Source organism: Euwallacea fornicatus, chromosome 36 (genome assembly GCF_040115645.1).
Source record: "Euwallacea fornicatus isolate EFF26 chromosome 36, ASM4011564v1, whole genome shotgun sequence".
In the NCBI taxonomy this organism is placed as follows: Eukaryota; Metazoa; Arthropoda; class Insecta; order Coleoptera; family Curculionidae; genus Euwallacea; species Euwallacea fornicatus.
This window is the reverse complement of record NC_089576.1, coordinates 959,569-1,923,433: the sequence shown is the minus strand read 5'-3', so window position 1 is coordinate 1,923,433 and position 963,865 is coordinate 959,569. Positions and strand designations below refer to the sequence as shown.

The 963,865-nt window shown below is 36.7% G+C and overlaps 76 protein-coding genes, 6 long non-coding RNA genes, 2 other non-coding genes and 1 pseudogene across 156 annotated transcripts; 46 read left to right on the top strand and 39 right to left on the bottom strand.

Moving 5' to 3' along the window:
• Positions 1-12,536: 12,536 nt before the first annotated feature.
• On the top strand, positions 12,537-47,207 carry Sb (Stubble). 5 transcript variants are annotated; one of them, XM_066300307.1, is made up of 11 exons: positions 12,537-12,952; positions 15,948-16,087; positions 34,148-34,237; positions 36,630-36,927; positions 42,848-43,020; positions 44,566-44,794; positions 44,880-45,001; positions 45,207-45,292; positions 45,403-45,509; positions 45,560-45,857; positions 46,808-47,207. In XM_066300307.1, exons 2-11 carry the CDS (start codon positions 16,051-16,053, stop codon positions 47,090-47,092), a joined length of 1,725 nt encoding a protein of 574 aa, XP_066156404.1. In that variant the 5' UTR covers positions 12,537-12,952; positions 15,948-16,050; the 3' UTR covers positions 47,093-47,207. The 5 variants fall into 5 exon arrangements, with proteins under 5 accessions (XP_066156404.1, XP_066156402.1, XP_066156403.1 ...); XM_066300305.1 differs by having other exon boundaries at positions 42,845-43,020; XM_066300306.1 differs by having other exon boundaries at positions 12,537-12,990; positions 42,845-43,020.
• A 739-nt stretch (positions 47,208-47,946) lies between these two features.
• Positions 47,947-72,980, bottom strand: LOC136348991 (uncharacterized). Of its 3 annotated transcripts, XM_066300222.1 has the most exons (9): positions 72,894-72,958; positions 72,164-72,346; positions 67,227-67,526; positions 66,801-66,967; positions 56,004-56,136; positions 53,061-53,274; positions 48,876-49,048; positions 48,622-48,745; positions 47,947-48,571 (listed from the first exon to the last, which is right to left on the bottom strand). In XM_066300222.1, the coding sequence occupies exons 2-9, from the start codon at positions 72,190-72,192 to the stop codon at positions 48,407-48,409; spliced, it is 1,305 nt and encodes a 434-aa protein (XP_066156319.1). In that variant the 5' UTR covers positions 72,193-72,346; positions 72,894-72,958; the 3' UTR covers positions 47,947-48,406. The 3 variants fall into 3 exon arrangements, with proteins under 3 accessions (XP_066156319.1, XP_066156320.1, XP_066156318.1); XM_066300223.1 differs by lacking the exon at positions 72,164-72,346 and having other exon boundaries at positions 72,894-72,980; XM_066300221.1 differs by lacking the exon at positions 72,164-72,346 and having other exon boundaries at positions 72,850-72,970.
• Positions 72,981-74,195: 1,215 nt separating this feature from the next.
• Positions 74,196-147,551, top strand: rols (rolling pebbles). 6 transcript variants are annotated; one of them, XM_066300197.1, is made up of 15 exons: positions 74,196-74,320; positions 85,815-85,951; positions 135,449-135,631; positions 139,665-139,819; positions 140,587-140,809; positions 140,863-140,991; positions 141,219-141,323; positions 141,881-142,069; positions 142,127-142,366; positions 142,988-144,907; positions 145,295-145,561; positions 145,618-145,761; positions 145,831-146,038; positions 146,500-146,695; positions 146,749-147,551. In XM_066300197.1, exons 2-15 carry the CDS (start codon positions 85,825-85,827, stop codon positions 147,031-147,033), a joined length of 4,371 nt encoding a protein of 1,456 aa, XP_066156294.1. In that variant the 5' UTR covers positions 74,196-74,320; positions 85,815-85,824; the 3' UTR covers positions 147,034-147,551. The 6 variants fall into 6 exon arrangements, with proteins under 6 accessions (XP_066156294.1, XP_066156293.1, XP_066156299.1 ...); XM_066300196.1 differs by having other exon boundaries at positions 141,842-142,069; XM_066300198.1 differs by lacking the exons at positions 74,196-74,320; positions 85,815-85,951 and adding exons at positions 101,695-101,943; positions 111,479-111,513 and having other exon boundaries at positions 141,842-142,069.
• Positions 147,552-151,348: 3,797 nt separating this feature from the next.
• Positions 151,349-186,384, top strand: LOC136348993 (uncharacterized). Of its 3 annotated transcripts, none has more exons than XM_066300226.1 (6): positions 151,349-151,661; positions 183,381-183,564; positions 184,377-184,531; positions 184,590-184,892; positions 184,944-185,114; positions 185,173-186,384. In XM_066300226.1, the coding sequence occupies exons 1-6, from the start codon at positions 151,648-151,650 to the stop codon at positions 185,444-185,446; spliced, it is 1,101 nt and encodes a 366-aa protein (XP_066156323.1). In that variant the 5' UTR covers positions 151,349-151,647; the 3' UTR covers positions 185,447-186,384. The 3 variants fall into 3 exon arrangements, with proteins under 3 accessions (XP_066156323.1, XP_066156322.1, XP_066156324.1); XM_066300225.1 differs by lacking the exon at positions 151,349-151,661 and adding an exon at positions 181,924-182,315; XM_066300227.1 differs by lacking the exon at positions 151,349-151,661 and adding an exon at positions 181,925-182,311.
• MBD-like (methyl-CpG-binding domain protein 2) lies at positions 179,905-181,476 on the bottom strand. The gene is made up of 3 exons (XM_066300237.1): positions 180,735-181,476; positions 180,160-180,366; positions 179,905-180,106 (listed from the first exon to the last, which is right to left on the bottom strand). Exons 1-3 carry the CDS (start codon positions 180,976-180,978, stop codon positions 179,943-179,945), a joined length of 615 nt encoding a protein of 204 aa, XP_066156334.1. The 5' UTR covers positions 180,979-181,476; the 3' UTR covers positions 179,905-179,942.
• Positions 186,385-188,056: 1,672 nt separating the features above from the next.
• LOC136348986 (RNA-binding protein RO60-like) lies at positions 188,057-192,119 on the top strand. 3 transcript variants are annotated; one of them, XM_066300208.1, is made up of 7 exons: positions 188,057-188,135; positions 188,420-188,944; positions 188,996-189,195; positions 189,252-189,451; positions 189,505-189,851; positions 189,901-190,129; positions 190,180-192,119. In XM_066300208.1, exons 2-7 carry the CDS (start codon positions 188,422-188,424, stop codon positions 190,313-190,315), a joined length of 1,635 nt encoding a protein of 544 aa, XP_066156305.1. In that variant the 5' UTR covers positions 188,057-188,135; positions 188,420-188,421; the 3' UTR covers positions 190,316-192,119. The 3 variants fall into 3 exon arrangements, with proteins under 3 accessions (XP_066156305.1, XP_066156303.1, XP_066156304.1); XM_066300206.1 differs by having other exon boundaries at positions 188,080-188,184; XM_066300207.1 differs by lacking the exon at positions 188,057-188,135 and having other exon boundaries at positions 188,191-188,944.
• A 587-nt stretch (positions 192,120-192,706) lies between these two features.
• Positions 192,707-193,455, bottom strand: mRpL35 (mitochondrial ribosomal protein L35). Its single transcript, XM_066300239.1, has 2 exons — positions 193,073-193,455; positions 192,707-193,021 (listed from the first exon to the last, which is right to left on the bottom strand). Exons 1-2 carry the CDS (start codon positions 193,330-193,332, stop codon positions 192,751-192,753), a joined length of 531 nt encoding a protein of 176 aa, XP_066156336.1. The 5' UTR covers positions 193,333-193,455; the 3' UTR covers positions 192,707-192,750.
• A 413-nt stretch (positions 193,456-193,868) lies between these two features.
• ALiX (programmed cell death 6-interacting protein-like protein AliX) lies at positions 193,869-197,944 on the top strand. The gene is made up of 16 exons (XM_066300204.1): positions 193,869-194,136; positions 194,197-194,315; positions 194,739-194,866; positions 194,921-195,074; positions 195,127-195,251; positions 195,304-195,405; positions 195,455-195,674; positions 195,736-195,859; positions 195,917-196,099; positions 196,160-196,304; positions 196,357-196,515; positions 196,571-196,786; positions 196,839-196,988; positions 197,055-197,196; positions 197,249-197,437; positions 197,487-197,944. The coding sequence occupies exons 1-16, from the start codon at positions 193,931-193,933 to the stop codon at positions 197,588-197,590; spliced, it is 2,466 nt and encodes an 821-aa protein (XP_066156301.1). The 5' UTR covers positions 193,869-193,930; the 3' UTR covers positions 197,591-197,944.
• Positions 197,945-197,994: 50 nt separating this feature from the next.
• LOC136348995 (protein ILRUN) lies at positions 197,995-199,959 on the bottom strand. 6 transcript variants are annotated; one of them, XM_066300231.1, is made up of 5 exons: positions 199,811-199,959; positions 199,289-199,555; positions 198,889-199,235; positions 198,688-198,839; positions 197,995-198,470 (listed from the first exon to the last, which is right to left on the bottom strand). In XM_066300231.1, exons 2-5 carry the CDS (start codon positions 199,480-199,482, stop codon positions 198,438-198,440), a joined length of 726 nt encoding a protein of 241 aa, XP_066156328.1. In that variant the 5' UTR covers positions 199,483-199,555; positions 199,811-199,959; the 3' UTR covers positions 197,995-198,437. The 6 variants fall into 6 exon arrangements, with proteins under 6 accessions (XP_066156328.1, XP_066156330.1, XP_066156327.1 ...); XM_066300233.1 differs by having other exon boundaries at positions 199,289-199,514; positions 199,811-199,955; XM_066300230.1 differs by having other exon boundaries at positions 199,289-199,562; positions 199,811-199,951.
• Positions 199,960-200,060: 101 nt separating this feature from the next.
• LOC136348994 (transcriptional adapter 1-like) lies at positions 200,061-201,389 on the top strand. The gene is made up of 5 exons (XM_066300229.1): positions 200,061-200,208; positions 200,264-200,629; positions 200,682-200,866; positions 200,917-201,162; positions 201,211-201,389. Exons 1-5 carry the CDS (start codon positions 200,205-200,207, stop codon positions 201,364-201,366), a joined length of 957 nt encoding a protein of 318 aa, XP_066156326.1. The 5' UTR covers positions 200,061-200,204; the 3' UTR covers positions 201,367-201,389.
• Positions 201,390-201,939: 550 nt separating this feature from the next.
• LOC136348985 (small ribosomal subunit protein mS39) lies at positions 201,940-205,373 on the bottom strand. Its single transcript, XM_066300205.1, has 11 exons — positions 205,080-205,373; positions 204,229-204,452; positions 203,853-204,053; positions 203,655-203,802; positions 203,382-203,597; positions 203,114-203,331; positions 202,841-203,060; positions 202,657-202,783; positions 202,388-202,605; positions 202,149-202,335; positions 201,940-202,096 (listed from the first exon to the last, which is right to left on the bottom strand). The coding sequence occupies exons 1-11, from the start codon at positions 205,106-205,108 to the stop codon at positions 201,962-201,964; spliced, it is 1,923 nt and encodes a 640-aa protein (XP_066156302.1). The 5' UTR covers positions 205,109-205,373; the 3' UTR covers positions 201,940-201,961.
• A 717-nt stretch (positions 205,374-206,090) lies between these two features.
• Positions 206,091-207,942, top strand: LOC136348996 (peptidyl-prolyl cis-trans isomerase). Its single transcript, XM_066300236.1, has 3 exons — positions 206,091-206,308; positions 206,831-207,135; positions 207,529-207,942. Exons 1-3 carry the CDS (start codon positions 206,108-206,110, stop codon positions 207,647-207,649), a joined length of 627 nt encoding a protein of 208 aa, XP_066156333.1. The 5' UTR covers positions 206,091-206,107; the 3' UTR covers positions 207,650-207,942.
• Positions 207,943-209,357: 1,415 nt separating this feature from the next.
• Positions 209,358-228,204, bottom strand: kairos. The gene is made up of 2 exons (XM_066300193.1): positions 228,017-228,204; positions 209,358-211,513 (listed from the first exon to the last, which is right to left on the bottom strand). The coding sequence occupies exons 1-2, from the start codon at positions 228,024-228,026 to the stop codon at positions 210,090-210,092; spliced, it is 1,434 nt and encodes a 477-aa protein (XP_066156290.1). The 5' UTR covers positions 228,027-228,204; the 3' UTR covers positions 209,358-210,089.
• Positions 228,205-230,151: 1,947 nt separating this feature from the next.
• Positions 230,152-234,500, top strand: LOC136348981 (uncharacterized). The gene is made up of 3 exons (XM_066300195.1): positions 230,152-230,300; positions 230,485-230,648; positions 234,230-234,500. Exons 1-3 carry the CDS (start codon positions 230,240-230,242, stop codon positions 234,491-234,493), a joined length of 489 nt encoding a protein of 162 aa, XP_066156292.1. The 5' UTR covers positions 230,152-230,239; the 3' UTR covers positions 234,494-234,500.
• On the bottom strand, positions 233,467-246,215 carry LOC136348980 (uncharacterized). The gene is made up of 3 exons (XM_066300194.1): positions 245,958-246,215; positions 233,721-233,890; positions 233,467-233,626 (listed from the first exon to the last, which is right to left on the bottom strand). The coding sequence occupies exons 1-3, from the start codon at positions 246,007-246,009 to the stop codon at positions 233,498-233,500; spliced, it is 351 nt and encodes a 116-aa protein (XP_066156291.1). The 5' UTR covers positions 246,010-246,215; the 3' UTR covers positions 233,467-233,497.
• On the top strand, positions 234,491-241,394 carry LOC136348977 (A disintegrin and metalloproteinase with thrombospondin motifs 3-like). The gene is made up of 18 exons (XM_066300187.1): positions 234,491-234,675; positions 234,930-235,064; positions 235,114-235,351; positions 236,357-236,643; positions 237,195-237,322; positions 237,422-237,630; positions 237,684-237,812; positions 237,860-238,012; positions 238,068-238,181; positions 238,578-238,710; positions 238,760-238,926; positions 238,986-239,167; positions 239,222-239,343; positions 239,399-239,531; positions 239,584-239,843; positions 240,179-240,444; positions 240,495-240,750; positions 241,062-241,394. Exons 1-18 carry the CDS (start codon positions 234,627-234,629, stop codon positions 241,353-241,355), a joined length of 3,255 nt encoding a protein of 1,084 aa, XP_066156284.1. The 5' UTR covers positions 234,491-234,626; the 3' UTR covers positions 241,356-241,394.
• On the top strand, positions 244,540-257,738 carry LOC136348978 (corticotropin-releasing factor receptor 2-like). 4 transcript variants are annotated; one of them, XM_066300189.1, is made up of 11 exons: positions 244,540-244,699; positions 244,783-245,304; positions 245,436-245,749; positions 251,909-251,962; positions 252,021-252,200; positions 252,591-252,756; positions 256,308-256,430; positions 256,482-256,970; positions 257,023-257,230; positions 257,284-257,467; positions 257,521-257,738. In XM_066300189.1, the coding sequence occupies exons 3-11, from the start codon at positions 245,687-245,689 to the stop codon at positions 257,668-257,670; spliced, it is 1,617 nt and encodes a 538-aa protein (XP_066156286.1). In that variant the 5' UTR covers positions 244,540-244,699; positions 244,783-245,304; positions 245,436-245,686; the 3' UTR covers positions 257,671-257,738. The 4 variants fall into 4 exon arrangements, with proteins under 4 accessions (XP_066156286.1, XP_066156285.1, XP_066156288.1 ...); XM_066300188.1 differs by having other exon boundaries at positions 244,783-245,749; XM_066300191.1 differs by having other exon boundaries at positions 244,540-244,704; positions 244,783-245,749.
• Positions 257,739-259,914: 2,176 nt separating this feature from the next.
• Positions 259,915-261,684, bottom strand: LOC136349138 (DNA damage-regulated autophagy modulator protein 2-like). Of its 2 annotated transcripts, XM_066300492.1 has the most exons (6): positions 261,559-261,684; positions 261,159-261,251; positions 260,634-260,755; positions 260,337-260,572; positions 260,140-260,278; positions 259,915-260,092 (listed from the first exon to the last, which is right to left on the bottom strand). In XM_066300492.1, the coding sequence occupies exons 2-6, from the start codon at positions 261,227-261,229 to the stop codon at positions 259,917-259,919; spliced, it is 744 nt and encodes a 247-aa protein (XP_066156589.1). In that variant the 5' UTR covers positions 261,230-261,251; positions 261,559-261,684; the 3' UTR covers positions 259,915-259,916. The 2 variants fall into 2 exon arrangements, with proteins under 2 accessions (XP_066156589.1, XP_066156591.1); XM_066300494.1 differs by lacking the exon at positions 261,559-261,684 and having other exon boundaries at positions 260,337-260,443; positions 261,159-261,474.
• Positions 261,685-261,775: 91 nt separating this feature from the next.
• Positions 261,776-268,259, top strand: LOC136349134 (phospholipase B1, membrane-associated-like). 4 transcript variants are annotated; one of them, XM_066300481.1, is made up of 10 exons: positions 261,776-262,186; positions 262,250-262,297; positions 264,125-264,190; positions 266,344-266,499; positions 266,814-267,087; positions 267,139-267,314; positions 267,371-267,581; positions 267,633-267,778; positions 267,827-267,995; positions 268,050-268,259. In XM_066300481.1, the coding sequence occupies exons 4-10, from the start codon at positions 266,392-266,394 to the stop codon at positions 268,208-268,210; spliced, it is 1,245 nt and encodes a 414-aa protein (XP_066156578.1). In that variant the 5' UTR covers positions 261,776-262,186; positions 262,250-262,297; positions 264,125-264,190; positions 266,344-266,391; the 3' UTR covers positions 268,211-268,259. The 4 variants fall into 4 exon arrangements, with proteins under 4 accessions (XP_066156578.1, XP_066156577.1, XP_066156576.1 ...); XM_066300480.1 differs by lacking the exon at positions 264,125-264,190; XM_066300479.1 differs by lacking the exon at positions 264,125-264,190 and having other exon boundaries at positions 261,776-262,297.
• Positions 268,260-281,780: 13,521 nt separating this feature from the next.
• Positions 281,781-284,929, bottom strand: LOC136349141 (uncharacterized). Its single transcript, XR_010733765.1, has 3 exons — positions 284,580-284,929; positions 282,000-284,506; positions 281,781-281,939 (listed from the first exon to the last, which is right to left on the bottom strand). It is a non-coding gene; the product is annotated as an uncharacterized lncRNA (long non-coding RNA).
• A 711-nt stretch (positions 284,930-285,640) lies between these two features.
• LOC136349142 (uncharacterized) lies at positions 285,641-292,373 on the top strand. The gene is made up of 3 exons (XR_010733766.1): positions 285,641-286,014; positions 292,077-292,243; positions 292,300-292,373. It is a non-coding gene; the product is annotated as an uncharacterized lncRNA (long non-coding RNA).
• On the bottom strand, positions 288,195-290,593 carry LOC136349136 (superkiller complex protein 8). Of its 4 annotated transcripts, none has more exons than XM_066300489.1 (8): positions 290,431-290,593; positions 289,547-289,603; positions 289,364-289,494; positions 289,134-289,300; positions 288,847-289,082; positions 288,597-288,784; positions 288,368-288,539; positions 288,195-288,316 (listed from the first exon to the last, which is right to left on the bottom strand). In XM_066300489.1, exons 2-8 carry the CDS (start codon positions 289,547-289,549, stop codon positions 288,224-288,226), a joined length of 990 nt encoding a protein of 329 aa, XP_066156586.1. In that variant the 5' UTR covers positions 289,550-289,603; positions 290,431-290,593; the 3' UTR covers positions 288,195-288,223. The 4 variants fall into 4 exon arrangements, with proteins under 4 accessions (XP_066156586.1, XP_066156584.1, XP_066156585.1 ...); XM_066300487.1 differs by having other exon boundaries at positions 290,435-290,593; XM_066300488.1 differs by having other exon boundaries at positions 289,547-289,593; positions 290,435-290,593.
• Positions 292,374-295,431: 3,058 nt separating the features above from the next.
• dachs (unconventional myosin-IXb-like dachs) lies at positions 295,432-305,759 on the top strand. The gene is made up of 17 exons (XM_066300469.1): positions 295,432-295,702; positions 300,684-300,916; positions 300,979-301,134; positions 301,360-301,531; positions 301,590-301,762; positions 301,817-302,067; positions 302,682-302,794; positions 302,848-302,978; positions 303,036-303,203; positions 303,255-303,499; positions 303,553-303,706; positions 303,758-304,014; positions 304,078-304,316; positions 304,371-304,519; positions 304,743-304,894; positions 304,957-305,216; positions 305,273-305,759. The coding sequence occupies exons 1-17, from the start codon at positions 295,612-295,614 to the stop codon at positions 305,467-305,469; spliced, it is 3,141 nt and encodes a 1,046-aa protein (XP_066156566.1). The 5' UTR covers positions 295,432-295,611; the 3' UTR covers positions 305,470-305,759.
• LOC136349133 (esterase E4-like) lies at positions 305,707-308,017 on the bottom strand. Its single transcript, XM_066300478.1, has 9 exons — positions 307,863-308,017; positions 307,531-307,812; positions 307,320-307,482; positions 307,084-307,269; positions 306,824-307,032; positions 306,596-306,773; positions 306,238-306,534; positions 306,016-306,175; positions 305,707-305,964 (listed from the first exon to the last, which is right to left on the bottom strand). Exons 1-9 carry the CDS (start codon positions 307,899-307,901, stop codon positions 305,775-305,777), a joined length of 1,704 nt encoding a protein of 567 aa, XP_066156575.1. The 5' UTR covers positions 307,902-308,017; the 3' UTR covers positions 305,707-305,774.
• A 6,736-nt stretch (positions 308,018-314,753) lies between these two features.
• On the top strand, positions 314,754-315,953 carry epsilonCOP (coatomer subunit epsilon). Its single transcript, XM_066300491.1, has 4 exons — positions 314,754-314,961; positions 315,011-315,457; positions 315,504-315,728; positions 315,782-315,953. Exons 1-4 carry the CDS (start codon positions 314,860-314,862, stop codon positions 315,914-315,916), a joined length of 909 nt encoding a protein of 302 aa, XP_066156588.1. The 5' UTR covers positions 314,754-314,859; the 3' UTR covers positions 315,917-315,953.
• Positions 315,954-316,356: 403 nt separating this feature from the next.
• LOC136349135 (carbohydrate sulfotransferase 4-like) lies at positions 316,357-319,217 on the bottom strand. Of its 3 annotated transcripts, none has more exons than XM_066300485.1 (8): positions 318,953-319,217; positions 318,770-318,906; positions 318,446-318,712; positions 318,234-318,384; positions 317,982-318,176; positions 317,748-317,927; positions 317,604-317,691; positions 316,357-317,545 (listed from the first exon to the last, which is right to left on the bottom strand). In XM_066300485.1, exons 2-8 carry the CDS (start codon positions 318,834-318,836, stop codon positions 317,318-317,320), a joined length of 1,176 nt encoding a protein of 391 aa, XP_066156582.1. In that variant the 5' UTR covers positions 318,837-318,906; positions 318,953-319,217; the 3' UTR covers positions 316,357-317,317. The 3 variants fall into 3 exon arrangements, with proteins under 3 accessions (XP_066156582.1, XP_066156583.1, XP_066156581.1); XM_066300486.1 differs by having other exon boundaries at positions 318,770-318,892; positions 318,953-319,216; XM_066300484.1 differs by having other exon boundaries at positions 318,770-319,216.
• A 153-nt stretch (positions 319,218-319,370) lies between these two features.
• On the top strand, positions 319,371-321,074 carry bigmax (helix-loop-helix-leucine zipper transcription factor bigmax). Of its 2 annotated transcripts, none has more exons than XM_066300495.1 (4): positions 319,371-319,566; positions 319,988-320,146; positions 320,201-320,421; positions 320,477-321,074. In XM_066300495.1, the coding sequence occupies exons 1-4, from the start codon at positions 319,506-319,508 to the stop codon at positions 320,648-320,650; spliced, it is 615 nt and encodes a 204-aa protein (XP_066156592.1). In that variant the 5' UTR covers positions 319,371-319,505; the 3' UTR covers positions 320,651-321,074. The 2 variants fall into 2 exon arrangements, with proteins under 2 accessions (XP_066156592.1, XP_066156593.1); XM_066300496.1 differs by having other exon boundaries at positions 319,391-319,571.
• A 94-nt stretch (positions 321,075-321,168) lies between these two features.
• Positions 321,169-321,241, bottom strand: TRNAK-CUU (transfer RNA lysine (anticodon CUU)). The gene has a single exon. It is a non-coding gene; the product is annotated as a tRNA-Lys (tRNA).
• Positions 321,242-321,641: 400 nt separating this feature from the next.
• Positions 321,642-325,352, top strand: Mms19 (MMS19 nucleotide excision repair protein). Its single transcript, XM_066300470.1, has 12 exons — positions 321,642-321,922; positions 321,976-322,178; positions 322,243-322,420; positions 322,549-322,754; positions 322,802-322,945; positions 322,997-323,862; positions 323,921-324,285; positions 324,342-324,484; positions 324,534-324,640; positions 324,691-324,832; positions 324,885-325,055; positions 325,108-325,352. Exons 1-12 carry the CDS (start codon positions 321,802-321,804, stop codon positions 325,294-325,296), a joined length of 2,835 nt encoding a protein of 944 aa, XP_066156567.1. The 5' UTR covers positions 321,642-321,801; the 3' UTR covers positions 325,297-325,352.
• Positions 325,338-328,447, bottom strand: LOC136349131 (armadillo-like helical domain-containing protein 3). The gene is made up of 7 exons (XM_066300471.1): positions 327,877-328,447; positions 327,391-327,829; positions 327,119-327,340; positions 326,850-327,070; positions 326,439-326,798; positions 326,158-326,386; positions 325,338-326,102 (listed from the first exon to the last, which is right to left on the bottom strand). Exons 1-7 carry the CDS (start codon positions 328,307-328,309, stop codon positions 325,970-325,972), a joined length of 2,037 nt encoding a protein of 678 aa, XP_066156568.1. The 5' UTR covers positions 328,310-328,447; the 3' UTR covers positions 325,338-325,969.
• A 269-nt stretch (positions 328,448-328,716) lies between these two features.
• mRNA-cap (mRNA-capping-enzyme) lies at positions 328,717-331,361 on the top strand. The gene is made up of 3 exons (XM_066300572.1): positions 328,717-328,896; positions 328,949-329,675; positions 330,044-331,361. Exons 2-3 carry the CDS (start codon positions 329,063-329,065, stop codon positions 331,222-331,224), a joined length of 1,794 nt encoding a protein of 597 aa, XP_066156669.1. The 5' UTR covers positions 328,717-328,896; positions 328,949-329,062; the 3' UTR covers positions 331,225-331,361.
• A 59-nt stretch (positions 331,362-331,420) lies between these two features.
• On the top strand, positions 331,421-333,330 carry LOC136349187 (major facilitator superfamily domain-containing protein 9-like). The gene is made up of 4 exons (XM_066300576.1): positions 331,421-331,639; positions 331,874-331,945; positions 332,080-332,211; positions 332,266-333,330. Exons 2-4 carry the CDS (start codon positions 331,898-331,900, stop codon positions 333,301-333,303), a joined length of 1,218 nt encoding a protein of 405 aa, XP_066156673.1. The 5' UTR covers positions 331,421-331,639; positions 331,874-331,897; the 3' UTR covers positions 333,304-333,330.
• Positions 333,331-333,336: 6 nt separating this feature from the next.
• On the bottom strand, positions 333,337-334,341 carry Ercc1 (DNA excision repair protein Ercc1). Its single transcript, XM_066300577.1, has 4 exons — positions 334,207-334,341; positions 333,872-334,156; positions 333,642-333,823; positions 333,337-333,588 (listed from the first exon to the last, which is right to left on the bottom strand). Exons 1-4 carry the CDS (start codon positions 334,271-334,273, stop codon positions 333,403-333,405), a joined length of 720 nt encoding a protein of 239 aa, XP_066156674.1. The 5' UTR covers positions 334,274-334,341; the 3' UTR covers positions 333,337-333,402.
• Positions 334,342-334,988: 647 nt separating this feature from the next.
• LOC136348959 (max-like protein X) lies at positions 334,989-335,404 on the bottom strand. The gene is made up of 2 exons (XM_066300160.1): positions 335,391-335,404; positions 334,989-335,325 (listed from the first exon to the last, which is right to left on the bottom strand). Exons 1-2 carry the CDS (start codon positions 335,402-335,404, stop codon positions 334,989-334,991), a joined length of 351 nt encoding a protein of 116 aa, XP_066156257.1.
• A 945-nt stretch (positions 335,405-336,349) lies between these two features.
• On the top strand, positions 336,350-338,308 carry LOC136349189 (uncharacterized). The gene is made up of 3 exons (XR_010733772.1): positions 336,350-336,491; positions 336,542-336,684; positions 336,743-338,308. It is a non-coding gene; the product is annotated as an uncharacterized lncRNA (long non-coding RNA).
• Positions 338,309-340,064: 1,756 nt separating this feature from the next.
• On the top strand, positions 340,065-340,837 carry LOC136349190 (uncharacterized). The gene is made up of 3 exons (XR_010733773.1): positions 340,065-340,227; positions 340,607-340,675; positions 340,729-340,837. It is a non-coding gene; the product is annotated as an uncharacterized lncRNA (long non-coding RNA).
• Positions 340,838-340,864: 27 nt separating this feature from the next.
• LOC136349185 (cytochrome P450 6A1-like) lies at positions 340,865-343,523 on the bottom strand. The gene is made up of 8 exons (XM_066300573.1): positions 342,989-343,523; positions 342,740-342,932; positions 341,966-342,093; positions 341,780-341,905; positions 341,494-341,724; positions 341,347-341,436; positions 341,134-341,292; positions 340,865-341,078 (listed from the first exon to the last, which is right to left on the bottom strand). Exons 1-8 carry the CDS (start codon positions 343,419-343,421, stop codon positions 340,912-340,914), a joined length of 1,527 nt encoding a protein of 508 aa, XP_066156670.1. The 5' UTR covers positions 343,422-343,523; the 3' UTR covers positions 340,865-340,911.
• A 4,762-nt stretch (positions 343,524-348,285) lies between these two features.
• LOC136349186 (cytochrome P450 6A1-like) lies at positions 348,286-353,573 on the bottom strand. Its single transcript, XM_066300574.1, has 8 exons — positions 353,041-353,573; positions 352,792-352,984; positions 349,383-349,510; positions 349,197-349,322; positions 348,911-349,141; positions 348,764-348,853; positions 348,551-348,709; positions 348,286-348,495 (listed from the first exon to the last, which is right to left on the bottom strand). Exons 1-8 carry the CDS (start codon positions 353,471-353,473, stop codon positions 348,329-348,331), a joined length of 1,527 nt encoding a protein of 508 aa, XP_066156671.1. The 5' UTR covers positions 353,474-353,573; the 3' UTR covers positions 348,286-348,328.
• A 617-nt stretch (positions 353,574-354,190) lies between these two features.
• On the top strand, positions 354,191-515,207 carry Sol1. Of its 5 annotated transcripts, XM_066300472.1 has the most exons (19): positions 354,191-354,331; positions 359,021-359,475; positions 364,206-364,337; positions 412,594-412,680; positions 421,685-421,748; positions 449,620-449,800; positions 461,554-461,768; positions 469,934-470,090; positions 470,658-470,717; positions 474,676-474,887; positions 475,952-476,023; positions 509,678-509,864; positions 510,163-510,353; positions 510,554-510,761; positions 511,755-512,002; positions 512,221-513,326; positions 513,458-513,938; positions 514,743-514,893; positions 514,955-515,207. In XM_066300472.1, exons 4-16 carry the CDS (start codon positions 412,657-412,659, stop codon positions 512,277-512,279), a joined length of 1,878 nt encoding a protein of 625 aa, XP_066156569.1. In that variant the 5' UTR covers positions 354,191-354,331; positions 359,021-359,475; positions 364,206-364,337; positions 412,594-412,656; the 3' UTR covers positions 512,280-513,326; positions 513,458-513,938; positions 514,743-514,893; positions 514,955-515,207. The 5 variants fall into 5 exon arrangements, with proteins under 5 accessions (XP_066156569.1, XP_066156570.1, XP_066156572.1 ...); XM_066300473.1 differs by lacking the exon at positions 364,206-364,337; XM_066300475.1 differs by lacking the exons at positions 354,191-354,331; positions 359,021-359,475 and adding an exon at positions 364,046-364,168 and having other exon boundaries at positions 364,236-364,337.
• LOC136349140 (uncharacterized) lies at positions 373,371-383,286 on the bottom strand. The gene is made up of 3 exons (XM_066300497.1): positions 383,050-383,286; positions 373,772-373,942; positions 373,371-373,718 (listed from the first exon to the last, which is right to left on the bottom strand). Exons 2-3 carry the CDS (start codon positions 373,933-373,935, stop codon positions 373,481-373,483), a joined length of 402 nt encoding a protein of 133 aa, XP_066156594.1. The 5' UTR covers positions 373,936-373,942; positions 383,050-383,286; the 3' UTR covers positions 373,371-373,480.
• Positions 486,542-497,578, bottom strand: LOC136348948 (uncharacterized; annotated as a pseudogene).
• A 1,083-nt stretch (positions 515,208-516,290) lies between the features above and the next one.
• LOC136348958 (uncharacterized) lies at positions 516,291-529,636 on the top strand. The gene is made up of 9 exons (XM_066300159.1): positions 516,291-516,424; positions 523,724-524,073; positions 524,209-525,459; positions 527,902-528,289; positions 528,346-528,731; positions 528,781-528,897; positions 528,949-529,103; positions 529,161-529,323; positions 529,376-529,636. Exons 2-9 carry the CDS (start codon positions 523,915-523,917, stop codon positions 529,619-529,621), a joined length of 2,865 nt encoding a protein of 954 aa, XP_066156256.1. The 5' UTR covers positions 516,291-516,424; positions 523,724-523,914; the 3' UTR covers positions 529,622-529,636.
• A 902-nt stretch (positions 529,637-530,538) lies between these two features.
• Positions 530,539-532,204, bottom strand: Wdr82 (WD repeat domain 82). The gene is made up of 4 exons (XM_066300379.1): positions 531,620-532,204; positions 531,324-531,564; positions 531,094-531,268; positions 530,539-531,038 (listed from the first exon to the last, which is right to left on the bottom strand). Exons 1-4 carry the CDS (start codon positions 531,925-531,927, stop codon positions 530,812-530,814), a joined length of 951 nt encoding a protein of 316 aa, XP_066156476.1. The 5' UTR covers positions 531,928-532,204; the 3' UTR covers positions 530,539-530,811.
• Positions 532,205-532,342: 138 nt separating this feature from the next.
• On the top strand, positions 532,343-538,938 carry LOC136349066 (cell division cycle and apoptosis regulator protein 1-like). 2 transcript variants are annotated; one of them, XM_066300363.1, is made up of 11 exons: positions 532,343-532,855; positions 533,765-534,290; positions 534,344-534,569; positions 534,620-534,915; positions 536,271-536,502; positions 536,726-537,004; positions 537,053-537,420; positions 537,470-537,681; positions 537,731-537,994; positions 538,101-538,336; positions 538,392-538,938. In XM_066300363.1, the coding sequence occupies exons 1-11, from the start codon at positions 532,549-532,551 to the stop codon at positions 538,704-538,706; spliced, it is 3,261 nt and encodes a 1,086-aa protein (XP_066156460.1). In that variant the 5' UTR covers positions 532,343-532,548; the 3' UTR covers positions 538,707-538,938. The 2 variants fall into 2 exon arrangements, with proteins under 2 accessions (XP_066156460.1, XP_066156461.1); XM_066300364.1 differs by having other exon boundaries at positions 532,344-532,855; positions 537,056-537,420.
• A 651-nt stretch (positions 538,939-539,589) lies between these two features.
• Positions 539,590-551,436, bottom strand: MYPT-75D (Myosin phosphatase targeting subunit 75D). 5 transcript variants are annotated; one of them, XM_066300373.1, is made up of 9 exons: positions 551,296-551,436; positions 551,140-551,217; positions 544,218-544,476; positions 542,739-542,940; positions 542,443-542,686; positions 542,265-542,390; positions 542,142-542,217; positions 541,864-542,081; positions 539,590-541,156 (listed from the first exon to the last, which is right to left on the bottom strand). In XM_066300373.1, the coding sequence occupies exons 3-9, from the start codon at positions 544,447-544,449 to the stop codon at positions 540,590-540,592; spliced, it is 1,665 nt and encodes a 554-aa protein (XP_066156470.1). In that variant the 5' UTR covers positions 544,450-544,476; positions 551,140-551,217; positions 551,296-551,436; the 3' UTR covers positions 539,590-540,589. The 5 variants fall into 5 exon arrangements, with proteins under 5 accessions (XP_066156470.1, XP_066156468.1, XP_066156469.1 ...); XM_066300371.1 differs by lacking the exons at positions 551,140-551,217; positions 551,296-551,436 and adding an exon at positions 545,261-545,326 and having other exon boundaries at positions 539,590-540,969; positions 541,021-541,156; XM_066300372.1 differs by having other exon boundaries at positions 551,140-551,419.
• A 210-nt stretch (positions 551,437-551,646) lies between these two features.
• Positions 551,647-554,168, bottom strand: LOC136349073 (stAR-related lipid transfer protein 7, mitochondrial-like). The gene is made up of 7 exons (XM_066300377.1): positions 553,465-554,168; positions 553,141-553,298; positions 552,817-553,092; positions 552,579-552,765; positions 552,373-552,522; positions 552,090-552,266; positions 551,647-552,040 (listed from the first exon to the last, which is right to left on the bottom strand). The coding sequence occupies exons 1-7, from the start codon at positions 553,871-553,873 to the stop codon at positions 551,907-551,909; spliced, it is 1,491 nt and encodes a 496-aa protein (XP_066156474.1). The 5' UTR covers positions 553,874-554,168; the 3' UTR covers positions 551,647-551,906.
• Positions 554,169-554,298: 130 nt separating this feature from the next.
• On the top strand, positions 554,299-558,034 carry LOC136349068 (TBC domain-containing protein kinase-like protein). The gene is made up of 12 exons (XM_066300365.1): positions 554,299-554,650; positions 554,852-555,110; positions 555,437-555,674; positions 555,731-556,002; positions 556,047-556,320; positions 556,374-556,535; positions 556,593-556,770; positions 556,827-557,033; positions 557,085-557,359; positions 557,410-557,540; positions 557,589-557,751; positions 557,811-558,034. The coding sequence occupies exons 1-12, from the start codon at positions 554,434-554,436 to the stop codon at positions 557,925-557,927; spliced, it is 2,493 nt and encodes an 830-aa protein (XP_066156462.1). The 5' UTR covers positions 554,299-554,433; the 3' UTR covers positions 557,928-558,034.
• Positions 555,247-555,318, top strand: TRNAW-CCA (transfer RNA tryptophan (anticodon CCA)). The gene has a single exon. It is a non-coding gene; the product is annotated as a tRNA-Trp (tRNA).
• Taldo (transaldolase) lies at positions 557,969-559,790 on the bottom strand. Its single transcript, XM_066300378.1, has 6 exons — positions 559,649-559,790; positions 559,290-559,521; positions 558,736-558,867; positions 558,555-558,680; positions 558,368-558,504; positions 557,969-558,313 (listed from the first exon to the last, which is right to left on the bottom strand). The coding sequence occupies exons 1-6, from the start codon at positions 559,743-559,745 to the stop codon at positions 558,036-558,038; spliced, it is 1,002 nt and encodes a 333-aa protein (XP_066156475.1). The 5' UTR covers positions 559,746-559,790; the 3' UTR covers positions 557,969-558,035.
• Positions 559,791-561,078: 1,288 nt separating this feature from the next.
• Positions 561,079-562,826, top strand: LOC136349077 (post-GPI attachment to proteins factor 2-like). The gene is made up of 5 exons (XM_066300383.1): positions 561,079-561,563; positions 561,616-561,777; positions 561,833-561,938; positions 561,996-562,214; positions 562,267-562,826. The coding sequence occupies exons 1-5, from the start codon at positions 561,366-561,368 to the stop codon at positions 562,437-562,439; spliced, it is 858 nt and encodes a 285-aa protein (XP_066156480.1). The 5' UTR covers positions 561,079-561,365; the 3' UTR covers positions 562,440-562,826.
• On the bottom strand, positions 561,965-564,194 carry LOC136349076 (surfeit locus protein 6 homolog). Of its 3 annotated transcripts, none has more exons than XM_066300382.1 (3): positions 563,934-564,194; positions 563,084-563,878; positions 561,965-562,401 (listed from the first exon to the last, which is right to left on the bottom strand). In XM_066300382.1, exons 1-2 carry the CDS (start codon positions 564,052-564,054, stop codon positions 563,112-563,114), a joined length of 888 nt encoding a protein of 295 aa, XP_066156479.1. In that variant the 5' UTR covers positions 564,055-564,194; the 3' UTR covers positions 561,965-562,401; positions 563,084-563,111. The 3 variants fall into 3 exon arrangements, with proteins under 3 accessions (XP_066156479.1, XP_066156478.1, XP_066156477.1); XM_066300381.1 differs by lacking the exon at positions 561,965-562,401 and adding an exon at positions 562,875-563,021; XM_066300380.1 differs by lacking the exon at positions 561,965-562,401 and having other exon boundaries at positions 562,875-563,878.
• A 222-nt stretch (positions 564,195-564,416) lies between these two features.
• Positions 564,417-571,488, top strand: LOC136349069 (O-acyltransferase like protein-like). Of its 2 annotated transcripts, none has more exons than XM_066300368.1 (11): positions 564,417-564,528; positions 566,166-566,363; positions 566,418-566,611; positions 566,662-567,108; positions 567,163-567,323; positions 570,272-570,440; positions 570,493-570,686; positions 570,736-570,862; positions 570,915-571,104; positions 571,158-571,300; positions 571,352-571,488. In XM_066300368.1, exons 2-11 carry the CDS (start codon positions 566,306-566,308, stop codon positions 571,472-571,474), a joined length of 1,806 nt encoding a protein of 601 aa, XP_066156465.1. In that variant the 5' UTR covers positions 564,417-564,528; positions 566,166-566,305; the 3' UTR covers positions 571,475-571,488. The 2 variants fall into 2 exon arrangements, with proteins under 2 accessions (XP_066156465.1, XP_066156463.1); XM_066300366.1 differs by lacking the exon at positions 564,417-564,528 and adding an exon at positions 565,201-565,546.
• On the bottom strand, positions 567,383-570,168 carry atms (RNA polymerase II-associated factor 1-like protein antimeros). Its single transcript, XM_066300375.1, has 5 exons — positions 570,014-570,168; positions 569,731-569,954; positions 569,011-569,628; positions 568,745-568,945; positions 567,383-567,864 (listed from the first exon to the last, which is right to left on the bottom strand). The coding sequence occupies exons 1-5, from the start codon at positions 570,088-570,090 to the stop codon at positions 567,473-567,475; spliced, it is 1,512 nt and encodes a 503-aa protein (XP_066156472.1). The 5' UTR covers positions 570,091-570,168; the 3' UTR covers positions 567,383-567,472.
• An 88-nt stretch (positions 571,489-571,576) lies between the features above and the next one.
• Positions 571,577-574,010, bottom strand: LOC136349070 (apyrase). The gene is made up of 9 exons (XM_066300369.1): positions 573,834-574,010; positions 573,362-573,779; positions 573,095-573,305; positions 572,843-573,043; positions 572,509-572,666; positions 572,366-572,456; positions 572,078-572,236; positions 571,871-572,020; positions 571,577-571,803 (listed from the first exon to the last, which is right to left on the bottom strand). The coding sequence occupies exons 1-9, from the start codon at positions 573,950-573,952 to the stop codon at positions 571,628-571,630; spliced, it is 1,683 nt and encodes a 560-aa protein (XP_066156466.1). The 5' UTR covers positions 573,953-574,010; the 3' UTR covers positions 571,577-571,627.
• Positions 574,011-591,108: 17,098 nt separating this feature from the next.
• On the bottom strand, positions 591,109-625,196 carry LOC136349078 (uncharacterized). The gene is made up of 3 exons (XR_010733757.1): positions 624,966-625,196; positions 591,836-591,975; positions 591,109-591,781 (listed from the first exon to the last, which is right to left on the bottom strand). It is a non-coding gene; the product is annotated as an uncharacterized lncRNA (long non-coding RNA).
• On the top strand, positions 591,752-702,175 carry rdgA (retinal degeneration A). 10 transcript variants are annotated; one of them, XM_066300355.1, is made up of 29 exons: positions 591,752-591,880; positions 591,934-591,987; positions 632,743-632,807; positions 640,605-640,739; positions 643,738-643,843; positions 660,706-660,846; positions 661,230-661,442; positions 661,889-662,310; positions 662,960-663,140; positions 665,231-665,463; positions 681,689-681,824; positions 686,607-686,810; positions 687,882-688,011; positions 688,732-688,859; positions 690,006-690,149; positions 690,418-690,627; positions 690,688-690,898; positions 692,254-692,446; positions 692,534-692,636; positions 692,816-692,902; positions 693,375-693,576; positions 694,156-694,281; positions 694,876-695,074; positions 695,772-695,909; positions 696,240-696,290; positions 696,537-696,600; positions 696,657-696,811; positions 697,194-697,357; positions 697,402-702,175. In XM_066300355.1, the coding sequence occupies exons 6-29, from the start codon at positions 660,757-660,759 to the stop codon at positions 697,455-697,457; spliced, it is 3,840 nt and encodes a 1,279-aa protein (XP_066156452.1). In that variant the 5' UTR covers positions 591,752-591,880; positions 591,934-591,987; positions 632,743-632,807; positions 640,605-640,739; positions 643,738-643,843; positions 660,706-660,756; the 3' UTR covers positions 697,458-702,175. The 10 variants fall into 10 exon arrangements, with proteins under 10 accessions (XP_066156452.1, XP_066156453.1, XP_066156455.1 ...); XM_066300356.1 differs by having other exon boundaries at positions 591,865-591,987; positions 660,712-660,846; XM_066300358.1 differs by having other exon boundaries at positions 591,865-591,987; positions 697,408-702,175.
• A 1,845-nt stretch (positions 702,176-704,020) lies between these two features.
• Positions 704,021-774,208, bottom strand: AsnRS (asparagine--tRNA ligase). Its single transcript, XM_066300427.1, has 12 exons — positions 774,199-774,208; positions 708,244-708,319; positions 707,045-707,107; positions 706,471-706,667; positions 706,266-706,413; positions 705,989-706,209; positions 705,743-705,933; positions 705,592-705,693; positions 705,409-705,537; positions 704,730-704,979; positions 704,466-704,677; positions 704,021-704,416 (listed from the first exon to the last, which is right to left on the bottom strand). The coding sequence occupies exons 3-12, from the start codon at positions 707,064-707,066 to the stop codon at positions 704,233-704,235; spliced, it is 1,656 nt and encodes a 551-aa protein (XP_066156524.1). The 5' UTR covers positions 707,067-707,107; positions 708,244-708,319; positions 774,199-774,208; the 3' UTR covers positions 704,021-704,232.
• On the top strand, positions 708,646-709,840 carry RpL19 (ribosomal protein L19). Its single transcript, XM_066300459.1, has 5 exons — positions 708,646-708,757; positions 709,010-709,116; positions 709,174-709,337; positions 709,389-709,607; positions 709,664-709,840. Exons 1-5 carry the CDS (start codon positions 708,753-708,755, stop codon positions 709,766-709,768), a joined length of 600 nt encoding a protein of 199 aa, XP_066156556.1. The 5' UTR covers positions 708,646-708,752; the 3' UTR covers positions 709,769-709,840.
• Positions 710,400-711,902, bottom strand: Rbm13 (RNA-binding motif protein 13). Its single transcript, XM_066300454.1, has 7 exons — positions 711,768-711,902; positions 711,647-711,693; positions 711,432-711,575; positions 711,059-711,371; positions 710,839-710,994; positions 710,717-710,788; positions 710,400-710,658 (listed from the first exon to the last, which is right to left on the bottom strand). Exons 1-7 carry the CDS (start codon positions 711,780-711,782, stop codon positions 710,503-710,505), a joined length of 903 nt encoding a protein of 300 aa, XP_066156551.1. The 5' UTR covers positions 711,783-711,902; the 3' UTR covers positions 710,400-710,502.
• On the top strand, positions 712,611-715,410 carry LOC136349111 (NADH-cytochrome b5 reductase 2). The gene is made up of 7 exons (XM_066300453.1): positions 712,611-712,846; positions 714,003-714,087; positions 714,137-714,277; positions 714,331-714,449; positions 714,506-714,719; positions 714,781-714,966; positions 715,019-715,410. Exons 1-7 carry the CDS (start codon positions 712,817-712,819, stop codon positions 715,189-715,191), a joined length of 948 nt encoding a protein of 315 aa, XP_066156550.1. The 5' UTR covers positions 712,611-712,816; the 3' UTR covers positions 715,192-715,410.
• Ykt6 (YKT6 v-SNARE) lies at positions 716,295-718,352 on the top strand. Its single transcript, XM_066300460.1, has one exon. The coding sequence runs from the start codon at positions 716,597-716,599 to the stop codon at positions 717,191-717,193; it is 597 nt and encodes a 198-aa protein (XP_066156557.1). The 5' UTR covers positions 716,295-716,596; the 3' UTR covers positions 717,194-718,352.
• On the bottom strand, positions 718,490-720,067 carry LOC136348957 (large ribosomal subunit protein mL64-like). The gene is made up of 3 exons (XM_066300158.1): positions 720,053-720,067; positions 719,760-719,975; positions 718,490-718,723 (listed from the first exon to the last, which is right to left on the bottom strand). The coding sequence occupies exons 1-3, from the start codon at positions 720,065-720,067 to the stop codon at positions 718,490-718,492; spliced, it is 465 nt and encodes a 154-aa protein (XP_066156255.1).
• On the top strand, positions 721,619-723,880 carry Ns4 (Nucleostemin 4). Its single transcript, XM_066300425.1, has 2 exons — positions 721,619-723,651; positions 723,781-723,880. Exons 1-2 carry the CDS (start codon positions 721,978-721,980, stop codon positions 723,841-723,843), a joined length of 1,737 nt encoding a protein of 578 aa, XP_066156522.1. The 5' UTR covers positions 721,619-721,977; the 3' UTR covers positions 723,844-723,880.
• Ugalt (UDP-galactose transporter) lies at positions 723,772-727,232 on the top strand. Of its 2 annotated transcripts, none has more exons than XM_066300443.1 (6): positions 723,772-723,880; positions 724,635-724,821; positions 725,206-725,325; positions 725,529-725,743; positions 725,798-725,981; positions 726,037-727,232. In XM_066300443.1, the coding sequence occupies exons 2-6, from the start codon at positions 724,809-724,811 to the stop codon at positions 726,495-726,497; spliced, it is 993 nt and encodes a 330-aa protein (XP_066156540.1). In that variant the 5' UTR covers positions 723,772-723,880; positions 724,635-724,808; the 3' UTR covers positions 726,498-727,232. The 2 variants fall into 2 exon arrangements, with proteins under 2 accessions (XP_066156540.1, XP_066156539.1); XM_066300442.1 differs by having other exon boundaries at positions 723,773-723,880; positions 724,710-724,821.
• On the bottom strand, positions 727,265-729,462 carry Pex10 (peroxin 10). Its single transcript, XM_066300455.1, has 3 exons — positions 729,080-729,462; positions 727,747-727,989; positions 727,265-727,696 (listed from the first exon to the last, which is right to left on the bottom strand). Exons 1-3 carry the CDS (start codon positions 729,341-729,343, stop codon positions 727,358-727,360), a joined length of 846 nt encoding a protein of 281 aa, XP_066156552.1. The 5' UTR covers positions 729,344-729,462; the 3' UTR covers positions 727,265-727,357.
• On the top strand, positions 729,659-789,345 carry scalloped (TEA domain transcription factor 1 homolog scalloped). Of its 4 annotated transcripts, XM_066300437.1 has the most exons (11): positions 729,659-729,808; positions 743,562-743,655; positions 775,087-775,205; positions 775,323-775,461; positions 779,138-779,268; positions 781,944-782,087; positions 783,039-783,079; positions 783,135-783,315; positions 783,365-783,597; positions 785,130-785,364; positions 785,611-789,345. In XM_066300437.1, the coding sequence occupies exons 4-11, from the start codon at positions 775,335-775,337 to the stop codon at positions 785,722-785,724; spliced, it is 1,206 nt and encodes a 401-aa protein (XP_066156534.1). In that variant the 5' UTR covers positions 729,659-729,808; positions 743,562-743,655; positions 775,087-775,205; positions 775,323-775,334; the 3' UTR covers positions 785,725-789,345. The 4 variants fall into 4 exon arrangements, with proteins under 4 accessions (XP_066156534.1, XP_066156533.1, XP_066156536.1 ...); XM_066300436.1 differs by lacking the exons at positions 729,659-729,808; positions 743,562-743,655 and adding an exon at positions 729,949-730,492; XM_066300438.1 differs by lacking the exons at positions 729,659-729,808; positions 743,562-743,655 and adding an exon at positions 774,331-774,627.
• A 752-nt stretch (positions 789,346-790,097) lies between these two features.
• LOC136348976 (uncharacterized) lies at positions 790,098-790,807 on the bottom strand. The gene is made up of 2 exons (XR_010733752.1): positions 790,531-790,807; positions 790,098-790,357 (listed from the first exon to the last, which is right to left on the bottom strand). It is a non-coding gene; the product is annotated as an uncharacterized lncRNA (long non-coding RNA).
• Positions 790,808-791,127: 320 nt separating this feature from the next.
• LOC136348967 (RUN and FYVE domain-containing protein 2) lies at positions 791,128-797,950 on the bottom strand. Of its 3 annotated transcripts, none has more exons than XM_066300170.1 (12): positions 797,655-797,950; positions 795,273-795,451; positions 795,115-795,224; positions 794,853-795,060; positions 794,639-794,799; positions 794,436-794,588; positions 793,779-793,923; positions 793,509-793,649; positions 792,587-792,684; positions 791,768-791,984; positions 791,488-791,712; positions 791,128-791,437 (listed from the first exon to the last, which is right to left on the bottom strand). In XM_066300170.1, the coding sequence occupies exons 1-12, from the start codon at positions 797,797-797,799 to the stop codon at positions 791,294-791,296; spliced, it is 1,926 nt and encodes a 641-aa protein (XP_066156267.1). In that variant the 5' UTR covers positions 797,800-797,950; the 3' UTR covers positions 791,128-791,293. The 3 variants fall into 3 exon arrangements, with proteins under 3 accessions (XP_066156267.1, XP_066156266.1, XP_066156268.1); XM_066300169.1 differs by lacking the exon at positions 797,655-797,950 and adding an exon at positions 795,523-797,552; XM_066300171.1 differs by lacking the exons at positions 791,128-791,437; positions 791,488-791,712; positions 791,768-791,984; positions 797,655-797,950 and adding an exon at positions 795,523-796,879 and having other exon boundaries at positions 792,152-793,418.
• A 682-nt stretch (positions 797,951-798,632) lies between these two features.
• Positions 798,633-807,742, top strand: LOC136348968 (forkhead box protein N2-like). Of its 2 annotated transcripts, none has more exons than XM_066300173.1 (8): positions 798,633-798,739; positions 800,565-800,808; positions 803,915-804,012; positions 805,949-806,082; positions 806,884-807,046; positions 807,107-807,238; positions 807,292-807,394; positions 807,445-807,742. In XM_066300173.1, exons 1-8 carry the CDS (start codon positions 798,716-798,718, stop codon positions 807,621-807,623), a joined length of 1,077 nt encoding a protein of 358 aa, XP_066156270.1. In that variant the 5' UTR covers positions 798,633-798,715; the 3' UTR covers positions 807,624-807,742. The 2 variants fall into 2 exon arrangements, with proteins under 2 accessions (XP_066156270.1, XP_066156269.1); XM_066300172.1 differs by lacking the exon at positions 798,633-798,739 and adding an exon at positions 799,800-800,499.
• Positions 807,743-809,078: 1,336 nt separating this feature from the next.
• Positions 809,079-811,924, top strand: LOC136348970 (myrosinase 1-like). The gene is made up of 10 exons (XM_066300177.1): positions 809,079-809,363; positions 809,415-809,559; positions 809,612-809,732; positions 809,788-809,910; positions 809,963-810,146; positions 810,198-810,292; positions 811,054-811,297; positions 811,356-811,534; positions 811,588-811,694; positions 811,754-811,924. The coding sequence occupies exons 1-10, from the start codon at positions 809,156-809,158 to the stop codon at positions 811,851-811,853; spliced, it is 1,506 nt and encodes a 501-aa protein (XP_066156274.1). The 5' UTR covers positions 809,079-809,155; the 3' UTR covers positions 811,854-811,924.
• Positions 811,925-812,018: 94 nt separating this feature from the next.
• Rop (Syntaxin-binding protein Rop) lies at positions 812,019-818,005 on the top strand. 2 transcript variants are annotated; one of them, XM_066300176.1, is made up of 9 exons: positions 812,019-812,181; positions 813,318-813,473; positions 813,531-813,686; positions 814,117-814,220; positions 814,377-814,525; positions 815,337-815,552; positions 815,616-816,168; positions 816,219-816,409; positions 816,465-818,005. In XM_066300176.1, exons 1-9 carry the CDS (start codon positions 812,154-812,156, stop codon positions 816,682-816,684), a joined length of 1,773 nt encoding a protein of 590 aa, XP_066156273.1. In that variant the 5' UTR covers positions 812,019-812,153; the 3' UTR covers positions 816,685-818,005. The 2 variants fall into 2 exon arrangements, with proteins under 2 accessions (XP_066156273.1, XP_066156271.1); XM_066300174.1 differs by lacking the exon at positions 814,117-814,220 and adding an exon at positions 813,765-813,868.
• Positions 818,006-818,218: 213 nt separating this feature from the next.
• Positions 818,219-820,177, top strand: Ass (argininosuccinate synthase). The gene is made up of 6 exons (XM_066300441.1): positions 818,219-818,606; positions 818,665-818,763; positions 818,810-819,054; positions 819,110-819,272; positions 819,322-819,562; positions 819,618-820,177. The coding sequence occupies exons 1-6, from the start codon at positions 818,289-818,291 to the stop codon at positions 819,776-819,778; spliced, it is 1,227 nt and encodes a 408-aa protein (XP_066156538.1). The 5' UTR covers positions 818,219-818,288; the 3' UTR covers positions 819,779-820,177.
• On the bottom strand, positions 819,779-827,632 carry LOC136349110 (ribonuclease H2 subunit A). 5 transcript variants are annotated; one of them, XR_010733759.1, is made up of 7 exons: positions 822,602-822,775; positions 821,149-821,700; positions 820,866-821,086; positions 820,519-820,804; positions 820,327-820,457; positions 819,970-820,277; positions 819,779-819,912 (listed from the first exon to the last, which is right to left on the bottom strand). XR_010733759.1 is itself a non-coding variant. In XM_066300450.1 (6 exons), the coding sequence occupies exons 2-6, from the start codon at positions 821,339-821,341 to the stop codon at positions 820,134-820,136; spliced, it is 975 nt and encodes a 324-aa protein (XP_066156547.1). In that variant the 5' UTR covers positions 821,342-821,700; positions 827,301-827,632; the 3' UTR covers positions 819,779-820,133. The 5 variants fall into 5 exon arrangements, 4 of the variants coding, with proteins under 4 accessions (XP_066156547.1, XP_066156549.1, XP_066156548.1 ...); XM_066300450.1 differs by lacking the exon at positions 822,602-822,775 and adding an exon at positions 827,301-827,632 and having other exon boundaries at positions 819,779-820,277; XM_066300452.1 differs by having other exon boundaries at positions 819,779-820,277; positions 821,149-821,712.
• LOC136349096 (rab-like protein 6) lies at positions 823,398-826,547 on the top strand. Its single transcript, XM_066300423.1, has 11 exons — positions 823,398-823,855; positions 823,906-824,088; positions 824,143-824,328; positions 824,383-824,482; positions 824,539-824,701; positions 824,752-824,947; positions 825,002-825,269; positions 825,329-825,482; positions 825,532-825,679; positions 825,728-825,939; positions 825,986-826,547. The coding sequence occupies exons 1-11, from the start codon at positions 823,723-823,725 to the stop codon at positions 826,172-826,174; spliced, it is 1,932 nt and encodes a 643-aa protein (XP_066156520.1). The 5' UTR covers positions 823,398-823,722; the 3' UTR covers positions 826,175-826,547.
• A 371-nt stretch (positions 827,633-828,003) lies between the features above and the next one.
• On the top strand, positions 828,004-851,790 carry bdg (bedraggled). Of its 2 annotated transcripts, none has more exons than XM_066300408.1 (14): positions 828,004-828,234; positions 839,009-839,578; positions 839,627-839,889; positions 839,998-840,416; positions 840,467-840,683; positions 846,937-847,373; positions 847,481-847,680; positions 847,734-847,871; positions 847,931-848,153; positions 848,214-848,371; positions 849,705-849,959; positions 850,016-850,246; positions 850,305-850,505; positions 850,580-850,636. In XM_066300408.1, exons 2-14 carry the CDS (start codon positions 839,021-839,023, stop codon positions 850,619-850,621), a joined length of 3,342 nt encoding a protein of 1,113 aa, XP_066156505.1. In that variant the 5' UTR covers positions 828,004-828,234; positions 839,009-839,020; the 3' UTR covers positions 850,622-850,636. The 2 variants fall into 2 exon arrangements, with proteins under 2 accessions (XP_066156505.1, XP_066156504.1); XM_066300407.1 differs by lacking the exon at positions 850,580-850,636 and adding an exon at positions 850,673-851,790 and having other exon boundaries at positions 828,005-828,234.
• A 660-nt stretch (positions 851,791-852,450) lies between these two features.
• On the top strand, positions 852,451-855,222 carry LOC136349063 (PI-PLC X domain-containing protein 1-like). 2 transcript variants are annotated; one of them, XM_066300350.1, is made up of 6 exons: positions 852,451-852,722; positions 853,308-853,459; positions 853,511-853,746; positions 853,800-853,985; positions 854,044-854,345; positions 854,876-855,222. In XM_066300350.1, the coding sequence occupies exons 1-6, from the start codon at positions 852,701-852,703 to the stop codon at positions 855,205-855,207; spliced, it is 1,230 nt and encodes a 409-aa protein (XP_066156447.1). In that variant the 5' UTR covers positions 852,451-852,700; the 3' UTR covers positions 855,208-855,222. The 2 variants fall into 2 exon arrangements, with proteins under 2 accessions (XP_066156447.1, XP_066156446.1); XM_066300349.1 differs by having other exon boundaries at positions 852,452-852,718.
• A 1,049-nt stretch (positions 855,223-856,271) lies between these two features.
• Positions 856,272-857,390, top strand: LOC136348929 (cuticle protein LPCP-23-like). Its single transcript, XM_066300119.1, has 3 exons — positions 856,272-856,473; positions 856,539-856,686; positions 856,741-857,390. The coding sequence occupies exons 1-3, from the start codon at positions 856,462-856,464 to the stop codon at positions 857,322-857,324; spliced, it is 744 nt and encodes a 247-aa protein (XP_066156216.1). The 5' UTR covers positions 856,272-856,461; the 3' UTR covers positions 857,325-857,390.
• A 1,884-nt stretch (positions 857,391-859,274) lies between these two features.
• On the bottom strand, positions 859,275-860,277 carry LOC136348971 (cuticle protein 16.5-like). Its single transcript, XM_066300178.1, has 2 exons — positions 860,250-860,277; positions 859,275-860,169 (listed from the first exon to the last, which is right to left on the bottom strand). The coding sequence occupies exons 1-2, from the start codon at positions 860,259-860,261 to the stop codon at positions 859,357-859,359; spliced, it is 825 nt and encodes a 274-aa protein (XP_066156275.1). The 5' UTR covers positions 860,262-860,277; the 3' UTR covers positions 859,275-859,356.
• Positions 860,278-861,788: 1,511 nt separating this feature from the next.
• On the bottom strand, positions 861,789-862,717 carry LOC136349001 (vitelline membrane protein Vm26Ab-like). The gene is made up of 2 exons (XM_066300240.1): positions 862,579-862,717; positions 861,789-862,398 (listed from the first exon to the last, which is right to left on the bottom strand). Exons 1-2 carry the CDS (start codon positions 862,588-862,590, stop codon positions 861,910-861,912), a joined length of 501 nt encoding a protein of 166 aa, XP_066156337.1. The 5' UTR covers positions 862,591-862,717; the 3' UTR covers positions 861,789-861,909.
• Positions 862,718-865,079: 2,362 nt separating this feature from the next.
• Positions 865,080-866,400, top strand: LOC136348956 (odorant receptor 10-like). Its single transcript, XM_066300156.1, has 3 exons — positions 865,080-865,816; positions 865,875-866,076; positions 866,128-866,400. The coding sequence occupies exons 1-3, from the start codon at positions 865,080-865,082 to the stop codon at positions 866,398-866,400; spliced, it is 1,212 nt and encodes a 403-aa protein (XP_066156253.1).
• Positions 866,401-876,012: 9,612 nt separating this feature from the next.
• LOC136348975 (odorant receptor 49b-like) lies at positions 876,013-880,322 on the top strand. The gene is made up of 5 exons (XM_066300186.1): positions 876,013-877,021; positions 879,676-879,775; positions 879,830-879,931; positions 879,985-880,140; positions 880,194-880,322. The coding sequence occupies exons 1-5, from the start codon at positions 876,279-876,281 to the stop codon at positions 880,248-880,250; spliced, it is 1,158 nt and encodes a 385-aa protein (XP_066156283.1). The 5' UTR covers positions 876,013-876,278; the 3' UTR covers positions 880,251-880,322.
• prom (prominin) lies at positions 879,640-924,353 on the bottom strand. 4 transcript variants are annotated; one of them, XR_010733751.1, is made up of 20 exons: positions 894,233-894,393; positions 890,163-890,395; positions 889,402-889,451; positions 889,142-889,350; positions 888,898-889,085; positions 888,531-888,626; positions 887,311-887,513; positions 886,926-887,067; positions 886,600-886,770; positions 885,461-885,604; positions 885,054-885,412; positions 883,083-883,238; positions 882,583-882,774; positions 881,964-882,122; positions 881,774-881,910; positions 881,657-881,716; positions 881,540-881,593; positions 881,441-881,485; positions 881,139-881,379; positions 879,640-880,940 (listed from the first exon to the last, which is right to left on the bottom strand). XR_010733751.1 is itself a non-coding variant. In XM_066300181.1 (20 exons), exons 1-20 carry the CDS (start codon positions 924,303-924,305, stop codon positions 880,883-880,885), a joined length of 2,718 nt encoding a protein of 905 aa, XP_066156278.1. In that variant the 5' UTR covers positions 924,306-924,353; the 3' UTR covers positions 879,640-880,882. The 4 variants fall into 4 exon arrangements, 3 of the variants coding, with proteins under 3 accessions (XP_066156278.1, XP_066156276.1, XP_066156277.1); XM_066300181.1 differs by lacking the exon at positions 894,233-894,393 and adding an exon at positions 924,283-924,353 and having other exon boundaries at positions 881,139-881,177; XM_066300179.1 differs by having other exon boundaries at positions 881,139-881,177.
• On the top strand, positions 890,999-894,345 carry Daao2 (D-amino acid oxidase 2). The gene is made up of 4 exons (XM_066300185.1): positions 890,999-891,266; positions 892,953-893,173; positions 893,595-893,850; positions 893,901-894,345. The coding sequence occupies exons 1-4, from the start codon at positions 891,029-891,031 to the stop codon at positions 894,209-894,211; spliced, it is 1,026 nt and encodes a 341-aa protein (XP_066156282.1). The 5' UTR covers positions 890,999-891,028; the 3' UTR covers positions 894,212-894,345.
• Positions 898,553-957,848, top strand: LOC136348973 (trace amine-associated receptor 8c). Of its 2 annotated transcripts, none has more exons than XM_066300182.1 (8): positions 898,553-898,768; positions 914,522-914,663; positions 914,713-914,962; positions 918,180-918,305; positions 926,631-926,747; positions 940,020-940,325; positions 956,104-956,355; positions 956,409-957,848. In XM_066300182.1, the coding sequence occupies exons 3-8, from the start codon at positions 914,744-914,746 to the stop codon at positions 956,667-956,669; spliced, it is 1,281 nt and encodes a 426-aa protein (XP_066156279.1). In that variant the 5' UTR covers positions 898,553-898,768; positions 914,522-914,663; positions 914,713-914,743; the 3' UTR covers positions 956,670-957,848. The 2 variants fall into 2 exon arrangements, with proteins under 2 accessions (XP_066156279.1, XP_066156280.1); XM_066300183.1 differs by lacking the exon at positions 898,553-898,768 and adding an exon at positions 914,423-914,443.
• LOC136348947 (odorant receptor 94b-like) lies at positions 952,232-955,608 on the bottom strand. Its single transcript, XM_066300148.1, has 6 exons — positions 955,461-955,608; positions 954,758-955,346; positions 954,605-954,704; positions 952,582-952,671; positions 952,377-952,529; positions 952,232-952,315 (listed from the first exon to the last, which is right to left on the bottom strand). The coding sequence occupies exons 1-6, from the start codon at positions 955,606-955,608 to the stop codon at positions 952,259-952,261; spliced, it is 1,137 nt and encodes a 378-aa protein (XP_066156245.1). The 3' UTR covers positions 952,232-952,258.
• Positions 957,849-963,865: the final 6,017 nt, after the last annotated feature.

Below are 963,865 nucleotides of genomic sequence, written 5' to 3'. Positions count from 1 at the left end.
AATTTTTTCGAGTACTCTTGGAGAGTTCGACTTTCAACAAAAATTCCTTTTCTATGCAAAAATGTTAAAATTTAATATTTTTCTTACTAAAAAAACTATAAACTTAAGTACAAGAAAGTTTAGGTACTTTTTACCGCTATTTCCTTGCATTACCTACCCATAGAAAAATCTAGCAACTTATTTGCAGTTACAGGGTGTTTCAGTTTTAACCCGCAAACTTTAATAGCGTATTGAACTCCAAAAATGTCAGTTTGCTATATAAACCAATGTCCAATCAAGGCCTCCTTTAGCAGATACGAGGTGTTCAAGTTTAATTTAAAAAATAGAAAATAAAAAATTTCTTCAAAAAATGCTAAAAACTCTTCAAAGAAATTTTGGAAGTGTTAACAACTATAAACGACGCATATCTACTCGAAGAAAAACACTTCAGTGGTGTACCTACCTTCATGTTAGGTGATACTTTTTCAGGAAAAGTGGTACGCTACTGGTTTTTCTGAAAATCAAAATTATTCCTGAACATCTCGTTCAATCCTGGAGAAATGCTTTGTCTTGAGATTTTTCGCCTCGCCCTCTATTTCCAGGTAAAAATGTTTTCAATAGTTTTAGTGTACTTCTTAAGTCAATAATTAGGTCGTAATGGTACCATCACTTTACTAGAAGTTTTAAAAGAATAGTAAAATGATCAATCGCATTTTTTTAAGAGTAAAAATAAGTCTTGAATATTTTTACATCGAAATTTATTGAGAAGTATGTACTGATTTATGTGAGTATCGAATTAATATTAATATGCAAGAAAAATAAACGCGCCTTAAAATGATTTAAATTGTTTTGCGTGGAAACGGTGGGTCGGATGGAAAAATCTAAAAAAAAACTGTTTCTCTAGAATTGAACGAGAAATTTTAGGAATTATTTTTATTTTCAGAAAGGCCAATAGTGAACCACTGTTTTTGGAAAGACATCCCCTAACATGAAGGTACACACGCCATTAAAAAAGGTAAAAAAGGTAAAAAAGTTTTTTTTTCTGTAAATCACTTGCGTTGTTTATAGTCGTCAGCACCTCCAAATTTCGTTAAAGAATCTTTAACTTAAAAAAAAGAAAAAAACACATTTTTTAAATTAAATTTGCCCAAGAAAGCCTTATTGGACGTTGGATTATATAGTAAATTGACATTATTTTTAACACGAAATTAAGGATGTGCGAGTTACAACTGAAAGACCTTGTAAAGATCCAGAAAGAGCACAAAAAATTATAATAAAGTACAAAATTTCATTAATTTATTTCGAGGCGTTTTCAAAATATTAATAAAAACCATCCTCAGGAGCTAATTTTTCACGCCCCGTATATCGAAAACGAAACGCCTTTCGATGTATACAGGGTGAGTCGGGAGAATCGTGCCAAACTTCAGGAGCGTGTTGTACATGAAAAATAAATGTAAAAAAACTCAAATGTTGTTATCCGATGTTCATTTGTTTACAAGTTATAGCGTAAATAAAATTGAAACATAAAATTTAAAAAATTAATAAATTTCATAAGAAATTCCATAAATTAACGTTTGGATATCATAGTAAATGTTCAAAAATATTGCCATTAAGTTCTAAACATTTTCGTCTTCGTTTATGAAGAGCATTGGTTGCGCTCCTGATCGTTTCATCTCTTTCTTCAATGGCAGCTGCAGCATTTCTAATGCGTTGAATTAGTGCATCTTGAGTGTCCACTTTTACTCTGTACACTTCAGTTTTAAACCAACCCCACAAACAATAGTCTAGTGGTGTCAGATCTGGAGACCTTGGAGGCCAACCAATAGGGCCACCACGACCAATCCAACGTATTAATTTATGGAATTTCTTATGAAATTTATAATTTTTTAAAATTTTATGTTTTAATTTTATTTACGCTATAACTTGTAAACAAACGAAAATCGGATAACAACATTTGAATTTTTTTACATTTATTTTTCACGTACAACACGCTCCTGAAGTTTGGCACGATCCTCCCGACTCACCCTGTATTTGTGTGAAGTTTTTTTCACATTTTGAGACCTAAGATACATGATTGTATGTATGATACTATTTTCAGAAACACCTCATACAACATAATCATTTAACATACTGAGGGCTACGTATTTATGGATGACTAATGTTTATATCTCTAATGCTAATCCAATTACAGACCTGCAAAGATGAATTAAAATTTCTGAATATTGTTAAATTTTTCTCGAAAACTATAAAACGCATCTAAGATTTCTATTTACGTGAATGTAGCTCATATAGGAAAAGCGCATCGCCTATGAGCGATTGAATTGTTTCCAATCGTTACGGCATTCCAAGCCACTTTCGACAAAAAAGGCCGAAAACATCGAATGTGAAAGCAAATGACGAACCTAGAGCTAAAATAATTAACAGGGTGTCCCATTTAATATATCGAAGTTGCAGCTATATTCATCATACAGGGCTGTATCGGCCTGTGAAGGGGCGAGGTTTGGCGACGGCCCAGCGCGGCAGACCAGGAAGGGCGGCGAGCTTTCTTGCTCTGCGGATTTTTTTGGGGCTAGGGGGCGGTGATTAAAGATATCGTCCAGGGCGCCAAATTTTCTAAGGCCAGCCCTAATACAGGGCATCCCCGGAACGATTTCACATGTGAGTTGTGAGCGGCAGAGGAAAAAAAATTGAGCAATTCAGGATATTTGCGTCATGCAAACATCACTCGGTTCATTCCATAAGATGCTAAAAGAACTTTTTAATAAGGTAAATCGGAAATAAATTTCACATTTTTCACCAGGATTTCATTATTGTATCTGGTTGCGTTTATACCATCTTTAATATGATCTCCATGCGGTTTCATGTCTTAGACTAACGTTATTACACCGGAAAAACATCTAATAATACTCCTTGGTGCGGGCGTTCTTCACCAAAACTCCCTCAAACCAGCCAATTTGAAGAACTTCCAGAAAAGTACACTCAAGCTTATTGAACTGAATAACCTGGAACAACCTCATTAGAGATTAATTTTGTATTCTGCAAAATAATCTATTTGTCCAAGAAATCCTGCAATAAATTTCTTCAATGCTCGACTTCAAATCGTTTTTACTCTGTTCTCGAGGCTTTAAGCAGTTGAAGCTGGGTAACTGTGTTAACCTGTTTTACTCGTCTGATCAGAGGTTATTCCTTCTCCTGAGACCAATAGGAAATCATCACTTAACTTCGGATAACGTTTGCATCATTAGACTATCAGTAGCTAATTAAAGTTGGTTAACCTTGTTAACTTGAGTTTACCAAATGGTTAACCATGGAAACGCCAAAAACACTTCTTATAGAACCAATGAGGGTTCCTCAATGGTCGATTTCAGTTAGTCTTGCATTCTTCGAAACATTTTGAGTAATTGAAACCCGTTAACTTTTCCCATATGAGACTCTTAGTGCTTGATTTCAGCCAACTTGGCAATGTTTAAGCATGGAATCAGAGGTTAATTCTGGAACTCCTGCGATCCTTCAGATTCCATCACATTTCGAAATTTATCGAGACCACGAACATCTATGAAGGACCAATGAAAACAGGAAGACAATGGTCGATTTTTTTCGATAAACTTATAAAAAAAAATCGATGAAACGATAAATTCAATCGGCTGTGATGTATTTGCTTTGATGACTTGTCTGAGTCATGGTGGGTTGAAGTCGCTCATGGATGAAAGATTGGGTAAATGTCGATAGATTTTAAAAATGTATTTAATTTTAATTGCAATTCAGAATATTATTAGATAATAGGAAAAAAGTTATATTGCCTGAAAACATGAAAATTTAAATTAAGCCATCAACATTCGTTCGCTCTTTCACCCATGAGCGACTTCAACTCATCATCAATCAAACAAATCGTCAAAGAAAATACATTACAATACACTGAATTTATTGCTTTATCGACTTTCGTCATTACTTTTAACGTCTTTTACATGTGCCTTACTTTAGTGATGCATTTCGAACTGAAATCGTTATCCCCAGAGAGCATGAAATTCCAGAAATTTTAAAACTGTCCTCTGGACAATCACCCTATCGAGGCCCTTCATTCAATTACCATCAAGGGGGTTCGGTTGGTAAATGCCCTAGATCATTCCTCTTGATTGTTAGCGAGCTAGTGCAGCAACATAGCTATACAATGCTAGTAATACTAGCAAATTTACGTGCAATTTACACCCAACCATTGATACGTTCCAGTATCTCGCCAAGGAGGTGTTTTTCCATTCACATACAGTGTGTCAGTTTCAAAGTTTTGAATCGTTCAAACTCTGAAGATTATGAACTTTTTTTAGAACTTTAAAGAACCGTTTCGGTAGAATGGAAGGGGAACCAGTTTAACATTTGTTTGCAAGCTTCTACGTGTACCCCAAACCAATCCTAACTCAAAAACTTTAAATTCGGGCACCTATTATGTGATACCTCATTTTAAAGATCTTCATAAACTGCGTGTAAAAAATCTAGTTTCTACTGAAAAAAAAAAGATTTTTGTAAAGTTACAGCATCTTTAATTCAAAAATTTAATATTTAAATAATATTCACAAAAAACCTTCAAAATGTTCACCTTTTTTTTTTAACGAAAAAGTGGTCGAAACTCAACTTCGATTCTCACTTTTTTAAATATTTAAAGGGTAATGGAATAACATACTTCCGTGCTCTAAGTCTTGAAAATTGGCCGCGCAAAAAATCAAGCGGTGTTCAATCCGGTAAGTGCGGTGACCGCTCCATCGCTCCTCTGCGACCAATCCATCCTTCTGGGTAATGTTAATCGAACTACTCTCTTATTTGTAGGGTACAATGCGATGGAGTACCATCCAGTTGATGATGCAAACAGATTTTCATCTAATCGAGGGGCGTGATTCACTTGACTTCCCAAGACTTGAGCAGTAGTGAGGCTCCACGTGTTTTCAGGCAAATCGACAAAAACATCACGTGTCAAGTTTACGTTGCAAACCAAAGACCAACAGTTTTACTCACTACAGTGCCAGTCCAAACATGAACTCTTTGAGAACTCTTCCATTTGAATGAAACGTGCAGTGGTCAATGAAACAAATGTCTTTGGAGTGTCAGGATATCTTCGAATTTCCTCAATAAATTCTTTCCAAAATTGAATTCGTCCATCGGAATCATCATCGCCAAGGTCTTAAATTGAAAATAAGGAATGTCGTTTTTTGTTCATTTTTCGAAGCGATTCATTAGAGACCCATGTCAGTTCCGAAACTTTGTGAAGCGACGTTGTTGGACCCATTGTGACTGCACCAAAAATTTCAATTGGAGCTGCTTCATTGAAAATTTTGGGTCGCTTTGTCTTAATATTTCATGCCGATCGACTGGTTTCAAATTTTTTCACAAGAAGATGCACATAAATATTGCTGATATTTGGACCTGGGTAGTGACCAGTAGCCACCCAGAAGGCCTGAAGATTTTCGCTAGAGAAATGATAAACTACCTCAACTCGTTCAGCAATTGTATGCAATATTTTTGCAAATATTTATCAACGCAACGTTTGTAATACAACAATATTTGCCAATGCTAATATGCCACCTAGCAATAAATAAGTTGAATTCCAGTTAAACAAATTCGTGACTACACGATAAGAGAAAAAACACAATAGCTTGTTTTGATAAAACATTTTTAACAGCTATTGTGAGTATTTTTTACATTTTATATGTTTAAAAATACTGCAATTACTCAAAAATTTATATTTTTTTAATTAAAACTGTTTTTTTCATACGCAGTTTACAAAGACCTTTAAACTGAGGTATCACATGATAGGTGTTGCAATTTAAATATTTTAAAGTTAAGGTAGCCATCCTTAGGGGTACATGTTGAAACCTGCAACCACTATGAAAGTGGTTTCCCCCTCCACTCTGTCGAATCGATTTTTAAATGTTGTAAAAAAACTTGAATTTTCACTATTTCAGCATAGGCAATCCAAAATTTTGAAATTTATACAGTGTACGGTTCCTTGGTGGACGCAGTACCAGAGCTAGGCACTTTACCTTTGTTTCGTTGCCTCATGGGGATGTTCGATATACCCAGACATGTTTACTTGACATCGGATATGTAGCTCCAGATAGGGGGAGTATGTGGTATTTTACAGAGTGGCCACGAGTAACGATAACATTTTCAAAAAAAAGCCGAAGAGTGTTAATTTTTGAAAACAAAATTATTAAGGTTATCACACACAATGGGGGGGGGGGGGGCTATACGCTATTAACTTCATACAAAAACAACTGAACCCTTTTTGTTTAAATTGAATTGTTAGTCAACGAAATTGTGGATATTAGGCAGGGGAAAATCCGAGACAGCTCCATGAGAGACCTTTTCATTCACTTCGTATAACTGTGCGGGGAGCGACATCGATAAAGTATATTGTCGGTAGCTTTATTTGAAGAGGGTGAAGTAGGGGTAACAATCACTCCGAATCGGTACATAAATATGATCAACGCTTTCCTCCTGCCACAATTGCAGGGGCTAAATGTGCAGCAAGGATTTTGTTAAATCTGCTGCAAAACCTCTTCCCAGGTTAGTTTAGGTCTCCATGTGACCCGATTTCAAGATTTCGAGGTGCGACTTAGCCTCCGCACTCTCCCGAACTTAACATGTTTCACTTTTCTTGTGGAGGCGTTCGAAAGAAAAAGTTTATTAACATAAATTCCGTACCTCGGATCAGGCTTGAGGAGGGCGATTCGGAGAGAGGTCACCGAGGAGACACTGGAACGAGTATGGAGAACTTCCTGGACATAACTGAAAATTGCGTCAGGGAAGACATTTCTTGGCGAAATTTCTTCAATGTGAAGCGAATAGCATATTCCCACAACCACGTTAGATAAATTTAAAAAAAATCAATTACGATAAGCTTCTTTTCAAGGATATGGCCATAATTTCCGTTTTCTTTATACACTTATTCCAGACTGTAGTAATCTCAGTTTTATCCTTAATGTGGAGCAGTCAACCGATCAAAACTATCAACGAACTGATAAGAGGAAATTAGAAAGTTTAGGTTTCGAAGAAACCAGGTTAAGGGGTAGAGGAGAATTTGAGCAATTACCTGAACGCAATTGGAGGAGCGTATTGCGGGAAGGTACGGTAGTGGCGGTTCGGCCAGTGACGTGCGAAGGGCTCCTGCATGCAAAACTGCCCAAATTTTTCCGACTGAATGAGGCAGTAGGGATCGCGGGCTATGCAAGACATGTGAGATCTTCTTGACTTTTTAATACAAGCAATGGGGAGGCAATTAAGAGATTTGGCAAAAATCGTATATTTAGGGGTCGATATTCCAGAGAAGAGAATCAAAGATAAAGTTTCGAATTTTAAGAATCGATGTTAGGGGGTTTTGCTGCTGGTTTATGAGGTTTAGGAGAGGAGGGGGGTTAAGTAGGGTTCGCGATATGTTGAAGAGAGAGATAGGAAGAGATAGACAAACTGTTTGCATCATCTGCGTTTTACAAGCATTTATATCTCGAAAGAGCAAAATCCTAAAAAAAGGAATTAAATTTTTTTGACTAGACTTAAGAGATTACAAACAGGATTTTTTTCTAATCTACAGGCACAAAACTTCCAATAAAGTCATAAATTAGTAAAAAGCTTTGGCATTAAGGGAAGCGTTGGAAAACAGAGGCGTACCTTGTAGGATTATGTCGCGAAATTTCCGTTCAGCTTTTCCCTAAAAAATAAATGTTTATAATGAGTTTTCATCGATTTTCCTCCTCCGTGCTAATCAGGAACTCATTTAAAACGTAAATTTATTAATATTTTACAATGCAGGTAATGAATCTGTCAGCAGAAACATTTGATCCTAACTTAATCAGAAGTATATATTGCAGGAAGCCGAGCCAAATGAATCACTAACAAAGATTGACGTTTTCAATTAAGCGTACGTTTATAAATCTCCTCCATAATATAAGATCGAATTTTCTATGTGGGCATGTTGGGAGGATGCTGTTCATGATTAGAGAATATTCAATCACCGGAGAAAGCGAATTTTTCGATACAGATTTTTTCCCATGAGATGCAGTTTTGGTAACAATGAAAGAATAATTTCAATCATCAAACCTGTGAAAAGAAGGATATTCGTCTTGATTGTATGGTTGAGATTTGTAGGAGCTACTTTATCCACATTTATCTGAACTATCTTAACCAGAAACTAGTCTCTTGCAACTGCCAGCAGGAGCCGTCATTTCTACTGATTTCTATGTTTGTCAGATACCCATTAAATGTTGGCAACGTTGCTTATCGCTCTTCTAAATGGAGTTTACATCTCAAACCAATAGGGACAAAAAGACAAATGAAGGTCGCTGGGTTGCCAAGTTTGGTGAGGCTTTCTAACAGGTTTTAGTAAACGTGGCTCGTCTGAAGGCCCATTGATGTAATAAGTCTAGTTTTTGAGATACATGTGTATATCTTCACGAAATTGGAAAGAAACTTACGTGAGTACGACTCTTTCTCTTCAAGATTTATGATGTGGGAAACCTTCCCTATGGATACAACTTCCGATATTGGACACAAGTTGTGATATTGGTCTAAAACATTTTTAGCACAAACGAGAATTCGTAGATACACAACTACCATATCCATTTCTTTGGCGTTATTGAATTGCAATACTGGAACGTAGTTTTTTACGCATTCAGCTCGAAAATAAATTAAAAAAATACTAAAAACAACTTTAATTGGCAATTTGACAAATAAATGTCGAACTTGTTAAAAAATCGCTTCGAAAAGGAACTGGTATATAGTGTGTTAGTATAAAAAGCTAAATAAAAATAGCGTGATGATGAATTATTCATGTTGAAACGTTAATAAATGTAAACAAATTATACATGTGTTTGTCAGGAATAAAAAGCGCCTTCGAAATATAAACTAAAAATTCCAGGACCGTATTTAAAATAATAAAGTTAACAACTTAATTATTAAAAGCTGCATAATGAAACTTGATATATCGTTTTGTGCAGACTAAAAAGCTGTGAAACTTTGTAATATAAATTCCTTTTCCGTCACAAATAGTCTACGAAATACGAGGGAGGCAATTTTTATATTTTCCCAAATATCTAGGAAACCACTGAAAATGTGGCAACCTCGTAGCGGTTGCTTTAATAAACTCCACAAACGGTAACTTTTGACTGATCAACCGAAGTTGTAACTTTTATCTTTTCGGAGATAGCAATGGTAGACACACAAATAAACACCCCGTATAACAAATTTAGACGTTGAAAAACCCAATTGGGACCTCTCGCTGCCGAAAGTCATTGTCGTACATTTTTCTGGATTTTCTTTAATTTACGGTATTAGGGATATATTGTTATACAGGGTGTAATAGATCATCATGCAGATATTTCACGGAGTGGTGTTACTTGTTAAAATAAGAAGAAAATGTTAATATACCTATGGTTGAAAGCGCACTACTTTTAAGATACAGGGTAAGAAAGTTCGATTTGTTTCGTAAATTTTTTGCTATTTTTCGCATTCCGATGTTTTTTTAAGAGCCTTTAAGAGAAAATGTTAAAATCTCCATATACTGGATCTTATGTTTTCCTTGGTTACATGCTATTTTTTATTCCTTAATTTTTTTTTGGAACACGCTGTATGAATTTTAATTTCACTTTTAGATTCCTTCTTATTTCTTAACGCTTTGACCTCTTGCGTTATTCTCGTCTCTTTCGCCATTTATGAAAAATTTGTATAATTAACTACCAATGCATATTAAGGAAGAAGTAAAAGAAGCAAAGACATCTGAAGCATCCTTGATAATGATTCAAATATACTAAATTAGTGGGATAAGAGTAAAATTAAGTGAAGCAATATAAAAACAAAACTATGAGAACTACGGAAAATGTCCTCCTGTTGGTAAAATGGAAGACTTCACCCTGTGACTCATAAACCAGCCAGCTCAACCAACCAGCTCAAAAACCATTTTTTCAAAAATGTCGAGAGTACTGTAAATAAATTCATATAAGAACACTATTCCATTTTGCAATTCCTCCACTGTGTCAAGTTTGGTCTGGTAGACCAATGATTTACGATGTCCCTAGCAAAAAAAAAAGTCCAGGGTATTCAGGCCTGGGGATATAGGAGGCCTTCGTCGAGGTCCCCCTCTATCAATCCAACGGTTGCCATAATGTTAGTTTAGTAACTCCTTTACTTTCAGACTAAAATAAGCTGGGGCACCATCATGCATAAACCACGTTTGGTTTTTCAAGAGAAAAGGTAGGTTTTAAGAGCACGGGAAGATCCTCTTTGAGGAACCAATGATAATAATCCTCTTTAATATCGTTGGTAGAATTATTCAATGACCTTATCAAATAATCATTAATAGTTCCTGCTCACACATTTACAGAAAACTGTTGTTGAAAAGTATTTTTCCGCACTAAATGCGGATTTTATTTGCCCCAAAAATGTTCATTATGGAAATTTTGGATGAGATTTCTCGAAAAGTTTGCTTTATCACTAAACAAAATAAAGCTTGCAAATCACAGATTTTGAAGCAGCATTTATAGGAACAATTCACAAAAATTCAAGTATGAGAAAAGTCTCTTGAGAGAAGAGCTTGAACCTGTTTGCCGTAGGAAGGATACATCAAATGATCAAAATCGAAATTTTCCAGATTAATGCAATTTTTTCGTAAATGGTTAAAGATACGAGGATAGTACAATAAGTCAGAAAGCTGAAGAAATGAAGAAGGAATCTAAAGGTGAAATAAGAATTTGTACAGGGTGTCCCAGAAAAGATTACGATGAAAAAAATAGCACGTGACCCACGAAGACATAGGACCCTGTATATGGAGATTTTAACATTTTCTTGTAAAGACTCTTAAAAAAAATAGGGATTTGAAATTTTAGTAAGTTATTTTTGGGCATACGAAAAAAAACAAAAAATTCAAAACAAAATCGAATTAGGTAATCCTGTATATAAAAAATGATGCGTGTTCGATTATGGGTGTATTAGCAGTTTCTTCTTATTTTGCCGAGTACTACCACTTCCTGAAATATCTGCATGATAATCTGTTACACCCTGTATAATATAGCTACATTATAGTTGGATAGATTTCCTCTTAAGTCTTATCCTAGCACAAGGGTTTGATGTATTTAAATTACAAATTAATAGATATTCACTGAATTCTTTCCATCTATTTTCTTTAAAAAATGAAGCTCAGCTCGTCTCGTTTTTCCTTAAGCCGGACACTACGAGCGAAGTCCTGGAAAATCGAAATATACATACAGGGTTGCTCATTACTGCGTCAAAGTGCGATATCTCAGTAAATATAAGTTTTGGAAGGAACTTTGTCTTAGTAAAGTTTTTGGGGAATAAAAAGCACGTATTTTTAAATTATTTTCAAATGTACAGGGTCTGTCATAAAAGCGTGGTAGTACCAAATTATGTTTTTTTAAATGGAACCAGTTTGAGAATTTATTGTAGATACAAGTAATATTGTGAAAATAAATAATAATAATTTGTTATAAATAATATAAAAATAATAATATAGTCATCGAAACTCACTTTTCAAATACAAATTTAGATGTAAAAAAGGGGCAATTTTCAGCAGCTCAGAAACGGTTGGGTTTAGGGATAGGGTAATGATAACAAAAGTTGTACTTGGTACTACCATACTTTTATGACAGACCCTGCACATTTGAAAATAATTTAAACATACGTGCCTTTTTTTCCCCAAAAACTTTACTAAGACAAATTTCCTTCCAAAACTTATATTTACTGAGATATCGCACTTTGACGCACTAATGAGCAACCCTGTATAATGAAATGCTACCAAGTCATTGGTGGACGTGGTCCCTAAAATCTCTCCATAGGAATGTCAAAAGTTTGTGAACACGTTAAATTCACTAAATTTTCTGATTAGTGCGTCACTTCTTCTTGGAAGTAGATCGTCTTTCCAAGGAGTCTCGAGAGAGTTGACTTATTCACTGACGTTTCTACCATAGAGACGGGAATACTTTTCGATAACAATTAAAACTTATAAAGAAGTTATGCTTCGTGTCACAGTTTATGTAGTACGCCTCTGTATTTCATCAATGTCTTTGGTAAGGAATACTGGAGGATTTAATTGGGGTAGATCGACTACAGGTAAGACGGTTAGACAGATTACTTGGACACCCTGTGGAATGAAGACGAGAAATTTTTGTGTGATTAGTTGAATCGCTGTATGCATTGGTACCAATGTTTCTGGGACACCCTGGGTATATATAGTTATTATAACAACTCGTAGAGAGGGCAGTGCTTAGGTGCCGGTTATTGTCAAAAATTGTCGATTCGATCTCTAGTGACACTAAAAAAAAAAAATTGTGCTCTTTTGATTTAATTAATTTGTCATCCAAGAGATCGTCTGCACAATTCGGGCGAAGTGTTCACACCGCTCTTGGACGATTGAGCAGTCGGCCCGTCCACTGTTGCGCTGTGACCGCTACGTCATCGGCCTATCACCAAACCTCCCAAGTGTGACAAATCACGACTTTAGGGGGGAACCATTACATTTCCAGTGATAAGTACAACTCGACAGATAATCGAGAGCAGTCGCGGTAAGGTGATGGTCTAAGCCAGCAGTAAAAGTGAAACCCGTCGGTGCACCTGGTTCTTCAGTTGCGACACAGGTGTGATACCCAATCTTCGGCGAAGAACAGCCGGCAATTACGGCCCCCAAGGGCAGATCCCCAACAAGGTGTGATATCGCACCCGACCGGGGGGGTGTCTGCGAGAGAGTGACCCAGTTGGGGCTCGAAGTGTGCCGCGTCGCGCCGACTCTTCAGTCGGAAGCCGCCTTTAGTAGCGCCCGGCGTTTCTTTCATTCTTCATCTTCATCTTCGCGGCGTGCTGAAGAATCGTGAGAGATCGGTGTCGGCGTGATTGAGGGGCACGCGCCATACCAGATCGTTACAGTGTGATTTATTCCGTTCGGTTATCGTGGAAGATCTGGAGGAGTTCGGATTTTAATGAGGTAGGAACGCCCTCTAGCGAGAGAGCAAGAAATTCGAGGTATTTGGCAAATATTGGGAATGGTACGCGTGAAATTGTTGCAATTACTAGATTTAAGGGTCGTTCGGAAAAAATCAGAGGCGGACCTACACGGAGTTGGAAATTGTCAAAATTTTAAACATTTTTGGAAACTCCGAAGGGTCAGATGCACCGGTGGTTCTCGTGGAAATCGAAATGTCAATGATTCATCGAGCGCTTCTCTTAATTTTGAAAAAAATGCACCTAAAGTCAGTTAAAAACCAGGCGAACTGAACACAATTTTAAATTTAGAATAATCATCAACAACAGAATTAAATGAAGATAAGGTCTAGGAAATACCTATTGACCATGACGTTGCAAGTTTTCACCTTTATTGACCTGTTCAACCTAACGAGTTCCAAAACCTCGATCATTTCTAATGAAGATATATTCATTAGGTTGGGAAAACTCTTGTCTAAATTGTCAATTGGGATATGTGATTTCAGGTATAATATATCTAGTTGTCTACAATTTGATCAATAAAAAGTCCAGTCCTTCTCTGAACTGCGTTTTTCCATTGAAAAAATTGCTCCAAAAATACAGGAGTAGGAATCATTCGCTCTATAGTAGGATAGGACCGATAGGATAGGTAAATTGCCCCAGTTTTTTTTTTATTATTAAAACGGGCAAATCATGTTGAATTTGTCCGGTTATTTTTGAATTTGAGTATACAGATGCAAACAACAATAATGACAGAATGAGTAACGTATGCGAAGTAAATGCCAATGACACTCGACATTTTTGACATGTGAAATAAATCGGGCTGGTAATTTACCGCATATTACCGGACACACCGGGAAAATCAGCAATTCCAGATAAGTGTGTGTAATGAAGCTTCAAACTGTGGGTAATAATATTACGTAACACTGGTCAGCTGCGACAGCCTGATAGATTAGCATGTAATCATGGCTACCACGCCACGTTATGTGATTTATATGTACGTGCTGTTTAAAGTCGTTAAATTGACATAAAAAGGAATTAAAGTGTTTAACGGGGCTTAGTGTAGGGTTAGTATATTTTTTACATTAAAATACAGTTCTTAGAATTCAAAATTGATGGTTGATTTTTGGAAATGTTCAGTGTCTGGCAAAAGAACAAAGTACCATCTCTTATTGATACATCAACAGATAATTAATTAACCACCTTGCATGTTGAAGAAAATTATAGGAAAGTCGCTTTTGATAATTCAAAATTTATCAACTTTGAAAATATTCACGTATCAATATCTCGCAAATTGGTAAAACAATATTCTACGAAAATTTCCTCAATTGGGGCCAACTGTTCAAGTTAACCTACAGAATTATTATTCAAATCATTGCACTTTGGCAATAGAATGGGCCAACTGAATATTGAAGATTTTTTATTTTGTCACGTGATAATTTTTTGTCTATAACTTTGATGTAAACTGGACCTTAAGGACCAAATTATTAATGCGCTGTCAACATTACTGCGCGAATGAGAATAGATGCAGAATAAATTCTCAAGAGGTATTTGTCAGCCTAAATTACTATTGAAAGTAGCTTGCAGTTAAAGTTGACAAAACATTAGTAATATGGTGCTAACGGATGGCTTAATTTCAGTTTTCATTGGGCAGCTGTTAGATATCCCTATAAAATAAAAATAAAAAGAATAAAACAGAAATTAATTAAATTTTTGTATTGTTCTAATTTATTTACACTTTTTTCATCCCGTGGTGAGACGCCCCTGATTCGATATTCTAATATTAATATGTAATTGACATGTTTTGATATATTGAACAAGTTATGAACTCAAAAATTGAGATTATAATTGGCGTAGCGGGAACTCAAGAATCTTCTTATTGCTTCGGAACACGTCTAAATTGAATTTCTCCAAGTTTTCAAACTCTGAAGGGCTTCCGTTGATTTTTAAAATAAAGTTTGTGGCTTTTCGTAGAATTGAGTAATTTTTAAAGGTCATACATGTCGTTCCACAAACCAAAGAATTTTCTTTCTACATATTCTTAAACAGGATCGAGATTTTCATTGCTCCAAGCTTTCCAATCCTGGCGGACGCCCCTGATTTACCACCTTAAAAGAAAATGCGGTTTGCTACTTTATAAAGAATTTAGCAGCAGGGGACCTTCACAAACTGAAGGATTCTCCAGAATACCATGAAACATGGTAGAAATTGGCATTGTTTTAAGGCTTTTTTGCGCTGCACGATATCGCTAATTTTCCATTATCCAAATAAAATTTAGTTTTCACGTCAGAATCTACAAGATAATCAGTGGCGTTGCACACATTCAACAGTTTGTTTTATTATTTCGGAACAATATATTTAATTTTTCTAACGGCGGTTTTTAGATCGCCTTATAAATTTAACGAACAGAGCAAACGCTGGTTTGGCAGCTACCATGAACAATTGAATCCCATAAATGGGTCCAAACTTGGTTGCTCTAGTTCTGCTCTGTGTTTCCTTAACAGATTCATAGCTTCATTTTCGGAAGTTCTATCAGTATCTATAGGCCAAAGAGAAGAATGAAAGGTGCCGGAGCTCCCACTCACTGGGGTTGATTTCGTTAGAAATCTTTGATTATTGCATGATCTTCTGAGGGTCCTTTGTACTTTCTACCTCTCACTAATCATGTTCAAATAACAATTATTATATGCATATTATTAGTGGGCAATTCAGATTTATGTGCTTCTCATAAGAAGTCCAAGGGCCCTGGGTTTTCTTCGATTTACAACAAGCTTTCGATAAACCGCTTTCACCCACTTTTAATTGAAAAGCTCTCGAGGTTTCAACCGATGATGATTTATATACGAGATACCTGTTTGGGTGATCTACATTCGATTGCTCTTCATCTTTTGAGGCTCGTTAACCGCGTCCTTGTTTATCAACCAGAAAATTCATTTTTGCGTCCTCTTTTCTCTTATCAAGCGACACAATGCCAAATCAATCATTCTCTCTCTTTTCAGGTCACACTAACAAAGGACTATATAAAATGAGGTGGCGATTATTGCGACCAGTTTAAGGCTGTAAATTATGTAAATTCACTTTCGGTATTTACCTATGTAACCGATGCATGGAAACTCGAAACTAGGCTGGTCATTAATGGGTAAGTTACAAGATTACAGCGGCGACATTGTTGTTGAGTATGGAATTTCTAATAATAATGGTATTTTTTTTTCGCTGCATGTAAATGAAAGTTGCTTCAAAAACACTCAAATTTATTGCTGTAATTGCCTCTTCTTGATAGTTATTAAATTTCAAATTCTACTTTCATTTTTCTTCTATCAAAGTTTAGGATCCGCTTAATTGATTAATTAATTAAGCGCCAGCTACAATACAGCTCAATCAATCGCAATAATCATAGAAACCTCGTTTTCCTAATCATAATTGATCAGATATACAGTTGAAATCATCTCGGCATCAGATAAATGCATTATTTACAATAGTACGCTCTACAAGCTAAGTAATTCGGGTGCTAATTGGGTCGAGGAATCCATGTGAGCTTACATGTTGCAGACTGGGCTTAATCAATGTTAATTAGAAAGAAAGGCCGAACGGACCCAAATGTGCAATTACGTGAATTCGTGATAAAAGACAGTTTTATTTGATTGCAGATTTGGCACAGAATGTTTTTCTATTCGAGAGCGTCGAGTGCGCCTCTGATTTAGGCGGGGAAATATCTGTTCAAATACGCATCAAAATAAGTCAAGTTTAGCGATTTTTACGTCAACTAGGAAATGGCAACGGTGCGCGTCGCTTTTGTTTTTGAATGCTAGCCTATTGGTGCCAGTAATGTTGCCAGACCCACCGAAAAATTCCGTGATCATATACCCGAACGCATACAACGTTGAGGCACAACTTCAACGCGAAGAAATTCGTTTAAACAGCAAATGAATGGTAATGTCGCTCCGTTTGTTATTTCAGAGGGAGACCAATTTTTGACAGGAATGACAGTTATACATATTATCGGGCAGGCCAGCGACGTCGCCACATGTTGGGTAAAATTGGCGTTTCAGGTACTTTTTATTTGAAAAACCTGCGATTTTGTTCTTCCCGAGGATTTTCGTTCAATTTAAAGCTTCCATTTGAGCTCGTGGAAAAAAATATAGGCCGCTTTTTGCCTAAAATTAATATAATCAGTAGCAACAGATGTATTTCAGAAATTTCGCATTTCCCTGAAAAAAGGTAGTGTTTGTCACATTCCTGCCTCTGGAGTAACGATAATGATTTTTAATTACAGAAATTGTTTATACGCGGGTGCCCGAAAACATCGTTCAAATATTTTGGGAGGTAATTTGGGAATATTAAAATAATAAGAACAGTTCTCAAAAACATACATTAAAAATTTCTTCTTAAAGGGGCAAGAACGCCTTAAAGGGGAAACTCTGAACGCAGTTTCTTTTGCAATATTTTTAATACAGTTTCAGTTAAAATTATGAAATTCGGTACATTTTAATAGGTCGGAATGGAAAAACTTTTTTCTGTTAATAATTTGGGATCTTAATGAGGGGCGTCGCATGGCGCGGGGTCCTCCTCACTTTTTTTGTGAGTGACATTTCTTAATTTTTGTAATCAAATTATTGAATCGCAAATACTTTTAAGGAAAAAAGGTCCTCTTATTTCGTCTCGCCAGGATAGACCGTTTTCCAGAAAAATGAATATTTATGAACCGATGCGCGATTACATGAACATCGAAATTTATAAAGAAAAAAATTAGAGGATGCGTCGAATCGAGCGTCGGTCCCCCGATTTTTCTAAAAAATGATCTATCCCGACGAAATGAAATAAGAGGACCTCTTGACCTAAAAATATTTGCGGTTGAGTAATTTGCTTTGCAAAGTTAAGCAATGTCTTAAACGCAAACGTTGCGGCAACAGCTGCGTAGGAGACCCGCTATATGTGACGACTATGATTAAAATTAGTTACAAAAAATAGTTCCCCCCCTTTAGTTTTTTACAGTATGGTGAATTTCATAACTCGTTTCATAAACCGTTTCGAAAATATTGCGAAAAAACACCTTCAGAATTCTCCTTTTAAAGGGTTAAATCCCTTTTAGGAAGCGATTTTTGGAGAATGTTTAAAAGAAGTTTTTTTATCATTTTCATTTTTAGTGCCACCTTATATGTTAACGTTGTGTCCGGACACCTTGTATAAAAAAAAAAAAAATTTAACATCCAAAGTGATGTGAACAATTCTTCATATCCGCTCAAAACCGAGGCGATAACTGGTAAAAATCATCAAGAATTTTCTTAAAATTCTCGATTAACGGGCAATTGCAATCCTACAAGAAGCGACGTTAAACTGCGTTGCTTCATTTTTTAAACCTGAGGAGGGACGCCTCTGGTTTCTTATTCTGTAACAAAATTCCACTTTTGACTTTTTGAGAAGTTTGCTTTTTTTCTAACACCAACCACCTCGAAAAGTTTTATAACACTTCGACTCAAGTATAGCATTTGCATTTCTATTCGAGTTTCACGCTTGGTAGGCGCCCAAGTGTTGAAAAGTTGATGTTAAGTTAAGAAATATTATAGGACGGCCACGCAGTGGCATGTGCGTTAAATTAAAATCAGATTGACAGTCCTTTTTTTAACTTCTGGCAGCTGTCCCTGGCTTTCCATTTCAGATCCGAATTCGGTTTCTAATATTTTAACTTAAAACATTTTTTTCTGTGAAATTAAAAACACCTGGGAGACGAGCTCGCCATTTGCACTTCGTAGCAGCAAAAGTGGATTTCCGAACGCATCTGTTCGAAACAATTGACTGTCACCTATGCAGCCAACGGAAAAATAGTGGAAACTATGTTCCAAACTTCAAATGTGAAATGCTCTTTAAGCTCACGAATACCGTTTTGTGAATCAATGATTTTTATTTTTTTGAGTTGCAATCAAAGAATCCGACGATTCCAATTCGCCTGGCGGCGATATCATCAGTTGAAGGTACTTTTTGTTGTCGGATTTTTCGCTATTTTCCGCAGTTTAACGGCTTCGAGTGTCACATGTTATCTACGCCCAAAGGCTTAGAAATCGAGTTATTGTCTTTGACGGCTGTAAAACATTGAAATTGAAAACTCTTGAATGACTATACTCCGCTCACACATCCGCAAGTCATTCTGTCCAGGTGAAGATCAACGCGATTAAAACATAATCTCCATTGTTGTTCTCTGAGCAAATCGAGAGATCGTTTGTGTGGTGATTGCCCCATCGAGGTCTCAAATCTAATGAAATCGTATCGCAGATAACTAATAAACCATTGTAAAATCTCTTTTCCGTGCTGCACACTATTTATCAAGAGTTTAATAAACCTTCCATTATGCGAGGATGCAATTACGTGCCTTCCTACCTATACAATATTTTAGCGACAGATATGATCTATTTATTGTCCCTTCATGGGCTTGGGCCTGCGGTTTTGTTGCAGTCAAAATCATTAAGTTTCCTTGTAATGATTAAAGCAATAATTGCGGAAACCTAGATAAATTTCCTAGGAAATTAAATACGTGCATTTGAGAAAAAATAAATAGAACGTAATTACGAGTGAGAGAATGGTGTCAAGAGACTTTATGACCATCACGATTGCCGAATAACGTCGAGGCCTGAAAATGTAATTTTTCCAAACAATGAAGAATACGCTTGTGTTATGAAAAAGCCTTGTTAAGGTTGGGTGAAGTAATGACGGAGTACGTAAGGCGCTGTTACACTTTTTCGAGTTAGAACAATACTCGTTATTACATGCTCCTGTCCATTACGGTTTCTATTCCTAATAGTTTTCGGATGCATACCTGCGAATTATGTCACACGTTCCGATTACTTTACCCCTCAATAGGCTAAGACGTGGCTAACCTATCGAAGCTCTACTCCAGTTAACCTGAGGAATTCGCCTAAAACATCCATAGGAGATTTAAAAACATAAAAGGCAATTACGTCTCATAATTTCCTAACAAGTGCCTTAATTGGTATTCTAGCATTATCGTAGAATGATAGTGGATGTTCGAGTTAGTAATAAACACGCATGTATGGTCGACTCGTTCCACTTGACCGTGAAAAGAAAGTAGAATTCTCCCAGGTTTTTTTATTACTCATAATTATATTTTATAGCTCTTAACTACAAATGCGATTGTTTGTAATCCTATCCGTTACATATCGAAAAATCAAGGTTCGACCACGAGAAAGCATTTTGATATTGGTTGATTCGCATCAGTCACCCAATAAGGCATCGGCACTCGCTCAAGGCGTTAATTAATAATTACGCTTCCGAAAGTATAACGATTCCAGGCGGACGGCCATAATCACACATTTACAACCATGGGAGATAAAAGGAGGATGCGCTCAGTATCAAAAACGACGTTTAATACAAAGAACTGGTCGTGTAAATCTTCTTTTTCCGGTGAATGTCACAATAAATTGTTCCCTCTAATTAGATTTGTAATTAGACATAGTAATGTGACTTTTTGGCATGTCCTGGTTTTATTGCATAATATAATTTTGATAAATTACCCCATAAGTATGTTAATTTTCTTTATTTGATGACTTTATTAGCAGTAACTTCAATGCGTCATGATTTCCATGGGCGCGAGTATTAACGATTAATGAATAATAATGAAGGATAGACGATTTTAGGTTTTATAGCTGAGCTGGAATAACCTGACTGGCTGATCGTTAATAAAACTTTCGATTTGTCATAAATCTCCACGGTTGATTTGAAAGCCCTACGCGATCCGAGAGCCGCTGCACCTCTAAGGGAACTCATAACTGCCCTTGGGGAATAATAGAAATTGCGCGTCTCGAAAGAAGAATTCGGAAAAATCTCTATTAAAGTCGAACGCAACTTAAAGTTGGTCCGTAAAAAATCCGCCGAATCTTTAGGTAAACTAAAAAGTCTGAATTTCATCAGCGTTAGATCTCCAGAAACATAGAAATCTCTAAGAAAAATTTACGATTCCTCAACGGATTCCTTTGAAGTCCCGAAAGCTCTGCGACATATACATTATACAGTTATTTCGAGATAAAAGAAGATTTTGAGACACCACTGAGAGTTCCTTAACAAGATAAATAATCGCTGGTAACCAGAGTCGCCTCTTCAGAGGCCCACAGTAAAGGTTGAACTTGGCTGGACGCGTCGTGAAATTTCAGGAGTTCGTCCAGTTTTGAGGCAAAAAATTAGGCGCTACATCAGCGAATTTGAAACTGCATAACTATATACAGTGGCGACCAAAAGTTTGGAAACTTTTTAAATTTTGAATTTTTTCAAAATTTTTAAGGGCAATTTTATTTTTTTTTTTTAATATTGATGAGCATAAATTCACGTTCTTAAATACCAGTAAGAAAAAAATTGTTTATGGTTCCAAATAATGTTGTATATTGAATATGTCGACGGACAAAAGTTTGGAAACTGCATTCAAAAACAGGGTATTATTCGATTATATTGGGTTAATATCGCAAATTATTTTCGATCAGTTTAGCAATATGCCTAAGACTAAACGTTTTTAGAGTGATTTGAAAAACAATACAGTGAAGTCATATTTAAGTGGTCAGCGATTAATCGACATTTCAAGAAATTTACAAGTACCAAAAGGCAGTGTTTCCAAGATTTTGAAGAGGTACCGCAATGATAATACCACTGCTAATAGGAGTAGAAGTGGAAGGCCTAAAAAGCTAACAGCAAAAAGTTATCAAGTGGAAATCCTAGATTGACCGCTGTTGATATTAATGAAGAATTATCCACAAAATATAACATCGTAGTGTCAGTAACGACTGTAAAAAGAGCACTAAATAATCTGGGATTATTTGGATGAAGACCTGCAAAGAAACCACTTATCTCCGACAAAAATCGCAAAGCCCGTTTGCAGTTTGCTAAAGACCATTTAGATTGGACAGTCGCAAAATGGGGTACTGTCTCGTTCAGTAATGAAAGTAAATTCCAACTCTTCGGAAGTGATGGAATACAGTACGTTCGACGACCAGCAAGGAAGAGATTTGAAAAGAAATATCAAATACCTACCGTTAAACATGGTGGCGGTAATGTCCTAGTTTGGGGTTGCTTCTCTTCATCTGGTGTGGGCCCTCTAGTGGCTATTGACACCATTATGGACCGGTTTAAGTATAAAGAAATATTGGAAAATCATATGCTTCCATTTGCAGAATGGGAAATGCCCCTACAATGGATCTTTCAACGCGACAATGATCCAAAACATGCTTCGCGTTTGGTGAAAAATTGGTTAGAAGAAAAATTTGTGCATGTTTTAAAATGGCCTTCTCAATCACCTGACCTTAACCCAATTGACCACCTTCGGCATGAATTGGGGAAGAGAATTCGTCATTCTGACATATTTAATAGTGCGGAATTATTTGCAATTCTTCAAAGGGAATGGAAGGCAATTCCTGTAAGTGTTTGTCAAAAGCTTGTGGAATCAATGCTTAAAGATGCTTAGCTGTGATTAAAGCCGAAGGATATGCCACAAAATATTGATATTTTTTATTTTTAAAATGATTATTACTTGGTATTTTAGTTTTTAGAAAATAGTTTCCAAACTTTTGTCATCCGAGAATAATACTTTTCTTTGTAATTATATTTAGACTGAAACATTTGTTTACTTTTATATAAATACTTGATCTTTATTTAAAAATATTACATTTTTAAAATATTAAAAAAAAAAGAAGCGATGGCGTTTTTGTTAAATACTTGATTTTAAAAAAAGTTTCCAAACTTTTGGTCGCTGCTGTATACAGTGTCTTTAAAAGATCTGCACAAAATTTTTCCACAGATTTGCGAGGGGAAAACATGACGATTTAACACAATTTATCTTAGTCCAAAAGTGGAGGGTTTTAAAAATACAGCACCACAAAGTGAAAACTGAAAAAAAAGGGGGAAAAAACGCCCTTTGCAGTAGCACTATCTAAACAAAATGCCGCATCGGGGGGTTTTTAGGGGCGAGAACTCAGAATCCATTTACATTTTCGATGCACATTTAAAAGGGCGCCGTCAGCGCTAGATGAACCCTCTTTAAAGAGGAATAACTTTTTTAACATCCGGAATAAAAAAATTGGAGTAAATTTGTATTTTCCTACATGTTTTAAGGAAGAAAAATGTCTTCGTACAAGTCTCTATGTAATTTGGATAAAATCGTCGCGTTTTCGTCTCAGAAATCTATGGTAGAATTTTATACGAACTTTTTAGAGGCACCCTCTATATGGGGCAAATCACAGGGTTAATTTATGGGTTGAAAAATCGTAACAACAAAACAATTTAACCTTGTTTCGGAGTATTAAGAAAAATTCTTGAGGTCATAAGCGGCCGCTAATAACCTCAATTGAAAGTTGAAGACCTTCAAAAAGTGAAAAACGCAAACTTACTCTGATATAACAAATCAAGGGCATCTCGCTTTGGGTTTAAAAATTGAAACAATAAAGTTCACATCTGGCCCAGTGTGTTTCAGAAATGTCCGGAGTCAGTGGGGCACACTGGTGACTTCAGTTTTGCATTGTAAAATTACTCAATACGTTAACGGATGTAAAACAGAATTTTATTTTAAACATTGTAACTTAGGGGCGTTACAGTATCAACGACAATTTTGAGACCATGAGTCGCCACTTGTGACCTTAATTTTGTTTTTGAAAAAGTACTCAAAGTGTTAAGATGTGACTTTAGTGTGTTAAGTCTATCCAGGGAATTCCAATATTAAATAAAACTCGATAAAGGGCTTAATTGTATAGAACATTTCTTATCGGTGAAAAATAACTTAGGTGTGAACTTTTTGGCGTTTGCGCGGACTCTTGATACGCCACTGACGTACGAAGCGTCTCTGAAGATGGTGCCATAAATTCAACCTCGTATTTTAGATCCCAAAATATGATGAAACCTTCGTATAAATATATATCGAAAGGCGCTTCGTTTCCGATATACGGAGTGCGAAAGGGTCTGATGTTTAATAAAACACAATATTCACCGATTTGTTAAATCTCAATTTTCTTAAAAACTGGTGGAAATTTTGACTTTCAATAACAGCACCTTTTTATGTAAAAATCTCCAAATTTAGAATTTTTCTTTTGAAATCGTCAATAAAATTAAGTACAACGAAGTTCAGGTGCTTTTAAGCTTCTGTATTACTCTCCTCTGTATATATGATTTTCCTTTGAAGAAAAGACGAATTTAAGTGTTTTAAAAAACCAAAATGCATAAAAAAACAACCGATTAAACATCTTTCAAACGCCCTTAGAAATGGCAAAATTTACCAGTATTGCAGTGAAACCCGAATTTTTTGAAGCTTCAATTTTTTTAGATATACGGCTCCAAAATCTCATTGGGCACATTCACCAATTTGTCCACAATATTTCAGTTTAGAGGTAGATTACATTGCTTCAGATATATCGAAAACTAAGAAAAATCCCCCAGGGTAATTTTTGAATATACAGTTGTAGTCAAAATAATAAGAGTGGTGGTGTTGAATTTCAATATATTATCGTCAAATATTTAACAAATAAATTACATACTTTGTAATGTATCACCAATATAGAGTAGCGTGTACTCATGAAAAAAAATGTATAAAAAATAAAAATTATTCAAAACCACAAACTTTACAATATTTATAAAAAAAATATTAAATTTTTCTTGGCCAATAAAATAAGAGTGTTCTGTTTTTAATTTTTATTTTGGTCGAATGTTGATTACTTTTTTGTAAATCTTATTTGTTTACAATTCTTCGTTTATCTATTATCCGTTAGTATAGTTTTGAGTATCACCATGGGTCATGCAAAGCACTGTAGTGCTGAAGAAAGGCGTATAATTTTGCAACTGAGAAGTGAGAACAAAACTTTCAAATTCATTGCTGATGTAATCAAGCGATCCGAATGTGTTATCGCCAAAGTTTTGAGGGATCGAAAATTAACTGAAATACCAACAGAGACTAGAGGCCGTCCAAGAAAAACCAGCAAATCTATGGATAGAAGAATTGTAAGAAAAGCAGTAAAGAATCCTTTTTCTACATCTTTTGGCATTAAACGAGATCTGGACCTACCAATCAGTACAAGAACTGCAAGAAGACGTTTACAAGAGATGAATCTTCATGGGAGAGTGGCAAGAAAAGTTCCGCATTTGAGCAAGAAGAACATCGAGGAAAGATTAGAATTTGCTAAATCCAACTTAAATGAAAATTACAATCGCAACTGGAAAAACATTTTATTTAGTGATGAAACCAAAATAAATTCGTTTGGATCCGATGGAAAACGGTATGTTAGACGATGTAAAAATGAAGAACTAAATTCTCGGAATACCTTACCAACTGTGAAACATGGTGGAGGAAACATCACATTGCGGGGCTGCTTTTCTTATAATGGTGTAGGTCCGCTATATATGTGATTAAAGAAAACATGACTAAAGAAATTTATATGGATATACTGGAAACTGTTATGCTTTCCTACGCCGAAATTAATATGCCCCTAAATTGGATCTATCAACACGATAACGACCCGAAACATATCGCCAAAGTTGTGAAACAGTGATTCGTAACAAATAAAATTGAAGTGTTGCCCTGGCCGTCGCAATCACCTGACATGAATCCACTTGAAAACCTATGAAAGTGTTTAAAAGAACAACTTGCAGACAAAAAAACTTCGAATAAAAGGCTTTTGTGGGAAGAGGTTCAAAAAATATGGTAAGCCACACCGGCAGAGCTTTGTCAAAAGCTAATTGATCCCATGCCCAAGCGATGCACCGCCCTAATTAAGCAAAAGGGACACGTTACGAAATACTAAAGTATATTTGTTTTTTTTTTTGTTGAAAGTTCATGTTTACAATTTTTTTTTCTCAAAAGAAGTGTATACTCTTATTTTATTGGCCAAGAAAAATTTAATATTTTTTTTAATAAATATTGTAAAGTTTGTGGTTTTGAATAATTTTTATTTTTTATACATTTTTTTCCATGAGTGCACGCCACTCTATATTGGCGATACATTACAAAGTATGTAATTTATTTACTAATAAAACAGGTACTGCAGAAATTTTAAAAACTGGAACAGTTTCTCTTGCTTTGCAACATCTCGAAATCTGCGGGAGCGAGGAACGGGGACAAAGACGGGAGTGCGATGGCTTGAGAATAACCATTGCCGCCCCATTCCTCACTAAAGAGTGATAGCTCCAGCCACGTTGCACCTTCCTCATACACCCCAACCCCCACAACCGGATACTCTTATCCATATTTTGATCTCTTCAGCAAAGCTGGAAATAAAACAGCATATCTAGTGGAAGTTCCGCGAAGAAATGAAATAGATTTCAAAGAATTTCGCGAGATGATCATCCAATTCGAAGGTAGTTCGTGGCTATTTATTTTTCTCTTGTGTTGTCCGATAGCCATTCATTCCTCCGACAAAGACGCACTTTGTCTTCAGCATTGCTGGTTACCTTTAGGAAGAGAAACGGCGCATTTTGTGTGCTCTGAACAGTTCCGCGTTCTATGTTGTAGAAAAAAATCTTGTTGCGCCTATAAATATTCCACAATGGCGTTTTTTCTACAAATGCTAATATCTGCGCAGACGCGCATTATGTTAAGTGCATCAGTGGAAAGCATTTCCTTGCAGTTTTCTCTTGTAACATAATTCCATTATTTCCTTGAAAAGCACCATCAGCAGTGTTGTTAACCTGCTTCGAAGCTCCGTTGGCTTAATTTAATTTAATTTTATGTAAAATATTACGTTTTACTGTTATGGACCTCACTTTATATCCCTATTAATTATCCTGACTTTAACAGCGATTTTCGATGGTCATTATTCCGATCTCACCTGTAAAATACAACAATAAACATCTGATCGTAAACTCGGAGATTTTTCCCCTTGGCTGGACTGAAATTGTCAGTCTTTAAGTTTATCTTCGATCTACTGTGGTCTACAACAAAATTATCTTTAAGAACGCTGTAAACAGACAGTTTACAGGAATACCTAACAGTACGCACCACTAAACAGTTTATCATCTCTGTTTATTTATGCCTTGTCTGCATTATGCTGTTCTGGTGCGAGATCAATCATACATAACGGATAACAACGCAAAAACCGATTAGTAGCATCGGTTCCACTATTCTACGATGATGTATGAGCACAAATATTGCAGGGAGGTATTGGTATTAAATTTTCTACATGATTTTTCGGCGTTCGTTCATCCTTTTTTCTCCTGGACAACTTCTGGACACTCCGTCCACGGGGCCTGCAATGGCGCGTCACACTTCCCAAGCTTCTGTACCGATAAAGTTGGCAACTTTTTTCTTCTACAGCGTTAAGCACATAAAAGCTCATTTCCTGATTTGATCGTAACTGAATTTTTGACGTGATTTATGATTTTTTCACGGGAAGATACTCAAAGGCACCTCGTCTCGCACAATCGAGGATGTTCAAATAACTTTACACAACATTTAAATTATTTTTATTTAAATTTTTCCATTTTTAATCTCCGGAGCGAGAGTCCTTCACGTTTATTTTTAAAATAAAATTCGATTTTTGACTTTTTCAAACCACGAGCAAGTTTTCAATTCACAGTCGAAGTCGCTAGTGGCGTCTCAGCTAATAATACAGGGCGTAATTTAAGCACGTGGCAAACTTCAAGTTGCGCTATGTACTTAAATAACTCCTTGCGTATGCACATGTTTCAGGCTTCCTCTCAGTAAATTGTTCGTCTAATCGGTCGATTTGATCAAAAAGAAGCGAAATCGGTATTTATGCGTTCTATTTAACTTTTTGTTGTAAATTACCGAAGGGGGGTGAAGAAAGTCTTTCGAATTTAAAATAATTAATTGTTATCATATACACGCAATAGCAAAATGGTGCTAGCTACGTTCCAAAATGATATTCCCGTAGCTTTCGACAATTATTTTATGTAAGTACTGCTATTTTTATTTTTCAAAGTTTTTAGTCTTATCTTTCTTAATCTTAGTTTTATCCGTTTAATGATGTTTAATGATATCACTATCAGTTGAATTAATCCCGCTTTTATTTATTACACTATTTTCGTTATTAAATTTTTGTTCCAGGTCATTTTTTTTTATTCAGTGCCTATTAAGAGTATTTGAAAGCATTTTTTGATAAAAATTCGAGTCAAGAAGGTTTGGAAAGAGCAAATTGTCTTGTACAAAGTTCAATGAAACGCCGACAGAAGGGAGCGACGTCTCAACGTACAAGCATATAATTAGTTTTGAATTTCAGCCTGTTTTTCACTTTCCAATTCATACAAGATCTTGCAATAGTGCGTCAAACATCCTTGGCTCCTATACCCGAACAGTTAACAATTTTTTTCGTCCGCAAGATTGGACAGTACATAAAGAGGCATGTCCAGAAATTATGTTCTAATGGACAGGGTGGCCCCATTAATGTAATGATACACAACTTTGTTATTTGAAACGGCACCCTCACATTTTTTTGTTATTTTCGGATCTCTCAATAAACTTTAACATCAGTCCATACAGTGTGTCCCAGGACAGATGTAACGGGAGACAAAATGGACCAAAAATGATTTGCTTTTGGCGTGACGTTTGATAGCTGAGACCTGGTTGTTGTAGAACTGTGGCATACAAAAAATGAGCTGATTCCGTGTTGTACAAGCTGTTTTATGAACAAAAATCATCACCAATAAAGTGTCTTTATTTTTGAAGATGGGAAAAGATTAATTAAAAAAAGCTGTTTAGAATGCAATCTTACACCTGCGTACCCAATTTCAGGAACATAAAAGAATGTTTCGAAAAAAAAAATGAATTTTGATTAACACAGCAAACATCTGGTAGAGATTATGACAAGTAAGAAATATCAAATTTAACACATCAGATTTATAAACAAACTAATTAGCAACGGATTTTCCATTTTGTAATAATTATTTATTCGATCCAACCACCCCCCTATCCGCACACCTCTCGATCCTTCGGCTGAACTGCTTTAAACTGTTTTGCATATATTCTCATCGTTCAAGAGTTCACAGGAGTTGAAATTCTTTGCTGTAATATTGCTGCACTATACGGAAGTGGTTCAGCATAAACCAATTGTTCGAGTCGATCTCATAAAACAAAGTCCAATATCGAAAGGTCTGGGGATCTCGGCGGCCACCTGATCAGTCCATTTCCAGCAATCTAATTTTAGTTAAAAAAATTACAGCCTGAAACGATGACGTTTGACAATTTGTATCAGAGCGTATTTTCTTTTTTGTTGGAATATATTCAAGTGGGAAAAATTATTTTCTGGCAAGTGGAACTTGCACTGCTCGGTTTATTGAGAGGCGCCATCTAGGAGCCATCAGCTTTAGTAGATTACTTGAGCGATTTCTGCAAACTATAAGTGTCAATTATGAAAAATAGGTAAGAAACTTGAAGTTTGGCCAGGTATTTAAATTACATCCTGTGTTGTTCGTGAGATTCTGAGACGCTACTAACGACTTAAATTTTGAACTCATAAACTGACTCGTGGCGTCAAAAAGTAAAAAATTTAGTTTTGTTTTAAAAACAAATTTCAGAGGCGTCACTTCAGCAGTTAAGAATTGAACAGAAAAATATGAATAATGCAAATGTGGTTTAAAGTTATTTGAAAATTCCTGAGTATACGAGACGAAATACCCTTCAGTATCTGGACTTCCATTGAAAAAATCATCAATCACGTCAAAAAGTCAAAAATTTAGTTTTATTTTAAAACGAGAAATCATCATCAATGAAATTCTTGACTCCGTGAGACGTCACTGGCGATCTCGATTTTCAGTCGAAGCTAAGAACTAAATGTAATTTTATAAAGATAATCCAAGTGTCCCTCTCCAGGCATTGAAAACTGCAGACGACGCAGTTTTTCACACTTCCCCAGAGAATTGAGAAAGTAATTCTTCAGTCCATGCCACGCCCCTGACTAACCTGAACCGGAGTCTCAGTTCAACCATTACTCGGCGCTTTTAAAAAATCCAAAAGCGAATTGAAGTGTAAAAAGAGAAGTCACGGGCCTGCCCCTAGGTGTGATCGGTTCAAAAGATTTTGAGTGCTTATTAACATACTTGCGAAATATTGAAAAAATAATTCCTGACTTCGTGAGAGGCCATTAACAAGTTCAATTTTGATTTCGTGAACTACCCAGTGCTTTTAAAAAGTGAGAAACTAAATTCAATTTCAAAAATGAACGAACGAACGAGAACGAGACGAAACGAGAACGTCTCTCTAGGAGTTGAAAAATTGAAACAATGCAGTTATCGACATTTGGTCCTTTTCAATCTGTGGTATGCCACTGGCGCCCTCGATTTTTAGTTGAAAATTTTCTCATCACATTTAAATTGTAAAAAACAGAATTTAATTTTAAAAAGCCAAATCAGAGGTGTCTCTGCAAGAATTGAGAAATCGAATGAACGCAGTTTATTAACCTTGGTTTGGCGAACCGTCACTGGTGATGTCGATTTAAGTTAAAAAAAATTCTTATGAGTCTTTTGGATCGAAAATTGAATTGTCAGTATCGTCTAATAGAAGACCATTGGCGTCTCTTCTGGGCAAATATAATTGTAAATTTTGTTCCTAATGGGCATTAAGAAATCATCGAGTTTTCAGAATGAAAATGACCAAATACCCGAAGTACCTGTATTATCGAAACCATAAAAAAATCATAATGTTTAAAATAATATTCGGAAGGTGAAAATGTGCATTTCGAATCAATTTGGAACGTAGGCGGCACTATTTTTCTGCAGTCAGCATATACTGCCAGTCAATTGTTTTTTACACCTGCGTTCGAATATGCCACTTTCATTACCACTAAGTGATAATTAAAAAAAAAATTGAACATAAAAACCCACTTTTTGATTAAACTAGCTCTATGGGTGTACATTATTGATATTATTTACCAGCCATTGACCGATTTCTCTTCTTATATCCATTAAGATACATATTAGTTAAAACAACAAAACTGAGCCTTTGCCATTTGTTTAAAAGCGAGTTTCACAATAAAATATCTTAGAAATGTCCAGTAATTGATAGCTGCTCTCTAGTTAGTCCATCCAGTTGAGAGATGAAGTTGTTGATGGCGAAATTGAATGCATCATTAACACTATCGAGAAGAAGAAAACAACACATTTCACTTGTATTGTTTGACTTTCATTTTGAAACCGATATGACCCCGGAGACCTTGACTCATTGCCGAAACAATAAGTGGCAAGAATTCAACTAAAAACAGTGAATTTACTTATGTAAGTACCTCTACAACTGATGTAAAAGCCCTATAAATTACTTACCTTCGATTGCGGCTATTACTAACAGGATCACTAAATCATACCTCAAGCTAGGTACTTCCTCATAAACTCCACAGATATTTTCTCGAAGAAGACAAACTTCCCCTTTATCAGGTGACAATTACCTGCTATAGCTCTTCAGCAGGAAGCCGAAGAAAGTCAGTGGTGGCTCGCTCTTCGAGCTGCAGGTGCCGCGTTCCGGTGCACTCCGGTGGTACCTAATAGCGGCATTAGTACCACTAATATGATATTCAATCGATTATAGTGATACGGTCGGTCCCCAGAGGCTCGAAGTGAATTGATGAATGGACGTCATGTAATTCGAACTCAGTTTATTGTAATGGATGCTTATTTCAGTGCTAAAACAGTTGGAATAGTTGAATTTGTAAGTTTTGCTGATCTTGAGGTGGCAATTCATGGCCTCGGGCATCGTTACAATCACGAACATTTGGAAATTCTGGTGGGGGAACCCAAGGCAGCATCAGAAAGCACTGTTAGAGAATAACGTTTGACTTAAATAGTCTGCAAGATTGGCTACGCTACTGACTTCTGTACCGCCCCAATAGCTGGTCTTCTTAATAGTGAGAAAGTGTGGGAAAAATCCAAATTAAAACTTGTTTTAAAAAATTATCGGTATGTTTTTAGTATGGGACGCTACTGACTCGTTCCGTACTCGAACGTTCCAATACCCTTAGGTCTGCCAAAAATTGCAGAGGCTTCCAAAGCAAATCAGTGACGGATAGAAAACTTTTTTAACACAAATTCAATGTGAAATTGCGGTGGTCTATTACATCGAGCTTCACTAGAGTTCACACACTTCGTAATTGGAGATCCTAGATTTGAAAAATTTATAATTATGTTTAATGATTAATTACGCTACTTATCTACTCGTATTTAGGGAGGTTCAACGGTTCTTTATGAGCCTTGAAATTAAAATGAAACAACTGTGTAATTACAGGGCCGTATCAGGCCCAGGCTCAACGGAGGGTAATAATTTTTCTTAAATCGGAACTGTGGTCAAAAGCAAACTACGACAGAGATTTTTTTGCCCTTCCAAAGCTGTAAGTTTCCTTTATACCTGCTTAAATAAAAAAAGGACTTACTATGAAAGCGGTCTAATGTGTCGTGCTTAAAGAGAACCTACGCCTCTGATATTTCTTATATTTTGCCAGCTCAGAATTGCCTTTACGAGCACTGAAAGTTATAAAAATATCCAAGAAAAGCCAGTGGCGTACCAACAATGCATTCAGAAGGTTAGGACAAAATTTGAGGTTTTTAATGATAGTTTCCCAATCACAAAACTGTGCTTAAAGTCGAATTATGCCTATTTTTGAAAAACAGTGAAGTAGAAGGCACAATTACATGTAGAAAATTTGAGTAAATCGGAGTTAAAACCTTTTTTCATAAATTCCTATGGCTTTTAAAAAGCTTTCAGATGTATGTAAAAACTTTAGAAAGCCACTGGCGTTCTTTTTTTAAAGCAATTCACTAAATGGAGAATTCATCTCAATTTATGCACGTATTAAATAATCCATAAATCAATATTTTCCTCACTCCAACGGTTTTATTGAATCACTAGTGGCCCTGATACCATCGCCCATTTAGAAAATACCAGGAAATTGAAAGGTGTTTTCTTTACGGCGAGAATAATAATCATGTAATTTAGATCACACATTAATTTTGTTATACGATTATTATCCTGAAATTGGGTCTAATGGTTTTAATAACCACACAGAGATTAATTTTAATTCCATTACTGCACCATCTTGGTTTTCCGGTAAAAGGGTTCGGAAAAAAGTTACAGGATAAGAAAATGGCAACGCTGAAACAGTATTTTGTCAAGCTGTCATCTTTCCTCTGGGGCCCAATTGGGCGTGAGGCCGCTCTGCGAGGTGTCCTGCGAGCGCCAACGTTGCCGAATATCCATAAAATTCTTTATTTCCTTGAGATCGATGAGTTTTTGAAAAGTTCTTCTTTTTTCAAATGCATCTAATACTAAATGTTTCGTGCGAAATTGTACTCCTTATGACAACTTAATTACGTTAATACGAAAAACAGGACGTTAAGTGCCTCTTTGGTTTCGCTAAAAACCGTTTTAATTGCCTATTATGTTTATGTTGGTCTCAAAACTGAATTATTTCTCGCTCGTTATGATGACGCAATACAAATTACACGGTTGCAGTTACACGAACACCCAACATAGCTGTATTCTCCTGGTAATAATAATCTCGAAATTGGTTAAAGCGTAACATAACTTGGTCAATTGTCTTGCTAATTAATAAGTGATTAATTAAAAGTAATTTATTATTTTGTGCCAGTCATGACAACTTTGTATTAAAAAGAAATTACCTGCAGGGCTGAATGGACCATCAATCCGAGACCCGGTAATTATATAAATTTAAAGCTGTCATAAATGGGTTTTTGCGCTGAAATTGGAGCGCTCAGAGTCTACGAGAAGTAATTACATTTAATTCAATATAATTTTGGAAAAAATGGCCCTAAAAAGTGAACTTTCTCCCAAGTAAAAACTGATCCAGCTGGTACTATTCTTCTTTCTCAGTCGCCTCGTTAAATCGCCATAAATCTTCGGTTATGGTTTTGCATGTATATTGCTTTTAGATCAGTAGGTCATTCGGGATGAACGGCATTGGTCAGACAATTCAGGAATTCCATCCACAAATTAATGGAAACAACAAATTAAAACCAAAAGTAGGACAACAATAACCAATAGCTGTTAAATCTCGGGAATGCAATAATGCACGCGCCGCTGATTTATGGCTAATTAATCAGTTGCTTAATTAAACTGCTAATGTGAATCAACAATAGGACATGAAGATTGTTGTTATGTATGTGTGCTCCATTAGGTCTCGATTTGCAAGAACGTGATATAACGGAGAATGACCATAATTTTGATTTATTTTTCGCAGTAATTAGGGTTTAACTAATGTTTTATTCGCAGGATTAAGAATGCTTTGGATGGCCGTCCTAGGCGCCATATTGGTATGGTGTAATGACCCATTTGTGGAGGGAACTTCTTCGAATCGTCAGGGTAAGTATGGGTGCTAAAACTGCATACTTCATACCCTCTAAATTGAAAGATATCTTACCATTTATTAAACAAGAAAATTATGAAAATTGTTTTTTTGCATTTTTATACACTGGGTGTAACATCATTATGGAGATATTTCGGGGATGAGAGCACTCTGCAAAATAATAAATAAATGCTAATAGACCCACGACCAAAAAGGCACCATCTTTGATATACAAGGTAGCACATTTCCAACAGTATTGAAAATTTCGTTTTTATTTAGATTTATTTTTATTTGAAAAAACTTGATTAAATGTTGCAAATTGCTTCAGTTCACTGGTAACTAAGCCCTTTGCTTATTTTTTGCTTAATTTCTTTACATTCTTCATTTGTGCCGATAAATATTTGTGCACATTCTGTGAAAACTGTGGGGAACACGAAAATAGTGCAAGACCCCAGAAAGCTAAAGAATTGAAGAAGGAATGTAAGTTTAATATGAGAATTTATACGAGATGTTCCAAAAGAGATATAAGGCGTAAAATAGTACATGACCCAAAAAAAGCAACACCCTGTATATGAGTACCGACAATTTTAAGATTTTGCTGCAGAGCGTGGGTCTTAAAGAAAATAAGTGTACCAAGGTTCAAAATTGTAACTCCAGGCATATTTGAGAAAAACGCATTTTTTTTAATGTGACACTTTGGCACTCTGTATATCGAAAATGATGTGTTTTTGACCATAAGTCTATATATATATATATATGGTCTAGAGGTTTTTCATTATTTTACAAAGTACTATCAGCCCCCTAAAATATATCTATGATGGTGTATTACCCCCTGTATACGCTGAAGATCCTAGTATGCTCCGAATCCTTTCAACAAACGCCTGGTTCAAATTCATCAAAATTGATTTTTTTGCAATTTCTTGATCTCACCAACGAAAAAGACGCACGTGTAGTTTTACATTTAAAATACGCTAAAACTGGATGCTTCTAGATAAGACACGTTGCAGTGGCGTGCTTCGACCTGTTGACATAATGGAAACGTCTAAACAATAAAAATTGAAAATGTACACGATGCACCTGCGAATTCATGTTTTAGAAAATTATTTTAAAAAATAGCTGAATTTTATTTTTTTTTAATGAGTCAAAAACGCGCGCTGCTAAATAAAACCAATTTCAGAGGCGTACGACGACTCGTTCAATTAAGGGAAACGCCCACATATGGTATATTCGAAATGTATATGGAGAGCCGGAAAATTCGTATTTGCAAAAATTACTTTAAGTAGTACGCGTACCTTTATATAGAAAAAAATGTGTCAGAACTACATGCTTCGACCTGTTGGAAGAATGGAAACGTCCACATATGGAACATTCAAAATGTTTACGAAAGACCCAAAAATTCATATTTTAGGAATTTTGTTTTTTAAATACGTGTAATTTAATTTAAAAAAACAGGAAAAATGGAAAAACAATCTCGTGAAACTTTCTAGCTTCGGATTCTTTAATACAATCGTAGTGGAACATTTTCATCAATAAGCTAAATAATTAAATTTATCGTATACAAATGTACTTCTAAATACCTTCAAGGGCAGAAGGGCCTAAAGGCATAACAGCCCGCTACTACCCTGTAGAAGCACAGATTTAAATAAATAAACAATATTTTATTTAAAAAAAAAAGGCATTAAACATTGAAATAAGGTTCAAATGTTGAACTGACAAAACAGTTAATGAATGAGTAAAGACGAAAATTTTCAAAAAATACGTGTATTTTTATGCTTATGGTGTATTAACACTGTGCGCTACTGAATAAGATACATTGCAGAGACGTACGACAATCGAGTAGTGGAAACGTTGAAATTTGTAAAATTCCAGGATATTCACGAGCAACTGAAAAATGTGTCAGAATGACATGGGAGTCGTGCAAACTGTTAAAATCCTGCAAATCGGCAAGTATCAGCTGACAGAATTATGGTTAAAATCTGATTTAAAACTACAAAAAAAATCTTTCAATTACCTACAAAATCGTAGTTTCTAGTGCGAGGAATTTCCTTTGCAGACCTAATCCACCCTCTTCTCTCCTATATCATCTCTTCTACCTAATAAATCCCAAAACGTGTAATTTCAACCCATAAAGATGGCCGATACGCCATAAACAATTTATCCTCGACTACCGAGAGGTAATAACAGCGCGTTCCTAGTGATACTTATACCGTGTATTTACACCGGATAGTAATTAGACAAAAGCTACTTTACCAACTACAGAGAGCGTTATTTACATAATTGTCTTTTACAGTTGTTCAAAGACTGAAAACATATGTAAAGTCAACTTAGGCGATTTCCGTAAAATCCATTAGTGTGATCTTATCTCACGTCGTTTGCGAGGCTTAATTAAGTCGGTTTCGTAATTTGCAGGTTACCAAATCAACCCCAAACCTTGCTGGGTGGACGGCCAAGAAGGCACTTGTATGTTCGTGTTTGAGTGCATCAAATCCGAGGGTTATCACATAGGAATGTGCGTGGATGCCTTCATGTTTGGGTCCTGTTGCGCTCACAATCGCACGAACCATGCAGGACAAGCCTCCACAAAACCACAAGTGCTCTACACAGCACCTAGTCAGATCTACCATAGTCATAGTCACGTCACCAAAAAGCCAGTCAAGATTACGTCACATAGTTACTATAGTAGTAGTATCCAGTTAAGACCTACTAGGTAAGTCGAGAAGTGACTAACAATAATCTAATCAGACGTTTTGGTAGTTGTACTGGAAGTGGAATATTCGAACGCATTCACTGGATTTTTTGACATCTCTCCTATAGCGGCAATGTAAAATTTTCGGGAACTACGTTCGAGAACTATTAATTTTTTTTTGTGTAATGTGAGATTTGCCGACATCCAAGGTGCTCTTGAGGGTTTCTAGGTGATTTTGAACACGTGAATTTTCCAGTGCTAATCGACCCAAATCAACGTAAAAGCATAATTCTCAGTTGAAATGTTGTTCTAATTTACTCACGACCTGAAATAATGATGCAACCAAATGCTTTTCAACGACTAATAATCCCAGCCATGTCCTTTCTTAAATCATTAGCTTATTTATCATGTTGCTTATGAGTTTATTTGTTCTCTTTTACATTCAACCAGGTAAGTATGATGACTTAAACGAGTTTAATCGTTTGTAGATCGTCATTAATACACGGAGGTTTTGTCATTATTGCTTTGAAAGGTCATAAATATTCAGAATTCGCTTTGTAATGTTTGGCCAAGCGTATTAGTTTTGGTACGTTTAACAACAAAGAACCGGAGATGGATTGATGATCAGGATAATCGAGTCTCATTCAAATGTTTAGGTGTAAAAGTGAGAGAAACATCACAGTTTGAGACAAAAAAGATAATTTTATAAATAATTTATGGTTTTTGCCTTTCTTTTGGAGTTGACACGAGTTTGAGTAACATCTGTGCAGACCTAAAAATTAATCACGAAATGCGTGTTTTCGCCCTTTTCCATATTTTATTTAACCAGCTATCTCTTATCGTTTTTGAGACATTTCCGTTTAGGGTAGCGCCGAATGGAAAAGTGCCAATCATTGCCCCTTGGAAAATGGATTTTAGAAGATAATAGCTCCCCGAGAATTGGCTATTTCGCATTTCCTTAATATATCGCCATAATATTTAGGAAATTACCATAGTTTAGGGCGATTTTAAATAAACGTTAAAAATAAAAGGTTTCCATACACACACGATGTGGGGAAATGTAGAGCAGGAAAGCACCTAAAATCTGAATGAGATTCGACAGAGATAGTTGGAAAAAGCTGAAGAATAATCGAAAATCTTATTTCAAATTTGGGGACCTGCACCTTCATCACTGTGAGAGATGCGATTTCCGGTAAAGACTCGTATCGCAGCCCCATTGTCCTAGTTCGAATTACCTTATTATAGGATTGTGAAGAAGGCACTTTCCAAATGAGTTATAAGAGCTTACATGGAGAGATGCACTAGTTTGGGCTTCAAAATGGCACTTTAGAGTCTCAAACAAATTTAAATTTTGATCAACTACTGAGTAGGTCTCTTCATGAAAAGGTTTTTCCCATGGGAAAGGATCATGGTCTTGAACTACGATCATAACCATTTTTGATGTAATTGAAACAATTAAGAGGACGGAGGGGAGGGGGGGTTAAATTCAGTAATTTTATAGGTCAGTTTGAAAAAATATTATTTGAAAAATCGCATTTCATGGAGAAACGAAACATATTTCGCAGTGATGTGTAACAAAATAAAATATGCTAATTTAGTTCCTCTTTTATCTAATGTAGTATCAAGATGAAACTATTAACTGCAATGGCTTTCAAGATGTAGTTGATCAAATGAAGAGAATACGTGGAAAGATACCAAAAATGGCCACTCGCGAGGCATTCTCGAGGTGCGGATGGGGCCCAAAGGGCGTTGTGGCACATTTTTTAAAATTTTAATGTGATATCTAAGCAACTGGCTCAGCTAGGAATGATTTTAAATTTGCCAATTTTTTCACATCACTGTAGAAGGTCCATATTTTGATATGCTGCCAAGCTTTGCCCAATATTTTCTATAGGGCGATCACAAAAATAGAGGTAAAATGGAGTTGCTTCGTTTTGGAGTAATTCCGTCTTATAAGTTGATGCAGGAATAGAACAAGATGGTCTACGTAAGATGGTTCACTATTTTATCTTAAAAACCGTAAAGTTTTATTTTTTAATATCTTTGAAGTTCCAGAGTGGTTTAGAAAACCGTGGCGCGACAAAAATACATTTTTCTACTGAAATACCCAATGTTTTGTTACGAATACTAATTTTGCTTCTAACTCTAAGTATTTTTTGTTATTACAAAATATGAAAATTTTTTAACAGTTTTTGTGTTAATAGGTTGGAATAAAGGTAAAGATTGTAGGAAAAATAAATTTCTGAAAATTCTCAACAAATTCAAAGCGTATTGATTGAATCGTTTAAAACTTCTCCAGTTGAAAAAATGGTGGTTCTGCTAGAGTGCATCTTTAATTTCGGAAAAATTTTATACAGGGTGGTCATTTAGTGCGGTCTCAGAAGATTACGGCTAAACAATTTAATATATTGAATTTCTTTTTTTTGCGTTATATAGAACTCGATTATGGGTACATTCTAAAATTGTTTTCGTTTTATACAGGGTGTTCTAAATAAGTGAAAAATATCAAAGTTATGTTTTCTTAAATAGGACACCCCATATATTAATATCGTTTTAGATTTCTTGAGAAAAATAAATGTAAGTTTCATTAAGGTTTATTTGTCCCAAATCTTAAGAATTTTGAAATAATTAAGTTTTTTTTTAAATCATGCAATTTTAAAAACTTTGTTTTGAAGGAAGTTTAAACTGGAGTACATCGAAATTCATACCAAACCTCAGATATAAGACGTATTTTATGCCAGAATTATTAAAATTGAAATATCTCATACAGTGCGTCCAAAAAATAACATGAAAATTGCATTCTTTTTTAAAGGAAATAACTTGCTTAATTTAAATAGAACACCCCATATTTTATTACTCGAAATAAGAGATAAAGATATGACTAATCAAAAATCGTTACACCTTCCTATACCTAAATGTACAGGTTTTCTTCGAAAAATAAGATTTAAAAAAGGTAGCAAAATTAATAATTTGATTAGTCATATGTTTATCTAGCATAGAACACCCTGTATAAAACAAAAACAATTTTAGAATGTGCCCATAATCGAGTTCTATATAACGCAAAAAAAAGAAATTCAATATATTAAATTGTTTAGCCGTAATGTTCCGAGACCGCACTAAATGACCACCCTGTATAAGAAGTCAAGAAAATATATTCAATCTTTTCTCATTTCAACTGCCTTAAAATTACATGTTTATCATTAAATTAACTTACAATTTTAAAATTATATTCCTTAAGAACATTCTAGATTGATAGATTACTAATAAATTACCACATAAATGTGTAATTAGTAATTTAAATGAAAAAAATGGCGATTAATAATATTCACTAGCTAAGTGTGTGAAATCTCTGTGATTTAGACATATAACACATATGTATATACCATTTGAAAGGTAATTAAAGGAGGAATTTATTTTCAAGATAATATATAGAATGTCTCGTTTAAAAAAATCGAGTTTGAGGCAATTAAAATGTGAAAAGTTTGTTTTCACATCCTGTATAAAATATTCCAGTCAAGCCATTTTCTGTTTTTAACTGGACAAATTTTCAATCAATTCAATTAATATTCTGTGAATTTGTTGAAGATTTTCAGAAGTTTATTTTTCGTTCGATCTTTACTTTAAATTGAATAAACTCAAAAACTGCAAAAAAACTCTTATTTTATAATACCGAAAAATACCTATAATTGAAAGCAGAATTACTATCCGTAAGAAAATATAGGTTATTCGATTAAAAAAAAAAAAAAATCTGTCATATCTCGATTTTTGGACCAACCCGTAACTTCGAAAATATAAAAAAAAATTAAAAAATTCATGAACAACGGAATAATTTTTATATTAAAACTTTTTTCTAAACTTTAAAGTTTTTAAAATGAGGTAGGACCATTTTACGTAAACCGACCAGTACGTCCCTAATGCTAGCTTACAATGTAAATAGGATAGACGTTTGGAGAAGGAAATATATAAAATAATATTTAAAATACCAACGAAATGCCATTGTTATCAGACATAAGGCACCTACACTTAAATAGAAAAGTTAATTATATAATACTAACTTAATTAGAGCATCACAGCTTAAAATTGGGGATGTACTATCCCTGCATCAGTACATAAAACGAAATTACTCAAAAACTATGCAACTTTATTATAAATAATTAAATCTGAACATAGATTCTTTTCCCATGTAGTTTCATAATATATCAAAATAATAATGTTTCATTCAAAATTTTAAGTTTTGACCATTTTCCTATGTCCAAATTAGTTTTGTTTTTGTGGAGGCCCCATAGAAAATTTTAGGCATAGCTTAGCAGCATATGGAAATATGGACCTTTACAGTATTGTGGTAAATAAAGTTAAAAAATACCTTTCTCTTTGTTAACAATTTGTAATGCCACAGGTATCTGCATTCATCATTTTCAACATTCAATTTTATTTAACTTGAAAACTGTTAGTCCTAAAAGAGCCACTTGTATTAAAATTGACCGTACAATCCAAAAATGCAAGAGTATATGGGGCGTTCAATTTAAAATAAATAAACAAATATCGGCTTTCGGTGCAATCGGGAGTGTGACGTCATTTAAAAAATTTTGGACGAAGTCGCTTCAAACCTCTTACCAAACCAGTGAATTTTCATGACTTTGCTAGTCATGGTTTTCCCAAAAAGGTCTAATAGGGCTTCCTGGTAGAACACCCTGTATAGGTTTGAATGAGTGTGCTCAACGGAAAAAATGCTTTGATTATGACGCATTACACCGAGCGCAAAATGACGTCACGTAAAACGCGCCGCGAAACACGTAACTCGTGTAGTTTGGCGCTTACATGGCATTTTTGTGGGGTATTACCTTCTTTCTCATTTTTTGAGAAACTGAAGATTTTCAAAAATCTAATTTTAAATTTTACCCAGCAGGGAGCTTATAACATGACTTGAATTTCAGTCCCCAGATATTGAAATATTAAAATCACTCTGTAATATCAGCAGGGGGCACCCTGTAAAATATGGAAAATGGCATCTACTATACTAATCTACTGCACTAAACTTGGAAATTATGAGAAATTCAAATGAATTATTACCTCTCGAAACGTTTAAAGCTAACATGGCCCTATTACAATCCCTGTGTAAGCTGAAACATCGATGTCCAAATTGATTGGTAAAGTGTCGAGTGAAAGTACCTTCACTTTTTACAAGAAACCTCTTCAAACATAAATATTTATAACTTAATTTGTTACGATTGTTTAAGTTAGAATTAATTTAGTAACGTCCATATTTGGCACATTTGGGTCAAGTTTGGCATTCGATTTTAAACTTTTTAATTTATCATCTCAGCCGCGATTAATTAAAACAGATTTTTGACTAGCTGATAGACATCTCGGCTCTACTTTTTACTGGAGTAAAACGCTTCTTGAGATGTTAATAATAATATATTTGATGATTAATCGTCCTTTTTTTGCACCTCCAGTTCATTAAAGCGCGCTTGAGTGCAGTATGGGATTTCACTTGGTTGTCAGAAACAATATAATTTATCTGTGCCCAATTTGCTATTAATTTCCTGGGTGACAAACAATTAGCATTCTACATACAATGGGTCATAATTCCGAGAACAGTTACACACGCACATAGCCCAGGATTCCCTATATAAGTATAAGTTTACGGACATGTCTTTATAACCTTTTTCGCTATTCGTGCATTTAAATAAATACATAGTTAATGGCAAGGATATAACAGTACTGAAATTGATAGTTTAACTTAGTGCTCGGATGTGTATTATGCCAGGTTTATTTATTAATTAGAAAATACAAAAATCGATAAACACCTTCCTTTCACCATTTCATCAAGAAGAAACTACAGTATTCTTGACATATTGGTAAAGTTAATGATTTTTGTAAAAAAAAACTTCTCTTGGACGTTTGCAATAAAAATCAATGTTTCTTTTTTTTTCAGTAGACCTTCCTATAGTGCCGCTACACACGCCTCACCTCCAGTGGGCAAACCTTATGCCCTGGCAGCCTCTATGAGCATTAGACCCAGTTATTCTTCGAGACAACCCACCCAACCTCCCAGGCACAGCATTCGACCCATGAGTACAGATTCCTTTTCCCTGTCTAACAGCATTTTGGGTAAGATCAAGCATTGATTTTCCACAACGAAACTGCTTTATGACGATAGAGGGCAACTAGCTTCGGGTGTCTATGGTCCACAAAATTCAATATCGAGGAGAATAGTACTCGCGATTGGAAATCTCTAGGATTCTTTCTTCATTTGGGGCGTTTAAATTGCGCTTTAAATAAAAATGTGACATTGTGGAAGTCAGTGGCATAACACTAAATTTTGTTAGGTTTTAAATTTATTTTAGAGAGAGAATAATTTTTAAATACGTTCTTGGTATTTTACACAACACCGATTTTGTAGGTTGAAACAGACAGTTAATTAACGAATGCAACAGAGAAATTCAGAAATACAGTGGTGTTGCACAAGTTTCGCCAGATCTTCTATTTACTGAACGGGGAGTTTTAAAAAATTTTAATTTTCGAAACCGACATATCGTATTGCGCTGATTTTTCAAAATTAGAACGATAATTTTATATCCAAAAACCCTTAATAAAAGTGTCCCATATGAATTCAGTAACGTTGCGTAGAAGTAATTTATTTAAAGAAAAAGATTTTTTAACTAAAAATCACACTTAATAAATTTCACACCCTGTACAAATTTAAATGTGTAGCAAAACGTTTGGTCACACTATTAATTTGTTTATAAGAGATTTTTTTAATTTTGGAATTTACAGAAAATGCTTTGTACAGCACTGATTTTCGCAAAGTCGACGTGAACATAATAATTTTTAACAGGCAATATTCAGTCATGACGCCATCCTGTAGAAATTCAAGTTCGAAGCAACGGATTTCTCCAGATTTTGAAATAGCTTTTGGGACAGAAATTTTGAATAAACCGGTTTTTACAGCTGAGACCTTGTACGGCACTGAATTTTGCAATTGGGGAGTATAATTTGTTTTTGGCGAAAGCCATACTTTGAAAGTTGTTAACCTGTCGAAGTGCAGAGATGTAGCACCAAACTTTGTCAACTTTTAATGTATTTACGGGAAAGCTTTTTTAAATTCTAAGCTTTTGTTATCGAACCCCTCTACGGCACTAGTGCTTACAGAGTCGGAGTAACAACTTTAGACCTAAAAAATATACTCATTTCTGATGCCACCCTATAGAAATTCAGCAGCGCAGCCATTTTTTTTGCGTTCATTTATTATTGCCTGAGAAATGTTTAAAGTTTCAGTTTTTAACTTTGGAGCCTTGATACAACAGATTTAATAGGTGCCGTCGTGTTGAAAGTCAATGGCGTAACACACATTTTTTTTAAAGGAGCAATTTTTTGCTTCAGTTAAAAGTAAATGCTTCATGTGTAGAAATGCATCAAACCTATGAAGTACTCTCATGCCATTAAACCTCCAAATCTAAACTTTTATTTCAGTTTAAAATACAGGGCAGCTTAGCGGGAGAATTTATTGCTTCGCCACTTCCTGTTCAGCGCTCTTTTATTTCTTATCTAGCTGGTGCAAATGGGTTGCAGATTAGCTAGATAAAACGTATTATTTTGTTCTTGAGGTGTTTGGAATTCTTCGGGGATATCTTTGAGCCATATTTCAAATTTTAGCCCCATATACAAAGCCGGAAAAGCATCCGAGCACTGAAGGGGCCAACTTAAATACAATCCAAGGCGACAGAAAGCCCGGTACAGGGTGGCAGTTTACAACTGAACCGGGATTTGTGACGAGAGTTAAGAAGCCCACCAGCTACAAGCCAAAGCCAAATAAGCCCACCAAAAAGCCCTTGTCCAATGGGAGTAAATATCCCACGAAGCCGGTTAAATCGACTACTGAAAAGTGAGTATTCCAGCCCTGCTTGAAATTCCGGGCCTGGATGAAACTTTAGGAATAAATTTCCGAATACTTGGTTTTATTTGTCCAGGCCTTCGCTTGAAGTAATCTCAACCACCACGCCCTTTATGAGAGTCACTGAAACTGAGACTGAAGTGCTGCAAATTTCCACCCTTAGCAGTTTACTGGAAGATCAGTTGTCGAACAAGTCTGGTGAGTTGATTTTCAAATTTGTCGTGCAAAAACAAACCGAACCACTTTGTTTCCGAATGAAGACCATTTTTTTGAGACTTTTTTCTTCTGTTAAAGGATTGTGGCAGACAAAGTAGTTCGGGTTGTCTTCATTCATGGATAAAACTGCTGTGAGTATGTCCAGTTTATTAATAGAGACAATTCCAGCAAAATTGCCTTTTTCCAGATTGCGGGGTTCCACATCTGTTTACGAAAGCGCAAACAAGAATAGTGGGAGGCAAAAACGCCCCATTCGGAAGATGGCCCTGGCAGGTAAAATAAATTGCCCCACTTTACGTCGCTTCCTTGTGACAAAAAAGCCTGCTTACATTTCTCCATTAAGCTCAATAACTCTTCATCCAGGAAATTCCCGTATATTCCAGGTATCGGTTCGCAGGACCTCCTTCTTTGGTTTCTCGAGCACTCATCGATGCGGGGGTGCCATTCTCAACGAAAATTGGATCGCCACCGCAGGGCATTGTGTCGATGAGTACGTACCTGGAATAATCAACTATCACCCCCTATTAATCCCCCTTACAGCCTCCTCACCTCTCAAATCAGGATAAGGGTGGGGGAGCATGATTTTTCCAACGCGGAAGAAGAACTGCCGTATTCGGAACGATCTGTGGCGAAGAAAATTGTGCATCCAAAGTACAATTTCTTCACTTACGAGTACGATTTGGCTTTAGTTCAGCTGGATAAACCCATCCAGTTTGCCGCCCATATCCGCCCAATCTGTCTACCCGCCACTGGAGATCTGTTGATTGGAGAGAACGCCACTGTCACTGGATGGGGGAGGCTTAGTGAGGGAGGAACTTTGCCTTCCATTTTACAAGAGGTTGGATATCGTTCTAGGACCGTTTTGTGAGGGTTTTAGATACTGAACTAGTTGAATTTTAATTCTGCCTCAACTACGGTATATTACATTATAAGTTAGCTTTGGCTTTGCCATTAACCCGCTCTCAACCCCTGTAAATTCGATACTATTGAAAGTTAAAGTTTAGAGTTTATAGAGGCGATTTTAGATTGAGTATTTACGAAAATTCAGTGGCGCACCATCCTTGCGAGAACTATTTCGAATAAGTTAATTTTGACTCGATTTTCCTGATATAATCTGATTTTAGCGTTAACATGTGCAATCTCGCGCTCTACGCCCTTGAACTTAGTACTATTCTAATAAAGATTTTTAAGCTTATAGGGGAAACTTCAGGTTAAGACCTCATGAAAATTCAGTGTATATTGGCGTAGTTAGTTCCCAAAGGAAAATAGTAATTTTTAAACTTAGAATGAATGGGAACTAATTGTTTTCTGTGCAATATGCAGAATTCAGTGGCGTAATTTGTCTCTAGCAGAGGTAGGAATTTTCGAAAATTTGTATTTACGTACGAATTTTTGTTAGCACTCTTTCGTCCCCTCTAATACGGCCCTGATAATTTTACATTGAAGTTGAACATTCCCTTCTTAGAAGACATATTTAAGGCGTAAAATATGCAAAATTCATTAACTTGAATAATTTCCAGGGGCAAGAGGGAATTTTGAAAATTTTAAATATATAGGAACTAATTTTTGTTTTTATCATACCCTCCTGACAATTTGCCGTTTAGCTTGAAAACCTTCTGCTTAGAAAAGAAAATATTTGAGGTATAAAATATGCAGGATTCATTGGCGTAGCTACGCTCCAGGTGCAAATAAAAGAACGTAGAGGGGTGCAATTCTAGTTAAAAATGTACCTTGTAATGCGATTTCTTTTATCTTGTTCCTTCTTATGTATCATTCCATTTTCCGTAGGTGCAAGTCCCAATAGTCAGCAACGACCGATGTAAATCCATGTTCCTGAAAGCGGGAAGACAAGAAGTCATTCCAGAAATCTTCCTCTGCGCAGGTCACGAGGGAGGAGGACAGGATTCCTGTCAAGGGGACTCTGGAGGACCCCTCCAAGTAAAAGGGAGAGATGGAAGATATTTCCTTGCGGGGATAATATCATGGGGAATCGGCTGCGCAGAAGCCAATTTACCAGGGGTGTGTACCAGAATATCGAAATTTGTACCATGGATTTTGAAATACGTCACATGATTGCCTGAGGATAGTGAGTTTCGGTCCGAAACTGGAGGAAAAATTTTAATTGTTGCAGGAGAATGTGTGTATAATGTATATAGAAATTACAAATATGTGTATTTATAATATATTTATATTAATAATTATTTTTGTTGAAGCTGTGTTTGCTTGTGCTGTCCTTTTAGACTACACACTGTTTTGCTAAAGTATATAGGGCATTTTAAATTCGATCTTCACCATTGGGATCCCGGAAACTAGAGAAGATACGTAGAAATTTTCATGGGAGCAAAATGGTACGATTCGGTGCTTAACTAAATGGTGTTTTCAAAATTTGAATTTCCCGAGTACTTTCGAAAAAAAAAGTAGATTTCGTTTTCATTTTTTCTCGTTATTTGGTAAGAAAGCTCAAACCACAAGCACATTCTCATTGCCACTTTTCCTCAGATACAGGATGACGTTTTCAGATGGGCCATCCGACGTTTCGTCTCTGCGGCTACCACCATCAAATATATTTTTTCTTATCGGCGTCACATCAGGTTTTTCGGCAGAGGAATAGTGGGAAACCAAAGCTAAAAACGTCATGGTGTAGCTGAGAAAAAGTGGCAACGAGAGGGTGATTGTGGTTTTGGCCTTCCTTATCAAATAAATCTAAAAAAAAAAGAACGAAATCTCCAATTTTTAATTATTTCCGGATATCTTCGGAAGTACTCGGAAAATGAAAGTTTCAAAAAACGCCATTTGGTCAAACTCTAAATCGCGCAATTTTGCCGTCATTTAAACTTCTTAAATATCTTCATACCTCCTCTAGTCTCCTAGGTCCGAATGGTGATGGTTGAATTTGAACCATCCTGTAGAGGAAAAGAAACTAAGTATTGATTATTATTCACCACATTCTCAAAACATTTATTGTCAAAATTTAATACAATTTTTATACTCAGTGATTTTGAAAAAAACCATAAAAAGCTTGGTCTATTTCCTTGTATTGGCACACCGGTTTAGTGATTATAAATAAGACAAACACTCAGTAACTTAACTGGGGTTTTCAGGCTTGTGCAAAGCAATACTTTTATCAGACTTATCAATCATGGCAATAAGATACATTTGCGCGGTTACTTAAAGCTATCATTACACTTTATTGTCTACATTGTATTTTTAAGACGTAAAACAGAGCCACTAAAGCAAATTCAGCCCCAGTATCTGTAATTAGATTCTCCAATTTGCCTCCTCCACTCTTCGTGCGAAATCTTATTTACATCGTAAAACTTTAATTAGTCCTTCTTTGCATTCAATTTGTGTCTGGAACTCCTTCCAGAACTTCAGGAAATTTCCTTGTTAATAACGATGTTTCCTGCTTTTAACCACATTTTTCTGGGCAAACAACTTGAATCCTTCGCTCGTGTAACGCACCTCTGGATCCTCGATTGGCGTGGGGGTGCTGGAGCATTGGAGCTTAGCCGAATGCCCGTTTTTGATTATTGAAAGCTGCTCTATATCCCCCTGGAAATTCCTCATTTTATCCATTTTTAAACCTTGAAAAATCGACTCACCGAAAACAAATATCCTACAATAATATCACAGTCGTCTGGTACTTCCAGGGAATGAGCCAATAGGATCTCGGTCCTGACCCACTCACAGTCCACAAAAACATCCAGGATACTGTCATCTCGGACACTAAAAACCTTATTTCTAAACATACAAATCCCTTAGGGCCAATACATGCAAGTATCAACAACTTTGTCTAGAAGATCGCGAGGGGCTACAGGATCCTTTAATCTAATGACTCTTAATGATTTTTTATTACCTAAAGGCAATTTGATGCCATCCGGCATCATCAAGTCCTGCAGGTATCCTGACTACATCAGTGCCACTCTCAGCTGCATGAATCAGCTTCAAGTCAGCTCCAACTGCTTCTAAGGACATGTAAATGTGCTGCTTGGAGCGGGATCGAAGGCTGAATATCGTTCCCAGGGTTGTCTGAAAAAAATGTCAATTGCAGGATATTTAGGATCCATTAATCTCTGGACTTTTCAATAGAACCGATATCTTTGAGGTGTATGGTCATTAATATCCGGGATAAATAGGCTTTCAATTGAAAATTGAGGGATGGAAATATCCCTGGAAAAGTTATTGATGAACGTGGGCCGGACTTTTACAAGGAAAACATATGAAACACTTTTCCTTTACCGAATTTGCCAACGACATTGATGGAAATTAGAGGACTGATTTGTTTCATGAAGTAGAAGTATGCTTCCTACGAACTTCGTAAGATAATCTACTTGATTTTAGCTATTGTTCGCAGCTATTAGAATGAATCTACGCCACTGATTTTTGCAAAGATTTAACGTAATTATTTTTTTAATTCTGGAATGAGAGCAATTTTTTTGCCAAAAAATAAAAGGCGTACTGAGTTAAATTCCCAAGTTATGAAACTGCATGAAAATTAATCTGATATTCAAACTTTTCTAACAATTTTAAGAAGATTATTACGTTACTCGTTTTTGCAACAATTCGAAAATAATTTTATTTCTCGCTTTTGAAATATCAGCAAAATTCTATGAGAAATCAGAGGCGTAGTCCCTTGACGATCTAAGTAACCAAAGATAATTATTTTCGAAATTTAGTCGCTACACTGAGTCAAGCTGCGCCACTGATTTTATTGTCACGACTGGACTTAAAATGTGTTCGTCTCAATCTGAATGGATTTTTTTCAGAAATCCAGAGAGGTACTGGGCTAGATTTTGAAACCATAAAACCGCATCAGAACAATTTTATTTTCAAAATTTTTATCAATTTTTGGAGGCTTACTGCTCCACTTATTATCCTTGAAAAATCAGAAAAATTCAATAAACAATCAGGAGAGTATCCTGCCTACGTTACTAACATGTCTAAGATAATTAAAGAAAACTTTTCTATTTTATTTTATGTTTATTTTTTTTTAATATTTATAACCCAGGAGCGTATTAGGTCAGATTTTTTAATTTATAAAGCTTCATCAAAAGCAATGGGTTAGCTGTGACAATTTTGTAGCACTCTTTACCAAAGCAACACACCATTGGTTATTCCATAAATTCACAGTTTGGGGTTTCGCAATTGTTTTCAAAATAAGGTCTAACTGACATAAAGAACACGAGTGTAATACACCACACTTGAAGATCGATACATGTGTACATGATATGATGATATGAATACATGTTAAATAATGATTTTTCTTATGGTTTAAACACTTAGATTTCCAAAAGAACGGGCTCAAACTGAACCAAATTTGGAAAATTTAAAATGCATAAAAATTTAAAAAAAAATCTTATAAAATCAATTTTTTTACTGTTTTTAAAATGGAAAATTTGATCTTAAAAAAAAACACAGACATGTCCATCCAAATTCCCATTCTGGTTCCTATAAGCTCTGATTTTTACAAATCTTGTGCAACCAAAAAAGGCAAATCACGACTGTGATATTTTCCCGAATTAACTGCAGAAATTTCTTTTATCGTCCTAAAAAGGACTTGAAGCAAACGTTCAGATTCCGAACATGAAACCAATGGCATATTAGATCATGCTGAGACGTTCAAAATGTGTTTGAACCGCTTAAGGTAAACTACGCCACTGATTTTTATATGAATTTAGTTTCTATGAGTTTCCTACAGAATCTGAAATGAAGAACGTGTTCTCAAATTCTTAATCAATCAATACAGATAATTTTTAAACGTTTTTATCAGTTCTTAAAAGATTTTTCTGCATTATAGATAACCTGAACTATGAGAATCGTCAGAATTAGAACGTAATTTATCCAATTACCTTCACCCTAGAGCAACCTCTTTACCTTTAGCAACGCTCAAAAATCATATTAATGAATCCGCAGTTCGGTGTGTGTTAATCGATACACGCTTGTCCTGGCCTTATTGTACACATATCTAGTTCCATTTTGGCCTTTATCTATTGTTGAAAACGTCTGTCCCGACTGCCGTACTACCCATTTGTGCTTCCATAAAGGGTATTAAATGCTAGATATCTGGCACAAATTGAATATGAAATTTCATGCGTTGTTCGGAATGGAAATAAGAAAGACTTCGAATGGAAATTTCTCTTGGTAAACAAAGATTTTTACGAAGTGCTAGATAGTCGAAATTCCTTGGATTCATTCAAAATTCGGTCATAGTTTGCAACTAAAATTCCATTACTACTTTGGGAAGACAATTTGACTTAATGCCCTGACAAACGAAAGAATAGGAGGAATTTAATCTGAGCACAGTATCTCTTATACGTGTGTGGGGTGAATAACGAGCCCTGCAACACGGAAAACGTGTTGCCTCACAGCCCCTTACGAAAACAATAAGGGAGGTTTTGCAGCCTCTAATTTCACCCGAATTATTTTGTTTGCTCATTTCCATATGGAGTGTGGAGGAGAGTTTAATTTAAAGTAGCTCTTTCGGTCGAACTGACCCTTCAGGTCCACCACTAGGTAAAATGGCGGTCTTATTGGCGGAATTCATGATGTTGTTTCACTAAGTTTAACATAAAGTTTCCTTATTTCCCACAAATTAAATTAAAATATCAAATAGACAAAAAGGTGCTAAATTGGAAACATTCCGAATTTCATCAACTTTTCTTGATATTATGGTGAATGTTAATCCTTTCATGCTCTTTTTTTCTTTGCCCAAATTCAACTTTTCCATATATAAAACGTAACATTTTTGATTAAGGGTCATTAAAATTGTCTCTTTTTGATTATGATAAACACATATCTAGCTGAATAATTTGTTCGAACTTATTTCTTTGATTCGCGACGGAGTCTAACACGGAGTTCGCGCATGCCTTTTGGGAGCGTTGGTATCATTATCATAGTAATACGTTTAATATACTGTTTTGATTATTTTCAAAATTTGAAGCAATAGGAGCTCGAAAAATTCAATAATATGTAAACTTTCGAAATTTGCACCAAATGTTCTTCATATTATCGTGAAGGAGGATCCTTCATGATTTTTTTCTTTTGTGTTAAGTTTAGACGTTACGACGTAATATTTCTTAAGGTCATAAAAATGTCTTCTTTTTGATAGTGATAAAAACAGTAGCGGACATATCTTCAGACGGTCAATCAAATTTACTGTAAGATAAGTTCCCTTTGGCAATACAGAGGAAGGAATAACAAATTGATAAAATCGATTTTATCAATTTGTGTGCCCTATCAAGAAATGGTTTAGCTTGTCCATGTTAAACTTGAAAAATTTGCAACAATTTGAAGAAACCGAGTGCGCAGTTTGAAAAACTGAATGCCACACTTTGCATTTAAAAAAAGTCAAATGGCGCATCCCAATAAATTAATTGATTCTTTATTAATGCAGCATTTATATCGCTGAGTTTCAAATGAATTTGAGATATAATATTTTTCAAGTTTCTTCATCAATTTTAAAAGGAACCACAGGCGTATTCATCAAATGAATCCTGTGACTTTAAAAGCAGATAACCCAAATTCCTGTTATTCCTATATATTCTTGACAAACTACCGAAGTCAAGTTGTTCAAAGGATTTATTAAGCTTCTCAGTTCCCGGCATCCCCGTTCACAACATACCGAATTCAGTTAATCACCCTAAAAAGCCGGCTAATTTCCCTTATTAATCGGAAATTTCACAGTTTGTAGTGCGCAATTTTGAGGTAATAACAGTAACCAAATGTGCCGGTCTTGGAAAATTATTGAGGCCAAAATATTACAATACATCAATGACATACCGCATATTCCTTACTTACCTCTAGAACCGAAGTTTACTCACCGACTAAATAAGTCTAATATACGTCAATATATTATAAAAATAATGACCCCAGTGCCGGCCCTGGAAATTTATTCCATAAACGAGCAAAACGTCCCCGAAACGCGCAATACAAATGACCTAGAAGGACGTAATTGAATTCCTGGATACTCCATGATAAGAAAGATTAATAATTCTCAAACAAAAAATTCGTTATTTTTTATTCAGCTTTATACTAAACTTACGTTAGGGAGACGCGTTGTTAATGCCAAGGAAAATTCCCTGGGAATATTCCGGCACTTTTCGTCTGGAAAGAGCATGGATGCGGGTATCCAGATGTAAGAATTCGGCGTCAGACGCCATGCTGTCGGTCGGTCTGGAACAGCTTGCCAACGATCCCTCGAGGGATGGAAGAACTTGCCCTCTTTTGAGTCGAGTGGGGTCACTGTGTCGTTACAGCTGGAAGAGAACGGGGCCGATATTCAACGGTTTCAGGAGACAAAGTTAAATGGTGCGAATAAAGAGAGGAATGGTAGTCAATAGTCTTTAGTGTGTTGGGTGGGTTTTGATAACAGCGAATCCAGCGTTTTTCTCTAGAGGCGAAGTCAAGAAACAATTTTTATTATTTTTTTCTGGAGAAATCTCATTAACATAAAAGGAATTATCAGAAAATTTGCAGTTTGTTGTGTGTCGTCACTGGAGTACCTACCATAAGAAACATGCAAACCGCTTGGATATATGGGCGTAGGTCGCGTTCTATCTTATTATAACTTCAAAAAAAGTTAGTACCGCCCTGGAATTCTGCTAGATAAATGATTTTTTACTATTTAACACAATAAATAAACCATAAAAATACTTAAATTACCGTAAATTGTAATATAATAAATAAAGCTGAAGATTGTTAAATTTTTAATTATTTAAATCAAGAATGACAGAAAATGCAGACACAAGATTTTTTAAAATAACGGAATATTTTTTGCAAATAATACTCCTATTCATACTTTACAGGTGCCCATTAACATCATAGACGTTGATCCTTTTCTAAAATAAAAAAAAAACTATTTGAGAGAGATTAAAAAAACAATTTAGTAATAAGATATTTAAAAAATAATAAGCAATAAAATATTTCTTAACATGTAGTGCTACAAATACTACATGTGAGCACATTAACGTAGATTGCTTTATTTAGACGTAGTTATTGTTAGATGTAAAATTATTTATAAAACTTTGGAAAAAATTGGTTCCGCCACTGCAATCTTTCGAAAACACTAAATTTTTTTACAGATATTTCTATAAACATGTATAACATGGTGTATATAATGATGTATATAATAATGTTTATTTGAAAGTAACAAGCGTAGATAGGTATTTTTTAATAAAATAATGAAATACAATTGCTTTTGACAAAATGAATTAAATAAGTTAGCTCCGTCCCTGAAAGCTTTCAAAAAAATTGAATAACTTTTTATACATACACCTGCATAAGCTGTACAGATTCGTCTAAAAATTATACGCGCAGAAGTTGTTTTCTCAATTTTGCATTTTTCAAATCATTAAAATTTAATAAGCTGTTGATAAAAAAAAATGAGCAACGCCACTGGAACATGAGTAAGTGTCTCATTTTTGTAACAAATAGTTTTGTAGATGCATTACGTGTAAAGTTAATGATCATTGGCATACATATAGCACTTATAAAAAGTAAATTTAATAATTCCGACATAAATAAAAAATTATTAAACATATATAATTTTATATTAAAAAAGACATTTAATACATTAATTTCGATGATCGAAGTTTTCACTCCTATTCAGCTACCCCTACTTACTTTTTGTTTTCGAATGAATAGAAACTCATTGTGGTATGTCAAAAGAAAGGTAGTTCAGTGGGGGATGCAAAGGTATGCTCAAAACTAAAATGGCTCTACGGTTTCTTTAAAAAATAAAATTATTAGATTCAAAATACAGTAACTCACTATTACAGCAAACTAAATCGTAACTCCTATAATAAATGCCTAAATTGAGCTCGAGTAATAATTTGGCAATAACTCAGTCGTTCCTCGAACCATTTTATGCAATTATCCAGCTTTGCTTCCGTTATTAATTCCAATTCTGCTTGAATTCTAAGACGTAAATCATCTAATTATTGTGATCTATTTTGCAAATAGAACCTTTTTGGTGACCCCACGAAAAAAAATCGAGGGGGGTAAGATTTGGAAATCGTGGCGGCCATTATATTGCGTCTCTTCTAACAATACATCTCCGAGGGAAAATCTCATCAAGATGCTCTCTCCTAGCTATAGTATAATGTGGTGGTACGACATCGTGTCGGAACCAGATATTATTGGCTTCTCGTTTCCCATTTCCTCTCGAAAAAATTGCGCCCATTGGGCACCACAATGCACAGTACAATGGACATCTTTCCATTTGAAAATGAAAAGCTGGTAATAGCAGTTGATTGGTAGTGGAAAATTCAAACGTCGACAATAATGCCTTCAATGTATTTTTTAAGATAAAATCATATGCGTTTAAGCATTTTTAAAAAATACTGGGTTTATGAAAGTTATAAATGTATTGTAACACTTTTCACAAGCGCTCCTGACTCTGGGCCACCATTAAAACTATCCCTTTCGCTGCTTCATGTTCTCTATGTCTCAATAAGTTTTCATTGGCGTAGATTAAAAAAACTAAAAGTCGGAAAAGTTCCCGACTCTCGTCGCTTTGGTAATGAAACAACTATTAAGTATTGAAATACTCTCGTCCCTCATCGCTCTGTAAAGTGCGGTATAGTGTGTTAAGATTGTGCATTAAACCCTGGATATAAGTTATGGATCGTTTCACTCCCCACAAGCTCCTGCTGCATTATAATGAAACCCCCAGACTCAATCACTCTGCTTTCTCCGATTCCAGGACGCCCTTTTTTATCCAATTCTCGATTCATCAATCCAATCTATTAGGCACATTAGACGATCTCAGACCTGGAAACCCGACAAACATTTTTCTTCTCCCTTAGTTCGATTCACAGTGATGAATCGCCCAATATTGCTCAAGTTCTGTCACTGAAACTTTTACGTTTGTCAAGTACGAACGTGATAGTTTTAGTTGGAATTTAGAACTTTTTGTCTCAAACTACAAACACCCAATCAAGCCTCTCGTTTCTATCCGAAATCAAATGGGAAATCCCCGGCTTACCTGAATAGATTGCAATGTCGCTGTTGAATGTTAAATCCTGAGCATTTGGTGTGTAAACAGTGGCGGGTCCGTTGCTGAATTCCTGCTGAACAGGACACACTGCACGCTGACCAGTCACTCCATTTACTCCAACCTGTCGGCAGGGAAATTTTCCATTTTATACTGAAATTTAGTAGCGTTAAAAAGGGATAATTTAAAACGAAATTCTGCTGATTAGAGGGTTCTTTTAAAAACTCGTTAATTCTATTGGAAGAGATAAAAAGGGGTGAGTTGCTAGATAATGATAATCGGATTAAATGTCTCTAAGGAAGTGAAAATTTCTAAAATGTTCCATTATAGCTACAGCAATTTCAGGCCGCAGTAATTTTAGCATGACTTCGGAAACATGACTTTAATTAAGGCCTGTCGCATGTGTCCAATTTTATTCGACACAAAACACTGTTTTAATTTAATGGTTTGCGTATATTGAAACTTTAATCTGCCCCACAACGTGTCAAAGCCGAAATGAATGGTATTCCTACTGGCAATTGCATACAATACATGACAATTTTAATTAATTCCGAACATCATTTAATGCTTCGATTACTGCAAAATTTAACGCAGAACTTGTGAACTGTGTGATTTTTACAAATAAATCCATCTCTGAAACCGGTATTTCAGAATTCAGGACTCAAGTTGAGTCATTGCTTTAATCGAGTGATTCGGGTACTAACGGAAAGCTGGACATATCACGTAAAGGTCGAGAATCACCGAGAAACGCACGATAAAATTGTGAGATGTGGAGAATTTCGAGTTCTAATGTTCCAAACAGCAATTTTGGAAACGTGGTGCCATGAAGGCTCTAATTACTCGAAAACCCATAGGAATAGCCGGAGGAAAGTGTTTTTGAGGAGTTGTTTTCTGTAATGGGCCTCCACATCATAAAACGAGCTCTCTGGGAAAACATCGAGTTTCCAGGAGAAAAACTCTGATTAGAAGGAATTGAACACTCGCTCTTATTAATTTCGTTATTATTCTAAAACTGAAAGAGATAGTGTCAGACTTCTATATGTAAATTTATCTCGATATCTGACAAATTCAAAAACTTGCAAAATACACAGGGTATTCCATTTAAAAAGAAGAGTATTTATGAGCATAATGAAGGCGATATGAATTTTTTAGTTTTTGGAAACATGAGCTCGTGGAGCTCCAAGTTAGTCAAAAAAACGAGAGACAGAGAGCCATAGATACGTTCGTAAATAATTTGTTCCTTGTGACTCCTAGGTTTACGATGTGCAACAGCTCACCAGACATACCACACGAAAAATTGAGTTTCTGGTCATTATCTAGAGGATTATGATCAAAATCTAAACAAAAAGCATTGAAACCGAGCTTTTATTGCAATAATTCCATTATTATTCGAAAACGTAGAGAGATAAACATCAGGACTTCTATGGAAAAATTTACCATAACATGTAGCAGGTTCAAAAAATTACATAATGTACATACAGGGTATTCCAGATACACGTAAAGTATTTAAGTGCGCAACGCGGGTAATATAAATTTCTACACTTTTGGAGACTTCATGGATGTTCATATAACTCGAGAGATAGCTATAGGAAAATGTAGAATAAGAAATTTATTGCTTGTAAGTTATACCAGGTCTACCGGTATGAAATGAGCGCTATTTCGTGAAAATAAAACAGCAATTTGAACAAGGAAAGAAAAAAAAATTATTCTAAATGTTGACCGTTGCTTTTTACACATTTTGACCACCTTCCTGGCAATTTATGGATACCACGCCAATAGAAATGTGCCTCTTTGGCATCAAACCAATTAGGCACCCAATCTTCTACTTCTTCGTAGGAATCGAAGTGCCGCTCAGCCAATGCGTGTCCCATCGATGAGAACAAATGGTAGTCCGAAGGAGCCAAGTCTGGTGAATACGGCGGATGGGGTAGCAACTCCCAGCCAAGTGTTTTGATGGTATCCTGAACCGGTGTTGCTTTGTGTGCAGGTGCGTTGTCATGGAGCAAGCGTGTTCTCTTGCCCGTTCTGATCGTTTTTCGATCAATGCATTGTTTAAATTAATCAATTGTTGTCGGTAGCGAACAGTATTAACGGTTTCATCAGGTTTTAAAAGCTCGTGGTGCGCCACACCTTTCTGGTCCCACCGAACACACAGCATTGCCTTCTTGCCGAATCGATCAGGTTTTGCAGTCGATGTCTATGGTTGTCCCGAATCAACCCATGATTTTTTCCGTTTAGGATTTTGATAGTAATGATACACTGGGGTTCAAATGAAACGATGCTGCTTTGAATTTATAGAGCTCTTATCCGCTCCAAATTGGACTACGGCAGTATAGTATATGCATCTGCTAGCGAAACAAACTTAAAGTCCTTAAATACAATACAAAATACTGCAATTAGACCGGCCTTAGGTGCTTTCAAATCCAGTCCAACCGATTCACTGACTTTCGAGGCACATGAGATGCCTCTTAAGTTAAGAAGAGAACTTCTGTTACCGAATTACTTTATTCGAAAGATGGCAGATCAAAGAAGTCCTGTTGCTCAATTGTTCAACGATCTGCAGGGCTTGGAAACTACATCGAAATCTCCTTCTCTTATTTCTCACGTCCTAGCAAGATTACTAAAGGATATCAACTTCTATCCAAACTTCTATCACTACATGACATCAACACCTCCATGGAATAGGATACCGCCGGACCTTCACTTATCTCTTTATCAATACATCAAACGAGACTCGTCAGCTATTCTTCTAACTCGTTCTTTCCAACAAATCATTGATTCACTTGCACCGGATAGTATACTTTACACGGATTCTTCAAAATCTAAAGAGGGTGTGGGATGGGCAGTCACGAGGGTTCGAGACCTGGTGGCAAGTTCTAGTCTTCCAGAAATGTGCAGCGTTTACACTGGTGAAATGTTCGCAATCTAAAGAGCAGTGAAAGTGTTGAATGGAGACAACAAAACATTTGCTATCTCTTCGGTCTCACTAGGTGCAATACAAGCAATCAAGGACCCTTACAGCTCTAATCCTCTAATTCAAAACATTCAAGATGACATCCACACCTTATCTACCAACTACTGCAAGATCCATTTGGTATGGATCCCATCACACATCGGAATAACAGGTAACGAATTTGCAGACTCGAGTGCGGGAAATGTGCGGTTTGCAGGTCATAGAGCAACATTTTTATCTACCGAAGGATGTAAACAAATATTTTAAAGTAACTAATGAAAGCAAGTGGCAAAACCTCTGGAATCTATCCAACACGAAACTGTCACGAATTGAACCATCTCTGCTCCCTTTTAAACAACTTCAACTAAACAGGAAGTACACTGTGGCCATAAGAAGACTAAGAATAGGACACACAAGACTAACTCATGGTCATCTAATGGAAAGGACATCTCCCCCAAAATGTGACAGGGGCGATGTCTTGCTGACAGTCGACCATATCATCACAAAGTGTCCAAAGTATAGTGCCAATAGGATCTCCTTTCAAATTAAAGATGAACAGCACAAGAACTTGCACTCCACGGTAGATCAGAGAACAACCATAGAATTCCTGAAGTCAATCGATCTTTTTAACTCCGTCTAAACGTAATCTTCATGTCTACTTGATATGTACCTGTACTCAGAACGTTTTGTATACTGTCAAATGTATATTGAGTGTCAACAGCTCAAGTAGCTATAATCTTAATTAAAAAAATAATAATAAAATAAATAAATAAATAAATTTTCCATCTCTAGTAAAAATTCGATGCAAAACTGATTTTCTTTCGTGCCTTTGAAGCAAAATTTCACTGGTGTTCCTTCGGTTCTCCATCTGTCTTTCATTCAGTTCATGCGGCACCCATTTTCCACACTTTTGGATCTTTCCCACAGCTTTTAAACGATCAGGAATTGTTCGTTGTGCAACATTTGCTTTCGACTCAAAGTGTCATCTTCATCCAATATCGATTGCAGTTCGACGTCTTCGAACTTTTTTGGTGGTCCGCCAAGTTCTTCATTTTGCACATCAAAATTGGTATTTCTGAATCGTTGAAACCATCTTTTGCATGTTGCTTCTGATAAAGCATAATCACCACATGCTTCGACAAGCATTCGATGCGACTCTGCAGCACTTTTCTTCAAATGAAAGAAAAAATTTAATGCTTTCCGCAAATCATCATTTTGTGGTGCAAAATACGATATTTTTGGCGCAATGAAGTAATATATTGTTATTCGTTCTAGGACTTGATTTTTACTAAATATGTTTGCCAGTTTGCATACCAACCAAAGAAACAAAAAAAAAGGTTTGTTTACAGCAAATGCCCTATATCCAGACATTTATATCCAGACGCTTACTTCATACCAGTGTACCTGGTAAGTTCACAACACTCAATAAAATACATGCCCTAGCGTGGAAAAAGTCGATTATCCAGGATATATTGAGGTATTTCTGCAGGTGAATTTACTTTATTAAATACCAAATTTAAGAAAATTCTTAATATACAGAGTGTTGCATATGAAAATGTGGACTAATAGAGTCGAATGCAGATCAAATTTTGTCCTGAATTTGGGTAGCTATGGAAACTGGTATAAATGATATGACCCTTGTGATTGATATGTTTAAGAATAATATATAACACGCAAGGAGTTCGATGGAAAAATTGAGTCTCTTTGACTTAAAAACAGACATTTCCTGAATGAACAAAAAGCGAAAATACTCATATATACTGGGTGTTATATATAAAAAAAAAACGGTTGGTTTGGTGTTGCAAATTAAGCAAAACCAATTCTAGAAAACATAAACCTTCAAAATACTCTGTAAATGATTGAAACCAGAAGGAAAGCATCATATCAGACATTAAGTATTTCTTGTAATTCGTAGATTTGATCATAAGACGCAATCCCAAAATACAAGGTGTCTCTGAATATAGTGTCATAAGTTCAACTATGTATTATAGGTCTCAAAATATAACAAAAACTTCATATAAACACACGTGGAGAACCAAAAATTCCGCATAAATTCGTTAAAAATTTAAGGAAATATTTTTCATGATAGTTATGGAACACTTCAAATGTTATTTTTGCTGTGCATTTTTTATTGTAACAAATTGGCATACGGGATTCCCCGTGTAAGAAATAAACGTACCTTTTCCCTTTTTTCTTATGAAACACCATACATATGAACTTTTTTAAGTTCTTTGAGAAATTCTATACATATTTCATCTAACATATCCATGTCTAAATTCAGCAGTTCCTGAAATATTTCGACAATACGGCAATTAGGGTGGCCTGTGAGATCGCCTGACCTCACCCCTACGAACTTTTAGGATTATTCGAAACATAGCGTGTATTTTAAAAAAATCAACATTACGGAAGTTAAAATTGAAATGACTCAAGAAGCTCAACAAGTACCTCTTCAATTGATGAAAAAAAGTTCTTGACGAATTTGAATTGTAGCTTGACACTGCCAGGTTAGTTCAGGTTAGGATTAGGTCAACACGAACCACAATTCGAACATTTAATACATTAAATTATATTAATCTATATTGTTATTTCTAAGCATTAATACTTCTACCATTATTTCAACTTTATGTTTTTTTTTTTCGAAAATTGTTAAATTTAGGCATGGGTATGTTACATGAAATACGTTCAGAATTTCTCAAAGAACTTTAAAAAAAGTCATAATATACATGGAGTTCTACGGGAAAAAATGATAAATGTATTTTTATCTACTACATTGGTAAACCTGTCTACATGTGGTCAAAAAATTCATAACTAAAAACAATATCTGACATGTTCCAGCATTTTCATGGAAAATATTTTCCTCGTTTTTTGACGAATTGATGCGAAACTTCTGATCCTCTATACAGGGTTGTTCAACCAACTCGTTCAGTAAAAGTTTTCCAGAAACTAAACGTGATACGAATTTGAAAATTTGAATTTAAGTTAATTGCGACGTGTACTATTTTTTAAATATTTTCAACTCCCTGTCACTTCCGGTTTAACCGGAAATAGGTGTCAACTTGCTTATTTCTAGTATATTATTTTATTTTTAGATTCTACATTATATTTCAGACATATTTTCTATTTAACGTCCTATACTTGGCTCTTACCGTTTTTGAGATATTCGACTTTGAATTAAAAATGTGTATTCGTAATGATCAATTTTAAAATTGGATATTTCCACAGTTATAAAAGACACAACTTTCGTATTTCACAGAGTGTCAATATACAGTCCTAAGTTTGCGCTCTTACTATTTATATGTTTTAGTATTACACAGGGTGTCCAAAATTAAGTTTCTAACACTCACATTTTTGAAGTTGCAAAAGTCAATTTTTTTAAATGAAACACTCTATAACTTTAAGCAGTATCAAGTAGAGAATATAATTCTCTATCAAACTGTATCAGTATTATCTACTCCCTAAACCATTTTTGAAATAATTATGTTTTGTTATGTGAAACTAGTAGTAGTGTAATAGTACATGTTCACTTTAGCAAATTTTTTAATAACTTTTAATTTTTTTTTAATAACTGTCATCTGTGGTAGGACAACGCTCTGTTTATTTTTCCATGATCAATTACGTGAAGAGTAAAAATTTTCCAGAATGGATTTGTACCACTTCAGATCGAACTTGATTATCTCGAAACTGATTTGAATTAAGTATATGTAAACCTGATACAGTTCTAGTATAGACTGTATGTAAGACTAAGTATAAGAGATTGTGCAGAATACGTGCCTGATATACAGTGTGTTTCCTAAGTACGGTACATAACTTCGGGAGCGTATTCTACAGCTAAAATAAAGGTAATTTAGTTATACAAACTATATCCCATAAATGCTTCGCTGCGGAAATACAGGGTGTGAAAATTTCTTAAAAAAATTACAATTTTTTAAATATTTCCGAAACTACTTGAGACATTTTAATGATATTTTGCAGGGTTTGAGAGTTAGGAACGGTGCGTATTTTACGCTAAAAACAGTGGCTGTTGTGTAACCAGTAGCGTGCGGGCAAGATAATTGCTGGATATTTTAAAGGAAAAATGTGGTACGCCAGTGTCCTTTAACAATATTTTGTTCCTTTTTTTAGTGATGCGTTCGATTTGGAAGAAAAAAGGTCTCTTGACTTTTTTTCGTAGGACGCACCGTTTTCGAGTAAATAAACAAAAAACATTGTAACTAAATTTTTTCATTCTTATTATTTTTAAGAGAAGAAATACTTGTATGAAGATGTGAATTTTTTTTTGTTGCGTACTTACCTGTTTTATTAAAATTTCATTAAAATGTCTCAAGTAGTTTCGGAAATATTTAAAAAATTGCAATTGTTTATAGAAATTTTCACACCCTGTATTTCCGCAGCGAAGCATTTTTGGGATAAACTTTATATAACAAAATCACCTTTATTTTAGCTGTAGAACACGCTCCCGAAGTTATGTACCGCACTTAGGAAACACCCCGTATTACGTAGTGTCTAAAAACAAAATAATACGCAGGATATTCCATTTAAAATAAACAAGATGGCGGCTATTTCCGGTTAAATCGGAAGTGGAAGAAAGTTGTAAACATAAAAAAAGTACACATTGAAGTTACCTTAATTTCAAATTTTCAAATTCGTATCACTTTTAGATCCTGGTAAACTTTTAATGAACGTGTTGGGTAAATAATCCTGTATATATTGAGAGATGCTTTGTTTTCTATATACAGAATGTTACAGGTTTTTTATAAATATTTTCGAAACGTTACGAAATAAATTAATGAAATTTCGTTGAGCGATATTCAGGGGTTCCTTCCTTGGAGGTTGGAGATACCACCCGCCATTATTGTACGAGAGCGCTTAGCAGGTATACCGGTATGAAGTGAGCGTCTGGATATAAATGTCTGGATATAGGGCATTTGCTGTAAACAAACCTTTTTTTTTGTTTGTTTGGTTGGTATGTAAACTGACAAACATGTTTAGTAAAAATCAAGTCGAATAACAATATATTACTTCATTGCGCCAAAAATATCGTATTTTGCACCACAAAATGATGATTTGCGGAAAGCATTAAATTTTTTCTTTCATTTGAAGAAAAGTGCTGCAGAGTCGCATCGAATGCTTGTCGAAGCATGTGGTGATTATGCTTTATCAGAAGCAACGTGCAAAATATCGTTTCAACGATTCAAAAATAACAATTTTGATGTGCAAAATGAAGAACTTGGCAGACCACCAAAAAAGTTCGAAGACGCCGAACTTCAATCGATATTGGATGAAGATGACACTTTGAGTCGAAAGCAAATGTTGCACAACGAACAATTCCTGATCGTTTAAAAGCTGTGGGAAAGATCCGAAAGTGTGGAAAATGGGTGCCGCATGAATTGAATGAAAGACAGATGGAGAACCGAAGGAACACCAGTGAAATTTTGCTTCAAAGGCACGAAAGAAAATCAGTTTTGCATCGAATTGTTACTGAAGATGAAAAATTGATTTATTTTCAAAATCCTAAACGGAAAAAATCGTGGGTTGATTCGGGACAACCATCAACATCGACTGCAAAACCCGATCGATTCGGCAAGAAGGCAATGCTATGTGTTTGGTGGGATCAGAAAGGTGTGGTGCACCACGAGCTTTTAAATCATGGTGAAACCGTTAATACTGTTCGCTCCCGATAACAATTGATTAATTTAAACAATGCATGGATCGAAAAACGATCAGAATGGGCAAGAAAACACGCTTGCTCCATGACAACGCACCTGCACACAAAGCAACACCGGTTCAGGATACCATCAAAACACTTGGCTGGGAGTTGCTACCCTATCCGCCGTATTCACCAGACTTGGCTCCTTCGGACTACCATTTGTTCTCATCGATGGGACACGCATTGGCTGAGCGGCACTTCGATTCCTACGAAGAAGTAGAAGATTGGGTGCCTAATTGGTTTGATGCCAAAGAGGCACATTTCTATTGGCGTGGTATCCATAAATTGTCAGGAAGGTGGTCAAAATGTGTAAAAAGCAACGGTCAACATTTAGAATAATTTTTTTTTCTTTCCTTGTTCAAATTGCTGTTTTATTTTCACGAAATGGCGCTCATTTCATACCGGTAGACCTGGTACACGCGAGCACTACTTGTAACACTGGTCGGTTCGAAGTACCAAATGTTGTACTTCTGTTTACGAGACTCCAGGACGGACTAGATACCCGCTTAGCAAGGCAAACACGTGGGATCCCCCTAAATACGTGGAATTAGGACAACTCTTTAAACATTGACACGGTTTTTTGACTGCCTTGTACCACATAGGTATGATTAAAACTTAGCTGAAGAAATACAGGATTGCATGATCGCGAATCCGATGAAGAATATGAGCTATGATTGAGGATAGGCGATGTATCGATTCGCCTTCAACTGATGAAAGTGGCAATAGTGCTAATAATAATGCTTCTCAGCTTCTCCCAGCCCGTAAGTACTGGAAGCTGATGGTCAGCAGACATGGGCGTACTCTTAGTCGGAGCGCATTTCAGCCGAAGAATGCCCGTTTCGCCAGGCCTGACGGCCAACGGGCAGATTGTCCCGTGTCCCGAACATTGCCTCCATCCCGAACGGGACGTGGCGGCACCCCCAATTACGACCACCACCAAAGGTAATGGTGGGGCATTCCGGTACCCAAGAACCACCTCCGATGCACATTTACGACTCGCAATTTAGCTCTTAGCAAAAGTACAAAGGACGCGGAATTTGAACCATAAACCATTTCTAGTGAATCATCTAACGGATCGCGACATCTGGGAGGCAACAAATGTAAGATGTGCAGGGGCGCAGCTTGGGGTTTTAACTTGATCGATGAAGACATCAAGACTTAGTTTACCAAGTCTTAACAAATTTTATTCTTTAATATAACTTTTTTGCATTATTCCAGAGTCTCTGTAAAAAGTTCCAACATTTTTCCAGAGGCGGGTAATGCGGGAGGGTGGTGCTTTAAAAGACCTAACTTTACTGACAATTTTCTGGGAAAAATATTCAATTTGAAGATTTTTACATAAAAAATGAGCTATTGTTGAAAGTCGAAATTTTCAAGAGTGTTCGAGAAAACTGAGACTTAACAAATCGGCTGATTCCACGTTTAGTAGGTGAAAATCAAATTTAAAATCGTAATTAAAAACCGTTCTGGTGACAGCGAAAACCCGCCAGTCTTCAGTAATGGATGCTGCCGTATTCAAAAATGTGAAAAATATGTGTTTGTTTCATTTAAAAGCCAATTGGGATTTAAATCTGATGTTTATTTAATAAAAATAGTATCCACAAATTTGTTAAATCTCGATTTCGTTATTGAAACCTTTTGGATATTTGAACTTTCCACACGAATACCTTTTTCGATCTTCAAACTTAATATTTTTCCTGCAAAATCGCCAATAAAGTCAAATACAAAAAAGTTTAGGTACTTTTCGAGTAGTATCCCCCTCTATTACCCGCCCCTGCAAAAATGTGCTAGTTTCTTCAAATAAACTCAAAAAAAGCACACAGGGTTATAATAAATTACGCAACTTCATTAATTTATCTAAAAAAGTTTCAAAAATATTAACAAAAAACCATCCTCAGCAACCAACCTTTCACACCCTGTATATCGAAAACGAAACGCCTTTTCGTGTACGATTATGCGAGGTTTCCGTCATAGTTTGGTACCTAGAACATGCCACTCAATTTATGGCACAATGTTCAGAAACACCTCGTACATCAAGAAACAAACAGCAGAAATGCTAAAAATCGAGAAAGTTGGATTGCTACGTCCGTACTAATTGTCGGGCCACTTTCGCGATTTCGGTCCTTACCCAAGGCCTGCCAGACCCTGAGATCCGCATTTTCGTCCCATTTGGCCACTGATCCAGCCCGGATCTCCTCTTCTATTAAACTGGCAAAGACGATGTAGTCCCTGGGTACGTCGTTTCCAGGCCGGCATTCCGGATTACTGCTCGTCAGAAACGTCACGTTGATTTCCCTGAAAAATGATCCATAGTAAACCATTTTGAATATTTCCTCTACATAAAGCTTAATTTCAAGGCAGATCGGTTTCGATTCCCATTAACATCAGTCGTTTCAGACGTCCCAACTAGTTTTCAACTTTGAACAAATAGCTGGGAATTTCTCCACGCAGAGCTTTCCGGTTTATTGTACAAAGACTGAGGGTTCTTCTGTCAGAATTTCCCCACGTACCTCTGCATTATTAGAGCTCAGAAATTACTCCCCGAGACACTTACCTAAAGTAATTATTAAGTTTCCTCCAATCCTTCAAGAAACCCTCTCCTTTATACACAGTGATTAAATCAAAGTAGGTGGTAAAATCGTTAAAGTTTGAGTCTTTTAGAGGCGTATTAACACCACGGAAAGCAATGTCAGCTCTGGATAGGGCCTCTTCGATGCTTATTTCTTTTGAATTGAAGAGGTCGTCCAAGTCACAACACTTTGCTATAGAGTTCACTGATAAAAAGCTTAAAAGCGCTAATAGCGTTTTCAAATTCATTTTCATGGTAACATTTGGTGTTGTTTCGATGGCATGCCTCGAATGAAAATCGTATTGAGACGACAAAGGTTTTTTCACAGCAAATTGTTTTCCTTTCTCTACAGTCGAGATGTTATGAAAAAGGGCGAGAATATGTAAATGAAGGGAGGATATTAGGTTTCTGGATAAATTCGTGTCTGAGGGACACGTTTGTCAGTCGTTTTTCGAAAATAACAAAATTCCTCCCGCCTCGATGAGCCCAAGAAACAGGTAGGAATGAGGGCTTTCAGCGGTTTAGTAGGCTCATCGCATTCAGCATTACACAGCGCTTGTAAAAACTATTGCAACACGTTAATGGCTTTCACGAGCCTGATATTTATTTAAAATGCTTAAACTTGCATAATTTCATTTGAAAAAAGGCTTTTAATGCTTCATACTTGGCGTTTGAATATTTCGACTCAATCCAGCTGCTCCTGCCAACTTTTAATTGTCAAACGTAAGGGTGCCCGCTGCAGTAGTCAATTGAACAATAACTTAACGTAAGGGATGCAACGGTACAACCAAAACCGAAATTAAATCTACAGTTTCCTTAAGAAATAAAGTTATTAGATGCTAAATGAAGTAACTACCTATCATATCAAATAAAATGGAAACTCCTACAATAAACCCTCAAATGGGGCTCCAGTAACGATTTGGCAACGATTCAGTCATCCTCGAAATTTCTTATGTAATTGTCCGGTGCTGTTTCTGTTACTAATTCCAATTCTGTTCCAAAATGAATTCTCAAACATCAGTCGCCTAAATTGTTTGTCCGTTTGGTAACTGGAACCGTTTGAGCGTTCCCACAAAAAAGTCGAGGCGCTAAAAATCTGGAGATAGCGGCGGACATTCGATCACCCCTTGTCTACCGGTCCATCTCCCGGGAAAAATCTCATCAAGGTGCTCTCTCCCATCTATAGCATAATACGATGGTGCACCAACGAGGATGATCGGTAGACTATTACCGACAATCATATCGATGAATAGATCCATTTAAGCAAAACGTCGCCCCTTCTGGAAATAAAATTACAAAAAAGAATCTATTATCCAGACTGCCTTTTTCTTGCATCAATTCGCAAAATTCCATTCTCCGATCAAAATCTTCAGGCGTCAATTCTTGCGTAACAGAAATTTTCCATGGATGAAATTTGTCTCGTTTTAAAAGATTGCTTACTGATTTTGCAGATACATCAAATTCATCGGCAAGTTTGTTGATAGACTGTACGCGATTTTCATCGATAGATAAAAGAATGTCTAGTGCTTTATCGCCACCAGTTGCTGCTCAGGGCGCTTCACATTTTGGAGTATTTTTCACATTTTCAGTTTTCTTAATTTTTTTATCAATCTAACAAACTACATTCCTATCAGTAGGTCGATCTGGACGTTTCTCATTAAATATCAGACACACCCCTTCAAAAGTTCCTTTGCAATCTCCATGAAAAAAAAATATATTTTTTTTTTATAAATATTTATTACAATCTGTCATTACAGGACATTTAGTAATATTTGATGAATTACATGTACTAATTAGATTGCATATTTGCATAGGAAGTTCGACAATTCAAGCTCCCAACAATTCTATCTATCCGGAACTTCGGGAGGGTTGAATCTTTGTAGTCTGTTGGTGTACTGTGACGAATTCAACAGATTGACGGCCAGGTGATCGGGATGATGATTGAGTCGGTCCAGATACTTGTTGCTATATTAGGCGATTTCTTCACGAACAGCAGGGATTTGAAGGTCCGTGTGCAGGGTGTCGTTGGTCACATACCACGGAGCTCTGGTCAGCATTCTAAGGGTGTTTGATTGGAGGCGCTGAATGATATTTATGTTTGATTGGCTAGCTGTGCCCCACAACTGCACGCCATATGTCCAAATAGGTTTGATAATGGATTTATTTTAGTTCAGATCGATGGCCCAAGAGCCAAGATAATTTTTTTAATACTACACTGACTTCCAAAAAAACCGCAACACCAAGATGAACGCATTGTGTGTATTTGAAATTTTGGTACGATTTTAGACTTGTAAAGAGAAGAAAATGATAAAAATTCGTATTTTAATGCGATATGAAGTTTTTCTTTACTTTTTTATCTGTGACGATCGTTCTTTTTGCAAATTTTTTTACAGGCGGATAGCGATAAAGGTACTATTGTTAGTACCATATGGAATGTGTGGTAGTGCAAAATGCCTCGTGTACGCCAAAATGCAGTTAACTCCCTTTGAAAGGGGAAGAATTGTTGGTATGCACGAGGCAGGTTTACCTTTCCGCGAAATTGCACGTAGATTGGATCGAAACGCATCAACAGCGCTAAGAGCTTGGAGAGATTGGTCTAACGAAGGGTCAGTAAATCGTCATCCTGGTAGTGGCCGTCCAAGAATGACGAACCAACGCGAAGACCGGCGACTTCGTCGTTCAGCGACAGGCGCCCCGTTTCAAACAATTCCTTCTCTTGGGTAGCCACCCTAAATCGAAGGGTCACCCTTAGTACCATGTATCGCAGAATTCGAAGTTTTGGCCTAAATTCATATCGTCCTATAGGTCGGCTTCCATTATCATGAAACCACAGGGTGTCCCGTCTGGAGTGGTGTCGTCTGAGAGTGCAATGGGCGGATGAGTGGAGAAGAATCGTGTCCAGTGATGAGAGCCGATTTTGTTTATGGCGATCTGATGGACGGTTACGTGTTAGAAGGCGCAGAGGAGAGCGATTAAATTTGAACTTTTTGGAAAGGCGTCATTCTGATTTAACACCAGGTGTCATGGTTTGGGGTGCCATCCGGTATGGAAGTCGGTCTCCTCTTGTTTTCATTTATGATAGATTAAATGCTCAGAGGTACATTAATAGTGTCTTAGAACCGGTTCTTGTACCATACATGCACGACCATCCAGGAAGCACGTTTCAACAGGATAATGCTCCATCACACGTAGCCAACGATACTTTGAGATATTTGGAAGCTGAAAGTTTGGATACTTTGCCTTGGCCAGCTCGGTCTCCAGATTTGACCCCAATAGAGCATGTATGGGATATAATGGGTCGGGGACGTCAACGTTTAGCTCGCCCTCCAGAGACCATAGATGAACTCCGCGAGAAGGTGCAGATTGCCCGGGATACAATACCACAGGAAGATATTGACAATTTAATTTTAAGCATGCCACGTCGCTTACAGGAATGTATTAATTTATGAGGAGATACCACCCATTATTAAATGATTATTAAATTTTTTCACTTATTCACAATAATTTTCTTTTGATATTTTGATCGTTTTTGTCTATCACCCGACCCAACGTAACGCCAGAATTTCAAACGTGTACGATGCGTTCTTCTTGGTGTTGCGGTTTTTTTGAAAATCACTGTATATTAATTTGTGTTTTTTTTTGCTCTGATGTGGTTATTCCATGTTAGCCACCTGTCTAGGTGGACACCTAGGTACTTTGCTGAATCTCGTTGTGGGAGAGGGACTTCGGGCAGTTTCACAGGAGGGCAACTTCCCCAAAAGTTTTAAATTTCAATTCTTTGCTTCTCACATAAACCATCCGTTTTGTAATATTCGAACTGTAGTAGATGCCTAACAACTAAATTCGGTTGGTAATAAATTCTATAAAAACCAAAATATTTCGTAGCTAAAATATTGTTTATATTCAAAATGATTTGCAATTTTTACATGTTATTGTCATTTTTTCACTCTCTTTCAAAGTGAAAAGATATTCATTGTCTATCGCGGCAGCAACGGTTAAAACTTCTAATTTTTTTAGGATATAGACTTTTTCCATTTTCTAAGCAAACTCTAAATCCAACTTTAGTTCTGGGCATACCTTTGCATCCCCCACTGAATTACCTTTCTTTTGACATACCGCAATAAGTTCCTATTCATTTGAAAATAAAAAGTTAGTAGGGGTAGCCGAGTAGGAGTGAAAACTTCGAACATCGAAATTAATACATTAAATGCCGTTTTTCACAAACGTGTTTCAATACGTTTTACAACCGCTCCATAAGATGTTCAATGGAAAAAAAACGAGTTTCCATGGCTCAAAAAGGCTCAGGTTGAAAAATCCCTATAAAAAAGCGATAAAATTGTCCACAGCTTAATAGTTGTATTATACGAAAACTAAAAGAGATAGCTGTAGAAATTTGTGTAGGTAAATTTACCAAAAAAATTAAGAAGTTAAAAAAAATTCATAATGTACAAGGTGTTTTACATGAACAGATGGAGTTTCAGCGTCTTAACCGGAAAGAAAACTAATTTCTGCAATTTTTATTTAATTATCTCAACGAGGCTTTCAATGGGTTTCATTGATACCCATATATAGCAAGATATAGCAAAAAAAGGTTTTTTTTTCAAGAACTTTGTCCGTTAATATCCTCTAAACGAGATACATTTTCAACTAATTTTTGAACCAAATCTCAATCTATTAACCCAAATAATCTCATGATACCATTTTCGACATGTATTTCCGAGACACTCTATAGAAGGTGTCCAATGGCAAAAACTCCAGTTTTGAAGACTTAAAAAAAATCATGTGAAAAACCTTTAAAATTCTTCTTAGTTCTTATGTTTCTCGAAAAGCAAAAGATGAAATCAAAAAGTAAGACAGAAAAACTTAAACAATTGCATAATATACAGTGTGTTCTACTTGAGAAGCGAAGTTCAGAAACGTACCGAATACAGCTGCGAAAAGTTGACCCCATTAGGCCCAAATAACCCAAAAACCGATAACGACAGCTACAGGAAATTGCTTCGAGGAATTGCTCCCTGTGACCAGTAGGCTCGCAATGTTCAATAATGTACAGAGTGTTCAATGGAAAAACGAAATTTCAGGGCTTAATAGGATCGTGCCAAAATCTATTTTTAAAAACAATGAGAACGTGTTCTTATTAATCCTTTGTGAACTGCTAGAAACGTGAAAAAATTGAGATATTACGCGATATATCCGAGGAAGATACTTATGTTCCAGTTTCTTTCAAGTTCCTCACATTCTTTTTCCAGATATAAACAATTTTCTTAAGACAAAAGGGTTTTCAATAATATTCGCAGACCGATCAATGGCAGTGACACCTAGTTAACTGCACAAAGGATTTTTGCTTTTATTTAAATTCAACACATAAAAACGTTCTCTTGCCCTTTGAGCTTAATTATTGTCAATTCAACCGTTCGTTCTTCCAATCAGGAAATTCTCCCTCGATTAAATACCCAACCGAAGGCCAAAGGAATGAATTTCCGTCTTTGGGAAAGCGGTTTCCTGGCGGTTTTTGCCACTGCCAGCAAGCAATTTCCTGCAAAGCTGGGAAAAGCCTTATTAATGGGGATTTTCTATTAAAAGGAAAAGTTCGTCTCAAATTCAAAACCTTTGATGTCTCAAAAAACTTTTTGCATCGAAAGTGGTTTTTACCAGTAAAATCACACACTGAATATTTAGGCGGGAAACTCGCCACGAACTCCCGAAACTCTCGCGCGCCCGACTCATCCAGAGTTTCTCTGGAAACTAGAGCTTTGCCACTTTTCCCAAGTTGGCAGTCGGGAAACACGCGCATGGCCCTGATTTCCACACAGATGCGAAACTCTTTTAAACGCTATTTCCACCTTTCGGTTAATTGTTTTTCGAATTGTTTCCCATTTTGAGCTCTCCCTTTTGGGTTTTACGATAATGGATGTATCAGGGGGAAAGTGTATTGCTAATCATGGTAGTCGCATTGGAAGCGTTTTAAAATACAGGAACTTTGTGAAGTTTTCTTGCTAAGGGCCTAGGAAAGCAAAAAACTCGTCTCAGTTCAGATTACTTGAGCTCATTTTCGGTTACTGCAGATTTCGAGAGATCAGCCCGGGTTACTTGCTTGTACTACTTACTTAAGTTTCTTTTATATTGGTTCAAGTCCAGATTGTAGTCGCCAGTTCCGGTTCCCTTAGGTCAGCTTTATTTACTACATAATACCTTGATTTCAAATCACTCCCCATTCGGGCTATTTTCCTCACATCGGCTACCTAAATTTAGTTTGAATTATTTAAAGTCACACACCATTATGAAACCTCCTGCCAAAGAATGCGCAGTCGCCAATATGGCCGCCAACGTAGGTATATTGTTCCTGAGACCTTTAATAACGATTGTTATGTGTTCTTTTATCGGGTCCTCGGGCCTAATTAATAGTGTCTCCATATTTCTAGCACGAACTTGGTGTAGGGGAAAAAGGCCGGTAAACGAGAGTCTATTTCTAGGCGAACGTGAGAGCTTTGTCTTATCACTTAGGCACGTTTTACCGGGCCATACGTCATCCCTCGAAGACAGGCCGTGACACCCCGTTCTGGATAACGAACTCGGATAGTAAAAACGACTAAAAAAAAATCCAGCTTTTCGGTCTATAATTAGCGGCGAGAATGAACTGTTAAATATATCTGGCGTTAAGACGCAGCGAAGGCGGGTTGGGGGGCGAGAAAACCTATCAAAAACAAAAAATTCACTCTTTTAAATTAAATTGCCGCCCAGAGATTATTCGTCCTTTTCCAGAGGCGTCGCCGATGACGGTGATCACACGACAGTTTCTAAATTACGTTATTTCCCGGAAAGTAGATGTCATTCACATCGAACGGAAGAGCGGCTAATTAACTTCCTACTTAATCTCCTCGCTCACCTGCGCCTACGCCTCTGGCTTTAGCATCCAGGCGACAGTCTCAACGGGCTGGATACTGGCAAAACGCGATCGGGGTTGTTCCCAGTCGTACCTCCCGCGAACACAGTGGCACGTGCGGGCTTGCTCGTGTGGAAGAAGTGAGGTTTTTGGTGTTTCATAAGGGGTGCCAGTAATGGAAGAATATGCTATTTTGGTAGGCTTTTAATTTCACTTTCGAGTTTTTTGGTGTGTACCGTTTAATCTATCCCGGTTTAGTTTGCTGTTTATTTTGCCTGCATTGATAACGTTGACTGTTCCAGTAGAGGTTTCCCACACGCAGATTAAGGCCTATTTAAAACGACATAAAACGGCGACTTTTAGAGATTTTTCTGGTCATTATGGCGAAGGATTCATTCGTTTGTCTGTGTTACCCTAATATCGCATGTTATGACGTAATATTTCGAAATATATGTGTTATTAAGCTTAAACTATTCTTATGCTTATGGGAATTTCGGCGGATCGGCCGTTTTTCGATATCATGGGACAATATTTCAGGCTAAATACCCTCTAAAATGTATATTCATATATATACATAAAATATATATATATACGTAAAAAGTATAAGTATTCTTAAAATATCCTCTAAAACTTGCTCCGAAAATTTCGCTATTTGTCTCTTTGAACTTTCAAGTTTTCAACCTTCCATGACATTTTCCTTGCATCAACTTAGTTCCATACTCAAATAATGCCTCTCCAGTTCCACATAATCTCATTTCGAAGTCTAATAGACTCTTACCTTTCACGTGAACGTATGGCTTCCATCTGCCGGCACTGTTTAAAAGAACATTGTGCCTCAAGTATTATTAAGCCGAGGAATATGCAACACTCCATAAAAGGGATCAAGGGGATCCGTTCTACAGACCGAGCATTATGCAAAGCGACCTTAAAATGGCCCTTTCATGACCTCAAGTTTGATATATCATTGTCGTTTGAAAATGGAAATTTTTAATGGTAAAGCCATAGTAATTGAGCCGGTGCGTCCTCCATTAATTAAAATTATTCCTAAAAGCGGTAACACTTAAGGTTTTAGCGAAAGGAAAAAGTATTGTTAGCGTTTAATGTGACATTAAATTTTGAACGCAGTTGGTACAGTTTTTGCACTGTCATCATAGGCCAACTGTCAATTGTTTTGAGCAGCGGTGTTCCAAATTTCATGTTCGGTTCCTCGTTCACACAAATAAGCATTACAAGTTCTTAGATTCAACATGGCATTTTCTCCACTTCATCGTTCCTTTTGTCGATTCCACTCTTTCGTTAGTTATGTACATAATCATCGTCATCAATTTTCGAGCATCAATATTCTCTTATATTCAATGCAAAACCGCGACATTCCTTGACCTGCATCTCCTGCTCCAATAAGGGAAAATTCAACATCCTGATATAAAACCGCTAAACCCGGAACCAATATATATGATAATGCAGGACGAAATCTGTCATGTCAATTCACCCGTTTCGATTTCACGTCATTTGGTATTCAAAGTTTTATGGATATTTGTGTAATATTTGCGCAAGAATATTTCAATTCTTGCGTAAATTGTTTATTTGGACATAAAATACTTTATTTAACAAAATCAATAACATCTCTGGTTGACTTAAGGGTCACGCCCACATCGTGGAAATTCCCAACGCCCAACTGAAGTGAACTTTCGAAATGTTGATCGTCTAGATCAATGCATTTCCAAGCCTTAAACCGCCATTTTGCCGCTACGGTTGTTATTGTTCTTATACTCAGTTTAATACGAAACCCACCGCCCAGTAATAATAAAAATTAAGTTTCGTAATTTTTGCAAAATAATGCTCCATAATAAAATAGATTTCAGTAAAAAAAAAGAAAAAATACCAACGGCGTTTTTGTTATCGACCTTCTAAATTTTTTGATAAATATATACAGGGTGTTGCAAATTAGTTGGCCATTCCGCTAACCGCAAATTCCTTGAGTGAAAATAATTACACTTTCCGTATGTGACTTTTTTCTTTAGAGCTTTTGCTCACTACATAGTATGGGAGTTTAGAAAAATTAATTCTGTTAATAACTTGGGTATTGCTTCACACATTTTAATGAAACTTTACAGCGATGTGCAATTCGATGAGAAACATTTTTCCTATTATTTGAATTAAAAAAAAATAATAATAAAATAATTTTTGTACAGTAATACTTCCCCGAAATGAACGAAAATTGGGTACCACGTATTGAAAGACAATATTCTGGAACATCTTCTGAGGCTTTAAATTAAAATTCTACAAGAATAAAAAAATTAATATAGAGGCACATTTAGTTTAAAAAATTTGAGACGTTCACCATTAGGGTAGGCAAAAAAAAGTTGAGGGGGGAAATATGCCCATAACCTCTCACTTTCGCCGCACTGGTTTCAAATTTTTTTAATTCAAATTATAGGAAAAGTGTGACTCATCGAACTATGCATCACTGCAAAATTGCATTAAGACACGTCATGCAACACCAAAGTTGTTAAAATTTTTTTAAACAGCTTCAACACTGTATAGTGCGTATAAAGCGTCAAAAAAGTTGCATAAGAAAAGTCTAATTTTTTTTTCTCAAGGAATCTGTGGTTAGCGAATTAATCTAGTAACTGGCAACACCTTGTATACAGGGTGTTTTTGAATAGATGGTAAAAAAATGAATGGGTGAATCCTGAACCAAATTTAAGACGAAAAGTTCATGCAAAGACATATTCGAAAATGTTTCGATTTCGTTCTAGAAGGTGTTAAAAAATAATTTTTTTTAAATTTACTTGCTTATTTTTTATCGAAAATTGCTGAAAATTTGTACGTATCATACGCCGAGTGTTTCTTACAAGCGGAAATTTTCGGACTTTGATTTCATATACGGGATGATGCGGATGGGTGGGTCTTGAGGTCTCATTTGTCACATTTTATTTCCGTTAATATTTTGAATCTTTTAGACAAATTTCTAAAATCCGCATTAAGCTTTTGTACTTTTTAATCTTTTGCAAAATTTCGCTCAAATCGATAGTTTAGGTAATATTCGCGATAATAGTAGAGGGTATTCACATCAATCAATTTAAATAATAAAGTAATACCTAGTGAAGTTCGCCATGATTGGTTGCTGCATTTGTTTGCTATCAGGTGTGATAACTATTGGCTGTTAGTTGCCTGAAACCCTTAAAAAACAATGATTTTCCAAAATTTTTATAACATTGACTCAGCTAAAATGCACTTCGTCTATGGGCATGCCAACAGAAATGCTTGCATTTTTGTCCTTACATAAATTTTTCGTCTTAAATTTGGCTCAGGATTTACCTATGAAATTTTTTACCATGTATTTAGAAACACACTGTATGTGTATGCTCCATTAACAATGACCCAAGGCCAGTATTAGTCCTCTTCGTGCAGACTTTACCAAATGACATTTTCCTCCAGGATAATGCAAGGTCGCATCCTATAAATATTACTCGAAGGTACTTGGAACAAGTACAACTGGAAATTCTGCAGTGGCCTGCCCGACCACCAGACCCATCACCTATCGAACATCTTTGGGACGGGATAAGTCGCGTCTTCGACGTTTACCGAGACATCCAAACAATTTGGATGACCCACGACACCACTTTGGACTATCATGGAACAGAAAATCCCAGGAAGATGTTGATCATTTGCAATTACGCAAAGCGTTGTAGATCGTAGCAAAGCATGCCGCGAAGAGTAAATGCTTGGATCGCTGTACGAAGCGATGTCATTCATTATTCACTTTTCAATTAATAAATGTTGTTTTTTACTGAAACTCTGATCATTTGATACTCTGTTATGGAACATTATTTTGCTAAAATGAGATGGTTTAATTATTATTATTACTGGGTGGCGCATTCCATATGAAAATGAGTGTATTTAATATTTTCCCGTCTCGCCTAGTTTTAACGGGAAGTAGTGTGCAATTCCGCCCCTACTTGTGTGTGAGGGGTTGTTTTCAAACAGAATAAAGGGAAGTAAGCCGATTGTTGCATAACAAGCTTAGCTGAAACATTGGGTTTTGACCTGGCCAGCCACTCAAATTTTTGAAGCTGAATTCGGATATTCCAGTTCGACCATCATATTTGGTTTGGCCGAGGGATCTTCCGTACCACATAAACCCTCAAACGAATATTCAATTGTTTTCAACCCTTTTGGCGATCCGGCTTCGCCTTCGACAAAATCCCAAAGTAATCCCCAACGGTTAGAGACGATACACAAAACAGCATTTATCTCCAGAATAGAGCGGTTTGGGGACGGGAACACGGTACATCGTTTTAAAGGGAATTTAATTGCCTTTTGGCGCATTTTGCTAATATACAGGATATTCTATTTAAATCGACCCAACTTAGGCAGGCTCAGTGTCTAACCATAAAGGCACGAAATTTGATCCACCTCTTTCTCCAGCTAGAGGCGACTAGAATAATGGAGAAAATGTCCTCGATGGAAAACTCTTATTAATTGACGCTGTCTTCGGGTGTGCTCTATTCCCTTTTAAGGTTCATCGACCATGGCGCGTTCCCTCACCCTCGCAGATGTTTCGTCTCTTCATATCCGGTGAATGTGTCTTGAGTTTATTTTTTTTTCTTCGCGATAAATCACGCTCACTACACACAGAGATTAGACAATATTTGGGGTGATAATATTTCGGATTTAAACCTGTCGAGGAACGCGTGCGTCGAAGACTTTGATTAATATTCCGAGCGAAAATTTTTTTCTAATCAAAAAGACATGAAAATCCTTTCATGTGCGGGGCTTTTGTGCAGAATGTGCGGCTCTCGGCCCTTTTGTATCTCTCGCTGCAAACAACACAACATTGTTTTATATCCTGCTGTTGTAATTACCATCAGTCGCCCAAACACGCGGGGAGATTATAGCAGCATCAGCAAACCCTTGTTGCAGGAATTTTATCATTCCGAATGTGCATGACCTCATTGTGATCTGGATTCGCTTTTGACGGTTCACAATACCGGAATTTTCCTCAAATATTCTTCTACAAACTGTTCGGCATTCAAGACATGCACGCCCCTGGCTATGTGGCTATGAAAATTCTTGTCCCGAAAACTCATTTAATCTTTTCGTTCAAAGTTACTCGGACTTTCCGCAAATTTGTTACACCGCTGGCTTCAAACTGCGTTTAGGCGCGAAGATTCCTTTTTACGTTTTTTTAAATTAACAAACTGCTGCTGGAAAATCATTGGCGCCCTAATGTTTGCCCATAAACTAAGAGCAAAGCAACGTTTTTTTTTTGTTATCTCACAAAATCACCACTTTTAACCTTCACGATGCTATTGCATGACCTCCGATTTCTCGCAGTGCTAATGAAAATTCAAGGGCGCACCCATTAACGTTAGCTTAAAATAGGTGACAAAACTATACCCTCCAGTTCAAAATTTATTTTGCGCTTTTAAAAATAGCGCCACTGGCTTTTACACGATCTTTTAACTTGAAAGTTTCCCTCTACCATTGTTTAAAAAAACATGAGCGCCCCGGGCATATTAATTAATTTTTTTCGTAGTTTTAATAGGATTTAGGAGTTGAATGAGACGGTAATTTCTATGTGTCTCGCCTCCTCTGAATTACTATACTTAAGTAGAAGTTATCTACTTAGATTTGTAAAGAAAATGAAGACAATTTCCTTAAGGAAATTTCGCCGTATTACGTAATAGAGAAAATCAAATTCCATTCTGTTTGAGGATTCAGAAGTTCGTTAAGGAAGTTGTAAGAGGCTCGTTTCGGAGAAGCACTACGTTTAATATTAATAGTTTCATTACCAATTCATTTACATGAAAATTAAACGAGAGAATTAAATTTTCCTTCCAAAAATAATTACGAAAAATTGGTGTCAAAGGGCTCGAGACGAAAAATCTCTTCCTCTCCCTTTTTAACACTTTCGCCCCCTGACTTTTACTATATATTGCGCTCGTTACATTAACTTTTGACTAAAATAAATTTAACCAACCCTCCGCTAAACTCTTTCCTGAACCTCCATCCCCAATTTCGAAAACTGGAGAGATCGTAATCTGGAATCAAGAAAGTAGATTACCGAAATCCAGGGTATCGGATGGGCTTTATCCGGGTAAATAGGTTTGTTGTGTTCCGGTTCGGGAGCTAATTTTCTAAATAATGAACCCTATTAAAACGATAAGTGGCAGAGTTGAAATTACAGACCGAACTGCATGTAACTAAGCTTGCAAAGAAACAACATTTTCCGTTTCCAATGGTTTTGTGGAGAGTACTGATCGCAATAACAGTGGATATTTGTCTTAAAAGCTCTAGAGGATTCGGAGTTTCTCATAAGGCTTTTTAGAAAATATTGCTTTTTTGTAAGTCAACAGCGTAGAGCTCCGCCACTGCTTTTGAAGAACGATATGTGCTAAGAACGGGAAGGTTAATAGGCTAGATCCCCATAGCGTGAACGGATGCAATCGGCTGAATTCCAAAAAAAAAAAAACATTGGTAACAATTTTCACAAGCAAACTACAACACTGATTTTTTCAAAGAATCAAAGCATGAGGTTTCATTGCTCGCTTCATCTTCAAAGTCATTACCGAACAACATACAAAACAAATTGATTTTAAAAACGTTGGAAAAATCTTTAGTTGTGGTGGACGCCACTGACTTTTGCAGTAATCAAAATCTAATCTTTCCGTACTGTGCTCGAAACCTATAAGATCAAATTCCTAGCAAAGCAGAGTTGGACGACAAGCACATAGCAAGTGTATATGAAACGACAATTTGATTTTTACAACGGCGTTTACAAGCGAACTACGCCACTGCCGATAGGACATTGCGATGCGAGATTTGCTACGAATTTTTTGAAGTGGAAGCTTAAGTTTTCGAAAAAAAACGAGTGTATATTGGAACAAATTTCGAAGCCATCCATATGCATAGATACTGATTGAAATTGCTAGTTTTTTGCCAGGTTGAAAGGTTCCTGGATGTGCCCATGATCTTTGAGTTAGATTGCAGGAAGTGAATGATCGTACAGAAATTTATTTCGGATTCAAAAACTGCATAAAAATGCGACGCAATTTTTGGATGTTAATGAACTCCTGCAAAGGACTCAATATTTTTTCCAGGACGTCCCCCTTTCTTGTAGCAAGAAAAAAATTGTTTTGAGAAATTTTAAAACTAAATGACTTTAAAATCGGTGGCACAGCATACTTACCAGTACCACCTTCAATTTTGGAACAGAGGGGCTTTGATCTGTCGCCACTGCCCCGTTCACATTTCATTACTGCATCTCCGAAAAATAAATATGCGACTAATTAATTATTTCTTAAATACGATTTTTTTCAAAAAAAAAAACAATGAAATACAGAAAAAAAACGATCGGAAGCGGATTTGCGAACACAGCTCTTGAAAACAAACGACTGTCAACGTATCCCGACAATGAAAATACACTGCTAACCACCTTACAAATTCATACAGTCAATCACATAAGTCTACGTACACCTAGCAAATTCGTATTATTTCATAGTTAGAATCATGATCCAAAAAATATTTTTAAATATATTGAAATCCTCTCATAAATGATTATTATCGGTAATTAAAAATTTGGGTTTCGATTAATAGGTCGGAAGAAAAAAAATTAAAATCAATCATTATTATACTTTATTAAAATCATTGTTATACTTAAAAAAAAAACAAAAAATTAATATTTTGTTGGTCCACCTTCTGCATCTACAACTGCTTGCAATCTTCTGGGCATGGATGAAACCAAATCTCTTGTGACATCTGAGGTAATTTCACCCCGAGCCGAAGTGAATGCTCTTTTTAGTGATTCTTTCCCTGAAATTTCGTAATTTCGCACCCTTCGCTCTAATTCGTCCCATAGGTGTTCTATAGGGTTCATGTCTGGCGACTGCGGAGGAGAATGAAGTTGCTTGGGCACGTTGTGAAGGAGCCATTCTTTGACAACCAGGGCGGTATGTTTGGGGTCGTTGTCTTGTTGGAATATCCATTGGTTTCCTAATACCAAACGTTCAACTGAAGGCAATAAATTGTCACGCAAAATTTGGAGATACTGCCGATGATCCATTGCACCTTCAATCAAAACCAAATTTCCCACACCAGCCGCAGACATTGAGCCCCATGCCATTGTATTGCCTCCGCCATGTTTGACTGTGGGTACCAAGTTTTCAGGTTTCGGCTCTTCATTAGCTTTTCGCCATATTTTTCCTTTACCATCGGAATCAAAAATATTGTACATCAGTAGGCAAGACCGAACTCCAAAACTGAAGACCCTTTTCTAAATACTTTTTTGCACATTCTAGGCGTTTTCTTCTATTTTGCTGTGAGATTAGGGACTTTTTCCTAGGAGCCCTCCCATGAAATCCCTTTGATCTCAGAACTCTTCTTATAGTTTCGGCACTGACACGTTTACAAGTTTCTCTTCGAACTTGATCAGCCAATTTCGGAGCACTAATTTTCGGGTTTAATGCAACTTCTCTAACAACAGTACGAATTTCGCGGAGGCTCATTTTTTTAGGGCTTCCAGATCGGGGTTTGTTATTAGTTGAATTTAATAAATTAAAGTTTTTTTATGATAGTGTGCACTGTAGAACGAGCTGACTTGACAGTTTTCGCTACGTCACCATAAGATTTTCCTTCGTTTCGTAATGAGCCTATTAGTTCTCTAATTTCTTTTGCAATTTCTCTTCGCATTATGATGCTAGAGATTCAAAATTCGATTTAATGTGTTTTATTGAAAGTTTTACACTAGAATAAAATATTATTTGTGCATATTTTTGCGATAAAATCTATGAAGCCCAAAAAAAATTGTAAAATTAGTGGTATTTTTACCTTTATGTTCACTTTTGTGAGATCGGAAATTTTGATTTTAATTTTTTTTCTTCCGACCTATTAATCGAAACCCAAATTTTTAATTACCGATAATAATCATTTATGAGAGGATTTCAACATATTTAAAAATATTTTTTGGATCATGATTCGAACTATGAAATAATACGAATTTGCTAGGTGTACGTAGACTTATGCGACTGACTGTATGCATCCACGTGCGGATAAATTGATTTCATATTTTCCAGTTTTCAAACGGTTTCAAAAAACTTTCCCTTCGAAATTAAACAGTTCCAAGAGGCTTATATGTCTCAGGTCCTGAACTTATCTCCCCTGAAACCATGATACAATTCGATAAATCCGCACTTTTCCCCATCAATAAATTCGCTGACAATGTCAAAGCAAATTTAAAATGCACATCTGACAAACTTTCTGGATATGGCAAACGGTAAAGAACCCGAGGGAAGGTCGCATTCATTATTCACAAATTTATAAATGGAAACGTGCAGCTGTTTTCTTCGTGTATATGCCGAATTGTTTGCGGATGCTTTTAGTTCAGGTGAGAGAAGAGGCTTTTTATCTCAAGTGGGTACTCTTATACCTCGAGGCAGAAATGATAGGAGCTCACATAAAGGGCGAGCCATCGATCTGGAATTTTTATGTAAAACAGCCTTATGTGAGAAATAGCTCGTTAAGCGTTTGTGCTGATACTCATTAACGGCAATATCTCTTCCCCATTGACAGATCAATTGTTTTCGGAGATCGTTTCAGCTGTCTGTTTCCTCTACGATATATTTACAAAACTGCTTAAAAATAAACTTTGGCGACGCAGTCGAAGCTACGTCCCGACGTCGGCAGACGCCTTAAAATAGCATTGGGAATTCCGTCCCGACGCTAGACTGTTTTATTATAATGCCCCCCGCAAATTTCCTTTAGAGTTAGCGAAATCCTAAAAATATGAAATTCAGATTTTGAGGATTAAGTCAGCCAAAAAAAAATCTCGACTTGTATGGTCACGGACCTCTCTCCCCCCCCCCCTCACTCATTATTTGAATTTTACCAAGGCTCATCTTTGTTCCTCGTATCTAAAATTAGTTGCCCCCTGCGAAGTCAGAGACAACTGCAGAATCAGATGTTTTATTCGCCAGAGACACAGTAATCCTTTTGGCGTAACACTTCAAAGGTTAATGTCTCGGTTAATGGAACTCGCAGCTGTAACTTAGCTCATAACTTCCAGTTATAAGTGTTAGAACTATTGAATACGGTGCCTTTTGAAACTTTCTTCAAACCTGCTCGTTGAATTATGCAAATTAATTACTTTCGAAAGAAAAGTTCTCAGTTAATGGTCGAAGTACCAGAACCATTTGCAACGCAAAAAGATATTTAATGCGGGAGATATTTCACTTGTAATTAGAATACCATCCGTAAACCTAAAATATCCCCTTCAGCTTGATTGCAGGAAAAGAATTTTCAGCTCTGCAGTCGCCATCTCTTATGTGCACACTGAACTTCGAAACTTCCCCAATTTCCTTCCGGAATATTTCTTTATATTCATATCGGCATTTTATCACAATGCAAACGAACTTGGGCTAGTAACGAACAGATGGAGACACGAGATATATCTATTTTTAAAAGATATACAGTTCCGCCGAAGCTAATTCAGTCTTCTGAAGGATTACAAAATGTCCGACTAAGTTAGGAGCGTCAGGTTTATTCGAATAGTTTCTAATCCAGAGCAGTTTTTTTAAGTATTCATCACTATCTTCTGAGGCTTCTTGAACGTCACTGTTTCTTAACCAATTAAGTTATAACTTTTACTGTTTATTCCCATTATTTAGTCGATTATTCTAATAGAAATTCATAGCCGTAGAAGGTCTATTTGCATAGTTACACTTTTTTAAATTTAGTTTGTCTGTTTTAATAGTGGTCTCATCCATTTCGGCTCTGTCGCGCCACTGTCTTTTAACGAATTAAGCTAGACATTTTACTGTCTATATCCAATATCCTATTGATCGTTCCACTGAAAATTCATTAACGTAGGACGTTTAATTAAATAGTTACGATTTTCTATGCTTTTCTTTGTAAGTTATTTTAATTATGTTTTATCAAGTCATCAAATGCGTCTTTGTAACACCACTCTTTTTTTGACCAAACAGGTTGTTAATTTTACTGTTTACACCCAACATCTATTAAATTATTCTCCCGGAAATTCATTGGCGCAGAAAGCTTATTTCAATAGTTACGATTATTAATTATTCCTTGGAAGATATTTTAATTATTCTTTATCAAGCCTTCAAGTGCATCTCTATGACGCCATTACTTCTTAACCAATCACAAATTTTACCATTTATACCCAATATCTGTTAAATTATTCTTTCGGAAACTCCTTAGAGTTGAAGCTCTATTAGCGTAATTACATTTTTTTTTATTTCTTTTCTTATAAGATATTTTAATTGTGTCTTACTACCAAGTCATTAAATACAGCTCTGCCACGCAACCGTTTCCTGACAAATCAGGTTGTAAATTTTACAGTTTATACTTAATAGGAATCTATTTTATTATTCTGTAAGAAATTCATTGGCGTAGAAGGTTATTGTGCATAGCTAAGGTTTTCCAAACGTTCTTTTCTTGCACCAAAATTCAATGTCCTGATAATTTTGAGAAGATATTATTTTCCATAGAAACTACGAAATAAACTTCCATCATAGGCTCGCTTCGTTAACTCAAAGAACGCTATCTTCCGGGTACAGTTGCCAGAGCTCTGACCTGTTGGCCCTTAGTCGCATTACTATTACATGTTTCCAATTCCTATTACCGTAACTTCCCAGTCTTTAGTGACTTTTAATTCCTTTTGTTTTTAGATGTAAGAAAATGGACTTTCGGCGCAGCTTAGACTTCGACTCCTTCGAATGCCATAACTTGGCTGCTTCAACAGAAGAGATTTTATGGTCAGATGATGAAACCATCGTCGCTGAACAAGAGCACGTCTGGAACGAAGGTAAAGACTGAAAACTGCTCGTACCATCCAAAAAATTACGAATTCTTCGTACTTGCAACAAAAAACAAACCTTCACTTAAAAAGCGATTACCACGGTGGCTTAATTTGAGTCTCTTCCGCTAAAATTATAGGATTAAGCTCAAAACTGTTTACTCACATTATCGATTCTTTTATAATTAATTTTGACCGCTTTCAGCTTTCTTGTTTTGTCCCCAAACAGGTAATAAGTTAATGGCCTTAAAAATGCCTAGAATTCTCTCCAGGTCTGGTAATCTTTCTCAAAACTCAAAAGAGAGAAAACACAACCAACCACCGCATTTTTCCTTTAATTTCTTTGCCCGGTAAGCGTATTCAGCGTATTATTAAACGGCCAGTTAATGTCAGTTGACAATTCCAGGGGACATAATTTATATGGAGTTATGGGTATATAAGCATGGTCATTTATTTCTCGAATGTCAGCGGTGACCAGCGGGAAAAATACATGCGCCAAAGAAATAAGTTAAATTTGTCTGCAATTACCCGTGGACGAAGCTGAGAAACAAACGTAATAAATATTGTTAATTGGGTTGAAAAAAATGTGTTTTCTTTTTTTTTGGCCCCCGTCGCTGACCTGGAAAGAACAGTTAAAAAATCGCTATTTTACGGCGAGATTTTACAACGCAAAGTCGAAAGCAATTATTCCGGTAAATGCAACAGAAGAAGTAATTATGAATATTAAAACACGATGGAAATTACCTTGGTTTAGCGAGGTAGTGAAGTGATAATTCCATGTTTCTGAACGAATTTCGTGCTTGAAAAAATAAACCATTAGACCGAGTAAATTAGGAAATGTAATGTCGACTTCATGCTCCGCGGTTCTTTTGTGGGTTTTTTAATTGGAGCGACCCGATAATTATCATAAAAATTACATACAATTCACCATGCCGTCGTCCTGTGATTCATGTTACACGAGAACCTATAAAGACAGCGATAGCTGTACATGAATATATGATACAAAAACCTTCTAACTCAGCATCACGCTTTTTTCACGATATTTGCACCCAGAAGTTCATTCAATTGGCTTTCGTTTGAAACATCACTAGTCGGTATGAGCGAAGGGCTTTCTAATGAACATAGCCGCACTGGCCCAGGTGAGCTCATCTCGGCCTAATAAAACCCCAAAACTCGTCACAATCGATAGCAAAGCTTTTTTTTTTGGAAAATTTTAATCGCATCCACATGAAATTCTCAGAGAAAATGGAAGAAAATATGGGCTATTTAGGGCCGTGATAATCTTGACATATGTGAGCTCGTTTTGGTATAATAAAATAAGATAACATGACAAAATCACTGACTTTTAAATTATTTAGTTTTAAAATTAGTGCTGCAAAATTTTCATGGGCCCTTTAATTTTTGAACAGAGACGCTAAAATCCTGCACTGACCTTCCAATACTTTCTTAATACGTCCCTGAAAAATAGGTACATGCCTAAATGCCGATTTTTTTAGAAAGCAAAGAAATTGTGTCCAAAGGGGATTTTCGAACACAGCTCTTGAAGTGACTGCCTTCGTACACCGTTAATGAAAAAATATTGCTAACTATATTATAAATTTTACTTATGCACGCACAGAGACATAAATTTATTTCGTATTTTCCTTTCCTTTAACACTTTTGAAAGGACTTTTGAACTTTCCGTTCAAATTCATTAATCTCAACTCAGAGACTGAACTTTTCTTTCCTAAAACCGTAAGAATCGTTGCAATCAACCTAACTTTTCTCATGAACAATACAAGAAAATATGGGCCTTCACTGGCCGCTATCGCACGGGCATAGGTAAGTTCGTCATAGTGTAATACAACGAAAAGACGTATGCAAATCAGTGAAACTTAACTATATATCATACAACATTGATCATAAGATTTTCTTTCAAAATTTTGTTTAATTGTAATTCATCTGAGCAACCACTGAGCCATATGCAATTTTTGAAGAGAGTGCATCAAAATGTGATATTTCCATTGGAAGCTTCCGCACCGCAGTAAGCAAGCTCGTTTTAGGGTAATAATTTTTTATATGAAATTCGGTAATTTACCTTCACCTTCATGTAAGGTTTCACGCAAAAACTGCGTGACTTCTATATGTAAATCATACTTAATCGAAAGCAAATCCAAAAAATCACGCGTTCTACAGGGTGAGTCGGGAGGATCGTGCCAAACTTCAGGAGCGTGTTGTACGTGAAAAATAAATGTAAAAAAACTCAAATGTTGTTATCCGATTTTCATTTGTTTACAAGTTATAGCGTAAATAAATTTTTTTACCTAAGATTCTATTTACCATAAACGTACCTTTGGTATTAGTGATATTGATACTGCTTGATGTGTATTTTCGAGTTCAATCAAAGTGTTACAAGATGCCGAACATTTATTCAAATTTAGAATATGAAAATATGGTGTTTGTTTATGGTTTCTGTAATGGGAATGCTAGAGCTGCTGCTGAAGAACATCGTCAACGGTTTCCACATCAAAGACATCCTTCTAAAAACGTATTCATCCGAGTGTTCAACAATTTGTGCGAGACCGGAAAGCTTCCCAGTGCCAACATATCATTTGAACGATCTACTGAACAAAGCTTGGAAGAAGCAGAAAAGATCCTGGATCTAGTAGAAGAAGATGCAACGACCAGCTCACGAAGAGTTGCTACTCAATTGGATTGGTCGTGGTGGCCCTATTAGTTGGCCTCCAAGGTCTCCATATCTGACACCACTAGACTATTGTTTGTGGGGTTGGTTTAAAACTGAAGTGTACAGAGTAAAAGTGGACACTCAAGATGCACTAATTCAACGCATTAGAAATGCTGCAGCTGCCATTAAAGAAAGAGATGAAACCATCAGGAGCGCAACGAATGCCCTTCGTAGACGAAGCCGAAAATGTTTAGAAGTTAATGGCGATATTTTTGAACATTTACTATGATGATATCCAAACGTTAATTTATGGAATTTCTTATGAAATTTATTAATTTTTAAAATTTTATGTTTTAATTTTATTTACGCTATAACTTGTAAACAAACGAAAATCGGATAACAACATTTGAGTTTTTTTACATTTATTTTTCATGTACAACACGCTCATGAAGTTTGGCACGATCCTCCCGACTCACCCTGTATATGAAAACGTATAGGTTTGGTATCCGACGCATAGTGTATCATAGATCAACGTTAAAGTGCTATTTCAAAAACACCAATTTTTCTGTTAACTTATTCTATGATTCCGACACTTCCAATATAAAAACATCGTTCAAAATACGTAAGACAGTTACGTGAAGTATTTAGGTTTACGGCTTCGAAAAATACGAATCTGAAGAGTAATAAACTTGTATCGGTGAACGTATTAAGTACACACTCGTGAAAACCAATGTGGAAACCCTGTTGTTATCAATAAACGAGTGCTCATTGAACAGAACGCGTTATTTACTACGAAGTTTATACAAGAAACGTGAATCGAACCATAAAGAATTTTTAGTGCGACTTAAACACCCGAAATTGCGTCATAAGACTTCGCTTATCTTGCAGATTCAAGAGCAATCTCAAGCAATTTAGTAATTTCGTCTTGAAGGATCAGAACGAGATACGCCACCGGAAAATAAAAGAGCTTAAAAAAAAAGTTTTGTTTAATTTATTTCGAAACGAGATACGCCACTGCAATACTCTCCGTGAATGTACTGTGTATTTGCAAGGGATGGGCCCTAGAAAACTTCAAAGACTCTAACCACGTCATATATAAAGGAGTTAATTTGATAATTGCGATGCTGGAAATGAGGAAGTAGTTTCAGTGCCTGGTCCGGAAAGTTAAGGGATGGAACAAAGAAGAGTTTTATTAAACTATCATGGGTGTTTTAGCAAATTTGAACACATGACCATTTGCAGCAACACTCCACGAAATCTGCACTACGATTTTGTGTTACTGACCCCAAAGCTGAGTCATAGAAGCCATAGTCTGAGTGTCGCGACAACGGGCTTCGCATGTAATGACTTGTTTTCCCTTAAACGGCTATCTTCTTACTTCTCTTTATTTTGCTATTTTTACCAAAGAAAAAACGGACCAAAAGGAAAATTGCTCCATGATCTTATGTGCTTCTCTGCCCATAATTGTATCATAAACCCTGAGAAAATAAATTATTATTTGCTTATGATGCGATAAGAGATCGGGGCATAAATTAACCATTATATACCGCCCGGTTATTTTCTTTAATTGGCTTATTCGTATTAATAAGCTATTTAATAAATTTCATATTATTGATACGGAGCTTCTATAATTGGAACATACTGTAGAATGCGATCTGTAACTAAGCAATCTCAGTGGTGGGTACTATGTACTATAATAAACCGGTATATTAGCACTAAGAAGATTGAAAATAATTGGCTCTATGTGGAAGTTTAGAGATGTAGCAAAAAGTTGGGAATGCAGCTGTAATAGAAGACAAACTATTTAATTCTTGCCTGTCAACAACAGTGCCATTATGAAGTAGTTCAAACTCTCTAATAACATTTGCCAATAACGCCATCATTCATTTCAAATGTTATTATAAATCTTATGAGATATTTCATGGGTCATTAACTTCTTCTCAAGTGTATTGTGCATTATCCAATTGCAACAATTGCGGGAAGAAAAGAACCGACATGTCTAACTGTTCTAGTTGATATATAATGCCTAATGGGATCTCGACAACTCCGCATATTATTCAGGGAAGAAAATAAATAATAATAAAACATTTAAAGACCTCTACCATCTTCGAAACAAGGAAGGAACGTACACTCCTTTGGGAAAGTGTCACACTGGCTGAAAATTCATGCATCACTGTCTACAAGGTGTCTCTAAAAGGTCTGTGTAAAATCGCACCGCGGATATCTGAGTCGAAAACATGACGTTTTAAACTAATTTATCTCGGTTTTTCTAAATGTTTCATGAAAAAAAAAATCTTTGTCAAGTTCTTGCAGGCATTCCTTCTTGAGGTAATTGAGGTTTGAAATTTGTCGCGTGTCTTGAAGAATAACTTTAAAGTACATCTTTATTCATACAGCACAGCAAAATGAATAATACAAAAAATATTGCTCTAGTCAAATAGAGGCATGAAAATTAAAAGAGCGATAAGAATCGAAGGTTAATTGAAAGTTTGAATTTTTTCCGTTTCAACTGTATAACATTTGAAAGGCTACTGCTTCGCAGAATCAAAGAGGACCTAACTGAGAACCAGGAGATCAATATCATTCCCGATCACCAATTCGGATTCAGGGAAGGACATGCAACCATAGAACAAGTGACGCACAAAATTTACGAGGCACTTCAAAATAAGGAGCATTGCTCAGGTGTCTTTTTAGATATTAAGCAGGCATTTGATAAAGTGTGGCACAAGGGCCTGGTATACAAGATCAAGAAATCCATACCAAAATACTTTAACATACTTAACTCCTACTTGAATAATCGCAAATTTTATGTCCAAGTCGAAGACGCCTGGTCGACCTTATATGACATGCAGGGGTTCCCCAAGCTTCAGTCCTGGATCCATTCTTGTACACCCTATATACAGCAGATTCAGTACACAGCCAACACGGTATGTTATCAACATTTGCAGACGATACTGCGTTTCTGGTTAGCAGTCCTGACCCGCAAACTGCTACTGACCTCACACAAGACTATCTTTCACAACTAGAATCCTGGCTAACTAAGTGGAAGGTAAAGATTAATGGAAACAAGTCCACCCACATCACCTTCAGCTTAAGAAGAAATACCTGCCCGCCAGCGAAGATAAACAACGTGGAAATTCCCCAGGCAGAATCAGTGAAATGCTTAGGACTGCACCTCGATAGGAGGCTAACCTGGAAGAAGCACATCAAGACCAAAAGAACTCAACTAAATCTCAAAACAAAAAAACTTATCTGGCTACTGGGATACCGCTGTCAAGTATCGCTAGAGAACAAAGGGCTAATTTATAAAACCATCATCAAGCCCGTGTGGACCTATGGTATCCAGCTATGGGGAACCGCCAGCAACTCTAACATCGAAATTTTACAACGTTTTCAATCTAAGACGTTACGGGTGCTTGTTAATGCACCATGGTATGTTAGCAACAATACAATTCACTCCGACCTCTCAATCAAAACAGTCCGAGAAGAAATAGAGAGCTACTCAAATAACCACATGCGAAGACTAGATCACCACCCAAATCACTTAGCCATAAATTTACTGGACACAGCGACATATTCAACCAGGTTGGAGAGATTCAACCAAGTAAGGGACTGAAATGTTGGTCCTTTTACTACACCACTTAGTACTACAATTTGTAATTTCCAGCATAGATATTGAATGTCCAATCTATTTTTACCTTTATTGTGACAGATTGTATCTCTACAAGTAATTAAATAAAAAAAACTGTATAACATGGGCCTTAATGTTATTTTTCAAGGCGTGTGGCGAACTTCAAATATCTCAAGAAGGAACGCCCGTAGGGACTTGCACTGGGATACCTATTTTTCATAGAACATGTAGGAAAACACCAATTTAGTCACAAATAAATTTTATACCCGGTGATAAAAAAGTAATGCCCCTCTAAAGAGACTTCACCCAGAGTTGACAGCGTTTTCTACAATGCGCACTGAAAATGGAAACAGATTTCAATTTCTCGCTCCGAGAAACCCCTGGACCCGACATTTCTTCAGATAATAACATTACAAATCAAATAACTGATTTTCCTTCAGTTTTTTAATCTTCACTCAGACATTCCGAATTTTGAAAATCGTCCTCTTTTCGACTAACGAAAATTGAGTTAAATCCTTACGTCATCGCCTCAGAAATCTGTGATAGAATTTTATACAGGCCCCTCAAAGACTAGACTACTAACCTAACCTTCACGAGGTGTTTCCTTGTAATTATCGATACTTACACGATCAGCCCATGCTGTAGCTCCCGTGAGACCTGAATTCCATTGATTTTCTGACCACTTTGACCTGAGAGGTGAGAGTTCCGTCTTGTGGAGAACCTCAATTTTAATTCCAAAGTTTGTCGTGAGAAATTGCAATTTCGGAAGCTGCAAAACTAATGGAGGGAAATGTGGAAATGTGGAAATGTGAAGCGTAGCGAGAGTAATCAAATGCCGTCATGTGCGTGATGTATTGTTGCGAGAGAAACTCGGTATGTTGTGCCGTGCTCGTTTCGTCAACTTTATTCCCCGATTTAGCTAAAAGCGTGTACAGAAACGGAAAATACTGGATGGGTGGATAAAATTTACCGAGGGCTTTGAGGCAGTTGCAGTAAGCTATAAAAGAAAGTTTCGCTCATTGCGATCAAATCCGAATAACAATGTCCAGAGGGAAAGATCAAGTGTCATACGCTCATGCACTGCTAAGTTAGCGTTTCAGTATGCTTGTAGTATAATTCTGTATCCACCACAAACAAAACGGAAAAAATATGATTATGAGGAGGCCAAATGCTTATTTTTAGACGGTTTATCAAAAAAAAAATGCTTTAAGAAATTCTCCACTTGATTACCTGCATCCTTCCTGAACTGACACTTCCTATCAATTACCAGCAGCGCGGGCAAAAGGAGATTTCGCGTGATGGTTGATGCATATGTAGAGATTTGTAATTAATGTAGAATTTATTTGAAGTTGAGGCTGTTTGGCATTAAAGGTACTCACACCACCTGGAGCTTGATGACAGTAAATAACGGAACCTTTCGGCATCTTGTAGCAATCAAACTTGATCCTAGACCTCTCAGATTCTCTTTCACGACCAGCTTCTTAGCGTTTTTTCTCTCGTGGTATTTTGGATTTAATGTCCTGGCAAAATGGCCATAAATTTGTGGCTAATTGACCAAGATTTTTGCCTCCACCGTTCTCTTAAGTGGCACCTCGTTCTTGCGCATTAAACAGGATAAACAAATTATTTGTAGCTTGTTGTTGTCATTTAAATTCCCAGTTATAATCCGGTCTACCGAGAGAAACGCTCCAAGTTAAGTGGAATAATGGTCTCGGTTTGCGCACATTAAGAGGAATTAAATGATAGGTTTTTTCTATAGAGGCATAGACATTAAACTTGGAGTGTTAGGTATTTGTTGTGAGAGCTGCATGCCGTATTGGTTCTATTAATTGGGATTCACTTTTATTGACACAAATGGAACCTCTCAATGGGGGAAGAGGTGCTATTTAGGCTGCAGTGTTGTCTTTTCGATATCTCCCATGGTAAATACCATATCAGGCACCAACGATAAATAATTGAAAATTGCAGACACATATGCATATATTTGCTTAACCGGTAACTGGTGTCAACAAGGAACGTCTGCAATTCCCGATGGTGCAACGGATGGGCGTTTTTGTGTCGCGTCATCGCGGAAGTTGTATTTTATATTCATTTTCTGTTATTTCCCTAACGGGGCTCAATTTACTTGAAATTCTCCGTAAAACGCGTATAAATCGCCATAACTATCCTAATGACACCCATTGACTTCATAAGGATTTTAACGAGCGCAGCTGTACACTCAAAGTTATTTTTTGATTTCTTCTCTTTAGACTTTAGGTACTGCATCCCACGTATAAAAAGTCGCAGAATGATTCTTCCTTAGTATTTTTCCTCTTATCAGGGCAATATCTCTGTTCGAAAAGCGTCTTGGCGAGAAAGGCAGAACAAAGGTTAATGGAAAAGGGGAGGATCGGTGTAATGGCCAATATTTAAAGTCGCTTATACAATAAGACAGCTTGTTTTAATAAACTGTTTCGTTTGGAGCTTTTTAATTGAAAATTGAAGTAAATTATAACAAATAGAATTGTGGAAAAAGTTACATAGGAGAACGCGCGAAAAACTTGCGCTTATGGGCGCTTTTTGCAAATAGCAGTCAAAGACCGGGACGTCGATGATCTATTATGTTTTCTATGAAATATCTTTTGAATGACCTCACACATATCATAAGTATACTCGACAGAATGCAACGGACTTAGGCAAGATGGAAACATACTCGTGAGAACTGGGCCATTCTGAACTGATTTTCGGCTCTTCTTTAACCGCTCAATAGAAACATTTCCATACATAATTTTTTTCCTTTCCTTTTTTTGCCTCTTATGAATGTTTATTCATGAAGATGTTGCATTTATAATCATTATTAATAGAAATTTGTGTGTGCACATGCATTCGCATTTACAAATTGTCCTCTCCATTACTACCATTAGAGCTCGGTTAATGTTTTGTCAGGATTAACAAGAAACTGTTTACTTGAGCCCTAGTTCATTCGAAACACGTGAAAAATCCGATGGGAATATCCCAGCTGTCCAAGTTTCCTCGACTTTCCAGACCGTAATTGAGGTAATCAGGGTCAATATAAGATCCATATCTCTCCATTGAATTAAGAACGGCGCCTGAAAAATTTTGAAGTTTTTCCGAAAAGGGAGAGATAGGTTATTTATAACGAAAATTGTTTTTGTAACATGAGTCTGCAGCGTTCTTTCCTGACTGGATATCGAGTACTTCAAGATGCTCATTATAGGGTGGTTTTAAAACAAGAGTTGCTCAGTAATTAGAATAAATTAACCGCCTCAAACCAGAGTAGTTAGAGAACATTTATAGCTCTGAAGAGGGTAAAAAATTGCACTTCCATTAATTTTTTTCTTTATTTGCACCAGGGTTACTTTCATGAAATTCCTCGTCACAACTGTAAAGTAGTAAAACAACTGCTTTTCGTAGCCGAAGCTTAAAGGTTCTGATAACTGTTTTTAAACCCAAATTACCATCACAATTATAGTAAAAAAGCTCGATTTTGCAACAAATAACAACAACAATACACCAACGGCATTGACCATTGTCAAGGTGAGCAATAATTACAAAAACTCTCCACTGACAATGCATTTTGTTACACAAACCTTTTTAAACGCTTTATTAATGAATAATTGAAAAATCGTGGTTACAGAGCTAATTAAGCCCTATAATATGCGAGTTCTATTATAGATAACCAGCAGACTGTGTCGGAAAAAATGGTACCTGGTCGGATTGGGTCCACTTTCCTGCCGCGTATTAATTCAAGCCAGTAATAAGCATAAATTGTTTGAGAGTGGATTAATAATAGTTGTAATATTGGGATTAGAGAGGCTTCCTTTTTACATAATTAGTGAACTCAATAATAGGAGAGAGAATGCAGAAACTAGTGAATTAATAGTTCCTATGACTATCCAATGACTTGTCGACGCAATGTGTTAATTCGCATCTAACGTTGATGGCGCCATCTCTCTCCCGGTCTTGGCAAAACTTCAAATAAATTGTGTATCTTTTGTATTTCTTATATTACTTTATCATGTTCCTCATTTTTCTATGCGCAATCAACGAGCCATTAAGGCCTCGCTCGGGTACTTAAAGGCACCTGTTCTTCTAGGTAGGTATACCTGAAGCATCGTGGTTCAGTCCCATGGACTTTGGTCGCAGACCTAACGGAATCCCTGATGTTTCAAGACCAACTGTCAGGTAAAAATCACTTTTCTCGGATTACTTTGTTTGACCTTTTTACGAGTTTGCGGTGATGTAGTGAAATATTTAATGCCTTGTTTGGTCGTCTAGATTTTTACGAGGTGGTAATTGTGATATTGACGTCGCCAAGTGTGAATTTGACCGATTCGAGATCGAATTTCGCACGTCCTTATTTTGCTAAACCGGAAATGAAGAAGGAAACTAATCCCGATTTGAAGGTTTTAGACCGACAGCTCATCCGCTCATTTTGCGTTGGATAACAGGCGTAAAGCCCGTGAAAGGATGAGATTTAACAGACCTAAAATTGAGAATGCAATTCACTATATTGAGACATAAACCAATAAATCGTTTTAATATACAAAAATCACGCTGTTCGATTGTCCATTAATATTGCCGTCAAGTAAGTCGCCGAGAGCTTAAGCACGTGTCCGAGTTGTCAATTCGAGTTTCAGCACTAAAATAATACCTTTTAATGGCCTTGTTGCGAGTAAATTATAACTCATTGTAGTTATTATTAGAAATTACAGCCCCGATAGTGAATAATTATTTCATTTAAATAAATACAGTGGAGACAGAAGGTCTGTTACAGGACAAGTTACTTGATTAATGAATGCGTGTATAGATTACAGATGATTGCCCAAGAGGTATGCCAAAGTTAAAAGTTACAAGTGGCAACCGTGCACCATTCATTTGTCACCACGTTATTGACCAATTGTGGGGAGAAGAATGACACCGAATTGTGTCTAAAGGTAAGCGGCGTTGTCACACTCTCACAAAAGCTCCATTCATCGTTTAAGAGTTAAAAATTTCTTGATTAAGCCTAGTTGCTGTTAATTTGTTGGACGAGGCTCCTGAAGGTAAATCATTTTTAACCGCAAAATCTTAAAGAAAATTTCTAATGTTCAAAGTTCAAGGCCCAATACTTCCCTGATTTCAAACGAAAATATAAGCGATTTCCTCGATGTTTTTATATGCATTTTCATGCCGGCTTCCGCTACTCGTGTGTCCGATAATCTTCAGATTATACCCTTCGGTCCGGCCCTGGTTTCTGTTTAATTTATTTTGTCATTTTTTCTTCTCAGAGACGTGTCATATCTTCAATGACGGAGTTGTTTTGATTTTATATAATTTTTTTTAGTTTCTGTCGTTTCTGCTTCAGGTCGCCAGCCCAATGTTTTTGATTCTCATGGGAACTTTTTAAAAACCTTTGAGTGATTTGTATTTCGGGGCTTGCCCCAATACGTCTATGAGCCTCGTTTAATTTATCTGTACATTTTTCCTTCTCAGTCGCAAGATTGCAGTAGTTAGAGAAAGATCGGGGCTCGACAATGAATTTCTTGAAAGGGAACTCGTGTTAACTCTTTAGGTCGCTTTTAGCAATTTTTATTAAAATTTTAACCGAATTTCTACAATTCAGTACTTCAGAGCGGCTAGAATCGGTATGCCACTGACCTTTTTTTAATTTAACTGCCCATTTGTCTTCTCAACCATATGACTTCGAAGTAAAATATTATTCACTCGCTCATAAAAATATTCACTTTTGAACTGAAAGCATTTCCTTGTTATTTCCTTTTCAAAGAATTATGCTCGAGATTAAGCAACTTGTGCCGTTACGATCTAACCAGCGTTGCCGGACTTCATTTCTTCCTAAGTTTCTGGTGACAGGATGAACTTGAACCGGGTTGCAGAAATCTGTAAAGGAATCATTTGTATCGGTAATTTTCTTCACATCTTCCGTAATTTTGGTGCTTCCTCCACCTAGCAGGTTTCTGGTTTATGCAACCAATTTATTTCCTTTAATGAAATTTTTGTCAGGTTCTTATATATTATCGATCCCGTTTGGGATAATTCCAAGAAAACCCCGCTGCAAGCATACATTATCTCAACCAGAATGAACGTCGTTTGTCAAGTCCTCCACGGGGTGGCCGCGTATAAACTATTCATTACCTGGTCATTATCGATTTTACATATTGGCTAATTATTCAAAACCAATAGACCGTAACTTATAAGACGAAAATTGCTTTTATTTCCACAGACGCAGATATTTTACTTTCACTCCCTTGACCCGAATTTTCGGAACTTATTCGCCGGGTATGGCCAATTTTTAAACTCCGATTGCTTCATCGTGACACGCTACTGACTTTTCAGACGTGCTCCTGTTACTCGCGTGGAGACGTTCCTGATTTTTCTCCCCGTGACTATTTCGCATCTTTTTTTTTTTTGTGCATTAATCGTTGCAATTTCTCAACGCTCATTGCAGGCCGTTAGAAATACGTGGGCAGGTGACTTCCCTTTCGCGCTCATTTACATTGGAACCCGTTTCGGCACCCACACGGCTCTCTTTTCTCAATGAACTGCAATGGGCGTTAAATAATTCCTGCACACAGCCAAATAACAGTGGACAAATCGCTTTGTAACTCGGGCCAAAGCACTAGAAACGTGAGAATTCGGCATGATGAGTGTGCGACCACTGGATGCAGTGGGTTCGCAATATTGCTGGTACCCAAAGCGATCGACCTACTGCTCTTTGCGGCAGACCGACTTTCGAGTGACAGACACGCACTTTGTCTTCCGGGAAAGCCATGGAGATACGTGTAGGATGATTATAAAACCTAATAAACGGTTTTTATTGGCAGGAAAGCGAACTTACTTAATTGCCGGATTAAATTAACGAAGTGCGGCTGGCAAAAAAGGCAGAGAACCTGCTTTTGGTTGTCGACCCGAAGGAAAGTTAACGTTTATTATTTCCTCCGATTCAGGTCCTTGATCCACAGCGAGCTGCTCTATTGCCTCCATGATCATCTCGGGCCTATTTCTCGGCGATTTCTCGGCGTTTTTCGTGCCGAGTACATAATTGAAAGTAAACTAAACACAACGATCGGTACGTTTTGCAATTACTGCAATTGGCCAGACTTTAAAATTTAAAACCAATGCAACTGAGAGAAGCCGTGACCAAGTTATAGGTGCGCCAACCTACTTTACATGTAAACGTATATGCGGTAATTTCGCTTATTTTCATCGCAAATTTCGCTTATATAAATAACGAACCCTAATAACACTAAATTTTATGATCAATTAATTTCGGGCCGCATTAAAATGGTTCGTCTGACGTTGAGAAACTGGCTCAATAAATTGAGGCAACGCGTGAATGTTTTCTTTGCGACTCTTAAGTTTAACGATTCGCCATGCAGTTGCGATTTCGAGACATATTTTTCTTATTATCTTTGGGTATAACGGAACCGAGTTTCGCCTCAAAATGCGAGATGGTCAAGACCAATTATGCACTAAATTGCACTGAAAATCAAACCCGAACAACGACTGAAGATTACCATATTCATTGACTATCCACACACACACACACACACACACACACACACACACACACGACAAACACACACTCACACATCACAAACCCATTCACGGTTATTCAAATCATTGTGCATCTAAACGTTAAGGTTCATTCATTAATTTTTCCTCTGTCGAATGTAAATCAGGCCACTTGGAATTACTTCATCCTATTATTGTCAATTTACGTAGGACTTCCTTTTCCAATTTAAGAGTCGTGGGCACAAGCTGCCTTGACGGATGCAATATTTAACGTCCAGGGGTTTCCACTTAAGATAACACGCTTATGTAAGCCACTGAATCACGAGAGAAACTTTCTTGCTAAAATGGAGAAACAGAGGTAAAATTTCGATCCCTTTTAACCGAATTTTCGACAGCGAACCGGCCCGGATCGAGAACCCGCTACGCCACTGGTTGAAGCCTCATTTAAATGCTAATTTTTCCTTCGAATTAGAAGGATTTTCCCTAAACAATGTGCCATTAAATTTTAGAGGTGCAGGGCGAATTCCCGCAAACGGACTTTTTTGTTCAGCTTCTTGTGTTCGAAATTAGGGCCCAGCTCGCTGCTGACCTCTATCTAATTCACCCACCATATTCCTTTATAAACTGGATGGGTGTAACCTAATATATTAAAACATTTCCATGGCGTGCCACGGCTTTTTTCTAAATGACTTGAATTGAACTAATTTCAATTTTCACGTCAGCTTTTTACCGTGTGTACGTCAAATTATATCCCGGTACGTCACTGATTCCTGTCCACTTTTTTCCAGTCCACCGGACTAAAATAACGCAAACGTATCACAGATTCAGTGAGTTCTAGAATTGTTAAAACTTTCTTATGTGTATGTTTTAGCTCAGATTGTACAGTGGCATTCATAAAGTGTCAGGTCTGGCCTCCCGTACGCCTCTGATTACGCCCTAATTTAACTGCAAATTTTTCCTGTCAATTATGCGACTTTGACATTTCAAAATATCAAAAGCCTGCGAAGAATGTCTCAGAATTGAAAATATTTTAATGTTTTTGCAATTTTTTAAATTCCGCTTTTGGTTCTGGTCCCGAATCAGCACCCAGCGCGCCACCCGTCTATGTCTAATTTAATCGTAAATTGTTGCTATTTTCTCTAGCATATGCGTAGGACGCGTTTCTTCACGAGGGGAATCGTTCTAACTTTTGTAAGTGAGATTTTCGCCAAGTTTCTAATGTTTGCACTTTAGCTCAGCATCCAATTCACCATTTCCTAATTTTATTAACAAATTTTCGTATTAATTAGATACCTTCGGTCTGAAATATCACAAAGTTTCAAAGGCGCGGGATGAATTTTTTCCAATAGGGAATTTCTTAAGCTTTCTCATGTGGGCTTGTCAGCTGAATTTGGAATGTTTACATTTTAGCGCACACCCGAGGACGTCACTAATAGCAGTCGAACTTAGCTGCCAATTTTTCCTGTCAATTAGGTGACACCTGTCTAAGATATCGCTTTATCTCATAGGCGTGCCACAGATCGCTTCGAAAGAAAATTTTCAGTATCTAGGGTGTGGTAATTCAGATTAGGACCTAACACGTCACTGGTCTTCGTTTATTTCAAGACTACTTGGTGAAACGATAGATGTGAAAAATAGATTCTGTCTGCCTTTCTCACCCAAAAGACACCAAAACATCTATTTATTCGCGTCTGTAACTAAATATATTTCGAATTGGATCATCCTTAAATTATCTTTCGATAAGCTCCTTCACAGTTTTCACGCCTTCACCGTAAATTTTGCACCTCCCCATGGGAATTTCCCGACTTTACAAATTCTCAGGTAACGTCTCTTATCTCTCCAACATTCTGAGGACAAAATCTTATCTCCAATGACATCACACATCATCTTGGAGACAAACTTAGTCCCCCACTTAACGAACCACGAACCATCGACTACGCACGGTACGGACACGCGAAGTCAGTCCGTATTTAGAATTTACCGGTGAACGACGACCGTCATTGAACCTGTTCACTTTGAACAGTTTATAGTTCGAATTGAACATTCCGGTTTCGAGCTTTAATAAAGAGGAGGTTGCGTGCGTGGACCGGCGAGGTTCAACAAGAGTTTTGTGGCAAGGGATGATATAGTTCAGTGCGAATGTTTGGATATTGAGGCATTTGGTGATACTACATGAGTTGATGATTCCCAGTAAGTACTAACTTACCCCTAGCTAACTACCAGTATGCCCACATAAAGTTCAGTCAGGAAGACACATAGAAGCAGTAGGAAGTGTGTAATTTGTTGTTACTTGGCGACGAGTTTATGAAGCAACATTCTGATCTTATGACATGTTTTATTTTCGTGCAATTGCATCAAAAGAAGTATGAACATTTTTGAACACGGAAAATCAATGACTAATGCAAATTTATCTCTATCAGTACCCACTGCAAGTCTGCTGCAACGCGTTCTTCATTATGTAAAAGCTCGTATTGTTTAAAACTCAGAATAACAAACAATTTGAAAGACAGTTAAATGTCACGTGTCGGATCATTGATGCGTGCCAATATGAAAGAAAACGCTTCAAGGCTTAAAAGTGAAAAACTATAGACTCCAAATCACTGAGCCAGCAATATTCGCTTTCTTTACCAACCACTCCTAAATCTGGGTAAATACGCGCTTTTGAAGCGTTAAGTATGTATATATGAATTTTGCAGCCCACATATTTGCTTTCAACTTATTAATACATTTTGGATTGAGTCACAATCAGAAGACCTCAATTTTTCTGCGCAAAAAGGTGAATGCGTTCAGTGACCTTTCTTCTTGCACACTTGTTCTCAACACTTGCCACCACATAATGCAAAGTCTGAGATAGCTGTATCTCTTTGCACATCTATATTTCTCCTTTCCATATGATATACTGCACTCGGGTTTCGTGAAAAATGGCGACACAGAAATGCCTTTGCGACCACTGTTTATGGCACCTTCATGCCTTTCAGCATGCATGAGAAACAAGTTCAGGTTGTCTGTAATGGTGAATGTTAGAAATTCGAGTCTGAGGTTTCTAAAAATCGAGTTTCTAGAGATTCCCGGAGAAATTCCGAAAATCATTTAAAGGTGATAAAATGCCTCACGGTCTGAAAAAAATCATGAAACTTTTGAGAAATTGGCATATTTTTGGGAAGTGCTCATAAACATCTGTAGGAATAGTGGATATCACTCAAATGCCGTAAGCAATCCATACAGGCTCTTCGCTGGAACTTTAGGACAGAAAATTCGTGAGCGATTTTTCATGAAAATTTACTTAATAGACGTAACGTCTTGTTTAGAATTTACCCGAGATCATTATACCATCTTGCTCTCGGTCACATAGAAAAGCGAGAATGCCACCGAGACTATACTTTATATTTCGTAACTGAGTTCGAGGCTATCCTAATTCCAATCTCGGTGTCGAAAACTGTAAATCGAGACTTTCGCTTCAAGACCAAGAAGACTCTGACATTTTGCACAGACATTAGACCCATGTCATCTAATTAACAGAAAAAAGTTTAAATAAAATTAGACATAAATCAGTAGCGTACTGAGCAACGATCGGTATTACAAAGCATGGAAACTGGGCTAATAAATGACTCACTGCAAAAAGTTAAAGGAATACCATTTTTGAACAAATTCCTCTCACGTTTATGAGATTTGACGACATGATAAATTAGAGTTACTAAACTGATGGAAAAAATTGGAAATGAAATTTTACATTAATCAGGGGCGTACTCGGGCTGGAGCCAAAATACTAAAGCTAAAAAGTGCATATTATTGAGTTTTGGATACTTTTGCATTAAAAAAATCAATTGCATGCTTACTTAGTAATACATAACAGTTTTATACAGTAAGTGTTTAAGGGGGGTTAATAGTGCAAGTCATATATTCTTGTTACCCACATAGTCAGGCTGCCATTATGCAAAGACACTGCACTTCCTGCTTGAAGAACCTTAAGCGTGCAACAAGATGACAGTTTCATACGGAAAAGTATTATTTTCTACACTTATTATGTAAATAACTATAATAAATAAAGTATTTGCATTTCCGACGAGGTCGCTATAAAACAATATAAAAGTTATTATAAAATTTTCGAAAACCAAAAAACGTCCAGTTCGCATTTGACAAAGTAAGATTTATAACTTGGTTTATGACTTAAGCTAGAGCTTTCGAAACCACGAGACTAATCTCGAATTTATGATCAAGACCAAGACCGAGATTCTCTGTATTACTATAAGGACATTAGGTAAATTACCGCACAAATATTGGACCAAGACCACAAGTCATATTGAATTTGTCCGGAGATTTTCAAATTTGACCGTCAGCTTCAATAATGACGTAACGAATTGCATGTGTGACGTTAATGACAGTGACAGTCGACACTTTTGACATATGAAATGTAAGTAAAATATTTTATTTGACTGGTGTTACTACCTTGCTCCGAAGGTATTTGCAAGCGAATCCCCTCCATATCCGAATAGAGAAGCGACAATTACCATTAAGCGGAAAATGAACACAGTAGGGAGCAATTCACTGCTCTAACGACGAGAAGCTCTGTAAAGAATTATAAATAGAGAGCGACCAACGCCGAAGCGGTTACTGGTCTCTGCCATCAGCCAGAGAACATTGGGACATGTGGTGACATAGTTGCAGAAAGTGGAGGAGCTACAGATGATGGACACAGAGTTTACCCTCAATAGAGAAACCACAGGGTTTGGGGATTTGGTGAAACTTGAAAGAGACATTCGTGAACTGAGTCTGGGTCTAAAGACCACGAAGTTTAGCTATTTGTCCTCAAAATGGGCATGCGCACGCAATTGACTTTCAATCATCGATGGCCCGTAGTCTAGGTACCACATTTACATCGTCCTCATCGTAATACTTAATTGCCGCCTCATAGGGTTCACACCTGCTCTTCAGCTGGGACGCGGTAGTCAATTAGCATATTACATATGTTTTTCAGACGTAATTCGAACAACTACAAACTGATTTTTTGCATAACATCAAAAAAGGCATGTTTGCCCACCCTGTAGTCTATACGGGGAAAAAGTCATTAACCTACTAACTGCTGTAGTGAAGCCGCTGATGATGCTTTCATTGGGTCGATTTAATTGAATTCACAAGTAAGCTCCTCTTCACCTTCTGCTCTGAATAGCTCTTCGGCAAACATGAAAAAAATGCCATCCGGAACCGGTTCGAAACGTCGTAAAAATGCGCAACTATCTCTTAGACTAGAACCACGTGGGCTTTAGTTATACTTTACTGAGCAGGTAGTATCGAGTAACGACTTTAAACGGCCGGTGCAGTGACACCTTCTTTCCCATGATGGTTTCGTCCCTTACTACTCTCCGACAATAGATTTCTAAAGTTAGTGTCGGTCGTTAAATGCCTTTTAGTCCTTTTGTCCCAGGCCGCATGGTGCTATTTCAGTCAAGGAAGACTTCTTAGTTTGTGACGGAATGCACATTCTCCGGAACGCCCACCATCCAGCATACAGATTGATTTTTAATTATTGTTTCCCCTCTAATAGTACCGTTTCGGGTTTTTGTTTCATGTATCAGTTCCTTGAAATGAACTTTTATGTTGTGCGAAGTTAATTCATATTTCCTAGTAGAGATACAAATAGCTCACAACTGAGATAACCCCTATCGCGGCTTCTTAACCTATTGGAAGGAATATCAAGTCAAGGCTGCGCTCAAGTCCAGAGTTACTCCCGTTTTCTTAACAACCGCGACCATCATCAACCAAAGGAATTCTTTTATCATAATCTCGTATTAATATCACGGTCGAATGGTTCCTTCGAGGCGTAGGCTGAAGGGCTATCTTTAATTAAGTATAAAGGAGTATCGAGTTAATCTAAATCTCCGAAATTTTTCGAGTGAAATACGATCTTGTCTTGATTGTTTTGGTTCAAATAATTAACATCTGGCGGACATAAAAAGCTCGCAAAGGAAGTTTTTAAATTCCTCGGCAAAGTTTATTTGTACGTCCAATTGCGGTTCGGTTCTACTCGTTTCAGTTGCCAAAGCAAAGCAAAATTTTCAATTTTTCGACTTTTATTATTTAATATGCTCAGCTGACTCATAAACAAATACTGGCGATATCGATATTATCAGTGACAAAACTAATATTTTTGTAGCGTGACGGTCGCGCTCATCTAAGCTGTGCTTTATCAGTTTATTGATATGTCAATTCAGCTTTTTGTTCAACGATTTAATATATGTGTGGCGTCCTCGGCGCCAGTTTTATCAATGAGTCTGGGGATCCATTAATGGCGGATTATTTGACGCCATTTACTACATACATTTCGGAAAATAATGAAACGGCTCCATCTCCGGAAAAGTTTATTTTAAAATATTATCGATTTCACTGAATTTTTTTTTTAATTAATTTTAATTTTCGAACGTAGTTGGTACCGGTCTTGCATTGCCAGCATAGGGGCACAGTCGCCTTTCTCGAGCGACTGCGTTCGAAATCGCCTTCCGGCGCCACTATTCATAATCAATTTTTTAAAATAATTTCCTCAAAAATATTTATTTTATTTATGTTTCCATTACGTTGTAACCTGTAGTGGTCTGCCAGGCCCAGTTTCGTTCTCTGGACATGAATCAACGCACACAAGTTTCGTAATCCTCGTGTGCAGCAAATGCAGGGTAAAAAAAGCACTTTGGCGAACTTCAGAAGGGGATTGCTGGCATCACTTTCAGATGGGAAATTCTAGTAAATAACGTTCCTTGGCAGCACTGTTGCGCAAATACAGGGTGTTTAAGTTGTATTAAACGAAAATACACGTTTAGTGATAATTGCGAATACATTTTACATGTTTGAAACAACGTATTTTTAGTTAAAAAATGGATGTAGTTCCACTAGGGCCGGCTTTTATTTTTAACATCTACAAAGCTCCATTTGACGATTACTTGCACCAAAATTTCATTGACGTAGAAGGCCTATTCTGGCTAAAAAAAAAAATTAATTTGTGTTTGTTTCCAACCTTTTAACCACATGTAGGCTCTTTTCGCCACTGTTTGGTTTTTGTAAGAAAGGGGAAAAATTGGAACGTTCTCCCTGAAAACAAACCATAAAATTAACTTCTTGTTCGAACGCAGTTCGCCATATTGTCACGTTACCAATATAAGCGCGCAACTAAAATAACTCACTTCTGATACTGCTATCCGTAAGTTAAACTTCCTTTTAGACTTCCAGGAAGGAAGTATGCTAGCACAAGTATTAAAAGGGTCGATCAATAAAATTCTGCAACTGAAAACTTTGAATATATTTTACGACTAAAAGTGATGTTTTTTTTGTTTTTCGATTATTTTTACTTCTGAAAATACTTCACGCCACTGTATTTTTAAGCCGGTCGTCGGGCGCACGGTATAGTTATATATAGGGAAAACATTTTAGAGATATTATGTTGAAACTAGATACAGGGTGGTTGGCTGTAAATTTAACATAAACCTACATAATCGTAAACCTCTGCTCTAGAGTTCCGTGTAAATTGACACGTTAGTTTACGTTAAACGCCTTAAAAACGGTTTTATGTGCACTTAACAGTTTTAAAGCTTCTGAAATCTACTTGGGCATATCATTTGTCAGCAATTCACTTTATGGGGTAATTGAATACTTTTTTAGACAATTAGAAATTACCTCAAAGCCAATAAAAGCAAGACAGATCAACAAATAATATTTATATAAGTCTGTCAACGTTGCTGTATACAGAAATAGTCCGCTGCACTATGATGTCCCTGTCTGAATAAAACTGGCAACGTTGCTATACAAGGTGTTTGTTAATGTCGTACTAATATTTCCGGGTTTAATCCCTCAGGTCATATTATGAAGAAAAGTTCATATGAACATATGTGCGCAACGGCCCAAATTTTCAGTTGCAATTTTGGCGTGTGTTAATAGGACACAAAAGCATATATTTTAATAAAAAAGCAATTTTACTGTTTAACCAGTGAGGTTTCTGCATACATGTCTTGCGATATTATTTACGAAAGAAGTGCTACGCTACTGACATTTTTTCTGATAAGGCAGGTCAGTTCTATATGGAAAAGTATCTTTTTTTCTCGTTAGATTAGCTGTTCTTCATAAGGAAACAAGAAGAATGGACTTAATTAGTTTATTTTGAGGGTTTATTATAAGTTACTGTTTTGTACTAACCGTTATATAGTTTCTAGGCCATAAAAAGAGACGTTTTTCATGTGGGATTGACTAGCTTAATCGAAATAAATGTTCCCGCAGACATGTATGTAGGAACGCCACTGTTTGAGCAATAGAATTAGTTTTCTTATGAAAATACGAGATTTTGCGTCTTATTAACACACCTCAAAATTAAAAGAAATACCTAAAGTATTTTCTGAGAAAATCAGTAATAATGATTTGAAACGAAAAATTTCAACACCCTGTAGCTAAAAAGTTAGGGCCGTTGCGGACATACGGTTTCTTCGAAGATAACTTCCTATGTCCACATACGCTCATAGGATTTTTTTTTCTTTAAATGACCTGAGGAATCGCACTCTGTATGTCGCAACGGTCAAATGAACTATGACGTTACTCTCCGAATAGATTTGGCAATACTGTTATATATTACAACAGTCAACTCAACTTTGACTCTACTACCCGAGTAAATTTGGCAACTTCGCAATGTATTGCAACAGTCGCCTGAACTACGACGTCCCTCTTATGGAAAATAAAATCGAACTTGACTGTCGCGAGGTTGTCATTTTCGTGATTTGTCTTGATATTTCAAGATTTGCCAGTTGTCGCGTTATTGCTCCGATTTATTGCCGGTTTCTTTTTAGCAATTCCTTGAAAAGCATCTAAAATGGATCGATTTCGCTGACCTCTTGATAACCCCAGATGGACCAGTTTGGGTCAGCGAGGATGTTGTGAAATTGAATCGGATCGAAAAAATACACCTATAACATGTCAATCATTTTGCTAGGAAGATAACAATAAATTGAATTAATAATATATTGAATAGATGGTATCTTTTGAAGGATTAAACCGAAGTCATTAATCCTGACCTTAGTGTAGAATTAACGAAATTGTTATCTTGTTATTATTAATATTGCCGAAAAGCAAATATGTATTAAACCTGAATTCGAGTCTCGATCAGTGTACTATCGGATGATGTATGTTTTTAGTTTAAGGTAACTGCTCGTTGAGGTAACGAGGATTTTGAAATTTTTGGTAGAAGTGTTTGCAAAATAACACACCTTGTTAAAACGCCTTTTGCAGGTAGATACTAAGGCAACTAACTGCGAAGCTAAATTGCAATTAACCTCTCTGAGAGAGCCGACATAAACCATGGAACAAATTAGCCATAAATCTGTGACCACACCGAATCAATTATAGAGAGAAAATCAAGTTGTCTTCCAATAGCAACTTTTAATTGGTCCCTTCTTGTTATTCTCAAGTATCACTGTTCCCTCTCATTGGGCAGATTGATTCGATAATGTGTACCAGTTCGACAACAGTGCTCTACATACTGAAACCATAAATCGTATCTTTATCGACTCTCATGATCAACTTCTTGGTACGATTGATTTGAACTTTCCTATTAGGCCAAGAGAGCAGTTGCTAAAAGAAGACAGTTTCAAAATAAAATTGGCTTGTGTGAGTTCCCAAATATTTTAATGGGACAACATAATGGGGAGGATGCAAAAAACGATTCAGACAGTGGAACATTCCTGAAAGGTCAATGTGGGAACGTTGCGGCTAGACGTTCAGGCATTTGTTTCGAAATCGGAGGCATTTCGAGAAGAAAAATGTCCAAAAGCAACAAGCTGTAGAACTCCGTTACGAGTACGGTTGAAAGCCTTAGTCCAAAGACTTTTAGCAGAATCATCGTACGCTCACTGTTTTAGACCCATGTCATTAACATACTTTCAAGCGGGGCAAAAAGAAGCATGACCGCAGGAAGAACCGAAATAACCGAATTATGTTGAGACCGGGGGCTCCAGACGGCTATAAGTGGTTCCCAAGTATGGTTCTTGGAACCGACAACGGTCACTACCGGTTTTCGAGGTCCGAGGTACCATGAATCACCCAGAATATGTTTTGGTTCAAAGAGATCTTCAGCTAAGGGTAGTACAAAAAAAATAAGTCAAGTGAGTTGTTTCGGCTAGAAGCCGGAAAATACCTGACAGTTTTTAAATAAATGAAGGCATTCATTTCGTACTCTGTATATTTCAAAAACCCTGCGAATTCACCGAACCGAAACAAATTTTTATTGAAATTTGAGTTGATAACGCAGCTCGAAATATTTTTCCATTGCCGATATAGGACCGCCGTCAACTGTTTCAGGTAACTATGTTCGAAATTCCCCATTCTGAGCCCACAACTTCTGACTTCTATTCAACTGTACAAATTCAGCTTATAAACCAATTTTAAGTCACGATCATCTCGTAGTCGATTGGTATATTTTTCCATCGCCGGTACAGGAGAGCGGTCAATCGATCGATCGATCAATCAATCAATCACGATCGAACTTCCCACTGTTGCTTCCATTATTTCTGATTAGATTTTAATCCTGCAAATTCGTGTTCTAAAAAAAGCATTTAGATCATAATTCGCAATATTTTTCCTTCGCTGGTATACGAACACAGCTGCCGTTTCGCACAACTCCGTTCATTCATACTTTTTAAACATTTATTTCTATGTGTATCACATGATGATGTAAGCTATGGTTTGCCCGACCCGAATTCGTCTCCTAAATCTGTAAAGCTTCGCCGACATTCAATTTCAGAGCTATGATTGAATTGACGATTCAATGAGAGGAGAGGAGGAACGAATCCTCATAGGAAAATTATTCTTTTCCACGAAAATAATTATAAAATAAATTAAGACGCGGTTAATAACAATAAAGACCTTGCTAGGCGCCAAGTTTGCGTTATCTGACTGCGTTAAAATCCAGCAACAAACCATATTAAATGATTGATGTACACAAGAATCGGGACAAGTTTGCATGTGGTATTTTATATGCATGAAGTTCTCAATCATCACTTAATAAGAGCCAAGCTATGCTCGCAACAACTCCCAGAACTTAATTGCACCCAAAAGAGAACAATCCAGCTAAGATCTAATTTTGCAACACAAAACAATGCGGTCAGCATTAAAATTGTATTAATAACAATTGTCGCAAATAATAGTTTGAATTCCGTGAAAATCTACCGTAACCTTCAGAGGTCGGCTGCTTCGGTCCTAAACTGCTGAAGCCGTTAAAGCTCATATTTCTGCAAAGTTTTGTTGAAACTGTGGAAGGAAGAATGACAGGGAAGGAATCCGTGACTAAAGAACTGTCCTAAAGATAGAATCGCGTGAATGCGTGTGTGTTCCCTACAGGAAAAAAATGTCTTAAGCACGTTGCTGAGCGGACGTACATTTAAATAGCTTCCAACGAGGAACAAGGTTCGCTCTAATTGGCCTTTAATTTATCCACGTCATATCTGAAAATATCCCCAACTATGCATGTTATTATTTTTATATTAGACATCCTGAGTGGAATTAATGGATAGAACATTCATGTGCCTTACAAGAATTCCAACTCCATATCTCCTCCCAGAGAGAGGAAATATCTAGTTATAATCATCCTGATTCGAGACCATTAAATATGTTCCTGCTTTATAGTGCAGTGCACTTTTTCACATACGTGTTTAATCCGAAATATGATTTGAGCTTTAATCCTGGACATATTACTTTTTTTCAGGTAATGAGACTGTGAGGCGATGAGCATGCAAGAAGGTAAGACAGACGACACAATCTTGTCGCTAATTGCTGCGAATCCTTGACGTTATCAGACCATGGCGCCGGCTCTTGATTACACTCATGTAAAACAAGTTTCTTGCAAATCATGTAATCAAGGAGTCTCACATCCGATTAATCGCAATATGTAAACATAGATAGTTAAGGTTCACAATAATAATTATTTTTATTGTAATAACATGATGCAACGTTTTGGCAATAGACGAAGAACTGCCTGCACCAGGGAGAAAACCAAAAGTCGAAACTACCGAACACGTCAAAATGTTTCTATTCTATGAGCGATATGTGTCAACTACTTGAAATATTTATATTTGACAGGTGTTCGTCACATATTTGACAGCTCTACTAACAGTGACGTGCGTCACATATTTGAGACCTCTATTAACAGTTACGTGCGTCACATATTTGACACCTCTACTAACAGTGACGTGCGTCACATATTTGACACCTCTACTAATAGTGACGTGCGTCACATATTTGACACCTCTATTAACAGTGACGTGCCACTACTTTTGCATATCTAGGACTTTTGAAAAAATCTAATTCTTAGTAGCGACAACTTTATTCCTAATATTTTACGCTAAAACATGCGAGCAACGCCTCTGCTTTTCAAAAAATCAAAACTAGTTTTTTTATGATAATTTATGATTACAAGTGTTGCATGCTCAAATAGTCAGTAGCGCGTAAAGTCATTTTCCAGGGTAGCGATGTCTTAAATCGCAAACTTCAAAAATTTTCATGCAAATATTCGGTCTCCTTTGTAATAATTCACTATCTGCGCACCTCTGTAAGAGATCAAAATGCTATTTTTCCCGATTACATTTCTACTATTGGTGTCCCAACGTGACGGTAAATGCCAATTTTCATTACATAACAATTACATCAATAATCTTATAAATTCCGACACATTATTCCATTATACAAGCGCAATGATTAATAAACCGCACCGGGTGTTTTCCTAGCTGAAAAAAAAATCATCGCTGATACTTCGAAGTATTATATTCGGTATAAGCAGTGGTGTAGAATGCCATTCTCAAACGTCAGAGTTCTCTAAACCTTATGATAAGATCTGATTTCCGACGTTTCGATACTTCTATATGACAGTTTAGAAAACTGTCACAGATGGGCCTCTGGTTGGCTAATAAGAAATCGCTGCAATATCGTTGAAACTTCCAAAAAATCGTGTTTTTAAGGTAAAACACAAACGTCCACGTCCGCTTGCTGCACCACTGACTCCAAGCCAGTGGAATTGTTACTTTTCTTGAAGTTCGCAGACACTTGCCTTTCGCTAGAAACAGTGGCGCAGCAATATTTGTTAAAATGTTGCAATTTTCTAAAACAACACTCGAATAGTCCATCTTTGCTACTACCGTCCAGGGCGCCTGTGGTTTTGTACCAGCATAATCGCCAAATTTAATAGATATAAAGGACGTTTGAGTACGTCATATTATCCCTTTGAAAATCAGTAGCTCACGATCCTTCTTAAACTCAATTTCACGTGTTACAACATTTACCTAAAAGCTGTTAAATCGAGCTATCACCACTACGCCTCTGATCTATTAGGCAAATAAAAGTTTGACTTAAAAAGTCTCAACAATATCTCCCAACAGTCTGTGGCGTGGGCACAGGTATTTCGTTTCAAACTGAGTCTCAATAACTTCCGCTTGCTTCCAGCTTTTGAACTTAATTAAAATATTTCTCCATGACATTTACTTAACCGTGTTGTGGCGACTCTAGATTTAAACTGCTGAAACTGTAAAAATATTTTATATAGTAATTGGGGTCTTACAACCATCATGGTCTATTAAAGCCAGTGCCTTATCACGTCGCTATAAAGCCAATAACGTAGAAAAACTGAATTTAAAAATTTTGAAAATTCACATGAAATGAGTTGAAAATCTTGCGTGGCAAGGCTCTGGATGTAGTAGACACTTGCAACTGTCATAACTTATCAAACCCATTGGTGCAGCATGGCTTCTTGAAATACGACCCTTTACAGACAAAAAGTGGTTTTAAATATACGAAATTTTTATCGGTGGTCTGCCGCAAACTAAGCTACCTACGCCTCTGAATGCGAGCCAACGATGTTGCCAATTTTAATGGATGTAACGGACATTTACTGCCATCGAATTGTATTAATGTCGGTTACTCGACGCGCTTTTTCCGAAAATCTCTTCCGGTTTCCGAAGTTTGGAAATTTGGCAAATAGAAATATGTCCACAATAGGTTTTGCCGCGTTTCATCACCATTCAGTAGCGCACCTAATTTTTTCCAAAACAATGCTCATGAGGCCAACAGATGGAAGTCCTGACAACTTTACCGCAAGGATAATGTGCATGTCGCAATGAGAGCGGAATGTTGCTCTATGGATTTCAGGAGGACTATTTTCCAGGTGAAGTCGCTAGTAAATTGATCTAGCGGTCTTCAGTAAACTCCGCCCACCTCCTATTCAAAATATCCATTCAGTTTGTCAAAATATCGTCACGGTCGTCAGTGTACCGCACCGCTAATGCATGTACCATTGAGTCATGAACAGTGATATTAGTTGGGCATTACCATTGGTATTATGTTTGAGTAATGGATGATTTGTTTAGTTGTCACCAAACAGGTGTGACGTGGGTACGCGGTACGTGGGCGAAACATTTGGTTTACCTTGACACTTGAAGAAATTTTGAATTTCAAAGAGGACGTGAATGGTTTTTTATTGATGTTAAAGGTTCAATCGTGGAGTTAATTGTTTGTGACCCATGAATTAATCGTCATCTCGTATATCACATCTACATACTTTAAAATACATCAGTTTTATTGCGATGTTAACGAGTGTATTGACACGCGGTTTTTCAGCGTTTACTGATCATGCAAATCGATGCTTTAATAATTGCAGTTAATTTACAAATTGATCAGATCATAACAATCAACGTCGAATGCGCGAGATGAAGCGAGAGCACGGCTGTTCCTCTCTTCGTCTGCACGGGGCCTTATAGGGAATCACATCATTTCTAGATCAATTAGGCCTAATAAGGGCAGCTATTCTTCAGAGCCGTTAGCCTTGATTGAGTGCATCAAAACGGTTCTTTTCATCTTTAGATTTCGGTGATTCGAAGTAGAAATTATCATCAGTCAGTGCCCGAAAAAGCCATAAAATCTCACATTCAGCTTGATCCGTACAAACACTCCAAAAGAAAGCGTAACGTGCCTTTTTATATATAGATTGAAGACACGTATAACCTGAGACGTCGCCGGAAATGGCATTCGTGGGGGCTGACTAATACGCTTAAAAATAGGGGAATTCGATGGGGCTTCAATTGAATCAAAATCGAGAATTGTCGAGGATAATTCTTTGATTTGCTCTACTATAAAACAGTTACCCACTTCTTCATCTTCTTCTTCGAGCAACGTGTGACATCCGGAATACATAAACTGTCATGGCAGATGGTCGATATGTTATGAATCTATGGTCTCTGGTATCTGCACATTCCCGCTGTTTCTGTTTGCCTTACGGCCTTAATGGCCCCACATACGAAGGAACATTTCGCATAAAAAGGCAGATTTTCATATCTATTTGGTGTGTAAAACAAGTGACTTTAGTGAGGATAATGATTATATGCGCGCGTGTTCATACTGCGACATTCCTTATATGGCTGCGCCGACTTTTGGCCGCCAAGGTCTGCGCGTAGGTGTGCCTTAAAAGCCAATTTTCGTATTTTATGGATATTTGTACCGGAGTTATTCATTATGTTGCGTAATAATGATAAAAGCTGCCATTCAGATGAGCGGAGGACATGGCATTAAGTGAGAGTAACGATTATGCCGACCATCAGTTGCTATGAGCGGCAAGTTCACCCAGGTGGTATTGGTTTGAATGTTTGATAAGTGTTCTCTAATGGTTCTTCTTCACAGGATTCGCCTTTGGGCGCCGATTCAATCCGCATATGGAAAATCACAAGTTTAATGTGGTTTTGAAGTTTGTATTTTTTTTTTTTTTTTTTTTTTTTTTTTTTTTTTTTGAGAAAACCCAACATCATAAAATCTAAGCGAACAATCAAAATAAACATTAAGCAACTTGGTGGTATGAAGGTGCTCCAACGTGTCTATTATCTACGCAGTACAAAAATAGTTTATAATTTTTGTTCGTTTACTTAAAAAATGTCAATTTTTCACATTTTGATGTACATATATCGTATTTGTTCATTTTTTCCTGCAAATCCGATGGTGCAAAAATAATTGTAGCGTGCTTTTTCAAAAAATAACTTGAAAATTTGAAAAATTCTAAATTCCAATAGTTTGTTTCAAACACTTTTTCTCATACTTTCCTAAATCCTTCAATTGTTTACAAAAATTTTGTTAGTTATTTTCCAATCGTTTCAAATTCATTTCATCAATTTATGTCATATAGTTTTGTGAACAGTTCGGTTTTAGCGAAGTCCTACAAGTGCCAAAAAAGTCGTAAAAATCGATACTATACGGGGTTATTCAAATTCAACGTTCATCGTTCGTATCTCCGGAACCATAAGAGATACGGGGACGGTTATATTGGGGCAAAGTTGCACAATTTGAAGTTCCATAACATGACTTTTCAAAAATTGAAAAATTACGGAAATATCCGTAAGCGAAGGAAATTTTGGAAATACGTTTCTTTCCCTTACTGGGGTTATTTGAAGAGCTAACTAAGAACGAGTGACACGTCATAATTGCCAATTTTTCTCCTCTACAAAGTGGTAATCTCATATTTGAAATTTGACTTTTAAATTTCTTGCAATCTTCATTTTTCTTATTGGAGCCATCTTGGATTTTTACGTTTTTAAATCGAATTATTTTTTCTCATTACGACGATGTATCACATGTTAAGGTTCAGTATTTCAGTTTGGTCAAACTATCATAAAAATTGATTTTGCTAAGAGTGTTTTCGAAACATTTGATGACATAAGCAGTATTGATATGTTTATTATCCGAAATTGTTGAACTTTCACTCCCCTAAATTTTTATTTATTTACATTTTTTAAGTTAATAAATTTGAGAAAACTTTTATGTGTTTCACTTCATTAAAATCAAGTTTTCCAAAGCACTCCTAGCAAAATCAATTTTTTGATAGTTTAGAAAAACTAAAATACTGAACTTTAACATGTGATACATTGGCGTAACCAGAAAAAAATAGCTCAATTTGAAAATGTAAAAATCCAGGGTGGCTTCAATAAGAAAAATCGAGTTGATGATGATTGCAGGAAATTTGGACGTCAGATTTCAAATATGTTATCACCCCTTTGTAGAGGAGAAAAAGTGTGCAATAATGATGTGTCATTCGTTTTTAATTAGCCCTTCAAATAACCTCAGTAAAAAAAGCTTATTTTTCAAAATTTCATTTTGTTAAATGGATATCTCCGGAAGTAATCGGATTTTTCAAATTTTGAAAAGGAAAGTTGAAAAATTTTATTGAACTTTAATTGCACAACTTTGTCCTAATTTAACCGACCTCGTATCTCTTATGGTTACACAGGTCCCAATGATGAGCGTCGAATCTGAATAATCTTTTATTGCATTACGAAATTTATGTTTATTTTCGACGAAAGGGCCTTTTTCATTAGAAAAACTAAAATGTTCCAAAAAAAAAAATTAAATAAGGATCAGCTTCTGGTTTAACCAGAAGTCATATCAGGCTGAAAAAATTCTTACAATGGCAGATATTTCCCACAAAACAAAAATACAATCTTCAAAAATATATTAACTCATTAACGTTCCAACAGTAACTAGAGTTAACCTCGAATGATCCTTTATTGTAGCTTGATGATAGACACACCGCAGACATTCGATAATGTAAACTAATTCAAGCCAAGTATGGTTCACATTATCGAAATGTTTGCATTAGCGAACGTAATTTAAATAATGAATGATTTATTGAAGAAACCTTTAATACGTATATACAGGGTAGTTCTAAAATTTCTGTACAAAATGTTATCACAGATTTTCGAGGCGAAAACGTGACGATTTTAGCCAATTTACCTTGGTCCAAAAGTAGATGATTTTTTAAATACAGGACGTCAAAGTGAATATTATAAAAGGGAAAAAAATATTGATTCCTTTGTTACGTTACTATCTGGACAAAATGCTGCATCGGGGGAGTTTTAGGGGAGCAAAATCAGAATCCATTTACATTTTCGATGCACATTGTGGAGGACGCAGTCAGCACTAGGTGAACTCTATAAAAGGGCATACATTTTTTTTAATCATTTATGAGGATCGATTGATCGGCACAAATTTAGAACCAAAACCATGTGAAAGCCCTCACCAACTTACCAGTACAAACGCTCCCTTGGCAACCTATAGCAGTCGGTCAGAAACAGTATAACAAAAAAGTTTTCGATCTCTTTCACTGTTGGTGAACATTGATGATCATTCTTTTGATAACATGAAGTTTTATGTAATCCACAATATGCTAAAGACTTCTATCATCAACCACTTGTTCACGTATGTCAATTGGACTAAGGTTTTTCAGGTAACTAACACAGTTCTCTCAAATGCTCCATTAGACGTTGACTGCTAGCGACTATGATTGCCGTCGATTTTTTGCCAGTTTAGTGGGAAAAAGCTATGGTCCATTCTGCACAACGAACTACTTTGTAGCTTTGCTGATAAGAGTTTAATTCGTTTAGCAGCAAGAGCCTCATTGTCAGTGCTCTCCCGTGCTGAATCCGAGCTTAATCCATTTTCTTCTGCATCATCCGAAGATCTTGCAAAAACTTCTAGCGCACCAGGAACATCACGACGTAAATCTCTACAATTCAGATCATCATCATCAAAGTTTTCTTCGTCCATCGTTGGGTTTGGAATTGGTGGCAGAATGATAATATCAACGTTCTCGTTGCTACATGAAGCAGGAAAAGTACATGAGTATCAAAATTTGGAAGTTTCTAATGACTATACAGGGTGTTCGATTTATCATGGACATGCGATTTTCTCGAAAACTAAGAATTTAATAAAAAAATGTTTCGAATAAAGTTTGTTTGGGATAAAGGAGCGCTTCTTTTGACATTTTTTTTCCCAAAAAAACTGTCATAAGAAGAACTGTCATAGAAGGCCTTTTCAAGGTCATTCGCATTTTTTCTAATGGAAACCCTAGATTTTTTTGACAAAAATGGATACATCACTAAGAACTGGAAAACGTTTGAAAAAGTTTTCGATTCAAGGCTTTTTTAGATAGTTTATTCAAAGAAATAATCGAAAGTAAAGCATGGAACAACAACATAAAAGTTTTCTAATGCAATAAATGTTCAAAATTTTATTTATTAACGTTCACAAGTTTACAAATTGCCTTACAGGTTTATTTATGCGCACAAATTCAAAACACACCTGGAATATTTCAACGTATCAGAGTATCAATGAACAGGCGAGCTCAATTATGTATTGAACAAAATGGCCACCAATTTGAACAATTTCTATAATGTTATAGCAAATAAATAATATTTAAAACAAACTTAATATTATTAAAACCATTTAGAGAATATCGTGCATATAGACGGTATTCAATTCTTTACTGGCAAACGATACGTCGGACGAAAAAGAGTCAAGTGAGCATTTCTCTTCTAAATGAAATTAAACTTCTAAAAATAATTTTTATTTTGATAAAAAGCAGTGGCGCACCATGTTTTTCTTTAAAAATGTGCTGAGAAGTGTCCGTACGCACGCCACTGGAGAAACGAAAAATTGCCCTTTTGCATAAATAAATGCGTCTACATTAACTCTCAAAACATGCCAAATTTCACTTACATATCTCAAACGGTTTTGAATATATCAATAAAAGTTAGATTTTTAAGTAAAGTTTAACACCCTGTATCTTCTTAATGAAGCATTATTGGAATATGGTTTATATAGGGAGTCATATTATTTTTCAATGTACTATTACCCACTGAAATATAATGAAACACTTGTGGGACACCGTGTATATCGAAAAAAATCAAAAATTAAGACTTGTGCCCGGTGTACTGGACTAAGTACCGGAATTGTTCTGGCATTGCAAGCTCGGTGTGGCGAAATATCATCTTCATTGTATGCCTTACCTTTTTCCGATGTTTACTACTTACTGTAGAACTCTGCTATAATGAACCTACAAGGGACTTTGCCCGTCGTTCGTTATATGCGAAGGTTCGTTATAGGTCACCGAGGGAAACAGCTTGTTGATTTACAATTTCTATTTTAATCAAATACCAAACCATAGTTTTTCATTCAGCAAATGGATATATATTAAATGAGAAAAAAACACAAAAATTATTAAATAAAATCGAAGTTTAAGTAGAAAAAAATCCTTAATTTGACTCCGCGCCTTGCAGTTTTTCGATATCTCTTCAGTTATTTTGTTTTGGAGAAGATCTGTTGCATTTAGAAAGTTTTCATTTTCTGAATAAGTCATCTGCACATAATATGCCCCGATCTTCAAAGCAGAGAAGATCTCTTGAGCTGTGGGAATTAACGCTTCATCATTCCTGTCAACTTCCTTCTCATCACTCGAACCGTTTTCACATTGATCATAGGCAGTTACTTAAACAATGTCAATATTATTAGAAAATTCAGTAACTTTCACGTGTTCATCAATCATGTCGTGTTCATTTAAGTTAATTCGCTCAAAATCAGAAATGTGCTAGTTTATGGCCCATTCGCTTAAATCTGCGGCAGCACCTCTAGACAATTCGTTATAACCGGGTGTTCGTTATATCCGAGTTTGCTATACTAACCTGAACTAACCTAATAAAAATATGTACAGTGGATCACAAAAATTTAATTGCTAACAAATAGATTCAATTTTACATACTAACAAATTAAAATTCATAAATTCATAAACAAAAAAACATATACAACTAGAGAAATAATAACAAATTTGTTTAAATAACATTTTTATCAAATCACAAAAATACTCGGATGCCGATTTAAACATGACAAAAAACGGTAATTGTTGCAATTAATCTAAAAATTAATATTTCGTTTGACCTCCTTTTTGGTTCCGAACACTCTGCAATGGGCGTGGCATGGAAGAAATTAATTTTTTTATAAATTGTGTATCAATTTTAAGCCGTTCTTCAGTTAATACTCTTTTTAATGTTTCTTTATTTGTAATCTGATGTCGTCGAATTTGAACGTCTAATTGACGCCACAAAATTCTCAATAGGGTCCAGATCTGGGGATGGCGGTGGTGTTTTCATCACATTTGGACAATTATACAACAACCATTCTTTCACTATTCGAGCACTGTGCTTAGGATCATTGTCTTGATAAAATTTAAACCGATCCAGCAATCCCATTTTTCCAGCACTTTTTTTAAGATTTTGCTTTAATAAGTTAAGGTAATATATTTTATCCATTATTCCCTCAATAAAAACTGATTCGCCCACACCTTGCGATGATGTACACCCCCAAACCATTACAGAACCTCCTCCGTGTTTAATCGTGGGACATAAATTGTTGTTATTTAGTTCGGTGTTTGCTTTTCTCCAGACCATTTGCCTACCATCCGGTCCAAAAATATTAAATTTAGATTCATCGCAAAAAATAATGTTATTCCAGAAGTCCTCATCCTTAGATATGTGATTAGTGGCAAATTCAAATCGAACTTTTTGATTTTTCTTACTTCACCAGGGCCTTTTCCTGGCTTCACGACCATGAAAACCATGATCACGAATACATCTTCGAACGGTCTCCGCTGACACTTTTTTTTCATGAAATTTCTCCATTTCCATTTGCAACTTAGGGGCACTCATTTTAGGGTTTTCTCTCACTTTGTACGTAATAAGTCGATTATCTTGTTCGTTAAGAATTCGTGGACGGCCTGATTGCTTCAATGGCATAATTCGATCTTCATTTTTATGCTTCGATGGTATGTCTCCTACCGAGCTTTCATTTAGATTTACCATAGCACCTATTTTTTGGTATTAATAACCTTTTTCATAATTGAAAATCACTAAGTGTCTAATTTCCAAATTAATGTTCTTCTTATTTGCGATACGACCCATTTTTCAGATGATAACAAATTGCACTTCGATAGCATACTACAGTCAGTCACAAAAGTCTACATACACCTATAAATTTTACTATAACTCGTAAATGAAAAAGTTTATATTCTTCGTTTAATTATGTAATTATAGCATTTAATTCACAATACAATATTATAACAATTAAATCATCTCCTTGTTCGAAATATAATTAAAAACTAAAAATATACCGGGTGGTCCATTTAACCTGACAAATCGGGATATCTCGAAAATTACGCATAAGATTGAAAAAAGTTTCAAATGAAAGTATTTTGTCTCGAATGGATCCACGATATAACACCAACCATGACTTCCCAACTCTTTCACTTGGGGTTGGGGCGGGGGTAACTTTGAAATCTCAAATGGCAACCCTCATTTTTTATTGCAAATTTGAATTTTACGATAAAAATTACTTGGAGTTTGCCTGAAACTTTTTTCGATTCGACTACCGAACTAACCTGAACATTTGCTTCGTCATTAATTTAATGTTCGAACAGTTGTGTTTAATGGAATGAAAATTCAATGTGGAACTAAGTTTATTTAGAAATTTAATAATAAATAAATTTTTTTTTGTCACAGACGGTTTTATCTCTTTAAACTATCGGAGGTACCCGAAAAAACCAACAAGTTTCCATTAAAAATATGAAAGACACGATGCTTTCTTTCAGAATCAGAATAAAACTATTTTTTCCGATTACAGCGCCATCTGTGGCGAATCGAAAAAAAAGTTTCAGACAAACTCCAAGTAATTTTTATCGTAAAATTAAAATTTGCAATAAAAAATAAGGGTTGCCGTTTGAGATTTCAAAGTTACCCCCGCCCCAACCCCAAGTGAAAGAGTTGGGAAGTCATGGTTGGTGTTATATCGTGGATCCATTCGAGACAAAATACTTTCATTTGAAACTTTTTTCAATCTGATGCGTAATTTTCGAGATATCCCGATTTGTCAGGTTAAATGGACCACCCGGTATACTCCACAAAAGTCTGCATACATTTGTATTTATTATCAATAATAATTAATAGTTTTTGTCTAATATTTCGTGGGTCCATCATTAACATCAAGGACTGCTTTAAGACGTCTTGGCATTCAAAAGACCAGGTTTTGCGTTACTTCTGTCCGTATTTCTGACCAGGATGTTTCTAACGCTGCCTTTAACGATTCTCTATTGCTAATATTGAATTTTCTTGTTCTTCTCTCCAACTCGTCCCACAGATGCTCGATAGGGTTCAAGTCCGGCGACTAAGGTGGTGAATTCGGCTTTTTTGGGACAATATATAAAATCCATTCTCGCACAACTATAGCTGCATGCTTGGATTCATTATCCTGTTGGAAAATCCATCGATCGCCAAGCCCCAGTTGTTTTACTGACGGAGTCAAATTGCCTTGAAGTATATTCAGATAATGTCTGTGGTTCATTGTGCCTTCAATAAAAACCAATTTTCCTACCCCAGCCGCCGCCATTGAGCCCCAAATCATTACGCTGCCTCCTCCATGTTTTATCGTTGGCACCAAATTTTTAGGGTTCAGTTTTTGGTTCACTTTTCGCCACACTTTGCCCTTACCATCACATCCGAAAATATTGAACTTACTCTCTCATCCGTAAATAAAACTGTTTCCCAAAAGTCTAAATCCTTGTTTAAATGTTCATTGGCGTACTCCAGTCTTTTCTTCCTATTTGCCTCGGATATGAATGGTTTTTTTCTCGGAATTCTTCCATGATAGCCATGTGAATGCAATACTCGTCTCACCGTTTCACCATGCACGATTTTCCCGGTGGTATTTTCGATAGCTGCTGCGAGCTTTGGGGCACTTGGTTGGGGTTCTGAACTAATTTTTCGTATGAGCACTCGAATATCTCTTTTGCTTAGTTTCTTTGGGCGTCCTGATCTTGCTTTATTAAGAATAGTTCCCCGATTTTCATAGTTCCTATGGTTTGGACAGTACTTCGAGGTAAACTTACGACAGTAGCTATTAGGATTTTTTTTTCATTTCGCAATTTAACCACTAAACTTCGGATGGATGCTGAAATTTCTCTTCTCCCCATGATTTTAGAGTTAAGATGTTGGCACGTTCAATGCAATATGGCTTTATTTGGATTTATTTCTAACACAAAATGCCCACTTTACGTTCATTTTAGTTCCGGCTAACTGATAAAGGTGCATAAGAAAGGGGAAAACAAACAATAATTCCAAGCGTATGTAGACTTTAGTGGAGTAAAAATTTTTTTATTTAATTATTATCTCGAATTGGAATGTTGCAATAATACTTTTTTTTGTTATGATAATACATTGTTGTAAAGTACTTTTCGTCCATAATTAAACAAAGAAGTTATACTTAATCATTTACTACTTATAACCAATTATGGCACTGTATGTAGACTTTTGTGACTGACTGTATATGGATGTGTACGAAAGTGGTTCATGATATAAAAATGAGTTAGACAATAGTAAAAAACTGTTTCCCTTGCAAGCAGGTAAACAGCATCCGCATTTTTTTGTGAGATTACAAAATATGCGATAATTTTCTAATTTCATAATTTTCTTTCGATTTCGATGGCTTTTTTTGAAAATTAAGGTCATTTTGTGGTAGGAAAAATATCTTAGAAATTCATTATTGAATATTTTTTATCTAATTCTTTCAAATATCCATTTAAAACGGTAAGTATAATTGATTAGATTTGCTGTCCGAATATTTTTGTGATCCACCAGCATTTTAGCTTCTTAGGGACTTAGGTGGGGCTTTTTTGTTCGTTTGTTATGACCAAGTGTTTGTTACACGTGGCCATTACAGCCGACTTCAACTGTTCTAATATCCAACAAAATTAAAAACTTTATTATAAATATCGAAATTATTAAATAATCAACGGCAATCTACAAGTTCACACAAGAACGGTCGTATTTATCCTCGTGTGAAACGCAATCTGTTGACTTTTATTCAAATTGCTCTAGTAGGAAACTGTTTAAGGCACCTACTTAGCTATTCAAAACAATTAATCACTTATTAAAATTGTTAATAGATAGCACCACCTGACTAGTTTCAGGTGTACCTAAATGAGTACGGGGGGCGCTAATATGTTAAATTTGTAATTTTCCGTATTCAGATTGTGCCGGCTCCCAAAGGCCAATCCCGTATGTTCTTCACCGAATTGATAATGCCGAATATATCTGATTTGAAGAGAATTGACAATTTGGAAGACACGTCTCATTTTTGAGGCTTTTAGAATCTTGAATTTAATTTGAGGAACTTTTATGGTGCTTTCGAAGCTCAAAAGCGGATACCTATCAATGCAGGGTTGAATCTTACGGGCATCAGGGTGAACGCTTTTAATGAGGTCTAAAAAATTGAGAAATGAAAAATACTTAAACCCTCGACTCAAATGTCCAGAGAGTTTTGTCTAATTGTCAACCGTGCACGCCCCTGGTGTTGGATTTTGAATTTTATTCAACTTTATAATATTGAAAATGTTTATTGAAAAATTTTTCTCAAAATGAACGTTTTCGGAAACGTTTCGACAAACTAGAATTTCGAAAAGTTGTTTCACATCCTGAACCAACTTTAGCGTAGATTTTGCCAAGAGAATAAACCACCTTAGAATCGCGTCAAACTTCTGATATTTAACGAAATTAATTTTCGAACATTACGATGTATTTATTGACCTCTTAATGTTTTCTTTCAAAGATTTACTTTTCTCCACTGCGTTCCAAAATGATCAGAAATTTTAAGAAAACTTTCCAGCAATAAAACAAACTTAGGGCAAGTTTGTTCATATTATCAACTCTTTAGAGTGGCCCCTGGTTTTTCATATTAAATCCTAATCAATTTACATATATTGAAAAGAATTTTTTCCTTTTAAATTTTACAGTCTCAAAAATTAGGAATTAAAAAGTCACATTTTAATCTTGGACAAGATATAAAGTAAAATTTGTCAAAACAATCAACTTTAAATTAATTCTCTAATAATGCGATGTATTTACTAAAGTTTTTTCAAAATTGAAATTTCTAGTAGCGCCGTAAAAAATTTTAAATGTCAGATATTTTCAAGAATTGAAGAAAACTTGAAACGAATTTTTTTCAAATTATTTTCCTTTGTTAACAACGCCCCTGGTTTTTTGTATAAAAAAAAAATCCAATATTGTGATTTATTCAATGTTTTCCTTAAAATAAACGTTTTCATTGGTGTTCTGAAAAAATCGGGATAAAAAAAATCGTCTAAGCCAGAATCGAATTTATAAACGCTTTAGCTAAATCATCAGTGTCTTTAGTGACGCTCCAGATTTTGCATATCAGAGTCATGTTGACTATTTATAGGTAGACGGGCTTCAAGCGTTCCAACTAAACTGAGTAAACTCAAAAATCAAGAATATAATTAAATTTTGACTCAAACTGAGCCGTGATAATATTTTCAGTGGCGTACTAATAAATTCAGGAGTTTTTGGGATGGACGTTTGGAACTTCTAAAGCTTTAAAAATTATCCTTTATTTTATCCCCTTTTTTAAGTTTTTTGAGTTTGAGTCTAAATTCCTCTTATAAATCTTAAAAACTTTCCTTCTCTGAACTTTCTATATACTCCTCTTCTCTCTCTTAAAATTTTTTTCCCGGATATTCTATGGCTTTTTGTTATTGTTTATTCAGCTGTTAAGTGTTCTTCTCCATATCTGCGTCTCTAACATATTTCTTCACGCTGAGTTAACTACTTTCTCGACATTTTCACCTGCTCCCCGTGCCCGAACCAAGAACCACTAAGCACTTACAAAATTTCAAAGGGAGATTCAAGCAAATACGAAGTTGTATTGATGAATTTAGAGAATTCGTTTTTCGGGAGATGTAGAGGCAAACCTAAATATTCCTGTCTTGGTGAATTTACAGAGTTCAGTTTTGGGACTCTCGGACAATCTAGAGAATCGAAATTTAAAAACTTTCATATTTAAACAACGTCTTAATCAAGGATCGAAAGTTGATTATGACTAGATTTCTCTCGGCCTAACTGAAGTGAAAAAGGACTAACTTAGTCGGATTTAGAGAGTTTAGTTTTTAGGGTTCGACTGGAAACTTGAGCCTCGATTTACATGTATTCCCATGAAATTTCACTCTTTAGGCTTGCCCCTAGTCGATAATATACTGGGTGTTCCGTAACAAGTTTCCAAGACTATAGAAATGCGAACTGATGAGTAATTCTTACGTTTGAGTCATAGAACTTTCGGAGCGTTCACCCTTGGAAAAACCCTACTAGAGCTTGATTCTATTCGGAAATTATTGTAAGCATTGCAGTATCTCTACTTTCATCAATTTGGTGGAAAAAAGAACGGACTTCTCACGAAATCTCCATTTTGAATCACCGCTTACCGCAAATGATTTAAATTTTTTTCCGTGAAGGTATCCTACGATTTCAACCGAAACGCCGTTAATCTCGGCCTGTTTAATCATGTAGTGGTACCGAGAGAGAACCCGAGGTGTGTGGGTGCCTCGACCTCTCTTTCACATTTTGCCGTCACTATCTACCGATCTTTCCCAGGGACTTATTAGAGATCTGGAGCTCCTCTTGCAAGAGCAGACACTCCCACATGTGGCATTTCTCTTCTGAGATTACGACACATCTCGATTGTCTTTTCAATAACTATTGTTGACTCTTCGAGACACCAAATTACTGACCGGGACAGGCGGTCAATTCAGTTTTTATCACATGAATTAAGGTTTCACCTAATTAGTCGCGTTAACAAAAGAAATGCTCTTAATAAATTACCGCATAACGTTATTACCGCAAATTAGTGTTAATTTATCGGTTTCGTTAATTGCGGTAAATTTGTATGTTGAGATATTTACTTCGTTTCTCGTCAAATTACATTTAAGAATCGACTGCAGACTGCTGCAGCTCAACATATATCTTGACACACTTAATAGAAAATTAACTTAACTTGCAGGAAAAATCGGTTATGCTTCACCGATCGCAGGTGTTTCTGTTAATATGGTAATTATTTCATAGAACCTTAAGAAATGGCCGTTAATCTTGAAAAAATTCTCATGCTGCGTGGGTCTTTAACTGTATACCACCGCATAATCAATATGCTGATTGATTGAGAGCTATAATAAGGAATTAACAGCAGTAGGACTTGAGGGAACTTTCTGTGCTTTTGAGTGAAAGCTGTTGTCGAAGAGCTTCTCCCGATATTAGATTTAAGCGCGAAATAATGCAATACAGAGTGGCCTCGATTTTCCGCTCACTTCGAGCCGTTCGGGTCGTTCATCACTGTCACCTGCGCAGGATTAGCCGCAGGGCAGTAGGCGCAGCGCCACGCAGACTGGGCCGCTTTAACTATTAACAATAAATAGCGAAGAAAAAGTCCTAAACTAATGTCTGGGGCTAATAAATCCTGTTTTGACGTTTATTAAACCGGGTTAGGTCGGAAATTTATGATTCTGGACGGAATTAACGTTGGCTTTATGGCGGTAATTGATCTTCAGCAAGTTCAAGCCAGGGCTCTCCTAAAAAGGACCACAAGAAAAAATTGTCGCTATCAAAATGCGCACTTAGATGCGTAATTTATTGCAATTCCCGTACAGTAAAATGTCTTGGCGTTACTGTTTCAGTGGCATTTTAACACACGCCAGACTGTTGATGTCTCCGGGTAATCAACAGGCGAGAACGGAAACTCTTGAGCATTTGAATGAACCTGAACTAACCTGTCGAAAAATCAACCTCAATATTTAACACTTCAATTATTTACTTGACTCCAGGAGGAAGAGTAAATTGAATCTCTTGGGGTCCAGGCATAAAAGCCAATTTCGGATATTTCAATTACTTCTCTTTATTTAGAGTAGAGCGGGCATGATCTCATTTCTATTTGAAACTTTGAAATCGGCGACGCTAAATTCGTATGAACATCTTCGTCTGCAGTCAAACCAAGATTGGGCGAAGTCTCTAATTTAGAAAGACTGTGAACTGTAAATAATTTATTTAAATTAGGAACTTTCCAAATTATTCCTCAACGTTGAAAATTCAATTATCTAAATTCGTTTATAAGTTTCCACTTGAACCTTAGAAACTAATTTCTCCCCAAAACTTAAGAATTGTGAAGTCATTAAAGTCAGCTCTTCTTCGCTCAAATCAAGTCTCAAAGCATTGCACATCCTCTAAATTTTACTAAATTATTATAGTTTTTCTTCTTTTGAGCCAAAGTTTCAGCCCTTATTACGAGGATAACTTCATTTCAAAGACTGAAATTCCTAAATTGGACTGTTGCGTTTTTTTTTGTTCGAACTAAGGTTCAGTTTCCCTCCTCTCTGGCTGAAGTTCCTAAATTCGGTATGTTTCAAACGGTTTAGTTACTACCTAAATTCGTAAAACTAAGTTCTCACAATTCAGCTTAAGTACGTTCTATTTCCTTAAACTCATCTCGAGATTCCCTCGAGAATGTCGAGATATTTACATTTTAAATGAATGTAAGCGTTTTGATACGTCACTCCTGGAGCGTTTGTCGTATTTCAGGAGAATCGGCGAAAAAGTGAAAAATTCAAGGTTGGAAAATATTTTAGAAGGGGAGAAATGTACTCAACACGTGAGGAAATAATAAGAGATAGTAAGGAAAAGTGATGATGAAAAAACAGTTCGAGAACAAGGTAAGACTTAAAGTGAGAGAAACAAAAACTGGAAGATTCGGCGAGAGCTCAAAAAATTGAGGAAAAATAATTCGAAGCCAGATAATCAGACCAAAAAAAACTAAAATTCAGGAAAAAAGAGAAAGCAATTCGAATAATAGCAAAAATGTATTAAAAAAATTGTTCCAGTTAATTCTCAAATTTTTGGTCAAACCATAAAGATTTAATCTTTTAATCTGATTAGGAGAGTAATTTAAAATCAGACAAAAATGCAGCAAAACGAGTAAAAATGCATAAAAGTAATATTTCAAATAATGAGGAAAAGCCGTAACAAGATTAAAATGAAATAGATAGTTTTTGGGCTGTTTTAGGGTATATCAGCTTTAGAAGCTTCGAGCATTCACTCCAAAACAAATCTCTAATATTTACCAGCATTGAACTAATCGATTTGGTTGTAATATCCAAAACCATGGGTATCTCTAACGAGAGTTGGTAATCTACTTAAAAATTTTAAAATTCGTATCACGAATTGATAATGTTTTTATTGTTTTTTTGTAGAACGCCCTTGAGAACCTTGATTTTTGTTAACATTTCCCGTCAACAGACCAATGGCGAGTCTCATTCAATCGAAATTTTCGAAAATAATTCCTTTTCTAAAGGGCGGAATTAAGGAGCTAAATTAAAATTCAGCTTATAGTCCAAGACACGTATATTAAAGCTTTTTATATTTGCTTAACCTTTAACAAAAAGTTTGCAAAATAAATCTAGATTTACCCTACCGTGCGTCACGTAACTAATCTCTGATCAGTAGGTCTCAAATTAAACTTTTACTGCGGCTATGGATTATTTAAAATAATTTAGTATCAAATAATCCGGAGTCGATTGCCCATAATATATATTATACAGTGCTTTCGTAGAATATGGAATAAATTCATCAATATTAAAACTAACACGTTTTGAGAAAAATCATCGGATGTATTTAGTTTAAAAAAAAAAACATGTTTTAAAACAAATATTAGTCGTAACCCCCATAATAAAAATGAATCTCTACAAATACATACTACCTAAATATATACTGAGATTAAAAAAAAAACAAGAGAGACCTATACCGACTCTACACACAAACCCAAGGCAAAAATCTAAAAACAACGTTAAACGACCTCAATAAAGATATAAAGAAGCTGATACACCTATGCCGACAGGAGAAATGGATGGAGGCCTCTCAGGAGATAGAGGAGGACCGAGGAAAATCATTTTGGAAGAAGGCCAAAAAACTTTCATCATATAAAAAAAAATATACACCACCTCTCGAAAGGAAAACGACGTTGAACTACACTCAGATCTAGACAAAGACAACGCATTCGCAAGACGCTGTCAAAAAGCTTTTAATCCCTTGGACAACTCTAAGTTCGATCAAGACAACTTCGAAAAAGTGACACACTGGTTCAACAACTTCTTTAAGGACGGATGCGAGTGCAACACTGTACTAATAAATGACACAGAATACGACGAAGCACTGACACACACCAAGGACACCACACCGGGATACGACAACATCAAAGCCAAACTCAGAAGAAACATAAGTCCAGAAATTCACGAAATAATTAGACAAGCAATGAACACCTGGTTAATCAGCAAGGAACATTCCCGAGAATTGGAAGAAGGGCATAATTATACCCATTCCAAAAAACAAACTTGACAACACTCAAACACAGAACTATTGACTTATAACAGTACTTCCAGTGCTTAGTAGGGTCTTCGAATACATTATCCGGAACAGACTCCAAACAGAAATTGGACAACGTATACCAATCTATCAATTCGGAGTCAAATCAAAAAACTCTACGATCCATCCCCTTTTTGTTCTGACCAACCATATTCAAACCACCGGACTGAAAAACGAAACATCAGCCTGTCTTTTCATGGACATTAATAAGGCTTTCGACAGTGTCTGGCATAGAGGACTGTTGTATAAACTCCACAAGCTAAAAACTCCAAAATACTTTCTCTATACAATAAAGAACTTACTGGAAAACAGACGACTTGAGGTTCGCATCAACTCTACTCTCTCCTTTCCAATCTCCTCCACTCGAGGTTTACCACAGGGTTCGCCTCTATCGCCCTTTTTATGCAATGTGTTTTGCCATGACGTATACGAACGCAACTTTACCAATATAAATCAAATAAACAAAACTGCCTACATACTGCAATGCGCGGACGACACAGCACTCATTGCTCACGGCGAAACCACTACGAAAACAGCGGAAAAACTACAGACTCTGACGGACGCTGCGATAAAACGGTTCTACAGATGGAGATTGACACCGAACCCAGCAAAAAACCAACTTCTACTAAGAAACCGCAGAATCACTCACAACTCACCGTCAATAATCTCAGACGGACACACAACCAAACCTATCAAAACACATTAAATACCTGGAAATAACAATCGATCACCAACTCAAATTCACAAAGCACGTACAAAACATGAGGACAGAAATTAAGAAAAGGACCAAATACCTTCGACTACTGACGTACAAAGACAAGGGAATGTCCACAAAGACAGCCACAAAAATATATAAATCTATCTGGAGACCATTACTGGACTATGGACACGTAATAAGAGCTAACTCCACAGGAAAAACTAAACGGCATATACAAGCGACGGGACAAATCGCACTGAGACTAATTACCAACATACGTCATCCCGAGAACCCACCATGCAACCCATCCAACGATCTACTGTACCAACGCACACAAATGAAAAGAATAACAGACAGACTGCTACACATACGGACGAAATGGACGAACAACCCTAACCACTGGACATTACTGACACCACTTTGCTTGACTGGACAGACCACGCAAGCGCAGTTCCGGTTCCCCAACAAAACCCTCTACGAAACCTATGGTGACATGTAAAAACATATGGATGTAATCTCTAACAAATAGTATACAGGCTGTAACCATAGGCGGAAAGACCAAGAGGGTCAATAGCCCATTTCTTCTTTGTTTTGAAGAAATAAATTTTATATACAGGGTTATTCACGCTATACGGCGCCGAATATTGTGGCTAAAATACGAGGCTTTCAAGAGGTTTCACTTTTGCGCTTTATGGGGATCTATTACGGCTACTTTTAAAAATTATTTTTTATATTATACAGGGTGTCCCAAAAGCCCTGAAAGTATCAAAGTTGTGTTTTTTTTTAATGGAACCCTCTGTATATTATTGCATTTTTTGATTCTCCGATCAAAATAAGTGTCTATTTTAATAAGGTTTACTATACCTAATACTCAAAGTTTTTTTAAATAATTTTAATTTTATCAAAATTTGACCAAATTTTCATGTTTTAAACACTTAAGAAGTATTTAAGTTGTGCAAGTGTAATTTACAGTGTAGCGTAACAACAGATCATGTTTTATATCCCAATCATGATGAACTTGCCATTTTATACAGGATGTGAAAAAATTAGAACTAATCAAATAAGAGCTTTAAGTGACTATAACTTGATTAATTTCAATACAATGCTATATTTTTTTAACTTACCAGGGTATGCAATTTTTAATTACCTGTTGAATGGTATTACGGTGTTCATAACTAAGTCTTCGCGTTTTTACGGAATACGCTAAATAATTGTTTTTTAATAGCGAAGTGTATTTCATTAAGCTCTTAACTTTGGAATATTTCAAAAGACGGATTCGTGAAAAATACGATTTATAACTCCAGGCGTTATCGACAATGTTCAAAAGGAATTTATTTACCATCCTGCTTGTTGTTTCACAGTGAATAGAGCTCGGTTCGAACGTCGTATTTAATAAATATTCATTTTTTTTTGTAAATTTTACTTTGAAAAATATGCTGTTTTACATTTTGAAAAAACAAAAAAACGGCCGATGACGTCATATCTCGGACAGCGACGACGTCATCAATACGAGTAATATTAAAAAAAAGAATAATTTTGAAAACTAAACCCACGTGTTCAAAGATTTTTCCCTAAACATGTTAGTATTAATATTAAAGGCTTTAGTCCCTAGTTTAAGAAAGCACTGCATTTCTGCGATTTTTTTGTTGAATAAAGTCTGCTTTGACTTCTAAAAAAAAAAAACGAATAGTGTCTCGCTCAGTTGAACCTTTCGAAAAGACTCCTACTTTTTAATTTTGCTTTGGGTTCGAGTCTTGCCAATTAAAGCTTCTTGTATTTCTGCGATGTTTAACGGGAATGTTTCCCAATAAATAGAAAGACAGGCCCGGATCTCGAACTTTTAAGTGCTTGAAATCGCCCCATCTCGATCGATCGTAACGTAGGAACTAGTCACATACATTACCGGAGACGTTTCCGCGATTTTTTGTAGGATAAACTGTGCTTATACAGGGCGTTCCACGACTATTGCTATCCGGATCTCGGGAACTATGACTAGGAAAAGGTTTATATTTGGGTATGGTACTAAAGTGATACTGAAAGTGAAGATAAATCCATTAAAAATATTGTCACGGAAGTACCACTTCCGGTTACATCGGAAATGAAAGTAGGCTCACTCGTTTTAAATGGAACGTCCAGTATATCACATCAAATTTCGATTCTGCGGAACATTATGAATATTTTTTACGTATAATATTCTGCATCTAAATTTCACGGTTTTCGAGATATTTAGAATGTTCCAAAAAAAATGACAGTTGCAGCCATTAATGTGGTTTTTGATAATTCGCAAATTGCATTTTCAATTATTTCGTCATCAACAGCTAGTTGGAAAATGATCCATTATGCGTTTAAGAGCTTTTCGTGATGGCTTCGTTTTTTCTGGATATCGAATGCCAAATGCGTGACGCGTTCTGGTTAATACTTCGTTTAATCCACCACAAATGATAAAAATATTGAGAAAATCTTCCTTTGTATAGTTTACGAGTGTCGTCACACTTAAAGTACAGCACTGAACGTTGAAAAGTGTTTTTCTAAAATTAAATGAAAACGGTTATGTTTTGGGTATAGACAGCTGAATAGAAATTAATACTTATTTTTTATGTTAAATATATTGTTAAAAAATGGGAGGTTCCTATTTATAAAATGGGAGTTCTTTCAAATTTTTGAATAACGATTTTGGGCTATTTTTTTGAAAATCCTGTGTGAAAATGCATGACTCAACTCACTGATCCAAGGACAGTAAAGCAATTTGCATTCCTACAACAGCGCAAAATTTCATTGCAAAACGCATTAATGGCTGCAACTTTCGTTTTTTTTTTTTTTGGAAAATTCTGAATATCTCGAAAACCGCAAAATGTAGGTTTGGAATATTGCACACGAAAAATGTTCGCGATGTTCCCCAGAACGGAAGTTTGATGAAATATACAGGATGTTCCATTGCAAATAAGCGAGTTGACATGAATTTTTGGTATAACCGCACTTTCATGAAAACTTTTTGAACCAATAAATCACCCCCCTCCACTTTAGTATAATACCCAAATTTCAACTCTTACCTAGTCGGGGATTTCAAGATACGAATATTATTACATATAAGAAAACCAGAGGAGAGCCTCATTCAGTTGAATCTTTTGATGACAAATCCAACTCTTAAATTCAGTTTCAGTTCCAAGACTTGTCCATTAAAACTTCTTATATTTGCTTGATCTTTAGCAGCAATATTTCGAAGTAAATCTCGATTTTTCCTCCCGAGGTCCGTGTAATTAATCGCTGAACAACAGGTCCGGAACTCGAACTTTTAACTGCTTGAAACCACCCATGCTCGATTGGCCGTACCGTCGGTACCAAGTCGCATAAATTTCCGGTGATATTTTTGTGATTGCGGCCGCCATTTTCCCGTCGACAGTTTATGTTCCCGCTCGTTTTTTTTAAAGCCGAATAAAAGTAACAAGGCCATAAATTGTGCCCAACTGTTGGTAGGCATGTTTCAATTGGTACAAGTAGGAACCATAAAATAAGAGTTCCTGTTACTTTTAATGCTCTTTAGCCCACAATAAAGCCGCTTAAATGCCTGCCTAGATGGCTAATTATCCCGAAATTTATCGAACAAAAGTCACCACAACATCTTCGGTTTTTTTTTCAGGTTGGTGAAAGTCCTCCATGTGAGCAATAATCGCAATGAAATGGCCGGTTTACAGTTCGTTATAAAAGTGATTTCGTTTTGGGATAATCAACAACTTAAATCCTGCGTAATGTCAGAGCGATTTAAAGCACTTCCAAGAAGATCGCTACCCGAAGTCACCACATCGGTGACTTACTACCGGGGCCGTCCAATTAAATGAAAATGCTTTATGATGATTCAGCACTGAATAATAATTATTACTTTCAGACTTGGCAGCCATTCGCAGACTTCTGGACTCGGAAACCTCCACAGGAACGTGCCCAAGTTGCGAGATGCCCTTTGATAAGGGCAAAAAGAGGCGGTTGATCGACACTTGCGGACACGAGAGATGCTATTCCTGCCTGTTCACCAATGAAATATGCCCCTTATGCTCCCTAAACAGCGCTGAAGGTCAGTAAACAATAAAACTAATAATTAAAATTGCAATTACGCAATCCTAAAACCGGCAAAATCAACGACCTAGAACAACTGGACGTAACGTTATTTACAGTCGTGAGTCCTCTCCTTTATGGGAAATGAGACACTAAACTATGGCCACGAAAGCCGAGGGGATGGTTGCTTACCGAATGCATCTCTGGGGACAAAATGGAGGCGCTAGCACTTACCGGCCGCCTGCTTGCACGGGACCAATTTTAGCGGTTGTTCATCACGTCCATTTCTTCTAGGTCGTTGGACAACGCGAAGCTGTAAATGGCCCCATTGAATGCATAATAACCTTGGTCTCCATTTTATTCTCGATTCATATTAATTATTCACATCATACCGCAGGAATAATTGCATATTCCTGCCTAACAGCAAGTCAATCAACTGCGCGTTTTTTTATCTGAGAGAGTGATATATGCACGCTAATACCAATGGTAATGCCCAACTAATATTACAGTTCTCGACTTAATGATACACGTATGATCCGTATGGTGCCCTGATGAACCTGACGATATTTCGGAAAATTGAATAGATTTGTAAACGGAATTGAGTAAAGGCACCTAGGTCAAAGTACCACCAACTTAACCCGGAACGTAATCGCCATGGGACCCATTAAACATTCTGTTTTTATTTCAACATACGTATTATCCTTTCGGTAAAGTTGTCGGCATTTTTGTTTATTGACCTTATGAGCATCAGTTTCACAAAGCCGAGGTACGCCACTGACTCGTGACACAAATCAACAACTGTTTTTGACGAGTTTAAAACCAGCGGCGGGGCACGGCGAACTTGCTTATTTCTATTTGACAGATTTCCAAATTTCGGAATCTGAATAAGTTTTTCGGAAAGTTTCCATATCAGAAAAAGTGTGCTGCGCGAGGGACTTTAATGAAATTTAATGGTAGCAAATGTCTATTATACCCACTAGAATTGGCATCTTCTTTGGGTTAAATACAGAGGTGCAGCAAACTAGGTTTGCAAGAGGCCATAGACAAAATTCAAATTTTATTTTTTTTTTAAGTCACGCATTTTAAGAAGCCTGGCTGAGGCATATAACTCAATGGGATGCGGCAGCCGTAAATGTCTACTCTATCCACAGGCGTAACAGGCGAGATTTCCAACCTGTTTCAAGCAAAATTTTCAAAATTTTAATAGCCAATTTCAAGTTGTTGGCTTCGGAACGGCGTAATAAGACGCTGAATTTAATGGAACATGATAGTTGTAAGTGCGAGCTATGTTCAAAAAATGTTCACTGTTTGACCGGTTTACGTCCAGAGTCGGTGCAAAAACGGTCAAGAAATGTTTTCATTTCAAGTTTATTCAGTTTATTTCAAAAATTGGAGGCTTTAAAGCACTAACGCCCTTGAAAATGGGCTGCTACGTCACTAATTTTTAGGGTATATGACGTTTAATTGTCCCTGCGATGTCGAAAAAACGCGAGGAAATCGGATTAAAGTTAGAGGCGCACCAACTTAATGTTGCAATGTTCGAGGCAATTATTCAAATTGCCTTCAAAAACACAAACTTGGGAAAGTTTAGGAAAACGTGCGCCCCTGCACTGATTTTCAGAGGATGAAAGTTTTTTTTTTTAATTCCAAAAAACTGGCTAATTGACTGGCTTGAAATCCGGACAGTGTTTGATGGGGTTTAGGAGACGTCACAGCGAATTGAAACAGACTAAAAAAGTTGATTCACTCTAAACCTCAATTGCTATGAAAATCAGCTGCAGACAGGAAAATTCGTACTGAGATTATCGTGAAAGCGGGACCATCCCAGAGGGGGACTTGGAAGAATGTCGGCAGTTTAAAAATTACTATTGGCAGACATTTCACGTGTAAAAAGGACATTCCACGGAATTACGTGGAATAGAGCCCATAAAAGATGTAATTGTAGTAAGAAAAACTGCACTGTGATGTCCTAAAGTTCACGAACGCGTGAAACACGAGGAAAACCATGTGAAGCTCCTTCTATCAAATTTAGAAGTCACTCTCTGCTACGCCCCTGCCGTTATTTTATTTTAAAGTGCGATTGATTTAATTACATTATCAATTTTCCCGACTGGAACTGTTCCTCATTGTTATATCGTGGAGAAACAGTGACGTTCAGTGTCATTTGTTTGTCATCGAAAATGGCACTCTCCGTCACTGTCTACATACCGGCCGTAATTCCCATAAGTTATAATCAGAAAAAGCTATCGCGCTTATATGGTACAGAGGCGTGCCAAACCGCGTTATTCAAATTTCATATTTGAGAAAACGTGCAAGCTCTCTACGCCGCTGGTTATAAAGATTAACAATATATGTAAAACTTAGCTATAATCAAAATCAGTTGCATTCGGTCATTCGGAATTCATGCACAGGTGTGTTTCGGGCATAAATTTAGAGGAAAACTGCGACATTTCCCATAACGAATGTTACCATTTCCGGTCATTCAAGCCCAAGAAAGTTCCCATCACTATTTTCCCATAATAAAAATGGATTACTACGCCTATTTATTTGCCTAAAGGATTAAATTTGTTTGCATATCTTGGCTGTGAAGGAGTCGTTATCATATAAGTGTAATCGGGCTCGATTGCCGATAACCCCATTTTGAATTTGGGAAAATCCGGAAATAATCACTGACAATAATATTTCTTATAATTTGAGACACAAAGTGATGCAGCCTTTCACTACCACTTTGCATATTCTCACGCCGTTTTCCGTGTTATTAGATAAAGTGCCACTCATTCTGTTCAACAATAATTGATCAGATTGACCTCACACTTTCTTCACTGTGAACGTAACAAAGACGTAAGTCCTAGAAAACTCATTTATTGGGTACATTCTAGATAAATCTTCTAACATACAGTAATTCACATGTATACAAAAAATACCTCATATATGCCTGTTTCTGAGGTCGCACAAGTTTAGTTCGCTACTTCCCTATTACTGGTCTGTTACAGTTCCTAGTGATATTTAGTCCATGGACCAAACGTTTTCTTTATAGCTTTCTCGTAGTATAATGAGTCTCCCAAAGTAAAGCTTATAAAGGGAACTGTATATAAAATGGGATAAGATGGAACAGGTTCGGAGCCTCAAAATTTTAACTTTTTTTAAGCTGAGTGGTCGCTACGTCAGAATTGACAGTGGAAATCGCTTTTCTGGGAAAAAATAACTGAAAATAAGTACCATATCGAGGGGTCTACCTATAAAAATACCGACGTCACGTTTTTTGGAAATTAAATTTTTTCCCGGATTGTGTATCAGCTGAGTGAAGACCGACAGTAGCGATCGCATTTGCGAACTCTCAATTTTTCTAAAATTCGAATTTCTGCTACATCAAAAAGAAAATCAAAAATCCCTACAAATTTCCTCCAAACTGAAGTCACGAATTAAAAACCGTTCAAGGGGGCGCTTTAATTTAGCCCTTGAGTGAATTACCTTTTTCAGCAATTTAAGAGTTTATTTATTGAAAGTTTGCTGGCCGATACCAAAGCTGGTGACTGCGAACCCGAAATCGTACCCTGTCACCCACGCGAAACTCTAAAGAGATTAAACAGTAATAAGCCGCAACTATGTGTTTCTCACTAGATTAAATTTCCAGGTTTTCGCACGTTTCCAGGACGTCAGAACAATCGCTTGGAGCAACCGCAAAAAATTCCAAAAATTTGTTAACCGTGTAAGAACCTTTCAAAAACTGTTTAAGGAGACGAGGTGCCTGAATTTATAGTCGACATACACGATTTGTGCCTAAAACTGACAACAACGCGTTACTCAATTGTTGCGACTATTACACCACGTAAAAGTGAAAAAACGTTGTCCCTGCCAGATATGTATGTATGAAAATAAATTTGAAGTTCGGAACGTACCTGCCAAAATTTTAACGCGGAGCGTATACGCGAGCATTCAATTGTTTTACCGACTGCGTTCGAAAAAGCTACTTTCGATACCTTTTTTTGTTTTACGTACTCTCTTACTTCTTTAGGTTTACATTGACTAACGATTAAAACGTCTTGTTCCAGACGGTCCAAACCTAACAGACCTGAAATGCAACGGTTTCAGGGGCTCAGAAATCACCCTTTATGGAGACGCCCCCACACTGCAGATCGAAAACGTCGAGAAACAACAATCTAGGACGAAAGTGAAGACAAATGGACATTTCACCAACCTCATGAAGGTACGATCGGAACCGTCCCGTAATTTGGTACATCAAGACCAAACAATTATTCTTTAATAATTTTGTTTGTTTCCCACGAGAAAACGAACACATGTGCTGTAGAATAATAATCGCCAGTCGTGGCCGTAATAAATGAGCTCGAAGATTAAATCATTGTTTGTTTGAATCATAGAAGTCGAATAAAATGGAGGCGAGATACGTATTATTGGGATTTTTTGGAATTCTCTGCAAATTCCTCACATTACTCAGAAACCTGATCTCTCTCCACCTTCATCACGCAATATATTTTGATGTTTATCGCCGCACTTTTATCGCATGATTTGAGCAATAACCGGCCCGTATATCAATAATTAACCTTATTCACTTAGCATTCTTTAAAAGTGCATTATACAAAAATGCGAAACATCAGGGAAAGCGTAATTTGTGCAGTAAAAACGGCTGTTTTGCAAATTGAGTCGGTGACTTTTAAGGTCCATAAAAAATCAACCTTGTCCCAACCGATAATTACCAGCAGATTTTATTAGTTGTTGCTGAGGAGGAATTCAGTATTGATATTAATTTCCTTCACTACCCAAATGAGGTTAATGGACCAGAAAATAAGTAATGTTCAATCGCTTTATCTGTTCATCGATCTTCGGTCTTACCTGGTAATTATTACCGTTAAAATCCTTATTCACAGTAACATCTGCAATTCGCCGATTTTAATTTCGTTCGGGTTAATCAATAGCCATTTTTTTTCTCGCCATTAAAATTTAATGGGTTTCCAGAGCCGGAGCGACAAGTCTCCCCATCGGACTGCCCCTGGCCACCCCGAGAACCTCCCCAAAACCCGTCCCAGCAACTTCAGACCGAGGGCGGACCATGGGGTGATGACGCAGAGTTGCCCTACCCCTCCACAATCCCGCAGAAAGTTTTTCCTGAGCCCCAAAGTAATCAGAAGTCCCTTCGTCGGCAAAAATTGGAGGCAACAGACCGATGGAGCCATGTCAGGTTAGTTTTGTGATATTCGGTAAGGAATAAGTAATTATTTTTGTGAACTGTAGCATCAATGAGCAATTCGGTGACTTCAGAGTCGAAGCACTGGCCCAGTGTGGTATTGGGGAAAATTCGGTCCCTGTGGAATGCCGGAACCAACAGCGACAGGGCCGGATTAAATCAACTTATAGCATCAGGCAGGGCCTAATTTCTCTGTGTTGTTTTTTTTTTCTCTTTTTAACCCCCCCTATTTGCTTCTCAATAATCCTCAAAGAAGCACCGTTGAGTGATAGTCTGGCATGGTTGACACCAACAACTTGGTAGATTTTTTTGTTAGTCCGGCATGTTTATTTTTTTATTTTTATGCATTATGTATTATTTTTTTGATGCAGAAGCTTTGGCGCTCATGGAGTTTGTGTTTCAGATGATGAGGCCTCAATGAAATCCCCGTCAGTCAAAAAAACTTCAGACAATGATATGTACATGCGTTTGGGCCTTTTACTTGGAGATGGAGCTAGAAGAAGTAAAGGTAGGTATTAAATCACTTGTGAAAATTGCCGAAAATTTGAATATCTTAAAACCTACAAAAAGGAAGAGATCGGGGAAGATCCATTAAAACCTCCCTAAAATACCTCTAAAAATCCTTTAAAGCGGAATCAATTCTTAAAACCAAACAGAAATCTCTATTTTCGATTTTTTTTTTTATTGGATATTTTGAAATGGAAATTGAATTTCAAAATCTACCTTTTGCCCACTCGTCTCTTTCTGTTTTCTTTTTTTCCGCACTTTCATAATTCACAATATTTTCTACAAGTCCATTTCCTTCTTTAAAACGCTTAAATGATCAAATTCAATTTCAAGTTAACACTGAAATATTCCTGCTGTCTGTATTTTCGCAACTTTCAAAATTTTGGTCAAGTATTGCTAGATCCGGACCTGCCTCCATATTTGTTTTTGACTCGAGAATGGTCAACGTTGGGTCACTTTCAATCACCCTGGTCATTAAGTTTCCTTCTCTTTTAAAACTTAAATAGTGAATTATTTAAGGTGGACCATCCTATAACCTCGAATCCTGCTCATCCCTAGCAAGCTACGAAACTTCAGCCATGATGTCCACCAACACCAGTCCAGTATCAACCCTTACGGGTAGCTCAGACCAAGATCCTCATCGAACTAACCCTAGTTCAGACAGTGTCGCCTCCCTTATGTCCATGTCCATGTCTGGACAAAGCAATTGCAGTTCCAGCCCTGTTAGCAGACGACACAGTGTTACTAGTAAGTTATCATCAACATGTGTAAATTTGTGTCAATAATAATGAAAAATTGTTGTAGCTTCTCAGCCAGGTCAAATCGAAGATCTCAACATGTTCAAGAATAGAAGAACGTGCGTGCGAAGGTCAGCCAGAGGGGGCATAGCCCTAAAGGGAGCCGTCGATCCGAAGATTCGGTTTGCTCAATATAGAACCCCGCAGTTGACGCTGAAGCCTTTATTTTTTGAGGTGCCCCTCCAAGAGCCTGATCCTCTTTTCCTGGGGAGACACTGGCTGATAAAGCAAATGGATGAAGTTATTGGTAAGTCAAATTTTCAGTGATATGCAATAGTGTAAGTGGGGTTTTTGCGGGTAGACCAACGTAAGTAGTGAGGTGTCGCTTAGTTGAATTTGTGTTCATTTTAATGGAGTATAGAAATATATGCCACTGTTTAGCATGAGATTATATTGATTATTAATATAAGGAAGGAATTGAATGTATTTTGGGTAAGACATCAGTGGCGTAGACCTTTTTCTCTGAGAATTCTTATTAAAATTGTTTCTTCAAGTTCAGTTGCGAGGAAGCCAGTGGATTCGAAGAATCTCCGGCACTTTTAATACGAAATATTTTCTCTTTACTATAAGGAAGAAATTAGATTAATTTTCCGTGAAATTTCAGTGTCATAAACCATTTTCTCTTAGGGTTAAGAGGTGTCTTTAAGTGTTTTATGTGACTCAAATCGCATGAAATGTACGCCACTGTTCAACATTAAATCACATCGAGAATATTTTGAGTATATTGAAGGAATTTTTCAAATATGTAAAAATACACAGAGTGTACTATTTGAAAAACACGATTTCTGGACAGTTGAAAGCCGCAATTCACCCTATTTACCCTATTTTCCCCTATCTAATACGCGGCACTAAAAAGCCCTTTTTGCAGATTCATCTAGCCCTGGAATATTAGTAACAGGCAGTCCTGGAACTGGCAAAACCGCCCTTATTCTTCAATTAGTTGAGTATAGTTGTTTCGGAAGAAGAAAAGAGCCGGTTTACCAATCCATACATTCCCCTGAGAGATCAAGAAGTCCTCCTTCGATAGACTTAGTATCGGAAAAAATCAGAGAATTGGCGAGCAGCATTGTAGCCTATCATTTTTGCCAAGCGGACAATAACAACACCTGTCTAGTCCCGGATTTCATCCACTCAATAGCTGCCCAATTATGCCAGGCTCCCCAATTGGTCGCCTATCGGGAATACCTCCTCAACGAGCCAACCCTACAGAACGTCCTCTCCCTCAAAGAGTGCATAACTAATCCTGATGGAGCGTTTACTGCTGGAATTTTGGAGCCTTTGGCCTCCTTAAGGAGGGTGGGCAAGATTGAGAGTGTCAACTGCACTATATTAGTGGATGCTTTATGTGATGCAGAATACCATAGGCCTGATCACGGGGATACTATCACTACGTTCCTACAGAAGCACGTGCCGAACTTCCCTTCTTGGTTGAAGGTAGTGGCTACAGTGAGAACAAACTTGCAAGAGCTAACGAAGCAGTTTCCTTTTACCAGAATTAGTTTGGATGCTGTGAATAATGAAAATATACAGAAGGATATTTTGGGGTACATCAATTTTAGACTGCAGAACAGCCCTAGTATTCAGAGCAATGTGACGTTGTCTCATAATGGTAAACTGGAGAGCGGGAGCGTGTCTCAGCACAAATTCTCCCAGCACTTACTGAGCCTCTCCCAGGGATCTTTTCTCTTTGCAAAGCTCACTCTGGATCTTCTAGAACGGGGACAGTTAGTGGCCAAATCTTCAGGATACAAAGTTTTACCAGTAACATTATCTCAGATCTACTTACTCCACTTCAACCTGAGATTCCCCACTATACGCTCTTTCGAGAAAGTCGCTCACATTCTCAGCGTCTGTCTCGCAGCTCTATATCCTCTCACTTTATTGGAAATATTCTACTCCGTCAATTCGCTATTAACCGACAATTCGATCCCCTGGAAGGAATTTCTGCAGCGCTTTAAACTGCTCTCAGGATTTTTAGTCAAACGTTTGGACAACACCTACATGTTCTTCCATCCCTCCTTCAGGGAGTGGCTGATCAGGAGGGACGAAAACGAGGCTACAAGATTCCTCTGCGATCTTCGATCCGGCCATGCAGGAATCGCCTTCCGGCTATCCAGAGTCCAGGCCCCATTAGACGCGGAAAAAACCCTGGAATTGGGCCACCACATCCTCAAAGCTCATGTCTATAGAAATATGACATTTACAACGTTAGGATCCCGGGATTTGCAAGCCTATTGGGTCACTGAAAGTTCTGAGAACGTTTCTGCTTCAATTTCCCACTTGAGAAATATTTATAGTCCCAATGTGAAGGTCTCCAGGCTACTCTTGCTCGCAGGAGCCAGCCCGAATCATATCACAGACTTCCTGGGGAAAGCCCCAGTTCTTTGCATGTTTTCCAATGAAGGGAACGTCCCAATGGTCTCACTTCTCTTGGAGTTTGGAGCTGAGGTGGAACTATCAAACAATCAAGGTCAAACAGCCTTGTCCATGGCTTCGTCCAAAGGTCATTGCGACGTTGTCCGACAACTCATAGCAGCAGGTGCCAGTCCTGGGCACGCAGATTCTGTGGGTTACTGTGCACTTGTGCACGCGGCCAGGAACGGTTGTTTGAATGTTGTGGGATACCTGTTGGCCTGTGATTGGATATTGAAGAATGAAAATGACGTGGAGCTTGCTGAGGCTGCACAACAAGCCCTTATCGCTGCTGCTGGTCAAGGGCATACGGAGATAGTGGAGTATTTGCTGGATATGGCAGAAGTCACAGCAGACATGGCTGATTCGATAACTGGTTAGTATGTTGCTTCACTTTCACAGTAGGAATAAACTATTTCTTCACCTTTGGAGAAAATATTCAAAGCTTGGTGAAAGTCCACATCAGTTTCCTTAGTATTTTACTGCTTTTCAAAGTCAAAATTAAACTTAACCATCATGTCGACCTTTACGACTGACTTAACGCGGAAACTCTCGCAATTTCTTCACCTTTACAGAGCTAAAATTGTGAATTTTAACTTAGCCTGCTCTATTTCTTTTGAAGTAACGCATGGGGAAATTTTAGGTAGTTGAGCTAAGCCAAGAGTACTGCCATTTCTTCACGGTAGCTACGTCTCTTCTTAACTTTCATGACAATCAAAATTTAGCCAATCTACATAATCTCCATTTGCTTTTGTATTTGTAGGTGAAACTGCCCTTACCGTAGCGGCAGCCAATGGATGCCATACAGTGTGTTCAGCCCTCTTAAGCCGGGGAGCCAGTATTTGCGTAAAAAACAGGAAAGATGTTACACCACTGCTAATAGCAGTCAAAGAAGGACATTGGGCAGTAGCAGAAAGACTAATTCAAAACCATGCAGCTATCGAACAAACCGATGAATCTGGGAGGACTCCTTTAATGCTGGCAGCTTCCGAAGGCCACTTGGGAGTGATCGATCTACTCTTAGATAAAGGTACGCTTTTTTATAGCATAAATTAGAAATTTTCTTCTAACCAAAGGAGCTTCTAGGCTCTGATGTCAACATGGAAGATAAGGAAGGTTTGACTCCCTTATGTTGGGCGTGCCTGAGAGGGAAAATCCAGGCGGCCCAGAGTCTTGTAGAGAGAGGAGCTGGCATTAACCACAACGATAAGACTGGAAGAACTCCTTTAGGTACTTATAATTACTCCTGTTTATGATTTCATTTCAGCGATGAGTTAAAAATTATTTCTTTTTTCCTAGACCTGGCGGCGTATAATGGAAATCCAACGCTGGTTCAATTTCTCCTAGATAGAGGTGCTGTGATAGAGCATGTGGACATCAACGGAATGAGGCCTCTAGACAGAGCAATTGGGTGCAAAAACATACAAGTGGTTCAGTGTTTCTTAAAAAAAGGGGCCAAGTTGGGGCCGGCCACTTGGGCCATGGCAACAGGCAAACCCGATATAATGTAAGAACGTATAAGCCAATTGTTTTGGTGATAGTTTAATTAACATTTCAATTAGAGGAGCAGCTTTTGTAGACCAAATGGCAAAGGAATCTTTTTCGACGAACTTTACATTAATCAATGGAATTTGGGAAAATTTTGTTGTGAAATTGTTCCTTCGCCATATTGATCAGTAATTGTATTTACCGTATTATTTCTCTTATGCGTGAGTTTTAACACAAAATACCCACAGAGATATGTTCATGAAGAACTGAGGCCAAGAAAATGAAAACAGAGTTTTCGTTACAGTTAAAAAACTCCAGCGTCTCATTAAGGAATTTATGCTAATTATTTTCGTCGGGTGTTGTGAAGTACAGTGAAAACTTTTGGAAAAATTTCCAACTTAACTCTTGAGAATCTCTACTAATGTCTTTCAATCCAGTTTTCTAGATAAGTACCTTCATTTAATTTTCTATTCTTTGCAGGCTAATCCTCCTCAACAAGCTCCTGGAAGACGGAAATGTTTTATACCGAAAGAGCCGCCTTAAAGAAGCAGCCCATAGGTATCAATACGCTCTCAAAAAATTCCCTACAGACGACCAAGGAGAGCACAACCAAGCCTTTCATCAGCTACAAATTAACTTCCTTTTAAACTTCTCCCGATGCAAAAGGAAGCTTAATGTAAGTTCCTTGAAAAACGTTTAATAAAATTACTTCAAAATCTCTAAAAACAGGAGCCAGAAGAAGCCATTGAACTAGCGAATGAAGCCGTCGCAATGAAGCCAGAGTCTTATGAAGCATTCTACGCATTGGCCAAAGCAAGATTAGACTTGAAAGAGTACGATTGTGCCCTTAGGGATGTTCAGGAAGCACAGAAATTAGCCCCAAGCCACAATATTGAAGTCAGGAAGGTTCTTTCCTACCTCCAAGAGGAGATTGTCAATAAGATGTCTCCAGGAAATCGAATGATGATGCACAGGACTTACGCAATTTCCGTGGATACTTTGCATCATCAGTAATTATTTGTGTGGACAAGACTGACTTAATTTTTACTGTGAATATTATGTACTTTTTGTATATATTTAGCTGCGAGTTATAACTTATTTCTACATCAATTGTTATCTGTCTATTAATTTAATCATTCCTTGGGAGTTTTTATTTTGTGTTGTGTTATAAGTAATAGGCATACTCGCATTTTTTAAGATTATCATTATATCATTTGATATCGGCGATTTTCTGCAATAGTAAGTTAAATAATGAATATATAGTCGTAAAATTCCTGTTAAGTGCATAATTGAAAGTTCCAAAATACCTATCTGTGATGAGCAAGTTTTAACGAGTTTAACAGGAACTTTACGACGTTTAGTACACTTTTCTTGCCCATCATTTGATAAGCTCAGTATTTAACTAATTTATTTTGTTAGCAGTCAACCTGCATTTAAAGTGTGTGACGATATATTTTGTATTTATTGAAATTTGTAACGTTTTCACTGAGTCTGTTATTTGATACGAATAGAGAAATGCTTTTTGAGACTTATTTTTCGCATTGTTTTATTTGAAATCCTCGAAAAGAAATTTAAATTTCGAGTGAAAATTTAGCTGTGCGGTTACAGTCAATGTATCATTATTTTGACGGCCTTAAAGTTACGAGTATTTGTTTTAATGTGGGCAATGATATTTATGGACAAAATGGTGAAGGAACTTCACAATGAGGTTGGTTTACGTACGAGAAACCTAAAAAGGAAAATATCAATAATAACTAACAAACTTTATATTACAATTTTTCCAAGATTTCATGCATCACTTTGGAGAAACCAAGTCATTGAATTAGTATTATTTTATAAATTAAATATTTGTTTATTTTATATCAAATTCTTCTTCAGAAAACCAAGATTTCCATGAGAAAAAGCCGAGGAAGACATAAATCTTCAAAAATACTCTAAAAAACTACAAAAAAACAGCCTGAGTTACTAGTTTAAATTTTAAAAAATCCACCGTTCCTTTAAGGAGACGGCACCAGTGATTTTAGTGCTCTTTTATAAGTCTCGCCTAATTTGCCTCAAATTGGCACATTAATTCACTTTAACAACGTCTTTGGAATTGCTACACCATTGACTTTATTGCAAGTTTGTATGCAAAAGGTCCGCTTATTAGCCTCCATATTGATATTGAAATAAGTAATAACATAAAGGTATCTAGACAATCAGGAAATTGACATAAAAATAGGCCATCCTTAGATGGAAGTAAACATCAGTGTTAAACAGAAAATGTTAATATTTCCGAAGAATACCAAATGCCCTTTAAGAGAATCTACACCAATGATTTTAATCCTGTCGTATCCAAACGTAATGTGACTGAATCTGATTTACTACCCGGAGTTGCCTCTATTATCCTTTGCATTATTATATTTACAAACTTTGATTTTAGAAATTTGAACATTTTCCTATATATAATATGTGGAAAAATCTGTCTGGTACGCCTGATCAAATGCAATTAACATGATTACATTCACGACCCAGTCTTTATATCTCAGTAATTAAAAGAAAAAAATAACTACTCTAACACAAATTCGATTACTAAAGGCCATAGTGACTCGACAGACCTCCTTTAAGTCACCTTGTGCACACAAATAATCAACGCTTTTGGATCTAATCGAAGGACTTTCCAATTACCCTCGGGGTGAATCAAATTTAATTTGGGAGAACTGTTTGGCATTCAAAACACTTCTCTCCTCAGAAATTTCTGGAGAGAGCCCACTTGAGCTGCATATCGATTGCTATTTCAGGATAAGGCCAATTTCAGAGACAAATATATTTTAGAGTATCTTGTTAAAGAAAACCTTTGGTAAGGCCTCATCACAGAGTAAGCCTTTGAATATTAATATGTAATTACTTGAAAGGAGAGTTGCAAGGACCCTTTAAGGGAGGTGCTGCGCTACGTCCCTTTGGATGTGGAGATTAGATTAGTTCCGTGCTCAAGATAAGGGCATATTTTAGGTCAAGTTTATTGTCTTATGTAGGCATTCAAAGGGTGTTACAAGAGGGTCGGACAATTTCTCAAATTAATGGATTTCCAGGGATGTCACAGTAAAAGCCGCAGTAAACACATAGAGTCCGAAGTAAAACAATTTATAATTTCTGGTGCTTCATTGTTTCTTATATAAAATTTAACCCTTAAAGAATTATTCAAAATTTGAGATATTAGTCATATTAGTTCAATATGATATTTAAATATGTATGCGTATATTTTGGTATTTCTTGATATAATGGTGAATATATATTTTTGATGATATTGTTTATTATTACATAAAAGATATAGCACCATCTAAGAGCTAACAGTCCAATTCTGTTTATAATTCTTAATTAGCAATAAAAAATTCTTTTAAAATATTTTTAGATTTCTCTATCCTCTGCGGCATGATATCACCCATTTTTGATATCTACTCCCTTTTACCGCAAATTTTCATATCATAGGCTACATAATACATTGCAAACATTATTTGTTATGGTATTAAATACCATATTTTATAATTTACAAATGGTCAATATTGCAGCAGAATCTGCAATTTAAATTAAAATTAAATACCTTCGGGGTTATGATTCGTAATCATTACTATTTGCAGGGATTTGTTGGGTACTATAAATTTAATAATTAACACCGAGCCTTGTTACAGAGGTTTGCCCGGGAGACATCTTACACCCTAGACTCCCAAAAATCAGCATTAATTTTTTATCTGCCACTTGGACCCTCCCCTTGAATAACGAATGAGGTAAGGAGTAACAGGGAGTCATAAAAAAAACTTTTCTTATCTAGCCTCTAAATATTTACCGAAAAGGGTGAGGAGAGATTTTTGTACCAACATGTTCATTACCAAAATATTGAATTTAATTAAAATGATTCATCTTTACTAATTAATCTTAGTTACTGGAAATCAATGCGCCGGCAGTAACTTTGTTTCTCTAGCCTTAATTAGAATTAACAAGAAAATGATCAAGATCCGGCAGGTCTAAATTAACTTCCTATAGAGATGTAAAGCTGAATCTTCTCACGAGTCTTTTAGACATACATAAGTGAGTTTATTCCAAGAATAGTTTTGTAATTTACCGAAAGTTCACTTTAAAGTTTTCTGCTGAACCTGGAGAAATGTTTCTATTAAGAAAGCTTTAAACTTTGCCAGAACGATGTTAGGAAATTTATTCCAATTATGCAACTTCTTTTATTTTGCTGAGTAGGGCTAGAAATGTTGGAACGTAGAAAAAGTCCAAATTTAAGTGGTCGACATGTTAGAGTAGATACTTGCTTACTATAAAATGGAGTTCCTTGGAAATTGGAGAAAATGTATTTGAGGTGTGACTAACAGAATCAAATAAGTGAACTAATCAGAACACAATTTAATAGTCAGAATCAACAACAAACACAAAAAATACGGCAGCAGCGGAAGGAATTAAAAAAGTCTAAATATATTAAGAAAAAAACAGTTGCTTATCGCTCAGAATTTTGAAAATTTGTAGATTTTGACAAACATTAATTGTTTATTTATGGATATTGGGAGCTGACATAAGTTGTTTACCAAAATTAGTAAAGTATAGAAAGAGGTAAAAAATAGTCGTAGTTTATTACTTAAAATTTTTAAACTCAGACACTTCTAGAAATGAAATTCGCCACCGACATTAGAGAATATTGCAATTTTGTTGTTATTAATGTAATATAAAAAATTCATGGCTATGTGAAAATAAGTTGAGAGAGCCACTCGAAATTCGTAAAACATAAAAAGCGCAATATGAAATTTTTTGCCTTATGAACATATTTTATATATTTTGTTTTTCTTGTCGGAATGGTGAATATACAATTTTTCAGCAATTGTGTATCACTTAACTCTCATGACATCATCTAGAACCGACCAACACAAGTTCCATTACAATTCTTGACAAACTGCTGATGACAAATTGTTCTATTCTAAGTTCTTCCTAAGTTCTATTCTAAGTTACTTCCCTGACCCTTTTTTGCAGCCGATTCCCTTTCATCACAAGTTTGATTAATCGCCCCCCTAAAAACTGGTTAATTCTCTAATAAACCGAATTAAATCAACCAAAAAAGGAGGTTATTAAACCTCATTTTCCTCTCACGGCTTTTGTTCCAGCTGCAGCTGGCAATTGTATAACTTATCCGGCATCTCCGGTTAACAATTAGGCTACATTTAAAGGGTCCCACGCCGGAGGAGCGACAAAGAGCGACGCAAAAATGGCGGTTGCGCAATACCAAAAGCGAAAGAGAAAGAGAGACGGAGATTTACCTGTAGAGTTCAGCAGCGGCGGCAGGACGCGGTAAACTGCTGCCATTTGAAACCTGCGGTCAGGTGTGCATGGGGGCTCGAACCGCCTAGTCCGGTCCGTTTAGTTCTTCACGTATTCGCAACCAAAACCCGATGTTTGTATCGGCAACGGCAACCAGACAACTGCTCATTTACTGTCTATAATTCATGTTAAATTGAGTCAAAAGTTTGAAATTTTATTGGTGCATGCTCAATTCTGAAGACAAATGCTTTAATATGCAGTAAAGTTACATTTTTAGTTCGGTAGTGATTGTGAAGAATGAGTGGATACGTTCAGTGAAGCCCTGGGAGCTCAGACATCATGCATAAAGAAAGGTCAGTTTTTGAATGGACACAGGATATCCGTTTTAATTATGTAATGGCGAATGTTGTATCCTGAAAAAGCTTTTTTCCACGTCTCTGTTAAATAACACAACGAATCCTATAAAGAATACTGTTAACTGTTAGCAGCATTTCAAAGAAACCCGTCCATCTGGCGCGAATGTTTGTGTTCCATCTGTGAAGTACCGTCGAACACAAAGACTGTTCTCTATGTTTCTAAAGTGAATTTATGCATTACCCCAAAGGGGATTGAGCGAATTTAATTGAGGCAATCTAGGACGGCTTATTACAGCTAATGGCCTAGACAATATCCATCTCTGATTAGTTTCCTGGACAGAGTTCCCTGGAGCAGGTTCGGGGGTAATTTACCTCCTGTTTTCATCATACTGTTCGTTTCCATTCACCTTAGGGTTATGAGTGCAAGCCAAAGCAGTGGTTTTCTTATTCATGTTCGGAGATTGTCATCGATGTAATATAGCTATACAAAAGAACGAAAAGAAACGTTGGTTATGTAACCAGGAGAAGAGGCGAAGAACTCATTATTAACAAGCCAATTTAAATCCCTTAATCACCGAACCTTTAGATTTGCGCTGCATTCACACGGTGACCGCAAATAACGTTGAAATATTTTGAAAGGTGATTTTAGAGATTAAAATAATTTTCAAAATTCTTACAAACATACCCTAAAAATAACTTCTTAAAGGGGCTTGAACCCATTGAAGGAGGCACTCTGAAAATGTTTTCTTCGCAGTATTTTCGAAACCGTTTGCGTTAAAACTATGAAATTCGATATACTATAATAAGTTGGAATGGAAAAATGTTTCAACGTTATTTCCAAACACCCTGTATATACCGTACTGTGCAGGGAATTTCAAAATTGAAGTTATCCTTTCACCAAAGAATAGAGCTTAAAAAAATAAGATTTTTGTCCTTTGTCACTTTTTCTAAATATCGACATCAACTAAAATACAGGATGTCAAAATTTTATTAAGAATTTGCAAAACCACTCGAGATAATTGAACTAAATTTTGTTTGTGTTGGTGATAGTCAAATTGCATTGAAACTATAACTTCAATGATTTTTACCAGAAAACAAGTTTAAACAATTTTTGACTTTTAGCTAAATTTCTAAGTAACAATTAAACTTTTAAAATATATGAAAATCGCAATCTAGTTTTTTAATTCGATAATAATTTTTATTTTTACAAAAGTCAGGGGCGTATCACTTTTTTCCAAAAATATTAAACAACTTTTTTATAAGCGCGTCACTGGTAAAAACAAAAATAATTTTATTTATTGAAACATTTTCCTCCCACGTAGCTATTGACAACTACAGAATTTTGTTTAATTATCTCAAGTGGTCTGGCAATTATTAATAAATTTTAATTTTTTAAATAAAATTTTGACACTTTCGTATCTCCGTTGATGTTGATATTGCGAAAAAGAGCAAAAGGAAAAAATATTACTTTTTGAAGCCCTATTGGCTGGTGAAAGGTTAACTCCAAATTTAGTATCGTCCTCTATATCCCCTCTATATATAATGTTCATGGGATCTTAACAAAAAAAATTATCGTATTTAGGTATCAGAGGGTTGCTCGTAAACTTTAAACTTATAAAAAGCCCATATTTCTCATCTTTCAGCCCCTTTGACAAAATATACAGAGGAAAACGTTAGAAATTTTAGCATAAAATCTCCATATTTAGCCAATCTCGCCAAAACTCATTAGCATAGACGATCTATTTGAGCAGCAAGAATTTTGCAAAATGTCCTTTACCTTCAAGTTTATTTTACGTATGTGTCACCAAATGAGGTTCGCCCACCCGTCTGCGTCTTATCCAAGCAAGTACGCAATTTTATATCGTAATGATAATGTACTATATTTAGATAATTTTCCACCCTGTAGTTAATCGATGCAGAAGGACTATTTGTGTAACTATAATTTTCCAAAAATTTGTTTAAATTGAGATGAGAGATACTTCGAGTGAGAAGTCGAGTCGAGAATTATCAAGTGAGAACCTCTATACCATTATATTTTACCAATCCTGTAGCAAATTTTAATATTTACGTTATTTATAACACAACAATTTATTGGTGCTGAAGCTCTATTTCAGTGGTACGATTTTTTCAAAATTTCACTTTTTCATAAAATCCACGAAAAGTGGCTTTCGGATAATCAAACGCGATCCCCATACGTGGGTGGTACTTCTCCAATTAGCTTCTAAATTTCAAAACTGTTACGGCACGCCCTGAGAATCAGTAACAGCGAAATTCATTGGTGTGGGAGGACTATTTGAGAACACAATTTTTCAAATCTTTATTGAAGGTTCCTTTATAATTCTCATAAAATGGTGACCGTGCGTCGTTGTTTTTTTCCAACCAAATCACAAATTTTACCCTTTCTGCGGTATACCTTGAAAACTACCCTTGCTGAAAATCGTTGGTGTAGAAGCTCTGTTTCTTTAATTACCATTTTGCGAAATTTATTTTAAAAAATTTCGCTCAGAATTTTAGAGCAGTCTGCTGTTTATTCTAGCAACAAAAGCGGCAAACACCTAAATTTTCAGACCACAAAACTCTCTCTATAAATTCAAGTTTCTTGAACCATCACATCATTGCTCCTAACAATAGATAAAGTCCTACACTGTAGCCCGTCGAAGACCTAACAGTTTGCGCAAACCATGCTCACGACTTCCCTGTTCTCCTCTATCATTTCCTGCATCTTTAACTTTAACCTTAAACTATAACTGCACTCTTCGATTCATCTTGTCATTGGCATTAATTGTGAGTACCCGCACAAGCAGTACTGTACCAAAGAACAGGTTCAATGCTTCACAATTACGTTCCTCTTGGTCAACGGAAAGGAAATTTTCTTCGCGGGAGAATGAGAAATAGCGTATTTTTGCCTATTAAACTAATACATAAACCGGGTTATTTTAGTGGAATAAGCAACCTTGGCATTTCCTGGGAGCCGCAACAAACAAAAACGTTCTTGTGTAAGCAGAATGTATTGTGAAAAGAACTTCAATTCTGACTCCTACTTGAAGATTACTTAGTTAAATTCTTCAAGCAAAATAAAAGCTCCAATGCTCTTTATTTTCTTGACAGTTTTACGATGAAACATCAAATTGAAAATTTATGAAGAATTAAAAGATCACGTATTTTTCTTGAGAAAATGGTGAATATGCTTATTTCTGCATGTAATTTTAGCGCAAAAAGACCATGATGCCCTTTTAGAATTGGTAGCTAAAGTTCACGTTTTAATTTTTGACAAATTGGTGAACATACATCTGGTGCCTATTTTTAGCCATTTTGTAATATTTATTCCAGTTTATCATTGCTCTTTTATCTGAAACTGAATTAATTTGCTCGAGAGAGCTTTGAAAATTTTGTTCTTGCGTGAATTTCATTAATCAAATCGAAACTATGAACATTTACTTCGATTACAATTAAAACAATTCAAATGCCAACATTAGTATGCATCATGGTACTGGCATTAGATTTTCACACTTGTTCTATGCATTATTGCCCTACATATGTTTACTTTCCCCCACTGGCTTATCCACATTGATACGAATTTTGTTGTTTGTGCGTTAAATCGAACACGCAACATCGAGTTAATTTATGAGATATTTGATAATTGCAAAGGTTAATTGAGCGATTAGCATAGTTGGTGCTCGATCATCCACAAATCTTGCAACGCTTTCGCAGTTGAGGCATGAAGAATGAACGATTTCCTCTGAAGTTGCATTGATGATGGGTGAAAAAGTGATGCATTTGCTTTGTGGTTTATGTGCTCTGGTAGAGAATGAAGCGGATTTCCTTTTTCTGGTTCAATACTTTATGTAGAGTGGCATATACGACGATAGGAAAACAGGTCATTAAAGTTTGTGACAGTTTTTTTAAATTATTCGAGACTGCATCGACTTAGGAGTTTGAGAGGACATTTATAGGCTAAAAGAAACAGTACATCAGGACCTGAAGTGGTATTATATCCAATACCGTGGATGCAGGCTTATACAGCTTACCTACGCCATAATTAATTTGAACTAGGTTATAAGGTAATTGCTCCACCGGTTTCTAAGATGCCAGACCTCAAAAACTTTTGAGATGCTCTTTTTCACTTAAAGCGATTTAATTGAATCCTTTGTTGATGTGAGATGCATCAATTACTTGAAAATATATTTTGAGACCCAACATAGCAAAAATAGGCAACAAAGCGAATCCATATCCCGGAAGCTAAAAATAGTATTGGAAACAGCTCAATGCACGTTTATAAAGCATTTTATGATGTTAATTTGAGCTATTTTTTAATGGGCACCTTTCACTGGTTTCGGGTTTCACGGAAAAATCTGATTTGAAGAAACACATTTTTGAATGGTATAGTCAACATAAAAGATTTCTGAGCTTCACAGATGTGTAATAAGGCAGCTTTGCAGGTCTGCATTTTAATCACTGTTACAGATAGAAAATTTCATTGGCGGTTGTAACGTAGTCCCATAATCCGGCTTTAAAAAGTCTTATAATGTGTATACAGGGTGTCTCTAAGAAATTCGTACAAATTTCCACCATAGATTTCTGAGGCGAAAACGTGACGATTTAACTCAATTTTCCTTAGTCCAAAAGTGAATGGTTTTTTAAATACTGGACGTCAAAAAAATTAATATTAAAAAAGGAGAAAAAAAATTACTTCGTTTGTTATGCTACTATCTGGATAAAGTGTCACATCATGGGGTTTTTAGGGTGCCAAATCAGAATGCGTTTACATTTTTAACGCACGTTATACAGGTCGCTGTCAACGGTAGGTAAACTCTTTTCAAAGGTGCATAACTTTTTTATAGCCGGGTATAAAATTTATTTACCATTAAATTGGTGTTTTTCTACATATTGTATGAAAAAAAAGTATCTCAGTACAAATCTTTATGGGCATTCCTTCTTGAAATATTTGAAGTTTTAAGTTCGCTGCATATCTTGAAAAATAACTTTAAGGTAGAGAGTGTGACGTGGAAACGACTGTTTTTGAAGTAATTATTAATTTTTGATACATAGTTTTTTTTTATTATAATAGCACTATCAAAAGCATAGCATTTTATTACTAAGAACAGAAAATTACATATGGCGTGTGCTGTCCAATTTCATTGACGCAATGTGGAAGACGTTAAGAAAATTGGCTTCCACCCTTTTCAACAGGTCTCCGTTGATCCCGGGGAGTTGATATCGGATTGTTTCTTTTAGTTCTTCTAATGTACAAGGCCTAGCCTCGTAGACACGTGCCTTGAGATAACTCTATAAAAAGAAATGACATAAAAAGAGGTCAGACGATCGAAGAAGCCATAAAATTTCGTCAAATTTGGAAACGAGATGGTTGGGAAACAAAGGGCGAAGTACAGTCACTGCCGCCCTGGGAGTGTGTGCCGTTTCCCCATCTTGTTGAAACAATTACTGCCTGTCAATGCCTTTTCTTTGTAATTCAAGACTGAAAAAAGTGGTTATCATATCAACGCTACGATCAGATGTTACAGTAACAGAAACCCCATTCATAAACGATCATAAACGAATATTCGATATTTTAACATCTACGACGGTTCCATGGTGGCAATTGAATGATAATAATAAAATACCATGAGCCAAAGAATGAAATGTCTGTTGAAGTACAACCCTTTCATTGTAAACGGTCGAGTACTGCTCGTTCTAAAAACGCTCGATTCCCACGCTGCATCTTGTACATATTATACAGTTGAAACAAAAAAAAAATCAATACATTCCATTAATCATCAGTTCTTGCCATTTTTTTGATCTTCATGTTTTTATTCGACTATAGCTATTTTTGTATTATTTATTTTGCTTCACTGTACGAATCAATATGTACTTTAGAGTTATTTTTCCAAACGCAGCGAACTTTAAACTTCATATATCCCAAAAGTGAACGTTTGTAGATACTTATACCACGATATCTTTTTTCATCAAATATGTAGGAAAACGAAAATTTAGTAATAATTAAATTTAATACTGGGCGATAAAAAGAGTTATGTGCCTTTACAGAGAGCGTACCTGGCATTGGCAGCGCCCTCTGCAACGTGCATCGAAAATGTGACCGGATTATGATATCTCGTCCCGAAAAACCCCCGATGCGACATTTTGTTCGCATAGTAGAATTACAAATCAAGTATTAATTTTTTTCTCTTTTTCAATCTTCGCTTTTTTCTTCGCGTATTTTGAAAATCGTCCACTTTTAGAATAAGGTAAATTAGGATAAATGGTCATGTTTTCGTTTCAGAAATCTGTGGTAGAATTTTGTACGAACCTTTAGGAGACGCCTTATATGGAAAATGTCTCACCGAAGCAAGACCGTTTCAACATTGTATTTTTTATTATAAACGTTTATACCTTTGTTAATATACAAAAACGCAAGCAGAATCTGACTGCATTCAAAACAAACAAGTCAACATGCGGTTTTAGAAAAATTTAGCGCTTCGACGTCATACGGGAGCGACCCGTTTGGTCAAGAACGCTTTGGAAACAAAACAATAACGTTTTGGTTGTCAGTGTTAATGGCGTATCCACGTTTCCTCCCGTTTCGCTTGCGGAAAATATCAAATTTCTATTGAAAATGTGAACAAAATTTGAAAATGTTTAGTTAAAGATAAAAACGTAGTGAGGGTTTGTGCGATGTTGTGATTGATAACAGGTAAAAATCTCACTTTTAAAATATAATTTTCAGTGACGTTACCGACAATATCGCTTCGTTTACATTCGCCACTCCGAAAATGCACGATCGCAGAGCGGCATACCTGCGATGAAAACGATGTACTACAGTGGCCGCTAATATTCAATCGATGTTCTTAACGATTGACAGCGGTCAAAACCAAACTTTTCCGCTTACCCACACGCATTTAGATTCACCTCTTTTGACATGTACCGGAAAATCCACTTTTTAAAAATTTTTGTAAAATAAATTCTCAGATTACATATTTCGTATATCAATATCGCGTGGGTCCGGCTCGTACCTCGCAACATTCTGATAATCTCTCTGGGAATAGCCTGTGGCTCTTCCCTCATCTAAATTTTAGAACACTTGCTCTCGCTTACTCAGTTTCAGATCCAAAGCGAAGGTGGTTCCTTTTTACTTCCAAATTCGGCATTGTTATATTCATCGAATGCGATTCCCGCTTTGAGGAGTTAAAAAAGGTTTTAAGATGTGAAAGCGATAATAAGTTTTGCCCCCTTTCGGGAACGAGGACCCATCTAGAACAGGACGGAACCTCTGGAATAACGCATAGACTATCGCTCACACGTAGAGCAACTTTCCAAATTCGATTGTTTTCTACAACAACATGAATTTGACATGATCTATTACATTGATTGTTGGGTAAAATTAAATATGTTGATGTCAAGGCTTAGTTGTTAAATGTTTTTTAATTACAAATAAGAAAAATGTATTCTAAAACATGTAGGTCAAAAGTAGAGCAATTAAAACATTTCTTATATTTTCCCTTACAATTAAATCTTTTATTTAGTATCTAATGTCATACCCATTATTTTGAATTACTTCCCAACATCTGTTGTTCATAGACTTTAATAATTTTTCAATATAACATTGGAACATTTAATTCCTAGTATTTTGCACTCTTCTGAACAAACCCGTTATATTTCTTTTCTTTTCTCATGCATTCTTCTGTCAGTTTCACCCCAGAGGTTCTCTATGGGGTTCAGATCGAGGCTTTGATCCGGCCAGATCATTACTTCAACGTTATGTTACTAATGAACCCATGCGAAACCGCCGGAAGCACCCCCAAACCATAATCCCGCCACTTCCTTGTTTAATCGTCGATTTAATATATTTCGGATGAAACCGTTCGTTAATGGATGTTCTGTCTCACCAAATTCCGTCTGATTTGAATACTTTAAGTCGACTTTCATCTGAGAGGACAGTTTTCCATTTTTTATATGGACAGTTCTCATGCTCTTTCGCAAAACGGCACCTTGCCTTTCTATTTTTCTTTGAGATGAAAGGCTTCTTTACCGATTTTTTCCCATAGAAACCAGCGCTTCTTAATCTTCGTTTTATACTACTCGCTGATACTGAAACACATAACTCTTGTGTGTGACTTGCACTCTTGAACGGATCCTGGATGGATAAAATCTTAATTCTTCTGTCCATCACTTTATCGGGTTTCCGATTTCGGCCAGACTTCGGAAATTTATCTGCAGTTCCTCTATCTTTAAAGTTAGAAATCACCCTTGATTTTGTTGATTCAGTTATATTTAAACATTTTACAATTTTGCACCGATTTTCAACACCTGCAAAATTTTGTAAGATTTTTTCTTTGAACTGATATGATAAGTCTATGGGCGTCTTCAAGTAGTTTCAGTCAATACTGTGAGCAGCAAAGTTAAAATCACACCATAACATAAATAAACAAATTGGTTACCCTAGATATGAACCCTGCGAAAATCAAAATGGCTTGAAAAAAGGATATGAACAAAATGTATTGAAAATATATTTCTAGGTTTACGATATTTGGATAAACAAGAAACATTTTTTGTTAAAAAAAAATCAGAAACATGCTTATTTTAAATTTTTAATTAGTTGCTCTACAGACCATATGAGTGTCAGTGTACGTAAGCTGAATCTTTTCACGAGGTCATTTCTCAAATTTGTCTCAGAAACGTTTCTTCTCAATTGTGGAGTCAAGTAGATGAGAAGTTGAAATAAAGACAAGTGGAGAAGTGCGGTTCGCGGCAGTTGATAACTCACATTTACGATGAATTCATCTCATAAATCTAAATCTCCAATTCATCCCCTTCTCGAGGGGCGAATCTTTTGGTTTTCCTTCGGAACTACGCTTTTTTATAGTAGAATCAAATAGATAGCGAAGTGTAACTTTTAAATTGGTAGAGATAGGCCTGTGCGATTGGTGACATCTCCGAATCCAAACTCAAATCTCATCGATCGCGAAATTTCAGGTTTTCAGTTAAAGTCCCTTTTGACGGGTGCGTTCTTGAATTTCTTGTAGAATTGTGTCTTCCCAGCGGCGGGGTCACGTGACGCGGAAGAAAAGCTGTAGCCCGAAAACAACGACTGAAAAATGAACAGATTGTTCAGTGGTAAGACGTTAAAGTTTCAATCTGTAAATTTGAAAAATGAATCGTGTACTGAAAGCATTAAAAAAAAAACGTCAAGGTATTTTATCATCGTTATCGAAAATATCTCCTGATCGAGTTAGCTTGTCGTAAGCTTTAAGGACAATTTCAATCTTATAGCACCATTCTTCCATGACTAAACGTTTCTTCATAACAAGGCAAACAATAAAATCGCTTTTAAATCTGAAACATGTATCATTTAATGCTCAAAACTCCTCTTTGCTCGACGTCGCCGAAGATTAAGTCCCAGATTATGAAGTTTCCCTCTCGCTTGGTCCATATTCATCAGGTGCTATTAAGCAGGAAATTCATTAATTTTGCATCTTCTCTCTATTAAGGCGCCATGAATATTAAACTTTCATGAAAAAAATCCGTGGAATTAATGCCCCAACAGAAAGGAACTTCATGTTGCGAAACTTGGTGACCATATTATCATGTTTAGGGTAGTAATGCGCAGATTGATGAGGCACAAAAGTGAAATAATCGCTTAAAAGCTTTTAGTGGTACATGGGCCTGGTTAGGTGATGATTTATTCCGACAATAAAACAGTTGTGATTATCTGGCGTGAGCAGGATTTATCATAGTCAACGCTCAAGTTTTACAACTCGTAACTTTAAGAGTTTAAGACCGAGCTAGAGAAAAGGAGATTTAGGGGCCGCAGAAATTTGTTTAATAAATCCTGCAATAAGACAGTTGACTAGTTAATTATTGTAACTTAAAGGTTCGATTGAAATTCCACCCCTGAACTGAGACTCAGACTCTTGTTACAATTGATTTCTGTCAACTAAGTGCCGAAAAGGCGGCATGACTCGAAGGCGTCAGCTGCAGGTTCTCCCTCGTTTAAGGCGCTCTAAATATGTTTTTTCCTGCATTAAAAATCTAAGTCATAAGTGCGAATTGATACCTGTAGAACTCAAGCAATGCACACGTAAACTGTCTTGTTATCCAAGAAAGAGCTCATCTGCTCTCAGCCCGGTCCACTCTGCATAATGGATCCAGCAGCTCTACACTGGGTATTTTAAATAAAAGCATCTACTGCTTCTGCTTTTTTACTTTGTTCTTTTTACGATTCAAACGTGCTGCAGAGCTTTTGTGTTAAAAATTGAAATCGTAAATTAGTAGAGAGCAGGAAAAAAGTTTTTTTTTTTTTAGCTAATTAAATATTGACGAAAGTTTCCCACAACTTTTCCAACTATAAAGAGTTTGCGTGCAGGGAAGCCGAAGACTTAATTAGGTTTGCCCGCTCTGAATTACCTGAGCTCATAAAATAAACAAAAATCGATTTTTCTTAATAATCTTCAAATTATTCCCAAAACAACTTTTCCATCAAAGCCCTCGAAGGAGCTTCGGGGAGTCTCGTGCGGAATGACGTAGGGCTATTAAAGCTTCAGAAACGATAAGTGAAGACAAATGGAGCGGAATTACTTTTAAGTAAAACGCAGCCATTTTTTAGCGAATGAATTTGGATGGAATTAAAAGGGAAAAAGGGTCGTTTAACTTTAAAAGCTTCCGCATTTGGAAGGACCGAAATCAGATTGTGATGAGTAAATTTGCCTTTTTGTAAAACGTGATTTAAGTGGGTTCAGGACAGGAATGTAAAGTCGAAACCCTTTCGGAATGCGAAGACAAACATTGACTTGTTGATTCAAGTTCCTGTGAATGGTCTGACGGGTTGCAAGTCTGAATTCTTAGAGCCACGCAGGGTCAACATTGGCGTTTGTTTGCTCCCATTTGTCAAGAAATTAGATTCTAAACGATTTTATAAGGAAGTGGGAAAAAAACTCTGTAGTTAAGAAAGCTAATTTTGGAATATTGATTGATGATATATGCAAATAACGCTTCCAATTGACTTCCCATACGAGGGGACACATAAAAACGCACGTTTCCAAAGCTTCAAGTAAACAAGATATTTTAAACCAACTTTGCGGATGTGGCTACAATTGTTTACGTCAAAAAGTGCAAATTCCCTTTTTAATCCACATGCTCAAATTTCAACACCACGAGTCCGTTCAAACATATCCAATTAATTTTTTTCAACATTTCACTTTATTATAAATTCAGTCTTTTTGTTGTTCATCAATCAGACTTGTCAACATGCAAATCATGATCGAAACTGCATAATAGAAACGTTTAGCATGTAAAAGTGCATCATCAAGGCTATAGTGAAAGCTCAGGGATTATTAATCGGATTTTTTGAGCTTCTTTAGAAGCAACGAGGACGCATTCCATTCAGGAGGTCGTTTACTTGTTCTATATTTGGTTTATTATTAAATTTTGATATATTTAATCTGTCGGTCATTGTTTAATCTCTCCTAAAACAAGGTCAATACATTACAACGATAGGGAGATTATCATATCAAATCAACACGTTTACAGTGTTTGAAAATCCTTCGAAAGAACAAAAAGAAATACAGAAGTAAATGTTGTTATGATAAGAGAAGCGTGACGTCTTCGATGAAGATGACGGAAAAGTCCGTGGAAAACGTCTAAGATTGCCGAAAATTTTCAATGCGAGTCCGGAATATGCGCAAAAAATGTTCATAATCCATTTAAAAATTACTTAAATAAATCGAGAAAATCTTCAACAGTACTTAGCAATCTGCAAAAGTATTTAAATTAAGATCACTTCGAACTGGGCATTAAGGAACTTGGTTGAAAAATTTCTAGAAAGTACATAAAATCCAGAAAAAAAATCCTAAAAGACCTCAAGAAATCTACCCAATACCAAATAATTTTCTAGAAAATCTTTTCAAAATCACACGTAATTGCTCAAAACCTGAAAATGTAAATACATATACGAGGAAATATTTTTTTACCCATCCCATGGGATTTTTGTGAGAAATAAGTATTTCTTCTCTTTGAATGTGTAAAATTTAAAAACCACTCCAAAAGAGGAAAGTAGAGACTTTCAACTTAACTCTGGGGTCACAAGACGAGGTTGACAAGTCACAGAAAAATATCACGCAGTGGACAAAATAATTTTAAAAATGAAAATACAACAGAAAATTTCGGAAAATTTTTATTTTTTCCTCTTTATAAGCCTATAACTTGTTTATCTCTAATAATCAAAAAAACATCCAGATGAGATAACTTGAACCTAAAATTTACTGGAACCCTTGTGGATTGTTCGATGCTTCTCGGTTGCTTTGTCTGGTCCTAATTTTCTGATTATTTTCTTTACTTCATTTTGGCTTATTATAAGTTCTCTGCATAGCTTTAACCCACTCAGGCTGTTGTTGGCCTCAATAATTATTTCTTACCCGTTCTGCTACTCTATCTGAGAGTTTTTCGATTCTGTTAGCTGTTTTCATAAATTTTTACTAAAATCTCTGCTTTATGCTATTTGATTTGAGATGGGGATGATATTGCCAAACCTCCCTCTTGTTAATACCTAAATATGTTTTTTTTTGCGAGTTTCTTTGATGTTATGTTACGGGTACTCAACGTCGTTTTCATCGTTGGATTGAATTCTTCGGATTCCTTGAATTTTGATATATCGGCACTGCTCCGCTGTCAATTCTCTTCTACCCACACACCACACTTTCCACCACTGATCATCCACAGGTCAATTTTAACTTTGCCCATTGGCTCAATTCAAAAATTCGCCACAAGCTTAAATTTTAAAAGAAATATGTGAGCTTTTCCCTGATATATGTAGATGTAAAGAAGACTCATTAAAAAATGGGCAGAGCAGTGAACTGCCACTTCCGAAATAGTTTATAAATGAAAGAAATTTACTTGAGAAACTCTACAGGTGGCAAATATTGATCAGTCACGATAAAACTTTGGCAATGCATAGGGCAAAGAATGAATTTACACAAGCATCCCTGAAAGTTGAAATCAGTAAATAGAAAAATTGTAAAATACTACAATCTGAACTGAACTGGCTGAATTGGGTTGGAAAATGTAACAAAATTTTTCGCATCGACAGACATAATCTAATAAAATTAGCTTCAGCTTCAGCTTATATCTCGACTTAAAACCCAACGTCGAACCAGCCAGATTTCCAAAAATATTTCGTTTATTTTTGAAGTGCAGTAGGATAACATCCTGTATTTATTTAGCTATTTAGAAAAAATAGTTTATGCCTTTTGCACAAGATTGTGGTTTCGTGGTTGCCAGTTTTTCACAAGAAATTACCACTGTGTTGGGTTTTTCACCCAATCCCTTAATTAAAAGTTTCCTAAGATCTAAAAATGTTACAAATTTGAAAACTTAAAGTTAACTTCCACTCGAACTATTTTTAAAAAATATTTTCAACCCCCTGTCACTTCCGGTTTAACCGAAAATAGGTGTCGACCTGCTGATTTCTAGCATATTATTTTATTTTTAGATTCTACATAATATTTCAGACATATTTTCCATATAATGTCCCATACTTAGCTCTTATCGTTTTTGAGATATTTGATCTGGAATGAAAAGCGCGCCTCCGTAATGATCAGTTTTAATACTTCATATTTGGCTGAATGTGAATACATAGTCTTAAGTTCGCACTCTTGCTATTCATATGTCTGAGTATTATCCAGAGTGTCCAGTATTAACCTCTTACACGCCACGGTCCACCTGAAATATTTTGAATGGAATTTTTTTTCTTCGGAAAACCCCGAGACGCCTAAATTTTACTTTTAAAGGCGACATTTTTAGATCATGAATTCGTGGGTGTAGAATCATCACACTAAACGGGGTAGCAACCCCTTTAAGAATCTTAAATAGCACAGGGGGTCAAATGACACATCAAATCAAAAGTGTTTCAATTCTCTTTACAAGAATACCGGAATTTTGTTGCTCCGCCTTCAAATATTGTGAAAAATTATTTTAAAACATCGGTGAAATAGATTTAAAAAAACGACCTAAACTTAATAATAATAAATTCATCAATGCTACAAAAAATAATGTTTATCATCGAATTCTTAGGACAAGGCGATGGGTTTTGTTAGCATTGAACGGGTAGTTTTCTTCTGATTTTACACTGATCAGAAGTGCACCGCGAAATTTGTTGATTCATCCTAGGATTCAAACCGTCATGGCTTGACCACTGCAGAGAGGATTGAAATTGTCAGCATCTATTTCAAAAACAGTGAAATAGCTCGAGAAACGGCAAGAATTTTTAATGGAAGACATTCCGGTAAGAATCTGAGCCATCCCTACGTGACGAATTTAATATCGAAATTCATGGATACCAGGTCCATTGCTAACAAAAAACATGAGTGGCGACACACCGTTGCCAACGAGCCTGCACAGATTGCAATTTTGGGACATATTGAACTAGATCATGTAAATGAAGAAAAGTTTATTTCAAGCACTCGAGAATTAAAGACAACATCAAGTCTTCCACGCGGTAGTATCATATAAAGGTCATAATTTCCATCCCTATAGAGAGCATCTCATTCATGAACTCAATGAGGATGATGCAGATCGCCTTGTGCAGTTTTGTGAGGTGATGAGTGAAAGCATTTTGCTCAATCCCAATTTTCTATGTTCTACATGCTTGTCTGACGGATTCATATCCTTTCTGAATGATATCGTCAACGTTGCCGATATTGAAGTGATGTGAATCCTGTAATTATGAGAGAACAGCATTCACAGTATCCAAAAAAATTGAATGTATGAACTGAGATTTTGAGAAATTGTATTGTTGGACTTTTTTTTTACCTAACAACCTGACGGACGAATCTTATTTCGATCTTCATTAAGGCCTCATTTACCCTCACATTAGGGATATCTTGGAAAACGACGGCGTTCCGCTATACTATGCAGTTTCTCCGCGTAACTTTTTGGATCAACATTTCCCTGAACGCTGGATAAGTAGATGAGGTTTCAATCGAATGGCCCCCAAAATCGCCTGATTTAACACCAATGTACTTTTTCTGATGAAGTAATTTAAAAACTGTTGTTTATAAAACGAAATCTACTTCTTTGGAAGATCTTCGCCACCAAATAGTGATAGCATGTGGTGAAATAACTCCCGAAATGCTACAAAATGTTCGGTAAAAGATTGAACAAAGACTTTATTATTGTATGGAAGTTAGTGCATCGCAATTTGAACGCTTAATTAAATAAAACATAATTTACAAATTTATTTTTTTCGATTTATTTCACCGATGTTTCAAAACGATTTTTTTCAGTATTTGAAGGCGGAGTAACAAAATTCCGGTATTCTTGTAAAGAGAATTGAAACACCTTTGATTTGATGTGCCACTTGACCCTCTGCGCCATTTAAGATTCTGGAAGGGGTTGTCACCCCGTTGGGGGTGATGACTCTACACCCACGAATTTATGATCTAAAAATGCCCTCGTTAAAAGTAAAATTTGCGTGTCTCGGGGTTTTCCGAAGAAAAAAATTCAATTCAAGGTACTTCAGGTGGGCTGTTTTAAATGGGCCCCTTATATACTATGGCATATGTACCTATACTCAAAAACCAGAGACGTATCAGCCAAAAGATTTTAATATTATGTACGTGACACATTCCCCCATTTGGGACTCAAATCATGCTCGATTCGTCTTACTGCCGGTTACTTCTTACATTGCAAAACCTTTTTGAATGGAATTGATCAATAATGTTCAATAATATCTAAGTCGTTCAAGGAAAACCCTTTAAGAAAAACGCATTGAATATGCACAAAAATGAAACTGTATTGTGGCTGCACCAACTGCTTTTTACCGGATAAGCGATATTAACGTGTATGTTCATGGATGATATTAAGTTATTGAAATGTCTGAGGGTTGTTACTCTTCCTGACTGTATAATTTCCACCATAATTTGCCAAAAACCACGGTCTTTGGCTCCACTTCACTCAAATCCCCTCCTGGCACAAACACCTTGAGTGTTTACGGCTTCCGATGTCAAATTTGAATTTTGCCACCGCTAATAATTCAGCGGGGGTAATGGAGTTAGTGTCACAAGCAGATTAATCTTTCCACCCCATCGTATTTAGGCGGTTCGTGAAGGGTCGTTTGTTATGAATGCCACCTCACCTGGGAGACATTTTATTGGTTTTCTTTCAGTTTTCATTAGAAAAGTTTTTCTACATCTTTAGAGGGCGAACTTCGTCCTATAAATATTTCAGTAGTGGGAAAGTTATTGCTGCCTTAATACAACAACCTTCAAGAATTTAGCTGCAGTTCGCATCAGGGAAGTGAGAAAGATAACGTACAACCCCCTCATGCATACCCTAAATTTTTCATGTTGCAGGCAAATGAAACCTCAAAGGTTATTCCTTATTTAATGTGGCATTGTCATGCCACGCTCAATTTCGAGGAGGTACATTTCCTGCTACTTTCGAGCTGTCTCTAAATTATTCCGCCAACTAGCACTAATTGTTTGGAATTCAAATGAGAACAAGAACAATTATTCGCATTATTCACCTCAATTTCCAGGGTATTTGCAAACACCAACTTGGACACAATGATTGATTTCCCTATTGAGTTGAAAACCATAATTTCAATAGCGGATCGTGAGAGAAAACTGGTTGTAGGGATGATTGAAGTTAATGGGCTTTAAAACGGTCCTCAAAGTTCTCGGTAAAAACACTTAATTAAAGTTCCGGTAAGCTGGATTAAGCAACTGAAATTTCACATAATGAAGTTGGAAATTGTTATTTTGGAATAAGGGACGTTGAATTTTCAATATTGATTTTGAAGATCTATTAAATCGGGACCGCGAGATGATATTGAGGCGCAACGTTGGGACGAAATTTGTGGTCAAAATCAATTTCTGCAACTATTCAAATCGACTAGCGCCATAACAAAATTTATGAACTGAATTGTGCTATATCTTTTAGTTTTCCATACAGTCACTGCAACACCTATTTTCGCCGTATGTTTAGACGACCTGGTACCCAGATAAGGAATCCAAACTCCGGAGCAAGATCTATACAAGTCCAAAATTAAAACAACATCTCAAACTCTTCGGAATTTTGAAACAAAATCCCAAGAGAAAGCGGGAGGATTACTTTTTGCCATACTTTATTTATTTATTTAAAAAGCTTTGTTACGTTTCTATGGTTTGTGCAACATTGTAGTTTTGTGGTTGCGAGTTGTATCACAAGAAATGGGCACTACGTACTTGGAAACTAGAGGTCTATCATAAACGTATATATACATATACCATATCGCCGAATCTTGATAATATGGTGAAAGTGAGTCCGTCTCGAATCTTGACAATCTGGCAAACATGACATTTTTGGAACTCGAATCACACTATTCGCCTTTTGCTAATTACTTTTTACATTGCAAAGCCTCTGGATATCGAGTTAAACACTAATATTGAATAATTCCTATGTTCTATTGGCTGTTCAAGCGAAACCCTGTCATGTACCATCCAATTGTCAGTGAAACTAATTTAATAATGTAAAAAAATGAAAATCTATTATGACTGTGCTAATTATAGCACTTTTTAACAGATAACCACAATAAACGTGTGTGTTGAATATAAGAGGGACAGTTAAATAATTAGGCTTTCGTCCAAAATAAATGAAGCAGAACGGCTATTAGTTTGCTGAAAACAGCTCTCAAAACCAGTAGTTAAACTCGATTGCAAACATCAAAGAGATACCGGGTGTCACACATATTTTAAAAGTAATTATTATTGTATGTACAAAGGTGGAAAGTGGTTTAATAAAGCAATATTACTGTTGAGATATCACATGCGTTTGACTTATTCGGTCTGAAAAATCGCGAACTCCGTTACTTTCTCGAGTTTTGCAAGCCATAATGACCATAATGAATGGGTCAAAAGCTGCACAGGAGAAGCTGTAAAAGATACGAGAAGGACCACGGAATGGGGAAAAACAAAAAATTAAGACAATTAAATTATTCTGCCATAGTGTCGAGGAACGCGATAATGTGATAAGGTCTTAATTCATCCTATTGTTGAGATTTTTCGTCAATTTTCTTTAATGAACATAAAAAAAGCCAAGACTCTCGAGTCTTCCAAGTCGCAGACAACGACAATAGAGACACACAATAAAAAACATGGAAAAGACAATAATAAAGCCCACAAAAAATAAAAATAAATTGAGTCCTTCGCCATATTGTTGAGATTTTATGCATCCTAAGACAGACGCAGTAAAGACTCGATAATCCGAAGAACGTTTATCCGGATTTTTGTTAGTCCGGATTGATACCAAGTTCAAATTATGTATCTAGTAATTCGGATCGTATGATTCAGTAATCCGAATATGCTATCGTTACATACGTGGTCATCAGTTCTAACTTAACGCATTATTTCAAAGCGCCAATTCATTTATACATAAGTTATGAGGCCACCTGCTCCAGCACTGTTGCCTACTATTATTTCTGCTGATGCTGTCTCAGAACTTTTTGGTTTCCTTAATGCCAGGGGCAGAAGTGAGAAGCCAGTCAGAGCTTTATATCTGAACCAGTAACTTACCTGTGTAGTATACCAATAGTATTACCAATAGTATTAAAGCGTTCTCTTGCTCGCGATATCTTAAGTTATATTACATATTTGGTGGCTGGGTGTGTTTCAACGTAGTGTACAATGGAGGAACGTAAACATATTACTTTGTCTGGTGAAAAAAAAGGTGAAATATTAGACATATTAAAAAATGGTGTTAGTGGTGAATCACTTGTGCTACAGTACGGCGTCGGAACGTCTACTAAACGTCTACTATTTCCGATATTAAGAAAAAAAAAACGAGGACAAAATGAGGAGGTAAGATTAGTTTATTTTGGAATGTCTTTTGATGATGACTTACTCATCAATATTTTAGATTTATTGGAATTTGTCATTCTAAGCCAGGTTCTCGTAAAACCTTGCGGCAAGCAGAATATCTGGAGATGGAAGAAGAATTGTATACCTGGTTCATCAAACAACGAAGCAAACATATTCCTCTTTCGTACGAAATACTAGGGGCCAAAGCTCGACAGCTCTTCCAGAATATTTATGGAAAAGATACATTTGCTGCAAGCAGAGGCTGGCCACTTAATTTTGAAAAAAGACATGAGTTGAGACATCTTAAAATCTGAGGAGAGAAATCATCCAATGATGAATCTGCTGTAACTCCCTTTATTGCGAAACTTAGGCAAGTAATAAAAGCTCACGATCTTCTTCCTCGTCAAATTTTAATGCTGACGAGTTGGGTCTCTTTTGGAAGTTGCTGCCGGATAAAAGCTTAGTTCACGGCAATGAAGCAACGGCGCCCGGAAGAAAATCCAGCAAAGAACGCGTCACGTTTCTAGCTTGCACAAACGGTGGTGGTACCCAAAAACTTCGACACCTTGTTATTGGAGAAGCTAAGAATCCAAAGCCATCCAAGAACGAAACTTTACCTGTGGAATGTGTCCCCAGCGGTAATGCATGGATGACTTACACAATTTTTAAGGACTGGTTTCACAATTCATTTTGCAAACAAGTGAAATCATATTTAAAAAACCAACGAATTCCCGAAAAAGCCCTATTATTGATTGAGAATGCACCAAGTCACTGTTCTGAGGAGGAATGATTAGTGAAGATGGAAAGATTTTCACTATGTTTCTGCCTCCAAATTGCACAGCTTTAATTCAACTCATGGATCAAAATGCTATCAGATTAACGAAGATAAATTACCGAAAAGGCCTTTTAGCACATATTCTCTCGGTACTTGAGGACGAGGATGATATCGTTAAGTGCCTTAAAAGTGTTAATCTTATGGATGCAGTTTGTTCGCTCCATAATTCATGGCAAAAACTGGCCGCGAACTCTTTAGAAAAGTGTTGGCACAAACTTTTATAAGGCAATTTACCTGATTATGACCCAGATGATCTGATTTCCTTGAGCTCATCACAAAAGAAATGCCAGCAAATAAGCCACAGCTACCAAGACACGTCAAACATGCTGCCACAAATTGATGGTGAGATTCATTCAAATGTTGAAATGAATCAGCGGGTTGGGAATGCAGAAAATGTTATAGAAGATGCCGATCTTGAGCATGAGGTTATGGACGATGAGACCAGCGATGAAGAAGTCGATATCCAGCCAAAAAAAATCAAGCATGTGGATGCAACAAAATATGTTACATTGGGATTGCAATGGGCTGAAGAACATAATCTTAACGTCACAGATTTTCTTATATTAAAATATTTACATCAGAAAGCTATAATTAAGAAATCTTCAATTATTGCGCTTAAAAAACAAAGTAAAATCTCCGATTATTTTAAATATTGTAGTATATACTTGGTATTTAGTATGTAGATACATACTAATAGGTACATATGTAGTAAGTAGGTTGATATAACACGTTTTAATCTTTTTGCATCATATTTTTTCGATACTTTGAGAATAAAGCGTATTATACATATACACATTTAAATGTTTTTATAATGTACATATACATACATATGTATAAAAATGCAAGACGGGATAATCTGGATTTTCTGTTAATCCGGATTAGTCCTAACTTTAATTGATCCGGATTATCGAGTCTCTACTGTACTTCGTTATTCCTGGCATAAACAGAATCCCCAAAGTTCGAACTTAATATTTTGCAGCAACTTCTAAACGAGGCTGCAGGGAGGCTGGAGGCCATTATGCTAGTTCGGTTATAGTCCGATTCGCTAAACTCGCGAGGATTTGAATATTAGAGAAGACCATTTAAGGAAGGGCTTTGTTAGGGCCACATACAATGGGTATGGTAATCAAGTAGTATGGAGCAACGCAAGTTGCTTCGCGTTCCAAAATCGTTTAATTGCATAAAAGACTGGAAAGTTTTCGCATTCAAGAGCTTTTGTGAGGAATTTACACACGATATGATATGAGCTGTAAGGTGGCGTATAGTAGAAACGTAAACATTTGGACTTTTAATTAAACTGTAAACTTTCAAAATCTGCTATTTAACCTTCCAAGGGGCATTTCTGAACTTTAACGTCTCATTCTGAGGATGTTTAAGCATAATTGTTTTTAGCAAAATAGAAAACAAAGCATTAGTAAATAAGACTCCATTAACTTTCACGGAGAAACTAAAAACAACAATCGAATTAGCATGCAAATTATGTTTAAACAAATAACGAACTTATTTGCGCCTGCACGAGACAAGGCTCGCAGCCATTGTCGTGAGAAGTTGGAATAAATTAATTATAAAAGTAATGTTTAAAATTAATTTGCGGTACGAAGAAATAGCCTTTTGTTATTGCAATGACAACGGTGGAATGTAGGTGACCCTACAATTAAAAAAAAAAAAAAAAAAAAAAAAAAAAGAAAGAAAGAAAGAAATAAAACAATACTTATAATACAATAATTTTATTACAATAATTATTTTTCCAATCAGCCTTACTTAATGTCAAGGTTCTGTTATGTTACAAGTAGGGTAATCAACCCAGCAGACACATATTTGTTATTCTGTAATATTTTGCCATGGGTTGATTAATGGCTGATTAATTGACGTTCGGATGTGAGCTGTAAAAATTTATTAAACTGAATGAGCTTTTAATTACCGGGCTAATAAATTGAATAACTGTTGTTTCGGTTAAGTGTACCATTCCGACGTACAAGGCGGAATTATTTTAAAATGGGAGACTCGGTTCTAGGTATTTTAAATTAGTTATAATTTTTTTTTTGTTATAGGGCAGAACCAGACAAATTTAAAAGGCACTTTTTTAATGTTTTGCTCCGTAATTCTTCACATCATCAGAATTCTAAGAGTCCCTTCGAGTTTCTTCAGGTTAACTCAAGGTTGGTTCCTCGATTCCGGTCACCGTTAGACTCCAGTTTCCTGCATTTAAGAGACTCATGGGTGGGAAATTCAAATAAAAGTCAAGGAAAAAGGTTATTTCAGTTAAAATTCGATTTTTTTTGTCGCTACTGAAATACCCTAGCTACGTCACTGTACAGGATGTATGTGGTACAATAGACTGAACGTTTTTCTACAAAGCACATTTGTGCAAAGGAATGTCAGAGGCGTGCAGGTAAGAGTTGAGAGCGACTATTAGATTACAATGATAGAATACAACTTACGATTTTCTTTAATTTGAACTAACAATAGCTCAGGAGTTTGTGATATGATTCAACTTTAACACACATATTCCCGACCTGGTAATTTGACTATACTGCCGAACTGTTCGTTATCGATTGCAAAACTCCACTTTTTGCACCTAAAAAAACATATTTTTCGTTATTTACATCAACAAAACACATTTTCCCACTGTTTATTGTCTATATTACCCACCTGAAAAGATAATAAAAATTACACAACAGCCGCACTCAAAACAAGAGTTTTACGTGTCCAGAGCACTTTAGCGTCGGTTTTTAGACCTCATTAAAAATACATATTTAACAGCGCAAGCAAACTCTTAAAGAGTTAAGGCACTCAATTTAATTAAAAGCTATTTCGAGAAGTTTTAAGCAGGGTCCATAAGGGCCAATTGCACATGAATTCTTTATAAACTTTAGATTACTTTACAGTCAAAGTGGCTAGCAGGAGTTTTAATAAGAAATTAATCCTGATGGAATTAAATTATGCAATAAAACTATGGAGCAATCGATATATGGGGCAACAAAGGGCTAATGCGTCACTTAATTTCCGGGGCTAAAGCGATATTTCCGGTTTGCAGGAGTCATAAAGGTAATCGCAGCAGTAAAAGTGCCCGACTTACGTAAACGTGTATAACACTGCAGGGCCAATTAGTATTCTGATTCTGACTGATCGTGACTGATTTCCGAAATAAATTACGTAAATAAACCATTGTGCTCAATATGCAAATAATTTCGTTTAACTATAGGAAGTGTGTGAATAACTCGCGAAAGAGTGTGGAATAGCAATTATTTGCATCAGGAGAAAAGCGAGAAATCATTTTTCAAAATGCAGACAGACAATAATATGATATCAATAATGGTAGTTGCTCTCTCGATTTTTCTATTACGCAATTTTGCATGGAAGAAGTTGCCTGTAAAAGGGAAATGTGACTCTAGTGCCATAAAAGTATATTGTTTTCATTGAAGTACTGTAAAAGAGAAATTATGTCACCGAGGCGGATGCGCCAAGATTGCCACTAAATGATAACGAAATAAATTGATGGATTTCATCCGTATCATGAGTATTCATGAGCAGCAAATTCCACTTTGAGGAATGAGCATTTATTATCGACCACATAATAATATATGTGCGGCAACACTTATTCCATAGGGAAAGTTTTGTTGTTGACTCTTTTAAGGTATCGGCAAATCCAATTATGCACTTACGGAAATCCCGTTTAAAAACAAAAATTAGAGCAGATTGCCCAAAACGGATTATTGACGAAGTTCCAAGTTATTGAGTCAACTATGAACGGAAAAAAGATTTTATAGCATTCTCCGGACCGAAGAATGCTATAAAGCGCTGAGGAATCTGCTATTCTCAAAAACGATAGAGGTTGTTGCTTGAGCTTAATTAGCTTAAGGTATCTTCAAGGAATAAACCATACAGAACATTCATGTGTTTTCCACTACCATTCATAACACGATGCAAGGCACTATATAGAAACTTGTAACGGAAGAATATATGTCTTACTTGTCTTTTAAAAATTCATGAAAAACTTCTAATATGCAACAGAATTGTACTTGAAGTATCCCCATGCATCGCGTTAAACAATTGCAAGAACTCATGTAATTTAACACATTGTGTGTGGAAGATCTATACGAAGGAGCAGAAATGGAACAAGCAAAACTGGAAAATTATGCATTTGGGTTCCTATGCTACTGGGGCATTTTCTAGCAACGTAAGACTGCTCCTTGCCGGAATTGAAAAGGCTCCGCACAATATAGAAAAGGAACATAACTGTAGTTGCACATTTCATGGGCAGAAGTTGAACAGTATCAGATTTATTAGCAAGTTTCTAATTACATTAAGTAAATCGATGGTTCTTTTTTAAGAACTTATATGCCCAAACAAAAACAGGAAACCATTGCTGCTTTCTCCTCTTAAACTTGGCAATATCCTGTAGCTAAAGACTAACTCCAATGATGACAATAAAAATAACCACAGTTGATGCAATAAGGCTTGAATTGAAATATGTAGCTTAGATCAAGATAAAAACGCAAAGAAAAAACTTTAATTGGACATGTCGAAATGCATTAAGCGATCCTGCTGGCACCAAGACATGACATCTAAAGATAAATTGCACTGCAATTTCTGGGAAAAATCTCTTTTAAACTAGAAATCTTCTCCCGTCTGAGAAAAAGCTCATGGTACTTTTAAAGCTCATTGAATAGAGAGAACAAGCAATTAATTGATTATTAACAATGTTATAAATTCCCACATTGAATGAGCGTTTCCATGGTCGAAATATTATGAATCTTTGTGAAGGTTAAACATTCCCATTTTCCCTTTGCATTTTGCATGATTTATGTAAAACGCAAAAAAGCTCAGCGGGAGATTCGCTTTGTATAATGTCCACTTGACCCCGAAAAAGCTCGATGCCACAGATTAGGTATTCAAATATTCCCAACATGCTTTAACTCTGAAAACCGAGTTGTAAAATCCTTGAAATACGCTCTTTTCGGTTTCAAAAGAGAGATTACTAACAGAATGTTCCTGGCAGATATTGTATAATATGACACCGCTCTTAATGGGTTTTGAAAAGGAGATAAATGCCCATAAATCAGTGAACATTCTCTAGTAAGTGCCCATATTTCCAAGTTTCCAGAGAAATTGCTTTTATAGATATTCTGGATATAGAATCTGAAATCCGGATTTCCACTGCAACAAATCTAGGATACCCCTTTGTCCGAATCGCACACAAAGGCAGAAAATTTTGATTGAAGTCAATCTAATTAGTTAATCACTCACAGAGTTTCAAATTCAGTTTTTTTTTTTCAAAGGCCGTGTACGGTTAAGGGGTCAGTTCGGCCCCCACGGGGGATCGATTTGAAATTTTTACCAATTGTTCCTATCATTCAAAGGACTTACCCCATAAAATTTCAACTTCCTAAGTCTCACCCTTTAAGAGTAGGACGGGGTTGGGGGTGAAAACTTTAAAACGTCATATCTCGGGAACTATTCATCGTACAGCATGGGGTAAAATGGTGCGTCCTTCAGTAAGCACCTTCTTATTTTCATATACTTGCAGATTTATCGGTTGATGCCAAAGGGCCGAAATAAAAAAAAAAAAAAAAAACTTAGGTAATTTTAGGGGAGTTTGCATTTTGGTACACTAACCATTTTTGCACACTATGTAGAGGACCTCTCGAAGTATCTACCCACAAAAAATCAGATTTGTACTAAATTCAGTATTTGAGATATAACGATTCAAAGTATAGGTATACAGGGTTATTCACGCTATACGGCGCTGAATATTGTGGCTAAAATACGAGGCTTTCAAAAGGTTTCACTTTTGGGCTATATGGGGATCTATTATGGCTATTTTTTTAAATTGTTTTTATATTATACAGGGTGTCCGAAAAGCTCTAAAAGTATCAAAGTTGTGTTTTTTTAATGGAACCCTCTGTATATTATTACATTTTTGGATTCTCCGATCAAAATAAATGTCTGTTTTAATAAGGTTTACTATACCTAAAACTTAAGGTTTTTTAAATAATTTGAATTTTATCAAAATTTGACCTAATTTTCATGTTTTAAACACTTAAGAAGTATTTAAGTTATGAAAGTGTAATTTACAGTGCAGTGTAACAATAGATCATATTTTACATATATCCTAATCATGATAAATTTGCCATTTTATACAGGGTGTGCAAAAATTAAAACTAATGAAATAAGAACTTTAAGTGACTATAACTTGATTAATTTAAATACAATGCGATATTTTTTTAACTTACCAGGATATGTAATTTTTAATTACCTATTGAACGGTATTAGGGTGTTCATCACTAAGTCTTCGCGTTTTTACGGAATACGCTAAATCAATGTTCTTTGCGCCATTTGGTGTTATTTAGTTAAAAATATCAATGTATAATATCTAGTTACCTATGATATTTCAAAATGTCAGATAATTTATTTAATCTGTCAGTTTAGTCTGCGTAGTTTGTTTTTCGTTTTTGCTAAAATGGTATTATTTTTCGTAATTTTGGACGCTTAGATCGTTTGTTATTTGAAATATTGTTGTGGTGTTACATAGTTATAATGAAGATTTACCCAAAAGAAGAGCGTATTGACATGATTTTTATTCTTGGAGAAAGTCATAAGAATTGTTTATTAAAAATTTGAAAAAACAACTACGAATTTTGAATTTGAAAAACAAACTACGCAGACTAAACTGACAGATTAAATAAATTATCTGACATTTTGAAATATCATAGGTAACTAGATATTATACATTGATATTTTTAACTAAATAACACCAAATGGCGCAAAGAACATTGATTTAGCGTATTCCGTAAAAACGCGAAGACTTAGTGATGAACACCCTAATACCGTTCAATAGGTAATTAAAAATTACATATCCTGGTAAGTTAAAAAAATATCGCATTGTATTTAAATTAATCAAGTTATAGTCACTTAAAGTTCTTATTTCATTAGTTTTAATTTTTGCACACCCTGTATAAAATGGCAAATTTATCATGATTAGGATATATGTAAAATATGATCTATTGTTACACTGCACTGTAAATTACACTTTCATAACTTAAATACTTCTTAAGTGTTTAAAACATGAAAATTAGGTCAAATTTTGATAAAATTCAAATTATTTAAAAAACCTTAAGTTTTAGGTATAGTAAACCTTATTAAAACAGACATTTATTTTGATCGGAGAATCCAAAAATGTAATAATATACAGAGGGTTCCATTAAAAAAAACACAACTTTGATACTTTTAGAGCTTTTCGGACACCCTGTATAATATAAAAATAATTTAAAAAAATAGCCATAATAGATCCCCATATAGTCCAAAGGTAAAACTTTTTGAAAGCCTCGTATTTTAGCCACAATATTCAGCGCCGTATAACGTGAATAACCCTGTATACCTATACTTTGAATCGTTATATCTCAAATACTGAATTTAGTACAAATCTGATTTTTTGTGGGTAGATACTTCGAGAGGTCCTCTACACAGTGTGCAAAAATGGTTAGTGTACCAAAATGCAAACTCCCCTAAAATTACCTAAGTTTTTTTTTTTTTTTTATTTCGGCCCTTTGGCATCAACCGATAAATCTGCAAGTATATGAAAATAAGAAGGTGCTTACTGAAGGACGCACCATTTTACCCCATGCTGTACGATGAATAGTTCCCGAGATATGACGTTTTAAAGTTTTCACCCCCAACCCCGTCCTACTCTTAAAGGGTGAGACTTAGGAAGTTGAAATTTTATGGGGTAAGTCCTTTGAATGATAGGAACAATTGGTAAAAATTTCAAATCGATCCCCCGTGGGGGCCGAATTGACCCCTTAACCGTACACGGCCTTTATGTATTTTTTACTTCTAGAATCCTGTAGGAAAATTAGATGGAGAAACGGCACCAGTCATTGAAAACCACAGCAAACCTCCTAAAAGCCACGTAATAACCATTATTTATTTATGTTCTGTGAACTGTGTAATAGCTGGCCGTTTGGAAACCGTATTTTGCAGAGATCACGTCGTAAGGTCTTGCACTATTTTTATTCGAGTGAAAGTAAATCTATTCTGTAACGAAACGATTTCCTACGGCACATTACGGCATCTCGTTCTTACCCATTAAACCATATTATTGTTTCTGCATTTGGATATCATTTACCAACAAAAAATTGCGCCTTTCTGCGCATTTGAATGTATGTTTTATTAGTCAAAGACTACACGTGCTCAACTAGCTTAAATGCCACGGCGTTTAATGTATACGATAAATCTATATGCATTATTCCGAAAATTCTCCTAATTTCCAAAATTTTCGCTTGCACTTGAAATGTAATCATATCGTGGCAAAAGTTCATCGCTTCAGGAATTTTTTCCGGCCGTAACATGAGCGGCTGTATCCGTTTGCTGCGCGATGAAAATAGAATTTATAGCTTGTTCATCCGTGAAAAAGTTAACGAGCACGTTAGGTCAGGTTTGCAGTGTACATCGGGTCAATTTAGAGGGCCTGAATTATTAACTAACTGTAAACATTTTCATAGCGCTGATGAAGAACATGTTGGTGAATAGAGCGCGTGTATACTTTGTACATAATCATGTTGAACACAAGTGAAAATCCAAATATTCAAAAACATTCTTTAATAAATAAAAATCTTATATCTAATCTTTTAAGGCGTCCTGCAGTTTTTTTCGCACAACAGCAACTCTGTCCTCCTGTCTTTTGATGTCCTCCTCAGAAACGTTTACTGCCTGTACCAAAGGCTGTTTAGGATCGAGGAAAACCCCAGGATTTTTTTCCAATGACGATTTAGATCCTGTTTGCCCTGTTCACAAAGCACAACAAATCTAGCACTGCAACTGACAATAAGGCACCTACCCGTAACAGAACTTGAGGACACATGCAGGGCAGTAGCCACACTTTGAATTATAGTCTCTTCAGTAACATTAGGCCCCACAGGCTTCAGTCCTTTAGGAAGTTGCATGGCTTCAAATTCCACACCATCAATGTCACAAGCCCGCAATCCTTCCAGACGTTTTTCCCAGAAGAGTTGTTTTGGTTTCTCTTGATTACCATTCTTATAGTCTATGTTTTTGTATGAAATAAATCAGGGTATTTTACTACATAATAACACTTGCTTCCACAGATATTATATAACAATTTAAAGTAACTTAATACATGCGACACTTCAATGGCTTTCAAGAAACATGAGGACGTCCCTGCAATACCAGCTGTGAGGTACATGTCAGATTATACGGCAATACAATGACCCGAAGAGGGGAAATAAAAAATAAAACTCAAGTATAGCATTGCAACAAAAGCAGGGTAAGGGTTCAGTAAGAAGACATTGGGTCTTAAACCTAGGAGACATAACTGATAAAAAGGTTATTCTAGAGCTAATCAAAGACAAAACAGAACATTTCTCATTTCTACCTAAGAAAGTACTTACATACCTGCTTTAACTTTGCTTTCCTGCGTCTTGAAAACTGTAACGGGCTGCTTAAAAATTGAAGCCGTTTGTCGTATGGGGGGCACCAAAGAGGCGTCGTTCCTCATACTTCTGTTGTAATACAAATCGGCTTTGCCGACCTGCAAACCGGTCTTGCGTAGCGCCTCCTCTTTATGGAATCGTTTCGCCGGTGGGGCGCACTCATATTTCGTCTTTTCAATGGTAATTCCCAAAGGAATTGCACTCATTTTAGAGAAAACACTGCTTGTTAGACTGAATTATTTCCAAACAAATAAATTTTGTAATATTGAGAAGTGAGGTTATGTTAAACGTCCAATTATTTGTCCGTGCGTTCGAGAGAATTCGATATAATATAGCACTGAGTGTGATAGAGTGAGACACACAGTGGGTTTATCGATCGCTGCAGCCGAGAGCTGCTGCCACCTGCAACTCCGCTGAAACTGAATCTATTGCCTACGTTTACATCGCACTAATAATGCAATTTAAAAAGTGTGCACGTTTGTTTGGGTTGACTTTAGACTACGTAACATACGCCAATAATCTAAATATTAATTAGAAATTAAGAAAGCTGAATTATTATCAATATTAACCTTACACCCACATCATAAATAACTTTCTCTATAATCCAATAACACCAGAACCCACTCCTAAAATTCTTTACCTAATGATAAATGAGCGTTCAAATCAATTATTAATGAATGTTTCCTACAGCAACCTTCATGCCCCATTAATTATATATCAGTCCCTTAAATGTATTTGACCGAAAACCGTCAATATAGACCAAATCAGCTCGGCCCGAAAGTTAAGTAAACAGTACAAAAAAAATGCAGGAAAATGCAAAAAACAAAAGCTCACAATAATAAAAATAACCTTGAACGAGATAAATGAGAATTTCGGGTGCGCCAATTGATATTATAGTAACGTGGATCATTCGAATCCCGTTGTATGCAAAAGTGAATGTTTTGAACTTTACCACGTTTGTTTGGAGCGGAAAATGTATGATTAAAAGTTCAAGTTCTAGAATTAGTTACCCACTTTGTAACTTCATCACAAAAATTTGGTTGTTTAAGGCCTGGAGAATATACGCTCCATAATTTTTTTTATTAATATGTTGATTAGTTACATGATTCATCAGCACATGTATGCAAATAGACTTCAGTCTCTCGTTGTCCGAAGTCGAGTCCGCGGGCAGTGCACTAGCCTTTCTATAAGCTGCGACCTTGCATTATTACTGCAAGGCCGTTCTTCGAGAGATTTATCCATCTCGACTCAAGCAACACCACACAGCGTCGTTTACTCTATTATGTTTATAAATTTATAGCCTAGACAACTTTGAATTTTGCATAGCACCAAGCATTGGGTACCTACTCGATCGAAGTGTCTTACCTATTGACCAGACTTAGTACCGGTTGATATTTCGCTCGGGCGACACCGCCGCAAATTCCTCCACGAATTCCGATATGTTTTTTTTAATTTCTGTAGTTCATCTCAATTAATAAAAAAAAGTTTTGGTTCCCGCCGAGAATATGGTGTTCTTGAGAACCGTCTTTGAGATTGATTGTGGGTATGTTTTTCTTCAAAAGTAACTTTGCTGTAGGGGCTTTATCTGGAATCTCTGAGGCGTTAATTATAGGACTAATTTAAAGAGAAGTTTAGTGTCGCTTCTCGGAGATAAATTACCGACGTAATGCGGACTTTATTTGTCTTTAGCGCCTTATAATCTAGCAACGTTTCAGAAAAGACAGTGTCGCAAACCATCGTTGTTGCCTCGTCCTTAATCCCGCTTTGTGCTGAATATGACGGACCCTCGTCAAGCCTGATTTTTATCCGAAACCATCTTTTAATAACTTTTTATAATTTATTTGTGATACGTGTGTAAAATATAAAGACCCAAGACGGCCTGGAAAGGTCATGCAATAATTTCAATGGAATAAAATCATACTTAATACAATAATCTAATAGTTTCCTTTTCAATTATTTTTATCCTAGGAATAAACCAGCGACTTTAACGCTCAAAAATAGTGATCAACAGTGTTGAATAGGCCAATCGTTATTTAATCCTGCAAAATACCCTCAGACTATGCAGTTGCCCTTCACCATATTCTCAAGAAAACCATTTAAATAAGCTTTTAAAATGGTTGACAGTAGTGTTATTTGTGAATCTTTCATTTTAATGCAAAAAATAGGCAAATTAGAATTTACCATAGTATTCGCCGTTCTTTTCAAGACTAGAAAAAATCATATGACAATTTTTTGTATTACTTTATAATCAACAATTTAAATATTTCGTAATCTATAAACCTAGTTCCCCATTTACCGCTGGTGATATTCACCAGCTACGCAATATAAATATTTTTTACGCCATGGTTGTAGGTACCCACTAGAATAATTAAGCGTTTAATAGTCTAATAAAAGCTCCGTTTCCGTGTAAAATTATGTACGTTACTCATTTTTTCACTCCTTATTGATTATAACAGCAACAAAGTCGGTTTAAATTAGCGTACATTTACCTTAAAGGTGCTTAAATCTGTGGGTTTTGGTCTAATCTAAACCTTGTTCTAAATTTATTGATCTTGTCCTCGTCGAGATTTACGGTTTTAATTATTCATATATTTCGTTTCTTTTTCAGATCAGGAAGTTTAGGTGCAACACCGAAACCGTTCCTGCAACCCAGCCACAATCCCTCTGATGAACAAATGAGTAGCGATGCCGAGACGTTGGAAGATGCCCGGAAATTGATTCGAGACCTGAGAGCTAAAACCAGGCAACAGGCCCAGCAAATCATGGCATGGAGAAGAGCTTACAAAATGCAGGTACATCAAGAAACACGTTTTTTGCATCAGAGAACAGGAAATTTCACTTACTTCTCATGTGTTTATATATGCTCTGGTGCTGATAAATAAATATGCGAAGCAAATTTTAAAATAGATAAAAGTATGTCAGAAAGTGTTGCGTAAAATGTTGTGCAAATCTGATTGTTTCCTGTTAAAACTAATTCTCGTTACCTACCGCATATTAATCGTTTTTCTATATTACTTAATTCTGTACTTAACTTTTTAATTGCTTGTTGCACTTTTAGTTTACCTTGTCAAGTTCATTTATATAACAAATTAATAATTAATCCCCGATTCCCACTATGCTTTTAACGGGGTCAAACGGAGAGTTTTTAAAATGCAAATTTAAGTCGCCTTAATTATAACTATTTCCTTCAATATTGTATAATTGCTGGTAATGTCGATTTAATTACTATAAGTATAACGGAAACTCAAAAGTACCTCGCACCAATCAATTTATAATACCAATATAATGTTTGATAATAATACCAAGAACTATAACGGTACCACGTTCCCTTTTCATTTTTCTCACGCCTTCTTTATTTACCTACATTCGGTTTATGATCACGTTTTCACAGTAATGAAATGTCTCAGATGGGAGTTGTTAAGAAACTATGAGTTTAGAATTTTCTCACCGAGATCTTAGATAATATATTGCAATATTGATACATCTCAAATGGAGAATTGCGTATATTATTGCAATAGTTGCAAGATATTTCTTCACCACTATATCCGAAATTCAATTTAAAGTCTCACCTTTGTCATTTATATTTTTGTTATCTTTCTTCTAGGAATTGTTTATCACAAGACTCCAACGTGAAAAATGTGATCAACTGAAAGCCATAAGCTCCAAACTGCTCCTCTTCGAATCGAGACTTATCCGCAAACAGAAGGACATTGCTGTGATGTTGAACGTGAGGGAAACTTTAATTTTTAAGCAACAACGGTAACAAATTCAATCTTCCCTTCCATAATTCTTAACACTTACTTACTTATGGCTTTAGACTGATAGAAACCCTTACTAGCAGACTCGCAGATAATGGCTTGGAAATACCCCAAAACGAAATTACCGACATAGATTATATCTTCCCCGATTTGGAGTCCCTAAATGATTCAGATAGTGCTGTGGTAATGGAGGATCCGGACTATGATAATGCCTATCACATACCCAAGTTTAGGACACTCAACTCGGATGGAGTCACTGTCATGAGGTCCATATCAGATGCTATGGATCCCAATTTAAAGTACACTAGCAGGAGGAGTAATGGTTTCTTGAGAAGGCCGGAAATCCTGGAAACTGTATACAGGTAACCAGAATCTTTCATGCTTAAATGAGTTTTAAAAAATGAAAATTGCAGCGTTGAGGAGGATGCTGATAATGAGAATCAAAAAGAAGAAAAGAGCGATTTGAGCAAAAGAAGAGAATCCTTTGCCATGAGAGGTAAATCGAATTGCAATGTAGACTCGAATGAGGAGGGCAGAAAGAAATCGATAGAGGAAACTTGCTTGTCGGTAGGAGGCAATAGAAGGTACCTATTATGCTTTCACATATTTTCAACAATTGCATCGATTAATTTTAACTTTTAGATCCCTTGATGATGCAGAACAGAGCGAACCAGATATCGGCACGTACCAAGAAGAAGGTCCAAAACCAGCCAATACCAATCAAGTCAAAACCTACAACCGAGTCATGTCCAACCACAGAAGTGTTACCAAACCCAAGGACGTGAAGTATAAAAGGATTAATAAGGCAAAATCGAAAAGTCTGGAGGAATTGAGAGGGAGGCTTAAGAACTGGGTGGAACAGGGCAGTAAGTTGCCTTCAGGCATTCCATTGGAGCATAGTCAGAGTTATGCCTAGATTCAGAAGGTATAATAACTATAAGCATATTTCCATCTGTGGGTTCTTCATATAACAGCTGCAGATGAATTATTTCAAAGGAGCAAAATAAGATTTGCCCTCTATAGTGTACAAAAATAAGGTTGCATTTTAATTCCTGTATTTATAATATGTTACATCTGCATTTGCCAACATAATATATATATCAGTTTTCTTTACCTATCTGAAGAAATTAGCAATTTAATCAACCTAATAAGGAAACTCATAATGAGGGATTTGTTGCCAATTAATACCTGTACGTATATGAGGTAAATAAGAGACAATCATAATGTATGAGTCAAGGCTTTAATATTATTATTAAAAGTGTATTAAATTAATTCAAAACAAGGATTTGTAAATATGTGAGATTCAACTTGAAGCAGCGTATTCTAAATAGTGATTTAATTGTTATAGGAAACGCAAGTTTCTGATGACTGGACGGATAATATTCATTTCAGTATAGGTACTTACATAAGAAGTTACTATAATAATACGTATATTTGTGCGAAAACCTAAAACAAACAAAATTCAATTTTGACTGTTTTACCTTTCTCTAATATCAAACTTTTACTTGTATTTGTCCTGTAGAATGTGAGAAAATAATATAAGATCTATTTTACTGAAAGTTCTTATCCATGGCCTATATAAACTAATAGTTTTCTATATTAATATATTTTTGTACTTCGATAATGTTCCTTTTTAGTTTAGCCTTTATATTAAGCTAAGTCGACCGCTCTTTATAAGCTGCGTGTGTGTTATTTAAGCTAGTTTTATCAAGCTTATTGTGCGCACGAAACAAGCGAAACTAATAAATTGAATAACCAAAGCTTGCAAAATTGTCTCCTATTTGAAGAGACATAAAATACTGTGTTTTGTGTAAATAGCGAATCATTTGTGCAAAATAAAATATTATCTCCGAATAGCAAGTGTTTTTGTAATGTCCAAATGAATTTACATAGCTCGAAGTAATTGGTTATTTACGTAACAAGCAAAGAAAGTACCGGTCAACGCACGAGCGTGAAATATTGCACCCGACCCATAGAAGAAAAGGGCGGCAATCATGCGAAGTTGATGGAGGAGACCATATATTATCATCTCTATGACGTGTGTCGTCAGAGGTACACCATGTGCTGGCGCTATCGCCCTATCTACGACATGAGGGATCATAATGTCACATCTCCCGATTTCGCGACTATGGATTTGAAAACAAGGATCTCAGTTAGATAAATGTAATACAAAAACGAGTTTGTTAATTTTGTATAGAAATGGAACATTTATCGCATAGCAAAATTACGGCACAGTTAGAGAACGTGTGAAGGTAACTTATGTGCGGCAAAAAAGCAAATTACTAAAAATGTAAAATTTAAGACGATCCCAACAACGATGACTAACCTTTGCATATGGAAGTGATTTTTAGCCCCTTAGAACTTGAAAAACTGACAGAGGCATGCAATTATAACTAATCAGGAAATTGCAGCATCGCGTTTCGCGTTTGTTTTCAAAACAAAATCAGCTTTTGATTGAATTACATGGATGCATTCGGGATTGATAAGCACAGTTGCCAAACCACAGGAAAAGATGAATTCTTGCTGAAATATTTCTTAAATAAAAATTGACAGATTGGTAATTTTTTAAATTTATTGGATATCGATTGCTGCAATGGTCTTAAATTTTCGGTGACAACACAAAATACTAAAATTATTAGTTTCTCAGGGATCTTTTCCAATTCTGAAAGGGTTTTTAATTTCTGAGCGGTGGACAATTTCTTCTTAATGATAAAAATTCTGTGGTCTCGTAAATTTTTCGTTAAAAATGCATTTTGGAGATTTTTCAGTGAAAAAACGTGCCTAAAGCACCAATTTTAGTGTTAATGAGGGGTAGTTCAGCTACCAGAAGATTTCCTCCAACTTTGAAAACAGCTCAATGTTCTGAGGTATTCAATGATACATTTGAAGATCCTGCTACCTTTTTTTGAGACTAGACGTCCAAATTTTTCTTCCCAAAGACTGAATTTGCTTCACATTTGGATTTTAAAGATTCAAATGTCATCATTGAAATGATTTTCAAACATCAAACAATTTAATAGCTCAAAGGGACGTTTGTATGAACCTGGAGAAATCCATCTGTATTAAAAGCATATATAATTTCATTTGGTGGTCGTTTCTAAGAGTCTCACTGTTCAGTCCTTTTTTCTCAGCCTCCTGATCTACTTTTTAATAATAATGACTATTCAAATTTTTTCACGATTCGATTATCCGTTAATGGTAAACTGGAAATTGGGATGGAGAGGAGTGGGAGGAGGAGGAGAAGGGACTGAGGTTAAACGCCTACAACCCTTTTTGCTGTCTGCCTCTCCACTACCCGGTTATCGCCTTAGTAATGCCATTACGACGAAAGCGAATTTGTCTTGAACTGAATCTGACGTAAAGGACCGTGCTGGAACTTCAACAATTTCCGGTTACCATAAGTTATAAGATTTCCCATTCTGACGTTTTCAATTTTGATCATATTGAAGTACATTATAATCGATTGTGTTGTTGTCTTACTTTACCACCAACAAATAGCAAAAGACAGTGATAGATCCGATTATCTAATAATTTACCAATAGTATTTCCTATTATTTATTTGGTTCTAATTTGAGGTTGGTGTATCTGTCAGCGTCTGCGTCTCGGTGAGTTTTTGAAGCTTAATAAATTTGGAAATCACCTCAAATTGAGCAGGTATTTCGAAAAATGTATTTAGTTTTTAACTTTACTAAAGATTAATTTAGTTAAAAGATATTTTCCATAACTTTTTAATTCCACATTTCACTCACAGTCGCCCAACTTTTAAAGTAAAGAAAACTCAAGGAAATGCAATTTTTTTCTAAAATTAGAGCTCCCTGAGTCTGTCAAGAGAACTTGTAGTCTCAAAAGTACCCAACAATCCAAAGTTTAACGAAGTTTTATGTTACAGCCATGACATCATCCCTTAGTTTTGAAGATAAACTAAAAAGAATGATTTACTTAAATCACATTGACCCGCATTTTTACGTTGGAGATCCAGATAAATACCAACTTGACATGAGCCCCTCGAGACACGACACCATGTGTCAAATCATAGAATCTGACTTGAGAGAATTCTTTTCCGTGCTTGATACTGCAAACAAAGACATAAATTTACCCAGAAGATCTATAATGTTTTTTATTTTGGGAAAGCTCATTGGCACACCAGAGCTGAACCCAGAACAAAATCAGAAAATTTCTGCTAAAATCACTGAACTAATTCAAAGTAGTGAAGACCTTTTCAACTTTGTAAAGTATTATACCAAATGGAAACCTGCAAGCAAAATTCCTTCTTCAGTGCAGAAAATAATTAGGCGATTTTACACTCATAAAACTCCGAGCGAACTGGCAAGTTGTGTGGCTGAAGTTCAAGGAATGTATAAATGGTCTCATAAGGATTTGATTAAATTGGCACATTTTAAATCTGACTCTCCATGTAAGTATGAATTTCCAGTGATTTATTAAATGTCTAATGATGTTACTTTAGTAAAAAACACAGTAATAAACTACATATTAACTAGAAAAAGCAGTGATAAAGCTTCTGAAGAGGAGCTGAAAGTGCTGGATAAAATTAAAAGTGCTGATAAGTTAAGAAAGACTAAAGAGTCTATTGATGCCGTTCCAATTCTGACCATTCATAAATTTTCCATACACCAAGTACCATCAAGTTTACAGCAAAATTCTGATGTTAGTTCTTGCATCATTTGGGATGATTTAAAATAATTAAATTCAACTCATAATAGGTGTGGAGTGCAGCAATACAGAACATGTCAATAAATCAAATTCTTCCCTGCTTACTAAAACTATACAAACACAGTTTCTTAAAGTTAGGATCAACAATTTCCAACTATTTACTGGACCTCTTCACCAATCCAATACAAATAAATAATGTACATCCTATGGAGGTGTTCATTTATATGAAGCGATTTGAGAAGGGTGGCAAGTGAGTACTATTTCTTGACATTTCTTTGTAAGCCACAACATAATGTTTTTTAGGCCCATGGATGTAAAGTTAATTCAATATTTGCAAGAAGAGAAAAAACTGTCTGAAGCAGATCTTAAGAAAGCCCAAAGTAGGCCAGAAATTAAATGTCCTCATATTGTAAATGCCTTGAATAAATGCTTTGAATTGGCTTGTAGTAACATCATACCAACCAATAAGCGGTATTTGGTAACAATTGATGTAACTGCAGAGGCCAAGAGAGCTCACTGCATTGGTAGCAAATTTCTCTCTTTACAAGAAGCAGCAGTGGCATTTGCTGTTTTTTTGTTGAGAGTTGAAAAAGATGTGGTTATTGCTACTTTTAAAGATGATAAAATCGATCTGCTGAGCGCGGGCAAAAGTGAGTTTTTTTTTTTGTTTTGAGGCAATAAATATGGAAGTAATTTCAGAGGTGTCTTTCACGGATTTGTTGAAAAAGGTAACTGAACAGAAGAGCGCCTATTCCTTGTTATATTCCCCAATGGAATGGGCTTCTAGTGAAAAAAGACATATAGATGTTTTTGTTAATTTTATTCACAACAGCTATGCGAATAAAATTCCTAAAGAAAAGAACCTGACCAAAGCTAAGTGTGAGCCTATTGTGAAGTATAGATCAAAAGTGAACCTTCCTAATTCAAAGTAAGTGCTTAATTTATAGCAATAATTCTTTAACAAAAAAGTCATTTTAGGGTTTTAAACTTTGCTCCAGTCGAACGAAACATAACTCTCTATGGGGAAACTCCAAACAATGTCTTGGATATCTTAGGTTTTGACCCAATGGCCTGCAAAGTTGCAGAATGCTTCTTCCGGGGAGCTTTCTCTTAAACTGAAATAAAAATTCAGACTAATCAAATTCCTACGTTTTAACCCGTTTTTACCCACAAGAGCCCAAACACAGTTCAAATATTAGAAAATGGAGAAAGCCGGGTTAAAGAATATGTAAATGTCTCATTTCTTAATATTAAGCAAAGGAATTTGATGGGTTTGGAGCTACTGAAACTGAGATATATTCTCCATCCACAAAGAACGTGTTCAAAATATTATGTAGATGAAGCTGTTTTCAACTATTCAATAGGCAAATCGAATTTCTTATTTATTTAGGCAAGAGCAGAATAGCATTTTTTTATTTGAATATATCTACATCTTCTTTAATAAAAAAATAATAAAATTTCTCTTTCAGGTGCCATGTCTGAAAATGCGTTTTTTCCTTGGCTTCTGTATCTCTATTAGTTGTTTATTAATAGTTCATAATCGTATTCGTTGTCATAAATTAAAAAAATTGGTGTTGCACGCAAATCAAAAAATATTTTTCTGCTTATTAAGAACTAACACTTAGACGTGAATTAGCTTTTCTTTTGATTGCAACACCGACAAAAAAAGTAACTTTAGGTACTCATATTTAATTGTGCCTTCACTAGCATAATTCTAAAATCGACTTCAACCCCTTCTTATTTCCCCCATTGCGTTATTTCTCACATAACTGCATAAAAATAATATTTATGGCTGTGTTTTAATTAATGTTTTCACAAAAACGTTGCTGCTAACGTTACCACGCTAGACGACGATTTATTAGGGCCTTTATAAGCTTTTTGGTGATTTATTTGCTGTTTAATCGAATCATAGTTAAATATTAATATGCTGTAACGTTGTAACACTCATCATATTACTTGGTGGTCCATTGCAGAGATGAATGACGAACTTCGAACTCTATATATTTGTATAAAAGAGTCCTTTTGGATAATAAGTGCACGAATTTGAGCACACGACTTAGGATACAAATGTTTCTCTGTGATAATTTTTAAATCATGAAGACTTCAGTAAACTTATGGACAAATATTGAATAAACACCTTTGTAATGGACAGTTAAAAAAATGCAATACAATATTGTGTCAATAGGGATCATTCATTTATTTCTTTGTTTATAAGGTATATTCTTCAGTAGGTGAACGTAATGTTAATAAATTATAGAGCCTACTAACGTAATTAAGAAGTTATTTGAAGTTATTTTCGGCTTTAGATTGATTTATACAGGGTGTTTCCTAAACATGCGGCTTAACTTTTCGCAAACATTTTTTGAAATAAAATCTAAAAAATTTTTATAAACCTGTGTCCGTAATCGCTTCATTTCTCAAATATAGGGTATGGAAGTTTAAGGTGATACTATTTTTTATTATTTTTGAGAAAACATTTGAACCATTTTAATTAAAACTGTTGCCCTTTAATAACAATTTTAGTGTATCTTTTAGACATATCAGAATCCATCCAGGAATTTTAAGGGCATGCTTATAGATCAAACTTGCCCGAAAACAATAATACTAGACAGGCTTTTGCAATTTTTTTTAGTATTTTGATTACAGCAACTGAAAACATAATTTTTCTGTCCCTTCATATTTCGTTTTCAAAATATTAGATAAAGGAACATCCTGTATAATTTATATCTTGGCAAAAAACTTTTTTAAATTTTTTTATTATTTATTTCACATCAGTCAAGTTTAGATTATTACCTGAAATGAGCAATATCGTTGTTTAAATTTTTATTTGTTTTTGGCTGGTAGATTACTTTATTAATATATTTCAAAAAAGTGTTTTTAAAAAAATAATTTTTGAAAATAAAATGAAATAGTATAGCCTCAGTATTTTTTAATGCTGTGATAAGTGGATGAAAATGTGTATTGATTGATTTATTGATCAAAAGGGTAGTTGGAAGATACAAAAACTGTATTGCCAGGTATAGGTTTCGCGAATAACCACGTCGCGTATTGAAGCTTTTTTATATTTATAATTTAATGTACACAAGATGGAATATCTACCTGAATTGACAAGTCTGAAATAGTACAATACTTATTAAATTGAATGTGCCATCAGTTCTACTAATACATGTTCGCAGTTGTTCGCGAGGCTTCTTTAATATATGCGTGCCTTAAGAGAAATATTCAAATAGGCACAATACTTCAATTTGAATTGAATGAATCATCAGTTCTATCTGCAGGTGTTGAGCTATAAGACCTCAGAGCTTTCATGGTTTCTCAATTGTTTGTCAGAATCAGTGTGTGTGTGTAACATACATAAGATCTCTCCCAGGAGAAAAGATTCCACATTCTATAGATAATGTCTGTTTAGAAGGAAATAATAACTTTAACATACCAAATATGTAACCATTCACTTGGCTACTTTAAAAGTCAAATTATCAAAATGGTGTTATTATAAACTGCTTAGTAATGAGAAAATTAATTTTTATTTTATGTATTTAATTATATAATCTATAAATTTTCTGAAGGAACATAAGGTTTGGGCTTGATACGAGTGGTCCAAAACTCCTCTCTTGTGTGATATGGTTCATATGGATCATTTACATAATATTTAGGCTTCCTCCAGAAATTCGTCACCATTTTATCCAGCAGACGACTCTGAGTTGCATTACAAAACACATGTTGCCTATGCCTTCTCCTTCGATTTGGACTCTTTTTCCACAGTCTCTTGTGGCAACCAGCCAACCTTCTAATCCATCCACCCCAATGTAATCTGTAAAACCTACAGCCAAAAAATAATGGAACAGCACAGATACAATTTTGTTTTAAATACCTATGGATAACAGCTTTCACAGCTTTTCGTTTCCCAGTTCTCATTGAAAACTTCGTCACTGTTCTCAAAGTGTTTATTGCAGGATTTGCCATCGAGGTGTCGAGAAAGGGGGCTGTTATGGTATTTTGTTGAAGACATGAGAAGTTTCTTGTGATACGTAAAGAAAGAAGAGTTTTGGTCGGAACATTAGTCACCAAATTTGGTCTATTTAATGGCAAGTGCTGGAAGATTCTTGTGAATGGAATTAGTGAACGAAACATTTTAATGAAACAATTTTTTTAGTTTTTATTATGTAGTTTTTAGAAAATTTATTCGACCTTTTTAACCATCTCAATTTTAGGTTATGTTATGACGCAATGAATTCGACAATAACGTCATAACCTTCAGCGTGTGGCGGTGCCAGCGGCGTGTCAAGCTGTCATCTATCTGGCTATGACAGTGAGATGTGCCCTAGAGTGTTCGAGAAGCCAACGGGAAAACTTTCCCCTAGAACTTCTGACAGGACGTTCCAGAACGTTCGGCCAGAGGGATATAAAAGACCGTGGTCAACCACCAAGGCAGTTCACTTTCTCTTGTCTCGTCACGGTAAAACCTGGTTTCCGATCGCCTAGCTCCCACAATCACTTGGTGGACACACTCAATCATTTCATATTTAGTCATAAGTTTTCTTAGTTTATTGTGTACTGTTTAAATATACATATTTACAAGTACCTAAAAATTACTCTACATCCTGAAGATAATCTAAGGTCGGATAGCGAAAACACTACGACCGCATACCCGACAAATGTATCAAATGTCATTGTCAAACGTGCAAATTCCCGTGTTGTTGTTTTTCTTGTGTGCTTTGAAGTGTCGAAGATGGCTGACTTGATTTCGGTACCACTAAAGAAACCTAGCGAAGTGGACATTATTACTCCTTTCAAAAATCTGATCCAGTCCCGTTACAGTACCGCGGATAATCCAGAAAATTTTACAGAAGCCGTCAATGAATTTTCTAAGCTCAGGAACAATGCCATTTGGAAGGCTTTCGAGAAATACGAGAGTTCATTGGAGATTATTTACGGGTATGATTCATCGTTTTTTATTAGTTTTAATTGGAAAACTGATGATTTTTCGATACGCAGATATTATGATCAATTAGTGGCCCTTGAGAGCAAGATCCCAGCTCAAGAGCTTCAGGTACCTTTTAAATGGAAAGATGCCTTTGATAAGGGAAACATATTTGGACACAAAGCCAGTCTAAGTAAGATTCTGTTCACTAGACATTGTAATTGTTTCGTTATTATTCATAGTTCAGATTCTTCAGGGTCATTGCTTCTGTAGGAAATTGTTTAATTACAATAGCTCTAATTTAATAACTTTTTTTAGGCACAACAAGGATAATACATAATTATCCTTGAGATTTGCCACATTTTCTTAAATATGATTTAAACAAAATAGAATTATCATAATTATATTTTGCAGATTGGTAAAATACCTGTAAAGCAACAAAGTCAAAGTGTCCCTGACAAATAGTTTGGTACAGAATTGCCATAAATACCCAATACCCCTAAAGTTTTTTCCTTTTTTCCAATTTTGAACATATCTCTTGAAATATGACTTTTTAAACTCATAGTCAAGCTTACAACAAAACTTTCTGTATTTCTAATTTGCTATTGTTCCTCAGCCATACCATCACTCAGCTATGAAAAAGTGTGTGTGCTGTTTAACATTGCAGCTCTGCAAAGTGCAGTGGCTGCAGCTCAAAGTATCGAGAACGATGATGGGCTTAAATTAGCTGCAAAATTATTACTGGTAATTACTCACATAAAAGATCTCAAAAATTACATTTAACTGAAAAATTTCCAGCAAGCATCTGGCATATTCAGCTACTTAAAATCAACAGTAATGCTCTCAATTCAGCATGACCCAACTCCTGATTTAAATCCTGATACTTTAGGAGCCTTATCTCAGTTAATGTTGACTCAGGCCCAGGAGTTATTTGTGCACAAAGCCATTCAAGGTTGGACATACATTACTGTGCCTTATTGATCATTATAACTGACTTATCTTAGAAAATATGAAGCTTTCGCTTATCGCCAAATTGGCTGCTCAAGCTGATGACTTATATGCTGAGTGTTTAAAAACGTTTCAACGCGAGAATTTGAGGTCTATTTGGGATAAGGACTGGATTTCTATGGTGTGTAATATGATCAAACTAATCAATTTTGTTTGAAATATTTTTTCTCCAGATCGGAGGAAAACAGGCTGCATTTTCCGCTGTCGCAGAGCTATATCAGAGCCTTGTGTGCAGGGAAAATAAGTCAGTTGGAGAGGAGATTGCCCGGCTTCGGGTAAGACGCAATGTTTGTTGTTAATACAATATTTGTTTGTTCTCTTCAGGTTGCCATAGAGAAGTTTAAAGCTGCTCATTCGAGGGCAGGGAAGAGTTTCTTTAGTGACTTACTAAATAAGGCTGAAAGGAATTTGGTTGAGGTTGAAAAAGACAATGATTTTATTTACCATGAAAGAATTCCAGACTATAAGTCTTTAGAACCTATTGGCAAGACACTAATAGCCAAGACTTTGCCATTGCCTGAAAGAATGTCTCAAAACTTTAAAGGTATTATGATAATATCAAGGAAAACAGTATAAAGAAAAATATTTTTATTGTGAAAACTTAGATCTTTTCTCAAGTATGGTTCCTGTGGCTGTCCATCAAGCCCTAGCTTCATATGACGTGAGGAAAAGTGATATTGTTAACACTGAAATTACAAAATTGAGAGACGCAACTCAAGAATTAAATGGGTACTATTAAAACCAAAGTAACTGAATTATTAGTTACAATATCAAAAAATATTTCAGCATTTTAGCAAGCCTAAACCTTCCAGCTGCAATTGAAGATTCCAGCACCGGATTGCCTCCTTCGATCATTGAAAAGGCTAATACAGTGGTTTCTCTAGGCGGAATAAGTTCTTTGAAGAAAATGATTGAAGAGCTGCCTGAGGCTCTGAAGAGAAATCAGGATATTCTTGATGAAACTGATAGGTATTTAAGAATATCACAGGAGTTTAAGTAATGTTATTGGATGTGTATCTTAATTTAAAGGATGCTGAATGAAGAGAAAGCAGCAGATGATACTTTGAGGCAACAATTTAAAGAAAAATGGACTAGGACCCCCTCTGACAAATTGACTGAAATGCTCAGGTCAAACGCAGGGAAATATAGACAGATTATAAATAATGCAGTGGAGGTACAACATAAATCAGTGGTTTTATTCAGTTCAGTATAAAACTTTTCTTTAGGCTGATAAAGTAGTTCAAACTAAATTCAACACTCATAAGCCAATGATTGAGCTGTTAAGCAAATCTCCAACTGAATTAGAATCTTCACTGCCCAGCGGTAATGGAGGAAACGTTCAGAATTATTCAGCTGTTGCCACATTGAGGAGTCTTATGGAGGAGGTTTGCAATTTTCTATGACGTGCAGATCTCCAATTTTCATTTTATCTTCCTTAAGGTGGGTACAGTTAAAACCGAACGCGATACAATCGAATCGGAACTGAAGAGCGCCACCACCGACATGAAAGACAAATTCCTTTTGGCATTGGCGAAAGATGGAGAAATAAACGAGCCGGCATTATCGTATCAATCGTTGGGGCAGACTTATAGCTCTTTGCAGAAGCAAGTGAGTGACAGTTTGCAGAAGCAAAGAGATCTTGTCGATCGAATAAAGGTGAGAGCATTATTTATTGTTTAATTTTCACAAGTAAAACTTATTTTTACAGGCAGCGCATCAAGATTTTTCTTCAGAAAGAGGCTCGACAGCAGGAAGCAGGGAGACGATGTTGTGTCAACTGGCGGCCGCGCACGACGTGTTTAGGGATCTGTCCAACAATCTTAAGGAAGGAACCAAGTTTTACAATGATCTAACTCAGGTTTGAAGCGATTTACTGACGTAAGGGCAAATGAAACGGTCTTAATTACTTTTTTCATTATTCTAGTTATTATTAACATTCCAAAACAAAGTTTCTGATTTTTGCTTTGCAAGAAAAACAGAAAAAGAAGAGCTCATGAAGGATCTAACGCAAGAAAGCAGCCGCTCCTCATCAGCAGCTCCTCCCGCAGCACCTAGTTACCATCCAGGTAATTTTTTTCCTGTTATATATTTTCATTAGTTTTTTATTATGTATTTCAGATTCAAATCCAGCCTCGTCGCCTTCAAATGTAACGAGCCCTCAACCGGGTCAGCTGCCCTCCAATTTGCCATATCCAGTGCATGTGCAAGGTATGCCAGTCCCCTATGGGGCGACTGCCAACGTGCCTTATCCATCCTACGTGCCCCCACCAATGCCGCAAGGCTACAACCCCTATGGAACTTGGCCAGGTAAATCATATTTATAGTTTTACTGATTATGCATTAATTGATTTCTTAGGAAACTACCAAAACTATCCCCCACAGCAGTATGCACCTGGGTCTTATCCGCAAGGCGCATACCCTCAAAACACTCAGCAACCTGGATATCGTCCACCTTGGTAATCTTAAAACACGACTAATAGATTAGTCTTCCTAATCTAGTGATCTTTAGATGGTTAAACTAACTTTATATCCATATGGTAATGTAATTTTTTAAATTTCCTGGGGGATCTAGTAATAACTAAATGCATTTAATGTAATTTCTTATTGAGGTGCAAGTACCGAAAGTGTCCTTTTAATGTGATTTTTGAAAACACCTGCTTGGGAATTTAAACGAAAAGAAAACCTAGTCCTCTTTTGTATGTAATTTTCATCATGTATACCATACTGAATCATTATTTTATGTAATTGAATATTATCCTTTATATGTGTTAATTTTGTGCTATATTGTTATTGGAATAAATAAAGCAATGCTAATAGCTATTTTTCACAGCAAAACCACCCTCACTACAACATTAAAACGCACATTATACTCATTAACTTTATTCGTAATAACAAATATACAACCTTGTTCGTAAAACTGCTTTAATATCTTTTGATAACTAACTACTTATCAGTTGGAAGGCTAATTAAGCCTCTTTTACAAAACAAGTTAGCACTAACTAACTATATGTTTCAAGTCAAATTATATAGAAATATTACCGTGTTAAAGTCTTATACAAAATAAATATTGTACCCAAAAACCTATAGGGTTACCCTATAAAATTCACTAAATATACTTCGTTATACAATTTTTTTTATCTGTACATTTCGCTTTCACTTGCAATTAGGAATATTTCCATGAAAAACAAAAACAGTAAACCACACAACTAACCAATAATAATCAGTTTATATGCTTGGAAATTTATAATAATTAAAAACATTTTTTCCAATACAAACACACCTGCACACTTTAGTCAGAACGCTAATACTAGCACATCTCATCCGGAGGAGCAGAGTCCTGCTAAAAAAACAAATTTAAATTGTAAATATTTTATATATATAAAGTAAAATGTTCAGTTTTTCTTTTATTCTATTTGGCAATAACGTCTCACTCACATACGGAAGTCAATTAACCAATTCTACCACTCTGACCATCTGTATCTGTCTGTGGCGCGTTATTTCCAAAAAGAAACAAATAAAAAATTAACTTAAATTCAAATTTTCAGCACCAAGCTCACCTTATTGTCTCTGTGAAAAGTATGGGGAACAAATGGGTTTGGTACCTGAGGCATTAAGGGCGGAATGGCTCCCAGTTCATTGAAATGAGACAACTGTTCAGTCAATTCGATTGTACCTTGTTCTACCACAGTCAAAATTGCCCACATTGGATCTGCAATTATTATCATTGTTTTTATGCAAATTCTACTACAGATTTCTACCTCCAAAATAGGAACCCGAGGGGGAGCAAGCCCTCCATTTGCTTTGATATATCCCTGGAATTGGAGGACTGGTCATTTCAACAACAACATAGGCCCCCTGGCCTGGCTGTAAGGCAGGTAAATGCACTCTTTGCCCCCCAAAACAATCCCCATCTGCACACTGCACATAACAACCCACGGGCCATGACTCGGTGCCTGAATTACTTATATGCCATGACTTTCTAAATTGTGTATTTGGTTCTACATTTTCTGTTTCTGAGGCGTCTGGGTCGGAAACTAAGGCCATTGAGGGCAGCACATTGGGGGCATCAATATCCAAGTATGAGCAAATTGCAGCTTGCAGATTCCTTAATAAAAGTTTTTAATGTTCTAAGTGAAAAGTTCAGTGTACAATGTTTACCAATTGTTCATATCAAGGAAAAACTCAGCAGTGGAATAGTTAAGAGGTGAAGGGCTTCCAAGGAGTTTTTGCAACTGTTTGATGAGCTCATCTTTATCTGTGGTCCCCATACAGCTGAACTGATGGAGCAGGGACTGTTCAATGTCAAGAGAGCTGCCCACTCCTGTAGTGTTATCACTATTGTCTACGTCCATTTTCGGTCTCAAGGAGGCTCAACCTCCTCAAACTAGTTGATTTTTCTTAGAGACTGAAGATTTGCTTCTAGTACTAAGTTCTGGGATTAAATTTGGACAAATTCTAATGGGATTTCAAACATAAATTGTCTGCTTAAAGGTTCACGGCTTTAACAGTACTTCTACTGCTGTTTGATCAAATTTTTCAGTTAAAGAGAAATTTTGAACTATGACTAGCAAGAATCACAAGTTTCAAGGTGAAGAGCTTTGTTAAGAAGGGTAAAGAAAAAGCTCTTGAAGCAGTGTTTGCTGGCTTGAAAAGGGCCTATAGCACATCTAGCGGTCTTACCTGAATATCTGAAGATAAAAACAGATTTGCAGTTTAAGTAAAAACGTTCATTTTAAACGTTTTTTCACGAAAATATTGGAAAATTACAATAGTACCATGTTTGGCCATGTGACAAGGAAAACTGAAAAACAAAAGTAACAGCTGACAGAGACAGGGGACGGAAAAACAAAGGAAGTCAACTTCAAAACATTTTTCCTAGATCTTTCAATCAGTGAAATGGTCATCTGTCTCATATGATGCGTAACCAACAAAGACACAATCATATCTGCTAATTTGAAGATCGGATGATTGAATTTATTGGATGACACTTTCAACCTTGACCTTCATTAAAATATTTTAGGTTGGGTTATTTGTCGTTTGTTTAGTTAATATTTAAAAATTAAGTTTATTTACAATGTGTGAGTACCCAAACATTCTATATAATCCCCATTCATTTTGATACGTGCCCTTTAGCTTTGGACCTAGCAGAATCTCGAGCAGAAGCATATAGGCAATTTGACGAAGCTCGAAAACAATTGGATCAAGCCCTAGGTGAAACTCTCAGAAAACAGTATTTCAATCAATTAAAACAGTGGTTTATGTTCAACATTAATCCCTGTTTGACTCGAGAAGAATTCGATGCCAAAGTACGAAGTCTTCTCCAGACCGATGAGCAAATAGAGTGTCACAATAACTATTTATTGGCGCTCCTCACAAAGACCAGTTTCGGCGATAGCCCGGAACGTGAATCAGAACCGGAGCCAGAACCAAAACCTGCACTACCAAAGATGACAAGGCAAGGCAATAATAAAGGGATATTTGAGTCTGGAAATTATGCAGGTAACTTCTGATAATAATGTGAATTATGTTTATATCTTAGTTTTATTCATAGAATATGTGCAATCAAAAATACCCAATAGAAGTTCACCCCTGAATTACTCATATCCCAGAGCTGCTGCTGAGCTCTTTGCTCCTTACAGTGGTCTGATAGCTTGTCGGGTTAATATTGCCGCTTGGGAATGTGGGATGGATGGGGCTCAAAGTGGGGTTACACCAATTCTTGCACAGGCCTGTCAGGTAAAGATTAGGTCTAATAGTTACTAGAAACCTAATTTGAAAATTTACAGACATTTTTAAAAAACATAATAACAGCAATGATCTCAAAAGCCAAAGGCTTTAAAATGAGAGATAAAAAGTTTCAGTATGGTTTTAACATGCCTATACCAGATGCCTATATTAGGAATTCAAATAATGTGTTAGATGATAGTATTGATGGGGGTAATGTTGATGAAGAAAGGCTACAGCCAAAGTGCCCTTCATCACTTGAAAGAACTGAGTGGGATAGAGCATTTGCTTATGCAGCAAGCAAAAAGGTTTGTTGAGAGCTTGCAGGAACGTTGGTAAACTCATCTTGTTTTTAGATAAAGAATTCTGTTACGTTAGACACTAAATTGTTGTATGCAACAGTGAAAGATAATCCTAAGTTATTTGGACTGCACGGCATGCACAGTGTGCAAGTGTTAAAAATGAGTTTACATGGTGATAATGACCAGACATTTCTTGAGAATTTGGAATAATAAAGATTGTTTTTTCTGGAGAATTTTGTGTATGGTTTAGCACTTATATTTCTATGTCTATGATAGATGGCGTTTTCCAAAACATACATCATAAATTTAAAGGGAAATATTCTTGCTTCAAAATAAAATTAGTTTGAATACATGTGGAAACGCTTCATTTCAAAAACTAAAACATTTCTCTGGCGAATCTCAATGTCGGACAGGCGAGACTTGTTCTTCCACTAGAAAGGAAGAATATTGACTGCAGCCAGCTTAATGATAGGTCACTGTCACTTTTAATGAAATCAACATGAAATAGGTATTGCTGAGTGCAGAGAATATCTTGAAGATGACAAGACATCTGAACATGTGTTGATGAAACGTCTTGCTTTCATAAAGTACTTGGGACAACCAATTTTTCAACGAAATCAAGTAGTTACCCTTGATAAATTTGTTGGCTTGACTAAGCAACTTGCACTTAGACGGGCCCATCCCCGAGATCTGTATGTGGCCAGCGCAGCTTTCCTACCTTCCGCCTCTTTCAATAAAACCAATAGCTTTTTTTCAATATATGTAAATATCAAACACGTGATGTTCTAACAAAAACAACATAATTTTAGTTTATTTTCAAATCAACAACTTTAGACAATTTGTTTAAATGCATCTCATCTAAGGTACATTTTTCATTCAATTTTGCACCCAAAGCCAATACGTTCGGAAAACCCGTATCAGAAGCAAATTGAATACACTCCTGAAAACAGAGTCTCAATTACTTCAATTTTTTAAACAATTTTTTTACTTACAATGGCCTTTGAAAGTGTCTTGTTCTCAATACAGTGATCTACAAACAGGGACAAAGAGTCAAAACTAGGCACTCCAATTATATTTTGGTTATTGTTAATTAATTTGTCCATCACCAAACACGCTTTTGTGAATTCATTGTTCCTGAGGAGCACTAAAAGAATTCCCCCTAGCATTTCACCTGAAAATCTATGGAGAAATTAACCTTTTTTTTGGTGCGGAATGTTTTTAAAGAACTCACTTCATATTGTTAAATTTCTGCTCATCTTGACCCTCAATGGTGGTGTAAATATCCCAACCAATTTTGGAAAATTTTTCAGTTGTCTCGGAGTTATCAGGTTTGTTGTCGACTATTACTTTCAATATGAGATTAATAAGATCGGCTCTGAGGTTGTGGCCAAATATTACCATATCTGACCATATTTGTGGGATATAATCCACTGCACCGTTCAAGTCAATCTATTGAGGGAATATCAGACAGAGATTTTTTAACTACATTTTGCAGTTTACCTGTTTAATGACTTCTTTCATAACTGTTGGTTCAGGCACATAAACGTTGGGCACGAATTGATTGTAAGTTTTCTCAATAAAATGGTCCAAAGGCACATTTGCCAGCAATAAATTAAAATAGTGGCGACTACAAAAATCGTTATTTTCCTTTTTTTTTTTAAATATATGTAAGTTTTTCACTCACTAATAAATAGACTCTTTATAGGAATCCCCTATCAAATCGTAGTTGTTCTTAAACATCAAGAGTTCATGCACTTTTTGCCCCAGAATAACATTATTCAAATGGTTATTAGCCACGTCCATTGCGGTTACAAAGAAATTGGTGTCGCTAATGTCGCGAATTTCATGGCTTTTGTTCGCCACCTCCATTAAAACGTTGGCCAAAACGGAGCTTTTAGGCCCCCCTTAAAAACAACGATTATCAATTTCGACACTTGAAATTTGGAAAAATACTTACTTTCTTTACAAATTGCTATTAACACGTAATACCAAGATCCCAAAGAAGGTTCAATGCCTAAAGCTTTAAATTCCTGAAGAGTTCTGACTATGTAATGCTTAACCATCTTACTATTTCCCATAGTGCTTAAGACGCATAAAACTGAATTTAATGTTTCTAAGTTTGGTTTCAACCCTGCTTGTTTTATATTTTGCAGCATGTTTACAACAAAAGCCCATCTGAAAAACGTTTTTCATCACTAGTTAACATACACTTGAATGCCTCCAACCTCATGTCATAGCCCTCCTTCAGAAAATTTGATACTTTAATAATTGAATTGTAAGCGTTTACATCTAGGTTTAGTCCTTTTTGTTGCGCCTCTTCAAATAATTGGTAAGCCCTAGAAGACTGGTTAAATTTAGCCATCCCTTGAATTATTGCAGAATATGCTTCTGCATTTGGGTTTTCAATGCTTTTGAAAACTTCCTCTGCAACATTTCCATCCCTAAAAATTGTTTCTTTCGTTAATCTTTAATTTTTTTTAAATATTATTAACATCTACTTCCAAGTTTTCCTCTGTCTTTCTTTAACACTTGAACTTTGCTTAAACCATCTTTCTTCAATGAATACCTCCTCCAAAACATCTTTGCTGTTATTATAACACAGGAACTCTAATAAGCTTTGTCTAGCTTCATTTGAGATTTCAATACCTTGAAAATTATTTTGTTGAATAAGGGTTTTCAAGTTGTTCTCACCATACCTTTAGAGTTAAAAATTGTGTAAATAAGAATGGCGTCAGAGACTTGGTTTTTATCAATCACATTAAGCAAATCTTGTTCAGTAACTTCACTCTCCTCGGTATAAACTAATTTAGGGAAGAACAACTCAATTGGAGGATCACATTCTCTATGATTAAATAATTCTGGATTCTCATTTCTGACCCAATGAGCAGCTTTGCGGCCTATAAATTTCTAAGTAAGTTGATAGTTGCATACCCAGTTTTAAGTCAAAGAATATCTTAATATTGCAATCCTAACACTATTTCTTGTTTACATTGAATATCTGCTTAGTTTTTGGATGATCCACTGTCAGCAAGATAAAATTGAACATATGCACAACCCTTCAAATTTTCTCACCTGCTTCTTGTGCCATGGCATAAGACCTTTTCATTATATTATTATTGGGTATTAAATAGGGATCATCATGGTATTTATAATGAGCAGCTGTGGGGTCTTGTTTGATTGTACTTTCCAAAGCCCTTAAAATATCTGTAGGGCCTCTGTGAATACGCATGGGAATTTCAATTTTTTCTTCTTTAGTTGTTGTGAATAACCGAGTGAGCAGGTGAGCTCTTTTGAGTCTGAAGATTAAAAAACTATTCAATATATAAACTGGGCTTGAAATAAGTGCAAACTATTTAATATTTTAATTGTAATAAAAGAGGCTAAATTTCATGATTGCTCCTAAATCATAATTATGCTTCATCCTGCAGGATTTCTAAATCTTACATCTTTACATCAAAGAAGAGACATGTTAGCCATTGTACTACTAATGGGAGGTCTGGTTCCAACACTGAACTCTAACAAACAGCACCATTCAGCAAGCTTTCCGAGAAACAAAATATATAAACCCAACCTTATGACATCTCTCACATGTATTTATTTAAAATCAGGTGAAGATCCTGTTTCAGAAGCCACAACACTTCAGCTTAACCAGCAACACACCATAAAAGACACAGCCAAATATTTTAGTTAAGACACTGAATACGGCGACAGCATTAACAAAGTTAAGCATTCTATCTAAAGTACACCTATTTTATGAACAATCAAACTATGATGAAGACGATATATTCAGATCTCTCCGAAATCACAGCATTTTTTTTTCGTCACCACTGATACTTTTACTATGTTTGTATATTTGCTTTCTACAGATTTAATTGATTTGATACCGTGGCAATGTAAAGAGGAGGTACCTCCATAATTCTTACCTCTGGAGAAATATTCCTTGGATATTCATTATGACTCTCCTAACAATTTTGCTTTTAGGATGAACAAATCAGTCTAAATTCTGGCTTAAGCCAAAAGTAACCCACTGCTATCGGTGACTTCTCTATCTAAGGGAATTGAATCTGCTACTTTTTTATAATATTTATTTTATTAATTACAGTTAAAATACTACAATTCTGAGCGAATATATGTTGCTTTTAGCATTATTGAATTTTTAAACTATAAAAATTCAAAATAGCAGAAATAACCCAAATTTTGTTGGACCAATAACCTAAAAAATAAAAAGTGGAGGGTAGGAGTATTTCGAGTAAATCAAATAGGTAGCAATTAAAACAAAGTTTTTATTCTTCAGTAAACAATGTAAACAATATACATAATTAATTTTTTTTGAAATAGTAATCATATTAAATAAATAACATTATAAAACATTTCTTAAATGTTATTTATAGGTATCAATATACAAAAATGTTATTATAAAGGGAAGCAGAGTTAAAATAACTGGAAATTAAGTAATTTTTAGTAGTTAGAGTGAGAAATGTTTCTGTTGATATTAGTCGAAATAAAATAATTGAATATAAGTTTATTACTTAGTACGTCACTTATTTTTTTTTTTAACTCAATGATCTTGTATTTAGTTTTTTTTGTATATAAAATAAAAAATGTAGGTTTGAATTTTAGTGCAGAATATTGAATTTACTTACCCACAGCATAGGAACAGATTCAATTTTCTTATGACATCCGTATCGTCCTTCTTCGTCAACAGTACTCAACTGACGAAGATAAAAGATATGAAACTTCCGGTGCGATGTAATAAAAATGAAAACAGTTTCTCGTGTTGGTTAAAAATAAAAATTGTTGGTACTTAACTCTATACACTCTGTTCTAAAAATAGTTTTTTTTTTATTATTTTAAGATCTTCACGATATGAACACATACAATTTGAAATAAACACTTAAATTCACGATCGAAAAAAGTACTTTACTTGACAACCATCCGACTTCCGTTAAATATGGCCCTCTTCGCTCTCTCTCGACCGGTGGCATCTATCATTTCTCTCCAAAGCGCATTCTCATTCTCCGGCCCGACCTCAAGTTTGCGGTTCGCTTTTGCCACTTCGGTTTTAAGAAATTTGTGTTCCAAAATGGGTCTCCCAAAAGTTTTCTTCGACATGACTGCGGATAATCAGCCGGTGGGACGCATCGTTATCGAGGTAAGTTTTGCACGTGTATTTAATTTGCCTCTTCCTCATGATTCGATCACGTTTCCTGCCAACCACCATGCTTTGCAAAGTCACCGGTTGCCGGGGCGGATTTTATCTTATTGCCGCTTTCTTATCGTAAAAACACCCGAAATTCTCCTCTAATTTTAATAACTACTAAAATGCCCATAGAATGAGATATTGGGGATCATCTCGTGGGGATAAAAATGGATCCACCCATCATCACCCATGATTCACAAAGCAGCCGGCGTTCTTTCAAGGTTGAGCCATTAGACTTATCAACCGTATAAGGTCATGCATAATTCAACATTTGCTTAATAATAGTTATTTATTTGCACTTAGAAATATTTAGATTTTTATCTAAGAATGCTCCTTTAATGAAGGAACCCATCTCTGCTTATATAGACCAAATCATACAGAACAAAATTTGATCTATCATTCAAAACCATGTTAGAAAAGAGCCAGTCAAAAGGACTTAGTAATACACTTTGGTAACTCGACCTTTTTCTGCAGCTGCGCTCAGATGTGGTTCCAAAGACAGCAGAAAACTTCCGTGCTCTCTGTACTGGAGAACATGGGTTTGGCTACAAGGGATCCACTTTCCATCGTGTCATCCCCAACTTCATGTGCCAAGGGGGGGACTTCACAAACCACAATGGTACTGGGGGTAAATCCATCTATGGCAACAAGTTTGGTGATGAGAATTTCACCCTGAAGCACACTGGACCTGGTATTATGTCCATGGCTAATGCTGGACCTGACACCAATGGTTCTCAGTTCTTCATCACCACTGTAAAGACCTCTTGGTTAGATAATAGGTGAGTGTTAACTTGCATTTTAAGTAGTGTTTTTGACAATTTGTCACACTCCCATACCTGTCCATATATCATCTATTTTAAAATACGCCTTTGAAAGAGAGAAAAACATATTGATTTTCAATATTGCATGCTCTATTTGTTGTCATTTGATCCATGTTGGGCTTGAGTGTCTGCCTAATTTATTTCAGTTTCAGTTTTATTATTCAACTAATAGCTTTTTGATAGTAATGTCCTGACCTGGACTAATAGGAAATTGAGTAACACAGGCAGAAAAAGCGCTTCATGCATATTTTCTTATTATTAGACACTTGAGTTGTGTAGGTGGAAAAAAAAGCACAGTAATTAAATTTGAGGATGTTAGCCGAGATTTATTAATTTTTGTCTTATTTCTAGGCATGTCGTGTTTGGATCCGTTGTGGAAGGAATGGATGTAGTGAAGAAAATTGAAGCCATCGGCTCCCAGTCGGGCAAAACCAGCAAGAAAATCGTCGTAGCAGACTGTGGCCAATTGTAAATGTCCTAATAATTCTTGTATACAATGTTAAGCAAAGGTGCCCTGTACCTAATTTAAGTTTTCCTTTTTATTTTTAAAATTTTGAAACTAGATGAGTTGGAATATCTAATATAATCTCATCGAAGTTTATTTGATAATGCAACTTTGAGTCAAAGCTGAAAATGTTCTTTTGTATGTAAAACTGACGTAAAACTGACCCGTCTTAGTTCTGTTTTAGTGATAAATATCTGCATTTAATGTTTTTTACTTCAGATCTGCGTCACGGTATATTAATAAAAGTTACAAATTCAGAACTTGTGGGTTTTATTTCACCGCCCTTGACCTGCGAGTAGTCGTCTGTATTTGCATTGTTTCGCCTACGTATTGGGGTGCATTTTAATGAAGATGTTTCGTTGCTTGTTTTGCGATAGAGAAATGTAGTTGAAGAGCAGAAATAAAGAAAGAAAACAAGTTTAAGAAAATTACTTTATATTGACGCCCCTGATGAGATGGCGAACACACAATATTTTGTTTACGAGTATTACAGAACATCTAACTTATTTTGTCTTATAGATTAAGCTTGCTCGACAGTTTATTTGTTTAATGAAGCTAATTCTGATGGAAGTTGTTGACTTTTGTGGAGTTCTATGTTCTTCTAATTTCTTTAAATTAATGAAACGCCCAAGATAAAGATGCACGTTGAATTATTAAATATTCTGCTATAACATTGAAAGGTGATAATTATTGAGAAATCAAATTTATCACCTTATACAGAAAAGGCGGTCGCGTAAATGTAAAATTGGTTTCCTTATATGTCCATATAAAATTTAAAAAAATAAATAAATAAAGCTGCTGTAGAGTGAATTTTTATCATTTAGTAATTGGACATTTTTTGAATCTGTCAAATATACTTGTCCAAAAACTTCTTACAATACTAATCTTGAAACATCTTGTAGTTTTATTTCCGTGGTAATATAATTGCATGCATCATAATGGCAAGAAGGCAGTTCAAAGTCTGTATAGAAAATATATTCGTAATTGAAAATAATATAATGTAGCAGGTTAGGTTACCTATTTAAAATAAGTAACTTAAAAAGAGAAATTTGGTAATAACCCAAATCACCACCTTTTTGAAAATATTTCTAGCTGATTGAGCACCTATAAGAATTTAAAGGAATGTTGGTTATTCTGAATAAAAACCATTCGATCTAATAAGTATCTAAATAAGTGTTAAACTCTGCTAAGTCGGACAAGGTTGTAAAAACCAGAAAACCATAAAAATTCATAAAGTTGCAAATTTTACTTGTCATTACTTCGAAAACGGCCAAAAACGTTTAGGATAGGTTGTATGAAATATTTTTAGAATTCCATGTCCAAAATTGGAAAAATATATAGGGTGTGCTATTTAAAATAAGCAACTTAGAATGAAATGTGGCTGTACTCATGTTGACTTGATGCTGAAAGAGCATAAAAACTATTATTTAAAAATAGAAACAATAATTGGTTATTGTCTTAAAAATATCAACTAAAATATCTGGACTTTCATAGCAAATGAGTAAAAATGCGTCCACCATATTTTCAAGATTTTTGATAGGCAAAATTGTTTTTGTGGTAATGTTGGTTTACAAAAAATTAGAACGAAGCTATGTTATGCTACATGCTGTATGGATAGACATCATTCATGTAAATGAATATTACCTAGGCCTAATACATTGAAAAACGCTCAGTATTATATTTTACGAAACATTTATTAACATTCAGATAAAGGTCAACATTTCGTCTTAAACAAATCATATTTACAAATAAAGGTATTTATGTTAACATTGATTGTTTTAAATCATTACATCCTTATAAATAGAGTGATATAATGTTAGTCTTTTGGAACATTCAAGAAGTAGTAACACAGAGTATATTATTTTTCTAAAAATACGACATTGAGATGTAATTGTTATCTTAAATTAATTATTCTATAAATAGTATAATATTCAAGAAAATATACATTCTTTAGAATTCCAGCTTTCAACGATATTTTAATTGTACAATACAAGATCATTTATTATTAAAATTATGCCTTAAAGTTATCGATAAGTACTACAAATCTAGCCTAAAGGTATAACTTAGCAGGAATAGATTAAGTGTGCGTGTAAGTTCCTGGCGAAAGAAAAATTATTATCGAAAAAATTAGTCGAGATCATTGAGGAGGAATTTTATAAATTTGTTCTTGTGATTGCGTCCTCGTTAATAGATAATCTTGTACGTTATTTAATGCCTAAAATACTCTTCTATGGCTACAAGGGATTGTCTTTAGTAAATTACAATATAATTTTATTAAGTCACTAATAATAATAATTGCTTCGTCCTGCAAAGCATCTAAAATGTACAAAATACCTATTACAACTACCCTCAAGTCTTATTAAATATATCCATTTCAGCTCGGTTATTTTTGTGAAAGAAAGTAAATCTATTTCACAAATAGGTCCTTAAGTGTAGAACATAAAGAAGAGTCGCACGTCTCGTTGGCCTCGTCTTCGCCTTTAGAAAACCAGTTAGATCTATTTGCATTGCCAAAGACTTTATTTGCAGCCCCTAAAACTCTATCAGTCAGTCTACTCCCTCTGCTCGTCAAGGAGGGTGGACCCTCCTTGACGCTGGGGGAATCAGGGGAGGATTTCTTCAAAAAGCCTTCAATGGCAGCCCCCAAAGCCCGGGCGTCGACTAAAGACCCGCTTCTTTCATCCCACAAGACTTTTCCAGGCTCTTTGCGCACTACTTTCTTAGTCAAGTTTTCCAAAAGTAGTTTTTTCTCACTGATAAAACCGCTTCGCGGTTGATGTCTTTTGGCGAACCAGTTCGAGGGAGTTTGCTGAGGTTTAACGGCCTCAGACTTCTTATTATTAAATAATAAAGGAACCTCAATTCCTTGCAAAACGGACACGTCAAAACTGTTCGATCTGCTGTCCTTGAGTTGACTGTTTTTCTCCTGCTTTGCCCTAGCTGGCGTCTTCTGTTGGTGTTGAGGAGTGCTCTGGGGGACTTCCCTCTCCCACTGATTGATTTCCGTAGCAGACGTGGAAAGAGAAGATAAAATAGATATCAGATCAGTATTAGTGCAAACAATTCCAGGCTTTATCTTACTTGTGGTCGGCAGGGGGGGTAGTTCCGAGGCCCTACGTTTAGTGGAGCTGGGTATAGGAGGCAGGGTGGTTCCCACGAAGTCGGAAAACCTTCGCCCGGAATTCGTATATCGTTGAGCACTTCCAGAAGCCCCGTCCATCAGCTGGACTTCGCACAACTTTTCACTGCTTGTGTTCCACACTTTCATGCGCACTTTCCTCGCCTGCACTATATCGTCCATTATGTCCAGTTGTAGATTATGAACGCTCCCTCGGGATTCTGTAGAGGGGGGGCAAGCAATTGATTCTCTACGATTCGGCAGAATCCTAGGGGAGAATGACGTGGGGTAGGCCGCTACGGATTCCCTACGATTTCTTCCTACTCCAAATAAAGCGGGGGGGACTCTCGATATCGTCACTACAGAGTGTCTTCTCCCACCAGGGGATACTTGGGGCGCTTGCGAAAGCGTGGCCAGAAACTCGGTTTGTCTGGGCCCTGGCAAAGCATCTCCTCCTCGGTCAGAAAGTCGTCGAATTTGGCTCGCAGTAATGCCACTGCATTGTGGGGTTGGCAAAGAGTGCTTTCTGATGTCTCGCGCATAAGGGGAAAGCAGGTAAGGGTTCATGGTGGGCGACTCGTCCTCCGAACTATGCTGGGAGCTGCCAGTTTTCTGAGCCTCTTCCTCATTCTCCTGATCCTCTATGACGATCTGCGGTTCGGAGGTTTGGGAGTGCAAGCGTGCTCCTGATGATCTACGCATTTTCAGAGAATCTGAAACAAGAAAAGCCATTTTACTTTCGCAATATGTCCGTAAAAGCACACGAATCATATCTCCCTTTAATTCGACCGGGAACTCCTCCGTTTCAACCGTTCGAAATTTTTATCTTTAACGATGCTTCTGCCCTATTTAATCAATAAAATTTGACCCCTTATTGAGTACCCCCCTTGAAACAAGCCTAAAAAATATTAATTCACTGCGCCAGACCTTCCTCGCCCCCATTGTTGATGCATTTGCTCAATTTGCGTTTAATCTAACTGGAGCGATTTACATCGAAATAATCATTAACTAGATATTAACTTTCATCTGACGTAATAATGTCGAAGGGTATTAATTGGCTTAATAAGTGGCAATTATAGGGTGAAATATGAATGAGGCGAACGAGTGAAATTGGAAAACTTTGTTTTTAATTATTTATGGGGTGAATTTCAAAAGGACAGCAAACTGGTCGGGAGTTTGCAAAGCCGGGATTTTGATTGAAGTTAGGACGTTATGGAGTATTAAGAAAGTCCGGTTAGCTCTGAGTTTAGCTGGAATTAGTGTTTAAGTTTTGATTAAGTCATTGTTCGTATACCCAAAAAATCGTTTGTTTAAATCGAACGTTCGGTATGGTCTGGATGTTTGGAAACTGCGCATCCAAGGGATTTTTTCTGCGTTAGGGTTGCCAGATAGTTCTACTAGTTTTCAAGATATTGACCCTCAACGGGGACCGTTAAAATAATAAATTTTGTCAGCTCACTCTTCAGCCATGAAAATTTTATTAGCTTAAATAGGAAACTCGATATATTTAATCATATTTAGAAACTATTAATTCGGAGGACTATTTTTGCTAAACAGACTTTTATACAGGGCGAGTCGGGAGGATCGTGCCAAACTTCAGGAGCGTGTTGTACGTGAAAAATAAATGTAAAAAAACTCAAATGTTGTTATCCGATTTTCGTGTGTTTACAAGTTATAGCGTAAATAAAATTAAAACATAAAATTTAAAAAAATTATAAATTTCATAAGAAATTATGGTCGCGGTGGCCCTATTAGTTGGCCTCCAAGGTCTCCAGACCTCACACCACTAGACTATTGTTTGTGGGGTTGGTTTAAAACTGAAGTGTACAGAGTAAAAGTGAACATTCAAGATGCACTAGTTCAACGCATTAGAAATGCTGCAGCTGCCATTAAAGAAAGACATGAAACAATCAGGAGCGCAACGAATGCTCTTCATAGACGAAGCCGAAAATGTTTAGAAGTTAATGGCGATATTTTTGAACATTTACTATGATATCCAAAAGTTAATTTATGGAATTTCTTATGAAATTTATAAGTTTTTTTAATTTTATGTTTTAATTTTATTTACGCTATAACTTGTAAACACACGAAAATCGGATAACAACATTTGAGTTTTTTTACATTTATTTTTCATGTACAACACGCCCCTGACGTTTGGCACGGTCCTCCCGACTCACCCTGTATATACAGTGGCGGCCATAAGTATGGAATATTTTTTGAAACTTTATTTAGCTAAAGGGCCTTTACTTTTTTTCTTCCATTCTGGTATATTTAAATTCTAGGGGGAGTCAATTCTACATTTTATACAGCAATTAGACATTCCCTAGGAGCTTTCAGATCTAGTCCTGCTGACTCACTCTGCTTCGACGCACAAGAACCACCTCTCATACTTAGAAGGCAACAGTTGCTCTTGTCTTATTATGGTCGAAATTCAACCTGCCCCAGAAATCCAGCCTCGCAACTCTTCAATGGGACATACCAACTGCAACCAACCGGCAAATTTCCACTTTCAACTCCACAAATTTTGAGCAGTTTACTTGAGGCCACCGACCTTCCCACAGCAAAAATTGAATACATCTCAACGACACCACCTTGGGTTAAAAATCTTCCATCTTTTCACCACTCGTTGAGTCAATATATCAAGCCTTCAGTATTCAAGCAAGCGCTGCAGCAGACGTTGAACATGATTGATCCGGACATAACCGTCTATACAGATGCTTCAAAGCAGGATCACGGTGTGGGTTGTGCAGCGGTGAATGGGAATGAGTTGCTGACAGCCTCTGTCCTGCACCAATATTGTAGCATACATACCGGAGAACTACAGGCCATCCTTAAAACATTAAAGCTCGTAGATGGGAGAGAGAAAACACTTGCGATCTGTACTGATTCACTGGCGGCTCTGCAATCTATCAAAGACCCGTATACAACTAACCCCCTGGTACAGGAGATACAAGATACTTGTCATTTACTGGCTTCAAATAATAGTACTACGCATTTAATTTGGATTCCATCTCACATTGGCATATTAGGAAACGAGATCGCAGATCTAAAAGCGAAAGAAGCTACCAACTCGGACCTACCCAAAGAAGAAATTAAACTTACTGAAGATGTTAAATGTTACTTCAAACAGAAAATTAAAAACAAATGGCAAATGCACTGGAGCCAATCAAACAATAAATTGTCGCAGATCGAACCAACAATTACAATACAAAATGGATTAACATTGCCAAGGAATGATTCCATAAAAGTTAGAAGACTGAGAATTGGACACACCAAATTGACCAGCGGTTACTTGTTGGAAAACGGAGCACCCCCCCAATGCGCAACCTGCAACTGTGTCCAAACCGTTGAGCACATCATGATGGATTGTCCTCTACACATCATCAACAGGGCCACGTACCAGATCAAACCTGATTTACGAGAGCTACTTGCTACAGAGAAAGGACAGAAAAATGCGATCAACTTTCTGAAATCTCTAAACATATATAATACCGTATGATGTACATGACTTCTAGTTTGTTCTTCCTTAAGTTTGAGTATAGAGTATTGATGTGGGTGCCAATGGCTACAGTAGTCGAGGCACTTTAATTAAATAAAAAAATTTAAAAAAATAAAAAATTCTACATTTTAAACCATAAAGTATTTACAGAAAGTTGCTATCAAAAATTTCATCAATAAATACATTTTTTTAAATGGGCAAAAGTATGGAATATCATAGATTTAAATTTATTTTGCATTTAGTATTCAGCATTGAGCGTTACAGTTCGATGAAATTTGAAGCCGAAATGGTTAAAAAACTACATCTTTCGGAAGATCTTCGATCACGAATAGTGGAGATGTCCAATGACGGAGCCAATCAGAAGGACATCGCAAAGACATTTAATATGAGCCAGGGGTGCGTATCGAAAATTTCGAGGAAGTTTGGGGTATTCAACGCCGTAAAAAACCGTCCGAGAACAGGACGTCCCAGAAAAACAACAGCCCAATCAGACCAACGTATTAAAATTATATCCCCCAAAGATCCCGAAAAATCATCGCTCTTAGTAAAGGAAGAAATTACAACTGATAGTGATATCGAAATTAGTGATCGTACTGTGAGGCGTCGTCTATGTGATACTGGATTGTTTGGACGATTGGCAGTGAAGAAACCGTTAATTTCCAAAAAAATCCGGAAGGCCAGAATTAAGTTTGCACGCTCACCTCTGTTTTGGACACCCGAAAAATGGGATACCGTCAGTGACGAAACCAAAATCAAACTGTTTCATTCGAATGGAAAAAATTATGTTAGACGACCAATAGGGAAGAGATTTGATCCCAAGTACCAAAAGCCCACTGTTAAACATGGCGGTCAGAGTTTAATGGTGTGGAGATCTTTTTCGAGATCTGGAGCTGGCCTATCAGTCACAATTGATGGAATAATGGATCGGTTTTTATACAAAAATATCCCAGAGCAGCATATGCTTCCATTTTCCGAGGAAGAAATGCCTCTGGTATGGCGGTTCCAACAGGATAATGATCCTAAGCATTCTTCGCGGTTGATTAAAAATTGGTTTATTGGAAAGCAGATAGATGTTCTAGAATGGCCTTCACAATCTCCTGATTTAAATCCCATCGAACGGCTGTGGGACCATTTAAAACGAAAAATTAGACAAAGACACGTGCCAAATACTGAAGAATTGTGGAGGATCACACAAGAAGAATGGAAAAACATTTCTTCCTCAACGTGCCAGAATCTAATTGATTCAATGCAGCGTCGATGTCGGGCTGTCCTAGATGCCAAGGGGTATGCCACAAAATATTGAGTTTGCTTAAGATGGCAGGCTCCATACCATGATATAAAAAATATTCCATACTTTTGTCCAAGTGTAATTTTTTATTTTCATTTTTCTAAAAAGTTTTTCAATTAGAAATCTTAATTTTTTGTTATAATTATAGGAAATTAAATAAAGTCCTTCAAGCATTTGTGTAATTTTCCTTAAATACTTTCTAATACATATTTTATCAAATTACAATAATATTCCATACTTATGGCCACCACTGTACATATCTATACTAGTTTTAACGTTACAGGGCTTCAACGGGGACCTTTAAAATAGTAAATCTTGTCACCGTACCTTTCAGCCACGTAAACTTCATTAGTTTAAATAGGACACCCTATATATTTATTGATATCTGGAAACTACGAATTCGAACGATTGTTTTTGCTGAATAGGTTCCTATATACAGTGTGATTCATTTGTTTTGGGGTCAGTCTGCAAAAAGTTTATTGATTGTGTGATTTAGCCCGGATTTTTTTTTAATTATAGAGCTTGATGAACTGCACATTTTGCATGCACTTTTAATTCTTCTACAAAATCGTTATTACTTAAAATTTTTCGATAAAATTTTGTACAAGCCCGTTTTGAGGGGTCGTCAATCCAGTGGCGTGCACAGATTTTTTCTAAAAAAATCGTTAATATGATTTACTAAAATTTCGCTTCTAAAACTGTCATAGTAAGCCTTGAATTTTATATCAACCAGGCCATTTTTGATGAAAATGTGCAGTTTATCAAGCTCTATAATTAAAAAAAAAATCAGTCTAAATTGCACGATCGATAAACTTTTTACAGACTGACCCCAAAATAAATGGGTTACACTGTATGTATATCTTTACTAGTTTCTACGTTATAGAGCCTCAAAGCAAGCCCGTAAAATAGAAAATTTTGTCAGCTAATCTTTCATCCCTGCGAATTTAACTAATTTAAATAGGACACCCTATATATGCGTTTATATTTAAAAAGTATGAATCCGGATTGTTTTCGTTGAATGGGTCCTTAGACAAGCTGGCGTACCTAAAATTTTCCATTTTTGTTCTTTTTTCTAGTAAACGAAGAAATGAAAATATGCTCGGACAGGTAAACCTTTGTTTTTATAGTGACACATTTTTTACGTATTTTTAGCCTTTCTGCTCCAATCCCTGTGAAGGGGTGGCTGTCACTTTTAAAATCTTAAACGGAAAGGGGACTCGAATCAAATCTTATTTTAAAAAGATTTGAATTCCCTTTGTTATGGATTCTTTTTCGTTGGAATCGATGGGATAATTCATAAGAGATAAAGGAATTAAACGTGAAAGCAAAAAAATTCTTGCCATTTGTGACAATGAAGTAAATATTGAAAATATTCACCACCGACCTCCATGTAATTATTAACACATTGTTTGAAAAGTTCGCGAATATTATAGAGTATTTCCGGAGTTACTTGTTGGCACTGGTACCCCATCTGTTGTAAGTCTTCTAAAGAATTGAGCCCGGTTGCGTAAACTTTAGTTTTCACATGCTTCCACAGGAAAAAGTCCAATGGTGGCAAATCAGGAGATCTTACGGGCCATTCAACATGATCTCTTCTCCCAATTCATCTACTATCGCGAGAAACTAATCGATAATTGCAGGTTTTTCGATAGATTAAGTAATATTCCAAAACACTATTGCCATTATCTTTTTTATGCATTTTATTTATCTCTAAATGATATGAGGAAGGTCCCATGACAAAAGGAATTCAATTACCTTTAAAATAGGATGTCACTCGCCTCCTCTTTCCATTTAACATTTTAAAGGTCACAGTCATCCCTTCGTAGACATTGAAATAGAGGGGGTGCAAATATGTCAAAAATATGTCCCCCTGAAAACTAAGATTTGCGAATCCGAGCATATCTTCATTTCTTCGTTTGAAAGAAAAAAAATGAGTGGAAATTTTTCGGTGCGCCACCCTGTATAAATCTTTACCAGTTTTCAAGTTGCAGAGCTTCAAAGGGGAACCTTAAAATGGAAGGTTTTGTCAACTCACTTTCCAGTCACGGAAAAGTTCGGTTCACGCTCTGTAAATTAATTTATGTTTGGACGCAAAAAATGTGTTTGTATTTCTATTTGTACTAGTTGTGAAGGGACAGAGCCCTAAAGAAGAACAATCAAATGGCGAATTTTGCCAATCGGTGTTTAGCAGTTCCTTTTTCGCCCTTATTTAATTAGACTGTTACTGCCCCTTGAAGCAACAAAATTTCCACCCTTCTAAAGAGGTTTCCCATTAACTTTTCTAATCTCCTTTCAAACGATATTGGCCATTACTTGCTATCAGCCCGAAAACGAATTCAATTCCAATAAACTAATTAGCATTTTTTGATTTTCCAAACTGGCTTATAATTCAAGTTCATCATAAGTCATTTATATATCAAACACTTTCCCTTTTATTAAGTTTGATTATGTAAATCTTACGTCAGTTACTCTTAGAACGAAGGTTGATTTACATACATATAGAAGTCTTTTCTTGTGAGTTTTAGAGCTCTTTAGACAATCTTCATAAAATGCTGGTCGCAGGTTTTCTCCCACAGACGATGGCTGAAAGAGGGTATTAAAATTTATATGTGTTTCGAAGAGAAAAGCATTCATCACAAAGAATATGGGAAAAATGTGGGTTTAAAATAATGAATTTTGCTGCTGATGTCCATTCTCTTCCTCGTTTGTTTTCACCCTCCAACGAGGAATAAAGCCCAAAAAAGAGTATCCCTTTTGTCGACTTATTTAACCATAAATACAGAAACGAGCTCATTTGCCTGTAGGTAGAGGGCTTTAATTAAAACGAAAATACAATTTATTCTGAGAGATCCATAATTTAAATCGTGGAGTCGCCATTTTTTACTTCTCGAAGATTACGTTCAAAATACTTTCCTTTCTGGCACGGCTACTTTTCCGAGACTTAACGGGAGAAGCTGAGAACAATGGAAAAAAAAACTTGCATTTCAATTGGCAAAACACTCCTTTTCATTTAAAATCTGGCGATTTCCACACGTGCCAGAGTCGAGTTTTGTCACAATAGATGTGTCAAGATGTTCTAATTAAATTTGCTGGTCTCAGATGTTTTCTGACTTGAATAATCCCCAAAGCCTTGGAAGAAAATTATCAGAGCTCTCTTTAATTCCAAGATTGCGGTTGAATGAAAATAAACCAGTTGTTGAGTGCAAAACAACGAAAGTTTGGGAGATCTAATAACCGCTAACTTTTAGATGAAATTCTATATTAAATTTACTTTTCTGAGAGTTTTGAACTTGTTCGTAAAGTCCCACAAATTTGTTTTAGTGAAAATTCGAATTTTAAACGTTTTAATGCGGTCGAACGTCAGCAAAATATAAATTAATTATCCGAATTTGGTGCCGTGTTCCAAGAAAAACTAGGATGTATCTATTTCTGTACAATCTGAGTCGTTATGCAATGTGAGAAGAAGAGAGTATTCAGAGTAAATCAGTTTGAAATCGTATTCAAGGTAAAACACCTATGATAAATAGATTAAAACTTCAATCTGCAGTGAAGTTGAGAGCTTTGAAGATAAGGTGAATTGGCTGCCGCCTTTCAGGATTTGCAGCCACGCTATTGGTCAGCCGCGTACATTGTCACGCGAAATTGAAGTAAAAATCAATTCGCCTGGTAAAACGCTCACTAATTTTGTATATCCACTCGTGACTTGGAAATACGTCTTGCTGACAATCAAGCTTCCTCTCATTTCGGCAATTAACATTTTTTCTGAATTTCTAACCTTAAATAGTTCTTTGGACGACTTCAGATCTCAGATTCCAAACGGTTCGAATGCATTATTCAAGTCCTTGGGCCTGCATAATGATCTCGTTGTGGGAGAAATAATATTCTAGCTTCTCGTTTCTTTGACAGGATAATAACGGTCCTACCTAAGTGCAATCGCATGTCAAGCACGGTATTGTTTTTGAAACATAATTACTGTTAGTAGGTAACACGAAATAATGTACCCTCTAGTTAGGGATTAGAAGTTCTACTCCTGAAAAATCATTTAAAGGCCTTGCGTGTGCTACTCAGTTTGTTTGGGATTACTTTGATGTTCCGTGGTTTATAACTCTAGCAATTTGTCTATGATAACAACTGTTTCATTTCTTGACGCCTGCTCCAATCTAATCATTCTAATCAAATTGAAACTTTGTAGGAACTAAAATAACTGCCCTCAAACTTTCTTGTGATTTTTCCGTTTCAAACTTGCAGAGTCCCCCAAATTTATATTCTGCAGGCAGAGGTTAAGTCCATTAATTTAGCCGCCGGTGGATAAATCGGCTCAATTAATTTAATGTCGAGACAATTTATTTATCTAACAGTAAGAATAGAGCTATGTTATTACCCACGTACGGGATTTTGTGCGATATTCGCCATTTGAGGGGCTCAACGTTTTTTTTTTGCTCAATGATTGCCATGACCATCTAGTCTAGCGTCACTCTTTTTAATAGTGAGTTCAGTTGGAACGCCATGGAGAGACGTTTGAACCACTGAAACACTGAAGGGGTGTATTGGGAGATTCTTTCAATTTTGTAGATGACGAAATGCGCCCAAAACTAAATCTTCGTGCAATCTTTTTCAAGTCATTACTTAAACTGCTACTTTACGCATTAAGATTCTAAATAAAGATTGGCGTGTTTTCTCTTGTGCTTTTCTGCTTTTACAGCGTTTGCATCAATTTTATCTTTTAAGGCCTTAAAATGTTCACAACAAAGAACCATCACGCAATCTGTTTAGGCTTCTCTTTAGCGGCTTTCGCTTCAGTTGGATAGCAGCAAAATTGGTATTTACATGGAAATATTACTTTTTATGCAAATGTCCTCCTCAATAATATGACAAAGAAAAAGTTGAGTTTATAGTCGCTATAACTAGCCCAATTAAGAGGGTATTGCACACGATCCCTTTTGACAGGCTGCTTATCTTAATCTTGCTTCATTTTAAGGGGGCGGCATTAAGGTAACAGTATTCTCATATATCTTCCTATACTTATCAAACTTTGTAGAAGTAGTTTGCCTGAAGTTGTTACGGAAAGTAAAGGGAATTTAAATTAACCGAAAGGTTTGCGAGATTTTCTTTAACCGAATACGGTTTTAGCAGCAGTTTCTGACTGCGGTAAGGAGTTACTCGAACTCTGATTGTGACGCGTAGCGCAGCTTTATGACTTATGATTTTAAAGTTATAGCGCCTTTCTTGCTATTAAAATTCAAAAAATCAGCACTTATTTTTTTTAAATTTAACTAAAAGTTTGAAATTTTGCGCTCAAATTACCTGGATTTTGAACTCTCTATGCCGTGAATCGTGTAGTTTTGTCTTTTCTTATTTTAAATTTCAAGCACCCCTCCTTGACTCCAACATTAAGAAGAGCAATTAAAAAAGTTGTCTAGCGAAGATTATTTTAACTGGAGATTAAAATTTTTCGGGACGAATGGACTTGAGTCAAGACTACCTATCTATTGTTACTTGAAAATTACGACCTCCATTCCACTTGACTCCGATATTCGCAAGAGCAAATGAAAAAAATATATATAAAAATTAATCTGTGAAAGAGAATTTTAACTACAGATTTGAGATTTTGCAGTTAAATAGTCCTGAGCTTACACTCTTTAACGTCGAAATTGCTTACGTCTGCCTTTCATTATTTCAGAGTTAGAAAACCTTTACTGCTTGAGTGCAACATTCAGGAGAGTAATAAACAAACTAACGAGACTAACCTTTGGAAGAGCATTTTCGCTAGAGATTTGAAATATTGAGATCACATAGCTTTAAGTTTTAACCATTCGACGTTGCAAATTATCTATCTCTATATTCCTTTATTTGAAAGTTACAGCATATTTGCTGATTGGCCACAATATTTAGAAGAGTAATGAAAAAAAATTAATCAAAAAATAATTCAAAAGTGTTTTCACTAGAGATATGAAATTTTCAGGTCAAACAGCCTTGAGTCCCAACTGTCTAACGTCTCAAATCGCTCATTAATATCTTTCTTTAATTCGTAGTCCTGCACTGCTTAAATTAATACTTAGACGAGTAATTAAAAAAAAATTTCGCCTCAAAGAGGGTTTTAGCCAGAAATTTGTCATTTTAGGATTAAATAGCTTCTAGTTTGGACTATCAAATGTCGTAAATTGTCCAGGTTTATCTCCCATTGTTTCGAAGTTACAGCCCCTTTCACATCTGACTGCAATTTCTGGTTAACTTAAGTAGTTCTATATTATGCTTTTAATGATTGATTGAAGGTTTGAGTGGGATCAAGTTAAAATGACCCAGTTATTATTGAGTCATCAATATAATATACGTAAACCTGTGAGAAAACTGATTCTATAAGGTGATTAAAAATCGATTTTCTCTCGGGGTCGTGTGAGGGTCTCGCAATTTTCTCTCCGTCGGGAATATCGTTTTGTCACCCCCTGTGCTACCTCCCCCGGTATCTACCTTAAACATTCCAATTTTGCAGTGCACTGTGTGTATTGACCGGTTGTCCACTCACGTGTGAACTAATCGCTATATTGATAAGTTAATGGTTAGTTTGGTGTAATGGGTGATTACCGGGGTTAGTACCTGGAAGGTAGAGAATCAGTTCACTGACTGGAATTTGGAGGTTCGAGGCAAATGGAGGCGTCTAAAATACATCCCAGCTATTGGCAGCCCTACGGTAGCACTTTATCTCCAGATACGCCTCTCATGTGATTATTTTAATGTCAGATTATACATTCCCTGGGGACGTAAATCTGGAGCTAAATAAAATAATGTTAAAGGTAGTTGGAGCCAAGGAATTTGAATAATTCGCTACAGAATATGTGCCGGGTAGAGAGAATTCTAATTCAACTAATTAAAACTAAAAGCTTTGGCTTTCTAGCACTGACACCGTCATGAAGTGGATATCGATTTGCGTTTTTGCAGGTTTAACAAAATGTACGGAATAACTGCAATGAAACAAGTTCAATATTCCGTAAAAAATCTAATTCAGATTTGTCCGAACTTCAGAGGCTAATTTTCCAAATTTTAGAGTTTCCAGTTTCTTCAAGTGGGAGTGGCGTCGGTTCCCCGGTGTATTGCAGGAACGAAACTTTCTAGCTAGTTATTTTGTCGTAAATAAACATCAAAATTTCATGCTTCGTTCCTATATATAGAGGCCGATATTCATATTTTTTGTGTCAGAAAGAAAGAAATGCTGATTGGTGTCGTATACCACACTATCTCTGCCTCACTCACTTATTAGGATTGGCTTCAACGGAAGGCCGGCACTCCGTCTGTCGCTTTTCATTGCTAATGATTTTAGGGTGCTGTCAGATCTACAGAAACGCCATCTAAAGTCACCTTGAGCAATTCCACAAAAGGTGGGATTTTTGGAGGGAGCAGAGGGCTTTCTCTGTAAATAAAAAAGCCAAGACTCATCGATTATTGCCGTCACGAAAGTCTGGAAACATCCCTTTTTGGTATATCAGAAAGTTATTCCCTCTATATCCATCTTCTCGTGGATTTAAACTTCTGGATACGTGGTTAATTGACCTTAAAAAGTTTCCTTTGGAGGCCTTATCGGCGGTCTCCGGGTAAAATCTGGCTACTTCACTTTATATTAAGTTTACTACATCGAGGCTTTTCAGTGGTTATTAAACTTCTGACCCGTGAAGTGTCTTTTGAATCTAGAAAAGATTGCTTACATAAATTTAAGCCGAATCCTCTTAGCCTGTATTAAACCGAAATGGGAACGTTATGTAGCGTGAAAGTTGCAAATTTATAGTTCTCCTGCATCTATTCTTAAGTTCCTCAGAAACTGGACCAAAGACAATATAAAGAGTTTTATTATTTAAGAGAACTCTGGTTCTATTGCATCTCAAAGAGTCGAGGAACATAAACTTCCTTGATGGTTTTCTGTGTGAATTATCGGTCCTAAAGGTGACCCTTTGTGCATCCAATCCAATAACCAACAAACAGTTGCTAATGGCCAACCAAAACTTTTATCTGCTTACGTGTTTGCCATCATCCTCTCAACAATTTCCCTTCGCTTCAGAGTTTTAGAACTGAACCCCTTTACGCGACTTCTCACTCAGTTCTCAGTTTTCGAATTGAAAAACTGTATAATGTAAAGCGCAAATCATCTAAATCAATCGATGCCAATGCTTTTCTGGCCTTTTTGGCCATTTCCCCCTCAATCTCGCTCTATTTTTGGAGATAATTGCGGAGTTTCCCTCACAAAGAAGGAAATGATGTAAAGGGACAAATGCAAAATTCCTAAAGTTGGGAACCATCAAAAGCTAAAACGTGTGGATGGAGGACTTCAAAAGAGAGAAAGTTTTCACGGGAAGCACCAGGTCTGCTAATGCTTTCCGGTAAGTGAATGAACTTCTTTACTAAATTAATTATGTGAACAGGTTTTTAATTTGATGTAGTTTGGTCGATAGAGGGTCTGGAAATTTCCAGAAGAGCACGGCAATTGGATAAATTTCTCCGCAGGCATTTGTTTTTGGAAAAATTGGAAAGTGAAAGTTGGAAAGAATTTTTCTAGATCTTGACGGTACATATTCATTTCTACGTAACTGTATCGTTGGGAAAACTAGGAATTTGCAATTTAGAGCTCACGGAAACTGAAGCCTGGACATCTGGTTGTGAAATACTGCTAATTTAAGAATTATAGCTCGTTTTCTACTTAACTATTGGATTGAAACGTGTAATCTTTGACAAAAGTTAAAAATTCCCCTCTCAGAGAGGAGTTTCACTGTTAAACCTTGAAATCAAGAGGACTTAAATATGGACTATTAGATGTCTCTTTTTGCGTAACTCTGTCTTGTCGGGGCTTCAAGTTACAATTTCATTTTTTTATGGCGACGTCATTGAGAAAACCATTTATGAGTAAATTTTAATATTCACTGATAGGAGAACTTTAGTTAGAAATTTTAAATTTAGAGGTCAAAGAACCTTAGGGCTCAATATTTGGAAGTAAATTGCGCAGGTCCGTCTCTCCTAATTTAAGATTTCCAGTTCATTTTCTATTTGACTGTACGATTGAAATGTGTGGTTTTTGAGAAAAGTTCAATAATCCCTCACCCGGAGAGGAATTTGACTAAATATGGCAAACTTTGAGATCAAAAGAACTTAAATATGGACTACTAAATACCGCCTTCGGCGTAGTTTTACCCTTTCAAGACTTGAAGCTGCAGCATCGTTTCTACCTGACTGCACCATTGAGAAAACTGTTTTTGAGCAAAATTTAGAAAACTACGCTGTGAAAAGTCCTATAACCAGAAAATTGAAACACGAAGGTCAAATGGATTTGAGTTTGGAGTGCCAAATATTGTAAACCTCAAAGCTTTCACTCTTGTAATTTTTAAGAAGTTGCAGCTTTTCAACATCATCAATTCCAAGTAAATCATACCAAACTTGTTCAACTGCACTAAAACTTGCTTCACAACTTAAGGAATTTTAATATTTTCCAATAGTTTCCTGCAGCACAGAGCGTTTAAACTCCCATATTTTACAATTCCCACATTGATATATTTTCGTGAGAATGCGAATAACTTTTGATAAAACTTGTATAGTGCCAAGTTACAATTTACTGCAGTTTTTTTTCGTATTGTTCAGAGCTTTAAAGCAGTCCAAAACAACGATAAATTAAGCTCTATGAGCTCTATGCGAAATTCAGGGGTAAGCTTATTTTTGAGCAGTCATAACAGGTTACAGCATTTTACTAGCCTCCTAAGCCTAAATAGAACCAGTAAGCATAACGTATCTTCTTACTTGAGCCTGTAAATATCTCGTTCTATTTGCTATAAAAGCCGACAGAGAGAAAATCCAGAATGGCTATTTATTATTTTAATTGGCAAGGGCTCTTATCGAAGCGAACTCAAATCGAAAACGCCGAAGAAACGAAGTATACGCATATAATCATATTGGCTTTATCAGGTAATGGATTACTCCTCACACAGAATCAATTGAATCAAATAAGGGCCGGAAACCGAGAGAGGGCAAAAATGGGATTTTATAGCCACAATATGGCTATAAACTGGAATCTCGTTTTCAGAACATCTTTGCTCTGTTTTCAATCAGACTCTATTACTTGGAGAATGGTGGGTTTTATTTCAATGGAAAATGCGAAGTTGTGGCTGGACAAAAACGAAATTATGGATTATTCAGGAATCATAAATGTGGTTGATTTATTAGAGCAGCAGCCGTTGTCTAAATCTCGTTGGTTCATTTTCCGGCAAAGTGCACATGCACTGAAAATTTCCAAAACCCATTTCCGCGGATAAATACATTAGCTGTAATCAAAATCAACCCCCTGATGAGGGGCGAAATGTGCGCGTTTATCAAGCAGAAGAATTGGTAAGTGGAGGGCTGCGTGGTTTTAGGAATTTTCTAGAGTTTAGGAAATATGGCAACCGTGCAACGGTTTTTTGTTTGAGTGTCAGTGGAGCTGAGCTGCGAACTACTGTCACGACGCTGTCAAAGCGGTCTTGCCAGACTTCCTTTAGAATTTTGTGAGTCCTCTAAGGTATTTTACTGCTTTGGTATAAAGCTGCCACTCCCTTTAAATAAATAAATTTACAAACTGCTGTAGAAAGCTATATCGAAAACGCCTGAAACATTTACGAACGTGCATACAACGCAAACAAACTAAATCTAGCAGAACGTGCCTTTTTGTGCCCCCACAATGCAAAATAGAACAATATGCCGGATAAACATGGCTGAGGGAGAAATTCCGGATATGTAGCGTTTTCCCTGGAAAACTGGAAAAAAATTTGATCCCGTTTGTTTATTAAGTGAAAATTAATTTTTTCATCACTCCCTGGAGTCTCCCAATTTCCTCTCTCCATTATACTAAACTGTCCATGGAAAAAATCGGTGCAGCAAAATATTTGGTTTTTTTTTGAGTCTTGTATTTCGGCACTGCCTTGACCGAAATTCATAAATTAAACAGATTTTGTTAGCCTGTTTTTTTGCGTGTTGAGGTTGGAGACATTGCCATAGAATAAGAGCAATTTTTTGAGGACAAGCATGGCAAAGTAAAATGCGCCGCAAAAGGGCTAAATTTCAACACGGTCTTTATCGCCCACAAGCCGCCTTGCATCGCTGAAATACCGCTGTCGATTTTGGTGAAACAAATTGAATCTAAGAATTAATTCATTGTAAAATCAATAACATAAAATAATGGTTAACAAAACATTTCTGTTCTATGTTGCAGAAGGGCGGCACAAGACTTAACGAGAAAATGTTCAATTTTCTACTGATCAGGACAGTATTGGGGACGAATCCGACTCAAGACCCTCATTACAATGACATTTACGAGTCATTTTTCCGTTTCAATTTCTTCCATTAAAATCGGTCCGGCTATGCGGAGTAACTTATAAGAAAACGCGAACTCCTCAGAAATGTCCTGTATTTTTTTTGGAGACGAAAACACTGAAAACTACCCCACGAGCCCGAGATTATCAACAAAGCAATTGAACGTAGAAACCAAATTAAATTCAATGTAATTAAATCTATGTAAGAACGAAACCTACACCAGCCACCAAATGGAGTGGGCTAAAGTCTAACCATTTTACAGTGTATTTGTCTCTACCCTGCACTGTATCGATCTTTTCTGTAAACCGTTTATTTGAAGATTCGATAAGTAATCACTTCTCTGGATGTATTGTGACCTCCCTTCATGTATCTCAAGGTTCCACTTTTAAGTAATGCGATCCGAGATATTAGATAAGTCCTTGAATAACCCAGCCCTACTTCAGGAATTATTTTAGTGTTGATTTTAAAATGATTTTCTGCCGTGTTTTTAGACCGTACAATAGCAATTTCTCAATGTCGTAAAAGCTTAAATTACATAAGGTAAAGAAGCTGTTACTTTTGGTTTATGAAAGTACGTAAACGATGTACAGGCGGGTGATATGTGCCGAGCGAGACTTGCGAAGTCTTCCCCCCTATTTGCCCATAAAATAAGATGAGGGGAACTACGTTTACGTTTACTTTCGAGCGGAAATGTTAAAAGCTGTTCCATTGGTGATGTTTTACCTTCAACTCACGCAAATTATCCTTCACATGGTTGTAAAAGGAATTAAATTTTTCCCGAATCATTTTCGTTCATTAGTAGTGCGTTCGAATTTCGAATGCATTATTATGATTTTTTCCCCTTATGAAAGCTCTCTCCTCCAATTTGGCTGCAAATTACGCCAAAATAATTACTTCATCCCAATTTTTCAACCCCTCACACCAATTTTCATTCCTAATTAATTTTACTGGCTTTATAACAATTTTGAGAATGTATTCAAAAACTCACGTCCCTGATCGGTCTATAAAACACAACAACCAACTTTTAATAGTATAAAAAATATTAATTTAATTATTTCTTGGGACGTCTTTTCGCCCTCAATACACCCATCCAGAGCCAATTTAGGCACTTACCGTGTGTCATACAATATTGTCCAGAGGTTTCCAGACAGTGTGTAGGGTTCCGATCCAGAAGCGACTAAACTAGAAGCGCACTATTGAACACTCACAGGCGTCGGCGATAAGCTGAGAAGCTTCCCGAGCGTCGGCAGGATACTGGCTAGGATCAACGAGTCGCAGGACGCTGGAACGCAGATTCCGTGTTCAATTCGGTCACAGGACGAGGGAAGGAAGATCGGCCGCTTCTGGATTGGGCTTCCAGACGACGTTATAATAGCTGTCACGAATTTTGTCCTATTAATGTATACGCTTAGTTGAAATTAGTATTTCCTGGAAGCACGCAGTTTAGATAGTGTGGATTAGCGTTAATGGGGTTTCAGCTGGATTAAAAGTTGATCTGAAGTATGGAACAGGACTCAAAATTCTTTCGTTTTAAAATAGACAATTGTATTGTTTTTCAGTATAATATTTATTCATTTTAACAGCAATATGTTCTATGCTAATACTTTTGGCAACTTTGAATGAACATAACATCCTTCATGGAACACACTGGGCTAAAACCCTATTGAGATTAAATTGGTATAATAGTAGTTGTGTAAATGCGTTGGCCCTTATTTGTCTCCATTACATTTTTGCACCTTAGAAATCATGTTGCAAATTCCATAAAACTGAAAATATTAGTAGAAAGTTTTGTTGAGTAATTTTTACAGAAATTTAAATTGTTTTTGCCCGAAAGCTTCCACTGCTGCCATTCACTTGCCACCTAGCGCTGTCTGGTCGCACAATTCGGCACCAGTGCTTTATCTTATCATAAGCTTTCCCCAAGAGATGCATTCGTTTGTTTTAAGCAGCCAATCACTAACTTGCCAGTTAATTGTGATTGACCGAAAAATTCGAACAAATGTTCAAATAGACCAATCGGAAGAAGTGGAGGGATCGAGTACAAACATATGGAGATTTCGGTGAATTATGATTGTGAAACGAGTTAATGGATTTGGAGGTCGTAAACATTCAAGAAAGCACCTTGGGTTCTGGCGTGAAAGATACTAGATCAATTTGCTGGCAACTTTACCTGACGGATAATTTCTATGGAAACTACCAAAACTGACCAGTATTTTGTTATTATTTCGGCTCCCTCTCGGGAAATCTGCCAGAACTGATGAATTGGCCTCAAACAAATCACGAAATTAAAGGCGACTTAACGGATTTTGTTCATTTTATCGATCATCTGCTTCCACACCATTCAACTGGATTTCTAGCCGTATTCCGTTAATTCTGCAGTTTTATTTGTGTTCAAGTTTATCCCAGAATTTCGAAATGAAGACGAAAGGGCGAAGGGACACAATCTAAACCTGCCGATATCTCACGCCAAGCGAACGTTTAACAAGTAAGAGTTTAGGGTCGGCAGGCAAGTCCCTTTGTTTGATTGTTTACGAATGATTAAGGTTGCTCCCTTGTACCAAAATTTACCTAAATCGTAAAATCATCTTAACACCTTAAGAGATGCTGGGATTTATTAACGAGCATACTAAAATCTGGAAATACTTGGAAATATCAGTGCCCGTATATTCTCTTATACTCAAGATCAGTTTTCTTTTATGCCGGAGGAAATTTTTTGGGACTTAAGCATTTAATCAAGAAAATGAGATAACACCGAACCTAAACTGCAAGAGACATAAAAGATTAAACTGGCTCGAGTTGGGCAAACAATACAAATTTCCGTACATGTATAAATCAGGATTAGTTCTGAAGTTTAAATGCAACCACATTCACGCTCTGCAGTAGTTTACAATGGATTAAAGCTGGAACTTCACTAACGTCACATAGACGTTTTTTTTGCATATATAATGTAACGAGGGTTTGAAAGTTTCACGCTCATAATCGAGTTTATAATTAGCATTATTAAACAACCCCCATAATTACCTCGCAGCCAATCACGAAACCTCCCAGAACCCATTTCCGTAATTAGAGGTTCCATATTCATTTCATCCATTAGGAAGGCGCACACATAAAGGTTTTCTTAAAATAAATAACCGTGCTAAAAGAACCAAATTTAATGATTCCGTGACGTCACCGGGTTGTCCTGGATACGGAGGCAAAGCCTGGAAAGATACACGTAGGGCAATGGACATGCGCACTTTGCGATTCACCGCGTTTGCTGATGCAAATATGGCCGTAGTCTAAATGCGATTTGTGCCTTAAAAGTTTTGCGGGGAAGGACATGGGGCTTCTCCAGACATGAGAGTGTGTGCTGTAATGTGGATGTGTTTATTTCAGTTTCTAACCTCCCAAGCTATACGTAAGTACATATCTCATGTCGAGCCTCCAAGGATGTCCCGTCTCAAGGGGACTCATCACCGCGGAAAGCTAACTAACAACATTCAAACATCAATTTCGAGTTAACGTAATTTTTAAAAATATTTGGCAGGAAATCTGGACCAGTGAACGTTACCTCATTTGCATTAGAGAACATTTCGTTTCAGAAACAAGTGAAACCCAACATCGGACGAAGGCTGCAAGTGAAAAACAGCACGATCTTTGGTGTTATCGGTGCGACTCCATGGTCGAGGGTGAGAAATGCCTGGATTTGGCTGGAAATTACAGTTATTTGCATCAGAAGTGCGGGAAAGAACAGAAAAAGTGTCAGGTGAGGTTTTTCACATTATATAATTCCCATAACAATTTCCACTCGAGAGATTCTCGTGAAAGTAAACCATTATTGAAGACCGAATGAGCCCCAATACATTGAATATTATTAATAATACCCGTCGCGTTTCAAAATGAAAATTCCTGGAAATTTAATTTTCTCCCATGTATTGCCAGAGGCGAAATATTGCTTTCGATTTCTATTTGGCCCAATTTACTTATTTTCCTCTAAAATGTTTTTTCCCTCGAAAATACGATTTTTTGGCGATTCTTAAATATTGGTTTATCACTATCTCAGCTTCTCTACGTGTCACCATTTATCCAGAGATTCCGCCTATGCCCTGAGAACTACGCACTCCTTATGTCCATTTGAGCAGTGTTGTTCCATTTCACTCACGTTATCCGAAATCGATGCTACCGAAAGCAAATAAGGGTACTCATGGGATTATAGAACGACCTTGCTACAGTTAGATGGGAGTGCTTGTGCCCACAAGGCAGAGCAGGCTTCCGTTCGGAAAATCCAGGAGGGAGAGCAGCAACCTTTAGTCCCAGAGTACCCAAAACCGGAGTAGTCTAGAATCGCTCAAAGCACTGCCGAAACCTCCGGATTAGCGGTACTTTTGAACAACCATCGACAGTCAGCTAAGCTGGAACAGCACATGGAGGAAGCTTGCAACAAGATAATAGCGCTGACAAAGCAACTTCACAGGACAGTGGGGGAAAAGATGGGGTACGAAACCTCACGTCCTACTCTGCTTTTTCACTGCGGTAATCCGACCGAGGGTCTTCCAGAGATTCGTAATTTGATTGGAGTTTCCGCTCTGGCTCAAGAGCGAGGATTGAGGCCTGCAAACAGTCAAAGCAAACACTAGGCGAAATTGGTCATTCAAGGATTCGAATCACACTGCCAGGGGAGGAAGATCCGTTTGATCGACTAAGGCTCTCGTTTGGAATAAATATTCCAAAAAGAAGGGAGTTTGAGATGGAACTTCTTTAGTCGCCATCGAAAAACCATCAGATTTACTAAACTGTCGGGTCACGAGGTGGTGATGCGCAAGTCATTAATCGGAATATACAGGGCTGGTTATAGGAATGGCGAATAGGCAGGTCGCCCTTTTTCATTTATCTGTCTGCAGGGAGGACTTTTGAAAACGAAACACGAGCAATTCTGAACATCTAAGATAATTTATGAAAAAACGGTCAATATTTTAAGCCGATTTTGAGTCCCTTCTCTACACCCCTTTAAGCGGGAGGATGTCCATTTCCAAAATGTTAAACGGAAGAGGAGGTGGAGTGATACCTCATTCTAAAGATAATTCAATTTACTTTGGAACCCCTGAGTGTCAAGTCTCTACTTTCAACACAACCAAGATGGCGGCTTCCCATAGATAGAGATCCAGATTTGGCATCCGACGTTTCGTCTTTCGGTTACCATCATCAATATTATTTGTACTTATGGGCGTCACGTTAAATTTTTCGACAGAAAATTAGTAGGATGACAAATCTGGAACCGTCATCGTGTCGCTGGGAAGAAGTGCTTGCGATTTTGCGCTTCTTCGGCAAATAACGTTGAGGCGAATAAAAACGAAATCTACAGCTTATAGTTTTTCCCGGCTGTCTTCGGAAGAGCCCGGAAAATTTTAATTTTGAAAACGGCATTTGGTCAAGCGCTCGCTTGTTGCCGTTTAAACTCCTTCCTATCTCCTCCAGTTACCGAGATCCCAATGGTGAGGGTCGAATTTGAAATGTCCTGTAAATTTCGTACGATATGCGGAGGAGATCACAATTCATATTTCCTGGCGTATACCATCTAAACGATGCGAATACAATTTATACTTGATCACTTTTTAATATGGTGCTCCGGTTTACTAGCAGTGTGGGCAAAACGGCAATCGCTAATAACCTTTTTCACTCTGTCTGGATTTTGGTATATTTTATGTTATACGTGATAATAAGTTTACAATCATATGCGCTTTTTCCATTTTTTTTTGTAGACGAGGAAAACCTTCATAGGTGCCTGGCCTGTTCTCCTGGCGACTGGGCTATGCGGGATTCACGTCTTATAGGGACAGCTACCCATTAAAAATCTCCCCCTTTTCGCCTTGTGTCCGTTTGGATCTAGCATTCGGCATTACTTTAAGTGGAGGCGAGTTCCCTCCATCGTCTTTTTTCTTCTCCTTTCGTCCCACTTTTCCTCGCATAATTTCTAATCTTGCCCCATGCATTTTCACTTTTCAGCATCTCGCTCGCCACTCTTTGTGCTCCTAACTCCACTTGTGATCCTCCTTCAGTTCGCTTTTACACCCCCATGGTTTCATGCATTTAAGCATGGCATCCTCTGGGTTCTGCATTTCCAGAATACCAATATTCCGGTACTTTTTTTCTTTCCAATCTTGTACAAATATCGGCTGTAACACCCGTGGCCGCTTAGTAACTGCGTTAGAAAATAATCGATTTCCCCCTGTCGTCCTCGTTGTTCATTCCGTCACCCTTGGGATCAGTTTCCTCGTTCATCTCAGCGCTCTTCGCTCCCTCGTCCACAAAAATTGCCATTCGTCGATGGCCTTTTCCTCGCTGCCATTTTTCCGTCCCTTTCCATTTTCAAAATCCTCATTTTAGGTCAAATTAAAGGTCGAAGAAAATATAGCTACACAAAAGTACATCGAAAAGTTGTTTGTGATTGGTAGAGCAATATTAGTTCATAATTTGCTTAATTATTTAAGGTGTCCTGTGGGAGGGACTTAAGAATTTAGAAATGAAATTCAATGGAAGTCTCCCCTTGGTAGTGTTACCTGGGGTTTTATTTTCCAACACAGAGGGCGATGCCGTTAAATCAATGCACTGGCGACTTTACCTGGAAGATGACCTGGAGGCCCGGTTTTCGAGACTCCTGGAAACTTTGCTAGGAAGATATCTTCCATAGAAGCGACGAATCCAAAGCATTCCATTGGTCAGTTTTTTTGTTTCCATGGAAACTATCTAAAATTCGAAAAACGGTGCCTAACAAAAGAAGATTTTCTTGACTTAGCTGAAAGTTACTTTGATAAATTAACTATCAGCTAAAAGCTTTTACCTGTAGACCATGACAAGCTGTCATATCAACGAGGATAATGGCAGCGACTGCAAATTTGGAGGTAGTAACCAGGGTACAACCACCTTTAAAACGAGATACCACTCGACACCCCTTCCCGTTTGCAATTTTGGAAGTAACTGGACCTTTTTTCAGGAGCTGAAGTTCCAGGGCTGAAAATAGAATAACCAAGTTCTCCTTAAATCAAAAATCGCCAGGTTCGAGCGATTTTACAAATTTTCAATTTAAATGCTGAAAATTCTGGTGCAATGTTTTCGTTGAGCTACACTGTATATAAAGAAATCCATTTACGGCGAACCCCATCGTGTGGGTTTCGTACATGTATTTCGTTCAAATCGTCATTTTGCTGCCTTGGGTGTAAAAACCTGCAATACCTCGCGGATATTCCGATTGCCCAATTACATTCAGACTTTCAACTTCACAAAGAAATTTAATTTCCAAACTCTGCTGCTTTTGCCTTTTATCCAGGGACCGAAATTGTTCCTTTGCAGGTAAGACGTATCTCCATGTCGACGAGCACCGAGGAAGTGACGGGAACTCCAAAGTTGTGGCTCCTGCAAAGAAACTGCTCGGAAACTTGCGAAGCTGGTTGCATTGTTATCGGCGAACGGACGAAACTGCATTCCTGCATAACTTGCTGCGACGAGTCCAATTTTTGCAACTTCGGAAGCGGAGCGTCTAAAAATAGAGCTTTTGTGCACTTCTGGCTCGCTGAAATGTGTCGTGCTTTTTTAGATATATTAATAAAATTTTAACAGTAAATTCCAATCATTTAAAAGCAACAATTCCAATGCCAGAATTGATATAACTGCATCAAGTAAATTAATGGGGCAATTAACGCCAGTCGAAAATGCTCTCTGCAGCTATTGTGACTAGAACTGCCTTAGTATGTTCGTGGTTTGCGCCTTAAGTGCCTTATTGGTTATACTCAAAATCGGTAAGCTATTTTAATTCAAATCGCACAATGTGACATTCAATAAGCAGCAAATTGCCTTTGAGTATTTAGGGCAAGTTGCATGCATATCTGTGGTCCCCGGAGTATCCACGCGATACTCGAACGTTAATAGCTTTACATCGTTCAATTAAACCGGACATGTTTGTTTTACTGCCCTTCCTAATTATAGTTGTTAATGGTCTTAATGGAATATTGATCACAAGGGGATTTCTTCGAAGCTTCGTGTTTTGTTGCAGAATATGCATCTGCTTTAATCCAGAGGCATGAAAACTACGTTTTAGTAAAACCCAGAATATCCAAAGAATTATTTTTTGAACAAGAAGTCCTGGTCATTCAAATCGACAAATGGCTATTACTGTTCCCAAACAATGGTAAGTAATTTTCTGAAGAGACCCTAGGTGCCTCAAATACTCCATGCAGACAATCTGCGTTTTGCCACAAATTTCAAAACCGAATGGATAAGTGCTGAAGGCACAACAGAGGACAATAGAGTGAAATGCGAGTTTAAAACTGGAATTGTCCAAAGTCTCGGAACGGCAAGCCGGGCTGCAGTTTCTGTTTGCGGAACTTCCTTGACCGGATACTTCGAAATAAATAAACTCTCATATTTCTTCGAACAATTCAATAGCACCAATGCGGAACACAGATTGTATAAAACGTGAGTAGGAAACAGAATCGAGACCGTTTTTTTTTCATGATAAGCAACGCATGGAATGATAGAGAGCGATATTCGGTGAGGCATGAAAATTAGCTGAAATAAAGCTGACAAGAAAAACTTAACACAAAGTGAAATGTGTTTTACCTATAAGCTTTTCTTATGAAGTTTCGTTTTTCGGATTGTCAAGAAAACTTGCGCAGTCTTCTTGACAATTTGGTGTATGCACTCCTCATAAGAGTCAAAGTAAGTAATCGATATTTTTTATAATTTTATAATTTGTGTTGTAAAAACCTCGTTACGAGCTGAATTCAAATTGTTAGCACAGGTGCTATTTAGTTAGAGAATTTTTCAAATCTCAATAAATGGCAACTTCTTCGTTTGTACAGGGTCCCGTCGATATGGTAGCCATTTCCAGCCATTATTTCTTTCTCAGAAATTCCAAATGTGAGTTTTGACGCAGATGTCACTCAGTTCCAGAAAATGCCTGGAAATCACTTCTTTATATTTCCTTTAATCCTAATGGCGATATTTTTTGTTACTCAATTCCCTTTACGAATAAAGCTTGCCTGATAACTTCTTTAAGTTCTTCAAAGGATCTTATTCAAGTAAAATACAATATTACTGCTCCCCAATATTGGCAGAGGCATTATCACAAATTGAAAGAAAACACGGTTACGAATTGAGCCCGTCACAGGCGGCATCGCTAGAATAAATCACGGGGAGTTTGCTTGCATTTGCGTTCAAATACAATTCCAGACTGTGTAATAAATTTGCATGACAGTATCAGGCTCGATATTATAGGGACTAGTTCAATAACATATGCATGCTTTAAGTGTAATAAAACTATTGAAAACTACGTTTTAATTAACAAGCTGTAACATTAACACAGCAAATATTAACGAGCTGTAAAGCTCACGCTTGATTGAGCTTCATAATCACCTTGCCTCCTTTCCAGGAATCTTCTTAAAGAAGCTTTATTCGATTAGTTAATTTGAAATTTCTCAGAACGAAGAAAAGCAGTTTTCCTGCAAGACGTACTCGTTCAGCTCACTACTCTGATTGGTTGTTCAATTTGACCGGAGACACAATTGACATACACGGAAATGAAAGCGAAGGAGATATCGAATTTGATTATCATCATAGTCATCGACCGGATTACGACCCTCATAACCCCGGTCGAGACAAAATTCCCTTGGAGTATTTGCGGAAAGGGACCCTGGGGGAATACGGTGACGAGGAACAGGAGAATGGGTATTTTTACGACACTGCCTGGTCTGCGGTTATAACCGAAGGTGAATTTATATGATTTCATTTTTTCAATAGTATTTTTTCAGTAACTAGAATAGTTTTCTCCCCTGGGGATTTCTAATTTAATTAAAGCTGCACCTTATTGTAAACGAAAAGCAATTGGATAGAAATTAAAACATTTTTGGACGATTTATGTGGAGAACCACAGAGAATTGCTAGCGGAAATGACTGACATGTAGATTCTACTCAAAGAATATTTATATACGGCCGATTGTCAAGAAAAGTGTGTACGATTTCTTGACAATCTGGTGAACTGAATTTTTTTTCCTGAGAAATAAGTGTTTTGAGATAGTTTGAAGGACGAAGTTTTTCCTCGCACTTTTGTTTGGCGAATTTTCCGTTTCCTTATTTCTGCGCCTACCCATATAAACATCATCGGATAATCACATATATCAAATTACGAAGAACCATATTCCCCTATAGTTCCTTGGTAATTTGATGACTGTGTCTTAGATACTGATTTACATGAATCCTCGATAACATAAATATAAATAAACATATACATAAAACATAATTGATTTTTTACTTACTTTAGCTCATACGTGGAGCGGCGCCGTTTTACCCACTCGATGGTTGGAGATAGCAGTAGGGGTGGATCACACTCTCATAACGTTTCACGGTAAAGATAAGGTGCAGCAGTATGTCTTGGCTTTGATGAACATTGTGAGTGTAGATTTCACCCTTTTGAAGCTTCCAAGATTCTCGATTTTAAAGGGAAACTTTTTGGCTTCAACCCATATTCATTGATACTGGTTTACATAGGTGAGCGCGATTTATCAAGACTCATCACTAGGCTCGAACATTAAACTAGTAATATCCAGACTGCTCTTATACGAGCATCGCAAACACGGGATTGTCCGTCCTGGAAATGCCCGGAAATCCCTGGAAAATGTCAACATCTGGAACAAGAAGCTTCATTTGTCTCTAAAGCCCGACCAGGCCAAACATGATATGGCAATTTGGTTGACTAGGTAAATTAATGAAGATTATTCGTGATTATTGAAAGGGATTTATTTATTATTAGGTCAGATATTGGGGGGCCTTCCGGTTACGCCCCTGTAGGGGGAGTTTGCGATCCCAAAAGAAGCTGCGCTTTGAATAAAGATGAGGGGCTGACTAGTGCTTTCATTATAGCTCACGAGATGGCTCATATGTGAGTAAATACGAGAGATATTGCAGGTGAACCACCGAGTTATTTAGGCTGGGGCTGACCCATGATGGCGACATAAAATCCAATAACAACTGCAGTCAAGATGCCTCTGAAGGCAGTGTGATGGCTTCGATGGTTTCGGCAACTTTCAGCAAATTTTCCTGGTCTTCCTGCTCTAAAAGGGAATATAACGAGAAAGTCGGGTAAAAAGTCGAACAAAGATTAATTTTATTATTGAAGGCGAGATCGAGTTTTCAGTAATTGGACGTGCTTATCAAACTCTCCACGTTTTAAAGAAGAGATTCAGCTAAACGCCACACTACAAACGGCTTTCAGCATGGACGAGCAATGTCGAATGGAGTTTGGGGATGGGTAAATTCGCACACATATTATGTTTGCTGCCCGGATAATCCGTTTTCGTGTTTACCAAAGCGTGGCAGACACCAAAGGCAAATTGAATAATAATTATTTTTTTGTTTAGTACCATTCCGTTTAGCTAACAGCTCTCGGGTAAGGGCTCAAGCCAAATGGATTTCGCTTCAAATAAAAACCTTTCATTCCAAATGGAATACCTAATTTTAATTACTTACTTCATTTATGATTGCATTTACTTCTTCATAAACGCAAAAAAATTCTAATTTATATAAAAAAAACACCTTTTTGCATCCAAATTGAGGGATTTGTTAAGGAGTATTAGCCTTTAAAGAGAAAAGTAACATTTTCCTTCGCCATATTATCGAGAAAAACATATTTATTTTTCAAATGCAGGTATTTAATGTGCAGAGCTTTCGACATCATTGAACCGTGCTCCCATCTCTGGTGTGGCCATATCGATTGCCCTATGGTATGCAAAACCAAAAAGGGGCCTCCTCTTGAGGGCACAGAGTGTGGCTTTGGAAAGGTAAAACCTTTATTAAAAATGAGTCCAATTCGCAAAAAATGATTTTTAGTGGTGCATAAGTGGCTACTGCAGCGACGTCCCCCAACCGTCTGACCGAATTCCAGTGGCCCTAAACCCTCAACATGGCGGTTGGAGTCCTTGGGCTCTATGGGGACCCTGCTCGAGGACTTGTGGCATTGGGGTGCAGTACCGATATCGATCTTGTGATAATCCCAAGTAGGAATCCTCTAGGGAAATAAATAAGTATATATTTACGTCTTATTGTTGTATCTTAGACCTTCATATGGGGGTAAAAATTGCCAAGGTCCTAGTGAGGAGTTTCAATTGTGCAATAAAACCCTTTGCAAGGACCAGTTCGTTGATTTGAGGGCGCAACAATGCAGGATGTTGCCTACAATTCTTAATTTTACCGGTGCTGGCGTAGGAGACACTTGGCTGCCTTATGAGAACCTCGAGGGTATTTGATGATTAGAAATTATGTATTTTGTTTAGTGTATTTTGATATAAATAGATGATAAAAAATGCAAATTCTCCTGCGTAAGTGAAGAGCGGAAAGAGGTCCTCGTAATGAATGAATATTTACCGGATGGAACTCCTTGTGCCTATGATAATGAGGACAAAATATGTATTAAAGTATGCTGTTTATCATGTTTCAACCTGAGATTTACTATATAGTTTAATGGTCTAGGGTTCATGTGTCTTAATCGGTTGCGATGGACAACTAAACTTTGTTCTAAAAAGAGATAGATGTGGCATTTGTGGAGGTAACGGGTCTGGCTGCATTAGCAAACACGTGACCTTAAAAAGTACTTTGAAGAAAGGTTTCAACTAACTTTTTTTCGAATGATTCGTCATATATTTCCAAGGTTTCAGAGATGAAGAAGATCGCGATTCTGCCTCGTATGGCTCGACACATTAACGTGGACACTAACGTAACTTTTCAGAGTTCTAGCGAATTTCTCAATGTCGCTTTTGTCTTGAAGAATAGAAGGAAGAAAGGTTACGCCGTTACCATCCCCAACACTGCAGTACATTCGAAAATCGTCGAAGGGACTAACTTTTTTTATAGGAAAATTGGAAACTATCACAGTATATGGGCCAGTGGTCCTATTTTGTCTGAACTGATCATTTTGGTAAGTATTTGCACCCTTAATCACCATCAACCTATACCGTAATGCCTTGATTTAAGTCATTGCTGCAGTCCCACGAATCGCACATCTATTTTAAGGTCCGAACCATGTTTCAGCATATTGTCAAGAATATCTTCAAATCATACTTGTTTTGTTACTAAAGGTAGTTCGTTATAATCTTGTATGTTTATAATTTTCACATTCTTTAAATTGATAAATATTATAATAAGGGTTTACGAACAGTTGTGGCGTCGCTAGGCGTCTCTAGATCGCTTCTTCCTCACATGAATTATCCTTCGCCCTAATGTCAGGAACTTACGTATATTTCTTCTCCCAAGGTCATAACTTCAGCAAAACAAGCCCTAGAAGGCATCCAGATATCTTCTAACATCCAATACTCCATCCACGAAAACTTTCTAGCCCCCTCCAAACGATTCGTGTGGATTAAAGGAGGATGGGGTCCCTGTTCTGTGAGTTGTGGCGGAGGACGAAGACAGAAAACTGTGGGCTGTTGGGATAACGAAGAGAGGAAACTGAGTAAACGCAAATTTTGCTCTTTATTGCTGAAGCCTGTTACTGAATTTGAGGCTTGCAATCAATTCAGGTGAGGTCGAACTAACCGAATATCAATGATTATTTGTGAAAATTCATCAGTTGCGAGTTTAAATGGGTACCGGGTGATTGGGAGTCTTGCAGTGCCACCTGCGGCAGCTTCGGGGTGCAAGAAAGAGAACTCTACTGCGTGCCAAGCTCAGTGGCTCATTCTGTAGATCTCCAATACAACATAAACGAAAACGTTTGGAAATATATGGTGAATCCAAGAAAATGTACCGGAGATCTTTTAATCGCCATGAGGCCTTGCAACAGGGTACCGTGTTATTACAACTGGGAATACAGCGACTGGTCTGAGGTAAAAAAAAAATTGAAATATTGTTTATTTATGTTTGTGTTAATTGCGGTGTTCCAATAATAGACCTTTGGGGCACCTTAACTTTCGGTGTATAATCCAAGTGTTAAAACATTTATTGGGTTAGAGCAATATTTAATAAGAAAACAAATCTCTACAGTGAAAATAAACAGATTTCGGTTATATATTGGAGTATAGTTAAAAGTGTAAACAGTGAAGATAATTACTCAAATTAGTTAAGGTAAATATTGGGGATGAGCACTGAACTCGCAGCGTCAGACAGAAACTTGAACTATTAGATATCATTCTTCTAGTGTTCGGTGAGCTGTGGCACAGGAATTTCCTCCAGAACGACTTACTGTCCCGCCTCAGAGGGGGGCACCTGTGGCGAGCCACCTCCTCCTCAAAGAAAAACCTGTGGAAATTCAACGAGACAAAACCACAAGCTCTGCAAAGGGTGGAAATTGAAGGAATGCAAGGAAGACGCTTCCAAATACTGTGGATTTAATTTGTTGCAGAGATATTGCCATTTGAAGGGTTATAGGAGGCTTTGTTGCCAGTCTTGTTCGGAAAAGTACAATAAAAACGTTCATCACAGTTCGTATTAAATTACATATAGTGATTCAATAAAGCTGTCAATTTACTTATTTAATTTTTCCTTTCATAGAATCATTTCAGAGAGCATTAACGACAAAAAGGCATTAATTCACCTTAAAGAATAAGAAGTCTTTCAAATGAATTTTCTAATTTAGTTTAATTTTTTTCGGAACAATCACATCAGGTCCGATTACTTAAACTTAAGGTCCAGTTTACTCACTTAAGAAATTATGGGACCTTTCTGGTTACTTTTTACGGTTTTGGTCGCTTGACAACCTAAAGAAAATAATAAATTTGTGGAGGTTCTAGTCACTCGAAGTCCTGAAATACAAAATCTAAATTTTGCTGTTTCCAAAAGAGCCTGATAGGCTCCATGCTGAATGACTCTGTGACTTATGACGCCCTCCGCTTGGCTTGGTAGGTATGTTCCCCTTGCTTCAGAAGGATCAAAAGTATAAGGTGAACACATCCCATAACCATTGTGGGTGTGATTCTCATCTCTCCAGTTATGTAGAGATACTTCTGTCCTTATAGAGACTGCAGTTTTACCACTAAGTATATTACTTGGATTTTTCAAGTTCAGTTATTGCTGCGTAAGCAATTGTTAATCTAATCAAAATACTCCTGGAAACTCCAATTTTCCATGAGGTCAATCTCCAAGATTTGCCACACACATCTTTGCACATTCGTGGCGAAAGTAATGCTTTCGCAGTGTGTTAGCCACATGGGTGTTACATGTAAGTGGTTTATCGAGGGAACGCCCCAGATACTTCACTTTTGTTAATTCTTACCCCAACAATTGTTACCCCAAAGAGGGACGTTTCTTTCAGAAAGTCAGATAAAGTTCAGGAAGAAGTTTTCCCGGAAGTGTCCAGTCGATTCTTTATGAATACTGCTTGATCGTTTCCTGACATTTTCCTTAGAGTAAGAAGTCTCCGATCAGTGATCACAACCCAATTAATACACCCAGCCATTATACAGGATTTTACTGAAATTAATGTACAACTCTTGACTAAAAAATTCTTAGCCAAAAATACACATATTGCGGGATAGGAAATTTTTGAAATTTAATATAATTATTTCAAATAAACATTAAATGTTTTTATCTATTTTCAATCATTTTGAAACTAAAAGTTACTACACAAACTGCCGTGTTTTCACGTAAGCAAGATCGCGTTTTAATGCGTAGAAATATTGAAAATGGCGCGGGATTCGGAAATAAAAGTATATATTTTTATTACCCCCGCACGAATGACTTTCATTTTTTCTCTGTCACCGGTTTAATTTATTTTTAAATTTTTGCATTTCTTGTAAAATTTGCGTCAGGCATACAGTTTCCTTATAAAAAAATTATTAACGATACCTTGCACATCATCATTATTGTTTAGTTGAAACAGAAACATGAAAACATATTTAATTCTAAATATTTACCAATTTAGTTTAATTCTTATAATAAATGTATAAAATCAGCTATTGGCAGAAAAAAATTAAGTCATTCATACAGGGGGTAACAAAAAAAAACAAACTTTTATTTACGAATTTTTTAATATTTTCACGCATTACCAAAAATCCAGTTAACGTTAAAACACGTCAATTCACGTAATAACTCTTAGTTCCAAATTTAGTGAAAATCGATAAAAGCGTTTAGCAATTATTTAGAAAAAAAAGATATTAATGTGAAACATTCGACACCCTGTAGCGGCAAAACAAAGCAACATTGGATATTTGTAGGTGAGTTTGAACGCTTTATTTTCGTTTCAGAAATTTTTCGGCAAGAGTTGTACAGTCAGTTCAGGGACACCCCGTATATGTAAGTTATGTTTTGAAAATTTTTGTGTTCCGTTAAGCGAAACATGTTTTAATTCTGCCTTAGGACCGACCGTACAGAAGATTTATATGATTCTAATGGGATAAGCGTAACCTAAACTAGCTTAATATGTGTCTGGTTTTATCACAATAATTATTACTTTATACGGGGTGCTTGGAGAAGTTAGTAAAAATGATGAAGAAATGAAATTCGAGCCAAAAATAGTAAAAAACTTCTTATAAACATTGATTCAACGGAACACCTTTACTAGGATATGGCCCTCCAAAAGGATCCTCTCATTTGGATATTTAAAAAAATAACTTTGATAACAAAATTAAAATTGTAGATAATAATAATACCATAAGAGTCTCATAAGTGTCGTCAAAATCGATTATGAATAATGGTAGTTTTTTATCTACTCTTGACGGAATTTTTTCAAATATTTTTTATTCATTAATTTCATTTATTAAGTAAAAAATATAATTTTTTAATGAATTAGACTTTTTTCAAGAAAAAAATGCCCTAAATTTTTTTCGAATTCTGGTTAGTTAAATCAAAAATAATAATTTCTTAATTAATGTACGACTGAGAACAGAAAATGTTCACATAATTGGTATTTTTCATATTGATTATTTTAATGTAGAGATTGTCACTTTCTGTAATAAAAATAGTGTGCACGGTGAAAGTGACCCAAGAACGTATCTCAAAAGTTGCTAATTAACATGAGAAAGCAAAAGAGTAAAGAAAATAATTTTTTATATTAAATTTACGTTATAATTTGGACTATAAAATATACAAAAACATGTAGGTGGCAATAACTGCAGGGAAACTATCACCGTGAAGAATGCCTATTTTGGGAAAATATTGATGTTCAAAGTCATACATTATTTAAAGCATAATTGTTCCTGCCTGAACTACATAAAAAAAAGTAGGAACGTTTGCTTCAAAAAAATCTAATTCATAAAAAAAAATTATTTACTTGAAAATTTAAACAAATAAAAAATATTCGAAAAATTTCTATAAAAGGTAGTTAAGAAAGTACCCTTATTTACAATCGATATTGATGAAACTTATGATAGTTAAAGACCCATATGGTATGATTATTACTTAAAATTTTCATTCCATTGTCTTAATTAGAAAGAAATGTATTTTAAAAATGACTAAATGAAAAGAACCTATTGTATGACTATATCTCAGTAACGGTGCTCCATTGGATCATCGTTTATAAGAACTTTTCTTATTATTTTTGGCATTACTTCCTTTTGAAGTTCATCTGCTTGTTTGTATATGTTTCTCCAAACATCCTGTATAAGGCGAGTGCGTGTGTACGTGTGTGCATGTGTGTGCGTGCATGCGTGAGCGGGAGGGCGAACAATTATGACATTGTAACAATTTTAGTACGAGCACTCACTTCGGCGATACATGAACTGATATTGTTTAAAATAATTCATTTCGCGTCTATAAAATCTCGACCATACAGTCGTCTTTGTTTATCACTTAAGGTTGGACAAAACCAAAAAATATGATCCTGCTCCTGTCCCTCCTGAGGTGAGGTAATCCAATAATCATGCATGCGGTGGACCAGTGCTAGTATTTTCTCAGGAAGTATTAACAAAAGAGTGTTTTTTCAGGTGGGCGATTGGAACTTCAGGTTTGGGAGTTTTCGCAAAAGCGGTGCTCAGTCCCTAAAGGGGATGAACTTTCTTTGGAAATGTGAACGGTTTAAAATCGAGTTTATGGGGGAAATAAACATCCTGAAAGGATTGGGGAGACGTGTGAGTTATCCTGAAAATGACAATATCCACGCTGAATGCCTTGTTATTACCAGTAGTGTTAATTTATTGTTATGGGTGCATAGTGAATACAATTTTTCGTTTTACAGCTATAAACTGTATAAAATCCCCACGGAGCAATGAAAATATACATCTCTGAGTGAGCAATTCGTTTCACATTATTTTTGCTTTCATTACGTACGTTTCTTGAAGTCAATCCTTCAAAAACGAAAACAACAAATAATTCCAGTGAAGATTTATTTATCTCGCAATTATTATAGAAAAAGTCTTGTCGTATTACCAAGTTCGCATGAGTGCGGTTTAATCATGTAATATCCATGTCGATCGAAGAACGCGGCTTTAATCATTTATTATCTCTCGGTAAACCGCTAAAGTAGCATGTTGATCCTCCTCTGTATATTTAACTTTACAGAAACCAAATATAAGTGTCATAAAATGATTTTATTTGGATAATACATGCCATTAAAGCTAAAAATACGACTCCGTTTTAGCGTTAATTGCAGAAGGAAAAAGCACCTTTACTTCTTCCAGAACAGCCTCCAAGAAAACAGCAAATAAATCTGGAATTTTTGCTTTCGAAACTAGTAGTATTGACAATAGGATTTGATTAGATTTTATTAATCCTCATCAATAAGTCTCGGTTTTCATTTAGTGCGATAAGGATGTTACAGTGATTTGGAAGGTTGCAATAATAATATTAATCCGGTTTAGGACAAGTGTCAGAGTGAACATACGGTGGATTATGCTACGCAAGAGGGTGTTTTTAGGGTTTGTGATTGTGATGATTCTGTGCCTTCTCGAGAATGTGAGTATTCTTCATTCGTGTAGGTAAACACTTGTCATGTTAAAGATAAAATCGTCAGTATGCCAATACAACGAAAGCTAAGGGAGTCTAGTATAGGTACTTTCAGAAATTTTGGTTACTTACACAATGTTCGTTTGTGCAAACTCGTTTATTTTATATACATGCAAAAATATGCGGGAATTTCTGTGCAGGGAAAACTCATGCTTACCGCAAGTGTTCACAAAGAGAAGCAGTTCCACTATGCTGTGCCCGGAATCCATATGCCTTTACAGATCCGCCTGACTGTGAGGTTCTTATAGTTCTCTTTGGCTAAATTCATAGCATTGGGTCATTTATCGTCAATTCTGAGAACTCAATAATCACTCCACAAAATAGTAGACCGGAAATTTTAGAAATTTGCTCAAAACGTTCTTGCTATTATGGCGAATGTGACACACTCATTTTGATGCTGATATGGCAGTGGAGGATCCACCACTGAGTCACTTTTCCCCTCACCTAATTTCTCTCGCACTAGAGTATGTTTTAACTCCGCTAATACCGTAATCAATCCGTTACACACGAGTTAAGATTTCCATTCAAATGTGCGCCAAACAAGCATAAAAGATGGGTTGTTGATTGACTCCGTCGTACCCAAATCACTCTCCCAATTGAGCTAGGTAAATAATGGCAGTTTGCGAAGCCAGAAATAATTAGAACGAATCATCAATTTAAATGTGGTCTTATGACTTTTACAATCTCCATGATCAATGACTCATCTTTGCTGCTTAAATCCCTTGTTTCTTCGTAAAAATCGCGTTACTCGGAAATGAGCATTGCGTGGTGTAAACGGGGATTTTTCGAATGTCTCGCAAAATGCCATAAACCAAGATATATTTGGATAAATTCATAAACAAGGACCGGATATTGTATACGAGCTAATCTTTGATCTACTCGAATATTGGCAGAGCAGAGGGAATGATTTCGTAGGCAATATAAAATCGAAAATTATCATGAAACCGCGACATATTTGCATGGGTTCGGTCACTTTTAGGTAATGGACGAGCAATGAAAATTCCTTTCAGTGTCCGAGGATAATATTTATTCTCCCTGATCGCGATAAATCTTATAGAACTTTCACCTTCTTTTATTAGTACCATTAGACCAATAAAGGAGTTCCAAAGAAATAATAGTCTCTGGCCTCATTAAGATGTATTCAACTGTAACAGCCAAAGCTACAATGAAAGTGAAATTTTCTGAAGGGTGGCAAATGACAACGACTACACAGAAACTTGTGATTTGGATTAAATTAGCTTAAGTGGAGCCGAGGCAGGTCCCTTCGGACGAAATCAAACTCAGAGAATTTTTCCAACAAACTAGTAAACGAAACCAGAATGTATCCCTAATCACGTGGTTAATCTTGGTTAACAAGGGCAATCATGTTCAGCTATTTAAAATATCTCCTATAATGCTAAATTTGAAAAGATCCAGCGTTGGGAACTTTAAATTGATTTCACAAGAAAATTTGGGATATTTTATAATCTTTCAGGTGAGAAAGTTTCTGGGTGATTTCAGAATTAATCCCTAATTACGTGGGTAATCCGGTGAACAAGGTTAATCAGCTTTAGCCAATTAAAGGCTCTTGAACGAACTTCTAGAGTCCAGAGAAAATGTTTTCATCCTCTAGGATTTCTAGGGAAGTCCTAAATTAATAGTGAACTAGGCACAACTAGTTTATAACGACTTTTGGTGACCTCTTAGATTCATTCCAGCAGTTTTTAAAGTGAAAAATCTGATCATTTTGAGGACAAGGAAGAATGCTTCAAGTAAAAGTAGACGAAGTCGACCTCGGAGCATTTTGGAAGTGGTTCCAGGATTTTTCGGGAAAAAGTCTTCTTTTTGGAAGACTAAAATCGACCCCAAAATACTTAATTAAACTACATACCTAAACAATGTAGTACTCTCAACTACCTATTTCAATTCCCTCTTACACCAAGTACACTTCCTAAAATCAAGTGTTTACAGAATGATTCAGGGAGAGAATTTTAGATACTCAGATAATTCTAGTTTAAGGCGATTTTCCAAAATGATATTAGATAATTTCCGCTATTTGACGATGGCTCTTTAATATATAAGAAGGTCCCAATCATTTATTGCAACAAAATAAAGCTAAGTGAGATCCAATTGTTGCGACCTGTGTTGGTAGGCATATCAGGCCCAAATCAATAGGAAAACATCGTTATCCATCGTAGTAATTTTTTTGTTATATTTTTGTTCATCTTTATCTGGTGTGAGAGCAAACGCCATTTTTTCAGACACTTAGTTTGCACCACTCGTCTGGAAAGTGGCTCTTTCCTCGCTTTGTTTCCTTATATCCTCGTCCTCGTTTTTCCCAATATCGTTTTTGCCACATATATTATTGTTTAATATCAATAAACCGTAGTTACACTTAGAAAAGTTTTTTTTGCACGAAATCACCTCTCTGAGACTACAAACTTCGGGTGGTCCGAAGTCAATATTCAGTCCACGTTAGTTGGGAGAGCTATTTTACAAATTCCCGAATTCCGGTAACATTCTTGAAAAACATAATTTTTCGGTTGCTTTGGGCCGGAACCACGTCACTATTTCCAGAGATCTGAAATGTTCCTGGTGGAAAGGGTCGGGATTTGCAGAGAATCCAGAGCGGCAAAATTTTCAAAATAATTTATTTTGCTGCACCAGATCCTCGGCAAAATCATATGGCTCGTCATGTTGCATGATAAGTTGAACAATATCATTGTGAGATTTGGAATGGGTCTAGAGGAATCTTTGATCTCTTCCAGAAAACGGAAATGGAGAATGACCTAGGAAAACTATTGTAGAAAACTGGATTTAGCAGATTTTCAACCGTTGGAAGAGACCGTTTTGGCTCAAAACATCTCCGAATTTAAAAAATTTGAATGTCTCGCGTAACCGGTCGAAGCCACGATTGATCAAAGTCAAGATTTTGTGTTTTTAATTCTGACCCTGACTCTGACCAGTCGTGACCTCGGCCTGTTGCGCGGGACCTAAAAATTTTTGAAATTTGGAGGCGTTTTGAGCCTAAGTAGCTCTAAGTAGAAGACTGCTAAAAAGTCGGAATGGTGGCCTGGATTAACTGGATAATCTGCGTAGACGCAAAAAATCAAATTTTCCATATTAATCGCCTAGGTCCAGAGTTCCCCTGGACACCCGCAATATAACAAAATAAGCAGATATTCTAGTCGCGATATGTATTTTTAATTAGAAGAAGAATAATCTGTAATTTTAGTCTGCGTAAATTGGCGTTTAGCAACATCTTCCAATGTCAGCATTAGAAGCCTCTGCTTTTCTATGAAATGTTTCCCCTATAAATGAAATAATCCTCAAATTGTGAATGTATAGAACACTTGTGATTACCAATTAATTGTCATACTTCAGGGACGAAGTGTCCGTGGAACTATTCCAAGAATGGACTGCTGGTCATCCAAGCGGTTATTGAACAGCCATAATCAACGAGGATATTAAAAATGTTTAACGACTACGGATTTTTTTGCTTTTCCTATTATCGTTAACTTTATTTTATGTGTCATCAAGAACTGTTTACGTTATCGAGCGTCTGCAGTATATAGAAAATTCGCTGCTATATTTGCAGCAATGGGAAATTTTGCATTGTTAAGAGATCTAGAAGCAAGACATTTCAGAGGGAAAATTCCCGTGAAAATCGCTGATACTAGTTGGATGGGCAAGTCAAAAATCTACCCTCAGTTTAAGTTCTTAAACAGGAGCAAAACTTATTTGGTTTGATCACACTTGCAGCAATTCCAGAAACGGTTCTGGTCTTTGCAAACGGGTAAAATGTTTAAATGCCCATAATGACTGATGTACTGCAAGTGCGAAGGGTCTCTAATAAACCTCCGAATTATCCAGCCGAGGAGGCCACAAAGCAAATTTAAGCTGCCGCATGCATGTCGGTTCTCAGTTCAGGCGTTCGTTGTTAAAGTTTTGAGGTTACTTTTTCCTGCATGCGACAAGCTCGGAGCTGACCGTGTATGACCCAATCAAGGAAGTACTGGATTTGATTAACGATTTGGAAAAATTATTAGGGAGTTACTATTAGGTCGTGTAGTATGAAATGAGTAGATTCTCGAAATGCCACATTCAACTGCGAATAACTTCACTCTAAATCTACATTTGGACTTGACTTTTTTATGTGGAAAAGGCACATTCTTCCTCTTTCGATCAGAGTTTAAAGTGTTAAAAATTATTGAAAACTTTTTTTTTTATAAAAATTTCCGTGCAGCCATGCAAAATAACGAAATTCGTGTGTTAATGAAATATGAGTTCCACCGTGGAACCACAACAGCTCAGACGGCTCGCAATATTAATGATGCGTTTGGTACTGAAGTCACTTCACAGCAAACAGTATCTCGTTGGTTCATGAAATTTCGTTCTGGCAATTTTGACCTAACAAATGAACCACGTGGACGACCTGAAACTCAAGTGGATAACGATCATCTGAAAGCCGTGGTGGAAGCGGATCCACGTCAACGTGCGTTCGAATTTTCGATAATATTCAGTGTAACCAAAAAAACAATATTGACTCATTTGGCTGAAATTGGTGAGGTGAAGAAGCTGGACAAGTGGGTACCGCAGGGTACCGCATGAGTTGAGCGACATACAGAAAGAACGACGTCTCGAAGCTTGTGTTTCTTTGTTGTGCCGGTATAATAACAATCCATTTTTGATTCTTACTTGTGATGAGAAATGGATCCTACATAACAATACGAGACGTCCATCGCAGTGGTTGGATCAAGATGAACCACCAAAACATTGTGCGAAAAAAAATCTTCATCAAAAGAAGCTTATGGTGTCCGTTTGGTGGTCCAACGCAGGTGTCATCCAACACAGCTTCATGAAACCTTTTTTTTTTTTTTATAGAGGTTCAGGGGAATCTGCTAAAACAGACATTGGAGGCTTGGCACTCGGCGATCTTGTCCGCCCCCTTTGTGTCGGATTGGCGTCCCAATCCAAGGAGCACCGACCGACTAAACCCCCTTTCCTCTCTTCACCCAGTTCGTGTTCCTCCTCCCGGAACCGCCGTTAAGCATTACTTCGGGAGGGGGGGATGGTATAGTGCGACATCTCACTTTCCTTGTGTCACCTGTCTCTTCTTCTGCTCTCTCTCATCTCGCTCCTTCATTCCAATCTCCTCAGTTATCCATTTCTCAATCGCTCTCCAGTTTCCATCACTCTCCATCATAACTAGCACAACATTCTCCAAACCAAACACCACTCCAAGTTCTCTCTCCGCGCACATTCGTTGTCCCCTCCAATTTTCACATTCAAAAAACGTGTGCTCCACATCGTCCCTCTTCCCACAATACCAACGTTCCTCAGTTTTCCGGATCCCGAAGCGGCACAGATACTGTCCGAAGCATCCATGCCCCGTCATAAACTGCGCCGTGAAGTAGTTTATCTCTCCGTGTCTTTTCCCTATCCACCCTCGTAACTCTGGTATCACTCTTCCCATCCATATTTCCGCCGATACTTCGTTCCATTCCCTCTGCCATTTCTCAATAGTATAATCTCTCAGTTTTTCTCTTGCTTGCCTCATATCTTCTCTATCAAACCTGAACTATCCATCATCCGGTCCACTGGAGCTTCATGAAGCCTGGTGAATCGATTACGGCTGATGTCTACTGCAGACAACTGACCGAAATGATGAGGCAACTGACGGTTAAGCAGCCAATCGAAGCGCACCGCTATTGTTGCACGACGACGCTCGGCCACACACCGTACAAGTCACCTCGGCCAAGCTACAGGAGTTGGAATGGGAAACTCTTCGTCGTCCACCGTATTCACCCGATTTAGCACCCACTGATTACCACTTCTTTTAAAATTTGGATAACTTCTTGGTAGGGAAAACATTAGAATTCCGACGAGGCTGTCAAAGCTGCCTTCCACGAGTTTATCGACTCCCGGCCTGCAGGCTTTTACAGCAGGGGAATTCCCGTCAAATGGCAGAAGTGTATTGGTAATGGTGGTGCATATTTCGATTGACAATAAAAACATTTCATATGAAGAAAAAATGACTAAAGTTTCAATTCAATTCTACTCATTTCATCCTACACGACCTAATATTTTTCTTTCCAAAGTTTCTTGATTGAATTATTTTATTTTCAGAAAGCTCTCCCCAACAAACCAAAACAAGAGTTATGCATAAAATCAGACGTCTACGTAAGTAATTATTTTTTCTTATTAAGAGGGTTTTCCGAACATTCCTCCTCCCACTCAGAATTCTTCGAAGTACTGTTCTCTGAGGGGCAACTATTACTCCCAGCTATTCTGGAACTACTATGTAGGATTTTTATGCTACAACTACTCCAACAATGCCAGATTCACCAACAAATACAAATCCGATATGACTTACGATTTCACTTGCAACGGAAACGATTTCCGCCTTCCAGTTGCCTTGGTGAGCACAGAAAAATTTCCTCTAGGAATTTGCGTAAATGCCTCGTGGAAACTCGATGAATGGATGATTTAAGTCTTCCATGAAAAGTGACATTGCGGCTTAATTTTAGCCGCAGATTGCGGTATCGATAGACGGCTCCATACCGATGTTATTTTAGCGTGTTTCGTGTACATTTCTGCACTACATTAAAGATCATTTTCTCATCTTCTGAGCAAATACCGCGGAATACACACATTTCGCATTAAACACGCTTTAATTCCCCAAACTACAAAAACAATAACAATTTCATTTATTTCGTTGTTTGTTAACGCTGCAATTCGCGAGGTCATAAAGCGAATTTACTGTTCTTTATATTAAGCCCCAAGGCATTAAACATTTCAAGCACTTTAGGTTAATGATAGCACTATTGCCTTGTACGATTACAAGGAGGCTGAATCTGCCGATTTACTCAGGAAGTCTTTTAAATCCGAGGAGTTGTTTAATAATTATCTAAAGTGCTGCAAAGAGGCTGAGGATTGTTGCTCGCAATTCATGACAGACACCAACATAATCAGTAGTAAGTAAAACCTCCCTTAAGGGGGTAGTCTAGTGTGAAAGTCTAAAAATAAACTGTTTTTCTTTCGCTGTGCGGGGTGTCCATTTAAAACCCCCTCGGCTTTAACGAGTTTATTTGTGATTTCGTAAAAAATCAATCATGAGGATTCACAGGGTGTTACATAAACGTACTGACAAACTTTTGTGCAATTTCGAGTGCGCAAAAACAAACATTTGGATCGAACAAAGTTAGGCACGAAATTGTGCATACATGGTGTTTCTTAGTCGGTGGTAAAAAATTAAACAGGCGAATCATGAGCTTATTTTATGATAAAAGTTTCATATGAAGGTATTTTCTACATTTTGATTTGCGAAGCATTGAAGTTTAATTTTCATTTCGATTTTCATTAATTCCTTCGTTATTTGTCAAGATAATTAACTCAAAATTGTTAGTAACAATCATTTTAACATTAAGAATGAACCAAAATAACGAATGTTTAAAATTTCTACAGGGCGTCACTTTTTTCGCGGTCACTCTCAATATTTTAAATCAAAATTTGTTCATGACATTTTTAGGTATTATTCATTAACTTCGTTTAATCCCTTAAGTCCTTTATTAACTTTATTCCACTTCAGTTTTTGGTAACAGTACCGTAAACGGTTTTCGCTCCGGTCGTTATGATATTTTAATATGTTTTTCTAAAGGTCGTTTTGAACAACTCTTTTAAAGGGACAAGGGCGCGCAAATGCCTTTTTCACACTTTTTTTTAGGTTGAACATTTTTCCAAATCCAACTGTCTTACGGGATCGTGGAGCGAATAGGGGTGCTGGGTGGGGTAAACTGCTTCACTATGGATATGTAATATTTTGTTGTTGCTTTATAGATCTGAAACGTTGTTGATAATTACCTCACTCAGCACTCCAATTCACTCCATGAATCCCGAAAGACACTTCGCTTAATGGACTAAAATACCAGCGTGGCCCCTGCGCAAGAAAGATACACAAAAATTTTACAATTTTATTTTAATTGCAATCGCAATTGAAAAAAAATATAAATTCTTATCAAAATAAGTAAATGAAAAACATATTGCTTGATAATAATTGAAACTAAATGAAATAAATTTCCTTTACTGAGGTGATCCGAACTAACCTGAACTAACCTGAACTAACCTGAACTAAATGAAATAAATTTCCTTACTGAGGTGGATGTAACTTTGCAATTTCAATAGAGAAATAAGGAATGAAAAATGGAAATGTGTTACCTTACCTTACCTCACCTTACCTTTTTTTTTCCGAGGAGGGGGAATTTTCTTAAGACACCCGGCTTGGTCCTCAGCCGGGTAGTGTGGGATTCGACCGACCATTACGTCGCCCGCCTACCCATTAAACCCACCTCCCCTCTTCTGCCCTGGGACTGCCACTCAGCATTTCATCAGGGCTTCCTCACTTCCTCGGACTAGGTACGGACAAGGTTCCGCACCCCACTCTTCTTCCTCTCGTTCTCTTTTACAATCTTGGCCCTCAAGATCTTCTCTATCAGGCCCTCAAACGCTACCCACTTGCTCTTACTTTCAACCAGCTCGTTCCCTATCGTACTTCGGTTTAGGTCGAGTCCCCCCGCCCTTGCCTCAGCGCGATAGCTCTCCCACTCCGGACACATCCACAGCGTATGCTCCGGTGTGTCCTCCCTTTCGCTACAAAACCAACATTCGGCACTTCTCTCCACTCGTATCCGCTTCAGGTATTTCCCGAACACGCCGTGTCCGGTGAAAACCTGAGCCAACATGTATCCACTATTCGTCCACTCGCACTCGTACCACGCACGGATCCGGGGTTTGAAGGTTTTTGTCCAACCTTTATACTTCTCCCAGTCCCGCTCCCACTCGTTCATTACCCATTCCTTCACCTCGCCTTTCCCTTCCCACATCATGCTTCTTTTCGTCACCCTTATTCTCACCGGAGGTATCTTGGCCAATGCCAACACCGCAGCGGCCGGTGCCGTCCTGTAGGCACTGGCCACCCTGAGTGTGAGCAAGCGATTTGCCCTATCCAGGATGGCCTCGTACCTTCCGTACGTCAGCTCCGTCTGCCAGACTGGAGACGCGTACAGCAGGACCGACGATGCCGCCATGACCATCATCCTCCTCCTTTCATACGCCAATTCACTCGTCCTGGGCAAGATGTCCTCGAGCTTTCCGATCACTCTCGCTACCTTTTCGGCCGTCAGTGTGTTACCTTACCTTATCTTACCTTACCTTACCCCACCCAGCACCCCTATTCGCTCCACGATCCCGTAAGACAGTTGGATTTAGAAAAATGTTCAACCTAAAAGAAAGTGTGAAAGAGGCATTTGCGCGCCCTTGTCCCTTTAGAAAGGTTGTTCAAAATGACCTTTAGAATAACATAATAGAAAAAAATCAGAACGATCGGAGCGAAAACCGTTTACAGTATAATTACCCAGTTTTTTTATTAGAAACAGTAGTTTAAGAGATATCTGCTAAAGTTAAAACTACTAATTTGGACTATAATCAAAGTAATTGCTGAAAATATCCTCTTCTTACCAAAGTGCAAGATTCTGCCTTTGTCTCATGGACTGCCGAATATTATGAAAAATTCCAGGTACGTTACTAATAGTTTGACAAGTATTTACAGTTCTATTTTTCAACTCTTCTTTAGTGTTCGCTGCTGTAGAATATACTAAAGTTTTCAAATGTCCGCACGCAGAACATCGAAACTATTAAGACTAGGCGCCCGAGGAGTCCAAGACTGAGAACCTCCTTTCTCTCTCGACTTATCTTCAAAGGTTTCGTTCAAAAATTTCAAGAAACTATTCTTTCTAATAGAAAAAACTACAGAGGCAAAAAAGGAAATAAAAGACAAGGGACTAAATGAAGTTAATAAATAAAATCTAAAAATGCGGTAAAAAAAGTTCAAAAGTACGATATTGATAGTGATCACGATAAAAGCAACGCCCTGTGGAGCATGTTAAATAACTGTTATTTCCTTTCGTTCGTAATGCGAAAATGATCGTTACTACCAAATTATCTTTACAAGTGACAGAAATTAATGAAAATCGAAACAAAAGTGGAACTTCAACACCCTGTAAATCAAAATGGAAGCTATTTAGGACACGCTTTTATATGAAACATTTATCTTGAAATGAATTCATGATTCATTCACTTCATATTTTACCATCTAGTCGGAAACAGCCTGTACCCATCATCATAATCGATTTCTTCTAAAATCTCAAATAAAATCATAGAAGTCTGAGAGGCTGTTAAATGGACACCATGTATAACGTTCTGAACGATCATATTGTAGAAGAATTAGGCAAGTTCGGGGAAAACCTCAATGCACACCCTACCTACCTCCTCCGCACCCGCAGCGCTCACTCTTAATGCCCCAGTTTTAAAGCGTTATAGTTAGTCAAAGAGGAAGGAATCGCCTAAACCGACTATGGATTCGTAATTCTATGACTACGAACTATGGAAAAGCGCAAAAATTTATTTGTTTTTTGAACCGTCACACTAGACTACCCCCTTAAACATGTGGTCAATAAGTTTTTGTTGTTAGCCAGAGACGAGTGTCCAGTGGTCTGGGATGGTTGGTCATGCTTCCCAAACACCGCTGTGAACACCACTAAGACCCTGCAGTGCAGCAGTCAAGTCTATGAATCACCGGATAATGTTTGCACTTGTGCGTAATCATAAAAAAATCTGTACCTTTCTTAATCACCGAAGATTCTAGTGGAGAGCAAGAAAGAGTGCTACTGGAACGGGACCTTGGAACTAGCCCTCTGGAACCAACAAACCGACTATTCTTCATGTAAGATAGCTCCAGTATATCAGGGGAGATACGAATACTATGTCATAGCCCTGATAATCTCCGTGGTCTGTTCCTTTCCTGCTATAGTGATTTTCGTCACCATACCCTCCCTCAGGAACACAAAGAGGGTGATTTTCCATAGGAATTTGTTAATCACCCTAGTGGTTAGGAATATCCTGAACATCCTGCTGAAGCAGCTGGTGCTTATTGACGCCCTTTTGACCCCAGCTCAAACTCGCGGTGTCATGGAGGGCAACTCCGTGTGGTGCCGAACTTTGTCCTTTTTCTCCAGTTCGGCGATGAACTCAGTTTATGCCTGCATGTTAGTCGACGGGTACTACTTGCACAAAGTCATAGTCAGAACCTTTGCAAAGGAACCACATATGATTACTATTTATGTGGTGATTACAGGTCGGAGTGAAACGGCTGTCTTTTGGGCTTAGTCTTATTTTTGAGATTTTAGTTCTAACATTCCTGCCCTCCTTAATATGGGCAACAATCCTCGGAGTGAAACACAGAATCTCCTGCTGGGTGGTGGACACCAACGGAGAGCAATGGTCAGTGGACAGTTTTCGGCTATTGATACTGATTATAAATGCAGTTTTGCTGCTGGATATAATCAGGATCATGCTTTCGAAAATGAAGCAGGGAAACACTACCACTCAAACCATGTAAGTGGGTTTTTAACTAAGAAAGTGTTGGGAGAAACCGCATTTGGCTTTAGGGCAGCATTTCGGGCCACTTTATTCTTAATCCCCCTCTTCGGACTGCAGTTCCTGATAACAGCAAAAAAGACCGTGATTAATGACACGTGCTTTGCTGAAGACATCTACGAATATTTTCGGTACACCATGGAAGCTGCGCAGGGGATGTTTGTGGCCATTCTCTTCTGCTATGCAAACACTGAGGTCGTACCTATGATAATTCCTTGTACAAGTGTTAGTAACAGACGAAATTTTAGGTACACAATGAATTGAAGAATGTCTATAGGAAGTTAATTATTCATTTGCACCAGCGGTACGGTTGGAATATCGGGGGAAACAATTTCAGTAGACGCAGAACTACTACTGGTACTTACGTAGGTGCTAGAGGCTCCAACAATCAATTTTAAGTTTTAATAGAGACAAACTTTTTTGTACAATTTTTTAAGTGTGTATTAGAGAGATCAGATGATGTGAATATTGATTTTCAGATATCTGAATACCCAATTTTCCTACACTCTGTCTAAATATTGAAAAAATTAGTCATCATGCTAAATCACACAAAAAAGGAGTCAGAGACGAACATGAATTACGATTACAGTGGTTCAAAATGTTGCTGGCTGGTCAAAATCAAAAGCACATTAACTGTATACAGGGTGTTTATAAAGTACTTAGATGAACTTTAAAGGGCTAATCTGTGATTAATTGTAAGATAAAAAGTTCATATGCACATGGATCCCTATCACTATGGTTCTTGAGATTCATGGCTTAGAATTTTTTTTGTTACTTTGATTATATTTTTGGTCAACAACATGTCAATTTGACGAAATTCTGGACACTGCGAGTATCAGTGATGAGAAACTCAAATATTTACTTAGTTTTTTGTTTATTGCTAGAGGGCGCTACATGGAATGTTATACCTGGGTTTAAATGACCATAAAAATATTTATACACTGTATGTGGCGTTTTCTAACATTAAACAAAACACAAAGTAAATATTTGAGTGTTTTATCACCGATACTCGCAGTATCCAGAATTTCAGCAAATTAACATGTTACTGAACAAAAATATAAGCTAAACATCAAACAAACAAAATTTTTTGGAGCTCTCTATCGCGAGAACTAAACCAATACAGACACGTTGTTCATATCAACTTTTCATTTTAAAATTTGTCGAAGATTCACCCTTTAAAGTTTGTAGAAGTAATTGATAAACACCCAGTGTATAGAGGATGTACCACATTCAATGTTACAGTCACTTTTGTGACAACCCCTGTAGATAGTCAAAATATTCATACCAAAAGGTGTAGGGCACTTTCAGAGCTGCATGAAGCATAATAATTTTTGTATACCGGGTGCGTTAAAAATGAGTTACGGGCATATATTTTGTTTTTTCAACCGCCTGAATAATTGTGAATTTTCCGATTTTCGCTTCAATTCTAGATACTTTTCGTAGAAGGCTCATATGGTCCACAACCGACGATTCACCAATTATAACAATATTTTTATTTGTATAAGGGTACTTCAATTAGAAGAGGATATATACTCCTTCTACAAAATGATTTTCCATTACTGCATGAGGACATTCTCTGGAAAGGCAGAATAATGTTGTGGTGGCAGCAAGATGGTGCACCTGACCACAATTCTAGGAGGATCACAGAATTTCTAGAAGCAATGTACGAAAATAAGTTAATTGCCACCAAAGGATCCTCTAAGTAGCCAGCGCACAGCCTCGATTTGACTTCCCTTGACTTTTTCTTGGGGGACTATCTAAAAGATGCTGTGTATTTTTCCTAACCTCGAAATTTAGAAGGTTTAAAAACAAGGATGCGAACGGTTTGGACACAGGTTTTTCCTGTTATGATTAATGATATATTATCATACATAACCCTTTAATATTATCATTAACTGTTCTTAATAATTAAAGGCAGATATACATACATGCGTAACCCAGAGTAATAGATTCTAGGCTCGTCCGCGTTAATTCTTGCCACTAAAACAGTGGTGTAAATTACAAATTTTAATGCGCAAATAAGTTTAGTTCAGTATTTTTAGATTTTAAATTGAGAAATTTTAATTGGTTTTATATTTTAAACCAGTACTGAATTTTGCTGTCAACGTGCTATTTCTTGGGTATTTGAGGGCCCATTCCATGAGTAGAAATTTTTATGCCGATCAGATATTTGATCTCGACTACTGGGACCAAACAGAAGAGATCCACGTTATCATTCAAAAACAAAGCATATCCATTATGCTGTCAAGAAAATAAACACAATTAGTTTCTAATTACTGTTATCTACTAAAATCTATTTCATTATTCTTGTCTTTATTTAAACGCAACGTTCGATCGAGAAATCCCAGTTGTACCTGAATGGAGGAACCCGAAAGGGAAAAACCTGATAATGGTGAAAAGGAGGACGAGTTAACTGTGAATTGTTTACCTAAGGAGGAATTACATCTGCGCCAATGAACTTGGGTAGAGAATATAAAGTGTCTATATGAATATACGGGGAAAAATATTCATATCTCTAGGAGTCTTCCAATGGTGGTAACAAGCATGTTTCATTGCGAAATTAAATCATTTGATGATAGATACGTTTAGGTTCAGAAAATTCTGAAGAGGAGGTGAGTAAACGTTGAACAAATTTCTCCATATTTTATACTTCGTTGGTCAGCTTTATTTTTGGTTTAAAAATCACAATGGGCTTAAACTCTACTGCATACAAACTCAAATAAAATACCACTCCAAATATTAAAAACCACTCACTTCCCGTACTAATCAAATGGTAATTATATCCTCCACTATCTTCAGTCCATTTGGTAATATCATCCCCTATTACAAAATTTTAAGTAACAAGTAATTTAAGTACAATATCCCACCTGTAAAATAGGTGAAAGACATCACTCCAAACACTAAAGTTAGAATTAAAGCCGTGGTTATTATCCCCAGTACCACGGCCCTAAGGGTGTTCAGCCCTTTAGATCCCAATAAGGGATATATTTTGAAAGAAATATATGTCTGAAACACTTACCATCTTACTTTCTTTAATAATTATAAAACATGTAAGAAAACTCACCTGAATTACCAACACAAACCACCCGAATCCGAACGCTGTGGCCGCCCCTACGACGTGAGTAGCGAAGAAGGGTTTAACTTGGAAACACCCCAAAGTAAACACCCCCACTACAGACAAAAAAGTGCAGTAAAACGACACCCTGTGTATCCTGCTCAATTTTGACTGTAATTTCTCCCCATTGTTTCTATCAAGGATGTCTTTGACTTGTCGATACCTTATGTAGAAGGTCAAGAGCACTGCAGTAAAATTTAGTGCCAGTAGGGGAGTAATAGAGTGGAGAAGATGGTAAGTACCTACTTAGAAGGGCTCCGAAGCCCAGCATAAAGGAAAATATGCTTCTTTCCAAGGACCATACTCCTGTGTCGCTGACGTAAGGCAAGATTGCGGATACGTGACCCTTGGCCACTGAAAGGGTATATCTGTGGAAAGTACAAGTGAAAGATGGTCGGATTTTCGAGAGACAGTTAAGTGTGAATTTGCGTTAACTAGCTTAAGCCCTAGAGAATATTTCAAGAAAACAAACTCTTGAAAAAAAAAATGTATCCACCATATTGTCAAGAAGAGAAATATAAAAATATATTTAATAATTTCTAATTCCCTCTAGTCATTCAGAACAAATTAATAATGTTCAGTCTTTATCTAGCAACACTCAATAAATAACGACAAGAATATGATCTGGGGTAGTGGACATATTATAGATGTGGTAGATTTGTTTCCCTCTGCGTGGTGACACTAACGAATTGGGGGCAATTGCAAACTTCACGGGACAAAATAAGTTTCCGAATTTTTGCCTAACGTAATTTTAAATTTGAATTTACTTACGTCACAATGAAAGTCACAGGGTACAGGACCCCTTGGATGATCGGCAACAGGTAGCAATACTTGAAGGCCATAACTCACTAGAAGAATATTCAACTGCAAATGAAATCACTTGCTTCAAAATGCGTCCTGAACAAAGATGAATGATTAAATCATAGGTATTAATGTTTTTCGATTCAACTATAATTGCTCTAATTAAATACCGCTGCAATTTGTTTTTTAATTGAAAGTTTGATGAATTTTATGAACGGCATAAGAGGGTCGATACCATGCGAAAAAACGCTACTAAACATCTTTCGTTAATCGTGAATGTAGTAGACAATTGGCTTTAAGTAGAGAAACATCAAGCCGAACTTATTAAGCAGTACTTATAAGGCAGTATCTCATCAGATAAGCGACTTACGTGATGGCAATTTTTTCTGGATGGAATTGACTGCAATGGAAGTTGGTATAGACTATCTTTCTCTTGAACTAAATCTGTATTAAAGTAGCTAAAGCGCAGATTACAAAACTAATTAGGAAGATTCCTGTTATTAGTCTAATTGTTATTAACAATTCGGTTGCTTTTCATGTGGGTAAACAACCCACCAGGAGATTATTAGTGCGCACCCAACCGCATTAGTGACCTTCCAGGTTTTATTTAGAATCCTTGAACATATAAGTGATATTTCCACGAATGTAATCATAATGTAAATAATTCTGTCAAAAACTTTGCCTGGGTGTTACCCCGGTTTGTATTCAAATTGAGGCATGTGTGAAAGTTTATACCGACAATTTGGTTGCCGGTAATAATTTAGCATTCTGAAGACAAAAATGTAGTAATAGCGGCTCAACTTTCCCACTACGTGCCGTATGGTACTGACAAAAAAATCTTTATTTCATTCAATCGATGTGTAGCTTTGAGTGACTTTTCTACATCAATTACCTCGGCAACAACGAGCATAAACAATTATACAGTACAAATTCAGTGGATGTGCGAAGGGCAAGAAAACAGGACCCCCTTAAAAGTGCTTTCAGGGGGTCTTTTCCGGGTAATTTTATTGTTCTCTAGATATTTATAAGTGACCTGGTAAAACTATCTCTTGTCTAGCTAGAACTGTTCAGTTCAAATTTAGTGCTTCAAGGAAGTTTTTCACATGCAGGTAAGGTTTATACTTCGCAACATCAACCAGGTTTAATGGGAAATCAGTTACGTAAATGGATGCAAGAAGCCAATAATAATGCCAAAATTAATTGTAATTTTTCTTTTACCGATTATTGATTTTATTGATTGTTTTACTGAAACATCCCGTATCAAAAACTCATTTATGCATGGTCCAGTCGAAACTTTGTAGTCACTGAGACCAAGAGCGTTGAGCAAAATATTGGGCGATTGTATCCAGATTTGATTTTCTTTCTCCTCGAAGAAATCCCTCGTCTCTCTTCAAACGTGCTAAATACAGCGGAGTAAATAAAGATAGAGTAGTCGTCCGTAGATCTACCTCGGTGTAATGGATGACACAGATACAGTGGTGGTAAGCGAGTTATATCACAACAATTTGCTTAATAATTAAATAATAAGAAACTGCGTAGTGTTTACTACCATCTAGAACTGGCGATTAGAAAACGTATTACCCCTAATTGCGATTTAATATTAAGTTCATAATGTTCTGGAAGCCTTATGCATGGTCAGCATATATTTTAATATAAATAGGGAAAAACGTAGATTTAGGGATGATAATATTTGTAACAGTATTGTTAGTTACATTTTGTGTTGTTTCTTGTAAAATAAATTTAAAAAAAATAGTTTGGCTGAACCTCAAACTTAACTAGCGTGAGTTTTGGCAGGAAAAAAGATGTTTTCCTTGGCCCTACACTTCGGCACTGTAGTCGAATTATTGAGTGCGTTTTAGTTTGCAATATTTAATTGGGCTATTAAAATGTTATACCGTACGGCCATAATTTGCAAACCCCCCGGCAAGTTTTAAAAGTGTGTTTATTTCTTTAACAGCCAAAAGCAGCATTGAATAAAACGAAAAATACTATACCTTGACGTTTGTTTATTTATTTAAATCTTGCTTACGTCACGGGTGACGCAAATGGCCGTTTTTTTTTTAATCGAGACATGAACCAAACGACATCTCAAGTTAAAGGCCTTTTAATGGTGTTTTGCAATTCAAAATCCACAAGAAAAACTAATCGGTAGATCAGTTTTTGAGAAAAACCAGTATAAATTTGGTAAAAAAACGCTACACCAATTCAGTTAAATATGTAAATAATGTAAAAAACTAGTTGTTTCCAATTTTGTGGCCAGAAACGGTCTTTTTATTTAACAGAGATACAATTTAGAGCCGCCCGGTATTTCTGAATGTTTATTGTGAGTGTACTGAATTAAATTTGTAAATATTTTATCGAACTTGATGGAAAATTTAAACCACTGGACAGCTTAAATAAAAAAAAACGTAACTCAGGGTCAATGAATCGATGAAAAATTTATTTTGAATCATCCTTTATCAAAAATTCCCTTATAAATTACCCGCCGAAATAGTTGTTGACTAATGGATGACACAGTGGCGGTTAGTGTAAATGGCGGCAGGCCAAAACAAGTTCGTTTCATGCAAATTTCAGTTTTATTAGAATTGAGTGGTTTGATTAGTTTTAATTCGAAAAATAGTACATATTTTATTTGGAAAATGTTATATTTCTGTATGTTTCCTTGCCGATGAATTCAGTTAAATTTGTAAATACTTTGTCATGTTTGATAAGAGAGCTAAAGCACTAGTTAGTTTAAGGAAGAAAAACGAACTTTTACGGATTTTTTTTAGCTTTTTATTCGATCTTTTTCGGGAAAACAATTGGGCACATAGTCCATACCATTAACGAAGGTCAACGACTATATTTCAGAAACAATAAATAGCAGAAGTTCAAAACGAGAATCTTATTAAGGAGTAGGATAAAAAAACACTTTAAAAATATTTTATTTATTGCAGTGTTGCCAGTTCTAATCGCAACCAGTCTCATCCTAGGATTTTTGACGCACAAGCTTTGTATCTGAGGTAAAATTTGCTCATCCGTTAGTCGTATTTTAAAAATTACTAATATAGTAATAACAATATAATAAATTTTTTATGTTTTTTCTTTTCAATTTCGCAATACCCAAATTATCTCCAAAACTACCCCCTTGTAAAAAACGAAAACCGTATATACAGGATGTACCAGTTTAACGTACAAATATTTTCACCATGGTTTCTACTAATGAAACTAACAAACACGTGTTTTTTATTTTTGTCCAAAATTCTTTAGTTTAAGTGCTAGGGCTCTTTAAATATGGGGCCCCACTTGGATAAAATAATTTATATTGGAAGAGCCCTTCGACGGATTGTCATGAAATTTGGTGTACAAACATTTTTCGATCGCAGCAGTTCACAAATAAAAAATGACATATACAGCTTTACCATAACATAGATATAAGGGCCGGACTTTGAATATAAGGGCCCATATTTATTTAACCGTTAAATATTTCGATCAAGTGATTACATTACTCGATTGTACCTTTCATTTAGAAACTTTTTTGTCTCTTGGAGATTTTTTGCAGAATGCGACGTTTTCTCACAGTAGTTATTTTAAAGCAATTCTTATCTTCCTCAGATTTGACCGTGTCTGCCTAAAGTAATTTATTGAATTATTTGAAACAAAATAACAAAGAAGAATGAAATTGCACACTAAAAATTGTTCAAAGTGACCACGAGGTTCTGGACCTTTTTTAAATGTTAAGGGTGATTCTTTTCTTGAGGTAGCACTCTCTGAATACTACTTTTTTGAATCATTAAGTCATGCTCGGCAGTTCTTAAACTAGTAATGTTATTATCCTCAAAGTAATTGATTATTTCTTGCTCATCATCTACCCCATGATGCTTAATATTATAATTTTCCCCTCATTGAGGAGCAAAACTACCAAATTCCCTCAACTTGATATGAACATTTGTAAACGTTCTTGCATTTGGAAGTCGCCAATTAGGAGATCGCTGATGGTAGAGAACTCTAGCTCTATGAGCATTTTGCCTGCATTCACCATAATTCAAGTGAATATCAGCATACTCGAGATCGCTAAACGGAAGAGCCATTATAAAACAAATAAAAATTAATTTTTATGTTATTTTATAATTAAATATGGCAATAATAGCATTAACGAGTAACACCTACTGCTAGTTGACCACAATGTGACAGAAAATGACAATCAGAATGATTTTTTTGACAGGGAGAGTGATGTGGCTATTCGAGCCATGGTCTACTTAATAACAACAAATTCCTGCAACAAAAAGGCGTAAAATTTGGAATCGCTACTACGAGAAAACTTCGCATTCTACGAAAAATCTCCAAGAGACAAAAAAGTTTCTAAATGAAAGGTACAATCGAGTAATGTAATCACTTGATCGAAATATTTAACGGTTAAATAAATATGGGCCCTTACATTCACAGTCCGGCCCTTATATTTACGTTATGGCAAAGCTGTATATGTCATTTTTTATTTGTGAACTGCTGCGATCGAAAAATGTTTTCATGACAATCCGTCGAAGGGCTCTTCCAACATAAATTGTTTTATCCAAGTGGGGCCCCACATTCAAAGAGCCCTAGAACTTAAACGAAAGAATTTTGGACAAAAATAAAAAATACGCGTTTGTTAGTTTCATTAGTGGAAACCATGGTGAAAATATTTGCACTTTGATCTGGGACACCCTGTATATCCCTCGGAGTCGAGAACGTTATTTGTTAAATACGCACGAGTCCTTATCTGCTGGAATACTCTTCAACAAACTGCATTACAAAGATATTTTATAAAATTTAATCTCTCGCAAAGAATCTAAAATTAAAAAAGTACCGTTTGATTTGCTACCATACCGAGTGTTTAGACTTAGTACGGGATCATATTCACATATCCCTGCAAGTGGCCCGCTCAAAGTATTGCAAAATTCAATAATCGTTCAGGAACAATCGCATTGGGTAAATTTAGCATTTTGCTTCATCTTGAGTTACGTTTTGTCTTTGTTCAAAGGCTCAAAACAAATAGAAGTAAATGTCCACTCCGGCGTAATTCCGACTGGAGTCAACACGCTCTAATGAATACCAGAAGCACAGTGGTGGCAAATGAGACTTTTTGCAGGAAAAACCCGCAGACTTTTTTTCCTTGATGTATGATTATTTGTTTCAGATGAAAATCCACTTCCCCAATAGCTCGTGATGAACAATTGCGAAGAATATGGTTAGACTACTGAAAGAATATGCCAAAACCGTCTTATTTGCTTTCATTATTTGGAACAATGCTGCCGCCCAGTTTTTCCGGAACCTGTTAGCAGACATGACAAAGGTTAATTATATATATGTACATATACATATATGTATATATATACATATATATATACATATATACATATATGAAAAATGAAACTATTTAGTCTAGGTATAATTCAAAAAGTGTGTCACTAATAATGTTCACATCCGTTTGCTGACCAGCACGTACATATATAATTACCAAACATAAGCGTAAGCTTATGCACGCCCCATAATAATATTCTGACCAGGGCGAAAGTCAAACAAAGAGATTTACTGATTGCAACATGCATAATTCATCTGTTATTTAGGAAAAAAAACCTCTTCAATAATAAGAGGAACGATTTCTAGATGACCTCAGGAAACTTCGTTATAAAATACCCTAGTAGGCCTTATGATCGGCTGCAAAGGCCTTTTCCGAAATCTATGCCCTTTCCGTGCAAAAATTCCACTCTTCATGGAATTGGGAGGTCCCTCATAAAGCCGACAAGTGTGCATAAACTGAGACCCGGGGATATTGACGTAATCGGGGCTTTGGGAGACTCTTTGGTGGCCGGGAATGGGGCCATGGAGGAATATGCGTTGGGGACCATGATTGAGAACCGTGGAGTTTCTTGGTGTATTGGTAAGAATGCATTTCCTGACTTGGACCGAGTTTTGCATAGACTTTTAACAGGGGGTGAAGGCACTTGGAGGGAGATCATGACTCTTCCAAACATCCTTAAGGAATTCAATCCAAACCTTAGAGGTTATTCGACAGGAACTGGGGAATTTTTGTCTGAAAATGCGAAGCTGAATGTAGCTTTTCCAGTGGCCGCCGGAGCGGACGCTTTAAGACAGGCAAAGATTCTGGTAAAAATCGTTAATGCCTATAGTATTATCCCAGCTACTATTATCTACGTTTTAAGGTCAACAAAATGAAATCGGACCCAAAAATCGACATTCAAGAAGATTGGAAGATGCTGACACTGTTCTTCGGTGCTAATGATATCTGCTCAGCCCAGTGCTACAACAAAGAAAGAGCTTCTGCCAAAAACCACGCCCGGAAACTTATGAAAGCCCTGGATTACCTCTACGAAAAGCTCCCCAGAACTTTTGTGAACTTGATTCCGGTTTTAGGTCAAAATTGAATTATTCCCAGCAACAATTGGGCAATATTTGGAATTTCAGATGTATCCGTGAGCGTTAGAATCAAACAAACCATGATGTGCCACGTCTTCCATCGTCTATTTTGCGCTTGCTTCCACGAGGGAGGAAACGAAATGGATACCATTACTGCGCTTACCAAGGACTATCAAAAAGCGGAGCAAGAGCTGGTTTGTTCGGCCTTTTAATGTCACTACTTATGCTAAGCTTTGTAATAGATTTTCAGTGGTAGATATGACCAAAAAGAAGATTTCACAGTGGTAATTCAACCTTTCATAAAACTCTTCAACGCCCCAGATGACCCGGCAAGGAAATTTAAGGAAGTCATTGATATATCCTACATTACCCATGACTGTTTTCATTTTTCACAGAAAGGGCATGCTTTAGGTGAGTTTTTCATTGAGATGTGCACCCGTAGTGTGCAATAAATCTGTTCTTTAGGTGCCAACATGCTCTGGAACAATTTATTACAACCAGTAGGGCTGAAGAGCCAAACAAAGCTCAAGTATGTTATGGAAAAGTTTGAATGCCCCAAACCAGAGGCACCCTATTTATTCACAAATAGGAATTCAAAGGAGTATCTGAGCGTTGGATGTCAATAAGTGATAAATTACCTCAGAATCAATAAAATAAAAGTTATTTTTAATGTTTTGTTGGGTTACATTAATTTTCTTGACAATTTGATGAACGCCTTTTTTCGTTTCTCCAATTTGGAGAGATAAAGCATTTGCAAATTTGGTGTAAAAGTTTTTCAACGATTTTTTTTATCACTATTACAGGATAGTTAAGGTTTATTAAAGCAGATAATGTAGCTAATTAAAAGTTGAGCCTTTTCAATATAATTTTAATTTCAAGGTGACAGTGTTTTTACCTCAGATATTAAATTAAGTTTGAATTACGGAAAAAAACTCATTTTAACTCCGTTTGCACAAGTTTTGACCTAGTCAAGGCAATTCATTTGAGGTAGTTTTTAAGCCAGTTGTTCCGCGAAGTGCCCAGAAATTGAAGGGTTAAATTAAGAAAATGGCAAAATGCTAATATCTCTCAATTATCGGGAATTTTCAGGAAAATTTCGGTTTCTTTGAACCTTTGTTTCGAATCTAACGAAATCGAACTTTTCGTGCCGTATTTGAGTACTGAAAAATTCAAAGACGATATTTGGGATGTTCTTTTAAAGGCAGTTACAAAAGTATGAATTAATGTGCTCGTTAAAGTTTAATCGGCCGATTCAGACGTGCCACACAACTGATTTTAATACGATATTGAAAACATAGAAGCTTTTGACTTGATAACACTTAATACCCAAAATAATCGAAGTCGAGGAAAAGTGGGTTTCTTCGTCTGCGAAACTTAGGGCTTCTCAAAATTGATTTGATTCAGTTTCACACCCGTTACGCCGGAAAATTTAATGTAAAATGGATCCACAGATATTGTCTCAGTTCGTTACTTAATGACTAAAAGATCATAAGCGAGCACAAGGAGGCTTCTACAGGGTGTTTCCTAACTACGTGTAAAAAATTTAAAGGCGTAATCCTCGACTGATTTTGAGTCAAAAATGTCTAATAAACATACGTCCGCAAATGCCTTGTTTCCAAGATACAGGGTGTTGAAGTGTGACAAGAAAAAGAGATTTTATTTCCAAAATGACTCAATTTGGGTGTTTGAATTTTAGAAAAGACAATTCCGGGGGTTCCGGGGTTTTCTTCAATACGTCTTAAGATTTCTTCCTCCACTTCTGGTGTTCGACGTGTTATTGGCTTTCCTCCTCCTGGAGTTTTCATAAGAGATCCTGTGTCACAAAGACGTTGAAAGAGGTTTTTAAAGGTTTGGTGGTTGGGAGCTTAGTGGTTTGGAAACCTTTCCATGTAAATGCGCCTCACACCATGCCAAACACTTACCATCAGCAAGGCCGTAAACAAAAACCATATTGACCATTTCTTGATTAGTGTAGTTAGGCATTTGAAAAATGTTCCAAACTGAGGTATAATCTGATTTTTGGGACACAGAACTAAATTATTTGACTTTAGAGAGTAAAACACCAAAATAACACTGACTATCTTGTTTATAGTAGTGGAAGTAGCAAAAAAAACTAACAATAAACAAGTTAGTAAATACCACCAAACCTTTAGAAACCTTTAAAACCTTTTTCAACGTCTTTCAGTCAACACCCTGTATCTAAGAAACAAGGCATTTGCGGACGTATGTTTATTAGACATTTTTGACTCAAAATCAGTCGAGGATTACGCCTTTAAATTTTTTACACGTAGTTAGGAAACACCCTGTATATTGACGAAATTGAAAACGTAATTTATTTGTAGAGGGTAATCCATTCAAAAGAGTCAACGTGAAATATTTTGAATGGTTTTTCCTTCTGAAAACCCCGATACTCGTTAAATTTACTGTTAAGGGTAATTTTTAGATCATAAATTCGTTAATGTAGAGTCAGGCCTCTAAACGGGGTAGCAACCCCTTTAAGAATCTTAAATGGCACAGGGGGTCAAGTGGCACATCAAATCAAAGGTATTTCATCAATTCTCTTTACAAGAATACCGGAATTTTGTTGCTCCGCCTTCAAATATTGTACAAAAACCGTTTTAAAACATCAGTGAAATAAATCGACAGAAATGACCTAAACTTAAAAATATTAAACTAAAAACAAAAAATGATGTTTACCATCGAATTCTTAGGATAAGGCGATGGGTTTTGTTAGCATTGAACGAGTAGTTTTCTTCTGAGTTTACACTGATCAGAAGTGCACCGCGAAATTTGTTGATTCATCCGAGGATTCAAACCATCATGGTTTGACCACTGCAGAGATGGTTGAAATTGCCACCATCTATTTCAAAAACAGTGAAATAGTTCGAGAAACTGCAAGAATTTTTAATGGAAGGCATCCCGGTGAGAAACTGAGCCATCCCTACGTGATGAATTTAATATCGAAATTCATGGATACCAGGTCCATTGCTAACAAAACACATGAGAGGCGACACACTGTCACCAACAAGGCTGCATAGATAGCAATTTTGGGACATATTGCACTAGACCATGTAAAAAAAGAAAATTTTATTTCAAACACCCGAGAATTAGAAACAATATCAGCTATTCCACGTAGCAGTATTCAGACGATCTTGAAAAAGCGCAATTTCCATCTCTTTAAGATGCATCTCATTCATGAGCTCAATGAAGATGAATCAGATCGCCGTATGCAGTTGTGCAAGGTGAGTGAAAGCATTTTGAAAAATCCCAATTTTTTATATTTGGTATGCAATTCCTGTACGTAACTTTTTGGATCGACATTTTCCTGAATACTAGACAAGTAGAAGAGGTTTCACTGAACGGCCCCCAAGATGGCCTGATTGAACACCATTGGACTTTTTCTTAGGGGGTCATTTAAAAATTGTTGTTTATAAAACGAAATCTACCTCTTTAGAAGATCTTCGCCACCAAATAGTGATAGCATGTAGTGAAATTGCTCCCGAAACGCTACAAAATGTTCGGGAAGAGGGTCAACAAAGACTTTATTATTGTATGGAAGTATATGGGTCGTAATTTGTACACTTAATTAAATAAAACATTATAATTTTGTTTTTATTTATTTATTTCACCGACGTTTTAAAACTATTTCTTTTTTACAATATTTAAAGGCGGAGCAATAACGTTTCAACATATTTGTAAAGAGACTTGAAATACCTTTGGTTTAATGTGCCACTTCACCCCCCGTGCCACTAATTTAAGATTCTTAAAGGGGTTGCTACCTCGTTTAGGGGGATGACTCTACATCTAGTTATTTCAGGTGGACTGTTTTAAATTCACCACTTTGTATACGATATATTGTAAGTTCACCATTTTCAACTTGCTGTCACTAACAATTCCGTAATAAAATTAGACAGTAATTTAAATGACTAAGAAGCATGCTGCAATTTCTAATAATTATCGTTGAGAACCAAAAATACTCGTAATGCTTTTGTACTAGAATTAAGCAATACACTAATGTACTTTGTTGCAAGATTAGCGTCCAATTAGGTGATTATTCCTCAGTGCCTATGAGGCGAAAGGCTCATTTTTTTGTAATAAAATCCCTGGATCAACAAAAAAATTTAAATTTTGTAGATTACATCCCCAAACAATCAGTAACAGAAGTGGATTTGGGACCACAGCTGCACCAAACAATTAACTGCTCCCATATATTCTCAATGTAAAAATTATGCCGACTACGTTCCAAATGTAATTAATTTTTCCTAATAAAGTGAAGACCTCCAAAAAATTTTAAAAAAGAAGTAACATAATTACTATGTCATTAAGCTGTTTGTTTGTTTGACTGAAATAAAACGCCATTTAGTCCCATTACCAGCTCGAAAATGTTAAATAATGATTTTGATATTTTTAATCAATTGTTAAGTCTGAAACAATTATTCTTGGATACTAATTACTTACATTTGAAGTGCATAATTGATACCTTTAAGGATTTAATTAAATAGAAAAATTTCCCAAACTATCTAAATTTAACATTTGCAAATGTTAACGCTTAACAGCTTCAAATTACATCAGTAAGGAGAAATTAATTTGCGTCATTAGAGGGGAATTTTTTTTTTTTTTTTTTTTTTAGGGAAGGTCAGTTTCAGGAGAAATATTATTAAATACAAAACGCGTTAATGGCCAAGTGAAATGGATTAAAATATTGGACTCTCAAGACAGCAGTTTTCTCCAAGGGCTGTCATCTCTTAGAAATCTTCGTTCACCGTGTCCCATTTAAGATAAAACAGTCTTACATATATATTTTTATTTTTAGAGGTAAAGGAATAGCTTTCGATACACCTATAGAGCTCCAAAAATTGCATATTTTACGGTATTTAGCACCGCAAAATGACGGGGCGTCGCCCAGGGCGACTGATGTACAAAGGGACTTTTCTAACATTTTGATTCGCGTTAGAGATATCGAAAAACGTTATTTGAAAAAGTTGCCCAGAATATTATTTCAGGTCTATACAGGGTAATTCTAGATAAGTGGGACAAGCAAATATGTTGAAATCGGGAAGACCTACAAAAAAAATGTTCAAACAAAGTTTTTTTTATTTTCGGGGCCTCAATTTTTTAAAATCTCAATTTTTTCAAAGTCACCTTCACCTGTCTTTTGGGGTCAACTTCATTTTTTTAAATGTTACACCCAATTTTTTTTTGGAGATTCGAATTCGTTGTTGGCAGTAAAAATGTTTTTACTTGAAACATTTTTTGCTAAATGTAATGAAATTCATAATAATGCCAAACTTTTATCCCGCCAACGCTAGAAGTCCAATTTTATAAAATTTTTGTTTAAAAAGTTAAATTAACGGTTAAAAACAGTCAAATTAACGGTTAAAAACAGTTAAATTAACGGTTAAAAACAGTTAATTTAGAGCAAAGGTCGACAATGTTGTTTCAACATGACGGTTGCCCCGCTCATTATGCTAGGAATGTCAGAGAAGTTTTAAATGAACATTTCCTACAAAGATGGATTGGGCGTGGTAGTGAAGTTAACTGACCACCCCTATCACCAGATTTGACTTCACCAGATTTTTTTTGTGGGGTCATTTAAAACAACTAGTTTATAGTCGAGTACCAAATACTTCCGAAGACATGAAAATTCGAATCAAAAACGCTTGTCGAAACACTACAACTGAAATGCTGGAAAATGCCAAACGATCATTTCAAAGCAGAATTGTTAAGTGCCTTGAACGGCAGGGGAACCATTTTGGGCATCTGTTGGACTGATTTTTGTTATAATAAATTAAAATTTACTACAAAATCAATAAAAGTGTTAAAATAAATTAATAAAGTTTAATGAAATGTTTTTTATTTTGTGTCAGTTATTGTTATGAATTTCGTAACTGTTAGCGAAAAATGTTTCAAGTAAAAACATTTTTACTGCCAACGAAGAATTCGAATCTCCAACAAAAATTGGGTGTTACATTTGAAAAAATGAAGTTGACCCCAAAAGACAAGTAAAGGTGACCTTGAAAAAATTGACATTATAAAAAATCGAGGCCTAGAAAATAAAGAAAACTTTCTTGGAACATTTTTTTTGTAAATCTTCCCGATTTCAAGATATTTGCTCGTCCCACTTATCTAGGATCACCCTGTATATCCATTTTAATCGAAAAATTCGCATTTGTAGATTTTTAATTACGATTTGTAAATGCCGCGCCTCAATTCTCGTATCTATTAATATTTTTACCAGTAGGCTATGAATACTAAAACCATGGAAACAAAAACAATTGAATTGACAACTTAGTAAACAGTCATTCCGGTATTTAAACACAATAGTCGTTGGTGTCGTTCCTAGTTTAACAACGAAAATTAGAAATACCGATCGAACATTTTACATTACAATAAAAAATTCAAATAATTCAATTATTTAGTGGCAATTTTCGAAATAGTGGAAAAGTTGGTCGTGAATTGAACAGACGCCATCCACTTCGGTCTGCTGTTCAACATGCAGCAGTAGCTAAGATAAACAGGTTGTTCAATATTACTCGTTGTGTGGTAAAAAGAAATCGGGTAACCCGTTTGGTAGACATCGGAAAAGCCTGAAAACGCAATTATTTTGATCACAAACCAAGAAAATCCCAGAGCTAGTTAAAAAAACTTGTCGTTGAAACGAATTTTATATACTTACATTAACAAATAAATGTTAATCAATGATGTAGTGGCCATCTTGGTGGATGACCTATCGCCATCTTTCGGCAAATTGGAAAATTCCGCGTTCGAAAAAGCCCCGATTTTTATAAGTAAAAAATTGATTTAACTCATTTTTAACGGCTCGATCAGAATCGAAATTTTTACCATTCAAATGATTCTGAAGAGAACGAAACAAATAATAATCCGATGGCGCCAAGTCAGGACAATATGGTGGACGAAGTATCGGTTCCCAATTTAGTTCCAATAATTTTTGACGCGTTATCAAAGACGTACGGGGCGTTATCATGATGGACCAGTGCCCCTTTGCGATTGGCGAGTTCAGGACGTTTCCTTTTGATTTCTTCGTTCAATTTCGATAGCTGACGACAGTAAATATTCATATCAAAAGTTTGGTTTCTCGGAAGCAGTTCAAAATAAAGAATACCCTTGCAGTCCCACCACACAGATAGCATAAATCTTCTTCTGATAAATATTGGCTTTGAACGTCGATTGCGCAGGTTTATCTTGTTTGGTCCATGATCGTTTTCGGACTGCGTTATCGCAGACGATCCATTTGTCATCATCCGTTATGACTCTTTTTGGAAGTGGGTCCTTTTGGTTAAGTTTCAGCAAAGAGTCGCATATGTTAATGCGTTGGGTGAGGTGAATTTCCTTCAATTCGTGAGGAACCCAAACATCCAATTTGCTAACGTACCCAAGCTCATTTAAATGCAGAGAAACGGTTGAATTCGATATGGTCGACTTTTCTGCCATCTCTCGAGTTGTCATACGCCGATCAGCTTCGATTAAGGCCTTTATTTTATCGTTGTCAATGGTGATTGGACGTCCGGTGTGTGGTGCATCTTGGACATTAAAATTTCCGGAACGAAAGCGAGAAAATCAACGCTGGCAGTGACGTTCATTGAGGCAGCCCTCACCATAAACTTCGCACAATTTCTTCTGAGCTTGCACTGCATTTTTGCCCTTTCGAAAGTGAAATAATAAAATGTGTCGATAATGCTCACTTTGATCGTCCATCTTCAACTTAAATTTGAAACAACTTTTTGTTTACTAATCACGTTCGATTTTCGATCGATAAAAGTCTGAAACATAACCTTTAAAAGTCTTTTGCCATTTACTGAGTAGATGATGGATGTCCTCGTAATAGAAGCTTAGTGGTTTCGACGAAAAATAGTTATCGAGCCATTTTCGAATATCTTCAACGTTAAAGAATCGTTGGTCAGCTAAATGAGACTGCACGGATCTGAACAAGTGGAAGTCGAAAGGAGCCAAGTCTAGAGAATACGCCGCATGCTGGAGTATTTCCCAGCTTAACGAGAAGATGAGTTCCTGGGTCGGTTTAGCTGTATGCGGACGAGCATTATCACTTTCCGACTTCCTTGGCCCATAAATGGTCTTTTTTCCTCCAGAGCATCGCTTAATTCGATCATTTGGGCCTGATAACGGTCAGCTGTAACTGTTTGACCGGGTTCCAGAAGCTCATAGTAAATGACTCCTTTACAATCCCACCAGACACACAGTAAGATTTTCTTGGCATGAACGTTTGGTTTTGCAACTGATGTGGATGGCTGGCCTGGGTCAACCCACGTTTTTCTGCGCTTAGGATTGTCATACAAAATCCACCTTTCATCTCCCGTAATAATATTACGCAGAAAATTCTTTCTTTTATACCGAGAAAGCAAGTTCATGCAGATGTCAACTCTTCGATTTTTATTGTCTTCGGTTAGCTAATGAGGAACCCATTTTCCTGCTTTTTGAATTTTTCCCATTCCATGCGATCGAACTGAAACTGCTTGTTGAGTTACTCCTAACTGCAAGCTGTTTTTCAGTTTGGCATGGATTTTCATCCAGTAAAGTTTGCAGTTCTTCGTCTTGAAACTTTTCTTCGACACCCGCACGTGGATCGTCCTCAAGACAAAAATTTTCCTCACGAAACTTCTTAAACCATCTCTCAACAGTTGAAGCACCAACGGAATCATCTCCCCAAGCCGAATTAACCATTTCTGTTGTTTCAGCAGCATTTTTTTTCAGTTTAAAACAGAACAACATTGACATTCTCTATGATTGCTTGGAAATCTCCACGTCTCTATTTACGTTTTGTGCTCTGAACTAAAGCTCCTAAGCAACTGAAACTTTTATCATATAAAAACTCATAAATAAACAATACCTGCACACAATTGCAGGCGAATTGTACGTGTCTAAGTATGTTTTTTTATTGCATATAACCTCATTGCTCAGTTTCTTTTTGTACACCTATTAAATTGTAGTGATAACTCAGGGGAAGCTCATCAAGTGCGTCACTAAACTCATTTTGTAAGAACCTCAGGAAACGAGCTGCATTCAAATTTTCGTTGAAAAAATATGGCCCAATAATCTTTTGATTTAAGACACCACAGAAAACGTTCACTTTTGAGGAGTATTGTCGTTCACATTCGATTATCCAATTCGGGTTCTGATCACTCCATATTCTACAATTTTGTGTCGATACTACACCATTTGTCGTAAACGTAGCAAAATTTAGTTAATTATTGTTAAAATAATTTTTTTTCCAATTTTAAAATTTGTTTACGTAAAAAACATGTTTTATTGATTTTCTCGAAAATCCTGTACAGTAGAAAAATAAAAATCGGAACAGGTAAGTTTTAGGTCGTTCTAATTTTTTTTTTTTTTTTGTACCCGAGGAGGTGGAAATCTTCAAAAAGACACCCGGCCGCTCCGGGTCGGGTAGTGTGGGATTCGAGCCTATGCCCGCCTACCCACTAAAACCACCCCCTCTCTTCTTATGGCCCCGGTATCGCCTGGTAGGCATTCCTTCGGGGCGCCCGGTCGTAAGAGCTACTCTCTATGCTTCCGTCCTTGTCCTTCTGTACCGTTCCCGCTCAATCTTCTTGCGCATGATCTTCTTGACCATGCACTCAAACGCTCTCCACTTACACTCACTCTCTACGAATTCATAGCCGATTGTCCTTCAGTCCAGGTTGAGTCCCGCTCCTCTGGCCTCATTCCGTTCGGTCTCCCACTCTGGACATCCCCAGATTGTGTGCTCTGGGGAGTCTGCAACTCCTGGCTCTTCACAGAACCAGCAGCCGTCACTCTCTTCAACGGTCGTTCTAGTTAAGAATCTGTTTCCGGTTTTATCCCAAAAAAAAAGCCCTAATAGTATTTTCCGAAATTTGATCCCATAAAAATGCACGCAATGGGTTATGATTATGGGTAAAGAGGGATCGTATCCATTAGATGAATGCGCATTTTGAATATCTAATTAACAAAAAAAAAAAAAAACGTCAAAATCGATTAAGAAATAAAGGTTTTACGAAAGTGTTAAATCCTTAACCCGGACACACTGTATATGTTCTAATGTGTATTTATTGTTCGAATTTATTTGGCCCGATACTTTTGAATAGGCCAAAATATTTATTTTTGTTATAATTTTTTTTTGATTATTTTTAACAAATTTCCAAGCTGTTTATTTTGGAAGTACATTTAACGGGATTCATGTTATTACATATAATTTTTCTAATTTTCGTGTTATATGTTATTTATTTATAAAATCATTTTTGGCCCGAAACTTTTGCACGCAACTGTATCGGGCTGTAGAAAACCCTCGCTGGATTATTAATCGCAAAGACGAATATTTAGAAAAAAATAATGTTTCAGAGCGCCATTCTAGCGAATGGCCATTTTTTTCTTTAAAACTGCATTAAACGCGAACCGTCTGTTTACCTTCTTCGACTATGAATCGTGGAATATCATTGCCGATTTTCCTCACGATGTGCGACAAGAAATGTATTTTCAGTTAGATAATGCACGTATTCGAAACTCTCGATTGATTCGAGATTGGTTAAATCAACATTCTTCACTAAAGGGGATTGGCAGAAATGGCCCTTTGTAAGTGTGGCCTCCTCGTTCTCCAGATATCACGTCTCTCGATTTTTATTCCTCGGGCACGATCGAGGATAAGGCATACGAGGTGCAGCCTAGAAATCGCGATGAATTGCGTTAAAGAATTGTTGAAGTGTGTGATGAAATGACAGAATCTAGAACTTAGAATAGTTGCGAACGATAATCGTAAGCGGATCGAAAAGCAGTTTGCATTCGACAACGTTACGCTTGATACATTGTAAAGAGCTTTTTCACTTAAATTTACAAAATTTTGCCGTCTGGATCACTATTTATTTACACGAGACAATTAGAAAACTAAAAATTCGAATTTTTCGTTGAAAAACGATGCACAAGCTTAAAATAATATTCTAAACAATTTTTCAAATAACTTTTTTCGATATTTCCAGCTAAATACCAGAAAAATCGCTTTGCTCATAAATCGCAATAAAACACGCGTTTATGGAACGCCTTAAGTATGCCAATAATTACTCCTTTACCACCAAAAAAAAAAAAAAAAATTAGGCATATGTATGTGTTCATCTTAAATGGGACATACTGTATAAACCCATTTCCGTGCTCGTTCGAGTTTAAAAAAAATAGGAAAAAATGGGGTTTCTGATGGGGCTTGCCGCATTGAAGCCAACGGGGCGCATTCGCCGTAGATACAGCCGTTTTTTTCCTGCAAAAAGTGGATAAATTAGCAATAATCAATGAATAACCTGAGACATTATGCTACTAGGGTAGTTCCACAAGTACACGAGTTGACATATAGATGGCGACTCTTTTATTAAAACTCGGCCTATATTACAAAAACCCGACCTTAAAAAGCTCATGTATGAAGGTTGACGGTACCACGACGATTTAAGTTTATTTTTGAGCAGTTCATAGTGAGATTTATAAGATTTTGTTGTTCATTTAGAGATTTTGTGAACATGGAAAAAAATTCAATAATTCCATTTAAAAGGTATGGATCCAACCACCATCAGAGTGAAGTTAGATTCGACTCTGGGGGCAACTGGTCCTTCGCTAACAACTGCGAAATGTTGGATGGCAGAGATTAAACGTGGTCGTACCAGCTGCCAAGACGAACTCTGCCCTGGTCGACCCGACGACACTCCCGATCTGACCACTCCAGACACTGTGGCGGAAATCCGTGAAACTACTCTGGAAGACTGTCGGCCAAATTGAGCGAGCTAGCAAACATGACAAGAATTTTAGAAAGCAGTGGACATCGCATTTTGACCAAACACAATCTGAACGCAAAATGAACAAACACTGCGCGGCGAGGACGTTTCAAGAGAGCGCTTGACAAAATTTCACAGCAATAAGGCTGAGTTTTGCCTCGATTCATCATCATGGATGAAACGTGAATCCATCGGTTCACGCCTGAGTCGAAAGACCAATCGAAGCAATGGACTAAAAAGGTAGAATCGGCTCCGAAGAAGGTGAGGACCGCTTCATCTGCAGGAAAGGTGATGACGTCAGTTTTTTGGGATGCACGTGGGATCATTTTTATTGACCATCTCCCTAAAGGAAAAACAACACATGGAAGACATTTTATTCTGTAATGCGGCACATAGAAAAGAAAACACCCTGTAAAAATAGTTTTATTTAAATAAATTTTTGTATGCGTGTTCGTATATGAAAACACAAAAAGCGATTAAATTTTCAGCCGTTTTTGTCAATGTATTTATTTACGAGTTGTCAGAAATTTTAGTTTTTTTTAAATACAAAAATCGCAATAAAATATCGACAATATACCCGTAAAATATCATTTATTGGGGTGTAGTGTGCTTAGAAAGCCCTTTTAGATTAATCAAATATGCCTAAAGGCAGAATGGAGCGAAATTTTCGTCAAATGAGCGAGCTTGAGAGAAGTCAAATAGTGGGCCTACGAGAGGCTGGTCGGTCATTTAGGGAAATCGCCACTGCACTGAAAAATAGCATAAACACTATAGTGCAATTTCCAGTTCCAAAAAAGCAAACAGGCAGAAGGAGAGCTACTGGACGATCCCGAAGAAATGCAGAACGCCAAGATCGCCGTCCTCGAATTATGGCCTTAAGAGATAGATTCGTTTCGTCGAGGACGCTGGCGGATCAGTGGTTTGTTAAGTATGAAGGGCCCAATGGGATTCAAACCATTTATTCCTGGATAAAAAGTTTTGAACTGATTTCCTACAGTCCTCATCTTATGTTACCCCTCACCTTAAATCATCGTGAAAATCAACTGCAGTAGTGCAGATAATGGATACATTGGAATCTGGAATGGGATAACATCGTATTTAGCGACGAATCCAGATTCTGTTTGGGTATGCAGGATGGTCGGTCAAGAGTAAGAAGAAGACGGGGTGAAAAACGGGATTCAGAGTTTACAATACACAGGCATGTCCATCATACTGTTGGACTAATGGTTTGGGATGCTATTACATATGGTAGCAGGTCACCTTTATTTTCCATTAGAAGCAGTATGATACCCCAACGATACATTCAAGAAGTCCTGGAACATTATCTTGTGCCTTCTCTGGAAACTCTTGTTAATTCAGTTTTCAAGCAAGACAGTGCACGACCACATGTGGCTAAAGCGACTATGAGTTTCTTTCAACAAAATGCAATCAATTTGGTACCTCGGCCACCTCGATCTCCAGACCTCTCACCGATTGAACGTGTATGAGATATTGTAGGTAGAAGGTTGCATAATTTACCCCATCCCCCACAAACCTCAGCAGCGCTATATCATGGTGATCAGTGAGCCTGGAATGAGATGCCCTAAGAGAACATCGATCACCTCATTGGATCCATGTCTACACGTGAACAGGAATGTATAAGACATTGAATAAGACCGACAAATTATTAATGTTTTTTTGGTTTTTAACAATTAAAATTGTTCAATTTTTTAATGAAATGTTTGTTTTAGCTTAAGAAACACGCATGCCAAAAATTATTTAAGTAAAACTATTTTTACGGAATGTCTCTTCTATGTCACGTAGTATACAAATTGATTGCAGCATTTGATTGAAGAAATTAGGAAAAAGCGACCGCATTTGGCGAAAAAGAAACTACTGTTTGATCAAGACAACGCACCAGTTCACACTTCCGACATTGCAAAAGGCTGAAATCAATCAACTTGGTTTCGAACTTTTCCTCGCCCACCCTATTCACCAGATTTAGCTCCATCAGATTTTTTTTTCTAAACTTGAAAAAATGCCACGGTGGAAAGAGATTTGCCAATAACGAAAAGGTGAAGTCCGAGATTAATGCTCGTTTTGACATATTCGGAACTTCTTAATATAAACAAGGCGTAAAAGCCATAAAACATCGCTAGAAAAAGTTTCAATCCCAAAGGGGACTTATTGAGAAATAATGCAATATTTTTCAAACTTTTTTTTAACTTTTAGTGTTAGGTCAGGTACTTCTGGGGCTGTCCTCGTATGTTCGGGATTTCCCCAAGAGGTCGTAAATTTGCATTGCTTCTACACAAATTGAGGGCATTCCGAAAAATTGTTAAGATTGTGAGAAGCCAATTTTACTGACTTCCGATTTAAGGAGAAAAGACGGGGTGGATCCCCTATAGTTTCGTTCGTATCAAAGCAGAAATCACTGAAAGCTTAAAGCAGATATATGTATTTCTGTACAAAATACAAATGGAAATTGACCTTAAGTTCAGTAACTTAAATTAACAATTTTCTTTCTTTTCTAATATGATAAACACTATATCCCCTTTAGAAGCCGAAGACATTTTCCGAGCCTCAAACTAACTTGAAATCGCAATGGAAGCTGCAACAAAAGTGAAAAAATGATCATACATTCACATTTCTTAAGTAAATCGGAACTTACCTCAAACAAACCAAATCTCTATCCGAAGATCAATTCATCACATTGGAACACTGTTCACTATCTTAATTTAATTTATTTAACACTGAAGATCAACCTGGCACTGTTTTTTATATTTTTATGTTTATTACTAAAAGCACTAGTTGAAGAAGACATGGAATGGTAGGAGGTATTCCTATGGATCTCATGGTCGTGTTTCTCATGGTTGATATGCAGGAATTTGTCGATCACTTGACGAATAGAGCTGTGAGTGCGACTGAATGGATTAGTGTACATCGTTTTTCTTTTGCAGAACAACTAACTTGTTGTAGGCTTCGGCTGTATTATTAAACTGATGAAAACCTCGATCTTCGTCCGGTTTTATAGCCGGTTTCTCGCGCTTCATTCACGTCATGGTCAATGTCGCCAGGGTATAACTTGTATGTGTTCGCAGAATACCATAAAAAATAATGGTTTCTCACCTGCGTTTCTATCTAGGATGCCCACTTTTATAATATATTGGTTTTCATCGAGGTGGTTTTTTTTATGGTTGCTGTATGAGAAACTACCTGGTCGTGGGTCTACTTTACTTAAAAAAGAACGAAAATCAGGAAAGATTCTCAGAACTGATTTGGACTTTGTTCTTTATTCAAAAACTTAAAACTCTCTTAATAGGCTCGCGAGGCCAGTGATTTTTTGTCAATTTAACATTTTTTCACTAACCCTATATTGAAGATGCGCCACTGATTTTTCGAAAGTTCAAACATTGAAGTAAAAACATTAAAATTTAGAGGTCTAAGCGGAGTTTTAAGCAATGAAACCAGCTTAAAATAATTATTCAAAGAATTTCGATGTTTTTGCGTTGATAAGCAAAGTACGCCATTGATAGTTAAATGCTTGGAGATTCAAAGCTTGCTTTACAAACTTTAAAATGTAATGCTCTTGAAGCTCAATTTTCCCGTATCTATTAAAATTTCTCTACGTTCAAGTACGTTACTGCTTTTTCAAAAATTTAAGCGTCAAAATTTTCTTTAAACACATTGATATTTAGAGGAATGGCAAGTGAAAATCCAAATAAAATCACAGGAACTTAGGGGGGCGAATATACGCTGAAACAATGACTCCAAGAATTTAATTTTTTTAGCCTCCATGTGCAAAGTACGCCATTAGTTTTTACCTATTGGCTGTATTTTCGAGTAGAAATCAGAGTAGGATCACTTCGAAGTTTGCAAGGGTGGAAATCAAACGAAGCGACCTAGAAAAGGCAGTAATAACTCAAATCTTTAACTATTTCCATATGTAAGATACGCTACTGACTTTTTTATACTATGATAAGGTTCCAAGTTCAAATTTAGAGTATTATTGTACAAACATCAGGATCGTATTACATGCGACAGAACGAGATTAAAACTAAGACACAACAAATCTAAATATTTAGGTATTTCTTTAACATCTTTGAGCAAGGCATGTTTCGTTACTGATCTATTTATATTTCAAAAGTCAAAATTTCCCTTGCAAACGCAGATTTGAATCACGTGGAAGTTTTAAAAATTGAAAGAAGAACAAATTGACGTATGGTACTCTTTTCTGTCGCCGCCACTGGTTTTCGATAGCCAAAGCGTCCTCCCCTACTAACGGTAGAAATTGCAGGAGTTCGATCTGGAAGTCAGAGATGAAAGCATAGGCGTGTTTTGAAGGTTGGAATCAGATTAAAACTAAGGAAGTTCAAATCCAAAATTCACTCAAATCATCCCTTATAGTCAGAGTACGCCACCGTTATTTAGATATTTAAAAGTATATTTTTATAAACTCTCAAATTTGTCAAATGGAATAAGAGACGCATCGCAGTACAATTTAAAGCGACAAATTCAAAGTAAGAATTTATTTTTAATAGTAATGTTTAACGTTTTTTAACCGTCTCCACCTACATTCAGAAGATCTTAAAAAATTACAGGTTTTTTTAAATAAAACTTAAACTTTGAAGTTTTTTCTATAAACTGTGAAGCTACGTGAAGATCGTCACGAGTAAATCAAGGTTGTAACCCGTGCGGGTACAGGGGAGTGGAACCAGACCAAAACATATTAGAATAGTTTTAAAAATTTTTTTAGTTTGATCAAAACAAAAATGTCTATTAATTTTTACTGATTGTACAATAATAAACATGAGTAATTGGACTAATTAAGACCTCACACAGCTCCTCAAACCTCTCCAAGTTAGCGTCTAAGGAATCTCCCTGTCTGTTTGCCAGCTCCAAATTCAAGTCAACAAACGGCAAAAAAGGTAAAAGGTGAAATTCAAAAGTTTAATGACTCTTGTGGTTTCGTTAATTATCATAAATCAGAGCCTTGTGCACTACCAATATGTCTCTAAAAATATTCAGTGCGAATATTTATTGTTAATTGTTTATTTTTGTCTGAGAAATATCTTAAAATTGCTTTACACATGTACGGAACACCCCCCGTAAAAGCAATATCGAAGGTGACGTCAGCAGAGGCCTAATGTCACGCATTGGGAGAAAACGTTTGAATGGCTGGAAAAAAATAGTTTTTTTATATTTTCTGATACAGAAAGCCAAAGAGCATAGTTTGATGTTTGGACATTACCTAACGCAGAACGTCTATCTCGATACACATTTTCGCCCTTAAAGACCGCAAAACAACCTCCTTCCTATGCATAATTAAATTTAAACATTCAGTGCTTAAATTTAATTTGAGGGAAATAGCCATTTTACTAGAAATAAACTGCATTGAAGGCCATCGGCAAACGACATAGGAAACCGGCAGTAAATTGATGTAAGTATATGATTGACGACACAGTGATAAAGAGAAATTGTAACATAATAAATACATCCATACACCAATAATTAATAATAATTGATATGTTTTTGCTAGATTTTTAGAACCAAGTGCGTCAATGCATGTTTGGATGCAACAAGGACGACAAACTATTTCTCCTGATACGTTTAATAGCTCAGATGCAACCCGAAAAGACAGAAAATTAACAATTATGATTAACATAATTTTATTTCCATGACGTCAATTACCTACTGTTTAGGTTTGATCAATGGATTTGCGTATATGAAAACGTCTCGACACCGTAAAAAAATTCCCCACAATTTTGTCAACAATTATAGTGATGAACAACCTGTTGATCAAGAAAACGAAATAAGGAAACGTTTAGGCACATTATTAGTGCGTTTCTAGGCGTCAATATAAAAAAAATAAATGTTAACAAAAAAACTAGCAATACAGTAATGAATACATTTAATTTATTTCCACTAATAGATCAGGTTTGCACGTAAAAAAGCGTAAACCCATTTGTTATTATCGATATTTCTAGCCAGTTCCAAAAGTGCAAACATCCTTTGTTGTCTTATTTAAATTTAGTAAGTTTTATAACACCAACGTTCTCAATAAACTCGTTAACACACTTTGTGATGTTAATTATTCTCAATGCTTACAAGGAACTTAGTGTCGACTTTTCTATGTATTCTTCGATAGTTTAAATGTTCGTGGAATACCTAAATATGCCATTAAAGAGCGCGTGGGTTTATCGTTAAGTTCAATTAAGTTGTATGTTTTAAATGTGCTAATAATATTTCTCAGTCAGATAATTTTCCATTTTAGGTTGTTGGACTGCAAATTACTTGTATTAACGCCAAATTACTTGTATTAACGCCAAATAATCGTTTGGTTTTCACTAATGACTTTGTTTGAGGAAAATATTTGGTAACGCAGCAATAGTACAGCTGCCAATGTCACATCTGCTCGCGAATTATCTTAATTTCCTTGGCAGCTAAATTTCGAAGCCAATGAATCGATAATGATGTTAAATAAGTTACGGTTTAACAAAAACGCGGTTGACTATTGACTATTTTAAAATAAGATGAAACACCGGAACTTATTAAATTCCAAATCAATTTGCCTCCGGATTACGAAATAAGAAGTGTCAAAAGAGAAGTTTAGATTTGAGCACAGAGGGCGCTTGCGGGAGAACCTCAATTTCATTTCAATATGGCGTAACGTCAGCACCAAGACGGTAAGTTTCCCATGGGTGTACGAAGTCTTCGTCGCAGTTTTCACTACCTTCTGAACTACCTTTAGTGCATAGATTTTGGGTTTGCCCCTTTAATATCCAAATTGGCAGGTACTTACTAAATTTTTCCAACAACTCCTAGAGATTGTTTTTTTATAAATATTTGCAAGAGTTTCGCTGTTCTATTCGTCACGTTCAGTTTTAACTTTTCGTTTAAGGTCATGTGAGCAATTTTTCATATTTTAGGAAAACTCCCTCCGGTATTATCTCGTCAGGTTTCGGTCAATTTTTCATTTGGATTTGTCAACAAAGGGCTTTTCACAGTTAAGTGTGTGCCTGCTTACGCTCCCTGTAGAGGACACATCTTGAAGTGCTGGAGAACAATTTTCTATTTTCTCGTCGATTGCTTTCTCTGCAATTCGGGTAGGTTGCCCCCTTTCATCCCCAGATCAGAACATAATTTTCCTTCCTTGACTTCATAGATTTCTTTCGTTAACAACTCTTTTTTCGTTACACAAATTCCCGCTCAGGATGGAACCTGGTTCACATCCTAGCGAGTTTCTCCTTATCTTCTGACATTCCCTCGTTTTTTCAACTTACTCGGATTCCAGTAGTAAACTGAGCGATACTTTTAGTTCTTCGCTTTCGCCTTGTTGAATACTTTATCTCATTGTGTAGCCATTGTCCTTGCTAATTGCTCCGGTAACACAAGTGTTTCAAAGTTTGAAATTTCTACGGCACCGCGGTCTTCGCAAAATGCCTCAGTTGGACTATTGATATACCCAGCAGGTGATATGCGGGCCGATGGGGACCATTTTTCGGCAATTTTTCCTCTTGAACTGGTACTCCCCGAGCATATGGAAGGGATTTGAGTGTTCCCATCTGCACCAAGTAGAATTGGTTTCCTATCACCATTTACGTTTTTTTTTTTTAAATTAACCAGTCATTGATATAACTCCAAATTGCCATACGTATGTCGATTTACCACGATATCGCGGAACAGTAACTTTTATTCTATGATTTAATACATGTTTTTTAGAGAAAAAATGGGGCATTATTTAATTGCTCTTTACCTTGCCTAATGGATCTCACCAAGGAAAATTACACTAAATTGAATGATAAAAACTGTGAAACTACCTTAAAAACCCACCAGCCTTATTTTGTTATATTGGAAAAGTTAATTTAAAACTCTGGGCTATCTCCAGAGTCAGAGGAGTTATCACTATTATTAATTTGTTGCACTAACGACGAAAAAATGAGATATATTTCAGATAATTAGTTTTAAACTATATTGTAACATCGTTATTACTATCTTCAATCGCAAAGTTCAACGATAAAGGAGGTCAAAGAAGCTTGTTTACACAATTTCTTTTTGTCTGCTACACCCATTTTTTTCTGAAATGGTTTTGAAGGAGTTCTTCTTATATCACCGTCAAGGCAGACGCAGGATATTGAAGGTACTAAACGTTCATAATTAATTAAATAATACACCGGATATGGCGATACAAATAAAACCGTAAGGTCGATTTGTTTTTTGAAGAGATGATGGCCGTACCGTTGGATTTCCGAAACCATAATAATTACAGTAATAACTAACAGAACTCAAATTAGAATTTTAAGATGTTTGAATACACAGATCTTAATGTTCCTTTGCGAATGTAAAACGCCATGAAATTAAAGCTATTAAAGCTTCAACAAAACATATTAGTAATGATGCTGGTATATGACAAAGTTCCTAGGATTTTAATGAATATGTTACAGTGAAAGCCTGTCAAGATTGAAGATGTACCATACCACGTTACCTACTTGTTAATATTATCGTTTCTACGTCAAAATTTATGCCAAATAATTAAGATATCCTTTTTAAAAAGTTACTGAACTTGTAGTATGCGTTATTTTCAGCCCATAACTTTTACTTTGTTGAAGCAATCCCCTTCCATTGGCCGTTCATTATTTACATGAGACTTTGACCTACTCCATTTTATTTTTTGCTTTACTTCCGTTCAGGTGGCCCTGGACAAATTTATGCAAATAATAAATATTCAATTCCGTAAAATTTCCATTATTTTAAGTAAACATCACGTGCTGCATGTATATAGACGGACTTCAATATACATGCAGCACATGATGTTTACAAAGCAAAATGATCCAGACTTTCAAAAATTATTTAAAGAAAAAACAACTTGTGACAAATAAAATTAGTTTTATTATACTACGACTTAGGACAACTATACACAACAATGCTTTTATCCTCTGATACAGACACGATCTTGTTGCCATCAGGATTGTACTTTACACCCCAAACCTGAAATAAAGTTAGAGTAAAAAATACTTTTTCACACATTCTATTTCTTACCTGATCACTGTGTTCATTAAACGTATGTATACACTGCCTACTCTTCACTTCCCACACTTTAACAGTCTTATCCGAACTGCCCGACGCGAAATTATTTCCGTCAGGAGAAAACGCTACCCCCAAGACCCACGAAGCATGCCCAGACATTGTACCGACTACATGAGTGTGTTGTCTGAAGGTGAAAATCGTTTAATATCATTTAAAAAAACATGGGGATAATCAACCTTACACATCATAGAGCTTCATATGTCCATCATCTGATGCAGTCAAGAGAAGTTGACTATCGGGGGAAAAACACAGAGACCTTATGGGCATGGCATGCCCTTCTAAAGTGTGCCATAACTTATTTGAAGCCACATCAAAGATGTTTATAATGCCATCTATAGCGCCACTGGCAATATATTTACCATCAGGGCTCTGTAATAATTAGGTATACTAATCAATGTTTGAATGCATCAAATAAATTAAGGAATTATTACATATGCAATGCTTAAAGTGAATTTCCCTCTGGAGTCAAAGCTTTGTTCCGCATTGGCAGTTTCCACACTATACTGAGTTATTTTCCCAGAATGACTGCCTGAAATAATATATTTATCGTCTGGACTGAAAGCCACAGTCCAAAGATCCACAGGCCCCACATCAACATTGGCAATTTTTTCCCCTTTTTCTAAGTCCCAAATCCGCATTGAAGAGTCGAGAGAACTAGAGGCGCATACTGAAATAAGTTCGGTCACAAACAAAAAAAATAAAAAAAGATTCTTAATACATTTTCCATTATTACTCATGGCTACTGATACAACTCCTAAAGAGTGTCCCTCTAGATTATACTTTAATTCCAGTTTATCTTCATGCATTTCCCAAACTTTGACTAAATCATCTAAGGCGCCAGTTATGATATAATCTGCAGGTTCTTCATTAGAGATAATTGAATCCCTAATATATTAGAGAAGTGAATAAGATTGTACTTGATTTTATTTTGAGTTATTAGAAACTCGCCTTGATTTCTCATCATCACCCCCTCCTTCCAGTTCATCCTCCTTTTTCTTTTTATCAGGAGTGTAGCGGCCCCAGGCACAGGACCAGATATTCTCATCATGAGCATTTTCCTTCTTACACACCACAGAGTACTAAATCAACAAGCGTAGTGAATAGGTTTTAGAGAACATTCAAATTTCTTACCATTATATTTAGCAGGTTTTAGTATAATTCTTTCAGTGGTTGGAGAACTGGAAAGAACTATTGTAATAGAAAAAAGGTAACTAAGGATCAAGATATTCAAGTATCTGTAAATTATGATTAAGTTCGTGTTTCAGGATACAATTCAGCAGGTCAATTAAAGTTTTGGGAAATAATAAAATTTATTATTTCAAAAAACTGACATTTTGACAATATGTATATTTGGTCTTCCATAAGGTTATTTAAATTCAAATAGCAATGTCACCAAGCTCATCACATCACAAGATGACACAATTATATTTATCTTCACTTTCTTTACATAGGGTGCTAACAATGAGATTCAACAACTTTCGAGATTCATGTAGATTTTGTTGAAGCACAGTTGCCATCTTCCTAGGTTCTTCTGAATAAAGCAACATTTGGTGTCATTATATCTTAGTGTGGTGTGATAAAACTAATTATTAACATGTTATTCTTTGTATTTGCGTCATCCCGACCAAACTTTTAGTCAAAATGTCAGTTCTTTAAAGAAAAAAAATTTTAATGGTTGTTCCAAACCCATTAACTGACTGTTCAAGTATGGGTACGTTTCGCCGAAATTGAACTTAAAAAGAACCTTATCTTTCTGCCAAATCTACCTACACATTAATAATTTAGTCTCTAAGGGCATTAGAGATCCTCCATTGTTGATACTATAAGGACTATTATAGGCCTTGTTGAATTTTCTTGAGGGCCGTTAATGAATCAAGATATAATTACTGATGTAATTAAATGTAAATTTAGGCAATTACAGTGCAGAAAGCTGAATAATTCCATTAGTTTTGCAAGTTTCAATTCCGTCTTACAAGAATTTTCAGAGTTGAAATATTTGACTTAAATAAACTTACTTACAAAATGTTTTTGATGATTCAGGTATGCTATGTTTTATTAAATGTTTTTTCATTAAAATGCAGATGTAAAATGTAGTTTTTAATCAAAAATAAAGAAAATTTCTGAAAACAACTTAACACATCAACAACAAACGTTAAACAGTACAAATTTTTGAGGTTATATGAAATGTTTCTGTCAATCAGCAAATTGCAAAAGTCAAATAGGTGCATTACGGTAGTACGTTCGAAAATCACACACTGGGAACATGTGAAGGACGACTAGTGTAAAAAGAGTGGTGAGGTAACTCATAAAACGAAAAATAATGTTTATAAAAATTTAAATTTTGCAGAAAAAACTAGCAAAACTTGAAAAGTTTAAATAAACGCTGAAAGGGAATTTTAATTTTAATAGACTCTCTATTAATTTCCTATTTATTCACAAAGTATTTGCACAACTCATTAATAGCGAATCGAATTATTACTGCGTGTTTCTCTTTTTTTACTACATTTTATTCTAAAATTAAATTTCCGTTGGCTCTAAAACGAATTCAGAGAAATCGGTACCCATTTGGCAATAGTGTCCGTGAAGAGCCGAAGAGGAAGACAATGTTTTTAAGAGTATTTGGATCTTCATCTTCTTCACGAGCACGCCTCGATTGTTGATGTTAATCCCGCGCGCGGTACTTCGGGATTTAATTCAAAGTGACGAACTTTTTGTGTGGGTTCTAAGTGATGGATTACAAGCACACTTTGGTTTTATAATTATATTAGATTTGCTGGGTAACTGTACAACTTTTTTTTCCAAGGTATGTAGTAGATCTTAAATTATCTCAATGATAATGATTATTCTAAGCGCGGTTTGTAGATACATTGGTTATATAATTCGAAAAAAGATATATTTTAAACCTCTAATATACTTCCAATATCATCAGAGAAAATTTCTCTCATTCGGTACTAACCTGAACTAACGAACAATCGAGCCTAACTTGACCATACAGTCCCATGATTAAAGCCCCTTTCCCACAACAAATTGTGGGAGTCCGGCTTTTCATTCGTCGAATACATGTGGTCTTTAGCGATGATTACGACCGAGATGGGCCGTGGATAATTGGCCGAAGAGCACGCTCAAAGTGAAGGTGAAATATTCGCAGTATATACAAGGGATGTATTTACCTGTAATTATTATACACGATGCCAAAGCCCGATAAACCCGTATTGTACGCGTACTCAGGGCTTATTTGATTTAAGTTCTTGTACGAAAAGCATAAAAAAATTAATCTCTTTTTCTAGTGTGAACACACTCGTCATTAATCATGAAACTCGTTTACAGCTTGTAGGAAAAACGCAGCTTCAAGGAAATTTTTGTATGTTTTGAGAAAGACCCGTTATTTTAACGCCCATATTATTTATAATAAATACGTGAGCATATAAATCAACGTAATAAACTTGGCCTTTGGAGATGAATGACTTCGTGCTAGGCGAGATATACTCGGATACGTAAAAATTTTAGAGCGTGAGGAATATGTCTCTGCATTTGGAAGAAGTTACATCTGTATTTGCAGCACGAGTCATATCCGATAAGATCTACTGAGAGCAGCATTTCAATATATAAACTGCTTCCCATTAACAGGTGAATTCCTTTCTGTATTTCGCGCTTTTTTCAGAATTTGTTACCATGATCACTTGCTATGATCCAGCCAGATGTTACCTACGAACAAAACATCTTCACCAAAGAATCAGCTACAACATGGATCATTTCCAATTTGAGGCTGTTGGATTCATATGACCACTTCCTCACATCCTATCGAATTAAGCCAGACTTCTTTTGCAAGTAACCTAATCAAAACTGTTTCTTAATAACTCTTTTACGGTTGTTCATGTTTTCAGGTACAGGGAAAAAGAAATCTTAAAGGAAAATCTCAAAGCATATATTAAAAAACTGCAGAAGCCAACAGCAGGTGAGTTTGTCACTCTATAAACCTTAATCAGATAACCATCATCAATCCCTATATGTATGTATAACTAATGTGAATGTGCGAATTGCGTGCGTGAATACCAAGATTTAATGCTGAAAGTTTTTAATAGGTTAATTCAAGCCTTTAAGTTTAAGTACATAAGGCTTAGTAGTCACTTATACTTGATCTGTTCTATAAACATATCGATCTTGATTGATAGATTTAAATGGCTGACATTTGAGCTTCACTCGGCTGCATCGGCATCGCCTTCACATACGTCGAAGAATTCGTGATATTTAAATGTCTCGTATGCAATTGTAACTAGGTAGGTACCAGTTTTATTCCGGTTAAACTCACATTTACGGACAAATCAGAAAAATTTGCATCGGGGGGAGGTGCAATTCCCTTTTTTGTCTGACAATAATTGATCAGTTGCAGTAGGGATATAAATAGCGGTGCCAAAGTCCTTGAGAGCTGATAAATGGTTTTGAATCTCTGGAAAATGATGTGTTCTGTAATATGTAAAACTGAGCTTTACTAGCAATTTAGTTCAGCGGTTGTACGGTTAAACGAGATCTGCCTTCTCCAGAATGTCGAGAAAATTATAGTTAAGAAGTGTGTTTTGGGATTAATTATCAATATAAATTTCACTCATACTTCCGTTAATCCATCACAACAATATCAAGAAGATTGTTAAGCTATTTTGTCGAATACGTAGTTTCATTAGAACAACAAAAGAAAATTGAATAAAATTGATGTGTAAATCCCTTCTAAAGTTCAACCGCCAGAATATCAAGAAAACGGTGTTAGAAAATAGAATTAATTGATTTACCACTTTTTCATTAGTATGAATTAAAATATGTATGAACTGAGCCTGACGAAGTTATTTTGCAAACCGATAGCTCCAATCTGGAGAGAAATATATTAAAATGGATATGAAGTGGAGTATATGAATCCCATTACGATTTTGCCACCAAAGTGTCAAGATAATTTTATGGGTCTATAGGATATTTTTGATAGGTTCATGAGATATTGGTAAAACGGGAATAGATAAAATTTAGTTGTACTTTCTAAGCTCCCATTTCTGACCAGAAAATATAAGACATAGTTTTTGAACGGTTAACTTGATTCGTTTTTAAGACACAGGACGTTCTTGAACGATCTTCTAGTTGAATATGGCACTCTGTCTTATATAACAAAACAAAAACTCAAATGATAATATTATAACGTTTTTGAGTTAGAACTCAATGGTTTGTTATAAATTTTTCCATCGTCACCGACTTTTAAGTTTTGATATAAACGTTTATGTTTTTGGAATGAAACACCATATATATTATTAAGTATTTTGAATCATCTAATGAGGATTTTAAAAGAAGCGAATAAGTCTTTTACTTTTTGAAATATTTTCTTTACATATTTCATTTATTGCTTTAAATCATACACTGAATAGAAGAATATAAGAGATACTGTTGCATTCTACGTCACGAAATGCTTTGATTTTTGAGCGTTGCAACTTTTCTGAAAACGGAAAACCTAACCGAGACCTGAAAAATCTGTAATTTTAAAATCGACCTTGATACATTCTCGGTTTTCGGTATATGTATACCGAAAACGAATCAGGTTAGTCATAAAACAAAGATATTGATATCAAGGACGGTTTGGCCAATCCTCACACATATCATTTGAAAAGCCACAATTCTGTACAGCAATACTGGGATAAGTACAATTTTTAAGAATATACCCGATAGGATAAAGTCAAAGAATTAATAGCTGTTGTAAGGCATAAAGTGATAAGAAAGATAAACGCAGATATAACTCAAAACCAACTCACTTTGTCGATTGACGGCGTAGGTGAAAAGTTATATTTTGTACGCACTTAAAAGTAGCATTCACCCTAAATTTCAAGTAAATATCTTATAAAGTCTAGAAGTTCTAAAGAAAGGATTGATAGCTATTTTCAAACTTTATCGCCCTGTATTTCATCAACGAAATATTTCTGGGACCACGGGTATCTTGCTACGATGGCAGTTTTGAGTTAAAAATTTATTAAATAAGTATTAATATACACAGATAGGCGAGTTTTAAGATTTAACGCAATAAAACATAAAAAGCAGTAATATATAATACTATCCACCAGAATGGCAAGAAAGCTGACACACTAAACTATTAGCATGATTCTTTAACGAAACCTAAATATTCAGCTTTACAAAATTTTCTATTAACTATATCACAAAATAAATCAGTTCAATTAGCATTTCCAAATTCAAATTACTTTTTACAATTCGCATATTTTGTCATAGACAGCGAAATTTTAATCTTTCAAGATTTATCAACAAATAAATCACGATTAACTTTGATTGTTCTTTAGAAAACCATTAACAAAAATATCTGTTTATAATGGCCATACATATGTTTTTAGTAAAAATTAAATTAATTTTATGTTAAGAAATTTCTTTTAGAACGATTCAAAGTGTTTTCTTCCTAGCTCAAACAAAGAGAGATGAATACTACGCTGAAAACCTCTATGTTATTCGTATAATAAATGCAGCAAAAACACACATCAATGGTAATCAAAATCCGGCAACAGCGTCTTTTGAACGTTAAACCACAGTACCAACGATGGTTCTTAAGAGAACTATGCCGCATTATTTTCTAACACATGAGCAGAGCAAAATAGTCTTGGCCTTTTGTTGCTGGTTTCGAGATATTCACGCTTATTTCCATAACGAATTTTTGATACGGGCCATTGTTTCTTTGAATAAGAAGATCCAAAAATATTTATAAAAATATATGAAAACATACTTTTATTACTCAATTGTGGCATAAATAGCATGGCCCATAATTGCCTCTTTTCGCGGTTACTCCTATTAATAAGAATCGTTCAAAAGCTAAGTCCGCAAACACCAAGGATTTTATATGGGACCAAATTAGGAAAAAAACTCTTACAGAGTAACTGATTTTATACATTATAAGGCGAATTAAACACTTCTTTGTTTTGAAAACTTGGCAACAAGGTGAACCGAGCTTTACACAGGTAGAAGGCGGTCAAGAGAGTCAACCGGTCCGAAGAAAAGGCAGTGCTCCTGAAGGTACCATCCGTGGGCCCGAGGAACCATCTCGGCCTCAGACTTTCGACCGAATGCGCGTGTAATTTCAGTGTCGATTGCGCTTCTTTTAACTGAAAAATGACACAAAGTGGCTCGGAAGAGTGGACAAAGTTCACCCCATGGTTTAAAAAGTAGGCATGGCCACTTTAGGACTGAGTAAAGTCTTCATTTTGGACAAGTACTTCACGGAGCTGCAGAAGTTTTGGGAGACCGAGAAAAAGCTGCAAGGTATAGATCCGGAATGTAGGCTGGCTGGGCCACTGATGTAGTGGTGGAGGGGAGGATGGGATTAATCTCAATGTAGCTTTTTGAGATAACACTTTTTGAATGTTACAAATTAGGACGAAGGTGTAATAATTATATTATGAAGAACGTTGAAATAGTGTTGAACATATCCGCGGCACACTTGCCATAGTAATGAGACTACGAATAAATAGAAGATTTAATCCGCAGGTCCAATTTAAATACGACAAGCCCAACCTTACTGGGAAATGGTACCTTCTCGAGAGCCAAACACTTGATTAAGTACATTGATGGGTACCGTTAGGAGACCTAGCATAAAACAGAGCTAACAAACACCTGTAAGCCGAGTCTTTTCATACGCAGATAATTATTATACACGCACAAGAGAAATAGGAAACTTTTTGTTACTTCAAATTCTGCTCTAAGGGCATATAGAAGCGAGCTTGAAGCGTGTCAAGAAAAACGCAATATAATCTGATAAATGATACGCTATTAGTTAAACCTGTTGAACAACTTATGTATTAATTGCTTTATCTGTAATAGGCCATATGTAATGCGAATTAGAAGTAGTACCACGCATCGTTGCAACCTTATCGAGACTCTTTAAATGCTAATGAACATCAGTGTAAACACGTGTAGCTTTTGTCTCAAAATTTGTGAGAAATTAAGGCCTTTAGGTTGAGCCATATGCAAGTTTGATTTATTATGGTAATAGACCGCAAGTTCCATTGTGCAAGAGATCAAGAGCGGTACACGCTAGATTTTTTAAACAAACCTACGCTATTGGTCGCTTTATGGTTATTCAGGTTACGTCGTGTTAAATTAACCAGCCATGTTCTTGGAACCCTGTGAAATATCGTAGATATGGCTGTTCTCCTTAATTCCTTTATAGTTTTCTCTCAGATGATTGATTTGCCGGACGTAAAATTGAGATAGCAATAATTGATTGCTGCGGAGGCTTGAGCTCTTTAGTTTGAGCATATTTGAGAGTTCCTGTACATTAGAAGTTCTCAAGCTTATAATTCAGCTTCCTGCAAGTGGCACGATATTCTGGTCCTTTGGGAAGACGTTCATTTAGGTAAATTGAGGATCGATGAGCCGTTCCATGAAGAAGTTGTCTCAGCCTCAGGCTACTTTAGGTTAGTCCAGCTTTTCGATAGCAATCCAATCACATCACAGAAGACCTCCTAATCTGATAAAAGTTGGTTCGAATTTGATTCAGATCTATGAGATATGTTCGGATTGCGTCGGAGAAGCCCCGGAAATCCTGGATTTCCTGAAAGATTACGAAGAATTAAAGGATTCCTGCATCAGTTTTCTTGCGTCAGCAAAGGATTTAAAAAAAAATCATGTTGACTCGATAAAAGAAGTTTCCTAATTTCTACCATGAACGACGCCACATTTTGTTGAGGAAATAATGTGAATTCGGCTTGGATAAATGGAGAAGATTTGCGCCTTATTCTACTTCAGCTTCTTTTCCTAGAAACATCTAAATCATCACATGAGCTTAGAGAACTTTTCTGAATTTTACAAAAAATTACGCTGCGTTTCGATGAAGAAATTGTGCGGATTTGGGCGTGGCGAATAGGAGAAGTAGTGTCTGCTTCACTGCTTTTTGTACCTAGAGACAACTGCGCCTTAAAAAATTGGAATTCGCACACATTTGAAGAAATAGTGCAGATCTGGCTCAGATACTTGGAAAAGATCAGGTCACTATTTCGCTTCGCTTTACTCTTCTAGACGCAGCTGAATCTTCACGTTTACTTGAAAAAAAAATTCTAATGAAAGTTTGTTTGGGTTAATTGAAGATTTCTCAACTATTTCTCTGAGTTCAATCCAAAAATCAAATGATTATTTTTCGGAAATCAAATCACTTGAATCCTGAAATTGCCTCGAGCCTGCGCGTAGATACGAGCTCTTTTCGAAATGATCGTTCGATTTAGTCAATTTTAGCAAATGTCGATACAGCGTTTTCATAATGATGAAAGTTAATAGTGGTTATCAGCACATATAGAGCCTTTGAATTCTAAGAGCTATCCGGTATCTAAGAGGCAAATTGCTAATGTGCTGCTAATTGCATGTTAATTTCCATGGAAACTTTGAGACGGAGCCCGGGTATTTGTTACATTAATCATTTCTATGACAACCAGCTTAATGGTAAAATTAAGAATACATTAACAATTTGACGTTAGAGCGGGTTCATGTAATTAAATTTTACGAAATACACATGGAAAATCACGAAGTTTTTGCGTGGAACGTCTCAAAAGTCTCTAATAGTAAAATTTTCGAACTTTTAAAAAATTGAGGCAGTGGCCTAACGAACCCTCAAAGCAAATTAAATTTTAACGTGTCCTAATGCAAATCGGGCATGTAACGCCACTGAATTTCAATGCGGAATGTCTGAAATCATTCCTCTTTTGTGGACCAAATTTCAAACGTTTTAAAGAGGGCAGTGGCATAGATCAGGGGCGTAGAAAAAAGAATGATCTAAATATATACATACAGGGTGTCCAGCAAATCAACGGTATCCCTTGAAGGGTGGACGGGCCAAATCGAAATGAGCTGATTTAACTAAACGGGGCTTTATCCAAAAGTTGATAATGGCCGAGGTACAGAGTCTTTTGCAGTAAACTTGCAATACACTTACTAAAAAATAAGACAAAAATAAGTATTTAAAAATTAATAGACAATAAATTTGCATGCATCTTCAGCTTTAGATGGTTTTTTCTCGGAAATCGTTTCTTCTGGCGACTTCAATAAAGTGCACCGTTTTTGTGAAGGAAAGTTGAGGGGAAAGATTTGTCTAGTCCAAAATGGCATACACCGTGGCACAAAAAAGGTTTGACAGTTCAAATGAGTCCTAGTGGCCGGTTGTGGCGCCTTCTAGAAAATACACAGAAATCTTTGATAAATTTGAATTTATCGCGTCAAGAAATTTTCGAATACAAAATTTCATGAAATTACTTCGAGATAATGGAGACGTATTGAAGAGATTTCCTTCGTCATCTTTGACACCCTTTACCTCGGTTAGTATCCACTTCTGCACTGAGGCAAGTTTAATTAAATGGAGTCATTTTGAGTTGGGCTATCCACTCTTCGAGTGACATCGCTGACTTGCGGGACACCCCATATATTGAAAATCCGTTTATACTGTTACTCGATTTCCTTAATCAAGTCTTCTAATCAATCAATCAATCAAGTATTCCGCCTCAAACAACTGATTTTACGGAAACGTTTGTTTCAATCATTGTTACAAACCGTGGGAAACGCTTGTTAACTATAACCATTTTGCATTACATTAATTTTTGAATCGCTTTACTCGGTTTGTGAAAGTGGCTTAACTATCATATTGTATTGTGCAAACGAACCTATTTACATGGGTACAAACTTAACGACTTATTTACTATAAGGAAGTGCAATTAAGTTCAACTTCTCTTTAAGGTTTCGCTCTTGTATGGGCTTCAACTGAAAGAAAAACTAAGTCCAATTTCAAATATACTTTATAAGGTCCACGTGGAATAGTTTTAAGCACCATCTAGAACGTTTGACGAGTCGTTCAATTTGTCTCAGCCGCTTTTTGCTGGGCAGGAATGCTGTTCAGGAATTAACTTTGCCTTATATAAAGACCAGTGATATTGGAGGAAATTGATGGCGATTTTTTCATGTTTCGTGGGCAAATTGAAACGCGATTTATTTCGCACTTTAGAAATACTGAAAGTGGAGGATTTTTCCGACTAAAAGTATTTTGCTGTATATCCACCATCTGCGGTCGTTCCGAGAATTATGCAGGAAGGAATGTAAATTGGCCGAAGCTACCTGCTATTCTGAATATTTCAGAAATGCCTAACACTTCTCCCAGTGCAGACAACTGGGTACGGACAATTGAAAAAAAAAATAAAAAAATTAGAAGCTCCATTAATGTTTGACCATTATTCGTTGAATTTTACCAACCACCGTTATTTTGCCATGCCCGGGCCGAGCAGGTTCTGTGATAAAGATAGCATTCCTTGCCAGCGGCAATGAACCACATAAGATGCGCTTAAATTTGAATGGCACGTGCAATAAAACTCCTTTAGTAGGACTTCAAAATTCAAGCACAAAAGAGGCAGTTTCTAGTTTACAATACCACATAACCCACTTCTAGTTTTAAAGCAGTTAGATTACTTTCTTTTGTTCGGTGCGCCCACTTAAGTCGCCTCCTCTACACCTATGTAAATGATTAATACAAGATTAGTTGATACGTACAGAAAATTTGGTTCCTTGGAAGGTGCGCACAGACCTACCGCGGAAGACAGGTTTACGTTTAATGAGGGTTCCAGTTATCTTTAATAAGCATTCATTTTTAATTGTTCAATCTACGCATTCAGGCTCTGCACGAATCATCTTTTTTGAACGTCATAAATCTTTGTTTTATGGTCGAAGACCTTTTTACAAACTGGCAAACGGACTTATATATCATCGAAAAAACACCCAATTCAATTGCTGCTAAATTACACTTCAACTTTAACAAATAAAGATTAAGTTGGCAGTCGTTTTGAAAATCGACTTTAAGGATGAGATTAGCAACGTATTAACCCATTAACCGTTAGAAATTCCGAGTCAATATGGTGAGCAAATTTTTCTAGTGCGAGTTGAGCAAGAACGGACAGATGTAGATTATTATATCTAAGAGAGAAATAGACTGATGGATTTTTTTAAATCTAGAAAACAGCTTGTTTCTGAGACGTTAAAGTCCTATCTTGAGATGATAAAAATTCGGAGCCAGTCTGAAAATGCATATTTAGAAAAAAATCGTTACTTTTTCCGAGCATAACGAGCTAAACAAGGCCTAGCTTATCTAGATTACTATACGTCAAAGAGGAGTATATTAATGTTGGCAAAGCATTTTTGTCATTTTCAATCATTTTGTCGATACCGAATTCTCTATTTTATAAAAATTTACAAAGTTTTACGATTTTTGTCCTAGATGCTTCGTCTTCAAATGAGGCAGTGCACCTCCAACAGCGCCTGCGCAGCTTAAGTACCGAACTTGTGACCCTGCGCAACAGACTGCATGTGCAAGGAGCCCCCCCTCTCAAAGGAGGCAGCACTGGAACCTCCTCTCATCAGACATCTGGAAAATTAACTAATCCCCATGGAAGACAACCACATGTACCCCCTCGAGGAGGACAGTTCAATTCCCATGTGCCACCGCCCTTGGTAAGAACCTCTCTTTCTTTTTCTAGAAAATTGGTTGCATTTTCACAAATATTCGATGTCAGGCCTCTAGCCAAAAATCAGTTGCTCCTGCCATTATTCAACCCCCAAAGAATAATGCTTCGGCCGCCATTGAGGACCTCATTCACCTTCCTGGTCCCTTAACTGAGGACGCAGTAATGAAGTGTCTACAGGCGAGGTTTGCAGCGAATCAGTTCTATGTAAGTGATTGAAAAACTGGCTAATGTCTTCCTTAAGCTTTTAATTGAGAAATACTACTGTAAATTGCCTTAATGCTGTCTATATTAAAGAGCAATCGCAATAATCGTCCGATAAGTGACCTTAATAGCTAGAAGCTTTATGTCTTTATTTAAGTATGTGATAAGAGAATGTTGAATGTTTCTAGACCAGAATGTTGAAAATGTAGAAATGTTGAATGTTTCTAGACCAACGTTGGACCTATAATTCTATGCGTAAACCCCTACAGAGACGTAGGAAACCCCCTCACTTTAAACAGCACCAGGGGTTTGTCCCTAAGTGCGCAGCTAAACAAAGTGGTCCAAGAAGCCGTGAGGCAGCAATCTGAGACTGGTTATCCGCAAGCCATTATATTATCCGGTGAGTCACGTGCAAAACAGGAAAAAATCAAAGTTACATAACTTAAGTCTTTGCATAGGTACTAGTGGTTCTGGAAAAAGCCATACTTCAATGCTTCTCTTGAGGCAGCTTTTCGCAGTAGCTGGAGGCGGTCCAGAAACTGATGCTTTCAAACATTTGGCCGCTGCTTTTACAGTATTAAGGTCCCTAGGATCTGCAAAGACTTCGACCAATTCCGAGTCCAGCAGAATTGCAAGTTTAATTTTTAGTTTTCTTGAAATAATATCTAAAATTGCTGGGTTTAAGGGTCAATTCATAGAGGTGCAAGTGACCGACGGAGCCTTGTATCGCACTAAGATTCACTGTTACTTTCTGGACCAGACTAGAGTGATAAGGCCGTTACCGGGTGAAAAGAATTACCACATTTTTTATCAGATGTTAGCAGGGCTTTCGGCGGAAGAAAGGACCAAGTTAAACTTAGACGGACACAAGCCTTCTACTTTGAAATACTTGCAGTATGGAGATGTGAGACAAGATGTAGGAGAGGATGCTTCAAGGTAAATATACCTTCAAATAAAAGCTCAAAACACTTAAGTTCTTTCCAAAGACGAATGAAATGGATTGTAAAACTTTTTCCTCGCCATTATGTCAAGAAATATTAGTGGAATTGAGTTTATGTTAGCTTCATAGAGGGCGTTAGTTTTAAAAAAAAGTACCCAAACAAGTAGTTATAATTGCTATTCGCTATGATGTCAAGAAACCATATTTGACACTTACAGTCTCCCAAACGTGTGTAATAGATTGATCCTGTAAAACACTTACTATACACATGTATAGTATATAGATAGAGATTGTTGAATGACGAATGGTGGAAATTTTTATATCTCATTATCACGGAATTACAAACGAATTTGGCTAAACCTTTTCGAATATCTTTCAGTATTTAATTTTATCAGCAGACCCTATAACCCCCCCTCCAGCCCCTCCACACACACACACACACACACTCACAAAATGTCAAAATATTATATATAACGCTAAGTATAAATTCAAGAAGCTCAATTTTTAATTATATCTGAAAAAAGTCTTATTTAGTTAGATCTCAACAACCCTTTTACTAGAAACTTGCAGTTAATTTTTTAAACTTTGATCTTATTTCGCCAATAAACAGATTCCAAGCATGGAAAACCTGCCTGGGAGTCCTGGGGATTCCTTTCATGGACGTGGTAAGAGTCTTGGCTGCAGTGCTATTGCTTGGAAATGTGCAGTTTTCCGATGGCAAAGGTGTGTTTAACTGTCTTATACACTACAGTATATTTATTTTACAAGCTTTTTAGGCATAGAAGTGGATGTAAGGGGGGAGACTGAATTGAACTCAGTGGCAGCTTTGCTAGGAGTATCAGGAGCGTCCCTATTCAGGGGGCTAACTTCACGCACTCACAACGCAAGGGGACAGCTAGTTAAATCGGTAAATAGATATATTCAATAAATTTAAGTATTCTTTCAATTTTGAATTTAACATTAGGTGTGCGACGCCAATATGTCCAATATGACTAGAGATTGCCTGGCAAAAGCCTTGTATTGCAGGACTGTAGCGACAATAGTTCGAAGGGCCAATAGTCTTAAAAGACTGGGTTCCACTTTGGGCACCCTGAGCTCAGACTCCAATGAATCTGTCCATAATCAAGCAGAAGTATGTTTTTTTTAATTCATATTTCATCGCTATAGCTCCTATTAATTGAAGGTTACCAGCCAACATGCTTCCACTGTGGGAACTAGCAGCAATTCCGCAGGAAATAAATCCATGGTGGCATTGAACAATGCAGTAAGACACGCCACTACAGACGGGTTTATTGGGATTCTAGATATGTTCGGTTTCGAGGACCCGAAACCTGCTCAACTTGAGCATCTCTGCATAAATCTCTGCGCGGAGACCATGCAGCATTTTTATAATACCCATATCTTCAAGTCTTCAATTGAGTCATGCAGGTTAGTACTGAGAAAAGATGAAACCATCATGATTGAAAGACGATTTTATATAGGGATGAAGGAGTTTGCTGTGAAGTTGAAGTTGATTACGTAGACAATGTCCCCTGTATAGACTTGATTTCGTCACTGCGCACTGGACTATTGAGCATGCTCGACGTAGAATGTTCAATTAGAGGTACTGCAGAGTCTTATGTGGCCAAAATTAAGGTAACATTTTTGCTTTAAGTATAAACTTTACTAATAAAAATGCAAAATAAGGTTCAGCACAAAAATAACAAAAGGCTCTTTGACCAAAAATCAATGGACCCTCGCCTGTTTGGGATCCAACATTTTGCAGGAAGAGTCGTCTATGATGCTGGAGATTTCTTGGACACGAACAAGGACGTGGTTCCTGATGATTTGGTTGCGGTGTTTTATAAGCAATCCTGCAATTTCGGCTTTGCAACTCACCTTTTTGGAAGCGAACTTAAGGCTTTATACTTAGTGGAAACGGTTCCCAGAGGAGTCAGTTTCAGGTAAATGAATTATAATAGGAAAATAATTACAAAGAATTTCATGATCTAAGTATTTATTTTTAGAATATCGCCAACTTCCCACACAGATCTCCTGAATGGAGACGAGCCAGTTTCCACTTTAACCCAAGACTTCCATACACGTTTAGATAATTTGCTTCGTACTTTGGTTCATGCCAGACCTCATTTTGTAAGATGTATTTGCAGCAATTATCAGGAAGCTGCTAATACCTTTGATAGAGGCATTGTAGTCAGGCAAATTCGGTCTCTTCAAGTCTTGGAGACTGTCAATCTCATGGCTGGAGGTATAGCATATAAAGTTATAAAAGAATGTCGTATGAGTTTGTATGATGTTACAGGATTTCCTCATAGAATGAGGTACAAAGCTTTCAATTCCCGATATCGGCTGTTGGCGCCGTTTTCAGAATTAAGCAGGACTGAGGAGAAGATTACAGAAGACTGCAAGACTATCCTGCAATATGCTGCTGATTTATTAGCTAAAAGAGAGGTATGTTAAGCAAAAATAATCGAATATTATCTGCGAAAACTATGCAGTGAAAATTGCGTAGAACAAAATAGAAGAGACTGGTTAAACGGTTTGTGAAATATGTAATTTTCCTTCACCGTTACCTCTAAAAATAATTTACTAATTTTTTAATAATATTGTGAATAAAGCGTTATGTAGTTTACTTGTTAATAAGGTTCAAAATTAATATTTCAAATATTTCCAGGAAATAAGTGCTGTATCTACAAATTGGGCCATGGGCAAGCGTCACATATTCCTCAGCGAAGGAATTCGCCAATTACTAGAAAAACTTCGCAATGACACCAGGAAAAAAGCTGCTACACTTATCCAAGCGACATGGAGAGGTTGGAGGTGTAGGTATGACTTAAGAACGTCTATAACCGCTTAAAGTTATTAGCAAAAATATGACATAATTTAAGGTATCGATGGGCTACTTTACGCAGAGATAAACCTACAGAGAGCATTCCTGCAGCTAAAGTGGTTCCACCCAGAACTGGGGTACCACCGAGTACTAGACCGCGCCCACAACCCATTGCAGGAACTCCTCCACCTGATATGAGTGAAAAATGCGATGCCAAGATTATTCAGCAAACTTGCAACCTGTTTGGACTAGATTTAGAGAGGCCTCCTCCAGTACCACCTAGCAGATCTTATACTGTCACTGGAAACACCAAACTAGGTAGTTATTAATAAAATAGTTTTTCGAATAGTGGAAATTTAAGGATATGTTTTCAGGATATCCACAAACAAGGGTAATGAAGATGACTTATCCAGAAGACACCCCAGGAGATGGGACTGTTTTTTACAAGGGAGAGACGGTCCTGGTCGTAGGTGCTTCTCAGAGGAGGGGGCACTTGATTGTCGAACACAAAAACCATACTTTACATGTTCCTTTCCAGTTTATGGAATTAAAATCTACCCTCAATATTTAGTGCGCAAAAATCCAAGTTATATCAATGCTCAGCTCTATCTTATAAATTGTGTAAAATTTTATGCGAAATACTTAATTATATAGAATTACGTCCAGTATTAAAATTTTAGTTTAAAAAGACACCCAATAAGCTTTTTAGTTTTTGCTTTAGTGCCGTAGTAAGACCTTAAACTTGCCATTCCATTTAAGTATTGTATATCTACGTTTAGCGCTATTTATATATAGGATTTAAGACGCCTTTTCCGTACAATAGATTTATTTTCATCGAAATAAAATGAAGGTTTTTATACATTTGAAGCAGTTTTTTTAAAAAGTATCATAAGGCTTCTTGGCGTAAGTGTCATATAACTCATTCCAGAATTTATACATTTCGGCCTTTGGAACTGTCTCGTGTTCAATCAAATCCTTGCCAATTTCGAGATATTGGAACTTGCCAGGTTCCACCATTGGCCATGTAACATTCTGTAAAATATCCTCATTTCGTGGAGTAGGGTTTCTGGAAATCATCATAAAATAAAAAATTATTTTCATGATTCAAAAAACGTACAGTTCCTTGGCGAAATTGGTGAATAAAGACATAAAGCGATAGTGGACTAAAACATCAGCCTCGGGGAATTTCCTGAAGTCTGTATTGTCAGGGATTTCCGTACTATACCACCGATTAAATATATAATTTTGCTCCTCGCCATGAACTACTGCACCAGATCCTAATTTAAAAAAAAATTAACAAGATTAGAACAGATCTAGACAAAATGGTGAAGGCCATTACCATTTAGTTTGTACATATCATTTCCCATTTTACCGCTATAAGTAAACTCGTAGAAATATACAGGGACATAGTTGGATTGCAGTTCAGCCTGCTTCAGGACGCCTTTATCAAAGTCCTGGTTTGAGTGATACTGAGTTACCGCCAAAAAATTGTCGGTTAAGTTTTCATTTGCGGAATAAAAGTGCTTAATTTTCTGTCCAATTTCTTGAATAACCTCTTTGTCCTTAACATGTATATCCAACGGAACCATCAAGCTCGGATTTTTATCGTACACGTTGGCAAGATCTGGGATGACACCTTTTACGACAAAAAAAACCAGTATAATAATCTAACATTAAACTCAAAAAGTAAGACTTACTATCGATCATGAACAAACTCTCTTCAGCAGTAAGGCCAATCATCACAGGAACCTTGATGAACTGCCCAGTTTCAAAACCTCCATATTGTAGCAAAGTCAAAAACGCACCCTTACCTTCCTGCTCAATAACTGGAGCGTAATAAAATCCTTTGGAGAGTTGGAAGTTATCGGGAGTGTTCTTAAAAGTACCCGTAAAATAGTTTGTTGATAGTTTTAAAGGGAACTTACGAGCTGCTGACTTAGCTCATTAGAGGCCTCATCCAGGGCTTTTCCAGATACACTTTGTAGGAACTTGAGCAATTCCGTACTGTTTCTGTTGGTCTCAAAATCAGAATTCAAAAGGGCTGCAATTTTATAGGTGATTTCCACCTGATCCCTTTGGTATGCCCAAGGATCTAGGGCGGAGCCGCTCTCTAAAATTGCCGCCCTAAATAGACCTAAAATGCTTAATCTAGGTAAACGGGTAATTTTAACTGCTTAAAACCTGCCTTCAGCCAAAGGACTTAGTAATAGGTAGGAAACCGAGGCAGCACCAGCGCTTTGCCCGAAAATGGTAACTTTTTTTGGATCCCCTCCGAAGTACTCGATATTCTTCTGGACCCACTTCAGGGCCAAAATCTGGTCTTTCATTCCAAAATTTCCAGGAATCACATCATCTCCAGTAGAGAGATAACCTAGAAGTTTTAAGTTAGAATGATCATTTTCGGTTTACAACAAAATCAACCAAAAGGCCCCAGGCGGTAATTTATGGCGACCAGGATGACTCCATATTCCATGAAATAGTGAGGCCCTACACCCCACTCCGATATGCCCGTGCCATCGATGAAGCCTCCTCCATGGATGTAAAACATCACTGGGAGCCCTACAGCGGCATTTTCCTTCAAATCCTAAATGAATCAAAAATAATTAGAGTCGACGATGTGTCTAAGACATACGGTTACAGGGGTGAAGACATTTAATAAGAGGCAGTTCTCAGTTTCCATGTCATTATCTGAAGAAGTCTGATAGCATATCCCTTTCTCCACAGTGGCATCAAAAACATCCTCCCAAGGGTCGACAGGTTGGGGTTCTTGCAACCTCAATTCGTTGGTGGGGTTCTTCCCATATCTCACCCCGTAAAAAGAGTTGTAACTCTGTCCTATTCTGGTGTACTCAGTTTTTCCTTGGATTTTGCCATCTGGAAGAATCACCAAGGCTTCCCCAAGGGCGACTGAAAACTGTAACAATTGAATCTTAGGCCAAGAAGATTCAGGGCTCAAATACTTGCCAATGAAAAGAATGCGAGTAGAATAATGCAGTAGTGCATCTTAAAGGCTAGTAGAATTCACACTAAAAGGTTTTCTGATGTTTCTGAAAGTACGAACTGAAATAAACAAAATATTTAAGATTGATATAGATCTAGAGCAGCTAGATCTCAAGTAGGCAATTGTGGTTTGAGACTGAAAAGCTTGATGAACAGTATGAAAATTTTACCAATCTATGAGATAACAGCTAATTTGGAATTTCAACGAAATTAATAACGAGTATTTGAAAGTATCTAAGTCTGCCTCATGCGTTAAGTCATGTTTTAAGTTACCAAGTCCAATATACAAAATTGGATAGATACATCAGTGAATGCCCAATATGATAGAATATCACGTGCTTCCTCTGGAACTCGTAGTCCTCAGAGTAGCCATAAAATTTCCAATAATATCAAACATAACTCATAAAAAATTCGCGCCTTAAATCTATCTGATCGTCACCATAACCATGGAACTACCAGACAGTAAAGGTTTGGGCATCTCCGATGCCACCAGAGAGGAACCACCTTCCGCAGCTTCTTGGCATTAAAATATACTCAACCACCAGTGGGTTAACTAAGATTCGAAGTTCCTAACTATCAGCTTCTTCGCCACCCGTAACAATAACCCTTTCCTGCACTCTCCCCATACCCGCAAACCATGGATTGGCAGCTACGATGGAACTGACAGGAAGAATGTCTGCTACCAAGGGTATGTGAACAACTACAAGAAGAATGAAAATAGGCTCCTTGCCGATATCCTTACACCTGTGGTAAGTTAACTATGACTATGCGAATGATCGATTAACTAATTATGAATTTAATGAAGATGCGGCCAATGTTTCCCATGCTTCAGACCTTGCTGGTCTGAATTGATGGGGAGCGTTTATTTTTGGTACGGTGGACGGGGCCAAAGGGGAAGCTGGACCTAAGTCCCCTATGGATACCGATGTTGTATTCCTCTCTATCGGTTATATAGGGTGTTTCAGAATCATGGGATCAAACTTCTAAAGATTGTTCAGTGCAACAATGAAAGACATTTGAGCGTCAAAAGCCATGTCCGGAGATGTCTCCGAAAAGCGCTACAGCCTTGTAACTCTTTAAGGCGATTATGTGCAAAAAGGTGTCCCGGCTAACTTTGGTACGTTTTATTTTAATTTGCTTATACAAAGTAATACTACAGTAATTATTCAAAATACATTTTGTTTCATATTCAGTATTTGGATCGTCAATTCGGACAATATTGGATCAGCAGATGTGGTCCAGTTCGGTGATCCCCTAGGTCACCCGATCTAACACCTTCAGATACCTTTCTGTGGCAACACGAAAACTCTCCGGTTTATGAAATTCCAGGGGATCACAGCAAGATCTAATTGCATGAATCACTGCGATATTTGAAGTCGTTCAAAACAATTATCAATTTTTTAGCCGAATACTCAAAAACCATGATGCGTTTAAACAGGTGAAATGTTATTGAAAGATCAAATTTTGAACAATTAGTGAAGTGTTATTTTGTATCAATAAATTAAAATGAAACGCACTAAAACTCGATAAAAACATTTTCACGTATAACTGTTTTAAAGCATCAAAAGGCCGTAGCGCTTTAGGGAGACATTTGCGGACACGGATTCATATACTCAGATATCTTCTATTGTTACGGTGAGTAATCTCTGAAATTTGATCCCATAGTTCTGAAACACCCTCTAGATTAGGGCCCCTTGGTGCGTACCACGTAATTTACATCTAGTCCAGTACCACTGCAGGGAAGTGTCCTCTCCAGGCTGATTTTATACATAGAATTTGAAAATGCACACAATACAGCAATATGCCCTATCAAGTGTAGGTTTCATGTCCAACAACGATGCTGTGATACCTAGCAATTTCGATTTGAGAGAACCGGCTGAAGCTTCAAGATGGGTGCAAGAGGGTATCGAATGTGTCGGAGGGGGCCCGACAAAAGTGCCCCTTTTCTGACAAACTGCCGGATCTGGCTCTATGTCCTGACAGCTCTTGAACAGCCGTGCGAGAGACACGTTTAGAGCGGCAATTCTGGAGAGCGGAGGCCGGACAAAAATTTAGCACCTCAATTTTTAGCATTTAAAATGAAAATGTGAAAAGCACTCGGACCCGTCGATTTTTGGTTCAAGGGGGACAACTTTTCATCGTATTTTCAACCCTTCAACTGCAACCACTGAACAAAGGTGACAGTTACCCCCAATATTTTTAATGGGAAGGTGTCCCGAATGATACCTCATTTTAAAGGTAGTTGTACTTTGATTATCACCTCGAAGTTTCAAGTACACTATCATTATCCTCGTTGATATGACAGCTTGTCAAATCTGTGGGAAAAAGCTTTTAATTAATCATTAATTCATCACAATAAGTTTCAGCTAAGTCAAGAAAATCTTCTTTTGTTGGACACCGTTTTTCGAATTTTAGATAGTTTCCATGGAAACAAAGAAACTGACCAATGGAATGCTTTGGTTTCGTCGTTGCTATGGAAGATGTCTTCCTAGCAAAGTTCCCAGGAGTTTGGAAAACCGGACCTCCAGGTCATCTTCCAGGTAAAGTCGCCAGTGCATTGATTTAACGGCATTGTCCTGTGTGTTGGAAAATAAAACCCCAGGTAACACTACCAAGGGGAAGGTTTTATAAGAATTTAAATTCAGAATTCTCAAGTCCCCTTCGTAGGACACCTTAAATAATTAAGCAAATTATGAATTATTGTTGTCGATCAAAAACCACTTCTAAATGTATTTTTCTATAGATGTTTTCTTCGATTTGTATTTTGACCTAACATGAGGTCCTGATTTCAACATTTTGGAAAACGGTTTTTACGGAACTAACCTGAACTAACCTCAACTTACCTGAACTCTTCAGAGTTTATGCGACTTTTAGAAATTTGCCGTTCATTCATATTAATTTAGCTATAGAAATCCCTATACCTATCTCTCCTAGGAGACACATAAGGATTCATAAGAGCACTTTCGATCATTTTTTGGTGTGATTTCCTTGAGGGCGTGCAAAATCGAGTTTTTCCATGGGATATAGTGTTGGATGTTGTGAACCCATGGATAACGGGAACACTTCGTTAATATACTTTACTATAGCTTCCTCTATCGGATTTCGAGTAATTTGACCCTATATATTTTGAAAGAATATTTTTGCTTTGTTTGCATTTTCTCAACTCAATTTTGCATATAGAACATCAAGAATATTATACTATTTCTTGCATTTAGTACTATCTAGGGTCAAGTTACGTAGAAAATCCCTACACCCACCTAAACAATGTACAGGGTGGCCCAACGAAATTTTGGCACCTCAATTTTCAGTATGTACAACGAAATTATTTAAACCCATCTTTAAAATGAGGTATCAGTCCACACCCTTTCCTGTTAAAAATATCAGGGATAACTGCCACCCTTGTTCAGGGGTTGATGTTGAAGGGTTGATAACACAATAAAAAATTGTCCCCCTCGAATCAAATCAGGACGGATCCGAGCCTTTTTACATATTTTCATTATAAATAGAGAAAATCGTGGTGCACAGTTTTTGTTGGGCCACTCTGTACAAGGTCATTCGAACAGATCATTGTAATTTTTTCACCAAATTGAGTAAGAAGACGTAAGCTAAAATAAATGGAAAACACATTAAAATATGTAAAGCGACGCACGGCGTCGGGACGACGCCTGGTCTTTTTCCAAAAACATTTTTTTCAATAATGTGAACTTCGATACGTTCGAACTAAGTTTTGTATGAAAAGTTTTTTGAAACTTCTAATCATCTAAAAACTACAGGGGAAACAAATATTAACGTATACCTTAGGTAGCCTTATGTTAATGTTTGATACTCCTGCAGCTTTTAAACAATTAGAAATTTCCAAATATCGACTTTTTAGTTGGCGAAAGCTCTTAATAAAGATGTGATATTGCAACAATTCAGTGGCGTGTGAAATATGGTGAAATTTCAAATTTTGGTAGCAAGAAAACCGTATTTAAATTCGATTTTTGTAATCGACCCTGAGTTTGATGGATATTGTTTGACCTGAAAACGCGCTTCCCTGTAGAAACTCAGAGGCGTGGCACAGAGTTTTGAGAGATTTTTAATTTATTTGAGTAAGTAATTATTCAAAATTTCCGGTTTTTAAAACTATCTCGTCCTACGGCAGTGACTTTTATAGACTTTGAGTAGGACCTTTTTAGCGGAAGATCACTCAGTAATATTGGCGCCCTGTGGAAATTCAGATGTTTAGCAAAACGTTCTATTAGATCTTTAATTTATTTCAAAGAGATAGAGTCCGATTTTGGTTTTTATGGAAAGTGCCATTGCAACACTGGCAACCGCAAACAACTTTAGACGAAAAACATACTTATTTGCGTTGTCGCCATGTGGAAGTTGTGTGACATCCTTTTTCCAATTTTTGGAAACAATTTCAGGAACATCTTTGAGGCCCAAGTTATCGGTCGAGAAAATTTGCTAATGCGAAGGGGAATTGAGAGAAGACAATGCGGCGCATCCCGAAGAATCGCAAAAATTTAGCTTAAATAACTTTTTCTAAGAGCTCCTTAAGTGGCGACAATTCCAATAAACAAAATTTTTGAGATTGATAAAAAAGTTATGAAACTGTTTCTCAAGTACGCAATTATTTTCCATTGTTTTTACACTATCAAGGCACAATCAAAACACTAAATGTATCAGATAATGGTTAACTTGGAATTTTTATTAAATCAACAAATTATTTTAAGGAACTCGACACATGAAAATTATTTAAAAATTAACATGCAAACCATGTTTCCCGTATTCAAAGTTTCCCAGGTGTTCCAGTGCGCTGTCCGGCATGTTGAAGTTTCACTCCCCGCTTCTGAGGCTCATAATCGTCCTCAAAATAATGTAAAATTATAATACCTCAACGAACAGAAAATAAATTAACTCAGAATTGCTCCCTCACAGCTTCAGCTGGGCTCTGCCATAATCATTGAACTACCGGATTGGAAATGTGAGGGAATTCCCGACACCACCAGAGAAGGAACCGCTTTGCACAGCTTCCTGGCACTGAGGTATCGCTCATTTAAAATTACATAGAGCCAAAATTAAAAAATATATATTATAATTGTGTCTAGGGAATTAACACAAGAGGTGTTAGTGATATTTAAATTCTTCATTGTCAGAAATACAAGCTCTAACCACTATATGTGGGAGTAGGCTACATTTTTTCAAATAACGTACGTTCTCTGTGAAATGGTTTATCCAATTAAGTTTAAATTTAAAAAACTTATGCATACATATTAATAAAATATAATTTGGTCATTTAAAGCAAAAAAGGCTGCAGTATTGACCATAAAAACAATTAATTAACTTTATGCATAAATGTGCTGACCGCTATACAGGGTAGCCCATTTAAAAGAGTCAACCTGAAATATCTTGAACGGAATTTTTTTCTTTGGAAAATCTCGCGACACGTCAGTTTCACTTTTAAGGGGGACATTTTTAAATCATAAATTCGTAGGTGTAGAGTCATCCCCCTAAACGGGGTAGCAACCCCTTTAAGAATCTTAAATGTCACGGGGGGGTCAAGTGGCACATCAAATCAAAGGTGTTTCAATTCTCTTTACAAGAATACCGGAATTTTGTTGCTCCGCCTTCAAATATTGTACAAAAATCGTTTTAAAACAACAGTGAAATAAATAAATTAAAAAAAAATTATAATGTTTTATTTAATTAAGTGTACAAATTACGACCCATATACTTCCATACAATAATAAAGTCTTTGTTGACCCTCTTCCCGAACATTTTGTAGCATTTCGGAAGTAATTTCTCATACACTTACGTGCTCGTGTTCGTATTTGAGTTGTAGTAACTCCTAATGAAATATTTTGATTCATTTGTATAAAATTCGCGTTGATTCTTCCAACGAATTGTTTCCGAGTGAAAATGGGTACCGTATAGACCAATTCTTTTGGCCGTCTTCATACGTGATAATCAAGCGGAGTCAAATCGGCAAACGTCTCAAGCCACAAAATTACTTAAGAGGCGAAAAAGTTAATGAATAAAATTTGAAACTCTCATAAAAAAGTATTGACGTAAAATATTGAGAGCAACCACAAAAAAAATAACGCTCCGAAAAATATTCTAAATAATTGCTATTTCAGTTTGTTTGTAATCTTAAAATGATTATTACTATCAGTTTTGAGTGAATTATCTTTGCAAATAACAGACAAATTAATTAAAATTAAAAAAATAATAATTCAACTCCCTATAAATAAAAAATGTACGCAATTTCGAACATGCCTTTATATATATAAAGTTTTTATCTTAAAATAAACTCGTGATTCGCCAATTTCATTTTTGATCATCCATTATGAAATACCTTGTATATAAACATTTGTATTGGACCAATTTGTGTGATAAATGTCCCATTTCGCTTTTTGATACGTTTTAAATTCCAGGATTCATTAGAGATAAAAATGGAGGCTTCTAAAATAAAAATGTTGTTTAAAAAATGATATGTATTTTCTTTAAAAAAAAAACAATAATTAATTGAAGTTGGTGCAAAATAAAAAAATATACATTTTTAATAAAATAAAAATGTAAACGAGTCAGAGAACCACTTAATATCGAATCCAGGACCTTAAGGTGAACATAAAGTCAATATAACACAACATAAAGTCGGTGAAATTGGTGCAAATTTGCGCAATTTAGAGTTAAAATCGGCATTTTCAAAATTTTAAAAATTACAAAAACTTACAATTTAAAATATTCTACTCTCTATGTGTCTATCTCTGTCAGCTCTTACCTCTTAAAAAAAGATGTCGTTATTCAGCAGCGACCGACTTAATCGGAACTGTCACTGTAATACTGTGTTGACATTACCAACTTCGTTTTCTATTCTGACGTTTATTTGTTTAGGTTTACGTGTGATGTTTATAATTAATTAAAATAATTACTGTTCCATTAATATATAACTGATCAGCAGTATTAGCACATTATGGCCCCTCAGCAAGAAATAGACGAGCTGTTCGACGTCAAAAACTACTTCTATATAGGCAATTACCAGCAGTGCATCAATGAGGCTGCCAAAGTTCGAAAGGTACCAATACCATCAGTCTTTTAACCCCTTTTCAAGCAAAACCTTCCAGCCCTCGACCCCCGAAATTGCTGTCCAACGCGACGTCTTTACCTACCGCTCCTACATAGCCCAAAATAAATTCTTAGTTGTCTTGGATGAAATCCATGGGGCTTCACCTAACGAGGTGCAACCTTTAAGATTGTTAGCCGAATACTTGCACTCAAAATCGAACCGGGCTTCGGTTTTAGACCAATTAAACTTGAAAATCGACACCACCTCACATAATGAGACTTTGGTTTTGGTGGCTGCAACCATATTTATCCAAGAAGGCAATTTGGATGGGGCTTATAGATACCTTCATGCCTCAGAAAGCTTGGAATCAATGGCATTTATTGTCAATGTCCTGCTGTCCTTGGACAGAGTGGATTTGGCTTTAAAGAAATTAAAAGAAATGCAAGAGAAAGATGATGATGCTACATTGACTCAATTGGCACAGGCCTGGGTTCATACTGCAATGGTAAGAATTGTAATTTGTATCTTGAGAGATTTAAATCGTGCCTTAGGGAGGTGACAAATTGCAAGATGCATATTATATTTACCAAGAATTGGTGGACAAATACGGGTCTACTCCTTTGTTGCTTAATGGTCAAGCAGTGACCTTTATAGGGCAAGGTAAGTATGATGAGGCAGAGGCAGCATTGCAGGAAGCTTTGGAGAGGGATTCTAATAATGCGGAGGTATTGATTAATATGATTTCCTTACACAGACATTTGGAAAAAGGCCCTGAAGTAAATGTGTAAAGTCTCTTGGTGTAGCTGTAACTTAGGGTGTGATTTTGCAGATTGGCAATCGCTATTTGTCGCAGTTAAAAGACGCTCATCCTGATCACGCATTTATTAAAGATTTGAGGCAAAAGGAGATGGAGTTTGAGAGAATTTGTCAACAATATAGCCCATCAAATGCAGGAGCAGTTTAATTAAATTGAAAGTATTTAATAAATAATGTTTATATTATTAATCTTTTATTATGTGATGTTATTCCTTTTAATTGGGTTTGAGATTCTAAGCACTAAAAACAAAACATATTACTGTTAGGATTGTTTCTTTGAATCATGCATATTCATTACTATAAAAGTGAGATATTTGGGGAAATTGCCAAATTTTGACATCAAAAGAAGTCTGGGGAAAAGTTTTATTTATATTACTAGAAATATTTGTTATGATTATTTTGTTTTTGTTATATGTAAACTGAACTACGTCATAGAAAGGACTTTCAACTTTCTATATTTCTTAGTCAAGCTAATAGGCAAAATTGTGAAATTCCTATTTGGCTCTATACAGCCACTTAGAGAAAATCTTTACAACATTGAAAAATTTCAAGACCTACGTCTGAGGTTGAAGGAATGTAAATGAAATATTAAACTTGTTAACAGTTTTATTGAAATGCGTAAAAAGTTTTATTATAATACGTGTTGTGTATAACTGGTGACCTCAACATATACATACGTCAGCAGAATTATTGAGGACTATAAGTGAACATTATTAAGACTACATAAATTGATTACGACAGCTCAATCAATTGTTAAAAATCATCGGTGTTATAATACACTTAAATAATAATTAAATAAATCAAGGAATGACGGTAAATTTTTTTGAGTTATGGAGCGGCAAGATTAGCATAATAAAATTTAAATCTAATAAATGCTTTCAAAAATTACCCAATTAACAAGTGAGAATTAAAAAATTTCTGCTCTCAGGAATGCAAATATATTGTAAGTTTCCCTTATCCAAAATTATAAGATCACGAAATAATATTTTCTGGATATAATACATAACTGATCAACAGTTCTCAACATAATACTAATAAAGGCGTTAAGGATAATTATCATAATATTTATATGTAATCAGAAAATCCTGAAATAAGGAAGAAATTGAGAATAAATAAATAATTCTAAAATGACTAGATAGCTTTTAAGAGTATAAAAGATTGCTTATTCAAAGTGTTCAACGTGACAGAATAGGTAAGTCAATAAGTGTGAGGAAATTGAAACTTAGTGCGGAAGTCAGTAGCACTGAAATTTAAGAAAATTAACTATGAATATAATATCTTTTTTTCAACTTTTAAAGAGTTTTTCAACATCTTGAACGAATTTATTTTCAACTAAAAGAAAAATGCCACAATATGGCAACACGATTTGTCCTTTAGTTACTACTTCTGGTTGGATTATTTTGTGACAAAAGAACTGACCTTTGAATAATGAATAGCAAAAATTTATAAAAACAATTTACTCAATTAATCAAAGATCGTAGCTGAAGTATTGCCCGAGTAAAACTCTAAATTGCCTCGTTTCTATTATTCAATTGCACTCACGAGTCTATTATTTAATGTCGTAGCTAGTGAGGGGAAAAAAGTCTTTTAAATTTGAGCTTTCGGTCCTAACATAACCCCACAGTTTCATGGCCTCTCTGCACGTGTCCTCAATTACCTGAACCTCCGTATAATTCAAATCGGTTTTCCAGTGAAATGGGGCATTTTTTGAATCTCGATAAGTACTGGACACACCTCCTACATCCACGATCGTATGCGAGGCGAGAAAATCCTTCACCTAAATGTTATTATTCTTTATTTCAAATGAAAAATAAATAGGCTCGAAAAGAACCTACTTGAGGATGCAGGGGAAGACCTATAAATTTAAATATGTCCTGGGTTAATTGATATGGACTGAGTGAGAGATCCTCATAGCGAATTGCCCTAGAATTCAAGAAAGAGTACAATATAATGCATTTTATTAAAAGTGGAATTTTTACCTAAACTTAGATGGGTAAAGTTGCATGAGTCGAATAGCTGCACTATAGTCAGAAACCATGTCTGAACAAAGATAACTCGGTTGATCACAGTCAGGTTCGCCCGGACACCAATCCCGGTGCCTGCGGGACTGCAAGGTGGCCCGAGGGTCCCTTATTAACAATATTATTTTTAGATTAAGTCTGAAATTTCAGAAGAATAACAGAGAAGTCCTTTTTACATTATAATTTTCATACAGTTTATCCTCTAACAAGTCTTCAGCGAGTTTCAACCTCAATCTGACAGTCTTCATAGACTGAAAGGGAAAGAGTTTACAAAACCTATTCAAAAATTCAGGCTGCCAACAGTAATCTGGATATGCTTCGCATTGGCTCCATAGCCGCTTGTTATGTGTAAATAAATATATATGGGACATACCAAACTCTAAATATCTGAAAATTATCAAAAAGATAAAGGAATTAAAATACCTGAAACATAAAATTTTTTACCTATGTAAATCTGTATAATCACAGTTGAGCAAACTCTTTAAAACACTAATAGCAGAATCTGCATAAGGCGGCCCTCTTATTTGAACAATTCCATAATCGAGTAAAGGTTCATAATGATAATAATTACCAGGCAATGCATTCAAAATATCACCTTGAGGTATCCAAAAAATGTAATTCCTAAGTCAATAATTTCTTGCTAGCAATTAAAATACCTAAAAATGTTGATCCCGACCTCCAAGTAGTAACAATTAAGGTCCTAACAGGCTGCCCATTGGTGTCCAAAGTAAAATTACTCAGCGATAAATTTCCAGGCAGCTTATAGCTGTACAATTCTCTCCTCAGTCTATACCTTTGAGTATTTAAAATTTTATCAATAGATATGTGCTCCTCTGAAATTGACTCGGGCTCATCAATTTCTATTGCTTGAAAGGTTGGAGGCCTTGATCTAATAACTGGTGATGACTCCTTTTGACTAAATGCTGAGAGATAGATGCTTATTATTTACGCATTTAATAAATTAAGAATTAATCACAAACCTATAAGGAGTAAACAGACTAGAGCCACAAGAATAATTCCATAGAATTCCTTCCTATGAGGAGCCATAACTGTGTTTGGTTCAATGCCAACTAAGGAGACATATTCTAATAAGGCTTAATTACCTGCATAAATATTGCTGCAACAATATATTAAATTTGAACAGTGAAAAATACTGTTTATACTTATGTTTGAAGCATTGAATTACAATGAACTAATAACGATTTGTATCTGCAGCATTCGAGATCTACCGATTGTTTCATCCAGTTGAGCCTTGACACCTTGTTAGAACTACATTTTTAATGCTTCATAAAGATTAGTAATTTATTGCTATAGCCGTAATCGATTTCCATTATCACGATCTGTTTCAGAATAAATTAAAATTCAAAATATAATTTTATTGCAAGCAAGAAAAAATATTGTTGACGTTTAAAGTTTTTCCAGGGGAAGAGGAAAGTCAGATTTGTTGTCACATGTGACTTCGACAGTTGAGTTATAACTTTTGTAGGAGTGGTTGGAATCATTTTTTATCTCATTCTTGATTGTGTAGCAACAAAAGCAGAAGTGAGATGAAATACTGCTGCGTCTTTAAATATATCAGATATTAGATGCAGTGATAGTATCATATATTCCATGCAGTCAGGCTTTTAATTATATTGGTATTTGATCGTTTAATTATTATTTATTAATTAAGAATTAATTTGACTCTCATGTGAACAGTGGATTTAGGAGAAAACCATGTCTCACGAACAACTTGGATATCATACAAAAAGAAATTCCACTACTAGCAACAATTCTGGTAAGGTAATATAAAGTTAAATATTAAGGAATTCTGTAATTTCGGGAGTAATGGAATAACATCCATAAACAGATCAAAGTGCAAGATATACTGAATTCTATTATTTATTTATTGAATTCCATTCAAATTTCCGTGGCAAATCTTAGTAAAGATCACTTTAAACAAATTGCAATTTCAACATTAACCACTCACTACTGGGGTCACAGATTTCTCAAACAACTGTTAGTTTGATGAGAAATCAATTTCTTCCCTACCTATTCACTTAACCAAATCTGTAACTTTTTTCATGTAGTAGTTTCTCAAATGTTTCAGGCCTATTAATACCATATAGCATATATTTCCCATGACATTTTGTTAATCTCTATTTCCTATTTGATGACCTTTCATCTTATTCAATAAAATTCCCATTTCTCTTTTGCAGATGATGATGATATGGAATCTAGACATGCATCCATTAGTTATAAGGAAAGACGGCGAGAAGCCCACACTCAAGCTGAACAAAAGCGTCGAGATGCCATTAAAAAAGGCTATGATACACTGCAAGAATTAGTGCCTACTTGCCAACAAACTGATGTGTCAGGTATTTTAGACTTGTCTCACCATTTTTCCTTATTACTACAATCACCAACCTTAGGGTACAAATTAAGCAAAGCCACTGTGCTCCAGAGATCAATTGACTACATCCAATATTTGCAACAGCAGAAAAAGAAACAAGAAGAAGAGAGAAATGCCCTTCGCAAGGAAGTTATAGCACTTCGCATTATGCAAACTAATTATGAACAAATTGTAAAAGCGCAGCAGTTGCAGCCTGGACACACTGAGACGCCTGTTTCTGATGAAGTTAAATTTTCAGTGGTGAGTTGAATGTGGCAGGAGCAGTAATAAGTTTTGATTTTTATATTTTTTGCAGTTTCAGACCATTATAGACCAACTATTTCTTACCTTCAGCACTGTGTCTGTAAGCAATTTTTCTGAGCTTTCAGCCGGCGTTTTTAGCTGGTTAGAAGAGTACTGCAAACCTCAGACATTGAAAGATACAGTATATCTAGTGCTTAATCGGCATCATAATCAAATGCGAGGATGATTAATAGAGAGATAATGATTGGTAAAAATATAGGATAGTTTTAATTGGGCAGTAAAAAATTGAAAATTAAGACTTACATTTAAGCATAATACAAGTTTATATTTTGAATGAATTTTATATGAGAGCAAACGTAATATATAAGAGTGATATTAGTTAAGGGCAATTGTAATATTTTAGCAGATAGATAAAAGCATCAGTGTTATATACCATTCATACATTTTAATTAATTTTAACATTCCTACCATCTCCGATTATTAATTTAAGCAGTTTTGATTAACTAGTAAGTATTTTGCATAAATTTTGCTTTACAATTTGCAGCATCATTATTAATTTTTAACTGCTATTTTTATTACCTATATAATAATGTTGTGTTCCTTTACCGTCTATATAAATTACAAATATATACTATCTTTGTTGGTTGTTAGATAGTTTTTTTTCTGAGGTTTTATATAGGACATATTGTGTTAGCTTAGTTTTAATTGAATTATATAAATTTAAAAAAATTTTAAAAAAATATACGCCCAACGTGGGGCTCGAACCCACGACCCTGAGATTAAGAGTCTCATGCTCTACCGACTGAGCTAGCCGGGCTGATAAATTTATTCGTGCAATGGTGTGTTTCCTTTACGCTAAACAATCACGTATATTTTATAAGAAAATAGATTGTATATTGAAATAAATATCTTCTATACGTATGAAATGGATTGTTCATTTTTTTAGTTTAAAAATTGTGTTTACGTGGCTTATTTGATATAGTACTTAATATATAATGTAGTGGGTCTAATTTGGCAAATATGTTGAATATTAAATGCATGTCTTTTCCTTATGAAACAATTACTTCCTTTGGTGCATTCGTGATTTTACTTGTTATATTGGGTTAACAAATTAAATTATTTATTTACATTTTTTACAAATGAAGATATCTGTTAAGTGCGATAACCGCAGCTTTCTAAGCGCCGATGCCAATAGCATCGATAAAATTGAGGTTAGGTTATTCCTGTCAGATTGTAATAGGTTATACTTATCCTAGACAAATTTATGTTAATCTCGTTTTTTCTTCATTAATTTTATCTATTTCCATTAATCTTTTAAAAACTCAATTCTTGTGTTATCTTCAGTTTTAAGAAACCTAATATAAACTACACAACACAATGGAGAGCGATTCAGAATTCCCATATTTGCATCCAGAAATTTTGAAAGGTTTATTAGAAAATGGTACAGACCGAGACCTACATCAGCGATATGTCGAAATAGCAAAGCTGTTAGCAACGGGTAAAACAACAGAAACTTATCATACTTGAAACCAACTGCATAAAAATTTCTAGATATTTCACATCATAAACTTACATTTTTACAACTATTTGAAAAGTTGAACTGTCTACTTCTTAGTATCACCCCAGAGAATCGGCGCATGGGGGTGTTAATTTTAGGTGAAACCATATGCGTTACAGCAAATGATTTTTTAAGTCCCCAAGAACTAACGGTAATAGCTCAATATTTCTGTGAGAAGCTTAAAGATCACCATGAGGTAATGTTTTAACTACCATCTAATCCAAAACAACTCAAGAAAAATAAGTATCTTGAAATCTTAGGTTGCTGCTTCAAGTTTTAAGGGTGTGCTGGCCTTAATAAATACAAACACCCCAGATGAGTCAATAGTATTATTATTATCCACACTCTTTAACCATATTCCCTGTCAGCAGCAAGTTCGAGCTGACAGGTTGATAGTTTATCACATTTTAGAAGCTACAGTTAAAAATCGGAAAACTGGTAGGTAAATATGCTTTCCCATACATTATAAAGGTCTTTTAAGCCCAGACCCTGTAATTAAATATATGTGATTTAAATCATATATAGCTTTAACTTTTTTACTAGTATTAATTAAATGTATGTTTCAGTTGTAAATACAATGGCCATTGACTTTGTCTATGGAGTAATTAGCTTAATAGATGGGGAAAGGGATCCTACAAATTTGGACTTTCTGTTTTGCTGGATTCCTAGCTTTCTCAAAGTTGCTACTTTAGGACATTTAACTGAGGAAATGTTTGAAGTATTGTCTTGCTATTTTCCAGTAGATTTCAAACCTTCTCAACATGATCAACATGTAAGTTTTAATTAGTATAAAAATTCATTAAAAAGCAAACATTTCAGAAAATATCTAGAGAATCTTTAGCAGATGCTCTGTGCAACTCCCTGACATGTCTCTCTGATTTTGGTCCAATGGGTGTCCCTTTAGCATTGGAGAAATTGGACTCAACATTAAACACTGCAATAGAAGATTCACTTGACCTCTTGGTAAAATCTATTATTTTCAATTTATTTGTACCTTATTTAAATATCTTTCAGAAAAGAGGCTGTCAAAATTATGAGGTCAGCATCTATAATAAACACTCAATTGAGCTTTGGTCTATGTTACAAAATAAAATTTTCCATTCTTCAGATGAAATTATTAAAAGCAAATGTCTAGAAACATTGAGAGTTATCATCAATAAGCTTTCTCAAGGGGATATAAACGCCTTTGAAAATACAGTTTTAGATATAATAGATATGCTGAAATTCAATTTGCTACCTGATTCAAAAGTACATCAACAAAGTGCAGACTTTTTGATAAATGTAGCAAGAAGTAGCAAGGTTTCTTCTGTGCTTGTAGCCAAAAAAGTCTGTCCCCTGCTGGAGAATTTATTTAAAATCAGTAATAATGACAAGCAAAAAGCTGCAACTTTACACTGCTTTGTAGACTTTGTCACAGCTGTAATTGACCAAGATCCACAGACAAATTTACATGAATTTGAAGAAATTGCGAATTGTCCGATTTTGTGTTCTCAAGCCATTGAAAGCAGGGATAATGATTTGGTTATTGAAGGTTTTAGTGGGTTTAATGCACTGGCTCAAAGTTTACCAGATAGCATACGAAATCCATTCCTACATGTTCTACAGAGGATTTTAGTGTTAGCTCTAGACAAGAGTGTTAAACTAGAAGTGTTTAAAGTTTTCAGAAAAATGGCATTACTGTACCCTGAGCAGGTTAAATTGAAGGTGTTATATACAAGTGAAATAGATGACTGTGCAGCTGTTGATAGATATTTGGAGAGTCTAGGAAGTTTAGTGGGACTTCCATACTTTGAGGATTATTTAGCAAACATTTTCTTAAACTACATCAGAAAAGACCTTGATATCTCTACCGTGGCTTTAAAACATCTGAACAACTTTTGGTAGTTAGTTTGATGGATTTGGGATGGCTAAGAATTTTACTTTTTGTTTGTTATATAGGTGTAAATCTCTAGCCAACAGTATGCTGAAGGACTTATTAATTAAATTCATGGAATATTTGCAACAAATAGATAATAATCAAGCCCTAACCGAAATTTTCTTGAAGAACGTTAAAATCACTTTAGAAAATATAATCAGAGCTTCAACTCTATCACTCGAGCAATGGCCATATCAAATTAGATTTCTCAATCCAAATATCTCTGTGATTGTGTTATGTTCTGTGATAATACCATTGCCACAAGACCAGGTGGAAATTCACGCAAATATAGATGTAATCATTGAAAAAATTAATAATGAAAACATGCAAATTACAAGAGATGCTTTAGCAGAAACTGTAGGAACAGTTCTTAATAAAATGCCAGATGGTGAGTTTAGAAAGGTGATTTTCTTGATCAGCAAAGATCAGTTTAATCTGTTACAGAGCAAAAGCTCACAAGTGATGTGATTTTAATCAAAAATAAACTCGCGTTGCTAGACAAGTATACGCAAACATCTTTAATTTCATGGTCAGCAAAGGGTTTGCTTACAAGGAATCATTGGACTGCTTGGGAATTTGTTGACATGGTAAAGCTATTTGTTTTCGCTGGATTTTTATTTCCAAAAAAAATTTCAGTTGATTAATAATTTACATGGCGAGATTACGGATGCAGCCAAAGGATTTACAATCATTATGAATGATAATGATAGAGTCTTATCCAAAGAGAATAATTGTAAAATTGTGTATGTTTCCTCAAAGAAAGTTTACAGTGATATCAAATTTATTCTTTTAGGCCTTTTTATAAGCATAAAGTAGTCAACTATTGTGCCAACAAGTTTAATGAGATTTTAGATATTAATGAAGCTCATTTGAGTGCTGTGGGGTACCTGATTGAAAAAATGCCAAAATCGGTCATTATAACTTCGTTTAAAAAGGTGCAAACTTAAATAAATTAGCTAACAAACCAGAATTTAATTTTTTAAGTAGATTTTCAGATTAATTTTGCTTTGCCTAGGAGATAGCAAGAATCCTCAAATTTTACTAATAATTTTAGAGCGAATAACTGAATTACTCGCCAGTGGTGAGTTGATAATTCAGGATAGTTTAGAAGATATCCTAACAAGGGTTTTAAATTTGACTTCATTTGAGGCTTCAATGGTACTATAACAACTCATTCCAAAAACCTTTTAACTAAATAATTGAGTTATAGGTTGTTCGGATAGCTGCTATTAAGTTCCTGAAAGCAGTGGTTTTAACTTCTAAAGTATACTTACTCCTACCTCACAAAACGGACGTTATAAAGCAACTGGGAAAGAACGTAGATGATAAAAAGCGGCTAGTTAGGCGAGAAGCCATGGAATGCAGATCTATGTGGTACCTATTAGACGCTCCTATCTAAATGTTTTTTGTGTCAGTGAAAAACATTAATAAAGTCGTTGGTATAAATATATAAAATACTTTTATTTATACAGTATAACTTCAATCAAGAATTAAACGTTCCAGGTGAATATTTTCTTGGATCAAAGTTCTGAAGGAAGGTAAAGTATCACATACAATATTATTGCTAAGCAACTAATAGGCCTATTATAACGGAAAAATAATTCCAATAAATAATTATTTGCACAAGAGAGGAAAGTGCTGTTTTTACTCCTACAAATAATTTGAGGCTTGAAGTGAAAGGCTTTAACATTTGAGGAAATATACAGCACTCTTCTCTGGAGGTGTACATCTAATTTTTTCTATGACAAATATTTAGTTTTATTAAAAAAATCAGGTATTATGTTTACCTGGTTATGATGGGTTTAGAGAAAAAAATATTTCCTCCTTAGAAATATATTTTCCTCCTTTAGAAACAAAAATTGTGTTTTTCCCTAAATGAAAAAGGAAAGTTTCCACAAATTTCTATTTTTTATAAATGTCCTAGAAAAAATTACTCTTATTGTCCAGTTAGGACTTTACGCAAAATAAAGTTATCTTCATTTTCAGTTCACGTGTAAAAAAAAATTGAGGTCATAATAAGTGAAAATAAAGAAACGATAGTTCATCCACAACAGATGAACTGAAAATTAATGTTAAAGAGTGGGGTAATCATTGGCGATATTTGCGAAGTTCAAAAGAGCACAGCTAAAATTGCTTCTAGTGTCGTTTAATATACTTTTCACCATTCCAGTGAAAAACCCTGTGTAATATGGTTTTTCTGTGTATCTATAAGAAAAACTTTCATGTACTCACTGCTATTATTGCTCAAAACAAAACTTACGTCTCATAGTGATCCAGCAAGTCTTGCAGCTTCAAAGTTAGGCTGTCATAATTTTTCTTTACAATATCTAAAATTTGCTCTTCAGTGGGAGTAGATAGATTATTGGTGGCTAGCCATTGCTCGATTTTTGGGTTAAAGTGCTTAATAATGGCTTGGACGTTAAATAACGCGTTATTAAGTTTCAAAGCATCTTCCTTGAAGTCTCCTTCCCCCATTGAATATCGTAGAGCTTCAAAATTTCTCATCTAAATTTACACTAACACAAAACATTTGATCCTTACCCATTGAATAAACATTGTCAAAGACCTGATGCATTCTAATAATTTCATAATACAGCTCATCGTAACTTCCAGGAGTTGGCAAAAAATTATCCCCATAAGTAATGAAAAAATTGAGAATATTTACAACTTTAATGGACAAATCAAAAATATTCATTTTCTTTCCTAAATAATTCTCATTTTGTAAAATAAACCTCAATAAGGATATTAAGGCAGTCCATAGATCCTTCCAAACATAATTAACCCTGATTCTACATTTCTTTTGATAACACAATATTCTTTGAATTATCCCAATGCACAAAACATATAATTCCAATGGGAATTTCTTCATCATGTGACTGAGCATGAATTCCACCAATAAATCTAGAACATATTCATTTCTTTATCTGTTAAGAAACTGCATTAAATTATTACCTAATAAAGTACAAACTAAAGATTGACTAGACATAGTTTTATCATTAGACACCTTGCGGTGCCTCATAGGCAGCCGATGAAGCCTCACTTTAAAAGCTAAACTAACATCATGCATTAAAGAATTTGCATATTGGTCCTCAGATATGCAGCCCAAGATTAGGAAACACAGTTTCACAGTGTTAGCTCCTGGCTCAGTCTTTGTGTCTTGCATTACAATCGAACTGAATTAAAAAAATTAGTATAGAAAATTGAAACACTCAACAACTTACCAGTACTGAAAAAACGAAACTAATAAGTTAGAAGGCTGGGAATTCACATCAAAATTCATGGGCATATTTGACAAATCAGATAAGCCCTGCACATTATTATGTAATGTGTTGTTTGGCGAAGGAGGACTGCTTGTATCTGTTTGTGTTTGTGCTAAAGTTGTTATAAAATTTCTGTTCAAATGCACTGCCTCATAAAATGCTAGTATTAGGGCATTATTGGCTCTGCAAAATCAAGAACATAATAGTACCCTCAAGCAACAACTAAGCTCTACCTAATTTGTTGATTCCTATAACCACCCTCTTCTGATATAAACATACTGCCAACCATGTTAGTCAATGAAGAAAACCAACTGGAATTTTGATTTTCCATGTGTTCAATATTATACTGATTGCAAAATTCTGTTAATGAAGCAGTGATTACTTGACCGTATCCGTTTAATGCTAATTCATCATCCAGTATTGAAAGTTTTACCACATAGGGATTGGTGGCATCATATTTTCTATAGTTCACTAGCAGTGTTATAATGAGCACTACATCATAGCCATGCTTTTGTCTTGTAGGAGCATCAGAGAGTAGTTTTATGAGGCAATCAAATAAAGAAGACATTATTATGTACTCAATTAAAGTGTTTTGACTAAGATTGTAAGTGCCTATTATTAGAATTATAACTAGCTTCAGACAAAGTCCCTTGATGGGATCATTATATTCACCTAAAATTTTTTTGTAAGCTTATTAATTTCTTATAAACTCAACTTACCTTCTAGAAAACACTGGCAATAATCTAATAGTTTCTGAATATTTTCTGCATAGTTATCGAAACTAGATAAAAACTCTATGGCTTGGAGACTTGACTCCTGATCCCCCAATCTTTTAAAAACGCCATGAAGAAACCCGCATAATGTCTGCAATCCATAAGTAGCCCTAATGCTTGCGTCGTCAGCAAGAATTTTAACACATTGAGTAAACAGTTCGCTTAAGTTTAATTTGGCTATTTGTAACTGTTCAGGGGTGAATTTCAAAATTTCCGTTTCCAATATAGTTAATTTGGGCTTTAATAGGAAGAAATCTTCCCAGAATTGAGGGTTTCCTCCTCCAATTTCTTCCCCTTTTAGAATAGTCTCGTAAATTTGAACCACCTTCTCTTTGAATTGGCGCTTTGAGCCGCTACCGCTCCGCTTTCTCGAAGTCATAGTTGAGCCCCAATGGCAAAGGAAACGTGCCTATTCTCTTATCAGTCAGTTGATGTAGGTAATGATTTGAAATAAAATTTCTTGATTTTTTACGACTTTTATTTGAAAAAATTAGTTATGATGTATGCCGCGTTTTGACACTTCTAGGATATAGTAAGGTTATGATTGTGTTGAATGTGTCAAGTGTAGGAATGTTCCTGGCAAATATTTTACAATTGTTTACTCAAATATTCTAGTCTATAATGTAAACAACTGTATTAAATTAGTACGTTTTATGTTTTCTTAGATTTAAAGCTATAATGTGACAATTATTTGATATTATTAAATATGGCTTTAAATATATAAGCAACATTTCAATTTTAGTGCAACAAATGTAATCATTAATTAGAGATGCCGTGCTTCCATAACCTCATTAATGACAATCCTCACTTTGTCAAAATAAGTGCCCCAAATGCAGTTTCTGATCTGCTCTGAAACATTTCTCTCATTTGTGCCCTTCGTTGCACGTTTAAAGGCGCCTATTCTCCTGTAGAAAGCTTTAGTGCATTTTGATGTTCATGGAAATTTCATTATCCTTCATAATTCAGGTAAATACATTTCAAGCAATTTGTGATCCATTCTACTATTGTCATGTTACAGTGAACTTAAAATGCTTAACACCATCTACATCAGATATTTCCCAAACACCAGCGTGTAAGCAGTTAAACCTTATCGCTAATTTAGCAATTCTGTGATAGCTTGTGAGGCAGCAGAATGAATGGCCCTAGGCAAAACCCTGGACCAATTCCCAAAAGATGGTTGCATTGCCCTAGAAAGGCAGACCAATTGATAGTAAATAAGTTCATGCCCCTCAAAACTCCTCTTAGTCCGCACTATGATAGTCAGGTACCAGCTGAGTCTAGGTTTCCTCCAAAAATGTTTTTCGATATATGCAAGACAAAGAGAATCAAAATTGGTTTGTGGATAGATCTAACCAATACTAATAGATTTTATGATAAGGTTGAAATTGAGAACTATGGTTGTCGATATGTCAAACTACAATGCAAAGGGCATGGAGAGACCCCTTCTAGAGATCAAACAAACATTTTTATCCAGGTGGTGGATAAGTTCATATCAAAAAACCCATTAGAAATGATTGCAGTACATTGTACTCATGGATTTAACAGAACTGGGTTTTTGATTGTTAGTTATTTGGTGGAAAAAATGGACTATTGCGTGGATGTTGCCATACAGGCATTTGCAGATGCCAGGCCTGTAGGGATCTATAAACAAGATTATTTAGATGAGTTGTATAATCGCTATGAAGACATTGAGGATAGTCCACCTGCTCCGAACCTGCCTGGTTGGTGTTTGGAAAGTGATGATGGTATGTGTAAAGTATAATTTGATGTTCAAATGCCAAACAGATATAATCTTCTAGAAATTAGACAGACATTTTGAAGTCTTTAAAGGTGAATTTATGTTCAATAAGCGAAAATAGGGACATTCTAAAGAAATAGACACAATGAACTCGTATTATTATATTTCGAAATATTCTGTTGTCTTGATATATTAAGCACTGAAAGCTTCAGTTTAAAATAAAAAATTTACGGTATTATAATTCAGATTTTTATATGTAACTTTAACCTTTAAATCTAGGAATATTTCTGTATAAGAGAATAGTATTCAGTCAATTGGAAATATTAACAAGTTTTTATAAAATTTGTAGCCCTACATTTTTAAATAATTTTTTAGGTCTTAATGACAATAATCAACATGATGATTACCTGGAAGCATCGACCTCCTTTGAATCTGAGAACCCGAACGGAAATTCTCACATTTCTAAAACCAGACGCAATAAAAATGCTACAAAAGAATTTATGACTGGCGTGCCAGGGGTGCATTTCTTTGATGAGCAGCCCAAAGCCTTTTATCTCCAGAAGAAAGTTCAGGTTATGTGTGAGTGGAAAACCAAAGATTTCCCGGGTTGCCAGCCTGTATCAATGGACAAGAAAAATATTGAGTTACTCCATGAGAAACCTTACAGGGTGTCCTGGAAGGCTGATGGAGTACGGTATATGATGCTCATCGATGGGGAAGATGAAGTGTACTTCTTCGACCGCAATCACTCAGTTTTTAAAGTTGACGGTCTCAGATTTGTTCATCGCAAAGATTTGAAAAGACACTTATGCGGCACTTTGTTGGATGGTGAAATGGTAATAGATAAAGTGGATGGTGAAGATATTCCACGTTATCTCGCGTATGACATCGTTAAATTCGAGAGCCAGGATGTAGGAAAAATGCCATTTTATCCTACAAGGCTCCAGTGCTTGGAATTGGAGATCATCAAGCCCAGATATGCTGCAATGGAACAGTCGCTGATCAACAAAGCTCATGAACCTTTTAGCGTCAGAAAGAAGGATTTTTGGCCTATAACCCAAGCTGCTAGTCTGTTAGGAGAAAAATTCGCCAAAAGTCTCAGTCACGAGCCAGATGGGTTGATTTTTCAGCCCTCAAAGGACCCATATGTTGCAGGAAGATGCGACCACGTCCTCAAATGGAAGCCTTTAGAGATGAATTCTGTGGACTTTAGGCTGAAAATTGAAATGAAAGGCGGCGCGGGGATAGTTCCGGAAAAGCTGGCCGCTCTTTACGTGGGCCAGTTGGACTCAGCGTTTGCCAAAATGAAGTACACAAAAGCTCTAAAAGACTTGGACGGGAAAATTATCGAGTGCAAGTTCGAGAATAGTCAATGGAAATACATGAGGGTGAGAACTGATAAAACGTACCCTAACAGCTACAATACGGCGAAAGCTGTATGTGCTAGCATATCGGACCCGGTGACTAAGGATTATTTACTTAATTATATTGAACGTTGTCGATACAATGAAGATGCTGACATGATGCCTCCGCCCATGAAGAAGATAAAGCGGTGATCGAAAATCTAGATAGTTGAATTTTTTAATATTTATTTTATATCTAATTAATTTAATAAGGGACGAATCCGGGCTTCATGTTTGTATTACGATTATGGAGTATTTCACTTGAAAGAAAAAATAAAACTTTCGTTTTATCCGCATGTTTTCATTTGAATGACATTGGTAATTATGTGAGGCAATGAGCGGTCTGTCAATTAAAAAGATCAATTATAAAGTTCATTTGCCAAAATGTCAAGAAAAGATTTCTTGTCTATTTATTTCTTATCTGATTGTATATTATTTTTTTTATAATATTCAGTTACAAAAAGATAAACAGACATCTCACTACCTTCAGTTCCTAACCTTCAAATCTTGTAAATGTTCCCGTTATTTTATTGTAGTTATACACACTGCAATTCGACCAATTATTTATGTAAATATGAATTATCTGAGCTTAATCCTTTATAAACTCTCTTTACCTTAATTGGATTTTGCCCCCCATATTACATTAATTTGCAGAAGTACCGACCCAGTGATGTTAGAACTAGAAAAACTTTTCCAGTTTTTATCAACCACTAAACAACACAATATATTATCTTAAATTTTATCAACATTACGAAGAATGATAAATTAATTTTGTTTGTTTTTTTTAATGATACTAACACAGTCCATACCTTACTGAGAATTCAAAATGAGCACAGAAGTAGCCATAAGAAACCTGCAAGTTATCGTGGCTTTGGTGAGTCCCATTTAACTTTTTTAAGCTCAATTAAGAATGGCAAGACAGGCCACTTATATAGGTTCTTGTTGTCTTGCAAATTGTTCCACATCCATGAAATCTATGATCCTACTAAATTACTTTCATGGCTGCAGGACTCACTCAGCTATGGCCTTATTTACTGCTTCATCTCACCTTACATCCTCAAGCTGGGAGGTTCTCATGTTGAAGTAGGCTTACTAACCATAGGCAACGTTTTAGCTGACTTACTGTCACCAGAACTTTGTGTAAGCAATACAATTATTCCTTAAGAAAGTAACAAAAATCAATTGCGATTTCAGAGCTTGCTCACACATCAACATGGAAAGAAATTCACTCTTTTTCTCATTTTCAACGCAGCGTTACTCAGCCACCTTCTGTTAGTGTTAACAAATAGCTATTGGTTTGCCATTTTAGTAAGGATTTTAATCAGTCTTACAAATCAGACTCAAAACTTGTGCCTCGAGTTACTACTAAACAAAGCAGACTCTGAAGAAAATAAGAAAAAAATCCGCACAAACTACAGCATTTTTAGTGGCTCAGGATATATTTTAGGGCCAATTATCAGTGGTTATGTGTTTGATTTTGGATTTGGGTATATTGGTATTATAGCTGCATGTTTAGCTTTCATTAACAGTCGATTATTGGTGGCTGTGAATAAAGATGACAAAGATGCTAATAGTGAGTATATTGAAGGGTCGGTTGTGAGTAAAGCTTATGAGAAAGTAATGGCAAATGTCCAAGAATTCAGGAAGTGCAAGCCAGAGATTCACTGGGATTTACTAGTTGTCAAATATTTATTTGCAGGTAGTATTATAATATTTTTTTCAAAATTCACCCAGATTTTAAAGCACAATTTCCATTCCTCAAGCGTAGTTATAGGCTACACAACCGCCTATATTAATGGGCTAATATTTGCTATAACTTATTATGCAGATATATTGAAGATACAGAAAACATACTCCGTGCAATTTATAAGTGAGATCTCATTCCTATTGTTATCAGTATTAATGTTATTAGCATGTTACGCGCCTTATTACGAAGTTTATATAGTTATGCTAGCTCTGGTTATCATTTTAAGGGTTCTTGTGTTTTCTCTGTGGAAAGACTTGTTTTTTGAACGCAAAAACGAGTCGTTGTCGAAGCTGAATAGCGCGGCAAGTGTAGCTGCTGGCCTTACCATTCCTGTATTCTTTGGAATAGCTTGCAACCAAATTGGCCACAATGCTGTGATATTGTTCTCATGGGTGCCAATGCTTATTTGTTGGTTGATCTTTAAATTTTATTCAAGATTTTTGAATGTTGTTGGACATGACAAAGAGGAGAAGAAAGATTCTTAAGGTACAGAAATATAATTGTAGTTTTTATATTGATTTATTTTTATTATTTGAAAATGCTCTTAAACATAAGTGTATCACAGAAATTAATTACTATATAAATTATTTGCAGAAATTCTCCTTTAAGACCTTATACAATTTTTTAGCTTTCCTTGGTCCCAACCCTGGACATTCTGATAACTGCAATTCAGATGCTTTGCCAATGCCTTCAATAGTTTTAAACCTTGTTAATAAATTCATTGCATCTGTCTTATTTATTGGCTTTATAGCAGTTAAAGCCTGAATTACCTGTAAATTAATGTTAACGATCAATATTTCAATTTTTGTTTTTACAAAAGTACTTTCAAATATGGTGAGGACTCAGTTTTGCCCATCACATTATCTGGAGGCTTGTTCTCATATATTTTATAAGTCTCAAGTATTCTCCCTGCTTCCTCAGGACTCCATGCAAGGATAAGTGTCATATCAGCAAGAATACACACTCTTGTTAAATTCTTCAATGCATGATGAGGCTCTTTTATATCTACCTAAGCAAAGATTTTAGTAAATTGGTAATTTATTACATAACAACTTGCCTGCACTAATAGTATTCTCAATCGATACTTATCCCTTAACAACTTTAGCCTGTTATGGATGTAATCAGGATTCAAATTGTGGTATCTGAGTGATAAAAACAGCGCACATATTTGAGGTCCCATCTGATAGTCGGGAATAATGTCTGCATACTCCCAAGTAACATGCAACACAAACTTTAATATTGGATTTCCCTTTTGTTTGGGGTTAACGAGGAGTGAATGAGGACTCAAACCCTCTTTAGATAGTTTGGAGGGGCCTGGTTTTTCCTTAATTTCTGTGTCTGCATGAAACTTATGGATTAATTTTAATTTTAAAAGGAGTACTTCTTACCTGACTCCATGAAATCTTTTGCAAATTCTGCAGCAATTTCTTGCATTTCTGAATTGTTCAAGTCCATGACATCAAAATGCAAAATGAAGTTTAATATTTGTAGTCTATTATGGAATAGAAATTGAGTAAAATAAAGAAGAAAAAGGTTTTAATAATAATTCAATTGTAGCACAATAACAATAAACAAATAAGCTAACCTCACATTTTCTTTTCTGCTACCCCATAGGTTTCTTAATGTCACGTTAGGAAATACGTTTATAGCGTTATCCTGTTTTATTACTTATGAATAAACGAAGAAAACATCATTGCTAATTGACCTACAGAAAAAAATATGACGAAGACCTTTCTAGTTGATGTACATGTATGGATACAACATATTAAATTTGTAATATTTAATTGCTTCTATTTACATTAATAATTTCTGCTATTGGCAACAAGACAATTATAAAACTATTACAAAAACACATAGTCTAGTACTTTACAGTTTTATCTGGCTGTAATGATCTCCCACTACCCGATCCATTACTTTCTTAAAAACTTAAGATTTGCTGTACTCCTCTACTCATCCGAATGCTCCTGAAGACAACTCTGAGAAATATAAGTCCGATATTTTCGTGGGAAACCTTCCACGGGTATTGAAGAAAATGGTTCAAAAAGCTGATCCGTAAACGCTTCAAACTGTAACAGAACTGAATAAAAAGTTTTGTCACCCAAATAGTATAACTGATCACAGAAAATTTATTCTCCTCTCATAGTCAGCATCATGGCATGATAGAGTCGAGCTAATGGGCTTTGATTATTTTATCATAATTCGCCTGCATGATCTGTAAAGTCCTCTTTTCTTTCCGCAGCGTGCTGCGTTCGCCTTCCTTTAAATGCTTGAGGTGTTGTAAATTTTGAATGTGAGCATTAGCGTGTTGAAGAATTATGGCTTTATTCAACTCATATTCTGAGTGTTCGGAGGCATAACTATCCAAATGAATTGACATATATGTGCCTACCTGAGTTGTCTGTTGGCAAGATGGCATCAACTTCTTCAACTTATTATAGTTATATTTAATGGCGTTTCTTAGCTTTTGCTGAGCCTTGGTATGAGCTTCACATCTTTGCTCTCTATAGCTTATGGAAAAATTGTGAGACTATTATTATTGTTAACTACAGAAGGAAGACTAACTGGATGTTACTTTAATAAAGGCATATTGTCATGGATCGTTGCTCTTAGACTTATCAACAATTATATAATTAAGGGAGTAGGGCTGATATACATATGTATGTATTTCTTCACTTGTGAATGATTTATTATGAGAATTTTGAATGAAAAGTTTACCTAATTGTTGTTGTTAAAAGGACAAATTACGTGATCTAGGTGGTTCAATCGAAATTATGGGTGACCCTGCAGGAATACATTAAGTTGATATGTTAAGAGATAATTAAAGATAAATAAGTAATTGAGGGTATTAATGATCAAAGCTACTCATATAAAAAGTTTTGGCAAAATTTGCTTAAATGAACAGAACCAAAAATAGTTACTGATGTGTAAATGAACTGTGTTAATTAGGTAAGTTAGTGTCTAAATAAAGAATATTAATTGGGTAAGTTTCCTTGATATTTTCAAAAAATATCATATTTATATATTTTATTTTTGTTTCAATTAGGAAAAAGAATTCCAGTCATATGTTATTAATAAAACTCTTGCTAACTTTTCTTTTAAGTTTTCATTGCACTAGAAGATATCACCCAGAAGTAGCTTTATCCTTCGTATGTTACCTATGCACCAGCATGCTTGCAATTTTCCTTGATTAAAATCTTTAGGAAGAGAGAGTCAGCTATCATGGATATCCAGTGGAAATTTATCAAGTGGAAACTGAAGATGATTATTTGTTAATGCTCTACCGCATTCCCCATGGGGTACACCAAAAACATGATGCAAGTCAGAACAAAAGTGCGGTTTTCATTCTCCATGGCAATGGAGGGGCTCCTCACAATTTCATAGTTTTGGGCAGAGAAAATGCTGCAGCTTTCTATTTTGCAGACAAAGGTCCGGATGTGTGGCTGCTCGCCACTAGAGGAATTTTTGGTACTTTGAAGCAGAAACTCAAAAAACATGATTGGAACAAAAATTCTGAATAATGAAATTTTAGGTTAAATTTAGAGTTATATAGTGAAATCATTATTTAATTGTTGTTCTTGGTGAGTTTCTATATGGGATGTGGAAATCATTATTATGACTATTCCTCGAATTTCTATTCGTCAGCAGAAGCATTTTTTGGATGCTATTTATTACAGTACGTGTGTAACTGATGAATTATCAAATGAGGTATATACGATTTTTTAGGTAGATCTAGAAAGTATGACTTCGGTCAAAAAAGAAATATGTAAGTATATGGACAACCTTTCCCTAGCGAATACAATTTATCAGCTGTAACCATTCCGACAGCATTCGTTATAAGACCGAACGATGGTTTTATTGGAAAGTTGGTAAAAGTATTTATTGTAAAAAAACGAAATTTCCGTATTAAAATTCTCAAAAAAATAGGACGTGGAAGCTTCGATAAGACGTCTACCAAACACCATATTTTACGAGAAGGTGCAATTTGATAAATTTAACCATTTGGACTTTATTTTTGCGTCCAATGCCTCGGAATTTGTATACGAGTCAACGTATCAGTTGAAAGGAATATTGATATGGGAATTATCCCTCCAAAAGTAAAGGTACCACCTGAGAGCTAGGAGAAAGTGTATTATCTTAAAAGATCCACAAGTCTCGTGAAATAATATAATTGTTTTATGTGTTTTTTTTTCATTAAATATCCTTCACCATCCAATCAAGAAGTTAAATGTGGGCCTGTACTTGATTGTCAACACTAAAATTCCTTGATCAATGAATACATAAACGCTCTATCTTAATTTTAGTTAATTTAACTGTTAAGTAGAGGGTTAATGTGAATGTTTCAAATGTGTAATTTAAAACATTCAAATTAAACCCTCCACTTTTTACGTAAGGCACAGTCCTTACAATCGATCTTGTCACTGTTATTTATATTCGATGACCCGCAGGTATCCTCAAAAACCCTCTGTTTCTCCTTGTGACTTATTTAAAGGTGTTAACGACTAAGTCAACAAAGGTTATTAACTGCTAATATTTAAAATCAACTGTATTGCTCATCCACAGGCTGATAAGCTCTCTTAAATAAACACAGCAACCTTTAATTCCATTTGGTAGAAACGAGTTTCAGTCAGTTCCTATCGATCTATATTAGTTTGTCAGAAGTGTAAAAATTGATTATAACTGTTAAGTGTAATTTGTTGAATACTCGTAATTTATAAATATAGTGGAGACATTTTGAAAAGTTCTTTGTTTACTACTGCTCTTTACCTTAGTAGCCATCACTAAAGTTTCTTTCAAGACTCTGAGTATTCCAACCAGGAAGTCTTCGTTGGGTTTCCTTTTGGAACCATTCATTACCTTCTGGGACTTTCTCTTCGATATTATATGCTTGAGTTTGGATGTACGCACAGAATTGAAGTTAAGGGAATTTAACAGTCTGTAGTGTGTTCACTTAACATGGTTACAATCTGAAACACGCAAAGAACTTTCTCAACTCCCCCGCCTTGGTTCTTAGTCCCTAAACAAATATTTTCTATTCTTGAATAGAAATCATGTTGAATAACGGAAAACTCTAAAGCCCCAATGCACTAAAGAGTAAACACATTTATGAAAGTCGACGTAGATGCGAACAAACAACTCCAAATAGATCACATTGTTTTGAAAGCGAGCAAATACTGGTTTGGCCATTTGCTGTTTGAGAAAAGCAAAAATGGAAAGGATACACGAGGTTACAAATTCCTTACACAATAATAATAACTTCTTTTCTATTCTATTTTAATTTGTATGTAATAAATAATTTGCTATTTTTTTTTAACTGAATTGGTATGTTAACCTAATTGAACTAACCTGAACTAACCGAACACCGAGAAATGAGCGTTGTTAGATTATGTTAGTTTGACAATGCTAGGCAATCAGATAACCGTATATTTAAATAATTTACTCTGTTGAATGGTGTGATTTTTTTAAAAATTGTAATACGTAAATTGGTATTTCATAGAAATATATATTAATATCGACGTTGAATATGTCATATTTTCGTTAGTTTATCATTAATGGATCCTTGCATGAAGGTACAAAGATTCCTCTAAAAAACTCCAGAGGTTTCCCATTTGCGCTTTCGTCCAAAACAAGCCGAAAGGTTATTTAGGTAGAAAATCATTAGGAAGGTTGTATAGTAATAGGAATATCGTAATGGTATAACCTATGCAAAGTCTAGGTCCATCATCAAATGGAATATACGCACTGTTAGGTTTTGCGATTATTCTCTCTTGAATGAAATTTTCCGGGTTAAATTGTTCAGGATTTGGGGTAGAATTCCGGATCTCAGTGCAAAACCGTTGCGGAGATTAGCACACGGGTTCCTATTGCAGGGCAAATTTGTTACATTTGGTTTCCAAAATTATATATTTTCTTACCTTTGCTTAGCGCAACGTTATTGTCAACATTGTAAGCACCTAGGCAGAACGTCTTGGTAATATGGGCAAAACTGGATATCTTCTAAGAGTTTCTTAAGAAAAAAAAAGGTTAAATAATAGACTCTAAATTTTATTTTTCTAAACGCCTTTTAAAACTTTGTTTACGTATTTCCTTTCCGAAATGTTCTTGTAAGTAATTCGGCTTTTATTTCTGTCCAACAAATTCAAAATTTTCATTCGTAACTTTTGAATCTCAAGATGTGATGCTTGTGCATACGTGGCGAAGCACATAGGTTAGGGTTAGGTGGATATGAAACCTCAAGTTTCATATTCATCCGCGTGTATTACAAATGCATTGTTGATCAATTCCTTTTCTGAGAATATTGGATTCTGTTGTGGAACATCCAATAATAGTGAATAGTATATCTGTATTATTTCTATATACTTGCATATACATATATGAGTATATAGGTGTTTTAACTTTGATTGTTGTTAAATAATGAAGTGTCCGAAAAGAATTTTTTCCCAAGTTGCATTAAAAGCTGCAAGAAGTCAAGCCTTATGAAATCAGTTCCTTTCTGTACTTTATTAAAGATTTGATCAGTGCTAGAAAATTTATGAAACCAATTAAAGATTAATCAATAGATTCGTATTTAAATTACCTACTTACCCAAAAATACTAGTATACTTCTGAAGGAAATATGCGATATCCGCATTTCCCAAGAAAGTGATAATATCATTTCAATGGCATGTTTGCAAATTTCGGTCTTCAAAAAGATCTTCCAATTTCCTTTAAAAATTGCGAGAATTTAAAAAAGAATCGTTTCAAGTGATTCGTGTTTTATAGTTTATTTGAAAATTTATTGCTCAAATTTGGGAAGTATAACGTTATTTTGCTGGCAATATGGTGAATAGTGAGTTCATACCGTTTATCAATTTTTATTATAATATTCCGCATATTCATTATAGGTTATTGTAAGGATGTATTCATAATATGGAGCAGAATCAGTTTAATAAAATTTAAAATTTTTTAGGAAATTTTTTGCTACAAATTAATTTTCTTAACAAAATGGTGCATGAACATTTCTCTTTATGTCACGAATTTAAAGTTTTGTCCTCGGTTTTTAGTACTGACCTAATTTTCGTGATTCCAACTGATATATCCCCTTTTTTCCAGTATCTTCGTATTTGCTTTATATACAGAAAACCCAGCACCAACACTAGAAGAACCGCAAAATTAGAAAATAACACTATTGACTCCATTGTGAGTTGTGGATATTTATAGCTCTTTTTAACTTTGACGTTGAACAAATCGCGACACAATAAAAGGAAAAACTTGGAAAAATGTTATTTATGTAAGTTTATGGTCATATCTAGGAACAGTGCTAGGAGCCTTCACCATCAGATTTAATGCAGCTGTGTTGTTGGGGAATGATCATTACAAGTTTAACTCCAAAGTTGATTATTTCAAACTGAATCTCACGGCATATGTACTAGGTATCAAAAGTTTTCAAATTCAATATATTTGCTCTATGGAGGAGCCAAATCTATTCTTAATACGTTCTTTTTATTATATTTTTTGTTGACTATCAGTGCTTAATATGTTTATTTACTCTATTAAGTAAAAAACGTGGTGTCGAGTTTTTATAAGATCAATCCATAATTTTGAAAATTTATATAGAATTTTTTTATATTGTAAATTTTTGGTTTCAACGTATAAACACGCTTTTGTTTTAGGTGTTTGAAACCCAAAAGTGTTCAGTATTTCATGGACACGTGAGAATTTTTCCTTGAGTAGCATGTATTTCAAATCGGTCGAATCTTTTGTATTTTATAAAGTATTTTCTCATTTTTGTCAATTGAGCTGACATTGCAGGTTAATTCCCGGAACCAATGCTAAGGAACAAGTGTTTGTGTTACGTTTGTCAGAGAAGTAATCCGTGAGGTAAATTATTGTAAGCTAAACACGGAGAACCATCCGATCTATTTAACTTCTAGTACCATCATTTAAACGAAAGTTTCCAGTTGTAATCAATGGGTGGCGCTAGCAGTTTTCACGATAAGACTATGCAACTAGAGATAAGTAAATCATTTAAATTCGCGACTGCGCGTTATTAATTTGAAACGCTGAGAGTAAATTGTTATTTGAAAAAAATATTTATTAACAGTTAAATTCATATTTCATATTTTTGTTGCCTTCATCATTACAGGATCTTTGAATGACGTCAAAAGCATTCCTTTAGCAAACTTTAGATGATTTTTCTTGCTGCTCTCGTGTAAGGTAAACCGAAAGTCTTTGAGGAGGAGGATCAGTCCAAGTTTGGTCTGCAGCACTCCCAGTCGCATACCTAGGTAAAGCATCAGTACAAATCTTCTGAGTAGTAACTATGTGATAATTCTTACCTAAGCAGAGCCTGGGTCCATCACCAAAGGGAATGTACGCATTCTCAGGTCTTGACGCTATTTTTTCTGGACTGAAATTCTCCGGATTAAATTGTTCAGGGTTGGGGTAGAAGTCTGGATCCCAGTGCAGACCCATTACGGGGATCAACAGTCGGGTTCCTTTGCAGGGGAAGCGGTTATTTCTAGTTTTCAGAAGTTTAAATCTTTAATTACCTTTTTTCAATGTTACTGTACTGTCAATAACGTAATCCTCGGTACAGCCTCTTGTTAGTGAGGACAAAACTGGATATTTCCTAAGAGTTTCTTGAGAAAAAAAAATTATATATATATTCGACTTTATAAAAGTTTAATGTGAAATACCTTTGAAGACTTTGTCTAAATATTGCATTTCGGAAATGCTCTCATAAGTAACTTGATTGTCATTTTTTCTCAGTGAATCCAAAATTTCCTCTCTTAACTTTTCCTGGATCTCAGGATTTGATGCTAGTTCATACATGGCGAAACAAGTTGTGCTGGAGGAGGTTTCATATCCTCCTAAATATATTATGAAGGCGTTGCTGAGCATTTCCGTTTCGGAGAATATTGAACTCTCTAAATATTCAATAAATAGTAAGGACTATTTGAGCAAATGTATAATTATCTTTACTTTGATCATTTGGAGATTTTGATTTGTCCGAAAGCAAGCTATCCCTAAGCTGCATTAAAAGCTGCAGGAAATCAACTCTGTGAAAGCCAGTTTTCTCTCTGTATTCTATTGAAGATTTGATCAGTGCTGGAAATTACATAAAACCGACTAAAGGTAAACCAATAAATTCTCAATTAAGTTACTTACGTAGGAAATACTCGTATACATCTGAAGGGAACGAACGATATCTCAGTTTCCCCAGAAAATCGGATGAAAATATCATTTCAATGGTACGTTTAAAAACATAAGGCTTTATGAGTGATCTTCCTATTTCCCTGCAAATTGCGAGATGTGACAAAAGACTCATTTGGGCTTTCTCTTATTTGATTAAAGTTAATTTGAAGAACTAACTTCAGTCAAGAATTGACGATTTACTATGTAATTTTAGCAAGTGCTATTTTCTTGACAATATGGTAAAGGATTTTTTCGTAGTAACTTTTAGCATTTCATATTTTCAATTTTTCTTTGAACTCTTAAAATTATTTATGAGAATAAATTTACGTAATTATAACCACTCCAGTTATATTTAAGGTTTTTCATTACGCAGCTGCTCAAAAAAAATTTTCGGACGATATGGTGCACCTACATGCAATATGGAGTAATAGATTTTCACCCTGTTTTTTAAACAATTTCAAGCCTAACATCAACAAATGACTTCGTGAACATGTAATGAGGTGTTTCTAAATTGTTTACTAGCCATGGGGGCTTGCAAATCTGCCACAATCTGCTCTCGCAATGAGAATTTTAGTGGGATTAGTGTCTTGCGTGTTCTAACAAGCTTCGCAAGCAACTATGCACGTTCAACCGCATATCCTTTATTTAAAAAAGTTTAACAACAACAGAAGTCGGAATAATATCTCGTTAAAAAAATAGAGGATTAATTATTTGTTTAAGCAGTCGCGATTCAAAGGTTAACCTTACCTGAGCTGATGCTGAGGGTGTTGAAGAGTATTAGAGTCGAGCCCGAAGGCTACTTCTGCAATGATATCAGTTGTATATCTAGCTGAAAGATCTTTGATATCAATCAGCCGGTCAAGATCGACATCTTCCTGGACAATTCGACTCATTTTTTCTCCTTTTTGTTTGATTATGCTGAACATTTGTTTTAGTTTCCCTGCAAGAGTCGCATCGTTTGGTTCTGTAATTCAGTGCAATGAATAATATGCTGACCTGACGTGAAAATGGGAGTCATCTTTGTCCTTTGTTTCTTCCATTGGTCACCACTAACGAAAAATACGTTCATCGTAAGCAAATCTTTGTCGTGGTAATATATGCCGCGTCCCCTGAATGAGTTGAAATCCTTCACCATTATGCGTTTTATCAATTCTACGTTTATGGGAACGTAAAACGGCGTCCACCCTGCATAAATGCCGATCCCCTTCAATCCCTGCGATTTGGCCTTAAGGTACATTTGCCTGAAGAAACTTGCTTGACTTTCCATTCCAGTGGCGATGGGTTTTATATCCCCGAATAACATGTTTGGTTCCAGTTGGGGCACCCCTTTTCTTTTCCAGTAGTTCTGTGTCCGTTTTATGTAGAGGAAAACCAGCACAAGCACTAATAGGAGAAACATAGGAAAACTTGCAAACACTGTGAACTCCATCTTCAGTTCCAAAAGTTCAAAATAAGTTTTAAATCAGTGCTGATGGTCACTATCTTTGGAAGTTGACGAAATGGCAATACAGTAAGGAAAGATCTTTCGTGAATTATTTATATTTGTCGTTTTAATATCGTCCCCCCTCCTTCCGAGGTCAAATTTTCGTTATTAACGAATTAAATCACTAGTTAAGGATTTCTGAGTGAATTTCATTAAATTCCATGTTTCTGTTCTCTCTTATTGGTTTTGACCTAAAGTGGGAGCCTAAAGTAATTAATGTAATCAGAATTTCACTGCATAGTTTCATGTATCATTATGTAGACGGATATCGTTTAAATAAGCATCTACATTCTTCTATTGAGACGATTAATGGCGTATAGGTGTTCGTTTCATTATTATAATTGTTTTGATCTTGGAGTAGTTCAATGATAACCGTTGCGTTATTGAATTGCATGTTGTTACGTGATTCTAAATTACAATGTGCTTATTAATTATTAAAACAGTTATCTGTTTGCATATGCTCTCACATATTTCGGCCTCATAGTTCAATGCGCAAATTAATCAAAAATGCATGTTATATACATATTTAACGTAATATTGGTAGCATGTGATCTAAATGTAGGTACGCATCAAAGCTAATTTGGCTTGATTAGGAATTATGTGAAGCTAATAATAGATAGATGAAGCACCTAGAAGATGTCAAGGTAAACAATCTTATGAGTACTTTTCAAAGTATTGGGTTGTTCGATAATTAATGCCGTATTATTCTCATAGATGGCTTAATTTATTGTCATTTTAAAGGTTATGTTTCAGACTTTTTTCGATCGAAAATCGAACGCGGTTAGTAAACAAGAAGTTGTTTCAAATTTAAGTTGAAGATGGACGATCGAAGTGAGCATTATCGACACATTTTATTATTCCACTTTCGGAAGGGCAAAAATGTAGTACAAGCTCAGAAGAAATTGTGCGAAGTTTATGGTGAGGGCCGCCTCACTGAACGCCACTGGCAGCGTTGGTTTTCTCGCTTTCGTTCCGGAAATTTTAATGTCCAAGATGCACCACACACCGGACGTCCAATCACCATTGACAACGATAAAATAAAGGCCTTAATCGAAGCTGATCGGCGTAGAGATGGCAGAAAAGTCGACCATATCGAATTCGACCGTTTCTCCGCATTTAAAAAAGCTCGGGTACGTTAGCAAATCGGATGGTTGGGTTCCTCACGAATTGAAGGCAATTCACCTCACCCAACGCATTAACATCGTAACCGGAATTTCATCTCTCTAGCTGTGATAGCTGACAAGATATGCGCTTTTCAATTTAGAGCTTTTTGTTGTTAAATCAGTAAAAAAAAAATTATTTCGAAAACGGTTCATCATAGCTATGGCATATGATAGACAAACCAGGGTTTAAACCTTCCGGGAAATTCGAAAATGTAATAAAATACAGGGTGTGCCACTTAAAATAACAAAGTTGTTGTCAGTCACACGTAGATCTGTCAACGTCGCAACGATACCGATATTTTAATCCAACGGATCGAACTCCATTACATCAGTATCCAAAATTTCAGATCTCTAGCTGTACTAGAACCCCGTAAACTTTTAATGGGACGTTCGCCGTGAACGACCCTGTATATGTACAGTAGTGACCAAAAGCAGATAAACAAACGAAATTCTTCAATTAAATCGCGCATATGTTAATCGATCTATTTTCTTTGCATGTATGTATTACCAGAAAGCACGTTATAAGAAGTAATAAACAAATATTGATAAAAATACTTTATTATCAGTAAAAAAATAGATCTTTGGAATTAACTTGGATAAAAATGGATAATTTAAAAATAAAGATAAAAATATAAAAATTTTCTTCAAATTATTTAAAAAATGGTTTGGGACCTTTCCAAAGGCACTAATCTTAGGCTAAATCTCCATTATTGTCAATGACCCCTGATATCGACGTGGCATTTATTCATTCAATTTGTTTAAATTCGCCGAATCAATATTTTGTAATTTTTCTCTCATTTCAGTAAACAGTTCATTGCAATTTTAATAACTTTTTTAAATCCTTGATCAACGATTTGCCACAGGTTCCCTGTGGGATTCAAATTGGACGACCGGGAAGGCCATTTCAAAATTGGCTCCTTTTCTTCTTCAAGAAATCCTTTAACTTACTTTGAGGAATGTTTGGTGTCGTTGTCGTGATGAAAATGGAACCTTAAGGGTAAATCGCCTTCAACACGAGGCAAGATTCTGCAGTGTATCCCTGTACACAAATCTGCCCATGATTCCATTTATTCTGTGTAGCGGGCGGATACCACAACTGCTGTGACACGTCCCCATATCGTTACCGATCTTCCTCCATTCTTAACCATGGGTCTGGTGTACTTCACCAGTCTAATTGCTGACCAGTGGTACGTCCGAATTGTTGAATGTCATCAGAATTAAACAAATTGAATTTGGATTCATCGTTCCAGCAAAGTCGTTCCTAATCCTGTTTGAGCCAATAAATATGTTGTCTAGCAAATTCCATTCGGGACTCCTCCTCTTCCGATTTTTCTTACTGAAAAGTGTTTTTTTTTTGCTGGCCCACGTGCGAATAATTTCTCTTCGACTAATCTTCGTCTTACAGTCCTTGAAAACGCGGAAACTCCGAAAACTTCCAGCTCAGATAGAATTTTCTCAGAAAACATGAATGGATTTAGCGAATTAACAGTTTTTATCTTTCGCACATCCTTTTGTTTAGCTTCCTGGGTCGTCCAGTTTTTAGTTTCGGGTTAATTGATCCAGTTTTTTATATCTTTTTGTTGTAGCCCAAATAGTGCCCTTTTTAACATCGAACCTGCGGGGAATTCGCGCTTGTCGTTTAATCCCATTAAAAGCTTTAAAAGTTCGCTCTTCAAGTCAGTGGGCACTTTGGTACCATGAGGCATGCTGTACACCACAAACCAAATGCAAATTGTACTAATATTTTTCTGATATCTTAAGAATTTAAGGTAAACTCAACCGTTTTTAACACGTCTATGTACTTTTGACAATAAAATAATTTTATCATTATAATTTGTTTAATAATAATAAATAATAATAATTTTTACTTCCTAAGCAATAGGCTATCGACCGTTAGGTCTCTCTGCCTTTGTTTAGAGTATATTCAACTTAACTAAGTAATATTTGAACAACATTAACATAAATTCAATTATGGATTCTTCTAAATTAAATTATGAATTACGAAAGACAAAAAAAGAAAAAAAATGTTACATTGGAAATTAAACTTCTGAATTCTAATGAAAGTAGGAGGAGATGACTTCAGGTTTGGAAATGCCCTAATAGTTTGGATGCGCAAAGGGGAAGCGGGATTGTCTTGCTAAGCAAAGTGGGTTTAGTATGTCTAGGTTGTGAGTGTTGTTTTTCCATTGGTTTTTAGTTGTAACATACAGTTTCATGCTGTCTAGGCCAGGGGCTTCCTAAGTTCCTGCCTAACAGTAATGACTGCCTCACCAGGCACTCACAGAGGAATCCAAACGCGCTAGCGAGGTTTCGTAACTGAGTCGAGGGACCAGACGGAATGACTCTATCTTGAGGAAACTCAACAAAATACAATCAAGCCGTGTGTGTCATCTTAAAGAGGTCGTCGAGGTGATATTATGAGTCATTTTCGAAGGCATATGAAACTCATTTGTCAAAGTTATTGAGTTCTAAAATTTTAAAAGTCGCAAACGTTGTGTGTTTGAGCACATAAGTGACTCTATCTTAAGGAAACTCAACAAGATACAATCAAGCCGGGTGTGTCATCTTAAAGATCTCGTCGAACTGGTTCATTGAATCCTTTTTGAGGGCATTTGAAACTCATTTGTCAAAGTTATTGAGTTCCAAAATTTGAAAAGTCGCAAACGTTGTGTGTTTGAGCACATAAATGACTCTATATTAAGGACACTCAACAAGATATAATCAAGCCGTGTGTGTCATCTTAAATAGCTCGTCGAACTGACTCATTGGGTCATTTTCGAAGGAATTTGGAACTCATTTGTCAAAGTTATTGAGGTTCAAAGATTGAAAAGTCACAAACGATATGTGTTTGAGGCTACCGTCATAACGTAATGGGGTTCCAAAGGTTCGAGAGGGTATAGAAACTCTGTTACACGAATTACACTAAATTTAATCACATACTAGTTATATTACAGGGTTGAGTGGTGATTAAACCATTTGGAAATATTTAAAAAAACTGTAATTTTTTAAAGAAATTTTCACACCCTGTATTTCCGCAGCGAAGCATTTTTGGGATATAGTTTATATAACAAAATTACCTTTATTTTAGCGGTAGAATACGCTCCCGAAGTTATGTACCGTACTTAGGAAACACCCTGTATATTTTAAAATTTCAAACTCGAATCAATTTTCGGTAGCTCAAGAACTGCCGCAAATTTTGAAAATGTTTTCAATCAATAGGTCTTGGGCTGTAATGGCTGCATATCAATTGTGATTTTCTAGTTTTCGCGGTTCTCTAAATACTTATAATGGGCACTCAGTTAAAAACATCCTGTAAGTATGCACTATTTAAGTTTCTTAATAATCCAGGGTAAAGCTGACGTGTGTGTCTACCGGCGATTGTGAGATATAAATCAACCAATTTACACACTTACACTACACGTGTAATTTGAGTCGTTAAAACCCTTAACAAGTTTTACTTAAAAACCTGGTGCATCTGCAAGACTAACAGTTACACGTTCAAATTTTGCGATTAGATGTTCTTGCAGTTTCTCTAGGTTTCACTTGATGGCACTAGCAATTTTCACGGCGGGGCTATGCAACCAGATATGCGTGCTTCATTCAACCTGGTGACTGACGCTATATTCATTTGAAACGCTACGAGTAAATTATTGTTTTATAAAAATATTTATTAACAGTTAAATTCATATTTCATATTTTCGTTGCTTTCATCATTACAGGATCCTTAAATGACGTCAAAAACATCCCTCTAGCAAACTCTAAATGGTGTTTCTTGCTGTTCTCGTGTAAGGTAAACCGAAAGTCTTTGAGGAGGAGGATCAGTGCGAGTTTGGTCTGCAGCACTCCCAGTCGCATACCTAGGTAAACCATCAGTACAAATCTTCTGAGTAGTAAGTATGTGATAATTCTTACCTAAGCAGAGCCTGGGTCCATCACCAAAGGGAATGTACGCATTCTCAGGTCTTGACGCTATACTTTCTGGACTGAAATTCTCCGGATTAAATTGTTCAGGGTTGGGGTAGAATTCTGGATCCCAGTGCAGACCCGTTGTGGGAATAAGCAGTTGAGTTCCTTTGCAGGGGCAGTGGTTATTTCTAGCTTTCAAAATATTGAATCTTTAATTACCTTTTTTCAATGTTACTGTACTGTCAATAACGTAATCCTCGGTACAGCCTCTTGTTATTGTGGACAAAACTGGATATTTCCTAAGAGTTTCTTGAGAAAAAAAAATTATATATATATTCGACTTTATAAAAGTTTAATGTAAAATACCTTTGAAGACTTTGTCTAAATATTGCATTTCGGAAATGCTCTCATAAGTAACTTGATTGTCATTTTTTTTCAGTGAATCCAAAATTTCCTCTCGTAACTTTTCCTGGATCTCAGGATTTGATGCTAGTTCATACATGGCGAAACAGGTTGTGCCGGAGGAGGTTTCATATCCAGCTGCGTATATTATGAAGGCGTTGCTGAGCACTTCAGTTTCGGAGAATATTGAACTCTCTAAATATCCAATAAATAGTAAGGAGTATTTGAGTAAATGCATAATTATCTTTACTTTGATCATTTGGAGATTTTGATTTGTCCGGAAGCAAGCCGTCTTTCAGTTGCATCAAGAGCTGCAGGAAATCAACTCTACACAAACCAGTTTTCTTTCTATATTCTATTGAAGATCTGATCAGTGCTGGAAATTATAAAAAAACAATTAAAGGTAAACCAATGAATGTTCAAGTAAATTGTTTACCCTGGAAATATTCGTATACGTCTGAGGGGAACGTACGATGTCCGAATTTCCCCAGAAAATCATGTGACAACATCAGTTCAACAGAACGTTTCCAAAGATAAGGCTTCAACAGAGATCTTCCAATTTCTCTGAAAAATGCGAGCTTTGACGAAAGATTCAATTGTACTTCATCTAATTTTACTGAAACTTGTTTAACTTCGTATAAAATTTGGTTAAGCGCTTTTTTGTTGATAATTTGGCGAAGGACAATATTTATTTCTAATAATTTCTAAGAAGTTACATTTCCAGCTTTAATTTTGCTATTCCACATTATTTATAAGGATAAATGTATCTCACTGTAACCAATATAGGGAAATTCAAGAATTTTCATTACGCAACTGCTGCAAATAAAATTTTAGTAACAACATGGCGCTTTTTCAAGTTAATATGAGACAAGAGGTCTTTACCTTGTTTCTCATGAATTTAAAATCTAACGCCAAAAAATCTCATCTTGGTCACGTAATGAAATGTTTCAAAATTTACTTAACATGGTAATTTGTAAATCTACCGCAATGTGCCGTCGCAGCAGGGATTTTCATGGAACTCATACGAGGGCAATCCCAGAAGTACGCGATTTGACATATACAAGGTGGTTTTTCTGTTAAACATTTATTTTTATTATAAATCTTAAAAAGCTCATGTCTAAAGTTTGTGGGTGCTACGTTGATTTCTGTTTCCTTTTTATCCATTTTTATTGAGCGCTTTTAGAGATTTAGTGAACATGGAAAAGGTTGGCCATTGATACGTGATTCAATACTTTCATTTGAAAGGCATTGGTCCATCCTACACCACAGCGAAGTTAGATTCCACTCCGGGGACAATCTGATTCTTCGTTAACAATTGCAAAATATTGGGTGGCAGAGATTAAACGCGGTGGCACGAACTGCCAAGATGAACTCCGCAGTGGTCGACCCAACGACACTCCAGATCTGACCACTCTAGATATTGTGGAGAAAATTTATAAAACTGTGCTAGAAGACCATCGGCTAAAATTGCGCGGGTTAATAGACATGATAGGGATTTAACAAAATACTGGACACTACATTTTGACCGAGAAAATGGACAGAAAAAAGATGGGCGATAGATGAACAAAAACAGCGCCGTGAGGACGTTTCAAGGGAGTGTTAGGAAAGTTTCGCAGCAAATAAGCGAGTTTTTGCGTCGATCCATAACCGTGGATGAAATATGGGTCTACCGACTTGGTTTCGAACTTTTCTCTCACCCGACCTATTGGCGGATTTAGAAAAAAGTTTATTTTCTATTTCCAAATTTGACAAGAGATTTGCCAATAATGAAGAGGCGAAGTTCTAGGCTGATGCCTATTTTAAACCACTCGAAGCTTTTTGCTATAAACATGGATCGAATCCATGGTACATCGTTGGGACAAGTGTGCCAATCTCGAAGGAGCCCGTATTATGTCTTAGGAGTTGGAATTCATTCGTAGCGTTTTACAAGAGATGGCATAGATAGTACAGTATTTCGTTGTTATCTACAATAATATACTTATCGTGAACCAGCGGTCATTGGAGGTCATTTGCTTTGCATATCCACTTTTTGAATAATAAATAACGACATTTTATAATTTATTGAATACGTCACAATTTGTGCCGAATAAAGGGTTTTTGCGGGGAATTTTACTTCATTACTTTAATATGAACAAAAGTGCTGCTGAAGCTCATCGTATTTTAGTGGAAGTATATGTCGGCGCCATCATAAATTTAGCGAATACCCCTACGTAGACAGGCTCTGTGTATTGGTACGACCCTATGTAATCGATCGGGGTTCTGGGTTTTCTCGCTATTCTGTTGAAACTAAACCATTCATGTTCTTTATGATATGACTTCCAGGAACCCCAGGAATAAGGGACGCACTTGTTTTTAACACGCAAGGGGGGCAAAACGGGGCCAGGGGACGAAATGAATATTGTGTGACAGAGTAGTAATTATCGAGATTTTGGGTGGTAGAGGTCTGGCTCCGGATTGTCATGTCTCTCATCCTTTGATTTGATTAATATACGGTTTACCTTTGGTGCAAGCGATTATTGCCATAAGACATTCATTAGAATATAGGGTAGCCGATAGTTGGTCTGCTACATGTAAATTAGTGTAATCTTAGCGACAGTTGTTTTAATTAATAAATAGGCGGTGTTTAGTGACTATAATTAGTGTTTAACTTGGGACTCATGGCTTCTGAAAGCAGTTCTTCCTCTCATTATCCGACATATATGATAAACATGCTCTAGCTGAACAAACGTGTCGGAAGTGGTTTGCACGATTTAAAGCTGGTGATTTCGATTTGGTTGACAAGGAGCGACCTGGTCAGCCAAAAAAATTTGAAGACAACGCTTTGGAGGCATTGCTCAACGAAGACCCATGTCAAACACTTCAAGAATTTTCTACATCGTTGGGAGTTAACTTATCAACTGTAGGAAAACGTCTTAAAGCTTTGGGTATGATCCAAAAGGAAGGACATTGGGTTCCATATGAATTGAAACATTGAGAGGCGTTTTTTGACGTGTGAACTGATGTTTCAACAGGAAAAAAGAAAAGGTTTTTTGTCACTGGTGATGAAAAATGGATCCATTACGACAATCCGAATCGCAGAATGTCATGGGTCAAGCCCGGTCAACCGTCAACATCAATGGCAAAGCCGTATATCCATGGGTCTAAGCTTCTGCCCTGTATTTGGCGGGATCAGAGGGATGTGATTTATTATGAACTGTTGAAACTGAATGAACTGGAGACCGCTACCGACTACAACTGATGCGATTGAGCCGTGCATTGAGAGAAAAACGGCCGGAATACTCCAAAAGACACGACAAAGTCATTTTGCTGCGCGACAATGCTCGTCCGCACGTCGCAAAACCGGTACAAACATACCTGGAAAGACTTAAATGGGAAATCCCGCCCCAACCGCCGTATTCCCCAGATGTTGCTCCATCTGATTATTATTTGTTTCGCTCGATGGCTTATAGTCTGTATGAGCAGAAGTTCACTTCTTACGAAGATTGTCAAAAATGGGTCGATTCATGGATTGCATCTAAAGACAACGCGGTATTCGTGCCCCGCCCGAAAGATGGTCAAAAGTAGTAGAAAGCGATGGTCAATACTTTAATTAATGTATTTTTTTATTTTTATTTAAAATCAATAAATTTTTTCTTAAAAAAAAAACGCTACGAATTAATTCCAACTCCTAATAATATTTTAAATTTGTTTTCTTAAGTGTGGGGTCGGGTACTTCTGAGACTATTTCGCATGTTCTTCATCGAACGGAAGTATCATAACAAACAGAAGTAGTGATAATCTCCAGTTATCAAAATACGGGATTAGTTATTTGTTTAAGCTAGTCGCGGTTCAAAGATTAACCTTACCTTAGCTGATGCTGAGGGTGTTGAAGAGTATTAGAGTCGAGCCCGAAGGCTACTTCTGCAATAGCATCAGTTGTATATCTAGCTGCAAGATCTTTGATATCAATCAGCCGGTCCAGATCGATATCTTCCTGGACAATTCGACTCATTTTTTCACCTTTTTGTTTGATTATGTCGAACATTTGTTTCAGTTTCCCTGCAAGAGTCGCATCGTTTGGTTCTGTAATTCAGTGCAATGAATAATATGCTGACCTGACGTGAAAATGGGAGTCATCTTTGTCCTTTGCTTCTTCCATTGGGCACCACCAACGAAAAATACGTTCATCGTAAGCAAATCTTTGTCGTGGTAATACATGCCACGTGCCCGGAATGAGTTGAAATCCTTCACCATTATGCGTTTTATCAATTCTACGTTTGTGGGAATGTAAAATGGCGTCCATCCTGCGTAAATGCCGATTCCCTTCAATCCCTGCGATTTCGCTTTAAGGTACATTTTCGCGAAGAAACATGCTTGACTTTCCATTCCAGTGGCGATGGGTTTTATATCCCCGAATAACATGTTTGGTTCCAGTTGGGGCACCCCTTTTCTTTTCCAGTAGTTCTGTGTCCGTTTTATGTAGAGGAAAACCAGCACAAGCACTAATAGGAGAAACATAGGAAAACTTGCAAACACTGTGAACTCCATCTTCAGTTCCGGAGGTTCAAAATTGTTTTAATTCTATATTGATTGTCGTCGCATTTAGAGTTCGAACAAATAACGATACAACGAGGAAAAATATCTTTGAAATTATTTATATTTCAAGTTTCGAACTATCCCCCTTCCCTCTTCAATTTCGACATTCATTATAAGTGTATTAAATCAAAACTCGAAGATTTCTAAGCGAATTTTATTATATTCAATGTTTCTGTTCTCTCTCGTTGGTCTTGGCTTGAAGTAGAGCTCGAATTTAATTACTGCAATCAGATATTTCACTGCATGTTTCTGTGTACTGTCCGATATTTTCGAAATTGACATTTATACTATTCTACTGCAATAGTCAATGACACGCAAATGCTCGGGTTATTTTTAAGATTATTCTAATCTTCGAGTGGTATGGTGATAACAAATGCGCAATTGTGTTGCATGTTGCTGTGTGTTATTACTTAAATATCGACATTAATTGCAAGAAAAGTTTCTTTATTTACATATGCTCTGGTTCCGTCGAAATTCCATACCGATTTCTTTAAATTTCAAATTGATCGGAGCGAGTTCACCCTGGCGGGGAATCACGCGAAGTTCATAATATCAGGTGTATAAATTAATCCACGGCATTTTTTTAACAACTTAGATTTTTATTTATAAAACAAAAATAATTACAATTTAATCATCAAAGTAATCGCCCTTACTTTCAATGCATTTCTGCCATTTATCAGGTAATTTTCGAGTCCCGTCTCGGAAGAAAGATGGTGATTTTGATCGGATAAAATCTTCCATTGTTCGGTGGACTTCTTCGAGACGTTGAAAGTGTGTATCAACCAGGTGATGTTGTAATGCTCGAAAAAGGTAATAATCAGAAGGTGCAAGGTCTGGCGAATACGCCGCATGATGGAGAACTTCCCAGCCCAACGCGGAGATAATGTCAATGGTGTCCTTTGCCGTATATGGTCGCGCGTTGTCGTGCAACAAAATGACTCGCCTTGTTCCACCACCATTAAAAGGTCTTTTTTCCTCAATAGCATCCCTCAATTTTATTAATTGGTCTTGATAACGGTTAGCAGTAATAGTTTCTCTTGGTTTAAGTGTCTCACAACAAATTACACCTTTGGAATCCCACCAAATACTCAATAACAATTTTTTTCCGTGGATGTTTGGTTTTGCGGTACTTGCTGATGGATAAACCCACGATCTTTTTCTCTTAGGATTGTCATACAATATCCATTTTTCATCTCTAGTAACAATTTTACTTAAAAAGTCCTTTTTTCTGAATCGCGTCAGTAGACACATTGCAATTTCGCAGCGCCGATCTTTGTTTTCTGGGCTAAGATCATGAAGCGTCCAGTGACCCCCCTTTGGTATCCTTCCTAATTTTTTCAAACGTATCGAAATAGCTGGTTGAGTCGTTCCGAGAGCATCAGCAAGCTCTTTTTGTGTTTGGCAGGGACTTTCATTGAGTGAGTTCTCCAACTCTTCATCGTTAACCTTTTTTGGTCGGTTGGTATTTCATCTTCAAAATGATCAAAATTACCATTCCGAAACTTTTGAAACCATCTTTTACGCATACTGTAAGATACAGCATTCTCTCCCAAGACTGAACAAATCATGTCTTGCGCTTCTGCAGCTTTTTCTTTTAAGTTGAAAAGTGAAAAGACGAGAGTGCCTTAAGCGCTGCTTGTCAGACGACATTTGTAACGTTCTTCTTGGTTAGATTAATCAAATTAAGTGGTTTGATAGCTCACAGATGGCGCTTCAAAACGGACTATATAGTTAGAAAAAATTGTGAATTCAGAAAGGTGTTTTAACCAATTTTATCTAAGGGCCGAGAATTCATTTATACACCTAATAGGTGGATAAGGTACATTTAAGATGTCTACCTAGTTACAGGATTTTTGTTCTTTTCACACTTAAAAGCTTCATGTTCCTGTTATTTTGTGTATGGTAGAAGTTTTGCTATAAAATGCCTGCGGAACCACTCGCGAAGGCATCGATTTTTTGTGTCTAAGAGCTTAGTGCTTGGATTGGACTAACAGTACCGTATTCCAACTTTGAATAGGTAGAGTACCAGGTATACCGGTATGAAGTGAGTACCTGGATATAAATGTCTCGATTTAGGGCATTTGCTGTAAACAAATCTTTTTTTTGTTCGTTTGGTTGGTGCGCAAACTGACAAACATATTTTGTAAAAATCAAGTCCTTGAACAAATAACAATATATTACTTCATTGCACCAAAAATGTCGAATTTTGCATAACAAAATGATGATTTACGGAAAGCATTCATTTTTTGCTTGCATTTGAAGAAAAATGCTGCAGAGTCGCATCGAATGTTTGTCGAGGCATGCGGTGATTATGCTTTATCAGAAGCAACGTGCAAAAGATGGTTTCAACGATTCAGAAATAACAATTTTGATGTGCAAAATGAAGAACGTGGCGGACCATCAACAAAGTTCGAAGACGCCGCACTGCAATCGTTATTGGATGAAGATGACGCTTTGAGTCGAAAGCAAATGGCAAAAACGTTAAATGTTGCACAACGAACCATTTCTGGTCGTTTGAAAGCTATGGGAAAGACCCAAAAGTGTGGAAAATGGGTGCCGCACGAATTGAATGAAAGACAGATGGAGAACCGAAAGAACACTAGTGATCAGTTGTTCCAAAATGATACATCTTTATCTCGGTATTCTTCAGCAAACTGAAGACGTTTGATTTTGTTCCTCTTGCTTATGTACGGTTTCTTTCGTGTTATCCTACCATGGAAGTTACTTTTTTTTCAATAAATTTCTAATTGTTTGGGGATTAGCTGTATTCTTTAATGCTACTTCTACCATTTTCGTTAACTTACGGGCTGATAGTTTGGGATTTTCCGCAACTTTCCTTAGGATCCAACGCTCGTCGTATATATTAAAAATTTTGTTTGAAGCAATTTTTACTTTATTTTTGTTACGATGGCCATCATTATAACGTGATATAATACCTTGTACGGTGGTGTAGGGTCTGTTAAGAATTTTTGCAATTTCCCGGTAAGATTTTCCATGTTTATGATGATGAATCGCTAACTCTCTCTCCGCTAAACTTGTTTGGCCCCTCTGATGTCCCATCGATACGAAAAATTGAGAAAAGTATTATGGAAACACTTAACGCAGATAAATTCTTCACGATAGTAAATTTTTATAAAATTTGGAACTATTCAACAGAAGCAAGAAATATTCGATGTCTACGAATCACCACTGTACGAGTTTCAATTTGACTATCAAAATATTGAGAAAAATATTGTTATTTTACAAAATACTTTACCATAAGAATTTGTGATAAAAAAACGTTTTATCCATGACCATTCTTCGCAAAATATAAAAATTTAATGGTTAAAAGATATTTATTTAAGAAAAAACACAACATATTAGAAAATTTTGAGGCGTGTGAGTTTCGATTTGATATATTGTACGTTTTTAGTTGCTTTATGATTTAGATTGAACCTCATGCGTGTGGCTCTCCCCGATTATGAAGTACAAATCTACGGATTTACACTATACAAGAAAATTGAATTGTAAATTTTTTTTTTTTAGTTGGCTTAAGGATTATTTATCAATTTTAGAATAAAAACAATTTAAGTGTTGGATTTGGACTATTAAAGTAATTCTCAACAACTTTTTCAAGCAACATTTTGTTTAAAAAATCAGAAACGGAGTTAATTTATTTCTAAGTCGAAACTACATTTTAAACGATTCCAAGCTCCCTGTATAAGAAAATAATTTTTTCTCAGGATGAAAGGTGTTTTTAGAACAGGTAAAAACTTTTATGATGAGTGATTTTCCGTCGAAGAACGCAAAAATTGCTCCATTTGTGGTATAGGCAACCGTATCTGTGAACACCCAGCACATTTAGATAAAAAATCTTAAAAAGGTTTTTATTCTTCAGCAAAATTGTCCAGTTCCGTTGAAGGAAAATTTGAGGGTGAGGGAAAATTTCCTATATCCTTATGAAGATTTCGGTTGGTTTATTGGGTCAGCACTGGATCCAATCAATTACTGAATCGTCATTTCATATCTTCATTCTAAACGACTAAACAGAGATAATTTCATCTGTTAAAACGGTTTCCGACGGAATAAAAGAATTCCCTATCTGGGGCCAATTTTCTTGGCAATATGGTGCAGGAACATGACCTGTTCCCCGTTACTTTTAACCGCTTTATTCACTCTAGTTGGTGCCATTAATAATTATTACTTGGGCAAATGCAGCCCACAATCAATATTAACTTTGACCAAGGTTAAACTTTACCTGAAATAATGTTGTGTGTGTTCAACCCTATTTCTATAGTCAACTGGCTATTAACCATTTATAAACGGGCCCGCAAACCGGCAGTCAGGACCATGTCTATTCTATTGGCCACAGTAATTTTGCGGTCTCTTTTATGCACATAATATAGCGTAAAGCAGATAATAGTCGGCCAATTTCTAAAACCATTAGCTATGGCATTATTAGACAGTTCTAAATCAAAGGGTTTACTTTAACTGTCTTTGTCATTGAGATTGTAAGTAATGGATATATTCCATGAGGACAAATGCAGAGCAAGATAATACGAATCCATTGTTATAAATTTGTAGAGAACTTTAGTTTCAGTTATTAAAAAGGAAGTTATATGTATTTTTCAAATTCGTTTTGCTACGCTCCTGGATTTTCTTTAAAAAAATTGCCATTTTATAACATTAAATGTGATAGAACTCGGAAACCATTAATTTGGATTAAAACTAGTCTCGAGAAAAGTTTCATTCGTAGTACCTGTCAAAATTATTTGTCGAAACTTCCAGCTTCAACTCTTAAAAACCCAATTTTAAGGATTTTCCAGTTTTTTGCTACGCCATTGGTGTTCATGTCATGACGTAGTCATTAAAATATTGTTACGATGAAAAAGGAGTAGTGGTGGAGAAAGTTGTGTCTTGAAAGTACTAATTTGCAGAATTAAAAATTTAATTTCGTCAGTTCGCACTTCATCCGTGGTTACACCACTGGTTTCCGGAATTAAAATCGTCGACTTGTCTGAAAATCAGTAGGACTTAAGTAACAATTTACGATTGTCAGAAACCCAAAGTCAGGAAATTAATGCTAGGGTTTTGCAAATCCATACCGATACGCCACTGATAATTAAACGAGTTTCTTACCTTAAAACTTTAAACTAATACTCATACTTTTGTGGAGCAATTCAGTGGCGGAGCACACCACGTTTCAGCTCTGGTCTTAGTTAATTAGCCGTTTTTACATTTCCTAAGCGAAACTGGTACATTACTGGTTTTCGAATTCAAAATACTATTGAATTAAACCTTAAAAATAGCTTGATTGAAGTTCGAAATAATAGATTTTAATAAAAATCAAATTGATTTTTTCACGAAATGTGAACACAATATTCGGTCACCATATTGTCAGTAAATTTATTGTTGAAATGCAATTTTGGTTGCATATGAATATCTTATCAACACTTTAAAGCAAACTACAGATTAAAAGTTTCGTATTACGATTTGAAAATTTCTAATTATTTCCCGTAGTTTGCAGGTCCCCGTCCAGCAGCTCATGTCCAGTGGCACATGCCAGTTCCACCGAAAACATGATGGGCTACATATCTGGCGATTCCCGATCTTCGACGGGCCATTAAAGAGGGAACCCCTAAATCAGTGGCTTACGTAATTCTGTTTTAACGGGCCATCATTCAACCGTAGGGAAAGGAAACATGGAAAAGTTTGGCCGGAGTTTTCGTAGAAACTTCACACTCGTTTGGTAATGAGCGCGCATCTCAACTCCGGCCTTCCAAGACCACATGGCGCGAAGTTCCCGTTCAGTTCGGCAGCAAACCTGGATCGCTCCGGCACGATGTTCCAGAATCCGGGATTCGGCTCCGGCTAGCGGTAATAGCGTCGTATTTCAAGAATCAAGGTTTAAGGATTTCCTGTGCGTTTTGTGGGTGGATTTTTGTGAAGTGCGGAAGGACTAGAAATAAGAAAAGGTAAAGATGTTTCAAATCTCGAGTCCTTTATCTGCTGCTTACCTTTCAAATCATTAGTGATTTTTTTCAACCGGCAAATTACAAAACAAAAGAAATAATCCTCAAGGGCGGAATGCGCGTTGAAACCTAATCAGTGATGGATATCGAAAATTGACCTTTTTCGATACATGCGAGGTACGTCCGCAGAGATTTGAGCTTTTGTATTAACTTAACGTGGCAGCAATGAACTTTCGCTAGAGCTTGCTCTAACGCAAGTTCAAGGTTCAAATTATATTACTTACAGACTTATCGCTGAATCAATTTACACGAAAAACAATTCGGAGCAGTGAAAGTGAAAGAGAAATTAATTAAGGTGTGGGTACAAATCGTTATAGTCTTAATTAAACACTCCGGAAGGCCGTCGAAGAAGAAAAAGGAATTGTTTTCGAAAGCCCCGAGGCAATGTTATTTTTACCAGACCACAGCTGTCTCATTCTTTACAGTACATTTTCCCATTTTCTATGTGTTTAGTTAGTTTAATTTAGTTGCGGAATTGCAGGGATTATAAGCTGCTACAGACGACGTGCTTTTGACACCGTTCCAGTGTCAAGAAACTTGAACTAAATTGCTATGCAGTCCCACTATACGCGGCTTAAATGCTCCTACATGCTACACGTAATTGCTCGTAGCTCACAAATTTAAGTTGAACCTCCTTACTAAATTAAAACACTGTGTATAGCTATGCATCAACGTTTACGTACCTTATTCAAGGGAGTAATCTTCTTTACAGCAGGTGAATAATGGAAGCCCGAGAGGAACGCTTCCATTATCGGAATAATAATTGCTTTCGCGACTGCAAACGATGCGGTTAGAATTACACATTAATTTGCGAGTTGACAAAATTAAAATAGTTCGAACGTCCTGAAGAATTTCGCTTGCCCTTGCGTTTAATTAACCCTGCCAATGCAAAGGGTTAATTAAATTGTTAACAGGAGAGAGTGAATTGAATTTTTATTTGAGACATCAACATTTTTTTAATGTGCCAATTTAGCCTCACTACTCATTCTCAAATTTTTTACGGTCAGCCTCCCCAAATTCATTGGCGTAACAGGTCTAGTCGCGTAGTAAAATTTTTTTTTTCATTTCTCATGAGATGTTTTAATTAACTTCATCACGTCATCAAATGTGATTCTGCTATGCCCCTGTTTTATCACCAATCAAATTGTAAATCATCCTTTTTATATCTAATATTCGGTTAATTCTTCTTTAAATGCATTAGCATAAATGGCTATTGATTGCATTTAAAAATTTTCTTTATTCCAAGGACTTACGAATTTTATAACTTATCAAGCGTATATCCAACAAATCTTGAATTTTAAGCCTGTAAATGGAACAAATCTCCCACATCTTTCTGTCGAGAAAATTTATCATATTCCTTGACAATCTGGTGCAGGAATTCGAGTGCATTCTCTTTAGGTTTCATATAGGGTAAGATACTCAGGGATATCACTTGAGTTAAATACGTCATGAGAATATACAACATATTGTGCCACATAAGGAGTACGGATTTGCTCAAGTGCCATATGGAGAGAACATTTTTCAGTTAAGCGGATATGACTTTTTTGGGTTCAAAATGAAATTCTAAATAATATGATAGATGTATAAAACATGTGAGATACTCGCAGTCAATTCATGGATATCTGAAAATCCTTGGATATTCTGAGAAATAAATATCTACATATATTTAGACACTCTCGGAAATGTTCTTAACCACATCAAGAAAATATCAAAAATGTCATTCTGAGGTCACCTTGTAAATTCTGCAATTTCGCAAAATGCTTCAATTTTTGAGAAGACTTGATGATAGTCCGAGAAATATTTTTCTATAGCATGAAAATATGAAAATTCTAAAGGGAAATTTTCCGAAGGATGCGAAAAAATATTCCATCGTCAAGAAAAAGTCTGGCTTTTTCGTGCATTCTCTTCATGGTTCTCTCATTATTTTGAACTGCAATAATTTAAATCACATATACTGTAGAGCGTTTAAACCTATGTTAAACCGTAGTCGAAAAGGGCACTGGAGGAGAACATTTTTACCTAAGATAACTTGATCTAAATTCGCATATCCGACATCTGCCAACGCATTCGGTTCAACTATATTTGCTCGTTGTAAGCATTGTCGTTGTACATGAAAAAAATGTCGCCACCATTTGGTCAAGAAAGATAAAATTTTCTTGACAGGTAGAGGCAAAATTTCCAAATTATTTTCTTTACGTTCACAAAGCAAGTTACTTAGAGCTATAATATCAGTTGAATATTAAGAAAAACATCCGAATTTTCTTTCTTTTTACATTTATATCTATTGGAAAAAATCCTAACGTGGCGTCTAAGGAGGAAGTTTTTATCTTTGGGGCCATAAATATAAATCTAAAAGATAATAAATGAGTAAATAATATGAATCATTTTAGAGCTGGCATTCTGAAACCTAAAGCCTCCGCTCCGAGGGCATAAATTTTTACATTTATGTAGTAAGACTGCGTATGACGAGTCTCTCATAATATATTACAAGAATTTCTAAGGGATTTGCACCCCGGAGCGAGCGTATCAAGGGTGATTTATTATATTTATTTTATTCGAGTGACACGTGCAATTTATCCCACAAAATACGCGCCAGTCTCCTAAAAAGAAGTGTATGTTATCGAACGATTCAATAATGCCGATTTATTCAGCGAAGTTGAAATGTAATAATGGAAAACATACAGGTTGGTAACTCGTAAAGAAATTACTTACAACCTGACAACAGAGATATGAGAGTACAGAGGACTGCTATGTGGTCTTTTGGAGGAAGGGACTGGATTCTAGAAAAGTAATTTGAAATTTGAACCCAGTTGGGACAAACCATTGTGGCCAGTTCGATACGGAACTTGTAGAAACTGCACAGTACGGTTAACAGGACGTGTACAATAATTGTTTGCAAATGGTGCATAGTTCGAGTTGTTATTGATATATGGAAGAAGTTGAACTTAGACCAATTTATTTAAGCCAATTATATCGGGACTAATTAGAATTCCTCTTAGTGGAGGAGGTACATACGTGCAGATACTTATTTCTCATATCTTCTTAGGGATCGAACTAATCCCAGTATTAAAGATGGAGCCCCAATCAAAACATATCAAGCAAAAAAATCGACCAAATAAAAGGCACAAAATTGTTTTTGTTCTCTTATCTATCGGACTGAATTCCGCAGAGGGCGTAAACTTCATTTCCTCGCATAACCCTTTTTATCCCTTCGGGGGGTCATCCCCAGACGAAAGTTTCTGGCTTTCTCAAAGAACTTCTTAGGAATAGATATCGGCCGAACGAGGGGATTTCGGCGTTGTCTATAGAGGATCATTTACATATAATAATCTCCAAGGGACTAGTTTCGGAACCGTTTATTTTTATGGGAAATTTTATTGGTGTCGCTTATGATCGAATTTGCAGAGCTGCATTTTAAATTGGAACTTTCTGTGAAATTGATTCTCAGAACAGCTGTTATAATTGATTAGGACTGGTAAGTACATCTCTCTTTGTGCCAATTAAGATTAGTTTCCAGGGAGCAAATCCTGGCGGATCTTTCAGGCTATTTCTCGAAAATCCCGGTTTCCAATACCCAATCCAAAGGGATATTTTGATAGCCGGGCAGAGGGGATTGGCTTGTTGGATTCCAAGCTGAAAGGCATCGATACGGAAATCTGTCTGGTCACGTGAAGGGGCAAAGTGAAAAAGTCGTTAAATTCAAGACAAAACCGAACAAAAACTTCAATGTCGAACTGAAAAAATAACGGGCATTGAATGTTGGAGAAAAGTTGAAACATAGAAATTGCACTGTAATACACGAGTTCAAATCGAATGCAATTTGTTAGTCGGTGGGGTGTTAAATACCATCCTATTGTCTAATTTAAAACCGTAATGAAACAGTTAATAAAAATTTGCTGTATATCTGGTTTCTTTTGTTCCTTGATTTCTGTACTGCAGTAACATTCAGCACAGGATGGCCAACTTCAATAATGCCATAATGAGCGCCATATATAACGTAAATGACCATACAAAATGCAAATGACCGGTAATTTACTGAACAAATATGTGAACGAGGAAATCATTTTTTCCACTGTTTGGAACTGATCAAAATTGTCCGGTATTTTACCAGCCGAATATTCGGACAACTAAAATATATTTTCTTGACAGGGCACTTTGAAATCCCAAATATCCTTGAAACATCTACTTCGCGAATACCCCTCGTACAAATGCCAGGTAAGAAATCAGGAGAGGGCGCCATTGTCGCACAGCGGCGAGGAATTTCTATTTCACAAGTCGCTTCAAACAATTGTTCAGACAAGTGAGGAATTGTTACTAAATTTTGTAGATTTCCTTTAAGGGTTACTACTTACCCGACTTACTTATAAATGAAAGTGTTATTGACCCATTTAGTTAAGGTTGCAGCGAGTTTTTATCTTAACTTTTCCAGGTCATGAATTGATATTTTATTCCGTTTTACGGAGCGGAAATTTGCGAACGTTTTCTTGACAATTTGGTGAGAAAAGTCGCGTCCTTTGTACAAGTAGTTTCTTTAAACTGACCTCATTAATGAAATAATTAGTACCTGCACAAATAGTTTGAACAAATTGCACTTTTTCCATGATAATTAGTCTTTGTAAAGCACGGATATGACAAGGTGATACTAAATTTATTCATGATATGTTTCCCATTAGATAACCGCATTATTATTCCGAACCACGCAGATTGCCTGCCACTTCAAAAATTCGAGGAGAAAAATAGAGAGTTCCCGGGTTTTGGTGAGACTGACGTGCAATATTGTATGGGGGAATAGTCAGCTGGAACAGGTAAGCCATGGAGGGAAGTTATCGAACCGAAAATTGCATTTCGAGGGATAGTGTTTGCATTATAATGCTTGCAGAAGAGACGTCAGTTTGAGGTTGCTGCCGCAGTGCATGTGCATAAACCATAAAAGAAACAATTCCCTTGCCGTAAATTATTACAACGTATGCCACAAAAATGTCGCGAATTATTTAAAATATCGCGTGATTATACCCATGCCCCATATTTTCCGGCTTACTTGCTGTATAAATCACAGCATTTGTCAAACGTGGGCCATTCAACATGCATCATTTCATGAGATGGATTCACGATAAATTGTAAAATATGTTGGAGTAATTTCGCTCATATGTTTACCAGCCGAAAGACTGCGGAGGGTGAAAAATGATGCTTTACGAGCGGCTGGGAAAACAGGAACGTTGCCCGGGGAGTTGAAAAATCAACGCTTCACTTTTAATATCACTATGAATTAGTCTGAAATAACGTTGAGAATAATTACTTACATCAAAGGGTAAATTTACCGAAAATCGAAATTTATATCAAATCTTGGGAATATTAAGACGTATCGCTCATTACTTAAACGTTATTTGGGCAGAATTAACCTCTATGTTTAATTAAACGCCGTATTTGCTTTCGAAAATTTCGCATTCCCTAAATGGCAATCAGCTACGGGATAATTAATTATTGTGTCGTAATAAGCCGGTGAATAATGCTAATCTGGATCAGACTAAATGCCAGTTAGCGCGGGAAATGTATTGAAAAATTTGGAGTTAAAGAGAAGGTTAGATGTTGTTACATTTATAATATTTTTGGGGGCTTAACAGAATTATCCATAGGGGTAAACTACGGAGGATGGACATACGAAAATTTGATTTTGTGGACACAATGGTGAATTATGCGCAGTATCCAAAACGAATGTTTCTCTAATTGAAATGGTGAAGGAATGTCTCTCCATTCAGCGTAAAAATTGAAAACCAAACTCCTTGATTATATTTATGTACTTAGAAATTTGATTCACTTCGAACAGTTCCAGAATGCCTGAAATTGAAAAACTTCCCCTCTTCGCATATCTCATTTTCGCACCCTCACAACTATTTCGTTTTATCTGGAGGGCAACTTAATTTTACCAAAAGCAGTTTCTCCATCTTTCTTATTAGGAATTAATCTATTTTGAGCACCTGGCGCTATAAACAATAGTTTATCCAATTTGTAATAGACAATTGAATGGACAGGCGACACCACATAAATCCTCTCTGTATCGTGAATGGGGAAATATATAACAGTAATTTGTCTGATGGTCAGTTTAGGATTGTAAATGCCGGAATACATGGCTTTCCTACTGAGCGAATAAATGCCATGTCTCTGAAATTTCACAACCATTACTCATTAGTTTTCACCACCAGTCAAGATCCAATTAAAATAGAATTATTTTAATGTAATATTTTAACAAGCTGGCAGCGTTGGCTTACACATGACAGTTGACATCATTGATCATTGCACTGTGTTGCTTTGAAACAAAACACAGCTGCTGGGTTGCCATTTTCACCGATTTTAAAGTTATTTATAAATTTTTAGTCGGCGGGTCAAAAGGGCAACGGACCTTGTTTTCCGCAACCATGGCGAAAAACACCCAGTTTTTCCCATGTTGATTTTCTTGTTTTCTCTCATAATAACGACCCTGCATTTCATTTGCGTCCAGGTTTTCGACATAAATACGTGCTCTAAATCAAACTTTCTTCGTAAATATCTTGCGTTTAACGTCAATGAGAAGTCTTTTGATCCAAATCGACTTCTTTTTGGATGAAGAAGTTGATACAGGTCTCGTTTTGATTTTTTTTTATCAAAGCATATTTGCCTGCCTATTGAAAAGATTTATCAAACGAAAGTAGATGTGATGTAAAACGAAATTGAAATGTTTTTTTGGGGCATAGAGACTCAAAAGTTTAAGTCAAGACTAGAGGAGAGAAAGGCGCAAGTAATAATAAAAGAAAATATTGTTTTTGAGGTTTTCTCTAATTTAAAAAAATGAACTTCTGACGCTATTATCGGTGAGAAGGGACAAAAATTCATAAGTTCGGGATATTGATGAATTTCGAGATTTTAATATCTGTGACATAGCCATGAATATTTAAACATTTGATTTCTGTTTAGGATTGCCAATAGGGGGTCGAATTTTGTGTGGAGGTATACTTGATCCAGGATTAAAATCAAACGTCGTCAGTGTGTCTCTGTGCATTTTCGAGATATACACTGATAAACGTCGAGAGGAGATACTTTTTGAGTCGCCCTTTAAATCAGACTTAGCTTCATGAACGAGGCTGCACTGGATTGCACGCAGGGCCGTGGCTACAGCAAAACTGCTGTAGTTTACTTTTTTAGGGTTGAGTTTCTCTTTGAGCTGCTCTATAAATCACAGAAAACATCTCGGCCGTGACTGTCATCGTTTAGGAGATAAAAATTATTTTATAAATTTACAAAACCCATGAAAGCTGAGCTGCTGATACATGGTTGCCTTTCCACACAGTTAACACGGTCATGATCTGAATTTTAGTGAAATTTTTTTTCGACTTATAGTAAATATTATGGGTGAAATACTAACTACCGACTATGTTCCAGTTGAGGTTTTTGCAGTAGTTTTTCGTTTGAGTCGAATTTACTTCCGCGAAGTATGGGTTGTTGTAGGTGTTCGGACTTGTGCAATCGACAAACCCATCGATGACCACTTTTTTTGTTTAATTAATTTTGTTCATGTCTAGGCCTAGGTTTAGATTCGTGGTTAAATACCGTTTAGGTATACGCAGGTAGCCTCAGTCGTTTTTAAAAATGAATTCTGTTTAGGTTTGGTCTAGAGTGCAATCCGGCACCCTTTTCACTCGAACTGAACTAACATGAGAAATATTTTAATTTTGCCTTTGTTGAATTCTATTTTAAATATTCCAGCAGATTTTTTAGAAGGCAGTTAGATCTTAGACTCATTAACGTTGAGACACGTCTTTAGGGCCGAATAAACAGGGTGTTTCTGAATAAGTCTGCCACCTGCTTCTCGCATGTTTATGTGATCAAAAATGAGAGATAAAATTCATACAACCGTGGCTCTATTTCCGCTTTGCATCTGAAATACACGATGCTAAAATATTTTCTTTTTTTTTTTTGTTTTTTCCTACTAAGTTCGTTCCAGCTTTAAATATTTTTATGGAAATTGGGACGCGTAAAATAGATGTAGAGATACATTTTTTATGGGAGAAAACGTTTTGCTTTCACCAGTTGTTACTGGTGTGACCCTGAATGTTTTAATCGAAATATATCACACGCCGCTGGTTAATAAAAAATAAAAATAATTTTCTGAACGCTTCGTATTTTTGCGAAAAGAAGTTTTTTAAATATCCGTCATAACGTTAGCTATTTTCGTTGGAAAAAAGTGAAATGCAACAATCTGCAACTGAGAAATCGCACAATTCGTCCGTTTAACATGATAAAAAATAAACCAGGAATTTTTTAAACAGTGTTCGGATAATATGCGAAAAAGGGTCGAGGAACGCATTCTTGTAGGTAGGACGTTTTTAACGCCTTATTTAATTTTTTTTTAATAAGTAACGTAAAGTCCCTAATTTAGTCCTGCAATTTTAGTTACCAAATAATGCTTTCACCTGAAAAGGGTCAACCTTATGAAAAATATGCAAAAGATCCTTTTTTCACAAAAATATGAAACATTCAGAACACTGTTTTTATTTGTTTTTAAAACAGAGGCGTATCAAATTTTTCGTTTAAAATCTTCAGGGGTACCTCAAAGGATACGCCACTGCAGAAACTCAGAACATTGTTTTTCCCTCAAAAGATGTGTCTACATCCATTTGCAGGTCCTCAATTTTCACAACACATTTTTCACTCACTATTTAATACCGTTAAGCATTTTATTCGAAAAAAAAAACTAAAAGTAATAATAATTTTTGATTATCTCGTACTTCAGACAGAAAGTGAAAACGGACCGCTGGTCGTATAAACTTTTTTTCTTATTTCCATCACAGAAACCTACAAGAAGCAGTTGGCAGCCATATTCAGAAACCCCTGTAAACGCGTTCACATTTAAGTAAGATGTGACGTCACTTAATTAGCGCACATGCTAGCTCTTCACGAAAGTTGTTTTCTCGTTTTTTATCCGGATTGTCACGTCCACATAATTATTACATCACGATATCGATATCGATAAACCTTAATTAAAGTAGTAAAAATTGATGATCGATTTGCCGGAAATAATGTCTCTGAAAACGCAAACTTGAAGAATTTCGAACGTAAAATATGCAATCTAAAATCGTCTTTGTTGCCACTTCGTGGAAGCACCATACCTCCATTGATAGGAAGGATCATACATCCTGATCCTACAGCTGGACCGAACGCACAATTTGGTCCTTCGAGCCTTACGCCAGATTTGGTACCATTATCGAACCACATTTGGTCTTGTCATCGGACCGAAAAGTAGGTGAAGTGTTGGTGCACTGAGGAATTGGCCATATCCTAAAAACTGTATTCAGTACCTCTTGTAATGACAGCTAATTGACCAATGAAATACAAAACAAAGAAGAAATGAATGTTTGCCTCTCTGAAATAAAATTAACTTGTTTTGATTTTTTTTTAAATCTTTGACACGCCACTGCAGATTGTATTTCGATGATTAAAAGTTAATAAAAATTCAACAATATCGAAATTTCAACTCGATGCAAAAATCGTAGACAAAAACGTCTCAAAAGACAATCATTATTCAATTAATTTTTGACAAATTTTCGACGTGTTGAGGCTTAAACTCACAGCTAGAACTATTCAACACTTGAACGTGGCGAAATTTAAAATTCAATCGAAGATCGGAAAACTGGAGTTTACCACTAAATAAATAAAATTAAATGTGATTTTTTGGAAAATTTTAGAAGTCTCGAAGTGCCACGGAGGATGATTACAATTTTGCGCTAGAAATTTAGTGCAAAAATTTCGATTCGTGGCAAAATCAGAGACCAAAGTCGTTTCGAAACGAATTAATTTGGTTGTGGCTCTAGTTACTTTTTATCTCATATTCGAAATATTTGAGAAATCCCACACGTCTCGGGACGTTATTGGAGACATTAGAATGTAACACCAGAACTTGCAAAATAATTTAAAATTTTGAAATTTTAGTTGATGGTCTCAGTCAGAGTACAGGAGTATTTTTTTAAAGGAGGAATTTAGGTTGACTACCATTCATAACACACGGGGCACATATTTTTTGGTATTATGCTTAATGAAATATCTCGCAAATAGCTTCCAATAATTAAAAAAGATTATAAAAGCGTAATTCTTTTATGGCTGTGAGTGGAACGTATTGCACAGAATGCTTAAAAAGTCGGATTCGTAATGGTCACCATTTTGTCAACATTAGATATGTTATCGTACCGGGAGATTCCAGATACATATCTCAAAATCATTTTTTTGTCCTGCAAATCCCGGAAAATAATGTCGAGCGACTTTCAAAAATTACGAGTTTTAATCAAATTTTCTGAATTTTCACCAGCTCTGTTTTTAAGTCACTGGGGGGCGTGAACACTTCCGTGATAACGGTGCTTGATCATGCGGCTGCCACAATGTAGTAGATTTTTGAGTTCCGATCCTTTGGGAAAACTGAAAAAAATCCCAATTTAATCTCAGAAAAGTCATTTGAACTGGACGAGCAATGCGACAATTCCCACAATCATAATAAAGATCCGACATTTAAACTCTTCTGAAATATGCATAATCATTTCAAAAGTTAGATAGGTTCGAGTGAGTGAACGTCTCACTTGTCTAGTTGTTTATGAACAATCCTGAAACTTTTCGCTGAAACAAGGCACAGTTCAAATTTTGTAGCTGACAAAGAAATAAAATATGCATGTGTTAAAGCCCGACAATTTATCGTGGCTCTAACAAGCAGAGCCTCAGTCAAGTGCTAGACAACGTTCATTTTTAATCAAGAGACTCTGTCTTCTCTGTGACAAGCCGTTGACTATTTTATGAAGCTCCACGAGATTTCCACGCTCAAATTAGGTCTGGTTTAATTGTAAAATGCACTTTTCGAGAGGAAATTGAATTAGTATTGCTGATGCGAATGAATAATTTAATGTGCCTTCTTCTTTCTTTCGTGTATAAGAAACTCGCATTCTTCCACATCTATCAAGTAAGGATCCCGACTCAGCCGTCAAACACATATATCATCCAGCTGAGATAAGTTTGACTTTGCACTTTATGGAATTGAAAATCTCGCTTATCTGCAACACATTTTGAAACAGAGTTATTGGGGTTTCGTGTTTGCCGACAATAGGATTTGCCGATTCCAGATTTAGTTTGTGCTGGATACGTTCAAATGATTTTCAAACCCCCGGGGGGGTTGCATGCAGGTAAAAGGAATTCGGCCACAATCCGACAACGACGCGCCGGGTCGGACGGCAGATGTCACGTTCTACGGGCAGTGTTATTTTTAAGACAAAAGGGAGTCGCGGCATTGCCGTTGCGCGACTCTTTTCAGGGCCTTAGGAAATTTTCCCGAACCTCACAGTTTGTTGAGATATTATTTATTTCTTTTATTTACCTTGAAAGCCACAAAGGAATCTGGAAAGTTAAGGAAACTCGTTATTATTTTAACATTCAGCCAACCTCAAAGGAACGCAAAGCAGCCCTCCATATAAAGTCTGGAACTGAGTTTGCAAATATTGTTCCGAAATAATTTGCATCCACGCTGTAGTGGAATTAACTTAAGGAGCTGTAATTCTCCAGAGGTTCTTAATTAAATATGAATCATTAATAATTGAAGTTGCATTTCCCCTGGCCGGGTTTCTATCTCAGTCCAAGTTTATTCGAAAAGAGAATTATGAAGTTTGCGTCTTGCTCAGATGGTTTTGTTTGAATTGGGGTTTGCGTTGTTTCGGCAAATGAAGAAGTTATGAATATATCCCTGGATTTCGGTTGATTTTTGCAGCAGCAAAAACTGCAGCTACGACTGCTATACAATTAAAAATAAATGGTTAGTATCAGTTCCGAGCGAGCCAGAAGTACGTGACCTATTAAAGCGATCCGAACTTGAGAATCTGGAAAGTTTTGGAACTTTCGGAACTGACGAACGTTTTTAGTGTTTCATTCCTAGTTTATGTTAGACGAACCTTGTCGATTCAAAACCCAATTCAAATGCGCAGAAAGATGTTTCTTATTTCCATTTTTCCCGTGGAACAGAAGGCATCCAGATCTCATTTAGGATCGCGACATTTAAAATGCGTAATTAAAATGCCGGTTAAAGTTAAAAATGTGTCTTGAAAGCAGTTCGTCAGGCTGCGATGGAAGAGGAAACCTCATTCGGTAACTTTTATTAAAAATTAACGTTTCGCCGACGGTCCAGGATAACTCTATTCCGAAATTTGCTCACTTGTCAAAGGCGAAAGGAGCCAACTTATTATGCGTCATTATTAGGCAAATTTATGCCCCAAGGATGTTTGATTAAGGCCCGGTTTTTCGAACTCCTGGCAACTTTGCCACCAAAATAATTTCCATAGAAACAACGAAATGAGAGTGGAGCATTGGTCAATTGCTCCATTTCCATGGAAATTATTTTCCTGCCGAAATTAACAGGAATTTGTAAGAGCCACTTCTCTCGGGTTCCCGAGTTCTTGCGAAAACTTCCCCCTACCCGCGAATTCCCGGTTCTCTCTTAAATGTCCAATACAGTATTTGTGCTAATTTTTAAATAAATCAGTTTGGAAAATAGTCATGGTGGCTTGTACGCCCGTGAGCTTCAAGTATTTCAGTAAAATATGCTCCCCACACCCGCACATGACTTTTAAATTTCATCCCTCTAAAATCAGTAGTGTCCTGCGCGGGGAAATCATGACTTCATGCGTATTAATTTTCAAAGAAATTAAAATGCGTTTAATGCCTATTTAGACTATCTAGACCCATGCGGGTGTCGTACATCGTCTTTTTCGATATCTTCTTCAGAATTTGAAAAAAAGACTCACATCGCAACTCGTACTGTTGCGCCCTTGCATTACTAGCACGCTGGTACAATGTGCTCCCTTAACCGGAGCTTAATTTCATTCCTCGGAACACAGTGGTCCTCTAGCGATTTCCATTCGCAGCTTCAACATTTCTTCCGAAAAAAACGTAACCCTGAAGATTTCATTTTGGAAGTGGCAGCCCTACGTCGAAGATTTCTTAATAGTTTTTCCCATCAGTTCAATACATCAACATAAAAAAATTCAATTCAAACCCATTGTAATTAGCGGCGCAGGCCAGGGCAACTTGCCAGGGAGTTAAAAACTGGCCAGCAAGATAATTTCCATAGAAATGGGACAATTGACCAATGCCCTGCTCCGATGTCGTAGTTTCTATGGAAATTGTCTTGCAGGCAAAGTCTTAAAAACTTAAACTAAATATAACTACAGACAAGATATTATAATTTAAAAATCTCAACATGACCATTTAGTGCCTTGTTGCGAGCAGATATTTCCACCAGGCAAATATTGACGGGAATTAGGGCAATAAGGGGGGATTCGACCAGACCTTTGCAAACCTTTTAAATCAGCAAACACGTGAGAGATTGGGTTGGGTCAGAAGGGAGGTTATATTAAATTCAAGTCTGGACAGTTATGGCAACATTTTTCGATTAGATTGGAAACCGATCTCTGGAGGCCAGAACTATATTTGACACAGGTAGAATTAGGAAACACACATACGCTTTTATCATTTAATTTAGAAGTACATCACGTAACGTAATTGAGAACGATATGGACGTTTTGTCGCAAAAATATTCCTACTCGTGTGCCTTGATTCCGTAAGAAAGTTACATGAACCGAAAAGTTTTCAGTAAAATAAAATTGCAGCGAATCAAAACACGTTCCTTACAATCCGGCAACGGGGCTCTCCCGGCGATAGCCAACGTCACGCCATTTAACCCCTGGCACATTTTGAAACAAAAGGGAGTTGCAGCGTTGCCATTCACTGATTCTCTTCGAAAGTTGCTGAACCAAACAGGGAAGTGGAATTAAACTTAAACAAACATTTTAGTCTTTATACTAACCTCATTCTGGTCCTTCATTTATATGTACACAAGTCAGCCTTAACAAATAAATAAATACTAAAAAAATAATCCATGTAGAAGTGCGCGCTACTCATAGTGAACTCTATTCAGATTGTTGATCAGTTTAAAAATCTGACTCCTGTCAATTTGCTCTGACGCCCTGTCGTGCACCAAGTTCTCCTTATTCAAATTCAACGATTCCCTGGCCAGAGCATTACCAATATAGGGATTTCTATAAAAATTGTCGGACTTTCTCAGATCACTCGGTACCGAAGATTCTTCGACTGAATTAGCCAGGGCTGCGGGACTGGCTCTCAGCAGTTGTCTGAAAAATCCACTTTTTGCCTTGAACAATACATTATCGTAGCTGAATCTTACCCTTGAGGGTTAATAGTTGGGTAGTATTGCTGTTGCACGTAGGGGTGCGGCGCGATTAACTGTGGGGTCGAAATGAGGCTGTTGTAGCCTGAATAAAGTTGTCCGGCTTTGACCTGGGCAGCCCACAGGAAAATGGCAGCCAAGTTAACGCAGTAAGCCTTCATGATCCGTCTACAAAATAACACACTTTCACTGGCGATTAATGATGTGTTTGAATGTCAAGGAGGAACGCAAAATGCTAACAATTTCCTTAATTAAATCGAAATCACGTTTTAAAGCATAAAGAACCTTGAGCGGTCGCGTTTTAGGCACAATATTTTGGTCCATCGGGCTTTTAACGGTTTTAAGGGCGAAAACGCCCTTATGATTCCCAAGCAGCAGGGCAATTTGTTTCTGGAGGGGTTCTCTGAAGTTAGCAGGCAATTATCATTTTAGTGTCATTAATTTTCGTACAACTAACCCGCTTAGGAGAAATTTCATCAATCTAAATTAATTAGTTTTTTCTGTTTAATGAGTCAGTTTTAAGTTAATTCGCACTCGCTGTTAATTTTGCCGTTAAATTGCTTGCGGAATTGACTTTCAAGTCAAACAAATGAGACGATATTTAAGTTAGACGACATTTTTAGTATTTTTTTGCGAGGGAATAATGATTTGTGCACCGCCACTGTGTCGTGTAATGTCTGCGCTTTTGTAATGCCCATGCATGTAATACACACGGGGTATCTCGAAACGAATGTCATTTTACTCAAAACTTTTTCACTGAATTTTTAGACGAATTCTTAATATACGGGGTGTTTCATAAATGTACCGACGAACTTTCAGGGGATCTAGAGCGCATAAAAACAAGTGTTTAAAACGAATAAGGTTAGGTCCGGAATCGCTTTGTTTTCATGATACAGGACGTTTAATTTGTCATTTAAAAAATGTGTGGTTTAATATTTCAAAAACGGTTTGAGATGTGGACATAAAATTGTCCGTCTTCATGTCCTCCACATCTTATAAAATAAAATTCAAATTAATTTCTTAAAAAAAAAAATTATCTCAAAAAGGACTCTTTGAGCAACAAAACACTAAGAGGCCTTTTTTTATTAAGGATTAATGGAATATTATGAAAAAAATATTCGTATTGAAAAAAGTCAGTGGCGTATCATTTTTTTTTCTCGATTGAATGGCCGCACTGACGCCACCGGCGTAAATGGAAATATTCTGCCTATTCGGGAACGTACACATTTATTCTGCCTTAGGGTGTCCTGAATTTATGTCCATATTCCAAACCGTTTTTGAAATATTAAATAAAAAGAAAAAAGAAAAAAATAATTAAAAACCTCGAATCTCGAAAACGAAGCCATTTCAGACTTAACTTTATTCGCTCTAAATACTTGTTTGTACAAGCTCTACGTCCCCTGACCACTTGTCGGTTTATTATGAAACACCCTGTGTAAAGTGTTGTGTTTCAAACAAAGTCTACATCAGCTTCTGGTACCGCCGGACGCGGTAACACCGGTAGTACTTTGTCCTAATGTGTTGTGTGGTAATCTGCCGGGACGAATGCTCGTGAGATTTTGTCTCGCCTGGTACGGACCCGGCGACATTAATCTCCCCGAAGTGAGAATAAACAGGATATGCACATAGAAACGCAAATTCATCTTTCTGTGATTTGCTAATGCTTCTGCCGCCTGCGAGATTTTTCCATAACGCTTAATAACAGCTGCCTAGAATTTATCACTTTTTGTCCAGGCGCTTGACCCATCCTTGATGATGAAAAAACTGACCCTACAGGGACACTAATGCATGGCGGCCTTCCGTTACTAAAAATGGGACTAATTTTAGTGAAATGCTCGCAATCCCTCACCATCATCACTGCTTCTATGTCATTAAAGTATTACGAATATATTGAAAACTAGCGTCATTCAGCATGCACATAGAAGAGATTTTACCTGCGGCGCCGCTTGCATGAAGAAACCGGCAAAAGATCTTACTAATCGTCATCGATCTAGGATAGGGGAACATCAGCCTTTGTTCGGCATATTTTGGCGAACACTGGAACAGCCCGCCAAACATGATTATCCGTGATAGTCAATACACCTTTTGTATTTTTTTATGCCCTTTTTAATTCACCCTCCACCCTCTTTCTGATTTTTGATGAGCAGCCGACGGTTGTCCCCACGTTTCAGATGCCCATCTTAACTTAGATGTCGACCGTGTTTCCTCGCAGACTCCTCTGGTTGTCCTAGTTCAGGGACATACAGTTCGTCTGCAGTTTCGATCAATGTTATATCTCGCAGACGATCTGCATCATTAATTTGAGGATGTGCGTTATATAGAGTCACTTCGTGACCATCGTCATCGTGTTGATCGTGTGATGCCGGACCGTAGATACCGATTTGCTGACGTACCTCGAAGAGATTATTTCAGGACTCCGAGTAACAGTTATCAACGTATTAATCGTATGGTAATATCCCATATCATGATAGATTTCAAACTTCTTCACCGTTATAGCCTTCACTAACCAAGATAAACTCTGCATTTGCTTCGGATAATAGTTGCTAGGGTGCTTTCAGCACTCTTCCTGATCACCTCTTTTTAATTACCTAAGGAGCAGAGAGCCTAAATATCTCTATTGTCGTGTCCAGACTTTACTAAATCGTTTATTAGACAGTATGATGCGTCCGATTTTAAACTTGATGGGATTCTGCCTGAGATTTAAAATTGGACGGAGCACGTTGTCTGTTTCCTCACTCCGCCTCAGAAAAATGTGAGAGGAAGCATAGTGCAAAAGAGAAGGAAAGTCTGGATGCCAAATGAGCTGTCTAGCTTCAACAGTATGAATTTAAGGTAATCTACAGGAATGTCTATGATTATTGAAGAATAAATTAGAAATCGCACTTGAATCGCCGTGGACCCACTGCAAGTTGTTCATTGTCAGAGACGTACCTTTATGAAAGAACATAACCATTATAGCTCCTTATAAATGTCCAGATAAGTTTATCGTTAATATAATTATTTCGAATAACTCAGTGTCCCTCTGGTATTTTTGCTCTATTTCAAACTCGACTCCGTCAAATAATATAACACCGGACAAGGTTCGTTTATCTAAAAAATAGATAAGTGTATACTGGATGACGTCGTTAGCACACAGAACACCAATAGTAAAAACATTAAGCAAAGTCTTGACAGTATGGCGAATGCCCGCATAGCCTACAAATGGAGACTTCTTAATACGCTGGTTTGAAACAGGGCTGTACTATGTGGGATTTGAAGAACCCGATTGAATATAAATTGAACTGCTTTTATAGCTAGTCCATTGATTGTATTACGAATCAAAAGCGTCTCTCTAATTGTGCCTGATATTCTATCTCGATTTGTACTCAAACTCAACACTATCAGAGCTTCGCCACACCGAGAATTCGACCATTAATATGATCAGAGAGGACAAATGGAATGTCAATACCAAACTAGTGTATTATTTGACAGAGGCGTATCGTGGCGATTTTTACGCTTGTGATACAGGTTTCTGATGTGTAATAAATACTTTTGGTACCTATGTAAGAGAACGATGACACGACAGAGGCGTATCATCATGATTTTCAATCTAATGATGGAGATTCTTCAAATCTAATGGTTTTTGGAAAATAAGTACGGCTATGGTTCCGAGTGAAAAATACGGTAGAAACCTGTTCAATATGTTAAACGTAATTAAGAAAAATGGTCCAGAATATTAGTGTCGAATTGGGGATTTATCGGATAGGGGCGTATTATGGTGGTTTTGATCCTAGTAAATAAATAACAATTACGGTCGTGATTTCAGGCTTAAGAATGCAATTTAACCCATTATATTAAACTCAATCAATGAAAATTTTAAATATCCATATCGAACTATGGAACGACCAGAATGAGGTGGTGATGTTCCGTGCTAGTTTATTCTTTAAAAATTCTCTAAAAATTACACTGAAATGTCCCTGCATACGAACCAAAAAACTTGGAAACTTTGCTGTTTCATAGCGGGTCACAATGCATTTTAAATATGTATGAAAGCCACTGACGTAGGCAGGTTTTGAAGTTGTTGAGATATTAATTGAATTTTTAAATTTGAGAAAATGATTAATGGCGCCGTCAGAAATCTCCCTCTGTACGTTTTTAGTTCGAACGAAAATAAAAACAGAAAATTTATAATTTCTTAAATTGTTTTGATTATTAGCTGAAATCGGAGGCGTAAACAACATTCGAGCATGAACAATTTCTTTCAATACTGATATTGAGAATATAAGGAATAATCCTTTTAAAAACTCCGCCGGCGCGTCACTGGACTGTTCTGGAAAGTTTTGAATATTTCAGTTTCTGTTATGAAACAGCTGGTAGTTTTTCCTACGAAAATCAACGTTTTCAGAAGAAGGTGATTTAAGCTCAGGGTTCCAATAAATGAATGAATTAGGCCCTATTAAGATGCCTCTGCTCTTTTATGTTTGCGAGCCACAAGGGGCAAAGTATGGCGACCCTCAGAGTGGCCCCTTGATTTTTGTACTCGAATTCGGTTCCTAAAAAGTTAATTAGTTTAATAATTTTGACTTCAGAAATCTAGGCCCTTTAATGGTACACAGACAAATCAACAATCATAATAATCAATGAAACCATTTCAGTGTTTTAGTTCCTATTGAGAAGCCGCTGATTTTAGTACTAAAATTTAGGCGAAAATGGAATTTTTGGCAACGCCGATTCTCACTTGTGAAAAATTACGTTCTCGTTTTCGGATGTTTTTGTAGAGTCTGAGCTCTAATGCTGAGAGAGGCCGTAATGGTTTGCAAGTTAACGTCACTCAGTATGCACAGTTTTTATTTGTACGTAGGTGGTGAGGGGATTGACAGAAATTCAAATCATTAATTCGTATAAGTTTTTTGAGGCGCATTGTATTTTATATTAATAATAGAACTCGACGTTTTGCTAGCATTTCGGCGACATTTGGAGTAAAATTGATATAAAGTCATAAATAACACAATACATTTTCCATGAACATTTCAATTTTTGATGCAATTTATACAGATATTCGACCTTTGTCAGCCTTTATTTGAATGTAGTAATCAATTTTACTCACAAATATTCGTAATTGAAATGCTTCACTCTAGAAAAATACAATAAATAAATACCCATTAGGTATGTTACAATTTATTTCCTCTGTGAATAGCTTAATAGCGTTAAACAGCGCATGTAAAAAGTTTTGTAACACAGTTATAACTTTACTCTTTATATGTTTACAAATGTATGCGATTTATACAACAGCTTTATAACTTTATAACTGCACATTTAAAAGAAACTACTTGAGCAAGTATAATTTTACTTTAACGAAGTCATTTAAGGCATTATTTTCGACGTTCAAATTTTTCATCCCTATCCAGCTACCCCTACTAACTTTTTATTTCCAAACGGAAAGGTACCCATTCTATTATATCAAATGAGAGATAATTCGATCAGGGACACAACGGTATACTCAGAACTAAAATTGGATCTACAGTCCCCTTAAAAAAAAAAAAAAAAAAAAAAAAAAAAAAAAAAATGAAACAAAGTCCATACCCTAAAGAGATTAAAAGTTTTAATCTTTGCTTTGCAGATAGACAATCCATTCTTATTTCACTTGGAAAGAGAGTGAAAAAACGACAATAAGACGTAGAAAATCTTTATCGTCTTCAACGCAAACAATTTTTTTAATTTAAAATATTTCGGTTTTCACAGAATTCATTAGTAGTTGAGCTGTTCAGCATGGACTATAGTTAGAATATCAAAAAATGAATCGTTCATCTGAGAGATAAAGAACCGAATTTTTAATCTTTTTAGGGTGCGGAGATCGCGAAAGAGCTTACGAGGAGGCGCGTTTCAAATTTAATGGTAAATATCTGGAATTGCGAAAGGTATTCCAAAATGTGGATGAACGCGAAGAGCAACTGGTGGCGACAAAGCACCAGACATTCTTTTATCTATCGGTGAAAACCCCATACAATCTACGAGCAAACTTGCCGATGAATTTGACACATCTGCAAAATAAGTAAGCGATGTTTTTAAACGAGAAAAACTTATTCCATACAAAATTTCCCTTATCCAAAAGTTACACGCCTTAAGATTTTGATCGTAGGATGGAATTTTGTGAATTGATGCAAGAAAAAGGCAGTCAGGATAATAGTTCCTTTTCTGGAATTTCATTTTCGGTCCCGGTTCATTGGTCAATTTTTTTTCCATAGCAAACAACGCACTATTTTTCGCCGCAATTTTTCCTGGAAGAAATGGGAAGACAAGTAGCCAATAATATTTACATACAAGGTGATGCACGACCACATATTATGTTAAGGCTATGAGAGAGTATCTTGGTGAGATTTTCCCTAGGAGACGGATCGGCGGACCAGCCGCAATGGAATGGCCGTCACGATCTCCGGATCTTACACTTCTCGATTTTCGTTTATGGGGCCACTTAAAAGGTCCCGTTTGCAGGAAAAACACACAAAATTTACATGATTTATTCTTAAAATTCAAACAGAATTAGAATTCATTATAGACGCAAGACTGGATAACCGCATAAAAGCGTTCGAGGAACGACCGAGTCGTTTCCAAATTGTTACTGCAGCCCAGCATGAGAATTTACTGTGGGAATCACAATTTTGTTTGATGTTCTAGTGACTTACTTCAATTCGAATCTAATTATTTACTTTTTTAAGGGTACCAGATCCAATTTTAGTTCCGAGTATACGGTCATATCCCTTATTGAGCACTCTTTGATTTGAAATGCTAGAATGGGTACTTTTCCATTTGAAAATGAAAAGTTGCTAGGGGTGGCTGGATAGGGGTGAAAAGCTCGAGCATCGAAAATAACGCATGACATGCCCTTTTTCATACAAAATGATACGTGCCATTGCAGTGTTTTTTACAAGAATCGTGTCATATTTAATGGAGTTTTCACTAAAGTCGACATTGGCAATTCTCTGGAAATCTGGGCAGGAATTGACATTTGTAGTTAATTTCAGGAAACATACAGTTCATGGTAATTTTGAGGCCCCAACAGTTGAATGATCCCGCATAGTAGGAATTTCAGATTAGGGGAAATTTGCCGGAATGGAAACAACGATATGACATTGTCACACACCCTGTTTTCAATTAGCTCGACCTCGTTGGGTCTTGACAGGGATTAAACCGATTCATTGACCTGTTATAAGTAAATTTGGGCCCGGAAATAATTAGGGATCACGGACCGAATAACCTCCACAGGTCGGACTGGAATCTGGATTCGGGCTTATCGCCTATGCCGATTTTTGGCTAGTTGGTTCTGGATGTTTAATTAGTTCAGCCTCGCCGAGCTCATTCGGGAGGAATGTGACGTCGCCCAGTGCCAAGATCATATACAAGGTGGTCCAACGAAAACTTTCCAGTATTTCATTTGCAGTATGAAATTTTTATAGTATTTAAAATGAAAATCGTGTAAAATCGCCCGGACCTGTGGATTTTTGCCTCAAAAGGGACAATCTTTTGTTCTATTTTCAACCCTTCAACTTCAACCCCTCAACCGGGGCGTCAGTTACCCCCAATTTTAAAGCTAGCTGTATCCTGATTGTAATCTCCCGGTTTGAAGTCACTTCCATTATCCCCGTTGACATGACAGCTTGTCAAAATCTGTGAGGGAAAAAAGCTTTTAGGGAATAATTAATTCATCAAAATAAGAGCTGCAGGCTTCAAAATGAGGGTCGGAAGACCTTTGAACGTAAGATATCACTGAATCATTTTAACGGACGTCGGTTCGTAAAAGCTCTTTCCCCATAGACTGTGACAAGCTGTCAGATCAGCAAAGATAATAGCAGTGATTTTAAACTCTGAGGCCATAATCAGGGTACACCTACCTTTAAAATGAGGTGTCACTCGAGCCTTCTCCCATTAAAATTTCATAAGTAACTGTCATCTTTGTTGAGGGGTTGAAGTTGAAGGGTTGAAAAGAGAATAAAATTGTCTTCCTCGAATCAAAAGTCGTCGGGATCGCGTGAGTTTACACATTTTCTTTTGAAACATTGAAAATCGAAATGCGTTGGACCGCCCTGTATACACTCACTCGCGAAGTCTCGGTACGGCGCACTGCATCACTGAAAAGTGTAAATACTTTTCTTGGATGAAATCAAAATTCATTTTGATTTAGATCCATGTCTTGTGCTACCTACAGTGGCGGCCGTAGTGTTAATAACGACATATAATGAAATGGGAGAAATAATTCCTTGGAAGTAACTCTTTACAAATCTCCATAATTTTTTTTGTGATTTTATTTTAGATTAGATCACAAAAAAAGCAATTTAAGAAAATTTCAATAAAATTGCAACAATCGAAACTAAAGAGAGAACACTTTTCCATTAAAAAGTCCACTAATTCCTTGAACATACACTGCTCCGCAAAATTAACGTATATTTTTAAGTTTTACGCATTTGCGTTTTCATGACCTCAGAGCAAGGATTTGACGTTTACAAACGATCCATTTCCGTGATTTTTGATAAGTCTAACTGTACCACTCATCGATTCCGAACGAGTGAATATGTACTTTAAAGTTATTTCTCGAGGCATGCAGCGAACCTTAAACTTCAGATATGTTAAGAAGGAATGTCCATAGAGACTTGTACCAAGCCACCCTTTTTTCATAAAATATGTAGGAAAACATAAATTTCGCCGTAAATAAATGGCATAAAGGGTGATAAAAAAGTTATGCCCCTTTAGTTAGAGTTCACCTAGTGCTGACAGCAGCCGCTACAATATGCATAGAAAACGTAAACTGGTCCTGACTTCTCGACCTGAAAATCACCCCGGCGCGACATTTTGCTCGGGTAGTACCATTACGAACCAAATAATAAATTTTTTCCTCTTAGTCCGAGCTTCACTTTGCCATGCTGTATTTTGAAAATCGTTCACGTCTGGAGTAAGGTAAATTGCCCTGTTCTCGCCTCAGAAATCCGTAGTAGAATTTTATACGGATCTTTTAGAGCCACCCTGTTAGTGCCACCCAATGGCAATTTAATTAGCGTCCTAGGATTTTTGTGAAATTAACTTATTATTGGAATTTTTTTTTCCGGATAAGTTTGAGATTTTGCTGGATTTCATTGTTATTTCTGGTAGAGACACACATAATAGAGGACGTCTAGTAAAATAAAATAAAATTTTAACTTAATTCGGGGAAAATATTTCCACCCTTTAACGAAGTAGTGTGCAGTACCGGAGCTTTTGCTTCTGAGCGTATAACTGCACCCTGTGCGTCGACAAGGAACACTTACATGTAAGCAGAGAGTTTGCTATTCCCGATGCAAATGACAATAATCCGGCTCAAGTCACGTAATTCCAAATGTTTGCACTGAACACTTCCTCGTTGTCACTCACGACTAACACGCCACACAATTGCACTATTCGCTTTATATGTATATGCAAGAAGTCGTTTTATAGTCCGGACAGGTGCCCCCATGTCCCCCCTAAAAGTTTAGATTAGAACCTCCTGTCTCCTCTCTCAACTAATCCCCAATTATCGGAAACAGGGATTGCTGATAATTACAAAATGTTTGTTTTGAGGCGGCGGGACCGATGCTGCTTAATGATGCAGAGGACGTGAAAATCGTGTGGCACCATATGGTAATAACTGCTTACGAAATTACATTACCAAAAGAGAAATTGATTCGGTTGTAATGAAGCGAATATATATTTGCTTGGACTAAGAACTGTTACGAACCTTTCCTATATGTAACTTTTTGACCTTGCCATGCTTAAGGCTTCGGAATCTAAGCCAAGGTCTCGGATCACGAGACTGAAGAGATCATCTCGTGAAAGGCATTCAAGTGCCGGAAGAGTAAACCTTATCGATCAATTAGGGATAACATTACTGAAATACGCATTCGTCCTTTTACGTCTTAAGAGGTATTAATATCCTGGATTAACTTATCAGGCTTCTAGCAGTAATGAAACGCCACCTTTTCTCATCAAGAAAATTCTTGTAACGTTGATATTAAATTTAATAAAGTTTTATGACTATTGGAGAATAAAACTGTAAATTGCGCTTGAATGGTCAAAGACCTAATATAAGCCGTTTATTGCTGGAGACGCCCCTTTATGAAAGAACATAAACATCATTAAAGCCACTTATAAATGTCCTGGTAACTTTATAGCTAATGTAATTACATTTCAGTTAGTTGAGACGGTATCTGCCGTATCTGACCCATTTCCATCTTAATACTATGAAATAGTAGAATCTAGCGAACGGTTCATTCATGCGTAACACAAAATAGGAGCACTATAGATGACGTCGGCGAGGAAAAACGACCGGTAGTGACGAAGAATAAAGAAAATTCTCGACATATTGGTGAATGCGTCATTACCCCGACAAATGAAAATTTTTCAATACTAAGATTCAGTGAATGCTCTATTACACAACAGAGCCGTCCCACAGAGAGCGTAAAAATTCAACTGAGTATATGTCGAAATCGTCTTTATGCACAAGCTGCGCCACTGATAATAAAAATGTTTCAGTGTTATTTCCTATATCTTATTTCAGCGCAGTGCAGTATGGTTAAGGACAACTAGTATGTCTTGACCGCGGCATATCATGATGATTTTCAAGCTAGCGGTACGGTTACGTGTGTAATGAGGTTTCGTTCAGGTGGCACAAAATAGTGGCGCATTCTATACTATGCCAGCAACGAAAGGCAACTAGAAACGATGAAGTATCAAGCATGTTCTTGACATAATGGTGATTGCCATTTTCCTGATAAATGACAATTTTTCAATACTAACATTTGGTGAATGCGTTATTATAAAACAGGGCGGCGCTATGGGGAATGGAAGAACTCAAATGAATATATTTAGGATCTGCCGTTATTGGCAAATTACGCCACTGATTTTTTGAAAACTTTGTCGAGTGCTATTTTCTAAATGCTACTTCAGGGCGGCACTGAAATTTGGTGAATTCGCAGGAATAAATAGGGTCGCAATCCGTGAGAATCCTCAGGGGCAAAACTAGGTATGTACAAAAATTTGTCTTCAACTTTTCAATATTAAAAAAATCGGCTCGTTTTACGTAGGCTGCGCCATTAATTAAAAATTGTGAATGGCATTTATCATTAATCATAACTAAATTTCCATAGGTCTACAACGTAAGCAAAAAGTGGTATTGTATGGGGATTTAGGGGAGTTGAACTTGGGAAAAATTTTGCTAGACCACTCAAATTAACATAGCAAATAGAACGCTTTTATGGGTAAATTACATCACCGATTAATTTTACCAATAAAAAATTTTAAACGCCTGTTCAGGGTAAAATTGTGGTGATTCAGCAAAAAGGACAGAAATGTATTTCGACTCCCTTTATAGGCGAGCCCCGCCTCTGATTTGTTGACGTATTTTAAATTCTAAATTTATGTCACAAATTGGCGGATTTCCAAAAGTAAAATAAATCGAAAAAAACTAGGGTTGAAGAAATCGATAAGTTTTTAACTGGGACCTACCCCTGAGTCGAACCTCTTTCAGCTTACCAGTAGCTTCTAGTTTGTAGCAATTAAAGAATAAAGAAAATACATTTTCAAAATTTGCTTGTTCTGTATTATGGCATTGACAATCTGTAGAGTATTTAATTTTTTTTTTTACATACTTTTAAGGCCAATATCTCGGAAACTGTAGGCGTGAGACAATGTGTCTTAAGAAAAATCTGTTTTTCGACGTTTTACGCGCACCAGTCTTCATGGTCTTCTGAGTCACCTTGTATGGCATTAAAGTTGTATATTATTTTTCAAAATAGTAATGTATCTTAGAAGTTAGCTACGCTACTGATTTCTCACGGTTTTGCAGCTGCAAGTGCCCTATGTATGTCGGACAAACGATTTTATCACCCTGAGTTTGAACCCATAGACTTCAAGGGACTAAGATTCAGACATGAGTCGTGATAAGAAGAAATACAAATTTCTTATGTTTTTCGCCTACGCATGTGGGTATTTATGTGCAGCCGATTAAGTATGATCGATGTATTGCCTCCTTACTGGAACCACCGTGTACAGGTTGTCGTATATCCCACGTAATTGGGCGGTGTCAGGTTCTTCCCGAATAGATCGAAAAAAACCATGGTCGGGGCCTTTTCTGCTTTCATTTTCATTTTATACCGTTTTCCTGAAGGCCCCGTAAATTTTTTGTTTGTGAACATTTTTAATTTCGACAAAATCACCTTTTGTGCATTTTTTTTCCCGATCCAGTGGCGTACTCGAATTTGTTCTAACTTAATTTGTTTTCGAGTCAGGGATCAAAGTCGCATTCTTTTATCGGCAAATATTGGAAACGCAGATGAGGTAAAATGTAAAGATATATTTAGATTTAATTTTTCAAAGTTTTGTTTAAAATAAAAATTTATTATTCATATTAATAACTGTTAGTGATGACTCATGTTAATGTAGGCTTTTCTTTCTTTCTTAACTTGTCTTATTTCTGAGTTGTTGCAATTAGGGGCTTACTTCCTAACTTAACTAAGAGGATTCTCGCGTTCCTTCATGACACTCCCGACACCTCGCCGCCTCGTCACCTCGAGAAAAAAAAAGGGAGAATCCCAGTTTCTCCAATACCTTAAATGCTACTTTCCGGGGCAATAGACCAGCGGCGTACCCTAACCAGAGACCTGTTCCCGATCCGCCATGTGGCAAGCCACGCCTGGACATCATAAACCAACCTTTGTCAGAACCGTTGTCGCCTGTCCATTGACCCTCTTTCCTGGTTCTAACAAAGAGAGGCTCGACTTTCTTTTACTTCATGCCTCAACCAAGGATAATTACTGGGAAAATTCCAGTAATGCTGCGAATCACATGAACGCAGTGACCATACACATGGGCGTATCATCAGGGTACCTCACTCTTTATTCCCCTAACCTAGCCTAAATTATAGCTACTTTACAATGTACACCCTTCTATTTTCAGCTCGATTTGGTCAGACGGCAACAATTATACTTGTTTATTAATATTTGCAAAATATTGCAGCGACCTGACAAACGGATCCTACATTAATAATACGCAGAATGAAAATTTTGAAAAGTTTGACATGTTTCACATATACTCCGTTGTAATTTTGATGCTGGCCTTGCCGCAAAGGCATATTTTACTAGATAAGTTTTGCGTTTATTATAATAGTTTAATAATATTTATGAAAATGTGCAATGAGAGCGCGACTTTATTGGGGATTCCCCGAAACGAGACATCCCGAAAAGAATACCAGGTCTACCAGGGTATGAAATGAGCGCTACTTTGTGAAAATAAAATACCAATTTTAACAAGGAAAGAAAAAAAATTATTCTAGATGTTGACCGTTGCTTTCTACACATTTTGACCACCTTTCTGGCAACTTATGGATACCACACCAATAGAAATGTGCCTCTTTGGCATCAAACCAATTAGACACCCAATCTTCTACTTCTTCGTAGGAATCGAAGTGCCGTTCCGTCAATGCGTGTCCCATCGATGAGAACAAATGGTAGTCTGAAGGAGCCAAGTCTGGTGAATACGGCGGATGGGGTAGCAACTCCCAGCCAAGTGTTTTGAAGGTATCCTGAGCTGGTGTTGCTTTGTGTGAAGGTGCGTTGTCATGGCGCAAGCGTGTCTTCTGGCCCGTTCTGATCGTTTTTCGATCAATGCATTGTTTAAATTAATCAATTGTTGAACAGTATTAACGGTTTCACCAGGTTTTAGCAGCTCGTGGTGCGCCACACCTTTCTGATCCCACCAAACACACAGCATTGCCTTCTCGCCGAATCGATCGGGTTTTGCAATCGATGTTGATGGTTGTCCCGAATCAACCCATGATTTTTTCCGTTTAGGATCTTGAAAATAGATCCATTTTTCATCTCCAGTAGCAATTCGATGCAAAACTGATTTTCTTTCGTGCCTTTGAAGCAAAATTTCACTGGTGTTCTTTCGGTTCTCCATCTGTCTTTCATTCAATTCGTGCGGCACCCATTTTCCACACTTTTGGATCTTTCCCGTAGCTTTTAAACGACCAGAAATGGTTCGTTGTGCAACATTCAACGTTTCTGCCATTTGCTTTCGACTCAAAGCGTCATCTTCATCCAATAACGATTGCAGTGCGGCGTCTTCGAACTTTTTTGATGGTCCGCCACGTTATTCATTTTGCACATCAAAATTGTTATTTCTGAATCGTTGAAACCATCTTTTGCACGTTGCTTCTGATAAAGCATAATCACCGCATGCCTCGACAAGCATTCGATGCGCCTCTGCAGCACTTTTCTTCAAATGAAAGCAAAAAATTAATGCTTTCCGCAAATCATCATTTTGTGGTACAAAATTCGACATTTTTGGCGCAATGAAGTAATACACTGACTTTCAAAAAAACCGCAACGCCTAGAAGAACACATAGTACACGTTTGAAATTCTGGCACTACGTTGGGTCGGGTGATAGACAAAAACGATCAAAATATCGAAAGAAAATTATTGTGAATAAGTGAAAAAATTTAATAATAATTTAATAACCGGTGGTATCAAATCCGGTGGGGACAAATCTGGAGACCGAGCTGGCCAAGGCAAAGAATCAAAATTTTCAGCTTCCGAATACCTCAAAGTATCGTTGGCTACGTGTGGTCGCGCATTATCCTGTTGAAATGTGCTTCCAGGATGGTCGTGCATGTATGGTACAAGAACCGGTTCTAAGACACTATTAACGTATCTGCGAGCATTTAATCTATCATAAATGAAGACAAGAGGAGACCGACTACCATACCGGATGGCACCCCAAACCATGACACCAGGTGTTAAACCGGAATGACGCCTTTCCAAAAAGTCCAAATTTAATTGCTCTCCTCTGCGCCTTCTAACACGTAACCGTCCATCAGATCGCCATAAACAAAATCGGTTCTCATCACTGGACACGATTCTTCTCCACTCATCCGCCCATTGCACTCTCGGACGACACCACTCCAGTCGGGCCACCCTGTGGTTTCGTGATAATGGAAGCCGACGCATAGGACGATATGAATTTAGTCCAAGACTTCGAATTCTGCGATACATGGTACTAAGGGAGACCCTTCGATTTAGGGTGGCCACCCAGTTAGCACCAAGAGACGGAAGACTCTTGCAGGGAAATAGAAGCAAAAGTTGGTGCGTCTAAATCGTTAGTGCGAAAAACATTTAAAAAAATCTAATTATGTTCCATTGCAAAAAATAGCAATTCTGCACCTTAATGATGGTAACATGGAACGGCGAATAATTTTTTGTAATTGGCATGCGGAACAGGTTAGGTAAATTAGAAATTTTGCGCGTAACGTTGTTTGGTCTGATGAATGTAATATTACCAGTGCAGAATTGTTTAATCGTAACAAAAATCCATATTGGCCAAACAATAACAATTTTGTAACATTAACACGCCAAAATCAAGGTAAATGCGGTTTTAATGCGTCGCACTCTATTTGGGGGCATGGACGAACTTCAAGGGGTGATTCTTTGAGCGGCCCCGTTACACGAAAAGTTTATGCAGAGTGCTACTTACTGATAGGCCGCAGTCCCAAGGGTGCATTCCGGAACTAAATTCAAATAGAAAAGTTCATGTGAACGTGGGTCCTGGAAAGTCTGGTGTCCAAGATACATGATGATCAAAGATAAAAAAATATTCGTTTTTTATTCATTTTAAACCCGATGAGGAAGAGAGCGGGTGGCGGGAGGGGGCCGTTTCTAACATTTTTTGTGAATAATCTGTTAAATTTTTATTACTTCCTTTTTATTAGATTGTGAAAATGGCTTATATACAAATACGTACTGTGCAATGAGCAAAGTTAACTCGACTTTATTTTAATAGTTTTTCCGATATGCATTAATGTGGTTTTTATTTTTTTCCTCGAAGTGAAATGAGGCACGAAATGATGAGAAGGGACGAAAAAGTCGTGCTTTTAGCCGCTTAATCCGAAAAAAATACATAATTAACAAAAAGTCAGAGGCGTAAATCTTTATCGCAAATATTATCCTAACGTGATTGGGTCGGTACTTGACCGTCGGGGGGCGCGGCGTCGGTGCTTCCCGGGGCCTTTCCGCCTCTGCTTCACGGGTGGCACTAGGGGAATCAATCCCCTCTAATGATAATTGGAAGAGTCCTAGCCTGCTTCCCATCGCGTCCCCGTACGCCATTTCAAACACAGGAATGATCAATACATAAGTTTGATTGTCGAACAAAATTAAACGGGCAGGTCGAATTGCCAAGGGGTACCACCTAAGTTTTTCTAAAAGAGTTCTTAATAACTACTTCTAAAGTTTAACTTAGGAAACTTTTTAACCGTTTACAAGAGTGTGGGAGTTGGATAGGCTCCTGAACATTAAAACTACTTCTACGAACGTCTTTAATTTCACATTCCTTACTCTATCCTATAAACAGCCCTTGCGTAGTTCTCGGGGTGAGACTCCTTTCCCGACCCTTCCTCGAGGTCACGGCGGTGGGAATGAGGGATCAAACGATCCCCCCAATGAGTACTGATGGCTGGAGTTACGCGGTAAGACACTTTTCACGATCGGTGTTAACTCGCGGACACTCACCTAAACTCACTTTACTCTCTCGGTTTACACGATGTCGTACTCTCTTTTGCCCAGTTCCTAATTCGCGGGGTGGCAAACTTGTAAAGGAAACCAAGACAAGAGAGCTTTTTCGAGAACCAAAAACAAGCAAGCTTTTTCCAGAGCCAGCAAAAGAACAACTCAATCTTACCAAATCTTGCCTCTTCTTAAATCCTGCCTCTTCAGGGACACTCATAGGCGTATCCCGACTCTACGCTTTTTTCCACTCTTTTTTGCCGTTTTAAGGCGTAGCGCTTTAATGGCTAGATTGGGCCTTGTGCGTATTGTCGGTACGCGTAATTTCATGAATTTCCATGATTTTGGTTCCGACAAAGGCTATTGCTGGGAATTCCAACATTTGGCTCGTCTCTCATCTGGGGATAACGGCTGGAAAAACCCAGGGTTTGTCGGGAATCATGGTGCAGATTGTGAAGCCCATGGGCGTACCACGAGGGTATTTTGCCCGACCGTTTTCTGGTTCTTATTTTACTAAAATAATACCTAACCATATTTACAAAGTCTTAACCTAGCATTACGAGAAATTAGGGAAAACCCTGGGCGATACCCCTTTTATTGTTTTGGATGGCAGACGGGGTTTTTTTAAGGGGGAAACGGTTCCTCCACAACAAGTCGTAAGACTGCTCCCCGTAATTCACAATTATCATATAGTTAGTGTTAACTTAGCGTCTTATTACAATGAATTACATTCACTTTCACATGGAATGCACCACCCAGTAATGCTAATAATTTAGTCTTGTGACTATGGCAAAATAATGCTTCGTAGTGGAGTATCGAATGATCAGACTTTCAGTCAAAAGATCCAACAATTGTTAATTAAAAAATTAATAATGAGTGACATCGCCCCGTACGGCAATGCATTCACGTACTCTTCGCGAAACGCTTTGCAACAAATGATCAATATCCTCCTGGGGTATTTCATTCCATGCTACCTCAAGATAGGTCATCCACATTGTTTGGAGGCCTCGGTAAATTTCGAAGACGGCGACTCATCATGTCTCAAAGATGTTCGATGGACGATAGGTCCGGTGACCGTGCAGGCCAAGGCAGTATTTCCAATTGCGCTTCTTCCAGGTATTATCGAGTAATGTTCGCACTATGCGGTCTTGCATTACCCTGAGGGAAAATGCCATTTGGTAAAGTTTGCATGAAGGGTACTAATGCTGGCCTCAGAACATTGTTAATGTAGCGACGTGCGTTTAGGGTGCTTGGAATGAACACAAGAGAAGATCTTCGACCAACACATATCGCACCCCAGGCCATAACACCAGGTGTTAAAGCTGCGTGGCGCCTTTCACAAAATTGCAAATTTATTCTTTCACCTCGGTATCGTCTGACTCTTCTACGACCATCATTGATCCATAAACAAAATCGCGACTCGTCACTGAAGACGATATTGTTCCACTCATGACTCCAATCAGTTCGTCCTTGACACCAGGCTAATCTGAAAGTTTGGTGTTGGGCGGTTAGTGGCAGTCGTAGATTTGGGCGGCATGAATGCAGGTCAAAAGACGAAATTCTTCTGTAAACTGTCGTCATCGACACGCGACGGTTTAAAGCTCCCATTCAATCTACTGCAACAGACATTGTTGTTTGAAATCGATTACCAATGGCCATTAGTCTAAGAAGTCGATCTTTGCGTGCATTGCTGCTACGGGGAGGACGTGTAGCTGGACGATGTTGCTGAACCCTTTCTTCAGACCATGAAGACCATATTCTCGCAATCGTGGTGCGGTTCCGATTCATTCTTCGGGCGATCTCACGACAAGAAAGTCCACCCTCCTTCGTGCCGATAATTCGCCCTCCATCAAAATCCAAAAAGTGGGACAAATTTCGAAGCTGTCTCACTGAGGGCATTTTGAGATGTCTCGTTCACAGTTCAACAACGAAATAAACTGATATTTCCATGTAAATATTATTTTGTTTATTTATAATTGAATAAAAAATCTAAAAGGTCAATGACAAAAAAACCACCAGCATTCTTCCTTTTTTACTGAAAGTCTGATCATTTGATGCTCCATTAGGAAGCATTATTTTGCCAAAATTTCAAGACTTAATTATTAGTGTTGCTGGGTGGTGCATTTCATGTGAAAGTGAGTGTACAAAGCTAAATTTCAGCAAAATCGGCAAAGGATCTTTGAGATATTAATAAAAAATCGTGATTTTTAGCGTTGACACCTTGTATATTGAAAACCAGACTTTCTAGAAAACACGTTTATGTGAACTTTTCTGATCGAATTTAATTCAGGAATGCGCCCTTGTAACTACGGCCTATCGTTGAGAGACAGCCTGTATAAATATAGGTCCGGTAATGCTTAGTTTTCAAGATGGAGGGTATGAAACTTTTTTGAATCGTTTCATACAAAAAAACCTTCTAAATAACAAGAAGACACAAACTACTTTTGTTCTAAAAATGATTTGTCTCCTTTTGCTAGTGAGGAGTACTGGTGTCACGTCGGGAATTTAAGAAAAATCACACAAGAAAAACGCTTTATAAAAACTACACTCAAACGATACGCAATTTTTTTAGTAAGAAAAAAAACGTTTAACACTAAGCAAATGCCAAATTTCAACGACATCGACTAACGGATTGTTAAGATTTTTTCGCAAAAAAAAAAAAAATTTAGTTACACACCCTGTATTTTAAAAATTAAGTATTTACCGGACCCACGTTTATAAACTTTTCGTCTTAGAATGACTTAAAGAATCACACCGCCACGTGCTTAAATAACGCCCTGCATATTGAAATATTAAACATTTGCCTTCCACAACCGCTAGACGAAATTCCATTAGCCCTGATGGTAAATATTTATTTCCAACAAGATGGCGAGCTAGTCATAACGCTATTTTAGTCCGAGAATGCTTTAACTGAAATTTTAACAATTGATGGATGGGCAATAACGGATCTACTGAGAGGTCAACAAGATCTCCAGGACTATTAATATTGAATTTCTTTTTGTGAAGATTAAAAAATATATATACAGGGTTGTTCACGCCTTACGGCGCGGAATATTGTGGCAAAAATACGAGGCTTTCAAAAGGTTTCACTTTTGGGCTATATGGGGATCTATTATGGCTACTTTTAAAAATTATTTTCATATTATACAGGGTGTCCCAAAAGCCCTGAAAGTATCAAAGTTGTGTTTTTTTTTTAATGGAACCCTCTGTGTATTATTGCATTTTTGGATTCTCCGATCAAAATAAGTGTCAGTTTTAATAAGGTTTACTACCCCTAAAACTTAAGGCTTTTTAAATAATTTGAATTTTATCAAAATTTGACTTAATTTTCATGTTTTAAACACTTAAGAAGTATTTAAGTTGTGCAAGAGTAATTTACAGTGTAGCGTAACAATAGATCATATTTTATATCCCAATATATCCCAAAAAAAAATAATCAATGGAGGTAAGGTCAGGTGATCTAGCTTTTTAGATTTTTAGAACACCCTATACAATTCGCCGACTTTTTGAAACTTACAGTACAAAGTTTTGTCCCTTGCTGGTTCCCTATTAAAATTTTGTATTAAAAACTTAAATATTGGGTGTTGAAAATTATCTTGCATCTGGACAAAAACTGAATTATTTCAAAAACTGCTAGAGTTAGATACCATACACCTTAATACAACTTAATTTTATTTTAATGGTCGAGTTCAAAAATTATGTAATGTACAGGGGATCCCATTTAAAAAAATGCAACTTTGATCAATTACACGTGTTTGGGACACTCTGTATATTTTGAAGATAATTTTAAAATGTAGCTCTAGTTAGTCTGTATACACCTCAAAAAAGGAACAGTTAAAAAATCTCTTGGCTTTGTCGCGAAATTCCGAGGCGTTACTCGTGGCCCACCCTGTATATACCATGCTAGTCAGAAAACATACTGCCGATTGGTGACTTTAATCAGGGCAATATTTGAAGATTTAAGGCATAAATCCGTTCATTTAATTAGGGCAGTTGAGGGTGTTTACATCGCAACGGACATAGGGTTGAATGATAAATGAAATAAAGAGACTTTTATACAAGGTGTCTTCGAATGTAGTGGCATAAATTAATCAACGTATTTTAAGACCCAAAATACAGCGATAATTTCTTATAAACGATATATCGAAAGCGCTTTTTGTTCGATTTATTTTCGAAAGGTTTCGAAATATATTAATGAAGTTTTATGTTTTATTATAACTTTTTGTGCCCTTTTTGGTTCTTTATCACAAAATTACTGCAATTTTTAAGAGGCGGGTAATGCAGGGGGGTAGTGCTTAAAAAGTGCCAAAATTTTTTTTGTACTTAACTTTATTGTCAATTTTATGGGAAGAATGTTGTGTAAAAGAGGGGGGGGAGTGTATTTAAATTATTCCCCTTTTTTTTACTATAAACTCGGTGCTTCTCTCTTAAAACTTATATGTATTTTTCTTACTTATTAACAGAGTCGCACAAGCACAACTTGATTGTGACGACGCTAAAGAAAGAGAGCGCCGACAACGTCTTTCTAGTCTTAACTATAAAAAAGCTGGGCACTAACCATGGGCGTATCCTGCCTAGAGTGCAGTTAAAACTGTTTAGCATAGCATAAAGTCAGTTATCGTGCAGGATTTCATTCTTTATAGAAGGTTCCGACTCCAGACGCAAACACTGCTCTTTTAAAATCATAAGGAATGCAGCTAGGAAAATTCCTGCCGACAAGGCACCTTATGCTTAATCTTCGGAGCAGCATTGTGATTCCATCCTGCACGATAACGTCAGCCATGGGCGTAACGCAGGGAATACATCACCCTGGCCTACCTCGTGACAAATTTCAAAATAATAATAATAATAATAATAGTAAAATATTTATTAAATCCAAAAAGTGTTGAATTTCAAGATTGTTGCATATAGAACGTACCCTTGTTGAAAGTCGAAATTTCCTACAATTTTGCAGATAATTGTAATTTAACAAATCGGTGACTACTACGTTTTATGAAAAAAATATCAGATTTCAAATTCATTTGGCTTTAAAATGAAACAAAAAAATATTTTTCACATATCCGTAAATGGCCACATTTATTAACGGTGTCTGGAGGTTTTTTAATGCAATTCGACCCGTGGTAATTACAATTATTGTTAAAGAAAATGGATAAAAAGTGGTTTAATATCTAATGTTCAATTTAAATTTAATCCTTTTCCTACAAAATCGCCAATAAAATTAAGTACGAAAAAGTTTAGATTCGTTTTAATGTTACCCCCCTGTATTAGCACACCCTGAAAAAGTGTGACAACTTCTTAATTGAGACGCAGAAAGAGCATGAAAAGTTATAATAAAGTGCAAAAATTCATTAATTTTTTATATCGAAACGTTTCGAAAATATTAATAACAAAAACTTTTTTTTAGGAATCAACATTTCACACCCTGTATATCAACAACGAAGCGTCTTTCCATATACATATGTTCATATAAAGTGTTCATTATATTTTGAAACCAAAAGGACGTGGTGAATTTATGACCCTTCATTTAGAGATACGTACATTGTTGTACAGGGTCATTCAAGCTCAACATTCCATCCACTTTATACGAAAACAGATGGACTTAGCAAAGTAATTTTTTCACCATTAAATAAGAGGACATTAACTAAATAAATAAATAAACGATGAAAACATTAAAATATGGAGAGCGACGCTCGGCGTCGCAACGTCGACGCAATTTTTTTTCAGAAACATCTTGTTTGTCCAAAACGTGAACATGAATACACGAAACTTGTTTCGTATAAAAAGCTATTGGTGATCACATTTTTGAAAAAAAAAGGCGTGTTTCTGAAAGAGAAACTTCGATGTTGCAATACCGAGTGTCGCTTTCCATACTTAATGATTTTAACATATTTTCACTTATTTAATGCAGTAAAAAAACAATTTTGCTAAGTTTCCCTGTTTTCGTATAAAATTGGTGGGGCGTCGAGCTTGATTGACCCTGTACACACATAGAGGGCGTCCGAGTTTTCCGTAACAGGAGCTTAACAACGCATTCTATGCTCTAAAATAATATCAATTTACCATATAAAGAATTATACAGGGTGGTCCATTAAGAGCGCCTCGGACGATTACGGCCTTATTAATGGTTTTGATGAAAAATTGGTTTTACACTTATATGTACGACCTTACAGGGCACATTTTAAAAATATTGCCATTTATACGGGGTGGGCAAAAAAAGATACAATGCAACACCTATCTTTAACCGTTTCTCGGAAAATGAGGTTTTATTTCATTTTAAATAACAACATAATAATATGTTGTAATAATTTGTTATTTTTAATATACAAACTGACATCCAACACATACTGATTATTGGAAGAGCTATTATAGTCTGATTTTCCGAGAATCGGTTAAAGATAGGTATAGGACATGTTGGTATATACTTGAAAGGGCATTAAATAGTGATCCTAATGAATACATAAAAATGCATATAAAATAAGCAAAATATTCTAAATCATAAGTGAGTAAAATGTAATCGATATTTTTGCTCACCCTGTATATCAAATTTCAAGAAAACTATTTTCAACTTGAAGAAGTATCTGTTGTTAAGACGCACCGGTCAAAAAACGGTAATTAACCAATTCATTTCACGTAGAAAAAAAATGTTTGCTTGACCCTCGCAATTTTACATTTCGTTAAACTTCTCAATGAGTATTTGTTTCAGAACTATTGAGTGTAATGCAAACTTCTACTATTTTCTCCTCCTAATTTCAAATATTTAAAACAATGTACGGTGTTAGATTTAAAAAAACGTAAGTTTGCATTGCATCTTTTTTTTGCGCACCCTGTATAAATGACAAAATTTTTTGAATGTGCCCTGTAAGGTCGTACATATAAGAATAAAACCAAATTTTTATCAAAACCATTAATAAAACCGTGATTGTCCGAGGCGTTCTTAATGGACCACCCTGTATATATTCGAGAAATGCATTGTTAAGGAAATACAGAGTGTAGAACTTTCATATATATTTTTTATAGCTCTCAAAGTTTTTGAGATATTTAACTCAAATGTTGAGCATAAGTTAACAGCATCGTTAGATGAATGCCCTTCACATTGGTCCCTGATGGTGGGGAATTGGCTAAATGCAAACTATACACAGACGGGTAGGTCGTGGAGAACCAAATGCTTGGCATTCTGGGTCGCCCGATCTAACACCTCTAGATTCTTACGTTTGGGGGTTGGTGAAGACAAATTTGTACTTTACTCCTATGAGTTCTCAAGAAGAACTTAAAAGGGGAATTAGAAATTCTGTTCGCAGAACAATTGCTCAAAATCTGAGAGATATTCGGCGACTTTAATGACGAACTTCTAAGTTGTATGTAGAACGTAATGACGGTTATTTCGAATAATTTCTGCAGCAATAATTATTTGATATTGATTTCAAGTATTTCGTTATCGAATAAATTATCGCCCCGTAGATTATCGCGACCATCTAGTATTATCTAATCGTGTAGACTCTAAAGGGTAACTTAAGCTCAAAGTTTGAGCTAAATATCTCAAAAACCTTGAGAGCTATCAAAGATGTAAAATAAAACGGTCAATGTAGCAAATTAATATTATTTGAATGCGTAGAATACGTGTTTAAAATCGTGCTACAAAAACCCGGACACCCTGTATAATATATTTTCTTTATTAGTGAGCTTTTAACATGACGTAAAATATTAGTGGCGCATAGTTTTAAAATAGGTTGCGCACAGTGACAGATTTCCTTATGAAATACAAAAAAAAGTTTTTAATTCGTTTATAATTTTCTTATTTATGTATTCTTATCTTCTTTATTATATATATTTTATATATTATATGAAATTATACATTTTTAGAAAGCTAAAAAAATCTTTAAGTAATAGATTTATAGTCAACTTTGGTTTGTAACTTGAAAACAAATGGAGCTGGAAAAAGACGCGAGTACGCCACTGGATTCCACGAAAAAAAAACCAAAGATGATTTGTCGAAATTTGAAATATTCACAAACAAAGAAGTTGTGGGGCTTTAAAGAAAACGGCATAAACAGAAAAACACTCTGTATCTCTCAAACGAGCTAAGATACCAAAATACTGTTGAGACCACTCAGATTGCTTGGATCGGCCACGGGTCCCGACCATGGTGTTTCTCCATCTACTCAGGAAATACGCGGAACCCCCTAATTACACCAAAAACAGGACACCCTGTACAATAAATTGCACAACTACCCACTGACGCCATATGGTAAGCGTGCAGCTTTCGAGCTCTTTTTACAAGACAGAAGCGTTTATATCATCTCCAAACCGTAATGAAGCTAAACTTGTTCGCTACCTTTTTCATGGTAAAAATTCTCATGAAAACGGCCTAGTTTGATGTAAAATTGCTTCGGCATGTGCAATCCGAATAAATAAATAAATAACGAGGGTCAGAGAGGCGTATAATTCCATATCTGGCTCGGTAATAAGGGTATGGACATTTGATGTGCTAATAAATTATGTATTTGCCGCCTAATGGGGCAGTCTAATTTGAATCTATCACTCATAGCCCGTGGTAACCACATTATGAATTTGTACCTTTCCCTGATGGAATTGAATGTTTATGAAACTACTTCAGAATAGATTAATATCAATTAATCACTAGATTGAGCTATCGGTTTTGGGCAGTTGTCTTAAAGGCGTATCTGAACTATCGGAATGCGAGCAGCACGAGGATTTGATGAATTAACAGTTCAAATTGCGCAATTAACGGTTATTGAGGTTTGACCTCTGGTCAGCTAGATTTCGCCTTGTAACATAAGACAACGAGAATCGACTATTATTACAAATATGGGTTTACGAGCGTCCGTGTACTTACTGCGTAAAGGTTACTCATAGTTTATGAAGAATTCTTAGCACTTTGGCTAAATGCACACGTCGTAAGTCCACATGGCATGGCGCAACATTCTGCCAAGAAAGTGGCGATAAATCAGCCCAACTTGAACAATGTAATATGACCCTTACTGAAACTTTAACGCTATTGTTCGGATCTCTGATGGAAAAATGCGAAATTACAGCCTGCAGTGTAAAAGGGAACAATGCACTATGAATAAACTTATGCAAATCTTTCAAGGGTAAGACGTAGAAAATGCCCCCATGTCCTGGCCCCAAGATGAATAATGGAATATTTTATCCTTGGGAAATATATCTATAGCCCTAAAGGCAACGGCTCAATTTCTCGCCGTCTGCCTGTCCTAATACTTGTAAATTAGGGTATTTTTAGGGACAAGACTCTTCTGGTAATGCTTATAAATGACCCTGCTAAAAATTGAGGCGAATAAGAGCTAATTTTAACCAAGCGGAAGGTTTGTATGAATAAATAATTAGCGGGAGCCTTTGCATATTCGCCAAGCAAACCTATTTTCTGGGCAAATATTGAAATTCAAGCTTCAAAAGTGCATCCAGAGATTTTGATAGTTGTTCCAGGACAAACATTGTTCGGGTATAAGTACGTTTTGCTGCGACCCCCCTCCCCCTCCCTTCAGAGTTTCCCTACGGCGCGTCACCAGACAGGGGAACCGACTCTTGCGAAAGGTAAAAAATTTTCGACTCACATTTTCATTAGAAAGTCGAGTATGTCTTGGAGATTTTCGAAAAATCCATTTTGATGTAGAGCAAGGTCCGTTTTCTGCATCAAATACGACATAACGTTACGAAGAAGAGTTGTTCGGCATCGAGACCTAAGCCCATATGCCAAATTTGAAAGCTCTCTGCCAACTTTCACTTCTCGCATTTGATTTTATTTTCCAAATTAAATAATTTTATTTTCACCAATTTCGGTTTTATGAAAATGATCGACTATTATCAGTAGATAAATTCAAAAATGTATAATCTCATACCGATCCTGAAGCTCCACTGAATGTCCTCCTAAAGCACACTTTTGAATACGGTGCCGGAGTTCTCTAATTTTTTAATATTTTTGTATCATTTCAAGTATGTTCTTCATTAACTATACTTTTAGACGTACAAAAATGTTATTCAATTCAATCTTACATAGTTTTTTAGTTCTATATCGATTTTGATCAATTTTTTTAATTTGACAGGTAGTGACCGTTTTCTTTTTGATGGTTACTGGACGTTAGTTTTACTAAGAGCTGTAATTAATTTGTCATTATACGGGGCGAAACCAAGTGGTGCTCTTTCATCTAGATTTCTGAGCACCCTGCGGAAGGATCTGCAGGCACTGTGAGATATCTTTGTATGCGATTACAAAGCTTTAAGTTTCCTTAACATTCCTTTTTTTATTCATTACAATACATCCGTTTTGAAAATAATTACAAATTTTTCGTGAAGAAAGCGCGATTTACCAAAAAAAAAAAATTCAAAATATTCCAAACAAATAAACAATAAAGAAAATAATGTTTTAATCAAGAAACACTAGTTGTCAGTAGTGGCTTAGGTAAAATGGAGACACAAAGGTTAAATTGGGTCAACAACGGGCCTCCTCCTAGCTCGGATCTAAACCCAATTGAACAGTACAGGACATGTAAGGGAGTCGTATTCACAACGGACGGCAGGAAACCATTGCAGACATTCGAGTAGCTTTTCTTGAAGGGCGGGAAAATGTTCCCCAAAGACTAATTGCTGATTGTGTCCTAAATTTACTTTGTCGCACGGCAGCTGTCATTAGAACACGAGGAGGAAATACATGCTATTACCGTCTATTCATCTTTAACTCGAATATTAATTGACGTGGTTTATTGATGTTTATTTGTTCGAGATGTTTTGATTTTTTTGGTAAATTGGATCGTTTTTTAAAAAAACCGCAATTGCCTTCAGAATGAGTTTGATGTTATGAATGAAAAAAAAAGAGATGCCAAAGAACCGTAAAGCTTTACAATTGCTTACAAAGATATCTCATGGTATATTCTGATTTTTCCACAAAAAAGAAACAATGAAGCGCCTCGTGGCTTCATTCTGTATAGTAAAAAATTAATTATAACTTTTGGCAAAATTCAAATGCAGTAATGATTATAATGAAAATGCCTACAATTGATTAAAAAACATGATCAATATCGATATAAAATTAGAAAAAGTATGTAAAATTGAAATTTAATACTATTTATATCGTTTTTCTTGTCCACATATTTCATTCTTGTCCAAACGAAAAAGTCGGTTATCATAATGTCCGGGAATCTGGGAGGCCGAGCGGTCCGTCTTATTTTCGCAAATCACCTCTCACCAAATTGATCATTTAGCCAATCAGCAGTCATTTATGTAAAATGGGCGGGGCAACCGTCATTTAGTAAGAAGTGCGACTGTCGAATATTTAAAGAAAGCTCGTCAACAAACCTTTGAGGAATTTGTAAATAAGTATGTTGATTTAATCTCCTATCGATGAAGAAAGTCCATTGATATCTAGCTCGTATGACACTATACAGCAAACATGACCATTAAAAAAATAATAATTATATATTTTTTTAAATATTGCTTAGAATTTTGGAGAAGACGGGACATCATTTGTGGTGAAGGTGCTTTCCTCAGGATAAGTTACTAGTTTATGAAAATGTCTATTTTCTAATATTAACTCTTCCAAAGGCAAAGACAACAGCAATCGTCTTGCTTATTCACCTTTCCTCGCAAGTGCAGCAAAATGAGGCTTCATATGGATAAATATGGTTTGCGTTATACGTTCTTTGTAAATGTGTTTTACTTATGTCTGTAGCTTTCTGAAAATATAGATATATTTTCCGGAAAGTAAAAAATATCTTCAGTTAAGACGAGCCAAGAGAACTGTGGTGTTTTTGTTAAAAAAAAAAAACAGTTTTGGTTTGTAACTCAAAAGCTAAGGTAGAAAAAAAAGTTCGAGTACACCACTGGATTGTATATAAAAATAATGCACAAAAGATGTTCTTATCAAAAATTAAAAATATTTGCACACAAATAAGTTTAGGGGCTTTAAAGAGAAAGACAAAAAGCGAAAAACACCCTGTATCTCTCAAACGAGTCGACATGTCAAGGATGTTTAGATAATTGAAATTAGCTCAAAAATCGGGTCAAGGGCGCCGATCAGGATTTTTTTTTCATCTACTCGGGAAGTGCCTCTAAGCGTCCCATCACATCGAAAATCGACTAAAAACTAACCTGCACTCTCATTCATATACAGGGTGTTTCCTAACTACGTGTAAAAAATTTAAAGGCGTAATCCTCGACTGATTTTGAGTCAAAAATGTTTAATAAACATACGTCCGCAAATGCCTTGTTTCCAAGATACAGGGTGTTGACTTAAAGACGTTGAAAAAGGTTTGGTGGTATTTACTAACTTGTTTATTGTTAGTTTTTTTTGCTACTTCCACTGCAATAAACGAGATAGTCAGTGTTATTTTGGTGTTTTACTCTCTAAAGTGAAAGAATTTAGTTCTGTGTCCCAAAAATCAGATTATACCTCAGTTTTGAACATTTTTCAAATGCCTAATTACACTAATCAAGAAATGGTCAATATGGTTTTCGTTTACGGCCTTGCTGATGGTGAGTGTTTGGCAGCGAGGCGCATTTACATGGAAAGGTTTCCAAACCACCAAGCTCCCAACCACCAAACCTTTAAAAACCTCTTTCAACGTCTTTGTGACATTTCAACACCCTGTATCTTGGAAATAAGGCATTTGCGGACGTATGTTTATTAGACATTTTTGACTCAAAATCAGTCGAGGATTACGCCTTTAAATTTTTTACACGTACTTAGGAAACACCCTGTATATGATGTTTTGGGATTTGCGTCTATTGAATTTCAAGCAGGTAACGTATCTGCAGCAGATTCGTCATAGGTTTTTGTTTGTTTCTTCTCATAATGGACGCGTCCGGTTGTACGAAATCCCTGGACTAAACGCATAGCAGTACTTTTCGTAATGACAAGGTTTAGACAGTTTTCAATAAATAAAGCAATAACCATATTTATTGATCTTTCGCCGATCCCATCGCACTGAATCAATTAAACTTTTTCATCTAATGATAATATTGTGTTTGGGAAATGGTTTAATTTTACTAAAGTAATGTTCATGTTTAAAAGTAGGTTTTTTGAAAGTTTCCAACACATAATTGACTTTCTAAAATTGAAATTATTATAGAAATTAGTCTTTAATCAAGCCGGTCAGGATCAAAAAAAAAAAAAAAAAAAATTTAATCGACATATTTTTTATCTTTTGCAAGAGTCGGCTCACTTATCCGGGGACGTATGGTATATGGAAAATGAACTTTTTTTCAGAGACGAGCGCGTTCGACCTCTGGAGTGAGCATAACAGACATCAGGTAAGGATATCCACGAAAGCACTTCTTTGTCACGTTGGAATGTGCGAAAGAGAATTATTTCCCCCGAGATATTTCTAGGGAGAGCTGACGGGATGCTGGTGGAGTGAATTATGAATAAGGACGACATTTTTTCCACCGCGTCCATATTAAAAATTCTGCTTTAATTCCGAAGGAAGCCCCGACTTTCTCTCTATTGAAGGGAATCTAAGAATACTAATGGATTGAAAGGATGTACGTCACTGTGTGGGAACTTGAAGGTAAAACCCTCGGCACGACAGCGGCGTGTCACGTATGGGTTTAGAGTGTGCCGTGCGGCTCTAAGTTCTACCCCCCCTCCCTCTCCCTTCGCCCTCATTATTAACATTTCGACAAGTTATTATTTTAAAACAATTCAAAAGTACCGTTAAATTGGGCAAAAGTTAATGTTTTTTGACGTTTCATTATTTCTTTTACTGTTGCTTGCATCATCGGTAGGACAAAATGTCCCTTTTTTTTAAAGTGAAATACGTGTCAAGGGACATCTCAAATTTAAGGTATTTCAAGACTGAATTTGATGGTGCGATGCGCTTTAAAGGCGATAGCTTAGTTTTTAAGAAAAAGAGGTACAAATGGAAAAATATATACAGGGTGGGTTGTTCAAAAGTATAAATGCAAATATCCAGAAAATTATGCCGGCAATAGAGAAACCCAGAAACGCGTCTACCATAGTGTGATGGGGAAAGATGCATGAAGGGATGATGAACTCCCTACCCTCTGCCAAATGCATCCCAACCCTTCAGATCATGTTTTTAAATAGCATGGTTGCGACATATCGTCGGAAAGCATTTTCAATGGTACCAAACGTTCTAGAGTTCGGTCCTCAAAGCTATCCGATCATGCCTAACACGCAAAATCCATGAGTAAGAAACTTATGCATAGAACTGAATGGTTTTCAATCAGGAATAAGTAATAGAACTGATAATTAATTAAAAGTTTTATTATATTTAATCCAAAGTACAAAATATCCCGCTTAAATCGTTTTAGAACGGGTCCGAATATCCTTCAGGCAAAGATATCGTGCCTGCTTGACGACGAAAGGAGAGCATTTTGAACGTCTTATATCACTTTATTTTTTGTTTTCGCTTGAAGCTTTTTTATTTATTTATACATAATAAATGAGTACTGAAGAATTGCAAATTAATATTAAAAAAAAGAACAGCTTTTCATATTTCGGAAACAGTTGCTTTGCGAGCCCACGTTCACTAGGACTTTCGTGTTTGTGCTGGGTCATATTATTACTTCTTTAAATATTTTTAACTCTTGTTTTAACACCCTGTATAACACAACAGAAGTTATATTTATTGAGGAAAGAGAAAAGTGTATATTAAATGACGTTAATAAAAAAAAAGAGTAGTGCGGAAGCAGTAAACAAAGTCTTGACGTTATGGCGAACGTGAATTTGCCAACAAATGAAAATGTCTTAATACTCTGGTTTAATACAGGGCCGCATTAAATGGGGTTCGGAGAACTCGGGTAAACATAAATTAAAATGTTTTTATAGGTAATCTGCGTCACTGATTTGAAAACGAACCAAAAATTTCCTTCTAATCATGGCTTATACTCTATCTCGCTCTGTACTCAAACTCAACACTGTCAGAACTTCCCCACGATCACTATGGTCAGGAAAGGCAAACTTAATATCAATACCAAACTATGGTATTATTTGACCGAAGCGTACTATGATTGTTCTCAAACTAGTGATGCACTTTTTGAAATGTGATAAATAATTTATGGCATTTAAACTGGCTGTACGTCTATGGTCTCATACTAAAAAATGCTATTATATATAAACTTGCAATTATGTGCAACACAATAAACGAACGTTCCAGAATAACATTAATATCAATGAAGTCATGTGACAAGGGTGTGTTATCACGGTTTGCAAAGTAATGACAAAGATTTTTTTTTTATCTAATAATTTTTAAGCAATAGGTACGGTCATGGTGGAAGTTGAACAATGCGGTGCAAACCTTTTCATTATGCTCAACTTAATTGAAAAAAATGTTCCAGAATTTAAATGTCGATCTCGGGATTTATCGAATAAGGGCGTATTGTGCTGACTTTGAAAGGAATAATTCAATTTCTTCAAATTGTGAAAAAAATTAATAACTATGCCCACGACTTCGCGCTTTAAAATGCGATGTCAACCCTTATACAGGAGGGTGATGATGCTCTTCGGTATATTGTTCTTTAAAAAATCTTTTAAAATTCCACTTCGGTATCACTGCATTTGAATAAAAAAATTTGGAAGTTTTGCTATTTCACAAAGGCCACTTTGAGTTTTAAATACGTGTGAAAGCCGCTGGCGTCGACAGTTTTCGAAGCTGTTACGATATTAATTGAATATTTTAATTTTTAATTTTTCCACCGGTTCCATATTAAAAATTCTACTTTAATTTCAAAGGAACTTCGACTTTTTCTCACAGGGCCGTATGTCAATATGCGGAACTCTAAAGTTAAAACTCTTTTGCAAAACACTCAGCGGCGTGGCACGTTTAGGTTACGTGTGTATAAGTTAAAGTTTTTCTCCTGAAGGTGCGAATTTCAACGCTTCGTTATTTTTTTGCCTTAAAAACTCAAAATGTATTCGCACATGTACAAAGTTACACGCCTGATTGTCTTTCATCTAAAAAAAAATTTAATGTTATGCCCGTAAAAAGAACTTAGATTGTCGCTTGTACAAAATCAGTGCCGTACCTCGCATGAATTTTCAATGAAAATTTTTGCATTTAAGTCCTTCCCGCTTTCACATACCACAACTCTGTTTTAAATTGAGGAAGAAACATTGGCACTGGGTTTGTTGGGGTTTTCTGTTACAATATACCGATATTTTACTTCTTCTGCTACGACCCTAGTATTTCTCATACAAAGGTAAAAAATTCATAACTTTGGGAAGCGAGTCTAATGTATTAAATATGACGAGTTCACTGACGTAGCTATCTTCTAGGGGTATGCAGGACTTTTTTTGTTTCTACATATAAAAATATTTTCTGCTAGATTTGCCATTATTTTCGCCTTCTGGTACGGTCCTGATAGCTATCATATTAATCTCCAAATTTCATTGCTTTATCAATTTTAACTAATACACGAAATATGCAAATATCATTGGCGTAGCTAGTTTCTGTTTTGTTATATCTTTCGAATTATGAAAGTCTATGCTAGAAGGCACCAGCGGTTTCCCTTTCTACCACGACTCTGATATTTGTCATATAAACTTGCAAATTTCACTCTCTGAGGGGCATTTAATATACAAAGCATAAGGCGTTTGTTGGCGTTAATAATCCAGGTTACCTCCTTAATATTCCGAGTGTCCAGGCAAACACTGGACATAGGGGATTAACGTCGGAAATGCATTTTAGTTTTTTGCGCTTCCACGGATTGAAAAACTTTTACATTCAGGTCATAATACTCACGAACGGCCATTATACCGCAATTTTTTTTATGTTTTATTTAGAACTGTTTAATTTTTCCCTTTTTTTTTTAATTTAAGCTTTCATTCAAATTAAACAAAGAAAAACGCGCGATATTTAATTTTTTTTTATTTGGAGGCGTTTTGAGCCAAAACGGCTCCAATTAGAAGATTGCAAAAATTGCGGAATGATGGCCCGTCTCGAGTATCATGACCTCCATGTAAAAGTTTTTCAGCTGGATGATCCGTGTAGGCACAAAAAATTAAAACCCGATTTCCCATGTTAATGTCTTATGACTAGGGTTTGCCCGGACACTCGATATAGGACTTAAAATTCTCCAAAAAAATTATGATAATACAAATTCAATACTGCAACTTGTCTGCAGAGGCAGTCGCATTTTCGAAAATTTTCGCTAGTGAAAAAAATTGTTTCATTGTATTTTACCCGTTTAATGCCCCATGCCATGCAACTCTGTAATTGTATAAATAAAACTAACGACGCAGTTTATTTATAAAAGCATAAAATTTTTCCTCAATAATTGAATTTACAAAGAAATTTCAATGTGCTTTTACCATATTTAAACCTCATCAAAGATGCGATCTGGCGCATTCACCAAATTATCGTAGCTCAGTAAAATGGACGGAGGACATGACGTAACCGGACACTGGCGCGTCCAGGGGCCTTAGGTGCGAACACACCGACATAGTTCAAACTAAATATAATGTAATATAATATATGCGGAACTTTATATTCGTTTGTTTTGCACCAACACCCACTTAACGTTTAGAGTCGCCACTGAGCCAGGGTCGTATCATGTAGATTGAGAAGAGAAATTATGCAATAAACTTCATTCAGCAATGTTGGTAAACGACCCTTAAAATGTCAGTGGAGTACAGATATTTGAACAAAGTCATTTACCACCTGTTGTCCGCGACTAAATTCCCAACTTTCGGGAAAGTTTCCGTATTTTCAGACTCCCCCATGACGCATGGCCTCTACATAAATTATAAAATTGTTGCGGTGGAGAATTTAATTTGCCCTTGTTTCGCCTAAATTTGAAACTGTAATGGTTTTAAGTTGTGTTTACAATGAAAACCCGAGTACGGGTGTAATGAATGCGTCGGGAAATTTATAGCTAGAGATAGCGCTTTAGTTCCGGACAATGGACTTCCCATTATAAAACCGATGCCACATTGAATTTCTCGTTATAAAGGTAAATTTCACCTTTTTCGAGCGTACACGTCCCTGCCTAAATCCTCAGACTAATTTCAATGCCACCCCAAACGTGCGTATTACGTAGTTGCGGAACAAAGATAACATCGGGAGTTGTGAGGGATATAAATTAATTGTAATGAGAATCCAGGTTTCCAGGGCAAGATTAAACAATCCATATCTTTGCGAAAGGGTCTAAATGGCTTAGCAGAACGTGAAATTGTCAGCCTACAGGTTTCTTTTAGGCCCTGCACCCTGTTCCAGCCCTGAAAATCTTTTAATGTTGCATGTCGTCGAATTATGCAATATATGAAAGATACGCCAATGCCCTACCGAGTGTGTCAACCACGTAAGCATGTCCCGTTACATGTGTCAAAGACACGAAAGTGCTCCTTTTTACTTCGGAGCCAATGGGATTTATGCACAGTGGCGGAGTGTCAGAGATGGGCAGCGTTACATTTTTTCCTACTTAAAACCACTTTATCCGGATACCTTTATAATCAAATTTAGACTCCCAGAAGTATCCAAGAAAACACACTTAAAAGTTTTCCATTAGAGAAAATTGCCTGACAGAAATTCTCCTGATTGACTACAGTATTCATCGAGGACACTCAATCGAGCAATTATTTTGGACGCTGGAAATATTTAGTCTGCGGGCAAAGGGTGCACATGGAAATGGAAAAATATCAACCGACGTTGTGTCGGTGAAGTAAATTTCTTGCGCGGGCGTCGCGACGTCATTGTTGTCGTCGAGAGCAATTTTGATTATCTCGAGAGAGCAGCGTTTCGCTTTTAGGCATACAAGACGGAGGAAATCTCTGAGTAAACACGATTTATCAAACGTATTTTCTCGTAGATGGTGGCGCTTTGCCATTAAACAGACGAAGTTTTTTAGTCAAAATGATTAAAAACCTATAGTATACCAAAACGCATTCCAGCCATGCATAAACAACATAGCTGATTTCTCTGGGGATTAATTCTAACTTCCATGTAGCTGTAGCTGTAGCTACATTGTGTGTATATTTTCATTCAACAGCCGTCCATTTTGGATTATTGATTGCTCCCCGTTTCATTACTGAATGCCGCACAGCTCTCACAGATTCCAAATATTTTTTTAGGGGGGAACAATATTGTTGCAAGTTTTACCTGGCTCAACAAGAAACAGGCGATCAATCAGCCTCCCAATTCATCAACTTTGAAGCTTGCAAACTTGAGGAAGTTTGGCTTCGAGAACTTTCAGGAAAGTAACTATAGGAATCTAGTTAGGTTTGCCAACGAGGATTTGAATTTAACATGGCTTTTTGCAATTTCCTCTGTTCTGAGATTCGTTATTAAATTATCGCTAACGTAAGAATTATAACGGTAAGATTAATGCGAAACGCAGATAGATAGACACGTCAAAAGGGATCATTTGTTACCGGAACTTCCTGCGAGAACAAAAGTTTGTTATGCAAAGAAAATCATTTAATTCACTATCTGTAATGGAGTTTCCTGGCCAAAAATGAGGGAAAGACAGGGCGATTATTGCTGTTCCACGTCTAGTTTTACATTGATTATTGATCGTCTGATGAGTAAAGTTCTACGCACTAAATTGAGCACTGAGCGCTCAGCATTTTTGCGCTCAAGCCAATTACGCGTGACATGATTCATCGTCATGGGGATGAGCTTCAAAAGTTACTCGTCGGCGCAACTCATGTTTGTTCTAAAATACCCTGAAGGCCCCATGCTACAATTTTGCTTTTACATGTTTTAAATGATTTTATGCGTGAAAATGCGAACTTTCGCGACAAAGACGTTCTGATAAGGAACTACTTTCCCGACTAAGTTGATGTGATGAGGTATTCTTTGTACTCCTATGTGTTGCGCATATTAAACAGCCCGAGTTCTTGAATGAGGCACGTAAATGTTTGAGAGACACCCTCAAACCCGGACAATCTGCATGCAGGATCGGCAGTGTAGTAAAACGTTGAACATCATCAGAAAAAGGGGTGGAAGAAGTGTTATTTCGGTTTGGATGATAAGGCAATGTTTAGAGGCAGTACGCCACTGATTTTCGTATCCACGGTGCTCCAATGAATTTCAAATAGGCAGATTTTCCATTCGGTTTGTAGAAAATATTTAGTGCTATTTCACTGCACAAGCTCATTGACGTGGGTATCTCTTTTTAGACGGTAGAAATTTCCTACGATATTTTCTATGAATAAAATACACCTTTCTTGGATCTCAAGCGCTAGCTAATTCATTAGTGCGCTCCAACTAGGTTGAATTTTTTCCTGTTTATAGATTACTCTTAGACCTGTTGGAGCAGATAAAATCGTTGGCGTGGACGAGTTTTTTCAAATAACAGAAATATTTTTAAAAATTCCCTGTGAATAATGGAAACTTGCCTCCTCGAGTTAGAAACCTTACCTACTCCGTCATTGACTTTCCACTATCGGCTGAGTTTCTCCAATGTATCGACAGTAATAGAGCTATTCTCACATATAACATCATTGGTGTGGACAACCATTTTTATATCTTGAATTAAATATCAAATTAACCGCCGAGTGTCAAAAAATAACCACCGCGCCACTGGTACTAGTGCAATCCATCCGAATATTTTCTAATTTATAGATCACGTTTTACACCTATTTTAATATATAAAATCACTGGTGCAAGTAATTTTTTTAATGGTGGAAATTTTAAAAAGCCTTCGCAAACACACTTAAGTCGCCCCTCTTAGGACATGTCCGAAACGGTAGCCGCTACGCCACTGACTACATTCCAATTAGCCGCAATTTTTTTTAGTTTTTAGAAGAACCTTAGACCTATGCTAAAATGCAAAACCGTTAACGTATATAAGCTCTTTTAAAAGGCACCAGGGACCTTTACATCATCTTTCGAGTTTGAAACCGTAGACCCACTACGTCACTGATTTTATCCAAATTAGGCTGAATGTTTTTCGGTTTTTAGTCCAGACTTAAAGCGATCGCGATATACAGGATGACCCAATAATAATGAAGCGACGGAAAGTTGGATACTACACGTAAAATGGCGACTGTTGGAGAAAGTATGTCTTAGACGAAAGCTGAAAGTTTCGGATATACAGGATATTGAAAGTTGAAATTTTAACTCATTTTTGCCATTATTCGGAAAATATCTAAGTTAGACACTTGGAAATTTGTAAAGTTATTGGTTTTTAGGTGAAGGTTAAGATAAGTTCTGCAATTTCTGCGTTGCCAATGGAAGACGCCATTTACGGTCAATTTTACAGAACCTTACAGCTAATAAGTTACATTTTACAGTTAATAATTTTTAACCTGTGTGTTTAACGCGAAATTCGATTCAACATCTAAAAGAGGAATCGTTTTTTCTTTACTTGTGTACTATTTAACGAACATTATGTTCAAATTTGATAATACGAGAAATTGAAAGCGAAACAAACCCAGTGCATTTTTATTCTCTAAAAACGTTAAAAACATAGGTTTAGAGATTTTCAAGTCTATAACTTTGCGTGTAGATATGTCATACTTACATATGTTTGTAGACATTTTAAGAATAATCGCAAAAAAATTAACGAAAATTTAACTTTCAATACCCTTTATATATCGGAAATAATCAACTTTCAGACAAGACATATTTTCTCCAACCGTAATCATTTGACGTGCAGTATCCCTAGCTTTCTGTCGTCCCATTGTTAATGAATCGCCCTGTACGGAGAGCATAAATTTCCAAATAACCTTTCATTCGCGCGTGCCCTCCGGCTGAAATTTAAGCCGGTGCGCCACTGATGTCGCTCCGAACCGGGATATTTCATAGTTTATATAAAACATAAAGCGGTTAAAGCTATCACATTTTAGGGGCGTTTTCTTTTTGCGTGCAGTTCTGGCTAGGATTGACAGAAGGCCAATCCGGGCACGCGCGCCACGGCGGCAGCGTGGCCGGCAGAACCGCTCTGTCTAACTAATTACCAAACGTCACAATAAAACAAGGATAGTCGAAAAGTCGGCTATATTGCCCCACTGAGCGCGCACCAGAATATGTGAATTCGACATTTGTCAATCGTAATTGGAGCCACATGCGAAAGGAAAACGCTTTACACAAAGTACGATGTCTCTTATTCGAATTTTTTCATAAACCCATAGGCAACCAAATTCACATAAACTTTAAATAACATTTTTAAGAATGTCCCGTTAAAAACACGCTGCTTTTTGTGATCGGAACAATAGGCCCCTGATATTCTGTATTCAACAAATATTTAATTAAACTCGTATCCCCTTTGGAAAATCGCCCTTAATTGAACAATAAGCCGTGATGTAAAGGTACCATTTCCACACTAACAGGACCCTTTTGTTTCAGCAATGTCGCCGCACCATTTGTCCTCAACATGACCAGCCGTTTCAGGGATAATGACAGGAAATAATGCGCAAAGATAATGTAATGGAGGTAAGGAAATTGCAAGTCAGACACTTTGTTTTTTAAAATCTTGTTATTTCCGTCCCGGAAGCGGAACTGCTTTGCCCCGAATTAAAAGGTAGATCAGGGCCGTAGATTTTGATAAGGTCGGAGGAGAGATTGCTTTCTTAGAAGAGACCATTTTACACGAGAACATCACCATACAAAAATATTTCTTTGCGAGTTTATTTTCCCTTTTACCGTCTTCAGCAATGTTATTCCTCGTTATAAAATAGCTTTTTTACCGAAAAAGAAACAACAGGGAGAATAAATTGAACCGTCATGTTTCTAGGTTAACTCAGCCCCGTTCCTCGGAACTGAAAGTTACTTTTTTTCTAACCTTTCGTGTCGTAAATTATTCAGTTGCCCCTTTGCAATTCAAAGCAGCCCTTCGCTTCCTTAATTGGATTACCTTTAAACAAACTCACTTTTTTGCTACACAATTTAGCGTATTTCGGTCAAGTAATCTAGTAATGTTAATGGCTGAAACGCACGCAAATGGGCGAAAGTTTTGCTAGCAAAAATGCCAAAGTGAGATTCCATTTGGTTCCCATAACGCATCCCCTAATGGAAGTATTAAACACCTTCGGTACTTAACCCAGATTTCATATTCCCAAACCCACTTGCAACATGAAATCTACATTGTGCGGGACATTAACGTGCTTGAACTGAAAGTAATGCACTCTTAAGCTCGAATCGGGACAAATGGATGTAAAGATAAGTAAAGTTTAATTCAGGCCATTTAATGTATTTTCACTTTTATGGGGATCTATCAAAGTAGATAAAAGTCAAGTTGAGGAAACACAAATTTGAAATCGAGGTTGACATAATTTTTAGAGCGATGTGGGCCGAGAGTTTTCCAATAACTTCCACATTTCGTTCACGTTGCCCGGGGGCGATAACTGTAATTATTTGTCCTCGTAATTTCTAGCTCTTTAATGATTAATAATATACAAAGTGTTTGATGAATCAAGAAACATTCGAACGTGTGTTTAACGTGTCTCGTTATTGGTGAAAGTGTAGTAAAATCTAGTTTCGAATTCTTGTCGAACTCCACAACAAACTCCCAAGCGTATGCGGTTATATTCCAGTGTTATTATAATTTTCAGATGATCAATACTTATAAGGACATATCCTGGAAATCATAAATTTCAAAAGGTCCCAAAGGAAGAAGTCGAGAGATGCCAGATCTAGTTCTCTTTATGGCCACACTATGGAACCTCGTCTTCTGTACATAAAATTAGAGTGTAGTTGGATAGATAATTTGATGGAATCGATGGCTTCTGTCCAATTAGTAAATCTTAATGGAGGACAGCCGCTTCCAGTACAGAATGGGTGTTATCCCCTCGAGTTGTACAGTTATATTTCTGGCAATTTGGTTTTTTGAAGAGCAGACGATGGCTAGGTCTACAATGATTTCCACTAGGTGCTTTAAGTATAATGTAACCAACGTAGAATCTGGTAACGTTTCTAGCTTGCCTTGTTACTAGGGTTTAAGGAATTAAAAGAGATCATGCCAGAAATGTCTTTTATAAAGCATTAAGAATGCTCTCTAATTACTATATTGCTGAAAACCTAAGAGGGATGAATACAAGGATTTTCATCTTTCTTTAGAGCTCCATTTTGAGCAGTTTCAATGTTGCACAAATAGGCGCCAAAGGGACCTATTTGTGCACTTGCTACAGGCATATCATAAATCAAAAAAGATTGCACAATTCCGTATGTGTACCGTCACATCAAGGCAAACAGCTCGGCGTTCCGAGTTGAGACGAAATTCTCAAAAAATTTTAGAAATTTTCGATTAATAATTTTTAGGACGTTATTTTTTGCCAGGCAAATTAACGCTTATAATTAACTGATTAAAAAAAAAAATCGCTATGAAAAAGTGAGGTTTTAACGTCCCAAATAAGGTGAAAGTAATTATCTCATGTTCTTTAGAGCGCGTTCCATCAGCTGATACATCCAGCTATATAGGAAAGGTACTCAATAATATACAGGATGTTGCATGGAAAACCTTCCTACTGGAGCTGTCTCACATTGATCATTTGGTAGCTCCAGTTTAAATATACTGCAAATTGAATTTACTGAGAGTTTCAGGAAGAAATCTCGTCTAATTAAACTAGACGAACACAAAACCAGAAACTCGAGTCTTTCACGCAACATTTTCCCTAGGGCTGGAACTACTTTGATCCGGCCCTATAAACAAAAAGTACTCTGATGCAATTAACTATATCCTGAGACCTTTCGTGCAACCACGAGAGTGTACATAGTTAATTAGAGAAACTTTGTTGGTGCTGGTCGCCTAATTGTGTTTCTAAGGTAACAGGATTAGCTCTAGTTTGAGAGAGAAATAAAGCGAAAATTAGAATTCTCTAGAGCCTAAATAAACTCGTAAAAGGGTAGGTTAAAAGTATGCGAGGATAGAGAAAGTAAAAACGATTAAGCGAGGCCTTAATGCGGTTGCTAAGCGCTTCGTAATCATTGGCTTTGATCTCCTTGAATAGAGAATCTTCTGATATTGTTAAAAAAAATATCTAAGTTGTTGATTAACTACATTGGCCGTTCAATTTGCATAGAATTTAATTGGGATATAACTCATGATTTTATTTTAACAAACTAATTTTGTATAGAAACGCGGTTGTTCCACGCCAAACAAAGGTAATAAATGCCAAATTGCATGCTGGTTAGGTTTGGTTTATACGCGAAATAACCTAATTGCAATTTGTTTTAGTCCGAATCAATTAAATTAATGTTTAGAGTTCTTGTAAAATACTGGCCAAGTATAGGAAAACACGCAAACTGGTTTGGTAATGTTGCCCGAGAAGCTCGAAACGGTCATTATGGAGATTTCGAGATTAAAGAGGTATTGTGAAGGGGTTTATTGCTAAGCCAAGTTCCAGGAGAATGATCCGTGCGATCAGCCAATCACAAAAATGCATCTTCAATTACCCTCGAGCGAATTTATCCATTTAGAATTCTATTCACAAAAATAGATTTAATTCCATTTCCAGCAGAGTCGTGAAACGACCATCTGCAATCTAAGTTCCTAATCCGTTTCACTATTTTATTAATCCGATCGGGAGACCTGTATTTGTGTCCGGGCATACGGGACGAACAAATTTCGAAACTTTTGCGGTAGGTATCCCTAATGAAATGGGGCCCCATTTATCATTTAAATATATGAGTTTGTAATCCTAGGTTTTATTCTGTTATTTTAATCTGAGTTACATCCATATATCGGGTGATTTGTTGCCGTTTTGAATGTCTGGAAGAACGAAAGAACGTTCTGGATGAAAACCGCGCGTACACCGAAGGAACGGAACAATACCGAGTGGCTTTAGGGCACAAAATCAATGAAAATTTATGTATTTGATAAAGCGCTAATACACGCGGCTCTATGTCTGAACAGTGCAAGTTTCGCATTGGCCTATTACAGGACAGGTTGTCGAATTTTCCTCCTTTCTTTAGTTTGAGATTCGATCTCACCGCTTGCTCTAGCCGTTTTCAGGATATTGGCAGTTAAGTACGCAGTTTGCAGAAAATTCCTCGAAAATAATGCCATTTTCAGGGGAAACATCCTAGGCCAGGAAATAATTGATTTTGCCTTGATAATTAGTGTGATTCGTCCCTCTTGAAAATCGTGGAAATTTTATTTTTTTTTTATATATATATTTATTTATTTTTTATTTTTCAGCTTGTAAGACCTCTAAACCATGGGATGGCGCGACCCAAGTTGCAGAGTTTTCCGGAAAACTCGGCATATACAAATATTTTATTTCACTTTTAAAAGCTCATAACTCGGCTATTATCGGGAACCAAAAACTTCCAGCAGGCTTAGTTTGATAATGTGTGTAAGGAGGGTTCAAACCGAGCAAGTTAAGGAAAGGCAAAGCTTAAAATACTCCTTTTTGGGCCCGAAATTAGGATTCGTGACTGGTCAGAAAATAAGTCCAGTTATAACTCTTGCAGTGGTGATTTGGCCGTGCAGCATTTACCTACAATGTATTGTCAAGTTTCCATGAAAGACTGGAGCGTGTTAGAGAAGTTAGGAGAGGTGGTAATGTATATGTTCTAGCAGTCATAGTCCGCAGTTGGAAAGTTTTTAATTAAAACGTTATTGTGTAGCGATAAGGAATTGAGGTAACACATATCTATGTATACAGTAGTAGTCGTAATTATAGCAACTTTAAAAATTTTTAAATGAAATGTATCTATTCGGCTAAACCCAATATACGTTTTTATATTATTTATCTTCCACAACAGTTGATGTTTAAAATGCATCCCAATAAAATATCAAAATATCCTATGAGAAACATATTTTTTCAATACCGGACAAAAATACAGCAACTCTTGGAATTTTAAAATTTCACTTGATTAACAAACTTGTGCGTTTAAAAACGTTTTATGTTCTAAATTAAATCGACGATTTTCGTTACGGGTCGAGGTAAAACAATCTCATTAGAGAACAGGAAAATTATCATCGAGCGGTACAAAAGTGGCGAACGGCAAAGCGAAATTGTAAAGAGTTTGGGCGTGCATAAGTCAATTGTATCTCGAATTATTTACAAATTCAGAAAAACAGGAAGTGAAGCAGCTGCAAAAAATTCAGGACGCACAAGGAAAACTACAAAAAGAACTGATAAATGGAAAATTCGAAAGTGTCGAAAAAATCCATTTCTATCATCCACTCACATAAAATCACATTTAGAGGAAACGGGCCTAGCTCGTATCGGTTCCAAGACCATAAGAAGAAGATTAGTGGAAAATGGATTATTTGGTAGGCGAACAGCGAAAAAACCATTGCTGTCTGACAAGAACGTGAAAGTCCGACTTCAGTTTGCGCAGAATCACCAACACCGGACATCTGGACAGTGGAAACTGGTAGTTTCCAGCGAAGAGTCCAAATTTAACTTATTTAAAAGTGAGGGCCCATCATACGATAGACGGCCCAAAGGCGCAAGGTTGGAAAAAAAGTTTGTTTTACCAACCGTAAAACATGGAGGAGGTTCGATTATGGTTTGGGGTTGTTTCTCTGGTTTTGGTATGGGCCCGCTTCACAAAATAGAAGCTCGCACGGATCGGTTCATGTACCGAGATATCCTCGGGAATCATTTACAGCCATATCTTGAAGAAACCATGCCACTAAGAAGCATTTTCCAACAAGATACTGACCCCAAACATAAGTCGAAACTTGTTTCAGAATGGTTTAGAGGGGAAAGGACAGGAGTTCTTGCTTGGCCATCGCAATCTCCCGATCTCGATCCCATAGAAAATTTGTGGGAATATGTGGTTAATAAAATTCGGAATAACACATATTCCAATTTACAGGATTTATTTCAGGCATTTTTCAGAAGCCTGGAAGAGTATTGATAACAATTACATCAACAATTAAATGAAGTCAATGCCACGAAGATGTGCAGAAGTTATTCAGCAGCGAGGGCATTATGCAAAATATTAATTATTGAACAATTTTTTTGTAATTTGTTATTGCTCTTTATAATTATTTTGGAAAAGTTGCTATGTTTTTGTCCAGGTCGAAATGAATATATTTTTTATTTTCGTATACAAATTATTATTGTTTTATTGTTATATACTTCTATCATCAACAGTCATTGTAGAATCACATTTTCAAAACCTATTTTGCATTTGGACCGTTAAGTCTAAATTATTTGAAATTTTAAAAAGTTGCTATAATTTTGACCACTACTGTAGCTCCGGTGCTAGATAAAACAATTCTTCAGTTTTAAGTTGTCGCATTACGTGGGTTCAGTAAATATACCATAAAGAACAGATGGGAAACAATGGTCTCTCGACACTGTGGTGAACTCAATTTTAAACAAGTTGAATACCGGCTTACTTTTTAAAGTAACGCCCTCTTTGAAACTTCGGTGAAACTAAGGTTATACTATTTTTCTTGATATAATGGCGAAAGCTTCCGGTCTTTCGAGAAACACTATTTTAAGGCGATTTTAGCTGCGAAGCAGAGAAAAGAAGCCTTCTACCGTGCATTTAATTGCTCACTGGAGCATTTTTGCAAACTGTAAATTTTAGAAAAGGGCTCGCCGAGTTTCATGTATTGAGCGTCTTTTTATTGCCTAATTCCATATGTTACGCCTTGTAATCTAGAAGCACTGTTAAGTAACACCATTAACGAAATTTACAGATTATATTTTCGTAATACGATCCTACTTAATCCTGCAATTTCCAGTCCCAATGAAGGTCGCCGGCTCTCGCATTATTCGAATCATCCATGTGTCCAGCAGCTCCTGCATGTAATGTGGGGGACTTTAAAAATTTATTAATCGCACGGTTTCTGTTTAGGACCTTAGGTACGCAAACGGCAGAAGGCGACCATTTACCCCTTGGGACTTTTAGTAAACGAATCAAGATTATTTATGGATTTTCTATCCGATACTGGAACATTTAAGATTTCTTGTTACTTTAAAGGTCACGAAAAAGGTTCAAGAACGAGTGGTAATGACGAAGAAACTAGATAATTTCGGATTGCTTTAGGGCACTGTCAAAGAAAAATATTTTTAATTAAAACGCGCTATTATATAACGTTAGGAACTGAGAGCTAGGCGCCGTTTAATAGTTCCGTGGTTAAGCTTTAAGTTCTTCCATTAGATGTGTTTAGTTAATGTTTTATAGGGAGAAGTTATATGGTGTCTGTGAGGCCACGAACGTCAAAAAGGGTTTCTCGACATTATGGTAAAGAGAAATATAACCAGATTGGGTTACATATTCAAAACGACGTTCTTTATGAAGCTTAAAATGGACCTAAATTCGACGTTATTTTTCTTGATATAATGGCGAATACATTGTTTTTCCAGCAAGTGAAGTCTTTTAAAGCGATTTTCCTGTGATATCGGTAAAACAATAATTCCCCACAATGAACACACAATTCCTAATCGGAGCATTTCTGTACCTTGCAAACTTCAGACAAAGGCTCTAACTACAGACATTCAGTCATTTTATGTTACCTAATTCCACGTGTTACATACTCTAATCTATAATAAACATAAACTGACTTATACGCGCTGTTGAGTAACACCATTACCGAATTTAAACATCAAATTTTCTTAACCCCATCCTACCCCATTTTGCACGTTTCAGCCCCAACGAAAGACGCCAAGTCTCGCGTTATTCGGATCATCGATATGCCCCGCAGCTCCTGCATGTAATGCGGCGAACTTTGAAGATTTATTAATTTTCCGGCATCTCTTTAGCACCGCAGGTACGTAAACGACAGAAGGCGCCCAACCACCCTTTGCGAATCCTGCGAGACCGATGTCGAAATTGTCAACCGGATTATTTCCGGTAAACGAGTTGAGTTTGCTTATAGGTTTTCCATCAGGTAATCGCATAGGAATTTACATACGGCAAGACGGCTTAACGTGAACATTTCCCGGAAAATTCATCTTATTTGATATGCAACCCCTCCCGGAGGACTTGGAGCTGCACTTGAGGGCTCATTTCCGAATATATCCGCAATGTCGTTGGTAAATGACAGATGCATTTGAGCGTCAAATCAAAGAATGACGTCACGCGTATGCGCTTAATTAATATAATAAGAAAATGGTTGGTGAAAATGGTCATACCTTTTAAGGTTTATTTCCTTTCCTGAGCGGTTTCAAAGTTTCGGGTGCCAGCAATGGCGGCAATTCAAGTTTGTTCCATCCGAGAGAACAAAAACCTAATTATTGCGGCATCATATTTCCTATTATGAAAATAAAAGGGTTAAACTGAGACTTGGCTGCGGAGGAAATTACACAGAATGCAGTGCTTGGGCTAATTTAAAGCGAGCGTACACACGTCACAAATCTCAATTCCCTATTTTGCCAGATGCGTTTGCTCCCCAGTTTTGTGTAGAAGATAATGCCTTTGTGGAATGTTTATAAGCGAACTCATCCTACTTAACATATGCATTCGTCGAGATTTTGACTCCGCGTAATTACGTTTGGGATATCCAGTTTAATCTCTTTGTATTCTAACGAGGGAAATTTTCAAATAAATTACTTGTAGGCATTATAAAGGGATTATGTGCCGGAAACAAATTTATTGCCGACTGGAGACTCAGTCTAAATAGGCGTGTGTGTTTTGTGTGCAGGGTGCCGGGGTGTAAAAACTGGATAAACACTAAAAGGCCTTTTTTGATCTACATTTTGCAGGTAGAGGCTTTGCCACGCTTAAAAGCGCCGTAAAGATAAATAAAACCCTTCACATTACATCACTCTAAATATCTTGTTTTTTTTTTGTGTAAAATTTTTTTTCTCATCATTTCAAGAGGTGCGCAGCTAAAGAAGACGACGATTCACCATAACGTCGTGAAATACGGGAATTTTACTGTGAAAATTCAATTCACCATATCGTGAAGAAAGGTCTATGGAAGTCAACGTATTGAATTAATGAAACTTAATTGCACAAAATACATTTGGAACTTCCATCACTTAGGGATGACACCATAGTGATAATCTGTGTATTCCCTCCAATCTCAACAAAGTAGTTTTAAATTCTTTAAGAACTTCATTATATCGGTGTATTTTAGAAAATTCTACACTAAGCACTATACGTGTAATCCGCTTTAAGGCTCTCAAGACAAGCAAAATAAGATTAACCTAACTACATATCCTTTTACACTTTGTGCGAGTACCTCTGCATAAACCAGGTCTTGTGCGTCTTATATTATCACAGCCAAGACGTAAATATATAGCCAGCTTATCATTTTCCCAAGGGAAAATGAAAAGAAGGAGCGTTTAAATCCACTTTATAGAAACTGAAAATCCATTTAAAAACCGCGTAATAAATTTTAGTAGTGTCGCTCCGCGACTTGCATATTCGTGTTTTTGTTTTCGGCGGGAAGAATAGGTTTTAATGGATGAGCAGAGGGCAAATGCCCAATGAAACATTGAGATATTTACCCATGAAAAACACGACATTTTTCCGCTCTTAATAAGGGACTGATTCACTACAAAATATTTTGGTTTCTTTTCAGCTACCACTGTTCCTGCTGGTTCTCGAAATTACATTTATTGTTGTCGGAAACGCAGTTCATCCAGGTAAGTGGATTAAACTTTTTAATAATTAATGACTGACTTAAATCCAATTTGTCCCAAACCGTTGCATTGCGTAGTTTCATTTTGAGAGCAATTTATTCGCCATTATGTCAAGAAACAACGCGGAATGGAATTTAAGTTCAGTTACACGTCATAGAGGGTGCCAAAATCGAAAAGTAACGCAACCTCTGTAACGCTAAATTCATCAAATTTAATATCCACCAGAGTGTAAGGGCAGTTTTGGACGTTTTCCCGAAAATTGAATGTTTCACTGAAAAAAAAAACTGTAAAAGTCTCTCATTACGTAGCTGGTGCATGATGATCAGATATTAGATATTTCCTCTCCATTGTAAAAAGCTTTGACCCAGTTCGGTATAAATCAGTCCTACAGTACGTTGCACTTTATCGTTCATAATTCAGGCTGTCAATTTCGAAACATGTTATGCCTTAGCCAGACGCGCATTTTAAGCCGGCACAGGGTGCATAATTGTATGCCTTTGGGATATCTTTAGTTATGCATTAGGAACCGTCTCTCGATTGCCTTTCAGCTTGACGGTTGCAAATGATAAATATTTCAAGGGGACGCTCTAATTGAAATCTATTTTCGATAGTTGAATTGATATTTATGGGTCCAAAGCTAGATGAAAAAAATTGATAATTGTGGCAAAAGCTCACAAATTTGCCGATGTTTTACGTTGTGAGAGTTTTTAATTATTTCCTAAACGAGTTTAATATAGTAGCACGACACCAATCTCACCTAACGGAAAATCAAATTTCCTGCCTCTACCCTCGAAGCGGAGCAGGCGCTTCCCTCATTTCTAACGTTTTATACGTCATTTTTTCCGTAGAAAATTCCAATTTACTTTTACGCTTTTTCGTCGTACCGTTCAGGTAATAAAAAACATCTGGTCCTGATGGATTCTCGCACTAATTTTTCAAGCTACGAAAACTTTTACCATAAAATAAATGCTTCAATTTGTCGGCAAGGTTTTACGATTCGTTTGTGAGACGACGTCGGCGCTGATGAAGGGTCTTTAATCTAATTATTCAGCAATAAATAACAAAAACTCCATATGGGGGCTGTCGATAATGAATTCCTAGATAGGGCATTGCCAATTCCCTCTTTCGTTCCGAAGCATCAAACCGGAGTTTTTTCAGTTTCCTTGTTAATTGGATGGGAGCGTCGTCCTAGTTTCTCCAAAAACTCCATCAAGAAGGAAACTTTCCCTAGAAAAGACCAACTTCGGGTATTAGCAAAATCTACAGATTCCGCATTTATCGGAATAACTAATTGCTGGATAATGATTACATCGAGGGAAATGGTGCATATTTCATTGCTAGATTAGTCTATCTCGGAAGCCCTAACTCCAGTATATATGTATCGGCCGTTCTGGATTACCTCCAGCAGCTGAATTGGCTGTATGCATTAACAACTTCAATTTTACCCTTGATGGAACTTCTAACACTGTCCAATTCGGAAAGCAATTAGATAATGGCCAGCCGCCAATAAACATGGTTTCGAGTAGAACGTCATGATTATGCTATTATCTTGAAGGGTAATGAAGAAGCGTGGCCTCCGAAGGGGTTGATTTATGCTTCTTTTGACGGTTCTTTCAATGCTGCGGAATTGCTCTTATTAGTTTACCTTGGGCCATGATTTATCATCGCAGTAATATTATCTTTCCTTGTTTTGTGTCGCCAAGGTTTTGCTTTAAGGTTCAAAGGATCTGCTACATTACCAGACAACAGATGAAAAGTAACGTTTTCGCTAACAGAAATGGCGTGAAACTTATTTTTCCTTTCTAACCAGGTCGCGTAATGTCACCGTTAATATCTAGGCAGTCAAGTGATACTTTTACTGCTTAGGCACTAACACTGACACTACATAGCCTGACGTTCTTTGTCGTTTTCACTGAATCGCTCATTTTGTGATTCCGGGAGAGCAGACCGATCAGTATCTGTTAGCGGAAAAATTGCGTGTTATTGTCGCAAAACCTGTCGATGATGGAGAAATCGTATTTGAAATAAGGAATTTAAGGCTAGTTCAAGTTCATCAAATGAATCGGGCGTCATACGATCCAATCGCATACGAAGTTGTGTTTGTTTTCTTTTTGACAGGACCGCCATATAGTTTTTGCGTGGGGTGGTTGCGCTCGCCACATTGTCAAGAAACAGCCGAATAAATGTATGCCCTCTTTCTTCCTCTATCAGTCCAATTTTTGATGATTTATCGTTCCGGCATATTATCTCTTCATCTTCAACGTCACACTGCTTTCGAGATGCGGTTCCAATTTCTAGGGCCATTTCCCAGACGTCTGAATAAAGACATTTCCAACAGAAATGTGTTCCTCAATAAGTGAAAATTATCGTGTTTTCCGTTTCAATTCCTTTCAAATGCAACACTTCCCCCAGCCGTGGTCTTTTCATGTTTGAGTTTTCCATGAAATCGAATTTACGAAATTGCAAGGCTTCGCCTCGCCATTTTATTTTCCATTTCGAGTTGTAATTTTAAATGTCTGCGAAACGGGTGCGTGAAATATTGACTTTTTAAATGTAGACCCTGAAAGCGAGGCCCTTTTTGACTCGCCCATCATACCCCCGATTCTCGTAAATAATATGGTATTTTTCAATTTAATAAACGTCATTGTTCGGGTTGTGTTTCAGACTTGTTCGCTTTCGAATTATTAGATCCGTTTTGTAGCGGGGGAACTTCATTTCAAAATATTCGTTATCATTTTTTTGCCTGAAGGTTCAAACGGCGGCAACGAAAAACGGCATTCTCAAACTTTATCCCACTTAAACAAATTTCTTGATATATTTCTCATGCGACTTTGCAACTCCACTTTGCCCGCGTATAACCTGAAAACTACTACCCGAGATGAGGCTCATACATATGTAAGACTCTGATTCATTGCTACAATTTTCAGTGCAGTTGTAGGCAGGAGGATGTAAAATGCAAAGAATGCACGTTGCATTTGTAATGGTTTCACCCCTCACATGTGGTACAAATTTTCTCGGCATCGTGACCTCACTAAAAGGAAAAATTTTGCCACCTAGATAGCTGAACTTGTAAGTGTTTAACAATTTAGATAAGTTCTCTCGTAACATTTGATATTTGACTTAACGTTACAACGTAGGGATGTCGGCGTGGAGGCAGAGAAATACGTGTTGGAAAACTTGCGCCTTTAATCAATCCAAAACGCGATAAACCCGATGTGGGATCGGCAATTAATTGTGTGGAGACTCAATGGAATATTCGAATAAAGTCTAAAAGAATTAGTTGAAATTCGAAGTCGGCAAAGTTATCTGATAATTGGCAAAGGACAGCCGTTTAAATCCGCAATCGGCCGGTCATATCCAGGCGTAGCGATTAACGAGCCATTCAAACACAAACCGGAGCTAATCACTGAAAATGGCGCTGCAAAAGGGCCTGCGAGCTCAGATAGAATGTCCGGAAACTCCGATAAATTTTTAATTTTTATTTTATCTCTAGCGCCTCTTTTTTAATTTCCTGATTAGTATCAACCTCATGGAAATTATTTTGTAAACTCTCTTTCGCCGATAATCCTCCGGAAAATCTTCGAGATTTTTTGATGACCCGTCCCCTCTTACGCCGTTTCGTCTAAAATACAAAATTGGAAATTCAAATGAACTTCGAAACCGACGGAAAATATGCCGTCGAGGTAACAAAACCGGGACAAATAAATTCTGTTTTCATTTTATTATACCTCCGAATTGCTCTGAATCAAATAGGGAGTGATTAATTTTGCACGTCGAGACGTGTGTATGCTAAAGTAACGAATTCGTTTTTGTTTTATTAATTAATTGCCAAGCTGGACGGGTTTTCGGAAGGTCATGAAATACGAATTTGAGCCTGGGCACATAATCCGGTGTCTGACTAAATCCATTAGAACATTGTCAGATCCGCGAATTGTGGTCACTACTTATCCACAAGAAGAAATATTATAATTTGCGTTGCTGCTCCTCCGCCATTTCATCAAGGAACAGATAATACGGTGAAGCTGTCCTGCCGCTACAGTATTTATGTAGAGTGTTTGTTAAGTGCTCACGCACACTTTAAAGAGTGGACATTTGATTCGTTTTAAGATAAAAAGTTCACACGAATGTGGGCCCGCGTCGTTGTAGCTCGTGAGATGCAGGTCTTAAAAAAATATTTCTCTGGTGTTCTGATCATGTGTTGTGCGTTAAGTAATGTGCCAGTTTGGCTCAATTTTGGATACTGGAAGCACCGGCGATGAGAAACGTAAATGTTTAGTTAGTTTTTTCGATGTACCTAAACGTACATAATCATAACTTCTGGTATTTGCCGTTGAAAGCAGTCGTTAAAAAAAACTAATTTAGATTTAGACGGGCGTTGGAGGTTTGCAAATTGAACCGCCGAGAGTTTTTGAAAAATAAGCGGAAAAATGTATCTTTAGTTAATTGTGTGATGATGTGACACATTTAGGCCACTTACCGGACTAAGACTAAATCGCTTTTGCAAATAAAATTTATAATAATTGCTGAAAACGGCTGTCGCCCATTGCATCGGTTCGCTTCAACATTGATTGACGAGCTCCTTCGAGCATAACTAGTGTCTGATTAATAAAGGCATACGATTCAAACGTCCCCCTTCTTATATTTTGTCCGTTTTTGACTGGAGTCTTGCGAACTAGTCACTTCAAGTGACCCCACAGGAAATAATCCAAAGGATTCAAATCTGGTGATCTGAGAGGTCAGGCTTGCTGCCCCGCTCTGTCTCTCCGGCGGTCAGGTCAATTCTTGCCCAGAATTAAAAATTTACGAATTTTTATTTTTATTTAATATACAGGGTGAGTCGGGAGGATCGTGCCAAACTTCAGGGGCGTGTTGTACATGAAAAATAAATGTAAAAAAACTCAAATGTTGTTATCCGATTTTCGTTTGTTTACAAGTTATAGCGTAAATAAAATTAAAACATAAAATTTAAAAAATTTATAAATTTCATAAGAAATTCCATAAATTAACGTTCGGATATCATAGTAAATGTTCAAAAATATCGCCATTAACTTCTAAACATTTTCGGCTTCGTCTATGAAGAGCATTCGTTGCGCTCCTGATGGTTTCATGTCTTTCTTTAATGGCAGCTGCAGCATTTCTAATGCGTTGAATTAGTGCACCTTGAGTGTCCAATTTTACTTTGTACACTTCAGTTTTAAACCAACCGCACAAACAATAGTCTAGTGGTGTGAGGTCTGGGGACCTGGGAGGCCAACTAATAGGGCCACCACGACCAATTCAACGTATTAATTTATGGAATTTTTTATGAAATTTATAAATTTTTTAAATTTTATATTTTAATTTTATTTACGATATAACTTGTAAACAAAAGAAAATCGGATAACCAAATGTGAGTTTTTTTACTTTTATTTTTTATGTACAACACGCTCCTGAAGTTTGGCACGATCCTCCCAACTCACCCTGTATATCAATTTAGTGATAGTAATTTGTAGAGTGATAGTCTACATAACACGTGACGCTAAATAATGTATTTTTCCGCATATTTTTCAAAAACTTCCAGGGATGCGGCTTACAAACTCCCAACGCAAGTACAAGTTTAAACCCGGTTTTGCCGAAAGGCTCGTTTTCAGCGACAAATACCGATAATTACAGTTATTTAAATCCAGGTTCAACAGTGCATGTGGCGTCCTTTAACATTAAACAAAAATTAAATAAATATTGGAGTTTCTCATCACCGATACCCCCAGTATCCAGAGGTTCATCAAATTAACATGTTATGGAACAAAATACCAACATGGTTTAAGCCCTTTTTGACGCATTTTATTTTAAAATTAGTCAAAGATTCACGTTTTAAAGTTTGTACCAATACTTAATAAACATCCTGTATAATGAGACCCATTTGAGCGCTTCAACTATACCAATCACCTGCAGGTCAAATATGATAGGCGGGCGTAGCCCCGAATTAGGACCCCAGGAGCACAGACTTAATCAAGCTATCTATTAAAGAGATCATGAGGTTGACAAGCCCAGTGAGGCGTTTAAACACTTGCTCGAGGAATTGTACCCATTTAAAAGGCGGAATGTTCATAAAGTTCCTTGGTGAAATGGCACGCTGGAACGCCTTAAATTAAGCTGAAACCCAGAAGGGCCCTCATCGGGAAATCAAAAGGGGCGCAATGGGGACATGGATTCATTCGTCCGTCCTGCTGAAATTTCAAGGGAGAATCTACGATAACTTGAATATCAAAATTTTCCCGGAATTTTTCCTTGAGAGCATTAATGAGGATCTGTTTGATGCTGGCAGTTGCGATACCCTCGACATACAATGACAGGATGAGGAACATACCTTCATCAGCTGCAGTCTATAAGCTGGGGTTACTTTGGCAGTTTTTCACAAAGTGCCTAAATTTTTCATTCCAATTTAAAGGCTTCTATTTTAGTCCAGACAAGTTCTTGTTTATTTTGCAAACACGATCCCTGACTTCCCCAGTGCCTTAAGGGGATTTTCATACAAATTTCCTTCTCGATACTCTCAAGTAAGTGGGCCCATTTAATATCAATCTGTTCTGCTATCAAAGTTTTCTAATTTATGACAGCATAAGAAGGTGTAATGGATGTTGATCTTGCAACAGCATGTGTTTCCTCACAACCCAACTTTTCGCGTTGCATAAACGCTTTGGCAACCAGTCTAGTCTTGGATTTCAGGTTAGTTCAGGTTACAGGATATTCCCGTTTTCAATTATTTTGATCCGAAATCCACTTACTATCAATGGGAATGAGCATTCTCCGGTATTGTGACCGAACTCCTATGTTTCATTTTCATTTGGTACCTGAACATCGTAATTAACAATTTTTCGTTTTTGCGATATGAGAATCTGGAATAGAGAACGTCTTGCCCTTCTCGATACGGATTTTCATTCTTTAATAACCAGGACCTCGTATCCCGAACATCGATTCCATTCCATTGAACTGGATATTTACCAACTTACCCAGGGGCAACAACTTCTTACGTAAAAAAGTTATAAAATGTTATTTTTTTAACCTTTTTACGTACGATAACTCTCCCCATTGTTTTCTTGATAAATAACAAAAATTGGGTTCTCTGCGCCCTGATTCTTTAGGGATGTGCGGGGGTGAAATTTTTGTCGATGTCGATTAGGCAAAAAATTCTATTCTCCAATTTCATTGGACAAAAGTGTTGTTCCTTTAGGCTTGCGCTCCTAGTAACTGCTCAGTTTTTTTACAAGGCCAAAAATACTTACGTAGTGATTTCTGTCTCATGCTCTTAAACGGAAGATAACCCGGAATGATTAAACAAAACGTCAACGACCGTGAACGCGGCTGTGAACTGCAGTTTTGTTTACATCAGATTTTAGGTGACAAAATGGTGAACGGAAAATTCTCTTCAAATCTAACCAATTAAATGGACTGGAAGCGGTGACTATTGTTATACGGGGTAACCAAACGACACTGCAGCAGCGAAGTTTTCAGAAACCCTGTATAGTATTTTGCCAAACACTGGGACGCGTCGATTATATTATAGAGGGCGGATGTCTTGTAATATATATTCGACTCCCTGTCTGCAATGCCCTAACGGGGCTGTACAGCTTCACCCTGATAACTTTAAACTGAAAGGGGGGTCGAGCAGCATCTTGTTTCAAAGGTCTTTTAATTGTCTTTGCAACGATATCGTAATTGCTCGTATACTTTTAACTTTTTTTTTTAGTTATCGAAAAAAGACATTTTAAATGGAAAACGGCCTGAATCGGAGTGCTTGCACATTAGTTGAATACATGTTCAAATTGTAAGCCGTCTGTTCTCATGCAATTGCAAAAGTTTTGCTCAAAATGCTGTCGCACATTTTCCAACATTTCGCAAGCAATTTGAAGGCACCCGTTCACTATCCGCTGTCGTAAATCTTCTAAAGACGCCAGCTGAATAGTGTAGACTTCACCACTTTTTAAAAGCTTTCGAAGAAAAAAGTCTAGCGGAACCAAGTCCCGTGATCGTGGAGGCCACTCCTGGAACTCTTTGTTCCAAGTACTGCCTGACGGTCACTGCGTGATGCAGAGGTGCGCCATCTTGTCGGAATACGAGATGATTTTCATTATATTCGTCATTGTGTGCAATAATTTCAGCTAAAGTCTGATCATCGGAATCGCTAATACCCATTTCCATTTAAATTACCATCTATGAAAAGCAAACCGATCAAATGATCTCCAAAAAATTTAACCGAGACGATTAAGTTTTGAGGTTGTTACATGTCTCACGATGGATTCCAGGATTTGTATCAGGCTAATGGTGGCGGTTGTGGAAAGTGACAATACCGTTTGTTAAGGGGTTCCTTTGATAAACACACCACGAAAACGACAATTCGGTTTACAAAAAATGAACTGTATTTAATTGCACTTGATTCGGCCAGGGGTTTCCTGAGTTCCTGCCTAACAGTAGTGACTGCCTCACCAGGCACCTACAGAGGAATCCAAATGCGCTGGCGAGGTTTCGTAATTGAATCGAGGGACCAGACGGGCTACCGTCATAAAGTAATGGGGTTCCAAAGGTTCGAGAGGGTATAGAAACCCTGTTACACGAATTACACTAAATTTAATCACAGACTAGTTAAATTAGAGGGTTGAGTGGTGATTAAACTATTAACAATGAAGCCCGTGCATAGATTTCTATTGCGACGAGAGCGTGAGAATTTCGTAAAGTTCTGTGGTCTAACTTATGAAATTGAGAGAGAAGTTGCTGTTAACGCGACGAGGTGAGAAACGGTTCTGCTCTTGCTCCGAGAGGGGTGGTGCTCCCTCCCGAAAAATGCAGGTCCCCCAGTCTGGTTCTTTCCCACGATTTCGTGGGAAAAACACCGCCTTGATGTGATCACACCATTGCCTTATCGCTGACACCCTCTGGTTCTTGTCCACTTGTGAGTTTGTTGCGACATTCCGTCCTAATTTACTGCGGCCCTTAATCTATTGCGCAATTTGCACTTTATAAATCAGGATGGAAGTAAACTAGATGAATGGTAATCAGCGCGGTACCCATGGTTTGGCACCTAATGGTATGTCGAGTTTTGGGTTCTGTTTTCTCTCTTTGCCAAATCCATTGCCCAGATGTTAGGGCATTGCGTGAGAGCGATCTTTATGTTGGAGTTTCTCCAACAGCACTCGTTTTAAATAATGACAGAGTTTATTGGTCTAAGTATGAAGAGGGAGAACGCTCAATTGGGCGGGTTACGCACTATGATTTTGATCACACATCCGACGCCGACGCCGCTCCAACACGAAGAGAAGAAAAAAAGGAAAATTTACTTCGATTTAAGTACTAAACTCGAGGAATTCCAGCCAGGGGCGCAGCACCACCAAGAGCCCTTACGGGCTATGGCCGAGCCGGATGGAATCAGGCGAATACCTGTGCGAGTCGCTTTTCTGGGATTGTTGCAGGCCCACCGAACTGCAAATCGTGGCAAGAGTCCCGAGAAAGCTTCCCTTGACTAAGCAGCATATTCCCCAGCCCAAAAGCACCCTTGGGTGTGGCCTGATGGGCCATGTGGTCTGGCATCCAGGTGGTATTCTTAGAGCAAGTATCGCAGTACATGGGCGTAGCTTGAGGGACAAAATACAAATAACTAACAACTAATAAAGTTAACAACGACAAAAAAAACAATAACTTAAGGTCCTTAACACCTTTAAGACAAAGAAGTCTCATGCGAAAAGCAGATGTTAAAACGGAGATAGAGACTTTCAATGGCTCGCTCACTCAAAATTTCGCAAAACTGCAGGCGACGGTTAAAGCCGTCTTCGTTCAACTCCTGACTAAATGTATTTTTGTATGGACGAATCTTTATTTTTTTTTTAAGATTTTTTCAAAAATTTTGATTAGAGGCACGCAGAACGCCAGATGCAGCAACCAGCATGTCTTAAAACCACCACTTTAGCGGCTTTGTTCATTAGAAGTCTTTCGCCCTTTCGTGTCTAGTTATGTACAAACTAGGGGATGCAGTCCCAGGATTTAAAATTAAATAAAATATTTTTTTATTGATTGAAATCAGGTAAAAACAGCATAAAATAAATATATGTATATGAAATATACATGTATAAAGTATATATTTAAAAAAAATCCAAAAGCCTGGATAAATGACGTGTTTAAATACACTGCACCGCAAAACGAACGAACATTCTGAATTGTTACGTATTTTCGTTTTTAGGAGTAAATTAAATATTTTACGCTTACTAACGTAATATGATCATTATTTTCAATGGGTCTGAGTTGACGGAATTAATAAGGGGTATATTTAAATGAACACGCGCTGTATCAAAAATGTATGTAATTTTCATCCCTTAATTTGTACAAACGAACATTTAACAGCGTGCGTTGCTCCCTCTTGCTCTAATTGCCGCCTCACACCTCCTTGGCATACTTGAAATTAAGCTTCTAATGTCATCTTGATTAATATGATCCCGCGTTTCCGTGACCTTCAATGACAGCTCATTTAAGTCCCTAGGGGGAACCCGTAAGGTCCTAACTTGTTGTCCCATAAACGTTCGATGGGGTTCAGATCAGGGCTTCTTGCTGGCCAAGGCAACGTTTGAATTTTCACCCCTTCGGGGTAATTTTGAACTGCTCGTGCCACGTGCATCAATGAAAATTTCTCACCGATTAACGGAGTATGCGGCACCACATAGGGTTCTAAAATGTCGGTGACGTATCGGTGGGCTGTCAAAGCACCGTTTTGAAGCACAACTAACTCGGTGCAAACTTCCGAACTAACGCCTCCCCATGTCATGACAGATCCGCCTCCACAGCCCACAGTTCCGATAATGTCACACTGGGCGTTTCGCTCTCCAGGACGTTGATGTACTCTTCTACGACGATCGTCACTAAAGAGACAAAATCGAGATTCATCCGTTAAGAGTACGTTGCCTCATTGACGATCTCCCCAATCTTGGTGTTCTTGAGCGAATTGAAGACGCTACCTTGGGTGTTCTCCTATCGATGGGTGATCGCTTGCAGCCCTATAGGGATTAATATTGTTTTCTGCCACCTTTCTTTCCACTGCATCTTAACTGATGCGAAAGTCGTATCTACGAGAAACCTCCTGCTGCAGCGCAGTACTTGTAATGAATCGACTTCGTGAAGCTCTCAGTCCCATAAAACGATTTTGGTTATTCGTTGTCAGCTTTGTTATTCTAGTCGAGGTCTCTTGTGATTCGTACGAGTCTCCCGAAACCGTGCGAGTGCCTTGGAGACGGTAGATTGCGCTACTCCCAGTCGTAGTGCGATTTGAACCTGCGTTCGCCGCAGCAGCTGCACATTTCTTCCACCGAGAGATTTCTCCTTTCACGGACATTTTGGGGCATTTTTTTTCAGGAGAAAATTTTACGTTCAGAAAATGCACTGAAAAACATAATGCAACCGAGCTTAAATGAGGTGTACAACCTTCAAGCCGAAATTGCCGAAAGAGCAATTTTGAGTACTTTGGAGGCAGCTGTTGTTGTCTCTTAAGTAAAAATGTAAAAAATTTGGAGAAAGTTTTGAGAGCGATAGAGGAATAATTTCAAACTACTAGAGCGCATTATAAATATTTTTGAAGGCAGATTTTTCAACTTAAAAAATTATCCATTAAATTTGGGGTGCAGTTTATTACTCTTTTTCTCCAAGAAAATAGCGAAAAAATTAAATGTCCATTGTTTCATCCAGTATGGATGGGCGGAACTTTGTTAAAACTAAGCCTGCTGCTGGGAAACACATTTCAGTTTCCACGCTGGTGGGAGGTATGAGAGACGGGACATCGTATGCTGGCTGGAGATTGGGTCCACGTGGGCCTCCATTTCCATTTCCCGAAACAACCCTGCTTTCAAAGTTCGATTTTTGGATTTGGGCAACACCTGTTTCTGCAATGCTCGATTTAGTTCTTCTGGCAATGACAACCTTTTTCCTTGCGTTTCTTCTTCAAGCATAACAACTCCGGCAAGTGGCACGTCATCTTCGTCACTAGAGGTATTCGACATTCCCCGAACCGAAAGTTTATCATTTTTGAAGGTGTTCCAGTGGAGTTACCGACCCTTGCTTCATGTTGATCGATATGCAGGGATTCCTTCCTTGGAGGTTGGAGATACCACCCGCGAATTATTGTACGAGAGCGCTCACACGCGAGCACTACTTGTAACACTTGTCGGTTCGAAGTACCAAATGTTGTACTTCTGTTTACGAGAGTCCAGGACGGACTAGATACCTGCTTAGCAAGGTAAACACGTGGGATCCCCCTAAATACGTGGAATTAGGACAACCCTTTAAACATTAACACGGTTTTTTGACTGACTTGTAGCACGTAACTATGACTAAGACTTAGTTGCAGAAATATAGGATTGAATGATCGCGATCCGATGAAGAGTGTGAGTTATGATTGTGAATTGGCGATGTATGGATCCGCCTTCAACTGATGAGTGACAATCGTGATAGAAAAGAAGATAGTGAATTCCCAACCTCTGCGAGCCCTTAATTACTGGAAGCTGATGGTCAGCAGACATGGGCGTACTCTGAGTCGGAGCACATTTCACTCGAGGAATACCCATTTCGCCAGGCCTGACGGCCGATGGGCAGATTATCCCGTGACCCGAACATTGCCTTCATCCCGAACGGGAGGTGGCGGCACCCCCAATTACGACCACCACCGAAGGTAATGGTGGGGAATTCCGGTACCCAAGAACCACCTCCGATGCACATTTATGACTCGCAATTTAGCTCTTAGCCAAAGTACAAAAGACGAGGAATTTGAACCGTAAACCATTTCTAGTGAATCTAACGGATCGCGACATCTGTGAGGCAACAAATGTAAGATGTGCAGGGGCGCAGCTTGGGGTTTTAACTTGATCGATGAAGACATCAAGATTTGGTTCACTGAGTCTTAACACTTCACGTATTTTGCTTTTAATGGCTGAAATAAGTTGACACTTCCTTTTTGAGTGGGATCTTGGAAGTAACGTAGAATACCTGAAAAAATTGTGAAACGTCGCTGCAGTCGTTTTTCGATAGAAGAAGTTTCAGGTTACTGGGCCGCTGCTCAAAGGCGATGGGTGTTTCTTAACCTGCTCAATTAAAAATTTTAAGGTAATATCTGCTTTCAGGGAGTTCATATCTTGGCGACATAAAGCCTCAACAACTAACCTGATCGGTTTTAAATGTTCCATTACTTAGCGTTCGTTTTCGTCCGAAAACTGCAAATTGCGGTCTATTAATGCCTTCTTAAGACAGTTTGCTAAAAAACAAAATCTCTGAAGCTCTAGAAACAAGCTGCTCCTTTGGGTTTTACAATCTAATTGAAGCTTAATTTCCTTTCCATGTTCTTCTTTAACGTACTTTTGCAGCAAACGATTCCTCGTAGGAAATTTCCTAAAACATCTAACTATTTTTCTACTTTGTCAGTGGTATTTCCTAAGTCGTAGTTTTCGGACAACTCTGTATTCACTACTGCGTTCGAGAATTCCATTGTTTAGTCTCTATCGTTGAATCATGTAATCATTTCTTTTTCATACGAACTTCATTTTATGCGTTTCTATCCGTCTTCTCAATGGTTTTCTCTGTAAATAGAGGCTATTACAACTAACTGTATCCCGTGACTTAGGCCAAGCTGTTGCCTCGGATCTACGAGTTTCGCCATTTTAATCATCGTACTAGAGTCATCGCATACAAAACACACGATGTCTTTATTAAGAGAGAGATTATATCCATGTAACCTATCCTCTAGAACTCTTAAGCAAGCTTCTGCTGTTATAGAGCTTCTTATTCGGAGTAATTCTAGATTCCCAATTCGTTCCTTATGGCGTCAATTTATATTCATGTAATGGTTGTTTGATGCCGAATTCCATTCATCAAAAGTAATGGTAAATTTGTTCTCTGGTTTTTCAGTGCTGTTATTTTTTCGTTCGTTATTGATTCAGGTTTTTCGTAATATTTCATTACCTTTGGTCGATCCGTATAATGGAATATTATCCACCGAAACCATTCGTCCCAAAAAAGCCTCTAACGATTTGTCTTTTTTAAAACCGAAGCAGTCTGATGTTTTGGTTTTTATTTATTTTCTTTCGACATTAATAACACGCTTGTACATGCCAATGACGATCCCACGCTCGGCCCAGATTCCTATGAATTTCTTTTCGCTCTTACGTCTATTCCGGGTAATTTTAATTAATGAATTAAGAGACCTTTAGTTGAACCACCCTTTGTCTGCAAAATGGCTTGACACTTCACAGTATTTCTGCTTACTGCCCCTGTTTAAGCCAGGAGCTTTAAGTCTCTGCCTGACAGAATCGACTGCCTCACCAGATACCCGAGGAGGTATCCCCCTTTCGCTGGGGAGAGTCGTTACGAGTCCAAGGACCAGCCGCTGCTTCGTCAATTGAGATACATGGGGTTCAAGGGTTCGGGGAAAACAAACTCCGTAGCACGAACTAAAGAATTTACTTCACACTACAGATATCACTCTATTTTAGGCACTACAGCTTTACAACTTTACATACAGTACAGATTCACAGTGGCGGTACTGGGTTGCCCGAGATCTGAGAAGGGCTACATGTATGGTTAGAGAGGTGTTTTACGTATAAGATACGGGACGGAGGTTTGAGACAGAGAGTTTCGCGTTCACGACCGGGGAAGTACATGAGAAAACGGGAGAGAGAGAGAGTTAAGCGACCGACTGTGAATATTTTGGGTATAACAGAGTTAGAGTTGAGAGCAAGAGAGTTGTTTCCGTTCGGGAACAATGGTTTTTAGGTAATGTTTGAGACAGAGGTTTGAGACAGAGGTTCGAGACAAAGGTTCGAGACAGAGTTTTGAGACAGAGGTTTGAGATAGAGGTTCGAGACAGAGGTTTGAGACTGAGGTTTGAGACAGAGGTTCGAGACAGAGTTTTGAGACAGAGGTTTGAGATAGAGGTTCGAGACAGAGGTTTGAGACAGAGGTTCGAGACAGAGTTTTGAGACAGAGGTTTGAGACAGAGGTTTGAGACAGAGGTTCGAGACAAAGGTTCGAAACAGAGTTTTGAGACAGAGGTTCGAGACAAAGGTTCGAGACAAAGGTTCGAGACAGAGTTTTGAGACAGAGGTTTGAGATAGAGGTTCGAGACAGAGGTTTGAGACTGAGGTTTGAGACAGAGGTTCGAGACAGAGGTTTGAGACAGAGGTTTGAGACAGAGTTTCGCTTTCACGGATCGGGAAGTGTCCAAGAAAACCGGAAAAAGAGCGTTCGCGAACACTGGTTTTGAGATACTGCCTTGGTAAAATCTGTCTAATTTTTTGCCTCCCAGAGATGGTGGGGCTGGAGGGAGATCATGTTATATACCTTCTTATCCTCAAATCCAGTATCTGTCATATAACTTATTGTCCCAGACGACATGAATCTTTTCCAATAATATGGGGTTACCATAGGATTAATCTAGAGCAATTGGACTATCACCAGACTGCCCTTTCATCTATACACGAAAAATTAACTGCGACCAAAGTCCCAAGTCCCCGGGTGTTCGCCCTTAGTAGCGTGATTTAGGTAAGTTGTTCTACACACATATAAGTAAGTTTCAGCCCCAAAATGGGAGATTGTGATATTTTTCTCAGACAGAGTGCATAGTATTAGAAGCTCTTGTTAAATTGCTTCAAAGTAGTCCAGAGTAAAAGTAGAGAACCTTAGTAATAAAATAAAGAGTTGTTAGTGAGTTAACGAGTCGTCTCAATCCAGACAAATCAACGTGGTGGTGTCGATCACGTATAAAATATCGGCTGGTGTCACAACAATCATCACGATAAGCCCTTGACTGTTCCCAACCGACACCGTCCTCCGGTTCGTGGGAAGCTTTTCTTCCAAAGATCTCTACGGTCAAAGCCCAGATGTGGCTCGCTGGTTCCTTTGGTATTTCTATTGATGCCCCCCATAAATCGGAAGAGCGATAAATCAGGGCCATCACCGTGGCCGGGTTCGGGCACCTAGGGGTAAATCGCGGTAATTCGGTTTTGGAATCTTGTAGAGAACGTTGCCTGAATATTGTATTCGTGCACCCACTTGACACACACGTAGTCGAGTGATCACATCACTATTTCACAAATATCCCACTTCTGACACCAATTTTTGTAATGTGACCGTGGGGAATTAAACGAGAATTAAGACACAACACTTTTATTCAACTTCTCAATGGTACAAGAGCAAGACAACACCAGGCTCGAACCATTGGTTTCTCCTCATATCGGTTTCTGAGGACGAATCTGCGTGACTTCTGCAGGGAATCTGCCCTTTCAAGGGGTTGCAAGTTGCTTATATGCTACTGCTTGTCGTTAATGGTGATTCATTGGGAATGGGACGTGGCGAAACCCGAGATAGGGGACACCAAAATATGACGATTGGACGCAACATGTCTTATGTCAACGTGGCGCGTTTCAGAGTTACAGGGTGTTGAAAGTTAAAATTTTATTTTAAAATTCCTTAATAACTTCTTGTGTTTTCACAGCATCAACACCAAAATCGGTGTACTCAGGTTTTGTAAGATGCCGAATAAGGATTTTGATCTAATTTTTACGAAATTCCTAGAGGGCGCTAGTTACAGCCCACCGCTTCGATATATTCGGTCATATTTTTTTATGAGTGCAACTAAGGTCAAATTTTATTAAATGTATTGAAAAAGCGTCTATTTTTACCCAAAAAGGGTATTCTTGTTCAATCCCGATATTTCTCTTCGCTTACGAGACTTTAACCTATAAGCTAATTCGCGTCCTTCCATTTCAGCTCGGTTTTATTAATTTTCAAATAAATATTTAGCCGCATTAAACAAATGAAAAGCCATTAACAAATGAAAAATAAGTTTTATTTAAGCAGATATTCAAAACGGCCACCTTCCACCTCAATGCACTTTACTAACCCAAGACTGAAACTAAGAATACCAGTGCCCGGGTCAGCCTCTTCTTCTTTCCCATTCCCTCAAATGCTACCTGTGCCTCTGGGTTTCTCACCCCCGCTTGGGTCACATCTGGGCACCAGACGCCCAGAGGATCATCACTCCAATTGTCCAGTAATGATGTCTTTAAGTATGGGACGCGGTATTGTGACGTAGAAAGGACGGACACATACATTTGAGAAGATGTCGATGGTAAACTGAAACATGGCCAGGTTTTGTGATCCTGCATTAAGGGTGGTTTATGGATTAGCCTGAACTTAGACCTTGGTCCCAGCAAATTACATTAGAACGAATTTACCGTATATGAACAAAGAGATAACGTCTAAATGTAGCAAATAGCTTAATTGTTCTGTGATGGGCCTAAAAGTTCGAAAGGAATACTCCATGAGAACTAGGATAATACGGGAGGTACATTACAACACGAATCTCAAAATTCAAATGATACAGGTCAATTTTGTGACAACAGAATATTTCCGAATGAAAAAAAATGTTGAAAAATGCAAAGAATAAACAATTCTTGGCGACTGGTATTGATAATTGACAGGATTTAATTGGAAATCAACAAGGGAGGACAAACCACTGTGAGAGAACGTGAGTTAGTAATTAGTCACCATAAAAAGGGCAAATCTATTAGGGCAATCGCCGGTGCGCTACAAACAAGTCCTGTAACAATGCAAAACATCGTATGAAGGTTTAAGGGTGGGGGAAGATTAAGAAACAAGATTGGGGAAAGCCCTGGAAAAATTTTTAATGATGCTAATTAGCGGTGCATTGTCCGATATGTACAAACAAATCCCCGAATAAGTGATCCCAAACTGGCTATGGGAGTTGAAAATCATTTACAAAAGTCAGTTAATCCAGGAGTCATGAGAATAGTCTTGCGAAAACATCAATTCCACGATCGAGTAGCCAGAAAAGGGCCGTTCATTAGTCCGAAGAACAAAAAAATCTGAGTTTGCCAAAGAGCATTTGAATAAAGGAGACGAGTTTTGGAAAAGGGTTTTATTTACAAATAAAAGTAAATTCAACATCTTTGGATCGGACGGATGTGGTTTTGGTCTGAGGGGAAACCCAATGAAGCGCCAAAGAAAACCAATTTAGGAGCCGCTGTTAAACACGGAGGAGGGAGTGCGACGGTTTGGGACTGTATGTCCAGCGGTGGGACAGGAAAACTGCATTTCATCGATGGCATCGGGGACAGGCATGTTTATTTGGACGTGTTGCGGCATAATTTACAACTCAGCGTAGGAAAACTGAACGTTTCCAACGGCTTTTGTGTCCTACCAAGGCGACGATCCAAAGCATGGCGTCCAAATTGTGAAAGAGTGACTCTTGTACAAACGTCCTCACGTAATAAAATCCCCGCTGCAACCACTCGACATTGATGTCATAGAAAATCTCTGGGCTAAATTAGAAGCGGAAATTCGGAAACATGAGATTTCCGATAAAGACCAATTAAAGCGCGCTTTTCTCGAAGAATGAGAGAAAATTTTCCCTGATTACACTAAAAAGTTGGTAGAATCGATCCCAAATCATCTTTGCGAAGTTATCTCAACGAAAAGGCGACCGACTAAATATTAATTTATTGCAAAAACGATTAAAAAAGAAATGTATCGTTTTGATTTTGAGGTTCGTTATGAGGGCAAATGGAACTTGATTTTTCTCTTACCTCGGTAAAAATAGAGCTTTTTATTTTTAATTGGGGATATTATAGAGGAGACGTAGCATAACATCTTAAAAATGTTGTACCCTAGTTTCTTGTTAAATAAATGGAAATTTATTAGCAAATACTGATTTCAGCTCAGGTGCATCGTTTTCATTTTGAGCCACTATGTATAAAACACCCCACGAGAACCGACGACGAACTTCTTCTGCACGGCTTAATACGCTCATGCAAAGCTTGACGAACTTCATACGAAAAGATCGGTAATAAACCTGATTTTATTAGAGGACTCGGTGAATCACCGGCATTCATCACTCCTGGCTACATGGAATACCGCTTTGTGTTTATCGATGGATAAATATTTAGCCTGGAAACATTTCTTAATAGACATGGTTTGTGGAACGACTGGACAGCGCTTTTTAACAAAAAAACATCGCAATTCCAGGGCTTTCAGGAATCAAAATCCGTAATTTTTCTGCGGGATCCCGGGACGGGATCCTCTAGTACAGGTCCGGTTTCACGAAATTTTTGTACCAATACCAAAACGTATCTCCTACGAACTTGCCCGTGTGCGTGCTGCCGATTGAGCACTCTAGCCGCCCTGTTTGCTCATTGATTGTCACAGAAAAAAGGGCAAAAATACAGACCCTCAGTGCAATTGAGTAAACCATTTTCCAATGTTGAGCTTAAACGCAATTCTGGTAAAGAATGTAAAAAAAATTGCGGGAAACGCTAAAATGCAACAATCGTGCTGTTGTTGGTGCATGTTTAAGTAAACAATAAAGAATTTGCAGAACTTAAAACTGATCGATGTTGGAGTCTTCAGGAGAGGCCTTCCGACACCAGGTATTATTTTGCACGTGGACACCGCCACGCAAATCGGTATGATAGACAAGGAAACACACTACCGGGAACTTCAACAACTATCTGCATTAAGATCAAAGTGATCACTTCTTACGTGTAACTTGAGCATGGAAACAAGTTTAAGACTGAATTAGGGGGAAAACGTGGATAACTACCTTTCGGCTCAGGTCCCAAACCGTTTCCTTTCTTGGGAAAATTCTGGAGAGAAAATGAGCAGAGCTTGGTATCTGCCTTCTCTGTCTTGATTGGCCAATCAGAACACTGATTAGTCGGTTCCCACGAATTCGGGGTTTTAGTCTAAATGATTTAAATTTAAACCTTAAAAAGTTTTACGATTAACATTTTAAGAAATCGATTCTGCAAATCATCATCGATCATGCATCATCATTGCATATCAACATCGACGTTTGTAAGCGGCGTGTCAACTTCTTCTCATAGGTTCTCTTGGTCAAGCTAGAGCGACCCTTAAGTTAACTGATTTATGAATTCTAACGTTTTGGTCCGCTAATACAGGATGACCCCTGTGCATGGAGCAATGTTTATATGTCTTGAAATATTAGAGATAGAAAAACAACGTTTAAACAAAGTTTTAATACTAATTCTTTCACATATAAGTGATGATCTTGAAACTTTTCTATATCTCATATTCTCACGTTTGGAATGTCTATTTTTTTTTAATGGCAACCTATTATTTTTTGTCTTTTTTTAGAATTCAGGGGATGTGGGGGGGGGGGGTACATTCGAAAAATTTTGAAAAAAACTGCAATAATGTTTGTAACGTTAAAATTCATTATTTTACGTGCGCCTATGGCCACCGGTCTCATTTTCTGCTGGTTATTGAAAAACTTCTTATGTTTATTGATAAAGTGCAGTTAAAATGGTACAACGCGGTATATCTAACCAAAAAAGAACGTGTCGAGATCTTAATAATAGTTGGTTCCGGAGACAGAAAAACAACCAAACAGGAAGTGTGCTTTTCAATTATGTTTACCCAACTGAGCCCCCCTCCCCCCCAATCTTCTGTGTCCAAAGTAATTAAAAAATACAGGGCGAGAGACAGTGTTCGGGACAAACTTAAGGCAGGTCGATCAAGATCAGTGACCGACGATAACAAAGCCTTAAAATTACTATTGGAAGTTCAAGACAACCCAACAGTATCTGCTAGAGAGCTGGAAGGGGATCATAACGTCTCCCAGACTTCAGTTTGTAGGCTCCTAAAACTGGAGAAATTTCATCTGTACAAGGTGCGCGTGTTGCAAGAATTGTCCGATGATGGTTTTGACAGGAGGTTACAGTTTTGCGAAAGTATATGAGTAATTCGTGTCAAAGAAACCCATATTTTCGGTTCAAAATTTTATTTTTTGATGAGGCAACTTCCATGGTGAACGGACGAGCCAATAGGCATAATTGTCGATGTTGGTCGCAAAGGAACCTTTACTGAGTGATACAAAATCATGCGCAACGCCCTCAAAGAACAAAGATTTGAGCAGGCATTCTTGACAATGTTTTAATTGAACTATTTTTCTAAAAAGAAATTTTAACAGCGAAGCGGTACTCCAATCCATTGATCCAGAATATTATTCCTACAGCAGAAACCTCGCACCGAATCAAAACATTTGGTTTCACCAAGAAGGGGCTCCGCCTCAATACGGATTAGAAGAGTGGAATTATTTAAATAATGTGTTTCCTAACAAATGGATTGGAAGAAGAGGAACAGTGGAATGGCCTGCTCGATCGCCAGACTTAACGTCCTGCGATTTGTTTTTATGAGGCCACGTAAAGAACAAAGTGTGTAAGGATAGACTAAACAATTTGACCACCTGGGGGTCGAATAAATAACGCATTTCGGGAAAAGAGTGATGAAATGTTGGCAAATGTAAGTCTTATGCGAAGACTCAATTTGTGTATTGCACATAATGGTCGACATTTGCGCACTTAGAGTAAATTTTAATAACCGGAAAAAAATTAAACCCATAGCCATAGGCGCACGTAAAATAATTAATTCTAACGTTACAAACATTATTGCATTTTATTTCGAAGTTTTCCTAATTTAGCCCCCCCTCTCCCAATTCTGAGAAAAGACTAAAAATAATAAGATGGCATTAAAAAAAAATACATTCTGAGTGTGAGACTATGAAATATAGAAAAATTTCAAGGTCATCACCGTACGTGAAAGAATTAGTTACAAAACTTTTTTCCTCTATCCCCAACATTCCAAAACATATAAACATTATTCCATACGCACGGGTCATCCTGTATATTACAGACTCAACGCAAGTCAAATGCGACGCATTGAATGGGTATCCAACATTGATTTGCACAAGTACTTGGGGCCCTGATTCTCGACAATCAAAGGGACAAATGCAAAGTTTATGCTGCCGCTGTAAAGGGAATCAAAATACCTTTCAAACGAGATGCCACTCGGTCCTCGTTCCCGTCTAAAATTTTAGGGGCGAAGCCGCCCAAGTAAGGGCGTTGCCGACGGGGAGTCGAAAATGTGTCATAAAACGTCCGCCCTCGGTGACGAGAGCTGCGTGTCCGAACGCTCGTCAAAACGATGTGAAGAGTTTCCAAAAACTTCTGCCCTTCGCTTTCGTTCGGCCACCCTGTAAATGTAAGTCCCGACTTCCAGACGATGCCAGCACGCCAGTGGATGTGGAGAAACAATGCGTTTCTTTTCCCCTCCGATTGGACAAAATGGGAGTTGACATTTCGGTTAAATTGGTGAAACTCCCGGGGTAGTAAAATTGGGGGCCGAGTTTATTACGGGACACGAACCTAAACTAGAAGAAAAAGCACACGAACGGCACTAATGAACTGCCAATATTGGATTGAATTTTTCCATCTAGGCTGCCGTCGAATAGATATACGAATTTTCTTTGGGGCGTCGAAACAATTTGTTAAACGGCTACTTTTCCTGGCAGGTTAATTGAGTTTTGGTCAACGAACGAAGGAAATTCTTCTTTATAAGGGTTGCAGTTGCCAAACACCGCAGAGAAAAATTGGATCTTTCGTACGCGAATGGAACAACTAAAAAATAGAGCAACACTTAAAATATCATATTTTTATGCGGTATCGCTGGAACAGAAATGAAACACGTAATTGTGCAGGCACTAACAAGTCGTTGGAAAACTGCGGGGTTTTTTTAATTTTTCACCCTGCCGCTCTAACCAATGGGAAATATAAGAGTAAATTTAATTCCCTTCAATTTGGTTACCCAACTGTACCTTGAAGTTAAGAAACTCGTGCATGAATCCAAGCCATACCAGCGGTTCGCATAATTGATAATAAACGCTAATTGGATACTTGATTAATTGATTTATAGGGGGCGCGTTTGCCAAGGCGTAACTAATTACATGCTTCCACAATTACTGGTTTTGAGCACTCCTTCAGCCTTCAAGTTGCACTGGGGGTAACCCGATAATGACGCCGCCAGTTGCGAAGTCGGAAACTTCGACAAGTGCATTAATTTCTATTATCACGGCTGATTGGAAGTCGAGGATTCCAGGTTTGTAGTCTCCTTTAGAGTTCATCTTACTATTAAAACATCACTGGGCTTCGTCTACTCATCACTTTACAGCCCGGCATTAACAACACAATTAAGCATCTCTCCCTAACTAATTATCAAAGGGATGGAGAATACAAATATTTACCGAATTCGCAGCAATGTTTCCAAAGCTTCGCAAACAACTAAGCCTTTGCCGCGGGTTTATCAAGGCCTCATTGGCCCCAAAACTTTGATCTCTGTTATTGTTGTACGGATTACCAATAAGCAAATTGCGAACTTCCCAACGATCCACTTTTAAGTTTCCGTACACCTGGCCTAATTGTCGATGGAAAGACCGGTGGATCCGTTTAATGAGGAATGGAATTAAGTGACTGCAGCGCGCTTCTTGAGAGAATGGTGAAGTGGGTCTCTTAAGCATGCCTCCTCGCGATTTCGTGACCCCACCTCCGATGCGACTTGGGAACCACCGCCCACCCATGCGTTGTTTCCTGACACAATGGCGATTTGATGTTTGCTTGCAAAATAACGATGTGGATTTAACGTGTCATAAAAACAATTCATAAATAATGAAATTGTGAAATTCAACAAAATTTCATTTTTGCGACGTCCCGCAACAATTAAATTGTTTACTGTTCAAACAATTTGGCTTTAGCAAAATAAATTGATCCAACGAGAAACGATATTATTATAATCTGCAACGAATTAATTCGATTTATGGAAATGAATAATAACGACGATAATGATGCTATTTATGCATTTTCTGTGCGAGATAAATGAAATTATCTATTCCGTCGCACCTAATGGCCATTAATTAAATGTCTCCCCGAATACAGGGAAAACCATTAAAACTGGATACATTTGGAATTCATTGATGACGCGCGGTACCTATTGCCATTTTCCAGTTCATTTCCATATAAACTTCAGAAACACATTTTCCAAAACTGTCATGGAATTATTCATGAGAAACTCGTTACTTTTAAATAGTACAATTTCAAGACAAATATTCGCAGTGTCCCATTTGAATAAAAAGTAGTTTCCGGCCTGTAAATGCCAGGTTAACAAGTTTAAAAGGAGTTATCTACGTGAGGCATCAAATATCTCGAAAACCGACATAGATTGATATGAGATAACACTGCATTAAAGTACGCGAGGGTGACTTTCTGGTCTCCAAACGCTGGAGAACGTGCCGGGGACCATTTGTCTTCACCTCAAATATCTCAGGAACCGAGAGAGATATATGTATTATTAAACACTAGATAGTCGTTACTTTAAAACGGTACAGTTTCAAAACGTTAAAATACAAACAAACAAAAATACAACAAAAAAATATAACATATATATTTTTTTTTAATGGAGTTTCTGGTCGATCTCAGGAAACTTGTTCTGCAGAATACATCTTCATTAGACCTCAAATATCTTGAAAATGCAGTGAAATAGATACAGGATTGTATACTAGGAGATTTTTCCTTAAAGTGGAACAATTTTAAGACGATTAAATATATAGGGTGTTGTAATTGCAAAGTATCGGGGAATGTGCGTTAAACCGTCTGTTTTCACAAATCACGTATCTACAAAACCCAAAGAGATAAATTACGTTCACAAGAGTAAATTGACCGCTGTGGTTAACACAATCTGAAGACATTAATAAGAAAGCGTAATACAAAGAGATGCATAAAGAGCTTTATCTTATATATTAATAAAACTGCTTCCTATCGTAATAGCATCACACAAATAATCTGTGGTATACAAAGGAATTTCTGGAGATCCCGAGGGAATAGGAGGCCTGAAGCTATATTTACCACTCAGTAAATACGAGCAGGAAATGACACTTTTATCCAGAAAATAAACTTGTCTTCCAACGACGAAATAATAAAATATAAACGGCCTGTATGGCCGTGATAAAGGGAAGCTCATTTATAAAGCGAAAGCTCACTTTTTAGGAGAAATAAGGGCTTAATGTCTGCACCTTTCAAGAATATCATTTTGAGCGATTTAGTTTAGAATATGTGAGAAGTAACGAGCAATCCTCCTCATATTGATAGGAGCTCTATCTGTGCCTGTGAGGGTTTTAAGTTAGTAGAGAAAAGTTTACAACAGAGGGTGTTCTTAACTTATTAACAACTTATAATGGCAACACCCTAGAGCTTTCATAATATGTTATAATAAATCTTCATGCTACAACGTCTTCTTCAGGGATGGCTGGTACCAGAAACTTTCGGCCGAAGTTTCGAAATCGCAAAAAAGGGAAAGTTGTGTGAATTTAAAATTTTAATTAACCCAGGAAAGATCTATCGTATTCCTTTTTAATCTCTTCCGTCTCCTTTTTTTACGTTTTAGCCACTACGCGTTTTGGAACCGGAAGTAACGAGATACTTCGGCTTATCTTTAAAGTGGATAGCGCCATTAAAATTTATTATTTTAGGATTCAGGAACAAGTTTATTTTGCAGATAAAACTGCAGTTTTAAACGGAAAAGACATGAAGGTCGTGATATCCGAGGAAACTTACCTTTTAACCGAGCGGTTACGTGTAATTCCCGACATTTGACCTTTTTAAATTAAGAGGACCCCTCACATTAATGCAATTTAGAAAGTTAAAAGCTTCGGGAAAATTTGCATTTGAAATTAAAAAGTCCGTTCTAAAAACGACTCTATGGCGTACATGCACAATTTTCATCTGATAAAAAATATTGCTTTCATTTTGTTTGCTCTTTGCGCAAATGGAGAGAATGGCAGTAGCCATGGCTTTATGCACGAAAATTGCCGCGAAATTGGCGGATTTATGGGTTATACATCAACGATGGGTTTTGGGGAATTTGTCCGCGTCAATTAGATATTTGTATAAACTTCGATGATCGAAAATTTGGGAAAAATATTCCAGGACAGACCCGAAACACTCGAAGCCACTGCGACCTCACGGGCGCCATAACTATGCGTACGCCTGGCGATCGCCACGCTGTCAAGAATGCTCGCGAAGAGTCAAAATTAATAAAATTTCCTCTTCATAAGCGGAACATTTTAATGGTCACCAACCTATGGGCAAGATAAGCGTAATTAGTGTCTCGTTCCTCATTTCACCGGAGTTGCGGTCAATTAAAAAGGATATAACGTCAGGATGAAAGTAAAATGGAAAGATCGTTTTAAGCGTAATTAAAATTTGAGAAGATAACGAGCCTGGAAATTCACGAGACCATATAATTTGCCAGCAAAGCAGGATCGATTCCGATTCTGATTTAATGACTGGAGGTAGGTATAATATTAGAATTGGACGCCTAGGGCAGGTTAAACTTAAGAACCAATTAAATCAAATGTTTACTATTTCAACAGATTTTAATTAATTTTTACTAAGTTTCCTTTAACTTAGTCAGGAATGGCAAAAAATTAGTTCGGGCTCTGCGCGAGTTGAAAACAAGATTTGTTTTCGAGCCAAAAGAGAAACCAATTGGACGGTTTCTACCTCACGTTACGTAAACAAAGCCAAAATTTTCCCCAGTTTTTTCCACCTCTCACTGAATGAAACAATGAACAGGATCGTTTTGTTGTGTATTTCTCCATTAACAAAGGACAGCTTATAGTTTCTGTGTATCCATAAAATAAGCCGTAATCGATACGAGTGTGTTATGAAAAAGCTTTGTGCGAGGAATCAAGTCGGGAACTGGTCTCTTCCTGTGTTATGCACGGTGGCAAACATTGAATCAAATTGCTGTTGTTAAGATTTAGTTTGAATCCTCCGATATTTGCCGAGATTTATATCGGGGCATCCGTTATTTTTATTAGAAAATTTTTTCTAGAAAGTCAAATATATCTTTTTAAAACTAAACCGACTTGTAATTTCTTACTGTGACATTATATTTTCCCCAGTGACAGGCTGCATGTTAGTGTCGCGCAATAGAAATTTAATAATAGGTCAGGAAAACGGCACACGTACAGCAAACGAACACGAACCGTATTTACTGTTTTATTCTAAAGGGTAAATGAGATGATAGGGCACGTTTTTAATTTTCTTAAACAGCACAAAGCCGTACCTCCGTCCGTAACAAATGCTGAAAGCATCGGAAATACAAAGTTTTGCTATCATGGTAATGATGATCAGTAATTAGCGATTGGCATGTCTCAATTGTCCGCACAACCGGCCCTCCAATGCGTCGGGTTCTTGAGGACAGAATGGTGAATGATCCGTTTCAAAATTCAGAGATGTAAAATTGCAGAATAAATTCAAACTAAGAAACAAGGCCTGCATTCTGCGTCTTACTTTTCAAAGAACGCGACATTTCAAGAATCAAAAAGTTTCTAAAATTTCTGCTTGATATGTTTATGAGTCGCGCAACATCCTTTAAAGTCGTCAAGATGCTTTACTTTAAAGCCGCTATTTCCTAATGCATTCGATTATTTATTAACACAAACGTGTTGCTCACGCATTTACCATTGTATAGTGAATTTATAGTCATCATATTGTCAAGAAATAAGGTTAGAGAATGGCAAACAAACAAAGAACTAACAATCTAGCTGTAGACGGCAAATCATAAATGTAGGACGTGGATTGAGAAATTTATTATTCATCGAAAATATTATTAACAAATGAGAATTCGTCCCAAATATGTCCGTCATGTTTCAATTCCTAGCTACTTGATATTTTAAATGACCACCCTTTGCCAACAAATCCTCAAACGTGGATTGAAATAAGTGTCGGTAGTATATCTGGGAGAAACTCATCTGTTTGTAAACAGTAAATTGCTCAAGCAGTGCCCTGCATTTACGTATGTCCTAAATTAGTTAAAAAAGGGGGCGAGGCCATCTATAGGCTCACGGATTAACTTTCTAGGAAAAGGCTCTAAACCACCATATTGTCAAGAATTAATTTAAAAAGTCGGTAGGAATTTAAACAGCGTTTCTGCTTTTTTTCAGGTTGTCAATGCCTAGTATTTTCATCCACTTACGGCAAGGAAAAGGGAATCTTTAAGAGTCCCGATTACCCGACACCCTACTCTCCGAACATCGATTGCCTTTTATACAGCTTTGTTGCGGGTTCCGAAGAAATTGTCGAGATTACCTTTCAGGACTTCAATCTACACCGAGAAAAACCTGGGTAAGACTGCTTTGTTAATATACTTCCATTAATTTTGTAGAGACAAAGTTTGTCTTTGTATTCTTCAAAGGTTATTGTTGTGCTGTTGTAGGACGTCGCATTAGCGTTCGCTCTAAAAGCAGGTACGGGAGTATAAATATAGGTATCAAGCATTTTTCATGCGCTTTTAGGGACTGACAGACTCACGCATTGTATGATGGCAAAGGAAACAATCAACGGCTATACATCAGCCCCTGATTCGCACTTTTCCGCGAGGCAAAAGCGTGACACGAATCCCGAAGCGTTCATACATTTTGAAAAGGAAATGAAAAGCTTATATTTGGGACTTTTATTCAGGCCTTATTTGTATCTCTTGGAGCTCCACGTGTCTCCAAATATAAATTTAAAAATTATCTAGGAACGGCATCACAAATCAAAATTATCAGAGCAAGCTGTTACTGCTCAATTTGTATGCGATGAATATGGTTCTCGACTGTCGTCCCTCTTCTGCTAGCGGCCACATTCGACTTGTCAGGAAGATTATATTTAAAAAAATTGCCTCAATTTTTCCAGGGAGTTAATAAAATAAATCACCGAAATGGCACGCAAAAGTGCCATGATCCCATGTGTTCCACAGGATATTGAAACCTCTTCGTCAATGTGAATCATTAGCGAGGCCCGGTTTGAACTGAAATCTCTATTTCATGTTCCGAGCTATTTTATATTATATTCATCGTTTGTACTTTTTTAAGTACTCAAAATTAAAGCAGCAGGTTCCGCTGGAAAGGCAACTCGAAACTGAATTTAACGAAATTGGATTAGACTTTTTGAAAAAACTGCAAAATAATTTGTATAAAGGAGGATAAGAAATTGCATTTTAGATTAAAGCCTTTTAAGTTCCAACGATCCAAACAGGCGGAGCAGGGCCTTGAGATAGAAACGATTCTTGGATATACTTTTTAATCTCCGGATTTATTTGCTTGCAACGGGATGATGAATGTTTTAAGTCTCATTTCATTCGAGCTTAGTCCAGAATTTCATTACCCATCACAAGGGAACGTTGGAACATCGTAAAGTGGTAATTGAGCAGGTACAGGTGTTTCTTGACATAATGGCGAATAGTGACTTTTAGGTTAATTAGTCCCCTGCTAGATGGCGTCCCAATCAGAACGTGGCTATTAGATGCGCGGGTCGCGGCTCAATTGCCGTGTAGATAATGTCGACAATGTTCTAAATCTGGAGCTTTCCATTAACTTTAACACTGCGAAAGTCGCGATATCTTAACGTTTATTCATCTGTTTGGCCACAAAAATCAGCATTTCGCTACAAACGTCGCATACCCGCAATTCCCAAAACTGAAATAAAGATGTTTATTTTCCTTCCCTTAAGCCCACTCTTTCCGATCGGCAACAGTAAAATCACTATCGGCATCATTCTGAGAAATTTTATTGCGGCTCAGCTATCAAACGCTGACAATTGGGTTTCCATCTCGCTCTCGGAAATGCCATTGACGTTTTTAGAGTCGGATTTAAAGGCATAAACTTGTTTCGTATGTCTCATGTATCATTTGTGATGGTTTTAAGTTTAGGAGCTCCTGTATGTGGAAGTTTCCAGTGAAGATAAGGGAGTAAGTAATGAATCCATATTTCATTCTGTTGCTGAAATATGAGGGGAAGTTTTAAATTTGTCCATTATTTACTGCGAAGCTTATAAATCAATGCTTAACGCGGCTTATTTAGTCAATAGACCCGCCAATGATTAAATTATAGCTCAACTTTGCAGCCTTTTCGGCCAGTTGATGTTGTCAAGGAACAAATGGGAGATTAATAGTATCCAAACTTTGTAATACAATTAGATTAAAACGGGAAATCACGACGAAATAATACAGATTAATGGAGTTAAATTACGATTTTGGATCATGTCAGTCGAAAACGGTTCCGGCGCAGTAATTCTATAACGAAGCCAGCTGCCGGATTAAAATTTAATGTCGTTGATGCCTCTATCCAACGCTTCATGTTTAATCAGCGTTTTAACAAGCAAAGGACTGAAATTGTTCATACGTTACAGTGTAGTGGTCCTGTATGGACCAACGATCAAACTTCTTAATTATAACGAATTGAATAAATTTTCGAGTCTTCCATGGCGAAGCTAAAGCAATTCTCGCGAAGGTATTGAAGAGATATTAACTGTGACAAAAAGCACATTTTGGTACGGCTATAAATATCTGTCCCCTTGAAATTTGACGAATAGTATCATCAACTCGGGACACGAGAGGTTTATGGAGGTGAAGCTATTCCTGAATTATTCATAAGCTGGAGCGGATCCCGCGGATATATTCCTTGCTGACAATAGACAATGCAAAATTCCAGGATAAGTCAGCACATTAGTGTTGCCTTTAGGTATTTCTGCCAATCCAAGCTTTTTCCACTCTAGACTCTAATCTAAAATTAATTTATAATCCCCCTCAAGGAAGAGGCATTTGAAAGGGTTCATTTCTCAGTGTCACATTTTTAGTGGGAAAAATGGCCCTTTAATTAAAACGCTTCTCTCTTTCACCAAAAACGGAATTTGAGTGCTTTTCCAAGTACCACAACTAAAAAAATAATTGCTCACTTAATTGTATTTCCATGTCTCGGCCAAAAATAGGTCAGTCATAAACAGTTGGAATAAGTTTTGCCTGATTGTTTGCTGATTTCCGCCATCTTTCACATCCGCTACATAAATAACTCCCAGCGGTGCAGTAAGGGCTTTATTGGCACCGCTACACATAACGGCCTAACGGTTTTTATGGCTGGTTTACAGTCTAGAAGAGGATTTATGGGAATCCCGGACATTGTGAGACCCAAATTCACGAGAAAAAAAGTACACAGATCACCGAACAGGTGCTTCAAGACTATTATATTATACCAGAAGGCGTCAATTCGAAAACTGCCCACTCCTGTTACCTCGAAACGATATAGATTATTAAAAATCGCCGGAACACGTCGATTTTGTTATCTAGGAGAACGACTTTTAGGTAGAATTCACTACGCTTCTTTCAACCCTTCACCCCCTCGAGCCACCCTCTCTAATGTCTTAAATCGTAATGGGGGTTAAGTGCTTGGTATTTTCGGAAATGCCGTTATAGAACCGTTGTTTATTGAGGAAAACTTAACTGGAGAGCTGTATCTAAACTCACTTGAAAACGTAATTGATCCTTTAATAACAACTCATTTGGAAGATCAAGTTGGTGGAAACATCTTGCAAGAAGACCCCAGATGCATTTTCAGCGAAATGGAGCTCCACCGGATTATTTTCGTCTAGTGCGATAATGGTCGGATGACCGATTTCCGGACAAATGGATTGGCAGAAGGGGACTAGAATGGCCTGTGAAATCATCAGACTTAACGCCGTTAGATTTCTTTTTATAGGGACATATAAAATCGGCTCTTTACAAAATCCAGCGTGATAATATTGAGGATTTGAAGAGAAGAATTGCAGAGCTCTTTCAGAGACAGTATTTGAAAATGTCAGGGAAAAATTTCAAAATTGGTTTAATTTTTGGTTGGAAAATAATAGAAAATATTTTTAATTAAAAAAATTTAATTTAAATTAAAAGTGTTAAATATAGGAATTCCAATTTTCAACTTGTTTTTTTTAGGACCAGTAATAAGAAAAATTGTTTGTTTTACAATTTTGAATGGATATGCAGAAATTTACAATAAAAATTTCCTAATTGTAAAACATTTTTAAATAAAAAAAAGTATTGGTTTCGACGCTATTAAAACACTAATAGGAAAAGTGAATTTAAAATGGATCAAAGACGCCAAACTTGAAAACGCACCAGTTAAATGCAATAAAAGAAGTATCAACATGTAGGGAATAAAAAGGCGTTCAAAATTATGTATCACTTAACCCCCATTACCTTTTAAGATATTTGAGGGGGTGAGTCTGTAAGATTGAGGGTTGCAAGACGAGCAGTTAATTCTGCATAAAAATTGTTACACCTCGATAATAAAATCGACGTATTCCGACGATTTTTAAAAAATCGATCTCGTTTCGAGATAATAGGGAGTGAAATTTTCAAATTGGAACCCTGCACGGGAATATCTCCATGTAAATTTCATGAACACACACGCACCGGGTTAATAGATTTGTAACGAGGAGAAACATACATAAAGTCCAACTAGCAAAGTAATTAGACACCTTAATTTCGGGTGGAGATGTTGGTAAAGTCCTAATTTAGTTAATGCTTGTCTTTTCGCGTTCAGACGTGGAATGGCGTCACAGGCCAGTTAATTCGACTTAACTGAGGAAGTTCAGGCGGGAATATATCAGATGTTTGCGTCAAGCTCTTCCATCTAAATCTACTTGAAAGTTTCGGAAAATGTTCAAAAAGGCGTGTAGAAACTTTGAAATCAACAATGGAGTATCTCGGTGTTTCGTTTTGAATGACGTACTAAAATATCGAAAAAAAATCATTTTGAATGAAAATCTTGATGTATTGGTGAACGAAAAATGTCTATGCAGAAACTTCTGTTTTCGTCTTCTTCTTATGATTAGGAGAGAATAATGTCGAAGCTCTGCTCCACGTAAGCGTCGACATGGAAAACAGTGAGCTAAAATCCTCCTAAACGAATCTTACAAAAACGTTAACCGAATCAAAGTAAAACATTAAGATTTCCCCGATTACTTAAATAATTATCTCATATCGTCTCATGCGGTAGAGATTTCCTCCCACTGTGCGATGTAGCCTAACCCGGAAATGGATTCCATCGATTCTTTACGGGGGGGTATCGGCAAGTACACGAAAGCGTAATTTCAAATCTGCATTTTCGTAAATCCTCTTTGAAGATTAATGAAAAATCGGAATCCACGGAGAACATTAATAAACGTAAATCTGAACTGTAGAAGGGCTGAAGCAAGTTTTAAGGATGTTTTAAAGCTGGCTTAAATTCGACCTAGTAGTAAAACCTACACAGAACTTCAGGTTGGTATATATGACAGGCAACCAGACATAATCGAACTGGTTATTAGCTAGATATTTTCCAATTTGAATCTCAAAATAGGTGTGCAAAATGACTAAAAATATGTGTTCTTTTGCTTGAAAGTATAGGTCATAAGGCATGGGTAACGTTGGAAACTTGAGAGAGCCAATAGCCTGCCGCTATGGGAAATTTATGGTGGTTTTTCAAGCAGCCACGTATTCGTTATTACCTTAAACAAGCTGCGTCCATCATGGTCGCGTTATTAAATAAGGAAGTTTTACATTAAACTTTTTACGGCAGGTAAAGTTTTTCACGGCCATTAATTTCATCCTCCTTTATCTTGAACTTTTACAAGCATCCAGGGGAGTAACGGAATGCTCGACATCCTGAATTTCCTTTGATAAACTCCCGGGGAAACATTGGAAACTTTTATGAGTTTATGGGAGAAACTTATTAAGTCCCTATGTTAATGCATGAGGGAGTTTTTATTTTGGAATGGGTAAATTTTTAGATTACACACGCTTGTAAAGATTTTTGTGGGAATAATGGCGAACGAAGAATCGTGATGATTTTTGAGTTCCCAGGGGAAACACTAAACAGACCACCAATCGGCGTAGGGCAATAGTTGACACTGTTTATACGCGGTGTCTCCGAAGACGTGTGGGCCCCACATCCTGGAAACGAAAAGTTCTTCATAAAAGATCGTGCTGATGCTTCTAAATTGTTTTCCAAAAATTCACCCTTCCGCAAACAGGGCTCTTCGAAATTTATTCGCATTTTCTTAACAACTTTTGTTCCAGTTGATGAAATTTAATAATTTTGAGCCACCTGTGGATCATACCGGCTTTGATAAGATAAGACCTACTGCTTCTTTCTACATATTCGGGGAGGACAGAGGGGAGGCTACCCTCAATTTCTTTGCCTCAAAACTCTTAAGGTTTTAGTTTTTTTAACCTTTATGTGATTTATTAGATTTTCGGTCCACCTAGGAGAAAAACGCACGCATTGGTGATGTACGTATGGTAAATCAAACCGTTTTCCGAAAATAAACCGTTCTGATGGACTCTTGCATATATGGTTCACTCTATCACCTAGAGCGCCAAAATAAACAATATCTCTGCTTTAAAATTGATTATAATAGTTGTCTCTATGGGATGAATTCATTAAATTCCGTCAAGAATTTCATCATAGAGCAATTAGTACATATCCTATACGATCAAGCACCACTTTCGCCAGCAAATTTTGGGGACCTCTTCTTCGATAAGGGTAAGTTTTCGGAAACCAATTTATGAGCCTAAGTCCAATCTTTCGACAAGCACTTTTCATTTCCGGCATATTGCCCGCATTTTTGGAAACACCCTGTAAATACGGTCAGTCGAGATCAAGAGTAGCAGAGGTAATGGCCGTACTGAAGCTAACTTTTTAGCTTTACCGAAATGATATATATTGGTGATTATCTCTCATATTTTTCCGATGTTTATATCGTATGAAAGCTCATTACGTAACAAATCAATTATTTTCTAAGGGCTACCTGCCCTTTCTGAAACCACACCGCACCCTTGTAATAGGGTAAACGACGCCATTTTTCGCGCTCCAACTGTGGCTCTTCAATTCGCCCAATGAATAATGCAAAAAAGCGCTAAAATGCCCTAGCTATATTCGAGAGCTACGTATTTCATTCGTTCTTGTAGCTATTAATAGTTTTCAGCGCACACACAACTTCAGATATGATCAGGCAATTCATTCAAAAACCGCTAGCCTTCAACCCGAAATGACGCCACGACCAGAATCACCCCTTGATATAACAAATTTTGAACTTTCTGAACTCGCTGCTTCGTCTCTAACTCAGTGTGCCCTTTAACTACCATCTTAACCTGAACTAAACTACTTTTGCTTGAATGCCCTAAACAGGTGTCCTTATGATATTATCATACATTTCCTACGGTTATATTGCCGTGTTCCTTGGAATCATCATTGCGACGAATTTGATTTCCCCTGAAAAGAGAGCCTCTAGAGTGTTGAAATGGATACCCCAGCAGAATCTGATATGATCATGTAAAAATATGAAAATGCTTGGAGCTTTGACGTTGATGGAGCGACTGTCTACTAGATACATATATTTTATATACTAAACCAAATTTTTCCCTACGTAGAGAACTTTTCGAATTGAGCCTGAAATAAGGCCGAAAAAAGCGAAATTCGGCACTGGCTTTCGGTCCGATGTTTTGAAGACCATGACAGTGCACAAGATAAACTATAATAAAAACGAAGTCCGATAGCAGACTTAAACTTTTAAATTTATCATTTTATGGATTAACGCCAGATGGCGCCTTCGAGTGCAAGCTACCGCAAAGCCAACCAGAGCCATGTTCAATATCGTTTTTTAAGTGTAAGTTTGGGGAAGAGTCGAGCCTAGAAAATCGTGTACCACGTCCTGGTGAAAAATTAGCTCAAAAGCGAAGCAATATTCTCCCTGTGCTGTTTCTCTAGATTTAAAGAGAATTTTCCCGCGAACATTTAAATAATAGGCAAAATGCGCAGGTCGGGCTCTCGAATTGACCCTCTATGTGCCATGATTAGAAATCATAAAAACTGCGCAGGCGCCATGACTGTTAAACGGACCACATTGTATATGTAAGGTGTCTCAGACAAGATGGTACAAATTGGTGTTGGGTACTACAGGGTAGAAAAGGTCAGCAATTGCATTAAACTTGCCTCGTTCAAAAGTGGCTGGCAGAAAATTTTTAGTGCGGTGAATTGGGAATAAATCTCACAGTTTTTGGTTTTCAGGCTTAAAATTGCTCTAAACAGCGGTTTTGCCCAATAGATTTTTTTTTAAGAAATGGCGATACCTTGAATATTTTTACGAATTCCGATACTCTCAACTACGTGGCGTCAGAAGGAGTTCGGCAAAAGAATTCTTACGTCCAACGGTTCTCGAAATGTTTCCAATTGAGTGATTGATAATGTGTTTTCTTGCTGTGCCTTGTCCATAACCCTCCCAAAAAAAGTCCAATGGGTTTAAGTCGGGACTTCGGGGAGGCCACAAACGCACTGTCCCGGCCAATCCATCGATGCGAAAAACACATTCAAGTACCTCTTTGCGCGTACAAAGTCCTGTTCGTTTTCCCCTGCTCAACTGTTCAGCCGAGTTCAACTAGTTCCAAAACTCGATTCCATACATTAATTCAAAGTTCATGTTGCAAGTGATGTTATATTCGAAATATTCATTTATACCAACGTTCCTGATATCGTGGCTGTTTTTGACGTTTTGCATCCAAATGCGTTTCAACAAGTACTTTTGAGGTGCACACAGTTTACGGTGGTCTGACATGTAAGTACAGAATATAGACAATTAAAAGAAAAACATGGAATTTGACTCTGGAACAGAACTGGAACAATGCACTGGGTCTTCTAGCGGTATATCCGGGGCGTTACAGTTCACTTTAACACAAAGACAGCATCCAAGTCAAACAGGATCTCGTTGTCTCTTGCACGTTTCGAAATTAATTTGATCCAGAGCCCTGCGAACAGTGTTTAGCGGATATTGGGGCCCGAGCAATTTGTGTTTGGATTTGAATATCGTTAGAAGACGACTATCGGCTTCGGACTTTGTGTATGTTACGATATTCCTGGAGAAGTTTCCGAGACGCAATATGAAAGTGTACCGCCTAATACCCCTTGAAGATCCTGGATCTTTAGGGATAAGGGTGAATCCTTGAAAAGTTATTAGTTTTCCAAACTCGCTGCACAATTCATACTGAGTAAGTTCTAATAAGTTTTTCTTTGTGCACAAAGTTTCGGAACGGCCTGAGAAAAAAAAAGGAGTTTTAATGACCATTGTCAATTGGCAGATCTTGAGCCCTGGGGGTGTCTCGCAAGAGCCATTATCTAGTAAATTTTGTGTAGAGGGAATAAACGACGTCATCAGACCTTCAGAAGTTTTCGATCCGTTCTCTTTTAACTGATGAGGTTCGCTTGGGAAAAACCCATTCGTTTCAGACCTTTTGCTTGTTAAAACGAACGTAACTGCCCCTATTAGATGTCATAAAGTAACAGCGCATTTGAGACTTTCCCGTGGTTTTCTTTGACTACAAATTATAACGGAAAATATCTCGTTTTTGATATAGGTAAAACGGTTTTTTCTCTCATGATGAGTAAGCCCATAATCCGGTATGAAGCATGGGCAACTATACAGTAGCAGCACTCACCGCAATTCCGGACTGCAAGTAAAAATTTATAAGGAGGGTGTGGATTTCCTTTGAAATCTCCCTTTATTGCACTTTTTCTTTCTTTAAATTCGGTCTCATAGTTTTAGGGCTTTAAAAGCAAAGCGGGTTTCGAGGAGCACTTTTCAGTGCTTCGGCCTTATTTACGGACTTTATTAAGCTGCTTTCCCTTCTTTTATGGATGTAAGGGAAACTCTCGTTGTCTTTAAGGAATCCAAGGAAGTCGTCCTGAGTAGGGATAATGGTAGTTCGCTTTTAGTTTAGGGCTATGACTAGATTTCCTATGTTTTTAAGGTGAACCGAGTAACGAAACATAAAACCATTTTATTCGTAAAGTCCCGTCCGCTGTAAACGCACCCAAATGAGGTCAGCGATAAATTGGAAGTTAATCAGAGATGTCGCCACTTTTCGTTTGATTTGATTTGAATGCAGCGGTGGCAAATTGTGGCAAATGGGCCAAAAGCGATTATTGCAACGACGTAGGTTCGTTCAAATATAAAATGCTTGATGTTTTGGGTAGGTAATTAAAAAACGAACTCAGTGTCGTGCTCATAAATTAATGACTGTTTTTCCAAACAATTTTTTAATATTTATCCCGTCCCCGTTTTGTAATTTCAGAAAATTAATGATATTGCGCAAAAATTCTAAAGGTGTTCGCTCATAAAATATGAATAGAAAACAGGATATGGCAATAATTACTGCAAACATTAGTTTTCCATTAATTAAACAGCAACGAATTTTATAGAAAAATAGGTAACGTACGTAAATATTCTGGGAAATATGTTTCATAAACTATATTTATTTACGCATTTAAATCGTGATTTATAATTTAGAACTAATATTATATCATTATATACCTACTGTGATAATAAATATGGCACAATATTAATAGTGATATTTCTCACAATGAAGTTTGTTCACTCAAATTATAAAATTGCGAAAATAGGCACTAAAATGGGGTGAATACCTCGAAAACTAAAAGAAATATTAGGATTTTCGTCTCATGAGCTTAAAAAGCTCCTAGAAACATCCTAGAAAGGTTAATTTAAGGCGCTTTAATAGTAATTGGTCCAGATCCGCGGCTGAATTTGAAAATTTACTCAGCAATATAAGTAAGCTTTTTTTGGAAAATTTCGAAACCTCTCACCTATTACTTATGACTCACCGCGAGCTTAAGAAATAGCAAGAGAGTAGCCTGGAAATTCTAAAGGCAATTTCATGGATTTTTCTAAAGTATCGCCTGTGGCTCACAGTCAGGTAGTGCGATCCCGTATTGGTCCTTCCCGAACTGCTACTTGAACTCAATTCAGGTTCTGAATACTTCGAAAATCCAACGTGCCTCAACCTATTTTTTGAGGCACCTCCAAAGTTGCACCAAAACTAACCTAAAATGAAATCGCGCCTCGAAAACTAAAATGAAATCGAAATCTAAAGGAGATTTCTTTAATGTTTTCGAAGTTTTCGTAGAGCGTTGAAATTGTTCTGATTCCATTGTTGGAAGGACCAAATTTAGTACCTTTACCGCAGATTTTCCTGGAATTTTGAAACATTTTTCATTCTTGATTCTTCAATTCGGGAGTAAAATTGAGCGTGAATTTGCATTGAACTTCAGTTTCCATGTGAGGCACTAATATTTGATCCAGTTTTAATCTAGATGCGATCCCGAAAACGGGCGAGTGCGCCCTGCATGTTAAAACTCCAAACTGGATTCAGCTGCTCAACGTTTCAAATGTGAGTCATTTTAACACCAGCATTGAGCTGAAAATAGACCCAATACCCAGAACGAAATTAAATTAAAAATCAATTTTCTCACAGGAAGATAGGAATTCAAAACACTCCCATAAATCTTTTCTCATTCTTTTCGTAGCCTTTTGACCTTCCCACACCGAATTCCTGGAGCATTAATTTTTTCCCGTTGAACTTCGCCCAAGTTTCTGTTAGCCCTGTAAATAACTCAAGTCAGAGAGATCTGCTTTAGGAGTTTTAATGAAATTAGAAATAACGCGGGATTTATGCTTTCAAGGAATTGAAACGACCGTCATAACAACGTCTTAGATAAATCAAAAAGTTAAATATAATTAGGAATTAAGTGCTAAAAAACTATAGTTTTTTGGCAGTAACTTCATCAAGACGATACGTTCCGTGTATTGGAATGACGACACCGACGGATCCTTATGACTGTGCCATTACCTGGCTAATTTGCTAATAGTATTGACCATAAAAATTTACGATTGGAACCGTTGAAATTCCATGTTTGAAATTATATATCTATCCAATGTCATAAGATACTGACTGGGTAATAACTATTTTACAGCCCGTTGCCGGGGATAAAAAGGTTATTGCGGCACGATGAAAATATTAAACGTATAAATAAATGGCTCCCGGAAAATGCCGGACGAGCCAACTTTATGAGGCTCAAACATTGGATATATTACACGTCACTAGAATCCATAATGGCAAGATAAATATCCCCGGGGCGAAAAATCGAATGGAGATGTTTTCGCACCTGTTTGTTGAACTTGGGGATGTTGTTAGCTACGTTGCAGAAGCTCTTGTACAATATTTGTCTTTGTTACAGCTGCCTGCAAGGGGATTACGTGAAAGTGTTTGTGGACCTGGACTCTGCTAGTATAAACGAATACACGCCCTGGGAAAGCGTGCACTGTGGCGGCATGGTCGATATTCCGGCCATAATTTATTCCTCTGGACCGGGACTAGTTTTGGAGTTTCATTCGGGACCAAAAGTGACCAATTCCACGGGATTCACTGGATACTTTCGGTTTATCGATAAAAGTAAGTTCCATTAGGGTCCCATATTTTAAACTTCCTCGCATTCTAAAAACTAAATAAAGCTGTAGCTCCGACACATACGTAGGTCCTACATCGGGTGGGTCTTTTCTGAAATCAGGTGCGAACATTCTCATACACCAGGTTGTGAAGGATCTTAGGACATGTGCTGGAAACCCGTGCTAAAATTGCCATTTACCAAATTGTCAAGATTTCTTCTAACTCTTGATAAAGCAATTTATTTCAATTGCCAAATCGACTTAAAACATCACATATACGGACTTTCTGCAATTGCGCGAATCGTAAATTCCCTTGCCTGTGTTTACTAGCAAAACAAAGAAAATATGATTGTTTTTTTCACTGATGCCAATCTAATACACCCAAAGACTTTCGTCATGTTTTCCTGAATTCCTTCACTTTATCGACAAGAGTAAATTTCATTAAACTCTAACCCGCATTATTTGTATATCTAAAGCGTCAACTTTGGCTTAAATTCCCGGCAAAGTGACATATTTATTGCCGAAGCGTGAGTAAAGCAAGGCAGTAGAACAGATATAAATCTCAACTGATGTATAGTCGGGCATTTCTTCCGCATTGCTTTGCCAATATTTATTTTAACTCTCCTTTATAAGTGAAAATTCGACTTTTCAATCCTCAGGAGAGGAATTGCCGTTAAAACAACAATAGAAAGGGATCTCTTTGGCAAACTCAACGTCAAGGCTCATATCTTTCTTGACATAATGGTGGAAATAATTTACGTGAAATAATGTTCTTCGCCATTTCTACGTCTTCAGCAACACATCAAAGAAGTCTCGTTTGAAGGTGAATTTGATGTACAGTATGGCAAAAACGTATAACTACCTACAGCAATGAATTAAGTTGAGTTTGAGCAAAAGCCCATTGAGTTGCGGTGTCGTCTAAGGTTTTTACCAGTAGTTAAAAAATTATTGAGAATTCTTCACTCTTGAATTGAATCATTCCTTGTAAAGTTACCGTCGCTGCTTTACGTCAAATCGAGTGGATAACTTTTCTGTGCATTAGAGCAAAAGCATATTGGCGTAAAATGATTGACCGTAATGCTGTAAAAAAGTAGTGAATGATATATCGAATCAGCGAATCGAGAGCAGGCAACAAGATTTACATTGAAATTTTTCTCAACCATTAGTTGCAGAGTTTTGCGAAATTTGACCTAATTCGGTAAATCAATATCTTATCTTTTTATAGAGCCCTCTACCTATAGACAGGAATGTATAACACGCTGTATAGGTGAAAAATCGACTTTTTAACCTTAGGAAGGATTTCCCGTTAAAACAACAATAGAAAGCATATCCCTTTAGCGCCATTCCGATAAGCTCAACTTTGAGTCTCTTTTTATTTTAGAGTTGCAAGTTTTTGTCCGGTAGCCGCTGTGCATTTTACGTGGTTCCGGGCAAAAAAGTTGAAAATTCGCAGATGCCGGCAACAAAAACTGAACTATAAACTTCTCAAATCTCAGGACAGTATTGTGAACGAGCGAGTACGGCGGTTGCCGGTCTTCTCCAGGGTACATTTGCACTTGGCAAGAAAGTTTGGGAAAGTTTCAGTACACCGAATATCCTAAACACAAGATGAATCGAATGAGTTGCCGGTTTTTACCCTGTGTCAGAACAGAAGGGGAGGATTTAGCACATTGTAGAGCCGAAACTATGAGAAATGTGGCATGTAATTGGTTGAAATTTCGTTTATAGAATGAAAATTTTAAATTTCCGTTTTGCCAGTTAACTATTTTTCGGTCCCATCACGAAGGAAATGAAGCCGATAAAACTGAAGAAGGTGAGATGTCACCGGTTTGTCAAGAAGTCCGCGTATTGAGCTAAACATCAGAGGCAAACTGTTGATTCGTCAGATTGTCAAGAATTCTCAGTAATTAGTATTTTCTGCATCTTCCAGCTTTAAATACGTGGACTTTATCAATTGCCAACACATTGAGATTTCCAGATAAGTCCTGTACAACTCGTTTGCTTGCATTTCCATACAAGTTCATTTAATAGAAAAATAGAGAAAAACTCGTGTTTTCTCATTAATGCAAATGTAACACACGAGGGGCGCCTCGTTTTGTTTCTCTGCGGGAGAATTGTGAGGGAAATTTCTGGTCATTTAGATAAATCATTGTATTGCATATTCATGCATAGAACCCGACAGGAAGTTATTAGCAATTCAAATCGACCGGATAAAGGTAGTTGAACCATTGTTCCTCCTGGTTTACAGCAAAGAACTTACCGGCAAATATTATATGCTTCCTGCCCAAGACGGGTCTAATTGGCACTGCTACTATTTTCAAGCATTGACAGTGCGACATGAAAAGGAACTTTAAATTTATGCGAAAATAGCGTGAGGATTAGCTCAGAAACGCATCAAACGTACAGGCAGTAAAAACATTACAGCGCTTTTAGCGCCTTTTTAAGCTTCCTGCTACGAAGTGATAAAAGAACCTTTCAAAAACGTTTATTATTTGAATTCAGCCTAATCTGGAAACTTCACTAGTGAATTTATCAATCTGCGTCTAATTGGTGATTAGTTACGAAATTTATGGACTAAAGACTAGACCCTTTCGATCCGTAATGAACCAACTAAACCTATTACATATTCATGGCTCTGGCACTTCCAATTCGTATTCGTTAGCTGGCGGCTCAAGGTAAATTTAATTATCGAAAAAATCGATATGGCCAAAGGCACCAGGCCAATATTAAACTACCCAACAACTTTAACCGAAGTTGTGAAACTAATATCTGCAGCCGCAACCGTTTTCGTTTTATTACCAGTATTGATTCGACTGTAAATTTCCAAGTTTGTAGGGTCACGAAAGTGGAAAAAAATCAACAAACCAATAATCAGATTTCGACGCAAGATAAATTTAAGAAACAGTTTTAAAATACTTTAGAGTGCTCCATCTTGGTCTATTTAATTCGACGTTAAGGCACCTAAAATGGGCATTCAAAAATTCGTGGTATGATATATTATGCATTTATAAGCGAACAGCGTTCTCCATATTTCCAATAGTTCTCGAACCGATTTTAAACTTTCGACGCATTACCGATATCTTTGATTCGCTAATCGAAAATTGGGTGTGAAACAGCAGGGGTTGCGTCCGCCACATTGTCAAGAATGCTCAATGTATATCACTTAGATTTTTAGTGACTGTCTTTTTCGGCGAAAAACAATGAAGTTTTCGATACGAAGAAGCCGCCAATATGGACTTACATTTCATGAGCTTAAAGGGGTTTCAAGCTTGTTAAAACTCAATTGAACGGATAATCTGAAGCAAGTGAATCTTTTTAGAGAAGTTTAAGGATTTTTCTCGGGAGATATTACAAAACATGAGGAGGGATAAAATCAATGCTCCCGCGTTTTTATGAACTCAAACTCTAAGTCTAATGGGGGCTTTGGTGTAATCTTACTTCTGAAGTGCAGTAAAACGAAACTTTTCTTTGGAAACCAACGTGGAATGTGCTCCCTCTGCTTTTACTCACCATCTTTAGTGGATATGCAACAGCAGAGGTAAAAACAATTAATTGCAAAAGTAATTAAACGTTAAAATGCTATGCAAATAAATCGTCCATGACTATTATTAGATACAGTGCAATGCTACTTATTTGGAGCCAGAGTGGCTTTAATATAAACAATGTAGATTGCCTCTGTAGCGGAGTGGTTAGCTGAATAATTGAGCCGTTAAATTTTATTACGATCCCTCATGACCAAGACAAAGGCAAAAAGTACGTAAATTAATATTAACTTTGCAGTTTTACTTTCGGCGATGTAAACTTATACAAAACGCGGCCATTTCACTTATGGCTTTAGGCATTGACAACATAACGAAATAATGATCCTAATGGGTAAACTTTATTAGACCGTCTTCTTTCATATTCCCCGGAGATGTGAAATGTGTATAATGAAAGAGGAGTATTTTACGTTCCGTGAATAGTTTTTAGAAATGCCGGGGCGGAATTTCGAGCCGAAAAAATTCGACATAAATGCGATTTGGCGGAACACGGCATCGTATGCCTCGCGCATATAAATTCAAAATAAAGCATGGCGAGAGGGCCGGCATTCAAGAACACGTTTCCCGAGGGAAATAAATTGAAAAACACTAAAATAAAAAGATCAGGGAAAGATGCTCGTCGGCTCGGAAGTGTTGTGAGGATCAGCGGAGGATTCTACGTATAATGGATTCCTACTGGCTGAGGCTGAAATTAACAGGATGGGCAGAAATTTACATGCGGAGGTTTCGGAAGCTGGAAAACCAAAGTAAAACTAAGCAAGTTGCGCATCAGTAATGAAATTCTCGACATTTTGGCGAAGGACTTGGCCGCTGGATCTGCGAAAACCTTTAACACATATTTCGATTTTATTACGTTCTTCGTTTCTTCTCTCCTTTCGGTACTTTTTGATCGCATCGAATCAAACCCGGCAATTTAAGAGCTACTTTTCTATATCTACCGATTGGACCATAATAAACTAAACAACGGACTTTATTCTTAACAAAATTAACTCTCCAATAAATTTTCCAATACTACAAAACAAATACCAATCAGGCAGGCCCAAATAAGCGGGGCAATCAAGAATTTTTCCTCGGTCGGTCGGCCCTGGAAATTCCATTAAGAAAATTCTAAAAATGCTCATATAACTGCTTGTAAATGGCATTCTCCTCGTTACGCAACCAAATTTATCTCATGAATTTAATTTATTCGAACTTTCAAACAAGTCTGGAAGTTTAATAAGGCTTTTGTCCTGCTTATTAATATATCCGCGTGGCCTATTATGTGAAATCGCATCCCCCAAGGGTGGAGGTATATCTAAGTATAAATTGCTGTTAACCATTCTCATTGCAATTAAGCTAAATGGAGGCTATATTTCTCTCTTGCATAAACTTCAAAGGCCAGAAAATTAATGCACATATGTGAAAATTCCCGTAGCTTACACTACTTGCACGAGCGGTTCAAACAGAACTTCCATATTTGCTCTCTGTATTAGCTATACACGGCACAGGTGCTCAAAGTATATCAAATAGTTAAATTGAAGCTCCCGCTGTTTAACTGGACGCTTACATGCTGGCTAAATAGCACAAAGCTTCTTTGTAGCTCTCCCACGGGGTTTCACCATGAATTATTTATCGTGTCCTCGGCAACTATGCCACTATAACTAAAAGAATAAAAAAATGTGTCCCGAAATAAATCTCAAAGTGATCTACGGTTTGGCCCTTTCTTGTCCACAATTTTCGGATGAAATTGCTAGTCCTTTCGCGTATCGCACCTTCGACTAATAAATTTTGTTAGCTTAGTACGTTGGCCGCAGTAAAAACATACTCGCAAGAAAACGTGCTCCAACTACGATAAATGCCCTGGGTGAGAGTGAACTTCTTACGCAACATTGTCAAATTGTCCTTTATTGTATTGTCGACAACTTACAAGGGCCTCTTTCTGATTTTTATTATTCTTGACGTTGACTGTACCTGATATGAAGCGTGTCGGACATATAAAAAATGTGTACGTTTATACGAAAATAGGGAAATAACTGCCTGACCTGCCTTTTCATAATACCGCCACATACTTGAGTTAAAAAGCGAAAGACGATGATCTAGCAACAAGGCTCAAAGCTCCATCCAATTTTATTAAACACATATTTTTTAAATTAGAGCCAAAACTTAAAAAAATATGTTGACAATCTGGTGAAGGTAAATTTTCTCATTTTTCACGATTATCCATTATCCACCAACTTTAAACGTATCGGTGTCGTGACTGTATGAAAGACTAAATGATGTCATGTGGTGGTTAGAGTGGATATTTAAAGCTCGCTATACATTTAATAATTTCATTATTCGTTCCACGTTGTTGTGTTTTCTCCAGATCGGTAAGGACAATTCAACAACAAATTCTTGGGAATCTGATATTCAATGAATAATGTAATGCCACCGTGCCCTTGAATTTTCTGTCAAATTTAACCAAGGAAAGGGTGCTTTCATTAGAATGTTTTCTAACTTATTTTTCAAAAAATGGTCTTTCAAACTCCTTAAAAACCCAAACTGAGGGAGACTATTCGTCTAATTGGATTTTAAAAAGTTAAAGACCCTCTCTGAACTTTCGAAGTTTAATTTTATGCAAATTGTTGCCTGATATGAACTACAGTTTAAGATTGTTTTATCTTTAGATGGGGAGATAAAAAGTTTTTGTCAAAGAAAAGCAAAATTTTTGTTAACACAATAACTCAATGATCCTTTCACCGGGTTGTCAAGAAAAATGCGATATATTTACTTGACGATTTAATGATATTATAACTTTCTCTATGCTGAAAAAAATACGAAATTATGTTCCATGGGCGCATTGATTTTCAGCCTCAAAAAAATTGTGTATCTCATCAATAAAAAATGGCGAAACTAAAGCAATATTTCTAGGAAGAAAAACGACTATCATCACAATTTCTTTTACTATTTATGATATCTATATTGCTAAAAAATTCCTGGAAAACTCAATGGAAAGTTCTTATAATGTAATAATAAAAAGTGTTCAGTCAATTTCAAAAAGTTCAAAACCACTTTCAAGCCCCTTCTTTCAACGTCAAAGGTTTTCCTAACATTCAAATAATTTCATTCAATACAGCCAATTAACTACTACAGTATAGGGCACGAGAGGCATGCATCCATGTAGGGTACATGATTATTTTCTATATTTTATCAAATATTGAAAATAATCATGCGAAAATAACATTCACCGAAATATCAAGAAACAGGTCGAAGCTCGAGAAGAAGCTCTTGACAATGTGACGTTTTCCCAACTTACACATATTGCAATTTTACCAGACGTTTAAACAAGAATTTTCTCTTTCAAAGATGTTAATCAAAGGGGTTTTACGGCTTTACTTCAAAGTTTAAATCCATAGAAACTACTTAAACTTACAGCCGGATTAAAACTGAGAATGACTTAATAAATTCTGAATATTTAATTTGCTTTATTTCCGTGAAAAGTACTTATTTCATAGCTTTAAGGATCCCTTGAGTCCCTAAGGATTTGCATAGCAAAGCTATAATTCAATAAAAATGTTAGAAAAACTTTCAAATAAACCGCGAAGTGAAGATATATTTTAATAATAGATGTGAATAGTAAACTAATATTTTTGAAATTACAATCGTCCCTAACATTTCAATTAACTATACTCAGTTTAAGCGAAAATAGGTTGCAACGATAGAGTCCCTACAAGTAACCTATCCCTCTTAGATAATAGGGCAATGTAGAGAAATTCTTGATATTATGGTGTATATTTTTTATTTTAACATGATTTTGGATATGGAAAAAAACTAAAAAACTTCAAAGCTCTTTTAATCGATGAGAGACTAATAATGCTGGTTACTTTAAGTGAAACGCTTGACTGAATTTGAGGCGAATCTTGTAACCGATAAAGGGAAGATCCGTTTTAAGTATCTCTTTGAGCGTATGACTCTCCGCATCCACAGCTTTTATCCTACTTTTTTGGACTTGTTGGTTGACTGACTAACGCTCTTTACTCTCTCTCTCCCTTAATCAACCCCTACATGAGAGGAATTTCCAATGACCCTAACTAAAATCAAGCAAGCACTAACTGGATTCCAAATAAATTTACACTGTAGCCATAATTACTGTTACAAACAGGTTTTTCGTCGGTATTTCCCAATATAGGGAGCGTTAATCGCCGAAACCGACTAACGAATCGACTCAATTTCAAACAGGAACATCAGTCTCGAAAATCATTAATAATCGTTTGGGCGACAGCCAGCATCCACAGGGGCGGTAATTTGAATTGTTTGTCGTTAATGTTCCACCATTCGCAAATAACGAAAACCCATTTTGTTGGGAAAAAGAAAAATGTACCGGCAGGAATTTGTTTTGTAATGTCAACATCAAGTTGCAGTTTATTTAGGGAACAATAACTGTTTATCATCGGTATAATATTCGAGCAAAGTTCCTCAATAAGTAGTTCAATAGCAAAACAAACTAAATAAACCCAGACGAGAAAAGTAAATGCAACTTCTGAAAGTAATGTGTTTGGAAACTTCACCGAATTAAGCTATACAATCGGAAGAGGTCTAAAATTGGCATAAACTCTAAAGAGAAACCACTCGCTTGCATGCAATACGACTGAACGTAAAATTGGTTTAATTCCAGGACACTTCAGGACGGACGGAACCCTGCTGCTCAACACGATGTGCGATTACCAGTTCCTGAGCTCCCCGGAACACCCTGCATATGGCAAATTCTACTCGCCCAGATATCCATCCAGCTATCCCAAGAACATAAGGTGTTCTTATCGCTTCAGGGCCAGGTAAATAAATCCATAAAAGACTAATTTCTGCCGGTATTTTTCCGGTATTTACCCCTGGGTTTGAGGCAAAAAAGGGATGAATTATTCCACCTCTTCAAACAAACTGTCTGGGGCGCTAATAAAAACCGAACGGCAGCCGTATAAATCAATTTAAGAGTCTATTAAGGGGTTTTAGGGAATGCACTCCGGTTGCCAATAAATCAAAAGCGGGCAGATTTTAAAAGGTTAATAATTCCGAGTTATAGAACCAACTTGAGCCCGTGTTGACATAAAAGAATACTGAAGACAAAGCATTTACATCCTCCATCTCCATCAATTCTAATCATTAAATGCGCGAGCTTCGCGTAACAATTTCTACGAGGGCAAAGGAAACTATCTTTCGAATAACTTCGTCCGCCATTTTATCAAGATATATTTCAAATTATTTCATTCTTGCCTTCCCTCGCCATTTTTTACTGACCATTAGCCGGTTGCAAAATAAAGCCAGGAAAACTGAGAGAGGACTCATGCCATACTTCTATTCGCCGAGCAAGTTATCCTCATCATCCTAATGTCTTTCATTTCCAGGTACAAGGAGAGGATATGCATTGTATTCGAGGAAGTTTCCCTGCAAAGAGGAGATATAAGGTAATGATAATGACGAGCATAAATTCGCATTATAAGTTGGTTCAAAAAATGCCAAACAAAACTGAGAAGTTGCCTCATTGTAATGTATTTATGTACACGCTAATCTTTTAAGCTTTAATAGTTTCGTTAATATGGCAATTTAAAATTCATCACGCAGCGGCCAAATTGGCTTTAAAAATAAATTGCTATTCCACAATGGAAAATCTCCGCGCCTCATTAAACTGGATGGTGTAAAAGGTATATGCATTTACTTTGAAAACTTTGCAATATAGCTGACCCTTAAAACAATGGGGCATTATTTGTTCGGGAATAATGAAAAGTCAACAAAAAGCGTAAATGAATTTATCAACTTTGACACCTCTAGTAGGTGACTGGGACTCTAATCACTGGGGATACAAATACAAAATTAAATTCTTCGTAAATATTTACGGGGCATATATTAAAAAGAGGCTCCCGGGAGAAAAGGAAGCCTCATCAGGAGGGTTTGTAAATCGGGCCTCGGCCATCAATCAACCCGAACCGTCGACACGTTCCGAAGATCTATTTACTCGAAAAAGGTTCTGCAATAATACTCGTAATAATTTGGGCCATTTCACTTTCTGAATCGGGGCCATTTCGGTTTAGCTTTGATGAATAACATCGCCTCGTTCTAACTGAATAAATTAAGCCTCCAAGTGGGGAAACAAAAATTCAACCCGATTTACCACCGGATTCGTTTTCTAGAGTGGAAATCGTGCGGAGGAAAATTTCAAGAGGAATACTCAATCACTGTGCTGTTTTGTAAGACGGAGCATAGAATTGGAGACACCTTTCTTTCAATGTTTAATTCGCGAAAAAAAAATTGGATTTTTCCGTAGGATTATTACATTATCGAAATATTGAAAAAAGAATAGTGTATAGTGGAACCCCAAATTAGTGATCATTTGAGCTATAGCACCAGCATTTTAAATTTGATGTTTATTTTACGTTGCATGAAAACGTGTTCACCATTATGTTAAGAAAAAACAACGTTCATTATACTCGCATTTCTTAATTTGCCCTTCTTATGCAAGCTTCAAACAAGCGTATAAGCAGGATTTTTTGGGCTATGTTTGACTGAGTCAGATTACTAATAAACCTCCCGAACGGAGCAACTTACTTGTTTTTGTCACAAAATTCTCTTCTTGACCTAGTGAAAGATTTTCCTATGCAATTACAGCATGCCTTGAACACTGGCCAATGCGGTCACCAGATTTAAATAAATATGACTGTTCCTTTGATTTTCGAGAGAATTTTTATATTCGACGTTTCTTGGAACTGAGAAAGATTTATGGAATCGCATTAGTAACGGAAAACGAACAAAATAAGATAAAATAGTAAAATCTTTGTTTTACATAAATCGATATTCACGTATTTAAAAGAAAATCGAATATTTTTTTCTATCTTAATACCTTCTTGAATAAACAGAATACAAAAGAGGGGCTTCAAAATGTGAAGTTTAGAAAAATACCCTGTACAAAGTAGCATTTACGCCACTGTAAACTTTCGTTTCTTAAGAATCGAGCACAGGATTGCAAAATTCGTCTATCTCTAAGTTTTCAACTTCTTTGAGACATCATGGTTGTTTTCGTGGTAAATTGCACTGAATATATTTTGTGTTTGCTAAAATTGTAAGACTTTCAGTCACATAGCAAGAGCTGAAGAAATTTACAAATTCCTTGAAACCCTGAACTAAATTTAATATTTATTGTTTTAGAATTTCATCTTAAAGTGTATCCAGCTCAAATAATTCAATGATATCAATGACGTTCTAGAATTTGAAGAATTTTTTTTTAATCTTAGAGCTAGAACGCATTTTGACGGGTTTTTATCCCTCTTGAGACGGCCCGGGTTTTGCATATTAAGGCGAAACAATTTTCAATATGATAAACAAGATTGAAATTCGGTGTATCATCGAGAACATCCAATACGTTAAGATGGAAAATGTTCAGCAATTCCACGCCTTTCTCGTCAAATTACGATTACTCGAGTAAATATATTTGCCAATCTGTCAAATAGTTTCATTATTATTTCAGAGATGGCAGCAGTCTTCAAAACATTCATTAGCGTTTCACATTCAATTATATTCACCATAATATCAACAACCTTAGAAAATTGATTTTTTTTTCATCAAATCTACAAATTTTTACACTCTTTGAGCTGTTGGAAAAAAGATCTTGCTTCAGAGCCACCTCCAAGCCTCAAGTTATCATATTTGAGCATTAGGCCAAAAATGACAGAGCACACTTCTATACACACTGATCAAGGCTACGAGTTTTATAACAATCATCTGATTACCATTAGATCCAGAGGTTTTCGAAAATAACGGAAAATGTATTAGTGATAGGTAGTACTTGTCTAATAATATGCATATTATATTCGTAATATTCGTGGTTTTACCGTTTTACTTGAAACAATCAACTGAAGAGGGCCAATGCCGCCGTTCAACAGACCGAGATCTCATCACTTGAATGCTCTATTTGACTTTTTAATAAATCCTGAAGGAAATAAATCTCCGTAAGGATTAAATTAGGTTAATAGCAGACTTCAGCGTTTAAGCGTAATTAGCAGTGACTCTCAGTAACATACACAAGAAACCTTCTGATAAATAACAACAGCTCTCTGCGTTTGACATTTTTATTCACCCATATAAACCATTGCATGAAAGACTTTTAAACTTCTGACAGAGTGGTTTCACGTTCAAAGAGACAAAGGACCCTTCTCAATTCGCTACTGAAAGGCATGCTGCTTTTTAAATATAGTAAAAAGTGTGGACCTCTTTGCACATTCGGACGACTTTCAGCTAATAGGGGAGTTCATGAAAAGGGTATTTTACGTAATAAATGATGCGTATCTTCATACATTAGGGAAGGCGCTTTTAGTATAAATGGAGTTACGCATTTGTTAGAGATCAATATAAAGCAACAAATGTAATTAAAAATTGTGGCGTTTCCCTTATATTTCACTTCGCGGAAGTCATCTACCTTCGCTACAACAGAGATGAAAAGTTTTCTGCATTGTACCTGATACAATGGAAAAATCAGAGAACGCCGGATAAAATTCAATCCCGAACAGAATCATTTTATATAATAAAAGAGAAAGGAATTATAACATGGGAAATATCTGCCCGTCTCCTCAATTCGATAGCATTGTTAACTTACACGAACTTCCTCCTTTTCTGGTCTTTTTTCCTTCCAAGAATGAGCTTATTATCTGATACGTTGGGAAGGCAAACGCATTTGTGTTATGTGTGTATTGATACTTGATTTATTAACTTGACACAAAGCAAATAGAAGGAAACTATGACTTGGCACGTTCGGTTCCATAAAGGACTTTGGGCTGAATTGCTTGCTCAGGGCAAAAAGTCTAGAAAGGCAAGGAATGGCTGCGTTAAAAATTACTAAAAGGTTCCTGACACCGACGGTTGGGACTATAATCAATTGGCCTCGTTAAAAAAATCCTGTAACGTCGAAGCCCGAAGGCTTGTTTTGGGCCGATTTAAAGTCGATTCCTATTTATCCGTAATACCGGGTTTTTGCCGGTCCTTATTCGAATATAATTTCCTGTCTTGGAAAGCCGAGAGGAGGCAAAAATAAATGGAGAATCTCCGTGTGATTTAACAATCGCAACACGAAGAGATATGCGAGCTTGGCTCCCTTTTTCATCCCTCTTTCGTTGTGACACCAAATCTTTTCCTTTCTACGTTTCTGCCAGTCAAAATACGATGTTTACCTTTTTGTCGGGATATATGAAATCAACGAACCACATTACTCAAATAGGACGAATTTGCACTGCTCGCTAAATATACAAAGGAAACTAAGATATATGTGTGTGCTTGCGAGGCCATTGTTGCCGCTTCCGGGAAAAACTGAACAGTAGATGAGTTACAATAAATCATCTTAGTAACAGGGACATTTTTTTAACTTAATTTATTTTCCAGTTGCCTCCATAGCGCCGATCTAATACGCGTCTATGACGGTAGGACAAATTCAGATCCAGCGATTAGGGTGCTTTGCAACGAAGGCAACGAACTAGAAGTACTTTCAACAGGGTCAGAATTGTTCATAGAATTCGTAGCTAATTCGGATAGTCCAGGCCAAGGATTCAAGGCTCGGTACCATTTTCAGCTCATGGAGGAAACTAATCTTATAGGTAAAAGAACTATCCCAAAAATTCCAGGTTTCAAACTGCGATATAGAGAATTAAATGGCTCAACAGCACTCCAAAAATGTTATCAATTTGTGACGGTCCATTTTGTGCTCGAACTTTGTTGGCAAACCCCACTGTGGACGATAAGCAGTCCCCTTTGTTAGTGGCTCCATCTAGCGCCATCACGAAAAATTCTCCACAGAAAAGGCAAAGAATTGATTATGCTGGATCGCCATCTCTCGTGGAGTTTCTTCGCAGCTGAACTGCCCCAGAAACGTAGAGATCGATGAAGGAGTGGCCTCACAAAATAAAATAGCAGCGTGTCTGGTTCCCTGTAAAATGGCGCTGGGTGGCGCCACCTACGACTACCCTTAATTTTCTCTAACTGAAATTCGGAAAAATGCATTCACCATATTGTGAAGATAACTAAAATCCATATGTACAGAGTGTCTGCAAAAGTCATATCATAAATACTAGGGATTACATAAAAGGCTGAAATAATGCTATTGCTTTTTACAAAAAAAAAAATTATAGTGGCATTCGTTACCAAGTTATTCGCTCTCAAAATAAAAAGTAGGAAAACAATATTTTTGCTCAAACTTTCCAACAATTATTAGGGTTATAATGAAAATTGGGAGGTTTAAGTAACTCGCAATCCTGCTCCTTTTCTTATGAATTTCACATGTTTGTTTTTCATACGTATCAGTGTGACTTACACTTTGGTTTGTTGGCAGAAACCAGTTGAAGTCGGTAAAATCAGTTAAGCTAGTAGACGTCACTTTGCATACTTGCGGAGAACTCGGAGTTCACAAAAAGTTGCTTGTTTTCATTCTACAGAATGTTCAAGTATTTTTTTACCATTCAGGCTGGGATGCCCTGCATATTCCTAGATTAAAACTTGCCCCCTTAAATACCGCGAAGCCAAATTTAATTAACTTTCCAGTTTCGACTGGATAATTTCCGCATTGGCAACTTTCATGGGGGCATGAAAACCTATTAAAATTTCCTCGGCTATTGAAAACCAATCGCTATAAGGGAGATTTTCAAACTCTCATTTCCGTTTACAGAAAACTCGAAACCGAGCAAACTGGGAAGTTTCCTATTTCCTACTGAAGTGGAACCGAGCGTCAGCGAAACACGTAAGTTGTAAATCTTAGAATCGACTTAGTTTTCACAATTAATAATTCTAAGGCTAGAAATATATAAAGCCCCTGTAGAACGCATTGCAACACCTTTCTAGCTTTTATAAATTCGATGTTCTAAAAAGTGATAAACACGTACAATTTTATTTTAAAAAAGGCATTTAATCCATTATTTTCGACGTTCACATTTTTCACCCCTATCCAACTGCCCCTACTAACTTTTTATTTTTAAATTTAAAGCTATCCATTGTGACAGATCAAATGAAAGGTTATTGAATAAGGAACATAGCGATATACTCAGGACTAAAATTGGATCTGCAATTCTCGATAAAGCTAGAACAAAGTCCATATCCTAAAAAGATTTAGGGTTCTAATCTTTGCTTCCTAGATAGGCCATCCATTCTTATTTCAGTTTGAAAGACGGTGAAGAAATGACAAAAAGACGTGGAAATTCCAAATCGTCTTCAAGGTAAACAGTTTTTTAGATACAGAATATTTTGGTTACCGTAGAATTTTTCAGTAATCGGATTAAGTTGTTCGGCATCTATCGCAGTTAGAATATAAAAAAGAAATGGCCCGTTTATCTTGGAAGCAAAAAAATTGAAATTTTCAACTTTTTAAAGCATGGAGATAGCAAGAGAATTTAGAGAAAGTTGTGTCTCATATTTAATAAGAAATATCCAGACCGACCTATTGGTTGAAGTGGAGTTCTTCGAACTAATAAAAAACTTCAATAAACTGGAAGTGTGAAAGCTGCTCCAAAGTGAGGAAGACCTCGAACAGGAACTGATGGCAACAAGGCACTGAACATTCTTTTATCTATCAATAAAAACCCCAAGGAGTCTACCAGCAAACTTGCCCATGAACTTGCCCTATCTGTAAAATCAGTAAACAATATCTTATAACGACAAATATTTCATTCGTACAAACTTTACCTTACCCAAGACTTGATGGCTGAAGATTTTGATCAGAGGATCGAATTTTGTGAATTAATATGAGAAAAAGGCATTCAAGATAATAGGTTTTTTCGTAGAATTTCATGTTTATGATGAAGCAACGTTTCACTTGAACTGACTTATTCATGGACATAATTGTCGCTACTAGTTCTCCGGACCACCCTCATTGGATGCAGACTCTGCACGCGCAACATTCGCAAAACCTCAATGTATGGATGGGTACAATCGGCCACCAGTCTATCGGTCCCTTTTTCATAAACGGGAACGAATCAAATTTTCATTTATTGCAAAATTAAATAGTTCGACTAACCGCCGCTAATGTTTCTGGAGAAAATGGTGAATACCACATTGTGCTTATGGTTGGGAGAAAGTACCTTCATGAAATTGTCCCTAGGAGATAGATCGGTAGGAAAGGCGTAGTGACATGTCCGTCACTATCTCCAAACTTTAGACAACTCGATTTTTTTATGAGGTCAGTTACAAGATTCTGTTTATAAAAATAGACCGCAAAATTTAGTGGATTTGCGTCTTAGAATTCGAGCAAAATTAGAATTTATAACAGAAGCAAAGCTGGATAATCGCATAAAAGGGTTCGAGGAACGCCTGAGTCATTACCAAATTGTTACCGAAACCCCGTTTGAGCATTAATTCTAGGAATTTTAGTTTTCTTTGGTGTAACAGTGAGTTACTTTATTTTGCATTTAGTAATTTTATGTTTTAATGAAACTGCAGATACAATTCTAGTTCTGGTTCTGGACTTGAATTACCTTTCATTTGAAGATGAAAAGTTAGCAGAGGCAGCTGGCGCAAGTGTGAAAAATTTACACCTTGGAAATAGTGAGTTAAAGACCTTTTCTAAAGTAAAATTATACGTGTTTAAGCATTTTCGGAAAAGATCAGGCTTATGAAAGTTAAAAACGTGTCGCCACACTTCTTACAAGCACTATACAGGGTGTTTGGTTTACCGATACACATCCGAAAGAGGGCGGTAGGTGAGATGATCGTGAACATATTTGGCCATATATACTATTATGGAAAGTGTCACGCATTTCCAGATATCGCCGTTTTTCCGAATTTTACCAAATTCGTCGTTTACCTCCGTGTAAGTTACAATAAAAATTTAATGGAACATTTGTTGTGACTCTATCGGTTTTTGCATAAACTTGAATATGTATTTTATCGATATCAAACACGTAGTAGTATCTGCATATGAAAAAAAAATGTGATGCTTTAAAATTCCAAAAATTGATTTCTCTAATGTCAAACCTTGACTTTGTAAGTAAATAAAGAGAAAGATGCGAACGGAAGAGTCGTTCAAATATCTTTAAAAACTTCTTTGACCGTTGCTCTTTCGAATGATGTATTGAATGGCGCAGCCTTAATGCTCCATAAGGTATTTAATTAACAAAGAAAAAAAATAGTAGAAAAATGCATAGGGCACTTTAACAAATTGAATAAAACCTTAATAAGTAATTATTATTTATGTAAATTATACTATTTACTTATAACTAATTATTATCCTCGAAATGGGAACCGCCGTTTCTGATACAACATCGACATCTTCGTCTTATCTCTGTGGCGGTTACTCCTAGCCTCATTTCGGCCCTCATTAATTTTGCTGCCTCATTAATTCTTCGAATGAGCTGGTCTCGATCGTGAATTCCCTCATTGCATATCAGTTCTTTCATCCGTCCCCAGATGTGATAGTCGATTGGGGTGAGATCTGGAGATCCGGCAGGCCATAATATCGGTAAATTTCGTCCTATCCATCTTTCAGGAAATTGATTATTTAAAAACTCCTTTATTGTTCTCCGATAATGGGCCGGACATCCATCGTTTTCAAAATGTGATTTTCGCTCTTGCATCTAAAGGCGCCCCGTGCAAAACATCTGGTAGGTAATTTCTTAAAAATTCTAAATAATTTTCGCCATTTACATGGTCTGGCAGAAAATATGGACCAATCAAGCACCCGCCCATTATACCAGCCCAGCTAGATTTATGTTGAAACGAAATTTCTTTTTTCACATGCGGATTTTCCTCAGCCCAATAATGCAGGTTATGAAAGTCGGTAATTCCTTCACGGGAAAATCTGCGTTCATCCGTCCATAAAATCCTGCGAACAAATCTTCCATCTTGTATAATAGGGTGTATGGTCAAATGCGTTCGCGATCATCTTACCTACCGCCCTCTTTCGGTTGTGGATCGTTAAACTAAACACCCTGTATATATTTCTGACAGTCTGGATGAAGAACTTTTGATTGCAAACATTCAGCCACGATCAGGTAATTTTGAATCAGATGTGTTCATCTTCCCTTCGGGGGCAAAACTGTTCGTCGCCCTCAAAAATGAAAACGAATATGATAAGGGGATCTGACGTTGTAAATCACCAACTAGGGAGCTTAATGATGAGAGAAAGCGCAATTTTGTGAGTGCTTTTAATTTAATTATTAAAAGATTAACTCGTAATGTGTTGGCAATTTCGCCGAGCTAAATAGGGATTGTCCAACTTCTAGGGGGACGCCTGACACAGTCTTTAGGAGTTCATTCTGCTTTATCAGGTCATTGCCACGTAAATAAGTCAAGAAACTGTGACAGTTAATTTTAATATAAACTCACCCGTTGAACGGGTGATAATATTTCACCATTAACGTGCATCTCTTTTATACCACAAGGGCTATTCTTTAAACTTTAAACCGATAAGTTTAAATGATGGGGCCGCTGGTAGTTTGGTTTTAATATTTATGGCCCAGGGTCGGAACAAATGGGACGGTATTTCAGAAAGTGTTACCGCGGAAGTTATAACTTTATCGGAAGCAAAAACTTCCTTTATTGGCTCGTGCATTACCCAAATTACTATTTATCGAATTAAGGAAGCCGGGGAAATTTTAATTTGATTTCCCATATTTGGTCGCAATGCGTTTTTACGGGAAAGCCTTTTGACATAAGAGATCTTCTCGGTACTAAAAACTCGATAAATTTCTTCACCGATGTGTCAAAAATGATATTAACGTGTTACGAGATAACTTCTTTATACACTTTGGGTCAACTTTGGAGGCTTATAACTCCGTTACTATTAGAGCCTCACTATCTTGCTATAAATTATGTTCGTACGTGCATGTAGGAAGTATTAATTTAAGCGAGTTAAAGCGGAGGTGCGTGTCAAATTCGATAACTCACATTTAACGGAGAAGTTTCCGATCCGTGATTAAAATTGGGATTTTTGTGCTCTGCATTTATAAACCCAGGTGAACTCGTACAAGACTCCCAACGTGTTTAAGATCATTTTTAGGGGATAAATGCCAGTTAATGTGTAAGATATAGTTGCTATATAGGATGAAAAACGTTATAACTTGGCTGCACAAACACACCATCTCATTCACCACAATGTCAAGAAGCTACGATTATTCTTTTTGAGTATATTTAACGAAAAACGTCAATCTACTTCAATTTTGAGTAACTATTAAAATCCCTTTAAATGATTTGTGCAGGAAACTTTTCCAAAATCTCACGTTTCAAATTATAAACCGGAATCAGGACTAAATGCAGCACCGGTCTCTCCTTACGTGCGAGTATCACCCCGTGGATGGATTTCCGAGCGGAAGAACATCTGGAAAGTTAGCCTTGTGGACCGATCTCAAATCGGAGTTAAGCTGTATAGTTATCGAGAAAAGATGAATAAAATGCTGAAACTGTAGCTTAAAGCCTATGACGTTGTTACTATCAGAGACAGATATTTCTTCGGGCGGCAACAATATAGCTCCGTTGTCCGGCTAGAGAAAAAATTCAGCCATCGAGGTTCCACCGGGAAATCCCCGACCGTCGAACTCTGACCGAGGCGTCCTGCCAGACCACATTGATTTAATATTAGTCAAACATTGAAATAATATTTAATTCACTGATCTGGCCAGAACCTTTTGCATAATATAATTTTTTATGAAAAAGTAGAAATCTGTATTCCTATTAGCGAATTTTGAATGCCTTTTAAGCACGGGTCCAAAAAATATGCAAATCCAAGAAAATGCATTAAGGCTTTTTGTTGTTTCGACAGAATGCCTAACAAGTCGAGTTAACGTAAAATACGTTCTTATGTTAACAAAACGTCCATTATATTATCAAAAATTAACGCTTTTTATTATTTGAGGATAGTCCCAGAATCACTCGAACTTACGCATAGATGGCGATTTTTTTGTTAAAAATTTACTTATATTACACATATTTAGTCTTAAAAGACTTATCTCTAAAGTTCGAAAGTGCTACATTGATTTGTGTTCGTTTTCGAGCATTTTTTAGTGAATGCCCTCCGAGATTTTGTGAACATGCAAAAATCACTCATCGATACTTTCATTAGAAAGGTCTCAACCCGTCCAACATCAAAGCGGAGTTAGATCCTACTCTGGGAGTACCTGGTCCTCCGCGAACCACTGTAAAATGTTGGGTGCCGGAGTTTAAACGCGGTCGCAAGACCAACTCTGCAGTGGTCGACCCGACGACGCTCCAGATCTGACCCCTCCAGATGTTGTAGTGAAAATTCACAAAATTGAACTGAAAGACCGTTGGGGAAAATTGCGCGAGTTAGCAGACACGATAGACATATCAAAAAGTACTGAGCAATAAAAACATCGCCGAGAGGATGTTCTAAAGGAATGTTTGGCAAGTTCCGTAGCAATAAAGCCGAGTTGTTACGTCGATTCATAACCATGAATGAAACATGGGCTCATCATTTCCATTTGGGATGAAAGAGCAGTCGAAACAATGAACTGAAAGAGGAGAATCGGCTCCAAAAGGGCGAAAACCGTTCCATCCGACGGAAATGTGATGACGTCAATTTCGTGGGATCCACGTGGGATCATTTTTCTCGACTATCTCCCTAAAGGAAAAACAATAAACTGAGAAAATTATATAAATTTATTGCAGCGTTTGAGCGAAGGAATTAGGAAAAAGCGACCGCATTTGGCGAAAAAGAAAGCACCAGTCCACGCTTCCGTCATCGCGATGGCCAAAATCGACCAGCTCGATTTTGAATTTTTTCTCGCCCACCCTGTTCGCCAGATTTAGCCCCCTCGGATTATTTTCTATTTCCGAACTGGAAAAAATCGCTCGGCGAAAATAAGTTTGCCAAGAATGAAGAGATGTAGTCCGAGGTTGACGCCTATTTTGACACATTCGCAACTCTCTGAGCCTCCCATCCTGGTTAGAGCTTCGAGTGAAGCTGTAACCACGGCATGGAAACCATACACCGTCGCTGGCAAACCGGTAACGATCTCAAAGGAGACCATGTTGAGGGACAACGTGTAATGTTTTTTTCAAAAATTATTGTTCTTTTAGTGTTAGGTCGGACACTTCCGGGATTATCCTCGTATGTATATTTAGTGGTGAAATTGAAGACGAACTAATTCCTAAATTATTAACTAGCCAAAATGCGCCTCGTTACGCGGTGGGGTCCCTAATGACATGTACAACGGCCGCAAAATTTAAAATCACTGCCGCGAAAAATGTTTTGCTTACACACGAGCAAAGGCCTCTATTAAGCATTCATGAGATTCAAAAACACATATCCCTCTCGGTCTGCATTTAAATTATGCAACGGGCAAGCTGCAACCCCTCCTGAAATATGCAAACTTGATTTAGTCGACCCCGTTTCGAGTGTGTACGATTTGAGGTGGCAACGTCGCCGCAAACTTTTGAATTATTAATTAATAGAGGGAACGCGTCGGGGGGGCACCCTTGATGAAGTTAATTTGGCCCCGGTAATTGACTGGGTCGGATTGTAATCATATTCCTTGGTCGCGCCCGTTTTAACGGAGAAATAATAATATTCATCAAACACCCCTTTTTGTCAAGAATACTAGTCTTTCTGAAAGTCTAATTAACTCTAAAAGAAGACCTGATGATGTAACCTTTCGGAAACCTTGAGCACGGCAATAAACTAAAAACACTTCAGACCTAATAAAGAGCCACTTCAATAAATTTACTTCCTTTCTCAAATAGTGTTCTTTATTGAGTAGATAGTTACATAAATTGAATTTCTGCTCTTGGCAGGCAAGGGCTTTTAGACGACCCACCTTAGGGCTAAACTAGGTTCCGACTATTTTATTAGTATTGATGCCAAAGAATATCCGAAAAGGAGTGTAGTGTTAGTATTCTCTCTGTTTCAGCTCATCTTTGATCAGGTGTGTGGACGTAATTCTTTCCAAACCGAAAGAAACACTGAGGAGATAATAAGGCTGAACATTTTTAGACGGAAAAAGGTTGCCTATTTAACGAGGGAACAGGGGACGTGACACTTTTTCAAATAGGTTCATCCTTTTGTTCGATTAGTTGTCCAGGAAATTTAGTATTCTCACAGCTGGATCTTGATTGTCTACCCGAGCTGTGCAAGATCCGTCAATGGGGACTGGACACCCCCCCCCTCTCTCGTGCTTACCTGGACTGGTACTAAATGCATAAGCAGAATCTACAACTTCTGATCTTGCGATCGAAGGGCCTCTCGAAGTTCTTTGAAAAATTTGGACTGTGTGGTATCATGTTCAATCGTTTTCGCTCACGGTAATGTGCAAACTTTTCTCAATGCCCATAGGTATGAGAACAATTATAATTAACCCTGTTTGCAGAATCACATGTTGAGTACTGTCTTTTCTAAGTTCTGCACATGCCAATACCGCACTTCTAACAGGTATCGCAACACGTTTATAACTTTCACAAACCCGATATTAAAAAAAAGTATAAACACGTATAATTTTACTTTTAGAAAGGCATTTGGGGCGCTATTTTCGATTTTGAAATTTTCCACCCCTATCCAGCTGCCCCTACTCACTTCAAATTTTCGAATGGAAAGATTTCCATTGTAGCACATGAAATATAAGGTAATTGAATAAGGGATTCAAGGGTATACTCAGAACTGAAATGTAATCTACAATTTTGGTTTCGAAACGACAGAACCTTATCAAAAAAAAAACGATTAGCAGCTTTAATCTTTATTTCCTAAAGATAGACAATCCATTCATTTTTGATTTGAAAGAGAGGGAAAAAATGGTAATAAGACGTAGAAGCTCCAAATCGTCTTTTATGTAAGCAATTTTTTCGATACAAAATATTTTAGTTTTTATAGAATTCATTAATAGTTGAATTCAGTTGTTCGATATCTACGACAGTTAGAGTATCAAAAAAAAAAAAAAAATGATCGTTTGTCCTGGAAGCAAAGAATTTTACTTTCAATCTTCACAGAGTATTGAGATTGCAAAAGAACTTCGAAAAAGGTCTGTGGCATATTTAGCGGCAAATATCCAGGCCGATCTATTGTTGGAGGTGTAGTTTGTTGAATTAATAAAAAACTTCAACAAACTGGAAGGGAGAAATCTGCTCCAAAATGTGGAAGACCTCGAACAAGAACTGGTGGCAATGAAACCGTAGACATTCTTTTATCTATCGATGAACGCGTCATACCAGCAAAGTTGCCCATGCACTAGATGTACCTGCAAAATTGGCAAACAATATTATAAAGCAAAAAAAATTATCTATACAAAATTTTGTAAGCCAAAAGTCGACGCCTGATGATTTCAATCGCAGAATGGAATTTTGCGAATTGATGCAAAAAAATTGCATTCACGATAATAGCTTTTTCCTAGAATTTTATTTTCGAATGAAGCAACGTTTTGCTTAAATGATTCTATTCATCGACCTAATCGTCGCCATTAGTCTACTGACAATCCTCATTGGACACAGACCCTGCATACAGAAAATCCGAAAAAACTCAACGTATGGAGGGAAATAATCGGCTACCAGTTCATCGGTCCATTTTTCATAGAGGAGAACTTAAACAACGCATCATCGTTGCATTTTCACTTCAAAAACAAAATAGTTCCGTTAGTCGCCGCAATTTTCCCTGGAGGAAATGCGAAACTACTAGATGATGATATTTGTTTCCAACAAGATGGTGCACCACCACATTATGCTGTGACTGAGAGAAAGTATCTTGATAAGATTTTCCCTAAGAGATGGATCCGCAAAAAAGTCCCAATGAAGTGGCCCCCGCGATCTTCAGATCTTGTGCCCCTGGATTTTTTTTTGGGGTCATTTAAAAGGTTCCGTTTACAAAATCAGATCACCAAATTTAGTATACTTACGTTTTAGAATTCAAAGAGAATTAGAATTAATAACAGAAGCAAAGCTGGATAATTGCATGAAAGGGTTCGAGGAACGACCGAGTCATTGCCAAATTGTTACTGGGGACCTATTAGAGCATTTACTATAGGAAGTTCAATTTCGTTTGAAGTAATAGTGAGTTACTTTATTTTGTACTTTATAATTTTATATTGTAGAGAAATTGTATATCGAATTTTACGTCTGAGTGTACCGTTCTATCCCTTATATCGAATTACTTTTCATTTGATCTACTGCAACGGCTACCTCTCCCCGTGAAAATGAAATGTTAGTAAGGGTAGCAGGAAAAGGGTGGAAAATTTTGACATGAAAAACAATGCGTTTCATGTCCTTTTTAATATAAAATATACGTGTTTGAGCATTGTTAAAAAATACCGTGTTTATAGACGCGTTCCACGAGTTCTTACAGGCGATGTATAAAAAAATTGCCATTCTCAGTTTTCAAACTATATACAAGTTGACTCAAAACAAAGGTCAATTCAGTCACTTCGGTTCCACTGCATGACCGTACCCATTTCTAGTTTAATGTCATCTTTCTTTTCCCGAAAAAGGGGCGTCATAGCAAGATGTAAAAGCGCAATATTTCGCTTTTGGCAATCCCCGTGTCTCCCACGATTTTTTCACGTCAGCGCGCGTGTCATATTGCATTAGGGCTTGAGTGCTTAAAAAATGGGTTTTCCCTCATATATAGGCCGAGCAAACACCAACAGAGAGGGTTTTCGCATTATAATCCATTGCGTCGTGTATTCCGCACCTTTTGTTGGTTTCATTTTAAAGGATTATTAATTAAAACAACCTAATAAACAACATGTATTATAACGCGTATTAAAACAATGAGTGTGTATACACCATGGCGGAAATGTACATTTCTACTTAGCGCCATCTACGAATGACAGGTGTATTCGACATGATTTTCTTGACACTAAGGTGGAGGAGGGCTTTCACTGATTGAAAGAGGCAATAGCGCACTGCCGCAACTCGTGCTTGTTAAAGAATTCGGAAAAGTCCCTAAACCACTCTAAGAAAAATAGTTTTGCAGAACTTCGGCTATAAACCCACTCATGCGGCAATGTGCCCAAAGAGTAAGCACCATCCGAAGTGAGCACGGGCGTAAGTAAAACCCTGTTGGAATGAATCTGAAGAGCTCCTGCGGGATGTTTGTCTCTTAGTAGAAGCATCCATTACATCAACTCAGCAAGCTTTACTTGACACCAAACACCGATGAACTCTTACGTGCACAAACTGACTCGACGACTATAATATAGTTTATCATTGCGAATTGCTTTAGTCGTGTTCACAGTATATGTTTCGAACTTGTTAAGTTCAAGAAAATTATTTGAACAATGCCCTTTGCTGCTAACGATGCGACTAGGCAACTCAGAGTTTCGTTGTAATTCTGCTAATCTCTACCCCCTATAACAATGTACGTGGTTTTATTCAATTGTCCGTTTCTGGCATTGTCCGTATTTCTTTTGATTTCGCGTACATTGCTGACATGACCGGTTACAACAAATAGCTGACATTCGTGGGAATTCTCTAAAATAATAATTAGTCTTTCTGTCAAGAATTGTGGACTGTTCTGTATCATTCCAAATTTTTGGTCAAATAAAGAGCACGTCATAGGAGCAATAAAATGAATGAATTCTCGGGTCATCCCTGTAAATCTGTAACAGGGGTAATAAAATCCAGATTGCTGTCGAGGGTCTAGTCCAATTTTACATTCCGGTTACTCCCGAATTTATCCCGGGTGCGCTTGACACCATTTTTGTGTAAATAATAAAGCAAGGCAAATGTCGCTGATAAAAGAAAGACTCATGTGAAGGCAGAAATCCTTCCCTTTTATCAAAGAATATGCTACGAAGCATGCTTCAAAAGGCATGCCTAATTCGGTTTGCGTAGAAGCTCGATATTCTTGTTGGAACATAGAAAGATTCTGATTTGCGAAAGGCGGGTTTAAAAAGAGAAAAATTTAAAGAACAATTTGCCTTTTAAATGTCAACCCTTTTTCTGGTTTATGGGGCTCCAATTTAAGTCCTAAATGCTTTAAATGTTTAAGTAAGATTGCGGAAATTAAAGGGAATTATTTATTGTGATTAAAAGCGAGGAGAAAAATTAGAAAATGTTGACGGTTTTTGTTATGGTTTCCTGTGTTAACCAATGATCATTCCATATCCGAAATTCACGTTGAGTTTGAAGAATGTGTGAGGGAAAATACGCCATAGGCGGATGTAAAAATCCTACTATGCAAGTGCGCTTTAAAGCTGGTTAACCGCACGTGCGGTTAGGATTATTAATGTGTTCTATAAGTTTGAGCCAGATTATGTCAAAAAAAATTAGCTTAGTAATTTTTTATGCAGTTTCCTTCATTTTCCCTAATTTTCCATTATATAACAATTTATGTCCTAGCGTCTGACGACGATGACACATTTGCCCGACTCCGAAACGTTAACAAAGATTTTCGTCCGATCCCTTAGTAGTCGCTTTAACTGGGAGTAGGGTGCAGTACCACCGCTACAACAGCCCCTCTTTGTGTGTGAGGCATTAGAGTTATTGTAGCTAGAAGGGCAATAAATGACACCCATATAGCGAGCGATATCATTCTTTATTTTATTATATTTATTATTATGGAATTAATTTTAATTACGTTATAACTCATTTGAATTAAAAAGAAGTAAACCCTCTTCCGATTACCAATTGAAGATGTCATCTACCGTTTTGGTAAAAGTGAGCAGATCTTGCTTAAATGTAATAAATGCCATAAAAATATATTCATCATCCTGTCAAGAATTTTTGGATTCTATACTAAGGAGTGACCATAAAAAAATCTGGTAGCAAGCAATGGACTGTAACCGTAAGGCGTCTATTAAGCCATTCGTTATTTACCACCTGACAAATAGTTAACAGTCAGATACCAGATTGAATCCAAGGCATGCCTCTTTTATTTCGACACCTACTCGAGGCTTTACGAATTATCATCCTTTATAATCTCTTACTAGATTACACATCACCAAAGTTCGTAATAAAAATTGGTTCTTACTAGGTTTTACAATCAAAATTAGTTTACCCTAAAAACGGTAACACATGCACATGCAGCACTTGCAAAAAGTATTACAAAACGTTTACAGCTTTCATAAATTTGAAATAAAAAAAAAAAGCTTAAACACGTATTATTTTATTTTTAACGAGGGTTTAATGCATTGCTTTCGATCTTCAAATTTTTCACCCCCATTCAGTTGCCTCTACTAACTTTTTATTTGCAAATGGATAAGTATCCATTCTCGTATATCAAAGGAAAGGTAATGCCATGGAGGATACAAGGGTATACTCAAAACTAAAATTGGAACTACAATTTCTTCTTTAAAATATAAAGTGAGTTATTAGATACAAGTTAAAGTAACTGTCTGTTACATCAGACAAAATTGAAATTTCTACAATGAATGCTCCACAAATTGTTTTTTTTTTGCAATTTTCCAGTGTTGCTTCTGCTATCAATTCTATTTCGGTTCGAATTCTAAGACGTCAATCATCTTAATTTTATGGTCAATTTTTGTGAACGGAACCTTTTAAATTGCCCCACAAAAAGAAGTCTAGGGGCCTAAGATCTGGAGATCGTGGCGGCCATTCTACCGTGCCCCCTCTACTGACCCATTTCCTAGCGAAAATCCAATCGAGATACCCTCTCAGAACCACAGCATAGCGTGGTGGTGCCCCACCTTGTTGCAACCCTATTTTGTCGGCTACTCGTTCCCCATTTTTTTTTTCATAAAAAATTGAGCAGATTGATGGAACCATTTCGTTTCGCAACAAGTGCAATGATAATGCGTCGGTTAACTTTCCCTCTATGAAAAATTGATGATCGCCGATTGCACCAATCTATACATTGGATTTTCGCGATGTTGTGTAAGCAGAGGCTGGATCTAATGACGATTGTCGGTAGACGAATAGCGACAATTATGTCGATGAATTGAACCATTTCAGCAAAACGTTGCTTCGCCAGGAAATAGAATTCTAGAAAAGCACCTATTTTTCTGAATGTCTTTTTCATGTATAAATTAACAGAATTCCATCCCGCGATCAAAATCTTCAGGCGTTGACTCTTGGGCAAGGGCAGCTTTTTATGGATTCAATTTTTCTTGTTGTAAAAGATTACCTACTGATTTTCCAGATTTGTTAAATTCATCGGCAAGTTTGGTGGTGGGCTGCATAGAGTTTTTATCGACCGATAAATGAACGTCTAATGCTTCATCGCCACCAGTTGCTGTCCAATGTCTTCCCCATTTTGGAGCAGCTTTCACACTTTCAGTTTCTTGGAATTTTTTGTTAATTCGACAAACTACATTTCCATTAATAGATCGGCCTGAATGTTTCTCATTCAATGAGACACACCCCTTCGTAAGTTTTTGTTAATATTCTAACTCTTGCTGACGTCGAACAACTGAATTCAGCTATTAACGCACTCTATAAAAACCAAAATATTTTGTATCCAAAAATTTTTTTTTATATTGAAGACCATTTCGAATTTATACGTTCTAAAGCCATTTTTTCGCTTAAAATATTCAATTTTTCCCATTTCAGTTCTGAGTGCACCGTTGCATCTTTCATCGAATTACCTTCCATTTGATATCCTACACTGCGTAACGTTCCATTTGAAAGCAAATAATTAATAGGGGTAGCTGAGTAAGGGTGAAAATTTTGAACGTCGAAAATAATGCGTTAAATGTCTTTTTTCAAATAAAATTTAACATCTTTGAGCAATTTTGAGATATCGGGTCTGTGACAATTATCAACGTATTGCAATACTTCTTCAAAAGCGCTCCATGCAGCGTGGATTTTTTAAAAGTATGAATGAGGAATATCTTGAAAATTATGCCCTCAACGGAAAAATCCAATAACACTCCTACCATCATATGATGGAGGATCATTGAGGGCATGAGGAACTCACTACTCTTTGCTAAATGCACAAAGGCACCCCAAGTCATTTTTTTTTTATGACGCAGGCATTCTTGCGACATATCGTCGGAAAGCATTTTACGTAAGATATTCAACGGGACCAAACTTTCTGGGATTCCACCCTGAGATGTATCAGATAATACCTAAATATCAAAATCAATGAGTAAGACGCGTCTGCGTAGAATTAAATGGTTTTCAATCGGGAAAATGTGATATGACTGATAATTAATTCAAACTTTTTCGAAATTAAATCAAAATTTAAGTTTTGCCGGCGAACATTAACAATTTTTTATAATATTTATTCGTTATATTCGTGCTCTCGACGCACATTGTTATCAAAAAATAAATAAAAATGTTAAATGTAAAAAATGAGGTGTTTTCATGGATATTTATGAATGTTTTTCTACCGAGGGAATCGTCGAATCCTGTTCATTATCTGAATTTCACTTCGTGCTCTTCTCGCAAATTTTCAATCGAAACGCGGTTCATTCAATTACCGAACGGTTGAAATCTTTTTTTATCAGTGATGTTGAGGAATGTTGCCATTAAGAACCGCAGAAATACTTCGCCAGCGACGCCCTGGAACAAACATTAATCCTTCCTACGTCAGAAAATTAATACAGAAATTTAAAGAAACCGATTCTTTGGCCAAGAAAAATAGGAATCAACCTAGAATATTAGATGAGCTTACCCAAATCGAAGGTCTCGGACAATTTGCCCAAAATCCATCATTGTCTATCCTTCAGGCATCTGTGCTAACTGGACTATCAACACCATCGGTGCGAAAAGTTCTAAAATTACACATATTTCATCCATACAAAATTCAATTTCATCAGTGATTGAACGAAGGTGATCCCGACCGATGAATTGAATATTGCGAAATGATGTAACCTTTGATTACCATCCATCCTCGACTACTGCTAAATGTTATGAGAAAAAGAAGCACTCAATATCCGCACAGGCTGAATATTTGGACCAGGATACTTGAAAGTGATATCATAGGGCCTTTGTTAATTGGCGGTAATTTGAATGACGAAATCCACCGTGATCTTCGAGAAAATGCTATTGAACCATTAATATCAATCCATGAACCAGGGAATCAGCAGGACGAAAATGGCGAATTACCACTAGACAGAAATTTACTAAGATTTTAACAAGATGGGGCACCGTCAAATTTTGTTCTACTCATTAGGTGGTGGTTGGATAACAATTATCCCGCAAGCTAAATTGGAAGGAGAAGAGCGACGGAATGGCCCCCTGGGTCTCCTGATTTTACGCCTTTGGATTTCGTTTTGTGGGGGCACTTGAAATCTCTAGTGTTCAATAATCCAACTAGAAACAATGGAAAAGTTAAGACAGCAAATTATTACTGAGTGTCGTGCAACTTCTAAGGAAACTATTATCAATGTAGATTAAGAACGTGAACGTTGTACGCTTGCATGGAAAATAACGAACCCATGTTACGTATAAAAAATTATTAATATTGTGCGGAAAATTTTAGGATTTCATTTCATTATAATACAAGAAAACTTCAAATTAATTATCAGTTCAGTATTACTTAGTCCTGATTGAAAACCATTTAATTCTACACCTAGAGGTTTTACTCGTGAATTTTGCATTTTAGACATTATCATTTCTATATTTATATTATATCATATATACAGGGTGTTCCAGTTTATAGTAGCAGGTCTTTAACAGTCGATAGAAGATCTTCTCTTTCGATGAACATGTTATATAAATATATATTGAAAACGGCTCAGTTTTTGAGATACAGGATGGCAAACTTGACTTTTTTCATTTTTTTTTAATAATTCACGCAAATATTAAGATACAACCATGAAATTTGATATTTTGGGATTTTTGGGATATTTTACCAACTTTTATATGTTTAATAAATGTTAAAATATTTTTTAAATTCATTTATCAACGTTATTAATATTATTACTATAACATTTAACATTATTTATTTACTATTTAACATTTTAATATTTTGGAAAGAAATAAATACCAAACACTTGTTAATTGTTAATTAATACAAAACAAAGAAGTAATTATATTCTAACTAATCTAAAACTGATTTAGCTCTAATTTAAAGTAAATGTTCAAAGTGAAAACTGTTTAGTCGAATGCAAAGTTAACAAAGGCGTTCAATAAACCTTCGTATTTCAATTAAATGGGTTTCTTGTATGTCCTGACAAGCCGACAAGCTTACCCGTAATTTCAGGTCTTTGCTACTTGCCAGAAGAGTAGCATAAACTCTTTGTTTTGTAAAGCCCCACGCGAAGAAGTCCAAGGGCGTGAGGTCCGGTGAACGTGGAGGCCACAAAACCGGACCACCACGTCCTATCTATCTTCCCGGGTAATTCGTATTCAACCAAGCTCCTATATTTCGTTCAAAATGCGCCGGACAACCATCCAATAGTAATCAAGGCAGTTGTCTAAAACCTACTGGAACATTGTCTAACATATTATGATAACCATTAATCATAACTCCCCCGTGGAAGCAGGTCGTACTACTAGGGACCAAAATTCAAAATATCTCGAAAACAGTGATTTTTAGCAGTTTGTAACGAGAGCACCTTTTTTAGGAAAAAATAAACGGGGAATCCATTTTGATTAAAAACAAGTTGCTACGAGGAGGCACAAAAAAGTTATCGTAATTTAAACATTTACTAGTACGTTGCATATGGCGCCCTCTGTAAATTTGACGGAAATTTTAAATGTGAATTCGGCACTGCAAACAATCCTAAAATGTCAAATTTCTTGGCTGTATTTTGATATTTGCACGAATTATTAAGCAAGAAATGAAAAAAAAAGTTAAGTTGTACTGTATCTCAAAAACTGAGCAGTTTTCAATATATATTTATATAACATTTGCATCTTAAGAAAAGGTCTTCTATCGACTGTTAAAGACCTGCTACTATAAACTGGAACACCCTGTGTATACTGGGTGATTTAAGCAGGTTCGCCTTTATAACTTTTTTGTTTTTAAACTTAGAAGGTTGATATTTGGAAGGGAAGCTATATAAGAATAGAGCCGATTGATTGACATTAATGACGTTTATCTAGCACTTCCGGTTTAACCGGAAATGACTTCAGCTTTCAATGTCAAAACGTAATGCCCTATACATTTTTATTTTTTGGTAATTTTTAGTCTAAAAATATGTTATTTTGAGACTAATATCTCGTATTATCTTGATGGAAAAGTCCGAAGCAACTAAATCTGCTCTCATCAGGAAATTATATTATGGAACGATATTCTCCAAGTACTAACAGCATATAATTTTTTTTTTTTTACTTTTAATATAATTTTGCATTTTTTTATAATTCAATTCGGTTGCATTTTCACAATTGTGCACAATTTCTACAAGTAAAAACATTTTATTCTTTTGTTCTGTCATTTCTTCACTGCCAAAGTATTTTTTTCTAATTTTGAATATTTTTACTAAACTCACGGTCAATTTTTAAATGGACATACGTTCTGTTTGGTATTCAGGAAAAAATAGTCTTTTAGAAAGTCGTAATGAGCTACCATGTTACCATTTGACAAATGGAAAATAACTGGGAAAAACTGTTTTTGTTTAAATTGCTTATAAAAGAAACTCGATAAAACGACAAATTCGTATTTCTTCCCATCAACTCTGGTCTAGAATTATACCTAATACGTATGCCTCAGTGGAGTAGCTCGACGTGAAGACATCCCAAAATATATATATTTTTTTAATGACATATTTTTAGACTGAAATGGCCTAAATTTCAAAACATTAAGAATTTATAGGGCATTACGTCTAAAAATCGAAAGTTGAAGTTATTTCCGCTAACACCGGAAGTGACGGTTTAACCGGATGAACGTCATTAATGTCAATCAATCGGCTCTATTCTCTTATATAGCTTCCCTTCAAATTTCTACTTTCTAAGTTTAAAAACAAAAACGTTACAAGGGCGAGCCCCCCTCTCGAATCGCCCAGTATATTTTTTGCGTAAAAATTCCGTTCTACGCGAATATCTCGGAAACTACTACATTTACGAAAAAAGTCATACGAACTACAGTTGCAGCCAATGAAATTGACTACAAGAAAGATGAATAGGTTTTTTTCCATATGAGGGACAGTTTCGCTTATATATGCTTCTAAAGTTCAAATACAAATCCTTATACAGGGTGTTCCAGTTTATAGTAGCAGGTTTTTAACAGTCGATAGAAGCTTTTTTTAAGATGAAAATGTTGTATAAATTATATATTGAAAACGGTTTAGTTTTTGAGATACAGTGTAGCAAACTAAAAAAAAAATATATATAGTTCGCGCAAATATCAAAATACAACCATGAAATTTGATATTTTGGGATTTTCCGCAGTGCCGAATGTATATTTGTTAAAATTTTCGTCAAATTTACAGAGGGCGCCATATGCAACGCACTAGTGGATGTTTAAATTATGATGACTCTTTTGTGTTGTGTTATAGCAACTTTTTTTAAATCGAAACGGTCCCTAGCAGTATCACCCGCTTCCACAGGGGAGTTGTCATTTGATAGTAAATAGTTTATTTCGTCAATTTTTATATGTTTAATAAATGTTAAAATATTTTATTAATTCATTTGTCAACGTTATTAATATTATGACTATTACATTTAACATTATTTATTCACCATTTTACATTGTAATATTTTGGAACGAAATGAATACCAATACAAATTCTGTAACGGATTAAAAGCGAGGGAAAAAATGTGTATATTTACACTCAACATAATGCGTGAAATCAGGGGGAACTTTGAATTTTTTGAATATTTGATTTGCCGCAAAATAAAGTTGGTGAATAACAATTACAATAATTTTCTTCAAACTTGTAGATTAAATTTACAACTGTCAGTTTACGTCAACTTCTTTTTTTTCTGTGTCACGGCCTACTTTTTAATTAATCCCCTTTCGGGGAGGCATCGGGCGAAAATCACGTGTCCCATTGGTCGCATGTGGCGCTCTCTAGAGGCCACAACTAAACCGTCGATAAGTTCGAATTTCTCATACCCGTAAACTCCCGCATGCAAGACTTCGGGGAATTAACTGAAAGAGCTCGAACGATATCAAGGAACTTTTTTTATTATTTTTTTTCAACTTTCATAGCGCGTATCTGGAAGATTAGACGAGCTCGGCCACATGTTCATAACAACTTTTCATCTTGAAACTACTTGAAAACTCACCCTGTGAAATATCAAACACTTACATGGGGCCGTTGCACACGAGCAACTTGAGTTGCTGATGATTAAATTTTGAGGCGATTAAAAAGTTGCCGGTAAAATTTCACGTCCGCATGCGGGCAACCGAGCAGTTGCCCGAACTGGTTAATCCGCCAAGAGTTTTGTTGAGATACCGTGTGTCCATCCTCTTATTGCACGAAAAAAGACATCGAAACGAAGGTGATTTTAGGTCCATCCGGTTTTAAGCCGAAGACTTTTCAAGGGACAATTTCATCAGGTATCTGAGGGATCGAGAGAGAGTACCCGATAAAATTCTTCAATTATATCCGAATGAGCATCGGGAGTTTTGACTAGTGCTACGAGGCAATTCTCGCCCAATTCTCTAGGAATATTCTTAAAGTCTGACTTTCGGACTAATGGCCCAATATTGGGATTTCGCAGTTAAATTTATACAGGGCAAGTCTTCAGTAACGGGACACAGAGCAACGATGGATTTATGACATAAAAATAGTGCAATTTGCGCTAAATTTGTGTTATACTAAAAGTTGACAGTAAGTGAGATACAGGGTGCCAAAGTTGAGAAATGAAATCAAATTTTCTTTAATATCTCTGGAACAGTTCGGGCTAATTTCACGAAATTTCCTATATGGGGGTTTTTGGAGATGATCAATTCAAATTCATCGACGATTTCAGTGCATCTTCTAGAGGGTGCCGCAATCGACAATTAGGAGCCATTTAAACTTTTTCGTGCCACGGTGTATGTCATTTTGGACTAATCAAATTTCTTTCCCTGCCTTTCCTAGTGCCTTATTGGTGTCGCTAGGAGCAACGGTTTTCGGGAAATTCAATTAAATAACTTAAATCCCCATTTTTTCTACTTGTTGACATGTAACAACATAATTTTTTTGTATCGTTGAAAAAGCACAAAGACAATGTGAAAACAATTTAATTCCGCAGTTGGTCTTCTATTAACATATTTATTTAAGCTCCAAACGAATATTTTAACAATAACAAAAAATTAGAAATTAAACATATCTTCCTGCAACAATAAATGTCCGACGTGTCCACCATTTACTTGGATGCATTTTGCAATTCTTTTACAGAACGACCTCTCTATTTCAAATAGCAATTGTTCATTCCGAAATAATGCGACTGCATTTCGAATTTTGTTTAATCATTTTTCGGGTGTATTTATTGTATTTTGATAACCCGACAATTTCATGTAACCCTATATACAAAAGTCCACAGGATTCAAGTCGGGTCTGCGTGGGGGCCAGGGTATTTCAAATCCACGTCCTATACAACGATTGGCAAAGCGTGTACTTAAGAAATCTCTTAGTGGACGGGAAAAGTGTGCGGCTGCGCCATCTTGCATAAAAAACATTACTTGCCTTAAATTCAGAGACACATCATCAAGAAGGTTCCCTAGGTCGTTTTGGAGGAACTCCAAGTTCAGAGGACCATTCAATTTGGGTGATAATACATAGAGTCCTACGAAATAGTTGTCAGTAATCCCGCACCAAACATTTATTTCAAATTCGTGCTGAAAGTGGCGTTCAGTAGTTAGGTGAGGGTTTTCTGTGTCCCATGAATGTTTGTTACGGTGGTTAATTATATCTCGACGGGTAAAAGTTGCCTCATCCGTAAAGAGGACCTTATTTAAAAACAGCGGATCTTCATTCTGGCACATAAGAAAGAAGTTACAAAATTGCAATCTCGCTTGAAGATCGACTTCGCATAAGTTTTGCACCGGCGTTTTGCACCGGCGTTTTGCACCGGCGTTTTGCACCGGCGTTTTGCACCGGCGTTTTGCACCGGCATTTTGCACCGGTGCAGTTTCTCCTCATGAAAAATTCGCACTACTGATTTTCGACTTACACCTGCACGTGCCGCCATATGCTTTGTACTTATTTCTGTGGTATCAACAACGTCTTCTAGAATTTCTTCTTCTTGCTCTGGTGTAATCGTTTTAGGGCGTCCAAAGGTTTTTTTATGTTGAAATGAGCCGGTCTCACCCAATCGATTTAAACGTTTTAAAATTTGGTTGTTGTCGATTTGGGTACATTTCGAAATAACGTTGACAAGCCTGACGTCCGTTATAATTTTCTTGAGCGTATACGCACACCATACCTCTCATTTCAACATTAGAATAATTATTACGTCTCGGCATTTTAATTAAATTATAAATTTATTTTTATACTTTACAAACACAATGCAGAGAAACTGAATTTTTGTTTGACGTATCTTTGTTTTCGTATGTTATATCGTTCATTTGTTATGTCATAGACTGCTGAGATAAAGTTATTTAATTGAATTTCCCGAAAACCGTTGCTCCTAGCGACACCAATAAGGCACTAGGAAAGGCAGGGAAACAAATTTGATTAGTCCAAAATGACATACACCGTGGCACGAAAAAGTTTAAATGGCTCCTAATTGTCGATTGCGGCACCCTCTAGAAGATGCACTGAAATCGTCGATGAATTTGAATTGATCATCTCCAAAAACTCCCATATAGGAAATTTCGTGAAATTGGCCCGAACTGTTCCAGAGATATTAAAGAAAATTTGAGTTCATTTCTCAACTTTGGCACTCTGTATCTCACTTACTATCAACTTTTGGTACAACACAAATTTAGCACAAATTGCACTATTTTTATGTCATAAATCCATCGTTGCTCTGTGTCCCATCACTTAAGACTCACCCTGTATACGGAAAGCTGGATGTTATCAAACTCTAGATTAACAAAGGAAAGGGGTGAAAGCTACAGCGGACATGTTGACCCCCTTTTTGTTGTTTGACGACAATAGGTAATGTAGTCCAGCTGTGCTGGGTGCATCGTTTAAAAGGTGGGGAGATGCATGGGTGTACGTTACACAACTTCAAATGTTCAAATGTTAAGTTTCGATTCGGACCAATGCAATCCAAAAGAGAAATGCGAATGACATACCAAGGGTACAGTGCAACCAGAGAAAACCAGACAGGTCCGATCAAGTGCATTTTTCTATTTCGGCAACAAAATATACTGCGTGACACACAAAAGAGAACACCCCGTAAATATTGTTTCATTTAAATAATTTTTGGTACGTGGGTTCCTTGCGCTAAAACAAACACTTCACTAAAAAACTGAACGAATTCAATTATTAAAAACCAGAAAAGAAATCATAATTTTTCGGTCCTCCTCAGCGTCTTATATATTCTTGTACACGTCTAGGCATGGATCTAATGAGGTGATTGATATCCCCTTGGGGGATCTCATTCCAGGCTAACTGGATAGCATGACATAGCGCCGCTAGGGTTTGTGGGGGATGGGGTAAATTATGCAACCTTTTACCTACAATATCTCATACATGTTCAATCGGTGAGAGGTCTGGAGATCGAGGTGGCCGAGGTACCAAATTGATTGCATTTTGTTGAAAGAAGTCTAGCCGCATGGGGACGTGTCTTCCTGAAAAACTGCGTTAACAAGAGTTTTCAGATAAGACACGAGATAAGGTTCCAGGACTCCATAGATGTATCGTTGCCATTATCATACTGCCTCTAATGAAAAGTAATGGCGACCTGCTGCTATATGCAATAGCATCCCAAACCACTATCCCAACAGTCTAATGGACATGCCTCTGTATTATAAACTGAGGTTTTCGTTCTTATCCAGTCTTCTTCTTATTGTTGTCCGATAACCAAACAAAATCTGAACCCGTCACTAAACATGATATCCGATTCCGGATTCCAATGTGTCCGTTCTTTGCATCACTGTAGTCGATTTTGACGATGATTTGAGGTGAGAGATAACACAAGATGGGGACGAATTTTCTTATTCGGCGATAAATAGTTCGAATATCAATGGGCCCTCCATACTCAGCAACACCACTAAACCGTCAACGTTCTCGACAAGACGAATCCATCTTTTAGGGCAATAATTCGAAAGCGGCGATCTTGGCGCTTTCCAGTTCCTCGGGATCGTCCAGTAGCTTTCCTTCTGTCTGTTTGCTTTTTTTGGAACCATGGCTGACGATATCTCACTATAGTGTTGACACCACGGTTCAATCGAGTGGCGATTTCCCTGAATGACCGGCCAGCCTCTCGTTGGCCCACTATTTGACCTCTCTTAAACTCGCCCAATTGATGAAAGTTTCATTGCATTCTGTGTCTGGGCATATTTGATTAATTTAAAGGCCCTTTCTAATCATACTACACATTAATAAATGATATTTTGCAGTTATATTATTGATATTTTATTGCTATTTTTGTAGTTGAAAAAACATCAAATTTATGATAACTCATTAATGCATTGATAAATAGGATTGAAAATTTAACCGTTTTTTGTGTTCTCAGACACAAACATTCATACCAAAAATGATTTAAATAAAACCATTTCTGTATGTTGTTCTCTGTTCTATCGCACAGTATAGTTGCCGGCAAAAAGTTGCTTGGTTGGTCTTATTCGATAACACCCTGTGTAACGAAGATCTATTATGAAAAATGATCAACATTGAGCGGCAAATCTTACGCTCCGATTTAATTGCGATAGAGCTTTAAATTAATTATCCATTCTACTACTTGTTCCTGATTGAAAACCATTTAATTCTACGCCTACGTGTCCTCCTCATGAATTTTGCATTTAGACATTATCAAACACTTTCGAGGGCAGAATTCCAGACACTCTGACACCGTTGAAAAGTTTATGGAAAATTCCTTCTGACAATATGTCGCAACCATGTTGGTACCATTAAAAAATTACTTTTGGTGGCCGCAGCGCCTTTCGTAGAGCTTAGTGAGTTCATCCCCCTCCCCCCTCAATCATTTTCCCTCATATCGATGTGTTTTTGAATTTTTTCATTGCCGGTATAATTTTTCAAGATTTTGCATTTGTACTTTTAAAAAGCCCACCCTGTGTGAAACTAAGGGCAAATTGTGGCAAATTCGATAAAACTGGAACTCTAAGACAATTTGCTGCGCTTTTCATCCCTTGGTTGCAGTTCAATGTACCTACATAATCTATTACAAGGCACATTTCCATTAGCATCAGTTGTCAACCAAAGTGCACCGCAAACAAAGGAGATATATTGTGCCAGCACCGTGATAAATAATTATGTAGATACGCATACCAACAACTGCATGATCCAGAATCGCGAGCTGAAACTTTGGCAAAGTTATGACGCACGCGCCCGGTCCATTGGAAACTCTCCATTCTCTCCCTCGGCCGTTCAAGCCTCTCTTCTTTGGAAGTCCGCTGCAATGCGTTAAGCTCCAGCCGGAAATATTGCAGTTTCCGCGCGGGAAAGTTGATCGTGCCAAAGTACTCGAAACTATAGTGAAGATGAGAGTCATTTACGCTTATATTCCGGTACTGCTGTTGTGGCGAAGTTGGGGATATGAAATGGGCAGGGAGAGAGGAAAAGGTAATTTTTTTTTTGTCTCAAATTTTCTGTCCTTAGCAACCCCTCTTTCCAAGAATTATTGGCTCTCGGTTGCACCTTTTAGTGGAATTATTAAGGAGCACTCTTAAGAGAGCGTAGAGGTAAAGACACTCAAGACATACGCGGTCCTAAAAATGTACTTAAAAGAACTTCTCCCTCAGTATAAAGAGTTTTAGTGCGGTTTAAAGCTAATATGTCCGTGTACTTTTCTCTTTAATAAAATTCCTGAAAATAAAATGAAATAAGGCGGAGAAGTTGATAAGCAATTTCCCTTTAACGGTGGCATTTCCACGGGCGTGAAAACTCAGAAAATAGTTTTTATGAAGTTAAATTCGCCCATTGCAACGAGCGTTTCTCGCCAATTGCCGGGGCAATTTCTTTTTCCAATTTAGTACTCCATATCTTCACTCATCTTCTTGGAGAAAAATACTCCTTTCAGCAGCTCCCCACCCCATTTCCTTTCACTGCTTATTTGCTGCTTACATGGCGCCTCACACTCCCAGGATCATATTTTAAATTTCCTCAAAAGAAACTGTGTATAGTGACATCAAGCGCAAGGAAAATAAAAGCTGCCGGAACATAAATCTCTTCTTTAATTAAAACCATTAACTTTTATATGATTTTTAACCAAAAAATATAGCGACAAAAGTCCACATGTTTCTTTCATATCTGAGCTAGTGAAAAGTAGATAAGAAAACATCAAATCGCCCAATTACCTCCTCCCTTAAAAGTCATTTATCAAACTCCCTAATTGCAGAACTTCATTCAGACTTCGCGAAGTAACTTCCATTATGCACACACACAATATCTTAATACGATACTAATTGCTGTAGTGAATAATAATATGGGGAGGAAAGTTCAGGCTTTTTTGTCTAATCCTATTAGATAGCGGCTTAATCTTGACGTGCACCTCCGGTAATTGTGCAACCTTGATTTATACCATCCAAAAGTGGAGGAGGTTCAAGACTAATTACTTTCCATTAGAGAAAGAATGGCTGCAGACTGCAATCTTCTTTTGGAGAGTTTATTATTGGGCTTAGACGAGGGGGGTTCATCCGATAATGCATGACTCGAACGGGACAGGGTAGGGGGAATAGTGGTAGGTCCGACGTATTTCTGCGATTTGCACATTGCGGTGAATAATAATAAATACAATGCATTTAACATTTATGCTCAGCATTCTCTGCTAGCAAAGCTCGGACACACGTAAATTCGTCATTCTGTTAAAAAAAATGTCTGCGGAGTCTGCATGTCGGGTGTCCCGAAAAGGTGACAATCTACAACCACATTTTTCTTGAATATGATTGAATTCTAAGAGTGGAAAATTGGATTTTCATTTCCCGTAGGTTGAAAATATGCAGAGTGTTAAAGTTTAATTTCAATTATATTTCCTCAATCGTCATATTGCGAAGCGTTCGGGAGGTACTGAATGGTAAATTTGAGTTTCCCTAAATCGACACGATGATATTTTTTGAGACAGAAATCCAATTTGCCACCCTCAAATTTCTTGACACTAAAAGAATCTGCGGTTAAACAATCGGCCGTCTTTTCGAGGACACCCTGTAAAAATCAACATCATACTACAACAATCATCAACCAAAAGCAGAATAGCTTTGGTTTCGTTTTTTCCTCAAAATTGCTTTGAACCGAGATGCTTTTGATCATAGACATGTAGATGAACCAAACGCATCTTCTTCTTCGGTCGATCGCTGTTTCGGTCATGTCGACTCAAAAATGAACCGGTCCGGGTGTCTGGGAGGCTAAACGTCACTTGGGGGGCTGTCTGTCGTACGGAAGTCTTCGCCTTTAGAAAAAACTTGACCTATAATCTCGCAGAAGAAAATCGAAGCTCGATTTTAAGGCTTCCGAGAAAAGCCGAAAACTGTCCCAACTTTTTAGGGCAACTTGGGAGGCCTTGAGTTCCGCTACTATTAGAGATAGAAAGGTGCACGGGCAGTCGCGATGCAGCCCCATAATCCAGCTTTAAAAAAGTTTATTAGGTGTACGTAGAAAATGTTTCATCGAAACAGGCTCGTTTCGAGATTGATTTCATTCGATATTCTTTATTTTGGTATCTTACACCTATGTTGGGGTATGAAAGTGCAAACAGAAATTGACTAAATTCATTAGAAACAAATCAACACGCGGATTTACGGAAATTCGTTACTTCGTCGTCACGCAAGAGCGATGGTTTTTGTCAAGGAGGCTTTCGAAACAAAACAATAACGCTTCGGTTGTCAGTTTTATTGGCGTCTCCGCATTTCCTTTTGTGTCGCTGGCGTCAATTAACAAATTTCGCCTGAAAATATAGAGAAGAATTTGAAAAGTTTGTTCGCAAATTGACTATTAATTAAATAGAAACGTAATGAGTATCGTACGAGATTATGCCCCATTGAAGCAGATAACAATCGCACCGTTAAATTCGATTTTATTTGACATTACGGGGAATATGGCGTCGTTTCCGTTCGGATTTCCAAAGTCGCACGATCACGGAGCAGCATTCCCGCCATGACAACGATGTTCTACACTTATTGCTAATTCGCTATCGAAGTTCTTCAAAGGTAACTGTTATCCACATCAAACTTCTCCGCTTACACGCATTAATTCAGTTTTGCATGCTTTGTGTAAACTCTCACCTCGTACAGGGTGTCTCAAGAAAAATGGGCGAAGCTCAAACTCAGTTATTTATGAGCGGTGGCTATTGCACAATTTGGAAAAAATTTTTTTTCATTAAAAGTTGTTTCAACGTTTACTTGTCATACATCGTTAAATTTAGAAAAATATTTTCCGTCACAAAATGTAAAAAAACACGGAGTTCTACTTGAAATTTTGAAGTTGATGCTTCAAGCAGAAAACTTGAGTTTAAAAAATCAACTGCGATGCCGCCTAATGGCCTGAAAAATATCATTTTATTCCGTTTTTAATTAATCGAAATCGGTCATAAATAACTGAGTTATAACCTCGCCCGGCTTTTCTAGACATCCTGTTTTAAATAGATTTCATTTCAATATTGCGCAGGCGCACCTCGTATCCGTACCAAATTTCTGATCGTTTCTCGGGGAACCGCCTCTCAATCTTCTCTCATCTAAACTTTGAAATTCCAGACCTCTTTCACTTAATTTTAGTTCCGTGACCGCAAGTTAAAAGCCATAGTTGTGGTTTTTTAACTCGAAATTCGCTATTTTTATGCTCATTGAATATAATTTCTATGGGAAGTTAAAAGAGGGCTTTGCGCTACAAATCCGATAAAACTACTTTTGTATCCTTTCGGGGATGACCATTAATTGAAGTCTAAAAGAGCACATCTATAAGCATATGAGATGAAAACATGATATCTCTACTGTTCAGCCAAAAGAAGTTAATTCGCCGCAAAGTAAAAAAATTATTATAATTTTTTCCTGTAGTACCGATATATGAGACCAAACCCCCTACACCAAACTGATTACTTAATAATATGCCCTTAAATTTTCAGTCACCACATTGTCAAGAAACTTCTGGATCACAACCTTTTCCTCAAATTGTTTAGCGAAACTAATGCTTGCAGTACAGCAATGGTCCTACATGCGATATTAGTGGCGTCAAGAACAAAATTTGGTTGAGAGTGGAAATTATCCTGTAACGCTGCTGTCAAAATAATATCATTTGGCGCATGACCTACCTAAAATAAATAAGAACTGACTCAGATTATGGGCATAGCATATAAGCTGAAATAAGATGTTTCATCGAAGCAAGGTACGGGCGGATAAAGGCGAAGATACGTCGTTTTTTAACTCCAAATTCAAAATTTTTGCATCCATTGTGGTTCGGTGGTTAAGAAATCAGTTTTCCAGGAGTACAGGCGAGAATACTGTATTGAATACTAAGGTAATAATACCACTGTGCAACCAACAACCGTCATTCGCCACAACGACAAAAATTTATTACTATATACATCGTACTTGCCAAACTACGTCACTGAACGACCAAACCAATAATCCGCCCTTAAATATTCATTCGCCACCCTGTCAAGAAACCTCTGGGCCATCATTTTTTCCACCAAACAAAATTCGAAATAATCGCAACAAATCGGGATTACTATCCCCTCAAACAAATTATAATCTTAATTAGCACTGACAACTACCAGTTTGTATAGTTTTAATGAATTTACGATAAATTAACTGAAACGCTGAATACCCGATCAAATTGCCATCCCCCTCACCCGAAAATCGACACAAATGCAAATTAAAATTAAGCTCACACGATTATGCATCAATGAAATATTTAGTCACGAATTGTGTCCGATTATTTGCATAAGCAAGAACGATGAAGCGTGGTCTTTTTCAAACTGTTCATAATAATTGATTATTCTTCTTCAATTCAACTCTACACAGAGTAAATTTAGTCGGGAATTAATCTAGAGCATAGGCTCTGCAATTTAGGTGAAAGCTGACCAAGTTCGGAACGGCTCAAATCCAATCGGGAATGCATGTTGTATACAAACATGGAAATAAATCGTCTAGTTGAAAAGAAATCGATATTTGTTTTAACGAGAGGAGGGATCGGATTGGCATTAGTGATTGCTTAAATGTGCCCTATTAATTGGTATTGGGAGTTTTGGCGAAAAAATATGTCACCGTGAATTATTTTCATGAACTAAGATGGATGGAGGTTCAAAACGAGCTGTTTAATATTTCGAACATACTTCGAAAACAGGAAACTGTGGTTAGGGCTTGTGTAAAAACTGGAAACAAGGACAATACGTGCCGGAAATTTAAAAACTAGGCCATTAAGTACCGCCTGCAGTGTGCAGATGGGTGGAAACAATTTTATTTTAATAATTTAACAGCTTGGTAGCAACTTTTCTGAAGGGCCTTATTGTATAGAATATAAAATCTAATCAGAAAATTTACGAGGGCGTTCGAGTTTGATTCAAATACGACATTTACTAAAAACTGAACCATAAAATTTGTAATCTCGCAGCGGTCAAGAAAATCGCCGAAACTAAACGCATAAATTTTATGAAAGTCCATTTGTGGGGAGTCCTTAAGCGAACAATGAATTTCCTGCTTTTGCAAAGAAAACACAAAGTATACAATATATCATCCCAGATGTTGCAGCAAGATAAAGATGTGTCGTACGCGAGATATAGGGTCACGACTGAGCATCAATCCAGGGTTTTTGTTTAGATGATCAAGCGAAATCGGAATTTTCTTGGAGGCTTTTATTTTACAAAAAATGTCACAATGGATGTTCTTGCTGGTGGCTTAAAAAATGATTAAACCGGGAAAAAGGAACTTAAAACTTATTAAAAAGTTAAACCTAATAAGTTTAATGCATTTAATGGTATCAAATTTCTTTCGCCATTAAGGCAAGAAAGGACCTTTCGGTTTTCGTCAAAGTACGATAGGTGGAGCCAGCCAATTTGTAAGTAATTTCGTCACTTATGGCTACCTACTAAATAATTTAATCGCCATCGTGTCAAGAAATATTGTTCATGTTCCTTTTTATATATGTTTTATACCAATACACAAAGTATTTTCTATTTCCCAAGGTTTTTCTTCAATTCGACAGATAATGCAGTCAAAAGCTTAAATATTTTTAATCGTCTTGCTTGTGGATGTAAGTCTGGGTTAATTGCCCGCTCGCCAAAGTTTACTTAAAAAGTCCCGCTGTAGCTCATTAAAAACCTGAAAGGCTGGGTAATAAGATTAACGTTCAGAGATGGCGTTTTCGCTTGCCTTCCGTGTTCCGTTTCAATTTTAAAACTGGAAATAATTAGATTTTTTCGGGCCTCTTTAGAGACGATCCATCAGAGAAAATATCAATAGAATAGTTCTTGCTTGAGCGCTGTTTTTGGCACCTTTATTATATCTCCTCTAACCGCGATAAAGCGCATCTAGAGCTGCGGCATAAATTAACCAAGCGTTCTCAAGTTTTGCGCCCTTAATTAAAGGGCTGCCGTGCATAAGTCCTCAATTTATACAAAAACACAACTTCCAACCATTAACTTACAGACCGAGTAAACGTATTGCAAAGCGGATTTCAAACTTGCCATTCCTTGGAATTCTGCATGAATGTTGACGGTCATTTATCTTTCCAGGAATTTCTTGCATTTATTAGGATTTCGTGTTCCGGAGCTGCTACGTGACGTCTACCTTCGCTTTGCAAGTCCCAGTTTTATTGTTATTCGAAACTTTACACTCAAAAATAAGTTCTTCGGAACAATGGGTAATAATCCCCTGCACCAAAACTGACACTGAAAAAACCCTAAAGTTTATTATTATAAATTACAGACGGTAATCTAGCTGTGAACTGGAATTAATCCTGTTAAATGTTAGTTTTCCCTGGGAAATAATAAAAGTTGTTTTAATTTAACTTTACATTGAACAGCGACCTTTATGGCCGACCCTGCTTTGCTTAAGCTGAGGTTGAAATAGAAGTGTTTTAGAGTAAATTTAGAGTGAGGGAATGAGATTAAAATAAGAGAGAAACAAATGTTATTTATGAAAGGAAGTTTAGGTAGAAACACCGGAGGCTACAGAAATTGCAGTTATGCTATTTTAAGTGCACTCATTTACTACAATGCTGAAAATACTCTTAAAGCTAATTTTGTTTAGTACATGCGCCATTAAATCAAAAAAGAGAATCGTGCTGAATAAATTGCGAAAAAAGTTCAAGGTTAGCGACACCTTCCTTGGAGAATTTTTTAATATCACAGTTATCTGTCTAACAAATCCTATTCACCATAATATCAAGAAATTTTGGCGTGAATTGAATTGTTTCACAATTCTTGCCCTTCATCGCTCTGTTCGCCGTATTAACTTGATTGGAATGCGCTTTATCCGGAGATTTTGTCCATAAACAATATGATTTCCACAATATCCAAATTTCAGTGAAAATAACTTTCAGCTTGTTGTAATTTTGGTCGCATACTGATTGACATGTTCATTAATCATCTACAAATGTTCGCATTTGACAAAACACAATGCCTAGTCGTATCAACTCTGGTGCACATCAATTCACGTGATGGTGAATTAAACAATGTTTTTTTTAATAACTTTTTACCTAAACTCTGCGTAACACCTACATTGCCCAGCAAATGCTCTAATAAATGTTTATAAATTTCCATTTAATTCATTCTTTACGCGATGCTTTTCACTTGTATACGTTGTCTGAATAATAGAGAACCCCTGGGGCTACACGCTCTGGCATGGCAATAAGATTTATCGTCATATTTTTGAATGCGAATAACCATGATATGCTGTTAGTGGCCCTCAGCTTAAAAAAAAATGTGGTTAAAGCCTGGAGAATACACGTGAAACTCACAGTAATGTTAAGATGAGTTCGCGGTTCTTATTTATAGTTTAAGATTTATTGCCAGTCTGACTGGCTAGATATTTTACCTCAAATATTCACTACTGCATTAGAAAATTGCAAGACATTTGAGACATCCTGGGCAAGTGGTAGAACTTCAGGAAGGTCTACCAGCATGAATTTTAAATTTTGGGATTGAGTTGGGACGTAAAAGGTGCTGAATCTTAACAGTTTAGTTTTTTAATTCACTGGAACTTATTACGTTTCTTTATACGAGTTGGACGAGGCGGTTTATCTTTCTCTATCTATTCGTGTCATTCAGTTCACAAGATTTAAGAGACCTCAAAAATTCACATTGAGGTGGTTTGTTGATCTAAATTAGGCCGTTATTGATGGCTTCCATTGCAGTTGAAAGGGTATAAGCGAGTAGGGAAGGTGTCCTTACAATGAAGCAATTTCTGAGTAATGAGGTATTCTAATAAAAAAATAATTTTTAATACCGAATATATATTTTATATTAATCACAAGTACAGGATGTTCCCTAAGTACGGTACATAACTTCGGGAGCGTATTTTACAGATAAAATAAAGGTAATTTTGTTGTATAAACTATATCCCAAAAATGCTTCGTTGCGGAAATACAGGGTGTGAAAATTTTATTGTCTGAAATTTAATGTCTCACGCACAGATAAATAAACGGTGTTGGTGACTAGTGAAATGTCGACAATTTCACTACCAAACAGGCAAGTACATAACGAAAAAATTCATATTTTCATACAAGTATTTCTTCTCTTAAGAATAATTAAAAAGAAAGAAAAAATTTAGCTACAATGTTTTTTATTTATTTACTCGAAAACGGTGCGTCGTACGAAAAAAAGTCAAGGAACCTTTTTTCTTCCAAATCGAACACAAAATTAAAAAAGGAACAAAATACTGGAAGAGAACAATGGCGTACCATATTTTTCCTTTAAAATATCCAGCAATTATCCTGCCCGCACGCCACTGGTTACACAAAAGCCATTGTTTTTAGCGTAAAATACGCACTGTTGCTAACTCTTAAACCCTGCAAAATTTCATTAAAATGTCTCAAGTAGTTTCTGAAGTATTTAAAAAATTGTAATTTTTTAAATAAATTTGCACACCCTGTATTTTCGCAATGAAGCATTTTTGGAATATAGTTTATATAATAAAATTACCTTTATCTTAGCTATAGAATACGCTTCCGAAGTTACGTACCGTACTTAGGAAACACCCTGTATATAAGCAGCTGCAAAACCTGCACGCTATTTTTCTCTTTAGCTTGGTCTATTACTGCTACCATTTTCAACACATCGTCAAAAGAACAACTGCAGATTACTACTGCAGACATATATCAAACTTGGAGACCAATAATTTAGTTGTCATGAGAGATACAAATTTCGACGAAACACTAAATTATAACCCCATTCTTCTACTTTAAATTATCTTGCTACGTAACGCTACCAAATATTTCATTCAAACAAAACAAATTGTAAAAGCCGAAAGAGGAAGAGGCAAACTTTAGAGTTTTAACTTTTCGCCATTACTTGTTAGATGGCGCCAACGTTTAAGAGCAACTACTGTCCCTTCATCATTTATTGTAAAATGCAACATTTGCTATTTAAACAGATTTTTTTTTAATTTGCAAAATTTTGAATTTTGTTTCAGGTTCCAGCTGTGATATGGGAATAAACAGCGACACGAACAAAAATGGCAGTATAATGAGTCCACAGTATCCGTCGCCTTATCCAACAAAGACCACATGTAGATACGATTTCCAGGGCAGGGGGAAAGAAAGGGTCCAAATCGTTTTTCACGATTTTAATTTGTATATTTTAAACGACAATTCCAAAGAGTAAGTTCCACCTATCAATGTGATTTCCGTGAGATTTCTCTAGAGATTTGAAAAGCAACCGAAAAACATAATTGAAAAAGCCTTATTGGATTTTACCAAACAATAGAGAATCAGCGTTCTATTATTTCGGAACCTCGACACTAAACTGCAAACACACATTGCAGAATGCTTTACAAAGCACACAATAGACAATCACAAGCGAACATTGTAGTCAATAAATTAACACTAATGAGCTTTAGGTTTAGGTAGCAGCCACAAACTTTTGAAGTTCTATATCTGCGTATCTATTTACTTTCAGTTGTGAACATCAAGATTCCTTAAACGCATTTGTACATATCGATGGTCGGATGGAGAAAATAGACTCATTCTGCGGCTCAAGCGTGCCTAAACCTGTGATGTCGAATGGGCCTAGACTAAAACTAGAGTTCCAAAGTTTGTACGCTTCTAGGTACTCTAGAGGATTTAATGCCACGTATAGTTTTACAGAAAGTAAGTTCATTTCGGTTGCATATTCCACGTAATACGTATGTAATTATTCATGGAGAAGTTTGTTACAAAGTTCTAATTTTATGGTTGAATTGCTCAATTTTCCGCTCCATGTGTGCACCCGCATTATTAGCGCGAAATTTTGCATAATGGGACTGTAGGCACGTTAATGAAGTTTCTTCCACCTTTACCGTTTTTCGTAGATTTTGGAATTAAAATTGGTAATCAACTGCCCGACTACCCATGTGCCTTTGCCTTAAACAGTAATGAAGCAAAAACAGGATACTTTCACAGTCCGAACTTCCCAGGTTTCTACCCCAGAGACACGGAGTGTCACTATTTTTTTAACGGGAAGGACAACGAGAAAGTTCACTTGCATTTCAATTATTTCGATGTCGAGGGAGTGCTGCCGTAAGTACATTGATGTAGCTGAGCAAAAAATATCCTCCATAGGTGTTTACAACAAGTCACCGAGTTACTCTAATAACAAAACGCTGATTAAAATTCAGTTGTGCACTTCTGGCAGAAATTAGCAACTTTGCGGGAAAGTGTGCAGTTTCTTAGTTTTAAAACTTAATAACTTGCCGAATTTCCATTATCACGAACTTCGACGGCTGTTTTTCTTAGTTATTAAAACGAGAATGTAATTTATTACATAATGGATAGCATTGAAACAACTACGAAAAGAAACAACTTTGGGAAGGGAGGGTCTAGGACCGACTGAAAGTTTGATCGTTAAATCGTCGGATGATTAACGTCCTTTTTAAATAGGACGGTTCGCTAGAAAGCTAAAGTTTGGTGTTCATTAAATCATACCACGTCAACGACCTTGGGTCCAACATCTCCTGGGGCATTTATATCGATCCTAGTCAGAATAGAGAAAACCCTTCACCAGAATGTCAAGAAACTTAAATCTTAAACTGCTATTTTCTTCATTGTTTAACAGATGGCACCACACATACGCCTTTAACATTTTAACTTCCGTTTAATGTAATCTAATAGATAAGGCATCTGCATTAAAATAGGACGTTAGCACGTTTCGACCCCCATGGGCTGGTTTACACTTTTCTACGTTTTCTTAAGCTCTCACATTAATGGTGAAGCAAACGTTAAAAATTCAACGGCTCCCGCATTAAATTTGCATACCACAAGGCCCCTATTATTGACCGTTTAGTGCTATCTGGGGTTCTTACGAGACTTTAAACGCCAAAAAAGATTTTTTACCACATAAATCCTGTAGTAAATTAAATGCAAGAGCACTCGCTTCCATAATTGGCCGTTCAAGATTGAAACACATCCGCAAAACCCCCTTTGCAGAAAATTAACTAATAAGCTTGAAGTACCTATAAAAATTTACTGCCCTTCTAGGACACAGATCAGATAAGGAGAAATTGTCTTTTTTAGTTGCGAAGCAATTTCCGCGAGCGACTACTTGGAGTTTTCCAACTACATGGCCAGAGACCGCAAATACGACAGACATTGCGGTCAACTGAAACCGTTCGATGTGGAGTCCGATAGGAAGTTCTTTAGAGTCACCTTTAAGTCGAATGATAGATTAGATGGGACTGGATTTAATGCCACCTACCAGTTTTTGGATAAAGTGGAGGCTTACAGACCGTCACCCACTACCAGCGGTGGAACGAAACTTTTAGGTGAGCGAGAAAAACCGAAATAAAGCCCTATTGATCGAAAGATAATAAGGATTTTTAGTACATCATTAATCTCGAAAAATCCATAAAACAACAACAAAACTCGGATAAACGGGAGGATTTTCGCGAGCAAATGGGCCCCTTAGTTGGTGCTGACGTATCGAATTTTCCCCCCATTTTTTAATATTTATCCTCGGATTAGAAGTTGTGTCGTTTTCCAGGCAACATTGCTCTGTATGTGATCTCAATGTGGCTCCAATCTGGAACACGCCAGTTCTAAAATCCTGAACCTAATCCCGGATTAACTTCATCGAGGTGTTATGTCAAAAATGATTTTCAATCTAACTAAAGCCACAACATGAAGGATTCTCTGCACCATAATGGAATTACAGTTCTCTAATTTTCTTAAAATAATTGTATATAACATGTTTCCCATTATAGTCGATCCTATATAAGTATTTCCAGAGGTCGAATTTAATGTAAAAACTGTATGAAGCCCTCAAAACTGTACACATATCTTAGATCTGTAATAGAGTTATTAGGAAATGTTTTGATGTCCGGCAGGCCTAATTTGATTAAATTTTATAGCTGTTTTGAAATTTTTATTGTCTGTTGTTTGTTAGGAAATTTTACTTGTAAAGCAATAACCAAAGTCAATAATGTTACAGTCAGGTTGTTGAAATGCCAAAATATCATATTTTTTGTTAATATACATATTTCAGTTTTCATAATTTCTCAGTTCACTCTTCACGTATAAATGAATCTGCTAGTGAAGTGTACATTACTCGAAGACGTAAACTTTGAACAAACGGACCCTTTGTACATTTTGAAGTATGATGCACAATAAGTAATAGATACTTAGTACTTGTTTAATACATTGTTTTTTTATTCCTCAATATATCCAAAGAGGATGCGAAACGTAGATTTATACAGCTGCCAATCTCACATAACAAGCCAAAGTAAATAATACAATCAAACGAAATGAGCGATGAGTTCGTGAATTATAGGCAAAACCCTCACGATAGCACCTCAATGGCTACTTGTAACGCGTCACGACCTAATTAAAGATACAAGAATTGATAACGACAGAACTTTGTACCTAAAAGGTGTTTTACAGTTAATCTTTAGTAGCTAGAGAGCAGAGGTGGATGCGGCCGTGGAGGCATTCTGGGCTTTGGCACTGTTAACTTCTTCAGCTGTTACTGTCAAGATCCAGCTGCAAGGTGGAGCTGTACTTTAAAAAACATAAGGATTTGAGGTAACAAGAGGAGTGGTTGCTTCAAAGGAGATTAACGAGATGGGTGAAAAATAAAACGGAAAAATCGAGGTAAGAAATTCTCTGGTATTTTTATTTCTTAGAGTGTTACTAAATTAAGAACGTTTTCTTCAATGTAATGTATCTATCGTATGTTCGGTTAGTACCATAACTGGGAATATTGAAACGTTCTAAATCGGCAGGCCACACTAGGAAACAGCAACCCTGCAACGCACATTTGTCTGGGTGTCTGATACCGGGATTAACCCACACATTAGAATAATTAGCTATAGACGTTGTTGCCAAACTGTGCTAAAAAGCTAATGGATATTTTTAATGAGTGAGAAATTTTTCAATGGTGACCGGTACATCTAACTCGGTTCATCCAGACTCGCCATCACAATGAGAACGTTACAGACAATGGCTTTCAGTGGCGGATTAGCTCCTCCGGAATTAACCAATCACGATATCAGCGTGAGTATGTTGCTGATGTCTGCTTGATAAGTCTAAAAATGTACACATATGTATTTTTAACAATATATTCTAGGGACAACCCTTGACTGGTCCAACGGACAGTTGGAAGATTTGACCACGTTGAGAACGAGCGGTCCAGTCATTACTAGATACGCTTTTAGAAGGAAAATCTTGAAAATTATGTTGTCCGCGGCATGTGACAACTTATTGGTGAGTGAATTACAGGACAAAAATGTGAAAATCAAATCGAATGTAATCCAGCTTACGTCCTGTCAATATGAAAAGCTCTAGGGAAATTTGGGAGAATTTCGTCGTTCCTGCGTCTCGAAGTCTCGAAGATTCCTCGGTTATTTGGAATCTAAGTCACGCGACACATAGATACAGGGTGTTTTTTTTTTATAGGAATGATAGGGATTTTAATACGATATATTTCGCTGGTGCGTCCACATAAGTTCAAATAACTTACAAAAAATCTTAAAAATACATTTTTTTTTGGTATTTTTTGCACCCCGTGTAGGTTGAAATTTTACTCGCACAGAGTCAAAAAGTTGTAAGCATAAGTATACGCAGTTTTAACACGTGAAGTTCTATTCTGTGAATATCTAAAACTTTGTCTTCTACGTGGTTTAACGTGCAAGGTGTCGGGTTTCTAGTCAAACTATCATATAATCGTGCTAATTATCAGAGTTTTAAGACAACGCTTTATCTTGTTGAACATGATCTATTCAAGTGTTCACTATAGTTAAAATCTCTTGGCACTTAAAGCTTTTTTCGCCCACCTTGTAACTCACGTAATGATAGGACAACACAATTCAGCCATTATATGCAAATTTAAAAAAATCCTTGAATTAATCAAACGATTTTTGAATTTAAGAATGTGTTAATTTTAATGTAGCTGATATGTTAGTTTAAGGTAATTAAAATAAAAAAAAATCAATTTCTCCTGATTAATGCTATTTCCCAATTTAATGATTTTATTAAAGGATAAAATGTATTAAATGTTTCCCATTTCAGGCAACGTACCATTATTCTACGATGGTGGGTCTCATAAACCTTAAAGAACCATCAAATTAAAGGTTGCAGATTTCAAGCTAAAACGGCGTTTTGAAATTGATTTCAATAATCTCCATGCCTTTGCCGATGATATGGACGTTGCTAATATTAGGTAAGCTTCCGTAACATGTAGTTTCTTAAAATATTTATAGAACACACATCACCTTTCCAAGTCCATTAAGGTAGAAATCACAGGATTAAGGCCGTTCGACTGTCTGGCTGATTTGATTATCGAATCTATAACTGAGGTGTTCCATAATATTATCTTAGAGGCCATCGACGTAGCCCCACCGATCCCGATAAATGCCGCTGTGGATGCTGCTAATAAGAGAATCGATGGACTTTTGGGAAGGAATTCTGCTGAGGTTTTAATTCAGTAGAATGGTTTGTAATTTAAACTGAATAAATAAAATGTTCTAAGTGCGACTTTACCTTTTTAGCTCTCCTTTTCGCTTTCCAATTCTCTAGTTTTTATGCCATACGAACTCAATCTCGCAACATGTCCTCCTTATGAAGGAGAGTATTCCACTCCGTTTATGAGTCAAAGGTTCGCCCCGGAGGAAAAAGGCGACTTCGAAGATTTTGCGTCTAAGTGGGGTCATTCTATATCTGATTTAAATTTAAAAAATTTAATCCATTTTTCGACTGGTTTTCAAAAAGTCACGCATTCTTCCAACCCAACCTCTCATTTCTTTTACTCTGTTTCGTCTAAATGTACTACTATAAAGGCTTCATTTTAAGCTTTCTATGCCCATTATTGTCCAAATACCTTATAGATTTCAGAGCTTTCAGACATAAACCAACAACACTGCATTGTTCGTTTGGCTTTGTGAGCTGCCACATTTAATCAAACCCACATCAACGTTGTCAAACTTGCGTTCTTTCTCCTCCTTCCTGAATTGTTTATGCGTTAAATCACAATTTAGTTTAAATCTCCAATCTTGAGAACGCGATCTTAAGGGTTCCGTTTGTACTTCTTGATCACCGTTTACAGAATATTTCCCTGCATTTCTGGATCTTTTTCGGCGAAATGACAACGCTGCATCGTTCGTTTGTTTTGTGACAGCTGCCATATTTGTTTACTCTCTGAATTGTTTACACTTCAGTCTCGTAAATCTCCGAAAATATCGTGTAAAAATATTACTTTGAACTTCTTGATGGGAAAAGTATGTTCCATTCCGTCCACTCTATAGAAAATGGGTCCTATTTTGTGGGCTTAACTGGAACTGTTTGGAAGGCGTTTTCCTCAGATTACACTTCCAATCTAAATGAGTGCCAAAACAATAAAGATTTTTCACCTTTCTCAACAAACGCGATCCACTTCTGCAACTAATAAATCAATAGTGAGGATGTGCGTTTAGCAATCAAAGTAAATAAACACTAAGAAGAACCATACTACCGTTGTCGAGTAATGCGTTTCCCCCTTTAATCCCCGCCACTGAGTTTACACCATAATTGCACTACTCCAAATCAAACAATTAAATCAGATTAAAAAATCAAAATTGCTGATGAATCTTTTCGAAAGATGTCAGACGATCTCATTCAGTGTCGAGTTGTTATCGGAACCAAAGCAATTCGGTGGTTCTTCAAGTTTGCGAAGTTTTTAAATTTTTCTCAGATTTTTTTCTTCACATAAATGTCAGGTACGTAAATTGATTTTTGATCATTTATTTGAACAACGTGTTGTCATGTTTTCTGCTTGTGCGTTAGAGGATGAGAAATGGTTTGTTACACGTTTCGCCCCTCAAAGTACTGACCCGGGAGTAGGGGACCACTGGGAATTTATTTCTTAAAATTATTTTCACGGAGGGCAATCGGATTCGAATGTAATTCAGAACTCAAAAACCGACTTCGTCTCTAATTAACATTACAAGTAAAGAACGCCTCTGCGAGTTGTTGGTGTTTGGATTGTTCCCAATCCCTGAAGCAACAGCTCTATGGTACGCAACCAGGCATACACCTCAGCTCACGAATCGCTACGTTTATTCCACAATTAGCCACCAATTTGTTGAACTAATTGTTCTGGACATATAATTATTTTATTGTGAATTCTTCGGCAAAGCTTCCATGTTTAATCAATTTGCACTTGACCTACTTGTCCCTCGTTCTAACACAGGAGCCTCACATTTGAGATATTCTGTATAAATTTCGACATTCAATTCCACTTATCCGTGATGAAAAATTTAATTTCCTTCATTGTTTGTAAATTGCTACCTCCACTGCTTTCTCTAAACTTTCCATGCAGAAAGACTATATATAGCATGTAGGGTTGCAGCCTAAAAGGCCGTATTACGGTAACCGGCTGGCTATGCAAACGCAGTCATTTGAAAATACGCTGTAGTATGCAATCAGACATACATAGATCTCCGCTCTCGAGTGATTACGTTTCTCCAAAAGATTATCCACCACTTTGTCGCGATAATTTTTTTTCATGGTCAATTATTTGATTATGAATCCTTTTACAAAGCTTCCAGGTATGGCCAATTCATACGTGATGTGCTTATCTCTTGCACTACTTCCCCTGCCGCTTTACTCTTATGAAAACGCCTCGTTTATCACCTGAATGTGAAAAATAAGTAATGCGAATTTTTAGTCTTCTGGTTATTTCTTTAAAATTCGCTTCTTTTGGTTAATTCTATTCGTCGAAATGATAACTTATTCGACATAAGCAATTGAAGGTGCTTCGGAAAACGTAATATTGCAATAAATGCGGCAATTTTCAATTTGACGGACATTATTTTTCATCATATCTCAGAATACAAATTTCTCAAGTTACCTGGTTATTATATTCAGGTGACGAAATATTTGGAACATCCTGAGTAAATTCTGAAACCCTACTCCACTTATCTCTGATGAGAAATTTCGTTGCCTCATGATTGCTTTTAATAGTACCACACCATCTGTATTCTCTAAATTTTCCGTGAAAAATTTCCCCATATGTGGAGTTGGAGTTTAAAGGGCCGTGTTGCACCAAGTGGTCGGCTATGTAAACGTAGTCGCTTGAAAACGCTCCGGGGTGTACACCTCAACTCACGAACGGCTACGGTTCTCCCATAGATTGAGGACCGATTTGTTGCAGTGATTTCGCCGAAATAGCTTCGTTCATCGATTTTGCATTCGATTAAATCTGAAACAGCAATATTTGACCAATTCGCACTTAACAGTGTATTTTCGCCACCCCACTTGAACTGAGGAAATAAACAGAGAACTCAATTGTTCTCAAAACCCTTGATACCACCTAAGGACAAAAATATCACAGAAGATGTTTCATTATAAATACCGTGACGCATAAATTACAAGTGCTTGTAACTTGAACGAAAACTTGTTGGTGAACTTGATATAAAAATAATATGTGAATGAAACATAATCGTCAAGACCTGAAACAAGGAATAACGGTCACATTATTTACCTAATCGCACCTGTATGTTTATCAGCTATTTCAATATTTGTCAATAGTTGTTTTATAATCAATTACTTTGTCTTCTGTTGAACAAAGACTGGTTGAATGTACCTCCTTCTGTTTTGTGTAACAATTTTTCAAATTCAGTGTTGCAATTTTCTCTTAAATTGCGCTTAACTACGCATAACTCTTAGAAGAAAATTCAATCTCTTTCAGTTATATTTATTGTTTTTCTTTTCAACACTTAATTGATTTCTCTCACGACTTTTGTTAGCGATGGTTTTCATCAGCTGCCTATAACGTTGTTTTACTCCACACTTATTACATAATTAAGTAATAACGTTATACAATGCTTAAGTGCCGGGACAAGTCGACCGGTATTACTACAAACGCCAAAAAAGCATCATAACGCTTACAGAAATCAATTTTTAGCTCATTTTGTATTATAGTACACTTATCTCTCAGTAGTTCGGTCGCTACGTGCTATTTGAATTTTCAGTGTTTTTTAATTATTGTATTAATTTATTTTAATTTTTTTTAATTCAAAGTAAGTGGCAGTTCATTCAGATGCAAACGATTTACTAAACGAAGTGGAAACGCCACTGTTTTGTAAGTAATTCGATAGGCTTCAAATATGTATCTCTTTAAATAATCCTGATTTAATTTTTTTCTTCATTCAACTCATGGGCGTCGGTAGGGGGTCGGAAGTTTGAGCATCGCAACAACGTGTTTGGCGTTAAGTTCTGATGCGTTGGGTGGGATTTATGGTACAGGTTTAGTCATTAATTAAAAAAAAAAAAAATGTTTCCCGCTATCATGGCTTGATGAAACTTGGGTTCGTGCTGAAACCGGCCACTTTAAATCCAAGTAAAATATTGTCAAAAAAGCGGCACTTCCGATTATACTGAAAGTAGCTACCAACTTCATTAAGTTAAATGGAACCCCCTAATTTTTGGTCATTTTCGGATTCCCCGTTAAGCTTTAAGGTCCGCTTATCTAAAGTATCTTATGTCTAAAATTTACCATTTCCCAGTTATATCAGAAAATCAAAACACTTTAACAGCCGCAAAATCCCACGGATATCGGCATTGTGCGCGAACTGCTATAAATTTTGAAGTCGATGCGCTGGGGCTCAAACAGGGCCTAATAAGCTACGTTTGGAAGCATTTCAATTCGATAAAAATTTTTCTACAACCCCCGAAATATGCGTCCGAACTTGCATGATTTCAAATCTCAATAACTTGCTTTTTTCAACCGGAACATCCTGTATCTCAAAGCGTTTTCAAGATTAGAATTAAATTCTGCATCAAATATTATCAGGATTCTCTAGACCGATTCTCGACAGGGTGTCCCATTTCACAAAAGCAAGTTATTGAGATTTGAAGTCATGCCAAGTGGCACGCGTGTTTCGAGGGTTGTGAAAGACTTTTCATCAAATTGAAATACGTCACAACGTAGTCTTCTTTGAGCCCCAAAACATCGACTCCAAAATTCGAAGCGGTGAGCGCAAAGTATCAATTTCCGTGTAATTTTGCAGCTGTAAAAATTTTCAAAATTTTCTCATATAACTCGAAACCGGTAAATTATATACTAGATAAGACACTTTACATAAGTTAGCTTTAAAATTAAAACATAATTTGAAAATTTGAAAAATATAAAAATTAAAAAATTGGTAAAATTGGATATAACCAGAGTGCCGCCATTTTGAAAATATTTTGCTTGAATTTAAAATAGTCGTTCCTAGCCTGAAACCAAACTTTATTGATGCATAATAAAGAAAAGTTAGAAATCTTCTAATAAACGACTTGCGTGACTAACCCTGTACACGCCACTGTTCATATTTAATTTAATATGCTAAATTCTAATCTTCTTTGTGAAAAATCGCAAGCGTACTTACAATTTAATGTAAATAATTTAAATCCTATTCACAATATTTTAGATTATACTTTGAAAAAATGGTTCAAGTTAAGTATGTATGATTCATGATCTGCCCCTGTCATACGTTTAATGTGAAGGATAAAAGTGTTTTTTGCAAAGTCTGAAGATTCGACACTAAGCAGTCAAATGTCATAGGCGTCGCAAGTCACAACCTAAACACCCACTCATTTAATAATATATTTAATAATATGTTTAATAATATATTTAATAATATATTTAATAACCGATTAAAACTAGCAAATTAAGGACTACATTCTAAAAAATGTATATTAGTTGTAACGATGCTGATACGTCACTGTGCTTTGCAGAACTTTGTAGGCTAACGATGTTAATAAATTTCGAAACTTCAACTTCTTGCCCTCCAAAGTCATAGGCGTAGACGTAGTTAGTTGGAGTATGAAGCAATATGAATAAAATTAGAACAAAAAATTTTGCCATCGTATCTTGAAAAATTCGTAATGGTGTTTCGAACGGTATTGTACTACCGAGCTTTATATACATTTAGGGACTAAGAAAGTCCGAAAATTTTTAACATTAAGTCTAAAATCTCATTGGCGTAGACAGCCTGATTTTGAACATTTTTTGCTTCAAGGAATTTGCAATAAGAACGGTTACACGCCACTGCGTTTTGCAAAAATTTGTGCACTTGTGCTATTTTTGCGAACTTCGAAATATCAATGTTTGGTTCGTAATGAGTCTTAAGAACTTAGACGTAGTTCGCCCCAGTTCAAAGGGTTTAAGAGTAAAATTCAAATCTACGAGCTACCCACCTTGTTTTTTAAATTTCATGATAGTGATAAAGGAATTTGCTTGAGTTTGGTTCTCAAAAAGTCATAGGCGTAGTCGAAATGAGTACAAATTTAAAGCACTTTCAAAAAATTTAAGCAAGGAATTTTGCAATGACGTTTTTAGCAAATTGACAATGTGTTATGGGCTACGATACACCACTGTGTTTTGTATAAAATTAGAAATTAAAGATGTATTTTTTTCAAGAATATAGCTCTCGAACCTCATTGGTGTCGAGGTTCCGAATATAAAGATTTTGACGACAACTTAATGTACTCTTTTGATAAAATTTTGAGAAATTTATATTAGTGTTAAGAACAACAATGCACCACCGTGGTTTATATGCTCAAGACGTCTCTGTGAATGTCCCAAGTTTTAACTTTAGCTCTGAAAACTCATAGGCGTAGAAAGTCGGAATTTTAATACTTCCGTGAAATAATAAAATCATAAAATTTGGCCGTCACATGTCGAAAATTTTGTGGGAGCTTCCATGCTTGGGCAAAGTGCAAAATTCATTTGTTTATAATCATTGCATGCATTGAAGAAGCCTCAAATTCAAATATTTACTTCGATTTTATCTGTGGTAACGAGCGGTTGAAATCGATAAGGAATTTGTCTTGAACACTGTAAAGGGTAACATGGAACCCGCGCAAGTACCACGCACAAATAAGATCTGCTTAAGCCTAAAATTTAGAAATTTATACGCAATCATAGGCGTAGGAATCCATGAGGATCCAAAGTAAGTAGGTACTTTCATCTGGCTGATATTGAATGAGGATCCCTGTAAGTATCTCTCTCCTCGTCGAGATTCGATATGAAATCTGAAACTCACTTCCTTTTAAACTAAATAAATTGCTCTCTATAATGACTACTTTAAGGCTCAAAAACCGTACTTTCAGGTGAAGTTTCACGTGATTCTAATTGGTACCTACCTAACTTGAAACGGTCGCAAAAATTTATTTAATCTTAAGAGGAGCGTTTTAAGGGGGATTTTAAGTAGAAAACATTTTTCGATAAAAACATTCCTCGCTTGATCAACATAAGATCGCACGCAAATAGATTTTATTTGATAACATCCGGGCAGATCTGTTTACTCTGCGTGGCACTGTCCGGATTTGCGACCGATGGATCGAACGTTATTGTAGCTGACGCTATAATGTTATTGCTTTAGCTACCTTACCAGATTGACTAGAGTAAAACTTTGTAATATGAACCTTTTTACATGTAAATAATCACATATTTATAAAAACAAGTAGCACCTGCATTTGACACTCACAGATTTCAATAAACACCCAACTGAATCCGAACGCATCAAAGTGACAAGTTTAAACTAATCTGTGTTCGCCATATTGTCAAAAAACATTGTTTTGCGTCGACTTAGAATGATTTTTTTTTCTAATTTAAACAACAATACGGAGTACAGTGCAATAATATACGACACATATCCATTGAGGTTTTGACGTAAATAACTAGTGGATTAACCCTGAACAAGCGCATGTTCCAAGGACAATGACCAGTAGATCGAATTTTAACAAATGTATTAGTTTATGGCCACAGCAAGAAAAATGCATGATTAATATCGCTTTTATAGGATTTTTGTAGAATTTTCTAGTAACAATAGGTAGCATATGAACACATACGTCATATATAAACATGTACATATGATCATACAGCGTGTCCGGAAAGAATGTTGAAATATTTTGAGATGACACTGTAGAGACTAAAATAATAAAAAAAGTTCTTATAAACATACCTCAAAAATTGGTTCTTAAAGGAGTTAGAACCTCTTAAAGAGGAAATTATGAAGGTGGTTTTTTCGCAATCTTTTCGAAACGATTTACGCTAAAATTGTGAAATTTGCTATATTGTAATAAGTTATAATTGAAACTTCTTTTTTGTGTTAAATTGCAGGTTTTAGTCGGGAGCCTCAAATACGGGGGCAACACATGTAAATGTAGCCCTAACTATTTTTTTTGTGACATTTCTTAATTTTTGTAATCAATCTACAGAGTGTCAAATATTTTCAAGTAAAAAAGTTATTTCGTCTCGTTAAGATAGACTGTTTTCCAGGAAAAGGAGTTTTATAAACCGATGCGCGATTAAATGGAAATCGAAATGTATCTTAATAAACATGGCAAGTCCCCTTGTTATAGAAATAGTTTTTTTAGCCAACAATAACAAGAATAATATTATTAAAGATTTATGAATTTATTTTGAATTATTTTATTTGTGAATTGTTCACGTGAAATACTGAAAATGACCCCCGTCCATCTCAGTGCATCCTCTAAGTCTTTTCTTTATAGATTTCGTTGTCCGTGTAATATGCATCCTTTTATAAAAACTAATTTTTCCGCAAAGCGAAAGGAAAATGAGAGGACTTTTTCTACTTAAAAATATTTGCGATTAAGTAATTTGATTTGAAAAGTTTATAAATGTCAAACAAACAACTTAGGGCAACATTCACGTAGGAGACCCGCTGTATGTGACGCCCCTGACTAAAATTCCCAATTATTAACACAAAAGGAGTTTTCCCATTCCAACTTATTACAGTATACTGAATTTTATAATTTTAGCGCAAACCGTTTCGAAAATGTTCCGAAAAAAACACCTTCAGGGTTCCCTCTTTAAGGGGTTCTAGCCCATTGAAGAAGAAACTTTTGTAGCAGGTTTATAGGAACTCAATATTGTTATTTTAATTTCGAAGTTCACCTCCCAAAAATATTTCAACGTTATTTCCGGACACCCTATATTTGTAATGTCGCGACTATGGCGAGAATCCTTCTCTAAGGGTTAATATAAAAATTTTATTTTATTTTAGGAAATTTTTCTCAATCCAAGGCGATGAACAACGAATGCTCCTACATCTTCGCAGTAGCCAAAATCCTTTGTTGTTACCGACTTTGTTGTGGCCTTTGTTGTGGCTGTCGATGTTAGGCAGAACTTAACTCCTATATAATATATTTAACTCTTATTGCGAGCCAATCCCTGTCAATTTAATATACTATAACAATGGAGAAGGAGTCTAAACTTGCCATCCAACCCGACATCTGTTTCAAGATAAATAAGAAACTTCCGATCAAACTCTACGTAGCCTACGGCTTGGGACATATACTCAATGACGTCTGTGCTGCTCTGTGGTTCAGTTATCTCCTGGTGTTTTTTCACTATGTAAGTAAAAGAACTTGAGTACCGGACAAATGAAATGTTACAAGGAAATATTAGAGCCGAATTTGCAACTGAAAAAATGTTGCATTTTTCAGCACCTTATTATTTCAGCACTAACCTCTTATTACCATTTCCAAGGTACTGGGCTTCGAAAATGGCCAAGCCGGAATACTCCTCCTGGTGGGCCAAGTCGCGGACGCCATCGCCACCCCCTTTGTGGGCTACAACTCAGACAAATCTCGCGATTGGTGGATCTATCGATTCGGCAAACGCAAAGTATGGTACTTGATGGGAACCATCTGTGTCATCTTCACATTTCCGTTCATATTCTCGCCCTGTATCAACTGCTCCTCCTCCTCCGCATTGTTTCAAATGTTCTACTACTCCTTCTTTATCACGTTGTTCCAGTTCGGATGGGCGGCGGTTCAGATCGCCCACATGTCCCTGATCCCGGAAATCACCTCTAATAAACATGAGCGCACTAGACTGGCTGCAGTACGCAATGGGGCTACTGTGATGGCTAGTGTGCTCGTTTATTTGGTCACTTGGGGAATTCTCCATATATCTGGAAGTAGCAAAGATAAGCTAGGTCCGGATCATGCGGTCAAGTTCCAGTACATCGTTTGGTCGGTCATGAGCTTTGGCATGGTTTGTTCTATTATTTTCTATCTTATGGTCGAAGAGCCATCTACGACTACTAATGGAAACGAGCAAGACTCCTCACCGGCCCTCAGCTTTAAGAAACTCTTCTGCAATCCTAATTTGTATTTCGTAGGAACCGTATACATGTCCTCGAGGCTATTCATCAACTTAACCCAAGTCTTCATTAGTCTCTATCTCTCTGAGAGCCTTAACATGGTTGCTAGCGCGTTGGCCTTAGTGCCTCTAGCCATATATATTGCAAGCTTTGTAGCCTCTTTCCCAGTAGGCTCAATTACAAAAAAAGTGGGCAGAAAAGCTACTTTCACCATAGGGGCTGCTGTGGGCATTGCCGGATGCATTTGGATACATTGGGGTGAAGGGGAAACTTACACCACCTACTTAATTTTCTTAGTGTCCTCCCTCCTGGGGGCAGCCTCCACTGTAGTACTTGTATCCAGTCTGGATATCACCACAGAGTTAATCGGGTCCAAAACAAGTAGAGGCGCTTTCATCTATGGGATTATGAGTTTTGCCGATAAGCTCTCCAATGGGGTGGCAGTGGAAGTTATACAGGGGGTGCATAAGGATGGAAATATAGCGTTTTACAGAGACGTTTTAACTTACGTGTGTGGGGGTGCGTTGGTGCTGGGGGTGGCCGCAGTCATGATGATTCGAAACAACAAAGAGAATCAGGAAAAGAACAATTCAATGGAAAGTTTGGCTGAAGATTCTATAAGCACCATTACATAACCCCTTGGTTTATACATTTATTTATGTTATTACTAAATATATAATAATAATTTTGTGCGTGTTTCATATTTCTCAATTACCTTTTATCGTGAATACATCCATATCAGACACGCACTTTCCTGTTGCACAATGTACTACTTGACATTTTTCCTCAAGCTTGATATTAATGAAGTCTGATTATGGAAATTATTGATAAACAAAATTTGGCACTAAAAGTGTTTGCCGACCTTCAATAAGTTCAAGTGCTTAAAATTTTTATTGAATTATTAATGTCGAAACAATAATACCGGGTGTCTCAAGAAAACGGGCGAAGCTATAACTCTGTTATTTATGAATGGATCTTGATGAACTAAAAACGAAATAAAATCATATTTTTCAGAATACCAAATAACGTCGAAGTTGATATTTTTAAACTCGACTCCGTCTGTGTGCCGACCTCAAAATTTCAAATATAACTCCATTTTTTTTTTTTGCCAAAAAATATTTTTCTGAATTCGATGATGTATGACAAGTTCATGTTAAATCAATTTTTAATTGCAAAAATTGGAAAAATTTAAGTAACATGAGTCATGTAACCACCTGTATGATTGTGAGGTCATATGCATTTCGTTCCATCTCATCCTATTGTATTATCTTGTACAAAGGCCCCCGGCACCATGGACCAGTGGCGTCCATATGAAATCCAGCGGTTATCGTCGCGGTATTAATTGCTTAAACTTCAAAAAAAACGTGATTTGCATTGAGAATGGAAGCGACTTCAAAATGCTGCGTCACTCGGCCCCTCTTGCCATTTAAAGAGTTTGAAGGGGTGGCTCTGGGCGCTAAAGAGATGCAGAAATTACTTCGAAACGAAGATAGAGTTTGGTCCGCCCTCAATTTAAAACTGACACATTTTAGCATTTTTTCCCGCATTTGGACGAAATCGGAAAAGTGAAGAGGTGAAAATTTTAATTCGAACACCCTGTGTTATGCAGTGAGGTAAAATTCCAAAAATATATTTTACATAACAAATCAAACGAACGACTAATAAAAAAATTAAACAATGAGAAATTGATTCGTTAGGGAATGGTAGGGGAAATAAAGCGACAAAACACGAAAATTCTCTAGCATATATTAATTATATTAAGTAATAGTCTGATGCAGCCGTACGTCATAGAGATTTCTTTCCAACTGCGGAACTCAGCCTTCAGATGGTACCATCCCAAATGACTCCTGTTAAGATGTACGAAGGGCATTCTGTAAGTGCGTGTGTTTCGAACAATCCAAGGGAGCAACATTGAAGAAATATTTTGAACTTCAATGAGTAACCACAAGGAAACTGTAAAAATTTAGGAAGTTTTCATAATTCCGTTAGTGAATCGAAACACGCATTGAAATTCTTTTCTTTTTTTTTAATCGACGTTTCGACCGTATATTAGCTGTTTTTAAGGACTAAAACTCATATAACTAAACAACAAACGACATAATCACGAAACGTGCAGTGAAGTGCAAAAACTCTAAAAAATACTAAATTTAAACATTTTTCAAAATTTTGAAAAGAGTAGAAAAGACAGTGTAGTCATTGGTGACATCACTTTTTTTAGGTTTTAAACTCAAAAAAACAAATTTTTGAAAATATATATTTTTTTAATTCGACATCTTGTGGTCATGTTATTCAACTATTTATTGCTCCCTTGTAGGCGTTTTAACCCTAAAGAAAACCAAATATATAGATGAAACGGTGTTTTAAAGCAACAAGTAGCTTCACTGCTTGTCCGAACCCGCTAATTGACTTGCTGACTTCGATCTTGAAATGCAAACTCAATAATGATAAGTATTTATCGTAACATTTGGATGGATGAGTCCAGCTTGGAGGACCAGAAACATTAATTAAAAATCTAAATTTGCCGCCTAGTTTTCCTCCTAAAGCCGGCGTTTAAAGTTTACATAGGCAACCGAAAACACACGAATTTAAAAATTTGATGGTTTAGAACGTGATCCAGTTAACGAACTGTTTAAATCTCGCAAAAGCTCTATCAATTACTCATTCAGTAAAAGATTAATCCCCAAAAGCCTACATGATATAAACGATCGTTGATTTGCTAAAGACACATATTAATGTTTATTCTAGTTTAAGCAAATATTTTGTATAACATAATAACACACGATTAAAACAATAACAGTTTGTTTAGGTTGGAATCTCTCTCTAGATAATTCTGCTGTGGGCGTTCCTTGAACGATTGATTTAGGGCCCATCCCTCTTACAACAATTATCCCCTTTAAAAAGTATTAGTTCAAGAAGTCTTGCAATTAAGCGCCATAATTAAAAAAAAAATTAATGCCTCAAAAGCGCACTTATACGTGTGTATTTTCCCGTCTTGAAACAGTTCAAACAAAAACAAAACTTGATTTTCATTAATGCATTCAGAGGCGAACAATTATTGATCCAGATAAGATCAGGAAATATCCATTACTACGATTGAAAATGCTCACACACTGTTGAACTGTTCAACGGTGAAGAGACGCATAGTTTTGAGTACACCGATGAGGGTTCTGAGTAAAATAAAATCGGAGACTTCGATCAATATAGAAGAAAGCAATGTGAACCACCTGAACATGTACAGAAGGTCCCCGAATTTCCATGAAAACATCCGATTTGCCCTGGTTCTGTCGCAATGCTTCGGTGTTATGCCCCTGCACGACGTGGGGAAACGAATTGAGGATGTTAACTTCAAGTTTATGAGTCTTAAGTTGTTGTACTCGCTTATTCACTTTGGGTGCGTGTTAGCTACTGGAATTGCTGCGATCTTAAAGCTAGCGCTGCATGGATTCGTCATTGACGAGACTTGTGAGTATCAATTAAAGGACACTACAAAACCGCACTTATTTATGGTTCTTTTTCAGCTATTACAAGCTTTTATATCTTCAACTCATTCGCATCAATTTACTTCATCTATCTCGCCTATAAGTGGGGCAAAATCCTTAAAGAGTACTCTTACGTGGAATTCTCCATGAGGAACTATAGCTGCAACAAAAACATCAGGAGGCTCAACATTTGGACCTCGACGTTCTTCATGTTCTTCGGATTAAGTGAGTGTTGCTGTCGGATTATATGTGTGATATTCAATGGTTTTTTAGTCGAGCACATATTGTTCGTTCTCACAAATGTCGACCATACCTTAAGATGCGAGAAACACAGGCAATTTCCCGTGGAAATTTATTTCGGATGTGCTTTTCCTCAGTGGTTTACTCTGGTGCGGTACTCGCATTGGGCTGGAGCATTAGTAGAGGTAAGGGTCGGTGTTATTAGATCCCCGGCCTAAAAGAGTCTTTCTGCAGTTTACGAATTTTATCAGCACTTTTACGTGGAACTTCACGGATTTGTTCATAGTTTTGATCAGCATTTCGCTAAGGGAAAAATTCAACCAGATATCAAATAAAATCAAACAAAGCAAGGTGAGTTGTAAATAAATGAACTAAAATCAATGTTTTGAAAAGAGTTTTTAGAATCCGCCAGTTAAATTTTGGAAAGAGATTCGCGAGGACTATTTCAGAGTTTCGAACTTGACTAAATTGGTCGATATTCAGATCGCCGGCTTGGTTTTAATTTCCTTTTTGAACAACATACTTTTCCTTTGCATTCAACTCTACAACAGCATTAAGTAAATAGGTACTTGAGGGTAGTAAAATCTGAAACTTAGGAAAGAATGATTCTGTAGAGAGCGGGACTCGATCCTGGATAGCATTTACTTTTTCTACTCCTTCGGCTACATAGTTTTCCGGCTCGTGGCAGTTTCCCTCTACTCAGCCACTTTAAACGAAGCTGCAAGAAAGCCACTCAAATATCTGTACTCAATTCCCTCAGACGACTATACCATTGATGTGAGGAAATTCAACAAATTGTTAAATTCGTCTAATACAAATTTATTTTTAGGTAAGCCGCCTCATAACACAAATTAATTATTTACCCAACGGAATTACTGGCCACGGATTCTTTCTGATCACCAAAAACTTTCTCTTACAGGCAAGATCGTTTGTTAAATTTTGTAAATTTATAGTAATTGTTGATGTTTTAGGCGGCAGCTACAGTTGTAACGTTCGAATTGATGATTTTTCAGTTTTCCCCTGTGAAACCAAGCAATACAAACACATCTGCTACAAACTTAACCAGAGCTTGTAATTGCAGTCTCAACATTTTTCATACTTAAATTAGATGTATTTTAAATATGTGAAGATAATTATTGTTAATAACTAAGTAGTCAGTTAAGGTATGGCAGTATTTTATTAATTGGAAACTATACTGTTTGGTTTAAGAGAAAACAATAAGCAATTACTTCCTAAGATTTCGTCTTAAAACTTTCCCAAACGTCCAAACGCCCTAATGATAAAAGTAAAGGAAAATTTTCTTATTGTGGTTTTTATAACCCGTTTTTCTTTTATAATATGTATACCCAATACATTCGTTGGCAATTTTAGAGATCATTTTGCTGTGTAAACGCACTCACATAACTAATGATAATAATCGTATATCTAGTTGTGTGGAGACTATCTTGAGAGTTTATGTTAACTGTTAAATTCAAATTCAGGTTGCAGGAAGAGTCTCAAAGCAATTTCTATTGTGTTTGAATGTAAACACATTAATTTGAATGTGCTGAAAGTAAACTTTATTCCAAATGAATTTTCCTGATAAGTTGGTGAATGTAAAATTATCCAAACTTTGCTTGATATTTTTTGGCCTACATTAAATATTGTCATTGATAAAATTTTCGAAGCAACTTCGCAAGATATGTACTTCGAATTAAGCGAACTTAACACCGCCAAAAATAGATTTTTGACAGGTTTTTTTTACCATATTATGGATAAACTGTTAAGTGATTCAGCATGGCAAAAAAACTCTCCATGAATAGAAAAAAATTGATGTAATTTGATAGAATCTTCACAGAAGCGAAGAAATCGCCTCCCTCTGATTTAACTTCCTGCATGAGTTTTCATTGTACTGAAGTTGGAATGCAACAGGGAACAAGACTTTTGAAGGCAATAGGAAAGCAGGTAAAATGGAAATGGATTAAATTATTACCAAGAAAAAGCCAGTTCAAATGTTATTTATCTACAAATTTAATTCAAGCCATACAATAGCCCCTTTAAGATTATCTTAACTCTTACCTACATAAAGATCCTTAAACATTAAAATGTTCTAATTAAAAAAATTCTTCAAATAATTAATGAGGATAAAAACTCATAAACTTCTCAATTCCCGATACAAAAAACAATCATATTTACATTCATCACCTTCTAAAATACGCTATGTTCTTATAACTTAAAAATTGTAATGGAAATTGAAAGAAAAAATAAATAAACAAATAGAAATGGTTATGACTCGTCTACTGAAGGAAGCCAAAATGCCATGTTCGTGCATGCAGACGCCAACATCATGTACTTGGGATTGAACTGCACACATTGCACAGGCCCTGGATGATCTGCATTAAGAACGCATACTTTGTAGCCCGTGTCTGCATTCCAGACATGCACACGCCCATCAGTTGAACCACTGAAAATGAACTGGGAATCCGGACTAAAGGAAGCTTCTATTGGGATTCCTTTAACAAGAAATTACTCATAAAAGCTCCTTCACGATATTTACTAAAAACATACCTTTATTGTTTAAATGCCCAGTGAAGGTTTGTAAAGGAGTTCCATGGAAGGCATCTATCAACCTTATGATTGACCCATTTGTGCTTATAAGTATAGTTTTTCCATCTCGTGAGAATTTAAGACCTGTCCAATCACATTCCTTCTCTTGGGTTAATTTAAATGTAACAAAAGGACCCTAGATCCAATTCTTCATAAAGCAACTTCTAACAAGGCATTTAACATATATTTACCTTATCAAAAGATCTCAAATCATATAACTTAATACACTCAGAATTGACACCAGCTGCAAATATTAACCCTTCAGGATCGTAGGCAGCTACAGGTCTACCAGACAAATGCATAAGGCCCTGGCAATTTGGTGAACGCAAATCCCAAAGTCTCAGCGTTTTATCCATTGAGCCAGAAAGGAAAGTATCTTCGACTGGTGATAAGCATAGAGAAACTACTTTCTTTGTATGTCCTGGAAAGTACCTTAAACACAAACAGTCTGCTTTGTTTTCCAGTCTGCTTTAAAGCTACTTCTTACCTTATGTATTTATTGTCATGTAAGGACAAATACCTAATAGTATCATCAACTTTTGTTGAACTATGTATTGCAGTGTTCTTGGCATGTGTGAAATGAATCAAATCTACTCCATATTTCTTACTGTTCACAGTTCGTACTTGAGTGCCCTTCTCGCAGTCATATATTACAATTTGGTCATCTTCACTGCAGGAAATTAATGTCTCTCCGCTGGTGGAAAAATCGAGGCTGTTGATTTTATCTGTGTTTTCCCGGAAGACTTTAGCAACACGTAAACTCCGGACAACTTGGTCCACGAGTTTCATTTTCATGATTCTGGGAACGCCGGTTTGTTGTTTACCACCAACTCACCCCCAAGTTTCTTTGATTTTTAAGTGATATATAACGTATTAAAAAGGGGCATTGAGCTTGGGTACAATGAAGGAATGCTGGCTTCTATTTAATTATATTTTGAAATGTTCTTAAAGAATTGAAATAACTCGAAATTTCTCATTAAATTTAGTGAATATAAATGTGTAATAACCACAAATTCACAAAACAAAAAACGGATGAATAAAATGATTTAATGGTACGTTCATTGACAGGTATATGTTCCATGGATAATCGATTATACCCCTCTCTTACTCTATTATTATCTACTAAAAAGAGGCAAAGATAGGGCCAAGTGTCAGTACCACGTTAAAATCAGCTGTTGTAGCGTTAAACTAGTCAACTGTCAAGTTAACACAATCCACGCGGAAGCATTCGCGTCCATTTCCATTGTTCACATTTACAGAAATCAGTGACTCAATTTTCTAATTATTTGCGAATTGTAAATAAATAACTCAGTTCCTCCGATTAACAAAACATTGTGACGAACCTCGATTTATCGAATTTAATCCCTCAATAGGTTTAATACCTCATTTATAGTGTTTCCAGTCTCAATATCTGACATGAGTTACAATAAAAACCCGGTTTGGGGCAACAAACACCCCCAGACCAACACTCAAATGGGCGGGATGGGCGGCTTGAATCACTCTGGCATGGTGCCTTTTCAGCAGCAGCCCCCCCAAGTATTTCAGGGCATGGGTCTGGGCCAGCAAAACTTGGGGCTTGGGCTGCAGCAGATGGCTGCAAGTCAGTTAGGTTTAGCCTCCAATCCGCTGTTTCAGCAACAGCTTTCAGCTGTAAGTTATCCCAACACAAGAGGATTGAATCCAAATGCTTTTCAGACCCAAGGAAATGCTCAAAATAATCCAGGTAAAAATTGCTAGATAGGAACTGATTGTATTGTTGATTATCACAAAAAAAAATTGAATTGGTTCATTGATACTGGAAAGTTTCCATTTTTTTTATATTTCTATATTTATTTATTAATTGCCACAATGCTTTAGAGATATTAGACAATAAACTTATGTGATAATTTGACTTAATTTTTGTCTCTAGAGATTCTATATGCTTCTAAAGTTTACTATATTAATTAGAAAGATACACAAATTATACTAATTACTAAGTTCCTTAAGGAAATTACAATGATTATGTATGCTTTGTAGACTTTCACAACTCTAAAAGATTCTCTTTTCCATTCTGACCTCACTTTATATGTCTTTTCATCTTGAAGGTATACATTTTCTAAAACAACTAAAAGTATCCAATATTGTATAAAAAGCAAACAAACCTCTCTTTACAGAGCTATATATTTATTAAACTTGACTAGGTACCAAATTTGCATCACTTATCTAACACTTAAGCATTTGACATAGTTGATCAAATATACCAGTCTCGTTTACATTTACCTTTATTTCACATTCCCTGTGGAAATAAGGATAATATCTAAACCTGCTATGAAATTCAGTCTTTGACATTCACATCAAAATGATACTGATTTTGGTGATATTTTATACTTTGGAGTGGTTTTAAATCCAGCAAAAATCCAGACTTCCAGTCCCTTTTCTCTAGGTTTCTCATATCCAAAATTTTCCACTTTAGTGCCAGTTTCAGTGCAAGTGCAGTTCATTTTAAGATGTGTTGATAACTCAGGTGTAACTAGAAATACAGGTGAATTTTCAAAAGGAAAAATACTGAACTGGCAACATTCTAATAACTCTTGATTAAATCTAAGTTAACACACAATTTAACTTATTAAAACACCTTTTTTTCATTATTTAGGAACAAAACAGAAAGTATTCACTGGCTCAGTAACACAACTCCATGAAAACTTTGGCTTCATAGATGATGAAGTCTTTTTCTCAAGAAATGTTTGTATCAAAGGGTCCAATCCCATGACGGGAGATCGTGTCCTTGTTGAAGCCACTTACAACCCCTCCATGCCTTTCAAATGGAATGCCACAAGGGTCCAAGTGATGCACAACAATCAACCTAGAGATCAGCAACAACAGAGGCAGCCTGAATTGAACAATAATTTCGGAAGACGTGGGGAAAACCCTAATAGGGATTTTAATAGAGACAATAGACCAAAACCTGTGGTAGGTGAGAGACGCAACAGATCGCGAGATAGAGATGATGATGAGATTGAGAGAAAGAGACGGAGGGAAGAGCGAATGCGAGAAAGAGAAAAGGAGGACAAAGACAGGAAGTCGCCTGTTAGAAGAAGATCAAGGTCTCCGAAAGCTCGCAGAAGAACTAGGGCTGTTCCAAGATACATGGTGCAGATTCCTAAAATTAATCTCAGTTTGTAAGGTTTGAGTTTTATGGTATGCAGTTCGTTAACAATTTAATCTTATTTAGAAGCCAGGCAGATTTGTTGGAGGTAAAAAAACGCTATCAAAATCTCTACATTCCATCAGACTTCTTCAACACTTACATCCGCTGGGTGGATGCCTTTCCGGCCGATAAACCGTACGCCTTAAACAGACCTTGTTCCTTTCATATTATGTACAAAGAATTAGACCAAGTCACCGAAAATGACGCTGTTTTAGAACCTGCCGATTCCGATTACAAATTTTCTGCTAAAGTAAGTTTCTGTCTTCTTGTGAATAATTTTGTTAATACCACATCTTCCAGGTAATGTTAATGAGTGTCCCAGTAATTGAGGAAATTTACCAGAAGTGTTGCGCCTTGGCGGATGATAAAGAAGGTCGAGATAGAGAAAGCGAAGACAAAGATTACATCCATCCAACACGATTAATTAACTTTTTGGTGGGTTTGCGTGGCAAAAACGAAACTATGGCGATCGGAGGCCCTTGGAGTCCATCCTTTGACGGTGAAAATCCCGAAACAGACCCTTCGGTATTAATTAAGACTGCCATTAGAACGTGCAAGGCTCTTACAGGGATTGACTTGTCCAATTGCACTCAATGGTGAGTTAATTTATCAGTTGTACCGTGTCAAGAAAACATACAAAAGTGTAAAAAAATTAGTCGAGACAAATGATTTCATCGACTTTTTGATTGATCTTTGATTTTCAATATCTCCGGAACCTGTGGGGCAACTTAGCTCAAAAACATGTCCAATTAATCATCTCTAGAAGCTTTATAAACCAGCATATACATATATGATTCCGACATCTTAGGCTTTAGAAACACATTTAATGGTTATATAAACGGAGTACCACAAAGTTTAACAAAATATGATTTAATACAACTTTTTTATTTTTTCTACGATTTCCAAATTTTGTTCTCTCCTGGATCAGAAGATTCACTTTGATTCTCAGTCTCAGTCACTCCTACCTCAGAGAACTGTACAGTGACATTAATTTCTACGTTGAATAATTCAGATTCTGCCAAGAAATTGTGTTCAGATGTTCGCCAGCTTTTGCTGTACTTTCGGACGAAGACGCTGATTCATCAGTCTTCTCTTCGTTATAAGTTCCTGCTTTTTAAATGCTAACTTCAGGTTCTGTTATTTTCTCACTGCCCCCAGCCAATGCCCTTCTCTCAAAGTTCTCCCTCATAAGTGATTATCTTATTTGAGCGGTTTCCGCGCTTTTTGCAGAAGCGTGAATTCTTAAAAAAAAAAACGACCAATAATGTACTATGATTATCTTCAGCAAGAGTTTCGCTCTCGTGGCTACTTGTATTTCCTAGTTTCCTGCAGTTATTTTTCAAGCCTCTACGGTAAGAAGAGTTTGAACTTCTGCAAAATCCTTTTCAGGCTCTTTGATTTCTTTACCTGTTAAATTACTTTGATAACTGATCGAAACCGAGGAAATTAGTAAATCAGAACATGATTTAAAGAAACTAAATATAATTGAGTGGCTGGAAAATGTCGAGTCTATGTCTTGGGTAGGATCAGAAATATCCAATGTAAGAATTAATACAATAGATCATATTTCGTCAAAATTTATGGTGCTTTGTTTTTAGTATTGAGGAGCTTATGTGGATCTTAATATGCGATTTTGAAAATGAAAGCTGGATTTCCGGAATTTGTATTCCTAATTTGAGAAAGATATCAATAGTTAAATTTTAACATTTTTATAGCGGTCTTTCTCACCCTGTTTAACACCCAAAAAATTAACTGTTTTGAAACGCTACCCCCAGCTGATTCTACAAGAAACATCAAGCTGTTTTCTGCAGAAATTTTTTATTGTTAAATACCAAAGTGAAGCGCGAGAGGAGCCCGATAAAGGTCGTCAGGAGACTAACGTCAGTCCCTTGCAGGACCTTTAGTTTTTCAGATAATTTGATATGACCACTGTCTGTGTTCCCGCCTGTAGGTACCGCTTCGTGGAGCTGTACTATCGGCGCGGGGAGTCTACCCACAAAGGCAAAACGGTTCCTGCGCGGGTCGAAACGGTCGTAATCTTCTTGCCGGACGTGTGGAGCTGTCTTCCCACCCGAGCCGAGTGGGGGGAGGTGCAGCAGAACTACCGTAAACACTTGGAAAAAATCCTGAAAGCGGATGCAGAGCCTGACGTCGTGGACCAGGCTGACGTCACCGACGAAAAGGCACTTTTTTCTTAACTTTAAACAGTTGTGTGATGAGATAGTAGGTTAGGTATTACAGTACTGTCGCTGGTTTCTGTGGCTGACCGGACTACAAACTCACAATTTTTCGAACAAGTCTGCGTGTCTGAATGTTGAATGTTGAGCAAATGTGAATGCAACGAGAGTGTCCTCTCAAGAGTCGTTCTCACCTCGATTGACCGTGCATTTCTTTTGGCGAATTTAGGAACAGGACGAAGTGGAAGAGATTCTGGAGCCCACACATCACAGTGAATTGAACCCAAAAGGCATGACCGTGGCTCAGTTGAGAACAGAGTTGAAAGCGAGGAAATTGGATTCAAAGGGTTTGAAGGCGCAGCTCGTTGCGAAACTGAGCAAAGCTTTGAAAACTGAATCTGAAAAGGATGAGGCAGAGAAAGAGGAGAGCGAGCAAGAAGGTGAAGTTGCGCAAGAAAGTGAAGAGAAAAAGCCCGAACAACTGGAAGAGAAACAAAAAAAAGCTGAGGTAAGTTTTTTTTTATTGAGGTTTGATATATTTATTTCATTTAACTAGCAGTACGTGGAGGAAAAGAAACTGGACGAAGTCCAAAAGCGGCGCTTAGAAAAACAGTACACCCTCCCAGATCAACCCCATCTCATAGTACACCCATCTAAAACAGCTAAGTCAGGCAAATTCGACTGCACCTCAATGTCTTTGTCTATACTCCTAGACTACCGCCCGGAGGACACCAAGGAGCATTCCTTTGAAGTATCCCTATTCGCCGAACTGTTCAATGAAATGCTCACTAGAGACTTTGGATTTAACATATTTAAGGCTATTTATCAAATGCCGGAGAAGCCCAAAGAGCAGGACAAAAAAAAGAAGGAGGAAAAAAAAATAGAAGACAAATCTGGGGATGAAGAGGGTAAAACTGATGAGAGGTGAGTGGCGTGGTTTACGATTATGCTGATGTTAAAACTCAGGATTTAGCGTTGAAAAGGATCAAAAGAGGGAGAGAAAATCGGATTCTAGTGAAGATGAAGATGATGATAGGCGTAGCTCTAAGGACAGTCGCAAGAAGAAGGACCGCGCCAAGTTGGTGACAAAAGATAAACACTTATTATTATCATTCGTATATTTTGACCACACCCATTGCGGCTATATCTTCGATAAAGACATTGAGGAATTGATTTATACTCTCGGTAATTTCACGTCCTTGAGTAATGCAGACTCTTTAAGAGATTTTTTTAGGACTGAATTTCTCAAGATCCCAAGCAAAGAAACTAATAACCAAAGTGATCGCTAGGGACACTTTAAACTATCGCAAACTGACTGATAAACCCAGTGAAGAAATAAAAGAAGAGCTCGAAAGTGGAACAATAGAAAATACAGTGGACTGGCGCGAAATAGCTTTCGGTAATAGAAAAATGCTGCCTATTTTTAAAGGAGAAGAAGCAGTTGCCAAGGACAACATCCCCGAGACGGAGAGAGAAGGGAAGGCTTCATCAAGCGATGGTTAGTTTTGATACAAAAAGGGGCTTACGTTACATAATGTTTCGATGACTTTAAATAATTTTTAAGCCCAGAATCAAGTTAGTACATCAAATATACATTATTTTAGGTCTAGTGGTTTATCAAGGAGCTGTAATCGACATCGCCAAGCTCCTAACTCAACTGGACAGAAGCGAAAAAGCCAGAATTGAAACCGAGCAATGTTTGCTAGATTTCAAAAGCGAAAACACCAGACTGACCGAGAAATATTCCAAATCCAGTTCAACCATCAAGCACTTGAATTCCGAGATAAAAGATTACAAAGAAAAATTAAGAAGCACTGAAGATGCCTTAGGCAGATCCAATGTACGTTGTTTTGTTTCACATGTTCTATGTAATCGTTTTAAATGTTCTTTTATAGGCGCACTCTAAACTGTTCCAAACTACTCTAATGGACATTCGTGACAAAATCGAACCAGTATTGAAAACAGCCTCGCATAAAGATGAGAAGAAAGAGAGAGATCGGGAGAGCGATAAAAAGAAGGATCGAGATGACGGAAGATCGCGGTGGGAGAAAGAAAAGGATAGGGATTCTAAAAGAGATGATGTGAAACGTGAAGAGAGCAAGGAAGTTAAAAAAGAGCCTAAGAAGGAGAAAAAGGAGGAAGAAAGTGAGAGTAAGGAGGTTAAGAAGGAGCCGGTGGTGATGCCTGAAGATGAAGAAATGAAAGAGTAAATGGGTTTTCTTTTATTTGAACAAAAACGATGTTTTCGGCAAAATTGTTTAATAGTTAGACCTTTCAGGTATTGTTTTACCCAACATAATTTGGGCACAAAAATATAATTTTTATTTATTCGAAGGAATATTTCAAATAAGTTTTTTGCAGCAGTTTATGTGGTGAAATAATTTTATGATAAGGTTTTGTATGTATTTAAGAAAATGTTGGTGATTAAATACGTAAAGAATGTTTCTTTTCTTTTACGCGGACTGTCTATTCCTGTAATAAAAATGAAATAGCACTCTTTGATGAGTTGTTAAGCGTGATGTTGCTTTTACCTTTTTCCACCTGCTTAGGTTAAAAACAATAAAAAAAAATACAACCGTTAGGTCCGAAAAATGTAAAATGCCAAAATCGCCCTGTATGCGACAAATGAGTTGATAGATTCATAATGTTCGTTTTATCAACAAGAAACTTCACGAAAATCACATTTTCATTAAGAATAGATTTGAAATGAGATACCATCGACGCTGCTAACCGACTTTGTACATTATGGACAGCTAAACTAATCGACCACCTGCTCAATGGAACAATTTGTAGCTTCAGAAGAATTCATTTATGGAAGGAAGTTTGCCAGTAGAAACTTTAAATTAAAGGAGAATGTGAGGTACGTTATAGGCATGAACAAATTGCAAATATCAGAAGAGGTGGTAATGACATTTCCGTGTGTTTGCAACCTTCAAAAATGGTAGTCCTGCCCTGTTCTCTTGTTTTCAGTATTATTAATACTTAAAGTAATATATTTACTACCTTAGTTTTTTTTTTTATCAAATTTTGAAGTTCTGGAACTGCCCTTTAGCTTATAAACATTTCGAGGCAAATCTAAAAAATAAAACAAGATAAATAAAAACTATATACTTCGTAAAATTTGTTACCTCCTAGTAAATATCCTAAAAAACAATCTAATAATTCCTATAATAACAAATTTGACTGTGATAATACAATACTAAACTCCATAACTAACATTAAAAATAACAATAAATGGCAGTATTTAAAAATAATACCTAAAAAAGAGGAACAAAATTGTTTTTACACAAATGAAGTAATAAATAAAGGCAAAAATGCAATTTTATGGAAGGACTGAATGTATATCAAGGAAGTTGCACTAATGGCTATTTGAACTTACAATTTAAAGCCAACGAACACAAATACGGGAAATTATTGCTTTTAAAGGCTCATAAAATCCTATTTTAATAAGAGTTTGGACATGTTAAGGTGCACTGACACGATACACATATTTACAACTATGAAAAATTAAGTACCTTAGTAAATTCTATCACATATTGTGGAATGTATAAGTAGACGGATTTTCAAATAACGTATTTAATTCTCATTCAACAGGAAGCACCACTACGTTCTCAGTATCTATATACTACGATAATTTCTATTTTGAAGCTGAGTTGATTTGGATATTGACTTTAATAAATTATTTTATGTATATATTAAATACTTTATAATATCACTATCAAGGCTCGAATTATCTCTAAAATTTTTCTATAAAAATATACTTCATCCAAAGTATTGTTTTTTATTTATTGAATTAAAACCGATCAAGAAGATGATTCCCTTCGTTTGGGTATACGTTTAAATGTTTTAATGCGGGCGAAATGAGATTTTTGCTCGATCACCAAAAACCACTGGCTCCAAAACCTTTTTTTTTTCGAAATTAACTAAGCACACTGATAACAATCAACGACAAAACTATCACAATTAAGGCAACTCCTCGAAGCTGTACCTTACTTTCAACTGCAGCTTCCTGCATTTCTCACAATGTGCGAGACATAATACAACGCAATTGGCAAATAAAGTCGCTGTTATAAGAAAAAAACCTTAATGAATCTTACTGTATGACACAACATCTCTTGGACTTGCTATACTCGATGTTTTCTTGCGTAGTGTCTCCAGTAAACCGGATTATATCGGGGGAATTTGCATTAGGAATAATACTGGATTCAGTTTCGTCGATGCTGCCCGCTGGAGAGGCCAATGAGACGTCGTTCCCGAAAGAGACTTCACTTGTACTGTTCCTGATTTGCATTCTTTGCTTTTTCAGGTCAGCCAAAGTCCCATTTCCATTTATCGTCACTACCACATGGACTGTTACTTTTCCGTTTACGTCTGTGGTATAGCTCTTTTCCTTGGTATCCAAAATGCTGTCGTCTAAGTTGCTTTCGTTGTCTCTGCCCTCAGGATCTCTCCTGTCCAATGTTACCAAAGCTCCTGGAAAACTGTCTAGTGCACCCACTGCCTCTGCATTCAAACTGGTCTTACCGGTAGTGGAATTTAATTCGTTTCTTAATTTGTTAGTATTATTATTTGTACTGCTATAATCGATGCTATTGTTGTTGGAAATATTGTTGAATCTAGAGTTGTTAGTTGAGGATGATATGTCGTTGGTGTCCAATCCCTTGAAACAATAAAATACACTTAGAAATGTGACAACACCTAATTGAGGGCTTAAACTCAGTAATACCTTATAAGACAAACACACAACCGCAGTTCTCCTTTTCCTCATAATCCCAAACATTCCTCACCTCCAACAAGCAAAAATCCGCACTTCTAATATCCCAAACGCCACTTCCTAAACTGAATAATGTGTATAACTACTGAACATTTTTTTAGACGCGATTACATAAAATTAATATTACATTAGATTTCACTGCAAGAATGTTTTGTTACAATTTTTGAGAGTGCACATATGAACTTCATATAATTGACGTGCGGTTTTAATTATCGACGCTTTGATAAGTTCACTTTCCTGTATTCGAAGCCCAGTTGTTCATTTACCCAATCATTACCTTAACTAACGAGTTACCTATGTTGCGATTGTTTCTTAATAGTTTTAATTATTTTTTATTAAGAGGCTTAAATTTATGTGTTCAACCGAAAAAGTAACGTTGCGGAGGAAAGGTTGGGAAATGCCATAGAACGCCACATTTAATTTACCGGATTTTTTTCAAGCTTATTTTTAGGGTGTTTGGTCTCACTGTAACATCCGATATTTATTAGCGGTTTTTGGAAGCCCTCTCTCATAAATGTTGAGATTTTTAGATTGCTAAAGTAACCCTCAAAATAGCTTCTAATGATGTCTTATGGCGGACTTGTTCAACTTACATTAGTAGTCCCCGCTTGCAGCCTCAGCCTTGCCTCCTCCACGGCATCCCTCCTCGCCGTCAATCCCTTATCCCTAAGTGAAGTCCGCCTCACGGACTGCGTTCGAGTATTGCTTTGAGATCGCCTCACTTTCCTTTTTGCCTCCGCCTGTCTCTTGGTTTCTTGCTCGTTGCGCAATTCCAAAATTCGCTCTTTAATTTCCGGATCTTCGCAGATATCTTTAAAAAAAAACACACACAGTAAAAGGTGCACATTTTAAAGGGAAAAAATTGACATGCCTGCAGGGGTTTCGTCGTTTTTATTCCTTGCGTTCAAATTCGCCCCCGATTGAGCTAAAATTTCTAAGACATCAATCTGAAATTGCGAGTTAGATGGAAAATAACATGAAGGTAATTAGTTACATGTCCCCAACAGGCTGCTGCATGAGACGGCTGCCAATCGTCTTTATCTTTTACGTCCGTTCGAACCCCTTGATCTAGCAAGAATTCCACCACTGAGATGTAACCATTAGCGGCGGCTATATGAAGCTACAAAAGAGAGGAATTAAATACCTCCCAGAAAATATACAAAAACTCTTACTGGCGTAGCCCCTTGACTATCATACTGCTCCAAACTCTCTCCTCTCTGCGCGTATGCCCGCACATCAGTCAGCATCCGCCTCTCAGTACTCGCTCTCGTCTCATCAATGAGCTGCTGAGTAACCCCGTTCTTCGCCATCTCACTTTCAATATAATCTAGAGCCTGCTCATCCTCGCAGATATCATAAGGCATGTTACCATCCGCGTTTACGGCCAGGAGATTCGCCCCATGAGCAATTAAGATCCTAAGAAGATATAAGTGGAAACGATGCATCGGCAAAGAAAGGATGTAACTACTTGACGAGTTTTAAATGTCCACAAGTGGCGGCTGCGTGCAGCGGTGTCCATTTTTCACTGTCCTCAGCGTTAACATTCGCGCCGTATTCCAAAAGAAGAGAAAGCATTGGTTCGTTGTCGTCAATACAGCATTGGTGCAAAGCAGTCAGGCCGTCCTCGTTACACGAGTCGGGACTTACTCCCTTCATTAGCAGTCTCCTTACTGTAAAAAAACGAAACTACTTATTACCCATATCAGGAGAAAATCGTATGTAACTTATCTAGTTTAAATGTAATAATACGATAAGTGTCGGTTAAATGGGTTCGTTAGTATCGGCAAATTAACATGATTAACGAACTAAGTATTACGATCATTATTAATATCACAATAGTGTCAGAGTGGCAGTCGATGAAAATTAAAGAACGTGAAGTTCCTACAATCACACGGTAATATGACAGATTTGTCAAAACCAAACACGTGCCGTAATTTTTATTTTTGTGTGTAAATTGTGGGATCCAAAGCAAACCTTATAGGTTTAGGTATTCTTGGATCTTTCAGGTATTAACGATAAAATAATCTCATTATACAGTGTGTCCCGCATCTTCATCTCTAGATGAACACGGGCTCTCTTTCGGACCTGGACGATCGGTGTCATCCTTTCAAACCTAGAAGACCAGGGGATTCCCTTCTTGATCCTGGACGGAACGGTACGGTACATCCTTCGGATACTATATTGCTGGATCTCCCCTTGTCGTACTTGGATGAACGGGGTCTCCCTTTGGGTACTCGACGATGGAGATCCTCCTTTCGAAACTGAACAAGAGCCGCCCCTTTCCGGACCCGCAAAGCCCGAGTTAGACCTGGACAGTCAGGACGGCCCTTTCGAACACGAAACGTTCCAGTAGGAGTGTTGTCTCTCGCCAACCAGGTCGAAGAGGTTGTTTTCAGCCTTCCTTATAGGGGGTTCCCACTAATCTAGGTCCTGCACGTGAAGATGTCTGGCACGAGCTCGAGAACAGTACTAGATACAGACTTGATTAATGGCCTGAAAAAAATAAGTCCTTACGGCCATTTACGAGATATCCACACTGAACATCCTTGTCTTAAGCACTATATATAAAACATTATAGGCGCTTTGTCCATACTGTTAGTGAGATCTCACTTGTTAGCTAATAAGTGGATTTTTAATAATGTATCTGTCAACAGTGACAGAAATATTGATGCCTACAGTAGTAAAAGCGTTTATTAGCACTGGTAGGGAAAGCACGTGTTAATCTGACAGATGTCTTTCGCAGATACTCGAGCTGGACCCGAGCCAATATAAAAGAAACAGCAATTAACAATATTGGCAATACATGGAGAATGGTCAGAATTTATGTATGCCATTTTCAAGCGGCCGGACGCCGGTCGAACAAGGTTATTATCGGTTCTTTGACCCCCGTCTCCTAGATGCTTCATTAAATAATTCTTATTTCACATTGTAATTCAAAATTTATCACCTTCATCAATATCATTTCTGGCAGCCGCCTCCAGCAGTACCACGCTGTCGTCGAAAACAATTCCCCTCTTATTGCTCTTCACCGCTTTGTTGTTTTTCTTGCTGTGCTCCTTCTCCTTCTGCAGCCACTGTTTCAGCTGCAAAGCGCGTCTTTTTCTGGCAAGGATTAATCTCTCCTGCGTGGGCATTTGCTCGATGTGGGGCATCTCCTCGATCAACTGACTGTGGTCCATCCTGGCGAGCCTTCTCAGTCTTTGAGCCTGCAAAATTCCCGCTTTGCTATTAATTTCTTAACGCATACGTTGTAACAAAGAGACTGAAGGAACTTTCTTTGGTCGCAGCACACTCACTTATCGCCTATCTGTAGCGAAATATCAGGAGAAATCAATGGCATGCAATAGTATAATCGGCAATTAAAAACGAATAATACTCAGTACTGACCATCTTTCGCTTAAGCCAAGGTGATACTGTGTGGTTTTAGGTCGAGTGCAGTGGCTTAGATATTAGACCTCAATACAAATTTTAAAAATAAGTGTGTTTATTTTTTCTGGTTAAATAAGCGCAAGGGGTTAAGCGTGAATTTACAAACTTCGCTCGGCGTTTGATAAACATTTGTCTTGTTTAAAATCAGTGGGATCGCATAAAGGTATGAAAGGGCTTAGGTAGACCTCCGGAGGTAACTGCTGGATATCCCCGCGCAGGCAGGAATTAATCACTCGTTATTGGAAAAGTGATGATTATCAGCGGCCGCTGAATGAATCCGCAATCCCGACCGTACCAGATACCCGTTTAATTATTCTGATAATACAGCAGAGTGGAACATAATTTGAATTTTTCCGATAAAATTCGAGATAGACTCGTTATTGGTTACCGCATAATGACTATTTATAGACCTGTCTAAATGGCGCGTTCAGTAGAAATAGATTTTAAATAAAAACCTCAAAGATTAGGGAACAAAAAATCGGGCATTATTTCTTGTATTTTTTTCCCCCCCAAGGCGAGCTGCATGACTTATTAATAAATGCCGAACCGCAGTGTTGTTACCTGAAAATATAAAAATCTTGATTGCATCAGAACTGGTCTTGCAAATCACCATCACAGTGGCTGTACACACACAATGGACCTAATAATAGTACATTTAGATACTAATGCCGAGAAGAATTCTTGGTATGTTGGTCTAAAAGCGGACAGTTGTTTGTGCGGAACCTGTACAACACAAGCAATTTGCTTGTAAAATTTCAATAATTATTATTTGTTCCTGGACCAATTTTCGAATTTTCATGGGTTTCAAAAGTATCGAATTTTACCTTACAGCGACGAAATCATCCACACTGGAAAAACCAGGCTCAAACCCGATGTAATGCCGACAGGAACTGTGAAATATCGTTAATCACTATACCAGATAAACCTGTCAAGATTTGTTATTAAAATTATTGTTATATTATTAATTTATCCGCAATCTGAACTACCGCGGGCCCTGTTCCATAAGAACAATAAATACATGTGGATTCTAGTCAAACACTAATTAATCCCCATATAGAAACATATCTGGGATTTATCTAATCTTATCTTATTGGATATTCATTATGCATGTAATTCAGGAATTATGTAAGTATGTACAAGGTGGTTCACGTAAGATGGTCCACCGCCTCGTCCCGAAAACGGTAAGGCAGAGAAAAAAAAGCTCAATATAAAAGTTATTTCGTGAACTTTTAGTTTTGATACTTTCAGAGTTCCGGGGTGGTCCAGAAAATCGTGGCGAGACAAAAACAATTTTTTTACAATGGAATACGTCATATTTTATTACGGATAGTAATTATGCTTGTAACTGTAAGCGATTTTTGTTATTACAAAACATGAACTTTTTAGCAGTTTTTGAGTTAATTCAATTTGAACAAGGGAAAAATAAATGTTTTAAAATTGTCCATAAACTCACATAGTATCAATTGAATCCTCTGAAAATGTCCAGTTAAAAGCAAAGGATGATTTTACCATAGCACATTTGTAACTTTCGAAAAGAGTTATAGAGAGTGTGGAAAAACATCCAAACTTATCATATTTAAAGTGGCTCAAACTCGATTTTTTTAAATAGAACCCCCTGTATTTTTTTACGAGTGAATGATTCTTTTAAATTGCTTTCTAATAATACACACATGTATGTTATACATGTATCTAAATTGAAGAGACCTTACATACTTAGCTGATTAACATTATCAATCACTATTTTTTATGTCAATTATCAATTACTTATTTATCATTAAATTAAGTTACAATTATAAAATTCTATCATACAGAAATTCATCTAAACTAAATTTTCCACATGACTACCTCTATTTACCATGCATACGGTATACATTTGCCTCTAGTTTTCTTGTCGACCTTAATACTGCTTAATCAGCTAAGCACATATATGTAAGATCTCTTCGGCTTGGACATACATGCATACATATATACCATTGGGAAGTGCATTAAAAGAAGAATTCCTTCAAAAAAACAGGGTACTCCATTTGAAAAAATCGAGTCTGAGGCACTTAAAATGCGAAAATTTTGGATTCTTTTTGACACCCCCTACAAAATATTTCAAAAATTAAAAATATACTTTAGTAAAACGACTGTTTATTTTCAAATCGAACAGTTTTTAAACGATCCAATTCACACTATATGAATCTATTGAGAAGTTTAGAAAGCTTATTTTTTCTTCAACGTTCATTTTAAATTGAATAAACTCAAAAACTGCCGAAAATTCTACATATTTTGTAATAACAAAAAATGCATAAACTTACAAGCAGATTTACTATTCGTGATAAAATACAGGGCATTCCATTTTTTAAAAAATGTATTTTTGTTACGTTGCCGTCTCCCGGGCCACTTGCTAACTTCGAAAATATTAAAAAATAAAAATTCATTAAACACTGAATAATTTTTATATTCAACTATTTTCTAAACATTGAGGTTTTTAAAATAAGGTAGTGGACCACCCTGTACATTCACGGAACACGATTTGACAAACTATCTTTCGAGTGGTAAAACGTCTTGGCAACTTGAAAACATATTCTTTACACTTTAAGTTAGCTGAGGTCGGGGGGGTCAAGCCCCTCATCCGATAAAACGCCTAACGGCGGCCCTGATATTGAATCAGGACGAAAAGGAGGGATGGAGTTCAGTCGGTCGGGAATTCCACAGGGGAACCACCCCGACATTGAGTGGGCAATTAGTTCGCTTCATGACGTATCACTGTATAACAGATTCTCTAATCCTTTGTAATAATTAAAGGTTGGGGGTCAAGTTGGGTTCTGCTTCATGGTCACAGTTGCTGTTACGAACGGATTTAGTTCAGTTCGATGGGATATTACAGCAAAAAACCTTAATGAAGACCAGAATAAGTAAATACTTGCGAAATCCAATCAAATCGTATCTGCAAGGTGGAAATGTATAAAGGGTGTCATTTTGAAATCTTGCCATGCCTATTATCGCAAAATGACATAGATTTTTTTTTAAATCGCCGGAACACGTTGATTTTATTATCGAGGAGGAACGATCTTTATGCAGAATTGACTACGCTTCTTTCGACCCTCTACCCCGCAGAGCCACCCTATCAAATATCTTAAAGGGTAAAGGGGGATATATGATGCCTCGTTAAAGGGGTTCTCGTTATCTAAATTTTACCACCTCATTTGCTGCAGGTTAGGCGTCTTTGATCATTCTAAATTCGTTGTTCCTATTAGTGTTTCGATAGCATTGAAAGTCAGCTTTTTCTATTCGAGCATATTTTATAATTAGGACATTGTGGTAATAAACTTCCACATAGCCATTTTAAACCATAAAACAAAGAATTTTTCCTATTACTGACCGTTAAAAAAAAATCGTAAAAAATTAGAGTTCCTATCTTTAACACTTTTAGCTTATTAGATGTTCGAAATGTTCTCCACTGTTTTCCCAACAATAACAAAATCTATTTTGAAACTCTTCCCTGACATTTCTAATTACCGCTTTTGGAATAGCCCTATTTGTCTCTGCAATTCTTCTCTTCAAATCCTCAATATTATCGAGCCGGATTTTGAAAATAATCGAGTTTATATATCCCCATAAAAAATAATCTGACGGCGTTAAGTCGGGCCATCTTGCAGGCCATTTTACCTTCTTGCGGAACATGTGTTTGGTCTCCGTGCAAGACGCTTCCACTAATTTAATATTCCAAATCAGTTGTTACAAACAGTTCAATTACGTTCTTAAGTAAATTTAAGTACAACTCTCCAGTGAAGTTTTCCTCAATAAATGCAGGTCCTTTAACGGCATTTCTCAGAATACCAGCCCAAACAATAATTTTTCCCTAGCCACAGTTTAGCACCCCCTGTAAAGATGTGGGAATTTTCACCACTTCAACATCAGCAATTCTATTTATTGATCCGACCATTAACACAAAAAGGTGCACCCTCAAAAGGTCACTGAGGCAAATGTTTGTTAAAAAAATTTGGTTATTATTAGTTGGAGATGGTTTCGCAAAACTCAATTCTTCTATCGAAACAGTCATACTCCTGTACAATTTGAATTTTGTAGGGGTGAATTTCATTTCATTAATTTCAATAATTTTCGTACATTTTCAAATGACGTTCCAGTTTGATTCATAATCATAAGCAGTGAATTTCTGGGTTCTGGAATGAAGAATAGCAATTTGAGTAGGTTCATTTAAAACACGCTAAATACCCCTTTTGTTTGCAATTAAACCTGTTTCAGTAATTTTTTTATAAAATTTGGTTCAGTTGTTTGTTGGTTCGTTGAATTAAGGTTGAAAAAAACGCAGTGAAATCTATATAAAAATTGTTCCCGCTCAATAACAAAACCGACGTGTTCAAGTGACTTTTTAGAAATCTTTCTCGTTTCGAGATAATGATGGGAAGCTTTCCAATTGACATCCTCCGTAGTACTACCTGCGAAATGTGTGCGAATTCCTTCAGAGAGACGGTCCTTAGGCCAATTCTGTGGAACCTATTGCCAACCCGTCGCTGACAGGGCAGTACTCAAATGGTGTCTGTCCAATGGCATACGCGGATCACCTGGCCTTGGCAAACTGTGACAAAACCAAGCAAACCCTGAATCTGCGAACATTAGAAACGACACTGCTGGCGTTGAATCATGATCAGAAAAGTGGGACTCAACATGACTGCGAAGAGAACGAAGATGAGAAAAAATCGGAAATTTAAAAGCAACGATCCACAACCACAAGCTTGTTAAGTAGGAAAAGCTGAAATACCTCGAAAAATTGTTTGGTAGGGATAAAAGTTGTACCAAATATATACGCAAGATAACAGAGAAAGTAAATAACGTGTTGAGGCGCTATCCGGGTTCATGCCGAGAGTAGGTAGATCCAGTTATGCTAGCGAGTTCTAAAGCTGGAGGCTTCCTCTAACATGCCATATGCAGCTTCAGCATGGCCGAAAGCATTAGAATATGAAAAGTATGAAGCACTACCAGAACGAGCCAACCGCATATTAGCGATAAGAATACCAAGTGCTCATAGGACGGTAGCAAGGGACTCTGTGCTGGTGCTCGTCAAGATCCCACCAATCAGGCTGAGAGTAGATAGGGGGAGGTTCATATGAGAGCATGGGTTGTACAGCAGAACGAATACCAATGAGAATACTGAAGATATGGACGAAAATATGGGAACCTGATTAAACAGTACAAGGAAGAATGGACCCAGTGTAAATATGTAACCATACAAGTGTTTACAGGACATGGAATTTTGGTATTTAATGCATCAGCAGTGGTAACTGAGAATAATGTGCAATCCCACCACTCCAACAACCTCCCTAAGGCGTTGTTGCCGAACGAAATAAGAGAAAAAATCAACTAATCTTTATCCCACACATTTAAATCTACTAGAACAATTGTTGGGTTTCCATGTCCTTTATTTTTTATCCTTTTTAAATGGTATTTGTGTAATGTGTATAGGTTTCAATAGTTCCTTCTGCTGAGGCAAATAATAGCCTAATCATAAAATAATCTTCTGATACCAAATTTATTTTAGTTTTATCAAGGCACTAGCGATAAGTTGATTTTGAAAATCATACTGGTAGAGACTTTACATTTTAATTACAGAACCGCCTCCTTAAAACCACTAATCCAAATGTTTTCAGTTTGGTGTTTGATTGAGATTTTGACAATTTTTGTGGACATTACCTATTTCGTCTTGATTTTCCTATTCACCTAGTTAAGCAATTTTTACTCCCTATAACATTGACCTTAGATTAACAGATAGATATCCTTTCCTCAATCTTTTTGACATTGTTGACACCACCACTATTTAAAAAGTTAATGTCATTAGGACTACTCAAGCAAATTTATTGGTAAATACCATAATCACATTTTAGTCATTTTTACATTGTATGGTCTGTTTTTTGACAACTGCTCTTAAATATTATACTTTAATAATCTTAACTTAGAAACTTGTCAAAATCTAGCCTGCTTCATCACTATAAGGCTTTAGCAGATAACAAACAGTTGCTTGGCATACTTAAGATAAGAGTTGAAAATCGCCATACTCAAGAATACTGAACATATCTCAAGTTAGTTCAACTTAGAATATGTCCCCACAGTAGCTCTAAAAATTTTGCTCAGTAGCAAAACATAGGAAGTCTGGCAACTATTAACTAGAATTAAATATTGAACATAATTATTAAAATTCAGTTAAGCGCTTTTAAACTTCAGGTGTATGTAACGATGGGCATTGGAAACTCTAATAGGAATGGGAGTATCTAGTGTAAAGGAGCCGACCTATTTCTAACATCTCAAAGACTATTTTCTGTCATCTTGAGCTAATTATTGTGATTAAACTCAGCATGTAAGGTAAAATATTTTTATTTCAAGCCCAAGAAAACGTCTAACCAGGAATGTAGGTCGAACTGATCAACTCAAGTACTCACCTCTCAAAATTATGAACTACTGCATATGGGATCACTTCTTAGCTTCAATCTATGCACTAACATCTAACCAGCTGTATTCTAGCCAACATAATTTACGAGATATTTATGGTTCGTTGCAACTAAATGCAGTTTTTTGCTGATACCAAATGAGCTTACCATATCACAGGAAAAACCAGAGGTTATATGAAAAATTACTGAAAAATGAGTTATGTATTGATCAACTCCGGTTTATTTACTGAACACGGAAAAGGAAACTGCAGTGACCAGTCCATAAATGGAATTGTTAATTAATGTTTAAAAAAGGTAAGACAAGAAATTTTATTTTATAACCAGAATCAGCTGTCTCAGCTGTCATCTATCATTACCTAAATAAATTGTCACATGACATATTTCATATGGATAGTAATTTCTGTACCTCTCTCTTTATTAGAATACATTAATAAAACGCAGATAGAATATTATTTACCAATGTTCCGTTTTTATTTAAAGGTTTTTTTAAAATATATATTTAGATAGTTTTTTCTCTATTTTATTTTGTATTACAAAACCAAACTTAAATACGAAAATACTGAATACACTAAAATATTTTTTGAATTGTACCTACAATTGACTAAAAAAAATAAATTTTTGGTATCAAAGTGATATATTCCAATATCGTGAAAAAAATTATGGAGAGCTTATAATCTTATGTCTACTGCCACATTAATCGTACTTTATAGGACATAATTAATATATAGCCACTCCCCCCGCCTCTACGAAAATAAAAATCAGGTGAAATAATACATTGGATGTAAATATTTCCAAAAAGTGTCTTGTTTTGTCGAATTATTTGGTTGTTGTTGCGGTTGTTCTTCATCGTTTGGTAGTGACGGAGCACTCTCACTGATTCTTTCTAAATGGCCTGAAAAAAAGCCTAAGGTTGTTAAAAAAAAGTTTTCGTCAAACACTACCTGAAGTGAGAAATTCACGCTTCAACTTCCACTTCTCAATGGCTTTTCTTCGAAACTCTTCAAAAACGTCACGTAAAATTTCTCTCAGTTTCTCATTCGAATAAAACTCCAATTTATTACATTCTTCTTCCTCTCGCCGATCCTCCTTCCTATAAATTTCACAAAACTTGCTAACACCTGGACCAAGAGAAAATAAATAATTAGCAAAAAGACGTTAGCCCATTAAAAACGCACAAAATATTAGGTACTTCACTTAGATTAAATAAAGAAATACAACATATACCTTTATATGAACAATACTGCTTGTAATTCTTACTGGCATGTCGCAACTTAGCCAAGTAGTTTGGCATTGCACTTTTGGCAACCCAAGTTGTAACTGAGGCAGGAATATTCACACCTGGGTTATCAAAATAAGTCAAACTAAACTCTATGCCTGTTAATTAAAACATTTTCCTTAATTAATGTTTTGGTATAAGCCCAAGTGATTACCCAATTGATTAATTTCTTTGTAGGGTTTAATCACCATGCGAGACCAATATTCTTCAACCCTATATTTATCTGGGTATTTGGGAAAACGTGGATATTCAGTTGTTTTATTTATTATTATTATAGTGTTTGCATCTTCAAACACTTTGTATCTTCTATTGAAAACATAATCTCGATTCACAAACAAACTCTAAAAAATATACTTTTATCATTTAATTTTTATTTTTTATATTAAACTTACTGGCCATTGCATTTCCCAATATAATATATCGCTATTAGAGTCAGATTCTCTTTCCCCAATTTCTAGTTTCACAGCTGTGTTGTCCCATTCTTTTCGATAATCTGTGTCAATTTGAGTATTCAAAAAATCCTCAGCAGACACATCTTTATAAGACCCATAAACTTTATACTCAAATAGACCTTCCCCGTGAGGACGTCTCCACACTACTAAATCATCTTTTTCAATAAATGGCACCCAATGGTCTATACTTTTTTTTGTGATGCCTCCAGAACGGCACTAAATGTTAACTTTAATAATTTAGCTTTAAAATTATGAACCAATTACCTCACAAATACTGGTATTATTATTTGAAAGTTCTCCCTTGGCACATGCTAAACACATTGTAGCTTCTTTCAAAGTGTTTATGTAACTGAGATCATTCAAATGATCCTCAAACTCATTGTCAGGTATTCTCTTTTCTTCCCAATTATATACTGCAACCCCTGTGGAGCAATTAACCTGTCAAGATTAAATACACATTTATGAAACAATAACTAAGAAGCCCAAATAAGCCTTAGGAAGATGAAACTAACAATGCATAAGAAGATAATTAAAAACCTTTATAAAAACCTCTACACATGCTAAATAAGCTCTAAACTGAAAACTCACCTAGAGCCCCAATAATAAACTCTCTGCCATTTCTACTAAGGCTAATACGCAAACGTTTGAAAAACTCTTTCAGAGCCTTTTCCTCCCACCACCTAGAATACAAACAGAGCATTTGCTGACCCCTGCGTACCCTTTGCGCTAAAATGAACTCAAATTGTCGGGCCCACATTTTTAATGTCTTCTCAGGGTTGGATTTCAAAAACAGCAGCTTTCTGCATTTTTGAGCTTTTTCCATAAACAGGTGCAGTTGGTCTTTGATATTGTTTTGATTTTCCCACACAGAATATTGGCGTCTTATCATTAAATTATACTTGAATAAGTTCTTATCTGAGCACCTCTCCAGGGACACAACATTTCTGAGGTTATGTTGCGGGGGGGCAAAATTATGAGAGAATCGTCTAGCATACATATTAGCTGCAACTTTGAGAGTCTAAATGCATAAAATGAAGTCAATGAGATGACCATGAGATAAATAATTCGCTAATTTGAAGAAAATTACCAAATAAACATGTTAACTTTTTGTACTGGAATTTTGATAAATGGGAATTTCCCTGAAAGTGCGTTCGATTATTAGATACTAAGAGTCAACTTACAATTGTTCTGTGGTTGAAAGATCTTTTCCTTTATTTATTTCCTTCCATTTCTAAGTTAAATTGAATGCTTCGTAATATTTTCTGATGTAATTTAACTAAGAAGATATACAAATGCACTCAAAATCATTAAAAAATAAGTTTGTTCGCGTTGATTCTGTGGGTCTGAGTTCCAAGCGTAATGAATCACCAATTTCTGAACGCGCGTTTCTGATTGTCAAATCTGACAGATATCATCTGGTCTTATTTTAAATATTTGTGTTATTTATATGTAAATTTTTAATTGAATTAACTAGTAGCTTTAAACCGAATTATGTACTAATATTTTCGTTACATATCAAGAAAAAGTGGATAAATTGATTTACTCATCTAATTGAATATGACAATAGAAATGACTCTTCCGTTATTAAGGGATCCCCAAATGCACTTTGGGGCAATAACATTCTTCGCAAAGTTGCACAAGGGAGACACATGTGGTAGCAATGGCCTGCCCTTAACGCCCAATTCAATAATAATTGTGGGCAGAGCCCAACTGTTGAAAACCATTCAAAGCCCCTATTTGTGTCACTATTTGGATATCATTCGAGGCAAACATGGCGAGTAAAACTTCAGTTTTAATATAAGGGGTGATTATAAAAAAAAAACCTTATGGTAGGCGGTGAATCGCAAATGTAGAGCGTCAATTAAACCATTTGCTCTTTACTTGAAATCAAATTTGTCTAAAAATATGATTCTGATATATCAACACCTACTTGAGGTTTTTTTTATGATAACCTTTTACAATGAATTTAATGCAGAAAGGACAATAGTTGTGTCTCAGTATTGTGGGACACCTCTAAGAGATCTCATTGAGAAAAGGCAGTTTGAGCCCAGGGAGATTATACAGATTGCTCATCAGACTTTAGAAGGACTTAAGTTACTGCATGAGAAAAAAATTGTTCATAGGACATTGAGCAATGAGAATATATTGCTGCAAAGTAATGGGGATGTTAAGTTGTTTAATTATGGGCTATTTCATATGACTGATCTGGGGTCGTTGGTGTCATTTCCTGTGTTGTAAGTATTTGTTTCGTGTTGTTTTTGTAGAATGTACATGTTAAACAGAGTGTAAATACTATGTTTTAATATATATGTAGTTCTTCAAGGCTATATGCTTTGGTTATAAAGAACATTTGTCGCAAGTTTTTAACATGACTCCGTGGCGCAACGGTAGCGCGTCTGACTCCAGATCAGAAGGTTGCGTGTTCAAATCACGTCGGGGTCAAAACTTTTTTTATTTTTATTTTGTGAGTGCCTTTGTCATTTTTAAGTAGTAAGATAAAAAAATTATTTCAAATAATTTTTATGTTTTAATAAATTTGTATTCTCTCATACTCTTATAGACAAGTCCTATTTACGGCACCAGAAGTATTTCTTCTTGGTCCGAATCACTCACATCTAGACCCAAAAGTGGACATTTGGTCCTTGGGAATCTGTCTGGCCGAATTGGCCTTAAATAAAGTGCTTTGGAGCTCTTTAAAATTGAGCCAAAGAATACGGAAAATTTTAAGTCTTCTGCAAGCTAACACTTCAATATTAGAAAAAATTGCCAGGGAGCATAATTGTTATGATCAATATTTGGTAAAATTTTTGTAAATATAGAACGACTAATTGATAAGAAAAAAAAAACATTTTAGGAGTTACCAGATGACCTAAAAGACTTGATTAATGAATGCTTGAATGTACACCCAAATAGAAGACCTACAAGTTTGCAGTTATTACAAAAAAGCTGTTTTGTTAAGTTTATAGAGAAAGAGCCTGGGGACATTAAAAAGATCTGCCAGCCCTTTCAGGTGTTCACGTTACACGAACTGTACCACTGGTGGCAATTAGCTGGTGGGGACGCATTTCAGGAATTAAAGAAACAAGGGTTAATTAGATCCAGCCCCCCGATTCTCTCTGTGCCCAGGTGACACAATGATCTTTAATTGAAAATATTAAATTTGTCTGTAGCCTTGTTTTAATCGAAGGTACAATATTAGGGCAAGAGCGTAATCCCTCAACACTGTACGACCCGAGAATAGTGCAAATGTCTTTAGATTCACTGTATCAACGTTTCGCCCATATCCCCTTTTCCGTGTTTTACCCTTTGATTCATTGCAAGTCGGATATTATTACTAGATCTGATCCCCCCCCTTATGACGCCAAGGGTTTACCTTTAGTTATAAAAGAAAAAGATCCGGAGTATCAGCTGCATCGAGTTATTTTGCTGAGAAGGCTCTTACATGTAATAAGAGAAATATTTTTTTGTTATTAGTTTTAATGTTGTATGTCTAATAGGGATATCCATTTACTATAAATATGATCAGGGAAGAAGCAAAGAAAGATATTCCTCCTTTGTTGCGAGGGGAAATTTGGGCTGCTTTATTAAACCTGAGAGCGGACTATCAATCCGAATACTTTAAAATTGATAAATATACTCACACGACCACAGATAGGCAGGTATATTACAAAAAACACAGGAAACTCCAATGCAAATTCTCTTCCTGAAATTTATAGATTGAAGTAGACATTCCTAGATGCCACCAATACAACGAACTATTGTCTTCTACTGAAGGACATAAGAAATTAAAACGTATTTTAAAAGCTTGGGTGTGCAAAAACAAACAATATGTTTATTGGCAAGGTTTGGATTCTCTAACTGCCCCTTTTCTGTATTTGCATTTCAATGATGAAGGTGCTTTGCACTATTAAATTATATGAAATTTAGATAATAATTACTCGTTCTTGCAGCGAAAGCCTTCGCCTGCTTATCAGCATTCGTACCAAAATTCTTACACAATTTCTTTCTGAAGGACAATTCCGCAGTCATTGAAGAGTATTTATGTAAATTCTCCCAATTGATAGCTTTCCACGATCCTAAATTGGCGAATCATTTGCACGAAATAAATTTCTACCCTCAGCTATTCGCCATTCCCTGGTTTCTTACTTTATTCTCCCGTAAGTTTCAGTTTATATCCAAAGATTCCCTATTTATTCTCATCTTTTTAGATGTGTTTCCTTTATACAAAATCTTGCACCTTTGGGACAATCTTCTACTTTGCGATTCCTCGTTTCCTATTCACATAGGATTATCCATATTAACCCAGCTAAGGGATAGGTTATTATCTTCTGGGTTCAATGAGTGTATTTTGCTATTCTCAGACTTACCTGAAGTAGATATTGAGAAATGCGTGATTTTATCCATGGCTACTTATAACGGCACTCCCCGAAGCATTACTAGCCGAGAACATGAGAATGAAGAGTTTCATAAAAAGGACGATCTGGTAAATTTCTTCTTTTTCACCAAAGTTACGTTTTCATTTATTGATTACAGGACGTACGGGGGTTAAAGCTAGAGGAGCTAAAGCAGGAATTATGTCCTAGGATTAGTGTTAATGATGTAGTGAGTTTTGTGCGACATAAACAGAATCATCTGCTATTAATCGACATCAGAAATCCTACAGTGTAAGTGAACAGTAAATTAGGTGATTTTAATCTAATAAATTTTTTCAGGTTTTCAAGGTACTCAGTAAAAGGCAGCATAAACATTCCGTTTTCCAGCGTTTCCTTCAGGGAAAATAACATCGATAATATCGGGCCATATAGCTCGCTTTTGAAAGCCAAAGGTGGGAAGATAGTGGTTGTTATTGGAGATGAGGACACTGATCTTGAAAGGGTAAACATTGATTTAAATTTGTAATAGACGGTCATAAAATAGTGAATTTGATTTTTCAGTTTCCAAAATTTCTGTTACAATGCAACATCAGTAAGGTCTGCGTGTTACATGGAGGATTCAGTAATCTCTTATCTGTGACTCCTACTCTTTTAACATCCGCCGTTTCAGGAGTGTAAGGAATTGCTTTTGTGTGATATAATAATAATAACCACAATCCTTTGCAACCATACCACATAAATTTGTATTATAAAATATCATCAAAGTAAAAAAAAATCAAAAACCATTTAAGCTTTTACAATTAGGTCTCGGATAATACCCTCAAGTTTGATCGAATCGGCAGCGAATTTCCTGATTCCGTCAGATAATTTGTCTGTAGCCATTTGATCTTCATTCAGCAACCATCGAAATTTGGCTTCATTTAAGTCTAATTTTTCCAAGGGGGCTTCTTTCGCAATCTCGGGACTTAATTTCCTGGATAACTTTTCAGTGGAGGCTTCCAATTCTCCTAGCAATTTAGGGCTAATGGTTAGCAAATCGCAGCCGGCCAAAGCTTTGATTTCACCTACAATTAAAATTCATTTAAACCCTCGTTTTAATCTTTGAATATAAAACGTACACGTGTTTCTAAACGAGGCTCCCATAACTACGGTTTTGTAACCAAATTTCTTGTAGTAGTTGTATATTTTGGTTACAGAGATAACGCCTGGATCCTCTTCTCCTGAAAAGCTTTTTTTATCCGTGTTCGCAATGTACCTTGATAAAAATACTTTTAGAACGAATTTAAAATACATTGATGGACTGACCAATCTAAAATTCTCCCTACGAAAGGGGAAATGAGAGTAACTCCAGCCTCAGCACAGGCTACTGCCTGGGCAAAATTGAATAACAAAGTCAGGTTGCAGTGAATTTCGTATTTTGATTCTAGAATTCTAGAATAATTATTAAAGTAAGTTAGAGTTTTAAAGCTCACGCTTGAGTGCTTACTTTGCGGCCTGAATCCCCTCCCAAGTTGATGCCAATTTAATCAAAATTCTTTCCTTTCCAATGCCATTGTCTGCATATAGTTGAATGATTTTTCTTGCCTTCTCCACACTTGCTTCAGTGTCAAACGACAACCTAATAGTTTAGAACCAACATATCAGAGTAACCACGAAAGAAAAGTTTGGCAATAGGCAGTAAGTTGTAAATGCAATTAATTGATTAAGCCATTTGTTTTTCACCATCAAACATCTAAGGGAAAACTGGTGATAGATGAGATTATCCAAAATATGCCTCAGATATTACATCTACTTCAGTTTTTTTTAGTGATGACCTTTTAGCCCAAGTAACGCTTGAATATGGAATTAAAATTTTTATTGATAATGCATAATTAATGTGATCTAATTGAAGTGATATTTTCGTAAAATACTATTTAAAAATATTTGCTTAGGTATTTTTAGGTTTTTTAAGCACTAGGCCTGGCAGTAACAAAAGTGATTACAGATTATATGACATACAAAATTTCAGTCTTATTTTACTATGCGCCTTCAAAGCCTTACCTTGCATCAACCTCAGTGGACACCCGTCCAGGCACAATCTTCAAAATCTCAACTCCAAAAAGAACACACAACATTTCCATAGCATGTTCAAGCTTCTCCTCAACATTGTTTCCTAATTTGGCACCATATTTTACTGCCTTCTCAATGAGGGGTTTGTATTGGGCAATGTTAGCGGCTTGCAGTATGAGTGAAGGATTCGTCGTAGCGTCTGTGGGCTTATAAGCCTTCATGGCTATTGGAAAAGCACCATATATGGGTCACATTGAGATTGAAATGCCGGTAGGGATTTAGTTAAAGTGCAATGATTAAAAATGTTGGAATAAAAAAACTGAAGTAAAAGGCTGCGGTTTTGCGTCTACCTTCAAAATCCCCAGTATCTGCCACCACGACGGTTTGTGCCTTGAGTTGATCCAAGGTATTTGCCATCTTGCTTCTTTTACACTGAGGTTCTGACATAGTAAATTATCAAGTAATATATAAATATAAGAATAATTAGACAAGCGCCTTCCCTACTTGGATGATTACGCGTTTTTCGAAAACAGAATATTCCAACCGGGTTATCTGTATGTTATCACTTTCACCTTCAATTGACTTCGACGCTTGGTTCCAGTCGCACGTATTACACGTTATTGCGTGAAGAAGTAGTTTGTCAATGCGCCGCGGTTCTTTTAAACCACTTTCGGCTTTAATGCTGTTTGGACTGCAACAGATTTTTGCGGACAGTATCGCTTTGGATTATTTCATAGTGTTTAGTACTTGCAATAGAAAGTAGTAATAAGGAAATAAGAATAAGTTAGGAAAAGGGGGATATTCTGTTTATCATAATAAATGTTTGTCACTGTCAGTGTCAAAGCTGAGCAAATAAACCAAAAGCCCTTAAGGAGAGGTAATTTAGATCAGATTCAAGGTCTATCCAACAATTATTTATTTAATCATTTGGCGGTATGCCTTACAGACACGCGGTAGTAATTATATAAGACACGGTTTTTAAATCGCACCGGATCAGGCTCTGCTACCCCGACATCAATGGCAGGATTTTCTGGCTTCGGATGACAAAATCGACCGCAACTGTCGCTTTTAGTTCTGCCGTCCCTGTGGACCTGAACCGGTTTTTTTATTGGAAAATCCTCGTCCCTTTCACCCTCAGTTCACACTCTTTGACTTGGCGCTTTCCAGGTCCTGGCTTGAAATTCCCAACCAACAAAGGGCATTTTGGCGGTCTTTTGTCCTGCAAAGTCGAAACATGCCGAAATTCGAATAATGTTGAATTCGATATAAATAATTTTGCGTGTTGCGTCAACATTCTTTCGATTTTCTGTTTTCAAATAACAGAGTCCAGAGAAACCATTGTCAGCGGTCTTCCTTCCGAGCTGTCGGTTTGGAATAATTTCTTCACTTTTCCAGGGAAATCGAGTCTTCTTAATGAGATGATTTGTCAAATATCTTGTTTTGGGTCCTTTCTTCCTCTCGGGTCCGTCTGCTGCTCATCCGTTTTCCAATAGCTGGTGTCTTGTGAGGAATGACATCCTTCGGGCCGTAGTCTTTCACCCCCGATCAGCTTAAGCAAGTGGTTTCTGATGGACCAGTGTCGCAACAAAATTCATGTTCTGCCAGAATTTGTGGTTAACATAATAAAATTTTACGAAAATTCATTGTTATACGCGTTTTTTATGCCCCCACAACATTCCACCTTTAATTCTCTGACATTTGATGTCACTTCACCGGATTGATCTCTATCAGCTGATTTTCAACCAATCGATTTGATTCTCTATGGTTGCTAGCCAATCCGATTGTTTGAAAATCAGTTCACAGCGATCAATAGATTCGCCTGTCCGAAAACCCCTAATGCCATTTCAATCAACCATCAATGAAAATGTTTATATCTTTATTATAAATTTTTACCTAAAAAGTAATTAAAAACATACAGACATGGACGATAATACGACGTAGTAATCATTTGCCCACTTGGCAGCAGTTTTATCTTTAATTCGCACATATTAATTGCCCCTCCTTAAGTTATTTTAAGTAAAAATTTGAGACTCAAAAGTCAGGAGTCCTACTTCTACACCAAAAAGAATGAAAGAATCTCAATCTGCAATAAGCCTTCATAGGGACAAATGTAACACTCATAAAGAAGAATTAGTGGTACATTACAAAATCAATTTTAAGTATGTAGGGCTTTGCACTGTGTGCATCCCTCTTGCAGCCCTGCTTTTATGCCTGTTTACAGCATATATCTTGCAGTTTGATGATGTGCATGAGACACATTGCAAGGTGAGTCACAACAATTAACTATTAAGAATTTTTCATTAAACACCTGAATCAGGTATTCAACATTTTACCATCAATTAGTGCTGTAACAGGAATAAGCCCCCAAAGGTACATCTGGAGAATTAGCATTGCACTTCACATAGGACCAAGAGTAATAATTTCTGCTGTGTATAATGCATATCAACTTAATATGATAAACCCTTCAGCTGACCAAGATGTAAAACTCTTTTTAATCCAATTATGAAAACTGACTAAAACATGAAGGTTTTTAGGTAAAGGCCAGGGCGCAATTGTGGTTAAATATATCGTTTTTGCTTGACTTGATAGAAGCAGGTTCATTATGTGGAGTCACTTATATTTCTAATAGAGAAAACTATCGTGGGTTTATTAAATAAAACTCTAGGTTTGTTAAAACTTATTTAAATTGGCTTCTAGCAATTCATGAAAAGCTCTTTATAACATTTATGGTGAGCAGTTTAACACATATGTTGGCCTGTATTAAAGGCACAAAAATAGCAGCAGAGACAAGAAAAGATCTGGAATCTGTCAAGATTGGCCTAAAGTACAAGAAAGATTTGTTTGTTTTGTCTTTGTTATGCACAGCTGGATTAGTGATATTTTTCATTCAGCACCGATTCTTCTGCTTCAGAATGGGTGAGTCAAAGATTATTTTAAATTTGTGGGAGGAAAATAAAGTATTTTTCAGCCTTCAGTCTGTTTGCCTTATGTGAATACATTATAGCAGCAGCAAATGTGGCATTCCATCTCTCAGTTATCTTAGATTTTCCCACTGAAGAGCTTATGGTGGGGAAGTTTACAGTTCAGCATGGCACAGATGATTCTGAAAATGAACTGAATGCACACAAAAAAGATGACTAAACTCACAGTTCAAACTAAGGCTTCCTTTTTTAGGCATTTTGGTCTCAGCTTTGAAAACAATGCAATAAGTGATATTTTATGACCTTTTAAATAATAAATAAGGCCTTATAATGTTCTCTATAAGGCAGTCAATTTTAAAAATAATATAGTAGAATCTCTTTATAAAGGATTCTTTGTTCCACTTAGTGTTTACTCACTTTAGTTTGTAGAATTTATTGTGATATTTACTTATTTATTAATTTTTGACATTTTTATTAGTCATTTTTTTTTAGAATAAAATAGAAAGGCCTCCATCAGAAATAGTTTGCTCGCTGATCTTCCACAGCATTTGATATAGATTATTTATAAATTAAATAAACTAATGGAATAACAGTGGGTTCTTGTTGACATTCTTTCTTTTGCATTTTGTACAATTTTTAATGTTATTAAGAACACTTTGCAGTACAATTTTTTTAATTTGAACTTTATTTTCAAACCTTAAATTTCTTATTCATGTACATAAATTTCAATATCTATTCAAATTGCTATCAAGTATTTTAAGGTTTTATTAATAGAAATTTTGACTTCAGGATTGTAAAAAATCTGACAAGTTAACAATCTTCATGAAATTGAAAATAAATTGTTTTAGACCTGAGAAATCTTACCTTTTATAAAATTATACATTAAGTTGCTTCAAAAACCAGCTATAATCTTCCCTCTTTTTGTTGCTCTTTTTAGCTCTTTCACTTTCTTCTGCTTTTTCCTTTGATCAATATTATCCTTTCGCCTTTTTTGTTTGTCTTCTTTAGCCTTTGCAACCCCAGTTATTCTTGCCTCCCATTTTTTTTTGCTGGCTCTCACTTTCTGCTCTTTTTTCTTCATAGACTTTTTCAGCAATATTGGATCATCCTTTATTTTCTGTCCTTCAGCTTTGGCCAAGGCATTTTTCCAAGCTGTTTTCTCTTTAATTTGTACCATTTTTGTAGTTTCTCCAGTATATTCTAATTGATCTAATTTGTTTTTCTCTTCTGTGAGCTTCTTCAATATTTTCTCAGGATTTTTTTCCTGCTTCTTCACTTTCTGTTTGCCTAAGTTTGCAAAATCAATTTTAGAAAATACTAATTTATTTTCTGCATTAAAAACTGGTACTTTTTCTTCAGTTTTTTTAATTGAAAGCTCTGAAACTTCCTCAGTAGAACCCTTATTTTTCAGAGTCATTTTAGCTGCCCTCTCCAGCTTTGATTTTGCATTTCTAACATCCTGCTTGTTCTTTTTTTTCATTTTATTTTTCAAATTCTTTTTGGTCAGTTTTTCTTTGTAAGAAAGTTTCTTCTTACTTCGTATTTTGTTCAATCGTTCTTCTAGTTCATGTAAAGATTTAGCTCTCGTTTTCTTATTTGTCTCATTAATTAAGAGAGGTGGGTGTAAAGGTGCATCTTCGTTAGTTTCCTCATCTAATTCTAAACGATTTAAAGTAATTAAATATAGGAAATTAGAGTGCTTTTGGGGACTTACGTGTTCTTTCTGGGAGACCACAAACAGAAAATAGGGTTAATATAAATTTATTTTGGTCGAGAAGAAAAAGCTCAAGTTTTTTTTGATCAAATTTCTTCTTTGTTGTCTTGGAAAGCTCCATTATTCGTCTAAGTTAGTAACGATTATTTCTATAAAAATTACAAAATTTTCTTTCTGAAATCATTTATTAGGTTAAGTGAAAAAGAAAACAACAAACAACGACGTGCACAAAATCTAAGGTTAAGTGAAAGTTTGAATTAGTAACGGGCGAATATACCGAAAGATCATTTACGTTTTGTATTAGTCAGCTGTGAAGTTTCTTAAAGAAAAGAACGTATGTCGGTTATTGTTTGTAAATATTTGGTAACCTAATATAATAATCTAACCTCATTTTGCGGCATATGATCAAGCTACGACCCACTTTTTAGCGTCTATTTCTTTTCGGTAAAATTCATCAGCTGACTTTATATGAAATTTAAACGATCTTACTGTGTTTGACCAATTAACTAAGTCCAAGATATACGAAGATGGCGCTCTTGGCTCTTTCACAAGGCAGTCCTGGACTAAAAATAATTGCCAAAAACAACAGAACCGGGTTAGCAGTTTGAGGAAAACTTGCAAATATTTATATGCAACGTAATGTCGAATCTTTACTTTTTTAATGTTTTTTTTTTGTTTTTTTTCTATAACCATTACTCCAAAAATAGTCCGACCAAAAACGACCTTCTAAAGATATTTTCTTTATTGCGGTGATGCCTAATCGAATTGAAGTCAGATCTTAGGAATTTTGAAGAACCACCTTTGCATCTCGACGATTTTTTGGATTCAGTTTTGGAAAGCAATTTTTGATATTGTAAGTTTGTCACTTAAATTATCCACTTTCAAAAAATGGAATTATATAATATATAAAAATAATATAAATATTAATATATAATAATAATATATTAATATATAATAATTAAATATAATATATATAAATTTTTACTTTTTAGGAGTTGTTAAAACGGAAATCTTGAATTCGGCCTATTGATAGTTAAAATAAAAATATATAAAACTCAAAACTTATCATTTCTTATTTTTGGTTTATTTCAAAAATACTAGTACAGTATTGCATTTTAGTCCCTTCTAAACGAACTGAATTAATCAATAATATTCCCTGAAAGTAAATATTTAATGAACCTTCGCGCCAACATGTGTGTCACAACTTTTTTACATTCTAAACGTTTGTCAGTACTGCTTCGTTTTTATCACTCAATTACACCTTTTCAATAAAGCCTAATTTTACATCCATTAAAGCTTTGTGGGCAATAATGCAAAATAAAAACCCATTATTCGACATTTCCTAAGACTGCAATTAATAAGGCTAACGATCCACAAAGCGCGCGACCATTGAACTTATTTGAGACCCTGAACGTAATAAGAAATGCATTTAGTCTTAAGCAATAGTTTTGTAGTATTAGCCTTTACCTAGTAAGTGTAGGTTTAATCCAAGATGGTAGTACAATTGCTGAAAATGTGGAAAACGCGCGTTTTGGTGTTTTTTTTAATAAATTTGTGCGTTTGTAGTTTGAGCGTGGAATTTAATGAATTCGGGGAAAAGTCTAAGTGTTCGGGTAAGTTTAATACGGAAAGTGAAAATTTGTAGTTTCGATCCCTTGTCGGTTAGGTGATGGTGATTTTTTTACGAAATTTGCAAATCTGCTTTATGAGTTATCAAATTTATTATTAGGGATAAGGAGAGAGAATGCACAAATTTATTGTCTATCTAACCAATGTAGGGACCGTAAAGCAGATCCGTTCGCAAATTTCTATTGTGTCGTTTCATTATGCACTTAATATTCATTGCACCTCCTTTTGCATAGACGCTAAAAATCTAACTTAACGGATTGTTTATTGCAATGCTATGAGATTGTGGATTTTGTACTGAGATAATCAATCGAAATAGTGGGTTTTGTTTAATCGCAATTTACCTTCAAGTCTACATGAACAATTTAATTCATCAATGTCTTATCTATAGTAAGTTATTTGTTGCATGCGAAAACTTCATATTCATGAATTGAGACTGATAAACCTTTTTAATGACTTCTGAGGAATTAATAGGAACCACACTTTTTTACAAAATATTTTTGAGGAGTGGTCGCAATTACATCTAACGAATCTTAAAAAAGTTCTTCGTTTATTCCTCCCTTTCCTTTTTAATTTTCACGCATATTTTATTATTATTATTTATAGGCCCTGTCGATCAAGCCTGCAATGCCAGTAATTGTTCCCTTGTCCCCGTAAAGAGAAACATCCACAACATTCTCGATTTATGGACAAATTTTCCTAGTCATATATTCTCTAATTTTGGGAATATTTCTGCAAAATGTCAGATGGAATATAATAAGCACCGCAAAAGTGCCGCACAGGGGAAATTAAACTCCCTAAAATGTAAATAAACTCCGCTATAACAATTTAATAGACGCTCAAAAAGATTTTTTACAGTGTTTGATGCCACAGCAAAACCTCCGTCAGGGATTCTCAGCGGCAACATAAACCAGTTTGGAGACTTTGATGAATGCTTAGAAGTACCAAATGCCCAATATTGCTTAGCATTACTAGATTTTGATCTTCTAAAGCTACTTCCACATGGAAAATTGGTTCACGCCCATTTTGCCATTACAGAAACATTTGAGGATGTAACTATAGTTTGCTTCTCGAGACATTTTTTATAAGCAAAAGGTTTTAGCCTTCTCACAGAGTACCAGGGTTCTCCTTTGTAAGATGGGGGTTTTGTATTCCAAAGGAATGCAGCGTTGACGATTTAACAAATGCTTTAAAGGCCAAAATTAACGTGAAAGCCAAAGTTGCTGGAAATACGTGTCAAAGATCTACTGGAGCTCAATTGACTACATCTGCAGATTACATTGTTAGAGGGTATTTCCTTGGTATTGCAATTATTGTAGTGGTGTCCTCAGCTATTTATTATAAAGCTGGAAATAACGAGGGCGATTTGTTAACTGTCTTTGCTATCCAGAAGAATTTTAAAAGTTTAATAACCGTAGCATCAAAAAATGGCAGAAACTTCAGCTCTATACACGGAGTCAGGTTCTTCTCAGCTTTAGCTCTTTTAATGGCTCATAAAACTATGGCTTCGTTGTACAATCCTTACACTAATAAAACCAGAATGACAGAGGTAAGATCTTGCGATATTAATTTTATTAAAAACTAGGTGAGTTTGATGTTTTAGATACAAACGATGAAATGGTCAGTGATAGGTCGTAATTCTGTGCTTTACACGGATTGCTTCTTATTGATCAGTGGATTGTTGAATGCCAATGCATTGCTCACGGACCTGGACAAATACAAATGCATAAAATTTGGAGAGAAGTTATTTAGCCGATTGGTTCGGTAGGTATTTATATTTTTGATTTATAAAGACCAGTAATTTCAAAATCAAAATTTCCAACTTTCCGAAGATAAATCACGTTTATTGGGTCAAAATTCAAAAAAATATCAATAGAATACAATCAACAAATTGGTTCGTATCCGTCAAAAATCTATTCACTATCGGACCCCGACACGGACCTCGATCCAGACGCCGACCTAGACCTTGATGGAGACTTTGACGCTGATCTAGATCTTGAACCTGATCTGGATCGTGAAGGAGACTTGCTGGGAGACCTGCTTCGAGAGCCAGATTTTGATCTTGAACGAGACTTAGACCGAGATCTGGATCGTGATGGGGATTTCGAGTGGGACTTTGAGCGGGATCTGGACGATCTTGATGATGATTTAGACTGGCGCGAAGTCCTGCCATCGTTACTTTCATTTTCACTATCCTTGGTTTTGTCTTCTTTTTCAAGCTCCGCGTCTGAGCCTCCTTGGCTGTCATTGCCGTCTTGATCTATATCTTCTTGCTCTTCAATTTCCATTTCTTCATCATCCTCGCCTAGAAATTTTATTATTTTCATGAAGCAGTTCATTGATGAACAACTCTTCAGTAATGGAAGCGAAAAGAGCAAAATTATAGGTCAAATTGAAAATCGAATTTCTAATGAAACCTTAAATTGATTTTAATGATTTTTGAAGATTTGTATTGGACAGGAATTTATCTTCTTAAAAAGCGGCTTTTAAACATTTACACTTAGCAATACAGCGTGTTGGGTAAAATCATGCAAAATATTCGCTTTTTTTGCCAATGGGTATATTGGAAAGCATAATATCTCTAGGCTATTTATTCAAATGAGATAAGGTATAAGAAACATATAGTTTAAAACAGACACTATACATATATAGTGTGGGTTTGAGACTGGAGGATTATAGAAGTCATACAATTTTCAAGTAGATAAGCTTTTGTAGTGTTTTACAAAAGTGGGTACAAAAGTTTTAATGCTACTGTCGCACAAAAAAAAATATCTGATGACTAAATCTTCAAAGAGCACCGAAGTCGACTTACGAAAAAATTAGTTTAGAATTTCACCAAAAATTTCGCTGTATTCGTTTCAATTGTTCATTGTTTTAAACGTGGGACTTAATGTGAAACTTCATACTTCATTAACGCAATGCACTAATTAATAAAAAATCTAATACCTACTCTGGGAAAGGAAAATACTGACAGTAATAGCAATAAGCTCAGGAATAAACTACTGATGAATTAACTGACTGAAACCTGATTTATTACACTTTTTGGAAGAATGATAAAAATATGCAGAACTCTGCATATTTATATTACCAAAAACAATGTCGGGGAGTTGTATTGCAACTGCCCTACTAATGGCCTAAATTACCTGTTGAGTATTAACCACAAAAAAAACAACACAATTATTTACCTGGGGGTTCTAGCTGCCTCTTCCTATACCTTTGCATCTTAAACTCATGTGCATTCATTGCTCTATGCTTGACCACTAATCTGGTATTACTGGGAACCTGTCCCACCTTCTGTCGTCTTTTGCTTAAACGCACCCTAGTTTCCAGCTCATTATAATACACTCCATCATGACGAATAACAAAGAAGTAGTTTTCTTCATAACCTACATGTTTATATTATTTTTCATTTGCTCAAGTGAAGCTCAAATCATTTCATATATTAAATTACCTTTGCTTGCCTTGCTCTTAAAATTCCAATTATATTCCCTGGCCATTTTGTACTCATATTCTTCATCATCCTGATAAGGAACATTGTTAGCAAAGTCCTCTCTGCGTTTTTGTAGTGTTTCCTCCACTGGAAGAAAGTAGGCAACAAACTGCTCTCCACTTTCGTCCATCACACCTCTAATCATAGCCTGTGACATTTCTTCAATCTGAGCAGGAATTCCCTTGCCAATTGGTGCAGGATCAGAGTCAAATATTACTTGGGCACAAGGATATTTCCACAAATTGAAGTCTGGATATACAGGAAGAACTTCTACAGGCACCACATTGGGTTTGCTGTAATGTTTGTCAATGGGTATTTTACAATCAGCAAATGTTTTTTCAATGGCTTGAATCTGAGAGTCTCGATCCATGTAAAGTGTCTCATTGTTGAAAGACTTTTTAATGCTGTAGCCCACTTTGGCCTCAACTTTGTCCATAGTTTGAGGTTGGAATCTAGTTTGCTCAGTAGATATGTATTCGGTACGGCGAAGCCATGATACTGATTTTGCATGATGACGAGATCTCTTTGAGTCTTGAGGTGTGAGAATATCTTCTTCGAGAAGTTTTTCATCTGCAGGATCTAAATGAGGAACATTATTTGTTTTACTAAACCATAGAATTTGTACACTTATGATACCAAATGGAGCAATAACAGCTATCTAAACTAAGTATTTATGCTTACCTAAATGAACACCTTGATCTACAGCATAAATATCTTTATTGATTAAATCAATGTTTACCCCCAAATCATGTTCTGTAAGTACTTCATATCGATAATTTCGTTCTAAAGATGTAGGGTTGTACTGAATGAATCTTGTGGACTCAAAGGGATATGAAATGAATTTCAAATCAAAAGGAATGTCGGGTAAAGTATTGCAATACTTTACTTTACATATTAGGTCAGATCTGAAATATAAATTAGTTTATATTATAAGCAGAAAAGCAGAATATTGGCAGATTTTTACCTTTTATCTGCTGGTTTTGCTGGTCTTTCTTGTCGTTTTTCTACCTGATTGGGTCCGTTTTGGATAGTTGGAGGCATATTTGCTATAAGGAATATGTTATACTTATAATAATTCGCGTTTTGTGATTAATTTGACGGCGTCTACATCTGTTACAAATGTAAGGTTAGGATCCCTGGTGTAGGCATAAAGGATATATAGTACTATTTGGTGAGACAATCAATAATTGTCTTGTAATTACATTTTTTTTTTAAATTTCAGAATTTTACCAGGAATGGTTACTACGATTTTATTCTGCACCTACATACTCCCTTCAATGGGTTCTGGCCCTTTGTGGCCCATCGTAGTCGACCACCACTCCAATTTGTGTAGGAAAAATATGTGGAAAAATTTATTATTCATTCACAACTATTTTGGGTTTAAAGACATGGTGATTATTACCGTTTTTAATTTTATTTTATGTAGGGACTTACCATTTATAGTGTTTAACTCATACGCACCAACTGGGCATTGACATGCAGTTGTTCCTGGCCACCCCAGTGCTTCTATACATTTTGAACAAGAACCGTAGAATTGGGGTGGTTATGGTATTACTAATATCAGCAGTATCGACTTTTTTACGCTTCCACAACACCCTGACGTATAAACTAAATTACGTGGTACATTATGGAGTTCCGTAGGTGATAAACTCATGACAAAAACTATTTATTAACCAATTAATTTAGAATTTCCCGACTATTTGACACTGCTGATTTCTCCTATATATTGCCCACCAACCGAGCTTCCATTTATTTAATAGGGGTCACATTAGCTGATGTCTTAAAGAACTCTAAGAAAATGTCTCTCTCTAATGTAAGTTTAGATTCATTAAAAAATTCTGTGTCTCACCATGCTTTGTTTGCAGAAACAACTCTATTACATCTGGCCATTTACTTACACTATTGGCCTAATTACATGGTTTGCCCCAGTATCAATGTCGACTAGAGATTACCAGTATCATCCTATGGAAGCAGCTATTTACAGCGCAATTTATCCATTTACATGGGGGGTGGCAATTGGCTGGATTATATATGCATCTGAAATGGGGATTGGGGGTGATAAATCTGATCGTGTCTGAGTTATCTTTAAAGCCAAGGTTTTGTTTTAGGTTGGTTAGCTTCGTTACTCACCTGGAAGTATTTTCAGATATTCACAAAAATTGCTTATGGAGTGTATTTAGTACAGTTTCCTGTTTTCTTTTACAACGTTGGAATCAGGCGGCATGCTGACGAGTACAAAAGTTACATGATGGTGAAAATTTTAATTACTGGATTGAAAAACTTACACAATTTTTTTTTACAGTTTCCTTCATTAGAAACGATGTGGATTCTCATATTTGCCACGTGTCTTGCACTATTCGTTGAGATGCCTTGTAGTAATTTATATAAAATTGTATTAAGTCGAATTCTAAATACGTGTAAATAAATTAATGATTATCCTTCGCCATATAATCAAGATTCCTAAATAAGTTCAAATATTTTCATAGAAATAAATGTGAAATAGTAGAAGTTATTACTAATTCGTATGTTTTTTTATATTAATATATAGTATATTTATTCAATAACTTAAATAAACATTTTACAAATCAAATCCAGTTACTTTAATTCCTTCAGCACCAAGAACAATGATTCGGTCTTCTTCCTCTTCATAAATCGGAGATTTGTGTTGCAAATATTGTCTAAATACGTCTATATCTAGTTGCCCAGTAACTAAATTTTGCAAATTATCTGAGAGAGCTGTAAAGTCATCACCACCTAGAAATAATAGAGAAGGGCAAAGAACATTGTTTGTATTTATCTAATGTGAATTTATTTAATTTACCTCCAGTAATAAACGACGGCACTGCTATATTATACATTTTAACCTCATCTAAATCTTCATAGATTGGAACAGCACATTCTTGACAACGAATCTTTAAATTTACCACTCTATCTCCTAGAGGCCTTGACACGTTATAAACCACATGGATTCCTTTCAATCAAGAAAAATATATAAATATTTTCATGGATTATAAAAATTATTCGTTACCTGAAACCTGAAGAAGTTTTAAATCGGATGTAATTCTTCCATTGTCATAATTTCCAGCTGATTGTTCTAAGACTTCTCTAATGTATTTCCCTTGCAACCGTCCGAAATCTACAGTATTGGAAAAAGGTTGGGAATTCACCATGTCTCCATAAGTTATATCTAGAATAAATTATGACTGTAATGAGATACCTACCTACCAGTGCTGCATTATTTTAATATAAAATTTGACAAATATAAGAAATATTCCACTTAATACACTTCAATACTAATGAGAGAACAAAACTTTACTTCCAATTTCAATGTCAGTTCTAAGTCCTCCAGCATTGATTATAGCAATAGCAGCATTAGTCCAAGAACCGTTTTGTACATTTTGGGCATACTGCAAAAACAAATCTTAATGTAAAATTATGTGAAGACGGTACTCAACGCACCTCAAAAACAAAGGCATCAGTGACGAAATTGCCTAAGGTGCATTCTCTGTAGTAGCAACCAGCTTTTGACAATCTCACTAAAGCCGAACCAATCACCATTGAACCTTCTGCGTTAACCATTTCATCCCATGATTCTAAATCTTTATTAATTCCTTTATCTGAAATTAGGAATTTGCATTATGAAAAATTCTATTCACCAGACTATCAATATTTTTTTATTCAAAAGATCATATTTCTATGGTCGAAACTGTCCTTCACCAGATCGTCAGCAATTAATTTGTCTTAAATATCTCTTGTGTATTACAATTAGGAGTAATAAGATTAAGAACCTTACCTTTAGGTAAGTCGTGTTCTATATAGATGGGGGCTCCAGAGTAATCAGCAACTTCACCTTCACTGTCATAGAAAATCGTAATATTGCCCAAGTACTTCGTATAGGCTGAGGCCTGAACTATGAGAACGTCTTTTCCGGTTCTGGTGCTTGTTACGATGGTAGGATACGGTCCTCTTGGAGTGTCTGGTCCTGGGGGGTTGTCTGAAAATAAAAATGTTTTTCAGCTAATTTTAAAAAATGTGTGTTTTGTACCTCCAGTCCACAGGAAAGTGTGCGAATGAGCCCCCACAATCAATCCAATCTTTTCACTGGCATTTGCTGCTATTTCCTGGTCCACATCGTATCCGCAATGGGAGAGCACAATGTTAGTAAAAACCCCCTCTTCTTTTACTAAACGTTCAGCTTCAGCATTGACACTTGATGACTCAGGGTAGAACACTAAACTTCCGGTATTGGCAATAGTCTACATAAAAATTTTGATTGTCATTTTATCTCAAGTACACAATCTATAATATTTACGTTGGTTTTAGAATAGATTACTCCGATGATTCCTATCTTTTTCCCATCTCTTTCGACCACAACACTCTTAGAATAGGTGCCTTGTATATCTGGTTCTTCTGCATCATCAATATTGGCCGTCACTACAGGGGTCGTAAGGCTAGTGATAAATGGAACCACCCCTTTTATACCATCGTCGAATTCGTGATTTCCCAATACTGTGGCATCAAAAGGCAGTTTGTTCATGAATTCCTGGGTAATATTCCATTTTCCCAAAGTATAATAAAGCGTTCCCTGGAAATTGTCTCCTCCATTCAGAAGTAGAGATTTGGGTTTTTCTTCTAAGAGACTTTGGATAAGGGCATACAGCCGCGAGAAGCCTCCAATACACGCGTCAGGATCGTTACAGGTGCCTGAGGATGTACTGGTTTCGGCAAATCTACGAATTATGGAAAATTTACCAAAATAATTCAGCTTCAGATTATAAACATACCTCGCGTGGAAATCATTTACATGCACAATAGACAGCTCAAACAAGTGTTCATTTGATCTAACAGAATTGGATGCAGCAATGTTAAGGGTTATTAAGGAAAATGCTATTAAAGCCAACATCTTGGGATCAATTAAGTACAGAAGTACTGAACTTCTCCATATAGTCGAAGTTTGTGGCATGATTTGCTAGTATCTTATCATTTTAAAGTGGTAATATGATTATGATATATTAAGGGTTTTATTGTTAACAATAAATTATTTGAGCAATTATTTGATTATATGCGATGATAATAAGTGTATTTCCAATTAAATCTTTTTATTAGAATGGTTTATTCATTCGTATATTTTTAGGATCTTAGAACGTAGCTAAAGTCAATATTGAACGCATTTTTACAAATCAAGTATTGATACTTTAAGTTCCTTATCGCTAAGAACAATTATCCAGTCTTCCTCCTCGTGATGAGCTGAGGAATGGTATTACAAGTAAAGCCTTAATATGTCCATATCCCCTTGTCTGGTAAAGCATTCTGCCAATTTTCCGAGAGAGCAGTGAATTCGCTCCCACCTACGTGAAAGGAAATCGGGGAGATAATAAAATAATTATTGAGATATTATTACAGTGAGATCAAATCTTTTTAAGATGGACACGTATTTTATTTACCTCGCACAGTATATTAAGGAAATGCGGTATTGTACATTTCAGTCTCGTGTAATTCTTCGTAGATTGGAATAATACATTTTTGTCCATGAATCTTTAAATCTACCACTCTGTCTTCTACACGCCTTGACACGTAGCAATTGACCCGAATTCCTTATTAAAAAGATATATAAATATTTTCGTTGATCGGGAAAGATTGTTTTGTTACCTGAAACCTGAATAAATTTAAGATCGGATCTAACTCTTTCGTTGGTATAAGCCCCAGCAGAAGTTCTCGAACATATTTCCCTTGCAATAGCTTGAATTCCACAGCGTTTGGAAAAGGTCGTGAAGTCATCATGTTGCCATAAGTTACATCTGAAAAAAATTATGAATCATTTTTTCGTCAGTTAGTATGTAGAAGTGAATCTTTACTTCCAGTTTCTACATCAGCTCTAAGTCCTCCAACGTTGATTATGGCAACAGCAGCCCTAGTCTAAGAACCATTCTTTACGGTTTATGTGTACTACTAAAACAGAGTTTAGTCTAGAATCATTTTTATGTAAAGGGAATACCCTGAAAACGATGGCATCAGTGGCGAAATTTTCTAAGGTGAACTTGCTACAGTAGCAATCAGTTTTTAATAATCTTATTAAAGTCGACCCAATCACCACTGAACCTTCTGCATCAACCATTTCATTCCATAATTCTCAACTTTTATTTATTTTTTCATTTAAAATTGGGGAAATGCATTTAAAAAAAATCATTCACCAGATTGTCAATATTTTTTAATCGAAAGGGCATATTTCCGTCGCCAACATTTTCCTTCACCAGATCGTCAGTAATTAATTTGCGTTAAATATCCTCCCCTTGTAAATTATAATTAAACATTATATTGACCCTTGTCTATAGGTAAGTTATGTTTTATATAGATGGGGGCTCAAAAGCAATGGGCAATTTCACCTTCACTGTCATAGTAAAACGTAATATTGCCCAAATACTTCATATACGCTTCAGCCTAGATTATGAGAACGTTTTTCCCAGTTCTGGTGCTTGATACAATTGAATACGGCACTTCTTGTGTGTCTGGCACTGGAGGGTTGTCTGAAAATAAAAATGTTTTTCAGCTAATTTTAAAAAGTGTGTTTCGTACCTCCAGTCTACAAGAAAGTGTGCGAAGCAGCCCCCACAGTCAATCCAATCTTTTCACTGGCATTTGCCGCTATGTCCTGGTCCATATCATATCCGCAACAGGAGAGGACAATGTTAGTAAAAAGCCCCTCTTCATTTATTAAAGGTTCAGCTTCAGTATTGGCACTTGAAAATTCGGGATGAACGTTAAACTTCCGATATTGACGATGGTCTACATAAGAATATTGATCGTCATTATCTTTTAAGTATATAAACTGTAATATTTATGTTGGTTTTAGAATAAATTATCTCGATAACACCTATTTTCTTCCTATTATTTTGACTACAACGCTCTTAGAATAGGTGCCTTGCGTATCCGGTTCTTCTGCATCATTAATGTTGGCTGTCACCACAGGGATTGTATGATAAGTAATAAACGGAACTACCTCTTCTACACCGTAATCGAATTCGTGATCCTTCGGTACTGCGACATCAAAAGGCCTTTTGTTCACGAACTCCTGGGTAATATTCCATTTTCCCGAAGTATAGTAAAGAGGAAATTTTCTCTGCCATTCAAATGTAGAGGCTTGGATTTTTCTTTCGAGAAACTTTCGATAAAGGCATGTAGATTTGAGAAGGCCCCAATGAACGAGTCAGGACGATTGCAGCTGCCTGAAGATGTACCGGTCTCGGCAAATCTGAAGATTAAGGGAAATTTACTAAAAATAACTCAGCTTTTGGTTATACAATGTATCTTGCTTGGAAATCATTTACATGTTCAACGGACGGCTCAAACAGGTCTCCATCAACCTTAACCAGATTGGAGATAGCAACGTTAATGCAAACGTGATTAGGAAAAACGACATTGTAGCCAACATTTTTAGGTTGATTTAGTGCGTGATTTATAAATTCGATTAATGTTTATGGCATGATTTTTTAGTAGATATCTTATCAACTAAATTCATCTCAAGGCAGAGTTTTACAGGCATCAATTCTCATTTGAATAATTTGTTAATGATGCGTCAAGATAATCACGATATTTGAAGGAAATTATAATACGTTTTAGAGGGCGGAATTGATTATAATATCAATATAAATTTGAGGGATTAAAAATGCTAGGAAAAATGCTACATTTTAGCTAGCATTTTTTAGCATTTTAGCATTTTAGCATTGGAGTAATTCGTTGAACAAAACAATACTTGAATCGATTAATCCCAAAAGCTTTTAGTTAAAACTACATACATGTACAGGGTGTAAAAGAATTGTTCCGCGAATTGCTCACCGTAGGTTCCTGTAACCGAAATAAGACATAAAGTTTATATAAATAAATGTCTATTTGCCCTTTGGTTTCGAGATATCTGGTGTTAAAGTTTTTATTTTTTAACTTCCAAATGAGGAACATTTTTTCCTACCTAATTTTGTACATGAGTTCAGTATATCGACAGGTACAATTCAAAAAATTATCAGTTTTAATCATTCACAAGTGGAGGAAATGTGGGTGTTATGTGTCCTTTTTAGTAATGAAAAATTATAATACTCAGTATAATATATTTTTTTAAAAGCAGTTCATCATATGCATCAACATGTTCAGCAAATTTTTGCCCGTTTTCAGTTTCTTGTATTTCAAGTAGTTTTTTCATTAAAAAATTATGAAGTTAATTGAACCAATTTATCAATTGCATTTTTCCAACCCCAGCAACAAATAAGTTATTAATTTTTTTCATTTCATATATTTTTGAAATATTTAAGGAAAAATTTGGGTGCAAGTTCAAGATATTGACGGGTATAAAACCAAAAACTCCTAGCATTTGTAAATCGGCCATTGGCGGAGGTAAGCGCGCCACTTTTCCAAGATCACAATCATTAATTGGTTTTATTATCCTTGACGTTTTTTTTATGACTAAACTGCTCGAAATACAATAAGCTAAGAAGAGACAAAAAATTTGCTGACCAACGACGAGCTGCTCTAAACGAAATGTTATACTGAGCGTTACAATTTTTTTTATAAACAAGAAGGACACATAACGCCTATATCTCCGCCACTGGTGAAGCTGGTTAAAGCTGATAATTACTTGAGCTGTTTCATATATGAGTTAGCACCGACGTGCTAAACTCACATATGAAATTTGGTCAGGAAATTTTAAGCCATTTGGAAGTTAACAAATAAACACTTTTTTCTTGAACTTTAACCCTCAGTGTCTCGAAACTATAGGGCAACTAGAGATTCGTTTATATAAACTTTATTTCTCATTTCAGTCACAGGAACCTACAGTAGGCGGTTGGCAGAACAATTCTGATACACCCTCTATATTTAAGGTTTACAACAGGAACCTGTCTTTCATCATTAGTCACGTTAGATTTTTTTTCAAAACTGTTTGCTCTGCATCTACAGATTCTATTACGTTACGTTTACAACAGTGTAGAACGAATTATTTTATAACTGAAGCAAGCGAGATACAGGGGCCTTAACACGAAACGTCTTGCAAAGGGAAACGGCTAAAAGAACAATTTTTAGACTTCGGACGTTAAAAATGGAATTATTAATAATTAATTTCTGCCCAATCATTATATTATTTATTGCTAATACCACTTTGCAACGATCTGAAAATTGGATTCAAGGTTTACCACATCAAGCAATTGCACCTCGCCGTAGCTTGACGTAAAACTTACCAAGGGTACAAGGTGAAAAAACAACTTTTCTGCATAAAATTAGTTCAGTTAGATATTAAAGGTATGAAATTTCGCATCTAGTGGGGCTACTTGTTAATATTTCTGATGACTCAGAACGGCCGAAGAATGACATCAGATTCCTCGAGATCATCATAGCAGAAAGCGAAAGTCACGTAAACTGATTCTTTTGCCGAGGCGAGTGCCTTACGTCACACAGTCGTCTGCTCGAACCATCATCAAAAGCCCATTAACACCATTCTGAGTTTATTTTGACTGAAACAGTTGGTCTGTCGGTTTTCACGGCAATGGATCATAATCAGAAGGTGTACCAAGGTCGGGATATGATGCTCTACATCGTTTGTTTGCAGATTCGCCTCTAACATGTGTTTGTCTGAATGTGTTAATGTTTATTGTTAGACGTTGAGAACGGGAGTTTAGTGACGGGTCATGATTTCTCATGTCGGGGAGCGTTTACTGAAATTTTGGTTCTGGTGCTAACGAGTCTGACATGTCGTTGTGCTGTTATTGGTGTGATTTGAGGGAGACCCTGCGCACCTACAAGAGGGCCTTAAATCCCAGGAGTTACGGGTAAGTCGTCAGCTTTCAGTCCATCGGGCATGTTCAGTTAATTTTTTTTTTTCCAAAAAGTAACTAATTTAGTTCTCGAAAAGCCCTAAAATTTGCACGTACGAGAGTTTAGTCATTAAGATCATGGTTTTTGCGTTATGCGAGTGTACAATTACATCTGTTTTCCATTAATAATTAAGTCACTGTTCGAGAACAATGGCTACTTAAAATGCGATTTTAAGCTTTCGAAATCGCCGTAACTATTACGGGATTAATGAGCTAGAAAATAACTATCCTTAGTCTCATTTCCTGCTTGAACATGTTGTTTAAACTGTACGAGCTTTGGTATTCCAAAGGTATGCAGGCATAGTAATTTCGTGCACGAAAAAGTGCCATTGCGTTCAATGTTCAGCGTAATGATAATCAGGTTAAAAATAAAAGTGCTAATAAACAGGAAAAATTTATTATTGTGGATACGATGTAAAGGGTGTCCCAATAAAACAGGTAACTTCGGAAAAACTGTTGCGTCGCTACGACTTTATTTTGGTTTTGATCCCGACCGTGGCGGTCATAGCGCTTTCTTACGTTGACCAAATACTGGTCATATCGAGTTAAATAGCGAACGCCAATTGTCCCGACCATAATTTGGGTTTGGCACAATGTTCGCCATTATTTTTCATTTTCCCGTTATTCCATTCGAAACTACCAACTACTGCTTCTATTACATTATGCCCCTTTCTGCGGGTAGTTGCGCTTAATCCCTGGGAAACGTCAGGGAAAAATGGAAGTTCTAAGCTTTTACTTATTTGGCGTCTACAGGATTAGCCACGAATCAAAATACAGGAACGCCGTACGCAAGGTGTCCGCTAGTGAGGCCGGAGATCTCGGTAACTGTTAAAGGTTCGCGGTCGGCCAGACGGAGCGCAATTCAGCACATGCGGTTCCAAAAGTCGAAAAGGTCCCATCCAAAGTTGTCGAAAAAACATACATTTTAGGACAATGTTTATGTCTTTTTGTCAGCTTCTTCGATGAGGTAATTCAAGATGATCGACGCCTTATCATCGCAACTTTTCCTCTCGTACAACGTGGCGATGACTCAATTGAAACCTCATGTTTCTCCTTTTGGTAAACCATCATCAACCTCGCTTTTCACTGGAACTCCTTGGATTTTCACATTCTTTCCTCTAATCCCTTATTTGAAGCAACTCTTGCAATGAACATCTTTCCGAAAAGCGGCCATTAATATTTTATGCCGATTGAACCCAAGATGACGATCCACTTCCTTCCTCTATGCATGTCTGCGCAACTATTGTTTTAGTTCTTAATTCCTAAAAGTTGGAAACTTCCAAGGTGATGCATTATTAGCGAGAATTAGGAATTACGAATAAAGGAGTTGGATAAACAGTGTCGTTAAGTAATCCGTTATTAATGCCTTAAGGATTAGCACATAAAAATTTATAATTAAGAAGTTGGATAAACTCGGCTTAGAATTACTAAGTAAATGACAGATTTAAGTTGTGTTTTAATATTGGGTTTCTACGAGGTTTTACGAGTTTTACTACGTCGTTGTGCGCGCACTGGACTTTCCGTTGGTCTTATGTGTGCTATTTCGGTTATTTGAATATACCAATTCGGTCATTCGGAAAGTCATTTATTCGAATATTAGTCGCATTCTAGTGTTTAGCCGAATACTTGGAAATTATTCATATGATCATTATTTAACTTGTCAAATCCTCATTGTTTCGATTATTCGAATAGTTAAACATTCTGCAAATTTTTAGTTAATTTTTTTTAAATATACTTAATCACGCTAATTAATAAAACGTGTGCGCAGATACTTTAAAATGTTATGTCTAAGAGGGTTGTCATATTATACAGGGTCTCCCCTATTGGATTATGCACTTCATGAGCTTCCATCATTACAGTTCCTTTCTAATAACAATAAAAAAACCTTTATTAGACTAATATACAGCAGTGACCAAAAGTTTGGAACCTTTTCTAAAAATCAAGTATTCAATAAAAAACGCCATCGCTTCTTTTTTTCAACATTTCAAAAGTGCAATATTTTTAAATAACGATCAAGTATTTACACGTTTTGATTTGGAGCCTCCATTAGACGAAAAAAAATTAAAATTGTTGATACTGTCAGTCAATGCACACCCCTCAGAAGGAAATGAAAGCAACCATTTCAATAAACAATTAATTTAACAAGCGCTCAACGCGACCACCCCGTTCTCGAATGCGGAGATTCACGCGTCGAAGAAAATTCAATTTTAATCTTCCCAACATCATCGGACCATTGCGCATTCCACCAGCTGCTCGTAAAATTCTATTTCTTAGGTGGTCTTCAATTCGAATAGGAACAGCGTATACACGAGATTTTAGCGCACCCCAAATGGGAAAGTCGCAGAGAGTTAGATCTGGAGTTCTGGGCGGCCATTGAAGAGGGGCGTCATTTCCTCCGTTAATTTTTTTTTCATTCTGGGACACCCCGCATGAAGTAAAATAAAAAACTTGTCCTATTTTCGTAGAGGATAACTGCGTTAATAGTTGTTCCCAAGCATGAACCTGCTTGACGGGATTTTTAGTTTGAAAATTTGATTCTCTAATTTTTCCGATCTACTCTCGCTTCATTTTAACAGTTTTGCGTAAATGTTGAAAATTGCAAATTTAACCAGTTTCGCGCAGACGATATATATTTTCTATTCATTCAAATTAAGGAATGTAAAAATTTATGTAAAAATAGTCCAGCAAGTCAACCGTTCAAATGATTTGAATAATGCGAAATAGTTAGACTATTCAAATATTGACGATGAAACCTCGACATTCCGGACAGAAAACAACGATTCAAGCAGTTTTTACTCTGCTTTATACTTGTGAAAATTGATAAGGCCTATCAGCTGCCTCCATTAACGGGATAATAAAACGGGATACACTCGGTCAACCTTTAATTTTCATCCACAGAAGAGTGCACTTTACTTTCGTCTATTTACTTTCCGCTCGACACGCCTTAGTACGAGGGCAGTCCCAAAAGTACCCGACATGACACTTGAAGAAAAAAAATGTTGCAAAATATTGTATTATTACTCAACATAATCTCCTCTGAGATTGATACACTTTTCCCAAGGCATGTTTTATGCCTCTTATACCCTGTTCACAGTAAGTAAGCGTTCGACATTTCGAAATAGGCACCGGTCTCGGACTCCAACTCTTCATGATTGGCAAATCTCTTTCCACCGAGTTATTTTTTCAAATTTTGAAATAGAAAATAATCCGAGAGGTCTAAGTCTGGCGAATGGGGTGGATGAGAAAAATGTTGCAAACTAAGTTGATTGATTTTGACCATCGCGATGACGGGAGTGCGTTGTCTTCATGGAACGAGACTTTCGTTTTCGACAAACGTGATCGCTTTTTCCTAATTTTTTTTATATAAAGCAAACGCAGCAATAGATTTGTATGATATTCTCCGTTTTTTGGCTTTCCTTTAGGGAAATAGTTAATAAAAGTTACCCAAGTTCATCTTCAAAAAATTGACGTCAACACCTGTTCTGCAGATGGAACGGTTTGCGTCTTGTTTGGAGCCGCTTCTCCCTTTTGAGTCCATTGTTTTGACTGCTCTTTCGTCTCAGGTGTAAATTGGTGGCTCGATGTTTCTTCCATGGATATGAATCCGCGCACAAACTCGGCTAGATTGGTGCGAAACTTCACTTGAAACAACCTCACGGCGCCGTTTTTGCTCACTTTGCGCACGGCTTTCTCACATCCAATTGTTGAGTTAAAATGCGGTGTACAGTACTTTTGGAAATTCGCATCTTCCAGTACAGTCTGGTAGATTTCAGCACAATTTCCAGAGTGGTCAGATCTGGAGCGTCGTCGGGTCGACCACTACGTGGCAGCTCGTACGACCGCGTTTAAACTGTCCTAGCCAACATTTTACAGTTGTTAACGGAGGACCAGATTCTTCTCGAGTAGAATCGAACTTCGCTTTGATGTTGGATGGACCAAGACGTTCCAAATGAAAGTATTGAATCACGTATCGATGACCAATTTTCCATGCTCAAAAAAATCTCAAAAACTGTTCACCAAAAACGGTTCCAAAACAAACACAAATCGACTTTAGACGTCAGCTTTTTGAGGTTAGGTCTTTGTAACTTGTGCAAATTTTTAACGAAAAAATCACCATCTATATGTGAAGTCGGGTACTTCTGGCACTATCCCCGTATTTGACTCTTCAGATTGACTTCTTCACCGCAAACTCTTATGAAATATCAAATATTATGATTTTATGACTTCAATTAGGAACACCAGCCGTATCTACTTTGCTGTAGCCATTTACAACGCAGTGCCATGGAAATAATTGCTTTGAGTGTTAAGATGTATTTTTACGCAGAGATAAAACACTATCACTGCGGTTTACTTTGTCAATCGGTATTCAGGGCCTAAATAAGGGAGAAGATGTGAGAAAATAAGGGAGTGATGGCTATAGTAAACTTTATGAGGTAAACGACAATTGAAGGTAAAACCAAATTAATTGAATAACAATGGGACTCCTAGACCTGCAACTGAGGAAGTCTCAATTTCAAGAAGGTGCGTCCCTCAGATTATCGCTGCTATCATTAAAAATTCAGTGTCCTTTACATATGATGTGTCCATTGACATGCCCACCATTCTAATCCCGCATTTATCTGGAAACAATGCTGGAGAATCGATAGTTTTGGACGAAAGTGGAACATCTTGGATACGCATAAACCGCTGTAATGAATATATGAGAAAGAGAAAAATGATGATTTTGCAGCCTCACTTAACTATCTCTGTGCCCCATTGGGCTGCATATTATCAGGCAGTTTATCCCACAGATTCGAAAGAAAGAATTGTTTGATAATTTTCTCAATAGCTTGCGTTCTAATTCTTTCGCCAATAAGCCCTGGTTCATATTCCTCGCATTAGTGCTCACAGGAACCAGTGGAGGATTCGTAGAATCACCAGTAAACTCACAGTAAATGGTAATGCGCTGCATAGCAAAAACTAATTTTTACGGGCTTTGAGCTATGCGAGTGAAATATCTGAGCCCAGCCTTCGAGGCGCGATAGTCTCAACTTCAACCATGTTCATTTCATTAGGAGTTCTACTTTCCTTCACTTTGAGGACGTTTTTGCCCTGGAGAACTCTCTCAATAATCGTTGCAATTATTCTTGTAATCAGCATTTTCGCTCTTACGCTCCTACCGGAGACCCCATTATGGTTGCTGAGTGAGAATTGAGTTGAGGATGTTCAGATGAGTTTGGTCTGGGTTAGAAGTATGTTTCAAATCGAGAGATGTTAGGGGAGAAGCGGAGTGTTTTTTTTTTGTAGATTGGACCACTTTAAATGGGGTAGAACAGGAGTTTAAAGAAATTTTAGATGATATGGAGAAGTCATCTGTTAATAACAGTTGTGATTACAGGCGTTATTTCGAGGACAGGTTGATAAAGCCTTTTTTGCTAGCATTTGCTGTGTAGGTCCATTTGCGGCCTACGCAGTGACAATCTCCTATTTACTCGATGTTCCTATAAGCGCGCATTGCACCACCATGTTAACAACTTGGGTCAATCTTTTAGGGGTTTTCCTATGCCTCTTCTTCTTGGGAATCTTCGGCAAGAGACTTCTAAGCTTCATTTCTCTAACAGGCATTTTCCTTTGCTTCTTCACAGCGTCCTTTTAACGCTATCTAAATGAGACATTCCATTATATAGAAACGACCGCCGCAACTGACACCCCGACCTTTGGTCTCAATCGTAGGAGGAAGCTTCTTAAACTAGCTCGCGATCAATTACCTACCATGGGTGTTAATGGGAGAGTTTAACTATAATGAAATACGGAATGCGAGGACTGGTTTTTCCGCTGCAGTCGGTTATTTCGCGGGGTTCCCGGCCAACAAGTCGTTTCTAGAACCTGGTCGACACACTAACCATGCCGAAGATGTTTTGGTTCTACAGTGGGGTAACAGCAAAGGGGCTTCTGGTTTTCTATTTTATGCTTTGGAAACTGAAGACAGTGGCCGGGATTGCGCAGCATCATAGCGGGGGTGAGAACCTGGGCAGTGAGGTCCGAAGGGCTAAAAGCTGAGAGTGAGGAGAGTTTTCGCGAGATTTAGCGTTAAGTTCCAATTACACGACCTCATGCAAAACCGTCCGATGGTAAGTTAAAACAAGCATCATAAATAAAAGTTACATTTGTAGTAATCCAGGTTTGTTTATTTTTGGCACGCCGATACACACTTAAGCCGGTACGAGGCTTTCCTCTGGCTAAATATACCAGTGCGCGACTTAACCTTTAGCGTAAACATGGCTTACAATGGGACTGTCGTAACATTTTTATCATTTTACTCTGAAAATTCCGTTTTGGTTTAAACAAATTCAGTGCAATGCTGCGCGAACTCACAAGCATTTCATGACCGAACCAGTATGACAGTGTTCAAATCCAGGATTTTTTTCTGATGAGCTGATCCGTAATTGAAAATTCTATTCATGTTTTTATGGAGAAAATGTCGTCGGTATGGGTAAGTTCTGGTTCAAAGCTCTGCGCGAGATACAATACATAAAGGAGCTCAGCATTAGACAATTTTATAGGGGAAACTAGGTTTATCCAACTTTAATAACATTCCCTTATTTACTAGATCATTACTATTCCACGCTGCATCCTTTCGTCCAAAGAAAATATCCCGTATTTGCGAAAACCTTGATCTGCACAAACGCTCTGGAACAGGGCCGGATTTTAAGGGGTCACAGTTTAAATAATGATGATACTGCTTCGAAGCAGAAATCACAAAAGTTTCCTCTATTTGCGTCGACTTATTTTGACGGCCCTTTTCGCAACTCGAATGGCGGTGCCGATAAGAGACCCGGATCCACCCCTGTTCTCCACCTTAATGCCACCAGAAGACGTGTAAATATCTGTAATATAAGGAGGCATTTCTCAAAGAGGAAAGATGTCTTTCGCACGTGATGTCACTCTGCCGTGGTCGCAGGAAATTAGATTTCTCTTGGAATAAGTGTACCGCAATATTCCTCTGAACTCCTGTCAAGGATTAATATGGGCGCAATTTAAAACGTGTAAAACGAGACCTAGATAGGGTAGATCCGAGGCAAAATTGCCTTCTTTTAGCTCCCTTTATCGATTTCAAGTTCGGATATTGGTTCTCGAGACGTGAAGGGTATTTGTACAGATCCAGGAATCGGCTCTACTTCGGCAATATTTCTACGTCAGCTCGGCAACGTCGCCTTTAACAGCAGTTGGCTTATTAACCACACATTAATATAGCGGTAGCTTCTTGTTAAATAATTGATTAATAAACATGAACAAAAATGGTTTAATTGAACGGTACTTCGGTGCCGCACTCGAGCATTACCAGCAGTAGTCTGAAGAAGTGGCATTGCGAGCATGAAGTTCGAAACGATGTTCGTCGACGATTGCGGGGTTTTTCGAGTGAGTTATAGTTTTTCGTAAACGCCCAAAATCCTTTAAAAAATGCAGTTAACTAGCCAAACGTTGTTGAAGAAGTGAGTGCGGTTCGAGTTTAAATGGGACAATCATTTTAAAATGGTGGCGGTTTTGGGAGGCCCGAAGCAATCCCCAATCTCATTAAAAAGACCGATGTTCGTTCGGGACGTAGACACCCTGTAGACCCAAAAATTCTTTGAGACATTCGAAACAGAGAACGCATTGAATTGCTTCGACATATGCATTATCGACTATTTTTGATTAAGTTCCTTCGGCATTCCATTCAATAAATTATACCAGGATATTCTGGGTTGATTTTTGATAAAAATGTCTCACTTCCAGCATGAATGACCCCAAAACCTCAGAAAAATCAAAAGGATTCCCTGCAGTCGACCCTGAAGCTCCGGTCCGCCTCACTGCTCATCGAAGACGTGACTCCAGAAGGTAAGTTTCAGGTACAGTTTAAGCTGAAATAAGGCAGATCAAAGCACTAACTGTTCCACAAAAAGACAGCTCCACCATATGTTTTTTGTTAATTTACAAAAGTGTTTAGAGTTTCCTTAAGTTTTTCTTTAAAATCACGTTTGTTGGCCAAAAATATCACTCTCTGCAAAAAGTCATTCACGTCCGCTTCCTTATACCGTAGTATAGTATACTAAACCGAAAATCGGCTTCCACCTAATGATAGCTCCGCTTCAAAAACAACAATTTATTTACAGCTTACCAAGAAAATAATAGCATTGACGACATCTCAGTAATCAGCGACGCCGCCATTCTTCTGAATTACTTGAAATAAACGTTTATCCATAGATTCTACAAGTCGAACAATAAGACTATTATCCAGATTTTCCCATTCAAGAAAAATCGAATTCTTAAGCTCCCGAATGGTACTATGTTTTCGATTATTTGCGTAAACACGGTGTACGAGTATCGCCCAAACGTTTTCCATTACGTTCGAATCCGGCGAACGAGGAGGCCAGTCGACCAGCGGCAATTGTGCTCCATTAAACCAAGCTTCCGACGATCGCGAGACATGGTTTGGTGCATTGTCTTGTTGATACTGGAATGGAATACCATCATTTGCCTCGAGATAAGGCAAAAGACAGGCGTCCAGCAGTTCTTGATATCCTTCCGAATTCATCTTAGTGCATGGAAACGGTAAACGCACTTTGCCATGCACGCTGAACGCTGCCCACACCATCAATGTGCCACCACCAAAGTTTCTTCGTGAGGTTCTTTCCTCAAATCTTTCCAATACGAGTTATATCCATCCAGATTCCGTTTTTTCCCGTCAGACCAAATAAACTACATGGAAGGTGGTGAATGATTACATGACATTGCTGCTGACATTGAAAACTTACATTTGTGAAGTCAGTACGAACATTAGCACGAGCAAATGCGAGACGTTGAATCTTGTGAATATCAGATAACTCTGGTGCTTTGAGCATTTTCGAACGTTTAATAAAACCACACTCGCGAGTTGTACGCCTGACCGCTTCAATTGGTACATTGAGGTCCTGGTCTGTTTCGATGGTACTACATGACGCAGTTGCGTTTGAAGGTGCATTAACGATGCGTCTTGTCTGACGGACAGCCAGCTTTTTCGGTCGCCCTGGGGATTTTTTCGTACCGTAGGCGGTTGGATCCTTTAAAAAAGAATTAACTACTCGACGATTACGTCCCATTTCACGAGCGATCCAACGATTGGAACATCCACGACGATGATGAGTTAAAATTTCTGTTCTTTCCACCTCAGTTAGAGCTCGACCACGCCCCATTGTAACAAGTACTGAACAAAACTGAGCACGATCCTCCAGAGCTGCTTACGCGGCAAAAAGTCAACGTAAACGAATACACATTGGTAAACGCCAAAGACCAAAGTGGAGCTATCATTAGGTGGAAGCCGATTTTCGGTTTAGTCTACTATGCTACAGTATAAGGGAGCGGACGCGAATGATTTTTTGCAGAGAGTAGTATTTTTGGCCAACGAACGTGATTTTAAAGAAAAACTTAAGGAAAGTCTAAAAAATTTCGAAAATTACCAAAAAACATATGGCGGAGCTGTCTTTTTGTGGAACAGCGTGTGTTGTGCTGAAATCAGTTTTAGTCTCTAAACAAGAACCCTGCAGCAGACACCTTCATGAAGAGTGGGCAGCGCTTCTGACATACAAAAACTAGCTAAAAATACACAATTTCCTTTTAATATTTAATATTTGATTAACCGCTAATTAAAGTGCTCTAAAAAAGGCGCAATCGATTAAAAATAGCACCCGTATTACGTCGTATTACAGTGAGATATGTTATTTTTAGCCGTTAGTGCTAATTAGAAACTCAAGAGATAATTTGCAGAATAACCTACTCACCTTAATTGATAGTATTCCTGTTACACGGGGAGATATTCCCGGGACTAAGGTTACACTGAATAATACTAATTAAAGCAACACCTAGCTCCTTTAGGGGAGACAATAGCAAAATACGCATTCAGGGTCCCTGTAACAATAAGGAGGCACAGAACGCAAAACTTACTATTAATATTATTCACGTACAGTACCGAGCAAAAGCGGAGAAACATTTAAATTTTTGTAATATTTTAAATAAGTATTAAAAATAAAAACATATTTTATTTCTTTAAATAAGTACTAGATAAATGTAACTTAAAAGTAAAACAAAAGAATTTTTCCTACTCACTATAACATTATACTGAGTGATATTTGAAAAAACGACGAGCAAAAGTAAAGAAACATTATGAAGAAAAATAGTTAACTATAAAACTAGTTAATATTCAGTAGAGTAGCCTTTATTTTTGATAACCTCTAAACATCTTCTTCTCATGGAACCAATAAGTTCCTCAATAGTTTCCTTCGGTACAGTGTTCCAAGCTATTTTAATGGCCTCAAAGAGTTCAGCACTATTTTTGAATTTTTCAGGATTTTCTGATCAATTAAATCCCACAAGTTTTCTATGAGGTTCAAATCGGGGCTCCGTGCCGGCCACTTCGTGACTGTAACTCCTTCGTCTTCAAAAATTTTTTTTACAATTTTTGCCGTACGCTTCGGATCATTGTCGTGTTGGAAACACCAACGTAAAGGCATGTTGTCTTCTGCATACGGCAGCATTGTGTCAGCTAAAATCTCCAAGTATTTGTATCGATCCATGATTCCGTTAATTTTGACAATAGGTCCCATTTCCCAACCAGAAAAACACCCCTATATTTGAACGTTTCCTCCACCGTGCTTAATGGTGCCCAAAGTATACTTCGGATCGGAACGTTTGTTAGCAGGACGTCTCACCCATAAAATACCATCCGAGGAATGCAAATTAAATTTACTTTCATAATATGGTATTCCACTTTGATTGGGACCAGTTTCAATGATCATGTGCAAATTGAAGTCGGGCGGTCCGATTTTTCTTTGAAATAAAGGGTTTTTTAGAAGGGTTTCTTGCCGGAAGGCCACCCTCCTTCAGACGTCTTCGAATTGTGTGAACACCAACATCAATATCTAGTCTAGTTCAGATTTAATACGTACTGCGGTAAGAAATGAACTTTGCTTTACACAATTTATAATTTTCTTATCAGTCTTGGGTGTTGTTTTTCTTGGTCTTCCAGTTTTTGGTGGACTTAATGGAGATTTTCGTAGACGATACAACTTAAGAGTTTTAGATATAACCGATCGATTTAAGTTGGACTGCTCGGCAATGGTCTTTCGTTTTATACCGGCTTGGAACTTCGATATTATTAATTGTTTTATATCTAACGACAAATTGACACCTTTGGGCATTGTCACAACATTTACTTTTCGGCAATAACACTGAAAAATCAACTGGTCACTTTAGCACCGAAAGGTTAAAAGGGAATTTCAGATTTGTCTCTTTATTTTTGCTCGTCGCCAAATTGAAAAGAAAAAGTTTATCAGTAATAAAAAAAAAGAGAACAAAAATAAACAATCTATTTGCTTTTTGGTGCTGGTAGTAAACAACCATCGTAGTCATATTTGGAAAATAAATAATAAGAATATATTTTTTATAATTCAATAAACAGTTTCTCCACTTTTGCTCGGTACTGTATGTCTGAGGGTTTGCGACCAAATGGTGGAAATTTCGAAACGACTTTTTTGCCGTACCCTCCCAGGCCAATTTCCGAGATATCGAAAATTTGAATAGCCCCCATTCAAAGTCTTTAACTTATTGATTGGCTTCAAATTGAGGATTGTGATTGATGTGTTGCGATACTCAATCGAGGCAAGTAATTAAACTTATTTTACGAACGATAAATTTTCAGTTTTCAAGCTGTAGATGGGCACCGATGTCAGGGGCAAGAGTAATTATTTTCGAAACGCGATTAAAACCCAAAAATAGCTCAGGGCGGCAAGTGCCAGGGCTCGTTATATTACAAATATAATGAGATTACCCTTCGAAGCCTCCGCAAAATATTGATGAGCATTATTTGTCGTTTTATAACAGGATTCGGCGAGAATTAAAGCCTTTAATCTTATTTAGGTTATACGCGTGCAAGGCCGTCTTATTTCGATTTCTGGGGAAACAATCCGTTTTAGAAAATAGTTGGTAGTGGCTTATTTTCGAATCGTCGCGAAGCACCCTTCGAATCCTCCGTTAAAACCGAATTTCAGCAAAAATGACCGTCGAGCTAACAAAGAACGGAAATGCCCTTCAGGTACCTCCTCCTCAAGAGACCCCGAACGACGAAGAGGAAGACAGTGAGGGATCTGAGGAGAAAGATGACGAAGAAGGCCAAGGGTAGGTTCTCCTATAAGGGACTGATAAAATCGCTGCCTTTTTATTTGAATTTCTTCAAAATTTTAATTCCTTTTAACCCTATTGGTAGATTGCTAAGACTGGCAAATATTGGGCTACATGTAAAATTTGACGGCAGCATGGTAGAAAAACCTAAACCGAGGCCCGTAATGAAGAAGTGAGTCTCGATTGTGTTTATGTCGTCTTGCAATGTTTCAATAGCCATGAAAGTCTCATCTTCAGCTAAGCTATGCTTCAGAAAGAGTCTGCTTGTAGTTGTCCAGTAATTGTCTTAAAGTGTTACTGCGATTGATACTAAACGTTGTCTCTTCTGTTCCAGGTAAGCCCTAATCAGTTATTACGCAGGACCGAGAGGTTTTAGTTTGTAGCGAAAAATCGGTATTATGTGTTGATTGAATAGGAGCAAATTTCTGTAATGTAGGTGAAATTAGGATCGCAGGAGAAGAAAACTTGGGAAGATAAAACTGGAAGAGAGAGATTTGATATCGGATGAGAGCTAAAAAAAATGACAAATTTGGTTGAAAAAGGATTAGACAGGAAGAAATTTAAAGAAACCAAATCAATGAGAGCAGAGGGGAATTTAAATTAAAAGGAGACTTAAGGAACGGCTCTAAAAAGAATTGCTTTTACGTATAACGAATTCTGACGGGTTGTTATTTAATCAATGCCAGGAACTTATGTTTTTTCTAAGCCTGAAAGAGAATTGTAAACTGTTAAAATACTCATAATTATGAACTCATACTTACTCTGAACATTAAAATATTGTCGCACAACATACACAAACTAATCAGGTAAGTTTTTGTCTTCTATCATGGAACGCCATGCTAATACAATTTGTCTTTAGATCCTCTTTAACACTCACACGCCTCCAAGAACATCTGAAAAGCTGTTATTAAAGGTAAGTTAATAAACCCATAAATCCACAGGATTGTTTAATATTTGCTCCTGAAGATTATTTCTTATCTTGCTAGATTACTGAAATACACACCAATACCTACTTGTACAGGGTTCGCCATTACTCCGGCCTTGGTTCCTGGCGTCCTTGCATAAACATCAATTTGAAATGTTTAGTGTAGTACTCGTTTGTATTGGAAAGCTGCGTGATTTAATAATATTTTTGTTTATACAGAGCGTTCAGTTTTCGCTGGGCAGCATAAAGTTATAATTTTTTAAATAGCGAACCATAATTTTCTTTATGCTGTTTAATGTATTTTCCTTCTAAATTAAGGTTTCATCAAACGTTTTTTAAACTGGTTGCGGCGTTGCCATATTAGAAGGTAGTGACAGGTAATATGACAACTAAATGACATAAGTAATTTATGCTTTTGTTAAATGGAAGCAAAGCCTACTAGAATAAATCTGTTAGATTATGACGATGCCTGTTGCAATTTGACTGAAATTTTGTAAATACCTCCATAACTGTAAATGTTAGATGAAAATGTGTTATTGCAAATTAATCGAGGATTAAAAACTACATTAGAATGACTTGAAAAAAATCATGGGTACCATTTAAAAAAAAAAACGAGTTTCAGCAGTTTGTTTAATTTGCAAATTAGCGCTCTTATACAAAAAAGTATGGTGCATTAAAAAAAGGTTTTAAAGTTTTTAAGTACCTCTGACTTTCATTTACTACTTCACAAAAACAAATTTCAAAAAACACCAGTTTTGTGATAATTTTTTTCTGACGCTGCATTTTTAAAGAAATTTCCCTAACATGGCAACGCCGCAACAAATTTAAAAAACGTTTAATGTATTTTCCTTCTAAATGAAGGTTTCATCAGACGGCATAAAAAAATTATGGGTCGCCATTTAAAAAATTATAACTTTATGCTGCCCAGCGGAAACGGAACACTCTGTATAATCAAAAACATTATTAAATCATGCAGCTTTCCGATACAAATGAGTACTGTACTAAACATTTCATATTGATATTTATAAAAAGACCTCAGGAACCAAGGCCGGAGTAATGGCGAACCCTGTGTACGTATGCACATACACACACACACCCACACCCGCCATATGTCACGTTAAAACTTGCACACTTTAAGTGAGTTTGATTATTCTATTGTTAAAGCTTTTTGGGGCAGGAATATTCCGGTTAGTCCGTTTGGATGAGCGAAAATGAAATCCTATTATGTATTCGAAAGGTTTATGTGCATATTTCGGTTTTTGTAGTGGTCATCTCAAATACCGAGAAGTTCATCAGTGTTTCCAAATAAGTCATACACGCTTGGGATTTTGAAAATTGTAAGAGATGCGAAAACGTTTAAAGGGGCAAAGTGTTAGAGAATCTCATGAGGAGTTCATACCTGGTCTAAAAATTGATTTAAGTTTTACCGTTTTCCCGGAAAACGGGAGAATTCTTTAAAAAACTGGAAAACCGCATCTAAAACTTTACCGAATAGTCCTTAAGCCAAATCGAAAGAGATTTTGAAACTTTTTGGCGTAGACTGCGGTGGCGTATTAAGAAATAATATATTGCCATTTGTTGTCTGTTTGAATTTTTTGGATCAGGCTTAAGAAACACTTTCTATCTAAAGAGTTCTATACTACACTTTCAGAATGTAATAATAATAATAATAATAATAATAATAATAATAATAATAATAATAAATAATAATAATAATAATAAAAATAATAATAAATAATAATAATAATAATGGCGTCGACAAGCATCTACATGGCTGAAAGGGGTTTTTAAAAAACGATATGCTATTCATAAAACGCCATGAAGTTACAATATATAATTTGGAAACCAGCGATGACAAATTATTATATATATTTTATATATGTATATTTATATAATGCGTATCTTAATGATTAATTAATTTAAACATTAATTTTCAGGGCCTTGTCGAAACACATGAAATTGTATGCATGTGTGACTAATGACAAGGGCGGAATATCGTTTTTCCTTATATTCATATATTATCGACAAGGTATTCAATATTGAAAATCAAGTTATTCCCAGTTAAGCTTTTTATTACACGAGGAGTCTTTGAATGAATTGCTGTAAATTCTACCACGTATTCTAGGTCCAAAATATGATGAAAACTTCACATAAAAATACAGTGGCGGCCATATACACTCACCCACAAAAGTCATGGTACAGCACGTTCCTGCATCAAAAATTCCTAATATTTTCCGTATGTGAAATCAAAACTTCAATTTGTTTACATAGAAGTAACGTGTAATGTGTCTATGTCAATAGCAATGTTATAAATATTTACAAAAACTCAAACTTATTCTGATAAAAATCAAATGTTTTTTTCTAACAATAAATGGATTCCTCAAAAGTATTGGTGCAGGTAAAATGTCTGAATTTTCATTAAAAAAAAAAAGAATGCGTTTGTTTATTTCCTTGAACAAATACGACGAATAGTCAGTATCATTTATGTTATAGTCGTTAAAAGTTAAAAATATGGGTGGAACCGAGCTCAGTCAGGGCGAAAGAGAAATTGTTATTCGTTTAAATAAAGAAGGAAAATCTTAGGGTGAAATTTCAAAAATTGTAAAAAGGACTCGCACTACTATTCAAGAAATAGTGATTCGTTTCAAAATATCACAATAGAATTAATAACAGACCAAGAACTGGGCGCCCAAAAAATTAACGGAACGCGAAACGAGATACAGTCAGTCACATAAGTCTTCGTACACCTAGCAAATTCGTATTATTTCATAGTTAGAATCATGATCCAAAAAATATTTTTAAATACATTGAAATCCTCTCATAAATGATTATTATCAGTAATTAAAAATTTGAGTTTCGATTAATAGGTTGGAAGAAAAAAAATTAAAATCAAAATTTCCGATTCTCATTTATGTGTCCATAGGAAAATTGTTTATTTAGTCCTAAGCTATGTAATTGTTATAAATATAAAACATAATTAATACAGAATGGTAAGTTATTTAAATAAAATAATTCAGTAACGCAGCTTTTTTAAATTCCGTCTACAGCAAAAAAGTTATGCATTTTTCAAAAATGTTCTTATTTATATGGCCACCACTGTGTATCGAATTGCGCTTTGGCATCGATATGCAGGGTGTGAAGGGTCCTTTCGTGAGGATAATTTTTGGTAATGTTTTCAAAACATTTCAAAATATTAATTAATGAAATTTTGTACTTTATTATAACTTTTTGTGTTCTTTTTGAATCTCCCTAAGGAAATTGCCACATTGTTCCAGCGGCGGGTATTATCAGGGGGTAGTGCTTAAAAGGTACCAAAACTTTATCGACGACTTCATAGGAAAAATATTCAATATGAACTCCGACAAGAAATTTCAAAAAATGGAAAAAAAATATTTTTTTGACGTTTCCATACGTAACAGAATTTATTAATAGGGCGGCGGTGTTATTGTGACCGGGGCATGGTTTCGTTGCAATGAGCGTTAAAGAAAATGAAAAAAAAAAAGGGTTTTGAATGTGATATTGATGTAATAAACCACAGTAAGCACCGATTTTTTAACTGTCAATCTTCACACACATGTGAGCATTCTTTGTCCGTGTTGAAACAATTAATCAGTTATCTGAAAATATCATGGGGTTCTGGCTCTAAATTCCTCCCAAGATAAGTGCGAGAAAATGGTAGAAGGGCTGTCATGAATCTCTTCGCATTTCTTTTTTATGTTAAGACCCTTAATTGGCATTATCTGAAAGTGGTGCAGGCTTTTGGTACCAAACTCTTCCCCAGATTAGCGTGGGGAGAGAGGGTTGTTTGTAAATTCCTTTAGCGTAGGTGAGAATGACGTTTAAGGGTTTGGTACCCGTGGGAAAAAGGGTGGACAGCCCTTCCATCTTATCGGTTCTCTCACGAGGAGGGGATGTGTTCTGTGTATGGACACCGGGTTGTATCGGGATTCCATTTTTGGCTCACGGAGAATAAAAAAGTGCTCTGAGAATTTTGTTTTTTTTCTCTCCGCCCTTGAACCGCGAATCTTACACACACATACACACCTACATATTTTGGGTCCTAAAATACATTCAAAATCTGTTATAAAACCTTAACCGGGAGTAAATTTTTTACCAATATTTAATCTTCTCGTCTCTAACATATGATATAGGGAAAAACGATATTTTACACTGGTCATTCGCCACACATGCTCACAGTCTCATGTGATTCGACGGAGCCCTGAAACTTATTACCTTCCGGCCTCAGATACGTATCTGACGTGTTTTCTTTTCAATACTTCAAACTCTTACTTCGGTCCCATTTCAGCTCCATCTAGGGACGATGTTCGGCGATCGTGCATCTTCGGAAAGCGATGCAATTGACGCAATATTCGCGGTAATGTCGAATAAAATCAAATTTTAATGGCGCGATTTTTAACTATTTTCAACCGGGCATAAATTCGTATCGATACTCATTACTATTTCTATATAATTAACGTTCAGCTGTATAGAAATTTTTCCAAATTTTCTCCACAGTTTCACTCGAAATTTGATACTTTTCCCCGGCGAAACGGGAGGAAACGCGAAGACGTCATTATTGTCGACAACCGAACCGTTATTCTTCTGTTTCCAAAGCATTCTTTACCAAAAGCGTTGCTCTCGTGTGACGACAAAACCGCGAATTTTTGTAAATCGCGTATCCATTTATTTCCATTGAATTTAGCCAAGTTCTGCTTGCATTTTTATATTCGAATGTACGTATAAGATTTCATAATCGAAAATGCCAAAATCAATATCAAACGAGCGATTCATAAACTGCCTGTCGTCGCACATGAGTTAATGTTTTTTTTTTTAATTCACTTTCAAAGTCTCTCATTTCAAAACATATAAACGAATTCGACTACACCTCGTAGTGAGCTGAATCTCATTTAATTAAATTTTTGCTGAAATATTTAGTTTCAACTTTAGGGCGGGAAAGACTCACGTGTAAAAAAAACCATCGATAGTTCTCATCATAGGACTGTGAACGATTTCTGTGAAAAGGACTTATTATAATAAACACGAGCCCGAGATGGTAATTGTATTCCGTGAAAATAATTGTCTTGGTAGCGTTTTCAATTACGTGTAAAAATAGATATGATATGGTAAATAAAAATAGACCTATTACACGGGTTTTTGTATCATACATTGCAGATATGTATACCAAATCAAAGGACTTGTGAAGTCAAAAAAAACTCAACTAAAGCGAAAAAACTAACTTTAAGGAACACAAAAAGTAAAGAATTTTTTTGATTGCAATGTGCATTCAATGATGATCAAAAAATTTAACGAAACGATCATTTACGAGTCATTGTCAAATAATTGATTGGAATCGCAACAACTAATAACAACATGTAAATGCGCACAATGATATAGATAATTACAATCCTGCTCTTCCGCAAATAAAAGTTCTCGGGAATGGGTCTCCTGGGTTGCTCGTTTCCGGGGTAAGTTAACAGGGTGAGTTTTCAGAAATTTCGCGTTCTCAATTCGGTGAGAAATTAACTAAAATTGGATATTCCTTTTATAATTTGAAATTTAATGATGCATATTGTTTTACCTTGAGAGGGAGCAGCACCTTCGAACGCCTCCGCTTTCGCTTACACCACGAAAGGAGAAACATTTTTATGGTGACACCCACTTTCAATCAGCAAATTTCAGCTACATTAGCAACGTATCACACGAGTCTTTCACACAAAGGGAAACCCAATTAATAGTTTATTCCGAATTACAACAATCTTGTTTAACGAAATTGCTGTTTAAAAAAAACGATGTTTCGTTACTGCGAGAATTTACAGTTACTTGATACAATGTGATGGAATGCAGCAACGTTTAGACTAACTACGTACACTAGGAATCCTTCTTTTATAGTAAATTATTTATATATGCATATAGCGTTTAGATACATTGTCTGGATGGTGTCATGAAATGTCATGGAGTGGTAGAGATTGTCCATATGGCTCTACCACTTAACTAAATCATCTATGAAGTGATATCAGCACGAAAATACACAAAAAACTATATAGCCTGCCTTTTGCAATGATACCCCTGATATTTTGAGCGATAACGACGATATAATGGCTTTCGTACATTCAAAAAGAACAAAAGCTCACGGAAACGATACGTAAAACGGAAAAATATACAGCGTGCCCAATATAAAGATGTGCATATCAGATGCTGAAGATTTTCCAGCAATCATGACAAGAATGTGATACCCTTCTAATCAAACTGAATCAATATAGTAAACTGAGTTTCGTATATTTACATATCGTGTAGTACGTAGGTTCAGGTTAGTTCAGGTTAGGACACGGAGAATTTCTGAGTTGGTTTGCGTCTAAAGGTCTCGAGAATGTTGAGACTTCGTGAAATATCATACTTCATTTTTCGTTTCTATTTCTGCAACATTAGGGTCAGTTAAGACTTGCGGAATACTTAGATTTAACACGTTCTAATCGGAGGAATATCACTCTGAAGTTTCAAATCAAAGCAGTTATGTTCGACAGAAAACAGAAGTCGTCATTGGCTCCTCCAATAAAAAAAGATTCAATTTTAAACTGTTTAAAAAATGAGAAGTTTTTATTTATATTTATGTATACAGGGTGTTTCCTAACTACGTGTAAAAAATTTAAAGGCGTAATCCTCGACTGATTTTGAGTCAAAAATGTCTAATAAACATACGTCCGCAAATGCCTTGTTTCCAAGATACAGGGTGTTGAAGTGTGACAAGAAAAAGAGATTTTATTTCCAAAATGACTCAATTTGGGTGTTTGAATTTTAGAAAAGACAATTTTTTGGGGGAATGCTTTGATGATTAATCATAAGAATTGCTGAAAATTACCACCATTATTTCATAAGAGATCCTGTATCACAAAGACGTTGAAAGAGGTTTTTAAAGGTTTGGTGGTTGGGAGCTTGGTGGTTTGGAAACCTTTCCATGTAAATGCGCCTCGCTGCCGAACACTCACCATCAGCAAGGCCGTAAACGAAAACCATATTGACCATTTCTTGATTAGTGTAGTTAGGCATTTGAAAAATGTTCAAAACTGAGGCATAATCTGATTTTTGGGATACAGAACTAAATTCTTCCACTTTAGAGAGTAAAACACCAAAATAACACTGACTATCTTGTTTATTGCAGTGGAAGTAGCAAAAAAAAACTAACAATAAACAAATTACTAAATACCACCAAACCTTTAGAAACCTTTTTCAACGTCTTTCAGGCAACACCCTGTATCTTGGAAACAAGGCATTTGCGGACATATGTTTATTAGACATTTTTGACTCAAAATCAGTCGAGGATTACGCCTTTAAATTTTTTACACGTAGTTAGGAAACACCCTATATATATATAATCTTTATTTCCTCAGAAATAGGCTATCGACCTGTTAGGTCTTTCTGCCTGTGGTACAATGGTAATCTTTTGGTGACTAAACACTATCACATTACCTGGAAGTGCTCCCAAAGGGTGCTCGAAGAGAAAAGGGGGCGAGATTGTCTTGTCTGTCTTGTTAAGCAAAGTGGGCTCAGTATAGTTGAGTTGTTGGTGTTCTTTTTCCATCTGTTCTGTGGTCGTCGTAGCCTTTCTGTTATTCTTATCATGTTTGGGCGTTCATACAGTAATTGGTTGGGGTTTTTATTTATTTATTTTATTTTTGACAATACACACAACAACGCACGAAAAACATCTCCAATTACCTAAGTGAGCTATCCTGTACGGCCCACTCCAGTTTTATTTCATTTGGAGTAACACATCAAGACTTTTTTACTTTTAGTTCCATTTGGAAGCATAAGTCCTGCCAAATGTTAAATATAGACGAGATGTTAATAAATAACTTTTTTTTTATGTGTTAAATTTTTATCATAAGCATGATAAAATATAAATTTATGATGCGATTTAGCTAATTCCAGTATGTACACATGTATCTGACGAAACAAGCGGTGTAGCGCGTTTCCAGAGGTGTTAACAGCACAAATATCATTGTGAAAAATGTTTTAATTGGTTCTCAGAAGCCACATTTGGTGCGCTTTCGCTTTTTTATTTAAAAATTTTATTGAGGGATGGGGAATTAATTAATAATTAATTACGTAACAACTAGCGAACGAAGTTTAAAAACTGAGCGTTTCCTCTTTTCGGAAAACTTTCCGACTTTTCCCAAAAGCGTTTAAAGGTAAAGCAATTTCAAAACAGGATATGAGTTTCTTGGACGTTCTGGAAAAATTCTGTTCCTTTAACCGTCTTCATGCAATCGTCCTACAGACGCGGGGCTGAGTGAATACCGAAACTTTTCATTTTTTTCGCATCAGTCTTTCTCTCCAAACTAATCCAAAGTTTTTTAGACAGTCGTCCCTTTCGCAAACATGATAATTTGTTTTTTTCCTTCCCAAGAGATTTTGGGACATTTTGGGTATGGGCGATTGTCACAACAGATCGGATCAGACGATTGCTTTGCTAACTTTTACGTCCCGGTTTCCTGGAAGTATATAAACGGAACGAAATATGGGGGCTGATTCACGTTGCTCTTAATGTGTGTTTCTGGAAATATTGCTATCCAGACAACAGATAAGTCCCCTTGAAGATACTGGATTATACGATTTCGCAGTCAAAACAATTGCAAGACAGATGCTCAAACGGGATTAAAAATTTGAATTGCGCTCCATTATGGAACACTTCTAACCGATTAGATGGATCGGCCAATTAGTACCTCGAGCTGCGAATGGTAATAATGGTAATGGTACTTAATTAAAAGCAATTTGAAAATTATTTAATACAAGTCGGATACACTGTCGTTGCACTTCAGTTCAGTTGAATAAAAAAGAACAAAAACACTTGTTTCGGTTACTTTTAGTAATTGAGTATTAATAGCAGTAACGGCGCCCATTTTAATTTTAATTTTACGTTTGCGAGAGACGCCATTTATTTCCAGTTTAAAAGTTAGAATTTCGAAGGTTCTTTTGTGAATTTTGAACATAAATTAGTGAGGAGAAACGTTTAGTTAGCTTTCGGGCTAATGAATGTATCTCCTGGTTATCAAAGAAGTTTGCGGTGTTGTGAAAAATTACCGAAAACGCCGTATACAGGGTCTCCCAAATAAAGTGAGTTCCGTGGGGATTATGGAAGCGGTAAGAGATACAAGGTGACTCAATTTGGAAAAAAGAAGCGCGTTTTTGTGCCCATTCAGAAAATGTTCTAAATTTAAAAATATGCACAGGGGTTGCCAAAATATGAGCAAAAAACTGAAAACTGCGATTTTCGAAAATCAGAAATTATGAGTACAGTGTTTGAGTAAATTGTACCAAATTTGGCGGTTTATTATTATCGACAACTGCCAATTGAATGGCGTTTTCAGAGTTTTTTCAGACCTTCTAGATTTCGAGAAATTAAATTCAACTTTGTTATTTCTTATGGCCGTCATATTGGATTTTGGTGCCATCGAATAGACAATAAAAAAAATATTTTTAACCATGTACCACAAAGGTGCCCCTGGATCTGCCAAAGTAAGAAAAATAAATAAAAACATTTTTCACCTTAGTAGGTTTGGAAACGAGTACTTTAGTGTTGCCAATCAAAGAGCAGTAATGTACGACGTATTTTGTTTAATGGAATAATAAAAACTTAATACGTTTTTTTTAGTATTAACGTAATTGCAATTCCATAGGTTTTATCAAAAACAACAAAGAAACTCAACAAAGGAATTGGTACCTTTACTCACTGAGTAGGAATTACTAATCCTAATAAAAAAATCCTAATCCCTATAAAGACTGTTCAAACATTTCTCCATTATGATTAACACAAACTCTATAGCGCCTAACAACGGACATACAAGCACTTTTTACCATATTTGGAGGCATTTCTTGAATAGTTCGCACAACTGCAGCCTCCAACTCCGCTACTGTGTCGTAGGATCTGTGGTAAACCTTATTTTTTACATATCCCCAAACAAAAAAATCGAGAGGTGTTAAGTCTGGGGAGCGTGCTGGCCAACTGACAGGGCCTCGATTTCCAACCCAATTATTTCCATACGTGTCATTCAGATATTGCCTAACACTAAAGTACTTGTTTCTAAGCCTACTAAGGTGAGAAATGTTTTTATTTATTTTTCTTACTTTGGTAGGTCCAAGGGCACCTTTGTGATATATGGTTAAAAAACTTTTTTTATTGCCTATTCGATGGCACCAAAATCCAATATGGCGGCCATAAGAAATAACAAAGTTGAATATAATTTCTCGAAATCTAGAAGGTCTGAAAAAACTCTGAAAACGCCATTCAATTGGCAGTTGTCCATAATAATAAATCGCCAAATTTGGTACAATTTACTCAAACGCTGTACTCATAATTTCTGATTTTCGAAAATCGCAGTTTTCAGTTTTTTGCTCATATTTTGACAACCCCTGTGCATATTTTTAAATTTAGAACATTTTCTGAATGGGCACAAAAATGCGCTTCTTTTTTCTAATTTGAATCACCTTGTATCTCTTACCGCTTCCATACTCCCCATGGAAGTCATTTTATTTGGGACACTCTGTATAATGACTTCTTGCGGATCAACAGGAATTTATTGAAGCGAGTATATGAGAATTGTTTCCAACAATATTTGCTTGAACGAAATGCCAGACTTTCCGTTTCTTAATGCGATATAAGAGCTAAACTATTAGGGTGCTGACAAACGTAGCATCCCAATGGCACAGTCAAATTGATGTATCGGTTATCTTCTTGATCTCACTGAGGATTGATGTCCACCTAGAGCTTTATTCTACAGGCACTAGTGAAAAGCTCACGCTGAGATTGATGTATTGTGGGTTGTATTCTTGCTTTTCCCTTTTCTTATTTTGCAAATTCTCACCCTTCTCGGCTCAGTCGGCGATCGGTGTAATTATACTACGTGACAAAGAAAGGTAAACAACCATTAAAAACCATTTTATTTTCATAATTTTTTGCATGTTGACTTATCTTAAAAAAAGAAAAAAATGATCAAAATTTCAAGTTTATCTGTTAATTTTTTTTTAGTTTCCATGGATCTCTCCTTAAAAAAATTAAATTTTGTTCAAAAATTTTTGTTCACATTTGTATCGCAACTTTTGTGAAGTGTGTTGCAATCGGTCATAATTTTCACTCATTATGCCTAGAATGCGTAGAATTGAACAGATCCGTCAGCTTAATGACTTCGAGAGGGAGCGTATTGTTGGGTTGCGCGAAGCAGATCTGTCTGTCAGAGAAGTGTCTAGAAGAACTAACAGATCCTTAGGAACCATAGTGCGGTGCTACCAGGCGTGGACTCAGGAAGGCCGTGGGCACAGAGCCAGAGGCACTGGGCGACTCAGAGGAACCGCAGAGCGCGAAGATCGTCGATTGCGACTTTTGGCTCTTAGAGACCGATTTAGCAGCAGTCGAGCTATTGCAAATCAGCGGTTTGAAGAACATGGGAATAGGGTTGGTATGCGTACAGTATATCTAAGTTTTGGCCTTTTGTCCTATCGTCCGCATTGGGTGCTGCCTCTCACTCGCGAACATCTATCTAACCGCTTACAATGGTGTAGAGAGAAGATTCAGTGAGACCAAGAATTGACTCAGGTGATCTTTAGTGATAAATCCCGCTTCTGTCTGGAGATGAACGACGGTCGGGCAAGGGTGAGAAGGCGACGGGGTGAAAGGCGAGATCCACAATTTGACAGAGAGCGTCACGTCCACCGTACTGTAGGCGTTATGGTATGGGGTGCTATCGCAGGTCACCCCTAGTTTTCATTAGAGGCAACGTGACTGCCCAACGCCATATCCAAGAAGTGTTGGAGCCATATGTGATTCCATATTTTCGAACTATCCCGAACGCTATTTTCCAGCGAGACAATGCTAGAACTCATGTTGCTAGGCAAACAATAACGTTCGTGGATCAGCGTCAAATCAACCGTTTACCCTGGCCACCTCGATCGCCGGATCTGTCTCCCATTGAACATGCCTGGGACATGATTGGCCGCAGACTGTTGAATTTACAGCACCCTCCACAGACTTTAGCAGCCCTTACTCATGAAGTTCAGATTGCCGGGAATGAGATACCTCAAGAAGACATCGACAATCTTATTAGATCCGAGCCCAGGCGTATCAATGAGTGTATAAGGAACCGTGGATGCTCGACAAACTATTGAAAAAAAAAATGAAGTTCTTCCTCTGATCTTGCTGAAAATTTAATCATTGAATAGGTATGTGGTACTGAACACGTACAAAAAAAAATCATCGAAATAAAATTATCTTTAATGGGTGTTTACCTTTCTTTGTCACGCAGTATATTTCATACAAACATGTTTTAATCAATCTCATCATTTTTTTCTCTAGTTTCCCGGCTGGCCGGGGCCAGGGAAGAATGAATTTCCCTTATTAAAGTTGTTAAGGCTTTGACCCTTTGGGCCCTTTAATTTCGCGTGTAAAAATTGTCAATAATTTAAATTTTGATGTTACCTGCTTAAATCTTAACTAATTAAAATCTAGAGTAACACTAGGTATATCGAATAAGGCTTCAGCATTTGACTCAAGTTTACTTCTTAAAAACAAACTTATAAATGGTGCTTCCTCGACACACGAGACAAATTTAAGGGAATTTTTCTCAAATTCCTTTAAACATAAGTCTGAAATCGCTTTAATTTGAAAAAAAAAGTAGACAGGGGTTTTCGTAAGGGCTTGTTAGTCCCTTGCAACAAGATTGAGTTAATGTATCCTGGCAGTAGTCATTTTACCCTATATTAGTAGATTTTGAAGCTTTAGTTTTCTTTATATTGAATTTTAATTTAAATTTCAAATATGAGAAAAAAAAAAGATATAACGAAAAATTGAGGGATGTAAATAATTTAGGTTTAGTTGCTCTGTTGTAAATAAATACGAAATTATCGACCAATCTACTGAGCATTACTGTTTGTGGGTAAAATTCTTACAGACCATGCCCCTGAAATTCTCAGATGAATCCTGGTATATCTAGCAAACAATAAAGCTCTAAAAATCTCTCTCTAAAATCTAGTAAACATTAAACAATAAAAATTCTAATTAAGCCGCCTTAAGCATCTTTTAAAAAATAGTAATTTCTATTTTCCAAATGTGGACACTCTGTATGTTAAAACTGAAGCAATTTTGTAAATACGCATGTATGCACCATCTTTTTTTGTTTGGCCCTACCAAAGTATTCTTAAATTTGCGACACTTATTTAACAAATCCCCTGTATGATTTTAACTCAGTCGCATGCGCTCACTTAGCATATTGAGTAATCTATGGAAGTACTTTCAAATTGCTACATGTGAGTAATTGTTATTATTGTTTAATAGAGATCGAGCGTACTACGATCGTGCATTAATATCGTTTACCAGAGAGTGACGAAACCACATTAGATTAAAGTCGATTTTTGCAGTTATGGTTTGAAACGGTCTATAAATGTTGAATTTTTGCGTTAAGTGACAACATCATTGTCACAATAGATTATGACGATCTTTTGGACATTGATGCCACTTAGTGGGTTCTGCTTCCGCGGCTGGTTCCTGGGGTTTTGAAGTATTCGAAGAACCACCCTCGGTTTTTGTCAGGCTGATGGAAACTGAATTCAACTGACTTGAGTGGTAACCTTTAGTCGATTTATTTACACCTGAAGTCTTAAATTAATTTATTTGCGCCCATCTGCGCAAGTACGATCACAGTTTTGCGACTTCTTGGGGGCTTGCAGCACCAAATTTTTGTTTTCTCGAGTTGCTGCGAACTTGAAAAGTATGAAAGTTTTGTGAGTGGGTTATCTTGCGAACTGCTACTTTCGGTTGGTCTTGAGGAACTGAACGGACTCTCCTTTTTTTTTCCCAAAAAATCTGCTTTTTTCGCTCCACCCTCAGTCGGGGCTTGGAATTCCCCGTCCTAAAGTCGGAAGTAACGCAAAGATAACCCAAATTTGATGGATTAACGGTCCTTGCCCTTCCAGACCCTTGGTCGTTGTCATACAGTCTTTCATTTTAATTGGTTGCAACCACCAGGCGTTGGCTCTCACTTGGAGCCCATTGGAGTCGAGTATTCGGGAAGATTTTGGGTTCCTTAAGTGTGGGCAATAAACCATACAGCCCGGGTCCTTAAATCAAGCCGAGAACTCTACCCGATTTTATGACACGCCCTTCGGCAATTTTTGTTGGAGAAATTAGGGATTTTCCCAAAAGTCTGAATCGAGTTCGGACAATCATGTTGAAAATCTGTCGAAAATGGTGAAATAGAATAAAAACAGCACGGTTCAAATGCAGTTTCCAAACATGCTTCAATACGGTTATCAATGAGAAACAGCTTTGGTTTATTTTTTATCTGCGTAATTTCGCAATAGCGGCAACGGCGATTGGAGGTAGAGGCTTGCAAACGTTGCTATTCGGCTTTAATTTAAAAAGTTCGTTGTAAAGTGAGCTTTTCTTCTTAATTAGGTAGTATTTTAGAGCTTAGTTTGTATATATACAAATAATAAACAGAGTTTGTTTCCTCCTAAAAGAACGTTTTTTTTTTTTTTTAATTACAAGAAATCAAAGACCGCGACGAAGAACTTTCCGGCAAGGGAGATTGCCGATTCCTGGCACAGTTTCAAGTAGACTAATTATTATCCCAAGTGAAACTCATCAAGTTTCAATTTTACGTTTTCGGAAATTTAAATTGCTGCGATATCACGCACGGCACTGTCTTTTATTGAGTACAACAAATTTTTTAAAAATAAATTTGGCCCTGCTAATAATTAACGAACGAGTATAGGAGCAATTCCCGGATTTGGTCACTTGACTAATCCATCACTTGTTCACCTGTTCGCATTCGTCCTGTCCCTCGGGTTCCCTGACAAGGCGCAGGACGAAGAGCTCTTCACACGAGTCCCGTGTCCCGTCACGAGATCATCGGCAGCCAGTGTTGTCGACCTCCGCGTTCGTTCTAGATCAACCCTCTGCGTCTTAAGGGCGAAAATTCACGCGATTGTCGGCGTTTTTGTATGTAGAAAAATGCGTGGACATCTTTAATATTTTTGCTTAAGTTCATTTGCACAACAATAATCACGAGTGTGTTACTTCTGAAAGAGAAGATTGAAATGTAGGGGTTCTTCGGAGGGAGAGGACAACAGAAGAGACTACCGGCTAGTGTGGGTATTAGATGTTTTTTTGAACAATTTCCATTGAATCATTGAAATCTTTAGCTGCTTTTCGAGTAAGAATCACCCAGTAATTACGTGCTACTGTTGAGATATTTTTACATTATTTTGTCCTTCGGGGTTCTCTATCATTGCTCTTACATTTAGTCATGACTTCCTATTGAAAATTAGGATTTTAACGGTGGTTTTCGCTCAACTGATGGTTTTGGCAAGTCTTGAACTTTTACAGCGTAAATTTTCTAAGAATTTGCAATACTAACAACCCTAGTAAATTAGGAATCGACAGGATATTATGATGGCTCAATCCGCTATGACAACGTTGATAAATGAGACGAATATTGAAAAGACACCGCGGCTCTAGGGGCTCAGAACCGATTTATGTGGCATTTCCTCTTCGATACAATTTCGATAAAAGATTTATATAATTTGAGCATAACTCGCATTTCATCCAAAGATCACTCCGAAACAATTTGAATTAAACAAACACATTTTTTGGAATTTGGAATTTCCGATGGCAGTGTTGTTTGTACACTCCATTATTCGACCGAAAAGTTAATTTCGCATTTGAAGTAAAAAGGTCGAAACATTCCTCCTATTATGTCCGTTCCTGTTTACCCCGATCCGTAGGCAATGCTTACCTAATTACCCGACCAAAATGAAAATATGGTAATGGGGCTTTATTTGAATTTGAAATAAATTCGGGGCCGAGCCCGGAAGTTTATTAAAGTATGATAATTCTGCTCTGGTTCTAATGAAAGTTCAAGAATTTGTCGATCGACCGAAACACGAAGAACAAGTCATTATTTCGTAGCACGTACTCTACTTAAGTCCTTAATGTCCAAAATTCTACGCGAGGCCTAAAAAGTCCGCATTGGGATTTCTTGCAGCAAACATAAAATGTCCGAGTTAATCAAAGAACAAAGTGACCGCATCGCAATGTTGGGTCACTCTGCTGTGAATCACTGAAACTGTTTGAACTGCAAATGGGGATGGAGACGGATAATCCAACCCCGTAATGCACAAACGAGCTTCCTATGTCAACCTTTACGAGACGAATTAGGGGCGAGTTGATATAGTGCGGGGGTTTTCGTGACTTCGTTATTTCCGTATTAAGCGACATTTTTCTTGCCTGTTAATGAACTTTATTTTCAGCTGCACTTAATCCAATGTATCGTTAATTTCTTGTATAACTTCCGAGCTAGCTGCGCCAAGAATAACGACCAACATTAGCAAACAATTAAATTTACGGTTTCCATTAAGCAGAGATTTCCATTACTCCTCCAGTAGTCAGCGATTATTCTCCTCGCCACGGCATTACTGCATATATATTTAAACATCCTCTATGCAAAGTTTAGTGCCTTGACAAATCTCAATTAAGTCCTTGTGATATGTACAAATTAGAAAACTCCTCCCCCTCATCGCTGAGCATAATCAGCAGCATGGGAGCCGAACTCGTGGACTACCTGCTATAATAATATGAACGTTGACACACAGAACTCCTCGGGGCTTTCGGGCTTCATGGCATCGGCTGAAATATTAATATTCTACGCAGGGTCGCCCCTATTGTGCCTTGGAGCCTACATAATTAATTACGGTTTTAAATAACTGGTGCTAAAAGGAAGGCAATATTGTATTGTGGCTTCAAGTAGGTGGAGGTTAATAAGGTGTGAAATACATTATTAACCCACTACCCTCAACCGTGCAACGCACGCATAGAGGCGAGTTAGAGGGAAACAAATAAATTAACTGTGCGAGCACACTAAATGATTTCACATTTTGTTCATTTTGGGCGAGCCACCTTAGAGGGGAGAAATAGCCCGGAAATCGTCTGTTTTCCCTCAAGAAGGCCAATTAATTTCGAGGTATTTCTACGTCACTGCACGTATTTTTCTATTTGTGCTGTGTGTGTGTGTTTTTTTTTTAAAGCTGCCTCCTCCTCTTAAAACTTTTAGTATAACTCCCCTATCTATGACGCAAAAGTAGGGTGAAAAATGGCTTTCGTGACAGTTAGAAACTTAATGATAACCAGCGATTTTGTCCTGAAAATAGCGTTCTTTTCGCACATCTAAATCTTGCCAGTGTGAAAATTCATGGAAAACAATTCATCCCCGGGCTCGGAAGGGTTCGGCCGTTTTATTAAAATTCAGAATGACGTCCCACTAAAACGCTAATACCTTGCAGTTATATTAGTTTTATAGGTGACGTCGGGACTTTACAAATTTAAAAAATGTCAACCCCGCATGCAATGGCAGTTATGCCAAGCCATACTATAGTTTAAGCCATAGAGTGATGGGTATATTCCCCCGATATCGGCACGCTGATATCCCTATTCTAACCATTTTAGCCCATTCAACCGACTCAAAATGAATTCTTTGCCAGCGAAGCATGAATAGACGCTAGACTGAATAGTTTATATAGGGCGCAAATAAAAAGTTTCAATATACTCGTAGATGGATGGATGCATATAATAACCTATTTTCCTACAAAAGTCAATCTGAACTTCATAGCTTTATTGAAATATTTCTATCAAAATATCAGGTATATCCGTGTAAAGTTGATAGTAATGTTCATAAAACTATGTGATTAAATTCTAGGAAAAATTGGGATTTTCACTCGATTCTCTTCCACATATTTTGTGAAAAGCGATTGAGATTCAATTTTGGAGAATTTTATTAACAGCATATTTAACTTTTTTCACAATTCGGACCGCTAATCTAATCACTGCACGCTCTCTATAATTTCCCGAATTAGCATTTAAATTAAATAAAATGTGCGAGGGGAAAAATGATGAAAGGTGCCAGTATTTTAATGAAATCGATGATTTATAGACTTCGATGGCTCGTGAAGAGGCGTCGCATTAGTTTCGATGATCAATAATTTTCGATATTTTGATCACCCACAGTCCCATCTTACACGAATGCGTCACGTTTCGATTGGCCGTTTTCATCAGAGAGAAGGAGACATTGCGAACAACTCACCAGAAGAGCAAAAAGGTATTGATTTCGAAGAAATCTTGCAATCGTGTTGCTACAGGTTTACGGAGCTTTTCTTTATAAATATATGCACATGTACACACGCACATGTATGTACAGGGTCATTCAAACTCGACGCCCCACCCATTTTATGCGAAAACAGTTGGGCTTAACAAAATAGTTTTTTCACCAGATTAAATAAAAGGACGTAAGCTACAATAAATGCTACAAACGTTGAAATGTGGAAAGCGACGCTCGGCGTCGCGACGCCGACTTTATGTTTTTTTTCAGAAACGTACCCTTTTTTTCTCAAAAATGTGAACATTGATACATTCTAAACAAGTTTTGTATAAAAAGTTTTTTGAAATTCCTAATCATTTAAGAGCTACAGGAGAAACAAATATTGACATATTAGGTAGTCTTGGGGATATACTTCGCCACGCACTTACGCATTAAGTAGGCGAAAAAAACAATGTAAACCGTTGCCTAGCAACACAAACATTTAAATTGTCAAGTATTTTTTATTTATTTATTACGTTTGTGTTGCTAGGCAACGGTTTACATTGTTTTTTTCGCCTACTTAATGCGTAAGTGCGTGGCGAAGTATATCCCCAAGACTACCTAATATGTCAATATTTGTTTCTCCTGTAGCTCTTAAATGATTAGGAATTTCAAAAAACTTTTTATACAAAACTTGTTTAGAATGTATCAATGTTCACATTTTTGAGAAAAAAAGGGTACGTTTCTGAAAAAAAACATAAAGTCGGCGTCGCGACGCCGAGCGTCGCTTTCCACATTTCAACGTTTGTAGCATTTATTGTAGCTTACGTCCTTTTATTTAATCTGGTGAAAAAACTATTTTGTTAAGCCCAACTGTTTTCGCATAAAATGGGTGGGGCGTCGAGTTTGAATGACCCTGTACACGCATATTTATATATACAGTATGTAACAATCTTGTTCGTACACACGGGTTTATTGAGGAAAAGAGGCTTGTACAGGGTGTTCGGTTTATCATGCACATGCGATTTTCTCGAAAACTAAGAGTTTAATAAAAAAATGTTTCAAATAAAGATTGTTTGGGATAAAGGAGCGCTTCTTTTGACATTTTTTTTTCAAAAAAACTGTCATTTAAAAGGCCTTTTCAAGGTCATTCGCATTTTTTCTAATGGAAACCCTAGATTTTTTTGACAAAAATGGATACACCACTAAGAACTGAAAAACGTTTGTTTGAAAAAGTTTTCGATTCAAGGCTTTTTTAGATAGTTTATTCAAAAAAATAATCGAAAATTAAGTGAAGCATGGAACAACAACATAAGAGTTTTCTAATCCAATAAATGTTCAAAATTTTATTTATTAACGTTCACAAGTTTACAAATTGCCTTACAGGTTTTTTTAAACAAATTGTTTCAATAAAAAACAACCGATAATATAAAATTTCATTGATAAGTTTAGTAAATAAATAAAATGTTCAAATCATAGTAGCAGTTGAGTGGTGTCGTTCGAATTGTTTCTTTGCGATTAAGAAATACTTGAAGAATAATGGCGTATTTTTTATTAAAAGAAAAAATTGAAATGATCCTTACTTATGGAGAAAGTGGTCGCGATATTTCAAGGACAATAGCAATGTATGCTGAACGATTTCCAGAAAAGGTTGTGCCGTCAAGGTTTACATCCAAAAGACTTGTGAGGCAGTTTGAAGAGACTGGGAATGTTGATAAACAAAAAAAGAAACGTAAAAACACCGTAACTAATGAAGACAATGAAATCAATGTCCTGGCTGCTATTGCTTGCAATCCAGAAATGAGTATTCGACAAATTGCATCAAATTCAGGAGTAGCGCAGAACAGTGTTTTTCGTATTTTACATCGTCATAAATTAAAACCTTCTTGTATTTCCCTACATCAGGAACTTCACGGCGAAGATTTTCGGAATCGTATGTTATTTTGTCAATGGGCTCAAAGACAAATAATTGATAACCCGAACTTTTTTATGTTAGTTTTGTTCTCTGATGAATCAACTTTTACAAATCATGGTCAAATTAACCGCCACAATATGCATTACTGGTCTGTAGACAATCCTAAATGGATAAGGCAGGTTGAGCATCAGCATCCATGGTCTGTAAACGTGTGGTGTGGAATCATAGGAGCAAATTTAATTGGACCATATTTTATTGATGGGATCCTGAACGGTGAAAAATATCAACAATTTTTAAAGCGAAAATTGCCCGTTTTACTTGAAGAGCTGAACTTAGAATTGCGACATTCCATGTGGTTTCAACACGACGGTTGTCCAGCGTATTTTTTTAGGGGTGCTCGACAAATCCTTGATAGTGATTATTCAGAATGCTGGATTGGACGGAATGATCCTATTAACTGGCCGGCAAGATCGCCAGACTTGACGTCTCCAGATTTTTTTTTATGGGGATATTTGAAAGATAAAGTTTACAAGCATATTCCGACAACCCCAGAAAATATGAAACAACGGATTAGGCAAGCTTCTCGGGAAATTAGTACTCAAACATTATTATGTGTTCATGAATCGTTTAAAAAACGTATTGTAAAGTGTATTGAAGTTGGTGGAAGAAATTTTGAACATTTATTGGATTAGAAAACTTTTATGTTGTTGTTCCATGCTTTACTTAATTTTCGATTATTTCTTTGAATAAACTATCTAAAAAAGCCTTGAATCGAAAACTTTTTCAAACAAACGTTTTTCAGTTCTTAGTGGTGTATCCATTTTTGTCAAAAAAATCTAGGGTTTCCATTAGAAAAAATGCGAATGACCTTGAAAAGGCCTTTTAAATGACAGTTTTTTTGAAAAAAAAATGTCAAAAGAAGCGCTCCTTTATCCCAAACAATCTTTATTTGAAACATTTTTTTATTAAATTCTTAGTTTTCGAAAAAATCGCATGTGCATGATAAATCGAACACCCTGTATACAGGGTGAGTCGGGAGGATCGTGCCAAACTTCAGGAGCGTGTTGTACATGAAAAATAAATGTAAAAAAACTCAAATTTGGTTATCCGATTTTCGTTTGTTTACAAGCTATAGCGTAAATAAAATTAAAACATAAAATTTAAAAAATTTATAAATTTCATAAGAAATTCCATAAATTAACGTTACGCATAGTAAATGTTAAAAAATATTGCCATTAAAAAACAGTCGCAAAATTAACATTTTGTGGCAAAACCTTTTGCATCGATTACTGCCTGACAACGTGCTGGCACAGAATCTACAAGCCTCTGCAACGTCTCCACAGGAATTTGGTGCCACTCTTCCTCGATAGTTTGAAGAAATTCGACTTAATTGCTAATAGGTTTTGATTTAATTCGCCTGTCTAACATTTCCCGCAGACGCTCAATTGGATTCAGGTCAGGGGAGCGAGAGGGCCAATCCAGTACGACCACATGATGACTCAAAAACCACTCCTTTACGACTTTAGAAGTATGCTTGGGGTCGTTATCTTGCTGAAAGATCCAACGAAGTGGCATTTCTTCTTCGGCAAAAGGCAACATATTATCCTCCAAGATTTGTCGATATTGATAACGGTCCATTTTGCCCTCTACAGGAACCACAGGTCCAGTCTTGCGTCGCGTAAAACATCCCCAAACCATTACGCTCCCACCACCATGTTTGACAGTAGGCGTTTGGTACTTTACATTGCACCTTTGGCCAACTGGACGTCTAACGTATACTCTACCATCAGAACCGAAGAAATTAAACTCACTCTCCTCACTCCAAAGGACGGAGTTCCATTTTCCTTGAGTCCACGATAAATGGGACTTTGCAAATTTTAAATCTGTTCTTCTTTGAAAGCAATGGTTTTTTAATCGCACCTCTACCAAGAAGTCCCACATGTATTAGGCGATTGCTCACAGTTCCACTTGTCAATTCCAAATTAAATCGCAAAGTGACTTCTTCAGTAATTTGCCTTGAGGTTCTTCGGGGATCTTCCATAGAGATGCGTTTGATCGCTTTATCGATCATCGGGGTAGTTCTTTTAGGACGACCTGACTTCCTACGATCGTGAACGTCTCCCCGAGTTCGAAATTTATTAATTATTTTCGAAACGACACTCTGACTGATTTTTAAAGTTCTTGCCGCTTCGCTTTGAGCACGACCGCTTCGATAGAGTTCTACAACTCTTGCCCTAAATTGAGGGGCGAAACGTTGGTTTTTAGCCATATTTGGAAATTAAACAATTAGTTGTTAGCGCTTGCGGTGAACTGAAACCGAATAAGACGAAAAACAGCAAAATATTTCATACTTTTTTCCACCACTGTACAATATGGCGTATACCTGCATCGATTTTTGAATGCTCGAACTATTCAAAATGTGAAATTCTCTCAACTTTCTCAAAAGTCCATAGCAGCATATGGAATATAACAAATATACATTAAATTGGGAATAAATTTCCGTGATTCTCTGTACTAAAACTTTTGAAAATTATCCACTTAAATTCAATTCAAACTGTTCTAAATTGAGATATTCTCTCAAGTTTGCCGCGGTTCCTTTATTAGCTAAAAGTCTAGAAATATTTTCCTCCCAAGGTAAATTCATTTTTCAAGCGGCGAAAAGTGATGCGGGAAGAAACAACGGTATACATGTGAGGACCTGTGCAAATAGGCACATGACATCCGAGTTTACGATGCAATCACCATCCGTCATGGAGAGTTTTTTTTCCATGTTCTTGTTTATGTGAATGTTCAAGTTCAAGTATGAGGGCAAACATATTTTATTAAGTCATTTATCTAGTACCACTCCTCTCGAATGTGGCTCTTTGCTCGCTGTCGTCGGTTACGTAAATTACTCGTTTTTCATTCCGATACTTTTTACCACATCTATTATTGTCCGAGACGGACAAACCTTAGCTGTGGGTTGAAAGGAGGTTGGTCACATTTAGCTAGTTTTCTGGCATTTTGTTGATTCCAGAATTCAGGTGGTATCTTCGAAGTATACCATATTTAGATTCCTCCGAGCAGAAAACCTTCAACACAAGAGCGGGAAGGCGGTGAGTCTTGAAAAGCGCCGCATCCGAACATCCTATGGTGTTAACTCGTTATTACCGGAAAATGCTTGTTAACGAGTTAACGCAATAACGATATAGAAATTCTGCATCTATGTACACTGACATTCAAAAAAGCCGCAACACCAAGAAGAACGCACTGTATGTATTTGAAATTTTAGTATGATTTTAGACTTGTAAAGAGAAAAAATGATAAAAATTTCAAGTTTGTATTATAATGCGATATGAAGTTTTTGTTTATTTTTTATCTGTGACGATCGTTCTTTTTGCATTTTTTTTTTACTGGTGGATAGCGATAAAGGTACTACCGTTAGTACCATATTGAATGTGTGGTAGTGCAAAATGCCTCGTGCACGCCAAAATGCAGTTTACCGGCAGTTAACTCCCTTTGAAAGGGGAAGATTGTTGGTATGCACGAGGCAGGTTCACCTTTCCGCGAAATTGCACGTAGATTGGATCGAAACGCATCAACAGTGCTAAGAGCTTGGTCTAACGAAGGGTCAGTAAATCGTCATCATGGCCGTCCAAGAATGACGCGAAGACCGGCGACTTCGTCGTTCAGCGACAGGCCCCCGTTTCAAACAATTCCTTCTCTTGGGTAGCCACCCTAAATCGAAGGGTCTCCCTTAGTACCAGGTATCGCAGAATTCGAAGTCTTGGACTAAATTCATATCGTCCTATGCGTCGGCTTCCATTATCACGAAACCACAGGGTGGCCCGACTGGAGTGGTGTCGTCCGAGAGTGCAATGGGCGGATGAGTGGAGAAGAATCGTGTCCAGTGATGAGAGCCGATTTTGTTTATGGCGATCTGATGGACGGTTACGTGTTAGAAGGCGCAGAGGAGAGCGATTAAATTTGGACTTTTTGGAAAGGTGTCGTTCTGGTTTAACACCAGGAGTCATGGTTTGGGGAGCCATCCGGTATGGTAGTCGGTCTCCTCTTGTCTTCATTTATGATAGATTAAATGCTCAGAGGTACGTTAATAGTGTCTTAGAACCGGTTCTTGTACCATACATGCACGACCATCCTGGAAGCACGTTTCAACAGGATAATGCGTGACCACACGTAGCCAACGATACTTTGAAGTATTCGGAAGCTGAAAATTTGGATACTTTGCCTTGGCCAGCTCGCTCTCCAGATTTGTCCCCAATAGAGCATGTAATGGGTCGGACTCTTCAACGTTTAGCTCGTCCTCCAGAGACTATAGATGAACTCCGCGAGCAGGTGCAGATTGCCCGGGATACAATACCACAGGAAGATATTGACGATTTGATTTTAAGCACGCCACGTCGCTCACAGGAATGTATTAATCTAAGAGGAGATACCGCCCATTATTAAATTATTATCAAATTATTATTAAACTTATTCACAATAATTTTCTTTTGATATTTTGATCGTTTTTGTCTATCACCCGACCCAACGTAGTGCCAGAATTTCAAACGTGTCCGATGTGTTCTTCTCGGTGTTGCGGTTTTTTTGAAAGTCAGTGTATTTATAAACACTTGAATATCCTTACAGTGCAACAAATGCTATCAGGCGTACTAGAATGTACATTCTATCACGTTCTATTAGTAATAAACCCGGAATACTACAAGGCCCCTTAATATGTGTACGTCTGCCTCCGGAATAGGCTTAACACAATTTCCATATGCGTCGAGCCCGCCACAGTATTTAATAGAGCTTAAATATCAAGGTTCGGTAGGTCTTAAATTTGATGTTTCGATACGGCGAATACATGACGAAACATCAAAATATCCTGGAGTTAGTTTTTAACTATTCAGTGATTTGAATCCTAGTTCGAATCCAAGAAATAAGAAAGTTCTTGGGAAATCAAGAAAAGTTGATTGGATTATGGCTTGTCTGTGCATCATGATTTAGCTTTAAAATCTAAATAGTAATAGCTTCTAAGACAATTATTTAAACGAAATTTGTAGGTGATTTATGGAAAATACGGATGTTTAGCCGCAGACAAATTATAGTATTGTGCTCGTATATAATTAGCATCATTCCCTAAGGAGATTTGCGCCGCTCGCTTCGCTCGAACTGCAAACTTCTCCATAATTTCGCTTGGAGATGGTAGCCGCCATTACAAGCTTGTTCAATAATATACTATTTTGTTCGATCCGCTGCGAAAGTCAACATACTATTATCGGATTTCAGCTGGGATGACCAGGATTCGATTTCCGACCCGGCAAACTTAAAAAAATATATTTTCTCTGCATATTGTACAGTCGCGCATTGAGAGTTGCTCCGCTCGTCACGTGAATAATTGTTAAAAAAATTATCATAAAAATTTGTGATCCATCTACGGATGCGACAGCACGTGGGGGTTCTTTTTCAGATCGAGGGAGTTGAGGGAGCACCGTAAACTCTAGTATAAGTATCTGTAGTAGGGAGAGCCATTTTGCCATGCAAACTGCAGGCTCTCCGAAGCATTTTCTAACTTTAACCCCGGCAAACTTCCAACATTTGCTCCTCGAAAATCCCAACTAATTTTCTAAACAAAATAATTGTGCTCAGCCATGCAGGCGTGAATATTAATCCCATGTTTTTGTCTAAGGGTAGGCAAAATATGAACATGCTTTCGAACATAATAATATCTCTTTCGTGTTTTCATACAATAGAGCGGAGGAGTCTTTATTCGTTTTGAATATAAAGCAAGCCTAGAATTTTTGATTAATAACGACGGTTTGTTTCTTTGGGGCGAAGCTCTTCGGGGTAGAAGTTTGGTGGAAAATCGCAAAAAAAAAAAAAAAAACATTTCATTGATTGGTTCCAATTTGCTCTGTCGCTCAATCCCGCAATAAATAATATTATTACGTTGTTAAGGTTTATTTTTAGGGCACAGTTTTCGGGAAGGGTATTAATAAAATAAATATTACTCTCTCCCTAATGCATTTGTTGCGTGGAGAATGTAACGCGTTGACGATGATTAAAGTCCCTAATGTTCCCTTTGCTATTAGGCCCGCGCATTACGCATATCTTTAGAGTCATCTGACTCAAAACTAAATTCTTTTTCACACGTCCAGAGTCTCACGTACCAGCAATTTCACGGTAACACATTTACCGTTCAAAACTCAAGACTTTTGAGGATGAAATACAAGGAGCGGTTCCAAAGAATCCCGGGAATTTGTTTTATTTCGTCCCGGGATAAAGCAAGGAATGCCGGTTCATATAGCGGAAAGTTGCTTTAAAAGAAAAGGAGTGAACTAGAGGAATAATCCGAAAGAACAAAGTTTCCATTGCACGTGGCTCCATATTAGTAGGTTTATCAGGTACAAGGAGCACCTCTACTGTGAAAGAGTAAATATAAAGTTTCAAGCTGGAACAGGGCTTATGCATACAAAAGATGAAGTTAAATAGGGTTTAGTAATAATAGGAAAAACAGGTATATTCTGATGAAGAAATCTAAACACAAACGATAAACAAATACACGCACATGCTGTAATCATCGCGTATTTTCGATATTATTTTTATTGCACGGCAAATTAACTGAATGAAACAGGGCCTCTTGTCTGCTATTTACGAGGCAGCAAATTTTTATTTACCGGCTACACAACCCTAAAACTATATTATAAAAATCGACTAAAACCATATGCTTTACGGTCCAATTTTACTAAACCCGCCCTTTTTTTTCCATAAACGTAATTTCACTAGCCGGCATGGCTGCTCTATATAACGATGCCCCGTTTAACGTTCGGTTATGTTCGTTTTATGTTCGCTAATAATAATCTGCCCACATTATACACTGTAGAAATGTGCATATAAAATCTATCGCATCCCCGTAGTTTTTCAATAAAAGTTCACGGTGCATGCGCCGAGTTTTAACCCGAGTTTGAATTATTCATAGAAAAGGCAATTTTTAGGTTCAGTGGGTTTTAAAATGAAAGCAAATGCTTAGGTGTACTATAATGTACTACTTAAACCCAATGGGCCCATAGTTTTTGCAAACTTTTTTTAAGGGAGCATACTTAATGACATCACGTGCACGCTTCATTTTATGAATTGATGGCGTGACGTCACCTTGCGGCCAACTTGGAACCGACATCATCCGAGTGTACGGCGATATTTGTTAGAAGGCGGCAGGATCGACCCTTGATATTAAAAATTTGTGGAATTTAAAAAGAAAACAGGACACATACAATGATATCTCTAGCCTTAAAACGCCTTCCATTAAATTCAGTCATACGGAATTTCCAATTTAAAAATGAGTAAGTTAGTGCAGGTTTTTTCCTTAAGCTTAATTTTCAACAATAAGGTGGATCAGGCCAATTCATGTTTTTTCGTGCATGAGCTATAGCTGACGGTGGACATAGATTAGTTTAGGAGACGAAATTAGATCGAGAATACGCCGTTTCAAAATTAGAAAAAATTCGGAGGTATTTCAAAAATACTGAAATTTTGGAAAAACATTTTCTTTTTTCCTCCTTTTCGTCATTAGGCCCCGTTGCATTTAAAAGCACAATGAAAGCTCGAACGATTTTAATCTGAAAGTCTCTTTTGTAAGTAACTTACGAAATACCTCTTATATCGGTCAATTTAGCATTCGAAACTAATCTCGGATTTAAAAATCACACGTTCATTAAAATATAATGTTGTATCCTGCACGGGGAACAAAGAGCTCCGCTATACTTAAGGTGATCCCCTATGCAAATTTTGCGTTTCGATGAGATTTTTCACGGGTCAAGTAAAATTTCAACCGAGCTTGAAAGGCGAATTTAAATTAACCCTTTTTCGTTAAAAAAAAAAACTTTCAGCGGGGTATCCCACTGTACGAACTTAATCAAGGTTAACTTCATAATGCCTTTAACCCTTCTAATCAAGATAGAGCGATGCTGAAAAGTAACAGATAGAAAGAGAGAAAGAGAGAGAGGATTTTTTTGCAATTTGTTGAAATGTAGCAACACAATAGATTTTCCTGAAACGTAAGTAAAGTGCTTTACTTGGCTTTGCGGACCAAAAGAGAAACATTTTCCTATTTCCTCAGCATAAAATTCTTGGAGCTATCAAAAGGGCAAATAAACTTCCAGTTTAACTCTCCTTAACGCAGCCTAGACTGCATAAAAAGTTCCATTGAATCGACTTTCCTTGCAATGGCTTCCAAGAAGGGACCGTCGGTCCAACTGCTGGAAAATTTCCCTCAGAAGGCAGACTTCTGATGCCCTATATTAAAACTTCCGGGAACTAGAGTATAAAGTAGGAACTTAAGTCGGCCCACGCTAAAAGCAGAGATTTGCAAATGGAATTACACCTTCATTAATGAGCCAGAGGTGATATTAACGTTTCTACAGCACCAGCGACTGCAGTCTTCAGAGGGACGTGAGGAAAATAAATTATTTTTTATTAACCTCAATTTATAAAACATATCGAAATGATCAGCAAATATTGATTTAATACCATTAAACCCATTAGCGATTTCAATTACGTAGACCCGGGTTAAAGTGATATTTTGCACATTGACCGGACAATAATTGATCTCTTCACACCAAAACAATTTTAATTTCATTTGGAGTTATTTATTCTATTCCGATAGGATTATACAGTAATTGTCATTGGTTTAAATGGACATTTATCCCGGTTTTATAGCCCTTTTAACGTGAACCGATTGAATTCCGAACTGCATAATATTGTAACGTTACACAATACGCAATTCGAGTACCTCAGAGAGAATTTAGTCCCCGATATATGTATATGAAAAGCTTGTCTCTGCCAGAATGGGGCATGTATAATGCATGAGCATTGTCTCAATCTTCCATCGAGTGTCGAGTGGGAAGTACTTTAAATAAATAAAGATTTCTCAGCCGCATACTCTGCGATAATTCTCTGTTCAATAGTTGGGTTTTCGAACTGAAGCACTGACGACCTGCAAATAATACTAAAGATTTATTAGTGGCGTGCACAGGATGATTGCAATCACGGTAACATGAGTGGAATATGTTCGGGTTGAACAACAAGTTCTTTATATTCAAAAATGCTTCCTCGAGTTGTGAAGTTCGTTCTTAATACTTGTGATGAATACACATTATCAGAAACGATGTGGCAACGGCGGAAATATCTTATACGTTCACGACGGTCGACAATAACTGATGCGGCAACCGGTTCGTCCGTCGCCTTTAAAGTCTGCGCTGTGTGTGCAGTGATGGAAGGGGCTGCAGGCTTCGGCGCACATGACGTATGACGTAGCAAACGCTTCCGATCTGAGTTGAAAGTCCTAACTTCGTTCGTTTCTTTCAGGTTCGCAAAAAGTCGGTGACGAAAGTAAATTTATCTACTTATCCCTCTCTTGCGCAGTGTGGTACACACGAGTCTCTCTTCAATCATCTCATTACTTAGCGAATTGTGACGCTGTTCGAAATTGTCATTTTTTCTGAATAGCGCCGGAGCTGCTCGTGACTCTGTACACCTCACGCAAAAATTTCGCTTTTAAAGAGAATGTGCAATTTTGTCGTAATTTATCCCTTTGTTTCTTTAAAAAATTTGAATTGTAACGGGGAAATTTCGAGAATTGTAAAAAATGTGCGATTTTCTCATCCACACTGTGCTATTTTGCGATTGAAAAATTCATGGTTGTTTCGGAGATATGTGGAAAAAATTGAAACACCGTTTTTATTTGGTTTAAGCCCTAATGAAAAAGATATATATAAAATTGCGACAATTGGACGATGGTGATCTTCGAAAGCAGCACTTAAAGATGACTCATGAAAATTAGCAATTTCTCTTTTCCGCTCGCCTTTAGACGGTATGCACCGTATGTGTGAGTTTGTCGTTGTTCGATTAACGTAAAGAAAATAAACCGTTTTGCTGAACTTAGAATATTCCACATATCAAGTAGATAAAAACCAGGGAAAGTACTTTCGGGGATCATTTTCCTAGACGAGGCGAGTCCTTACTCTTTTAGTGCAGGTTTCGATAACCGTTGAATTGCTTATTAGAGTACTAAAATAGAACGCCAAAACTTCGCAATAATTGAAATAGGAGAAACGTGAAATGGCAATTTTGCCATGTTTTGTTTCATTTCGCAGCAACACCGGATTTCTCTCTACCTCCAGAAAGCGTAAGAAATTCCGTAACTCGGAGCCTTAATTGCAATTTATGGCTGAGTGGAACTCTGGAAAGGTCAAGGTCTATTTATCTCACGTATAATACAGCTTGCTGTTACATTTCCCCCTTTTGAAACGTTTATCCAACTTGATTTTCCGGGAGTAATTTTCTTTTGTGTGTCGATTTTAATGGGCGCTATGACGGTCTGTTAATGTACGTTAATTGAATGATTTATCACGATTAGTTCCTATACACGGGTTCGGGGTGCTAGTTGAGTTACGTGTAGAAGAGCTTTCACAGTGAGAGATGAAGCTGATAGCTCAGTGACGTTGGGTGGTTTTGATGATTGATTCCGGTAATGCGTACATGTTGATGTTACGCATTTGGTTTTCAAAGCTCAGAGCATTTTATTAAATTGATGATGGTAAGTTTAGCGGCAGTATAATTTCCTTGGAAACTATCCAATAAAAAAGCTTTACTCTTATCTTAAAAGGAATTTTACGCTATTGCTGGACTTTCTATCAGTGCTTCCACAATTTTACTCTTGGCTAAGCACGGCAAAACGAAGGAATGAAGCATTCTCGCCGTGGATTAGGCTGATGTTGTTAGGTTTGACAGCTATGGTTGAACGTCAAAAATTGTAACGTTTTTCCATGGTATTTCCAGCCAACGTTGTCTGACAAAGTTTTAATCACTCATTTCTCTAACGCTACAGGCGAGACATCATACTGACGGTCACCGTAGGTCAGCGTATCTCAAGTAATGCGTGATCTTATATACCTTTTGCTCTTTATGTACTTGTTGCAATAATAAGCAACGTACAGTGTGGTAACGTTAACCGGAATAAGTTCGATATTTACATGGCATTTGACTTTTAACAAAATTGCTTAAACACGTCAATTTTTATTTTATCTGATACACTTTTTAGTAGTACAATTGTCAACCCCTTAGCTAGGGCGACAGCTACCCTTAAAACTTTATATGGAAAGAAGATTCAAGTTATACATCATTTTAAAGATATTTTCTTCTTCTTTTTAATATATTACTTTTGATCGTAGAGCAAAATAATATTAAAAATAAGTTATTTTCATACTTAAATGTTGTTTATTTACTTGTAATTTTTTAAAAACATTTCTGAAATGCCATAAAAAAATCTGAGTAGTCCTTCAATACAAAATTTAGTTAATTTCGTTTAATACGGAAAAGAAGTACTCCACGTAAATTATAAAATCGCCAGTAATGCCTCACTTTACTGAATTTCATAAAATATTAATTTTAGTAATGATTGGATACGGCGACAGAGTCGCAAAACAAAATGAGGTTGTTCAATTATTTCGATAAAATTATACTGATTTGATACCCATCAATCAAGGGACCATAAATATAATAGAAAAATAATTAGAGTCCACAATTGTGTGAGAAATACTCCAAGGAACAGACTACAAAAAATTGATGACGATACAAAAATTAATGCACTCTTGGTATTGGAAGACAACTGGATTACACCAACCCGGCAGATAACTCTTCAAAATTTAATTAGTAATATATCCGTTTTGAAAATATTAAAAAATGCAAATATTCGGCCTTATAAAATTCAAATACATCGAGAATTGCTTGAGGATGATGGAGATCAACAAACTGAATTTTTAGAAAGTATTATGAATGCTGTTCAGCAATTAAAAATATCTATGGAATAGATTTTGTTTACTGATGAGGCAAGTTTTACATTAAATGGAAATGTTAATAAAAAAAATTGTGGATATTGGTTCGCAGTGAATCCTCATTGGGTGAGAGAAGGTCACACAGAGTACTCGGCAAAAACAAATGTTCGGGCGGGTATCATGGAGACCCGAATATTAGGATAAATATTTTTCGATGAAAATTAAAATGGTTAACGATATTTAGAATTTCTTGAAAACGAACTACCTCCTACATTGTCTAATTTGTTTCCTAGTGAAATAAATTCAGACATGCCGGATCAACGGATTTGATTACAAAATAGAGCACCATCAAATTTTCTTCGGAATTTTCGATTACACCTAGATGAAACTTTTCCGAATCGATGGATAGAAAGACGAGGCTCGATGGAATAGCCGCTGAAATCACCCGATCTCACCCCTCTGGATTTTTTGTACGAGGATACCTGAAATCGAAGATTTACAATACGAAGTCACATGATATTAACGAACTCAAAGAACGTATAAGAACAAAAATTAGGCAAATTACTCCAAATTCTTTAGAAAATGTAAGAAATTTGTTTTATCACCGTTTAAGGCTGTGCCAAGTAGCCAACGGTCAACATTTCGAAAAGTAGCTAAGTTAAAGGAAATAATAATTTGATGGTTTAAAATTTTGTTTATCGTTAGTATTATTTTACTCTATGATGAAAAATATATATGAAGTCAGGTTGAAAAGTTCTTTAAAATGATGTATCACTTGAACACCCTATATATTTGAACTTTTAAGGGTAACCGCCACCCTAGCTGAAGGGTTGGCATTTGAAATATCAGAATACTATCAAAGAATGTATGAGGTGAAAAAAAATCGACGTTTTTAAGCAATTTTGCTAGAAATCAAACGCCATATAGATATCGAATTTATTCCAGTTAAAGTTGCCGCACCGTATAACTGGCCAAGTGTGCCTCAATTTACTTAATTATTTCTATTTTCAGCACAATAAATATTGCTGACTTCTAAATGTTATATCTAAATACCACCTAAGCGGAAGACCAACAATAAATCAATCTCGTTGTCCCTTTTTGCTTTTAATATTACCCACTTACCTCATTCGTTCTGTCTTCGATTTACAATTAGTTCCCCTAGAAGTAAATTTAATCTCTTAAAACGTAATTGGAGATCTGATTGATTCGAGCCCGAGGCCTGGACTCTACCGCGTGTATTAAAAAAATCCGGCCAAGTTGGTTTACGAATTATTTGAGACCGCGCTCATGCGCCTTTGACACGTTCTGCGCAATTTCGAACGTAAATTAATCGACCTAACCTCACTTAAAAATACCACTTTGTTTACCTGTATTATTAGCTGGTTTTTATTGAAATTAGTCTTTTCCAAGACTTCGCGGACTCGCGTGTCGGTAAATTAAAATGTTCTGAGTGCAAAAAGGTCCTACTAAGCGTCTTCGTGGGATAACAACGCATATTCCAGTTTTTTGGGGATCAGAAATGTATTTCCGTCAACACATGGGGATGCGCTGCACTCAATGCTCTCGAAATTTGTGAATTCACATAACCTCACAAATGAAACCATACCCCATCGGTAACAAACATCAGATCCAGAAAATGGTCCTGCGTTGTTTAATTGGCCCGATGTCAATATCTCAATTTCTTTTCATAACCTGGGAACCGGCATTTCTGAAACACTCCCACCTTTTATGGCTACAATTCCAGATTTTTTCCAGCAATTAAATGACATGCACTACGCAGTACATCCAATTTTTGAGAAAGTCTTATCAAATATGTACTGGGATTATCATCCACTACTCTCTACACATTTTCATACAAGTCCTAGGGTTCGTTTAGTTGGCCTACCACTACCCGATTTTCCTTGAACTCTGACAGTTTCACGAAATTCTTGAAGAAAACGTTGAATTTTATGCGACCGTTCTCCACTTGCGAACTCGCCATTCCGAAAACAAGACTCAATCATAAAGTCTTTTGTTCGCGTGTAAACACCATTTTTTCCATTTAGAAAACTTTAATTAACCAATATACAAGCCCGTGGAGTCTTGGAGAAGGCTATTTTTTAAATAAAAACCAACTAATAATGTAGGTAAATAGAATTGTATTTTATTAAGTGAGGTTAGAATGGTTTGTCGGGTTCTGAAGTGCGTGGGGCTTTCACTACCCGACTTGAAGTTGTTTACGGAGTGTAGAGTGTTTATCGGTTTTATGAACCTATATTACGCACTACACAATAAACTTATATCTAGCTATATACAGTTCATTTGTTCACTATGTCGAGACAAAGAAGCGTCGCAGATGTAAGAGAGTGCGTTGTTGCGCAACCCTGCCTTTTATACCCTCCCGGCCGAACCTTCTGGAACGTCCCGCCGGCTGTTTGAATCGCCTAGGGAATCGACAGGCTGCTCTGGTGCACGTCAAACTGTCATAGTCTGACAGTTGACAGCTTGACGTTCAGCTGGCACCGCCACAGATTCGTTTATGTTCGAGATTACGCAGCACATATCAAAGACATACGCGTTCGCGGTCAAATAGTTCCGTGTCGTACTATATTTGAAATTTATTAAGACGCACGGTATAAGCCTGATACTCCATTGCTTGATAATCATTTATTGAAATTTTGCGGGTATCAAATGGAACGCTACTGAACCATAATAACTGAAATCATAAAACAAAGGATAAGGGACAATGGAACTAAACAGCGGCAACATGAAATTGCACTCGCTTAATCAGTAAAAACAAAATACATAAATTTACATGTATAGGGCATATAAATAGCTGGCAATTTGAATTTCACATGGGGAAAAACGCTGTTTTTTATTGCCAGTTTCGGGCGAGGAATTTTTCAATAATGATTGGACGTTTTAGTTAACATTTTCAAGTAATCGACATAACGCTATTTTTAGTAAGAAATTTGAAATTTTTGTAGTAACTCTTTTGCCATTTAATCGACAAAGAAACCGTAGCTGATTCCTGCAAAGGCGAAATAAGAACAAATTGGAATTGTAATTGAAAAGGTCTTAGTTTCATGCTTGGCGCCCTAGAGAGGAAATACAAAGAGATAAATGCAAGGCAATTTAGAGATACATTTTAAATTAAAAGTTCATGTTCAACGTTATTTTTTTATGCCTAAAAGATTTACCAATTATTCGCAAATCGAGGTTTGTCCATACAACAGGTTGTAAGTTATTTAACGAATTATATAAACGCTTTACGTCAGGAGTGTCGCGGTAATTAACCAACCCATGCGAAGCAGCTTAAACGAGACGCTTAGCTTAAGAGGGATGTGCGACTGTTCTAGGCGCTACATTCAATTTTGTATCTAAACTGGACATGAAGTCAAACTTGTTCAATTTAAAACAGTCTCAAGCAAATATTGCTCCAATTCACGAATTTGACTAACGTTAGCGAAGAAAAACATAGGGCGGCATATCGCTTTCATTTTATGTCTCATCTTCCATTCCGGGAAATTAAGGTCAGATAGCGGTGGGTATATACACAAGATATACATAAATATAAATGAGCCTTCGGGCGCCCTCTTGGCATTAAATCGCTAAGTTAATTATTTTTTTCCTATACACAATATATATATACACTATATGTATATACATATATATATATATATATATATATATATATATATGTGTGTGTGTGTGTGTGTGTATGTGTGTTTGTGTATGTAATGATAAAATTTAGTAGGTTTAATTGCGCTAATATGAGCCCAAATTTAGCTTTCCATTTGTATTAATAGCAGCCACGTGCGCAAGCCTCTGAAATGCCACGATAATGCACAGGTTTTGTGCTTTTATATAGTGAGCAATTTCGTTCAAGACGGGTTTTCTTTTGGTACCGAGTTAATTAAATTTCCAAGCAAAATAGTCTTTGAAAAGATTTTTTGAGTAATTTATGCACAATTCATTAGAATGTGATTCTCATTTAATTAAAGTTTTTAGTTAATCTTAAACCGCTCCAAGTTAATTAAGTGTAACCCCCCACCTCTTCTCTCGCTCCGGGAAAATACCTATGCTTGGAGCAAAACTAATACGTCACCTGTTCAACGCAAGGATAATCATTTATTCTGAACTTGTAATTTTCCGAACGGTAAACCGTAAAGGGGAGATGACAACACACATAAAGTGTCGACACATCACCGAGTTATAAAATGGTTTAGGGGTGTCGACTTTACATCTACTCGGAAATCAATTTGCTATGACGTATTCTGGAAAGGCGGTTCGGTAAGTCGTTCCAGGCCTCTGGAAGTTTCGAAATTCCCGTTAAAACACGTGTCAGAGGTCTCGATGACTTTTTTGTAGAGCCGGCCTTAGATAAAGGTTCTTTTAAGGGGGGGGCGGGAGGGGGGTCGATCGACCTAGAGGGAACTATCTGTAAGACAATAGTTATAAGAGTCTTGACTATGAAAATGACTTAGCCACTTAGCGTCTACAATCATTACCCTTTGATTGTCCCCTAAGAGGTTTCCCTCTCTAATAAAAAAATCCATTTCTGTGGCAAATATTTAAACAAAAGTATTTTTCCCGGCAATTAGAATAATTTACCATTCGAGCCTAATTTTGTTTTCAGATCGGCTTAATACGTCTCCGGAGAGATTTACAGAATTTCCTCACGGCTAATTGGATTTGCTCGTCGGAAGACCATAAATATCAATTATTCATCCAGTTTTAGAGTAATTTTTTCAAAATATAAACATTTTAAATTAATCACTAGCGCATTTTTCAAGGGCGCCTAATTAAATATAAGTATAAAGTGCTCGCCCTGGGCGCTCCCTTAGAAGAATGTAAACCATCTGATTTGCAAATACACGAGACTATATTCATAAGTAGGCGGAGGCAGTTGCCCTTAAGGGAGGCTGGAAGTTTCCACTTGCCGAAGCGCAAATCTGCTAACTTAGGAGTTAAGATAATCTTAGAGATCAAAACTTTCAACACTGAACCTTTGACGAAATCTTCAGTTAGTTGAGAGGTTCCTATTGGGTTTGAATTAAAAGTGTATTTCCCTAATACAAAACGTGACAAAAAGGCAACGACCCTTTGAAAGAAATGTGTCTTGGAAATGATAAAATTGTGGTGAACGTGACTGTAATAAGGGAGAGTGGTGCACGTGTACCTATCGCATTTTTGCGGGGGAAGGAGATACTAACGATATTTGTCGAAAGTATAAAAGCAAAAAATGCCGGTTTAATTGTTAGGTTTATAGGGGCCTAAAGCTACGTTTCACGCCATTTTTGTGATATTTCTATTCGTGACTATTTATCAATAAGTTTTTTTTTTGCGAGAGCTACATCAAAACCAAGTTAGCATCTTCTCTTCCTTGTGGCTTTGAGATGATCAAATTGCTGAAAGATTTGAGAACATTTGCCAATATCACATTTGAGATGTTAGAGTATTTCCAGTTCTAATGCAAAACTCTCCGATAGCTTAAAATTGTGGACTTTTCTCTAACTTTCTATCTTAAAATATACCTGGACACGTCCCTGGTTTTCTGCCAGTATAAAGTTCATATCAACTAGTTGAAAAACAAGCAAAAACGCAGCTGCAGGGCATGTTAAATTCTATACCTTAATTTAATTGTCTCTGTAACCATAAGAGATAATTACAGAGATAACATAAGCTCTAGTTCTGGCACTTTTCGAAATTTTAATTACTGCTCCAATTTTTTTGTTTAAAATGAGGCCCTGAGGAAACCTCTGTTGCAACGCGACTGAAATTCGCCAAAAGTGGAAATTTTAACGTTACCTCGAATGAGACATTTAGTGCTATGACAATGTTGTAATATAGAGACATTACCTAACATCGTTATGCAAAAATCTGCTTTATCCTTCTTTTCTTCACACAAGAATGATCGGAATCACACAGGACACATGTTAGACGCCCACTTAAGTAGCGTCTTTAATTGATTTTTTTCTTCTATAAAGGCCGTGTAAGGTTAAGGGGTCAATTCGGCCCCCGCGGGCGATCGATTTGAAATTTTTACCAATTGTTCCTATCATTCAAAGGACTTACCACATAAAATTTCAACTTCCGAAGTCTCACCCTTTAAGAGTAGGACGGGGTTGAGGGTGAAAACCTTAAAACGCCATATCTCGGGAACTATTCATCGTACGGCATGGGGCAAAATGGTGCGTCCTTCAGGAAGCACCTTCTTATTTTCATATACTTGCAGATTTATCGGTTGGTGCCAAAGGGCCGAAATCTAAAAAAAAAACTTAGGTGGTTTTAGAGGAGTTTGCATTTTGGCACACTAACCATTTTTGCACACTGTGTAGAGGACCTCTCGAAGTATCTACCCACGTTGAATCAGATTTGTACCAAATTCAGTATTTGAGATATAACGATTCAAAGTATAGGTATATAAATATCAATAACTCATAAGTCTAAATTCATATAATTCATATAACTAACGCGGCATATACAGGGTGTCTCTAAAAGGTCTGTACAAAATTCTACCACAGATTTCTGAGGTGAAAACATGACGATTTAACCCAATTTACCTTAGTCCAAAAGTGGACGGTTTTCGAAATACAGGGAGTCAAAGTGAAAACAAAAATCAAAAAAATTAATTTCTTTGTTGGTAATGCTGCTATCAACACAAAATGTCGTATCGGGCGGTCTTTGGGGATAAGAAATCAGAATCCGTTTACATTTTCTATGCACAATGTAGAGGGCGTTGTTAGCGCTCGATGAACCCTCTTTAAAAGGGCATAACTTTTTCATCACCCAGTATAAGATTTATTTATGACTGAACTTGTGTTTTCCTACATTTTTTAAGGAAAAAAGGTCTCTTGTTAAAAATCTCTACGAGGCTTCCTTCTTGAGATATTTGAAGCTTAAAGTTCGCTGCATGTCTTGAACAATAATTTTAATGTACTACAAAGTGGTACATTATCAACATGAATTTAAGATTAATGTGTTGGCGGGAATAATTGACAATTTTACTATTGGTCCTGTCATTTTGCCGCCCCGATTAAGTGGTAAAAGTTATTTGGAACATATTCAAAATACAATGCCAGAATTATTAGAAGATTTTCCTTTACAACTTCGGCAAGATATGTGGTTTATGCACGACGGTGCTCCGCCACATTTTACTATAAATGTGCGCAACTATTTAAATCAACAGTACCCACGAAGATGGATGGGTAGAGGAAATCATGCTCCAGTACCATGGCCACCGCGCTCACCGGATTTAACTCCGATGGATTATTTTTTATGAGGGACTCTAAAGTCCATGGTATACTTCACGGCCATAAATAGTGAAGAGGAACTATGGGGACGAATTCAAAATGCAGTTTTAATTTCAAAAATTCCCGAAAATTAAATTTACACCCAACATAATTTATTTATTTGAAAATTTTCGATTAATTTTTCTCAGTTTTTAAAAAAAAATTTATTATTTATTTTAAATTATGGAATCTAATGATTCATCACCTTCCATATCAGAGTCTCGCCGAATGATGAACACGTATTCTACTTTAGACTCTCCAAGTGTAATAACACGTCAAATACGGTGGATGAAGCAACGACTTAAGTAACTGGATTGCTTCCGAAGATGCGCAAAAGAAGCTAACAAAATCAATTTCCTTTTATATTTTTTCTAAGGTTTTGATACTGATCATCGTTTTGAAAAATCTTTAGCGCTCATTACACCAAACTACGTCACAAAAAAAAATTAAAATTCGTGGTCTGAATTCAATAACTTCTCTTACATTTTCTCTTTTATCGGCGAGTGGAACTGTCCATTTATTAAGGAATGTAGTTGAGGATTGAGGAAACAATCGAGCGAGATGCCCAGCGGTGGTATTGTGTCCAAATATAAGATTTACTTCAAACATTTAACGTTTGAAAATTCGAATAATCTCTCTTTGATTTTCTTTGTATTAAATTCAAAATATGCTTCTGGTTCTGAACAACTATGATTAATCATTTGTCGATAAACATAGCCGAGAATTGAAGTGACCATGTGGGATAAGGCCCAGTGGTAGATCACACTTTTTTCAAATAATAAAATTCACCAAAAAAGTTGCAGTAAAAATTTAATAATTTTTCTTAGACAGTTTCTTTAGCAATTTGGTATTGATTTGCGTGATTGAATTGAAGAAGATAATATAAAATAAAAGTTATTGTTTATCGTTCAGGGGCGGAATGTGCGAAATATTCAAAAACTTAAGATTTCGAAAATTTAAATGTGCCCCTTTGGTCATTTGCAAACCTGTCTAGATACGCTCGATATTTGACTGCCTCAGGTTTCATTAGAGGTTTTTCTCCGGTTTTCTTATTCAATATTCAACTCTCCTTGACCTCTTCTACGACTAAACACAAACGTAAAATTACCTTTTTGTCGCGTTATCCATTATAAAAGTCAGTAATTGCAATTAGCGAAAACTCATACCTGTTCCATACACAATGCCCCTACAACGAGGAAAAAACAGTTAAAAACGAGATAAAATATTCGCATCAGCCTCGCGATGTTAATTACCGTTTTGAATGAGTATTTCTGTATATCAAAGAGTATTCAAATTCGGACTCTAAAAGCCCCACAAGCTGGAAGGCTTTTTGAGTTATTTCAGGATTGTAAAATTGCATTTAGGCGAGCTAAGAGAGCTGGTTCCAAGAAATTAAAAGAATTAATTACTTTAATGAGAACAGAAATTTTGAGGGATAAAAAAGTATGATATCTGAGATCTTGTAACACACCGTACAGGGGTAATACTGAGACGTTCTGTGGTATGATCAAAATTTCATAAAATGGCGTGTTCCCAAATATTCACGAGCGTTAGTGTTGAAGAGCTGCCTTTGCCCCGTTAGTCTGTCATTTCTAAATAAAATTAATTAAATATATTGTTTCCAGCTTCCTCCAAGTCTCTTCAAATCCATGGCCATCAAAAGCGCTTTTATTAACGGCCCCCCTCAAAGGTAAGCGTCTCCCGTTATTCTATTATATTATATAGGGTATTTTTGAATAGATGATAAAAAATTTAATGGGTGAAACCTGAGCCAGATTTAAGACGAAAAGTTCCTACAAAGACACGTTCAAAAATGCTGTGGCCTCGATCTACAGCGTGTTAAAACGCTCTTTCTTCCGTATCTTTTCAATTACTTGTTTATTTTTTTATCGAAACTTGCTGAAAATTTGTACATATCATACGCTGAGTATTTCCTACAACCGAAAAATTTCCGGACTTTGACTTCATATACGGATCGATAAGCCTTGAGCTCTTATTTATCACTTTTTAGCTTTATTATTATTTATTATAATTTTTAATATGATAAAGGCTTAATTTTATAGCAGCTCCTGAAAATAACCCCCACCTACTAACGAACATGATTCTATTCTTCGTCTCATAGACTGCCTTATGAAAAATTCCTGATGTATTACGTATCACCTCACAAGACTTAACAATTCAACTTCTAAGATGTTCTGCATCTCGCATTAGTGTGGGGCAAGATAAGGTTTTCAGGATAACCCCAACAGAGAGTTCTCCAAACAGTTATATGAGATATGTAATTGTCTGGTGGGCCCCTTTTCCAGTATTATCGATTCGTAAACTCCTAGTTTTGCAGAGTTGGTGATGGATTCTAGTAAACGTTCTTGCTGCAGGTAGGGTGCGATCTGGTCAGCGCTTTTGATATATTCGCCTTGCTCTACAACCATTTTCATTGGCAAACCCATAGACAAAGTGTATGTCAGCTAACTCAGTGTTCGAAAAATTTTGGAAAATTATTGTTTTTTCGCAATTTTAGGCAACTGACAGTCAATAGTTGTCAAATCTGATAGCAAACAAATTTTAAAAAATCATGGTGAACTTCACTGACCGTTACTTTATTATTTAAATTAATTGATGTGAACACCCTTGACTATTATCGCTAGTATTACCTAAATCATCGATTTAAGCATAATTTTATAAGAGATTTAAAAGTAAGAAAATTGAATAATTATTTCAGAAATTTGTTTAAAAGATTCAAAATATTAAAAGGAAAAAAGGTAATAAATTAAAGCTCAAAACCCATCAATTCGCATCATTCCGTGCACGAAATCAAAGTCCGAAAAAGTCCGTTTCTAGGAAACTCTTGGTGAATAATATGTACAAATTTTCAGCAAATTTTGATAAAAATATAGGAATAATTTAAAAAAAAAACGAAAAAAAGTGTTTTTTTATCACCCTGCATATCGAAGCAGAAGTATTTTCGGCATGTCTGTGTATGAACGTTTTTGTTTTAAATGTGGTTCAGAATTGACTCATTAAATTTTTTACCATTTATTCAAAAAGACCCTGTATAATTATTCACTCAGTTTCCGTTTATTCATCGCAGTTTGATAATATTATACCGGGTGATTCAGGAAGATGGGTCACTTTGATAACTTTTTTGTTTTTAAATTTAGAAAGTTGAAATTTGGAGAGAAGCTATATGAGAATAGAGCCGATTGATTGACATTAATAGCGTTTATCTAGCACTTGCGGATTAACCGAAAACGACCTTAATTTTCGATTTTTAAACGTAACGCCCTATATATTTTTTACTTTTTTAGAATCTAGAAGTCATTAGTATAAAAATATATAATTGAAAAAATTGTGGTTGTTCCGTGTCGAACTACGCTACTGAGGCATACATATTAGGCGTAATTTTATGTCAGAATTATGAGGAAAAATACTTATTTTTAGCATTTTTCTGAGTACTTTTTTTGTCATTAGTAATTTCAATATCCAAAAACAGTTTTTCACATTTATCTACCGTTTGTCACATTTATCTACCGTTTTTCACATTTATCTACCGTTTTTCAAATGGCAACATGATGGCTCATTGCGCTTTCCTAAAACATTATTTTTTCCTTAATTTTTTTATACCAAATACGGCGTGTGCTCATTTAAAAATGAATTGTTAATTTAGTAAAATCATCCAAATTTAGAAAAAAATTCGGTGGCTGTGGAGCACGTCATGACGGTCATGATGGAACAAAAAAATAAAATATTTGTATTTATAGAAATTTTGTACAGTCGTAAAAACGCAACCGAATTAAATTTAAAAAAATGCAAAATTATACTAAAAGTGATAAAATTGATACGGTGTTAGTATTTGGAAAATGTCGTCAACGGCGTTCTGGTATAACACGACATTATATGGAAAGGTTTCTACTTAGAAACCGTCCAGACAGTCACGATTTTAAAAAATTAGTGAATAAAATGAAAACGGAAAAGAAGACTACTTTATTATCAGTAAAGACAAAGAAATTGAATCAGAAGCCAATGGCATAACTCGACATGAAAAACCCACAGAATTATTTTTTTAATTACATATTTTCAGACTAAAAATAACTTTTAGATTTCAAAGGAGCAAAAATTCATTCCACAGTGCATCTAAAAACCCAAAGTTGAGGTCACTTCCGGTTTGACCGGAAGTGGTAGATAAACGTCATTAATGTCAATGAATCGGTTCTATTCTCATATAGCTTCCCTCCCAATTGCAACTTTCTAAGTTTAAAAAACTAAAAAGTTATAAAGGCGAGTCGCCTTTTTGAATCACTCGGTATAGTTAATTTACGAAGTTGGAATAGATGAAAAATTTCGTTCTGTTGGTCTTGTCGAATGTTCAGTTTGCGTTTACGTTGTTTTAATTGTATACCGGGTTCGTCAAGAGGCAGTTGTTTGCTTTGTTGTCGGAGTTTCACTTTTAACATCGAATTCTCCACCTCCTCGAGGTGGAACGGTTTCCTGAACCGAACGTAATTCAATCATGGAGATTAGAAGTTACACTTCGTGAGAAATTAATATTTGTTTGAGAGTTCTGGCTATCTTGGCATCGGAACTTTGCGTTAAGCAAAAGAACCCTTAATCAAAATAAAATAAACTGCCTCAATTTTCATGTCTCGTACTCTATCGTCGCCATTTCGAGCAAAATATTCAATTTGCGTTCGTGTCGATTGGCCTTATGCCCTTCCGAACAATATTTGTTCTTGGCATTTGCTCGCCGTCGCCTAGTGACAATTCGGAATTTATTGCCCTTTGTATATACAGTTAACGAATTGATTGGAAAACCGACCGCGAGGGCCGAATTTATTCAATGCCATTGCAAATTTCATCTCTGTCTCTCTCTCTCTCTCTCTTTCTATCTCTCTCTCTCTCTTTCTATCTCTCTCTCTCTCTCTCTCTCTCTCTCTCGTTCACGTTCGGATTTTAGTGCCATTTATTACGTAAATCTTGCTTTTGAAGATCGCTTTGTGGTGTTGCATCTGGAAGGAAAGCCTGGAAACTGTCAGAAAAACATACGCTCAATTCGGAAATAACACATAGACATTCTGGAAATGGAGTTCCAAGCAAACTATGGTAATGTATGTTGAGTTGTTCACCTGTTGCCATGTAAACCACCAAGTCTAGGAGGACGGCGTTGCCGTATTTTCATTTTTTGTTTGATTTCTCACCCGTTTCGAGGCAAATGCTTCTTCGTGTGATTGATAGATTATTCATTTTTTGTTGCACTCGGGAAAACTCTGCACTTCGAAACCTATACCGTACGTTTCTCTTATCTAACCAAACATCGGAAATCTATTAGCGACAAACAGCGGAAAAAACGAACGCCCCGTATCACAGAGATCTCAAGGTTGGTAAACGTTTGTTTTTGTTTCGGCTGAAAAGCAACGAGTTGGCATTGTCCCGTGCAAGTCCATTCTCTCTGCCTGATCCAGGTCTGGAAATTTCATTTATCCTTCCCATTAAGCGCTATAAAAAATGAATGGAACTCGATATTAAGTGATACATTGCATGACGTTAAACAAGAAAAACTTGCCCTTTTTCCAGTGCGTTCACACATAGAAATCGATAAAGCCAGATATATATCTCTTCTGCCATTGTGTTGTTGGGTAGAGTATGGTGAAATACGATATCCGCCTTTGACTTAATAACAATGCAAAATCCGGCGTTATTTCGCTGAAGGATGAAATACATAATTTTGACTCAGAAAGGAAGTTTCGGTTTTGAGTCTCCCTTTTTCTCATCCTAGCCATAATACTATCAATCTTTTGCGAAGAGCTCTCTTGCAGATGCTGCAAGCTGAAACTAAAGAAGGGGAGTTAGCTTAAATTAAAATTTGTTTTTAATTGGGTTTCTTCTAGAAAAACACTGATAAGGTAAATCGCTGATATTATAAAATCGATATTTACATTGCGCTTAATCATGTCAAACTCACTCGCACACACTGAGGGGTGGGTAAGTGCTAATTAGTATAGTTGGACCAATGCAGAAACGGAGATATCAAGAGATATTAATTTCACAGGTTGTATAATCGGTAACGATGTACTATTGAGCCGATGTTGAATCGTAGGGGCTGATTATGTGAATGCGGGTAATTATTACCCTAATAATTCAACAAATTTATGCAAAGTGTTTCTTCATTAGTATTCGTGGTAACCTAAACAAGTTGTCTCATGTTAAATACGCTAAACTGGTTTAATTATCCACTAGGTCTCGGTAATTTACCTCATTGCGAACCTTCCGACAGTGTATGCTTTTTTCCAAGAGTTTCCATGAAATCGGATTAATTAGTATTTTATGTTTACGTGAGCCACGCTATTAGAGTAAATGGAAGAGAAATCCGTTTTAAAAGGCAAAAAACTGTCGCATATTCGTGACGAAATTGGAGTAAATTTATGGTAATTAGGTACATGTGACAGGGAGATCTTTGAACACCGTGTGAGATTCCAGTTTTACCGATTAATCTATCACGCGAATATTTTCAGTTTGCGTCAAACTTTCCAATCGATCTAGAATTCCAAAATTTAGCTTCAGTTGGATTACAACCGAGAATTGAAATTACTGAACGCGAATCTGGCCGATAAAAGTAAATTTCAATTAAACCCTGAAGGCTTTGAAATTCCATCGCAGGATAACAGGTTTTGCTGATTACTAATACCGCGATTAAATAATTCCAGATCGCACAACGCTCTCTTGTGCACTGATTAGTTTTTGTTTTGATTTATGGTATTCAAGTATCACCTTGATCTACGCAAACAGATAAATCGCGTCCTCGGGAATTGGAGGAGATTTTTTTATTGGAAAACTCCTGGCCCTCGTCTATCTGATATTTGACATTTTAATGTCCTTGTCCTTTAGCTGACTTATCAACCGTTTAAGTCGTTTTCCATGCCGCTCAAACTCATTTACCGGTTGTGGCTTGTAATGCGACTTTAATTATAATGCTAATGTGACCCGAAGGACATTAAACTCAGACTTAAGCCAACTTTTGCCCGTTACAAAACAATGTCGGAGGAACTCACTAATTTCATTTTAATTGTTAGCTCTTTCATGTCCTACTTTGGCTCTAATAATCATTTTAATTGTACAATTTTTAAGGCACTTTTCTCGAGTTCGTTACCGAAAAAAGTTGTGCCTTTGACGTTCTGGCTAAATGGAATTGCTCTATTAAAAGAATATGCACCGAATTAACACTACTCGACAATGGCACTCTCTATATCAAGTTGCTATTTCCTGCCTAATTGAATTCGACATCGGCGTGAGATCTGACGATAGAAGAAGGAGACTGAAAACTTCAGAGAAAGCTTTGCCGAGTCGGTGCTGAGTCGTCGACTCCAACTGAGGCAAACAATCCGATAGTTTTAGGTACTATTTTTGCGTGAAACGTTCCAATAAAATCCAGTGATCTCTTCAGCTTGTACACAGACTTTTGATAGATCGTAATTTCTTTGTGTATAATACGAATATGTGCCACGTTTGATGAATATTCAAAGCTTACGTGTTACACGCTATGGCCGCAACAATTTGTTACTTCAGCTGAAAATGTTTTGAGTGAAACATTCTATTTCTCTCCTAATATCCTTTCTTTGTTAGCTTTGGGCATAGCGGTGAATTTTGTGAAATAAATCAAAAGAAAAATATTTGGGGACGAAGAAATAAGAAAACAGGCACAGATGTCGCACTTTGTTTTACTGAAAGGTCCGTTTTTTGTTTCAAATAATAATAAAAAAAAAACTTCCTGCAATTGGAATCTTTCCTGATGAGTTGGCAATTGTAAGCCGAATGTAGAAAAACATTTTTTTGGGCATTTGACGACAGCTGCTCTAACCAGCAGACTCATGAAATGTTCTTTGCGCAATTTGCGCTATCGCTATCTAGCTTTATTCCTCTTTCATTATCGTATGTACCGACCAAACTATCTCTTTTATTTTTATTCAGCTCGTTAGCGGCCTTTTTGTATAAGTGAATTCTTTGCCAACGACGCGAAAGAAAAGGGATGAAAACTGGATCCTGCAGCCATAAAAAAGGAGGCGCCTCCAAGGCGATGCCATTACTGTTATTTACTTTTCTGTGAGCCATTGGCCTGATGCAATATATCAATTCTCTTTCTTACTATAATCTAATTTCGCATTTCGCTGTACTGAAGTACTTTCCTATAGCGAACGAAAAAAGTCAACCTGCAATAAAAAAGACTCTTGTATTGGGGAAATATTTGTCTGCGTTCGCTAAGTTCACTGGCACGTTCCGGAAGCGGAGGCTCTTGCGAAAATATCGAAGAAGCAATAGATAGAGGAAACAATCTCCCTAAACTTAAATTAGAATGTTTGTGTCTTGAAGATAGAGCTTGAAAGTTAGTAGAGCAAGTAGGGTCAAATTAAGATTTCAATTAATAGTTTCATAGCTTAGAAGTTAACTTTTGATTTCTCGAGTTTGTTCTAAAACTTGATATCCAGGGAATTTCTGCTATAATGAGGGAAAATAAATATAATTTAGTGACAAATCGCCTCTCGCTAAAATGAAAAAAAAAAAAACATCTTTAATGTTAAGAATGTCTTATAAACTCTCCACTTTTTCACTTGAACGAGTAATAATTCCCTGTAGCAATAATTTCCCAATTAGCAACTCTGACCATTATCGAGATATCTGCATGATAACGCGGGCAATTTTCCCCGAGCGGAGTGAAAATTCATCCTAAACATACAGATACAACATCACTCTATTAAGCTTTCGGCTCACTTATGGTCGAGGGGCGGCAACCCAGCATACATTATCGCATACTGTTACGAGCATCGACGCCAGGTTTCTTATTGATTATCTCCGAATTTGAAACGATCATATTCAAAGCTTGCAGACCTGTGGGGCAATTAGAGATATCTGATTAATCAGAGATGCCTGTTCTTGGCTAGAAGTAAGCAATTAGTTTGTTATAAGGCCTCATGGGCTGAGACTGAACTAGTTTTTACTATTTTTATTTGAAAAATCTCTACTCAGACCTTGAAAAAATGTTGTCTCTGCTGGCGAAGCAATCATTTTCTGAAATCCAATTCTCTCTAAAAACATGAGAAATTCTCAGTCCAAAATCTCTTGAAATTATTCTCGGTGAAGAAACAAGGTATCAAACCACCCTAAAAACCCTTTAAGAATGGAGGACACGATTTCACGCGGAATTACACAAAATCCGAATCGTTTTTAGTCCATTATTCGTCCCTCGACGGTTGAGAGTTATATTGTTTTTCATGCTTTTGCAGTCGAAACTATCTCGAAAAGGAAACGGATTGCTTTTTAATGCTCTCTCTATTTGGGCCACCGGGTTTTACTCTCTATTGAAACTTGAGCTGCGTATTGTGACCATGCTCTTAACCGACACGCCATACTTTACTCGTACCTCGATCAGAATACTGTTGAACATGTGTTTGTATTTGGAAGAGTCAAATACTAGTAATTTAGTTTTTCTTATCGATTTCAGATTACTCGAAACTAAAGTAAATCATCGAAATGAGGATTCTATCCCGATGTTGTTTGCCCTCGGGAAGGCCAACGTTCCTTCACACTAAATGGTGGATCGAGCTCGATTTATGGCCCGACAAAGTGTAAATAGTTGGTAAGTGCTATTGTAGTTGAAAATCTACCGAATAAGAATAAGCTTCATTAATTTGAACGTGGAAGTCATATTGCGGCCATTAAACCGGGTTTCCTCCGAAACAGCCACGGAAGGTATTAAAATTTGCAATATTAGCACTCAGCCAAATTAGGCCGTAATGCATAACTAATCTCAAGAAGCGACATGAGGTTGTGAAGTTTAATGTGCCAGATCAGTGTTGTAATTGTAAATTTTGATAGTTAAAAGCTCGTCAAAGTAGATTAATGTATTTTTGAGCATTGAGAGTATTATTGTGAGTGTTGCAACATTATCGAGCTATTGACAGCTCGATAATATTCCATTATTCCATTAATCCATATGGAATATTATTTGCATAAAATATTACTTTTTTTGTCATTTTCAATCACGCTCCAAGTGGATATTCATAGTTGCCTATTATAGCCTCGAGTGATCCTAGGCATTTTCATGACTGACTGAGTATTATAAAATCACAGAAGACAGTACGGTGGCGATATCCCGGTCCTTATCCAATATTAAATGTCAGAAGGAAGTAAAAATGTTAAGGCACACAACGGGAAAGCTCTATTTCCTCCCTCTGTTTTTGGCGTTGTGACCTGAAATTTGAATGGTTTTCAAGTTTCTGATTTCTATCTTGCTAAAAGAATACGTTTTTTAGTACCGTTGTTTTCATCAACCTTACGGGTCACCTGAGGGTAGGGCATTTTCCTTTCCTTTGTGTAAAATTTGTTAGCGGTTGTGGCATGTAAAAAGGATTTTAAATAACGCGTTCTTTAGTCACCAAAGCGAATAAATTCATAAATAAATTTTAATTGGTGGAGTTAATTAATTAAAATAATTAAAATACGCATTTTACACGATGTATTACGCCGCGTTCCTTTCGAGCTACAGAGTGTTGAAACTAAAGTGTACTTGAATAATATGAGATAAATGAGTTGCCTCATCAGCAAACAAAATCCTTTGCATAGATATTTCGAATTGCTCTGAATAGTATTCATAATACTTTGGCGAAATTCAGTTCGTCGATCTCCATCGTTCTCAAGCAATTCTTGATGTATTTGCATTTTATGAGGTCGAATATTTGCATTTTTCAATATTTTCAAAACGGATCTGTTACAGATTAAATTTTCACGAGCTTTTTGCCGGATAGGTGTAGTCCGGTTGTCTACTAATGCCAAAAGCGCGTTCATTCTCGTATCGTCATCAATTTTTCGTAGTCCGTTCCTGAGGTATTTCTCACATCACTGCGTTCCCTAATTTGTTTCTAATTTACTTATGGTCCCTTGATTAATGGGGTTCAATTTAGAATATCTTTGTCGAAATATTCGAACAATTTCGCGTTGAAGGACTACTCAGATTATTGTGGTATTTCAGAAATATTTCGTTAAAAAATCACAAGTAAATAAGCAACATTTAAATATGAAAACAATTTATTTTTAGTATAATTTTGCTCTCTGATTAAAAGTGATGTGTCAGATAAAGGCGGGTGGAAAAGATTTTCAAAAATTATGCACAACTTGAGCCCCTATTCCATGTAAATCTTTAAGGGTAACTCTAGCTGAAGGGTTGACATTTGCAGCGTGAGAATACCAGCAAAGAGTGTATCAGGTGAAATGAAAATTAACGCGTTTAAACAGCTTTGCCAGAAATCAAACGCCATGTACATACCGAATTTATTCCAGTTAAAGTTAACACACTGTATACATGTAAGTCTGTGAAGGTTACCTGGCGGTACAATAAATATCCTGCATACGTGTCTCGAAAAATATTCAACGAAGTTTTCATACGTCCAGTTTATCTCGTGCTGCGCAAGCGTTACGAGAAGACGAAAACGCCTGACGCTCCATGCGCTGTATATATAAATAACGCCAAGCACGACAAATTTGTGGAAATATCAAGGGTGTACGCTGAGAAAACTGTGTCTGCTTAGCATGACCGCTGTGCCATAAGGCTAAAAATTCGCATTTTAGTTCAGAGCGTCAGAACAGTCGCCGATGTTCTCTGGCTCGTTTTCATGGATGGCGCAATAACTGTCCTGAGTAATGTCCGATAAAATAAAACGGCTTGCAAATTTTTCCTATTTTCTGAATATAAACGAAATCACTACGAATTTTCTAGTTCGCCAACATGCACTTCGACGAATTGAGCAACAGCAACGTTGTTTAACTCTTGTGATGTCTTTTACAGCTTTGGAGGTTTCGATGGCGTGCCTCGAATTTGAATCACTGCGTATCTACCCATGTTACTTTGAGCACATATTCGTCACGTTTCTCGACATAAGTATTGAATCTGTGGCCATTAAATATTCTCCATGATAAATGAGCTTCCGGCCACCTCACCACTCCATGAAAACATAGTAACTTCAACGTCCCCTATTTGGGTTATTAATTTTTGTATAGTATCTAATACTCATGTTTACAGCTCTCTCTACGTCGGTATTGGGTAAGCGTCTTCAATGAAAACTTAACGAAGCTTTAAATATTGTTTGAAAATGACCTTTGTGAACCAAATTTAATGCTTATTAACTGGATATTCTTGAACTAGATTAGGGCTCACCCTTATAAATTTTATATTCATCCGAAGCAAAGCGTAATTTATGTAACAGTTATTCATTAAGCTGGTAAGTAACAGAATAGGAAATTGGTCCTACGGCAAACAAAGAGAAAGGCCCCCTGTCGAGTTTAATCAATATGATTTATGTTACCCATGTCAGGTCTAATTTATTACCACAGCTCTAAAGATTATCAAAATTGGCCAAACATCCCCCGGGGGTGACTCCATTATTATCCATAAAATTAAAATAGTGTGAACATTCTCACTGCAGCTTGCTGGAATTAAATTTCGATTAAGCAATTCGCCTTGCCCTCAGGGCAAGGCGAAATGGTTTCGCTTAATTTCCTCCCTATTTCGAATTAATGGCTTTGTTTCAAACACCCCGACCCAGATATTTCTCTGATTAACGAAAGAACGTCTCTTTCAGATTCCCGACGTCATCAGTAGTGCACCACGAAACTCGGCATAATGACGTGAACAACTCGAATACAGCTATACAAAGAACTTTCCCCTTGGGGATGATCATGATTAAGGTAGGTGCAAGGTTTCTCCTCTTGTTCCTCTCGGAATTCCATGATGCGGAATTAACCCGACATATTACAGGATGAAAGGGAAAATATTATTAGAATATTTGTGTATACGAATCCTTTATTGAAAAGCGTTTTTTCGTAAATGCCAGGAGAGAGTTCCAACTTTCGCTTTTATAAAGGGTTTCCGATGTATTCCCTTGTCAAATGTCTTTTACCGTTATTTATAGGATTTTATTCCGAACGAAATATTCCGAAATAGATATAATTTTCTTTAAAAATTGTGCTTTTGACGTTGCTCGTTTAAAAACTCGAATAGCAAATGTTATTTCACGTTTTCGGTATATAGCCACACAATTCAACCCCGATGGTAATTTGTCCATTGAACTGTCCTGAACACACGAATAGTGACAGGGCATTTTTCAGTTTCGAAGTAAAGCAAAAAATATTCAATTTACCTGACTGGAGCGTACCCCATTAAGGGTTAAACTATTAATGTGTTAATGAGCGTAAGATCAAAGTGGTTTCCATGGAAATCAAAAACGCGACCAATCACCGTTCCGTATTTTAACGTTTCAATGTGTTTTTCAATGGAATATTAACAATTTGGCGCATTTAACGTAATAGCTATTCTGGAAAGTTACATGTATGGAAAACTCGCCTGATTTAATTAACTACAATTTATGTATATCGTTGTCGAAGGGATAGAAGCTAGATGTTGAAATGCATTACCGTGGCGCCATCTGTGTGCTTCCACTTATTCGAGAGAATTATCGTCTTCAAACGATGGATCTCGTTGCTCTGAAAAATAACAATCAGATGCTGATGCTGATAGCCCGGCTAGCATAAAGCTCTTATTTTGCAGAAGTTTTAAATTGCTACATCTCTGAAATGTAATTTAAAGTTCATGCCACAACGTGCCCTATGTTGTTCGTAATGTAAACGTTATCCTCGCCGAGTAGGGGTGTTAGTATTGAACATAAATATTTGAACATACAGATGCCCTCCAACGCATTGAGTCTATATTAAGCTGTTTCCATTAATATATTATCTAACTAACCGGCATTTTCCGGCATTCCCGTTTTAAGTGGAAAACCAATAAATTCGTTTATTGCAAAAGGGTCCATATTACCAATTTAATGTTAATACGGGCACTCAATTTTCCACGAAAAGTGTCGTATAATCTAAATTGGAGATGATAAACTTCAGAAAAAGTCTCTCCAGTGTATATTTAGTCGACCTTATCTAAATTACTAACCCTGGCAATTTGTGCCGTTTGTTTTAATCATTTGGCAGTCATTCGGCCCCTATCATTAAATGAACGGAGCCCAAACAGTATTACTGTTCTATAAGGGTAAAATAAATACCTTTCGATTATTCACTAGTGACCTAAATGATTGGGTTGCTAAGTGCTTTCCTAAAGCAAAATACGCCTTTTTAATAGTGCTGCTTCTCACGAGAAATAAGCTAAATTGAAATCAACCATTTGGCTCTAACCCCATGCACCCGCATGCAAGTTTCAAACTAAACGGATGCAGTAAAAGTTAACATTCGGTTTAGTTATATAGAAAAGCGAATATGAAACAGCTCTCGAATTAGGTTGGGAAAGTACATTTCATTTAATCGAAGCCTAACAAGAAACTCACTGAACTTCAATTTTTCTCGTACTTTCGCATTAAAAAACTCCCGCCCTAAATCGCCTTGTAGGATACATCAATACTATCGAAACAATTTCTAGGGTTTCAATAGTCCTTAAACGACGGTGTATTTCGTAATTCCAAGGGCGTAAAGACAATCGCTTCGTGTTAAGCGGAAGCAAACTCTAAATTAGAACTGGCAAATGCGTTCGACTCTTCCAAGGCTGTTGAAGTAAATGAGGTAATTTGTAGTTTCCAGGAAGGAATGGCAAGCAATATTCCACGGATGAAGAAGTGTCATTAGGGTTATAGTTGAGGAATTAGTAGTCCACTTGGAAATGGATTACAACGAGAGAACTGAGCTACGAAAAAAAACTATGTCATTCCGCGGAGACTAATATTGATTAGTCCGTATGAAGTTATAACGAGTTAATTTTCTCGAATCTATACCGCATTGGTATCCTTAGTGCATTAATGTAGAATGGCTAATGTCAACCAATCATCGTCGCAAAACTTTTTGATAATATGGCGAATGCGCTTCATGTATGAAATTTTTTTATACTTGGTGAGTCACGTGGAACCGTCCACACTACTGCCATGGAACAAGGTTACTAAGAGGAATATCGAAGGATAACTGCAAAATTGCTCAAATTTTTCAAAATAAAATATTAAAATTAATAACAGAACGCAAAATTCTGCCATATTTACCGGAATAATAACGAAAAAAATTCTTTGAGACATACCCTTTCAAAATTAAAATTACGAGAGGAAAGAAAAAGGAAACATACTTTTGCCATTGTTAGAAAGTGGCTCAAAAACCCCACATTAGAAATGGCAAATTAGGTATACCGGGTGATTCAAGAGGATGGCTCGCACTTATAACTTTTTAGTTTTTTAAACTTAGAAAGTTGTAATTTAAAAGGAAGCTATGCGAGAATAGTGTCGATCCATTGACATTAATGGCGTTTATCTAGTACTTCCGGTTTGACCGGAAATGACCTCAACTTGGGATTTTTGCATGCAATATCGTATGGATTTTTACTTCTTTGAAATCTAGAGGTAATTTTTAGTCTAAAAATATGTCATTAAAAAAATTGTGGTTTTTCCATGTTGAACTACGCTATTGAGGCATACATATTAGGCACGACCGTAGGTCAAAATTATAGGGAAAAATACTGGTTTTGGCATTTTTCTTGGTACTTATTCATTCGTAAGCAATTTAAATATCAAACCCAATATACGTCCAGTTAAAGTGAACCGTTAATTCGTTAAAAACATCCAAATTTAGAAAAAATTTTTGAAAAATCTCGTCAACTGCCTTCCGATGCTGCGCGGCTTTATGCGTCAAGGTTTCCACTTGAAACCATCCAGGCCGCCACTATTTTAAAAAATTTGTGAATGAAATGGACACAGGAAATGCTAATGAAGTGGAAAACATTATTGCCGGTGAAAATAAAGAAATCTAATCAGAAATCTGTGGCACAGCTCAACATAAAAAAAAAACAAAAAAAAAACATATTTTTCTGTTAATTGCGTATTTTTAGACTAAAAATGACCTCTAAATTGGAAGAAAGTAAAAATTCACAGGATATTGTATTTAAAAATCCAAAGTTGAGGTCGTTTCCAGTCGAACTGGAAGCACTAGACAAACGCCATTCATGTCAATCAATCGGCGCTATTTTCATATAGCTTCCCCCCAAATTTCAACGTTCCAAGTTTAAAAACAAAACAGTTATAAATGCGAGCTATTCCCTTGGTTCACCCGGTATACCGAACTTTCCATTTCTTATGTAAAGTTTAATTAAAAAAGTAAAAATTTAGGAGTATAGGGCATTAGAGTTAAAAATCGAAGGTTGAACTCGTTTAAAGTTAAACTGAAAGTGCTAGATAAACGTCATTAATGTTAATCAATCGGCTCTACTCTCACATATCTTCCCTCCAAATTTCAACTTTTTAAGTTTAAAAGGAAAAAAATTACCAGGGCGACCCACCTTCTTGAATCATCCGGTATACCATCACTAATTATTACTTAAAGATATTTTCAAAATGGAAACCCTTATATTCCATGCATTTAGCTCAATCAATCCAATAAGAGCGAAAGAAGTTTTCTTTTCCTTTTTCTGGTTGTTTGAGTTTTAAAATGGTATATACTAGTATATCTCAAATGATTTTTCCCATTATGATTGATTCAATATTGCAGAGTTTTGCATTTTGTTATTAACTGCAATATTTGATTGGGAAATAGAGGGTGTTCGAGACAAGGAGGTTAGATATGCGCACATACCTAAAACTGTAGCTTTTTCGTAAAGTTCGTTTTTTACAAAGTAACGGAAAACGTGAAGACCTTGTTGACGTGGTACAGCTATTAGTTTATCTAATCTTTAACATACAGTCGTCCAGCGGGAAAAAAATTCTGCGACCCATAATTTTCGACTGATTTTGTTCAAAATTTGTATAATGAAAAATCAATCCTAAACTCAGTTTAGGTGCTCGAGCAAGTTTTGAAAATTAAATTTTTAGAATGCTTTTCATGGTCTTAAAAAAAACTCCATTTCGAAAACTTCTTGTGCGGTGGAAATTTTTCAGTAGGATTTTAATGATCCTGTAGAGGGGATTTTTCTACGTATATCCTGAAAATTTGATCAGAGTCAGACCACAAATAAGGGAGTTGCAGCTTTTTAAATTCGCCAAAAAGTGACGATTCTCACGCAAAATAATAAAATTTAAACATTTTTGGCGAATTTAAAAAGCTGCAACTCCCTTATTTGTGGTCTGACTCTGATCAAATTTTCAGGATATACGTAGAAAAATCCCCTCTACAGGATCATTAAAATCCTACTGAAAAATTTCCACCGCACAAGAAGTTTTCGAAATGGAGTTTTTTTTAAGACCATGAAAAGCATTCTAAAAATTTAATTTTCAAAACTTGCTCGAGCACCTAAACTGAGTTTAGGATTGATTTTTCATTATACAAATTTTGAACAAAATCAGTCGAAAATTATGGGACGCAGAATTTTTTTCCCGCTGGACGAATACTTTTTTGAGCGACTGTACGTGCATAGCGCTTTTTCGAAAATTCGTATACAGGATGATTTTTTTGGTGCGAAAGAAACCCACTGCATTTTCGGAAGACGCTCTTGGATTTTGTGAGCTTTGAATACATCACCTTACTCACATACTACGGTATGCTTTTTCACCAGAAAATTAAAAAAAAAAACGAAGTAGCATTTCGAAGTTACAGCCAAAACCATTTTTTGATAGAGTGTGTTTTTTTTTTTTATAGAGGAGGGAAACCTTCAAAAGGTACCCGGTCTGTTGTTCTGGCGACCGGGTTATGTGGGATTCGTCCCTAAGTGGGACGCCTACCCACTAAAACCCTCCTCTCTTCACCCTGAGTCCCCCCGGAACCGCCGCTAGGCATTACTTCAGGGGGGGTTGATAGAGTGTGTTAAACTCCCTGTTTAACCAAGCAACTTTTTAACGTCCCTTCGACATTCCTCGTAATCATCTTGTACTACGGTAAAAATACATACAGTCCCTTGTGACTCACCCTGATTATGCGATTCGTGTCTAATATGGTAATTTTCCATTACTTCCAAATTACCACAAAACTTCTATCCATTCTAGGTCTCCGAGACCGGATTGTCGGTTATATAACGCTGATGTGGTCCCTGTAGGCTTAGCATAATGCAACATGACCTAATTTATAATCTTTCATTTAGCTCTGTCCGAGGACTCGCCGTAACAATAACGGGCCTCAACCCTTAAAACCTGGCATTAACGTTCAGTTTGGGCGTATTATTGTTGTATTGAGACTACTAGTTCATCATTAAGGTATGGACATTAAACTGTCCGTGCCGGGTTAAGATAAGAAGGTTATTATTTCCGAGCAGTCGTTATCCCCCTTTACGATTTGTTTTACGCTACGTTAGATAATAGGTATTGTTACGGATAAGATTTTTCTATCCAAGTTTGACGTTTTTATTGGGCTATTGGGTCGAATTACACCATTCATCACGGTGAGGTAGTGCTATTGGTGCGGACAGTATCAGGGTTGCGTTTGAATTCGAATAAACGTTTTATAAATATGGGAAAAATACATGTTGGTTTGTTCAAGTTTAAAAGATACGCAGCGGCGTATCGCTAGTGTTTTTAGACGTGTCTGTTTTTAAAATTGAAATGTGAAAAATTCTGCAGAAGTCCTCGCTACGCGCGCTTCAAACTTTTTATTCATTTAAAGCTTTGAAATCCCAAAATCGCCAATACGCTGTAAACCGTGGTTGTGTAGAGATGTAATGGCGTTTCGCAAATACGTTTGAAATTCAAATCTAAATATTTACAATTTTCCTTTGATTATCATTCTTGTTTTAGTGTTTTTTGTTCGTAATTATCGCCCCTGGCGTTTTACCAATTTAAACACTCAATTTCTTGTAACATCCGATGTACCTTAAACTGTTATTGTACTGTGACGCGACGGCATGCGGCGGAAATGTTCAATTTTTCCAAAAATTATGTGGGGACCCATTTTCCATTAATTTGCAATGGAAAAAATACGTTTTAACCAATTATGCTCTAGAAAAGTAGTGGCGTCGCGCGTGTAACTTGAAAATGTTCAATTTTTATAATTGAAAGGTTAGAGACACTGAGTACTGATGAAGCACCAGCTCATATCAAAAATAGCATCGTGGCTACGGAATACATCCGATCAATTACTAGACAAGCGCGTGCGCACTACACGAACAAGCTAAAAAATGCTGCGGATTCAGGGAAAATTCTAAGCGCCGATATCTGGGAAACTCGTAGAGCAATTACCTTATATTAGGTCGTGTAGGATGAAATGAATAGAACCGAATTGAAACTTTAGTCATTTTTTCTTCATATGAAATGTTTTTATTGTCAATCGAAATATGCACCACCATTACCAATACACTTTTGCCATTTGACGGGAATTCCCCTGCTGTAAAAGCCTGCAGGCCGGGAGTCGATAAACTCGTGGAAGGCAGCTTTGACAGCCTCGTCGGAGTTGAATGTTTTCCCTACCAAGAAGTTATCCAAATTTTGAAAGAAGTGGTAATCAGTGGGTGCTAAATCGGGTGAATACGGTGGACGACGAAGAGTTTCCAATTCCAACTCCTGTAGCTTGACCGAGGTGACTTGTGCGGTGTGTGGCCGAGCGTCGTCGTGCAACAATGGCGGTGCGCTTCGATTGGCTGCTTAACCGTCAGTTGCCTCATCATTTCGGTCAGTTGTCGGCAGTAGACATCAGCCGTAATCGATTCACCAGGTTTCACGAAGCTGTGATGGATGACACCTGCGTTGGACCACCAAACGGACACCATAAGCTTCTTTTGATGAAGATTTTTTTTCGCACAATGTTTTGGTGGTTCGTCTTGATCCAACCACTGCGATGAACGTCTGGTATTGTCATGTAGGATCCATTTCTCATCACGAGTAACAATCAAAAATGGATCGTTGTTATACCGGCACAACAAAGAAACACAAGCTTCAAGACGTCGTTCTTTCTGTATGTCGCTCAACTCATGCGGTACCCTGCGGTACCCACTTGTCCAGCTTCTTCACCTCACCAATTTTGGCCAAATGAGTCAATATTGTTTTATTGGTTACACTGAGTATTAACGAAAATTCGAACGCAGTTTGACGTGGATTCGCTTCCACCACGGCTTTCAGATGATCGTTATCCACTTGAGTTTCAGGTCGTCCACGTGGTTCATTTGTTAGGTCAAAATTGCCAGAAGGAAATTCCATGAACCAACGAGATACTGTTTGCTGTGAAGTGACTTCAGTACCAAACGCATCATTAATATTGCGAGCCGTCTGAGCTGTTGTGGTTCCACGGTGGAACTCATATTTCATTAACACACGAATTTCGCTGTTTTGCATGGCTGCACGGAAATTTTTATAAGAAAAAAAGTGTTCGATAATTTTTAACACTTTAAACTCTGATCGAAAGAGGAAGAATGTGCCTTTTCCACATAAAAAAGTCAAGTCCAAATGTAGATTTAGAGTGAAGTTATTCGCAGCTGAATGTGGCATTTGGAGAATCTACTCATTTCATACTACACGACCTAATACTTCAAATTGATTGTCTCGACAAGCTCTATTAGTCTCTATTACAGAGCCTCTTTAACTTTCCGGCATACAGGTTCGCTTTAGTAGATAGGACCAAATCAATTGATTCGACAAAGCAAAGAACACCTTAAAGTGTTTAAAAAAAAAGGCAAAAGCTTCGAATCATAAGAGGATTAGTAATTTATAAAGGAGAAGACCTGAACAATGTCGCATGAATAGGGGCTCCCTAAACTCAATTTAGAGGGCTGTTGTAGTAGTGAAGACAGCCGCCAATTAGCACTAATTAAAGGGGGTATGACCTATTTGAAGCTCCCGATATACATTCGAAACCAGCACACAAAGAAAAGCACTTCTTTGACGGACGACTTTCCTAAACAACGCACATCGACTCTTCACGGCCGAAATGAACGAATTTCCAAAAGTGAGCTTTTGTTCAACCACACCCTGAGGCCTAAATTGTTATGATATTTCGTTGTCGTTTTTCTATATTTCCAAAGTTAAAATTTTCAATTTCAACCAATCAACCAATAAAGCCTCGCAATGTTTTTATGTAAACACTGAAAATGTTCCAATTTGCCTTAAATACCAGTTTTATAGCTTTCGAAAGCGGCCAACTCGGTGCTTAAACCCCTAAAATGAATTTTACATTGACTGGATTATTAAACTTTACAGGAACGGTTATGCCCCACCGCAAAATAGTCCTGGTTTCCAGGTAGGGAGGACTCTAATGCCCTCTTAATGGCTTTAACGAAATCCGAAGCTTGCATTTAAATGTGCAAACTATTTACGAATTTGAAATTTCAACAAACGATTCATCATATGCAATGTGGTTCGCATTCAACTTTTGCATACACAATGAGTGGACCCGGTCCTCGTATATTTATTTAGGGTTGATTATGCAGGGACAACTTATCGCCGTCATTAGTCCCGAATTTCTCTTGTAACTAGCGACAATGACATTTGAGAAGGGTAATAAAACTTACAGGGCAGACGAATGGGCGAAATTTCGAGAATGAAATATGCAAACCGAGAGACGAAAGTTTTATTGACAACTTGAACAAGAATAGGAAAGCTATAAAGAAAGCTGTCACACGCCAGCGCACCCTTAAATTCTTAAATTGGCTGCATATAGGTGCACTCCGACAACACATAAGAGCCCCCTTTTAGAGCGCATATTTGTGCAAGTTCCCTCTAGATCCCGCAGAAGGATGAACGATATCGATTATGCCATTAATATAATAGACCGCGGGGAGTATAGGTACACACATGTATATGTAGGTATTATATGTGTGTTATGGTGTCATCGATCACTTTTTCGAACGTTACATAAATCACGCATTTACAACACGAGAATTTGTCCAAATTCAAGTTTTACCCAGGTCGTAAACTCAGAAAATGGGGACATAAGACGATCATTTTAATTATAATAAAATTCTTTAGGAGACACTGATAGCGGGCATAGCTCGAAATTATTGCGTATTATTTTGAGCTTTTGCATTTTAATGCGATCGTAAAGCTGGAATTGTAAAACGTCATAAAAGCGATCTAAAATCATAAAAGGCTTGAATTTAGCATGAACTAAAGCACCAGAGTTTTATGCTGCAGGCAAGTTTTCATGGACACTATTCCCGACCATTGCGATATTTATAATTTAAGGTCTCGGTAATTAAAGGAATCCTGGAAATTCCATGATTATGAATGGCGGCTCATAGGGGAAAATACTTGGCTTTGCGTCCGGATATCGAGCGAGTGAATTTTTGAACAACTGCCCAATGAAATACTACGAAAATTAATTAAATAGATTCCAGTTCATCAATTTATACCTAATTTGGAATCGAATGTATCATTAAAGTAAATGTTATTAATATTATTGTTATTATTATGCTTTAATTGGATGATACAATCAAATAATTAATTTCGTTTCGTCCCAATAAATAAATTATGAAAATCATCACGAGTTGCATATAATTAGTCACCTACAGTCAGCGTGCACACTTAAAAATTCTGCAATTTATGTTAAGGGCGTTCCTTCGATAAATGAAACACGCCAAAGACACTTTGTTCCATGAAAAAATGGACTGTATTAAGTTTGCACTTATCTCAAAAGAACGTAAGAATCTTGGTCTAAGTCAAGAAGAGGGAGAATGCTTATTGGGAGGGTTACACAATGTGATTCGGATCACATCCCGACACCGACGCAGCTTTCCCCCGACAGGACCAAGGAAAGAGCAGAGAAGAGAAGAGAGCGAATTTTTTCTTTTTTTTTTTTTTTTTTTTTTTTTTTTTTTTTTTTTTTTTTTTTTGGGGGGGGGGGCGCGACCCCGGGGTAAAAAATCTTGTCGGTAAGACGGTACTGGAGTCCGTGCTACCAGCCTGTGTGGGGTTTTCACCCACTAAAAAATCCCCGTGTGTTTTCGGAGAATTTTGAGCCCGTGCTCAGCATCTCAATCGCGCTTTTGGGTCGCTGTTGTTGATGGTCTTCCTATGAGCAGAGTCAAGCGGGACTATCGCTTTCTGCCCTATAGAGCGAAAATTGCTCCGATTATCCCTTAAGTACTAACCCCGAAGAGTTCCAACCAGGGGCGCACCACCACCAAGAACCATTATAAGCTATGGCTACACCGAATCCCACAACTCGCGGCCATCTGGGGAATATCTATACTAGTCGCTTTTCCGGGAATATCGCGGGTCCAACAAATTGACCATCAAAGCAATAGTCCCTATAGAGAAAGCTTCCTTTGACTAGTAGCACATTCCCCAACCAAAGCGCACCCTTAGCTTTGGCCTGACGGGCCATGTGGTCTGGCACCCAGATGGTATTCTCCGAATAAGTATCGCAGTGCATGGGCGTAACTTAAGGGAATAAATGACAATACACAATAAACCTAACATTAGCAACAATAAAAATAAATAGAAACAAAAGCCAATAACTTAGAGTCCCTAACAATTTATCTCGTAGTAAAAACTATTTAAAAAACCTTATTTGAAGTTATGAATACGGTAGAATGTTCGTTCCATTGTCTTCATAATTACCACTTAAAAACACGTTTATATACAATTGGCAATTAGGTAGACTTTGGGGAATCACAGGACTCCACAAAATACGATGCAAAAATGAGGACACAGTCTGTTTCTTAGAGATCGGTTAAAACCAAGTGGCATGCAGTGAAGAAGTAATCCGTACGTGTTCGGCTGTTAACACAATATCCAATAAGTAACGACATGGCAAAACGTGATGAAAATCATAAAAGAACTGAAATATCAGAAGATTTACGCAAACTCACAGTAACATTGCGGCAATAGGGCAAGTCCTTTCGGAAAATTGGAAATATAGTGAAGAGACATTACAGAAGTAAAAAAAAAATTTGGGATAAGTATGAAGCTACGGGTAGTGTGCGCAATGAACCTCGTTCTGGACGTCCATGGGAATTAACACCTCTTGATATACGCGATATAACAAGGACGATTAAGAAAAATCCAAAAACCAGTGCAGTGCAATTAGCCGCGGATATATCAGAACAGAAGGGGACTTCTATAAATGTTAGTACTATTCGGTGGTTCTATATAATGTTAGTACTATTCGGCGAGCACTCAATTCGCAAGGTTTCCATGGTCGTATACCCCGTAAAGAGCCAGCTATTAGTGCTCAAAATCGAACCCTCAGAGTGGCCTTTGCAAAAAAATACTTATCAGAACCACTAGAATTTTGGAACACGATTCTTTTTACAGATGAAAGTGAATTTGAGATATTTGGTCAAAAAAAGAGGTCAAAAATGTGGCGAACGAAAAATTCTGAGCCGGATCCCAAAAATCTCTTGAGCACCATCAAACGCGGGGGTGGTTCCGTAATGGTTTGGGGCGCAACGGCAGCCTCTGGTGTGGGACAGTTGGTTTTTATTGACAAAATAATGGATGAAACAATATATATGAATATCCTAAAAGCTGTTAGGTGTATGCCTATGACTCCGCGTTTTTTTACGCATTTTCAACTGCTTGAAACTGTATAAATTTATTAACAATGTTTATTAAAAATAATTTCCATCGTCAATGACAACATTTTCCCCGAGATTAGGCAGCTTATGGATTTCATCGTAAAAAAAATTCGTCGGTTTTGAAGCGATCCATTCATCAAGCCATTCTTGGACTTCTTGGCGATTCTGGAAGCGCTGCTCTGCCAAACCGTGAGCCATCGAACGGAGAAGGTGATAATCCGACGGGGCGACATCTGGCGAGTATGGCGGGTGCGGTAAGACTTCCCATTTGAAATCCTTCAAGGTGTTCTTGACTGGTTGAGCGACATGAGGCCTTGCGTTGTCATGAAGCAGTATGACTTTGTCGTGTCGATCCGCCCATTCTGGCCTCTTTACTGCGAGTTGATTACGCAACTGCACTAGTTGTTGGACGTGACGATTGGCAGTGACTGTTTCGCCAGGTTGGAGAAGCTCGTAATACAGTATGCTGCGCTGGTCCCACCAAGTGCAGAGCAATACCTTCTTCCCGTGGATATTTGGCTTTGCGGTCGAAGTTGTTGGCTCATCCATGATTTTTTCCTCTTTGGATTGTCGAAGTAAAGCCATTTTTCATCTCCAGTCACGATACGATGTAGACTTTCTTTGAAAACGTTCGAGCAAGATCTCACACGTCGTTTTTCGTTGCTCTTTGTTCCTTTCCGTCAATTCATAAGGCATCAATTTTCCTTCCTTTTGAATTTTTCCCATGGCGCGAAGACGAACCGAAAGCGTTTTCTGCGCGACGTCAAGGGAAGATGCGAGCTGTTCTCGCGTTTGCGCGGCGTCTTCGTCCAACGAAGCCTGCAATTCTTCGTCTTCAAATTTTTTCGATGGCTTACCACGCTCCTTGTCGTCGAGGTCGAAATCACCTGATTTGAAGCGCTGAAACCACTGTTGGCAAGCTCTTATAGATGCAGCATCATTGCCACAAGCCTCAACGAGCATTTGGTGAGCGGCAGTGGCGTTTTTCTTGAGATGGAAAAGGAAGAGCAAAGCTTCCCGCAGATGATGTTTATTCGGCACAAAATTGGACATATTTAAACCTTAATTGAAAAGTTTTAAAAGGTCATATAGCAATTATCATATATAAATAGAAACGGAGCAAAAAATGAAATAAAATTCCTTAAATAAAAAAATATTTTTTCAAGGAAAATAGAACTAGAAATAAAAACGCGGAGTCATAGGTATACACCTAATAATTTACAGCCCAGTATTGTCAAATTGGGTTTACAGGGGTCATGGGTATTTCAGCAAGATAATGACCCCAAGCACACTGCCCATGTGGTCAAGGAATGGTTGTTATACAACGTTCCAAAACAACTCCATGCTCCACCCCAGTCTCCAGATCTCAATCCCATTGAGAATCTGTGGGAAATATTGGACAGGAAGGTGCGTTCTAAACAAATTACAGGCGCAACTTCTCTCAAAACTGCACTGCTTGAAGCATGGGATGCAATTTTGCCTACTTTTACACAAAATTTAATTAATCCTATGCCCAATCGATTAAGAGCTATCATCAAGGCCAATGGTGGACCAACAAAGTATTAATTTTTATCGTTAATGTTAATAAAATGCATTGGAACACACCGATTTGTAATATTGTGTACTGACTTTTGCCTCTATTTTAAAGCTCTGTTATAAGGCAATCATCTATGAATCGATTTGTAATCCATTTAGGTAATTACAATTATTACCATGTTTTTATGTAACCATGTATGTACCTATATTTAATGTTTATAAAATCTTTTTCATTATTTAGTTTATCTTAAATACATTATTCTTTCAATTTCTATGGTGTGCACCCACTTTTGCCGTTGACTGTATTTCTCTAATATCGTGAGTAAGCTAAATTCCATTTGTTCCGGTTTCTTAACTCGGTCAATACGGCCTTCGTAATCATTAATTCCTGGACCATTTTATTAATATTCAGGACCGCGTTACCTTCGATCCCGTGCATAAGATTACTCGGTATAAATAGGTCAAAAGGTTACCGAACTTGTGGGAGGTACACAGTTTCTTTCCAAGATTATTTCAAGTTTTCTCGGACACGTGCTGACATCCTTGTTCTAATTTTTTACTTTACCAACTTATAAATTAATTTCTGCCCCTTTCGTTATATTCATTATTAACTTTAAACTTCATTTTAATTAAATACAGCTGGGAAAGTTATAACAGAACCTGTTTTGTGGGGTAATCTTGCTAAAACTTCTCGCAAAATCCTGCAAGTTTATCATTAATATATTAACAATCGGTACAGCCTTCAAAGAAATTCCCTAAATTCTTTGAAAATCATCAATTTCGTTTGCGGAAAAACCAAAACCGACGAAGTTTTTTTTTAATTTGATATTTAAAATGACACTTTTTGGTTTCTTTGAAGTTTCGAATGGATCTACTTTTCCCAATTAGTTACGAAAAATGTTACTTCTTTTAACCGGTGATAAAAAGTTTCTTTGTCAGCTGGAAGAAAAACGTATTTTTATACTGCAGGACCACGTTATACAGGTTTTGCGCAGCTCTGAAAATATCAGGAAAAACCGAAAATTTGCATTCATTTTTCCTGGACGCTATTTGACCAAATATTTTCATGAGAACTGCTGTGCCATCGGTACTTTTCCAATCCTATAAAATTTTCTGGGTGAAAATCACCAGAAACATCAAATTTGTTGTCAAAACGCAGTACACACAGTAATTATGCCTGAAAATCATCAAAGGCTCCGTTGGCGGTAGCTATCCCATGTCAGGTGGATTCAGTTTCGTCACCTTTTGTGGTCGTGTCGAGTCGAATTATATTGAATTGAGGAATTTTGTCAGAAAAAAGTAAAACTCTCTGAGACATTTCTGGAATGCCAAATAACCTCCAAGGAAAGCTTCTAGAAAGTGCTGAAAAAGGAGCATCTCTAAAAATTCTTCCTGTGGCTCCTGACTTTCATTTTCAGCCCTTGTCGAATATAAGCTGACACCCTTTACTCCAATTTCCAACTTTTTACTCCACAAACTTATAAATAAATTTGTGCCCCTTCCGTTATCTCCGTGATTAGCTTAAATCTTTGTTTTGGTTAAGTGCACCCTGCGAGATATGACGTTTTGTCGGATATAGCGTTGCAAAAACTCCTCGCACATTCTAGCTCACGAAATAGTGCGATGCGACTAATGCGAAGGTAACATAAGCATGTGAACGGAAACATCGGCAGCTGTTATTGGTGAATGTGGAAACTTCACTTCTGTACTTTCGTCATTCAGCATATTTCATCTTTGTCTGTCATAAATTTCCACTACTTGTTACCGAGATGTACTCTGGAGTACGTTTCGTGATGCGTCATTCCTGAGATTATATAGATCGCTCCGTCAGACGTGCACGAGGAGCGTAGCAGTCTCTGTCTTGCTCATGCAAAACGTTTTTAAAAAATTTATAAGGGTGTAGATAGGTTAATTTATAACTTCCGAACGGCACGAAAAGGATATCGCAGAAACTGTTCAATAATGAAAAATTTCCTGTTCGTTTTGCCTAGCATCAAATTGGCTATTAATTTGTTTACAGAACTAATTAAAACTTACATTAATTAACTTACGCCACAGCCGTTTGAATTATTAAACATCACTGAACCCTTTCATACAGGATTGCAAGTAGCCCAAGTTTTGATAACGTCTAAAACAGAGGATTTTGCTCTGTTTACCCTAACTTTAGTGGGAAAATTTCTGGACCATACCGCAGCCTGTTTGCATTTTGCCACTAAAACTTCCTTTAGGACTAAAATTTTTCTTCAATACTTCGAAGATAATTGTTTTAATTTAGAAAGTGTGAATTGGAGCTCTTAATCCGCTTCGGTGTGGGCCACCGTAGATGCGATCTTCAGAAATGGTAATTTAACATCAAACCTTGCTGGAAAAACCATATCTGGATCGAATTAATTCCTGTTAGTTGATCGTCGATAAACCGGGTTGACTGACTATCATCAGGGATCAATTTCGATCGGCTGAAAGTCAGCTGATAAAGGTCAATCGAAATTCTGGATAGGTCAATTAATTTGCGGGCTTGATTTCGGCATATTTCTAATGGCGCAGCACTTCTTTGGCGTTAATATCGTCGCAGCGGTCTCCCTTCTGTGTTATTTCTTATACGTCGTCTTTGCCCTGTTTTCATGGGCTTTATAGTCGTTCCTTTTTGCACGATCATCCATCATGCCGTCAGGCATTCATTAGCGACTCTGTTCGCCGTGGAAGGAATGCGGTTGTCTTAAATTTGCTCCTTTTTCCAGTTCTTTGAATGGTGACAAGGAGCGCAAAAGCGCAAAATTAGTTTAGAACAATGTGAAATATGTTATTTATGTTTTAACAACGGAAACTCGCGTGGTGCAATGTAAATAATGAAATAAACATTTAATAACGAACTGGTCGTTGTGTATTAAAACGAATTTCGTTTTGTGTAATTAATAGTTTTCGGCCCGTACATGGAAAAAAAAATAATAAATGGCAGCAAAGATTTTAATTGAAAAACCCGAACACACGTGCGCAGTTCCAGAGAGGAAAAGCCTGTTTTTCCGCGGCAAACAAAAAAAGTCAAATGTTCGTAAATCCTAAACTATTAATGAGGCACAGAAACGGGGCGTTGAATGAACAATTAAGGCGATTTTGAAGTGGCGCAAAAAGACCGACCATCTTTTTAGTAGATGGTTTATTTCCTGTCCGAAAAAGCCGTGAACTGTCGCAGGCTCTCAAAAGTTGGCTCATTTATTTCCTACAAAGCTGAAGTGTAAACGAAATAAAACTTGATTGCCTCGTAGTCGTTATCCGTCCGCTTTTCACACGGCAGGTTTCAAAATAAGACCGAAAAAAACTTAAAAGTCGGTAATAGGATTGGCGATTTTTCCTTTTAGATGAAAGTACTTGCATTAAAACCTTTGAAAATTGCCCTTTAGATAGCGAGAATTGAACCTTCAGTCACAGCAATTAACTGTTTAAAAAATACAGTTTTATCGCCAAAGTGGCACCATCTACGGGAAGGCACTGTGAAATATGAAATGCGTTGTTCCTCGCGCTATCTAGCGATTACAAAGCGAAACGCGGGGGCGATTAATAATCTGAAAATATTATTTTAGATTTTCAATTAAATGTAATAACAAAAAAAATCCAGTTCCAGAATCACCAGCAGTAGCCCTTTGAAGGGCTTCTGGCAGCTACTACCATGCAACGCTTGCGCACGACATTCAAACGGTCTCGAACACCTACGGGGGCTGAAATGAAGATGCAAAGCAGTCTGGAAGTACCTAAACAGGTAAAAATTTCGTTGCTAGATTTGAAGTCGCGATTTCCAACTCCTAAATGTGCAAAAACCAAAAAGTGGGACGAACAAAAAATTACATTTTGCATCTAAATTTGTTTGTGTCTAATCAAAGTCCCCAGTTAACAAAGGACAAGACAAAGAACTAAGTTGCCGACCACATGGATCCCCATATCGAACCTGTAGGATGTTTGTCTATCTCCGTTCAATTTTGTCCCTTTTCGTCATGTTAAGGTAAACCCACGCGTTCGGTTTCCTTTGTTTTAAAATCCTGTGGGATGACATGCGTCATGCAGAGGACTACAGCGTTATAAAGATGATATAAAATAGAAATTTCAAATTATTTCACAAATAATTTTTTTTTTGTTTTGTTTAAGATCCGGTCCGCCTCATTTGACGAAATCCAACTGGAGACGAAACGTCTACAAGATGCAGGGTGCGCAGGAGAGTCTCAAGGCTTCCTGGGGGTGCCGCATATTGACCAGCGGTCACGCAGCGTGGATTCGGGGGGGTCTGAGGAGTCGGGGAATTTTCTTGAGGTGCCCAGCAGGAGGTTCCAAAGACGGAGGTCATCCGGCGGCAAAGGAACTGTAAGTTGAGGCTTAATTCTGCGTCCATCGATCCTCCCTCTGTATTTCATATTGATTTAAGGCCGTTCATTCACTAAGACCTAAACAATAATACAGACATCAATTGTTAGTTCGCCTCTCCGCTCATTTGTGCCCAGCGTGATATTTCGATATCTAGTGAGTGTTAGGACTTCGCCAGACTAACTCGTATTTTCGAGATAAAAACCGGAAAGGGAATTCAGGTAACGGTCTCTGTTCTAGCTTAAAAAGTCGTTCAGTCACCCCTCAAATTTATACGTTCTGAAAACATCGCACGGGGACCTCTCACGCGTAATACTTCCTTATTATAAATTTAAGCTTATGGAGGCAGAACTTCGGAATTAGGGTTATTGTCTGCAATCATTTGCCGGTTTCTGAACGTGTCCTCGCATAGAAGCGGGATTATTTATCTTTCATATTTATTTCAGATATGCATACACTGTATTTGTAAAGAGGAACACGAGCGACTACATCCCCCCGAAGAGCTGCCACCAGGTCCTCCGGAATGGCTCCCCTGTCTGTCCGACTCGTCCAGCGACGATGATGAGGATTCCGACGACGATGACGAAATCAACAACAGCAGGGATACTACCACGGAATACAGCAGGAACACCACAAACTGTAGTCTGGACACTACGACCGATTACAGCCGGGAAAATAGTGCGGACTACAGCAAGGGCACGGACAACAGCAGGGAAAACAGCGTTGATCCTCCCGAGTTTGTGTTGACAGTTACATTGTTGCCATCTCAGACTATTTCGTCACCACCGCCGATTCCCTCTTCGCCTGTGATAGAGTTTTTTCCTCCGGAGCCGGAGTCGGAGGCGCCGTTAACGCCGACACAATCAAGGTAAGTCAGATAATGGTGATGTGGAGGTGAAAATTGTATGGCGAGAGGGAGACTTTCTTGGCTCCACTCGATCCATTTAAGTTAGTTTCCAGTTAATTTTTATTAACTAGTAATATGATTTTATATCAAAAACCATATTTAATGATGTGGCTGTTAACTGTTTAAATATGTTTTTAAAAAAATCTCTCTGAAATATCAAAGTGACTAGTTAAATTTACGAAAATTCCGCGATTTTTCTACTGAAATTTGGTAAATCAGAAATACCATCAAGAAGACGCATAATTATTAACATCGCAGAAGTCGGTCTTAACATTTGGAGGTTGTTCTTGAGGACCGTGTACTTTTCAAATTCGCAAACCTCATTCTTCGCCGTTTAGAAGGAGCAACATGGACATACCAGCGCTCCATTTTTTAAACAGCCATTATCAGCCATTATGCCTGTATCAGCTGGAATTGCAACGTTAACACGTACAACATTGTAATAACAACTAAGAAACTTTTTATAAGGCGTCTCAACTTCGTTTATTACTTTCTGCGTGCTGATATAAAACTTTATCCTCTTCCTGTTGCTGCAAAATCGTATTCGTTCTTTTATTTGAGACTAATTAATTTGAACACCAAGAAGGTATAGGTAATTTCCTTGTTCCAGACGTAAATCAATTCATCGGCAAGAAGCTTTTTTCGCCGAACCTACAGGGACTTCCCTGGAAAATATGTCAGATGCCCCCTCGGAGGCGTATTCGGAGGGCACTTCAGAGGGGGCACAATCCGAAGGAGACATGCCCCATACCACCATTCCCGGCCTAGTAGTGAGCGACATCTATCTGCAAGTAAGCGCTTCAAGGGCTAGTAGATGAAAGTACTGACAAACTCGTCTACAACATAATTTTCATGGAGACCATATCACTAGTCCACGATCTCTAACCCTGGTGGTTTAGTCTCTATGGAAATTAACTTTTTGGTAACGTTACATAAAACGTTGATGTTGCGGCATACATTTCATTTAATTTCCCCGATCCAAGTAAACATGTCATTGCGAATTAACCGGAATTGACATGAAATTGTCATAGAAACGAGGATTTAGGCAGCTAGGGATTTCTAGGGGTTGATTAAGGCTTAACGATCAAGTGGTGCTCCTCTTGCGTTAATTAGGTATAGTTACATCACTAGGGGTTTCTACAATGTTAGCTTCGATTGTATAAGTCTAAACGCTAAGAATTGCGTTAATCCTCGAATTTTGTCGTAATAATAATATTTGTTGGCGAGTTTAATTTTGTCGATAAAAATGTCTTAATTTTAAAATCTGAAAATAATTAAAATCTTAAAAATACTCGTTTCGTTTCTTCATAACGGAAGAGTCTTCAAATTTCACTCCGCAAAAAGTTAGTTAAGAGAACGTAATGGTGCGCATCAAGTATTTATAAACTTGGATCTTAAATGATGCAGTTTCCAATATGACTTGGTTCGAGAAAAAGCTCTTTCCGATGACCAATTTTAATTAGCTGAAAGCAAATCGGTTTGCCCATCAATGACTAAAATGCCTTTATTAATTAATCCGATCCAATGAACTGTTTCATTAAGAATTCCCGCGTGGATTTTCCCTCCTCCACGTGATTTTACTGTAGCAACAATTTATGAGAGCTAAATCTTGTTTACAGACCCACGAGCACGGACCGCGTTTCTTCCCAGTAAATTGTTTTGCATCTATAAACCTAAATATCTCGGAATTATAAATTGCCCGACGCAGGTCCAGTCAATATATGGAATTTGGGATTATTAGGCTGGATATAGGCTCCTAGTCCCTTGCCATCTAATTTATTTCTGTATAATGCTCACATATCTCACATTAATTAAACTTGGCATTAGCGGTTGGCTTTCTTTGCTCATAAAAAGAAATTCTACCAAATATTGAGGACTAAAAGGATAAAGAAACCAGTTTTTCGCGCGGAACTGTTCAAAAGACAGATAAATTATTCATGAAAATATAGTACATAGTTTGCGATGGAAATAAGGAGTTTCGCAAATATACAAATGTCAATGACGATATATTGAATCATGTAGGCGGCTGTTTTCTGCTCAGAAATGTGTTTGAGTAGAAAATTTTACTTTCGATCTTTCCTAATCTTGACGGTATGCCAGAGGAATCGATTATTAAAGATAATAATGATACCTTTATGAAGATTCACTGTCAATCTTGATAATGTGGTGAATTAACCAGTCGTAAAAAAATATTTTTAACGTGGCGAATCAAAATAGTCGCCAATTCCATTTTTATCTTTTCAATATGGCGAGAACACTAGTAGTAGAAATATTTTCAATTTTTAATTCGGTGAGTTAAAACAATAAATCTTGTCAAGCTTAACTGCTAATCGTGACAATATGGCGAAGGACAAACTGGCCAAAATCATAATAGTAATTTTCAATTTTGTGAATCACTAATAATTTACGTAAGAATCGCGAGAAGTTTATTTTTCCTAAACGACGCGAAGTGTATTTCGATCTGCCATCGAACGTCCTTTTTTCACGTATTAGGTAGATATAATATTTCTTCTATGAGCATATGTGTATTAGTTTATTCTGTTCTCCAAGTTCAATCAAACGCATCATACTTACTGAAGGAAATAGTTATCGAAAAAAATGTGTCACTTGCAATTTGGGGAATAAAAAAGCATTACAATTTGTCCCTTATTTTACCAAGCTTCACGGCTTTTCCTGATAATATGTGTATGCACCAACGATGAAACAAAAATTTGCAGGAAATATTGTGAATCACATATTTCTCAATATTAAGTATGATCTTCCAAATTCACTGCCAATCTTGATAATGTGGTGAAGGGTCCAGAAGTAATTTAAACCCCTGATTCGATACGGTAAAAATAAATTTTGATACTTATTCTAGGCTTTCCATTGATTTTTTCAGGTACCAGACTTAAAACGTGATAGAGCAGCCTCTGTGGACTCATGTTTTTCCAAGGTACCCGAAAAGAAAACCGAAGAATTGCAACATTCGGGAATGAGTTTGGAAGTACCGGTGGGTCCTAATGTGGCGTTACGATCGCGCTCCGTTGACATAGTGTTGCCCACCGACGAGCAGGCGCGATACAAAGCTCTGGCGATGACGGCGCCACCAACGACTTCCAGTTTAACCAATAGGTAGGATTGATCTCGCATGGAGCATGTTTTCAGGTACCTACCTACATATATGTGGAATATTGAGAGTTTTCAGGTTTTCATCAATATTCCATATAGAAAATTTGGGTCGGGTCAATAAAGATTTGTTTTGTTTCGCCTTTTATTATCTCCCATTTTTCGGTTTTTGCTGGAAGCTTTTCCTGGATTTTCTTCGATATTAAACACGAAGTCGGTATTCCCGAATCCAAACTTCGGTGCCACATATTGTAATAAAAGACGCTATAAAATATCGACGAGGAAGTCGGAAATAGAACAAAGTTGAGTGTCCTCGTTTTACGTAATATAGATCGTTTTCTCTCGTCTATTGTTTACATTTGTATGTCCAAATGGTTGAGATAACGTTACAAAACCTGGCATTGGTTAATTTTAATGAGCAATTCCACTATCACTGAGGTAGATGCCGAGCCTTACAAGGTTAAGGGACGAGCAATAAAAAGGTCCAATTTATTTGTCAAAATAAAACAAGTGCCTGGTACGTTCCATCCTCGAGAGATCTATTCAGCTCTATATCAAAATAAAAGGAGATCCTTGTTGCGTCGGTGTCCGTACCTTTGGGACACGAGATAATTGGGATAAGAAAGTAAGAGATATAACCCTCTTTCCAGACGCAAAAACAACGAAATCCACGAAGGACCGATTAATATGAACTATTCAAGGAAACATCCAAATGAAATTTACCCTCTCTGGCTCTCCAAGCGTGAAAAAGTTATGAACTGATGCGTTTGTTTGGAAATCGTGAATATTTCAAATCTGCTCCGGTTGTTATGGTCAGACTTATACACCCCAGGTGCCGGCATTTTTGCTTGTGGACGTTTTAACACAACAAACTTAAATTGTAAATTTTGAGATTAACACGTAACTTCCGAAGTTGCGACGGCAATCGTTCCTTACGCATTTGCTAAAATACGTTTTGAACTGCTTTTAGAGTGTCGTTAGAAAACTTTTGCGAAAAAGCACAATTGCCGCACTGCAGAATTCGATAGTTTCTTGTGGTTCCCTACGCCACCTGGAACCCTAAGTTTTGGTAAGCACAAAATGAAAACGTTGTCTTGGCATTGAAATTGAATTCCTCAGTGTACTTTTGAACCAACTTCTGTATGAACAAGAATGTACCTACCCTATATTACTTCATCGTTAATAACATGACCAAGCGCGAAATATCGATAATCGCCATTAATGGAGATTGATGATTCGGTCTTTAAACTCCCAAATCGAGGTCGAATATTCCTGATTCATTGATCTAACTAAACACATGATTTCCCTTGTTAATAACGTTTTAATCTCCCCCATCTAAACTTCATATTTTCGTCCAAATATTATGATACTTTTCGGGAATTAATTCTGAAATTAACATCAAACATAAATTGGAAAATCGTTATTTATTGACTTTTTATTTTATAGTCTGGTTATCCGCATAACGGGCTAGTTGAGTAAATAATTAAATTGGAGTGGCAGGTTGTTTATCGCATATCGATCCGTTCCTTTCTTGCTTCGACATTAGGAAAATCTAAATACTTTAAGAGCGAAAGTTGATACTTTCCCTGGAATATACAGAGTTCACAAAAAAAAAAAGATTAAAAAAGAGTAATTATTTAAGAGATGGAGGCATCTTGATATTTCGCCATTATTTGTGCGAAACTGATGCCGCTATCCATCTGTGGATAAATCCCTTAGAGTCTTTAGTCTTCCGCAGTAAATAATAAAGCCCTTCCGAAATGGCACAATGGCAGGCCGCAATATATTACACTCCGGATTACAGTTTTGACTCTTTCCCACGTTACAATATTGATTTAGCGATTCGTTAATAATTCATTGGTGGAGAGAGGTTTCTCCAAATGTATGAGAAAAGGCAAAATTACTACCTTGTCACTGTTACTCTTGTAATTTCTGCGTAAAAACCGCGTAACGTGGGGGTACCAACCACCGAAATAGAAGAATGTAAAACTCACGTAAATAGCACAACATACACTGGTGGCCATAAAAATAAGACCACTGTAAAAATTTCAATTTTTTATTTTTATCAGTAAAGAGATAAAAAATTAGAACAAAAAAAACTAGAATACATTTAATAATAAAGAAAACAATATACAAAAATATAATTTAACGAAAAATAAATAAAAGTCTTCAATAAAACAATAAAAACAAAATAAATATGTGGTCACAAAATAGGACCGGAAAAACATTATCAAAAAAAAAAGAAAAAAACGAAATTAGCAATTGAATATGGCCTAATGTTTAACATTTTGTTGCTTCTCCCTTTTGGGCAATCACTGCCTTTAATCTTTTAGGCATTGATCTTATTAAACTCTGGCAGAGCTCAACAGGAATAGCTTCCCATTCCCGCTGGACTACGGACCACAGTTCTTCTTTATTTTTGACCTGATGACTCCTCACAGCAGCCTTAAGGTGTGCCCAAAGATTTTCGATGGGATTCGGATCCGGCGATTGTGAAGGCCACGGCACAACAAAAATTGCTTCATTTTGAAAAAATTGTTTCACTCGCCTAGCCGTATGTTTCGGATCATTATCTTGGTGATATTTCCAAATTAATAGCATTTCTTCCGAAGCGTATGATAGCATAACATTTTTCATTATTTTAAGGTATTCCTCTTGGTTCAGGATTCCTTTTATCCAATAAATAGGACCAACACCGAACCAAGAGAAGCAACCCCACAATTTTATATTACCACCTTCATGTTTAAGGGTTTTTAGAGTATGTTTTGGAAGCAATTCCTGTTTTGGTGGCCGCCTCACGTACCGTCCACCATCCGAACCAAACAAATTAAATTTTGTTTCATGTGAAAAAAGAACATTTTTCCACAATTTCATGTTATCATCGTCGTTTTCAAAGCGAAGATGATTTTTTGCACATTTTATTCTCTTTAATTTGTTTGTTTTTGATAACAACGGAACCTTCCGAACCACTCGGCCATGTAAATGAACTCCCTGCAATCGTCTTCGGATAGTTCTGGAACTTATTTCCAATTTTAGGTCCTTTTGAAGTTCTTCGGAACTTAAAAAAGGGTTTTTTTGGGATTCTCGCTTTATTCGGCGGTCGGTCAAAATGGTTGTTTTCCTCTTACGACCGCGATTTTCTTGTTGTTCTTCGTGTTTGAGGGCATTTATTATTAACGTTTTCGATCTTCCTAGTTTTTGAGAAATTTGACGCAGGCAATTGCCCTCATCTCTAAGTGTTCGTATTCTAATTCTATCAGTCAAAGAACAGTGGTTTCTACGCCCCATCTGTTTGTGTATTAATTAGTAAAATGCATCAAAATGCTTCGAAATAATTAATCAGACTTACCTTTCAATTGCTATTCTAATGAATGAGGAATTATGAAAGTTATTAAAAAAATAACGAGCTTTTAATACACTGGTCCTATTATTATGACCACCTTAGTTTTGACTGTCTGAACGAAACGGGGGAAGTACAATTCTAGTATAAGGTAATTCCCCTGGTTTCTATTGACACACATAATTACCAACCTTGTAGAAATTTAGAACCGTATTTCGAAGGAGATAGAGTAACTTTCAATAAACTTTTCTCCATATTTAAAATTGAACCAGTAGTGGTGCTATTTCTATGGCCACCACTGTATGTATATTTTCACTGCATAAAATCCTGCCTGACATCCGGATTCTAATTTTAAGATGTTTGTTCTGGAGATTATGCCTCGGTGTTTATCTTATTTCGTTATTGCACCCAATAATCCAGCAAGAGATGACGCTTTCGAATTTTTCCATAAATAATTTAGGTTTATTAAATTGTCTTACAAAGTTTACGCTTCTTCATGGCGGTTTCAACCCAATGAAAACTTTATAACTTCTCTCCAATTTAACAGCGCTTTCTTCCCCTTCCACTCTTTACAGTTTAACAATGTTACAATGTCAATTTCCCCGCTCTGTTCTGAAATCCAAATAAACCTCTAAGATATATGAAGCTCCATAAGCCCATGTTCGGGGAACTTAATTAAACGCCCGGTACCCAGAAAGTCTTAGACATTATTCCCCATTCCTGCCCGGATATGACGAAAAATAAACACAACAAAGTCTCTGTTTATATGCCAGACAATTAAACGTATACATTAATTGTTTTCTTTTAGGTATGGTAAACCGTACACAATCATAAAACCAAATTAGCTTGGAAGTACTAAAAACATTGAGAACATCGAAAGATCCGAATTGGTAGCTCTATACTATACTATACTAGCTCTATACGTACAGCATCGGACGAAATTAGAGCAACTTTTCAAATATTCTTATAAATTTAAGTTCTCTAAAAAATCATGAAATATTTTATCATAAATATTCAGCTTAAGGTAGTGAGTGTGAAATAAAATTGCTATAAACAGTTTAAATTGTTATTGGGAATAAAAAAATAAAAAAATTCTTTTAATCTAAAATTCCTTGCGACAAAATGAGAGCAACCAATGTTTAAACATTTTGTATTTCTGACTTTCCCGTGGTCTTTTAAACAACGAACATCTACGACTATGCCTCGTGGTGTTCACTATCCAGTCGATCTAAAACAAAAAATTATTAGTGAACATAAGAGTGGGAAATCGCCAAAACTTACATCGGAAGTTTTTGGCATGAAAAAAGATGTTCTATCGAAAACTATCAGGAGATTCACTGACCGTGGTGACGTAACGAATTTAAAACGAGGTGGTCGGCAAGGAAAAACGGCAGAGAAGTTAGACAGGCGTCTTATGAGGCTAAGTAAAGAAAATCCTGAAATGTCAGCTCGCCAGGTTAGTGCAAAAGCAGGAGAAGTTAGTGTTTCTTCCAGAACAGTTCAACGTCGACGGACAGAAGGCGGTTTAAAAGGAAGGAAACCTGCCAAAAAACCACATCTTTCACTAGAAAATAGAGAGGCCAGGATGTTGTTCGCCACCTACCACCGAGATTGGCCTCCTCAACAGTAAAAGAAAGTATTCTTTTCCGACGAATCCAAGTTTCGCATCTATGGAAGTGATGGAGCTCAATGGGTACGTCGCCCAAATGGCCAAAGACTTAATCCAAAGTACGTAGGAACTACCATTAAACACGGAAGAGGAAATGTTATGGTTTGGGGTTGTTTCTCTGCTTACGGAACTGGTCCACTTCGTCGGATTAAGGACAAAATGGATAGATTTAAGTATCATTATATACTAGAGAATGCTATGTATCCATATGCCGAATGGGAAATGCCCCTTAAGTTTGTCTACCAGCACGACGACGATCCTAAGCATGTTGCGAAAATAGTAAAAGCTTGGTTCGTGGAGAAGAAAGTCGAGGCAATGAAATGGCCAGCCCAATCTCCGGACTTAGATCCCATTGAGAACTTTTGGGAGATCGTAGGTGACAAAATCCGAGGAAAAAATATCACCAATCGGGATAATTTATTTGAAGAAATAGAGAACGCCTGGAAGTCTACACTCCTGGTCAAATTTAAGTGTACAGCTGATTTCTTTACAAAAAGAAATAGAAAAATGAGACGGTTACTGCTGTATAATTTCTATATTAAGGACGGAAACAAAAATTTGATTCGTTAATTATTTTATTTCTTTATTAACTAAACGGTCATACATTTTACTGACATAGAAAGTGATAGTTGGCCAAATTAAAGCGTACAGCAACAAAATATGGATTTTTTTCAAATTAAAAAATATCCAATTTCATGAATTTTTAAAACAAATCAGTAATTAATTGAGTCTCCTTTAGATTCGATAACTTTCAACAATCTACGGTTCACAGAACAACACAAAGTTTTCAAAAGGTTAAGTTTGTTTATTTTAACTTTCTGCGCTGCTTTTAAAATTTCTTCCCATAGTTCCGAGTCAGAGATGTGTGCTCCTTTTTTGTACACTTCCCCAGAGAGTGCTTGCCAATAATTTTCTATTGGGTTCAAGTCTGGAGAGCGCGCCGGCCAATCAAAACCCTTCAATCCCATTTGTGATAACCCTGCTTTTGTGACTCTGGAAGAGTGAACGGGTGCGTTGTCCTGTAAAAAGTAAAAATCTCCATCTGGAAACAATGATGCCATCCACGGATAAACTTTCCCCCGTAAAAGAGTTAAATAACCTTGGCTATTGATTCTTCCAGAGATTCTTTCCAGCAGAAAATGCCCTGAAGCAGTTATCGCTCCCCAAATCATCACCCCTCCACCTCTCATTTGGCGTTTTGGGCGATGAAACGATGTTGTTGATCTATCTTTCATGTAACTATACTCATTATCAGGACCATCCTTTGAGAATCTCTTTCTCATCGGTGAATACTGTCTTTGTCCAGATAAAGTCCCCTAAAGATAACCACTCTCGAGCTTTTGCCACTCGAAACTCACGGTGGGCTTTGGTGAGAGGAATTTGTTTGAGAACTTTTTTCCATTTAACACCCATTTGAGGAGAAGTTCTCCTTAAGGTTCTTGCAGATACGACCAATTGCAAGTTTTCTTTTAATTTCCGAGAAGTCACCAGCTCCGCTTCTCCTACTAACCAGCGAATTTCTCTTGTACGCGCTTGGCTTCGCATGTTAAACTTTGATTTGGGTCCTCTCTTCTATTTCACTCGATTGTAATGCGTTTTATACGTTTTTGCAACTGTAGAATGAGACAGATGAAATTTTTCAGCAACAGCACGATAACTCATACCACGCTCAACATCTTTTTTAGCTCTAGTGATCAAATCGAGAAAATACATTTTTAATTTGTTCTTTTCACATAAAAGGAAAGAACTAGATTGATTTAAAAAATAATCTCATGTTTACATATAAAATATGCGATGTACACTTTAATTTGGCCAGGAATCTGTTATTGTTTATTTATTAATCGAATTCTCATTTGAATCGTCAAAGATTAATACGCAAATAAGTGATGGGCATTAGATATTTTTCTTAAAAGTGTGTAAACGAAGTATTAAACCGAAAAAACTTGAATAACATATTAAAATTGCTAAATTTTGCAAATATTTTAATCGTACACTAAAATTTGGCGAGGGGGGGTATTGATCCTGACGTCACTTCGAATTTAATTTCTTCAATGCCAGAAAGGTGTGAGCTGGTTCTTCAAAACCAGAAGGGGTATTGGACTAAATATTAATGGTAATAAGCAAAAAATTGTTCTAAATATAATATTAATTCAAATAATTTTTAAGTTGCTTTAATTTTCTCCCTCCAATTGTGGTGGTAAAAGGTTTTCTATTTCCTCCTCCTCTAAAATGTGCTTTTTTAACATTGAGTCTCAGGTGTAAATTCTAATAGGCTGTAAACGTATTACTGATAATAACAAATCTTATTTTTAACGAAACAATGTCAATTCAAAATTAAATTTCTAAAGTTGCTCTAATTTTGTCCGATACTGTATACGAAAGGCGAAATCCCCGTAGGTGTTTTGTTAACAGGGTTTCCTCAGCCCTATTTTTATGATTCAGAACCCGAGTTCAAACTCATTAAGGTTTGCGCAGATTTTCGGCAATTGGATCTAACTCCGTATTAAATGATTTCAGAGTTAAATTCAAGCTACTTATATCGCTTGAGATTCTCAAATTCGACTAAAATCTGCTTAATTTTGGTCCATTTGAAAAATTTTTATCAACGCATTTGTAGTATGGATCAAACCTGGGGGGACGAATCGGCTTTTAATTTGTTTAAATTATTATATATTTGATTAAAAATTATTCCAGGGCCGAGAATTTAATTAAATTCAGTCTTCTTAATTAAATATATTTTAGTCAAATTTTGTTGAGGTTTGTGGAAATTGACTACCAATTTGATAAAACTCCACATTGAATGAACACAGAGGTGATTTCGATTTACCTGTAAAAGCCTTTTAAATTTAATTGCACGCAATTTCAATCTTGGTAATAAACAAGTTGATTATTAAATATCGCGATTTATGGAAAAAAAAACAAACATGAACGGATAAATCAAGTTTAATTTCAACAGAACTTCATCTATATAATCTGGGATTGCACTCAGAATGATCAAAAACGTCTGCAGGTTGTGAACGTAATTAAATTTAGTTCGGGGAATTTCAAATTGGCGCGAAGAAATTTAACTAAATTCAACCTGTAAATATGAAATTGAGTTCGAATCATTTCAGGATCGTTGAAATTTATAAGGAATTGAGTTAAATTTAATTCGACCTAGTTTAATTCCGGTAAATCCAAACAGGGTCTGTTGAATACCTTCGCACGCCAACTTCAGAGTTTAGTTAAACTTAACGTTAACGGCAAATTAACAATTTCACCCTAAACGGTTTTATTGTGGTTGTAGTTGCTAACATGACTGTGTACTTTCACAAATACTGGCCTAACTCCACAAATTACTTTTTACTATGCACGAAACATTGATTATGTCGGGCTGAAATTGATTTCACATGTTCGTAAGTCAATTTAATAAAATTTGATCTAAAACCATAAAATGCAGGCGAAATTCCTTTGGGGTCATTGGTCGCAATTAATACTGGTTTCATTCTATGCAAAATTCGGTTAAAGTGATAGAATTCTACGAAGATATGGGCTTTCATTAAATTTAATACGAACTCTCAAAATTTGTTGACATTTTTTTTTAAGAGAGTTTAATTAAATTCGTTGCGAAATTCCGTTAAATTTAATTAAATTTAATCAAGTTTGTTGAAATTTATGCGGAATATTCTTCCGTTCGACTTAACATAGATCAGTTGTGATAGATACACAGTGACTAGCAGAAAGTGCGCACCATGTGGAATCATTTTTTATTTTAATTTAGCAGAAAATTTTATACTTGATAAAATTCGTTCATTCAATGAAATTCATTTTTTTTCATTCATTTGTATTTTTTAAACTTATCTAAAACTGAACTGTAATATTAAATAATTTTATTTTTATTTTCTGTACACGGTAAATCGTAAAACATTCCGAAAAAACGTTTTACAAGAGAGAAATTTGAAAATTCATCGTTGCGATTACCTTATAGTTTCAAACAACTTTTCATAACACATGTCTGCTCTAAATTAATCACAAAGGTACTTTCCTCATGAGCCATTTTGATCATTTTCGAATCTCTCCCATATGAAATGAGATATACAAATTTCATAAACTATTTTGAGTTTCCAGGAATGTACACACTTTTACGAAAAGCAAAATTGTCCGATAAATTCAAATAAGGACAAATCCCATGTGGTGCCTACTTTTCGCCGGTTCCTGTATGTAACAGTTTGGCAAACGAGTTCTTACAGGTTTTAATCGAATATCATGAGAGGATAAGTCCGATTTGCTATGTTTTTCTAATAGAGACTGAAACTCATTTCAAGAATATTCGCTTTCGATCGTTGGAAATGAGTTTGATCAAAAGGTTCAGTCTATAACTGCAGAATTCGGTCTAAGTTCATGGCGGTGTGTTAAGTTCAATGTTGCTTCTCTATCTGTAAATTTTGACGGTTTGGAAAAAATCTTAAATTTAATTAAACTCTATACCGAGCGTTTACCAGAAACGTTTTGTTGTAAATCCAGAAAGTACACTGACTTTCAAAAAAGCCGCAACACCAAGAAGAACGCACTGTATGTATTTGAATTTTTAGTATGATTTTAGACTTGTAAAGAGAAAAAATGATAAAAATTTCAAGTTTGTATTATAATGCGATATGAAGTTTTTGTTTATTTTTTATCTGTGACGATCGTTCTTTTTGCATTTTTTTTTACTGGTGGATAGCGATAAAGGTACTACCGTTAGTACCATATTGAATGTGTGGTAGTGCAAAATGCCTCGTGCACGCCAAAATGCAGTTTACCGGCAGTTAACTCCCTTTGAAAGGGGAAGATTGTTGGTATGCACGAGGCAGGTTCACCTTTCCGCGAAATTGCACGTAGATTGGATCGAAACGCATCAACAGTGCTAAGAGCTTGGTCTAACGAAGGGTCAGTAAATCGTCATCATGGCAGTCCAAGAATGACGCGAAGACCGGCGACTTCGTGGTTCAGCGACAGGCCCCCGTTTCAAACAATTCCTTCTCTTGGGTAGCCACCCTAAATCGAAGGGTCTCCCTTAGTACCATGTATCGCAGAATTCTAAGTCTTGGACTAAATTCATATCGTCCTATGCGTCGGCTTCCATTATCACGAAACCACAGGGTGGCCCGACTGGAGTGGTGTCGTCCGAGAGTGCAATGGGCGGATGAGTGGAGAAGAATCGTGTCCAGTGATGAGAGCCGATTTTGTTTATGGCGATCTGATGGACGGTTACGTGTTAGAAGGCGCAGAGGAGAGCGATTAAATTTGGACTTTTTGGAAAGGTGTCGTTCTGGTTTAACACCAGGAGTCATGGTTTGGGGAGCCATCCGGTATGGTAGTTGGTCTCCTCTTGACTTCATTTATGATAGATTAAATGCTCAGAGGTACGTTAATAGTGTCTTAGAACCGGTTCTTGTACCATACATGCACGACCATCCTGGAAGCATGTTTCAACAGGATAATGCGCAACCACACGTAGCCAACGATACTTTGAGGTATTTGGAAACTGAAAATTTGGATACTTTGCCTTGGCCAGCTCGCTCTCCAGATTTGTCCCCAATAGAGCATGTAATGGGTCGGAGACTTCAACGTTTAGCTCGCCCTCCAGAGACCATAGATGAACTCCGCGAGCAGGTGCAGATTGCCCGGGGTACAATACCACAGGAAGATATCGACAATTTAATTTTTGAGCATGCCACGTCGCTTACAGGAATGTATTAATTTATGAGGAGATACCACTGACTATTAAATTATTATTAAATTTTTTCACTTATTCACAATAATTTTCTTTTGATATTTTGATCGTTTTTGTCTATCACCCGACCCAACGTAATGCCAGAATTTGAGACGTGTTCTCCTTGGTGTTGCGGTTTTTTTGATAGTCAGTGTAGATGCTAGTTAAACCCTCCCACGCATTTCCATTCCTCACTATCCAAAAAGAAACAATTTGCTTATCATTTTTTTTTTTTTTCGCTTCTTCGCATCTTTTCATGATACATTTCGCAGAGCACAAAAGCCGATTTCATAAGCAAAACAAGATCGGCAACGTGCCGTCGATTTTCCGATAGAGATTTTTCGTGTATACGTAGATAAGCTGTTTAAATAAAAGTTTTTCGTGGAGGCATCTCGAACGGGTTTCCTTTCAGTTTCACGCGATGGTGCGCGAAAAATGTGCTGCGAAAATTGACGATTTTCCCGTATGCTACACGGTGCCAATATCCCATCCAGCGATCAGATTACAACCCATATAAGTGACGTGTAAAGTGCTTAATTTCAATCAATATTTGGACTTCATAAACGCACGTTACGACTCTGCCTTATTTGAGCGTTTGGCAACTTACAAAATTCCTGTGGAAACATCATGGAACTTAAACAAGCTCCAAACGCGATAGTTATATGTTGTTGAAATTTGTTCTGTATTATTAAGGACCCCATTTTCTCCATTATCGAGTGTATTGTTTGCGCAAATTATTCCCTAAATGTTGCTCCTAATTGTGGGGAACGCGAATTACAGCACGAAGATCGATCAGAACGGTTGATTATCTATTGTTTGCACACAGTGTCTGCTCTTTTCTTTTTTTTCTTTTTTTGAAGAACAATGTAACTTGTTTCAGGTTTTTTTCAGAGTTTTTTCAGTGAACGCAAGTCATTCTCGACTGCATATTCTCGAAATGGAGCCGTAACTCGTTTATGACTTAATAAGAAACGCCAATAGGTAGTGCAAATAAACTAGTTCTCAGATGTTGCCATACGGCGTCTGGAATTCGCTTTGTCAAATTTCACATTTCCGCCAGGAGCCTCTAAAAATAACCCCCGTTGCATAAATATTTTCAATCACCAACTGCTATTTAAAACTATTCTCTCCAATAACTTGTTTATTTCGTTTACGTCCATTTGGTGTTCGGCCCGAGCCTTCCATGTCGAACGAAGGTTTTCCTGTTTAGTTAGTTTTCGTACTAGAATTTCCACGTAAAACTTTCATCCCGAAATAAATTTCGGGAAAATTCATACTTTTCCACGAACGGAGGAACAATCGTTTTCTTAAGTTGAGAATGTGAGCGGTTCTGTTCGAACTTCGATAGCCATGCGCAAGAAGCGGGGATTAGTGAGGAGCAGATCAGTCTACCACAAAAACAAAAACAGGTGAGGATGAACGATTTGAGAAGATCGTGGGGGAATTTAACGCCTTTGACAAATCGCGCGATCTTCGTTGAATCACCCGGTAAAGTCTTTATAATCTTAACCGAACAGTTAACATGATAAACTCGTTAAAAAGTTATTAAGCAGACGTTTCCTCCCGTTGTGCGTTTTGTGCTCCCCCCGTGGCGACCTCGCGACGAAAAGTACATGTTCAGGGGGTCAATCCTTAACAAGTGTAATCTCCATTATCGCCTAAATCCATCTATCACGTAAAAACATCCCGTGAAATTGAATCAAGCGAACGCGGGTCCATATGGCAATATTAATATTGGGGCTTCGGTAAGTGCCAGGACATCTCCTGATACGCCCAATCACTGTCCCGCCCGAGATAACCGAAATTTGAGGGTCGAATGTGCCCCCCAGTGAGTTAAATTGACGAAATGTGTAGAATAGCCCCGTTTTCGACGTCGTTTGTCTGGTACTTCAACAAAACGTCCACGGTACGTTCCGTCTAATGTGTGTTGGCTAACGCTTACACAGGACTTCCAAAATTATTCATTTCCGGTGGTTATTATTACTGGAAGTGAAGGGATCTACACGATTCAACACAACCAATGGATGGGCACATAACAAAAATCGTCCATTTGTGCCTGAGAAATCGGAAGTTTTTGCGATATGTCATGAGATTTTGGCCCGCAAGCTAGAGATACAGTGGGTCAAAAAAGTATTTGCCCACCAGTGATTATTTGCAAAATTGTATCAACTTATTTTTTGTTTTTTTATTAAATCGGCAATGTTATTGATATTTTGGAGAAATTTGTTTAGTTTAAACTTGATCGGTCGAAAGATGAGGCCGAAACAAGGTGAAATTGATATATCCAAACGAACGAGAATAATTTGCCTTCATGAGAGCGGTAAAAGTTACAGAACAATCGCCAACAGCGTTAATGTGCCATTTTCGGCAGTTCGTTATGTAATAAAAAGGTATGAAGAAACGGGAAACGTACAAAATAACCCCGTTCTGGAAGGCCGAACTAACTGAATGAGCGAGAAAAGCGATTTATAATTAGAAAAGTTCAAAAAGATCCATTTACTACCGCTCAAACATGGACAACTGATATCGCAACAACATCAGGAACAAATGTCCATCCCCAAACCATGAGAAACATCCCACATGGAGCAAACATTTTTGGAAGAGCGGCAAGGAAAAAACCGTTCATCTCCGAGGAGAATCGTCAGAAACGTTTGCAGGTCGCCAAAGACTACATGGACGAGCCTTTGGAGTGGTGGAGAAACGTAATATTTTCTGACGAAAGTAAGTTTTGTCTTTTCGGTTCAGATGGGAAACGGTTTGCGTGGAGAAAACCGAACACAGAGCTGAAGCCGGAAAATTCGAAACCCACGGCGAAACTTGGGGGAGGGAGCGTATTAGTTTGGGGATGTATGGGGTAGGAAATCTGGCATTTATTAATGGGATAATGACATCTAGGACATACTGCAACATAATTTAAGACCAAGTGCTGCTAAATCTGGAAAATATTTTTTTCTTCCAACAAGGTAATGACCCGAAGCATTCCGCCATTTTGACGAAGGAGTGGTTGCTGCGCAATGTCCCTCGCAGACTTATTACTCCACCTTCCTGATGTGAACTCTATTGAAAATTTGTGGAATACCCAAAAATTCGAAAACGGCACATTTCGAACAAAGAAAACCTGAAGACAGCTTTGCTCGAAGAGCGCTCCAAAATCCCCCTAGAACACGTTCAACCTCTCATTGATTCAATGCCCAGAAGACTAAGGGCCATTATTGATGCACACGGAATGCGCCCTAAATATTAGAGATAATTTTTTATTAAGTTAACGTGCTTTTTTCTAATATTTTTTGGATTTAGATTTTTGTGTTTTTATTTTTTATAATATGTATGAGTTCATATGGAAGAAAGATTTTTTCGTTAAGGTTTTATTTTGTAATACCGTGTATATTAAAATCATTAAAATGACTGCAAGTTTCATTTCTCGTTGTATATTGAAAATAACAGGAGCGTGCAGACACTTTTTTGACCCACTGTATATCTCTCGTGTGTTCCAATGATGGCAACAGAAGTGATTGTAAATCTATTCGGGAAAATTCGAGGTTAAACTAGCGATAACTAGTATATATATAGTATGTTATAGGATTGGTTTCGAGCAATGAATAAATGCAAAAAAAGTATATAAATTCCATAGTTTTCGGCGTTCTTTCATTTTCATTATTTTTTTTTAACGCGCCAGCGACAAAAACTGAATTTTTCAAATTTCCCTTTTCACACCAAAAAATCAACGAATGTTTTCGTCAGTAACTTCGAGGGGGCAGCACCGACGATGGGTCATTAAAACGTTTTTCCATCTAGACCAAAGATCACCAATAATCAGTGCGTAAATCTTGGAAGCGAATAGTGCACTTTTCGCATGTTTTAACGTGACGCAGGCAAACACTTTTCGCACGCATTCGCTTGGCGAAAATAAAAGGGCAAGAAAATTATTTGACGAGCGAAAGTTCAGATAAAAGTCGTTAATGAAAACCCAAAAAAATCTAATACGAATAGGGATATTCAAATATGCCACAAGCTCCGAATGAAATATAACTAATGATAAAAGTTATATCGCTCATGAGCCGACGAAATACGCAAAACACGCTCGGGCTATTACATCATTTACGACCATTTATCTTTTATCTTTCAGTGTTTTTACACGACTTACACACGTCAAAATTTAATCGTTTGCCTAATGTGAAACCGAATCAGAATGCAATTAGGGCTGATTGGCGAGATTCCTCACGCGGGGTGTTCTCGTGCGAGAGTAAATGCCCTCACTAAGTGATATCAGGTATGACAGCAGCGGGATGTCTTAAGACTTGTCTCGACGCAAATTTAAATCATGTTAGAATCGCACACGAATGTTAGATTTCCACACGACATTCCACAATTTATTTTCCTATATGAGGGTGAATTCAACCCCTCGCAAAGTTATTTCAGCTATGACACTGACGAGCTGCCTTGGGACATGTCCTGGCAAACAATTAAGCCCTACTAGATTAGTACACAACGTCAGATTCATGCTATATTAGAGTTATAATTTTCTAATGGGGGGTTCGTTCCCTCTCGAAGTTAGTTCAATGATACAGTCTTTCTCGTCGTAGACGAGTTTCCAACGCCGTGCGTATCCACCCTGTTGAGCATTTCGTATTATGCACTAGTCACATGTTAAAAATGTTATCCACTCGTCTCCTGCCAAGGTTTTTGCGAGACTCACAAGGTGTCTAGGAAGGTGTCTTGGTATCCCTTTAAGCCGTGTCGCAATAGTGTGTGCAAAGTCAAATGCGGTATTCCGATTTTTCATACTTCGATGTGGGCATAGGTCCGTCCCCCGTTGAAATTGATTCAATTATATGCAAATCGGATTTCTTACCCTGAGCGTTGTATAAAGCTCAAATTTTTACAAGTCACAATTTAATATTCATTGGGTCCGCTGTCAATATGAATCTAACTTCAGCCAAGCATTCATGTCCGCTTTCTCAAAACGATCATGGATTTTCCTCGTCTTTGAAGCGTTAAATTACCTCGAAAAATACTTCTCCTCACCTCTGTTGAAATTACACTTAATTTCCTCCGAATTCCCATAATTAAAAAGCCTAAAAAATCAGAGTTTTCACATGAAATTTCTCGTGGACCTCGTGTATCTCATTAATTGTATCGAGCTTACGAGAGTGGCAGAGATTTTCCTTGGGATTGCAGGAATTAGTCCTAATTGAGTAATTATCTCGAGATAACTGGTAAACGAAACAGCACAGCTTTCGTCTCGAGTTTCCTTAGAATTAGTGTTTCAGTTCGGATCCGTCGAAAGGGGAATCATGAACACTCCATGGGTAATTATTAGCCCCTGAGAGATCTAATTTGTGTTTAGATTGTGTTGAGTAAGAAGGTTTTAGGGTCTCTTGTGTTACGTATGCGGTGCACGTCGATCGAGAAACCTACGGTTGTGAGCAGAGACCTATAAAAGATTTTTATATATGAATTGGTAATGATGGCTATTTCATTGTTGCAGAAGATCGACTGGTCCGCCGGAGCGGCTACATAAGGGCACTCCAGACTGGAGTGAATCAGCTACAATCGGAGACCACCTGTGGGTTTCCACGGCTGTATCGGTGGAGTTTTGTTATGTCGGAGACGCCGAATGTCAGGTAAGCACCATTTACCAAGAAATAAGATAAATTGCTTTCATATATCCTATTGCTCGCAATGAGAAAAATTCCGCTGTAAATCTTTCTGATGAACGAGTTTCCCCGAGTAACTCATTTCTAAGACTGATATTCCAGCCGAAATTACACCACAGTTCTTCAGATTTATCAGAATCTTGTCACCGTCACGAACGTAGATGTACAGGGTGACTCGGGAGATGTACAAACTTCGATACGTTATTCCGCGATTAATTCTAAGCAAAAAAGTTCCCACAAACATACGACCAGAGAGGCTTCGTTCAGGATATACAGGGCGATGAATATGAATTTTGATCTTTTTTTTTTAAGTATTCCAAAAATGGTGTTTTAAAGAAATTTAGCAGAGAAGAAGTAGTGATTAAAAGACGTCTTTTGCCATGATAGTAAATAAAGCCTGTGGGCAGTGGCCGCTAGAGCAGCCGTGACGAAAAACCATTTCAGCGTGATCACCGTGAGTAAAGGGTTTCGGCATTTTTAGAACTTTCGTTCAAAGACGAATTTATATGACAAAATGGCGAAGGACTGAAACGATATTATAATTTAGACGTTATTTCACGTTCGAAGTAACGCAGTTTTAAAGTGATTAAATGTCAAATGTCATAATACATATGATAAATTGACAATGTTACTGCTCTTTATTTCTCGAAAAAGGCGCACTTCACGATAAACGTTGAAGAAACCGGCATTTGAGAAAAAATAGGTGACGATTGGAAAAACCAGGAAATCGGTTCGAAAAAACAGGGGCGTGCCATTTTTTTTATTTTTTTTATTTTACCAGTTCGTGTTTCGCACGCCGCAGCTTACAAATTTTATTTACTTTTATAGCAAGAGATGTCTTTTAATGGCGACTTCTTTCTTTAAAGTAACAACAACCGCTTTTGAAGTATTACATAAAAAAATAACTTTCAAAATTAACATTCATCGCCCTGTACATCTTAAACGAAGCCGGACATATGTTTGTAGGGGCTTTTTTGCTTAAAATCAAATGTGGAATAACGTATCGAAAGTTGCACATCTACTGAAATGCCCTGTAGGGAGAAACTACAGGGTTTTGGCTTTAATGGCACACCTGGGTGGATGAAAAAACGATTAAAATTTACGCGCCTGATTCGGTTTTTTATTTGCCTCAAGAATCCCTAATGTTGCATGAAGACAATGAATCTGGATTTGCTCGAAGTTACGAGAGTTGCAATAAATCCTCGAGATTTACCTGGGGCACTATCGCATAGACCGAAAGTAATATCGAAGTCTCAATTTTCGAGAGATGCCGATTTTACTGGCAATATTAGATCTATCGATGGGGTCTAGCATATGCAGGATTTTTGTTCGGAAAGTAAATGGAAATGTCGGTGTCTATATCAATAATTTCAAGCGAAATAATTTCCGCAAAAGAAATAATTATTCTCCTCGAAGTTCCTACGCGTTCAACTTTGGGGAAGTTTAAAACTTCCAGAAATTGATACCCGCCTCGTTCAGTTATAATTTGATCGTTCATTTAAGTCCTGGAAGCCAAGAACAACACCATCCGAGAAGAGCAATTCGCCGTTCAATTAAAATTTTATTTGTAATTTTCACTTTATTATTTGCGCTTGCAGGGGAGATAAGTCCATTGCAATTCTTAAAGATCAACACAACCTCGTCTACGATATCTCATCGGTGACACGTGCCGAAAAAATTCACGTGGATTTCTGGGTTATTTTTTATTACAGAACTGCGGGGTAATATCGTTTTAATAAGGTCTCAAAATTGAAGACCCGTAAAATGCCAATTCCACCTCGGGTTATACATTTATGGCCCTTATTTATTCATGTGCCATATCGTAATGTTTTAGCTTTAGGGTAATTTAATGGTGAAACTTTCCCAGTACATACTCGAAGAAAAACTGTCTTAAGCTGAGGACAGCCTGCAGGATTTGGTAAAATTAGTTCCTGGTTACCTCAGAGCTTAAAACCAGTAATTAGCAGCAAAGTTGTTATGAAATTTCATTTTGGTATGAAATTGTTAGTGGCTAATTCGTGTTTAGAGTAAATCCGGGTTTTAATCTTTGGCCCTGAGCTGATCCAGGTTCCTATTGAATTGCGAACAAATAATAAGAGATTTTCCAATAAAATCCATTTGTGTCATCGAGGACATGTGTTTCGGGCAACTTTTATGGCGTTGTGTTCCAACTTTACAAGGAGTAATAAAAATCGCCTGCCATTCGTCCATCTAAAGCCCTGGAAATGGAAAGGCGTATAACATTAAAGAACACCGACAAATACGAGTTTTGTGTTCTGATAGAACAGTAAAAAGCACAGGGAGTTAAGCATAAAATATCGGTGGATTTGGTCCATATCCATCTCGGGGCTTTAGGCGATCGTTTGGAATTCAGAGAGGACGGATTTGAAACTGGTGTCATTATTTATATATCCAAATGGAAAACTAACAGAGAGGATGACAGCAACAGACAGTCAGTATTTCTGCAATAAATCCGTGAGTTCGAAACGAATGGAATTTAAACATGGAACTCTGCCTATCGTACGTGCCAACTTGGGAAGTAAAAAATGCGTTGAATTCACTTAATTTGACACAATAACACTATTAGCAGTGAAGTAGAGAGAAGGGCGGAACCCTGCGAATGGGCCCCCAGTGGCCAGTTTCGTTGTCAAGGGAAAGGCGTGATACTAAATGTTATTATACCGAGCGTCTGAAGAGCATTCCAAAAGAACTCGAAGGCATTTTGTTGAGAGGTCGCTTCCATAGCTTTGCCAACGTTCGACCGACCCTGTGTCTCTTCCAGATTTCGGGATTCCGACAGTGAGCCTCGAACTCGAGCCACTCTGTGATAATATAACAACGTTAGCACCTTCGAACTCGAAACTATTACTTAATATTTTTATTCTCCAACCGTTTTCAAGACATTTTCATTTACATTTTTCGCTGCCGCAGATTGATGAATACCACCATTCATGACCTTCCTGCAAAATATTACACAGAAGCCATTTTTAACATCTTTTCTAACTTTTTCAATAGCGATAATTAATCACAACTGTATTAGCGCAAGGCTGTTTTCATTAGGGCGATAAGTAAATTACGTCATACTTTCACGAATGCCCTGAGTCTATGCCTTCACTCATGCTGAGATGAGAACTACTGGGAGCTCTCTAGCATATTTACTTGTACAATTGTTTCCAGGACACCCTGTGTAAATTGACATGAATTTAAGCATGAATGAAATATTTATGGAATTATAAACAATTTGAATAAAAAAGGAACAAACCCTATTTTGATTTGCGAATGAAAATCGGAATCATCATTGTTGCGAGATAATCTGGTAGAAGACCTTACTCAAACTTGATAGATATTTTAAAAAAAGATGTTCACCATCGTGTCAAGAATTTTTTGACCTTATAACATGTAATCATAAAAAAGTCGCAGTAATTGGCGAACAGTAAATGCAAGAAGTTGATTATGCTATTTACTATTTACCATCAAACTTCTAACAAATAGACACCAACTAGTGAGTTCATCCAAGGGATTCCTTTAATATTTCAACGTCCACTTATGATTTCTCAAAATGATAATCCTTTATTTGGTACGTCTCAAATGTAACGTCATCTCGAGTGCAGACCCACAATTTCCCTTATCGTCATTTCGACGATTTGCTCTCACTCCATTTTGAGCCTTTACGGTTGCTCTGAGTGGGGATCTCAATCTCTGAATTTGATTTCTCGACTGTTCTCATTCCAAGGTTCCACGTTACTCCCTTTTGCAAGTCTAGTATCTCAATGGTATTATCAATTAAAACATAATTCCACATTTACGGTGGAAACTACGACATTAAATAACTTTCTAATTAAGCTCGTTCGAGCAGTTTCAATGTTTCCCAGCACATTTATAATTATTTTAGCTGCATTCTGGAAGTACCAATTAATACTTGCTGTATAAGAGGATTATCGTTACCCGTATTCCTTTCTTGGACTTTATTTACTATGAGAAACAATTATAAGAGCTGAAGTGGGAAAAATGAATGCCGCCAACTTTGAGGACAAAGGATCAGTAACAAATAACTATTCATACCTAATTCCATAAATACCCAAGATCGTAACGATCGACATTTGAAAAATAGGAAAGCGGATACCTCCCAAGATCACAAAATCGACTTCACTGCTCCCCGTTCTTTGCATATGTAGAGGATCTTTGTGACGTATGCTGGTGGTTCTTTCTTTCTTATCGCCTTTTGGTTATTCCCCTAATTACAACGAAATAACGACTATTATAGACTGCTTTCCAAACTTAACCTTCATCATGTTTTTTCCACTTCCAATGCGCAACTTCATTGTAAACTCGTCAAAGCGCTTAATTGCCGAAGAACTAATGGCATTTTTATGTTGCACCGGCTTAGCTGTATGAACCCCGATTTAATTACCACATAAACCACCCATTTACGGGGTGAAGGACAAGTGCTTTCCGCAGCCATCATAAATTTAATGACATTCTAAAAATTGGGACCCTTTACGCCCTACTAATTTTCCGACGTGTTCAGCTATAGACCGTAATATATTCATCATCATTATACCTTCAAGATATCATTAGCCAAAAATCCCAACTTTACGTTCGGGGATGTTTCAGGCCCTGTCGCGGCCAGAACGTTATAAATGGTTTAAGTTGCCTCTGACATTATTTTCGCCCTAAATTCCTTTGAGCCGTAGAGCTATTTTGTAAGACATTCCAGGAAATTTCGCAACAAAGCTTTTTCTATTTCAGAAACACGGAGGCAGATTTAAATGCTCAGCCTGCAATATTGTGTGCCATGAAGATTGCGTTAACATCCTAATGGAACGACAACGTTTCACGTGTAAACCAAGTTTCAGGGATGTGGGGGTGCGTCAGTACCGGGAGCAAACCACCATACAACACCACTGGGTCCATCGGCGGTCTGAAAAGGGCAAATGCCAACAATGTGCTAAAGTAAGTTGGTAAAGCATTTGCTTTTCTGCAACAAAAATCTAATCAATTGCAAAAAGGTTGCGCAGCGTATAGTGGGACGCCTGCTTTAGGTCCTGGTAAATCTCAAAATTGGTCATGTTTACATTGGAGTAGTGGGAGAGTTTCGTTCTTGGTTGCTTTTTTGAGGCAAAATATTCAATGTAAAACGTGAGGTTTCAAGAATAGACTGTATAAAAAATTACGTGGATTTATAAAACAATGAGGAAAAGCGATTTATCATATCGGGCAGGACAATTTGTCAGTGTCTTCTGTGAAGAAGGTAAATAGCCTCTTCTTGAAATTTCTCTTTCTGTGGAATCTTAAACAGTTAAGATTGCTTTATGGGAGTGTCCACAAACCCTTTAAATTAACGACAATTAATTCATCTATCGGTGTCAGGGAACGAAAAAACATCTTCTTTCCACCACAATGAGGCAGGAAAAGATAAGGTTAATAAACCTAAAAAAAGGCCTTTAATCTCTTAAAATCTTCTCCCCTCCGAGGACTTCAACAGGCTTTTCATTCTCCGGTCAAAACCCCTGCTTTTTTCAAGATAAATAGTCAGTAATAAAAACACCCTTAAGCAAACTCCTCTGAATAGATCCTTATTAAAGTCTTTAATTGACTTACAGTCCTATTTTTGCCTCGCCAAATGGACAATGATATTTCATTGCTTCCGTATAATTTTAAATTTCACTTTAGCCCAATTTTAATCATTCCTCGTTTTTCCTTCTGTGGGCGTCCCTTTCGAGTTTGCCTGAATGTATCAAATAAACTCCCGCAGCTTCTTTAAGCAGCTGAAAATTCCTTTGAGAGCACCCTATGAAAAAGGTTTCCTTAATGTTTCTCTCGGTAGATATAGCGCTCCACAGGCCCCAAGTGAATTGTTGCTCGATTAAGGCCTGTTTGTACAATGCAGTTCTTAATGCAGTTTTAAATTCCTGCCCCTCATAATGGAGGGCGTAAAACCCACTTTAGGGGGCATATAAAACCTGAGTCGAAACACGAAAATGTAACAGTTGCTTGTTGAGGATGAATTATGTCTTGTTTCAGTCATTCCAATCAAAACTATCGTTTAGTTCCAAAGAAATAGTCGCAATATGCTGTTCGTGGTGCAAGGTAGCCTACCACAACAAGGAATCTTGTTTTAATATTCAACGAATAGGAGAAGAATGTAATTTAGGTAAGTTCGATTTTCCAACGCTCTTATTTGTAAAATAACCTCCACCTTCACACTTTGACCTCCAATGTTATTGGAACCTTAACGATAAGGCTTTCGCATGTTTTCTCATTACATTTCCCTGATTACCCGGTTTTAATACATGAATATGGGAATAGAGGGTAGAAATAAGGAAACCTCCGACGCCATTCGGTTTTAAAAGAATATTCTGAAAAGAACCGTAAAAATGTTCTTGAAAACTGTGTAAATAGTAGGTTTCCTGAAAACAGCGTCATCCATCTAAAAACAAGAGCGGAAAAACTTCCTCGCTTTGGCAATTTCATACCCAGTACTTTCTTTGCTTTAATAATGCCTTTTATGTAATACGTTTTTCAATGTTTACTTGCAACATTAAGAAGCAACGTTGAAGATTTCAAAGAAACTCTATAGCTGGTTCTGAATATTTCAGGTTTCGACTTCTTTTGCTTTTGTACTTCAGCTCTAAAACTATAATTTCTAAAATCATTGAACTTTATTTTCCTTGAAATTTCGCAAGATTTGACGCTTTATGATAATAAGCTTTAAGGAATCAACATCACATTTCTCTAATAGTATTATAAATATTCATGTTTACTTTCCCGTGCTGAAAATTGCATATGCAAAACAATCTCCGAGTGCATGTAGGAAGCTTGCGGAAGCACTAAGTGCAGCAGTTGATAATTTCTGAATTTGCTTTTTTTCCAGGTGTACATAATAATATTATAGTTCCTCCCTCTTGGATCGTGAAACTTCCAAGGAAAGGGAGCTTTAAATCAAGCCTACGAAAAGTGCCAAAGAAAAAGGGATCAAATAAAAGAAGAGTTAGTAATAAGGTAATTATAAAAAATAAAACAATCTTTCGTGTTTGTAGTAAATATACGGTTTGTCCAAAGTTTCAACTTTTTTCAAAAATCAGCTCATATCGCTTTGAGCATTGAGGAGATATCTCCGTCTTAAACGCATTGTGTAACGTGAAGGTAAAACCTTGATTGCATTTACGTGAAAATGTGCTTTTACACAATCGGCTTATTATCCAATTACAACTTCACTAAACAGCAATAAGGGCAGAAGTTCAGGTTCTAATTATAATTAGTTCAGAGTTCCCCCTTGAGATTTGACCGTGTGATTATGCTTAAATATGGAGGATTATTAATTATTGTTCCATTAAGTCTTTTCCATTAAAATTAATCAATTTGTTTTTCGACATCCACAAAACGGAGTTAATTAAAATGCTCCATAAGCGGTGTTGGATAAATAATAAAAACTATGCATATTATGTTTAAAAAAACTGTTAAAGAGACAACTTCAAGTGAAGAAAACGAAAAAGACATGCAAAAAAACGTGTATAGGAAAATTCCGATATAATGAATGAAATGAAGGAAAAACTAATTTGCCCAAATGTTCGGAAAGCATTTCACTCATTCAGAACTTTTACTCTTTGAAACTTTCTTTTCTTTATAACTGAATTTCTTTCGGAGTTGACGCGATAATCGTGCGATGAAAACATAATAACCATCAACAAATTCGTGCAATATCAAAATTACTACGAATTAAAGCAAAATTCGTAGTTTTGCCTGTTTAAACTCCCATTTGCCCCCATTGTTCGTCTCCACCTACGCCTAACCTAATGTCAAAAGTTACGTAGTACGTCTCTTTTCGACACAGTGTAGAAGAATCAAAGACAAAGACGACTGCATAATACGTAATAGATGGCGCTGAATGTGAGCTGTTGGTCCTTATTTAATATTCGCACAATGGGGGCAAATGATAGGTTTAACATCCAAAGCAGCCATTTTCTTCTAGAAATTCCTGTCTAGTGTTGATACGTCAAAATTTCTAATTATTTTACCAGCTTTTTTATGTTTATAATGCAGAAAACAGTTTTTGAGAGATATTTATCTGACTCCGTTTACGACCATGAGCTTGGCCATTTGTTATTTAATTAAGTTCCTAACTAACAAGCTTTTTCCCGATTTCAGGATAAAGAATATAGAACTTTCGTGATCAAGCCCATTCCATCGACAACCGTAACTCCTGTGATCGTTTTCATTAACCCTAAATCCGGGGGCAATCAAGGCTTAAAACTGATGCAGAAATTCCAGTGGCTTCTCAATCCCAGGCAGGTAAGTGTGTTTGTCCCAAATTCCCCTGTAACTCGCTCCTTAATAATCCCTAGTTAAGGTACTTCAAACCAAATTGTAAAATCGTGAAATCCGTTTTCCATTTTTCTATCTACTACTGGAAGTTTTACGATGTAGCTCCTCTCGAGGGATTCGCTCGGCAAAAGCCGGCTTTCCTTGCCCCGTTATTTATTTATCTTACTGCATTTAAATTTCCCAGATATTTGTTTGGGGAAACAATTGCGATTTGAATATAAAAATAAATCCGCAGGTTTTCGATCTGACACAGGGAGGACCAAAATTTGGGCTGGACCTTTTCAGGAAAGTGCCCAATCTGCGAGTACTGGCCTGCGGCGGAGATGGAACAGTGGGCTGGGTGCTGAGCGTGATAGACCAAATCAAAATGAAACCGGCACCCCCTGTGGGAGTTCTCCCTCTGGGTACTGGTAATGATTTAGCAAGGGCTTTGGGGTGGGGAGGGGTAAGCCGCAGCTCTTAATACTTGATGATTTTGTTGTTTATTTTCTTCTTTTTGATACAGGGTTACACAGATGAACCAATTTCTAAAATATTGACCAATATCAATCACAGCGACACAGTGCTTTTGGATCGCTGGTGTTTGGACGTGGAGACCAACCCCAATACAGAGCAGAGCAACGATGGCAAGGACACACTACCCCTTAGCGTGGTCAATAATTACTATTCGTTGGGTGTGGATGCGCATATTGCTCTGGAATTTCACGAAGCGAGAGGTAAGTAAATCTTAACAGTTTCACAGAAAGCACAATAAAACCAAGTTTTTGATTTATTCAAACATGTACATAGCTGCACAATTTTTCATAGCGACACGACGCGGACACTCAGCCATATTTCACCACCGGTGAGGGTGTTCAAATACGTCAGCACAAATTTTAATCGTTCCCTGTCCACGTACTTTCAGTTGAAATTATCAGTGCAGATTAACGAAAAATGTCTTCAGGATTTTCAACCATAAATATCAAAATTTTTCATTAAAAAAAAAGCAATTTTTGAAATCCGCGACAAGTCATGATACACCATTAATACCCCAAAAGGCGCCGGCATTGCACATATTTGGAACAAATGGGCCAAGACCGGTTTAACCCTGAACGGAAATTGCTTCTGAATGTTAATTTATGGTTATTGGTAGATTTGATACTTTGCAGTCTAATACCTTCCACTGTTCCTTGTTGAAACCGTGGCAATAATATTCAAATTACCGGAATGGCAAATAGAATTTCAGTTTATGTTGCATCGTATTTTGACTAACTCTTTTTTGTAATTTGTGAAAACATTGCTTTTCATTAGCATTTGCTAAGATCTACTACCTACGGTTTTCGATGCTATTCTTTGTCTTACTATACCATAAAAAATATCACTTATCCAAGAGTCCTTTGTACTATTTTTTTGCAGATTTGATCGCTCTTCTTTTTAACTAGGTTAGTTCTATGGCAAAAATAATTAATAGTTTGTTTGAAGTTTTAATAGCGGCGAATCTGACCTTTTGACCTTAAATTTTTGAGAAAAAATTATTAATTCATTAGAGCATTAATTAGACCTTTATAAATAATGTTATTTAAAACTCTGACGTTCTTTTTTGCGCCGCTCTATAGCCGGTCTCTTTATAACTCACTTAACTATTCGTAAATAAAATATCTAAGTCGACGAGCACATAGGAGGCATATTTAAAGAGCAATTTCTCTCCTCAATCGGAAAGAAAATAAGCGACGGTTAGCTCCTTATCCGAAGACCGCGATTTCTCTAAACCGCCACAGTTTGACGTCAAAGCGATAATTTATTGATCACCGTGGTGAATGAGCCATAATACAAACAACGAAGTTGCGCCCACTCGCTCAAACTCCTTAAAGGATCAAAGGAACGAGAGAATGGGAAAAAGGATCTCGGCAAAGAAAGTTGTGAGAACGAGGGAAACACAAGGACCGATTTGCCCTTAAAGCGCGATAATCGCATTATAATTAGTAATAATTGTGTAACAAACTCGCATAATAAAAAACAATAGATAACACCTAGCGTTAATGAGTGGAGTACATAATTAAACTATAGTGGAAAACTATTGTCCTTTTTCTAGAGGCCCACCCGGAAAAGTTCAATTCCAGACTAAGAAACAAAATGTTTTATGGCCAAATGGGAGGTAAAGATCTGTTAAGGAGGAAATGGAAAGGGTTAGCCGACTATGTCACACTCGAGTGTGATGGTAACGACATTACTCCCAAGCTGAAGGAATTGCGAGTGCATGCCATAGTTTTCCTGAATATTGCCAGGTACAAGTTTATTAAATTGCTCAAAAAGTTTGTATTTTGACAAATGATATTTTTGGTGTTCATCTTGTTCTGTTGCCTTGATTGCAGTTATGGCGGTGGGACCAAGCCCTGGAGTAAAACGATGGGCACGTCAGATCCGAGTACCGAAGATGGGCTCATCGAGGTTCTAGGGCTTACAACGTATCAACTGGTAAGTAGAGAATAATAACAGTATGGGTTCAGGTTGTTCAACTTTTCAGTTCAGTTATATAATATCACGAAAATATGCTCAGAATTTCAAGTCAAAGAATCTTTGTACAAACGTTTACCATCAATGAGCTATACGAAGGTCGATGAGTACACCTTATTGAACATATTACTCTTTTCCAGCCCCTGCTACAAGCGGGTGGTCACGGAACGTGCATTACTCAATGCCGTTCTGCCAAAATTGTGACCACAAAAACCATACCCATGCAGGTAAGACCAATTTGAAATAAATTTTTGAAAACCCACAAATATTACCAGAAAATTTTTTCTTCAATGTGCACTAGATCACATTCTCCATTTGCAATAATCGATATTTAAAGCCTCAATCTTTAAACATATCTCAGTTATTTGAAACAGCACCATTTTCCTTCCCGATTCGGTCGAGAAACAAGGTCGACATTCTTTTAGCGCTTCACAGATGGCGCCATTATCAAAAACCATATTTACGTGCCCTTTATTCAACTAACAATTGTCGACCGCCTTATTGTCAAGAATCTGTCTCCTGATGAAAATTAAATGTTTATTGATAGACGTAGGGTAAGGAAACTTTCCACGTACAACCGAGTAACAATTGTAAGGAGGCTCATATTAATCAAAAGTTGAATATTGCACTACACATTAAGAATTCAGCCTGAAACTAAATTTATCTATCGTTGTTTTTGAAACTCACTCAATAATTTAGGTGGACGGGGAGGCGTGCAAACTGAAACCTTCAATAATTTCCATCAGCCACCTAAACAAAGCGACAATGTTGGCCAAAAGAAAGTCCGGCAAAGTAATACCACCTCAAGCGGCGTTACAGAACTTGAAGTACACCGTTCATAAGATTTCTATGCCTGACTACGAGCAACACCATTACGACAAAGATAAACTGACGGAAGCTGGTAAGTTTCCTCTGCAAACTCGCATTGTTGCTCTTCTTAAATGCTCCTTTAGTTCAGCAAGTTTAACGATGTCGTAGACGATTAAAGTTGCAGGTGGTTCTTTGGGGAATTCAACTTACAAAAGCCATTTTCTGCTACAACTTCCTGCAAAGTTTCGTATGTGATGTGCCTATATTAACACGTGTGTTTTGTCGATTTATCTTTTAACTTGAACACTCGAAGGTGCATTGTTAAGGCTCAATCTTAAATGTACGACTTTTGGAATAATAACAAGGCCAAGCGACAGTACGGCAATTAGCAATTCTAATGATACATATCGGCGGTTTGCGGTGGTGGTGTTTAATTTGCGCGCCGATGCAGCGTGGATGCGACGAGTTTCACGTGTACCTACCTATGTCGACACCATTTCCATAATTCGATTGTAGGTGTTGTGTCATCAGGCATAAGTTCGCAAATGTTTCGCCTCATTGAATTTGTTAAATGTCCAAAAAACTATTATTTCATTTAGCCTCACGAAACATACTTTGTTCGAAAATTCCTTCCCCGCATCAGTCTGATGGTCATAATTTATTTTTATAGCCATCAACATTGGATCTCTCGAAATAATCATCACCTCAGACTTGGAACAGGCTAGGACGCTCATTAACCGTTTGCTCGAAGAGAAAAAGGACCCCGCAAGCAGCTCCGAATGGTGCTTTGTCGATTGTAAGTCAAACATTTGAAAAGAATTCATTACTTCATTTTTTCTCTTTTTTTGTGGAGGAACAACGTCTTACATACCAGTGGGATTGTTGAAACAAAGAAATTGCACGCTATTTTGAACTGAAACTAACTGCGAATAATGTTAACCTTTTTGCTAACCGCCCCGATGGTCACCCTTCCGCATCGGTGTATGTGACGTCATTACCCCCCAAGAAAAATTAAATAAACAGTTATTCAGGTGTTACCCGAACTATTTAATTAAAATGATGAAATCTGAAACGCGTAATCTGGGGTAATCAATTAGTGAAAACATTCGTTGGGTTCCAGCATTAATACGCGGGAGGAATTTAAAATCGAAACCTAATTTAATTAGCATATACCCTCACGTCGGAAATATAGATTACTTCAATTCTCGTTCGAAGGGAACGCACCATTATGGAAAATTAATGGGATAACTCTGAAACTATTATCTTTTAATTAGAAAAGCGTAAAACGACTCAAGGGGGATATTAAAGATGACGGTGCATTTTTAATTTCGCCGAGCTAATTGACTTTTCAAAAGACCACGAAACTAGTTTAAGAGCTGGATTTTTCCAGCTTGTACGGCGGAGAGGTTCTTTCGCATTGACCGGGCGCAGGAAAACCTTCACTACGTCATGGACATCGCCTCAGAAAACCTCTACATCCTGGAATGCGGTGGTGGGACGGTTCCTCAAACCCCGGAAGACGAAACCGCAAATCCCTCACCCAGCTCTAATCACAAAACTTCGCTCGTCATTCCTGAGATGCGAATAAGGTGAATATTTAATTTCGAGCGAATGTAATTTGGCACCATCAAGCGCACATGACGCCAGTTGGAATTAAAAATGACTGAAACGTTTAAGGGTCCCCGTTTGGACGTATTGACCTGAAACGGGAGAACGGAGTGATTGATTGCTTTTGCAAACAGTGGGTGAATTAACCGTTTTGTAGACTAAGTTTGAACAATCTTATTCGAGGAGAATGTCGCATTCTGTCAGTACCCATTAACAATAAAGATTCATTCACCATTATAACGAGTGAATATTGATTTTTCTTGGTACTATGATGAACATTGATTTGTTCAATTAAAATTACATTCATATCCAGCTAATTCCACGCATACCGAGAGATCCCAGAATATTTTAGGCGAGGAATACAAGATTTTCACAAATATTTGGCACTTTCGAGAGAATTTTCAATCAATTTCTTTAAATACATTACTGGAATTTCTAAGTTTTTGCATTTAAACTTCAATAGAAGTTTTTAGAGCTTCTAAGGTTGTTGTAGATTCTTGTAAAAATTTGGTAGTCTTATAAAAAAAATAGTTGTAGAGCTTGATCTCAAGATTCGTGAGTCATAGAAAGTTTTGTCCTTGTTTTATAGCAATCGTTGTGATAAAGATAAAATTAGAGAAGATTAGGATGAGGACCTTTAAACTCACTCGTTTAATTATATCATCTCAATTTTTCCAGTGATGAAGGTAGTCTTGACTCACCCAGCGATCATCCACCCATTGCCTCTGAAGAGAATCAGGCTATCGACACCGCTGAAGACCAAATAAATGACAACACTAATGAGTGTCCGACTTGTACCGGAAATAAAATTCGAAGGTGATTTTTTAATTACATATTTCGTCAGATCTTGCACTTTAAACGTTTTTTCACAAGTCGCTGGTTAAACTACCGAGATGATGAACACTTTTCCGTCACTTTTAGACGAATTTTTTAAAACAAAAACATTATATTATCGTCCTCCAAGAAGTGCGCATTGATCTCAAGTTTTATGAATTTGCATAATTAGGAGTAAATCTCCTAAACTTGCTGTTAGTTATTAACTTTCTTTCAATTACCTTTTTTAAATAAAAGTGCTTTAATGAATTTTCTTAAGTAATTTTTTTTGAATTTGTTCCACCACTCGTTTACTCAATACTGCGCATGCAGCTTTGCGGAACGATTATTCAATTTGAATCAACAATCATGTAGTGCCTTTAGGTAAGAAATTTTGCCTGTGTGTAGATTTTCTTTATGTGTCCTTTTTAATACCTACGCTTCTAGAGTGTATTGGGATTTGTAGCCCGAACACTTGTCTACCATCTAGCAAAGTGACCTATTGCACCTTAAGCCTCCAGTAGATTTCGAGTATTAAGTAGAATTCCCCATTCTAAAAACCACTCAGATGTTATTGGCGTTATTTAATAATTTACATAACAGAACAACTAAATGTTTAGGTTTTTTCAGCATCGTAGAAGAGAAACCTAATGAGGAGCTCATAGCAGCTGCCAAAAGTGGGAATTTAACAAAGGTGTTTACAGATTAATAACAAAAAAATTATTAATTGACCAGTTGTTTCGATATTAGTTGCGAGAACTGCATACGCAAGGCTACTCCTTAAGGACACGTGATGCCACTGGTCAAATTCCTCTACATTACGCAGCGAGATATGGACACAAGGATATAGTGAAATACATCATTGGCAATGCCCCGCATATAATTAACGACAAGGACATTAATTTGTAAGTATTGTAGTTTAGGACAATTTGTAACGCTTTAAACAAAAACAAAAGTGTAAATTATTCTCTCTATCTAGACTTCCTGGTAAGAAAACCAGCAGTACAGAAACTTCTATTATTTACGAAATTTCGAAATTATAAGTCAATACGAATTTTCCATTTAACTCGAATAATAAATACTTTATAGTCCCAAAATATCTTTTATTAACTGATGTTGTACTATCGGTTAGAAATTTCATTTCAGTGGAAACGACTTCAATTTAAACTTGAGTCGAAATTCCCACGCTATTACCAATAATGAGATAAAAATGATTTGTTCATAGGATATTTAAAAAAATTCAACCGCAAAATTTACAAAGCAGAATTGCAAACGTTGTAATTTTAGGGGTCAAACTGCTCTCCACAAAGCGGCTGCTTATAGATGGAGGGACATATGTTGCATGTTAGTTGCCAGGGGGGCTAAACTAGACATTGCCGATCATCGGGGAAATACGCCCCGATTACTTGCCAAGCAGAACGAAGATATTGATTTGGCAGCCTACTTACAGAGTAATTTTTTCAAAATATATGCACTACAAATAATAGTAATTAAGTTCCAGGTCAGGAGCAGTTCCAACTCATCTCCAGTGACGACGGCACGTCTGTCTAACCCACATAACAGTTTATCGTGAAAAATGGTGTTAGAACATATCAAAGATAATGATAAATAACTAGTAAATCTCTTTTAAAAATTGTCTTCACTCTTAACACCAATATCACCATCTTTTTGACAGATAACAACTTTTTTCTAATAAAGTATTTTAGTAATAATAGGGATAAGGAGTAGGGTATTAAGGGAAAGATGTGATACTATGAGGTAAATACTTTTTATAGGTGTATGTCTCGAATTCTAAATAGATTTTAGTTTTTTTTTTATAAATGGCTCCACATTCATTATTATTCATACATGAAGGTGGAGACATTTTTTGAAGCAAATATTGTATAATACAAAGTTTGAAGGCCAAATAATGCCGGCAAGTAGTAAACAGGCCCTAAAAACCATAATTTCGTTTAAGATATATAAATGACGTGGTTAAGCTAACTCTCTATGATTAATAAATAACTGATATTAAAGGCCAATATTTATGTGTCTCACAAGGTACGTAATGATGTAAAGTGACCAAAATAATATAAAGGATAAAACTGTAACTTTTATACATATCACACCTCAAACATTCCTTCATAATTAAGCGTGTATATTGAACTGTAATACCTAATACAAGGAAAACAGTTAAGGATCTTAAAAATTAATATCAAAATTCAATCAAAAATAAACATTCGAAGTGCTTGGAAAGCTTGTAACGTAATACCCACACATATTTCCAAAAATGTATGTTAATGCGCATGCCTTGCTGTTTGCCGGGCAAAAAAAATTGAATGTGGGGGTGCCGATGCGATTTTGCTTTAGTTGTCAAGCCAGCATCCTTCGCCGTCTTCAAGAAAACTCAGAAAATTTTCGTGAAAACTGATTTTTTCCGGAAAAGAAAGTCAGCGTGAACGTGTCGTGAAATATTCAACACATGACTCAACACGGTTTATAGGGTTTAAAAGACGGTATTTATGTGATATTTGTGAACGACTTCGCTAGACGACTTTCAGATGACACTTCTACATTATCCGAAACTATCAGGTTAGTTTTATGGCTAATTTATTGAAGAATAGGTGTGAACACCAATTTTAAAGATGAAATTTTAATGCAACAGAGCGTAATCAATGATTTACAAACGCTTTTTTGTCGTGGGTAGTTTTTATATCACGGCAAGTACAATTTTAATAGTAGGCTTTGGAAGCACAGTTGCCACAACGTCTAAACATTGATATAATACTATAAAATCTACAACACCGTGAATAGTGCTGATAATTTTGACTTTTCAAAATTAAACAAATAAGTTTCATTTTTGTCATTTCTGACATTTATGTTGCGATTCTATAATTGTTTTTTATATCTGTAACCAACGGACTGTCGTAATTTTGAATAATTTAAAGACCGTAAGGGAAAAGGAAATTCTGCATTCTGAATCTTGGCTGCCCTAGAGCGACGATATATTTCGAATCAGCCCTCTAATTTTAAAATGTATCTAATTATATACAATATGTAATTGAATTTAGCAAGCCGTTCTCGCTTTAACAAAAGTTAATTATCTCCGATTGAGAGTTCACTATTTCACTACTTAAAATGCAATAATTTTCTAAAGCTCCTTTGAAAAGCAGGCATTGGCGACATTTTTCTTCGATGATACGGGATAAAGATCGAAACAACTTTGCGCCGTGTGTCTACTGCGCATCCCGGATTACTTCAAAAACGGCTGATTTGACGACGTCGAATTAGACTTATGTGCAGTTACTGCGCTTAGAATATTTGTAAAAGTCAATCGTCAACTATTTTAAGTCGAATTTCTATCGATTATATACTATTTTTCTGGTCGTCCAATTTATTTGATATTGAAATGCTCCGGTCTTTTGCATTTAACTTTAATAGCACCGTGTGAAAACTATAATGGAATAAACTACTTTAAGTTCTCATCTAGATACGTATTACCTTTTTAGTTGATGAGATTTTAAACAATTAAGAGGTAAACGGCAGGTAGCTCCAGCAAGATTTGTCATTATCTCAGACAGACAGTCGCACTCGATTTTTGTGATTAATCCACGTGTATTCGTACCAAGTTACAGAATCCCATTTTCGTCATCAACGGAACCAGAAATTTTCAACCGGAATCTAAATAATAGGCTCCTTAAATTTATATTGATGTAAGATCATTTATAGAATCGTACCATTAATTAACAAAGCAATATAGAATTAAAGTAAATCGTCTATCAATCGGAAGAACTTAAAAGTGCATATTGATTTCAAATTAATGCTCATCCTTAACGTTTTCCTTGCCTGATATTTAAAATATTTCAAATTGAGAATAAGCATAGAAACATGGCAATAAACTTTGACATTAAATTGCGTGTTTATTGTCTAGATGCTGTGTAAAGATTTCAATTTTTTAGCAGTCTAAAAATGTTCTTATTTACACATTTCCTTAAACATCTTTTTACTTAAATATCCAAAAAATTCTTATTCCGAAATTTCCTTTTTTTTGTCAAATCCGCAAATGTATAGTATAAACTATTAAATACTCGAAAATCAAAATTAAGTGTTGTTGGTGTGTTGACTTATGATTTGTTTGAAATATGCCCAGATCAGTTACGTTCAAAAACGGCTTTTAGGGTTGGTCATTTCAGGACAGCAGAGCTCCCACAAAGACACGGCATTTGTGTTCAAATCATCAAATTTAATCAAAATGAGTGATAGGTCTGGGGAAAATATCAAACAATCTTACTTATAATTTGTCTATTGTCATGCATTGCAAATGGGATTTGAAGACGTAGCTTTAGTAGTAGACTTTTTAACTTATGTAATATCGTACTTAAAAACTATATAAAAAAATCCTTCAGTTTTAAATTATTTGTGAAGATACACAGGGTGTGACAGATCAACTTGCAGATATTTCAGTGGGTGGCAGTACCCGGTAAAATAAGAAAAAATGCTAATATGTCCATAGTCAAAAATGTACTATTTTTGATATATAGGATGACAAAATTAGACTTTTTCTCCATTTATTGCTACTTTCCTGGTGCATACTCTTGATTAGTAAACTCAATCGTCATCACTTAATAAACACCTTAAGAATTTTTTTTTAAGTATAAAATGAAAAAAAATACTGAATGCTGAATATCGAAAAGCAAAATTAACCTTGAACTTAACTAAAACTTACCCAGACAGCTTAGTTATTTTACCCTTAATATTTAGTAGCTATTTATGTAAATTTTTAACAAGTTAAAGAAATCAAGAAGGCATTCAAATGCGAAATCATAATTCATACAGGATGTCCCAAAAAAGGGTAAGAAGCAAAAAATAGCACGTGACCGAGAAAAACATAAGACGCTGTATGTGGGGACCAACGATTTTGATATATATTTTTTAAACGTTCTTAAAAAACGCAGGGACAGGAAATTTCATTAAGTTGTCTTTAAGCATACGAAAAAACTTGCAAAAAATGAAAAAAAATCGAACTTTGTCTCCCTGTATGTCAAAAATGGCGCGTTTTTTACTATTATAATTTATTATATAAGTATGTTGGTATTTTCTTCTTATTTTGCCGAATACTACCACCCCCTTAGATATCTACGTGATGATCTGTTATACCCTGTATAGTAAAAAATTAAGCATATAAAAGTAATTGTAAATTATCCGATAATCTAAAATCTGTTTTAAACTTAGATGGAGTTTTTTCTAAATTGCTACTAATAGCACTGTTTTGAGGTTTGCTGACTTTTATAATGTATAAATTGCAATTTGTAAATATTCAGTGTTTATTAAACCTTTTTAAAATTATATTTACTATGTACTTACATGTAGTGAAAAAGCAATGAAAGGGACCTTAGAGTCAAAATATCTTGCTGGTATGACATAATAAGCTTAACAAAACTTGTACATTTTTGAATAACAATCTCGCTCGACTCTTTCACTAGTTCTGTAGCAAGAAATGTGATCTAAATCTAGAATTAAATTTTAAAATAAAAGAGTATAAATACTATTTTTTGTAATGGATGTAAACCGAAAAGCCATCAATGTTACTACTTATAAAGCATTATGGGAAGGCTTCATAATACATAAACATATTTTCATAACTTTCGATTAAAGTACAATCATAACCTCGTATGGAAGCAATACTAATGACTTTGTTAATAAGACTATTGAGTAGCTATCAATATAGTCAATGATGTAATAAACAACGGAAGAGAAATTTGACAAGTCTTTTCAGAAGGGTTTACATCTTCTCTTGTGATATACGCCTGTTGCTAATTTAATAGTTTATGTAAATAGTTTTAGTATTCCTTATTAAATTAAATACTAGAGGGCAGCTGCTATGATTACACGTAACACTATAATCAAATAAGATTTTTTTGCCATCACTAATAAGGGTCCAAGAGCAATTAATTTTCAATTTCCCGCAACAAATGAGAAATTTGTCCAATCGAATGAACTTGACTGGCCTTAAATGGCGCTGAGTGTTATGTGTAACTTCTCACGACTCTTCCAAAAAATTTTTCACGGGAAATTTTGATAAAATACGTCTCCTATAGTAGTTATCTAGTTGCACTTTATTTAATACTCGATTTGCGACACATAGTTTTACTTATAATTACGAGTTTATCACAAAATATCCATCATCAAAGTAATTATCCAACGCGGAAAGTCTGTTTGGTGAACTTCAATTTGCCAATCAGAGTTTTCGATGGCTAATAAATATGTCTGAAGTGGACTTTAAAATTCCATCCAAATGTAGTTTCATTTTCCCCCCATCGCCTTCAATCACTTTAAATTCTTTTCTAAAATATATATATAATTTCTGAGGCAAATCATCGTCCAAATCAATGAAATCCAAGAAGGTAAAGTACGGTGCAGTGGCGCTAAGCAATGCCACACGTCGTATCTCCAAAGTCCAAAGAGAGTGAATTCTTCACTGTGTCTCCTCGAGTTTGATGGGGCCACCGTTAAGTAAATTTTCTTTTAATTGAGGTAAAGCAATTTCCGTGGCCGGATTCAGGTGAAAACCGATAGAAACTCACCAAAAGCAAATAGTCAAAATTACACATAAGATCGATTCAAAGCCAATGTGCTCTTTGTCGATAATCTGAAGCATTTTGCAAATTTCATTTTCAGTTTTTGACTGTGTTCAGGTTAGTACTTTCATAACAAAGTAAAAAATCACATACATCTGAGCACTGGCTATAAACGGTTTCAGCAGAAAGAATTCGAAATTTGAGTCACCATCGGTGTGTGAAAAGTATTCGAAACGTACTATAAGAATGCCTAGAATGATGAGTTTAGCCAATAACACTATATAATATCGCACGCTCTAAAAACAACGTTTTCCTTGGAAAATCTATATAGCAATACAGCAAACGATCGATAACGTAAATTAATGCAAACCAAGTGTGGCACACATTATCGAAATGTTTACATTAGCGAACTCGATTTAATTATCAAACGATTTATTAAAGAAACGCTTAATACATTTACACTATGTACGAAAAGTCCAGCAACCCTGAAATATCTCGAAAAAATATACATAAAAAAAAAATACCTCATGTAAAAATTGAAGGAGATTAAAAATTCCATCATTCTGTGGTATTCAAAAAGTAGAGAGGATTCCTATCAATCTGTAAATTTTGTGATGTTTTACCAGTATGAAGGTCGTACCCTGGGTTATCCAACCACTGCCTAGCGGGTAAACCAAAATGTAGCGGTGCCCTATCTTATTAAAATCTTAGTAAATTTTTGTCCAATTGTAATTCGCCATTTTTATCCTGCCGATTCTCTAGCTCGTGGATTATCAACGATTTAATAGCATTTTTTAAAAGGTTAAGGTAGATTTAAGTATTCAAATTACCGTCAATAAACAAAAGTTCTATAATAGCATCTCCAAGGATCTCGACCCAAAAATTCAGTTTTCGTGGATATTAAGCGCTTAGTTCCCTCATAAGCTGAAAGTTTGAAGCACTCCAGAACATATAATGGTTCCGAGTAGACACAGACGTCGAAAATGATGTAGAGCTACATTGTTACGAAAAAGAAGAACAAAGAACATTCATTGGGCTAAAATTGATATGTTGTAATTTATTATCAATCAGCCTGTTGTAAATTTCATAAATAGTTCAATATTTACTCATCATATTGTACTGTATGTAAACATCCGTTTTTTGTCTAATAACATTCATATGCAACTGTCCTCTGAAAAGATTTATTTATGCAATTTGTCATCGTCAAGAATCGTTCCAGGATCTGGCACGGTGGTTTGCCATATGTTAACGCCTTGCAAATGTAACGTGAAAAACGTCTCGAATTTGGTTCTTCATAAAATTGGTTTGATTTCATTTATTTCTTGCTTTATAGTTCTGTAACCCATTTTTAATCTGATTGAGTGCACTTTTACCGACTTTCAAAATGTTTAAAATTCCTAACGCGTTGCTGCAATCGACTGGAAACGATTTACTTGAAAAGAAATTAAAGACAGGTTTCAAATAGGTGCCGCTTGCCGTTCAGCTATTAAACCTGCGGCAAAAGCCGTTAATTATTACATTTGTGGCGTTTTTGAAAAGGAGAAAAATCAAACAATCTTTTAATTTACATACATGTCTTTATTACTTAATAAACATAAAAACGTATACAAAGAATATCAAATAATTCAATACCTGGCCATATTTCTTTTACAAAATCAAGCAATAAAAATGCACATTTTTCGAAAAGCAATTAATCATATTCAGAAGTTCGACAAAATAAATAATTTTCTTTATTAACGTACGAACATACCAACTAAGAATAGGGTTATTTAAGGTTTGCAGTGATTCAAGTATCTGGGATACAAACACACCTCTCTAATGTGGTACCTGTTTAGCAACCAACAAACGAACCTCTCCAAGCCAAGGCCGTAGCCTCCATGAGGGCAAGTACCGTACTTGCGCTGATCGGTGTACCAGAAATATGGACTAGGGTCGATTCCTTCACGCTTGTAGCTGCGTAAAATATTTTTTATACCATATTTATCATTAAAAATGAACTTACCCTTCAGCTAATTCCGCCAAATCCCAAATCCTCATAGAGCCACCGACAATTTCTCCAACATTAGGCAGAAGAACGTCCACGCTCTCAGTTAATTGCGCATCTTCAGGACATTTGCTCATATAAAATGACTTTATATTGGCGGGGAATCTGCACAACATGATGGGCTTGTTGATCTGGTCCGTCATCTTACGTTCGGGCATCTCTGGAATGTCCTAAAAAAAGGCCATAAGTTTCGATTCGAACAAATCAGTAGGAAGGCAATACTTCTCCAAATTCATAAAATGTTCCGTCTTCCTTGGTAATATTGTTCTTTTTCAGATACTCAATGGCTTCGGAATAGTTCATTCGCATGAAGGGCCTCGCAGGAACTTGGAAGTCGGGGTTGAGCTCTCGCACGATGTGCCCATATGGGGATTTCAGCACCCGTTCTACAACGTCGCAGATCAGGTCTTCAAGACGGTTTAGTAAGTCCTCAAAGCTGATGAAGGGACATTCGGCTTCTACGTGAGTATACCTGAGATAGGAACAAAATAAAATAAATTTAATGGTTTCGCGGGCCACTCCACAAATGGCGCTAAAATAAAATTAAGTTATTTGCTAAGCTAAAATTGTTTGTCTAATCTATCGGAATTTCTGTCTAATTAATTCTTGCTAAAAGTTTTGAATGTTCTTAGGCAGTTTTCACTGCGTTTGAAGCAATTTAGTGGTATACTATTAAAAAGTTAATGAAAATCTTAGAAACTCCGGTCCTTCATCACAGAAAAATCGGCGACTCTAGGACCTTATAAATAAACTTAAAAAAATGCTCAAGTCCGTGGAAAAAAACGTTCTTTATTCCCAGCAATTTCTCGCTAAATTTTGCACAGAAACTTACCAACGTTTCTCACTAAATATCCGTAAATCACTACAAATAACACCAATTGTATTTATACAAATCACTTACTCTGCTAAATGCCGCCTTGTTCTGCTCTGCTCCGCTCTAAAACTCTCGGCAATACAGTATACGTCCCCCATGGAAGGCAAACAAGTTTCCAGGTAAAGCTGAGAGCTCTGCGTGAGATACGCTTCCTCACTTCAAAACCAACAATTTCACCAACCTCAAAATTACCTAACACCTCATGATTACCCAAAATAATCTAACTTAAACAATGTGGAACCTCCTTCAACTTGAGTTTGCACAATGGAGGGTGGAGTTACTTCACAGTAGCCTCGATCGAAGTAGTGTTCCCTTTAATTCTGGGTATATTATAGCTTTAATAACACGTTAATTAGTATACCTAAATGCCTGAAGAAGCACCGATCGCATTCTTAAAACTTTGGAAGTGTTCTCGCCTCTAATCATAATATGGCGGTATTCTGCTTGAACATCAGGCAAAGCCTCTTCATTAAGAATCGAGTCTGCACCACCAGGCGGAGCTAGACCAATTAATTCCCAAAAATCTACATGCAATTCATGTCCTCCGGGGGCCTTAAAATTATACGATTGCTGCAATTTTTATGAAAACTAATTAAAAGCTAATTACAGTTTTTCCCTCCGGAACCGCCTTGAGGGTGCCGTAAAGCAAAACTGTGGATTCAGTTTGCAAAATAAGCGCATTGTATATGTTACACAACTCATTAGTTAAGATCGTTTGCAGGAATCCAGTTCCATCTCGCAGGGTTATAAACATAAGATTTTTGCCCTGTTTGCGCATTCTATGAACCCATCCATAGATCTTGACACGTTTTTCCCTGTATTTTTCGCCTGGATATACAAATATTTTCATTAATGACGACTATATAATATACAACATTTCTTGCCGTTTGAAATTTTAATTCTCTGCGCTGCAGGCAAAGATTTATCCTCTTGTATTACAATTTTCTTGGCCTCTTCCAAATTCTTGGTTCTCCTCTCAACATCCTCCTGCTCCTGCTTGTTTTTATCAAGCTGTTTATACTGGTCGCGAACCTAAACAAATCATGTATGCATAAAACTTCCAATTAGCTACATTAATTAAATCCCTACCCAAATCTTTTGAATTTTTTTCAACTGTGATTTTGCTGCTACTTCATATTTCACCCCTTCTTCCTTACCATCCACATAAATAATAGGAAATGGTTCTTGACCGGCCGCTTTCATGGCTTGCAGAATTGTTTTAAATGGCGAGGACTCACTGCCATCGCCGTTAGTATCGTTCCCACATTTCTCAGATGTATATATTGCTGTGAGATGGGTATTTCGATTAATTAGTAATTATCACACATAATGGGAATATTCAGCAAATATAACAGTTTTGCAATTAATAAATTGACTTACATTTTTTTTAATTTTTAGCAGACTTTAAAATTATTAAAATTTTCAAAAATTGGCAAATGCATTTCACCAAACAGAAATTCCGATAATTACACAACTGTTAACCCTCTGAACGTAACCATATTTATAAAGGAACGTCTGCGAGGCAAAATTATACATTAATTATCAGAGGATCAATTAACCGACTTTGGCTTTCTGCACTTTCTTAATTAACATTTAACTCACGTGCAGTAGATAACAGTTTATACTGCAGTCTTAATAACGTTTAGATAATTAAATTTCATACCTTTTTCAGTCGCTCCTGACATTTTGCTTACTGGTTGTGCACAGAAAGTAAGATCACAAATACCTGCAAAAAATAATGAAAGTTCACATATTTGTATTAGAACCTCCGTAGCGCTTAGAAATCCCTACTTCTTTTATTTAGTTTGTTGGAGAAACCTACAACCTCGCCCTTCCATGGCAACATTCTTTCAGCACAGTGATATTAATTAAGAATTACCTATGAGCTAAAGTTGAAGTTACAGAATAACTTTACCACTTACAACACCAACTTAACTGGACCCTTTAATATGGAATATATAGTTTTATAAACATCATATCAATGAATCCTCTAACTCATGAGATACAAATAAAGAAGACTTTAGATCAAAATACACATTTTATAGTAAGCTATGAATAAGGTCATATGCACCAGGGAAACCACCTGGAATTAATTATGTTACGCCACTTTAAATACATAAATGGTATATTAACTAGTAAGTTCAGTAAGAGGTGAATATCATTTTTCATGTATCTCAGTTCGATATAGGAACTCCTTTAAAAAAATTCCAATTTCACCCATCCTGTATAGTATGGGATATAAATCTGTTAAGCTCATTAGCTTAGAGAGATTAGAGCTACAAGAGCCTAGAACTAACCCCATTGGGTTAGATTTAAATATAAGACAGTTCTTCTCAATTACCAGCCATTTTAAAGCCAAAACAGTACACTTTTTATCTATCTAAAATAGTAATCATTAGCTGATAGAAACACCAATGGTAAAATTTTACTACTTTCCCCATGCGTATGTATGTATGTATGTATGTACATATGTAAATATATACAAATTTTGTATACTTCTACTTCTTAAATAAAGATGTGTATATTAAGTTCTTAGAAGTATTTGGCAATGGCTACAATTGCATAATTTAAAACTAACATGGGTAGATAAGACAGGTGATACCTCGAATCAAGGGTACTCAAGACGATACTACCCTTCTGTACTGTTCCGTTACAATTCCAAAAAAAATGAGAATATCCAAGATTTGCTGAAAGCTTCTTTAAGGGTATTTCCATAAAAATTACTGGCATATGTTAAATTGGGGTAGGTATTTTACCGAGTTATATTTCTGATGCAATAATGTGCTACACTTTGCTTATCTCATAAAGTTATTAAAAGTTTTAAATAAATGGACAGCAAAGGTCCGAATAAAGGAGATTTACCTGCTTTTACTAAGCTTCAAATTTTGGCTTAATTAATAATTAAACTTGGGGTCTAATAAGGAATCAACTGAGAAAATCAAATCACATTCACAATTTTGTTATTTGTCAAAATCGTGAAGTAGGTCGTTGGTATTTTTTACGTTACATATGAAGTTAGCAACTAATAGTGATAGAATATGTATACATTGTATAAAATTAAACTTCCCATGTACATACAATAAATGCAGTAAGTGAAGCCGCAGGAAAAGTCAATAAATATGAAAATTATAAATAAATAAAGCTATAAACTAATGTTTTAGGAAAAATACACCTGATACATTTTAGGTAAATACTTTTTAAATTAAATCAAATATCATTAAAAACTAAATCAACCTTCTAGCCACGTTGCCATGTAATCCATTACGTGGAAATGAAATAAGATATCGTTATATTGTCTGTAGCAAGTTTCATATGTCAACACAAATTCTTTTTCTTTTTTCCGTCTAGCACGTTGTGGGAGACGTGTGAAAATGAGGTAAGTTTCCTTTATTCACATAATTTTCCCCAATTTCAATACAATTAAGGACGGCCCTTGATCAGTTTCGCTTCCCTTACATGTTTTCTATCCTTAAAACCATACCTGAAACCTCAAAATAGTTGTTCGATGTTTACTCGTCTATATGTCAAACATCCATTGCACCACATTGCCTCTTTTTACATTTTATTGGGTCCTTTATTATTATTACTGTTAATGCCTTCACCTATATTGAAAATCATGCTTTTACAGTTCCTTAAAGCTTCAGAAGAGGCTAGCAGCCTCAGTTATGCGCTGCGGCAAAAAAAAAGTATGGTTAGATCCCAATGAAATCAATGAGATTGCCAATACCAACTCAAGTATGTACAAACACCCCTTTAAGAAATTTTTGGCTTCTACATTATAATATTAAATAGGACAAAACATCCGTAAGTTGATCAAGGATGGTTTGATCATTAAGAAACCAGTGGCAGTCCACTCTAGGGCTCGAGTGCGTAAGAACACAGAGGCTCGCAGGAAGGGAAGGCACTGTGGCTTTGGCAAAAGAAAGGGTACTGCCAATGCTCGTATGCCACAAAAAGTTAGTTAAGCTGTTTTGTCATTGCAAAATTATTTTTTATTTAATTTTTAGGAACTATGGATTCAAAGAATGAGAGTGTTAAGAAGACTCTTGAAAAAATACAGGGAGGCCAAGAAAATTGACAGACATCTATACCACTCTCTCTATATGAAAGCCAAGGGTAATGTGTTCAAGAACAAGAGGGTGCTGATGGAATACATTCACAAGAAGAAGGCAGAGAAGGCTCGTGCTAAGATGTTAGCAGATCAAGCCAATGCCAGGAGGCAGAAGGTCTGCAACTTAAAGTGTTTTTAAATTTTCAGTTATTTATTAGTGATTTTCTGTAGGTCAAACAAGCAAGGGAGAGGAGAGAAGAAAGGATTGCCACCAAGAAACAGGAAGTCCTGCAGAATTTCCAGAAAGAGGATGAAGCTGCGGCGGCTAAGAAATAATTCATAAATATGAATTATTTCTTAGCTGCCTACATTTGTAGGTTTGAGTTATTAAAAAGATATTTGTATCCATGTGAGATTTTATTTTCTCTTTTATATTATAATAAATGCGCTATTCCACAACTATGTACGTGGCGGCGTTATTAATGGCATGTTTCTTAACAATTCGTCAATACTCGAAAGCTCAATTTAATACAAACATATACTGAAAGCAGCATTTTACTGGAAATTTAACGGTTTGTATTAGAAGCGCAAAAGGTTGTATTTAGCTCCTGATAATTCTTACATACATCGTTAAAAAAGCAAAAATGCGGAGAGGTGTGTTTATCTCCAGATATTCCTTGTTGCTTTGATACCAAAATTTTCCGAACCAAAAAGTAGAAATTCTTCAATTCGAGTTTTAATCAAGCATATCAACATTGATTCGTAAACCTACTTGCGGAAGCAAATCTCAAAAGCCAAGCAACTGAACTTTTAGCGTAAGCGCTATCTACAAAGCGATTCTCGTACTAAACCCTTGTAGTATGAAGGAAGCTGAAAAATGTTTCCTAAGTTCTACCAACCTTTATTAGTGTTTAACAGATGGCGTAATAAAAAAAATTGAATTATTTTATTTAACAAACACATCCTATAAAAACTATTTGTTTAATCACTGTGGCACCTATTCTAATTATTAAAAATACATATAATATAATATAAAATCGCAATTATATACATATTATAACAATTTATTTTTAATAAGTGGAGGCTTTTTGAGGACTGTTCACAGTTTCAACTTCATACTCAATTTCTACTCTCGGCTTTTCTCCCCTTTTCAGCGAGGTAGATTTCATGGCTGATTTTTCTTTCTTTGATTCGAATGAAGACGTAGATGGTTTTAGCATAATATCCTAACAAACAATACATGGTAATAATAACTTTAAAAATGCTGCTTTTCTGAAAGAGTACCTCAATATCTGATCCATCTGATTCAAAGCTGCTATCAAGATCAATTTCTTCTGGACATCCACTGTTGCTTTCCTAAAAAAAAGAAACTATTCCATGTGATAAAACAAAATGAAAAATGTTACCAAATCACTGTCTTCTTCAGAATCTGCAGCCACATACTCCAGCCTGGTATCTTCTGTCTCCATCTCTTTCTCCTCTTCAATTTCTTCATTTTCAACCTCATTCTCTTCCTCCGCTTCTTCAAATGCTGTTTTGGGTATATTGTATAAATCTTGATACTAAAAACACAAAAATACATGGAAATCAACTACTTTAAAAACTCTCTAAAAATTATTAACCCACCACTCCTTTTTTTAATCTATCTAACAGAGTCTTTTCAACTCCCTTCTCAATTCTTGCAGCTATAAGAGCCTTTTCTTCTCTTCTCTTTTCCCTTTTTTCCACCTTGCGTTGCAATGGAACTAGAAGTTTCTGTCGCCGAAGTTTCAGCTTCCTCATACGTATCAAATACTGTGTAATTTTAACAAATCTTTGTTTACACTTAGATTTAATAAATCCTGGCCAGTATAACAGATTCTCATTAATTTGGTGTATGGCCTTTTCGAAATTCCTGGACAACTTTACTTTCTCCCATAACTTTCTTGGAAAAGCTGACCTAAAGTGCTCTTAATTAACATAATATTATCTTTAAAAGTTTTATTCTACTGTTAAGCACCTTTCCGCCGTTTTCATAAACAAATAAATAATGCCCTTTTCCTCCCTTATAGTGGCATATTGGCTGTTGGCTAAGGGGCATGATGAGCGGTTACACAAACCAGTTAAATTATATTCATTCCGACAAAGCCTTTGAGTCTTTGTACTGCAAATCAAAGGGGTATTAAGATCACATGATGGAAGTACCTAGGAATTAAGCAATAACCGGGTACATACTTTATTTTGTAGGAACAAAACGCCTTGTTAATGATACTCCAGACTACCTGTAAAAAAGAGATTTTAGTACTTGTTAACTAACTTGATATGTTTGAAGGGAACAAAAAGAACGGCTACTTACGTCGTCGTGTTGCATTTTTAAACGTTGGTTTTGTTAATTTATTGAGGAAAGTAATGTTTTAAAATTGGAACTTTTTGATTTAAACTTAACCTTACAAATTTGAAATTATCACGTTTTAAGCTTCGGACAGGAAACGTTTTATTAAAAATAAGCAAAGAACATAGAAATGTGGCAACGCTGATTATCAATGTAACCATAACTATCTTACTCAACCTTGTGTATATAATTTTTCTGTGTACTACATTTGATTTGTCAAACATTTTACACCACTGGTGTTAATGACTTATGATGATACTTTTTACAAAATAAATCGCCCTTGTAATTGTCTTACTACATTAATAGTTTCCTAGTTCTTTTCCTATATTAAAATTTTAAACTCGATAATTAATTTGTTTGTTATTAATTCAAAAATAGCTCCTTCTATTAGATAATTAAAGGCTTTAGTTTTTGTGTAAAAAAGATAGCAATTCTGACAAGAACTATCTATAAAATACGAATGCATTATAGCGGATTCAAATATCGCGGCTGAATGATAGTAATTGGTTGTATGCAACGGTTAGGCAGGGCAGGACTCTGAAAAATATTCTAACCTAAAACTTAAAGACATAAGAGTTTAATAACATTAAGGTAATTGCACTAAACAATTATGGCTAATTCACGTTTGTCTTTAACTGGGGTAAGTATCGTCTCTGTTTCGAACTCCTATAATCTTCCAAAATTTCTCTAATTTACGATACGATTTATCATGAAATCATATGATCAATAAATATTATTAAATGGGTCTTTAAGAGGCTAAAAATAACATCGACATCAAGTATAATAAACAAATTTATTATATAAACAACGTGCCTTGCAATATATACTGACATGGAGATTGTAAATTAAAGTAATGATAGGATATGTGAAGGTTTGAAGGTCAGATAAGATTACAATTAACTTTGGAGAGACATAAGTTTTATCATAAAATACGATTGAAGAATCTAGTACTATGTAAGAATTGATGGAGTATGTGTTAACTTGATAATTCCGGATTTCAAGAAGTTGGAGATATGACCAGGGAGGACCTAAATAACAGTGAGGTATGAAGCCCAAACTGTGTAAAGAGTTAGATCTCTTAACAGTATTTCAGCAATAGGATTATTGTGCGGTCAAAGTCAAATATTATAATATTCTTTTAATAATACTTTTTTTGCTGCCCATATTAAGCAACGTCAAGGCAAAGAGATATTCCCACATAACTAATAAGTTCTAAAATATGTATGTTCCTAGATAAGCGCTCTTAACCAAATGAGAATAATCATCCACTTAAAGAGTACACTTGTTGGAATTCAAGAGTTTCCATCAAAAAATATGGTAAAACTATTTTGCTTTAGTGTGATGTAGGTGATACAGCTGAAATCTGAATTTCATTTACAAAGTGTTAATTTCTTTCAAAGAGTTCCAGTCCAAGAACTCATGTTGTATTACATAAAAACCATCATGGATAGGACACTGGCTTCCAGGCTGTCTGAGAAAGGAGAAAACTATTTTTACCTTGTGTATGTGTGATCTAAAAATCTGGCTGGTGTAGTCATCTGACCAACTACTGACTGCCTTTCATGAATATCACATACATTCTTTTCAAAAATACTGAATGAATTTTGGCTGGCTTCACTGTCTTAACCTCAAAATAAAGATGAGACTTTACCTCATCTTAACATCTAATTACCAGGTACCCCAGAGAAAACAGGTTCTCTCATGTTGTAAGCATTTGTGTAATTGATCAATGAATACATTAATTTAGTCTTTATATGACGTAACTGGATCCATAATGTTTAGTCAAAGTCTTACCTCATTTTACAAACTTACATCTGCTCCCTAATTCAAGTTAGTCATGAAATTTTAAATGCATACCTAGAGAGAGGGCTATTCTTATTGAAGTAAACACTGGTTTCTCTCAAATGTATTTCAATTGAAGATACACAGAGGAGAAATTTTTTACCTTATCTTTGATAATCATTTTTCTCTATAATCCCTCTTTTATGCCTCAAATATATAAAGATATAGCTAAGTTTTACATTCTCTATAAGAACAAAGTTTTGTATTGCTAAAATAGGTGCAAATCAGAACAAATTAGATCTCTTATATAGGGGTATGCAAGAAAGAATTAGTTTAATACAAGGTGATGAGACTTCTTCTGATGGAGCAATGAAGACAGCATAATAAGTTAAAACAGTAATCAATGCTTCTTTTTAGATTCTACCACTTGCCTTGGGAGTAGGCATTGTTATCACATCATTTGTGATTTATAAATTGTATTTCTCAAATCAATCATCAAAAGGTAAACTAAGAGGATTAAAAAACCACATATAGCAATAATTCTTTTATAGGAAAAAGCAATAATAAGCCTAAAAAAGTATTACTTGAAAATCCTGAGGTCAAATATTCAATACCCCTTATACAGAAAACCATTATTAACCATGACACTAGGAGCTTCAGATTCGGCCTGCCTTCGAAGGAGCATGTTCTCGGTAGAACTTAAAAACTTTAAATTATTATTTGAATCCCATAAACAAAATTTCAGGTTTACCCATTGGTCAACACATACATTTATATGCTAAAGTCAATAATGACTTGGTAATTCGCTCTTATACACCAGTATCATCTGACGACGATCACGGCTATGTGGACATAGTTATAAAGGTAAACCTCTTTAGTGATAAAAACAATTACGGCGAAATTTTACTTTTTTTACAAAGGTCTACTTCAAAAATGTCCACCCAAAATTCCCCAATGGAGGATTGATGACACAATACTTGGAATCGTTGAAAATTGGAGACACAATAGATGTGAGAGGCCCTTCAGGCAGGCTTCAATACATCAGCCCTGGAACTTTTGCCATTAAAAAAGGGAGAAAAGATCCCCCTGTTACTGTGAAAGTGAAAAAAGTAAATCTCATTGCTGGTGGAGTGGGTAAGTGTTGCCATTAAGTTAAACCAGCCATATATTTTTTACAACCTAAGTGATATTGAAGGAATTACTCCGATTCTTCAATTGATAAGACATATTGCCAAAGATCGAAGCGATCAAACCCAAATCTCGACTTTATATGCTAACCAAACTGAGGATGATATTTTGCTCCGGACGGAACTGGAAGAAGTTTGCAATAAATTTCCTGATCAATTCAAATTATGGTATACTTTGGATAGACCAAATTCTGGTATGATCTTACCTCTTTTACTGAGTTCAAGTATGACTTTACTATGTTGTAGATTGGAAATACAGCAGTGGTTTCATCAATGAAGAAATGCTTCGCGATCGTTTGTTCCCCGCTGCTAATGACACTATCACTTTGATGTGCGGTCCTCCGCCAATGATTAATTTTGCCTGTACCCCCAATTTAGAAAAGCTAGGGCACAGCAAAGACTTCTTGTTTGCTTATTAAAGTGCGATTTTTATCGGTATAATCATTAAAATAGTTACTACATAGCACATGGATTTACAACTTTTATGAATGTTTGTTAAAGTATTCTTAAATTTCTGTCGAATTTGACATGATAAACAAACGTAATACGAAATTAAACATATAATAAATTAATAAATAATAATAAGTATTAATAATAAGAGTAAAAATATGAGAAATAAAATCTTCGTTTTAAGGATAGTTTGGATGTGATTTTACATTTAATCATATTTTAATTAAGAGCCCGCGCTTCATGTACCAATTATGAACGTTCACATAACGTTTTAAAATAAACCGCGTTTGATTTTGAATTATAAGCATCTGTATGACGTCTTAAAATGGCCGACTTCATTAAAGAAAGACGAAATTCAAAGTTCAACATTGGGGAGAATGGTCACTAATTTTTTCTAATATTAGATAATTATTTCTAACTAAACGTTACAAGAATTTTAATGTAAAAACTATAATTCATGTTAGATAACTAGATAACTGGGTATGTACAGGGAAAGTTATCACTTACGCGTTGCAATGTTGTCTACAGATCTGTTGAGTTAAATCATAGGGATCCATGAGCAGAATTCCGTAAATTTCCAAAGTTCTTCGGTTGCAGAGCAATCACCCAGGATGTGAGCTAATACATATTATAGTATAGCAGATACATTGTTATATATGAAATTGAAACTTAATATTAAGAATTAGATTTAAGTAGATACGTATCTATTCAGTCTGCAAAACCTTGATCTTTTCATTAATTTATCACTTGCTAACACTAGTGCAAAGAACCATCACACATTAGGCTCAAATTAAAAACATAAAAAGTATATCGATAGTACCACAAAAATAGAACAGAACCCTTCAAATACCAATAATTGTTTTTAGTTTGTAAAGCTTAAGTACCTAACTGAAATCAGATTTTAACGAAGAATTTTATTTTGAATCTGAGGCAAAGCAATTGGACTTAAAAGGCTAAAACTTCGTATTCACGTTTCAATTCTGATAAATTAATTGAAAAAGACATATCACAAAATGGCTTTTAATTTCTAAATCCGCGACGTTGCCACATTTACTTTCCTAAAACCTTATAATTTATTCTCAACTGACAGTGACAATATAACAACCACTCCATGACACCACCCACACTTCTCAGATCTATTTTCCCCCATCACCAAATCTGACCCCAAAACTGTTTTTCCTTTCGTCAAACCGTTCAAACGTTGAAATATTAATATTTCCAATAAATAGAATCATTACTCAACTTCTTAACTTTTCCTTTAAAACCATTATGCCGTCAACTAAATAAGACAGTAAAAAATCATACACCCAACCCAAAACAGGGTACCCTCAAATAGTATATTCTTTGAAATTCAAGACTTTCCAACAAAGAATTATGGTAAAACTGTATTGCCTCAGTGTGTTGTTCAAAGGCACACATAGTGCGACATGGTTGAAATCGGCATTTGATCTGCAAAGTGTTAGTTTCTTTCAAAGAGGCCCAGTCCAAGAGTTCATGTTGTTTTGTGCAAAAACCATTGTGGAAAGAACGCTGACGGCCTCCAGGCAATCTGTGAAAGAAGGAGACTATTTTTGCCATGTGTATGTGCGAGCTGACAACCTGGCTGGTGTAGTCATATCTGATCAAGAGTACCCTTCGAGAGTATCACATACATTACTCACAAAAATATTGGATGAATTTGCAGAAAAAATTCCCTCAGTAAACTGGCCTAACTTGCAAGATAAAGATGTGGCTTTTCCTCAGCTTAACACCTATTTAGCCAAATACCAGAATCCTAGAGAGGCAGATGTTTTAACAAAGATTCAAGGGGAATTGGATGAAACTAAGATTATATTGCACAACAATATTCAAGCAGTTTTAGATAGAGGAGAAAAGTTGGATGATCTTGTATCGAAATCTGAAGGTTTGAGTATACAGTCCAAGGCCTTTTATAAAACAGCAAGAAAGACCAATGCATGCTGTTCTTTCTAATTTCTTTATACAATGCTTTAAGTGTTATTTATATGTATAAAATAATCTAGTAATTAATAAAAATAAAATATACAAATATTTGTCATCAACATAAAACAAACATTTATCATAAAAAATTTACTCACTTGTGCTAATTTGATCTTGGATCTACGCAAGACTGATAAAACTTGAAAAACCCAGAATAACACACTACTATAGATGATGTAGCCTGCTTTCTTGCTTTTAGTTGATGCACTGGGTAAAAAGTAAAGCCATGTGAGTTATCCAGAATATATGTGACTGGTTTGCCAACTGAATTTTCTATGATAAATATACGTTCACTGCTGCATTTTCCATGGTTTTATATAGCATGGAAAATGCTGGAAAGTGCATGAGGAGAAGGTCTAGTTTAATACATTTACTGATTAAGAAAACAGTTATATATAACCTTGGTAATACATTATTTTAATCCAGGAAAATATATGCATCTCATATGTATATTTGAAGACTCATTTCCATGATGATAGTTTTTGTGATGGTATTCAACTAAATAGTTGAGAGTAATCTCATAATAGTTATGTAACTCTCACAATTACTGTCACCATATATACAGGACCAAAGTGTGTTGGCTCCTTTTCTGAGCTGCAATTAGCTCAGTGTCTGCAATATTATTAATTCTCACACCTGGTACAAAAACTTTTTACTTTAAGCTATTTTTATGTGAATGATAATTTATTTTACTTGAATTTATATTTATACTTTTACCTTTAATTATCCCCAATACTCTAACATTATTTTGTAAAACCATTTTGCGTTGTTTCACACGTGTGACCATCCAAACAGCACTATTCATTCCGTCAAAAATTAAGATTTCAATGAGAAATGTCAAATACACTGTAAATGCACGTTCTCAGTCAATTTGCTAAATAAAGGGGCTACTCGGACGGTCATCTGATAGGTGCGACGTGACTTATTCTCGTTTATAAAAATAATTTTTTTAAATAGTTTAGTTGATGTATCAGATAATATATTGTGAACGGTTGTTTGAAACAGGGTAAATGTAATATGGGCTTCTTCCAAGTCTTTACTACCATTCCATGTGTTTATACAGTTAAGAAATTGTTGATGTGAACTATAAAGATGAAGACCTTATACAATAAATTTTGTGCATTATAATTGACTTCATTGAGTCTTTTATCTTATTACTATCTCAAGTCGAATCTCTTAGTAGCTTCCTAAAAAATCGGGTCGATCACCAAAAAAAAAAATGTTATAACGACTTTATTTTCTTCCTTATAAACTAAAATACAAAAACAACTAGTTTTTCTCAGTGTTTCCAGTAGCGTCCTCTTGAATTTGCTCGCTAGGAGCTTTCTTTGAAAGGAGTTTTTTCAAAAATTCATCTTCTCGTGCCTTTTTCCTCGCATCTTTCATCGCCTTCTTTTGCTCCTTTTCTTTCTTCTCCAATAATTCTTTGAACCTACTATCCTTAGGGTCAACAGTGTACCCGAAATGTCTCCTGACTTCCTCTATTAATCTGTCTTTCCTTGTCTGAAGAAACAAAAAGATAAAGGATGTGATTCATAAAATGTACAATTTGTGAATTTTTCGGCTGATGACTTCTTAGGAAAAATAAATCAATACAATTAATGTAGCAGAGCTAGTATTGTTAACAAACGGACAATGACCAGATCTTTCTTTGGTGTTAATGAACAAAAAACTTATCTCAACACGTTGGCGTTTTACTTTCTCTTTCTGCGTTTCATTACTTTTCAAACCCAACTGAGTTTGCATTGCTGGCAAGTCAGCTGATAATACGTTGTAAATTACTGTTATTTTGAGAGTAGTGAAATCAAGACGATTTTTAGTGTACGCTGGAAGTGTTAATATTGTTTATCGGTGAGCAACACACGTAAAGGATAAAATTCGTCACCATGTACAGGGCGATTTTTTAATGGCGAATTAGCTCTCTGGTACTTTGTAGGAGACTATTGAGGGAATCTTAGAAAAATAATTAAAAAAATTCTTTTCGAGAATCCACCAAGATATGAAAAGATAAATTTGAGAACTCATTTTCTGTATTTTTCAAAATTTTACTACTTCATAGTATTTTCAACAGAACCTTATGTATCTTTAATTGATATTTGTAATAAATTACTGAAAATATTCTCTTTAGGCTTTTCTTTTTAAATTTGAAAATGGGAATTTTTCCATTGAAGTTCTGTAAATATGCATTTGATCAACGATTTTTTCAAAATCTTCATCAAATAATTAAAACGATATTACAGATATTCGGTATAAGAAAGAGTGCATTTATCTATGTATCAGCATTATACCAATTATCATTAATACCCATGTTACCTAATTTTGGATTATATTTTCGACGATTAACTAAAAAAAGGAAGCTAACATTTTTTCATTTTTCCAAGACTCCTTCAATGGTTTCTTACAACGTACCGAAAAACTTACTAACAATTAAAAAATCACTCGGTATATCAAGTAATTTTTTAATTTCCATGACAGTTATCTTGCCTTTAAAACTACCACCACGTTTATTACCTCATCTTTAAACAAACACCCAGTTTACCTTGGCTTCCATAGCTTCACTTTCCTTCTTCTGAATCCTAGCATGCAATTCTTGTTTCCATTGCTCTAATTTTAGCATCTTTTTAACAATATCCTCCTGCCTCTGATGTCGCATTCGCTCTTTTTCTTCCCTTCTAACTTTGGTTTCAGCAACAATTTGCGGGATAGTATACGGATATTTAACACTTTCGTATTCTTTTGCATCTTCCAATTCTTGCTGAAATTAAATACAAAATTTGCCAAATTTCTTAAACTTTAATATATTGAACAAAATTGTACTATAAAAAAATATACAAGTATATACAGCATGGCATATGTATTATGTATACAGAATGCTTTAGAATAAGTCTGTTAACTGTTTCGTTATGAAGTTCATACAAATATGGATTTGTTTTCGCTTTCTGTCTGAAATACAGAATAACAAAAAATCAATATATTTTTTAGTATTTTCCTAATAAGTCCTTTCTGGAAATAAATATTTTTGTGAAAATTGGTGAACGTAAAACGCATGTACACACATCTTTTAAGGGAAAAACAATGTTTTTAATTTCACTAGTGGCATCTCCATTGATTTGAATCCTAACATTAAAAACGAAAAGTATGATACGCCACAGATTAAAAAATATAAATAATTATCTGACTATTTCACAATTCTGAGGAAAAAAAATCTGTTGAATATTTTTCATAAGATTAACCTTCTTCATGAGAAAATATAAAACGCAATAATCGGAGAAATCACATATTTCATACATTTCACAAAATAAACACACTAGAAATTTTTCAGAGTGTGCAATAATATGCGAAAAAGGGTCGAAGAGTGCATTCTTGTTGGAGGAGAGCATTTTCAACACGTTATTTTAATATTAATCAGAAATTAATGTTTTCTTTTCCATGAACAAAGTTGGCGTTACAAAAAATATTCCAGAGAATTTTTTCACAGAAATGTGAACCGGTCTGAATTTTTTTTACCAGTGATATATCATATCTTTTGTTTAAAATATTCAGAATAACATTAATGGGGACGCCACTGGTGAAACTAAAACATTGTTTTCCCTTTAAAAGATATATTTCTACGCCTATTTTACGCTCCCCAATTTTCACAAAAATATTTAGAATCGGAATGGACCATTATTAAGAAAGAACTAAAAAAATAATAACTTTTTATCATCCTATATTTCAGATATGAAGTGGAAACGGACCTACGTTCGTATGAAGTATATTTCTTACTTCGGTCACAATAATCTACAGAGAACCGTCGGCAGAATTATTCTGAAACACCCTATGTACGCGGGAAAATGCAAAATATCTTAATTAATGATAATAAAACATCTCCAATTTATTTCCCAATGTAATTAAGTTGTTAATTCATGTACAATAATCTCATAATAAATTTTCCTCTAATATCCTTTTAATTCATTTCTACCTTAAAGCGTCCAACGCCTTTCTTATATAGAGCGTTCTGAAATTAGTAGGCCATAATTTAACAGTGTACTCCACGAGTAAAAATGTTACCAAATAATTTATGAATATAAGTGCGAAACCTTCATTTCTAAGTTACAGGGTGTTACATTTTACAATTGTATATCATTTTTTCCTGATAACAGAATCATATTTTTCTGCGGTCAAATCTCTTTATTATGATACGCCAATGGCCGTTCTTGAAATTTGCATTTTTTTTTCAAATTTGAAAAGTTGAATTTTCATCCGTTTTTGAGTTATTTGCAAAAAAGTATGTAAATTTCGAATTTTCTGAATAAAAATTTTAGTTTTCAAAATAAGGAGTCAGTAGCGTAGTATATATAGTAGTGTTTAATGTAGTAAAAAGAGGTCTGAATACAGAAAAATATAACCTTGTATGCTTTGACGATAAAGTAACAATTTGAGGAAAAAATTAAATTAAATTTAAAACTTTTGTTAAATTATTGCATACTAATTTCGGAATATCGTGTATATGGAGAGTTGCGCATTTGTCCAAACCATACCGAACTACAGCTCGAAACGTTATTAATACGTGACAATAAAACTCGTTAAAGTACCGTCAAATCAAACTTTCCCTTAAAACTAACAACTGTCAACCTCACATTTTGAGGTTAGGATTCAGTCTTTCCTTTTAATTGTTCAAAAATGTTGCGTTTTTAACGCTTCCTGTTAATAATTATTTTTTCTTAATTCCTTCACTACTCTGCAATTACTTATTTCTTCTTTCAATACCAGCCATAATGCCTCAAGGACGCAGAAAAATCCCTTTTAGTGGGAAAGCTAAGAAAGAACAACTTAAAGCCAAAAGAGAGCAAAGACAAGGCGAAAACAAAATACCTCTGTTGCAAAGACCTGATGGCGACAGTGAAGGTGAATCTAGTTCCAGTGTGAGAAAATTGAATTATCAGCCAACTAAAGAACATGGTTCGAAGCCCAACAGATATGCACTTCAGTTTTTTGCTGAATCTAATGAGGAACTAAAGCAAAAGAAAGAGTTATCCCGACAAGTGCTGGTTCCTGTAGAGGAGGGAGATTTAGAAATTGAAGCAAAAGATTTCTTTGATGATGCTTTGGATTTCCCAAAGAGGCCTGCATGGAACTTTGATTTGTCTAAAGAACAATTGGAGGCACAAGAAAACAGATACTTTCATAAATATCTCAATAAAATTCAGGCCAACTATGGCTTAAATGAACCAAGCTATTTTGAGTTAAATTTAGAGACCTGGCGACAACTATGGAGAGTATTAGAATTATCTGACATAATCCTTTTCATTGTGGATATTAGATTCTCAGTCACTATGTTCCCACCTTCTTTATATACTTATGTAACTAAAGATCTGGGCAAAGATTTTATTTTGGTCCTTAACAAAATTGATTTGGCTCCTACTCCTTTGGTTTTAGCATGGAAACATCATTTTCAACAACACTATCCCTTGCTTAAAGTGTGTATGTTCACTAGCATTCCTGGTTATAATTTAGTGAATCAGAAAGCTGATAAAGGGGGTCTTCAGATTAGACGAAGAAAAGGGAGATTGCATATGGCAGCAGAAGGCACTCAAAAATTATTTGAAGTTTGCCAAAGCTTAGTGGGAGATAGAGTAAATCTTACTCCTTGGCAGAACAAGATTAAATCAGAAATGCAACAAACAATTGAAGATGATGACAAAGTTGAAATAGGAGAAACTTTACACCAACAAAATGAAACTAGTTTTTATCAGTATGAAAGATATAAAGGAGGGATATTGACTATTGGTTGCATTGGACAGCCTAATGTGGGGAAATCATCACTAATGAATGCAATTATGGGCAAAAAAGTAGTGAGTGTTTCAAAGACTCCTGGACACACTAAACATTTTCAAACAATTTTCCTCACTCCCCAAGTGCGTTTGTGTGATTGTCCAGGATTAGTGTTTCCATCAAAAGTTCCCAAACCCTTACAAGTATTGATGGGCAGCTTTCCTATAGCTCAGCTAAGGGAGCCCTATTCAACAATCAGGTTTTTAGCTGAACGACTAGACTTAATTAAAATGTTGAGAATTGAACACCCTTATAATGATGTGACATGGTCTCCAATGGACATATGTGATGGTTGGGCTAAAAAACGGGGATACTTGACTGCAAGGGCTGCTCGGCTTGACAGTTATAGAGCAGCTAATAATTTACTGAGGATGGCTTTAGATGGGAAGATTTGCTTGTGTTTGAGACCTATTGGTTATTTAAAGGAAAAGGAATACTGGAAAAATCATGCTGGAGTGAATGAAGTAAGGTGGATAAAAGCAATTTCACAAGAAGAGGGAGGTGGAGAGTTTGTTCATAAAGCCAATGGTAGTGAATCAAGTGATGAAGACAGTGATGAAGATCTAGACGTTAAATCTAACGCTGAAAACACTTCATCCAGTGAAGAAGAAGATAAGGTGGTTTCCAATAATAAATTTGCTTTGTTAGAACAGGTCTAAATTTTTAAATTGTTATTACAAATTTCGATTAAAATTTTTTAAGTCAACTGCACATTTTTTTTAATACAAAACAGCTTACCTTTACAGGCCAACAAATTGAAGGATCTACACCAGAGGCAGCACCATACCTACCATAAGTTCTTCTCATAAATTTAAGGGTTCCATGATGCCAAATCTTCGGCTCAGGGTAAGGATTCTGTTCATGCAACATTTTGTAATCTGGTGTCTTGAGTCTGGACTTATTCCTTTTCTGTTGCAGTTCTTCTTCTCTTTGTCTAACTTCTTCATCTTCAGTTACTATAAATTAAATCAGCATGTTAAGTGAGTCCTAATGCAATGTAAATAGCAGTACCAGTAGCTGTTTCAGTAGTTTCCTTTTCCAACTTTTCAATGTTAAGTTGGGAAGATGAACTAGGACGAATTAATGTGGGTTTTGTGGTTATTTGCAACAGTCGCCTTATAAGATCACTGCGAATCATTTTTCTTAAAATTTTTGTAGTATTAATTGTTAAATATTTTCATTCCCAAAACAATTTTGTTTGAGTTTTTAAGTTAGGTTAAGGGGGTACGGCTATTAAATCGTCTCTCGCTAAAATTAACCAAAAACGGCAGTATTTTTGTCGGAAAAAATACGTTATCGTCAGTGTACTTCTTATTTCCCTTCAATTGTACTTCTTAGAAAAGGACAGCAGTAGCGTTTGTCAAGCCGCCATAAATTAGCTATCAGCTGATTTTGATATTGATTATTCAAATGACATGTGGAAAAGGTCTAAAACGTAAACAAATATTATTTATTTTCAGTGTTAATATATTTGGTTTTTAAATGTGTGGCAAAATTCAAATCTCTGCAACGTCGACAGTCCTAAATTCTTAATTCCTGCAGAACCTCGTACCTGACCTGTTGTGCATTTAAAAACCATTTTCTTAATTTTTAATTTAAGTTTCAATTCATGTTCCATGTCCTACATTCCACTTCATTTCTCTCTTGGGGCCGTTCTTTAAATTTCTGGCCATAGAAGAGAATTGAGGATAAATTTAACAGTGCGAGGGCCTCTACGACTCTGGAAACTACTCCTTTAGGAAAAGATTATTCAAGCAAAGAAGAACCTGTGAAAATGCAAAAACGAGGTAAGGGTTCTATGTTTCAATTCAGCTTAAGATCTTAGTACACCACTAAATTGTTTAGCATTCTTCTATAGGCTTCTTTATAAACCAGAAGACTTTCAAAAACTTATTTTGGTTTCCTTCTATTCTGAAACACATGTCAATACTTTTATTCCTTGAAAGGTTCATTTCTATGACAAAATTTTACGATATCTCCAGTTTGCATTTGAATATACATTCCAAGCATTTCAGTAATTTCTCATGTATGTTTACATGTATGCAAATTATAAAAATTTAATTTTGCTAGTAAATTGAACTGGTTTAGCCATGACTTTAAACACTAAACATAAAAATTTTTACATAGAACTTTACAAAACAATATTCTAATGTTTTCTTTCTTTGTTATAGACTCAAATAATACTCTTAAATATGTTAGTTTGGTAACACTAACATTGCAAAATGCCATCTTAGGGCTTAGTATGAGATATGGTAGAACTCGCAATGGAGACATGTTCATTTCATCGACAGGTAAATAATAATGTTTGCTGATTATTGAAAAGCTTAAGGGCTTATTATAAGAACTTGTTTGAGTTTGTATTGTTCTCTGTGTTTATCTTGTTTTTAATAATTGCTATTTTTGCCATTTTAAGTGTGGCAAGCTAAAATTGCATTGGTGTAAATTACTTTTAAGATTCAAACATTTAGATACTATACGTAATATTTTGTTTCAGCTGTTCTTATGTCTGAAGTAGTTAAATTTGTTACCTGCATAGCTCTAGTATATCTAGAATCTGGCAGCATTGTAGGTCTTTTAGACGTAATAAACAGACAAATAATTCAGCAACCCATCGACACACTTAAAGTGTGCGTTCCTTCGTTTGTATACTTAGTACAAAACAATCTATTATATGTGTCTGCATCGCATTTAGATGCCGCTACATACCAGGTAATTTATTCAACTGAGTGCACTTAAAGTAATTTGATTTGAGGCACACTTCAGGTAACATATCAACTGAAAATTCTCACAACTGCATTATTCTCTGTATTTATCCTTAAAAGAAGTTTGCTGAGAACACAATGGATTTCATTGTTAACCCTGATTATTGGGGTAGTATTGGTGCAGATGGCTCAAGGACACGAGCAAAATACCTCTAAAAATGCTGAAGGTCAAAGTAGATTTATTGGTAAGGTTGTTCTTTGATGAAAATTGACAAAATTGAATATTCTGGGAAATTCCAGGCTTTATGGCCGCACTCTCTGCGTGTGCTCTCTCAGGATTTGCAGGAGTCTACTTCGAGAAAATCCTGAAAGGCAGCGATGTGACTGTTTGGATGCGGAACGTTCAATTAGCATTATGTTCCATTCCTTTGGGTCTAATTTCGTGTTACACTTACGATGGTCGGCAAATATCCGAAAAAGGTTTCTTTTTCGGATACGATAAGTTTGTCGATTATTTGGTAATACTGCAAGCTTGCGGAGGTCTTATAGTAGCCGTGGTAGTGAAATATGCAGATAACATTCTGAAAGGCTTCGCCACGTCTCTGGCAATAGTAATTTCGTGCATAGGCTCGATTTATTTATTCGATTTTCAGCTGAGTTTACGGTTCGTTTTAGGAGCGGGGTTTGTGATTTTTTCGATATTCTTATACGGGTACCAGCCAAAAAAGAAACCGCAATCATCAGATGCCTTTAAAGTTTAAAGATTTAAGGTTTTTTTGCAGAGTTGGTACTTGCCTGAAGAGTTCTAGAGTAAATTATGTGAGAGATTGGAGATCCATACGTACTATTTTATTAAACAAATTAAGCTGATGTCTGCTTATAGGATAACAGAGCTTTTAACTCATGTAAATAAAACCTTTAACTTATATCGAATGTAAAGGCAGCATTGTAGTGTACTTTGAAGATGTTTATAATTAGGTACATGAAGAACGTCGTTCTCAAGGATTCTTTATCGCTTTGTTTATTACGTAGTTCAACATTCAAAGCCCTCAGTACCAGGGCGTAAGACCCTGTAATCTTAATTGAATAATCGTTTATACCGTCCGTATTTGAATTAACACTGCTATAGACGTCTATAGTTGGTTAATTTTGGAATTCCGGCTTAAAGGTTTTGCTACTGGCTGTGAAATTCTAGATAATCTTTGTTTGTAGAAGTAAAGAAACAAAATTAATGCTAGCCTTATCTGATGGTTCATAATAGCCTTTATTGGCTATAATATACGAGTACTCAACCATATTATAATATACTTTATTGTCAGTTTCCTAGGAATAAGATTTATACTGTGCATTAAACAGTTGCATATGCCATATTTTTATACACTATTTAGTATATTGGATGCCGGGCTTTAAGAGGTGTTTGACACAAGATGAAATCGTGGAAGAGTAATTATTATTATGTAAATATATTTTACCAATAAAACGCTGAGTTTGTAATAGTTTTGTGTGTTTTTTTTTCAATAGCGGTCTCCGAGGTTCTTTTCAAAGGATTTTTTGACCAACAGTTAAAAATATATTTCTTTGTTTGCATAACATTTATATACAATTTCTTATTAATTTAATTCTAAATGTAATTTCGTAAAAATATTATTCTATTTGGTTCAACTTCCATTCTGCACAGAGGACAGCTTCTCTGATAATTTAGAGAGTCGCACAAACAGTCCCAACAGAAAATATGACCACAGGGAGTGGCAGTGGGATTCTTTAACTTATCCACACACAATATACAATATTTCGATGACTCTGCTGATTTTTCCGAAACTCTTGCACTGCTTGCAGAAAGATTGTCGTTAAACAAAACTTTCTGCACCGTATTAAATAAAATATAGAACAACGTTAGTTCTCCTAGTAGTTTAAAACTGCCTGAGAAGGAATCATTCTGAAACCACTCTCTTAGCAAAACCTATATAGAGACAAATTAATATTGATTTAAAAACTACAAATTAAACTTACATATTTAATTCCTGTTAGCCTGTTTGCTATATAATAATATTTCCTATTAATGTAAAAAAGGGCGTGATGGATTCTTTGGAACATAAATTTTTCCGATTTGAAAGTCTGGATAAGCTTGAGCAGTATATCTTTTGCTTGCTGCCTCAGATTCGGAGATTGAGCAACCTGCATCTCTGCATAAATGAGAACTCTATCTAAAAGAGGCTCACCTCCAATGTAGAGTATTAGCCAGATTACTTGCGTCTGAAACAACATGGTATTCCGGAAGTAATTATTGAGATGGTTGTAAATTGTCATGAGAAACTGATATCTACAAATCTGATTATGATCTGCCTAATTGTTCAAAGGAACCACATTACACTCACGGTTGGTCAGGATTCAGGACTTGACACTCAAAGACCAATTTATACAGCAAATTGTGTCACTCACGTTGCACTCAATCGAAGCTCCAAATTTAATACATAAAGAAATAATTAGTATGTTCAGTGTGATCTGTGGTATTAAATGGGTTTAACGTGGGGATAGAATTGACAAACTATTTGCGTAAGATCAAACCTCAGGATTTAAAGTCAATGGGTTCACCGATTTTTCAAAATTTGAAAGCACTGCTTTGTTATATAAAGAAGAGTACATTTTTTTCACCATTTTGACATAAAAATTGAACTTAGCTTGATAATAAATAAAGAAATAAAACAACAAACCTTAATATTTTGAGAAAATTGTTTCTAGAGTAATTTAAGTTTGAGACTTCGCCATTTTGACAACATATTTCAACCTGTTTTATAAAGAAATTAAAGAATGAAAAAAGCCTAAAATAACTTAAGAAAATTAATTCTTTTATCAGCAGAAAATGAATCATCCTCCACCAATTTGACATGTTATTTCATCCTTAGTTAAGATAAAATAATAACACACAGTATAATATAATTTAAAAATTTAGGCTCTTTGACAAAGTTGGCATGAAATTGCATGCAGGACTAATGACAAAATATCTTAAAACTTTGTATAAGGCAAGTTCAGCTACACAGTGTATAGTTGCATAATAACTGGCGAACATTACAAAAATCTTCAAATGGGTGATTAGTAATAAAAATAATGTCTTGATTAAGTCATTTTCTATTTACCATCAAACATTTTACAAATAGATAACAGCTGATGAATTTATATTTCAATTACTTCAGGATGTTTTTTAATGATTACCCTTTGAAATAAGACTACAGGTAAATAATTATATTTTTTAATTTTTGACATAACTGATACCAATACCTGTTTCCAACCAAACACAATAAAGCACATCCTTAAGCCTTTAAACTGAATCTGTATTAATACTTACTAGTCCTGAAGGTGTTTGCTGTTCATTAGTAAATCGAATAATGCGCGTGTATTCCTCTCCCAATGTCTGAAGATTCCCCATTGAGGTCATGTAGTAATACCACACATTTGCCACAGAACGGACTAATCTCCTGATTCTGTGGTAGACAGGATTCCCAAAAAACTTCAAGAAGGAGTGTAATTTGGTTTCTAATTCATCTATGAAAGCCTCGTCTCTTTGGGTGCACCTTAAAATATCCGCCACAGAGGCCTGCTGCAAGTTCATTTTGAATTCGAGTTGGAACTATTTAACTACGGTTATTTTTAGTTTTTTTACGGTAAAACTGAATAGCAATAGTAGAATGACTATGATACAAATTAGATGTCGGATCTGTAAATAACAAACAATGAAACTTAATACATGCTTGAGTATGATTCTTTACATTGTCTACAGCAGGATTCTCTCGAATAATTTCTAGTGTTTCATATAATTGTTGGCAGAGGTCGATAGTATCAGCGCCTTTCTTTTTTTAATCATTTGGGTTGGTCAGGAGAGTGGGATGGATGACGAGAACTGGCTTCCCAAAGGCTTTGCTATGCGCGCTCGCCGTTGCGCCGTAGCGTTCGCGTTGTCTAGATTCTTTGTACCATTCCTGGCATACCACAAACAGACAAACTCTTCGTATTAACGGACCAAAATCCGTCCTAATTAGCGTGAAAGTCGCCGCAGAGGGCCCAAGATTCAATTTTGGTAAGTACCCTTTTATATAAACGTCCATTTCATACAGTGCAGACCGTGTTTTTGGGAAAATATTAACCGAAAGTCCAGCAATGTGCCTATAATTCCTACAATACTTTACATACTTGTCGTGCTTGCCGTTCGGAACTTCTGACGACTGACAACATCGGTGGATTTCGGCGAATACACTTGAATTTTGATTGTAGCGCCCGAATTTGTTTACTTAATTTGTGGGTTTCCGTGTAATTAGAAAACAGACGAATTTTTGGCAATATCCGCATTAACAATTCGTGGCCTTCATTGCAATTGCGGACGCGATTTTAATCTCAGTTCTAATGTGTCCTCAGTGCAATCGGACAATATCACAGTAGTAGTGGACATTATGGTTGTTCCTCTTTTGTTTTATTTTGTTTTTGTTTTTTAATCGCAGTTCAGTTTGCTTCTGAGTTACGTTTTAAATTCGGTCGTGATTGTGTTCGAATCATGTTCTTGAGACCATTTTGGAGAGTTCCATTAAATTAAACGGTAGTTCAGTTCGAGTGCAAAGTGCAGTGTAATATTTTCGCATAAAACCAACAAAAACAGATACAAACAGTTGGAGTGATGAGGTAGAAAAGTTACCAGAACCTGTCAAAGTGGATTACTCAACTCACTCAAACTCTTTCCGGAGCTTTGCCACCGGAGGCATGTATTTAGGTATATTTAAATTATTCGACGTTTATCCCTGCGTTATTCTCACCCAATTATTACCACTCAATGGTAAATTTACCATTGGGAAATATAATGAGCAGGCTTTGAAATAGCCCCGTCGTTCCCATGGATACCAATGTTTCAATCGAACTTTGTTCGCTTTTTCTTATTTAAGTAAGTTAGTAAGAATTTCCCAAGCTAAAATCGCATGAAATTTGAAATTAAGAGAACTCATATTTGATAATAAAAGTTTTGAACGATTTCTTACTTTCTTTCTTTAAAAACTGTCATAATTTATTATTTATTTCCTAATTACTCTTATTTATTATGTGTATCTTATTGCCATTTTACTTTATCCACATTTACATATAATCCACTCTGCACACCCTGCATGCACCTGTGATAAAATATATATTTTTTGAATCATCCGCCCTTAAATACACTAGTCGTACGTAATTGTGTCTGAAGGGTATGATTTATCGCTTTTGAATACCGTAAATACTTAGGGCTTAGGTTAGCTTTCTTTATTGCCTCAATAATGTCCTTTTCGAGTGCGGTAATAACCCTTTGAAGGCGTTATAAAGCTCCTAATATTAAAACATTAATTGCGTTTTGGTCAATAATATCTAATTTGCTGTAAGGTTATGTACATACAGGCAGTCCCAAATTTGTATCCCAGGATCTCGGGCAAAAATAAACTATATGTTCAGTGTTTTTAAGCTTAGCGTATCTTCGAATTATGAACTGTTTAATTAGCTTTTTGAACTCAAAACGATAACAAGGCTCTTTCTAAAGAGGAAAATGATTCTGTTTAAAATCTGCACTTTCTCTCGTTTCGTAATTTTCTTTGAGTTGAATATATTGAATTCAGTGTGATACCGCGGGCGTTGGTAGAGGGAAACAATCTTTATTTTCTAGTAATTTTTAGATCCGCAGCTTTTCAGAATTAGAAATAACGAATTTTGAATTATTCATTTAATTTTTTCATTTAAAATCAAAATTTGATTCAAAAGGAAAGATTTTGCACGTTAAGCCGTAGTTTTGATTAATTTTAGTCCTGTTTCCGAAATCTGTATTCAGGGAATGACATATGAATTTAGGACAAATTTTTGGGTCTTCTGTCTCTTGCCGCAGTTTCGTCAATCTATATATATATATATATAGGGTGGAGCAAATTTTGATGCCGAAACGGCAATGGTGGTATTTTGGATAATTGCTGCTTTATAACCTTTTGACCTAATCCTAAATGAAATTATTTGTTCAAAAACTACAGCCAGAACTAGTTAGCCGCGAATAGGTTTTATTCGGATTTTGAGAATAAATTTTCTGAAATCAATGTCGTTGGTCTGGGTAGGCCAGTTTCTTGGTTATTCGTGGTCAAGCAGCTGTGATGTTTAGGCCTCTTGTGTAGGATGGCAACTTCCGTATCGCAGTCCATTGCTCTATTCATCAGTTCATTTGGATGTTCTGTGGCTCCTTAGGATATCTATTCTCTTCGGATGAGCCGCGGCTACATGTTTCCATGTCGCTGATGCATATGTCAGCTGATCAAATGATCGTCTCGATGAAAGTGCTCTTGTTCTTCTTTGTCAATTTGAATTTTTTGCTAAGCATGGAATACAGCTTCACTTTTTTTTTTTAATCTATTTGCGATCAACCCTGGAGCATTATATATCTTTGTCCTTCTTGAAACTTACCACGTAGTTGTAAAATTTTGTGTAGTTTTGGGCTTTAGTGATCGTGAAAGGTGAGGGGTGTTGCTCGTAGATGGTTTCACGCTGAATAATATTCACAGAAGGAATGTTTGGGTTTTTCAACGCGCCCTTTCGGACGTTGGTCGTGTAAGGAGGCAAAAGCAGTAGCGTGCTAAATTGGAATTTTGTGTGTGCGTGTTTTTTTTAAACGTCTCCTCATAATAAGTCTCTAGTTTTACGAAAATGCGGCCTAGAACTGGATAAAACGGAATTTTACAACAGTTTTCCAGGTTTTACTAGCAAGTCATGTGTCCTTTTTCGCAACGTTTCAAGGCAACGAAAATTCCGTATCGGGAGAGTGTTCGTTTGTATGCAGGATGTTAATTAAGTATGTAGACAAGCTTTAAGGAGTGCGTGTTTCAAGAATTTTAAGATAAAAAGTTCAAATTAACATGGGTTCGCAAAAGGTAAATTCTCAAGACAGAAAATTCACCTCACATTTTAATTTTGTTTTTTGGACAGTTACACGACATTCTGATGAGGTTTTGCATATCGGGAAAGTTGATAAGGAAAATCTCGAATATTTACCCAGTATTTTGTTTACAGATATAGGGGGTCGGATACTGTAATTTAAACAGTCACGACTTTTTTTTGCAACTCACCGTGTAATTTTTTAATAAAAAAAACTTATTCTTAATTAACTTTTATCCAAAAAAGTCCTCTTTGTATTTCTCGCTAAATATAGCCAGTTTTTTCCACGGCAAATTGTGGGTTGTGTTTAAAATGATCCGAGCTACCAAACGCAGAAATGGTGGTCATGCATTTTATCTGCGAAATGGCTCACGGTGCTCAAGTTGCAAGACGAATGTATCAAGCACGATTGCACCATCTAGGGTACCTAAACATCAAAACTTTTACACGCAAAATTTTGCGAAACTGGCAACATCAAAAGAGCACAACACATATCCCAGGAAGGCCTACAACAGTCTGAATAGTTGAGATTGAAAAAGTTCTTATAAAGAAAATCGAAGAATCAGAACTAATCTGAATTTTTTTTGTCACAAAAAAAACACCAAAAGGCACCTCGCCTGGTCTTCTGACAATTGAGTGGTGTGAGATTCCCCGACTCGCTTACCTCCCTCAAACCTCGGATCTACCTCCGTTGGGGCAATGGAACTGCTCTTCCTGAGTATACGCCATTGCCTCGGAAAGGTAGTAGCTCTCTGTATGATGCACTGCAATTTTTGCAATGCAATTTTTCTTTCTTCCACCTGCCTGGCCTTTGCTATGTCTACGACAAAGGCCTCACACTTCTGTCACCTCTCATTCTTCCGCGACTAATGCGACATGTTCCGACGTCTTTTAGTTCTGATATAATATTCTTTTTTTTCAACTTTCTCACTATTATTTAATGTTTTGAATTAAACTTAAATATTTTCAATTTCTGTAAAAATCCGACAAATTTTTTAGTACAAAATTAATTTAAAAAATGTTAGCGTATTAGAGATGCTGAAGACGGTGCCATGCAGCATGTACATTCTAGGAGATATACTTTTCAATAGCACTGGGCATTCTGGGACGGAAAGATAATTAATTAAATAACATCTAACTAAAGATTGCAAATTTTAATACTTGTTACATATACAAACACATATGACATGAAAGAAAATAATTGTCTAGTTCCAGAATATTGGAAGGTTTCTCTCATAAATAAATTATCGAATGTGTTTAGATATACTCGCATTGCTCTCTAAGCTCAGTACTGATTTTCGGGTTGCATCCTGTTGTTTCTGATCAATGATTCTGCAGAGTTCGACACGTGAAATTGCGAATTCTGCGGCAATCAAGTGAACAGTAAGCATTTGTGCCAGCTCTGTCGAATGCTTTGACGACGTCGAGAAATACTGCTTCTGGATTAAGTTACTGCTGAAGCTGTCCGTGATGTTTGCAACTATCCTCATCATCTCAGGTTCTCGTAAATAGTGCTTGCGCAATCCGAATTGTGTCTCTGGGGTAATGTCTAGTCCATCCTCGCTCTACTTTAGCCTTTTTAGAGTGACCTTTTCCATGATATTTCTCATATGTGACAGAAGACTAGTTTTTGTGTAGTTTTCTGGAAGATGACGTTTGCAGGAAATATCAATTAGACTGATGTCCTTGTTTTTGACACAGCAATTTTCACCATTCTGTTCTATCTATAGATTTACTTTTAGCCACCCTGTATGTAGCCGTATCTTGATAAAATCGAACCAAGAATGCTCGTCACATAACTCTACTCCTATAAACTTTTTAATGGAATTTTTTGTTTAATTAATCGAATATTTTACATTCGTGCCGATTTTATGAAGAACAAGTTTATGGCTCATGTTTATAGGGCAGAATGAGATAGTTTTAGCCTAATTAAAAGCCTGCCTTCAAACTTGCATTCAATGATGGTAATTATTGCAGATGGCATTCGGTCTTAAAAGAAAATTGCTCGAATTTTTGCTGCAGCGCGATTATATTTACTTGTACATAATAAGAAGAGTAATTGTTATTAAAAACAGTGAGAATTCAAGGCTGTAGCGTTGTAATTTTTGATCATATCAATGTTCAATAATTCTACACTTCAAAGCACCTGTATGTTGAGCCATTATACTTGACCTGCAAGGTCGCGTTTTTGCCACTGTTTCTTCAAAAATACTTGCTGGTTTTTAATTAAAAAAAATACACCTTTGAATTTGTAAGTAACAACTTCCTGCCTATGAAATTTTCGAAATTCCGCAATAAATTCCTAAAACATGTTTCTATAATATTGTTAGGTCTAATTTAATAACATTGGCAAATTAATCTCTTGTTTGCCAACTTTCATGATAAAGACGTGAATGATGTTTGTATGATAAAATAAGAATTGGAGCCCAAATTAAAGTAATTCGTAAATTATCAGCGGCCACGTGATACAATCGGAAATTCCGATTTTTTTTTTATCTAATCGAAGCGTTCTTACGTAATGCAAGGTAAGGTTGGCAACAACGTTAATATGATGTATTGTTGCATAAGTAAATTTCCATCCGCCATTGATAAACGGAACAGTGCGGTAAAGTCACTTTACCGACGTGGAAAACTATCTTTCGTCTAGCTGAAAAAACTTCGCCGTTCATGGGTTCGTGTCGTAAAGCGGCACTTCTCGCACTTGTAGCGTTTTACAATACGCACGCATAAATCTGTAATGTCTCGGGACCGGGCGCGACATGTTGCAAAACGCGACGTGCAGAGCAGTGTTCTGCACGGTGCAAGGGCATTTGAAGGCTTCCACGTAAAAATATTGTACATTTTCTGTTACAAGTGAGTCTTACAACTAATTAACACTTTTAGGTGTCAAAAAGTGTTATGAATCGGTGAAAAAGTCTAGATATGCCGGAATTGAAGGTTCTGACATTGTTTTATGCACGCTGCCGTATGCAACGTCGATTATAATGTATGTATGTGTGTATACGTGTATTTTTGGTTCTTCGACCTTATCGTCGAACTCTTTCCTCTTAAGTGTTAGCTCAACACAATTTTGGCCCTCTGCTTCGGCAACGGTTTACATTGTTTCGGTTTCTAAACGTGTCGGAAGAGAAGCTGAATAAATTTTCGAAATCGACGGTTAAAAAAATGGCAAATTCACATTTAGTTCGCAACATTCGAAACATAAAACAGGCCATACAACACGTAAAATAAAACCGCGGGTTGTTGATAGTTTCGGGCTATTTCTGAGGTCATTTATCAGCGCGGCCAGCGCGCCCAAATGGAAACTTTCGGTGATCCGTTGTATACACCTCGGAACTGTTTTCTTTTGGATTATAAACCGACAATTAGTCCGTAGAATTGAGTGGCGAAATTTTCGATTCGCCGCCTTTTTTACCAGCAAAAGTTACTCCTGCAATTAACAGTTAATAATTCTTCAACGCGAAACCAAACCATTTTACTTACTCCAGAACATGATATCCGATGTAAACATTTTTAATAATCTAGATCATGGGGGTTTCCGATTAAAACGTTTGTCAATTGGGTTTTTAGAAGCCTCCACGATAGCCGAGCTTGCAATATTTGCCAAGAATCGCGTTCATAATTAGATGACCTATAAGTATTTTGTTAGATTTCCTATTTTTAGTGGTCCTTTTCTCTCCATCGGAATCGAGGTAATAAATTTCCTTCATGTGCTTAAGTGGTCGGCAAGGATGTAAGGAGTCGCGCTTTGACCGCAAAAAGTCGATTCTGAGGCCCGTTTTAAGTTGCTTGTGCTTGAAGAATTCTTACCTCTGATATTTGAATATCATCAGCATAAATTTACGCGAACCAACTCGATATTGCTTTTCTCAATTCTTATTATTATTTGCCCCATTTCTGAAGCAAGGCCGTCCGCACTCACAGGGTTGATAACCTGTTTTCCCTCACGGTTTAATGCAACAAGTCCCTACCACGCCACCTGAAACAAACTCCTTTCTTGTACATACAAAAGCAGGCTAAAAAGGAACGGAATAGATGCCTTTGAGAGAATTTCAGACGCAGAAACTCGCAGAAAATGCAGCCGGTGGCATTCTTCATTACAGATTTATACGGACGGCATTGCTACATCGCTCTTGAGAAGAAGAAAAAAAGGGGTGGTGCGCTAAATGAGAGTACGCGATTACCTGAAAAGGAATGGACCGAAAAAGTCGTCCTACCCAAATCGACCATTATACACAACCAGTTCGGAAAATTCATCGAAAATGTCACACCACCGCAATTTTGGGAATATAATAGTTATTGTTCAAAGCGTCATGAGTGGACGTTCCGTTTTAAACACGGCAAAAGTAACTTCATTTTTCAGGTATCTGTCAGACGCAAAGACGATTGTGTCATTGGCATAGTTTTTATTGTCACTTATGCATCATCTACCGTCTAGTGCCTTGTATGGTATGATTCTTTTCGAGACTTAAGAAAGGCTTACGATACAACGGTTCCGATGTAATACTTGACTAACTCTTTTGAAATGTAGGGAACGGTATTAAGTTAGATCACATCGGACTTGACCGACAAAAAACAGGTTGTTGCTCTAAGCGGGGGTGGAAGCGGAGTAATGCTGGGGTGCCGCAGAGTGGGGTCGTGGGTCCAGTGTTGTTCGCTTTTTGTATTAATTTAACCGAACTGGAACGTAATCAGGAAACATGTAATACGGCCAATTATGCCACAATATTGTAACAACGAGAAAAATGGAAATAAAATGAAACACGTTGGAAAATGCACGAGAGACCCTAGCACTTTCACTAATATCAAATGCAGCTAACGCCAACACGAGATACACAAATGCTCGAAATCTATATGGATATGCCAAAATTTTGTCAATGAATAGTTTTTTACGTTGAACCGAGCCTTGAACCTACTTACGACAGTTAATTTTATATCATTTTGTCAAACCCCAAACGAAGGAATCTGCATAAAAGATGATTTACAAGTATGCAAAAAATAAATTTTAATAAAAGAAATTACTGAAAACTCTTAAAAAAAATGCACAAATATAAATTTTTATATGGAATGCGCCCCCCTGGTGCATTTATTATGATCCTACAACGCCTTTCCATACTCGGGGTCAAGATGTCCAAATCTTGCTGATTAATATCATTCCCGGCCCGTTGGAGCGTTCGAAATGACCGATTTCGGTCTTGAAATTAATTCTGATTTCGGAGAACTCTTTTCTGAATCATATCCCAAGCTTGCTCAATCAGGTTGAGGTCGAGAGATCGCGCGGACCAGTCTAAAACTGGAACATTTTACTCTTCCAGGCAATTTCTAGTGATTCTAGCAACATCTGGAGAGGCACTGTCATGCATTAAAATGAAATCAAGGCCGATGATGTTTTTACATGGAAGAACAACAGGTTCTGGAACGTTCCCGGCACAGTCGTAGGCTGATAAAAAACGATTTAGGAAAACGAGATTGGTCCTACGACCAAGCGAAGTCCCTGCCCACACCATGATTGTGCCTCCCCCGTAGCCGTGAACCTCCTGTGTGCGGTCAATTCGACTTCGTGCACCTGGTGTTCTCCAAACACCTACTCTTCGAATCTGGATGGAAACCGAGTCGACACTCATCGCTAAACAAAATGCAGTCTCCACTGACCCAGTTCTCATATCGCATGTTCTTGATGCCATGCTAGTCGAGCGGCGCAATCCCCACGGTTTAGAGGTTGGCAACTCCAAGGCCTGTTGGAGACAATTACTTTCTCCCGATCTCCTCTAAATACTATCTCATGAAACAGCTACGTTATGAGCCCCATGCAAATGGTTAATTAATGGACCGCAGGCACAGTGTCATTTCTTCGAGCTTCTAATTGGACGTAATGGTCCATGGGAGAGTTGTCCGATCCAAGTATCTGTCTCGTACACTGACAGTCCCCGATAACGGGTCCAGAGGCGAGAGATAACGCTCTGGGTGGTTCCCAGGGCGTCGGCAACGGTAATTTGCAATAGCCCAGCTTTCGAGCATTCCCACAGCTCGTAACATTTCATATTCACTTAAATGTCGTCTGGGCATCTTTCAATTAATGAAAACTGAAACGAGTGAAGAAGAACGATCGATCGGCAACAAACAAAACGACTGCAGTAGAATAATTTCAAATGCTAAACTTAATGTTGTTCTTTCATATACTGTAATTTTTTTTTTTTAATACGACACTTGACAAATACCTCCTAGTTGCATGTTCGCAATAATAAACATTGCAGATATCATGATACGCGACATAGATAACTGTAAAGCAGATAGAGAGATATTTATTAATAAAAATCTTTAATATCCTGAGATCTTGAGCATGTGTGTATTTACATACATACTATCAGAAAAAAAAAAGATAAATATTGTTATTATTATTGCTCAAGTTATTTCAACAATTTCACTTTGTTCTCAAAATATTATATCCATCCATACCTACACACACAGTAATCAAATGCAGTAGCTTCCCCATCTACCTATAACGCGTTAGTCTGAGTTTATCCAGCTTTAAACTCCACTCTGGAAATAGGATCGGATTCGTTTTATTTTCTTGGCAATTATTTGTGTTTGTTGCCTTGAGTGAGTGTCTTGATATTTAGTCTAAATTTAGCACTGTCTTGTTAAACGACTTGCGGCCAATTCTGCTAATGTTATGGAACTGCTGTGGATAAATCGTAACAGGCTTATCTCCGTTATGTGTTACATATACCTGATGAAGCACTTAATTATTTGGACTTTGAAGTAGTCCCAGGATTATTGATGTAAGGATGATTTAACAGATTTTCTTTGTCAGTTTCATTAGATTTAATCGGGTTTTGATGTTTCCTTCCTTCGGGTTCTCAGCGCCTCACCTGTTCAGACGACAGTTTAAATATTTGGACCTTGAAAGGTTCTCCCATTGCTGAAAATTTTGAAGTGTTTTTTTTTTTTTTTGTAAATTAAATCGAGCTGATTCGCACCCCATGTCCATCTTAGACACGTCGTTTCAAAGCCTAGGATGGGTAACCCAAACTAACCCAATTTCTAATATGTTTCTGGTTTTTACCTTGTTCAAGAACAATTTTACCAAACAGTTTCTCTTAGAAATATTGCGTTGCAAAAAACCATTGGCGTAACATACTTGTTTTAAATTCGTTTTCCAAATTATGAGCAAATTTATGGTAAAATTTTACCTTTTTTTCCCACGGGTTGTACGTCTATCCTTGAATCACCTGCATTAAAATTACAAATTTTCAAGGTTTGAAATGATATTCAAAACTACCTCCATGCAAGACATCTTTGGCACACCATGATTGTTTTACGTGCAAAAATTTTTACTGATGAAATTAAGAGAAAAATCATTTCCTACAACGATTATTGCTACTGAATTAGAACACTGTTTCATCGAGGTACATACCACCCAAAACTCAATTAGGGCAGCATGGCTCTTTGACATGACTTCATTCAACTTTCGAAAATACAGATATGAACGAATTTAAATTTAATCCTTATGACTCTTGCACGCTGAGATATATTCAAAATTTCTGAGATATCGACGATTAAAGATTAAAAATGGCAAATGATGGGTAGATGCTTCTTTGGGTGTTTTACGAAAATGTTCGCATATTTTGGAATCATTGCTATGACATAAAATCTGACACACCTTGTAGGTAAACCCAGGATATCAAATTTGCTATATAGGAATCTTGAAAATACAAGTTGAGGCACGTCTGGAAATATACGGGGTGTGCGGATTTGGAGTGTTTTGACAGGAAAATCCCATTTCCCGGCTAGATGAAAAGCTCGGTTTATGAAAAAATATTAATGGCGAAAACCATAATTAGATATTTTTACGGTCCACGGCGCTAGAAAGCTTTTTTCAAATTTCGCCCATTTTCAAAATTCCTCATGACTTTTTTGATTACGACAATATTGAAGTAAAATAGAAACATTCTTAAGGCATTTTTTCCATGCGGTTGTAGTAGGGCGTTTAGTTATTTGCTACAGTGTGCCGTTTTGTCAAAACCCGACATAACTTTTCTATTTTAAATGAAAATCACAGGCAGCTAAGACTACAACAGAATTTACATTTTAAATCATTTTAAATTGTGTAAATATGTCTATAGTTATTTCTAAAAATAACTTAAGTATTAGACTTTTATGTTTATATTCAAGTTGGTTTTAGGATCAGCTGTCCAAGTAACATTGTTTTATATGTTTTAATTTTTGCGTTTAAGTTTTTAATATTTAGTGTTTTTGTGATGCCGATTTTTCAAGAAAAAACGATGGATAACTGTGAAAAATTTGACATTATAAAGTGCTTCATATCGTCAAACGAAAACTCACAAGCGGCCTGTGAGTATACTGCCGTACCTATTGCGAGCGACATCAACCATATAGAAGATTGTTTGAGCAATTAAGAAATAATTTACAGAATTATTGAAGCTTCAAAAAGTGTAGACCATAACACTACAACGTAAATGAAGATAACGAAATTGGAGAACTATATGTAATTGGATAAGTTTTAGGTGATACAAAAGATCGTTTATTTTTGAAAATAACTATAGACATACTTACACAGTTGAAAATGGCACAAAATGGACATTTTTTGAAGTCACAGCCGATCGTAACTTTCATTTAAAATAAAGTTATGTGGGTATTTGACAAAAACGATACGCTGTAGGAAAAAACGAAGCACGCCACTGGAATCACATCGAAAAAGCGCCTTTAGAATGTTTTTGTTTTACTTCCATATTATTCTAAACAAAGAAGTCATGGCGAATTTTAAAAATGGATGAAATTTGAAAAACGCCCTCTAGCGCCGTGGACCCTGAAGATGTCGAAATATGGTTTTCGTCATTGATATTTTCTCAGAAATAGAGCTCCTGACAAATATATGAGTTTTTTCCTAACTAGTCGGGAAATGGGATTTTCCTATAAAAACACTCCAAATCCGAACATCCTGTACATATAGTTGGAAAATTACCCCATAATTCAGAAACTAATAGAGATGTATTACGATCTTGTCGTTCCCAGAGGTCTATTATTGACATGTTAATTTGAATTTTGAAGAATGCTTAAAGGGCGCATTCAAAGAAATTGCAATACTTGGTGATTGAATTCGCTAATTGCTTTTTGCCTGAAAATTTGATTTAAATAACAAAATAGAGCAACCTAGTGCAGTCTAAGCTGTAACTTCGAATTTAGTTACCAATGCTGTACGAAATGCAGTCACTGCAATAAAGCGCTGCGGTTTGCTGAATGCGCCCATCACCCAACGAACCGAGTTTTTGTTACATTTCGATTGGTTCGAATACGAAGGCCGTTCAAGCAATCCCGTTTTCAAATTACGTCAGACCGACGCATTTTGAATAATTCGTAATGGGCGCATTCAAAGTTTGCAACGGTCGAGTTCTGCAAGACTTGAAACTTGTAATCGCTGGCTACTTTTTGTTTGAAAATTTTATCCAACAAGCAGATGTTAATTTGATCATGAGAAAATGGACCATTATCGCTTTACGTCAACGCTACAAGGCAGCTGTTGCAATAAAGCGCTGTCATTTCCGAATCCAAATCGACTGAACTTGGAAATAGAGGCATTTTTGAGGAGATTTTTCTAAACTTCGAAAGTTCGTGCATTAGCTGTATTCGAGAGGAAAACTTTTCTGACTTGAATCACTCCAATCACTGAAAAGTGTATGACGTAATATCAAAGACTCGGTAGGCTAATCACGTGGTTGTCTATTTCCGCGCGGGTGTAGCCAAAAGGGCCTTCCTCCAAAACTGTGCTTATGTTGCGAAATGCACGTTCCTTTCGTGATGCCACCTAGGGGTGACTTGTGTCATTAGTAATTAATTCAGTTTCGTGGTTAAAGGGGGTTTGCAGGGGTGAGGCTTATGCTGTATAATTTTTAACAAATATATATACAAGAAGTGAGCGTTTCTAACAGTTTTTGAATCTGCTTCTGCGAAAACTACGGTGTTCGCGCACGCACGTCTCAATCTCAATCGATACAAATATAACGTAAGTTTTCACGTTGCAGGCAACGTCATCTGTAAAATAAAATTACACTGTAACTGTCGATATATCGGTAATACTTTCCATTTTTATTGACGGCTAGATTTATCCTGCAATTTTCCATTTACTGCCGCAATAAATCGTCCGCTTCCCTTCTTTATAGACAAATACCGCTTTGGAAACCAGTTTTTGTGCAAACGTGGAGTGAGATTTTTTTCTTGTGGTTTATTTGCAAAGGCATATAAGCAAAGTACTACTTCTGTTACGCAACGTCCAGGTGCAGCCGTTTCAAGTACCCATGATCTAATTATCCGCTTCTATTATTCTTTTTTTCTTGTTTCTTGTGGGCTAGCTCGAGTTGAGTGCCTGTTTAGTTGCTATTGATTAAGTCTGTTTCGATTCGGTTTGTCATGCATTAAATGCGGAAATTTTCTATCTTCGGACAGGATATTTAGTTTTACACATAAATCTAGCTTTAAGACGTACCAGTACGCCAACCACCTGTCTTTTGCCAAGGGATTAGAAGGACACGCTTTGGGCTTTATGACGCCTCGATGAATTCATTAAAGGGCTTCCCTATATAAAATGCGTGTTTGCTTTATCAGAAATTAGCTCGAGTTTAAATGTGTCGTTTGGACTATGGTTAAGTTGGCACCATGAAAAAAGGTCGAATTTGCATAATAACGTTGCGGGCTACGTCATTGACTACTTGCGGTCTGGCGCTAACGGGACATCATCAAGTGAAGACGTTTTGTACCCGGGGACATTTCCTGTTTGGGCTGCATGATTTCAATTTTTGCTCGAATTTCCCACGATAGAAAACGCCAAACACACGTTTTGCATTGTATCTGGATGTTGATAAATGTTGATGTTTCAATAACCCCCTTTTTAGATTTGGCAACAATTCCAGGAAGTGATAAGTAGTTGCAGCGGTGCATGGTACTCTCGGGTTCTATAGGTATTAACACTAGGACTTGATTTTACTGGTAAGTTGCCTTATTAACGATTTCTAATTTGTTCAATAATGCGTCATTGGTTAACTTCATCGCTTCTTCGTGTGCAAACACAAGAGGTCTGTTAAGCTTGACACGAAATATAATAATTGTTATGCTTCGAAGTCAGCAAGACCAAAGCTCTATAACTATCCGACTGAGCGAGCAAAAAGTGACCCTGATGCACTTCGGAAAAGTAGTTTGTTCAGTTCTACTCCATTACCTATCTGAATCATCTTACACCTGTCGTATTCTTGCTTGACGGTGCAGGGCAACGAGCTCAAACGTTTAAAAAATTTCAAGTGCTTTTACACGTCATGATATTGACAAAAGCACGAAGGTCGACACGAAATCCTAAAAATCCATTCGAAGCAGTAAATATGAAGGTCCATGTATGTGTAATATAATCTAATCTGGCAACGGTCTTTCGCGTAAACGCACGAGTAAAGGAACCGATGGTTGTGAATGAAATAATTTTCTTAGTTATTTTTAGATAATTTTTCGCCGATTTTTTGTTGCGTTTTGCGCGCTTGCGCGATTTTTTTCTTGTTCTCCAAACGCACCAACCTCAATGGTTCACTGTCTGTGCATTACGAGACCAAACACGTTTCTTTCTGGTTCTCACGACGTCGTTTTGCGTACGAGAACTATTAAACTTGAACTGTCGATGAGTATCTCTAATATTTTTAGTTGGAAATATTAACTAGGAGGCGAGCTAAATCAAGAGCTAAATGGTTCAAGTTAGCTGTTTCATAATTTGTTGTGGTAGTGATTGCCAACCCGCCTTTTTATTGTTCAAATAAAAACATGCGAATCCTAAAATATAACAAAAAAATTTGATGCCGAGATCAAAATACCATATCATCTATATATGTCGAAGCGACAAGGGCTTTTGGGCAATTAAAACACCACTCTAAAACCCAAATAATAATTTTGTTTTTGTCAAATGAAGGTTACGTTGAATAAAAAAAACATTCAATAGTTAGTTAACAAGTGTGGAAAGTGACACTTTACTGCAGGCCTGATTGCAGGATGATTACAGTTGACCGAATGGCACGAAACGCAATAGAGCGCGGCAAAGCCACTTTCGCACGTGTTAGGTACAATATTTTTCTACAAGGGCGTGTGTGTGTTAATTTTATTACCTTCGGTAAGTTTACTTAAATGTTAGAACGTGGTCAAATCTTTTATGCACGAAAATTCATACCACACACGGGTTGCAAAGTGCTACTTTCAGCTAGCAAACACGCGTAATATTATTCTCTTAGTTAAGGTATATCTTTTTTTTTTCGTACTGTGGGCGATAATTTTAACCTCAAGATAATATGAAATATTTTAACATTTGCATTTTTGCACGTAAATACTAAAATATTTATTAAATTGGTGCCGTAAAACATCGGTAATGTTCCACAAATACTGCATTTGCGATATTTCCAAGAAAACAGTATTCTTTTTGATCTAAAATACAAACGATTAAAATTAAATTATATATATATATATATTTTTTTTTTACATACACCTCCATTAGGTGTTGTAGTGCTTATTGTCATTTTTCAGACTAGACCAAACAACTATTACTGAACTTTAAATTAAATCCCTTCCATAAAACATCCTAAACTTCCACTCCCTCTTTAGTCATGTTTTCTAATTATACCGTCGGTATCGACATACACGCATTAAGAATGTTCTTCACATCGAGCCATCTTCATCCTTTATGTCTCCGTAAAGGTAAGTAGTAGTCCTAAAACTACTCAAGCCTCTTCGCTGTACATGTTTCATTAGTAATGTCTCGGTTTCATCAGGAATGACTACATCTGGTATATGATCGTCATTCAAATTCTCGTCTTCCTCGACAACGGAATTATCTATTTCACTCGTGCTAGCCTTTGAAATTATCGCTGGCTTTTACACTTCAATAGAATTTTTGAGTCCGTTGCTGGTCTCTGGTCAATCTTCAATCCAGTTGGTTTGATGATGGTCACCTAACAATATCCCATGTAATAACTATGCTTCGGCAGCTGAGAATGACACTTTTTCAATCGCTTTTCTTACAAGTTGAAGTCTGATTGACCACTGGATTGTCGTCACTACTTGCTTGAAATCAATGCTGTTTTGTGTAGGTTTTCGAGAAAATGAAATCTAGCGAAAAGCTCTTTTTCGAACAACCGGAATGGCATACATATGTGAGATTGAAATTATGTTACTGACTTGGTCACCAAGGACTAGGGCATTTGTGCGCTAAAATCAGTGGCGTACTATTAGACATTATTAATCCTGTTCCCCTACAATTTGTGATGATTTCAAAAAGACGTTATGTGCAAAATCGTGTTAGAAGAGCAATGTTAAAACCACTTCCGTGGCAGCTCTCAAATATAACCAGTTATGCCGCTAATACTAACAGAACAACTCTATTCAAACCGTCGTCGATGTACGTGTATTAGGGATGTTCTTTACATATATATCCCCATGATATCACCAAATGATACCGCAAACCGTTCTGTCTCAGGTTTAACAAAGTTTTTTAAGTTAATGTTTACGGGCAAACCCTAATCTCTAAATACGGCGACATCTCTTATCACCTCTTTAAATGCTTTAAGTGCATTTCCGGATTGCAGATGGCGCCCTTGCCAATTTCCGCCCTTCTATCGCACCGCTATCGTGGTTTTAATATTACAGAAAAGTTGTTTTTATTGATTTGTAAAGCCCTTGCGTAAATAATTATCCAATAAATAATAACAGATACCTAAAATAAATAAATTGACTAAACGTACGGGTATAGAGAATTCCTGTAGGCTCAACAGGTGGTCCTCGGTAGGTCTTGCTTATCATACTGGTTTTTATTAATTGATACTAATGCTAATAATATTGTAAGCCTTTATTTTCCGTACCGTTATGCCACAGGATATTACAATCGCGCTGAGAAAATGATCAGGTTTATCCTTCTTATTAATCAACTGACATTTACTATTAATTACTATCTATATGAACATTTTCTAATACTTTTAATTGCTACCAGTGTAGATATTGTTGATAATAATTGCACGGCGTTTAAGACAATGGTGCTTTTCTACAGTTTTCAGTACAAAATTTTTGTTTAATGCCAAACTGTAACTACAGAATAGCACCAAGCAATAAAGCCCAAGTAGTCGCCTTAAAAATATCTCAAATGTCAAGCAATCGCAATGGAACAATAAAAATCTAATAATGGAACACTGCTGGCATTAAATCGAATCCCTGCATATTTTCGATTGATTTACCTTTGAATACCCTACGTTTATGAACCTGAAATAGGATGTTGAGTTAAATCAATACGTAGCAGGAAAAGCGATTTTAAGTTTTGATGCATAGAGAATTTGTCCACACTCGAGTACTTGAGTGTAGTGAAAACTGTATTAAAACACTGTTAAATTCGTGATGGTATCGCTCTTACGAACTGTTCAAGGAGTTTTAGGTTTATTTTCGGACTGTGACGCACGGTAATCTCCAGAGGAAAAGCGACAGGATTGCAGGAGAAACGTAGAACTAATGGTCTCACAGGCCCTGAAAAACTCCATCTATGATGGGTCATTGCACCAAGTTTCTAGTGCCCTAAAAAGATGGCGCCGATGATCTTTATCGACCACTTAGAGAAATGCTAAATGCCATACTTATTTAGGCATTATCTTCACCTAAAACCTTAAATTAAGTAAAACTTCTAATGAACTAGTTGGTTCGTAGTATGCAAGCCACAGTAATGCCATTAATGTTCACTAATCAAAAAAAAACTACCAGAATAATATTTTCTCACTTACTATTCACTTTCCTGTTAATTGTTATTATTAGAAATCCGGTAGTTTGTTTTAATAGTAAATGTTGACTTTATTTTTGGTTTAATTGCGTAATTACTTTAGGCGCTTTCCTAAAGTAGAAATTATCATCAGTCTTAGGAACAATATTCAATAATCAAAACGTTTCTGCATGCGCATATACGGCACCCATTTATTAAATAACCCAAGGTTTCTAAGAAAGTAGTGTAACTCCATTTGCAATGCAAAACCTGCGACAAAAAGGTGATAAAACCTTTTTAGGTAAAATGCTATTACTGCGTGTTTTGCAATATTAAATGCGATTTATTGACCTGTATAACTGTTGTGAATTGAGCTTATTATCTCGAGTTACAATAAGGAAAATTACGTGTGAAATTACTAACCATTTGCAGTACGTTTTTTCGTTTTTTGGAAAGAAATCTTTCTTTTATGGCATCACTCTCAAGAGAATGCTATAGAAATCTGAAGAACGGTGCCATGCAACATTATTTATTTTTAACACTGGTAGGTGTCTACTGTCCATCCAACTTCATAGTAAGAAATAGGATATTTCAATTAGTTCCTCAAATTTTTACTCCTCATAACAGTTTGTTTGTTTTTCAGGTAAGTCTACACGTCCGCTGCAGGAGATCTAAAGACTCGGATTGACTACGTAAGTAAGTCCATCTATGCGCAGTGTCCCAGGTTTTTCCCTCGTGTTCGAAAATGTAGAGAAACGTAAAAAAGCATCATTTGATCACTTTGTTTAGAGCACCCCGGGTATAGTTTTAAATGTTCTGAAATGTAAGGGTAAACTTTGTAATTATCATCGTTACATGGGCATTTTTCATCAACAAGCCATTTGCCCACATAACCTATTGCAAAACCCATCAGTTCCGAATTCTGTTTAAACAATACATCACACCCAAAGTCAATCCTGACCAATTTTAATTAATTGACGTATAGCAAAAGCAGAAATGAATAAGCGATTATTCATGATGGGTATTAATAGAAACTGCATTGTCAATGCCGTTTCTATGCGGGTCACTCAGTGTGGTGTTGTCCATTTCTGGAGTACGGAAAGTTCCGAAATCTGGAAAGGGCATTTTTCTGATCTCCGGCAATTGTAATTTTAATTTTAGAGGAAAATGCATTATAAAGTTCCATGCGAACACGGTGGGTTCCTCGTAATCTGATTTGTTGACCCACACGCTTGCCTGGGCACAATTTGATAAAATCGCCGGGCTTATTTCGCATTTTATTATTATTTAATCTGTGTGTTTTTCTTTTGTGTATCTTTCCGCCATCTCTTTAACTTAGATTTATTTCTCCATGTTGTTCGACGGGTAATAAAGGGGGTTCTCTGGGCTGCGCTACAAAGAGTTATATCTCGAAAGGCACAAAAAGATTTTATGTGCGCCTCGTACATGTGAGTTTTATACGCTACTGAGCGTGCCAATTTCACGAAATGCCGGTTAAATATTGAAATTTGGTGCCATCTCGCAACGCTGTGTAAAAAGTGCCATTGTTTACTCTCCCCTATTAAGTGCGTGCACGAAAAATTTTTGCCACTCTGTATATTGTCGATTTCGATATTGTCAGACACACAAGCGTAGCAGCAGCGGTCGAGCTTCGCCTACATCAACGTACTGTCCCTTTTCCGGAGCACATAATAATTACGCTTGTTAAAGAGTGCCCAAAATGCTGCTCCACCCTCCTTTAGTGCTAGAATGTCTTTCTTTCCTTCCATAGGAAGTCGATATTCCTAAACACTTCGTTCCCTCGGAACAACAGATCGCATTAGTGTAAACATCGCCTAACACGATCCGAAGTCAATGTGAAAACTCGCCTCGCACTGTGACTCAGCCAGCTCCAATCAAGTAATTGTTATTCCTATGAGGTAATTATTGTCTTTTGTCAACACCGTTACTTTATTCCACTAGCAGTGAAAGGTGCGGCTTACAGATAAAATTATCAGTTTAAAACGCTGATACGTGCTGTAATGAATGCACTTTCGTTGAAAGAGCGTAAAACACACGTAGGGTTTAATACCAAAGGGTAGCTACAGCCATTCTAACAGTGTCGTCGCGTTTTGAGCCTCAATTGAGAATGTATTTTAATTATAAAAGATCCGTTATAATTAATGATCTATGGAAGGTAATAAAATGTAAATGTGTGCAAGACACAATGTTCAAAGCGCGTCTGCGAACTTTCCTTGTAAATCCCGCCGCCCCTGCGGATCAGTCTAAATTGAAAAAGGTCGTGAAGTATTCGGGAACACTTATTAAACCCTTAAATCTAAATTCTTTCACAACTGATCAAGTCCTAAAACTTGCACGACATTTATTACGCGCCACCCTTCCACTAAATCACCGCTTTTTTTCGCCCCCGCTTCGCGACCCGCCGGAAAGGGACGAGACTAAAAATTACCAGAAATTAATTTTCTACACTAAAGTGCGATACGTTTCCAGAATGGCGTATGTGCCGGCTTATGGGATTTCTTCCTTTTTTATCTCGTGTTGCCGGGAAGAAAAATTACAGTTTTCTGTTTCAGTTTCAACCCTCCCAGGGTTTTCCACTGGAAATGGACTGAACTATACGAAAGCGACTGACAAAGTGGCACGGTTTCGTAACACAACCCATTAGTTGTCTCTGTTTGTTTGTTTTTTCGTCTAGGGGTGGATGATGTCCGGCCAGAGACAGAAAAAATTATTCTTCCGGATTAAAAGTGAAAATGAACGTACGATGCGGCGTTGGGCTATGTATGCGAAGAAATATGAAGAATTTGTAATTCTAGTAAGCACAGACATTAAAAATCATTCTATTTCGAAATAAATCAGTTTCGCCTCGTGTCTGGGACTAAAAAAGCTGCCTGGAATGTCCGAGACAGGGTACCGAGGACTGGCACCAGTGGCGGTAAATATTAGCTCAAATTAAAATGAGAAATAATTTACTTTTGAAGTCCACAAAAACGCGAAGCGCAATTGACGGAAAACTGTGCTGCGCCGTGGAAATTTCCGCTTTATGCCTTCGAAATACGATGAAATTTTAGCTGATGCGACGCGAAAAACGCGTGCAACGTCCCTGGATTTACGAAAAAAATCAAATTTTAAATATGTCCCGTATCGACAACATGAAGATGGCGAGGACTTTCTGACACTCCCAATGAGCTAGAACTAGAAGAAGTCGTTGTAGTAGTGAAATATCGACATCGCACTAAAAGTGAGGCAATTTTTTGATTGAAAAGCCGCTATGCACTGGAGTCCCTGACATGGCCTCATTTTAACTTCAAACATGTACCATGCTGTTATGTAACATGTAATGAGGACGCTGAACGCAAAAGGGGCCCTAAACCTGTAAAACACGGTCCTAGTTCTTCGAGATTATAGGATATTCGCAACTTTTGCTTCACATTTACATTATTATCCAATAAAAGGTTGTATTAGGCACATTAAAGCAAGTTTTAAAAGAGAATACCGCTAATGCTTTAATCAACTGCGCTAATAAAATATTTCGTCCTTAATCCGTCCCTCTAAGGCCTTTTAATTAAATGAAGGTATAATACCCAGTTATTCTTAGAAAACAAATATTAATTAATGGCATTCTAAACAGCTGGAGATTGTGAATTGTCAGGACATTGTTTCCATTCTGATCCCCTAACTATTCCATTTAAATTTCGTATGTCTCCTGAGAAGTTCTAGTAAATTTACAAGAAAAGTAAAACGTGAACGTTCTTTATGGTTTATTAGCACGAAAATGTTCAAATCTAACACTCTTTGTGCCCGATTCGCAAATATTGAGTGCCGATGCTTGCCCTCAAAAAGAGCATGCTGCATGATGTCATCAAAAAAGTTCGTGGCAGATTCTAGGTATTCTTAGTTCGCCATTGGCTCTAGAGGGTTCTAAAATTATTGATAATTAAAATTGCTGTTTAAATCACCTTTATATTCCTCTGGCCGTCCTGCGCACCGCATTTCTTTTCGTCTTGAAATCTAATGTGGAAGTGACGTTAACGTTTAGGTCTCTAACAGGTCACGTGAGACCTCACTTTTCCTATTCGGTTCGAACTCTATTAGGAAACGCACTGCGTGGGTTACTACCATGGACCTGAATCTTCTCAAATTTCTCAAGGGGAATTGGTGGTCGTCTAGCAGATAACCAGACACCTGGATTGTTCATGGGGCGATAACATGGTCACGAAAACGTCATTCTGACAAAAGCGTCGCTGTGGTCGGTTTAATAAACATCCCAAGCTTTTCCCACTGTTGAAAGCACGCAATCAATTTTACCTGCATATAGATGGGCAGTTGGAACGAAGGGGCGGCTGAAATCAAAAGGCCCCCATTTAATTCGAAATTCTTCGGATATTTCCTAGGAACCTCGAACGAGCGGTTCGCCGCTCGTAATGATTTTATCCTTGATAACCATCTGTTCCAAATGCTGGTTCCCACTTCTGGGTATCGCGTTGCAACTACAACCAGATTAAAGGAAGTTCGTTACGTCGATATCTTTGCCTGTAATTGGTTGATTGCGGTTTAAGTCAAGTCGCAATTGCGATTAGACTAAAATCAACAGACGTATTTGTTGATCACATTAATTGGTGTATTTGAGAGAAAAAAAGGAGAAACTTCTGTAAGAGTTACGTTCGGATTAAAGATGGCAGAAAATCGGTAATTTGACTTTAATAGAGGTAAAATTCCTAAGTTACGATGAAAGCAATATTAGCGATTTTGACTGTGCAAGAAGGAGACCGCTGGCAGCTGTCTGTTTTTATTTGACATAGGTTAATTAGATACCATAATGGAACAAAGATCCCTATCTGTATAGAGTTAAATTAGGAGAAATATGCGCAATTTCTATGTTTATCTATCATTTGCTAAAGCCTTGACATATTACAAAGAGGACCGCCCTGTATACAAGTAGTCGGCCATTTTCCTCCTTTCTTTTACAAATGGTGCTGGCCATCGCCAGACCTCTATATCAGGAGTAACAGCATATTTGTCCAGTTTTATCCTCTTTTTAATCTGAATTTTAAACTATCGAACGTTAAGTTTGATTTACAAATTCTTAAATGTACCTCAACTCGAAAGCAGGGTCGTATCAAGTGGAGATTAAAGCAGGTAAAAATTCGTGTTCAACTTTTGATCATGAAAAAATTATAACTGATTTCGTAGGTAGGAACGTTACGTCCCTGATTTCTATAACCATGCGAATTTTTCGAAATTCTTAAATTACCAATCTCTTAATTCAGTTAGTCGAATCAGGGCCGTACCGTGCGAGGCTCGAAGGGAATAAAGTCACATTAAAATTTAACTCTAGCAGTCGGCTTCAGTGCTCTTTGAAATTTTGTCACATTTACACATAAACAGTTACGCCACTGATTTTTTATTAGGGTGCAATGTCACTCTTCGTGTCAATGCAATCGTAGTTGTTGGAAGGTAATTTTAAATCATTTCGACCATTGCGGCGAACGGATTTCGACGTTGTCTAAAACTCCATAAAAAAAGACAAGATCGTAAGTGTTGCCTGTGGAACTTATCGTCGTAATGCATCAGCTGGAGGACCGTATTTGACAAAAACAGAAGAAGATGGATTTTGGCAGGTTCCGTGTAGCGTCGTCGATAGTCGGGGGCATCCACAAACTGCACCCCAAGGTAACAAAAAGGCCGAGCGTTTCCACCCGTCTTTGTTTTACTGTTCCCATTTGCAATGTGTCAAAATAACGGCGATAACTTTCGACAGCCATATTGAGTGCGCACTTTTTAGATGTCTAAATTCTCCATAACTTTTATTTTATTGCATCTCATGCGATTTGATATTGATTACAGATCTGTCATTGTTACAAAGCCAACATAAAATCACTGCAGACCTCGGTATGTGAAATCCCTTTCCCTGACTTAAATTTATTGACTAAAGTTGGGTCATAGTAGTGAAAACAATTTTAGAAATGACTTTAAACCAAATTCCACTGTATTTAGCATGCACGGAAAACCATCAATTAGCAGTACTTATCGGCATTATCAGGAAATGCTACTCTCTGGTATGTTGGTTTGGCGAAAAATGTAAATACCCATAGCAATAGTTTAAAATGTTCTAAAAAGCAGTTTTTTTTGTTTTTTTTAGGTTTATGAATACACTTTGGTAATATGAAGAATTGGTCTTTTAATGGCAGAAATTGTCCGGGCGGCATTATCTTCGTGGGCATCTGCCCGCTAACTTGTCTTCCCACAAGTAATACTCGTTCCACATTTTTCGCTTTTCGTATCTTCAATTCACGCTGCTATAACCAAAACTAACGTTTTACGTAAAATCGATAAATTTACATTATCGCACTTACGTAGACTTCAACGTTATTTTCACCAAAAACAAACAATAATAATCGATTTTTCACGAGCAAAAACGCGGAAAAGTACCGTTTACTCGCCAATAAATCTTGACGCATTCAAACAATCCGAACGTGAAACTGAGACTTCGAAAATTTAATGGATCATTGTGTAAAAACGAGCTTACGTAAATTGACTAAATTTAATGCAGTAATCAATGATTAACCGTCTATTTAAAGTAATGTAAACAAATAAACAGAAAGTGCAGTCCAATGGAAGCTTTGCTGTTTCGTTAAATTCAACTTTCCGCAGCTTCAACCAGCTTCCGCTCGGAGCTTTTATGAAATAATAAAGTCGAAAATGGCAAAGTTCCATTTAAAACAGTGGTCCGTTATTCGATGACATTTTTTGGAAACGTTGAAATTCCACAGAGAATTGGGCGGATTGAATTGACTACTTGTTGCTATTGCGAACTACTTAGTTCTGGACAGTGGGTCGAAGCGTTTGGTGTAAATGGACGAAAATACTCTCAATTGTGCTAGTTCAATTTGTCGCACGCAAAACTGCCGATTAGATTTTATCTCAAAACGCCAATGCTTAATCCTCCGCTTAGTCATCAAAGATTAACCTCGTAAAGTTAACGATCGTTCGAATTTGAAAGTGAAGATTTGTCTGAGCAGATATTCTAATCTGCAAAGCGCAAAAACTAATTTTGTCCCAATTGTCATGAGGGTTGCTACCGCTGCCCTCAACGACCATCGACAATTCGCAGCCGTTCCGAGCTTTATGAACTTTTACTGGCATTTTCAGTTTTGCAAACTTCTCATTGAATTCAATTGCTTTTGTCGAAAGTTGATTCGAATGAATGTAGGGCTCTTAATATTTCATAATTCAGGCGATCCGAGTTTTTCTCTTCACGAACGAGAGTCAAGAAATACGCAATTTAAAAAGTTGTTTCGATGATTTTAGCTTTTAAATTAATGGGACTTTCAAGTACAAGGGTTGCTGATTTGTTTGGTTTTTCATTGGTTTAATTAAATGGAGTTTTTTAATTAGCCCTTGCTAGTGTTTTGCGTCGGATTTCAAGTCTTTTTCTGTGAGGTTTCCATGGGTTTTTCTGCCGTTTGCGTGTTGAATGTAATTCTTTTTGTTTTAAGACTTTCGAAAAATTGCAATGTCTTCACGTGTGCTGGTCCGTACAAGGATTTTTGATAACCACGAATTTTCAGCGGATTTTTGAGCAATTTCAAGAGACATTTTTGACATTCATCGATTTCGAAGAATTCACAGGGGAATAGTCGTGTCTGTACTATGCACGAAACTAAAGCACTGAACTAAAATGAACGCATAACCGGATCAACGTTGTTGATCGGAGTCGACGAATGAAATGATTGAACTAATTTTCTAAGCTGGTTTTGAATTGTTGAGTAGTTTGTATTTTTCGACGGGACACTTAAAAATTTCCACAATGTTTTTCCAGACAAGAAGAATTTTCCGGTATCAAGAAAATCCAGCGCGATTTTTTTACTGCCTTAGAGAATGAACTTCTACGAATTTCAGAAAAATTTCTTTTAAAGTTTTCAGTAGACATTTGATGTCAGCTTTAGTTGATTTAGAGCTTTTAAAGATAATTCGAAGTTCGATTTTAATGAACCGAACCAGGAATACAGGACCGATTTTGAAATTTGAGATTTCAGTGACATTATTCTATATTTCGTAAGGTTTTTTGGGGAGGTTGATTTTTGAGATTGTGAAAAGGTAACTTGTGTGCTTACAGCATTTTTATAAAGTTTCAGTTGCGGATTTGAGAGCTATCAGTTCCAATGCATATCGACAGAACTTCCACAGGGAGTTTTTGCAGGTGCTCAAGGGGTTTCCCAATTGGAGTAATATGGTGGGACTTTTGCACAGTATTTCTCACATTTAAAATACTTTGAGAAAGGGATTTTCGTTTCGGCTATTCAGGAGATGTTCGAAGTCGTATGGAGAAATTCATTAAACTTTTGCAAGTCCCAACGCAATTTTTATATTGGTTAAAAAAAGACTTCTCAGTTGGAGAAAATGCGTATTTGAATATTTTTGGTAATTTAAGTTTTGATTCAAGTAAAAAGTTACGTCGGGGCTGCGCCCCTGAAAGATGCGCAGGTTTCTCAGCGAGGCTCACGGCTTCCGCCGCAGTTACGTCCCGTGTAGAGTGTCTCATTGCCAAATAATAATGAAACGCTCAATTTTTTGTTTATTCGCAAATATCCGAGTTTAAAACATTTCTCTTGCTGTCGATTTGAATCGATTATTCGCTTTATATTGCCTACAAGTTTGTCTCTTAAATAATTATGACCTTGATTGTCGGCAATTGACTGGCTAGCAAAAAACGACCAGGGAACGGTTGCGAACTAGTCAAAGTCAAAAATTAGATAATACCGTTGAATGTAATATTCGAACTTTCCAATTACACTGTAAACCCATACGCCCAGAATATAATAATAATAATAATAATAATAATAATAATAAACATTAATCCGGAAATTAACACCGATTAAATCATTATATTTGTCGATTTCTTTGCCAATTTGCCAGCTTTAGGTAAGTTGCTTATGCATTTAACTTTGACCTTCGGATATTGCACTCTAAGAATAAAGCGGTCTTTAAAACAATGAAGAAAATGGGATGCCTAATTGCGATAGCTAATTGTATAGAACTAGTGCACTAGATCCACTACGAGTAATTTAATTTGCTGGTGCAACTTCCTAGAAAACCGTAAATTAGCTGTGTGTTTTACCTTGATTGCCAATATTACTGCACATAATTTGCGTAAAATAGTGCTTCGCAAAAAAAAGGCATTTTGCAATATTTTAAATTTAAATAACCCGAACTAACGTCCCGCAATAGTGATTGTTTTTAAAAATGTTTTACACATACAGTATTCATCCGAAAAAAATTTGAAGAATTCGACTTGAACAATAATTAATCACAGCCATAAGAGGAGATAAGAGGTATTGATCGAGTAATGGCGTTTATGTGTGTGTGTGTGTGTGTGTGTGTGTGTGTATGTATGTATATATGTATTTGTGTGTGTGTGTGTGTGAGAGAGAGAGAGAGAGAGAGAGAGAGAAAGAAGGAGTGAGAGAGAGAGAGAGAGAGACAAAGAAGGAGTGAGAGAAAGAGAGAAAGAAGGAGTGAGAGAGAGAGAAAGAGAAAGAGAGAGAAGCAGCTCATTTTAATCTTATCGGAGGCCGGTAAAACGTTTATAATGCTAATCATGAGTAACGCAAAATAAAACCGCGGGCTGGAATGGATTGCTCCGTAATTGCCAAGAAATATTTACGAAATGCGATTTGCGTGCCGAAAAGCCATTTCGGTTCTTGCCCGAAGAATAAAGGTAGAGCTGGAACTACCGTGTGTAACTTGAGGCGGAAGCCTTTAAACTGATTGGCTACTTATATGGTGACAAGGCGTTGCCATTTTGAATTTGCAAATACAACATAACCTGCGATATAACTTTAACGCAAATTATCTGTTTGTTATTAGCCTTTAGGTGCTTTTTTTTTTGTATATTTTCAAGCTTCCCCGCTCGGGTTCAACATACGTGTAAACCATGTAATGTACATAATTGGCCGGCTTCGCTGCGCCCCATTGGAAGCTCGGGTGCGTCCAAATCGACAAGACGAATGAAATCTTTCTCAAATACGAAACTTTTAAAATGTGGCCCAACGCCTCGAATTTCGAACGCAGCTATAAAAAACAATCGAGATCCTCTCATACTCGCGATGAAAATATATCGCCAGCTGCGTTCCGAATTGTATTCTTGTTGGAGTGTTCTGTTGATTTATTTCTCTTGCGGTTTAATCTAATTATGCGTTAAAATTCAAAAAATTAAATACGTTCACATTCGAGAATTATTTTATGCTGTATTCGAATAAATTCAATATGACGCCGTCTAACTATAGGCATACGAGACCTTTCCACGCAGCACACTTCTGCAGCGAAATTCCTTTGATAAAATGTCAATGACATGACAAAGTATCTTTATTTAAATAAACCATTACCTAACCCAATTGCAATATGGGCGCAGGTTCTTGAAACCGTCGTGCCCTTCCCTGTTCTGCGCGTCTTGAAAACCATGGAACACATATTTATCTCTCGCTACTTTTAAATGGCATTCAAGTCCATTATCTCATAATAATGGATTTTTAGGAAACCCAAATAATCTCGAATCTTGAATGGTGAATATAAAAAAAATATTGATTGGAAATCGTTTTCGCGCTAAAATGTTTAAGCTAGATCTACACGGAGTGTAAACGGAATCTAAACACGTCTCTTTCGGTTTGTTGGGTATTAAATAACAAAAGGACGATTAATTAGCTTTGGCCAGGCGGTTCAGAGTAAATAAACCACTCGAATACGAGCGATTACTTTTATTTTGCACCGTGGTAAATAAATTTTATCTAATTATATTGTTATCTTTGTGTTTTAGGTAAGTGTTCGATTTGGAAAGTGGAACTTGCGATAGATGACTTGGTGTGTAGTATATTTGTTAGCTTTTTCCGTGTTCTGCATATCTCATAAGGTTGTAGTTAGGACGTTGTCAGCCACGAACTGAATCTTCCAAAAAAAAACTTGGTTTTGGCTTACTGCGGCAAGTTCAAAATTTAAGGTGAATTCTTTTATTTCTATAAAAAATAACGGCCAGGACTGTCCGGCCGTTCGTTGATACTTTTCTCAATCCCCGTTAAGATTTTTCCCTTTACACTCTAATTTTTTACCCTTATGATATCTCCATATTTGTCACCTTTTATTTGCCATTTACCTCGTGTCTGTCACACGATATCCGAGGCGCGAACCTCATAAGTGGATTTATTTCGGCGTAACCTGGAAAATATAACTGCAAATGTTCAGGATGTTGTTATCCAAGTTGTTGAATTTAAATACTTAAAGAATGAGTAGTCTCGAATATACTTAGCATACGCGTTCCGTCGGGATGGGAACGCCAATTCCCCACTCATTCTTGACATTTGACAATTCACTTTTGACCAGCACTGTCATTACCATTTATTATTTACATCGTTCCGTAACCAGGAATTTCGCGTCTGTCGATGACTAAAAGTTGATAATATTAATTTTCCGGGCAACTTCGACCCGGTGCAGTGCCGTATCGGTAACGCAACTTTCCCCCCGGGGGCGGAAAACCGCAATTTATGTGCCCGTTTCGTAGAGGGAATTTCAAAACTGCACGAACCTACATGTATACGATGAAAAAAAGGAAACGCGTACAACTCAGCGTTATTTGCGCCAAGGTAGACATGCATACCCGACTTTGTGGTTAGGGCTTTATGTGTGTATAAAATGTTGCCGTGAAAGTATGTAAAATACCACGTTTTCTATCTGTAAGGAAATGAGGGAAAAACATCAAGGAAAACATCTGAATGTTTGGAGTGATATCGAAAATGGAATTTTCGAACGCAGCCATCGGGAACAATTTGACAATTGGCGTATTTCACTAATGAAGAATGTTTTTTTAACTGTATTCGAGAATGCCTTTTTTGTTGCGTTTTCTTTCGAATTTATTGACGTAATCGGTCTAAATAAGGTCGATTCGGTGATTGCTAACGTCACCAGATACGTACAGCAACTTCTAATTATGATCCAAACCCAGAAGTGAGGCCTTTTCGAACAGTTATCAGAAACGATTGACAAATAAGACCGCTTTTGAATTTGTTACACTCATGGTTATAAATATGGCCGATTCGGTGATTTCTAGTTTGTCCGGATGCACAACGATCAAAATCTCGTAAATTCGTAGAGGTGATTTTCAAATGCCGTTTTCAGGAACAATTGACAACCAGCACATTTCACTAGTGATCGTTTGTTTTGCAACTATGTCCGTCCCGACGGACTTTCGTCGTTACATGTTCTTTTGAATTTAATGACGTTGTGGTTGGAAATAGAGCCGACTCAGAGTCTGCTAATTTGTCCTAATACATGCAGGAACTTTCTATTTTCATCGGTAAAAATTCCATTCATGGTTAAAATTGCAAAAGATAGCAATGCAAGTGAGATTTTCAAACGTAGCCATCAGAATGAATTGACTCTGACGTGTACCGGCAGTGAAGAATTTTTCCCAGCTACGTTACAAGAGAGATTTTCAATTATTTCTTCTTTAAAGTTTATTGACGTCATAGTTCTAAATATGGCCGATTGACTGACTTCTGGTTTCTCCAGATACATACATTAACTTCCAATTTCCATTGGTAAAGTTTCCACTCGAGCGCGTTCGCTCCATTACATAATTTGACGCGATTTGAACCAGTTTAATACAATGCGTTCAAGATATCGTGGCCACTATAATCTGCGATCCGGTTTGACCTCCACTCAGATTAACTAGGGTGGAAAGTCGTAATTAACAGCTGATTGGGTGTCGAGGATTATCTGGGTAGTTTGATGTTCGCTACGTAGAGCGATTGAAGTTGTTGGGCAATAGGTTTCGAAAAAGCGTATTCCTCGGAAGTTCCAGTTACAGTAGGAGAAATAAACATTTGTGTAGATTACAGTAAATAATAGTGGTGTATGTATGTAAATCAGCAATTCCCCGCAACATCATTAAAATAATATCGTCCTGATTTCGTGATTCAGCGTTGAGCAACACCGTTCGTATAATTTTCACTTTTAGGAAATACACATACATTGCAATCTCCATTATATTTACTTGAAACAAAATAATTGGATTACGATAATAGTTTGGTAAACTATACGTGCGTATATCTCTTTAAAGTCTGGTTTATATTTTTGAACTAGCACGGCGAAACAAATTGCAACTCGTACAGATTTATGGAGTTCGCTTTAGGAAAGCGTTTAGGCTACCCGAGAGGTGCCAATAAACCAACTTAAGTTTAGAAACTTGTAAACTATTGGTCGTATGTATTCGAGGTTAATTCCTGTCAAAACAAACAGACAAACGTTCCTCAAGTTGCCCCAAAATGTATGAGACAACTCGCAGCTGGCAAAAGTTGGTTTTTGCTTTGCATTTTAATCTAAAAGGTAATGAAGTGGACGAACCATTTGGATTTCCAGGGAACAAAAGGGCGCAATTCAGTAAATTCCCCATAAACGTTAAAGATGATTCTATATCAAAGTTTCTTCGAGAGTTACAAAGCAGTTTAGTTCGGGGGCTGGGAGCTCGGCAAAGAGAATGTCGACTCGTTTACATTAGAAGCACCGCGTTCTTTGCTTACACAAAGGTTTTCCACTTTGTTGCGGTGATGATACGCTCGACTTGCTACACGTATAAACTTTACAGAATTCGAAATTTCAAAGAGACCCCTTCATCTATCAAATAGACCACCTGACTACGAACAACCTGCCAAACTAAATAATAAAGTTGGTCGGTAAACAACCCACACAATTTCCGTTCTGAGACTGTTATCTTGACGACTGTTAAGTGGCAGATCTAAAGCTCGCCTTAGATTTTTAGTTGGTGCTAAGGGAGTTGTTAACGCGTAGAATAATCCAGTATACAGGGTGTTCCCAAATATCGTGTGCTTACAGAAAGGGGTAGCTCCCTACCTTATTTCATGGCATGGCATTTTCACGGGCCGTGCCCCCTTTTTTTTTCGGACTTTGTCGCGGTGCACCTCTGGTAGATTGGAAAATACAAAATTACTTTTTTATTTTAGTCAGAAACGTTTTGGTTCTCTTGTGGGTTTTTCGTATCTGCCTCGGTTATGGAGAAAAAAAAGTAAAAAACGATGTTCCGTTATTCCTCGGACGAAATGAAAATCCATTGTGGATATGCAAATGTTTATTATAAGTCTCTATTTTTGAGAATTTTGAGAGTTTATTTAGAGCCACCTATTAAAAATTAAAGTGGGGACGACCCTAAGTAACAAACTTATTATTAATAATAATAACGTTAACCAGGAAACCACGTTACATCAACTATTGAAAGTGACCTCTTCCAATGCTTACACATGCGTCCGCCGTTTTTCTCATTGAGACCCGTACTCTTTCGAATGCTTCCGGAATATTTCCTGCGGTTTCAGATGCGCCTAATGCTCTTATTTTGTAACTCGTGAACGGTATTAACTTTTTTTTATTTTAACACTCTGTAGATAGGCAACAAGACGTTTGCGGACGTGAACTTTTAGTCATGAAATGAGCTAAAGAATTACGCCCTCTTGTATGTACGTGATATTTAGGAGCACCCTGTGTATGTGAGTTATATTTTTTTAAAGCACGAACGGTTTGGTTTAGTTTTCGTTCCAGGAAAGTAATTTCTTGAAATTTTCAGTTTCGTCTTTAGTCAATTTGGCAGAAAACACGTCGCGTTTATGGATTTTTATGCCCCATGTTGAGGGCTTGTTGTAATTTCTTTATAATTATTTTAAGTACCTGTACCTATGGACAAAATGAAGGCACTAAAGGAAGAGTAAGTCCAGTTGTTCGTAATTGCAGTCACTTTAAACAAGAATCTGAAGCTGCTTTAACTCTCAGTTCAGTCCAGTCCCAATCAGTTTTAGTTCCTAGTGTTCCTCAAGATCAGTTGTGTAGTTCCATTCGGCCCCTTTTGATCTGATTAATTCACAATAGTTCTGATTAGTTTATGGTTTGTCTGTTGAATTCTACTAAGTTTGTTTTAAGTTAGTTCTGGTTGGTCTCTTTTCTTTTAATGAGTTTCGGTAAAGTCGTGCTTAGTGTCATTTCTCACAAGCCAGTTGATTACTTTAATGAAGATTAATTCGGGTTAGAATTGATTAATGTAGTTGTTACTGTTTTGTGTGTGGAAATTTATAATACACTTCTAACATCCGGTATTATCGTAATTTTGTGGTCAAAGACCATTGTTTATTAAAATTTCCCATTACTTCTGTAAATTCTTTTGAGTTGCCTGGTACGGAATAGGAAAATATGGCCATCTCAGGTACGTGTCCGGTCTACGTAATCAAAATGAAACTCTTTGAACCTCTTCTTATACTTATATAAAACTCATTAAACATTAATTGTTCAACGTTCTCATATCATGTTTTCTTCTTGTGCTATTTTTTATTCAATCAAAAATTTTAGAAATTTAGAGAACTGTTTAAAATCCCACTTTTTCTGAGATTGGTACATTCAGTGGATATAAATGGATAGTGATGTGACATAAACAGACGTCAAGAAATCCAAGTTATACCTATCCAATACCTAAGAGTTTTTCCTTCACTGTAGTCAATGGCAGTCAGTGGTTTCGACCAGTTGCGTTCGAAATGCTATATCTGTTTAATTTTTTGAAAAACGTTTCAACGTTATTTTGGTTACTTATTTTCATCCCGTAATATGACCACACAGATAACTTGTACAAATATAACGTTTTTTTTTTTCAAATAAATGAATAAATATCGTATCGCTCGAACAAAGCGAAAAAAGACGAAAACTGATAATTGTCAAAATCGACTTCCTACGACACTGAATTTCGAATAAAATACCCTTCTGAGTGTTTTCCACAAATGAGCAAAGTGTAAAATTAATTCGTGTACATGCAGTTGCTTAGTGAAGATACGTTTGACGACAACGCACAACCACAATTAGGTCATACCTTACGAGAAGTGAAAATGTTGAAAATGTTCAATTATCAAAGTAGAGTTTCTACACCAGTGAATTTCTCGACAAATTGTATTTCAAGTATGTATATAAATAACAAAATTAATAAAGAAGAATGATCCAAATCTGTTAAAGAAAATAATTTGGAACGTAGTTGACAATATTTTTCTTTAGCAGTATACGTAGTTAATTAATTGTTTCGAGTAGCTGCGTTTGAAAATTCCAAGTCTGTTTTGTGTCTGTCTGTGTTATTCGTTCTCTGCAATATGGCAAAACTCAAAATTTGTCTAGAAGGATTGTTTTTGCAAATAATTTCCACAAGAAAACAGAAATTGAAACACGGAAAACTCTTGATTGCACTTAGAACCTCTTCTTTTTTTTTTAATTGAAGTTTTTAGTGCATTTTCGAAAAGTTCACAGTGCGTCATTCAGGTTGTGCACAATCTTCAGAGCTTCAAAACCCAACTAAACTCTAGTTGTACTTCTTACAACGTCAAACACAAATACATGTTCAGAATTAGTTTCAATGAGATAAGCATGTTTTTATAATTTGTGGAATATGAGTAGGTATGGTGCAATGTTGCCAGGTTGAAGATACCTTAATATCTTGAGTCTTTCTATAGTGTCGTATAACATGATTGAGAAAAATTGGTGAACTATTTTAGTGCTCCTTTAAGTCTGTAACTCTCATAGGTTATACAAAACAATGTTGCCGTTTACCCTCTCTTGGACTTGAACCGATAAATGAAAACTATTCGGACCTATATAACCGTTAATCGATCAAATTGAACGTCATTAATAATAATCGTTTAGCCGCTTAATTGGCGAATCGATTGATTGAATACGTGTAAAGCCAGAACAGGTTCAACTATTTCCAGTGCAAATTATAATTCAGTAGGAACTAAGTGATATTGGTACTGGCGGCGAACGGTAAGCGGAAAAGAAAGAGTGGACACCTCCCGTGCTGGTTCAACGGTGCCGGGTTCGGTGGTCATCCAGCGACGTTGCCACCTCCCCCATGGGTCGACCCACAGCCAATGGTGCATTCAAGATCTAACGGAGCCAGTGACTCATGCAAGAACTCGTTTTGTCTTTACGATTTTAATGGAACACATTGGCGTGTCTTGGAGCCTTCTCCATCAGCTGTTCAAGCACATAAGTCATAAAATCTCATTAAATAATATAGAATTACATACTGTTATGTTTGCTTTCGCTACTACGCCCCTGATTCTCCCCATCTCCTGTTGGTACTGCTGCTGTTTGTCGAACCAATCTCTCACCGAAGGCGTCTCATCTCTTTCGCTTCGTTTGTCTTGTTTTATCACGCTGACTCCATTAACCTTTACCATTGTGATGGAATATGGCAGATTATCTCGGTATTGTGCATTGCATAACCCACAGAACAACAGAGAGGTTTGTAGGTACGTACTAACACATATCGTCTTTATATTTGGCCCCCTTTTTGTCTGGCGCCTACACCACTGGCTTGCGTTACACAACATCCGCTGTACCTGGAACAAGAACTGTCCGTCATTTCTTCGTGGCGTAGTTAAACTCACCTGCGAATCAGGTTCTGCTTTGTTCATTTTTTCGGGGTACCAAACAGCGTTGCCAGTGAGTGTCACAAAATTATAACTCAAAAAGCCTAATGGCATTAATTAAGAATTCTCTTTAATCATTGTGGATTAAAATTAGTTAGGAGTTCGATGTGACGGTTGTGACAGTTTTCTTTGATATTTAGTTAATAATGCGGCAATTGGCAACATTGATTTGAGACGGGGAAAGAGCGTTGGGTTTGTTTACGACTCAACGCGACGGGAAGCTGGCCGTTGACGTGATTCACATGAGGAACCACAGTTTCATTCATGAGGAGCTAATTTATTAATTAGGAAAATTCATTTCACCCATTTGACGCGAACTGTCAACAGTTTTCCAGTAGTGAAAATATTTTATTATCAGGTTAGGGCACGTTAGGTCAAGTAAGCTGAAATTTATTCTAGTTAGTTTAGATCTTCAGGGATGGTTAGAGGTGTAACGGCTAAAAAAAATTGTGTCGAAATGCCCCTAATGGAACATTGTTTGCGATTATATGCGAAATTAGAAGGCAAAAAGATAAGATGAAGAACACACTAAATCAGAAAATAGTCAAAACACTGTTATTTGAGACGGAAAATTTTGGAAAAATAATTTGAAATTATATAAAATGCATTATAATTGGTTATTCAGGTCAAATTTGGTCTTGGTTTTAATTAATGAGGGTTAATTCAAGTCACGTAAGATTTCAAGTTGATCTACATTTATTCAAATTATATAATAAAATACTTAGACGTTTCATTAGATGGACAATTTCACTTAATATCTTCTAGTGAAAAACTGAGAATTTGCCAAATTTTTAAGACTTTGAAACAATGTATTTTGTATAAAATCCTCTGATTGACATAATCTACGATCTACACCATTGTCACGGCATATCTCGATTAGTTCAGCCAACCGCATAATTACAAAATCATGAACGCACTAAAAATATATATGTCTATACATTTTTGTACGCCTCTGACTATATTTTTAGTTTGGAATTATGGGGAGTTGCTTTCTTCAGCAGTAAAAAAATTAAATAAAACATTAGGTTCAGAACGTAGTTGGAGATATTTTTCTACTGCGAGTATAGGACGGTAGTCAACTGTTTTCCATAGCTACGTTCAAAATATGCTTCTAGTACCACTTTTCAAATATTGAAATTTAATATATATATATTTTTTTTTACTGCGTTTTAAATACTCTGGGATAGGATTCGAGGGACTGAAGAATCGATCAGAATGTTTTCAATTATAGTTCTACTCCTACATCAGAAAAACATAATCGGACATCAACGCAATTTTGTCTAATGGTAAACTATGATGAAAATTAATACAAATAAATACTACACAGCAGTGTGAAGAACTATGTATTTAAAATCGTGAAGAGATCATGTTTCAAGACAAATATTGCCGTATCGAAGCGTAGATGTGTTCACATGCAAAATCAGAAGTCACTAGAATTAAATTGACTTAGCAACACTACGTTGTTGGACCCATCCTTTCCAACGTAAAACAAGACTTACAATTTATCATTATTATACAATTTTGTTGTGTAATTAATTTTGTGTTTAGTACTCACGTCCGTAGTACTGTCGGTTGTTTCGAGTATGGAATTGTCTGGATGTGGTAATGGGGCGATCGCGGACGCGAGGGGCGGTGGTGTCGGTCATTATGGGTTAAGGTTTGGTTTTGCTGCCACCCTTCAGAAGATCAATAACAAATGATTTGTCCTCGTATATAAGAAAAAAACGACAGACCATTGCCAGACACAGGCGGTATTAGATGTCGTGACCTATTCGGAACGATGCGGATATCCCTGCATATGTATAACTCAAAATTTTTAAAGATTGCATCTTATTACTGAACGGATAGACCGTGGAGATACCTTATTCCAGAATTAAGGCAAACATAAAGTGTTAAGAAGCGTGGCCGAAAGGGCAACTAATCCCAAACATCGCCATTGGACGCTTTAAATTGAATGGCGTAGGGGCCTTAGGTTTACATCTAGCGGCAAATTCGTTGCGATGAAGTATTAGGCCCAATCACTGCCTTTTGGTCTACATATACAATTCGGAGCTCTTGGTAAATAGATTAGATTTTGGTTCATAAATGTCATTGGTAACCGTGGCATCGAGCAGCTCTTCTGAAATAATCTTTCAACAGATTCAAATCTTATTCTGTAGATAGACTTCAAGTTTGCAAATTTATGTCGTAGTAAATTAACGGATACTTTCACCTTAATAAAATTAACTGACACTCAGAGGAAAATATCAGAAACATCAAAGTCATTTGCAATTTAATAAAAGGAGCACATAGAACTTTCCTCAGTTTGCGTTTGGACTCCATTGTGAACAGACCTTTTAGCTCGATCGAACAAAACCACTCTCAGTTATTTACTATCCAGGAAAAGCGGCGTTCTTCAGCCCAGTCCTCTATCTTTACACTTTAAAATTTGCCGTTTTATCATAGTAGTCAAGTTTGTAGCATCCACACCTAGACTGTCTCTTTAAGCCGAACAGTTCAAGAATCTGGATCCTGAAAAAATGGTGAATTTTCCGAAAAAATCGGATCAACAAAGATGTACTAATTGAGACGTTTCCGCGATGTCCGTGGTTTCGTCAGGTTGGCAAATACAGGTTAAACCATGCCGGGACAACTCGAACCCCCAGAGTTGCTTAAATACAGGAAAATCTCCTTAAAATCCGTTTTTTTTTTTCTCGGCCGGGATTACTTCTAAGCTGATTTGATTGAGTAATAAAGCCAAAATTTCTACGTGTTTGCGTTGTCCATTCGCGTCGATTAAGGAGTTGAGCGTTAAGAGTGAAATCCAATGGAGAACGGCTTGTCAAGGGAACGTAGGTCGAAACTTTTAACGAAGAACTGTCCAAATGCCGGAACACGTGCGCCTTTCGTTGTTAACATGTTCCCGTGCATTAATAAAGAGTAGTTAACATACAATGGATAACCGCCTAAGCACTAATTTAAACCTGAATTATGATAGGGAGTTGTCGGTTTATGGCTCCATAAGAGACGCCATTGTTTCTGACCGAGAGTTTACGTTTCTCGTCTCTTTTCAATTCACGTGTTAAAGCCACAAAAATCGCGGTTTTGCGACAACAAAACCTTTTAATTCTTGCAATTAAATCCTACATTGGGAGAAAGAGAGAGAGATGCTCTTTGTGCATTCGCATAGAACTGATTAAACGCAGTGCGGATAGGGTTTCAAAGGGGCATAATAATTAAATACCTGTGAATGAATTTGGTGAATTCTACACGTAAAAATGTGTAAAAATCATTTTCAAATTAAAAGAAACGAGGAGAGGATGAAAAAATTACGGGCGAAATTGTTGACTGTTTAATTTGATTGGGCACTAGATTGATTGCGGAAATTAACAAAATTGAGCGCTCAGTTATAGAAAGTTCTCTGTTATATGGATTTTTACGAATTTGAACGAGGGTTCCGGCCGACGAATCTTTAATTATTGCCCGAGGATAATCCGCCTTAAACCGTCCAATGTGGCTTCTTCAGGACCTCCTTTCTTTGATTTCCCGCTTTATCATTGTTCCGAAAGACACATGAATCAGTCCTGATGCCACGCATTTAATAGCAACAACGGGCATGAGTTGGCTTCAGCCCAAGTGGTCGGAGAATCAATCTGAAATTCCGGGAGATATGAACAAACTGGATCCTGCTGGTCAATATCGGACCAATGTGGAAATATTTCGCATAACATCCAGAATTCAAAATGAATCAAGGGAATTACGGTTGTTTTGATTGAGGTAAAAATGTTAACATGATTTTAGCGATTCAACTCTGGAAAAGAGATCTCCTATGTAAACACTGTAACTGATCCATTTAAGCAATCACAAAATAAATATATATATATATACAAGGTGTTCGATTTATCATGCACATGCGATTTTCTCGAAAACTAAGAATTTAATAAAAAAATGTTTCAAATAAAGTTTGTTTGGGATAAAGGAGCGCTTCTTTTGACTTTTTTTTCCAAAAAAACTGTCATTTAGAAGGCCTTTTCAAGGTCATTCGCATTTTTTCTAATGGAAACCATAGATTTTTTTGACAAAAATGGATACATCACTAAGAACTGAAAAAAGTTTGTTTGAAAAAGTTTTCGATTCAAGGCTTTTTTAGATAGTTTATTCAAAGAAATAATCGAAAATGAAGTAAAGCATGGAACAACATAAAAGTTTTCTAATCTAATAAATGTTCAAAATTTTATTTATTAACGTTCACAAGTTTACAAATTGCCTTACAGGTTTTTTTAAACAAATTGTTTCAATAAAAAACAACTGATAATATAAAATTTCATTGATAAGTTTAGTAAATGAATAAAATGTTCAAATGTTCAGATTTTTTTTATGGAGATATTTGAAGGATAAAGTTTACAAGCATATTCCGACAACCCCAGAAAATATGAAACAACGGATTAGGCAAGCTTCTCGGGAAATTAGTACTCAAACATTATGATGTGTTCATGAATCGTTTAAAAAACGTATTGTAAAGTGTATTGAAGTTGGTGGAAGAAATTTTGAACATTTGGCCTTCTAAATTACAGTTTTTTTTGGAAAAAAAAATGTCAAAAGAAGCGCTCCTTTATCCCAAACAAACTTTATTTGAACCATTTTTTTATTAAATTCTTAGTTTTCGAGAAAATCGCATGTGCATGATAAATTGAACACCCTGTATATATATATATATACAGGGTGTCCCACAAGTGTTTCATTATATTTCAGTGGGTAATAGTACATTGAAAAATAATATGACTCCCTATATAAACCATATTCCAATAATGCTTCATTAAGAAGATACAGGGTGTTAAAGTTTACTTAAAAAATCTAACTTTTATTGATATATTCAAAACCGTTTGAGATATGTAAGTGAAATTTGGCATGTTTTGAGAGTTAATGTAGACACGATTTATTTATGCAAAAGGGCTATTTTTCGTTTCACCAGTGACGTGCGCACGGACACCTCTCAGCACATTTTTAAAGAATAACATGGTGCGCCACTGCTTTTTATCAAAATAAAAATTATTTTGAGAAGTTTAACTTCATTTAGAAGAAAAACGCTCACTTGACTCTTTTTCGTCCGACGCATCGTTTGCCAGTAAAAAATTGAATACCGTCTATATGCACGATATTCTCTAAATGGTTTTAATAATATTAAGTTTGTTTTAAATATTATTTATTTGCTATAACATTATAGAAATTGTTCATATTGGTGGCCATTTTGTTCAATACATAATTGAGCTCGCCTGTTCATTGATACTCTGATACGTTGAAATATTCCAGGTGTGATTTAAGTTTAACACCCTGTATCTTCTTAATGAAGCATTATTGGAATATGGTTTATATAGGGAGTCATATTATTTTTCAATGTACTATTACCCACTGAAATATAATGAAACACTTGTGGGACACCCTGTATATATATATATATATTTCTGGTGTGTTTTCCGTATTACCTATAAACGATTGTGTAATGAACTATTAACATAATAAACATTGAGAGATGTGAGTGTAGACACTGAGCCATAGATCGAAAATAACTGAGCCGTTCTTTTCTCCTTCGGGGTGGTTTTAGGCACATTACATACAGGACTCCTATCGAGACCTCTGTCAAGATTTTCACGTGTTCCAACCTTTATATATGTATATATAGATATATATATATATATAATTATTGATTGCAGTTATTATTTCTTCTAAGAATAATGCTTGCTAATGACGTCTATGTACGTACCTTTTTAATGCTCTAAGCAGTTAGCGACATTTACATTGTCGTTATACGGAAAATAAATTACATTACACTCCATATATCTTTGTGTTATTATTTTTTTAATTTCTACTTGCTACCGGTAGTACACACGAGGCATGGCGATCAAATTGTCCGCGTCTCTTTATACGGAGATTTATACTTATTAGCAGACCATTTTCTAAATTAAGCCCTACATTTCTCGTAATTACGCATGAAACTGTAAACATGAGAGATATACGAACTGTTTATTGGCTTTAAAAAACGCGTATTTTATTGCTATTTAGAAAATGGCTATAAGAATTACGTGTATTTCCTATATAGGTCTAATGCCCCTATGTGAACTGATGGGAAACTATGCATTGATTATTATTATTTATGTTGTTATTTCAAAGAAGTCGAGTGGTGCATTCTTCTCTTCTCACTCGTTTACGTCGTTTGAAATGACGATTATTCGACTCGTGAGTGACATCAGAGAATATTCCGTCTCTGTTTCCTGTCTGTAACTGAGACTGTTCAGTCTCTATTGTCCGTCTCAACCTTTAACATATTTTAAGTAACGAATTATCTCTAGCCGAATCTAGAGATTTGGCACAATGGGAATCTGGCCACATTTTTTCGGGGTCACAGTAGAAGGTTTAAAATCCTCCAATCTCCAAAGAGGATGATTTATACGACTAAACAAATGAGCGTCCAAAAATATCACAATACTTGGTTGCTTAAATACTAATTAATTTTAAAGTCAGGACGTCTCAGACTTGCTTCCATCTTGAATTTGTACGAAAGAATTTCTTTAAGTTAAAAACTTTCATGTGAGACGGCTATTAACGCCGGAAGCGCCAAAGTACGATGAACACGATCATCGCTGTCAACACTTCGTTCCAGGGTTTGCAGGCCGTCTACTGACACCCCAGAGGGCACAGTCTCAAATATCAACCCGTAGGCATCACTCCAACTCTAAAGAGGCTGTTTGTCGCCTCAAACCCCACACCTGTAGTCCCCCTTCTTGAGCTCCGATTTCGTACATGCAGCTACCAAAATGGCGGTTCCTGGAGAGATGTTACTTCCGCGGTTTCATACATCTCTCTATTTTTGAGGTCAGATCACGTAAACATGCGCGACTTAGAGGTGTGATCGTCACTGCCGACCAGGACAAAGAGTCCGGCCACAGGGGAATGGACCGGTGAGTGTCTACGTCATGTTGAAGTTGTTCTCAAGAGGGCCTTGGTATGGACCGGGGAGCAGACCTGCAGAGATTGGATCCGGGCTTTGGCATCTTTTGGTTATATTTAGCCTGCGCAATAGTTGCGCCACATCCGCCGGTGGGCCCAAACCAATCTGAAGTGGTTTTTACATAGATTTTCAAAATCGAACACGAATTTGGTTAAAACCACTCTAGTCCCAATCCCTCATATTTAATAAAAAATCGTTAAGTGACTGCATGTGTGACTACAGCCCATCAAAACGCAGGAAAAAGTGAATGACAACATCACATTATATGTATAATGTTGGTTTTGGGAATAACTGGTCCGCCCCATATAGCGTGCTTTGTTATTAGGATTTTAGAAAGTGAATTTTTGATTAAAATAACATAAAAACAGCCAATTGTTTTAATTAACTGCGTTCAAAAATCACTTTTCCACTACTTCATTTTTAATATTTTTGCTGGACATGACAGTTCAGTGACATTACATCATATTTGGCAACATTGGTTGAAAACATCGACTAGCCGCTCTTTTAACTTAGTCATTGGCCAGTGGCTGTCGATATGGGGAAAGTATCGGTTATAACATCAATGGCGATGTTTGCTAGTCCTTTGGAGGTACGCTCCTGTGTTTGGTATACACTGGCACACTATTGTTTTGGGATGTATTAATAATGGCGGCCGATTGAATTCCCGGGCGTGTTCTACCTGGCGGAGCGTCATTCCACGCGTTTCTCGTTTCCCTGGCTCGGAGGCCGCTTTTGGGATTCGGACTCGCCGCCAGCCAAAACGGGCCCGGATTCCGAAACATTTTTTGGGGGCTCCTCTGCCTCGCTCTCGGTCCACTGCAGAAGTCGATAATATTTCACTGATAGCATCTCATACACCGCCTCTACGTAGATACGAAATCATCATAGCGTGTTGACTGTCATTTTGAATTCAACCTCAAATGGAATAATGAACTTGTAATGTGGCTGCCGAAAGCAATGTCACTGTCATTGTCAACATCGTCGTTCGGTATTTGTTTGAGTAATCAATACCTTAGTCAAAATGGCGGCAACAAGAATTCCTTCCAAAGCTGTAAAAGTAGTTAATGGTAAAGATGTCACTGTCATAATTATAGAAACAAATGAAGTTAACAATGACAAGGCGAGGCATAGGGTCAAGAAAAAATATTATACTAATAGCTGTTTTTTAGATCTAATCCGAAGTCCGTGAGTAACTGACGCAAAAGGTTGATGAAAACAATATTCATCAATATCCCCGCACTTCTTGAAACAATGGCCTGAAGATGACTTGACATTTCTTCCCATTGTGTAATTTTAAGTCGTCACTAATGTAACTCCCAACATGAAATCTCAATGATCCTACGTTCTAAGGTGAGCCAAAGGGACAAAGACAGATAACAAGGCATACCGAATGAGTTTTGGTTAGGTCTAACATTTCAATGTACACATTCTCACACATCGCAGTTACGTTGATAGAAAGTCATCATGTCGGGTTGAGTGCCACCTTGAGCAAAACCTCAATCGAAATATAAATATTTAAAATGGCCGCTAGGAGCAATGCCACTTTTATTGGTTTGTGCAATAATTAAAATTTGAGCTACAATGGAGAGTACAACAATAACTCTGCGGACAATGTCAAATTGGTCTCTGAGGAATATCCTTGATGTTGGAGAGTAAAAAAAATTGTGTTCACTAATAATCCCAATACATTTTCCAAAAATTTCCTAAACGTGATCTGCCAAATAGACCCTTCTTCCCACCTTGTGGCTTTAAGCCGTCGCAAGTGTCTATCAATGTAACACGTCAATGACTCAACCAAACGTCGGTTTTTATTAGGTCTAACATTTCATAAGTGGCATCTCGTAGACGGGGACTACATACGTATGAAGTCACAATAGCGCGTTGCCCGTCATTTTGACTGCGACGGCTACGACGTCATTCGAGTTAATGAACAGTCAATATGGCCACGGGCGGGCTGTCACTATATTGTCAACGTTATTTTGCTTATTTGTATAATTGAAATGGTACTCGGAGAGACGTCACTGTCTATACGCAGAAACAAAATACCTTGACAATTGCTGTGCATGCCATTGCTCTTATCAGCAACCATTTTGAATTCCATTAGTTTCTGTTTTACTTCTAAAGCACTTGAATAAATAAAGATTCATATTATTTAACAATGTTTGCAAAACCGTTAATTAAATTTTCTATATTTACATCGTGTTTGTGTTTAGATTACTCCCGCAATAATGAATCATTCACATTTCAATTAAAGCGAAGGTTCTAATTAGCCAAATCAAACCAATAATAAAATTACTGAAACGATGTAATCATCGGCTATTATATCATGTATTAACCGACAGGAATGTTTGTTTTCGGTATGCTGGAGTTAATCAGTTATTGTGCAAATATGCCGCAAACTTCAATAACACCCTGGCGGGGTCAAATTGAAAGCTCACCACGGATGCTTCGTGGTTCATATTGTTAATCAGTCAAAGATGTTCCAACGTTGCAGCTTGGATGTGCGGTCTTGACTACTTTGACGATATTGGTGCAAAACGAACAGATATACTCGCATTATTAATTGTTATTAACTCAGCACACAATAGATAATGAATTTTTCGATCGATGGCTGGTAGAGCAAGAAAGTTTCGTCTTCGTTGCAAAATTGTGCGGGGAACAGGCAACAAGAGCGGGCTTCATAAAGCCTTTTACGTAAGGTAAGAAATTAAATTCCTGGAACATGTAATAAGTTAATATCAACAGGAGTTGCGCCACGCCGACGGATTCGGGAGCAACCTGAGCGGCAAGCCTTTCGAGCCATCGTAAATAAGTTTATTAACCATTTTTGATCGAAACCGCCATAACTTTGCTGTCGTTAAGGTTTCTCTTGAAGTATACAATACAGAAATTGGAGAAAAGATATTTATAGTTAGTGTCAAGGTTCTAGCTACGATAAAATGGCGGATGTTATTTTAGTAACAACGGCAAAAGACGCGCATTCACCATATTTACCAGGTTTTTCAACTAAACATTCGATTCAAATCGGATGTTCTTACGCGAGACTCTGAAGGTTTTGGGGGCGATAAAAGGGCGAAAGTTCCTGCACGAGCACGCATTTGCCAAATCGTCCAGTTTTTTTTTCTGATTATTATTTTACTGTTATTTTTCAATTCCAGGCAGCGTGGTGACTCCCGGCAGCACCATTACCTCCCCGTGGACGCCGGTGGCGGGCCCGCCGGCCGACTCTAATGGCGGGCCGGATTCCAAGAATCTGGACGTGGGAGACCTCAGCGATGTAAGTACACTTTTAGCCAAAAAGCAATCTAGAAATCCGAAACGCAATTGTAAATATTCACCCCAGGGACAATGGAAACGTCGCGTTAAATGTTGTCCTGATTTATCGTAATTATAGGATGAAAAGGAGATGGCGGCCGCCGACGCCGAGGGCGTCTGGAGTCCGGATATCGAACAAAGCTTCCAAGAAGCCCTGGCCATCTACCCCCCGTGCGGACGACGGAAAATTATTCTATCCGATGAAGGAAAAATGTACGGTGAGTAACAGATTTGCCGTTCAGTCATCACTTGACAATTATAGGAAATTAACTCTCGTCCTAATAAATAACAATGAAAACCCTACCGATTCGACCTTTTTATTGATAGTTTTCAATTTCTCTCATCGATCACCACCTATTTGCCACAGACCAAGTTTAAACTATTCATGCAATCGATAAAGTCCTATCACAGGACATTATGAAGTAATTTCCATTTGGAAACGTGCAATTTAATAATCGTTATTGTGAATACGGTTTTTTACTTGTGATTCTTAAAAAAGTATTAACACGTCAACAATTTTACATCTTTCTCTCTAATGTTGCCGCTCCATTTAATAGCCGTTTGGCCCCTCTTTCTTCTCTTACTTCACGTCAATTTCCGCCCGAAGGTTTAAAAGTCTTGATTCATACTCCTGCAGTCCTGCGGTAGCAAAGTGGTACCTGTACGTTGCATGTAACACGCGCTAGTTTAATACTCGTATATGTTTATCTGTGTTTACGTCATTAAAGCGCCGCTTAGGCAATAATTAAATAGATCCATTTTAACGGTAGTTTACGTATCTTTTTACTTTTCTACATGGGGAAATGTGTCACCCGCCACTGCGACTCGTAGGTATTTTCTGCGTGGAGCAGTGGCTTTAGGGCTTGAAAAAATTATCCAAAATTCATTAAAAAATTTTTAGGTTTTCACCTCTTCTTAGGCTGCTTGCAGCGCACGGTTTTCATGCCCGTAAAATTTATTTTGTGGTTTATTTTCCTTGACCTAATTGAGGCTGCATCAAGGAGTGCCTCAAGCATGAAACAATTTATTTTTTAGTTCATTTTCTGAATAAATTCTTCAACTTTTCTTTTTTTCTATCGTGTAAAAGTTGTTTTTTAATTGCTTTTCTCTTCCTTTGTTAGGCTAGTAAGCGTTTTCTTCAAAGGGTTAAATTATTAGTCCTCGCCTCAGTATAAACCAGATATTTACTAATGAACAACGAAAAAACCTAAATTGTAGAAACGTGCAAAAAACGCCCTAAAAGCGTGTCCTTGAGAAAGGTTCGGAACGAGATATTTTTTCCGTAAAAAAAAAAATTATACTTTTTTTTTGTTATAAAAAATGTGTCAGTAACTCGCGAGGTTGCAGGGAAAAAACTATGTAAATCAATATCCCCGTACTTCTTAAAAGGATCACGTGACAATGTATTAGAGTTCCCCTTCCATTGTGTTGTTGTAAATCTTTGCTTGCACAACTCTCAGCATTATGTTTTGTTCAGATATTGTTGTAAAATGAGCCAAAGATAAACAATCAGACATACGCATTTCAATTTTTGATAGTTTTTTATTTATGTCAGAAAAAATTTATATTAAAATAGTATGAGCCACACTCATGACTTTGTTTAACTTAGTAGTTCGAAGGTTTTTTTTTTCAACAGAAAGAGAGTGGTCTTCTGCTCAATAAAAGCCAGAGACGTAGACGTGGGCTCTTAAAATGCTACAATTAATCCGAGTTGTATCGTTCTTCCCCAAGCACTAGTTTAGCGGCCTAAACGTTCTTCAACCAGATATGTTTGATGTTTTATGAAATGAAACCCCAGAGGGATTCACGTATGTTTTAAAACCGATATTCGAATTCCGAGTGTTAATTTTGTGGCCGGCTCCTTTAAAAATCGAAACAAAATATATTTTGCGTAAATAACTTTCCATAGGGAGTTTAACAGCTTCAAAGGTATTCTTCAACGTGATAAAGTCCTTTGTCTTGTGTCTAATATCCCAGAGGCGTGGGAATCCGTCGTAAATCGATAAATGGATATGAGTTTTGTCATACTTCTCTTTGAAAAACCACAACATGAAAAGTATTGGCGCCCTGCCAATGACTTAATGTAGGTTAGTAGCTTTCTAGTTCTTTTACTGGATTAATTTCATTTTCGCACTCAGCAAATTCCCAAGACGAATTAATCGTTTATGTGGAGAACGTAAGTCCTTAAATTAATTCCTTGATTGGTTCAAGATCTTCGCTGAGGTGCAAAAATTACCTATTTATTCATCTTTGAAGAAAAACTACTGTCTTAAAACTCCCTTGGGTGGACGCTTAAGGTGGACGTTCTTTGGGACGCTTCGAGTCCACACGGTTATTCCAAAACTGTTTAATTTTCTTCTAATGGGAATTACGTTCGTCCCTTTGTGAGGCATTTAGCTGTTGAATTCAAAGCTCAACCTTTATCACAGCTGTCCAGAGGCGGGTCTCGTATCATTTGCCTCCATCATGGCAAACCAATTCCAGACAAACTGACGATAAATAAACAAAAGCAATTCTGGAAAGTCCGGCCCCGAAGAAAAATGGACCCATTCTATTACCGTACAACGTCCACGTAACTTGTGTTCATTTTATGTGGTCAGCGCAAAATAAACCGAAAACAACCTCAATTCCGGGATATGTATTTGAAAACAAAAGCACGGCAAGGGATGTCACGCTCCGCTCCCCCGGCTGAAGGGGGGCGGCGCAGCCCCAAACTATGCCAAGAATGTGCAATTAGTGAGAGAGCGAGGGGCGCTCGGTCGCCACCGCCGCCGGCGAAGAAAATATAAAGTAGGGTAGATTTCGCCATTACGCTGCCGCGTTATTAGAAGATGAAGATATCAGGGATTGGGACCACCTCAGTTGACTAATGGGAAGGGCCTCTTAAGAGATAATGGCAAAATACAGTAGCAGGTAAAGAGCCTTAAAGCACACCTGACTAAAGAAGTCCAACAGCATTAATCGTCCTGAGGATGTAAAAATAACTCTCTAAAACATTAGGAATTTTCAAGAAATAATATCCTCTATTACCACACGTGAAGAAAGGTTGCTTACAACCATTTTGACCGAACGAAAAATTCAAAATTCCTTAAAATTACATCGTTCAGTGAAGTGCGTAGGCATTTCTATGTAGCTACCACAAATATCACTTGAATTAGCTCCCAACATATTTCCAATAAAATTTTAACAATACGCAATTATCCCTAATTGACCTACGCGCTATAATTAAAATTGAAATATTGCGAACAATACAGCCTTTGTTGATGGTATATTAAATTATTGATACAATTGTTCTGCAGGTATCGTTTAATTGAAATGCTTGCAATCTAATTACCTCTGTTTATTAGTTGTCTATGATGGTCCCCACGTGCCCCTACAGATAAATCCAAATCAAATATTCACATAATCACAATAACATCTTTGAGTTTATAGATACATAGGGTAGTTTGTATTTTTATTGTATTTTTTCCCATTTTTGCGCAAATTGTCACCGGACTGATCCTGCTAAGGCCTGTTCAGTTCTGGATTTTATAATATAGGCTTGTGCAAGATTAAATTACACAATTCCTACGTTTGTCCTTTCGCCAAGCCCTCATTAGTGTTCCATGGGTTTGTTTACAATTGCTGACATACGAGCAAACATTGCTTGAAATTTTTACCTGACTCACGCCATTAAGTACCTTCTAAGTACCTTGCATTATTAACTTTAATGTTTCCATTCGCTGGCAGGGATCACGTATTTAACGGTCATGTGTAGACGAACCTAATGAACTTGGACAGACTTAGTACTTACTAGGAAGTGTTTTTTTTTGCGTAAATTTCGCCTCTATGTGGGCAACTAACAGTACTAACTTGATAATGATAATTTGCGATAAACAGTTGCGTATATTTTAGGTCGAAACGAACTTATAGCCCGATATATTAAACTGCGGACTGGAAAGACGAGAACAAGAAAACAAGTCAGCTCGCACATACAAGTATTAGCGAGGCGGAAGCTACGGGAAATCCAGGCTAAGCTTAAAGTTGTAAGTATTTATGTAGCGGCAATTACTGTGTTTATTCGATTAAATCTTTAAGTAAAACTCTAAGTTTTATAGTCATCCGAGGCAAACGTATCTAAATCGCATTAAGGCCTAGCTAAATGACTGATACGAGACAAAAACCTGTTGTTCTTTGTTGTTAATGCCCGTAATTAGTCGCTGACGGGCTCGAGGAGATAAAAACCAGTGATGCAATGGCTTGCAGATACGGCATTAAAGGGGACTAAGTCGTTTCCATCAATGTAAATACAAGTGGTTTTGTGGCGATTGTTTAACTGTAGATTTTTTCTAAGCTATTGCCATCCTGAAAGTCGTTGGTCCTTATAATGTATCATTATCTCGACATTCGAAAACGTTCGAAAACTTTCTCAAGAAGGAATCTGCATATAGTAACCAAATTTCAAATAAATCACCTTTAACAAGTTAAAAGTGATAATTCAATCGTTCAACGACGCAGTTGTTAACTATAAACAAGTTCCCGATTCACAGATGTAGAAAATTTAAGTAAAATTCTAATTTCCATCAATTTTCCAATACCCTTCGGTGCAAGCACCTGAGATTGTTCTACGAAATTGATTGGTTATCACTGTGCGACATGTGGAATTTGTCAAGCAGCGTTGCAAGTGAGCCGATTATATGCAACCCGACATACCCGAAACAATTTTGGATGGCGCTTCAACAACAATGGGAAGGCAGTGTAGGGATCTTTAATTATTTTTTTGTCATTGAGCTTCGTGACATTTTGCAAGTCTCAAGTAAGTAGCCCTACTTACTTGACTTAAGTCTGGTCTATTAGACACAACAACACGCGCAGGTCTATATTTGCTCTTATTCAAAAGATTCGCTCTCTTTTCCATGCAGTCTGTAATTTAGTACTTTGTAATTCATCAATTTTTTAAATTGTTGTGGAGCAGAGGGGAATCAAATTAAAAGTTTGAAATTTTGAGGTTAAATACTTAAGTAAGTTCGAATGTGGTTCCTCAGATGAAATGAGCCGTTCCTTTTTGTTTGTAGTTGTTCGAGGGATGCCTCTTTTTCTGTTTGTTTGCACTTCTTTTGAATTTAAAAAAAGATGAAATTTTAAAGTTAAGTAGTCACGAGTTTAATGTTTAAATGCGATAAATAACGTGTGTTTCTCTGTCCCTACTCAAAGCATACGCCTCGTTTTCCTCTTATGTGGATCGTAGCTCATTTACTTTGAATTAAATGATTTAAAGAATACAGATCAGGGGGGAATAAGATTACAAATTTATACTTTTGAAATTGAAGAGTATAAAATCTGGTCTGTTACACACAATATCCAGCGCATGTCTATATGTAAGTACTTATTCAGTAGGTAATACTCTTTTCCTACGTTCTTTATAATTTATTTAAATGTTCAGATCAAAATTGAATAAAACAAAAAAATTGAATTTTAAAGTTGAAGTAGTCTCAGGCCTAGTCTTTGACTGAAAAAAGCCGCCTGTGTCTATGGCGTCACTAGTCGCGAAAAGTAAATAAATACGAATGACAACTAATCGACCTGTCAAATTTGTTAACATCGTACGTCAATATGTTAAGTTATGAGATAAAGAATTAGAGAAAAAACTTTGTGTGGGCAAATATACGCTCCTTTTAGTTTAAAAAATACTTTTGAATACCTTTCGAACATCCTATAATAACAATCAATAACAAATAACGATCTTCAGCAGGGCGCCTATCTATTTGTAAGCTGAAATTCGCTATGCATTAGGTGTTCGTTTATCGAACGGCGCGCTTCATACTATGCATCTATCTTTTTCTAGCGCGTGTTTTTAAACAAAGACACGAGTAGTAACAAAATCGGTGATACTGATAAACGTGTAAATTCGATATTACTTGGAAGTTTTTTCATGCAAAAAATTTAGTTTTATACAGACTCTATTGAACCTGGTTCAACAGATATAGCTCTTGTTTTATGTGCTTTTTAGGAGTCTAAAAAGTCTGTACTGCTCTTTTCCAACCGTTTACCACACGTTACAATAATGGAGGGCGTTCTGGTACAAGTATCCGAATCCGACATAACTTTATTTGTGTTAAAAATGAGTATTTATGGTTGTTTTTTTGACATTTATGCTCACATTAATTGTTGCCAACGGTGCAGATCTAATTAATAATCTGTGAGAGGATTGGCCATAGAAATATGGCAATATGTAGGTGTCTTGCTTCGGAGCATAGTCTAAAATGTCAATATGGCCGCAACGAATAAAATGCCTGACTTATATTTCTAGAATTCCCAATTTGATATGATTTCGACAATTTTCCGAAAAGACATTAAATACCTACAATCGTTGTTCACTATCTCCAAGCAATTCATTAAAAACCGATCAAACACGTTTATTATTGCTTTCCCATTAACCTAATCTGCAGGTTTAATAATAGTTATAATTGCACGCTCTGTTTCATTCATATTTCTATTATGAAGTGACAAATTAAAAGGCAATAAATGCGCTTGAAAGTTACTTCAGAACAATTCGAAATTGATTGCCATTTTCAGCTTAAGTACCTTCACCTTTAATGTAGTTTCTGTTGTGCCACTATCATTACTGGTTGCAGCGGTAAAGTGGCCGTATAACAATGTTTTAATTTCTCGCATTATTTTATGCCATTTGGGCCTAACAATGATGGCTTTGATTTGGTAGGACCATGCGGTCAAGGAGAAGACTCTTCAAACCATGTCAAACATGTCTAGTGCGCAGATAGTCTCGGCTACTGCAATGCACAGCAAGTCGGCTGGGCTTCCCCTAGGGTTAAACACACACCCCATGCCGTTCCACGGAGGGGCGGTAAGTTGCCTGTGAATATGGGGGTGAATATCGTTTCTCTGCTCGCAATATAAGGCTGGTCAAACGCCGATATTCACATGAGGAAAGCCTCAGAATTGTGTTTGCTATTGCCCTGCTACTGTCGCTTGTGTTCGACTGTTGAGGCCTGGATACCAATAAATCTTGTCGTTTTGTTGCTGCAAAGAGCTTTGGAGTAAATCAAAATTTCAGTTCTATGTATTGTAGTTTCAGAAACATAATTCAACTGTCAAATGTCCAAAAACACCTTGCAGCTCTGATTTATAGATTCAATCCTCGAAGTCTACTCGTGTCAAAAAATGGCAACAGGGCGCTATCGTTTTGTTTCAAAATTTGCGTGTCTGCATATGGCTTGAAGCTAGTTTCCAAAGTGTGCTCAATGTTGCCAAATTGCGGAAATGTTTTGTAGGTTTTTGAATATTATTATATTTCAAAGCTACATTCAAACTGAAGAAAAATTGAACATTTATTTATCGTTTGTATTCAAAAAGCGCCAATCGCAATTAAGATAATTAATACGGAAAGTTGCAACAAGCCTTAATTCATACTAAAATGAATAACGTTATGAAAGATTGAGTTCCACATGAACGGGCCCGATTTACTCCCATTCCGAAGGTTTTATGTGTGTTTTTAATTATCATGGGCGGATTAATAAATAGTAAAACTCGGTATAGTTGGGCCGACTTGAAAACATTATTTGTTGTTATCTGGGGTTGGAACAGGCCGAATAGTTTAAATAGCTTATCGCATAATAACAACCAGGGCTCTCGCCTATACGCTTACTTGCTGTGTGTTGCAAATTAATGTCAAAAGTGAACATTTGTGGAAACCCACACTTGTCCCACTTAACCTTATGGTTGTGCCGTTTTAAAATGAACTGAGCTGGGCAACATCAGTCGAGTTAAATAATATAATTTTTGTTGTCCTTTTCAGCAATTCTGGCAGCCTGGTTTGCAGCCCGGAACCTCGCAAGAGTAAGATTATTCTTTTGTAATAAACGATAAGATTATTTAAAAATGTCCTTTTTAGTGTTAAGCCATTTGGGCAGGCAGCTTATCCTGGGAAACCAGCCACAGCCGTCTCAGCAGCCGATGTTGGGGCTCTGCAGACGGCTCCTCCGCCGGTTTGGGAGGGACGGGCAATCGCCACCCATAAGCTCAGGCTGGTGGAATTCTCAGGATTCATGGAGTCTCAAAATAGAGAGGAGGCAGTAAGTTTCTATCATCTTAGAGAAACAATTATAATTTGTTATTTTTTAGTACCCCAAACACTTGTTCGTCCACATAGGAGGGCCGGCGCTCTCCTACACCGATCCCCTCCTCGAAGCCGTGGATGTACGACAAATCTATGACAAATTCCCGGAGAAAAAAGGCGGCCTTAAAGAACTGTACGACAAGGGACCACAGAACGCATTCTTTTTGGTCAAATTTTGGGCAGACCTTAATTCCAACATCCAGGACGAGGCGGGGGCATTCTATGGAGTGACTAGTTCGTAAGTATTCGTCTAGTATTGTTGAGTATCCTGTCCTCAATATATCAAATTTGGATGTCTTAAGTGTAACGAAACGATCGAATTTTTTTATTCTTTTCTGGTGAAATAGAAAGAATATTAAATTTTCTAGCTACCGCGTACTCAGTCCAACGTAACACACGAAGATAGTAGACACAAAAAGAAATACTAACACATATGTACGTGTGTTAGGAAAAACAAATGAATAATACACACAGCGCAGTGAACTACTTTGATTACAAGAATTATATCAAAATGCTTTGATATAGTAAATACAACTATATGCTAATCCAAGTTATTATAGTCTTGGCTTGCCATTGAATGCAGAAATGTGTTTTTGTCTATATAAATAGAGGACAGTGGACAGGCTAAATTCGGCAAATTAATGTGGTTAGAAATTCAACAGTAAAATTTTGTTAGGAATGTACTAAATTTCTAACCCCACCATTTCACTCAAACCAACAGTTTAGAAGGACTGGATGGAGCAAATAATTGCCGGCATTCCACCAAAATTGGTGATGCTTTTTGATCGATGGATCGCCAGGTATTAATACTGTTATTACGTCATTTTGATGTCAGAGATGCGTCAGCGCAATCGGCGCACATATAAGACAACAGAAGTCCCGATGACGTCATTTCCTCAAATTTCGCAGCCATGAGTTAATACTTAATTTACCAAAAAGAGGGGAGAAGACCACCGAATATTTTACCTTTACCTATTCCAGCTGTCTTTAACTCGACTTTATAGCTTCAATGGCAATACTGTAATACAAGTGTCATTACTGTGTTATGGTTATTTTTCTCTATTACTGTGAATTTGTAATTCTGAAGCGCCCGGAGTTATAAGGTCATCTCAAATGTTGTTGGTCTATGCTTTATTGCATGCTTGTTTTATGTGAAAAAAGAGTGTTAGCACCACCCATCTGGATTTACCTTTTCTATTTTGTGCATTATCGAATTGAGGGCCGTTTTGTCCGATTTAGCCTTGCTTTATGCTTGAAAACCTTTGCCGACGACCTATCGCTCTTATGTGTTACGTACCCTTTGACGTTTTTCTCAATGTTATAATCATATATATCATATATATATATATATATATAATTTTTGGTTTAAAACCTTTGTTGATGCCTTCGTCACAAAATTTATTAAATCTATTGAATAATTTCGCTCCTTGTAAGTATGGAAAGAAGTGATGGGTCAGTTTTTGGGTTTGTGGAGGACTTTTTACTCGATTTCTTCTTAAGCACAAAGATATAGCCAGAAATTCATCAAAAAAAAGTTCCTAACAAAAGTTCCAATAACAAAGTATGATAAACAATGCTAATAATATAAAGTTTCATAACAAAAAGTTCCCTCCAAAAACAATGGCAACAAAATACAGTTCTTCCCTCTGTAAAACTAAGCGCGGCTGTTATGGTTGGACTCCACTCCTTAAATATATTTATTAGTATTGCCAAATTGTGCGAATTATCTTCATATATGTGTACTTTTAAGCAACAGTTGTTGATTTTCAGGTACGAAAGCAATGAAAACATGACTATCACGTGTTCGACAAAGGTGTGTTCGTTCGGCAAACAAGTAGTGGAGAAAGTGGAAACAGAATATGCGCGGTATGAGAATGGCAGATTCGTTTACCGGATACACAGAAGTCCCATGTGCGAGTACATGATCAATTTCATTCACAAATTGAAACACTTGCCCGAGAAATATATGATGAACAGCGTCTTGGAGAATTTCACAATTCTTCAGGTAAGAAGACCGTTAATTATTATTGTTGGCTTCAGTGGCTATATTCTATGGACCATTTCTGTGGATTTACTTTACGGCGGTTGTAAGCCGCGCCCTTAATTTGAAGTAACGAATGAGAACGCAAAAAAAATTTGAGGCATAGTTTTGACTTTTGACGTTACTGTTCAATCACGTTTACTTAAGACTATAGCTGGGTTATGGGAATGTATATGTCACCTCTCACATACTTTATGGGTTTGGTTTCAGGTGGTAAGCAACAGAGATACTCAAGAAACCCTCCTCTGCACGGCATACGTGTTCGAGGTGGCGACAGGCGAACACGGGGCGCAGCACCACATTTACCGATTGGTGAAGGACTAGCGCGTGCGCCGGACCGTATTCGTAACCTTTCACTTCAGTGCCTACACACTTACAATATTAGTATTAATGTCGGTTACTTGTAGCGAGTTTTAGCTAAGGAATTTTCGAGATTTTTGCCATGTGTGTCTCCCTCGAAAGTACTTTCCTGTGGGGGGTATAAAAGTCTGTTTAAAACTTATTTCGTTCCTGTAAAGTCGGCTCCACACATCCGGGATTTGGCGAGCTTCAAATAGCGAGTATTCAGCATTAAGCAAATGCTAACTGGTGTGGATGAATTGCTATTAGTAAATATTTGTTGCTCAGGGTATCAATCGCCATTTTCCGATTGAAGTCAGTAAAATATGCCGAATCAAGAAGGCCAATGCAATTAATGGAAAATAGTTCTTCAAATAGCGATTATTCAGGATTTACCAAGCCCCGCGTGTGTGTATCCGGAATCTATATTTTTCGTGGCTGTTGCAATAACAGAAATTATATTCGGTCCATCGTAGAAGCAAAGGAAAATTATTTATTTTTTACTTTTAAGTATTATACGTACTAGTTCATACACGAAATTTGTTTACGTACGTCTCTGAACTTTAAACTACTTGTACCCCTGCAATAATTTTCGTACACTTGAAATTTGATTTCCAGCTGCTCATGCCGTACAATTTACTTACAATAGTCTTCGAGACGAGGAAATCAGATTTCAGTAATATTAGGCAAAGAATTTATCTAGGTTTAATGAGGTAAATTAAGAGTTTGCTATTTGTGATGATAATTTTTAACATTTTATATTGTGTATAAAATACTGATAGGGTAATCGAAGGAGTTGAAATACGCAGTATTTTCAAATTCTAAATATTTATGGAAAGCGGTTGCTTCCTGGTTTAAGGTTCAGTTATCCAGAGAGTTTTGATGTCAACGGTTTAGTTTAGAGCGAGGGCGACATTCGGTGATGAAGATGACGAGTACATCTTTGATGACAATTTTCAGAATTATTTTTGTCATTTTCAATCGAAGTTATCTTTAATTAGCAAATTTGCGGCGTGGATCAAATATTTAGTCCAAGAACAAAATGGTGTCACTAACACTTCTTTACAGTGTAAATAAACACAGAGAATTTAACTTTTAGTCCCTGAGGTTGGTGCAGAATTAACAAAATATGGTTTTTATCACATTTAACACTAACCAACACTTTGATTTACGTCGCAGTCGAATTGTAGTACGTTCTGAAGAGTTAACATAAGTACATAAAAATCACTCGGTCATACCATGTCTCATGGCACTTGCGAAAATGTCACAACACTGCTATCACGTAGAGCAGCCAGGCACTAGTTTTCTTATTTTTAATAAATTATTTCATTAGCATATACCCCTCTTTGAAAGTGTATATGTCAACATTATTTCAAATGCAGAGGTGGCTGTATACTGCATATGATGCGGAATGATGCCAGGGATAAAATAAACAAAACCCCGCTGGAAAGTCATGAGATGTGAGTGTGAATAAGTGAAACTGGAAAAGTAAGAAGAATATTTCAAGTCTAAACGTGAGATTTGAAGCTAAAAAGCGTATCACTTGTGTGCAATTCGGTTTCAAAATACTATAACCACCTTATAAAAATGTCATTGATGACACTTGAGGACAACAACGCTGTTCTTATGGTATGGTTCAAGCACCCGTCGGACTTAGCTGCATCGATTTTTGAACCGTGCTGTACAACTAGACCTAAAACAATTAAGCATCAGAGTGGTTCACAAACAAAAGTTGCTACATAAAATGACAATTTAGTTTCCGTAGGGTTCTTTAGACTAGTCGTACGTTGAGAGCGTTTTCATAGTAATACACACATAAAGTTTTGCAGCGTTCTATACGGCCGAGGACTGATTTTCCACATTTTCTTAAAAAATATATAGGAATGAGAAGAGTTAATTGGTATTAATGTCTGGAACCACCTGAGGATAATAATGAGTTATGATGTAAAGAGAAAGAAACCAATGAAAAAAAATGTTTTCAATTTATTTTGATCAATTTTACACTTTGCGTTAATTTCAGCAAATCATATACAATTTGACAATACCGTTTATAGTACATTAAAAATCTCCAAAAATAAGAAACCATTAAAAACCATAGTTGAATAATTCCGCTATTTTGATTTATTATTTATTATACTGTGACGAGAAAGAAAACAGGAGTATTCCTTAAACAATTATTTTAGTCTCGAATTACATTCGTGAAAAGTTTGCACTAACAGTTATTTTGTGTCACAAATACAGTAAAATTGGTCTCACCTTGGATTAAAAAGATATTCAAACCTTTGGTACACATATACTAAATATTTAATTTATTTGTTGGTCTATATTGATCCACGCTATGCAAACGCAGTAAATATACAACAACTTTTTAGTGTTCACGTCCAATACCTCCCGAATATTTAACGTCTCTCGCCGATTATAATTTTCGTGCAATTAGGAAAATATACACTCTCTAATTTGAAATTCAGGTGGCAATGTATTGATCTCTTAGAAATGAAATTATTAAAAGTTTTTTTTTGTAATGTACCTAATGTTGAGCGATTTTTGGTAGCTTATTAAATGTATCGCGTAAGTTACTGATAGGACAATTTTCGTGGTTTATTTTCACCCGTTAGCCTGACACATGTTATAAAGGAAATCTTCAGAAATGAGTACAAGCTGAGCGGGCACCATTTTATTAAAATCTTGCTGCTATTTCTTACAAAAACTATAAACAATTGATTAGATCAATGGTCAGTAAATTAACGAAGTTTATTACTGTCACACCAGATTGCAACAGCAAGAGCAAAAGAGCAGGACACAGTAGTGAAGTTTATACGTTTTGATGAAAGATTTTAATTTTGATTTGCCCGTAGCTTGTCTTCATTTTACGAAGCCTATGTATCTGTTTATCTTCTATGAAGATAAATCACTATTACATTGTTTTTATCGTATTAGATCCAATAAAATTTCGTTGGCTTCTCCAAGATTGAAACTAACATTCGGGCAGCTAGAATGACCATCAAAATTAAATTTATAAGACTCTCTATAAACAATAAGTAAAATTAAAGATTCTATTTTATATCGACTCAAAGTTGTGTCAGAATGTAAATATGCGAAATTTGTAAATAGTACTATATTTCTATAAATCAGAGTATGGCTTATTTTCGTTTCGAACTCTTTATACACTTAGTGATGGTAAACGTACGATTTAAGTTAGGCAGGGTAACTCAGTTTTATTGTTTTTATTTATTGTGACAAAATCCGAAGTATGGAGTATTTTATTTACACTTTATTATTCATATGCAAAGTTCTTTTTTAAATTTAGTAGCATAGAAAATCCCAATTTATTTTTCCTTTCGGAAGTATAAGAGTATTCATCTAGAAAAAATGTAGATATTATTGTTCATATGCAAAGTTCTTTCTTAAATTTCGTAGTATAGAAAATCCCGATTTATTTTACTTTTGAATCGTGTGCTGTCATTACGTAACGTGGAGTTTTAATTCATATCTATAAATGCCATATCAGAAAGTATATAAAATTTTGCTCTGTATGTTGTACAGTATTTTAAAGATCCTGTTTATAATTTGTATGGAAATTATGAAAATAAAGTATAAAATAGTGAATCACTTGTTTACTTCATTAAAAAGCAGTAAATCAATTTATTGGCAAGTTAACCTTGTAGGTATTTTCCATAGGAACTACTAAACACCGAAATATGGAAAATTAATGCTCGTTGAAATCTGACTATACAAATTTAATTTAATTTTTAAGCATAAAATTGTTATCTACGCTACTGGTTCGTTAAAAACAATACCGTATGCATATGCACAATATTCATCTTTTGAAAATTTCTTCTAGAACTAGCAAAAGCTAAATATACCTCCTCGCATTTCTGTATTCTTGATACAAAACGTTAAATTTCGTATACAAATACAGTAAATTGATTTGTTCAAAAACTGTCTGGAGCCAAGTATACCTCCTTGACTTTCTGCGTTCCTAATACCAAATGTTAAATTTCAATATAATTTTGCTCTATGTGCATGAACAATATTGGTTTGTCGAAAGGCCGGTTCAAGAACTATCAGGAGCTAAATATACCTTCCCGCATTTCTGCATTCCTTATGTGAAATATTAAATTTTGAGTAAAATACTCTAAAAATACCACCATAATCGAGAATGAACATTTTTGAGATGAAAAATCAAAATTAACGAAAATGCATAATTTGTAGATAGGTCCTAGAAAGTTTTGCATTTCGCAGCAATTAAAACAACAACTGTTTTACATTCTTTATTTAATGGCAGTAAACGCGTCCCACTATACAAATATATGTCGGAATAGAAGGGTAAGTTAAACCATATTTAGGAAGCCAAAACATACTTGAATAATGTTTTTTATATTAAAAGGAACGACAATGACACTTTAAACACTAATTGGTATAAAGTCACTAATCTAGATTCCTAGAACAATCGTAAAAAACTGGTGATTCGGGGCCAGCTCGCTGTATCACTGCCTTTTTCTTCACTTTTTTCCTAGGGCATCAGTCCCTCCCAGGCTATCCTTTATAATCTCTTCCCTGGCCCTGTTCCACCCTACCCGACCGTATTTCACACGCCGGGTTTGATCTTCATCCAAACCTAAACAAATTAGTCAGCCGCCCATAAACTCATATTAAACTGATTCTTGAAGACTTTTCACCGACCCTAAACTATTAACAGGTCCTTTTTTCTTAACTATTTATTATAAACACGTTAAGGCTTCGACATATGTTACGATAACAATAATAATAAGCGATTACATTTAAACTTACAAAAAGTGCGTCTGAATGCCGTCGATTATGATGTGGATATTCTGCCAGAGAGGACGCGTACATTGTACTTTTTACACTGATTAAGGGCGTCAGCTATATCTCATGCGAAGTAAATTACTGTTACACATAGGTAGATTTCTTCTATCACGTCAAAATCAGTGTAGCTACTTACGTCGAGATGACGCCACAAAAAAAATAGAAATTTTCTAAAATACTAAAACATTTTCTAGGACCATTAAACGCGCCTTTATTATTTCTTTGTAGAGTAAAGTTAATTCCGAATCTTAAAGATAAAAGTTGTTGATCAAATTAAGTACGGCATGATTGCTTTTTAATAGAAATCATTGTTACTTTAAAATTGCTACCTTTACTACTAACTGAAAGAAGCAGTTACTACAAATTTACAATTAAAGAAAAATTTCTTTAATCTCGGTATTCTGTAAGAAAAGGTGTGTATATTGTATATTTTATAACAACGATTTTCCACAGTATTGCTATTGCACTAGCTACATCACACAATATGTTTGTTGATGATACGTATTAATAACGTAAGCTCCCATCGTTCTTTCAGAGTCACAAAATAATAAACTCTTTGAGTAACATACAAATTAATATATTATCATTTTCATAATGTATAAGTCACTGGATTTAGACTTTTTTATACATTTAAGTTTACAAAATTACGAAACTATTCACAATATTATTTAATTTCAACATGTGTTTCCTTCAAGGCAGACAACACTGTCTTGAGTGAGTACTCAGATTAGGGCTGCTTACCGCTTCCATATTTTCCAGCTATCACTATGCATTCATTACAAACCCGTACAGGTTTTGCGGAGGACGGAAGAGACATGGAATTATCAGAACAAGAATTGCAGAAAATGTCACCGCAGTTACGACAATGATGCTAAAATCTTTCGTTATTCTAGGAGAAAAACAAAGTTAATTTATATCTACTTTTCTGCGAGTTAGACTAAATTCCTTCTTGCAGGATTTGCAGTGGGTGGCAGTGCTGTCGCACGCCCACGTTCCATCCAATTTTGTCTTGTTCACCTCTTCTTTCAATTCAGAAATTTGCAGTTTACTATCCCGTATTTTCCCTCCAAGCTCCTCTAACGTGCGCTCTTGTTCCAAGCAATTATCTTTCAAGGTATAATACTCCTCTTGTAGACTTGCGTATTTCTATAACAAACACAAACCCACATCTTTTGTTAATCTTCAATAATTGAATTAATACATCTGCAATGATCTTCAATTGGCCATTTTCATGTTGAAGTTTCGAAATCCTCTCCCGATCTTGCTGCATGATGTCCTGCAGAGAAATCCTCCATTCACGCTCAACTTTCAGGTCTTCTTCTACAGTGTTGGAATGTTCTTCAACCTCCGCCGCTTGCAGGTGAAGGTCTCGCTTCACCTGCTCCATGGACAACCTCGTTGCTTCGCAGTCTTTTAATCTTAAATTTCGTATTAAGTGTGAAATAAAATGTTAAAAAGCGGAAATAAATAAGCTTCTAAAGAATGGTTAGATGCATAAGAAACTACTGGCAAACCAACAACTAGTAGCAACTAAAGTATATAAAAAAAATTGTGTGTTGTGTGAGGAGTTTAATAAAAGTATCTCTGGAATTATGAATATCGTTTATTAAGCGTATGTCTTGACGCTTGAGTTCAGCCGCATGTCGCTGCAAAACATCACCAAATTGGATCACATAATACAAGAATATAATACAATGCCAAAATACGTCGCATTCGTCGAAAATATTACCTAAATACTCTATGGACTATAAGAAGTATAATTCTCTAATATCACTATTGAAATTTATCATCTAACATATAGCTGCCGTAGTGAAGGTTTGCCAACAGATCTTTATCAGTAACGTTGGAATTAGTCTACTATAAAATATTTCTTTGGCTTATGATTATGGAATAAATTATGACACTTAGAAGCTACGCACAGCTCTCGAAAGGCAGCTCTCACCTGTGCGTTAAAGCAGTAAATATGTACAAAAGCTGCCGCTCGAGGGTAATTAATATACGACTAAAAAAATGTACCTACTTAGCCTCGAGAGAATGTACAGTGTCTGTCAAAGTTTGTGCCTTAGCCTCTAGCCTGCCTACTAACTCAGTTTTATGATTTAAAGACGCCTCACAGTCCTGAAATAAGCCAATTCTCAGTGTCACATAACAACAAAACAGGAGATGGTGATAAATCCCTGAAATTGCGAACAATTCTGAACGTTTGGCAATATGGATGGCATCACTCAATTGGGAGCCGTGATTATTTTAAAAGAAAAGACTGCGGACATGTTGCCATTTTTTGGTATATTGGAAAAATCAAAGATACTGTTGAAATTATGGACTTCTTGAATAGAGAGCGTTCCATTTCCCGTTATTTAAAAGGTTTTCCTTAAAACATAAACGCATAAATGCACAAACAACAAGAACATCAACAAAACCGCCAAGGTGAAAAACAATAAAAACACTATTGCCAAGCACAATACTTTCTAGGCGGCAACTTTCTCTTCAGACTCTAAATCGAGCTTCACAAAGGAATCTGTTGAGTCTGAAGACAATCTAGCCTCATTGGCATCGTTGGGCAGAGTTTTATTTTCATCTTTTTCTTCGATAATTTCGTTATTTTTATTCTCACCTTTGATTTTGTCTTTTTCAATAGTGTTTTTAGAGCTTTCGGGTGTTTTAGGAAGGTTTTCCTTGTCGAATTTTGGGACGACACGCCTTTCGGCCGATCGCTTATCCAGCGACCGTTTGTCGTCTTTGAGCAAGTGATTGTACTTTTCGAGATTATTGAGAATTTTCCCGATTTGGCCCGCCTTGGCCTGAAGACGGCTGACCATTTCGCCTTTTTGAGTCAGCTCCATTTCGCATTCCTATAATTTTCCAAATTACTTTTAAGTGACGAAAAATATGCTCGAGATTATGAAATGGTTCTGGAGAGTATTAGTACGGGGCAAACTTACCTGTAATTTCTTGTACATTTCCAAATTGATTAACTTGATATCATCCAATTGTCGTCGTAATGAAACAATCGTGTCTTGTTTCTCGTGAATATCTTTTTCAAGCAGTTTCATTGCAACCTCCATTTCGGCCTTCAAACATGTCTGTAAAAGTCCAAGTAAAATTATGAAAGTTAAAAATATTTATAGTATTTTTCCAATCATTTTTAATACACATTTAACTGAAACCCTTAACCTTTATATCTTATAAAAAAAACTCTACAAAGCACTCACCTGGATCTCTAGCTCATGGTCAGCTTCTTGTCTCAACTTCCTCTCTTCCTCAAGCCTCTGTTTCAACTCCTCCACCTCCCCAGTCGCCGTCTTCTCACTAACATTGGCAGGTATCATATTTACTCCGCTCAAACTCATGGAATACCTACATGATCACAAACTTAACTATGTTTACCAAACCACAACAGGCTCAAGATCACTAAACAAAAGGTTGCCTTATTGAGTCAAGGGTGTTGTGACATCACGGAGAGTGAAAAATTCAAAAATTCATTTATATTCCCCACTCATCGAAAGGGGGGATATATTTTATTAAATTAAGGTCAATCTCTTATTTCTATGTTTCATCATAGCTGCAAACATTAATGAGAGATTTACTTCATCCTTAGGGTATTTACTAGTGCTGGAACTATAAACAAGATGCCGCATTTTGAAGGAAATTGTTAACACTCGGTCGACAGAACAATTAATCAACCCGAATCTGAACTAACTGAATTAATAAAATTTAAAAATGCCGTGCATCTTTCTCTATTTTTAACGAAACTAGAATTCTTAACAATGCAAAAGCCGCTCGTTAGTCCCAGGGACGCAACGCAAGTCCGTGGTTTTCTCTCCAATAAGAAAGACTCTCCCTGTTTAATGCTCTTCCAATAAACTCACCCCGCAGGATCTTTGCCGCATTCCTCTCTCAGTTGCCTGTTATCCTCATACAAAGCCATGAGGTTATTCTTGGCAATGGCTAAATCCTCCTTCATTAAAGCGTTAGTTGTAGTTAAACCTTCTACTTTGGCTTGCAGATTTGCAACAGTAGCGCTGCAAATGTGACTATTAAAAGTACGAATTTAGATAAATAAAAGACATACTTTAAGTGTCTGTTGAGTTCCTCAATATAGTTTTTTTGGTCCAGTACAGTCACCATGTTGTCACCCTGTTCGTCGTTGCTGGAATCGTTGGAGATGTGATTGGAGGATCGGAGATAAAGAGAAAAATCTATTACTCCTTGGGGACAATCTAAGTCCTCTTCCTGGGATGTTTGAAAGTTTCACAACTGAGTTTCTTGGGAGCTGAATAACAAACCTTGACGCATAAATTGCAATCGACAACGTTGAGGCCCACTAAAAGCCCGATTATGATAATGGCTTCATCACTTAACATGAGGGCATCAGGCTCAAAATACTCCACCAAAGTCTCGTCCTTGTAGTCAATTAAAACCTTTAGATAATCAGCTAATTTTTTTTGCATTAGAGCTAAGCGAAGCCAAGCACGGGCTCGACCCATCTGAGTCCTATAAAACACCACAATTTTTCACTATTGTTTAAACCATGAATACCTAACATACCTTACTGTAGGTAAATCCCTAACACTGGCAGTTATATCTTGCGCCTCAGGTGCATATTTTTCAACCATTTGCAAAATATCCCATAACTCTTTTTTTGGTCCCAAGAGACCCTGGAAAAGAGCATTTGTAGATTCTTTCATACAATCTTTGTCGGTTACCTTCTTTGGCTTGAGACCATGCCGCAGTACATGTTCTAGTACGATAAAGAAATGCTGCAAAGGCATGTGATCAGAATCGAGCATTCGCCCATATTTTAAAGACTGCTCAATTAGCTCTTTCACGACTAACTTACTGATGTTTACCAAGTTGCTTCGCTCTATTACCGCTGGATCTCGGCCTGAAATAAAAATGTTGCTGACAAAATTTACTTACTAATGGAACAACGCAGAAATGTAGACTACACTCTACCGAAAAGAGGCACAGGTTCCGGACTAGGAGGCGATAAGACTTTGTGAATGGATTCCTGCATATTAAATTCAACATCCTGCAATTCTTTGAGGCACAGCCACTCGCCATCCACGGAAACGCGGAAATTGCAAAGGTAAATGGTGTCTTGGGCACCGGCCATTTCCGGTTCCACAGCAACGGCCGCGCTTCCATTGTCTGGCAGTTCTTGAACCTTCATGTCGTAAAGTAGTCTCTAATTCACTAAGTTTAAGATAGAAATGAATTGGAAGAAATGACAATGTTTTGCTGCAACAACTACAATCATTCTCATATTGATTTTCGCGAGGTTTCACAGCGCGGGTGCACCGCGCATCTACGCGCTGTATTTACCTTCGGTTGCCTGCAGTTTTAATCAATAACTCAACTGGTTTTTTCCTGCAGCTCTGTTTCTGTAGAAAATACCTATTGTCATTCGTCAGTACTAAAGGTACATAATTGCAATTGTTCGCGCCGTACAGACCTGTAGCTTATTCAATAGGAACAAAATTTTCTACTAGTTTTTGATATATGAAGCTACAGCCTACACAAGCACTGTTGGTAGAGGACTGATAAGATTCTTGTAGACCAAAATGACTTAATAATACATGCTTGGAAAATATCTCGAAATACATTAGAAATATTTTGGAATATATATCTGTTTACCTTACAATCATTGACTTCGCATCACATAAATTCAGTGTTTTGAACCCTTAGAAAGTTAATTTTTTGGAAATAAGTCTTGTATAATAGGGTGAGCATATTGAAGCCCTTCCTAGAAGCATATGCAAATCTCCCTACATGAGAGAAACAGGTAGATTGCAAATCTACTAAAGACTGCCTAGGGTGTATCTGTTCAGTTTCATATAGTCTGTGTAATCTTGGTTTTAAAACATGGGGTGGGAAAGAGCAGGATTTTTGATATGCAGAGGAAGGTTACCAGTTTTCAATGATGATTATACACCAGAGTTTAAAAATTTGAGATTACTGACTGTTCCATTATTGGTTATTTTTGAACGTCTGTTGTTTGCAAGGAGAAGGTTTTAGAAATCAGAATAAAATGTAGAGATTATATAGCATATGGGAGGATTGGATTCCAGTTTACTTGCGTATATGGAGTTACCATGATGGTGCTGGCTACTGGGGGACTATACAGTACCGACCAAAGTACCTTTTAATCATATATTAAATTTTTCTCAAATAACCTACTTATTTATAGCAAGCTTTTTGATAAAATAAATCTTAATCAGGTTAATAAATTTTCGTTTGAAATGAACTTAAATCGGTATTTCACCCAGTACTAAGGGGATTTCCTCAAATCGCTTGTTTGCACATATAATGCAAGAAACCTTGCAGGTGCACAGAGGTGAGTTTTGCCCTTCTGTGGGTCGAAAAGATATTACAGTGCTGAATGAGGCTGTGTCAAGGAAAACTGGTAAATTTAGTACTTAAAATAAGAAATAGAATATTGTCAAACTACTGCCGGGAAGCGCAAAACAAAGCAATGTATGTTCGAAAATGAGATGAGATATACCAATAGTGAGCATTACTTTATACCTTTAGATATTTTTCACACTGGTTGCATATGTAGTCTTTGTCAAATTTCAATGGCAAATGAATAAAAATTACTACTCAATAATGTAATTGGTAGTGTGTACAATTTCGAGAAATAAAGAAAAATTATTGGAAATATTGTAAAGTGTGAAAATCATCAATAAGCATAAGTGGAGCTATATAGTAATTGACGGCTGAAGAGTTTGGAGAAAGTTGCTAAAAAAGGAAGAACCTAAATGTAGTAGATGATAGGTTAAAAAGACTTGAAGAAGGCATAATAGTGGAAATATCATTGGAGAATTTTCTACACTTGATATGAATGTTGTAAAAGACTTGGTGCAGAAGTGGAGGCTTTAAAAATGAGGACATATTCAATGTTAATCTAACATTTTCTGGTGGTCTCATAAGGTTTGTTATAAGCCAATATTACATTTTTTTAAAATTAATTATTATTAATATTTATTACTACCATGAACTATATAAATATCATTTTAAACTTCTCATTTAAATGCAACTAATATACTAGTTGATTCCTTAGTGACAAAAATTATATTTTTTGTTACCTTTAGGTTTTTGTTTGCTCTTCGCAGGTCTTCCTACCAAAAGGGAGGGCCAATGAAGTTCTGAAGATACTGATGGGCTACGAGAAAAGAGTGACACCCTACCCGAAGCGGGGGTCGTTGGCGAACCTTCCCTACTAGCAGCCATTACTATGGAACTATTGTCTAATTTCTGTTAATTGTTCATTAAATCACATTAAAAGATTGTTAATAATTATTATAAAAAAGAACACATATTGTAAAAAAATTAAGAAAATAAAACAAATTCAGCTGATTTGTGTTTACTTATGCGACTTTGACAACAGAGAAGGTGAAACAAGTTCAAAATAACATAACAATTTTTGTCTTTTTCTCTCGTGTGACCAAACAGGATGTCAACATAATCGATTAAATCTGTGTCGCCATCTTACGAATTTCTCCGTATTAATGGAAATATATAGGCGTTTGTGTACAAAAATTGCTCAAAGTACACTTTTAGAGCAAACGAACTGGAAGCTTGAAAACTATCGATATAACTATCGATGCTTATATCGTTAAAATTTAGTATTATTTTAGGAAATTATTAAAATAGTTTTTCCAAGAAATAAATGAAATTTCTAATAAAATTCAATAGTGTATCTCCCTCCTAATCACATTTCCTTATTTTTTCAGGTACTAAGTGTTTCAAATTCTTTTAAGTACAGTAGAATATATCCATAAGTCTTGAAAATGCAACACATTTTATTACTTATTTTTTACGTTATATCGAATACAATAAGCTTAGTTGCGTACTTTAATTAACAGATTAACGTAACTGAAACTATTTTTGTGATGAGGTGCCGCAACCCCTCGATCAAAATGTGGGTAATAAAAGGGCGGTCCCTCCCTTAACCATCGCCGCTGACGAACCCTATTCGTCAAGGGGCGGGCGTCCCTAAAGACGCTTGCGTCTAGTCTCATCCCCTAAACAGCAGTCAAATCCGATTAATCTTTTTAGCAACATTTTGATTCGTTCAGAACTAGGTTTACCGCAGTGTAACGGAGTGTTGTTATCAGTGCATAATTAAAAAAAGCGTATTGTTGCGATGGACTGCATGGATATTTCGGATGTAAGTTCTACGAATTTTTTCTTTTAACTAAAAGGTAAATCACAAGATTTCTATAGAATTTTAAACCATCTACAAAGAATATCCATTTCTTAACTTGAAATGTTCCCATAAAAAAATTTAATAAATCTCATTTTGGAAATCTAGCAGACTATAGATTGAGGGCTGCTTTGCCCAATACAGCAATCTTGTTAAGTTGCTGTTAAACATTGACACGCAACCAGATTAAAGTGCACTGATCCTCCGTCAATAAAATACATACTATTTCTTGTTGTTAATGTAAAGATTGTAAATTATAAGTTTGGAATGGACGTGAATTAAAATTGTTGATAAAAAGTATTTCATAACTTTCTATAGAAATGGAAAACGTTTCGTTCTCGTCAAAAAGGCCTTTTCGAATAAAATATTTCAAACATGCACAGATGAAATGGTTCGGTAATTAAATCCTTTATTACAGCAGGAAAGTGACTTATAATACGGTTGTATTTCAAATACTGACTTTTAAGCCTACGTGAATTTTACCACATTATAACAACTACCACAAAGCGGCTTTGGTATGCATTCATGGCAATGTTGATATCTCCTGAATTAGCAGCATTACTTCAACATTTAACACAGAAGTGCGGTATAGTACTGTGGAAGATTTCAACGAATTCTAATATAAAACACACTAAGTTCTGTTAAATTGGCGATAGAGAACATCTGATGCAGCAGGTACAAGACAGCACAAAAATTCAGGATTAAAGGACAAACTTAATAAGAGTTAAATAAAGATATAGCAGGTTTTGTCTTATGTAAATCCTGTCTTACATCTCGTCTCTAACAAGTGACGATGCGTTATCTTGTTTGTCGCACTTCTCAGCAACCATTTGGTAGATGCCGCCACTGCATCGATAAAAAAGCAGTAGTGTCACAGAGTTACAGTCACGATTATGGTTTTGCGCAAGCTGAACAAAGACAACAAGTTGTTTCTGACAAACCTCAACCATGAAGTCCTCCGTTCACCGAACTAAATAATTTTCCAGAATTTTGAATATAATTTTTTTTATTTGTGAAAATTTATGGGTCTATTTATAGACATCTTGATTTAATTTGTTTGCTTAAATTAAACCAACGACTTCTCAAATATGTTCACACGCAATTTCTATGGCTGAGAAACAAAAATCAAAACAATGGAGTATGTAACAGAGCTAGCGTCACTTTTACGCCTATGTAAAGTTTCTGCGATGTGCGATTGCGTCAAACCGTGTGATTGCAACAGACATATAGTCTGAGTTAATCCTTCCGTTGGAACCGAACGTTTCGTGCCATCTCTGACGTTGTCAAACTGCACCTTTTAGACTACGGTTCTAACGAATTTTTCGATGAAACGATCCGCCATTTTATTGAATTAAATCTGCGGATAACTCGCAAACAAGTGGCCCGCAGATTAATTTCACATCCTGAAGTCAATCTCGCTTTATTAAACGCATCACGAAACGCGCTCCTGTCAAAATAAGCAGGTGCATTTGTGAGCGCGAATTTATTCCTGCGAAACGATGAATTATACGGATCAAACCGTGTCCGACTTGGATCTGTATGGTAACATAAAAATCGAATACCACGACCCCACTGACGTGGGTCGAGTGGTATCGCAGACCTTTACCCAAAAACACGGAAGACCCCTTTCCAAAGCGCGAAAAATCCTCAGCCATGTAGAAACTAGCGGGAATAATTTCCCCCGGACTGCTATTAAAAGGATTTCCGGCGAGTCCGAAGGGGAGGTACGTCCCTTAAGCCTAATTTCACCTTCTAAAAACTACGATCGCTCATGCTTACCTACTAACAGGTTATTTTGATGAATGGAATCTGGGACAAACCGGGCAATTACGCGTCCTCGGGAATTATGCATAATATCCATCAGAGTCAGGAGTTCTCCTCTTTCCATCTTCAGAAGTTTGGTGCCAATGGGGAGTCGTCCAAAGATTTGGTCAGTCCCAGGGGATCGGACAGCGGCATCGAGTCGGATTACGCGGATGGGAGTTTGTCCTGGTTGTTGAACTACAAAATCAGAGAATTACCCCCAGTTCCAGGTAAGTGAGGAATGTGTGAAGAAGTGGGGAGCTCGGCTTTACTGGGGAATAAAACAAACTGAGCTCGAAATTGTTCATGATTGTTTATGTTTGTTTTTCATTGCCGTATCGTCGTTACCGTAACCGTATCTTGATAAATAAATTCGGTGTTTCTCATCATGTTGGCAATGTCTGCCAACAGTGCCAACATGATGGCCTGGGTAAAGAACAGAGACGAATCATCTTTTTTCCAGAAAATAATTATCGTCAAAATTTATTTGATATACGCCATTTGCAATTCTTTATGAAGTGTTAATTCTCTTGCGGGTGGTAAATGTCAAATTTCTTCAAATGTAATATAGGGAGAGAGAGAGAGAGAGAGAGAGACAGAGAGAGAGAGAGAGAGAGAAAGAGAGCACAGAAGAGGAAGATTGGACTAACTAAGGACGTCCATCGAAGCTTATTGCATTTTTGAGCTTACAATTAGCTGAAATGGCAAATTTTCCAGTAATTTTCGACCGGGATAGCCAGTCCAAAACGCTTTGTCTAAAACGAAGGCTACCCTGAGTCGTTTCTTTTAGAATTATTGACGATCACTTGTCTTGTATAAAAATCTCACTTCTTACACAGTAAAAAAAATTCTATACAAAATTGCTAATTGAAAAGTAGTATTTTGGTCCACAATATCTGGAAGATAGGGTTATTTCAGAGCTGTCATTGTAATGCCATTTAGCTCTCTTTATCCATATTTCGGTATACGTTTGGCGAATTTTAATTTTTCCGATAATGAAAAAAGTTACGGGGTACTTTCAAGAAGTTGTAATTTTTAACTTAACGACTTCCAATCCAGGAAACACCTCACCCGATTCAAACGAAATAAACTGTGCCTGAAAGATCATTTTTTTGCAGAATCAGTGATATATACTGATTTAAAAAAAAAGTTCAGTGTCGTATGAGGTCAACAAAAATAAGAAAGAACATAAAAATTGGTTCATTCGCATTAATCGTACTTGCGAATGAATCTACAAATTGAAAACAGATCTTCCATTGTAATGTTATTTAGGGAAAGATACAAGGAAATTTACAGATGGGTTTCAAAAAGTTCATGTCTTTTGTGTGAGTTTAGCAAAAATGGCAATATGTACGTACGTCTATGTACCACCACTGCACAATAGTATTTTGAAAAATCTAACTGCAACCAACTTGACTTTCAATACAATGTAAGATTTCGTAGGCAATTCGGAAACCGGAAGCAAAACCAAAATTTGCAAAGTGAAACTCAAAACTTTTTCACACTTCAAAATTCCATCCGATAACCTCCATTTTTAGCGGCTTTATGGACTTATACGGAGCATTTTCAATTTTCTTTTTCAAATTTTTAACTCGTTGCGTTTAAGAGATACAGGGTCGAATGAAGGCGAAAAAAAAATGAAAACGACCACAAACGAGTCTCGAAAGTAAAAAAATTCAAAGCTAAATTACTCGCCCCAGTATAAGAAACCTTCCAATAGGCTTTTCCCCTTTTTTGAGCTTCATGCGACTACAACGAACGAAAATCCAGACGACTTAAACAATTTAGAGAGGAGACTTATAATTAGATCGATTTTCACATCGAAACTTTTAACCCCGATTTACACCACTTAGATTGGCACCTCATTCGTGAAGACATAAACTTTTTTTTTTTACTTTTACTAAACCGCACACCACCCAAAAGCTCTAGAAATCCACATCCACAAATATACAACTGGCCCCAAGCACGATTGAAAAATACGTATAAATTTCGAGCTTGGAACGCTGCTGCTTCCTCGCTTTGCCCCACCGCCCTCGAAGAGATTGACTTGGAAATTCTAAGCGTTCTTCTTTAGACGGCCTCTATCTCCAAACCATCTAAGAGCATCCTCTAAAAACTAGCGGAGAAAATTTCAAATTTATTTAATAAAAAACAGGCATATACCGTGGGAAGCATTCTTTGTGTTACAATAGTTTTTCGTGAGATAGCTTACCGAACTGGAATTACATATCTTATGGATTTTCTTAGCGTTTAAATATATTTTGACAAATCCTTATAATTTCCTTCGTCCACAAATTCCGACAGGGTTTCTTCAAAAAACCTCTGAGACATTATTCTTATTTGTCATACGAGACTTCTCTGAGAAGCGTATGTGCTGTAAATTACTTAAGAACTCTTACGATTTCGTCTTGCCTGGTTTAGAATAAGCGAGTTTAATTTTCGTGAAGTGAAAATAAAAACGACATGCGCATCGACACGCAAAACTTAACATTTTCCTGGGTGCTTATGACAACTTTTCTACATGTGACTTTCCGACGCATCACACTTAAGAATAAAGGTTCTGGATAACTGGAATTACACACAACATTTACCATTTTCATTAAACTCACTCGCATGCAGTGGCGGCTCGTGGTCGTTGTGACTGGGAGGTCATTTAAGCTAGAGAGAATGGACACATATGCATATTGTTACAATAAAATAAACCATGCGGACAGAGGAGACAACTAAAACTAAAAATAAACATGATAAAAAAATCTTTAAAAACCAACGTTGAGCGCAGTCGCTGACGATGCTGAAATGCGGTCGCCGTTGACCGAGATTCCAGGTAATCGCTGCGATTGAACATTACATATCGTCGTGCTAAAACTCTTAATGCTCCGTCGAAAGACGTAAGGGCAGTGTGAACGCTCAGCCGATAGCGTGTGCCGTTTTAATATCATAAATATTCACAGTCTTTTTTCTTAATTTTGGAAGTACTTTTAGAGGCATTATTAGTCAATTGGGCTTATGGAAGAACCTCCACTATCTACAGGAGCTCTTCTTAATCTTCAAATTGAATCTTAAGTTTTTATCCGAAGTAGGGTTGACTTTTAGGCTGACCAAAGATGTCCGCGATTTCGACTTTCCTGTAATTGGTTTTGAACGAGGACGCCATTTTCAATTTTCGGAAAATGTTTCTTTTGCCGCCATATTGAAATCGAACATGCGATTGTGATGCCTCCTTGAAAAGAATGTTTTGCGCTTTTTCGAAAAAAAAGAAAAAATGCACGTGTTTAGTACAATGTTTAGTATCAGAAAATTGGAGTCACTTTGACATAGTCTTTTTGTATTTTTCAGACGGCGTTTCATCAGATAACTTGAACAATACGCCGAACACTGTCCCTCAGCCTCCCATAACCACCCCTCAGACTTCCATAAACGAAGCAGTTCTTGGCGTAAGTGTTGAAATTTTATGCACTAAAAATGTTGTTATTGATATAAATGACATGCGGTCACTGCAGATATAAGACAGGTGCAGAAAAGGGTTTATCTTGGGGGGCACGACCCAATAATTAATTGGTTTCAGCACCTGAAATATTCTAGCCAGAGTATCTTTGGCTAAAGACCTGCGACTATACGGAGACCGTTGTCAGATTGACTATCTAAAACTGGTACAGCTATGCGAAGGAATCGATTATAATAAACGATATTGTAGTAATTAGAGTGAAATAGTGACTTATTAGTGACCTCTTATAATAATTGACGATATACAGATGTGGTTGTTCATCCAGCGAAAAAATGCTTCCGTTGATAGTGAGTATACTATGGTATGAATTGGAAGTTATGTGGGATATTTGTGAACTCGTTTGTGTTGAAATATAATTTCATATTAGTTTACCGAACAGTGCGTGTTTCGTGTGAGTGACTAGAAGTCATAGCATGAATCATTTGAGGATTAACCTGTTACGCTGGCTGCTTTTATGCAACAGCAGAAAAAAGAGATGAAGCTGGTTAAAGAACAGAAACCACTCAGAGAGGAATTAGTAAACCGTGTCGTAGCTTGAGGGCAATGGCTAAAAAACAAAATTTTGAAGACAGTTAAACAGAAAATATTCAGAATGGTTAAATAGAAAGAAACTCAAAATTCTCGGAACGCTGCATTGAAGATGGCAATTCTTGAAGGAGTTTTAGCACAGTTCATCGTGTCACCTAATTATGATGGATCTGCAAAATTCAATTAAAGGCTCTAAGCTTCTAAGGTCAGTGTCTCTGGTTCAAATGGCAGAAAGCAACCTCATTAGTGATAGAACTCTATAATAAAGGAGTACTCCAATCATTCTCAGGAACGGAGTTGCATAAATATAATTCATAAATGATGTACATCTCTTAAAGCCCAAGGACATCAGTGAGGCTCAGATTCAAAAGATCGAATCAGTGCCTCACTAATTTACGTCTTCAGATTCGAACCTTCACGAGTGGCATTTGGTTTTTCATGTGTGAGAATAGTAACTTGCTATAACGATGAACACATGCAGCTCTGTAACCAACTTACCCAAGGCAATGAGGGACGTCGCAGCCAATGTCCAACTTTAGTGGACGGAACACCACTATAACAGACAGATGAAACATTAAGTGTTTCCATCGCAGCAACTTGAGACATACTAGAAACGAGTGTATGGTAATCGGTGGTATAATTGTGGACTCTCCTAGTCATAGGATTTTTGTCTGTACAGGTTATCCCACGAATATGAGCTTCTATCCGTACCTCGAAACCTATTATTAGGGTAAAGTTGGAATTTGGATATCATGTTGAAGCGAAGATGATGGTCCACGTCCACTTTAGTATGATATCCAAATTTAGAGTTTTTCGTAGTCATAGTTTTCAAGACACTGATAGAGGCCCACATTCGTGAGATATTCCGTGTAAGGAGAGGATTGTTAAGAGTGAGCTTGTCTGAGACCAGTACAGCTATAAAAGTAAAGTAGTTGTAATAAGCGATGTTAAGATATTTAGCAGTGAAATCGCTAATTTATTAATGGGCTATTAGTTAATGAGGTACAGTTGTGTTTTTTGTCGAGTCAGTAAATAGTATTTATGTTGAAAGCCAGTATCCCGGATTTGGTGGTACCTCGGAATTCATAACAATATGTTAAACAATGGTATAAAACTGCCACATTTTGGGTGAAGAATTGACGATTTAGGTCTAGAAAAGCGTTAAAAAAAATCATTTTTGTTGTCATGTAACATTGCAAAGCTGTTGCGTAGATTCCAATATAGCAACACTACACAGGACCAGTGGTTGACACCTCCGGAACAGCAATGAGAATTCTTGGTTTTATGGGGATCTGTATAGCCAACGTTTGCATATATGACGATTGTTCTGTTTCTAGGAAAACTGCAAGACGATGCAACAGTATGCAAACAATTTGCACCGAAAACCGCCATTCACATACACGGAAATGATAGAACATGCTTTGAGCGAAACAGGAGAACTTACAGTGTCCGGAATATACAATTGGATTTCGTAAGTATTGTAAAAACATAATTTTTTACGTAAAACTGGATTTTAATGGTGAATGTCGATGATTTTTTTACGGAAAAGGGGATTTGTGTGTAAAGTTGCCTTCAATTTAGTGAAGTAAACATCGCACCTGCGATCAGCGATCCGGAACTCCGCACACGACGTGATAATAGACCGGCAATTATCGTAATTGTTTTATCAGGGTGCTCAATTCTGTTCGATTTCATGGTGACCGATCACCGAGCGAGGGGAGAAATCGTTTAAAAACCCCTTTTTAGGGGAGAAATTACAACCATATCGATGACGAGGTCCCACGGCCTCCCCACGTCGAAGAATACATGAAATAACGTCTAAACTTCTATTGCCCAAAAACACCCTTTATTATTATTATTATTATTATTATTATTATTTAATCTCGTGAATTTCTTGCTCTTACCGTTTGTGCCGGCCATTTAGGTGATACATAAATTTCCCTGAACTACAATAGGGCAAAAGTCGTGTTAATAGTTTTCCCGAGATCGTCAATAAACCGTGCCAGGTACGAACATGGCTGCGTTCCTTCTGGTGCCCTTAAAAGGGCTGAAATTTTTATTATAGGTGAATAAATTTGATTGGGGGAGTCAAAGATCAAAACCAGGCAAAACGCTCATTTTATTCTCTCAGAAATTTTAAAGTGGAAGGAACCGGTGAAGGGAGTCAGTTGTGAGTTGTATCCATTCACCCATGGTTGATAAATGCCCTTTCAACTCTCGTACAATTTGTTCCATTTCAATGCGCATAACGCACGTGCAATTTAAATTTCAGATATCATTTTCCCTTCTACAAGGCAAACGACGATAGATGGAAAAACTCGGTGAGGCACAACTTGTCTATAAACCCGCATTTTCGTAAGGGCGAAAGAGCGGTCCAAGGGGCTGGACACTTCTGGACTATAGCTCAAAGGGATGTAACTAAATCTTGGCAAATGGTAAATACATTTCCTGGTAATTTGATGAACGAGAATAATATGTTGTTGTTATGTTATTAGAGACAGCGTATAAACGAGTTTCTTCGTTTGTCGAAAGCAGCAGATACATCCAATAGCGAAACCGACAACTTAGATAAAGAGCTGCAAGCTGCAACTGAAAGTATCTTAGAGGAAATTCAATCCCAAGACCAAGTAAATAATAACTCTTTAATCACATAACGTCTCTTTACCGAAGCTTTACCTAGGCCGAACAAGCAGTGCAAGCAGACCCTCACCCAACTGTCCACGTGAACGATGATATTCATGTGGAATATATGAACATTCCCGAAGGAGTTACTGGTCTAGAAGGTTGGATCAGTTTTCAGCATAATCGTATCTACATATTGTGAAATTTTCAGAATTCCTATCCCCACCAGTACCCAAGGAGGACATAGTGCACGAATGCGGTTTAGGAAGTGACTTCTTTATCACAGATATCGACCCTAACCAATTGGGGTTGAGTCTTGCAGAAACGGACGTGGGAGATGACAGAATGTACGAAGATATTACTTTGGAATATTACGGAATGAAGGAATAGTAGTGCTAAGTGTCTATATAATGTGCATGTAGGTGTTTTAGTTCTAATTCCATAGAGTGCCATATTACGGAGAATTCGAGTTTTGTGCTATTATAATATATATTTGTATGCAGTTTGAATGTGGACTTTTGTCTTCTCATATCATCAAAACTTGTACTTATAGCATTACAATTAATTATAAGACCAAATGGCTTGCCTGTAAAGAAATTTGATTGAAATTATACAAGCACTCATGTCCGAAGTTATTACACGCGTAGTATAGTCCGCTTCCCGAATGCATTACAGTATTTATAGAACAAATTTAAAAAGAAGCAACCTAATCATTTTCAAAATTGATCTCTTAGTTCCACCTTCAGCTCACGTCAATAGTCATGCTCATTTGGTGTTCAGGAGGACTTCGAAGCTGCATGTAGGTAAGAAAACGATGGACGCGAGAGTAATAATTTTGGACAGAAGTGTTCGTATAATTTCGATCAAATTTCCTTGCACGTAAGTAATTTGATCTTGCAATTATACTTCGCACTCTTGTTCTTCAATTATTACACACGTAAATGTTTAATGATTTAAAATACGACCTTGATGGTCCTAAAAACTTTTCAAGGCTGAAATTACCTAATCGCTGAAAGAGTTTGGAACAGCTCTGGAGGCCCAAAAAGATGCAAATCTCGGAGCTATTAGTCCATTCCGCCTTTTTCCATATGTTTCGTCTGGGTTCAGCCTGTCCCTGCGCGCCGATGCTCTTTTTACATCCTTATGGAAAAGGGTAGATTTCCTCTATCTACTGATTGTTGGGCAAAAACTGGGGGGTAGGCGAAATTTATCTGCGTGTATTTATAAATAATCAGACGCATATTCCCTGGGTTAAAGTGGGAGAAAAAGTTCTGATAAGCATCTACTCGGAAATAGTTCCTTCATATGTAAAATACAGGGTGTTAAAAAATCAACAACACCCCAAAAACGACGATTTTAATTAATCGGCAAAAGCAATTTTTAAAAATAGTAACAACCGATTTTTCTCTAAACTTCAGCACCCTGTATTTCGGAAGCTATGTGATTCTCATGTCATATGTTTTTAGGAACCGTTTCTTCTTTCGTCCAAAGAATATATCATTAAACTTGCATCTATACTTAGGAAACACCTTGTACAAGTATATAGGCGATCGAACGCATATGTCAACCGGTCAACAGGTAAATTAACTTGCTCGTAGGTATCGGTTAAGCCTACACCAGACATTCCTTTTAATTTCGGCGGTAAGGTGGTCAATAATTAATGCGATCTTAAAGTGATTAAAGTTTACAATAGTCCAAAACTAAATCATAATTCTTTGTCTACTAGAATATTATATCTATAAAAGCTCAAAGTGTTTGACCTGCGAATGCAAACAGGTCAAAGGTCATGGCCATCGCTATCTCAACCTTACAAATACATAATTGTTCTTGTTCAAGATTATGTTGTTTATCATTTGCGGTCATTTGAAGACTATTTTAATCATCAGCGTTCTTTGAGTCGACCTTACAAACGTCTATTACTTATGCAAAAGTATCTCTCCAAAGAGCTTTTATTATCTTCAATCACTTCAAAACATAACTACTGCACAATGAATTACGTCCTTTGGGTGTTATTCTCAATATTTTTAACCATACAAAGCTCGGTTAGTATTAACTTTAGTCGTCCGAAAGGTTTTAAATTTGGGGTGGCCACAGCGGCGTATCAAATTGAAGGAGGGTGGAATGCAGACGGTAGGCATTTTATCTACTTATAAACGTCTATACTAACCCCCGTAGCAATAGGTAAAGGTGAAAATATATGGGATCGTTTTACCCACACCTCCAAGAAAATAAAAGATGGCACAAATGGGGATGTCGCGTGCGACTCTTATCACTTATGGAAAAAAGATGTAGAGCTGCTAGAATATTTGGGAGTTGATTACTACAGGTATTAACTGCTTTTAAAGAGATGTTACTGTATTGACAGGTTCAAAACACAGATTCTCTTTATCATGGACTCGAATCCTGCCCAATGGTTTCCACAATAAAATCAACAAACTTGGAATTGCGTACTACAACAACCTCATTGATTTGCTAATAAGCAAAGGTATCGAACCTATGGTGAGATTCTTCATATACAACACTATCAAGAATACCACTTAAGGGAAAATTTAAGGTCACGTTGTACCACTGGGACCTTCCTCAGCCTATCCAAGACCTTGGAGGATGGACCAATTTAGGAACTGCTGATTATTTTGCTGAGTACGCAAGACTGGCTTTTGCGTTATTCGGCAATAGAGTAAAGACATTTCCGCAGTGTTAATCAGGATAATAAAATTCAAAATTCTAAGGTAAAAACGTGGATAACAATAAACGAACCTGCAAGCATATGCGTGGCCCCTTATGAATACAACGATGGAGCCCCAGGAATTAAATCGCCAGGGATTGGGTCCTATCTCTGTGGGAAAACAGTCCTGATAGCTCATGCTAAGGCGTATAGGATCTATCAGGAAGAATTCGCACACTCTCAACAAGGTAAAATAACAATGAAAATGATATTCAATAAATCTAATTACGGATCGTCAGGAAAAGTGGGAATTACAATTGATTCCGATTGGGCAGAGCCCAGGTATGGCAATTTGGATGATGTGGATGCTGCTGATAGGGAAATGCAAATGTCGGTAAGTGATACATGTTATTAAATTAAAAATTTGGTTGCGCAATTCAGATATGTATATGTGGATGTAACTAACATCTTGGAGATATTTCAGAGGGCGATAGTGCCCTGCAAAATAATAAAACATGCTGATAGACCCATGATCAAAGAAGCACCATTTACGTTATACAAGGTGGTACATTTTCAACAGTTTTTATAATTTTGTGTTCGTTTAGATTTATTTTTCTTTTAAGATATTCTATTAAATGTTACGGATTGCTTCAGAGAATTTGCAAGTGCGTCCGATGATTAATGTTTTTGTATTTTCTTTGCCTTAGTAATTTGCAACATTAGATATTTTTGTAAATTCTACGGAAATGGTAAAGGATATGAAAATACCGCAAGAGGCCAAAAGTCGAAAGAGTTGAAGAACGAATTTAATATTGGCATCGGAATTTATACAGAGCGTCCTAAAAAAAAGATACACATCATAAAATAACACATGACTCAAAAAACATAACATCCTGTATATGACTACCGACGATTTTGGCATTTTGTTTCAGAGGGTCTTAAAGAAAGCAGCTATATGAAATTTCAAAAATTTTACTCCGGACACACGTAAAAAAACGCAAAACATGAGAAAAAACATGAAACTTTGCCACCACGTGTATTGAAAATTGTTCTTGTTTTGACCCTAGGTGTATTAGCATTTTTTAAATAATTTTGTAGAGTACTATCACTCCATGACGATATGTAATACCCTGTATATTTAAAACTTAAATATAGTTTGGTTGGTTTGCCCACCCAATTTTCTCTGCGATCGGAGACTATCCGTTAGTGATGAGCAACAGAATAAACCACATAAGTTCGATGCAAAATTTTACGAAATCTAGACTTCCCGCTTTCTCAAATGATGAGAAAAAGCTCCTCATAGGTTCTGCCGATTTTCTAGGCTTAAACCATTACCACACATGGATGGTCAGTAATAAACAATATCCTCTGGACCAAGTCTCATTCGATGCAGATAAAAGTTAGTTAATTGATGAATTATTTACTTTCTATCTATAGTTGACATTGCTATTTATTAGGCATCTACAAAGGGACCAACTCCAGCTGGGGAGACAAACAAATATTGCCATGGGGTCTTACCAAATTACTTACTTGGATAAAGAGGGAGTATAATAATCCTTTGGTTTATATTACAGAAAACGGGATAGGTGATACTACAGGGAATATCAGCGATACAAAGAGAATTCAATTTCTTCAGGTAAAAATTGTAGTGTTATTAGTATTTAGAAAATTAACATGTGTGAATTTTAGGAATATATCAATGCTACTGTATATGCAGCTACGGTGGAAGGATGTAACGTTGCTAAATATACAGTATGGAGTTTGATGGATAACATGGAATGGACCAGTGGGTATACGTAAGTGAAATGCTAATTTTTATAGAAAAAGTATTAGTAATTCCTAGTTTTATTATCAGAATTAAGTTTGGACTTTATCAAGTGGACTTCAAGAGCCCGTCCAGAACTAGAATTCCGAAAGCTTCAGCAGCCTTCTTTAAGGGATTAATCATGAAGTAAAACTTTAATTGTAATAAAACGTGATAAAAGCGATAATAAATATCGATATCGACAGTAATATGTAAACTGAACAGTTCTTAGTTTCATCTACACACGAACGAATTTAAAAGTTCTATATATATTTGAAAAGTCAGTTATGACGTTTGACAGCTGTTAACTCAAAAGAAATGTCAAAAAGCTTAAACCAAAATAATCGATATTTGTATTTGTCCCGTTTCCACAAAAGTTAAATACAATTTAAGGGTTTTTATACGGATTCCTATTTAATTAACTAACAGAAATTAAAACTAGTATCCAACCATGGCATTGAAAAGTCAAGTGGGGCAGAGTAAGTAATTTTAACCCATTAAATAGGCGTATTTGTGGTGAAAAATTGGGCTTCAAATCAATAAAATTACTATTACTTATTATCAGCAATTTTATGGTATAATATCTCGAAAATTTATGACGAAGCTGTGTCAGAAGTGAAAGACTTCTAAATTCGATCATTCCTGATGTTTTTTTACTTTGATTCACTGGCTGATTCATATATATGTGACGTCAGAAATATCAATAAATATTCAGAGTAGGACTGGCCTCAATGCCCATTGAATTCTACTGGGGTTTTGCAACTCTAATAGTATTCAGATCATTCTTATATGCATCTTACATAATATATAACAATAACTACTCTATTATGATATATAAGTGGACATTTGAAACCTCGTGAAACTAGAATTACAATCTTCATTTTGTTATACCAAAATTTAGTTTCTTTTCAGACACTATTTTAGATTTGCCTATAAGGCCACAACAGATGCCAGTACCTACAAATATTTTGCTGTACAAAGTAGTACAGATTTCTAATTGTAAATGTAAAACTTGTGGGGTCTGCCATGGTTTAGTAAAATATGTCCTTATGCCTTGGTTGAGCAAAAAATCTATGTACTGTTGTGGTTAATTAACTTATATTGCTCTAAAGCCCCTATAAAGCATATACACACCAAGAACACCAATGCCTCTAGCAATAAGTACATACTTATGCACATGTGCCCATTCAATTGTACGAGTTTGTTTTAAAGAAGCTATCATAACGCCATAAATGTTTCTATCACATTTATGAGATGCTCATAGAGGACTCATGTGTCATTTTCTGTTGTACAAACTCAAGGTTGTTTTACTGAAAATATTTTCTTATAGCCTATCTAACTCATTATTTATGAGTACAAAAGATATCTTTCTTGCTCCATTAGTTGAAAATACCCCATGGTGGGCATTGGTATCGAGAAAATAAAAAAAAGTAGTATAATATAAATTTATAGTACCCTCTTTTTAGTGCTTGATAGTGTATATCAAGGCATTTACCACATTTTATTTGACTTTATTAGTTAAAATTTGATCAAAATGCTTATCTTTTGGCAAGAAGAAAATCGTATCCTATTTTTCAATATAAATATGTCTATATGTTTTCTCTTTTTTTGACAGAAATCATGAATGAAGTGATCAAGTATAAACCACAAAAGAAAAATGGTCCTGCTGGGGGAAAAGTTGAATGGAGGGTTTTGGTGGTTGATAAATTAGCTATGAGAATGATTTCTGCCTGCTGCAAGATGCATGATATTTCTGCTGAAGGCATTACATGTAACTAATTTCATTAAGTATCTCTCATAAAGGTTCAAAATTGAAACTTTCTTTAAGTGGTAGAAGATATTTTCAAAACAAGAGAACCATTACCTGCAATGGAAGGAGTTTATCTTATAACACCTTCAAAAGAGTCTGTGGAAGCCCTCATGAGAGATTTTGATGGAATCAAGCATATAATGTATAAGGCAGCACATGTTTTCTTTACCGAAGGTAAGTTCTTTAAACAAGCTATAATTTTGATTTTTCTTTTATATTTTCTTTGGGTTTTCTCTTTTGTTAATTTTTTAGCCTGTCCTGACCAGTTATTTAACGATTTAAGCCATCACAGAGTAGCCAAGTATATAAAAACTCTTAAAGAAATTAACATAGCCTTTGTTCCAAATGAGGCTCAGGTACATGCCCTCTGGTATTTTGTTTTGCAACTGCTTTATGGCTCTGTATCTTGGAATAGTGACTAACTTTACAAGCAATTGTCTAACATCTATTAATATTGGTGTTGATTTTATTTCTGGATCCAGATCAAGAACTCCCTCCTAAAGCGACGTTCGTTGAAAGACCATTAGTTATGATTTTTGTTGCTTTTTAGTTTTGATCATAGTCTATAAATTTATGAATTAAAGCTTTGTATTGTTATTATCAGTATGCCCTGAGGAATTATTCAACGAGCTGTGCAAGTCTATGGCAGCAAAGAAAATTAAGACTCTAAAGGAAATCAACATTGCCTTTTTGCCCTATGAATCGCAGGTGTGTGTTTTGGGGTTTTTGTAGTGTTTTAACTGCTTCAATGTGCGAATTAGGTCTTGCTTTTAGAATAAACGTTAACCAATAGTAATTGGTTTTTGTAGTAGAAATGCAGATATTACAGAAGTAATTTTTGATATTTGGATTGTATGTTTTCAGGTTTTTTCCCTTGATTGCGCGGAAACTTTTCAGTGCTATTATAACCCGGCTTATTTGCAGAAATATAGTGCTAATTTAGAAAGAATGGCCGAACAAATTGCCACTCTGTGTGCCACTTTAGGCGAATATCCTTCAGTTCGTTACCGCAGGTGAGTTTTGCAAATTTAAGTGCGGTTTGAGAGCGATTTTTTGGTTCAAATTGCGTAAAAATAAATTCATTTTTTAATTCAATGCATTCTGTATGTATATACAGGTTGTCCTAAATGCAAAGCTACATCATTGTGTTTTCGGAAACCGTAGGAGGCATAAAAATGAAACCGGGAATAAATAACTGTGAAATTCGAAATTTCTACTATTTTTTCTTTTCCCAAATAATTCGGAATCCGTAATTTTTAAAACTGAAATTGAATTAACTATTTAAATAAGCAACTTTATTCCCATATAAACAAGGTTTCTGAGTTTGAACTGATGAACTTTGAATTTCGAATTCCTTATGCAGTTTTTTGAATCCCCTACAGTGGTGCAAAATTCGGAAACTTGCCCATATAATTAACCAAAATTAAATAGAACATCCTTTAAGTAGTCATATAAATGCCAATAGATGGTTGAATGTAAAGAGTATTAGCAAATTCAATCTAAAAATTTGTGATATATTTAAACAATTTTTCCACTGTTTAATTAATATTAAATTTTTGCCCTTCCAAAGAGACATTTGATTTCACTGTTTGTGAAAATAAGCTTGCAATGTTTTGCAAATTTCACCTGATATGGTTTGATTTCTGTCAACTATGGCATGCATGCATGTATAGCCAGATATGTACCGAAGAGATTTTAAAAAATATCAAGTTAAAATTATCTTAAGACCAATTACCTCTATATTTCGATTCATGACTTCAGCGTTTGAACAATGCAGAGAAAGCAATGTATGAATACAGTTCTAAATTGAAGATTTTTTACTAGTGATTGGGACAAGAATGTGGAATTGGCTCAATTGATACAACAAAAACTGGACGCTTACAAAGCGGACGAACCGACCATGGGTGAAGGTCCAGAAAAAGCAAGATCGCAACTATTAATCCTCGACAGAGGTTTTGATTGCGTATCTCCGCTTTTACACGAATTAACATTCCAAGCAATGGCCTACGATTTGCTTAATATTCAAAATGACGTTTACGAGTAAGAGCTTATGTGAAGTGTATAATATCCCACTTAAACAATTCTTATGAATTTATCTATTAGATATGAAGCAACTGGTGGAGTGAAGAAAGAAGTGCTCTTGGATGAAAATGACGAAATGTGGGTGGAGTTGCGTCACCAACACATCGCTGTGGTCTCCCAAAGCGTGACGAAAAACTTGAAAAAGTTCACCGACTCGAAACGGATGACCGCTAGCGATAAGCAGTCGATGAAAGATTTATCCACGATGATTAAGAAAATGCCACAGTACCAGAAGGAGCTGTCCAAGTACGCTACTCACTTGCAATTGGCGGAGGACTGCATGAAGCAGTACCAGGGCTACGTGGATAAACTGTGCAAAGTGGAGCAGGATTTAGCGATGGGAACCGATGCAGAAGGCGAGAAGATCAAAGATCATATGCGGAACATCGTGCCCATTTTGCTGGATCCGAAAATCACTGACCAATACGATAAAATGAGAATAATTGCCTTGTACGCAATTGCGAAGAATGGGATTACTGAGGAAAACTTGCAGAAACTTGCCACTCATGCACAAATCACGCAGAAACAAACTATAGCGAACATCCAGTATTTGGGCGTGAACGTCATCAACGATGTAAGAGTAAATGTTTTTTTAATCATGTAGATTTATTTTCGGATTAACAGGGAGGCAACAGGAAAAAACCCTACGCAGTGCCGCGTAAGGAACGAATTACCGAGCAAACTTACCAAATGTCCCGCTGGACACCGGTAGTCAAGGACGTCATGGAGGACTGTATCGAGGACAAGTTGGATCAGAAACACTTTCCTTACCTGGCCGGGAGAGCTCAGAGCACTGGTTACCATCCACCAGCCAGGTAATACTTTTGTAGGTATTGTGCTCAATAATCGAATGCTGCAAACTTCATTTAGCGCCCGATATGGACACTGGCACAAAGACCGCAGCCAGCCAACAGTGAAGAACGTGCCTCGTTTGATAGTCTTCATCGTGGGAGGTGTTTGTTTCTCAGAAATCCGGTGTGCATATGAAGTTTCCAACGCTTTGAAGAATTGGGAGGTCATAGTGGGATCTTCACATATTTTGACACCGAGGGCGTTCCTGGAACAGCTGACCGCGTTGACTCCGAACTAGAACACACCAAAGAAAGTCACCTTTCAGAAGGTAGACTGAAGCATTTGTTTCTTGAGTATTTGTTTTTATTGTGATCTATTGAGATATTTATTTGTTTCCATTAAATTAGTATGTTAAACAAGCATGGATATATTCAGCACATAACTACGACCAACTAAATTCTCCTTTTTTTTTTATTAAATCCTCGTGAGAAAAATTCAATCGCCAGAAAATAGGATCGAGCGGCTTGTTCCACCTTCGGTGTTTTAGTTCGAGTGTTCCCGTGACTCGTCCATCTGTGTACCAACATTTGCCGAAAACACTCTGTAGACTGACCCTATAGACGCAAACAACTATCAACTGCCCTTGATGTGTTTTGGCTAGTTTGCGAAACTTCATTTTGGTGTTTCAGCTTTGGACGATAAATCGACTTTATAGGGTTTGCCTAATAAAGAAATTGTATTTTGGTTTGGTGTGACTGTTTGGAAACAGATCAATATTTAAATCATGTGATTCGAAAGAGTTCCGGTGACTTGTGTTTGTTTTCGTTTCGAAGTATGCGTCGATAACGCATATAAACCACAATTGCGAGAAAATTCTTTGTTATTATATACTAATCTCGATATCCAGTTTTGAACTGTCGTTCGATAAAACTGCTAATGATTAACAAAAGCACCATTTAATTCACTCTAATCAGCGTTCAATTTGTTGCGGTCAGTTGTTATTGATTTAATTCGACTTGAAAAATCCATTTACACTAGTGCAAACAAACTGATAATTATCATCCACATTTAATATGTAAATAAATAATTCTAAATATAGTTTTATACTTTTTCTATCAGTTACTTAGTTTGTTATTACTGTTGTTTTGTGTTTTTACAAATTCTATTAGCACGTATTATATAATTTGTTGTCGTTGAAGTATTATCATTCTTAAACAAAACTAAAAGTAACTTTCTGGTTATTTATTTAAATATACATAATATTTATAGCAGATATTGCAGTAATAAAACTAGCGTTAATGTTAAAAATCATGACTATTTAACTATATTGAAGTCAGCCTTTCTATGCTATACTGTGAACTGTATCGTTGCAACATCTGAAATTTTTTCGGATATAAGAACAACCAAAACGGTATTTTTGGGCGCTCTTGAAGGTCCCCAATTTATGTTTTTAATAAAATAGATAGATATGTAGGACGTAGTTCATCTCTTATAGTTATGAAGAAAATTGTGTTCTTCTAGCGCATATATGTATATTTAGGAAACTACTGTTATTTTGTTAACAATAAATCATGTCAATTTAAAAAATGTTTAATAAATTAAAATTTAACGTGTCTAAATTGGCAGTCTGTTTTAATACCTTCTTAAATAAAAATATTTTGAATAAATGTGAAAAAATGTAAAGTTCTTAAGTTTGTGTTTCGTTTCAAAGCATCTGCACACAGAAATTTATTACTAAAATTGCTCAATCGATGATAACACTCGCGCATCAATGTCTTAGTCCCCTACCCGTCATGTTCTCGATTACAATTAAATTATCTGACGAACTACATTAACCTTCTAACAATCTTATAAATAAGTTTCCTTTCCAAATATTTTCATTAAAAATTTGTCTCTTTCAAGATGACCAAAGAAAGAGTAGTTCTAGCTTATTCGGGCGGCTTGGACACCAGCTGTATTCTAAAATGGTTGATAGACAAAAACTTCGACGTAATTTGTTATATGGCCAATATCGGGCAAGTTGAGGACTTCGATGCGGCCATAGAAAAGACTTTGAATATTGGAGCTTCAAAGGTGGAGATAGAAGATATCAGGAAAGAGTTCATTGAAAATTACGTATGGCCTGCGATCAGCTATGGGCTTATCTACGAAAACAGGTACTTATTGGGAACATCGTTAGCTCGTCCAGCCATATCAGAAGGGTTAATTAAATGCGCCAAGGTTAGTAAAAATATTATATAAAATTGTATAGAATTTATTTTTCCAATTTACATAAAAGAAACACCAAGCGGCTTATATCTCCCACGGGGCGACTGGCAAAGGAAACGACCAAATTCGCTTCGAATTATCTTGCTATACTTTGTTACCATCAATTAAGGTAATTAAATAATAATTGTATTTAAAGTTTTAAAAAGTACTTGTAGGTAATAGCTCCTTGGCGTGATGAGGAATTTGTCAAAAAATTCAAAGGCCGGCAAGATCTTTTAAAATTTGCAGCCGAAAATCACATACCAGTCTCCGCAACGCCTAAAGCTCCCTGGAGTATGGATGCGAATTTGATGCATGTTAGCTATGAATCTGGAGTTTTAGAAAATCCAAATCATGAACCCCCAAAAGAGTTATATTTAATGACCTTAGAGCCAAGTTTATCTGCAGGAGCCCCTAGCAGGTAGTTCACATCTCAAATGAAGCATATTATTGTTAGTTTTTCTCTGTATATATAGACTGGAAATAACGTTTAAGAAAGGAATTCCGGTGCTTTTGACTACGGACGATAACAAAACTTTTAACAAATCCTTAGACATTTTCCTGGCTTTAAACGAAATAGGTGCAAAACACGGAGTGGGAAGAATCGACATTGTCGAAAATAGATTCATAGGCCTCAAGGTATTTTATTAACAAAACATTTTTTTTTTTAATTCTGACAACTTTATAGTCACGAGGAGTGTACGAAACTCCGGGAGTAACAATATTGCACCAAGCCCATACAGACCTGGAAGTTTTTTGCCTGGACAAAGAGGTCTTTAGGGTGAAAGAAATACTGAAAAATAAACTTTCTGATTATGTTTATAATGGGTTTTGGTTCTCCCCTGAGGGCCAATACACTAAGAAATGTTTGGATTTAGCCGCAGAGACCGTGGAAGGCACCGTCAAGTTGGAAGTGTTTAAAGGAGCAGGTAAAAATTCCTCATTTATAAAATTATTTTAAAGTTAATAAGGTGGCCGTTGTAGTCTACATTTTAGGTCGATTTTCGAAAACGTCATTGTACAACGCAGATTTAGTTTCTATGGATAAACATTCAGGGTTTAGTCCTCAGGATGCGACGGGATTTATCAATATTCAGGCCATAAGATTGAAGGAGTATCACCGATTTTTGAAAAAACAAAACTGATTTGTTTGATTTGATTTTAATGATAAAATTGCTTTATAATTGATTGCTTATTTTTTCTAGGAATGATTTGTAAACACTAGTCCATACAGAAGCAATATACAGTGCCAATTTTATTGAACTGCATTACATGTTTCCTAAAATTAAAATATCTCTTAATTAAAGAAGATTTTTTTACTATCTAAAGTCTCAACTCAACGACAAGAAATTTTGGAAACACGCCAAAATGACAAATATTGGCCCTTATTGTTTCGATGTGGATTTCACACAATAAAAATAAATTGTAATCGTTTAAAATGATGCTGCAATGTGGTGTATAACTCAAATTTTCACACGAACTATTAATCATAAAATAAAACTAAAACTGGACGTCCCTACTGAGGCATCTTTGGGTAAAAAACTCGTGTGCCTTTTTTGTTGTTGTCCCCTCTTTATTGTTTGACACTTTAAAAAACGATGTTATAGAAGTGGTTTGAGGAAGTGGTTTCTCTTCATCATTAATCTGGAATTTTCAATGCACATACCTACAATATTTTCTCATAAAACTTTACCTCCTCCCAATCGACACGATACGCAGTACTTTCTAGCGCATTGACAGCGGTTGACCAACTAAACCTCACCAAATGAGGATACCCAAACACTGGATCGCAATAATCTATCAGAAACCTTTTTGTAACTGGATCTAAATTGATTCAAATCAATCAATGATATTTAATTAATGATAATACTGAACTCTCACTCACCTCCTGGATAACCACTGCCGAACGCCTTTACTTCAATCCCTTCCGTGAAATTCCACACTTTAAGAGAATGATCCCTGGTCACTTTAGCGCAAATACTAGCTGCCGATACCACAGGATAAATTGAATCGGCTTTTTTTGCCACTACTATGTTCAAATTGGGGAACAGAGATTTTAAATATGCCTGATACTTTTCTGGCTTTCCCACCGTATCCACAAATACGTGCTCTACTTTTACTTTGTGCTCTAAAGCTGCTTTGATCAAACCCACTGCGGAATCCATTGAAACCTTTGGTTAAATATCAGTTCATAAGATGCCGGGACATTACAGTTAAAATTCTTATTATCACCTGATTAAGTGAATATTTTGATCGGCTAAGCATACTGTTGCAAATTGAATTGGGGGCGATAAGTTCGACAGTCCAACCCATTTTGTTCGAAGTTTCGCATATTTTCTCAAAAATCTGATCACGTTTTTCCTCTGTTAAAGCTTTAGAATCGGCACATTCAAGCTGTTCCAGGACCATCTGTTCATTTATTGGAATGAAGGCTGCGCCATAGACCATGGGGCCTAACATTATTGATACAAATAAACTTCTTGTTTTGCAAGTTTATTGCACTGCAAGTTCTTACCTAGTACTGGACCTCTGCCAGCTTCATCTATGCCCAAAATGCAAGGATACTCTTGACACAATTTGGGAATGGGAGACATGTAGAAGACATTTTGAAAGTTATCTCTCTCTGATATAAATGACTCAAGAGTAAGGAGATTCGTAATTTCAGTTGTAAGTAGTTCCATATTTTTGGATTTAGCAAATTCAGACATTTTAAGCAATTTTCTAAAAGAAACTTAAAAACAACAAATGTTTTTCTGGATTGAGATAAAAAAACACATTAAGGTTCAGCCAGATTTATGTAAGAGTTTTTCTTCTTATTTCTAATTTTCCTTTTTTGAGAAATATTGACAGAGTGATCTCCTCAGGTTGTTAAAAACTTTAGAAGTTTCTTCTCTCCTCTTGCATTGTCAGATTTATAATTTAATACTATTTCCTTAATATATTAAATCAAAATAGTGACCTGCTTGTCCAGCAATTTGCAAATGATATCTTCTACCTTAGTTGATGCTCCTGTAATAACGATCACATAGCTATACAACTGCTGGTTTTAGAAAGTTCCCATGGAGTACTGAAAAACTACCTAATTAATGTTACCTATCTATGCACATTTACATAGTTTATTGTCTTTAATGCCAATTTTGGCAAGATGTTTAGGTGTTAAGTATGCAGGTTTTATGCAAGATATAGGACTGGTTTAAAAGCAATATTAAATTCAAGTATCTCAAAACAGCTGAAGGAGAAAGGAGGCTGATTAGTATTTCCTTAGTTTCAAAAATGATTATCAGGAATTCTGTGTCTACATAAGTTACCTCGCCCTTTTTTGAAAGCTTCCTTTTGCATTATTTTAGCTTCTTCAAACTTTATCACAGTGGAATTTTTTACATAAACTATATTTTCATTTCTAAGATCAAACATGATACCTCATATTATTTCTTTATTTGAGTCCGTAAATGCACAGATGTAGCATTCTCTTTTCTCTTAATGAAGAACTGGATTTTTAAGAAAGAATTAGCCGATTTCGGTCTATCTTTCTCTTTTTCAGTTTTCTCCATATCTTCAATTTGACTTGATAAGTCCCATTGTCATCAAATCTAAATTGCCTATGTTGTCTTCAATAAGCTTGTACCATAACGAAGGATTATGTTGCATCTTTATATGTTTAATTAAGAGATTTTGAGGATTTCAGAATTCCTTTCCGAAGCCCCCGAATTTACGTTTATAAATCTTTCAAAGTTAAGTAGTTGTTGCAGACAATAGAGAAGGGTAATTGAACTTCATTTTTAGGCTTTGTTATTCTCATATTTTGCTTGGTGTTGGGATATTCAAGCCATACCCCAATGAATATATATAATTTTGGCAAACGAAGAAAACACATCAGCAGCAAGTAAGGAATGGGAACAACAGTTAATAAATATAGCTTCAGTGCAAGCAGAAAGTTTAATGAGTTAATTCTGTGCTCTCAAACGTACCATTCCGTCCTAGTTGCACTATCAATTTCAATTTTTTTCGTTAAAAAATTAAGTAAATTAAATAAATTATCTGAGGAGTTTAAACACGGAATTTTACTTTTTGATGAACAAAATAACTAGAAATTGAATTTTTGGCAATTTTACCGCCATTTGCCATAACCGCAAATTTGTTAGTTGTCATTCGTAGCTATCATCCTGTATTGATCGATGAACTGCGAAGAGTAAATGTGGCAACGTTGCATTACATTTTACTTCGCGTTATTTTCTTCTAAATTCTCATTAAATTCTGTTTTAATATAAATTTTCCTATGTAATAAACGATAACTGTACTATGTGTGGAATTAGTGCATATAGGGAATAAATAGCTAAATAGGGTGTCTTCAAAATTGGGAAATACTTGTACCATGAAATAACACATTAAAAAATTAACATTTTTTCTTTTGGTATATTTTGAGTTCTCTGGAGAGACAAACAATATCTACAAAATTTCAATAAAATATCTCAAATAGTTTTCCAGAAATTAATACATTTTTATTTCCAAAATGAATCTTTAACACCGCGCATTTACGTTTGTATTGATATTTTGAAAGTGTTAAGGAAAAAATGCTTATTTTTAGAAGTTATATTTGCTGGCAGAAGAATTTTTCACACTTTAAAATTATTTTCTATAAGAGAAATTTAACTCTAAGAGAAAGGCAAGCATTGAACACACCGTTGCCAGATCTAATTTTACGGAGTAAAATTAATTTTTTTAATTTGGTAGCTGACGTATATATCCATTTTTTAATGTAAGTTGTCATGCGTTTATAGCCTCTTTTTCAAAATATTTGTAACTTGTATTTGTTTGGGATAAATAGTAATTATTTAATTACAACTAATTAAATAAATTAAACAATTATTACCAAAAAATAAATTATACCTTCATCTGCTTGTTTACTATATTTACAACGTCTCTCCAAACAGACAGTTATAAATGACTATTGTAAATATACGGATGCCTTGCTAAACTGTGTAGGTTGCAAAAATCAATATAAAATTCGCAATAAAACAGATTATTGCCCGTTTTGTGTGATCATATGGCAAGTCACATTTAGTCCCATACTCTTACAATCAAACTCAATATGTTTTCGGCCATTAAACGTCTCACCAGTAAAGGTGATGGACCTGCAAACAATTGGCCCCTAAAGAGCCCCAATGTTCAAGCGATGTCATCTTCATTACAGAAGAAATTTTCCAAGGGAGTGCAATATAACAGTAAGCGAAATTCCCAGGGAAACAAATTATATTTGAGACCTTTATTTCAGTGAAAATTGTTATTAAGGGGGATAGAAATGTGGGTAAAACTTGTTTGTTCCACAGACTTCAAGGCAAGAAATTTATAGAGGAATATATCCCTACTGATGAAATTCAAGTTACATCTATTCAATGGAATTATAAGGCTACTGATGATATTGTGAAAGTTGAAGTATGGGATGTAGTGGATAAAGGTGACATTTTCTGATAAAATGCTATTTGAGGAGTTTTATTCAAGTTATTCACAGGCAAAAAAAAAAAACATTTTGATGGTTTAAAATTGGAAAATGTACAAATAGAAATTCCTGAAGAGGCTGCTTTAGATGCCGAATTTCTTGATGTTTATAAAGGAACTAATGGTGTAATTATGATATTAGATCTAACTAAAAGTTGGACATTTGATTATGTCCAACGAGAGCTACCAAAAATTCCAGGTATTTGTATTATACATATATTAAAAAATTGTATGTCTAAAAAAGTTAATTCAGCTCACATTCCTGTTATAATTTTGTCCAACCACTGCGATATGTCTCATCACCGAACTGTCACTGCTGACCATGTTAATTTTTATATTGAGTCAATTATTGGGTATGTTGATTATAATACTTCAGAAACCTATTTCATTTTAACATCTAACATTATAGAGACCGAACAGCACCAGTCAGACATACAGAAGCATCCATGAGGAATGGTTTTGGTCTAAAATTATTGCACAAGTTTTTCAATCTCCCATTCTTACAGCTTCAAAAAGAGAGTTTACTAAGGCAGATTGAAAGGAATGAAGTAGAGACTACTGCTACAATTGATGTATGGATCATTGGCTGTTCTATATTGAAGTGCTGCATACTGAATTTTAGGAACTTGATACATATGCAGAATCTGATGAAGCCAATTATGCTAAGTTTTTAGAAAATTTAGTGAAACGTCGTAGGGAAATAGCAGATTCTAATGCTAACATTCCTCTTCCAACTGTGATAGAAAAGCCAAGCGTAGGGCCCACTGGTGTTGTAGACATGAAGCGGTCTCAGAGTTGCTCTATTGTCATTGGAGCGGGTTAGATGATTTGAATTTTTTAATTTAATTAAACTCTCTTTTTTAATAAATTAGGAAAACCCATACCTTTTGGCAATGCCATTCAAAACTCTACTAAACTACCTGTTGGAGTCTCCACCCAAGTTTCCAAAAGTGTTAGCCTAAATAGCGGATTTCCTTCAAAGTCTAAAGAAGCAGGAGATGGTCTACCAGAAGTTCGAAGATTGGACGTCCCTATAACATCAGTAGATGAATTTTGCCCTGATGGTGGACTTTTAGGAGGGTTTTTAGATGATGTGCATTTCAATCATTCTAAAATTGCAGAGACTGAAGAGACTGATTCGTAATAATAAGAGTGTTCTTGTCCTATACATTTCAGGATTAATTTAATGACATTTGCAGCGATACAGATACAGGAAATCCATTGGTTTCTGAGTTGCAAGAAGACTTTGAACCTGATGAAGCTTCTTTATCAAAACCGGCGAGGGTTGTTAAAAAAACCGAACTTTTATATGCGGCAAAAGCTGGAAAGTCTGATGGGAGTAGTGAACTTGAGGTGATAAAATAGTGGGAATATCTTAAAAATACATTTTAATGCATTTCAGATTGAGAAAACTATACCTGAGGACTATGACATGAAGCAAACAAATGATGAGTTTGATTCCACCATTAATTCTGAGATATCTGAACTCACCTCAGATGTTTATGATGGCTGGGTGGCGCCTGATTCAAAATGGCGTCGCTCTCCAGAAGGTAACTTTCATTTTTAATCAGTCCTCAATAATTAACAAATTTCCTCAGGTGGAGAAGACACGTCTATGGTCAGCCAAACTTTTGATAATAGCGCCAGTGCCATCTACGACGATAGCGTGTCTGTAACTTCCTCTAACGTCCACATGGAACTCTTAACGTCCAAAAAATCTCCAAGTTCCGGAAATTTGAGCGTTCAGAGTGAGAGTGAAGACACTCATACTTCTAGCTCTGTCAAGAAAGAGAAGAAGCACAGAGATAAAGTAATCTGATTTTCTGTTATGTGCAGAATTTGATGATACATTTCAGAGTGAAAAGAAGGAGAAACAAAAAAAGAAGAAATCCAAGGATCGAACGAAGGAGCAGGAAAAAGAGAAAAGCGAGAAGAAGCATAGACGAAAGTCCAGAGCTGAAGCGGTGTCTTCTAGGGACGAACTTGAAGAGTTCCTGAACGGAACTAGCAGTCCTCCTGTAGATACCGCCTATGAAGCAATTTAGGAAGATAATAAATAATATCTAATTTAATGTTATATTTAGCCATGTATTCTAACATGTTAAAGAAAATTTGAATTCTATGAAACCCTATTGCATAGAAATAAAAAATTGCATTAGTATTTTATTGTTAATAAAAGGCAAATTTTTATAATATTCGTCACAATTCGTGATAAATATAAGTCAGTACTGCAAATGGCTGAAACAGGGTATGTTTTTTTACTTTATTAGAAGGCCGAAAAGTTCATGGTTTATTTTCCTTAACAGCCCTTTGCAGCTGTTGGAATAAATAATATTGCATTTAAGAAGTTTTTTTATTTATAGTTATTATTTTTGTTCGTTGAATAAAAGACTATGCTTATATCTCTTTGAAACTACATATAGTTTTTGTCATTTTACGATTTTGCCCTCGCGATATTTTTATCTGCCTTTATTTGTAATATGTAAACTGTCAAAATATAAAGAACATTAATTCAAGGCAAGTTGTAAAAACCTTTTACCTGACGGGATCATCGATTACTTTCTCAGAACTTAGATCAGATTATGAGTTTGGAGACTTCAATCAAAAATCGTCCCCTAATGTTTCAATGAGGAAGTTCAGCTGTATATATAAAATACATCTGTATCAGCACATTACTCCATTAGTTTAGCATGTGGAGTGTAAATCAGTGGGTTACCTTGCATCTTACACCTAAGATATTAAACATTTTTTTTAAACGTGACCATGAATACTATAAATAAAAAGTCAAATACGATTATGTCAAGAAATCATAAATGTGTTTCTTGACAACAGGTGAATGACGATTCTATAGAAATTTGCGCAATTTTAAGCACCGTTTGAACGTTTATTTAAAGCTAGAAGTAAGGAAAATGTTTTATAACACTTCGAAGCAGATTTCTTACGTTTAGAAGAAAGTATACAAATTTGTGGATTAATTGACTGTACTCAAACAGTATATTAATACTATGTCACCACTGTATGTACCGACATACTTTCAATGAAATTTGTTTAAAATCTGTAATCAAAAGGGCAATCCGTTTGAAAGAGTTGTGACATAAAAATATAAAACCAGAAAATAGACATTCTGCAATTGGTATATACACAGGTATTTGCCTATATTTCATCACTAACCTGAATCTCACCATCACTATTTTAAACTTGTATACGACTCTTTTTATGAACAAACAGATGTTGCCACGTTGTTACAAATTTACTTGATTCTTAATAAATGAAAATATACATGTATCTCAGTATGTGAGTCATCGCTTAAAAGACGATGTTAAAATGGTTATTTTATCCGAGTATTAAAAGTGTCAATGCAAAAGAAACCTATATCTTCAAGGCTATAGAACAACGGCCCGAGGAACGCTTCCGTGTCAAAAATTCTTGCACCTCCATCAAAGCACCCAAGCCTTAAAAGAAACCCATGCGGTACTGCCTCGGGCACCAGCTCTTGCGGGGTTCACGGTCGCACCAACGAAGAAAACGGACAAGAGCCAGTTTCCCCAATGATGCCAAACGTTAACCTTTAGTTAACTTATATAGAGGACAGAGGGTCGCGTACCTTACGTATTAGGACAAAGTTGTGTGTGGTCGTTATTCCAAATGCCGACTAAAATAAATAAATCGCTCTAGGTATGTTCTTCAACGTTAAGAAAAAATATTTTAAAAATCGGATAATTAAACTTAAAGAATGTTTTTTTTTCTCGTTTGTGATAAGCAATAACAAAATTGTTACGTTTTAGATTTAGATTTATGTCCCACCAAGATCGTTTATTTCCCCCAGTGCGCGTTGTTCAACTTTATTACAGGCGAGTCTTTCGTTTACATGATTTTCAGTATCGGAGACTCGGTTGCCAGCTGAGGTAAAATCGTTTGCAAACCTTCGGGATTCGCGTGATTGCGTTTGATTACAAGAAAACTTGGAAAAAAGCAGTTTTCCCACTTTTTTTTTTTTTTTATTGGTGACTGTACCATTGGAGTGTAGGAACTTTTCACAAGTGTTCATCTGAGTTTTGATTTTTGACCGTTGAAACGACTTTTTGAGGAATTTTGGTTTTGTAATGTAAGTTTTTGTTCAACGAGGAAATAATATAAACAAAAAACATAAAATGCATTTCGTAATTATTATTATTGTTGGATGTAAAATGGGGTGTGTGTATAGTAACTGTTACCATTCACACGCGTAGCTAAGGCAACAGCCGTGCTGAAAGGCTGAAAGTATAAGTATACTTAGTGAGTCACCAAATTTCGCATAAAGGGCATTGTCGATTAAGGGAAGAGAAATGGGTATTAGGCATGACAGAATTATTCTCAAATCGTCGAATTAAATCTTGCAAAAATTGAAACCACTGTACATTATTATTTAACAAAGATCTCGCTGCGTTTCATTAAAGGAAGGCACATATGTATATTGGCCAAACAGATCAGCATTCATCTTAATGCTCTTTAAGCATTGGAAACTCGTTTTTTTTCGTGCAACTCTGCTTATGTTATGGCGTTATTCTGAATGCGCCACTTTAGGAACCTTTTCCTAATCCACCATTCTATACCTATCCATGTCAATTTCGAACCATCTCCGATGCTCGTTATTTAAAAAATTATTTTTACGAGGAAGGAATTAAAAAACCACGCTCTCAGTGCTTTTTACTGAAAATTTTTGACATTCGTATAAGATCTAGAAACTTGAATTTTTCCATTAGAGAATATTATTGGAGAGTCTGAACCTCGCAGTCACGAGGAAAAATGCCTTAATGCACTTACCCCTGCATATTCAGTTATATTTATCCAATTTCGAGTGGTTTCGGCCATGGGTTCGAAACTGGTTACACAAATAACCATTTCAACACGTTTGGGGTGCTAAAACTCGACTTCTTTTCAAATGTAGCACTCTATATATCGTAGGACGTTTTTAATTTGTTATTCGTTAAAGTTAATTTGTCCATAGAAAACTCTATATCCATCTTTATTGATTTTCAAATGATATGAGAGTTAATAACAGTGCGTTTTCCATGTCCTTTAATGGGAGTTTTTGGCATGGCTCACGTTATTTTTATGTGACATGATTTCCAGGCAGTGACCTTACGCCATGGGGCCCTTGCACATTTCTGGGAATTAAGGAGTCGCAATTTTAACCCAGAAAAAAACCCTTGCAAATGTACATTAGTCGAATACCACAAAATTACTTGCTGGGACTTATCCCTTAGCGAGGAAGTAAGATCTTCTATGTAATGGATTAAATAAACGTGTTGGCTTATGTCTTTAACGTGTTCTGCTATTTGCCTTAAGCCTTAATTCTTCACAATCTACTCCGTTAGTATCAAAACTAATGCCGGACCTCGGAATACCTACAGGTAATTGAGGTCAATAAAAAGTGTTCACAAAATTCGAAGGGCGCATCCGATGTGTAGTCATAATCCTGCGAGCAAATCGATTTAAAATTTCGACCGTTCCGTTTCCCCGGAAAGACCCTGTATATTGAAAATCCATCAAGAGTTGTGTCTCAAGATGTGGGATTTGGAAAAAAATTGGTATTTATTTTCTCTTAGACGTGATGCGATGGATAATCATACAGTTTTTTACGAAATAGGGCGAAATTTTTCATGGTTTCGGTCAATTACCAGCTCGACCGCGTACTTGGAAATAGATTGAATCGATGCAATTTTAATTTCATAGGCCCATGGTTACATGATCCTGTAGATTATATTTCTGATTGTTCTTTAACTTAAGTGAGTCTTCGAAGATTCAAAAATTTTATAATCACCTTACGATCTAAGAATAAATTGTCATGGGAGCAATTTCAATACACCCACACGTTGCCATTGTTCCCATTGACACGCTTTTCCTATATAAAACTACAATCCCACGACTTGAGTGTGGTGCACTAAATTCGCTCAACTTTCAAATGCCTCAATGTTTTGTTTTTATCACTTAAAAAGCTTTCATTAACGAAGGCACGTTGGAATATGAAAAACAGTCATTGTTTGTTTCAAAATGTTGTACAATGAAAATAATAACAATGACGGTTGTTTCTAGGCCGGCTCCGCTCCTAATGAGTCATAAAAGAAACCCAATAAGCTGATACGAGTAACCCACATTTTTTGGCTAATCAGACCGGTGTGCATACCCAACCACTATGCCACACCAAAATGTGAGGACATCTATCCACTGAAAGCGACCAAAAAGTCTTATGCGGTTTTACTCTTGTCTTGACACCATTTTCAGGGGAACCCTTCAAACTGAGCATGTGTGTGTAAATCTACTAATAATGTCGGGCAATTTTCAACTTTGTTCAAAATTCCTGTAGATTTACATGCAACTAGGAAACGTGTTAGGTATTTATGTGTTTGCCGGGCGTAGGCAGCAAGGGCATGCAGGAAAATATCATTGATCAACACGTAATTGATTGAAATCGAATTCACGTAGGTATTGACTTACGTATATCAGAGATATTAGGCCGTGGTTTTCCTTGAAAACGCCGAAATCTTAATCACAGACTGCTTAATGTTAAAAACCAATATTTGCTCTTATTAATCGTTTCAAGTATCTCATCAGCAGAGCGGAACTACTACGAGTACATGTAGCTGCATGACTGCGATTGTTCAAGGATGGTACTGTGTCATACTTACATGGAAGATGTACATGGTTAAATGGCGTTTTTCAATGGATGTGCGAATCTGAGTCAAACATTTCTAGCCAATGTTAACGTACCTTATATGCTTGCGCGCATGCGTTGGTGTATTAATATTCATAACTATTTTTTTGATAAAGAATGGTGTCCTCATTTACAAGCTGTATATGTATATTCAGGCCCAAACCTTGTCACTTGTGAACAAATTATAATAGGGAAACTGGTAATATCGTGCCAGAACATCATATCAAGGCACGAACTGTCTGACGTTAACTTGATTTTGGAAATCGCATAATGGGAAATTTTTTTATTTAGGTTGGATAAAAACAATTTGTAAAAAGGTTTATCTACTGGAAATATGGGAAAAACTGTTGAATTACTGCACCTCGCCTTCAATTGAGATTTTTGGGTCAACTGAACTGCACACCACAGTAAACAGTAAATTCGTGAATTTAATATTGACGTATTATATTGATTATTTTTACGTTGATCTAGCCGCATGATAGAAGCGTAGTTGTCGCCCCTAAAACCCCCCAAATGCGAGATGAGATTGCTCAATTACCTTAATTACAGACGATGACGTGTTTCTTGAATTGCCAAGTCAAAGAAGTGGTTTTCCTCAAAAACCACTATGATAAAATGGGTGAACGATGGTCAGTACTGGTCGTCCGGTGGATGCTATTTTAGCAGCCGCGACAGTTGTTTAATTAATTACAACTTGACACTGCCAATTTAGAGTAAACTGACCTCGGAAATTTAATGTTTGTCTGATACGCAAGGAAAACTGCTTATTTCCTATTGATTGGATTTGGAAAACATCTATGAAAACGCACATGAAAATATTTAATCTGCCTTAAAATCATGCGCACTTGACGCTATTAAAGTTAAAAATTACTAACTTGTGAAGAACCGATTCTTGAATATCTTTTCTGCATTGATTAACTAAAGCACAATGAAAATTCTCCTTTGTAAAAGGCTTTCGGTAGTTTTCAGGTACAAATCACGTAGAAAAATTGTGCAAAAAATAACTAAAAATGAGTTTTCCGACTCACAATTCAGCCATGACGCATGATAACAATGAAACAAATGAAGACGTCAAATGCAGGCGCATTATTGGTCCTCGCACTGACATTGCATTAATTTGACATTCCGTCATTTACCTTCAGTGGCGTACATCTTTCGTTAAATATTAAAATAGACAAGATGGACGGTAACTAGGTATTACTCGTAGGGTCGGCTTTTAAATTTAGATTTATTCAACTACTCTTGCTCGAACAGTTAAGTATTCTAAAGGCTAATTGATCAAAGTTGTGGCAACTTTATCAAAAGCATTACGCCCTTGGAAAAGTTGAAATAAAGATGGATAATTGGTCAGTCTCGTGGTTTCAACTAAATTTCTGGGTAAACTTGCTAGTCCATTAAACTAATGGCCTTAAATGCCGAAACATCAAAGTCTAAGTAACTTTACAAAGGAGATGTGGTTTTCACATAACCGATGGAATAAGTGTAGATAACTTTCCTGGAACAGTTCGTTTCCTCAGTTTCCGTGGAAACGCTCTTTTACGCAATATTTGATCTATTGGCTTCAAGGGACAAATGATTAATATATGGTTAACTTTCACATGAAGCTAGTTCCTATAGACCAATTAGCATACACGTACATACAAGGTGCCTAAAAAAAACGAGCGAAGCTACAACTCAGTTATTTATGAACTTATTTTGATGAACTGAAAACGAAATAAAGAGATATTTTTCGAACTACTAACTGACGCCAAAGTTAACTTTTTAAACTCTACTTCTGCTTTCGACTCCAACTTCAAAATTTCAAACGGAACTCCATATATGCTTTATATTTTCTGACAGAAATGTTTTTTTCTGAAATTAATGATCTATGACAAATTAACGTAAAAACAATTTTTATCTAAAAAAAAAAATTTTAAGTTCGAACAATATGAATTATGCATCCACGTGTGTCCTAAATTCTGACATCACGTGTTACGTAACTATCTGTATCGTCATGGTGCCATCTGCTTTATTCTGTAGTCATCTGAATTTCATTCCATCTCATCGTATTGTTCAAAGACGCCTGGCGCCATGGACAAGCGTCGCCCATATGATACCCAACGAGAAGCGAAAATAATATCTTATGTAAAGTAAGGATAAATACGTTATTTAATGCAGAAGGACAATCTTATTTACGATGCTACTCAAAGAAATAAAATTTTTCAATTTTTTCAGTTCAAAATTGTTTTGACGTTAATCTGTTGTACGCCAACAGATTCAGAAAAATATTTCATAAAAAAACGTAAGTGAAATTACGGAGTTCCATTTGAAATGCTGAAGTTGATGTCTGAAACAGAAGAGTTGAGTTGAAAAAATTTAACTTTAACTTTACTTAATAGTTTCAAAAATAAAATTTTATTTTGATTCAGTTCAACAAAATCCGTTCATAAATGACTGATTTACAGCTTCGCCCGTTTTTTAGACATCCCGTATAACTAATGCTGTATTTAAAACCATGTTTCTATGGTAATTAGTTCGAAGTTAAAATTAATAGAACATTAATTATTCTGCTCTAAAGAAACTGGAGACTGGGTAGCTAATTTGTTAAGGTGTTGATAAGTTTACCTAGAGCATACTTTCCTTGGAATTGGACCAACCAAGCAATATGAAATCATAACTTTTTTATACACAAATGAATGTGGGAAGCTCTCATACTACCTAGATATCATCTAAAATTTAGCTAAAAATCGGAAATCGAGGGAAGGCGGAGGAGACTTAGTCTCAGAACTAATTAAGAAATAACTGTATTCAAGTAACAAATAAATGAACTAGAGATGTTTTGTTTATAAAATTTCTATAGGGTGTTTCTACACGAAAAATCGAATACTTACCTACTCGGATGGTGGTGGAAATAAATGTGGAAACACGTGTTAATGCATTGATGTCGCTGACTACTAGAATACGGAAATTATTGATCAATGTATAGGATGCTCAATTTGGAAAAAAAACAGAAGTTGAAGAGCCTCCATCAACGCAGCTTTTAAATCAGGTAAATGAGGTGTTAAAAGATACTTCCGCTAACTTCCAATTGAAAAACTTGAGAAGTACAATAGAGATGTGCAGTGATGAATTTACACGAAGCAAAGTCTCTAAAATTTGACTTCAAAAATTCAATCGAAGTGATAAAGCGAAAACTGAAGAAAGGAGAATGTTTCTGACGGCGAAATGGTTCTTTTGCTGTGTGCTAGTGACAAGGCAAGCGGGACGTCCTATGTATTTCTAACACACGCTCTGTTTAGATAGTAAGGGTGCCTTAATGGCAGTGGAAAAGTGTCGATAAAACCGAATATAATTCGTGATTATAATAATGGGATGTTGGACTTTGACCTATCGGATCAAACGCTATTCTACTATACATCCTTATGCAAAACTATTAAATGACCCAACAAGGTGACTTTACACGTTAAAGAGACGTAACTATGTACAAAATGCACATAAAATGTGTGAAAAAAGTTAATCGTTCCAACATGAGATTGATCAAATTTAGAGAACAATTTGTTGAAGCAGATGGAACCGAAATTAATTCAAATGTAAGAAGTGGGCAAATGGATTTGCATTAGTTAGAACACTTTCCATTAACCGAAAAAAAGCAGCGCTGGACGAGGCCGTGTCGAGTGTGAATCGATGGAAGAAATCGTTAAGAATCCAGATATTTTTGTTCTGAGGAGGAGCTAGCTCTTTGCGTGGAGGTTACATATCATAATCACTAGATGGACAAAAACAGGATTTTTAGTTTGGGCCAATTTAGCAAAAAATTTCATTATTATTAATATTTTTTTCTTTATAACCGCACGCTCGTTAATATATGAACAAATATTTTGTTTAAACGCGCCGCACTTGATTTATTTCTGTCTTCCGAGACGTCAGATATTCATATTTACACAGCAATTTGAGAGAATACTCCGGTGGTTCAACAATGACCAAGCGGAACCGCTGCGAGTCCGGTCGTAGCCGGTGTCCCGGGTAATAAGTTTGTCTACGAGTTATCTCGTAGTTAGCAGCCGAAGCGTTGATCCGCACAATCAAATAAGAAAAAAATCAATCAATCAAGGCGCGAAAAAAAGGTTTTGCTGAGCAGGTGCCGGTCATTTTTGACGTTACTGACAAGTAAAATGCGCAATCGGAATAACAAGCGAATGTTGCCGCGTTGCCAGTTTTCCGGGTACTTTCCTAACCAGCTGCGTTTTATGACCTTTTTTTAAATTTGAGTTGTCGAAATTCTTGCATTATTGAAGAGTTTTCCTGTTTTATCTCCTCCTGAGGCCATCGTCCCTCATTTTCATTTCGACGAGTTCGTTTTCTCACTCGCTGAAAATAATTCCTACTCAGATTAGAAAACTTGCTGTCGATATGTGATAAAGACCTTTTCTAAAGTTGAAGACTTCTAAAACCTAATAATAGAAATATTTTTAGGTCGCTGAACCGGCATGTATCTCATTTGTTTAGATTTGTGAATACAAGACTAACAGCATTGATTCGAGTCAATGCGACAAAAATCCCCTTTGCCTTAGCATTAATGCTAATTCAAAAAAAAAAGCTTTCCTAAGCTCTACCTAATTAAGAGAAACACAAATTACGTTTTTAGGGCTTTCATGCCCACATAATAAACCTTCGGAATAATCAATATACGCCTTCATACAGTTTAAACGAGGTCATATACCTTCCCCATTACAATTTCATATCGTGGCTTCATGAATACTTTTTCTCCTAAGCCCTAGTCTGCAGCCACATAATGGTAAAGTCGAGGAGTATTATCTGCTAATACAATGTATTACGTATCGTAGGAACGTTCAGAAACATTTTTAACTTGTGGCGTTTAATTGAGACCTAAATTTATAACAATTTCCGTTCGTATATATTGATCTTTCTCTAAATCACGAAATCTGTAGTTATTGGCAATGGAATTTGCAACAGTTTCAAAGTTTCACAATTCATTACTCGCAAATCGAATCGATTTAATTAATAGTTTGCACATCAACTGTTTACTTTAAAATTCGATTTATTTTTATCAACATTTTTCAAATTATTTGGAAATTTTTTTTAACAATTTAAGAATAACTGGCTGGATTATCATTTGTGTTTTTGCACTGTTATTAGTCAAGGACGCAAAGAGGAATGTGTTCTGACAAATTTACGGCCAATACCACTGAAACAGTGAAGTTGTACAAACAACCTGTTGTCTGGGAATATAAACTAACTACAATTTGCATTAATAACAATGTGAGAGACCTTTGTTGACGATTACTTCTATTTTTAATCTGGCACAGTTTTAACCACGAATTAAATTGATGTCTTCACGAATTGAAATTCAAAAAGGTATAAAATCAGGAATAAAAAACGACTAAATTATTGTTTAAATTTTAAATTTAGACGCGCTTTAAGTGTTCTATTATTATTGATGAGTCTGAAGAGAAAAAACGTTACGTTATTATCAATGCAAATTCTTCTCCAGTTGTTTAACTTTCAGTGTTGCTCGTCACGTTCCATATTCAAATTTCATGTTAACAATAAATGTCGGATGCGACACCCCCTTTGTTTTCTCATCACGACTTTGCTTAACAATCTGCGCTGGACAGTTAAAAGAACGACTGTATGTTGCAATAAATAGATATACTGTAAATTTGCCTTTCAAACTAAATTAGATCATTTTTTCCAATTTCCATACTTCCATCATGGAGGGTAACACGCACAACAACTTCTTCAATTCATTTCCAGGAGTTTGTCTCACAGTCAATGGGAGCCCAAGTTGGTCGACCCTGATTGAGTATCACGTGACACTAAATCAGATCATTTTTTCCAATTTCCATACTCCCATCATGGAGGGTAACACGCACAACAACTTCTTCAATTCATTTCCAGGAGTTTGTCTCACAGTCAATGGGAGCTCAAGTTGGTCGACCCTGATTGAGTATCACGTGACACTAAATCAGATCATTTTTTCCAATTTCCATACTCCCATCATGGAGGGTAACACGCACAACAACTTCTCCAATTCATTTCCAGGAGTTTGTCTCACAGTCAATGGGAGCTCAAGTTGGTCGACCCTGATTGAGTATCACGTGACACTAAATCAGATCATTTTTTCCAATTTCCATACTCCCATCATGGAGGGTAACACGCACAACAACTTCTCCAATTCATTTCCAGGAGTTTGTCTCACAGTCAATGGGAGCTCAAGTTGGTCGACCCTGATTGAGTATCACGTGACACTAAATCAGATCATTTTTTCCAATTTCCATACTCCCATCATGGAGGGTAACACGCACAACAACTTCTCCAATTCATTTCCAGGAGTTTGTCTCACAGTCAATGGGAGCTCAAGTTGGTCGACCCTGATTGAGTATCACGTGACACTAAATCAGATCATTTTTTCCAATTTCCATACTCCCATCATGGAGGGTAACACGCAAACCAGCCTCTTTAATTCATTTCCAGGAGTTTTTCTCACAGTCAATGGGAGGTCAAGGTGGCCGACACTGATTGAGTGTGATGTGACACTAACGGTTCCTTTTAATTCAATGAATCAATCGACTGTATCGATGGTATAATGACAATGATGCAGGAAATTCATGCTTAGGATTGATTTTCTCCAACAGCCTTGAAATATTTATTTGATTCGTAGGATCTTTACCTCATTGTCTCCTAAAGTGACCCCCTTGTCTGTAAATTTTACGGTTATAATTGTCTTAAATGAAGCAAATTAACTACAAATAATAGGGACCCACGCATAATGTACTATGTTCCCCCAATTTTGGGTCAGGATAGCAAGCAAAGGTTCAAGCTCCAGACCCTCCTCGTCGGTCGAAAATAATTTAAAAACCCATTATTAAGTGTAATAATATTAACATTTTACAGGTATTGTATAAGCCCAAGATTCAATTCACAGAGCGTGACATTAATGCATAACGCATTTCGTAAGTTAATCTGATTAGTTCCGGAATTGAACATTTTTATCTCAATCGAGATCTTACCAAATTTCTGCATTAAGAGTCATCAGGTGTGCTTTTACCTAGTGGAGATTGCTTCTTTCCAATTAGGTAGATACTTTTGTTAAATTAGAGAAAGGAGTTGTTTCTACCATAATAATGGTGCCAAAAAACCATTACTGCACAATATCAGCTTGATCGTTGCGTGTCATTCTGTTATTAAATTATGAGACATGAAGAGTCAGGTTAAATCTACAGGTGGCATCAGTCTTAAGGTGCTCCCTTAATATCGCTTTTCTTGCTGTTTTGGTTGGCGAGGAAGAGAGTTGGTCGAGGACGAAGTAGTGCGTTAAAGTAGATTTCAATAAAAGCAAATAACCTGAGAAATATCGAGTTTTTGAATGTTCTAGACATATTTTAGGAGCTTTCAGAAGGTTTAAAAAGTCTCACATGGTCTCTAGTATTACAAAGTTCCCAATCGTTTCGAGAAATTTTTCAGAGTTCGCTCGACAACTCTCAAAGTTTTTAAAAAAACTTCCAAAATTCCTTCAGCATCTCTTGGAAGTTAGTACTGTTTAGCATAGTTTGGACAATGAACAGGAAAATTTTCACATTTTTAATGCACCGTGAGTTGCTCTAGTCTATTGATATGAATTTTAGTCTAAACCTCGATCATCCGAAGTCCTGAAGCCTCGAAAATGCGGTTTGAAAAATTCATAGAGCTCACAAAGACGGTTAATTTGAGAATTTTTTAAAAGCAGTTGCACCTTCCTGGGAACTCTATTCTTGGAAAACGCACATTTTGCGCCTCCAGCCTTAATCATTAATTTATTCATTCCTGTACTGAATCTGGACAGTCCAATTGGAGCATGTGCGCTCTATTCTGTCAGGCACCTATAAATTTTGAAACACTCCGAAAACCGCAAAAATGAGTATAAATGTAACCTCCGTATCTCGTATTAGGTAGATTAACTTGAATGAAACAATGAATCAACCCTGTCCAAATTATTATTAATGACCTCTACATCGAAAACGCTCATTGTTCTATACGCGGGAACACAAACAACAAGGTTTTTAACCTGAACTAACCTAATAAATTATTTACGAACCGAAGGCGACGGTTTGCAGTTAGGACTTTCCCGTAGAATCCAGGTCGTTAAAGTAATGCAAAATGTATATCCTCATTTTCGGTACTCAAGGATGTTATTTTTCAATCCTAGGCCTGCTCCAACATGTCCTCGAACGACTTAATCGACTTTCACGTGGGGCCTCCATTCGTGCTTCCAGTCCAAGTTGCAACTATAGAAACTTACGAAACTGACAATCTTATAGACACAGAGCTTCCGGTACTTGAGCAAAAGCTCTTAACTCAGTGCAATGACAAAACTCCTCGCTCTAGAAGAGAGAGTGTGGATGTTGAAGATATTCTCATTAACATAGATGAGTATGACAGAGACAGTCTCGATGGGGAAGAAGTGGAATGCGATGATTTCCTGGACATTTGCGAGAGGGTTGACGATAATGGGAATGCTGATGAGAGAACTACATTGCCAGCCGATAATTTCGAGGCTTTGCTGGTTTTGAAGAATTTGGATGATCTGCTCAATGCCACTTTAGAAGAGTGCGAAGATGCGGCCAACGGGAACTCGCTTCACGGCTTAGACGATGCCACTCAACATATAATTGAAGAGTGTTTAGGAGATTTGGATAATTATCTTCATGACGCCATTGATGACTCCGAATCCAGTGCTTCTGATGACTCTTTAGATTCCAATGAGGATGTCGCCAAGGTGAGTTTTAAATAAACGTACGGATAGGAAATTTATCAGGTTTTTAAGGTGGAGCAGGAAGAGGAATTTGATGAGGAACTGGCGCGCATCAAACTAAGACAAATAGAGGAAAACTACCGGAAGTTTGTGGCCGCCGGGATCGTGAATCGGGGCTATGTTGACACCGAAAACAATGGTAATTTCATGGTACATGAGCAATTGCCTAGACCCTCCTCGGCGTGTGCCATACCCGCCCAGCTGACGCAAAGGAAACGGGCATTTAGGAGCAATTCAGTAAACTTGGGCAAGGAAGAAAGGCCGCGGCTAATTAGGTGCGAAAATTGAATATCTAGAATCTCCTTAATACCGACGTAAATTTATACTTTGCAAGCCGAAGAAAAACTTTAATAATTTTTCCTTAACATCTCTATAAATTTCAGACGGAAGTCCGTGAACGAGCCCTCCACGTCCACCCTCACCCGGACATCCGCCCCAGCTGAGTCCACCGCCCCAAAAATCTGCTCATTGTCCGATGACGACGTAAATCGCCAACGTCATGCCCATGCATCTGCCGATTGCTGTACTGGAACGGTCATTGTTGAACCACTACGCAGACAAAGTGGTGCAGGCAGTTCTTCAGACCTGCACGAAACGGTACCATCGGAACCGTGCGGTACTGGCAGGAGTACTTGGTTACGGAGTTCAATGCGAAGACTGCAACAACTCACTCTACCCAACGTGGATAGAGCTGAAGCAGTCGCTGTTAACATTGAGGACAGCGGAGGTCGATTGGAGGCTGGGGTGGCGGTGAGGCCCGTGAGCGCTCCGTCGAGGCTGCCACCGTTGACTCGCGCAAGCGGTAAGTCGATACTATTCAATGAATGCAATTTAATTTCTGCGTGTCTTCAGCACGGACATCAAGGGCAAGGTCAAGGAACGCAGAGACTCATCAGTCAAATTCCAGGACGAGGAGCAGTTCGGAATCGTCACGTTCTAGAAGAGGTAGAAGTGTGTCCTCCAGTGGTACCAGTGCGGATTCTAGTGGTGGCGGAACTCTGGGTCGTATGCCTTTGGACGGAGGAGATAACGAGGCGCAGGAGACATCGACCAATAATACTCAAAGACGGTGAGTTGCTCTTGGAACAGTGATTTTGAGACTTCTAGTGAATGTTTTATAATATAAATTATTGGAAAATTGTCGCGTCACTGAAAATATATCGCATCTTTGGCGGTACATAACTCCTACACTTAATGTCTGATTTTAGTCATCGTTTCACTCAGTAAATCACATTTTTGTGTGTCACATCGTTTGCTTAGATTTTTGGCGAAGGAGCATTGTTGTTGCAAACTGGTCGAAACGACTATACCGGGTGTTTCTGCTAAATTTTGAGATCTCTGTGGAGTATTGCGGCGTTCAAAAACTTTTTCATTTTAAGTCACATTCGAGGCATACTTTTTGCTAACGTTTTACTTCTTAGTTCGCTTCGATGTCTCTCGTAATAAAAGGGTCGCTGATTTCTGGACAAAATGGGTATTTCTTTGCTTTGTTTGAATAAATATTGTTTTTTTGATGTGTGACAAGTAGACATTAGAGTCGTTTTGCATTTAGTGCTGATTTGAGACTACTCGCGGTCGGTGTATAAAAATAATGCCATTTAAACGGGGAAAAATGCGTTAATTTTGTCCAGTAGTCCGTAACTTCCCCATTTTCACAGATACCGAAATTAACCAAAAAACCAAATGTTAACAAGAAACGTGTTTCGAATGTGACTGAAAATGCTATCATTCCTGTTTTTTGCAACAATCCACAGCGGTCCTAAAATTTAGGAAAAAGTCGCTGCACGTTCGTTTCTTTCGGCATGTACAGTTAATGGACTTTCTCTAAGTACTGGTAGGTAAAGACGCGATACGATTCTTAAAGAACTGACCTACAATTAAATAAAAAATCATTCGAATCAGACAATAGGTTTAAAGGGTTATTTAACAACAAAATTTATACGAACTGTTAGTCTCTAATTTAATGTGCCGCCATCTGGCGGTGTAACATCGAACCAGGTCACGTATCCAAACAAGGCGCACGAACAAATGGTTCGATTAGGTTTATTGCTTTAATGTTCCTCGTTTAATTTTCCACCGTATTAGAATAACTATAATACAGGGTGTCCCAGATATTAGTTTCCAGCAATTAACTCGAAACCACGGCGAGACAGCGAACCGGATGGTTCAAATGCAAAAATGATAAGATGGAAGCAGAGATTTTCTGTGTAATAATCGCTACTTACTGCTCAGGAGCCTGCCTCGTTAACTGCCGTCTACATGGTTTTATCTCTGGAAACCATTTTTCAAATTACTTAAATCATTATAAATGAAAGTAGGTGGTGAAATGATTAAGGCAAATATCTGCTGGCCGAAGAAAATTGCTTAATTGTTCGCTCTAATTACTATCCACAATGGTACAAAAATTGTTTTTCACCTCAGAGGTTACAACGCAATACGTGCCATTAATGGTTAACGTGGTACAGTATAATATGTGTATAGTAAATGGGTGCTACCTCTAGCCGAATCCAGAGCACGGATCTGGATGTTAGGTGAACGACTCTACTTAACTCTCTCTTTTCCTTGTCTTCAGATGGTGGTGCTTATGTGACTTATTGACACTTTGCCTCCCTGGAAGCAGCCCTTCTCAATGAATGCAATTCTCAGTCTATCCTCTCCGGTAGGTTTTAACCTACTTCTGTTACTAATGATTTAACATTTTAATTTATTTATCAAACTGAACTAATGCCTAATTTAATATGTTAAGTTAGTTTACTGGTTTTGGAGGCACACAATTGCTCTATACGGTAGATATTTGACTGACTTTGAGACCACATCTTAGAATTTTTGCTCGTTACTCCACCCTAATTTCGCTTCCTCAAGTTTCGTTTTTGAGAAAAAAACATGCATTCGTCGTACGTTTCCAATCCGACAGTGAATCAAAATCACTAGTGAAACAATTTTTGACAATTTCATCGCTAATCGGTACAGAAAATGTGAAAATACCGATTTTTTTTGCCTCTAAGTGTAACCGCAGCGACCTTTCCTTAACATCGCCCAATCCCCTTGGAGTCTCTTAACTTAGGGGATGGAGAGAATATTTCCACAATTTTATTCAATTTTTTGTAGCAGCTAGACGTTCCTCCTCTACAAGTCTCACATTCCCTTCAGCCCCACGTCTAGCTTCTCCATGAACGTTACTCGCTTTTACGACTTTTGCAGCTTGGCAGCTGCATGTAAAACCCCTGATAGAAGGAAAATGCACCTAAAAAACTGTTAAAAGGGTCCCTCCTGAGGGTTTCTTTGTGGTTTGGGTAGGTGCCAACTCTTACAGTTGGAGGACCGCTCGCTGGGGCGGGAAGATCTGCCGTTTTTTCCTTTTTAGCGTTTTCTTTGCCGCTTTGACGATTTAGTGACAATATTAAAGCTGCAGTCACATAGTATTACTGTTGCTTAACATAAAAGGAACGCTTCAGTGACTTCACACATTAGTATCTCGTTCATTATTTCAATTTTTCAAGGTTTAAACCACCAATGTTCGTTACGTGACATGACCATAGAGTGTTGTAAGATGATATCGGTAGAATATGATTGTCTGAAAGCCGATCTTGTAATTATACAACCTTGACATAAGGGTTTGGAATGGATGCAACCAGATGTAAAGTTGGGAAATCTGTAATTGATGCGAACAATGTTGAAAACCAGGTTGGTGAGCGCTGCTTTTGAGCAATGAGGAAGCAGTGCTTGAGCACGGGAATGGCCGGACGAATGGAACTAAGATTTAAGTTTCGGTTTTCAATATTCCTCTTTTTTTTGTCCTTTTTGCACTCAGAAACGAATGTGGTGCGAATTTCACTTAATTCTGCATTCGGCAGACTTCAAAAATTGCGAGCTAAATTGAATATTACAATGGTAAAATCTGCCCATAAACAGTGTTGGCAACGTTAAAATATTTGAAACCTTCGTACAACAGCAAACTCTTGCAATTGGGCCCGATCCTAATCGGACATCCCTTTGAGGGGGTTTCGGAACCAAAAACCCTTACGCACCGTTTCGTCTTTCGGGAAGACGAAGGCCCCTTTGTTGCTGCTTACGTTCCTCCAAAACTAGGTTTTTTATGTTTAAAATAATCCACCTTTTTTAGTTTTTACTACAATGCAGTGTTGCCAATTTTATTTTAGGCAAATGGTTGGACTTTTACTCTAGGGCTTTCTCGAAAATTGGCCTTTCATGCTAAATGCTACCTAATGAAAGGTGCGTTCCAGTAGCTCTGTGTTATTGGCAATATCGCCAAGTAGATCTGCACAGTTACACAATCCATATAAGAACTGCGTATTTACGTTTTCGTTTTGGCTAAAATAGGCCTACAACGTCTCGTCAACAATGAACCGTTGCCCCTCAAGTTGCGCCGGCCTCGAGGACTGGACAACATCGAGCTTTTGCACTTTGGCTCCTTGGAGCTTTGAGGACGACATTACTTCGGTCGATTTCATTTTTGATATTTCCAAAAATAGCATTTTGATTCCGTTGAAAGAAGGGAATCTGGATTTACAGCATTTCTCTGGACTTAGCAATAGGGCCAGCCCTTTGACAGATCTGTCACTTATATAAGGATCTTAATACGTTTAAAGCAAAAACGAAAGGCACCTCTGTGCGTTTGATTCGCGAGAAAATTTCTTGGAGGAAAATTATTTTGATTTTTTATTGCGACGACGGACGAACAAGAAATTCCCTCAAGGTCCAGCACTTCTCTGGATTCGGGAACGTTACTAGATATGTGGTGACAGCGCAATTCGTTTAGGATTGTGAATTTTTTCAACAACAGAGAAACACACTGTCGGCCCCTATTTTCTGCAGAAAACTGCTTTTGGTTACTCGACCTTGCAGTGGCACACTAACAGCCACCAAAAGTACTTTCAAACGCTCTAATTATCACCTAATATTTGGTGATTTGAATGACGAAAACTCTAGTTATTACAACATTTATCTGTTGCTATTTTAAAATTCATGAAACTCCAAATGGTACTTGTAAATCGGAGCTGAAGTCGTCAGCTGGCAACGTGGCCTTGAAATTTAGGCAGTGAGTTATCCATTATCAAACTAATACATTATCTTGAGGACGAAAGTAAAGCAGACTGTTGCAGACTGTATGCCTAGCTGCATTTGCTCGATTTTCGGCAAATATTAACTTTACAAAGAACTTTTGATCTGTTTGTCTTTGCTCCAATTTGGAATGACGTAAAAACCACCGATAACCACTCTAATCGAAAACAAGAGAAAAACATTGGAATAGTGGAATACCGGGTCACCGATCTCATAACGGTGAGTTTCCTCCACCCAACCATAGTAGGTAGTACCCGATTTGTTTGGTGCACCGACTTTGTTATTATTTGCTATAGAGTTCGTAATACGGTATGTTGCTCGGTGGCGGTACCACGTCACTTCTTCAACAGAAGAAGCACTCGCGATGAACCATGAATGATCATGGGTTAGTACTACAACAATTATTGTGAGATTACGTGCTAACAGAAAAATGCCAGCAGTAAGAAAAATTCATGCCGCGTGAGGACGTTCGAGGAAGATGCAGTCGGTGAGGTTCTTGTGGAGGTTTTTGAGAACGTAAGTTAAAATTAACCTGTCGGAAAAATCGATTTTGACGCCATGAGAAGATGTTGTTCCAATTCTGTTGATAGATGCGATAACCGTTAACGTGGTCATTTAAGTACCTCCCGTCAGCCATCTGCGACATGTAACTGGGCTTTGCAGCTTAACTATAAATACTGACATGACTTAATAGTACCATTGAAGAGAGGTAAACAGCGGTTTATCGAATGTAGGTTGTTCGTTTAGCAGGTATAAAAGTCACAAGATCAGGTGACGTGATATTATTCCTGGAGGTCACACAAACCGGAGGACTTTTCCTGCAGGAGGGTGCACGACATTTTGACATGCCCACAGTTTCTTCGCGTATTTGTTCAACCTCTTGAGCGTTATTGTATGTGGGGCATTATTGATTCTATTAGGGTAACAACATTGCGTGACTGGACATTGGCCTGCTTTGTGGATTTGAGCCACTTTAGACTATTGAAAAATCAATTTTCTTGGACAGAGAAACGTAGGAGTGTAACGCAAATCTTGTTTTTACATTAAAACAACAAGTAGCCTTGTTAGCAATTTAAATAAGTGTGTATTTCCTAACGAGATAAATGTGAGCGAGCACACAATGATAAAAAAATGTAAATTTCTAGTAACGATTACTGAGACAGGCCAATTAATACGTAAATCGTCGGATTGACTTTGTAGAAATTAAGCTGGCCAAAATAGTAATCGAAAGTGAAATATGAGGAAAAGCCATTAAGCTGCGCAACATATCGTGAACTTGAGCTTAAATGGTGACTCTCTAAAGGTTCTTGGTCAGCTTTTTATTTCTACCATTCCGTACAAACTCCAAACGCACTGACCTTAAGTAAATTATAATTATTTCGTAATTTATATCTTGAATTCTTGCGGAACAAGACATAAGAGCTGTTAAAACATTTAATTAATAATTTGCCAATTTTCAGTGGCGTAACAAAGAAACACGGGGAGCCAGCGACGGCAGCGTCGATACCTCGTAGAAAACAGATACAGACGTTTCTACGTTTTGTCAATAATCATGGAATTTTCATTTTGACCCGTGTCCGAGTTTTTAGATGGATTACGCCACTGTGCGCCAATCTGGAAAGTATAAGAAGAATAAATTGAGTAATCGATTGGTATGAAAAGGGTTTTCCCATACTACGTGTTATTTAGCTGGAAATGCCAGGTAAGTTCGAATGCCAGGCAATATGCTCGGATTGACAATTAATTACGGCATCAGGTGATAGCTAGTACGGCCATTAAATTTACAAAAGAACATACAATGGTTTTATCGATGCGTCCTGGTTGAGGAAATTAAACTGCTCGGCAAAAGAACTAACACGAGAATTGTGGGATCGAGAAATTTGAATGGGATAGCGTTGAGACACAACAATTTTCAACTCTAACACGTGCTCTTTTTTAGCTAGCAAATGCGTGCGGCAAAGCGGACTTACCGCACGCTTACAGGAAAACATATAGTAATGCCGACAGGAAACGTGAAATACATCATTATGTTGCACGCCGGATCCAGTATTCCAAAAAAACTGGTTGCAGCACGGTTTTTTCAAGTTTCAGAGAGATAACACAACCCACGATGGTGAAACCGAAGGAAGTGTACGACAAAATAACGTCAGGGAAATTTCGTAGCTCCTATTATTTCGTCACATTTTTCATTCTTAGTAGTTAAAAAAAAAAAAAATTCTGACATATCCTCTCTGTTCCAGGTCATGCGATCATCAACGCACCAACGAAATCCCGGAGGCCGAAAGCCCCCTGGGCAAATGGCCCCACAGTATGAGCTCAATGATGGCCTGTCTCGGTTGTACCTTGGGCCTGTTCAACATATCCCGCTTCGCAGTACTGACAATCCATTTTGGGGCTAATTTCATCTTCCAGTTCATGCTGCTCTCCCTGGTGTTCGGTCTACCACTCTTCACCCTTCAACTATGCCTGGGTCAGCAATTGGGCACGGGAGTTATCGATATGTGGCGCATATCGCCCTTATTCCAAGGGGTTGGGGTGTCGCTACTCATCACGCAGGCGCTCACAGGGTTCTATAGCATCATAGGGGTGTCGTGGATGTTTGTGTATTTTCGGGACTCGTTCATTACGGCTCTGGATAAGTACCGGTGGGCAGAGCCGTTTCTTTATTATAGAAAAGGTATGATCCTCATATGATTAAATTTTAGTTAATGTTAAATTAAATAACTATGGTCAGCCCGAAGGTGCTTACTTATGATAACCGTTCTTCGTGTTTTGGCTTTGCAGATATACAAACGCCCCTTAATGGTACCTACAAGCTAACCGAGACCGTCCCGGATTATTTTAATGGAATCGTACTGCAAAGGTACCATCTGCCCAGCGGGATAGCGTACGGAACCATCAAATTCCAGTCCGCTTTCAATTTAGCTGTTATTTGGATGATCGTCTTCGTCTCCTTGAGCAAAGGACTGCGGTCTTATGGAAAGGTACATTCTAGTATATTTACAGAGATTTAATTATTAAATGCGTTCTCCATTAGGTCATTTACATGTTCACGCTTCTGCCAGTCTTCGGTACCTTCGTGCTTTGTGCCAAAATTTTGGGACTTATGCCGCCAGAGTTTGTCAATATCATATTCCCCGAGACTTCGTGGGGCGAGTTCTTTTTGAACTCCAGGGTAAATTTTTGTTTTATTTACCTTTCTAGAATGCTATTACGGGGGAGGGGGGGTTACAGAGTTGGTTGGCTGCAGCCCAAGAGACCTTCCTCACTTGGGGCCTTCTAGGGGCTGCGACCATGCAAATAGCGTCACACAACAAGCACAAACACTTGCTTCAACGCGACTCTAGTCTGATAGCTGTGATGACCATTTCGGTGTTGCTACTCGTGGCCTTCTTGGCCAACACTTGCGTCCAGATACTTAAATCTTATGGGTACAGTTACTACCCTAGTTCGTTTGGTAGGGAATAATGTTCCATGTACCGATGCAACTGAAGCAGTCATTTTGTTTTACTTTAAGAGCGAATATCATCGTATCAGTTCCTCAGATATGTGAAGGATCCACTGCCACCCACAATATCGAACACACCAGTGAGATATATGAAACATAATTCTTTTATATTGGGAGAAAAAGTTATTCGACCAGGCTCTGATGGCGCTCACGAGAGTGGATATCAGGTATGGAAAATTCAAACTGCATACTCAATTTGAGTTTTGTGCAGAGCTATACAGGTCACTCAGGTATGGCAGATTTGAGATATTTTTTAGGTAATTCCCCAACGCATGCTTAGAATGTGGAAAGTGGCTGTGAATAGATAAATAACCTTTTTAAAATTTTCAGAAAAATTCTCATTGAACTGTTTTTTTCCCTCGAATTCAATAACATCTACATCATATTAAATTTCAACAACTGAGATTTTGGAGACTTGGAAATACAACTTGGAGCGTTTTCGTTTTAGCGTGAATTTTAAAATTGCAAAAATAGACGAGATTGTATGTCTTTATTTCATAAATTGAAGGAGAAATTGCCACCTGGTCTGCGTAGACTTGTGGAATTTAAACAAACATCCTGTGTGCATGTGTTTTTAAAAATTGCAAGAATTGTAAACAAAACTTGTGATATTCATATCTTAAAAAACCAGTAGCGTAGTTGGTTTCAAACACAGCTATACAGGGCGAGTCGGGAGGATCGTGCCAAACTTCAGGAGCGTGCTGTACATGAAAAATAAATGTAAAAAAACTCAAATGTTGTTATCTGATTTTCGTTTGTTTACAAGTTATGACGTAAATAAAATTAAAACACAAAGGTTAAGCAACATTTAGACGAAACGTTTCCTCGACGTTGGATTGGTCGTGGTGGCCCTATTAGTTGGCCTCCAAGGTCTCCAGACCTGACACCACTAGACTATTGTTTGTGGGGTTGGTTTAAAACTGAAGTGTACAGAGCAAAAGTGGACGCTCAAGATGCACTAATTCGACGCATTAGAAATGCTGCAGCTGCCATTGAAGAAAGACATGAAACAATCAGGAGCGCAACGAATGCTCTTCATAGATGAAGCCGAAAATGCTTAGAAGTTAATGGCGATATTTTTGAACATTTACCATGATATCCAAACGTTAATTTATGGAATTTCTTATGAAATTTATAAATTTTTTTAAATTTTATGTTTTAATTTTATTTACGCTATGACTTGTAAACAAACGAAAATCGGATAACAACATTTGAGTTTTTTTACATTTATTTTTCATGTACAGCACGCTCCTGAAGTTTGGCACGATCCTCCCGACTCACCCTGTATAATCTTTTAAACACAAAATTTGATTCTTGGATTTTGAGTCTTAACGTGCGGTTATTGCATTGGAGTACCCTTCATTTACACGCACTTTCAAGCTGACAAAAAGAGCAATTATCTCAAAAAGTAAAAGAGACGTGGCAACCTCAATTTCTTTTCACGTTATTGAGTTGTCGGTGTTTAATTTTGGTGAAACCTGTAATAAGAATTCCTTTCAGGTTCTCCGATTGGCCACTGAAATACTACCGGCAACTTTCGCGGTAATGGGCGCTGACCAAGTTTCCCCATTCTGGGCGGTGCTCACTTATTTCATCTTCATCATGTTCGGCATCGCCCAACAATTAGCAATATGGCATTGCCTCATCACAGGTATAATGGCCATCAAACCCAAAGTTTTGAAGAAATGGGAATCTACCATTACGTTCTTCAGCTGTGCTTGCGGCTTCATATTGGGACTCCCTATGGCTACGGAGGTGCTAACCCCAAGTTATTTCCCCAAATATTTTTTATAATTAATTTTTTATCTCAGCTCGGTATTTACGTGGTGTATTTCATGGATTACACTCTGGGCAGTATATGGTGGCTAACCATAGTAATAATAATGCAGATATTGGCGGTATTCCTAGTGAGGGGTAGGCCTTATAGTGGTGACACTGTGGTGACTGCCCTTTTCACTCCTAACAGCCATAGTTGTCTTATCAGTTGGGCTCCACCGTTGTTATCTTTTACTTGGAATGTGATTCTGCCAGTAGTTTTAATGGTAACAACGTTATGAAATTGCTTTTAGAATGTAACTCATTTCTTTCTGGTGATTTCAGATTTTATGCATAACAACCTTTAAAAATGGGAATTTCCGAGACATGTTTGTCTGGCATCACGCTCCATTTCTGGATTATTGGCCATTATGGGCTCGTCAAGTCGGATCGATGATGCAGCTTTTGCCGGTGCTTTGTATACCCTTTGTGGCGGTCATACAAAGCTATCGATACTTGAACAATGGCCCTTCGGACATATTGGAGGTACGTATTGCACCAGAAAATTTCCCCCTGACATGGTTTTATATGAAGTCCTTTTACATGCACTCACCATGCAGGAACTAGAAGATCCATCTCTTAACGTTAGTATTCCGCGTTAGATTCCGCGAGGTATTCTCATTGTTGACACTAAATCGAACTTTTTCTAACAGAGAATCCAGCTCCTCTACCGACCACCCATCGGGGAGCACATGGAGGACCCACCCATCACAAACCCGGCTGCAAATTCCAACTCACCATCCGTTCAATCTGAAGATCCGCCGCCCAAATATACCCCCCCACCCAGCTACACCACGGCCACCGGAGCTCGTCTCGCAAAATTCCTGCGCCAAAGCATTCGCCGCAGCATGCGCAGAATTGCTAACGCCCTGGGTGAAGGAAGTTCTGTCGCTGGAACATCCAGGAGCAGACCTAGCGTCCAGAGCGTCACCCAACCACCGCCACCGGATTACAATGCCGTATTCGTGGAAATGAATGCCAGTAGTATTGTGCCAGACGCCGTGGACGGAAACACCAGAATGTCCACTTTGGAGAGATTGAGGAACCTGCAGGCCTCCACCAATGCCCTCACCGCAGCGGAAGTTGCTTCGATATTGAGGAGCAGCTTCAGGAGGAGTCGGATTCGGTCTCCATCGAGAAGTCCCGGGGGCCATAAAGAGGAAGAGGATTTTACTGAACATGGAGTGGGGTCGCTGAGCGCTGAATTTTTGGTAGACGCAGCTGCTCCCATTGGCGAAACTTCATTAGTTATCAATCATGCAGAGGTAGAGGAGGGGGACGATAAAGCACAAAACAGTGCCATGTCTGTGATATATGTGTCTAAGTGATTAGGGTGAAAGATTTACGTTAATAATATGGAATTCTGTCGAGTGTTTGAGAGAAAATTGAGAAATATTTATTTTACGATAGTTCCTCATCTTTTCAAAACATCTTTTTACATTTTTGTCTATATGAGAATTGATGTGTAATGGCGACCTAATGGTGTAGAAGCCGAAACGTTGCTTCTATGGTTTTAGCACAAAGACAAAACTTTTTCTTAAATTTGTCCAAGAGGGAAAAGGCAGAGATTTTATTGTTCTTTACCAAGTAAAGTCTGTTTTGCGCATTTTTGCCAGTGTATATAGTGTTTGCAATATTACTTTTAAGGCTGTATAACTTTGTTTTTTTAGATTATTATTTTTTTGTATTGATGTGTTTCACTATTTAATAAAATGAACAATTTATAAGTTTAATAGAAGTAAGGTTTGCAAATAAATTTTTTATAAACTAACGGTAGTCTCATTGTACCTAAAATAAATAACCATGACACGTTTACAATGCCAGAGTGTGTATTGGAGTATGAGTTCCCGAAGAGTCCTGATTAAACCCGAATCAAATCCTACCGCTGATTAACTCAATTTTATCTATAATAGAGATTTCGCGAGAGTTAATAACGCTCAATTTCCTTTGTAGTCTCTCGACTCCACACTTCGCTGTAAATGAATAATGACTCACTTGATATTCGGCCATCATGTAAGACATCCGGCCAATGACAAATCTTTAATTATTACATAAATGTTTACCTTTAAATCCTAACAGCGAAAAGCAGCGATATTACTAGAAGGAGTGAAAACAGTTTTTTCGCCCGCAGCAAGGACTGGAAGGAAACAAAGGAGAAGGTGATTCTTAGTAAGCAAATTTTCAATGGCGAATACCTGCGCAGGTTCAAAAGTTGCAAAAAATGATTAGAAATAAGGAAATTGTCGCGTTCCTTCACTGTAGCTTGAGGTGTTTTGAGAACACGTTCCTCAATAGAATGAAGCTCTGTGAAGACTCCAGATTCAGGATATCCAATCAATCGTAGTTACCACATTAATTTAGCTCACACCCCGGTATAATTTATACTCATCTCAGTTCCGTACATTCCCGACGCAACAAACAATGAATAAAACTATACTAATTCACTTAGTTTAGTTATCTACCTATTTAGGTCCTCGACACTAGGTTGACCATTGGGTTCGTGTTGTGAATCGGTTGCTCAAAAAGAAATACGCGTCTTTGAGCTTTGAAAACTTGGTGAATTTGTTTCTAATCAAAATTAGACTCTGGAGAAAGTGATGTCGTTTGATACAGAGGCAGAATGCGTGGCACTTTCGATTTCATTGGGTACTTTACGTTGGTAGTGCAAGTGGTCAAGGTGTATGCTTCAGTGCCGGAGAGTAGGTATTGACCGCTACAGATGAGAAAAGGTTTTATTTGATTGAAAATAATTTTTTTGGAAAATTAGGGAAAGAGTAAATTAAATTTTCGTATTTTCATAGAGAATCTGTGAAAGATGTAATCTCTGCGATGTTCTCTTGTTATGTTCGGAGAGCTTTAGTAAGTTTTGCCTTTCCTGTGAGGCACCTCCAATTGGACATTAGACCAACACAACAAAGTACAAACATGTACATGTATCCCTATAGAATCAATTTGCCACAAGAACAACGTTTCTAATCATCAAAATAGCTCGTGAAATGTTGTATTTATTAATATGAAATAGCACGATAAAAAGATCTAATTATAACTTTCAGACACAGTATGTGTGAATTGTTTTTAATTTTCAACAATCTATATTAAATAATCAGCATATTTAGTCACTAATTAGTTTCGTTGGTGTTAGTTATGCCCACTTATGCTGAATGTATATATAAAACAAAAAATATACGAATTCTCGCACTTTGATGAACGATAAAGAAGAGATTCCTTTCGTGATCGTGTTTGTCGGGTTTCGATCCTGACCATCTATTTGATACCTTCCATTTGCAGCCCTTGAGACGACATTAGCGTCTTGCGGCAAAGTCCACCTCACGGTTTCATCTTTGCAAGACAATTATTTAGAACTGAATTGGGTCACCAAGAATTGCAACAATTTCACCTATCCAGATTACATTGTGTTGACCAACAGAAACACTAGAGATGTACATACTTTTCCCAATAATTACTTTTTGCAATAAAACTCCTGCCTTTAGGAAGACCAGCGAGCATTGGTGGAAATAAGAGCTCTGGATTATCCTGGAGGATATTACAAAACTCGGATAAAATTCAGGGAGCCATGGCTGCCAGGTAAATGGGAATACGACAGAAACGAAGCGAGAGCCGACGAGGGGCCCCATTGTCTGCCGTTCTGGATATCATCCAAGAAGTATCAAATGATTATAGATTCCAGGTGTCTGGAAATTCAACCCACATGGATGTTTGACAACAGGTCTTATGCAACCTGCTAATATTTATTTGAGCTAATAATAGTCACAATTCTAGGCAGTATCTTGGCAGGAAAAAAATAGGAAACTTATTCATTCCAGGCACACACAATTCGGGATCTCACAAAGGGATAATCTCCTATTTTGAAGGGTACGTTCTGAACCAAGACCAGAGCGTGTGGCGGCAGTTAGTCTATGGAATTAGATACCTGGACCTGCGTATTGGTTTCGTTCCCGAAGGAGGGTAAATCTTTGGCTTGTCGGTATTGAAAGAGGCTCTAATAATGCATAGGAGTTTACAGGTTTTACATCTACCACGATCACGTTAAGGTGACGAAAATAGAGCCGATTTTGGAGGAAATTCGCAAGTTTGCGGAATTAGCGCCGCAGGAGATCATATTTGTTGATTTTCACAGATTCCCGTTTCCCACTAATTTCAGCAGAGCATTGCACAATAGGTTCACCGAAATCTTACATGCTTATCTTGGAGATTTCGCAGTTATTCCGTCGGGACTGCAGGCGGGAAGTGGGCCTACGCTGAACGAAATTTGGTCGCAGAATAAGAGCATTATAATCTCGTATGCAGATAGATCAACAGTCAATCGTAAGACTCTTATTATCTCACACAATGAAAAATACAATAGTAAAGTTAATTAACGGCGTTTGCACCATATGAAGAGCTACGTTCGTAAATTTTTGAGAAAGGTTCCACTTCATATGAGAACAAATCGGACCGATACTCTGCGAACAGTTGTTGTATGAACTTAAAATGGATTTCTGCCCATTTGTAAAAACAAATCAATATGAAGAAGTTTAGTGTGTTTGAGCCGGTAGGAACAATGATAATGTGAACCGTCAGCTCAATATCGGAGATAATTAATATGTTGTCTTTAAGGTTTTATACTTTAGCATAATGATGTTGCAATTCAAATGTTTTTTGGAAACTATGGACGAATGTGAATATCAAGAAAAACATTTTCAGTTGCGTAATAGAGTAATTTTCTATCAGTTTCTGGACATAATGGTGATCGGTATAATTGCATGAAAACTTATTTTCCTACATACCTGGCTCTAACGCACTACGTCAATCATCTATTCGCCTATTCAAACTAGCATCCCCATTCTCACTTTTAGATACCCCCTGGCTGTGGCATCCCATCAAACAGTTCTGGGGAGATACTAACCAGCTGCCGACCCTCAAAGAGTACCTCTACAGCGCCCTGTACCAGCACAAGAGCAACACCAACCCAATGTGGGCCTTGATGGCTGAGTTGACGCCTCAGCCGTGGGACGTTATTCTTCGGAAAAACAACTTGAGGGAATTGGCCCAGAAGGTCAATAAAGAAGTAACCAAATGGGTCAGAGACGAGTGGTTCAACGAAGTTAACATCGTAGCCAGTGATTATTTCTTGGGAAACGATTTGATACGTGTTGCTATTGAAGGGAATAAAGCTAATCCTTATTAATCTGTTTTTTTTTTCTATTACCTATTTATCGTTTTTTTAGTACTGACAGTGAGGTGCTTATTGCCCCAGTGACTTCTATGATAATGACGATCAAATTTTATCGCCTTGAAATCAAGCAGTACACTTAGCCCGCACATAAATCTCCACATTCTTCACACTCAATAAATCGATTTACAAGAGTTACATCACCTACGAGACTACAAGTGAATCAAATTGGAATCGATTAATTTCACATTCAATGGCGATCTATTAACATACATCTATATAATTTTGGGGTCCATTGCAAAATCATGTTACACATTTTGATATTATAACAAAACAATGAGGGCCGCAAATATTTATCGTGAAGGTATTGAAAATTTATGGGTCTGATTTATTATACCTATGTTTAAAATGGGATCGGTTATACATGTAGTTCCACAGATTTTACGATACCTTTGTGTTGGGACAGAGGCTTCGAGAGTGAAACATTTTTACCAAGGTTTTAGGGTAACCGGTTTGTTTAAGTATGGCAAAAATTCTGGGTGGTGCATGCAAGAAATTGTGGTGATAAAACCACTATTTTGTGAGAAACTGACATTTACTCTTTCAGCGTTTTGATAAAATGATAAATCGATCAAAAATTGGCTATTAGCAATGAAGAAACACTTAACACCGCTGAAACACCCATAGCAGCGAACAGTAGTGCGAGTCAAATGGATAAAAATCTGATAGTCTAGACTGATTTGTAGCAAGGAGAATGATTACTGGATAGCATTCAAATAATTTACAAGAAATTACATAAGATTTCTGTCGAGTTAAATATCCAATTAAAAGAACACCGATTATCGCGAACGCAAACCCGCCCTAACCTAGACCTTAACCCAGAATACCTCAAATGGACCGTGAGGTCCTTTCGTAAAGTAGGGAGCCCGCCGTAGGTCGTTCTACAATACGTTAATTTTTTAATATTCTTGGAGAATGACTCTTAAAACGAGACGAGCGTTAATATATGATATTGCATAATAATTATTGTCTTATTCATTTTTCTTTCTGGGTAACCTGTAACGAGATCACCATATAGAAAGGGAAAGTGATATGTCACCACTACAGCTAAGAGAGGGAAAGATGCTTGCGCCGAATTGCATGATGGGTGGGAATCATATGAGTGAATTTCGGGTTTTGATTAGCCGGTATAAAATGGGTGAAATTTCAAGCAACACGTTAGTCCCATTGAGATTTTCATTGTGATTCCTTTAAAGTTACTCAGCAATCATGGCCCTTAAGGTAAGTTTCAAAATCCTTTAGTATAATTTTAATATATATATATATTTTTATTTTTTTATTTTTAGTTCGTCATTCTCGCATTTACCCTCGCTTGTGCAAATGCAGGAGATCTCTTTGCTCAGCCACAACTCCACTACTCTCCAGCCCCAGCTGTTAGCTCTTCGTACTTCCAACAATCTTCAGCCCCCCTGACCGTCACCAAAACCATCGCTGGTACTTTATTCATGGCTCAGTCATCACCAAGTTGTTAATTTTCTCTTTTAACAGCTCAACCACTTGCTTACCATGCTGCCCCAGCAACAGTAGCTGTCCAAACACCCCACATAGGGCTCACCCAGCAGTCGCTGACCAGATCCCTTGGAGGAGCCCAGTCTCTCTCCACCTACTCCAAAGCTATCGACAGTGCCTACTCTAGCGTGCGCAAATACGACACCAGGTTCACCAACGACGCCATCCCTCCCGCGCTTTACAGCGCGCCAGCTCAGTACATCGCCAGGGCTTCATCTCCACTGATTTACGGAGCACCGTCTCCAGTTATCACCAAGTCTTATGCTGCACCTGCTCCAATTTTATCCTACGCATCCCCAGGACCAGTTGTTTACGGCGCGCACGCTCCCCTGGTTACCAAGACTTATGCAGCACCTGCGCCAGTAGTCTCTTTCGCCTCTGCTCCAGTTATCTCTAAAACCTACTCTGCGCCCGCCCCAGTATTATCTTACGGAGCCCCAACTCCGTTGTTAACCAAAGCTGTTTCTGCACCGGTTGTGGCTAAGGCTGCAGTGGCCTATTCACCTGCCGGTTTAGTGGCTCACACTAACTTCCAGGGATATGGCATTGAATATCACTATTAAAGCAAGATTTGGGATTGACTGGATGTTTGTAGTTTTGTATTTATTATTTTTTTAATATAGTGTTTTCAATTATTTTTGTTGTTTTTATTGATTTCAAATTTGGGATTACTCAGTTTAGAGAGGGATTCCACCTGGTGTTTGAAGACGTTTAACAAATCATTGTTGTTATTGGTTCCTCTTTTATCTGAGCGACTATATTTAATGTAACTGGAACTAACCTGCTTTCAGTTTATAACTAAATTACGAAATAGCACTCGTTCAATTAGCGTTTTTATGAAAAAAACTTATAATTTATTTATCTAATTCAGTGAAAAAATTATTTTAAAAAAGTAGTAAAAAAATAATAATTTTTTATCTTTTTAATGTGGGAAATAATTGAAATCTATGATGATAAATTAAACATAGTCTACTCTCATATGTTAACTTTGGGAGATTTAGAGGTAATTCCAAATTTATAGCAAAATTTGTTTCTCTTTTTCTTTCTGCCTCCCTCTCTCCCCTCTCCCCTCTATCTTTCTCTGTCGCTCACTCTCTCTCTTCACGGACTACAAATGAAAAATAAATGCGTTGAGCAAAATTGGCATTTTGATTCATTTTTAAATTTTGACAAAGAGGCGAATGAACATCATTCTTTTCTGGAAACCTCAGAAACCTCTAAAAACATACGAAACTCTTCTATTGATTGCTGATATCGCGATATTGTCCTAATTTTCATATCCGTTGAATGGAGATAATTAATCCTTCTCCGATCTTTATCTTCCTCTCATTGGCCCGAGCGCACAGTGGAGGAGCAAATTCAAAAAGCGAGGTTGTCAAGTTTTGCACTTGATCCATTTGATACAAGATCAATTTGCATTACCTGTTAAAGGATATCAACGGTCGATTAGGTTGATTTGCTCATGGTTATTGCATCGTGAATGAACTAAATAAATGGAGTGCCGTCACTAAATTATTGGGATATCTCGAGCAGCCCTTGAAAATCAAATTTTATTTCTCGAAACTATCATATATTTCTCTTTAACAAAATTAATTTTCGTTGAAATCTGCAGAAATTTATTACCTAGTTTTAGCTCTGGAACACGAGCATTGTGGCTAATTCACGTAATTTACTAAAAAAAACCCGAACTGAATTTTTGGTGTGTATATATACAAGTTTTTCTGAGCATGCGCAGAAGTTTTGAGGAAAATTACAAGGCTTCTGAAAATTTTCGAATATATGATAAGAATCCAGCGAAAGCCCCCGAAAGAAACTGCATTTAAAATTGCAAAAGTATTTTGGAGGTTCACAGATCTTCTTTAGAGTTCTATTGAGCTCTTCAGATTTTTAATATCAGAGACAAACTCCCGAAGAGAAACCCGAATGAAATCTCACTTGAAGACCATATTGCTGAAATTCGTAGGATTCCCAGAGGATTTTTAAAAATTTTGATGTCGATTCGGTGAGGTAAAACAAAAATTTCAATAATCATTGGTAAAATGCCTCGGGGGCTAAAAAGTCTTTAAGAAACTCGTAGAAATTTCAAAAGAATTTACAAGATTTTTTTCATATTTACGAAAGGCAGTTAAATAGCGTTTATCTGTGTTAAAAAATCGATGTGACAAATATTAGCAAAAGAAATGATAAATATGGCAACGTTGCCACATATGTATGCTGAAACGTAAAACCGAAGATAGTGGTAGATAAACAGTAACTATAGGAAAAACATAGTCCCAAGAATAGGGCAAAAAGACCCGGTTTTTTGAACTTCTAAATTTGGATTCAAGATAATTTCCATGAAAATGAAGAAACTGACCAACGCCGTGTTGTGATTTCCTCGTTTCTATGGAAATCTTGCTAGTAAAGCTACCAGGAATTTTGAAAATTTTCAAAGGGTTTTAAGGAGAATTAAAAACTCTTGTTTAACGTTACAAAACCAATAAAACCATAGATTACAACAAATGTCTTTCAAATTTATTTACAATAATTTTTCAAAGTCATTTGCCAACGTGTATACAAATAAATAAATAAATTGTCTACAGCGCAATCACATCTTTACCAAGCGGGGGCAGCATAGCTGGATACTACAGGTTGAGCAATAGTTTTGGTCACCACAGGAGCAGAGTAGGCTACAGCTGGGGAAGAGTACGCTACAGATGGAGCGGTGTAGGCTACTGAGGGTGCAGAGTATGCTACAGAAGGAGAGGAGTAGGACACTGCTGGAGCAGAGTAGGCCACAGAAGGAACAGAGTGAGCCAGAGCTGGAGCAGAGTAGGCCACAGAAGGCACAGAGTGAGCCAGAGCTGGAGCAGCCTTAGCTACAAATGGCGTAGAGTAGGCGGCCACAGCTGGGGAACTGTAGGCTACAGCCGGAGCAGAGTAACTGCTGACTATTGGAGATGCCTTAGCTAAGATAGGAGCAGAATAGGCGGATACTACAGAGGGTGCTGAGTGGGTGGTGTAGGTTGAAATCACGGATTTGGACACTGAAGGGGCAGAATAAGAGGCGACAACTGGGGCGGCGGCGGCATAGGTGGCTACAGGGGCGGCGTAAGTTTTAGCCAAAACGGGGGCTGGGGCGGAGTAAGTTGACACGAAAGCTGGAGCTGGGGCAACGATGGATTTCGAGACGATGGGAGCAGCTGCGGCGTAGCTGGTGGCGATTTGAGTTGGGTGGCTCTGGTAGGTAGAGCTGACCGATTTGGAGACCACAGCTGGGGACGAGTAGGCAGCTACGGCTGGGGCAGCATAGCTGGTTATGGCTGGGGCGGCGTAACTGGTAATTGCTGGAGCAGAATAGGAAAGAGCGGCGGGTTGGTGGAGAAAACCAGCGTTGGCGAAGGCCAAAATAGTGGTAAAGACGATGAGCTAATGGAGAAAATCGATTAATATCGTTTGTGTCCATAGTTATCTTGCAGTTTGATGTTTGATAATCTCTGAGCACTTACTTTGAAAGCCATTGTTGTTCGTTCGGTTTGTTTCTCAAAACTGATACAATTCTGCACAAATGTTTCAATTTTATACAAAAGTTGCTAAGGATACGGTGGTCGAATCTCCTTGGGCGTGGAATCAACTTTCGCCCAAAAAAATCTTGTAGGCTAAACGCGGAGCTCGCATCACGGTCGACTCGTTCATTAAAAATGTAGGTATTGCCGATATTACAGAGTTACCGAATAATCGTAAAAGGTGGTGATATATTAATTAACTTTTGCTAATTTACGCTATTTGCACTTTAATATTCACTCTGTAGCCAGTTTTTCTGGATCGAATCACTAAACATTAAATACAATTTGTATCGACAAACAAATACTTTTGGCAGCGCTACTGAAAAATTCAACATACGTAAAATGTTGATAACGCCTGGATCAATTTGCCAACACATCGACTTAGTAATTAAACAAAAGAACCGATTTATTGGATGATTACTTAAGGGGTAGTGTGGTAATCAGAAAGTTGAAAACTTTAAGTTCGTTTTGCATATAATTAACTGAGCAACAACAATTGTTAAATTAGTGTTCTGCCTGCATGTGTCTACTGACAAAATTAAAGTTGTCAGTGTTCTTATGAAGTATTTTTGGTAGGATTGTTCTCATGAAGAAGATCAAGAGCAATTTACCTAGGGCTTTAATGTTTAATAGTACATAAGCAGTTATTAAAAAACCAGAAACCTTTTAGTAATCAGGTCTCAGTTGTGTGACATTTATGAATTACAAGTCTTGGAGATGTCAATCTTAATGGTGACTATTACGGCACAAGGACATAAAACGCCTGAGTCCGGTTTCAAAATGTGTGAGTTTCCCATCGTCGGAAACAATAGCAACTCAAAAAAATGCCAGAGAGAGTAAGCAAATTCCGAAATCCAAAAAAATATTAATCGTAATAAAATTTAAATATTATTATTATTTGCTGATTCTGATAGTTACGCTTACTCTAGCTGACGCAGGAGTAATTTTTAACCCCCCACCCCCCCAGAGATGTTCTTGGCCTAGTCAGCCGCGCAGTCGTTTCAAGCTATGACAGTAGCGGATCTAACTCGGCTTCTGCATATGCATCAACTGCTATTGGCCATGCAGCTGCTACCAAACATACAACACCATCCCCCATTGGTAATGCAGCCACTATCGTAAGTTACGCATCACCTGTGGCATACTCGTCAACTGTAGGCTACGCATCTCCTGCAGCTGACTCAGCACCGGCACCAGTGACGTGTGGCGTTCCTGAAGTACCGCCTTAATAGGGCTACTCTTATTGTTTCTACCCATTCATCTCTAGCCTTAAGTTCTGCAGGTTATGGTCCTAAGGTTGTTCGAGCTCTATGATAATTTGATAATAAAGGTTTTGTGGGGGGTTTCTAAACTCTTCTTGGCGGTTGTAGAAGAGTAGTGTAGATTTATCGAAATGAACGTCGGAGATTTCTTGAAGTTACTCTAAATAGTGGTCACGAGAGTCCTTCATCAATTACACAAATTTTGCATGTTATTCAATTACTATATTCTTTCGACATACGCGAAGTTACTGAACGTTTACTTGTATAATCAAAAGTCCAAATTAAAAATTTATTAAAACCAATAAGTACATTTTACGATGTTTTATTTGCACAAATTTCAATTACCAAGAAGATCCGTAAGGTTCTAGAGCAGGGGCACGGTATGGAGATACAGCCGGTGCCGCATACACAGAACTGTGCGAGGAGGCGTATCCAGATAAAGCTGAACTGCTGAACGTTGAAGCAATTGGGGCGTTATAGGTCGAAACTACTGGGGTGTTGTAGGAAGAAAGAATTGGTGCTGATTCAAACGGCGCACCGTACGTTGAATCAATTGGAGCTGATGCAACTGGTACATTGTACGAGGACCCTGTTGGAACACCGTAGCCAGAGACAGCTGGGGCGCTGTAGGCAGACACAGCTGGGGCATTGTAGGCTGAGTAAGTAGGACCGGAGTGGCTGATTGGGAATGAAGATCTAGCAAAGGTGGGTGTGATGGTGTTGCTAATTAGGGGCGCAGAGTAGGAAGAAGGGACCACTGGGGAGGAAATAAATGATGATTCGAAGTTGCTGGCTGTAGCCAAGGCCAAAGTAGCTGCCAGAATGACGACCTAAAAATCACGAGATAAATTTGAACCATAAAGTATCGAGGGCTTTATGATTATCAAATATACATTTTCTTGTGTTATTGGTACCTAGGTTTTCACGTACTTAAAAATTGTTAACTAATTGTTTAAACTTTTAACACAAGACATTTTTACGCAGCACTCAAAAACACTCAATTTACTTACCTTTAATGCCATTTTTCTTTGTTTGTTTCTCTGCTCGATTTCACAACACTGAACTCCTTAGCAAATCCCAAAATCTTTTATACCAATTTTGTTCGAAGATTGTATAACAAGTTGACAAACATTAATCACCAATGAATATTTATATTACAAATTTCAACTGTTTTTTTCACACGATCTATGGAATCTTTCCGGTAATTGGACATTTATAAACCTAAATTTAGAACCAAAACCATGTTTTAATCATCCCAATCGGACATAATGATAAAACAACATTATATAACACATCTGTTAACAGCGCTGACCATAGGAAACAGGTATAACAATTATTTAACGAACTTTACCTAATCGTATCACATTTATAAAATTATAATAAATTAAAATTATATTGAAGGTTCTTTGACCAGGTGTTCGGCCATTCTCAGAAAAATCTAGCAGTTATGCCTTGCCCATATGAATGTCTTATCACACGTGTTCACAGGGTGCCTTTGGCTAAGTGCTGGTTAAAGGTATTTATTTGTGTAAATGGAAAAGTACAATTGGGTTGCAGCCATTTGAGCCCAAGACCTATTGATTGAAAATATTTTTAAAATAGAGGCACTTCCGGCAATACCGGAAATTGTTGAAAGCTTTGTTAATTTAAATAAAATGATTGTTTTATGTTTTTTTTATGATTCCATATTAAATTTCAGGTCAGCTTTGTGCAATATGCCGCTAATCTAAAGTGTCAACTTGCAAATATACATTTGTTGTGTGTGAAATAATGAAATCTTACAGTGAAACTGACAAAGGCAGAACAAAATTTTGTCAATAAAAAGTTAAAAATTTGCACTTCTTGCACTTTCTCAATTTCAATTGCGACAATTATCTAAAGGATGGTTCGTGAAAGAAATTGACTTAGGCCAACACAAAAATGCCAAAAAGTCACTTTCCTCAATTGGGACAATTCATATTTTATTAAATGGGTCAAAAGGCCATTTCATTCTGCATTCAATCGCGTAACAGTTTTAAATAACTCAACACAATTCTTATGTAAGAATAGAAAAATGTTACATAATTGAAATGGTTTTTTAACTCGTGCAATAAAGTATGGAGTGTCCCATTTGAAGAAAGTGACTTTTTGGCACTTTTGCGTGTCGGTCTAGTTCAATTTATTTTGCAAACCACTTTGTAAATAATTCTCAAAATAAAAAATGAACAGCAATTTTTTGACTTTCTAGCGGTAAAATTTTGTTTATTAGTTCCACTATAACAATTTTTTTACACAGAACATTTTTGCCAACTTTTACATAAAACCATTTTTATCTCTGAAAGTTGATATTTTAGATTAGCAGTATACTACACAAGGTGGACCTGAAATTCAATAAAAATCATAAAAAAACAATGATTTCGTTTAAAATAACAAAGTTGGTATGAATTTTTGGTACTTTCGAAAGTGCCGCCATTTTGAAAATATTTTCAATCACTAGATCTTGAATGAAATGGCTGAATACCAAATGGCTTTTCTCAGTTTTCCTCGTTCTGTAAGCACTTTCAATGGGCAGTCAGCCAAAAACACCTTGGGTGTTTATGCTGTTTTCAGAAGAATTTAGAAACGATTATTTTTTTAGAGAAAATTACTTTTTTGTTACGTATCGTTGGCAAAATCTTCAATATACTTATTTACTGCCACCATCATTCTTGTGGTGCTATGTAAAATGTTGTATTAAAAAAAGACATCCTGACATATTAACACCTTAAAAACCTTCATAAACTTTGAATTTTTGGTACTTTGGAGCAAACGCAGGTGATGAGTAACCTTTCAATGGTGTTCTTAAAAGAGAATTGCAGGTAGTTCGATGGATCACCTTGAATTTAATATCGAACGTTATAGCTGCATGGATTATTACACCGAAAGTCGTCGGTCTGGTAGAAACTAAGAGTTATTAAAGCGAATTTGGCAAGCGAAGATGAGACGAAAATGCCGATAAAAATGGGGAGAATATGGCAGTAGGAGGAGAGTTTGTAGGAGATTTAGGTGCCAAGGAAAAGTTAGTAGCAAATTCCACAAGCTCCAACTAATCTTCAATGATTTGCAAATTCTAAAAAGATTGCTGTTGGTCACTTCAGGCTATCACATGCGTTAACGGAGAATTGCATTTAAATATGTAATAATGGAATTTTTGCCTTACTACTTCCCAAAACACCTGTGGCCCGACCTCGAATCGGCCTATTAAATTAAAAAATGGGAAAATTAGATAGAAAATGGATAATTGCACCATGTTTCAGCTTATTTTGTTATAAATAGTGATTATTTACGTACTAATTACTGCTTCAGAACAAAGATCTTATCATTATAAATTTATAAGGCATCCATGAAGCGGTTTATAAAAACATCGATTCGGTGGGGGAAATTGGCTCAGGACTTCACTTGGGCAGCAACAAAACAGTTATAAGAAGTCAATTGCAGTGAGTTATCTTATATTCAAAAATCTCAAAATTCTAACCACATTGTGTTTCAGGATATGGCAATAAGCCTTTACAAAGTAGCTAAATTTTTCATGCTTCTCACAGGAGTATGGAAAATTCCCGTATCTCAGCAACGTTCTTTACAAAAACTCTATTTTACATATTCAATTTCTGTTCAGGTCGCTTATGTTTCCTACAACATATCGATGATACTAAGATTGTTCCAAATGTGGGGCCACTATCCGATGTCGGAGCTTTACACATTCATAACGTTAACAATCTTAATTTTGGAAATTAACTACAAAATCATGATTTTCCTCAAAAATGGAATTCCTCACATGTTTAAAGTCGTTATCGAGAGGGAGCAACAAGTTCTTAATAGTGGGGATAAACACATGGTCTCAATATATTTGAGTCGAGTGAAATATTACAAAATCGCCACCTTTTGCCAGTGTTCCTGCAGTGGTTTTGGTATCTTATGGTTTGTTATCCTGAACCTGTACGTAAAGTATGCCAAGGGGGTGAATGAGCATTTCATGTACGAGTTGTGGTTCCCGTTTAATAAAGAAAAACACGATTTAATTGTGACAATTTACAACGTAGTAATAGCGTTTTATGGGTTCTTATTCAACTGCGCGTCCCAGACTCCTTTGCAGACGTTGATGGTTTTTTCTACCACACACTTGCGAATTCTGCAGCTGAACGTGAGGAGATGCTTTAGTTTCAATGGGAAAAGAAGTGAGGACGAAACCACTTTACGCCGTCTGATATTAGAACACAAATTTCTAATTCGGTAAAGAAGGAAAAGTGCACAGAGAGGTTTCTTTTAGCCGAAAATTGACCGATTTTAGATTCGTTAAAGACTTAAACGAAGCCATCAAAAATACAATATTTTTAGAATGGGCCCTGGAATCACTCCATGGGGCGGGTGCTCTTCTACAGATCATTTCGGTCGAATCGATAATTGAAATCCCTTACAGTCTGATGTACCTATGTTTACTGGTTATCAACCTAGGTGCCCTGGCGTGGAGCGCCAATGAAGTAATCGTGGAGGTCGGTTAGGATCAATTATTTTACTGGAAATAGTCTTGTTCATATTCCTAGAGTCAAAACGTAGCAAACGCAGTATACGAAAGCAACTGGATGGACCAAAGGGAGCAGATAAAAAGGGATTTGTTGTTTATGCTCATGCGAGCTCAGAAGCCTTTGTCCATTGACGTGGGGCGTTTCAGATATATGGACACGGATGCAGCTTTAACGGTATGTAAATCTATGTGGTGTTTTTTAAATTATAATGCCAAATTGATATGGGAGGTAGATCACGTCATTTTATGCTGGAAATTCTATATGCAATATTGGCCAAAAGTGGATGAATAATTAAAAAATATAGGATTTTCAATAATTCATACTATAAGCCCCGTATCGAATTAAATAAAATTTTTCGCTTAAATAACCAACTAAATATCTAACTGGGAAAAGCGAAGAGACAGTGCACTCACAAAACACCCAAATCGTTTCTAGTATTGGAATATTTGTTCGTAAGCGCATGTCTTTGGCGCATGCGGTAATAGTGAAAAGTGAGTTGAGTTTTAAAAAGTGTCACGTGGTGATGATATTTCCGCAGATCTTAAATTGCGTGTTTTAACCGGTAAAAATGCAGGAGTTAGCCAGTCGGATTGCGAAGCAATTCGAACCAGCAAAATCTATTGTAAACATGATAATTAGAAGGTGTCATCAAAGGGGAGAAGTGTCAATTTAAGAAAAGCCGGGGCGACCCGGAAAAGTTGACGAGAGACTTCCTAGGGCCATTAAGAAGATGTTCGTTCCAGATCCTTTTCTCTTCTCCAATAAAATAAAAGCCAAAATTGCGAAAATTGGGTTGCGTTCAATAACTTTTAGGACGATCGGGCCTAAGCTAGTAAAGGCTAAGTTATTTCCCGGAAGACCAGTTAAAAAACCGCTGTTGTCAAAAAAAACAAAAAAAAATTAAAGCCCTATTACAATTTGCTAAAGGACGACAAAATTGGACAATTGCACAGTGGAAGCGTGTCCGTTTCAACGATGGATCAAAGTTTAATTCGATCTCTTCAGTTAGCATTACACATGGACGACCTCCGCCTAATACTCGTTTCGTGCCAAAGTATACAAAACCTATTGTAAAGCACGGTGGAGGTTCAGTTTGGAGATGTTTTTTCGTGATACGAAATGGGCCCACTATGTAGATTTAAGGGAATAATGGGCAGATTAATGTATAAAAATGCTTTGAAAACTCACAATTTTGCCTTTCATCGAGGAAAATACGCATTTGCCATTTATTTTCCAACACGACAACGACCCTAAACACGCGTCAGAGTTCTTTAAAAGACTTTTGCAGAGTGAATTGGTCCCAGTCACAACGTAGCCCTCGCAACCTCTGGATTTAAATCCCACAGGCAACCTATGGGAGACCCTAGACAACAAAATTAGGGCACGAACTTGCACAAATCGAGATCTGCTATTCTCAGCTTTGCAAGACGCCTGGACTAGATGGACTTGTCCATTATTGAACGTCTTATAGAATCAATGCCCAGACAATGGAACGAAGTTAGTAATAATACGGGATGTTATGCCAATTACTGACCCATCCCCTTGTTGTATTTTGGTTGAAAATATAACAAGAGTTTGTATTATTTTTTATATTAAGTTGATTTTGTTCATCTATTTTTGGCCAGGACTACATTCACGTTTTCATGTTTTTAACATTAACTGATGAGAATTGTAGTTTTTCGTTGCTTTTTTCAGTTAGCTATTTGAGCGAAAAATGTAAATTTGATATAGGGTTTATTGTATGAATGATTGAAAATCCTGAATTTTTTATTTGTTCACCCACTTTTGGCCAATATTATAAATATGTGCCCAAAAACTCTTAATAAAACAGAAACGAGGCGTTTTATGATAGTTTAGAAAAACGTTCATATATTATTTTTTTCCAAAGATCTTTTGCGATTTTGTCGAAAATTCAATTAATCTCCGTCTTTTAGATAAAAAAAAAATAAAAAGTTATGAGAGTAGGAACAATCCATCAAACCTAACAAATGTCATTCTATTAACCGTCCGAAATATCTTCCATTAATACGAATACAAGCCCTGACCTTTTTGAGAGAGTCAACTTGTACTTTCTCCATTCTTATCTCATTTTGATTTAATCTATGCAAACACAATCTCAATCGTTTCCTTTCAAAAGTTTTCGTTGGGGCTACTGTACGCATTTTCATTTACATTACGCCACAGAAAAAAATCTAAAGGGTTTAGATCGGGAGCTTCTTGGTACCCATTGTTATGGAGCATCGTCACCACGACCATTCTACTTAGCAGGAAAAGCATTATTCGAATATCTCCTGATGTATCTGGAGTAGTGGGCGGGACCACCATCATTCATAAGCCACATTTTTTCGACGTGTCTGCGAATGGATATTTTCCAGTATTTCTGGACGTTGGGGCGCCAAAAAGTTCAAATAATTTGCAGAATTTAAATTTTGAGGTAATTTAACATGACTGAAAGTTGTACTCCCCAAAATGACTTCCTAAATTTACGTTGGAATTGGCTAACTACTGTTTCCCTGTGATCCTTTTCCCTTCACTGATGGTTGTTCCTTCAATTGAAAATTGCCTCTTTTGTAAAAGAAGCCTCATCAGTAAAAAGAATATTTTTCGTAAAATCTGGTTCACGCTCTGTTTTATGGGGAGGCCCATTGCGAAATGTTGTCTTTCTTTCAAAATCTGCTCGCAGTAGCTCTTGTATCGGGTGTTTTCTTAATAGAGAACTCCGGCTGTGTCTCCAAGTCTGTTGGAGATGAAACGTGGAAACGAAAAATGGTATAAGAAAAGTGATTGTAAGAAAATGTTGGAAACATTTTTTTAATCCCGACTTTGCCGTTGGGGGCGCATCTCATATAGTGAACGTACACATGTCCACTATCTGAAGAAAATGCAATGAGAAGGTGTACTGAAAATTTAATAATTTAATTCGTGGAAAGCTTCTGCATCATTTTTGTATATGAACTTTTTAGTATATTTACAAGTTTTCTGTAGAGGGCGCTGTGAATGTGCTCAGATAAAAGCTTAAATATCTCGGGAACGGATCATAGTGTGTAAAGAAGCGGTGGCTCGTTAGAAAGAGCTTTTTTGCTCTCGTCAATGGTGTGTCAGACAATCCATTTGAATTAACATTTTTTATTATGAAGTCTGGAATTTTTGTAAGTTTCTCTCAAATATCAAATGAAATTATATGTGTTTGGTATTTTAGTTAGCAAGGACATAAAATTTTAGTTACACCCTGAAAATTTCAAATAAATATCTCTATTTGTTTAAAAAATATTCCCGGTTTTATCCGAAATTTGTAGTGTTGAGCCTTGGCGACGCTCACGATCTACCGACGACTTTCAGCACCCAAATAATATCTCAAGTTAACGAAACAATGAGTTTTGTGTTTTTGTCTAAGTTTCAAACTGATTATAAAGGGCGTTGTACTATGTATAGTCATTCAAAGTGAAACTCGTATATATGAATTATTTTCATTAATTTTTATGTTAAAGAACTAAAACATAATTATTTGCTACTTAATATTCATATTGAATGGACCTGGTAAATAAACAAGAATTCCAAAAATATCATATTTTTTTATTAATTATTATGAAAAAATCAAATCTTGATATTAACATGAAACTGATACATCCAAGATATTTAGTAGTAAATGTATATTTAAAAGAGTTTGGTGTTAAATTTTTGATTTTCTTTATACTATTATCCTCGTTTGTCTAAATTTAATTATTGTTTGCAATGGGTCAACAAAAGGGTCAAATCACTGTCACCGAAAGAAACCACATCATTCACTATTGTGAAAGTGGAAAAACTTACCGTCAAATAGGTAAAATGGCCAATAGGAGTCATACAACCGTATAGAGTATTATAAATCATTACATTAATTAACAAAGGTAAAAAACAAAGTGCGAAATAGCCCTAGGAAAATTTTTAACGATTATGCTGAAACGTGGATTTTGAAAGAGGTTGCAGAAAATCCAAACATTTTTGCTACTAAATTAGCAAAAATTTTAAAAACATATTTAAATAAAGTCGTTTTTAAAATTCATTCGAAATTTATTATATAAGCATAATCTAAATAGTAGAGTGACCCGAAAGAAACCATGGATCAGTAAGACTAACAAAGTCAAACGCTTAATATTTGCTGAAGAATACTGAGAAAAGAATTTTAACTTGTGGGAAACGTAATTTTTGCAGCAAATTTAACACTTTCGACTCAGCTGGATAATAACTAGTTTGGAGGAAACCCAACGAAGCATTAAAAGAAAAAAAAATTAAAGTCCAGAATGAAGCAAGAAGAAGGAGGTTCCGTTATGGTCTGGAGGTGCATGTTGGCAAGAAATCCTGGAAATATTCATTTCGTTAAAAGTACCATGGACCAAAATTTGTCTTTGAATATTTTAAAGCTAACTTTAAAGTAAAGTGCACAAAATGAGTTGAAAGATCATTTAAATATTACAAGGACAATGACTCAAGGCACAAGGCACTAAAAGTTAGACAATGGCTGCTTTATAATTGTTCTAAAATAATAGAAGCACTTCCCCAGATTCCAGAATTATACATAATTGAAAATTTATGGAGCCAGTTAAAAATTGCAACACGAAAATATGAAATTTCTAAGAGAGAACAATTAAAAACTGTTTTAAGGAAAAAATGGGCAAAGATACCAACAGAATATCGTGAAAAATTGGTAAAATCTATGCTCGGCCGTCTAAATGACGTAATTAAGAACAAAGAACTTTCAATTAAGTAATTAATTAAAATTGAATTTGGTTTAGAATTACAATTTGAATTGTGTACGAATTTTATTTTGTATTAGGCGCGTGTGTGAAACTTATGAATATTTTTAAAATTTTTAATTGTTTTCAATATACAATTTAATTTCGTCCATAGGTTCGTTTTCAGTTTCTGCTTACTTTGTTACTCATATCAAATAAATTTACTGTACGACTTTCATTTTGACTGACTGTATATCATATTGTTCGCCACCAAGCATAAAATTTTCAAGACTTTGGCCGACAGTTGGATCATTGTTATTGGATATTTAATATCATAGTGAAAAATCCAGTGTTTATTCCATATATTATGAATGGCCGAAGCCACGTTACATCGTAATGAATAAGTAACTTTGCACAATACATATTACTTGTCTCACACCAGTTCTAGTTGGTTAGAAGAAATGCAAAACCGACGTACATGATATGTTAATGTGTGGTACGATATTTTGAGTGGACAGATTATTAGCTCCTTTATTTTCTATGGAGGACCGAGTGGAGCCAGACATCTAGGTTTTCTTCAGAAATATCTGCCTCTATTACTAGAAGTGCCTCAGGAAATTCGGTGAAATATGTTTTTTCGACAAGATCGCCGTCTAGCCCATTTATCTCAAAATATTCGGCAATTCTTGAATATAACATTTCTCAACCGATGGGAAGACGGAATTTATTCCCGTAGCCCCTTGGGTACTATATTCAATAATTTGAATTATTTATTTTATCAACGTTAATTTATTTTTGAAGGTCGTCTGACTTAACTTGTTTAAATTTTTACTTATGAGGAAGATTAAAGCAGCTGGTTTATGTCGATAAACCAACAACGAGGGAAGGCATCGTCCGAAGAATGATCGACTGCACACGAGGCATCTCCGTGGCAGAGGCAGAGCCCGTTGTTTCGTCAACCGCTGAGCGATTGCGCATGTGCAATCATAATGGCAAACGTCAGCTTGATATTTGGGACATCCTAAGAAAATAATAGTAAACCTCATGGGACATATCTTTATAGATCTGGTCGTATTTGTCATGTACTCGGAATATGCTCGCAACATATCGACAGGGTCTTCGTTTGAAATATGCATTTTGGAAATTAACGAGATCAAGAACAAAAAGAGCAAACGAAAACCTACAAACACTACTGTTTTGATTCAAACGAATGGGGCGCCATCTATGGACGACTTGAAAGTAAGGCAGAAGCAGTAAATTCATTTTTTCGTTATTTTGAAAAATTATTTGATGTTGAAACGGCCATATTTTTTAAACAGACTTATCGAGTTTTTCAGGATGTATGTACATAAAATTTTATGCTCTCCTCAACTAAAATATCAAACACATATCTTTTATATTTGCTTTTCATCCATTTAATGTTTGCGAGAAATTTGTAAAAATTCCGCCCTTCATAATAAAGTGTCCTCTAAGGGTACTTTTATTGAATGAAATGAATTTTCTGAAACGTCCTAGTATAGAGCAAATAAAGCTCATTCTAATGACTCACCATGTCCCTGCATCCTGTAATCCGTTTCCGAGATATTTAAGTTTTTACATGACAACTTTCGCAGCGCTTCTTATAGAAAACTTGCAAATATGCATATAAAAAAATTTTGCGTACAGTGAAAGTCAGCAATTTTAGAGCAGAGTACCTTTTTTGCATATTTTGAAATAAACTTAAAAAAAAAATTAATAAAACATGCATTTTTCATAGGCGCAAAAAACAGACTGAAACAATCTCTAGGCCAATCCTGTTATTTGGTTACCGTAGCAATTATAAATAATGTAATCATTAATTATTTTTGCACATAACAAACATATCTTGTATACCAACTTTCAAGAGAATTGTAAAAATCCTTTGGAAGAAAATGATAGAAGTATGTTTTTCCAAATTATCATAAAACGTCCTGTATATTTTGTATTAAGACATTTTTGACCCATATTTATACAGAATTTCCGACATAAAATGACGCAATCTACTTCTCATATTAATTTGGCACCATCGTTTTGAATCGCCAACTAAACCATAGGAAAACCCATGAAAAATTTCAATACAATTTAATATTATCTTCCCTACTCGTTTAAGGGTACAACAGTATTAGACTTTTTTGAATCTCCTTTTATGAGGGATTCATATGTAAAAGATGAAAAATGTTCCTCACACCGCTTACGAGATATTTCAAAAAAGTTTTTCTAAAATCTGCGAACGTATAATGCTGCGTTGATATTCTTCTGAGTTAAACCACCAGCAATAAATTAATGTATTATTTAACAGTATTAGCAACCAACAACTAAACATTCCTAATTTTATTGCTAAGTAAATAAATGTTAAAATAATCTCAACTATTTTCAGTGTTATATCATTTAATAGTGTATACTTTCTCTACTAGTGTATAGGACATTTTTGAAGAAATTTTAATAAGGATTGAATCGTTTTGTCAAAGTTAATTTACATAGTGTCGCAGTGGATGATCGGGGGTCGATTGGGGGTGGTTTAATTGGGGAAAATATAAAGGCAATATTATAAGTTTGCAGATTTTAGAGAAGCTTTTTCCAAAATATCTCGTAAATAGTGGAAAGAACATTTTTTATATTTTACGTGCGAGTACCTCAAAAAGGAGTTTCACAAAAGTCTAGTACAATTCGCCCTTAACGACACAGGGAAGATCATATTAGATGGAATTGAAATTTACATGGGTTTTCCTGTGGCCGGTCCGGCGAGGCAACACCCTGTATGTAATTTTTAGTGTAAAGTAATTTATGTGATTTTCTTGCAGACAGCTAAAGGGGCTTACACTTATTCTCAATTTGTAGCACATACAAGGCATAGAGCAAAATAGATTAGTAGTTTCCAAGGCAAATACGCATGTTTTTGGAAATTTTTTTGAAGATCCGCAATCAAAATACAATTACACACCAAGTAGTAGGTATTTTACAGTGTACTAGTGCCGCAAGTGAATTATAATAATATAATTACGTATCAAGCAAAATTGAATTAATTTTGGAACATAGCTGATGATGGATTTTACCAAATCTGCTATGGGTAGAATATCAGTTATTTTAGTTGTTATTATCCTGCACTACGGTTGAAGCTGCAGCCACCATGTCTCCAATATATTGTTCTAAGTTAAACAGAGCTCAGAGGAGAACCAATACTTCCTCAAATACTTTTTGCGACACCCTGCTTGACAAAAAAGGCTAACTTAGCATTAAGAGACTTTAGAAATTTTTCAAGATATGTTCTTCGGTCGTTCTGTTCAAAAATAAAAAGAGGCCTAAATGTTTGTGCCTCTATTGTTTAAGATTTTTTGTTTTAATACAAGAAAGACATCAATTTAAATTATTGACTAACTTAAAATCTAAAGAAATTATTATTTACTCATTTAAAAAAAATCTTCAAAGAGTCAGCATAGATTATAATTGTTTTCAGAACCTGGAACACACGCAATAGTTTTTCCAGAAAAATTTATACAGGCATTGACAATTAGCCTCTGCAAACGGGCCAAATTCTTCATGCTTTACACTGGACTTTGGAAAATTCCCATGTAAAAAAATTATTTATAGAAGATCTCCTCTATGTATTCAGTTTTAGTTCAAGTAATTTACATAACCTATAATCTATCCCTGGTAATCAGATTAATTTAAATGTGTGGCATTTACCTTTTATCGGAGCTGTACGAATTTATCACATTGGTCATTCTAATCCTGGAAATAAATTATAAAATTGTGATCTACCTCAAAAATGGAGTTCCTCAAATGCTTGGTGTTATTATAAAGAGGGAACGATGGATAATTAATAGCTGAGATGAAAATATTGTTTCGATATATTTGCGTCAGGTAAAACATTATAAATTAGTTACCTTTTGCCAATGTTTCATCAGGGGATTTGGGATTTTTTACGGGGCGATGTTAAACTTGTACATGAAATACGTAACAGGGATAAATGAGCATTTTATGTATGAATTATGGTTTTCAATTTAATAAGGAAAAATAGGATATACTCGTAACAATTTACAATCAAGTTTTGGTCTTCTATGGATTTTTGTTCAACTGTGCCGCTCAGATTCCTCCGCAGACTAGCATGGTTTTTGTTACGTCACAACTTACAATTTTGCAGTCGAATTCGAGAAAGCGATCTAATAATCATGGGAAACTCGGTGAGCTTGAATGTTTCGAAGCGATTCAGAGGCTGATCCTAGGAAATATTCTTCATTCGGTAAAAAGGGAAAGTGGAACCCAGCAGTTACACGAATCAAATCAAAACCGTGACAAAAAATAATCACGATATAAATATTAGCTTAAGAACGAATGCTTATATGTACAAATGAGTAGTGGTTGTAGAGGTAAAAAAATTGAGCGATTCAGCAACATTTTTCATTCTATAGGGTGTTGAAGTATTTTTTTAAATTCTGCATATTGGAAATAAATTCGTCAGTTTTCGATTCACACATTTGAAATTTTTCGCGGAAGTGGGGTTGGAAGGGGGGAGGGGGGGGATGTGTGAATTCTTGTCGTCGTAATTTCTTTACCATTTGAGTTTCCTCAAGACGTAAATGAAACCGTAAAATACACAATTTTAATCGAATTCGTCCTGGAATCAATACACGGCGCCAATGCCATGCTCCAACTTTACTGTGTAAGAGTTACAATAGCAAGAATATTGAAAACTGTATTCAACTCTAATAGGCCGAACCCACCATTGACATGCCTTACGCTTTAATGTATTTATCCATGCTGATCATCAATATAAGCGCCGCAGCTTGGAGTGCCAATGAAGTCATCATACAAGTTTCAAATTATTGTATGTGTATATACTATCCTTTTTTTTGTATAGAAAAATTAATTTTTAGAGCCAAAATGTGGCAAACGTGATATACGAGAGCAATTGGATGGATTAACCTGAACGAAGAAATTTTTGTTAATAATGATTTTAAGAGCTCAGGGGCAGTTGTCTATTGGTGTTGGACTCTTTAGGCCTATGAATACAAAAGCAGCATTGCTGGTTCTTAATTATCTACTTCAGTTATTAATACTATTTAGAAATTTTCATTTATTGCAGACAACAAAGGGAGCCTACAAGTATACATAGTTTATGATACAGGCCAAAAGTGTCAAATGAAAATGACAAATAACCAAAATTAAATTTTTGAGAAACTTGAATGTTATAAGTGCAGATATTAAAAATTGCAAATTAGAAACTAATTACTTTGACCCACAAAAGTAATTCGCTATTACAAGCAATTTTCTTATTTTCATCGAGAAAACTCAATTTCCTATTAAACCTAATAAGTAGGTTGTCCTTTTTAATAAAGTATAGACAAAAATATTATGAATTTTTAAACACCGAAAATTTCTGTTCTTTACTTATACCTCAAAGTTCACGAAGTTCTTGTTTAGACTCCACTCCTGAACAAAATGTCAGGTGAAAGCATCTATAAAATATCAAAAATATTCATGATAATTGCAGGGATATGGAAACTAGCTCTTTCATCAAACTTAAACATTCAAAACATGTATTTAGTATACTCAGTGGGTGTTCAACTAGTCTTTGTCATAAACATCCTATCAATGATATTCCGAATAGGACAAATGCTGCAAGATCACGTCTTGGAAGACCTTTACATCAACATTACTCTTGTAATTCTCGTCATTGAAATTACATACAAAGTGCTAATTTACATTAAAAACAAAATTTCTTATATGTTTGTGGTCATATCCATCAAGGAAAAAGTCATCTTAAGTAGTCAGGACAAGGAAATTATGGAAACCTTCTTGAAGGACATCAGGTACTTCAAAATCGCAAGTTTTTGCCAATGCTTCTGTGTTGGCTCTGGTATTCTTTGGTTCACATGTGTTAACGTCTACAAGAAGTACTGGGTAGGGCTGTTGCCGAACGAGCATTTCATGTACGAAATTTGGTTCCCGTTCGATGAGGTCAAACACGACCTCTTTGTCACATCCTACAATATAATAATGGCAGGCTTCGGTTTCTTCTTTAATTCTGCTTCAGCAGCTCCCCTGCAGAGCTTGATGGTTTTTGCAACATCGCAATTGAAGATATTGCAGATTGAACTGAGGAGATGTATTAACTGCTCAAAGGGAAAAGTTAATCAAAAGGCCTTAGAGAAATGCGTTGTTGAACATCAATTTTTAATTGAGTAAGTAAAGAGGACGTAAAACAGTAATGCATTTTCTAAACTTAGCACACGTGCAATCTAATGTAAATACACACTTGTGTAACTTTTGTACCTTCAATTACAGTCTTTTCAAACTCATTTTATTCACAACAAACACGAAACCTTCTAATACCTTTGCCTTGGAAAGGTGTAAAATTTAAGTTTCCAGTTTACAACTCAGAAAATGTGTTATATGGCTGTTTTAAAACTCATTTTAAACAATCAAACGTTTCTGATGATGTAATAACTATTGAGACACATTTTCGGATTATTTCAACGCACAATGTTCCTCTGTGTCAGTGTGTGCGTTTACATAGATTTATAGAATCGTATGGACAGCAGTCAAAATAATAATTGAAATGAGAAATTGCAAATATTAATATTGAAGAAGGGAGTGACTAGACGAGAAACATTGTAGCCTATTCATATACATACATACATAAAAAGCATATATATAGATCAAAAGCATACATAGATCTTGAACTTGTGAACATGTTATGTAATTAGAAGTTCTGTCTCCCTCTTGAGGAATCGGAGCATGAAACTTTAATGACGAGTTACATTGCATAATATTCTGCCTCATATGTTCGCTTTTATATGAGTGCGTATACCTCAACCACTCTACTCCCATCTTCACCTTTGAGGGATAAAATAATCAGCAATGAGATTTTTTAGTTAAAGATGTTTATGTCCGTTTTTATAGAACTAAGAATTCATCAATGATAGTAAGAAGAATGAATGTTTCTGATGATAGCGAATATTCAAATTTTCCGATTTTCATGTTTGAGAGAATGAAATTCAACAACTTCAGATTGAAAGAATAGAGAATCTCGACAAAAGTCGACAGTTTTACGTCGCTATGGATTTGAGGCGAGTCTAAGCACTAGTTTTTGGCCCAATTATATACTACGGTATAACTCGAGCTATTAAAAATGCGAATCAATTCCGTGTTCGAATTCTCCCATCAGTACCTGTATGATTTGAAAGTGATATGCGAAATCTCCTCTTTCTCCGGGAAAAATTGAGTGAACGCTCCTTAGCCCCACAGTGCGGAGAAGAATGAAACTAAAATTGAAATGCGGGGACGTTGTTTGTGTCTCCGGGCCCGGCTTAATTGTATTCAATTCTGGTAAAAAAACACAAAAATAGACGCAAAACAGCATTACAAAACGTGTTTGAAAGTTGTTTTCTGTTTATAATGACTGTAACTGATACGTTTTTATATAATATTTGACGGCAAGCAATATGAGATGTCATGGTGCTGTTTACGCATAAGTTTTGATGAGCAAATCAAATTCGATGGAGGAAAAACTGTCACATACCTTTAATTTGTTTAACAGGAATTCATTTGCACTCACTCACTTATTTTAAACTCCCTTTTCAACACAAACCACCAGAACATTTTTACAAAAACTTTTCATGCCGCCTTTATCTTCTTTCTAAGGTTTCTTGTGTTTTGTTTTGTTGCGACTCACGTGACGGGCAGAGATTTGCTTACTGGCCCGTTAATGTCGGCGAAATTCAATTGTTTCTTACCAGCCCACTTTACTGTTAGAGCATGACGATTGCAAATTTATGTAAAAAAATGTGTTAATATATGTTCGTTTTTAACGTATTTCTTCCTATAAGTTTTATTTATTATCTACCATTGAATTAGACTATAAGAGTTAAGATAGAGTTATAAAATAACAGCATATTCAATAATGCAGAACACCCAAATACAGTGTGACTACTCCTGATTTTCTTATTTCAAACGTAGTACCTTGTAGGATAATGGACTTTTTGTCAATACTAAAGACGTTTCGTTTAGCATATCTTATGCCTAAATCATGAAGATCTTGAAATATTGTCATTCAAACTTTGCAACATCCAGATCAGAAACAAATTATATAAAGCTTTTACAGGGTATCGGGTATTTCATATTATTTATATAAAACACATGGGGCCACATAATGTTACAAAGGGTGCATGGACGGTTTGCTAACCTTCATCTCACATAAGAGAATTATAGATACTTCTCAATTAACTTTTTTTAGACACTTTTTAATTAATTATAGAAACTCATATATAGTAGCTCAAAGTGTGCGCCAGAAAGTATTATCACTTCCAAGCCTTATATCTACCTCTCATTTCAATATAGGTTTATAAGCAGCTTATAAAAAACAAAAAAAAAAAAATTCCATCAATAACTATGAAAGACACCATTATCGGGTCTGTTGAATGCTTGTAAAGTGGGTTTTCTTTCCTTTTTTCGACAAACACTTAAACAACAGGTTAATAAGGAAACGAATATGGCTCGTTATTTACTTATAAAACTAACCAGTTACAATGTATATACTTCTTAGTTAATATATGGATGACTTCAATCCCTCATAATAGGTTCAAGAAATCACAAAAGGTAGAAAAAGAAATGCGCCACAAATACTGCGCACGTAGTTATCCTACTTAGAATCTTGCAGACGTCGATTGTAGTTTTGATTTTCATTTCTACCAGCTACCTCAACGAAAAGTTAATCAGTACGCTAACTGGGAACATCACGTCTCAGCGATACACGCTTCAGCATTTGAACTTGACTTTCGTTACATAATAATGAACTTCACAACCTTGGTGTATAATAAACTATTATTTGTCCCAGGTTTGTTGATACTTTGAATAGAGCGATACGAGGTATATTGTTGCTGGATTACGTTATGGAATCAATTAATGGAGCTGGGGGGCTTTTACAACTCTTATCAGTAAAACGCATTAATTTATCATGAGGTTTTTAATGATTATTTAATGATTTTTAGGTAGAAAAAGCTGTCGAAATTCCCTACTGTTGTCTATTTATCGCCAATGTAATGATTAATATGTTTTTTACAGCATGGAGTGCAAATGGGATTGTGGAACAGGTGAGGATCAGAGTTATTTTGAGCTGAAATTGATCAAAAATTTGAATTTTTAGAGTGTGAATGTAGGCCACGCTATTTATGAGAGCAACTGGATGGATCAAAGCGAGCCAATAAAAAAAATGCTGCTGATAATGATAACGAGGGCACAGAGACCTTTGACCATTGACATTGGACCTTTCATACGTATGGATGCTTCAGCCACAGTGGCGGTAATTCTTCAAGAATCTTATATACTCTCAAGTCCGAAATTTATTGATTTTAGGCCTTCAAAGCAATGTACAGTTACGCAACTTTCATGAAACAATTTAGAGGAAAATAGAGTTAGAATGGATGTGACAAATAAAGCTTTCTTTTCGAATTAACGTCTTACAGAAGTTGGCAGAGTTAATTCCTCGATTTTATCTTCGATGGCAAATTCCTTTCGAGAATGAATTTCTTCATGCCTGTGTAGCTTAGCTAATTTTTATTCATCGGGCAACTTAATATCTCACATCTTAATGTCAATCAATGTTCTCAATTACCCAATGTTTAAGCGGAATAACAGGGCGTGGCTGCACTTTGATTCATTATTGTAAAGATCACTTGTTTGCCCCGAAATTGTGGCTTTGTTGCATAATAATGGCCTATATTTCAATTAAAACATGCCTGCCTACACAGTAAAGTTTTGCGAGTCTCCATTTTGATTCCTAATAAATAAAAATAATACAAAGAATGGTATAAAATAGAAGAATTTTGTACATAAATTTATTATTATTATGCGAGTGTTCATCTAAATCCAACTGCCAGGCGTTGATCTACAAAGGTTCGATTACAAGGTATCCCAATAGGTTTAACATTAAATTTACCAACCCTGATCTCCAGTATATTGGTTCAATTGACACTAAATGCTCGCTATCCACGAGACAAATTAAGATTATACACGACAGACAAGCTCAGTCTTGTAGTTGTTAATTACCTTCGAGGAGCGCGTGATTTTGAAGCGGATGAAACTTGATGCGAGTTATTGTTCCTAAAAATTGAAAAAACTTCTTCCCTCGAATGTATTCAATTGCTTAAGCATTTCCCCAAGATAAATATTCAAACATTAGAAGCTTGCAGAGCCAATTTCTATGGGATTCGCCCTATTACGGACAACGAAAGGAAACGATACGAAAGCTTCTTATTGTTACCTGTTAACAACACGTGGAATTAGGGAGGATAAGCTCACCTGGCACCGGTTATCCTAGAAGCGAAGGCAGACAATTTGCTAAAAAGAAAATTGGGAGAATGTTGTTTGATTATAAAAATGAAAGCATAGGAATGAAAGAACTCAAATGAAGGCTAATTATCGCACGCTTATTCAGAATCCGCAATCTAGGGCAAGGTTCAAACTCCAACCATTAAGACCAGTTCAAGATAATAACATGGGGCCCATTGGGGGTACGGGATGACATGGTAATATTACAGATCTTCAGGCATGAAATTGAAAAGAAGAAATAGCGACCTTGTTTTTAATGATTGTTCTCGTACCTTCGCGACCTTGGTGGTGATAAAGAAACCGATACTTGCGGAATTCTAAAAAAATTAATAACATTATAAACGCAGATTAATGGGTTAAATAGTATTTACCGTGAAAGGGGGCTCGTCCATGCTACGGGGACATTTTTGGATCCCTCAGGAGATCTATGAATAATGAATACTAATAATATATTGATCTATAATGTGGGTCTTAATGCCATAACTTACGCACTACATGGAGTGGTCCATATTCTGTCATCCTCAATTAGTAAGCTTTGGCGAGAGTTTCTTGGAGAGACAAATGCAAAGTTAGTATGATAGGGAATGAACATTTTAGAGACGTACCGGTGTCTTAAAGAAGTAAGTGAATGGCACATGTCTGATCCCTTGGCTTCTCTATAGAAACCAGTGAGCTTGATTGCGACTGGATTAGTGGCAATAAATATTAGGATAAGGAAATAACTTCCAAAGGCAATGGCATTCTGTAAAATGGTTCTCCTTTATCAATCAGTTCACACTATCAAAAAATACTTACCAAAGGATCAAACGTCAATTTGCACATGTAAATCCTGAAGACGTGAAAAATATCCCACAAGGGGCGACATTTTCCGATTTCCTTAGTCACCTTCTTCAAGGCGTGCTCATGCAATTCTTCTAAGTAGTTTTCGATCCTCCCAATAAATTCTCTTCTCACCTACAAACAAGCGCAAAATGTGGCCTAATAAAGCCATTACTAGGGGTTATTACAAAAAGCTGATTTTTCTCGAGCGAAAAAATGCCGGAAATCTTTCAATTTTCTCATTCTGAATACCGTTCCGAGTTAATAAAAGTGACGTGATCAATCAACGTCGCTGGTATTTGCCTCTTTCTGGACAATCAGAAAGAGCAAACCGTCCAGCTAGTAAATCATTTTCTTTTGTGCCAAGACCCATTTAACCAATTTAGGTCCTGGCTTCGGTGGTCGCGTCTTATTTGAACTTCCCCGAATCGCCTTTTGTGAGATATTTTCTCAATGGAAGCCTGATGAGTTTCCATTGTTCTTTCAATATGCAGCGAAACGAAGAGATAAATATGTGCCGTCTAATTAGGGCGATATAATCAACTTTTGTTACTTTTATTGCTAACAACTGAATTAAAAACAATGCATTAATTACCATCTCGGATAGGTTGGAGCCCTGATGATCCAGGAAAAACTGTATGGTTTTCAAATGGGACAGTGATTGATCGACTCGCCTATTCAACGGTGGCAGCAATACTTCTAGCATGGTTATTTTGTATAGAATCCTGCTTCTGAGGTCGTTTCGCCTTTGCATCGTGTCCTGTGCCACGTTGCGCACGGAAAAGGCCTGAAAGCAGGGACGTTTAACTACAGATAACAAGATATGGCAAAAAGGAAAATTGAGGACCCGGGCAATTTGTCATTATAACTGAAGGCACAATGGAATAGATCCTGCGGAGCTGCCTCGCAGGGCAAAAAGTATGAATAAGTTTGTTATTAAGTTAGTTCAGGATTTTAATGGTTCTCTGTTTCAACTACCGCCCGAGAAAAAGAATATTAAGGATGGTGTAGGTTTGTGGATGATGGATGAAGGGGGACAATGCAGTTTGAGCACTACAACAAGAAAAGAGCTGGAAATTTGAAGAAAAACCTTACCAAATTCTCAATTTTTCTACCTATAACAGGATCAATCAATTGCCTGGCAACGTTATTCAGCTGATCGGCAAACGATCCCAGGTCTTTCTCTCGTAACGAAGCAGAAATTGTCTCTCTGTAATATGTGAAGTTAGCTGCTGTGTTCGAGGCCAGTATCTGGAAAAGGTCAAAATATCATGATAGTAAATATTAAAACTAAATCCATCAATGTGAATAATTTACTAAGCTATTTTGCATACTGAATTTTCGGCCTATATACCAATCCAAAATAGATGTTAATTTGAGAGTGAGACACACACAAGAGAAGGGTTTAAAAAGGACCTTTAACAACCTCTGTGGAAGTAGAAAGACATCGACAGATCAATATTGACGGGACGGAGGAAGAAGTGGTCAAAAGAGAAATATCATCGGTACTCTCCATAAAGATGAAGCAACATGTTATAGAGGCAACGATAAAGCAAGCTGACGCATTTGTCGGACACTTTTAAGGAGCTTTCAGCACTTTAACAAATTTCAGTGTGACGATGGTAACTGGAGTTTGAAAAGCTGTTACCACAACGATTTTGACAATACAGACATAGAATACGATGAAATGTTAGTTTATGCCAAAAACACAGCAGCGGAGAAAACAAAATAAGAAGTAAAATTTTGAAGAGCTTAATTCCAGAAACTCACGGGTTAATACTAAACCATTTGAACAACTGTGTTATAAATAAAACAATTCCCCAGACAAAAGGAATAATAAAAAAATTAAAGGGGCAATACACAAATATAATATAGAACTATTACTTTATTCTTGGTGTTAAGTAAAGTTCTTGAACGTACAATAAATAACAAACCCCTAACAAAGTATTAAAAACTGTATACATTCTGGGAATGATAACTCAATTTAATAATTTACGGCATTGTCTGTCTCTATATGCTTGGTTGCATAACATACCGCCTTTGTTTCGCTCAAGCTTCGCAACTGGAGAAATTACCGAAAACTCCCGAATAGCCACTAATTTGACTTACAGTTTGCCGAGTTAACACGAAAACGAATTAGTGACAAATGGCGGTTATAGAGAGGCGATATTTATTTAAAAAGCTTTATTCAAACCGTTTTTGAGTTAATTATACCATTTTAGTGCTTTAAACGTTATGAAAGTGCGTCTGTTGTATTTACCGTGTAGGCGCCCATGATATTTGGTAAGTTTGCATGTTTAACTTTACATTAATCCAATGTTTAATCAAAAGCTTTAGTGGATGAGGTAAAGTTGTAATTGAAATTTTGCTTTCGTGGCTAAGTATTTTAATCGTGTATTGAAGTGGTTGGGAAGTTTCGCAGTTCACCGTTTCTTTGCTGGGAAATAGAACTTTGTTGCGTTTTCCCGAAATTACAAATTCAAATTCACGCACACTCGTTCAAATATATTGTAATGTCTGCGATCTTAGACTGAGAGAGAGAGAGAGAGAGAGAGAGAGAGAGGATTACGGTTTGAAGAAAAACACAGGTATGAGAGGGATGGAACTACAAGCGTCCATTTTTCCCCGAATGATGCGGACGTTCTCCACTTTTTACAATGTATGTAATGCAGTTATTTGTTATACGACTACAATCTCATTGTTTTACCATAAAAAGTAATATACAGGGTATACCGAAATCAAAGAAAAATATTTGACCCTATATTCTAGGGTCAAAATTATAACATAAAAGTCATATGAAAATAGCTCCACAAACGCGTTGTTAATAAAATACGGGATATTAACATTTTGGAAGGTAAAAAGGGCCGATACTTGAAAAGGCAACCTCCGGTAGAAATCTATCTGTGGAGGACATAGTGTGTAATTGTGTAAGTGTGTAAAGTATTGGAATAACCAAGTGTGAACCTATTGTTGTATGAATTTTTGGTTGTTCTCTTGACTCAAACACTGGTTATTACCTGGTTACTTTTTTACACTTCAGGAGACCCTGTATAAATCTGAAAATACCTGTAATTTCAACTGCAACCCTGGACTCAATATTTCAACTGTTGTCTGAGCAGTCGCAAATCCCTCAAGTAAAACATTTAAATCTTCCCACTTTTTATAATTGAGAATGGTATCCACATTTAAATGATTTTTGAGATGGAACGTATGGTATGCTGGTTGGTCTCTCTGGCAAGCCTTTAAAACCTCGGCAATTTTAATACTACCATTTTCATTGGAAAGGGCTTGGAAGAAACCAGCTTTAGGGTACAACAGGCCTTCCGCATCCAGAAATTTACTGCCAATGTTGTAATGGGGATGATCGTATAAGGGACGGCATAGTAGGGTATTTCCGTGTCCTCCGATTACTAGCGAAATCGTTCCTAAAAGAAAGTGTTGGTATTTTATTGAAAATAGGGAATTTTGCTTGCCTATTGCACAAACCAGAAGGCAACCAAAGCAGCAAAGCGCCACTCCCGATTTCAAATAACAGGCATTTTTTGAGGTTAGCTTGCAGCCACATGGGGCTCCACATAGCAGTAGACCCCAAGCCAAAGAAATTACTGCTGCCGTACCTGAAATGTGTTTTTCATATATTCCTACAGTTTTAGAGTCAAGTTAAAATATTCATTGTTTTGGAGCGATATGTTACCCCACAGCCTAAAAAAAAAACAATATCCGGGTGGAATTCGGGACCATTATGCAAATCTCCGTTTAAATCATATCCCTTCGGCACCCCCGTTTTGAGAAGAATAATGGAATAGCATAGATTTTCTTCCCATTTTCCCTAGAATATTTCAAATCTTATTTAAAAGCAGGTTTTTATCACTTTATTGTCGGCGAAGTCTGTAGAGCACCAAACAAGCTTCGCTCATTCAATATTCCTTAAAGATTGAGCTTCTTTCAAGACGTCTCAAGAAAACGAAAGTTTCCATTTAAGGTTTCATGCCCGCTGAAAAGCAAATGTTCTTCCTGAATAGGAATTTTATAACCTAGAGCAAGAGCCATTAAACCGGATAACACGGGGGTTGTTACTTCTTTCAGGCAGGAACGAACATATGCATTACTTATGAAAGTTGAGTGGTTTAAGGGAACTAGGTCTTTGCAAAGTTACTTTTTGAAGCATCTTGCGTTGGGACCCTGTTACAGAGTCATCGCTTAGTTTTGTCAAATTTGTCATGTTCTCTTTGATGATTTATCAAACATTCCACTCGTTATAAATGTAAACGTGGTTTCTAGATACGGTAACATATTTCATTCATCAACACTGTTTCAGTAACACTAATGAAAATGTCCTACACGTGATTAATCGGACCATTTTATGCGCTAATAAATCAGAGGTTAGGCCTTTTTGCATTTACCTATATGTGATGGAATTAACAATTACTTTTCGTGTTATGGGTTACGTGCTGTTACTAATTTAAATTAGGTAATTAATATTATCAATAACACTCCTGCACTCCAATGGCCTCTAATAGAATCTAAAATACCGCCGAATAGTTGGATTCAAATTAAGTTTTCATGCGGGCTTAAACAATCACCCTATGTATAAGGTAATGCAAAGGATTACCTAATATAGCCATCCAACGCCACAAATCCCACTTAACGACGTCGTTGGCGAGGGCGAAAATTGCTTTCTGGCTCTCGGTTACCTCTTCTAGAAGATTCCTGGCTACGATGTCCAGCTCGTGTGTGGATTTGTAAACTTCCGCTCGTTTTCTGTTTAATACTTCATTGAAATCTGGAAATCGTGACAATTTAAAAAGTGCAAATGCAAATGGCAACGCTGCAGATCTCTTTTGTTTTAAGAAATGCCAAGACCCAAAATGGCGCACGATAGATGTCACTGTGAAAATGCGATCGCCAGATTAGGGAATAGATTCCATAAAACCCTACCTGACACAAACGAGACAGATTCTTCAACAATTCTTGCAGGGACGTGCCCATAAGCTTTCTTAGCGATTTCTACGCTGAAATTAAACGTTCCTTCTTTACTGCTAATCCCAGCAAGTTGTAGCATTTTATTGTCCCTGGTCACCTGAAATCATCAATTAAATGAATTCATTCATCCAAGATAATCTTAAGATAATGTGGGGTTACGACACACACTCGAGTGCACTCCTTAATGGAAATTGTTCATAATAACGTTGGCAACAGACCTACATTTGCGGGATAACGTTGAAATATATGAACAGAAGCCGTTATAGATGTAGATAAGGGGCGCAGCCTGGATTATGTATTACCGAGTAAAATTACCATAATTATAGTGTCTTAGACTTACATTGTCCAATTGCAAGGGTACATCGTACCCTGAGAACTGAACTGCGAAACATAAAGGACGGTCTTTGGGTACGCATTGCTGCTGAATGCTTAGTAGTTGACGGGAAACGTCTTGTAGCTGGGTATGGAGCGTTGCACTGAGTTGGAGAGCTAAGTTGCAGTCTGCTAGCAAGTCGGAGATTTGGACAGACACTTTGGAAGCTTCTGAAAGGGGTTGTCGTTCAGTTAGTTGAGGCCCCTGACTGTTCGATTTGATTTTTGATTTGGTTACGAGTTGCGCACCTACTCACTACAAAAGGGTAAACCACTTTTCTCACATTGTTAACTTCCTTGATCAATGGAGGTATTGAAGGTTGGCATCCTATAGAAAAGCACGGACCTCGCGTTCAATTGAAAAAAAAAGGAGGTTTGTCGATTTTATATCACTAGCATTTCAGGAGTGGGTTCGGTATGTCGTCTGGTGCTGTAATTCAGGATAGAAGTTACCTCGGCACCTCACGATATCAGACGCACCTCAGCACATGTTCCATGTGCCTTAGACTTAAATTGTCTCAAGTAGCTATATATTTTTTTTGTTAGCGAAGCACCGGGACATTTAAGAGTTGCATCGTTTAGAAGGTCGTGTGCATCGTTACTTATTTCCAACATTTTTTCCATAATTTAGTCATTGAGTTGCATCGTTGTTGTCAATTTTTCAAGATTGATGAGCATTTCTTTAAGATTTCGCTTTCCAAGAACTTTTTAAACATTGAGAAAAGTTTTAGCTTCATTTTACCAATATTCAAGCAGATGTTCAGCACATCTTATACTTAATTTTGTTGAAGTTCCTAATTTTTTCAATTAAAGGGGCATTCAGGAGTTGCACAGTTTCGAAAACCACGAGCGTACATTTTTGTGGTTTAAAGGGAGTCTTCAATACTTTAGTTCCCTTAGGCGTTCAATAGTCGAATCGAGGCGTCCTATAGGCTTTTGATCTGACTTCATGCGATTTGAACTTTTTTTTCAAATAAAGAAAACTCTTAGATGTTACTACCTGTAGTAAAATTTGGACACTTTTATTTTTAAAAGAAAATATATTGGAGATGCAATAAAAATTCTTAAAATACGGGAAGGGTGTCAAAAATACGAAAAAAATTAAAGTTAAAGGCATATTTTGCAGAATCGCAACGTGGTATCGCTATAAAACTTGCGGTAGGGGTTTACCCTTCGGTTGCTACCAACCAATGGCCAGTTCCTGCAGACCCATGAGAGCCAAATCCAACCCCGTTTCCAAAGACAATCGTTGCTGATAAAGCCTTCCCAAGCGCAAATCCATATCTGCAATTGAAATAAGCCTAAATTACATGTAGAAAGAAAGGCAGTAGAAAGTTTGGTGTTATACGATACAATCTGAAAGGAAATCCCCGGATAAGCCGAGCCCTTGCGAAACTCAAGATAGGAACTCATTAAGTTCAACCATTACTCAGATTTTATTACCGCCCTTATACAATCCGTGTTCTTGGGCCATTAGACGTGATAAATATTCCATTTTAGCCTGGTTAAAATGTAATTTCGTTCAACACAGATTTTAATTATTAAGAATAACTACCTTCTAACTCCTTTCTGATGGCTTCAACGGTCAGATCAGTCGCTGAAGTAGTGGCAAAAGAAATCTGCAAGTGGGTATTTCTTATAAAGGTTTCAAGATCTTCATAGATTATGTTGACTGCATGAGGAGCTTTGGATAGTGAGTCGGTCATTTGCTCGTTAGCGACAAGGATCAGGATCAAAGGGCATCTGTAAATATTCGACCATGTTAGAGATATTTGTTTTTGTAAGACTTCCACACTCACAATATTAAAACCAGAAACAAGTGCAGCAAACATCCAAGGGTTTTCTCGGTCCATTGTCTGGAACTAACCAGAGATGTATTAGGAAACGCCTCGGGATGGCCTACATTCAAAGGGGTCAAAAAGGCGGCGACAACTCCGACTGGTAGACTAACAGAGAGAATCGTCCAGAAAATTATCCAGACGACGAGAAGTATTTCCAACTTTATGATCTAGATGTCATATATTAAAGTGTTGAGCTTAGCTGGAAGTTTGGTGTTTACCTGAATAATCCAGATATGTCTGGATTGCTGGAAAACTTCTCGGAATATATCTGAAAAATCAGAGATTTTATGGCGTTGGAAGTTTTCAAATTTTCATGTTCTCTAACTCTCTAAACGCTGTCATAATTAGTGAATTTTAGTATACTTTGATCTACTTGTCCACAAAAGCTTTCTATTTACTTTCAAAACGTTTATATTTTTAGAATTACGAAGATAGCACAGAGAGAGAAACCTTCTGGAAATCTACTTGACATCATATATGTGGCTATTCACCCGCGTCGATCAAATGGCCGAGGGCAGTGTATAAAAGATTTCATTCCCCCCAAGACTCAAATAAAGAGTTTCAAATATGATTTCTCCGGAAAAATGGTCTAGGAGTCATATCCGAGAATCATTTTTTTCCCAAAGATATGTAAAATTCAATTACTTGACGTCAGCGCGCGACTCATCCACAGACCTGGAAACTCGGGTTTTCCCGGAAAAGCAATCTGCAAATATTTAACGTTTAATAAGCGGAAAATCCGGAAAAAGCAAACATGAATATTTCCGTCCAGGGGCCGAGTTCATCAGTTTATGACATTTAAATTTCTGGAATTTAAGCCTAATAATAATTTGTTGGTGGTCGAAATTACTATTTCTCTGAAATGTGCGGTTTTAATTACCTTCAATTATTTTTAAATAACTTTTTCCAAGTTTAACTTAATTAGCCTACTTATAATGTAAACCCAAAAGCCCTTAAACGACATTTAAACGAAGCTTACCAATGGGAAATTCACTCGGTAACAGATATCCCATTAAGCTGGAAAATGGCTCGAAAAGGAGAGGTTGATCCTCGAGCTGCAACTCATGGATTTTTAAGTCGTCTCCTTTGGGAGTATCCAGGAACTGCAATCCAGAGTTGTCTGAATTGTTGCTCGTCAAGTTGTCGTTAGTCAGTTCTTTAACCTTAGTTTGTTCCAAGGTAATTGGAATGACAAAAGTGGATACTTCCTCTCTAAAAGTATTCAATAGATGACACTCGAGACCGTATAAGAGTTAAATGTCCGATTTCAAGGAAAAGAGATAAATTTATAGGTTTAATAAATGACGACCCAGTATATCATAATGGAACTTTAAAATCAAAGTGGCATTTGAAACCGTCTTTCTTGAGAAATTTGTTCCTTTTTCCAGTTGCTAAGTAAACTGTCAACTTTCATCTTATATTTTCCTGATGTGAAAACCGCATTTTCTCCGGAAAATGGACGAAGGCGAGGGTGAGATTTATTGGTCTTTTTCAAAAGATAACCGGGATGTTGCACCTAGAATATAATTGACAGGCAATCTAGAGTGCAGTATCGAAATCGATTTTGGCGTTTGCGGTTCACAGTGGCTTCAGGGCTTTTTTTACATATGTCAGTTTACATGGACGTTTTTTTTTTTTAATGTTTAATAATCTCCCTCAAATGCACAGATAAAACTTTTTTTCCCATTATCTACGGTTTTCAATGAAAGCGTCAATTCAGGTTTTAATCACTTCAAACATAATAATCCCAAATTACACATAAACACACTTCGCGATTAAAATACAATATTATTTGATAAAGCTCTCACTTGACCTTAAAACACGATAAGTTCGTTCAGTTTAGCAATGGCTAACGTTGCCGTAATAGGCTGCGGTGTTATAGGGCTAACATCCGCCCTCGAGATACAACGAAAGCTTGAAAATGCCAAAGTCACTATATTTGCCGACAAATTCAGCCCCAACACGACTAGTGACATAGCGGCGGGTTTATGGGAGCCTTATTTGCTGGCAGAGAACTCCGAAGAAGATGTTATTAGATGGTCTGAGGAAACTTTTCGTTTTGTTAAAAAACTATGGACTGAAGGTAACAGCGACTACATGTGCATTTTTGAATCAGATACTTCAGAAGCTTGGAAGTGTCATTTTTAGGAAAATCGTAACATAACGTAGATTCATTATTCGTTTAATGGAGATTTATAATTTTATTTTTATGGGTATAAAGTCACTCAAAAAAGTATCCGTTCAGCCGGAAAAGAATTCTGTAAACCGTAATTTTCGACTGATTTTGTTCAAATTTTGTATAATGAAAATTCAAACCGAACCTCAATTTGCCTAATTGAGCAACTTTTGAAAATTTAACTTTTAGAGTGCTTTCCAGAGTTTAAAAAAAAACCGTTTTGAAAACTTTTGGGGCGGTGGAAATTTCTCAATGTGGTTCTAACTTTCTTGCAGAGAGGATTTTTCTTCGTGTATCCTGAAAATTTGATCAAAATCGAACCGCAAATGAGGGAGTTGCAGCTTTTTGAAGTCGTCAAAAACGCCAAAGGTGACGATTTTCGCGTAAAATGACGAAACTTTGACATTTTTGACGACTTTAAAAAGCTGCAACTCCCTCATTTGCGGTTCGATTTTGATCAAATTTTCAGGATACACGAAGAAAAATCCTCTCTGCAAGAATGTTAAAACCACATTGAAAAATTGCCACCGCACAAGAAGTTTTCAAAACGGAGTTTTTTTTAAACGCTGGAAATCACTCTAAAAGTTAAATTTTCAAAAGTTGCTCAATTACGCAAATTGAGTTTCGGCTTGAATTTTCATTATACACAATTTGAACAAAATCAGTCGAAAATTACGGTTTACAGAATTTTTTCCGGCTGTACGGATACTTTTTTGAGCGACTGTATATCTTAGTACGTTCCTCGTCTGTAGTGATATCTTTCGAGTAAGACCTTGTCTCTCTTAGTCACGATTTAGATTTAGTTAAAAAAAATAACGAAATTTAAAAAAGCTGTAACGTCCTAATCTTGATAGACCTCTTGATACTCGTTTTGGTCAGTTTTCTTAAATAAGCGATTGCCCGCTCTGTTTTGACGTAAAACTGTGACTTAATTGCAAAAAATAAAATTAAAAAAAAATTGCAAATTCTTGATTCTTAAAGACAGACTCGTCAACGTGGCACTCATTTTGGGCCATTTCTTCTAGAAAAGACGATGGCATTATCAGTTATGACGTCACTGTAATTTAGTTCCAGAATATTGAAAAATCATGGCTTAAATTTTTAATATAGGCCCCTCTACGTCCTCATTTTGAGCTATTTTTTGGAAAGCCCGATGGCATTATCAATAGACTCAGTAGTAGTAGTAGTGTTAACATGGCCGTCACCCAGTTCAAAACGAAACGAGGTTTCTGAAAAACATAGCTTCCTTGCATTTTAAGATGGACCTTTCGCTATGGTACCCATTTCTAGTGAGTGTTTCCCAAAAAGCGCTCACCTCTCTTACCTTTAACGTAACTAGCACTCATTAAAAAAAAATTCAAACATTACGGCCTCCGTATCCTTAGAGATGGAGGGCTCTATACACCACTCGTTTCTCACAAATTTTTCCTAAAAAAGACCGTTCGTCCATCATCAGTTTCGACTTATGCATTCATCGCGCAGTTCGACACAAGTTACCGCCCTAGTAAGGTAACTTCGATTTAACACTTGCCGGGTTTTTGAAATATATGATTCATAATGTGTGGGGAAGGTTTTGTTTTAAAAAAATTCAAGGGAAAGCAAATGAGGCTGGCATTTGTTTACAACCCATTGTCAACCTGTTCAACAGCCAGAATTACTCTATCCCCAAATGGGTCAGTGTTACGTTGGGCTACAGCGAACTCCACGACCGTCATTTGCAAAGTTTGAGTAAACAGTACGGACAAAGTTTCACAGGAGGATTTATGTTCGTCGGTTTCACTTGGGAACCGGCCATATTTCTCCCTTATTTGCAGGTTTGTAAACCCTTTAATAGTTGAAAAAAATCCTCTCCATATCTTGAAGACATTTGCAAGAATTTGTAGCTAATGAAATAAAGCCGGCGGGAGCATATTGCGAAAACGGCGCATAGTTAGAAGTAGTTCGGCTCGAGCAAGCCAGAATGCAAACTGTCTTATATGCAAATAATTTAATATTTGGTATGAAGTTCCGACACAAGAACTACACTAAAGTTTAATTCAGCACCTTTGTTCTGGCTAGACAGCAGAGTTTGGCCAGAAATTGCTCCATAATTCCTCCCTTTTAGAGCCTCTATCTGACGCATATTTAATACCGGTATTGTTGAGTATAATGTTCCACTGAAGTTAGCAATAATAACCAAAACACTTTTCTTCTAAGTGTCTTGAAATTGCACAGCTTAATTTCTCTGTTATTCAGCGAGAATTCGTCGGAAATAAGGGCACTATTATAAAAAGACGTATAGAAGGATTTAACGAACTGGAAGGGTTCGATGCAGTTGTAAATTGCACCGGATTCGGAGCCCGATTCCTCTCAGCTGACGGGGCGGTTGTCCCCTTTAGGGGTCAAGTGATGCGAGTGAAAATGCCCTGGCAATATAGCACTTATTTAGTGCAGTGTGATGCGGAGGAGGATTCCTGCTATGTGATACCAAACAGGGATTTCGTAGTTGTCGGTAAGAGTCAATCAATCAAAATCCTCGCAACTCTAGTTGGAAGCTTGTAGGTGGCACTAAACAATGCAGTTTTGATACAACACCGAACAAAGCAGACACTAATCGAATTTTGAGAAATTCCCAGAAGATCATTCCATCGATTAAAAATAGTCTATTGGCAAACGAAGTGGTGGGTTTAAGACCGTCAAGATATAAAGTGAGATTGGAGCAAGAAGTGTTAAAGATAGACGGAGGAAAATTCCTTAAGGTGATACATAACTACGGCCATGGAGGAAGTGGAATCACCCTGGCAGTTGGGTGTGCCAAAGAGGCAGCCGAGATCGTAAAACGTGCATTGAACATTGACAAATCAAAGTTATAAGTTTTATTTAGCAATTAGTACCTTTCATTCGAACACATCACGGAAAAAACTTCACCATTTTCAATGCACGATTTCGTCGTGTTCACTACACAGCTAATGTGATTCGTCGTGAAGTACGGAAGGTAGAATAAAAATATTTTCAAAAAACTCGTCATCTTCATGGAACTTTCACTATATTTTCTTTGCCCTGAACGGCGGTTTCTTTACTAAACTTTGTTCCTGCGGAGTAATAAGGTAATATTGGGCTTGTAAGGTTTCGCAAATGTAACTGGTTTTAAATCTAATTAGTTATACGTATAAAATCACAAATTTAGGTCAGAATAGAGTGAGCAAACTGAGATTTGAAGCGAGTTATTAAGGCATAACTTGAATTTTGGGTCAACATGTGTAGGACTCTCCTACGAAAGTAACTGATGTAGATCGTTTCTAAACGAATCAATGCATGCTATTCCGAAATGGCAAATTACTCCTTTAGAATATAAAGTTTCGTCGAATCCTGCCTTAATGCGATGATATTGTTTATTTCTGGAATAAATGATCTCCTGTTGGAAATTTATAGAGGAAGATTTAAAGTACAAACTGCACAAATGTCATTAGCGTGATTCATTTTCAAAGGCGGTTAAATAGTCTTATTGATTTCGTGTCGATTTTCTAAAACGGCTGCAAATTTATCTCTGCTACGAGACCGTTATATCCGGAAATAAATAATCTAACTATACTGAGGGTAGAGAAAAATTTGGGGCACGAAAATGCATAAGGAGCATTGGTGTAGTTTGTGTTTTAAGGCGATTTAAAAAATGGCAAAAACTGTTATAGGTTTCTCGTGAAAGCAAATTTTGAGGACCACTGACGAAAACTTACGCTAGAAATTCATATGTTAGCCATTGGTGTAGGTCGTCCTGAAACGGAGTGAATAATATCAGTAAATATTAATAATTGCTGCTATACAAATTACACAAACTGAAAACACCAAAATACCTAATCTACTTAATCAAAAATCTGCTGGAAAACCGACAACTTCAGGTACGAATTGGCACTGCCCTCTCCTTCCCTTTCTCCCCGGAACAGGGACTACCACAGGGTTCGCCGCTCTCACCACTGCTCTCCAATATATACTGCTACGACATATACAACTATGATCTACAGGACAAGGAATATATAGACAAAACATCATACATTTTGCAATACGCGGACGACACAACGCTGATTGCACACGACAAAACTACTAAGAAAGCCGTGGAAAAGCTTCAGACGTTGACAAACAAAACCGTGACATAGTTTTACAAATGGAAACTAACGCCAAACGACACGAAAAATCAACTTCTACTTTCAAATCACCACATCAAAGACAGCTCACCAACGATATAGAACAGGCGGACACACGACTAAACCAAGGAACGACGTGAAGTATTTGGGAATAACAATATACAATAAACTAAAATTTACGAAACACGTACGAAATATTCGACTAGAAATCATAAAAAGGGCCAAACACTTCCGAACACTGAAATACAAAGACAAATGGATTAGTATGGAAACCGCCATAAAAATATACAAAACCATATGCAGACCACTATTGGACTATGGGCACGTACTGAGGGCAAATGCAACTGAAAAAACAAGCAAACACATACAGACTACAGAACAGATTACACTAAGACTAATCACAAAACTAAGACACCCCGAAAATCCGTTACACAACCCACCTAACCAACTACTGTATTAACGCACAAACATGATAAGAATAACAGAAAGGCTACGACAACTCCAGAACAGATGGAAAAAGAACACCAACAACTCAACTATACTGAGCCCACTTTGCTTAACAAGACAGACAAGACAATCCCGCCTCCTTTTCCCTTCGAACACCCTTTGGGAGCACTTCCAGACGTAATGTGATAGTGTTTAGTCACCAAAAGATTACCATTGTACCACAGGCAGAAAGACCTGACAAGTCGATAGCCTATTTCCGAGGAAATAAAGATTGTTTATATATATATATACCGGGTGGTTCATTTAACCTGACAAATCGGGATATCTCGAAAATTACGCATCAGATTGAAAAAAGTTTCAAATGAAAGTATTTTGTCTCGAGTGGATCCACGATATAACACTAACCATGACTTCCCAGCTCTTTCACTTGGGGTTGGGGCGGGGGTAACTTTGAAATCTCAAATGGCAACCCTCATTTTTTATTGCAGATTTGAATTTTACGATAAAAATTACTTGGAGTTTGTCTGAAACTTTTTTTTCGATTCGCCACAGATGGCGCTGTAATCGGGAAAATTTGTTTTATTCTGATTCTGAAAGAAAGCATCGTGTCTTTCATATCTTTAATGGAAACTTGTTGGTTTTTTTGGGTACCTCCGATAGTTTAAAGAAATAAAACCGCCTGTGACAAAAAAAACTTTATTTATTATTAAATTTCTAAATAAACTTAGTTCCACATTGAATTTTCATTCCATTAAACACAACTGTTCGAACATTAAATTAATGACGAAGCAAATGTTCAAAATGTCCACCACCTTCATCAATACATTTTCTTAAGCGCATCTATAATGCTTGTTGAGTAGACACCAACACTTCGGGAACGACAGAAACACAAGCATCTCTAATTCTTTCCATCATGTTTTCGGACGTTGTGGGTACTCTTGAGTACGCTTTTTCTTTGAGATAACCCCATAAAAGAAAGTCGAGTGGGGTAAGATCAGGCGATCGTGCTGGCCAATGAATAGGTCCACCTCGTCCAATCCATCGATTGCGATATTTATGATGTAAAATTTCTCGGGATATTAAAGCCCAATGAGCACCCGGTATATATTAATAATTTCAAATTCTTTACAATATTCCACCACTTCGGTAGAGCTTTCCGTCCTACGAAGCTGCAGGCAAGTCATTAAAGGGGATGGGTAAGGCTAATTAAGAAAACTATTAAAAATCATTATGAAAAATTCCTTCAAGATTTGAGATTCATTGATGTAGCTTTTCAAGACAACTCCAATCTCCCATACGGAACGACCGGAAAATTTTACCAAAAAAACACATTTTCCGCTGAAAATGATCCTTATTCATTTCATCTGAGAGCAGACTGATTGGGGTATGTAGAAAAAGCTGTAACACCAAGAAAAAGAAATATAAAACCAATTTAAGACCAGATTGGAACACATCAGACAAATAAAACGAAATTACCTGTGTCGACAGAGAACTGACTCCGATAAAAATCAGAGAACCGACAGTTTTAGGCCCCTGGGTCAGGATGCCGAAGCTCTAATTAGAGAAGTTTCGGATGAATTGCCATGTTTATGTCGAATAGAATTATTGTTATTTGTTTTATGGAGGTTTCGAGTTAAATTTAAGCGCTATTTATTGATCATAGACTGTTAGGAAATGATTGCCTTTCGTCACGCGAAGCAAAAAAGGCACACGCACGTAAAAATAAATATAGATTTTTTTGGTTCAATTTGCTTAAATCTGATGACGGACCTATTTCCAGCAAAGCCAAATTTGAAATGAAATTCGCTGCGAGTTGAATAATTTTCCCCCTTGGACTCATTTTTCAGACATTCAGATAACAGCTCCCAAGGTAAATAATGAAAAGCCACATTTCGTGTTCGAGATCTAAGAACTTTATGACAACTACACGACGATAACTGATTTTGACGAAACTTCCGAAATTGAGGTGGTAACGATGACGTAAATTTTTCCCACACGGTCGTTCTTAGAGAAATTCATAACATCTCTTGAATAATAAAAGGTAATGAATTAGCCGGTTGCAACGCGAATGGCATAATTGGATTGATGAAGGGGAGGAATACTTAATTTAATGCATGTATAATCAAAAGGAATGAGAAGCTCAATTCAACAAACCGGGTATAAAATTAAGGGAATTAAATGTCCGTTTAAAGTTAGAATCGTCGGCCGACCCTCTGTTTAAATTCCATTAATACCGGTCTTCGGGAAATATTTGAATTGGTGATGGAATGGTTCCTCGATTCCTTATTATACATTTGTTAAACTTCATAAATATTCTTTTTAAGCCGTAATCGCATGGCCAGGTAATTTAATTACGAAACTCCCGCTTTCGAATGGCGAAAAACTCCATACGTACGTTATTAAACTCCAAATTCGGAAGTACTTCACAGGAAACAGTATGTGCTTCGCCTGGATAATCGGCAGTCGAATTGCCTCTATTATTTTCTATGTTTACTATTCCGGCGAAGTCGTGCAGAATACCGTTATCTTTAGCTCCTTTTTAAGGCCTTGTCTGCGGCACAAAGCAAATCCATTATAATTTTTGGAAAGCAGAAATTTCCCAAAGAAAGACCAAAATCAAAGTGAAACTGAGGGTTGTGGTGAAACAAGATATTCCCAGTTGCGCTTGCTTCAATGATCTTATCAGAGGGCAAAACACATTGGGATGCTGCAGTCGCGCTGGACCGCGAACAGAGCAAACTCATCCAGGGAAACTGGAACAGTTCCGTTACGAGAAACTTTACGCGCGCTTTCGCTCCTAAAAATACAGTTTCTGCGCTTGGTGTTCAGTGAGTGGATTGTAAGGTAGGATAACAGAAGCTCAAATATTTATTTTCATGTATGAATTGTTAAGCGGGAAGCAATGCCCTGGAATCGAACAATTATTTTTTTAATTTGAAGGAAGAATTTTAATCTTCTTGACTAATTGTTGATTTTACAATTCCCCAGACTGACTTGAATAAATTTAGAGTCGGGTTGGAGAAAAGGTATAAATTAATCTTAGTTTGTGACGTTAAGCGATCAATTTAATATTAAAAGTTTAAACTTCGAGGTCCTCAAAACACCTGATGGCTTTCATGTTAATGTCGAAGACATATTCACAACTACGTTCCACACATCAGTTTTGATTTCGAGCACTATTTGATGACATCTGTGGATGGCCGGCGATATTATACGCTTAGACTGATGTTAATGTACAATGGACAGTTTCATGTAAACTTAAATAAATTAAAATTAAATTGTCGAAGGTTTCTAGTAGGGGGGAACAGCAACGACCCCATTGGCAAATGATCGCAGAAATGTCGGTTCACCATAGGCAAGTCACTTCTTTTCTGTAACATATTTTAAGGTGACCACCAACTTAAATAATAAGAAAAATAAGCGACATCTGACATGTAAATGACAGTGACAATTGACGCTTATTACGCGTAAAATGACGTTGGCCGTCAATTTGGCAGGCAAATCTTCGGACTAGCGAAAAGGAGAAAATGCACTCCTGAAGTTTGTTAGACCGTGATGGATGTATGGCAAAATAGAATGACGTATTAACTAAGTAATGATGTAGTAAGAACTGACAGAGAAAGAAAGTCTATAAGATACGTGTTACTGGTAAAACCAAGAGAATTATAATGGTATAGAAGATCACGGGACAGGAACGACGAAATTTGAACAAAACTAGACAGTAATCTCTTGCAGGTAGCTACACAGCAAAATGTCTTGAAATTGAAAACGAAATAGATAAAACGGAAAAAGTGATAAAAAAAATCCAACTGAAAAGACTGTAAGATCTTATTGTCCCCTTCTTCTCAATTTGAGCGATCAAGGAATATTTTAATAATATTAAGAAAACCTGTCTAATTCAATTATTTCATGCTCAAGAAGCGAAATAATGACTAATTGGTAACCGCAATATTGGCCTTCATCCAAATCACTAATTACTAAATCCTGGACAAAACTGTTTTCATTTCCATTCCGAAACTATTCGAAAGAAAATGGAAAATTCAATTATTTAAAAGAAAGAGGAGAAAAAATGTGGTGGAGAGGGTCGAACCTTTTAATTAAATTTTGCGCTGGAAAAAAGAGCGGCAGTGGTGACACCATCTGAACGGCCTCAAAGCGATTTTTGTACTTTTTTTTGAAGGTTGAAATAATTAAATGAAGGTCCTAGTTTCAGGGCAAATTAGGTCTTTATATTTGGGGTTAATATGTGAAAAGGGAATGAATAAAATTAAGTTCCCTTGGCGATACGATTTTGAATTTTTTATGCATTTTTAATTCTGTAATAAGGTATTGTGAAAATTTATACAGGAACTGTAATAACCATCAGGTGAAACTCGAAGTTGGGAAAACTGTGTTATTCACCTATAAACCCCCAGTTTCATACGAGACATAAACCGACTTTTCAGGAATATAAAATCCATCACACTCCAAGGAAAGCTGCAATATAAAATAATATCTTCGTGCACTAGTTCGGTTTAAGCAAACTTTTCCATTTCGGTTCTTTATCGAAAACGTGAAACGTGTAGTAAAAATGTACATAAATATTCTGTGATATCAGTATTGATAAAACCTGCTAGAACTTAATATCTCAGTAACGTTTGAGAAAGAATTTTCCATTAACCGGGAATTTTTGTCGAAATATCTATTTTGTAATTATTTTAGACGAGAAAAGGCGACATTTCCCAGAGACTTGCCGGAAATTTAACAGTGAAAGATGAAATTATAAAGGGATTAAAATTTCCAGACTATATAACGACTCGATTTTCAATCCATTATGCCTTTTCCGGCTCGGAAATTCGGCACTGTGAAAATTACTTCAGCAAATAGTTATTGTCGGACCAAGTTTCCGTCGAACTTGTATTTTATTTCATTAGGCAATTGCGGAACAAAACTCAATCCGAGTAAATTTAAATCTCGACAAAGCCAAAACAAGTAATTCTTTAACAACCAGGTATTTGAAGTTGACTTGTTGATTCCGTTGAGGAAAAAGGCGTTGAAGTTCCGACCCGTTGGCGAATCAACATGAACCGTGCGTTAATATTGCTCGCAATTTATTAATCTCCGCATTCGGGCTTATTTACGATAATTGTTTCCAAGACCCCAATGTTGAAGCTATTTTCCATAAATCTCAGCCGAAAAAATAACCCGAAACACAATGCACAGAAATAAGAAAGAGATATTGGCCTTATACATCTCGAGAATTGGAAAGAAGATGATTTTATATCGGAACAAAATCGCCTTATGCGTTAGAGAATGTAGGGTGCTAGTAAAGTCCAAATGGATAAATAATATGCAGAACAGATACGGCTTCATGGATTTATTTTACCTGTTTAATAATTTTATCATGAGCAAGAACAATGTATTATCACTGTCAGCCGGAAGAGTGTAGTTTAATGGTCAGAACAGAAATTTGTGATTGATCCAAGCCCTAATTATAGTACTCAGAGCGACATTCTGGAAACCGTAATCGCCTGAGATTTTGCAATTTATCTTTTTATTGGCTCAAACGTTCGCATTATTCAAACTACCACAAGAAAGGAAATGAGAGGGAGAGAATGCAGAAAAGCAGAACAGCGTGGAATTGTGAAGAATGTAAATCAGCTAAAAGGGCACATTTAATGGGGTGTCAGCTGAGACGCTGCTTTTATTCGCTATCTTCACGTAAACTCGATAAATGTCTTAAGTTTAATAAATTATTTTGTCTAAATGTTTTTTCGGCTAGTTACCGTCGATTTGAAGGGACATTTTAGGGTACGAAAGCGTTTTTAACGGTCCGCTCAACCATCGAAGCGGGCCCTAAAATAGATTTTCATTTCCAATCTATGACAAAAAGTTGTTTTGACTCCAAAACTTTATAAAAATTGACCCCCCTTTCGCCGGAATCGAGAATAAATTTGAAGAAAGAATTTCCGATAGACTTCCAAGGGTTGTTTGCCTTTTTAATGAATTTCACGTGCTCGGAAGTTTTTAAATTATGGTAAAAGTTGGAGGATTTTATTGGACTAGAACCATAAACTACAATAATACAATTATCCTAAGACTTATATGGATTGAATAAAAGATTTATTTCCTCGCAAAAAATATAACTCGGAACCCCCACGATAAAAACGAATCTGCGAATACACACTACCTAAATATATACTGAGATTAACAAAAAAACAAGAGAGACCTGTACCGCCTCTACGCACAGGCCCAAGACAAAAATCTAAAAACAACGTTAAACAACCTCAATGAAGACGTGGAGAAGCTGACGCACCTATGCCGACAGGAGAAATGGATGGAGGCACGTCAGGAGATAGAGGAAGACCCAGGAGAAAAATTTGGAAGAAGGTCAAAAAACCTTCATCACATAAAAATATATACTGGCGACCATAAAATTCGGGTCACTTTAGTATTTTCGAAATTTTTGCCTTCCTAACTTCCAAAAAAATAAAAAAGGATAGCCCTTATCGATTCTGAGGTTCTTTAACCTTGTTAAGGGTAAATGGTAAAAAAAACACGATCCTGTACCCAAATGACCGATGTATTGTACAGGTGTCCATTACCCAAGCACTGTAACATTTTTGAACACAATCTTGTGCTCAACTCATAATGACATCAATACCGCGTATTTCCCCCTCTTTTCGCCTTTCCACTATTAGCGCAACTTGAAGTTGAAGAGAACACCTTTAACCAATTCGCCTAAAGTGAACAACAATTGAATGGAACTGATAAAGAGGATGCATAGATATTGAAGGTATTTTATCATTTTTTTTTCATGGTAGAACCATGCAGAACCGCAAACATTTTCCCGATGATCCGAAATTTCATGAAGCAGTGCCGGTTTGCCAGCGAAAAATATCACTTCTCTTTCAATAAATTTATATTTGAAAATTTCGAAGTGACCCGAATTTTATGCTCGCCAGTGTATATGCACCACCTCTCAAAAAGGAAAACGACGTTGAACCTTACACTCCGACCTAGACGATGCCAACGCATTCGCAAGACGCTATCAAAAAGCTTTTAATCCCTCGGACAACTCTAAGTTCAATCAAGACAACTTTGAAAGAGTGAGAAGCTGGTTCAACAACTTCTTTAAGGTCGGATGCGAGTGCAACACTGTACTAATGAATGGCACAGAATACGACGAAGCACTGACGCACATCAAGGACACCGCACCGGGATACGACAACATCAAAGCCAAGCTCATAAGGAGCCTAACTCCAGAAACCCACGAAATAATTAGGCAAGCAGTGAACACCTGGTTAATCAGCAGGAACGTTCCCGACAATTGGAAGAAGGGCATAATTACACCCATTCCAAAAAACAAACTTGACAACACTCGAACACAGAACCATCGACCTATAACAGTACTTCCAGTACTTAGTAGGGTCTTCGGATACATTATCCGGAACAGACTCCAAATAGAAATTGGACAGCATATACCAATCTATCGATTCGGATTCAAATCGAAAAACTCTACGATCCATCCCCTTTTTGTTCTGACCAACCATATTCAAACCACCAGACTGAAAGACGAAACATCGACCTGTCTTTTCGTGGACATTAATAAGGCTTTCGACAGTGTCTGGCATAAAGGACTGTTATATAAACTCCACAAGCTAAAAACTCCAAAATACTCACTCTATGCAATAAAGAACTTGCTGGAAAACAGACGACCTGAGGTTCGCATCAACTCTACTCTCTCCTTCCCATTCTCCCCCACTCAAGGTCTACCACAGGGGTCGCCTTTTATCGCCCTTTCTATGCAACATGTTTTGCCGTGACATACACGAACGCAACTTTACTAATATAAATCAAACAAACAAAACTGCCTACATACCGCAATGCGCGGACAACACAGCACTCATTGCACACGGCGAAACCACTACGAGAATAGCGAAAAAACTACAGACTCTGACGGATGTTATGATGAAACGGTTCTACAGATGGAGATTGACTTCGAACCCAGCAAAAAACCAACTTCTACTAACAAACTACAGAATCACTCACAACTCACCGACAATCATCTCAGACGGACACACAACCAAACCTACCAAAACACATTAAATACCTTAGAATAAAAATCGATCACCAATTCAAATTCACAAAGCACGTACAAAACATGAGGACAGAAATTGAGAAAAGGACCAAATACCTTCGACTATTGATCGTACAAAGACAAGGGAATGTCCACAAAGACAGCCAAAAAAATATATAAATCCATCTGGAGACCATTACTGGACTATGGACACGTAATAAGAGCTAACTCCACAGGAAAAACTAAACGGCATATACAAGCGACGGGACAAATCGCACTGAGACTAATTACCAACATACGTCATCCCGAGAACCCACCATGCAACCCATCCAACGACCTACTGTACCAACGCACACATATGAAAAGAATAACAGACAGACTGCTACACATACGGACGAAATGGAAGAACAACTCTGACCACTGGACATTACTGACACCACTTTGCTTGACTGGACAGACCACGCAAGCGCAGTTCCGGTTCCCCAACAAAACCCTCTACGAAACCTATGGTGATATGTAAAAACATATGGATGTAATCTCTAACAAATAGTATACAGGCTGTAATCATGGGGGGAAAGACCAAGAGGGTCGATAGCCCATTTCTTCTTTGTTTTGAAGAAATAAATGTTATATATATATATATATATATATATATATATATATATATATATATATATAATTTGGGAGTTTTAGCGTATCCCTATGAATAGATACAAAGAATTTTACGAAAATATTTTATTATTACCTTGTCGTACCTACCTTTCGCTAAACATTCTAAACTTCAATCCCTGCATGGAGTTGTAGGGATTTGCGTTACATTACCGCATCAAACAACTTCCATTATAATAATAATAATCTCGTTTCGTCTTTTTTTGATTTTTCTGTTTGACTTATTGAAAATTTCCTCTAAAAATAATTCCGAAAAGACAAAAATATCCAATATCACGCATTAAATTTTGTGGTTAATATCTCGACAATCTCCAAGTCTAGAACATAATCCTAATGCATACATGAACATGTATATTTCGACTAAATTTTCATGGGATGGCCGTCGTTAGCAACCAAAGGCCGTTCCGTTAATAGTATCAGTTGCAAAGTGACGTCAAAACGTCTATTTTGAAAAACTTCATTGCTGCAATTGACCGCAATGTGCAATAAAATTCAATTTGCAACCAATTTGGGCTGGGAACCACCGTCTCTTTAAGGTCGCGCACTGGAAGCTCCAAGCGGCAAATTAGTTGTACTCCATTAAGCCTCGTTAAATGCTGTGAAAAGTTCCACAAGAAATTATGATTTTTTGCAAAAAAAAGCAACTGAAAGTTGTTAAAAGCAGAGTGAAACATGCGGTTTATCTAGAGTAAAATATAAAATTTTATCTGCTTTATAAAACGTTTATTGCGAATTTCCACAATTTTTTTAGTGCCTGAACTGAGTCAAGAAAATTAGAGCTGCCAATGTGAATAATTGCGCGTGCGTCGGTGTTGATATGTGGCACACTGCGCAATCGCTTATTTCGTTTCCGTCGTTATTTGCAACAACTGAGAATCGGACGGATTTATGTTCGGATATTCATCTTAAAATCTGTCACCTCTGAGATCGATTTTAATTGGCTAGAAATTGAGTGACAAAGCTACTGTTCTCAGTGCGTTTAATGCATCAAGAAATTAGAAAAATTACTAGTTCGACATTTTTTTATTTTTAACTAAAATATGCCGCAAAAAATATTATCTAGATTTAGATCTTTCATAAATATTTCGTTCTAAAATCCAATTATGAAATAAAAATATATAAATATCAATTCAACTGAGGTCTCGACGTATTTCGCCGCCCGAGGATTCGGCAATCGCGTCATGAAGAGTACGAACTGTTTCCGAAAAAACCGCATCGCGACTGTTTCTTAAAATCCATAATCGTTGTTCTTGAATAAATGAATCATAAATAATATTCAGGGACACTCCTGTTATTTATCCGGGAAATGGGTAGAAAGCAAATGAAAAACCTGAAAGGAAAATGGTTTATAGGTGTTGGGAAAGCACCTTCAAAAGAATAAACTTCCGTCTAGACTTAACACGTGTCCAGAAGGAAAATAAAATATATCCGCTTTTGGAATTATAAACGGACCACCATGTTTTGTCCAAGTGGCAAATAAATTGTTTTTCTTTGTGGAATTAGGAATTTATGTTGTAGCCCCGCTTCTGAAAAATAAAAGTAAATTGATTTAATATTTCCAAGTGAAGGTAGGAAAATTAAAATATTTTGTTATTTTCGAAAACGGGAAACATTTATTGACTTGACCTTACCATTTTGTCACTGCTTTGTTTGCAAAAAATTACAAAAAATTTGACTTTTTTATTCCCTCTAGATAATTCTTCAGTACCGAGAATGCAGCGTCGTTTCTCACAACAACACTAGGTCTATTGGAAAGTTCTGTCCGTTTATGAAGAAGAAAATTATGCAGTTTTTGATCCATCTAACCGTATTTACTGCACGATATAATTTCCATTATTGTTTATGACTTATTGCCAGCGTGATGGCAATTTTTAAATCCCATTTTTGAGTCTCTGGAGTACCAAAAAACTCAAAAAGTGCTGTCTTGACGTTTTCCTCATTTTTAAATTTTTTTCCTGCCAAAAAAATTCACAAAGAGGGAAAAAATTGAAAATCTGAGGGTGTAAAGTCTGGGGAGTACGGTGGATGTGAGAGAATTTCCCAGCCTAGCTCTGCGACTTTCCGGCGAGTCGCCGAAGCTGCATGTGGTCTGATATTGTCGTGGTGCAATATGATTTGCTTCCTGTTGCACATCTCCATCATCCATCTTTTCTTGGAGTGCTTTCCTTAACTCATCCATCTGCCAACAGTATTTCTCCGAATCGAGCTTGTCGTTGCGTTTCAAAAGCTCGCAATGGATTGCTCGTTGGATGTTGCACCTCATACACAGCATTCTCTTTTTAAGGCCCAATCCAGATTTAGCAGTGGAGGGAGTAAGTTGTCCGCGATTACGGTACGCTCTTTTCCTTACGGTGTTTCCATACGTAATCCACTTTCCATCGCCAGTTATCGCACGGTCCAAGAAAGGTTCACTTTTGTTCCGAGCAGACAGAGACGTGCATATGACGATGCGGCCATGCAACTTTCTTTCACTTAACTCACGAGGGACCCATCTGGAATATCTACAGACCAATCCTGGCTTCCGAATATGGTCGGAAATGGTTTGCTGAGCTGAGTCCCCTATCTCCGATGCTGTCAGGAAAGGATCTTGGCGTATCGTGGTCTTTACAATATCGTCATCAATCACAGATGGCCGCCCAGGGCGTGCCTTATCACTAAGATCGAAATCACCTGCTTCAAATTTTCTGAATCGTCTCCTACATGTTTTTTCTGAAACGGCATCTCCAAAAACTTTCACTAAATTTCGTCATGCTTCGGTAGCATGCTACCCTGTTGGAATTCATACAACGTACAGCGCCTCAAATGAGCTTTATTAGTACTCACGTTTTCATGATCGCGTCTAGTTTAATAATGACATGAGATATCTTTCCTGCAGTTCATTTCGAAAGAAACATGTATGTACATGCAGTCATAAAGAAACACGGCCATGTATAGTCAGGCAGAGTGAAGCTCGTCCACCGAAATTATTGCTATTAATTTATCTCCATGTTCGGAAATTAACATAAAATTCCTGTTTATTTATTCATCTTGTTAAATAGACCTGGTAAATATACAGGAATTCCAAAAATGTTGCAATATTCAATAAATATTTTGTTAAAAACAATTCTTCATATTAAAGCGAAACCCGTACAGGCTCGTTATTTAGTAGCAAATATCACTTTAGAGGGTTTTCGTGCTAAATTATCGTTTTTCCCAATTAATATAAATCGTGTTTATCTGATTTTATTGCTATTTCAAATGGGTCGTCAAAGGGGACAAACCAGCGTCAGTGAAAGGAAACTTATAGTCCAACATTGTGAATGCGGAAAGTCATACCGTCAAATCGGTAAGATGGTCAATAGGAGTCATACAACAGTACAAAGTATCATAGATCGATACGAAAAGGACAAGATATTTGAAAACAAAGCTAGGAAAAGCCCTAGAAAAATTTATTAATGATCATGATGAGCGATGGATTTTAAGAAAAGTGCGAGAAAAACCTAAAATATCTGCTCCTAAACTGGCGAAGATGGTAGAAACATATTGAAATATGTTGTTAATCCACAAACCATTCGAAATTAACTACATAGACATGACCTGAAGAGCACCAGGAAGAAGCCATGGATCAGCAAAGCCGATAAAGCAAAGCGTTTACGATTTGCTCAAGAATACCAAGAAGAAGATTTTAACTTCTGGAAAGAGGTGATTTTTGCGGACGAGAGTAAATTCGACATTTTTGGTTTAGATGGACAACAATTGGTTTGGAGAAAACTCAATGAAGCGTTAAATAAAAAAAAAAATTAAGAACGACAGATGAAACACGGAGGAGGATCCGTTATGATCTGGGACTGCATGTCGGCTAAAGGCCCTGGAAATCTCCATTTCATTGAAGGTATCATGGACCAAAATATGTATTTAGATGTTCTAAAGCAAAATTTAAAACAAAGTGCACGGAAATTCGAAATAGGAAAATCACTTAAGTGTTATCGAGATAACGACCCAAAGCACAGAGCAACAATGGTTGCTGTATACCAGGTCTACCGGCACGAAATGAGCGCCATTTTGTGAAAATAAAACACCGATTTTAACAAGGAAAGAAAAAAAATATATTCTAAATGTTGACCATTGCTTTCTACACATTTTGACCACCTTCCTGGCAGTTTGTGGATACCGCGCCAATAGAAATGTGCCTCTTTGGCATCAAACCAATTAGACACCCAACTTTCTAGGAATCGAAGTGCTGCTCGGCCAATGCGCGTCCCATCGATGAAAACAAATGGTAGTCCGAAGGAGCCAAGTCTGGCGAATACGGCGGACGGGGTAGCAACTCCCAGCCGGGTGTTTTGATGGTATCCTGAACCGGTGTTGCTTTGCGTGCAGGTGCGTTGTCACGGAGCAAGCGTGTCTTCTGGCCCGTTCTGATCGTTTTTCGATCAATGCATTGTTTAAATTAATCAATTGTTGAGCAGTATTAACGGTTTCACCAGGTTTTAAAAGCTCGTGGTGCGCCACACCTTTCTGGTCCCACCGAACACACAGCATTGCCTTCTCGCCGAATCGATCGGGTTTTGCAGTCGATGTTGATGGGTGTCACGGATCAACACGTGATTTTTTCCGTTTAGGATTTTGAAAATAGATCAATTTTTCATCTCCGGTAACAATTCGATGCAAAACTGATTTTCTCTCGTGCCTTTGAAGCAAAATTTCACAGGTGTTTTTTCGGTGTCTTTCATTCGATTCATGCGGCACCAATTTTCCACGCTTTCGGGCCTTTCCCATAGCTTTCAAACGACCAGAAATGGTTCGTTGTGCAACATTCAACGTTTCTGCCATTTGCTTTCGACTCGAAGCGTCATCTTCATCCAATATCGATTGCAGTTCGACGTCTTCGAACTTTTTCGGTGGTCTGCCGCGTTCTTCATTTTGCACATCAAAATCGTTATTTCTGAATCGTTGAAGCCATCTCTTGCACGTTGCTTCTGATGAAGCATAATCACCACATGCTTCGACGAGCACTCGATGCGACTCTGCAGCGCTTCTCTTCAAACGAAAGCAAAAAATTAATGTTTTCCGCAAATCATCATTTTGTGGTGCAAAATTCGACATTTTTGGCGCAGTGAAGCAATATATTGTTATTTGTTCAAGGACTTGATTTGTACTAAACATGTTTGCAGGTTGCATACCAACCAAACAAACAAAAAAAAAAGGTTTGTTTACAGCAAATGCCCTATGTCGAGACATTTATTATGGTATACCTGGTAGTTGCCCCAAAGTGGTTGAAGCACCTGCTCAGAGTCCAGATCTTAATGTAATTGAAAACTTGTGGAGCCAATCGGAAGTAGCTGCTAGAAAACGTGACCTTTCTAATAAAGAACTGTTGAAAACGGTATTAAGGGAAAAATGGACAATTTCGGCAAACTACTGTGAGAAATTAGTGAAATCTATACCTGACCGTTTAAGAGACATAATAAAAAATAAAGAGCTTTCAACTAAGTATTGAATTAACATTAAAAAAATTTTAGAGATAAAATTTGCAAAGTGTACGAGTTTCATTTTGAGATGTAATTTTTTTTTTTTTCAAAAAAGATGGACGTTGCCAAATTAGAAAAATTTTTGATTTTTGATCGTATTCCATACAGAATTTCACTTCCAGTAAGTACATACAATTTCCCAATTTTCACTTATTGTGGGAATTATACGGAACAAAGTTAATGTACGAGTTTCACTTCGACCCACTGTATGGCTCGAAAGAGCATGCGCACACAAGTTTGAACTGGAGACGAAATTATCGGACAGAACTCTCCGGTAGACCTAATAAAAACGCTACAATGTCCAAATAGCTGCTCATAAGGTGTTCCGATCGACTTTGCCAAATTTCATATTTACTTTTTCAAAACTGCGAAAATAATAAATATATTAAAATGACGAGCAGTGGACCTATGCATTAAAATGCGCATTGCTCGTCAGTTCTGTTATTAACGAACCGGTATTATTATTAATTCTCTCTTAAACGTTATGTTAATATAATTCACATGAAACGTTATTTATTAATCCTTCCGCATCGGGTTTTTATTTGTTAATGAAGTAAAATTTAAAGTACAATTTTTTATCTCCCTAGGGAGTAATAATCGCATTTAAATGGGAATGTAATTTCTGGTCGGTGAGCATATAAGCAAAATGTGTACAGAAAAGATGTAACTGTTTTTGTCAAATACACAGGAGGATGAGATTTTTATTGTCCGTTGTTTTGTTTGAAGTAAACAACGGATACAGAGCGATATCCGTGAAAGTACTTAGGCACTCAGGTTTCAGAATGTTCGCAAACACTTTATTTTATACTACAAGATAGCTTAAAGCAACTCACCGGCAAAGCTCCTCTTTCACGAGTACCTATTCAGGTGCAACTGAAATGGAAGCTCGAATATTTAAAAAAATACATACACACTTGCCAACAAATTTCGACCCCGCTGAAAGAGAACAGAATTATTTTATTCTCGAAAAAGAATTTGCAAAAAATATCATAGAGGAGTCCCGAATGAGTGAATGTCGTGAGAATGATCTTTTGCTTATGAGAAACGCGAATTTTTTTTTTTTTTTTTTTTTTTTTTTTTTTTTTTTTTTTTTTCAAAAATATGAACCAAAAATTTTAGTAATGTGCGAAAAAAGCTGAGGACAGAGGAATGTCATATACGAATGTTCTGAAGTCCGAAGGAAGCCTCACCGGCTTTTTTGGGACAAGAACTTTTCGGGATTTAGACTTTTTTAAATTCATGAACGTTCCGTTATGAAATACCTCGGCGTTCAGGAAACAATCCCAATCGGACACTGCTAAGAGGACAATGTTCAGGAACTATTTTTTTACGTTCCTCAAACGTCATTTTTTATACAGTGTCCAGGAACCAATCTTTTCGAGCATATAAACCTCAAACCAATAAAAGGAAAGCTTTATTTTGTCTATACAATTTTCCCGGCCACTCTTTTAGCAAAATAAATGTCTACGGTGTAAACAGAGACGAAACCACGTATTTATTTTATGGAACGATAATCCAGAAGAGATTGCAGTGAATTGTCGCTTTAGCTCAAAATTGATCCAGGTTTAGAGAGAATCTGGAAGAGATAAAATTATATTAGATTTTTTTCTTTTCTTGCCTCTATCATTGGTTTCATGTGCAAAATAGACTCGGAAGGGTTATTAATGTATTATTCTGTCTATAAACGTATCGTTAAGCGGTTAAAGTCAAGACGGTTTGATGAAATATTCGAGATGATGCGGACACATACACTCACTTTCACATGAAATGCACCACCCAGTAATGCTAATCTACTAAGTCTTGTAACTTTGGCAAAATAATGCTTCACAATGGAGCATCAAACGATCAGATTTTCAGTAAACAGATACCACATTTGTTAATTAAAAAATTAATGACGAGGGACATCGCCTCGTACGGCAAACTCTTCGCGGCATGCTTCGCAACAAATCATCAGTATCCTCCTGGGGTATTTCACTCCATGCTACCTCGAGATGATCTCGTAGGTGATCCACATTGTTTGGAGGCCTCGGTAAATTTCGAAGACGGCGACTGATCATGTCCCAAAGTTGTTCGATGGGCGATAGGTCCGGTGACCGTGCAGGTCAAGGCAGTATTTCCAATGGTGCTTCTTCCAGGTATTGTCGAGAAATGTTCGCACTATGTGGTCTTGCGTTGTCCTGTTGGAAAATGCCATTTGGTAAAGTCTGCGTGAAGGGTACCAATACTGGCCTCAGAGCGTTGTTAATGCAGCGACGGGCGGTTAGGGGGCTCGGAATGAACACAAGAGAAGGTCTTCGACCAACAAATATCGCACCCCCGACCATGACACCAGGTGTTAAAGCTGCGTGGCGCCTTTCGTAAAATTGCAAATTTCTTCTTTCACCTCGGTATCGTCCGACTCTTCTACGACCATCATTGGTCGATAAACAAAATCGCGACTCGTCACTGAAGACGATATTGTTCCCCTCATGACTCCCATCAACTCGTTCTTGACACCAGGCCAATCTGGAAGCTTGGCGATGGGCGGTTAGTGGCAGTCGTAGATTTGGGCGGCATGAATGCAGGCCGAAAAACGAAATTCTTCGCCATCGACACGCGACGATTTAGAACTCCCATCCAATCTACTGCAGCAGACATTGTTGTTTGAAATCGATCACCAACGGCCATCAGTCTAAGAAGTCGATCTTCGCGTGCATTGCTGCTACGGGGAGGACGTGCAGCTGGACGATGTTGCTGAACCCTTTCTTCAGACCATGAAGACCATATTCTCGCAATCGTGGTGCGGTTCCGATTCATTCGTCGGGCGATCTCACGAGAAGAAAGTCAACCCTCCTTCGTGTCGATAATTCGCCCTCAATCGAAATCCGAAACGTGGGGAAAATTTCGACGCTGTCTCACTGGGGGCATTTTGAGATGTCTCGTTCGCAGTTCAACAACGAAATAAACTGACATTTCCATGTAAATATTATTTTATTTATTTATAATTGAATAAGAAATCTAAAAGGGCAATGACAAAAAAACCACCAGCATTCTTTCTTTTTTTACTGAAAGCCTGATCATTTGATGCTCCATTGCGAAGCATTATTTTGCCAAAATTACAAGACTTAATTATTAGTGTTACTGGGTGGTGCATTTCATGTGAAAGTGAGTGTATACAGGGTGAGTCAGTAAAATTTAAACATTTCATAAGAAATTCCATGAATGAACGTTTGGATATCATAGTAAATGTTCAAAAATATCACCATTAACTTCTAAGCATTTTCGGCTTCGTCTATGAAGAGCAGTCGTTGCGCTCCTGATTGTTTCATGTCTTTCTTCAATGGCAGCTGCAGCATTTCTAATGCGTTGAATTAGTGCATCTTGAGCGTCCACTTGTGCTCTGTACACTTCAGTTTTAAACCAACCCCACAAACAATAGTCTAGTGGTGTCAGGTCTGGAGACCTTGGAGGCCAACTAATAGGGCCACCACGACCAATCCAACGTATTAATTTATGGAATTTTTTATGAAATTTATAAATTTTTTAAATTTTATATTTTAATTTTATTTACGCTATAACTTGTAAACAAACGAAAATCGGATAACAACATTTGAGTTTTTTTACATTTATTTTTGATGTACAACGCTCTCCTGAGGTTTGGCACGATCCTCCCGACTCACCCTGTATATGTACATATCTCGAACTTCTAAATATCCAGTCGACGTTATCATCTTTTAGGAAATGTTAATACCACCCCTTATCCGGAGCTTCTTAATAGTAAGCCATATATCTCGGCCGAAAAGCACAGTTCTATCGGGGAGTTTATTCCGTAAAAAAACTAAAGAGATGAGTAAAATATTAAAGGATTTCTGGAATATATGTGGGGATAAAACTTTTTTGGCACTTCGATGTGTCCAGATGCTCCTGTTAGCTTAGCGGAAAGGTGACGGCGAAGAAAAGTCCTAAAGATCCTTCCAGGGAACTCCTTAAACCGCATGTGGAGATATCAGGCAGTGAATCCTGGAAATGCGTGTACATCGAGTTTCGCGAAACCGATATGCGTATAAATTACATTCATTACCGCTTTGACCGACCAGGCTTGCCCAATTACACCTAATTTGAGTTGCTATTTGAAGTGCCTGCAGAAAAACAGAATTTTCAATTTCCTATGTGAAAATTTCTACCTGGCGAATGGAATATTTACCAATTTATTTAACGAAGCTTATTAAATGAAACATGAGCTTTAATGAAATCCCACATATCAAACGCCAGTTTTAACTTTCAGATGGGTTATAGGAGCTAGTTAGTACATTGTATTTCTAACTTGATCAGTTAGATTAGGACCTGTGTTAAACTGGTACAAACTAATAATTGTTTCAGGAATCTCATAAATGAACGAAATTCGCCAGCAATACGAGCATCAAATTGGCTACATGGAAACGCCCTCATAGGGAAACTTTGTCCTTTCCAGCAGCAAATTCCAAAGTTGAAGACGTTCATGGATTGGTATAAGCCTCGCTAGGTAAGCAATTGAGATTGTTGGAAATTTTTGCTAAAAAGATTTGTTTCAGTATTCAAATTCAGCATAATGCCCTAAGTAACATGGTTACCAAGCCCACTGTCTTGGTACCTCCATCGTTTTCCAATAGCAGCTGCAACCATCCCAGATACCAAAACACCACCTTTTGGACTGTTGTCTCCGCCGGTGATGTGGTTCAGTCCTTTGTGGTTTTGACACTCACTTTCGGGATTCTTTTCGCCAATGTTTTATTCATATCGGTGATTAACAGCCGGCGATATTCGAAGTACATTCATTCTCAGGTAAGAGTGGTCAGTTTTCATTTTTTACTTTGCTCGCAATTCAAGAAACTGATTATACAGGGCGAGTCGGGAGGATCGTGCCAAACTTCAGGAGCGTATTGTACGTGAAAAATAAATGTAAAAAAACTCAAATGTTGTTATCCGATTTTCGTTTGTTTACAAGTTATGACGTAAATAAAATTAAAACACAAAGGTTAAGCAACATTTAGACGAAACGTTTCCTGGGCGTTGGATTGGTCGTGGTGGCCCTATTAGTTGGCCTCCAAGGTCTCCAGACCTGACACCACTAGACTATTGTTTGTGGGGTTGGTTTAAAACTGAAGTGTACAGAGCAAAAGTGGACGCTCAAGATGCACTAATTCAACGCATTAGAAATGCTGCAGCTGCCATTGAAGAAAGACATGAAACAATCAGGAGCGCAACGAATGCTCTTCGTAGACGAAGCCGAAAATGTATAGCGTTTTATCGATAGGCACCAGTACAGGGGATAAATTAACACTTTATAATTTAATACTTTTGGCAATATGGGAATTCCAACACAGAAGACGAGATCTTCCGATAATTATTTTCATAGCTCATCGAGCAGCAGTGCTTATTTAGCCAAGTAATAGGTGCACGAAGAGAAACTGAGCAATGAAGTTATATGCAATAAAAAAACATACTTAGGCACGTTCAATTCGCCTGCAATTGTATGCAGGTATTGTTTATTTATAACTTTTTATATGATAAAAGTTTCAGTTGCTCAGGAGCTGTAGTTCAGTGCACAAAACGTAAATAGAGACATGGACATTTCCAAGCAATATTTGAGAATATCAATGTTGTTCTGTTTTAAACTGAAAAAACATGCTGCTGAAGCAATAGAAATAGTCAATTCGGCTTGGGGGGATAATTCCGTTGGTGCTTCAACTGTCGGGAGATGGTTTAAGAAGTTTCGTGAGGAAAATTTTTGTCTTGAGGACGATCCACGTGCGGGTGTCGAAGAAAAGTTTCAAGACGAAGAACTGCAAACTTAACTGGATGAAAATCCATGCCAAACTAAAATAACAGCTTGCAGAGCAGTTAGGAGTAACTCGACGAGCAGTTTCCGTTCGATCGCATGGAATGGGAAAAATTCAAAAAGCAGGAAAATGGGTTCCTCATGAGCTAACCGAAGACAATAAAGATCGAAGAGTTGACATCTGCATGAACTTGCTTTCTCGGTATAAAAGAAAGAATTTTCTGCATAATATCAGGTGTATACCTATGACTCCGCGTTTTTATTTCTAGTTCTGTTTTCTTTGAAAAAATATTTTTTTATTTAAGGAATTTTATTTCATTTTTTGCTCCGTTTCTATTTATATATGATAATCGCTATATGACCTTTTAAAACTTTTCAATTAAGGTTTAAATATGTCCAATTTTGTGCCGAATAAACATCATTTGCGGGAAGCTATGCTCTTCCTTTTCATCCGGCGTCATTCCGGTTTAACACCAGGTGTCATGGTTTGGGGTGCCATCCGGTATGGTAGTCGCTCTCCTCTTGTTTTCATTTATGATAGATTAAATGCTCGGAGGTACGTTGATAGTGTCTTAGAATCGGTTCTTGTACCATACATGCACGACCATCCTGGAAGCACGTTTCAACAAGATAATGCGCGACCACACGTAGCCAACGATACTTTGAGGTGTTTGGAAGCTGAATACTATGTCTTGGCCAGCTCGGTCTCCAGATTTGTCCCCAATAGAGCATGTAACGGGTCGGAGACTTCAACGTTTAGCTCGCCCTCCAGAGACCATAGATGAACTCCGCGAGCAGGCGCAGATCGCCCGGGGTACAATACCGCACAGGGAGATGTTGACAATTTAATTTTAAGCACGCCACGTCGCTCACAGGAATGTATTAATCTAAGAGGAGATACCGCCCATTATTAAATTATTATTAAATTTATTCGCTTATTCACAATAATTTTCTTTTGATATTTTGATCGTTTTTGTCTATCACCCGACCCAACGTAGTGCCAGAATTTCAAACTTGTACGACGTGTTCTCCTTGGTGTTGCGGTTTTTTTGAAAGGCAGTGTATTTCGTATTGTGAATTCGAATTGCACTTACGAGAAATGCCGATTTAACGTGCTTGTTTAGGAAAAAAGGAAAATTAAATGACTTTAACGCATGATGCGGCATGAAAAGTAGATTATCGATTTTGACGTCGGCAATCCTTGAATCTAAGACCACAAAAGGCGTTTGCACTAAAGTATCTAATAATTTTTCGCATCCAGCCATACCTCGTGCAGTTTCACTCCCCAGTACAACACGCTTTCGGCCGCTAACGCATTCATCCACACCTGTAAAATCAGGATATTCCCTTATAGAGGAAAATTATTACCCTCGCAGTGGAATAGGGTCATTGTTTGGAGGTAAACGTCTATAATAGAGTTGGAGTTATGCCTGTACCTCAATCAGGCCGCTAACGACCTCGGACAAATGAACTTGAATGTTTACGACGATGCGTGATTTTGGCAAGTTTATGGGACTAAGGGATCGTTTGATGATAATCATTCCTTCTTCAGTGTGCACTTTTCCGTAGCTTTAAATTCCGAATTCTCGTTTCAATGAAAAGAAACTAGACCGCAAAAGCTCTAATAACGTCACTAGAACAAGTTCCTAGTTAAGAAGTGCAGCAAAGAGCTGGAATTCTATGAAGATTTATGTCGGCCAAAGCGGGCAGAGGAAGCGGTGTTCAAAAGCGATAAAAATTAACTTTTATGTTACAGAACAGGGAAAGTATGAGGAACTTTTTGGCTCATTTCTTAAAAAAGGAGCCCTAGTTGCAGGCGCTTTTGACACTTGAATCCCCGGTTCAACTTTAAATTAGCATTGCTTACTCGCAAAATTAACAATTTTACATTAACTTTAACTTTGATGGTCTCTTTAACGAGCACAGCGAGGAAAGTTACCAAACTTTTGTAATTTTATTTTGAAAATTAGGTGTGAACATTCAAGGCGACAACATTGGAATTATTTCATTTCTTAGGTTAACTAGTAGCAGCAATCTCGACGAAATCGCAATTTTTCTGAGAAATGGCAAAGCAATAAAAAGTTATTCTCGTCCGAAGTTCATCCTTCCGACTGCAACTCGAAATTGCTCAAATTAATTCCACCCTCCAGTGAAATTAAAGGGTCGGAAAAATCGAATTTAATTGCCTACAAGACTGGTAACGTTTTTTCTTCCTTCCAGCCTCGCTACCTGCTAACATCACTCGCCTGCAACGATCTAGCTATGGGCTTATGTGTAACACCCTTCGCCATCCTGTCGTCCCTTCGTAATTGCTGGCCCTATGCCGAAATTGTCTGCCAAGTTCAGGTGAGTTACCAAACTTGATTAAGTTTAAAACCACTCATGGTACAGGGCACTTAATACTCTCTTCGAATTTGGACGTTTGACCGAAGAGAGTTACGTACCTCAAAGATTCGTGCGGAATGGAGTATGGTGAGATTTATTTTAAAGCCTTGAAAGTGTGGCTGTTAAAGTGTGATTTTGTTAAATGCCTTCTGAAGGTCCATGCGTTTTAGGACTTTCGCTCCATTAAGTACAATCCGAGCGATGCCGGACTTGCTTTAGTCAAGGAAAATCCAGAAGTAATTTTCTTCTATGGTGGGCGCATATTTTTCTCCAGCCACCTCATTTTCATTGCCAACATTACGCAAAAACCGTAGTTTTGGAGTGATTTTGAACGTGCCCTAGTCAAGAAAAAGCAAAATTTGGGATTAACGTCTTTCTGACCTCTGCCCCTGTCCATTTTATCAGTTTTCCAAATTGTCAAGAAAATACGCAAATACGCGAATTATTACAAGTCAGACGGAGGTAATTGCTACCTCACACCCAGCCTCTTTTGGTGTTCATCCCGTCGCTGCCTTTAAATTTCAACCGCTCAAAGGCCCTTTCGTTTGGAAAATATTTGATAATGTCTAGTAATATCGAGCTCGGCTTCGGAGCTATTTTGAACACTTTAGGGCTATAATCACTACCTCGAGATGAAGGTAATTCTCCATTATAGGCAGTCATTTTGAATTATCATAAAGGCAAACATTACCTTTAGACGAAATCACCGTCTGCAGGTTAATTTCCATGGTTTAACAGATCGTCTGCACCGACAAATCTCGGCAGAGGCAACGTCGTAAGTGGGTCTTACAAATCATGATTTTTTTTCAGTCGAGTAGGTGGAAGATAGTAGCGTGACGTAAATGCATTCGGTAAAATTGCTCATAAAATAAGTTTCCAGAAAGAGAAATTTAGTAAAACTGTAACGCTCAGATTAGATCTTCTGCACCGTCGAGTTTCAGTAATGTAGAGCTTCAGGAGTAATGAGAGAAACCCTAAATATAGTTTAAAAACACTGGAGCTTACGACGTAATTGGTCTAGAAACAAAGGCGTACGTGGAACGTAGTTGATATCGTGAATAATCGCGTTGAAGTAGCTTTCGGGAAAAGAAAGTTCGGTAAAGTTGCACCACCTAAGATCGAACGGATTGTCTAAATATGGTTTACCAGATCCGTAAATATGAAACCGGAATTTGCCTCCAAATATCCCTAATGGTCCCTATAGGTACTACCTTATCGTGTTATTAGGGTACTAAATCTCTTATTTACATCTGAGAACGATTTCCAAATCATAACAATACAGGTTCGATACTGCAGGACAGTTTGCAATAGCTCTGAGTATGTCGAATTTCGTGCCTACGTTGGACAGCATTGATTTTCTGTTACCACTTGAAAAAAACGGCTGCAGATTCACATCGCATGCTTGTTGAGGCTTACGGTGAACGTCCCCTTGGAAAATCACAGTGCTGTGAGCGGTTTGAAAAATTCGAAAGTGGCAATTTCGACGTTAATAACGAAGAGCGTGGAAAACCACCGGAAAAGCTTGAAGACGGCGAGTTGCGAGCTTTGTTAGATGAGGACGATACTCAAACGCAACAACAATTAAATGTGACACGAGAAGCCGTTTCCATTCGTTTGAAAGCTGCGGGAAAAATTCAGAAGATAGGAAAATGGGTTCCGCATGAGCTCGATGAAAGACAGCAAGAAAATCGGAAAACCGCTTGCCGATTGTCGCTTACCAGGTGTAACAGAAAGTCGTTTCTTCATCGGATTGTGACCGGTGACGAAAAATGGGTCTATTTCGAGAATCCCAAACGTAAAAAATCATGGGTAACTCCGGGCGAACTATCGGCATCGTCAGCAAGACCAAATCGATATGGACGGAGAACAATGCTCTGTGTTTGGTGGGATCAAAAACGCGTAACGAGCTGCTAAAACCTGGAGAAACGGTTAATACTGAACCTCACCGACAACAAATGATGGACTTGCATCGAGCTGAAGACGACCAGAATACCAAGAACGGCAACACAAGGTGATATTGCTTCGTGATAATCGCACACTGCAAAACTGGTGAAGGAAACGATTGGGACGTTTCATTGGGAAGTACCATCGCATGCGGCTTATTCACCCGACTTGGCACCATCCGATTATCGCTTATTTGCATCGATGGGACACGCTCCTGCAGAACTGCACTTCACCTCTTACGAAACAGTTCAAAAGTGGCTCGATGAACGGTTTGCCTCGAAAGAACGACAGTTCTTTTTGTTGAGACGTAGGCCCATTTAGATAATAAGTAAATTAATTTGTATTTTAAGACCTTAAGTTACGCCCCTGTCCCGCAGATTATTTCCCGGCATTCTTTAATGAAAGAACCACCTCAAGAAGTGAAAGGGCCGTTTAGTGCGGGGAGATACGTTCGTTCCCTTTTGCGGCACTAAAAATTGGGATATATTTACGATACGTTAAGAAAGCATATCGTATATCCTAATGGAGGTGCGTGGTAAAAGTACCCGACTAACGGTCACATTTCTTGAAAATAGGTACCAGATGTGTGAAAGTTGGCTGGGGAAGGCGGCACGCCTCTGCCTGGAGGTTCTGGCATTTTGGTACTTAAGATCTTTTTTTTGACGAGTGATCCTATCCGAACGACTCAGGCATTTATTTTCCGGGAAATATATTCAAAAAAAAATCAATATACAGGGTGTTCGATTTATCATGCACATGCGATTTTCTCGAAAACTAAGAATTTAATAAAAAAATGTTTCAAATAAAGTTTGTTTGGGATAAAGGAGCGCTCCTTTATCCCAAACAAACTTTATTTGAAACATTTTTTTATTAAATTCTTAGTTTTCGAGAAAATCGCATGTGCATGATAAATCGAACACCCTGTATACTTTGAGTGTACACGTAGGGACTTAACTGAACCACTAAGTTTATACAGTGGCTCGTTGTCAGTTAGTCCTAACTCGTCTGGTGTAAAATTAGTTAGCAGTAAGTTCAATAAATCGTTGTTATTGTTGATGAATTGGAACCAGATAACAGTGTCCCTGATACTGGAAGTTCAGGGTGGTCCTTCGGACGTAACAATGCAGTCCACGTTCATCGTGAGTTCTACGTCAAGGATCAACAAACACTTTTGGCGCGGCATCCACAAATTGCCAGAGAGATTGGAAAAATGTGTATGGAGCGATGGGAAATATTTCGAAAAAAATATTTTTTATAATTATTGCGCAGCTGAGTTATACTTTCTGTTAAAAGATTCCGGTTTCGTACTTACAGACCTGGTGGAAGTAATGAAATTCAATAATCTGCTCGGTAGAGAAACGAAAGCGCAGAGCGGACATATTTAACGTGAGGAAAAATCACAGGCACTGGAAAAAGGAGTTTCCACCCATGTTTGATATATTCTTTAAGGTCGACAAGTGCGCCAACTGCTGAGACGCCAACAATAAAAAAAAAATGGGAAAAATACGGGGATGTATTCATCCAAGGGCTTCTCACTGTTAAGAACAGAAGAAATCCTGAGATATTATTGCCGGGACTCATTTCCTCCATCTGTCTATACAAAGAGGTGTATTACGGATCATAATAGTCGGGTATTAAATTAAGGTTAATCTTATTAAAGGGAAAAGCTAATTAAAGGCCGTTTCATCCTCGTTTGGTTGTGTTTGAAATTTGAATATACCTTGCAGCCACTATGCATTCATAACCGCTAATCTCATTATTTATTCCTTAATGCAGCCGGCATACGTTATTAAGGTTGTTTCCCGGGGAAAGTTAGAGGAAAATTTTAGAGTTTGGCGCAGTTTGAAAACGGTTATTTGTTTCATAACACAAAGGTTATCATTGCAAGGATTTAAGTACATTGTTTGCCTTTTTGTGCGATTTATGCGATGCGAGCTCTGTCGAATGTTGATGGTCATAGAATAAATAAACCACGTTATCCGTAAGTCAGTCGAATTGCATTTCTGATATATACGACGGCCATTATTTGAACGGGGTTTATTGCAATAGCGGCCACGGATGCATGTTTATTGGATGCAAGCTGAAAAATTGCGATTTTTATTACTTCCGCATCGAAATTTGTGAGATATCTTCAAATCGCAGATAAAACCCATTTTCACGGTATTAATTACCGGGAGCTAAAGTTCCGTCTTAACTGCGCATTTCAGTCATAAAATTAACCGGCATTAAATCACTTTGAACCATTTACAGTTCTGTATCGTGAATCGTGCTGCTTTACGGTTCTCACGCCCTATTTATTTTGACCAGAGTCTGCTCTAGATTCGCGCCCTTTACGTTGATAAATCCCCCACGGCTGACAGTTAAGTTAATAGCTGGCTGCATGACATACCGCATTCCCAAAAGGAGGAAAAATCGTGGGGCGCTAGACGAACACGTTTCGGAGTTCAAGACAAAGTTTCATGTTTTAGTCATGCTTGTATTAATCAGTGTCTAATTGACAGTTAAATAAAAGCCGGAGTAGCAACTTATGATCTAGGAACGAGATAAGAAGTTATAGCCCGAATTCCGGCACCGCGGATGGTCATCAATCACAAAGTTAATCGTCAGAAATGGGACGTCAAAGGCGATAGAACCGTTATCACGGCTCCGCACTACTAAATAAAGGAAGAGTGAAAATTAGCCGAAAACATGGTTCTGCAGTATTGGCCCTATAACTGTCTATGGAGATATTAGACGGCATTAATCAGCGTTCTCGAGTGGGCTGTAAATAATTGAATTTTACGTTATGACAGCTGAATATATTTCCCTGCCTTAAAACGTTATCGACTTGCATTGCGGGGGTGCCTGCAGTCAGTAATATAAATTTAAAATTGAGCTCATACGGCGCACGAGAAAGGTAACGGTGAAATGCGATCTGAAACGCAGCTATTTTTCCTGAAGTCAAAATGACGTAAAATAACAAGAGCGCCACGTGCTCCCTCTGCGAAACATATGGAGATGTGACGTCACAAGATTAAGGGAAGACTGCGTTCGAAATTGCGTGCGTCTGAACCGCACCGGTGGAAAACCCTTTCCCGATTACAGTCGAATTGTTTTGAAGTTCGAGCTCCGGCAACGATAAAAAAATGTCGCTCGCGTTCGCCATTTGCCTGGGACCTCTTCGAAAATTTCTACCCCTGGAAACCACCTCTCCTAAAATGCCCGAATACAAATTCCGACAGTATCACACTCAAATTTATTGTTTGTTTCCCCATTTGCTCCTTTATAGTGGCACTTAATTTTCATTCTGTTTTAAGTCATTGCTCACGTAACCCCATAAAAGAGACTAAAAGAGCTTGGCACGAAAATGTGAGAGGCATAACTAATGAATTGGGTCGAAGGGTGTACATGCAATAACGGTGACGTCTTTAATTTGCCCGTAGCAATAGAGAAAATGTGCCATTTGTAAGGGTGAATAATAACAAAGGCAAATTGGATTTATCGATTAAAAGGGGGGAAGTGCATGAAATTGGGGACCGGAAGTGGTATTACGTCAAGCTTCGACAGGCCTATTTAAATTTCGTGAAACGGGATATGCCTTGCAGATTACGCGGTAAACCTAATCAAATAAATTTGATTGTGCAAATATGGAGTCTCTCTTCGGGAAGGATCCCGCATGTTTTCCTAGAAAATTATCCATTCTTAAACGTGACGGCACAGTCTTGCTTAATTCGTCTTTCGAGAGTTCGCACTGCAAGAACTAACACTCGAGACGTTTTTCATTTGCGTGGCAATTTGGAACACAGCTATTTCAACCTGAGTCACAGGACTATGCGGCATGTCGTTTTTATTAAGTCTGTTTTGTCATGACGTCACACGCTGAAGAACCAGCCGCGTTCCGCGGCCCTGTTTTTAAATTACACAATTCTCATACTTTATTGCGTACATTCCTTGGGAAATTCCACTCATTACAATTACAAAACTAATCACTCTCTTCTAGTTAATTCGGGCATACCTCTCATTTACAATCCTCACCATTAGGAACTCGCGAACAAAGTAGCTGCACAGTGGGGATTTTTAAAGCTCACATATATCACTGCCATTTCACGAGTGTTAATGCGCGTGTATGCGCGATAAAACAAGCCCTTCCACGATAAACGAGATTATTATGCCTGTGTACGAAATTGAGACCTCTTTCAAGCAATTAAGAGTTAGTCGAGATTATTTACTCTAAAAGTATGAAAGAATATTTCCCAACAAAGCTGACTGCTTGGCAGCATAAGCGCAATATTTAAATTTCGGTTTTGTAGGGTGCACCCTTGCCAAGATAACCTTATTTATTAAGGGAGCAACGCTTGCCAGACTTCCATTAAACAGCAGCTTGCACGGTTTTTAAATCAAGATAAACTCAAATTCTTATTTATTCATCGAAAACTTTTGTTTATTTCGATTTAGAAAGAGCTTCGATAATGGTGTATTACTTCTGAGCTTCTTTATTAGGCAAGAAGCTTAAGGGTCCGATGTATTGAATTTTACCGCCCCGCTCGAGGTTTATGAGGTATTTAGGGCTCGATTATGCGATAAAGGGCGAGTTTTAGTTTATGTTTTTGAAGTTAAAACGCGGGTTTTATTCAAGAAGTAGTGGTCTAAATAATTTCCAGAATATAGCTTCTCCAGCTAGAGAATTTCGTTGATTTTCTGGAAAAATTTTTGTTTTTTGGCATTTGAAGCAATTTTCTGATACGATCTTTCTAAATCTCGAAGATTTAGAGACTTCACCACGTTTCCAGTGAAACTTCACTTGCTCCCTCTCTGTGCGGCAATAGCCAGTTTCCATATTTTCGATTTTCGTCGAAATGATCTTTTTGCAGAAAAAATTTCACGCTTTTTAGTCAACGAAAGGACTCCTCTAGTAAGTTTTTTTTCGTGTGAGAAGCGTAAGTGATTCCCGCATTTCTATGAAAACTTCATTTGCTTCGTTATTATTCGAAAAAAATTATTTTTTTGTCTCAAATTTTTCCAGCAAACGACTTGCTTGAAACCAAAATTTCTTGCTTTTTCTAGAGAAGGTAGAAACTTTTTTTTACTGTAGATATTCTCTATAGTTTTTACGTATTTTGCGGAATTCAGGTGCAATATCCGATTAGCCAAGAGCAATATCGCGGATTTAGTAAAGGACTAAAAATGCAGAATATGGATAACGAAATTACTTGACGAAATAAAGAACAAAGAGGAGGAGAAGTAGAGCAGAGAAAAACTGGAAGGAATGGTCTTTTCCCACTCCCTCCAGGAGGAATTTTTACGCAGTTAGGGGAGGGACTGTTAAGGCGCAGAGAGAGGAGGTTATTTCCGCAAGAAGTACACAATCTTCACATATGGACTATTCGTACATAACGCCAATTAGATATATAAAAAAGTAAATGTGATAAAAAGAGGATTTTATCATTTTTTAAAGGTTATTCCTCTTAGCAAACTCATGCTGAAGAATCAAATTATATAATATGCAGGGTGAGTCGGGAGGATCGTGCCAAACCTCAGGAGAGCGTTGTACATGAAAAATAAATCTAAAAAAACTCAAATGTTGTTATCCGATTTTCGTTTGTTTACAAGTTATAGCGTAAATAAAATTAAAATATAAAATTTTAAAAATTTATAAATTTCATAAAAAATTCCATAAATTAATACGTTGGATTGGTCGTGGTGGCCCTATTAGTTGGCCTCCAAGGTCTCCAGACCTGACACCACTAGACTATTGTTTGTGGGGTTGGTTTAAAACTGAAGTGTACAGAGCACAAGTGGACGCTCAAGATGCACTAATTCAACGCATTAGAAATGCTGCAGCTGCCATTGAAGAAAGACATGAAACAATCAGGAGCGCAACGAATGCTCTTCATAGACGAAGCCGAAAATGCTTAGGAATTAATGGCGATATTTTTGAACATTTACCATGATATCCAAACGTTAATTTATGGAATTTCTTATGAAATTTATAATTTTTTTTTTAATTTTATGTTTTAATTTTATTTACGCTATGACTTGTAAACAAACGAAAATCGGATAACAACATTTGAGTTTTTTTATTATACATTTATTTTTCATGTACGGCACGCTCCTGAAGTTTGGCACGATCCTCCCGACTCACCCTGTATATAATAACGAACTCAAGACTCCCGTTGATCTAAGAAGGGTTTCCGCAAGTTTGCCCACGCACATCGTCCCCCAAATTCCATTTACAACGCATTAAGGGCTTTCTTCGATATGAACTCGTGCTTCCTTTTCTACACGAATCACGACAAATTCTTTGATTTGTACATTAAATAACTAGTTAATTAAACTCATCGTTGAGTGCATGTTCAATTACAGGCATTACTCAGGGGTGCAATAAGCCAGCAAAGCGCCGTCATCCTTATCTGCATGGCAATGGATCGTTACTACTGCATGTTGCATCCGCAGGAGTACCATAAACAATCCAGCAGAAAGGTAAGTTTGTACCTCAATTTTAAAACCTCCTTTTCTGTCAACCTTATTTACTGTAAAAACTCGTTAAAGCGAATTTGAAATTAAACAAATTAAGTGGATGTACCGACTTTTAACTTCAGCACCATGCTTGGAAGTTTTCAGTTTTCTTAACTCGAATTTTCCAAGCTTAAATATTCAGGTGAAACTACGACATTAATAAAAGTGTTATTAGGGAGTTCCGCTTTCTTTAGGGCCATTCAGAGAGGGCGCTCATGCGGAAAGCTTTAACTGTTAAGCAATTTCAGAATATAAAACTAGAGAGTCGGACATTAGAGTTTTAAACGTTTGAAAGAGACTTCTTGTTTGAGGATTTCAGGGTATATAAATGGGAGCAATATTGGCAAAGTTCCTTATTCCTGGAACGTTCTTGACCTTGCCGTATAAGACTTGATGTATCTCCGGTGACATTATCCCGGATAATATCCGTAAGATTGATGAAGGAGAAATATTATGTTTGGTAAAAAAAGGATATTTTTAACACTCTATTCGGTGTGACAGGGATGTTGTCATTTGTCTTGGTTCTTTTATCTCAGAAGAAATCCTGTAAGAGACTTCTTCTATAATCATAAAAGAAAGAGATAAAAGTTAATAACTACGAGTCATTAATTAATATACTAATTTTACAAAAAAAATACAATTTGTCGACCTAGAAATTGCAGTTTCCTCAGGGCTAAAACTTTATTGCTCATGGCGGAATGTTCTGCGTTAAAGGGAAAGTTCCCTGCATATATCATAATTCCTTGTCCAATAAAACCTTTTGCCGCATACATGTAAAATAGTTCATTTTCATTATTCTGCTCTGAAAACGGGAACATTTACCATACTAGCCATATATCCAGAAACCTCTAATAAAAACCTCGATATATTCAGGATATTGATCTGATTACCACTGTTAAATTCGGAAATTTTCTGTCTCCGCTTTTTTTCGTGTCCCTCGATTACACTGAAGTTCATACATTTTGCCTTGTTTCCCGCAAAATTTCCAGGATTATGCATGGACATACCGAGTCTTTAAAGGGTACAAAGTACCAAAAATTCTCCATGTGATGGTGTCTAATTTAAAAAAATCATAACTGCTTCAGAAACACAACGACACTCGTGACCTTACAATTTAGGAACTAAAGTCATTTTCTTAACCGCAATTTGCAGGATTATACTTTAAAATTATTGAATTTTAACCAAAATATATATATATATATGTATATATTCGCAACGGTTAGGAAACAGCATTGATTTCCGTGAGACCTTGCAGCTATCAAAATTTTCGAATTTTCACAAATAACTCGAAAATGGTAAATTTTTTATATACGACCTATTTCGTAAACGAGCCTTAAAATTTGACGATAAATCCGAAAATGGCAAAAAAATTGGGGGGTTTCGTTTAAAAAAACATAATTTGGTACTACCACACTTTTATGACAGACCCTGTACATTTGAAAATAATTTCAAAATACGTGCCTTTTATTCCCCAAAAACTTGACTGAGACAAATTTCCTTTCAAAACTTATATTTACTGAGATATCGCACTTTGACGCGCTAATGAGCAACCCTGTATATACAGGGTGTTTCCTAACTACGTGTAAAAAAATTAAAAGCGTAATCCTCGACTGATTTTGAGTCAAAAATGTCTAATAAACATACGTCCGCAAATACCTTGTTTCCAAGATACAGGGTGTTGACTGAAAGACGTTGAAAAAGGTTTTAAAGGTCTCTAAAGGTTTGATGGTATTTACTAACTTGTTTATTGTTAGTTTTTTTTTGCTACTTCCACTACTATAAACAAGATAGTCAGTGTTACTTTGGTGTTTTACTCTCTAAAGTGAAAGAATTTAGTTCTGTATCCCAAAAATCAGATTATACCTCAGTTTTGAACATTTTTCAAATGCCTAATTACACTAATCAAGAAATGGCCAATATGGTTTTCGTTTACGGCCTCGCTGATGGTGAGTGTTCGGCAGCGAGGCGCATTTACATGGAAAGGTTTCCAAACCACCAAGCTCCCAACCACCAAACCTTTAAAAACCTCTTTCAACGTCGTTGTGATACGGGATCTCTTACGAAAACTCCAGGAGGAGGAAAGCCAATAACACGTCGAACCCCAGAAGTGGAGGAAGAAATCTTAAGACGTATCGAAGAAAACCCGGGAACCCCCGGAATTGTCTTTTCTAAAATTCAAACACCCAAATTGAGTCATTTTGGAAATAAAATCTCTTTTTCCTGTCACACTTCAACACCCTGTATCTTGGAAACAAGGCATTTGCGGACGTACGTTGATTAGACATTTTTGACTCAAAATCAGTCGAGGATTACGCCTTTAAATTTTTTACACGTAGTTAGGAAACACCCTGTATGTTCACTCGTAGAAAATGCCACCATAGAGCTGCAACTTTGGTGCTGTTGCCTGTAAATTCACCTTTAGGTCTGACACCAGAACTAGGACCTTGTTTTCTCAGATTTAATCATCGAGTCACGTATTTTAACCATGAAACTACCCCTGTACAGGTAACCAGAGATACATAAATCGATTCTAGCATAGATCTAATAAGGGTCTTATAATCTATCATTATTCTGTCTTGATCACTGCCCATTGTTGTTCCTTTTGTTGTCCCTTGAGAGACGTTTCCTTATAATTTAATAACAAAAACTACAAAACATATTTATTGGCCATCTCTAGAGCGCAGAGAGTCGTTAATCCTTACAGGCAAGTTGTGAGCGGACAGGGATTTATAGGAGGTTATCGGGACTTTTTAAACCATTGATAATTAATGACGAACAAAGTTGCGAAATCTACCAAAAACTTACGCCATTAATTTCCAGGGCATGTTGTAATTCATTCCACATTCTTCGGGCAATTGCCTACTTAATAAGTTATTATTACTCCTTGACTGTTCTGAGAAAAGTAGTTTGTAGAGAAATTTTAGACTTCAAAGAGAATATCAGTCTAGAGATTCCTACCTAATTTGGAATATAAATAGGAATTCAGGGGAAAATCAACATGGGTTAGATAGAATGTTGAGGTTTTCCAACATGTGGAAATTTGCACATATCGAAACTATTAATAAAGATTGAAATGTGCATGGCCGTTTTATTATGTTTAGCTTCCATTAAAATTCGATTACTTTTCAATGGTAATGAATAGTTAATTGTTACTAAACAATTTTGCTTTATATAAATGGGCATATTTAAGTGAAATTCACATCATTAGTCCATAGAGAATTATTTGGTTTGAGGTATAAATTAGCACCGATGTTGCTATTTTATTCCGATAATTTTAGGCTTCCTCGTAACACGCAAACGCAATTTTCTACATAAGTCAACAACATCCTTCAGGCTCACATTTCCAAACCGATTATCTTATCATCCATCATGGAAACGCCAAAGCCATGGTGGAACGATTGCGGAAAACATTTAAGATATTTTCCCTAACAATTTTACGTCGTTAACCTAATTTTCCTGTTAATGATTGATTATAGTTGCCGAAGTTGAAGGAGTCAATAAGACTGCTGAACTTTATTAAAACTCAATTATTTTCTTATTTCCAGTACTACTCTAATTCAAAAGCCACATTTTCCTTAATATACGACCAGGAAACGGTGCTTAGCTGCTCCGTTTAACTGTGACAAAAACTGTGAAAATATCTCAAACCGACGAAAAGACACAAAGATGAAACGATCATTTACCCCCTCACCATCCCCGCAAATCGACCGCCATTTTGGCTTTTTGTAATCGTCGGGTGTCACTGGGTCCAGTCGGCCGTTTATAAATCAATGGATGATAAATAAGGGTGTGGGTATCCATACAGTTTTATCTTTGCGAGATTATTTTAATATGAATGTCCACTTTCCTGAATCGAAAGTCCAGTGAATTGCAGCTTCTCCCAGTTATTAATGGGTATCCGCGGGTGAAAAAGGACGCTGAGGTGAGATGTCTTTGCAGGACATTTAAGAGGTTTAATAATTGGCTGCAAAATAAACGTATAATCTTGAAAAATGTACGTAACTTTTTACGCGAGTTTCTTCTCATACTCAATTCCTAATTTCTCCTGAAGGGATAATCTCGTTTACTTCTTTCCAACAACTCATTCTGGCAACTCGGTAAAATGCTCAGGTTTTTACCCCTAAGATTTGTCGATTGAGGAATAAGATGCGAGTTTCTGGATTTCAGTTCAAAAATCCCTCAAGTAAAGAAAATCGCCATGAAAGTATTGACAGCAGTTCTCGACAAAATGGCGAAGGCATCAGTTGGTTGCCACATCAGAATCTTGCTTTTCACGTGTTTTTTTCTTGCAATACTTAAAAATAAACGCTTTGACAGGAATACCTTGCGTGAGGATATTTCTTTATACAACCTTTTTGTGTAAAATCGCCCGTAGATTCGCCGCCTTCAATAGTGATATGCAATTATGGAATACTATTACACTGTAAACGTATCTGAACGATGTTGTTTGAAGAAGGTCTTGGCCCATCGCATCGTCAAGCGCTTCGGCGGTCCAGTTTTAGATATTTTCTTGCCACTGCATTGGTTGGTTATAATATGTAAAATAAATGAGACAGGCGCAGAAACATCCAGGGTCTGCATACGAGTTAAAGCACTTTAGGAACCATCAACCGAAGTATTAATTTGCGCCTTCGATTCGTGCGTGACAGAGACACGAACAACTCTGATGATTCAATTTTAACCATCCGCCATGGAATAAATCAGACCTGTGTGACGGGTTGCCTACACGTGCAATATTGGAAAACTTTGTAACATGACTGTTATTCACTGCGAAAGTGAATTTTCTCTGTTCTCGTTCGCGTATTTTAATCTTTGCGAAGACGTTTTTTTAACATTTTGCATTGTTTCGTATTAATTTGCTCTGTATTGGGAGCAGTTTCGTAAATTTCAAGTCACTTTCAATATTTTTTAGGAGCCGTTTTCAACTTGTGTCATGTGCTATGTAAATCCTGAATGGCTCAATAGAGACTCCAGATCCTGGGCAATCGAATTTGAGATGCAAAATCGTGGCAGCAATATCTCATCTGGTCAAACCGGCCAACGCGTGGCATTGTGACAACACTCTCTCTCCATATTTTCTCCACATTCTACATGAGCTTTGTTTTGTTTTCAGTCATTTCTCTACGTAAGGAGAATTTTTACAGTTTCTATATACGATAAATCCTTGAAGTTTCCGGTCGTTTATATTCGATTTCTCTTTTCAACAGAAAGGAAGTCCACTTCTCAAAGAGAAATAAAGAAATCGGCAGGGACTTTTTTCAAACCGGTACAAATTACGCGGTTTTCCAGGGTATGCTAAAGATAAATGGATTTCCTGAACTTTACTTCGGCGAGGGAGGCCGTATCAAATGACATTAACAAGCCGCTGAATCGGTAGAATAAAGTTTTGCCCCGCATGAAATCAGCAATATTTTGATATAGTCGGGGGGAAAAGTGGTAGCGACCCTCCTTTGTTAGTTGGGATCATGAGGCTAAGAGCGTCCTGCTGTACGGCGTTTCTGTCAAATCTGGTTATTTCGTCCGCACGTACTTTCGCGAAAAACGCTCATTAATATTTTAAGACGTAAAATCCAGGCCTAGTTAAATTATTGTCCTCAAACTGTGTGTTCAAGCCCTTTACGGGACAAAACTTGTCGAGCGATGATTCAAATAGGCAACTTCCTGCCACAAAGTTCCTTAGTAGTTTAACGAGAACAGTCGAATAACTAGGTATCTAAACAGCCCCGAGCCCTATTCCGAAAGTTTTGACTCGTAATACACTAAAGCTGATGCAAAAGCCTACTGAAACAATGGTTTTCTGAAAGCGATAATGCTGCATACAGGTATTATGCGCCTCATATGTATATTTGGTTATCTATATGGAAGAAGTCGCGTAGGGAGACGGGGCTGATGGAGAACGTGGCTATCAAGAAGGGAAGTTAATTGAAATCCATCAAGTTTTACTGCTTTGGCAGCTGTAAAACACAAATCAGCAACGTCTCCCCAGAGAGATGCCATTGAATTCCAGTATATTGCCAAGCGATTTAGTGCCATAATAGGGCATCTTAAACACTTTACGACCGAGGACGATATGATTGCGTATAACTGCCAGAACAATATGTTTTTTTATCTCCTGCAACGCGGAATTGATCATTTTCTCTCTTGAAAAAAATCGTAATAATGAGAACAAAGGGACTTAATCAAAAATGTTGAACGCAAACTCGTTGGGAACGGATCCAACAAAAGTGCATTGTAGTTAGTCGTATTTCTTCGCCTGCCCTTAAAGCGGGCGGATTTATCTCAGACAAACTGCCTTATCGATTCACAAACGGCTGGTCACCCTGACCCTTTCTCACATTTCGTCGGGAAGAACTTGGGGGAAAAAAAAATATTAGCCCCCATGGGGATCAATCTACATTGGCTTGTGCGTGATAACCAAAGCGTTCGACTTCTTCTTTCGGTCCGTGTAATTTGTTCAACTATTTAGTTTGATCGTGCACAACACTCGCTGGAATGTAAGGGGAAAATTCTGAAGCTCCCATTTACATAGTTCGATTTTGGCGTAAAAGGGTTAGCTAATTGAATGATTCGGTTCCCTAAAAAGGCATTTGATGTCCACTGCAAGGGAAAGTCTCGGTTACGCGTGGTAATTGTATTAAACTCCATATCAAAGTTGTTCCTAGGACAAACGGTTATACGGCAAGAGAGGCGATATATTCCCAAAATGTCATAAGTTGGTAATTCGATTAAAACTATTCATGACTAGAGATTGCGAATCACGATAGTACCAGCGCAGTTTTGCCGCATACGTTAGGAAGTGCAATTTCATGCCCTACTAACCTCGATTAACCTGAACTTGTGAAAAATTTTATTAGTTGTCTCCACGAGACACAACATGGGGGGGGGGGTTTTCTTCATAAAATTTATGATAATCCCACATTGTCGCCTTTCTCGCAGATTCCCCGTAAATCCCTATGACGCAGTGATGATACAACTGACAGGTGAAAACTCCACTTCAACGTTATTTCCGTAACTCCTCGTATCCTCCAAAGACAGAGTAACTGACAAATCAACAGAACAAAATTCGTTTTTTTCTAATGGAAAGTTTACTATATCGTCATGAGCTCAAGAATCGGGGCACAACGGTCGCATGAAGAAAGAGCAGTCTGGTCCGTTCGCTTGGAAAATCTCACAACTGTGAAATAAACACTTCATGAAACCAATTACCGTCTATGAAATTGCATTGCGGTGTGACATTTGGCACGTGAAATTACTGATAGATTAACAAGCCGGAAGGTAACTTGCAAACTTTGGAACTTCAAGAATTGGCTTATAAATGGGGCGATGTAAAAATTCTCTTCCTCGAATTTTAAACCTGACTTTCGGTGACGTAGTTCGACAAGACATCTGACAGAAGACAATCAACAAGCTTTGCCTTTGGGAAAATCATCTGATGGACGGTTCGAAATTCACCTCGATCAAGCTCAAATTTTAACCGAACTCAAATTTACAATTACTACTCTTGCTTACTCTCACTACTTTGACACTTCTGGCAATACTGACGATTGACGCGACAACTGACAGAAGTCAATTTAGATCTGTGACACTTTGAAAATCGACCATATAATATTTGAAATTACGAAACTTAGATTAGAGTTACGATTTTTTTGTAACTGGACTCAATTAAACAAATATTTCTTTGAAGAGTTTAAATGTAAAAACCGATAGAGGCGAACAAAAAATCGAGCTATCTAAAATATTAAAGAAACTGCCAAGTTTTTCGTTTATTGGTACATTCGCCGACCATAAATTTCAGTTCCTGTCGTAAATCTCTTCCCAAGATTATTCCATAATATATCAAAAGAACAAAAAATGGGGTTAACTAAATTACAAATCACTTTCGTCGCGGGCCTTTCGGGTTAGCCCTGCTCTGGTTTAATGGCGTGTTTGGCGCCAAAACTCGTCGATAAAGCCCTGATGCATGGAATCTGCGTTGATGGTGTCAAAATGAGATTATGACTCAACTTTCCCCATAATTCTAGTTGAAAGCACTTTCAGATGTCTGTTCATAAAATAGTTTTTAATTCAGATACAAATCTTTACACTCTGCAACTCACTTATCGGATCTTTCTACATTAATAAAAGAGTCTTATAGAGGCATCGCCTAGATATACAGAGCCCTTAAACAACGCCTCTGCTACTTAGAGACAGCGGGAGGTATTTTGGGGATTTGAATTATTTATTTTACCCCTTTAAAGTAAGCGCCTTCCAGGCTTACGTTTCAGAAATACGAAAGTTAAGAGCCTCCCGTCTTATTAAATGAGAATATCCTCGAGTGCTTCGTCTAAAATAATAGTTCACTGTACTCGCTAGAGCGTGGCTGTGTTTTATAAGTAAGGGATCGTGGAGATATTAGTAAAAAAAGGGAGAATTTGTTACGTGTTTAGAATACGAGAAATTCACAAAGATAACGCAGAGAGCATCCGAATACGCACATCGGAAAAGTCTAAAGATACGTCTAAAAACTCATAAAACCGATAGTAAGTAAACGTACTAACTAAAAAGTAAGTAAATTTCAATGGTAGTTTATGCTGTACCATTTTAGTGCAAGCCCTCACCCTGTACACACATTTCAATTGAATGAACAAGTCTGGAAGTAAATAAACATTCTTTTGCTGATATCAAAGTCAGAATTTAGTGATATGCCTGATTGTCAGGTTGATGAAATTTCGTCCCTTCGATACTCTTTAGTGTGTGGCAGGTGATATGAAAATGCTGCATTTTGCCATCGAACAACGATATTTAATTCTGGATGAGGTAAACCGAGCGTTAGACCTTCTCCAAGCTAGTTTGAAACAAATTGAAGCAGCTGAGCGCATAGGTGTTTCCCAAATTGTTATCAGTCGATTATGGCGGCGCTTCAAGGAAACTAGAATTCTGGCCGAGCAACACCCAGGACACGGACGCATTACAATTGCAGGTCAAGATCGATTTTCAGTTTTAACAGCTCGAAGGCAACCACAATTACGGCACCTAAAATGATTGCAGATTTGCAACGGACGCACCACGTGACGATAAGCTGAGATAGCGTTAGAAGTCGTCTACGTGAAGCCAATCTTCACGGTCAAAGACCATCTGAGATGACCATTCCTTTCCAGAGGGAATCGCGTTGCAAGGTCGGAGTGGTGGCAAGAACATCGAAATTGGAATGGAATTGATTGAGCCACGCTTTTATTCACTAACAAGTCCAATATTGGATTTCTCCAATATTTTCATCGAATAAGAGTATCAACACGTTCGGGATATGTTGAATATTTGCGATATGTCTAGAAGTCCATTCACATACAGGTGGTAAAATAATGTCATGGGCCGGTATAATTTTTAAGGCCAGAACCGATCTCGTTTCCCATAACGATTCCTGACAGGTTGTCAGCTCGTACATATTCGTAATTCTACAATCCGACCATTTGCTATAATTTCTGATCAAAATTTTCGACTCGTGCATGAGATAATGCTCGTCCATACGTCGCCGGTATTGGGACAGGCTGGTCGACCAACCGAGGAATCATCATCGCATTGCCATGGCCAGTACGATCACCAGATCTGAGTCCAATTGAATGTGTCTGGGACGTGTTCCAAAGTAGAGTTTCGCCACATACATCCGACATTTACGGTGCCTTTTGATTTCGAGAGCCACAGTCAAAGTAAGGGGGAAAGGTTCCACGAGCGGAAATCAAAGACATCATTTTGAATATGGACGATGGAATTAAGGCTATAATTAACAACCTTGAAGGTCGCATCTTGTATTAGACTTTTTTTATTTTTTCGGTTGTTGAGAGTGTTTTGTTAAGATAAAAGGAGGTTTTTAGCTATGTTTACAACTTATGAGTAAATCAATATAATTAAAAAATCTGTCATGAAAAGCTTAGTTTTATTGCATATTAAATACTTTCTAACACTACAAGTGCTTAACTATTTTCTTATTAATTTCCGAAGAACTTCAATCTATTTATGAAAATGTCCATAAATTTTTCCGATGTATGTGGTACGTGTGTGATGAATTGTATTTTTGTTTCGTGAAAACTATGAAAATCAGAAACAAAAGCAAATTCCATCACCATTCTTCTCGCTGATGATCGTCATATCGCCCGCAGACGTTCAGCGGTCATAATTGGTTCACGTACAATTGGGTGTGCCAGCAATAACATGACGATCTCTAACACTTGGTTGGTTGGTTAAACACTTGGTTGGAAAAGCACTTAATCCAAAAGATGATCTCATCCGCATGTAATGTTAAAATTGTGAAATGAAAAATTAGCAATAGCAACGGCACCTCTTTGACTCTACTGCAACGACCACAATTGGTAGACAACCTACTGTACCTACCGTGTGTTATTCGACGCATTGTTACCACTTTACTGCCGCTTATTTCTCAATGTTAAACATTTTATTCATGTTATGACGAAGTTTTGAAGCCGTTGGATATTAAGTATTCAATTATAATAGAGAATAATATAAAATAAATTTTATTTTCTGTCAAAAATTCTCTCCACCTATAGGACCAATTTGTTTCGTTGTGCGTTAGTGTCTGAAGTATTTCTACCGCTTTCTCAGTCGTCTTGTCATGTAGAATAAGTGCAAGACCGTAAGCGTATTGCCATATGTATGGCGTTTTGCCCTTTATTTCATGGTCGTATATATCGTAGTTATATACATCTATATATATACATATATATATCTTTATTTCACAAGAAATAGGCTATCGACCAATCGGTCTTTCCGCCTGTGTGTGTACGTTTAATACATTTGGAAAAAATTATAGTAACAATAAAGATAGTAATAGTTAACGAAAGAAAAGAAAACTAAAGAAAGCCCACCACCCAACAAAGAAAAACTTCACTTCAATTTAGGTGTTCCAACGTGGAGGCAGCTGGGAAAAGGTAGCGGGATTGTCTGTTTGGTCTTGTTGGACACAGTGGGTTCAGTATATTCCAGTTGTGCGGATTGTTTTTCCATTTGGTCTGTAATTGTCTGTGTCTTTCCGTTATTCTTGTCATCTGCGTCCGTTCACAGAGAAGTTCGTTGGATGGGTTGTGTAAGAGGCTTAAGGGATTTCTTATCTTGGTGATCGGTCTAAGCGCTATTTGTTCCGTGGTCTGTGTGTGCTTTCTGGTTTTGTCGGTAGCGTTTGCTCTGAGTGTGTGTCCGTAGTCCAGCAGCGGCCTGCAAATGGCTTTATATATTTTAGTTGCGGTTCTGGTACTGATTCCCTTGTTCTTGTATGTGAGTGCTCCAAAGTGCTTTGTCCATTTTATAATTTCCGTCCTCGCATTTTGTATGTGTTTCGTAAATTCAGCTTGCTGTCTATTGTCATTCCCAGACATTTTATGTAGTGCTTTGGTCAGTCCTGTGACCGTCCGCCATTGTTGCCGGTGAGTTGTCTTTAATTCGATAGTTTGGCATTATCAATTGGCTTTTGGTGGCGTTCGGTATTAGTCGCCACTCGTAGAACCACGCCATGGTGTCGTCCGTTAGTGTTTGTAGTTTTGCTACGGCTTTCGCGGTAGTCTGGTCGCGTGCAATCAATGCCGTATCGTCCGCGTATTGTAGTGTGTATGCAGTTTCGTCGATGCGCTTTCCGTCCAGCAGATTGTGGTTGTATATGTCGTATGGCAACAGACTTTCAAAAGAAGGGGGGACGGTTATGTGCATTATAAAGGAGAAGTAAATTCGGCGATCCCTGAGAATGTTCTTGCCAAAGAGAAAAATTAAAAGAAGGGGTGTCGTCAATTCGTACTTGTATGTTTTTCAGCAAGTTTTTAATAAAACGTAGTAGGTTTTTGTCGTTTGATGGTTGTATACTAGACCACTGTACCAGGTGTTATTAAATTCCTTATTAATATTCATAAATATGTTTGCTTAACTTTTATCGCTAAAATGTGACGTTTGTGCGTTATTCTAAACATGCTAAATTCTTGACATTCTGGCGACTTTAAAAATATTCAATTTCTGTCTACCTGAGTAAGAGAATGGATAAAGTAATAAAATGAATGGAATTTCTACCACAGACAAAAAATAAAGAGCAAATAATTGTCCCTCCCACCGTATCTCGAGTGTTAATTTTAACAATATTGGGAAATCTGTTTTCATTTTTCTCTATCCTCTGTTATGTATCTACTTTCCACAAGAATACGCCGGAAATGATTCATTTCCGTATATGTAACATCATCTATATTACATTTGGGGGCCATTTAGATTCGTCGCTATGTTTTGATAGCCTTAAAGTTGCCGTTTTCGGGGGAAGGTGCCCTTTATTGGAACCGCGGGCCTCCTTAGACGTCTGATTTCCCGAATCGCATGATTCTCTGAATTACAAGTGGTGTGATAGCTACTTGCAGAACATCGTTGTGCGTCTTTGCTGCATTTATTTGGTCATCAAAATCTTTTATATCTCCTAATTCTCTAATTATAGTCAAATCCTGCAGGTTCGTAAATAATTTACGCCGCAAATGAGGCAAGCACAACGCCACTCATAAGAACCTCAAGTAAGCCTCAATTAAACTTTATTTTAATTTCGAGTGTGTTTAAAATTTTCTATATCACTTATTAAACATAGAATGTTCTCGTACATGCTTGACTTATATCGATGAAAAATTCCCTTTTTAAACATTGTTTTAAGCTTTTTCCCTTGACCGTATATAACCGCAAACCACGTTAACATATGGCCCATTAAGGACGTTATCTGTCCGTACCCGTTTCGCATCGTTTTCGTGCTGCCGACCGAAATTTTATATTTTATCTTTCTATGTTATTCCAGGAAAATTATGGAAAACTGGCAAATAGGTCAGCCGAAAATCCGAAATAAATTATGGTAATCTTGTGTCTCCACTATTCATTTTTGAGCTTTCAGTGGTCAAAAATCGATTAGTGGCTCGTTTATTATAAACGTCAACGACAGGGTTTCGGAATTTTATAAACACTTTAGAGTCACTTGAAATTGAATCATTCCACGATGGAAGCAAATCATTTCAAGTGGCAACTTTCAGGTGCGAAGCGAATTTTTATTGATGTTGCTAAACTCGCAGCATAAATTTCTCTCAAATACACAAAACCCCGTCAGAATATTAATAAATAAACAGTTTTTCCATCTGCGCGGCATGTCAAACTTACCCAGGAACAAATGACTCATGTCTATGTGCTGAATTCCAAGTTGGAATATGTTACAGGAGAAAACTACAATATGAATTTCCTTTGCAGGCCTGGTTCATCATAATCATCAGCATAACGTGGGTGGGATCGATGGCTCTTTTCAGTGTGCTTGTAATCAAACATGGAGGATTTTACTTCAACGCTACAGGAATGCACGCTTGTGAGCCCTTCTACCCAAAGGCCTCATTACGTATCCTGGCTGCCTGTGGATTTTATTTCCCGACCACCATGATTTTAATGTATTGCTATGGATCGGCCTTCGATGTAAATAAATTAGGATTTAAGAAACCAAGCATTGGCTGCAGCAGTACAGTCTCGTCTGCAGAAGTCCCACAGACCAGTAGCATAGAAAAGGTAAGTGGCTGGCTGGAGTTTTAAATTAGTCGGGAATTGACAATGTTTGAATTGTCGTAAGAGGGAAAAACTGTCAAAACTCCACAAAACTCCCTTTGGATTTCGTGTTCTGCGTTAGAGGATACACGGCCGCATGAAGATATAGAGCGACGGGGGCTAGGAGTTCGATAAGATAATAAGTTTCTGTGATCACGTGCCGCCGCCATCAAGACAATTTTTGTTAATTCCACCTGTGTACTCAGCGCCACTTTCGTACTAATCTCCTTTATATAGCAATGAGGGTTGTGAGCGTTGTACTATTAGAAACTGGGTGAGACTGGAGGTGCATGGGCTACCATTGATTACTAGCACCCATCGATTCCGCGACACTGCTTTATTTCATAAAGTGATGGGGGCTTGTAGCTTTGTAATACCAGGAATTGTAAGTGATGTACGTACACTACTAGCGATTTTGCATCATTCGGTTTCTCCGAACGATCTAAAAAATATCAAGGGCGTCTCCAAAGGTGGTTGTGATATGAAATAACGGACGATCTCAGAGCTTTTCAAGCTAGAAAAACGTCTTAATAAATTCTGGGCACGTCATTCGGCATATTAAAGTTAACACGATAAATTCCTAAACATGTGAGAATAATGAGAACTATTTTTTAATTCGAAAGCGTGCCTCCTTGAATTAGTTTCAACATTTTTAATATTAGATTTTGGGAATTTCGTCCTACTTCTGCCCCTTCAAATAGCATGCCACTGCTGTTGCCCTGAAAATATTATCACTTCAAGGCAACCTAATAGGCCCTTGGAGTTTTCGGTTCCTTTGAAAAGAACGGTGACGTGGCTTAATTTTAAACCGAACTGCAAATTCGCTCCTGTCAAAGTCCTTCTTCTCTTGCGCCTTCTAATTTACTGCCGCTACGCCACTGCACTTTTTCCTTGCATTTACCAAAAAGCGGGAGAGATCATTAACGTTCCTGAAAATGAGCTCGATCACCAAGTCGACACGCCACTGAGTTCTCCTCTGAAATGTTTCGTCAGGAGTTGATGACGTAATTATTTTAAAACGAAATTAGAAAGTTGTTTCTGATTTTTCGCCTCGTGGTTTCATCTCGATAAGTCGTCGTTTATTACGTTTGTCGAGAATTGGGGACTTTGGAGACTTACTGACTCGGTCACTGATAAAATCAGGTTTCACCTCACTTTCCTCAATAAATGGCAACTACGAACTGTGAAACGTCCCCGGCGTGGTCGACCTTCGTGCCCCGTCGTGGCCCTTTGGAGGCACGCAAAGAAGAATCGTTTTTAACCATTTCCATCAGCGTTTAATAAGAAATTTTCAGCTTTTTGAATGCAATCCAGCCCCTCAAGCCTTTGTTTGTAATTCTTAAATGATAGTGGTTTGGTTCTTTCACCCTGTGCGCTGAATACGTTTTTGAGTGGGTAAGAGGAAGCTGCCTGGCGCAGTAATCCGCAGAGCGATTGAGGGTTAAAACTGTTTAAAAGAATCGATTTTGCTGTTTGTCCCTTGTAAAATCTACAATCAAATACCTTAAAATTCTCGTCTGCGGCCATAAATGAGTCTCACATTTCGCTTTTGAATTCAAACTGAGCGATTATCGTTTTCGCTGTCCATATTCAACGACTTTAATGTTCTGACGCAGCCAATAAGCCTGAGTTTCCACGCCAATAAGCTGGAATTAGATATCCCACGTTTTGTTGTGCCTTGGCAGCCCCCTTTTTCCAATAGACATACGAAAACGTACATTGTTTCCTGCGGGTTTGCCGTTTTTCTCTATCCCCTTTGATCGGTTTGGTTTTTCTTTCGCATAACATGATAGAGCTGTATGGAATATGCCGACCTCAGCTTTATTCCACATAAAACAAGCTTTTTCGTTTTTTACCATATTTAAACAATCTGCTGCGGCAAAAACCGGGAAATACGGGGAGTATCATTCCCTCTCAGTGGCTGATATTTGCATTTTGTCTTATCAGCGCAATAACACGAGAAAAGCCCGGCCATATTGGCAATGTAAGGGGTTTCATTTGTTTTTAGGGATGAAAACAACTGGTGAATAAACCCAAAAAGGCGCTATTTCTGGTGCAGCTCCCTTATTTTGTACCGTTTTAGGTTATTATCTCTTCCTCGACTAGGGAAACTTGTACGCAATGTATTTGAATTGCCCTTTGTTATGATGTTTTGCGCAAACGGACAAAAAGACATTCCCGAACTTCGCGGTGATTAATCGATGATGCCCCATCTCTAATTAAATTTAAATTAAGCAAGTTTTATAAGGGAAGCAATAATTATTGTTTGCGGAAGTTTATTAACTCTGAGTAGATTTTGCCTAAAGCTGTTTGGCTGAGGGCAGAAACTCTAATTAATTCCTCTCTAATCAAGAGAGGTATTTGAGTTCGCGTTTTCATTATAGGTAATGAGACTCTAGTTCAAAGTGAGCTTGAACCAAAACCAATTTACTTTGATAAAATAAACAAGACTTCTCAGGAATCGAACACATAGATCCCTTTTCTTGTCATCTCAGGTTATTTGAAAACTCCAACGTTTCCAATTTCACCTTAATTCCTTTTTTTTCAAAAACGTTCTCGAGAAAAAGACGTGTTTGCCCGGACGTCATGTTTATTTTAGTACAATAAAGAGTTCATAAAAATCCCCATTCCCGAATATCGAAACAGGAAGGTGCGCCGGGGGGAATCTTGAATGTAATTTCGTTTCCCTTTCTCATGCTAATGGATTATAAGAATTTCTCAATAATGTTCCTGAAACTGCGATTCCGATGAAATCTTTCGGGTTTTCGGGGTATTAAGTAAAAAAAAAAAAAAAAAAAAAAAAAAAATAATTACAAACGCAAAAACTTCCAGCTCATGTTTGTTCCGATTTTGCTTGTTAGAAACTTTCATAGAAGTTTTTATGAAATTACATTAAAGCCTCTCGAAAAGTTCTCCAGAGCTTTTGAGTAAATTTACACCGGTGATTATACCTTCTTCGAATTTCAATATTCTAAATGGATAAATTCAATTACGTGCCCCTCTCGAGGGCAAATATACAAGGAAAAGATGTGGCAATGTCGCGAACAAAACGTTGGCGCACAAAATAGGAAATTTTATTGACCTACATGCTTGCAGCATTAAATTTCGCATACTAGCTTTAATTTACCATGTGTATTAAGTGCTTTCAGTGTCTGAAACCAAAGCCGGAAGTAACAATTTAACTCAAAGGAGGCGACAGAGCAGAAACAATTTCATACTTTGCGCTTTTGCCTAGCATAAGACACCGAGACCGTAAAACGCATTTCCGTCTGTTTAACTTGTGAATGCTTGAGCTGTCTTTTGAGTCGTACACGTATATAAGCATTCAGCTTCAGAAGCCGAAATCATGGTCCGAATTTGGCGTCGGCCAATTCCCGATTTCCGGGGCCAATCATAAACATTAACTCATTGTGGATGCGCAGGATCCGTCATATACAGGGTGCTAATTAGGTGCGTGCAGATATTTCAAGGGATGAATCTCTGACCGATTCCAATACGAAAAGTTCCCATTAACATGTGGTCGCAACGGCTCCGTTCAAGAAGTACAGAGCGTTTAAATTTAAATTTCGTTTTTTGTGAATATTTTTGGACACAGATGAGTCGATCGGATCAAATTTAATACTCGGGAGTTTTTTATGATGCAAAACCTGAAAGGGGGCAAATTTGCTTGTATTCTTTCGCTGTCTCACCCCAGACACGAGGGGGGCGCAGTTGGTCGGCAGCGCCGAGGTGAACTGTGTCTGTTTCGCGCAGCTTTTAATTTCGTTCGAAGGACCACAGCTTATTTGGCGCTGAACCGTCGCTGAACAAAACGCACTTGGTAACAACACACTCTTGTATTTGTCTCACTAAATTTCCAATACTACTGTACAAGTGACGAAAGCCATAACAAATCGTAAAATTAGAGGAAACTAGAAAAAGCTCAAGCGATCACCGATTGTTAAGAAACTTTGACGATTGGGAGTTTTCCTTGAACAGGACAAATGATATAGGAATTGAGAGCAGTACTGAGATCCTGCTCCGACTCTAGGAGTTAAAGAGAGAATAGGAGAGATGTTGAGGAGGCGTTGCGTGTTGTGTGAGAGATTCTATGAGACTGATCCGAATCTCAGTTGTCCCCACCGAATGTGAATGTTACCCATTTATATTTTTACCACCTCATAGTCGTACCATTTAACGTGAATTATTGATGCTGAGGACTAAGAAATGCTTATCAACACGGTGTCATGAAGGCGTGAGCAAAATGGTGGGTGAGAAGAGTTATGAGCGCGGGAAGAGTGCGGAATGTGTATGCAGTTGACTAATGTGAACCCTGCCCTTAAGGGTCATACGTTGGCAACATAAAAAGAAGTTTATTAGTGGGCGAAGATGTTAGGTATCTTCCCAACAAAACCCAAACGTTATCTTAGTTTTTTCGATTACCGATAGAGGGCGCCACGTAGAGGGTTTCATCACATTTAAATAGGCCCCAACCTTTTTGCCCCGCTCTGTAGGTCGCTTTTTTGCATTATTGTACGTTTAGTCCGATTTAAAAAAGTACTGTCGGGGAACATCTGTTGAATTTCATCCGATTGACTCATCTGTGTCCGAAAGTATTCGCAGAAAATCAAATTCAAATTAAAACTTAAACGCTCTGCATCTCTCGAGCGGGGCCGTCGCGACCACACGTTAATTGGAACTTTTTCCGTCGGAATCGGTCAGGGGTTCGTCCCTTGGATTATCTGCGCGTACTTAATTAACACCCTGTATGTGGAATGATGGCGCTAACATTTTAAATAAATTTTTGTATCGAAAAGTGTTCCATGTAAAGGTGCAAGGCTCATTCGTAGTCGCTTTTCGACGATCTCGAATTTTTTTTCCCCGCTTCGTAACGGTCCGATGAAGTCCAGCATTTATTTATCAAATGTGACCTTTTATTCCTGACATATTTCGTGAAACCTACACTTATTTGTGCCCTCAGACACGTCGTATTTCACTGAAGATGAATTAAAAAAAAAAAAAAAAGTTGGAAATAAAATTTTTTTTTCCTTTTTTTGTTAAAAAAATTTAATTCGATTAGAAAAGCAAAATCACAAAAATACCTTCTGTGTGTTTTAGGCGCTAAGTAAATAGCAGGTCGGAAATTGCAATTTTTTATTTAAAAAAAAGCAATAGTAATTTTTTTGCTTGCCTATCTGATTTATCACCTCGTTTGTTTTAGACATACCCCGTGTAATACATACATTTGTATTGCTAAAAATGGTGTATTTGACGGGAAAAGAGAGGATTGATTCGTGAATAATGATTGGGTATGGAGGTCGCAAAAGGGGCCGACAAGAAGTCGCGGCAGTCTGCAGTGAAGTGCCCCCGAATTGGCTGCCCATTGTAAAAAAGAGGAGTTACCTTTAGTTATTTCCCCTTTTTTTTTAATATAAACTAGGTGCTTCTTTCTTAAAACTTGTATATATTTTTCTTACTTATTAACAGAGGCGCACACGTACAACTTGATTGTGACGACACTAAAGAAAGAGAAGGATCCACTGCCTTTCCAGCCTTAAGTATGTATAAAAAAACCGGGCACTAGCCATGGGCGTACCCTGACTAAAGAACAATAAAAACTGTTTAGCATAGCATAAACGCAGCTATCGTGCAGGATTTCATTCCTTGTAAAAGGTTCCGACTCCAGACGCAGACACTGCTCTTTTAAAGTCAAAGGGAATACCTCTGGGAAAATTCCCGCCGACAGGGCACCTTATGCTTGATCTTCAAGGGCAGCCTTATGAATCTATCCTGCACGATAATGCCAGTCATAGGCGTAACACAGAGAATACATCACCCTGGCCTATGACAAACTAAAATAATAATGATAATAATAGTAAACATGTATTAAGTCCAAAACACCCATATCGCAATTCTCTATGTCAAAGGTATAAGAGATACAGTTATATGCAGAAGGAAAGTGTCCAGGACAAGTCTAAAACGGGACGAGCGAAATCTGCTACAGTTGGTGATGCCGCGCTAGATGTCCCGTTTGCTGTGGAAGAAACTCTAAGAGGTCTTGGAGCGCTTGGCCGCAGACCATCCAATATTTGGAGTGTGCGCAGTATCCTAAAGAAGGAAAAATTTCATCCCTACAAGGTTCATTTAGTGCAGGAACTTGGCGAGGATCGTTTTGATAGAAGAATGAAATTTTGCGAAATCGTGACGAGGAATCCTAAAGAAAACCCTAACCTTTCAGATAAAATTTTATTCTCAGAATAAGCCAAATCTGCTTTATCTAGGACAGATATAATTGTCTTTGCTGGTCTCGACGCAGTCCCCAGTGGACGGCAGACGACCATACGCGAAAACCTAAAAAAATAAATGTGTTGACCGGCATCGCAGGCAGTATATGGACCGTTTTTCATATATGGTAATTTGACCACCATAAAATATCCACAATTGTTAAAACAACAAATTGTATCTGCGTTATTTATGGCGATGACATTAACGAAGTACGGTTCCAGCAATACGTAGCACCTCTTCGTTCCAGACTGAAATTTAAAAACTTTTTAAATCTGGTCTTTCCAGATAGGTGGATTAGCCGTCGGGGTTAAATAGAATGGCCGGCTCAGTCGCCAGACTTAAATCCTCGCAACTTTTTGTTTTGAGGCCATTTAAAAGATCGATTTTATGAGGATCGCGCCAAATAACGTAGATGTCTTCGGGGCTCGTATCGTGGATGTAATACGGTCTCGATCAGGCAACCTGCCCGCGTTCACGTGGGAAGATCGCTCGTGCAAAAAATAGCACTGTTTGAATAACGACTAGACACATTATGATAGGGGGATACGTTTGATAATCAAAAGTCGGACGTCACTGGACTGTTACAGGGAAGAAAAAAAAGTCGAGAGTCATCGGAGTGTGGCAAGAAAATAGCCTCGTACTTTTACTTGAAACGTTTTTTGATCGAAAAAGCATTTAAAAGTTATGGCCCTTGCTTCGTATACCGGGTGATTCGAAGCGGTGGCTGGTACTTGTAATTTTGCTGCTTTTAAAATTAGAAAGTTGAAATTTGAACGGCAGCTCTATGAGAATAGAGACGATTGGTCGATATTAATGACGTCCATCTATCACTTCCGGTTTAACCGGAAGTGACCTCAACGTTCGATTTTTAAATGCAACCCCCTATAAATTGTTTTCTTTTTTAGAATCTAGAGGGCGTTTTAAGTTTAAAAATATGTCATAATTTTTTTTTTTTGGGAAAAAATCGAAAAGCTGTTGGTATTTGGAGAATGCCGTTAACGGCCTTCCGATGCTGTGCGACTCCGTGCAGAGAGATTTTCTCTTAGAAACCGTCCAAGCCGCCACTGTTTTAAAACATTAATGAATTAAATGAAAATGAGTAATGCTAATGAAATGGAAAACTTTATTTTAAAACCCGACGTCCTGACGAACAGCTAATCTCACATTCTAGAGCTATCTCGCGAATTGATGTACATGGACCAATTTCTACCATAAATAAACCATCGATTTCTTTGTCTTCACTGATAATAAAGTTTTCATTTTCGTTGGAATTTCCCGTTCTCATTTTGTTCACTAATTTTTCCAAATGGTGGCGGCCTGGATGGGTTTTAAATGGAAACGTTTCCGCGTAGAGTCGCACGGCGTCGGAATGGCTTTAGCAACATTCTCCAAATACTGAAAGCACATCAATTTCTTTTACTTTTAATAAAATTATACATTTTTTTATAATTTAATTCGGTCCCGTTTTTACGACTGCACACATTTTTTACAAGTAGAAATATTTTATTCTCTTGTTTTGCCCTTTGAAAGGCGGCCTCCGGTACTCCGCTGCCAACGTATTATTCTCTATATTTTAATGTTTTTAAAGAATTAACGGGGCATTTCCAAATAAACATACGCCGTATTTGGCATCAAAAAATTTGGGAAGAATAGTCTTTTGGAAAATCGCAATAAGCCACCACGCAGTCATTTGAACAACGGAAGACTATGGGGAAAAATTGTTTTCCGATATTTAAATTGCTTATAAAAAAAAGTACTCAATAAGACGACACATTAGTATTTTTTCCCTTAATTCTGACCTAAAATTGTCTCTAATACGCATGCTTCAATGGCACAGCTCGACATGGAAAAACCAAAAAAAAAAATTTTTTTTTGTCAAATGACATATTTTTAGACTAAAAACGACCTTTAACTTACAAAAAAGTAAAAATTCACATGGCATTACATTTAAAAATCGAAGTTTGAGACCATTTTTGGTTTAACCGGAAATGTTAGGTAAGCGCCACTAACGCCAATCTATCGGCTCTATTCTCGTAGAGCTTCTCTCCAAATTTCAATTTTCAAAGTTTAAAAACGAAAAAGTTATAAAAGCGAGCCATCTTGTGGAATCACCCGGAATACAACGGCCTCGGTATACAGGGTGTTTCAGAATTATGGTGACAAATCGATAGAGGTAACAGATTATCGAAAAATAAATATAGTTTCCTTAATAAAAGATTGTCTTATGACCCGTCATTTCTGAGATACAGGGTGTTAAATTTTTTTTTTTTTTTAGTTTTTTTAAAATCTACTGGGACTATTGAAATGAAAATTGGTCCATCTCTGTTTCGTAATCCAATAAATTAGATGAGGATAATGAAAATTTGGTACATAATAGAGGGCGCTAGTCGTACGTGTACCATTGCATATTTTCATCCAAAACTTTTTTAAATTTAGATTTACCGGTAAAAGAGTTCAAGAATATCAAAGAACTGTCAATTTTGCATTAAAAAAAGTAGTAAAATACTCTGAAGTGGACGGTTGTCCAGAAAAATGACAATAATTGTCATATGGATTTTCACCGCTTTTAAATAAAAAAGTCTGAGGTTTTTCTATCACTGCTTTTATTACTATCTAATTACAATACAAATGTGTATGTAATCACAATGAAATAAACACGAATATTACAACAAATGTTCAAAGTGATGACCGCTTTGGTCAACACATAAATTGCTCCGTCGTAACAACTTTTGTTGTCCCCTTTGGGAAATTCCTGGGGTATTCCGAATCACATCAAAAGCATTGAACATTCTTTCACCTAATTCGTCAACATTTATTACTGATTTCGTGTACACTAAACCCCAAAGACAATAATCCAGGGGGGTCAAATCAGGGGAACGAGGGGGCCATGCCACTGGACCAAACCTACTTATCCGGCGTTTTCCATAAACCTCATTAAGACGATCTCTTATTATCTCCATCGTTCAAAGTTCTCCAGACCGTCGAATTTGAAACTCCCAATTCATTAGCAATTGCCCGAGTACTCGTGGGTGGTTGATTTTCAATTCTTTGGAGGATGTCCCCTTCCACTTGTCCAGAACGAACTCTTCTTGGTGCACCGGCATCGTGCCTATTAAGCAACAATGTACCACTTTCACGCAAGCGTCTAACGATTGCTGGAAATTTTGCCCTACTAGGATGTCGTGGAGTAGGAAATCTTTCTGGATAAATTCTTTCGTATTGTCATTTTTCTGGGCAACCGTTCGCTTCAGAGAATTTTACTAAGAGTAACTTTTTTATGCAGAATTGACAGTTTTTTAATATTCTTGAACTCTTTTAGCGATAAATAAAAATTTTTTTAAGTTTCGGATGAAAATATATAATGATACACGCATAACTAGCGCCCTCTATTATGTACAAAATTTTAATTATCCCCATCTAATTTATCGGATTACGGAACAGAGATGGACCAATTTTCATTTCAATAGTCTCAGTAGATTTAAAAAAAACTAAAAAAAAAAAAAATAATAAACACCCTGTATCTCAGAAATTACGGGTCTTAAGACATTCTTTTATTAAGTAAACAACGTTTATTTTTCGATAATCTGTTGTCTCTATCGATTTGTCGCCATAATTTTGGAACACCCTGTATATGTAAACAATAAATTAATGTTTAGGAAAACTTATCAAAATTTTCCCGAGGCACGTTCTAATTGAACAAGTATGTATCTGACACGAGAAACTAGGAATTCCAACTCAGTATGAGCGGCTTATAGTTGGTGTTAATTTGCAGTGTGGCTGGCTACGTTTATTCCGCAAGAGTAGTTGTTTCCAGCTATGCTTAAAGGGTAATTCAATCATCAGGAGAATAAATTATAAGACAAATGTACTCAAGAGCAGGTGAAAATCTATTATGCGACGCCTTTTTATCAATGTGCAGCATATCTGACAACTTCGTTTCAATTAAAATAGATTGGAACTACGACTAGGCAATATACATATCTCTAATTGAAAAAATAAAATCCTTCGAAGGAAATGCTCAGTGCGCTAAGTTGGAAGAAAAGGGCATTAATGTCAGTTGCACATATCTAAAACTTAGAGGCTTCAAGCACACGTGGCTACGTTTACTCCGTTAAGGTACATCTAAAAAATTATCTTAAAATGCCACGTAAAAAAATATTGGGTTGTTCGATAATTAATGTCGTATTTTCTATATTTTTTCAAAGTGAATATACCAATATTAATAATAAATATCAATCGATGATGTGGCGGCCATCTTGGTGGATGACCTTTCGCCATCTCTCGGCAAGTTGGGAAACTCCGCGTTCGAAAAAGCCTCGATTTTTAGAAGTAAAAAATTGATTTAACTCATTTTTAACGGCTCGATCAGAATCGGAATTTTTACCATTTAAATGACTTCGAAGAGAACGAAACAAATAATAATCTGATGGCGCCAAGTCAGGGCAATATGGTGGACGAGGTATCGGTTCCCAATTTAGTTCCAATAATTTATGACGCGTTATCAAAGACGTACGGGGTCTAGCGTCATCATGATGGATCAGAGCCCCTTTGCGATTGGCGAGTTCAGGACGCTTTCTTTTGATTTCTTCGTTCAATTTCAATTGCCGACGACAGTAACCATTCGAATCAATAGTTTGGTTTCTCGGACGCAGTTCAAAGCAAAGAATACCCTGGTAGTCCCACCGCACAGATAGCAAAATCTTCGTTTGATGAATGTTGGCTTTGGACGTCGATTGCGCAGGTTTATCTTGTTTGGTCCATGATCGTTTTCGGACTACGTCATCGTAGACGATCCATTTTTCATCACCCGTTACGACTCTGTTTAGAAGTGGGTCCTTTTGGTTGCGATTCAGCGAAGAATCGCTTATGTCAATGCGTTGGATGAGGTGAGTTTCCTTCAATTCGTGAGGAACCCAAACATCCGATTTGCTGACGTACTCAAGCTCTTTTAAACGCAGAGAAACGACCGAATCAACTTTTCTGCCATCTCTCGAGTTGTCATACGCCGATCGGCTTCGATTGAGGCCTTAAGTTTATCGTTACCAATGGTGATTGGGCGTCCAGCGTGTTGGACATTAAAATTTCCGGAACGAAAGCGAGAAAACCGACGCCGGCAGTGGCGTTCAGTGAGGCAGCCCTCACCATGCACTTCGCACAATTCTTTCTGAGCTCGTGCTGCATCTTTGCCCTTTCGAAAGTGAAGTAATGAAATGCGTCGATGATGCCCACTTCGACTGTCCATCTTCAACTTAAATTTTAAACGACTTCTTGTTGACTAATCGCGTTCGATTTTCGATCGAAAAAAGCCTGAAACATAACCTTTAAAACGGCACATGCGGCGAGATCACTATCACTCGATATAAATATAAATTAAGTCATCTACGAGAATAAAACGACGTTAATTATCGAACAACCCAATAGTACCGTCTTTGAGACGTCCAGTCAGTCCATTTTGAAATTTAATCCACAGTTATGTCTATAATTGAATTAAAGGCAACAAAATCCCCTAATTTAAGTCTGCTCACGTCTTTGTATGGTCACGCGTTCACTATCTCTAATGGCTTCAGGTTTTATAAGTTTCAAGCATCAACTAGTGCATCAATGTATTCGTAGACGGTCATTTTGAAATTAATTCAGTTTTTAGCAATGTTCATCAAAAAAGCTATGTAAGAGTAAGCTGTTCTCAGGATCTAAAAAGTGAAGTTATTGCGTCTGATTTAGTAGAGCGTAACTTTCCCATCTGAGGGTTACCTGTATCAAAAGGAGATTAGTCATTACAACGTTACCAGCACGGATGCGCATTGGCCGGTTGTTACGTAACAAAAAGAACACTAAATCCCTTTTGAGGCCCGCATCGAAATCATACCATTTCACGTGATATAAAACGTCAAATATGGTCGAGCTCTGAAAAAGTGAAAACTTGAAATGTTATAAACAACAGAGACGGCCAGATTACTTCGTTGGTCAGATTTTGGCCGGCAACACAACCCATGATGATTGCGTTCAGCCACCCAACGAAAATCACTAGAGACTCCAAACTTCCGTCCTAAAGTTTAAGGTATTTTGAAAAAGTGAATACGCGATTGGCCCACTTAGTAGTAAAATAGTCTTTTCTACTTAGTAGTAGAAAAGAATTTTACAATCGCTCTGCCCAAAAATAGAGAAAGTTTTAGTCGCTTCATCCCGTATGTTAATTATGACTCTCGCTTAACAACAAAATGTTTCATTTAATTCCTTCAATTAGCTGATTGCTGCTATTTATGCTCAATTTTACCATGCATCTATCTGACATGCTCTAACGATAAATTGGATTCAATGGAATGCTCACCAGCATCTTCAGAAAATATTCACAATTATTTCATCGCATATTCTATAATAATTTCATTGCTCACTTCATACTCGTTGTATCTACTTGTGCGCAGACGCTAAAAATTTTAAACTATAAATTAATAAAAAGATTCGGCGTTGGTATAATTGTTTCCGAATAATGCCAATGTTATTTGTATTTCTTCATTTCCCAGCAAAAATTTCTCTTATACAGGGCGTTAGTTGAGTACGTGCAGATATTTCAAGGAATGAATCTCCGACCGATCCCAATACGAAAAGCTCCTATCAACATATGGTCGCAACGGCTCCGTTCAAGAGATACAAAGTGTTTAAATTTTAACTTGGTTTTCTGTGAATATTTTTGGGCACAGATGAGTCAATGGGACGAAATTCAACATTGGCGGTTTTTTTTCAGTTTTGCCCCGGAATACAACTACCCGTTTACACCCTGAAGCAAAGGTTCACAGAACAAAGGCCTTGTAATTCGGTTAACACATACACTTTATTTTGATAACTGGATATTGCCCAGAACCGCGCTGGCTTGTAAAACTGAAGAATGTAACGAACAAATGGAGTGAGGTCATTTGCGTGTGGTCGAGAAGAGAATTGGGGAAAAACCGACTGGGAAATTCTTGAGACTTTTTGGCTTCGCCGGTGGTGGCGACCAAGTTCGTAATTTCCGGCCTCCCTCCGCCTACGTGCTCGCCAATCACAACTGCCGCAGACCGATTCCCACGGTCCGGGGCGTCTGTTTTATACAAAATTATGGAAGTACAACACCTCAAAAGGTCTTTGCAATCCTCATCTAGAATTAATGATTTTCGTGAGGCCTGGGCAATGTAACAAATGTGTCTCGCGCCCTGGGGCCACGCGCGAAATCCGCCTACAGCTCCTTCGCGGTGGCGTCCATACAGCCCCCAAGTCTCATAAACTAGATAAAAGTTGACAACCCACGCATACAGCGTAGAACAGGTGGGGGAATCGGCCAATATGTAGGCTTATGAGCAATTACCGTTGGTCCTGACACCTATGATGCGAAACCCAAACGTTATCTTAGTTTTCTGATTACCGATAGAGGGCGCCACGTAGAGGGTTTCATCACATTTAAATTGACCACAACTTTTTTGCCCCACGCTCTAGGCCGCTTTTGTTCATTATTGTACGTTTAGTCCGATTTAAAAAAGTACTGTCGGGGAACATCTGTTGAATTTCATCCGATTGACTCATCTGTGTCCGAAAGTATTCGCAGAAAATCAAATTCAAATTAAAACTTAAACGCTCTGCATCTCTCGAGCGGGGCCGTCGCGACCACACGTTAATTGGAACTTTTTGTATTGGAATCGGTCAGAGGTTCATCCCTTGGATTATCTGCACGTACTTAATTAACGCCCTGTATAAATGAACATAAATTATTTCGATGTCAAATGCGCGGAACGGCACTCCTATACCGTCGATGATAAACTATCGTCAACTAGCTTCTAACTTTTTTTTAATTAAAAAGAGCTTTTGGACCATTTTCTGGTCCCGATTTCTTTAGAATAACGGTTTCTGTCTTTATGCTGGATTTTCTGGTAACTTCGCGTCGTTCCTGTGTGCATCGAGGAGCCCCAGTGTTTTCCTCTCTAATTTGACTTCTTAGTGCAACTCTTTACCTGTATCATCACAAAGGCCGAAACTCCCAAAATCATTCCCGTCAATATAACGTGCAAAAATAGCTCTATACCAAAGAACTTATCAGCTAGGATCCCCATTCTGCAACGAAACTCTTATTATCCTGAGACCACCAAATCTCCAATCTACTCAACTGATAAACAGCTACGTGGTACTTCAACGCATACCGAAACTCCCTTCTCCTTGCGACTTCATCGGCATTTCTCATAGCCTTTAGTAGCAACATTTTAACATGTCTAATCCGGATTCGGATATATTCGACCAGCTCCACATTGAGCCACACAACGGTGCCACCTGCTACGTACATGTAGAAGGCAATGAAGAATATAATAGAATCGATTATGTAAACTGTGGGAGATTTGCCCAGTTTCTGATTCTCCACAAAAAATATGTGCAGAGGTATCAGCAAAGTGCAAACCTCCGTTAAGTTCCTGATTTTGTTGATTTTGGAACAAGTGCGCCTGTGCATGGGAGCAAAGAATATGAAATAAGAAGCCGAGGCGCAGATTATATAAGCCAAGTGCAGCTTTGAGAAAAGCTTGAGTTTTTTGTGATATTTGTCAAATTGGGGCGGTTTCTTGAACGTTTCAAAATTCACCACTTTATTCGTCAAAGTCAAAAGCAATTCCCGGTTCTTCACGCAGAACACATTTATCCACATCACCCCAGCAAAGGAGACCAGGCAGACCATCCCGAATTTTATTACATCCAATGCTAAGTGCCCTGCAAAATAAAAACTTTTCGTTAGCGATGAGGTTTTCGTGATGCGGGAAAAAAGTTACGTTTTAAACCTGTATAAATATATGCAGCGAGGAAAAAGTTGAGCACGAGCACTACTGAGAAAATCACTCTGATTTTTATGAGATAATGAAGGGGGTTTTGACCGTTTTTCGGGAGAAACTTGCAAAATATCAAAAATCGAAACGAAGTGGTGTCGTAGAGGACTCCTCTCCCCTCGATCGTCATTGCTTAGCGGACTGTTCATGGTATAGTGGCTGATCCAATAATCGGTCTATTAGTGGTAAAATACAAAGGCGATTTGCTCAAGATGATGAGAGTAAATTTTCCTGATGGCATATGATTTGCCGCAATTTTCCGCCACATGTTTCCATGCAGTTTTATAAATTGCCCTCGTATTTGTAAGCGAAGGGCGATTTGTTTACATGCAAGGGAAATTGTATGGGTATGTATTTTGTGCATCCAAACTAATGGTTTAGGAAATTGCATACATGGCTGATACGGATGATAATATTTTTAGGTTTTGATAAAAATAATTTGCACATAATGAAGAAATACAAATTTCGTTCGATATTCCTGATGAGTTCCCCGCTCATTTCCCACTCCCTCAATGCAACTCCTACAATGGAACTAGTAATTTCCGGCCCAATTCATCGTGGATGTACCTGATGGTGTGATTTTCAGCTCAAATGGCGTAAAAATATTTTTCAGTTTCGCCACATGACACTCTTCTTAATTTCAGTTAATAGACCAAGAACGCAAACTGAGCCTCGTATGCTCGCGGACCATGGCGGCCATGTCGTTGGGTTTCATCGTTTTAGTCACGCCCTGGACGATCCAGGAAGTAGTAGCCGCCTGCACCGGATCCAGGGCGCCCCCTGCCTTGGACTTCATCGCCACCTGGATGGCCTTAAGCAATAACTTCTGGTACCCCTTCATTTACTGGACGCTCAATAATCACTTTAGGAGGATATGTAGGGAAATTTTTAGCGGGGTAAGCACAATTTGGGTTGAAGATCCCATCGTGCAGATATTTTTTCCTTTCAGTTTCTCTGTCGTCGGATTCACGACAAAAAAAAGCAACAATTCGAACACTTTTGCAATAACTCGCCTTCGTCGAACTATCTAGGACACACCCCCGACTGTGATCTCGAAGGCCTTTCCGAAAAGTACTGGGGCGAAATTCTAGAGCGTACGGTATCGTCCAATTCCCTTCCAGGACCGCCCCAAACCCAGCAGGGTCCGAAACTGGACTGCAATGGGGCCATCGAGATGAGCGTGATAAATAATTCTCTGTCGGACTTATGAAAGTTGGACAAGACCACGCAGACGTTCGATTTGGGAGGTGAAAGCATGGGCAGTTCGGCCGAAACCGCTATCGTCTCCAGGGAGTGACGCGTGGTCATCTCTTTCGATTGCGTTGTGACGTTTAACGGTCGCTGGAAGGCTTTTGGTATAAGGAATGATACTTGATGACGGCAACAAAAATGCTGCAAAAATTTGTAGATTTGCCTGTATACGTACTCGGTTTGAGGTCCAGTTGACCGAGAGATGATTGAATGTTTTCAACATTTTTTTGTCATTTTCATTTTTGAGTTTAGCAAAGTTTCCGTCTGAGTAACCTCACGTCGGTGTTTGCCAAATTTTGAAAATTGTTGCTACGGTTGGAAAAATGCGACTAAATTACGTCACGTCGAAGCAGTTCTACTTTACGATTAAAAGAGCAGACACAAGTCTAAGTGACGTTGTACCAAAGTCGCAATTTCTCTTTTCTGATACTTGAAATCTGAGAAAAATTGCAAGGAAATCAGATAACTAACGACTCCGCAGCTTTTTCCGCAACTTTGACGATCTACAAAAATCGTGTTCGAATTGGAAACAATAACACCTTAGCGATGCACGGCGCTAATAACGTAGAACACGCGACAAAAGGGCGCATGACCAACTCTTCCGTTCGTCGCAAGGTCAAATGTCTCATTTAAGTTTTTTATATTTTTAGTGCGTTTATTTAGACATCTGTTAGAACCTAATTTACCGCACATCCCATTCCTTATGTTCGATTAACGTCACGCCTCTGATTAAAACATCATTTGTCGATACTCTTGGCGAATTGTTACGTATCTCTATTTTACGAGAACTTCCAAATCACAACCCCCACATAAGACTCCCCTACTGTAGCGTATTAGAGGAAAAAACTCAATTGAATTGTTAGGAAACTGGAGGAGCCAATACGAACTAACCTGAATTGAATTGAATTGTAAGAGCATCGAAATGGCTTGACACAATTTCCTACTAAGGCGTTTACTTAAAATTAAGTTAAGCAGATAATAATAGGAGGTAGGTATTTCTAGTAAGTAATTCTACAAGACTTGTGTACAGAAGCGACTTCGTTCCGCTAGTAACTGATCGAATAGAGTTAATAATACCATTTAATATGCATTTCCTAACTTGTTAAATTGTACATACGGGTTATTGTAATACTTTCCTATAGACCATTTAATGTGTTATTGTGTTAACATAAAGTTTTTATGTACGTTCTTGCCATTTTATTGCGACAGAAACTTCAGTTGATAATGATTTTCCTCGCACAGATCATGAGATAAATTTGAAGAAAATCCATTTGCGCAAAGTCTTAAAAATTCGAATAAGTTTTCCATTTCTTATATTGTTATCGTTGCGTTGCCATCAACCTGGGTCGGCTACTGCAATACATCTACAGTGTTCCCCAATTGATGGTAAAAAAGATTAGATCACTTCCTCATACAAGCAGGGTCTTAAATTCGAATTTTTTAAAATCTATTTCTGCCAAAATCTATGGAATTTTGCTCTCCTGCAAGTTTCCTCAAACAGAAGTTCAAATCAGTTGACTACTCTGGAAACTACAGAAATATCCTAGTCAATTTTCACTCTCACCAAGCAGGAAAAGACACACGTTGTGTCCAGTATGAACGTGCATACTCGAAGAGCAAAAATTTTAAAATTCTGTGCGCTACTGTACCTACCAAAAAATTCGGCCTAAATGAGTCGTTACAGGAGAAACCGTGGTGTACGCCACGGTAAACACATTTTACCTAACCAACTCGAAAATCCCTCCATATTCACTTAAAAACCACCCAACTGTATTATTCTTGACAAAATGGGAGTTCCTACTGCACTGAGAACTTTAATCGCTCAAGCAATAATTTTTACTTAAATCAGCGGTTCCTCCCCCATCGTGGTAACGGTAGCCCCGAAGGAACCTGGAGCAGCACTCGGCATCGCTCCAGCATCCACGATTCTGAAATCTTGAAATCGATGAACGTTGAAATCTAAACGGATTACTGAACTTTCTGTATAGTAAAAAGGGATATAGAAGAGCTTTATTAGTTTGTCTTTCTATAATGAATTCCACCCCGCGAACTGTTGCATTATTGATGATCAATTGGATGGCGAGGGCATTTAATGTTGCGAAGAGATTTGGCCTATGTGTGATTGGCATGATGTGGGATTAGTCGGAGCCGGGACACACGCCGTAAAATGAAATTCGTTACTGTTTGCTATGGCCTATTTGGTTCTTGCCATTGTTGTCTGATTTTTCCAGGCCTATTTCTCAGGAGACTTCGAATGGACAATGCGTCTAAATAAAAACAGGATCACAAAAATTGAGAACGGCGAGTCAGTGATGAACCAGTGAAAAAAATACATATAAGATGAAATAATACGATGAGATGAGATGTAGACGATCACATAATGATGCAGATGGCTACAGAGCTCATGCTAAACTGCCACTATTAAGTTAATATGTATATCACATGAGGCGACACGTTAAGACATAAAAAACACATTAAAAATAGAGGAGTTTCATTGGTCAAATGTACACATATGTCAGGATTTGATAGTGATCAAAGAACGGAAATGGAACGGTCCTTGCTAATCATTATACAAGGGGATTTTTAAACATACGGCAAAAATTCAATGGGGGTTATTGCCTGGACTATTCCAAGAATATTCCGTCCTTTAATATAATTTTTGAAAAGTCTCCTTGTTCCGAAGATGCAAATTCATACACGATGGTACTCTCACGCATTTCACCATTGTCGCTCGTGTGTTTCATACAGTAACACATCGCAGAATTAGTCTAGGTGAACCTTACTTATGGCCTGCTCAGTCCCCGGATCTAAACCCCCTGGATTACGTCCTGTGCGGACATCTAAAGTCATTAGTTTATACTAGTCCATTGGAAATTGCGGCGGCTTTAAGAAATCGGATGATTGCTAGTTGTGGCTCAATAAGAAACAACCCTAACGTTTCCGAAAGAGTTCAGCAATCATTGAGAAGATTAGACTTTTCCGTTCTAGCTAGAGGTGGTCATTTTGAAGAGTTCTTGCGGACTAAGGGACTTTAAATGTAATATATTTGGTAATAAAATGTTGATGAATTGGAACATTTTTCTCGTCCCGTATCGTCGGATCGATGAGATTTTCCAAAAATCATCAAAGGATAAAATATCGTTAGAATAGTCCAGAGAAGAATCTTTTCAATTTTTGCTGTATATTTCATACACACCCTGTATACGCCCATTTTATATTTTTATCCACTGTGTACGAAAAGTTCGCCAACTCTGAAATATCACCAGGGAATGGAAGTTCTGTTTTTTCTTATGGAATTTTTATGACATTTTCTAGTTCATCTTCGTATTTTGAACAAATTTCATGTAACATGTCTTATGATTAACTCTAGGGGTTGAGCAGCGATTGCAAACGTGAAAAAATCAAACAAACTTATTTTTATTGAGTTAAAGGCTCAAAATGTGCAGATGCGACAAATCGGGTGATCCGTAAGGCCGTTCTCAGCGTCATTAATAAGGTTTATAATGACTTTTTTATCTAATCTATCTAGTAATCAACTTGCTGTAGTTAATGTACAAAATGAATTTTTCAGAAAAGAAGCTTCTAAATTTGCCAATGATGAGAGGTTTTGGAAATAGACAGAGATCATTTATTGAAACAGCGGAGCGTGAATTATTTGTATCAAGATATATGTAGATTTTGTATAAACACCACTGATTATTTCAACGTTAAAGCGTCATTTTTGCCATGATTTCATATAGAGTAGTTCAAAAAAGTATTGGTACGCCCCTGACTTTTCAAAAAGCTAATTTAAATATTCTCAATTACTCATTTCACAATTGAAATCAACAGGGCTTTCTTGTTGTAGGACTACATCAATCAAAAAATATATTTTATTAGATCAAAAAATTCTTGGCAAACTGTTAGGAATGAGATCCAGAGATTCAATTTTTACGGCAGAGCGCAAGGGAGGAAGCTTTTCGTTGCTGAATCGAATGGACGGAAATTTGTGTGATGGAAACCAAATGCGGCATTGAATGTAGAGAATATTAGAGCCACAATGAATGATGGTGGTGAGAGTGCTCTTATTCGGGTCTGTATGTCTTGAAGTGCTGTGGGAAATCCGGTTTTAGTTAATGGTACTGAGGATGCCTTCAAACATATTGATATATTGCGGCATGACGTGCTGATCACTGCCGAAAAAACGGTGCTACAGAAGGCATTTGCATTCTAGCAATAGAACGACCCCAAACATACAGTTTCCAAAACGAAGTAGCGGTTGCTGTGTAGCGTCCGACAGCAGTTACGAACACCACCTCAGTCTCCGGATATGACTCCGACAGAGAACTTTCCTGTTGGCCTGAGACCTGAAAGTTCGCAAACCTAAAATATCCCAAAATGATATGGGAAAGGGGGTACACGTGGAATGGGCTAAAATGGACGTAAGCGAACTCGACACGATTTGGTAAAATCTACGCCCAGGCGTCTGCATGCTGTGGTAGATGCGAAAGGATTGATGACGAAATATTATTATAGTTGCTAAGGCCCAAAGTTTCTGTTTACCTGTCCCAATACTTTTTTGACCTAATAAAAACTGTTAATATACGGTGGTGGAAAGAAGTATGGAAACTTTAATATATTAACATTTTTCTATAATATATTTAATTGAAATTGAAGCCTTTAATATGTAAAAGGTAAGTAAGTCTCTACATAAACAAATATGAAATTCCATCTTAAAAATAATTTTATTATTGTCAATATTTTTAACAAAAACAAAAATGTGCTGGAAAAAAGCATGGAAACTGTTCATAAACAGGTTAATTTTTCTCTTAATTGTGTACGATCTTCCAAAAGTACGGTTTATTTCAATTGAATCTTGTCTCAACAATGCCCAAAAGGGCATATTTTTCCTTTGACTTGAAACAAAAAAAGTTAAAACCCCAAGTTGCGCCCCTGCACATCTTACATTTGTTGCCTCACAGATGTCGCGATCCGTTAAATTCACTAGAAATGGTTTATGGTTCAAATTCCGCGTCCTTTGTACTTCTGCTAAGAGCTAAATTGCGAGTCATAAACGTGCATCGAATGTGGTTCTTGGGTACCGGAATTCTCCACCATTACCTTTGGCGGTGGTCGTAATTGGGGGTGTTGTCACGTCCCGTTCGAGATGAAGGCAAAATTCGGGTCACGAGACAATCTGCCCATTGGCCGTCGGACCTGGCGAAATGGGTATTCTTCGGCTGAAATGCGCTCCGAGTAAGAATACGCCTATGTCTGCTGACCATCAGCTTCCAGTACTTAAGGGCTGGGAGAAGCTGGGAATTAATTATCTTCTTTCCTATCACGATTGTCGCTCATCAGTTGAAGGCGGATCGATACATCGCAAATTCACAATCATAACTCATACTCTTCATCGGATCGCGATCATCCAATCCTGTATTTCTTCAACTAAGTTTTAATCACACTTACGTGCTACAAGTCAGTCGATAAACCGTGTTAATGTTTAAAGGGTTGTCCTAATTCCACGACTTTCGGGAGATCCTACGTGTTTACATTCCTGAGCAGGTATCTAGTCCGTCCTGGACTGTCGTAAACAGAAGTACATTTGGTACTTCGAACCGACAAGTGTTGCAAGTAGTGCTCGCGTGTATGCGCTCTCGTACAATAATCGCGGGGCAACCTCCAAGGAAGGAACCCCTGCATATCGCTCAACATAATTATTAATATCTTTAAATTAATTATATTTTCAAAATGCTTGTACAATGCTTAAACAACTAATAAAAACTTAAATGAACTTAAATTAAAACTTAAAAATGATGAAATTATTGTTAAACACCAAATATTGTAAACTTTCAGAAATAATATAGATTATGCTTGACACATATGTATTGGGACTATTTAACAAATAAGTTATGTAATATGCTGCAATGACTTAACTTACACGTGTGCCATTGTTTTAAGTGTATACTTTGTCCCTTGAAAACGAATAGTTTTTCTCGTCATATTAAGGAAAAATCAATAAAAGAAAAATAGTAGAGGACTTAAAATGATCAAAATCATCAGTTAGAGATATTGGAAAATACTACAAAGACAGGGGTACAATTAAAATTGAAGGTGCGAGTATTGGTCGCTTTCGAATTATTAATGAAAGAGATCGGCGAGCATTAGTTAAAATATGCAAAAAGCAGAGACGGAGCACTTTGCACGCAATCAGTGCTAAATGGAACAATTAATCTAATTTAAATTTATCTGGAAAGTGCTGTCCAAAACGGATCTTGTATAAACCCGGACTTAGTTTTTACAAGATCCCTTCTCTCTCTCTTTCTCTCTTTCTCTTTATCTTTCTCTCTCTCTCTTTCTCTCAGTAGGTATATGACATTTAAATTGTTTTATATCATTTTCGTTAAGTCAAAGAAAAATCTATTGACAGCTACAAAAGTCAATTAATCGATTGACATGGGCGAAGGCAAAAGTGTCATACACTTAGAAGAATTGAACGAAGATACACTTAAGCGATGAGTCCAAATTTTACGTCTGTGTTAAAGATGTACGTAAAAGGATCATACGGACAAAACAAGAGGCATTTCACAAAGACTGTTTAAGATGAACCGCGAAGTATGCCAAAGGTCGAATAATTTGGGGATGTGCACCATGTCTGCTAAAGATTTGGGTCAAATTGAGTTTATAGACGGTAAAATAAATGCTGAAAAGTACAGACAGATATTACAGAACAAATTACTTAAGAGCATCCGTCTGTTGAGCAATAACCAAAATTTCATTTTCCAACGAAACAGCGCTTCCCGTCGCACTGCCCGTTCAACAGATCAACGGCTTAGCGAAAATACTATTAAATTAATCTCTTTACTTTCAAGCAGCCCTGATTTGAACATAATTGAATGTGCTTAGCATAAATTGAAAAGGTACCTAAGAAATAATCCTCAAACGAACCTTGAAGCTCGAAAATTAGCCGTTGAAGAAATTTGGGAGACACAACTGAATTTTATAATAAATTAGTGAAAAGTATGTCTGCAAGAATCCGAGCAGTGATCAAAGCGAAAGACGATGTTACCACGTATTAATTAGAGCTGAAATGTGCTGAGTCCCAATGATACCATGGTTGTCAAGCATAATATACGATATTTCTCAAAGTTTGTCATATTTGGTTTTTAATAACAA

Excerpts from the sequence above, each read along its gene's own strand:
- LOC136348996 (XM_066300236.1), top strand. The coding sequence starts at position 206,108 with ATGGCCCTCTTCGCTCTCTCTCGACCGGTGGCATCTATCATTTCTCTC. Across the intron at positions 206,309-206,830 it reads TGGGACGCATCGTTATCGAG|CTGCGCTCAGATGTGGTTCC; the intron begins GTAAGTTTTGCA and ends CTTTTTCTGCAG. Across the intron at positions 207,136-207,528 it reads ACCTCTTGGTTAGATAATAG|GCATGTCGTGTTTGGATCCG; the intron begins GTGAGTGTTAAC and ends TCTTATTTCTAG.
- Ns4 (XM_066300425.1), top strand. The coding sequence starts at position 721,978 with ATGCCTCAAGGACGCAGAAAAATCCCTTTTAGTGGGAAAGCTAAGAAA. Across the intron at positions 723,652-723,780 it reads CCAGTGAAGAAGAAGATAAG|GCCAACAAATTGAAGGATCT; the intron begins GTGGTTTCCAAT and ends TTACCTTTACAG.
- Ass (XM_066300441.1), top strand. The coding sequence starts at position 818,289 with ATGACCAAAGAAAGAGTAGTTCTAGCTTATTCGGGCGGCTTGGACACC. Across the intron at positions 818,607-818,664 it reads GGTTAATTAAATGCGCCAAG|AAACACCAAGCGGCTTATAT; the intron begins GTTAGTAAAAAT and ends TTTACATAAAAG. Across the intron at positions 819,273-819,321 it reads ATAGATTCATAGGCCTCAAG|TCACGAGGAGTGTACGAAAC; the intron begins GTATTTTATTAA and ends ACAACTTTATAG.
- LOC136349131 (XM_066300471.1), bottom strand. The coding sequence starts at position 328,309 with ATGACTTCGAGAAAGCGGAGCGGTAGCGGCTCAAAGCGCCAATTCAAA. Across the intron at positions 327,830-327,876 it reads TTGCCAGTGTTTTCTAGAAG|GTGAATATAATGATCCCATC; the intron begins GTAAGTTGAGTT and ends AAAAAATTTTAG. Across the intron at positions 326,799-326,849 it reads TTTAGTTTGTACTTTATTAG|ATTTATTGGTGGAATTCATG; the intron begins GTAATAATTTAA and ends AATATGTTCTAG.
- Daao2 (XM_066300185.1), top strand. The coding sequence starts at position 891,029 with ATGGCTAACGTTGCCGTAATAGGCTGCGGTGTTATAGGGCTAACATCC. Across the intron at positions 891,267-892,952 it reads TAAAAAACTATGGACTGAAG|GGAAAGCAAATGAGGCTGGC; the intron begins GTAACAGCGACT and ends AAAAAATTCAAG. Across the intron at positions 893,851-893,900 it reads CAGGGATTTCGTAGTTGTCG|GTGGCACTAAACAATGCAGT; the intron begins GTAAGAGTCAAT and ends GGAAGCTTGTAG.
- LOC136349077 (XM_066300383.1), top strand. The coding sequence starts at position 561,366 with ATGAAAGAATCTCAATCTGCAATAAGCCTTCATAGGGACAAATGTAAC. Across the intron at positions 561,564-561,615 it reads TGCATGAGACACATTGCAAG|GTATTCAACATTTTACCATC; the intron begins GTGAGTCACAAC and ends CACCTGAATCAG. Across the intron at positions 561,939-561,995 it reads TTCTAATAGAGAAAACTATC|CAATTCATGAAAAGCTCTTT; the intron begins GTGGGTTTATTA and ends ATTGGCTTCTAG.
- LOC136349140 (XM_066300497.1), bottom strand. The coding sequence starts at position 373,935 with ATGAAGGCTTACTGCGTTAACTTGGCTGCCATTTTCCTGTGGGCTGCC. Across the intron at positions 373,719-373,771 it reads CCAACTATTAACCCTCAAGG|ACAACTGCTGAGAGCCAGTC; the intron begins GTAAGATTCAGC and ends TGGATTTTTCAG.
- epsilonCOP (XM_066300491.1), top strand. The coding sequence starts at position 314,860 with ATGGCCCCTCAGCAAGAAATAGACGAGCTGTTCGACGTCAAAAACTAC. Across the intron at positions 314,962-315,010 it reads AGGCTGCCAAAGTTCGAAAG|CCCTCGACCCCCGAAATTGC; the intron begins GTACCAATACCA and ends AAAACCTTCCAG. Across the intron at positions 315,458-315,503 it reads CCTGGGTTCATACTGCAATG|GGAGGTGACAAATTGCAAGA; the intron begins GTAAGAATTGTA and ends ATCGTGCCTTAG.
- MBD-like (XM_066300237.1), bottom strand. The coding sequence starts at position 180,978 with ATGAGTGCAATTCCTTTGGGAATTACCATTGAAAAGACGAAATATGAG. Across the intron at positions 180,367-180,734 it reads GGAAAGCAAAGTTAAAGCAG|ACTATAAGAATGGTAATCAA; the intron begins GTATGTAAGTAC and ends ACAAAAACATAG. Across the intron at positions 180,107-180,159 it reads GTCCTCAAGTTCTGTTACGG|GGCAAACAGGATCTAAATCG; the intron begins GTAGGTGCCTTA and ends CTTTGTGAACAG.
- Rbm13 (XM_066300454.1), bottom strand. Across the intron at positions 710,995-711,058 it reads ATAGATTAAAAAAAGGAGTG|TATCAAGATTTATACAATAT; the intron begins GTGGGTTAATAA and ends TTGTGTTTTTAG. Across the intron at positions 710,789-710,838 it reads CTGAAGAAGACAGTGATTTG|GAAAGCAACAGTGGATGTCC; the intron begins GTAACATTTTTC and ends TCTTTTTTTTAG.
- LOC136349187 (XM_066300576.1), top strand. The coding sequence starts at position 331,898 with ATGAGCACAGAAGTAGCCATAAGAAACCTGCAAGTTATCGTGGCTTTG. Across the intron at positions 331,946-332,079 it reads TGCAAGTTATCGTGGCTTTG|GACTCACTCAGCTATGGCCT; the intron begins GTGAGTCCCATT and ends TCATGGCTGCAG. Across the intron at positions 332,212-332,265 it reads TACTGTCACCAGAACTTTGT|AGCTTGCTCACACATCAACA; the intron begins GTAAGCAATACA and ends TTGCGATTTCAG.
- MYPT-75D (XM_066300370.1), bottom strand. The coding sequence starts at position 545,287 with ATGCAATCAAGATTTTTATATTTTCAG. Across the intron at positions 542,941-544,217 it reads CAGAAATGATATTGATGAAG|TAAGGAGACTGCTAATGAAG; the intron begins GTGATAAATTTT and ends GTTTTTTTACAG. Across the intron at positions 542,218-542,264 it reads CAGCAGCCTGTTGGGGACAT|ATTGATGTCTTAGAAATTTT; the intron begins GTAACTAATTAC and ends TCGCAATTTCAG.
- LOC136348975 (XM_066300186.1), top strand. The coding sequence starts at position 876,279 with ATGTCAGGTGAAAGCATCTATAAAATATCAAAAATATTCATGATAATT. Across the intron at positions 877,022-879,675 it reads GAACATCAATTTTTAATTGA|GTTTGTTGATACTTTGAATA; the intron begins GTAAGTAAAGAG and ends TATTTGTCCCAG. Across the intron at positions 880,141-880,193 it reads ATGCTTCAGCCACAGTGGCG|GCCTTCAAAGCAATGTACAG; the intron begins GTAATTCTTCAA and ends TATTGATTTTAG.
- LOC136349069 (XM_066300366.1), top strand. The coding sequence starts at position 565,426 with ATGGTAGTACAATTGCTGAAAATGTGGAAAACGCGCGTTTTGGTGTTT. Across the intron at positions 566,364-566,417 it reads GAAATTAAACTCCCTAAAAT|TGTTTGATGCCACAGCAAAA; the intron begins GTAAATAAACTC and ends GATTTTTTACAG. Across the intron at positions 571,301-571,351 it reads AGTACAAAAGTTACATGATG|TTTCCTTCATTAGAAACGAT; the intron begins GTGAAAATTTTA and ends TTTTTTTTACAG.
- Pex10 (XM_066300455.1), bottom strand. The coding sequence starts at position 729,343 with ATGAACTTGCAGCAGGCCTCTGTGGCGGATATTTTAAGGTGCACCCAA. Across the intron at positions 727,990-729,079 it reads AGCAAACACCTTCAGGACTA|ACGCAAGTAATCTGGCTAAT; the intron begins GTAAGTATTAAT and ends ATGTTGTTTCAG. Across the intron at positions 727,697-727,746 it reads GGCTAACAGGAATTAAATAT|GTTTTGCTAAGAGAGTGGTT; the intron begins GTAAGTTTAATT and ends GTCTCTATATAG.
- scalloped (XM_066300436.1), top strand. Across the intron at positions 783,080-783,134 it reads CAGCCCGGAACCTCGCAAGA|TGTTAAGCCATTTGGGCAGG; the intron begins GTAAGATTATTC and ends TGTCCTTTTTAG. Across the intron at positions 783,598-785,129 it reads TTCTATGGAGTGACTAGTTC|GTACGAAAGCAATGAAAACA; the intron begins GTAAGTATTCGT and ends GTTGATTTTCAG.
- LOC136349111 (XM_066300453.1), top strand. The coding sequence starts at position 712,817 with ATGACCAGGGAGGACCTAAATAACAGTGAG. Across the intron at positions 714,088-714,136 it reads CTCAAATCAATCATCAAAAG|GAAAAAGCAATAATAAGCCT; the intron begins GTAAACTAAGAG and ends ATTCTTTTATAG. Across the intron at positions 714,278-714,330 it reads TTCGAAGGAGCATGTTCTCG|GTTTACCCATTGGTCAACAC; the intron begins GTAGAACTTAAA and ends ACAAAATTTCAG.
- LOC136349070 (XM_066300369.1), bottom strand. The coding sequence starts at position 573,952 with ATGTTGGCTTTAATAGCATTTTCCTTAATAACCCTTAACATTGCTGCA. Across the intron at positions 572,021-572,077 it reads AAAACTTCTTCAGGTTTCAG|GAATCCATGTGGTTTATAAC; the intron begins GTAACGAATAAT and ends CTTGATTGAAAG. Across the intron at positions 571,804-571,870 it reads GCCGTCGTTTATTACTGGAG|GTGGTGATGACTTTACAGCT; the intron begins GTAAATTAAATA and ends TATTATTTCTAG.
- LOC136348980 (XM_066300194.1), bottom strand. The coding sequence starts at position 246,009 with ATGGATTCCGGGCACAGCATAGTGGAACTGCTTCTCTTTGTGAACACT. Across the intron at positions 233,891-245,957 it reads TCTCTTTGTGAACACTTGCG|CCCTGGAACTTCAGCTCCTG; the intron begins GTAAGCATGAGT and ends TTCTATTTTCAG. Across the intron at positions 233,627-233,720 it reads CAGCTTGTCATGGTCTACAG|ATAGTTTCCATGGAAACAAA; the intron begins GTAAAAGCTTTT and ends TTCGAATTTTAG.
- LOC136349068 (XM_066300365.1), top strand. The coding sequence starts at position 554,434 with ATGACAATAGAAATGACTCTTCCGTTATTAAGGGATCCCCAAATGCAC. Across the intron at positions 554,651-554,851 it reads TATCATTCGAGGCAAACATG|AAAGGACAATAGTTGTGTCT; the intron begins GCGAGTAAAACT and ends AATTTAATGCAG. Across the intron at positions 557,541-557,588 it reads GACATCAGAAATCCTACAGT|GTTTTCAAGGTACTCAGTAA; the intron begins GTAAGTGAACAG and ends AAATTTTTTCAG.
- LOC136348991 (XM_066300221.1), bottom strand. The coding sequence starts at position 72,968 with ATGAGTCGGGCGCGCGAGAGTTTCGGGAGTTCGTGGCGAGTTTCCCGC. Across the intron at positions 67,527-72,849 it reads AGTTTTTTGAGACATCAAAG|GCATGCCATCGAAACAACAC; the intron begins GTTTTGAATTTG and ends TTTTCATTCGAG. Across the intron at positions 53,275-56,003 it reads CGACATTGCAATCTATTCAG|CTGTAACGACACAGTGACCC; the intron begins GTAAGCCGGGGA and ends GTTCTCTTCCAG.
- LOC136348957 (XM_066300158.1), bottom strand. Across the intron at positions 718,724-719,759 it reads GTGAAGCTATGGAAGCCAAG|ACAAGGAAAGACAGATTAAT; the intron begins GTAAACTGGGTG and ends TTGTTTCTTCAG.
- LOC136349136 (XM_066300489.1), bottom strand. Across the intron at positions 289,083-289,133 it reads CATGAGTAATAATGGAAAAT|TATGCGCCTCTAGTTCTCTC; the intron begins GTATTAAGAATC and ends AACTTATTTCAG. Across the intron at positions 288,540-288,596 it reads CATATGAAGCTCTATGATGT|ACAACACACTCATGTAGTCG; the intron begins GTAAGGTTGATT and ends TTTCACCTTCAG.
- LOC136349063 (XM_066300349.1), top strand. The coding sequence starts at position 852,640 with ATGCGTGGCACTTTCGATTTCATTGGGTACTTTACGTTGGTAGTGCAA. Across the intron at positions 852,719-853,307 it reads GTATGCTTCAGTGCCGGAGA|CCCTTGAGACGACATTAGCG; the intron begins GTAGGTATTGAC and ends TTCCATTTGCAG. Across the intron at positions 853,747-853,799 it reads ACATGGATGTTTGACAACAG|GCAGTATCTTGGCAGGAAAA; the intron begins GTCTTATGCAAC and ends TCACAATTCTAG.
- dachs (XM_066300469.1), top strand. The coding sequence starts at position 295,612 with ATGGCCACTTTAGGACTGAGTAAAGTCTTCATTTTGGACAAGTACTTC. Across the intron at positions 302,795-302,847 it reads GCAGTTTTCCGATGGCAAAG|GCATAGAAGTGGATGTAAGG; the intron begins GTGTGTTTAACT and ends CAAGCTTTTTAG. Across the intron at positions 304,520-304,742 it reads ATTTATTAGCTAAAAGAGAG|GAAATAAGTGCTGTATCTAC; the intron begins GTATGTTAAGCA and ends AAATATTTCCAG.
- LOC136348956 (XM_066300156.1), top strand. The coding sequence starts at position 865,080 with ATGGCAATAAGCCTTTACAAAGTAGCTAAATTTTTCATGCTTCTCACA. Across the intron at positions 865,817-865,874 it reads GAACACAAATTTCTAATTCG|ATTCGTTAAAGACTTAAACG; the intron begins GTAAAGAAGGAA and ends GACCGATTTTAG. Across the intron at positions 866,077-866,127 it reads CCAATGAAGTAATCGTGGAG|AGTCAAAACGTAGCAAACGC; the intron begins GTCGGTTAGGAT and ends TCATATTCCTAG.
- Ugalt (XM_066300442.1), top strand. The coding sequence starts at position 723,857 with ATGATGCCAAATCTTCGGCTCAGG. Across the intron at positions 724,822-725,205 it reads TGTGAAAATGCAAAAACGAG|ACTCAAATAATACTCTTAAA; the intron begins GTAAGGGTTCTA and ends TCTTTGTTATAG. Across the intron at positions 725,326-725,528 it reads CATGTTCATTTCATCGACAG|CTGTTCTTATGTCTGAAGTA; the intron begins GTAAATAATAAT and ends ATTTTGTTTCAG.
- Mms19 (XM_066300470.1), top strand. The coding sequence starts at position 321,802 with ATGGAGAGCGATTCAGAATTCCCATATTTGCATCCAGAAATTTTGAAA. Across the intron at positions 322,946-322,996 it reads AAGATTCACTTGACCTCTTG|AAAAGAGGCTGTCAAAATTA; the intron begins GTAAAATCTATT and ends AATATCTTTCAG. Across the intron at positions 324,833-324,884 it reads TTATAACTTCGTTTAAAAAG|ATTTTCAGATTAATTTTGCT; the intron begins GTGCAAACTTAA and ends TTTTTTAAGTAG.
- LOC136348968 (XM_066300172.1), top strand. The coding sequence starts at position 800,275 with ATGAATTATACGGATCAAACCGTGTCCGACTTGGATCTGTATGGTAAC. Across the intron at positions 806,083-806,883 it reads GGAATATACAATTGGATTTC|ATATCATTTTCCCTTCTACA; the intron begins GTAAGTATTGTA and ends TTTAAATTTCAG. Across the intron at positions 807,239-807,291 it reads AAATTCAATCCCAAGACCAA|GCCGAACAAGCAGTGCAAGC; the intron begins GTAAATAATAAC and ends AGCTTTACCTAG.
- LOC136348978 (XM_066300189.1), top strand. The coding sequence starts at position 245,687 with ATGCTACGCAAGAGGGTGTTTTTAGGGTTTGTGATTGTGATGATTCTG. Across the intron at positions 251,963-252,020 it reads GCATAAAATCAGACGTCTAC|AATTCTTCGAAGTACTGTTC; the intron begins GTAAGTAATTAT and ends CCTCCCACTCAG. Across the intron at positions 257,231-257,283 it reads AACACTACCACTCAAACCAT|GGCAGCATTTCGGGCCACTT; the intron begins GTAAGTGGGTTT and ends ATTTGGCTTTAG.
- mRNA-cap (XM_066300572.1), top strand. The coding sequence starts at position 329,063 with ATGAATGGCCCTAGGCAAAACCCTGGACCAATTCCCAAAAGATGGTTG. Across the intron at positions 329,676-330,043 it reads GTGTTTGGAAAGTGATGATG|GTCTTAATGACAATAATCAA; the intron begins GTATGTGTAAAG and ends ATAATTTTTTAG.
- LOC136348981 (XM_066300195.1), top strand. The coding sequence starts at position 230,240 with ATGAGAGTGTGTGCTGTAATGTGGATGTGTTTATTTCAGTTTCTAACC. Across the intron at positions 230,301-230,484 it reads TCTAACCTCCCAAGCTATAC|AAACAAGTGAAACCCAACAT; the intron begins GTAAGTACATAT and ends ATTTCGTTTCAG. Across the intron at positions 230,649-234,229 it reads AAGAACAGAAAAAGTGTCAG|GTAAGACGTATCTCCATGTC; the intron begins GTGAGGTTTTTC and ends GTTCCTTTGCAG.
- LOC136349135 (XM_066300485.1), bottom strand. The coding sequence starts at position 318,836 with ATGGCTCCTCATAGGAAGGAATTCTATGGAATTATTCTTGTGGCTCTA. Across the intron at positions 318,385-318,445 it reads GTCGGGATCAACATTTTTAG|GTGATATTTTGAATGCATTG; the intron begins GTATTTTAATTG and ends GGATACCTCAAG. Across the intron at positions 317,692-317,747 it reads CTTTACCCATCTAAGTTTAG|GGCAATTCGCTATGAGGATC; the intron begins GTAAAAATTCCA and ends CTTGAATTCTAG.
- LOC136349186 (XM_066300574.1), bottom strand. The coding sequence starts at position 353,473 with ATGGAGTTCACAGTGTTTGCAAGTTTTCCTATGTTTCTCCTATTAGTG. Across the intron at positions 349,511-352,791 it reads CACCCTCAGCATCAGCTAAG|AGAAATTGGAAGATCTCTGT; the intron begins GTAAGGTTAATC and ends CGCATTTTTCAG. Across the intron at positions 348,854-348,910 it reads TTTAGACAAAGTCTTCAAAG|AAACTCTTAGGAAATATCCA; the intron begins GTATTTTACATT and ends TTTTTTCTCAAG.
- Taldo (XM_066300378.1), bottom strand. The coding sequence starts at position 559,745 with ATGTCAGAACCTCAGTGTAAAAGAAGCAAGATGGCAAATACCTTGGAT. Across the intron at positions 558,868-559,289 it reads TCCACTGAGGTTGATGCAAG|GTTGTCGTTTGACACTGAAG; the intron begins GTAAGGCTTTGA and ends CTAAACTATTAG. Across the intron at positions 558,505-558,554 it reads GTAGGGAGAATTTTAGATTG|GTACATTGCGAACACGGATA; the intron begins GTCAGTCCATCA and ends ATTTTTATCAAG.
- LOC136349073 (XM_066300377.1), bottom strand. The coding sequence starts at position 553,873 with ATGTATGCTAGACGATTCTCTCATAATTTTGCCCCCCCGCAACATAAC. Across the intron at positions 552,766-552,816 it reads ATTGGGAAATGCAATGGCCA|AGTTTGTTTGTGAATCGAGA; the intron begins GTAAGTTTAATA and ends TATATTTTTTAG. Across the intron at positions 552,041-552,089 it reads GCGTGAATTTCTCACTTCAG|GCCATTTAGAAAGAATCAGT; the intron begins GTAGTGTTTGAC and ends GCTTTTTTTCAG.
- LOC136349138 (XM_066300492.1), bottom strand. The coding sequence starts at position 261,229 with ATGGCCTTCAAGTATTGCTACCTGTTGCCGATCATCCAAGGGGTCCTG. Across the intron at positions 260,756-261,158 it reads CCTGTGACTTTCATTGTGAC|ATATACCCTTTCAGTGGCCA; the intron begins GTAAGTAAATTC and ends TACTTTCCACAG. Across the intron at positions 260,573-260,633 it reads GGGCTTCGGAGCCCTTCTAA|TGCTCTTGACCTTCTACATA; the intron begins GTAGGTACTTAC and ends ATTTTACTGCAG.
- ALiX (XM_066300204.1), top strand. The coding sequence starts at position 193,931 with ATGGCTGACTTGATTTCGGTACCACTAAAGAAACCTAGCGAAGTGGAC. Across the intron at positions 196,787-196,838 it reads ATCTTGTCGATCGAATAAAG|GCAGCGCATCAAGATTTTTC; the intron begins GTGAGAGCATTA and ends TTATTTTTACAG. Across the intron at positions 197,197-197,248 it reads AGCACCTAGTTACCATCCAG|ATTCAAATCCAGCCTCGTCG; the intron begins GTAATTTTTTTC and ends TATGTATTTCAG.
- LOC136348967 (XM_066300169.1), bottom strand. The coding sequence starts at position 795,739 with ATGAAGGTTCAAGAACTGCCAGACAATGGAAGCGCGGCCGTTGCTGTG. Across the intron at positions 794,800-794,852 it reads ATTGCAATTTATGCGTCAAG|GAAGAGGACTTAGATTGTCC; the intron begins GTTTGTTATTCA and ends CAAACATCCCAG. Across the intron at positions 793,650-793,778 it reads ACCATGAGCTAGAGATCCAG|ACATGTTTGAAGGCCGAAAT; the intron begins GTGAGTGCTTTG and ends GGACTTTTACAG.
- LOC136349110 (XM_066300450.1), bottom strand. The coding sequence starts at position 821,341 with ATGTCTGAATTTGCTAAATCCAAAAATATGGAACTACTTACAACTGAA. Across the intron at positions 821,087-821,148 it reads TGGCAGAGGTCCAGTACTAG|GCCCCATGGTCTATGGCGCA; the intron begins GTAAGAACTTGC and ends CAATAATGTTAG. Across the intron at positions 820,278-820,326 it reads ATCGTGTCGATTGGGAGGAG|ATTAATGATGAAGAGAAACC; the intron begins GTAAAGTTTTAT and ends TGAAAATTCCAG.
- LOC136348970 (XM_066300177.1), top strand. The coding sequence starts at position 809,156 with ATGCAAAAGTATCTCTCCAAAGAGCTTTTATTATCTTCAATCACTTCA. Across the intron at positions 809,733-809,787 it reads GCAAAGGTATCGAACCTATG|GTCACGTTGTACCACTGGGA; the intron begins GTGAGATTCTTC and ends GGAAAATTTAAG. Across the intron at positions 810,147-810,197 it reads ATTCGCACACTCTCAACAAG|GAAAAGTGGGAATTACAATT; the intron begins GTAAAATAACAA and ends ACGGATCGTCAG.
- Ercc1 (XM_066300577.1), bottom strand. The coding sequence starts at position 334,273 with ATGGACTTGAACAATTCAGAAATGCAAGAAATTGCTGCAGAATTTGCA. Across the intron at positions 334,157-334,206 it reads AAAAGATTTCATGGAGTCAG|ACACAGAAATTAAGGAAAAA; the intron begins GTAAGAAGTACT and ends AGTTTCATGCAG. Across the intron at positions 333,589-333,641 it reads AGTCCTCACCATATTTGAAA|GTAATTCAGGCTTTAACTGC; the intron begins GTACTTTTGTAA and ends ATTAATTTACAG.
- LOC136348958 (XM_066300159.1), top strand. The coding sequence starts at position 523,915 with ATGGAGAAGGAGTCTAAACTTGCCATCCAACCCGACATCTGTTTCAAG. Across the intron at positions 525,460-527,901 it reads ATTCTATAAGCACCATTACA|GAAATATCCATTACTACGAT; the intron begins TAACCCCTTGGT and ends AGATAAGATCAG. Across the intron at positions 529,104-529,160 it reads CAACTCTACAACAGCATTAA|AGAGCGGGACTCGATCCTGG; the intron begins GTAAATAGGTAC and ends ATGATTCTGTAG.
- Rop (XM_066300176.1), top strand. The coding sequence starts at position 812,154 with ATGGCATTGAAAAGTCAAGTGGGGCAGA. Across the intron at positions 813,687-814,116 it reads ACATGTTTTCTTTACCGAAG|TATGCCCTGAGGAATTATTC; the intron begins GTAAGTTCTTTA and ends TGTTATTATCAG. Across the intron at positions 814,221-814,376 it reads TTTTGCCCTATGAATCGCAG|GTTTTTTCCCTTGATTGCGC; the intron begins GTGTGTGTTTTG and ends GTATGTTTTCAG.
- RpL19 (XM_066300459.1), top strand. Across the intron at positions 709,117-709,173 it reads GATTGCCAATACCAACTCAA|GACAAAACATCCGTAAGTTG; the intron begins GTATGTACAAAC and ends AATATTAAATAG. Across the intron at positions 709,608-709,663 it reads CCAATGCCAGGAGGCAGAAG|GTCAAACAAGCAAGGGAGAG; the intron begins GTCTGCAACTTA and ends GATTTTCTGTAG.
- LOC136349076 (XM_066300382.1), bottom strand. The coding sequence starts at position 564,054 with ATGGAGCTTTCCAAGACAACAAAGAAGAAATTTGATCAAAAAAAACTT. Across the intron at positions 563,879-563,933 it reads TGGTCTCCCAGAAAGAACAC|AATTAGATGAGGAAACTAAC; the intron begins GTAAGTCCCCAA and ends TAAATCGTTTAG.
- Ykt6 (XM_066300460.1), top strand. The coding sequence starts at position 716,597 with ATGGTAAAACTGTATTGCCTCAGTGTGTTGTTCAAAGGCACACATAGT.
- rdgA (XM_066300355.1), top strand. The coding sequence starts at position 660,757 with ATGCAACGCTTGCGCACGACATTCAAACGGTCTCGAACACCTACGGGG. Across the intron at positions 695,910-696,239 it reads ACCGGAAATAAAATTCGAAG|CTTTGCGGAACGATTATTCA; the intron begins GTGATTTTTTAA and ends CTGCGCATGCAG. Across the intron at positions 696,291-696,536 it reads CAATCATGTAGTGCCTTTAG|CATCGTAGAAGAGAAACCTA; the intron begins GTAAGAAATTTT and ends AGGTTTTTTCAG.
- LOC136349185 (XM_066300573.1), bottom strand. The coding sequence starts at position 343,421 with ATGGAGTTCACAGTGTTTGCAAGTTTTCCTATGTTTCTCCTATTAGTG. Across the intron at positions 341,725-341,779 it reads AAAATCTCCAAATGATCAAA|AGAGTTCAATATTCTCCGAA; the intron begins GTAAAGATAATT and ends TTGAATATTTAG. Across the intron at positions 341,293-341,346 it reads TACAGTAACATTGAAAAAAG|GAACCCGACTGTTGATCCCC; the intron begins GTAATTAAAGAT and ends TCCCCTGCAAAG.
- LOC136348947 (XM_066300148.1), bottom strand. The coding sequence starts at position 955,608 with ATGAACAGTCCGCTAAGCAATGACGATCGAGGGGAGAGGAGTCCTCTA. Across the intron at positions 955,347-955,460 it reads AAATCAGAGTGATTTTCTCA|GGCACTTAGCATTGGATGTA; the intron begins GTAGTGCTCGTG and ends TTTATTTTGCAG. Across the intron at positions 954,705-954,757 it reads TACCACGTAGCTGTTTATCA|AATGGGGATCCTAGCTGATA; the intron begins GTTGAGTAGATT and ends GTTTCGTTGCAG.
- LOC136349096 (XM_066300423.1), top strand. The coding sequence starts at position 823,723 with ATGTTTTCGGCCATTAAACGTCTCACCAGTAAAGGTGATGGACCTGCA. Across the intron at positions 824,948-825,001 it reads CTCTATTGTCATTGGAGCGG|GAAAACCCATACCTTTTGGC; the intron begins GTTAGATGATTT and ends TTAATAAATTAG. Across the intron at positions 825,270-825,328 it reads GAGACTGAAGAGACTGATTC|CGATACAGATACAGGAAATC; the intron begins GTAATAATAAGA and ends TGACATTTGCAG.
- atms (XM_066300375.1), bottom strand. The coding sequence starts at position 570,090 with ATGCCTCCAACTATCCAAAACGGACCCAATCAGGTAGAAAAACGACAA. Across the intron at positions 569,955-570,013 it reads GCAAAACCAGCAGATAAAAG|ATCTGACCTAATATGTAAAG; the intron begins GTAAAAATCTGC and ends TTTATATTTCAG. Across the intron at positions 569,629-569,730 it reads AGATCAAGGTGTTCATTTAG|ATCCTGCAGATGAAAAACTT; the intron begins GTAAGCATAAAT and ends TTCCTCATTTAG.
- LOC136349133 (XM_066300478.1), bottom strand. The coding sequence starts at position 307,901 with ATGCACTACTGCATTATTCTACTCGCATTCTTTTCATTG. Across the intron at positions 307,813-307,862 it reads TACTCGCATTCTTTTCATTG|TTTTCAGTCGCCCTTGGGGA; the intron begins GCAAGTATTTGA and ends CAATTGTTACAG. Across the intron at positions 307,483-307,530 it reads ATGTCTTCACCCCTGTAACC|GATTTGAAGGAAAATGCCGC; the intron begins GTATGTCTTAGA and ends TGATTCATTTAG.
- rols (XM_066300196.1), top strand. The coding sequence starts at position 85,825 with ATGGACTTTCGGCGCAGCTTAGACTTCGACTCCTTCGAATGCCATAAC. Across the intron at positions 139,820-140,586 it reads ATTTCACCAACCTCATGAAG|AGCCGGAGCGACAAGTCTCC; the intron begins GTACGATCGGAA and ends ATGGGTTTCCAG. Across the intron at positions 146,039-146,499 it reads ACAGGCAAACCCGATATAAT|GCTAATCCTCCTCAACAAGC; the intron begins GTAAGAACGTAT and ends TATTCTTTGCAG.
- LOC136348993 (XM_066300225.1), top strand. The coding sequence starts at position 182,278 with ATGGTGTTCTTGAGAACCGTCTTTGAGATTGATTGTGG. Across the intron at positions 184,893-184,943 it reads ATCCTGGAAACTGTATACAG|CGTTGAGGAGGATGCTGATA; the intron begins GTAACCAGAATC and ends TGAAAATTGCAG. Across the intron at positions 185,115-185,172 it reads TCGGTAGGAGGCAATAGAAG|ATCCCTTGATGATGCAGAAC; the intron begins GTACCTATTATG and ends TTTAACTTTTAG.
- Sol1 (XM_066300473.1), top strand. The coding sequence starts at position 412,657 with ATGCGCAAAGATAATGTAATGGAG. Across the intron at positions 509,865-510,162 it reads TTAAACGACAATTCCAAAGA|TTGTGAACATCAAGATTCCT; the intron begins GTAAGTTCCACC and ends ATTTACTTTCAG. Across the intron at positions 510,762-511,754 it reads GATGTCGAGGGAGTGCTGCC|TTGCGAAGCAATTTCCGCGA; the intron begins GTAAGTACATTG and ends TGTCTTTTTTAG.
- Wdr82 (XM_066300379.1), bottom strand. The coding sequence starts at position 531,927 with ATGAAAATGAAACTCGTGGACCAAGTTGTCCGGAGTTTACGTGTTGCT. Across the intron at positions 531,565-531,619 it reads CATGACAATAAATACATAAG|GTACTTTCCAGGACATACAA; the intron begins GTAAGAAGTAGC and ends TTTGTGTTTAAG. Across the intron at positions 531,039-531,093 it reads TGGGCATTTAAACAATAAAG|GAATCCCAATAGAAGCTTCC; the intron begins GTATGTTTTTAG and ends TTCTTGTTAAAG.
- LOC136349066 (XM_066300363.1), top strand. The coding sequence starts at position 532,549 with ATGAGTTACAATAAAAACCCGGTTTGGGGCAACAAACACCCCCAGACC. Across the intron at positions 537,005-537,052 it reads AGAAACAAAAAAAAGCTGAG|CAGTACGTGGAGGAAAAGAA; the intron begins GTAAGTTTTTTT and ends TCATTTAACTAG. Across the intron at positions 537,682-537,730 it reads GGAATTGATTTATACTCTCG|GACTGAATTTCTCAAGATCC; the intron begins GTAATTTCACGT and ends AGATTTTTTTAG.
- prom (XM_066300179.1), bottom strand. The coding sequence starts at position 894,372 with ATGAAGATGACGAGTTTTTTGAAAATATTTTTATTCTACCTTCCGTAC. Across the intron at positions 887,068-887,310 it reads TACCCTTGCAATTGGACAAT|GTGACCAGGGACAATAAAAT; the intron begins GTAAGTCTAAGA and ends TGATGATTTCAG. Across the intron at positions 881,594-881,656 it reads TGGACCACTCCATGTAGTGC|ATCTCCTGAGGGATCCAAAA; the intron begins GTAAGTTATGGC and ends CATTATTCATAG.
- bigmax (XM_066300495.1), top strand. The coding sequence starts at position 319,506 with ATGTCTCACGAACAACTTGGATATCATACAAAAAGAAATTCCACTACT. Across the intron at positions 320,147-320,200 it reads CCAACAAACTGATGTGTCAG|GGTACAAATTAAGCAAAGCC; the intron begins GTATTTTAGACT and ends CACCAACCTTAG. Across the intron at positions 320,422-320,476 it reads ATGAAGTTAAATTTTCAGTG|TTTCAGACCATTATAGACCA; the intron begins GTGAGTTGAATG and ends TATTTTTTGCAG.
- LOC136348994 (XM_066300229.1), top strand. Across the intron at positions 200,630-200,681 it reads TGAGTCTGGAAATTATGCAG|AATATGTGCAATCAAAAATA; the intron begins GTAACTTCTGAT and ends TTTTATTCATAG. Across the intron at positions 200,867-200,916 it reads TTCTTGCACAGGCCTGTCAG|ACATTTTTAAAAAACATAAT; the intron begins GTAAAGATTAGG and ends GAAAATTTACAG.
- LOC136348973 (XM_066300182.1), top strand. The coding sequence starts at position 914,744 with ATGGTTACCAAGCCCACTGTCTTGGTACCTCCATCGTTTTCCAATAGC. Across the intron at positions 914,963-918,179 it reads CGAAGTACATTCATTCTCAG|CCTCGCTACCTGCTAACATC; the intron begins GTAAGAGTGGTC and ends TCTTCCTTCCAG. Across the intron at positions 940,326-956,103 it reads AGACCAGTAGCATAGAAAAG|TTAATAGACCAAGAACGCAA; the intron begins GTAAGTGGCTGG and ends TCTTAATTTCAG.
- AsnRS (XM_066300427.1), bottom strand. The coding sequence starts at position 707,066 with ATGTCAGGAGCGACTGAAAAAG. Across the intron at positions 706,668-707,044 it reads GTCAGGAGCGACTGAAAAAG|CAATATATACATCTGAGAAA; the intron begins GTATGAAATTTA and ends CCCATCTCACAG. Across the intron at positions 705,694-705,742 it reads GTGCTTCTTCAGGCATTTAG|GGAACACTACTTCGATCGAG; the intron begins GTATACTAATTA and ends CCAGAATTAAAG.
- LOC136348986 (XM_066300208.1), top strand. The coding sequence starts at position 188,422 with ATGACATCATCCCTTAGTTTTGAAGATAAACTAAAAAGAATGATTTAC. Across the intron at positions 188,945-188,995 it reads TTTTAAATCTGACTCTCCAT|TAAAAAACACAGTAATAAAC; the intron begins GTAAGTATGAAT and ends ATGTTACTTTAG. Across the intron at positions 189,196-189,251 it reads GTTTACAGCAAAATTCTGAT|GTGTGGAGTGCAGCAATACA; the intron begins GTTAGTTCTTGC and ends AACTCATAATAG.
- mRpL35 (XM_066300239.1), bottom strand. The coding sequence starts at position 193,332 with ATGTTTCGTTCACTAATTCCATTCACAAGAATCTTCCAGCACTTGCCA. Across the intron at positions 193,022-193,072 it reads GTGAAAGCTGTTATCCATAG|GTTTTACAGATTACATTGGG; the intron begins GTATTTAAAACA and ends TTTTGGCTGTAG.
- LOC136348995 (XM_066300231.1), bottom strand. The coding sequence starts at position 199,482 with ATGGACGTAGACAATAGTGATAACACTACAGGAGTGGGCAGCTCTCTT. Across the intron at positions 198,840-198,888 it reads CTCGGGTTCCTATTTTGGAG|ATCCAATGTGGGCAATTTTG; the intron begins GTAGAAATCTGT and ends TAATAATTGCAG. Across the intron at positions 198,471-198,687 it reads CTTTTCACAGAGACAATAAG|CAGGACTCTGCTCCTCCGGA; the intron begins GTGAGCTTGGTG and ends TTGTTTTTTTAG.
- Sb (XM_066300305.1), top strand. The coding sequence starts at position 16,051 with ATGCATGGAAACTCGAAACTAGGCTGGTCATTAATGG. Across the intron at positions 34,238-36,629 it reads AACTTCTTCGAATCGTCAGG|GTTACCAAATCAACCCCAAA; the intron begins GTAAGTATGGGT and ends CGTAATTTGCAG. Across the intron at positions 45,293-45,402 it reads TCGGAAGATGGCCCTGGCAG|GTATCGGTTCGCAGGACCTC; the intron begins GTAAAATAAATT and ends CGTATATTCCAG.
- LOC136348985 (XM_066300205.1), bottom strand. The coding sequence starts at position 205,108 with ATGAATATCCAAGGAATATTTCTCCAGAG. Across the intron at positions 204,453-205,079 it reads CAAGGAATATTTCTCCAGAG|ACTCAAAAGAGCTCACCTGC; the intron begins GTAAGAATTATG and ends TTTAATCTTCAG. Across the intron at positions 203,803-203,852 it reads CACAATTTTTAACTCTAAAG|GTATTGAAATCTCAAATGAA; the intron begins GTATGGTGAGAA and ends ATAATTTTCAAG.
- LOC136349134 (XM_066300480.1), top strand. The coding sequence starts at position 266,392 with ATGGTTAGACTACTGAAAGAATATGCCAAAACCGTCTTATTTGCTTTC. Across the intron at positions 267,088-267,138 it reads TGGAGTTTCTTGGTGTATTG|GGGGTGAAGGCACTTGGAGG; the intron begins GTAAGAATGCAT and ends GACTTTTAACAG. Across the intron at positions 267,779-267,826 it reads AAAAAGCGGAGCAAGAGCTG|ATTTTCAGTGGTAGATATGA; the intron begins GTTTGTTCGGCC and ends GCTTTGTAATAG.
- LOC136348929 (XM_066300119.1), top strand. Across the intron at positions 856,687-856,740 it reads CGTCACCAAAACCATCGCTG|CTCAACCACTTGCTTACCAT; the intron begins GTACTTTATTCA and ends CTCTTTTAACAG.
- LOC136348977 (XM_066300187.1), top strand. The coding sequence starts at position 234,627 with ATGTTCGTGGTTTGCGCCTTAAGTGCCTTATTGGTTATACTCAAAATC. Across the intron at positions 237,631-237,683 it reads ATGGCAATTTGGTTGACTAG|GTCAGATATTGGGGGGCCTT; the intron begins GTAAATTAATGA and ends ATTTATTATTAG. Across the intron at positions 240,751-241,061 it reads AATACAGCGACTGGTCTGAG|TGTTCGGTGAGCTGTGGCAC; the intron begins GTAAAAAAAAAA and ends TCATTCTTCTAG.
- bdg (XM_066300407.1), top strand. The coding sequence starts at position 839,021 with ATGTCCTCGAACGACTTAATCGACTTTCACGTGGGGCCTCCATTCGTG. Across the intron at positions 847,374-847,480 it reads GTTTCTTTATTATAGAAAAG|ATATACAAACGCCCCTTAAT; the intron begins GTATGATCCTCA and ends TTGGCTTTGCAG. Across the intron at positions 848,372-849,704 it reads CTCACGAGAGTGGATATCAG|GTTCTCCGATTGGCCACTGA; the intron begins GTATGGAAAATT and ends AATTCCTTTCAG.